This window comes from Pongo abelii, chromosome 10 (assembly GCF_028885655.2).
Source record: "Pongo abelii isolate AG06213 chromosome 10, NHGRI_mPonAbe1-v2.0_pri, whole genome shotgun sequence".
In the NCBI taxonomy this organism is placed as follows: domain Eukaryota; kingdom Metazoa; phylum Chordata; class Mammalia; order Primates; family Hominidae; genus Pongo; species Pongo abelii.
Genome location: NC_071995.2, coordinates 745,709 through 1,730,785, shown reverse-complemented (window position 1 = coordinate 1,730,785; position 985,077 = coordinate 745,709). Strand labels below are relative to the sequence as shown.

Here is a 985,077-nt window from a genome sequence, read left to right as displayed (position 1 = left end):
AAGTTGCAGTGAGCTGAGATCGTGCCACTGCACTCCAGCCTGTGTGACAGAGCAAGACTCTGTCTCAAAAACAAACAAACAAGAAAAGATTCTGGTTTGACAAAACGAAGGGCTTTAAGAAGCTACCTCTGGAACAGTTCACCGTGTGCTGAACCAGGTGAAAGACAGCCTTACCATTTCCCTAAAGTTTCACACCTTGTTCTCGGTCGCCTTGATCCCATTCACATATCACTACTGCCAGTTCCTGATGCTTATATAGTGATGAAACAAACTACATCGTTTCCTCAAAATACCCACACCTCCTTAGCTATTGAGGATGTTGCCATTGTCCCTGACCTGAGCACCTGAGGAACATTCCCCTGATCCCCACATGCATAAGGCTGGCTTCACCCTTAACCCTTATCTAAATGTCACCATTAAATATTCCAAAGCAGAATTTTCAGGCCCTCTCCCTGACCATACTTCAGTTACTAAACTTTATATATTGTCTTCTGATTAGCTTTCCAAAAAACAAGAAAAATTCGTAAAATTCTCTATCCTCCAGCATCAGCTGCGTATCTTGAGAATTTCTGTTTTCTCCATTCTTGGGGTATCACACTACTCCACAGGAGGGTAGAGCCCCTTATCTTCTGCAGCACCAAAAAAAGATTCCCTTCCACCCCTATCCCACATGCCAGTCGCCAGTGACCCAACAGTACCCTGTGGCTCAACTAGTCTGATGTAGTCATCTCTGCAATTATCAGATGTTATTGAAAAGGATGGCGCATCACTAGGTGAGTCACATTCATAATCCAGTTGTGGCTCCAGTGACACTATAGTATATTGCTGACATGATGGACAGAGTTAAACTCCATTGTGATATCCAAGGCAATAGCCAATGAGATTTGAATATGTATCTAAGGCATGGTAGTGCGCACCTGTAGTCTCAGCTACTCCAGAGGCCAAGGCTGGAGGATCACTGGGCCCAGGAGTTCCAGGCTGCAGTGAGCTACGATGGCACCACTGCACTCCAGCCTGGGAAACAGAGTGAGACCCCATCTCTAAAAAAAAAAAAAAGAAGAAGAAGAAGAAGATGTATCTAAAGCTAAAAGCAAATGAACGTTCAGCTTTAAAATTTTTTTTCGTAAAAAGAGAGTCTCACTCTGTTGCCCGGGCTGGTCTCAAACTCCTGGGCTCGAGCAATCCTCCTACCTCCCAAAGTGCTGGGATTATAGGCGTGAGCCACTGTACCTAGCGAACTTTCAAATTCTGAAAGAAAAAATACCCTAGATCCCAGTGTGAATTTAAACTTGAGTTTGAAACTGGTTTGTATTGCTTCTCTTATAGAGAAAAGACAAGCTATCGTTTTTCTTATCAGAATCATATCTATTTTTAAGAAGGAAAAAAGACAAATTACTTCACCAGTGAAAACCAGAATTAGAGTGTTCTTTCAGAGACCTGTGTCTGTGAATTAAAAAAAAAAAATTACAAAGAGAAATTAACAGCTTCATTATTACAAAATACTTAATTCTAGCATAAACTCTTCTTTTCAGCTCCAATATTTATCAACTTTTAAAATATAAACATTAGAACTGAGGGGGAAATCTGGACAACATAGAAGATACACCATAAAAAAGATAAATCAAAAGAAAGGGCAAGGAATGTCGTCACATCAGTCCCTCTGGTTGTCTCATATAGTGTCCATAGAACAGTGAAATCCAGCCAGCTGTTTAGGATTCAGTGGTGTTAGATGCTTTGCAAATAGTCTAGTAATCTATTTGAGAAAATTAGAGGGAAATACATAAATATCTGTATTCCATCTTAATTGCAATTAAACAAATCACTGATATCAAATTGTTATATTGCTTAAAACTACATTAATCAGGGCAGGTCGCCGTGGCTCACACCTGTAATAGCAGCACTTTGGGATGCCAAGGTGGGCGGATCACCAGGTCAGGAGATCGAGACCATCCTGGCTAACACGGTGAAACCCCGTCTCTACTAAAAATACAAAAAAATTAGCCAGGTATGGTGGGGGCGCCTGTAGTCCCAGCTACTCGGGAGGCTGAGGCAGGAGAATGGCATGAACCCGGGAGGCAGAGCTTGCAGTGAGCCAAGATAGCACTCCAGAGGCCAAGGCTGGAGGATCACTGGGCCCAGGAGTTCCAGGCTGCAGTGAGCTATGATGGCACCACTGCACTCCAGCCTGGGCGACAGAGCAAGACTCCGTCTCAAAAAAAAAAAAACACTGAAGAGAAAGACCAGTATAAACACTCCAATAATTACATAAATTACATTAGCAGCTCCTCAAACGCAGGTTAGATAACATAGTCCTGCAGATTAAACTTAAGATAGAACATCATTACTGGCTGTGCTGCTGACAAAGTCATTGTTTATCTATGGCTTATGCATTAGCTCTTGTTAAGCTTTGCTACCTTCATCAATAAAATGAAGATGTCAGTGAATACATGTTTTAGATGGACAGAAAGGATAAATACAACTTTAGGAATCTACTTGCCGGTGGGAAGGGGTGAACAATAGGCCTGGGAGCTATGGAGAGATCTTTATCTGTAATATTTCGTTTCTTCTATGTGAAAAAGATGAAGCAAGTAACAAAACATTTAACATTTATGAATCCTAGGTGGTATGTACATGGATATATATCAGAGGCTTCTCTGAACTTTTTAAGTAGATGACAAAAACAACTTTATTGAAGTATATTTTTATATAAAATGCACCCTCTTTTTAAGTGTGAGTTCAAATGAGGTTTGACAAATGTATACTCCCATGGAAGCATAACCTCAGTCAAAATGTGCAACATTTCCAACACCCCCCACCAGTCCCCCCATGCCTATTTGCAGTCAGTATTTCCTCTCCCAAGCCTGGCTCCAAGCAACCACTGATATTCTTTCTGCCACTATAGAATGCTTTTGCCTCTTCTAGAATTTCCCATTAATGGAATCGTGGGACATGTACTCTTGTTCTGTCAACTTTCTCTCAGCATGGGGTTTTTGAGTTTCATTCATGCTATTGCATTCATCATAGTTCATCACTTTCTGTTGCTAGGTAGTATTCCATTTCTTTATCCATTCACCTATTGATGAATGTTTGGGTAATTTCTTGTTTTTGTTGTTGTTGTTGTTTTGTGAGTCTCACTCTGTCACCCAGGATGGAGTGCAGTGATGCAATTGTAGCTCACTGCAGCCTTGATCTCCTGGGCACAAACAATCCTCCTATATCAGCCTCCCAAGTAGCAGGGACTACAGGCATGTGCCACCATGCATCGCTAATTTTATTATTTTTTGTAAAGACAGGGTCTTGCTAAACTGCCCAGGCTGTCCTCAAACTCTTGGCCTCAAGCGATCCTCCCATGTTGGCCTCCGACATTACTGGGATTACAAATGTGAGCCACTGTGCCCAACGTCTAGTCCCTGATTGTTATAAATAAAGCTATTGTGAACATTTATGTACAAATCTTTAAGAGGACATGTGTTTTCATTTACTTTCGATAAGAGGGGTGAATTAGCAAAATCATATAAATTTATGTTTAATTTTATGAGAAACTGCCAAATTGTTTCCCCATTTTACACCCTCACCAGCAATATATGAGATTTCCAGTTGTTCCATATCCTTGCTAACCCTTAGTATTGTCAAATTTTTTATTTTAGCTATTCTAGTGGGTATGTCAGTGTTATCTCATTGTGGTTTTAATTTGCCTTTTTCTGATTGTTAATGATGTTGAGCCTTTTCATGTGTTTATTGGCCTTTCTTATATTTTCTTTTGTGATGTGTCTGTTCAAACTTTTTGCCCATTTTTTAAAATGAGATTGTTTTCCCTCTTATTATTGAGCTGTAAGTGTTCTTTTTTTTTTTTTTTTTTTGAGACAGAGTCTCACTTTTTCACCCAAACTGGAGTGCAGTGGTGCAATCTCTACTCACTGCAACCTCTGCTTCCTGGGTTCAAGCAATTCTTATACCTCAGCCTCCCAAGTAGCTGGAATCACAGGCGTGTGCCACCGCACCCGGCTAATTTTTGTATTGTTAGTAGAGACAGGGTTTCACCATGTTGACCATGCTGGTCTCGAACTTCTGACCTCAAGTGATCTGCCTGCCTCGGCCTCCCAAAGTGCTTGGATTACAGACGTGAGCCACCATGCCTGGCCATCAGTGTTCTTTATATATCTTTAGATACAAGTATTTTGCCAAAGTAAAAGGCAAGCAAAAAATTCTTTTAAGAATGCCAGGATTACATAATATTTCAAAGTTATAAAGGGTTGTTTCCATTTAATCTCTCCTTTGCTGTGAGAATGAAAATAGAAACACAAAGTTTTCATTATCTTAAAAATAGAGAGTAATAAAGATGTGTGTTAGAAGCTACAACTACAGAAAAACAGGAAATACAGGTGAAATCAATAAAGAAAAATGTCATTTCTTAAGTAATTTAGAAGCACCTAGTAATTAAAAATCTGTCATCTTTTTATTAAGAAAAAATTCAAGACAGCATCTGTTCTACTCAGTGACTGCTTATGCGCTCACCCACACACACAGAACTGTAAGCCGAAAAAAGAGCATTTTATTTGTTGTGCTAAAATTTTAAATCCATAATCTAAAGAGGTTTATTAACCTTGCAATATCTCAATGATGTATAGCTAAACTCAGAACTCAGGACCAGGTTTAGTCAGGATAGTTTGATATAAATAATTTCATCAAGTTATACAGGATGAATCCCTGAGCCCTTGAGGTCACAATCTGGTGAAGTGACAATTTGCAGAAATAAGTTGCAAGGACTGGCAGGCATTTACTGTGGAGGAAGAAGAACTGATCTGGAATTGAATTCCAGTGATTGTGACTAAATAATCACTGAGGTAGGGGTTGAGATTGTTCTCATAATTTTGTTTCTCAAAAAATTTTTTTCCTTTTCTTTTGGTTTAGATTAGAAGCAAAGGCAAAACTGGGTAGGAAAAGCAGGCTATAGCAAAAATAAAATTCTTAATGAAAAATCCAGACTATCGAAAGTCTTACTCCTTCCCCTCAAACTTTCTCTAATAATTTCATATGCCTTGGATGCCGTCAGCCAAGTCTAGCCACACCTGAGGTATTGCGGGCAGGCCCAAGACAAGCATAAAATCATAGGGGAGAAAGAGGAAAACAGAAAAAGAGTGAAAGAGCTCAAAGAAATGCTGCTAGAGATGCAACATAAGTGCTGTCAGTTGCCCATCTAGGAAACCAAGCCGAATACTTTTAAAAGAGAATTGGGGCCAGGCACGGTGGCTCACTTTGAGAGGCAGAGGTGGGCGGACCACTTAAGGTTAGGAGTTTGAGACCAGCCTGGCCAACATGTCGAGACCCTGTCCCTAATAAAAATACAAAAATTAGCCGAGCATGGTGGCGCACACCTATAATCCCAGCTACTCCGTGGCTGAGGCACAAGAATTGCTTGAAACCAGGAGGCGGAGGCTGCAGTGAGTCGAGTTCCCACCACTGTACTCCAGCCTGGGCAACAGAACCAGACTCTGTCTCAGAAAAAAGAAAAGAAAAGAAAAGATAATTGGCCAGGCATGGTGGCTCACACCTGTCATTCCAGCACTTTGGAAGGCCAAGGCAGGAGGATCACTTGAACCCAGGAGTTCAAGACCAGCCTGGCAGCATAGTGAGACTCCATCTCTACAGAAATTAAAATAAAAAGCCAGGTATGGTGGCTGGCACACACCTGTAATCCCAGCTACTAAGGAGGCTGAGGTGGGAGGATCACTTGAGCCCAGAAGATTGATACTGCATTGAGCTATGATCATGCCACTGAACTCCAGCCTGGGTGACAGAGGGTGACTCTGTCTCTTAAAAAAAAAAATGAACCAGGCGCAGTGGCTCATGCATGTAATCCCAGCACTTTGGGAGGCCAAGGCAGACAGATCACAAGATCAGGAGATCAAGACCACCCTGGCCAACATGGTGAAACCTTGTCTCTACTAAACAATACAAAAAATTAGCCGGGCATGGTGGTGCACTTGTAGTCCCAGCTACTCCGGAGGCTGAGGCAGGAGAATCACTTGAACCTGGGAGGCAGAGGTTGCAGTCAGCCGAGATTGCGCCGTTGCTCTCTAGCCTGGGCAACAGAGCGAGACTCCATCTCAAAAACAAACAAACAAACAAACAGACAAAAACCCAACATTGTTCTTTCTTCTTCCCAAGCAAATAAAGAAAATAGGTGTGAGATTCTCAAAAGTCAACATCTAGAGAGCTTATTAAGAATGTTAATTCTGGCTGGGCACGGTGGCTCACACCTGTAATCCCAGCACTTTGGGAGGCTGAGGTGGGAGGATCACTTGAGTCCAGGAGTTCGAGACCAGCCTGAGCAACATAGTGAGATCCTTTTAAAAATAACCAGTGTGAGCATACCTGTAGTCCCAGCTACTTGGAAGGCTGAGGTTGGAGGTTTGCTTGAGCCCAGGAGGTTGAGGCTGCAGTGAGCCATGATCAAGCCACTGCACTCCAGCCTGAGCAACAGAGCAAGACCCTGTATTTAAAAAAAAAAAAAAAAGTCGATTCCCGGATATTATCCCAGAGATTCTGGTAGGCCCCAGAAGTCAGATTTTTTTTTCCAGTCAGATTCCAAAGATTCTGATTCGTGGGCTCCATGCAGGCCTGGCTTCCTAGGTGGATGGCCTATGCAGTTAGTTGCTCAGGGCCCTGTACTTGAAAGTGCCCTATGCTTGGGTTTTGTTTTTTGGGTTTTTTTTTTTGAGACCGCGTTTTGCTCTTCTTGCCCAGGCTGTCATGCGATGGTACGATCTCGCCTCACTGCAACCTCTGCCTCTGAGGTTCAAGTGATTCTCCTGCCTCAGCCTCCCAGGTAGCTGGCATTACAAGTATGCACCACCACACCCAGCTAATTTTGTATTTTTAGTAGACATGGGGTTTCACCATGTTGGCCAGGCTGGTCTCGAACTCCTGACCTCAGGTGATCTGCCCGCCTCCGCCTCTCAAAGTGCTGGGATTACAGGCATGAGCCACCGTTCCTGGCCCCTATTCTTGGTTTGATGCTCTGTTGTTACTGTCTTGAAATTTTTAATAACTTTTGAATAAGAGACCCCTCATTTTCCCTTTGCACTGGGCCCTGCAATTTATGTACTGCAATGGGAGTTAGACCTTAGACTTCAGTCTTTTACTGTGGAAAATATTCAGACAATTACCTACATATCTATTGGATTTTAAGCCTGATACACAGCATCTGAATTAATTCAATTTATACAATTTCTACTTGGCACTTTGGAATCAGGGGATCCTTGAATGAGCTTTTTCCAGAGGGAGAACCCAGACAGAGAAGTACCTGTTGTTACAGGAAGCAAATTCCTGGGGGCAGTGGCTTCAGGAACTGGCAGTTATTTGTGCAAGGAAGGGATAAAGAAAAAAAGTAGAGACCCCAAAAATAATAATGAAAAAACATCATTCTCAGGCATTTGAGGAGAGGCAAAATTGACCCAACAAAGGTGATCAGATAGCCCTGAAACTCAATTATCTAAAAACTTCAGTCATTAAAAGCTAGAAAAAGTTAAAGACCTTTGGAATAAATTCTAAGCTGATTTACTTTGCCTAACCCTCTCAGCTGGGGAGGTCAGTAGGTGGAGATGGAGATAAAGGACATGTCTCTTAGACTGCCAGAGTGTTTTGTGGCAGAACTAGGAGAGATGAGCTTTAGGTCAGCTAATAAAAGTTCCCATTTCCCCACTCGCTCTTTATCATGGTAGAGCATCAACAATACACATTCCATGGGGAAAAAACAAACCGTGGCAAAGAGCCAGTTCCATCCAAGGCTAAAAAATAGAATCAGAATATATTTCAGCTAAATCTAAAAAACAAATTGTTCTTGCCACTGTGCTTCAACTGGAATACATTCCTCTCAGCAGTTGAGTCAGACTATCGAAACTTCAGAGCCTGGCTGGCCATAAACTAGAACAGGAAGGGAAGGGTGGTGTCAGCTTTTCCTAGAATGACCAGCTGGGTAACATTTATTGTGGCCGTCCATTGTCATGCTCTATTTTTTTTTTTTAATCTTTTATTCCTAAGTAACTTTGGCTGTTGTTACTCACTCTTAAGTGGCTTCAGGAAGGTAGAAGTCATCATGGTTTTCACCATCATTACCATCAATGCCATACTCATGTAATTATTATAATAACAATAGCTGATATGTGTACAGAATATTTACTATGTGCTGAGCATTTTGTTAGTTATTTATATACATTAACTCATGTAATCCTCACCACAACGCCACGACATAAATACTATTGTTAGCCTCATTTTACAGCTGAGGAACTGAGGCACAGAGGGGTTAAATGACTTGTTTAAGGTCACACAGCTATTACATAGCAGAGCCAGGATTCAAATACACGGAGTGTGACTCTAATGCCCAAGCACATAGTCACTAGTCTACATAACAAAGGACACTATTCTGGGAGCTGAATGAAGCAAGGCAAACAGTTGCTCTGAACCTTTTTCAGGTTATAGACTCCTTTGAGCATCTATACCCTCAGAAAAATAACTATATACACCAAATATTTACAGATTCACAGAGGACTGCCCCTGCTCCTCCGAGACCATACATTTACATTTATGACTTTATTCCTGGTTAAGAATGCCTACTACAGCCACTAGTTGTTTAAAATTGTAAAACAACTACCAAAGACAAAAAGATTTTTAAGTCTAATGATGAGGCCGGGCAAGGTGGCTCACGCCTGTAATCCCAACACTTTGGGAAGACGAGGTGGGAAGATTGCCTGAACCTAGGAGTTCAGTACCAGCCTGGACAAATGGTAAGGCCCTTGTCTCTACAAAAAAAAAAAAAATTTTTTTAAACTAGCCAGGCATAGTGGTGCATACCTGTAGTCCCAACTACTCAGGAGGCTGAAGTGGGAGGATTGCTTGAGCCCAGGAGTTCCAGGCTTCAGTCAGCTATGATTGCACCACTGCACTCCAGTCTGTGCAACAGAGAAAGACCCTGTCTCTAAAATAAAAGTTGAAAATTTAAATCTAATAACTCTGTGAAGTGTGGACTCAGGGCACTAATAACCCTGTAAGCCTTACATAGCACCATGTCATCAAAATCCAAGAACTGACTTTTTTTTGAGACGGAGTCTTACTCTGTCGCCCAGGCTGGAGTGCAGTGGCACAATTTCAGCTCACTGCAACCTCCGCCTCCCCCGTTCAAGCGATTCTCCTGCCTCAGCCTCCCGAGTAGCTGGGATTACAGGCATGCACCACCATGCCCAGCTAATTTTGCATTTTTAGTAGAGACAGGGTTTCACCATGTTAGCCAGGCTAATCTCGAACTCCTGACCTCAGGTGATCCACCCACCTTGGCCTCCCAAAGTGCTGGGATTACAGGCGTGAGCCACTGCGCCTGGCCAGAACTATTTTAAAAAAAACAAACTTTAAAGATTTTTATCAACTGCCAAATTATTTCAAAATTGAAGAATAAACCACTATAACTTCCAGCATATAACACAGTGCCTGGCCCACAATGAGTGCTCAATAATTGTTAATAGAAGGAAGGAAAGGGGAAAAAGGGAGCCAAGTGTATCTGAATGCTTTTTAGTAGTATGATCAATATAATTTCAAAATATCATTCAAGTTTTAAATATATATGTAATAAATTATATATAACATATATAATAACTCCATTTCTTCACAATCATGTTTTGATTACCCATCCTCAGAATCAAGTAATTCAAGTTCTTCTCCAAATAACTTCTTGGCTTCATAGTCCTATTGCTTTTCATTCAGCAATTAAATGCTAAAAAAAAATTAAATCTCTAGAAAGCCGATGCTCATTTACATTTAGCTAACTGACAAGTTATGATACAATCCACAACAATTTGGGAAAGGGGAATTCACACACAGGATACATATGAAAGCGACCTTAGAACACACTAGAGCAATAGGAAAACAAATGCAAACCAAGTCATTTGGGTTGTCATCATGCTAACTAGATATAAAACCCAGGCTGGGTGCGGTGGCTCATGCCTGTAATCCCAGCACTTTGGGAGGCCGAGGCAGGTGGATCACAAGGTGAGGAGTTTGAGACCAGCCTGGCCAACATGGTGAAACCCGGTCTCTACTAAAAATACAAAAATTAGCTGGGTGTGGTGGCGCATGCCTGTAATTCCAGCTATTCAGGAGGCTGAGGCAAGAGGATTGTTTCAACCTGGGAGGCAGAGGTTGCGGTGAGCCGAGATGGTGCCACTGCACTGCAGCCTGGGCAACAGAGCAAGACTGTCTCAAAAAAAAAAAAAAATATATATATATATATATATGTAACCCAATAGAAATAGGTGATTAAATTGTCCTGCTAAGAAATTTGAAGATTGAAAGTTCAGAGCAATGATTTTAGAAGATCTTATTAACAGTAGAAGCAAATAATGGGAGACCACTTAAAACTCTTTGGGCTGATGCTAAAAACAGTTGTTTATACTCTGTAGAGCTACAGATCTATCTGTTTTACTCTACTTTCTCTATTTTAATACTGTTTTTCAAATTGCACTGACGCATGCTTTTTCAAGTCTTGGTTCAGATCAAAGGAGGGCTCTGGCTGGCTCAATAGGCCAATTAGGCGACATTTTATAAACAGCATGTGACTTCATTAGAGGACACCAGCAAGTCTCTAAGAGTTCATAATGCTGTTCCGCTGGGAAGTGACTTACTCTAGAGAATGCTGTCATATGTCTGTATTGGCATCTCCTCTTGGCCCCAGTTTGGTTAATAACTACAATTATGCTTTGGTCATTTCAACAGCTCTGAGCCTTTGTCAGACCTTATCCCTATTATGTACCTTCATGCCTCCCTGGACTACTGCAATATGTTCCTAATTGGTCTCCCTGTCGTCAATCTCAACACCCTCCAATCCACTCCATCTACTGCTGCCAAGACCAACTTTCAAAATGAGTTAAGTTCAGAAACTTTCAAAAGCTCTCAAAGTCTGAATTCCTTTAAGCTGAAATCCAAGGCTCTCCACAATCTGGCCCTAACTTACTATTTCAGAAATTCACTCACATTATTACATGTACCATGTACCAAGGTCCTGCCAAACCAACTATTTACCATTCCCAGAATATACCCTTCACTTTCTGCCTCTCTATCATTCCTTGGAAATCCTTTGCTTCCTACTAGCCTATTACGAAGTCATTCCTCACACAGCAACTAAAATGGGCTCTTTTTTTTTTTTTTTTTTTGAGAGAGAGTCTCACTCTGTTGCCTAGGCTGGAGTGCAGTGGCACGACTGAAATGGGCTCTCTGTCTGCAACTTTAGCCATCCTATTAAATGTTAATTAATAATTTTTATGGTATGTGTATTTTACCATAATAAAAATGGCTTAATGAAAACATAGAGTTAATTAATAGATTTCAAGTTTAACAAGTTGGCAGACCAGATAACCTGAAAATTGTCCTGCTACAAACACCTACAACTGCTGAGTAAACTCAATAAGCCTACTTTTAAATACAAAGCCAGGGCTGGGCGCGGTGGCTCACACCTGTAATCCTAGCACTTTGGGAGGCCAAGGCTGGCAGATCACGAGGTCAGGAGTTTAAGACTAGCCCGGCCAACATGGTGAAACCCCACCTCTACTAAAAATACAAAAATTAGCTGGGTGTGGTGGCAGGCACCTGTAATCCCAGCTACTTGGGAGGCTGACGCAGGAGAAACGCTTGAACCCGGGAGTGGGAGGTTGCAGTGAGCCGAGATCGCAGCACTGCACTCCAGCCTGGGCGACAGAGTGAGACTCCATCTTGGGGGGGGAAAAAAAAAGCCAGGTTGGGTGCAGTAGCTCCTGCCTGTAATCCCAGCACTTTGGGAGCCCAAGGCAGGAGGATCACTTGAAGCCAGGAGTTCGAGACCAACCTAGACAACATAGCAAGCCCCCCATCTCTACAAAACAAGCATGGTGGCATGTACCTGTAGGCCTAGCTCTTTGGGAGACTGAGGTGGGAGGATCTCTTGAACCCAGTAGTTTGAGGTTGCAGTGAGCTATGGATATGCCACTATACTCCAGCCTGGGTGACAGAATGAGATTCTGTCTCTAAAAACTAAAATAAATACAAAGCTGAACACTCAAGAAAGAAAGTTAAATAACCAGGTGCCTGAAACACAAAGGGAACCAAGACCACTACAGTACCTGTGAATTCAAGCTTCATTTGCTCTAGAAGGTAGAGGACAAGGGGAAAAAAAAAAAAACAACCTTCCCTGAGGAATTAATAACCATGAGCCTGTGCCTTATGTGAGCTTAAGGTTTACTTTTAGAACAATATGATAGAGGATATACGATAAAGTTAGTATTTTTAAATAATAAAATGTGTAAAAGAAGAAATGCAAGAATAAACAAGAGTGAATGAAATAAGAACAGGTAGAAATGCAAAACAATCAAACTTCCAGAAATTACAAATAAAACTTAGTGAATAGGTTAAACGGCAGATTCGACACTTAGCTGAATCTGCTGGATGAATTTACCCAGAAGGCAGCATAAAATGAGAAAGAGAAAATAGAGATTTGGCGGCCGGTCGCCGTGGCTCACGCCTGTAATCCCAGCACTTTGGAAGGCCGAGCCGGGTGGACATTTTAGGTCAGGAGTTTGAGACCAGTCTGGCCAATATGGTGAAACCCCATCTCTACTAAAAATACAAAAATCATCCAGGCGTGGTGGTGCACACCTGTAATCCCAGCTACTCGGGAGGCTGAGGCAGGAACCCGGGAGGCAGAGGTTGCAGTGAGCCAAGATCATGCCACTGCACTCCAGCCTGGGTAACAGAGCAAGACTCTGTCTAGGGAAAAAAAAAAAAAAATAGAGATTTGGAAGCAAGGAGGATAATATGTCTACTGTATCACTCATAGGTGATCCAGAAGGAGAAAAGGGAGAGAACAGAGGATCATAAATATTCAAGAGATCATCACTGATAATTTCCCAGAATTAAAAAAAAATTCCGAGAATTGATGAAAGACATGAATCCTTGGCCGGGCGCGGTGGCTCACGCCTGTAATCCTAGCCCTTTGGGAGGCCGAGGCGGGCAGATCACGAGGTCAGGAGATTGAGAGCATCCCGGCTAACACGGTGAAACCCCGTCTCTACTAAAAATACAAAAAAATTAGCCGGGCTGGTGGTGGGCGCCTGTAGTCCCAGCTACTCGGGAGGCTGAGGCAGGAGAATGGCGTGAACCTGGGAGGCAGAGCCTGCAGTGAGCCGAGATCGCGCCACTGCCCTCCAGCCTGGGCGACAGAGCGAGACTCCATCTCAAAAAAAAAAAAAAAAAAAAAAAAAAAAAGATATGAATCCTCAGACTCAGAAATCATGACAAGTGCCAAACCAATAAACAAGAAGAAATTTACACCTAGACATATCATGGTGAAATTGCAGGCACCACAGACAAAAATCTTAGAAGCTACCAGAGACAGAAGACAAAAGAACTACAATTAAATCCAACAATAAAGGCCCAAAGATAATGGAATAGTATTTTCAAAGTATTGAGAAAAAAACAAAAACATTATCAATCTAGAATTTTATATTTATATAAGTTCTCATTCAAGAATGCAAACAAAATAAAGACTTTTCAATAAAATAAAGACATTTTCAATAAAACAAAGACGAGGAGAGTTTAACATTCAGTTCCTCTCTGAAAAAAAAAAAAAAAACAGCTAAAGTGTGTACTTGCAGAAGAAGAAAACTGAACCCAGAAGGAAAGAACAATGGTAAGAATTCTCACCTACTTTGGGTGGAAATGTAAATTTGTATACCCACTTTGGAGCAAGGTTTGGATTACCAAGTAAAGTTGAATACGTGCATATCCTAAGACCCCAGAATTCCACTGCTAGGTATAGAAACTCCTGTATGAGGGACATAAGGAAATATGTAACAACATCATGATTTATTATAACAAAAGCCCGGAAATAACCCAAATAAATAAATAAGGTGCTACTGATTTATTTATTTTATTTTTATTTTTATTTTTTGAGACGGAGTCTCGCTGTGTCGCCCAGGCTGGTGGAGTGTGGTGGCCCGATGTCGGCTCACTGCAACCTCCACCTTGTGGGTTCAAGTGATTCCCCTGCCTCAGCCTCCCAAGTAGCTGGGACTACAGGCGCCCGCCACCACGTCCAGCTAATTTTTTGTATTTTTAGTAGAGACGGGGTTTCACATGTTAGCCAGGATGTTCTCAATCTCCTGACCTCATGATCCGTCTGCCTCGGCCTCCCAAAGTGCTGGGATTACAGGCCTGAGCCACCGTGCTGGCCTATTTATTTATTTTTTGACACGGAGTCTTGCTTTGTCACTCAGGCTGGAGTGTGGTGATGTGATCTCAGCTCACTGCAGCCTCCGCCCCCCACCCCGGGTTCAAACGATTCTCTCCTGCCTCAGCCTCCTGAGTAGCTGGGATTACAGGCATGTGCCACCACACCTGGCTAATTTTGTATTTTTAGTATAGGCAGGGTTTTAGCATGTTGGTCAGGTTGGTCGCGAACTCCTGACCTCAGGTGATCCACCTGCCTCCGCTTGGCCACAGTTCGTTATTTTTTTAAAAGCAAAGAAATGATGGAGGGATCCAGGCGTGGTGGCTCACGCCTGTAATCCCAGCACTTTGGGAGACCGAGGCAGGTGGATCACCTGAGGTAAGGAGTTCAAGACCAGCCTGGCCAAATGGTGAAACTCCGATTCTACTAAAAATACAAAAATTAGCCGGGTGTGCTGGTGTGAGCCTGTAGTCCCAGATACTCAGTAGGCTGAGGTGGGAGAATTGCTTGAACCTGGGAAGCAGAGGTTGCAGTGAGCCGAGATCACGCCCCTGCACTCCAGCCTGGGTGACAGAGTGAGACTCTGTCTCAAAAAAAAAGAAATGATGGAGGAGTTCATCATGGAGTGGCATGCAGGTGTCTTCTGAGGTGTGGTAATGTTCCACTGGGTACATTTTATTGCTGTTCTCTAAACTGTGCTTTTTTTTCTTGCCATTCATTCATTAAATATTAAGAGCTTACTCTAGGTCAGGCCTGTGCTAGGTGTTGGAGATACAACAATGACCAAGTTAGACAACGTACTAGTTCTCATAGAGGACATTGTAGTGAGGAGTTTGGTGTGAATTAAAGATTCATGAATTCCAACTACTTTTTTTTTTTTGCAGAAATAGACAAAGTGATCCTAAAACTCACATGGAAAAGCAAGGACCCAGAATAACCAAAACAATCTTGAAAAAGAAGATAAAAGTTAGAGGGCTCACACTTCCCAATTTCAAAACTTACTTTAAAGCTACACTAATGAAGACAGTGTGGTACTGACATAAAAATAAACATGTATTTCAATGCAACAGAATGGAAAGTCCAGATGTAAGCTGATACATCCATGGTCAATCTCTGACAAGAGTGGCAAGACCGTTCAGTGGGGAAAGGTCAGTCTTTTCAACAAATGGTGCTTGGATAACAGACATACATATGCAAAATAGTGAATTTAGACCCCCTAAATTCACGCCTTCACACTATATACAAAAATAAACTCAAATGATCAAAGACCTAAATGTAAGAGCAAAAACTATAAAAATTCTCAGAAGAAAATGTAAGGATAAATATTTGTGATATTGGAATAGGCAATCATTTCTTAGGTATAATACATAAAATGCAAGCAACCAAGGACAATTAGATAAATTAGGTTTCACCAAAACTAAAGGCTGTCATGTATCAAGAAAGTGAAAAAACAACCCAAAATTGGAGAAAATATTTATAAATCATATATTTAATAAGGGTTTTATACCTAGAATAGATAAAGAGCTCCTATACCTCAACAATAAAAAGATAAATAACTCGGCTGGGTGTGGTGGCTCATGCCTGTAATCCCATTACTTTGGGAGGCTAAGGAGGGCAGGTCACAAAGTCAGGAGTTCAAGACCAGCCTGGCCAACATGGTGAAACCCCATCTCTATAAAAATATAAAAATTAGCCAGGCATAGTGGCAGGCACCTGTAGTCTCAGCTACTTGGGAGGCTGAGGCAGGAGAATCACTTGAACCCGGGAGGCAGAGGTTGCAGTGAGCTGAGATCGCACCACTACACTCCAGCCTGGACGACAGACTGAGACTCTGTCTCAAAATAAATAAATAAATAAATAAATAAATAAATAACTCAATTTAAAAATGGGCAAAAGATTTGAATAGACTTTTCTTCAAAGAAGATCTATAAGAGGGCATGAAAAATGTCCAATATCATTAGTCATTAGGGAAATGAAAGTCAAAATCACAATAAGATACCACTTCACAGCTGGGCACAGTGGCTCACGCCTGTAATCCCATCACTTTGGGAGGCTGAGGCAGGCAAATCACTTGAGGTCAGGAGTTCAAGACCAGCTTGGCCAACATGGTGAAACCCGGTCTCTACTAAAAATACAAAAATTAGCCAAGCGTTGGGGCAGGCGCCTGTAATCCCAGCTACTCAGGAGGCTGAGGCAGGAGAATCGCTTGAACCTGGGAGGTAGAGGTTGCTGGGAGCTGAGACTGTGCCACTGCACTCCAGCTTGGGTGACAGAGTGAGATTCCATCACCAAAAAAAAAAAAAAAGGCAAATTATATGGGATGTAAATTTTATCTTAGTAAAAAACAAAATAACAGAAACAACACAAAAGATTAATGATATCTCACCTGTCAAAGCAGGAAGGGATCTTAAATGATCGTCTAGTCCAACTGCATTATTTTAGAGAGAAAGAAACCAAGGTGCAGAGGAAGGAAGTGACTTATAAAAAGTGACACAGCTCGGGCCTGGCACGGTGGCTCACACCTGTAATCCCAGCACTTTGGGAGGCCAAGGCGGGAAGATCACTTGAGGTCAAGAGATGGAGACTATCCTGGCCAACAAGGTGAAACTCTCTACTAAAAATACAAAAATCAGCTGGGCGTGGTGGTGCGCACCTGTAGTCCCAGCTACTCCGGAGGCTGGGGCAGGAGAATTGCTTGAACCCAGGAGGCAGAGGTTGCAGTGAGCCAAGATCCCACCACTGCACTCCAGTCTGGTGACAGAGCGAGACTCCATCTCAAAAAAAAAAAGCCACACAACTCGTCAGCTACAGGGTGAACATTGAGTCCCAGGACCTTTTACTTTTTTCTATATCCTTTAACATGTATGAAAAATTTCAAACGCATACAAAAATAGAGCTAGCTCCCTGTATCTATACTCCAGCTTTAATAGTTATTAGTACACAGCTTTAATAATTATTAAATAAGTATCAGTACACAAATTCAATTTTTCTTTTTTTTTTCCTTTTAGACTGGGTCTTGCTCTGTGGCCCAGGCTGGAGTGCAGTGCACAGTCTTGGCCCACTGCAACCTCCGCCCGAGGGCTGAAGCAATCCTCCCACCTCAGCCTCCCGAGTAGCTGGGATTACAGGACCACACCACTACGCTTGGCTAATTTTTGTAGTTTTAGTAGAGACAGAGTTTTGCCATGTTGTCCAGGCTGGTCTCCAACTCCTGGGCTCAAACAGTCCACCTGCCTCAGCCTCCCAGAGTACTGGGATTACAGGTGTGAACCACTGCACCCAGTCACAACTTTAATAATTATTAAATAATTATTAGTACACAACCAATTTTATTTTATCTCCACCCTCACTTACTTTCTCCCCTCCCAGATTATTCTGAAATGTATCTCAGACATCATAGTATTCATCCACCAATACTGCGATATGTGCATATTTTTTCATATATTTTTACATGTATGATCTACTTCTCATACACATACACATGCACACAAAAGAAAAAAAAAGAGTGATCCCTCCAAAAAATGGAAAGCAATGGTGAGCAAAGAAACTAATAAAGCTTTAAATAAATCTAAACATGCATTCGCTGTATAACTGTATATTACATTGATGATGGATCTGTAAAGATATGAAGTATCACTGCAAAATAGCATGTTAGATAGGGTGGTGGCATATAAAGTACTAAGTTCCTTGAGCAAGACTCCATCTCAAAAAAAAAGTCAGGGTGTGGCAACAGTGTAATTGCTGGTGGCCTGACCATTTATGGCAGGATCTCAGCAGGTATGCAGAGCTACTATTCTGTGGGGAGGGAGTTGATGACAGCTAGTCAAGGTATGACAACTATATTCTAGGAGCTTAGAAAAGGTTCCTGCTCTGGTCAAGACTTGTTGATGGCACCTGAGCCACAGCAGTGGGGCTTAGGCTGAAGTTTCTGGTCCCTGTTGTGGACCTGGGCAAGGGCCTGGTGGTGATGAGGAGCTTGCTTGGTATACGTCCAGCCTTAAAAGCTAGAAAAAGCAACGGCGGGAGCAATGATGTCTGCGAAGCTGTATTGATAAAGTTGGGTTTTTTTAAAGGTGTAAAAGTAAACACATCTGAATCTCAGGGAAAAGCTACACTACTTCAACTTCAGGATTCAGTCATTCCTGCTTGTTCAGAACCATAGGGTAAAATGAGCACTGCACTTACAAAGGGCTAATCACAAGCAAGGGCACCGTGGCGACCTTTCACCGAGCGTCAAGGTGCGGCGGCCTCCGTAGACCCATGACTCAGAACACCAGGCCAACCACCACCTGGGAGCACATCTGCGACTTCATATGAAAAAAAGGTGGAATTTAGTTGAAGCAATAAACTTAAAGTTGGAGAGTAAAGCCTTTTCAAATGAGCTGTGAGTGAGTGAGGGGGAGAGGACGCCCGAGGGGCAGCGTGGAGTTGCCCGCAGTGGAAGCGAGGCTGGCGCTCTGCTAATGAGCGCCCAGGGAGGAGGGGAAGACGCAGGCCAAGAACCTTTGGCCCCCAAGCAAGGCCTCCAGGGAAAACCAAAGGGCCGAGCTCAAGCTCCCCTTTCCTCCTGGTTTATTCTCTTTCCCTCAGGAGCCTGCCAGCCTCCACCCTCAAATTCTCAGCCTGAGAAAGTAATACGATATTGGCACTCACCTCTCCAAATTCTTCCAGAAACAGAGTCAGATTAGAGTGTGACAGGAGCACAGTACGCTTCTGGTCTGAGCTTTTGGAGGCCATATGACTCTAGAATGAGTCCGCCTGGTTTTTGTGAATGAGCCCCCCTGGTTTTTGTGAATGAGCCTAACTAAAATGAGTCCTCTTATTTTTTCACCAGAAAAAACAAGATGTGTCAAGGGGCTCTTTGGGCTGTGAAAGAGCTGTATCCCAGCAACAGCTCATGATGTTTCTGACAACTTATTAGCATCTATTTGAGGGTGATTAAAAACATAATGCAGGGCTGATTGTGGTGGCTCATGCCTGTAATCCCAGCACTTTGGGAGGCCGACGCGGGTGGATCATGAGATCAGGAGTTTGAGACCAGCCTGGCCAATATAGTGAAACCCCGTCTCTACTAAAAATACAAAAAAAATTAGCTGGGCATGGTGGCAGGTGCCTGTAGTCCCAGCTCATCAGGAGGCTGAGGCAGGAGAATCGCTTGAGCCCAAGAGGTGGAGGTTGCAGTGAGCCAAGATCACACCATTATACTCCTGCCTGGGTGACAGAGCGAGACTATCTCAAAAAAAACCCAAAAAACCAAAAAAACCATAATGTGTAAAGGATTCAAATTGTACTCAATTATTATAATAGCCTACTTCTCCCCATTCCCATTCCTCCTCCCTAAACCAGAGCTCCTGTTTGCCAGCCAAATAAGCTACAACTAAAATAAAAGGTCTTTTTAGACAAGGATCAAGCCAGATTAGGAATATTATAACTAGGCTTTCCAATCAATATCAGGACTTTCCATTTCTCTATCTGAGTCTGAAACCAATTACACTTCCAGATCGTGGGTCCCCAGGTGCTGATCTCGTGGCACCACTTGTGGGGCTCTAGGTCCAGAGGACAGTCTCTGCTGGCTGAGGCTGGAGGGAGCATCTCATTGGTAGAAGTGGCATAGCATGACTTGGCCACTGGACATCTTGGCTGTCACCCAGACTTGTTTCAAAGGCGAGACTAAAATAAAGAGGGCCGATCAGAGTGGGGGCAAGCAGAGATTGGGCCATCACTACAGAGTTACAAAAGCAGTGCTGGCTGCTGTAGGGCAGCAGCGTCATCTCCTCGAGATAGGACTCCCTCTGCCCTAGTTCTGTTCACCGTCCAAAGACCAGGGCCCTCCCTGAAGCCCAGCACTTGAGAAATGCTCGCTCTCACGTATTATGACTCTGGCTTTGGAAAGAAATTCAGCAAGGGTACTGGTTAAAAGGTCAAAAAGTGGTGAAATGCCATCTGCCCAAACCGAAGCAAGGGGTCGCTTGGATTGGGTAAAGGTTTCCCTTGTGGTTTTAAGTCGTTGGGTTGTTTTTCGTTTGTTTTTGTTTTGTTAGAAAGCACTGCGTCTGTCTGGAGGTTGAAGGGTCGGGCGGGTGTCTGCAGTGCTTTTTCTCCCTTGGCCAGCACGGAAACAGAGTGGGTTTACTGGCCATTTCCGCTTTGTGTGAAGGAAACCTGAGATTCACTGCCTCCAGCAGATAGGAGTTGTCTGTTGTTTTTAGTTTAGTTCTGTTGTTGTTATTAGGTGTTTTTAAAACATATGTAAGTGTGTATCAAAGTCGTATTTCACACTCTTGGCAGAAAATGTACAGGAAAAAGACAGGAGGGCTTAGATCAGGAGGAGGTAGTAAGACTGGTTAAATGTCTAGTGAAAGTTTATTGTTAAAATTGTGGTAAAAAATATATAAAATAACATATACTATTTTAACAATTTTTAAGTAGGCCGGGGCACAGTGGCTGACACCTGTAATCCCAAGCTTTGGGAGGCTGAGATGGGAGGATCGTTTGAGGCCAGGCGTTTGAAACCAGCTTGGTCAACATAGCAACTTCATCTCTAAAAAAAAAAAAAATTTTTTTTTAATTAACTGGGCATGGTGGCATACACCCGTAGTCCCAGCTCCTTGGGAGGCCAAGGCAGGAAGATCACTTGAGCCTAGGAGTTCAAGGCTATAGTGAGCTCTGATCACACCACTGCCCTCCAGCCTGTGTGACAGAGCAAGAACCTGTCTCTAAAATAAATAACAATTTTAAAATGCTCAAGTGAACAGTTCTGTGACATTAAGTGCACTCACATTTTTGTGCCACCATCACCACCGTTCATCTCCAGAAATTTTATTTCTTTCCCAACTGAAACTCTGTCCCCATTAAACACTAACTCCCCATCCTGCCCTGCCAGCCACCGGTGGCCACCGTTCTACTGTCTCTGAATTTGACTATTCGTAGTACCTCATATAAGTGGAATCGTAGAGTAGTCGTCCTTTTGTGACTAGCTCATTTCCCTTAGCACAACGCCTTCAAAGTTTATTCACGTTGGTAGTTAGTTCTTTATGGTTTGTTTTTCATCGTTTGGACCCTCAGTTTTTGTTTCTTGTTGAGGACTTGGTAGTCTCAGACATTGAGGATAGGATTGTCGGCTGAAAGTTTGGCCAGGAGGCTTCCTGATCCTTCTTCTCGCCCTAAAATATCTTGGCCACGCTGGATATATATATTTTTCTTTTTGAGATGGAATCTCCCTCTGTTGCCCAGGCTGGAGTGCAATGGCGCAATCATGGCTCACTGCGGCCTCAACCTCCCAGGCTCAAGGGATCTTCCTGCCTCACCCTCCCAAGCAGCTGGGACTACAGGCATGCACCACCGTAGCTGGCTAAATTTTTTTACTTTTTGGGAGAGATGGGGGTCTCACTATATTGCCCAGCCTGGTCGTGAGCTCGTGGCCTCAAGCGATCCTCCCCCCCTCAACCTCCCAAAGTGCTGGGAGTACAGGCATGAGCCACCACGCCTGGCCTACACTGGACATTTCTTAGTGTTTTTTCCTGCCTGGGCCACTACCTACTTGGTGTGCTAATAGTTCTCAAGACTCAGCTTGGCCCACATTGCTTGCTCCTCTGGGCAAACCATGAGTATTTCCAAAGCAGACCAGCCTCTCAGGGGACTCTCTGTCTCTGTCTGTCTCTCTCTGCCTCTCTCTGTCTCTGTCTGTCTGTCTCTGTCTCTCTGTCTCTCTCTCTCCCTGTTTCCATCTCTGTGTGTCTCTGTCTCTGTGTGTGTGTGTGTGTGTCTCCATCTCTGTCTCTGTCTCTCTCTGTCTCTCTCTCCTCCCCCGTCTCAGCATCAGTATTTACCCACTGGCCTCAGGCAAAGGCTTCAGAGAAGGGAAAGAAGCCTTTTCTTTCCCCTTCCCTTCCTCTCAGGCACAGGAGACATGCCTTTTGTTTGCTTGTTTTATAATCATTCTTTGTAAGTAGTACATTCAAATTGCAAAATATATAAGCAGTAAGAATGTGCAATGAAAAACCAGTCTCCCCACCCACTTCCTTGTTGCCCTTTGCCACACCAGCCACTGTGACCCTGACTGTCTTTCTAGGGACATTTACACATAAACAAGCTCAGGGGGCCTCTTTTTACACAAAAGATATCATCTTATACCCACCCTAAAAATAAGAGTGTAATAAATGAAGTCTCCACCAACCAGAGTTGATAAAAAAACATTTAGTATAGCTGGTTTTTTTTCCTTTCTTTACATAAAAATAAGTAAAATGCTACAGATGAAGTTGAAAATACTCTGTGGCCTTTGTGGCCAGTCCTGCGTCCTTCCTCCCATCCTTAGAGGGGAGCACTATTGGAAATTATTTACAACCTTTCTGTAATTTTTTATATGTCATATACATACATATATACATCTGTGAACAATATATAGCACCATTTTGCACAATAATCATGTTTAATATCCCTTCCCCCTAATGGCAGGCATTCAGGTTCTTTTAGACTTTGCTCCTCAAATAATGCTGCAGGAAAGTTCTTGTGCAGATATCTTTGTGCACATGTGTGAGTGTATCTGTAGGATAATTTTGTAGAGGCGGGCTTACTGGATCAAAAGATATGTGCGTTTGATAGATTGTTTCAAAGAAAGGGCACCAATTTTTACTTCCACCAGTAATGCATGGAACACCTATTTCTCCACATCTTCTTTCACACAGAAATTTATCAAAATGCTTAATTTTTATTCATCTAATCCATAAAAAATACCTCTTATACTTTGAATTTATGTATTGGAAACCATGTATTGGTAATGTATTAGAAATATAATAGAATTATTTCTTTTATTATAAGTGAGGGTGAGCACCTTTTCATGTGTTTGAAAGCCAGGCAGGCCGGGCTTGGTGGCTCATGCCTGTAATCCCAGCACTTTGGGAGGCCGAGGTGGGTGGATCATCTGAGGTCGGGAGTTTGAGACCAGCCTGACCAACATGGAGAAACCCCGTCTCTACTAAAAATACAAGATTAGCCGGGCGTCGTGGCACATGTCTGTAATCCCAGCTACTTGGGAGGCTAAGGCAGGAGAATCACATCATTTGAACCTGGGAGGCGGAGGTTGCGGTGAGTTGAGATCATGCCATTGCACTACAGCCTGGGCAACAAGAGCAAAAACTCTGTCTCGAAGAAAAAAAGAAAAAAAAAAAGCCAGATATATTTCTTCTTCTATGGTTTTTTAAGGTCTTTTGCCTATTTTTCTTTGGGGCTGATTATCTTATTCACTCTTAAGTGTACTTTGCATGTGAAGAAAATTAACTGTCATATGTGTTGCAAATATTTTCCCAGTTAATTGTTTATATTTTGGTTCATCTTAGCTATTTTTGCCACATGGAAATTTTTAATGTTTATGTAGTCAATTTTATCAATACTAATGTTTTTAAGTGGTGATACCTTTATTGTTTTCTTTTAATTTTCTTCATTTCTCCCCTACTTCCCATTTTTGACTCAAATCATACCTGATTCCTGGGTCTAGGGTGAGATCAACAGCTGGAAGCCACCAGAGTTAATCCAGGTGAACCCTGGAGGTTCAACATAACCCCAAAGGCTCCAGGAGTCCTTGACTTAACTTTGCCCTACTGTATATTTATAGGGTATCCTAAATCTGTCCTAACCACTGACACTTCCCAGAGTTCTTTCAATCTGAAGAAACTTCTGGTGCCAAGTTGGTCTCCTTAAAGACCTCTGCCCCAGACGGGTCTGCATCCTTGGAGGCACCATGGCAGGGCTGGCACAGGGAAGCTGGGACCTTAGTGACCTACTGCTGCTTTTTCATTCTTTTCACTCCCTGTGGAGCCGGGTTTCTTACTGGCAGAGAAGGGAAAGGGAGAAAACAAGAATGGACTCATGCTGTCGGCCTGGACTTGGAGATTATCAGTGTGAACTCATGCTTTCCAATACATAAAGATGGAGAGAGAGATACAGGTGTAAAAGTGTGTGTAATATTTTGAATCTACTTTTGTGTGTTCTTAATTTTTATTATTTCATTCATGTATTTTTGAAACAGGGTCTTGCTCCGTTACCCAGACTGGAGTACAGTGGTGAGATCTTAGCTCACTGCAGCCTCGACCTCCCGGGCTCAAGTGATCCTCCCACCTCAGCCTCCTGAGTAGCTGAGACCACAGGTGTGCACCACCATGCCCAGCTAATTTTTCTATGTTTTGTAGAGACACGTTTACACCTTGTTGCCCAGGCTGGTCTCAAATTCCTGGGCTCAAGCAATCCTCCTGCCTCAGCCTCCCAAAGTGCTAGGATTACAGGCATGAGCCACCGCACCCTGCCTTTAAATGTTTTACATGCACATCCTTGTCATCGTTTTCATTTAATTACTCTCCTCTAGTTTGTAAGGGCAGGGCCATAGTGGGCCAGTCCCAAGGCCATGGTGGGCCAGTCCCAAGGCCATGGTGGGCCAGTCCCAGCATTCTTTCCCCTTCTCTCTACCCGAACACAAATGTCTTCACAGAACACCATCATTCAGGCATTGGGGATTAAAAATTAAGATCGAGGAAAAAGCAAAATAAAACAAGCTCATTATTTGTCATTGAGGACTGGGTGGGCATTCCTTCATTCTTCTTGCCTTCCATGGTCCATCTCAGCAGCTTGACATTCTGCACCTTCTATTAGCTCGTGGCCTGGCTGCATCCTCCCTACAGACATTTTACCCCTAAGCAGCCTCCTTCCTTCCTCCCTTCCTTTCCCCCTTCCTTCCCTCCTGTTTTCCTCCTTCCTTCCCTCCTTCCTTTCTTTCCTTCTCTCTCCCTTTCTTCATCCCTTCCCTCCTTTCCTCCTTTCCCTCCTTCCCTCCTTTCCCTCCTTCCCTCCTTTCCCTCCTTCCCTCCATCTTCCTTCCTTCCTTCCCTTCCTCCTTTCTTCCTTTTTTATCTTTCTCCTTTCTTTCCTTTCTTCCTCCTTTAATTCCCTCCTTCCTTCCTTCACCAAATGTTTGCTGCACTAACAGAGTCCATGCTGTGCTTGGTGCGGACAATTCTGTAGTGAACGGTGAGACAGATAGATAACTGGTGCTGCCTTCAGCAAGCGTACAGTCTAGCAGACATCCTGCAGTGAATCGGCCACTACATAACTCAGCACCCATTTCCAGAGGCCAGCTCTCTCTCTCCAGTGGCTCCAACTGTAGCCGCTCTCAAGCCTCCACCATCAAACTGTGTCCTTAAGAAAATCATTGTCTTCTCCCCACCAGAGGAGAGAGCCGCTAAGTGCTCTGACCCCCTTGCTTCCAGCACGTTCATACGAATTGGGATTTGGTGGCCTCACACGCATAGGCTCACGATCCTCACAGGGGAGAGGGAAGACGCCACGATCTGCATTGTACCGATAGGAGGCGCAGGAACTTGCCGGAGATCGCAGAGCAGGTTCGTGCCCAGGTGGTGGGAAGCGACTCTCAGGCTGGGAGAGACACTGAAGGCCGCCCCGTCCAGCCAGTTGTTTTCCCCGGGGCTCCTGCATCCGGACGGCCGTCCTAGACGAGAGAGCAGGCTGGGGCGGCCCTGCCTCCCAAGGGCCGCGCTGAGTGCCCAGTGCACCCCTTCACCCCGCACTCTGCCCCAGCGGACCCCCCGGCTGCCTCATGTTCGCGGGCAGGTGCGCTGGGGGGCGGGGCACGGAAGAGCGGGCAGCTCCTCCCGGTTACAGGCCCTCCTCCCGGCCAGGCCCTGGGCGATGAGCGATGAGAAAGGCAGGGTCCCCATCCTTGCAGCTGGTGGGTGAGGGGCTAACCGAGCTTCAGGAAGCGCTGCTTGTGCCCTGAGGGACTCTCACGGAGGGCGAGCGGAGCACACACCGAGTCCTCTCTCCCGACAGCGGACCTCTCAGGAGGGAGGCGGGAAGTGAGGAGGGGGAGGCGGGAAGTGAGGAGGGGGAGGCGGGAAGTGAGGAGGGGGAGGCGGGAAGTGAGGAGGGGGAGGCGGGAAGTGAGGAGGGGGAGGCGGGAAGTGGGGAGGGGGAGGCGGGAAGTGAGGAGGGGGAGGCGAAGGGGCGGCGGAACCTCCGGAGGCGCAGCTCAGGCAGAGCAGGCCGCGGCCACAGAGGGCTGGGGCTGGGGGCGAGAGGAAACCCGGGAGGGGAGAGGAAGACAGCGGTGGGGCCGCGAGGCCAGGAATCAGGAATCTGGGCAGGGGCAAATTGGCCCAAGTCTGCAGTGTTCTTTAGCCAACTCTGCAGTGGGAGAAAACAGGAAGAGAGGGCTGGACAGCGGGCGGTGCAGCGGGGGAAGGGTGAGAGGATGCACGTGTGACTCGCTCTGCGCCCGCGGAGGTGCCCGTCCGCTGACATGGCCCGCGGGGTGGGGAGTCGCTGCAGACGGCGCCTGAAGGCAGTTCCCGGCGAGGGAGGCGGAGCCATTTCCCGAGGGCGGAGCTGCGGCCCCGCCCCCCGCCTCCCGCCTCCCGCCTCCCGCCTCCCGCCTCCCGCCTCCCGCCTCCCGCCTCCCGCCTCCCCCATGCCCCGAGCCGAGTCCGCCGCGAGGCCTTCGAGGGGAGAGGGAACTCTAGGCCGCTGCTGGGGCGGGGTTGGGGTGACTGGCAGTGGGAGAGCCAGGCAGGGGAGGGGCGAAGATGAAGTCAGGGAGGGCACACAGCTCCGGGAGGGCCGTGCTGAGGCGGAGGGCACAGCAAGGGTGGGGGTCGCAGTGGGTTGCAGGGGGGTCGCTGAGCACGGAGGCTTCAGGTCCCGAAGGAGCGATGGCGCGGTGACAGGGGCCCAGGCGCGGCTCAGCTCGCTGGCGGATGAGGGGCTGGGAGGAAGACGTCCGTGCGCCCCTGACCCTCAGTGCATTGCAGAGGGGCCCCAGGGTGGGCGGAGGACAGGGACCAAAATGCAGAGAGGATGGTCCGGCTGGAGAGACGGCTGAGCGAAGGGCTGCAATGGTGGGGTGTGAAGACCCTGAGAGCAGCACCTCCCGCCCACATGGGGGTGCCAGGAGGCGAAGAGCCTTTACCCAGAGGGTTTTCAACTGAATGACATTGTCAAAGAAAAGCCAGGATCCACTAAGACAAGAAGTATTAAAAGTATTTTAGGGAAAGTCATTTACAGCTCTGTAAGATTGTATTTTCATGGAATCTTCTAGATTCTTCCCCTAGAATCAGAGTTGGATTTTCCATTAAGTGAATGAAGCTCAAGTTTCAGGGCCTCTCCCTCGCCTTCTAAGGCCCTGTTCATAATTTCGTATTTGTAATTATTTAAACTGCCCCACCCTGATTATATAACTTTTAGGTCCCACAAAAGCTTAGCCAGTCTCTGCCTTAGAACTTCACGAGTTGGGAGGATGAACGAACTTCCATGTTTTGATTTCCAAACAATTTCCCTACCCTTGCATTGTTAAAAGATAAGCAGGAATAAGTGTTCTAGCTGTGAGTGCATTTTTTTTCTTAATATGTTTTGGCCTGGATACTATCTGAAGGTGTTACCCAAGCAGCTGGGTGACTTTGGTGAGGACACAGTTACCCAATACTCCCCAGCTCAGGGTGAAGATTAGGTGGCACGTTGGCAGGACATGTGACTCACATGCACAGGTGTGTTCCTTGGGAGGAAGGCTTGGAACAGGCACCTGTGTGTGCCCAAGTGTTTCTAGCAAACACGGGGACCTGAGTGTCTAAGCACAGGCCCACTTTACAGGGGTCTCCTGAGAACTCCTCCCCCTCCTGAGAATTGTGCCTTCCCAGCCAGAAGTCACTCATACAGAATGTTCCCAACTTATGAATGGGCATTGTTCTCAGAAAGAGAATTTGTAAGTCAGTTGTTTAGAACGGGAAGGCATCTCCCCAGATAAACAAGTGTATGTGTGATCTTTGTTATTCAGGAAAGCCTAAAAGAACATCTTGTGTCCCAGAAATCAAGGACTGTACAATGGTAACAGAAAACTCCAGCTGGTGGAATCATGTGGCCCTCAGAAAATGCCTTCCAGCTTCTAGCCTGAGATCCTGGGAATCTTCTCCGCTGTCACAGACCTTTTGTGAGAAGGGGGGATGCTTCCCAGCTCCACGTCCCTGATGTGGCTGTCATGGTCTGGGGCAGAGGCCAGTGAGGAGAAGCAGCTGGGTGTAGGCGGCCAGGCCCTGGGGGCTAGCGGGGGCAGAGTCCATTCCCAGAGCTCCTTTCAGAGTCCACTCCCTGTCCATGTCCTCTGAGGGCCCAGGGGTGGGCCTCCTTGCCTTTGCCTTCTTGAAGTTTCCTTGACCGGGAGCGGTGGCTCACGCCTGTAATCCCAGCACTTTGGGAGGCCGAGGCGGGCAGATCACTTGAGGTCAGGAGATAAGGATCAGCCTGGCCAGCTGGTGAAACCTTGTCTCTACTAAAAAAAATACAAAAATTAGCCGGGCGTGGTGGCACGTGCCTGTAATTCCAGCTATTCAGGAGGCTGAGGCAGGAAAATCGCTTGAGCCTGGGAGGCAGAGGTTGCAGTGAGCTGAGATCATGCCACTGCACTCCAGCCTGGGCGACAGAGTGAGACCCTGTCTCCAGAAAAAAAAAGAAGAAGTTTCCTAAGTCTTTGATTCTTAGGACAAAGTGGTAAACAGACTGGGGATTTAAAAAAAAAAAAAAAAAAAGACTCCCATGTGATGGGAGGTGGAAGGTGGAATGCTCATTTTTCAGGTACTGGCCTTCTCAGGAAAGACCAAGACCAACATAGAGAAGGATGGTGGATTTCTGGGTATACAAAAGACCAAACAAATCTGGATCATCAAGGTTAGACCCCTTGCATTTGTGGTTGGCTTCAGTTGAGATGATTCCCAAGAGCTTACATAATAAACTTTACTCTTTAAAAAAAGCATATTTTCATTGATCTTGCCATGACATAAGCAAGCTATATCTTATACACTTATCTATATCTATATAAGATATACCATTACCCTTTTCTTTTTTAATACAGGGTCTTGCTCTGCCACCCAGTCTGGAGTACAGTGGCTCGATCCTAGCTCACTGTAACCTCAAACTTCTGGGCTCAAGTAATCCTGCTACCTCAGCCTCCCAAAGTGCTGGGATTACGGGCATGAGCCACCATGCCCAGCCTCAATATTTTAAAAGTTTATATTTTACAAAAGGCTTTCACATCCATATGATTTAATTTGAGGTAGAGAGAGTATTATTTCTGTTTTATTGCTGAGGAAACTGCCTGGAATCACTTAACTAGTTGGCTGGGAAGCCAGGTCCTCTGTACTGAATCCTGTGCCCTTGCTGTTTTTAGAGGCTGATTAACTCCTGAAAGGGAGATGGGACACACAGAACCCTCTAGCTGAAATGAATCTCCAGAGAATGTCTGGTTTTCTCCCTGGCTCTAGACTCTACTAAATTCTAAAAACATCTAAATGCTCTTATTTTCTTAAACTTTTCTGGGGAATGAAATCTATCCTCTCAGTTACCTGTCCCAGCAACAAATAGCCACTCTGTTTAGAAATCCATGCTGTAAGGCCGGGCGCGGTGGCTCACACCTGTAGTCCCAGCACTTTGGGAGGTCGAGGCGGGCGGATCACCTGAGGTCAGGAGTTCGAGACCAGCCTGGCCAACATGGCAAAAACCCATCTCTACTGAAAATACAAAAATTAGCCAGGCGTGGTGGCATGTGCCTGTAGTCCCAGCTACTAGGGAGGCCGAGGCAGGAGAATCGCTTGAGCCCGGGAGGTGGAGGTTGCAGTGAGCCGAGATCTCACCATTGCACTCCAGCCTGGGCAATGAGCAAGACTGTGTCTCAAAAAAAAAAAAAAGAAAGAAAGAAAGCTATGCTGTATTTCTACCTTTGGTCTTTTCTGTTACAAAAAAGAAAAAAAGTTTGTTTAGCAGAGAAAGTGTTTTTGACTACTTTGTTGGAAAAAAGCAATAAGGGGCTTAGAAAACAGAGAACTAGCCTGTGGTTACTGGGTCAGTTCACAACACTCCACAGCAGAACTGAAATAATAACGAATGCAAGAATGGGATCATATACATTTTCCAGAGCACTGGAAACTAAACTTTCCAAAGCTTCTATGGCAGCTAAACTTTGCAAAAACCCTGAGCTGGCACGGGGAACTGAGGAGCAAATAAAGCCTGGAAGCCTGACCCTTCTTCCTCAGAGGCTTTTGAACAATTTGACAGCAGAGCCAGCGCTACAATTCTGGTTTCTTGACCCTAGGATTAAAAAAACCACATCTCTGACCTGGCACCTGGCATGGTGGTTTATGCCTGTAATCCCAGGACTTTGGGCTGCCAAGGCAGGAAGATTGCTTGAGCCCAGGAGTTTGAGGCCAGCCTAGGCAACACAGTGAGACCCCAGTCTCTACAAAAAATTAAAAAAAAAAAAAAATAGCTGGTCATGGTAGCGCACACTGGTGGTCTGAGCTACTTGGGAGGCTGAGGCAGGAGGAATACTTGAGTCCAGGAATTCAAGACCAGCCTGGGCAATAGAGTGAGACCCTGTCTCTACAAAAAAATGAACAAAATTATCTGGGCGTGCTGGCGTGCACCTGTAGTCCTAGCTATTGAGGAGGCTGAGATGGGAGGATCTCTTGAGCCCAAGAGGTCAAATCTCCAGTGAACTATGATTGAGCTACTGCACTCCAGCCTGGGTGACAGAGTGAGACTCTGTCTGAAAATAAATAAATAAATAAATAAAGCAAGCCAAATTTCTCTGCCCATCAAAGAGTCAAATTGACTTTACAGATTAACACAGTTTTCACTTGGGTGAGTTCTTAATTCAGCATGCAGCCCAAGTTCCCAAGTTCAGGACTGCTGAAGACAGCCCCTGGGGACTTTCTCAAGAGAGAACGAGAAGCTCCAGCTGGATTCTGGGCCAGTGCTAGGGCAGAGCCAGCAGCATGTGTGCAACTGTGTGGTTGCTGGCTTTTCCCTGCTCGGGCCTGCATGGGGAGCCGGCGACATTCAGAGGCTTCGTTTGAGATATGATCTTTCAGGTCTGTCCAGATTTGTGAGCTGCGTGATCTTGTACGGTCTGATTGCGAGGCTGTTTGGATGCACATAGTCTCTTGTGCACCTCTCCAAAGCTGCAGAACCAGGTCACAGATGCAGACCAAGCTTAGGGCTTGGGTTTGCCTCACAAAATATTCCCTTCCTCATCTGATCACCTAATGCTGGTCCAGCTGACCACACTGGAGGTTAGAAACAGATCCAGGAAATTAAGACCACACATTTTATCATGTGGGAGGATTTAAGGATGGACTCTGATTTTAGTCTTTTGCAAGATGCTAATCCAGGATAGTTTACCATTCCTCCATTCCTTCCTTTTCCCAGGTCCAATCTTTTTTTTTTTTTTTTTTTTTTTTTAAGAAATAGAGTCTCAGGCCAAGTGCGGTGGCTCACGCCTGTAATCCCAGCACTTTGGGAGGCCAAGGTGGGCTGATCACGAGGTCAGGAGTTTGAGACCAGCCTGGCCAATATGGTGAAACCCCATCTCTACTAAAAACACAAAAAAATTAGCTGGGTGTGGTGGCGCGTGTCTGTAATCCCAGATACTCGGGAGGCTGAGGCAGGAGAATTGCTTGAACCCAGAAGGCAGATGTTGCAGTGAGCCAAGATCGCACCACTGCCAATGGAGAGAGACTCTGTCTCAAAAAAAAAAAAAAAAAAAGAAAAAAGAAATGGAGTCTCACTATGTTGTCCAGGCTGGAGTGCAGAATGCAGTAGCTATTCACAGGCATGATCGTTATCACACCACACCCCCAAACTCCTGGGCTCAAGCAATCCTCTCTCTCACCTCAGCCTCCAGAGTAGCTGGGACTACAAGTATGTGCCACCACACTCACTCCAGATCCAATGTTGAGTGGGTAGATACTGATGCTTTACTCTGAATCCCCATCCTTAGACCTCTAACAGCCTGAGGCCCTGGCTACATTTCCTCTAAACCCAGCTCTGTCTGCAAATGGCCATGTCACTGCATGGAAAGCTTGGTGTAGTCAAATGTAATCACATATCAACAATCCCCTATTATAGCTGCTAAGCAGAATCACCCAAGGCATCTTTTTAAAACACAGAGTCAATTCCAGACCCCACCCCAAATTGACTCAATCAGAATCTCAAGGCCTGGGCCCTAGGAATCTGATGTTTTTTCAATAGAGACAAGGTCTTACTATGTCGCCCAGGCTGGCCTCAAACCCCTGAACTCAAGTGATTCTCCTGCCTCAGCCTCCCAAAGTGCTAGAATTCCAGTGTGAGCTAGAATTCCAGGCTGGCAGACTCTGAATTTTTAAATCTCCCCAGATGATTTGAATTTAGCCAGATGAAGGGATGGAACCAGTGCCCAGGATGCATGAGCTTCCTCCTTACCAACACCAGAAAAAGGGGAAAAAACCCACCTCCGTCCCCATTGCCACACATTAGGTAGCACTTGAGACTCCTCAGACTGAGGTAGCCAGGTGCAGCCCAAGCTCTGCTCCACACCCAGTCACCCTCCCTCTCCCATAACATATGAACACCTCCTCCCCTCACCTGGGCTCATTTTTCTCTGAGCAGGTAGAGACTGTGGGGCCATGAGGAGTCCCAAGAGCTGCTCATTCCGCCTCTCTCATCTAAGACCCTCATCTCTCCACTCCCCTGCTCTGAACCCAGAAGCCCCAGGCAGGAGCTGAGTCACATAGAGGCAGGAGCCGCTGTTCCTTCTCTTGCCCCCTCAGTGGGTACACTAGGAAGCGAGCACTGCATTCTCCTATGGACTCCCAATACCTGCTTCTGCTTCCTACCTTCTGTCCCAGCAGAGCCTCTCGTAGAGTCCCCTGCTCCATCCAGCACGACATGCAGTTTCTGTGCTGTGACTGGCGGGACTGCATCGCCAGCATGTCACAGTGCCAGGGCCACACTGAGTTTAGGGATGGAGCCTTTGAGTAGCTGAAAACATATCACTTAATTCAAAAATATTTAAGGTTGTCTCCTTGTGATAGGAATTATGCATTTGTGATGGAGTTGAGTCCTGGCACAGAGATCAAGAGGCTGGAAGAGCAGATTGGAAAAGGGAGTTCAGAAGCTTAGTCCATGGCCCCATCCGCTCAAGATCAGACAGGTTTGGAGTTCTTCTGAATTTTAATCTTCACTCTTATTCAAAACCATTGACTCCTAACGCCTGGGAAAGCCAGTGGAGAGAGGGTTTCCCTTTGAGTAAATTCGAGGGAGGCATGTGGTAGAGAATGCCCATAGCTGTCTTGTAAAATGAAGCCCCCAGGCACCACCTCTAAATTTCCTACCGAATGTGACTTACCCATCTAGTTCCATTGTCCAAGGCACCAGTTTTCTCTTTGCTTCAATATGTACATCAATATACTATCTTCAACTTTTGCAGCATTTTCTGTGCTGTTTAGCCCTGTATGCTTTATCTGTTTCCTTTTTTTTTTTTTTTTTTTTGAGACAGGGTCTCACTGTAACCCAGGCTGGAGTGCAGTGGCACGATGATGTCTCACTGTAGCCTTGAACTCCTGGGCTCAGCAATCCTCCCACCTCACCCTCCCCAGTAGCTGGGACTACAGGTATGTGCCACCATGCCTAGATTTTTTTTTTTTTTTAATACAGGGTCTCACTGTTACCCAGGCTGGAGGAATGCAGTGACATGATCACGGCTCACTGCAGCCTCGACCTCTTGTGCTCAGGTGATCCTCCCACTTTTGCCTCCTGAGTAGCTGGGACTACAGGCAGGCACCACCATGCCCAGATAATTTTTTGTGGTGTTTTTTTTTTATAGAGACAGGGTCTCGCCATGTTGCCCAGTCTGGTCTCGAACTCCTAGACTCATGCAATCCATCTACTTCAGCCTCCCAAAGGGCTGGGATTACAGGCATAAGCCACTGCATTCAGCATTTTTTTTTTTTTTTTTTTTTGCAGAGACAGGGTCTCACTATGTTGCTCAGGCTGGTTCAAACTCCTGGTCTCAAGTGATCCCCCTGCCTCAGGCCCCCCAAAATCTTGGGATTGCAGGCATGAGCCACCACACCTGGCCTGTTTACTTTAGATTTGGGATCCCCAAGTTCCCCTTGCCATATGCCCCTACCAAATGAAATCTCCCTAGTCACTCTTCTCATTCAGAATTCACGGTGGAAAGATGAGGAAGATTGTTGTACACTCCCTGAGACTTAGAAGGAAATGGGCACTTGTTATTTTAGCTGACTAGATTCCTTACCCAGAAATCCACTTAAATTCCTTACCCAGAAATCCACCTGAAAGAGGTCTGGAGTCAGCATGAATTACTAGCTGTGTGAGGTGAAGGATGCCGCTTCACCGCTCTGAGTGTTAGCTTTCCCATCTGAAACACAGGGATAATATTGGCTACACTGCAGAGGTCCTGAGAGGATTACATGTAATATATGTAAAGCAGCTGGTACACAGTAGTACTCCATAAATGGTAGCTATAATTATTACTCACCTCCTTCATCATAACCTTCAAGCACGAAAAGTACTGTGGATGTCTTGAGGGTCCAGCCGAGCAGGACAAGGCATTCCTTTGATGTTTGCTTTCCTAACTGCATTGCCCTCCTCACTCGATGTTTTAAAAATAAGTAAAATAAGACTGACCTAATTCTTCCCACATTTATCCAAATGAAAAATCTAGAACTCAGCTTTGCTGCTGTCCAGATTCTGTTTTCTGCCATCAATCCGCAAGGATTCACCACCCAACTTTTTTTACATTTACAATTTTTTGTTTTTGAGACGGAGCCTTGCTCTGTCGCCCAGGCTGGAGTGCAGTGGCATGGTCTCGACTCACCACAACCTGTGCTTCCCAGTTCAAGCGATTCTCCTGCCTCAGCCTGCTCAGTAGCTGGGATTACGGGGGTGCAGGCTACCACACCCTGCTAATTTTTTTGTATTTTTAGTAGAGAGAGGGGTTCACCTTGTTGGCCAGGCTGGTCTCGAACTCCTGACCTCAAGTGATTCCCCCACCCCCCCACGCCCTGCCTCAGCCTCCCAAAGTGCTGGGATTACAGGTGTGAGCCACCGTGCCCAGCCAAAAAAAAAAAAAAATTTTTTTTTTGAACCAAGGTGCGAGCCGGAGCTATTCGGCTAGAACTGAGAAGATAGCGACACTGTGTGGTCACACGCAGAACTGCAGCCCAGTCTGGAGTGGGTTCCGGGCTGATCATCTGCTCTGACCTTAAGGCTGTGTTCTCTGTCAGATGAGACGTTAGGTCCATTGAAAAGTTTACTTGCATGTGAGAAAATAAAATGAGGAAGGAAACATAGCACCTAAAAAGTGTGAGTGTAATTATTTCCTATTTTACAAATGTGTCCTGCCTGTCATAGCATTCAAGGTCTATATGGCTTTTGCTGTCAAAACAAAAAAGACAAAAGAAGGCCAGCCACAGGGCGTCAGTCAGTTTTCTTTCTTTCTTTCTTTTTTTTTTTGAGACAGAGTTTCGCTCTATTTGCCCAGGCTGCTGGAGGTGCAATGGTGCCATCTCCACTCACTGCTACCTCCGCCTCCCGGGTTCAAGCGATTCTCCTGCCTCAACCTCTCGAGTAGCTGAGATTACAGGCACCCACCACCACGCCCGCCTAATTTTTGTATTTTTAGAAGAGACAGGGTTTCACCATGTTGGCCAGTCTGGTCTCGAACTCCTGACCTCAGGTGATCCACCCGCCTCGGCCTCCCAAAGTGCTGGGGCGTGAGCCACCACACCTGGCTATAACTCAGTTTTCAAATGCCTGCTGGGTGCCCCCAAGAGCTGTGGAAGATTTACAGAAACATCCTGGCAACCCTTATCCCTCTCAGGTCTTCCTTTTTGGCATACTCAGGCCTTGAAGAATGAGGAAAATGTATGAAGGAGGCAATTGATACTGTAGAGTGATCCTGTCAGAGGGAAAATATCTTTAAATCATCCGCAGGAATGACTGGCCTTCAAATACAGCTCAGTATTGAAAAATGAATGCACCTGTAGGGCGGAATGCCAGCCAGGGGCTGTCACTGTCTCTAGTCTATTCTCTGCTTCTTAGCAACTCGGCTCCCTGAACCCTGCAAGGTAGACGAATGGGTGTGTGTCCCATCCTGGGTTAGTCAGAGAACAGAAGCCTTCCTCTTCACACTAGTGGGCTCAGGTTTTTCCTTATTTTAGACAATCCTCAGGACTTGTTCCATAATTATGCATTTTCACAGATAGAAGACTCCTCAGTAAAGATATCATGAGAATTTCCAGAGTAAATACTTAGGGGTCTCATTCACACCAACCAGATTATGTGTTCTCTAGATCTAACCATCCGCCGAGAAATCTATGAGAACGTGAGCAGCTCCTCTCACCTTGATGAGTTCTTCAGCCCCTCCACTCATTGAATTGAACTGCTGCAAAGTCATGCAATGGTGGACAGAGCCCTGACCAGAAGCCCCTCCTGGGAATCTGGGACAAGGACCAGGAGAGATTCAGAGTCCCTTCCTGGGGCTGGAACTGTGAGAGAGAGAGAGAGAGACCTCAGAGGAGAGAAGAGGAAGGGAGAGGGATCCAGAGGTGTCCAGGTCAGCTCCTGAAGACCCTGGCGTCTTTGAGACTCTTGGGACCCTCATGTCATACTCCTTCTTCGTAATCTGACTCAAATTGGTTTCTATTACTTGCAATTTTGATAGAACAAATGATATGATGGACCAGGCAGTTAATCACATTATGCCTCAGTTTCCTCGTCTGTTCATGAAGAAACATCATTCATTCATTCACTCAGCAAATATCTATTGAGTGCTTTCTTTGTGCTAGGCACTGTTGTGGGTGATGGCAGACATAGCAGGGAACAAAAGAGGTATCAAAACTTCCTTTATGAAATGTAACTGCTGCTAAGGTCTCTGGAAATAAATATACAAAAAACATAACTTTCAAATCAGGGACCAGCCGAAGAGCTGGCTGACCCAACAGGCAGAGCACCAATATGGGATGGGGCCAGGGTCACTTAAAACAGTACTCACTCCCTTTGGCTTTACAGTAAGATTGGATCAAAAGGGTTCACCTTTTCTATAGTGTCTGTTCTTTCACGTCTTTCCTTGGGTCCCTGCTGAAGTCCCCTCCTGATATTCTGCTGAAAGCCTCCCCACCACCTTGTTTCCACACCGGCAAACCCTCTCTTGCCCCGAGTGATTTGAGTCTGTTTCTTTCTCTCTCTTTCTTCTCTCTGTCAATACTGCAGTTTCCTTCTGGGTTTGGTTGTGAGCAGCTTTCAGTCTATTTTCAGTTCTCCTGTGGAGCAGCAGATAATACACATACACCTGTAATTCTTAAAATCTCATTTGAACCATCCCTCCTCCCACCCAGTTGTTTATCAAAATGGCTTAGAAGGCCTAAATTAACTGATTCGGCTCTGTCTTCTGCTGCTGCCTCTGGTAGGGCTGCAAATGAGCAGCGTGAAGACGGCCTGCAGCAAAAGCGGGAGGAAGCAAGGACTGGAGAATCTATGTGAGAAATGCCCAAACTCTGCAACAAGCTAGAAAATTAACTGTGGATGGCTTCAGTCTTCCACACTGCCTGACGTCTGATCCTCACTGCTGGGCCCAAATCTTCTTACTTCAGAGAAAAATGGGCAAGCTCCCACACTTCTTATGTAAAACCAAAATTAAAGCACCCACCCTTTACTTACTGTTTTAGTATAAACACAATGCAGAGATTCTTACATAATAAAGAACTAACAGTAACACTTAGCAACCATGGCTCACAGCCCTTCTCAGCTCCCCAACATTCCTTCTAGAGATATGAAGCCTGTCATCACCAGCCAGGCAGAGGACAAACATTTCCAATAAAGATAGACAACCCAGGCTCTGCAACTTCTCAGCCAGAAGTGTTGAGTTGTTTTTGATTTTTTACATACTGTATGCCTCTGGTGCCTCTCCACCTCCACCCCCAAATTAATGAAAAATACTCATTTCCAGACGCACACACACACACACACACACACACACACACACACACACTGAGGTTCTCCCAAAATCCATGTGCCCGGTGTCCGTGGTGTCTGGCAATGGAGCAGAGTGTTTCAGATGGAAACACTATTTTCCACACTCTCAGGGTGGTGTGGCTCTCTGCCAAGGAATAGGCTTGTCCGATAAACTACTGCATCTGTAAGAGCTCTGTCTCATGGAGGACATCTTGCTAGTTCCTAAAACTCCAGGGGATGACGGAGCTTAAATAAGATACTAATGATTAAAGAGAGGAGGCGGGGCAGAATTTCCAAGGCAATAGCCAATCTGAGGTTTCAATACAAAGAGCAAGTTTTGTTTCTCACCTCAAAGGATGGGGAGTGGGAGAGAACAAAATGGGCTCTCCAAGTAAGGACTTTGAATCCAAGTTCTGGAGACTTTGTCCACGATGCTTGGATGAATGCAAGCCTGCCCTAACCTCAACCATACCTGTGACTGCCTTCCTATCCTCCCATCCTCTAGCTGTCCATCTGTCTTTTTATTAAATGGAGGCAGTCAGGCATACCTTTCTCTTAATTTTTGAAGATAAGGCAAAGACATATAGCTAAGAACATATCGCCTTATGACAGACATTCAGGAATTACATCAGTAGGTCTCTACCCATCCTAGGCAGAGGAGGGAGGGGAACATCTCAGGGCAAATCGGTTCTGCTCTGTACCAGAAAGCTCTTTCCAACGCATCAGCAAGGTTCCCTGGGATGGCTGGGACTGCTTGGTCGAGGCATTACACCAATGCAATGATCTGGTGAGACTACATGTTGATTATAACACATTTCAGGTACTAGGGAACCCTGCCAGGGGCTGCAAAGAGCACTGGGCTGGGAATCAGGACCAGGCTTCCTGCCTCCCGGCAGGTCTTAGCTCTCCATATCTGCAAGTCCAGTGTAGTCTTTGAGCTAACAGCATCGGATCCCTTCAGGTCCCAGGCTCTGCCCCAGACCAGCTGAATATGAATTCCTGGTGTTGGGGACCCAGGACTCTGCGTTTTTACAAGCACACTAAGGTGTGGGACCTGCTTAGGATCTGGAGGTTCTTATCTGGAGCCCCAGAAGCTTAAGCTGTGATTGCCATGTTCCCTTCCTGCTCCAACATTCTGTGATTCTGAGCAGAAGCTCACTTGCTTTTCTCAGGTTGGTTTCCACATTCTCCAGCCACATTCCTACAGCGTTACTGGTCACTTCACAGACAGCTGTCAATCCACCAGGATTCAACAAGCAAGTGACAAGTAACTATACCCGTATGCCAACCTACTTAGAAAAATAGGTCAGCGGATGCAACAGCCACACTGGTATTGGAACACAACTTGCTCCCACGTCAGAAAGAAAACTGATTTACTCTACCACTTGCCATGACTCTGCAGGAAAACCTTACTCTGATAAGGATTATCCATCTCCCTCCCTGAATACAGAAGTGACTTCTGGGGATTGTGGACAATCATTCTCAGCTAATTTCTGGGGGCTTCTAAGAACAGGTTAGATTTCAGCTCTTAAACAGTTTGAGCACCTGATACAAAGTAATTCCCCAAACCTCTAGAACTGATGTGGGGATGAACAGTAATGTTAGCCAGTGTTTCAAAACCCTATTACCATGGTTCATCTGTGCATCTGGATAGTTATGGTTAAAGGTGGTTACGATGGTTAAATGTCAATGAATGAAGACAAGGACATGGTTTTCATCTTTTGTAGACAAATTAACTTCAACCATTTTTTTTTTTTCGAGACAGGGTCTCACTCTGTTGCCCAGGCTGGAGTGCAGTGGCATGATCTTGGCTCACTGCAACTTCCGTCTCTCAGGTTCAAACAATTCTCCTGCCTCAGCCCCCGAGTAGCTGGGATTACAAGTATGCACCACCATGCCTAGCTAATTTTTGTATTTTTAGTAGAGATGGGGTTTTGCCATGTAGGCAAAGCTGGCTTGAACTCCTGACCTCCAGCAATCCACCCACCTCAGCCTCCCAAAGTGCTGAGATTACAGGCGTGAGCCACCCTGCCTGGCCATAACTTCAATCATTTTCTTTCATGAAAATGAAATGTCACCTTGAAAGTATCAACCAAAGGAATCTGGGTAACAGTGTGAGTTAGCTACAGGTAAAATAACTCTAGGTCTGAGGTTCTTGGTTGGGTCAGAACATTCTCCTTCAGGTACTAAAGAGACAGGTAGTATGTATGGCATAAATGCCCTCAGGCAGAATCTCTTTTAAGCAGTTTTGCAATATCATTTGCTCATTATAACCCAAATTAACACATTATTTCTCCAGAAATAAAGTTTTCTAGAATAAAACTGATGTCTTTCTGTAGTTATCGGCTCACCGGCATGCTGGTCACTCTACAGCAGCCTGGCTCCGTGTCTCCCTCAATCACTCCTTCCTCCCTTTTTAGGATAATAACATCTCCCTTCCTAGATCCCCAAGCTCAGCCTTACCCTCCTGGCCCCAAATACTGGAGTCCAAAACTGCAGACAGCAACACAGAGGAGATAGCAAAAGGGCATCCCCATTACCCGTGCTTTACCAGGGACCCAGGGAACAAGCCAGGGTTCACTTGGTAGGCTATCAAATGGGGGGAAGGGAAAGTGGGAGGTAAATATGAGGTTTCCACTTAAATTTCTGAATTCCCTTGTTCATAGTAGTAATATTAATGGCTACCACTTCCTGAATGTTTAACTGTGCTAGCTCTTGGGGTGAATGCCTAAATGCATCACCTTATTTAATTCTCAAAACATTCTTCTGTCCCTCTCCCTAATCACCAAACTATATAGTCTAAGGAGTCTCAATTTCCTTACCCTCATCCACACTGCAGAGTTCTAAAGACCAAATAAAAAATAAAAGGAGACTCATGAAAGATCAGCGTGGGTCCAAATAAGGAAAGGGAGCAAAACCTCCATGAAGGGCATTTAATGTCAGAGAGAAACCGTACACCTGGGGCAGAGACGAGGAGCACGCCGGGCCCGCCAGCCTGACCCGTTGCAGCGTCCTGTGGTTTGTGAGGCCTCCCTCGGTGGAGGAGTGACAGCAGCAGCTCAAGCTTCCCCTCCCTGGGGGCGGGGAAGACAGTATAACGTCCACGCAGCCTGGTCATGCACCCTGGCTTCTGCAGCCCAGGTGCAAACATTCAGTTCAGGGCTTTCCTGACAGGTCAGGTCAAACGGCCCCCTTTCCTCTTCAGGTAGGAGCTAGTGAACTGTGGAGGATGAAGAATTCTCGCTGGAAAGGCAGGCCCGAAGTCCGGGAGGTGCAGATCTCCCTGCGGTCACTGGGCCAGAGATGGCCTTGGACTTCTCCTCATTTTAGGGAAGGAGCCGTTCCTGTAAACTGTAGATGCTGCACATATGCACGTGAATGAAAGAGTAGGAGAGCACCAGGCCTCTTAGGGAACCAATCTTCGTTCTGGGCAAGAACCTGAAGACATCGAGGTTGAAGCTGAGTTCCCGCCACCTTCATAGGGCCTCTTGGTCTAGTGGCCAGCGTCACAGCCAGTCATCCAACCAACAAAGACTCCAGACTTCCAGACAAGATCATCTCCTCCATCCAACCACAGCCTCCCTCCTCCAGGCCACGGTGGACAGACAGTAAATATTTCCAAGTCCCTACATCCTGAGAGTCCTCGCCAGAGGGAGAGAAAAAGCCCCGTCTCCCACCCACCAAGAGGAGAGAACCAGCAAAGTCCACTCCTCAAAGATCTCCAGCGTCTCTTAAATAAGCTTTTCCTTTCCATTTTCATCTTTTCATTATTTAGCATCCGTCCATTTATTTATACAAATATAAAATAGATTTATATAGATTTATATAATATAGACCTTTGTGAGGCAGAGTGCAGGAGGGCCGTGAGCAGACCCTCCGGGCTATTTACAGATGTACTGGTCCACGATCTCCGTGCACTTCTTACACTTGACGAAGCAGCACCAGTGGAACTTGCAGTGGCAGCGCTCCACCTGCACGCTCTTGAACTGGTTGTAGCCGCGCCCGCAGCACATGAGCTCACAGCCATCCATGCCCTCCGAGGTCTTGTTGCAGAGGCGGCCCTGCGTGCCCAGGGAGCCCGTGCTCTCGTTGCGCAGGCAGTAGTCGGGGCTGGGGTCCACGTAGACCAGGTCCTCCGGGGTGGGCTGGGTGAAGCGGCTGTTGACCAGCTCCAGCCGGCCCTTGCGGGTGACGCGCATGGCGGCCGCACTGTCGTACTTCTCCTTCAGCCGGTCCCCGACCTTGCGGAACTCGGCCAGCTGCAGCCAGCAGGTCTTGAGGCTGCAGGACCCCGAGACGCCGTGGCATTTGCAGGCTACGTCTGCCATCTTATACACAGCCTAGGGGAAGAGAAAGAAGGGAGTAAGAAGGAGGATCCCGGCGGAAGAGGCCCAGAGGTGGCTGGGGTAGCCGCAGGCCTAGTACACAGGAGGGGCTGGTAGAGTAGGGGATAGATAGCTTTTCAAATGCATGCAAATGCTCGGTTGCTCAGGGGGAAAACATAAAAGGGGCACCACAGAAAAGAACCCTGGGGCGGCAAGGTAACTCGTTCCCATCAGCCGGGAGGATGGGAGGATGGCACCAGGCACTTTCACTTTCTACTCTATTGGTTTCTCATTCCTCGAAACCTGCTACAATCGATGCATCCTTTTCACAGTTGGAAAACAAAGATATCTCCATCTTGATCAAAGCCTTAAACAGATAAATAATAACCAACAAAATACAGCCAGGCACTGTGGCTGGTGCCTGTAGTCCCAGCTACTGGGGAGGTTGAGGAAGGAGGATCACTTGAGCCCAGGAATTTGAGGATGCAGCAAGCTATGCTTGTGCCACTGCATTCCAGCCTGGGCAACAGGGCAAGACTCCATCTCTAGAAACAAAGCAAAACAAAACAAAACAACAAAATGTGTCCAGCTTTTGCGTAATAGGAGCACAAGTCAGAAAAAAGAATCCAATTGTATCACAGGCCTATCACAGAAATCACTGGCATAGCCATGGTTAGCCCAAAACTCTCCCTGATCCTGTCAAATACCCTGAGAATTAAATGGCCCCTTTCCCCATGTTACCATGTAGTCACTAACTCCATAGAGTCATCAGGAGTCTTGCCATACGCCATCCATTTGTAAGCAAGACCACTTTCTTCCTCCCTAGCAGCCCCCAGACACCCCCTTGGGAGAGGCGGAGTAACACAGTGAAGCAACGTGTAAGGGATCTGCAAGCAGCTGGGCCTGCCTGCAGGAGCAGTTCGTCTAAAACAAGTCTACCCCAGAAGTCACAGAACCACCACAACGTGGAGTAGATTTGAACTTGAGTTATCCCAAACCAAAATGTAAAAGCAAGAGCAGACCAGAAAGCTGCTTACAAAGTGCTTTTCAACGGGCAGCCTGCTGACGCACCATGGCAACCAACCTGGCAGCAGGCCCAGACGTGCAGATGGCGGGATGAAAACGCAAGCCGGCTGCAGAGCATTTTCTTATGCACGGCTATTGTCACCAACTGAGTCAGGACTCATTTTTCAAGGGTTTCTCTTAGATTTCTTTTCAAGAGCCCCCAGATTGTGTCTTTATTCAGAGCTAAGCAGAGACCACTGCAGGTGCAAGAGACAGCACAGCCATCATCAGTGCGTGTGACTGTTGGCAAAAGTCTTCCTGAGTTTTTCCTGGTACGGAATTATTCCCGCTATTTTATGGTGGAGAAACTGAAGCTCTAGAGAGGCTCACTAACCTCCAAGGCCACCCAGAAAGGACTCAGAATAACAAGCACTTATCCACTCCAATCTCGGGGCTTAAAGTTGGCTTAGAGCAGAGGAGGAAGGAAGGCTCTTCCCAAGGTTAAAGGCACCAGCACTTAGCCGGGCAGCTCCAGGTCTAAGACATAAAGGAACTGACACCCCATCCTGACAGACACTTCAAAGATGGGACCTGCAATTACCCTTCCGTCCCAAATGCCCTGGGTCTGAGCTGCAGCCTGACATTCCTCTGGAAATGGTCCTTGGTTTAGAGAAGGATGACAGGCGTCTGGCACTGCTGAGAGGAGGAAACATTAAGGGTTGGAAACTGTGCACCTTGCCGCTTAGCAACTCGGAGCACAGATAAGCATCTCCTGCAGGGGCAAACACTCAGACAGAGCTGGGGAAGGAGAGTCGGAGCAAGACTCGGCAGGGCAAGGACCAGAATTTTAGGAAAACAAATCCGAGAGGAAGTGCACCAGCTTAAACACCCCCTCCATCCTTCCCCGAATTCAAAGACATTGTAGAGATAGGAATATCTGCAATATATATATATATTTTTTTGAGACAGAGTTTCGCTCTTGTTGCCCAGGCTGGAGGGCAATGGCGTGATCTCAGCTCACCGCAACCTCCGCCTCCCAGGTTCAAGCGATTCTCCTGCCTCAGCCTCCCTAGTAGCTGGGATTACAGGCATGCACCACCACGCCTGGCTAATTTTGTATTTTTAGTAGAGACAGGGTTTCTCCATGTTGAGGCTGGTCTCGAACTCCTGACCTCAGGTGATCCGCCCGCCTCGGCCTCCCGAAGTGCTGGGATTACAGGCGTGAGCCACTGCGCCTGGCCCAAATATCTGCAATTTTTTTCATGTTTTACTATTGATTATATATATATATAAACTCCTTTTGTAGATTTATATATATATACACATATGTGTATATATCTATGTGTGTATATATACATATATACACACACATATATACACATGTATATATGTGTGTATATACGTGTATATATATATACGTATACATATATATGTGTGTGTATATATATACACATATATATACACACACACATATATATAAGCTCCTTTTGTAGGCGACAGGGGGAAATGCCTATTTTCAGCCCAAACTGCTAATTCAAAAAGAAAAAAAAAGCTTTAAAAAATGTTTTAGTTCTACGATCTGTCCCTGGAAAAGCGCCCTCTCAGCTCCTCTTCCGCGTCTATCTAATGGTGTGCTGAGCCTGGTGACAGACAGGAATGTTACAGGATTAGGCACCAGCCTTTTATCTGGAAAATGCTTAGAAATCCTTGAGTGGCAAAACAACATCAGCCACTGGTGTTGCCGCCACTGTCTAAGAAGGAGCTACTAGGTGCTCTTGCAGGCCAAGAGAAACTTCTGGCAAAGTAGCCTAAGATTTACTCTGTGTCAAGACATCAGATCCTGGATAATCTTTTTTTCTTTTTAATCTGGTTCTAAAATACTTGTCTATTTTCCATCCCAGCCATCACTCAGCCCTTGCTGGAGAACTTTGTGTGCAGGTGTGAGGAGGCAAGCAGTGAATACCTCCGGCCTCAGATGGTAACTGATGGCTGAGGCCTGTTCCTTGGAGAGAGGATAAAAAATAAAGAGGGCCAGGAATTCCCAACCTGAAGCAGGCAGAGGCAAAGGGAGAGATAAGGAGTTAAGGAAGAGGAGAGGTATGGGGCCTGAAGGAAGGGGCTAAGTGGGTAGACAGACAGGGAAGGTGTGCAAGCCAGGAACAAGCCTGATGGGAAGGAAGGCTGCCAGATAAGAGCCCGGACAAGACAACAAACAATTAAGGGCAATAAAGTGAGACAGACTCAGCAGCAGGGGAAAGGGGAAGAGTGGGTGTCACCTGCCTGATCACAGGCACGTGCGGACACCACAGCGCAGCTCAGCAGAGCCACAAGCAGCCTCCGTGAATCTGACCTCTCCCGAGGAGGCAACACGGAACTCCTCTGTGCATATCCATTTGCCCCACCCACATACAGCACACGGAGGGTTGAAGCAAAGGGGCAGAGAGGGCAATCCCTGCCCACAGGAACCTACCACCAACCTACAAGGCCAAGGTAGACAGAGTAAGGAATACCTGAGAAGAGCAAGAATGCCTGACTGAAGATCAGGCAGGAGAAAAACTACTAACAATGGGGACTGGAGAGGGCAGTGTTTCAACTAAGATCTCAAAAACTGGACCGACTTTGGGCAGTCAGGAGATAAAGTGCGGATCTTAACCCCTTCACCGACATCTCTACTCCTCAGGCTCAGACACCCAAAGACGTGGGCAAATGGACTGGGAGACAGCCAGGACGCCTGAGAGACCGGGTGGCTCCACACACGCCCTGAGCAGAAGTCATCTGAGACGGCTCCAGTCTCTCTGCCCTGGGTTAGCCTATCATAATCACAGATCAGCAATTACCAGAACTCCTAACATCACCACAGACTGACACCACCTTACACACACTCTTTTCTGGGAAACAAAAGTAGCCTCTGGATAGGAGAGGTGTAAGGAAGACCCTGGGCATATAACCCACTCTGGTCGCTACGTGATGTCCCATGGCTGATGATGCTATGCACATAGGTGCACCACATTCCATCTGGCCAATACTACAACATCCCCATTCAGACAAAAGACACTTCCTATTCCATTTCTTTGATATGTGCTCCAATATATGAGTTCACATTTTTTTTCTTTTATTTTTTCTTTTTTTTTTTTTGTCTGAGACAGAGTCTCGCTCTGTTGCCCAGGCTGGAGTGCAATGGCAGGATCTTGGCTCACTGCAACCTCCGGCTCAAGCAATTCTCCTGCCTCAGCCTCCCAAGTAGCTGGGATTACAAGCGTGTGCCACCATGTCTGGCTAACTTTTTGTATTTTTACTAGAGATGGGGTTTCACCATGTTGGCCAGCCTGGTCTTGAACTCGTGACCTCAGGTGATCCACCCACCTCAGCCTCCCAAAGTGTTGGGATTACAGGCATGAGCCACCGTGCCCAGCCTCTCATGAGTTCACATTTTAAGATTTTGCTATGTAAAGACATTTTGAGGCTTATATTCATATCCTGTTACTGAATCACCAGGGTGCCACCATTAAACTTCTAAGAAATTGCCATTCTCATTTTTTTTTTTTTGAGACGGAGTCTTGCTCTGTCGCCCAGGCTGGAGTGCAATGGCGTGATCTAGGCTCACTGCAGCCTCCGCCTCCCAGGTTCAAGCTATTCTCTTGCCTCAGCCTCCCAAATAGCTGGGATTATAGGTGCCTGCCACCAAGCCCAGCTAATTTTTTGTATTTTTAGTAGAGACAGGGTTTCACCATGTTGGTCAGGCTGGTCTCGAACTCCTGGCCTCAAGTGATCCACTTGCCTTGGCCTCCCAAAGTGCTGGGATTACAGGCGTGAGCCACTGCTCCCAGCCACGATTCTCATTTTTGAGTGAGTTCATCTTTGTTACAATACCTCACCTGGGAACCAGAGCCAGCTGGCTTGACATTGACCCGAGTGGGGACAACACTCCAAGAAAGAAGTCCGTGCTGTTTCCTGAGAGCTCTTTTTCCAGGAGAAAGAGCCTCTCACCAACCAGTGCTCAGACCTCAGACCTTTCTCAGGGGAAACCCGGGTGGACACCCATGTTGCCCTCGGTCCCTGTCAACACTGGCTATGCAGAAGCAGCAAAAGGCATACCTTCCTGAGGGGCAGGCCCTCCAGTCTCGTGTGGCAGAGGCAGCCATGATGGGGGACAGCAAAGAAAAGAGGAGGCTGGATGTGTGCTCAGAGCGGGGGTTTTCAGGAACAAGGTGCAGGCAGAGGGTTCACGCTTTCCAGCACGCCACCTAGGGGCGTGCTCTGCACGTACAATGAACCCAGCTCCCCTCAAACCTGCATTGTTATTTCTACTGAAACTGAGGCTTAAAAGACAGTCACATCTTACATGAGACTGGGGAGGCTGTTTCCTTGAGCCTTAAACAGATGGCTGTCTTCTCACACTTCCACTTAGGTCTAAAATCTCCTAGCACAGAAGTGTGTTTGTCATTAGTACTTGAATGTGTTTTTGACTGGGTTTCTGGATACGTATGATAACAGTTCTTAAAAGTCGACTCTAGTTTTACCATAGCCTTTAACAGAGCATAAACCCTAGATGAGGTCTAATGGCCTAAACATCCCATCGCATTGTCTATTCAAGTTGCAAAGGAGGGGTGGCCAAGACAAGAGCGCTGCTCTAATCCTTACGTCTGGAATTCTGATCCAAACGTTGCACCTAAGTCCTCTAGGAACTGTGAAATAATAAAGTAAGTAAAAAAAAAAAAAAAAAAAAAAGAAAGAAAGAAAGAAAAAGAAAAAGCACATATGCCCATTGGAAAGTGGGGCATTTTGAAAAGGATTTGTTCAATAATGTGGACATCTAAATTTGCAATTGTAGGGAAGAATCTTCACGGTCAGACTAACCCGTTTCCTCGATGGCCAGGCCACAGCTGGTGGCACAGCCCGGGAACAGCCCCGTAGGTCTGCAGTGCTGGGGAGGCCGGGGGGGCCCAGCTTACCCTGCGACCGGCCTCGTTGTTTTGCAGGTTCATCAGCACCCGGCCCTGTTCCTCCGATCCTTTGGCAAAGTTCTTCTCTCGCTCCCGGGCATCCACGAACTCCTTGGCGAAGCGGTAGCCGTACTCCACATTGTCCCCACAGCCACCCCACAGCCAGTCCCGGGGCAGGTCCTTGGGCCGCGCCGTCCGGCTGCAGCCGCAGGTGGAGAGCTCGCCCTCGCGGCAGGCCCGGCTGATGGCGTTCACCACGCCTGCGGCGCTCACTGCATAGGTGAAGGCGGTCTCTCGGCTACCTGCAAAACGAGGCAGGGGCAGTAAGGGGGGTGCACTCTCCCCTCCCGGAGACCTGTCCTTGCCGCGTCTCCCCCGACTGACCTGCACACCACAGCCTCTGCTGACACTCCTGGGGCAGGGGGCTGACACTCCTGGGGCAGGGGGCTGACACTCCTGGGGCAGGGGGCTCAGGAGGAGCGCTTTTCGCTTCCCCTAGCTCTAATGGTTGAAAACATCTCTTTATAATGGGCTGAAATCCCCTCGGTTTTACTTCCGCCTCTTGGCCCTAGCTCGGCCCTACGAAACCACCCAGAATAAAACAAGTCCAAAGTCCCTGGCCGGGCGCGGTGGCTCACGCCTGTAATCCCAGCCCTTTGGGAGGCCGAAGCAGGTGGATCACGAGGTCAGGACTTCAAGACCCGCCTGGCCAAGATGGTGAAACCCTCGTCTCAGCTAAAAATACAAAAAATTAGCCAGGCGTGGTGGCGGGTGCCTGTAATCCCAGCTACTTGGGAGGCTGAGGCAGAGAATTGCTTGAACCCAGGAGGCGGAGGTTGCAGTGAGCTGAGACCGCGCCACTGCACTCCAGCCTGGGCGACAGAGTGAGACTCCGTCTCAAAAAAAGAAAAAAAAAAAAAACGCAAGTCCCTCCGGTCCTGGCCTGCACTAATATCCACTGCAGAAGAGCCTGTGTGACCTGCAGATTCCTAGGAGGGAGACCTCAGTGGAGGGGAGAATAGGCATTCAGAAACACACAGAACATGGGAGTCGAACAGAATGCGGCTAAGGAAGAAATCATGGGATCAAGAGTAGGACGTTGTATCCTAGCACAAATGTCTCCCTCACAGATGCCATTTCTCACGCTCTACGAGCTGCACATCTGTCTGTCTGTACTGCTGCCATTATCTAGCTAGACAGTGGCACAGGCCAGGAGTCAAAAATGAACTAGAATTACAGTGTCTAGAAAAATCCAAGCTGTCTTCCTCTCTCTTCCACAGGATCCCCACTGCCACCTAACTCAGAAGAACTGGGAACCACATCTACAGCACCTACAATTCCAGACACTCATCACGGTCCCTCTAAATACCCAGATCATTTTCCAGCAGAAAATCCCAACTATGTTCCCCTTTACTGCTGTGGCGAACCACCTAAACATTCATATAATGTATGCTCTATTTCAGTAAAATGTCTGTTTCAGAATACTCAGCTATCAGGGACATGCAAGCCCAAATCACATCCACTACGATGGCTATCATCAAAAAGACAGCCAATAACAAGTTGGTGAGAATATGGAAAAACCGGTAAGTGATGCAGCTGCTTTGGAAAACAGTCAGGCAGTCTAAGGCTAACAGTCACAAGGTTAAACGTAGAGCTCCCATATGACACAGCAATTCCACTCCTAAGAACACAGGCAAAGCTCCTCGTTTTACTGAGCTCAGCTTTCTTGTGCTGTGCAGGTGTTGTGTTTTTTGTTTGTTTGTTTGTTTGTTTTTGAGACAGAGTCTCGCTCTGTCGCCCAGGCTGGAGTGCAGTGGCATAATCTCGGCTCACCGCAAGCTCCGCCTCACGGGTTCACGCCATTCTCCTGTCTCAGCCTCCCGTATCTGGGATTACAAGCGCACGCCACTGCGCCCGGCTAATTTTTTGTATTTTTAGTAGAGACGGGGTTTCCCCGTGTTAGCCAGGATGGTCTCGATCTCCTGACCTCGTGATCCGCCCGCCTGGGCCTCCCAAAGTGCTGGGATTACAGGCGTGAGCCACCGCGCCCGGCCGGTGTTGCGTTTCTTACAAATTGAAGGTTTGTGACAATCCTGCTACAAATCTATCAGTGCTACTTTTCCAATAGCATGTACTTACTGTGTTTCTGTGTCAGCATTTTTTAGCAATAAAATATTTTTAATTAAGGGGTGTACCTTTTTTTAAGATGTAATGTTATTACACACTTAAGACTATAGAATAGTGTAAACATAACTTTTATATGCAATGGAAATCCAAAAAATTCATGCAATTCACTTTATTGCATATTCACTTTATTGCAGTATGGTGGAACCAAATCTGCAAACCCGCAATATCTCGGAAGTATGCCTTTATACCCAAGAGAAATGAAAACACAAAAACTGACATAGGAACGCTTCTTGCAGCATTATTCATAACAGGCAAAAATTGGAAACAACCAAACTATCCATCAGTGGGTAAATGGGTAATCAAAATGTGGTATTATCCATGCAATGGAATATTATTCAGTCATAAAAAGTGACTAGGCGTGGTGTCTCACACCTGTAATCCCAGCAATTTGAGGCTGAGACAGGAGGATCACTTGAAGCCAGGAGTTTCAGAACAGCTTGGCAACATAGCAGTACCCTATCTCTACAAAAATATTAAAAAAGAAAAAATTAAGCTGGGCATGGAGGCTCATGCCTGTAATCCCAGCACTTTGGGAGCCCAAGGAGCATGGATCACCTGAGGTCAGGAGTTCGAGACCAGCCTGGCCAACATGGTGAAACCCTGTCTGTACTAAAAATATAAAAACTAGCCAGGCGGGTACCTGTAATCCCAGCTACTCGGGAGGCTGAGACAGAAGAATCATTTGACCCCAGGAGGCAGAGATTGCAGTGAGCCGAGATCACACCATTGCATTCCAGCCTGAGCAACAAGAGTAAAACTCCATCTCAAAAAAAAAAAAAAAAAAAAAAAAAAAATAGCTGGGCATGGTAGCATGTGCCTGTAGTCCCAGCTACTCAGGAGGCTGAGGTGGAAGAATTGCTTAAGCCCAGGAGTTGGAGGCTGCAGTGAGCTATGATTACACCACTGCACTCCAGCCTGGGCAACAGAATGAGACCCTGTCTCAAAAAAAAAAAAAAAAACAAACAAAAACAAACAAACAAAAAAACACATGAACCTTTAAATCATTGTGCTAAGTAAAAGGAGCCAATCACCAAAGGCCATGTATTATATAATCCCATTTTATAAGAAATGCCCAGGATAGGCAAATCTATGGAGATAGAAAGAATAGTGGTTGCCTAGGGTTGGGGGTTGGGGTATGCAGAGTGACAGTTAGCGGGTATGCAGTTTCTCTATGGAGTGGTGAAAATGTTATGGAATTAGTGGTGATGGTTGCACAAGCTTGTGAATATGCTAAAAGCCACTGAATTTTACACTTTAAAATGGTGAATTTCATGGTATGTGAGTTATATACCTCAATAAAGCTGTTATAAGAAATAACAAATGATACTTATAGGGACTTAGATATGGAGAGAAGGGAGTGATTCTTAGCAGGAAACAGATTCAATCCTGATCTCAGAGATTAAACTAGGCAGAATCCCACAGTCTTGTCTTGGAAGGTAGAAAGGGAAGCAGTCTGAAATCAATCAATAGGTCTAGAGAAATCTCCCCCTTGGCCCTACTTCTTGATTATCTGGGCATGACACAGTGAAGTTTACAAACAGACCATGCTGAGTGAGTCCGTTTTTCTCTATTAAGCAGCGGCTGGCTTCCGGTCAGTTGTGAAATAGGAATAGCCCAAGAAAAACCGAAATGATGGCAGGAAGTTACACTCGTGATTCAGCCGATAGGACCTGGTCTACGGGGCTCAGAATGTGACAAGGAGCACTGGGGATGGTAAGATGGCCAAAGAGCCTCTCAGGGAGGAGGGTCTGGGCCCCACTTTGAGGAATTCATCTCCTTAAAATGCAGCCTGAACCACCTGACATGGCATCCTGGAACAGAGGGAGCCTCCCAAGCTTCAGCCCCGAGCTATCCTCCATATCCACCCGAAGCTTTCCCTCTACAGAGTTCCTCAGACAAGTGGGCTGGGTTTTCAAGGCAATCCATTCCATCTTTTTAAAATGACTCTAATCACCAGAATGCTCCTTGTATTAAGCTGAAATATGCCTCCTTATGATTCCTGCCGGCTGCAGTTGCACTGTGCCATAATCCCTTTCCCATTTGACAGCTCTTCAGTGTTTGAAAACAACTATTAAGCCTTTTACGTTTTCACTTTTCCAAGCTACATATGTCTGATTTATTTCTATCATTCTTTAGCAAACATACTTTTCAGAGTTGAATCAGCCCTCTCAGAATTGCCTTCTAAAATCACGTACCTGCAGCTGAACTAACACACCAGACAATCTGTACTCTGACGGTTCTAACCTATCATGACTGTTTGGGATCCTGATTTGTCCTCCGGTGCGCTGCCTGCCTCTTTCAGTCGGGTCTTCATCAGAAGCTGAGTGTGGGCAGCTCTGTCTTCACGGGGCAGCCTTTGGGCCCTTGGGTAAGCCTGCTAAGTGCCATCTACTGTTGCTGCCTTCAGCAAGAAAGAGATAATTCGGGGCTTCAGAATGGATATGCAACGTGTGGGTTTACCTACATATGCAACAGTTCAGAGTTGAATCTCTAACCATCTCAAGAATAAACGGCTAAAAAAAAGCAGCCATGAGCTACTAGAGGGACATGCCTCTTTTCCCTACAGGAGAGAGCAGAACAATTTCATGTCCTCTCTGTTCCATATCAGCCCAAGGTGCCTCCAGGCTCCCTAGGCAGAAGCCGGGCAACAGGCCGAGGCTCCTCCGAGCTGCTCTGCCGCCCTCTGGTGACCGACTTTTGCAGCGGCTTCAAAGAAGAAAGGAAGCCTTAGACAGTCATTCTCAAGATAGGGAGAGGGAGGACTCACCAGGAGCTACTCTGGGCTCAGGGGGGAGGAAGGGAGGACAGCCTCCTAGGTAGCATGAGCCTTCAGTGATGCTATAAAAAGGAAGGGGGAAAATTAGGCAAACAGAAACGTTCCATTTTGTAACAGAACAGGGCACAGAGAGATGGGCTCTCTTCGACAGGGTTTGCTTTCGCTAGGCACCTAGTGGATATCTGAACCCAGCGAGTGTCTTTTCCTGCCAACCCCTTTCTTTCCTAAAGTACAGCCTCACTTTGGGGCCTTTATGCACATGAAATACACATGAAAAGGATCTAGCCAACATCAGGCCTGTATTAGGTCCCCAATAAACATTAACTCCACTGAAGAGATTAGAGGAGACTCTCTGCACCTGGGCCGTCCTAGTTTCCTTGCTCAAAACACAGGGCAGGGAGTGCTGCCAAGATTTTCGCCAGAAAGAAGAGACAAATGCCAGGTGGGTTTGAGAAGAATCAATAAACTGAGTAAATCCCACTAAACCCCCAAGTCCACTCTTTTGGGAAAGCTGCCCCCAAGACTGTCCCAGGAACACTAGGACCTTCCTTTTATGCACCCTGAGTTGATACTGAAGGAAGCAAGAGAGCAGCAAGTTTCAAAGTGTACTTTCCTCATCTTTAATTCCCTCTCTCTCTTTAAAAAAAATTTTTTTATAGAGACAGAGGTCTCACTATGTTGCCCAGGCAGGTCTTGAACTCCTGGCCTCAGGGAATCCTCCTGACTCAGCCTCCCAAGGTGCTGGGATTACAGGCGTGAACTACTGCGTTGGGCCTTACTTCTCAATATGGGACAGAGAGGGTAGGGAAAGAGGTCTGGAATAAGTGGGAGGGGGAAGGAGCCTTCCAAGTATCCTCCCTAAGAGAGGAGCACAAAGAAATCTCTACCTCCCCAACTCCCCTCCCAGGCTGAAATCCCTCTGTGGGGAAACTCCAGCCTCAGGTAACCTTTTGAAGGGAGATGTTCTGGGAGAATGTCAGGCAGAAGGAACACAGCATCCTAACACTTCCCTTTTATGGCCCTGGGGATAAGACCCGGTAGAATAGGGCCGGATTTCTCAATTTCTTGCCAGAGAGGGGAGGATTGCATTTCAAAAGGACCTAAAACAATTAGACCACAGATCACACCTCCATCTAAGCAATAGGGTGGCCCAAGAATCCTTGGCCAGCAGTGGGAGAGGGGAAGGGACAGGAATCCAGAAGACTTGGCCCTCTCCCTCTCATGTTTTCTTTCGTCTGACCCCTTCCCCCACGTTCACACATCCCTTTCAAATGAAAAAGCTGGGACTGGATGGGGTTGGGTTAGTGACAGCTATCACCACTTTGGCCGACATTTCTATCTCTCTTTCAAAGGTTCAAGTGGAAGAGGCAAAAATCCAACAGACATTCAGGACTGCAATTTCTGGTTCTCCACCCAAGGCTCTTTTTTTGCGCTGAGACACAAAGGCAGTGGCAGTGGGCGGCTCTCCTAATCCACTCTAAGTCAACTCAGATGTCCTGCCCCCTCTCAGTGAGTCCCAAGCAGCCTGCTCCAAGTGAGGCTGGAAGGCAGAGGGCTAGAGGAACATCAAGCGTGTGGTTTCTGCAGCCTCCCAGAGCCTGCTTCCTCGTGTGCCTCTCTGTTGGTGCACACTGCTGCCAAGCCTAGAGAGAGCCCAATTAGGCTGCATTTGGGCTCTCCCAGTGCCAGTCCTGAGAGAGCTTAATTGCTCCCAAACGCGATGAGTGCAGTTCCGTAGCCGAGCCCTCTTGTAATGGCCTCTTACCTATCTGCATAACTCTCCCAAAGACAGACGCGTTGTCCACTGTGCTGCAGTTCCACCGCCGCTGCCGGAACTGGTGCTGGCATTCCTTGATGCCAGTCTTGGCTCCCTCCCCTATGTAGGCCATGTGCTCCTGGTACAATTGGCACAGCTTCCTCTGGCCAGGGGAGAGCCCGGGAAGCTGACTGCACACGGGCTGGGCACCGATGATAAACATCTCGGGTCTCTGCACAGGGTTCAAAGCTAATGACCTATGACAGCAATCCAGAAAGGGGAAAAAAAGGCCCAGGAGTGAGTATACGCCTGTGTGCAGCATTAAGTCATTCATTCAACACATTTATTGAATGCTCTCCTGTGTACAAGGCCCTGGAAAGAAAAATTAGTAAATCAGAGTGCTGGCCTTCAAAGGACAAACTGAAGGAATCTGAGGCATGAACACAAACGACATGTGAGATGCCAAATGCCCCAGATCGAGCTTCTGGATCTGCTGTGATCAGACAGGAAAATAGCTCTTATGGCTGAAGAGAAGCCTTTATAAGGAAATGGCCAGAATTTGAACTGGATCTTAAGAATGGGGGTCAGGCAGATAAGAAGACGAGGGGTGGGGAGCAGCTCTTCATTTTAAGTAGAGGGCAGAAAGAGCCAAACCTCAACAGGAGAGCACAGGCCTCAATCAATGAGTAGGAGTGACTAGTTCAGTGCAGCCCAAGTACATGATAAGCCATGGAAAGCAGTCAATTCCTTTGCGTGGTACTCCTCTTGTGCCTTTAAAATCCAATCAATTTACATACATCACGATCTAGTCTACTTGTTTTCACTGCCATGTCTCACTTTGAGCCTCCCCTCATCCACTCTCCACCAGTTCAGAGGCTCTTCCTTTTGCTCATCATCTACCAGCCATATAGAGTGTTAGATGAGAAGGCTGCAGATTTGCCATCTGAGTAAAAATGCTAGTGGCAGAGACCATGCAAAATAGGTGGTGATCACCTGCCATTTCCATGTCAACTTGGCAATGACAATAGCCTTTAAAACACAAGAAGAAAGCCACCCATGGTGCTGTGAACCCCTCATCTGGCCTTCAGACTTATAAAAGAGGAATTCTATCCCCTACCAGCAAAACACACAAAACAAAGGAACCAAAAACTACCAAGTATTGATATTCTTGTTGACCCAAGAGCAATTTCTAACAATTCATGGGCATGAGGGAAAGTCCAAGGAAAAGGAATGTGGACAGGATTAGAGAAAAAAATCAAATAAACGGATCCTTTATCCTCAGGGAACCCTTACAAAGATAAGGGTTGGGAGAGACACAGAGCGTTCTTAGTTTTCCTGGGATAAAAGAGGCCCTTAGTACTCCCAGGAATCAAGGTACCATCGTGACACACGGTGCCCTTCCTCCTCATCTCAGTCGCTGAAGGAGGCCTTCGGCTGTGCAGGCAGGACTTCAGCCCCTCTCACTCACCACCAGGAGTTGGCATCTGTCAGAAGCTGAGCCCAGCTGGACAGCAGAGCAGCCGTGAACAGCAGCAGCAGGCTAGGCATGGTCGGCCTCAGCCCCCCCCAGTGCCCTGGGACTGACAGCTTCCAGAGTAGGGCTCCCTGGAGAAAACAGAAATGGAAAGTCAGTGTGGAAACTCAGCGGATAAGGGCAGACCAGGAACCGGAGTGAGGTGGAGAAAATTGCACTGATGCTTACATGCTGCGTGCTCCCCACAAAGAAGTTCGGCCTCTTTCCAGCCTTCACCTCCCACTGCTCATCTTCCCACCCTAGCTAGGACTTCTGTCTCTTACCCCAAACTGTGGGAACCCTGCGCAGGCCTAATTTCCAAAGAAATAATGAGCTGAGAAACCACAAAAAGAAATGAAAACAAGTAATTTCAAGAGCGGAGCTTGCTGCTTTCCTCCGTTCCGCATCCGGGAGGCCACTTAGGCTGTTGCAAAGCACACCTGTCCTTGCTGCAGAACATCCAAAGAAATGAGGACCATCCTATCCGTTCCCCCACGTCCCTACCTCTCATTCCAGCCCAGAGACTTATTTCTCTGACCCTCAGGCTCTCCTTTGTGGGATTAAAACATTTTGGTGAATTGGATTTACCTGCACCCAAGGAGGAGTTTCCCCTCTCCATCTGTGTCCTTCTCACCCTCAGCAGGGTTTCTGAGTCCCAACCCTTGTGTACAGATCAAGGACTTTTCACTTTCTCAAGGCACCTTCTCTGAGAAATGTAAAAGCCACACCGCGAACCGCTCGCCCAGAAAGCTTTGGTGGCTGAGGTGGTGCCTCCCTAGGCGGCCCCTGCCCCTCCTGGCGCCGTGGTCCTCGAGGGCGGCACTGAGCACCTTGCCCAGCAGCTGCGCCGGGGACTCTGCCAACGCCAGGCGGCAGCTCTGGCATCAAATGCCTGAGCTGAGGACGCATCTTCCAGATGCCACAGCCCTTCCCTGCTAGCTCCCGAGCCTCCCACCTCTTGGCTTCCTGCCTGCTGTAACTCACGCCTGTTCCTCTATCCATCCCCGAGAACCCCTGTCCCCAGACCCTGAGACCCACAGCAGATCCGTGCTGCTGGACCCTAGAGCGAGCCTGCGCCTAGAGACACACGCCCCCTGCGGCTCCCCCTGCGGCTCCCCCTGCGGCTCCCCCGCGGTCCTCTGGGGCCTCCGTCTGGGCGTGACCCGCGCCTCCAGCGGCCTCCCCGGGGCCCGAGGCCCCGGACCTGACAAGCGCAGCCCCGCGCGCCCCGGCTCACTGCGCCACTCCTGCGCGTCCACGTCCCCAGGCTCTCCGGGAGGGGGCGGCAGGTGCTTCGGGTCATCAGCCCAGGAAGTATTTTTGTCCTGGGGCCGCCAGGAGAGGAAGGTGGCCCGAGCAGGATCCAGGAGAGCTGGGACACAGCCTTTCCCCAAACCCCTTTTGATTTTCCTTCTCCAAGTCTCAGCTGGGGCGCGGGCACCAACAGGCAGGTGTGTGGGGCCGGCAGGGGGCAGATCAAAGAAGAAACTTGCTCCTTCCCCTTTGTCATGCAGAGCCAGCTCGGAAATGAGCCGCCCTCCAGCCCCGGACTAACAGCTTCCACACCCGACTCTCCGCAGACCTCCCCTCCTCTGAGGGATGCCCCTCCCCCTCTCCTCTCCCCCCATAAATCCTCCTCGTCCCCCAGGGCAGAAGGTCTGTGAATGCACCGACTGGAACCACCAGAGATGGAGCAGAGATAGGGCTGGCACCAGGAGCTAATGGTTTTATGGAGGGGAGGGGACCAGGTCCCGAGTAGGGAGGACGAGAGAAAAGCTTCAAAGCCTTTCCTTGTCCAAATATCCTTAACTCCACCTACCAGTCCTTCCCGGGATTGCAGAGCTGGGGCTGCCCATGCCCTCCTGCTTCTCCAGCCTCCTCCCCGCGGCCCCGAATCCTCCTGCCCAGCCCATGCCCGGCCCACCACCCTGCCGCCTGCAACACCTACTCTCCCTGGGGACTTTGATCCTCGCACATTTCCACCACCAGATAGCGGAGTTCTTCCTCCCCTCCTGTGACACTTGTCCCTCACAACAGTGCCTCTCACCTCTGTCACCCTTCCATCAGGCTCCCGTGAAATCTCTCTGGTCCTGCAGTTCCTAGGTTCAAACTAGGCTACATTGGGGGCCACCGTTTCTGAGCCAAAGACAGGCCTGGTGCCCGCTAATGGTCACCGTGGCTTTGACTACCCCCAGGACAGGCTGACATGGAAACTAGGGCCAGACTTCCCAGGAGCTGCTAATCCCGCCCTCAGTGCCTTATAAACATATATGGAGACAAGAATCACTCCCGCAGCTGTTTCTACTCCATCCTCCGCCCCCCCTCCCCCCGGCCCCGGCACCGGGCTTTCCACCAGGCTCTCAGCCCATTAAAAATGTTTTTTTAAAAAATTGCCCCCCAAAATGGCTCTAACATGTGCAGTGGCTTCTTTCTCTGACTTCCAGATGTGTGGTACCTGAAATTGAACTCCCCCATACACACATATGCACGCGCGCGCACACACACACACACACACAACACACACACCAACCCCCTCAGGACGCTCTCTGTCCTGGCAGACAGATGCGAGCCAATTCTTGAGTGGCCATAGTGAGGCCAGGCAGCTGTTTGCCCTCTCTTACATTCTTGTGCTGGGGTGGGCTGGGGTGGGAGTTGAAAGGACCCCTTAGGAAGGTAAATGCTGGCGACAGGTTTCATCAGCAATGGCAGAATGGAAACTTCTTGCCTCAACCCGACTGCGGAGGCAGGAAGCTGTATGGGGACTGATGGTTTTGTGTTAATGAGCGGGTCATATTGGGACCACTGTTTGTGGGTCACTAGTGAGATTTATAGCAGGATTCAACCAGGGGAGGCTCTCCTTGTGTAGGAAGAAAGATCTGGTAAATGCCCAGCAGGCAGGGAAAGACCTTTGCAATAACTACAGATTTCCCCAGAGTCTAAAAAGATTCCCCTTCCTAAGAGGCAAGTGTCAATTCAAACACACCAAACACAGTAGTTAAGAATGTGGGGCTCTTCGGGAAGCTGAGGCGGGCAGACCACCTGAGGTCAGGAGTTCGAGACCAGCCTGGCCAACATGGTGAAAGCTCATCTGTAATTAAAAAGTATAAAAATTAGCCAGATGTGGTGGCACATGCCTGCAGTCCCAGCTACTTGGGAGGCTGAGGCAGGAGAATTGCTTGAACCTGGGAGGTGGAGGTTGCAGTCAGCCAAGATCGCACTACTGCACTCCAGCCTGGGTGACACAGCAAGACTCCATCTCAAAAAAAATAAATAAATAAAAAGTGGGAATCAGGGTCTCTATTCTTTAGTAGTGACTAGGAGGCTGTGGGGAGGGAAAGATGCAAAATTCCCAATCAGGATCCTTCCAGAAGCCAGAATGAGCTGGTCAGACATCTGCTCTATTCCTCTTCTTCATTCATCCATTCAGCCATCCAATACATTCATTAATCAAATAAATTACACACTGGGTGCCTAATATGTGCCAGTTACTGCTCTAAGTGCCAGAGACATGGCAGTGAACAAATACATAATATGTTAGGTCCAGTGAATACTATGAGGAAAATAAAGAGGGGACCAGAACCAAGAATGGGAAGGGGTGGTAGTATACTTGATGTAGGGTTCTTGGGAAGACTACTCTCTGAAATATCTGTGCCCCCAAAACCACTGTGTAGGCAGGACGGTGGGAGGGGATGTAACGATGCTACACCTCCAAGACCCCCTCTAGGGCACATGCAAGGTCCCTGCTGAGATGGCACTGTCCCACTTCACCATCACAACCAAGAGGTGCGTGTTGGAAGACAGGAACTCCAAGATCTCCTCCTTTTTCTGCTGGGACTCAGTCACAGTCACTCATTTTCATTCCCTTAAGGGGCCACGTCCATCCAGCCCAGAGTTAAGAGACCAAAAAGAGAGACCGGGACAGGTAAAGCTGAGACCCCAAGCAGCTCTGTGCTTTCCACCATACTTCAGAGCAGTGCCTGAAACAAAATCTCTGCCCCACAGGACGCGGGGTTGATTTCAGGTCATTAGCCATTCACACAAACCCACTGATGTCTAGAACTGACTTCCCCAGCACCCAGGGACTCAAGCATCTCTCCTGCAGGAAATGGAGCCACCTCCCACATCTGCCCCTCTCCTCAGAAAGGCACCCTCACACCTAGAAACCTATCCAGAAATAGCCACGAGCTTAGGTGGGGGCCTCTTCAAGGTTGCTGAGCAGGCTCCTTTGTCACTGAGGTCACACCTTCCAAGACGCCTTCCCTGACCATCCCTCCCAGAGAAGGCCCCTACCGCCATTATTCTACTTCTAGCTTCTTGCATGTTTTAGCTGCAGCATTTAATGTGACATAGAATAGTGTGGCATGCTCATCTGTTGTGGTTTTGTTTCTTTCCCTCATATGCTCTGGAAATGGTCTTATTTACCATTTTCTCCCCAGTGGATAGGATAGTACACAAGGGTATGTGGGAGGTGCTAGAAAAATATTTGTTGACTGAAAGAAAAGAAAAGCACTCTTACTTGGTCAGCCAGTGGGGAGCTATAGAATGTGTAATTTAAAAATACATTTGGCGGCCGGGCGCGGTGGCTCACGCCTGTAATCCCAGCACTGTGGCAGGCCGAGGCAGGCGGATCACGAGGTCAGGCGATCGAGACCATCCTGGCTAACATGGTGAAACCCTGTCTCTACTGAAAATACAAAAAAATTAGCCCAGTGTGGTGGCGGGCGCCTGTAGTCCCAGCTACTCGGGAGGCTGAGGCAGGAGAATGGCGTGAACCTGGGAGGCGGAGCTTGCAGTGAGCCGAGATCGCACCACTGCAGTCCAGCCTGTGTGACAGAGCGAGACTCCGTCTGAAAAAAAAAAATACACTTGGCCTGGAGTAGTGGCTCACACCTGTAATCCCAGCACTTTGGGAGGCCGAGGCAGGCGGATTACCCGAGGTCAGGAGTTCGAGACCAGCCTGATCAAAATGGAGAAACCCTGTCGCTACTAAAAATACAAAATTAGCCAGGCATGGTGGCACATACCTGTAATCCCAGCTACTTGGGAGGCTGAGGCAGGAGAATTGCTTGAACTCGGGAGGTGGAGGCTGCAGTGAGCTGAGACTGCACCATTGCACTCCAGCCTGGGCAACAAGAGTGAAACTCTGTCTCAAAAATAAAAATAAAAATAAAAATACACTTGTGGCCAGGTGCAGTAGCTCACACCTATAATCCCAGCACTTTGAGAGGCTGAGGTAGCAGGCTTGCTTGAGCCCAGGAGTTGAAGACCAGCCTAGGCAACACAGTGAGACCCTGTCTCCACAAAAAATTTAAAGTTAGCCGAGCTTGGTGGTGCCTGGGAGGCTGAGGCCAGAGGATCGCTTGAGCCCAGGAGTTCAAGGCTGTAGTGATTGTGCTATTGCACTTCAGCGTGGGTGACAGATTGAGACCCTGTCTCAAAAAAAAAAAAAAAGAAAAGAAAAAACAGGCCGGGTGTGGTGGCTCACGCCTGTAATCCCAGCACTTTGGGAGGCCGAGGCAGGTGGATCACTTGAGGTCAGGAGTTTGAGACCAGCCTGGCCAACATGACAACACCTGTCTCTACTAAAAATACAAAAATTAGCTGGGCGTGGTGATGCGTGCCTGTAATCCCAGCTACTTGGGAGGCTGAGGCAGGAGAATCGCTTGAACCTGGGAAGTGGAGCTTGCAGTGAGCCGAGATCGCACCACTGCACTCCAGCCTGTGTGACAAAGTGAAACTCCATCTCAAAAAAAAGAGAAAAAACAAAAGAATAAAAGTACATTTGCAATTTTGTTAACATTCCTGGCATAACAGGGTAAACCATCTTAGCAGTCTTTGGAAAGGAAATGCTTCCCTTTGTGAACTCCTGGCTGCATTGCTGTTGAAGGGGGGGCCTCAGACTGGATGATTTCCATGGGACAGGGGAGGGGCAGGTGGAGGAGCAGCAGGCGTTGCTAGCTGGAGTCCTGCGGCTTCTCTCCCTTTGGCCACTCATTTCTCTTACTGGAGAGAAAGAATGTTTTTGGACCTCAGAACAATAGACAAATGCCTCCTAAAATGTACATCAGGTTCACTCATTTCCTTCCCAATTTCCAGGTGAGTACTCACCCTTCTGGCATCTGAACACCAGAGTAGTTCTTCGCGGTCTCACTCACAAGTGCGGATAGATACAATACCAGGTTTCCCTAAAATACTAATTTTACATCATAATATTCCCCTATTTGAAAACGTATAGTGGTTCCCAGTTCTTTACTTCCAATTTGGCCTCATCTTACCTCTCATTGTTTTCCTGAATTTCCCAACATAAGGTCTCCCTTTTCAATCTCCTTCTACTCCTAGAACCAACCCCACTTTTCCCCCAAGACCTCATTCTGATCCTCTTCCCAAGGAAGCATTCTCCTCTGCTCTGCGGCAATCCAGATCTTAAACTACTTTCACGTCCATGCTCAAGATTCATTCCTTCCATAAAACTGTGCTTGATTAACCCCACCCCATGAGAATCTCATTCCCTGAGACCTCTTCGGCCTTTATGAATCCATGTATCTGGTCTGCACCTCCCTACCCCACTTATGCTGCCTTGGGCTGTTTTTCAGGTGAAGTATATACTTCTTACTTCTCTAGTAGATCAAATGCTTCCTAAAGGTTCAAACTTACCTTTTCTACTTTCTCTGCGAGCCCGTTGGTGCCCAGTATGGTTTTACTCAGCAGTAACAAATGTCTTTTGATTGATAACCAGTGACAATAGCTAGTATGAATCAACGTTTATTGAGCACCTCCTAGTGCACTGAACTAAGTGTTTCACATCTATTTTTCTCATTTAATCTTTACCAAAATTTGTGGCATATGCCATTATTATTCTCACTTTGAAAATAGGGAAACTAAAATTAAGTAATTGTTCACACAGCAATTGAATGGTTGACCCTGGCTTGGAATCCAGATCTTTCTACTCTTCCCCAAATACAGGTCCTCCCTGTCACTAGAGCATAACACCTTCTCTGCTTTCTCTCTTTTTTTTTTTTTTTTGAGACAGAGTCTCACTCTGTTGCCCAGGCAAGTGACATGATCTCAGCTCACTGCAACCTCCGCCTCCCGGGTTCAAGTGATTCTTGTGCCTCAGCCTCCCGAGTAGCTGGGATTACAGGCGCCTGCCACCACGACCAGCTAATTTTTGCAGTTTTAATAGAGATGGGTTTCACCATGTTGGCCAGGCTGGTCTTGAACTCCTGACCTCAGGTGATCCACCTGCCTCGGCCTCCCAAAGTGCTGGGATTACAGGCGTGAGCCACCACACCCGGCCTGCTTTCTTTTCTTCGTTGCACCATTGCTCTGTTACTAAGTCTGCGAATAGTGTGGAAGTCAGAAAACAACATTCTGATATACAGGAGATAACACAAAAAGCAAGGTTTACAAAACATGCAAAGTTACTAGTATTAATACACACACTTAGATACACACACAGCCTTGTGGGCGGAAAGAGCTGGACTTCTCCCCTAGCCAAAATGATATGTGGGTTGAGAACAGGCCAGGCTGCTTAAAACTGAAGGAATTAAAATATAATAGTTTTAAAGAGTTGGTACTTAGTTTTACCTTGGGATGGAAAAGACAAACCAGGTCAAGAGCTAAGGGTCTGGAAGGGTGGATCCTGGTTTGTTGTGAGGGGCTCATGGGAGACACTGGCAGAGGTGAGGTACAGAGTGAATGTAAAGAAACATAAGGTTTGGAGAGAACGTGGAGGGACATTTTAGATTAGCCTTAACAGTGAAACTCACCAAGAAACTATGTCCTCAGCAAGAGAAGACTCTTACTTCGATAGCACAAAATTGTCTTGCCTTTCAGTAGATACAGCGATCAAGGAGCTCTGTTCAAAGCTTAGATTTGACCATGTGACTTCTTTGCTTAAAACCCTTCAAAGGTTTCCTATCTCCTAGATGAATCATAACTCCTCACCCCATTACACGACGCCTTCCAGAATCTGGCCCCACCAACCTTTCTATCCTCTTTAGGATTTCATGTTGTGCTTTAGAACCCCAAACTCCTTATACCTCCTTATCCAAACCCATCGTGTTTCTCCCCGCTGTGCCTTGCTGACTTCTGGGAATGGTTTCTCCTCTCTCTGTGCACAGCAGGCTCCTTTGTCATTGAGGCCACACCTTCCAAGAGGCCTTCTCTGACCATCCCCCCCAAAGAAGGCCCCCAGCAGCATCATTCTATTTCAAGCTTCTCACATGTTTTAGCCGCAGCATTTAATGTGACATGGAATAGTGTGGCATGCTCATCTGTTGTGCTTTTGTTTCTGTCCCTCATATGCTCTGGAAACGGTCTTATTTACCATTTTCTCCCCAGTGGATAGGATAGTACACAAGGGTATGTGGGAGATGCTAGAAAAATATTTGTTGACTGAAAGAAAAGAAAAGCCCTCTTCTGGCTCTCAGGGAAAGAGGAAGCAGGTCACGAAGGCCAGCCTCCCTCATGAAGACAAGGAGAGCCCCTTCGGCTTCCATACAATTTGGTCCACTCACTGTGAGGAACCTGCTTGACTGTGCCTCCCCTTATCTGAGAATCTACTGCTAATTGAAATTTTGGAGATTCCTGGTCCCAGACATAATTCTCTGTCTTTTCCTCAAAGATATAAGTAACATTCAGCTTCTAAGAGTAAAGTCTGGCACTGCTTAATAAGATAATGTAAAAATGTGTAAGACCTTGGGGAGTGCCTCAAGGTGCATTGGTCTAGCTGGGGAAAACAGAAAACCTGCCCAGAAAAGTATACTATAAGAAGTGTCATCTACTAAAAATACAAAAAATTAGCCGGGCGTGGTGGCGGGCGCCTGTGGTCCCAGCTACTCGGGAGGCTGAGGCAGGAGAATGGCGTGAATCCGGGAAGCGGAGCTTGCAGTGAGCCGAGATCGCGCCACTGCACTCCAGCCTGGGCGACAGAGTGAGACTCCGTCTCAAAAAAAAAAAAAGTGTCAGAAGAGCCTAAGGGAGCAGCTGTAGTCAGGATGTGGGATTTGACTAGGGCCTTGAAGAATGTGAGGGCTTTTAACAGGAGGAAAAGAGCAGAAAGGATTTCACATGAAGATGTGGTTTGGTCAAAGAGAAAATTTCAAGGTGCTTTTGGAAGAAGAGGAGAGATAGTGCAGTGAAGGAGGACTTGAACAATTTCCAATGTTTTCGGAATCGCTTGTTTGTGAAATTTATGTAGTCCCTCCAAAATCTAATATGGGGCCAGGCATGGTGGCTCACACCTGTAATCCCAGCATTTTGGGAGGCCGGGGTGGGAGGATCACTTGAGGCCAGGAGTTTGAGACCAGCCTGGCCCACATCATAGTGAGGCCTCATCTCTACCAAAAAAAAAAAGCTGGACATGGTGGCACATGTCTGTAATCCTAGCTACTCAGGAGGCTGAAGTGGGAGGATCACAGGAGGTCAAGGCTGCAGTGAGCTATGATTGTACCACTGCACTCCAGCCTGGATGACAGAGGTCTCTAAAAATAATAAATGTTAAATTAACATTTTTAAAAACCTGATTTGGTATTCCCATTGATAATTCAGTATCAATTACCCAGGAAAACTCCCATCATGACATGCTTCCAGTTTCTGGGGGCAACACTGCAGGAATGGGGTCAAAGACATAGGGGACCAGTCACCCTGGATACTGTCCTTTTGATCATAAAATGTGGGTTGAGTGAATCTTCTTAGAGCCAAATATAGAAGTTAAAATGCTGATTGATTACACACCTTCATTTCAATCATGCATGTTCTCTGTCTTCCAATTCTCTTCCTGGATCCAGGCCTGAAATCTTGGTATCCTTTGTGACTCCTCCCTCTTCTTTGCCTTCCAAGTCAAATCAATTGCCAAGGTCTCTTGATTGTATCTCTATAGTGTTTTTTGAATATATTCCCTACTCAACATTCCTATTGTCATACTATGAGCTACTACAAGAGCCTGCTAATTGACCTCTTTTTCTCTAACAAATTGCAATATCTTATGTCCCATTCTTATCTCTTGAAAGAAATAAATGAATTTCCCCACGGCAGTTCTCTAACTTTCAAAGTAACAGGGCTGGGCAGGGTGGCTCACACCTGTAATCCCAGCACTTTGGGAGGTCAAGGCGGGCGGATCATCTGAGGTCGGGAGTTCGAGACCAGCCTGACCAACATGGAGAAACCCCGTCTCTACTAAAAATACAAAATTAGCCTGGCGTGGTGGTGCATGCCTGTAATCCCAGCTACTCAGGAAGGCTGAGGCAGGAGAATCACTTGAACCTGGGAGGCGGAGGTTGCAGTGAGCTGAGATCACGCCACTGCACTCCAGCCTGGGCAATAAGAGCAAAACTCAATCTCAAAAAAAAAAAAAAAAAAAAAAAAAGTAACAGCCAGCAACCAGTTTTCTCAAAGTGTGGTCCACTGTATCTGCATCATTTGGAAACTTGTTAGAAATACAAAATCTTTTTTTTTTTTTTTTTTAGATGGAGTCTTGCTCTGTCGCCCAGGCTGAAGTGCAGTGGCCCACTGGAGCGCAGTGGCCGGATCTCGGCTCACTGCAACCTCCGCCTCCCGGGTTCAAGTGATTCTCCTGCCTCAGCCTCCCAAGTAGCTGGGACTACAGGTGCAGGCCGCCACACCAGTTAATTTTTTGTATTTTAGTAAAGACAGGGTTTCACCATGTTGCCCAGGCTGGTCTCGAACTCCTGAGCTCAGACAATCCACCCGCTTTGGCCTCCCAAAGTGCTAGGATTACAGGCGTGAGCCATCGCACTCGGCAGAAATACAAATTCTTAAGCCCCAGCAAGACCTACTAAATCTGAAGCTCTGTGGATGGGGCCTAGCAATCTGTCTTAACAAGCTCTGCAAGTGATTCCGATGCCTATGAACATTTGAGAACCACTGTAATTTAAGCCATCCATGGAAATAAGTAATGAATTAATACACTAAGGCCTTCAAGTAACACATATGTATTTTATCTTATTAGTTATGTATTTAAATATTTTTGAGACAGAGTTTCACTCTTGGCCCCCAGGCTGGAGTACAGTGGTGTGATCTTGGCTCACTGAAACCTCCGCCTCCCGGGTTCAAGTGGTTCTCCTGCCTCAGCCTCCCAAATAGCTGGGATTACAGGCACCTGCCACCACACCCGGCTAATTTTGTATTTTTAGTAGAGACAGGGTTTCACCACGTTGGCCAGGCTGGTCTCAAACTCCTGACCTCATGTGATCCACCCACCTCAGCCTCCCAAAGTGCTGGGATTACAGGTGTGAGCACCACCACGCCTGGCCTGAACTGTATACTTTAAATGGGTGAACTGTATGGTATGTAAATTATATCTCAGGAAAGCTGTTACATTTTTAAAAAGTGTTTCTGATGATGCAGTTAATTCCACCCCACTAGAGATGTCTGTACATCAGGAAATTTGTCAAGAATAGCAACACTCTTGACCGGCCAGGCCCGGTGGCTCACACCTGTAATCCCAGCACTTTGGGAGGCTGAGGCAGGCAGATCACGAGGTCAAGAGATCAAGACTATCCTGGCCAACATGGTGAAACCCGTCTCTACTAATAATAGAAAAATTAGCCAGGCGTGGTGGCGCATGCCTGTAGTCCCAGCTACTTGGGAGGCTGAGGCAGGAGAATCGCTTGAACCCGGGAGGTGGAGGTTGCAGTGAGCCAAGGTTGTGCCACTGCACTCCAGCCTGGCGACAGAGCGAGACTCCGTCTAAAAAAAAAAAAATTAGCTGGGTGTGGTGGCATGCGCCTGCAGTCCCAGCTACTTGGGAGCCTGAGGCAGGAGAATACTTGAACCCAGGAGGTGGAGGTTGCAGTAAGCCGAGATCGCGCCACTGCACTCCAGCCTGTGTGACAAACTGAGACTCCATGTCAAAAAAAAGCAACAAGAAAAGAATAGCAGCACTCTTAATAGCCTCAAACCAGAAGCAACAATATCCATCAACAATAGAATGGACAAAACAATTAACTGTGATATACTACAACAAAGAATTATTATGCAGGAAGGAAAACAAACTACAGTTACATGCCATCACGTGCATGGATCTTCTGAACATAATATTGAGAAGAAGCAAGTCACAAGAAAGTATATGAATTATGGTTCCATTCGTAGCAAAACTATCTTGTTTGGGGACCCACACATTGGTGGTTAAGCCATAAAGAAAAGCAAGCAAGGAAATGATGACATCAGGGAGTGGTTTCCAAGGAAGGGGGCTGTGATGAGGAAGGGGCTCAAGGAAGTTCCTGGGATACCAGCAATGTTCTATTTTCCAACCTGGTGATGGATATGCGGCAGTTCACACTACAGCAGTTTATTAAGTTGTGCATATATTATGCTGTATGCAATTTTCTGCATTATATTAGACAACAAAAATATTTAAAAATAAAGAAGTCTTATTAATACCTAATGGCTTGAAGGTCTTTATATATTATATTTTCTCGGCGGAAAGTACTATTATGGTCTCATGGGGCACGTGACCTTTTTTATTTTTATTTTTTGACTTAAAAACAAGATCGTCATACCCAAAAAGAAACATATGTTGGGAAATTTAGGTACAGAGACAACCACGTGGGATCACTATTTGAGGGCAGGTGGGGCTGGTGGGAGGGAGTTCTGTGCAAACCACATAGGTATTGCACATGCAGTGCCAGGCCTGGATCAACTGCACATGAATGGCAGCCACTACGCCAGGAGCCGACTCAGCATTTCGCTTCCTCTCTTGCTCAGTCCAGGAAATGAGGCTATGGCAAAATCACCCTCTGTCTCACTTTTTTTTTTGGTCAGTTATTACTATTTAGTTCTGTAGCTATCTGTTTCTCTTGCATGAATTTTTTTCTAGATACCATTCTTCCCCAAAAAACATTTTTAAAAAGTAGTAACCAAAGATGAATCCAATAATGTACCAATGACTTTATCTGCAAATCCACCACCTCTTACGAGAATCCCCGGATGCTCATCTTTCTTCTCAGCTCAATTAACACAGCCTCTCCCTGCTAGCCTTAATTATTTCTCCCGAGGGTCTCTGTCTCTAGGTCTCTCTCTAGTTCCTCCTTCCAAGCTCTGCTCAATGAATCCTCCTAGCCCTGAGGCATAGTATTCCTTTGTGTGATCTGCTTGTGTGTGTGCATAATCTACAGTTGCTAGAAATGAAAATAAAAAATTGGGTGGGGAGAGGGTTGTACCAGCTCCACCATAATTGCAGCAGTCCTTTAGGGAGCCTCATCTCCCAAATATTGTGTGTCTTTTCTCATTGTTTCTCTGGCTTGCAGGAGAAGAAATGTCTTTGGGGTGGGGAGGGGCTGGGGGCTTGGTAGGAGTGATGAGATTTAAATTCTGGCCCTTAAGAAAAATGCTAAACTACCCTTCCCCAGAAATGTGTGTGCCATTCCCAATGATAATGTACACAATTTGAGAAGTATATAGCAAAACAGACCCAATCACAGTGCAGGGTGGCAGGGGCGCAGAAACAAATCCTGAGGCCTTCACACTAAAATCTAGTGCTTGATGTTCCAGAGAATAGAGCTTCCCAGCTTCCAGCTCCTGGTGCCTAGAGCAGTGTGAAAGTAACCAACTCACGCACTGTGAGAATAAATTCCACAAAGTAGGCAGAGCAGATCCCCAAGACTCTGGGTCCCTGTACAATTCCCAGAAATGGCAGATCTCAGATGACTCATCTTACTTGGAAAAGCACAATTTTCTCCCCAGGTATCAAGCAAAAGTCCACTGGAAGTCTTATTCTGTGCAGATGATAAGAAAGAGGAAGTTCCCTTCTCCTGAATACTAATAAATTAAAATAGTTTTAAAATATGCTCTAGAAAAGAAGGCAGAAGTGTATACGTCACAGGTCAGTGTGGTTTAGGAATTGTTTCAAGAGAACAAGGCTGTGGACTTTCTTTTCAAGGGCTGGAGGATTGAGGGGTGTTTAGATGCTCTTGTCTTGCAAGTAATCTATTTTCACCAGATCTAGAGTTTTAGCGTATTGCACTATAGGGGAAAAACATTTATTTGTGCAATTGCTACTGTTTTCTGCAAATTCCTGTCTACTTAGAGTGAATGAAGTAAATAAATGGACTTCCGGATCACCACCAAGGGCAGGTGGATAACCTCTCTCTATGCCATATGCTAATAAAAATGTGTCTTGTGCTACCAAGTAGATGTACTACTGTGTTTGCGAAATGGAGCATATTTTTAAAGGACCTGGGGAAATCATGCAACTTTTAAAACCAGGGTCACCAATTGGCAGACAGTCAGCTGTCTTTTCTTTTCTTTTTTGGAGACATCGTCTCACTGTCACCCAGGCTGGAGTACAGTGGCATGATCACAGCTCACTGCAGCCTCGAACTCCTGGGCTCAAGTGATCCTCCCACCTCAGCCTCCTGAGTAGCTGGGACTACAGGTGTTAGCCACTGTGTCTGGTTAAGTTTTTAAATTCTTTTGTGGAGATGGGGTCTCCCTATATTGTCCAGGCTAGTCTTGAACTCCTGGCCTCAAGCAATCCTCCCTCCTAGGCTTCCCAAAGTGCTGGGATTACAGGCATGAGCCACTGTGCCCAGCCCAAGTGTCTTTGACTAACACAATGTTTAAAAATCTTTGGAATATGAATGTCTTGGTGGGTGGCACACAGGCTCTCTAACTTTCCCAAATCCCCACTGCTCTCTGTTGTATTTCTCCTGGCTACTTCACTCATTCATTTTGGAATGTTTGGAGCATTCACAAGTCATGTTCCAAAAGACTTTCAAATTTGCCATGCAGTTCTTTTTTCTTTTTCTTTTCTTTTCTTTTCTTTTCTTTTCTTTTTTTTTTTTTTTGAGACAGGGTCTCACTCTGTTGCTCAGGCTGGACTGCAGTGGTGTGATCATGACTCACTGCAGCTCTGACCTCTCTGGGGTCAGGTGATCCTCCTACCTCAGCATCCTGAGTAGCTGAGACTACAGGCACATGCCACAATGCCCAGCTAATTTTTGCATTTTTTTGTAGAGTTTCACCATGTTGCCCAGACTGGTCTTGAACTCCTGGGCTCAAGCAATCCACCTGCCTCAGCCTCCCAAACTGCTAGGATTATAGGCATGAGCCAGCCCATCATGCTGTTCTTTAAAGGGACCTCAATATACATATTATATATATTTTTTATACATTACATATATGATAATCATTGTACCAAATGCATAATCACCATTTATAAATCTGGATTTTCACAGGTGGCATTTTCTGAAAGTAGTTATATTGACTCTTTTTCTAAACAATTCTGTAATTCCACCCCAGAAACTAAGTTTAGATAAGAAGTTATGGCCTCACCTGATTCCAGTCTTCTCGCTCTCTTGAAATCTTACTGAAGCTGTCAACCTTCTGCTTCAAAAATTAGCAATTTCCATTTGGAAGAATAGGATAATTGTTTCATTTTTGTAAACAGGCAGGAGATGAATGTTGCAATGAACGGAACAACGGAAGTACAGCACCCCTGGGTCCACAGCACCTTCAACGACGAGCCCCAGAGCCTGTCTTCATCAGTCAGGTACCCAGGGGCAAGCGGCAACACAGGGGCCGTGGCTAGAGGGACTCTAAAGGCACAGCGTAGCTGAGAGGCTGCAAGCGAATTCTCCTCGTCACTCACTGCTCACGCAGAAATGACACCTGGGTTTTTATCTGGGGGGAAACCAGTAGCTCTAAGTAATGTGGGTCCCTCTAATGCTGTCCCCAGCTGTCACCCCTGTGTCTCAAACTGCTCCTTCGATTGTGCGGGGAAGACCTTCCAAATCCTCTGAGAGAAAAGGAACCAAGCAGCTTTCTAAAGAAAACCACAGGCAAAACAACTTCACGCCCACTCAGGCACAGCACCAGTTCCTTCCTCACGGATGAGAACATTCAAAGCCAAGGTGGTCAGCTCTCCTGTCTCCCCCTCCAATGCTAAGCAGCTCACATTCCCTTTGCCAAAACTAGAGTCCCTGCTAGCAAACCTCAGACCAGGTTTGTGGGTCTCATAGGCCCTGGTTTTGAGAATTAAATAACTTCTGTGGCTGACTCAGGCAAAAGCATGATCACCAAATTCAGGCCTGGGCAGGTTACAGAGGCTTTTGGTTCACCACCAAAATTCTTTAGTTTCTTTTATGGCTCTGCCAGGCTTCTTTTCACAGAACTCCTGACCCTCCTGCTAAATTGCTCCCTCGGCTGCCTGTTTTCTTGGTGAAGGCTGCAATGATGGGGGTCAAGCTTGCTGTCTATGCTGCCCCAAAACGGGGCTCTGCAGAAAATGATGGTAACACAAGGACAGCGTCTGGGAAGCACCTAGCATTCAGCCGGCACTCAATAAATGTTAACTGTTCATCATTTAACAAATGCTTATTGTAGGTTTACTCAATACACAGTACTGTATAGGATATTCTAATAAATTAATAAAATGCTACTCTCCTAGGAACTCAATATCACTGCCCAAGATGGTAGCCACCGGCCACATGTGGCTATTTAAATTAAAAATGAATTTAAATTAAATGTTCAGTTCCTCCATTGCAGAAGCCTCGTTTCAAGGGCTCAGTAGCCACAAGTGGCTAGCGGCTGTTGTTTTGGACAGCACGGATTATAGAACGTTTCCATGATCACAGAGAGTTTATGGATTCTCTCATAGTGCTGGTCTAGAGTGGAAGCCAGGCAAGGAAACAAATCATCACTTGTACAAAACCGAAAGTTCCATTTGAAATCTATTGTTTCAACATGGTGCAGTAGGAGCTTTAACAGAGTTACTTGCAAAGTACCATGGCACTCAACGTAAGGGTAGCAAACTCTAACCTACCGCCCAGGAGCAAGACCCCACCTACCAGCCATGGAGACAACCATTTTCTATTCCAATGACAACCCATACTTCCCATCATTACAGATAATCTTTAGGAAAAGCAGCCATTTTGCAATGACCTTGAGAGCAATTTCCCATGATCAGAACCAAATTGTTTGCTATTTTAAATTTGCTACTCAGAGTAAACGAAAAAGTTCAGACCCAGTGAAAATGCCAAAAAGTAATTTAAATGGAGTTCTTTCTGTGACTCTTAATTCAAATCAACTAATATTATTGAGCATCTATTAGGTCTTACTCAAAGTCGAGTAACAGGAACTCTTAGTTGAATAACAGGAATCTTGTAGAGGTGAGGCAAATGTATGTGATTATAATATTTAGCAGGGCAATACGTTATAATGGAGGTATCAATTACTATCCAAACACCTGAGAAAGACTATGTCGTTCCAACGGTGGGGATGCTTTCTGGGGGTGATGGTATTTGAACCTGTCCCTAAGAGGACAGGCAGGATTCTCACAGCTGGAGATAGGAGAATGAGACCCACCCACGGAGCAAAGGCACAGAGGCCTGAGAAACACATGACACGTAGTTTCAAGTCCAAAATTCAACTTTGGAAAACAGAAAAGGGAAGGGGGAGAGAAAGAGAGACAGAGAGAGAGAGAACCAAAGCCAAAATCTAAAGACAAACAAAAGTCATTAATTCTTCGTGAAGCAGAACCTTCCTATTGGGGCCCCCTTATAAGGAGTGTGGGCATCTCCTGTCATCTGCAGGAGACATCCGAGGCATCTGAACAGGGGAAAGGCATCATCAGATGTGGATTTAGAAAAGCTCTGGTAATCGTTTGCTCCAATAATGATGGATGGAGTGTGGAGGGTAAGCATCTGGAAGGTGGGAGCCCAGCTGGGAGGTCTGATTCAGTAGAAACACTACAAGGGGCAGAAGGAGAGCACTGTCAGCCTGAGTGGAAAAGAGACGAGGAGGTGTGGTCTGTGCCTTATGCAGCCAAGGGATGACAAATGTCAGCAGCTGGAACAAACCACCAGCACAGGCCTCGGGCCACTGGCCTCTGGTCACTGCCGAATGGAGATGAAGAGTCCTGACTATAGTCTATCCGCATGTGGCTTTGGGGAGGGCCCATTGTTTCTGTGGTCACCTCCCAAGCTGCATGAGATGACTGGAGCAGGTGTGATCTCCATGGGATCCGGCTATCTTGTAAGCACAGGCCATGGATCAGAAAGAGTCACCACTCCTGAAAATACAAACAAATTGAGATACATATCCCACCTTATTTTCAGGAATTTAAGAATTCCTAAATATTAGGATAAATTTAGGAATTCCTAAAATTCCTGAAGATTATCTGTAATATGTAAGAGATACATAACCCTCTTATTAAAATTAAGACAAAATGACCGTTAATAGTAGAAATAATTATTAGTTATTTCCACCCTCCTAGGCATGTGTGTATTTGTCCAATAAGTTACTTCACTCTCATATGACGTCCTCCTCCTTTGGGCCCTCAAAGCCCACTGCAGCAGAGATTACTTGATGGTCACTAAAATTGCATGCCGCTGGACTACATTACCCAGCATCCACTGCACCAAGAGGTGGTCATATGACTGGGTGCTATCTAAAAGTATGCTAGAAGAAGTGATGTCTGCAACTCCCAGGCCTGGCCTCTAAAAATCTCCAACCAGGAGACCTCCAAGCTCATTTTTCTTCTTTCAGCTTGATGCAGACAAGCATGGTGGCCTTCAAAACCAGGCCAAAGGTAGAGTGATAAATCAGAAGAAGCCCAAGCCCCAAAATTACCAGAGGGAGACCTGCCTGATAATAATGAACATCTATTTTGGCTTTTACATGGGCTAGAAATAAATTTCTATGATTCCAGAGCCAATTTACATTTGGGAGATTTGTTTGTTACAGGAACTGCAAGACCTTAACTAATACAACCTCTTACAACACTTATTCTGTTTTGTATTAGACTTACCTATGTACTTTTTATCCCTCTTTTAGACTGTACATACCTTATTTTTATTTGTAGTTGCTCAAGGGGTTTTTAAGATTATCAAAGGGACATCAATTGTGCAAGGATTATTATCCCCATTAAACAGATCTAGGCTGGATGTGGTGGCTCACGCCTGCAATCCCAGCAGTTTGGGAGGCTGAGGTGGGAGGATCACTTGAGCCCAGGAGTTCCAGACCAGCCTGGGGAACATAGTGAGACCCCTATCTCTACAAAAATAAAAACATTAGCTAGGCATGGTGGTGCACACTTGCAGTCCCAGCTACTCAGGAGGCTGAGGTGGGAGGATCGCTTGGCCCAGGAGTTGGAGGTTGCAGTGAGCCACGATCATGCAGCTGCACTCCAGCCTGGGTGGCAAAGTAAGACTGTATCTCAAAAAACTTTTTTTCTAAAGATGTAGAGGTATCCAGCCACTCGTTCATTTAAGGACAAAGAATAAATGAGGGAACAGTGCCTGATTTGAGGTCTTGGACATCTTGTCTATCTGGAAAGACAGGGAAGCACAACATCCTTGAGGTATTGAAAACAAAAAGTTTAATCCTATATGAAGCTATTTGCTGAGAGCAAGATCTAAATAAGAACTCATCATGTTTTACTAACGCAATTCCAGCCTCCGTACAACTGTGTGACCCTAGACAAGTCACACAACATTTCTAGGTCCCAGCTTTCTCAGTTAGAAAATGATGAGGCATCCATCCTGGAGAACACGGTGAAACCCCACCTCTACTAAAAATACAAAAAAAGTTAGCCGGGTGTGGTGGTGGGCGCCTGTAGTCCCAGCTACTCGGGAGGCTGAGGCAGGAGAAAGGCGTGAACCCAGGAGGTGGAGCTTGCAGTGAGCTGAGATCGCGCCACTGCACTCCAGCCTGGGAGAAAGAGTGAGACTCTGTCTCAAAAAAAAAAAAAAAGAAAATGACAGGGCAGAGCCACATAAGCCCTAACGTGTTTTCCAGTCCTAACTTCTCTAGCATCTATTGACCAGTCAACCAATAGCTTGAATTGCACCATTAAGTTTGTTGGGCCATTCATTACTCTTTCAAAATAAGTTATTTTTAGAATTCCCAACCTTTCATGAAAGTAAAGTCTAATAAAACACTAAACTGGGTTTTAGTTTTAAATGACAAAAGCTAATTAAGATGTTTGGATATTATCATTTTAAAAAATTCTTTCTCACAATAGGGAAAAAATGCTATCAAATTTTAAACTGCCTTTCTTTGATTATTCGTGAGGGCATACATTTTTTAGGTGTTAACTAATCACTTGTATTTCCTCTTTCATCGTTTTTTTAGTTTTAAAAGCAGAACACTCACAGTAGGATAACAGGAGGAGGTATTACTGCCTGCATGTTTTAGCCAGCGGCCAACTAAAGAGGACTAAAGTATTTTGCCCAGAATTGTCACCAGCTCAACCTACTTGGAATTGCAGGATTCTCAGCATTGGTTCAGCTCTGTGCCTCTCAGAGTATGCCTGCCTTTCATTATGTGTGAAATTCAATGGAATAAAAGTGGCTGCAAGCATAGCATTGTGGGGTTCCATATTTATTATCTTTCGGTGACAGCCGCATCCAATTTTCTCAGTTAAGAAGTCAAAGGGGTTACAAATTCCACGCAGGACCTGGAAATCCAGCTGAGCTGTTTGAGTTTTCTTCTACTTCTCCATGAATAAACATTCTACAGAAGAGCCCTAAACAAACAATGCTGCTAATGATGTGTGAGGCAGATGGGTCCTCAAACTCAACTGGCCAGGGGGACGCTGGCTTTGCCTGGCTAACTCCAGTGCAAAAAATTGTTTTTGCCAAAGAAACCTTGTAACTAGATATGTGCTTAAATCACATAGAACGGAAGTGTTGAATCAGAAGGCATTTTTTTTCCCCTGCTGCTTTTCCGAACCTAACCATGCTTTGTGGCCACAGCACTGTCCTGAAATCACCCTCTGTTTCTAGGTGATATAGTGCTTGTGCAATGATTCAAATGATGGAAGAAAAAAAAAAATAACTCCCTCCTCACATCTGGGTTCTATCAGCAAAATAAAACCACACTGTTGGTTTCAAAAGCATTTAGAAATTTAGCTTAAAAAATAGGCTAAAAAACTGACAGAAAGAGAAATTCTAATGAGTACCCTCTGCAAAAAATGCCCAGTGGCCAGTGTCCTAAAGTTCAAGTCCAGGAAACATGAGTAAGGGTCTCCAGCAGATCTCAACTGCTGGAGCAGGAATAAGAGAGGTGTGTTCTCTGTCTCCTGCAAAAGAGCCTCATCCTTGTGGACGTTACTGTCTGGGAAGGCTGGATCTGAGGCTCTGATATACCACAAATAAATGCATGCTACTGGCACACGGCATCCGCGGTTTCCTTGTCTCCCGGGCTGCATAAGAAAAACCTCGCTTCTTTTACTCATATGTAAGCACATTCACTGTTCCATAGAAAGCCTATGCTCTGGGTGGCACCCACAGATGAAAGCGAGAACAGGAGCCGGGCGCGGTGGCTCACGCCTGTAATCCCAGCACTCTGGGAGGCCGAGGCGGGCGGATCACGAGGTCAGGAGATCGAGACCATCCTGGCTAACACAATGAAACCCCGTCTCTACTAAAAATACAAAAAATTAGCTGGGCGTGGTGGTGGGCGCCTGTAGTCCCAGCTACTCGGGAGGCTGAGGCAGGAGAATGGCGTGAACCCAGGAGGCGGAGCTTGCAGTGAGCCGAGATCGTGCCACTGCACACTCCAGCCTGGGTGACAGAGCGAGACTCTGTCTCAAAAAAAAAAAAAGTGAGAACAGGAATGTAAAAATGCATCCCAGTGACCATCTCCAACTCAAAATGACTGAACCCCTAGGAAAACCTCAGTGGTAGAATGTACTCATGTTTGTGTGAAAAGAAACCACATACCCAACACTAAAAGCCAATATCAATAACCAAAAAGTCAATGGAAAACAGCGCAGTATAACATAGCCAGTATAATATGACCTGATTTGGTTCAGTAGGGAACAGCATGGGAAGGTATGTGGCAAATGATAAAACTATTGCATTTTTCCAACATTAAGAAAACATCATCAAATACAGAGGCAAAACCAGAATGCCTTGTGCTCTTCACCCCAGCTCCTACACAGCCCCAGACTTCTCCCCATCTGTACATTAGAAACAATCTCCCCTTCCCCCTTCTTTCCCACACTCACTGCCCACCCCAACACATATTTATTTTTAATTATTTTCAAAAAAAAGTAAGAGACTAGGTCTCACTGTATTGCCCAAGCTGGTTTTGAACTCCCGGGCTCAAGTGATCCTCTCACCTTGGCCTCCCATAGTTTTGAGATTACAGGCATAAGCCACTGCACCCCGGCCCCCAACACATACTAACCAGAGAAAAATAATCAAAATTAGAGTCAACATTTATGGAGGGCTAACTGCATACTTTGTACTAGGGGCTGAGGGATGGGATGAACAGAGGCCTGGCAAGGTGAAGGGTAATGAAGAGAAACAAAATCCTTGCCCTAGTTCAGCAGTGAGAGCAGCCAGGCCGGAAAACGCCAGGGAAACAGTGGTAATCACAGGCAAGAGAAGATTGGCGGGTTCAGGGGTACGGCCATGCTCCCATCTGTGTAAAACCCTGGGCAGCAGCCACTGTAGAATCTGTCCCTGTTTGGTTACCCTGTTTGAACAAACAGAACTTGAGATAATTTGTGTGCACAGGAGTAAACTTTTCTTGACCCATTAAACCCCTTCTGACTTAAAAAATAAATAAATAAAAGCTTTTAAAAATTGAAACAAAACACACAGAGTAAAACGCACAAGTCTTAAATATACAGCTGATGAGTTTCCACATATGCACAGACCCATGAAACTAAGACCCAGACCAAGAACCACCTAACCATGGGCAAACCAAATTGATATGCTGCAGGTAAATGCAGGAGTAGAATCTAGTTGGATCTCTAATCTACCTTTTAAAAGTTGTTTTAGCTGGGCACTGTGGCCCATGCCGGAAATCCCAGCATTTTGGGAGGATGAGGCAGGAGGATCACTTGAGACCAGGAGTTAGAGACCACCCTGGGCAATATAGGGAGACCCTGTCTCTACAGAAAATTTTAAAATTAGCTGGGTGTGGTGGCACATGCCTGTAGTCCCAGCTGGTTGGTAGGCTGGGGCAGGAGAATTGCTTGAGACCAGGAGTTCAAGCCTGCAGTGAGCCATGATTACACCACTGCACTCCAGCCTGAGCAACAGAGTGAGACCCTGTCAAAAAAAAAAAAAAAAAAAAAAAAAAAAAAAAAAGGCCGGGCGCGGTGGCTCATGCCTGTAATCCCAGCACTTTGGGAGGCTGAGGCGGGCGGATCACAAGGTCAGGAGATCGAGACCATTCTGGCCAACACGGTAAAACCCCGTCTCTACTAAAAAAAAAATACAAAAAATTAGCCTGGCATGGTGGCGGGCGCCTGTAGTCCCAGCTACTCGGGAGGCTGAGGCAGGAGAATGGCGTGAACCCGGGAGGCGGAGCTTGTGGTGAGCCAAGATCGCGCCACTGCACTCCAGCCTGGGCGACAGAGCAAGACTCCTCTCAAAAAAAAAAAAAAAAGAAAAGAAAAAGAAATAAAAATATAAAAGTTGTTTCATTGTTGTTGTTTATTCTGATATTTAGAGACAGTTTACTCCTTCTGGGGGTTTGTGGGTGGAAAGTCAACTAACAAGGATCTAGGAAATACTAGGAAATATTCTCCCAGCAAGCACACACATACTCATTCAGAATAGTATTTTCTACTTGTTGGCCAGGTGCAGTGTCTCACGCCTGTAATCCCAGCACTTTGGGAGGCCAAGGCAGGTGGATCACTTGAGGTCAGGAGTTCGAAACCAGCCTGACCAACATGGAGAAACCCTGTCTCTACTAAAAATACAAAATTAGCCAGGCATGGTGGCTGGCTGTAGCGGAACTACTCGGGAGGCTGAGGTGGGAGGATCACCCAAGGAGCCCAGGAGCCCAGGAGGTTGAGGCTGCAGTGAGCCATGATTATGCCATTGCGCTTCAGCCTAGGCAACAGAGTGAGACCCTGTCTCAAAAAGAAAAAAAAAAAAAAGAATTTTCTACTTGTTTAGGGATCTCTCAGGATCCCTAACATTTAAGAAATATTTAGGAAACCAGACTCTGACTTACTGCCATCACGTATTTTGCATCCCTAATATTTAGGAACAGGGCGTGAAGCAGTTGGCTTTTATATGTGATCTGGGCGCTTCCTCTTATGTAACACCACAAACTTCTCGTTCTCTTCAACTTTTTTTTCCGTTTGTAAGACATTTCTCTCCCACTGTAGGACAGTGACAGTTGACAATGCTTTTTTCCAGATCTTCCATTCTTCTTTTTCTAGCTTTGTCTTAGAATTAAAATGAACAGTTTCAAAAATAAACTTGATTTTCTTTAAAAGAAAAAAACAAAACAAACAAAAATGCTTAGTTTGGAACACAACCCATGGTTGGAAGTGAACCACCTGCTCTCTTCCTAGAGCCGTGGAAAACTCAGGGTTAACGATGGGATTATGCTGGCCAAGGATTTCAAAATGCTCATATTTCAAGCACTTACTATCTTATACTATGTAACACTGAAAAATACTAGTTAGTATATTAATTCATGTAGTAGCCCCAACTTTCTGTCAGTTTGTCACACTTACAGGGTGTTTTTAATAAGCAATAGGTTTACAATGAAAGTTGTGACAGTCAGGATGTTAATATAGCGTTAAGGAAGCAAATGTGTATTAAACTTCATTAGCAGCTCCTGGGCATTTCCTGTAGTGAAGCTTTACAGACTAAGACACGTTTCCGATTAAATCACAAGGCAAGCTGACTCAATTTTAGCTCTGCCAGCGGTGACAATTTCTTAGTATACTATTGCTTAAAGTATGCCCTACTTTTTAAAGTTTATAGATATAAAAGCAGGAAAATGGCTGAAAGGAAGATCCCAGAGATTGTGTTTTCCATTTTTCCATAGCACTTTAGCAGCCATTGACATGCCTGGGGACATCCATAATCACTCCATTTGAAATTTCTCCTTTTCCTCCCTTATTGCAGGAAGATCACTGAGCAGTCTTCATCACATAGCAGTCTAAGTGATCAAACTTTTATGTACTGCAGCGAAACCATTCCAATTGCTCACAAATTTATTGAAATATCAAGTAAAAAGGCAACAATAGGCCAGGTGCAGTGGCTCGTACCTGTAATCCCAGCACTTTGGGAGGCCGAGACGGGTGGATCACCTGAAGTCAAGAGTTCAAGACCAGCCTGGCCAACATGGTGAAACCCCGTCTCTATTAAAAATACAAAAAAAAAAAAAATTAGCTGAGCGTAGTGGTACACGCCTGTAATCCCAGCTATTCGGGAGGCTGAGGCAGGAGAATCCCTTGAACCCGGGAGGCGGAGGTTGCAGTGAGCCGAGATCGCGTCACTGCACTCCAGCCTGGGTGACAAGAGCGAGACTCCATCTCAAAATAAATAAAGGCAACAATAGCGATGACTGCAATCCTGAGTGTGCGCCTGGGTGAGGAGACTCAAAGACGTTCGGCAGGTCGGAGGAGAGATGCGCTCAACCTGAATTGTTCCTGTGACCCTGAGAAAGTGACTTCTCATTCTCTGCCTTATTTTTATTGGTAAACAAACAAACAAAAAGCAAGCAAACAAAAAGCAACCACTGTCATTAAATGTCTACACAGTGCTTTTGTTAAATATCTACACCTGCTTTGAGTGTCATCTGGTTACTAAGATTTGCTATTATGTGACAGCTCTCATTTAGGTTCCCTGAACCAGTTAAATTAAGGAATTCTTTTTTTTTTTCTTTCTTTCTTTTTTTTTTCTGAGACAGAGTCTCGCTCTGTCACCCAGGCTGGAGTGCAGTTGCGTGATCTCAGCTCACTGCAACCTCCACCTCCCCAGTTCAAGCAATTCTGCCTCAGCCTCCTGAGTAGCTAGGATTACAGGTGTGCTCCACCACACCCAGCTAATTTTTGTATTTTTAGTAGAGACAGGGTTTCACCATATTGGCCAGGCTGATCCCGAACTCCTGACCTCGTAATCCACCTGCCTCGGCCTCCCAAAGTGTTGGGATTACAGGCATGAGCCACTGCACCTGGCCCATTAAAGAATTCTTGATGGTTACAACAGTAGCCACTGATTTCTTATGTTAGTTACTTGAACTCTTTGGCCTTCAATAGTAAGTTAGTTAGTTAGTTTATTTATTTTGAGAGGGAGTCTTGCTCTGTCGCCCATGCTGAGTGCAGTTGCTCCATCTCAGCTGACTGCAACCTCCGCCTCCCAGGTTCATGCGATTCACCTGCTTCAGCCTCCTGAGCAGGTGGGATTACAGGCGTACACCATCACACTGGCTAATTTTTGTATTTTTAGTAGAGAAGGGGTTTCACCATGTTGGCTAGGCTGATCTCGAACTCCTGACCTCAGGTGATCTGCCTACCTCGGCCTCCCAAACTGCTGGGATTACAGGCGTGAGCCACCGCACCTGGCCAAATAGTTTAAAAATAAAAAATAAACAACAAAGAATCTCACTGAAGCTTGAGATTGAAGCTCAGTCTGAAGCCCCAGGCGAGCTGTTCCAACTTTAGAGAAAATGTGGACAGGGTTTTCATGCTTCTTCAATTTCCTGCACACAAGGCGGAAGGTCAGTGCTTGGTGTTACTGACCTCTTTAGGAATGGCTGGATTCAGGAAGGCAGTGGCATCATGTGACATAAAGGTGTGGTTTTATCTCAGAACCATCTTTTCTGGGGTGTGAAGAGTTAATGCTGGCAAGGCTGAGCCTTTGCTTTTCTGACCCTTGAGATTCTGGCTGTTTTTTTTAAACCTTTAACCCTATCCTCTTGGCAGAAAAGGGGACCTGGCTGTGAACTCTGTAGCTGGGCTGATCCCTAAAGCTCCTCTGGGTCTGACATTATGTAAGAAATGTAAATGCTCTGGCGCATCCAGATAGGACTTTCCAGCAAAGCCTGGCCTGGCGCCAGCACCTTTTCAAAAAGGGAGTACCCTTCGCATTCTGGCTCAGTCAGGCCTCGGGCGGCAGCGTCCCGCCTAACGCGGAGTTCCAAATCCGCTCTGAGTAAGACTGATCTTGATTCCCCCTTGTCTTTTGAAATATTTATCAACATGCAAAAGCCTACGAGGATCCTGATAAAAATGACCTTTACTGGCAGAGAGAACACAGCCCCAGGCTAGGCAGAAGCAGCCGAGTCAGCAGTCCACTCCACGGTGGTGAACATTTGGAATTAGTCAGCTCTAGGCAGTCTCTAAACCTGTGCCTACTTCCCTTGGAAAACAAAATTGAAACTGCTTTAAAATATTGCTTCTCCACGCCCACTTCGGCCCTCAGTACTGACATTCTGGAAAGAGCTCTAGCTGCGGGAATCATCCCACCCCACAAACATAAAATGGCACTTGACAAAAATTGACATGCAAGAGCCTCCCCTTGAGAGCGTCTTCTCTCCTCTCCAGAAGCTGTGCCTCGCCTGCTCCTGCTTTCCCTTCTGCTCGGCAGGGGTGCACTCATCATTAGTCCTAGTTGTACTTTTCACTCTTCCCAGGCCCTGTCACTCTCTTCAAGCCCGGCCACACCCCGCTTTTCCCAGCACTGTCCCTCCCTGCCAAAATCTCCCTGAAGTTCTGCTCCCGGGCTCTCACTGGGAAGAGAGGTCACCGACACCAGAGTGGGCTTTTCAAGGATAAAGGGCTAGTAGGGAAGTCACCGCTAGAGGGTGACATAATTACACACAAACACATTCCTGGTCATGCAAGGGCACAGCCAGCTGTGGGGCTGAAGGCATGAAACAGATCAGCATATCCACCAGCAGTACACACACTCACACAAGCACAAACACACACACACACACTCTGTCTCTCACACACACACACCCTCCCCCCACACACTCTCTCACACACACACTCTCACACACCCCCCCCACACACACTCTCTCACACACACATACACTCTGTCTCTCACACACACACTCACACACAACCCTCCCCCCACACACTCTCTCTCACACACACACACTCTGACACACACACACACCCTCCCCACACACACTTTCACACACACTCACTCTCTCACACACACACCCATACACACTCTCTCACACACCCCCACACACTCTCTCACACACACACACCCCCCCCACACACTCTCTAACACACACCCTCCCCCCACACACTCTCACACACACTCTGACACACACACACACACACACCCTCCACACACACTCACACACACACTCTCTCACACATCCCCCCCACACACTCTCTCACACACACACTCACACACACACCCACACACTCTCACACACACTCTCACACACCCTCCCCCCCACACTCTCTCACACACACTCTCTGACACACACACACCCATACATACTCTCTCACACACCCCCCCACACACCTCTCACACACACACTCACACTCACTCTCTCTCACACACACTCTCACACACACTCACACACACCCCACACACACTCTCTCACACACCCCACACACACTCTCACACACTCTCTCACACACCCCTCACACACACTCTCACACACTCTCACACACACAACCCCACACACTCTCTCTCACACACCCCCCCACACTCTCTCACACACACTCACTCTCACACACACACCCCCACACACTCTCACACACACACACACCCTCCCCACACACTCTCTCACACACACACTCACACACACCCCCCCACACTCTCTCACACACTCTCACACACACCCCCCACACACTCTGTCTCTCTCTCACACACACACACACTCCCTCCCCCCACACTCACACTCTCACACACACCCCCCACACACACACACCCTCCCCCACACACTCTCACATACCCCCCACACACTCTCTCAGACACACACTCACACCCCCCACACACTCTGTCTCTCACACACACACACCCTCCCCCACACACTCTCTCACACTCACCCCACACACTCTCACACACACACTCACCCCACACACACACACTCTGACCTACTTTGGCTTTCAAACCAACCAGAGCCTTCGAGTGTCTTCCATGACCCCACCATGCCTCATCGTGAGCAGGTCCTGCTCACAGCATGGTCAATATCACACTCACTGTTAACTCTATTTTTTTCCCAAGCCAAAGGTACTTTATGAGGAGTTGTTCAAATACGTAATGGGACAGCCGTACTCCTAACAAGCAAAACATACTACACATTTACATGGCACTTTAAAGATCTCAAAACATATTTGCACATCTTTTTTTCCTTTTATTTTCAGTTGACATGTAAAAATTGTACACATTTATAGAGCACAGAGTGCTATTTCTATCCATGTATGCTATGTGTAATGGATCCAATCAGGGTAATCAGCATATCCAACACCTCGAAAACTATTTCTTTGTGTTGGGAACACTGAAAACCCTCTCTTCTAGCTTTTTGAGCAAATAAAATAAATTGTTAACTATATTCGCCCTACGGTGCTTTAGAACACTAGAACTCATTCCTCCTGTCTAGCTGTAATTTTACATCCATTAACCAACCTATTCCTGTCGTCCCCTCCCTGCTGCCCTTCCCAGCCTCTTTCTTTCAGACAGGGTCTCCGTTACCCAGGCTGGAGTGCAGTGGTGTGATCATACCTCACTGCAGCCTAGACCTCCTGGGCTCAAGCAATCCTCCCATCTTAGCCTCCAGAGTAGCTGGGATCCCTGATGCGCACCACAATGCCAGGCTCATTTTTGTATTTTTGTAGAGATGGGGGTCTCCACATGTTGCCCAGGCTGGTCTCGAATTCCTGACCTCAAGTGAGCCACCCACCTCGGCTTCCCAAAGTGCTGGGATTACAGACGTGAGCCACAGTGCCTCACCCCTACTTCTATTTCTATGAGCTCAGTTGTTTTTAGCTCCCACACATGAGTGAGAACATGTGGCATTTATCTGTCTGTGTCATGGACCTCTCTTTACGTGGCATCATCGAGTAACTGCATCCTAGCAAGGCCGACTGCTAAACTTATATTGTCAACGCAGCAAAGCATGGTGGCTGGGATACCGGCTCTAGATCCAGATCACAGGATTAAAATTCCAGTTCAGCTAGCTGTTTGGTCTTGAGCAAGTCACTTCTCTGGGCCGTACTTCCTCACCTGTAAAATGGAGATAATAATGAACCCTCTTCATAGGTTGTAAAATGAGCTGTTGTGACAATTAGGGAAGTTCATAAATGTAAAGACCTTAAAAGAAGGCCTACTGCTCAATCAATGCTCTGTAAACATTAGGCTATTTACATTACGGTCTGTCACGGTACTAGGAGGTTACACACATTACCCCAGTCAACCCTCACAAAACTCCCAAGATTTGGAAATCACTAGTTCCATTTCATAGATGAGACAATTGAGGCTCTTAGTGGTTAAATCACTTGTCCAAAGTCATAGAGCTAATAAGTGACAGAGTCAAGATTTTATCCTAGAATTCATCTGACTGTAAAACCTAAATTCTTTTCACCATATCACTGGAGAAAATTTCAACCTTTGTATCAGAGGAGCTTATGATCTAAAAGACAGAAGACGGAGGGGGACGGGGGACTATAGTTTTTTCCTGTATTATTTTTATTTTGCCAAAAAAGAGAGAGCTTTTAAGAAGTATAATTTAACAAAAGTTTTAAAGAAGGAAAAAAAAAGATGGGTACTAGGAGGTTCTACCAGTGATTCTCAGTTCTGTGAACCCCAGTTCCCAGGTGATGCTGACAGCAATGTGAGAAATGCAAATTCTCAGGCCTCTCCCCAGATGTCCTGCATCAGGAAGCCCTTGAGTTTATTCTGATGCCTAGTCAAGCTTCAGAACCACCGCTCTAAGCAAAAGAAAGAGTAACAGTTGGGCCAGGCGTAATGACTCACGCCTATAATCCCAGCACTTTGGGAGGCTGAGACGGGTGGGTCACCTGAGGTCAGGAGTTCAAAACCAGCCTGGCCAACATGGTGAAACCCCATCTCTACTAATAATACAAAAGTCAGCCAGGCGTGGTGGCAGGTGCCTGTAATCCTAGCTACTCCGGAGGCTGAGGCAGGAGAATCGCTTGAACCCGGGAGGCGGAGGTTGCCGTGAGCCGAGATCGTGCCACTGCACTCCAGCTTGGTCGACAAAGTGAGACTCTGTCTCAAAAAAAAAGAAAGAGTAAGAGTTGGTAGTGAAACCATAGGTCCAAGGCCACAGGACGGATGGATGTCTGGCAGAAGAGGAGTTATGGACTATTTCTTTGCAGGTGAATGGAACATGCTACCCTTCCTGACTTACAGAGGAGAAGATAAGATGCAAGCAGACGGCTGGCCCTACCTGAAAGATCATTCTCTTATGCGCCTACACTTTTGTTATGTTTCCAGTGCTTGAACCTGTACATTTCTTTTTCTTTTTTTTGAGACGGAGTCTCACTCTGTTGCCCAGGCTGGAGTGCAGTGGAGTGATCTCGCTCACTGCAACCTCCACATCTCAGGTTCAAGCTATTCTCCTGCCTCAGCCTCCCGAGTAGCTGAGATTACAGGCACCCACCAGTACGCCCGGCTAATTTGTAATCTGTAAAATGGAGATAATAATGAACCCTCTTCATAGGCTGTAAAATGAGCTGTTTTAGTAGAGATGGGATTTCACCAAGTTAGCCAGCCTGGTCTCGAATTCCTGACCCTGTGATTCGCCTGCCTCGGCCTGCCAAAGTGCTGGGATTACAGGCGTGAGCCACTGCACCCAGCTTCAAACCTGTACATTTCTTTAAAACAGGAAGTAAAGTTTTAAAAAAGCTTAACTGTCAGCAAATGTACATCTGTATAATTTTGAGGCACATCTGTAAAGGTTTTTTTTTTTTTTCTTTTTCAAAGTGCATCTTTATAAAAGAAAAAAACAAAAACAGCATTTACTAGGTCCCTACTATGTGCCGGGTATGCACTAGGCCTTTCCTTTCTCGTGGATGTTTTCTTAATGCATCTCACCACAGCTCCGTGAACAGCAATCACTTTCGTTTTATAGATGAGGAAATTGAAGCTCAAAGAATTGAGTGACTTTGCCATAGGTCATGCAACAGACTACAGTGGGAGGGCAAGGATTCAAACACACAGCTTCAGACTCCAAGTGTGCTGTGAACACAGCTCACAGGAAATGGGAACAGAAGGTACGGGCACGTAGGGGAGAGTCACACATGGACGCCACAGACAGGACACCCTGAACTTCCCTCTTTTTCCATCCTTGTCTGGTTCTATTGTTAGAAGAAGAATGGGGCAAATGAGGAGAGAGCTGACTAAAACAAATTTTTTTTTGAGGCAATCTCGGTTGTAAAAACAGTTGCAAAGTCCAGCAAAAACAGTTGCAAAGTCCAGACCATGAATTAAAATTTTCTGACTTCAGATACTGAATTCCAATTCCAGATACATAAGAGTTAAAATAAAGGTTTCTCTTTTTTCTCTCTCTCCTCTCTCTCTCTGTTACCCAGGCTGGAGTGCACTGGTGTGATCACGGCTCACTGCAGCCTCGACCTCCTGGGCTCAAACTATCCTCCTACCTCAGCCTCATGAATAGCTGGGATTACAGGTGCGCACCACTGTGTCTGGCGAATTTTTTAAATTTAACTTTGTAGGGACAGGGTCTCCCTGTGTTGCCCAGGCTGATCTTGAACTCTTGGGCTGAAGCGATCCTCCCGCTTCAACCTCCCCAAATGCTGGGATTACGGGAATGATCCACTGTGCCCAGCCAGATCTCTTATTTTTTATTTTTTTGTTTTCCAGATCTCTTATTCTTGGGAAAAATAAAAGCTAAGAATTCTTTGGGAAAGTGATTTTTTAGATTTTTTAGATTAACTGATGCCTCAATATGGAAGATCCATAACAATGTATGACAATACATGGTTGCTATTGTAATGTTCTTATTTTTTTCTAAACAATGTAAAACTTCAGCCTATTCTCTAAAAAAATTTCCACTATAATGTAACGACATTCTTCCCATCAACACCTATTCAAATTCTAGGTTTCACTACGGATCCTCCAAACTGAGAACTTTATTTCTATCACTCTGCTGGCACTTATAACACTAACAAATACTGTCACTGTCACAGGTATTTTCTAGCTCACCTGCTGGATCCCAAGTTCTTAAAGGCAAAAACATAATCTTCTACATCTTTGTTTATATCATAGCACAGAGCAATGTATATAATTTGTATTAATATTTTCCCGAATTTTTTTTCTTGAGAGATGGTCTGGCTCTGTCACCCAAGCTGGAGTGCAGGGGGGCAAGCACAGTTCATTGCAGCCTTGACCTCCTGGCCCAGCGGTCTTCCCGCTTGCCTCAGCCTCCTGACTAGCTGGGACTGCAGGTGCATGCCATCACGCCTGGCTAATTATTTTTATTTTTATTTCTTGTAGAGATGGGACCTTGCTATGTTGCCTAGGCTGGTCTCAAACTCTTGGGATCAAGCAATCCTCCCAGCCTGGCCTCCCAGAGTGCTGAGATTACAGCCACCCTGCCCAGCCTGAATGATTGAATACATTGAAAACCCGTCTTTCTAAGTGTTCAGTGACCTGGAATTGGCTACATTTACAACACACTTTATTTTTCTAGAGTTGTTCTATCTACCTGTTTTGTAACAAGTACCTAAGGTGTTTGTCAACATTGAACAAACAATACCTGATATCTGAGATTATTCTATTACCGTATTTCTAATTCTTTGGTTGGGTGCCTAAAACTACAAAACACCTATTATAGTTAACACTCAAAAGTTGCAAATAACAAATTACAAATGGCAACCCCATTTCAAGAGTAAAAGGGCGTGACCATCCATCGGGGGTGAACAGTAATAGCACAGCATCCCCTTTCACCTCCGCGGGTTTTCCGGTATGGACAATATAGTGCACATTCACCCTCACGGGAAGGCTTTGGCTACCTGGATCACAAGCCCTTATTTTTACGGTAGTGGATAAAGATGATCCTAGCCTACATTTACAAGATACAGTAAGCTAATAATTTGGGGGAACATCTCAAATATCTCAGGGGGTTCCTGGCAATCTGTTGATGTGAGAAGACTTTTCACCTATTTTTCTCTCTTTTTTTTTCTATCTTTATTTCAAAATGTTTGTCCTGCTAAAATCTTTTTTAAATTTTTAATTGTAAAGTACACATAACATAAAATTTGTCATCTTAACCATTTTTTTTGTTTATTTTTGTTTTTTTTAGACGAAGTTTTGCTCTTATTGCCCAGGCTGCAATGCAATGGCACGATCTCGGCTCACCGCAACCTCCACCTCCCGGGTTCAAGCGATTCTCCTGCCTCAGCCTCCTGAGTAGCTGGGATTACAGGCATGTGCCACCACGCCCAGCTAATTTTGTATTTTTAGTAGAGACAAGGTTTCTCCATGTTGGTCAGGCTGGTCTCGAACTCCTGACCTCAGGTAATCTGCCCTCCTCAGCCTCCCAAAGTGCTGGGATTATAGGCATGAGTCACCACGCCCGATCCATTTTTAAGTGCACAGCTCAGTAGTGTTAGGTATATTCACATTATTGTGCAACCAATTTTCAGAACTTTTCCATTTTGTAAAACTGAAACTCTATACCCATTAAACAACTCCCCATTCCACATCAACCCTCTCCCCAGCCCCTAGCAATGATTATTTTTTCTGTTTCTATAATTTTGACTACTCTAGATACCTCATATAAGTGGAATTGTACAGTATTTGTCCTTTTGTGACTGGCTTACTAACTTAGCACAGTGTCCTTAAGGTTCATCCATGTCGTACTATGTGTCAGAATCTCCTTCTTTTTCAAGGCTGAATAATATTCCCTTGTGAGTATATACCACAATTTGTTTATCCATTCATTTGTCAATGGACATTCGGATTGCTTCTAACTTCTGGTATTATGAATAACATTACTATGAACATGAATGTACAAACAGCTCTTCGAGCCCCTGCTTTCAATTCTTTTAGGTACATACCTAGAAACCGAATTGCTGAATCATATGGTAGGTCTATTTTTAATTTTTTGAGAAATGGCCATACCATTTTCCATAGCAGCTGCACAATTTTTTATAATAGAGATGGGGTCTTGCTATGTTGCCCAGGCTGATCTTGAACTCCTGGGCTCAAGCAATCCTCCCACTTCAGCCTCCCAAAGTGCTGGAATTACAGGTGTGAGCCACTGTGCCTGGTCCACAACTTTACATTCTCACCCACAGTGCACCAGGATTCTACTTTCTCCAGATCCTTACCTATACTTGTTATTTTCTGTTTTATTAATAGTAGCCATCCTTATGGATATGAGGTGGTATCTTATTGTAGCTTTCATTTGCATTTCCCTAATGACTAATGATGTTGAGCATCTTTTCATGTGCTGTGGGTCATTTGTGTATCTTCTTTGGAGAAATGTCTATTTAAATCCTTTGCCCATTTTTAAATAGGGCTTTTTTTTGTTGTTGTTTCTGCTTAAATCTTTTATTTGCAATCAGTGAATCAAATCCTCACCCTCTCTTATGTTTAATATTCTGTCACAAAGAAGTGTCGAGAGAGATGCTCTCCTACTCCTACTTAGAAATACTTAGCAACAGAATGAATGTTACTCTCAAGAAACCTTGAAGTTGGAAAGGCAGCATTTTATTATAAACCTCAGATTACTAATGGCTGCCCAGAACTCTCGAAGAAGTTTTGATATGTATGAAGTCTTTCATAAAGAGATTATTATTATATTATCCATCTCATTCACTTCAGTTCAACAACATTGACAAAATGTCTCCTACATAGCAGGCACTGTGCCATAGATACACTAGAGTTCAAGGAAAACAGACACAAAATATTTTAACTTTTTTTTTTTTGACAAGGTCTCTTGCTCTGTCGCCCAGGCTGGAGTGCAGTGGCACAGTACCAGCTCACTGCAACTTCTGTCTCCTGGGTTCATGCGATTCTCATGCCTCAGCCTCCTGAGTAGCTGGGATTACAGGCATGTGCCGCCATGCCCGGCTAATATTTTCATTTTTTTTTTTAGTAGAGACGGGGTTTCCCCACGTTGGCCAGGCTGGTCTCGAACTCCTGGCCTCAAGTGATCACCCCGCATCGGCCTCCCAAAATGCTGGGATTAGAGGCATGAGTCACTTTGCCCGGCCTATTTTAACTCCTTCTACCCAACCCATAAACTAGACTCTGGGCCACTATTTTTGGAGAGATATATGTATATTTGAATGAGGAGTTAAAAGCTACAGAGCTCTTCTGATCTTTCCTGCCAGGTCTTCCCCTTCTGAAGGAGAAAGTATGAATCCTTAGGTAAGCTTGATCTTTGGGTTAGGCTTCTTAATTTTCCCCCCTACCCAGGTGAAAAGCACATTCCATCTGAAAAATCTAGAATTAAAAAAAAAAAAATTCTTGGTAAGGATTTGGAGAGACTCCCTACACAAGGCTATCATTTCTGCTTTTAAACAGGCTATAGTTCATTCAGAAAAAAACTTCTGGTTGCAACTTGTTAAATCATATACAAAAATCTCAACCAGTTTTAAAAATATGAAGAGCAAGCCACGGGATTTTCTACATTGGAATACATCTTTGCCGGACAATCAGAGTCTCCTGTCTATACGTACTCTCCATATATTTTTGTGTCCTAAGTCTGAGCATAAACCAAAACTCCCAAGAAGTTACTGTATTCGAAGTTATTCTTAATATCTGGAGCCTGCATTAGGAACATGTATAATTCCATGGGCTAAGGAGACAGTGTGCTAGGCTCTTGGCCTCACAGACTGTTCCTACTAGAAAGGTCCCTGAAGATTACCTAGTCAGATCACCCTGGTGTTACACAAGGAAACCGAGACCCAGAAAGGAGAGTTTCTTCAGTAGCATAAAGTCACCAGGTGTTCAGATTCTGCATAGGGCTCATTCTATGCCCTAGTTCCTTTTCCCCAGGAATGCTTTTTCTGTGATGCTTCTTGATGCTATATTTCCTATTTATTGAAGGTGAAAACAGTCATATTGGTGAAAATCCTTATAATATATACTTGAGTGCCTTAAATAAAAGGCTCTGTGTTAATAAGATTCTAGAATTCAAGTCAAGAAAAACTGTTGCTAGAACGAGGACCAGACGGCCAACTTCTAGAGAAAGTGCTTCCAGACACCTCTGAATGACTCTTCAGATTTGAGAACAAAGGCCTTTCTAGAGAAGGAAAACCATTAGGCTCCTTCTTAGTCCGAGGCTGGTCAGGTCCCTTGTCTAAAACTCCCCTCAAATGTGTGGGGTACTTTGTTTTGTATTAAGCAGGATTAAGTTACACTAAGGTGCTTTGGATTAAGGCCTTGACATCAACCCAAACGCATCTAGGTGCACAGAACAACCAAAAAGTGACTTTCACGCAGAATTTAAGGTAAAAGTTTAGGCAGAAGTGACTGAGAAGAATAAAAGCCTAGATAACCCCCAGGAGAAGAGTGAAGCCCAGGCATAACCCAGAATCGTGACACTTACTGCCACCGTACATCTGCATGTACTGGATGACTAACAGTACAGTCTATTTTTCCAGTAAGGTTATAAAAATCTATGGGCTTCACACTGCGTGTAATGTGGGTGAGGTAACAAGCTGGCGAGAATTTTTGCTTCTGCATTTCCTGATTTAGGAAAGAGGAGTGGTAGGGGTGTAAAAGGTGTATTATGCCTAGTACTGAATCTCTATGTATTTGGTCTAATACTGGTTGCTTGGGCAAAAGTTAGTCTCCTACGCTGAATATGGAACCCCTTCCAAATCTTGTTCAGGTCCTCAAAGAATCAATGAAACCATGTTCCCTTTCTGATAAATCCGCTTGTCTTGTATCTAGTTGTGTGGATCCATAAATTAAAATACAGAAGATCATTTTCCCTGATCCAAAAATTCTTGGTTTGGGGGTAGCTAAAATGAAACTTCTGAAATTCTATCCTTAGTACGGACATTTAGGACCCAGGGGCTACATCCTTGAATGGAATTGTGCCCTGGTTCCATAAAACAGTTGATAAACCAACAAACACGACTGGATTGCCTTAAACCAAGTTCAACTGTCATTCCATTTTAATCAAAAAGTAAATTGGATTCAGCATATACGAATATATTGACTATCAGTACAACTGAGCCATACAACTGATAGTCTAAGGCCGATGACAAGGAGGAAACTCCTAAAACAAGGCTTAGGGAAGGCTGTTCCCCTCTAAGCAAAGCGGGCTGAGGGCATTGGTGGCGCAGCAGCGTGCAGAAGTAGAGGGAAGTTTTCATGTATCAAGTACCGAGGGAAACACACACAGCGTGTCTGGAAACCATCAGAAGATGCTAGAAGGAAGTAGTCATGGATAATTCTAGAAATTTCTAGAACACCGACTGGAGGGGCTCATTGGTTAAGATGAGTACAGCCGAGTTTCTCTCCAATTTAAGACACAAGACTGGAGAGAAAAGAGTCGCAGTAAACAGCCCCAACCGGGGGAGCAGGGGGTGTGATAATGAGGCGTGTTAAGGGGCATTAGGGACAGTAAGAAAAGGAGAGTTGGGGTGACGATTATTGAGCACTGCTATAGGAGGAGGCTCTCGCAGGGATAATCAAGGGAGAGGGGTGTGAAATAAGGGTAACGAATTGTAGGGGTAAACTGTGGGAAGGGGCTGCGCAGACTTCAACAGCAAAGAAAAAGAAGGAACGGGGCTGGGGCGTGGCCCAGAGAGGGAACGGCTCAATAACGGGCTACCGAGTGAAAAGAAGCCGGGTGGGGAGGCGCTCTGCTGACAGCTGCCGCTCCCCCATGGCGCCCACAGGGTTAAAAATCAGGGGCCACGGGACCAGGCCGAACTCGGTTTCCAGGGCAACGGCTCCACAGTTCCGGCAGCGCGGCCCGTACCATTGCGCGGGCGCGGGGGAGCGGGAGCGGCGGAGGGGACGCGCTGCAGGGCGGCGGAGCCGGGGCCGGCCCGGGCGCTACCAAACGCGAGGCCCGCCTGCTCGCCCGGGGTCTGCGCCGAGCCGCGCTCCGGCCGGACGGCCGCGGCGTCCTTGGTGCGGGGGCCGGCAGCTCCCAAGTGGCCGCGGACGGCGGGGGAGAAGGAACACACGCCGCCGGCCGGGATTGGCCTCCTGGTCCCCCCGTCTGGGCGGCGGAGTGCGGGCGGCCCGGGGCTGGGAGGTTTGAAAAGCGGGCGAGAGACAAAGGCGGCAGGAAGCCTCCTCCGCGCCCGGAGCCCGTGCGCCCGGCCCCCGGGGCCCCCTCGCCGCCAGCCGGCCCGCGGAGCAGCGGCGGCGGCGGCGGCAGGAGGCGGAGGATGCGGCAGGGGGCGTGGGCGCGGCGGCGCGGGCGGAGCGGCGCGGCCCGGGCGCGGCGTGGGTAGAGCCGAGGCGGCGGCGGCGGCCGGCCTCCGGGAGCGAGAGCGAGGCGCCTTCCCCGCCCGGGATGTGAGCGCCGTGAGGAGCCCGGGGCGGGGGAGGGCCGGGCCGGAGGCGCAGCCGGCAGGAAGGAAGGACGGACGGACCAGGAGGAGGAGCGGCGGCGGCGGCCGGAGCCGGAAGGCGGGGAGGGGCCGGCCGTTGGGCCCGAGGCGGCGGCGGCGGCGGCTGGGGAGAAGCGCTCTCGTCGCCTGCCCGAGGCCGGAGCGGCGGAGCCCGCGCCTCCTCCCCCCAGCGCCGCGGAGGGGGGAGGAGGAAGATGGAGACCCACATCTCATGCCTGTTCCCGGAGCTGCTGGCCATGATCTTCGGCTACCTGGACGTCCGGGACAAGGGGCGCGCGGCGCAGGTGTGCACGGCCTGGCGGGACGCCGCCTACCACAAGTCGGTGTGGCGGGGGGTGGAGGCGAAGCTGCACCTGCGCCGGGCCAACCCGTCGCTGTTCCCCAGCCTGCAGGCCCGGGGCATCCGCCGGGTGCAGATCCTGAGCCTCCGCCGCAGCCTCAGCTACGTGATCCAGGGCATGGCCAACATCGAGAGCCTCAACCTCAGCGGCTGCTACAACCTCACCGACAACGGGCTGGGCCACGCGTTTGTGCAGGAGATCGGCTCCCTGCGCGCTCTCAACCTGAGCCTCTGCAAGCAGATCACTGACAGCAGCCTGGGCCGCATAGCCCAGTACCTCAAGGGCCTGGAGGTGCTGGAGCTGGGGGGTTGCAGCAACATCACCAACACTGGCCTTCTGCTCATCGCCTGGGGTCTGCAGCGCCTCAAGAGCCTTAACCTCCGCAGCTGCCGCCACCTTTCGGATGTGGGCATCGGGCACCTGGCCGGCATGACGCGCAGCGCGGCGGAGGGCTGCCTGGGCCTGGAGCAGCTCACGCTACAGGACTGCCAGAAGCTCACAGATCTTTCTCTAAAGCACATCTCCCGAGGGCTGACGGGCCTGAGGCTCCTCAACCTCAGCTTCTGTGGGGGCATCTCGGACGCTGGCCTCCTGCACCTGTCGCACATGGGCAGCCTGCGCAGCCTCAACCTGCGCTCCTGTGACAACATCAGTGACACGGGCATCATGCATCTGGCCATGGGCAGCCTGCGCCTCTCGGGGCTGGATGTGTCGTTCTGTGACAAGGTGGGAGACCAGAGTCTGGCTTACATAGCCCAGGGGCTGGATGGCCTCAAGTCTCTCTCCCTCTGCTCCTGCCACATCAGTGATGATGGTATCAACCGCATGGTGCGGCAGATGCACGGGCTGCGCACGCTCAACATTGGACAGTGTGTGCGCATCACGGACAAGGGCCTGGAGCTGATCGCTGAGCACCTGAGCCAGCTCACCGGCATAGACCTGTACGGCTGCACCCGAATCACCAAACGCGGCCTGGAGCGCATCACGCAGCTGCCCTGCCTCAAGGTACTCAACCTGGGACTCTGGCAGATGACGGACAGTGAGAAGGTCAGGTGAGGGCGGCAGCACCAGCTCCCCTTGTCCCGCCCTGTTCATCCTCCCATTACCGCCGCCCCCACACACTCACACGCACACTTACGCACAGATCATTGCAGCGGATGAGATGGGGCTATGACAGAAGCCTCAGGCTCGTTTCCTCCTCCCTCCTCCAGCCCCCTCCCGGCTTCCAGCCCATTCTCTTTGCAGCTGGGGTTCCTACCCTACCCTACTCCCAGCTCCTTTTCCCCGCGGATGGAGAGATGGACTCTGCTGCTTACCCACCCACTCCCCTGCAGGGGGTGGAGGACTGATTCAGCTACTGTATCCCCACTGCTGTGACTGGAAATGGGGGTGGGGAGTGACTGGTCTTTTCAACCCTGGGGAGTTGAGGAAAATGTCTGCCTTCACTTCAGCTTTGATTTGAATACTGTGATCTGGTTTTTATTTTGAAATGTATAAAAAGGAAACCCAGCTACAAAGGCCTTTTCACCCTTCTTCCACTTTGTAACTAATCCCAGTCTCTTCTCATCACTCCTCCTCTTACAGTACTCTGCTATTCATGCTCATTTCATTTTCTTAATCTTCTTTCCTGTTTAAAAATTTTTTTTTGGAAAAAATTTGAAATCATGGTCCTTTTTTTCTGCTGAATATATTCTATATATTATATATATATAAATTATATATATATATATATATACATATATATGTCTGGCTACCTCGTTTTAGTTTACTTTTTTTCTGAAGCCCTGGAATTCTACAAGAGAGATATTTTGAGACTGAAACATGTTTGTGCCTAGACTGGAAAGATGCCCTTGGGTTTGTCCGTCTTTTTGTGTTGGCTTCTTCCCAGCCTCCATCCGTCCAGTGTGCCCCACTTCCACATTCTGGCTATAATTTCCTTTTTCTCCTTGTTCATTGGGATTTGAGGACCTGTTTCTAAATCTTAATTTATAGCACAAATATGTGGGAGCCATGAGAGTTGAACCGTTGTTTTTGTTTGAGATGCAGATTGTGTCTTGAAAATGATGATTATATATGCAAATTCTGCCCTACCCTCACCCTCTTCCAAGTTTCCCCCCAAAAAGGTCACACAGTGCGGCTTCCTGTGGGAAACAGGAGCAGAGCTGGCCTGCAGAGCCCCTGGGGCTGTGATGAAGCTCATGTCTTATCTCTGTTCTGTTAACAAAATGGGAGTTTGTGGGTTTTAAAAAATTCTGTTTCTAAATGGAGGAATAGATGACTGACTTTATTTTGGTGGGGGTTGGGACTTGTGGCTTTAAAGAAATCACTTTTGAGTAGGATGTATATTTTTGTTGGATTTTTGTTGTTGTTTATTTTTTTAGAATCCTCCACAGCAACATGCGCGAGACCATGGAGTTAAAGAAGCCCAGAGACCTTTATCAATTAATTGTACTGTTTGTGAATTTGTATAAATAATAACAAAGATCCTCTTAAAACGTTTATATTCTTACAGTAAAAGGTTAAACTGATATTTATATAATAAAAGAGGAAATATGAAGTATGTTTTTGAAAAAAAAAAAAAAAACAACAGCCTTGTATCTGCGAATTATTTTTAAGGCATTGTGTGCTTGGGGACATGCCAAGGTAGGAGGTGTTGTTTGTATACTCTAAGAGGACGCAAGGTGGAGTTTGGTGCATCCTATGTGGGGGGAGACAGCTCATGGGAAAATTTTATTCTGTATAAGGTTTCCTACTGACGTGTTTTGTTTCTAGAAATGTGATTAGACTGGAGATTTATATAATTTTTGGCTTTAAACTGTCAACAACGTGGAAATTTAAAGAAATTGAACAAAATGAAACTTTTTAAAAAACCAGATTTGTATGTAAGTCACAGTTTCCCCGAGTGGCCAGTTTTTCTTTGGGTGAAAATGAGATCTAGGGGTGATTTCGAAAAGTGGATCACGACGTGGGCTAGAAAGATGGATTTCTTTACCCTGAGAGTGGGTGTGGGGGAGGATGTGAAGGTGGAAGGACTGAAGCCATTGTTCAGAAAAGTTAAAAGAGCGCTGTCCTTGCGTGCTTGCCGGCTCAGTCATGCATACTGAATCTCCCAGTGGGAGCGAGGGTCCGAGTGGAAAGGAGGAGGGCAGCTCGAGCCCTCTTTTTAACATTCCTCTCCAGGCCCGGCTGTAAGGAAGCACTTTCCTGGGGGATGGGGAGCTTGGCCAGGATTTTGCACATTTGCATTTTAGCACTTCCAACAGCCGAGGCTGGCCGCTGGATCCACTCTGTCAAGGGTTTTTAGACTGAAATCGGGGCAGATTAATGAAATACCAAAATTCCAGCAAAGAGTTCCCTTTGGTAGACAGTAACAAAATAATCTGACACCCTGTGGTTTGGCTGTGGAGACCTATGGGTATGAGTGCTCCAACAGGGGAGTGGTTCATATTCCTGGTTTCACATCGGTCTTGGTTGTTTCTGAGATGGTTAAAAAAATACTGATCTCAGCAAGAGCTGATAAGAGTAGTATAAAACTTTCCTGGATCAACCTCTCTTTCCAGGAAGAGGGCTGGAACCCAGGTTTCTCTTAGGATAAGATTGTTTTGTAAAATGTCCAAGCTTTCTGCCTGAGCATATCACAAAAGCCGCATTGTTCCTTTTTGGAGAGTCATCACAATTGGGTCTAATTGAGCCTGACACTAGATCCATCTTCTGTTTCTTTGGGGAAGGTGTGGATCTCTTTCTTCCCACTTAGGTTACAGTGCTTAATGCCTGGAAAAAAAAAATGTGTGAAGCCTATTAAGAAGTAGGGACTCTGAATTAGGGTCAGCTTTTTAATCCAGCATTTGACACAACTCCTGAAGGTTACACGGCTGTGGGTTCTTAGTCTGTTTTTCTTCCAAGAGACTGCATGGCTGTACAGATTCAATTGATAAAAATTTGAGCACCCATGTCTTAGGCTCTGTATTCACATTCTTCATTTTAATATGCAAAATATTCCTACCGCCTGTAACGTGAAGCACGTTCTTCTGTTTTGTCTCCTTTTTATGTTAAATGTTAAATATACACTTGACTAAAGGTCGGCAAATTAATGTTTGAAAGTTAAGACCATGGGTCTATCTATATCCTTATCCTGAATGAGGCATACTTGTATAGCTGGAGCTTCTCTGGGAAAGAAAGATGATAAACCACCTAGAGTGGTTAGTGAAGGTCAACTGCTAATCTCTCAACCTTTTTGGATGGAAAGCAATTAATGTGTTGAGAACCTACGTGTGTTTTACAAGGTACTTGTTAAGTTTTAACCTTCAAAGCAACCTGCTGAAAAAGGTATTATCCCTGTTTTCCAGATAAGTCATAATTCCTGCCGTAAGTTACCCAACCAGTAAGTGAGGGAGCCAGGATTCAAACCTAGGCTCCATTTCTCCATTTCTCTTCCTCCCTCCCTCCCTCCCTTCCTTCCTGTCTGCCTTTTTTTTTTTTTGAGACAAGGTCTTGATCTGTTGCCCAGGCAGGAGTGCACTGGTACAATCACAACCCACTGCAGCCTTGACCTCCCAGGTTCAAGTGATCCTCCCACCTCAGCCTCCTGAGTAGCTGAGTCTATAGGCACACACCACCATGGCTGGCTATTTTTTTTTTTTTTTTTTGTATTTTTTTGTAGAAACAGGGTTTCACCATGTTGCCCAGGCTGGTCTCAAATTCCTGGGCTCAAGCGATCTGCCCACCTCGGCCTCCCAAAGTCCTGGGATTACAGGCCTCGTGAGCCACTCTGCCTGGCCCAGGCTCCATTTCTAAAGTCCAGCTCCCTTCTGCTTGATGAGAAGATTTAGTTACTCGTCATACCTTGGTTTCCAGTAAGGTGACCCTCATAGAAGTGAACGGTAGCGGTTTGAACACCGTGTGAACAAGCTTATGCCATAGGGCAGTGCTTCAAAGCGAATAAGGGTGATTCTTGGTGGTATGAAAATGGGAGAAATGCATTGAAGAATAGAAGAGCTAAAGGACATGAGTTGATAGTACACTTTGCGTGGTGGTACAAAAGTTAAAAGGCACTCCAAGGCAGTTCTTAGAATAACAGAAAAAAACTTGGTTGAGGTATTTATTTGCTGAAACTTGAGAACTGAAAAAACATAATGTAAACTTCGTGTAAACCTTATCATCTAGAAGTAATAAACCTCAACAGAAACTGGGTAGTAGTCAAGGAACAGCTTCATTTCCCTTCTAAGTGTCATTTTGCGTAGCCCTTCAATGTTCTTACTGAAAAGATTATCTATAAATCACCTGTGGGGCTCGGCCAATTTCTGCAGCTCCCAAGCTAGGCCTCTAACTTGTCCAACTTAACATTTACTAAAACTAAAAGCCAGTACCAGTATATCCTAAAAATAAACTCAAACCGATCATGTTCTTTCATGAGTCAGATGAACAACAAAGCTCTAAAAAAGCAAACGTTCCTTTTTCTTTTGAAAGGTATGAACTTTCTCTTACATAAGGACATATGATATGTAAATTAAAGCATGGCCTAGTTCCCAAATCCTGCTGCTTTCCTGAAGTGGTTACTAGATAGGTGCTGGTCTTAGAATACAAACAAAACCTTTCACTTTTGACTTAGAGAATTTGAATTCAAGTTTTCAAAGGGAAAGGGTAGTGGCCCCCAGGGACCACTGTGTTTCTAAAGAATAAGAACCTCTTGATTAAAAGATCAGATTTGTAAAACAAAACCAAGACCTCATGCAGCTTCTGACAACTGTCTCTTCCCAGTTCTATGAAAGGGAAAGCCCTGGCCTCTGATCTCTGCTGTGTTCTGCAGCAGAAAGGGAGGGACTATAGTAAGTCATCTAGTGGTCCCCTCTCTCTGTTCTCTTTCTCTTCCCTGCATCAAACATCACCTCTTTTAAAAGTTAATTCCATCCCTTTAGTAGAGGGCAAGACCTAAATTTTGTGCCATTATGAACCCCTGAGGAGTCAGAGGGGTGAGGCTTTTTGATGAAATAATGTGGATCATGAGTAAAGCACAGGATTAGAAATTAGAAAGCTGCATTCAAACCTAAGCTCAGACTTGGGCCACATATTTACCTCATTTCTGTCAATGTACTTGGTCAACTATTAGGCAGCAAGTTAAATTTTTTAAAAAGTTGTGAAACAGATGGGATGTGCATATTTAGATCAGTGCCAAATATTAATAATTTACTTAAGTATCAAAGGTAAGTGCACAGTTGGAATAAGAGCATATATTCTCAGCTCTTGTATGAAATTTCTAGACAATTGGTAAATTTAAATGTCCACAAATGATCAGTTTCAGTTTTTTCCTCTTTTCCAGGGATTGCTCTAATTTTGCCTGGTGGAGTTGCCCTTACCAACCCAGAATATTTGGTCGTATTTGCCAAGCCCTCCAGTTGAGGTGCAAAAGAAAGTAAGCTTGAGATCTTAACTGAGCAGCACTAGAGTGGGGTATGTTAAACCCCCACTCCCAATAAAACAATAGAAGTGGAATTCCTCTGCCTGCTATTTGTTAACCCAGAAAAGTGCACATATTTTCTTTAAAAAGAAGACTTAAGTTTCTATTATTTCATTACTCTTCTACTTTAATTTTTTTTTTTTTTTGAGACGGAGACGGAGTTTCACTCTTGTTGCCCAGGCTGCAGTGCAATGGCACGATCTTGGCTCCCTGTAACCTCCGCCTCCCAGGTTCAAGTGATTCTCCTGCCTCAGTCTCCTGAGTAGCTGGGATTACAGGCATGCGCCACCACGCCCGGCTAATTTTGTATTTTTGGTAGAGACGGGGTTTCTCCATGTTGGTCAGGCTGGTCTCAAACTCCCGACCTCAAGTGATCCGCCCGCCTCGGCCTCACGAAGTGCTGGGATTACAGGCAGGAGCCACCGCGCCCGGCCACTTCAGTTGTTTAAGGAACAAATGCTTTATATCCTTAAACTTACAAGGACACTTGCATTTGTGATAGTGGAAACGAATGAATCTCAATTACAAAGAGGAGAATTGGGTCTGCAGCTGCAGTGCAGCAGAGAAACCCAACTGAGACAACAAGGTCAGGAATGTCAGTGTGATCTGCGGAGGAACTCAGTCATAACATAGTGTTCGGTTTCTCTGTCTCAACATTTTTGTTTTCCCAAATCTGGCAGATGTGGTACATTTAATTTTATAAATGGGAAAAGATGCTTAACAAAGTGGAAAAGATTTTGCCTAGGTAATTAGAGGAGAACCTAGTGTCAGAACCTGGGCTGCTCTGGACTTAATGACCAATGCAGAAGGTGACCAGCATGGAGGCGGCTCACAGAGGCACTGCAAAGCACCACCCTGTCTCTCTTCAGAGATGTGCTGCACCAAGCCAGGCATGGCACACATCTGTAGTCCCAGCTACTCACTAGGCTGAGGTGGGAGGATCACTTGAATCACAGGAGTTCAAGACCAGCCTGAGTGACACAGCAAAACCCCATCTCTTAAAAAAATTATTTTTTTGTCTTTTTTTTGAGACAGAGTCTCGCTCTGTTGCCCAGGCTGGAGTGCAGTGGCATGATCAGAGCTCACTACAGTCTCGGACTCCTGGGCTCAAGGGATCTTTCTACCTCAGCCTTAAAAAAAGTTTTTTAAAAGGTGCTACACCAAAGCATATTATTTTCATTAGGAGTAAAAAAAAAAAAACCCAAAATGCTAAAGTCATTACTATTTAATATGCACTACATTATGCAAACTTAGACATGTTTGCAAGCATTATATAGGATTATTCAGGAAACCAAAAAACTAGTACATGTTGTTAAATGGTCTATAAGGTACTGAAGTAGCTAACTGTGTCAAATCTGTTGCCTGTTGCTCTCAGAGGATTTGAGCCAGTTTCCAAAACACTGCTTTGTCGCACATAGTAATGCAGAATACTAATGCTGGGAGTACATGCTTATGAGAGCTTCAAAGCTAGGAACTCACACATATTTCACATGCTATAAATACCTGCCACACAATCCTTTTATAAAGTAGAATCAAGTTGCAAAAACTCTATTTTCTCTTCATTCAAGGGTAAAAAGGCTTGACTTCACAGATGTTTTAGTTACAAATCCCACTTGTCCAGAAAGAGTAAAAGGGTCTAATTTGTTAATACTAGGCACCTTCTTATATTTATTACTCCCCCATTTACGTAATCCACACTCCAGAAGGATCAGACCTACCACACAGTGGTGTGTCAACAATTACTCCTTACATCATGGATCTGAGACACTGGAACTGGACTGTGGGAAAACAGTTCTTTGAGACCAGATTAATTTTTCATAAATATTAATGTGGAATTAATATGGCTTGGAAAACATTGTTTTTCTCATCTAAAAAGGATATGAAGAAATATTTACTACCAAGGCTTATAATATTTCTCCTTAGGAAATCTTGACCTCAAACTAGCATTATTTATGTACACATCTGCTACTTTTTTTTTTTTTCTTTTAGACAGAGTCTTGCTCTGTCGCCCAGGCTGGAGTGCAGTGGCACGATCTTGGCTCACTGCAAGCTCTGCCTCCCGGGTTCACGCCATTCTCCTGCCTCAGCCTCCCGAGTAGCGGGGACCACAGGCACCTGCCACCATGCCCGGCTAATTTTTTGTATTTTTAGTAGAGACGGGGTTTCACCATGTTAGCCAGGATGGTCTCGATCTCCTGACCTTGCGATCCGCCCGCCTCGGCCTCCCAAAGTGCTGGGATTACAGGCGTGAGCCACCGCGCCCGGCCACACATCTGCTACCTTTTTCTAGCCCAAGGCAAGGCTTTTTGAGAAGTAGTCACTAAACAGGGAGGATCCAAAAAAATTAGTCCTGCTATTTCTCAGAATCTCTAGAAAAATCACTGAGGCTAAAATTGGACACACGAGTAAAGTAAGGGAGAAACTGTAATAGTTAAGCCCGCAAATGCCCCTCAAATAAATGCTTAATGTTCTCAGATGGAAGACAACCGTTTCTGCTTTCAATAATTTAAACCTTAACTTCATTGCCCAAAAATCCACTGCTGTGAACAACAACAACAAAAAGACGGCCAGTACGTGTGTCTTAAGCAAACAACATGAAAATGACAAGATGAAAGTGACAATTTCCACCTTTCCTAATTTATTTCAAATGCACACAATTTAGCCAGTTTTCAGGAATCTGTAAAAGCAGGATGGTTAAGTTCTGTGGCCCCCTGAACTTCATCCAGCTGACAGCTGATGGTTGTAGGAAGCAAAAAAGGTCTTCAAATTTCCAGAGCCTGGAGTAGATAGAGGATTGGCTCTTCCAGCCCTAGCTGACGTCTGTGCACTTGAGACAGATGCCCTGCCATTGTGCTCAGGGTCAGATGTCAACAATCAGAACAGCATGACCCACAGGAAGGCAGCTGGCCTCTCTTCCCTACACAGAAGGGTCTAATTTTCAATGGAATCACAAGAGGAACTGCAGAAACTCATTAATGTATGACACAGGATTTAGCAGCAAACAGCTTCATCACTGCTTTATTTATTTTTAGAGTTGGGTCTCGCTCTGTCACCCAGGCTGAAGTGCAGCGGTGTGATCATAGCTCACTGGAGCCTCGACTTCCTGGAATCCTCCCACCTCAGCCTCCTGAGTAGCTGGGACCACAGGCATGTGCCACCATGCCCATTATTACTACTATTATTATTTTTTGTAGAGACACAGTCTTGCTATGCTGCCTAGGCTGGTCTCCAACTCCTGGGCTCAAGTGATCCTCCCATCTCGGCCTCCCGAGTGCTGAGATTACAGGAGCCTATAACTGCTTTCTTTAGAAATAAAAATGCGCATATGTGGGTTAAGAGGTAAAAGTCAAGCACTACACATTATTGAAAGGTAGGGATGGAAAATGTTATTGTCTCCTTCTGGACTGTTCCTTCAGCCTCCCCAGCCCTTTAAAAGACAACAAAAAACCCTCTTACTCACAATTTACCTTCCCCATTGTGAAGCGGCTGTGAATCATATCCAAACCTGTCCTGGAGGTATTAAAGCTAGGAGTCCGACCTTGTGTTTTTCTTTACCCCAAGTTTATGAAAATTATTTTAGGGTCCAATATAAGGCAGTACAATAAAGTATGGTTAATGCAAAACTAAATATTTGTTCACTGTGGAAGATAGAAAGTGGAGAAATCCACAAAGTCTGCAAGTCCCACGCCTTGTCAGTAGGTGGCAGCATTGTCTGTGAGTTGGAAGCTATTTCCCGTGAGGAACCACAACCTCCTCCCATCTAACAAATCCCCTCTGGTCCTTTCCCTTTCACCCGCACCCGCAAAGTATTTCCTCCAGGTGTAAGAGTTGACAAATGAGGAATTTCACTTCCTGGAAAAGATGAAATTGAATTTTAAAATATCAGTGAGGTTAATCCCCAGAGCCAGGTGTTATTTTGCAGCTCTCTGCTTTTGGAGCTAAGAGAATCAAACATCAACTTCTAATGCTTTTTTAAATTTTTTTCTCTTTAAACTTCTAATTCTTCTTAAAGGGCACTTCATACAAATCCTTCTTAGATTGCCATATCTGGGGAGTTTAGAAGGAAAAAAATGGGGAAAATTTTAGTCATACATGGAGGTATCAACTTAAACAGCAAGAAAAAAAGAGCTACTTTTTTTTTATTACAAAAGAAAAATCAAAAGTGTATCATCTGCAATGAAAAATTCTAGAGAGCCTTTGAGGAAAAGCAATTTTAAAATTTTAGGAGTATCTTTATTTTATTTTTTAAATTTTTATTAAAAGGAGTATCTTTATTGCCCAGATGAAGACATCTTCATAAAATGTAAGAGAGTCTAGGAAGATGAAAATAATAAGAGCCCTGATGAAGAAGAAAAGTTGCCTGTGGGACCTAAATTCCTCCTACAGAAAACTGACATTAGGACAAGGTAGCAGAACTTATAATAACTTCTGAGCCAGTGTGGCCAGATTCTGTAGAATGGCACAAGAAGAGAGAGGCTGAGGGCAGAGAGGCCTTTGGGTCTTGCCCTCCTGGTACTCAACAGCCTGGCCTCGGGGAATCAAAGTGTGAGCGGGAAGGGCAGGTGTAGAAGTGGGAAAAAAGGTGGAAGCAGTTATCCCCTGTGGATGCTTCTACCAAGCTGTATTGGCCAGGGGAGCCACAGTTTATAAGCTCTGTAATATAGACGTCATTTTTGGTTAGAGAATGAATAAAAAAGGAAAAGTTTCAGGGACTTGGGGCCTATGCATGAGGCAAATTACATTCCTGGCACCATCCATGAAGGTCTTATGAAAGCAGAACATCTCCCTGGGCAACTTTTGGAAAGTGATGGCTGAAATATGCCATTCTTAGTGACTACGCTGAAAGAATACAGATTCAGGGAAGAAACCCCAAACAGAGAATACAGTTTGTAAAGGAAAGAAAAGCAAACATGTATGACCCTGCACAAAGCCAAGAAGAAGAAAACGGGGCTGGCTGAGGAGCCAGAAGGAGAACTGAGTGAGGGGAATGTGTGAACGCTGAGGACCAGCAGTTCCTAAAGCTGCTCCTCGGAAGAACTGGGAGGGCTGCTCCTTGATTCACAGCCTCCAAGAACAGCTTGCCTGGACTTCGTTTTTTCTTTCTTTCTGTCTTTTTCTTTTCTTTCTTTTTTTTTTTTTTTTTTGAGACAGAGTCACTCTGTTGCTTAGGCTGGAGTGCAGTGGCGCAATATCAACTCACTGCAACTTCTGCTCCCCAGGTTCAAGCAATGCTCCTTCCTCAGCCTCCCAAGTAGCTGGGATTACAGGCACGTGCCACCACGCCCGGCTAATTTTTGTATTTTTAGTAGAGACGGGGTTTCGCCATGTTGGCCAGGCAGGTCTTGAACTCCTGACCTCAGGTGATCTGCCCGCCTCGGCCTCCCAAAGTGCTGGGATTACACACGTGAGCCACCACGCCCGGCCCTGGGCTTCATTTTCAAGAAGGTAGGCCCTCTTTCTGTGGTTGTTTGAATTTGACTCTAGACAAATCTCTTGCGAATGTGGCCACCGGGCTGGCATGAGGATGTGGGTGTGACTGAGACCTCTGAGGTGGCAGCACTGCAAGCCTGAAAATGTCCTACGGGAGGCATGTGGCTGTCACTCTAGTTCTGTGCTCACAGCAGTCAGGACCAGCGTTGTTTTCATCCACACCCCATTTCTGCCGGGAAGCTAGAGCAACAGTGTAGAGAGGACACATAGGAAAAAGCATTTCCGGGGCAGGCCGGCTCCAACATTCTTCACATGGGCCCTTCAGGCAGCAATTACTCTATGGGCTTCAACATTCTCCATCCAACCCACGTGACTCCAGTTTCTGTGCTCCGTTTTGCAGAGGAAGGTATAGCTGAGGGCTCCAGTAATCCCAGACGATGCACGTTTCTGTTGTAGGGGGCCTTCCCCAAACCCTCTCCCGAGGAGGTTCCCGTGGCTCAGTCTGCAAATCCACACAGCCCGGACACTGATTTGCAGGCTGACAGCCACTGCTGCTGCTTTCCTAACCTTCCTCTGTACTCTTTTCGCCCCTACCAGCACACCCACCCCCCACCCTAAAGGTGTCCATTCGCCCGTTAAAGGACTCCAGCATGGCCACTTCCCAGTTTCTGAATTTCCTGTCGCCATCTATGGAGACTGTCGAGAGGGGTCGAGTGTTGCGCGTGGGGGATTCCAGGCGACGTGGCCACACATAACAGCAATGAGGCCGGTCCCACGGCCATCTACACAGGTATCAACAGCACCTTGCACTCCTTCCTGATTTGGGCTGCCTTCCACTGGATGCTTCAGAGATAAAGCCTCCTGTGCCATTTTCAAGCCTTTTAGTTCCCACTCCTGTATTCATTCCTACCTCTGCACCTGCCAGGAACTTGCAGAGAAACTAAGGAACTTGTGTGCAAGTGGCTGCAAACACCTTCCCTCCCCTCCACTGGTACCATCAACAAGCCCGCTAATGCTAATCTACCCCCTCACTTGTAGCTCAACAGCTTTTCTCCTCTAAGCCCCTGATAATGGTTTTACTAAAATCCCCTTTTGATGGGAAAAATTCCCAGCTGGACATTTCAGGCCCCAGCACAATATACAAGTCTGCAGGTCCCTTTCCCCACCTCACAAAGGCCTCTAATCAAGTGGAAAATGTGCTGGAGGCCAGAGGTTTGGGTCCGCAATTATTTTTTAAGGGATTACTAAAGAAGAATAGGGGGCAGCAAGGACCTCCCCCCGCCCACTTTGTTTTCCATTTGGTCCTGTTTTTAGACACACTGAGCCAGGAGTAGCCATCCAGTTCTCCAAGCACAAGAGCTTCATCTCTCTCTTCCCAGGTGGAAGGATGTCATCTGTGAACACTATTGCTTCAAAAAGATGTAAAGAGTTTGGAAGCAAGATGCAGGTCCTTTTCTGACCCCATTTAAGCCCTTATTTATAAAACCGCTATTGAACGGGATCCTGAGTGTGGAGAGAGCACCCATTCATTAACCTCTAACCTCTGGTCTGTATTCAGAGGGGACCTTTCGCTCTGTGTCCATACACTGCAAGATTGGAGGCATTCACTTGGGCATCCCAGGCTTTGGAGGGCAAGAGGTCATGTTCCCAACCCTGCCAGATAGCCTTCTTCCTAGTTATACACACTGACCCTTCCCTCGACACTGAGCAAATGTCCACGTTACTCCTAATGTTTAATCTTGGGGCAAAACATGGATAAAAGTACAAAATGTTAACTATGTGTATCGGTCTATTGGAACCTAAAATGTTAACTATGTGTATCGGTCTATTGGAACCTTCCTTTAAGAATGTACACTATGGAAGCCGGTTTGTCTTCCCTGTACGTTGCAAAGGACCTTCTTTGATGTCATCTATGCATGAGTGTTCATTAAGGATTAATTGATGAGGATGAACATTTCAGGCTGGCCCTGAGTTCTCATCATTCTATTTCAGCATCGAGAGACTGCTCATTCTAATCCCAGCTGGTTAGTGATGTATGCAAATACCCAGTAAAAAGGAAATGACTACAAATTCCTAAACTCACTCTGGAATGATCAAGGATTAGACTGTTCAGCTCTGAGAGTTAAAAGTCAGCAAACTAAATACCAGCCTGAGTAATAATTTTCAGGTCCTTTCTTCAAAGTTCCTGAAATACTTTTGGTCAAAAACAAAAAATTGATAACTACATTTTTTTTTTTTTTTTTTGAAATGGAGTCTCACCCTGTCACCGAGGCTGGAGTGCAATGGTGCGATCTCGGCTCACTGCAACCTCCCCCTCCCCTCAAGCAATTCTCCTGCCTCAGCCTCTTGAGTAGCTGGGATTACAGGTGTGCGCCATCATGCCCGGCTAATTTTTGTGTTTTAGTAGAGACGGGGTTTCACCATGTTGACCATGGCTGGTCTTGAACTCCTGACCTCAGGTGATCCACCCACCTCAGCCTCCCAAAGTGCTGGGATTACAGGTGTAAGCCACCGTGCCCGGCCCAGATTATTTTTTAAAACCTCTGGTTTTGTTTTCATCAGTATGATGCCTTAATGATATATTTTGCTTTAGTGACATTTTTGATTTGCCCTCAGAAGATCCCTAAACAACTGAGAACTGGATAGAGAGAAGCACAAACACTACATTGAAGGTATTATATTTAATACTTAATGCAAATATCATATTCGTATTTTATGTCGGCTTTCATACTTCTTTTGGGGAGTGTTACAGGAGGAGTATTACATGTCGTTTCCCTAAAGAAAGCAAGTAGAAGTGTGTTATCTGGATCCCCCTCTCCAGATAATGACAGGCTCGCTCAGGCACACCTGCTGCTTGTCCCAAAAATGTTGTAACAGCTTTCTCCAGGAGTGAAAAAGCTTCACCCGACTTTAGATGAAGATGAGCACCTCTAGAAAGGTGAAGGGATAGTCATGAGCAACAAAGCACACAGTGGAATATCTCTAAAGCAAAGCCCACAGTGGTCTGACTCCTTAAATGAGGAGGGAACCGTGAGATAAGTCTGCGTTACAGGGAGAGCTGCTCCGAAGCCACCTCTCATGGACACCCCTCCTGGATGCCTGTTTACTTCTTTGCTTATCATCGTTATTTTAGTCTTCGTCATCATTCTTCAGCTTCTCTGCCCTTTTAACATACCATGTTGGACAAACTATCCATTGTTTTATTTTATTTTAGAGACGGCATCTCACTCTGTCATCCAGGCTGGAGTGCAGTGGCGCGATCTCGGCTTACTGCAACCTCTGCCTTCAGGTTCAAGTGATTCTCCTGCCTCAGCCTCCCAAGTAGCTGGAATTACAGGCGCCTGTCATCATGCCTGGCTAGTTTTTGTATTTTTAGTAGATATGGGGTTTCACCATGTTGACCAGACTGATCTCGAACTCCTGACCTCAGGTAATCCACCCACCTCGGCCTCCCGAAGTGCTGGGATTACAGGTGTGAGCCACCATGCCTGGCCAATATCCACTGTTCTAAAAGTCACTCTTCCTACTAGAGGAGTAAAACAGCATTTTAGAAACAATAATTTGATAAAATAGTAGCAGCAATGCATCTCAGGTCTTTCAGGGCCATTGAAAATGTTAGTACTGTGGAATGTAATCATCTTTCAGACTCTCTATTAGAGGTAGCTAAATAATTCAAAAAACAAGATGAACATAATTAGAATTAAGTATAAAATGTGTGCTTTCCCATTAAAGAAAATTTTGTTCAAGGCCTAAAAACAGAAGGAAATTATATCGCAATTATGAAATGTTATCAGTCTAAAGTTCATTGTGTCAAACTGGCATACCTAAAATAGGTGGGAAACGCCCCTGAATCCACGGAGAAAAGAAGTGTCAGCTTCTCCTGGCCACACTAGGTGGGGTAACTACAGGAGGCGATGGAGCCTTCCTTCTCTGCAGTGTTTTCGTTAGCTCCTCTGTTTATGCTCTTGATATCCAAGAGCATATCTACCCTGAACTCCTACTCAAATATGTTTAGCCTTTGTTGTATTGCTTCCGATTTCTAAGTGATCCCGGTTCACTCTTTCCCATCATTTTTGGGGCACATTTAATCTGTTTCACCTGCCATCTCCATGCCTGGTCACCTGAAGTCAGCATCTGCAGGCCCTGCTTGGGATGGTCTCTGCACTCCTACAGTGAGCTAGCTCCCTGCTCACCCTGCCCTGCCCTCAAAGCCCTCTCGGGCGTCTCCCGGCAGCCATGAATGCTCCAGAACCATTCTGACTCTGCACTCTGTTTCCTCCAGGCTGGGGCAGGGGCAGGTGAGTGATAATGACCATCACTGTATTTGACTGGCAGTCTCCACACCGCAGGGTTAAAAAATTATTTTTACAAAATATGCCTGCCTATTTAAGGCTGCTCTTTAAAATAATACATAAGTCCTTTTTTTTTTTTTTTAAATCCTTATTTAAAATTCCCCCAGAATAGGACAACTAGATGACAAGGCAAAGAGGAGCTCTTGAATCTTCACCTAACCCCACTGCCCTCCCCCGAGGAGGGGCTGCATCCTTTGGCCCCAACTCCAGAGTTCCAACAGCAGTGAGGTGGCAAGTGCCCCACACTCAGTGCGGCTAGGAGACTCTTGCTCTTGATTTGTATACGATCATGAAATGAAGCATTTGTCCACACAGGGCAGGCCCCCAGAGGGCCTATGGTAAGCAGGCAGTATCAAGATTCTCTCTTCCCTGGCCTCCTGCTTAAGCATTGCTAGAAGTTTCTTCCCGGGAAGGATGAGGAGTTTATCCAGGCAGTGCTGACAGCCAACGGCAGGACTGATAAAGCCTGTGACTGGCTTTATCAGTGACACAGCTAAGACGACTTTAAGAGCCCATAAAAATGCTAACAAATACTCCTGCTGACCAACGCATTGCAACAGTTTCACAATCACAAAATCCTGCCGGTTTATTGGGATTAATTACTAACTAATAGTTAAAATGCTAAAGTTTATGAATGACTTTAAAAAAATACAAATTAGTGTGGATTCAGGGCTATCTTTCACTTAGTAAATATTTATTTGGCAGCTTTTACAGGCCGAGTCCCCCGCCAAGGGCTGGGGCGACAGAGCACCATCTCCCACTTGCGCGTATGGAGGTCTGCTTTCTTGAGTGGGAGAGAAAGAAGTGGGGTTTTACTGGGAACTGCGCCCAACCCACAGCCTGATTTATCTGTGCCACAGCCTGCAATCTAGATATGCCCCATGGGAGTGCGTCTCGTGTATTTTAGGGGGAAAATGTTGGGAATTGCTGCTTTACAGAGCTGGGCTTCAGATTCTTGGCGCAGAAGGGAGCCAGCCAGTCCAGATAAGGAGCGGGAACTGAGGTTAACATGTATTCAAGACTGAATTCCTTCTCGGTCCCCGAGCAGTAGCTCCAGAGGGTGACAGCCTCTGCATTGCTGCCCTCGTAGTCTCTCTCCACCTTCTTGAAGCTGCCCTCGATGTCAGTTTCAACCTATTTTACTGGTACAGAAATATGGAGGAGTGAGGGGCCAACCCAGCACTCAGTGACTGCCACTGCCCGCCCCCACGCTGTCCACCCCACCACGGGCACTGCCACCCTGCCTTCTGCTCGGTTTAGCCTGTAGAGACGTTATCAGGATAGCACAAGCTAAAAAGTCTCCCAGGGCGGCCAAACCAAATCAGGTCCTTGATTTAAATGACGATTTGAATCACTCCCTGCTTCATCTGCAGTAATTTTGTTTTATTAGATAAAGGGTTTGTGAGAAGAAAAGGAAATATTTAAGGTTTCCTCCCGCTGTCCAAGGCTAGTTAAGTGTAAACAGAAAAAACCTGTTGGGCTGTGCTGAGGCATTGCATACAATTTGTCATGTGCATGTCCATGAGGACAAAAACACACTTGCAGGCAGGCTTCATCAGCAAGAGAAGTGCCTCTGAGCATTTCCTCAGGACAGGACCTTTCTACTGAAGATCCTGCGGAGGGAGAAAGTTCAGAGTTCATGCCAAACCTGACCCCAGGATCCAGGCAAAGACGGTTCCCTGAGGACACTACGACAGAGACAGTGACCCTCTCATGACACTTCCTCAAACACGATCCTCAAACACGATCGCACACACTCCACACTATTTTCCTACCGAGAAACCACCAGGTGCCTTCCTAAGCTCCCACGCCTGTCGGCTGCAGATCCCGACCCACAGCATGGGCAGAAGCCAACAGCAACCTCCTGCGGCAAGGATCCCAGAGTGCTTGGAGCTGGAGAGGGCTGATTCGGAGGATCCCAGAGTCCTACAGGGGCTTCAGACAGGAGATTCCGAGGGGGAGTAGAGCTGTGAGCACAGGATTATCACTGATCAATGAGGAAGAGGGTGTTTTCCCCACGGGATCCTGAGCGGCACAGTGTCAGTGTCTGCTCAAGGAACCATTAACCCCAGGGATGCAAAAGATCTACTACTTATGGCTGGAATACGGAATATTCAAAACCAGATGGACAGATAGGTCGATAGATAAGATTAGAGAAATGAGATAGATTACATTGATAGAGATAGATTTAGACAGACATAAATACTTTCTTTTTGTTCAACTCTTAATCATCCAAACTACTTTTATCTCAAAATGAAATACAGCAAACCCAGTGAGCAAAGGAGGATGGAGCTGTAGGGGATCTTTATTTTTATTTAAATAGAAGTTTTTTCTCCCTTGGGGTTTTGTTTATCTGTCCATACACATCCATAGAAAAATATTATTCTTAGAGTCCTGAGGCTGTTCACATTTGTTTGCACAGACTTTACAGGGCAAATAAAAGACAAGCAGAGATATTTTTCAGACATACTGTTGTATTTAGATGATGTGTTTAGATCCCTCCTTCTAGTTCAGGAGCAATTTGTTCATTCATTACTGTCTAAAAAGTACTTTCAAAATATTCTACTAAATTTATCAAAGATAATTTTTTTTTTTAAAAAAGCTCCTAACTTTTCAAATAAACTCGTACCAAATCCTTTCCAATAGCCACAGTAATACTCACATGACACTGAAATGACCCTCAGGACACCAGCGGCTGTGACGAGAGTAAGTCCCCAGAGTAAGGCGGGATTCTGCTGGCATGGCCCGCTCCCACAGCCTCCTGCCCACATCCAGTTGTTCAAGCAGGCACGAGGCACGAGTGCAAAGCTTCCTGAGGTTTTTGAACACTGATGATCTGGGGCATTTGAGAACTTGAATTTCAGATCCCTCAAAAGAAGGTTCTGCAAACTTTCTGGCTACTTAGCAGGGTGGCCTTTACCAGCACTCAGTTGCTATCCTTGTCCCTGCCTCCCGAGGTGCCTCCACTGCCACCAGCCTCCCCCACCCCAGTCTCCATCCACACCGCTGCCGCCAGCCTCCCTCACCCCAGCCTCCATCCACACCACTGCCACCAGCCTCCCCTCACCCCAGCCTCCATCCACACCACTGCCACCAGCCTCCCTCACCCCAGCCTCCATCCACACCACTGCCACCAGCCTCCCCCACCCCAGCCTCCATCCACACTGCTGCCACCAGCCTCCCCTCACCCCAGCCTCCACCAGCCTTCTCTCACACCAGCCTCCTCTCACCCCAGCCTCCTCTCACCCCAGCCTCCACCCACATCGCTGCCGCCAGCAGCTAATTTTGTATTTGTAGTAAAGACAAGGTTTCTCCATGTTGGTCAGGCTGGTCTCAAACTCTTGACCTCAGGTGATCCGCCGGCCTTGGCCTCTCAAAGTGTTGGGATTACAGGTGTGAGCCTCTGCGTCCACCCTCATTTCACTCTTTTGTGCACTTAGGTATGTTGTATCCGTGGACATAGAATGTTCTTCCCTCCCTGTTTGACTGGAGAACTCTTCCTCACCCTTTAAGTCTCTGACTGTATGTATAAAGTATAAGATACATACAAGATTCTAAAATAGTGGCTGAAGGGCCATACAATCAGGCAGTCATAGCAATGACCGATTATTAGTGACAAACACATGCCACACAGAGAAAGAACTATGGACAATAATGGCCTATTTAACCTACCACTGTCCTGCAGCAACCGCTCACCTGGAGGAGCAGCAGACAAGGGTAGATGGAGCTGCATTATATGGCGACACTGGGCAGCTTGGTCCACACCATCACTGCTCCTCCCATCCCACCAAAGGGAAAAAGATCAAGAGAGACCGAGGAGAATGACTACCGCTTGGTCTCCATGGTCACGTCATCAGAGATTCATTCATTGACTATTCAGTGTATGCTCTGACTAAAATGGGCAAAAGTGATCGAGACACTTGGGTTCTGTTCTGCTTTGCTCACTTAGTCCTTAACTCGACTGCCCTTCCCCTGCCTCACTTTTTTCACCTGCAAAACCAGACAAAATGCTGGACATTCTACACGCCTACAGGGAACCCCACGGCGTGAAATCAGCGTCAGCTCAGCAGGCAGGTATTCCAGGCAGAGACCCAGCCATGCCCACCCACGTTTCCCACCTTCACCCTCAGGCACAAGACCCACCTTCTGACCACCAGCTCCTGCATTTTTTTTGCGGAGCCCTCTTGCCCACCCTGGTAGGAAGGAGATGCCAGGGATGAGTGCTCCCTGTGACAGCCCTCAACCAGGGACAGGCAGGAGCCATTGTATAAGGACACATGTTGTACCCCAGCTGACTTCCCCAGCAGGTTTGGCTCCAATGGCCACAGCCATCACCTGTGTGATAACCCACTCTTGATTGGCTGTCTTCCCTTCCTTGTCTCACTTTCTCACTCTCTGATCAGTAGCTCCTTCATGTCACAAGTAATCTACTGGCCTTTGAGTCACTGTTTCAGGGTGGGCTTCTGGAGGAACACAAACTAGGACAACAGGTCTTCTCTGGACAGGACACCACACTAGACAAAGCTGGGCGCGGTTTAGACCAGAGGGGAAAAAGAATTCAACTTCTTACGTGCAACAACAGCAAAACTGCTTCTCTTAGAAAGAATCTGAACCTCATAAAAGCATCCTTCTTGTCTGAAAAGCTTCCTTGCAGAAGGAGCTCAGTGGGTCTGAGGGCAGGAGTGCAGCTCTTGAGGGGGATGCTGACTCTGCAGTGGGCATGTGGTGTGCTCTGCCCTCCTTTGGCTCTGTGTGAGCCTCCCTTCCTTTGCACAGGGGACTCTGGGTGAGTGGCACAGCCTTCAACAAGAGTGGCTCTGCTCTTTGGCAATAGTCTTTTCTGTGGAACAGCATAAAATGAGCATTAAACAAACTTCGAGGATGAGCTATGCTCAACAGCTATAAAGAACCAAGTGGTGCCGGGCGCGGTGGCTCACGCCTGTAATCCCAGCACTTTGGGAGGCCAAGGCGGGCGGATCACGAGTTCAGGAGATCGAGACCATCCTGACTAACACAGTGAAACCCCATCTCTACTAAAGACACAAAAAAATTAGTCAGGCATGGTGGCAGGCACCTGTAATCCCAGCTACTCAGGAGGCTGAGGCAGGAGAATGGCGTGAACCCGGGAAGCGGAGCTTGCAGTGAGCCGAGATTGCGCCACTGCACTCCAGCTTGGGCGACAGAGCGAGACTCTTGTCTCAGAAAAAAAAAAAACCAAGTGGTTTCTCATTTAGCATATGAGAGCGTGGGGTTGAAGAGGGAAGAAGGAAGAGGAGAAGCCTGGTGAAAAGGAGAGGGAATGGGAGGGAGAGGGAGAGAGAGAGAGTTAGAAAACATCAGAAATTAAGTGGATAAGAGTAAACGACCTTTTCATAAACAACCACTACCTTTCCTCAACCTGGAAAGGAAAATGAAAAGGAGAAAAAAGAGAAGCAAAACAAGGACTGATTATATCAATTCGCATGTACAGAGATAAATGTGCACCAGCTTTTCCTTTTTGTTCTGTGAAAACTTCAATGTATTCTTTATATCTCAATCCTATGAAAATACTTGTGAGATTATAATTATGCTTATATTATTAAAGACAATTTTTCTGGGTTATTCTCCATGTCTCAGGACTGTGCCTTTTGCTGGTCAGCCTAAAATGACCACACAGAAGCACAATTTATATCTGAAGTGGGTTTCTTGTAGACAACGTATAGCTGGGTCTTATTTTTTGACTCACTATGACAATGTCTTTTTTTTTTTTTTTTTTTGAGATGGAGTCTCACTCTGTCGCCCAGGCGGGAGGGCAATGGCGCGATCTCGGCTCACTGCAACCTCCACCTCCCAGGTTCAAGCGATTCTCTTGCCTCAGCCTTGCGAGTAGCTGGGATTACAGGCATGTGCCACCACCCCAAGCTAATTTTTGTATTTTTAGTAGAGAGGGGGTTTCACAGGTAGTATGAGTTTCTTATAATAACAACATAATCCTAATTCCTCCCCCCCATCCCTTGTAATATTGTTGTCACTCATTCCCCTTATATATAAGTATATATGTAAGGGTACATAATTGAATACATTGTTGCTATTACTTTGAACAGTTATCTATTAGATTAAGAATAAGAAAAATAAGTTATTATTTTGCTTTCACTTATTCCTTCTTTGCCCTCTTTCTTTATGTAGATCTACGTTTCTGACCTATAGCATTTTCTTTCTCTCTAAAGAATTTCTTGTAACATTTCTTGCAAGGCAGGTCTACTGGCAACAAATTCTCTGAAGTTTTGTTTGTCTGAAAGAGTCTTTATTCTCCTTTACTTTTAAAGGATAATTGTGCAGGGTTCAGAGTTCTAGGCTGGTGGGTTTTCTCTCTCCACCCTTACATCTCACTCCACTCTCCCCTTGCTCACCTGCTTTCTGTCAGGTGCATTTCTTCTCTTTGCTCCTCTACAGGTAATGTGCTTTTTTCACTCTGGCCCCTTCCAGGATTTTTTCTTTATCTTTGATTTTCTGCAGTTTGAAAATGATATGCCCAGGTGTAGTTTTTCTGGCATTTGTCCCGATTCTCTGAGATTCCTGGATCTGTGGTTTAGTGTCTGACATTAATTTGGAGAAATCTGTCATTACCATTTCAAATATTTCTTCTTTCTTCTCCTCCTGGTATTCCCATTACACATGCTACACCTTTTGTAGATGTCCCACAGTTCTTGGATATTCTGTTCTCTGTGTGTGCGCAAGTGTGTGTGTGCACACGTGTGTGTGTGCGTGTGTGGGTGGGTTTTCTCTTCCCTTTTCAGATGTGGAGGTTTCTATTGAGATAACGTTATGCTCAGAGATCCTCTCCTCAGCTGCGTCCAGTCCACAAATCTATCAAAGCCCATCAGCAGCATTCTTCATTTCCGTCACTGTGCTTTGCTCTCTGCCACTTCATTTGTTTTTTTTCTTAGAATTCCCATTTCCCTGCTTTCATTGCCCACCTGTTTCTGCATGCTGCCTACTTCATCCATTACAGCCCCTCACATTAATCAGAGCTGGTTTCAATTTCCCACCTGATAATTCCAGCATCCCTGCTGTCTCTGAGTCTGGTTGTGAAGCTTGCTCTGTCCCTTCAACATGTGTTATTTGCTTCTTATTTCATTTTATTATTATTATTTTTGAGACGGAGTACCGCTCTGTCGCCCAGGCTGCAGTGCAGTGGCGTGATCTTGGCTCACCGCAACCTCCGCCTCCTAGTTCAAGCGGTTCTCTTGCCTCAGCCTCCTAAGTAGTTGGGATTACAGGCGCTTGCCACCACGCCCAGCTAATTTTTTTTTTTTTTTTTTTTTTGTATTTTTAGTAGAGATGGGGTTTTGCCATATTGGCCAGGCTGGTCTCGAACTCCTGACCTCAGGTGATCCACCCGCTTCAACCTCCCAAAGTGCTGGGATTACAGGCGTGAGCCACCGCGCCAGGCCCTATTTGCCTTTTAGTATGTCTTATATCTTCTTCTTGATAGCGGCTCTGACTGGGTAAAGGCAACTGCTGTAAAGAGGCCGTGAGTGGGAAGGTCTACTCTATAGTCTACAATCAGGCCTCAGAGTTTTGGTGAGCCTGCGCCCCTCAGCTGAACATTCACAAATGTGTCTCCGTTCTCCCTCCCACCTCCACCTTAAGTGAGCTGGGAGATGGCTAGAGTGGGCTGGCGTGGGAGTTTCCCTTCCCTCAGGTCAGTTAGGTGCTGATAAAGCCTCAGTGGGGTTAGGGGAGGCGACCTCGTTAGGAAGAGCAGAGTGCTGCAGCCTCTTTCAAAATGGTCCTTTTTCTTCTTCCCACTGCAGGAGGCACGAGGGGATTTTTCTCCATTATTCACTGTGAGAACTCGGGGAAGCTCCAGAAGGTGAGGGAGAGGGGACAACGACTTGGTTCCTGTGGATCTTTAACTTTCAGACTTGCCCGCTCTGAGCCTCCGGCACTCTGGCGATGACAGCTCAGGTTTCCCTGCCTGTCACTGCTCCAGCAGAGGCTGCTGCCCAGGGCTTCTGCTCCAGTACCTTGTGAAGCTGCATTCTCCTGCCGGTTTCTCCAGTTCTGGGGACAATGGTTTGCTCTGAGACCTCGCTTCCCTTATGGATCCAAGGAGACTTGCTTTTTCAGTCTGTTCAGCTTTTTACTTGCTAGGATGGAATTGCAATTTGCAAGCTTCTTCGACAGGAAACTAGAAGCTCCACACTTTAATTTTATAAATATAAATATACACATGTGTACATATATCTATGTACAGGGCTATTATGTATACACATATAAATATACACATGTGTACATATATCTATGTACAGGGGTATTATATATACACATATAAATATACACATGTGTACATATATCTATGTACAGGGGTATTATATATATACATATAAAATGATGATATACATAATGATGATACGTATTACTGAGAACGTAAAATATCATTACATAGTGATAGCTGGACACACAAGGAATTCACAACTCCCGAAAGAAAATACATCTGGATGAGCTGCCTAGCAGCTTCCCCATGAGATGGAGGAATGTCTCCGTATTTCATTCCCTGTTCCTGCCCTGAAACAATTTCAATCACTTGACAAATCATTATCATTCATTAATAATGTTTACTGAGTGCCCATATGTGAAAGAAATCCACTCTACATTCCACAGATGCATTTCCTCTCCCCACGGGGTTTCCATTTTAATGGGAACAATGTAGAATATATCTGTCTTCCCTTTATATATTCCGTTGGGTTTTTTGTTGTTGTTTCTTGTTCTCTCTCTCTCTCTGGTCCAGAGGAATAATTTCCTGGTTTTGTAAACTAAACTGGATCATTTCACTTCCATGAATCAGTGAATACTTTATGAAGGAATAAGGATTTACAGAGGACTGGGGATAAGAGATGGAGGGAAGCTGAACAGAAGGCAAATGAAACTGGCTGAGCCTCTTCAGAACACAGGACAATTCCTGGTGGTGAGTCAGTCTGGATGGGGGAATGGGACACCTTACATGGGGAGCAACGAAGAATCACTGGGGTCAAAAAGAGCACACGTCAAGAAGATGTCAAACTGATGACAAGCAAATATTGCCCCAGTATTACAATTCCTGTTGCCCCATCTCAAAATTACCCTGTCAGTTTGATGGGATAACATTCTCAGACCCCGTTTCATACCACAGACACTGAATCCCTATTCCACAGCTTAGGAAGTCCGAAGAAGTAGACGGTATGTGTGTCTTCCAAAGCTGTCTACCAGAGATGATCAAGGTGTTGGAGAACTTTGTCTCTCTTAATTGTTCTGGTAACTGCTGTGTACAACGAGGCTAAACACTTACTGATAAGAATTCTCTCCCTGCTGCCCCAATGCAACTTCCAGATTGTACACTGGAACTTGTACATTGCAACTTCCAGATTGTTAGAGTCCTAACGCAGCAACTTGCCTACACGCAGAAACTGGGTGACCTGGGCTTTGGGTGTAGGAACCCTTCCTAAAAACATGAGTATCATCCAGGAGTCTAAACAATTTGGTGGGTAGACCTTATATTGAATCACAAAGGTTTAGGAGTAGGAATTAGCTAGTCCAGTGGTTTTTTTAAAAAAAATGTTTTTAAAGAAGTAGAACTCTATTTTTCCACTAAAATCATATGTTGAAGCAAAACGAATAACATTTATGTAGTTGAAAATTGGGTAGGAAAAGAGATCTCCACTGGCCCCTAAGTAAGAACTGTCTCAAAGTTCTGTCTCAAAAACCACTTATCTAGCCCAATTCCTCAATTTTTATTGTTTTTTTGTTTTGTTTTTATTTGTATTATTTATTTATTTATTTATTGTTGAGACAGAATTTCGCTCTTGTCACCCAGGCTGGAGTGCAGTGGCACGATCCCCGCTCACTGCAACCTCCACCTTCTGGGTTCAAGTGATTCTCGTGCCTCAGCATCCTGAGTAGGTGGGATTATAGGCACACGCCACCCCGTCCGGCTAATTTTTGTATTTTTAGTAGAGACAGGGTTTCGCCCTGTTGGCCAAGCTGGTCTCCAACTCCTGACCTCAGGTGATCCACCCACCTTGGCCTCTCAAAGTGCTGGGATTACAGGCGTGAGCCACTGTGCCGGGCCTATTTTTATGTTTTTAAACAAGGTGTTGCCCTGTCACCCAGGCTGGAGTGCAGGGGCACTATCATAACTCACTGCAGCCTTGAACTTCTGGCCTCAAGCAGTCTTCCCACCTTGGTCTCCCAGTAGTGCTGGGGTTACAGGCACGAGCCACTGCACCCTGCGCAATCCCTCCATTCCTACAGGTGAGGAAATGGGTACACAAAGAAGGCAGGTAAATTACCCAGGGTTACGGGACTAGGGGTAAATCTGGTTCCTGATGCTTAATCCTTTGCTTTTTCTATTATAACACCCTGTCTCTGAGAATCTATTCTGAACCCATGGAACTACACGTGGCGATCTTAAGCCACAAAAATTACTGACACAGTGTTTTCATTAAGGGCTCCCCCTGCCCTGTCCATTTGCTGAGAATGAGAGGTTTCTAGTTATTTGTACCACATTAACTCCAATTGGTAATTTTGAATTCCTTCTTGGCAGAAGTAATATAGATCAGATTCCATTAAACATATTGCTACAGTGAAAATTTATTTTTTAAAAAAATTCAAACCCAGCTTATGGTCTACAGACTTCAGTAAGATTTAATCAGCAACAGTTTAGTATTATACTGCAAAAGAATCTGGATGGTGTTTGGGATTTTACTATAAATAGGTTTTGCCTATATTGCATATATTGGCCTCATGTTGGCACCTTCAGTAATTCCGACAGCAGTTGGCTTCCAAATCCCTCATCATAAAAGTGGTTGCATATTATGAAATCCAACACTGATATCCCAGGATCCCAAGGAGTTTATCCCTGTATCTCATTTAGTTATCTTCCAGGTAATCTGCTGTGATATGCAGTTTGCTAACCCTGGCACAGAAAGGAGGAAAAGAAACATCAGCCACCCTAAGCCTGGAGTCCTGAGGCTCCCCCAAGGCTTCGATGGGCCTTTCTAGGAGGTGGCTCTGTGATTCCAGCCTCATCACCAAGGAATCTTGGGTTATTTATGAGATCAGAGCCCTTATTAATGTAATTCTGTTCAAGGCAATTTAAACGAATGAAATAGGCATGATGGTGCGTGCCTGTAGTCCCAGCTACTTGTGATGCTGAGGAGGGAGGATCGCTTGAGCCCAGGAGTTTAAGGCTGCAGTGAGTCACGATGGTGCCACTGCACTCCAGCCTGGCAACATAGCAAGACCCTGCCTCTAAAAAAGCCTTTTTTTAAATTTAAAAAAAGAAGGGAAGATAAGTGAGAATTTGAAAGAAATGACAGACATATTTGAAAGCTGCAGGGGCAGGGTGGAGGCAGCCACGGAGGACACGGCGGGGCGTCAGCTTGTGGGACTGGAAGTTCCATGTGAGCACCTAGAGCGAGGTCTCTCATACTCGTTCCCACACCACTGAGAATGGCGTTTCAGTAAGGACTGACTGAGGAAGAACAGCAATGAAAACGAGACCATGAGGAACGAGGAAACTGTCTACATGGAGTATAAACTCAAGGCCAGCATCCAAGTAAAACATCAAATTGGAAAGAAAAAAACAAACATTTCAGATGGTGAAGCTGAAACTCAGTCTCTGGGATGTGGCAACTTCGGTCTCCCTCTCATGCCTGACAGTGGAGTCAGAGCTCTGTCATTTTTAGAGGCTGGGTCCCTGGCACGCGATGCCTCTGGTACAAAAGAACCCACTCACTGCGCAAGTGGTGTGGGCAGGGGACTAGGTGTGTGGGGCCAGCTCACATCCCTGACTCCTGTTTCTCAGCCATTAGCTCATATCTGAAACTGGGTACTAGAACAGTTCATGCCAGGACACTCTTTGAACTCTGTTTGCCCTGGTCCTGGCACTGCTGCCCTACAAAGGGAGGAGAATTTTAATTTTAATAGCATTAAAAAAAAAAAAACAAGGGAAAGAGAATGAAATACTTGTAAAGCATTTGATAGTATCAAGTCATACACATATAAGCAAGCAAGTGGTAAAAGTACTGAATGAATGTTCTAGAACATACACAATACAAGTTGCAGTAGAACTACCTTTTATATTACCTCATGGAGTAGCAAGGCTACGTTACAGCTGAGAACAAAACTGAGGCTTCTAAACATTTGGGGCTTTTGAATACCTCTCCCCATGTATTGTTTTGGAGTGACCCCCAGCTTTCTGAAGAGCACAGAGGGTGGAGCATGGACATCCTGCAGCACTGTAGAAAGGGCAATGGGCTTTAGGGCTCAGTTATGCTGATTGTTTTCTGCATGACATAGAGCAGACGACCTAGCCTCTGGTTCTGTTTCCTCATCTTTTTATTTATTTATTTATTTTTATTTTTTTGAGATGGAGTCTCACTCTGTCACCTAGGCTGGAGTGCAGTGGCGTAATCTCGGCTCACTGCAACCTGCACCTACCAGGTTCAAGCAATGCTCCTGCCTCAGCCTCCCGAGTACCTGGAATTACAGGTGCATGCTACTGCGCCTGGCTTATTTTTCTATTTTTAGGAGAGACGGGGTTTCACCATGTTGGCCAGGCTGGTCTCGAACTCCTGACCTCAGGTGATCCACCCGCCTCGGCCTCCCAAAGTGCTGGGATTACAGGTGTGACCGTGCCTGGCCCTGTTTCCTCATCTTTAAAATGAGAATATGAAAGCCTTCTTCACAGGGTTGTAGTTGGAATAAACGAAATGAGATGATGTATGTAAAGCTTCTACTATAGTGCCTGGCATATAGCAGATGCTTCGTTCATTTGATCAATATTAATTAAGCACCTTACTACATGTCAGGCACTGTGTGAGGTGCTGGAAATAAAAGTTAGTATGAACAGACCTGGCATCTGTCTTCTTGGAGCGTGCAGTGTAGCCACCCATTGTGTCGCTAATAGTGGCACTTACTGTGAATGTCCTGTCTTGGCTGAGGTGCACAGGTGGGGCTTACACAGGTCACAAAGATGAGCAAAGTACAGGCACTGCTTCTGAACTGCTTAAATCTGATTAAAAAGCTAGGACAACCATAACCACATAATTGGATGGCTCTGCCACTAATTAAGTGATCTTGGGAAAATTATTTAACAATTTTGGACCTCAGTTTCCCCATAAGTAAAATGAGGAGGTTGGACTGGATTAATGGTTCCCAAACTTGGCTGAGTATCACAATTGCCTGGGGAAGCTTTTAAAAGTACGTATTCCAGGGACCCACCCCAGACTTGCTCATCAGAATCTCTAAGTGTGGGGCTCAGGGATCTGTAGGAATTTTTAAAATGTCCCCAAGTGATCCAACACAGATATTTTGGTCTTAGTCCATATGTCAGATCCCTTTTAACAAAAGAGTTCTGGGATAAATTACTATAATCCAAAGCCGAAGCAAAGAGTGCCACAGAAAAGGCACCAGTACAATGTTATGAGAGTTAGGGAAAGGCAAACATCTCGGGAGGCAGCAGCACTGAAGCGGAACTTGAGCTGGGCCTTGGATGAGGGCTGGAACCTGAACTTGAGGGGAGAGAGAAAGGGAAGAGGATGGAGAACTGAAGCCAAACATTTGGTGGAGGACAGACTGCTTGAATGGGAATGATGGGATCTAAGGTTGGCAAGGTAAATCAAGACAAACTCCCTTAGTTATTCCATCCATCCATCCATCTGTCCGTCCATCCGCCCATCCATTCATTCATTTAAATGACCATCCATCCAGGCATTCAGGAATGCCTGGCAGTGTGAAATATGTACTATTCCAGGCCCTGAGGGTGGAAAGATAAAGACGTAGTCCTGGCTGGCCTAGCATGGCTACAGACACCCAGACAGTGACAGAAGCTAATGGTGCTAAAAGAAGTGCAGGGCAGGCTGGGCATGGTGGCTCATGCCTTTAATCCCAGCACTTTGGGAGGCCAAGGCAGGCAGATCACGAGGTCAGGAGTTCAAGCCCAGCCTGGCCAACATGGTGAAACCCTGTCTCTACTAAAAATACAAAAACCCACTGTGTGTGGTGGTGCCCGCCTGTAATCCCAGCTACTCTGGAGGCTGAGGCAGGAGAATCACTTAAACCCGGGAGGTGGAGGTTGCAGTGAGCCAAGATCACCCCACTGTACTCCAGCCTGGGTGACAAGAGCGAAACTCCGTCTTGGGGGAAAAAAAAAAGGCAGGGCAAAGGCAGCCCAGAGGACTAACTGTGCCCAGAAAAGACAGACATCTGAAAGTAAAGGAGAGATAACTGGGTGTTACAGGTTCAACGGTGTCTCCCCAAAATGATATGTTGATGTCCTAACTTCCAGTTCCTCTGAAAATGACCTTAGGGGATATCTGAACACAGAGACAGACATGCGCTGTCTTTTTGAAGACAGTGCGAAGACAAAGAGAGAAGGCCACATGAAGGCTGGGGACTGAGTGATGTTCTGCAGTCTAGGAATGCCAAAGACGGCCAGCAGATCACCAGATGCGGGGAGAGAGGCCTGGAGCAGCTTCTCCTCACAGCCTCAGAAGGAACCGATCCTGCAACACCTTCATCTTGGACTTTGGGCCTCCAGAACTGTGAGAAAGTAAATTTCTGTTGTTTGAAGCTCCCCAGCTTGGTGGTACTTTGTTCCTGCAGCTCTAGGAAACCATACATATAGCAGACGCAAAAGGGGAGCTGTTAGAGACTGCATATTGTAGGCTTGGCAGCTGATTTTTGAATTGTTGGGTTAGCCAGCTAATTAAGCAGCTAGAGTGGTGCCCAGCACACAGCAAGAGCTCAATAAACACTTGCTGAGTAACGAATGGGAGGCTGGGGAGAAGGAGTAAAAATGGGTTCCCAGGGAGAATGCTGAGATGTGGAGGAAATGCAGTCCCAGTCTCAGGCATGTTGAACCTCTCCAGAGAGAGAGAAATCCAGAGGCAGCTGGAGCATAGCCGTGAAGCTTGGGAGCCAGAGATGAAGTTTCGGGAATCATCCATATAGAGATAATAGATTAGATGCAGTTAAACATTATATAGAAAAAAGAAAAGAGCACTACAGGCAGACATACTGTAATTTAGGGTCTCAGAAAAGGACGGAGAAAAAGTAGAGGAAAGATACAAGTCCGGCATCAGAGAAGACAGGAATGGAGGCTTCAGGGCAGAGGACCCAGCTACAAGAAAACAGAAAAGGAAGACCTATTTCAAGTGATCTGCTTTCCATGTCACAACTGCTGTGTTGTTTTTTGTTTTGTTTTGTTTTGTTTTGTTTTGTTTTTAACCTAAACCCATGACAATTCCTGAATGGTTTCCAATAGAGCAGCTTTTGAATTTCTTAAATTCAAGAAAGATTCGGGTGGAAAAGATGAAGATGTTAGTATTTTAATCCTGAGTGTTTCAATAGCAATCTTAGCCTGCGGAGCTCAAAGACTGCGGGATCAGGCAAACAATCTAGGAGTGAATATTATGTCCCTAATAAAAAGGCTCGGCCGGGTGCGGTGGCTCACGCCTGTAATCCCAGCACTTTGGGAGGCCGAGGCGGGCGGATCACGAGGTCAGGAGATCGAGACCATCCTGGCTAACACGGTGAAACCCCGTCTCTACTAAAAATACAAAAAATTAGCCAGGCGTGGTGGCGGGCGCCTATAGTCCCAGCTACTCGGGAGGCTGAGGCAGGAGAATGGCGTGAACCTGGGAGGCGGAGCTTGCAGTGAGCCAAGTTCGTGCCACTGCACTCCAGCCTGGGCGACAGAGCAAGACTCTGTCTCAAAAAAAAAAAAAAAGAAAAAAAAGAGGGGGGACAGAAAAGTAAAAATTCATGACTTGGTTTTAGGCAGAAGATCAGGTTCCAGTGAAGAGCTGGGTTCTGATTCTGGGGCAAATATTCAAATCAGAGCACCAGCCATTTATTCATTTAACACATTAGTGACCACCTGGCACTGAGCTAGAAGCACAAAGGTGAATAAACTCATCAAGGAGCTTACAGTTTAATGGGGAAGACAGAGACATTATCAGGTACTTAAAAAATATGTTGAAGACCTTAACTAAAGAAACTTTAGAAATCAATAATATGGAGGTTCCCTCAAAACTAAAAATAATCTGCCTCACTGCGTTCACAAGATCAGCATCAAGCAAAGATTAATCTCAAGCCTTGTTGTTTTTCTTGTTGGGTTTTGGACTTACTTGCAACCCCTTTCTTCTTATTTCTCCCTTTTGGAATGGGAACATCTATCCTATACATGTCCCACCATTGTATTTTGGAAGCACATTAACTTGTTTGATTTCATGGGTTCACAGCTGGAGAGCAGTTTGCCTCAGGATGAAACAAACCTTTGAGTCTCATCTGTGTCTGATTTAGATGAGATCCTAGTTTTTGGACTTTTGAGTTGGTGCTGGAAGAAGTTAAGACTTGGCTGGGTGCAGTGGCTCAGGTCAGGCGTGGTGGCTCACGTCTGTAATCCCGACACTTTGGGAGGCTGAGGCGGGCGGATCACCTGAGGTCGGGAGTTCGAAACCAGCCTGACCAACCTGGAGAAATCCCGTCTCTACTAAATATACAAAATTAGCCGGGCATGGTGGCACATGCCTGTAATCCCCACTTGGGAGGCTGAGCCAGGAGAATCGCTTGAACCCAGGAGGCGGAGTTTGCAGTGAGCCGAGATCACACCATTGCACTCCAGCCTGGGCAACAAGAGCAAAACTCCGTCTCAAAAAAAAGAAAAAGGCCGGGCGAGGTGGCTCATGCCTGTAATCCCAGCACTTTGGGAGGCCGAGGTGGGCGGATCACCTGAGGTCGGGAGTTTGAGACCAGCCTGACCAACATGGAGAAACCCCATCTCTACTAAAAATACAAAATTAGCCAGGCATGGTGGCGCACGCCTGTAATCCCAGCTACTCGGGAGGCTGAGGAGGGAGAATTGATTGAACCTGGGAGGTGGAGTTTGAGGTGAGCTCAGATTGCACCATTGCACTCCAGCCTGGGCAACAAGAGCGAAACTTCGTCAAAAAAAAAAAAAAAACTCAAGGCTACTGAGATAGAATGAAGAATGAATGTATTTTGTGTGTAAGAAGGACATGAGTTTAAGGGGGCCAAGGCTGGAACACTAGGGTCTGAATGTGTGTCTATACCCCCCAAATTAATATGTTGGAACTTAACCCCCAAGGTGATAGTACTAAGAGGTAGGGCCTTTTGGGAAGTGATTAAGCCCCTTATAAGAATGGCTGAGAGGAGTGCTCTGGCTCCTTCCCTCTTCCACCCCTTCTGCCATGTGAGGACACAGCAAGAAGGCACTATCTTGGAAGTGGAGAACAAGCCCTCACCAGAGGCCAAACCTGCTGGTGCCTGTCTTTTGAACTTCCCAGCCTCCAGAACTGAGAAATGAATTTCTGTTGTTCATAAATTTTTTAAAGCCTAAAAATGGAATTACCATATGATCTAGCAATCTCACTTATGGATATAGATCCAAAATCATTGGAATCAGTATGTTGAATAAATATCTTCATTCCCATGTTCATTTCAGCATTTTTCATAATAACCAAGATATGGAATCAACCTAAGTGTCCATCAATGGATGAATGGATAAAGAAAATGTGGCATATATACAATGGATTACTAACAGCCTTTAAAAAGGAGGCAATCCTGTCATTTCTGACAACATGAATGAACCTGGAGGATACTATGCTGAGTGAAATAAGCCGGGAAAGAGAGATAAATACCATAAAATATCACTTATGTGTGGAATCTTAAAAAGTCAAACTTATAGAATTAGAGTGTAGAATGGTGGTTACCAGATACTGGGGGTGAGGGGTGGGGAATGCAGAGATGTTGACCAAAGGGTAGAAAGTTCCAGTTAGACAGGAGGAATAATTCTTCAAGATCTATTACCCAGCATGGCAATCACAGTTAATGATAATGTATCATATATCTCAAAATTGCTAAAAGAATAGATTTTAAATGCACTCACTACAAAAAAGGATAAGTATGTGAGGTGATAGATGTGTTAGCTTGATATAATCAATTCCACAAGGTATACATATATCGAAACATCACATTGTACCCTGTAAATTTACAATTGTTATTTGTCAACTACAAATAAAAATTGAAGTTAAAAAATAAAAAAGTAATATTCTGTTGGGGGATAAATAAACAAAATGTTGTATACACATACAATGGACTATTATTCAGCCTTAAAAAAGGAAGGAAATTCTGATGCATGCTACAACATGTATGAAATATTGCTAAGTTTCATCCATGGGCCGGGTGCGGTGGCTCACGCCTCTAATCCCAGCACTTTGGGAGGCCGAGGCGGGCGGATCACGAGGTCAGGAGATCGAGACCATCCTGGCTAACACAGTGAAACCCCGCCTCTACTAAAAATACAAAAAAATTATCCAGGCCTGGTGGCGGGCGCCTGTAGTCCCAGCTACTCGGGAGGCTGAGGCAGGAGAATGGCGTGAACCCGGGAGGCGGAGCTTGCAGTGAGCCAAGATTGCGCCACTGGACTCCAGCCTGGGTGACAGAGCAAGACTCCGTCTCAAAAAAAAAAAAAAAAAAAAGTTTCATCCATGGATGAAACATGGATGCTAAGCAAAATAAGCCAGACACAAAAGGACATATTTTATAATTCCACTTCTAAGAGGTATTTAGAACAGACAAATTCGTAGATAGAAAGTAGGTCCCGATGTGGTGGTTCACGCATGTAATCCAGCACTTCGGGAGGCTGAGGTGGGAGGATCACTTGAGCCCAGGAGTTTGAGACCAGCCTGGTCAACATGGTGAGACCCTGTCTCTACAAAATATAAAAACTAAAAAATTAGCAGAGTGTGGTGGCACACACCTGTAGTCCCAGCTACATAGGAGGCTGAGGTGGGAGGATTGCTTAAGCCCAGAAGTTTGAGCCTGCAGTGAGCTGTGGTTACACCACTGCACTCCAACTTGGGCAACAGAGCAAGACCCTGCCTCAAAAATAAATACATACATACATACACAGGAAAGTAGAAGTACACAGAAGTGGTTGTCAGGGGCTGGAAGGCATGAGGGATGGGAAGTTATTGTTCAATGTTAATTAAACAATAGTGTTAATTCTGAACAGAATTTCAGCTGGGGAAGATGGAAAAGTTTTGTAGATGGATGTGGTGATGATACACAGCAGTGTGAATGTGTCCAGTGTCACAGAACTGTACACTTAAAAATGGTTGAAATGGAAAATTTTTTTAAGTACATTTTACCATAAATTTTTAAAAAACAATAATGTTTGTGAACCTATCTGATAATTGAAAAAACTGGTCTTTTTCCGTGAGTCCCTGTTGGAGCATAAAGCTTCTTCAGCTCAGTGAATGACTGAGCAGATACGAGGCAGCATTGAAAGGAATGCATCCCACATTCGACTGCCCAGTTTGATAGCTAGCAGCACCCTAGGGGTCAAAAGACATATGAGGCCGGGTGCGGTGGCTCACGCCTGTAATCCCAGCACTTTGGGAGGCCAAGGCGGTTGGATCACCTGAGGTCAGAAGTTCAAGACCAGCCTGGCCAGCATGGTGAGACCCCATATCTAGTAAAAATACAAAACTTAGTCAGGCGTGATGGTGGGTGCCTGTAATCCCAGCTACTCAGGAGGCTGAAGCAGGAGAATCGCTCGAATCAGTGAGGCGGAGGTTGCAGTGAGCTGAGATCGAGCCACTGCATTCCAGCCTGGGTGACAAGAGAGAGACTCCATCTCAAAAAAAAAAAAAAAAAAAAGACATGGGTCCTTTTTGGACTGTGACCTGGTGTAACAGGTTTTACCCTGAACCATTAGGGATCAATGAAGCTGATAAATTGTTCCAGTGGGTTAAGAACAAATGCCCATCATCAAGCAGAAATAAGGACCCTCCCAACCGGCCCCTTCCCTCCCACTGCCGCATAAGGGAAACTTCCATCATTGCCCCCTCAGAAAGAGACCGAACTCAGACTGCAACCCCTGCCCCCCTGCCACTCAGGCAGGTGATCTGGAAGGATCGAGGGGCTTTCCCAGCATCTCAGCCTGTCAGAGGCAAGTCAGAATGAGAATCCAACGCCTACTCAGCCACCAGAGCCTCCCTGCCACTCTAGTAGCCAGGACGACTGGAACTATTGCCTACCACAGCCCCTGGCTAAAAATACAACCTCCTCTGAGATGGTTTCAGTTATTTAAATGTTTGAGAGTCAGGCAGCACCTGGCCTGGGTACTATACAAACATCTGGCTGAGGGACTGCCAGAAAACCACTGGGCAGCTGGAGGTCGTATGGGAACTGTACCCCTGCAGCTGCATGGCCCTGTCCACCTCCCGGCACTTCTCCTTCAAGCCCTTCCTTCCACCCTTTCTTCTGCCCGATCGCTGGTCTCCTTTGCTCCTCTGCCCCATCTGGCCTCTCTGCTCTGCTCAGGATGGAATCTCTGTCACCATCTTTGTTCCTTTATTCCCTGCCGCACCTCTATCTACCTTTCCACTCGACCTTCACCTGGAAGGGTTTCTCCCTCTCTCGCTTGCCAGTTCAGGGGTTTCCTCCAAATCCTTCTCAAATGCCATTTGTCTCTGAAAGGCTTCCACAAATCTCCCACACGGGTAGCTCTCCTGCAGCCTCTGCTGGCCAGTCAGCCTCACCAGGGAGGACTCATTCATTGAATAAAATTTGCCCACACCTGCTCCGGGCGGAGCCCTTCATGAGGGCAGGGCCACGGGCACAGTGGTGTATGGAAGGGGGTTTCTGCCCTCAAAGATGGGGGTCCGCTGAGGAAGACAAACTAAAACCAAATAGTTAAAGGAACGCACTAGGTTTTATATCAGAATTTTTGTGTAGAGATGTCTTTGGGAGCTCTGAGGAGAAAGCAGCCTGCTTGGAGAGGTTGGGAGGGGTGAATCTTGAGTAAATGTCGTCGTCCCCCAGGCTTGTAGCTGCAAAAGGGCACTGCCAACAGCAGCAAGGCATCACGAGGACCACAAGTGTGGCTCTTCGGACCATGCTCAGGAAAACAGCAGGCGGCTCTGACCGGCCGTGACGCCAGGCTCATCCAGGAGAGATGTGGGAAACGGAATTGAACTGGCAGGGCTTGGAACTCCGGGCTGAGGAGTGACAGTCCGGCTTCCTCCTGGGGCCACAGTGCACTGCTCAGTGCTCCCTAGTAAAAGGCGTGTCACTGGCTATGGTCTCACCGGATTGCCTGTCTAATTCTTATTTTTCATTTGGGAAAGTTCAGAGCAGTTTTCCCTTGGCACCAATTCACAGCAGAGCCAAAACTTTTGCTAAACGCATGGTTAAAGATTCACAAACATCACAGCAACTGGCACTGTCACAATGGCTCCTGTTGGAGCCACAAAACAGTCCCCAGAGCCTATCTAAGATGAGCAACCTCAGTGACTGACGTCAGACGCTCAGGGTGTACGAGTGTGCTCGTCCACTAAACATGGCAGAGGATAGATCGATGGCGCGCTCTGACGAAGGATTCCACAGTCAAATAAGCATGGGATATACTCCCTCCTGCTCCTGAGGGAGTCACACGGAATATGAACACATTAAAGCTCTGTGGTTTTAAAAAAATGTGTTTAATTTGGTGGAAACCAGCACTTCTCAAACTTACTTGATCACACAGCCTTTTTTTCCTCCAAGTGCCTATTAACCTCTCAGGAAGAACAGATGTTGGGAAGCGCTGGATTAGATGATTTCCAGTTGACCTTTCAGCCATTAAAATCCACTGCTTTATGGCTTGAGTATAAGTCACTGGGCTGGAACGTGAGTAACCAAAACATAATTGAGTTTTAGATATACTAACATTTATTCCGAGAAGTCCTCAAAACTGGAAATGGGCATGACTTTACGAAGGGATGTGATGATGACGAAGGGTCCACAGGGGGCTGGAGGGCCACGAGTGGGAGAAGAACACAGAAAGCAGGAGAAAGAAAAGGCCTGAGAGGAAGGCAGACTGGTTGAAAGATTCTGATTGGAAGAAGAAAAGGTTCTAGTTAAGTTAGGAAAGTTTGGAAAGCATGAGACAGCTTCACAGAAATTCTTTGGGCACCGAGAAAGGCTGAGATAGGGATCAGGAGGCCATAAGGAGAATGGCCTCTACTTCATGGCAGAGGAAACCTGTTCCCTTGGGGGACACTGGAATGGAGAGAAGGAACCATGGCGGAGCATGGTGTGCAAGCCAGGACGGCCTGGCAGGAAAGCACACTCAGATGCAAGGAGAGAGGGACCAGACAACTGGGGGGTGAAAAGGACGGAGAATGGAAGGGCTAATGAGCACCTCAGCCTACATGAAGAGCAAGGGGCTGGCTACCTGTCATCTACCCACATAGCATGAGTAATTTCAGGCTAACTCCGTCACCTCACTCTCAATCCCTTCCCCTCTCGCAGCTGCTGGGATCTTGCCCCATGAATCACCCTCCTCTCTCGCACATCTTAGGCCCTTGCCAACCTGCCTCCATGTTTCCTTTGACACTGCTGCTCCCTCCAATTACTGCCCAATTTCTATTCTTTGTCAAACTTCTTGAAAGAAGTTCCAGTGCCACATTTATAACTGCTTGGATAGACTAGCCACCTCAAAGTCAGCAGGTCCAAAAGTGGCTCCATCCACCCTCCCCTCCATCCAGCCCCTAACTTAGTTATTTACACAACTGCTACAGCTATGTGCTGCCAGTCAGCCAGACTCAAAGCCACAGCCACCTCCCACGTCTAATTCGGTGACAAGTCTGACATCTTCCTCTGCAATAATCTTTTACATCCGTGACACTCTGCCATCTCACTGCACCGCCCTGACCCCAATGACAGTGGCCTTCTGAATGTTCTCTAAGGCTGGGAGGGCAAATCCTCATCCTCACACACATGCCCCACCTCTTCCTCACCTGGAGACCAACTGGAGGACATGAGTGATGGGGCAATGGAGTTCTTTCTTGTGGATGGTCTCACAATCCTCTCGAACGAAGTGTACGGTCCTGGGAGGCCACCACCAGTCAGCTAAAGTGGGCATTCAAGATGACACAAGCACACATCTCATCCCAGCTAATGACTCCAAAATCCAAATAGGAATCTCAATGCTGGCAGCCAAACCATAGTCATGACACAGTTGTTACTGTCTCCAAATGGCAGAACTTGGTCCTAGTTGTCCTGTTCTTGTCACTCCAACTGAGTAATGTGCTTTGGTGGTATATACACGCTGAGTCATTGTCGTGTCACCAAAAAGATGACAGCACGATTCAGCATTGAAACACAGTTTCAACTGTACACAGAAAGGCATGAATCTACGTTTTACATTAGTGAATCAAATGTTTTGATTGAAGAAGCGACCAAAATTTCATTATTTCACTTCAAATCAGCAACAAAAAGCTTCTTGAGACATAAGAAAGGAGGATACCCACAGGTAGAGAAGCCTTGTTACCTCTCATTAAGATCTGCTTATCACAAGCTGTGGCTCATGGTTCTGCGGGCTACCCAGGCTTCTGCTTCTGGGAAGGCCTCAGGAAACCTACAATCATGGGGGAAGGTGAAGAGGAAGAATGCTCGTCTTCACATGGCAAGCAGGAGAGTGGGGGAAGAGGAAGGTGCTACACACTTTCAAATAACCAGATCTCAAGAGAACTCTATCACAAGACAGCACTAAGGGGATGGTGCTAAACCATGAGAAACCACCCTCATTGATCCAATCATCTCACACCAGGAACCACCTCCAACATTGGGAATTACTATTCACTGTGAGATTTTGGTAGGGACATAGAGCCAAACCATATCATTCTGTCCCTGGCCCCTCCCAAATCTCACATCATTTTCACATTCTAAAACACAATCATGCCTTCCTAACAGTCCCCCAAAGTCTTTACTCATTCCAGCATTAATTCAAAAGTCCAAGTCCATAGTCTCAACTAAGACAAGGCAAGTCCCTTTCACCTATGAGCCTGCAAAATCAAAAGCAAGTTAGTTATTTCCAAGATACAATGGGGGCACAGGGATTGGGTAAATGCTTCCATTCCAAAAGGGAGAAATTGGCCAAAACCAAGGGGCTATAGGCCCCACAGAAGTCTGAAACCCAGTAGGTCAGTCATTAAATCTCAAAGCTCCAAAATAATCTCCTTTGACTCCATGTCTCACATCCAGGCCATACTGATGCAAGCAGTGGGCTCCCAAGGCCTTTGGCAGCTCTACCCCGTAACTCTGCAGGGTACAGCCCCCATGGCTGCTTTTATGGGCTGGTGTTGAGTGCCTGCAGCTTTTCCAGGCACACAGTACAAGCTGTCAATGGATCTACCATTCTGGAGTCTGGAGGATGATGGGCCTCTCCTCAGAGCTCTACTAGGCAGTACCCAGTGGGGACTCTGTGTGGGGTCTCCAACCCCACATTTCCCCACCATACTGCCTCAGTAGAGGTTCTCCATGAGGGCACTGCCCCTGCAGCAGACTTCTGCCTGGACATCCAGGTGTTTCCATACATCCTCTGAAATCTAAGCTGAGACTTCCAAGCCTCAACTCTTGCCCTTTCCATACGTGCAGGCTTAACACCACATAGAAGCTGCCAAGGCTTGCAGCTTGCACCCTCTGGAGCAGAAGCCTGAGACACATCTGGGGCCCTCTGAGCCACAGCTGGAGCTGGAGCTGTGGCAGCCACAATGCAGGGTGCCATGTCCTCAGGCTGCACAGAGCAGCAAGGCCCTGGGTCTGGTCCGTGAAGCCATTTTTTTCCTCCTAGGCCTACAGGTCTGTGATGGGAGGCGCTGCCACAAAGGACTCTGAAATGCCCTAGAGCCATTTTCCCCATTGTCTTGACTATTAACATTTGGCTCCTCTTTACTTATGCAAATTTCTGCCACCTTGAATTCTTCCCCAGAAAATCCGTTTTTCTTTTTTACCACATGGTCAGGCTGCAAATTTTCCAAACTTTTATGCTATGCTTTCCTTTTTTTTTTTTTTTTTGAGACAGAGTCTCACTCTGTCACCCAGGCTGGAGTGCAGTGGTGTGATCTTGGCTCACTGGAACCTCTGCCTCCTGGGTTCAAGCAATTATTGTGCCTCAGCCTCCCAAGTAGCTGGAATTATAGTCATGCACCACCAGGCCTGGCTAACTTTTTATATTTTTGGTAGAAACAGGGTTTCACCATATTGGCCAGCTGGTCTCAAACTCCTGACCTCAAGTGATCCACCCACCTCAGCCTACCAAAGTGCTGGGATTACAGGCATGAACCACTGTGCCTGGCCTGCTTCCCTTTTAAATATAAGCTCCAGTTTCAGATAATGTCTTTGCTCATGAATAAGAGCATATGCTGTTAGAAGCCAGGTCACATCTTGAATGCTTCGCTGCTTAGAAATTTCTTCTGCCAGATACCCTAAATCATCTCTCTCAAGTTCAAAGTTCCGCAGATCCCCAGAGAAGGGCCACAATGCTGCCAGTCTCTTTGCTAAAGCATAGCAAGAGTGACCTTTACTCCAGTGCCCAATGAATTCCTAATCTCCATCTGAGACCACCTCAGCCTGGACTTCATTGTCCGTATCACTATCAGCATTTTGGTCACAACCATTCAACAAGTCTCCAGGAAGTTCCAAACCTTCCCTCATCTTCCTATCTTCTTCTGAGCCCTCCAAACTATTCCAGCCTCTACCCATTACCCCGTTACCTAGTTCCAAAGTTGCTTCCACATTTTCAGGTATCTTTATAGCAACACCCCATTCCTGGTACCAATTTTCTGTATTAGTCTGTTCTCACACTGGTATAAAGATATACCTAAGACTGGGTAATTTATTTAATTATTTATTTTTAAATTTTTATTATTATTTTTTGAGATGAAGTCTCACTCTGTCGCCCAAGCTGGAGTGCAGTGGCATGATCTCGGCTCACTGCAAGCTCTGCCTCCCGGGTTCATGCCATTCTCCTGCCTCAGCCTCCCGAGTAGCTGGGACTACAGGCACCCACATCATGCCTGGCTAATTTTTTGTATTTTTAGTAGAGATGGGATTTCACCATGTCAGCCAGGATGGTCTCAATCTCCTGACCTCAGGATCTGCCCACCTCGGTCTCTTAAAGTGCTGAGATTACAGGCGTGAGCCACTGTGCCCGGTGGCTTATAAAGAAAAGAGGTTTAACTGGCTCACAGTTCTGCAGGCTGTACAGGCTTATGCTTCTGGGAAGTCCTCAGGAAACTTACAATCATGGCAGAAGGCAAAGGGGAAGCAAGCACATCTTCACATGGCAAGCAGGAGAGCGGGTGGAGAGGTGCCACGCACTTTCAAACAATCAGATCTTGTGAGAACTCCATCACGAGACCGCACTAGGGGGTTGGTGCTAAACCATTAGAAACCACCCCTATTGATCTAATCACCTCTCACCAGGTCCTACCTCCAACATTGGGAATTACAATTCAGTGTGAGATATGGGTGGGGACGCAGAGCCAAACCATATCACAGGCCAAACAATATGTCTGGAGGCAAGAGAAATGGACAAGTCCCCCAGAACAGAGGAAAGAAAGTGCAGAGCAGCAGAGGCTGGCACGACTAACTCACCTGTTTGAAAGTACTCTCTTAAGGCATTATTTTATACGGAATTGGCACTGTTTTTCTTTCTTTGTGATATAGAAAATAAAAGTAAAGTCCAGACTAAAGGCATCTTAGAGTCAATGAACTCGGTTCATGTTGTCTTTAGCACTGTAGTAACTTTTACACAGTCTCGAGGCCAAAAGAAATACCTAGTAGTCTCATTTATTAAGAGCAGTGAAATACAAACAACCTAATAAGTACTTATGTCCCAATAACATAGTGGCCATCTGAAAAGACGATACACATCAGTTGAAAGAAAAACATTCTTATTCCACTCTTACGCAACTTCATGATAATGCTCTGAGGTGAATTTTCATAGCCCCTTTAAGGATGAGGAAGTTGAAACTCAGAGAAGTTCAGTAACTTTCCCAGGGTCTTGGAGCTCCAAAATTGTTCTGCCTTGTAATATAGCACTGTGTGTAATTTTAAACTTTCCTCTTAGAATATAAACTCCTGAAAGGCAAAGACTGTGCCTCAGTCATGTTTTAGAATCTTGCCACAAAATAAAGAGTAAGAAAATCTTTCTTGGATTAAATCCTCTCTACCAAAAGCACCCTTCTTCTTATGGCACCTTTTGCATTTTTAGTAGCTAACTTTGTGCCTGCCACATTGAAGAGGATAGTGAGAAAAAGGTAAAAGGAAGTGGAAAGAAGAATGATTGTGCTACCCTGGATAGAGGTGGCTAACAGTCACCCAAGTGGTGGCCCCTCATTGCTAGCAGCAACCACACCCAGGAAGCCTTAAACTCATGAGCCACTCCTGGACTGTGCGGCCTCCTCACATCCCCACCCGTGCTGCCCCAGCCAGCTCTGCAGCACCAACATGAACAGAAGGACATGAGTCTTCAGCCCCCCACGCATGAACACCCTCACGGTAAAACCTCATCGGTGTGACTGCCAAGGAGTTAACCACATGGATGCTTAAAGCAACGTGCACCAGAGGACAGAGGGCGGACGGCAGAGGCTCAGATCCAGTGTCGGACACCCGAGTCTCCTCTCCACAGCAGTGTTCAGGGTCTCTGTGAGGGAGACTGGAGAATTTACTGGTTTGTGGAAACAAAAGCTTCCATCACAACTATAATCACGTAAGCACCGTTGCCGCAGGACCCTGACAAGGCGATGCATTGCTGAGTGGCACCAGCTGCATTTCAGGAGACCGATTTGACTTCTGCTGTAACAACCAAACACAATACAAGCTCAATCTTACACACTAAGCTGTGGCATGGGTGTGAGCCACATTGCCCAGTTGTCTGTCCTAAAAAGGGCTTTTATTTCTCCTCTGAAGAAAGATCGCCTCTGAAGAAAGTGCAGAGTACGTTGGAGGGCAAACAGCTCTCCACAGGAATTCGTTTAATTCACTTCACCTCACGTACCCTCCTACATCCTGAACCTGAGGTCTGTATGTATGTTTAATATGGGGTGGCTGACAGAAAGTCTGTCCCCAGGGACACAGCCAAGGAGAAACTCCGTGAGGATTAAATGGATCTACCATGCCGAAACACTGACAAGCCCCTGCAGTTCTGGAATGACAGCAAGTTAAGAACACAGGATTCATAGACCTCCTGAGACCACAGAAGCCATCCAGTGGAAGTTACACGTGAGGCAGAATGCTCAGTAAACAGGACTGGACAGAAACAACCTGGGGGCCACACAGCCCATCAGTTTGGAGACCTTGCGAACGTCCCAAAGTGGGACACTCCCTTGTCCTTCTCTCAGGCCTCCCGCTTCTCCAGCCGCCCGTCCCAGTAGGGGCAGTCAGGGCGGGCGACCCGGTGGAAAAGAAACCTAGCAGCATGTCCATGATGCTTCAGGTTTGTAGGAATGGGTGCAGCGTTCAAGGCACTCTCACGTGTATCCCTTCATTTGATCCTCACAGCACCTCAGTGAGATGGCAGAGCACACATTAGCCCCCAAAGAAACTGCTACTCACAAAAGCCAAGTGTGAGCCTCAGGTCAGACCACTGGATCTCAAATCCACATCTCCTCAAGTCAGGACCTGTCTACCTCATCTTAAATGCAAGCTCAAACCACACCAGCGGGCAAATGGCAGGAGAAAGCGATTTGCTCGAGTCATGCACGCACACAAAGCATTATCATCTTATTACCTGCTCTTGCAAAATTCTTCCCATAGACTCCAAGGTTGCTAGCTGACTGATAGGGCAGCCAGGGCCAAGTGCAGTGGCTCACGCCTATAATCCCAGCACTTTGGGAGGCCGAGTCAGGTGGATCACGAGGTCAGGAGATCGAGACCATCCTGGCTAACAAGATGAAACCCCGTCTCTACTAAAAATACAAAAAATTAGCCGGGGGTGGTGGCGGGCACCTGTAGTCCCAGCTACATGGGAGGCTGAGGCAGGAGAATTCCTTGAACCTGGGAGGCAGAGGTTGCAGTGAGCCAAGACTGCGCCACTGCACTCCAGCCTGGGTGACAGGGCGAGAATCCATCTCAAAAAAAAAAAAAAAAAGGGCAGCCATGCATGGAGACGGAGCCCTCACTCACCACCAACAGGCGTGCCGTTGAAATGTGACTCCTAGAAATGCGTTTCAGGGTGTTTAACAAGATAGTAATGTTCAATTAGAAGTTTATATTATTCCTGATTAGCTCCAATTATTTTATGAGGTATCATGAAATACATAACTAAATTAATTTCCATTCTTCTCTATTTATTTATAAGATGGTCTTGCTCTGTCGCCTAGGCTGGAGTGCAGTGGCACAATCATAGCTCCCTGCAGCCTCGACCTCCTGGCTTCAAGCAATACTCTTGCCTCAGCCTCTGAAAGTGCTGGAATTACATGTGTGAGCCACTGCACCCGGTTAATTTTCTTTTTTAACTTTCTTGTGGAGATGGGGTCTTGCTAATCACATTTCCTTAAAAGACACACACGTAGTATTTTGGGAAAAGATGTCACAACATATAATGATAAATATTTCCCTCCATTCTGAAAAGTTTGCTTTTATTTTTGGAGGACTTTCACTTCCCCCTAAACTTCTAAAATTGTGAAAAGATACTATGGGCATAAACTCAAATTACCATGGAATTTGCATATCCCTAAAATCCCTGAGGTCTAACCAGTAGGTGTCTCACTTAGTCAGTGCTCAGATTCAACAAGCCAGTTGTCAGACGGGGCTTTGATACACAAGTCATCTGTCCCAAAGGAAAGTCCTCAGGTTTGTGAGCTCCTGAAACCCCAGTGATATCAGTTAGTGATGATTTATAGTATTTTCTACCTTTTTTTTTTGAGACGGAGTTTCGCTTTGTCACCCAGGCTGGAGTGCAGTGGTGAAATCTCAGCTCACTGCAAGCTCCACCTCCCGGGTTCACGCCATTCTCCTGCCTCAGCCTCCCAAGTAGCTGGGACTACAGGCGCCCGCCACCGCGCCCGGCTAATTTTTTGTATTTTTAGTAGAGACGGGGTTTCACCATAGCCAGGACGGTCTTGATCTCCTGACCTCGTGATCTGCCCACCTCAGCCTCCCAAAGTGCTGGGATTACAGACATGAGCCACTGTGCCCAGCCTGTATTTTCTACTTATTATATAAGGAAACAATATTAAATATGCCACATATATGAAGATTTACATTTTGTCAATTTATCACGGCTTGACGAGATTGTCTAAAGATATTCAGGTTACTTCCTCCACCAATAACTAATGCAGGCTGCCTCAGAGATCTGTACTAGCTACCTAACATGTTGCAAACTTTCGTCTTCAGTGGAGCAAGCAAGGTACCCAAAAGTAAGTAACCCACAAAATGGGAACAACTATTTGTGAATCGTGTATCTGATAAGCTACAATATACTAAGAACCCTTACGACTCAAGAATAAAACCTAATTTTTTAAGTGGGCAAAGGATCTGAATAGTTATTTCTCCAAAGAAGATATTCAAATGGCCAATAAGCACATGAAAAGATGTTCAACCTTATTAGCCATCAGGGAAATGCAAATGAAGACCCTAATGAAATACATTTCCTATCTGCTTAGGCTGCCATAACAAAATGTTTACCTACAGTTCTAGAGATTGGCCAGATTGACCATTGATCATGGTGCCAGAATGATCAGCTTCTGGTAAGGGCCCTCTTCCTGGCTTCTCATGGTGTCCTCACAGGGCACTAATCCCATCATGGGGGCCCCACCTTCATGACCTCATCTGACCCTAATTACCTCTCAAAGGCTCCATCTCCAGATACTATCACATGAGGGTTAGAGTTTCAGCATATGAATGTAGAGGGAACACAATTCAGTGCACAGCAATACCCTTTAGGGAGGCTACAATAAAACAGATAATAACAAGTGTTGCCAAGGATGTGAAGAAATTGAAACCCTCGTACACTGCTTGTGTGGAATTGTAAAATGGTACAGCCACTTAGAAAAACAGTTGGCTATTTCCTCAAAACATTAAACATAGAGTTAGCATATGACCCAACAATTCCATTCCTATTTGCCGAAAATAAATGAAAACATATTTCCACTTCCACATAAAAACATATACACAAATGTTGATAGCAACATTATTCATGATAGCCAAAAAGTAGAAACAACCTTAATGTCTGTCAACTGATAAAAGGATAAAGGCCGGGCGCGGTGGCTCATGCCTGTAATCCCAGCACTTTGGGAGGCCGAGGCAGGCGGATCACCTGAGGTCAGGAGTTCGAGACCAGCCTGGCCAACATGGTGAAACCCCGTCTCTACTAAAAATACAAGAATTAGCTGGGTGTGGTGATGGGCTCCTGTAGTCCCAGCTACTCAAGAGGCTGAGGCAGGAGAATCCCTTGATCCTGGGAGGCGGAGGTTGCAGTAATTGTACCACTGTACTCCAGCCTGGGCAGCAAAGGGAGACTCCATCTCAAAAAAGATAATAAAAGGTAAAATCTCTATTCAATAAATATTATTTGGCCACAAAAAGAAATGAAGTACTAATACATGCTATGATACGACATGGATGAGCCTTGTAAACATTATATTAAGTGAAAGAAGCAAGTCACAAAGACCACATATTATATGGTTCAACCTTTATGAAATGTCCAGAACAGGCAAATCCATAGAGATGGAAAGTAGATTGCAGTGAGGGAGTTGGAGAGAAATGGGGAGTGACTGTTAATGGGTATGAGTTTCTTTTGGGGAGGATGAAAATGTTCTAAAATTGATTATGTTGATGGCTACACAACTTTGTAATATACTAAAAACCATCCACTTGCACACTTTAAATGGGTAAATTCTATGGTATGTGAAGTATAGCTCAATAAAACTGTTACATATTTTTAAAAGTAAGTAGCAGTTAACACCCCTGGAATCCAGCTGAGACATAGTAAGCATAACAGTAAGGACCATGGCCTAGAGCAAGACGTCATCTAGACCCAATCGAATAAACTCTAAAACCAAGCCCTAACAAGATCTACAGGAAAGGTAGAGTTAGATGTTGAGTCCCATCAAGTTAAAGTTTTTGTTTGGTTTTTTGTTTTTGTTTTTTTTTTTTGAGACGGAGTCTCGCTCTGTCACCCAGGCTGGAGTGCAGTGGCGTGATCTTGGCTCACTGCAAGCTCTGCCTCCCAGGTTCACGCCATTCTCCTGCCTCAGCCTCCCGAATACTGGGACTACAGGCGCCTGCCACCGCGCCCAGCTAATTTTTTTGTATTTTTAGTAGAGACGGGGTTTCACCATGTTAGCCAGGATGGTCTCGATCTCCTGAGCTCATGATCCTCCCGCCTCAGCCTCCCAAAGTGCTGGGATTACAGGCTTGAGCCACCGCGCCCGGCCTAAAATTTGTGCTTTCTACACAGCCACACGAACAAAGTGTCCCACCAAGCCTACACTGGCATGAAGTGATCAGCCCGTAGTTGAACTGTCTGCCAAAACGAGAATCAACACACTTCAAAGAATAATAATAAAACCCAGAGTTTAAAAAATATAACAGATTGTATAATATTTAATCAAAAATCACTAGACCAGCAGGGTGTGGTGGCTCACACCTACAATTCCAGCACTTTGGGAGGCCAAGGTGATAGGATCTCTTGAGCTCAGGGGTTTGAGACAAGCCTGGGCAACCTTGTCTCTATTAAAAAAAAAAAATTAGCCAGGCATGGTGGTGCATGCCTGAAGTCCCAGCTACTTGGGAGGTTGAGGTGGGAGGATCACTTGAGCCTGGGAGTTTGAGGTTGCAGTGAGCTATGATTGCACCAGTGCTCTCTGGCTTGGGTGACAGAGCAAGACCTTGTCCAAAAAAAAAAAAAAAAAAATTCCCTAGATCAATAAATAAATAAACAGGAAAATGTTGAGAAAAAATAGTCAAAAGATACATGACTTGACATGGCCTAGTTGTTGAACTTAGCTGACAAAGACTTAAGGCAGCTATCAGAAATATATTTAAATAGGGAAAGGAAAATATATTCAAAGAATTTTATAAAAATATGGTCTTATTATAGGAATAAACAGGGAATTTCAGCAGAGAAGTGGAAACTATAAAAGAACCAAATGAAAATTCAAGAACTAAAGAGCACGACAACTAAAATGAAAAATTCACTGGATTATCTTAACAGGAAATTGGAGATGATAGAAGAAAGTGTCAGTGAACCTTGAGATACCAACAGAAATTGAAATTGAATCTGAATAACAGAAGGAAAAATGTATTAAAGAAAAATTAACAAAATTTTGGGAACCTGAGTGACAGTCTAATATAAGTAGAATTGAAGCATCAGGATGAGAGAATGGGAATGAGTTAGAAAAAATTTTTGAATAAATAATGGCAAAAATTTTACCAAATTTAATGAAAACCACTAACTTATAGATCTAAGAAGCTCGCCAAACCTCAAGAAGTATACACACACACACACACACACACAAAACCCATGCCACACACATCATAGTCAAACTGCTGAAAAATAAATATAAAATCTTGAGGCCAGGCATGGTGGCTCACGCCTGTAATCCCAGCACTTTGGGAGGCCGAGGCAGGAGGATCACGAGGTCAGAAGATCGAGACCATCCTGGCAAACACGGTGAAACCCCGTCTCTACTAAAAATACAAAAAAATTAGCCAGGCGTGGTGGCGGGTGCCTGTAGTCCCAGCTACTCGGGAGGCTGAGGCAGGAGAATGGCATGAACCTGGCAGGCGGAGCTTGCAGTGAGCCGAGATCGCGCCACTGCACTCCAGCCTGGGCGACAGAGAGAGACTCCATCTCAAAAATAAATAAAATAAAATAAAATAAAATCTTGAAAGCAGAAGTGGAGAGGGACGACACATTGTGAACGGAGAATGATGATTTAAAAGAAGATAGTTGACTTATTAAAAACCAGAGGCTTTGGGGTTTTGTTTTTGTTTTTGAGACAAGGTCTCACTCTGTCATCTGGGCTGGAGTGCAGTGTGCGATCTCGGCTCACTGCAGCCTCGACTTCCCTGGGCTGAAGTGATCCTCCCACCTCAGCTTCCTGAGTAGCTGGGGCCACAGGTGTGCACCACCATGCCTGGCTAATTTTTTTCTTTTTTTTTTTTTGAGATGGAGTCCTGCTCTATCGCCAGGCTGGAGTGCAGTGGCGCAATCTTGGCTCACTGCAACCTCCACCTCCAGGGTTCAAGAGATTCTCCTGCCTCAGCTTCCCGAGTAGCTGAGACTACAGGCGCATGCCACCATACCCGGCTAATTTTTGTATTTTTAGTAGAGACGGGGTTTCACCATGTTGGCCAGGATGGTCTCGATCTCTTGACCTCGTGATCCACCCACCTCGGCCTCCCAAAGTGCTGGGATTACAGGCGTGAGCCACTGTGCCCAGCCTATTTTTTTTTTTTTTTTAAATAGAGATGAGATTTCATGTTACCCAGGCTGATCTCAAACTCCTGGGCTCATGTGAGCCACCCACCTCAGCTTCCCAAAGTGCTGGGATTACAGGCATGAGCCACCATGCCCAGCCCAAAAACTGGAGTTTTGAAATAACACTTTTAAAGTGCTGAAAGAAAAAAAAAGTTTATATCCAGCAAAAATATATTTCAAAAACAAGGATGAAATAAAGATGTTCTCAGATAAATGAAAGTTGAGATAATTTGTTATCAGCAGATCTGCACTATGAGAAATGCTACATATGGAATACCCATCAGGCTGGAAACTTGGATCTACAGAAGAGAACAACAAGCACCTGAAATGGTAAATAAGCAGGTAAATATAAAATACTTTCCAGTCCTTTCATAATTTACTAAGAGACAACAGACTAAAGCAAAAGTAAACATTTAGCAGATTGTCAGACATATCTTTTAAAATATGACAATCAGCTAAGTGGGGGGAGGTAAATGGAATATACTAAGTTTATGACATCAGTGACGTGTGGCCTGGGAAGATGTACAATGCTGATTCTAAATAAACGCTGAAAGTTAAGGATGCATGTAGTTAGCCCTAGAACCACCACCACAAAAAAGGTGTGGTGGGGAGGGGCATGAATGGAAATCAAATAGCAACATGGCAGACAAACAAAACCATATCAAAAATTACATTAAATGATCAAAAGTTAATATCACCAGTAATCTCAACATCACGCACTCTTTGATATGATGCACTGAGGATACAACATCCTCTCATGTGATACTCTTGCCAGAACTGTATAACTACATTCTAATCATGAGAAAACATCAGACAAGCCCAAACTGAGGGAGGAACATCTTATAAATGTATCTTCAAAAATGTTGGCTGGGCACAGGGAAGATCACCTGAGGTCAGGAGTTCAAGGCCAGCCTGGCCAACATGGTGAAACCCTGTCTCTACTAAAAATATAAAAATTAGCTGGGTGTGGTGGCACACATCTGTAGTCCCAGCTATTCGGGAGGCTGAGGCAGGAGAATCGCTTGAATCCGGGAGGCCGAGGTTGCAGTGAGCCAAGATCGCGCCACTGCACTCCAGCCTGGGCGACAGAGGGAGACAGAAACTCTGTCTCGAAAAAAAAAAAAACAAAAAACAGTCAAGGTAATAAAAGACAAAAGTAATACTAAGGCATTGTCACACACTGGAGGAGATTAAGAAGACATGATCACTAAATTTAATGTGAGATACTGGATTGAATTCGGGGCCAGAAAAAGACATTAGGGAAAAACTGATGAAATTGGATGAAGGTCTGTAAATTAATTAACAATACTGTAACAATGTTAATTTCCTGTTGTTGATCATTGTACTACGGTTATGTAAAGTGTTAGCATAAGAAAAAACTAAGTGAAAAGTATTCAATAATTCTCTAGGCTGGGAGTGGTGGCTCACACTTTGGGGGGCCGAGGCAGGAGGATCGCTTGAGGCCAGGAGTTTGAGACCAGCCTGGGCAACATAGTGAGACGCTCTCTCTACAAAATTTTTAAAAATTAGCCAGGAGGCTGGGCACGGTGGCTCACGCCTGTAATCTCAGCACTTTGGGAGGCCAAAGCGGGTGGATCACGAGGTCAGGAGATCGAGACCATCCTGGCTAACATGGTGAAACCCCGTCTCTACTAAAAATACAAAAAATTAGCCGGGCATGGTGGCAGGTGCCTGTAGTCCCAGCTACTCAGGAGGCTGAGGCAGGAGAATGGCGTGAACCCGGGAGGCGGAGCTTGCAGTGAGCCGAGATCGTGCCACAGCACTCCAGCCTGGGCGACACAGCGAGACTCCGTCTCAAAATAATAATAATAATAATAATAATAAATAAATAAAAATTAGCCAGGCATGGTGGCATACACCTATAGTCCCAGCTGCTCAGAAGGCTGAGAGCAGAAGATCGCTTGAGGTCCGGAGTTTTGAGGCTGCAGTGAGCCATGATTGCACCAATGCACTACGACCTGGGTGACAGAGCAAGATCCTGTCTCAAAAAAAAAAAAGAATGAACTACTGATACCTGCAACAACCTAGATAAATCCCACAGATATTATGCTGAGCAAAAGAAGCCAAACACCAAAAAGCTGAAAAAAAAAACCATAATTCTGGTATAAATCTATATGTGTGAAATTCTAGAACAGAGTAAAGTAATCTCGAATGACACAAATCAGGTCAGTGGGTGCCTGAGTTGGGGTAGTGGTGGGGTGTGGCTACAGGGAAGGGAGACAAGGAGACTTCTGCAGAAGCAGAAATATATTGATTGGGGTGGTGTTGCATGGGTGTGTATATTCGTCCAAATTTATTGACCTGTACACGTACAATGTGCGGATTTTATTGTATGTAAGTTACACTTAAAGAAAGTTGATTAAGAAGAAAAAGTCAATAGTACCTCCACCATTCAGCTGTGGCAACACAGGGTGGGGAGTGGAGAAAGAAATACAGAGAGGGCAGAGTGTGTGAAGCTAATGAATTTCACACAGCGCATGGAGCTAATGAATTTCACACTGTAAGACTTTCCCTAGCCTTCAACTGTGAAAGTAGGTTCGTGGTAACTTCTCAGAAGTCTGTATGCCATATGGAACGAGAGAGACAGCAGCACACCATCTCCCCACAGCACATTTTTTGAGGGCAGGTCTCTTAGGCTTTTTTTTTTTTTTTTTTTTGAGACATACTCTTGCTCTGTCGTCCAGGCTGGAGTGCAATGGTGCGATCTCAGCTCACTGCAACTTCCACCTCCTGGGTTCAAATGATTCTCCTGCCTCAGCCTCCCGAGCAGCTGGGATTACAGGCACCCGCCACCATGCCTGGCTAGGATAATTTTTGTATTTTAAGTAGAGACAGGGTTTCACTATGTTGGCCAGGCTGGTCTCGAACTCCTGACCCCAGGTGATCCATCCACCTTGGCCTCTCAAAGTGCTAGGATTGCAAGTGTGAGCCACCATGCCTGGCTATGTCTCCTAAGCTTTTAAGCATAAAAGTAGGATGCTGCTTAAGACTTCAGCACATGGAGTGGGTAACAGTGAACTTCAAGAATCTCATTTGAAAGGAAATATTTTAAAGCTGTTTGATAAGGTTTCGACCAGGATTCTTGATTTGGTTACTGTATAACTTGCTGTATGTGTCGAAAATGCAATATTATTTAGGTCAGACTATTGTTAAATTGACATGTTTGTGTAGCTTATTAATGCCAGCATTAAGTATGAAAATAACACCACTTCATTCCTTCTTCCCAGACACAACCAAGCTTTTGATTCTGTCAGCAGAACCAGTCACTGGCAATTGCACAATAGCGTGTTTTGTGGCTGTTCAGAAGCATAATTAGAGCCAGCATTTTCTGGTGCTTTCTAAGTGCAAGGCTCTGCATGCATTTATAATGTAAGTGCTTTCTATTCATTCATTTCATCCTCACAACAGCTTTTTAAGATTTTAGCAGATGACGAAACTGGGGTTACCTGTGTGTGGTGGTCATACTGCCATGGGGTTTTGGGGCGAGGGTTGAGCCAGCACCTGTTGCACTGCAGAACTTAATCTTTTTTTTTTTTTTTTTTTTTTTTGAGATGGAGTCTCGCTCTGTCACTAGGCCGGAGTGCAGTGGCGTGATCTTGGCTCACTGCAACCTCTGCCTCCCGGGTTTCAGCGATTCTCCTGCCTCAGCCTCCCGAGTAGCTGGGACTACAGACGCACGCTACCATGCCCAGCTAATTTTGTATTTTTAGTAGAGATGGGGTTTCACTGTGTTAGCCAGAATCGTCTCGATCTCTTGACCTCCTGATCCGCCCACCTCGGCCTCCCAAAGTGCTGGGATTACACGCATGAAACACTGCGCCTGGCTAGAACTTGATTTTTTTAAAACACTGTACATAAGAGATTAGACTTACTCTTCATGATAAATATATTTGTGTTAATGTTAACAATATTTTACCCCATATTTTCCAGTGCCAAGGCAGTGAAACACGAAAGTATAAAATAAAAAAAGAAAAAAAAAAAGCTTGCATTCTATTTATAGGATATAACTTCTTTTTGATCCTTTGGGATACTATTTCATCTCACCAGACAAGCTTCTATAATTTCAAAGTCTCTCTCCTAGAAATAGACAAATAAGAAGATAAGTGCCAGGTATGAATCAACACTGAGTCACCTGGGGCTGTGTTTTGTCAGTGAATTTAAACAAGTCTTTGGGTCACAGTTCCCTTCTGCATATCAGGTAGGAACAGCACTTTGTTGTTCTTAACGTTGGTTATAAAGCACTTCCCTACACGCCATGTCGTTTGACCCTAGCAATTCTATGAGATAGGAAGGGGTTACATTGTGACTCCATTTACCAATGAGAAGAGGGAGACCGGCAGTGATAAGCACATTTGCTCAAGATTCTCAGTAATGCAAGGGCAGAAATCCTGGACTGCTGATTCCCAGGTGGCCACAAGCAGCCCAGCAGGCTCAAGCATCAGGGTCCAGGGTCCATGGGAAGTCCAGGTTTTGCCTAGAATTTCCTCTCTCAATTTTAACATGGTTAATAGATGTTCAACTTGAAGGTGACAGGAAACAAATATTCTGTTTGGCAAAATACAAAAGTGCATTTCCAAGTGAACACCAAGGTAGGCACCAGGAAATGACAACGGGTCCCCTTAGTAAACAGTGATCAATTACCTTTTTTCACCAAACCTAAGATGCCACTGATTCTAGAATGCACCATTATTTTGTACCACTAAGAAAGAAAAGGACGTGTCATCAAACTGTCATACAATATTGATTGTGAGATGCATTCTGACCTCAGATATGTTGAAATGCATCTTAATATCGATGAAACGTGGTAATTCAAGGCTGGATTTCTTGAACTGGGGATGATAACCTGTTTAGAAGTCACTAGCTCATTAACTTGTCAATATGGCTGAGCAGCAGCAACACCAAGTGGTGGGATTATCAGTGAAGAGAGAGGAGCCCAGACAAGGAGGACATCACTCCTGCCATCCAGGAACCCACCTCTTGGTTGGGAGGACTGTCCAGGAAAAGTCCAAGAGCCTGGAGCTGCAGACCTCTCAACAGCTCTTCGGTAAAAGCAGCTGTCATGGAAGTGAATTCTCAGGTCTCCTTTGTCTCCTCAATTATCAAAATAAACCAAATTATAAAACACTCAGTTCTTCTGCCCAAATTCTGACGAGGTATTTGAGAATCTAGGGGTCAATTTCTTGACACTTTTACTTTTTTTCAATGAAGTGTTAAAGAGGGAGCTAACATTGACTAAGTACATGATATATGTTAGGCATTGCCCTAATTCACAAAATTAGCACATCTCATTCTCAAAAATGACCTTAGGAGTTGGGCATTATTATCCCTGTTTAAACAGTGAAGAAACTGGAGTTCAGAAAACCTAAATGGGCAAGGCAAGCCAATCAGGCTTGAACAGTTGAGTTAGTTTAAACCGAAGTCCCCCTGAGCCTCAAGGCCATGCACTTTCCACCGGACAGGACGGAAAGCACGGGCTTGCAAAGACTTGTAAAAGCTGGAAAATCATCACCAGGCTAAACCAAGGAAGGCTGATACCCCAACTACACAGTAAATACCAAAACCTCTTCTGCTACAGGACACCTCGTTCAACTTCAGGACCTGTTTAATCAGCAGGGGAGATGGCCTTGCGAGGGTGGGCCCAGGGACAAACAGCTAGTGAGAAAGCTGCTGCCATAATTCACGTCAGCTCCCCAACGGCCTGCCCTCGGCGGTAGCATGGAAATAGGATGTAAAACGGATAATAAATCCACAGGATTTAGGAGAAACAAAAACAAGGGAAGATTGTCAGGAAAAAACCAGAGGCATTTTGGAACAGTGGTTGCCTCCCAGGGTGACTCGGCTCCCTCCCGCCTTCCCCAGGGGACATTTGGCAGTGTCCAGAGGCATTTTTGGTGTCATCCTTCGGAGTGGGGTGCTACTGGCATCGTGTGGGTAGGGGCCAGGTGTGTTCTCAGACATCCTACAATGCACGGAGCAGCCCTCTTCAACAAAGAATTATTGGGTCCAAAATATCCGTAGTGTCGGGGCTGAGAAACCCGACCCTGAAACAACCTTAGGGAAACAAAAAGTGGTGAAGACATTGCCCTTACGCAGCAGCTCATGAACCAAAAAGGCAAAGAAATCACAGGGACTGGCTCTGCATGGACTCCAGGTGCTCATCAGGAAGCAGACCACGCACTTGTCCGGCCATCCCTGTGATGTACCACTGTGTGCACCTGATCCGCACCAGGCTCAAGAGAGGAGCTGGAGAGGAGAAGAACAGGCACGGCGCTGGCCCTCAAGGTGTCACCGCCTGTCTGGAGGAGATGGGCATGTGCAGAAACACACACCTGAGCCTGTAAATACATGTGTGCTTGTACACATAGGCAGAAAAAACTGAAAAGGAATGCACCAAAATCTTACCAATGATAACTCAAAATCATCATTTTCTTCATATTTTCAATAAAAATATGAATGAATTAAAAAATGAAAAAAAAGTCAATGTTTTTCAGTGAACATGTGATACTTTCATCAGTTCTGATAAAACAGGCATATCCCAGGGCCACATGTTCTCGCAGCTGCCCCACCTCTGTGGTATGGCAAAGGAGGCCAAGATGGGGAGGGAGCAACAGAGCAGAGGAAGGACCTATGATTTTGTTTGCTTGTTTTCAGACAAGGTCTCCCTCTGTCACCCAGGCTGCAGTGCAGCAGCACAGTCATAGCTCACTGCAGCCTCAACCTCCCAGGGTTAAGTGATGCTCCCACCTCAGCCTCCCAAGTAGCTGGGACTACAAGCATGCGCCACCACACCCAGATACTTTTTAAAATTTTTTGTTGAGACGGTATCTTGTTACATTGCTCAGGCTGGTCTCGAACTCCTGGCCTCAAGCCATCCCTCCCAAAGCACTGGGATTACAGGAATGAGCCACCACGCTCAGCCTGTTCCCACTGTTAACACTCTTGCCTGCCAACAGGTGAAACCGCTGTCTTTCATCCACTTAAGTCCTTCAGCAAATGTTCACTGAACACCCACTGCATGTCAGGCGCTGTCCCATGTACTTAAGATACAATAGTGGACAAAATAGACAACAACCCCTGCCCTTGTAGTGTTTCTGTTTTAGCAAGGGGAAGCAGACAGAGGACCAATAAGGGAAATATAAAATACCTGTATGTTCCATGGATATAACAGAGAGAAATAACGCAGAGAAGAGGGCTAGAGAATGGTGAAAGGGTTATGATCTATATAGGAAAGTCACAGAAGTCCTCGCTAGGGTGAGGTTGCAGAGGTGGGGGCTGCCCACCAAGGGCTTGCAAGCCAGTGTGAGAACTTGGCTTTCTCCTGCATGAGCTGGAAGGCCACTGGAAGGTTTTGAAGAGACAAGTGACAAGATCTGACATGTCACACAGGATTGCTGCCCTAACTAACTCAGAAAGACCGATTAGGAGGTGCCTCCTAATGAGCTGGGATGAGAGGGGTAGAGGAGGTGAGAAGTCATCAGGGTGCTGAGAATGTTCTGAATTTGGATTTGGCAAGAATCACTGATGGATTCGATGTCAGAAGGGAAAAGTCAAGACTGACTCCAGGGTTTACAGCATGAGCAACGAGGAGGATGAGATGGAGAGGGCTGTGAGAAGGCAGGGACGAGCTCAGAGGCATGTAATTCTGTAGAGGAGGTGCTGCTTCAGCAACATGGGTCTGGAGCTCAAGAGAGAGGAGCAGGCAAGACACAAAAACATGAGGTTCCTAAGTGTAGAGACAATACTTACAACCATCAGAGTGTACAGTCCAGTCACACATCACCTAACAACAGGGATACATCCTGAGAAACATGTCATTAGGCAATGTCATTACTGTGTGAATGTCACAGAGTGAACTTACACAAACCTAGATGGTAGAGCCTACTATTCACCCAAGTGAGATGCTCTAGCTGATTGCTCCTGGGCTGCAAACCTGCACAGCATGTGACTGTACTGAATACTCTAGGCAGCTGGAACACAGTGGTAAGTATTTGTGTATCTAAACAAATCTAAACATAGAAAAGGCACAGTGAAATATCTTATGAGACCACTGTGGTCTATGCAGTCCATCATTAACTGAAACATCTTTATGCAGTGTATAACTGCACATAGAGAAGACAAGAGGTCCAAAGAGATAGAGAAAATCAGGTGAGCTGCTGCCGATGAGCAAGAAGGGAAACTGGAAGAGTGAGATGCTCTGGAAGCCAAGTGAAGGTCGTACAGCAAAGGGGAGGCCATGAGCCAGGAGTGGTGGCTCACACCTGCAATCCCAGAGCTTTGAGAGCCCAAGGTGGGAGGATCACTTGAAGTGGAGTTCAAGACCAGCCTGGACAACATAATGAGACCCTATCTCTACAAAAAATTTAAAAATTAGTCGGACATGGTCGTGTGTGCCTGTAGTCTCAGCTACTCAGGAGGCTGAGGCAGGAGGATCACCCGAGCTTAGGATGAGCTTTGGTCAGGATGGTCTCGAACTCCTGACCTCAAATGATCCTTGGCCTCCCAAAGTGCTGGGATTACAGGCGTGAGCCACCTTGCCCAGCCTAAAGCTGATTTTAGATATGACTTCACAGAGGTTACCTTTTTAAGAATAACAAAATGCAACAAGTTAAGATTTTGGGTGACTTCCAAATCCAGGGAACATATCAGCATTTGCTTAGTTAAAACGACAGATGCCTCTGAGATGGGGGCAGCAGGACCCCTTCCTTTTCAGCCAGGGACTTGCCGAATTCTCAGCTGCGCAGGACCAGGTCAGCACTGAGCTCTCCTCTCCCATTACCTGCCTCCCTCTTCCTTCCCTTCATGACAGCCCACCCTGAGCATCTGTGCTCTCCCAGTCCTTCCACAAACCTCTCTTCCTGTCATGTAACGATCAAAATCACTCCTATGCCTGATGGGACACAGTCAATGTCCGTGAGATGCATTTCCCTGGAGAAGGGCGAGGCATGCTGACATAAGCAGTCGGTGATGCTAGTGTCCCACATAAAGCAGCCTCCATCTTTCAAGGCAGAGCAAGTCCAGGGCAGGTGCCAAGGGGTGCTAGCGGCCCTGCCAGCCAGCCCGCATCAATATCACCATAAAAGCTGTCGCGTCTAGAGCCCCACAAGGCTCCAGGCATGGTCCAGATGCTTATGTACACTAGTCCTAATCACCACATACCACATAGAGATAGGTATAAAGTTACTGTTTCCAGTACACAAGTAAGAAAATTGAGACACAGAGAAGTCAGGTAACCTGCCCTACCTCAGGTGATGCAGCTGTGCTGGGGTTTGCACCCAGAAGTCTGCCTCAAAAGCCCTCCTCATCCCAGCCTATACTCTGTCAGTGCAACTGAGAATGCCCCCTCTTCCCTCACTCACGGCCCCCCGCTCCCAAGGGTCTTACTCTAGTTCTCAATTTATATACACAATCTCTTTAAAAGTTTAATTACTTTGATTGCAGGTCTCATATCCCCAAACAAGATTTCTAAGAAAATTCAGTAATTCTTTACTCAAAATTTCTCAGGAGAAACTGCTCAACAAATACAGGTGAAATCTATAACTGGGGAGGAGTCTATGACAGGCACTCAACTTTGCCCCAACCTCCCAGAGCAAGACAAGCCTCCTGTCATCTGGGGGATATTCACCGGTAAGAGAAATGCGTGTGGGGCCCCTGGCCTCTTGCCCATGTCCATCCACTGGTTAAGTTCAGGAAGTGTCACCAGTGCAGGCACGACGCCAGCAAGAGCCCAGGAGCTCAGGGCTGCTCTGCAGCTGCGCACCTTCGGTTCTGGGCCTGACCTCTCTAAGAGGAGCCAGACTGAGAGTAGCAAACAGGATAGCCAGGAGCTGGCCTCAGAAAAGCTTTGTTACATTTTTCATAACATTTTATTTTTATGTTACAGTTTTTGTTTCCCCAACAGGACTCAGAGCAAATCCAACAATTAATCATTTGCAGATAACTCTAAAGTGACCTTTGGGGGCTAAAGTGTGTAAACCAAGAACTTTTGAGTCCACTGCCTTTTCTAAGCCAAGGCCAGCTATCGTTTCCCAGGCCTCAGTAAATCCACTGTATAAATTAGACAGGAGTAACCTTTTAGGAGTTAGCATTTCTGGGGCTCTAGGAGGCTACAGAGGAGAGGAGATTGTATACACCTTTAAGAAAGGTTAGGGTGCCTCCCCCCAGAACTCAGGCACCAGCCCCAAAGTCACCCAAAGCTGGAGACAGAGGCTTGTCATAATCTCCCAGATGCCGGCGAACCACAGAGGCCCCTGGCAGGCCCAAGCCCAAAGCCAGGAGCACAACCTGAGCCTCCAGCTTGACCACAAGCCCTGCCTCTGAGACCATGACTGGTGAAACAGTAACTCTGTGAAAGCAGCAGGCCCAGAGCACCCCCCAACCCCTTTGGTGGGGACACCCCAGGCCTGTCCACAGCAGAGGGATTCCCAAACCTGAAAGAGCTCGAGCTGCTCAGAGTGACAGGATGTTAGAGCTGGAAGGGGCCTCTGGACCGACGAACCCAATGCTCTCACTTTATAGAAAAGACAAGCAAGGCCGGGCACGGTGGCTCACGTCCATAATCCCAGCACTTTGGGAGGCTGAGGCAGGAGAATCACTTAAGCCCAGGAATTCAAGACCAGCCTGGGCAACATAGCGAAACCCGATTTATACAAAAAATTTTAAATAAAAATTAGCCAGGCATGGTGGTGCATGGCTCCTACAGTCCCAGCCGCTGGGGAGACTGAGGTGAGAGGATCACTTGAGCCCAGGAGGTCGAGGCTGCAGTCAGCCATTATCACACCACTGCACTCTAGCCTGAGCAACAGAGAAAGACGCTGTAAAAAAAAAAAAAAAAGGAAAGAAAAGAAAAGAAAACATTACTGAGACCCAGAGAGAAGCTACCGTGTGCACCCCCACCCACTCAAACACCCTCCCCAGCAGAACCTCAAGAAAAGACAGTGATGCAAAGAACAGGACATCCGGGTGGGTTGGCTTCTTAGGAGAGTTGGAGGTTTGGGGTGCCAAAGACCTTCTTAGAGAATGCCCCTGTCCCTTTAAGGGCTGTACTGCTGCCAGCACCCTACGTGCTTACTCAAAGGGGATCTCTAAAGGGAATCGGAGAGCCTGGCAGCCAGGCTGGGTAATGATTACAGTCAGCACAGCCCCCTGAGGACCTTAAGCGACAGCTTGAGTCTAGGCTTCCTGTGGTCTCCGTCTCCGTGCACAGTATCTGGGAGGGTTAGGGGAGAGCATCTTCCCCCAGTACCGAACCAGGTTCCAAATCACCCAGGAGGAAAGAGTTGGGAAGAAAGCCACATGGGTGGAGAAGCAGCAGGGAGAGAGACCAACTTTAGAAAGTCTAGAAGAGGATTCATGCAGCACAAAAAGACCACACTGCAACCACAGGGGCGAAGAAGTCAGGAAATGCTGCCGCAGCAGCCAGCCCAGTGGCGAGACCGCAAGCCAGTGGGTCAAACTGGGATGGAGGGGGCGGAGGTTTAAATTTAGCCAGGTAAACAGAACCAGGCCAGGGGTGGAGAGGGCCTGGTAGGGGCTGTGCAATCACCTGCTCTCCAGAGTTGGGGCATTTCTCGCTGAAGGGAACAGTCCAGCCAGAACTGTACCAAACAGCAGATCCGTTTTCAGGGTTCCTCCAGCATGCTGTTTGGGGGAGTACGCAGGCTGCACCCCAGAGATGGACAGAAGGTTAGTTTTACTTTAAAGTGTGGCTCAGATTTAAAATGAGCATGTCTTTTCATCTTGATGGCAATATCGATGCACAATCCCTCTGCTGGATGTTTCTGGACTGGTAGATACGATGAAGACACTCAACAGAAACCAGCCAAGGCTGCCTGTAAGTGGAGCTCCCACATGCTCTCATTGCCCAGGGGGCTTTTACATCTACTGCTATTGTGTGTCTTCAGAGACCTGATGGAGTTACCAAACAACCAGTAACTACCACCACGACGAAACACTCTGAGGACTGCATTCAGGAGTGGCACTGGAGCAAAGGTGGGTTCTGAAGACCTGGTTAGAAGATTAAGGAGATAAATGGCAGGCGGTTTGAAAAGGAGCCAGAGAGAAAAAGCTCTCACGGACACGAGAGCTTTTGTGGACTGACTGGTTTCTATTTCAGAGAAGACAAGGACTATCACTTCATGTAAAAACTTTCCTCCATGCTAGAGAAGCCAGGCTGTGGCAATCCAGAAACCAGCAGAACCATCCTAGAATTAAAAATTAGAACAGACCAGCCTAGTCCTCTGCCTTTCTGGATCCTGAAGAAGAGCAAACAAAAAATCTTTCAGCTGCCACTGGAGTCAGAGGGTGAAATACACAAGGGAAGAAGAATCCCAGATTTTTTCTTTTCGCAGCATATGGCTCCCAGCAATTTTGGCAGTATCCCTTTAACTATGCTTTTTGGACAGAAAAAAATTTAGAAAAGGGTAGTTTCAAGTCAATAAGAAACCCCTGGTGATATTACAATCACCAAATGAACTAAAGAAGGGACCAGTTTCAGACACCTTGGAGAAACACACAGACACACACCCTCAACCACCTATTCATATTCAAATACATATGATATCAGAGCCTGGGAAAGTACGAAATCCATGGGTGAAAAAAGACCAGCCAGCTCCTCCGAGCCTGGCTCCTGCTCCCCTGGCAGGCAGATCCCACAGAGCGTCCCACGCCCTTGGCCTGACTGTCTTTAAGAAGAGAAAGAAAGGGAAGGGGAGATGTCTTTCCTGGCTGCCTTTGGGTATTGACCCATCCATTGTCGCTTTAGGTTCCTTTGCTCCCTTCACCTCCTGCCCTGTTGTCCGCGCCACCTGCATCCGTTAGTAAAAAGTCCTGGTTTTAATTGTGACCCTTCCCTTGGACTGCTGGACTTGTCATCACCATGAAGACGCCAGCTCCATCACTCCTCTCACAAGGGTGCCTAAGAGGTCTCTTTCAGCGCTGCCATCCTTCCAAGGAGACACACTTCCTCCTTCTTGCTATTTATAACCACAAATCTTGTGTGTCAAAGCGAGAACAGACACTATTTTGAGATGGAGGAAAACCACCCCTCAGTCTTCCACCTCTAATAGGTCGGTGTGTTTGCCAGGACCTGTGTGTGTGAGCCTAGGCAGGGGTGCGGGTGCAAGCTCCAGGTCTGGCACCCACTCGTCTGTGACTGAGATGGGGAGTCTTGCCTTTGCATAAGTGAATTCTACCGGTTAATCGGATGGCAGGAGAGGCTGGGTGCAGGAAAGGGTCCTTAGGCTTTCTGAGGGCGTGCCCACTGCTGCCTGGACTCTCTGTTGCCTTAGGGGCAAGCCACAGGAGGGGGCTCCCTAGGCTTCCCCGCGTGTGCCTGGATGAGTGCTGGTGGCTGGCTAGCAGCTGACCCTGCCCTGCTGAGCCAGGGTTTTCAGCAGACACTGACGGCATGGGCACAGACGTCCCATCGCAGCTCTGGTGAGTGGGCACATTCCGGGGCCCCTGGAGCAGTTCGGGGGGTTGATTCCATGATCCCTAGCTTTTCTCCTCCAGGTACCAGGCTGAACCCCTGCCCAGGGGAGTAGCAACTGGAAGCTGTTGCCAACGTGGCCAGGTGGCAAAAGCAGCGAAGAAGGGCCCGGGTAAAGTGGAGAGGAACACCCGACACACACCCCCCTTCCGCTGAGTGACCGACCCAGGGCCGGAGCCACCTCAGTGTCCCTCCCTGAAAAACAGCCAGTCAGGCTCCCCGCAAATCGAATTGCCTCTCCCAACGATCTGCAGCACGCAAATATCCAGGAGTTCGGCTCTGACTGGGGCGCCGGCCACATGTCCACCGAGGCTCCAAGAAAGCGAAGGAGGAGGTCCCGTCCCGCCTCTCCCACGGCGGGGACGTGGAGCGCTGGGGCAACCGGAGAAGCACAAAGCTGAGCGGCCCCCGGGCTCTACCCGCCCGGTCCAGGCAGAAACGCAGGCGCCCAGTCGCTTCTGGCGGGTAAAGGGATCCAGATGTGGCCCTGGAGCGGGGCCGCCCGATGCGGGCGCAGACCTCGGCGGAGGGTCCAGGCTGGGCCCGACCAAACCCGGGAGAGTGAGCGCCAAGCTCAGCGGCTCCCCCTCCTCGGACGGCCGCCCCCGGAGCCCACCTGCCCGCGCCGAGGGCCCGGCGGTCCCCAGCTTTGTTCGCTGCCCCGGCCCCGGGGCGACTCCCTTCCCCCGACCTGACCCCGCGGCGGCCCCTCCCCGGCCCTCCCCGGCCCTCCCCGCCCGACGCCCGCGGCGCGCAGACCCACCCGGCGGAGAGAGACCCAGCGCGGCCGGGAAGGCGGAGGGGCCGTCACCGGGGCGAGGGCCGGCGCTTACCTGCATGTCCCGCCGCTCGCCAGGCCCGCGGGCTCCGGCCCTGCCCGGCTCTTCCTGCGCCCGGCTGCGCTGGGTGGGGGCGCGGGGGGCGGCTGGCGGGGCCCGGGGAGACCCTGCCCGCTCCTCTCTCAGCGCGCGGGCCGCTCGGGCCGCCGCGTCCGACTCTTCATCCGCGGCCGGGGCGCGGGGCCGGAGGCGCGGGCGGGCGTGCTCAGCTCCCGGGGTCCCGCCGAGGCGTCTCGGGCCCCCCCGATGCCGGGGCAGCCTCCGAGGTGTCCGCCCGAGCCCGGCCGGGCGGCCCCGGCGCTCGGAGTCTGCGCGCCCCCCTGCCGCCTGGAGGGTTCCCTGCTCCGCGCCGGGGACCCCCGAACTCGGCCGGCGGGGACAGTCGGGGGTGCGGAGCCCGCGGCCGATCCGGAGGGAGGCCCTGGGCCCGGGGCGCGGGCTCGGGCGGCCGCCGTCGGTCTCGCTGGGCTGCGCGCCCTGCTCCGGAGCGCGGGACCCGGGGAAGAGTCGGCCCGAGTCCGCTGCGGGGCGGGTGGCGGCCGCGGCTGGGAGTGCAGGGGCCGGCGCTGGGCGAGTGGATGGATCCCGGGGGCGCCGCCGCCTCCGCCCCGCCTCCCGCGCGTCCTCCCCGCCCCCCGGCAGCCGCGCCGGCCCCGGCTCCCTCCTGCCCACCAGCCGGGCCGCGACACCCTCCCGGGGGCTCCTCCCGGGCGCTGGGACCGTGACCTCCGCACCTGCCTCCCGCCCGGTTCCCTCGGCCCCTAAGCAGAGCGGCCCGGGGGCCTCGCCGCGGGGGTGCGGACAGGGAGTCTCCGCCGCCCGCCCCCTTCCCCCGGCCCCGCACGCCTGCCGCCTCCTTCTCCTGGAACGTGACCCGGTCCTCCGAAGAAACCGCGGGTCTTACCCCGGCCAGGAGCCCCCTCGGGGCGCCCAAGGAGCCGGTACCCGCGCCCCGCGATCCTGGCACGAGCGCCCACCTCGGGGTCTGCGGGGCCAGAGGCTCTGAGACGGGAAGAGAGTTATGTCCTCCGCTTTCTTGCTACGCGTCCTCCTTTGAATCCCCCAGAGAAGTAGAGTGACCCGGGAACTGCTTTGCCGCTTTGCAAACCCAGGTCATCCCCCTCGCAGTCCTGGGCCCTTCCCTACAGAGCCCAGCTCAGAAAGATCCCTGGGTTTGGGAAAAATGAGGCAGAAAGGTTTCAAGGAGCAAATGTGTTCTCTCAATACTTTTGTCATGGATATAGGGCTAAATAATTCTGATGTTTTATGGAGAAACTGAGGCACAGAAAAGTCTGACGACCAACCCATAGTCACTGAAGGGGCTAATAGCTTGAGAAGGTCACTAGAGTCCAGGGCTCGGCCTTAGTTCAGATCCAAGTTTAAATACTTTTCTGGAAGTCCCATGTCCTTTTGTAGGTAACCTCATAGCACCCCTGGGTGAGCTGCCCAAGAGGGTGTCCAAGGAGGTGAAGCGGGTGAGCTAAGGTCCCAGTGGAGGCAGGAGCTGCTGGTCCCTGCTCCAGACCCAGGTAACAGGGACCAACCAAGAGCAGCCAGCAGGATCCCAGGCCTGCCCTCCAGCCCCTTTGATTTTACATTCTGAAAAACCCAGTCTCTTCCCTGAGGAGGAGGTCGCCCTGCTAAAGAAATTGCCTTCCAATGCAGTATAGTGAGGGGAGGGAAAATACAATAGTAATAATCAAAGGCTTTGCCTTTTTACAATTAGTAACCAAACAAGGTGACAGCCTCCCCCTTTCAGTGGGGGAAGGGGCAGCAGGGAGGGTCAGGGAATGGGTGGGACCAGGAACCCACCACATTGGCCAGGCAATAAGGAGCTATTGTCCTCTGGATTTTACAATAGGAGGGTAAGAGCTGTTGCAGCAAATACCCCACTAATTAGAGGGCAAGGCTTCCTTGGAACTGTGCTGGCTTGGGCCGGAGGTGCACTGTGACTTTTCTCACCTCAGGTGCACTGTGACTTTTCTCACCTCGGAGTGAATGAATGGGGTTTATGAGACCAGGTCCAGCAACCATAAATGAATGGCCTATAATTGTTGTGGGGAGCCTGCCTGCTGCTGGAGGGAAGCTAGTTCAAGGCTTTATCTTGGGGACAGATGGTATGAGGAGAGTTGGCCTAAAGCAAGCAAAAACGCTTTTAATCCACTTTGCCAAATTTCAAGCAGGCTCAGTTTCTCTCTTCCTGAGAATAAAACATCAGTTCTAGTGTTAGGGTCTTTTTTTTTTTTTTTTTTTGAGACAGAGTTTTGCTCTTGTTGACCAGGCTGGAATGCGGTGGCACAATCTCGGCTCACTGCAACCTCTTTCTCCCAGGTTCAAGTGATTCTCCTGCCTCAACCTCCCGAGCAGCTGGGATTACAGGTGTGCGCCACCGTACCCAGCTAATTTTGTATTTTTCGTAGAGGTGGAGTTTCACCGTATTGGCCAGGCTGATCTTGAACTCCTGACCTCAAGCGATTCACCTGCCTCGGCCTCCTAAAGTGCTGGGATTAGAGGCGTGAGCCACTGTGCCCGGCCATGGTGTTAGGGTCTTTGCGGGAGGTCACGGGAGAGTCTTGTCCCCAGACCCTGATTACTCCAGAATGCAACATGGAAGAAACTGAAGATTCACTTCATTTGTTGAGCCCTAAACACCCAGAGATGAATGAGACCAGTCCCCACCCTCAGGAAGTTTACAGTCTGAAGAATGAGGTATGGAGAGGCCGACCTTTAATTTGAAGCCTAGAAGAAGCAACAAGGGATGACTGCTTGGCCCCGAGCTGACAGTCTAGGATGAGAGCAAGTGATGGACGACAGCAACCCCAGCTGAATGCTCTGTAAGTCCCCTACCTCCCACCATCTCTGTCCAAGATGAGTCAAAACTTGTGGCACAGGGAGGGAAGCTGCAGTGCCCCCAGGAAAGGAGCTTGTGGCTGAGTAGCTGGGAAAACATTTGAATGAGGAGACAGCAGAGATGTGGGCCAGATTCCCCAAGGGAAGTGGTGAGCACCCCACAGCTTGAGTCACTGGATTGCTGGGGCAGCTACCTCCAGCTCTGAAGGCAGGCACTGATGGGAATGCAGACAAATCTCACCCATGTTTTGTCTGTGACTGTTGGGTGGGGTCTCTTGCCTTCTCTGCCAAATAAGGCATATCCCAATTTGGCATTTGTGATTAAAAAGAAAGGACGCAAGAAAGTAAGGAAGGAAATAGAAGAAAAAAAGAGAAGAGAAAGAAAAGAAAGAATATTTGGCCCTATGCAAATGTGTAATGATCACTGCTCTGTTTATTGAGGACACTGCTCCCCGCTCCTGGTCATGCCCTCGCAGGCCCCCATCTGCACTCAGAGGTCCCTTCCCAGTCTAACGAGAACCCTATCAGAACTAGTCAGAGAGGAGGCTGAGACTCCTGCATGGCTTATATCTCAGTGGCTTTCCTGCCAGGCACATCTAGGGCTGAGTGCTGGTCCTCAGGCATGCTCTTTGGTGGATTGCTCTATTTCACCACCCCCAGTGCCGGGGGAGGAGCTTCAGGAACACTGCTGTCCAGCCGCTTCTGGGAGCAGGAGGAAAGTACCCCTGCTGCAGGGCAACCCTCTACTCCATCCCAGTCTGTTTCTCTGGCACCTTTCAAAGGTGTTCTTTAAGATGCACAGAAGGCCAGGTGCAGTGGCTCACACCTATAATCCCAGCACTTTGGGAGGCCGAGGCGGGTGGATCACGAGGTCAGGAGATCGAGACCATCCTGGCTAACACGGTGAAACCCCGTCTCTACTAAAAAATATAAAAAATTAGCCGGGCGTGGTGGCGGGCGCCTGTAGTCCCAGCTACTCGGGAGGCTGAGGCGGGAAAATGATGTGAACCCGAGAGGCAGAGGTTGCAGTGAGCCAAAATCGGGCCACTGCACTCCAGCCTGGGCGACAGAGCTAGACTCCATCTCAAAAAAAAAAAAAAAAAAAAAGATGCACAGAAAATTTCTTGGGGGAACTGATGAGCCTTCAAAGCCCCAGAACAAGAGCGGAGGCAGAGCTAAAAATAACCTTTTATCCCGACAGCTATTTCACAGGCACTTGACCCCATTGCCTGTGGTACTGTGTTATTCAGTGTTGAGTTTCTGCTCGTTGTCTGGACGTAACATAGAAGTCCTGGTTTTGCTAAGAAAGAGGGCTTTTTAAAAACTGGTAGAATCTGACCCAAATATCCAGACACTATCCATAGATTACCGCCACAGACTCACAATAGCCAAGACAATTTGGGACAGCTGGATCGGGGGAATTCTAAGTGCTGAAGGCAGCAGGATTGGTAAGAAGGAAGCTGCTATCATGAGTTCTAATCTGGCTCTGCAGTGGACCTCTAGAGGAAAAAGTTCCTACCAGGATGTCAGCAGCATAAAGGAATTTTTATAAAAGCAGAAGACAGTTCTTAACACCTCATGTGTGCATAGAGCTTACCAGTTTATAAACTGCTTTTTTTTTTTTTTTTTTTGAGACAGACTCTTACTCTGTTGCCCAGGCTGGAGTGCAGTGGCATGATCATGGCTCACTGCAGCCTCAACCTCCCATGCTCAAGCCATCCTCCCACCTCAGCCTCCTGAGTAGCTGGGACTACAGGCACATGCCACCATACCTGGCTAATGTTCATATTTTTTGTAGAGACAGGGTTTTGCCATGTTTCCCAGGCTGGTCTCAAACCCCTGAGCTCAAGCGATCTCTCACCTCGACCTCCCAAAGTGCTGAGATTACAGGTGTGCACCACTGTGAGTGGCTGATATGGTTTGGCTGTGTCCCAACCAAATCTCATCTTGAATTCCCACGTGTTGTGGGAGGGACCCGGTGGGAGGTAATTAAATCATGGGGGCAGGTCTTCCCTGTGCTGTTCTCCTGATAGTAAGTCCCATGAGATCTGATGGTTATGATAAGGGGAAGTTTTTCTGCACAAGCTCTCTTTTTGCCTGCTGCCAACCACAAAATATGTGACTTTGCTCCTCTGTGCCTTCTGCCATGACGGTGAGGCCTCCCTAGCCATGTGGAAGCGTAAGTCCAGTTAAACCTCTTTCTTTTGTAAATTGCCCAATCTCAGGTATGTCTTTATCAGCAGTGTGAAAACGGACTAATACAGTGGCCCTCTAGTTTTATCTTAATGGAGATTCATCAGAATGATGACAGCCTTACTCATCTCACTTGGAGGGCTCTCCTCTAACCACCTCTCCCCAAAAGAGAAGTTACCTCCCCTCCAGGGAGAAGACAGCATGGTTGCTGAACAGGGTGCCAGATCAGTCCTCACAGGTGAAATTCAGACTCACCACCTGTGTGATCTTGAGCAAGACACTCATCTCTCTAAGCCTCAGTTTTCTCATCTAAAAGGTAGCGGTGGTAAGATCACCCACCTATGGCAATGTGAGAAGTCGAAGAATACACATAAAGAATCCAAGTACTGGCTGGGCATGGTGGTTCACGCCTGTAATCCCAGCACTTTGGGAGGCTGAGAGGGGCAGATCACTTGAACTCAGGAGTTCCAGAACAGCCTGGGCAACATGGCAAAACCCTGACTCTACCAAAAATACAAAAATTAGGTGAGTGTTTTGGTGTGCACCTGTAGTCCCAGCTGCTCAGGAGGCTGAGGCAAATGGATCACTTGAGCTCGGGAGGTTGAGGCTGCAGTGAGCCGTGATTATACACCACTGCACTCCAGCAGCCTGGGCAATAGAGTGAGACCCTGTCTAAAACAAACAGAAAAAAGGAATCCAGTACTATTTCTTACACATAGTATATATTCAATCAGTATTAATGATTGTATTATTATGATTAAATAGACATGACCTCATTTTCTGTTGTCCACTGTAATGGAATGCTCTATCCTTGAACTCCTGGATTTTAATCCCTATTTTTTTCTCCCAAGAGAAGACAGAGTTCTGAATTGTCCCTTTAATGAATTACTGCTTTATTAATACCTAGAATGAAGCAGTTGAAGGTGTCACTAAAAACTGGCAAAATCTGGAGACTCTAGCTAACTGCAATGGGAAGAGTTTCATCATTTCATCAGTACCACTCGTCAAGGTCCCATAAAGAGAAAATGGGGGCCGGGTGTGTGGTGGCTCACGCCTGTAAACCCAGCACTTTGAGAAACTGACGTGAGAGGATTGCTTGAGGCCAGGAGTTCGAGACCAGCCTGGGCAACAAAGTGAGACCCCCCCCATCTCTTAAAAACAAGCAAACAAACAAAAGAATGGTGAGCAAATGGGAAAAACTAATGAATGTGATCCTGTTAATGAACTACTCAAATGCTTGACCAAAAAACAAGGCACTCTTTGGAATTGTGATTGACAAGAAATACCATTTTCCCTTTGGAGACTCTAACATCCCCATATGCCTCCTCTTTTTCCCTCATCTCAACTTTGACTGAAGCCTTTTAATGCTTTCTATACTAAGGGACATTTCAGAGGAAATGGAGACAGGGTGCCTGCCCTCAAGGAGCTTTGTTCTTAGGGTGGGGCCAGGACACTAGCAAATGGAAAGGAAATGAACATCAGATGCCCAGGCCACACGCCTCTGGTGCCAGAGCCCCTGGCGGCTCAAGGCCATCAGGACTAAGGGTGGTGGCCGAGCTTCTCCTTCCCTCTCTCTTACTAAGGAGCTGGTTTCCCCCGGGCAAGGTCACTCCCCTTCTTGGATCCTCACCTGTAAAGAGCATGGGTCTAAATACTCCCCAAGAGTAAACAAATCTATGATGGAGTCAAAGGGGAAATGGAGAAAGATGGAGGTTTGAGAGGAAGACAGTGAATCTGACGCCAAGACACTTACTTTTAAAGTCGAGGGGGCATTCAAGTGTTGACAGCAAGGAACAGGGAATGTAAGGAGCGTTAGAGGTCAGGGTGGCTGGAGGTGCAGTTTCAAAAAGTGAACTGATAAATACGAAGGCCAGAGGGCAAGGCGAGAGAGATGTCAGAGTGAGCATCCTCTGTAGACAGGACCCACAAGTTTAGGAAGAGGAGAGCGCAGACTGGTAGGTGCAGGAGGGGGCCCTCGGGTTGAGTGATGTGTGCTCCACAATAAGACACGCACAAAGGCAGAGAGAGGCAAAGCCAGGAGCACTGGCCGTTCCTGTTGGTAGAGGGGGCTGGGAGCAAGGAAGAGAGGGAGGCAGGAACTCAGCAGGGAGCTGGCATTCCAGAGCGGGAGCGGCCCCTTCTTCCTTCCTCTCCAGAGACTGTTAGGATGACAGAAAACGCAGATACCGAAGGAGCGGCCAGCCAGGAAAGGGAGAAAGGATGGCCACAAGCTCCCACAAGGACACTAAAGTGAACTCTCCAGCTGTCAGGGGAGGCTGACCCCTCCCATGTGGCTGCCCAGGGTGGGAGGCACACCTGTGCCAGGTGACCAGAGGGTGTCTCAAAGTTGTTCACTCACAGACAGCTCCTTGAGGGGCTTCCTAGTGCACTGAGGGTTGAGTCCCCAGTTTATCAGAATCTCCTGGGAAAGAATGTTTAAAGTCCAGTTTCCAAGGCTGTGCCTCTGGTCTGTGACTTCTGAGGCTCCACAGGTCATTCTGATACTGAACTCAGCCAGGGATCCCAAAGGCCCAGCATCCAGTGAGGCTTGCGGGAGGGGAGAGGCTTGCTAACAGGTACAGGGTAGCCCGGAAGAGCCGTGGCACCCCCTGCCCCAGGCCCAGGAAACACATCGCTTAAGTTCCCTGGGGCCCATTGCAGTGGAGAGCGGCAGAGGGGCGGGCGAGAACTGGAGTCTGCAAGGTCTTCCACCATCCCGGCTTCTTCCTACTTGGCCTTGCTAGGGACCAGGTGTGCTCAACCTGAGCTGAGACTGGGTCCTGGGTTCCGCCATCATGTTAGCTTTTGCTAAATGGTGCTAACAAGGATGATAAAGGAAACCCACAGGTAATCCAGACGTCCCAAGGAAGCAATGGTTTGTCTCCTGACCCACGATTATTATCAAAAGCATTTATAGGCCAGGCACTGTGGCTCACACCTGTAATCCCAGCACTTTGGGAGGCTGAGGCGGGCGGATCACCTGAGGTCAGGAGTTCGAGACCAGCCTGACCAACATGGAGAAACCCTTTCTCTACTAAAAATACAAAATTAGCTGGGCGTGGTGGCACATGCCTGTAATTCCAGCTACTCGAGAGGCCGAGGCAGGAGAATCACTTGAACTGGGAGGCAGAGGTTGTGGTGAGCCAAGATCGCACCATTGCCCTCCAGCCTGGGCAACAAGAGTGAAACTCTGTCTTGAAAAAAAAAAGCATTTATAAACGATTGAATTCCACCCTATGAGCTGTGGTCTTTGCTAGAATGTCTTATCTGAAGCACTTGTTTGGCTTCAGAAAAAAATGATTGCATCACCAGAGACAAACAGTAATAAGTGAAAATGCATCATTGTAATGGACAATTGTTTAACAATTGAAGTTTTTTTTTTTTTTTTTTTTGAGATGGAGTCTCTCTCTCTCTGTCGCCCAGGCTGGAGTGCAGTGGCGCAATCTCGGCTCACTGCAAGCTACGCCTCCCAGGTTCACGCCATTCTCCTGTCTCAGCCTCCTGAGTAGCTGGGACTACAGGTGCCCGCCACCACGCCTGGCTAATTTTTTGTATTTTTAGTAGAGGCAGGGTTTCACTGTGTTAGCCAGGATGGTCTTGATCTCCTGACCTCATGATCCGCCCGCCTCTGCCTCCCAAAGTGCTGGGATTACAGGCGTGAGCCACCGTTCCCGGCCTGAAGTTTTTAAATATCCAAATGTTAAGCTTAAAGCATTTAGCCTGGCACTCTTCCTTTCTCTCTGATATTTTTCACTCTATGTATTTAAACAATTGGCCCTCCCTATTCGTGGGTCCTATGTTCACAGAGTCAACCAACCTCAGATTGACAATATTTTTATTTTTTTAATTTATTTTTTTTGAGACAGAGTCTCACTCTGTTGCCCAGGCTGGAGTGCAGTGGCACGATCTTTGCTCACTGCAGCCTCCGCCTCCTGGGTTCAAGTGATTCTCTTGCCTCAGCCTCCTGAGTAGCTAGGAATACAGGTGTGTGCCACCACAACCAGCTAATTTTCGTTGTTTTTTTTTTGTATTTTTTTTGAGACAGAGCCTCACTCTGTCGCACAGGCTGGACTGCAATCTCGGCGCAACCTCCGCCTCCCGGGTTCAAGCAATTCTCCCGCCTCAGCCTCCCAAGTAGCTGGGACTACAAGCACACACCACAACGCCCGACTAATTTTTTGTATTTTTAGCAGAGACAGGGTTTCACTGTGCTGCCCAGGCTGGTCTCTAACTCCTGAGCTGAGGCAATCTGCCTGCCTCAGCCTCCCAAAGTGCTGGGATTACAGGCATTAGCCACCACGCCCAGCCTAATTTTTGTATTTTTTTTAGTAGAGATGGGATTTCACCATGTTGACCAGGCTGGTCACGAACTCCTGAGCTCAAGTGATCCACCTGCCTCGACCTCCCAAAGTGCTGGGATTATAGGCGTGAGCCACTGTACCCAGCCTGAAAATGTTTTTAAAAAATAAAAAATAATGATGCAACAATAAAAAATAATATAAACAAAAAGCAATACAGTATAACAACTACTTATATCACATTTACATTGTATTGGGTATTACAAGTAATCTAGAGATGATTTAAAGTATTTGGGAGGATGTGTGTAGGTTATATGCAAATACTATCCCATTTTATATCAGGGACTTGAGCATTCATAGATTTTGATGGATTTTGATATCATCAGGGTCCTGGAACCTATACCCCAGGGGGTACCCAGAGACAACTGTACAAGCATCTGGGTCCTAATACGTAACTAACATTAGCATCCTTTGTTAATTGTTGAGGTTCCTAAGTATGTTGGTCAATGAAATGGTTCATAGAAAATAGCTGTCACTGCCAGGCTTGGTGGCTCACGCCTGTAATCCCAGCACTTTGGGAGGCCGAGGTGGGTGGATCTTGAGGTCAAGAGATCGAGACCATCCTGACCAACATGGTGAAACCTCATCTCTACTAAAAATACACACACACAAAAAAATTAGCTGGGCTTGGTGATGCACGCCTGTAGTCCCAGCTACTCCGGAGGCTGAGGCAGGAGAATCGCTTGAACCCAGGAGGCAGAGGTTGCAGTGAGCTGAGATCGCGCCACTGCACTCCAGCCTGGTGACAGAGCGAGACTCCATTTAAAAATAAAATAATAATAATAATACAGCAGTCAGCTTTAATGCTAATTAGACCCTAACATTCCTCCATTCCTAAAAGTCCTCTCCGAGACTTCATGCAATGGCCATAATAAAGAAGGTGAGGGCCAGGCATGGTGGCTCACGCTTATAGTCCCAGCTACTTAGGAGGCTGAGGCAGGAGGATCACTTGAGCCCAGGAGATGAAGGCTGCAGTGAGCTATGATCGTGCCACTGCACTGCAGCCAGGTGACAGAGCAAGACCCTATCTCTAAAAAGAATGAATAAATAAATAAAGAGGATGATATAGACAAAGGTGATTCCTGAAGAGATGGAAATTATATCCAGTGATTTTTTCATTTCATGTTTCAAATTATGAGCCTTGAACGCCTTTGTGTTCTGACAGAAGAATGAACAGATAAATACCATAGGTTTGTATAGGCTTAGAAAGGTATTGGAGGTGCTGATTTTTGTGCCCCAAACGTGAGTCGATAGGAGAGAAACAGATAAGGATAAGGAGAGAACAGGGCAAGAAGGAACTAGCCTGGGAGAGAGAAGCACCATCTAGTCACTTTGTCCTCCTGCAAAGTACTGACGATCTCTTGTACACCCATACTCCTATGTTCCCCTCCCTTCAGCTTTTTTTTTTTTTTTTTTTTTTTTTTGAGACAGGGTCTCACTCTGTTGCCCAGGCTGGAGTGCAGTGGCATGATCTCGGCTCACTGCAACCTCTGTCTCCTGGGTTCAAGCGATTCTCGTGCCTCAGCCTCCCAAGCCGCTGGTATTACAAATATGCACCACCACGCCTGGCTAATTTTTTGTGTTTTTAGTAGAGACTGGGTTTCACCATGTTTCACCATGTTGGCTAGGCTGGTCTCGAACTCTTGGCCTCAACTGATCTGCCTGCCCTCAACCTCCCAAAGTGCTGGGATTACAGGTGTGAGCCACTGTGCCCAGGCCCTCTTCCCCCACTGTTAATTTTCCTTTTGCCTTTCTTGTAGCTTGATAACATGACCTGTATCCCCACCTGCCTGTTTTATTCTTGGGCTGACACTTGTGGTGCATTTTAAGCTGGAATTTCTGGAAATAGAAAGCTACAAGATCCACAGCAAAAGCTACAAGATGCAGTCGTGGAATTTCAGCCACCAGGACATCACACGCAGGAGACATTCCAGGGACCCAGAGTGGGCGAGGAAGCTGCTGAGAGCCTTCCCGTACCTTCAGACCCCACCACCCAGGCAGCAGCCTGCCCAGAGTCCACTCCCTTGGGCGACTCTGCTTAGGGCTCCCCCATCATCTAGCCAGTGGCAGGCAGCCAGGAGCTACTCGCCTTCTTTAATTTAAATGTACATCCGGGTTTGCAGTAAGTTACAGGGACAAGGGTCTCCAGGAGTGGACCAGGGAAGGCCCTGCCCAGGTAACCAAGCCCAAGTCAAGCAATCCACAGTCCTCAGGATTCTTCCTCCATGGGTGGGGTTTTTGATTGTGTGTTTTAAAGATGCCTTCATTGTAACAATTAAAGGATCAGAATAAATCTGACCACAAGCAGTACTTTAAAACCTTCTTGCTTTGCACTTAGAGAACCCTTGGCATGGCCCTGCTTGCCACGGTGACTGACAACAGCGACCCAGACAGACAGAGGACACTCACTCGCTGCAAATGCTGAGCACATAAATATTTACTTAGGTACAAGCAATGGCCTGAGTGCCTTTCGTGCGGTGGGGAGAGAGGAATGAATCATGCAGGTTGGCAGCTGGAACAAGACGGGGAGAGGAAGGGGAGTCTCTTCTCTGGGGAGCAGCTGTCTAAGAGCTGCCAGAAATAGGAGAGGGAGGACTGGAGCTGGGGGAACTTGAACATGGAGAGGCCTGAGAGGATGCGAGAGTGGACGACCGGTGGGCAGCCCTGGGAGGACCCCACCTCTGCCTGGGAGGAGCCTCAGGCTGCTGTCTGCCAGCCAGTGCCAAGGGCTGGAGGGGCCCCGGCGGAGTCTCACCACTGTTTGGAACAAAGAGTAGTAGAATCTTAGCCCTGCTCCCAGAGGGCAGAGGACGGGAGGCAGGGAGGAGTACACCTGGTGAGGCAGGGTTCACCAGGGGGCCCCACGGAACTGCCAGGGGCCTACAGTTCCACCCTACCCAGTCCTGGGCTCCAGAAGCCATCTGCCAAGAAGGTGGGCCAGTGCACACTGTGCTGCAGGGGTGTGTCTTCTCCCACGCCAGTAGCACCGTCACCCCTGTTCACACCCACCCCCAGCCTAGACCTGGTTTTTCCCACAAAACCCCACCGAGACTTTATCTTCCATCTCACTGGGGTCAAGGAGTGGCTGACTGCCTAGTAGCAACAAAGGACGTTTTGAGCCTCGGAATCCACTTGGATCCTGGGGCTGGGAACAGAAGTCCCAACACCAGGTAGGGGGCAGCCCCAGAACCAGGGAGGGGGCGGCCCCAGGACAAGGTGGGGGCAGCCCAGTGTGCATCCCTTCCTGTGTAACTCCTCATCACTCGGCTGGTCCACCAACAAGAACTGCTTAACCTGGGGCTGCCTCTGTGACTCTCCATTTGACCACTTCTCTGCCCCAGAGGGCGGCTGAGAGAGAAGGAAGGAAGGAAGTAGATTCTCTTTGGTCCTTGTTCCCGGCTTGGGTAAGAGAAAGGAAGTGTTCGCTCCTCCTGAGCCAGGCCCTGGCCACCCCCTTTCTGCTGTCCCTCAGTAGACACCTGCACTGTGATCCTAGGCATGGTGGCTGTGGTGGAGGTGGAGGTGACGGGGTCATGGGAGGGAGCATCTCCAGCACAATGCAGCTTTAAAACCACTGCCTCTGCAGCACGGACTCTGGAGTCCAGCTCCCAGGAAAAGCTTCAGATTAGGATATTTCTATTGTTACTACATGTAGGCACTTTGTCAGTTGCACTGTAGCTTTTCTATACTGTACTGGCATGGGGTGTGAGGAAGTTACGTTCAGGGACAGCAGCTCCCACCCAGGACTAACTTCTGCAGGAGAATTATGATAGCATCGGGAAAATAACAGTAATAACCCATTCTAATTGAGAGGTTATGGTGTACTAAGGAATTTAATCCTTACAGCAACAGGATGAGGTTGGCTCTGTTATCCCATTTCACAGATGAGAAAACTGAGGCTTAGAGAGGCCAAATTACCTCCCACAATCACACAACTAGCAGGAGTCCAGGTCAGGCTTCACACCCAGTTGTAGAAAAGCCTGTAGGGAGAGAAATCGGGAGACCCTTGCTGCTATTTAGGCCAAATTCTGCCTCCAACTACCACAAACTGGGAATTGGTTCTTTATTCCTACTTTTCAGAGCCTACCTTCCTACAATTACTCAGGACAGGAAATCTACCATGCTGGCCCTAATTCTATAAATAGTGGAAGAGGATGCGTTGGCTGGAAAGCTTGAGAGAAACGTATACGATGAAGTGCTTTTTATATAATCTGTTCAAGTTCACAGTGAGGCAGGAAACCAATTTTCCCCAAACTGAGAACTGAGGAAAGGGCCATCCTTTGATTCTTACCTCCCTTTGTCACCCCTGTGGCCAGAGAGGTGTTGCTTTTAATAAAGCAATTTCCAGGTGGTGCTTGGAACTCCACGGAACAAAAACCCATGAGAAATGGCTTGAGGGGTGGGGGCTGCCATTTCCTTCATTTTTCTCTAACTGTTTTCCTTTACTTCCACCAAGCTAGAGATCACAAAACAAGCCAGAGACCCCACCAAATCCCAGGGTGGGGAGCTCCTCCTAGTGGCCCAGTGGGTCCCCCTGTAGACCCCTCTGGGGTCTTGACGAAAGAAGGGAAAGGAGCAGATGTTTGAACAAATCTAGAGTCTTGTATAAGAGAGAATGGTCCACTCCTGGGCATACACCCAAAGAATAGGGCAGGGACTCAAAGAGATATTTGTACAGCCGTCCATAACAACGTTATTCACAGTGGCCAAACAATCCAAGTGTCCATCAGTGGATGAGTGCATAAACAAAAATGAGGTATAACCACACAATGAAATATTATTCAGTCTTAAAAAGGAATGAAATTCTGCCACAGGCCACAACATGGATGATCCTGAGACATTATGCTAAGTGAAGTAGTGAGACACCAAAGGACAAAAACTGCATAATTCTACTTATATGAGGTACTCAGTGTAGTCAAACTCAGAGATACAGAAAGTAGAATGGTGGTGGCCGAAGACTTGGGGGAGAAGGGAATGGAGAGTTATGGTTTAATAGATACAGAATTCCAGTTGCGGATGATTAAAAATTTGGGAGCTGGTGGTTGCACAGCAATGTGTGTATACTTAATGCCACTGAATTATACACTTAAAAATTGCTAACATGCTAATTTTATGTTATGTACCTTTTATCAAACACAAAAAATAAAAATAAAAAAGAGAGAAAATAGTTCCACCAATTTTTGTGGAAAAAGCACATCTTTTTCCAAGTTTCTAGAAATTTTGCCAAATCACTCACTTTAGGTTGAAATTCTGTGTATTTAGTCTCAGCCTAGAATGAAATCTAGAGTAAATATTGTATTGAAATTTATTTCATTTAGGAGAATAAAATGTGGTCTTAGGCTGGGCGTGGTGGCTCACACCTGTAATTCCAGCAATTTGGGAAATTTGGGAGGCAAAGGTGGGTGGATCACTTGAGAGCAGGAGTTCGAGACCAGCCTGGCCAACATGGTGAAACCGTGTCTCTACTAAAAATACAAAAAAAAAAAAATTAGCCGGGTATGGTGGCATGCACCTGTAGTCCCAGCTACTTGGGAGGGTGAGGCAGGAGAATTGCTTAAAACTGGGAGTCAGAGGCTGCAGTGAGCCAAGGTCACACCACTGCACTCTAGCCTGGGCAATAGAGCAAGACTCTGTCTCAAAAAAAAAAAAAAAAAAAAAAGTCTTAGGGAAGGATAGACAGGTCAATGGAACAGAATAGAAAACCCAGAAACAGGCCTACACAAACAATGCCCAACTGATTTTTGTCAAAGCTGCAAAAGAAAATCAATGGAGGAAAAATTGTCTTTTCAACAAATGATGCTGAAGCAATTATACATCCATAGATTAAAAATATGAATCTCAACCTAAACCTCACATTTTATACAAAAATTAATTTAAAATGCATCATAGATTTAAATGTAAAATATGAAACTATAAACTTTTAGAAAACCAGGGGAAAATCTTTAGGACCCAGGGCTAAATAAAGAGTTCTTAGACTTAATACCAAAAGTATGATCCATAAAAGGAAAAAAAATCAATAAAGAAAAAAGCCCGGTTAAGAGGATGAAAAGACAGGTTACAGACTAGGAGAAAATGTTTTCAAACTATATCTGACAAAAGTTTATATCTAGAAAATAAGAACTCTCAAGACACAGCAGTAAAAAAAAAAAAAAAAAAAAAATCCAATTAGAAAATGGGCAAAAAACATGAACAGGTATTTCACTAAAGAGGATATATGGATTGCAAATAGGCACACAAAAGGACATTCGTTGTTAACCATTGGGGAAATGGAAATTTGAAATCACAGTGAGATATCATTACACATCTATTAGAACAACTGAAATAAAAATAGTGACAACACCAAATGCTGGTGAGATGTGAGGAAACGATATCTTTCATATGTTGCTAGTGGAAATGTAAAATGGTTCAGCCACTGTGGAAAACAATTCGGCAGTTTCTTAAAAAACAGTATCCAAACATAGACTTACTATGTGATCCATTAATTGCACACCTGGGCATTTACCCCAGAGAAATGATAACTTACGCTTACACAGAAATCTATACTTAAAATTTCATCAAAGTTCTATTTGTAATAAGTGAAAACTGGAAAAAGCCCAGATGTCCTTCAGTGGGTGAATGGTTAAACAAACTGTGGTACATCCATATCATGGAATACTACTGAGCACAAGAAAGAAAGAAAGAAAAAAAAAAACTATTGATATACGCAACAATTTGGATGGATCTCAAGAGCATTATGCTGGGAAAAGCCAGTCTCCAAAGGTTACTGGATGAAAGATACTCTGTATGATTTTTGTAACTTCCTGTGAATCTATAAGCATTTCAGAAACAACAAAGACTGGGATAAAACCCACTGCAACTCTGCAAGACAAGGAAGAGAAGGGAAGTAAGCTTATGAAGCATTTGCCCTGTGCCAGGACGTCCAGGATGCGGGCCAGGCGGTCTGCAAGGGTCATCTCATCTGATTCCTTCAGAGCCCTGTGAAGTTACGCAGCATCCCATATTACAGACAAGGAGATCAAGACCTCAAGTGCTATAATTGTGTTTCAAACCAAGTCTGTCTGACCCTAAAGCTTCCTCTCTTTTAGGGAGCCGAAGTGTATATGAACTTTTGAAGCTAAGTAGTCACGTCAAAGAAAAATAAGTTTTGTGTTGTCTGCCAAAGTTACCACCATCTCAGAAGTGAGCCTGTGCACTTTGTTTCGATCAGTCATCATCGATTGAATGGTTCATCTCCAGTTCTGTTGGATATCATCCACATAAGCTCATCACAACAAAGCCCTGCCTTCTGATAGTTTATGTCCTTCCTCAAATGCCACTTTTGTTGTGTCACTCTCTAGCCCAAAAATCTAGGTAACTATTTTTTCTTTTATTGATACATAGTATTTTATATGTTTATGGAGTACATGCGAGTGTTTGTTACATGTACAGAATGTGTAACGATCAAGTCAGGGTGTTTGGGGTATTTATCCCCTTGAGTATTTATCATTTCTATGTGTTGGTGTCATTTCAAGTCCTTTCTTCAACTTCGAAATATATATAATATTGTTGCTAGTCAGCTAGTCACCCTATTCTGCTATCAAACATGAGAACTTATTTCTTCTTCTTTTTTTTTTTTTTTTTTTTAAGACAGAGTCTCGCTCTGTCGCCCAGGCTGGAGTGCAGTGGCGCAATCTTGGCTCACTGCAAGCTCCGCCTCCCGGGTTCACCCCATTCTCCTGCCTCAGCCTCCCGAATAGCTGGGACTACAGGCACCCGCCACCACGCCCGGCTAATTTTTTGTATTTTTTTAGTAGAGATGGGGTTTCACCATGTTAGCCAGGATGCTCTTGATCTCCTGACCTCGTGATCCACCCACCTCCGGCTCTCAAAGTGCTGGGATTACAGGCGTGAGCCACCGCACCCGGACTTATTTCTTCTGTCTAACTATATGTTAGTACCTATTAACCTCTCTTCATCTCCACTTCCACCGACCCACCCTGCCCATTCTCTGGTGCATATCAGTTCTGCTCTCTAGGTCCATGAGATCAAGTTTGTTAGCTCCCGCAAGTGAGTGAAAACATGCGTTATTTATCTTTCTGTACCTGGCTTATTTCACTTAACATAATGACTTCCAGTTCCATCCGTATGGCTGCAAATGACACGATTTCATTCTCTTTTTATGTCCAAATAGTATTCCATTGTGTGTATACATGACATTTTTTAATTCATTCATCTGTTAATGGACATATAGCTTGTTTCCTTACCTTTGCTAGTGTGACTAGTGCTGCAATAAACATATGAGTGAAGGTATCCCTTTGATATACTGATTTCTTTTCCTTTGGATAAATACCCAGTAGTGGCATTGCTGAATCGAATGGTAAATCTGTTTTTAGTTTTTTGAGAAATCTCCATACTACTTTCCATAGTGGTTGTACTAATTTACATTGCCTCCAGCAATGTTTAAGAGTTCCCTTTTTTTCCACATCTTCCTTAGCATCTGCTATTTTTTTACTTTTTGATAGTAGCCATTCTAACTGGGGTGAGATGATACCTCTTTGTAGTTTTGGTTTACATTTCCCTGATGGTTGGTGATATTGAGCATGTTTTCATATACCTGTTGGCCGTTGTATGTCTTTTGAGAAATGTCTATTCATATCCTTTGCCCATTTTTTTAAATTTTATTTTATTATTATTATTTTTTAAGACAGAGTCTTGCTCTTGTTGCCCAGGCTGGAGTGCAGTGGCACGATCTCAGCTCACTGCAACGTCCACCTCCCGGGTTCAAGCGATTTTCCTGCCTCAGCCTCCTAAGTAGCTGGAATTACAGGCCTGGTGTACCATATGGTCTATCCTGGAAAATGTTCCATGTACTGATGAGAAGAAGGTGTATTCTGCAGTTATTGCATAAATGTTCTGTAAATAGCTTTAGGTCTATTTAGCCAAATCTAATGTTTCTTTTTAAATTTTCTCTCTAGATGATCTCTCGAATGCGGGGAGTGGGGTATCAAAGTCCCCTACTATTATTGCATTGGGGTCTATCTCTCTCATTAGATCTAGTAATATTTTCTTTATGACTCTGGGTGCTCTAGAGTTAGATGCATATATATTTAGAATTGTTATATCCTCTTGCTGGATTGATCCCTTTATCATTATATAATGACTTTCTTTGCCTTTTAATTTTTTTTTTTTTACTGTTTTTGACTTAACATCTGTCTTATCTGATATAAGTATAGCTACTTCAGCTTGCTTTTGGTTTCCATTTGCATAGAATATCTTTTTCCATCCCTTTACTTGCAGTCTTTATGTGTCTTTACAGGTAAAGTGTGTTTTTGTAGGCAGCATATAGTTGGATCATTTAAAAAATCCATCAGCCAATCTATACCTTTAAGCAGAGATTTAATGTATTCACCTTCAAGGTTATTATTGATATGTGAGGTTTTGTTCCTGTCATATTGTTAGTTGTTTTCTGGTTGTTTTATATGTTCTTTGCTCCTTTTTCTTTTATTGTTTGTCCTTATGGTTGGTGGTTTTCCATAGTGACACCCACCACTTGAGTCTTTTCTCTTTCTCATTTGTGTGTTTGTTTACCAGTGAGTTTTATGCTTTTATGTGTTTTCACGATGGTAACTGTTGTCCTTTGCTTCCAAGTATAGTGCTCCTTTGAGCATTTCTTGTAAGGTTGACCTGGTGGTGATGAATTCCCTCAGCTATTGTTTGTCTGAAAAAGACTTTATTTATCTTTCATTTATGAAGGGTAATTTTGCTAGATATAGTATCCTCTGGTGGCATTACTTTTCTTTTTTCTTTTTCTTTTTTTTTTTTTTGAGACAGGATCTCACTATGTCGCCCGGGCTGGAGTGCAGTGGTGCGATCTCGGCTCACTGAAACCTTCACCTCCCGGGTTCAAGCCATTCTCCTGCCTCAGCCTCCTGAGCAGCTGGGATTACAGGTGTACACCACCATGCCCTTCTAATTTTTTTATATTTTTAGTAGTGACAGGGTTTCACCATATTGGCCAGGCTGGTTTTGAACTCCTGACCTCAAGTGATCTGCCTGCCTTAGCCTCCCAAAATGCTAGGATTACAGGCATGAGCCACCACGCTTGGACATATTTTTAAATGCTCAACATCTCTAATCATCAGGGAAATGCAAATTGAAAACACGAGACATCACCTCACACCTGTTAGAATGGCTATTATCAAAAAGACAAATGATAATTATTAGTGAGGCTGTGGAGAAAAGGGAACTCTTGTACACTGTCGATGGGAAAGTAGGTTAGTACAGCCATTTTGGAAAACAGTATGAAGGTTCCTTAAAAAAATAAAAATAGAATTACCATATGATCTAGCCATCCCATTTCTGGGTACATATCCAGAGGAACTGATATGTTGCAGAGATATCTGCACTCCTCCATTCATTTCAGCATTATTCACAATTGCCAAAATATGGAAGTAATCTAAGTGTCCATCAGTGGATGACTGGATGAAGAAAATGTGGTATATACACACAATGGAATACTATTCAGCCTTTAAAAAGAAGGAAATTCTGTCATTTGTGACAACATGGATGGAACCAGAGGGCATTATGCTAACTGAAATAAGCCAGGGACAGAAAGACAATACTGTATAATCTCACTTACATATGGAATCTAAAGAATTGATCTCATAGAAACAGAAAGTGGCAGGGCTGGGAATATGAGGGGGAGGGATGGGGAAAGGGAAGAGGTTGATTAAAGGATACGAAGTTTCAGTTAGACTGGAGGAATAAGTATTGGTGACTGTTCTGCACAGTGACCTCAGTTAATAATAATGTATTGTATATTTCAAATTGCTAAAAACAGATATTTAATGTTCTAACCACACAAAAAAATGATGTTAGTGAGGTGAGGGAGTGTTACTCAGATTGATTGAATCTTTCTACAATGTACAGATAGATCAAAATATCTCATTGCACCCCATAAATATGTACAATTATTATTTGTCAATTAAAAATAAGTAAAAACAATTTTAAAAAGGAACTTAAGTCTCTAGCACACAGTAGGCACTCATACAGGCTTGTCAAGTAAGTTCATGTGACATATGGCTAAATAAAAGGCTATCACATATGGCCTTTTATTCGCATTAAATGTGTATTTATGAATTAGTTTTACCTTGCTAACCAGATGCTAAGTTCCTTGGCTCACGCTGTTTTATATTCTCAACAGCCCTTAGCCCAGATTGTTAAATGATTTTAAAACAGCCACTAATAATGAGAGCTCATTCTCACTCTGCAACTGAGTATCCACTCTCACTGCAGCCATCTATGTGGATGGCCTTGCTTCAGACACAGTCACTGCTGGGGTGCTGGTGGCCTTGGGGTCCAGCTGCCACTGACTTTCTCCTTGTTCCTTCTCTGCTTTTGTGGGGAAGTTTGAGTTGCCAAGGTCCCAAGACACACAATCTCTTAGCCATAGCGCATCCATCCACCCCTCTCCTCAGTATTTCCTTCAGCAATCATAACCTTCCTTAGGGGGCTGACTTGGCTCCTTCAGTTTCAAGCCTGCATCTGGAATGAACTCAGACACCAGAGCTCACAGCCCTGGTCATCCATCTCTGGGGATGAGCAAATCAGGAAGGAGCCATGGAAAGCGTGACTGAAGAAGAATGGGTTAGAGGCCGGGGAAGGGGCTGGGGCTGTTGCCATGAGTGGGCCTGACCTCACGGCCTTTCATAAATCACATTCACTGGACTGAGGCTTGAGAGAGACACGCCAGAGGGAGGAAGGTGTTTGGGAAACTCACATGACTGTGGAGAATCAGCTTGTGTCAGAGGCAGTGAGTGGGAAAAGCTGCCTCTCCTTTCTGTTACCCAGGTTCTCTGAGCCAGCATCACGGAGCTCTGGTGACCCTCCTGAGCCGGTTAGACCTTGAGGGCATCTGCTCAAGGGGGCTTTTCAGAGGGGTGTTCTGAGTGTTCTTGAGCCTTGGAGCACAGGAGTCAGGCTGGGTTTCTAGCATCCAACCTCATTCCCTCATTCCCCAGGAAAGCACGATGGGGTCCATGCAAAGAGGCTCTGGTGAAGGACTCGGCCATGTGTGTCTTGCTGCTGAGTCTCTGCTCAGGCAGAGGAGGAGAACCAGGATCCTAACCTTGGAGACCAGAGTGACTCTGGGTAGTGAGAGAGGAATGGGAAGGGGGTAAATGGCTGGACTTCCGTCTCTACTGCGATCACGTGGGTCAGGTCCAGGGTGTCAAAGGAATAGGTGCTGCCGCAGGTACATTTCCCTCCTCTCACAACAGTGTAGACACGCGCAACTCTTGGTTACTGCTAACACCTCATTCCTGTGCCCCAGTGGGGCAGCACGTTAGCATAAACTGTGCAGAGCAGGCTTGGTAGGTCCCCAGGAGTCTGGGCCACCATGCAGAATTGCAACAAGAGGAAAATTATGGTATCCCCAAATGTTTCTTTAAGGCAGGGGTTGGCAAGCTATGCCTCCCCATCCAAATCCAGCTCAGTATCTATTTTTGTACAGGCTGCAAGCTAAAATGACTTATATTTTGAAGTGGTTGGAAAAAATTTTTTTTTAAGAATAATATTTCATAACGTGAAAATTATATGCAATTCAAATTTCAGTGTGCACAGATAGTTTTATTGCAACATGTGCAATCTTTTATACGTTGCTTTAGCTCTCTGATAATGGCATCGGAGACCGTATGGGTTTCATATGCTAAAATCAAGACTGGCCACATAATTTGAGATACAATATGCAAATATAGAGCCCCTTGTTTAAAAAAATATTAAGAATTCCACGATGGCAATAGTTGAGGATTAAACCAAGTGTGGCCCCTAAACCCAGAGTCCTGGGCGACTGCCTATGAATCCAGCCCTGACTAAAATATTTACTCTCTCTCTGGCTAACCTTTGCTGTAGGGGCTAAAATACCAACAAATGTTTTCTCTTTTCTTTTTTTTGCGACGGAGTCTCGCTCTGTCGCCCAGGCTGGAGTGCAGTGGCGCGATCTCCGCTCACTGCAAGCTCCGCCTCCCGGGTTCACGCCATTCTCCTGCCTCAGCCTCCCGAGTAGCTGGGACTACAGGCGCCCGCCACCACCCCCGGCTAATTTTTTTGTATTTTTAGTAAAGATGGGGTTTCACCGTGTTAGCCAGGATGGTCTCGATCTCCTGACCTCGTGATCCGCCCACCTAGGCCTCCCAAAGTGCTGGGATTACAGGCGTGAGCCACCGCGCCTGGCCATGTTTTCTCTTTTCTTTCGTACTATTAATGTTAATCTCCAGCAAAAAATCCAGGGGAAATTATTAAGGTATTTCTAGACACTTTGAAAAGGAGTTATTACATACTAGGGCCCAAAATGGGTTGAGTAAAAATAAATAATTCCGAATTAGAGTCATTTTCTTTTCTGACAAAATGACCTATTGGGATGGGAGGGTGTGTAAGGCTGAGCAGGCGAGTGCCATATACCCGTGTAGCAGCCCTTCCACTCAGGCAGCCATCCACATTGATACCAAAACTATCAGGAAAACTGTGTAGTGACAGTTTCTTCATGTGTGAAGTTAAATTCAACGTGTAAATATTTCTTCTTATTTTTCAGTCACATAATAGCTCATTCAAAAGTACTTCAGGCCAGGTGCGGTGGCTCATGCCTATATTCCCAGCACTCTGGGAGGCTGAGGTGGGCAGATCACTTGAAGTCAGGAGTTTGAGACTAGCCTGGCCAACATGATGTAACCTTGTCTCTACTCTACAAAAATTAGCCGGGCATGGTGGTGCATGCTTGTAATCCCAGCTACTGGGGAGGCTGAGGCAGGAGAATCTCTTGAACCCGGGAGGGGGAGGTTGCAGTGAGCTGAGATCGCACCACTGCACTCCAGCCTGGGCGACAAGAGCTAAACACTGCCTAAAAAAATAAAGAAAAAAAGTATTTCCGATGCATTATAGTTGGATTGATAAGTTACTTTTGAAAGTTATTTCCTTGGGAGGCTGAGGCAGGAGAATTGCTTGAACCTGGGAGGCAGTGAGCGGAGATTGCGCCATTGCACTCCAGCCTGGGCGACAAGAGTGGAACACCACCTCAAAAGAAAAAAAAAGGAAAGTTATTTCCTAGTCTTGGGCTTTTTCTCAAGCCATTTTCAGAGGTTGTGAATGAAGTTGAATGCATATGAGCATTTTTGTTAGATGCATTCATTGGATTTGGTACTTACAAGGCAGCAGACATAGTTTATGGCTCCAAAACGGGGAATGAGTGAATCCTGATCTTTATCCCCAAAGGCTCATGTCTACACTTTGTAGTTGCTGAATTTTAGAATCTGAGTGATGTTATCAGTTGAAGCATCGCACAGTCTTTTGCTGTCTCCACCAGATGACATCAGCTTATTAAACAAAATGTGAGATGCAGTTTCTGTAGGAGGTCACAATGGGGAATTCAGTTCTAGTTGGAGCAAATGGTATTGACCTTTGCTATTATGTCTGATAGAACAGATTCATGCTTGTTGAGGTAGAAATGGGCTGTGGGATGGGATTCAGGCTCCACCTATGACCGGTGTTTAGTTGCCCCGCTCTTGAGTCAATCTTAGGAAGACACGCTCTTCACTTCCTGTGGACAAGGAGTTTCCCAGAGCAGGGGAGTACATTGTCAGGGCTAAGGCAGGAGGAAGAGCTGGCTGTAGGGGGAGCGTGCTAGCGGGTGTCCAGGTCACCCAGGGCCAGGATGCCCCAGCTCCGAGATCTTTTGCGTGCTATTGGCGGGAGCTTGGGGCCGAGGAGCAGGGTCCAGGTGCTGCCACGCATGGCCATGCGACCTTGAACACACGGCTACATATTTTGAGGCCTCCTTGTGTTTGGAATGAAGAGACTGGACAGGATTATTTCTAAGATCCTTTACTGCTCTAATCATCCATGAGTCTCTAAGGAAGACTTTTTTACATAAAAAATCTGTTCAAAAACAGAGCTGGGCTGGGCATGGTGGCTCGTGCCTGTAATCCCAGTACTTTGAGAGGTCAAGGTAGGTGGGTCACTTGAGGCCGGGAGTTTGAGACCAGCCTGGGCAACATGGTGAAACCCCGTCTCTACAAAAAACACGAAACAAATTATCCAAGTGTGGTGGCATGTGCTTGTCATCTCAGCTACTAGGGAGGCTGAGGCAAGATGATTGCTTGAGTCCAGGAGGTCAAAGTAGGATCGCGTCACTGCACTCCAGTCTGGGTGACAGAATAAGACTCTGTCTCAAAACAAAACAAAGCAAAAGACTGGCTGCCTTCATGGGGTAGAGAGGATGTATGCGCGGAGGGGATTTTTTCAATCAGAGGGAAGTTGGGGTGACCCCCACTGCCCTGCTGTGGTGCCCTTAATAGAAAGCAGCCTTTTCTTTATGCGTATATAAAATGAGTTTCTCAGGAGGCTTGTGCTCTAAATCAAACAAATCGAATAAAAAGTCATTTACTCCACCTCCTTGTGCCCTATTCCCCATTCAGAAAACAGAAGACATGTTCGGAGATGCTTGTTGACTAGGCGAGAGGGAGCCAACACTGTGGCTAGACAGCCTGGGTCCGCAGGGCTGGGGAGGTGCTGCCTCCGGACCGAGGGAAGGGCTGGGCCGGGCATGGGGGCCAGGAGCCTCTCAACAGCCCAGGGACACCATCCTCAACCCAGCCCAGGGTGGGTACCACTGCTGGCAGGCCCAGGGGTGCTAGGCCAGAGGTCTATCGGGGGAGAGGCCTTGGTGCCAGGCTAGCAAATTGGCTTTAAAATTCATTAATTTTTTTTTTTTTTGAGATGCTGTAACCCAGGCTGGAGTGCAGTGGTGCAATCTTGGCTCACTGCAACCCCCACCTCCCAGGGTTCATGTGATTCTCCTGCCTCAGTCTCCCACATAGCTGAGATTACAGGTATGCGCCACCACGCCTGGCTGTATTTTTAGTAGAGAGGGGGTTTTGCCATGTTGGCCAGGCTGGTCTTGAACTCCTGACCTCAAGTGATCTGCCTGCCTCAGCCTCCCAAAGTGCTGGGATTACAGGGGTGAGCCACTGTGCCTGGCCAGAATTCATTACTTTTTTATTGTGGTAAAATGTACATAATATTTATCATCTTAGCCATTCATAAGTACACAAGTACACCATGAATACATTTAATGCTGTGGTACTAAATTCATTCACGATGTTGTGGAAACATGACCATAGTCTGTACCCAAAACTTCGCCCGTCATCCCTAACAAAAACTCTACCCATCAACCAATAACTCGCCCTTCCTCCCTTCCCCTCATTTGCTGCCTCTAGCTATCTTTCATTAAGTTTTTATTGTGAAAATTTGCACAACACGGAAGTTATCACTGTAGCCATTTTTAAGTGTACAGGTCAGTGGCATCGAGTACATTTATATCGTTTGTAACCATCACCACCCTTCATCTCAGAACTTTTTCATCTTCCCAGATTGAAACTCTGTACACTTTCAACCCTAACGGCCCGTTCTGGCCTCTCCCAGACCCTGCAAGCGGGGGTTATATGAGGTGAACATGGGCAGAAAGACTCCTTCGTGTCTCTGTGAATTTGCCTGTTCTAGGTAGCTCATCTAAGTGGGATCATGCAATATTTGTCCTTTTGTGTCTGACCTGTTTCACTCAGCATGTCTTCGAGGTTCATTTTTGTGTGGCATGTGTCGGAACTTCAACCGTCTTTGGAGACGGAATGGCATTTGTATGTCTACACCGTAATTCACAAGTCCATTCATCTGTAGCTGGACACTTGGGTTGTTCCACCTTCTGGCTGTTGTGAATGAGGCTGCTATGGACAGGGGTGTAAGTATCTCTCTGAGACCCTGCTTTCAATAATTTTGCATATGTGCCCAGAAGTGGGATTGCTGGACCACAGGGTAATTCTATGTTTGATTTTTTTTTTTTTTTTTTGAGACAGAGTTTCGCTCTTGGTGCCCAGGCTGGAGTGCAATGGTGCAATCTTGGCTCACTGCAACCTTCGCCTCCCGGGTTCAAGCGGTTCTCCTGCCTCAGCCTCCCGTATAGCTGGGACTACAGGCACGCACCACCATGCCCAGCTAATTTTGTAGTTTTAGTACAGATGGGGTTTCTTTATGTTGGTCAAGCTGGTCTCAAACTCCTGACCTCAGGTGATCCGCCCGCCTCGGCCTCCCAAAGTGCTGGGATCACAGGCGTGAGCCACCGTGCCCAGGCTGTTTGATTTTTTTTTTAAGGAACCACCATATCATTTGCGGGTGGTCTTTGAAAGAGCACCACAAGCTACACCCAGAGAAGCTACCACAGATGCACGGAAGGTGGCGAGGAGGAGCTCTGGCTTGGGGGCAGGAGGCCTGGGCTTCGGTCAGCCTGGCCACTGCTGGGCTGCCTGACTCTGTGTAAGTGGGGTTGCTGCTCCGGGCCTCAGCTTCCCTTGTGCTCATTTATGGAAAGCATTTTTATTGAACACCTAGAATGCTCCAGACACTCTCCTAAGCACAGGGATGTACTGATGATAAAGCAGATGTGGGCCATGTTCTCATTCAGCTTTGCATGGAAGGTGGTAACGGATGGAAAGGGCAAGCTCAGCCCTGACCCATCATTAGAACTTCGTGAACTCGGTAGCTGGGAGGGCGTGTTGGTTGATCAAGGATACTGTATGTTCTCATATGAATAATCTCCTGTTGTGGTTTTCATATAAATAACTCCCTTCTAATTCCTATTTTTAAAACTCAGAGAGGGCCACTGTGAAAAAACACAAACAAATCTATGGGGTGCTTGGTGTGGCGCGAGGAGTCGTCTGTGTGAAGGCCCTGGGTGAAGACCGTAGCACCTCAGGCACAGCCTGCTGGAGCTGGCCGCCTACATCCACACGGGTGCGAGTGGCGGGAGGTGGCAAGGTGGGGGCCGGCTGGCCCGGGCTTGTTTGGTCACTAGAGTCCCTGACAGTGCAGTGACTGAGGCAAACCTGGGACAAACACACACCAGCAAACCTCAAAAGGGCATCTCAACAAAAGCTAGTGAGGGACACAGAACGTAAATCACGGGGCTTGGGTCAGGAAACTCCACCACCAACCCAGCCCAGCTGCAGACAGCTGTGATTTTTGTGTCCTGGAGACCCAGGAGAAATTCCTTCCAATCTCGAAACCCGTCCTGATCAGCACCCGAATAAGGAGAACTCTGGGCCACAGGCTCCCACAATTTCCACCCTGCGGTTTCCTGATCCCAGTTGCTACAAGTGGAGGAAGAGAAGAAAACATTTTTGTGGTGAGATCTTTTTAAGCATAGGAAAAAATAGAAGAGAAAGAAAACAAGGGCAGCTCTGGGCAAGGGCCTGACAGGTTTGGGGTTGGACATGCGTCCCCCCCACAGCCCAGTTGGCAGTTGGCGGGCAAGGGTGGGTGCAGGTGAGGCAGGCGCGGCTGAGGTCATGTAGGTGAGGCAGGTGCAGGTGAGGGGGGTGCGGGTGAGGCGGGTGCGGGTGAGGGGGTGCGGGTGAGGGGGGTGCGGGTGAGGGGGTGCGGGTGAGGGGGTGCGGGTGAGGGGGGTGCGGGTGAGGGGGTGCGGGTGAGGGGGTGCGGGTGAGGGGGGTGCGGGTGAGGGGGTGCGGGTGAGGGGGGTGCGGGTGAGGGGGTGCGGGTGAGGGGGGTGCGGGTGACGGGGGTGCGGGTGAGGGGGTGCGGGTGAGGGGGGTGCGGGTGAGGGGGTGCGGGTGAGGGGGGTGCGGGTGAGGAGGGTGCGGGTCAGGCGGGTGCGGGTCAGGCGGGTGCGGGTGAGGGGGTGCGGGTGAGGGGGGTGCGGGTGAGGGGGTGCGGGTGACGGGGGTGCGGGTGAGGGGGTGCGGGTGAGGAGGGTGCGGGTCAGGCGGGTGCGGGTCAGGCGGTGCGGGTGAGGGGGGCCGGGGTGCGGGGGGAGGGCAGGCGGAGCATTTCTTTCCTCGCTGCCGCCTCAGGAAGGGGCGTATTCTCAGGGTCAAATGCAAGTAGGAGCAGCCCCTCCAGCCCGCGTGAACTGTCTCGAGTCTCTTGCTGTTAAGGAAGAGGAATTAAGAGGAACTCAGAAGAGGTAGTTCGCTGAATAGAAGCCCTGTTTTGCAGACGCTGATATCCAGTCAGGAATATTTAATCACTGTCTACAGAGACACCTACATACACACATGGGTGGGGAATGAACCCAGAGTTTTTAGGTGAAGTCTCTCAGGGCCCACCCCGTGCCACAGACCTTCCTCGGTTGCAGAGATTCTGGGCAAAGCATCTGTGCTCTCATGAGATTATCCTGGGGAGATTTAGAAGAATTTTGTGGCCAGTCCCAAGCTGTGCTGATAATTTTTAACAATGGTAATGCTACTGCCAATACTTTTGTTAACACAGGCAAGACTGGCCGGGCGCGGTGGCTCATCCCAGCACTTTGGGAGGCCGAGGCGGGAGATCACCTGAGGTCAGGAGCTCTAGACCAGCCTCAACATGGAGAGACCCCATCTCTACTAAAAAAAAAATACAAAAAATTAGCCGGGCGTGGTGGTGCATGGCTGTAATCTCAGCTACTTGGGAGGCTGAGGCAGGAGAATTGCTTGAATCTGGGAGGCGGAGGTTGTGGTGAGCTGAGATGGCGCCATTGCACTCCAGCCTGGGCACCAACAGCGAAACTCCATCTCAAAAAATAAAAAAATAAATAAAATAAAACAGGAAAGACCAGTGGGTCTCCTGAAGCCATTTGGCCGCTGAAGTCTAGGTGGCCAGGGAAAGACCAGCACAGAGCTGTGCTCACCACCAAGGCACCTCCTTCCTTCCTTCATCTTCACTGCTTCCCTCAGGCCAAGGAAATCAGAGATGCCAGCTCCACGGAGGGACAGCTTTGTCACATGTAGGATGGGGTGGTCCCTGAACCTGGTGCCACAAGGCCCTGTCCTTGGCAAGCTTATGTCAGATCGTGGGGATGAGATGCAAATTCAGTGACGCAGAATCGCAAAAGCCCCTCGTGGTGCAGAAACGTCATCATCCATTCCAAGCCTTCTGGAGTTGAACTGCCGAGGGGGTGATGCTGAGTGGGCGTGGGGGCAGGTGCCTGAGGTGGCAGGGCACTTGTGGGGAGTCGTGGAGCCCAGTCTGGGTGGAGGTGGAGCCGGCTCTTTGCAGTGTGAAAGCTTCTCTGGCTGGTCTGCCACGCTGGGTCCTGTCCCGAGCCCCGTCCTCACTGCGGAGTCGTGTCTTCATTCTGATTCCTGCCCTGGGTGTGTTGCCCTCACAAGCAAGGCTTTCCTGTGTGTGTCTTGTGGGAGGCTGACATGGTCCCTGCCCCTGCTGGAGCAGCATCTGTGTTTGGAGGAGGAAGGGTGCCTCTGGGTGGGGGGTAAGGAACAGGTGTCCTTCGTCGGGGGGACCCACTGGGACTTCATTGTCTTGCTAGTCTAGCAAGTGGGCAGTTCTGGCCAGTTCTCCGTCTTGCAGGGGTTGGCCCTCCCTCCCGCTTTGCTCTGGGCCCTTTAGGCATGAAGGAGGCTCCATTTGCTAAGGAAACAGTATGAGGAGAGCAGAAACAGGAACAGCTTAGAGGTCTTGCCAGCTCCTGCGCCACCCTGCTCTGGCCACGGGGTGGGTGGCTGTGTCGGGGCTGTGCCTCGCTCTGCCTGTCCTGGCTGGACGTGTGGGCTCACCCCCACCCTGCCGTCTTCCTCCACTCAATTCCTTCTGGATTAGCTCCGTGTAGCATTACCCCAAAAACTCCGTCCAAGTTGGCAAGAATCGCACATTGGGCTGTTTGGCTTTTAATAAAGTTTATGATTTAAATCTTGTGCTCTTAACACCTTCTTTGCAAGCCTCAGAGGGAAACAACAATGTTGAAGTTGTTTACTCATTTCCTTCGTCACATGGAGACCCTCACGCTTGGCCAGGGCCCGTGTGTGCGTTAACACAGAGTCAGGTTGTGTGGCTGTACACACACACACACACACACACACGTGCACTCAGAGGAGAGGAGGAATCTTTGGGAAGACTGGCTGTATTTCAGTACCTGGCAAATTTCCAGAACATCAAATGAGCCCTTAAGCAGGAAGACTCCTCTGCAGAACTAACACCTGCAGTAGATTCTGAGCGTTTGCTTCCTCACCAAAGTCAGTACTGTTTCCCTGGAAGCAAAGAAGGAGACTTATCAGGCCTCTTGTGTGCCCCTGGGAGGAAATACAAGTTCGAAGCGCACCAGAGGACCTGTGTGGAGATTTCAGTGTAGGGGAGCAAGGAGGAGAGGAGGCCGTGGTCCTCACACAGCTGCTTCCCTCCCGGCTGCTTGCACTGGAGATGCAGTCAGGCCCGGCACCGAGGCAGCTAAGGCTGCGGCAGACCCTGCTGTCCTGGACCCTGGCCTGGAAACAAGGAATTCCGCAGAGGCAGCAAATGGGATTCCCCTTACATCAGGTAGCCACAGCGCAGGCTTACTCTGGCCTGTCCCGCCCGCAGGGGAAGCTGGGGTCATAACGGATGTCCAGGCTGATATTTCAAAGCCCAACACATCTCCAGTGACGTGGGCTAGAACTGTGCCAGCTGCGGAAAAGAAGGTCCTGGAATACGAAGCCCTGGGAAGCCTGCAAGTCATCAGACCAGTGCTGATCACTTGGGAAGGTCAGTGTATGCACAGGCATGCTCAACTGGGTCTGCAGGGGACCCAAAAGCAAGAACAGACACATGCCCTGCCCTCTGAGGGCTTGCAGTCAGTGAGGGGACAGGAGAAGGAAAGCAGGCTCCTGTTTTGGGTGGGAGGCAATGGAGATCTAAGTGCTCTCTCACCGCGGAGGCTGCCTGGGGACTCTTCAAGGGCCTTTTGTGACGTTTAGTCCGTGTAGGAGAGTTCAGATATACCGGAGCCAGGGATGGCTTGCATGCTGCAGCCTGAACCCCATGACGTGACATCCTGGCAAAGGATCCAATGTTGGGCTCCAGTCTCCCTGGGTTCCCTTTGTCACAGTGACTGACAGGCAGGGCAGACAAAGCTCTCATTCAAGAGAACATCCCAGCTGGGTGCTGTTGCTCACGCCTGTAATCCCAGCACTTTGGGAGGCCGAAACGGATGGATCACCTGAAGTCAGGAGCTCGACATCAGCCTGACCAACACGGTGAAACCCCGTCTCTACTAAAAATACAAAAAATTAGCTGGGCGTGGTGGCAGGCACCTGTAATCCCAGCTACTCGGGAGGCTGGGGCAGGAGAATCGCTTGAACCTGGAAGGTGGAGGTTGCAGTGAGCTGAGATTGTGCCACTGCACTCTAGCCTGGGTGACAGAACGAGACTCCGTCTCAAAAAAAAAAAAAAAAAAAAAAAGATAAAAAATAAATAAAAAATAAAAAAATAAAAATAAAAATAAAAAAGAGACCATCCCGGCAGGAGGACGACGCGGCCCCAGATGATGAGGCTGGTGGATTGGCATCTGGGCTTTTCTTCCCTCCTCAAGCAGAAACAATCTGATTGTTGGTATCTGACTTCTTGGGGGTGGGGTGGGGTGGGCACCACAGCCCTGCCCGGAGTGGCCTCTCAGGAGGGCAGGCCCAGAGGCCTCTGTGAGGGCTGGGGTGGGTCTTGGAGCAGGGGAAGTGTGAAGAGGCTGGCAACGCCCTCACGTCTCCAGGAGAGCTCCCACTGCAGGCCTCAGTGCTCCCGTCTCTAGCTAGTTTCTACACCCATGGAGGATTTTAGACGCAGGAAATGGCCCTTGGAATAGGGTGTGGTCAGAGGGGGATGACCTCTCTAAGGGTGATGGTCCTGTTCTCAAGATTCTAGGCTTTAGGACAAACGATATGCGGGTTTCCTCACAGCCCCTGGGGATGATGCCACCGACTTACCGCAGACACTGCCCAGCAAGTTTCCAAGCAGGAGCCAGCCGGCCAAGGCCGACTGAACGCAACCATGGGTGCCGGGCCCTGCTGTGTGCACGTCGGGCCTCACGCGGTCCCCTAGTCCCTCGCCCACCTGCTTTCATGTTCAAGGCCAAAGTTCCCACAATCCAGGCCCTACTTTGCCCTGAAATGGAGAGCTGGTTCTTTGCCATTCCGCAGGACAAGCATCCGGTCCCCCACTGCCCCGTAGGCCCCACAAAGGCTGTGCTCGGGGAGGAGCAGGGAAGCCGGAGGCAGCCGGGGAGGAGCGGTGAAGCTGGAGGCAGCCTCCCCTGAGACAGGTCCGTCCCCCTGGAGCCAGGCTCCCCCTATCCCCTGCAGCCAGCCCCATGGGAGTGCCCAGGCGTGACAGTGGGATGACGAAGGCCAACTGGCTTCTGCCTAAAGGGCCAGATGGCTCCTCAAAGCCGCTGGGTCATCCTGACATCAGTACTTAGGATAAAAACCAAGAAGAACTTCGGGATGGAGAAACATGGCATGCCTCCCGTCACCTGGACCTGCCCTGCTTGTCTAGGGTTGCTGCCTGTGTCCTGGGGTTTACTGCTGACCTCAAGGCCCAGCCCTGGCTGCTGCGGGAGGCGCGGTGGCGGCCAGGGCGCCGTCGCACAGAAGTCCTCGTTCCTGGCTTGTGTTCCCGGCACGGGAACGCTGCACAAATGCAGAGGGAGGAGTCCAGGCACATCAGCCCATTACATCCTGCACACAGGCCAGGTCCAAGTCAAGATGCAGATTCCCACAACCCTGATGAATAAAATCATAGTAATAAAAAAGTGTAAGCCCAAGACCAACCAAGCAGGAACCATCTTTTGAGTGTGAATTCTTTCAGATGCCAGAGATGGCTTTTTGTTATGGAAGTTTCTCAGACATTCGATGCACTTTTTTTGCCCACATCTGACTCTCCCTCTTCAAAGGAGCGCGGCTCAAGTTCTTCACTCGCACGAGTAAGGCCGAGCCGACCAAGTGCTGTGGAGACTGAGACTGAGGGGCCGGGAAGGTGCCAAGGTGGCCAAGACAGAACTGAGTGTTAACTCGGGAAGGGAAAGATGAATGTCGCATGCTGGAAGCAGCAGGAGGAGTTGGGAGGAAGAGTGCTTCACGGCTGAACCCAGCCGAAGGTTGCGGATGTCCCAGGTCACCCTGTAAGCCATTGCCTATGGCAGGGGATGGCTTCTTCCCCAGACGACACAGCAAAGGAATGGTCCCTGTGGACAGGGAGGGCTGGAGTGGCATTACCAAGCCTGCAAACCTCATTCCTGTCCCATCAAGGGCCTGGAGGAGAGAACATTCATAGGGCTTCGTCGCCTCATTCCCAGGAAATAAACTGCCCAGAGCCAAACGGAGCCTGAAATCCTGACGTGACTCACATCCACCGTTAACGGTGACCAAGCCACGCATGTTATTTTCCTCTTTCCTCTGAAACCCCCAGCCACAGTGTGGCCCTGATGCCTCAACCCCTCCGAGGCTGTCAGGGAGTCTGGGGCCAGAGAAAGGTTTGGAAGCGATGGACCCATTCTGAACCCAGGTCCAGTTAAGTTGCTGTATAACTCAGGGCAACTTAATCTTTCATTTCTAGTTTCTCTGCCAGAAAAGCAGGTGAAGGGAGGCAAAATACACGCCTCGTGTTGAGTAACTGAAGATTGAGTGATGCCCTTTCAAAAGGGCCCACCTGCCTGGATGCAGGAAAAGCAATGTCCCATGTCAGCTGGTGCTTTGGCTAACACCTATATCCAGGCACTTAGGGAGGCTAAGGCAGGAAGATTGCCTCAGCTCAGGATTCAAGATCAGTCTGGGCAACATAGTGAGACCTCGTCTCTACAAGAGTTTAAAAAATTAGCTGGGCGTGGTGGCACACACCTGTTATCCCAGCTCCTCAGGAGGCTGAGGCAGGAGGATCACTTGAGCCCAGGAGGTCGAGGCTGCTGTGAGCTATGATTGCACCACTACACTCCAGCCTGGGTGACAGAGCCAGAGGTGTCTCTCAATGTATCAATAAGAACATCCTCCTTCCCTTAGGGAAGCAGAGTCCCCTCATGTAGCTTCTCTGCACGCGGCCTGGGGAGCCTCCCTCAGGTCACAGGCTGGAAGCTCCAGAATGGATGTGCCCAGGGGTGTTTCCTTTGCTTTTTTATATCAGTCCCTGGGGAGGCTTTTCCTCATCGGTAGCTGGGGAGGGGTCAGGACCACTGGGGCTGTGAGATCGTGTCTCCCAAGCTGGCCTCCTTCCTAGGGCACTGGGGACCCCCTTTCATGCTGCACCTGCGGCCACGGCCGCGCCTCGTCGCTCTGAAGCCAGGCAGTACGCACGTCCTTTGTCCACACTGGCCACTTGCTGTCCCAAGTGCCCTCCTCGTACTTTTCTACCTACCTCCCTGGTCTTGCTCGTCTGTCTTTTTGGGCTCCCTTCACCCCCTTTTCTGGCAAAATCCACCTGTTGAAGTTGTGTGACGAGCACTGCCTGCTCTCATGCCCCACTGCCCTTCACTGCGCTTAGCTGTCCCCAGCAGACCATCCTCCCCGGGAGGTGGCCGCAGCAGTGGGCTGAAGAACACATACTCTGGAGACAGAGTCGGGTGTGAATTCCAGTCTCACCAGTAACATGCTGTGTGACGCTGGGAAGGTCGTGCGTCCACTTTGTGCCTCTCCTGTAAAGTGGGGTAACAGTACCCACCTTGTAGGACTGCTATGAAGGTGAACCGACACCAAACCTGTGCAGTGCTCAGAACTGAAGCTGGCAGGTGGTCCACATGTCACTAGCTTTTATTATTTGTAGCCTGGAGTCTAGAACACAGAGAAGTACAAATTCTGAACGGAGTGCTACGGTGGCCCTTTGTGAATGCAGAGTGCTTGGATCTTCAGAGGAAGAGGCCTGTATGGACAAGTACAATTGAAGGATGTGAATATTTAACTGATTCAGGAAAAATTCAAACACAAGAATAAGGAGAATGGACTTACAAACCCCATGCACCCAGTTCCCCAGCTTCATAATTACCGACCTCTGGCTCATCTTTTTGTCTCCACATCCTGCTCCTCACCCCTGCTCCTCCCCGACAGACCCGCTGGATTATTTTTAAGCAAATCACAGATGTGAAGAAAGCAATTTATGCTCTGTAGTCTTAAAGAAAATTTTAAAAAGGAAAAAGATCATCCTACGGCACCTTCATTATGACCTAGACTGGGGACAGGGATGAAGGAGGCGCTCTTTCAGAGGGGAAGGAGAGGCTGGGAGGTCAAGGGGCAGCCCAGTGCTGCAGTCTGCGAGTCTGGGCCCTTTCCAGGATGCCTGGGAAGGCTCACAGACCTCACACCAGCTTCCCCCGAGCCCCAGACCCTATTTATTTTTTTTGAGACAGGGTTTCTCTCTGCACCTCTAGGCTGGAGTGCAGTGGTGTGATCACTGCAGTTCACTGCAGCCTCAATCTCCCAGGCTCAAGTCATCCTCTTGCCTCCAGAGCAGCTGGGACTATAGGCATATGCCACCATGCCCTACTAAATTTTTAATTTTTTGTAACGAGAGAGGTCTCACTGTTTTCCAGGCTGGTCTCGAACTCCTCGCCTCAAATGATCTTCCCACCTTGGCATCCCAAAGTGTTGGGATTAAAGGTTTCAGCCATAGCACCCAGTCCCTAACTAGTTCCTAATCATTTTTGAGCCAGCCTGAGATATTCTACCTCAAAAATAAAGTACTAGTGATCTTCTCTCAATTCTGAAAAAAAAAAATTAGTGGATGGAATTCTTAAAGTTTTCACATATTTTCCTTAAATCTATGGTCTGTGTCCACTTGCCTGCAACTGGGTGCTGGTAGAAAGCAGTGTGAATAAATAGTAAAAAAGATGAATGGGAAACCTTGGAAACAGCTGACCAGTGTAATCTGACAGCTTTCTGTGGACACATCTGCTTGTGGTTGTGATTTTATATTGTGCAGAATAATACATGCACTGCTAGTAAAATTGTTCCTGCTTCATATGATGAAAGTACAAGCAACCTCAGCCCTGCGGCCGGCCGTGTCCACAGCGCCCTGTCTCCCGGGCACGCCTCCCCTGGCAGAGCTTCCCAACAGCTGCTCTGGCTGCAGAGAGCAAGGCCAGGGTGGGACCTGGGCACTGGGAGGGCTGACCAGGAAGAACGAGTTTGGACTCTCTTGCTACAATTCCCAAGCACCAACACCCAGTGTGTGACAGAATTTACACGGCGGAGGGAAGGAATGCAGCAAGCTGGCTTGATTCCTTTCTCGGGTAGACACAGAAGTGTGGCTAAGCAGAAAAGTAATTCTCATAAAAGAAATCCCCCAGAATAATTTCTTATTGAGCATAAGGCCCAAGACAAATCCCAAAGCTGGAAATGACAGCCGCGACCAAGCACAGGGTTTCTCGGCTCCTTTTACTCTTGGCACGCACACTTTCTGTTGACCCAGCCTGCATGCCCCAGAGTCAGTGCATCAGAACACGCCCTGCTGAAGCTTGAGTCCCAGTCCTGGGCAAAGCCCTCCCTTGATGGCCGGCCTTTACGGCTCTTCTACCTTGGCACAAGAGCAACACCATCCCTCAGCGCTGGGCACCTACTCTAAGCTCTGGAACAGTGAGATGTGACATGGATAACCTGGCCCGGGGCTGAGGGTATAAGAAGGAAAAAGGGAACCAGGAATTGACTTTAAAAGCTGCAAACCCGCAGATCAGGCGGGAAGGGAAAGGAAGCTCACTCCTCTGAGGTCACAGCAGGCTGGGGGATGTGGCACCACGCCCGTCAGGGCTGTGTGGTAACTCCCACACCCACCGTAAATCCTGGGACCCCTGGCCCTCGGGCTGCCTGCCATTGGAGTTGGCCTCTTGGGCACTGCAGACCTTGTCCATCTTTTCCAGCATTTGGGGACACATCTTGCCTGGACGATCAGCTGAGTGAGACTCAAAGACGGACACAGCACAGTTTTTAAATAACTTTATAATTTCCTGGTGGATTTAGTTTGTGAATAAAAAAGAAAAAATGAACAAAGTGTTTACAATAATTATCAAGGCAAAGTTGAATATAACACAATTTCTTTGTAATGTCATTATCCTGTCAGTAACACAACTCCAGCAGGAACACACATGTACAGTTGAAGGCAGCGGGTGCATTTGCATCACAGACACCACCATGGAGGCTGCTACTGTTACCAAAAGGAACTCAAGCTACAAGGGGGCAGGTGCTCCTCAGCTCCTCCATTAAAGTGCAACACTTCTCTTCTGATGCATAAGGGAGCAAGTCACAGACCCCACTGGACATCCTGCAGTGCCCGGCAGGTGCCCAGGCTAGTCCTGCGATGGGCCAGCAGGCCAGAGTGGGTGGTGATGCCCTCAGGACGTGTAGCTGCAGTAGATGGATGCAATACTGGCGTGGTGTGGAATGAGGGGCTGGACCCAGGCCTGCTTTGGCCGGGGTGGGTTCTCTGCCTTCAGTAGGGTTCACTTCCTTCTTGACAGTGCCTTCTCTGGGGTCAAGAGAGAGCCTGGGCCTAGGAGATCTGGGGTCTAAAAAAGCTCCAAGGGAAAGAATTGAGGGCCCGAAGCCAGAAGGAACTGACATGGAGGACAGTCTGTTCCACCCGGATTGCAGGCTCCAGGCTGGCCAGTGCTCACCCGTGCTGGGTGGCCAGTGGATGAGATAGCACCAAGTGGGCAGGAGAGGTCCTGTGGCCTGCCGGGCAGGGGCTTCGGGGTCAAGCCCAGGTTACCATGCAGTATTAGGCACACTGAGCTAGGACCCACGTGGGGTGAGGGTGGTTATGTTATGGGGTCACAAACTGTGAAACCTCTACCCAGAGGTCCTGAGCATGTATAGGAAAATCCTGGCACAACCGTGAGGCTCTGAGCCCCAGATTCTCGTTCCTTTTGCTCAGCAGGTGTCTCTTGCCCAGGCAGGCACTACCGTAAGTGTGCTCCATGCTTCCTAAGCTGCCAGCCCGGGGCCACTTATGCCAGCCTGGGAGGAGGAGGGGAGTGTGGCTGCCCCATAGTTTGAATTCCTTTATTAACAAGATATTGGTTTGCATTTTTAAAACACAGCTCTTTAATTTTTCATTTCTACAACTACGTTTTAATCTTTTAATAATCTCAACAACAGACACAATGTAACTGCCCCAATTCTCTGAATCACACAGACAATATCGACAAGCAGAGAAAGAAGAGAGGAGGTGGGATGGGACAAAAACCCGCTCCCCCAAATCAATCCCTAAAACCACTTCTCCCCCAAGAGTCAGGAGAAGTACCTACAACAGGGTCACAGCACTTGCCAAACACATTGGAAAAAATCAGGAGACAGTTGGTTACAGTTTTGACACTAAAAAGTCTGGAGACAGTTTTTGCTTAACAAGAGTAGGTAAAGACAGCCATTTTGTTCAGAAGCATTTCCCTGTAAGGTATGTCTTTTCTTGCCTAATTCTTCCCTAATTTGCATGGGGGAAACTCCAGATCCTCTTTAAGACATTCCTTTGAGTGGTTCACGTCCCCTCCTGAGCAGCCCAGGGCTGGCAGTGATGGACGGGAGGCCTCGCTCTGCGGAGGGCGCCTGCTGCATTGCAGACTCTTCTCATCCTTCCTCCTCAGTTCCGAACCCAGGCAGGTGAAGAGGCCAGGAGTAGATGTTAAATTACTGGTATTTGCTGACACGGGGTCCGCTGGGCTTGAGAAATGCCATGTGGTGTCACACTCCACGCAGCGAGGTCTTCTTTGCTTGGCTCTTTCCTCAAAGACTCTGAGGGTAGCCACCCGGCCTGCACTCAAGTAACATGGTCAACGGGAGGGTGGGGTGGTTCTGGGAGGAACAGGACTCTGGCAGCAAATCCAAATGCCAGTGGATGGGCAGCTCAGAAACATTTATATTTTGGGGTGACACATGATGTTTCTCTCACAACCCTGACCCTCAGTAGGGGAGGGATTCGTTCAGCAGGTGGCCAAGACCGTGTCTGTGATGACTTCGCCTTCCTCTTCTCTCACTCTGGGGGTGGGTGAGCCCGCAAGTTCCTCATGGAAAACCAGACTTCAATGGACAGAAATCGAGGGGCAAGTCACAATGCCCCTCTCGACACTGAAGGCGGCCTTGGGTCCAGTCTGCTTTACAAGTTATTTCTAAAACCCAAGTGTGAGGAAGTCTGAGAGCCACAGGTAGACCTTTAGATTGTAAAGTGCAAGGACAAAGGTTAAAAGGTTAGAGCTGAGATGAATTTGGTGATTCCCATCCATATATATACATATATTTTAAACGGAGTCTCTGTCACCCAGGCTGGAGTGCAGTGACACGATCTCGGCTCACCGCAGCCTCTGCCTCCCAGGCTCAAGCGATTCTCCTGCCTCCCGAGTAGCTGGGATTACAGGCGTACGCCACCACGCCCGGCTAATTTTGTATTTTTAGTAGAGTCAGGGTTTTTGCCATCTTGGCCAGGCTGGTCTCGAACTCCTGATCTCAGATGATCCGCCTGCCTCAGCCTCCCAAAGTGCTGGGATTACAGGCGTGAGCCACCGTTGCCAGCCCCATCCATATTTCTCAAACATGTTAAAGCCCGTTCAAAATTTTTCCATTTCAAATGGTATCAAAGTCCTTGCAAATCTCAACTGAGATACCTCATCAATGATTCAATGAGTACCGGGGGTTAGAGGTATATGAAAAGATGAGAAGCTCACACTGTACTTCAGTTACAAAACCCCGTTGGGATCACACCCACTCTTCTTTTTGCCCTCTTTATGGTGATATTGATTTGGGGTGCAGATCTTCAGGTGCTAAAGGGCAACTAGACTTGCCGATGGAGGGGTGTGGGGAAAATTAAGGGCAACCTGCATTAAGTTTTCAAGGCTGTATAACTTCAGTGGCAGTTGTATGACCATATGAAACCATGACTACTAGGAGAGAGGCATGGAATGACAAGTCCTAGTGTGATGGGAGTGGGACATTTGGTTAAGTGTTGGTTCAATGATCTAGACTCAATGAGATACTCTGAATGCTACAAACTGCATCCACTCTGCCCTACAGCACAAAGGCAGTTAGTCCATGTTTATTACTGAACTCTTAGCCAGTCTCCACATCATTTGAGATGCCAGACCAGTGCCCAAGAAGGGCCAAGAAGATTCCTTGCTGTTCATAGAGACCAGACAGATGATATCTGTCCCAGAAATTTTTCTTCTCAGAAGCACTCACAGAGGGCTTCCTTCCGTCAGTTTTTCTGGAGGGAAAGTGGTGGAGAATGTTGAGATGAAGAGAGTCACACACCCAGTGGCTGAGAGTGGCAGGTGCTGCACCTGGTGAGAAAGGCCACGTGGGTGGGATCTGGGGCACCTGCTTGGAGAGAGCAGCTGGCCAGCGCCAGACCACTTGTTTAGGCACGGCCTCGCCTGCTTTCTTGGTTTCACTGTGGCCCTGCGAAGGCTGTTATCATACCCCAGTTCTTTACATTATGGTGGATAAAGTGAGATTCTAATACTCATGCCTTTCAGTACTGGGAGCTTTCTACATGGTTTATGGGCACTGCAATGAACAGAATTGAGGTAACTGACCACAAACGACCACCACTTACTATCTAACCCCTGCACCCCTCTCTGGCCAGCCTGGCTATCAGGAAGCATCTCAGTAAGAGGTTTATGAGCAGAGTCCATTTAACCTTCGATAAGAAACGCTCCACAGTTTCCTCTCACAGGGAGAGGGATTGTTTTACAGCAGGGAGTAGGGCAGCTGGAGATCTGACCATGTAAGTTAATGGGACAGTCAAGGGCTGGCGGTGGGAAGTTCCTGGACTGATGGGGCTGTGCTGACTCTACAGACTTTCAATTCTCTGAGTAAGTGGGGAAGGAGAGGAGAAAATGCAAAACAAAAACACTGAGTCCAGCAACTCTTATCAGGAGATGTGAGTGTCTGCTGGGTTCTGGTGGCAGAGGTGGTCAAAGAACTAGATTTGGGTTAAGTGGTTTACTTCTTCACGCCTAATTATTTACGACTGCTGTTGTCTACGCTATGTCCTTAACAATGCCAATACTTTCATTGATCTGCAGTCTTGGGGTCAGCTTTCTGATTTGCAACATGAAGCTGGCTGAATTCCACGAGGTACATGTGGATGTCAGGAAATGGCCACCCACAAGTAGATACTCAGAGCCCCTCTAAGGGCAACAATAAACAGCAAAAATCCAGAATCATCAAATGGAATCTTATAGGCAAGTGGGTGACTGAGCCTCCCCAAACTCATGAATTCCATTAGGGAACTTTTCTAGAAAACACACCTTTTCTTAAGATCGGGGAGGGGAAGGACATGCTATTTACTGCTTCGACTCCAGCAGGTATGTCTCACAGAATCCACTACACCTCTCCCTCACTGAGAAGTGGCCTTTTCAAGGATGGATGACTTGCACACAGTAGGCATTTCATAAATATTCTCTGAATGAAATAATCGAGGAAGGAATGTGTGTAGGACGAAAAACCTTCATTTATGCCAGAAGAAGGTTCCAGGCAATGCACGAGGCTGAGGTTCTGAGAAGACGAGTCAAGGGCAAAGCTAGCAGGGTGAGTGAGGGATCACTGGGCTGCAGGCGCTCGGGACACAGGTGCTGGCAAGGCAGGCAGCCTCTTGGAGGTGTTCAGGGGAAACCAGCCCAAGAGGTACAGGCATCTGCTACTGGGGCAAAGCTGCAGGCGGGGACAACAGGGTCTCATACGTCAACTTTGTGTTCTCTTTTTAATTTTTTGTAGAGACAGGGTCGCGCTATGTTGCTGGCTGGGGCTCTTTCAACCTCATATGTTCTTCAATTACAGATATTTGATCTAACACCTCAACATGATAAGGTCAACAGTCTCAAACAGGAGAGACTGGTGGAGAACACCTCATCATCTTCTTGTTAACTGGCTGAGGAACAGAGTGAGGAAGGCTGGGACAGACAGGCAGGGCTGGGTGAAGACTCAGACCTTGGGGGACGAGTGCTCCCAAGCCATCGTGAGGCCTGCTCACAGCTCCCCGGTACAAAGCATCTCATGTGGAAAGTAAGCAGAAGAGACAGTAAAAAGAAGAGTCGATTTTCTCTTCCCTTCCCCCCTTCTCTTTTTCTAATCTTTTTGAGATTGTTTTTTACCCTTTTAGGAGAAAGCACCTATTGCGATATTAGAACACTCAGCTCTCTGGTCCATTGGAGGCATCCTCTCAGCCTGTTGAACTTCAAGTCCATTCCTGGTTTCATTCTCATGTCGGAGGACAGGAGGTGAGAGGTTCCTCTGCTCCATGGCTCTCTGTCAGGGCAGAGCCACCAGCTCCCACAGTTCTCCACTGCTGATGACCAGGTGGCAGTTCTTCAGAGAGAATCGACCTTTTATCTACCCTGGACATCAAGAAGGTAGTGTAGAGCCCACATCCAAAGCAGAAAGGCAGAGTAAGATAGCAGATGTAGAAATGGTGCTGGAATCACACTTCTTCAAGTGAGCAAGTTGGGATGAAGTTTGTAGTGTTTGGTGCCAAGAAGGTTCTGGGCGCCTGTTCCTCGTAGTTCTCCTTTCTTAGCTCCTGGGGTGACTACCTCAGGCTTCCCCACAAAGCAGGGTCAAGAGGACTCTTCCAGGGCGTTGACCACTTGCTCTAGGATGTCGGGACAATGGTCTGCTATCTGCTGAAGAATGGCGTTGGCAAACTCCTGCAGTTCTGCATTGTCCCGTTCGCCTTTCTCTAACTCATCCTGAAGCTGAAAGGGAAAGGAGAGATGGATTTCAGATACAACAATCCCATCTGCACTGAGCTAAGAATTATTTTTCATCGATAAATGACAAAGGCACTTTCTATGTGAAGTCTCTCTGCATCAACCATAAGAAAAGTGTAAAAGCAAATATCAAATGTGTCTTCATGAAAGGGAGGCCCAAAAACTTAGTCACTGGCTCTAGGCCCAAAGCTGATCATTTTTGCAGAGCTGTGACTTCAGCCCTGGCCTCTCACTCTAAACAGAATGTTCTCTCCGCCAAGTCACAGGCTCACACGTGCATGAGAGCAGGAGAGAGACGGGCATGGTGATCTCAGATAGGATCTTAACCTTGTGGAGTGACCCTCGCCCTAAGGGAACTTATAATTTAAAGGACTTCTCCATTTGCCGTGTATCGCTTTCATTCGGTACATTAGCCTACCCACCTAAGGCCTGCTAATTTAGCTGAAGAGATTACTTTGAGAAACACAAGATAATCCCTTTGCTTAGAAGTAAGTATATTTTTAACTTCCTGTTGTTTTTAACAACCTCTTTCACATTCCTTCAAGCATTTTAACCAACATTTATTGAGGGCTACTCTGTGCTGGGTGCTGAAAGCTGAAGGGATTTGGTCCTTGTCCTGAAGACCCATTTAGGTTAATGGAGACAAGCACGTAAACAGATAAACGACCACCCAGCAGAGTGAGGCCGCAGCTGAGGCTTGAGCATGTGCTGTGGCAGCCCTAAGAGTGTCTGCCTCACCCTGGAGGAATCTGAGGAAATGCTACTAAAGAGGCATGGGGTCTGGATCTTGGGAGCTGACTAGAGCCTGTCTGGGAGATCAAAGACAAAGGAGGCTTAGCGCAGAAGAACAAAGGCTGATGCGTGGATCTAGGACAGGCCTGGCCCAGATCTTGCGAAAAGGGAAGCCTCAGGATGGCAGGAATGTAAGGCACAGGGAGTGGGTGGAGAATGACAGGAAATGGAGCTGAAAACACACGCGAGGGCCAGACTGAGCATGTGAAGTGAGGGCGTTCCAGTGTGATCTGCGTAAAAACCAAAACCAAAACCACAAGAAAGTAAATCCACGCATTTTTAAATGGTACAGTGACATGAGCATCGTCACTTTCTCAGACTGAGCAGAAGGAAGAGTCCACCAAGGGCAGCTCCTGCTCCCAGCCCAGGTGGGGGTTAGGCGGGGCTGACGCAAGGGAGGGTCAGGGACGTGGAAAGGAACACACAGGTCTGAGCCTCTTCAAAAGGCAGGACTAAAAGGAGCAGGCGTTAAGTGAGGGAGAACTGGAGAATCATTTCTGACAATTCTAGCTGGGGATATTGGACAAATAAGACCAAAAATGAAGGAGACAGAGCAGGTTTTAGGAAAGAAAGGAGGAAAATTAAAAATGGAATATAAAGTACAGTTAAGAACATAGGCTCCGGAGTTAGGCTGCCTGGGTTTCAAGGTCAGTTCTGCCAATTAGTTCATCTGACCTTGACTTGTCTGAGTCTCAGTTTTGTCATCTGTAAAATGAGGCAATAATAACCATGTCAGGCCAATGTTTTAAATTTTAATTTTTTTGGAGAGATGGGAGTCTATGTTGCCTACACTTGTCTTGAACACCTGGGCTCAAGTAATCCTCCTGCCTCGGCCTCGGCCTCCCACAGTGCTTACAGTTGTGAGCTCCTGTGCCCTACCTTACAGGGCTGTTTTCAGGATTTAATGAGATAGTCACATAAAGTGCAGTGCAATGCCTAATAGAAAATGCTTGACAAATATTAGGTGTTCTAACTGTTACTAAATGGGTAAGATCACCCAGCAAGAGCATATAGATTAAAAATCAAAAAGGGAGCTGCGTACAGTGGTGCATGCCTGTAATCCCAGCTACTTGGGAGGCTGAGGGTGGGGGGATCTCTTGAGCCCAGGAGTTTGAGTCCAGCCTGGGCAAGATAGTGAGACCCCATCTATCTTTCTTTTCTTTCTCTTTTTTTTTTTTTTTTTTTTTTTTGAGACATGAACCTCGCTCTGTTGCCCAGGCTGGAGTGCAGTGGCGCGATCTCAGCTCACTGCAACATCCGCCTCCCAGGTTCATGCCATTCTCCTGCCTCAGCCTCCCGAGTACCTGGGACTACAGGCGCCTGCTACCATGCCCAGCTAATTTTTTATATTTTTAGTAGAGACGGGGCTTCACCGTGTTAGCCAGGATGGTCTCGATCTCCTGACCTTGTGATCCACCCGCCTCGGCCTCCCAAAGTGTTGGGATTACAGGCGTGAGTCACCGCACCTGGCCTCTTTCTCTCTCTCTCTTTCCTTTCTTTTCTTTCTTTCTCTCTCACTTTCTTGTTTCTTTTCTTTCCTCCCTCCCTCCCTCTCACCCTCCTCCTCTCTCTCTCTATTAATTTGAGACAGGGTCTCCCTCTGTTGTCCGGTGGGGGAGTGCAATGGTTTGATCAGGCTCACTGTGGCCTCGACCTCCTGAGCCCATGTGATCTTCCTGCTGCAGCCTCTTAAGTAGCTGGGATTACAGATGTGTACCACCATGCCTGGCTAATTTTTTTATTTCTCTTTTCTTTTTTTTTAGAGGTGGGGTCTAACTATGTTGCCCAGGCTGGTCTTGAACCCCTGTCCTCAAGTGATCCTCCTGTCTCGGCCTCCTAAAATGTTGAGATTACAGGTGTGAGCCACCACACCCAGCTGAGATTCCATCTTAAAACAAGCAAAAACAAAAAACAAACAAACAAAAAAACTAGATGCTTGGCACCATAAGACAGGGCAAGAAAAAAAAAGAAAAGAAAAAAAAGAATCTAGATGCTCTGAGTCAAGAATTAGCACAGTGCTTCTTAAATATATCAGAGTTAAGAACAGCCCTAGCAATCTTCTTTCTGCTAAATGGTGACTAAAAGACCAGGACACCGAGGGGCCAGATTCAGACCACACTGCCTTGGCGCATCTCAAGCTCTGGCTGTCGCATGAGCAAGAATCTCTTCAACAGGGAAAGCTAGGAGGCTGGGTACCTTGTAAACACAGCTGCAGAGAAAACAACCCAGAAATGCTAAGTGAAAAGGCTACAAACTCTAAAGTCTCAGCAGAACTGACATCAACCAAGCTACAGAAGAGGTTATGGGGTGGTGTTGCTTTAGTAGCTTGATTCCAGCTCGATCCTTCCCAGGAATATTCCAGACAATTCTAGTTTATATTCTGAGCCAGGTAACTCTTCTTCAGTCTCTACAAGTCACTTATTTATTTCCCATGCAATAGTCTTTATTCTAATTGGGCTTCTGTTACGTTAAGTAGATAATCATGAAGTTACCAAAGGATATAACTTAGTTTAAGAACATTTTTTTCAGGAGTTTTCCACAATTTAAAAAGTGCTTCACAGCCGGGCGTGGTTTCACAGCTGGGTGCGGTGGCTCACGCCTGTAAAACCAGCACTTTGGGAGGCCGAGGTGGGCGGATCCCTTGAGGCCAGGAGTTCAAAACCAGCCTGGCCAACACGGCAAAACCCCGTCTCTACTAAAAATACAAAAAATAGCCAGGCGTGCTGGCACGTGCCTGTAGTCCCAGCTACTCGGGAGGCTGAGGCAGGAGAACTGCATGAACCCGGGAGGCGGAGGTTGCAGTGAGCTGAGATTGTGCCACCGTACTCCAGCCTCGGCGACAAAGCAAGACTCTATCTCAAAAATAAAATAAAGTAAAAAGTGCTTCACAAATATTGTAAACACTTTTGAAAATAAAAAAACAAGAAAAAAATCACCTAGAATATTGCCATCATCTAGAGATAACCATGGCTATATATTTCATCATGCATTACTTGAGGCTTTATGTACGTGTGTATTTGTGTGTATAACGCATCTCCAAACAAATCCTAAAGGTTCTTTTTGGAATTTGATAATGGATTCCAACATTTATCCTGAAGTATACATATAGAGAAGAGTCAAAAAAATATTTTAAAGAAAGAAGAGTGATGTTAAGACTTGCTTTACCAAACAAAACATGCCACAGAAGTACAATAATTAGAAGAGTATTGGGTTGATACCATTAAATGACTGGGATTTAGGATATGACCAGGAAGCATATGAAGTCAATGAACTGTACGGGGTCAACTGGGCCCATTTATGGTTGTATTCTTGCTCACACCATCCAGCAACATAAATTCCAAACTGGTTAAAGATGTATATTTAAAACCTATGCTGTGAAAATACTGAAAGTAAATTTAAGAGCATATTTTTTATAATCTTGAGATGGGAGACAGAAAAGTGTTTTTAGCTTTATTTTGGGGAGGAGGGTAAGTGCTTTTAAATTCAGAAATCATAAAGGAATAAAAGGGTAAGTTGGACTATTTAGAAATTTAAAATATCTGTATGGAGACAGAAGAGCTATTAATTTAAAGTACAAATGACGGCTTGAAAAACATAATAAACACAAAACAAAAAGACAAAGGATTGACATCAATGTATTATGAAGTGGTACCATAAGCCTAAAAACCTATAACCTAATAGAAAAACAGGCAGAGAATATGAACAAAAAACTCACAGAAGAAATGCAAACGGCTAACAAGCACAAAAATAATACCCAACTTCATTAATAATTAAATATGGCCAGATGCAGTGGCTCACGCCTGTAATCCCAGCACTTTAGGAGGCCAAGGTGGGCAGATCACAAGGTCAGGAGTTCAAGACCAGCCTGGCCAATATGGTGAAACTCTGTCTCTACTAAAAATACAAAAACTAGCCAGGCGTGGTGGCGGGTGCCTATAATCCCAGCTACTTGGGTGGCTGAGACAGAAGAATTGCTTGAATCCAGGAGGTGGAGGTTGCAGTAGGCCGAGACCACGCCACTGTGTTCCAGCCTGGGTGACAAAGTGAGACTCTGTCTCACAAAAAAAAAAAAAAAAAAAAAAAAAAAAAAAAATATATATATATATATATATATATATATATATAAACTTGACCAGGTGTGGGGACTCACACCTGTAATCCCAGCACTTTGGGAGGCTGAGGCAGGCAGATCACTTGAGCCCAGGAGTTCAAGACCATCCTGGGCAACACAGCGAGACCCCATCTCTACAAAAAATTAAAATAAAAAAATTAGTCAGGTGTGGTTGTGGGTGCCTGTAGTTCTAGCCACTCTGGAGGCTAAGGTGGGAGGGACTCTTGAGCCCAGGAGGTTGAGGCTGCAATGAGCTATATGAATGTATTGCTGCATTCTAGCCTGGGCAACACAGCGAGACCCTGTCTCAAAAAAAGAAAAACAAGACCCAGCATGGTGGCTCACGCCTGTAATCCCAGCACTTTGGGAGGCTGGGGCGGCGGGTGGATCATGAGGTCAGGAGTTCGAGACCAGCCTGACCAGCATGGTGAAACCCCATCTCTACTAAAAAAAATACAAAAAATTAGCCGGGCATGGTGGCACGCACCTGTAATCCCAGCTACTCTGGAGACTGAGGCAGGAGAATTGCTTGAGCCCGGGAGGCGGAGCTTACAGTGAGCCGAGATTGCACCACTGCACTCCAGCCTGGGCAACAGAGCAAGACTCCATCTCAAAAAAAAAAAAAAGGAAAAGAAAAACTCAAAAGAAACAAACAAACAAGAAATATAAACTATACAAGATAGGTTTACGTTTTCCCCGGTCACACTGGCAGACGTTTCGAGGTCACTGACAATCAGAGTTGGCTAGGGCATGGGAAGTGGGAACACCGGAGCAATGACCTGTGGGACAATTGTAGGGAGGTGAGCAATTTGGTCTCATCAGCCAAATTTAATTGTATATGTCCTCTGACCAAATAATTCTACTTTTAGAGTATGTTCAACAGAAACACTAGTAAGAAATTTAAGAATGTATGTACAAGTATGGTTACTAAGGCAATTTGTAGGAACAAATAATTTTTTTTTTTTTGAGATGGAGTCTCACTCTGTTGCCCAGGCTGGAGTGCAGTGGCGCGATCCTGGCTCACTGCAAACTCCGCCTCCCGGGTTCACGCCATTCTCCTGCCTCAGTCTCCCGAGTAGCTGGGACTACAGGTGCCTGCCACCACGCTCAGCTAATTTTTTGTATTTTTAGTAGAGATGGGGTTTCACCATGTTAGCCAGGAAGGTCTTGATCTCCTGACCTTGTGATCTGCCCGCCTCAGCCTCCCAAAGTGCTGAGATTACAGGCATGAGCCACTGCGCCCGGCTGGAACAAAGATTTTTTAAAGACCTCAGTGAGGCTGGGCGTGGTGGCTCACGCCTATAATCCCAGCACTTTGGGAGGCCGAGGCAGGCGGATTTCAGGAGTTCGAGGCCAGCCTGGCCAACATGGTGAAACCCCGTCTCTACTAAAAATACAAAAAAAATCAGTCACACGTGGTGGTGAGCGCCTGTAGTCACAGCTACTCAGGAGGCTAAGGCACAAGAAAAGCTTGAACCCCTGAGGCAGAGGTTGCAGTGAGATGAGATCGCGCCACTGCACTCCAGCCTGGGTGACAGAGCAAGACTCTGTCTCCAAAAAAAAAAAAAAAAGCCCTCAGTGGATGGAAGGAGTTCCAATTTTACTTTTACTTTACATACCTCTGTACTGTTTATAGCACAAGCAACATTAATTTTGCAATAAGAAATATACCAAAATATATAACATAAATACCTTTTAAAACTGTACATACGTTTAAAGGCATAATTCTGATACTCTGCGACCTTAAGGCGGGAAAAAATGAAGTGTATAAAATATCCACTCAAAAAGTATTAACCAACTGGCCAATAAAAAGGAACGAAGTTCTAACACGTGACATTATGTAAAGCTACACTACGTAAAGTATATAAAAACATTGCGCTAAATGAAAGAATCCGGTCTCAACAGACCACATATTGTATGATTCTATTCTTTTTTATTTTTGAGACAGGATCTCATTCTGTTGCTCAGGCTGGAGTGCAGTGTCAGGAGCTTAGCTCACTGCAACCTCCACCTCCCAGACTCAAGTGATCCTCCTGCCTTAGCCTCCCAAGTAGCTGGGACTATATGCACATGCCACTACACCTGGCTAATTTTTGCATTTTTTTGTAGAGATGGGGTTTTGCCATGTTGCTCAGGCTGGTCTCGAACTCCTGGGCTCAAGCGATCTGCCCACCTTGGTCTCCCAAAGTGCTGGGATTACAGGCGTGAGCCACCATGCCCAGCCTGATTCCATTCTTGATGAAATTCCAGAGTAGCCAAATCCAGAGTTGGGAAGTAAGAGTAGCAGCTGCTTGGGGCTGGGGTAGGATGGGGTGATTGGCAGTGACTGCTAATGGGTGGGGGCTTCCTTCTGGGGTGACAAAAATGTTCAAAAATCGAGTATGGTGATGGCTGCACAACTCTGAGAACACACTACATCTACTGAATTACGTACTTGCAATGGGTGAGTTGTATGCATGTAAATTATATCTCAATAAAACTATAAAAAAATTGGCCAGGCATGGTGGCTCACGCCTGTAATCCCAGCACTTTGGGAGGCCGAGGCGCGTGGATCACTTGAGATCAGGAGTTCGAGACCAGCCTGACCAACACGGTGAAACCCCGTCTACCAAAAATACAAAAAAATTAGCTGGGTGTGGTGGCAGGTGCCTGTAATCCCAGCTACTCGGGAGGCTGAGGCAGGAGAATCACTTGGACCCAGGAGGCAGGTGTTGCAGTGAGCCGAGATCGCGCCACTGCACTCCAGCCTGGGAGACAAGAGCGAAACTTCATCTCAAACAAACAAACAAAAAACTCTTTAAAAAATTGACTGAGTGCTCTATGCAAAACACTGTGTAGTAACTGCCACAAACAGGTAGAGATAAAATGCCCTCAGTTTGGACAGAAAGGAAGGCAGGGTTGGGGGGGTGGGTATTTTCTTGACAGCAGGGGACAGAAAAGGGTCATTTCAAATGCAAACACAGTATGAGGTGAGGCACAAAGGAGGAAAGGCACTGGGCTGCTCACTGCAATTCTGGAGCACAGGAATCGCCGGATCTTGACGGAAGCAATTCCAGCTCTTCAAGAGACACAAAAGGCCCCCGGGCTGGCCGGCCCCAGCCTCACTCCTCAGCAGACCCCCATTCCATTACACAGTTTCAGCGAGGCCACACCTAAGGGCACTGTGTTCCGTTTCAGACACCTCATTACCAGAAAAATGGAGACAAACTGGAGTAAGTTCAAAGACAAATGGCAGCATGACTAAGAAGCTGAAAGAATCATTTTATGGGCAGGATTAGAAAAACTAAACATGGAGACCCGAACTAAGTAAAAACAAAGGGGAGGGAAATGTGGTTATCACCTCCACATGCCAGGAGGGTGCAAACAAGAAGGGACAGTGATTTAGCACTGGAGGAGGAAGTGTAACAAGAAATGGTGGAATAAGATTAAGGAGAAAAAATCCAGAGGCAGACTATAAGGCTACGCTTTCTCCAGGGTCTAATGTATGCTACGCCTGGGAAAAGGTGTTTAAAAATAGAGGGAATCACACAATCGAAAAGTTTAGAGAAGTGTTCCTTCACTAGCTGGAGTTGCTTTCCATCTGACAGGCCTTTCTCTGTTCTCCAGGGATTAGGCATGGTTCAGATTTTATCTGAAAGCAGTATTACTTGTGGGCACAGCTGAGCAGGGAGTGATTTCATTGGTGCTTGATCCACTCTATTTTGTCTTGGCTTGAAAGAATCTCAAGGATCAACTTCTCTTGTGTAACTGTGATTACTTTTAAAATGCGATTTTTATTTTGTTGACTTTGATTGTAAAGCTTTAGTCATTCTGAAGTCAAAGGAGTACAGGCATGTGTTGTTAAAGCTTTTAGATCGCTTAGGAAGAAAGAGAGGCAGTGTGAAGAAACCAAACTAAAAACCTAGATGAATGTGTTACACAGCACAGGTGTGAAAACAAAACCTGAAATGGATTAGTACCTCCTTATACTAAAACACGGCGGCGCCCCCTTGTCCGTGGTTTCCCTTTCCACGGTTTCAATTACCCTCAGTCAACTGCGATCTGGAAATATTAAATGGAAAATTCCAGAAATAAACAATTCATAAGTTTTACAGTGCATGCTGTTCCAAGTATTGTTATAACTGTCCTATTTTATTATTAATCTCTGACTGTACCCAATTTATAAACTGAACTTTATCTCAGGTATGTATGTACAGGAGAAAACAGCATCTATAGGCTTCAGTACCATCTACAATTTCAGCATCCACTGGGGAGCTTGCAACAGACCCCCCAGAGTAAGGGGGACGTCTGGAGGCGTCTGCATGTCTTTACCATACGCATCACATGAAAAAAGGCAGTTTTTGCATGCCTTTGGGATGCAATGGATTCTGTGGATAAGTTGGGAAAGATGTATTTTAGTGTCTGAAACTTCCCCTAACAGGTATTACTCGAGATATTCTTGCTCTCTTCGCCCCCCTACCCGCTACCCACACCCCCTCCCATACCTGCTTATCTTCCTCACCTCGTCTTCAAGGCAGGCCCCTTTAGGCTTAAAACCAGAAAAGAATTTCCCAAAGAGTACAAATTAAATTGTGATTTAATGAAAGTGCTCATTACATTCTAGTTACAATGAATTGATTCCTTCTTTCCCCTTCCTTTTACTGCCTTGTTAAGACTACAAATCCAAACGTAGTAATGTAAGAAGGAGTAATCCAATGAGATTTTCCATTTCCCGTTCTCCATTTTCTAATACTGGCAAGTAATCCCACCACTGCAACTATTACAGTGAAAAATACTGGCTTCTTGGTTACTTTCTTAAAAACACCATAATTATGGGCAGCACTTAAGTTTACCCAATCAGTTCCCTAGATGTGCAGATGCCATTTTCTGTGCACGTGCTGAAAAACCTTGTATCTAAAAACAAACAATAACAAAAAACACTCCAGAGTAAACCAATTTTCACTAAACTGCAAAACAAGTTTGTTCCCATGAATTCTGCCAGCCCTTTCTATAACTTAAGCACGAAGTCTCATATCTCAGCACCTTAGTTTCCTCCGTATATAGCATTTCTACTACAAAATATTCCTCAAGCCTCCTGGGCACTGCAAGATTTTATTTAAAAAAAAAAAAAGTATCCTCCAGATACTCTGGAGGAAAGGACTGTTGGAATGACACATGTACAAGTATGCACCTTCGGTAGAGAAAATGGAATATGCTCTGTTAAAATAACATGTGCTGTATTCCAGGGGCTTGGAGGTGTGGATGAGGACAGGTGTGAGGGCAGCAGGGTTTGCTGCTGCTCTCAGTGTAAAGGGCCCGGCTCACGACAGCTCCGTGCTGTTGATTATGTGAGCACCTGGGGGGTCTGAGGTAACGCTGTGCTGGATCCGTCCTGCCTCAAAATGACCCCACCTGGCTTCTCCAGGCGAGCAGGGTTCCACCCTCCTCAGGAGTACCCACACTCCTGAGCTAACTCTCCATGTCTCCGTCCCTTCAGTGAACTCTGTTTCCAACCCCTCCCTTGGTCTTTCACTATGGCTTCTGAGGGCACTGAATCCTGCCCGTCCTGAAAAGACTTTTGGAATCTGCATCTCACAAGCTAGTAGCAACTTTTCTCTTCCTGTAACCAAATTTCTCAAAAGAACAGTCTACATGTGTTACTTGCATTTCTGAGTTCTCTCCTTAATAACTAAGAATATAGTTTCTGCTATTTCACTGAAATTGCCCTCTCGAAAGATTACAAAAGCCTCTATATTGAAACTATAAAATATCTGGAGAAGTTAAAAGCGTCTTAAATGGAGGAATAAACATGATTAAGGATTGGAAGCCTCAATTCTGTAAAGGTGTGAATTCTGCCTCAACCAATGGCAAGGTGTGTATGTGATGTATACGGTTGATGCAAGCCATGTCAAAACTGGCAGGTGTGTATGTGAATAGACGAGCTGATTCCAAAGAGTAAGTGGAAATGCAGAGAGCCCAGAACAGCCAAGACAGCCGCCAAGAACGAAGCTGTACAAATGCTCCTCTCTGGAAGAAGACTGTCACTGCAAGGCGGCAGCGATGCACATACATAACACTGGCACGAGAGCAGACACACAGACCAATGGGACAAAAAGAGAACACAGAAAAACCCTACACATATACGGCCACTTGACTGTGCACTGGGAAAGGAAGGTCTTTCTGATAAATGGTGGGGCTATATGCAAAACAAATTTGGATTTCTACCTCATACCATTATCAAAAATCAATTCATGATGAATACATATATAAATGTGAAGGGTAAAACAATAAAGCATTTACAAGAAAATGTAAGAGACCATCTTTAGGGAATGTAAAGATTTCTTAAACAGAACACAAAAAGCAATAATCACAAAAAGAAAAAATTGATTGATAAACTGGATCTACATTAAAATTAAGGATTTCTGTTTCTCTCTCTCTCTCTCTCTTTTTTTTTTTTTTTAATTGAGACGGAGTCTCACTCTGTCGCCCAGGCTGGAGTGCAGTGGCACGATCTTGGCTCACTGCAAGCTCCACATCCCGGGTTCACACCATCCTCCTGCCTCAGCCTCCTGAGTAGCTGGGACTACAGGTGCCTGCCACCACGCCTGGCTAATTTTTTGTATTTTTAGTAGAGACGGGGTTTCACCGTGTTAGCCAGGATGGTCTTGATCTCCTGACCTTGTGATCCGCCTGCCTTGGTCTCCCAAAGTGCTGGGATTACAGGCGTGAGCCACCGTGCCCGGCTGGATTTCTGTCTCTTAAAAGACACCATTAAGAGAGTGAAAGGGCAGTCCACAGGAGAAGATACATATCTGATTTATGCATACCCATAATATATAAAGAACTCCTATAAAGCAGTAACAACAGTTCTTAATGAAAAACAGGCAAAACACTTGAAGGACCACAAGAGTATACTGAAATGGTTAACAGACATATAAAAAGGTGGATAACTCATTAGTCATCAGGAAAATACAAGTTAAAATCACAAGGAGATACCACTAAATAACCACCAGAATGGCTAAAATTTAAAAAGACAGACAATATCAAGTGCTGACAAGGATGTGGAACCACTTGGCCTCTCCTACACTCCCAGTGGGAGTGTAAATGGGCACGACCACTTTAGAAAAACATCTGGCAGTATCTACCAAAGTTGAATGCCAAGGCTGAACAAGTGGACTTGTAGGTATACGTAAATTCACCTGAAGACACTGGTAAGAGTATTAAAACCTGGGAACAACCCAAATGTCCATATTGAATGATAAATAGATGATAAATAATTTGTGGCACATTCATACAATGGAATATCGTAGAGCAATGAGAATGAATGAACTATACGTATAACAAAACAGATACAATTCATAAACATGATGTTGAATGACAGAATCCAGACATAATAGAGTATGGTATGATTCCAGGCATAGAAAGTTTTAAAACAGGCAGAACTAATCTGTGGTGTTTGAGGTCAGGATCATCCTTGGAGGATGAGGAGTGACTGGAAGCCAAGGGGCTTCTAGGCACTGGTAACATTCTGCTGCTTGTTCCAAGAATTTGCTATATGAGTGTGTAATTCAGCTATATACATAGGATTTGTGTACTTTTCTGTATGCAAGTTATATGTCAAAACTTCAGAAAAAAACCCACCAAGGACCCCCAAGGATTATCTAACTGTACGATCCAATCTGACCCTGAAAACACCTGCTAGGCTGTCTGCCCTCGAGGCCCCCAACACCCACATGTTTCTGGTTCTCCTCTGCCTGCCCCAACATTTCTTCCCTGTCCTGGTGTTGTTCTTCTTTCTGCTCAGTCTCACGTGTGCAGGGGTTTCCTGAGGTCTAAGGAGACTGTCCACTGTTCTCTCTTAGATCCTCTGCTTAGTGAAACGTGTTTACCTTTAGCTTTAAAAGTGGGGGGTGATAATAACAGCAACTAACTTACTGGGCATTTATTATGGGCCAAGTATTATTCTAAGTGCTTTAGTGCATTAACACATTTAATCCACTTTCTTTCAAATTTATTTCTTTTGAGGTAGGTGTTTTTTCTTCAAAAAATTTTTTTTAATCACAGAAAATATCACATGTATAATAAATAGCATAATAACTCTTCTATGTCCGTCATCTAAACGTAAGCACTATGAAGGCGGATCCACACAATTATAACTCTAGCTTCTTTCTCTACTGAGTTTCAGACTCACATCTTTCCAGTGCCTGATAAACATCTCTTGGTGAATGTTCCCTTTACACATCAAATCATACTGTTCACACTATTTAATGAATTGTTCTTTTCACCTAATAATTAAACAGTTTTTCATGTGATAAAATATTCTTCTAAAATAATTCATAATGGGCTGCACTGTAATCCATTTTATTAAATTGTAATTTATTTAACTCCAATAGACAGTTTGTTCTCAAGTTTTCATTCCTATAAATATTAATGTATTATATTTTCCCATACATAAATCTTTGCATGTCTATGATTTTTTACTTAAAATTCCTGAGTCAAAGGGTATAGACCTGTGTAAAGCTTTTGACGAGTAACCAGACCATTCTAGAATAGCTGTACTAATATTCAGCCCATAAGCAAGAAATAAGGGTGCCATTTTCCCACTCTCTGAACATACTGAGGACTCCAACAAACCAACCATTCCCACCTTTCCCAGTATGACAGCACTGTTTTCCCAGTATGACAGCGCTGTTTTCATTCGTAGTTCTTCCCATCTGTAGTGAAGCCAAAAATTGGGGTAAAACATTAAAAAATATATTTATTGGCCACTTCTTCTGTGAGTTTCCAATTAATGCTCTTTCCAGATCATGTTTCTTCTAATTTAGTTTTTTCTTTCTTTTGAAGAGAAAGAGTCTTGCGCTGTTGCCCACGCTGGAGTTCAGTGGAGTGATCATAGCTCACTGTAACCTCTAACTCCTGGCCTCAAGTGATCCTCCTGCATCAGCTTCCCGAGTAGCTAGGACTACAGGAGAGCGCCACCACGCCTGGCTAAGTTTTTTTTTTTTTGAGATGGAGTCTTGCTCTGTCGTCCAGGCTGGAATGCAGTGGTGCGATCTCAGCTCACTGCAATCTCCGCCTCCCACGTTCACGCCATTCTCCTGCCTCAGCCTCCTGAGAAGCTGGGACCACAGGCGCCCGCCACCATGCCAGGCTAATTTTTTTTGTATTTTTAGTAGAGATGGGGTTTCACTGTGTTAGCCAGGATGGTCTCGATCTCCTGACTCTGTGATCCGCCCACCTCGGCCTCCCAAAGTGCTGGGATTACAGGCGTGAGCCACCATGCCCGGCCTTTTTTTTTTTTTTTTTTTTAAAGAGATGAAGGCTCACTATGTTGCCCAGGCTGCTCTTCAACTCCTGGCCTTAAGCAATCCTCCCACTTCAGCCTCCCATAATGTTGAAATTACAGGTGTGAGCCACCACATCTAGCCTAGTTTTTTCATTTCTGATATCCTTGTTAACAATCCTAATTCAAGCTCTCATGTTCTACCATCTTGCAATAGCTTCATAACCACTTCAATCCTGGTGTAAGAGTAATCTTTCTAAAATAGGCTGGAACAGTTCCCTCCTCCTCTTCCAACATCTTAAACGATTTCCTTCCTACAAAATAAAAGACTAAGCTTTTTGGCATGGGAGCTACTGCTCCAATTTCATCTCCTGGTACATACCTACCATTCCCTGTCTTTGCTTTTCCTTTTCTCTCATTCTAGAATGTGGACAATCTTACTTCCTACACACCTTTCTTCTCTTTCTTATCCTTCACGGTTGAGCCCCTTTTCTCTGTAATGCCATCCCTGGTTAGAAGTGTAAACTGCTACAGTATTCATTTTGTCCTCTCTTTCAATAGTTGGTTTTATGTTTAATTCCCCAACTGTTCTTCAAGCTCCTTGGTGAATTCTTTTTTGTATACCAATGTTGCCTCATAACAAAAGGCCTGCACGTAGCAGACAATCTGAAAATGGTGAATGAAATAAAGGAATAGACACTAATTCTGGGGAAAGGCCTCGATAATGTTCTAAAGAGCTATTTAAGTTCAAATTTGAAGCATGTTCAAACCAAAACAATCTGATGGTAGACAGCAGGGCACATAAACTATACAGTGTAGCACCCCACTCTGTTTAAAGTTCTTAAGCGATGGAATACGGGACAAGTATAGGACACAAAGGTGGCCTCTGGCAGAAATTCTCTGGCTTTTGTGTGTTGAATGTTATTAAAATGCATTCTGTTCTTAGTAGCTGTTCCAGCCCTCCCTGAACTCAGAGTAGTAATATGATTTCTAGAGGGACTTGAGCCAAGAATCACAAATGCAATAGCAACTCAATCTGAATGCTCAAAGCAACACAGGCTGGGAGTGTATGCACCAGAGGGAAGGGGAGAAGGCCTCAGCCCCTACGACTGCGCAGGGAAGAAACGGACAGAGGAAGCTCAGAAGAGCGGGAACATTTCAGAGATGAGGCTCTCCAAGCACATGGCAGACAAAAGCATGGTTACGACTGGCTACAGGGAAAACCACTCAGGCCCCCTTCCCTCTTTCTGTGTTAGGGTAACTGCCAGAGAACAAGCTGACAGTCTAAAGAATAAGGAATGCGAGGGGGCTGAATGGAGAAAGAAGCAGAGTTGAGGGGTGGGCTGCTTGATTCAGGGAGACTGCCCCAAACATTTACTGTTCAGCACAAGTCATGATTTTAGAACAGAAACAACATTTTCTCTCTAGTAAAGATGTTAGAGAGAGCTACCAGAACTCCGTGAAATAAATTTGTAAAAGAGAAAAAACAGTTAAAAGTTCTGTGGACTTGGCCTGATTTCAAGGTAAACAACTCTATTCATAGTCACAAAGCATGAGGTGAAAGGGAGGATGTATTGATGGGTATAAAGAAGGGACGGTTACAAGAGGGGTCAGTGAATGAATTCCTCTGTGGTTGGCAGTGACTCAGATTAATTCCTTTCTGCAGATGGTTTGGTGGCGGGCAGGAAATTATTCAGAAATGCCTAGCTTGGTTGAAGCAGACAAGAATCTAAACTTGAGGTTCTAACAGCTAAGTCCCAGGATGCGTCACAGGCCATGAGGTCTGAGCTGTAACCTGGCATGATGTTCGGAGCCTTTTGGAGCTGACAGATGAAGTGGAAACGGTGTTCGTCCTAGCCAGGTCCGGCCCACAAGCCCCTAGCTTGAATCTGCAGGCTTCTTAGGAGATATGAAGACATAATATAACGTCCTAGTTTGGAATTTCAAACAACTGGAGTAAATGGAAATGTATTTTGCCGTAAGAGCATCTATTGAATAAGACATAAAACTTACACAGTCAGAGGGATCTGGAATCCCTCTAACCCTCTGCAATCCCTCTAAACCTCAATCTTTTTTGCCCAGGCATCTATTTTTCTACAGGCATCTGGTCACGTTTTGACTCTACAGAATCCCTTTAGCACTTAGTACCAGGGAAAACTAAAATTGCTCTTGAAGAATTTATCCTATGGTTGTTTCCCACTGATTAAAGTTAACTCCAGCGTCCTCTGTTCCTTTCAAGTCTGCACTTGCAGAGACTCTGTGCAAAGTGGGCTGGAAGTGGTAATGGCTGTGAGGCTGCTGTGGGGCCTTCTCCTTCTCCCTCCCCGTCCTTTTTTTTTTTGAGATAGGGTCTCACTCTGTCCCCCAGGCTGGAGTGCGGTGGCGAGATCACAGCTCACTGCAGCCTGGAACTCCTGGGCTCAAGTGATCTTCCTGCCTTAGACCCCTGAGTAGCCGGGACTATGGGTGCGCACCACCACACCCAGCTCCCCTTCCTACTTTGTGATGAACTCCTTTGCCAGGCAATGTGTGAATATGTTTTTACGGGAAGGAAAGGCTGTTGCTTAGACCAAAAGTAAATAAGATGTTACTGCTCTCCCATAACTAACCTTGAACAAAATGGCATAATAAAAACGAGAGTTTGGGCTGGGCGCAGTGGCTCACACCTGTAATCCCAGCACTTTGGGAGGCCGAGGCGGGTGGATCACGAGGTCAGGAGTTCAAGACCAGCCTGATCAACATGGTGAAACCCCGTCTCTACTAAAAAAAAATACAAAAATTAGCTGGGCATGGTGGTGCGTGCCTGTAATGCTAGCTACTCAGGAAGCTGAGGCAGGAGAACTGCTTGAACCCGGGAGGCGGAGGTTGCAGTGAGCTGAGATCGCACCACTGCACTCCAGCCTGGGCAACAGAGTGAGACTCCTTCTCAGAAAAACAAACAAACAAAAAACAACAAGAGTTTGGCTCCATTCGGGTCTGTCTATCCAAAGTCAAAATTCCACTGCTTAACAATTTGATAGTCTGCAGTCATCTCCTCCAGATTCAAGTGGTGATATAAAGGGACTTCCTCCTTTCTTTCCCTCATGATAGAAGATGAGATTCCCTGGATGGGAGGGAAACTCAAGTATGTAATTACTTTCTCGTATTATCAACAACACTTTATGCCTGGCATGTAATAAGTGTTCATTAAATATTTATTGAGTGAATGCTAGCCATATGCCTTAGGGTAGCTAGATTTATCTTCCTTCCTTCCTCCCTCCTTCCCTTCCTTCCTTTTTTCCTTTCCTTTCTCCCTTCCTTTTCTCTCTTTTTTTTTTTGTGTCTTTTGAGACAGGGTTGCACTCTGTTGCCCAAGCTGGAGTGCAGTGGTGTGATCATGGGTCACTGCAATCTCTACCTCCTGGGCTCAAGCGATTCTCCCACCTCATCTTCCCGAGTGGCTGGGACTACAGGGACATGCCACCACACCCCACTAATTTTAAAATTTTTTTGTAGAGAGGAGGTCTCACTATGTTGCCCAGACTGGTCTTGAACTCCTGGCCTCAAGCAGTCCTCCCGCCTTGGCTTCCCAAAGTGCTGGGATTATCGTGGGGAGCCACTGTGCTTGGCCTAGATTGTTTAATGTTAGGTCATCACATATTTCTACCATTCATTTTCAAAGGTTAAAAACAAAACAAAAACAAATCAAGAGCTTCTCTGCTTCCCAGCTATGGCACTGAAAACTCTGCAACTGACACTGGCAGCCCCCAGCCCTAAAAGAAATAAAACAGTTAAGATTTCTAGTGAATCTATATAAAAACATAAATTATCGTTTAGTTTTCTACCCTGTCCCCTGTCCCCGACCTGCAGCTCAGGCAAATACCCAAAAATGGAACAACGAGATCTACAAATGCTACACCCAAAACAGGCCAATTCTGAAATTTAGACTCATCAGCCCGGAAGGGAGCTACAAGAACTACCAGTCCCATTCTCTAACCTTACAAGTAAGACAGCTGAGGTCTCAAGAGGTACAGGGCCAGGTACACAGGTTAGACTGACAGATCTATCTGTTGTAGGAAAACTTAATATGTATCTATCACGCCTGGCCAGTGGTTAGAGAATCAGGCTCCACCGCATCCAGGTGCATAAGCTCTCCATGGAGAAAAAGAGGAAGTCTCCCCTACCTGAGAGGAAAGTTTTACAAGGAATCCGGTCTTGCTAGCTGTCAGACCTCCTCCAGCTGTCACCACTCACAGTTGCTTATTATTCTTTGCAAGGTTAGAGTCAACCATTATTTTGTGAAAGTCAACAACTGAGATACCAAGTAACCCCAGCAAAGGTGGACAAATGAATTGGGGTCAGTGGCAATCTACAGGACCAAGAAACACGTGTTGCTAACACCTGCCACTCCAAATTAACCTCCTCATGTATAGCAGGAGCTGGAACCACGCAGTACAACAGACACAACAATTCAGTTTTAAACCGTTATCTGGACAAAAACCAGCACAAATGTTCGCTTTCTGATGATTATATTTTGTATTTACAGATGTCACCAACATACTCATATCTTAATTTCTAACTTACTTATGTCTAGACACTTCTAAAATTCTGGCTGTCTTCCTGCCTAAAGCATTCTTCCCTAGCTGAGATAATTTCAGTTTTTTCTACGTGATAGTCTGTGCCTACAGCAACTTTCCAGATTATCCTCTTTCCTGAAAAGTTATACCTAATTTTTTAGAAAAAGGGTCTCGCTGTGCTGCTCAGGCGGGTCTTGAACTCTTGGCCTTAAGTGATCCTCCTGCCTCAGCCTCCTGAGCAGCTGGGACTACAGGTGTGTGCCACCAGGCTCAGCAGGTTTTATCTTGATGTGGGTGTTATACCTTCCCTGAACAATCTGGGAAGGGAGCTGAATAGAATGGGAGTTTGGCAAGAAAACAGAAAACATGACTATAAAAGACAAAAATGGGAATTAAAAAAATAAAACTCAACAGGAGATTTACGTTGGTCTGATGAGCCTCTATACACTAAGAAAACAGGGGACCATCTCTTGTGTAGAAACGTCCCTGGAACACCAAAGGAACTGTGACGTGGTATCCCACTCAAAGAACAAGCCAGCTACCCTTCTGTGTGGAATGCTTGGATGAAGTACAGTCCTGAATCAAGAGATGGACGATGGACTCTAGAAGGCTTTATCAGGCCAAAGATTTGCGGATGCAGGCTTGAGAAAGTGTGGAGTACTCTAAACAAAGAAGCAGATTTCCCAGTGAGGCAGATTTTTAATCCGGCTGTCTAAGCTGATTTGGTAATATCTCACATTATTTCTTACAAGTCTATTAACTGAAGCGAACAGAGACATTCAAATTAAGGACTCGTCATTATAAAAGTGGAGAAAAATTTCCCTCTTTACCAAAGGGACCCATCAGAGCAGCAGCAGGGCTCTGGGAATCGCAGACACAGCCAGGTTAGCTAGTCTGCCTAGCGTATTTGGTTTGGCTCTCAGAAATGAAAAGTGTCAAAAGGGAGAAGATGAAGAAAAAAAAACACAAAAAAACCCCCAAACCCAAACAACTAATAAGAAACCTAATGCTGAAACTGTCAGGGCGGTAAGAACAAGGCTTTGTTGCAGTTGAGATTTAAGTGCTAAACCAGCACAAAGCCTGATCCACGTCCAGGCAATCTCTCAGGCCAGGCAGGAAGAGAGAAGGAAGTTTCCGGAAGTTTCCCCCACAGCCACAGTGGCACGTGCTCAATGCACCCTCTACGTCCAGGGCTGCATTCTGCTACTTCCAGTGCATGGCATCTGATTCTAGGGCCACTGTGACAGGGAGAGACTGCAATGGCTCCCACAGAGAGCTATGGATCTTGCTGGATTTTCTTTTTTTAGTATAAATCTGATATATTCTCTGGGTGGTATCTCCTGACTCCCTGGTGAGATGACGAAATGACCCTTTAATGTGATATAAACTCCTGGCCCAGTAACTCACAAGGGCCATGGAAGGGGTTCCACGGCTGCCAGAGCTCTAGGGTCCCGTGGGCTGCTCTGAGTGACCCCGGGGCATACCTGCCCAGTTCATGGCACACCACAGTGACATGGCAAGTTGTGTCCGATTTAGCTGACACTGAGGAGGATGGGGGTGGGGTGGGGTGGGGTAGGGCCTGGAGTTGCATGTTACTAATTTTTGGATTGCTAAAGGGAAAACAGTATGTCATGTGATTTGAAAGCTCTTGGGGAAGGTTGGGGTTGAAAGAAAAATATTCCCACAGCCCCCTAAAGCTCAGAGAATTTTGCTGTGTGTTTACTTAGGTGAAGAAGGGTGAGAATGAGGGACTCCCGGGACGTTTCCAGTCCAGTTGGACTCAATGAATGCTTAAGGCTCTCCAAACTTGTGAGCGCAGTTCCCCCAGAAAGTGTGGGTGAAGCCACGGTGCTCCAGGCCCCACATGGCTTCACAGTTTATTCCCACACGGAGGGGAGGCAAAGCCCGCACAACAGCAAGCACTCTAGAAGGACCACCAGGTCTTTCTTCTATGCCTCTCTTCCCGAGAAAACAGCTGGAGGGGGCGGTGGGCCCACCCCTCCAAAGGAGCCGAGAGAGACAGCTCCACACAGGCCAAAGGCATGGAATCACCCACTGCACACAGCCTGTGGAGGCTGTTCCCAATCAACAGCTGCCCCAGCTACTCCCGTGTTGCAGCACCTTCTAACGATCCCAGTGCCTGTATGACAGCTGCTGGCAGGCTGCAGGGTGCCACGCCAGAGAGTGCTCAAGAGCTGGGCTCAAGGCTCCCACCAGCAGGACGGGGAGAAGAGAGCTGCATGGAGTCACAGCCCTGCAGGAGACTCTTAATAAGATATTCTTAGTTATCTACTCTTCCTTTTTCTCCCTGCAAGAAATTCATAGTGCTTGGTTAGTGCACAACACCTAGCACAGACATGTATCTATCTGCTGTTATGCATTCCTGAAACACTCTGCTTGAGCTAGAAGGCAAACGTCTCTGCGGCATCCTGCAGAGGAGTTCACATTCGTGAAGGAGAACAGTTACAGCCAGAGATGCCTCTGACGGGCTAAGAGGGCTTTCTTCCCAAGGTTGCACAGGAAAGTAGTGGGAAAAGGTCTGAAATGGAAGAAATGTCTAGTTCTAACTCTGCCACTTAGCTTTACCATCTTGAGCCTCTCTGTCTTCAGCTTCATTTTGTGAATAAAGGGGAGATTAGATGATTTCTAAATTCTTTCCAGATTTAATAATCTATGGCTAAATACAGCTCATCCCTGGTTTGCCTTATAAAATAACAGTAGAACAGTGATCCCTGAGAGCCTGCAGGCTCTTTCTTTCCTTTCCTCTCTTTTCTCCTTTCTTTTCCTCTCTTTTCTCCTTTCTTTCTTCCTCCTTTCTTTTCCTCTCTCTCTCTTTTTCGACGGGGTCTTGCTCTGTTGCCCAGGCTGGAGTGCAGTGGCATGATCTCAGCTCACTGCAACCTCCACCTCCCGGGTTCTAGCGATTCTCCTGCTTCAGCCTTCCGAGTAGCTGGGATTACAGGTGTGCAACACGATGCCCGGCTAATTTTTGTATTTTTAGTAGAGATGGGTTTCACCATGTTGGCCAGGCTGACCTTGAACTCCTGACCTCAAGTGATCCACCCACCTTGGCCTCCCAAAGTGCTGGGATTACAGGCGTGAGTCGTTGCACCTGGCCCCTGCAGGCTATTTCTAGTTGGAGTTTTTTGCTTTCGTGAAGGCTTCCCCCTGCAGCTTTTCTCTGTCGTATCACACAGTGCTAAGAAAACTCATTACTCCATCTTTTCCACGAGTCTTTACCTTCTTGCTAGTTGTATTCTGACATCTATCTGTGGCTTACTTACTTTTAGAAATAAGTATTTTTTGATTCAAATTTAGGCTCAACTCTTGTAAAAGGTTGATGTGATTTCCCATATACTCTAGATTGGGAGTTCCCAACTCCCAGTGCTGGGTCTGTGTACTGGTCCAGGCCCTGTTAGGAACTGGGCCACACAGCAGGAGGTGAAATGCTAGCCAGGAAGCAAAGCTTCACCTGTATTTACAGCCGCTCTCCATTGCGTGCACTACTGCCTGAGTTCTGCCTCTTGTCAGATCAGCTGAGGCATTAGATTCTCATATGAGCGCAAACCCTATTGTGAACCACACATGCGAGGGATCCAGGTTGCGCGCTCCTTATGAGAATCTAGTGCCTGATGATCTCTCACCATCTCCCATCACTCCCAAATGGGACAGTCTAGCTGCAGGAAAACAAGCTCAGGGCTCCCATGGATTCTACATTATGGTGAATTGTACAATTATTTCATTATATATTACAATGGAATAATAACAGATATAAAGTGCACAATAAATGTAATGCGCTTCAGTCATCCTGAAACCATCCCTTCCCTGCCACTCCCCGTCTGTGGAAAAACTGCCTTCCGTGAAACCAGTCCCTGGTGCCGAAAATGTTGGGGACTGCTGCTCTAGATGTATCAGGTAGCCTAAAGTTGGAGAATCCTAAGAATAAAGATGTTTAATCATCAGGCCTGGGATACAATGAAGAGGTTAAGCTGGTTTTTAATCTGGCCATTGGGTCCCTCCCTTTTTTGAACCCTCCTTTTCCCAGTCTCTTCCTGTTTGTATCATCCTAGATACACTGGGCATGCTAAGGAGAAACTGACAACACGCTGCCCTTCCTAGAAAACTTGCACTTACAAAGGCAGTGCCTCAGAGAGATGAAGTCAGGTCGGAGCCTTACCCAATATCCCATCACACTTTTCTGTTAAGTTGGCAGTAAGATGTTACTTTCTGAAGTTTGGTTTAGAATTTACATTAGAAAAGAGTAAGATGTTTCCAGTCTGATAACATTAAAAACTACTATTCATCTTTAACAAGAACACCATGAGAAATCCCATCAATCACAACCTGATCTTTATGGCTATTAAGCATCATTGCACTTTACAGCAAGATCTGTTATCTTTAGTGTTAAAATTAAAGGCTCTCTTTCACTCGTTCAGCCTATGCTAGGTAGGGGCACTTCCTTTTGTGCCTAGGTGGTCTTTTGTATAAAAAGAGGTAAACAAAGCAGTAAGATAGCATTTATACAGTGTAGAAGAATACCATAATCTTATCTCCGGAAAATTCCTGATTCATTCACTTGCTAAACAAGCATCTACTTCATATTTTATGGCTTTATGTCTCTTACACAACTCTTTTAGAAAGGGTCAGAGACTCAGTGCTTTTCTTACAGCATTCTTTATTGAAGTAACCAGCCGACCCTGAATGGCCCCTAAGGGAGTATTCAGTAATTAGTGGACGTAACAGATTCGCCAGGACCCCCTACCTTGTAACAGGCAGAGCCCCACAGTTTATTTGGAATGCAGTTTCCAGAGCTTGTTTGACAGTCAGTTATTTTGAAACCCTTAACAATTACCCAAGCAGTAGTCAGGTTCGGAAGTTGTTGCCATGAGCCTATTTTACCCATAATGTTTGTGATGGGCTGAGCTGTGTCCCCACCGAATTCATAGGTGGAAGCCTAAATCACCAGAACCTCAGAACGATGTGACTGCATTTGGAGACAGGGCCTTTAAAGAGGCAATTAAGTTAAAATGAGGCAGGTAGGGTGGTTCCTAATCCGGTATGACCGGTGTCTTTATAACAGGAGGAAATCTGGACATACAGAAAGACACTGGGGTGCACAGGGAGAGGGGACAGACCATGTGAGGACACAGTGAGAAGGCAGCCATGTGTACACCAAGGAGAGTGGCCTCAGGAGAACCAACCCTGCCAACCCCTTGAGTTCGGACTTCCAGCCTCCAGAACTGTGAGAAAATCAATTTACGTGGCTTAAGCCACGCGGTCTGTGGTATTTTGTTACGGTGACAGTGGCCCGAGCAAGCTAATACAGTGTTGTTGGTGCGCAGTGCCATAGGACCTAACCACCATTTCATAACAGCGTATCCACTGGAAGGCGCCTTCTGAGTTCCAACTCCAGACGTCAGGATATGTCTTCACTTGTCTCAGTGGCAACAGAATTAGCCTGGTCCCATCTTTCCTACTTGGCACCAGAAGGGGGTCTGGGAGAAAACCCACGACCGTGGCAGTGGCCCCAGCATCAGGACATTCTCACAGGGCAGGCAGGAGATTCTCCAGAAGGCTCAGGGAGTAACAGCAACAGCAGCAAGGAGGCCTCACTAGTGCTGCCATGGAGGGCTGGGACTTTTGGGACCAGGTGGTACTGTGGGGAGAGAGGCTGTGGCCGCACTACCCCCAACTCTCTAGGGGAAGCGGGGCTTTCAGGCATGGCCACAGCGGAGTCAACTGGAGAATGGCAGCAATGTCTGTAAACCGGAGACGGTTCATATTTCAGGGTTCCTGCCTGATTTTACACCTGGGCAGTTACGCCCCACTGGAAGAAAGGTGTGGTCTCTACACCTTTTTGTTTAAATTTACGTTGGTTGTCTAGAGATTACTGTTGTACATAGCTACTGTTCCTACGGGAGCTTCACATCCTTCAGGTGTGCTGAGTGCCTCTGGCATGCACATTGTAGACACTGTAAGAAATTTAAGTTACTTGTATTTCTAGGCGGTCCTGATCAGTAAGATTGGTACCACCAAACCTTTTGTAAACAATTTTTTTTTTTTTTTTTTCCACCAGTTGTCAAAAGATCCTTTATTGAAATATTTTCCTTTGTGCTTAACTGGCTGGGCATTCCACAGCACCACTATTGATGTCATCTATGATGTCATGAGGGTGGCGGCCATCAACATTACAGCCCACAGACTGGGCAGTCCCCAGGATCTCTTTAATGGTTCCAGAGAGTTCTCTGGCTAAGGATCGGTGCCGCATCTGTCGAGCAATGTTGACGATCTCATCAAAAGTGATATTCCCACTGTGTTTAATGTTTTTCTGTTTCTTTCTGTCTCTTGGTGGTTCCTTGAGGGCTTTGATGATCAGGGCAGAGGCAGAAGGCACCACCTCAATCTGGGCCTGTCTGTTCTGAATGGTCAGTTTCACTGTAATCCTCAGGCCCTTCCAGTCACCTGTTGCCTTGGCAATGTCATCACCAACCTTTTTTGGAGACAGACCCAGGGGGCCGATCTTGGGGGCCAGGGCAGAAGTGGCACCGACTTCACCTCCGGTGCACCTCAGGTATACGACTTTGATCTCGTTGGGGTCGAACTTCAGCGGCATGGTGGAGGCGGCTGGTGTCGGATGAACCCGGATTCGGGACGACCGAAGAAAGTTGCACCTTGGCCTCCTCCGAGCCGAAAGCCGAGAGCTTGTAAACAATTTAAAAGTTTGGAAGAAAACTGTCGGCAATTTATTTCAGATGCTCTGACCGGACCGGAAGACTGTCATTTCCAAAGTTTCTAGTCCCACTGGCTTTAGGTTTGCAGCATCTGTGCAGGTCACGTCCATGTCTCTTTGGCATTCTCTTCTGAAGGACTCATTTTCTTCTCTGCTTAGCTGGGGGAGCATTATCTCTGGAAGATGACACTGGCGACGACAGACCCGCGTTCAATGTCCTGGATTATAGTAATTGTCAAGACTCACTAAAGTTCCAGGATGGTAAATAATTGTTCCTGCAGGAGCTCAGGGACTCAGGAGGGTGAACTTTCTTCTCCCATGGGAATATGTTCAATACAAAGGAAAAAAGCAATTAGGGTGGCTAAAAAACGCTAAGATCTCCATAAACGCAGGGCTTTGTATTTTATAAAATATTCCATATTCATATTTTAGGACTCTAAAGAGTCCAGTGTGAGGCCAAGCTAATAAAAACTAGATTAAAAAAGGCTTTTGTGGCCATGCACAGTGGCTCATGCCTGTAATCCCAGCACTTTGGGAGGCTGAGGTGGGCAGATCATGAGGTCAAGAGATCGAGACCATCCTGGCTAACACGGTGAAACCCCGTCTCTTACTAAAAATACAAAAATTAGCTGGGTGTGCTGGCAGGCACCTGTAATCCCAGCTACTTGGGAGGCTGAGGCAGGAGAATTGCTTGAACTTGGGAGGTGGAGTTTGCAGTGAGCTGAGATCACTCCACTGAACTCCAGCCTGGGCAACAGAGCGAGACTGTGTCTCAGATAAAAAAAAAAAAAGGCTTTTGCATTCTTTGCTGCAAAGCTGAAGGTACATGAGAACTGAATTCACAATAGGATGTTTTTATGTTCAGTTTTATTTAGACCTGGTGAGTTTGGGGTAGGTACCAGTAATGAGGATCAAGAGCTGCCCTAGTTTAGAGGTGGAGGTGAAGACCTGATAGGCGAGCCACGAACACCAGAACTCCCCTTCTCTGAGATAAGCTATGGAAGGAAATGACTGGAACAATCTTCTGTATCATAATGTTTTGGTCTACAGAGGTCTCCTAATATTTTCTCTTTCTTTCTCTTTCTGCACAAACAAGATTATTCTACATTTAGCACAAGGTCCCACATATACACCAAAACTCCATGAGGAGTTCTCATATCCATCGGGAGTGAATTGCAAATAATACTTAATATCTGTGTAATTTCAACTATGTAAAAGAGTTCCTTATCGCCCTTATACTCACATTCCCGTTTCCTCTTTCTTTTCTCAACTTCATTTGAAGGGATTTTACCAGAAGCAAGGCAGCCATTTTGCATCGTAAGATCCAACTTAGTAGCCTGTCTTCCCCTGGACTTCTGGTATGTCTGCCCAACCTTCCCCATATTCCCCGCCTCCTTTTTTTTTTTTTTTTTAAAGCAAGCTTTTCCTTGCCAGAGATTTCAACATCCAATTGGCAAGATACCCTTGTCTTCGCATTAAAAAGTTAATGGCAGCTGTCACAGGAAGAAGAAAGTGCCAGACTGTGTGAGAGCGGAGAGGAGAAAACTACTCTTTAGTGTTTCTCATCAGTTTGTCAAGACACACACACACACACACACACACACACACACACAGTCTCAGCGCCCCCAGCCCCTCTCTTCCCATTCTCCAGCCCAGTCCTGATATGGACACACATTTATCTTCACAGTTCTGCAATTCTTTTTGCTGGATTGCTGGACTTGCCTCCCAGTCTCTCACACTATGCTGCCCTTAGAGTTCAGCATCTGAGCTGAGGAAACAAGTTCAAACATCACAAAAAGAAGAAAACCAGATCAGAAACATTCAGGCTGGGAACCAGAAGAAAGTTTGCTGCCCCACAAAGAACCATTCTTTTTTCTTTCTTTCTTCTTTTCTCTCCCTGCTGCCCCTCAGGCCCTGCCCCCCAACAGCTACATCCATTTGGCTACTCGAGCGACACACCCATCTGTGCAGGCGCGCTCAGGAGGGAAGAATGAACTGTCATGTCTGCGACTGATGATTGATGCGGTCCCTGAGTGAGGGAGATGACCTCTAGGTTCTGTGCCTAACACCGCCCCAGCATTAACACCTCCTAATCCACCACCTTGGAAAAAGAGGGGGTGCAAGTTAAAGAGTGAGTGAGCAAAACCAAGAAAACAAATGGAGAAAGGAATCCAAGGAGAGGAGAGGTCTGAGCCAAGTTTTGGAACAATACTTCCTGAAAATTAAAAATGGGACTAAGTGCTGGGAAAGGGACCTGGAATCCAAAGCTCAATGACCCACAGAGGGGGCTGGCTGATGAAAGTTCATTCCACTGTGGTTCAGCCTCTGATGGGAGGCTGGCATTTATGGTGGAAAAAAAAAAGAAATTTGTACTCTAGGGAAAAATTCTATTTTTAGCTTTTTAGCAGAATCTGCCTATCAGTTGCACTACTTCAAACAGGAGATTGGAGGTGGAGTATTTTTTTTAAACATTGCCATATAACAAAATGTACAGATCTTTAGGTGTACAATTGAATGAATTTTGATGAATTTATCTACCCACATGGCCATCTCCCCAGTCAAAATATAGGACATTTTCCTTACCCCAGAAGGTTCTGTTTTATCCTCTTTCAGTCAATTCCTGTAAGTAATCACTGTTCTAATTTTTACCACCATAATTTATTCTGTTCCTGAATGTCATATAAATGGAATAATACATTTAGTACATGATTTTTTGTGTGTGTCTGGCTTCTTTTGCTTAACACAGTATTTCTGAAGATTCAGTTGTTTGTATTAGTAGCTCATTCTTTTCTATTGCTGAGTAGTATTCCGTTACATGATATATGATCGTTTAAAAATACCTATTCTCCTGTTAATGGACATTTGGGTTGTTTCCACTTTTGGACTTTTTCTGATAAAGCTGCTATGAACACTCTTGTACAAGTCTTTTTGTGGACATATGCTTTCATTTCTTTTGAGTAAGAATAGGATCCCTGGGTTACAGGATAGATGTACATCTATAAGAAACTGCTTATCAGTTTTCTAAAATATTATGCCATTTTACCCTCTCATCACAATGTATCAGAGTTCCAGTTGCTCCATATCTTCACCAACATTTGGTACTGTCAGTTTTGTTAATTTCAGCTATTTTAGTGATACTGTAGTGCTATCTCTTTGTGGCTTTCATTTGAATCAACATTTATTCATGTGCTTACTTTGTATATCTGGAAAGTCTGTTCAAGTCTTCCGCCCATTTAAAAACTTATGTTGTTTTAAGTATCTAATAGATATTAAATATCTATTAAATATCTTTTGTTACTGACCTTTAAAATATCTTCTCAATACAAGTACTTTGTCATGTGTGTATGTGTTTTTGTATATGTATGTATTTAGTGAATATTTTTTCCCAGTGTTGATGAATAGAAGTTTAAAGTTTGATAAAGTCCAACTTACCATTTTGTTCTCTTAAGTTTAGTGTTTTATGTCTCTATGCCTGCTGAATTGGGGGTAGTTTTAGCAATATATGTTAGGTGCCTTTTGGTTAATATCTGGAATTAAAACACATTTCTTTATTAAGGCTTAAAACAACCACCCATTGCTACAAAGGCTCAGTTTTATTTTATTATTATTATTATTATTTTTTGAGACAGAGTTTTGCTCTTGTCTCCCAGGCTGGAGTGCAATGGTGCAATCTCAGCTCACTGCAACCTCTGCCTCCTGGGTTCAAGCAATTCTCCTGCCTCAGCCTCCCAAGTAGCTGAGAATACAGGTGCCCGCCACCACACCAGGTTAATTTTTGTATTTTTAGTAGAGACAGGATTTTCCCACGTTGGCCAGGCTGGTCTCGAAATCCTGACCTCAGGTGATCTGCCTGCCTCAGCCTCCCAAAGTGCTGGGATTACAGGTGTGAGCCACTGTGCCCGGCTCAAAGGCTCAATTTTAGAACCAAAAACATTGGCTTTATCTAAAATTCCTGGGTGACAAAGGTTTTAAAAACGAAAGCTGCACTTTCAAAAATATTCAATCATTCAACATACAGGTCATACATGTCTCATATTCATATATAATCCATATGGCTAATTGTATGAGATGATCTGTATCAAATGGGTACAATATTGACAAGTATGGTGAGGTTGGGACGGGCACTAAGTGATGGGGAGTCAACCTTAGTTTTTAAAACTCTCCAAAAGGAAATTCTACAACATTCTTTTGAATTTTTTCCATGTTGCTTAGTTTTATAGTCAGACAGCTGTTCCCTATGTTTAACTAAAATATTTCTTTTGCAATTTAATATATTATCTTGGTCTATCCTAAGTGGAACTAGAAAAATGAAAAAAAAAAAAGGGCCTCCTCATCGTTTAGGCAAGTCTTTATCCTATGAAAACTGCCTTTTCAAAACAATTGTTCACTTTTCATTCCTCCTATCTTCCCCTTTTCAAGTATTTTACCTCATTTATTTTTTATGGAGTTTGAGTTAGGATGTCACATTCAAATACTGTCCTAAAATTGCGAGGAGGGGGCTATTATACATCCCTGTTATACTAGATAATAGACAATCAGGGTTAGAAAAACAACAACAACACCTTAGAAACAAGCTGACTCAAATCATCTTGCAATCCTGAATCCTTTTTATAACCCGACTGAGTAGCTTCTCTCCAGTCAAAAGAACTTATTTCAAATATGGCTGCCCATTCTTTTTGTGGAGAGATCTAGGAAGTTTCACTTCCTGTTAAACTAAAACCTGCCTTCACGTAATGTTTACAATTAAACACTGTAATGGTAATGAAATGGATGTCGCGTTCGAACGTATTTACCTCTTGTAACGGTGCAGTGATGGGTGGAGCTTGGTGGAACTGGCAGCACTGGCCATGGGGTAACACTGACTCAGCCCACACAAAGCTCTACCTGTCACAGCACCATTTTGCTGCTGCCTGTGGGTGTTACCTTAGGGTTGGCTATTTAGGCTAATACTTGTATTTTCAATACTCCTGTGCCTCTCAATTTTCACAAGAGGATTAAAATCTTAATCCTAGTTTACTAAGTTTTTAAAAACTTTTTATTTTAAAATCATTTCAAAAGAACTCCTTACACCAGAAAGTAAGGAGGTTTTCCAAGAGTAGTGGGCATATATTAGAAGGACGTGGGAAACATCTTGGAGAATCTGAGCATTGAAATAAATAATTATAACATATTATAACTCACTGAATAAAACAGAAATCTTTAAGTCTATTCTGGCATAGATCTCACCTGGATTCCTTAACTGCTAACATTTTACATTTGTCATATCATTCATTAATTAATTCTCTATCTTGATAAATATACATGTGTATACACGTCTGTCTCTACCTGTATCTTTATCTGTGTCTCTATCTATATCACTCTATGTATGTTTCCTGGTGTTAAATTCAGGTGATGATTGTTTGGCAAGAGTACCACCTGTGTTGTTCTCTGTGCATATGATGAAGAGGCACATACTGATGTGTCCCACTATTGGAGATGCTAACCTTAATCACCTGGTTTAGATGGTACGTGTCAGATTTTTCCAGTGTAAATTAACTATAAATATTTTGTGCTAATTAACTGACATACATTTTTGTGTGTTTGAAGAGATACTTTCAGTCTATGCAAATAGTCTGTTCTTAGTAAACCTTCACCCAGTGTTTTCACATTCATTGATGATACTTGCCCAAATCAGTTACTAATATAATGGTGCCAAATGCAGATTCTCTCATTCCATAATTCCGTCTACATTATGCTGGCATTCAACTACAGGGTGGAGTTTTCCTTTCTCCCCCATTTACTTGTTCATTCATTCATTCATTCATTCATTCATTTATACCATCACAGACTCCTAGATTTCTATTTTATTCAATAGAATATTGATTATTTCTAGTCCAGAGATCTGAAAGAAATTTCTCCCCCTGGGTCCTCATAAAAAATCTAATTGTAAGCAACATCTTCAGCATCCTTTAATATATATAGCCATGAGGTTCAGAGATTTATTTTTTAAAAAAATCTCGGCAATATCATAATGTCAAAGTTCATCTCACAGAAACCATCTTCTAGGAGACCCTAAACTAAATATTGCTGCCCAAGTACTCAGAAATCTAATGTATTATTTAATAAAGGAAATAAATTTTCAAGTCTTTGGGAAGATTTAGGCAATATTCTCTATATATTAGTTGTTATAATCTGTTACTATCATTACTTATTTTGATGCTCGAATTCCTCAAGATTTTCCCCACGTTGTTTTGATATATCCCTATCACTCTTGGAATGCTTCCTTACTTTCTGGTATAAAACTGTTCTGGGATTATCATGTGCTTTCCCACACACATCCCTAGACTCAGTCATTTCCCCAAAGAGCTCTGGTTCCTTCTGGTGGGAAAAGGCATCTAGACCAACATCTGAGTACTAAGTGAGCTCTCTGCTACTGGGTATCACTGCTTCTAGGTCCCTTCAGCAGATAAGGTTAGAAAATACATACAATGCTTTGGGAGGCCAAGGTGGGTGGATCCCCTGAGGTCAGGAGCTCAAGACCAGCCTGACCAACATGAAGGAACCCTGTCTCTACTAAAAATACAAAATAGCTGGGCATGGTGGCACATGCCTGTAATCCGATTCAGTTACTCGGGAGGCTGAGGCAGGAGAATCGCTTGAACCTGGGAGGTGGAGGTTGTGGTGAGCCAAGATCATGCCATTGCACTTCAGCCTGGGCAATAAGAGCGAAACTCCATCTCAAAAAAAAAAAAAAAAAAAAGAAAAAGAAAATACATACATGCATATATATGTATACATACACATATACACATATATAAACACACACATACACACAGAGAAATCTAAATCTATTTATCTGTTAAAAACCATGAATTCATATCAATACCTCTAAAAACAATCCAATACGATAGGGTTTGTCTTTACTCTTTCTATATCTGGTACTCTTATCTCCTATAATGACAAACACACTATCCTCAATATATTAGCCCCAATATATTTACTCATTTGCTTGATCTCCTGGTATGTAACCAGTCTCTCAACCATGTGGGGCACCTTCTTGGCCCTGGCCTGCTATTTCCACTCACGCTGGCTGAATCCTCAGCCCTTGCCTCCCAAAAATGTTGGCCATGTGGGTTGGCTTCTTGGTCTCAGCATGACAAACACATCAGCTATGCTAGCAGAATCCATGGTCCTGCCAAATGCCCAGGGCATGATCCCGAGGACCAGCTCCACTACCAAATATGCCAACCATGCTGGTCAAACCCAGTGCCTTTGTCCTGCCAGTCATTTTGGCTATATCAGTTGAACACTTGGTACCAGCCTCACTGACCATGCCAACTGATTCCTCAGCCACAATTAAGGGGAAGGGGCAGATTGACTAACTTTTTTTTCTTTTTCTTTCTTTTTTTTTTTTTTTTTGAGACAGGGTCTTGCTCTGTGGCTCAGGCTGGAGGGCAGTGGTGCTATCAAGTGATCCTCCCACTTCAGCCACCCAAGTAGCTGGGACCACAGGCATGCACCGCCATACTTGGCTAATTTTTTTTTTTTCCTTTTTCGATTAACTTTTAAAGTGTATGACTCTATACTTGAACACTGAATAGCTACATTCTGGTATCTGTCAAAGACTAGATCCTAAACATATTGCTGCTTAATGTATAAAAAAATGGTTGAGACAACTAATATTTAGAGAGTATTGCCTAAATCTTTCCAAAGACTTGAAAATTTATTCCCAATATTAAATAATATATTAGATATCTGAGTAGCAATATTTACGGTCTCCTAGAAAACGGTTTTTATGAGATAAACTTTGGCCTTATTATATTGCTGAGATGTTTCTTAAAAAAAGAAGTGTTCTGAACCTCATGGCTGTACACATGGAAGGATGCTGAAGATGTTGCTTACGATCAGATTCTTTATGAGGACCCATGAGGGAGAAATTTCTTTTTCTGTTTTTGTTTTAATATTGTGGGGTACTATAAACTGCACACTACAGACACATCACTTAATGGCGGGGATACATTCTGAGAAATGCATCGTCAGGCGATCTTGTTGTGGGAACATCACAGACTGACTTACACATATCTAGGTGGTACAGCTGCTACACGCCGAGGGTGTATGGCACAGCCTATTGCTCCTAGGCTACAAACCTGTACAGCATGTGACTGTACTGCATACTGTAGGCAACTGGAACATGGTGGCATTTCTGGATCCAAACATATCTAAACATAGACAAAGTACAGTAAAAACATGGTCTTATCATCTTATGGGAGCACTACGGAACACGGGGTCCGTCACCGACTGCAATATTGTTATGTAGCACATGACAATAATTGAATCTCTGACAGTGCCTACGAGCTCACTCCTGGCTTCACCTTACTTTTTCTCTCTTCATTTTCTCTAGATTATTAGAATTATGGGGATGGGAATGCAAGAGAACAAAGTTCTTCTGGTGATTCTGATGCCCCACCCTCTCTGAGAGCTGCCACTCTCTTTGAGAAGTACAGCTCCAGAACCGCTCACTGCATCTGGAGTACTGTGAGACTCAGACCCGAGCTTCTGCTTGCTTATTCCAACTTCTGATGTGTGCTCCCCCTTGGCCTTACATTACAATATTATAAATATAACTTCCAATTTTATATAATTCAAAAGAAGTAAAAAACATAACATGAACTAGATAAGGAAATTACCTTGAAGAGATAAAATAATGGCTGTTCTTTCATGTATACAAGATATTTAGAAATAATATCTTCTTGGTCATAAGGTGTCTCAAATCTGACCTGACCCAAGTTTACTTAGCTGCTGGAACTTGACAAGATTGCAGCTAGGGGTAAAGTGGCCCTGAATTCATTATTTCAACAACATATGCTTGGTAGAATCTACAGACAGGAAATCCAAAGAAATAGAAACCAAATACTTAAGCCTTCAAAAAATACCTGCAAACCAAAATATTTAAAGTGTGTAGAATTGACTACACATAGGTAGCCAAAACCAAATCCATTTAATCAGACTATCTGACTTTGGCCAGTTGGTGTAAAATCATGATACGTAAAATTTCTTCAAATTAGGATACTTTGACTGCAGAACAATATTACGCCCCAAATTGGTCACCACGTTCACTTTATAACTACATGGGCCATTGCGCTGGTGACAAATTGAAAAGTTGAAGTTTATTGTTGCGGGAAATTGTTTACACAGTACAGTGGAATGAATAAGAGAGCCACAGGAGGCCCATAAATGTTTCCTCACCTCATTGGAAAGCTGAACACAGTCACTTGCAGCTATGAGAAAGATCACATACGTGAGTGTGGCCTTTCCAATATCTGCACCTGTGGATATCGAACTTTCCCACTCTGTCGCATCTTTCGAAACTAAGGAATTAATGTGTAGCACATGTTCAGTACTGCCTTTTAAAATCATACACAATGTTTATGTAAAACTCATTGTTACCCCTCTCAAAGGAAGCAGCACTCAAATCCTTGAGTTCTATGAAAAAGTTTGAAATTTTGAAAATGAAAAACGGTTCGCATTTATATACAAGGGAAAGGCGATTTGTCAAAAATGTTTTCATTGAAGTGTTCTCACAATTTTCATGGAGTTTCTTAAGAGCCACTAATGCAACTCCCTGAGTAGATGTTAGTTCTATGTTAGCTAATGTCAGTGCTGGATTCACGGAGGCACTAACAAGGCTTCCTGTCCAACAGACGGCAACAGGGCTTGGCGGTGCAACCAGTGCATCTAATACATGAGGAGAAGTTCTAAGCGCAGTGCAGAACCCCTGGACCTGGAATTTCAGTGATCGGTGATTCTGAAAGCTAACTAACAGTGGTCAGATACGGGAGCATCCTAAAGTAAACAGAGAAGATGCTTACATCTAAAACTGAACTTGAGAGGCCAGGAAGGGGGCTGGGGCATGCTGAAGAGAGGCTGATTAGTGGGTAAAAATATAGTTAGATAGAAGTAAGACCTGGTGTTCCACAGATCAATAGGGTGACTACAGTTAATGTTAATCTGTTGTACATTTTATGAAGATTAGAAGAGAATTTCAAGGTTCCTAGCATTAAGAAAGGAAAGTATTTAAGGTGACAGATATCCCAATTATTCTGATTTATCTTTACACAGCATATGAATGTATCAAATTTTCCATATTCCAAAAATATGTATTTCTATTGTGTATCAATTTAAAAAACTCCTGAATTTAATAAAACCTTTTTCTTAGTGCTAGGTCAAGACACTTCGTACCATAATAGTGTTCCACTTTGACATTACCTCAATCTATTTTCTTTAAAGAAGGCTTCTTTAGGGCTTAGACCATTTAAAAATGGTCTAAGAATCACCCTCTCTGAAAAATGTCAAGAATATGTTTTCTTCTATTATCAAATGACTAGAGGGCCTGAGTTCAGTAAGTAATAATGAACTGACAGCCTAAGTAGTATGAGACCATATATTTTAAATTTATATCACACTCAACAATATTGTACATTATTTATGGAAACATATATGTATTAAAAAGCTAAAAATGTGGACTGTAAAAATGCACACCGATTTAGGACAGTGGCTGCCACTGTAGTTGAAAAAAGAAAAATACAGCTGAGAAGAAATACAAAGAAGACTTTAATTATTATCAGAGGCAGGAAAAAACAAAGTGTTTTCCTAATTTCACAGAGTCGGCACAACTCTTCTGACCCAGATTCTCCAGCAGACACCAACTGGGTGTCCTAGAATTTAATTCTGATGCTAGTTACCTGGTGACAGTGTCAGACTCCACAGATTAAGGGCTCAGTCCCACAATATCCACCTCCAGCTTTAGATGCCAATCACAGGCTGTGACCTGTGCTTCTGACTGACCAGCTATAAACCGGAGTTCCCAAGATCCCTTCCTCGGATTAGGTTAATTTGATAGAATGGCTTACGGGACTTGGGGAAACACTTTACTTATGTTTACCCATTTATTACAAAGAATATTTCACAGGATAACACAAATGAACAGGCAGATGAAGAGATGCACAGGGCAAGGCATGTGGAGAGGGGTGTGGAGCTTCCGTGACCTCTCTGGGCACTATCCTCCAGCATCTCTGTGTGTTCGGCTGGCTATCTGGAACCCATCTGGACACTATCCTTTAGAGTGTTATGGAAGATTCATTAAGTAGGCATGATTAATTACATCATCGGCCATGGGCAATCAACTCAACCTGCAGCTCCCCTCCTCTCTCTAGAGGCCGGGGTGTGGGCTGGAGAGTCCCAACCATCTATCACAGAGTTGGTGCCCTTGGCAACCAGTCTCCATCCAGAGCTCCCAGCCTCCAGTCATCTATTAGCATTAAAAAAACAAACACTCATCACTCAGGAGATTCCGAGAGTTTCAGGAGCTGCATATAAGGAACTAGGGGCCGAGACCAAATATGTATTTCTTATTATATCACAATATCATACTACATTTAGCATTAAAAAGGATCTGAGGCAGATAGGACAAAGTAATATTTGTTAATTCTGGGTATAAAGGTAATGTTATATTAATCTCTATACTTTTCCAAATGTTTGAAATATTTCATTAAAATTTATTTGATACAATCACATGCAATAACGAAAAGAGCCTGGGGACAAAAATAGAGAGAATCTCTCTCTCTCTCTCTCTCTCTATATATATATATATATAATGTAAAAAATGGTAAGAGAAGGTTTTCACAGAGGAAACCTTCTTCTGGAATCCTCTGCAAATAATTTTTTTGTGACTCCTAAAATATGCATGTTTAAGATTGCTTTCTTCGATCATAACATGGACGCAGAATGACAGGGAGCTTGACATCAAGGAAGCCCAGAAGTGAGAAGATGTAAGGCCAAATTTTCCATGCTCAACATTCTAGAACAAGGGAAAATTCCAAGGTTGATGTGGGGCTATCAGGCTGCTTCTTGGGAAAATACCAGCTGAAAATGATGATGATGATGATAAGAGCAATAACCGCTACCACCTCTAAGCATTGTAATTCTCACAACAGCATTATGTCCACTGCAAGATGAAGGAACACATACAGAGATGTGAAAAAATTCAGATCAAATAAGAAGTGGAAGGGAAACAAAGCAAATTCAAGTCTGTCTGACTCTAAAATGTGTGCCCTTACCTTCCATCACGCACTGAAGCAGACACCACAGCAAGTGGCACTCGTGTACGTCTGTCTGCCTATCATCCACGTACCTATCTACTAATTCAGTTCAATCCAAATGAATATATCATGCCCAAAGAAAACTCCAAAGAGTAAAAATTTGGGGGCAGACTTATAAAATGCAAAAATGAAAGTTCACCGCTATGAACAGATTCAAGGGAGAACCTAGAAAGAAGTTCATCGTGCTCTGCCAGCTAGCAATCCTGTAACCATTGTTAACTTACCACAGGAAGTCTGATAAAAAACTCAATAGTTCTAAGGGTTAAATAATCTAACTTTCAACAACGGAATGTTTCACTTGGAGTAAATCAATGCCAGTTCAGTCCATTGTATAGCACCAGGAATAAAATGACAGCAATCGTCATATTTCCTAAATAGACCATTATGGAATTCTGACATAATGATATGTCTTTACTTCCTAATTCCTTCTCTATTCATAGCAGTGAGTTTTAATTTGTCAGTTTATAACTCTGACAAAAAAAGTCATATTCTCATCTCTGATTTTAAGAGACAGTGTCTCGCTCTGTTGCCTAGGCGAGAGTGCAGTGATGCAATCATAGCTCACTACAGTCTTGAACTCATGGGCTCAAGTTGATCCTCCCATCTCAGCCTCATGAGTAGCTGGGACTACAGATGTGTGCCACCACGCCTGGCCAATTTATTTTATTTTTATTTTTTGTAGAGACAGGGTCTCACTATGTTCTTGGGCTGGCCTGGAACTCTTGGCCTCAAGCAATCCTCCTGCTTCCCAAAGCACTGGGATTATAGGCGCGAGCCACTGGGGTCGGCCTAGGTTTTTTTTTTTAAAGATAAGATTTATTCATCTTTCCAATCTATCTGAATTATTTTTATTCTTTATGATATAATAATGGGTTGTACAAGAACAAGTGCCAAGTGTACAACTGTCTTAAAAAGCTTAAGGAATTGAGAAAGCTTAACTAGTCTATAGGGAGAACCTTTGATAAAGTGATTCATGATTGAACATATGGCCTGACATTCACTTGCTTTAATACACTACTACAGGGTGTTTCTTTGTAACTATTTAGGTAATAATATCTCATTAAGCCTAAAGCAATCCTGGGGGCCAAGTATTATTCCTATTTTACAGTTGAAAAGACCAGGGCTCAGAAGGATTAAGAGTTGTTCCATGTTCCAAAGCCAGAAAATGACAGAGCTGGACTTTGAACCCAGAGTCATTATTTTTCTACTATGCCACTCTGTGAGCACGTGTGTGTGTGCGTGTGTGCGTGTGAGAGAGAGAGAATGAATATGTGTACGATGTGGGGACCATTCTCTTGAGTATGTTCCTGGGGTTTTATTTTTACTTGGTCATAAAAGGTTTTTCAAACCGTTTGAGCAGAAGGAACCCCTCAACCAGTGTTGGTGGGGCGGGGCGGGGCGGGGGGGGAGCGGAGTATCACTCTTCCCCCCAGGGCTGACTGCAGTGGCGTGATCTCAGCTCACTGCAACCTCTGCCTCCTGAGTTCAAGCGATTCTCCTGCCTCAGCATCCCAAGTAGCTGGGATTACAGGCCTGGCTAATTTTTGTATTTTTGCAAAGAGGGGTTTTGCCATGTTGGCCAGGCTGGTCTCGAACTCCTGGCCTCAAGTGATCCGCCCGCCTTGGCCTCAAAAAGTGCTAGGATTACAGGCGCGAGCCACCAGGCCTGGCCTCACACTATCATTCTTTGAGGACATGAGACGTTAGCATGTTCTCTCTCTGGCTCTTCAAATAGTCCACCTCTCCTATCCAAGTAAGCACAAGTTAAAAGTGTCAGTTATCTATCAGCACTCGAAAAGCTGAAGAATGCATATGCAATGGGCTGTTTTCATCATCTCTCTTTTATATGTGCTCTATACAGAAATGTATTAAAAAATTGGCACATAAACTTAATAGACTACAGCTGTCCAAGTAGGCAGAGCTTGAGGGTGCTGAATAAAGAGAACTTTGTGTAAACATGTGCAAAGGACCAGGAGATGCTGAAAGCCTTAAAATAATGCCCTTTGTGTATTTTCTTCTTTTACCTTGCAAACTGACAATAATCCAAGTTTATGAGGAGTTCCACTTCTGCAGAGAATGTAGAAATCCCTAAAAGAACATTGTTCTCACACTAACAAGAATAGGCTGGACAATCTACAAAATCAAACCAATTGTTTTTAGCTCATCAGAGTGGCAGTCCCAAGGTAACTAGGTGAACTGAATTCACAGGTAACGAGCCCATCTGAGGAGAGATGGGACACACCTCTGGCAGAGCACAGGAGGAAGAGGTGGCAGCCCTGAAGTGGGTAGGAAGAAAACAGCTTGACAGATTCAAATCCCTCAGAGCCCCAGACACAAAGGAGTACACACCCACTATCCACTGGCTCCCACTGGCTTTGTTGGAAAGACTGGGCGCAGAGCAGGAAGCTGAGAGAGCACTCCCTCTGTGGTGCAGAGGTGTGGGCCTGCCAACACTGAGGGCAGAGCAGGAGCGCGAGAGAAATCTAGCCGTGCTCTGGCCTGCATGGGTACAGGCGTGACTGGCTCCAGTGAGGACAGGTCCATGAGTTCCACCTGCACCCTGGGCTTTCCTTTGATATGAAGAAAAAAAAAATTTGCCAGGGAAGAGATTTTCCAGATTGGGTTAGCAGAAAGAACATCTTATTTCCCTTCTGATTCTCAGGCTATCATTCTTTGAGAACACGAGACCCAGAGAAGGACAAGAAAGACTTCAGTGCCTGGAGCCTGGCCCTACTGTGACAGGAAAAGCTGTGTGCTGCTGGGGGTAGGGCAGCAACCTTCATGGCCTCTGTTCCTAGGCTAGAGAAGGGTACAAACTCTACCTCTTGTGCTGACATTAGGCAAAAGCAAACCGTTGCCAGGAAGGAGACACGGAGTCCAGTCAGACCCCAAATTATGAACGGATTCAAACTAGAAGTCTGCTGCTACTGGGGAAGGGATAGGAAATCAGCCGACAGTCTAGACCTGTGCTGAGTAGGGGGAGATGTTGTCTGTCATTGGGGGTGGGACAGAAGTACCAAGACCAAGACTGGAGCAGGAAAATGAAGAAGCCACTCCTGCCTGACCCTGAGTCTTCACTGAGTAACAAGAACAGTCTACTGCTTAGAGAAGGACCAGAGCGTGGAGAGAGAGCCCTCTGTGGTGCAGGCACGAAGGACATGCTGAAAGCTGAGAGAGAAGCATGAAACCGAAACATCGGCACCATAGAGCTCACACTAAGCGTATGGAAGTGGCGATCCACCACTGAAAACCTCAAGGCCTGTGGCACAATGAAGGTAACTAGAGTGGAAAGAAGCCCAAACCCAGCTCAATTAGCGAGTTATTTGATTCAGTCCCCGATGCTAATGGCCTGACAGAAGAAGAGGAAAGTATATTTCCAGACATAAGTTTTATTTACCTTGGTTTCCACTGTTCTTTTTACTTAGACTATTTAACATTTAATAAAAAATTACGACACACACACAAAAAGAAAGTGAACTTAAGTATAGATCGATATAAATTATCCAAACTAATAACAGAAAACTTCAAGTATAATAAGAAAATATAGAAAACAAAACAAAACAGGAATCCAAGAGATACAGGACAATATCAAATGATCTAACAAATACGTAATGGTAGTTACAAAAGGAGAAGAGAGAAGTGGGCAGAAGATATATCTGAAGAGATAATGGCCAAGAATTTTCCAAAATTAATGAAAGACAACAAAACACAGATCCAGAGAAGGGGCTCAGAGAATTCCAAACAAGATAAATATACAGAAAAACACAACTAGGAACATTATCATCAAATGGTTGAAAACTAAAGATAAAGGGAATATTTTGAAAGCCTCCGGAGAAAAAAGAACATGGTATATGAACCAACCAACCAACCAACCCACTCACCCCAAAACAAAGCTACATGAATATAGCAGACCTCAACAGAAACTATACAAGCCAAAAGAAGATGGAACCACATCTTAAAAGTATTAAAGAGGAAAAAAAAATCCCTGTCAACCAAGAAATCTGTGCCCAGAGAACATCTCAGAAACAAGGTGTACAGTTTTCTAGGGCTGCCGTAACAAAATACCAGTCTGGGTGGCTTAAACAACAGAAGTTAATCTTCTCACAGTTCTGGAAGCCAGAAGTCCAACATCAAAGTATTAGCAGGTTTCATTTCTTCTGAGGCCTCCCTCTCCTTGGCTTGCAGATGGCCACCTTCTTGCTTTGCCCTTACGTGGTGTTTTCCTCTGTGTGTGTGCCCTGGTGTGTCTCTTAAAAGGGTATCAGTTACAATGGATTAGGGCTCACCCTAATGGCCTCATTTTAACTTAATTATCTCTTTAAAGGTCTTATCTCTAAATATAGTCACACTTTGAGGTACTGAGGGGTTAAGACTTCAACATAGGAATTTTAGGAGGTGGGACACAATTCCGGCCATAACAGAAGGTGATAAAAATACATTCCTTCAGACAAATAAAACACAGAATTCAATATCAGCAGATGTGTACTACAAGACATTTAAAAGGAAGTTCTTTTTTAAAATTTATTTTTAATTTTCTGAGACAGGGTCTCATTCTGCGGCCCCGGCTGGAGTGCAGTGGCGTGATCATAGCTCACTGCAATCTTGAACTCCTGAGCTAAAGTGATCCTCCCACCTGGGCCTCCCGAGTAGGTGGGACTGCAGGCACACACCACTATATCCAGCTAATTTTTTAAATTTAAATTAAATTTTTGTAGAGATAAGGGTTTCACCATTGTCCAGGCTAGTCTTGAACTCCTGGCCTCAAGCAATCCTCCTGCTTTGGCCTCCCAAAGTGCTGGGATTACAGGCATGAGCCACTGCACTCAGCCTCAGTAAGTTCTTTAGAGAGAAGGAATAGGATGACAGATGGAAACTCAGACATACACAGATAAAAAACAAAGCTTTTTGAAAATGGTAAACATATGAGAAAAATATTATTTTATAATCTTAATCTCTATAAAATATAAATGATTAAAATAGGCAAATGGGACTTCAAGAAAATAAAAAAATTTGTGCATCAAAAGACACTATTAACACAGTAACAGTAAGAAGTAACCATAGAATGGGAGAAAGTATTTGCAAATCATATATCTGATTAGGGATAACTATCTAAATATGTAGAGAACTTCTAAAACTCAGTAACAACAACAACAGAAAACCTGATTTATAAATAGGCTGAGAACTTGAATAGATATTTCTCCGAAGAAAAAATATGAATGGCCAATAAGCACATGAAGAGATGCTCAACATCACGAATCATTAGGGAAATGCAAATCAAAACTATGTGATGCCACCTTATACCCATTAGGGTGGCTACTATTTAAAAAACACACCAAAGACTACAAAATAACATGTGTTGGCCAGGATATGGAGAAACTGGAACCCTTGTGTACCGCTGGTGGGAATGTAAATTGGTACAGCTGCTGTGGAAAACAGTATGGTGGTTCCTCAAAAAATTGAAAATAGGATTAACACATAGTCCAGCAATTTCTCTTCTTTTGATTTTATACCAAAAGAACGGAAAGCGCGGTCTCGAAAAGATATTTATACACCCATGTTCACGGCAGCATTATTCATGATAGCTAAAATGTGGAAGCAACCCGACTGTTCATCAGTGGAGGAATGAATAAGGAAAATGTGGTATATAAAACAGTAGCCTTAAAAAGGAAGGAAACTCTGACACAGAATTTCCTTAAACAAGGTACAACACAGATGAACCTTGCTAAATGAAATCAGTCAGTCACAAATCGACAAACACTGCGTGACTCCATTTCTATGAAATCCTTAGAGTAGTAAAATCAGAAGGCAGATGGAACAGTGAAGCAAGGGAGAGTGGGGAGTTACTGTTTAACAGGTATGGAGTTTCAGTTCTGCCAGATGAAAAGAGCTACAGAGATAGATGGTGGTGATAGTTTACGTTATGAATATAACACTGAACTGTACACGTAAAAATTTTTAAGATGGTAAAATTTATGTTGTGTATGTTTTACCACAATAAAACAATAGAAAAAAGATAACTGATTTAAAGCAAAAACAGTAACAATGTACTGTGGGGTTTATAATATATGGAGGAATAAAATGTATGCCAACGATAGCATAAAGTTTGAGACAAAGGAAATAGAAGTATACTACTGGCAGATTCCGATACTATACCTGAAGTGGTATATTATATTTTCAAAATTTGACAACGATAAGCTAAAACTGTACACTGTAAACCACAGAGTAATCACTTAAAAGGGGTGGGGAGTTGAGCTTTAAGCCACTAGTGGAAATAAAATAAAATAACAAAAAAAAAATTAAAAGAAAACAAAAACAGAGGAAAAAATAGATGAAACAAATAAATATAAAGATGATAGGTTTAACTTGACCATGTCAATAACTGTATCAAGTGCAGATATTCTAAACACTTCAATCAGAAGACAATTACTGATTTGATATATGCTCGCTACAAGAAACCCACCTTAAACAGAAAGACATGGTGTGTCAGCCCGTTCTCATGCTGCTATGAAGAAATACCCGAGACTGGGTAATTACTAAAGAGGTTTAATTGACTCACACTTCTGCATGGCTGGGGAGGCCTCAGGAAACTTGCAATCATAGTGGCAGGAGACAGAAGTGCCAGGCAAAGGTGGCACTTATAAATCCATCAAATCTCATGAGAAGCCACCCACTATCATGAGAACAGCATGGTGGGTAACAACCTCCATGATTCAATTACCTCCCACTGGGTGCCTCCCATGACACCTGGGGATGACGGGAACTACAATTTAAGATGAGATTTGGGTGGGGACACAGCCAAACCATACCATTCTGCCCCTGGCCCCTCCCAAATCTCATGTCCTCACATTTCAAAACACAATCATGCCTTCCCAACAGTCCCCCAGCATTAACCCAAAAGTCCAAGTCCAAAGTCTCATATGAGGCGAGGCAAGTTCCTTCTGCCTATGAGCCTGTAAAATCAAAAGCAAGTTAGTTACTTCCTAGATACAATGAGGGTACAGGCATTGGGTAAATACACCTATTCCAAATGGGAGAAACTGGCCAAAACGAAGAGGCTACAGGCCCCAGGCAAGTCTGAAATCCAATAGGGCAGTCATTAAACCTTAAAGTTCCAAAATGATCTCCTTTAACTCCATGTCTCACATCCAGGTCACGCTGATGCAAGAGGTGGGCTCTCAGGGTTGTGGGCAGCTCTGCCCCTGTGGTTCTGCAGGGCACAGCCCCCTCCCAGCTGCTTTCATGGGCTGACACTGAGTGCCTACGGCTCTTCCCGGTGCACGGTGCAAACCAGCGGTGGATCTACTGTTCTAGGGTCTGGAGGACGGTGGCCTTCTTCTCAGAGCTCCACTAGGCAGTGCCCCAGTGGGGACTGTGTAGGGGCTCTGACCCTACATTTCCCTTCTGCACTGCCCTAGCATTGAAAAAGACAGACAAAGTTCTTGTCCTGTCCTCATGGGGGTGGTGTTGGTGGCAGTGAAATGCATTGGAGATACGAGGTGAAAAATGCAAATGTCAGGAGCAGAAGGCTCTGCATCACAAAAACAAAACTACAAAACTATAAACAAAACACGCACACAAAATAAACCAACATGCATATTTGGCAGTGACTCACATCTTCTGTTTCTTGGCCTTTAAAGCTGAAGTCAAACTCTGATCACAATACTTTCACAGGCAAGTCATTTGGTATTGTTAGACAGCCTACATTACTTCCTTAAATTCTTACTTGGGGTAAGGAAGCAGGAAATGGGTTGGTTTCTCCACCAATCTTTAGAAGCCATGAAGAAGCTTATAGTAGGGGTTGTTAGTTATTGTATTCCTCTGTAGATGACCCAGATCTCTCGTTTCGCGGGGACTATTGGGGAGAATACAATTTCACACACCTCAAACAGTAACTTCAGTAACTGAAGTACATTCTCAATTAAAGGGAAACATGACAATATTAACAGAATTCATGCGTGTGAGCACAATTGTTTTGATGAGTGCGGTAGCTTGACTGTAACACAATCTGCAATGGGAAGTCTATGAATCAGGTTTCATTCACTCAAAACTTGCTGAAAAATCCTTAGTTTGAAATTTTCTATCTTGGTATCTATCACTCTGAAGATTTTTTTTCCCCTTGGTAAGATTAAGTCCATCTAGGCATATTGAAAATACAGGACTGAGCAAAAATATCTTTTCCATTTCAAAGACAAGCTGGGCAGGCATGGTCACTCATTCCTGTAATCCTAGCACTTTGGGAGGCCAAGGCAGGCCGTCTGCCTGAGCTCAGGAGTTCGAGACCAGACTGGGCAACATGGTGAAACCCCATCTCTACTAAAATACAAAAAATCAGCTGGGCACGGTGGCACGTGCCTGTAGTTCCAGCTATTCGGGAGGCTGAGGCACGAGAATTGCTTGAACCTGAGAGGTGGAGGTTGCAGTGAGCTGAGATCGCGCCACTGCACTCCAGCCTGGGTGACAGAGTGAGACTCTGTCTCCAAAACAAAAACACAAACAAAAACAAAACAAAGACAAACTGTTTTACAAAGGAATAATTTAATACCAGTTAAACTTTAATACATTAATAAGCACTGTGGTTTTTGTTGTTGTTTGCTTGTTTTTGAGACGGGGTCTCGCTCTGCCACCCAGGCTGGAGTACAGTGGCACGATCTCAGCTCACTGCAGCCACGACTGCCCGGGCTCAAGCCATCCTCCCACTTTAACTACCTGAGCAGCTGGGACTACAGGCGTGTGACACCACGTCCGGATAATTTTAATTATTTGTAAAGATGAGGTCTCGCTATGTTGCCCAGGCTGGTTTTGAACTCCTGGGCTCAAGGGATTCTCCCACCTCAGCTTCCCAAAATGCCGGGATTACAGGTGTGAGCCACTGTGCCCAGCAGCACTGCTTTTAAGAAGCATCGTTTTTCTGCAAAATTCTGAAGGCAAAAGTCTCTAAAATGAATAGCCATGTGCCTTGTTTCCAATGGGCTTTTGGTTGCACTGTAATTATGTATATATTTATTTATTTCCATTACATTTTTACTATATGGTTATCAATATCAAAAAGAGCTATTAGGAATTGAATTTAATACTGTCCTTTTTTTTTTTCATTTTAGAGACAGGGTCTCACTTTGTCACCACCCAGGCTGGAGTACAGTGGCACAATCATAGCTCACTGGGACCTTGAACTCCTGGGCTCAAGCAATCCTCCCGCCTCAGCCTCCTGAGTAGCTGGGCCTACAGGTGTGAGCCACAGCACCTCGCCGAATTTAATACTGTTCTTCAAATCTTTTTCCTCTTTCAAGAAAGAAATTAAAATTCCTATGGCAACATGCTAAATTTGAGAAGTAGGTCTTATCTTTACACATCAAATAAATGATGGATAACTAGTTAGGCTGTGAAATATGTCTGTGTACTATTAGGCAATATCCACATCATGAGAAAGTAAGTACAGCTCTAAGCCTCACCAGTTTGCATTTCTTGACTTGGGGGTTTTCACTGTCATCTTTAATATCACACCACAGGAAGTTCTGTATTAAATACAATTTACCTTCACACACGAGTAAACAAACAATATTTAAGAAATAGAAAGTATTTAGCTAGAAATAGTGCATAGCTTCAAAGTTCTGATGAAAAGTTTTAGTAAGTTTATAACAACACCTGTGCATTTCTTTAGCCTTCTGTTGGTATAAGTCTATAAGGGGTAAGGAAGACCACTGACTTCTATCAGTAAACTAGGAGCAAAAGGAGCTTTAAGTTAATATTTCAAAAACTGACCTATTTTTCTCTTTTTCTATTTCTATGTCTCAATGTTTATTCACTTTTTCTTTCCTTCACTTTCCATGTCTGTACTCTATCCCTATTCTCATCCTGTCCTCTGTTTCTTTTATTCCTGATTTTTTGTCTCCAGGCTAGCCTTACCCTGTCTTTTACTGCATTAAAAATCACAACATGTAAAAAAGTCACTGGATTTTTACAGGTGACAGTAAACAGAAAATGTCGTATAGGGAGTACTATAGATGGAATGTTTACCCTCCTCCCCTCAATTCTTATGGTGAAATCCCAACCCCCAACGTGATGGTATTAGGAGGTGGGCCTTTCGGAGGTGATTAGGTCATGAGGTCAGCAGTATGCGACAGGACAAAAGGAACCAGAAACCAACCATGCTGGGGCCCTGATCTGGGACTTCCAGCCTCCAGAACTGAGAGTAATAAATGTCTGCTGTTTATGAGCCACCCTGTCTGTGTTACTTTGTTTTAGCAACCTGAATGGTCTAAGACATGGGATTAACCTAAACTACTCAGACTCCTTCAGTGGCTACCACTTCATGGAATAACCTATGGCAATGTTAACAGATCGTCCTTAGCCTTCTCCGTTATAAATCAGCCATTTCGGATACTTGAGTAAGTTACACTGAGGCAAGAATCGTACTTCCTTCAAAAGGTAATTCCAAATATCTGTTCAAGACTATTCATTGCCAAGAAACTTGAATCTAAGAGGAAAATGGTGGTTACCAGGGGCTGGAAAGATGTTGCTGAAAGGTTACAAAATATCAATTAGACAGGAGGATTAAGTTCAAGAGATCTAGTGTACAATTGGCCAGGCGCGGTGAATCACGTCTGTAATCCCAGCACCTTGGGAGGCCAAGGTGGGTGGATCACTTGAGGTCAGGAGTTTGAGACCAGTCTCGCCAGCATGGTGAAACCCCATCTCCACTGAAAATACAAAAAACCAGCCAGGTGTGTTGGCACGCGTCTGTAGTCCCAGCTACCCGGAAGGCTGAGGCAGGAGAATGGCTTGAACCCGGGAGGTGGAAGTTGCAGTGAGCTGAGATCATACCATTGCACTCCAGCCTGGGCAACAGAGCAACACTTCATCTCAAAAAAAAAAAAAAAAAAAAAAAAAGATCTAGTGTACAACATGCTGACTATACTTAATAACAATGTATTGCTGAGAGTAGATTTTAAAGTGTTTTCGCCACACACATACAAAAATGGAAAGTATGTAAGGGAATGTTTATGTTAGTTAGCTCTGTTTAGCCATTCCACGACGTACACACATTTCAAAATTACATGTTGTACATGAGAAACATACATTTTTAATTGGTGAATTTAAAAAATAAAACAGTAAAAAATCAATTAAAAATCAGTTTAAAAATGATATCTGGAAACCCCTCCCCACCCCCAAATCTTGAATCTAAACATGGATTCCCCAAGGTAGCTAGCCCCCACTGCATCAACCTACACAGCAACTGGATTCCCCAAGGTAGCCCCCACTGCAACAACCTACACAGCAACCAGATTCCCCAAGGTAGCCCCCACTGCATCAACCTACACAGCAACCGGATTCCCCAAGGTAGCCCCCACTGCATCAACCTACACAGCAACTGGATTCCCCAAGGTAGCCCCCACTGCATCAACCTACACAGCAACTGGATTCCCCAAGGTAGCCCCCACTGCATCAACCTACACAGCAACTGGATTCCCCAAGGTAGCTCCCACTGCATCAACCTACACAGCAACTGGATTTTCACAGGCTCTTTTCAAAGTGCGAGAGAGAGGCTCACCTGCCCCCGGGTCATCTTCTGCAGCTCATTCTCCCAAGCCGCCTGGTCATCGTCCAAGTTATAGGAAGCTGGTGGAGTGAGTCCACGGAGGATCAGGGGGTCTCGGTCATGGCAGAGGGCTGTCAGGTGTCCAATGTACAACTTTAATTTACTTCTATTTTGGTCAAGTTCTAAGAGGGGCTGGATGATCTAAGGCAAAAAAATAAAATAAAATAAAATAAAATGAGGAGAGTCAAGGTCAGTCTGAAATGAGAGGTTCAAACATTCTTTATGCTTTCCAAGTCAAAGAAAATTGACCAAAGACTAAAACTTTTCTAATCACTACTGAAATCTTCAGGATTACAGAAACATTTTCACATACTGTCACACATTTATGCTGTCACACCCAGCCGCCCTTCTGGGAGACGGGAAGAGAATGCTGGCTTAATATATCCACACCAGACGGATAGCTCTGTATCGAGGCAGGGATTAAGCACGGGACTAACTTGTTTTTACAGAGATGCTATTCCTGATACAGAAAGACTCCAGTTACCTCACGATTTCTCTTTTCACTTGTTTATGAGTAGATTGCGAAAAACTGCTAGTGAAACTGCTCATCTGAAAGCCTGGACTACATATACTTCAAGTGTTCCTCCACCTCCTGGAATGGAAGACAAATTCTGTCTCTGGAGAAGGTGCATGTTTTTCTTGGCCAAGAGATGTGATGAGGGAATTCATTACGAATTCTGCCTCATCCTGGCTTGCGCTCCCCTCATTTATTTCACAGAGGTTACCCGATATTCTTCTGAACCAGTGACTGATAAATCCCTATATAACACCAAACACCCGACTCACAGCCAAGGACTCTGAGATTCTTAGTTGTAACATTGGTTCTGTGTTTTTCTTAAGTAACAGACTTGCTCTACGTTTTTTCTTTTCTCATTCCTTTCCCCTGCTTGAACAGCTACTCCTTTGATTCCTTCTGGAAGCACACTAAATGACTGATGACTCCTGCCCCAGGATTTCATTTGACAGCTCTCGTGACAATAGTCTGGCCAGGTATTTGGTAGCTGGTCAAAGCCTGGAGTGTTGAGGAAGAGAGCGGGGCCAGACCTCACATCACAGAACACTGAAGCATTAGAGCAGCACCTGCTTGACACACAGCAGCTGTGAGCACTGTGAAGCACTGCCAAAACGCTGGCAGTTCTCAGTGTGTTCCCAGGGCTCACACTGCAGAGGTCTGCACCTGTTGCATGTCACCAGCCTGGCAATTTTCATGAACAGGACACCTCTGGCCTAACTAATGAATTGGGAGCTCAGTAATCTTCAAGTCAACAGAAGCAAGGCCTGGTATTACTTTCCACAGTAACACTGATTCCTCCTTGGACCCCCTCAGAGGACTGCTCCTGCCACCTTCCTTTATTTCTTTTTAAACAAGCGTTTTTTAAGAAATAAAGTTTTATGTTTTTATTATGAAAGCAATGTATAGTTTACTCCAAAACATTTGGGGAAAAAAGAAAAATAAAGGAAATAAGACTTTTCATACACTTCCATCAAGAAGTAATCATTTGGCCGGGCGTGGTGGCTCACGCCTGTAATCCCAGCACTTTGGGAGGCCGAGGAGGGCAGATCATGAGATCAGGAGATTGAGACCATCCTGGCTAACATGGTGAAACCCCGTTTCCACTAAAAATACAAAAAATTAACTGGGTGGGTGCCTGTAGTCCCAGCTACTTGGGAGGCAGAGGCAGGAGAATGGTGTGAACCTGGGAGGTGGAGCTTGCAGTGAGCCGAGATCGCGCCACTGCACTCCAGCTTGGGTGACAGAGCGAGACTCTGTCTCAAAAAAAAAAAAAAAAAAAGAAGTAATCATTTGATCATTTGTAACATTTTGGTAATTTTCCTGCCAAATATTTTAATAAATTTATATGAATCAGCTTCTAACAGTATCATACCTCATGTTTTGCTTGATATGTTGTTTATCTATTTAACATTATATTGTGAGTACTGTTCACTACATTATATATGACTGAAACTATGTTTTTAATGGCTGCATAATAAATATAGCACATTTCCTTTGTTTCTAGTACTATTTCCAGGAAATAATTAAAAGAGAATAAAGAGCAAGGGCTTAGTGGCTAAAACAATCTTTAGCTTACTAAAAAGATCAGAGTTCAGTTTAGGCCTATACAGTATATAACACAGAAGCTGGAGCCTGGCTAGACAAACCAGAGAAAATTAATCAATTTAGCATTACTTTTGTTTCTAAAATTCTCTCTCTCTAAGGATAAATGATAAACACCGAAGTCTTGCTGTGGAAGGCTGCTGGGCTCTGTAAGAGACTCCTAATCAGCAGGTTTACGGTACCAGTTCTGGGCTGGAATTTCCTACCTATGACAGTCAACACAGCCAGTCACAGAAGGAAGACAGTGTTTCAATCAAGTAGAGAATTTAGAGTGGGGGAGTTGGATAGTTTTTTGCAAACAATACCAACTTTTCAAAAATATTGTATTTTATTTCTGGGCATACATGTATACTTGTGGTCGGGCATGGTGGATCACGCCTATAAACCCAGCACTTTGGGAGGCCAAGGTGGGCAGATGACTTGGGGTCAGGATTTCGAGAGCAGCCTGGCTAACATGGTGAAACCTTGCCTCTACTAAAAATACAAAAATTAGCCAGGCATGGTGGCGGGCGCCTGTAGTCCCAGCTACTTGGGAGGCTGAGGCCGGAGAATCGCTTGAACCTGGGAAGTGGAGGCGCAGTGAGCAGAGATCGCACCACTGTACTCCAGCCTGGGCGACAGAGTGAGACTCTGTCTCAAAACAACAACAACAAAAAGCATACTCATTGTGGAAAATTTACAAAGGATTCCAAGTGCAGTCTTTAAAGGTAACATTACTTTAAATGCAAGTACACTTTGTGCACCAATGACGAAACTGTCTAATAATGGTTCTATCACTGCACTCCCATGATGCCAAGTAACATATCCCTATTTCATTCCTCATTTTTTAAAAGCTTGGTTTTCTCTATCTTCTTTCACGAATACAACCATTTAAAAAAATCACTTTTGGGCCGGGCGTGGTGGCTCACACCTGTAATCCCAGCACTTTGGGAGGCCGAGGCGGGTGGATCATGAGGTCAGGAGATCAAGACCATCCTGGCCAACACGGTGAAACCCTGTCTCTACTAAAAATACCAAAAATTAGCCGGGCGTGGTGGTGGGCGCCTATAGTCCCAGCTACTTGGGAGGCTGAGGCAGGAGAATGGTGTGAACCCGGGAGGCAGAGCTTGCAGTGAGCCGAGATCGCGCCACTGCACTCCAGCCTGGGCGACAGAGCGAGACTCCGTCTCAAAAAAAAAAAAAAAAAAAAAAAAAAAAAAATCACTTTTGGGATTTTCATTGGGTTTGTGCAATTTATTCCCATTCTCTTAGTGCACACGTGCATGTTTGTGGGTATAGAGCTGCCATCACAAATGCCACATCTGGGCTGCAAAGGCTGAAAGAGCTGATTATCTTAGGTAACCACTTTTGACTGACAAACTGGCAGAAAAAAGTATGACCACGAAGAAAGGGGACAATGTGATAAATGGTCATATTGAGAAGGTCAAATTCCTTATAGTAAAACGGAATTTAAAAAGATATTATTAGCTCACTCCTACAACTACTATGACTCGGATGCTGACTTTTTAGGTCCTTATTCTTAATAAAAAATAAATTTCAGCCGGGCATGGTGGCTCATGCCTGTAATCCCAGCACTTTGGGAGGCTGAGGCGGGTAGATCACTTGAGGTCAGGAGTTTGAGACCAGCCTGGCCAATATGGTGAAATCCCATCTCTATCAAAAAAATACAAAAATCAGCCAGGCACGGTGGTGCATGCCTGTAATCCTAGCTATTTGGGAGGCTGGGGCAGGAGAATTGCTTGAACCTGAAAAGGGGAGGTTGCAGTGAGCCGAGATCGCACCACTGTACTCTAGGCTGGGCACTGCAGCAAGATCTGTCTCAAAAAAAAAAAAAAAAAAAAAATTTCAAACCGATTTAAATGCATTTTATGCTGATGGCTAATTGATTAAATAAACATGATGGCATTTGGTATTCTGAAAAATTTCAGAGTCCAATCGAAAACTTAAAAAATAAGGCTGAGGTCAGGTGTGGTGGCTCATGCCTGTAATTCCAGCACTTTGGGAGGTCAAGGTGGGTGGATCACTTGGGGTCAGGAGTTTGAGAGCAGTCTGGCCAACATGGTGAAACTTGTCTCTACTAAAAATATGAAAAGTAGCTGGGTGTGGCGCGCACCTGTAGTCTCAGCTACTTAGTAGGCTGAGGCATAAGAATTGCTTGAACCTGGGAGGCAGAGGTTTCAGTGAGCTGAGATCACACCACTGCACTCCAGCCTGGGCAATAGAGTGAGACTCCATCACAAAAAAAGAAAAAAAATAAGGCTGAGGCAGGGGGATTGCTTAAGGCCAGGAGTTTGAGACCAGCCTGAGCAACATAGCAAGACTCTGTCTCTATTGAAAAAAAAAAAAAAAAAGGCCCGGCGTGGTGGCTCACACCTGTAATCCCAGCACTTTGGGAGGCCAAGGAGGGCAGATCACAAGGTCAGGAGATCGAGACCATCCTGGCTAACATGGTGAAACCCCGTCTCTACTAAAAATACAAAAAAAATTAGCCGGGCGTGGTGGCAGGCGCCTGTAGTCCCAGCTACTTGGGAGGCTGAGGCAGGAGAGTGGTGTGAACCCGGGAGGCAGAGCTTGCAGTGAGCCGAGATCGCACCACTGCACTCCAGCCTGGGCGACAGAGCAAGACTCTGTCTCAAGAAAAAAAAAAAAAAGACAGAAAGAAAGAAAACTTAAAAAGGAATGAAATTCTAAATTGTTTATCCAGGATAAAAACTCATTTTACAAAGAAAAGATAAATGTTTGAGGTGATGGATTACTCTGATTTGATCATTTACATTGTATAGAGGTATCAAAATACCAGGAATACTCCCAAAATATGTATCATTGTGAAAGCATATGAAACTGCCCAACTAGTATAGTCCCCAAATCTATCCGTAAAAAAACTACTTAAGCCTCTCGGAACACAAGAACCATGTCAATCATGTGGGAAATGCCCTTATCTCTTCCCTTTTCTTCCCATCTAATTTGAGCAGTCCACTTAGAAAAGAAACTGTGTTTCCCACAAGGTAGAACGGCCACTGCCTAATCTCAAGAGGGAAGAGGGACATTTGCTAAGTAGAAAGAGAATGCCTTACAGGACCCGTAAGTTATAACTTTTTTCCATACATGACCTCAATACACTGGCAAGGGGTCCTACTAAAAATCATCAGATATGTGGTCAGGCCAAATTGGTTGTACAGCTATAATGAACTATAGTTAAATATACTTTTCTGCACTAGGAAAAAAGAAGTTAAAAAATGACCTCGTCATGATATTTGCTTCTACCAACTGTGACGCCAAAACATCATTATGGCCCCAATGCTACATTTACAAAATTGTTGAAGAAATTTAAATTTTAAAAAGGGATGAGACATTTTTGCTAAGTACTAAGAGCTTTGTTTCTTCTTATAAGAATTTATTTGTTTATGTATTAGATTCTCAAACAGGTTTCAGAGGCCAGCATTTCATGGCATAGTGACAAGACCAGTAATCTTCCAAAGGTGTTTATTTTAACCTAGTTTCCACTTAAGTGAGATTAGATAACTAATGGTCTTTAGGAAGACAGGTAAGTTGTTCCTGTATCATTCAATACAAATAGTAACAGAAGATTCTACCGCATTCCATTTCTGCAAATCACTCATCTATGAGATTAAACACACTTTCTTGGGCCATGTGACTTGAATACCTGGATGAAATGTGCAGAGTGAAACGTCTGTCCGATAGGCTTTTCTCGTCCCACTCTACTGTTTCTGTACCAGATAGTTACTCTAAGAACCATTTTGAGAGGTATAACACAGCCTCCTCATAAAGACTAGATGAATAGGTACTGAATATTATTTGGGGCTTAAGGTATTTTCTCATGGGGTACTAATATTTTGTCCTTGAAAGATGTCATTTTTTATAATAATTTTTTTTTTTTTAATTGAGACAAGGTCTCGCTTTGTCACCCAGACTGGGGTGCAGTGGTGCAATCACAGCTCACTGAAGCCTCAGTCACCTGGGCTCAGCGATTCTCCTACCTTAGTCCCCAAAGTAGCTGGGACTATAGGCATGCACCACCATACCTGGCTAATTTTTAAAATTTATTGTAGAGAAAGGGTCTCACAATATTGCCTAGGCTGGTCTTTAACTCCTGGGCTCATGTGATCCTCCTGCCTCAGCTTCCCAAAGTGCTAGGATTACAGGCCTGAGCCACTGCACCCAGCCTGAAAGATGCCATTTTTTTAAAGCTAGCATTTATTGATCACTTATTGTCTTCCTGGGAAATTGTTTTATATCTACTATGATTCTTCTGTGGCTGGCTCAGAGCCCTGAAGTGTCTACAAAATCTTTTTGTTCTTTTTACCTGCTGAAGTCTTCAGAGGCAGGTTCAACTGTCCATATGTTAACTGCATAAATGTTAGTGGTAGTTTTGATTTCTTATTGGACTGTCATTGTACTGCTGTCTCTCAGCATAGACTACATTAAGAAAATCCCAGAATAACAGATTAACTTTCCATAAATATTATCATCTTAGAATGGCACTCTTGTCCAGAGGCCCCAGCTGAGAGCTAAACTCTGAAAAGTAAAAGATGCAAGAAAATAAAATTCATTAATTCTGCCTCAAAGTCTTTACCCTCAATAACTAAGATATCTTCTTAGTCAATAATGTACTTCAGGGTCAGGAAAATGAAGGACAGTGTGTCGAGCCTCGTCACAAAGGTTTGGAGCAATGTGTTATGTTCTTATTTAAACACAGCTATTTTGTGAAAGAATAGAGTTCACAAAATCATATAATTCAGTTACCACTAGGAGTTCAGGTCCAGGGACCACTAGGTCACTGAGATGGATAAATGTTAATCAGAAATCTCACTACTAATAGAAATATCTGGTTCTAAAAGTAGAAACTCTCTCCAAAGGTTTCAGATTGAAAGGGTTTTATGGTCTGTCAAAGTGTAAATGTGCCTATGAAAACCACAAAAGACTACAGGTTTTGAAATGCAAAGAAACATGAGAATCATTTTTGAAAATAACAAATGATCATTTCTTCTTAGTTTTACAGCTCACAAATCTGTTGCCAATTTTTCTTTAAGGATGCATTACCACTCTAGCAAACAAAACAAAACAAAACATTCTTTATTTCTGGATTCACGTATGAAGAGAAAACGTTACGTCCTCAAAGCTGTAAGGAGATATGGAACAGCATTCAGAATAAAATAAATCTTGAAATCTCAACTATAGAGCTGCTAACTGCATTCTGCCTATTCAATCTTCATTCAGTTAAAATCTCTTTTACCTTATGCAGCATAACAAATGCTACTCAAGAGAAATCTAAGGGATGTGCATAGGGAACAGACTGTTAGGGGCTTGCCTACTAGTGAGGGAAGGACATCTCTGGCTGAGCATACCTATGTATCTCTTCATGTGCTACAAAGGATGTCAAGACTGTGGGCATCTCTATACTTGCTTTAGTACTTGGAAACTTGTAAGATACATTAAAACCAGGTCATTCACCACCAGGTGGGCGAACATGTATATATAGATGAGGACAGCACACGGAAATTGGGTGAAAAGTGAAGAGAATGCTACTAGGAGGCACAGAAGCTATTATTACAAGCCAACCAATCAAGGGTACATACAGTATGCACCCTGAAAGGACGGCTGCTGAAAGTCGATGAGATAACCAGAATCAAGAAGTCAAGAAAGACACTCAGAAAGCCACTTACTGCTGCACTCAGAAATTCCAGGAGCAGAAATGTGTTCCAAAATTCTTTCTTGCTGTTAAGAGTTAACAAAGATGAGAAAACACTTTCAACTCAGTTCTTGGCTTGAGGCTTGGCTCCCCACACAAATCACTCATTGTGTTTTAGTGAAAAATGGAAGAGTTAAATATAAGTGCATATATATATATATATATATCTGAATGGCTTCCCTACTGTACAGTACAGTTCCAGGGCTATAGATTTATGAATGAGACATTAGGGGCAAAAATCTAGGCATGTGGAAGAAACATGAGGCAAAAGAGGGAGAAGAGAGAGTCATACTTTTTGCACAGGCCAGCCCAACAAGGACTGACGCTGGATTTCAAGGAAAAGCTAGGCAGGCAGTTGGTCACAGGGAAAAATGGTGGCTTTTAACTCCCTGCATGCATGTGTGAACACGTAAACACTGAAATTGATAACTCACACTCTATTCTGACCCTCTGAGGCCTGGGCCTCACGTGCTGTAACTGCTGCAGTCAAGCACAACAGCACCTTTTGGCATTATCACATGTCTGCTGGACAGATGGATCTGAAAAACAATACGCTCGTTGCCTACGGGACAAAACAGTGTAATAACCTCATAATCACATTTTATTTTCCCCTTTCTCTCCTGCGGCGTTGGGAGTGGAGGGGAAAGGCAAGCGGAGTTACCCAGGGTAAACAAAAGGGACCTCCTGACCTTGATAGCATCTCAATAAACAAGGAACAACATAACAAAGATGTGAACTGAAATGATGAGGAACACATTTACTGGCTCCTTCTCAGTCCGTAGGACTACAAAAAAAGAGCCAAGTATGACTGTCTAGTCACTATGAGATTTGATAGCTTATCTGTACAAAGGCTCCCAAAGACAGGCCAGTCTCTGGAGGAGACTCTTCTGTGAGTGGTAGCTATTTCAAGGTCAGGATAAGAGGGCGTGTGTGTGTGTGTGTGTGTGTGTGTGTCCGTCTGTCTGTGCATGGAAGGGTTGGGGGAGTAGGCAGAGGCAGTTTGCAGTTAGTCACCTTATTATTTGAACTCTAGTGTCAAATCAAACATAACAGACTATGCAGATATAAGTCTACTGCTGAGTGCTCACAGATAGGCTATAGCCACTGAGGGTCTCATTACGTGTCTGGAGCCTGTGGTAGACGTGGCTTCTCAGTAGAGTGCTTAATAATAACATGGCCTAAGAGGGCACAGGTGGCAGGAAGAAGAGTTAGCTACCACCGAAATCCAGGAGAAACTATAAATATATCTGTAGCTGTGTGTAAATATCAGAAATGGGCACCTTTCCACTGGAGAAAGGCGTCACATACAGAAATCTGATCTGTTAATGCTAATACCGGAAATAGCCAGAAAACGGTTTCTCACTGTAGCAGGTGAGAAATGGTTGTGATTTGGTGTTTAGGAATGCACGGGGGCACAAAGTCCAGATGCGAGGAGAGATCTGAGCAAAATGGCCCTCAGCCAATATTTTCAGCTTAGTGTAGCTTAGTTTTCTCTGAAAATAGTGGCACAAGAACTTTGTATCACCAAGAGGATGAGGAAATGTTTCTGTATATCATAAAAGAGCACTTCAAGAATGAAAACAGTACCAGGACAGAAGGCACGAAGGCTGTCTCTCTAGCTTCTTCCTCTCAGTACTATAAACCAAAATAAAGCTGGTTTTTCAGGGGGACAGCAGCTAATTCCAGGAAAGCCAGGGGTACATACCTGCCTCCCCCGACGCTAGCAGCTTTGGTTTGTTTCTATGTACTATTATTCTCTTCCTTTCTTCTCCTGCCTCCCCTCTCTCCTTCTGACCTGCCCACGGGAAGAATCTTTATTTCCGCTCCACACACACACTAAAACATCTCATACATCTGAGAAGCTAATAAGGATCTTGGCTGCTCTGACAGAGTTGTACTTCCTGGATTTATGTTTGCTACAGTCAATCAGGAAATCATATTTAAAAGGCAAATTCTTTCTGAAAATTTTATATACCATGAATAGATCCCATGGATTAACAATTTCCAGACATCACCCCTTTCACCTTGGGAATAATCCAGACTTTGGGTGGAAAAAAAGATTTGGGAAAAACAAACATGAGAAAGACGGCTTTCTCTACCAACTTCCTTTATCTGAGAATAAAATCTCCCATGCAGTCATTGAATTATTCTCTCTCTCTCTTAGAACGTTAAACTGTGTAGCACAACACAAACTCTGACGGTCATCACCACTTCAATATTAATAGTTGTGGATGCTTAAGCAAAGCTTTATTATTTGAAGATATACGGTTGACTATGACAAAAGAGGCTCAGCATGGTAAATACCAGAGATACTACAAATGGTGGCTGACGTTTCAAGATTAAACGACCTGGACCATGACTAGCCTAAGGATCTCCAGTCAGACGACCCTCTGGGTGTATGTAACACCCATCTCTGGAAGAAGGACCCACGTGCTCTGTTTCCCTCTGCTCCAAACACAGGATTATTAAGCAGGGACTGGAGATCAATTCTGAAGGGTAGTGGCAAAGTGGGGCAGACCCACTGGGAAGTGGGAAATGGAATGGGCAGAAAGAAGAAACCCCAGCATTTGACAGAACTGACTGATACTCATGGGGGAAGAGCAGAGTGCCAGCAGGCGGCCACAGAAGGGAGTTCCAAAGGCTACATGGTGTACACATCTAGACGGAAGCACAGGTAACTACACGAGTCAATAAAGAGTAAGTAGGCTCCTAGTTTAGCTGTAAAGTGACTTGATAGTAAAAAAGAAAAAGGAAAAAGTTAAGCTTATATAGAATCTTCATATATCTATTTTTTAATCTCCCAGGCTCTCATACCAGTGCCACCTTTTAGTACTCACAAAAAAGCTACTGCACAAAGGAAGCCACGTCCAATTTTAGTGAGGAAATCCAGAGGATGGAGACCACGTTTTTCATATAATCAGAGAATCTAATATATTACGGGTGTTTAGAAAATAGGAAACAGAATAAAGAGTGAAATGATAAAATCTAACTCTAGAAATCAAGCAAAGAAAAGGGACAAGAGGAAGCAGAACATGCCTCTTCTGCACCATGTGAAGCTGCTCTTGTTTGTAGCTGCTTTTCCCGGTTTTTCTACCAGGGAGTACCCCCCCTTTTTTTGAGACAGGGTCTCACTCTGTTGCCTAGGCTGGAGTGCAGTGGTGTGATCACAGCTCACTGCAGGCTCGGCCTCGGGGAGTATACTTTTGATGGCACAGACACATACTTTAACAGTAGCAATAGCTCTCTTCATGCTTTAACCAGTCTGCCCAAATATACACAACATACAATTTTGAGGAATTCTCTATACTCCATTGCCTTGTGGGCTTCAGCAACTGTAACCTTCTTGCATGAGATGCTACTGCTGACAGGAAATAGAAAGCCTTTGTTGGACCATTCAAAGGGAGTAAAGTCTCTGCCATCTTGTTCATTTAAGCAATAAGATCTCATGCCACTGGCCACATACACTTCTAATTAATAAACCATCCTCTAGCTAGCAAACCATCCACACATCATTTCCCAGATGCAGCATTTCAAGGAACACTGCAAAGCCATTCTAAGGCAGGTGTGTGTGCCTCTGACAACCTGTGAGTTCAGTGCTGTACATTCTATGTATGTGAAGATTTTCAGCTCCCCGACTGCATTAACGCATTTTGTCTCAATGATCATATATTTCTGCACGCCAGAATAAAGCTTCAGGTTAACATGCTATTTAAAACATACACGTGCATAGAGCTATGAAATGTCTGATTGGCTGGAGCCAGGCTCCTCTGAACTAGGACTCCTACCTCTGCCATCTCTTGGAGCAATTACAACTTGTACCTTCCAGGAAAGCACACTGTTTGCCTGGATGCTTGCCCTTATCTGCTCTCATGTCAGTTACTTCCATCATGACATTTTTAAATTAGCCTGGAATTAAATTAATTTAGGAGATCCTCTGCATCTTATAATCTTAACTAAGAATTGCATCTACCTAAACATTTCTTTGGCAACAGATGCTGTGGCATCACAGCACCTTACAGTACTACACTGGATGCAGACACAGGAGTCCATCCTTTAGTACCAGGGAAGGCAGTGTGGCTCCTGTGGCTATGGCCGTTCCAACACTGTACAGCCAGGAGGATGCAGGTGGTTGGCTGGTGACATCATGTTAATGACTGGGTATTCAGTTTCAGAGACTGTGGTGAAAAAAGTTTTTTCTGGTTTTTGTTTTTTAATGCAGAGGCTACCCTCACTAGAGACAGATATGTATCACTTACGTGCTATGACATCTTTGCACTGTATTGATAGTTCTGTGCAACAGAGCAGAATTACACACAGAGTGATAAAGTGGTGAAGAGCATGGGCTCTGGAGACACACTGTATGGCTTGATTCCAGGGTCTGTTACATTCTAGGTAGGAGACCTGGAACAAGTTGCTTTGGTAACAGTGTATTAATGGGGTTGTGATAATCTACGTGCCTGCCACAGAGTAAAGTTCTTCAATAATTATTAACTACTATTATTTCCAATAACCTGTTTTGTCATCTGTAAAATAGGAGTAATTATGCCCATCCTTGTGAAGATTACGGTACATGTAAAGACAAGTTATTCTTGGTAACTACCTGACATCCTCACCCTGAGGACATTTTAATGCCACCACATGTGCTTGGCCTCACCAAGGATTGTGGATGGCTAGGGAAGGCATGTAAAATGATAAGAAGCACAACAAGAACTAGATAAGCAACACAACACTACAGTCCATGAACCAAATTCAGCACCACCTTTTTTGTATAGCCCATCAGCTAAGAATGGTTTTTATATGAACATGAGATTTCAGTGTCTAAAGTTTATTAATTCATAGCCACAGTCATTCATTCACATATCGCCTATGGCTGCTTTCACACTACAACAGCAGAGGTGAATTGTTTTGGCAGGAAGTACACAGTTTGCAAAGCATAAGTATACGCTATCCCAGCACTTTGGGAGGTCGAGGTGGGAGGACTGCTTGAGCTCAGGAGTTCGAGACCAGCCTGGGCAAAACACAGAGACTCATCTCTACAAAAAGTTTAAAAAATTAGCAGGGTAAGGTGGTGCATGCCAATAGTCCCAGTTACTCAGGAGGCTGAGGTAAGGGGACTGCTTGAGACTGGGCAGGAGGTTGAGGCTGCAGTGAACTGCGAATGCACCACTGCACTCCCTGTCTCAAAAACAAACAAAAACCAAAAGTGTAACTATATACTATTTACTATCTGGACCATCAAAAAATGTTTGCCAATTTCCGTAACAGACCAATCTCAGATAACAGGGCAAATATAATATTAAAGAGGAAATTCTTATAATTTTCCAACAGATTATTGTAAAAAGGAATAATAATTACTATCTTAAAAAATCCATTCACAATGAAAAGTACTTGTATCAAGAATAATATTAACACAAAATAAAACACTGGCTAAATGGAAAATTGGATTTGGCAATAGGCATAAAATGAAAACTGACAGTTACAGGAAGTCATAATTAGTAAAATCTATGTAAAAACTGATAAATAAAATCATTATGCAATTTAAATATGAAAAAGAACTGATACTAATTAAAATGATTCCATAAGATAAGAAAATTAAAAAATCTGAACATTTTCAACTACACGTATAAATTGATCAAGATACTAAGTTAACTTAGTTTCAGCTCCAGAAAACGCTCAGTTAAAAATTTCTTGATACTGATACAACCTGAATTAAATATCTGTGAATAGGTTAAATGTTTCTATTGGGTCAAATGTTCTCAAGGTTAGACAAGTCTAAAACACTAATTGGATCAAAACAGCATCCTGTACTCATTTTGATGGAAGGAATTTTAGAGATATCTGCCCCCGTCCCTGCCTAACTTTCTAAATGAAAAATTCAAAATCCTGAGGTGACTTGATGTGTAAAGATGACCAGCAGCTATGTTCTCAGTCGGCATCAGTACATCACAGCTCGTGGTTCTCCCCTGAAGCGGTTATAGAACTTTCAGGCTTTCTTTGATTGCTTTTCCCTGAGTAGTTCCTGCGGGCAAGTTAACTTTCTGAATTATAACTGGGCATTCAGATGGTGTTCTCTATTTTCTCAACCAAGAGAGACTGGAAACCATTTGGGACATTTCCTATAAGAACCAGAGCTTCTTGATAATAAACATATTCTCACTTATAAACTCTTCTATCACTGCACCCCTTCAGCCCCTCAGCATCACTTTCCAGGACAAAGTAGCAAGCTCTGAACTGGCTGTCCTGTTTCCAGTACTCTGCCCTGTGTACCTCCCTCTCCACCCGTCCATCCTCTACAGATTGCAATGGCTAAGGTCTTCACGATCCACCTGCTGCTGACTGCAACCATCTAATGGCTTGTTTTTCCCTCTCTGACATCCCATAGTAATTGAAAAAATAAACCTGAGGCTGGGCGCAGTGGCTCACGCCTGTAATCCCAGCACTTTGGGAGGCCAAGGCAGGTGAATCTCTTGAGGTCAGGAGTTTGAGACTAGCCTGGCCAACATGGTGAAACCCTGTCTCTACTAAAAATACAAAAAAATTAGCCGAGTGTGGTGGTGCGTGCCTGTAATCCCAGATACTCGGGAGGCTGAGGCAGGAGAATCGCTTGAACCCGGGAGGCGGAGGTTGCAGAGAGCCAAGATCAAGCCACTGCACTCCAGCCTGGGCAACAGAGTGAAACTGTTGCAAAAAAAAAAAAAAAAAAAAAAAAAAAAAAAAAGCCTGAAAATTATTTAGCATTCCTCTTTTCAAAAAGTGGTGCCTAAGCCCTAATACCCCACTCAGTGTGGGATGGTCTTAGTGACTCACTTCTAAGGAACAGAATGTGGCCGAAGTGATGTTGTGTAACTTATGATTCTAGGTCATAAAAGGCATTGTGGCTTCCTTCTGGCTCTCATCTCTTGGATCACTCATTTTGGGTGAAGCCGGACTCCATGTCACCACATCCAGGAGCCCAGTGGAGAGGTTCCATATGGCAAGGAACGGAAGGTTCCTTCCAACAGGTAGCACAAACTGTGGATGAGCAATCCTGGAATTGGCTGTTCTATCCCCAGGGAAGGTTTTAGATAATTGCGGTCCCATGAGAGACCCCAAGTAAGAACTGCCCAGCTAAGACGCTGCTGAATTCCTGACACATAGAAGCCATTGAGATAAAAATCATTTATTGTAGTTTTATGCTGCCAAACTTTGGGGTAATGTGTAATGTTGCAACAGACAATTGATATGCACCCTAACTACTATGTATAATGAGCTACGAAGAATATACTAAATTTGTTATGCTGCTTATGCTTCTATATCTTTGCAAATGTCTTTATCTAAAATTATATCTGCCTGGCAAATGCCTACTGCTCCTTCAAGTTAGCTCAAGGGTCACCTTTTCTGTGAACTCCTGAATCTCTTTGGAGACCTGGGTTTTTCTATTGCATCTTGTATAATTTTTCTCTGTTGGAGAAAATCCATCATTTAGCATTTGTTTCAAAATGAAACATGTATTTTTTACCATGTACCTAGTGCAGTGTTAGGCACATGGTAGATGTCCCAAAAATATTTTTGAATTAACCTTATTTCTCATTTCAGTTTTAAACCAAAATAATAAAAGTTTCATATCACATGGAATTATTCTACATGAACTTGAGGATTCAGATGTAAATGATAAAGGAGTGTGGAGAATGTACTTTTCAGTTAAAACATGAAATCAGAGATAAACATCCTGGTTCAATTCTTAGAAGACAAAACAATATGAATACCAGATTTTTAAATAGTGACCCAACAACAAAATGATTATGTGACCAAATGTAAGATGTTTTCATTTGATTCTAGAATACCAATAGCAAAATTTTAGTAACTTATTTCATATTCACATGAAAACGCAGACAATCTAATACCTTTCTAGGCTTGCCAAATCCCTCCTTCTGCAAAAAGTTTGTGATCCTAGTCTTGAAATTCAGGAAGAAACAGTGCTATGTGTTCAGTAGTGACTATCTATCAATGAAAAGAAATGAAGTTTTGCTAACAAGTGTTTTGCCTTAAAACCTGAATTTTCACCAAAAAGAAGAAGCCATCTGTTTTGAATATTTTATAGACCAAGCCTCTATTTGTGCTTTGCTTTGATCTCCTAGCATAATAGGAAGCCAGTGATACAGTCCAGCTACCCCTCAATCAAGTGTGCTCATTTAATTTATCCCAGAAATGTCGAGCCAGATCCAGCTGGAAACTTTAGCCTCATCGTCCTAGGATCAGGAAGAAGGAAGACACATCAGGGAGAATAGCTCTGTTATTTTGGTTGATAATGCAGTTCTGTGTCTAAGAAAATATTCCTTTAACCCAAAACAGACAGTAATCCTGAAGACAGAGAGTGTGTATAGAAAATAACAAATTAGCAGGGAGCTGAGGACAAGTTAATGAAAGCAGTACTGTAGGGTCCTATTGTAAAGGGTCTGCTGTTTAATATTTCAGATAAAATGTGAGTTGAATAATATCCTCCACAACGTAACTCTATAAAATTAAAATGTGATAGAATACGCAAGTGTTATTAGGCCTGTCTTCCAAAACTGGTATTAAAAAAAGGTCAAATCATAGGCTAACTGAGGGGGGTGAGTAATAAACTTCATGATATAATATTCTAGAAAGCACACTAGGTATTTACTGGAGCTAAGATCAGCCTGGGACACTAATACACATGAATGGAATCCAATTATAGGATAACCTATTAGGGTGCAGGGAGAAACAGAAAGATTAAAAATAGCTACTACACTGCAGAAAACTGTAAATAACATACATGTAACTTTTCTTTAGGGTAAAACTCATCAATATTTTCTTTTAATAAATATTTGTTGAGCCCTGTCAGATGCCCACATTTTCAGATGACTGTGTGGGAAACAAGTAATACATGAAGAGTTTTATTTTGTACAAAGTACAAAGATACTTTGTTGTCCAGGAAGAATGTCTAAATCACAAATAATACCACAAATAGGGGAGACAGCTCTTCCTCATTAGTAAAATGCCCATAATCATTAAGATATGAACCCACGGATCTGAGTGCATATGTTCCAGAGATGCTTCAAATGCTATATAATTTTCAGTCTAAGAAATAAATCAAGTGAGTCCCAGGACAATGCCACCTTAAATCACTCAACAGAAACCACAGAAAAGCAGGATCTACCTGTGAAACACTATAAATGATGTCTTAAAATACATTAAGTAAAAGGTTCTACCCCAAATTACTTACAATGCACTCATGTAGCCTAAGAGGTCTCTGCCTCAATGTCACCCTCACTGTCATTTATTGAGCACGTCCTATATGTCAGGCAAAGGGCTGAGTGCACTGACTACATTATTACATTTAATTCCCACCATAACCTTTGGCATAGGTTTTATGATTGCCATTTAACAAATGAGGGACCTGATGCTTAGAGAAGTGACATGACTTGTGGGCAGTTACACAACCACCACGCTGGATTCAAATTAGGTCTTAGGGCAAAGATGCTCTTTATCACCAAGTTAAAAGGCCCTCAAAATAATACAACTACCCTGTAGGGGAAGCAAAAGAAAATATATTTTGCCAGTTTTATAGGTGGGATGCAATATATTAAAAAAAAGAAAATAGGAAATTTATAGTTGCACAACTGTCATGTATCACAATTGCGACAGCACCACATAAGAGAAACAGTAATGCTGATCTGTGACAGTCACCGACATTGCATTGGGGTGAGGGGATTAGCGGCGATTCTTTTTCTTTTCTATTTTCCAAGTTAAGTGGTTACTGTTGACTATAAATCTCTCTTCCAATCCAACTTCCTTATGTAAAAGTTCCGATACGCATCGAGGCACCCAGGTTTCACACAAAGGAGGCCCCCAGTAGTGGTTTACACAGTATGTGTAGTGTCTGCCAGGTAGAGAGCACACATTATAAATCTAGGAGATATGGTGAGACCTACTCCTTTCTTGTCTGCTTGAGTACGCTTTTGTCTTGATGGTCATCTAGTTCTGGAAGGGTCTGTCTGGGATTTAAGAACACAAAGAGCAGGTGAAAGCAGGTCTGAGACACTTCTAGGCTGGTGTCCAGTTATCAGAGAAATTCTAGTTAAGAATAAAGTATATAAACCTGCCTGTAGTGTCCCAGGCACTGCAGCTGTCCAGACATGTATGTTCTAGTGGGCCACTAGAAGGAGGGCAGACACAGCTGTTTTGAAGGAATCCCAATGGTTTTGATACTTATATGGAGAAAAAATGGTTTTTACGAAAAAAGTGGAAGATGGAATGTGGCCCAGTCACAAACCACTCTAAATTATGAAGAAAAAAAGAATGACACATTGAATTTAGAGGTACAAAGACAGAACATGGTAAGAAAAACTGCGGTAGAATTAGGAAATAAAAGCCGCATTCCATTGATATGATAATGTTGACAGAGCTTTCAAATCTGAAATAGTATGCATTACTATACCACATTAGATGAACTACTGTAGTCCACAAAACATATAATACAGTTGTAGTCTAAATTTGGCAAAAGCTGTATAGTCTAGAGCAAAGATCCTAGAATTCTGGGAATTTCTGCAAGCTATCCAAAAGTAATTGAGTTCTAGAGAATACTAATGTTTAAGAAAAGAGACTAACCCTAAGAATCCAGAAATCTGGTATCTTCCAATATTAGTAAATGACTACACCCTGCTCCTATTGACATTCCTCTAACTTACTTGTAAAGAATGTTCTAAAGGCCGGGTGAAGTGGCTCACACCTGTAATGCCAGCACTTTGGGAGGTTGAGGCGGGTGGATCACCTGAGGTCAGGAGTTCTAGACCAGCCTGGCCAACATGGTGAAAACCTGTCTCTGCTAAGAATACAAAACTAGACGGGTGTGGTGGTGCACGCGCCTGTAATCCCAGCTACCTGGGAGGCTGAGGCAGGAGAATTGCTTGAACCCGGGAGGCGGAGGTTGCAGTGAGCAGAGATCGCACCATTGCACTCCAGCCTGGGCAACAAGAGCGAAACTCCATCTCAAAAAAAAAAAAAAAAAAAAGGTCTAAAAACTCCCTGTGTTAGACTTCAGATACTATGCAAAAGCTATACAGAAGTACATGTTGGCTACCTGTAGGTAGGTAAACAACAGCTATTAATTGTATGGCAAATTATGGATTTACAAACTACTTTCACATTCATTACATCGGTGCCTCAAGAAAAGTAGGATAGTTATCATCACTCCCATTTCAGAGATGAATAAACTGAGGTACCAAGAGGTTAATGGATTACCTTGAAGTCTCTGACCCTGATTCAATGCTTTTTCTATTACTTTAAGTAGGTGTCTACATTTTTCTTGGATAATTCATGTTACACAGAAAAACAGACATACCTGAACCTTGCGGAATTTAATAGCTCTGTGCATTAGGGCCAGAGAAATGATAGTTGATCCTAATACTAAGTCTGTCAGAAAGAAAGTAAGTTTGGCCATTAAAAGGATGTGCTAAAAGCTCTAAGTCACGTAAACAGATCAACATTGTCTCACAGTCATTCTGTAAAGCGAAAAACACACTGAGGAGAAATGACCACGTGAGACCTTTGTTCACAGGGGAATGATGATTATTGTAACCAGTTCCTTCTCTGTTCCAGTCCTTGCTATGAGGAAAGGCTGCATAGGTACGGATGACTGGCATGTCTCAGTACAGTCAGAGATTCAGGAATTTGGGCTGGTGAGAATGCTGGTACAGAAAGTTTGTTTCTCTGCTCTGTTTGTCAAGAGCTTCTACAAGTCTGTGGGGAAAGGGAAGAAAGCAGAATGCAGAAGAGGTCACCATCCACTGTAACAGGAAAATATTCCTGTCCCCACAAGAGATGTGGCTATGCCATCACACTAAAAAGTGCTCTCACTGCCAACTACCAAGCACAATCCAGCATAAGTGCCTACTAAAATTATGTATGTGCTTTATATTCTAGGAAGTAGATAGTTTTGTTTACACAACAGAAACACAAATTTAAAAGAAATAATACTCCTGGCAGCAAAGAATTCTAACCCTGTTCTACTCTAAGCAGTAGCATGCTATTCCAACCCCTACTCCCCACAAAAAATTAACAGGCAACTGAACAATAAGAAAAGAAAAAAAAAAGGTTCTTAGGTTGTAAGGATTTAAGAAAAAGCTTCTCTATCTATCTATCTATCTATCTAACTATCTATCTATCTATCTATCTATCTATCTATCTATCTCAAGCTCTTCTCAAGACACACTTTCAGCAGAAGGCTGGGTAGAGAGAATCACAGGCGATTACTTCAGTGTTTATTTCTTTTTCAAAGGTCAAAACCAGTTTTAGTTTGTTTACTTCTAGGGATGAAGAAACAAGAGGAAAAAGGGAGGATGATAGTGAGCTTCCTTAAGGTTGCATGGGTCTCTCCTATTTTCCTGGTTAAGACACCACTGCCTTGAGGATCTTTAGAATTAAGAAAAACTACTCTTTTTTGCTTTTTTCCCAATGGTTCTTTTAGAGACATAAGCGACTACTCTTTTTAAATCGTGATATGAAGAAACCACTTTGTTTTAAACAGCTAAAGAACAGAATAGAATTATACTTGTGTTGGTATACAGAGAATGAGCTTTGGTTCAAGCAAATATCAGGAAAGCAGTAAAACTGCAGCCAAAGGTCACAAGGTCATGTATTTATGAAGCTGTCCTTCCCGACCTGCTCTGATCCTTCTATTACCCCTCTATTGAAAACACCTGACATTGTATGTGCACTCATTAGTTTTTTCTCTAAAGATTTAAGCTAGATTGCCTACTCATTCATTATGTCATTATGAGCTGCTTCTTCCTTCAATATTAGGTATTAGAAGGCTAGGACCCACGCTCAGTCAACCTTGGAGGTAAGTAACTTCCTGAAGTGAGTACTATTTTATCCACAGCATCTCATCCACACTGAGACTTAGAAAATAGATTATTAAAAAAGAAACACACACACACACACACACGAAACCATATTATCTGGCAATCTGCCACCCAGAAACTACTAAAATTCAATATTGAACAAGTATTCATTGAATACCTATTACTTGTTAAACAATATTTACATCTACCTTTAGTTACTTGGTAGTGCCCCTTGCTGATTTAAGACAGATAAAGTAGATTTCAAAACAAATGATATTTCTGAAAATCAAAAGGGATGTTTCACAGTGGTAAGAAGGCCAGTTATCAGGGTATATAACAATCATAAATGAGCCTGCAAACACAGCCGGAGCTTCAAAATACAATGTAAAACCTGAAATAATTCAAAGGACAAGCAGAAAAATCTCTGATTTCTGTTGGAGATTTGAATGCTTCTTTCTCTGCAATTAACAGACCTCTCCCTCTACAAAAATTGAGTGAAGACATGGAGGATCTAACAGACTCTATCAACCACCCTGACCTGGTTGATATTTACAGAACACTGCAGGTGACAATTAAAGAATACCATTTCTTCAAGAGCACAAGTTATGTTCAGTAAGATGGATCACGTTTTGGGCCATAAAACAACAGTCTCAAAAATGTAAAATAATTAAGACAATACAATGTATGGTTTGTGATCACAGTGAGATTGAACAGGTGTTAAAAGATAAACAAAGGCACACTAAAATTTTAAAGAGTTTATTTGAGCAGACAACAATTCATTAATCAGGCAGCCTTAGGCCATAAGTGGTGGGGGGTTCTGATGAAGAGATTGGGAGAAGACTTTTGTAAGGTGAAAGCAGAAGCAAGGTAAAGAAAATCTCTTATTGGTTGAAGTGGGGCAGTAATGTTTTTCGAATCATTTCAGTGAAGAGTCCCTGGTTAGAGGTTGGCCAGGCAGTTTCTGATTGGTTAAACTTAAGTATTGGAAAGCCCCTAGGTAGGGAGTTAGTTGGTGGTTTCTGATTGGCCTAGAATATGACTGTTTACAAAGAGTTGGGTTTCAGTTTGTTTATGTAGGAACTCAGGGCATTGGAGCCGCCTTAGCCTAATGGCCTCCCAACCAAAATTACACTGAGTTTGAAATAGGATTATGGAAAAATGCTGAGCATTGCTAATCATCATGCAAATGCAAACCATGATGAGATACCATCACACACCAATCAAAATGGCTATTATTTAAAAACCCCAAAAAACAAAAAATAACAAATGCTGGAGAGGATGTGGAGAAAGGGGAACTCTTACACAGTGTTGGTGGCAATGTAAATTAGAACAGCCATTATAGAAAACAGTATGGAGGGTTTTCAAAAAACTAAAATAGAACTATCATGCAATCCAGCTATTATACCACGGGGTATATATCCAAAGGAAAGGAAATCAGTATATCAAAGAGATCACTGTACTCCCATGTTTCGTGCAGCACTATTTACAACTGCCAAGATACGGAATTAACCTAAGTATCCATCAACAGACGAATGGATAAATGTGGCAAATATATATACAATGGAATGCTATTTAGTGATTAAAAAAAAAAAAGAATGAAATTCTGTCATTTCAGCAACATGGATGAGCTGGGAGGACAATATGTTAAGTGAAAAAGTCAGGCACAGAGAGATAAATACCATACATTCTCATTCATGTATAGAAGCTTGTATGGAAGCTTAAAAAGTTGATCTCATAGAAACAGAGAGTAGAATAGTGATTACAAGAGGCCAGGAAGGGTAGGGGGAAGGGGAAAGCCAGGGGTGGGTTAATGAATATAAAATTGCTTTTGCAAGAATTATAAAAGTGAGAGAAATCTAACCTGACTCCATCTTGCTTCTAACGTCACAAGCTCACTCCCCTTGCTCATTCCTGCGCATAGGCCAAGCTAACTATGGGAGGAATTTAGCTTATAGTTTAACTTTGAAGCAAAAATGATAATAGTCCCTCTGCAAGCTGACCCCCGCTGGGGACTGAAACCATCTTTGTAAAACGAATGAAAGGCCACAAGGTTAGGATTATGGGAAAAGACTGAATTCTGCTAAGATGTAGGTGTAGTTAAATGATAACCAGCCACTGTTCCCTAGCTTACTTTGCCAGGCTGGAGTGCAGTGGCGCGATCTCGGCTCACTATAACCTCTGCCTCCCTGGTTCAAGCAATTCTCCTGCCTCAGCTTCCCAAGTAGCTGGGACTACAGGCACGTGCCACCATACCCAGCTAATTTTGTTTTTGGATTTTTAGTAGAGACGGGGCTTCACCATGTTAGCCAGGATGGTCTCGATCTCCTGACCTCATGATCCACCTGCCTCAGCCTCCCAAAGTGTTGGGATTACAGGCGTGAGCCACTGTGCCCGGCCTGTTTCCTAGCTTACTTTTCTAATATCACTTACTCATCAAGAGTCATGTAGCTGGAGGTTACAAAATTTGTAACTTCCCCAATTACTCCTATAGATAACATCACTGTTGTAAAACCCGAGATTGGTCTTTAAGATATTTTTCAGACTTTTGCATTCTGGCAACCAACTGACTCCACTCGGACCTGTTACTCATATCAAGGAACTGACTCAACCGGTCTTGTGACCCCCATCTAGAAACTGACTATAAAGATAAAAGATAGTACAAAGATACTTTTTTTTTTGTATAAAGATAGTTTTTGACACCTCTATGATCTCAACCCCAGCCAATCAGCAGTACCCATTCCCTAGCCCTCAGCCTGCTAAATTATCCTGGAAAACCCTAGCCTCTGAATTCTTGGGGAGGCAGATTTGAGAAATATCTCTTGTCGTCTGATCAGCTGCCTTGAGATAATTAAACTCTTTCTCTACTGCAATGCTGCTGTCTCAGTGTATTGGCTTTTCTGTGCAGTGGGTGAGAAGAGTCCACCGAGCAAGTAAAAGCACAGGTAGATGGGAGGAACAAGTTCTAATGTTCTAGAGCACTATAAGGTGACTATAATTAACAACAATTTGTTATGTATTTTTCAATAGCTAGAAGAGTGAATTTGAAATGTTCCCAACACAAAGAAATGATGTCTGAGGTGACAGATATGCTAATTACCCTGATTTGAGTATTATACATTATACACATTTATCAAAATATCACTGTACCCCATAAACATGTAAAATTATTAGATGTCAATTTAAAAATAATAATAAAGGAAAAGATTTAAATACAACAATAGAATGTTTTATAATTAAAAAAAAAAAACCCAAAAAACCAAAAACAAACAAAAACACTGGGCTTGGGGAAGTAAACCAATAAATGCATACCCTTGCACTCCACACACTGTTCTTCTCACAAAGAAATACACTCATTTTGTAAAGAGTTCCAGATAACTCTCCTGTAGGGTTTTGCTTAAAAGTTTAACCTCGGCCAGGCGTGGTGGCTCAGGCCTGTAATCCCAGCACTTTGGGGGGCCGAGGTGGGCGGATCACGAGGTCAGGAGATCAAGACCATCCTGGCTAACACGGTGAAGTCCTGTCTCTACTAAAAATACAAAACATTAGCGAGGCATGGTGGCGGGTGCCTGTAGTCCCAGCTACTCGGGAGGCTAAGGCAGGAGAACAGTATGAACGTGGGAGGCGGAGCTTGTAGTGAGCTGAGATTGTGCCACTGCACTACAGCCTGGGTGACAGAGCGAGACTCCATCTCAAAAAAAAAAAAAATAAAATAAAATAAAATAAACAAAATAAAAGTTTAACCTCACAAAGCAAAACAAAAATTTTTTTTTTAAAAAGGAAAAATCTCATTTAATTGATGTTGGGAAATTATTTAAAAGTCAGTCCCTGGTTCAGAGTATTTTTCTGGATGCAGTTTCTAAAAGATGGTCCCCAAATTTGTATCTCTATTGAATGAAAAGTGCTTCAATTCATTAAAAAGTTAAGTTTGTAGCTGTTAAGTTGTCTAAATATTCAGTCCTTGTAAAAGGTATAGGTGTATATCTTTGTTAAAGGAAATGCTGAATGTGAACATATTTAAAAATAATAAATTATGCAAATGATTCTTTTAAAGACTTCTAAGCAGTTCAAATCAAGGAAGAACAGTGTCATGCTTTATTATGCTAATAAAGCAACCAGTTAAATAAACAAACAAATAGCCCAGTTCCCAAGCAGAGAACAAAAGGCTAAATCAAAGCCTCAAGGATAGTTCTTTTCCATTTCAATACCTTGAAATGTTTACCTGGGAAAGAGGAAGGTGCCTCTTTTCACCAGGAAAAATTTTCAAAATAATATTCAGTGCATGTTTTGAACATATCTTTTTTTTTTTTTTGCCAGAAAATCACCATTACTTCTTTTTTAATTAGGAAAGTTTTAAAATTGTAGTAAAATACACATAACATAAAATTCACCATCTTAACCATTTGAAGTGCACAGTTTAGGAGTGCTAAATACATTCACACTGTTGTGCAACCATTCTCCAGAACTTTTTCATCTTGCAAAACTAAAACTCTATATCCACTAAACAACAATTCCTCATTTCCTCCATTACTTTGGTTTTTCACAAGGTTTTATGTCTTGAATGAAATGATGAAAAACATGGCTTCCATTTTGATATGAAACATTAAGGGAAAAATAAATTTAAACGTAGAAATTTATTTTGTCAGCTTCTTTTTTTTCTTCTCAAGAATGAGACCTGAGAGATGGCTTACTAGACAGAATAAAGGATGTGAGTTCCAGCTTCAAAAAGACCACACTCTTGGAGGCTTCTTACACTACATGTTATTGATATTTGAAGCAAGAAAGGTATGTCATATCTACATAAAGAAATGTATCCAGGACTTATAATTTTGGAGAAAAAGTACATTTGTAGTATACTAATCCTAAAATGCATTATCAGAAAGATTAAGGTCAACACTTAGGAGAATAGTTACAAATTAGTCCGATATACATACATTGCTACCATGGGGTCCTTTTCTATTCAGATTTTAAAAGGAGTTTATTGTTAGTCTTCACTATTTATAATTGGATATTCTTATGGGAATATTCTTAGGGGAGAAGAGATTTTCTTTTTTCATCCGCTGCTAGGTTAATGGGGGAGAACCCTATCACAGAGACTAGCAAGATAAAAACATACACATTTATTTACTGTAAGTTTTATGTAACATGGGAGCCTTCAGAAACGAAGACCTCAGCCGGACTCTGTGCTCAGGCCTGTAATCACAGAACTTTGGGAGGCGGAGGTGGGAGGATTGCTTGAACCCAGTAGTTCGAGACCAGCCTGGGCAAAATAGTGAGACCCTGCTTCTACCAAAAAATACAAAATTTAGCAGGGCATGGTGGTACACACCTGTAGTCCCTGCTACTCAGGTGTCTGAGGCAAGAGGATCCCTTGAGCCCATGAGTCCGAAGCTACAGTAAGCTACGATCTTGCCACTACACTCCAGTCTGAGCGACAGAGACAGACCCTGTCTCTAAAAAAAAATAAATAAAGAAAGAAAGAAATGAAGACTTCAAAAAAGAAGGAAATCTGTGTATTTTTATACTAAGATGAAGAGTAGACAGTCATGGAGAAATGGATTTGAGGACAAAAGGGTATAATCTAATAGTAGTAATAAACTGGGGGAATTTAGCAGGGCCTGTTTGTTGTTCTTTGTGTTCCTCTGTCTTCAGAGATAAGGACATTCTTTTCCTTCAGCTATGGGGTGGGAACCTCTGCAATGAAGGTTTTATGACTTACTTTAGAGGCAGGTCAGAAAATTCTTTTATAGCTTGCTTCAGGCAAGAAGGGTGAGGAGAAGGTCAGAGAGACCTTCCTGCTTCTGTTGTTGTATCCAATGCCAAGGTGCCATATTTTGGGGTAGCGTGTCCTGAATTCCATCATTTACTCTCCTCTCTCGTAATCAGTATGAACACAAAAGCATAATAACCTCTTTAAAAAATGCTTCTAGCTATGTATCCTTATCAGAGGTAGGTGAAGTTTTGATATAATTAGACATACCTGGCTTCCAATCCGGCTTCTACTGTGTACTGGGTATGTGAACTTGGATAAGTTGGCTAACTCCTCCATGGTTCAGTTCCCTCAGCAGTAAAATAATGAAAATGGCATCTATCTCTTAGGATTGTTACATTGCTTTCAATGAAAACATGCTTACAATGTGCTTATAAACTTACAACTTAGTGTTTGGCACTTAGCAGGTATTCTTTAAATGGTAACTACTAGCATCACCCACCATTTAGTCTTTATTTCCCAATGCCTTTGTCAAAAATAACTCTTTTCCAAAATCTTTTTTTTTTTTTTTTTTTTTTTTGAGATGGAGTCTTGCTCTGTTGCCCAGGCTGGAGTACAATGGCACAATCTTGGCTCACTGCAACCTCCGTCTCCTGGGTTAAAGTGATTCTCCTGCCTCAGCCTTCCGAGTAGCTGGGATTACAGGCAGGCGCCACCACACCCAGCTAATTTTTATATTTTTAGTAGAGACAGGATTTTGCCATGTTGGCCAGGCTGCTCTCGAACTCCTGACCTTAGGGTGATCTGCCTGCCTGGGCCTCCCAAAGTGCTGGGATTACAGGTATGAGCCACCGTGCCCGGCCTCCAAAATCTTTTTTGATTTGACATAGGTTCAAGCTGCTTGGGAGCAGGAAAAAAAAAAAAGCAGCAGCAGTAGCAAAATGTTTATGTGTTTCAGTATATGCTCATGAGATGAGATGGTGGCTTAGAGAAGATAGAAGCCCACAGAAGGCATCTGCTGACTACGGTATGCAAAAAGGGCTGGCGGAAAGCTTGGCCTTTAATAGCAGAGGGCAGAGTTCTGAGACAGCTAGTGAGAATCCAGGACAGAAGGATGAGGTGTAAAGGGAGTGAACCCTCTGGAAAATAGTGAAAAGCAGAAGCAAGGATTTTAAATTTCTTTGTGGAGAGGAGGGAAGAAGAGAAACCTGAAAAGCAGAAAACAGGTGGTGTGCCGAGGTCAAACAGTAAACTAAAGACATTTCTGAGCACATAGAGGAAACACTATCAAACTGGAGTTCAGGTGGTGCAAGAATAGTTTGAATCCAGAGTTGAAGAGTAAGGGACTCTTATTCAATCCTCCCACTAAATGAGAACCAAGAGGAAACAGAGAAAGTGAAGAAGGAAAGAGAAAAGCGGGAAGGGTATTCATGCTAGAAGTGGTCAGCTTGTGCCTTGAGGTTAAAGCCAGCTAATAGCTAACATTAACTGAGCAACTACTGATATGTAAAAGCATTGTTCTGTTTTAAGGGCTTTATGTTACTTCATTTAACCATCAAACAGCCCTCTGAGGCAGGTATATCATTATCCTGATTTTACAAATGAAGAAAGTGAGGTACACAGAAGTTTGAAACCAAGTATGGTTTCAAACAAGGTGGGTTCCAAAGCCCACCTTCTGACTAGGACCTGAAAGCAACAGAACTAGATAAAGGGACAATCAACTTAGAAGACAGTGATTCAGACAGTGTCCAAAGGAAGCTGATTACTACTTTAATCCTCTGCAAAGCTCAATATGTAACTGTTCTCGTGAACTCCTCACATCTGTAGTTTGTCTCTTTGAATTATGGGTGGCCAATATTAAAACAGAAGTGTGGGTGGGGATAACCATGGAACGAATGAAAGGACAGACACCCTCTGTTTCACTTGGGCTGGTTTCCTCACCAGCCCCTACACATCATATTCTCATTCTTAGGTTGGAACCTCCTTGAAGTTAGTTCCTATCTAAAACTTTTCTTTTCCTGTTTCATTTTCCCAAACTTTACTCAACCTCCAAGACCTATTTTTCTCCCTTCTATGGTTCAAAATTCCTCACTAGATTCCTGGTTAGTCACATTTATCAGTGAACTCAGAAACCACTTAGTTTCCTTTCAGTGAGGGGCTGTCTTGGGTAACCTACAGATATTCCTTTACCAGCAAAGACCATTTTGTTATTTCCCCAGTTAGGAATACAATTCAATTCAACACGCTTCTACAGAGTGTCTACTATGTCCAAGGAACTAGACTGGAAAATGGAAGACTCCTCTTTTGGTATGGTGTAATGGAAACAGCAGGGGGTCTGGAGTCTGTCCTGGGTTTAAATATCTGCCACTTGTTAGCTGTATAATCTTGGAAAATTATTTAACGTCTATGAGCCCTGTATGAGATAAGATATATGAAAGTGCTGGGACTATAGTAAATGCTTAATAAATGTTCATTTTCTCCCTCCTATTTCTCAGCAGCTAGATCCTTGTGCTTCTTGAATTCCACTGGCTTTGTTCTAAGCTTTCCAGGAAAGAAGTTTCTTGCTAAAATCTCTGATACACTTCTGAAAATAGAGGATCAAATTCTTCCTTGTCTGTCATATCAAAAGTCAGTCCTGATATTGGCCCAAACTGGTTTTTGGACCATTTTCTCCATACCAAGAAAACAGTGCAATTCACTGCACCATTTAATTCTGCAAGATAATTTAACACCTCCCTTCTATGGATGTATTCTCTAGAGATTTAAGGCTTCCATTGTTGCATTCTTGCAATGAGAATAATTTTAGGATGTTTCAAACTGATAAGTACACTGACATCTCCACTAAGATGGACAAAAAGGAAGAGCCAAAAGAGAAGGAGATGCTTGTTTTACAACACTTGTCTTAAAAGTTTGTGTTAAGATTTACATCATCTCTAATGAAAAAGAAAAGTCTAGCATACTGGTCCAAATCCTGTTTTGAGATGCTACAGTGCTGATCTAATAGGCAAGCCATTTCCAGATTGTAGTAAGTGGCATGTTCTTATACCAAGACCAACTTCTAAGCCCCTTGGTAGGTACATCCTTTACTGAAGGGACCTAGCACCAGTTCACACAAACTGCTCCATGGGGTGAAGTCCAGAAAGAGCATATGCTGCTCTTCTTGATGGCTAAGAACCATAGGTTACTGGAAGGAAAGTTTCTACCCGAAGGATCTTCAGTTGGTAAATGAAAAAGATTTCAGAATTACATTCAACTCCATTATATTCGGTGTAAAATTTTAGTAGGCAGACTCTAGGACTTCATTATGATTTTCCTTTAAATTCTCAACATTTCTCTAAAATTCTTTTGTTTCTGTTCATCTTTCTTATCTTCCCTTTCTAGTAATAGCAGTGCTGATAATAAAGCTAAGAACCAATTTCTATGCTCCTGGTTTCAATGTAAACTTTACTTTTACTTTTCTGGATTTTTGTGAATTCAGTAGTTAACTAAAATAAATACACACACACACACACAGACACACACACATATATATATTTACTGAGGACCTACTATATCCTGGGCATTTATTCAAATGATGGGAATACGTAAGTAAATATATTAAAGTCCCTGTCCTCATGGGGCCTACATTCTACTGTAAGGAGGGAGGAGGAGGAGGGAGGGTAAAGGGAGGTGGGGAGGAGGGGAAGAAAAAGAGGAAGAAAAAAGAAGAAAACTTACAGTAAATGGATAGAGAGTGGCATGGATAAACTAACTTATACAGGAAATCTTTGCTCTGGAGCTCCCTATTGGGCTGAGACTAAGTCACATTTGCACCACTGAGTTCTTTGAGTCAGCAACATCATTGCTATGAATTGAATGTTTGTGTCCCCTCAAAATTTATATGTTGAAACCCTAATCTCCAACATGATGGTATCTGGACGGCTTTGGGGAGATTATTAGGTCACGAGGGTGGAGCCCTTATGATAGAATTAGTGCCTTTGTAAAAAGAAACACGAGACAGCTTGCTTCTTCTCTCTCTTAGCCCTGTGAAGACACAGTGAGAAGCCAGCCATCTGCAAAATAGGAAGAGGGCCCTCACCAAACATCTGACCACGCTGGGATCCTGACCTCAGACTTTCAGCCTCTAGAATGGTAAAAAATAAATGTTTGTTGTTTAAGCCAGGGGTCTCCAACCCCGGGGCCATGAACCAGCACCTGTCCGTGGCCTGTTGGGAACTGTGCCGCATAGGAGGAGACCAGTGGCAGGCAAGCCAGCATTATGGCCTGAGCTCCGCCTCCTGGATCAGCGGCGGCATTAGATTCTCATAGGAGCGCGAACTCTACTGTGAACTGTGCATGGGAGGGATCTAGGTTGCACGCTCCTGATGATGTGAGGAAGAACAGTTTCATTGTGAAGCCATCTTCCCCAAGCCCCCGTTGTGGAAAAATTGTCTTCCACGAAACCGGTTCCTGGTGCCAAAAAGGTTGGGGACTGCTGTTTTAAGCCATCCAGTCTATGATATTTTCAACAGCAGCCTGAGCCGACTGAGACAGTCATATAAGACTTCATGGCTATTGGACCCAGTGCAATTTAAACACATTACAATATAGACATTTATTCAAGTGATTTACTGAATAGTTATATAACTTATCAAATCATGCTCAAATTCTACTTAGTTATTGAACTTAGAACACCTAGCATGAATGTCTGAGAGAGAGAATCAGTTTCCTTTTCTTTCTTTCTTTTTTTTTTTTTGGGGGGGACTGTCTTGCTCTTTCACCCAGGCTGCAGTGCAGTGGCATGATCTCGGTTCACTGCAACCTCTGCCCCCCAGGTTCAAGTGATTCTTGTGCCTCGGCCTCCTGAGTAGCTGGGACTACAGGTGCCTGCCAAGATACCCAGCTAATTTTTGTATTTTTAGTAGAGATGGGGTTTTGGCATGCTGGCCAGCCTGGTCTCAAACTCCTGGCTTCAAATGATCCGCCTGCCTCGGCCTCCCAAAGTGCTGGGATTACAGGCGTGAGCCACCGAGTCTGGCCCTCACACGGATTTTCTATAGGCCAAGAGGAGAGTGCAGGAACTGTTATTTTTTTTTTTATGAGTGGAGGCAGTCCTTGCTTCAGTCTGTGTGTCTTAGGAGGGCTGCTTGACAGCTAATTCTTTCAAAGATTTCACTGACTAAATGTCATATAATAGGTAATTTCTTTATAAAATTCAAGGTGTTTTCCCAAAGGAAAAAATTCCTCAACATATAGGAGATGAAACTTGTGGTGATGGAAGAGAGCTATCACCATCAATATGTCTTCATTATCTCTTTTACTGTCAGATACTAGTTCTTCCTTCCAGACCACAGAAATGCCTGAGGACCTTAAGTCACAACTTTTAAATCTTTGTTTTGCATCCTGACCTATAAAATGAGGGCACTGGATTAGATGATGATGTTAATAACAACAGCAACTAACATTTATTGAAAGCTTACTATTTCCTGGAGATGGATCTAAGTTAATGATGACAACAGCAACAGCATAACAAAGGCATGTACACTACTGTTCAAAGCATTCTACAGATATCAACTTATTAATCTATCCAATAATCCTAGGAAGTAGGCATTATTAATAAACCATTTTTTTAGATAAAGGAACTGGGGTTCAGGGAGTTTAAGTTACTTTCCCAAGGTCACAGGGCAGGTGGAGAGGTCTAGATTCAAAGCTGTGCAGTCTGGCTCTGGAGTCCACGTGTCTCACAACTTATCTACTCCCCACAACAACCTCCATCCTAAAGATGAAGAAATTGAAGTACAGCGCGATTACATACCTTGTCCAAATCAGAAGCTAGTACATGGTGGTGTTAGAATCTGAACATAGGCATCCTGCTCCAAAGCCTACACTCTTAAGCATTATGCTTTACCACCTCTCCTGAAATGGCCTAACTCCAGAATCCTTTTCAGCTCAGTACATCTATGATTCTCTTCCCATCTATGGATTATATCAAGTAAGGCTCATACTTGATAACTATATATTGGTGTCCTAGAAAATGTTTTAGATGCAAAACATATGTTCTTAAGTTTGATAAGGCAAATCATCAATTTCAAAAGTTTGAATTTTTAAAGAAAATCTATTTTCTGTAAAATTAGTAAGGAAACAGGAGAAGGAAAGTGGATAGCCAGTCAAAACTTCTGCAGTGTTTTAGGGGTCACTCATGCATTTCTTTAGGTAAAATCCTTATGATATAATGAGGTTTACAGCACATTTTATAAAATTGGAAACACCATATCATAGAAACTCCAGTTACGACTGGCTAATTGCAATTGCATGGTGTTAAACCAATGAAAGTTAATATATTAGTGCGATATGCTCAATAGTGCGATAATTGGAAAAAGCTAAGAGTTATCCTATTTTGGTAGAGAAAGGAAAATGAAAATTTCAGGAACAAGATTATGTACTGGTTTGTTTACTTTTTAGTCTCCTGGTGAAGTTACCTATGGGCCTGTTTCCTAGAATACCAACAGGCTTCCTCTGATTGGCCAGAAAAAGGATTTGCAACAAAAATATAATCATGTCCACATACGTGGTGCTTCCAGCTGAGGGAAGCTAAGAAGCTCCTATGTTCTGCCAAAATAGACAAGGTAGGGGCATGCTCATTTCTAAGAGACCAGTAAACTACATCCAGCTACTGCATGGCCTCACATGCTTGATGATAACAAATACCTACCCTTGTCGAGTGCAGATAAATTAGCACATTGATTGCTCTCAGCTTTAGCTTTCTCTGACATGCAGTATCCTAACCCGAAGAGCTTTCTGGTTGATCCAGTGCATTTCAACTTCATTCATGCCCTCAGGATAAAGCCATCTGGACAGCTTCCTACCTCACAGCACGTGGCCCCTTTCCACAACTTACCTCTCCATCCTTCTTGGTTGTGCTCAACAGTTAAGAGATCTACACATGTCCTCATCATTTTAAGCAGTTTAACACCAAGACAAAGACATTTCAGGGAGAACTGACTCCAGGGGAGTGAAATCACTGATAAGCATGGGCAGTGAATCCAGGGAGTGCAAGGCCACCAAATATGTGTGAACTTATTAATCATAATTATTACTTTTTCTAAGAAAAGGATTTCCTTAGTCAAACCTCAAGGGCATCAGATCAAAGGCAGATACTGCCACAGCTGGACTATACTTTCCAGCCAATTGTCCTGAAAAGGAGAATCTAGACAGTGTCCTGGCAACTGTTGAACACAGCAGCAATCCACGAAAAGGGAGGGAAAAGAATATTTAGAATGACTTCTAAAAAAAGTCTTCCTTTACTTTGCTCCTCCCTATTTTTCCCTATTTTTAGGGATAGTTTGAGGGTAATGTCAAAGCTCCAGGGGATGTGTCCGAGGTGCTGACTGTGAGAGCTCATTCTTCTATAGATAGAAACAGAGGTGCTGACTGTGAGAGCTCACTCTTCTACAGATAGAAACAAAAGGAGGTTTTAAATCACAGTACAGCTTTTTTTAAACACCATGTATTTATAATTAATCATCATAAAAAGTATACCTCAAACTTAGGCCAATGAGCAAAGTACTTGATCAATTTTCTATTGTCAATTTCATATAAAGTTATTATAAACCTTGCCAGGACACTGTAAAATCACCCTAGAAAGGGTAATTAATAAAATCACAACTGGAGAAATTTAGTTACATGTCCTAGAAGTTCTCCCAAAAATGTATAAAAAGAAATTATAGAAGTGACTATTAACACACAACAAGAAAAAAAAAAAAAAGCCACAAAATCCAAACCCCACTATGTCAGCAGCACAGCAATACACACAAGAATCACGTGAAAATGAAAAAACAGAAAGCACACCAGGGATTTCATGAATTACAGAGAAATGAGATGTGAGAGTTACTGTGTAAAAAGAAAGATGAAAACGAACAAAAACCATTTCTATAGTTAAGGAAAGCTGTTTCTCACCGTTCTGAACAAAATGGCTGAACTAAGCCTCTGATTGGCTATGCCCATATACCCTCCTCCTCATCCTACAGGGAGAGAGATGACAAGGGGGCAATGCCCCAGGGCAGCATGGAATGAAAAAGAGGTGGTTAGTATTTAAAACAAAGACATAAGCATAATGTAGCCAAAGAGAATTTCTTGACTCTCTCATACAGATTCTAATTCCCTAAACTATCAAAATTAGTAGTTAATGTCGGTCCTCTGTATCTGCAGGTTCCACATCTGTGGATTCAACCAACCGTGGATGAAATATATACATATACATACACATATATATATATATATATCAATAAAAAATAACAATGCATTGATAATAAACAAAATTTTAAAAATACAGTATAACAACTATTTACATAGTATTTACATTGCATTAGGTTACAAGTAATCTAGAGACGATTTAAAGTATATGGGAGGGGCCGGGCGTGGTGGCTCATACCTGTAATCCTAGCACTTCGGGAGGCCAAGGCGGGCAGATCACCTGAGGTCAGGAGTTTGAGACCAGCCTGGCCAACACGGTGAAACCCTGTCTCTAACTAAAATACAAAAATTAGCCAGGCATGGTGGCAGGTGCCTGTAATCCCAGCTACTCAGAAGGGTGAGGCAGGAGAATCACTTGAACCCAGGAGGCGGAGGTTGCAGAGAGCTGAGATCATGCCACTGCACTCCAGCCTGGGCAACGCAGCAAGACTCTGTCTCAAAAACAAAACAAAACAAAACACAGTATATGGGAGGATGTGTGTAGCTTATATGCAAATACTATGCCATTTTATATAAGGGACTTGAGCAACCATGGATTTAGGTATTTGTGGATGGGTTTGTCCTGAAACCAATCCCCTGAGGATACTGAGGAACAACTGTAGTTTGTCATTATACTTCTTTTCTTCCTATTTTCCAAGATGCCATCTCTATCTCAGGGCTGGATCTGGGCAAAATTATCAAGTTGGAGGTTTTTCTTTATGTTTTGCTTTTCCTTCAACTTTTCTCTGTTTGCCTCTTCCTACTCCAGGCATCCAGTTCTATTATCAAAAACCTGTTTTCATGAGGAATCAAACATGCATCTTATATACCCTGGCATAAATTCAGTTCCAGGTATCAGGAAGCAGGCAGAAAAGGTAAAATGATCTCTTGGCAGGGAAAAACCGCTGACACCAGGCAGATAGCTCTCCATTTTGCCCACATTAAATATTTACATTGTTTTCCTTCTAAAATACAAGGCTTGCCTCAACTGGCTTAGTAAATGTCATCATACTAGGACTATACCTTCCGAATCTTAGAAGCAACAGCAATTTGAATACCATTGCTGCTTTCATCTGCACTATTTCTGCTGCTTCTGCTAAGACAATGCCATAGCTGTTATTTAGTGGAGATGTTTAGCAGGAAAGTTTTCCTTGATGCTTTAGTCATATGGATGTAATTACCTGACTGGTTTTTTTTTCCCTTAGCTATGTATTTTAAGACTGGGTGTGATAGAGATGTTAAAATTTGATTTTTGGCAATGGGATATGAGGTAATCTGTTCACCACTCTCTCCCATCCACCATTTTCAAGATTTGGGGAGAGTTCCCTTCTTCCAAGAAGCTAGAATTGAATATGGTTCCCTTCAGAGTCATCAATGTCTCTTTTGTGTTGATGAGAAGTTGAAGGCAACAATTTTCCTTAAGCATGACACGCTGGAGGGATCCTAAGCATGACACGCTGGAGGGATCCTAAGCATGACACGCTGGAGGGATCCTAAGCATGACACGCTGGAGGGATCCACAACGACAGAGAGTGAAGAACTAAGTTTCAATCTGCACTTTTAATAGGTAATGAGCAGAGTTCATAATTTGCCACTAAACAGAAATAATCTCCAAACTGTGCCTCACTAGGCTTGCAAGGAAAGAGTCTTGTTTTTCTAATAAGGCACTATTTCTTTAAAAAGAAAACCAAGATAGTTAAAAATTAGTATAGACAATTAAAAATTACATATTATTAGTATGTATCTCTGAGAAGGTTAATTTTTTTTTCTCAACTCAATTCAAGGATTCTTTATTGTTCAAATCTTTCAAGTATCTGCTCTTAAAATATCCAGAATCACCAACTTCCTATAAAGAAAGTGAATCTGTGATTTTTTTGAAAAGAATAGTTTTCAGAACTGAATTAGCTATTTATTTTTCTTCTTCTAACTTATATCTCAGAATTTGCAACATGCTAGTACAAAACATTTCAAAATTTAAGTGTGTGGGTTTTTTAATAAAACATTCCAGAGCCAACTTACCTGGTCTGGGGAGGGCTTGTGATTTGTTTGATTGGAATGGGAGGATTTGAAGTGGTCATCCTCGTAGTTGTCGGCCATTAGCTTCATTCGATTTTGCGTCTAGGAAGAAATTATTCATAAGGTTAAATTTAAGTAAAGTTTGTATGACACACTGTGAAGTAATGAGTATTTTAAGAGTTTCATAAGAAAGGATAAAACTAATCCTGTCTGCAATAAAATAAACTAAATATGGGATTTCTGAGGATATTGGAAAGAGTTTAGCCAATACTATGGGCTGAATTGTGCCCCCACCCAAATTCATATGTAGAACCCCTAAACCCCAATGTTACCATACCCAGAGACAGGGTCTTCAGGAGGTAATTAAGGTTAAATGAAGTCATAAGGGTGGGGCCTTAATCTGATAGGACTGGGCTTCGTAAGAAGAAGAAGAGAAAAATAGAGGGATTTCTCTTTATTTCTCTGCCGTATGAGGATCCAGTAATGAGGCAGCCTTTACAAGCCAGGAAGAACCTTCACTAGGAACTGAATCAAACACTGCCTTGATCTTGGACTTCCCAGTCTCCAAACTGTGAGAAAATAAATTTGTTTGATTAAGCTACCCAGTTTATGGCATTTTATTATGGCAGCTTGGGCTGAGACTGGCAATTAAATTGATACAGAAATCTTTAGGGAAGAGGCAATATCCCCAAATCAAGCACTTCATGAATTGTCTTTTTTTAAAAAAAAAAAAAAAAAAAAAAGAGACAAGGTCTCACTATGTTGCCCAGGCTTGTCTCAAGCTCCTGGCCTCAAGCCATTCTCTGGCCTCAGCTTCCCGAGAAGCTGGGAACACAGGTACACGCCACCATGCTTAATTTTAAAATTTTCTTTTGCAGAGACAGGGTCTCACTAAAAAAATCAATTGAACAACTATTACAATTTACTACAGAGTTCAGTGAGGTGTTCAGACAGAAGTGCTCTCTCTCTCTCTCTCATATATATATATATATATATATATATATATATATATATATATATATATATATATAGCTTTTCTTTCTTTATACCGTCAATAAACAATTCGGGTCTTAAAAATAAGTAAAAACTTCTGAAATCTTTCTCCTCAACCCTAAGCCAGAAGAGGACTATAATCCCATTGTCTTTTCTCCGTCTTTATCAAAAAGGAAGACTGGATTAGTGATTCTGTGTGGGTGGTTAATTTAGGCCTTGAATAAATGAATAATATATTGAACATTTTAGAAAATTAACTCTGCAGAGTTAGCAGCTTAGAAAATGCCAGGGTACATGATGCATAAAATCAAACAGCAATATGTTACACTAGTAAAATATTGTTAAAACTTGAAGTTTTAAAGCATTAAAAATAAACTTGCTAATACTGTATGATTTAAAAATGCTCACTATAGATAATTTGGGTTTTCTTTGTTATATTTTAGAGAGAGTCTCATTCTGTCACCCAGGCTGTACAGTACAGTGGCATCATCACTGCTCACTATAACCTCAGACTCCTGGGCTCAAGTGATCCTCCCAACTCAGCCTCCTGAGTAGCTGGGACTACAGGTATGCACCACCACACCCAGCTAATTAAAAAATTTTCTTTTGTAGAGACAGGGTCTCACTATGTTGTCTAGGCTGGTCTTGAACTCCTGGCATTATAGATAATTTAAAAAATAAACTACAAACAGAAAAGAGAAAAGAAAGAAAAATAATCTATAATTCCTCTATCAGTGATTATCACTCAATATTTAGGTGTATCCATTTAGTCTCCTCCCTGTGAACATAAAAAGTGGCATGCTCTTCTGATTTATTCTATTTCTTCTCTATTTCAGCTACACTGTGATATTTTAAAAATTACTATATCTTATAGCATATTTTCATACCTGGTAGAATATGTCCATCAATTCTACTTTGTCAAAATTTGACTGGTTATTTTTAACACATTTTTGTTTCTAGATGAATCAAAAATAGTTTGTCTAGTTTCATAAAAAAATTTGCAGAGATATGTAATGATGTCTGAGCAAGGGATTTAAAAGAGCCAAATTGCCGGAGTTTAAATTCTGGCTCTGTCTCTCACCAGCTGACTTTAGGTCAGCTACGTAAATGCTGTGAGCCTCAGTTTCCTCACCTTTAAAATGGGGATAACAATAGTTTCTCCTACATAAGACTGCTGCGAGGATTAACCTGTTGAATTGACACAAGGAGAGCGCTTAAAAAGGTGTCTGGCGTAAAACTGACACCCAATACATTTTAGCTATCATCATTATCATGACCATTTTTCATATCATTAAATAGTATTCCAAAATACTGTTTTAAAAAAATTACATATATATGTATATGTGTATATCGTGTGTGTGTGTATATATATATGTATATATATTTATTTTTTGGTTTTAGAAAGTTTATGTGTTTTTTTTAGAAACTTTAGAAATGGGGTCTCACTATGTTGCCCAGGCTGGTCTTAAACTCCTGGCCTTAAGTGATCCTCCCGTTTTGGCCTCTCAGACAGTCGGGATTACAGGTATGAGCCACTGTGACCAGCCTAAAATCTACTTTTAACTGGCTGCACAGCATTCGGCTGAATGGATATCCATTTATTTAATTTTTCTTTGAGATGGAGTCTTGCTCTGTCACCTAGACTGGAGTGCAATGGCGTGATCTCGGCTCACTGCAACCTCTGCCTCCTGGTCTCCTGCCTCAGCCTCTCGAGTATAGCTGGGATTACAGGCACCTGCCACCACGCCCGGCTAATTTTTGTATTCTTAATAGAGATGGGTTTCACTATGTTGGCCTGGCTGGTCTCAAACTCCTGACCTCATATAATCCGCCTGCTTTGGCCTCCCAAAGTGCTGGGATTACAGGCGTGAGCGACTGCGCCCAGTCCCCTGAATGGATATTTAGTGAGTCCCATATTGTTGAAGATTTAGGTTCTTTACATTTTCACCTAATAATGTAAGCACATTTTAAAGTCAATTCCTCCCTCTAGTATATAACGATAGAAAAAAAACCTATTAATAAATTATCTGTGAATCAAATTTCTCTTTTCTGGGAGGACCCCCAGTGACCTTTGCTATGGTCTGAATGTTTGTGTTCTCCCCAATTTTATTTTATTTTATATTTATTTATTTATTTATTTTTTTGAGCCGGAGTCTCGTTCTCTTGCCCAGGCTGGAATGCAGTGGCGCAATCTCGGCTCACTGCAACTTTTGCCTCCCAGACTCAAGCAATTCTCTTGCCTCAGCCTCCCAAGTGGCTAGGATTAGAGGCACACACCACCACGCTGGCTAATTTTTTTGTATTTTTAGTAGAGACAGGGTTTTGCTATGCTGGCCTGGCTGGTCTCAAACTCCTGACCTCAAGTGATCAGCCCGCCTCAGCCTCCCAAAGTGCTGGGATTACAGGCATGAGCCACTGCGCCCGGCTCCCCCCAGATTTAGATGTTGAAACTTAACCTTTGATTTGGTGGTATTATGAAATGGGGCCTTTTGGAGATGATTAGGTCAGAGGGTGGAACCCTCATGAATGAGATTAGCACCCTTATAAAAAAGGCCTGAGGGTACCATGCCATATACCCAAGTAACAAACCTGTGTATGTATCCCCCGAATCTAAAATAAAAGTTGAAAATAAAAAGAAAATAATGAGGAACAAGGTTCTACGGCCAAAGTTTGTACTTTGATTTAGGAGACGTAAATATCTAGTTGCATCACTGGTAGGAAACTGAACTCCTAAAGAGGATAGTGTCTCACTCAAAAGAGAAAACATGAAAATAATTTTTTTCTTCTGTTTTCGCTCTCCCAGCACACTTTGCTTGTGAGACCAACTATAGATTTTTTCATATAGAACTGTTATCTCCATTATCAAACTGGTGGCAAATAACATACTTTTTTTTTTTTTTTTTTGCAAACAGTAGTTGTTCAAAGGATAATTGCAAATGAATGAATAAATAAATGGATGAGTAAATAAATAAATGTATCCATTATACTTGGAAAAAGGCCTGAGGGAGCCTGTTTGCCCTTCTGCAGTGTGAAGACGCAGCGAAGCAGCACTATCTATGAAGCGGAGAGCAAGCCCTCATCAGACACGAATCTGCTGCTGCCTTGATCTTGCACTTCTGGTCTCCAAAATGGTGAGCAATAAATTTCTATTGTTTATAAATTACTCAGTCGGAGTTATTTTGTTATAGCAGTCTGAATGGACTAAGACAGTCTTGAAAAGATGTAGGCTAATTTTTCTTATGGCATGTGGTATTTCATGACAAAGTCTTCTGCAAAGCAGCTCTCAGAAAAAAGGAAAATAGAAGGAAGGAAAGAGGCATATACAGAAAGTGAGCAAAACATCTGTATCATGTCATTCAATTGGTTAAGAAACCTTTCCATATTGACTTTAACAGGAATGTGGGTGAAAGTAGACTTGGCTAGTTATTTTCTTAGAATATGAGACAATCTTTCATATCTGATATCTAGCATAAGTTTAAAAACTTAAAAAGAAATCCTAATAAAGTACACACAAATCCATTTTCAAGGCAGAATGCATTTAAAGTACTTCTTAGGAATGAGTACATATGCCTGCCTGAAAAAACTGATCCAAGTGGACAGATAAGACCAAAGATTACTTATTTGATCCACGTCAGAGAATGAAAAAAAAAGTTGTAAGAACTTACTTCTCTATTTCCAAAAGACACGAAGATGATCAAAGTTTAGTGTTCCTAGGTCTAGTATGAAGAAACTTGGTGTGAAGTCTATTCCCCGCATAGTTATGATGTCGAGCACTAAATATCTGACAGCTCACAGAGCATTAGATATTACACAGATCATATAAATGACTCTGTGCTCTTAAGGGGCTCTCATAGCATGCGCTTCTCAAGATAAGACCAAAAAGCAAAAGGAGTAATTCCTTCATGTTTTACTGACATGAAAGATATTTTATATCCAAATGTTTTTCCTCTTGAACCATGCCAGGTGCATGTGCAGGGAGATGAAACCCCTGGTCCCAATGACATAAAGAATAAGACTGTCTGAAGGAAGGAAGGAAAAAGAAAAAAAAGGAAGGAGGGAAGAAGGAAGAAACTTGCTGAAACAGACTTCTTTAGCTATCAATGTGTATCTCCAGGTATACATACCCTCCCAGAGGAAAAAGGAGTTAGTTGTCTATTCTGTTAATCTTTTCTTCTAAGACAAAAAATGTTAAAATAACTTGTTACAGAAACTATATTTCATAGAAGAATACATAAGCTAAGAAACAGGATAGGCTATCCAGACCCAGCTATTAAAAGAAAAAGCTCAAATTCTAATTAGATTTATGTTTTAGTATTGATTAAAAAAAAAATCTGAGAGTTCAGTTGCAGGTTCTATTAACCAGAATAAAAGCAGACTAATTCTTTAGTAATAGAAGTCTGAAGGGACATCAGATTAAGTCACTGTTAAAATTATTATAATATCTGGTCTCTTCTTCATGAACAATCTGTCCCACTATATATTTCACATCTAATTAAGTCATTAAATCCTATCTCCAAGAACCAGCTCTTAGTTTCACTGACCTTCTCTTACAGCTTCTTTTCTATTTCATTTAATTTCTGTTTTTATTTTCTTTGTTCTTTTGTGTGTGTGTGTGTGTTGGGGGTTACACAGATATTCTATTTCTTGATTTGGATGCTTAGCTCATTAATTTTCTTTCTGTTTTTCTTTCTCTTTCTTTTTTTTTGAGATAGTCTCTCTCTCTGTCGCCCAGGCTGGAGTGCAGTTGGTGTGATCTCGGCTCACTACAACCTCTAGGTTCAAGCGATTCTCCTGCCTCAGCCTCCTGAGTAGCTGGGATTACAGATGCCCGCCACCATGCCCAGCTAACTTTTGTATTTTTAGTAGAGACGGGGTTTCACCATGTTGGCCAGGCTGGTTTTGAATTCCTGACCTCAAGTGATCCACCTGCCTTGGCCTCCCAAAGTGCTGGGATTATGGCGTGAGCCACCGTGCCCAGCCTTTTCATTTTCAATTTTATATATGTGTTAAGAGTATAAATTTTCCTCCAAGAACTGCTTTAGCAGCATCTCACAAATTTTGATATATAGTGTTTTCCCTGTTCTAAATATTTTGCAATTTCTCTTTTTTACAATATTTGCAATTTCCTTATTTTCTAATTTGCAAAATTTGTAATTTCCAATTTTTTAAATGTATACTTTCCTATTTTGCAATATTGGTCCTTCTGAATTTCCCCTATGGTCTTTCTCAAAACTCCTACCAGAGGCATGTACCTTCTCAGTCTGTTTTCCACGTCTCCTAATCTCTCTTTGATATTTTCAATTTTGTTTTATCCTTCTGCACTGCATTTTGGATAATTTTGGCAGTGTTATCTTCAAGTTCATTAATTCTCCTTTCATATATGTTAACTTACCACTAAGTTTTTAATTGAATAACTAGATTTATTGATTATTTGGTAAATCTACATGTACTTTTAAAAATACTCTTTTTTTTTTTTACCGCCCTCCCTTCAAAAATAGTCACTTTCCAAGCCAACATTTATTGAATACTTACTAAGTGCCAAGAATTATTCTAAGAGCTTTAGGTAATTTAATCCTCATAGCAACAATATGAAGTTGGTACAATTTTCCTGTCAATTTTATAGATGAAAAACTGAGGTACAGAGAGCCTAAATAACTCAGTGACATTCATATGATTAATAAGTCACAGGGTTAGAGCTCTAATACAGTCCAGCTTCAGAGCCTGTTCTCCTTTTAAAACTAAAATAATTATATTTTATATTGAGAATTTCCAAACATACACCAGAGGAAAGAATAGAAAAAAACCCCATATATCCATGTCCTCCTTCAGAAACTATTCTATTGCTCTACGTGTTTCCTTTATCCTCCCTTCCCTTTATTTGCTGCAGCATTTCTTCTTCTACTGCTATGACTACTACTATTAGTGCTACTTCTATTACGCTTCTTCAATTTTTGAGAGAACTGTAAATTCACATGGGGTTGTAAAAAAATACAAAAATGGCCAAAACAATATTGAATGAGAAGAATAAAGTTAGGAAGACTCATACTTCCTGATTTCAGAGCCTACGGTAAATAGTAGGTTTACCTACAGTGGGTTATCAGCATAAAGACGGACAAAGAAATCAATGAAACAAAACTGAGAGTCCAGAAACAAAACATTATTTTTTTATGGTCGACTGATTTCCAGTAAGGGTACCAAGACAATCTAATGGAGAAAGAACACTCTTTTCATCCCATGGTGTGGGAAAAACAGAAATAGACATGCAAAGAAAATGATGTCAAACTCATTAAGTCTCAGTCTCAGAACATATAAAAGAATAAACTCAAAATGGGCCAAAGACCTAAACGTAAGAGCTAAAACTATAAAACTCTTAGGACAAAACATAAGAGTAAATCTTTGAGGCCTGGATTAGGCAGTGATTTCTTACATAATATACCCAAAGAGCAAAAGTGGCAAAAGAAAAAAAGAATAAATTGGAACACATCAAAATTTATAAAATTTTATGCTGTAAACAGTATCAACAAGAAAGTGAAAAGAGAACGACAGGATGGGAGAATATATTTATGCATCATATATATGATAAAGGATTTGTGTCTAGAACTCTTACAACTCAATAATAAAAATACAAATACCCCAATTAAAAATGAGTGAAGGATTTGAATCTTTTCCATCAACAAAGAAGATTCACAAATAGGCAGTAAGCACAAGAAAAGATGTGCAACATCAATAGGGAAATGCGTATCAAAGCCACAGTGATCTACAGGAACAACGGAGAAGCAATACAATATAAAACAAAACAAACAAAACCCCACAATGAGATACCACATCACATCCACCAGGGCGGCTATTAAAAGTCAATAACAAGTGTTGGTGAGAATGTGTAGGGACGGTCATATATTGCTGGTGGGATTGTAGAGTGGTAGGGTCTCTTTGCAAAACATTTTGGTAGTTCCTTAAAACGGCAAACATACAATTACCATATGACTTAGCAATTCCAATCCTAGGTACATGCTCAAGGTAACTGAAAACATGTTTCCATGCAAAAAAGTACCCACAATGTTCACAGCATCATTATTTATTATAGTCAAAAAACAGGAACAACCCAAATATCCAACAACTTATGAATGGACACATAAAGTCTGGTGTATCCATATAATGAGCTATTAGCCATAAAAAGGAATGAAGTACTGATACATGTTACAAATACGAATGAACCTTGAAAACACGATGCCAAGTTAAAGAAGTCCTGCAAAAGGCAACATAGTATATTATTTCACTTATATGAAATCTCCAGAATAGGCAGATCTATAGAGAGAGAAAGTAGATCAGTGGTTGCCAGGCCTGGGGGAAAGGGACAATGGCTACATTGAACAATTTGAGCAGCAAAATCAATAATGCTTTCAATTTGTCAAAATGTATTTAATATATAAAAAGCGATGACACTGAAATAATGCTAGAAAAAGATACTTTAAAAAATAGGGTATTGTAGTGATGGTTACACATTTCTGTAATTTACTAAACAATATGGAATGACATATTTTAAACGGATAAATTGCATGAGATGTGAATCGTATCTCAATAAAGGTATATAAAATAAGACAATGTGCAGCCATGTGAGTAAATAATGCTTTTGCTCTTAAAAAATAGTAAGAGAGGCCCGGCGTGATGGCTCACACCTGTAATCCCAGCACTTTGGAATGCTGAGGTGGGAGGACTGCTTGAGCCTACAAGTTTGAGACCAGCCTGGGCAACATAACCAGACCCTGTCTCTACAAAAAAATAAAAAAAATTGCTGGGCATGATGTCACATGCCTGTGTGTAGTCTCAGCTACTTTGGAGGCTGAGGTGGGAGGACTGCTTGAGCGCAGAAGGTCAAGGCTGCCTTGGGTCATGATCGCACCATCGCTCTCCAGCCTGGTTGACAGAGTGAGACATTGTCTTGAAAAAAAAAAAAAGTAGGAGAAAAGAAAATAAACTGATTTGTCAGCACTGAAGTTTACTAGGGAACTCATTAAATAAACAAATTAGTAAATGAATAGATGTGTGCGAGGACACAAGGTCCCTGCCCTCTGGAGGATACAGCAACAAGGTACCATCTTAAAAGCCAAAAGCAGCCCTTACCAGACAACCAAACCTGCTGGTGCCTTGATCTTAGACTTCCCAGTTCCAGAACTGTGAAAAAATAAATTTCTGTTCTTTATAAATTACCTGCCTACCGATTTTGTTATAGCAGCATACCAAAAACAGTGAGAAGCCACAATCCGGTTGCTGGGGTGTTTATTATTTATCATTTCTTCTAGTCTGGTTCAGTCAGAGATAGGAAGTGATTCCCAGAGACAGGAAATGAATATTTTTTTAAAAGGGAGAAAATTATTGGTTAACAGTAATGTTTTAAATTCAGATTTAAGATTACAGATCTCAGTCTTGAAGACTGGGTTTACTAAACTACTTTGATTTTATACTTTATATTTTTTTCTCTTATGCTGAAAAATTTTGGTTCCTAACAACAACATAATTACTTGTTATTTGTTTTCTCTAACAATATAATGTTTTTAAAATACCAAAACCAATACAATTACTATCAATATGCCTTCAGGAGGAACTCTAAAATCTATTTGGGCTAGGCACGGTGGCTCACGTCTACAATCCCAGCACTTTGGGAGGCTGAGGAGGGAGGATCACTTGAGCCCAAGGGTTTGAGACCAGCCTGGGCAACATGGTGAAACCTCATCTCCACAAAAAATACAAAAACTAGCCAGACACGGTGGCATGTGCCTGCAGTCCCAGCTACTTGGGAGGCTGAGGTGGGAGGATCGATTGAGCCTGGGAGGTTGAGGCTGCAGTGAGTGGTGATTGTGCCACTGCACTCCAGCCTGGGAGACAGAGTGAGACCATTAAAAAAAAAATCTTTGCATTTTTGTTCTTTTACTTGGAGTTTATCCTACTAAGATGTACAGAGAAAAATCTGTATTATAAAGTTAGCTGCAATAATTATTTGCTCAATGTGAATATGTCAACAATTTAATATATAATTGATTCATCTGTTTCTGTTTGTTTTTAAATTTCAAGGACTGCTTTTTTCCTTTTTTCTGATCTGATTTTATTTTTGATTATGTAACACATTCATTTGATTCTAGAGTCAAAACTATATAACTAGGTATAATCACAGAAGGCTTGCTTCCACCCCTGTCTCCTCTATCCTGTTCCCTCCTTTTTATAGGTAACTTTTTTGGGTAAATTTTAGATTTGTCCTTCAATTGTTTCTTCTTGCAATTATTAGCAATCATATACTCACATAATTGCCCATGTTACTCCTTTTCTTACATAAAAAGTAACATGTTAAATACATTATTCTACATCTTGCTTTTTTATTGAACAGTATGTTCTGGGAATCGCTCCATATCAATAGAGATCTTTCTCATCCCTTTCTACATACAGCTGCACAGTATTCCACTCTGTTGGATATATTGTAATTGACAACAAATATCCCACTGTGGCACAACTGGGTTATTTTCAATCTGTTGCTATTACAAATGTTATAGCAATGAATTACCTTGTGTATATGTTATTTTGTATTTTTGAAGATGTGTCTGTGGGACCAATTCCTAGAAGTAAAGCTTCTGGGTCAAAAAGTCAATGCACAGATAAGCAATGTTACTACATACTGCCAAATTGCCTCTATAAGAGGTCTACATTTTGCATTCCCACCAGTAGAGTATCAGAGTTCCCAATCTGCACAGCCTGCTTAATTTAGTGTGTTGTTAAATTCTCGATTTTGGCCACAAAGCACCTCAGTTTGCCATTATCTGATTATGAATGGGTAAGGACCATGTGCATTTCTTTCTTAGTGATTTTCAGGTAGGAACTTCCCAGACAAGTAGTGACATAAATTTTTAGTCTAAACCTGGGGAAGGTACAGGCTTTATAACTTTGGTTTCTTAGAGCCAACTCTGGGCTCCTTCCCAGAGTCAGGGCAGAGAAAAGCTTCTTTGTCATCTATCACTGGTATTAGTTTGACTGAATGAGTCTTGCTTTTCTGCACAGCAAGCCTCTAATGGACCCATCTTCAGCAGAGGTTCGGTTCCAACTCTGCACCTCTTGTGAGCTCAATGCCTCACCTCCATTCTCTGTATAGGCATTTTGTAAACCCAAGTCCTTCTAGTCATAACTAGGTCTGCCAGCCCCTGGGCAGCTGCTGCATAGGCTCACACACCTCATCTTTATCTTTCAGCCCTCTCTTTGATTCTGACACCATTTTCTCACATGAGCTCAACCACACATCACAAATTTTTAGAGGTGGTAAAAGCTTATGCAGCTTCTTGAGGTTTGGAACAAAAGGCTTTCGGCGCTATCTGAAACAGATTCTAATAATCTGTTTACGTATCTTTTCTTCCAATAGATTTGATTTTATGAGGGCTGCGACAGAGTCTCATTCATCTTTCTATCAACTCAGTACCTAGTAAAATTGCCAGCTTAGATAAAATCCTTAATATATATGTTTGTTGAATTCAAGAATCAATTTTCCATGATTGGTGCAAAACAATGATAGGTTTGTAGCTCCCACCTTTCCTACCATTAAGGACTACATATATTTTTTGGCAATGAGTTTAACATTTTGAATGCTTTTTCTATAAAACTTCCTTTATTAAATAATTCATTTTCCTCTTTGTATTAATCAAAAATAGATATATAGTTACCAGTCAGAATTTAAAACCCAGTGTTACCACAATGAGTTATCTCAGTCAAAAGCAAAGAAAATAGACATTTTAACTAGCACAGTTTTTTCTCAGATAAAAAGACAATTTCTGTTCCTTATACTAGTTTCAAAAAAGAACTCTAGAATCCAGGGACTCCAGTTTACACATATTTATAAAGTTTTCTCCTTCATTTCCTTCCACACAAATAGATTTAATATGAAAAGGAAAATTTTTGATTATGGATATTCACTTATTTACTTTAGGACTCAGTGATTTTTTTTTTTAAAGACTCCATGTAGTTTTTCTTCTTATCTCAGGGTATTCTTGGGCACATCACCATTTATGGAATTGAGCTCACAAGACATCTGTTCTTTCAACATACTTCCCATGAAAACGACTTTTTTTTTCCCCTCTCTTGGTATAAAGCAAATAAAAAAACTTTTTTTTTTTTGGTCTATCTGCTCATTCTTAAGAAACTCTTCTCTTCCATCTCATCATAACCATTTTCGTAATCCTCAGAAACGCTTGTATGGGATTCTTGGCTTCTATAACACAGACACATAACCTAGCTGGGCGGACTTATAAACATAGCTCATGGTTTTCCCTGAGCTGAAGATATCCCTTCTTAGCTGCCAGAATGAGTATGTTCATCTTAATGGTTAATTTCAATTACCATGTATATTTAGCACTTTCCCATATGCTGTGCAGACTTTACTTCGAACTCTGGAGAAGAGCAGCCTATATTTTCTCTCTTCAAACATATATTAACACAAGGATAAAAACACATTCAACATTTTAAAACTGAAAAAAAAAATTACAAAATTTCTATTCCACTCCTAATTTTTGAAAGATTTCCTGTTTTCTGGCCATGGCATATAATTACGGTACATTCTGGTGAAAAAGTAACAGTCAGATCTAAAAAGCCATTCCTAAAAGTTGGTCATGAACTTAAGTTCCAGGAGTGAAATATCTTTTGGGCCAATTTGCCTATGATGGCCCAGTGCAGTATCTAAAATCAAACTGTTCAAAAACAAAGAGTGGTTGAGCCTTTGCTCCTGGTCACTGCCACAATTTGGAGTACAGATCTCACATCCCTGCAATAAACCTAATGCAATCCAATTCTAGTTTAATGTCATAGGATCATTTCTCCCAGCTGTATCTGTTCTCAAAGAACAGAATGTGTAAAGGGAATTATTAGCTGGATCCAGTGAGACTCAACACTATATCTAAAGAAAAGAAGAAAATGTAGGCAAGTGTTTTCTGTTATTCTAAAAATCAGTGAACGATGGCCAGGATCCAAGAACATTTACCACAGTTTGTCTGTAATTTAGGTTATGTGAGTGGCTGAGTGGATTAGTCCGCTCTCACACTGCTGCAAAGAACTACCTGAGACTAGGTAATTTATGAAGAAAATAGGTTCAATTGACTCAGTCCCTCAGGCTTCACAGGAAACATGACTGGAGGGCCTCAGGAAACTTACAGTTATCGTGGAAGGTGAAGGGGAAGCAAGCACCTCTTCTACACAGTGGCGGGGGAGAGTGAGAGCACAGGTTGAGGGGGGAAGTGTTGCACACTTTTAAACCATCAGATCTCAAGAGAACTCACTCACTATCATGAGAACAACAGGGGGGAGGAATGCTGCCCCCATCCAATCACCTCTCACCAGGCCCCCTCTTCAACACTGTGAATAACAATCAACATAAGATTTGGTTGGGGACACAAAGCCAAACCATATCACTGAGTATACAGTTGTATTTTACAGATGCAAAGGCCATGAAAACAAGAAGTAATAATAAATTTCTTTTTTTCTTTTTTTTTTAGAGGAGTCTTGCACTGTCGCCCAGGCTAGAGTGCAGTGGCGCAATCTCGGCTCACTGCAAGCTCCACCTCCCGGGTTCACGCCATTCTCCTGCCTCAGCCTCCCAAGTAGCTGGGACTACAGGCACCCGCCACCACACCTGGCTAATTTTTTGTATTTTTAGTAGAGATGGGGTTTCACCGTGTTAGCCAGGATGGTCTCGATCTCCTGACCTCGTGATCCGCCCGCCTTGGCCTCCCAAAGTGCTGGGATTACAGGCGTGAGCCACCGTGCCCGGCCTAAAAAGTTTTTTTAAAGTATGATCATTTCCTTACTAAATATACAGAAATTAAATTGCTTAATGCTTTTTTTTTTTTTTTTGACATGGAGTCTCACTCTGTCACCTAGGCTGGACTGCAGTGGCAAAATCTCAGCTCACTGCAAGCTCCGCCTCCTGGGTTCATGCCATTCTCCTGCCTCAGCCTCTGGAGTAGCTGGGACTACAGGCGCCCACCACCACACTCGGCTAATTTTTTTGTAGTTTTAGTAGAGACGGGGTTTCACCGTGGTCTCGATCTCCTGACCTCATGATCCGCCCGCCTCGGCTTCCCAGAGTGATAGGATTACAGGCATGAGTGACCGTGCCTGGCAATGCTTTTTATAATCACATAAATACAGCCTATTTTCTCCTGCTTGAAGAACAGCTAAGCAAGCAGAGAAAGTGATCTTCAAGAATCCAAGCACTTTACACACACACACACACGTGTGTTCTCTCTAAAGAAAAAAAAAAAGAACTTTAGATCACAAGACTAAAAGTTCTTTTTTATATTTAAATTGAGACAGGGTCTCCTCTGTCGCCCAGGCTGGAGTGCAGTAGCACAATCACAGCTCACTGCAGCCTTGACCTCCTGGGCTCAAGCGATCTTCCCACCTCAGCTTCCTAAGGCCTGGGACTACAGATGTGCATCACCATGTCCAGCTAATTTTTAAAATTTTTGTTGTGTAGAGATGAGGTTTCCCCATGTTGCTCAGGCTCGTCACGAACTCCTGGGCTCAAGTGATCCTCTTGCCTTTCAGTTTCCCAAAGTGTTGGGATTACAGGCGTAAGCCACCACGCCCAGCCAAAGTTCTTAAAGCTAGATGTTCTGAGGGAATTTTATCTTTTCTTTTTACAAAATCATGGTCCATATGTGGTAAGAAAAGAATATAATTGAGTCAAAACATAAGCCAACTATACACCTGTGTGTACATACAGCGAAGTATCTTTAAATAAACCCAGAGGATATAAAAGCATTTTTAGATTCTTACTGAACCATTCAGACTGAAAGCAAATGATATAAGGCCAAACTCTCCAATACCATTTTTTTCTCCTATACTCTGACTATTCATTATAAAAGGATTTTTCTGTATATATGTATTTTACAAACATATGTGGTTACATTGTTAAAATTTTCCCACAGCTACTATTGCACTCTTGATTTTCTCTATTCTCCAAAGTTTCTTTTTTGTACAACTGAGCTAAATGGCTTTCAGTCTTTTGTGTAGAAGAAAAAAAACCAGAAAACCACCATTTATTAAAATCAGGCTTTTCTAAAAAAAGTTGTTAATTATAGGAAAGTATCTTAAATGATCTCTTCTTAGTTGTTGAAATATTTCCACTTATAATTTTATAAATCCATATATTTGAAAAACTTTGATTTCCAGAAATATACAAGTATCAGGTATAGATTGATTCTGATAAGAAATGAATACCCATTAAGGACCACTTAAAATGAACTGGAAGCTGAATAAAGTAACGATACTAGACATCAAAACTCAACTGCTGCCAGAGGTATGGTTTTCCAAAACACATAAATATGTGACTTGGGCTAAGGGATGAGGTTGTAATGAAAATTATAACTTAAAAAAATCAGTTATCTGCATGTAAGCATTAAAATTCAACCTACTGATTACTTAGATATCTAAGCCCAGAACATACATTTTATTTTCCTAAAGAGAAAAGGTAGTTTGCTTAAGTCTTCCTTCAAAAATAAATCCCCACCCTTGACGTCTGATCAAGATCTCATCAAGTTCCTCATCTCCCACTATCAATATGTCATCTCTCTGGCTTGTCTTCAGCAACTCCTGTTGAGTAGGTCTGGCAAGAATCCCCCAGCCATGACGTTTCTTCTTAGTAATTTTCGATCACTGACCCCCACCCCGCTCCTTGGCTACACATCTCTGATTTGTCCTTGTGTATTCTGAGTTGAGCCCGATCTCTGTCCTCTAACACAAATCCTCATCTGAGTGGCCCCCTGAATAGAGTCTGCCTTACTGTCTTTAAGAAGTATCAGGAATATTTTTTTTTCTCCAGCACACTAAGTATAAAAGTACAAGAAAAACTATACACACAGAGAGAAATATTTAAAAGGCAGAGAGAAGGCAGACCAGTCAGGAGCGCTGTGACCTGCAGCTCCCTGGATCTTCTTTTTGCCTCATATATCCAGAGGTGGAGCTGAAGACGCCGACAACCTGGAAATGCCAACAGGTATAGACAAAAAAAGCCTCAACAGAAGCCAACTTTCTAGCCAAAGAAGCCTCTAAAGGAAAGGGACAGCCTAGCAACATAGAAACCTGTGGGACAACAATCACTCTATTCCAAAGACCATGTGGTCCCACTGTCACTCATGTCAGTAAAGACCAAGCGGCGGGCCCCATGCTCACTAGGTTGTGAGGTGGTGCTTCAGCCTCTCCTTGCTCCACTGGAAGGTGTCAGGGAAAGCCGAGGGAGGCAGGGCTATAATCTCCAACCGTCAGCAATGAAGTCTCCCCTCCACAGTGTCACTGGAGACTAGGTGAGGATTCCAGAATTCCACCCCCATGGAGCAGTAACAGCCATGTCTCCTAGTGGAGAGTCAGGACCTTCACTACTGCACAGCAGTAACTAGGCCCCTCTTCCTTCACCCCCACTGTGTTAGTGGAGGCCTTCCTACCCCAACCAGGCAGGGATACATCAGTGAAGCCTAGTGGGGATATGAATACCCATCTCCACCTAGGAGTAACAAGAAGCCTCCACCCCTTGAGTGTGAGCAGGTCCAAGTGGGGAATCTGGACTTCTACCTCCACTGGGCAATACTGAGGCGGCACCCCACTCTTCCCCTGCTGGAGTGGTGTCAAAGAAAACCAGCTAAAACAGAAGTCTAAGTAAGACCCAGAGTCATATAGCATAACATCCAACATGTCCAGGTTTCAACTGAGAACCACTCAACATCCCAAGAACCAGGAAGACCTCAAACTGAATGAATAAAAGACAATTATGATTAAAGGCACAGCAGGGAACTGAAACATTCATCTCGCCAACAGGGTTAGGTAATTGGGCAGCAGCTGATTAGCTACCATAGCTAGACTACTGCTGGGCACCAGAAGTCAGAAACAGCTCTTAGAAGACATGCCAACATAGCTGCTCCCTCCCTCATCAAACTTGTCATTAAGGCTTCATTAATTTCCTCTCCATTCCTGGAGTGGGATGGTTGAATCAGAGTGGGACTGTGTGTGTCTGGAAGTGACCTCAATTTAATCAGACCTCAACTCAATCAACTAGGAAACTTCTAGGGCAGGGCAACCTATTCCAGTCCCAGTTCTTGTAGTAATTTGACCATAGTGAATCCACAACTGGGTTCATTTAATGCTCCAAAACTCATGGTTTGACCACAGTCTTATTTTGGTGGTGACTAAACTACCCCCACCTCCGGGAGATGAACTGACAATACCTCTGGGCATCCTATGCATGTTCTGGTAAGTACTTTTGACTTTCCTTCCAGTTTTGAGGTTCAGAAAAATTCATTCTTTGTCCCATGTTTCACCTTCCCATTTAGATTAATAATAATAAATGTTAATTTTATTAACTCAGTAATATATCAATTTAGTAATTTTTACTCTTATCAATTTGAAAAATTAAACTTTATTATTTTTTAAATGTATTGATTTATTAATCAGTATTAATAGACAGTTGGTATTTACTATATCTTTGATTTTTAAAAAATTTTAATTTATGTCACTGTGGGTTACACTGTCCTAGAAATATATGGAGACATACTGGCTAGTGATCAGTTCTAATTATATCAAGAGACAGGTTTATCACTAAACAGGCTGACTTATCCCTGTTTAGATGTTTGTTATAAGCTAATCACTAATCATAATATACCAGTTTACTACTATAATTAGAAGGAAATAATCTACCAGAGAAAACAAAAATTTTAATAAAATGTCTACTGGTATTTTGAAGTATAATTTACCACTCAAATATACAAAGGTCACTTCCAGACACACACAGCCCTGCTATGATTCAACCATCCCACCCCATGAATGGAGAGGAAATTAATGAAGCCTTAATGACAAGTTTGATTAGTTCATGAAATAAGTGTGTAACTTAAAATGGGAGAGATTACCTACTCAAGAGTTTTTTTGTTGTTGTTTCTTTAAAGGCACTACATATTTTTGCTTAGAGACTGAATGCAAAACAGATTTTTTAATGTAAGGTGCTCTTAAGGAAAATAGACAAAATACCCTGGAATTAATAGGATTTGGACAGAATTCTTTTCTTGAGGGAGTGCTTTTCAAGACTACATTTATGTTAACTCTTTGGAATATTCATGTAGCATTATCCTCATTTCCAGGAACAGAGCTTTATTAATTTATATATCAAAACAGCAAAATGGCTATAGGGTATATAAGATCACAATCACTTGTGATATATTGTGCCATAAATGCTTAAAGCATTTTCAACACATGTAAGACATGAAAAAAAAGGTCTTAAAAACCCTAGAACTGCATAAAAACTTCTAGCAATGCATATCCAGTAGAGCCAATTCTGAAATCCATTACCAACAGGCTTACAGAGGGCATATGCTCATTGAACTATAATCTATAAAGATGAAAAGAATGGCCTGTGTTAATATTTTAGTATATGTCAGAAAACAGTAAAAAGTAAGTATAACTTGCCTATATTCTTTCTTAAGCAAGCTATTCCATTTTCATGGGTTTAAGTAGTATTTCTGTTCTGATGGTTCCAAAATTATCATTTCTAGCTCTCACCTTTACCTGGAGCATCTCTAGCCAATGGCTTTCCTGACATACCTATTTGGGTATAAATCACCTTGAATTCAACTCTACTAAAAATGAGCATGTTATATACTCTTCCATACATGGTCTTTCTTCTTGATTACTCATTTTAATTAGGGAGACCACGTCCACTTACTCGGCCAGACCAGACATCTGACTGGCGAGTGGTCTGTGGGTAGTGACCCTGGGCCCCAGCATAGAAGAAACAGCACGGGAACCACCAATTACTTGTTCCTTTGCCACAGTGACCAAGAAGGCCTCATACTGAAAGAGCTAAACTAGAAAATTTTAAGTAGAATTGGATTACTGAATTGCTGCATGGAGGGCAACTTCCTCATAGAGCCGGCAAGATCTGCAGTGGACTTTGTGTGACCAAGAAATAAGCGTTTACTGTGTTAAGGCACTAAGATTAGGTGGTGTTTGATACACAGAATGGCCTAGTGAATACATTACTCCATCTCAACTACCCTGTATTCTTGTCCTCATCATTTCATATTTGGGAAACTGGAATAGATTCTTAAACAGTCTCCCTGTTTTTAATCTTACCATCTTCTTACTCCAGGCTCCCCGTAACTTCCTCCATTAGCTGCCAGAGTGATTGATTTATCTATAAAAGAAAACTCTGAAAACATCAGTGAGACTAAAAGCCTCTCCATGGCTTGGCGTCACCTACAGGAGCAAGTCCAAGCTACTCTCAGCATTGTCAATCCAGGGCTCTCCATGACCTGTCCCCTCCTGGCTCTGGAGTCTCACGTCACCGCCCAGGAGTAGTGCAGACTTGGTAATAAGAAGCCTTCTATGGCTCCCTGATCTCAGGATGCTTCATGCTTCAGCACCCCTGGCCACTGTGATCCCTCTGCCTAAGAGCTCCTTTTCTGGCTCATTCATGAGGCTAACTCTTTTTTTTGAGACAAAGTCTCTGTTGCCCAGGCTGGAGTGCAGTGGCGTGATCTCGGCTCACTGCAAGCTCTGCCTCCCAGGTTCACGCCATTCTCCTGCCTCAGCCTCTCCGAGTAGCTAGGACTACAGGTGCCCGCCACCACGCCCGGCTAATTCTTTGTATTTTTAGTAGAGACGGGGTTTCACCGTGGTCTCGATCTCCTGACCTTGTGATCCGCCCGCCTCAGCCTCCCAAAGTGCTGGGATTACAAGCGTGAGCCACCACGCCCGGCCGAGGCTAACTCTTATTAGTCTTTTAGTATTCTCCTTTCTCCAAAATTATTATTTGACTTCTTCTGCCCCCAGGCTGTCTTAAGAATGTCTTCTTTGCATATATCAACAAATGCTAGTGATTAAGCAGAGATAATGTATTCACCTTTCTCTTTCAAATAAAGGGGAACCCTAATACATTCAGGGGCAATAAGCTTGTCATACATGAAGGACTCGAGAAGCTGTGTTACCTACTCCATGTGTTAGTTTCCTGGAGCTGCCATAAGAAATGATCACAAACAACACAAACACAACATAAATTTACTCTCTCACAGTTCTAGCGGCCCCAAGTCCAAAAGTACGGCGTTGGCAGGGCCACATTCCCTGTGGAGACGTTAAGGGAGAATCTCTTCCTTGCCTCTTTTGGCTTCGGTGACTATGGACATTTCTTGGTTCATAGCCACCCAGTCTAATCTCTGCCTCTGCCTTTATATCACCTTATCTTCTGTATCTGTCTTCTCTCTGTCTCTCACAAGGACTTGTCATTAGGGTTAGGGCCCCACCTGGATAATCAAGAATGATCTCTTCTTGAAATCCTCAATTTAATCCCATCTGCAAAGACCCTTTATCCAAATACGGTTACATTTACAGGTTATAGGAACTGAATGTAGACATATTTTTGGGGGGCTATATGTTTGGGGAGGGCATATGTTTTGGGGGGCATTCAATCTACCACAGCCTGCCTTCTAGTCCCACCAAATTCTTATCTGTCCCATACACAAAACATGTTCACCCCATTCCAGTATCCCCAAAAATCTTAACCCACTATGGCACAACTCTAAATCCAAAATTCCATCTAAACAGCATCACTCAAAAGTCCCAAATCTCCTCATCTAATTAATCTGAATTGGGTATGAGGGAGACTAAGTATGATCCATCTTCTCCATCTGTCAATATGCGAAACAGAAAACAAGTTATCAGGTTCCAAAATACAATGGTGGGACCAGTATATGATAGACATTCTCATTCCAAAAGGGAAAAACTGGAAGAAAAAAAGGGGTCATCAGCCCCAAGCAAGTCTGAAATCCAGCAGAGAAAATTCCATTAGGTTTCAAGGTCTGAGAACAATCCTCTGGCTCAAGGCTGTGCCCTCTGCCTGTGGTAGCTCTGTTGGCTTCTGCCTCTGGGTCCCTGGTTGCTCTGCTGACATAAAATCTTTAAGTTTTGATTTTTTAAGATACAATTAATCAATACTGTCAGAATTCAGTAGAGCAGTTACTCCTGCAGGAACAGGCAGGGGATGGTACCTGAAAAGGGAGTGTAAGAACTGGTTGCTGGGGTGTTGGCAATCATCTGCTTCCTGGATATAGATGCTGGTTACCTAAGTGTGTAAAATTTCACTGACATGTATACTTAGACATGTGTACTTTTTAATGTATGTATTTTTTTTTTTTGAGACAAAGTTTTGCTCTGTTGCCCAGGCTGGATGGAGTGCAGTGGTGCGATCTCAGCTCACTGCAACCTCTGCCTCCTGGGTCCAAGCGATCCTCCCGCCTCAGCCTCCAGAGTAGCTGGGATTACAGGTGCCTGCCACCACGCCTGGCTAATTTTTGTATTTTTAGTAGAGACGGGGTTTCACCATGTTGGCCAGGCTGGTCTCGAACTCTTGACCTCAAGTGATCCGCCTGTCTTGGCCTCCCAAAGTGCTGGGATTACAGGTATAAGCCACCGTGCCTGGCTGCATGCATTTCAATTAAAATTTTTTTTGTGACCGGGCGCAGTGGTTCACGCCTGTAATCCCAACACTTTGGGAGGCCGAGGTGGGCGGATCACAAGGTCAGGAGTTTGAGACCAGCCTGGCCAATATGGTGAAACCCTGTCTCTACTAAAAATACAAAAATTAGCCGGGCGTGGTGGCGGGCACCTGTAGTCCCAGCTACTCAGGAGGCTGAGGCAGGAGAATCGCTTGAACCCGGGAAGTGGAGGTTGCAGTGAGCTAAGCTCGTGCCACTGCACTTCAGCTTGGGCGAAAGAGCAAGACTCCGTCTCAAAAAAAAAAAAAAAAAAAAAAAAAAAAAAAAAAAAAAAGGCTGCATTGCAAGAAGCTTTAAGCAACAGAGGAAATGATCTCTGACAAGGAGAGTAATTTCTGTCAATCATGGCTCATGTTTTTTCTTTTCCTATAGTTATATCATTATGGTAATAAAAAGAAGGATATTTAAGTTATGGCTCATCTTACTAGACGACATAAAAGTGAGAGACCCACTTAGTCTCTTCTCAGATTGTTAAAATATGTATTAAGAGAAATAGTTATTTCAGTGCACAGCCATTAGAAGAGTTGCAAGTCAGTTGCTGGTAATTTCATCTACCATTCAGGAGGACAATGCGGGCTTAGGGAACATTGCTGTGACTGATGTCTTGATGTCTAAATACAAACAGAGCTCTAGATAGCAATTAGCTGAACTAGAACCAGCCTTAAAAACAGGTTTCCTTCAGTTCTTCCTGGCTATTGTTTCTCAATAATAAGATAGATAGGGGCCGGGCGCGGTGGCTCACGCCTGTAATCCCAGCACTTTGGGAGGCTGAAGCGGGCAGATCACGAGGTCAGGAGATCGAGACCATCCTGGCTAACACGGTGAAACCCCCATCTCTACTAAAAATACAAAAAAATTAGCCGGGCGTGCGTCTGTAGTCCCAGCTACTCGGGAGGCCGAGGCAGGAGAATGGCGTGAACCCGGGAGGTGGAGGTTGCAGTGAGCCAAGATCGCGCCACTGCACTCCAGCCTGGGCAACAGAGTGAGACTCCGTCTCAAAAAAAAAAAAAAAAAAAAAAAGATAGGAAGGTAACTGTGAGGAAACTTGTTAGGAAAAGAAAACTTGATTTATAAGAATCTTCCATTTAGCAGAAATTGAAATTAAGAAATGTTAAACACTGTAGACTAGGGGAATATGATGCACTATGTCCTTTCACTGGCTTCAGGCCAATGACTGAGAACCAACCAGGCTTCTCTAAGTGTGTTTTATAATCTGGCTCTCAGGAGACAGTTTGGTATTTGTTTCAGGTGTGCAATTTGGGTGTGCTCGTAAAGTGCATATGTAGATTTAAACACAGTAATATCCATTCAATCTCTTTGTATATTTCTAATGAATCAGTTTGTTAAAAGTTAGGTAGGCCTGGACTGTACATGTTCCAAATTATTTTCTGAGAACCCATAATTTTAGATGTAAACATTAGTAGGTTGCAATTTTATGCAAGACCAGGAAAAACATCATATCCAATTCCGAATGCTCCATTCAGGAACAAGGCTGGCAACACCATAAACTTTAAGCATCTCTACCCTGAAAACCAACTACCACAAATACTGTTTTAGTATTAAAGCTCAACAATTTCTTTCTTTAAATTCTTATATTTCATAAAACTTTTGAAATATAGGGGGAAAAATATTGAACTTCAGGTATGATAGATGTTCCTTCTTCAACAGTCACTATTTTCTATGAACTTTTCAACAGCTTTCCAATCACTCATCTCCATGAGCTCTTAAGTATGCAAATTAATTGATTCTTAAAATTAAAAAAAAATGCTGGTGGCTAAAAGCTATCTTAATAAATGCTGTGCAATACTTTGGAGCCAGATTTGCATACATCTTGTCTATGTATATATGACAGTAATAGTATTTTAATAACAAAATTATTTCCAATGGTAATTTAGGGTTATTAGCACATGGATTTTCGAACTTAGCTGCTTAAAAATCAGCTTATCATTTTACCCTCTCCTGTGCTGTGTAGCTGTTCATTAATCCAGTCAACTATTTATAAGGTAATTGTTAAAATTAGAAGACATCTTTTAAATAGAAGATTTAGAAAACAGTTTGATCTGTCAGGATTCTGAATTAATTTTTTAAAATTGGCAGCAGTCCTTTATAGTAATGTAAATATTTTCACTGTAATTTATAATAAGGGTAGATTACAGTACTATTTATTACAACAGAGTATAATGGGGTTATTAATAATTTGGCTGGAGGCTATTGAAATCTCTTACCAAAAGCACATACTGTAATGATGGTAACACATTTTGGTATAGTGATTAGGAGTGTCAGCTCTGGAGTGATAATGATCTGCTCTGAATCCTGGCTCAGTCACTTATGAGCTACGTGACTTAGGGAAAGTTACTTAACCTCTTTCCCTCTCTGTAAAATGAGGATAACTCCACTTCTGAGGGCTGTAGTGATGATTAAATGAATTAATTCACATAAAGAACTCAAAATAGGGCTCAGCTGCCTAGACGTTAAATAGTATCTTCTTGAGATGACTAATGGCCTGAATACTGTTTTCCAGAAAGTCATGTGATAGTACATTTGGTCATGTAAATTACAGCTTCTGAAAATGGCACTCAGTGACAGCTAATATTCTAGTTTAACACCACTCCTATTATCCTTGAATGCAAATATCATTTAATTCCACATTCACTTTTTTTTGTGTGTGTGTGACAGAGTCTTGTTTTGTCACCCAGGCTGGAGTGCAGTGGTGTGATCTTGCCTCACTGCAGCCTCTGCCTCCCAGGTTCAAGTGATTCTCCTGCCTCAGCCTCCCGAGTAGCTGAGATTACAGGCGCATGCTACCACACCTGTCTAATTCACATTTGCTTTTAATGAGTATCTACATTAGTTCAAAAGAGACCAAAAGAGGCAGCAGGATCAGATTTTTGGAATATATTGGTCTGACTGGTTCCCACCAAGAGAAGTTTAATGGAGGAGGGAACGACCCTCAAACTAATCTTTCTAGTTTTACATATGCTTAATGAGATCCTCAGACCAAGGTCAATGAGCATAGGAAAGGCAGCTATAAATCACACCACCTGACGGACACAGAAGAAACAGGGAGAGGAGGGCACCAGCATACGGGCAGGAAACCCAGGTTGATTTATCTGCATTGAGACAATTCAAGAGGGATCAGGAAACACAGAAGATTTATAAATTAATTCCCTGTGGCATCATAAAAGGCAGCAGTTTGATGATACGAAAGGCAAGTCAGATTTGATGCTGGAAATGAAGGGAAGAGTCTTATCAAATTGTTGTGAGGGATTTTCCTACATCTGGAATTGATGACAAAAAAACGCAACAGATGGATGAAAGGAGCCTGGATGAATCCAGGTTTCCCTACATTCCCAGCCTCTGGACTTTTTACTTCTTAGTAACTCCAATCAAGCAGAATTCATCAAAATATGATCTATTTCTCTGAAGGATTAAAAAAAACCAGGAGTTTTTCATCTTCAAAATGCAATACTTTTTAATAAAATAACACTTTCATAAAAAAAGCAAATTTCTATAGACAGAGTTAAACAATCTTTACATATGTTTTCTTATGCTTTTTGATTGCTTCTTTTTAAACTCTTAATGTCAGCATTTAGCAGATGATACAGCTACAGGTAAATATGTTGATTTATCAAAATACAGAAAATAATGAATTTTAGACTTTAAAATCATTTGACCTATCCACCCAACATTATAGATGAGGAAGATAAAGCCCAAGATAAAGAGGCAAGTTAGGCAGCTTGTGGCCTTATTTGTGTTAAAACAAATACAATTAAATCATCCTTGCAGCCTGATTTATATAAAAATAAAAAATACATTAGTTGCCAACACTTAGACATAAAGAGATTTGTATAAAAATCTGAATTCTCCAGGGAAAAATGGATGCCTGAATAACACAGGGCTCGCATCTTACACGGTCACAAGAGCTGGAATTAGAAGTGGCTGCCTCTTTAGACAACACCATGTGGGCCCTAGTTTATCACAGTTCTCTTTCTCCACTTCACTCACCCCTTTTATTTATGAGATCTGCCTGGCCCATACAGCCCTAGGGTTAGGCGCTATTAAGTATTTGAATAGTACTTTGTAAAGTGTGAAGTGTTTGATATTTGTTGATGGTGTTATTATGTTCAAGATTATATATACTTATTTATCAACAGAGTTGGATCTAGACCTCAGGTCTCCTGACACTTAGTTACTATTTCTATTGTACCATGCTATACATACAAACAGGAAAACAAGACAGGGATGGTTATAGAATGGGAATTCTTGGATTTGAACAAATAATCACACCAACAAGAATAACCTGGCTTAACATAAAGAATAAATACAATTAACAACTCTAGTCCAAGTGAAAAGTTTCTTTCTCTTTCTCTCTGCTCCCTCCCTTCCTCCTTTCTTCTCATTTGTTCAACTTAAGCCCAAGGGAAAATGAATATATGAATGAAAAAAAGCACAGGATGGCTTTGCTAATGATAAGGAAAAATAGTGACTTCAGGCTAGGAAATTCCAACCTATGATGATGAGTCTTGAAGAGAAGTTTAAAGTGGAGACTGAGCTGAGGAAGCGCAAGGCAATTCCAGAAGTGAGGACAGTGAATGAAAAATGGTTTGCATCTAGTTCTTTCAAAACAATCTGGATACCATCAGTAGGAACAATCTAGTTGATCTTAGTGTTCGTAATGGTTCAGAGGAAGAAGTATATATATTTGAGTACTTAATATATACAAATTTAGGGTTGAAAGGAGGTAAAATAATTTTTAAAAGATTAACATTTTTATCTTGACTAGTCAATAGGGGCCACTGAGGACGGTTGTGCTGGCTCATGTGTGTTATCTCAGCACTTTGGGAGGTGAAGATGGGAGGATGGCTTGAGGCCAGGAGCTATGACTGCACACTGCACTCCAGCCTGGGCAACAGAGTGAGTCTTTACTAAAAATAAATAAGTAAATAAAAAAGTAAGGGCCGTTGAATTATTAAATATAGACTGAACTGTTATCTTCTGTTTTTTTTCGGAATTGTATTCTTCTGTCAAATTCTGAATATTCTAACCAAAGTTTTCATTTTCTAGGATAAAACAAGTCACCGTCAAGGACATAATATCACGCAGGACAGCTGGGAGGTTGATGCTCATGTACACAGCAGATGCAGTATGAAGTAGGCACCATCAAGGGCAAGGTAAAGGGGCCCTGGCAGTGCCTAACACAGATGTGTTTTGAGGAATGTCTTCTTAGTCATAAAACAGACACCTGGTATTATAAATGACAGATTCATATATAAAACAAATGGGTACATAAATGCTCTCAGAGGCTGGCCTCATTATCAAGAATTTAAACTAAGTGAGATGAACAGATGTTTACAACATTTTACTTTCCACAAACAGTTTCTGCAGCACTTAAGCTGCTGTAACACTTGCTATTTAATTTTCCCTTTATTCACTAACAACTCAGGAGCTCTCTGTAGTTTTAGTCTACCATTGTTATCTTTTAGAATGTAAAACAGTTTTAATAGTATGATGAATGGGCTTTTCCAATTGTTATAGAATTGGTGACCAAGGCCCAAAGCAGGTGACAAAAAAGAGCTAAGCAACCAACATGTATAAAGGCAGCTTAGTGGCCAGTGGCTGAAAAGGCACTACTGTCAGCAGTCCATTGCCTCAGCAGGTGCCCCTTCATCCATCTAAGACTGGTGTGAGCGTAGTGCTACTGCTGGAAGAAGGACTTGTCACATGGAGAGTTATGTGTTCATTCACAAGAGAGTCCCCTTTGCCTTAGCTAAGAGAGAGAGGGATCAAAGAGAACCGCTCCTAAAGACTGAGTGTGAGAACAAGTCAAGGAGACTGGCATCTCATATTCCATCAGACTTGTTGATTTGCCTTGTGCTTATCTGAGAAGGAGACAGATGGCAGATGGAAACAAGCATCGAGGCGGCCTATTTCTCACCATTTGGCACGGCAAGGATGCATGAGCTTTCTGTGGGTCAAGTGATGTTACAGAAAGCTGTCAGGTTTGTGTCTTTTGGCTGCTGCTCCGCCCCAAAGGAAACAATGTTGGCCAGAGAAGCAGCATCACAAGATGAAGAAGGCAGAGGAGTGAAAGAGAATGGAACTTGTCCCTTTCCCCATGCAGGCCTCTCAAGTGAGCTGACGAGGGGAAGAAAAGATGAAGTAAGTTCTGCTTTGTTGTCTGATCTGCTTTCTTACACTGTATAGTATGGTGGAATCATACAGTAGGTACTTTTCTGTGTCTCCATTTTTGCTCGGTGTGTCTTTGCGGTTCATCCAACCTGTTGTGTGTATTTGTAGTTCATTTCTATCTACTGCTGAGCAGCATTTCATTGCATGGACAGACCACACTTGTTTATTCATGCACTTGCTGTGGCAGTCAGCCTTCACATGGCCTGCAAGGATCTCTGTCTCCAGGTACTCGCGTCATTGTGCTGTCCCCTCCTATACTACATAAGGGTTGGTCTGTGTGATCAACAGAATAAGGTGGATGTGATGGTATGTCACTTCTGAGGTTAGGTTATGGAAGACACTGCAAATTCCATTTTGGTTGCTCTCTTCCTCTCTCTTGGGTCACTTCTGGATAAGCTGGCTCTCGTGTCCAAAGTAACCCTGCAGAGGACTCCGATTCAGAACCACCTGCTAAGCTGCTTGCAGATTCCTGACCCTCAGTCACTGTGTGAGACAATAATTATTACTTTAAGCCACTAAGTTAAGGGTAATTTTTATGCAGTAATAGATAACTAACAGATTTGGGTATAACTGGGAATGGGGTAACACTGTGACAAAAACTTCAAACACCGGTGTGGCTTTGGAGCTGGGCAGTGGGTGGAAACTGGAAGACCTGGAAAGATTCTGAGGAGAGACGACTGCAAACCTAAAGTGCCCTGAATTGGCTATTGGCTGAAATAGGGGCTTTTAGGAGGCTGCCACTGGATCTCAAAGGGAAGCGAGGAACTTGTTACTGGGATCCTTGATATGCAGTACCTGAACTTTAGCAACGATGTCACCTACGGTTGTGTGGAAAGTGGAGAATGTACTGAATGAACTGAGAGATCTAGCTAAGTAGATTTCCAGTTAAAGTGCTGAAGGTGTGGGCCTAGTTTCTTCTTGCTGCTTATGATAAAATGTGAGAGGAAAATACACTAGTGTGGCCACCCCAAAGACAGCTTAGCATGGTCGTTTTATGTATTTATGGGAATTTACAAACACAGCGTAAATCTAAAATACATATATTTAAAAAATTCCCTATGTGTATTACAGCAACAAACTGAAAGTGAAAAATTAGACCAAAATATCACACAATATATTCCCTAAATTAGTCAATATTTGACCTGCAAGTAGTGTTCTTTGTGATGTACTTCCCTTCCATAGTGTATTTGTCAAAACCATGAAGTCCCTAACGGGAATCATAGGTATAAAATACCCTAACTATGCAATTTATTTCGGGATGTCATCTGAAGGTTCAGATGCAATAATATAACAGTCAACAAGGTACACTCTACCCTCATATTCCTTAAATTTTAAGTCTTAACTTCCTGCCTCTGTAAGAAAATTTAGTCCTCTGTTGGTTCAGAAAATAGGACAGAGAAAAGGAAGGGAGGACTGCTGTAGAAAGTAGTTAATAAAACTGACTAGACACATGTCTCTCTGGCTGACCGTTACAATACAGCATGATGGCAACTTGAAATTCTACATCAGGTATGTGGCTTTAAAGGTTGGTTCTCCATTATCCTTAATGGCAACAAGCTTCCATCATGGATTTCATTTCTAAGCAAAAGGCTTTAAATCACTAAGTAGACTACAGACAGGTCTATTTTCTTGGCTAGTTAGGAGAATTTTTCATATAATTTTTTTTTTATAGAACAGAATAAGTCCCAAAAGGTGATTTTCATCTAACTGGGTTCATATTAGATTACTAGTATGTCTTCACAGGATTTTAGCTTCGTTCAAAAACAATTCACATATACTACAGAGAGCCAACAATCAGTTTGACATGTAAGAATCAATTATTTATTGTCTCCAACTTGGTGGAGTGGTCAGGGCCCTGGGCTAAGAATTTGAAAATCAAATTTGAGCATTTTTTTAAAAAAGTATCTGACCTCTACATTCTTCAGATCAATGTTAAGCCAGTTCTTCCCAAATTTTAGCAAATAAGAACAAACCACATTTTTCATATACAAAACAATATATTTATATTCTTTACTCAAAACTTTGAGATAGGTAAAGAAGACACATTTCAAACCAGTAAAATGATTTGATCATAAAAGCTGTGATCAAAGAACATGTCCACCAAAACTGAAAGCTGAAACAGATAATATTTTATTATTGTCATAACCCACAGTTCCTAACAAAGAGAGTTTACTGAATCTTCAAAAAGGTATTCACCTTTGTACCATAAACAAGCCTGGGAAATTTTAGTCCAAATAATGATTTATTTGGAAAGTTCCAAGTGGCTAGAGTGATGATGATGAAGTGTCTTTTCAACCACAACTTCATAATTAGTACACCAAGCTTCTATAATAGACAGTAGCCTTTAATGCCACGAGGAGGAAAAGATAGATGATATACGGCCATTTAAAGGTGGGCCAGTGGCCAGCCCTACATCATGTGAGAAAAAAGGTTAAAGTCAAAATAAGAAAGGCATTAACCTATATACATTTTCTATTCACTAACAACGAAGGAGTAAAATAACCCTAAATAAATGAATCAAAAGATAGTGAGTCTATATTATAGGAGAAATTGTTTCTGAGTGGGATACGCGGACAGAGCACTGAATCCTGTTATGATGGTAACCAGCATTCTAACAGGGATGGGGAAGTGTGAAAGCATGTACAAATGTGGGTTCACAGATGAGTGAATGTGGGCTAGAACATCTGCTAGATCGCACAAACGGCCAATTCAAAGCATAGGCTGGTTTTCCCGACCTAATCAGTCAATGTCAAAGTACTCAGCTTTACTGATGAGACAACAAGTAAGAGCAAAGGTATCATACAAGGTGTCACATGCAGTGCCACAAGAGAGACTGAAAATTGTTAACTAGAGAGTGGACAGAAGTTAATAAAAGACAGTTACTCAAAATATTATTCACTTGATTCAGGTATTTTTTCATACCATACCTACTGAAAGTACTTGGGGCAATGGTGAAATACTCTTCCCATCAAGAACTTAGTGATTAGGGAAATAAAGCGGTCTTGGGGGGATTAAGCAAGTAAAATACACATAACAGTAGAAAACTACTCTATGAAAATGCTTGACTGAAGAATATGGGATCATTCTTGAGACCAACTGGATCACCTGATGTCATCTCAAGGAAGTAGTGCTGGGAGGACGGGAGAAAGACCGCGTGTACAGAAAGGTGATGCTCAGCCTGGAACAGTGAAAAGGGAAACAAATCGCACCATTTCTTTTTTGTGTCTGGTTCTTTACAGACAGAGAGCGGGAGAGCTGGAGTATAAATAGATCCCCTTTTCTGTCTCTCAGGGAACAAATGAGTATCATAAAAACATAAAATAGCATTGTTTGTATTATTCTAATTCTAATACAATCTGATTACCAACCATCTGGAATCTTCACTTAAGATGGTGACAGTGAGAAAAGAATCAGTTCTAATTCTGGCTCCACCATTTAGTCTTCTTCGTAGAAATTTAGCCACAATTTTAACCTTTTTGGGTCTGAAGCGCTTCCCCAAATAATGAAGACACTCTCCAGAGCTACGGGGAAGACCCGGTGATATAAAGCCCCTGTGCCCCGCGCACTACAGTCAAGTGGTACGTGGTGGCCATTATTGTCACTGCTCTATTTTCACAGAATTCTTAAAAGTGATACTACTCAGGGATATCTAGAAAGGGAGGTAATGTGGAAAATCACAGAACTAGAAGGCGAGTGAGATGGGATGTATGCTTGGGAGTTACCATTTTCCTAATGTTGAGGACTTCAGCCAGATGGGCATTTAAATGTTCTTCAGTGACAAAAATGTAAGATTTAAGAAAGATATATTAGAATTTAGAATTATTTTTTAAAAATTCTACATTAGAGTCATATAATTAAAAAGAACAGGTGGAAAAAAGGAAGGATAAAAAGTACCTCTACCTCTTTTTCCTAACTGCCCTGAGAAATACGTTCTTCCTCAGAGGAGTGGAACACCATGTGCTAGTTGTGTAATTCTGAACACTGTGTGAGTCTGCACATTTAAATAAAGTGGTTAGAGATAACCAAGAAGTAGAGCCAGGCCAGGCGCGGTGGCTCACGCCTGTAATCCCATCACTTTGGGAGGCAAACACAGGTGGATCACGAGGTCAGGAGTTCAAGATCAGCCTGGCCAAGCTGGTGAAACCCCGTCTCTACTAAAAATACAAAAAATTAGCCAGGCGTGATGGCGGGCACCCATAATCCCAGCTACTCGGGAGGCTAAGGCAGAGAACTGCTTCAACCTAGGAGGTGGAGGTTGCAGTGAGCCAAGATCGCACCACTGCACTCCAGCCTGGGCAACAGAGCAAAACTCCATCTCAAAAAAAAAAAAGAATGAGAGCCACGCTTACTGAGACTACCCCTCCCTCAATGTACTGTGTGTCACCTATGGCACGGTTCTGACCATGAGCAGGGCTATCAGTGACAGGGAATGGAAGTGGGGATTCTAAGCACTTTAGGTGTGCTATCTTATTTAATTTCACACCAACTCTGTGAGGTAAATCTGAAGTGAATGGGTACATAAGTTACACAATGTTTGGATGACCTGCTAAAGCTGTCAGCAGAAAAAGTTGGCAAGGCCAGGACTACCTTCTACAGAACGTGATACGATTTGGCTCTGCATTCCCACCCAAATCTCACCTCGAATTGTAATCCCCACGTGTCAGGGGAGGGGCCTGGTGGGAGATGATTGGATCACGGGGGCAGACTTCCCCTTTGCTGTTAAGATAGTGAGTTCTCACGAGATCTGATGGTTTAAAAGTGTGTGGCAGTTCCTCGCTTGATCGCTCTCTCTCTCTCTCCTGCCACCGTGTAAGATGTGCCTTGCTTCCCCTTCACCTTCTGCCATGATTGTAAGTTTCCTGAGGCCTCCCCAGCCATGTGGATCTGTGAGTCAATTAAACCTCTTGTCTTTAAATTACCCAGTCTCAGGTAGTACTTTACAGCAGTGTGGAAGCGGACTAATACAGAATGTCTGCCAGATGTCTAGAACAACCAGGGTTTGATGCATTAGCTTGTGAGTTCCTTTAAGACAAGTACTGTGCTTTTGTATCCCTCATGCCCACAAAACACTGGAATCAAAGAATATATGGTGTGACAATTAATTCTAATGCAGAGGATTACAAAATTGTAGTTGTAAACGAGATTATCTAGATTCAAACCAAATCTGTTTAAGTTTGTAGCCTTTACTTTTATACTGTTATAGTTGACTCTTAAAAACAGAAAAAAAAAAAAAAAAAAATTCCCAGCCTGTCCTGAAAAGCCCAGCCTGCCTATGACACATCTGTGTAGAGCACACAGGGGCAGAGCCAGATTTCACACCAGCAACCAACACAATATGGAGGTTGTAAAATTCTGGAGGTGAAAAGAAGAAAATAATGCTGAGAGAAAGGCCATTTTGTGACAGCTGTTGTGACTAAACAGATTGTATTAATGCTTTCCAGGGTTCTATCTGAGTTTACATTAAATCTTGTGCGGGGGCCTGACAATCACAGCGGGGCTTCTTCATGACTTAAGGTCTGAACACACTGGTTGGCACCCACCACAGAACATCTGGAGTTTGTTAGACAGCCTTAGTTTCTATTTTTTTCATTGGCCCTGGCCCCTTGCTCTGATGCAGCCTCTCCAAGTGCTGCTTTGCCATGAATGACTCAAGGAGACAAGTTACCCTGTGGTGGTGGTGGTGGGGGGGGGTTGGTTAGAGGGGATAAGTAAATTGGAACCATATTAGAAGGTGACCCCCAAATCTATATATCCCCCATTGCTTCACCCTTTCTGACAATAGGAATCACATGTGAACGCCAAGAGCCTATCAGGCAGTGGCAGCTCCATTTGCTGGAAAGCCTGGTCAATGCTGACTGCTTCCCTGTTAGGAAATAGCCTTTAGATTGAGGCACATTCCTGCAATTCATGGACTAGAAGCTTTAAATTAAAACAACATTGATGCCATATCCTCTTTCCAAAAGGCCTCTCCCTTGTCCAAAAGTTAGTACACACTCTTGGAGGAATTAAAGAATCAAATGCCTTTGGCAAGACTCCTTCCTTCTTGCTCACAGCATCCAGATACATTTTGAAAGAGCAGGAATGTAAAAGGGAGGCAGGAGACGACTGTAGGAAGGACTCCTGAGAACTGTTATTATTTTTGTCTTTATACAGGACACATCGCTACAGAAAATTCAAGGCATATGGTTTGATATAAAGAGACTGAGAATTGTTTAGCTACTTCCTTCTAAGGTTATAATCTCAGAGATTAATTAATTTCCTTAATTTTCTTTTTTTTCTTTTCTTCTTTTTTTTTGAGACGGAGTCTCGTTCTGTTGCCAGGCTAGAGTGCTGTGGTGTGATCTTGGCTCACTGCAACCTCCACCTCCTGGACTCAAGTGATTCTCCTGCCTCAGCCTCCCAAGTATCTGGGACTACAGACGTGCACCACCACATCCAGCTAATTTTTGTATTTTTAGTGGAGACGGGGTTTCAACATGTTGGCCAGGATGGTCTCGATTTCCTGACCTCATGATCCACCCGCCTTGGCCTCCCAAAGTGCTGGGATTACAGGCGTGAGCCACCGCGCCTGGCCAATTTCCTTAATTTTCACATAATGAAAACATATGTTCTTCCGAGGCCACTAATCAAAAACCACTGTGAATGAGGTACGGTATTCTGGTCGGCTAGATATTCAATTCTATTTGGTGTCTTAAGTGAAGCAATCATGAACTGCTTAAATCATAGGCCTATGTATTCAAGCCTAACTACTTAAGATAACTGATACTGCTAAATATATAAACTCACACAGCAGTGAAATCCTTTCTCCAATAATATCCTCCAATTTGCTATTATCAGCTTTGATGAGCCAAATTTCAGTTTTCAACTACTGCATGGATGTCTTTAATAATAAGCACATTCTTCCTATTTTACATAACAGGTAGTCAAAATATTAGATGATGTCCTCTTCTTGCTAAAAAGTATTTTAGGACCCTGGAAAAGTTTTATTTCACTTGTGAATAAGCAATGGGTTACTTTTTGCTGGTCAACTATCCATCCTGCAGAAAAAAAGACATCTTTTGGTATTTTCTCAGCAAAGTGTGCAACATAAATACATATAAAGACTATTTCTAAGCAGTTTTAATTTGATCCAGAGAAAATAACTTAGTTGTTTAAATATTGATTCTTGTTAATATAAACATGCCAAAATACCATCAATTGATGACTGACCTCCAAAAATAGAAGAAAAGAAATTTCTTTACTTGAAAAACTCTTTCTCGGTCTCATTACTTGAGGGTGAAGAGCACACCTGGGCAGCCAAAATGTACAGACAACGTGACTGGGAATGCAGGAGACAGCCACGGGGGCTGGGACGCGGATGCTGCGCACAGCTAGGAGCACTCAACGAGGAGCACTGCCGTTCAAGCAGGGCTCCGATGTAAACATCCAGCACTCTCCTTATCTTCCAAGGGAAATGTTTTTCCCCATTTCTTTATTGTGGTAAAATATGTCTAACATAAAACGCTGTCATTTTATGTTGTGCAGGTTCTGTGCGTTAGGCACATTCACGCCGTTGTGCGGGTTCTGTGCGTTAGGCACATTCACGCCGTTGTGCGGGTTCTGTGCGTTAGGCACATTCACGCCGTTGTGCGGGTTCTGTGCGTTAGGCACATTCACGCCGTTGTGCGGGTTCTGTGCGTTAGGCACATTCACGCCGTTGTGCGGGTTCTGTGCGTTAGGCACATTCACGCCGTTGTGCGGGTTCTGTGCGTTAGGCACGTTCACGCCGTTGTGCGGGTTCTGTGCGTTAGGCACGTTCACGCCGTTGTGCGGGTTCTGTGCGTTAGGCACGTTCACGCCGTTGTGCGGGTTCTGTGCGTTAGGCACGTTCACGCCGTTGTGCGGGTTCTGTGCGTTAGGCACGTTCACGCCGTTGTGCGGGTTCTGTGCGTTAGGCACGTTCACGCCGTTGTGCGGGTTCTGTGCGTTAGGCACGTTCACGCCGTTGTGCGGGTTCTGTGCGTTAGGCACGTTCACGCCGTTGTGCGGGTTCTGTGCGTTAGGCACGTTCACGCCGTTGTGCGGGTTCTGTGCGTTAGGCACGTTCACGCCGTTGTGCGGGTTCTGTGCGTTAGGCACGTTCACGCCGTTGTGCGGGTTCTGTGCGTTAGGCACGTTCACGCCGTTGTGCGGGTTCTGTGCGTTAGGCACGTTCACGCCGTTGTGCGGGTTCTGTGCGTTAGGCACGTTCACGCCGTTGTGCGGGTTCTGTGCGTTAGGCACGTTCACGCCGTTGTGCGGGTTCTGTGCGTTAGGCACGTTCACGCCGTTGTGCGGGTTCTGTGCGTTAGGCACGTTCACGCCGTTGTGCGGGTTCTGTGCGTTAGGCACGTTCACGCCGTTGTGCGGGTTCTGTGCGTTAGGCACGTTCACGCCGTTGTGCGGGTTCTGTGCGTTAGGCACGTTCACGCCGTTGTGCGGGTTCTGTGCGTTAGGTACGTTCACGCCGTTGTGCGGGTTCTGTGCGTTAGGCACGTTCACGCCGTTGTGCGGGTTCTGTGCGTTAGGCACGTTCACGCCGTTGTGCGGGTTCTGTGCGTTAGGCACGTTCACGCCGTTGTGCGGGTTCTGTGCGTTAGGCACGTTCACGCCGTTGTGCGGGTTCTGTGCGTTAGGCACGTTCACGCCGTTGTGCGGGTTCTGTGCGTTAGGCACGTTCACGCCGTTGTGCGGGTTCTGTGCGTTAGGCACGTTCACGCCGTTGTGCGGGTTCTGTGCGTTAGGCACGTTCACGCCGTTGTGCGGGTTCTGTGCGTTAGGCACGTTCACGCCGTTGTGCGGGTTCTGTGCGTTAGGCACGTTCACGCCGTTGTGCGGGTTCTGTGCGTTAGGCACGTTCACGCCGTTGTGCGGGTTCTGTGCGTTAGGTACGTTCACGCCGTTGTGCGGGTTCTGTGCGTTAGGTACGTTCACGCCGTTGTGCGGGTTCTGTGCGTTAGGTACGTTCACGCCGTTGTGCGGGTTCTGTGCGTTAGGTACGTTCACGCCGTTGTGCGGGTTCTGTGCGTTAGGTACGTTCACGCCGTTGTGCGGGTTCTGTGCGTTAGGTACGTTCACGCCGTTGTGCGGGTTCTGTGCGTTAGGTACGTTCACGCCGTTGTGCGGGTTCTGTGCGTTAGGTACGTTCACGCCGTTGTGCGGGTTCTGTGCGTTAGGTACGTTCACGCCGTTGTGCGGGTTCTGTGCGTTAGGTACGTTCACGCCGTTGTGCGGGTTCTGTGCGTTAGGTACGTTCACGCCGTTGTGCGGGTTCTGTGCGTTAGGTACGTTCACGCCGTTGTGCGGGTTTTGTGCGTTAGGTACATTCACGCCGTTGTGCGGGTTCTGTGCGTTAGGTACATTCACGCCGTTGTGCGGGTTCTGTGCGTTAGGTACATTCACGCCGTTGTGCGGGTTTTGTGCGTTAGGTACATTCATGCTGTTGTGCGGGTTTTGTGCATTAGGTACATTCATGCCGTTGTGCGGGTTTTGTGCATTAGGTACATTCATGCCGTTGTGCGGGTTTTGTGCATTAGGTACATTCATGCTGTTGTGCGGCCATCATCAACGGGGAAACTTTTAGCTTTTATATTCTCAAACAAAAGGTGTTACATGAATATTAAGCATTAAATTTTGAGAGCATTTAGGCTGGAAAAGAAAAAGGCCAACCTTTGTTCTTATCTTCAGAGCTTACCCAATCCTGAATAACTGAAAATCTTTCCATGAAAATATCCTTAGTGGCTGTTGTCATAGAAATCTTGCTGGATGTTTTAAAAAAAAGTCTTTCCATGTCAAATGGGCTAATTTCACTAATTTCTACAATCCGTTGTACAAAGTTAAAAAACATTCTCATAGAAGACCTGTGACATTGTTCAAAACAGCCCTCTTACCAAGAATGCTCTGCATTTCCTAGACACAGATTTGTGGAGATAAAAAGTCTCTAATGATGGAAACTAACTAGCTCCAATGATCAGATGTCTAATATGAAACATGAGACCTTAAAGTACAAGCTGGCAAGACCTGTGTAGAGAATGGTGTGAAAGCTGGCCCCACTGACCCTCCTCCTGGCATTTGATAATACCTGCTGCTTAAGCTGCTGCACCAGACGATCCTTCTCCCGCTTCAGGGCAGCCACTTCCTCTTGGGTCTTTTTCTTAGAGGATGAAAGCTCCAAGAGAGCTATATTGGCATCTTTTTCACTAATGGCAGCCAGAAGAGCTTCTTGCCTGCAAAAGAAAGAAAATGCCAACAGTGTAATTTACCCCTTCTAACAATTCTTTGAAGTTACTATTATCATTACACCCATTTTAAGGGTAATAAAACCAAGACTTTCAGAGTGTACACAGCTTGCCCAAGTACACAGCTTGCCGAAGTCCACATCTGGAGTAAATGATACAGCCAGGAATCCCATTCAGGTGAATGTGACTCTAAATTGTCTTTATCATGTTGTTACATTGCTATCTTAATAAGTTTCCCTATATTAGGCTAAGTGAAATAAGCCAGTCACAGAAGGACAAATACTGCACGATTCCATTTACATGAGGAATCTACAACAGTCAAACTCACGCAAACAGAGAGTAGAATGGCGGTTGCAAGGGAGAGGAGAGAGGGGGAAATGGGGAGTTCCTACCAGTGGGCATAAAGCCTAAGTCACGTAAGATGAGTAAGTTCTAGAAATCTGCTGTATGACATTTTCTCTATAAATAACAATACTACATTGTACACTTAAGTGATTAAGAGGGTAGGTCCCATGGTAAGTCTTCTTACTACAATAAAATAAAGTTTAAAAATATTTAGGCCAGGTGTGGTGGCTTGCGCCTGTAATCCCAGCATTTTGGGAGGTTGAGGTGGGTGGATCACTTGAGGCCAGGAATTTGAGAACAGCCTGGGCAACATGGCAAAACCCCACAAAAATTAGCTGGGCACGGTGGCACATGCCTCTGGTACCAGCTACTCACTACTCCGGAGGCTAAGGTAGGAGGATCTCTTGAGCCTGGGAGGTGGGGTTGCAGTGAGCTGAGATGGTGCCATTGCACTCCAGCATGGGTGACAAAGTGAGACCCTATCTCAAAAAGAATAAATAAATAAAAATTGTTAAACTTAAAAAAAAAAAACTATATTAGTAAGAACTTAGTATTTCATATTTTAAAAAAGTTCCTATAGTTGTAGTTGAATTTGAAAAGTAAACAAAGTTACTTTCTGTAAGAATAATCCTGTGACTTACATACTTTATCCATTTATTCCTTTGATAATTATTCTGTAGCTTCCAGACCACTTGAGGCATTACTGACACTGAAGACATTTTCATGCATACAGCGTACCACAAACTGCAAACTTTAATAAAGTGGATATAGAAACACAGCCATCTATTCCTGGTGCATTATGAACATCAATCATTCTTTTTATGTCATCAATGCAAATAAGTGTGCAGTTGTGGCTTTATTGGCAATGATCTGCACACTTTGAAACAGTAATTTAAACTTTACAGATTCCTTGTGGTTTAGCTAATAATTACTTTATGGTTTGTGTCCAAAGGAAAAAAAAGGTGGATTTAGTGGGGAGGCTGATGTAAGAAATTTACAAAATAATCACAATGGAGTTGGTGAACAATTAGTTTCATAATCCAAAATGCATTTCTCAGTAGCTCATCTTTTATGAAAGAAGACATATTTGATTTATAGGAACTATGTAAGTGGCCTGAGCTTTTGACCTGAGGAAATGCTGAATCTGAGAATGCATTGCCCAAGTTTAACCTTGCTTCTGTCTTTTGTTAAGATAATTGAGCTTCAACAGCAGTCATATGGAAGAGTTTTAGTTTAGCCACAGACTGGAAGACTATCTGTCTACTGAATATTCTAATGGATATTCTTTATTCTGGATGCGTAGGTCTACTCAACTCTGAAAGCAATACTAACAAATAGAAGATGTATACTCGGTTTACATCACGGAAATAAAGATTTGTTTCACTAGTTTTGCTGCTGGAAGAGGAGAGAAGATTCTCATCACACTGTCCCCACACTACGTAATTCTAAGAAATGGCAGGCAACTTATACCACGAGGATCCAGTCAACACTAAAGGGATAACGACAGTCTAAATATATCCACTGACCACTTGAAAAAAATATGTTAAGTGGTGAAATGAGCTTAAAGGTGAAAGAGTTCAAGAAGGTCTAACTATGCAGTTTCCTGTTGACTGCGGTCATCTGTTCCCTTACGGGAAGCTCAAAGACTGACCAAGCTGGAAGAGGCAGCATGCTTTCCCAATAAGGGTGCTACGTTTCTGTGCACCAATAGTCAGAATCACACATTTAGTAGCAGGCAAGCAGCAGCAGGTGAATGACAGATAAATTACTCTATCTAATTAGATCGAAATAGCAGCAGCAGATGAATGACAGATAAATTACTCTATCTAATTAGATTGAAATACCGGCACCTTTGCTGAATGCAAAATACAAAGGTGATCGGACTTGAGGCCTATTTTATGCTTAAGGAAAATATTGTAATATGACATAGTAAAAATGATTCCATATTGTTGAAGCTTCTTGACTGAATTCCAAACTCTTTCATAAATGGTATGCTTGGACAGCTAGTGTGGTAAAGTTAATCTCTGGGGTAAAATATCAAATTTGCAAATCACAATATGAAATAACAGATGACAATTTAGATTTCTAATTTCAAAATTTTGAGGAATGTGGCAGTGGAGTCTGAGCCATTGGAATAGTGTCTTTTTAATAAGATATATAATTTGAAGTATTTTTTATGCAATTCGAATAGAGATTTTATTTCATTGATGCTATTTTTTTTGCTAAGCAATGATAATATGCTATGGGCTATACAGAATCGAACTTCTCTCCTATGACCGTGGCTGTCACCCTCTAAAAACTCCCTGACAGATTATCATGCCTTTCTCCTTTCCATTTAAAACGTATACTCCTGATATTGATTTCTACAGGTAGAGGTGCCTAAGAAGGGCAATTCATAGTCAAAGAGAATAAAATGCTTTGATTATATATTGTACCTATAATCATATGAATTCTGAGTAATGTCTATCTTTGATAGGTATACTAGCTTTTAGGTTTTTCTTTTATTTTCCAAAAGGGACAAAGATAGTATTGTTCTCTTGGTTACAATTCTGGTAAATTTGAAGTGAATAGTATGAGAGAGAACAACCTCTTGAAAAAAATTTGGAGGATAGCGAAGAATGTGAAAGCTAGTAAACAGTAACAGCAAAGACTTTTAGGGAATACAAAAATTGTTGTTCCTCTAATACATCTCTTAGAAAGGACCATATGGTATAGTTGAACTTACCTGATTAAGTTTTACATGGCACACTTGAGAGTGTCTAAACTCAAAAATGTTGTTAAAAATACTCAGCTTTTCAGAGGGAATGGAATTCACAGTGGAAAAAAAAAAGCAAATTGAAAAAGAATTTTATTTTAATAGCTGTCTACTCAATATAATTGCTTCTTTGAAAAAAGGTATTTTCTGATAAAAGTAGTACACAGTCCTTGAAGAAAAACCGAAAGATACAGAAAAGTATAAAGAAAATAAAAATCACCAGAAATAATTCTTTTTTATAACTTCTTTTAATCTGAGTCAATGGTTTGAGATCACCTATTCTAATACTGATATAAGTATTTTAAAGAAATTGAACCTCAGAGGAATTAATCATGGACTTTAAGAGCTTTACTAACTAAAGACCATCCGCAGAAAGGGGAGACTTGCTAGTGTAGCACGTTCTGACTTCATTCCCACGAGTCCCTAGGGAGTAATACAAGCACATAAAATGTGAACGGTGATATATGTGTGCCACAAGCCCAGGGCAAAATAAGAACTGCAATGCTTTTCCTGTCAAATTACTCTCCTTGTTCTGTTCCCTTCTTTTCCACAGTTAAAAAAAAAAAAAAAAAAAAGGAAAATGTGGACACGAAACCTTTCAAAGTGATTAGTAATCCACCCCCTGCCCGCACGACCAACATGCACATTACTAGCATAATGAGTAGGTAGCAGCAGAAATCCAACTTTCAGTCATTACAGTAGTCTATTCACTCTATCCCTGGTGCTTTAAACTACCAGGCCAGTTGAACCTGCCCTTTGACCTGCAAATTCTAATAGAATCAAGATGTCTCTAAAAGGACTCTGCTGTAGCATCTGGGCTTCAGGAAATAGTAAGACCACCCCCTCTATCCCCTTCCCCCATCTGGGCACATTTCAGAAACTGGAGGCAAACATCAAAGGCAAATGGAGCTCAATATGCTTTTGAATAACATTCCTGAATCCTTGAGAACACCACATTAGCCTTCTATTGCTAGTAAATGAGAGACCATAATTAGCGTTGGAATATGGTGTTAAAAATCTGAATGAGTCCTAAGTATGTGTGTGTGTTTAACAGAAATGCAAGACAAAAAGAGGAGCATGAATGAAGGGATGTTACCAAGGTTTATTATTCGCTCCTCCTCCAACCGAGTATGTCAAATTGAATGATTGCGTAATCATGTTCTATACATTCTATAATACTGAAAACACCTGGAAAAATACCAGATTAAAACTAGAACAAGATAAGTAGCTTTGGACATCTTAATGTCATGGACATGTAGGAATAGTTTAATTTACTCTAATTTTAAGATAAATCTGAAATCTAGATTATCTTACCGATGGATTAAATAAACCTTTGATTCTGCTACCTTCCTTGTTATTTAACCGATTAACTATCCAGAGTGAGTAGTAAACTACCAATACATCTCTTCTACTCTTCTATCTCTTTTCCTGAAGAAATCCTCTAATGACTAGATTCTTCAACTTCCCTTGCAGAGGTTTCAGAGACTATGGTAGATACACTACTTAAATAAACTGTGAAAACCCTAGTCCATGGGACAGCCTCTGTGGGTGGACCTCACTGAAATACCTGCCCTCGCAAACTCTGTTCCCTGTACATCTTATGTCCTCTGTAGGTCATGTTTATTTAGGTACCCAGAAATATCTCTTTAATGTAAAATGTCAACACTAAATTAACTTTTCCTTCCACCATAACAAATTACCCTTTTAATGTTAATAGAGCCATCATATTCCTGGATCCACAGGCTGACATTTAGTTTTTAACGTACCCACTGTTTTGTCTGTGCACGTCACTCCCACCCTTTTATCTTAGGCCTGCACCACTCTTAAAGCCTCCTCTCTGATTTCTCCATCATTCTATACCATCCTACTTTTCCAAGGTCATCGTCATTAGGTCTCTTGCCATAGCAAATATTTTTGCCTAATATTCAGGATCACCTACAATTTTTTAACCCATTTCTTCCTTATTGTCTTCCAAGGACTCTCTGTCATAGAGCTGCTATGTGTTTTCAGTTAGGTTTATGTTATGTCCTCTGCCTGAAATGCCTGTAGCTTTCTCTCCTTCAAAATCCGGCTTTAACTGCTAATTTCTCTCCATTCAGCATCTCCTTTCAGCACTTACACAGTTTGGATGATATTAACAGGCATTTGCTCTGTAAATGTTTTTTGATTCTTCTACATGGGTAGGGTCTGTTTCTCTGATTATAGTGTTTATGATTTACCTCTTCAAAATTGATTAATGTTTCTGGTTTACTGGTCTATTTATTAGCTCATTAATTTTTATCTTTTAGGTTTTTTTTTAGTTGTGGTAAAACACACATAAAATTTACCATAACCATTTATAAATAAACAGTTCAGTAAAGTACATTTAGATCGTTGTGCGACCAACCTCCAGAACTCTTTTCATCTTACAAAGGTGAAACTATACCAATAACAGTAACTCCTCTTTTCCCCTCCCCCAGCCTCTGGCAGTCATCATTTACTTTCTATCTCTATGAATTTGACTTCTGTAGGTACCTCACATAAGTGAAATCGAACAGTATTTGTCTTTTTGTGACTGGCTTATTTCACTTAACATTACGTTTTCAAGGTTCATCTATGTAGCATGTGGCAGAATCTCCTTTTTCAAGGCTGAGTAATATTCCACCACACACACATACCACATTTTGTTTATCCATTTATCCATCATGGACACTTGGGTTGTATCTATCTTTCAGGTATTATGCTGCTATTTTTACATTTTAAAAAATGTCTTCCTTCTAGGGTCTTGGTTCATAAATTTGAAAACTAAAAGCTTTCAAATATTGTTAATGTTCTGCATTGCATTAGCCTAAACTGCTTAAGCTTTCTTGTTTTATTTTATTTAGGGCTGCAGTTAATCTATATACTCTATACTCAATACACTCTGATATTATTTGCTAGTCTTCAATGTTTGCCCAAAGCCTATACCTAGGAATAGCTGGAATACAAACTCCACAAAGACATGGTCTTTGTCTGTTTTATTCTGTAATGTATCCCAAATGCTAAGAATAGTTCTCAGCACAGAGTAGGCTCATAATCAATGTATCTTGAACCAACCGCACCTCCGATTCTGACTTCATTTCTATCTGTTGTGGTGGTTCCCCAGCTGTTCAGTGTTCTCACCTATTCTGAAGCTGTATTTCACTGCACTTTTAAGGCATTTTTTTTTCCAGGCCAGTAGCATCGAGGCAAGTGAGCAGAGCACGTAAGGAAGATAAACATAAACCACAACTAGAAAGAAACCACGAGCTTTGGGCAACTTACGTTTCATTTAAAGAAAGAGTTGTGTTTTTCTCTAACTGAACACCTGACATCTAGTTCACTAGGTTCAATTCTATACGCCATAATTTAAGAGGGGGTACACAAGCAGAAGGTATCAAAGGAAGATGACATAGTGGGATTATATAAGGGTATATTAATCTAAAAAGATTTACTAACATAGCACAATCATTGCTACCAAAATTTTTAAGGTAGGTTTTGCAAAAACAGAACATTGAATCTGTGTTTGTCCAGAGGGCACAATTGTTACCAAAGCAGGGGAAGTCACAAAAGAGAGAGATTTTGGTTTATAAAAGGAACATCTAGTGTATTAATATTTGTTAGTAAGTAGAGTTGGAAAGCTAAAAAATTATAGATCTTCCCATGACTAGGTGTTTAAAGATATTATCAGAGATACTGTGTAAGTAATTTTGTTTTCAGTGGTCAGACTGTCCTTTTCAACTCTAAGATTTTAATATAACTAATGAGATGAAACAATAAATGATAAGTGCCAAATATACTGTATGGGCAGTAAATGCTGACGTAGTACAGCAGAGAGAAATCACCTTAGGCTAAGGATGTGGGAACTGAGATGGGCCCTATTTTGACAGAGAAATAAGAAAGACAGAGTGGCAAGTGTGAAAGCACCAGTCACATGGGAGGACACATCGTAGAACTGGATTAGAGAGTGTCTACAGGGACAGGAAATGGCAGAGAAGCTGAAGAGGCAGCTCTAAATCAAAGTAGAGATCGTCTGGAATGGTGGCCTAAGGAATAAACACAGAATGTGAAATTCTTGAGGGTTCTAACCAGAACCTGGCAGGCAGAGGGTACACAAAAATGCTGAATGAGAAGTGATTTGATTTTGTACGTAATATAGAAATACCAAAAGTTTTAGAGAAGTAAAGCAAGGTCTTAGAAAGACTGAGTTGAAGGTAATGAGGAGAGATTAGAAGATTCTGCAAGGGGAAAGGCCAGGATGCTACTGCTAGAGATGTGTTAGAAGTAAAAATCTGATATTACAAAAACAGTTCCTAAAGAATGAAGAATAAAACACTGCTGTCTGACTCTTGGATTCAAGAATCGCAGGTAGGACTCTAAATGAAAGACTGCTATGCTAGTCAATGAATATGCAACACAAAATAACTATCACATTTATGCTTAAATGCTACAAAGAAACTTTCAAAGGTCACCAAACACAGACTATTTCAGGGCATAGTTCCAACAGTGCACGCTGGGGTCCTGCCTAGCACAGCCTTCCTGCGGCACAATGGCAAGTCCTGTGCAAAGCACAATGTCCAAGATTTCTCATTTGCTGCTCATCTCATGTTTCTCTATCTCCTGAAACAAGGGAAAGGAACTGACCTACAGTGAGAAATACACTCATGGTTGGGCTCAGTGGCTCACACCTGTAATGGCAACAATTTGGGAGGCTGAGGTGGGTGGATCACTTGAGCCCAGGAGTTTGAGCCCAGCCTGCACAACATGGTGGAACCTCATCTCTGCAAAAAATAAAAAAAACTAGCTGGCCCTGGTGGTGCATGCCTATAGTCCTAGCTACCTGGGGGACTGAGGTGGGAGCATCCTTTGAGCCCAAGAGGTCGAGGCTGCAGTGAGCCATGATGGCACCACACTGCATTCCAGTCTAGGTGGCAGAGCAAGACCCTGTCTCTAGAAAAAAAAAAAAAAAAAAAAAAAAAGGAAAGAAATACACTCACAAGGGAATGGGTAGAGAAGTTATCCCAATATGGACTGACTTCCATTTTTCACAAGTTCTTGAAAAAGATCAAAATCAACATTATAAAGGCAGAAACTGCTGGTGATTATAGCTCACTAAATGACACTGATTCAACAAAATTGTGGGTGGAAAACTTGCCTTCAGTTTTTTCCTTCACCTTTTCTGAAAAATGAGCATGTTCGTAAGATTATGGCAAGTTTAGAAGACTTAGTTTTACTGTGCTATTAAGACTTCTGCTATAAAGCCTCTATCTGCTTCTCAGATGGGCAAAAACTCGACATCTGTATCTCTGCTTGTTAAAAAACAAAAGTTTAGACATTCCAAATTTGTTTAAAAAATATAAAAATGAACTGTATTCTAATCCACAAGAATCGGAGGCAGATCAGTTATTGCCAGGGACTGCAGTAGGAAATGGAGAGTGACTAGAAAGGGCAGAGAGAAGCTCCTGGAAATGACTGTAGCTTGATAAACTCACCAAAATGTACGTCTAAAATGTTTGCACTTTATTGTATTTATATTATTCCTCAATCAAGTTACTTTAAAAACCATAAAATCTTCTGAATGAGGAATGTTCTCATATAGCAAACATGATAAGTATAAGCACTTTTTTTTAAACCTATGGTCAAATATAGATAACATAAAATTGACCATTTTAAAGTGTGTATTTCTGTGGCATTAAGTACACTGATATTGTTGTGCAACTGTCACCACCATCCATATCCAAAGATTTTTCATTTTCCCGAAAAGAAACTCTATACCTATGAAAGGCTAACACCCCTCCTCTGCCCCTTCCAGCCCTTGGCAGCCACCATTCTACTTTCTGTGTGTTTGAATCTGACTACTCCAGGTACCTCACATAAGTAGGATCACACAGCATTTGGCCTTTTGTATCTGGCTTATTTCACCTAGCATGATTCGAGCACAATGTATTTTTATGCTTCCAAATTTAAATAATGTGGAAGATACAAATTACCCTATGAAAATTGTTTCCTGGAGTCTTCTTTTCCAACTCTTTGAGAGAGAGAAAGAGACGGAGAGAGAGAGACAGAGAGAGAGAGACACAGACAGAGCTCTGAAGATCAACGGTTCTTATCTAGCCACTGCTGGACTAAGAAGGCAGAGCTGGCAAGTGCCAAGATCAGATGGACAGAGCAGAGGAGAAAAGGTCTAGGGCAGAAGAACTCATAAGACCTGGTGAATGCTAGCAACTTTGCTGGGGTCCTGATGTCCTTTTTCATTAAGTCTAGTTAAAAATACACAACCACAGCTTCAGTGCTGTCAGACTGAATATGATGCAGAATCTCTGTGAATCACTTGTTTTTGGCCACTTAGTGTTAAATATCATTTATGGTGATACTGAAAATTTGTTCAAGAAACGAGATATTTATAGGAATTCTAATATTTGATTAAAATTCACAGGCACACAATAGTGTATCTTACCTTCTAGAGGGATGTAAGATAATGACATCTGAAGAAATACTAGCAACTAAATAAAACAACTTGGAGATAAAAGGTCTAAAAGCAAATAACGAACTGCATGGAAAAACAGAATGACTTTAAGAAGCATTGGAATCCAGGTGCTTTTCCAATGAATATTTTAAATAAAATTCAGCCCCATGGCTCTAAAGAAGGTCCCAGTGAACTCCGGACATTCTTTCCACTCTTTCCCCCACACTTCATACAGAAAGTCAAGCTGCTAGTTTCATCCCATACTGTTGATGAGTTGATAGTAAGTAAAGGCCTTCCAAATATTACATCCTCAGTTTTTTAATGAATAATCACGGTCTTATAAATGTGGTACTCTGTGGCCCAATGTTCCAGAGTTTTGCTCTCCTGGAGGCACTTTCATGAAAACCAACTTCATGAGAGATTTTCATTCCATATTCATGACGGTGGAATGTGAATTTAGGCTAAGTTTTTAGATATAGGTCTCAGTTTTAGTGCTCAAGATTAAGAAGGTAGCAGGGCTCCTGGTATTTAAGCAGTTCTAGCTTCCCTTATGAAGGAGGCACCCAAAACTCATTTAATCAAATCATGCATTTCTACAAATTGTTTACTAGTTTAATAAAAACAGGCAATTTTTTATTTTTATTTTTTGTTTCTTTTTAAAATTATTATTATACTTTAAGTTTTAGGGTACACATGCACAACGTGCATGTTTGTTACATATGTATACATGTGCCATGTTGGTGTGCTGCACCCATTAACTCGTCATTTAGCATTAGGTCTATCTCCTAATGCTATCCCTCCCCCCTCCCCCCACCCCACAACAGTCCCTGGTGTGTGATATTCCCCTTCCTGTGTCCATGAAAACAGGCAATTTTTTTTTAGGCCAGAGACTGAAATAGCATATCCTCAGTTTCGTGGGTCCATCTTTGAGTATCTTCCATTCATCTTCTATGCCCACCTTTGTTTTTTTTTGAGACAGAGTCTCACTCCCATCACCCAGGCTGGAGTGCAGTGGTGACATCACAGCCAGCTGCAGCCTAGATTTCCCAGACTCTGGTGATTCTCCCACATCAGCATCCTAAGTAGCTTGGACTACATACCAAGTAGCTGGCATCCCCATACCCAGCTTATTCTATTCTATTTATTTATTTTTATTAGAGAGGGGGTTTCACCATGTGGCCCAGGCTGCTCTCCTGGGCTCAAGTGATCCTCTCACTTTGGCCTCCCAAAGTGCTGGAATTACAGGTGTAAGCCACTGTACCCAGCCCTGTATTTCCTTAAATGTTACTTTAGCAAAAGTTATCTAGCTGCTTCCTTTATAAAATATACTTGTACTTATATTTGAAATGAAAGATATGTTCTTCAGGGAGTTAATTTTGGGAAGTTACACAAAAATTTATTCTAGTGATGCCGCCAATTTTCTCTTTAAGCTTCACAGTTTTATTGCATTATTTAAATATTGGAATTATGACAAATACCCTTTTTATTAACTGAATTTTAATTTAGACACCAAGTCTTGTGCACAATGAATCAGAGTGATATGTTTTGGATTACAGTGAAGTGTAAGTACATATTTATTTTTAGGGGCATCCTGCAAACTGGCTCTGAAAGCAATTTCCAAGAAAAGGATCACAAATATATTTGAGCCATGACAGCCCCAATGAAGTAAGTGTAAAATCACCTATATGACTAATGTGAGACTCTATTGGATCTTAAGTTCCAACGTTCTTATTTTTTGATAGAAAGATTCTTCTACTTCATAGCTAAGCTTCATTTTCTTCATGACTAGAGAGTCCCTTCTGTTGAATATGACATCCTTGTTTATATTCTAAGCTTCTTTACTTTTGACTTATACTTAATAATGTCTGTCAATAGTAAAATAGACAATATAACTGAAATTAAAAAATCAGAAGAGAAATTAAGAAATTACAATAAGCCTCAGAATGCCTTCTTAAACAGACAAAAAAAGAAGATGCCAGAGGAGAAGGGAGTACCTAGTTACGACAATGCCTGCTCACTTGTTATTTACTGTTTAGAATAAGATCCACTAAAAATTTTTAAGATTTACATTAATTTGCAAAATAATGGCACATAGTATCTTTCTTTAAAAAAAAGCCTAATCTATAGAATTAGTCAACTATCAAATTGTATATAAAATGTATCTATATATTCTCCATGTTAGAAGACTCTAAAGATGATGTAACTCTTTTGTGATACACAAATATATAGAGACCAAAAGTCCTTTCAATATAATACGTAGGGAACTACAATTTATGGTGAAACATTATAATAGGAAGGAAAACAACATCAATTCAGTGACTGGGCCAAGGTTTGACTATTCCCTCCCAAACTCATGTTGAAATTTAACTGCCCTTTGTAACAGTATTAATAGGTAGAACCCTTAGGGTGTGTTACAGGCCACGACCGCTGTGTCTTCATGAATGGATTACAGCCATTATTGTAAGGGTAGGTCTGTTAATGAGGAAGCGGAGTCTCTGTAAAAGGAGGAGTTTTACCTCCTTTTAGCTGCCTTCCGCCTTTCTCTTACCCTCTCTTTGCCCTTCCACCATGGGATGACACAGCAAAAAGACCCTTGCCAGGTGTTGGTTCCTTGCTTTTGGACTTTCCAGCTTCCAGAACCATAAGCCAAAATTTCTGTTCACTATAAATTACTCAGTCTGTGGTACTCTATTATTGCAGAAATAAAATGAACTAAGACCATCTTAGACTGTTGCTTACAGTCATAGTTCTAGTGAGTTGCCTCTATTTCTGTTGAGTGTAGAAGTGATTCCTGGATTCTACCTAATGTCTACCTATTTTGACAGAACTCGTAAAGAAAATATGTTTAATTTGACCTAAAATGATTGATTATTCAACTCCTCACCATGCTACAATTACTGATCCTCAGGGAGAAAGCCTCGACTGAGCCTACTTTTCCCTAAAGCTGTTATGCTTTCTATTTCCCTACCTTGGTCAAAGTTTTGAGGGCTCCAATATAGTACTAATGACAATTATGGATTCCTGACTTCAAGGCAGCAGAGCAAAGACCTATCAGTGACATTTTCCTCCAGAAAATTACTCCCAAACACCAGAACAAGAAAACGAAGCAAACTCTATCTTGAAGCAAACATAATTCTCATGCCAAACTATAATGGTTAAAGTGAAAATGGATATGGAAATTCTAAATGATTTAGCATATGAAAATCAATCCAGAGTGCGAACCTACTACTTAGCTTCATCTCTTGAGGCTCAAGCTCAGCTTCCCCTCCTCCAACTTCATCCCCAGATCTCCAGCACAGATCAGTGGATTCAAGACATAATTCAGTCTATGAGCGGGAAGCAGCTTTCCCCTGCAGAACCCAAGAGCTCACAAATAGGTCAACGGCTGTGGAGAGTTGTATAGCTTATTACACGGTATCAGATTTGCTTTATAATGGTGGTTCTCAAACATGAAAGAAATTATTCAAAATGGAAATCTGTGCTCTACTCTAGACCTACTGAGTTTCCGGAATGGACATCTATACTTGAGATCCACTGTTTTAGACGAAGATGAGCTGATTAAAAAGACCAACATTAAGGTATTACATACCTCTGATTCCCTATATCCTTGCCAAGACTGGATTTTTAGCATTTGTATGTACTTTCCTAATTCAGTAAGTTTATAAAAAGAATCTTTCAATTCCATAGTGAAAATGATCAAAGTAACTTTCGACTCTTAAATTCTGATGATATTGCAGGCACTCATAATGTTGATCATTATTGGACTTAGAAATATTATGCAGCGATGACTTTTATGGGTTGGTTCTATCTAACGTATTATTTGAAAAAAAAAAAAAAAGTTTAGTGTTTTTTTTTTTTTTGAACAGACAAGGCCTTGCTACGTTGTCCGGGTTGGGGTGCAATGTTTTTTCACAGGCATGATCGCAGCTCACTGTAGCCTCAAACTGCTGGGCTCAAGCCATCCTCCCAAGAAGTCGGGACTACAGGCATGTACCACAAGAACATCCTATAACACATTCTTGGGCAAATCTCCTCCTATTTTCCTGGCAGGGGCTATCACAAGACAGATAGGTGAATTTAGGATCTTCTGCTTTCTACATATCTGCCTTTAAAAATAGCTGGCAAGCCAAGGGAGTTTCTGTTAGGGATTTACTCAAATCCTATCAAAATCTCTACTGAATTATGTCTTAAACCCACTGATCTGCGCTGGAGATCTGGGGATGAAGTTGGAGGAGGGGAAGCTGAGCTTGAGCCTCAAGAGATGAAGCTAAGTAGTAGGTTCACAGTAACATCTGGAGATGGTCTGATAAAGAGATTTACTTTGGCCTTTTCTCTCATTTTGTCTTTATTATTTTACAATAGTATGTCCTTTACTCTTCATGTTTGATAGTGTATATAACATGAACAGAAAATTTCAGAATACAATCTTTCCATTATGAAGACGTAGTCCCTTCAAACTAAGGTACACCTGTTGTTATATATGTCTACTTTTGGACTACACCATTTATCTTGTCTTCTTTCCTTAGGAAGTCTCTGTCTCCAAAAGAAAATAAAGCCTTCTTACATTGTCTCTCAGAACTCAAACTCCAGAATGCTTCTCCTTATTTAGATGTCTGTTTTAAGAATTATTGAATGCTTTCAGCAATTAATCTCTGCACTTTGTCACTGTCCCACTGTTTATTTAACCTTTCCCAGTTTTAGATGGATAACATGTCCGTACCAGCTGTCCACACTGTGCTACCGAGGGGGCTGGCTTGCCTTTCTTTAGCCTGTGCTGCATTCCACGTCTGTTTGCCATGACATCTGCTAGAAGAATGCCAGCAGTGTCAGGGCACTCAGGTCTCCACCTCCAGCAAAATCAAGATCCAATTGTGTCTTGATCTCATAAAATGGCCAACATTACACAGAACATCTAATTTTGGGATTTGTGGTACACTTAAATAAAAAGTAGGAACTGCTCCAGTGAGTAAGTATCCGAGATATACTCCTATAGCTGTATAGGAAGCTTATGAAAGCTGTCAGGGATATACATGAGTGCATGCTGGGATGCTGAGAGAGAACCGAAGACATTGGGGCTACTGAGATCTTGGAGGTCACCAAAAACATTTGTTGGCCAAATGGATGAAAACAAACCCGGTAATTTATTACCTTCTTGCATTAATGATTCAACAATTTTATTATTCATCAGCTATCAATTTGTTGGCAAAAACTATAAGAGTCCCTTTTCTCCTACACAGGTTTGGAACGAGACACCTGGTATGTAAATTCTGTGGGAACGGGCAAATGACTATGCATCAGGCAGATAAGTTATCATCAGCTGGAACGGTCCCATCTTTTCTGCATCCTCCTATAGGTTCTAGCTGCTTGCCAAATGCCAGACAAAATTTAAAAACAATGCTTACTACACCAATTTTTCCTTTTAATAAGGGGCATATGGTTAAAGTAGGCATAAAAAGATGGAAAGTGCAGACTTTTAAAATGAAAGTGTTTTTGTTTTTAATTTGAAGGTTCTCTCCTTAGCTATGGCATTATTTTTATTAGGGAAAAATATGCTCAAAATAGTAAAGCAATAACCTTTACTGCCTACTGAGTCACACAACCTACTTCTCAAAGATACAAAAAAAAAACCAGCAACTGAAAATATTATTTCAAAGCAAGTTTTAGAATTCTATTATCTATGAACTCAATTTTTTAAGCTTTAAACTTTTGCATATTTTAAAACAATAGCAGTAAAGATTTCAAAACTATAGAAATGGATACCTATTACTGTGTATATTTTGCATATGACCTCTGGATCTCTTCTTCCTCTCAATGGAATATAAATATATAAATACACACACACACACACACACACACACACACACACACACTCTTTTTTTTTAGACAGAGTCTCACTTTGTCACCCAGGCAGGAGTGCAGTGGTGTGATCTCAGCTCACTGCAGCCTTGACCTCCTGGGCTCAAGCGATCCTCCCACCTCAGCCCTGCAAGTAGCTGGGACCACAGGCATGTGCCACCAGGCCTGGCTAATTTTTTTTGTATATTTTGTAGAGACAGGGTTTCATCATGTTGCCCAGGCTGGTCCTGAATTTCTGAGCTCAAGCAATCCACCCACGTCAGCCTCCCAAAGTGCTAGGATTACAGGCGTAAGCCACCGCACCCAGCCAGGACCAAATATTTTATCTCACTTACAACACTTCTATTTTACCTTACATTAAAGCTATTTTTCCCATTTCTGAAGCTGGTTGATGGAATTAACTTCATCATGTCCACCCTCAATTCAGCCAATCTTTGACTCAGCTTTAGTGGTTCACTGGTGCCCACCTCATAGAGTGAATTCAATTTCCCAAAATACCCTTCTGTCTGTGACCAGTTGGAGCTGATGATCAGAGCAAGAGGAATAAAGACAAGACGCTTTCTCTTGTTATTTACAGTCAGCTCCACAGGCCAAACTTTACCTCTGGCATACATAGCTATTCTCTAGGTCAGTATTTCTCAAAAGCACATTCCACAGAAGTACAGCAAGTTAGAGTAACAAATAAGCATGACAAAAGATTTCCATGGTCAAGGATGTTTGAGGAACACTGGTCATAACAGCACTGCTGCAGAACTTAGAAAAGCTTTTTATGGTGTAGGTTGCATATCTTTAATAGGAGCCTATATTTTAAAGCAGGAACCAGCAAGCTACTGCCACTCATGGTCAGTCAGCCCATGACCCGTGAGCAAAGAATGGCTTTTCCATTTTTAAATGGTTGAAAAAAAGAAAATAATAATATAACACATAACATATAATAATTACATTTTGTGAAAATTATATGAAATTCAAAGTTTAGTGTCCACAAATAAAATTTTAGTGGAACAAAACCTTGCTCATTTGCTTACATATTTTCTATGGCTGCTTTGGTGCTACAAGAGATTTGAGTAGTGTGACAGAGACCAAATGGCCCACAAAACCCAGTAAGTTTACAATCTGGCCCCTGAAAAAGTTCCAACCCTACCTATAAAGTATTTTCCAAACTTAATTGATCATGAACCCCACCTTCTCTTTTTTCTGGGTGAAACATCACTTAACACCTTGAGGGATACTAGTACACGAGAAAACAGTTTGAGAAGTGGTGATTTAAAGATAAATCAGTGGGCGGACTGCTGTAATCCCAGGATTTTGGGAGGCTGAGGTGGGCAGATCATCTGAGGTCAGTAGTTCCAGACCAGCATGGCCAACTTGGTGACACCCCGTCTCTACAAAAACACAAAAACTAGCTGGGTGCACTCCTGTAGTCTCAGTTACTCGGGAGGCTGAGGCAGGAAAATCAACTGAACCTAGAACACGGAGGCTGCAGTGAGCCGATACTGCGCTTCGGCACTCCAGCCTGGATGACAGAGCAAGGCTCCGTTGCGCCCTGACCCAAGAAAAGGATACATAAATGATTCTTCAAGAATATGAATGAACTGGGTAACACTCACTATAATTAGCATTGCCAGCATGATTACTATAGAGCCAGATATTCTACTAGGCATCTTCAACTAAGTTTTTTTTTTTTTTTTTTTTTTTTTAAGATGGAGTTTCACTCGTCGCCCAGACTGGAATGCAATGGCGCAATCTCAGCTCACTGAAACCCCTGCCTCCCAGGTTCAAATGATTCTCCTGCCTTGGCCTCCTGAGTAGCTGGGGTTACAGGTGCCTGCCACCATGCACAGCTAGTTTTTCTAATTTTAGTAGACACGGGTTTCACCATGTCGGCCAGGCTGATCTCGAAGTCCTGACCTCAAGTGATTGGCCCACCTCGGCCTCCCAAAGTGCTGGGATTGCAGGCGTGAGCCACCATACCTGGCCTTAACTAAGTAATTTAATCTTTACATCAACCTTATGAATTTGGGGAGATACCTGGTAGGCAGTTGTACTGACAGTCCTGCATTCAGGACCTGATTAAAGATTACGTGGGAATAATCAGCACTGAAAGTAATTGAAATCACAGGAGTACACAAGACCACCAAGACAAGACACGAGACCACCAAGATAAGAGGCGGGGCACACAGCACTGGTGGAAGAAGTCTATGAAGAACTGAGGGGGAATGGTCTTAGAGGAAAAAGAAAACCAAAAGAAGGTGGTCCCTTGGAAGCCAAAGATAAAGAAAGTTTCCAGAAATAAGAAGAGATTAAACATGTTAAAGATTCACAGGCAGGTCAAGATAAAGAATACAAAATTTCCACTGGATTTAGATTTTCGAAAGTTACTACTTTGGAGAGTAGTTTCAGGGCTGGAGGCAGAAGCTGTATTGCAATGGGCTGAGCAGTAAACAGCAGTGAAGAGGTGGAAAGAGATCATAAATCAGTCTTTCAAGATCACACAAAACAAAACCAGAATCACAAACTCTTCACTTAACAAGAGACCTTACAGATCAGATCCACTCATGAAAATCATGGCTTTTGTTCCACACCGCATGGCTGCCAAGTGGCTCTCCAGCCTATGTTTAAACACATTGAATGAGCTGCTCTCCAGCCTATGTTTAAACACATTGAATGAGCTGCTCTCCAGCCCATGTTTAAACACATTGAATGAGCTGCTCTCCAGCCTATGTTTAAACACACTGAATGAGCTGCTCTCCAGCCCATGTTTAAACACATTGAATGAGCTGGCGCCTATACCAGCTTTGACAACCTCTTAGGAAATTACTTATAGAACTGATCCCAAAAGCTCTTTGTTTTTAAGTTTTATTTATATTTTTTATTATCTTGCATAATTATTAAGACTGAAAGAGCTGTCTCTTTGTGACCTTAGTTCTATTCCTTTAAGCTCCATAAAAGAAATTCAAAAATTCAATCACTCTTTCAAATAACTGTCCTTAAAATATTTGAATAATGTTCTCCTGTCTCTTTAGCGTTAAATAATTATTTGTAGGCCGGGCGCGGCGGCTCACGCCTGTAATCCCAGCACTTTGGGAGGCCGAGGCAGGCGGATCATGAGGTCAGATCGAGACCATCCTGGCTAACACAGTGAAACCCCGTCTCTACTAAAAATACAAAAAATTAGCCGGGTGTGTTGGCAGGTGCCTGTACTCCCAGCTACTTGGGAGGCTGAGGCAGGAGAATGGCGTGAACCCGGGAGGCGGAGCTTGCAGTGAGCCGAGATAGCGCCACCGCACTCCAGCCTGGGTGACAGAGAGAGACTCCATCTCAGAAAAAAAAAAAAAAAAAGAAAAGAAAAGAAAAGAAGACTTGATTGCTTTTCATGCCCAATAATTTTATCAAGGTGAGAGTTAAAAGATCTGACTGAATATACATGCTTAAATCACACTCATCTATATTTTTAAAATAAAAAAGGCATTTAAACTTAAAGTAGTCCTATTCTAGAGTAAATACACATTCCCTTACATAGGATATAATGAATATGTATTTGTATGTACTTTGAAAGAAACAAAAAGAGAAAAAGCAATAGAAAGAATAAAGTAAAAACAAGTGCTACAGTCTCCAATAACAATCTCTCATTAAACAGATTTTCTTTCTCTCAAATGTCTGCGACCACCATGTGCATGGGCAAGTGTACCAGAGAAAACTGCATTAAGAGCTCAGACTGAAGGTCAAGGAGGACAAGAAATTATTTGGCGGGGGGGGGGGGGCGGGGGGGGCGGTTTACTTACAGATCTCAATGTGATGTTTTCTGAATTAAGAAGATAAATTCTAATATCATTCTAGCTATTATAATATAAAAATTCAGCCTTCTATGAGAAAGATAAGTATATATAAATACATAAACTATACATGATGACATTCAAACCATTTGCAGTTTGGCTCCAACCTAAATTTTCCAGCCTGATGGTCCAGTGATTTGGAAATTTCTCATATTCCCCCAATACATGCTGCCTTTCCCAGTGCCTTTTTAATCCTTTTCAATTAAAATGGCAGTCTTTTAAACCCCTTTTGCCCTTGCTGGTTCAGCTCAGTTCGCCACACATTTATTAAATGCCTTCTATGTGACAAAGGTCACCAGGAACACTGAGAAAACTAGGATGGGTATTCAATCTCAAAATGCTATCCTGAGAAAGCTCCTAAGCAACAGGAACAGGGTGACATGATGAAGGCTTGTGGTAGAAGGAGCCTGGTGAGCTCTAAGAGTCCTTGAGGCAATGAGATGGTTAAGGCCTGGGGACTCTTGAAACTCTGGGGAGAACTGGGTATTTCAGAATGCTGTTGCTGGGTTAAAGCTGGAGGCCTAATGGATCCTTGGGCCCTTTGAAGCAGTATACACTCAGTAGTGATTTACTTACCAACCGTTTAACCATTATTATAAATCATGTACCATTAATTTATAAATAATATGTGTTTAAATATTCAAATATTAAGAGAATGAGAAGATAAGCCACAGAATAGGAGAAAATACTTGCAAAAGATACATTTGATAAAGGACTGTTATCCAAAATATACAAAAGACACTTAAAATTCAGCACTAAGAAAATAAATGATCTAATTAAAAAATGGGCCTTATGATACACTGCATGTATTAAAACATCACTATGTATCCCATAAATATGTACAATTATGTTGTATCAATTAAAAATTGAAAATATTATAAAAAACAAAACAAGATAAAAGGAAGAAAGTGCACCAGAGACCTTAACAGACACCTCACCAAAGAATATATACAGATGGCACATAAGCATGCAAAAAGATGCTCCACATCATATGTAATCAGGAAATGCATATGAGAACAATGAGATATCACTACACACTTACTACAAAATCCAGAACACACACACTACCAGATGATGGCAAGAATGCCGAGCAACAGGAGTTCCCATTCACCGCTGGTGGGAATGCAAAACGGTACAGCACTTTGGAAGACAGTTTGGCAGTTCTGTACACAACTAAACATACTCTTAAGATCTGGCCATCGCACGCCTTAGTATTTACTCAAAACATAGAAATTATTTGAAAAACATGGGCAACACTTTATAGAAATAAATCCAAGAGAAAAGTATCAGTGACAACAGGACTAGACTATATTTCAGAGCTATTCTTTAGATTTGTAAGCAGTAAATCAGAGACTGGATAAACACAGCACACAAAAAGTCTAAGGATATTGCTATGGTGTGGATATGGTTTGTCTGTCCCCACCAAAACTCATGTTGAAATTTGATTCCCAGTATGACGGTGTTGGGAGGTGGGGCCTAATGGGAGGTGTTCAGGTCATGGGGGGGCGGTGAATCCTTCAGGAACGGCTTGGTGCTGTTCTTGTGGTAGGGAGTGAGTTCCCCCTCTGACAAGACTGCATTAGGTATTGCAGGGAACAAACAGATTAGTTCCCAGGAGAGTGGGTTGTGATAAAGCCAGGACGGACTCTCAGGTTCTCTTGTTTCCATGTGTCCCCTTCCCCTTTGACCTACTCTGCTATTGCTATTTTGTGACGCAGCATGAAAGCCCTTGCCAGAAGCCAGGGCCATGCCCTTGAACTTCTTAGCCCACAGAACCATGAGCTAAATAAACCTTGTTACATTATAAATTATCCAGGCGCAGGTATTCTTTTATAACAACACACAACAGACTAAGACAGATACACTCTAAGAAGGATGAACTTAATTAGCTCTAGAACTGTAAGTCCCTATAAAACAGGAAGAAATCTTGTACACGACATGAGCTCCTGCTGGCTCTGTCCTATCTGACTTCATGGATTTATGGCAGTTTCCCAGTTAAAGGCCCATCCCATAGACCATGTGTGGCTTACATATTTGCCATTCCTACTGTGGTATGGCATAAATAAATCATGAGGCTTGGGTCAGTACAGCCAGCCTGTAAAGTGATTCATGGAGCCAGAAGTACCATCCCCTAGGACTGTGTACTTTATTACAGTAAACCTCAGAACAAGATACAATTTCCTGACTTAAGAAGCAGCCTTTAAATCAGGACACCTGGACAGCCTTGGAACCACTTAAAAAATACAATAGGTCTCAACCCACCATTGTTTCTCAGTGCTGGCCTACGCCTGCCCCAGGCCTGTTCTTTTAACACTAACTACTAAATTCAGAAAGAGTCCCTTCTGAGTGAATTACTGTGGTGAAAGAATTACAGAATAAATTTAACGCATCCCATCCTCTTATCTCCATTGTTTTCTGTTTTTCCCTGACTTCACTTACCCACTGAGGGAAATAACATTCCCCAAGACGAATTTTTCCCTCATCCTTTAAAACTCATAAACCAGGAGGAGTCCCTTTTGGTGCCAAAAGAAGAAAGCACAACACTGTGAACCTGGTTTCCCTCCTCAATAAGGAGCAGTAGAGTGGACCTGGAGACAAAGTTGTCAGAGCATTCTCTGCTTAGAGACCTATGCTGCAGTCAGTGCTATTTTATGTAAATTACATATACTTTAAACCAACACTGGCAAGAGGGCCATACTCTTGCTTAGGAAAGCTGGAAGTCTAACCAGTTGTAAAGGTTATGTGTTTGATGAACTCCTAAAAGTTTTTTAAGGTCTAAGTATAATCAAGCTATCTTTTATGTTCTCAACTCTGAATAAAATGCTGGAAGCAGCTAAAATGGCCAACACATTCCAAGGTATCAAAAATAACTTTTTTTTTTTTTTTTTTTTTGAGACGGTCTCACTCTGTCGCCCAGGTTGGAGTGCAGTGGCACGATCTCGGCTCACTGCAACCTCTGCCTCCCGGGTTCAAGTGATTCTCCTGTCTCAGCCTCCCGAGTAGCTGGGACTACAGGTGCATGCCACTACGCCCGACTAATTTTTGTATTTTTTAGTAAAGACAGGGTTTCACCATATTGGACCAGGCTGGTCTTGGACTCCTGATCTTGTGATCCGCCCACCTCGGCCTCCCAAAGTGCTGGGATTACAGGCATGAGCCACTGTGCCCGGCCAAAAAGAACTCTTTTTAAGCCAAGATCTCGAACACTTTTTAGCTAGGACAAAAAGCTATTAATCCTAATCAACCTCACTTTACGGATTTACTGAAGCCTAGAAGCCAAAGGTCAGTCACATACTAACACTGTTTTATGCTTCTTCTTGTAGAAACCCTGGAGAAAAAGAAGTATTGGGACTCTGTTATAAACATGGAACTGACTCCAATGTCGTTGTTTTCTTGGGTACAACTTGAGGAAAATTTCCTTTTTTCAATAGACGTCTACTTGTTGAATATGTTTTGAGGACATGCAGCCAACAACAGACACAAAAAAGACACAGGGCATTACTACATTCCTTTACAATAAGAACACAGGACAGGAGAAAATATGAAGTCTAGCTCAGCCTCTTCACACCTCCCCATCAAAATGATTGGACTGTATAAGGGCATGAAGTGTGGAGAAATACGAGCATGGCAATGGGAAGAAAAAGTATATTGCAAAAATGAAATCAGAAATATTTCAAGGCTTGAAGCTTTCCAGTCAATCATAAAATAGAGGAAGGAAATGAATATAGGAATGCCCAGCAGTTACCAAAAAACCTACATTCTGGTGACTCGTGTATTTTAAGAGACACAGGTCTTTGTAAGTCCTGAGTAATCTTGTTGCATTATATTGTGAGACATTATACATTTTTTTTCTTTTTTTTAAGATGGAGTCTTCGCTCTGTTGCCTGGGCTGGAGTGCAGTGGCACAATCTCGGCTCACTGCAACCTCTGCCTCCGAGGTTCGAGCAATTCTCCTGCCTCAGCCTCCCGAGTAACTGGGGCTATGGGCGCCTGCCACCATGCCCAGCTAATTTTTGCATTTTTGTAGAGATGGGGTTTCGCCATGTTGGCCAGGCTGGTCTTGCACTCCTGACCTCAAGTGATCTGCCCGCCTCGGCCTCCCAAAGTGCTGAGATTACAGGGGTGAGCCACTGCGCCTGGCTGGACATTACACATTTTTTCCCCTTAAGCTGATTCTTCATCATTGGCCATACAGGCAGTGTATGGTTCACTAAGTTTCCTAAAAATAATTCAGTAACAAAAGTTCTTTAATGAATAAATAAATATAAACACTTTTGGAAACAAGAGTGGCAGACATACTCCTTCTTAAAGACGTCTGGCTCACTTCTTATATCCGTATTTTGCTAGGAGAGAAATCCAAACCAGGAAGAGGCAGTGGTGGATTATTTACACTGATCACACAGTGGTTCCTTATTAGCAAATGCTACCAACCTTTGTAGCATGCCAGACAATGTAAATAAACACTGCAGACAACACATTGTAAAATGTATCACACTCTAGAGAATCAACTAAGTGGAGAGACATACAAGAAACCTGTGTTCATTTTTAATTTTTTTTTTTTTCTTGAGACTGAGTCTAACTCTGTTGACCAGATTGGAGTGCAGTGGCGCCATCTCTGCTCACTGCAACCTCTGTCTCCCAGGTTCAAGCAATTCTCCTGCCTCAGCCTCCTGAGTAGCTGGGACTACAGGCATGCGCCACCACGCCTGGCTAATTTTTGTATTTTTAGTAGAGACGGGGTTGCACCATGTTGGCCAGGCTGGTCTTGAACTCCTGACCTCAAGTGATCTGCCCACCTCGGCCTCCAAAAGTGCTGGGATTACAGGTGTGAGCCACCATGCCTGGCCCGTCTAGCTCCACTATTAATTTTACTTATATAAAATGATGGCTAACACGGTGAAACCCCATTTCTACTAAAAAATAGAAAAAAAATTAGCCGGGTGTGGTGGCAGGCGCCTGTAGTCCCAGCTACTCAGGAGGCTGAGGCAGGAGAATGGCGTGAACCCAGGAGGCGGAGCTTGCTGTAAGCCCAGATCACGCCACTGCACTCCAGCCTGGGCGACAGAGCAAGACTCCGTCTCAAAAAAAAAAAAAAAAAAATCTACTGAAATTCTCTTTGTTTATTCTGCTAATGTCAAGTAAAATTAAATTCAATTTTTATTTAAAATGGCATGTTATATGTTGATTTTTTTCTATATGTGCATAGGAATATGACAGGAATCCTGCTTACCTACTACAAATAATGATTATTTTCTAGGCAATTGACTTTGGGGCTGTTTTTTTCTCTATTCTTTCTACTTTGTACTACTACTTAAATATATAAAAGAATAAAAAATAAGTAAATCATATAAGTGACTGAAGGAGCACTAAAATACACAAGAAAAAGCATGTGCTTTGGAGCTGGATAGTGCCGCTTACTAGTTGTATGACCCTAGACAAGCAGCTTCCTGAACTTCCTTGATTTTATCTGTCAAATGGAAATATAAATGTGTAAACTTACCAAAGTTGTTATTAAGATTGAGACAGTATAAAATAATAATTATACCTCTCTTACAGATAGGAATCTGGCACATGGCAGGCCCTTAACAAATGTTAGTTTTCCTAGAGAGCTCAGGTTCCAACAACAGAAAGAGAAAGAAAAAGTGGAATTACCACTCTGGGTTTTAGATTTCTTTTTAATTGTATCTTTTAACCTTTAGTCAAGAGTTAAATGAACACTTGTTTTAGTTCCCAAGATTTGTGTGGCTGAGGACCGTCAGCTTTGTTAAAACACAGTGATCAAAATGTACCGTCAGGGTTTCAGGGTTTCACAGCACAAACCATGTGGTTCCAGTCTCTCCTTTCCTCCCTCAGAGATCAACAGCTTCTTCACTCAATGCAAAGAGAATACTGTGTTAAAACCCCTCTTTCCCCCACTGAGATGCTGACCGAATCTACTGCATACGCAAAGTAAAGCTCATGGTTACGAAGAAAAGCCACCACCACAGAGCTAGGCCAGATATCTTTTAAAAAAAGTAAATAAATGACAGACCCCACCCAACCCTGACTCCCCTCTTTGAGTCCCATAAAAGTATTGTTGTATAATCAGATGTTTTATTTATAAACAAAGATGAAAATGTTTTTACAGGCTAGGCGTGGTGGCTCACGCCTGTAATCCCAGCACTTTGGGAGGCCGAGGCAGGGGGATCACGAGGTCAGGAGATTGATATCATCCTGGCTAACACAGTGAAACCCTGTCTCTACTAAAAATACAAAAAATTAGCTGGGCGCGGTGGTGGGCGCCTGTAGTCCCAGCTACTTGGGAGGCTGAGGCAGGAGAATGGTGTGAACCCGAAAGGCAGAGCTTGCAGTGAGCGGAGATCTCGCCACTGCACTCCAGCCTGGGTGACAGAGTGAGACTGTCTTAAAAAAAAAAGAAAAAGAAAATGTTTTTACATATGAAATCTATAATTTAAATGATAAGCTTCAGAATATACCTTATTTCAGCATACTGGCAGGTAGTTTAGAAGCTTTAAAGGAAAGTCCTGCAGTCACTGGCATTATACGATGTGTTTAATCTTTCCTAGTAACATAAAGAATGAAAAAGCATCTAAGACTTGGGTGAGAAGTGAGACAGTGTAAGTGGCACAGATGTTCCGAAAGGGTAGTTAAGTGAATGAGTGATGAAAACACTGAGCCACTAACCTCCACAGAACTCTCTAAAAATAACTCAATATCAATACTAAGATAACTAAACTCTTAAGTTACAAGAGAATCTGCTTCAGGGAAGAACAGACATACAGTTTTTGTACTAGATATGATATTCCTGGTGCAGCTCATAGGAATCCTTTGAATTAAAAGCAGCATGACTGTATGGGATATTTTCATGCCAAAATAATCAGTGGAGCACTGGAACTGAAATATAAAGACTAGCACCAAAGCTGCTAGAATTTGAATGACCCATGAACTAATTGAGCATTAGTGATACAGACAAAAGGGAGAAAATACTAGTTGGGATGAATGGCACTCTCTTTTGAAGGACGAAGTCTATAATGGAAAAGAAATGGTCATTTGCTTATGATGCTTGTTTGCATAGGGCTCTGCTGGCCTCATGTTGCCTACATGAGAGATCCCCAGAAGAGCTGTAAAGCCTGCTTTAAGTCCAGGTGCTCTAACTCCTGTCTGTCAAAACAGGACTGTTTTCTTAATAAACATTTCAAAGCTGTCTAATGCCCGGACTGATTAGTTTAGGGGCTGGAAGGAGTTGTGAGGACCGCATGAGCGACAGGCAAAAAAGGCAGATAACATAGATACTGGTATTTATTTCATTAAGTGTGTTTAATAAATTTTGAGAGTGTTACTGTTTGCATTCATGTAATGGATTATAGGGTCAGCATGATCTTCCTGAAGTATGGATTGGATCACATCACCTCCTTGCTATAGAATAATAATTTAAAATAGTGGCATGGCATACAAAGCCCTTCTAGCCTTTTCCCTCAAAATTTTCCTCATTCTTTGCTCCAGCAATACTAAATTTCTTATAGTTCCTCAAATATACGTTAATATAATATTTCATACCTCTGTGACTTTTCATCTGCTATTTTATCAGCTAAGAATACTCACAATGCTCTCTTCTCTGATTTATCCTTTAAGAGCCAGCTAAAAGGCTAGGAGGGTCTGTAAAATACCAGGTAGACGTGGGATGATGTCCTCTCAGATTTACTTTAGGTTCTACATTTAAATTCAGCACTTACCACCTTTTGCCATGGTTTCTCTATCCCTGCATTTTTGCTTTATCTTTTTTTTTTTTTTTTTTTTTTTGAGACAGAGTTTCGCTCTTTGTCACCCAGGCTGGAGTGCAATGGCGCGATCTCGGCTCACTGCAACCTCTGCCTCCCAGGTTCAAGCGATTCTCCTGCCTCAGCCTCCCAAGTAGCTGGGATTACAGGTGTGTGCTACCATGCCCAGCTAATTTTTGTATTTTTTTAGTAGAGACGGGGTTTCACCATATTGGCCAGGCTGGTCTCAAACTCCTGACCTCAGGTAATCCACCGGCCTCGGCCTCCCAAAGTGCTGGAATTACAGGTGTGAGCCACCGCGCCCCGGCCTGCTTTAACTTTTTGCTCACTGAATTTTATCTTTACTTGACTTTTTCAGGAAAAACTCTCTCTACAAGCTCCCACTGAAACCTGTTCATACTTCCTTTATATTGTTACAGTATATTATTAATATAATTTCCTGTTTCGTGTATTTCTCCATAGATTTGGAAAGGTAAAAACCATGCCCTTTCATCTATGAATTCCCAGAAGAGAGAAGAAACTGTTTACCATTCAGTGAAATATAAAAAGAAATTCTTATTTTTCTTCAGTTCAAACGAAGTTTTGAATATCCATTCAAAGTGATTCAGCAAGAAACTGTCAACAGAATTTATGCAAAGTATTCCAGGCTGATCTCAAAGCTTCAAATTTCTTTTTTTAAAAATTATACTTGAAGTTCTAGGGTACATGTGCACAACGTGCAGGTTTCATACATAGGTATACATGTGCCATGTTGGTTTGTTGCACCCATCAACTCTTCATTTACATTAGTTATTTCTCCTAATGCTATCCCTCCCCCAGCCCCCCACCCCCTGACAGGCCCCAGTGTGTGATGTTCCCCTCCCTGTGTCCATGTGTTCTCATTGTTCAATTCCCACCTATGATGAGAACATGCGGTGTTCGGTTTTCTGTCCTTGTGATAATTTGCTGAGAATGATGGTTCCAGCTTCACCCATGTCCCTGCAAAGGGCATGAACTCATCCTTTTTTATGGCTGCATAGTATTCCATGGTGTATATGTGCCACATTTTCTTAATCCAGTCTATCGTTGATGGACATTTGGGTTGGTTCCAAGTCTTTGCTATTGTGAATAGTGCTGCAATAAACATATGTGTGCATGTGTCTTTATGGTAGCATGATTTATAATCCTCAGGAGATCGAGACCATCTTGGTCAACATGGTGAAACCCCGTCTCTACTGAAAATACAAAACAAATTAGCCGGGCGTGGTGGCGTGCACCTGTAGTCCCAGCTACTCAGGAGGCTGAGGCAGGAGAATTGCTTGAACCCAGGAGTTGGAGGCTGCAGTGAGCCGAGATTGTGCCACTACACTCCAGCCTGGGTGACAGAGTAAGACTCTGTCTCCAAAAAAAAAAAAAAAAAGAATAAATGGACATTCAAGGAAAAATAGAAATGTTAATATTCTGTGTTTTAAACCAATCTGTATTTATTCCTCTGGAAGAAGGCAGAATATACTGGCAATGTACCCCTTAGAATGAAAATAACAAGAACTGGAAAACACATCCTTAAAAGAAAGTACTAGGTTGGACACGGTGGCTCATGCCTGTAATCCCAGCACTTTGGGAGGCCAAGGCAGGAGGACTGCTTGAGCCCAGGAATTGGAGATGAGCCTGGGCAATATGGAGAGACTCTGTCTCTATATCAAAAAAGAGGGGAAGGGCAATAAAGCCGACTAAAAGCAGCCAGGTGGAACAGCTGCCAGCGAGAAACCGAGCTGACTGGCACAACAGACCTTCAGAGGGAAGGCAGTGAGAGTGGATGGAGGGAACACACAGAAGCAGGCTGAAAGGGGAGGATGCTGGGAACGCTGCACCGGGCTACTGAACAGAGGGACTCATTCCTAGCTCCCAGCAACCCCGAGGGAATGACCGAGTTGTACTCACAAAGAGTAATCTGCTCTTGCTATGGGCCTCTGGAATTCCAGCAGAAGAGGACCCCTCAACTACCACAGACACCGATTTGGCAGGGAGAGCTGCTTAGAGAAGTAAGGGCAGCGCGTCAGCTGAGGTGGAACCCAGAGGGTTTGGTGTGATAGAGTCTGTAGTGGGGCATGGCTCGGGAAGCTCATCTCCCTAGGCTTGACTTGTGCCCATAGGAGACATTAGCTCCAGGGGAACAATTGGACCTAACCTCTGCAGGACCTGAACTCTGGAGGTCTTGCCCATCAGATGGGGCTGGTCCAACCTGAGCACCCCCTGGTCTGCTGGACTCTCTAGGGACCACAGCCTAGCTGTGCCTGCTTGCAGGACAGCCTTGGGTACCCTGGAGGCTGTCATTATAGCTCCTGTGCTGGTGAACTATGCCTGACTGGCAGAGAACTCCAGCAGGCTGGCCCCCACGGTCACACACTGGCCACGCACCAGGCCTGCCTGCTTTCTCCACACATTGCAGCTTCCCCCAGGCCGACAGCAAGCCTCCACATCTCTTTGCCAGCACATGTGTACGTGGGCAGATTTTGCTTTCCTTGCCCTGCCAGTGTGCATGTGTGTGTGTACCCTACCCCCTGTTCCCCGTCTGCTGGACCATCACCGCAGCTGGAGCCTTGGTGAGCACAGAGCCAGCCAGCCCTGCCCTTGTGCCAACACTGCCATGGGAGTGAAACTAGGCACAGAGGACAGCAGACCCTCCCCAACCCTGAGCAACCACCCCTGCCTGGGGCACACAGAGACCTGTCCCCACCAGCAATCCACGTCCATGTTAACACAACCACCAGTGATACCACATGCACGGTCACCAGCAAGGGCTCCCTAGCCCCCCAAGCTGAGCTGCCTCTGCCACTGTGGTGAATGCCTGCATGGGGGCAGGCACCCTGGTACCTGTTAGCACCCTGTCACAGTCGTCCAGTGTGCACTCTGCTGCGCTGCTGCTGTTGCTGGCACGTGCAAATGAGGACGGATCCTGCTGCCACCACACTATGAAGCACTTCGGCAGATACCACCCATTAGAGTGTAGTGACCAGTGATCGTGGAGCACCTCGGCCTCACCAGCACAGTGGACTCCTAACCTCAGAGGAGCCAGAGAACAAAGTCATTGCCCAATGTAAGTCCCCCAAAGTTAGAGCACACAGTCTAGAAGATCAGAGCTGAGTGTTGGCCGCCTAAAATCTTCCAGAAACAGTCAGTTGGCTGAATCCACCTTATACCACAAACACTGAAGGTCATCAAATAGTATAAAAGAAGAAGAAGAAAAAAAAACTATCCAAAAGTCAGCAAGTTCAAAGATTGAACAAACATTAGCCCAGAAAGATAAGAAAGAACCAATCCAAGAACTCTTGACAACTCAAAAAGCCAGAGTGCCTTCTTTCCTCAAAATGACTGCACCACCACTCCAGCAGGGGTTCTGAACTGGGTTGAGATGGCAGAAATGACAGAAACAGAAGGCAGAATATGGATAGGAATGCAGATCATTGAGATGCAGGAGTATGCTGAAACAAAATCAAGGAAGCTAAGATCACAATACAACAATATAGGAGCTGACAGACAAAATAGCCAGCAAAGAAAAAAATGTAATCAACCTGACAGAGCTGAAAAACACACTATAAGAATTTCATAATGCAGTCACAAGTATTAACAGCAGAACAGACCAAGGTGAGGATAGAGTCTCAGAGCTTGAAGACTGATGTTTTGAAATAAGGAAGTCAGACAGTAATAGAGAAAAGAGAGTATAAAGAAATAAACAAAACCTCCAAGAAATGTGGTATTATATGAAGAGACCAAATCTATGAATCACTGGTATCCCTGAAAGAGATGGGGAGAGCGTAAGCAACGGAAAACATATTTCAGGATATCATTCATGAGAGCTTCCCAACCCTAGCTAGAGAGACTAATATGCAAATTCAAGAAATGCAGAGAACCCCAATGAGATCCTTCATGAGAAGAACATCCTCAAGACATAATCATAAGGTTCTTGCAGGTTAAGATGAAAGAAAAAAATGTTAAAGGCAGCTAGAGGGTAAGGTAAGGTCACCTACAAAGGCAAGTCCATCAGACTAACAGCAGACCCCTCAGCAAAAACCCTACAAGCCAGAAGAGACTGGGCACCAATAATCAACATTCTTAAAGAAATTCCAAGCCAGAATTTCATATCTGGACAAACTAACCTTCATAAGTGAGGGAAAAATCAGATCCTTTTCACACCAGCAAATGCTGAGGAAATTCATTACTATCAAACCTGCCTTACAAGAGCTCCTTAAGGAAGCACTAAATATGGAAAGGAAAGACCATTACCAGCCACTTCAAAAGCGCATTTAAGTAAACACACCAGTGACACTATTAAGCAACCACACAAACAAGTCTGCATAATGACCAGCTAACATCATGATGACAGGTTCAGATCCACACATATCAGTACAAACCTTGAATGTAAATGGGCTAAATACCCCTATTAAAAGGCACCAAGTAGCAAGCTAGATAAAGAACCAAGACCCACCAGTGTGCTATCTTCAAGAGACCCATTTTGTATGCAATGACACCCACAGACTCAAAATAAATGGAAAAAAATCTACAAAGCAAACAGAAAAAAAGCAGGATTACATCTTAATTTCAGAAAAAAAAGACTTTAAACCAACAAAGATTTAAAAAAAAGAAAAAGAAGAGCATTACTAAATAGTAAGGGGTTCAACGCAACAAGACGACCTAACTATACATGCACCTAACACAGAAGCACCCGGATTCATAAAGCAAGTTCTTAGAGACCTTCAGAGAGACTTAGACTCCCGCACAATAATAGTGGGAGACTTCAATACCCCACTAACAGTATTAGATCAAAGATTAACGCCAGGAGCAGTGGCTCATGCCTGTAATCCCAGCACTTTGGAAGGCTGAGGTGGGCAGATCACTTGAGGTTAGGAGTTTGAGATGAGCCTGGCCAACATGGCAAAATCCTGTCTTTACTAAAAATACAAAAAAAAAAAAAAAAAAAAAAAAAAAAAAATAGCAGGCATGCTCCTGCACGCCTATAGTCCCAGCTACTGAGGAGGCTGAGGCAGGAGAATTCCCTGAACCCAGGAGGCGGAGGTTGCAGTGAGCCGAGATTGTACCACTGCACTCCAGCCTGGGCAATGGAGTGAGATTGTCTCAAAAAAAAAAAAAAAAAAAAAAATTGTTTTTAACAAAGATATTCAGGACCTGAACTCAGAATAGGATCAAAGGGACTTGACAGGAATCTACAGAATTCTCCACCCAAAAGCAACAGAATATACATTCTCACCTTCACAAGGCAATACTCTAAACTTGACCACGTAATTGGACAGAAAATACTCCTCAGTAAATGCAAAAGAACTGAAACCATAAACACTCTCTCAGACCACAGCATGATCAAATTAGAAATCAAGACTAAGAATTTTGCTCGAAACCATACCATTATATGGAAATTGAACAACCTGCTCCTGAATGACTTTTGCATAAATAATGAAATTAAGGCAGAAATCAAGAAGTTCTTTGAAACTAATGAGAACAAAGATACAACATACCAGAATCTCTGGGACACAGCTAACACAATGTTAACGGGGACGTTTATATCATTAAATGTCCACATCAAAGAGTTAGAAAGATCTCAATATAACAACTTTACATCACAACTAAAAGAACTAGAGAACCAAGAGCAAACCAACCTCAAAGCCAGTAGAAGACAAGAAATAACAAAAATTAAGAGCTGAACTGAGGGAGACTGAGACATGAAAACCCATATAAAAGATCAATGAGTCCAGGAGTTTATTTTTTAAAAAAAATTAATAAAATAAACTTCTAAATAGGCTAGTAAGAGAGAAAATCCAAATAAATACGATTAGAAATAACAAAAAGGATATTATTACCGAACCCACAGAAATACAAACAACCACTAGAGAATATATGAACAACTTTATGCATGTAAACTAGGAAATCTAGAAGAAAGGGATAAATTCCTGGACACATACACCCTCCAAAGACTGAACAAGGAAGAAACTGAATCCCTGAACAGACCCATAATGAGCTCTGAAATTGAGAAAGCAACAAATAGCCTACCAACCAAAAAAATAAATACATAAATATATAAATAAATACATAAATATATAAATAAATAAGCCCAGTACCAGATAGAGTCACAGCTAAATTCTACCAGATGTACAAAGAAGAGCTGGTACCATTACCACTGAAACTATTTCAAAAAATTTGAGGAAGAGGGACTCCTCCCCAACTCCCTGGGTCAAGAACCACTACTATACTGGAAATGCTCATGGTACCACTATCTGTAAGAGCCCCAAACTAAATGATCTCTGTCTCCATCAACAATGAATAAATAAGTAGATGGATAACTTCTAGACAAATAAATATTGTATAGTCACCCGATGTAATATCATATGGGATGAGATTGAAAGAACTATTGGCTACATGTAAAAACGTGAATAAAACTCACAATGCAGAGTGAAAGAACCCAGACACAAAAGAGTACTTACTTGATAACTCCATTTATATGTAACACAAAACAGGCAAAATTAAAATATGCATTCAGAAGTCAGAATAGTGATTACTCAAGGGAGGTGTTACTCACTGGAGGGAAGCACAAAGAGGGCTTCTGGAGTATTGGGAATATTCTGTTTCTTGATTTGGGTGTCAGGTTAAATCAGTTTTTCAGATTGTAAAAATATAGTGAACTAAACTGACAGTACACATATTCTTTCAGAGGTATAGTATACACTTCAATAAAAAATTTAACAAACATGTTAGTAAAGTTACAGATAAAAACTAAATAAGCAGGGGACGGTACATTGAATGTAGCTGAAGACAGAATCAGTGAATTGAAAGAGAGTACTAGGAATTTACTCAAAACATGGAACAGAGACATAAAGAGATAAAAAAGAGAGAAGATAAATTAAGAGACATGTAAAAAAGACAAAGAGACTCTAAGTCTACTAGGAGTTGCAGAACAAAACATTACAGAAAACAGTATTTGGGAGAATTGTTCATAATTTTCCAAAATAGAAGGACAAGATGAGTCTTCAACTTTAAGATATGGCTGCATGTCCTGTGTAAATGAATAAAAATAAAAATTCAACTGTCAGAAGTTAGGGAAGGGGAAGAGAGAAGAAGGGAGGGGAAGAAAAGTGGAAGGAAGAGTAGAGGTACTGATAACCTTATTTTACGTGGCCTAGGCAGAGAGCCTGTGGGAAGATGATAAAGAGAAATTAGAGTTTTAAGTGTATGATTTAAAGTTACAAAGGTAACGAACAGGAGTAATAAAATAATAATAATAATAATACAAAAACTGGGAGAAGGAGTGAGGGAAAACAGGCAGCAATTTAAGTAAGCTAAATACTGACTGTAGCAAGCAGTCAATAAAAAATAACATTATGAGTCTAAAGTTTTGAGTGATGATTGCTTCTCAGCCTTATCTAAGAGCAAGTGCAAAGTTTTGAGTGAAGAAAGCTCAAAGGATCATTCACTCGAGGATGTGGAAAGGGGGACAGAAAAGGTAGAGGTGTTGTTGCTTTTCCTTATAGGCCTTTCTGTACTATCTGACTTTTCACCATTATCATGTATTATGTTGTTTATGCATTTCACAGAAGAAAATAAAATGTGGTCCTGTAAAAGGTGAACTTGCTCTTCCTAGTTAAATAACAGATGATACTGGTTCTTAGTCATAAAACAAAGGATACTGCTTGAAACTTCAGGGTTGAATCCACTGCTGCTGGCTCCAGGGTTTAAATATTCCCATCTCAGCTTTTATAATTTACTTCCATTGGGAACTGTTAAACTATTCTCCAGAATCTTTTTAAAGGAGAAACCAAGCACACTAGAAAAGTGGGGTCAAAAGTCCTGGGAGCTTTTAGCTTAAATCATCTTTAACTCCTCCCTTTCCTTCAAATTCCACATATCCCTTTGTCATTAAATCTTCTGTTCATTCTACCTCCTCAATATTTCTTCATCCTCCACCTCTGACATAACCCTAATTCATAATTTCTTGCCTGAATTACTTTAACATCCATTTATTTTGGTATCTTATTCACATTTTCCCCTTCCCCAGCTAGGTAAGATCTAGAGGAGCAACATTAGATAGCAAAAGGAAACCAAAGTTACGGATCTGTTCCTTTCCGTTTATTAGTATAATTGGGAAAATTACTCACTTTGTTACAGTCTCAGTTTCCTCAACTATAAAACGAATATAATGAAGGCAGCTTTCTCACAGGCTGCTTGTGAGGCTTTCAGAATATATACATGGAAAACGTAAAACAGTATATTATTATTGTTCTAGTTATTGCCTCACTTTGCATCCCAAATAGGGATAGAAGGCCATTATTAATATGCGGGTAGTTGATTTTATTTACGCTATTATAAAATTATTTTGAGATTATTAGATGAATCTATATTGAAAAATTAAAAAAAATATATAACCTTTTCTAAGACTTTTCTTTTCTTTTCTTTTTTGAGACAGAGTCTTGCTCTGTTGCCCAAGCTGGAGTGCAGTGGCGCGATCTCAGCTCACTCCAACCTCCGCTTCTGGGGTTCGAGTGATTCTCCTGCCTCAGCCTCCCAAGTAGCTGGGATTATAGGCGTGTGCCACCACACCTGGCTAATTTTGTATTTTTTAGTAGAGATGGGGTTTCGCTATGTTGGCCAGGTTGGTCTCAAAATCCTGACCTCAAGTGATCTGCCTGCCTTGGCCTCCCAAAGTGCTGGGATTACAGGTGTGAGCCACAGTGACTGGCCTCTAAGGCTTTTTTTTTTTTTTTTTTTAGTAACTTTTAAATAGACACTTATTTATATGTCAAATCATCTCTCAAAAGTTCCAAGAATGAAAAAGACAAGGACCCTCCCTCCCCAAGAACAGAGGCTGTCTTATTCCAGGTGATACCGCTAACACATAGAACTGTGTCTAACACTGAATTAGATGCTCCTAATTCAACAGAAAACATGTACACAGATATTTTAATCCATGGTAAGAAAAAAAGACGAAGCAATAGGAGAGGTTCAAAGCAAACTCAGAGAAAGAAATGACTTCCTGCTGTAGCATCATTTGTCATGGAAGAAGCAGCATCTTAATTGAGGGAGAAAAGGGGAGGGGGGAGAAAGGAAAAAGGGCAAGAGGGGGAAAAAGTGAAAGAGAAAGGAGAAAAGTGAGGTAATATGGGCCTAGTGCACAATAGGAGGAGCCAGATTATGGGGAACCTTCAACGCCAGGTTTAGGAGACTGAGTTTTATCCTGAAAGGATAAGAAGCCTTTGGAAAATTTTAAGGGGAAATAACATGACCATATACGTGTTTTCGAAAGTATTAAGGGCAGGTGCAGAGGCTCATGTCTGTAATCCCAGCACTTTGGGAGGCCATGGTAGGAGAACTACTTGAGCTCAGGGGTTTGAGACCAGCCTGGGGAACGAAGTGAGGCTTCATTTCTAACAAAAAAAAATTAAGCTGGGCATCATGGCATGCATCTGTGGATGCATACCTCACCTATTTGGGAGGCTGAGGCAGGAGGATTGCTTGAGCCTGGGAGGTTGAGGTTACAGTGACTGGTGATTATGCCAATGCACTCCAGCCTGGGTGACAGAATGAGACACCATCTCCAAAGGAAAAACAAACAAACAAACAAACAACCAAGTATTAACCTGGAAGAAGCAGAAGAAAAGGACTGGCAAAGGGTAAAATTAGTTAGAAATTAGCTAAGATGCTGTTGCAAAAACAAAGTGATAAAATAGAATAATTCCTGTGAAGAGAGAAACAAAATGATGTGGAGATATGTCTCAAAGGTTGAAAAAGCTATGAGAAGCAAGGGAAAAAAAGTTATTAGGAACAATTTAATTAGTTTCTGGCTTGAACAACTGAGTAAACTGCATTTATTGATGATGAAAATACTGAGGAGCATATTAGTAAAAAAAAATGATGAGATGATTTTAGGTATGTTGAGATTGTTTATGGAATGTTCAAGCTGTCAGGTGCAGTTAACAGTTGATAGGGGCCCAAAGTTGGGAAGAGAGATACGGGCTAGAGTAAACCACTTGTGTATTTATTTGTAGTTGGACGTCATGAGCACGTATCAATAGCAGTTGATGCCACTGAACAGATAGCATTACTTTGGAAAAAATATAGGGGACGAAAGTATAGAAGGAGAAGAGAAGGGAGCTAAAAGTGGACTCAAGGCGACCATCAGTTGTAAGGGAGAGAAAAAGGAGACTTTTAGGGAATGGTTAAAGACACAGGAGGAAAACCAAGGTAAGTATTGAAAGAACCAAAGATCAACTGTCATGTGTAGGCAACGTGAAGAAGTTCCTATAGAAAAATTTATCTGGGGGCTACATATTGCTTAATGTTATATAATCATGGGAATAAAAGACCTCTAAATGCTACTGTAGGTAACTCTAAAATACTTGTGTAAATATATGTATATTTTGCTAAAAGTAGGTTAAAAAAACTTCATTGTTAGAACATAAAGATATAAGACATGACTCTGGGGGATGGATCCACAAGACACATACAAATCATTCATGACTTTAATAGAAATGTCTAGTATTTTTCTTTTCCAGAGTGGGCCTCAAATCATGAAGAGGTTATACATTTGAATTAATATGGTAATTTGTAACTTAGGACACAAGATTTAGAATCAAAACAAGGCCAGCAATGTGGTAGATGAAATAATGTTAAATTGTGTTTTTAATATTAGGTATAAAAAGAGTTAAATTAAAAAACCCCAGCATTTATGAACCAATGACTATTAATGAGGTAACATCTTAAGACATACATTTGTCACAAACTGAAATACCTTAGTTCTAGTAGGATGTACATCAGCTTATTATACATTATCCACAGATTTTTGGCATTATTAAAAAAAAACACACACAAAGTGTCTATAATTGAGCCTGGAGTAATGTGGCTATGTCACACACTATTTCAGAGAAAAACATGCAGAAACAGGGAGTTCTACTTGCTGTTGGCAATCCATAACCTTTCCAAGAGGGAGAAATAATGAGTTTAAAATGACTGACAACATTACCCTGTGAACTATTCATAAACAGGGAAACTAAAAAATATCAACTTTTCAACCTAAAACATTTGCCCTTACAAGCAATTTCTTTCAAAAACTCAAGGGAGACTTTTTGTCTCTACATCTAAAATATCACCTTTCAAACACAAAGAGTTATAGTACCTAGTCTGTTCTAAATCCTTCCTGCATATAGTCTTTCTGGCTCTGATAAAGAATGCTGGACAAGGTACAACGGCAAAATGGTACTATCAGGCAGGATCAAAACTTAGTTTGCATCCTTTTTTGACGCAGATGAATTGCTTTTCTGCTTCAAAGGGTGAGCTTTGTCATGAATGCCTTCGGCACTTCAGTCTGACTAGACGTTATCACTTGATAAGCAAAATAGGAGAAATAATGGGACTTAATGCAGTTCATAATTAAATCTAATTTGAGAGGTCAAGGTCTTGGGCCAGACTCTGACTTACCTTTTTAAATTAGTGGTCTTTGAGTAAAATGTCTTGATTCTAACACCTTGTTCACTTTACCAGTCTGCAAATCAGTAAAACGGTGAAGATTTTTCTACTTTACTTTTGGAAAATAAGGATTCAAAGATAAACTGGTGAAAGTTTCTGGCATTCTTTCATGAAAAGAAATCAAAACTTATTTCCAGGATGACGACTAACTTAGGCTCATTTTCTCCAAAGGAACAAGAAGTTTTTGAATCATGAACGTCAAAGTAGAAGACTGGCAGTTTCATACCACAAGCACCTCCCTGAAACCAGTAAGGTTTATCTGACTTCAGCAAATATCCAACTAAAGAGACTGTATACAATGGTAACAATTAATGATCAAATAAAGAAATGAGTCACAACCAAAGATGCAAACAGGTTTGGAGAAGCAAAAAGGAATGAATAGACAAACTGGTGCATATCTTGTATTATAAAAGAGAAAAGAGAAACTATACTCATGAAAGAAATGAGTCAAAACTATAATCCTTAGATTACTCTTTAGATGTTCACAAATTTTTGTTTATTCTATTTGTTTTTCAAGAAAGAGGAATAAATGGTATGGTCAATTCTAAGAATTACAATCTGAAGTATCTAATTTGAAAAGTGAATGGAATCAAAGAAAGTTAAAATATATATAAAATTTTCTTTATTGAACTGTCTTGTCAAACTTCTGTCCTTCTAATATTAAATTTATAGAGTTTTATGAAACATGCCTCATTCATATGTTTACCAATAAAATTAGTTGTCGTGGCTCTTAAGGATTGTTTTCTTACAGCAGAGAAAATGCCAGTTAAACAGGATAAAGAATAAAGCCAAACTCAATGGATACTTGGCACAATTAACAATGTTATCCAAACCTCTGGACACAAACTCTTAGCATTTTTTCAACCTCGAAACTGGTTAAAAATAGTACACTATGTGTTCCCTGAAATTTATCATCAAGGAAACTAAGCAAGAAAGGCCCTGACAATTCAGCAATACAGACTCCCAGAACATTGATACATTTTATTACAGCTTAAAGACAAAGGGAAACATGGGTGGGAATAATAGAATTTTTAAAACTTCTCAAAGTCCGTGTTCTGCCTAAAACTGAAAAAGGGAAGCTGAAGAGCTTAAGACTACCCAAAAGCCAAGTCTTCACATAAGGAACGCTGAGTCATCGCAACAATAACTCATTTTTTTCTACAAAGAGTTATTTTTAAAGTTTAGAGACTTTAAAAACTCACCAATATTCTATGTTTAACACACTTCCAGTAACTAACTTAAAACATTTTATACATTCACATTAAGTTGCCTCCTGTGTGGGCTACAAAATATATGTGTATGAGGGGCGACTACCAATGTGAAGTGGGGATGAATGGACTTGAAAATACTTCATTCACTTCTATGATACCTGAAGAAAAACAAGCAGTGGAAGCCTAAACTGAATTTGGAAAATGAAAGATTCACCAACATTCATAACTGGAAACAAAACTGGAAGATTTACCTTAGGTACACTCATTATCTCCAATTAAGTTTGAGACTGCTAAGCAACATTCTGGAATCAAATAAACAGGAGTAGCAAATAATTCTGGAGGGTCTAATCTGTCATACCATATGTATTGGATAATAATTTTAATGGAAAGAAGGAAAGAGTTATTTTAAAAAATGAACTTTATATTCAAGCCTTGTTTCGGATGCTCCCTCTCTGACTGGATTACCCCAGTGACCGTCTGAGACTGAGGCCTCTGGCTTGTTATGTTGAGAGAAATAAAATATATATATATTTGTCTTTGGTATCCATGAATGATAAGTTACACTTCTGACATGCATTCAGCAAAGTCTACCTGTTAACCTCCTTGAAATGAATTCTATGAAAAAGCAAAAATCTTGGCAGGCTCCAAAGTGAGACATGCCTTCTCTCTGGGTTCTTTTCCCACCCAGTTGCTCCTAGGGTAGACTTTGGAGTTCACTGTCACCTCATCAGTAGGTCTGTCAGCTGCCAAGACGAGAGAAGACTAAGCCACTCCCTAATTCCTGGCCTTTTTGCCTTCTCCAGAGCAAAAGCAAATCCAGAATAGATGGATACGTTTTAAACCCACTATATTCACTTGCTCATTGTAATTTATCAGATCAATTAACTTAACTCAGAATAGGAAATGACTGATATTAGATATTCCTCTAAAGGGGCACTGTTCAAATACTGTTCAAGAACATCAAGATATGAATTAGCAGGGAGACAAGACCACTGACCAGTCTTTGATGTACTGCTAATAACAGGGAGGTGGGAGGGCAGGGGTGGTTATATTGAATGACAAGGGTTCACAGCTTAGAAGGTAAAACAGCAGAGGTGAAATTCGGGTAAAAGGGGTGAAGATGTTGGGAAGCAGCAAGAATCAGCCATACAGCTTTCTAGGTAAGGAGTAGTTTCATGTTGTACATTTGAAAGAAAAAATTGAAAAGACAAAAACAAAGAACAATCATTCCTTCTAAGCAAAATATTTTCCTAATGCCTTTTCTATTTTGGAATGTGGCTTCAAGTCTTTAATTTTTCCCTGAGTAAAATCTGGTCATAGTTAATTTTCTGCAACAAATTTGCTATACTTTACCTACCCAACTCAGAGAAAAAACCTTAAAAGAACAATGAGAAAATGCACTCTAGGTATAATATGTAAGTGAATGTATTCTAGGTATGATTTGTGATTTCCTTGTACAAATATAGCATTTGAGTCTCAATATTCACAAAAAGCTCATGGAGTAATAAATCTCTGTGGCCTTTTTCAAATGGGGTGGCAGTATAAGAATTATAGACAGTGACCATTTCTTTATTCTGAAATATAATTTATATAGATACCACATGTGTACAAAAGTGCCTTGAAAAACTGCAATATGTAAATGTAAGAAGCTATTTTCCATGTTAACTAATATCTTACATTGGCTGACAGGAAAGCTAATATTCAAAGTGAAGGCACAACAAATTGCATGTAATTTTATATAACACAACACCCTTGGTTGTAGGCTTTTTTTTTTTTCTATTACCAGCAAGCACCATATTTCAACTCATCAAGTGCGCTGACATTAAAGTTAGAAGTATTCGGGTTCTAGACATCGCACACTTACGTCCAAAATTATTTGTCAAATGTTCAATAGTCACATAATTAATTCCCCACAAAATATACAGCCTATACCAATTTCAGCCCTCTTTTATAAGACATAAGATTACAACATAATTTCTCCTATCATATTGAGGAAACAGCTTGGCAATAAGAAGAGAGATGGAACAGAAAGCAGGTTTCCCAATTCCTAGACCAGTTTTCTTTGTATCATCCACTGTTGGGGCATACAAACTCATATTAATCTTTCATCAACAAAACTAAGGAAAATCAGGTGTGAAAAAGGAAGTCAGAGATAATTTCAGATAACTGAATTAATCCAGCAAAATCAAGGATATTTTGGCTGTTCTAAAATGGACAAATTAAGGTCGCCAAGCTGGAGAACCAAGTTAAAAGTTTAGAAAATATATGCTCAAAATGGAAGAATGATGACTGAGACAAGTTACATCAGATTTCAACCAGGATTAAAGAGCTCAGAATTGGAAAATTTTATCAGGCGAGAAAAGGTCAATCTAAAAGAAACAGCTGAGAATTATGGAATTATCATTATTAAAGATGTTTATACTAGAACTCAACATCCACCTCTCTGGCATGGGTTTATGTAATAAATGTTTACTTCTTAGCAATTTATGTAAGTGCTAGATTTTATCAGGACTGAAAAAAGACAAACTGCTAGTTGCTGCTCATTTTTTCTCATAGAAGGCAGGATACCTGCACAGGCGGAAATAATGAGTTAAGCTTTAGTTTAAAATTCCTGTAGGACACTTATCTGAAAATGCCCAATGGCCATATGAAAATGTAAGTCCAGAGAGCTTCAGGATGAAAGGTTTGGAAGTTATAGATAACATACATGGCAGCTGAGGGTGAAGAAGAAAAAAACAAGCACTACTATCTGACATTGATTAAGGGCTTTCTAAATGCCAGGCATGATTCTAAGAACAAATGGGGATCAATGCATTACATCCTCAGACTATAGGAAGGAGTTTTTATTATCTTCATTTTAAAAATAAGGAAATAGAGATGAAAATATTTCTAGTATTATCTTGCCAAGCTTACATGGTTAGAAACTGGTAGAGCTGGTATCTGAACCCAGGCAGTCTAGTTTCAGAGACCCCCTCTCTAACATAACTTCCGAGTAGTTAGTATAAGAGAGAAAAAAATGTCCAAGGTGAACCTGTACATGGGAGATGAGCAACCTCAGGCTGGAAGGGGAACACCAGCATTTAAGGAGTGGCTATAGCTCACTTTCGTAAACATTTACAAAGCATCTACTACATAACAATCGATATGTTCTAGATATTGGGAGGTAAAAAGATAAGAAACAATGGGCCAGGCGCAGTGGCTCAGGCCTGTAATCCCAGCACTTTGGGAGGCCAAGGCGGGTGGATCACCTGAGGTCGGGAGTTTGAGACCAGCCTGACCAACATGGAGAAACCCTGCCTCTACTAAAAATACAAAATTAGCTGGGTGTGGTGGCACATGCCTGTAATCCCAGCTACTCGGGAGGCTGAGGCAGGAGAATTGCTTGAACCCAGGAGGCGGAGGTTGTGGTGAGCCAAGATCGCACCACTGCACTCTAGCCTGGGCAACAAGAGCTAAACTCCATCTCAAAAAAACAAACAAACAAACAAAAAAAACCGCACAGTTATATAGGAGAAACAGACTTTTAAACAATGAACTAAAATATATAATGATGATTCAGTAAAAAAAAAGGGACATTATCAAAGGATTAAAAGGAATAGTTGAAGACAAGTATGAGAGTGAGTAACACAGAATCCAAGGGAGGAAAGTGTCAAGAAAACATTTTAAAAAGAGTATTTAGTAGGGTGGCAAATGCTACCGAGTAGCCACATAGAATGAGAACCAAATAAATGATATTGGGCTGCTTCTTAACTTTTGAAAGGAAACACGTTCTGGAAAAAGCGGCATCTCTGGTTAAGTATTTTCTCTAAGGTATAGATTAGAAATTCCTGGGTGGGCATGGTGGCTCACCCCTGTAATCTCAGCACTTTGGGAGGTGAAGGCGGGCAGATCACGAGGCCAGGAGATCGAGACCATCCTGGCTAACACGGTGAAACCCCGTCTCTATTAAAAATACAAAAAAATTAGCCGGGTGTGGTGGCGGGCACCTGTAGTCCCAGCTACTCAGGAGGCTGTGGCAGGAGAATGGTGTGAACCTGGGAGGAGGAGCTTGCAGTGAGCCGAGATCGTGCCACTGCACTCCAGCCTGGGTGACAGAGCAAGACTCCGTCTCAAAAAAAAAAAAAAAAAAAAAAAAAAAGAAATTCTCATTATTCTAAACCCTACATATAATTAATTCAAGCATCAAAGACTTTCACAGTATGGGATCTAAGTTCTACTGGTTGCCTCACTTGCATCAGTGAGGTATATTATCACTTAAGTATGTAATCCTGCGTGAGCACAAGGACACTTATTCAATCTGCTACCACAAACTTAAAAGCAGATGACTTCTCAAAGCACCAAAACACAGAGGATGCCTTGATTAGTGGGTATAAAACATATTACCACTGCTGAACGTGGTATGGAAAGATGGAAAGCTTTTCATCTCTATTTCCTTATTTTTAAAATGAAGGTAGTAAAAACTCCTTCCTGAATCTAAAGATGTAATGCATTGATCCCCGTTTATTCTTAGAATCATTCCTTTCAAGGAATATGCTATGAACTTGGGAGTAACTTTGTCTTTTGCTTAATTTTATTAGCACAAAAGGAGATAAATGCTTCTCACAGCATAGATGTGTACAGTGAATTCAATAAACTTATAGAAGAGATGTAGGAAATGGTTACGAAAGCCTGACATTCTTTTTATATTGAACACTCAAGTATTATTTATAAAGCCTTCTAAAGCAACTGCATGCTTTCCCAGTATATCACCTAAAGCCATGAGTAAGATACTCTACTTGAAGAGCCCAAAGAGAACATTCATCAGGAAGAGAACAAGCTTTACAGGTCTCAAGTTTCTAGGAGTGAAGCCATTTTGCCTTTAAATTATGCTCAGAAGTAAAACATAATTCAAAACAGAAGCTGCATTTTCCATGCTGACAACTCTATGTATAATTGATTAAATAAAAGCATCATTGACAAGGAGGCTCCACATTGTATGAATACAACACGCAATTGCTACCTTTACAAGAAATATCTGTGCCGCATATGGCACGATATAGAGCAAAATACATATAGAGAAAGAGAAAAAAAAATTAAGCTGGAGAAAATCTGACACTGAGAAAATAAGAATATATCTGGCTTATAGTACCAGAAGTAAGAGGAAATCAAATACCATTGATGCTCCTCATCCACGATAGCTGTGTTATATAAAATAGCCATGACCACTGAATTAGCGAACACTGAACCACTGGTCCTAGTGGAAATACAGGATCAGGTTCCTGGAAGCCACTCGCCACAACTTTTCTGTCATTCAATCAACGCACAACCTTGTTTTATGTGTGTTTCTGTTTAAAAGCATCTTATTTAATATATGTGTGTGTATGTGTATATAAAATATATATATTTGATACATTTGAAATCACAGCCAACAGCACTATAACTCATGCCTGAAAGAAGTGTATTTAATACCAGTGTTTTCCCTGTAAGGCACATAGCCTTCTTGTGCTTAGGAAGAGTAGATTAGCCCTTCAGCACCATGCTTGGGGGCCATTTTTTAAACACGGAAATCACCAATAAAACATGCAAATACGAAGTATCTGAAAATGTGGTGCTAAACAGACCATGAAAAGGACACTGGATTACTGTAGGAGAGCTGAAACAAAAAGGCAGAGCATCACCTTGGGTTGGTTGGTTTGTTTGAGACGAAGTCTTGCTGTGTCGCCCAGGCTGGAGTGCAGTGGTGCGATCTCTGCTCACTGCAACCTCCACCATACGGGTTTAAGCAATTCTCCTGCCTCAGCCTCCTGAGCAGCTGAGACTACAGGCGTGCACCACCATACCCGGCTAATTTTTATATTTTTAGTAGAGACAGAGTTTCACCATGTTGGCCAGTCTGGTCTCGAACTCCTGACCTCAAGTGATCCGCCTGCCTTGGCCTCCCAAAGTGCTGGGATTACAGGCTTGGGCCACCGCTCGCCTGGCCCATCATCTTGTTTGACTGCAGCTGGGAACATGAACGTTGAGGGACTCAAAGTTTTTTGCTGCTCTGCCCGTGTATGTGAATGACTGTGAAAATACCATGAGTATTGATTTGGGCATTACAAATACATTTCAGCAACAAGGTGAATTCACAGATAGAAATCCACAAATAACGAGGATTAACTGTACTTGTCTCTAAAATGTAACCCATAAAAACAAGCTTTAATTGATTTTCCACCCCATTAATCAATACTGCTTCCTATTAGAGTGACTATCATCTGACAGGGGCCACTTCCGCTTTTTGCTTCTAGTTTAGAAAAGAAGCAATGAAGCTGCATATCAAGAAACTTGTCCTAAGTCTAGGACAAAATATCTGAGGGATCTACCAGAACATCACAAAGTCATGAATAAGGACATGTAAAAAAATTGTGGGTAAATAAAGACCAAATTTATAAATGAATCCAAATAAGAAATTAGAATTCACAATTCTTTACTCCCTCAGGTTACACTTCACATGATAAGGATTCTCTTCTGCCAATTCTAAGATAAATTTCACTCCTAGTGGATTCTTGAGATAGAAAGGTTCAGAAAGGTAAAGGTCTGATCACAGCTGTTATCAGTGTTCTTCCAGCAACTGTAAGAGGTTAATTTTATACATGAATACTCTACCACGGATTTCATGTAGCCAACTTCGCTTCTAAGTTAGAAGTAAAAATGTGTTCAATGGTCATAATAAGTAATAGGAGAATTTGGTTACAATATGGAAAAGTTGCTGTTTAAACAAATCCCTAGTTACTAGAGAGTTAACTTTTCCATTACTAAGCCTGTAAGTGAACATAAACTACAGTAAAGATTCTGAGAAACAGTGCAGAATTTTTTAAAAAAATTACCATACTAAGAATGGCAGTGGGTATTGTCTAATTTCTTACAACACTAGAGTAACCTCCCTCCTCTTTCCCTGTATTCTTCCAAAAAACACTCTATGCCATTTAATGCACTAGAAATCAAAGTTACAAAGACAAAAATAACATGCCTTCAATAAGCTCAGAATCTGTTGGAAAATACTATAAGAGGCAAATAAAACATAATGTGGTCTATTTGTATTATGTCCAAACTGCAACAACTCAGATTTCCATTTATGGTTGAATGGATAAAGTGTAGTATAGTCATAGAGTGGAATACTACATACCAATGAGAATAAGCGAACTACTATTACACATAGGGGTAGCAGAAAGCAGGGACGTATCATGAAGAGGTGTATATGCATATCAAGAAAATATATTTATTTATTTATTATTTATTTTTTGGGTGAGAATGATGACGGGGGCGATGGGGATACAGAAAAAGTTCAGGTGGAAGATTCAGCACACCTGAATTTTATGCCGGTAATGTTGGCAGGCAATGTGAAGGATTTATCACAATGGGACAAGGAGACCAATTAGGAGGCTGTGAGATATAAAAGCTAGAATGATCATGAAGACACAAATTCAGTGGCGACAGCAAGGACACGTTTAATACTGGAATCTGTTTTGTAAAGGTGTTTTTGAATGTTATATAAACTGAATAGTTCTATATCACACAGGTAGAATGGGATAGAAATAGGAAAACTGCATACCTGCTCCACAATTGTGTATGTTGTAGTCCACATGCAAAAACTATATTTACAGAAAACCGACCTATATGCAGGCTGACCTTATAGGAAAAATATTTGAAAATCACTGAAGTTACATCTTCAAAGAGTTATTAACAATAGAAACACTGTTCAGCAGAAATTGTGAGAAACAAAGTAAAGAACGTGGTGGTATCCGTTAATTCAGTACAGTTCTAACTATATTAAAACACATGAAACCATACCTGAATGTTCTGCATGGAGACTGGAAAAGTATTTCTTAAAACCTTTTTTCAGAAATATAGAAATGTAGTGTGTGTGTATACATTATGCATTCAGATATTTTACTGAATTTGAATAAAGGTCATCCAAAAATTTATAAGAAAAGTAGATACTATATTAACTTTAGAATAAGTTAGTGTTTGCATGTTTCCGAATATGAATTGTTGTAACATTTCAGAGGAAGGTCTACAGAACAATCAGATTAATGGTTTATCAAGTCAATCTAATTATGGCACCTACAATCACCTTCACTCTGTTCTTTTCAGCAGTAAATATAAAAAGGGGGCTTTCAGATCAGGCGCGGTGGCTCACACCTGTAATACCAGCACTTTGGGAGGCTGAGGCGGGTGGATCACCAGGTCAGGAGATTGAGACCATCCTGGCCAACATGGTGAAACCCCGTCTCTACTAAAAATACAAAAAGATTAGCTGGGCGTGGTGGCATGCACCTGTAACCCCAGCTACTCGGGAGGCTGAGGCAGAAGAACTGCTTGAACCCAGGAGGCAGAGGTTGCAGTGAGCCGTGATCCCGCTACTGCACTCCAGCCTGGTGACAGAGCGAGACTCCGTGTAAAAAAAAAAAAAAAAAAAAGGGCGGGGGGGCTTTCAGAACTACACATATATTTGTGTCAGCAAATAACTCACTGTTACAAATGCTGACTATCTGAAGTGGCAAAAAGTTATCAGGTAAGAGTGGACTGGGTAATCTGAAGCATATCCAAGCAAACTGATACAGAGAAAAAAAGATAAAAATTAGTATAAAATATGCAAAATTTTAGCAAGAGCAAAAAGGAAAAAAGAAAGAAAAGAATTGCACTAGAAAAACACTGCACTCGGTTTCTTCGATTCTTTTGGGTTGGAAACTATGCTCAAGGGCAGCTTGGATGTCAACAGAAATTGCTAGGAATAAACGTTTTAGCAGTCTTTCCTAATTTGACATCTTTAACAAATAAGTTTTATGAAGTCTTTGTGATTCAAATGATTTGGAAGGGAAAGGTGAAGGAGTAAATCTGGAAGGAACACCAGACATTTAAAAACACTGTTAGTGATAACATGTACTTGTTATTTAAGAGAGTTGATATTACTGCACTGTGTGTGTGTGTGTGTGTGTTTGTCTAATTCAAAGTTTATTTCTGTAGGAATTACCCAGAAGCTAAACTGGCTAAACTGCACTGGCTTATAAGCAGATCCAGTTCTCCTACACATACACACAACAATTCAAGAGTATATACACATGCCTGGTAACCTATGAACCTGGCTTAAGGATTGCTTGCAGAAGCCATAGCTTCTGAGTAGGTGTTTTCCTCACTGAAGAACTATATTAGCTCTATTCTATACTCTTTTTTTTTTTTTTTTTTTTGAGATGGAGTCTCACTCTGTCGCCCAGGCTGGAGTGCAGTGGCGCGATCTTGGCTTACTGCAACCTCCACCTCCTGGGTTCACGTGATTCTCTTGCCTCAGCCTCCCAAGTGGCTGGGACTACAGGTGCCTGCCGCCACATCCGGCTAAATTTTTGTATTTTTAGTAGAGACGGGGATTCACCATATTGGCCAGGCTGGTCTCGAACTCCTGACCTTGTGATCCACCCTCCTCAGCCTCCCAAAGTGCTGGGATTATTGGTGTGAGCCACTGTGCCCGGCCTCTATACTCATTTTCAGACATAACAGTTTCCCACTCATGTTCATTTTTCCACTGTGTGGTAACATTTTTATGACTTCTTCTGAAGTCACTGTCTTGCTGCTTTAGTTGTTTTTTTTTTTTTTTTAAAGACACTGTCAAAATCAAGTCAGGGTTAATGGCCTCCTTATCCACATTTAAAAAGAGAAGACTAGATAACAGACATTCCATGACTAAGTTTTCTCTCTCTAAATATAACCTCTCAGGGATTTCATATTACAGAAATAACTTTGGCAAAATGAAAGAAATGTAAAAGAACTTACTATTTACTACACGTATCATATGCTGGCCACGGTGTCACATAATTTCACATACAATTTTGCATTTAATTCTCATAATACTATCAAACAGGCATTTACTAGCTTCATTTACATACATGTGGAAACTGAGGCTCAGAGTAAATTAAATGTTTATGTCCTGTTGTGACCTAAGTCACAGTGTACCCTTAATTTTGGTTCTAACTTGAAAGCTCATTTTCCTCTGCACTCACCATGTTAACATGTATGCCTGCACATGGATATTCTTATACCCTTCCCCTTGTAAACAAATGGTAGCATACTGTTTTCCATCTTCCTTTCTCATTTAACACTATCAACTAGAGGCCGGGCGTGGTGGCTCACGCCTGTAATCCCAGCACTTTGGGAAGCCAAGGCAGGTGGATCACGAGGTCAGGATATCGAGACCATCCTGGTTAACATGGTGAAACCCCGTCTCTACTAAACATACAAAAAATTAACTGGGCGTGGTGGCAGGCACCTGTAGTTCCAGCTACTCGGGAGGCTGAGGCAGGAGAATGACGTGAACCCAGGAGGCAGAGCTTGCAGTGAGCCGAGATTGCACCACTGTACTCCAGCCTGGGCGACAGAGCAAGACTCTTCCAAAAACAAAAAAAAACAACAAAAAACAAAAAAACACTATCAACTAGAATTACAAATACATACTCCCTCTGTTACATTTTGGAATTTATCCTGCAGACATACTTGCATACATGTGAAATGACTTTTGTAATAAGGTTATTCTTATACTTATGAAAATTTTGCATTACAAATTTGTTAAGATTTTGTAGCATCATATGTAATGGCAAACTGTTAGAAGTAACTTAAATGTTCATTAGTGGAGGACTAATTAAATATAATACTATGGAATACTACTCTGCTGGAGAGAAAAGAGTGAGTAATGGTGTAGAAAGATGTCTCAAATATAAAAGTCAGTCAGCAAAAATGGAAAAGATGGATAGTATCTACTACACCTAACAATGTAAGGAAATGCACACTCTCATACACATTTGGGTGAGAGCACACGTGGGGCAGAGCCTTTTATAAGAGTGCTCGAGCAACAGTTTTCAAAATAAAATGTCATTATGTTTTGACTCAGCAATTCCATTATCTATCCTAGAAAAATAGGCTTACATATGTGAAAAGATGCAAGTATAATGATTTTCTTTACAGTATTGTCTGCAATATTACACAACTGGAAATAACTTAAATAACCTTCAACCAAGAAAGGATTAAATAAATAATGCAATATCTATACACTGGAACACAAAGCAGTTGTTAAACAGAATACAGCAGATCTTTATGCTGACATTAAAAAATAACCATGAATATTCTTCCACTGAAATATAAGTTGCAGAACAATATATCTAACATTGTATATATAAAATCAGAAAAACAAAAGGTAAAAATAAGAACCACCCCCACCCCACATACAAACACACACACAAGTATTCTATATGCTATTCCATTTCTATTATAGCTTTAGATACTTTGAAAAGTTATTATAGGTATGGGAAAAAATACAGAATTTAAACATGCCAAGCACATTTTTGTGATGGTCCAAAACAATTACCAAAATTCTGAGGCCTTCATTTTCTAATGAGGAACTCAATTCATGAATTTGTTTCAATAATGATACCAAAATGTAACATATATGAGCCTAAATGGAAAGACAAAATCTGAAATACATCATTACAATAAAGTCTTGCTAATAAAATAATCCAAGTGATATTTTAGTAATAAAATTTATGGGACTGACCAGCTATGCATGGATAATGGTTATTTACTTGAAAGAAAATAATAAATATATCGTACCTAACAGTATCCTGCATATACAGAGAGCTCAGTACATAAATAGGAAAAAGCAATGTAAGAAACAGAAATTGTGTAATATAGAAACTCAAACTGAATCATGTGATAACAGGCACATGCTTTGGGGGTGAGTGAATGAGAATTTTTCTATTTGGTATATGAAGGAAAGCAGAAAGCTAACAAATAGAGGTAAATACTATCCTTAAAGCGAATATAAAAAATACACTCACATATAATAAGGGATGAATTAAAATCAAATTTTATTCTTAAAGTTTCACTCTTAGCAGAACTGGATAGTATCACTGTTGACTTTTAAAGCAATAAAACTGAGACTGACTTGAGATGAAGGGATGAAAAATGAAGAAAATATCACTATAGAACATAAAATAGCAGAAAGAATAAGACAGCTATCATAAAGCAAGCATCAGTTCAGAAGTCAGGAACATGGAATAAATAGGCCAAAGTGCTGGGCTTTGTGAACCTTCCCCCTTTACTGAGGAATGGCGTTTTCTGACACATAATTACTCCCACAGAGGAAATGCTTTTCCATAACCTCTTCTTCAAAATTACAAAGAGCTGAGAATTACACAGTAAATTTTTGGCAGTTAACTTGGAGAGACTGTTGCTTGGAGCTGCTGCACCTAAACACTGAGCTTCTCAGCAAACAGGGCCTGCTGCAGCCCATAAACTAATCTCTGTGGAGGGCCCCACTGAGAGACCCACATGTTCTGCAGCTCAGTGCCAACACCCCTTTCAATACTCCAAAGGTTCACTTGCAACTCTGCATAAATTGCCAGTTTCTCTTGGCTCCAGAGACAGCTTCACCTGCAGGGTTTCACTTTTCTGTTTGACACCTTAATGTTGATTTTCCTATGCACTACAAAAGAGCCCTCTCCAGTGCTTCTCACACAATTACACAATCACTCTATTGTAACTCAGAAGAGGATTAATGATTGAGTTTTATTTGATTATAGTCTTGATTAATCCTGACTTTGTTTAATTTGTGACCTTTGCTGGGATCCCAAGGGCTGGGAATTAGAAAATGCACACTGTACCACTGTACTCTGAACAGTTTGAGCCAATTTATTTCATGCCTCATTAGCCACAAAAGCTATAAAATTTTAGTCCAAAAACAGTTCCACATTTTTTCAGAGTATGGGTACAAAATTTTGTATGAGCTTTTCATTTTGATTTAAATACAGTAAGCCAATAATTAAGTCTACCCTAGTTATACCCATAGGGTTCTAATTCCAACTGGCAGATATCTCAGCAAAATACCAAACCCCAGGCAAGTCATATTATGATGCAGCTGCCCTGACTTCCCAAGGCTCAGATTCAGTTTTTGTGAAGGACAGAAAAAATAAAATCTGCTTTTAAAAAATCCTCCCAAATTACAATATTCCTTGATAAATAAATCTTAAAAAAGATATCACATCATGGAAATTTTAGTTCTAACTTGAAAGCTCATATATACTTATTTACTATTTGAGAATAGCATTTGTAATTTTTTAGTTATTCACTATTTCAGAATTAGATCTTTTAAAACATTTTTATAAGTAATTTACAATATACACATGCTATATAAAATATTTACCTTTTAGAGTTCCCAGAATCAGCAAATTATTTATGAGAAACTACAGAAGAAGCCCTTTTATGTGACACTCAAGTCTGCTGGCTGATTAACTAAAATATTTCTTAAAGAATAAAAAAAGTATATGGAGAAGTGTTTTGCTGCTTTGAAGCTGCTTTGCTGCTTTTTCATGTAGACAAGATCCAAACGATCACCATATAATCTGATGACTTAGGTTCAGTATTGTCTTTTTCACATCCTTTTCAGTTCTGGTTGTGTGAAAGTGGGGCTAGTCAGTATGTAGACATTTGAAATCCAATACCAATTTCAACCTTTAAGGTTTCAAAAAGTCTCCCAATATTCAGTAACCGTTACCTAATTCAACAGCAGCAATTTGTTTTTGGATGTATTTATTTTTTTAAATTATACTTTAAGTTCTGGGATACACGTGCAGAACGTGCAGGTTTGTTACACAGGTATACACATGCCATGGTGGTTTGCTGCACCCATCAACCCATCATCAACATTAGGTATTTCTCCTAATGCTATCCCTCCCTGAGCCCCTGACCCCCCAACAGGCCCGGTGTGTGATGTTCCCCTCCCTGTGTCCATGTGTTCTCACTGTTCAGCTCCCACTTATGAGTGAGAACATGTGGTGTTTGGTTTTCTGTTCCTGTGTTAGTTTGCTGAGAATGATGGTTTCCAGCTTCATCCATGTCCTTGCAAAGGACATGAACTCATCCTTTTTTATGGCTGCATAGTATTCCATGGTGTATATGTTACACATTTTCTTTTTTTTTTCGTTTTTGAGACAGAGTTTCTCTCTTGTTGCCCAGGCTAGAGTGCGATGGCATGACCTCGGCTCACCGCAACCTCTGTCTCCTGGATTCAAGCGATTCTCCTGTCTCAGCCTCCTGAGTAGCTGGGATTACATGTGCCCGCCACTACACCCGGCTAATTTTCGGTATTTTTAGTAGAGATGGGGTTTCACCATGTCGGCCAGGCTGGTCTTGAACTCCTGACCTCAGGTGATCTGCCCGCCTTGGCCTCTCAAAGTGCTGGGATTACAGGCTTGAGCCACCACGCCTGGCCATGTGCCACATTTTCTTTATCCAGTCTATCATTGATGGGCATTTGGTTTGGTTCCAAGTCTTTGCTATTGTGAACAGTGCTGCAATAAACATGCGTGTGCATATGTCTTTATAGTAGAGTGATTTATAATCCTTTGGGCATATACCCAGTAATGGGATGGCTGGGTCAAATGGTATTTCTGGTTTTAGAGCCTTGAGGAATTGCCACACTGTCTTCCACAATGGTTGAACTAGTTTACACTCCCATCAACAGCATAAACGTGTTCCTATTTCTCCAAATCCTCTCCCGCATCAACAACAGCAATTTTTAAATGACTTACCTGCATCCTTTTTCCACAACATTTTGCTTTATTTCACGGAGATATTTTTTCATATGAGTATGTCATTGGTTTCTTATACTAATAAAAATATATAATTAAAATGTCAAGAATAGCTGGAATAAATAACTTTTCAGCAATAATACAACTCAACAGGTTAACAGAGCCATGCCTGGTATATGTGACAGTAATCTAGTAGCTTTTCCAGCATGCTCTGGGCAAAAATTGGCATGAACAGAGAAAAGAAAGTCTCAACCTGGCAAGTAGTTATGAGTTAACTGGAAGGTGGTTTAAAAAGCTTCTCATATATTTAATAGTGTTCACTGCTCAGTTAGCCTAAAAGTGCCCATTAGCTATAAAAAGATGTTTACTGGCCGGGCGCGGTGGCTCAAGCCTGTAATCCCAGCACTTTGGGAGGCTGAGGTGGGCGGATCACGAGGTCAGGAGATCAAGACCATCCTGGCTAACACGGTGAAACCCCGTTTCTATTAAAAATACAAAAAAATTAGCCGGGCTGGTGGCGGGCACCTGTAGTCCCAGCTGCTGGGGAGGCTGAGGCAGGGGAATGGCGTGAACCCAGGAGGCAGAGCTTGCAGTGAGCCGAGGTTGCGCCACTGCACTCCAGCCCGGGCGACAGAGAGACTCTGTCTCAAAAAAAAAAAAAAAGTTTACCATTTCAAACTGTAAATTCACATCATTTCTAGAAATGATATTGCTATCAGTTTCGTAAAGTGATTCACTTCACTGTGTTTCTATGAACTCAATTATCCCATCGGCCCCACTTTGTCTCTTCTTTCCCCTCCCCTCTCTCTTTGGCTTTCTCTCTTTCTAATGTGCCATGCAGAAATAAAACTAGTAAAAAAAAATAAGTCTGAGAATAAATTTGGGAAGAGGCACAATTTCATGTTTTAGAATACTGTAGATCCGCCAACCTCGGCCTCCAAAAGTGTGGATCACCTGAGGTCAGGAGTTTGAGATCAGCCTGGCCAACATGGTGAAAGCCTGTCTCTACTAAAAATACAAAAATTAGCCGGGCGTGGTGGCGGGCGCCTGTAATCCCAGCTACTTAGGAGGCTGAGGCAGGAGAATCGCTTGAACCTGGGAGGTGGAGGTTGCAGTGAGCCAAGATCACACCATTGCACTCCAGCCTGGGTGACAGAACAAGGCTTCATCTCAAAAAAACACAACACAACAAAACAAAACAAAAAAACTGTAGAAAACTTCTGAATATGGGCTGGGTGCAGTGGCTCACTTCTATAACCCCAGCACTTCGGAAGGCTGAGGTGGGTGGATCACCTGAGGTCAGGAGTTCAATGATCAGCCTGGACAACATGGTGAAACCCCACCTGTACTAAAAATACAATTAGCCAAATGTGGTGGTGCACACCTGTAGTCCCAGCTACTTGGCAGGCTGAGGAAGGAGAATCGCCTGAACCCGGGAGGCAGAGGTTGCAGTAAGCAGAGAGAGTGAGACTCTGTCTCAATAAATAAATAAATAAACAAATAAATAAAAAAGAAAGAAAATTTACTGACTAAAATCCAATGAAGACAGAAGCAGAAGTCTTTATGGCATTAGACCATTAGGCAAGTTTCATTTGGAAATACTTCATTGACACAGTTAGAAAACTACTTCTGAAAGTTGGGAGAAGAGTTAGGAAGACTGGTTGTAGTAAAGATAGAGCCCAGAGGTAAAATAGACAAGACCAAAATGGACAGACAGATTGAAACAAAAATAAAGATATGAACAAAGAAATAATTTTTATTTTTAAAAGATTGCCATTATCTTACTAATACAGTGTAAAAGGAAAACATATTAAATGTTCATGGCTTAGATTTTCTAAAAGAAAAAATCTTTGACAGTAAATTACATATTTACTTCTTAGAAAGCTTCACACAAATTACTACAGTAAAGAAAAAAACTGGCTGGAGTTAAAAATACCTTATGTCAATTTACCAGGGTCAATCACTGTGTGCTTGTCAAAAATTTAGGTAGGAAAGTTCCTCAAAGTAGAATTGCAGGGTCAAAAGTTTTTGCACATTTTGTAAAACCTTTGATAAATACACCTAGCTGCCCTGGTTTACTACTTCAGACTATCTTTACACTCAAGTACTTGTTTCTTTATATTCTTATTGCCACTGGGTATTACATCTCTGCTACTATGTTACATTTTTAGAAAGGGACTTTTTATTTAAATTTAATCTTCTTTTGTCATAAGTGAGGCTTGATATTTTCTTATAGTTTTATTGGTCATCTGCGTGTATAGTTTTGTGAATTGCTTGATTATATTCTTTGCCTACTTTTCTATTATGATCAATGTCCTCATTTCACGGATGGACAAACAGAGGCCCAGATAGGGTAAGTATTTTTCTTAAGGCTCTACAGTAAATGAATCACCTCTATGGAGTCAAAATTTAAGGAACCTTCTCATCTTTCTAATACAATAGGAAATACTGATGAAGTAGACAGGATGTGGGTTAGCATGTCAGCAACGAAGACTCACCATACCCTCCAGCCCACTACCACACACAAAAAAGAAAAAACAATTTTACTTTATTTAATTTATTATTATTATGTTTTTAGACAGAGTCTCACTCTGTTGCCCAGGCTGGAGTGTAATGGCGTGATCTGGGCTCACAGCAAACTCCACCTTCCAGGTTCAAGCAATTCTCCTGCCTCAGCCTCCCGAGTAGCTGGGATTATAGGCACCCACCACCATGCCTGGCTGATTTTTGTATTATAGTAGAGACAGGGTTTCACCATGTTGGCCAGGCTGGTCTCGAACTTCTGACCTCAGGGGATCCACCCAGCTTGGCCTCGCAAAGTGTTGGGATTACAGGCATGAGCCACCGTATCAGGGCAAAAAAAAAATTTAGAATATTTAATACTTCCAGAAAAATACTGAAACGTCATGGGATAAATCAAAATGTTTTCGGTCTTCACATGTATTTTTTTCAATTTTTTGTACAATTTGATTTACATATGGGAGGTGATTAGCCTCTTTTCAATGGTTGGTTAGTGCCTCTAAAGGTCTGATTCTAGTCTTGTAAGTCTATCTAGGATAGATAGAATTAAAGCAATATATGGAGTTATAACATATTTCTGAACAGGAAAGTTGAATCTCTGTTTAATATCCATCCACTCCATCATCATCCTTTACTAACGGGATCTGGATTTTGCACTGGATAGTCACTGCCCAACTAAAACGCGATATTCCAGGCTCCTCTGCAGCCTGTTGTGTATAGAGGGTAGGCATGCTACGAAGTTCTGGCCAGTAAGAAGAAGAAATCTAGTGGGTGGGTCTTTGATATGGTGATTGTTGTTTAACCAGTTGGCACGTCCCTGTTCCCCTTGTCTTTCTTCATATTCTGGAATATGTAGGAAAGGCTTCTGTATGCCACCATTTTGCAAGCAGGAGGAAGAAGGTCATATACTAAGGATAGTGGAAAAGAAAGATAGAGCCCAGAACCATTTGGTATCATGGAGCCACTGTAGCAGCCCCAAACTGCCTATTAATAGAATAAACCCTTATTCTATTAATTTTTTTATGGTTTTATTGCAACAGGAGCATCTTTTGGATGTTCATTAAAAATGAACTAAGACAACCCTAAGTGATACTGCTGTAACCTGCCAAAAGTAATGATTGAGAGTTAAGAAGACTGGCTGCCAGGAACAACATGATAAATGTTACAGTGAAAGTGGCTGCAGTAGAAACAGAAGAGGACTTTAAAAGTAGAACTTTTAAAAACAAGCTCAACTCATGAAAGAACTGACCAACTCATAAATATAGTGGATGATTCAAGCCTAAAAATAAATGTAATTTAACAGAAGCAATTATCTTGGAAGTGAGGTAAGAATCAACCAAAGTCAATATATTAAATGCCTATATATAAAAAAAACTGCTTTGGCTGGGTGTGGTGGTTCACGCCTGTAATACCAGCACTTTGGGAGGGCAAAGTGGGCAGATCACTTGAGGTCAGGAGTTTGAGACCAGCCTGACCCACATGGTGAAACCTCGTCTCTACTAAAAATACACAAATTAGCCAGGCATGGCGGCAGGCACCTATAATCCCAACTACTCGGGAGGCTGAGGCATGAGAATCGCTCAAACCCGGGAGGTGGTTGCAGTGAGCCAAGATCCCGCCACTGCATTCCAGCCTGGGTGACAGAGGAAAAAAAAATTGCTTTACCTCTCTGAGAAACAAATAATACAATGTCAAGGAGTCAGAGGTGCCATCAGTGGGTTAGGAGGACACAAGCAAACAGACTGACTCTGGCAACCGATTTTCTTTGAGACCTTTACTGCTTAAAGCTAGAGGTCAAGCTCAAGGTACTGAAGAGACAGTCAGCAGCATTAACTTCAAAACAAAAAGTCAATATGGGGTATGTGATCATACCACTGATTACAGAGATGTCAGGAACTCCACTTCTTCCTGTAGCTGTTGATGAAAAAATAGAAATAGTAGCTACAAGCAGCAGAAAATGTGTTTCTAGGAGAAGAAATTATGCTATTCAACCCCTGCACTGAGATGCAAAAGACAAAATTATGTTCTTGAGGAAAATGGGGATATAGTTTTCAAATAATAAACTATATACTGGGTAGCATAAGAAATAATTAGTTTAATTTTACATAGTGGAAATTCAATCATATAAAGCCAATGGGAAAGTTTTTATATTGCTCAAATTTTATCAAATTTCCTATCATCCAGCTGGTGAAAAGACTTAGTTTTGGCCATGTATCTCCATAGAAAAAAAGACAAAGCATGGCTACTTCAAGTGAAATAGCCAGAAAAATAACTGATAACTCTATGAGTAAAGCAATTGCATCTTTTTGAGGAAACAACAGAATAGCGCTTGCAAAGTTTATGCCAAATGGATCGGTACCATTTCCAAGAATTTCTGGTCTAAAATAAGTTGTTAGTTGCCTGATACACGAGAAAAACTATTACCACTTCACATACATAGAAAAAAAAGACTGTTTCAGATGCTCACAGGAAAAAAGACCCCCATTAATAGGACAACTATGTATTTAGGTTAGAAGTGACAATAAAAATTAGGTTAATAAATTATTTTCCTATAAATAACAAAGATCAAAGGCATATCTCTCTTGCTATCTTAGGCATATAAAATCCTTCTTACTAATCAACTAAGGCTGATCTCATACCTCTAACACTACTGAAGTTTGACAAAAACAAACATTGATTAATTTAATGTTGTATCAACAGAACAGGGGAGAGAAGTCAGTGGTCAATTTTTCTTGCCAAGTAGTTTTGTCTGTTTTACAGCTCTTAGAAATTCTAGGATGCCTAAGCCAGGGCAGAATTCAAACCCTGGTGTATCTGTTTTTAAAGTTCGTGCCAGAAAGGATACCTAACTACTAAAATCATAATCAACACGAACTTGATTATGGACCTCCTGTATCCTTATAAAATGTTCCCTTTGTTAAGGTGATATTCTCATTCTTCACATTTCTGTGCCTATGTTTCCAGTCTCCCTCCCTTGTGAGTTATCATTGGCAGATTTTGAAGAAAGAGGTGAACACACTCAGTTCAGCCCCTTCTGCTCTCTTCTCTTCAGACCTGGCTGCCTACGCAGAAGGTCCATCCTGTTCTACTCTCTGCCATTCAGTAAGAGGCCTGCAGTTATTCAGCTGTGCTGGTGGGCAGATCTGTCTACTTCAGGAGTGATATACTAGTGAAGCTACCTGGGTGCAAATATAAAGTTATGTTCTCTAATCAGCTTTGTCAGTAATGACAACAGGATTTTCATCTCCCTTATTTTGACTCCCTTGTTTACTACTCACCTGGATCCAGATTCAAGAGGATAAATACGGAAAATCTTTGGCAAGGGATACACAACCTATCTGCCCAAGAGCAGAAATTCAGAAAAGCCTTTTGACTGTATGTAGTACCCTTTAGAGCATAGAACTACTGCATCTCTCTAATTTCCCAAATGTTTTAGCCTCTGATTATTCATTGAGATTCTAGTAATAAAGCAGTAATTACTGATCAAGAACTGTTTAAATGGCCAGGCGCGGTGGCTCCTGCCTGTAATACCAGCACTTTGGGAGGCCAAGGCAGGCAGATCACCTGAGGTCAGGAGTTCGAGACTAGCCTGGCCAACACAGTAAAACACCATCTCTACTAAAAATACAAAAAAATTAGCTGGACCTGGTGGCGCGCACCTGTATTCCCAGCTACTTGGGAGGCTGGGGAAGAGGCAGAGGTCGCAGTGAGCCGAGATCGTCCCATTGCACTCCAGCCTGGGAGATTAGAGCAAAACTGTTCCTCAAAAAAAAAAAAAAAAAAAAAAAGAACTGTTTAAAGTGTTTTACATGTATTAACTTCCTTAAAATCCCCTCAACACTAACACGGTGAAACCCCTTCTCTATTAAAAATACAAAAAATTAACCGGGTGTGGTGGTGGGCGCCTGTAGTCCCAGCTACTCAGGAGACTGAGGCAGGAGAATGGCATGAACCCGGGAGGCGGAGCTTGCAGCGAGCCGAGATCGCACCATTGCACTCCAGCCTGGGCGACGGCGCGAGACTCTGTCTCAAAAAAACAAAACAAAACAAAAGAAAACAAATCCCCTCAGCACTAGGTACTATTACAAATTACCATTCTATAGGCGAGGAAACTGAGTAACTGAGAGGTTAAATAACTTGCTTACAGTCACACAGATAGGAAATGGTGAAGGCCATTTTAAAGTCAAGTCAGTCCCTCAGTCTGTGACCTTAACTAGTTTTCGTCAGTTCAGTAGGTCTTAAGGAGACATTAAAAAAAAAAAAAAAAAAGTCAGAGTGCACATAGTGAGAATACTGTTTTGTTAAATACTCATTTCACTATGCGTGTGTCTGTTAGAGCAAGAGTGAGAGATAAAGAAGAGACAAAAAGGGAGAGAGAAGGGGGAAGGTACAGAATACTTTTCTTATCGGGGTCAGAGTAAAAAAATAGGCCATGCTTCTCTCCACAGGTGGGTGAAGAAATTCATAATCATTCTGATAACAACCTAGTATATGATTTACTCACTTCCCCTACAGCCTGACATACTAATAATTATTCCTAAACTAAGATGCCATCAATACTTATTATTAGATAATCTTACTATCTACAATACTACCACAGTTCCCAAATTGTGCACTGCAGCACCCCAGGGAACTCACAGGGGTACTGCAGAGCATCTTAAATTTTGAGAAACACAGTGCTGTCAGACAGTGTGCAAATTACTAGCTTGTGGTATTTCACAGTTCAATACGACATCACGCAAAATTATTGTTCATGATATTCCATCTCTTTGAAATTGAGTTTTTGATGGTTGCTGTGTATCTTAGTCTATTCAAGCCACTGTAACAAAATATCATCAACTAGGTAGCTTATAAACAACAAAAAATTACTTCTCACAGTTCCAGAGGCTGGAAAGTCTAAATCAAAGTGCTGTAAGATTCAGTATCTGGTGACAGTCCACTTTCTGGTTCACAGATGGCATCTACTCACAGCTTTTCTCACATAGTGGAAGGGGCAAATGAGTTCTCTGGGGTCTCTCCTACAAGGACACTAATCCTATTCATAAGAACTCCACCTTCAAGACCTAATCACTCCCCAAGGCTCCACACCTCCTACTATCATCACCTTGGGGGTTAGAATTTCAACATATGAATTCTGGGGGGACATAACCATTCAGACCACAGCACCATGACTAAAAGCACAACACAGTTCTGCACAGAAATTAGTATGGAACAAGAAATGAAGTTGGCAGTGGCCAATCTGATTCCAAGGTTTAAAAAACTGTGCCATGCCCAACAAGCACACATTTGATTAGTAAGTAATAAGGAATTAAAATATTTTCTTTCAATTTATTATTACTAATATGTCTATTATTTTTTGACATGATTACAAACTGTTGGAACATAACAAACTATTAGGAACTGTTAAGTATTTATTTTGGTCTAAAAGTCATGAAAAATTTCGTGATTGTGCTAGAACCAAGTAATGCTGGGAACCTCTGTCCTAACTGCAAAGAAACTGACTTCCTTTAAGAAAGCTGTAAGATAATGTTCACCATCAAGTTTGAAGAATTTTCAAGTATTCTTTCAATTTATGCAGAACAACATAAGCTGCTTTAGTTTTTTATTGAAATGTCCTCATTTTAATATAACTGAATAAAAGCATTTTTTTCTTTATCTCAGGCCTTTATTTGCTGCTAATCTGTTGCAATACTCTGAGATTCAAAGGAAATTTGCCTGTGAAGTAACTGCTACCATTCATGCAAATAATAATAATAACAATAATAACAGCTAAAGAAGAAACAGAACCTCAACTACAAAAACATTACTATTTGGCAGCCACTGATTCTCATCTTACCTCTATCCCTGTCAGAGGTTAGGACACTGCCCTATCTTAAGAGCAACACTGCTATTTTTGAAATAATAAAATAATGTCTTATATGCACAATGACCATTCACACAAATGTGACCTTTGAGGTTTATCTCCTGATGTTTTGAACTATGTTGTCAGTATTCAGATGGGATTTACAATGAATCAAAGCTACTACTGTTCACACTACATTATATCTACAATAGAGTGCAATGAGATACCATAATATTTTCATTTGGTATTTTTTATTAGCCTACAGTTCAGTTCAGTTCAGTTCTAGTCAATGAAATACATAGTACTTTTTAGGTTGAAAGCCTCTATTTATAATACTGCTTTAAGAAGCTTAGATGGAGGAGGAATACCACAGAGGACATTGATCCTCTGACCTAAAAAGCAAGTTAAAAATGCTCAATTTTAAATAAAAAAATCTTGGGTAGCATAAAGGAATCATCAACTTACCTAAACAGTGATTGGTGACTAACTAAAGGGGCGCTCAGGCATTAGTTTAAAGCAAAAACCAAACACAGCTCTGGAACCGTCTTAGGTTTTAAAAGTGAAAACAAGAATATAATTTTTAGCAGGATGCAGAAAGGATGCACCCACAGCTAAAAGTAGTAGGAGGGGAGAAGCAGCGGCAACAAAGAAACTCCTTCAAACCAATGACATCCAAATTAACTGTGCAGAAAAGTCACTTCACTCAAATTCAATATGCAACTTCTATTTAATCCCAACTACTAATAAACAACAAACACCTCACCTAACATGTTTACAGGGCCTGTGGACTCATTATTTATACAATACCACAAAGTGGGCGGCAGGGAGTTGAAAAGAAAGAAAATTCATGCCAACTCCACCCAGGGTCAAATCACCAAGAACTTATTTTACGCAATACTTATTAAACTCAGTTATTCTTCTACTTATTGGTCCAGAATTAAATGACCTGACTAGCTATCTGCAGGAAAAAAACAAAGTTGATTTATCTTTCCCTTTAAGACAATCAATCCAAAGAAACTGACAACAGCTGAGCTTTAGTAAAATAGCTATCTTCTTAGTGATCAAAGAGGTGAGACACAAATGAACACTGGCGTGTCATAAACAGTCTCTAGGGCCTCACTTGCTCCGGAGCCCGTCAGCACTTCCCAGGATGCCAGCTGGGAGGAAGAGGGCATGTGCCCACAGTATCTCCATCTGAAACCTCCCAGCTACAACTATGCCAAAGATCACCTATTGTTTGCCTGTGATGTATCCATAAAAGTTTATATACATAAACTTTGCAATTATTTGGGTACTTTCTAACAGATGAAATTACAATAAAATGAGTAATTAACTCACTGAAACATGTATAGGTGTCTGGTCAAAAAACTTTCTGGGCTGAGTCCTGTCTCAAAAAAAAAACAACAACTTTCTGATTAGGCTTCTTCTACAATTGGAAATTACTGACAGCTTCACACTATATTATTTCATACAATAGGATTTCATCCCTAGCAAGCAGAGCTGCAGCATCTACTTAATAACATAACAATTTCATTCATCTCCGATGTCTTAAATTGAAGCACCAAGGGGTTTAGCTACATGAACTCTGCCAATAAAATAAAACAACAACAAAAAAATCAGACCTAGAAATAAAAAGAAATGTTTTCCAATACAGTTTTACGTAGAGAGATGGAAATACACAAGCACAGTGTGACTGTCTCATCTCCGCAGGAAATTAGCAACGGAACGAGGTTTACTCCTCCAATTTCTACTTCAGTATTAACGGGTTGAGCAATTACCACATGGAACAAGCCCCTTTAATACCACCTAGTCTACTTCCCAGCAGTAAGTTCCACTCCCAGGCCTGTCACGGCTCATTTAAATAGTACAGTATGCTCCCTCTGTAAGTCTCCTCCTAGAGCTTAGAGAATTTCAGATATAATGAGATACGAAGGTGTTTATCATGAGGTAGAATGGAACTCTGATCCAAAGCAACAGGAGCTGGATGTCATGAGCAGGCTGAGAACAGAAGGTTTTTTTTTTCTTTAAAGTATACTGGAAAAATAAACTATTCCAGAAGACACCATAAAGTTTGGGTAAAGGCAGAAGTTTTAAGCAGAAGTAACTCTTACAGAAACTCAGGGAACAAAATAAGATTTCAGAAATAGAGATGAAAAGCAGGAAGTACATCTTTCATCATTCCCTTCTGCTGCCTTTCCACAGAAAACTGTTGTTTAAGAGAGTTGTAATTCATCCCATCCCATAAGCAATGGCAAAAACTTTGCAACAGATATATATCTAAAAAGCAACAATCAAATCCATCTGATGGATTTTGAAGACTTCAGGAAGAAAAAGAATGATTATAAAAATAACAGCTGACAAAAATTAGGAGAGAAGGAGAAAAAAAACCTAACAGACTGAAAATAAATTAGTTTAAATTGGAACTTGTACTTGTGATAAATATTGTGAAGGAACCCAACATGACCCTCCCTTCTTGCTCCAAACTCATAAAAATGGTGCATAAAAAGAAAATAATAATTAGGTATTGAGCTTTAGCCAAACCAGGAGAAGCGCTAATAACAAAGAAAGAATTCAGTTATAGCTGACGAGTTTAAGTGGAAATAACTTATGGGGGTGGGGCGAGGGAGCGGTAGGTGAAAAACTGGGTTATAAGCCTTAGGGAGGAGATCCCAGGATTGGGGCTCAGGAGGAGATGGAACTAACCTTTCTGCATAAAGTTAAAGAAAGTCACAAAGGTTGACTACCCCTGTAAAAATAGAGACCTTTAGAAAAACTTTACTTACTAGCCCAATGAAGCAACAAAGACTCTTAGGCTATGGGTAGGAAAAGAATTACTCATTAGAAATCATTGATGCATGAGAGACACACAGAATCCCAAGCACAGAAATTAACATAAAACCTGGTCCAGAAAAAGTGAGTGTACTAAGTCCCCAGAGAGAGAACCTGGAAGCTGCTCTGAAGGAACAGGACTCCCAAGGAAAGCAGCTCCACAGAAGCACAGCTACCAAAGATTAGAAAACAAGTCCTCGTTTAAGAGTTACAACAAACAGGCCGGGAGTGGTGGCTCACGCCTGTAATCCCAGCACTTTGGGAGGCTGAGGTGGGTGGATCATGAGGTCAGGAGATCAAGACCATCCTGGCCAACACGGTGAAACCCGTCTCTACTAAAAATACAAAACATTAGCCGGGCGTGGTGGCGGGCACCTGTAGTCCCAGCTACTCGGGAGGCTGAGGCAGGAGAATGGCGTGAACCCTGGAAGCGGAGCTTGCAGTGCGCCAAGATCGCACCACTGCACTCCAGCCTGGGCGACACAGCAAGACTCCGTCTCAAAAAAAAAAAAAAAAAGAGTTACAACAAACAGAAGACTTCACATTGTAAAAACTAGAAATAATAGAACTGTGTTAAAGGGCCTTTAAATAAGCATAACAGAGGTTCTCCTAACAGAATGCCAATTATCAGACTCTCCAGATCAACCAATATTCTTTCTCCCTTCCAATAAACTGGCTGATACCCAGGCATATTGAAAGATAGCAACTCAGAGACAACTGAAGACTCTTTTGGCTGCTTAACCAGTTGTGCTAACTGTTTTTCATGTATCTTGCCTTTGCAGAGTGCCTTGAAGACTATCTCTAAACCTCAGAGGTAGGTGCCGATTAGATTAAGCCAAGAACGATAATCACTTTCCCTCCTCACTGACTTGGCACGGGACTCTGTCTAGCCTAACAGATGTTGAGTAAAAGTCTACTGCTGGGGGAGGCTGGATATCAGCACTTCTGAGAAACATTTTCAAATATCTAAGGAAGAGACCTAGGAACACTCAAAAGGATGGCATCACTTGACACCAGCCTGAGGACGAAAATCAACAGATAGTTCAATGCCAGTACATCTGGTCAGTGGATAGTTTTTAAAATCTTGACTGTAGTTGTATTTACACCTCCTGTGCTTTCCTTTTATAGACTATGTTTTTTCACCACAATACAATAATATTGTGAACTCCAGAACAAATACCTCTCTCCCAACTCCCAATTTTATAAAATGAAACCACCACACCCTAAATAGGTTAAAAAGAAACACTCAGAAATCCAGAGACTTCATCATACATGAGAAAAAAAAATCTAGATATATATCAAACCTTGGATATAGCTAATGGAATTATTTATTTATTTATTTATTTATTTATTTATTTATTTATTTATTTAGATGGAGTTTTGCTCTTGTTGCCCAGGCTGGAGTGCAATGGCGCGATCTTGGCTCACCATAACCTCTGCCCCCGGGTTCAAGCGATTCTCCTGCCTCAGCCTCTTGAGTAGCTGGGATTACAGGCATGCGCCATCACACCCAGCTAATTTTGTATTTTTAGTAGAGACAAGGTTTCTCCATGTTGGTCAGGCTGGTCTCGAACTCCTGACCTCAGGTGATCCCCCACCTTGGCCTCCCGAAGTGCTGGGATTACAGACGTGAGCCACCACGCGTGGCCAATAGAATTCTTTTTTTTTTTTTTTTTGAGATGGAGTCTTGCTCTGTCACACAGGCTGGAGTGCAGTGGCGCGATCTCAGCTCACTGCAAGCTCTGCCTCCCGGGTTCATGCCATTCCCGTGCCTCAGCCTCCCCAGCAGCTGGGACTACAGGTGCACGCCACCACGTCCGGCTAATTTTTTTTGTATTTTTAGTAGAGACGGGGTTTCACCGTGTTAGCCAAGATGGTCTCGATCTCCTGACCTCGTGATCCGCCTGCCTCGGCCTCCCAAAGTACTGGGATTACAGGCGTGAGCCACCGCACCCAGCCAGTAAAGCAGCATCAAGATTGAGAGGATTGACTCCAATTTTGAAAGAAGTTCTACTGTGGGTAAAATGCTTATCAAACAGCATCCCATGCTTCAGAAAAATCTTTTGTGAAAGGAAGGGTCGGTCCATTGATGTGGCAACTTTATTACCGTCTTATTTTAAGAAATTGCTACAGCTACCTGAACCTTCAGCAACCACCACTCTGATCAGTCAGCAGCCATCAAGATAGAGGCAGGACCCTCCGCCAGCAAAAAGATCATGACTCCCTGAAGGCTCAAGATGATCATCAGAGTTTTTTTTAAATAAAGCATTTTTTTTTTTTTTTTGTATTTTTAGTAAAGACGGGGTTTCACCATATTGGCCAGGTTAGTCTCGAACTCCTGAACTTGTGATCCACCTGCCTCGGCCTCCCAAAGTGCTGGGATTACAGGCATGAGCCACCGCGCCCAGCCTAAATAAAGCATTTTTAAAGTATGCACATTTTTTAAGACACAATGCTATTGCACACTTAACAGACTATAGCATAGTGTACATATAACTTTTTCTTTTCGAGACAAGATCTCACTTTATCACCCAGGCTGGAGTGCAGTGACGTGATTACAGCTCACTGCAGCCTTGACTTTCTGGGCTCAAGCAATCCTCCCGCCTCAGCCTCCCGAGTGGCTGGGACCATGGTGTGTGCCACCACGCCCCGCTATTTATTTTCTTTTTTTGTAGAGACAGGGTCTCTCTATGTTGCCCAGGCTGGTCCTGAACTCCTGGGCTCAAGCAATCCACCTTCCATGGCCCCAAAGTGCTGGGATTACAGGTGTGACCCATCGCACCCTGCTTACATATAACCTTTCTAAGCACCGGGAAACCAATACATTTGCGTGACTCACCTTATTACAATATGCACTTTATTTCAGTAGTCTGGAACAAAACTTGCGGTATCCCCAAACTATGCCTAAAATGCCCTAAACAACCATGTTTATGAATACACACGTTTTAGAATTCTTTTGAATTTTATTCTTTCTCTCTCCTTCTTTTCTTGCATTACTAGGATCTCCAATATAGTACTGAATAGGGGGATATAGACATCCTTATCTCTTTTGCAATCTCAGGGTTCAGCTTACATCATTAGGTATGATGTCGGCTGTAAATTTTTCATGATGCTCTTTATTGAGCTGAATTACCTTCTATCTCTAGTCAGCTAAGATATTTTATCATAAATGGATGTTGCCTTTTATTAAAAGCCTTTTCTGAAGGTTCTCAGGTGACTAAATGATTTTTTTCTGTATTTTGCTCAGGTAGTGAGTTTAATTAATTCATTTTTGAATACTGAACAAATCTTACATTCTAGAAATAAGGCCAACTGGTTGTGATATATTAGCTTTCTTATTTATCTTGAATTCAAATTGCTAAGGTTTTGTTAGGGACTTTTATGTCAACGTTCATGAGTGACACTGACGTGTAATTTATTCTTTTGTAATGTGTTTGTCAAGTTTAGGCAGGAGGGTCACAATTTTAAGCTGACTTAGTAAGTATTTCTATAATACCTTCTTTATTTTGTGAATGAGTTTCTCTAAGACTGGTATTACATCTTGCTTACACATTTGGTAGAATTCAACAGTAAAGCCATCTGGGCCTGGAGTTTTCCTTGTAGGAATGTTTTTGATTATAAATTCAATTTCTTTTTCTTTTTTTTTTCTTAGTTTTTAAGTTCAGGGGCACATGTGAAGGTTTGTTATAGAGGTAAATTTGTATCACGAAGGCTTGTTGTACAGACTATTTCATCACTCAGGTTTTAGTCACTTTTCGTGATCCTCTCCCTTCTCCCACCCTCCACCCTCCAATAGACCCCAGAGTCTGTTGTTCTATATGTCCATGTGTTGCCATCATTTAGCGCCCCTTGTGAGAACATGTGGTATTTGGTTTTCTGTTTCTGCGTTAGTTTGCTAAGGATAATGACCTCTAGCTCCATCCGTGTTCCTATAAAAGACATGATCTTGTTCGTTTTTATGGCTGCACAATATTCCATGGTGTACAGGAACTACATTTTCTTTATCCAGTCCACCACTGATGAGCACTGAGGTTGATTCCATGTCTTTGTTATTGAGAACAGTGCTGCGATGAACGTATGTGTATATGTGTCTTGTTTTATTTCAAATAGCTTTTGGGGTGTGTTTTCTTGTTACAAGAATGAGTTATATAGTGGTGAACTCTAAGATTTTAGTGCACCCATCAACTGAGTACTATATATACATGGTACCTAATAATTAGTTTTTTATCCGTATCTTCCCTCCCTCACCCCCTCGGAGCCTCTAAAGTCGATTATATCACTCTGTATGCCTTTACATACTCATAGCTTAGCTCCCACTTAAAAGTGAGAATATAAGCCTTTTGGTTTTTAACTCCTGTGTTACTTCACTTAGAATAATGGCCTCCAGCTCCATCCAAGTTGCTGCAAAAAACATCATTTCATTACTTTTAACAGCTGAGTAGTATTTCATGATGTATATATGATAGAACGATTGATATTCCTTTGGGTATATACCTAGTGATGGGATTGCTGGATCAAACTGTATTTGTTTTTAGGTCTTTGAGGAATCACCACATCGTCTTCCACAATGGTTGAACTAATTTATACTCCCACCAATAGTGTTTAAGAGTTCCTTTTTCTCTGCAACCTCACCTGTCGTCTAGTCTGACGTCGTCACTGCAGTCCTGTCGTCTAGTCTGACGTCGTCACTGCAGTCCTGTCGTCTAGTCTGACGTCGTCACTGCAGTCCTGTCGTCTAGTCTGACGTCGTCACTGCAGTCCTGTCTAGTCTGATGTCGTCACTGCAGTCCTGTAGTACGGTCTGACGTCGTCACTGCAGTCCTGTAGTACGGTCTGACGTCGTCACTGCAGTCCTGTAGTACGGTCTGACGTCGTCACTGCAGTCCTGTAGTACGGTCTGATGTTGTCACTGCAGTCCTGTAGTCTAGTCTGACGTTGTCACTGCAGTCCTGTAGTCTAGTCTGAGGTTGTCACTGCAGTCCTGTAGTCTAGTCTGAGGTTGTCACTGTAGTCCTGTAGTATAGTCTGATGTTGTCACTGCAGTCCTGTAGTATAGTCTGACGTTGTCACTGTAGTCCTGTAGTACAGTCTGACGTTGTCACTGCAGTCCTGTAGTATAGTCTGACGTTGTCACTGTAGTCCTGTAGTATAGTCTGACGTTGGGTAGCATAATGCCTCCAGCTTGTTCTTTTTGCTTAGGATTGCCTTGGCTATTCGGGCTCTTTTTTGGTTCCATATGACAAATTCAATTTCTTTAATAGATAAAGGCCTGCTCAATTTTCTATTCCTTCTTGAGCCAGTTTTAATAAATTATATTTTTCAAAGAATGTCTATTTATTACATTTATTGGTATAAGGTCGCTCAAAATATTCCCTTATCTTTTTAAGTGTCTTTAGAAACTGAAGTGATAACCCCTCTCTCATTTCAGGTATTGGCAATTCATGTGCCTTCCTTTTTCCCTTGATCCGTTTGGTAGGGACTTATCAATTTTTTAAATTTTTTAAAGAACCACGGTTATGAATTTTGTGAATTTTCTCTGTTGATTCTCTGTCTTCTATGTGTTTGATTTCTGTTATCTTTACTATTTCCGTTATCCTACTTACTGTGGTTTAATCTGCTTCTTTTTCTGGTACCTTAGTATAGAAACTAAGATCAATGAATTTCAACTTTTCTTCTTTTTTAATATAGGTATATAAGGGTAAAAATTTCATTCTAACCACTTTTTCAACTGTGAAACACAAAATTTCACATTTGAATTTTCATTCAGTTCAAAATGATTCCCTAATATTCCTTCTTCTCTAAGCCACGGTATTTAGAATTATGTTATCTAATTTCCAAACATTTTCTAAGTATCATATTAACTTCTAACTGAATTCTACTATGGTTAGAGAACAACTTCAACATATCTCAGTCTTCTGAAATTTACTGTGACTTACTTTTTAAGGCCCAGCATATGGTCTGTATCTGTGAAACTTCCATATGCACTTAAAAAACATATATTTTCTCCAGTTGTTAGATACAGTATTCTATAAATGTTAAACAAGTCAAGTTAATAGTCTTTAGATCTCCTATATTTCTGATTGCTTTTGTTTGTTTACTAATTGTATCAGTTTCTAAGGAATAGAGGTCAAAATCCCCAGTAATGACTGGTGGCCACAGATTTGTTTTACCTTTAGTTCTGTCAGTCTGTCCTTCATGAATTTTGAAGCTCTATTAGATATATATTTGTTAGGATTATTATGTCATTTGGATGTGTCGTCCCCTTTATCTTTATGATATGCTCTTTTTTATCTCTGGGAATACTCTTTGTGTGGAAGTCTCCTTTGTCTGATATTAATATAGCTATGCCAGGTTTCTTAGGATTACCATTTCCAACAACCACCTTTTTCTGTTAATTCCAGCCAGTGTTTATGATAGTATAGGTCTTATGTACAGCATACAGTTGAGCCTTGCTTTTTTTTTCTAATACATCCATTCTAATATCTCTGTCCTTTACTTAGTGTGTTTATTATATTTCATTTTCCCATAAATATTGATATGGTTGAATTTCTGTCATTCATTTGTTGTTTCTGTTCTTTGTTTATTTGTTGTTCCTTTTCTGCCTTTATTGGTTGGATAAATGAAACAATTTTTAGCATTGCATTTTATTTCCTCTATTAGCTCTTCAGTTGTTTTTTGTTTTTTTTTTTGTTTTTTTTTTGTGAGAGTCTCATTCTGTCGTCCAGGCTGGAGTGCAGTGGCGCCATCTTGGCTCACTGCAACCTCTGCCTCCCAGGTTCAAGCAATTCTCCTGCCTCAGAATCCCGAGTAGCTGGGATAACAGGCACCCGCCACCACACCCGGCTAGTTTTTGTATTTTTAGTAGAGACGGGGGTTTCACCATGTTGGCCAAGCTGGTCTCAAACTCCTGACCTCAAGTGATCCGCATGCCTTGGGCTCCCAAAGTGCTGGGATTACAGGCATGAGCCATGGTGCCTAGCCGCTCTTCAGGGTTTTTAAAATTTTTGTTGTTATTATTTTGGTAGTTGCTCTACAGCTAACAATATGCACCTTATCAAAGTCTATTTAGATTAGAAATTGTACTACTTCACATCTAACACTTCATAATCTTTCTTTCTATTTTTTTTTTTTTTGTTAGAGACAGGGTTTTACTCTGTCAACCATGCTAGTGTCCAGTGGCACAAACAGGACTCAGTGTAAACTCAAAATCCTGGGCTCAAGTGATCCTCCAGTCTCAGCTTCCCAAAGCACTGGGATCACAGGCATGAGTCACCATGCCCAGCCAACAGTTCATATTTTCTACTTTAAGAACGTAACAACCTTACAATTCTATCTCCTAATATTTTGAGATACTGTTGTCCTATCTTTCACTTTTACATGTATTATAAATGCCAGCTCATCATGTTATTTTTGCTTTAAATGGTTAGTTGTCTTTTAAGGGAATTCTGAGAAGAAAAAATACATTTTCTACATGTATCAACTGATTTACCATGTCTGTGTTTTTTTTTTTTTTTTGGCGGGGGGACAGAGTCTCACTCTATCACCCAGGCTGGAGTGCAGTGGCGTGATCTTGGCTCACTACAGCCTCCGTGTCCTGGGCTCAGGAATCCTCAGTCTCAGCCTCCCAAGTAATTGGAACAAGAGGTATGAGCCACCATCCTCAGCTAATTTTTTTTTTTTTGTAGAAACAGGGTTTCGTCATGTTGTCTAGGCTGGTCTCAGACTCCTGGACTTAAGTGATCCTCCCACCTTGGCCTCTCGAAGTGTTGAGATTACAGGCGTGAGCCACAGTGCCCGGCCCATGTCTGGTGTTCTTCATTCCTTCCTGTAGATTCATGCTCCCATCTGGATTCATTTCCCTTCAGCTTGAAGAACACCCATTAGCATTTCTTGTAGAGTGCTTTCTAGAGATGAATTCTTTTCATATTTGTTTATATGAAATTGTCTTTATTTAATCCTAGTTTTTAAAGGGTCTTTTTCTTTGGTTACAGAATTTTAGGCTAATTTTTTTTTTTTTTTAGTACCCTGAAAGAAGTTCCATTGTCTTCAGGTCCTCACTGTTTCTGATTAAGGACTCAGCTATCAATAGTTTCCCTTTATGCGCTGTGCCTTTTTTCTCAGGCTGCTTTTATTTTTCTCTGCATATTTTGTTTCCAGCAACTGGATGATGATATTTCTAGTTGTGATTTTTTATTTTTTGTATTTATCCTGCTTGGTTTCACTTAGTTTCTGGGATTTGTAAATCAAAGATTTATGGTTTCAAATTAAATTAGAGAAATATGTTGGTCATTTTTAGAAACTGTCTTTCATCTGCTTCATGCTCACTTTTATCCTTCTAGTGCTCCACATGTATGTTAACCCATTTGAAATTGTCCTACATGTCACTGAGGCTCTGTTCATTCGGTAAAAATCCTTTCACTCCCTGTTCTATAGATTGAATAATTTCAATTGATCTATTTTGAAGTTCACTGACTCTTTCTTTTGACAGCTCTAATTTGCCATTAAGACTATCCAATAGGCCGGGTGCGGTGGCTCACGCCTGTAATCCCAGCACTTTGGGAGGCCAATCTGAGGTCGGGAGTTTCAGACCAGCCTGACCAACATGGAAAAACCTCGCCTCTACTAAAAATACAAAATTAGCTGGGTGTGGTGGCGCATGCCTGTAATCCCAGCTACTTGGGAGGCTAAGGCAGGAGAATCACTTGAACCCGGGAGGCGGAGGTTGCGGTGAGCCAAGATGGCGCCACTGCACTCCAGCCTGGGCAACAAGAGCGAAAAACTCCATCTCAAAAAAAAAAAAAAAAGACTATCCAATAAATTTTTCATTTCTATTTCAATTATCAAATTTCCATTTTCATTTTATGATTATTACTTTTTTGAGATAGGGTCTCATTTTGTTGCCTAGGCTGGAGTACAGTGGCACAATCAAAGCTCACTGCAGCCTCAATCTCCCAGGCTCAAGCAATCCTCTCACCTCACCCTCCCAAGTAGTTGCACCACCACACCTGGCTGATATTTTAAAAAATTTTTGTAGAGACAAGTTCTCACTATGTCAAATTTCCATTTTAAAATACTTTTCCTTTCTCTGTTGAGATTTCCTATCTATTCCATCATCAACATGACATTTTTCTTTAATTTTTTGATGTATATGTATAGGGGTGAATTTAGTTTTTTGTTTTTTTTTTTTTTCTGTTAAACCAAATAGGACTCCTCAGAGGTGATTTCTACTGCATGCTCCTTTTCTGCTCTATAGATCATATGTTCCTGATTCTTTGCATGTCTGGTAATTTTTAAAAGCTCAACATGGGATATATTGCAAATATGGTTCTGTTAATTTCTTCTGAGGAGCAGTGATTTTTATTTTAGTACATATAAGTCAGTTAATAGTTGACTCCTTGAACTTGTATAGGTTTGGAGTTAACCTTTGATATGCTGATCTGCTGAAAGCTCAGGATATTTCCCAGGCTTCTCTATCTCGGTGAGACTCATCGTCCAAATTTGGTCTACCCTGTAAGACTTAATTGGGGCCTTGTTTTACCAGTCTTAGCCTGGGTCTAGAGTAGGCCTTATATTAAAGCATGGTCCTTGTTCCTAAAGCCTATCTTTTTTGTTATCTCAGCTAGATAACTGAAGTTAACAAGGATTTCTCCATGCTGACTGGGTTGGAACTCCAGATTCCCCACTGCTCTATCTCTAATATTACAATTCCAGTCTCATTCTGTAGCATCTAATCTCTGGTAAGCCTTGGGCAGTCTCATTCAGTGAACACGTAGCCCAGTCCTCAGCCAGGAATCATGATATCTGGCTTCCAGCTTCTCCTCAGTATACTGTTTGTATATGAATTACTTCCCTGATTTACACATGATATTTACAACTACAGAATCAGGGGACCTCAGGAGGTCATCTGGCCAAAGAAGCACACAATTTTTAAATTGATGGGAGACCTTTCGAATCTGAGTGAGAAAACTGCAGACCTGAAAAGCTAAGTGATGTCTCCAGGTACAAACACAAAAGCACAAATTGGATTTTCAGTTGTAAATGTCATGCTTTGCAAGCACCCAGCTTTACCAACTTCAACGTGTTTTTTTAAATCTCATTTGATCCGTATAACAACTTCATGAGGTGGGTCTAAGTATTACTACGCCTGCTTCACGGGTAAGCAAACTGGCTCAAAATGTAAGCAAATCCTTTGCTACACAGAGCATCTTTTAATCCTCTTTCATTCAGTAACTTCTGGAAGAAAAGCTTATGATTAAATGGATAGATTACTGTCTTTGACATCCACAGCTTGAGGGGAGTTTTACCTATTTGGAGAGTGAGTAGCTACCTATAGGGTACACTCTGGAGGACAATAAAACAGATGGTCCTGAAAGGAAAATTAAAAAACAAAAAACATCAAAAATCCAAACAAAACCAAAAAAACCTGCCATACTGGTAAATTATATATCAGATTTTCTTCAAATGGGTATTGCAATTAGGTTAAGGCATCAGGTTACCTACCTACAATAATTAACCTTTTAAATGATTCATTTATATTTAACAAAAGGGATGAGGGTTGATCCTATACCTCCAACAGAGAAAAAAGAAAAGGAAAAAGTAGGACAATAATCTCACTTCCTTCGTCTTGTGAGGAGTAGATGACAGACAGTCTTAATTTCATCCCTACACAGGTAAGCACATTTTTACACGTGAACCATATATTGATAGAGAGAGAGAAAGAATTTTGAAAGTTGAAAACAAGAGGGACTTTCGGGGTCTTTACCTGAAAAGTTTAGTTCTTTATTTGTTACTTAGACCTTATTCCAGCCACTTGAGGCTTTTTACATAAAAAAAGATTAGAAAGCATGGATTTTTTTTTAAACATGGTTTCTTCTATTTGGAAGTTATGTCTGATCTTAAAAAGCTAAAATGTGGAATAAGTTTAAAATTTAAAGAAGGAGAAAGGCAAAGAACACTTAGGGTTATTTGTAATTTATTCCAATTCAGGTCACAAGAAAGTAAAGAAATTTCTATAGGGTGGGCCATATAAAAGCACTGAATATCAGGGCAGAAAAAAGGGGAGCAGAATGAGAGAGTTAAGCAAAACTGAGCAGGAGTCCCAAGGGATAGTTGATTGTAGATATAAACTTTGCTTTATAACTTTAACTAGTCCCAGACCCACCAATGCTATTTGTTTATAGCTATACTGTACAACATATTGTTTTTTTTTCAAGTGTAAAATAATTTTATATTAATTTATGTGGGTTTCCTACATAACATTCAACCTCAGTATTCTAGCCCATTGTGAAAAATGCTTCCAAGTCCACTGAAAGTCCTTTATCATATGTCTACAGACTTTAAAAAAAATGGCTTTTGGTGGAAGTATAAATAAATATGGCTTTGTGAAGAGGAAACATGCTCTTATGTAACTCAGAATGCATTTTCATTTTTATTTTCCCCCCTGAATTGTTACTAGGATATAATTTGGATAACTATTTACAATTTTATAGTTAATTCGGAACACTATGTCATAAATCCCTAAGGAGATTTTTTTTCAATGTGAGCAACTCCACAATTTTTTTTTTTTTTTTTTGAGACAGTTTCACTCTTGTTGGCCAGGCTGGAGTGCAATGGCGTGATCTCGGCTCACTGCAACCTCCGCTTCCTGGGTTCAAGTGATTCTCCTGCCTCAGCCTCTTGAGTAGCTGGGTTTACAGGCACGGGCCACCACGCCTGGCTAATTTTTGTTGTTGTTGTTTTGTTTTTTTTTGAGACGGAGTCTCGCTCTGTCGCCCAGGCTGGAGTGCAGTGGCGTGATCTCGGCTCACTGCAAGCTCCGCCTCCCGAGTTCATGCCATTCTCCTGCCTCAGCCTCCCGAGTAGCTGGGACTACAGGCGCCTGCCACCGCGCCTGGCTAATTTTTTGTATTTTTAGTAGAGACGGGGTTCACCGTGTTAGCCAGGATGGTCTCAATCTTCTGACCTCGTGATCCACCTGCCTTGGCCTCCCAAAGTGCTGGGATTACAGGCATGAGCCACCGTGCCCAGCCACGCCTGGCTAATTTTTTTTTTTTTCTTTTGAGATGGAGTCTCGCTCTGTCACCCAGGCTGGAGTGCAGTGGCGCAATCTCAGCTCACTGCAACCTCTGCCTCCCAGGTTCAAGCGATTCTCCTGCCTCACCCTCCTGAGTAGCTGGGATTACGGTGTGCGCCACCACACCCAGCTAATTTTTGTACTTTTAGTAGAGACGAGGGTTCACCATGTTGGCCAGTCTGGTCTCGAACTCCTGACCTTGTGATCCACCGGCCTCGGCCTCCCAAAGTGCTGGGATTACAGGCGTGAGCCACCGCGTCCAGCCAATTTTTTATATTTTCAGTAGAGACAGGGTTTCGCCATGTTGGCCAGGCTGGTCTAGAACTCCTGACCTCAGGTGATCCACCTGCCTTGGCCTCCCAAAGTGCTGGGATTACAGGTGTGAGCCACCGTGCCCAGCCTGTTAACAGCTCTCTTAATCACAATTGTACTCTACTTTTCTCTCCTAACAGTCAATAATTTTTTAAATGTCAGAATTTAGTACTGGACTCTTCTTAGGTACATATAAAAATTTATTCTCTGTTAGTGGGAGACCTTTTTTTGGCCAGAAAGCATCTCATGAGTATATAACTTAACACAGAGATATTTGGATTACTCTGCCAGCTTTACTTGTTTCCAGAGAAGACCAGTCTTCTAAACATGTCTGTCTAGTCAGTTCAGGAGATTCTAATATTTTTCATTTTTCACCTGTGTTGACATCATCTTTTAAATCATATTTATTTATTTTTTAAGCTCCCAATTAGTATAGTGATTTAACTTCTACTCGTTGGTTTCATTCTTTGAATGACTTACAACTAACTGCCTGCATATAGGAGGCTACCTATTGAATAGCTCTAAACTCTCAATGAAACCAAAGAGCTCTGCCACCTCTTCCCTGAACAAACCAGTTGTCAGGGCAGTCAAATTCACAGCTTAATAAAAATTTTATTAAAAATAAAAAATAGACTTGTAAAATTTATTCTGAATGCTAATGTAGGGTGGGACTGCAGGAGGAGTTTGAATGCAGGGCAGTGTCGAATGAACTAGCTCACCTAGAATTCTTAATAGTGAACCTCATGACCTCAACTGATACTTAAAATTTATTACAGTTATTACAGTTGTTATTTTATTATTTTTCCCCTGCTCCCTTTTATCCTTTCTTTCTTAAGGGAAAAAGGCTAACATAAAAGTGGAATAAAAAAGTAATGGTTAACAAAACCACAGCATAAGGAAGAGAAGAACCATTGTGGGATCTGCCAATAAAAATGTTCCTTCTCTTCAGGGCTGGCTAACCAACGCAAATGTTTCTAATGCACCACTGGCAGGCTACCAAGCGAACTGTTTTACGTCTCCCCAAACTTAGGGTCACCATTTATCTGTAACAGATGCTCAAAAATTACATTAATATACGCTAGGAATGGAAAATAGCTATTAATTCATTTCTCTTGGCTTGATGAGGTCAGGATTATTCCAGAAAACAAAGCTATTCTAGTGCTTTGCTGAAGAATTTTCTATGCAAATGGGCCAACTACCTTTTCCTCAGGGAAGACTCTGTCTTATTCTAGCTCCAGAGTCACACATATTCCTGTTTCAGTCTCCCTGCACATTTCATGCCCCTCATATTTCTGCCTCTCAGGTTCTCTAGGTAGACTAAGTCTTTCTACTTGTTCGATGATCAATAATTGAATAATTTAAACCTTTAAAATATGGTGGGTCATGCAATGACTACAGAGTGAAGAATCTAGTGTCATCACCAGCAGTCACAGGGAGGACTTGCCTTTCTCCACTTAAGTTTGCAAGCTTTTTCCTCATGATGCTACTCGGAACTCTAACCTCTCTTAATTCTCCCCCTACGCCAATCCACTTCTGGCTTCACTTGCGCATTACTTCCAAGACACATCACTTGTAATGCTTTTCTAAAAGGACAGAATCTCGTAGCCTTGCACTATAGCCCAAGAACGTGAAAGCACAGAGGACACCTCAACATTCTTGGGTTGCAGTCACAATATCGCAATTACCATGTCCCATGAGAATTCATGCTAAGGTATCATGGCAAGATTCTGTACAGCTCTATTATTCAGGTATTCAAAGTTTACTGATAGTTCAAAGTAGCAGAAAAGTAAACTGATGTCAGTTTAAAGCACCAGTTGGAGTGAAAAAGTTTTATTTTAGGCCAAAGACAGACTGTGCATTTATGCAGAGAAGAAGTGAGCAATGGCCATGTGAGAGAGAACTGAGAGCGAAAGGCTGCTGAGGCAGGGACTTGAGATCTGTGACAGAAAGAAGAATCTGGCCTTATGAAGGAGAAAGAAACCTATCCTCTGAGACAGAAAAGAAGACAACAAAAATAAAGATAACTGCTGACAGAACGAAGGTAACTGAGGGATCCCGGGATAGACCTGGTTTCAGTAAAATAGCAGTAGGGCCTTTAGGTAAGGGGAAGGGTTAGGAATGGTAAATGAGAGGGTACAACTGGATTTTCAAAAGAGACATGTTTGTTTTAAACAGAAGGTCACTGAGAAGTAAAAGAAACATCTACTATGTATTAGCAGATGCATACATGCTTCACAACAGATTATAGTCTCAGCAACCTACAAAATGTGGGGGAAGCAGGAAAATGTATAACAAAGCTCTGCTAAAAGTGACATTTTTCTAAAAATTGGCTTCCAGTGTGGCAAAATGTTAACTATTGAATCTTGGAGATAGGTATATGGGGGTTCATTCTCTCTACTTGTGTGTACCTTTGGAAATGTTTACAATAAAAAATGTGTTTAAAAATTGCCTAGTCTTCATACAACCTCAGAACCAACAGCCCTCTTCCCCAGTAAGCTCGCCATTTTGCCTGAACTTTCCAGAAGATTTTAGGAATTTCAGAGAGGTAATTACACACAGATATGTATAAGCCAGAGGATTTAAAATTCATTAAAGAGGAACCAAAAATATTTCTATTTGATCAGGATTTGTTCCACCTTTGACCAAATTTATTCTAGAGAGTGAGAAATACAAGTTAGCACTAAAATTAAGTAAGTGTATTGGGGTAATAAACAGAGCCGGAAGATGAATGCAGGGAGAAAAAGTATTTCCACTAAGCATATGCTTGAAGAATAAGACTACAAACACTTACTTCATCTCCAGAACTTCCTCTAAGTGTTTCCTTCTCTCCGCCCGAAGATTAGTCAAGTGAGTTTCCTTTTCTGCCAGAGACTGCTGGGTGGAGGACAGCTTTGCTTTCATGGATTCTAGTTCCTGCTTTACTTTCTCCATGGCCATCAGTAACTCCTCCACCTATCACAAATATGGGAAAGAGAACAACAGAGTATCTTGATCAATTAAAGTCAGAGAACCTGGGTAACACGCAACTCCTGGGTCCAGAAAATTGAAGAGACACAGGAACACATTAAAAATTCTGTACTCTTTCTGGATCAGTTATGTGTATGTATATATCAAGAATCAATACAGCAGATAATAACATCCCTACAGTATAATTCTTTTCAGTTTAGGTCAGAAAGAACTTAATACATGCAAGGGCATACGAGTCATCAGTTTAAGAAGTCGCACGCTGCCACAGACAGTACCTTTTAAGGAAGTTCTTTGGAAATAATACAATACAAATATAAATATAAAAAAAATACAGAACGATTTTAGGAAATAAAAGACATAAACTTGACAAATAACAGATTTCCTGTATACATAGATGAATAATTTTTAGTCCTCTAAACTAAAATTTTCCTATTTACATCATTAAGAAGAATTTCTTTTTAAAGAAACCGCTAGAATTCAATCGGACCATTTCTTGCTCTAAATCCAGGTAGGTAGGGTTTCTTTTTTAAGGAAGGCAGGAAGGAAATATATCCCTATATACCTATATAGTTATGTGTGTGTATATATACATACCAGATAGAAAGGAGACAGAATGCTTTAAAAATGACATGGGGAAAAAAAAAAAAAACAAAAAAACGCTTTGATAACAACAGACCTGAAAAACAACAAACAAAAAGCCACCAGAGAAGACAGACAAAATGCTAAAACATAAGGAAAAGAAACTAAGAGAGCAAGGTAAGTACTTTATCAGTAATTTCCACTTATTCCAGGTGGCTACCAAATCAGAATTATTGAAATAAACATGTTCATTTCAATTCAGAAGCAAATGTAATCAAATAGCCAACTGCATCAATTACAAGAGTTTATGTTAGGTTGTTAATTGCCAAGAAAGGATCTTGGTAATAACTAGTTTTTTCAGAAGTAAAAGATAGGGCAGGTAGAGGTGAGGCATTTGCCATTCATTGATTCCTACATAAACCCCATTTGTGTGATGCTAAAACAGAGAAACCTAGAGTCAAAAATCAGCATGACAAATCAAAGTTGTTTCACTGACCCTTGGAAATTAGTGCTTCCTACCTAAACAAAGTTTCCATGCTGATTGGTAACAGCTGTTAAACAATGATAGTAAGCAGATGCATTTAGTTTTTTGGCACCTGAATTTTTTTATCCTTCCAGAAGTGAGCAAGTTAAATGTCTCCAGCTAACAGCATCCTCACAGTCCCAGTTGCCATAAGAATATATTGTTACAGCCGGGCGCTGTGGCTCATGCCTGTAATCTCAGCACTTTGGGAGGCCGAGGCAGGTGGATCACCTGAGGTCAGGAGTTCGAGACTAGCCTGGCCAACATGGCAAAACCCTGTCTCTACTAAACAAATAAACAAACAAAAAAGAGAATATATTGCTATGTAATACACTGGGATAGGTATTCACACATCTGCAAGCTTTACATGAACATATACCATTGATTCCATTTTATCAGTTTAATTCATGTAAAATTTTATCTAAAATTGGGTACAAATAATACACCAAGCTATGTTTTTATAACATAAAATCAGTAATGGATAAGAACCATTTATAGGAGCTCCAACACATAAAGCATAGGATGTGTCCATCTTTTATAAACTTATCTTAAACAGATCTAAAAAAAATCTGCCTCCTATCCTGTCTTTTGCCACTCCAGGCAACCAACATTGTCACTTTCTTACATAACTTGGACAGATATTTTACATATACACAAGCAAGCATGTGCAAATAACCCATTCCGCCTTTTTCTACACAAATGGAAGCCCATTCTATACATACTCCTATGCATTTAAACATTTTGGGAAAGTTTTTATTAAAATACAAAATAAACATAGAAAAATACACAAATAATAAATGTACAGCTTTAAGAATTTTCTGAGTGAACACACCTACGTAATCAGCACATAAAACAATAAACTAAACGTTACCAGTACCCCAGAAACTGCCCACATATCCCCTTTCCAGATAAAGAGTAACTGGAGTAAAAGGCAGTAAAACTGCCTTTTAACACTCTAGATTAATTTTGACTGCTTATTTTTAATTTATACAAATGAAATTATGTAGTATATAATTTTACAGATTTTTAAACTCAGTGTACTATCTGTGAGATTCATCCAGGTTGCCCGATGCAATTATCGTAACTGTATGGTATGCCACTGTGTGAAAATACCAACATTTATTTGAAGCACTTGTGATAATGAGCAGTTCTTAATTTTAATGGAGTTCAATCAATTTTCTCCTTTATATTTCTTATATGCTCAGAGCTTTTCATATACTGAATAAGATTTTCTCTACTTCAAGGTCATGAGAATATTCTTCTATCCTTTCTTATAAATTCTTTATTGTTTCATGTTTTCATTTACAATATATATGCAACCGATTTTTGCATACATTGTAATGGTTAAAATTCATTTTTATTAGTATGAAGATAGAAGAATTTCAAAAGTCATGGTTAGAAGAAACTTTCTACCTACTTTGCAAAAGATTATAGCTTTAAAGACTACTTATAAATTGTAGGAAAAAATGTAGGGTCCAGCCCTACCGGGCCTGTGGGTTTTCTCTTTGTGTGTGGAGACAAGAGATCGTAGAAATAAAGATACAAGATGAGATAAGAGAAAAACAGCTGGGCCCAGGGGACCACGGACCACTACCACCAAGACGCAGAGACCGGTAGTGGCCCCGAACGCTTGCACTCGCTGCTATTTATTGTATTCTAGGCAAGGGGGTAGGGTAAGAAGTGTGGGTTATCTCAAATGATTGACAGGGTCAAGTGAGTCACGTGTCCACTGGACAGGGGGCCTTTCCCTTTAAAGTAGCCGAGGCGGGGAGGAAGGACAGCATACGTCAGCATTTCTTGTATGCACTTCACAGAAAGATCAAAAGTCTTTAATACTTTGACTAATTCTGCTACTGCTAAGAGGAGGACCCAGGTGCACAGACGGAACATGAAAGTGGACAAGGAGCGTGACCACTGAAGCACAGCACCGCAGAGAAACGTTTAGGCCTCTGGATGACTGCGGGCAGGCCTGGCTAACATCAGGCCTCCCACAAAAGGTGGTGGAGCAGAGTGTTCTCTAACTCCCCCAGGGAAAGGGAGACTCCCTTTCCCGGTCTGCTAAATAACGGGTGCCTTCGCAGGCACTGGCGCTGCCGCTAGACCAAGGAGCCCTCAAGTGGCCCTTATCCAGGGTGACAGAGGGCTCATGCTCTTGTCTTCTGGTCACTGCTCACAGTGTCCTTTCAGCTCTTAATTCTGTATGGCCTGGTATTTTCTTAGGTTATAATTATAGAACTGAGATTATTATAATAATAAAGAGTAACACTACAAGCTAATGATTTATAATATTCATACATAATCATATCTATATCCTATTTCTAGTATAACTTTTATTATTCTAATTATTTTCTTTATTCTACTGGAACAGCTTGTGCCTTCGGTCTCCTGCCTCGGCACCTGGGTGGCTTGCCTCCCACAAAAAAGGATTTAACAATGTCTTATACTGCACATAACTACCTCAAATTTTATGAATAAGCAATGTAAAATACTGCATGCAAAAAACAGGGCCTACCATATGCACGTATTTTAGAATCAAGCGCAAAGCACCCATCTATAGACTTACTACCCAGGAGCTTTGCAAGTGCACTGCAGCTGTATCGCACTGAATCTCCCATGAAAGGTGATCAGCATTCTTAGTGTTACTTATCCCTTACACGTCTTTATTTTTACCTCTAATGTATATATGCCAAAATAAATCACTGATTATTTTTATCAGTTTACGAACTTCATATAAACAGCATTTTCTTTCTTATCTCATCCAACATTATGCTTTTTTGATATGTGTTTTTTTTTTTTGAGACAGAGCACTCACTGCAACCTCCACCTCCCGGGTTCAAGCAATTCTCCTGCCTCAGCCTCCCGAGTAGCTGGGACTACAGTGCACGCCACCACGCTCGGCTGATTTTTTTGTATTTTTAGTAGAGACGGGGTTTCACTGTGTTACTTGGATGGTCTTGATCTCCAGACCTCGTTATCCACCCGCCTTGGCCTCCCAAAGTGCTGGGATGACAGGCGTGAGCCACTGCGCATGGCCAATGCATTTTTTTTTGTAAAGGCTCACCGTATGTGAATATTCCAGAACCAAGAGCAAACACACACCTGTGTATTCACCTCCCAGAAGCCAAAAACAATGACAGCTCAACAGCATTGACCACACTACCACCCAGATTATGGTTTGCCATTAAACTAAACAGGCTCCTTAGAAAAATGACTGAGTCCAGATTTGGAACAGGAAATTTCTAAGATGAACTTTGTACATCTTGTGCTGGAAAGCAAGAGAAATAGGGATCATGGCAAAAGGACACAGAAACGCTGATACCAAAACCAGCCAGGGAAGGAAGGGAGGGACTCAGGGAGGGAACTAACTGACTACAGAGGAATATCTCCTATATAGATGCAAAAATCCTCAACAAAATATTAGAAAACCGAACCCAACAACATGTAAAAATTGAGATTTATCCCAGGAATACAAAGGTGGTTTAACATACAAAAATGAATCAATGTAATTGGCCTGCTTGAACATCCGTCCCCTCCAAACCTCATGTTGAAATTTGATTCCCCGTGTTGGAGGTGGGGTGCCTAGCGGGATTTATGTGGGTCATGGGGTGGATCCCTCACGAATAAATTCATGCCCTTCCTCGGGGATGAGTGAGTTCTCATTCTATTAGTTCACTAAGAAAGAACTGATTGTTAAAAAAGAGCATGGCACCACCCCATCTGTCTTGCCTCCTCTCTCACCGTAAGATCTCTGCAAAAGCTGGCTCCGCTTCACCTTCCACCATGAGTAGAAACACCCTAAGGCCCAAACCAGGTACAGACACCAGTTCTTGAACTTTCAAGCCATCCTGAATCGTGAGCAAAAGAAACCTTTTTCTTTATAAATTACCTAGCCTAAAGTATTCCTTTATAGCAACACTAAATGGACTCAGGGCTACCGGATATATTAATAATACACTGTATTAATAGAATACAGGAAAAAAACTCTATGATCAACTCAATCGATGGAGAAAAAGCATTTGACAAGTTCTAACATCCTTTCATGCTAAAAACACTCAACAAACTAGGAATGGAAGAGGACTTCCTCAACTCATAAAGGGCATCTATGAAAAACCCACAGGTAACATCATCCTTAATGATGAAAGGCTGAATGTTTTTCCTCTTCGACCAGGATCAAGAACAAGACCAGAATGTCTACTATTATCGTTTCAATTTAACATTGTACTAGACATAATAGCCAGGGATATTAGGCCACACAAAAAATTAAAAGGATCCATATTAGAAAGGAAGACATAAACTATGTTTAGTTTACAATGACATGCTCTTGCACACAGAATGATCCTAAGGAATCCACTAAAAATCACTTACAATAAATGAGCATTCAAATGTCGCAGGGCACAATAGCAATATACAAAAATTAACTGTATGTCCATACACAGCAATGAAAATGAAATTAAGAAAACAATTCCATTTAAAATAACATAAAAAATAATGAAATATCTAGGCATAAATTTGACAAATGAAATGTAAGATGTATATACTGAAAATGACAAAACATTGTTGAAAGAAATGAAAGACTTAAATAAATGGAATACTTATGTTTATGGATGAAAGACTTAATGTTGTTAAGATGGCCAATACTCTCCAGGTTCAACACAATCTACACTAATTTACAGGTTCAACATAATCTCTATAAAAATCTGAGCTGTTGTTTTTTTTGCAGAAATTGACAAGCTGATTCTCAAATTCACATGGAAATAAAAAGGAGCCAGAGTAGCCAAAAACATCTTGAAAAAGACAAAGCTGGAGGGCTACTCATACTTCAAAACACACTACAAAGCTTCTGGGTTGGTACTGGTTTAATGATGGACAAAGATATCAGTGGAAAAGAAATGAGAGTCCAGAAATAATCCTAACTTTCTAGGTCATAATTTTGACAGGGGTACCACGCCAATTCAATGGGGAAAGAATATTCATTTGAACAAATGGTGCTTGGACAAATGCCCCAGTACTTCATACTTCTAATTTCTTAATGGCATTAACTTCCTGATGACACTGGGTCACTTGTCCTGTATTATGTACCACATTCTGGATTCCACTGACTATTTCTTTTCTTTTTTTTTTTGAGGCAGAGTCTCACTCTATCGCCCAGGCTGGAGTGCAGTGGTGCAATCTCGGCTCACTGCAACCTTCACCTCCTAGGTTCTAGCGATTCTCGTGACTTAGCCACCCCACCGCCAGCTAATTTTTGTATTTTTAGTAGAGACAGGGTTTTGCCATGTTAGCCAGGCTGGTCTTGAACTCCTGACCTCATGGGATCTGCCTGCCTTGGCCTCCCAAAGTGCTAGGATTACAGGTATGAGCCACCGCACCCAGCCTTTGTTGACTATTTCTTAATGGTGCCATTTAATCTGTTCTTCTTATCCTCATTTTTCTTGTAAACTGAAAGATTTAAAGGCGTTAAGTCTTCGTTAGATTTTGGTTCAGTATTTTTGGTCTTTTTGACAATAATATTTCATAAGTAAGGCTATGTAGTCATAGTATATCACATGAGATATATAACTGGTTGTCTTTCCCATTTTTAACAATAACATTGATTAGTGGGTTCAGGTGACAGCAGTGTGATATAAATATTTTTATTTTAATTAATTAATTAATTTTTTTTTTAGACAGTCTTGCTCTGTTGCCCAGGCTGGAGTGCAGTGGTGCGACCTCGGCTCACTGCGACCTCTGCCTCCTGGGTTCAAGCAATTCTCCTGTCTCAGCCCTCCAAGTAGCTGGGATTACAGGTGCCCACCACCACACCAGGCTAATTTTTGTATTTTTGGTAGAGACAGGGTTTTGCCATGTTGGCCAGGTTGGTCTTGAACTCCTGACCTCAGGTGATCTGCCTGCCTCGGCCTCCCAAAGTGCTGGGATTACTGGCATGAGCCACCACACCCAGCCTGATAGAAATCTTCATTATAAATTAATTAATCTTTTATCAAATTATTTAATCATCTAAATAATAATCAGTGAAGTTACACGTTTTGTTTAGGAACCATTTATACTTCTTCTTCCTTCAAATTCCCAGCCACATCTATCCTCACCTTCCCACACATCACCAACAGCTTGTTTTTCTTAGTCTTGCTGATTTAAAGGAGTTATAAACATATTAATGAACATATATTCTAGATAACAACCGTTTATCAACTACATGTGTAGCAAATTTATTCTTCCAGTTTATGGCTTTTTCTTTCCATTATACTGGTTTTTGATCATCAGAAATACAGTTACATGCCACATAATGCTTTAGTCAACAATGGCCCACATATATGATGGTGGTCTCATCAGAGTATAATGGAGCTGAAAAATTCCTATTGCCTAGTGATGTTGCTGCCATCACAATGTTGTAGCACAATGCATTACTCACGTGTCTGTAGGGACGCTGGTTAAACAAACCTACTGCACTACCAGTTATATAAAAGTATGGCACATACAATTATGTACAACATGCAATGATAATGAACTGTTACTGGTTTATGTATTTATTGTACTATACTTATTACTTCAGAGTGTACTCCTTCTACTTATTTTTTTAAGTTAATTGTAAACTAGCCTCAGGCAGGTCCTTCAGGAAGTATCCAGAAGGCACTGACATCCCAGGAAGATGACAGCTCCGTGTGTTACTGTCCCCGAAGGCATTCCAGTGGGACAAGATCTGGAGGTGGAACATAGTGGTATTGATGATCCTGACCCTGTGCTGGCATAGGCTAATGTGTGTGCTTATGTCTTAGTTTTGGGAAAAAAAGTTTTAAAAGGTCATATAAAAGTAAATTTTTTTTTATAATAGAAAAAAGGTTATATAAAGATATAAAGAAAATTTTTTTATATACTTGTACAGCACGGTACAATATGTTTGTGTTTTAGGCTAAGTTATTAATTTGTGTTTTAGGCTAAGTTATTACTATAATACTATAATAAAAGAGTCAAAAAGCTTTAAAAAGTTTTTAAGTTTATAAAATAAAAAAGTCAGCGGCCGGGCATGGTGGCTCATGCCTGTAATCCCAGCACTTTGGGAGGCCGAGGTGGGTGGATTACGAGATTAGGAGATTGAGACCATCCTGGCTAACACAGTGAAACCCCGTCTCTGCTGAAACATACAAAAAATTAGCCGGGCGTGGTGGCAGGCGCCTGTAGTCCCAGCTACTCAGGAGGCTGAGGCAGGAGAATGGCGTGAACCCGGGAGGCAGAGCTTGCAGTGAGCCGAGATCACGCCACTGCATTCCAGCCTGTGCGACGGAGCCAGACTCCGTCCCAAAAAAAAAAAAAAAAAAAAGTAAGCTTAGTAAGCTAAGGTTAATTTATCATTGAAGGAAGAAAAACATTTAAAAAATAAGCATAGTGTAGCCTAAGTGTTCAGTGTTTATAACGTCTACAATAGATATCCTAACCCTTCACATTCACCCACCACTCACTCACTGACTCACCCAGAGCAACTTCCAGTCCTGCAAGCTCCACTCATGCTAAGTTTCCTTAACAGATTATCTTTTAAAAAATCTTTTATATTGTACTTTTACTGTGCTTTTCTATGTTTACATATGTTTGAATACTAAAACACTTACCTTTGTGCTACTACATTATTCAGTACCGTAACGCTTTCCACAAGTTTGTAGCCCAGAAGCAAAAGGCTAAACCATATAGCCTAGGTGTGTAGTAGACTACACCATCTAGACTTGTGTAAGTTCACTCTATGATGTCTGCACAAGGACGACTGCCTAACAGTGAATTTCTCGGATGTAGTTAAAGTCTTTGTTGTTAAGCAATGCACGACTATACCATATATTAACATGTTCAAATTTATCAGACATTTATTTTAGAATGTGTGACATTTACATTCTGTTTAACAAATCCTTTCTTATACTCAAAGTCGTATTTCCTACTTTTATACTGGTTTCATTGGTGGACTAAATTAGTGGTCTCAATTATTCATTCCTTTATAGTAAAAATGTACATCTATATCCTTGCTAGGGGCTTATGATGGGCAAAGTACCCTGAGTACCTTTGGCTAGGCTACGTGACTTGCTTTAGGTAAAGAGATGTTTGCAGATCTGACAGAAGCTGAGGCTTACAGTCTGAGCGGCTGAGTTGCATTTCTACCATTGCCAGGAGAACAACATTTTGCATAGCTGCTGCCCCTCAGCTGGGCCCTAGAAGGAGCCATGTGGATCAGAGCCACCCCAGTTAAAATCTAACTCAGAGCCAACCATACTCACCCTCCATGTATGTGAACGAGAAATAAATGCTTGGTATTGTCTGTACCTTAGTCAGAATTCTCCAGAGAAACAGAGTGTATATGTGTAAATAAAGACTTATTAGAAGAAACTGGCTCATGAATCACAAGATCTATAGGGTGAGCTGGCAAGCTGGAGACCCAGGAAAGCCAGTGGCATAGTTCCAACCCAAATCCAAAGGCTTGAAAAGCCAGGAGAGCCAATGGTATAGCTCCAGTCTGAAGGCGAGCAGGCTCCAGACCCAGGAAGAGCCAGGGTTTCAGTTTGAGTCTGAATGAATGCAAGGAAAAGCTAATGTCCCAGTTCGAAGGCAGTCAGGCAGAGGGAATTCTCTCTCACTTGGGAAAGATCAGAGTTTTGTTCTACTCAGGCCTTTAACTGATTGGATAAGGCCCACCCACATCAGGGAGGGCAATCCACTCTACTCAATTTTGCTGACTTAAATGTTAGTCTCATCCCCAAATACCCTCACAGAAACACCCAGAATACTGTCTGAGCAAGTATCCAGGCACCCTGTAGCCAGTCAAGTCAACATCTAAAGTTAACCATCACAATATGCTACCGATATTTTGTAGTTGTTTGTTATACAATATCTGATTGATAAACTTTGTAAGAGTTTTAAAGTATTGCTTTTCATGTTTAGTCCTTAATCCATCTGGAATTCATTTTTGTATATGGTATGAGGCAGGGGTCTGATTTCATTTTTCCCCATATGGATAGCCAAGGTGCAGTACCATTTATTTAAAAATCTATTCTATCTTAACCTTTGATACATATCAAGTATACTCAAAAGCATGGATATTTCTGCACTTTCTATTATGATCCACTCTTTTGCCTATTCCTGTACCAATACCACATTCATTATCTTAATTATTATCACTTTATAAGGCTTGATATCTAATAAGTCTCAGCTTGTTCTCTTCAAGAGCATCTTAGCTATTCTTGAACTTCTGCAAAAATATTTAGATTTTATCATATGCCAGGTACTCTTCTAGAACACGTAATGAACTAGATATATTTTTAGAACTTTAATATCTTTCATAAAGGTTAATAATTTTTCTCATTAAAATGTTAAACATCCTAATAATATTTATTCCTAGGTACTTTATATGCTTAATTTTCTAGTAAATAGTATCGTTTTTACAAAAAAATGTAAATTTTCTGTTCAGTGCAGATTACGGAAATTGAATCTGTATCTAGCAGTCTTCTTAAATGCTCTTACTGACAGATTTTGAAGTTTACTATATAGACAAATATGATAGTTTTCTTTCTTTTCTTATTCTTACAATATTCATTTCTTTCACTTGCCGTGCTGCATAATTTAGAATGGCTACTACAACGCTGTACAGACATGGTGATAGCATGCATTCTATTTTATTCCTATCTTTAAAAAGAATCCTTTATAAGTTTTATCTATAAGTAGTGTAATTTTTAATAGATACCCTTTATTAAGTTAAGGAAATTCCCTTGTATTGCTAGTTAAGAACTTTTGAAAATTATAAATGAATGTTAAATTTTCTGCATTTCTTGAGATGGCCACTTAACTTTTCTTCTATCATCTTTTACTGTGATGGATTATAGTAATTAGTTTTCCTTTCTTTTTTTTTTTTGAGATGGAGTCTTGCCCTGTTGCCCAGGCTGGAGTGCAGTGGTGTGATCTCAGCTCACTGCAACCTCCGTCTCCCCAGTTCAAGCAATTCTCCTGCCTCAGCTTCCCAAGTAGCTGAGATTACAGGTATGCACCACCACGTCTGGTTAATTTTTGTGTTTTTAGTAGAGACGGGGTTTTGCCACGTTGGCCAGGCTGGTCTTGAACTCCTGACTTCAAGTGATCCACCTGCCTTGGCCTCCCAAAGTGCTGGGACTCCATCTCTACAAAAAATTAACCACGCCTAGCCAGGATTACAGTAGTTTTCTACTGTTAAGCCAACCTTGAACTCTTGGAATAAAACTTGCTCATGCACATTTTTCTTTTTTGTGTACACTAATTTTGGATTGGTGTGATTATGTTTAGGAATTTTTCTACATGTTCAGGATTGAGACAGGCCTAAGCTTTTCTTTTCCTGTATTAACTTGTAAAGTTTTGATATAAAGTTATGTGAACCTTATTAAATATGTTGTTGAGTGATTGTTCCCTCTCTTTTATATTTCCAAATTGTGTCTGTAAGATTGAAATTATTTGCTCCTTGTATATTTGCCAAAAGTTACCAATATAAATCTCTGGGCTTGAAATTTGTAGGAAAAATTTTTATTACTGCCTCATTTTTCTCAGGTTTTCTTTTTCATATTTAGTTGGCTTTGCTAAGTTCAATTTTTCTTGGCATTTGGTCATTTAGTCTAAATTTTCAAACGTGCTGGCAAAGATATCTTTGTATCTTTCTAGCACCTACAAGACTAGTAGTTGTGAACCCTCTATCATTCTAAAATAAATATTGTTCATTGTGCCATCTTTCTTTTTTTCTTTTAGTCTCACCAAAGACCAGCTGACTTTCTTGGTGTTTTCAAAGAATGAATTTTGGGCTTTGTGGATTTGTTTTATAAAAGAGTGACAGGGATTTGGTTTCCCACTTGACTATCTTGGGCTGCCTTGATCTTTTCTTTTATCCTATGAAGATATAAAATCCAATGTTCAATAGTTATCAAGTACTTATTTTTGAATTCCCTACCTGTTCATCCCCTGACCTGAGAATTTCTTACTTTTTGCCAAGATATAAATGCAATTTTATTGACTATCTTCAATTGTTTCTGTGAAAGTTACTTCCCCAGCATCAACTCTGTCATGTTTAAGGACACATTTTACCCTTCATTCAAAACTCTTACTTCCAAAGCAAACAAAAAAAATTCGATTGAAATATGAGCAAAAGATCTCTATAGACATTTCTCAAAAGAAGACATAAAAATAGCCAAAAGTTATAAGAAAAATGTTTGACATCACTAATCATCAAAGAAACGCAAACCAAAACCACAGTGAAGCTGGGAGTGGTGGCTCACGCCTGTAATTCCAGGAGGCCAAGGCAGGAGGAAGGGGTTTGAGGCCAGTCTAGACCACAGAGTGAGCCTCCATCTCTACAAAAAATTAGCCAGGCATGTAGTGCACACCTGTAGTCTCGGCCATTCTGGAGGGTTGCTTGAGCCCCGGCGTTTGCAGCTGCGGTGAGCTATGATCACGTCACTGCGCTCCAGCCTGGGTAACAGAACAAGACACTGTCTCTCCCTCAAACCACTCCTAAAAAAACCCCACGATGAGGTACTAACTCATCCCAGTTAAAATGGCTATTACCAAGAAAGCAGAAAATAACAAATGCTGGCAAGGATGCAGAGAAGGGAGAGCACTCATACACTGTTAGTGAGAATGTAAATTAGTACAGCAACTATGGAAAATAGTATGGTGTTTCCTTAAATAACTAAAAATAGAACTCTCTCATGATCCAGCAATCCCACTACCGGGTATATATCCAAAAGAAAGGAAATCAGTATATCAAACAGATATTTGCACTCCCATGTTTACTGTGGCACTGTTCACAATAGCCAAAATACGGAATCAACCTAAGTGTCCATCAGTGGATGAATGGATAAAATGTGGGATGTATATACACATACACACAAACACACACACACACGAATACTATTCAGCCATAAAAAGAATGAAATCCTGTCATTTGCAGCAACATGGATGGAACTAGAGAACATTATGTTAAGTGAAATAAGCCAGGCACAGAAAGACAGATGTTGCTTGTTCTCACTCACATGTAGGAGCTAGAAGAAATTTGATTTCATGGAGATAGTGAATAGAATAGTGGTTACCAGAGGCTTGGAAGGGTAGGAGGGAGAGTGGGATGAAGGGAGGTTGGTTAATGGGTACAAAAATACAGTTAGATAGAAGGAGTAAGTTCTAGTGTTCAATAGCACAGTAGGGAGACTATAGTTAACAATCATTTATTGTGAATTTCAAAATAGCTAGAAGAGAAGATTTGGAATGTTGCAACACAAGGAAATAATAGATGTTAGAGGTGATGGATACCCCAGTTACCCAGATTTGATCATTACACATTGTATACATATATCAAAATATCACATGTACCCCATAAATATGCACAACTATTACATATTGTTAAAAAACTTAAAAATCTCCACCTTCCAGATTTTTATGTTAGTAAAATTGTTTTCTTAAAGACTGCTTAATTTTCCCATCCATTTGAGTGTCAGACCCTCAAAGTATTTCTGCCTCAGATTATACATATATCCAAGTAAGTCCTAAAGCATTTTGGTATTCAGTGCAAGAATGGTACCGTAAACCAGGATTTCCAATCAATCATCTGATTTGCTCTCTGGCTCTAAGCCAGGGAAACAGTTCCAAAGTCAGATTTAATTACTTCATTTTCTGTTACGTTTCCACAATCCAGGAGAACACGTCCAGCTAGAATCATGTGGCTCCATTTCGTGCCTACCACTGAGCAGCTGTACAGTATTGGGTACAGCCAGAGAAACGAGGGTAAAGACCGATGAGGAGAAGAAAAGAAGAGATAAATCCTATAGTAAACAATGAAGAATTTATCCACACTTTAAAAATATACTGCAGGTCACAGCACAATTTTCAAAAGCAGACGTTTTAAAACACAGAAAAGCTCAGACCAAAGCTGGGACTCAAATATGTAACTTAACTGCCTCCAGTAACATATTAAGGAGAAAGCACGGGGCTTGACAGTGTGCAGTGCCAGCAGGACCAGATGGTTTGCTTAAATCACAAGCTAATAAACTTTTGCTCAGAATAAGAAGGGAACAAATTATGACTTTACCACAGACCTATTTTCCTTAAGAAAGCAGCACAACAGGGGGCTTCAGAGGCTGGCAAAGCCTGCTTCTTCAAGTTTCCCACCTTCTTCTGTTCCACAACCAGGAGAAAAACACTTTTTGTAGTTTCTAAGACGCATATGGAAAATCTTGTTATGCTCTCTTGGGAGAGTAAAAGGCATAAGTCTCCACAAGAAGAAAACAATTAGAAGAAAAAGGGAGTGGTACAAAAAGATTATCTAGAGGTTCAGCAGTCACCATGCAAGCCAGATTGTCACTTGAGAAGTCCACCGGTTTCCCTGACTAGAACAAAATTCCAGATTAAAACCTACTCTCTGTTTTATAATTACAAAGAAAAAAAGGTAACAAGCTCTTGAGTTGAGGAGCATTTCTGAAGTATTAGTGAAAACATGTATACATATATACCTACATACATAAATTCTATCATCCTTTCCTAGGAAATTCCTTTAGGGGATCTCACAATCATTGCTAAGGAAAATTTGAATTTACATTTACCAAGAGAGCTTTAGGCTATTATTTACACTAGAAATCTTTTTTTTCCAATATGTTCTTTGGCCAACTCATGGTAATTCTTTGACAAGATATATACCGGTAGGACAGTATTTTATAAGCATGGAATAGCTATAGTTATTGCAATAATAATTACTTACATTATTTGACTACTTTGAAGTACACTGTTCTAAGTGCTTTAGATGTATTGTCTCATTAAAGCCTCAAAATTATCCTATATGGTGGGTATAAAGAATTATTATCCTCATGTTTATGGCAAAAGAAACAGGGTTAGTGGGTTTAAGTGCCTTGTCCGAGGTCACACAGTCAGAGAAAGCAAAGCCAGGACTCCAAGCTAAGTAGTCCGACTCCATCTTGCTATACACACTGAGTGCTGCTTTGCTATAATGTATCAGTGTTCACCAAAATCATCCACAATGGTATCTAATGAGTCACTGGGTAGTGTTCCCATTCTCACTCTTTTTACAAGAGAGTGGAAACATATCAGTGTGAAAGAAATGCTTCTTTTCCAAGCCATCTCAATTTTCCTTTTATTTAAAAAAAAATCAACTCAGAAGGCTTAGGAAGATAAATCCTGTAATAAGCACTCATCACTCCTAAGTAGGGCTTGAAAAATAAGACACAATAAAATGTGGATGCACATTTTCAAAGCAAACATCACCCTGCTGCTATGACCCTCAGTATCTTGTGTCACTGATGTTAGAAAGAGGCTAAGACGGGCCAATGTTTCATCACTGCCAATTCTATTTAGGTAACTTTGGCAGCATAGCATCAAAACTAAAAAATAAAAACCTAAATTAATGCACTGAAAACAAACTATTTTTCAGCAGAATATTATTTCACTTTTCCTATTTTTAAGTCAGCCTACATCATGCTTTGACAGCAAAATATTATTTATCTCCCAAGATTTGCTTATTTCAGCAACAGATTGTAACAGAACCAATTAACACAAAAAATTAATGATCTACTGGGTATGGGTACACATAAGCTCCATGGTTCTTCTTTCCTCCTGGAAGAAGGGAGGACAGAAATAATCTAAGTAATAGACTGCATTTTCTTCCTCCAGCAGTAGTAACAAAGAAGATGTGGCAACCACCATTTTATGCTTTCTTCTGCATCTGGGTCTGAGAGCTCTTAATATTTCATTAGGGTTTGTGACAAATGTCTAATTTAGGAAATGAAATATGAATAGAGGTGGAATGACAAAGACCATCCCTAGAACTCTGAGCTCTGAAAAGGCATTTTTTTTTTTCCTGCTTTGCTAGGGAGTTAAGACAATAGAATAAAGCAGGTGTTGAATGGCTGTATAATTTGTCCAGGTTTTGGAAAGAAATTTCCTTCTTAGTTGAAATAATCTGATCATCTCAAATGGAGAAAATATTTATTGCATTTTATTCGGAAAACAGCAAACAAAACAGATCATGTAGGGACTCAGCCCTTCTTCTAAGATCAAATGAAATAATGTGAGTAAAACAGACTCAAACGCTTTCCTTAAGTTTTCAACAAAAATAAATGTTTCACTGCCATTTTAACTGGAAATTTTAATTCTTCTCATTTGCAATGGTGAAAAAAGCCAAACTGCCACCTCAAAATAAATAAAGTTGACATTTCATTAATTAGACACACATTTTGTGGAGAAAATTTATTTCAACATAACCCTGGACAGTTGTTAGAAACACAATGTTGGCAAATAAAATGACACTTATTTGACCTTATCAAAAGTATACTATTAGCTAAGGGAGAAAAGTAAAAGGATGGGATTTTAAGTCTGGTAACCCTAGGACACCAAGAAGGAAACTCATAAACATCACGTAAGTGCGTGTATAGTATGTGTATGTATGTGCATCTATGATACGTGTATGTTTGTGCATGTCTGGTGTGTGTGTGTGATTTTGGCCATAATAAGGATGAACAGTTGTATGCTGCCGTTGTAAGCTACTAAAACCCTTGCAAATACTTATCTCCATGTGAGGTAGTGAGTGGATACTTGTGGGGATAATAATTTCTTCCATCTAGGTGAGGTTGCAGATACTTGGAGAGATTACAAAACTTATGCCAAATCACTGTTAGTACACAGAAGAAGGATTAGAATCCACGTCACTTGACTTCTAATCCAAAGCACTTTACATTGATTTTATTGCATCTTTATTCATTTATTAAAGAGGGTGGAGATAAGAGGAAGGGACAACTGAATGTCAAAATAGGGCTTGGGACATGACACACACAAAAGCTATCTGTTGAATAGGATAAATCCCACCGTGCACATTTCTCCAGAAAAAAATATCTTTCATTGAAACATCCAGGAAGACACAGCCAAGGAGAATATAAACTGCATATAAAAATCAGTGGGAAGCCATCCGGCTCCCAAGGCTTTACTTTCAGCCATATCTCAGATGACTGCTTCTATGATCAGTAACTTGGTTTATCAAACTTCTCAGTAGGAGAAAAGAAATAAGAGCCAAACACTCCAAGAACTCATTACAAGCAAATGACATATCCCTTGTTATAGATCCACCACACAGACTCCAAGAGTGCTTCCTGGTACAGAAGTTGTTCTGCAGTTTAGAGTATAGGGTATAAAAACATGTCTGGTCAGGCGCGGTGGCTCACATCTGTCATCCCAGTACTTTGGGAGGTTGAGGAGGGTGGATCATGAGGTCAGGAGTTCGAGACCAGCCTGGCCAACATGGTGAAACCCCGTCTCTACTAAAAATACAAAAATTAGCTGGGCATGGTGGCGCACGCCTGTAGTCCCAGCTACTTGGGAAGCTGAGGCAGAAGAATTGCTTGAACCCGGGAGGTGGAGGTTGCAGTGAGCCGAGATGGCGCCTCTGCACTCCAGCCTGGGCAACAGAGCAAGATTCCGTCTAAAAAAAAAAGTCTGCTTTGAAAACCAGTATCCATAGACTTCTGGCAGTCATTTCTGGGGTTTAATTTTGGATGTGCCAAAGGTTTGTTTCTACTGTAACTAATTTTTTCACATGGCTGTAACTTTTGAAAACACAGATACAGTCCTTTTGCTGAATAAAATGGAAACTTAAGCCTAAATTTAAAGGCACAGAACTTTAAATTTAAATTTAAATTTAAATTTCCTGAACTTCCAGGACAGTATTATCATGTACTACTTTGTCAAAAAAATTTTCTGGAGGTTTTTCTAGAGGAAGAAACTAAGATAACAACAACAAAAAAAGACAAATCCAAATGCATTACTTGAAGAGCAACTACTCATGTTTCTAGAGAATTTTTTGGTCCTACCATGTCATGGGGTTATTTCCTGGGGGCTTCAGTTCTGTTTCAGAATTTCTTTAGTAGTTATCTACTGACCCCATCTGGCAAAATTATAGAGGAAGTTACAGTTGTTAAAGCTTCCGTCAATGTGATTTCTAAAAATTTTATATAAAGAGAAATTTTAAGAGAAATAAGAAAATAGGAGATCAGGGCAAATGAATCTAAAGATCTTTAGCTTTATCTTCCTATACACATAGCATGAGAGAGAAAACATACAATCAGGAAAAGGTCATGCCATTCACTTAGGAGGATTTTAAATTCCAACTAATTTACACTCCAAGTTCATATCGCATATAAAATCTCCACTTTTTTTTTTACTGTTATATTATTTATAAAGTTTTCTGCTTTCTTTTTCAAGTATACTAAACATTACTCCATCTTTTAGGGCTATCCGTATTCTAAAAGAAAGAGTTCATGTTGCTTCCTTTTCCCTTGTTATTCTTGAAGATGACTGTTAGTACTCTGACCTTTTATTAAGGGTTCTATTAAAACTCTTGAGGCTTTTTTCGTTGTTTAATATAAACACAACGTAATTATTTTAAAATTGTATTCAGCAGAAAGGGATGCATATAACTTTAAATATAGTACAAGGTAGCTTCAAACTTTAAGTACAGTTACTAAAAGTGGAGAAATGTCAGTTTTAACCATGAAAAGTAGCCTTATGATTAAAGATTTGTGTTGTTTTCTAATGTATCAATATTCAGAATCTGATTCTATTAAAAGGGCTAAAAATTACACGAAGAAATGGAAAGTTTTAAAAACACACTGAGTTTCATTTTCTTTACCATACTATTTCCAGATTTTTTAAGGTGGCTACAACAATACTATGAAATTTCAACTCTTTTTTTGGACATTCATTCTCTGAGACATTTGAGTTTTTAAACCTCCTGTAATTAGAACATATTTGGGTAATTTCCATTAATAAATGGATCAAAATGCAGAATGCTGGGTTGCCATTACTAGAGACTTTATCATTCCTCTAACTTAAGTCATTTCATACACCTTTCAAAGATCAAAAGAAGGAGAAGTCTAAACATGGAGATTTCTGGTAAGGCAGGGTACAGCCATTTAACAACTTCTTTCAACAAGCCAGAGATGGCAGAATTCTCTTTGAAGTGGCAGCCCCGTTGGCCTTTGAAGTCCCTTGTCAATTGCAGCATGGCTGTGGTGGGGTTTGTTTTGTAACCAGCTGTCACCATGAACGCAGACATGACGTATTTCCAGCAGTCTCACTTCAGGGTCTGTCAAGTGACTGATTTCATAACCAGTCGCCATAACAAAGGGGATTCAAACTCCTTGACGGTAGAGCAAGAGTCTACAATGAAACCTACTAGGCTCCTCTTGACAGAATTTGATTTAAAGACTGAACTGATTACACAATGGCAAAGAGAAAATGATTGTGAACTGTCATATCTCTTAGGTACCTGAAACATTAAAAATATACTCTCTATATGCTTATCAATATCATGTTTCATAATAACATCTTACATTTTAAAAATGAAGTATCTTTGAACAACAGTATTACAATCTGTGCATTGACCAAACATGATGAACTTCTGCAGAAACCAGTAAACTGCTTTACAAGCACAGTTTATGTTACCAACTTAACACTATATTTTTTTTGTAAGACAGAATGATTCTACATAGTTCTGAATAACGTTTGTACCTGTAACACTTTTGGACTGCTTAGCTACTCATTTCAAGAATCTCTCACAGAAATCAGTTTAAGACTTATAAGAGCAAGCAAAGAAAATGAATTTAGGATATGTTAAGAAGAGATTTCTGCAAACTATTAAATGTAACCCATTACAGCACTATATAAAATGAACCAGTCTTAATAATATTATGAACCTATTTCCAAGTCCGGGAAAGATGAGGCAAATCTTGAAAAACCTAATGTCAAATTTACCAGTGATGATCAGAAGCATCAGTCCCACTAAAAGGAAATAAAGCAGGATCAAAAAGATTTTCAAACAATTCTAATCAGTTTATACCTGCTCTGCAGAATGTTTTGAATTATTGCATGTTTTCATAAATATGGTGGCCTGGTATTTCAGAGTGGAAGGCTCACTGCTACATAAGTCTTTCAGTTAGTTCCCACTAGCTAAGAGGTCAACAACAGTGGGCCTAGAATTTTGCACATTCACTTTTTGAGACATATAAGCTCTGTTTTCCCACTGAAGGACAGGTCAGGGATAACAATGATTTCTAAATTGTATTTTTCCACTCTGGCTACCATTCTTTAAAATCAAGCACAAAAAATGTAAATAACTTCCACATAAATATCTATTCTAATTCTTTAAATCTACAATTCTGACACCTTTAAGTTCTTCTGTTCAGATGAAAAAGTATTTTATCAAATCCAGTGAAAACACAGTTGCAACAAAGAAAACATTTCAAAACACCGTTTAGGTAAGTTTAAAAATACAATAAAATTACCATTAAGTCCTAAATTGTTTAGTAAGTATAGTGATGCTGCAAACGTTAAGTAAGTCAAAACAAAATTTCATTTATTCGCTCATAAGTTAATTACTTAGTAAATAGTCATTGAATGCCACTGTGTACCAGGCACAATGGTAGACATTGAGGATACAACAGTAAATAAGACACAGCTCCTGCCCTCAAGGAGCTTTCACTCTAGGAGACGAAATGGAGACAGTCTCTTAAAGCAATAGGTAGTAAATACATAATAATAATGCAGTGTTATTAAAAAAAAAAAAAACAGGACTAAGTACAAGTGCAGTTGAAAAACATGAGAGGCCAGGCACAGTGGCTCATGCCAGTAATCCCAGCATTTGGGAGGCTGAGGCGGGCAGATCACCTGAGGTCAGGAGTTTGAGACCAGCCTGGTCAACATGGCGAAACCCCGTCTCTACTTTTTAAAAATAACAAAAAATTAGCTGGGCGTGGTGGCGGGCGCCTGTAATCCTAGCTACTTGGGAGGCTGAGGCAGGGATAATTGCTTGAATCCGGGAGGCAGAGGTTGCAGTGAGCCGAGATCATGCCACTGCACTCCAGCCTGGGCAACAGAGCGAGACTCCATCTCAAAACAAACAAAACAAAAACAAAAACAAAAACATGAGAGAGACATGTAACTCAGACTTGGAAGGTCAGAAAAGGTTTTATGGAAGAAGTACGATTTTTCCAGACAAGGGAATAAGGTAAGGTTGAAGAGATTGCTTCACTCAGAAGGAACATGTAGTTTAAGACGTGTAAGCCATTCTTTACTCTTCTGAAAAAGGACCCAACAAGAACTGGCACTTGTTTTCGACCTAGAAAACATTACATATATCTGAGAATCTGTTGTTTAAAAACTGAATAATATTATAAAGAAAGTATGTAACACAGTGACTGGCACACAATAGGTAATCAGTAAGTGTCAGTAAATCCACACGAATTGTAGCTTGTATTAAGAATAAAAGGTACTCTGCCTTCTGACACAAGTGGAAGCCTGAGACCTTCACCAGAAGCAGATGCGGGCATCACGCTCCTTGTACAGTCTCTAGAACCATGGCCAAATAAACCCCTTTTCTTTATAAATTACCCAGCCTCAGGTAATTCCTTTATAGCAACACTAAATGGAATAAGACAACCATCCACTTAAATATCCTCATGACAAAAAGCGTAGAAATCAACCTTGCCACTTCCCTCCCCTCTCCCTCATCATCAACATGCAACCGACTGGCAAATCTTGCTGAGTCTATCTCCAAATAGACCTCTCCATCTCCTTTGCCATCACCCTACATGTCCCTGGATTATATGTTTTCCTAACATGTCCTCAGCCCTTTCTACCCTTACTCTCCTATTTATTCTTCATATAACTGCTGGAATACTCTTTATTTTTGAGATGGCACAATCTCGACTCACTGCAACCTCTGCCTCCTGGGCTCAAGTGATTCTCCTGCCTCAGCCTCCTGAGTAGCTGGGACTATAGGCGTGCGCCACCACGCCCAGCTAATTTTGGTATTTTTAGTAGAGACAAGGTTTCACCATGTTGGCCAGGCTGGTCTCGAACTCCTAACCTCAGGTGATCGACCTGCCTCAGCCTCCCAAAGTGCTGGGATTACAGGCGTGAGCCACTGTGCCCAGCCTGGAATACTCTTTTTAAAACAGGAAATAAGTCTTAACCACTCTTCTGCTTAAAATTACTTAAAAGAGATAACCACTGTGGTTAAGATAAAACCTAAAATCATTAACATGACTATCCTATATATTCTAGTTTCTGCCTACCTCTCCAGTTTCATGCCACACCATCCATTCATTCACTCATTTATTCAATCACTCACCTACTATCCATAGAGCTACCGGCTCACTTTGACTTAGTACACTCCATGAACTCTGGTTTTCTTTTGATTTCCGGACTATGCCAAACTATTTCCATCATTAGGGTCTCCACACATGTGGTTCCTGCTGAAGTAAACTACCTGCCATTCTTAATTTCACTAATTACTACTTACTTTTCATTTTCATTTCTCAATTTAAGTATCAATGTGTTAAGAGATGCCCTCCAGCGAGGCACGGTGGCTCACACCTGTAATCCCAGCACCTTGGGAGGTTGAGGTGGGCGGATCACAAGTTCAGGAGTTCGAGACCAGCCTGAACAACGTGGTGGAATCCCATCTCTACTAAAAATACAAACATTAGCTGGGTGTGGTGGTGCATGCCTGTAATCCCAGCTACTTGGGAGGCTGAGGCAGGAGAATTGCTTGAACCTGGGAGATGGAGGTTGCAGCAAGCTGAGATTGCACCACTGCACTCCAGCCTGGGCAACAGAGCAAGACTCCGTCTCAATAAATAAATAAATAAAAATAAATAAAATAAAATAAAATAGAAGAGATGCTTTCCCTGACCATTCACTCTAAATAAGGTCCCCTGTTACACACTTTTATAAAATACTATACTTTATTTGCATGGATCAAATTTTAAAGTATATGTTTATTTCTGTGATCAATCTCCCCCACTAACATATAAGCTCCATGAGGAAAAGGACCATACTCATTTGGTTCAGTAAAATACTCTGTTTCTAGCACATAGGAGGATCTCGATAAAAAATGAATGAACAGCGAAATGAATGGATGACAGATAAACTTTTAACAATGCTGGGGTGGCATGTTCTCACTATGGACATCTAATGTAGATGACTCTAATTTCTGTAACTATTCCACTCCTTTTTCCTCCACTAATTCCATCACTCATGTCATAACTTTAAGCATCTACATGATGCTACTACATGAATATGGAAGAAAACATATGCAATTATAATATCCCTTGAAAGTGATCTAGTCTTCCACCATTATTTCTTAAAGGAAAAATTACTTTTGACAAACATGGTTTTAGGTCACAAATGTTTTTCCAAAAACAAAAATTTTAAAAATGACCAACTATATCAGAAAATGCTTGTATTTGAATATCCTAGTATCACAACTCTGTCAGGCTTAGGAGGAAAAACTAACTAGTATCTACTAACTATGTGTATGTAGATAGATAGATATCCATGTATCTATCTATCTGTCCATCCATCTGACTGTCTGACCGACCATCCATCCATCCATCCATCAATCCATCCATCCACCCATCTGTCCAACATATTATGGAGTTGAACTGTCCAATATAGTAGCCACTAGCCAGATATGGCCATTAAAATTTACTTAAAATTAAATAAAAGCAAAATATCAGTTTTTCAGGTGCTCTAGCCACATTTTAAGTGTTCAACAGAAACGTGGCTAGAGGCTACCATCTTGGTAGAACAGACGTAAAACATTACCACTGTTTTAGAAAGTTCTATTTGACAGTGCTGCTATAAAGACTACAGAGGTTTCAGAAGTCAATAAGCACTTGTGAAGAAAAATGCATACTTATAATATTCACTTTATGCCAAAAACGTAACTTTTGTTTAGATTTCAAGTCCTTCTAATACTGAATAGTATTTAGAAACCATATCTGACCACTACCAGTGAGCATTGCTACTAAGAAGATGATTTGTTTTCTAGGTATTTTCAGTACATAGGAAATGCATGTGTGATCATGTGTTTAAGAGAAAAAAGTCATAAATTTAAACAAATGTTTCCAATTCCAATTTAAGATTACAAAGACTAAACCCTTAAAACATTTTTACAGTTTTAAAATTTCCGTATCTTCTTGCTTCTAGGAATAAGATCTAAGAATAATGTTCTAAAACCAATACTTTGTTTTAAATAATGCTAAGAAAGTATTTTTTCCCTCCCTCCCTTCCTTCTGGAAACTATAGAACATCTGGCTTAGTAAAACTGAAAGACAGCATTAGAACTGGATTTTATAGCATATACTTAGCAGTTTACTAAAGCTACTCAAGCTATTATTATTATTTTTTTAGACGGAGTCTCACTCTATCACTGAGGCTGGAGTGCAGTGGCATGATCTCAGCTCACTGCAACCTCTGCTGCCCAGGTTCAAGCAATTCTCCTGCCTCAGCCTCCCAAGTAGCTGGGATTATGGGCACCTACCACCACGCCCGGCTAATTTTTGTATTTTTAGTAGAGATGGGGTTTCACCATATTGGCCAGGCTGGTCTTGAACTCCTGACCTCGTCATCCACCTACCTCGGCCTCCCAAAGTGCTGGGATTACAGGTATATGCCACAGCGCACGGCCTACTCAAACTCTTTTTATGAGAAAACCATGGATGTAAAATGGGAAATAATGTACAGATTAAGAACTTGTATTGATCTAAGACAGACTCTCAGAGAATAAATAATCCGGTGATAAGAACAATGTCCATCTGATCAACATATTAGATGACTGTGTTATTCTCAGTTGATGCAAATCTACAACTTCTAGAATATGAGACCAGATTGGGGGGAGAGGACAAGAATTTCCTTGAGTCACAGTATTAAAACTTGACATATGTAAATTAGAATTTAACAGTAAGTTTGTCACTGCTGGTGCTCAATCAACCAGATAGGGTCTATAAATACGACATTTCTCTGGGGCCTTCAACCAACCAGTGAGAGCAGTGCCTCCCCTTGAAACCACAGTGGGCAGTGGTGGTGACAACAGAAGTACCAATAGTGGTAGATGTTTACTATGGGGTTACTATGTGTCAGAATCTGTTAAAGGTGCTTTATACACATATCATCTCTTTAATGTGGCAGATGTAATAACTATTTCTTTTACAGCTCAGGGAACTGACCCACAAGTAACTTGCCCAAGATCATAATTTGTAAGTGGTGGAAGCCTAATTCCAACCAAGGCTTCTAACTCCAGAATCCACTTTCTTCGCCATTATAGAATACAGCTTCCCTAAGGTTCTGGAACGACCTTTTGAACTGGAAAGCCACAGTGTAAACATTTCTGTACCTAACCTATCACTTCTGCCTTTCTCAGACTCGACCTCCCTCACATTCAGTAAGCCCACTTCCAGCTTTGTAAGATTACAAAGAAGTCCAGATGAGATGAGCAAGCCTGGGGAAAAACTGGTTGGAAGGTAAGAATCAAAAGACTGAACTTAGTTTCTGGTTGAGATATCAAGGAAATATTGGTGTACAGATATGAAATGGGCTGTTGTCTATTTCATAAGTTTGGATCTCAGAAGAGAAAACTGGGCTAAAAATATAAATTGTGCACGCACCCAGTCCCAGCTATGTGGAAAGGTAGCCTGAGCGCAGGATTTCGAGGCCATAGTATGTACAATCATGCCTGTAAATAGCTACCACAGTCCAGCCTGGATAACATATCGAGAACTCATCTCTAAATAAATAATAAAAATATCTAATGTGATAACAATTCTAAAACTGACGATAACGTAGCTAACATTTCTTTAATACCATGTCTTGCTTCTTATCCTCAAACAAATTTTTCCCTCAGGCTTTCTCATCTCAAAAAATTATACCACTATTCTCCCAGTTGGCCAACCAGAAATCCAATGGCCATCTTTGTTTTCTCTTCTATCCTTTATCCATACATGTAATTCACCAAATCCTTTTAGCTCTATTTCCAAAAGACGTTTTAAATTTATCTATTTCTCTTTATATCCACTGTCACTGTGGAATCTCTTCAGCTATTGCCTGATCTGCCCAACCTCTTGCGTAGACCAAGAGTCTCTCTACACGTTTTTGCTTGTATACCTCCTAAAAGAGTTTACACAACTATGATTTTTAAAATGTATCTTTTTGTACTTCTTTTTTTCTGCTCACAAACATACTGAGACAGAATGATTTTAACTTGATATACAAATTTTTTACATCAAAAGTTTAAAGAGTCGCAAAGATTTAATTTCTTGGGTATTAAAGACTGTTTTTTAAAAAAGTATCACTTTTTTAAAGAAAAGGAAGTATCCAATAAAATACAAATACCATACTTGATATCCATCATCATCTATTCAAAAACTGTAAGGACAAATTATTATTTACATGTTCCTTTTTCTCTTTGACCTTGTTTCCATTCTACTTCGCCTTAGAATTTTATACTAATGTAATTTACTTTGTGCTAGACAGCTTGCATGGATCTTTTCTCGTACTTTTCTCAATAAAAATATTTATGTAAGTTTAGATATTTTAATATTTTCCTGTGGTCATAACCCTTAAGAATTCTTGTGGACTGAGTTATCATTAGAATCACTAATTATATAGTATCAATCAAAACCAATATATATATTAAATATTATAAGAAAATAATTATTATACATGAATACATTTTAATTAAAATGTATCTTATTAAACATATTTATCTTAATGAGATTAATGGGACTTTTATACTTTTATTAGTTTAGATATCCCTTGTTAATATTACTATTAATAGAAAGATAAAGGTTCAGACCGGGCACAGTGGCTCACACCTGTAATCCCAGCACTTTGGGAGGCAGAGGCGGGCGGGTCACCTGAGGTCAGGAGTTTGAGACCAGCCTGGCCAACATGATGAAATCTCGTCTCTAATAAAAATGCAAAAAAATTAGCCAGGCATGATGGTGGGTACCTTTAGTCCCAGCTACTTGGGAAGCTGAGGCACGAGAATCGCTTGAACCCGGAAGGTGGAGGTTGCAGTGAGCCAAGATCCCACCACTGCACTCCAGTGTGGGTGAAGAAGTGAGACTCCATCTCAAAAAAAAAAAGGAAGATAAGGGTTCAGCATCAATTCTATTGGTATGTTTCACTTTTATAGATGTAAGCACTAAGAAACCTTCATCATATAAATGGATAGGAATGGAAGGAGTTTTGTTGTGGCAATATAACTCAACTCTTTGCATTCCTTCAGAAACACACGCCCCAAACCAGACAGTAATGTGTCATCGAAAATTATTTATAATAATCTACCAACTGGCAACTTAATTAGGTTTTATTTCAATTCTGTTGAAAACAACCTGACGGACTCATCCATTATCTTAACACCAATATGCTGAATTGTCCCTTTGTTAACATTCCAAAATTTTTTCACCTCTGAGAAACAGAAGATAGTAAGAGTCAGGAGAGTTGTAAAGTGAGGGGTGCAGAACCGTGAAGGGGAAAATGAAAAAGGAGAATCTGCACACCTCAGGTGCCTTTTGAGCAGATCAATTTCAGGGATACATATGTTTAGAGGCTGAGAGCCTGTGTCCATGTGCCTTTTGGGAAAGTGTTCATGCACTTTCAGGTGTGTGCATACCTCAGTTAGAAGACATCCAGCCTAGGCTACTTTAATAGCCCATCTGATCCTCCTGCTTCCAATCTTACCCCCTCTAATTCATCCTCCACCCAACACCCAGAATGATCTTTTAAAAACATCAATCAGATGATGTCACGCCCTCTTTAAAACTCTTCAATGGCTTCCATCCCTCTTATGAAGCACAAACTTCTGCCATGGCTTATATAAAAGGCCCTGCATAGCTTGCACTGTTCTTGCCCGCCAGTTATATTAGTCTTCCTTAGACATGTTCAGCTCTTCTCCACCTTATTACCATTATGATTGCTGCTTCTGTCCCACTTGTCACATGGTAAGCTTATTCTTAGCCTTCCAGGCTCAGGACAAAGCTACTTTCACAGAGGACCCTCTCTGAGCACTTAATCTAAAATAGATGCTAACCCTCCGACTTTCAAGAAATTATTGTGTATTTCTGAAAACCTGTTCCTTTGTCATAACTAGTAATTAAATGTTATCTGTTGGGTTAGTGTCTGTGTCCCTATCTGAACTGTAAGGTCTCGGGCATGAAACTACAGCTACTTTGTTTATCAGCATGTATTATCCAGGACTACCACAGCACCCACTGAATAAGTTATAAAGATCTGTTGAATGAATGAATGAGCAAGTAAACTAATAATTATTGTTCTTTGTTCAAAGGTTCTCTACTTCCTTGAACATAAGCTTGAACATGCTTCATTCAGCACGATCTGACTGTGCACACCTGTACAAAGGATCTCTCTTACTCTCTCATCTTCTTCTCTTCTTTACATAGTTCTTGCCATTCCTGTTTACACTCAGCTGTAGCTACTAACCACAACTTGGTTTCCTAGACGCTTCCAGCTTTCACTTCTGTTCCCTCTACATGGAATACGTTGAACATCTTTCACTTCTTTGCCTAATTCTTTCCTTTTTTTATATACAGAGTCTCGCTCTGTCGCCTGGGCTGGAGTGCAGTGGTACAATCTCAGCTCACTGCAAACTCCGCCTCCCAGGTTCACGCCATTCTCCTGCCTCAGCCTCCCGAGTAGCTGTGACTACAGGTACCCGCCACCATGCCCGGCTAATTTTTTAATTCACACACAGACATCTCCTCCAGGAAGCCTTCTGTAGACCTCCCAAATCTGGATTTCAGGCTTGCCTCTCTTCCTCTATTCTTCAAGCTCTGTATTAAGACCTCTACCATGGTAGTTATCAAACAGAACCATAATTATAAGTTCATTCTTCAGTCTTTCCCAATAAACTACAAGCTTCTTGAAGACAGAGGCTGTATCTATTACCTTTTCATTTTCAGTGCTTAATGTGGCATTTGGAAAAGCACAAGATATTTTTTAAATGTTAGCAGGGAAAAAGGTACAAGTGAAAGTATAATTTTATTTTCAGAGCATCACTGCCATTTAATAAACAATGAGGGAAAAATAACTTAATATTCAGACCAGTAAAGAATTATATTTATAAAAGTAAAGAATAAATTGTACACTCTGGAAATTGCTAAAAGTAAAAAAGGCAATAAGAAAGACTAACGAATACAATTATAGTTCTATTAGTGTACGTCATCTTCTACAGACATACCCCTCTACCCGTTTTGCTTCTGTAGTGGCAACTGTTCATTCTGAAAATGAACTTGGGTATTCTGGTGATAACTGCTGCATAAATGACAGAGGAGATTTTCGGCCAATGAAGAACTTTATACATTAACAACGACAAAAAAATATGTAATCCTTAAAAATGCTCATTAATGTATAATTACCTAGCAAACCACAGATATAATCCTATAACCTTAAACATCAAGAATTTATACTTTATAAGCCAAATAATGTCAAAATGTCAATTTGAAAAAATATTACTGTTTATCACTGAATATCACTGTTAAAAATGGGGTTTTAAAAGAAAAATCAAATTCATATGTGCAAATATGTTGTTATTATTATTATTTTTAAAGACAGGGTCTGACTCTGTTGCCCAGACTGGGATGCAGTGGTACAATCATGGCTCACTGCAGCCTCAAACTCCTAGGCTCAGGTGATCCTCTCACCTCAGTCCCTCAAGTAGCTGGGAATATAGGCATACCCCATCATGCCCAGCTAATTAATTTTTATTTTTTTTTGTAGAGACGAGGCCTCGCATTGTCGTACGGGTTGGTCTCCAACTCCTGGCTTCAAGCAATCCTCCAACTTCTGCCTCCCAAAGTGCTGGGATCACAGGCATGAGCCACTGTATCCCAGCCCAGTGAAGATATTTAAATCACTCTTTTAAAATGTTAAAAGAAAATTCAAAAATTTAAAGTTCCTAACATCATAGCTGAACTAAGCATACTGTTCCTTAGCCCCTGGCAATTCTGAGACTTGTTTAGGAGACCTTGTTTAAGAAAAGTGACACTCACATTCAATAAAGCACAAAACCCACCAAAAGTTAAACAGAGAAAGATTCCAGAAATAGAATCCCCACGTGGAAAGGGACAAAGCAAAAGTAATGGAGCTGTTGGGTTCTCCCCTGTGGGGATCATTCACTTCCATCTCTCAATTTGCTCACACAGGTTAGGGAGCACCTTCCTTCATTAGGTTATTACACAACTTCTATAAATTTCTAGCATGGGCTCAGTGTGGGGCAGCATGTATTAGGAATAAATAAACTGTAAGGGGATCCTGTGAGAATAAAGAAAAGGCATCAAGAGATGTTTTCTTATAGGAGTTCTTCCTTGCTGGAACTGTGGAAGGTTGTACATCTTATTTTAATAAGAGCTCTGGCTCCCATACAATTTTACTTTGCTCTTGGAGGAATTAAGAGATGTAGATATCCTACCTTTATCAGAAAGTCATTCTTTCCCAGAAGCTAAATTTAAGTGAGAAACAGGTAACTTTTGAATCTGAGAAAGATAGAATAACGTTCCTAAACAAAAAAGCCTCATTTAAGGCATTTCAAAAGAACATTTGTAGATTATCTCAGTATATACAATTAACGTACATAAGTAAAATTAATAGTAGAGCTAAAAGACAGGAAAAGATGGGCCAGGCGCGGTGGCTTACACCTGTTAATCCCAGCACTTTCAGAGGCCGAGGCGGGCGGATCACTTGAGGTCAGGAGTTCAAGACCAGCCTGGCCAACACGGTGAAACCCCGTCTCTACTAAAAATACAAAAATTAGCTGGGTGTGGTGGCACATGCCTGTAGCCCCAGCTACTTGGGAGGCTGAGGCAGGAGAATGGCTTGAACCCAGGAGGCAGAGGTTGCAGTGAGCTGAGATCACGCCATTGCACTCCAGCCTGGGCGACAGAGCAAGACTCCATTTCAAAAAAAAAAAAAAAGACAGGAAACGATAAAAATAATAATAAAAAATGGGAGAGGAGAGAACAGTAGATGAAGGTTGTAAGGCTTCGAAGTATAAACGGAAAAGCAATTTCTTCATACCTTGAACCACTTCAAGTTCAAATAACTGGCCTCATGCAATATTTCACGCAACAGCTTCAGATAGGCAGTGAGTAGCAGAAAGGCGAAGACAAGAAAACAGAAAAGGAAAAAAGCATACAATTAAAAGCAAAATATATACAGCCACTTTGGGAGACCGTTTGGCAGCTTTTTCCAAAACTCTTACCATATGATCTTACCACAGAATCCAGCAATCACACTCACAGTTATTTATCCAAATGAGCTGAAAACTTATATCCACACCAAAGTCTGCATGTGAATGTTTACAGCAGCTTTGTTCCTAAGTGCCAAAAACTGAATGGCACCAAGATGTCCTTCAACAGCTGAAGGAATGAACAAACTGTGGCACATCCATACAATGGAATAGTATTCAGAGATAAAGAGAAATGAGCTATCAAGCCACAAAAAGAAGAACCTTAAATGCAGATGCTGAGTGAAAGAAGCCAATCTGAACATGCTACATACTATCTGACTCCAACTATCAATAAAGAAAACGGCAAAACTACAGAGGCAGTAAAAAGATCACGGATTGGGGAGATGGGGGAGGAATAAATCGGTGGGGCATGGCACTTTCAGGGCAGTGAAACTACTCTGTATAATACTGTAATGGCAGATACATGTCATTATACATTTGGCAAAACTCATGGGACTGTGCATTATAAAAAGTGAATCCTGAGCTATGGACTACACAGTTAACAACAATGTATTAAAACTGGTTCATTAATTTTAACAAATACTACACTAACGCAACATGTTAACAATAGGGGAAACTGAGGTAGAGAAAGGAGTAAATGGAAGCTCTTTGTACTTTCTGCTCAATTTTTCTGTAAACCTAAAAACTTAGTCTATTAACCATAAATAAAACACACCCCTAAAGCATATTATAATCAGTTCACACAATAGCCTCAAAAAGGAAAATACATAACAGAAGTCTATATCCCGTAATGACATGATCTATTATTAATTGCCAAAATCTCTGCATGATCTCTGATGTTTAATACTTGTCAATAAATAATGACGCCGAAGCAGAAGAAAAATCTTTATTTGAAAAATAAAGGAGAGAATATAAAAAGGGTAAAATCAAGATTAAAGGAAATTCCTCCCCATTCTTGGATGACACAATGGCTGTCACCATCCCTTCTCTGAAGCTCTCCACTACCCAAGCTCTATGTGACTGTGCATTAGGAACGTATTTGAAGAAAGAGCAGACAAGGTATTTATCTAGGAACAGGGCACTGAAAGGCACTCATTCTGCAAAAAGTTCATTCTCTCTCAGCTTTGCCAATGAGGTTGGTCTTTCTATACTTGACACAAAAGAAACCATATCTTTGTATCTCACAGAGCTATTAAGAGGCTCCCTGGGGCACATGCTATGTCTGCCTTGGAAACATACCCTTCTTTACTATAGCTATCTTAACTCAAAATAACACCAGTGGTCTGACCAAGGAGTTCCCAGGAAGATTCCTGCCACCCTCTCATTGAGTACTTTTTTCCTGTTTAACATTTATATTTCTCCCACAAAGAAATGGAAAAGAAACAATTACTGCAAAATTAAGTGTTATGAACCTCTGTGTCAGATAGATTTGAAATCTTTTCTTTTTTTTTGAGACAGAGTCTAGCTCTGTCGCCCAGGCTGGAGTGCAGTGGCGTGATCTCGGCTCACTGCAAGCTCCGCCTCCCAGGTTCACGCCATTCTCCTGCCTCAGCCTCCCGAGTAGCTGGGACAACAGGCACCTGCCACCATGCCTGGCTAATTTTTTGTATTTTTAGTAGAGACGGGGTTTCACCATGTTAGCCAGGATGGTCTTGATCTCCTGACCTCAAGTGATCAGCCTGCCTTGGCCTCCCAAAGTGCTGGGATTATAGGCGTGAGCCACCGCACCTGGCCTACATTTGAAATCTTAAATCACATTCTCATAATGGGAGCTGGGATTATAACCTTCACTTGTTAAAACTATTTCTTCCATTCACATTTCCCATCTGTAGTATGAAAAGTCAAAATCAAGAGTATGGAGATCTTAAAAGATACAGGATATATATAAAACAAGCACCACAAAGTGCCATAGCAGAACTCTTCAGCAAATCCCTCTGAGGCTGAGACATGCTTATCTGGGACTCAAGTGCATGGTTTCTGTGTCCTTCATACTCACTGTTAACCTTAACTTGTTACAACCTTAACTCTTCTCTTCAGTGAGGCAGGGTATGAAATGAATAAACTATTAGCTATTTGAAATTAACATTTTTCAGTCAGAAATGTTTGTGTCTTTTTTTTTTTTTGGCCGGGCACAGTGGCTCACGCCTGTAATCCCAGCACTTTGGGAGGCCGGGGCAGGTGGATCACTTGAGGTCAGGAGTTCAAGACCAGCCTGGCCAACATGGTGAAACCCCAACTTTACTAAAAATACAAAAAATTAGCTGGGCGTGCTGGCAGGCACCTGTAATCCCAGCTACTCAGGAGGCTGAGGTAGGAGAATCACTTGAACCCGGGAAGCAGAGGTTGCAGTGAGCTGAGATCGCACCATCGCACTCCAGCCTGGGGGATAAGAGCAAGACTTCGTCTCAAAAAAAATAATAATAAAATAAAATAAAAAATAAATAAATAAATAAAAAGAGAAATGTTCATGTTTTTTCTTTCCGTTTAAAAGCCAGGGTTGTGCCCAGTCTTGTAGCAGACAGACAAGCTCCATTTCACCTCGTCCAATATATTAGCACATGCTACATAAATACATATGGGATCAGACCCAAGTTATTAATGCAGGGACTTCCGTGTTAACATGAGTCAATTCTCATACAACTTTATTTCAATTCTTATTTAAGAAAGAGCAGACAAAGCATTTATCTAGGAACAGGGCCCTGAAAGGCACTCATTCTGCGAAATGTTCAATTCTCTCTCAGCTTTGCTAATAAAGTTGGTCTTTCTTTCTATACTTGACACAAAAGAAACCACATCCTTGTATCTAATACCGCTATGAAGGAACTCCTTGGGACTTCTCCTCTATGAAGTGTTTCTGAAACCCTATAAACATACAATATGTATAGTTTACCTAAACTATACTGGTTGTGTTTTACCTTTTGGTTAACCAGCAGCATTGCTTAGAACTGTATAAAATAGCAGACCTGTTTTTCAGCATTGGTCCTGGCTGATTCCTCTTGTGCTAGCACCATTTCCCGCTCTGCAGTTATCTGTACACTTTCTCTTAGTGCTTCTTCCAGCTCTTCAATCCTGTCATCCTTCTTACGGAGACTGTCCTAGAAAATGATGGAAGACTAGGTGAAGTAGATTAATTAAATTTAACCCAGGGAGAGCCTATTTATTAAGAAAGGGCTGTTTGCTTATTAAATGTTCTTCCCATCAGAAGCAAATCCAGGTCAACAAGATATCGTCACAGAGGACACAATAAAGAAAGCAAAGAAAGAAAAGAAGTAAAGGAGGCCAAAGAAGTGTATTATTAAGAGCAAAGGGTCAAGTTAGTTAAGCAAGATAAAATGTGAGGAATCTGCTCTCTGTAACAGAGAGAATAAAACTGTGTTAGACAGCAGAGGTGGCAAGGGCTTGATTATTTAAAAGCACCAAGTTGTTTTTGAACTACTCTCTAAGCATAAAGCCAGCTTTGATGAGATAGTAATTAGACTGAATATCAAAACACTCTTTTCCTGCAGTTAAGCCTAGATGAAAAAGTGCAGTGAGCAGCATGATCTTTCAGATTATATTCTTCATAGACAACCGCTGGCAAACAATTTCTTAAAAGACATTAAAAAGCAAGTGATGCATCCCAATATTTCAAGAATGTATGGTTTTCTCATAATCTCATAGGAGAAAACCAAAAATGACAACTGGAAAAAAGTGACCGGTCTGGCTAAGAATGAGCAATTTTATTAGCCAACCAAGCAATTCCCAGCCCTGATGTTCTACACAGGTTTAAAACACAGCTTCTGGAGAGGTGAATGTTGATCTATCAGAAAGTCAAACAAAATCCTACAGAACGTTGAGTTCATATAAGATAGGAGAGATCTTAAGAAGACAACATGAAGAAGAGTTCAAGTGGGATGGAGAACTGGAGTCTTCAGGTTATTATAAGCACTTCCTTCTTTAACTTCTTATGAAACTAGAGGATTAAGAATAAAGTGCTTCCTTTTAAAAATACATAAAACAAAAGAACAAGATTTGCTAAACCATTCTCCAATTTTCAGAATACTCATATCAGGAAAAGATATCCAAGAATTTTTTATTTTATCTAAGAAACTCAATTGTACCACAGCCCACTTTTGTAAGTCCTTTTTGACAACTTTACCTTCAAAAATCTAGAACTTGAAATCTGTCAAAGATAAGTCAGAATTTTCTCCCCACTTTGGAAGGACAGCATCTATTATTTAACATTCTTCTTAATAAACAGTTGATAAATCTTTTGCTCTCTTGTTTTTCTAAATTTTAAAAAATGAGAGTTAGAAAAAAATTCACATTTTGGTGATGTACGTTATATTCGTGTTAAGAGAAAAGTTTTCATTCTTCTCAAAGAACTGTGGTTCTCCACAGTTATAAAATACTGTGATCTAATCCCATAAGTAAGGTTCTGTTTTATGTAGGGCAGTTTAGCTGTATCCAAAAAACAAAACAAAAAAACGCTGTTTGTTGAACTCTTCGTTCCCTCTGTTGACTTGCCATGAACAGCAGAGTACAGTGGAGGTTTTTAAAGGGATGCCACGCAGAGAGACAAGGAGTGATGCCCGTCAAAACAAAGGCCAAGGTGGTTTCTTCAGAATCAAAGAAAACTAAACATAAAAGAAGGATTATGAAGTAAGAGATGGATGCAATGATTACTTCAGTCTTCTCAAACCCTCTAATGAATGAGAATGACTATTTTGGACTAATATGGGATTCTAAAACACAGATTGCTGTAAGTATAAAGAAGCATAAAGAAACATTATTAACACATAAAGTTGATAATGTTTCTCATTAGCAACTTATGGAAAATTCAGTATTATGTCTTTGTGCAGTCTATCCCATCCCACTCTTAAACTGTTCTTTGGAAGTCTCCTGAGAGGCTTCTATTATCTAAATTGAGGCTCAAACAGTTAATTCCAAATAACTTCCCAGGAATCTATTTCAAGCAAACAACTTTACTTGTACATTTGCGTGGGGTAAAAATAGTTTTGTGGCTGTACCAATAAAAAACTTTTAGGGAGAAAATGATTAGTAAGTTGTCATAATGCAGAGAATCAAGTTTTCATAATATTTCATTATGAAACTCATTTCATAACTTCATTTGAAACCAGCAGTGAAACTAGAGTCTACCACATGAGCTCAGTGTTCATGGCCTTATTTAAAAAAAGATTTCTGGAATTAATGGCAAAGCCTGGTTCAAAATCTTTCTCAATAATAAGGATGAAAAACAAAAGCCAAGTGAAACTACAAATAAAAGGAAATGGCTGATAAGTAATATTTATGTGATATTATAAGTCACATAACATTTCGATGTAAAGCTAAGTATGGAATCATTTGCTCTAACGCAACTGTATCAAACTAGGATAATATAATACAACAGAATGAAGATAGCAAATATCTCTCTCACCTTCATTTACAAAGTCCAGAATTACTTAATCTATCAAGTGGGTAAAATCTGGCACCAGTTTGTTTTGGAATTTTGAGAGATCTGCTAAAATCAACCAAGGAAGTTTCTCTTGTGTCGAACCACAGCTTGAATCTCCTATTTAATTTAATAAAATGTTGAGCCAGTGTAAGAAGTAAACAGGAAAGCCTTTGAGTCCTACAAATACCAGAGGACCAACAGCACTGCTAGGTAATATTTATAATCATTCCTTCTTGTCCTCGCTTTTGCAAAAAGATTAAATCCATCATTTAGTGCTTAGATGATAATATGAATACCCTTATTTTTAAAGTTTAGAACACTAGAGGAAAGAAAACATCCTGAAAACTTTTAGAAAGGCCAAAAATGATCACTTGTTGGATCAAAAAATCAGAAGACACTGGAGTTTTTAAAGGCAACACAGGAAACTAGAAGACAATTTGAGTAATGTTTTCAAAACTCTAAGGGAAAAAAGATGATTACCAATCTAGAATTCTGTATCTAAACCACCAATCAAATATGGGAGTTGAATGCAAAATCCCCCCAAAAAAGTATCTCACTCAACGACTCTCTCAGGAAGCTACTATGGTATACTCTCTGAAAATGAAGAGGTAAACCTGGAAAGAAGATGTGGGACCCAGAAAAAAGGAGCTCTACCATAGGTGAGTGGTGAAGGGAACCACAAGCATGACACAACCTAGAGACTAAGCACACATGACAGCAGAGAAAGGAAATGAATGTTTCCAAGAAAAACAGCAGATGTATGGATTACTGAGGGCAATTAGTAAGGGATAATGTATTTTTATAGTAGTAATGATATTGGGAGGAATTTTACGGGTGTAGAAAGGAATCTGGGAATAGATACCCAAGACAGGAAAAGCAAAAAGGAAAACTAAGGTACCCTAGGAAAAACCAAAATGTAAATCATAATATACTACGTGCCTCAGTTTTAATAATGCAGACCTAGATATAATTATATTGGAAGGACAGAAAGAAGGAAGTGTGTGTGTTGGTTTGTGTAAAAACACTAATTCCTCGTCATCTATGATAAGACGTCAACAGACGATGCCCAAATAAGAAAAATAATAGAACAATAATATAAAAATGTCACTTGGAAAGATAAAAATAAACAACAGTAGAAACAACCAAAAGAAATGAAAGTGGTCACCTCAGAGGAAGAGGAATCAGAGTTAGACAAGAATAAGAGAAGTGACTATTATTCTAAGACATGTAAGTATTATTTGTGTAAATAATATAAAATACATATTGTTCTGATATAAAATCAAAAGCAAATTGAAAAATATGTTAAAAGAGTATCTTGCACTGCAAAGAAATCAATAGGGATAAAAAGACCTTCTGGAAATAGTTACAAGTGTCATTGTTTAGATAACTGATATCTAAATATGTAAGTTAACTGTTTACTGTGAAAAGAGAAAAGCAGACCAGGCAAACACATCTTCAGGCAGTGCTCATGATCAAAGGAAAGGTAAAGAGAACAAAACATGTATGGATTATACGTCATTGTGCTCTTCAGCTTTTTATTCAAAAGTCCTATGAATTTCTTCATAGCAATATTTTACAGAAGTGGGTCAGAATTATGATAAGAAATTCCTTTCAAGTCTTTTGATAACCATGGGATATTCTAAATAACAACATTTTTTAAAAGGGACAATATTATCACAGTAAGTTCTTCCATAAATTCTGAAGATTCTGAAGATAAATCTCAAACTTAAAAAGAAAAATCTCTTATCTGTCAATGCCAGACTTTGAGTTGAAGAAGTGACAGTTATCACTAGCTTCCTTGAAAGTGAGTGAGCCAATAAGATGTCATATTAGACTTGAGAATTATGAAATGCAACAGACTTCACATACTTCTGCTCTCAGGACCACACTGATGAAGTAAGGGGATGTGCTAACACCCCTGGAAAGTGCTTCCTGGTGGCTTGAGTGCAAGAGTGATTATACCATGTGCAGCCCGAGGCTTGGAATAGATGCTTTACATGCTAAAGTACATTTTCTCCTTCAAAACATCCATATTCACCAACCTTCATGATAAACTATGAGCCAGTAAGAGCCATTCTGAGTCTGTAATGCTGAAGAAATCTACACATACTATCTACTATCCCTAATTCCTCCTATCCCTATATTCCTTAGGTTTGAAGGATCTGAAGCATCTGGAAATCAGGAAGTTGACTTACTGGAACTAAATGTAGCTAGAGATTAAGGTAGGACATGCCACACTTAATTTGAGAAAATCATATCTGTTGTTTATAGGCATTCTTAAACTGCCGCTAGCTTAGAAGAACGTATTCTTCTTTAGCTAATATACTATTTGTACTGTCCAATGCAGGAGCCACTAGCAACAGGTTGCTACTGAGTGACTAAATGTGGCTAGTCCAAATTGAGATGTGCTATAAACACACACTAAATTTCAAAAACTTAGTCTTAAAAAAAAGGAGGTACAACACTTCTTTAATAATTTTCATATTGATTATATGTTGAAATAATATTTTGGATATATTTGATTAAAGAAAACATTATTAAAATTAATATGTTTCCTTTTAGTTTTTTTAATGAGACTATTAGAAAATTCAAAATTATACATGTGGCTCACATTATATTTCTACTGGAGAATGTGGCACTAGTTACAGCAGTTTTTTACATATGAAATAAATCTGTAAAAGGCTATATGACACATCATGTTTTACACACATTTGTAACTCTTTTCCCAGCTTACAGGCTGTCAGCAGACAAATATGAGTTATATAGGTGATAAACACCAACAAAAGCTCCAACGGTACCCAACCCTGATAATTACTATGGTGATAATATGAATAAAACAATTTAAAATAGCATTTATTACTCTAACAGAGAAAACCAAACTGTGGATTTAGGGGGGAAAAAATCAGACTGTGGTAGATCACCTTAATACTAAAAATATAAAATACCTGTAATCATTGTTTATTGTTGTATTAATGAGTTACTTCAAAACTCAGCAGCTTAAGACAACAGTGAATACTGATTATCTCACACAGTTTGTGTGGGTCAAGAACTCAGAAGCAGCTTAGCTGAACAGTTCTGGTGCCAGGGTCTCTTACGAGGTGGTAGTCAAGATGTCAACCAGGCTTCAGTCCTTTGCTTCCATTTAGATGGCTGGCAAGGTGGTGCAGCTATTGGCAAGAGGCCTCTGTTCCTCTCCACCGGGCTGCTTGAGTGTCGTTACAACACGGAGGCTGTCACCAGGGCAAGTGATTCAGGAGCGCAAGGCAGTTGCATCAACGTCTTTTGTGATCTAGCTTCAGAAGTGGGTGCCATCACTTCTCCCTTCTTGTACAGTTCATACAGACCAATCCTGACAGGGTGTGGGAGAGGACTACACAAGGGCATGAACGCCAGGAGGTAAGGATGATTTGGAGTCAAACTGAAAGATGGGTATTATACAACCTGAGAATGTAGCTCCAGTATAACAAAACTGGATTATCAATGAAGACAAAATTTCTTCTCAAAGAAAAATGCCTGTTAGGCTAACAAGACTTCAATTATAAAAACACAGCTGTTGGTATGAGACTATATTAAAATGGAACCCAAACATACCTAAAATATAAAGGCAGATATTATGGAGACTACAGAATTGAGATATGGCTCAGCATTTCACTGAATGTGAAACCAGCAAGATACGCATCACGTCAGGAATTATTCAGAATAAACTCTGCAAACGATTTGAATTCTAATAAAATATTTTGTGACTATGATTACAAATTAGAGTAATCCAACGTATTCATAAATAGTTCAACATCAAGAATACTCAGTGATAGGCCAATCATCAAAGTTCAGCTGAAAAAAAATTGGACAAATGTTTTAAGAGATATACAATGGAGGTTTATCAATAAGCTTAGTCATCACATTTGAGTGAATCCTCACATTTGACTGTTTGGGGAATCAACTTTTTTTTTTTTTAAGAAATATGAGAACGAAATACTCAGAGTCTATTGGCCCCCAATGAATAAAGACCCTCTTTAAACTCCTGTTGCCTCACGAATTTTCAGTATAACTGCTTCTAGTCTTAAAGTAGACAAGGGAAAAAGTTAAAAAAAAAAAAAGGCAAAAACAGAGTCTAATTTTAAATTACAACTGTGTATTTCAAAATTGTTTTTAAAGAAGTAGATTTCATCAGAGTGAACAGGCAACCTACAGAATGGGAGAAAATTTTTGCAATCTATCCATCTGACAAAGGGCTAATATCCAGAATCTACAAAGAACTTAAACAAATATACAAGAAAAAAGCAAATCCCATCAAAAAATGGGCAAAGGATATGAACAGACACTTCTCAAAAGGAGACATTTATGTAGGCAACAGACATATGAAAAAATGCTCATCATCACTGGTCATTAGAGAAATGCAAATCAAAACCACAATGAGATACCATCTCACACCTGTTAGAATGGCGATCATTAAACTCACGCCTGTAATCCCAGCACTCTGGGAGGTTGAGGTGAGCGGATAACGAGGTCAGGAGATTGAAACCATCCTGGCTAACATGGTGAAACCCCATCTCTACTGAAAAAAAGTACAAAAAAAAATTAGCTGGGAGTGGCGGCGGGCGCCTGTAGTCCCAGCTACTCGGGAGGCTGAGGCAGGAGAATGGCATGAACCCAGGAGGCGGAGCTTGCAGTGAGCCGAGATTGCGCCACTGCACTCTAGCCTGGGTGACAGAATGAGACTCAGTCTCAAAAAAAAAAAAAAAAAAAAAAGTCAGGAAACAACAGATGCTGAAGAGGTTGTGGAAAAACAGGAATGCTTTTACACTGTTGGTGGGAGTGTAAATTAGTTCAACCATTGTGGAAGACAGTGTGGTGATTCCTCAAGGATCTAGAACCAGAAATACCATTTGACCCGGCAATCCCATTACTGGGTATATACCCCAAAGGATTATAAATCATTCTATAATAAAGGCACATGCACATGTATGTTTATTGCAGCACTATTCACAATAGCAACGATTTGGAACCAACCTAAATGTCCATCAATGATAGACTGGATTAAGAAAATGTGGCACATATACACCATGGAATACTATGCAGCCATAAAAAAGGATAAGCTCACGTCCTTTGCAGGGACATAGATGAAGCTGGAAACCCTAATTCTCAGCAAACTAACACAAGAACAGAAAACCAAACACCACATGTTCTCACTCATAAGTGGGAGTTGAACAATCAGAACACATGGACACAGGGAAGAGAATATCACACACTGGGGCCTGTTAGCAGGGTTTGGGGCTGGGGGAGGGATAACATTAGGAGAAAATACCTAACATAGGTGACGGGTTGATTGGTGCAGCAAATCACCATGGCACGTGTATACCTACGTAACAAAACTGCACATTCTGCACATGTAACCCAGAACTTAAAGTATTTAAAAAAAAAAAAAAAAGTGGATTTGAGATGTTCTCACCACAAAGAAATGACAAGTATGTGAGGTGATGGATATGTTAATTACCCTGATTTGATCATTCCACAATGTATACATGTATTCAAACATCACCATACATACATACGATTATTATTTGTCAATTAAAAATTAAGCTTGTAATCCCAGCACTTTGGGAAGCCAAGGTGGGTGGATCACCTGAGGTCAGGAGTTCCAGACCAGCCTGGCCCACATGGTGAAACCCCATCTCTACTAAAAATACAAAAATTATCCTGGGTGGTGGTGCACACCTGTAATCCCAGCCACTCGGGAGGCTGAGGCAGGGAGAACTGCCTGAATTGGGGAGGTGGTGGTTGCAGTGAGCCAAGATTATGCTACCACACTCCAGCCTGGGAGAGGGAGTAAGACCCTGGCTCAAAAAACTATTAAAAAAAAAAAAAAAAAATTTTTTTTTTTAAATTACAAAGGGGAATTATTAGGTTGGTGCCAAAGTAATTGTGGTTTTTGCCATTAACACACGTACTGTTTGGAGATAAGCCATTTTATAGCACCCATTAATTAGAAAAAAGCATTAAATTGGCAGCCTAGGGGAACAAGACTAAGTAGAGAGAGAGTTTTATTTCATGCACCTGCCCTAACTTGGCTATTTTACTCTGCTTAAACAATTCAGGCAACCCAAAATTTAGAAATGTACTGTGTGTCAGATAAATCTCATTTAATAGCTATCTAGAGATAGTAAAGGAACATACTTTATCATTTCAAATAGTTCATATCACCTAAAGTGAAAGCAGTATCTTTAGAGTTTTACTTCAACTGCTATTAACCACATTTGCACTCACCAAAACGAACCCATACCATTTTTCCTACCACTGGATTATGTAACTGAAGCCTACTTTTGCCAGCCTCACATACTTGCTGAAATCAAATAAGAATACTTCACTCACAGAGTATAGGGTTCACGTCAGGAGGTTTGTGTGACTGCTTTGAGGGGTCTGGTAGAGGGAGAAGAAGGAAGACCTTTCAAAGAATTCCTCATCTCCTTAAAGAAGAAGACTCCTATATTCAAAGAGACTAGGGCAGAAGTCGGGATAGCCTAACTATAGCTTCACTCAGGCAGATTAACAGGGAGAGACTGGACTCTACAGCAAATCCCATGATACCACTCCCAATACATCTCTCAGAACTTTACTTCTTGATGTCAGCTCTGTCAACACCAAGCTACACATCACTGCAGCTGTAAGACTCTACCCTCCACTGTCTTTTTTTTTTTTTTTTTTTTTTTGAGATGCAGTTTCCCTCTTGTTCCCCAGGCTGGAGTGCTCACCACAACCTCCGCCTCCCGGGTTCAAGCGATTCTCCTGCCTCGGCCTCCAGAGTAGCTGGGATTACAGGCATGCACCACCGTGCCTGGAGAATTTTGTATTTTTCGTAGAGATAAGGTTTCTCCATGTTGGTCAGGCTGGTCTCGAACTCCTGACCTCAGGTGATCGGCCTGCCTCGGCCTCCCAAAGTGCTGGGATTACAGGTGTGAGCCACCACACCCAGCTAGCTGCCTTTCTTTCCAATCAAACATTCAATCAGAAAAGCAAAGGCAAAGGAGAAACTGCAGTTAAAATTTAATTTGTTGTTCCCTCAACATCTTCCTCAAAAATTGTTAACAAGGCTCTACAGTATAGTAACATAAAAAAGAGCTACTTGATAATGGTAGATCTTCCTATGCGTTTGCCTTTTTCTGCAGCAGAAAGAAGGCCAATTCAAATTTCACAAAGATTATCCGAAGTAACAATCTCCCACATTCTCTCCTCCCTCTCCCAACTCTCATTCTGACATGGTAATGGAAGTCATTTATTTGAATTAATAATAAGAGCTGCTTCCTTGGAAGTAAACACCACTTACCAGATAGACTTTAACCTGTTCTGAAAGATATTAATGTTAACTGTTATCCATTATCCTTAATGTAAAGAGACAGTAATTCTTTATTACCTTCAACCCCACTGCTTATTCTGCCTCCCTCTTCCCCATCCCCTAAGCATATATACACATCCAGAAGATTTCATTAAAATCATTCAACATGTCAGAATTCATTTACCAACTTCTCAGATGCTTTGTGGGGAAAAAAATTGAAGCCAGATGCACTGATGAAGTGAAAGCTAGTATAACACACAGACAGAATCTGGTTACACACCAACTACTTTAAGGCAATACTGTGGGTTAAAATTTAAAAATATTCTCTCCCTCCTTCTTTTTAAAACTCCTCAAATATCTCCCCTCAGTTAAGAGTGGTGCTCTGTTATAACCTCAATGGTTAAAAACCAAAGTCAAAACAAAAGCAGATGTATTTCATTAAATAAACAGAAAAGTACACATATAAAAATGATGCTTTATATCAATAAATTTTACAGAGCATATAGTACAAATATCCCATACAGACTGGGAAGGTTCTCATCTTGAAAATCATGGTAGCTGAGTATGAGAAACTTGGGCAAGGACATGGAGTTTACCTAATCCCCTATAGGACACTATAAATCTTTGATCTGTAATGCTTATAAAAAGAACAAGCATACCTTTTCAAAATCTTTACCAAAAAATCCCAAAAATATCTTTTCCTTAAAATAACAGACAACTGATGTGGTCCATAAGAGGCTGACCTTTGCCTCCGAGGTCTTAGAAAACGGACTGTTTGCATACCTGCTTCTGTTCTCTTAAAAAATAAAAGGATCAGTATTCAGTGGCATAATAAGGCAACTATAATTAACAACACGCTGTTAATTACCTAAAAGAATAGAATTATATTGTTTCTAACACAGAGAAATGATAAATGCTTGAGGGGATGAGTACCCTAATTACCCTGATATGATCATTACACATTACATGCTTGTATCAAAACATCATGTGTACCTTGTAAATATGTATAACTATTATGTATCCATTATAATTAAAAATAAAATTTAAGAAAAAAAGGAATCTCATTGGAGACTTTTCCTTCCAAATGCAAACCAAAAAGAGCTCACACAACACAAAGGAAAGGAGTAAACCATTCATTTCACTAAAGTGAGAACTTAGTAGTCCACTTTTTCATAATTTTAGTGCCTAATGTAATTTTATTCATCATTTTATGGAGAGCACATTAGTCCTATCAATAAAGTCTTTCAATACATTTCACTGCTATTAAATTGAACTGACATGTGGCCGGGGGAAAAGTACTATAGAGTCCATTTCGAACACTGCAGAATTTTAAAAAATAATGTTAAGCCGCGTTTTTGCTTTCTTTCTAAATGGTAAAAAGTGGCCCAGTTTGAGACAGGAGTTTTTAAAAGCTGCACACATAACCAACAATTTGTGTAGGTGCTGAATTCACCTGCAGTAAAAGAGAATTTTCATGCGTAATTTCAGCAACTATCCACAGGGGTGTAAAAACAGATGCTGATTCATATGCATACTTTTCCATTGTGATCCGTTACTCTAATATTCATTAAGAACACCTTAAAAACTCACCTATGACAATATTCTATATAGAAAAAGCCCTGTTTTACTAAGAAAAAATTTTTATTAAAAAGGAAGAAATGATACAGGATTAAACATTTAAACAAGTGAAGGAGAAGTTCTAGAAACAGGAAATCAAAATTTATTTTTGCAAAAACAAGAACATTAATATATTAGATGTATCCAGCATGTGACAAATCACATACTATTTCTAGAAACAGTATTTCTAAAAAGATGTCAGACAATCTTAATTTTTATAAAAGGCTTTCTTAAATAATTATCCCCCTGGCAAATCTAAAAATGAAGGATAAGTAGTGTTCATCTCAGAAAGGAAAAAAATCTCTTACCAAAATGAAGAAACTTTTTGTAGACAGAGTTAAATCAAATTACAGAGAAAAACACAAATGTTTCATTGACTATATATCTAAGAAGAGAATATGCTTAAATACATGTAAAGCTGATTTTCTCCGTCTCTATTTCCATTGTTTTCACTTTCTTTGAACTTTATTCTTAATATTCATTGGTTTCGGGAGAGCTGACTCACAGCACTACAGCATTCTTTCAGCAGTTCCATTAATCTCTCTCACAACAACCTCTTTCAAGGTTAAATTCAGATACTTATCTTTGTTATAAAGAAAAACAAAGCCCCAAACCACTATTGATAGGAGCCTCCTTTCAGTCCACTCTACTTTGCATTATTAGGATGTGACTAAAACTTACAGCCTTGTTGAAAGGTATATCTGAGTGTTACTGCTCAAAGAATATTCCCAACTAAGGGAAGATGGCATTTCCTGTGTCAAAACATACAAGGCTCTTAAAGGATAGCCTATAGAATTTTAGAGAATATTTATTAGGATGCTGAAAGGAATATCATTCACTTCCAAAAAAATTATAACTAAATGAAATTTTATTATTTATAACTCAATAAGTACAGCTATAATTAATGAACCTATGTAAAACAATGTTTAAGAAAAACTAAAAAGAAATTTTAAAGTAATTCTTCACTTATGGCAGATATGAACTAGTTGAGAAGGGAAAATTAAATTGGTTAAATCACACAGGTGCAATTATAAAACAATGTATTGAAAAGTATGTAAACAATAAAGTACGATTAAACATACAGGCTAAGGAACAATGGATAAGACAATAACAACTCCAGGCAGAGTTCATCAACAAAAGTTAATTTTAAGGCAGAATCTTTATGTAGTAAAACTGGAAATCCACAGGAAAAAGATTCTGCATAAGTAGAAGAGCATCCATTAGGAAAACGTGTTCTATTCAGAGAACACCAACAATGTCAGCTTATATCAGAGAAGCCAAGCATTTAACCTCAAGATGAGGTGAAAAACAGAGCTTGCTTTAACAGGAGGCTCCAAATGCCAGGAGCAGTGATCTGAATCAGATCAGATCAGAATCAGAATCTGAATTTTGTGTGCTCCCAAAATTCTAATTCACCAAATTAGATTTGGTGAAATCTAATCACCAAAGTGATGGTATTAGGAGGTGGAGCTTTTGGGAGGCCATTAGGTCATGAGAGCAGAGCCCTCATGAATGGCATTAATGCCCTTATAAAAGAGACTGCAGAGAGCTGCCTTGCCCCTTCCACCATGTGAGGACACAACAAGAAGGTGCTACCTATGAACCAGAAAGTGGGCCTGTACCAGACACCAAATCTGCTGGTTCCTTGATCTTGGACTTCCCAGGCACAGAACTGTGAGGAATAAATTTCTACTGTTTATAAGCTAGCCACTTTACAGTATTTTGCTACAGCAGCCCAAATAGACTAAGAGACCAGGCTAAGATGCATGTGGCTGAGAGTTCTTGACATCTATAGATAAAATTAAAATCAATAAACATTTATGAAGTACCAACTATATGCAAAATACGAAGACATGATCCCCAAGCTCAAGTATGCAGAGGAACCAGCACACAATTAGTATATAATACAAAGTAATATAAAATAATCCCCAAATCAATGAAGAAACAAACTAATGAAATTACAACAGAAGGTATGATTAATTCCAACTGCGAGGATTTAGGCAGCCTCGCAAGAAAAAGCATCTAACCCTTAAAAGATGGGTAGGCTTTCAAGAGAAAGCTTTTTTAAATCCCCAATTCACCAACAGTCAAATCAGCTAAGACTATGCTTCTATATGTTTTATTTGAAAGGTTCTTGCTGTTGCTGGAATTTACCTAATTTCAATTCTGCGTATAGCAATTACTATAATTGAAATTATTGTACTTGTATTATAACACATCTTTTGAGAGCCAGCAGAAATAAAAAGTTATAATAAGTAATGTAAAGTATAATCCATGCATTTTGGAGGCTAAGGCAGAAGGACTGCTTGAGGCCAAGAGTTCAAGTCCAGCCTGGGCAACATAGCAAGACTCGGTCTCTACTTAAAATAAGAGAAAAAAAAAAAAAATTAGCCAGGTGTGGTGACACACCCCTATAGTCCCAGATACTCCAGAGGCTGAGGAAGGAGAATCGCTTAAGTCCAGGAGTTTGAGGCTACAGTGAACTATGATCATGCCACTGCACTCTAGCCTGAGTGACAAAGCGAGTCTGTCTCTAAAAAAATTTTTTTTAATATAAATAAAAACCTCTCTCAATTCTCACAGAGCCCTTACCAGAATGTGAGCTTCTTGAGAATAAGAAGCTTGTTTGTTACTGTTTCTAGCATAGAAAACTGCACAGCACACAAAGGTATGAAACAGTGAGCAAACGCTTTGTATGACTCTTGTCCCACTCCAATCAACCTCCAAATATTGCAAAAAACAGTATCCTGAAAATGCAAATCAGATCCTGTCAACTTTTCACATAGAATGTTCCACTACTTGCAAAATCTAAACTTCTTTTCAAGGCCTATAAGGTCCCTTTTGGCCTGATCCTTACCTATTCTCTACTTTGAAAATGCCAAGCTTTTCATTGCTGTATGGATAACCTCAATTTTTTGTTTTCTCCACTTTTTATATGGCTTTTTCAGATCTCAACGTCATATCCTTTGGGAGGACTCCTCTGATGTCACTACCTAAATTTGTTGCCCAAAATATTTCCCTCCGCCATCATCTATCACAGTGTCCTGTTTATTTCTTTGTAGTACTTACCCTGGTTGATATTTACTTATTTGTTTAGTTTTATTGTTTTTCCATGAGACAATGTTCCAGAAGGGCAGAGAACATGTCTTTTCACTACTGTATAACCAAAGATTAGCAACAGTGCCTGACACTTAGAAAGCATTCGATAAATTTATATCGAAAAAATGAAAGACATCTCAAGTATGTCTAAAAATGAGTATTTTTAGTATTTTTAGTAGAGACGGGGTTTCTCCATGTTGGTCATGCTGGTCTTGAACTCCCGACCTCAGGTGATCCACCCACCTCAGCCTCCCAAAGTTCTGGGATTATAGGCATGAGCCACCGTGCCTGGCCTGATCAGCTACATTCCTAATTAAACTATGGGTTTACGAAGTCAACAATATGACTTCCTAAATTCCTAAATTCCTAAATTCAGGAAAAATGCCTGAGCTAACTATCCTGTTACGTTAATTCTGGTAGTAAGACATTTTTAAATTCAAAAGCATACTTATTTCAAAGGGATGGCAAAGTGAAGTGGGTGATTAAAAGTGCTGAGAAATATAGTGTCAATGCATTTTTTAAATAATTTTATTCTGAATTAATTATGAACATACAGAAAAGCTGCAAAAACAGAACAGTGCCCATCTACTCCTTATTCAGGCTCCTGTAATGTTAACAGCTTACATAACCATAATAAAATGATCAAAACTAGGAAGTTAACATTGGTACAATGCTATTTACCAACTTGAGAACCTTACTTTCATTGTTTTTCCACCAATGTCCTTTCATTGTTTTTCCACCAATGGCCTTTCTTTCTGGAATTTTTTTTTTTTTTTTTTGAGACAGGGTCTCACTCTGTCTTGTAGGCTGAAGTGCAGTGACGCAAACAGGGCTTACTGCAACCTCAAACTCCTGGGCTCAAGTGATCCTCCCTCTTCAGCCTCCCAAGTAGCTGGGACAATAGGTATGCACCACTATACCCAGCTAATTTTCTGTTCCTTTTCCTGAAATCTGCTTTAATCCAAGATCCCACAATTCATTTAGTTGACATTTCCTCTCAAATGTATCTGTAACTGCTCAGTCTTTCCTTGTCTTTCATCATCTTAACATATTTAAAGTGTACTGCTCAGTTATTTTGTAAAATGTCCCAGAATTTGCATTTGTCTGGCATTTTCTCATTACTGGAATGAGGTTACACATTTTTGGAAAGAGTAACACAGAAATGATATTGGGTCCCTCTCAGTGCCTTATATCAAGGGGTTCATGAGGTCAATGTCTCTTTATTACTGGTAATGTTAACTCTAAACACTTTGTTAAGGTGTCCTGGTAGGTTTCTTCACTGAAAAGTTATAGTCTTCTGTTAAAATAAATAAACACCTTAGGGAAAACATTTTGAGACTATGAAAGTCATGTTTAACCTCAAACTTTCACACATTAATTTTCACAACCATCAGTTTGTCTCATGGTAATTTTCTTTTGGTCTATTTCCATCTATACTTATTAACTGAAATTCTTCTATAAGAAAGAGCTGTCTGTCCACATGCCATTTAGTTATGTATTTGATTACTTATTTATATCAGTATAAACTCATGGATATGTATTTCATTCACAATTAAAATACTTTTTTTTTTTTTGCTCACATGTTTCATTTCTTTTTTAAAACTGCCAGTCTCCTCTGTGTAGATTCACCATGGTGAATTTAAGCACTCTCCCACCTATAGACAATTAGGTTTCCAAAATTTTGCAATTACGAATAATGTAATAAGTCACCTTGTACATATGTCTTTTTATATTTTTGGATATGTATATGCATATAAATCTAGACATGGGATAGCTGAGTCTAAAGATCTGCACGTGTATATCATATATAAGCCACATAAAAAAGCTGAGTCTAAAGATCTGCACGTGTATATCATATATAAGCCACATAAATCTAGACATGGGATAGCTGAGTCTAAAGATCTGCACGTGTACATCATATATAAGCCATATAAATCTAGACACGGGATAGCTGAGTCTAAAGATCTGCACGTGTATATCATATATAAGCCATATAAAAAAGCTGAGTCTAAAGATCTGCACGTGTATATCATACATAAGCCATATAAATCTAGACATGGGATAGCTGAGTCTAAAGATCTGCACGTGTATATCATATATAAGCCATATAAATCTAGACATGGGATAGCTGAGTCTAAAGATCTGCACGTGTATATCATATATAAGCCATATAAATCTAGACATGGGATAGCTGAGTCTAAAGATCTGCACGTGTATATCATACATAAGCCATATAAATCTAGACATGGGATAGCTGAGTCTAAAGATCTGCACGTGTAGATCATACATAAGCCATATAAATCTAGACATGGGATAGCTGAGTCTAAAGATCTGCAAGTGTATATCATACATAAGCCATATAAATCTAGACATGGGATAGCTGAGTCTAAAGGTCTGCACGTGTATATCATATATAAGCCACATAAAAAAGCTGAGTCTAAAGATCTGCACGTGTATACATAAGCCATATAAATCTAGACATGGGATAGCTGAGTCTAAAGATCTGCATGTGTATATCATATATAAGCCATATAAATCTAGACATGGGATAGCGGAGTCTAAAGATCTGCACGTGTATATCATACATAAGCCATATAAATCTAGACATGGGATAGCTGAGTCTAAAGATCTGCACGTGTGTATCATACATAAGCCACATAAATCTAGACATGGGATAGCTGAGTCTAAAGATCTGCACGTGTATAACATATATAAGCCACATAAATCTAGACATGGGATAGCTGAGTCTAAAGATCTGCACGTGTATATCATACATAAGCCATATAAATCTAGACATGGGATAGCAGAGTCTAAAGATCTGCACGTGTATAACATATATAAGCCACATAAATCTAGACATGGGATAGCTGAGTCTGAAGATCTGCACGTGTATATCATATATAAGCCACATAAAAAATCACTTTGAGGCCTGGTGCAGTGGCTAATGCCTATAACCCCAGCACCCTGGGAGGCCAAGGTGGGAGGATCACATGAGGCCAGGAGTTCAAGACCAGCCTGGGCAACATAGTAAGACTCAGTCTCTATTTAAAAAAAGAAAAAAAAAATCACCTTGGGAACTTTAATAATATTTAAATGCAAAGAGGCTTCTGAGACTAAAAAGTGTGAGATAAGTTACTATAAATCATAGTAATTAACTGTCCAAAACACAAAGGTAGAAATAGGATACAACTGAGTGGCAACATGACATCATAAGGAAGAGTATTCATATCTACGGCCATGATAAATGACAAAAAAGTGTTTAGAATCTCTGGGATCCTCAGATTCTCTCAGTTTTTCAGGTATCATTTTCATTTCACACGTAAGATAGTATTTAATCTAATGAGAACATTTTTAATGTGTTGAACGAAAAACAGAAAGCAAAGTAACCACTTACTTCCAAACTCACTTTCTGCCAAAAGGAATTACTTTTGGCACTATCTGAAGTATTCAAAGAATGGAAAATTGAAAAGAAATGAAGTTGTCTTTTCAGAACACTTTCAATATAAATGTGGAATTCTGAATTAAATAAAAAACACAGTACAAGGACAATAAAGGAACGGATGCTACATATAACTAATACAAATGAATCTCACAAATAATGATCAACAAAAGAAGTGACAAAAGAATAAATATAATAATTCCATTTATTGAAGTACAAAATATACAAAACTAAATTATAGTTTTTGATATATGTGCAGGGCATAAAGAAAAGCAAAGAAGAAGAAAAGTCAGAATAGTAATCTCTGGAGGAACAGAAGAGAAAAATGATAGCAAAGAAATATACATATGAATTCTGGGATGCCAACAATATTCCAATTTCTTGAGATGATCATTTTATAAGTATTCTTTACATGGTACATCTATATGTGCATGTGTATACTTTTAAAAATGTATTTTATTTTTCAGAGTTAAAAAAGAGAAAAAATAGAAAAGTAGTACTACTGCTCTCTGGCAAACTGTAACTTCTACCTGGAACAGTGAAGCCAATGATGAACTTAACATCACAACTGGCAGTCGCTGAATAACAAAAAGTGAAACTGAACCTTGCAGGTTAAGTGTTAATCTTCACAAATAAAATACATTTACTATGTGCTTATTAACATAACTAGTAAAATTGACCTTTGAATATCAAAATGGCATCTGATAAAGATTAAACATAAACTATTCAAAACATGAAGTATAAGGTCAGGTGTGCTGGTTCACACCTGTAATCCCAGCACTTCTGGAGGCCGAGGCAGGCAGATCACATGACGCTAGGACCAGCCTGGCCAACATGGTGAAACCCCGTCTCTAATAAACACACACACACAAAATTAGCCAGGCATGGTGGCATGTGCCTGGAATCCCAGCTACTTGGGTGGCTGAGGCATGAGAATCACTTGAACCCGGTAGAAGGAGGCTGCAGTGAGCTGAGATCACACCACTGCACTCCTGCCGGGGTCACAGAGCAAGACCCTGTCTTAACAAACAAACAAACAAACCATTAACCCTGTCTTAACAAACAAACAAACAAACCATTAAGTATAAAACACTTAACATTTTAATCCTAGAATTACTATACTTAAGGTAGAAATACTAAAATAATTCCTTCAAAAAACAGAAATAAGGTAGTAATGTTTCCCTTTTCTTCTCCTATTTCATGAAAACATCAACAGATCACCTAAACAGCCAGAAATTTAAAACACAAAACATAGTGATAAAAATGTTTAAAATGAGAAGACATAATTAATTGCTATTCCACTATTCTATGACACACCAAAAATACAACCAAAGTCACTCGATTATGATTGTGTGACAATTACTAAATACTTCTAGAGCACCAAGTCTCCTTCAACAATAATACAGAATACTTCAATCACTGGCATAGTAACTTCAATCTGGAATTATGTGCCTGAGAATGATGGTTAATGTGTATGTTATGTAAATTACTCACTCATCACAACTCTCCTAGCATCATTTCACATCAAATTAGAGTACGGTACCAGAAAACTATGTACCTAGGCGATATTATTTGGTACTGTGGCACTGCCACTAGAGTTTTAACTTAATAGCCTTGATCTTAGCTCTACATAGAAAAAACGTAACTATGGCCATAAGTATTAGGTTTCCAAAGCTAATCATGAAAACTTCATCTACAGTAACACTTTGGATAAAGAACTGGTGTTCAAAGTGTTTCTAAATGTGGTTTCAAACTTCAGCACTATTTGCAGTGTGGGCCGAATAATTCTTTGCTGTGGGGGCTATCCGGTGAACTACAGGATATTTAGCAGCATCCCAGCACTCTACTCACCAGATGCCAGTAGCACCCCTCAAGTTGCAAATGTCACCAGACAGTGCCAAAGATTCCTTAGTGCCAAAATTGAGCCTTAATTGAGAACCACTGCTCTACATGAAATAACATGAGGCAAGTTTCTCACAAAATCCTACTGGAAAAATTAAAAGTTCTCTCCTAATAAAGTGAGTGCCTCCTTTTACAGGAAAATTATAGAATCTCTCACTTTCATTACATCCCTACAGTAGGACCTCAGTATCTTCTGGGGATTGGTTCTAAGACTCCCCTGGAATATGAAAATCCACAGATGCTCAAGTCTCTGATATAAAATGCTGTCATATTTGCAGATAATCTATGCACATCTTCGCATGTATTTTAAATCATCTCTCAATTTATTCTAATACCCAATACAATGTAAACACTATGTAAACAGCTGTTACACTATATTATCTTCTATTTATTTTTTATTGTTGTATTATTCTGTTTTATTGGTTTTTTTTCCATAATATTGTCAATCCACCGTTGGCTGAATCCGAAAATGCAGAAACTATCGATGTGGAGGACCCACTGTACCTGTTATGTTACTACTACCTAGTCCAATCCTGTTAACATTTGCTCTTATAGAAGCTTTTACATGTATCATCTCATTAATGCTCACAACCTTTAGAGACAGGAGCTCTGTAAGGAATTTGTCTGTTTTCATACAGAGAAACTTTATTTTATAGGTGAATACAATAAAGAGCATTTGCTAATACTTTTTTCATCTTTTTATGGCTTGAAGTTTCATTTGCCTTTTTCTTCTCTATGATCTACCACAAATCTTTAATAATTTGGTTGTAATCTGGATATTAGCTTTCTTTAGAAAATATTTTATATTCCTTAAATCTTTCTTAACATGATAAATAATAAACACAGATAGGAATAAAAAGAGGAATGAATTTAGTTCCTGGCTGGAGATGACTGAATAAATTACAAGTGATAATATTCTTTAAGTTATTAGTATACTTTAACAAACTAGAGACTCAAATGATATTTCAAAGGTTGTTGAAAAAACTGATAAATTTACCCAGAAAAAAAGTTTTGAGATAAAGTTAATGACGTTGAAGATGACCTACCGACTTTGTAAACAAAGTGCAAAAGAAATGCAAAAAGGCTGGGCTCACGCCTGTAATCCCAGCACCTTGGAAGGCCGAGGCGGGTGGATCACCTAAGGTCAGGAGTTCGAGACCAGCCTGGCCAACATGGTGAAACCCCATCTCTACTAAAAATTCAAAAAAATTGGCCAGGTGTGTAATCCCAGCTTTTCGGGAGGCTGAGGCAGGAGAATCACTTGAACCCGGGAGGAGAAAGTTGCAGCAAACTGAGATCACACCACTGCACTCCAGCCTTGGGGACAGGGCAAGAGACTCCGTCTCAAAAAAAAATAAAAAAATAAAAAAAAAAAAAGAAGAAGAAATGCAAAAAATTGGATTAAAGACAAAGCAATGAATATAGAATGAAATGGAAACTTGTATGTGATTACGCAGCATATGATTAGGTAGATTTAAAATTTTTTTAAAGAACACCTATTTACTAAGTGCTACCAGGAGAACTGGGTATCAGGGTAAAGAAAGAGTACTTTAAATTTATGTTTTATAAGTTAAGTTACATAAATTCCACATGCATTAAAGCAATGAACATTTACAAGAAACAAACACATACACATAGCTAAAGAACTAAAAGAAACTAACATGCTTGATTTTGTTGCAAATGGGAGATTAAGTGAAAAAATAGCCTTGAAAGGACAAGATAAGCAATTTAAAAGATTTTTTGAAAAGAAGTTTAAACAACAAAATCTAACAAATTTCAAAAGAAAAATGACTGAAAAAGAAAAAATATGTAACCATCATCATTCCTCGATGTAATTCATAACATATCAATTCAAAGTAGGTGATATGCAAAGATCTTCACGATAGGTAGCAAATGTAATTAAAATTTGACACAGAACTTTCACATAATAAATCATTACATGTGAAAAACGGACAGCGTCACTGAAGAAATGAAATATAACAACTTGAAGACGCCATTATATGTAAAATGAGCAAAAAATTAAATAGAACCAAAGTGGCTATGGGGAAAACAGAACGCCTGCAAACTGCTGGGGGTACTATAAATTAGCTCATCTTTGGTAACAAAAATTTAAGAAAAGCTACAACACTTCATATACTTTGAGTAAGTTTGCTCTGAGGAATAGCCAAAGGAAATCACCAAATTGGGTACAATTTATCGGTACAAATTTGCTCTGTGAAAATTGAAAATAAAGAAATGTCCAGAAAAAGGGGAACGTGTATAAAGCTACTGAACTCTGGATTCAACTGAAAATAATAAGTACAAGCATCATTATGAAACATATAACTCACGGAAATGTTTAAATGATATAAAGTTTTTAAAAAGCAAAATACAAAAGAGTATATATGTATTACTATTACAAATAAGTAAAATTAAAGTTTAAAAGAAAATGTAGGGGGATATAAACAAATATATATTATGGATTAATTTTTCTAGTATGTTAATTAAGAGTTATAATTTTTAAACAAAAGCAAAGGTATATGACCAAAGGTATATGCCCTTCAGTTTAAAAACAGAAGAAACCAACTCCATGAAATTCAAGCAAAGATATGAAAAAAGAAGTTACTTGGAAAATACAGAAAATATTTCTCAAGTAAAGGGAAAACACAAATAAGGAGTTTGGCTAAGAAATTAAGCCAGAGACAAAGGCTCCATTCCAGGGCTATGTAAATATGGTTAGAAAGCTAGTTTAGAACTGAAAGACACACTAAAGTCTAAGGAGTGAGGTCTTATCTGTCTCAAGACTCATTTTAGAGATATGAAAGTTTCAAGTGGTTAAGTGACATCTTTCTTTTTCAGCATTTTATTAGGGACAATTTCAAACATGCAAAAGTATAGGAAAGATAGTATCATACACCCCATGTCACCATCACTCAGCTTCAATAAACTATCAAAAAATGGCCAATGTTTCCCCTACTACCATTGGAATTTTATAAAGTAAATCCCAGTGTTAGGGCATTGGTGTCTCAGCAATCTCCAAATTATTTTTATAGTCTCACCATGAAGTTTCCGGATTTAAAAATACTTTATTTGTTTTAAACAACTGTACTCATTAGCCTTTCTTATGCTCAAACTGTCTATCCTAGGCCAGTGATAGCCCCTTCATTCTTGCTCCTCTGTCCATCCTTATATGACCCCAGTAGTCTTTGATGGGTTCTTAATTTTTCATATCACATGATGCTATAGTGCAGTGATTTTTCAAAATGTGGTTCCTGGTCCAGGAATGTTATCATCATCCAGGAACTTATTAGAAATGCAAATTCATGGGGCTTTCCCCAAACTTACTGAATCAAAACCCCTAGGGACAGGAGACAGCAATCTATTTTTCTAATAGTCCTCCATGTAACTCCAACGCACACAAGTTTGAGAACCACCAATTTAGGTTTATCTTGTACATTTCTTGCTCTAATCCTGGAATGAGTAATTTCTCCAAGAATTTCTAACTTCTTTTATTTTTATTTAATTTATTTTAGAGACAGGGTCTTGCCCTGTCACATACGCTGGAGTCTATAGTGGCACAATCATAGCTCACTGCAACCCTGAACTCCTGGGATAAAGCAATTCTCCAGTCTCAGCCTCTAAAGTAGCTGGGACCATACGTGTACACCATCCTCCTAGGCTAATTTCTCAAATTTTTTTAGAGGCAGGGTCTATGTTGCTCAGGTTGGTCTTGAACTCCTGGTGTCAAGTGATGCTTCATCTCACCTCCCGGGTCACTAGGATTAGCATAAGCCACGATGGCCGGGCTCTATTTCTTCACTATGTTGTTATAAATGACAACCCAGTGGTAGGGAGTACCCCTAACACCCAGATTGCGATCTCTAAATATGATCCATAGGGCCAGGCACAGTGGCTCACGCCTATAGTCCTAGCACTTTGGGAGGCTGACACAGGAGGTTCGTGTGGAGCCAGGAGTTCGAGAACAGCCTAAGGCAACATAGTGAGACCTTGTCTCTACAAAAAATTAAAAAATTACAAGCCTGCAGTCCCAGCTACTTGGGAGGCTGAGACAGGAGGATCACACAACTGCACTCTGGCCTAGGTGACAGAGTGAGACTGTCTGTCAAATAAGTAAATAAATAAATAAATAAACAAATATACTTAAGTAACTGAGTAGTTAGTAAAAGAACTGAGATCAGATCCTAAGTACCCTAACTTGTAGTCCAGTGCTCTTTTCACGGTATTTGAATGAATTACATCTCGGTGGAACTTGCACATGGCCATCAGCTATCTTTTTCATAACTTTGATATCTATCATTTACTTAGACACCTTGGGGAAGTCAGTCATACACTCTAAATTAGTTTTCCCTATATGTAAAATATAAATAATATAATCTATCTTATTTATTTTTTAGTTTATATAAAAAGGAAATAAGAGATTACATATGAAAGCACTTTTGGTGTTATAACAACTGACAGAAGATTAGAAGAGTATCTTTGGTTTATAAAGACTGCTAATAGAAAACATTAAATGATGAGCAGGGGAAGAAAGACAAATGAAACAGTTAAAGTGCTAACGTAAAGAGGGGCTGGCCTTATCATAAAATAAATACTTTCTACAATGAAACAACAATGTGGCCACAGTTGAAGAAGGGAGGTTAAACTGAAATCCTAGAAACAGACTCATCATCAATTTCATGAAATATAAAGACATCAATTCAAGTTTGTGAGCAATGAAATAATTCCCTATAAACATTCTTGTGAAGTTGTTAGCAATAAAGAAAAAATATCCTCACCACACAAATACCATAAAATGAATTAATAAGTAAAGGTAAAAAGCACAGAACAACTTAAAAGTATTTATGTGTAAATATATACTCTCAAAATGGGGATAAACTAAGCAAAAAATCCATGGGAGGAAAAGCTAACAATGGAAGAGAGATTTAAATTACATTAACAAACAAAAGAAAATTCAAGACTTGAAAAAACAATGTCACTGGTAATCAGAGAAATATAAATTAACACAGAATGAAATATTTTCCACTCATCAGATTTGTATTTTGTTAAAAAAAAAAAAAAAAGGAGGAAGAACAGAAAGATGAGAAAATTGCCAATATTAACTGTTATTGGCAAGGATAAGGAAAAATTGGCATGCTGCTTTTTTCAAAATTTGGTGTATTTCAGGAAATTTATACTTTTTCTATAAATATAATCAGTAAAAGTTACATAAAAGAGGAATGAGAAAAAGAAGTAAAAAGTAGAGTCTTCTTCACATGTTAAAAGAATTTGTTGTAAAGCCTCATAATGGCTTCTACATAGTAACTCCTCCAAATCTCTCCAGTAAAGACTGTAATTGTGGCATATACACAATATCAGACCCAATTAGAAATTGTTAACTAGAGAATAACAGTCCGGCAGTGGCTTAGTCTTAGCATGAGTTTCAAAGACTCCAGCACGTTTATGGTATTCTTCCCTATAATCTAAACCTTCATTCTGAAGCATTATGATCAAGACAAAGAGGACAGTCTACAGATTCAGGAAGTCCCAGTTAAAATCATGGCTGAGCCATTTAGAAGTTGTGTGCATTTATGTAAGTAACGCAATGTCTCTGAATCTATTTCCCCCGGTGCAAAATGTATACAATACCACCTGCTCCACTTGGATTACTGTGAAGGTTAGAACAAAATGAATGACCACAGCCTAGTTTCAAATACTGAGGACCTAACGGGCACTTATAATATGGTAGCTGCTACTGCTGTTATTGAGCCTGGTTTAATTAATCTGTGAATAATTAGGTTTAGGCATCAATTATACTCCACTGAAGTGAAAAAATACAGTTTATATGTTACATTCTGTATGACTGTAAAATATTCTTGCTAAATTGAATATTTAAAAAGAGGAAAAGAAGGAAAGATAGAGGGAGGTTAGAGAGGTAGAAGGAAAAGAGAAAGGAAGAATGGAAAAAAGGAAGAAAGACACAAACCAAGATTAGCAATCCATTTTAATGAATGGAACTGGCAAAGAGGTATACTGACAACCCTGAAGCCTAATATAACCCACTCATTAAACTGTCATTGAACTTACCAATTAAGTGTGATCAACTTGAAGCAAGATGAACTTTCTCCTATGCTGAGGTGTCCTCATAAAGCTGTGGAATAAAACTTGCATTTTCTATTTAAAGCCATTCCTTCATTGCTAAACAGTTGGTCTGAGAGGAAGGCAGCAAGCAGGGTTAGAAAGAGAAAAAAGAGGAGGATAAAGATGAAGAGAAAAACAACACGCGATTATGGATCAAATGTCTTCACCCGATCTTTTCAGATTCTCCTTGTGTTCTAACCTGTAGCTGCTGAGAGCTGTCGTTGAGATTGTCCTCCCGTCGTCGCGCCTCCTCTAACATTTGTGCACTCTTCTTTTTTTCCACCTGTTCCTTGTGCTTCAGATTTGCTACCTTCTTATTCTGGTCTTTCACTTGCCTAATGACAGAAGGAGAAAAATCAAGCTTTGCATATGTATGCATAGAAACAAATATGTTTATTTTGAGACTTACACCAGTGACAATAAGGAATTGTTGAAAACCAACAAATAAATACATGCTGCAAAATTTTTCAACAATTCCAAATTCGTTCCTGTCAATGGTAGCACATTTGTTTACAAAAATAAGTTTTCCCATAAAGAACATGTATTTCAGCATGTACTCTATGAAGAACAATGAAATAAAACAAAAGAACGGCATGGGATAATCTGAAATGACTAAAAAGAAACCAAGTCAGAGATTCCGGAAATATGGAAGCGGTCTCCTGACACCGATGCGCTGAAATATTAGAATGGCTGACAGAAAAAGAAAGCTTTGTAAAACAACTCTAATTTTACCATTATTAAATATTTCAAACATTCAATACACTGTATATAATGTAGATGTATATGAAAATAATGACATAAAAATCTATAAACCTAGCTTAAGAAATGGAACATCATATTTACTTCTGAAGCTCCCTATTGTGTCTCTCTCTACTATTGGACTATCCTCCATTAATAACAACAACCTATATCTCAAAAATTATGTTTAAAATCCCCTTGCTTTTATTATTGTTTTGCTACATATATATATATATATGAACTGTTCATTTATAGTTTACATGTTTTTGAGCTTTATAAAGATAAATAATTATTCATTTTTCTTTTTAGTACAGAATGATATTCAATATTATTCCCTTTCAACAGGTTTCGAGACTTAGACCATTCAGAGTGTAATGTATCTTTTAATCTTCTCCACTTTCACTGAGGTATGAAATAATATATGGCAATTATTTTAGTCTACTCCCCAGAAGATGACAATTGCGTTGTTTCCATTTTCTTGCTATTTTAAATAATGCTGCTAGGTGCACTCTGATATACCTGGGCAGGAATATCTCTAAGGTGTAGGCCTAGGAACTGAATTGCTAGGAAATACAGTAGGTGCACCTTATTTTATTTTATTTTCCAAGAAGCTACATTGATTTATACTCTTGCTAGCTGTGCATAACAGTGGCCATTATACCTCTCCACATCCATTAACACACGGTACCGACTTTCTAAATGTTTCCAATCAGGTAGAAAGAAAATAGAACCTCATTATGGTTTTAAAATGCGTGTTTCTAACCACCTAGGCTGAATATCTCATCATACAGTATTTGATCATTCCTGTTTCCACTTCTGTGAAATAGCTATTTGTGTCTTTTGTCCATTTTTTAAATTAACATATCTTTTTCTTGATGACTTGTAGGTATTCTTTATACATTATAGATAATAATGCTTTATCCGTTATATGTTATGTAAGTATTTTCTTCTAGGCTATGATTTCTTTACATCTTTTCATTGATAGAATTCAATTTTATTTTTTTTCTGAGATGGGATCTCACTCAGTCGCCAAGGCTAGTGTGCAGTGGCACAATCTCAGCTCACTGCAGCCTTGACCTCCCAGGCTCAGGTGATTTTCCCACCTCAGCCTCCTGAATAGCTGGAATTACAGGCACATGCCACCACACCCAGCTAATTTTTCGTAGAGATGAGGTTTCACTATGTTGCCTACACTGGTCTTGAACTCCTGGACTCAAGCAATCCACTGGCCTCTGCCTCCCAGTGTGGGGATTACAGGCATGAGTCACCATGTCCAGCCTAAAATTTTTAATTGTTTCAAATGTATCAACCTTCTCCTTTATAATATACAATTTTGTGACATTTCCACAAAATCTTGTCCATCCAAGTTCATAAAGATATTTCCCTAAAACGACGTTAACTTTGTCTTTCACGTTGTAGTCATTAATCCATCTGAAACCGATGTTGTATATGTTATGACGTAAAAACATACTTCCATTTTGGAGGGTTTGGTATAAGATAAGAATAAAATTTCATTTTTTAAATGTATTTATAATGAATTTTCCCAGGAATATTTATATGCATTGCCACTTCTGGTGTGTATCATGTTTCTATATGCATGTGTACCTGTTTTGTGGCTATGTTTGTATATTTCTGTGCCAGATCTATACCACCTTAATTACTACATCTTTACAAAAAGTAATTAGTAAGGCAAGGCTCCCTACCTTTTTCTTCTTCAAAACTGTCTTGGCTATTCTTGGTGCTTTACACTTCCCATAGAAATTTCAGAACTAGCCCGTCAAGTTCCACCAAACCAACCAACCAACTACAGCAACAAAAATCCCAAGAGCAGCCTCTGGGATTTTGATCCCAATTACATTGAAGTAATGTCAGTTTGGGAAAAACTTCATGCTTTTGGACCTTTCAATTCATTAACATACTACAGATGCTCCTCAACTTATCATTGGGCTATATCCCAATAAACCCACCGTAAGCTGAAAATATCCTAAGTCCAAAATGCATTTAAAACACCTAATCTGGAAAGTAGCAGTTGTTTACTCTCCTGGTTGTGTGGCTAACTGGGATCTGTGGCTCACTGCCACTGTACAGCATCACAAGAGAGTATCATATTACATACCACTAGTACAGGAAAAGATCAAAATTCAAAGTATGGTTTTACTGAATGTGTATCACTTTTGCACTGTCGTTAAGTTGAAAGCTTGTCAGTGTGTACGTAAAAGAGATGTGTATATATTTTATTCCTATGTACATTATATGTTTTGCCATCATTTAAAATTCCAGACATCATGTCATTACACCCTTATACATGCTTCCTTATGCGCCTCCAAAAAAGAGCACTTTTTAACAATGTAAATTGTGACAAAATTAATAATTCCTCAATATCAATATAATATATAGTCCATATTCAAATTTCCCCATTCGTATCAAAGTTTATTTTTTACAGCTACTTTATTTGAATCAAAATACAAAAAATGCCCATACATTGTGCTTATTTGTTAGATCCTTCAAATCCCTACTAATCTAGAGGAAAGTCTCTTACCTCCTCCAATGTACCCTTTTTGAATGCCAGTGATTTTTTTTAGAAGGAAATCAATTATTCCATACAACGACTCACATTCTGGATTGTACGTTTGCTTCTTCATGATGAAATTCAACTTGTTTCTCTATATCTCTTGCTTTTTGTTTGTTTTGATATTGAATATTAGCTTTAAAGACTTGAATATATTCAATTTTCATTTTTAGGTAAAAATAATAATTAATGGTGTTGTGTAACTGACATTGCCTCACATCTGAGAGCATATAACATAATGTCTGGTTTCTTACTCTTTTTTTTTTTTTTGAGACAGGGTCTCGCTCTGTTGCCCAGGCTGAAGTGCAGTGGTGCAATGTTGGCTCACTGCAACCTCCACCTCTCAGGTTCAAGCCATTCTGGCGCCTTAGCCTCCCAAGTAGCTGGGATTACAGGCATGCAACACCACACCCGGCTAATTTCTGTGTTTTTAGTAGAGAAGGGGTTTCACCATGTGGGCCAAGCTGGTCTCAAACTCCCGGCCTCAAATGACCCACCCGTCTTGGCCTCCCAAAGTGTTGGGATTACAGGCATGAGCCACTGTGCCTGGTCCTTGGTTTTCTCACTCTTAAAGAGGCTAAGATTAACCAGTGCGTTAAGGTAGTGACAGTCTGGTCACTTCTGTGTGTAGAGTTCACCTAATGGCTCCGTGCACTAATGAACTTTTCCTGAATAAACTATTTTAATAACTTTTTAAAATTACATTTTCTAGTGGCTTTTTGCTGGCATATAAACAGGAACATGATTCCCATATATGGGTATTATATCTAGAAAACCTGTTAAATGCTCTTGCTAATTCTAATTATTTTTCTATAGGTTTTTATTTTTCTATGTATTCGGTTTACAGTTATATAATACATCACCGAAGTAAACCAACAAAGCCCTTATGACTGATCACAAAGGAACGGAGATTCATGAAATGACTGATGGAATTAAAGATAATCATCCTAAAGCAGCTCAATGAGATTCAAGAGAACCCAGAAACAAAAATCAGGAAACTCAATAAAAATTAGGAAAACAATACATGATCAAAACAAATAGTTTAATAAAGGAATAGAAACTCTAAAGAACCAAACAGAAATCTTGAAACTGAAGAATACACTGACAACTGAAAAAAAAAATTAATAGCTTCAATAGGAAACTCAGTTATGCAGAAGAAAGCATCAGTGAACTCAAACACACATTGTTTAAAATTATCCAGTTAGAGAAACTAAAGAGAAAAATGAATTTAAAATGACATAAGCATACAGAAACTATGATGCAGCATTAAACGAATGAGTATGCGCATTATCAAGGTCCCAAAAGGAGAACAGAAGAAATATCTAGCTTACTTAAATGTTTGTTGCCTGAGAATTTCTCAAATCTTGAAAGAAATATGGACATCTAGATTCATGAAGCTCAAAAGCTCAAGTCAAAGAAAATTACACTGAAACACATTATAATTGAATTCTGAAAAATCAAAGGCAAAGAGGAAATTCTGAAAGCAGCAGGAGAAAAGCAACCTATAATACAAGAAAACCCCCAGCACATACACACACACCACCATTACCACCACCAATAAAGCAATCAGTGGATTTCTCAGCAGAAACCTTGCAGATCAGGAGGGAATGAGATGATATAGTCAAAGTGCTAACAGACAAAAAATTGCCAGCCAAGAATATTATACATAAGAAAGCTGTTGCTGGGCACGGTGGTTCACGCCTGTAATCCCAGCACTTTAGGAGGCCGAGGTGGGTGGATCACGAGGTCAAGAGATCGAGACTATCCTGGCTAACACGGTGAAACCCCATCTGTACTAAAAATACCAAAATTAGCCGGGCGTGGTGGCATGCACCTGTAGTTCCAGCTACCCGGGAGGCTGAGGCAGGAGAAATGCTAGAACCCAGGAGGCGGAGACTGCAGTGAGCTGAGAACATGCCACTGCACTCCTGCCTGGGTAACAAAGCGAGACTCCGTCTCAAAAAAAAAAATTGCTTTACTTCTCTGAGAAACAAATAATACAATGTCAAGGAGTCAGAGGTGCCATCAGAGTGGGAAAAAAAAAAAAAAGTTGCCCTTCAGAAATAAAGATGAGATAAAGACATTTCCAGACAAACAAAAGCTGAGAGAGTTCATCGCACTAGAACTGCCTTATAAGAAATGCTAAAGGGAGTTGAGTTAAAACTAAAGGACACTAAATAAAAACATGAAAACACATTAAAGTATAAAACTCACTGGTAAAAATAAATATACAGTCAAATTCAGAATACTGTAATGCTGTAATCATGGTACATAAATCGATTTTAACTAGTATAAAAGTTAAAAGACAAAAGTATAAAAATAACTAGCTACAATAATTTGTCAATGGGTACACAAATATAAAAAGATGTAAAGTGTGACATCAACAGCATAAACTGTGAAGGAGGGAGACATAAAATTGTAGAATTTTTGTGGGTAATTAAAGTTTAGTTATTATAACCTTAAAACAGCCTAAGATGTCTTATGTAACCCTCATAGTAACCACAAAGAAAACTAACCTCCAGTAACATATAAAAGATAGAAGGGAATTAAGCATACAATTACAAAAAAAAAAAAATCATCAAACCACAAAGGAAGGCAGCAAGAGAGAAAGGAACAAAGGACCTACAAAACAGAGAACAACAAAATGGCCTTAACTATCAATAATTACTTTAAATGGATTAAATTCTCCAATCAAAAGATATAGAGTGGCTAACAGATTTTTTTAAGTATCCAACAATATGTTGCCTACAAGAGACTCACTTTAGCTGTAAGAACACACACAGGCTGAAAATAAAAGGATAGAAAAAGATATTCTATGGAAATGGTAACCAAAAAAGAACAGAAATGGGCTTACTTATACCAGACACAATAGACTTTCAGTCACAAGAGACAAAGAAGGTTATTATACAACAATAAATGGGTCAATTCATCAAGAGAATATTACAATTGTAAATGTATTAATATATATGCATCCAACCTTAGAGCACCTAAAAATATAAAGCAAATACTAACAGAACTGAAGGGAGAAACAGACAGCAATACAATCACAAGAGAGGACTTTACTACCCCACTTTTAACAACGCATAAGTCAAAGAGTCTATCAATAAGAAAACATTAGACCTGAATAAGAGTATAGAGCAAATAACAGACTATCTGAAACATCCATCCAACAGCAGCAGAAAACATATCCTTCTCAAGTACACACAGAGCATTCCCCAGAATATATCATATGTTGGGACACAAAATTAAGTGTTAAATCCAACTATGTTAAAATCATATCAAGTATGTTTTCCAACTACAATGGTACAAAATTAGAAATCAATAATAGGAGGGAAATTTAAAAATTCACAAATACATGGAAAGTAAACAATATACTCCTGACAAAACCAATGGGTCAAAGAAGAAATCAAAAGCAGAGTCAAAAAGTCAGGCTGGGCGTGGTGGCTCACGCCTTTAATCCCAGCACTTTGGGAGACCAAGGCAGGTGGATCACTTGAGGTCAGGGGTTTGAGACCAGCCTGGCCAACATGGTGAAACCCCATCTATACTAAGAATTAGCCGGGTGTGGTGGCACATGCCTGTAATCCCAGCTACTCAGGAGGCTGAGGCAGGAGAATCGCTTGAACCCGGGAGGCGGAGGTTGCAGTGAGCCAAGATTGTGCCATTGCACTCTAGCCTGGGTGACAGAGCGAGACTCCAACTCAAAAAAAAAAAAAAAAAAAAAAGAGTCAAAAAGTATCTTCAGGCAAATAAAATGAAAACACAGCATTCTAAAACCTATAGAATACAGCAAAGCAGCAGTTCAAAGAGACAAGTTTATGGCAATAAACTTTAAGAAAAAAAAGATCTCAAACAACTTAACCTTACATGTCAAAAAAATAGAAAAAAGAACAAACTAAGCCCAAAGTTAGCTAAGGTAAGGAAATAATAAAGAGAAGAAATAAATGAGAGACCAGAAAGAAAATTGTAAAAAATCAACATAATAGTTGTTTGTCGAAAGATAATCAAAATTGAGAAGCTTTGAGCTGGAATAACTGAGAAAGAGAATTCAAATAAAGAAAATCAGACATGAAAGAGAAGACATTACAACTGATCCACAGGAATACAAGGAGAATATTATGAAAATTAATACACCAACAACTTGGATAACCTAGAAGAAATGAATAAATTTCTAGAAACATATACCCTAACAAGACTGAATCATTAAAACAACAACAAATGAAGACTTTTTTTTTTTTTTTTTTTTTTAAGAGATTCATTCTTGCTTTGTTGTCCAGGCTGGGACACAGTGGCACCATCATAGTTCATCAAAATTCTGGGGTCAAGGGATACTCCTGCCTCAGCCTCTCCAGTTGCTACAACTACAGGCATGCACCGCTGCAACTAGTTAATTTTTTATTTTTTTGTAGAGACCAGTCTTGCTATGTTGCCCAGTCTGGTCTCTAACTCCTGGCCTAAAGTGATCCTCCCACCTTAGCCTCCCAAAGTGCTGGGATTACAGCCACTGCACCCGGACAACTGAAGAAATATTAATAGCTGAACAGACCAATAACAAGTAAGAAGACTAAAGCAGTAGTCAAAAACCTCCCAACAAAGAAAAGCTGAGGACCAGATGGCTTCATAGGTGATTTCCACCAAACACTTAAGCACAAGCTAGTATCAATTCTTCTCAAATTCATCCAAAGAATTAAAGAGGCAGGAACACTTCCAAACTCATTTTAAAAGGCCAGTATTGCCCTTATACCGAGGCCAGATAAGGATACTATAAGAAAAGAAAATTACAGGTCAATATATGCCTGATGAAACTAGATGCAAAAGTTCCAACAAAATACTAGGAAACTGAATTCAACGGCACATTAAAAGGATCATTCACTATAATCAAGTGGTATTTGCAAGGATAGTTCAAAATATACAAATTAATAAATGTCATACACCACACTAACAGAATGAATGATAAAAATCCACACAATCATCTGAAAAAGTATTTGACAAACTTAAATATCCTTTCATCATAAAGACTCTCAATAAATTAGGTAAAGAAGGAATGTACCTCAACACAACAATAAAGGCCATATATGATTAGTCCACAGCTGATATACCTAATGGTGAAAAGTTGAAAGCTTTTCCCCTAACCTCAGGAACAAGAAAAGGGAGTCCACTCTCACCACCCCTTCAACAGAATATTCGAAGTCCTAGTCAATTAGGCAAGAAAAAGAACTAAATGGCACACAAACTGGAAAATAAAAAGAAAAACTGTCTCTATTTGCAGATGACATGACCTCATACATAGAAAACCCTAAAGCCTGCATAAAACAATTGTTAAAAACTATTATAGTAAGTTCAGTAAAGTTGCAGAATATAAAATATACAAAAATTAGTTGTTTCTATACACTAACAATGAACTAAAAAGAAATTTAAAAAAATCTTATTTACAATAGCATCAAGAAGTTCACAGGAATAAACTTAATCTTAAGTGGCTGAAAGATCTGTACACTAAAAACTAGAAGACAAAGGAATTGAAAAAGATACATACAAATGGAAAGATAATCTGTTCATGAATTGAAACAATTAATGTTGTTAAAAGGTCCATACTACTCAAAGCAATCTATGGATTCAATGCAGCCTCTATCAAAATACCAATGGCATTGTTTCACAAAAACAGAACAAATAATCCTAAACTTCGTATGGAACCATAATAGACCGTAAATAGCCAATTGTGAGTAAGAAGAACAAAGCTGGAGTCATCGCACTTACCGATTTCAAACTATGTTACAAATCTAAACACTATGGTACAACCATAAAAACAGACTTCTATACCAATGGAACAGAATAGAAAGCCCAGAAATAAATCCATGCATTTACAGTTAATTGATCTTTGATAAAGATAACAAGAATACACATTGGGGAAAGTATAATCTCTTCAATAAATGGTGTTGGGGAAACTGGATATCTACATGCAGGAGAATGAAACTGGACCCTTATCCCTGACCATATACAGAAATTGACTCAAAATGGATTAGACTTAAACATAAGACCTGAAACTTTAAAACTAGTAGAAGAAAACACTGGGGAAAGAAAGCTTCCTGACGTTGGTCTGCACAATGATTTTTTGGACATGACCCCAAAAGCACAGGCAACAAAAGCAAGAGCAGACAAATGGGACTGCGTCAAACTAAAAGGCTTCTGCACAGCAATGCAAGCAATCAACAGAGTAAAGAGACAACTTACAGAATGGGAAAGAATGCTTGCAAACTTATCTGATAAGGAGTTAATATTCAAAATGTCTAGATAACTCAATAGCAAGAAAACAACCTGATTTTAAAACAGGAGAAGGATCTGAATAGACATTTCTTGAAAGAAGACTTTAAATGGCCAAATGACCACCAGGTACATGGAAAAATGCTTAACAGACCGAAGGATAGCTAAATATGAAAATATGCCCAACATCACAGGAAGATGCAAATCAAAACCACAATGAGATATCACCTCATACCAGTTAGAATGGATACTCTGAAAAAGACAAAAGATAACAAGTATTGGCAAGGATGTGGAGAAAAGAGAATCCTGGTACACTGTTGGTGGGAATGTAAATTGGTACAGCCATTACGGAAAACAGTAAGAAGGTTCCTCTAAACGTTAAAAACAGAACTACCATATGACTCTGCAATGTCACTCTGCTACATATCAAACAACTGAAATCAGGATCTGCACTCCCATCTCACTGCAGTATTAGTCACGATAGCCAAAATGTGAAAACAGTGTAAGTGTGCATCAGATGAATGGATAAAGAAAATGTGGCATATATAATCAAATGGAATATTTATCAGCCATAAAACAAAAAGGAGGCCAGGCACAGTGGCTCAAGCCTGTAATCCCTACACTTTGGGAGGCTGAGGCGGGTGGATCACTTGAGGCCAGAAGTTCGAGGTCAGCCTGGCCAAAATGGCGCAACCCCATCTCTACTAAAAATAGAAAAATTAGCCAGGCCTCGTGGTACACACCTGTAATCCCAGCTACTCAAGAGGCTGAGGCACAAAAATTGCTTGAGCTCAGGAGGTGGAGGCCGCAGCGAGCCGAGACTATGCCACTGCACTCCAGCCTGGGTGACAGAGTGAGACTGTTTTGAAACAACAACAAAAGGGAAATACTGCCACTTGTGATACGAATGAACCTAAAAACATCAAACTCACAGAACTCATAGAGAATAGAATGGTGGTTTCCAGAGGGCTGGAAAAGGGGGGGATCATGGAGGATGTTTGTCAAAGGGCATAAACCTTCAGTTATATAAGATGAGTAAGTTCCGAAGATTCAATGTATAGCATGGTAGATTATAATTAATAATACTGTACGGTACACTTGAAATTTGCTAAGAGCAGAGCTTAAGGGTTCTAACAACACACAAAAAAAGTGGTAACTATGTGAGGTGATGGATGTGTTAATAGTAATCCTTCACAATGTATACATATATCAAATCATGTTGTACACCTTACTTAAATGCACACTATTTTATCAATTTTTATCTCAATAAAGCTGGGAAAAATTATGCAAGATAAAATCATGAATTAATGACACAGATGATAAGATAAAAATTCATTCTCCATTGAAAATGCACACTAAGAAGTTACATTTTGGATCTCCACTTTTGGCCATCTTCAATGTCTACAGAAGAATTCAGCCACAGACATAATAAAATCAGCTATCACTAGAGGAAATAAAAAGAAAAATAGTGTTTATATTTATTCTCCTTACTCTATAATTTTTTATTTCTCATTTTAACAATCTGATATCAATCATATTAACTAATGGAAAAAGCAGACTGGCTCCTGGCATTAGAGAAGACAAACAAATGGAGAAAAATTCTGTTTATATGAATCAAATTGCTTTTTCTCAAAATTAAGTTCCTCGTAACATTCATTTACTAGATGCAAAAATTTTGCTCTGTTTTAAGAGAGAGAAAAAAATTTAAACGGTGCAGAAATTCCTTTCACCTTGCACTTGTGAATTATTCCAGATGGTGCTGGCAACCTTTAATGCCAATAGCAGTAGCCTGGTTATTTGGGGCATTATGACACATGGAATAAATAACTGAATTAAAACTACTAGACTATGTTTTGGTCAGAAGGCAGATATGTAATCCAATCAAAGCCAATTTCATTCCTCAGCACTTTTCATCACAATTATATCGAAGAGTAAGTGATTTTAAAAATCCTACTTTACCTACAAATCATAAAACTAGGTTATGGTGTTTTTAGTCGTGTTTCAGAAAAAACAATTTAAGAAATTCATTACCCTCATCCTATCCAATCAACCACTACGTGTGTGTGTGTGTGTGTGTGTGTGTGTGTGTGTGTGTGTGTGTGTGTGTCTGTTTTTTAAGAGACAGCCTCATTTTGTTGTCCTGGCTGTAGTATAGTGGCATGCTCATACCTCACTACAGCCTTGAACTCCTGGGCTCAAGTGATCCTCCTGCCTCAGCCTCCCAAGTAGCTGGGACTAATAGGCACACACCACCATGCTCAGTTAATTTTTGTAGAGACAGCACCTTGCTATGTTGCCCAGGCTGGTCTTAAACTCCTAGCCCCAAGTGATCCTCTCGTCTCAGACTCCTGAGCTGCTGAGATTACAGGTGTGAGCATTCCACCTGGCTCACAGACATACTAACGACTACCTCCATTAACTCCAAAAAGACATAATAAAATGCTAACTAAAGAATACAGAGCATGACCCCAAATGTATGTATATACACACATATAACGAAGAATATTAAAATGGACAAATTAAGCATTTTTTTTTCTTTTTGGTTTTTGAAAATTCATTTTTTTCTTTTCTTATTTATTTATTTTTTTTTAAGACAAGGTCTCACTTACTAACCTAGGCTAAACTGCAGTGGCACAATCATAGCTCACTTCCCAGGCTCAAGTGATCGTCCCATGTCAGCCTCCCAAGTAGCTGAGACTATAGACATATGCCACCATGCCTGGCTAATTTTGTTATTGTTGTTTATTTTTTGTAGAGATGAGGTCTCACTATGTTGCCCAGGCTGGTCTCAAACTCCTGGGCTCAAGCAATCCTCCAGCCTCGGCCTCCCAAAGTGCTGGGATCACAGGAGTGAGCTACAGCGCCCAGCCTATTTTTTTTTCTTTTTTATCATTTTTTTATAGTTTCTAAATTTTCTACTTTAGACATAAAATATTTTAAAATTTTCTTTAAAAGTTGTTTTTAAAAACAGATATGGTTGTATCTCAAAAAAGGTTCTTTGCCTATATCAGACAAGATATACAAAGTAGTACAGTATGGCACATTTTTTTGGTCTTTGATTCTTTTCTTTTTTTGGTCTTTGATTTTCTTAATCCATTTTCTTTTCATATTTTAAATCTCCTATCTTTAGTTTTACCACTATTATTTCTTTACCTTCACTCTACAGGCTAAAGGATGACTATCAAGATAAAATGGTTTTATCTACGATAGGCAACCAAGGAAAGTATAGAAAATTGTGAGATAATTAAATCAATCTCTCGCCTACCCCCACCTTCTTGTCTTGTGTATGCGTGTCTGTCTGTGCACATATGTGTGTGCATGCACGTTTTTATGAATGTAGGTATAGTTCTGAATTCATGAATTAACTAGAAAAGATGAAAACACACAATGATTTTCTTGCCTCATTATTATCCTTTTCAATATTGTTTCTCTGGGAAGAGGTATAGGAGGGAATATCATCTAAATATACATTAAAAGAGTAAAAGGAGGGTATTTCTGGAATGTATATTTAGGAAAAAACATTCTGAGACATAACAGAACTTGTGAAATGAGGAATTTCCTTCTTTTTCCTTATAAATAGATTAACATCTAGTTTGATTTGAATCTAAATTCTCAAGAAAACCCAGATGTTAGTAAATTCCTATCGTGAGGTGCCATGGATTTAATGGCTTCGTAAATTTATTAAAACTCTCTCAACTGCTGTTTTGCCTGAACTAATCTGAATTTAATTCAAAGTGAACGTAGATGTTTTATCATTCTTCAAGCAGGAAGAGGAGAAATTAGAGCAATTCATAAATAAATTAATGCTTTAAAATTAGATTCACAATTGCTAAGCTCCCAACTATTATAATAAACCGTGAAATGATGAATAAAAGATTTAACTCTCTCCACCATGTAAGCAAACAAAAGCGTAAGAAGACAGAAAAACAAAGATGGGAAAGAAAACAGTAGTTGAATGTTTACTGGTCTCTGCCACCAGAAGTTTTACAAAATGTGGTCCACTATCTTGCTATTTAAAGTGTGATCCATGAACTTATATCATGAGTGTCACCTTAGTGCTTGGTAGAAACACCCAATCTCAGGTTGATGCCAGACCTATTAAATCAGAATCTGCGCTTTAACAAGGTTCCCAGGGGATACGAATACACACTAAATGCACAATGTTAAGAAACAACAGTCAATGCAGACTATGCCAGGCAGGCTTTGGCCATATTTACTTTGTTATTGCCACCCTAAGCCTCTGTCTCTTAAAATCCAAACTCAAATTTAGGTAAATCTATTAGATCACAACTATTATGGATGCTCCTAACTCCAATGCCACTTTAACTGTATCTATCTTATGACATGTTGACTTGTTCTCCATATTAGGGGAGGGAATCTACATACCTGTCTTACTGTACTTTATGAACATGCCTTCCTAGAGGTTAAAGTCCTCCTCTGATATATTTTCAAAATCCACAATTCCTAGCACAGTTCCTTGTGGTACATGGGTGCTCATTAAACATTTGTTGAACAAATGCATAAAAAGGAAACTAATCATACCCTACTGACAATCCACCCAAAACAAAACTCTGAGGGAAAATACAGTTTGTTTGAAGCTCTAAAACAATGGAATTACTAAAAAATAAATATCTTCCTTGTATCTTAAACACCTAGCAAAATTAATTGGTAAAGGAATTTTTATTATCTGTCTTTAACTTACTCCTTCCTATTAAGAAACTAACAACATTTGTCAGAGGCTACACTTCTACTGGCTGTTTTGCTTTACCAAAAAGAAAGTTACATATAGTTAGTGTTATACGTTACTATATCATAAAATCTCCCACACAAATTTAAGAAAAAATAGGATGCTTCTATTGTCAAATTTAAAAAAATATTATCAATCAAATTTCACTCAGGTATTCGTGTTTTCACTCAAGAAGAGAAGCTTAAGCTAGGGCTTAAATATACAATAATTAAAAATAAAATGACATTGCTAAAGCACCACATATATTACATATAAACATCTATAATATTTATGAAATGTTACATGCAGAGAATATGGGCCAGATGTGGTAGCTCATGCCTGTAATCCCAGCACTTTGGGGGGACAAGATGGGTGGATCACTTGAGGTCAAGAGTTTGAGACCAGCCTCAAAACCCCTTATCTACCAAAAATACAAAAATTAGCTGGGCATGGTGGCACCTGTAATCCCAGCTACTCAGGAGTCTAAGGCACAAGAATTGCTTGAATCCCGGAAACGGAGTTTGCAGTGAGCCAAGATCACGCCACTGCTCTCCAGTCTGGGTGACAGAGCCAGATCCTGTCTCCTCAAAAAAGAAAAAAAAAAGAGAATATGTACACTCATAATAGTCATACAGCACATAATGATAATGCTTTGGTCAATAATAGACTGCATCTTATATGCAGATGCATATAAGATTATAATACTGTATTGTTACTGATGTTTACATGTTTAGGTACACAAATGCCACCGTGTTATGCTGCCTACAGTATTCAGTACAGTAACATGCTGTACAGGATTATAGCCTAGGAGCAACAGTCTATACCTTACAGCCTAGCTGTGCAGTAGGCTAGACCATCTATGTTTGTGTTAGTATACACTATGATATTTGTTCAATGATACCACATAGCGATGTGTTTCTCAGAACCTATCATCCCCATTGTTCAATGACTCATGACTATATATATTGCACACATGGACACACATACACATACCCTCTCTCTCATTTTACTTTCCTCCAAAGAGCTCCACTCACAGTTAACATAAAAATTAAGACATAAAATTTTATACTACCTAAATACCTAATTGTAGCTTTAAAAAATACCTGCCCAAAGAGTAACCAAAAAACTAAAAATAAAATGCTAATAGTTTCACTTGTTATCTGTCTAATTAAAATGCTTTTGACTATTTCAAAGCCATTTTAAATGTGGGTTTTATTTTCATGGAACCATATCCCTAATTGTCTAAAGAAAATAAGTCATAATGAAAAGGAGAAAAGATATCAATACAGAACATAAAACTGTTAATTACTTGGAGTTTTACATAAACACTTTTAAATTCTGCAAAAATATTTTAAATGATCAATTCAACATTTTTCTAATCAGCAAGGAAACTGCATGATAATTAGTCTCATTTTACATGTAGTGTCTTTTATTTCTACACTTGTTCTCACTACTACACGGATTTCTTTGAAGACAAGGACCCGATTTTATACAACTCCATAGACCTGAGATGAGGACTGTCTTATGGCAATTAATCAATGTTTACTGAAGTGTTTTGACTTTTTTTAATGCTGGTTCTCAAGATAACTTTAATCTATGACCATTAATTCAACAAACATTTAATAAAAGCTTCTATGGGCCAGGTGCTATCTTTGAAAATATGGCCGTGAACAAAACAGACAAAAATCTCAGCCCTCATTGAGTTTACTGTCCACTGGAAAGAAAGAGAACATAAGAAAAATACACGGTATGTCAGACAGTGATATGTCCAATGGGAAAAATAAAAGAAGAAAGGAGATAAGGTGTGTAGGAATGGGTGGTGGGATTGGAATTTAAATCAAGTGCTCAGGAAAGGCTCCACTGCAAAGGCAACAGCTAAGCAAAGATGTGAAGGAAGTAAGGGAGTGAGCCTCAGTGTTCCTCACGAAGGAAACAGCAAATGCGAACGGGCACGAGGCCCAGGTGAAGCAGACGGGAGCAGCAGGCCGCTAATGAGGAAGGCAGGTAATGAGGGCCACCGCCTCCAGCAAGGGTTAGCAAACTTTCCTTGTAAAGGATCAGAGAGCAAATATTTTACATTTTGTGAATCATGTAAAATCTGTCTTATATATTTTTCTTTTTTTTTTGTTACCCTTGAAAAATGTAAAACCCATTCTTAGCTTGCAGGTTTTACAAAAATAGGTGCCAGATGAGCTGTAGTTTGCCAATCCCTGCTGAAGAGCTTTGCAGGTCACTGGAAAAGTCTTTTTCATTTGGAAGCAATTACTTGTTATCACAAAGTACAAAAGAATTGCTCAAAAACACGAATAAAAATAACAGTAACCTAATAAACATTCAAGTTTCTCTCAACTGATGTAAAGCTGCATATTTGTCCATAATTTAAAACTAGCATGCATTCTCAACCGTCAACTTTTTCAGAAAAGAGCCAGCCCTCGCTCATCTATTCAGCAAATATTTACTGAATGCCTGCCAAGAGTTAAATACAGGAAGAAAAAAATACAATGTCCCCGCCCTCAACAAACATATTGAACTTATTTTTAAAAGGGGGAGGCGGGAACATAAACTAACAAAAAACTATGTCATAGCACAGTGACATGTGCTAGGAAAAAAATTAAAACAGGCAATGTAATGGAGACATTGGATGTGACAAACAGTGTATTTCATCTACAATGGTCAGCGAAGAGACATATAATGATCTAGGAGAAGAGGTACAGAGAATCATAACTACAAAGCCTTTGAGGATAGAAAATGCTTAGCTTGTTTTAACAACAACAAAAAAGCTGATAGGTGGAGTATACGGAAGGGGAGGTTGCGGTGGGGTTCTAGAGGTGGCAAGAAGCCAGAGGATGCAGAGCCTAAGCTGTGGAAGGAGCCTGGGTTTTACTGTGTATGATGGGAGAACACAGGAAGGTTTTAATCAAGGAGTGACAATGTCTAAGAGTTCAGTTCAGGCCAGGTGCGGTGGCTCATGCCTGTACTCCCAGCACTTTAGCAAAACCTTGTCTCTACAAAAAACACAAAAATTAGCCAGGCATGGTGGCGTGCACCTGTAGTCCCAGCTACTTGGGAGGCTGAGGTGGGAGGATGGCTTGAGCCTGGGAGGTAGAGGTTGCAGTGAGCCAAGATTTCACCAGGGTACTCTAGCCTGGGTAACAGTGAGACCCTGTCTCAAAAAAGAAAAAAAAAAAAAAAGAGTTCAGTCTGATTGCCACAGAGATGGGACAAGTACAGAAGTAAGATATAGAAGCAGACAGCCATTGGAAAACGGCTGCAGTAGTTTGAGCAAGAGATAATGGTTCATAGAGAGAACAGAATGGAATCATTGAATTAAAGATACATTTTTGAGGTGTGATCGGGCTTACTAATAGATTTAATGTAGGGAGTAAGAGAAATCAAGGCTGCTTGGTGATTTACTGCCTGCACAATGAGTGAATGGTAGTATCGTTTACTGAGGGTGGGAAACTGGGGAAGAAGAGGTTTTGAAAACGGTGGGCCAGATCAAGAGATCTGTTCTGAGTAAAACTAAATTTGTTATTTAACTAAAGACATTGTGTAGGTAATAAGTAGAGTATTCTAGAGCACCTTGTATATTATTAATTTGGTAGTTATTGCTGTGTTTTTGATAATGAATGCCTTAGACTTGAAGAAGTCTGAGGCCACGCATGGTGGCTCACGCCTGTAATTCCAGCACTTTGGGAGGCCAAGGCGGGTGGATCACCTGAGGTCGGTAGCTCAAGAACAGCCTGGCCAACATGGTGAAATCCTGTCTCCACTAAAAATATAAAAATGAGCCGGGCGTGGTGGTACACGCCTGTAATCCCAGCTACTCAGGAGGCTGAGGCAGGAGAATTGCTTGAACCTGGGAGGCAGAGGTTGCAGTGAACTGAGATGGCACCATTACCCTCTAGCACGGCCGAGAGAGTGAGACTCCATCTCAAAAAAAAAAGAAAAGAAGTCTGAGAATATATATATATAAAAGAGAATAGGACTGAGAGTGGAGCCTTTTAGAGGTCTAGAGGAAAGTAAGTGGCAGAATCAGAAACACCACAAAAGGAATGACAGGTGAAAGAGGGAGAAAATAAGGAGACACTGGTATCAGAGATACCAGAAGAAAACAGTGTTTCAAGGAAGGAAATGCGTAGAATGATGCTGAAAGGTAAAGTTAAGATGGGGCCATGGAAGTGATTTTTGTATTTGGTAACATGGATATTCATGATAACTTGACAAGAGCAGTTTCGTAGGAGTACTAAAAATAGGAGCCTGATTAAACAAACGTAAGGAAAGGCAGAGAGCAATGACAGTGAATTTTTTAAATAAGATTTGCTGAGAAGGGAAGAGAGAAACAGGCTGGCAACTAGAATAAGACATCATGTCAAGAGAACAATTTTTTTTTTAAGACGTTAAGTGAAACTCTAAAGGCAGGTTAGTACACTTGTGAACCAAGAGAAAGCAAAAATTTGAAAGGAGGGAGAAGGATAATGAGGGAGAAGCATCTTTAGGTTGGGCAACTGGGACAGGATTAAGAGAAATGGCAGCAGAGGTGAATTTAGGAATAGTGGCACTATTCAGGCAAAGGATACAGGTATAGATGCAAATAGGCTGGTAGATTTGATGAGGAGACACACTGGGTAGCATCCAATTATTTTAATTTTCTCAAAGTAATATCAAGTGAAGCCAGAAACTTTGAGTGGAGGCGAAGGATTTGCAGATTTGATAAGAGAAGAGAATGATACAGTCACCTCTGAGAATGGGAAATCAAATCTAACAGTCCTCTTAATTAGGACTGCGTGCAGAATTAGGAGCAATTTGACATCTGCGGCCATAAATTCAATGTGAGACCAGTCTGCAAAGCTTTGTGACTCTTCTTGCCCGGTAACATGCAGCTGCTCAGGGCAGAGGCAGTGTAGGAAGACGCTTGTTTTAAGTCAGGATTGAGGTTTTGCAAGCAAGTGTCACGGAAGAGAAAAGCAAGTAAGTCAAGGAGATTTAGAAGGGAGTGATTGTAGTGCTGGACCATGAAATCTGACCCAGGTAAGGAAGGAAGTGTGAGGCCATACGAGGTTCAAAACAAACAAACAAAAGTAGTAGGTTGTTGTTTCAAGGTCCTAATTAGACGGAATAATTGGAGTGGAGACGAGAGTAAGTGAGCTGGGAAGACAGGAGGTGTTGGCCAGAGCTGAACTGTATCTTTCAGCATCACCATTCCAAGGTGGAGAATTCTAACGGGTAACAATCTACTCCACACTTAGAGGCAGGTTTACTCTACCCAGAACAGCTACACAATGCCCTAAATCAGAGAAATGACACTGTCTAGGAATGGCAGCAGACTAGAGGAAAAGGAAAGCAGAGAACTCACTCTCACATACCACAGCACAATTTATAGAGCTGTTTTTCCAAAACAGTCATTGTCCATTTCCCAAACTGTGTAAAGATAAGAATCTAGTACTGCTGGTACAGTCAGAATCAATTTATAAAGTCTGATAAAACAGACCAAGGATATGACACAATGCTATGACTGTACTGTGCCAAGAAATTTGAAGGTGTGGTTGAGAAATAGAAAACCAAAGAAAACCCTGCCTTAAAATGCAGACTTGGCTTTTTGGATCTATGGCAGAATAAATATATTGTCAACTTGTTTCACTGTTTAAAAAAAGGAGGAGAGGGAATACTTTTATGTTGCTCACTTCTGGATTTCTTGCTGATTAATTCATAATGACAGAGGAAAGCACTGAGCACTTTTATGGAGCCAAGCACCCATTTTTGTTAAGCATTATCATAATTTTTATCACTGTATAAAACAAGACATGCAACCTTACACTTCTGAGTAAAATGTTCATAGTAAGAGAAATAAGCGTATATAACCTCTTCCTCTACCTCTATTATTTTCTCCCTTAATTGTATTATTATTCTCCAACACTCCTACTTCATTTAATTTTCCTCTCCCTTTCATGTTTCTTGTTTATATGCCTCAGGGCTCACAGGATCAACCAGGGATTCAACCCTTCTTGGTAGAAGTCAGACATATAGTGGTTGCTAGCCCCATGACTTTGGAAAAGTAACGTACTAGTCTGAATAGACAATATGGCCTTTTATTTCCTGTTATCTTGTTTCACTCTTCCCAGCTGAAAAGTGTTTTTGTAGATATCATTTCATTTACTCCCACCCCCGCCCCACCGTCCCCACCAAGGCTATGTCAGTGATGAAAGCTGTGAATGCTACAGTTGAATTACACTGCAGCAACAGCATACGAAAACGTATACAGCTGAATTACACTGCAGCAACAGCATACGAAAACGTATACAGCTGAATTACACTGCAGCAACAGCATGCGAAGACGTATACAGCTGAATTACACTGTAGCAACAGCATGCGAAGACGTATACAGCTGAATTACACTGCAGCAACAGCATGCGAAGACGTATTACACTGCAGCAACAGCATGCGAAGACGTATACAGCTGAATTACACTGCAGCAACAGCATGCGAAGACGTATACAGCTGAATTACACTGTAGCAACAGCATGCGAAGACGTATACAGCTGAATTACACTGCAGCAACAGCATGCGAAGACGTATACAGCTGAATTACACTGTAGCAACAGCATGCGAAGACGTATACAGCTGAATTACACTGCAGCAACAGCATGCGAAGACGTATTACACTGCAGCAACAGCATGCGAAGACGTATACAGCTGAATTACACTGCAGCAACAGCATACGAAAATGTATACAGCTGAATTACACTGCAGCAACAGCATGCGAAGACGTATACAGTTGAATTACACTGCAGCAACAGCATACGAAAATGTATACAGCTGAATTACACTGCAGCAACAGCATACGAAAACATATACAGTTGAATTACACTGCAGCAACAGCATACGAAAATGTATATGCAGGAATAATATGCCATCCATATTTCTCCACCTGGTGATTTCACAGGGCTCAGCTTAAAAACTAATTTAATTTGGACATTTCACTCTAACGTGCGTAATACAGAAGTAACAGCTGGAGGTTGTGGGAAATCAAGGCATAAAATCATTAATAAAAGCAGATCTATTAAGTAAATAATAGTAACACCTTTTTCTGTGCAAATAAATATTAGTGATCAGAAAATCTCATATGTAGTTTTCTCAATAAATGTTAGTTAAAATAAAATAAAAATCATTAAATCAAATGGGTAGAAGACTATCCCAGTGAGATGGGAGAGAAGAATAAAGTTACGAGTTTCTGATTTCATTATTAAAGGATGCGCCTAGAGGAAAAGAAGGAAAAAAGGGATGAATGGAAAGAAGGAAGGAGAGGGGGAGACCAAAAAAAGGGTAACTTATAAATCTGAAAATTTGGGGACAATTTATTTTCATACAAAAACATTTACATTCCATTTCCAAATAGTCTTTAACCAATAAGATCCTGGTTTTATGTAAAACATGACAATTTACAAAGATTCCATATGCACGCAATTGAATTATAAAAGTTGTTTATATTCCCATACTTTTTGCTTTTTTTGGATTCATACTAACTACATAATAAAATCCATATTCCCTTAATTAGTGCTAAAGGTCTTTAACAATCACCTACATTTTTAATATTCCCTTATGCAGTAAGCATGAGGAAAAAACTCTTTTGTTTTTTTGCCTTTTCAGATGTCTTCATGTCGTGCCCTTTCCCTTACCCTGTCTTTGCCGAGCGTAGGAGCACACACACACTCATTCTGCAAGAAGAAGCTTAAAGGGCAGCATCTTGGCAAAGCTTTCCAGCACTCCCCTAAACAGAACTATTTCCTTCATCTCCATGAGCTAAAGGCTCTGTATCTAGATTATAGTATAATAGAGTATAATTGTAAAAGAAAGTATTTTCTAGATCCACTGATAAACTGTAATACTGTAAAAAATGCAAATATTAGATCTAGAGTTCCCAAATTCAATGCAATTCAAACCAAAAGACATAATGCAAAGTACCAGTATTAATTGAATATGCTGTTAAATTGCTGCTAACAGTGCACTCATGGTACTTATTACCATGGTCCACGTTGTTTTGTTTTGAGCCTTAAGATGATCCAACTGTCTCAGAAATTTTGTCAAATTACTTTTTAAAAAAAGTTTGCTGCTTATAGTACATTATGACATCATTTGAACTCTGCTTGGTTAAAAAGCAACAGTATGGATTAGGCCCACCACTGTTCTTTTCTCATTGGCCCATGACAATTACAATGAGATGATATCCATAAATATAAATGAAACTACATAGGGTATTTCATTGTAAGATATTCACCCAGGTGATCCAGAATATGTATATAAACTTTTTTATTGTCATTGAAATGAAAATACAAAATCATAAAATTTACATGGTAACTTGTAAATCTCAGAATGTGTTCAAGGTCTCCCAAGGGATGTGAGGACCCCTAACAGGAATACAAATGGTAGAGTGGTTAAAAGCAAAAGTTTTAAGGGCTAAAGAGCTCTAGGTTAAATATTGGTTCACTATTCATTATCTATATGATCTTTAGCCTCTCTAAGCTTCAGAGTGTTCTTATCTTTTTTATTTATGACATGGGAATAATGCCCATCTCTTATAGAATTGTGAGAAGTAAATAAAATAATGCATGAAAAATGCTTAGCATAAGATTTGGCACACTGCGAGAGGTTACTAACATATCCTTTCTCTCCTTACCCCAAACATATATGTGTGTGTGTGTGTGTGTATGTGTGTATACATACACACACAGACATATTTATCTGTTTTATATGTTAATATATAAATTTAAATATCTAAATTTGCCCTTACATTAAGATCCAAAGAAACATGGAATATGCTTCTTCTTCACTCTTTGAGGGGAGGCAGGGAGGGGGAGAGTGGAGGGAAGGAGGATACTATTGAAGTTATGTGTTATATGTTTATATCTAACTCTAGCGCTATGTTAAATATAATACTATAATAACCCTTCTAAGTACTTATTATATACCAAGCACCTTAATGTTTATCGCAGCATATTTATCATCTTATTCAAAATGTTTTATAAGGTTTTATTAACTCCACATTAAAAATGAAAAGAGCAAACCTTCCATAAAATTTAATCATTACCCAAAATCAGTTTTAAACTTCCTAGAACTGTACTCAAACTCAGGTCTGTCTGACTGTAACTACGATAATTTTAACCTCTCTACTATAGAAATTATGAGCAAATACTGTTTACCTGGGAGATCTCTGACACCAAATATTAAATGAAGATGGCGTACACAGCGCATAAATCAGAAGGCAGAAACCCACTGCTCTACAGGGTTGTTACCTTACCAGGACTCTATCGCCATGGTTAACAGCATGTATTCCTCTGATCTTAGGAAATTTCATCTTTCAGTGTCTTTTTTCTTTCCAAAAGCGCAGCATACCCAATGATGTAAGTACCCTGGCATTCTCATATGGATTCATTTCCTTTTTTAAAAACTCAACTTTTCCTTTTTCTTTTTTTTTAGAGATGGAGTCTCATTCTGTCATCAAGGCTGAGTGCAGTGGTGTGATCTCGGCTCACTGCAACGTCCACCTTCTGGGTTCAACCGATTCTTGTGCCTCAGCCTCCCAAGCAGCTGGGACTACAGGCATGCACCACCATACCCAGCTTTTTTTTTTTTTGAGACGGAGTCTCACTGTGTCACCTAGGGTGGAGTGCAGTGGCAGCGATCTCGGCTCACAGCAACCTCCGCCTCCTGGGTTCAAGTGACTCTTGTGCCTCTGTCTCCCAAGTAGCTGGGATTACAGAAATGCACCACCATGCCGGGCAATTTTTTTTTTTTTTTTTTTTTTTTTGAGATGGAGTCTTGCTATGTCGCCTAGGGTGGAGTGCAGTGGCAGCGATCTCGGCTCACTGCAACCTCTGCCTCCTGGGTTCATGAGATTCTCCTGCCTCAGCCTCCCAAGTAGCTAGGACCACAGGTGGCCACCAACACAACCAGGCAGTTTCTGTATTTTTAGTAGAGATAGGGTTTCACCATGTTGGCCCTGCTAGTCTCAAACTCCTGAGCTTGAGTGATCTGCTCACCTCGATGTCCCCAAAGTGCTGGCATTACAGGCATGAGCCATCGCACCCAGTCTTAAAACTCAACTCCTCTGAAAGCAAGCTTCGACTCTAAAACAGTATTTCTATGCACTCTTCCTTTTAAAAGCTACCACTTTCTTTCCACTTGAAATGATGAGTATGACCAGATGAGTTTAGTTCTTCCACAGAATTTATCTCTTCACTCACATTAGATGGTGAATGTGAAAGTGCACTTTAAGCTACTAGGTACTAAATAAATGTAAGACACTATGGGTTTTTTTCCGCTCTTTATGTGAATAGTCAAAATGGAAGCCAAAGGATTTAGGCAGAAAGAGTCAGGAAATAATTTTACGTCTAGAAAAAACTACTGGTAAGTCAGAAAACTAGACTAAATGCTAGGTTACAGGTAAAGGTGAAGAAGACTAACCTCACAAAGGGCAGAATCAGGATTACTAGACAACCAAAAAATATGCTTTAGGCACTGCCCAGGAGAAAATAGGCTCTGGGATGTAAGAGGATCACCTTTATCGAAGCTTTGACAGCCTGCTAAGTTTTTTACATATTCACTACTCATTAAATAGACAAATATTTAATTAAATACTACCATTATATATCAAACACTGAGGATATAATTTTGAGAGAGCCAGGTAGGAAGGGGTCCCCACAGAAATCCCAGCCAGTGGTGCCCTGGGAGGAGAGCACACTGGGATGGAGCTACAGAAATCCCAGCCAGTGGTGCACTGGGAGGAGAGCACACTGGGATGGAGCTACAGAAATCCCAGCCAGTGGTGCACTGGGAGGAGAGCACACTGGGATGGAGCCACAGAAATCCCAGCCAGCGGAGCACTGGGAGGAGAGCACACTGGGATGGAGCTACAGAAATCTGCACCTTGTGCAGCAGGGAGGAGCCTGGCCCCTCCTTTTCACGGGTGTAACCTGGGATTCAATCTGCAAGGCGGGTAGCACTCTAGCAAGGAATCTGGCCTGCAGAGAGGCCCTGTTTCCCCCTCTTCCTTTTCACCCCATAAAACCCTGTCCTACTCACCATTCGAATCGTACGCAAGCATAAATTTTCGTGGCCGAGTGACAAGGACCCCGTCTTTAGCTGAACTAAGAAAAATTCCTGCAACAATTTCATGAATAAAAATTGTTCGTGTTCTCAAATACTTCCCAGGCATCTAAGGAAATACAGTATATAATAAGTGCTATTAGAGTGGACAGGAAAGAGACCTAAGCTAGTCTGGAGGTAGAGGTGGTGGTGATGATCAGGAAAGGCTTCCTGGAAAAACAGTATCTGAACTTTCCTAAGGGATTAAGTCCAAGTTACTAGGCAGGTGATCCAGTGCTAGGCAGAGAAGAACTATGAACAAAAACCTGAGGAAAAGGAGAATGTGTTATCTTGGGGAAAACCTCACAGTTCAGAATGTCTATAGCTTAAAGTTGGAGGAGAGAGTAGAGAAAAAGGAAGCTAAAGGTAAGCAAAGCCAAACAATTATACGCTAAGCAAGGAATCTGTAGCTTACCCAAAGTAGATAGGACTTATATAAAGAAGTGATATAATCAGATTTCCCAAAATTTGGAACAAGCTGAAAGGGAAACATAATGAGAGTGGACAGGAGGAACCATTAGATAGCTTTAGCAGTAATGTAGGAAAGAATCAACTTACTCTACTGTTGCATCAATAAACTAATAATGACAATAAGCAAGCTACTATGGTTTATATTTAATTGACCTCCTTTAAATAAGGTAAAGAGCCTGTGGTGAATTTTCCTCTCACAACACATTGTATAAAACTTCTGATTATGGCCGGGCACAGAGGCTCACACCTGTAATCCCAGCACTTTGGGAGGCCAAGGAGGGTGGATCACCTGAGGTCAGGAGTTTGAGACCAGCCTGGCCAACATGATGAAACCATGTCTCTACTAAAAATACAAAAAAAAAAAAAAAAAAAGAAACCTGGGCATGGTGGTAAGTGCCTGTAATCCCAGCTACTAGAGAGGCTGAGGCAAAAGAATTGCTTGAACCCTGGAGGCAGAGGTTGCAGTGAGCTGAGATGGTGCCATTGCACTCCAGCCTGGGTGACAAGAGCGAAACTCCATCTCAGAAAAAAGAAAAAAGTTCTGATTATATCCAAGCTATATCATTATGATCACTTCCCCAAGCCAATTGTTCCTTCTAGTTTTCTTGGAAAGTCATCTGGAAAGTACTTTCCTTTTAACATCTCAACTTAGGTCAGGCGTGGTGGCTCACGCCTGTAATTCCAGCACTTTGGAGAGACCCTGTCTCTCCTAAAAATACAAAATTAGCCAGGCATGGGGGTGCATGCCTGTAATCCTAGCTACTCCAGAGGCTGAGGCAGGAGAATCGCTTGAACCCGGGAGGTGGAGGTTGCGGTGAGCAGAGATTGCACCATTGCACTCCAGCCTGGGCAATAAGAGCGAAACTCTGTCTCAAGAAAAGAAAAATTCTCAATTTAAGAGACTGCATTTGAAGGGGATTATTTTTCCCTAACACTTTGAATATAGTTGTGTAACATACTTAAGTGATTTTTGAATATAGAAACTTACAATAACTAACATTGAAATTTGTAATACCTAGGCCAAACAGCTAGCTACATTTTTTTTTTTTTTTTTTGAGACAGAGTCTCACTCTGTTGCCAGGCATGGCACAATCTCAGCTCACTGCAACCTCCACCTCCCGGGTTCAAGAGATTCTCCTGCCTCAGCCTCCTGAGTAGCTGGGACTACAGGCGTGTGCCACCACACCCAACTAATTTTTGTATTTTTTAGTAGAGACGGGGTTTCACCGTGTTGGCCAGACTGGTCTGGATCTCTTGACCTCGTGATCGGTGTGCCTCGGCCTCCCAAAATGCTGGGATTACAGGCGTGAGCCACCATGCCCAGCCCTAGCTAAAGAATCTTAAAACTGTCTTTTGTAGCCATTGAGAGCAACTATCCCAAACACACCAGAAGATAATAATAATAATAACAATAACAATCCCATATCAATGAAGGAAAACGAAGTAAAGAAAAATTAAACATACATTTCCCTCTTGCCTATGACAGAAGTCAAGTTTCTGAATCCCATTACACTATACCTAAAAGATGAGATCTGCTTGCAAAAAGAACTAGTTTTGCAATCTTTGCTATCATGCTCAAACATCTGACAACCCAGACAAGAGCTGGAAGGTTAAAACTGAAGAATACAACTTCACCAACAAAGAAAATGCCAACAGTGGATAAACACTCTAGCTTAAAAAGACCGTCTTAAAGACAGAGCAATCCCGATGTACACACAATTAAACCAAATCACTTACAGGTCTGCCAGGTGCCAGTGAAGACCACTGATTTCCTCGTCTGTTTCTCCCAAAGCACAGTCTCAAATTCTGAGGCCTCAAAGACACATACATGGACAACAGAATCTGGAGTTTGGAAGGAAGGTTTCTGTGAAAGCATAAGCCACACCCAAGAAGCCAACTCAATAGTTCTGAAGTTTGTGACTCTTTTCTCCAGCTGCCTCACCCTAAATTACTTGTCACTATGTTCCACTGCTCAATATGCTTTTATACATTTAAAGCAACAAGGCAACAGGTGCCAGCGAAAACAGTGCTTTTGCTCTAACATCCTGAAATCTTAACCTGACTCTTGTACCCATGCCAATAGAAAACCTCAGACGTCCTTTAACAAAGGCAAATGGTCACCTTGATATCCTAAACCCAAGGAAAGGTTGATTTTTATAACAAGTTAAAATATGAGCTAGTATAAATAAATCAACAGAGATATTGTTAAATGTTTGTGAATTTTTTAAAAAAGGAGAAAAATCTATTCCAAAAACGTTAACTCACTAAAGTCTTGTGAGTCAAAGCACACTCAACAGACCAACAGTATCAGTACCAACTGGGAGCTTTTGGAAAGGTAGAAAAATTCAACCAAATCCATCAAATAAGAACTGTATTTTAACAAGCTCCCATCCAATTTGCATGACACTTAAGTTTGAGAAGCAGTGTTCTAAAGGATCTCATAAAATAATCAAATTACCCAATATCTGAAATACAAGTTGTGTTACACAGCATTTCTTGAGCAAGGCAGAAAATGTTGATAAATAGGACAACATAAATGAATGAACTAGTCAATACTATAGGAACATCTCATACAACAGGCTATGAATGGTGACAGACTAGCCAGTCTCATCTAAGAATTAGAGCAAAAAAAAAATGCTATGAAGAAATCCCAAACATTGCTACATGAAACCATAAGTTTGTTTAACTGTGTGAATTCCAAATGTATTGATAATCATAGGGAACAATACATACCAATAGCCCCCTTGAAAATAAGCCATCATAAGACTGCTTTAGAAACAGTTTATCACGTCTGTAATCCCAGCACTTTGGGAGGCCGAGGCGGGTGGATCATCTGAGGTCAGGAGTTCAAGACCAGCCTGGCCAACATGGTGAAACCCTGACGGGTGGATCACGAGGTCAGGAGTTCCAGACCAGCCTGAGCAACATGGCGAAACCCTGTCTCTACTAAAAATACAAAAATTGGCCAGGCGTGGTGGCGCACCCCTGTAATCCCAGGTACTCAGGAGGCTGAGAGAGGGGAATAGCTTGAACCTGGGAGGTAGAGGTTGCACTGAGCTGAGATCACGTCACTGCACTCTAGCCTGGGAGATAGGGCAAGACTCCATCTCAAAAAAAAAAAAAAAAAAAAAAAAAAAAATTAGCTGGGCGTGGTGGCAAGTGCCTGTAATCCCAGCTACTCAGGAGGCTAAGGCAGGCAGGAGAATCACTTGAACCCGAGAGGCGGAGGTTGCTTGAAACCAGTGAGCTGAGATTGCGCCACTGCACTCCAGCCTGGGTAACAAGAGAAAGACTGTCTCAAAACAGAACAAAACAAAAAACAGTTTAATTGCTGATTGCAATATCATTATTTTATTCAGAATTAATCAATTTCCCATACAAGATAGGCTTAGTATAATCAAAAGAAGACACAACTGAACACCAGTTGCCAACAGCTGCCAAATAAGAGATAGAGCTGCATGCAGTTTCCATTCCAAGACCACGCATTCTGCTTCTCTGGACACTGTATACCAAATAATACAAGTAATCCAACCCTCCACCCCATGCTCCACGGGTCTAAAAAGCACAAATTTAAAAAGGTGTTACAACCTACATGTCATCTCTAGATGTCACAACGACGTAACAGAACAAGGTACAGAGCAGGGGTGTCTAATCTTTTTGCTTCCCTGCCCACACTGGAAGAGTAAGAATTGTCTTGGCCCACACATAAAATACACTAACAATAGTTGATGAGCTTAAAAAAACGCAAAAAAAGGCTGATAGTGTTTTAAGAAAGTTTACAAATTTGTGTTGGGCCACAGTCAAAGCTGAGCTGAGCTGCATGCAGCCCATGGGCTATGTGCCATGGGTTGGACAAGCTTGATACAGAGGAAAGTAAAGTGTGAAGTAAACTTGAAATTAGACAAACTAGTTTTGTACCCTAGATTCTGCCACTTAGTAGCTATGACCCTAAGTAAATCATCTAATCTCTCTAGACTCAATTTTCTGATCTGTGAAACGGGAAAATGTCATCCAATTCATATAGTTGTTATGAGTTGAAGTGAGATAAAGAATGTGATAGCATTTTTAACAGTGTCAAACTGTAATTAGAAATTAGACGTGTTTCTGTGGTTTTATTGAGATGGCAGGGGGTGGGGGTGAGGGTGCCAGAGTAAGTATGGCCCAATAGTTCTTATAAGACATACTAAAAGATGATTTGTGGTTTACATGAAATTTAACTGGGCATCCATATTTTTATTTGCTAAATCTGGCAACTCTAAAAAAACTCAAATTTTGGCTAATTTTAAAATTATTCTTTCTTCCCTTCTCTGTTGAATTTGCCATCTTCAGCTGATTTACAGAATTTGTGGTGATCTACAACCGTGGTGATCTACAATTGCTATCTAGAAAAACATTTACCATTTATCAATGCATGATAGTATAAAACTATCATTTTCAGTAGAAGAGTTAGGAAGATCAGCACAAGTCTGCATTCACATATTTTTTTTTCCTACCAATGAGTTATTCAAAAGAGTACACTACTACACCAGCAGATGTTATTTAACAGAGAAGATGCTACACTTGCTTGTGCAGACTATTACAAAAACACCAGGCACTATTATTTGAAAGAAAAATAATAATAAGTACACTCTTGAACAATAGAGTTGCTTAAGAAAGCTAAAAGAATGAAAAGTGGAAGCTAAAAATGCAAATAATAACAGATCATTCTCCTGGGTTATAAACTCTTGCCCATAAGTCAAACTCCTTGTAAACAGATTTTATGGGGTCAGAAATTTTCTAGGGCCTACAAAAAAAAAAAGCTTAAGCTAAAAAAATAAGAAACTAACCCTTTCAAAAATACAATTACATCTAGTTTTGTGAGTGATATATCTTATGATGAGGTTTTAGCAACTAGTGCCTTTTCTTAATGAAATCAGACAATAATGTAAAAAATCTTTTTAAAGTGTGTAATCAGAGAAATAACTACTTGAGTTAGATTTTTGAAATTAATGTGAAATGTTTTCATCAAACTACATAAAAGAGACTATAACAATGGGATTTTTTGGGGGGCAAAGTATAAAAGTATTTTAACTTTTAACAACATAGGGACTCTGGTCTTAACCCATTTATGCCTAGTGTTCTATTATTAGAATGCTAAGCTTGTGGGAGTTATTTATATCCTACTGCTCAAGGTCATCACAAAGCTCTGATTTTTCACACGCAGAAAATGTGCAACCTCTGGTATAAATGGGTTAATGAAGTTGGTAGGAACTATCACACATATTCCAAACGCTTGTTTTAAAAACAAGTCTACAATGGTAACTGATAATTAAAACATAGATATTAATAACATTGAGCTCAATTTTAAACCTAAGTGTTAATGAGAATAAAGAGATGACATTTATAGCTCTCACCTCTGAATGACCATTAGCCAAAAGAAGAATTCTGAACCAAATCATATATTTTCATCTACACATAGAATAATTTCTTGGTATTCACTCTCTGGTGCTAATGTCATTGAACACGAAATAAAAAGATGTGTATGTCTGAAGATAGAAAATGTGAGTCTTCAGTCAGTATCACTCTAAATAAGATCTCACTACTCTGTACTGAATGCAAAGGAAGACAGAGGAGAGCAGGGGAAGAAGACAAGGGAGAAGAGAGGAATAAAAACAAACCTCTGCAAAACAGAAATGTTTAGTGGAGACACTAAAATACAAATACTACAGCTAAGCATCACTATTAATACAAAACAAGCGGTTAAAATAAACACTGAAAGGTTAAGTATCTTGCCCAAGGTCATATAATGAAGTCACCCAAACAATCCGGTATCAAAGCAGTAATAAATTACACTCTCTTTATGACCTATTCAACTGGACTTGGCAAAACCATAATTAAAATTGTAAAATGTTTCTATCTAAAAAAAAATACTGCACTAAATCATAATCTGGAATGAAGAGAGACTTTAAACTTCTTTTGCATACTACAGTTAAGATGATCTTTGCCACTGAAAAAACAATGACTTTTATTTTGTATTCCTTGGAAAATAAACTTATTTAGAAATAAGTATGATTAAATGGCATTTGCTGCTGGGTAAAAGTGAACTAAAATAAACCAGCTAACAATATTATAATTAATATAATCTGTAACTCAGTGAATTATGTATATACCAATGGCTTCACGGTCAAATTCTTCTGAAGCTTTTCCCAGGGTTTCATTTAGAGAGACTGAGAGCAAAACCAGTCATGCAAAGGACCAACTATGGGACAAATGATAAAACTTCCCACTAAAATATGAGTCAGCTTGAAGCTTAAGTTAGAGATGAAAGTTCTCTAAACACAAGGCAAAACACTTCATGAAATTTTTATACTAAAACTCAACTGCTTTCAGATTTTGCCACCTAATTGGAATTACTTAAGTGGTATCCATACTGTTCTACTACAATATGTGGAGAAAATGTTTAGAGTAGAAATGGGAAAATCTATTTTTTAAATGCAGTATTTGTGTTTGCTATTTTTATTACAAACACTTTAAGATTCCTTCTGTAATGAATACAGCTGACTCAAAATGGGCAGGGGGCATAAATTTTTTTCAATTTATTTTCTTTTTTGGGGGGCTAACTCTTTAATAACACTTATCCCAGTGTAACCCATATGCTAGCTGTTGAGAGTCAAAGAGGTGCTTTTATAAACAGCAAATATATATCTACACACACACACACCTATATATACACACACATATATAATCGCTATTATTATTAGGTAGTTGCTAGGTAAAACACATATGATATTAACAGGCTCATTTCTGAATCCTATCAGAAACCCTCACACTTTATATTGCCATGGCTCATATGCAAAATAAGTAACTTTTTAAATGCAGATTTATGATTGTTTTGTGCCGCTTCTCTTACTATTTACTTACTAATGAAGATGGGCAAGTTACTTAACGTGCTTTTTCACCTAAAAAATCAAAATAATAAATCTCTCTTCATAGTTGCTAAGATCAACTGAAACAAAATATGTTCTGCTACAGTGCCTCTGGCACATATAAATAGCAGTAATGGTTGCTGTTTTTGTTATCACTAGTTCTACCACCTATCAGATTCACAAAAAGAAACCAAAATTTAAAGGATGTGGGTATGTGTGTGTCTGAAAGTTTGTCTCAGTAAATAATTCAAGGTTTCTTCTATAAAGCTATAGACAGTTGTGACTTTCCCTCCATCATTTTTGCTGCACTTTATCCCATTTAATAGCCAGAATGTCTCTATTGAATGTTCAATTAAATTAACACAATTCTTTTCCCCTCCTCTTTCCTCGTAATCGTCTTTTCATCTCCACTTCTCTCTCAGTCAAAACCTGGCCATCTGGTTCTTGCTCTCTGACTACTCAAACTACCTTTTCAAAGCACAAAAATCTAAACGCACTCTTCTGATAAACCCAATACCCTTGACATTTTATCCTCACAGCTAGATTTCTAGATCCCTCTCTCCTGAAATATGTTCAGTTCCCTGTATGAATTCAAGATAATGTTTGCAAACAATGCTCAATCACATAATCTTTGTTTTAGTGCAAGCATACTGACCTTGAGGTGAGACTGAAGGAAACAGCAAATCCAGGAAGAAAATGTGAAAAAGAAAGTTAGAAAGAATTAATAAGGACAATATTCAGAAATATTATTCATGGACATCATAAAATGCAGGATTAGAGAAGGGAAGGAGTCACAAATTCTTTACAGGCACTAAAGAAGAATTATTTCAGATTTTCAACTCAACAAATTTACTTTCTTATTAGATTACACCATTGTATTTTAATGAAAGTTTCTAAAAAAAAAAATTTGTCCAAAATTTGCCATTTCCTGGGCAGGAAAAAAAACAATTTCTTAAACACCAAGAAAAATAGAGAAGGTTAGCCATCTCATTCTCATTTAAGTAGTCAGAGCTGGCTTTAAGTAACTGCACAATTTTAGTCTGCTTAGTTTTATAGACACCCACCTTATAACTAACTATGCCTTAACCACCCCACTCCATTAAGAGGATCCAAGTTATCTAAAAGCAAAAGCAGAAAAACACAGCTTCTGTAGAATACAGAACTTTAATTTACTTGAAATAATTTTCTCAAATGTTAAAACATAATTTTCTCCTAACAACAACTAGTATTTCTCACTCCAAATCTACCAAAATCCTCAAATGGTGCAATCTAAAAGCAATAATGAACAAGAATACACAGGCTTGTTTACAGTAATTCAGTTCCAATGCTGCTTAGCAGTAGGAGATTTAAAGCAGTCATGCTTAATATTCCCTCATAGCATGTGGCCCTTACAGTTCATTACTGCCTTTTACAACAACAAGCAGTTTTTCTCTTTTTTAAAAAGTAATCAGTTTCACTGAAATTAGTATGATCCTCCAAATAGTTAGGGCTTCTAATGACCAGTATCATCTGGATTATCTTCATGGTCTAAATTTTACCTTCAGAATCTGAAACAAAATATTTATTTCTTGAACGCAAGCACCATTTCCATTTATACTTTAATGTCTTCTAAAACTTAGTGATTTCTTGCAAAAGTATAATTCAGTACTTACAAGTTTTAAAAAGTCATTGTGAGAATAAAAAAAGATAAGAAGGACAAGATTTGTTACCTTGTAACATGAAGAGATGAAAAACAGAAACAAAACGACTTGCTCTCAATCACATGGTGCGTGAGTGGCAGATACAGAATAAGAATGTAGCAGCCGGGCAGGCATGGTGGCTCACGCCTGTAATCCCAGCACTTTGGGAGGCTGAGGCATGCAGATCACCTGAGGTCAGGAGTTCGAGACCAGCCTAGCCAACATGGTGAAACCCCATCTCTATTAAAAATACAAAAATTAGCCAGGCGTGGTGGCACACGTCTGTAGTCCCAGGTACTCAGGAGGCTGAGGCACAAGAATCGGTTGAACCCGGGAGGTGGAGGTTGCAGTGAGCCAAGACTGTGCCACTGCACTCCAGCCTGGACAACAGAGCAAGACTCCGTCTCAAAAAGAGTAAGAATGTAGGTCTGCTGACATCTCACCTGGGCACAATTTATATGTTTTATGATGCTTCCTTAGGAATCTATAAAACTCCATGAACCTTTAGCATCTATAACGCAGTGTAAAATGCAGACAATGTTCAAAGGCAGAAAGAAGCCAATCTCTAAATGATTGTTCCCAACGATCCTTTTATTTCATTGGTCGTGAAACAGGAAGTCAAAATAATTTTAGATGAACAAGGACATTAACTGAATCTTCTTTGTATGCAAGTTTTTATATAACACATGGGTAAATCCATGGGAAAAAATTGAATGTATTCCTGCCAGAGAGCAACTTTAATTATTAATTTAATTTTTACCTACTTTATTATTCATGAATCATATTTCACTTTAGTGTCAAATTACAACTCTTTTTTTTTTTCTTTTTGAGACAGGGTTTCACCTGTCACCTAGGCTAGAGTGCAGTGGCGCAATCTTGGCTCACTGCAAACTCTACTTCCCAGACTCAAGTGATCCTCCCACCTCAGCCTCCCAAATAGCTGGGACTATAGGCATACACCACCACACCTGGCTAATATTTGTATTTTTTGTAGAGATGAGGTTTCGCCATGTGCCTAAGCTGGTCTCGAACTCCTGGGCTCAAGCAATCCACCCACTTTGACCTCCCAAAGTGCTAGGATTAGAGGCATGAGCCACCACGTCCAGCTAAACTGTAACTCTTGGGAAATAACTTTAGGAGAAAAAATCTGTACATCGAATTATATGTAATCCTAATGTTTGTACTTTTAGGTAAAACATTACAGTAGCCATTAAACACAGATTCCTATAAGACCACAGTAACAAATTATAAGGTGCTGTGCCCACAGGAAACTTTGGGAAGATAACCTAACAGGACTGACTACAAAAACCTTTGTAACTTATTCTCCTTTTAAAGGAAATCTACGATATTCATCAAGGAGGAAGAAGAAAGAAACAAGCAGCTTCCCCAGAAAGCAAGCTGAAGCAAGCAGGATCAGATAAAGAACCAGTCATCTTCAGTTGTAATATGCTGGCATCTTTCTTTTCCTTTTTAGTTTTTTCATTTTTTAAACACAGACCATTCTCCCTCAAGCAAGAACACACATTAAATAATTACTCTGAGCCACCATCCGCAGCCCCAGTCATCTCTCTTCCACTCTAACCACATTAACAGCATATTCTCTGACACTATACTTCATGGATTGAAGGTGCATATCCATAAATTTAAAAGTAAGACTATTTTTCTCTAAACAGACACTTTCCTCATGGATTATATAGCAGTTTATGTCAAACTTGCATACGGCTTAATTTCTATATGGTATCTTTGAAGACACAGTAAATGAATATCAATTCAAAATTTAAGGAAAAATATTTACAAGAATAAAGACTAAATACCTAGGTTTACATTTTCAGGTTACACTATGCAATAGATGCCCGAATATAATGTGATACTAACATAAAGTAATATCATAAAGCCCATTTCGCCATTGAGATGGTCCAAAAGAAACCGTTTTGGGTCAACCTAAATAAACAAACTCAGCATATAGGTAAACCCGTCAAATATCTAATTGACAATTTATACTAGTAAATACATTCACTTAGTTACTACACGTACATTTAAAATGAAATATATGACAAAATAATATTAATTTAGAAATACTACTTTCTCCTACTCCCACATTCAACAAAACAATTTTATTCACTCTTTGAATGCATTCTTAACATCAATTCACCAAGGATAGAAGACACATCATAGTAAAAAGTATTTTATATTACTGAGAAAGAAAAAAAGTTATACCAATTAGATTATACCATGCCATTTACTTGTATGTGTATCCAAATTTCAGAGATGTTAAAATACAAAAACAAGGTCAGAAATGGCATTTCATTGCGACAAAAAGGAGAAAGGGAAAGTTATCTACACTTTTGCTTAATCTACAAATCTAAAAGAAATTCAACTGAATTATATTAAATTGTATAAGAATATAGGCATATGAATGTACTTACATTTTTACAGAAGGAAAAACGTGTAAATACATATGCATGCATATATAAACATGTACATGTGTAAACATACTATGTACATATAAAAGAAATATAAAAATATTTTCAATATAATGTCAAGGTATGGGAGACTACTGAATCTCTTTTTAATTTCTAAAGGGTCTGAATATTATGGGCGATGGTAAGAAAAGGAAATGTGGGCCGGGCGCAGTGGCTCACGCCTGAAATCCCAGCACTTTGGGAGGCCAAGGCGGGCGGATCACGAGGTCAGGAGATTGAGACCATTCTGGCTAACATGGTGAAACCCCATCTCTACTAAAAATACAAAAAACTAGCCAGGCATGGTGGCGGGCACCTGTAGTCCCAGCCACTCGGGAGGGTGAGGCAGGAGAATGGTGCGAACCCGGGAGGTGGAGCTTGCAGTCAGCCACGATAGCGCTGGGTGACAGAGAGAGACTCCGTCTCAAAAAAAAAAAAAGAAAGAAAAGAAAAGGAAATGTGAGATGATTAGATAGCAGAATGAGAAAAGAGTGCTACTTCTCTTTTTTAACATATATACATTGGTCTCTCTAATGTACAGTCACAGGACAGAATGTGATAGGTACTACTGGAAAAGCACAAGTAAAGGAAAGAGAGATTACTAGCGAAAGGAGGTCAGTAAAGTTTTCTTTTTCAAAAAAAGTAACAGTTAAAATGGGTCGGATTCCCACAAACAAATAAAGGGAACAAAACTTTTAGTCAAAGAGAAAAGAATAAGAAAAGACAGATAAGAAAAAAAGCATTCTTCTTCAAAATTTGACTTCTATTTTCTAAGAAAACAGCAAATTCTTCTCAGACTATCAAGCCAAAAATTGGTAATATCCTATAAACTAGTTCAAGTTTGCCAACATATTTTAGAAGATTTATGAAAAATAAAAACCTCCATTTTCATTGCATAAAAATTTTAGAAACTACTTGTAAAATCTTTAAAAGAAAATTTAAAATCTCAAAAGGCAATAATCTTTAGGCATTAAGTTGAAGCCTAGCAGCTATTTTCCCAAATGCCATCAGAAAAGTTCTCTTTCTTTTACACATACACACGTGCAAATAACACTCCCAGATTAAAAATCACTACCGGCATGATAGGAAAATGACCTCCTTCATTCTTTGTGTTCCAAAAAAAAGTTATGTAATCTGTTCATAGGATTTGGGCTAATCTTGTTGATTTTTGTTTTTAATCAAGGGTGTTCTTAGTATGCTCAGAATTTAGCCCAAATCCTATGAACAGATTACATAACTTTTTTTTTTTTGAGATGGGAGTTTCATTCTTGTTGCCCAGGCTGGAGTGCAATGGCACGGTCGCAGCTCACTGCAACCCCTGCCTCCCAGGTTCAAGCAATTCTTGTGCCTCAGCCTACCAAGTAGCTGGGATTACAGGTGCCCAGCTAATCTTTTTTTGTATTTTTTAGTAGAGACAGGGGTTCACCATGTTGGTCAGGCTGGTCTCAAACTCCTGACCTCAGGTGATCCACCCTCCTCAGCCTCCCAAAGTGCTGGGATTACAGGCGTGAACCACCGCGCCTGGCCATAACATTTTTTTTAACAAAGTCAGTTGTTTATAAATCAAAATATAGCTCCCTTAAAAACAATACTATAAATACACACTAGGTTGTCTTGGTAGTCCACAAAATTAAAGTTTAATCATGATGTAAAAGCCAAGAGCTAATAGTTCCAGATGAATGACACGGTCTGGCTGTGTCCCCACCCAAATCTCATGTTGAATTGTGATCCCCAGTGTTGGAGGTGGGGCCTGGTGGGAAGTGACTGGATCATGAGGGTGGTTTCTAATGGTTTAGCATCATCCCCCTAGTGCTGTCTTGTGATAGAGTTCTCATGAGATCTGGTTGTTTGAAAGTGTGTAGCACCTCCCCCTTTGCTGGCTCGCTCTCTCCTGCCGGCCATGTAAATGTGCCTGCTTCCCCTTCACCTTCTGCTATGACAGTAAGTTTCCTGAGGCTACTCCAGAAGCAGAAGCCTGTACAGCCCGCAGAAACATGAGCCAACTATTTTCTTTATAAATTACCCAGTCTCAAGTATGTCTTTATAGCAGCATGAGAACGAACTAATACAATGAGGTATGGAAAAGATGGTTAGCAAAGAAGATAAAACTAATCACCACAAAGTAGAAAAACAAAGTTACCTCCATCATAACTACTCACAAGGCTAGCCCTAAGAATTTTATATATATATGAACAACAAAACTGATCTCCAGTTCTCCTATCTTTCTCAGAATAATTGTAGCAGTGCAATATCTTAGCTTTCCCTCTGTATTCTGTATCTCTCTACTAGAGCTGGAGGACCTGAAATTAATATTAATAGTTTAGGATCCAAAATTACTTATTAGCCTTCCAACCAAATAACCTCCCAAGCTACTATCATTTAATATTGGCTTCAAAAATGGAATGACCAAAGACTTAAGAGTCCAAATTTCAGGGCTGGGTGCAGTGTCTCACCTCTGTAATGGGTGCAGTGCCTCACCTCTGTAATGGGTGCAGTGTCTCACCTCTGTAATGGGTGCAGTGTCTCACCTCTGTCATCGTATCACTTTGGGATGCAGAGGCAGATGGATCACTTGAGCCCAGGAGTTCGAGACCAGCCTAGGCTATATGGCAAAAACCCATCTCTACAAAAAAAATACAAAAATTAGTTGGGCGTGGTGGCATGAGCCTCTAGTCTCAGCTACCCAGGAGGCTGAGGTGGGCGGATCACCTGAGCTCAAGAGGTCAAGGCTGTAGTGAGCCGTGATAGTGCCGCTGCACTCCAGCCTGGAAGACAGAGACCCTGTCTCAAAAAAAAAAAAAAAAAAGAGCCCAAAGGTCAACAAGTCCTTTCTTTCTGATACTACTACATTCTGGGCACATGATAACTGGGATGACCAGCCTCTGCAGTATGTTAAGTGATACCTTCCAGTAGAGCTCAACCAGACCTTAAGGAACTAAAATTTCATTACTGGAATTTCTAGCTATTGGACCAGCTATAGACAAATGCCAATGCTAGCATAATCTATAAATGAAATGACAATAGCTTCTGTATTGATGGAGTCTTAGTCTCTTTGAGCCAGACGTATCCCTTTAACTGAGTCCAGACTGAGACAAGCACTAAAAAGTACATGTGTAGAAAAACTGGACCCTAGCAGCAAAACAACCCACGTGCCATTTCCACAGTACCTGTCCTGTAAGTGGGCATTCCAGCATATGGGAAAGACTTTGGCCTCAGTAAGATCCTCAAGTGAACAGACTCTGAATCGTCTAGCTGTCTACAGCCTCCTCTTCTAGGAGGTGAGGTCATTAATGAAAACTGAACACCTGAAAAGGATTTCTTTTCAGGAAGGAGAGACAGACACTGGAATTGTTAGGCATGACTCCGCTACCTACTTAGGTAATATAGGACCAGTCGTTTAACCTCAAACATCTGTGTAACAAAAATCTAGGCCAGGCACAATGGTTCATTCCTGTAACCCCAGCACTTCTGGAGGCCAAGGCGGGTGGATCACTTGAGGCCAGGAGTTCGAGACCACCCTGGTTAACATGGTGAAACCCCATCTCTACTAAAAATACAAAAATTAGCTGGGCCTGGTGGTGTATGCCTGTATTCCCAGCTACTTGGAAAGCTGAGGCACAAGAATCACTTGAGCCCAGGAGGTGGAGGTTGCAGAGAGCTGAGATCATACCACTGCACTCCAGCCTGGGTGACAGAGGGAAAATCCGTCTTAATAAAAAATATATATATATATCTCATATATATTTTTATATATAATATATATTTCATATATATGATATATATTATATATATCATATATTTCATATATATGATATATAATATATATCATATATAATATATATTTCATATATTAATATTAATATATTTCATATATTAATATTATATAATATATTATATAAATATATTATATTATATATATTATTATATATATTATATTAATATTATATATATTATATATATATTATATATATATATAGAGAGAGAGAGAGGGAGACAGACAGACAGAAAGAGAGAGAGCGAGAAATAGCACACGCGCACGCACCCGGTGTGGTGGCTCATGCCTGTAATCCCAGCACTTTGGGAGGTCAAGGGGATCTCTTGAGCCCAGGAGTTCAAGACCGGCCTGGACAGCATAGTGGGCGCCAGCCCTATAAAACAATTAAACAACTAGCTGGGCATGGCGGCGCCTGTGGTCCCACCCACACAGGACACTGAGGTGGGAGGTCTAGGCTACAGTCTGGGAGGTCTAGGCTACAGTCTGTGAGCTGTCATCACGCCACTACACTCCAGCCTGAGCAACAGAGTGAGATTCTGTCAAAAAAAAAAAACCTACATATGAAACCTTTCCAACACATACCCCCACAACCCAAAAAGTCATGACGTAGACAGGGCAGCTAAAATGAACAAATATAACTAAACAAATTGCATTAAAATTCTTGGATATCTTTCTTAGATTCAAAATACATCCTCCTTTAAAGTAGTTGCCTAGTCGGAGGCAACAATCTGCTAAATGTATTCCTCTCAAAAGATGAAAGGGTGAGATCTGTTCCAGGCATTTGGGTGGGGGATGAGGTGGAGGCAGAGACAAAGGAGAATAAAGAGGACTACAACAAAGGAAAAGTAGGACTGACACCACCTGAGTGGGCTGATTTGAAAAGAATGGCATAGAATAATCTATGACTGGTTTAACTATTACCCTCAAATTACCACCTTATTTTAAAAGAACCAAAATCAGCACAGTGAGGAAGTTATTCCTGATCTGGGGGAGTAATTAAAATACTAGGGAAATTATCTTTTGATTTGGAAGGTATTAGGTAGACAAAGAAACCCCAATTTGGTCAGGGCCCCTGTGTTGCCCCGGCTTTCAGCAGCATTGATCCTTATTTGACTTACCAAAAAACTTTAACTCTTTTCAAAATGATTGCTTCCATTAAAAAAAAAAGGGAGGGGGGAATAAGTACGTAATTATATCCATTTGAATGCACTGGATTACAAGTAACGGAGAATCCTGATTCAAACTGGCTTAAACAATCAGAAATTGTCCTATCTCACATAACAAGCAGCACAGAGGCAGTTTCAGGAATAGTCCATTTCAGTTCCAACTCTGCTTTGCTGAGATTTTGTTAACTGTCACTCTCTGGACACTGGCTTCATCTTAGGTTGGCAGAAGTAGCTGCAGCAATTATGGGTATCACATCCCGACAAGATAATGTTCAGGAGAAAGGGGTCATCTTTCTTCTTGCAAGTCTGTCTTATAAGAAAATCATTCCCAGAAGCCTCCCTGTGGTTTTTCCTTCCAATCACTAATGCATATGTGCTCAATTCGTAACTAGCCACTAAGAAAGACAATGCCATTATCCTGATTGGCTTTAAAAGATCAGAATCTACTTCTGGAGCTGAGGAAATAGGGAATTACACATACTTGCGGTTGTGTTAGAATGGGAAAGTAGAAAATTAAATGTTAAGGCAAAAGGGAGAAACTGAAGTTTAATGTATAAAATTAATTTTAAAAGTAGGGCTCAGATCTGCAGAGGCTGGGACTAGGGTTGGGAAGAGATTTGCTGTAAAGGGACAAAAGGGAACTTTTGGGGATGAGGAAATTTCTATATATCTTGATCATGGTGGCAGTCATGTAAGTGTATAGATTTGTCAAACCTCAAACAACCAGCTTAAAATGGGTGCATTTTATTGTATGTAAATTATACCTCAAAGTTGTTGAAGTTTTTTTAGGGGCTTCTGTGGACTTCTTATAGAGCCCCTCCTTCAAATCGCTGCTCATATATCAATAACTTTATCAGACAGGTCTTTCTCGACTATCCCATAAATAATCACTTGGCTGAATTTCAAAACATCCCCCCCCCAAAAAAAATCTATATCCGTTAAAATCCCGGTTCTTATATTCCCTCAAATCAGGAAATATAGTAAATCCACAATTCCTATTAATCTTTAGATCACACAATAATAGACTCTATTATTCTTTGGATCACTGAAAACTTCTAACTTTGAAAAACCAAAGGCAACCTTTGTTATCTAAATTATATGAAAATCAGATGGTTGCCATTCTCTGAATACAAGTTTTGAATGGCATATTGAATCTAACAATCTCATATTAGAGTAAAATTGAGGATTTCTGCTGCAAACACTAAACTCTGTGAATCCATTAGTCATGGTATTAGAAAAAAGGTAACAAAGCACATTAAAAAGCAAAATTATAAGGCACAATACAATATATGGCACAGGGGATAATGTTCCCACAGTGGTGCTATAACATGGGCACATTCACTAAGAGGGACAGCGTGAGTGAAAAAGCAGACAGCAAACAATCCTGTATCAGCCTCCAGTACGCTTCTAAATACTTGATTTAATTTACTTTATTTTATTTTATTTATTTTTTGAGACAGAGTCTTGCTCTGTCACCCAGGCTGGAGTGCAGTGGCACAATCTCGGCTCACTGCAACCTCCGCCTCCTGAGTTCAAGTGATTCTCCTGCCTCAGCCTCCCAAGTAGCTGGGACTACAGGCATGTGCCATCATGCCTGGCTAATTTTTGTGTTTTTAGTAGAGACGGGGTTTCTCCATGTTGGCCAGGCTGGTCTCAAACTCCTGACCTCAGGTGATCCGCCTGCCTCAGGCCTCTCAAAGTGCTGGGATTACAGGCGTGAGCCACTGCGCCCGGCCACTCCAAGTATTTTAAACATTATAGCAAAGAAAAGCCTACTCACTATTAATCTAAATAGAAACTCTGATGTGCTTACTTTAGGAGAGAAATTCTCAGTTACATTCAGGGTTCCTGAGGCTACTCTAAATTTATCTACTTATCTAATGACTTTTCAAGCTCTGGTTTGTTTGTTTTTTGTATACTATCCAGAACCATCAGATGATGACTTTTTTGAAATATTAACTTGTCTATGTTACAGTGCCCAGTTACTCCATCAAATATTAATCTAGATGGTGCTTGTGAAGGTAGTTTGCTGACATAATTAAAGCCTCTAATCAATTTCAGTAAAAAAGACTATCCTAGATAATCCCAATGGGCATAAATGAATCCTTTGGAAAGATTTTAAAACAGGCTGAGGTTTCCCAGGAGAGAAAAGAAATTCTGCCGGTGGACCACAGCTTTGGCTTGTGCCTGCAACAGGTTCCATCCTGCTCATGATCTTCTCTTCCTGATAGCCTGCCACAGGGATTTCAGTCTTGCTTAGCCAGCCCCATGATTTTACAAGACTATCCTCTGTAATAAATCTCTTAATATATGTAGGCATATATTTATATAAATATACGTATAAATCTCATCATATATGTATGCTTCTGTGTGTGTTTATATATGAGTGTGTGTATATATGTATTTATCTCTCTCAATGTGTGTGTGTGTGTGTGTGTGTGTGTATATATGTATTTATCTCTCAATGTGTGTGTGTGTGTGTGTGTGTGTGTATATATGTATTTATCTCTCTCAATGTGTGTGTGTGTCTGTGTGTGTATATACATATATATATATATATATCCTACTAATTCTGCTTCTCACTGAATTCCAACTAATATGCACCACAGTATGGAACGTGAATTTAGAAGCACTACTTCTTAGATTTACTTGGGGAAAATCTTTTATATTTATAGATGTATTAATGGGCTTATCCAATCCTCTTTTTAAAATTGCAGTGGGTCAACAGAGTGGTACACCACTAAATCATCTTCTGACAAGAACCATTATTTTCTGTAACAGACAACATGGGAAGGAACTACTCATTTATTTCTTTAGATCACAAAGAACAGGCCTGGGAATCCTTCATAATACAATCTGAACCATTTAATATTGGAGATCCTTTTATAAGGAGCACTATAAAATGCAAAGAATACTAAGGATTTTCTTGAGTTCAATTATTGTAACAGTCTCCTTCTATTTCTGCACTTAGTGGGTTGCTGAACACCCTTAATAAATTAATTCTACATGCTGAATCTACAGTGTGGCACTACAGTTACATTAGTTGACGAACTATTTAAAGAGTAAAACAAAGACTAAAACAATCACAACTAACAGTATCAGAACTTTACCAGAACGAACACAGACTTTATCAAAAAGCAGGGTACCTAAAGAGGTATAGTTCAACTTGACATATAATCAGCTGTTCTTTAACTCTGATCAAGCAAAATTCCAAACAAGCCCCAGCAGTAGCAAGAGCAGCAGCAGCAATTCACTCTAGTACAAGACTGTAGCCTTATTTAATGCTCACTTTCCCAGGAAGTCCCAAACAAAACCCTGATGGTACAGGGACAGAAACCTGGCATGGAGGGTACAATTTGCACGAGAAACAGCCATGGCCAAGGGGCAGGAGGAGCATACACATATAAACACATAGACACCAAAAACCCCAATGGAACAGGACCATGGTAAGACAAAAAGAAGAATGAAGAAACTCAAATGATAAATTACAGGGAGACAGACAACGCAGAGGAAATAGTGGAATGGCAACATAAGCAGCAAATGATTAGTAAGAAACACAGCAGCCACACACATGCAAATCAGAACTAAATCTGGGAACAAGAGGCATAACATAATCCCAACTGTCTTTGACAAAGAATGCACTGATTATCTCCTAAAATAAGCAGAGCTCAGTTTATAAAAATGGCATTCAAGGGCATAAGTGAAACTAAAATCTACCTTAGTTTGTAAGCAAGCCATACTAAATATAACCACTTCTACTTAAGACATTGGGTCCAGATGGGGTAAAAGAATAAATCACCTAAGGGTAGGCAGCCTTCAAATAACAGTTGCCAGGAAGTCCAAAAAGAACAGAACTAGCCTTGGCAGAACAGAAAGAAAATTGATTTGGAATTTACAAACCCCATTCTATTAGCTCTGGCTCAACCACCGTGTCACTTCAGCAATAACTTCTCCGGGCCTCGGTTTCCTCTTCCATAAAATGCCATGCTAGATCACTTTCACAAATTCCATGATTCTACTGTTTATAAAAATCTTAAACTATGTTACCAAGTAACAAACTACAAAGCTGGTAGCAAAAGCTGAGTTATGAAGGCTGTTCCCTTTTTTTTCCCAGTAGCCAAGAAACTGTGTTAAATCCTAAAACAAAATTATAATGCTATAGGGCCAGAGGACAGAATTGTACAGTGCTTTTTCCAACTTTTATAAGAGTTACATTCTATGGAAAGAGTAGATCATTTACAACTCTTTCTCAAGATGTGAGAAATATAGTGTCTAATAAAAGCTGCTCTTTGGTGTGCTCTGGATATCAAATACAGACTTAGTCTTATTTCTTACTCTCCTTCAGTTCACATCCATCTCCCAAAATCAATATTGGCGCCAAAAATGAATCAAAAACGTTTTCAAGCAACTGCCTGGAATAGCAAGCAATAATTTCAAATGTAGATTTCTAATAAGAAATCAAACCATAAAATAAAACTTATTCAAGGAATTTCTTTTCTGAAATATATTTAGTGGGAAGTCACTAATCAATCAAAAGCACCACATTTTTATATCTATGCAGTACTGTTGCAGATTTCAGGCCTTTCCAAAAGCAAAGAGAGGCATGTATTCATGTAAGGACGTAATGGGTGAGGGGGTATATACACATGTGTGCATGTGTGTGTTGTGGGGAAGGGTACAGTGCAAAAATGAAGACATAAAAAATGTACATAATCTAATCTTGAGGCTATGGTAATTTTAAAATTCTGACTTAAAGAATTTTATCCATATATCCTATCCAGAACTGAAAAAAAGAGTAGAGTTAATACCAAAATAAGAGGAAATAAGTGAGCAGGTAATCAGCCCGTGTTTTTACACTTTCAGTACAGTGAAGGAGAACTGTGAAGGTTAGACTTCATAGTTTTGGTTTCTTGAAAATTAAAATTCTATGACTATAGAATAGGAAAAAATAATACATTCAGAGGACAGTATCAAGTCTACCACTAACCCCAAAACGTTAAAACTTAGTAAAAAATTTATGGAAGTACTCTAACACTTCTCAGCCTTCGAGATCATAAAAAAAAAAAAAATTATTCTTAAGGATCAGTCCCCAAAAGGCCAAGTAGATTAGTGACCCCACTCTGTCACTGTCAGTCTTTCTGGCTGTTCAGAATATAGGTAATTAACAAAGTTCTACTGGCAGAGTTGTTTCTGCACAGTTTTACATTTATGTTAAATATGTGGTGTAAAAGAAGAGGTCAAGAGGCACATGCTTGACCTCTAGCATAAAATAATAAGAAAATACACCAAAAAAATTCTAGGAGACCTGTCTGCCTAGATCTGTTCAAACACAGAATATTTTGAAGAATTCCAAGTCAGAGACAGCTTCATAAAAAACATATCCGTGGCTCCTAAATTGTCCTCAAAGTGTCTCTCCTCCTAATTTTGATCTAATGCACTGAAGTAACAGCTTGTTTTTCAACAATAAAAACTGTGAAAAGTCTAAAAATTTATAGCCCAACAGAGCATTAGCTCAACAACAAAGGTCTAAACCAGTGATAAAAGATTAACTCCTTTGCTTGAGGATCATTTGCTCAGTATATAGAGAAATTAAAAAGTAGACATTTGTCCTCTCTTGATTTGCCAGTAAAAAAACTTTAATTTTAAATTAATGAATACTCTCTTTTTTGCCAATGTTACAGCCCATAGCTTCCCAATTTATTCCCATTCTATGTTGCCTTCGAGATACCGCAACAAAGAACGTACACTGACCTAGAAAAAAGGCAGCTAATACAGTAATAGCAAGAATTTGAGAACCTAAATTCAGAGTCAGATATATTGAAAAAGTGTGTCCCCAAAAGCATACTTTTAAAACCATACTTTAACCTCATGAGCCCCAATCAGCTTCACTTTCTTACCTTTCCAACTCAGCTATCTTCTTATCTTTGTCATTCTTCTCATTTTCCACCTCCTTCAAGATCTCTAAGAGTCGATCAACTTCTGCCTGGGCCTTGCTAGACTCATCTTTGTACCTGGTGATCTCTCTCTCCAAGTGCTGTATTCGGTCACTCATCTCTGGACTGGCTCTGGCTTCCAATGCTGCCTCATGTGCCTACAAAGAAAAGCATTTCAATCCTATCAGATCCACACAGGTGGCAATGGGCAAACCATGTCCCAAACAATGAGTTATATTCCAATTTAAGTACAGAATTATCAAATATCTAACAGTTTGTAATTTATAAGGTTTTTATCTACTTAAGTATTATATAGACAAATATTAGTAATAAATGGAGAATTGTTAGGTTCCAAGTAGATTAGTTGTTTTAAATAATACATCTCTGAATATTATTAAATCAAAAATCATCACAAGCCAAAAGATGCTTCAGAGTTTAGTGAGACAAACTAACAAGTCATTGAACTGTTGTTATTGATCTCTCCAAGGGAATATCAAAAGGCAAACACCAGGGACTCACTGCTGATCGTATAGCCGGACCAGTGCAGAGACCTAATTCCCACTAGACGCTAACTTCCATTTCCATTTCCATTTCCTATATGCTGCTTTACCTAACGTGTGAATCACACAGCCTTGGGCATGTAGAATCATACAGATACTGTGAGTGTGATGCCACAAAAATGTGAGTTAGGTTAAGAAAATAGCTGCTACCATCACACAGGTACCTCCCTCATGCAAGGATTAGAGAATTTACAAAATAATATGGGACAAACAAATGAATTCAGAAATCGATAACCACACTTAAGGATGGGCTCAGTGGCTTGAGCCTGTAATCCCAGCACTACAGGAGGCCCAAGCAGGGGGATTGCTTGCGGCCATAAGTTGAAGACCAGCCTGGGCAACACAGCAAGGCCCCATCTCTATTGGAAAAAAAAATTGTTTAAGAAAAATTTTTTTAAAAGAACCACACTAAGATCTGAGAAAAAAATTTTTATTCAGGATCCTACAAAAGTCAACTAATATTGTTTATGCATTTTGGAATACAAAACAGTTTCCATAATTACAAACTAATTTTCAAGTCCTTAGCTGTCTTCTGGAATCTCTAAAGCCATGTATGTATAATGTGTTTAACGAGAAGACAAAAGCTTAGACGTTTTTTCTTATTCAACAGACAACAGAATATATTTAGTCCCTTAAAATGGTTTGAAAAAATATTAAAGGAGAAAATATATATATTCTTAGGAAATATTTCAGAAAGCTCTGAAGCAAAGTACCTTGAGTAAATGAGAAATGTTTATATAATTGTATTAAACACTTGGTGAAAGTAACAGCTATACTTTTAAGATAAGTCCTTTCCCAAGTTCATTTGTTTAAGGCTTCACACGTGTAGAAAAAAATCTTTTATCTGTCTTAAATATAGGCTTCCCTAACCCTTAACCTTGATACACATATGAAGTATATTTTAAGAAACAAAAATCATGTAAGTTTGGAAGGTAAGAAGAGAGCACTGTTCTGCACTGAATGTTGTCCAATGTCTAAAATCAGTTGTTTCACATGGTTTCCCAGTTTTGGAGTTGTTAATTGTAGGAGGGAAATTCCTGCAGCAGTCAATCCTTCATGGGCAGAAGGCTATAAATGTATCTAATAGAAAAGGAGAGAGGGAAGAAGAGTATAAGGAGTACCAAGACCAGGAGATATTTCAATAGAAAGCTGATCATATTACACATAAAGAGAGGGGACAACAAAGGGGAAGAGATTGAAGATGCAAACAAAAGCACAAGTAACTGAGAAAATTCTTAGTATCCACAAAGAAAGAAGGTAACGAAATAGGCAATAGGAGGCAGCTTGATGTAGGGGCACAAAAGATGACTGTGTAAACAAAAGTGAAGGCCAGCTGCCATTTAATGTCACTGAGATAATTCTAATAATTTATTATAAATTATTTATTATAACTCCACAAATATAAATATAACTACTGCATATCGGCATTCTGGGCCTTCACACATGCTGGTGAGTCCTTACTTTGAGGTCTCAGCTTAGAAAGTGTCACTTTTGTTAGGATCCATGACCCTGACCTAAGTTAGTTCTCCTTGATATAAGCTTCCCTCACACCATGTGATTTACTACAATTACCTTTTTAAGTGTCTACCTTCCTGATAGGGGCTATAAATTATATGAGTCAAGGGACAGGTCTGTCTTGTCCACCACTATATATCCTCAGTGCACAGTGTGGTAACTGACAGTAAAAACTCAATTATTTGTAGAAAAAATGAATATGCAAAAGCAGTGGGCTAGTTTCCATTTGATTTAAAACAGCCCACAGGCCGAAATGGTAGGAAAAGAAAAATGATTGGGAAGAAGAGAAATTAATCAGTAATTAAATATAAGTGAAAGATTAAATGTAGCTGGAAGATTATTGAGAATATCAAATGAGGCCAGGTGCAGTGGTTCACGTCTCTAATCCCAGCACTTTGGGAGACTAAGCTAGGAGAATTCCTTGAGCCCAGGAGTTCAAGACCTGCCAGGGAAACACAATGGGACCTCGCCTCTACAAAAAAAATAATAAAATAATAATGATAAAGATAATTAAAGAATACTAAATGACAATCTTTAAAGACAAAATAAATCAAGCTAGGAAACAAAAAATCAAAGATACTATAAACCTTCCCTTCCCTTATGACAACAAATTCGGTATCAGAGTAGTTTACATCTAAACTCTTGCTGAGTTAATTTGTACTTTAAAATAAAATTCTAAGATTTTTAAACCACCTTAAAGACCTTCACAACTTTATAAATTATAATACAAACTCCAAAAAAGGCATATTTTTCAAATCAGTGTTATAAACATCCCTTTAAAAGGGACTTCTAAGCCAGGTGCAGTGAGTGGCTCACGCCTGTCACCCCATCACTTTGGGAGGCCGAGGTGGGTGGATCACCTGAGGCCAGGAGTTTAAGACTAGCCTGGCCAACATGGCAAAACCCCATCTCCACTAAAAGTACAAAAATTAGCCAGGGGTGGTGGCGCACACCTGTATTCCCAACTACTTGGGAGGCTGTGGCACGAGAATTGCTTGAACCCGGGAGGTAGAGGCTGCATTCAGTCGAGATTGTGCCACTGCACTCCAGCCTGGGCAACAGAGTGAGACTCTGTCACAAAAAAATAAATGAAGATAAAATGGATTTCTAAATTGTGGAATATGACATTTAATTCAAGATGCAAGCATTTCTTCTGTCCATAGAGTCAATTATCATGGTATCAATATGAAAGGTATTTTCTGGATGAAGGTGTTTAATTTCATGCCTTCATTTTCTTCTCCCGTTTCTTACCCATTAAGTTCTAACTATATGTTAACCTATGCTTTAAAAATGCAGATACTCCATACACCTTGCTTTTAGAATGTGAAAAAGTCAAGAACATTCAGAAGCAAAAGCTGCAAACTTTAGTGAAATAACAATATTTGTATAAAATATCACCTTTGGACAAGAGAAGCTGACCTAACAGTGAATAATCTTCCTTAAAATACTGAGTTAAAGGTTAAGCGCTCCATCCACAGGCCTTGTTCTGCTGAAAAACACCTACCTTTAACATTATTAAAACCTCAGTACTCATACACTGGAGGCAAAGATTTTGTTATTTTGTATTTCATACATGTCATAGTAAAACATGTAAGATTACAAAACCATGCAGATAATCATATTCCTATAGAAATCAACATTTTCACCACATAACCTATTTAATGAGAAAGTAAAGACTAAGACAAGTTTTTTTCCTTATTCAATAAGCAACAAAACATATTTAGTCCCTTAAAATGGTTTCAAAAAATATTAAAGGGGCAAACACACATACTTAGGAAAGCTCTGATTCAAAGTACCTTGAGCAAAAGAGAAACGTTTATGTAAATTTTGTTAAATGCTTTGTGGAAGAAACAGAGGTACTTTAGAGATTAAGTCCTCTACCAATTTCTTTTGTTTCAGGTTTCATCAGTTGTCAAAATTCAGTTACTAAGCATGGCCTTTACAAAAGACTCTATTGGCAGATACATATTTTAATGTGTTAGCAAAACTGTACCCTAAACTGGTGCGGCTAAAAGCCACACCATGGTGGAAATAAAAGCAAAGAGAAGAAGTCATGAATGAATTAACTCACTAGGAACAAAACAAGGTAAAAGCAGCAGAAATGCAAACACTTTCCAAAGTCTCAGGAAAAATTTTGGTCTTAAATAAGCCTTTCTGTTTTGTAGTCATCTCAATATACTTTAGAGAGGAATCATTTAAAAAAAAAAAAAAACAACCTAGAGTGCCTATTTCGGGAAGGGAGAGATGAGAAGGTTAAGTATATTCATTTATCTATAGGGTGATAAAAATGTCATTCACACAAAAGCCAGAAAAAAAACTATCAACTGGGACTTTCTGGCAACACTTGGCTAGGTCACTCACTGGCTTGGATGAGTGGCTCCGGACTATTCCAGGATGCTAAAGACAGTAAGAAGCATCAGGGAGAAAAGAAGAAAGAAAAGTACAGAAAATGGTTTTAAGAGTAGGATAATCAAGAGAAAGAGAATTAACGGTTAAAAAAAAAATGGTGAAAAAAACAGCTTCAATAAAAAAATCAGAGTACAGAAATAAATATTTCACTCTACAAGGAAAAAAAAAGAATTACACATTTTTTAAATTCTGATAACTCAAGGCTGAGCATAGTGGCCTTGCTCCCAGCAGTTTGGGAGGCCATTGCAGAAGGATCTCTTGAGGCAGGGGTTTGAGACCAGCCTAGGCAACATGGCAAGACCCCTCTATTTAAAAAAAAACAAAAGGCCAGGTGTGCTGGCTCATGCCTGTAATCCCAGCACTTTGGGAGGCCGAGGCGGGTGGATCATGAAGTCAGGAGTTCGCGACCAGCCTGGTCAAAATAGTGAACTCCATCTCTACTAAAAATACAAAAATTAGCCGGGCGCAGCGGCATGTGCCTGTAAACCCAGCTACTCTGGAGGCTGAGGCAGGAGAATCACCTGAGCCCAGGAGGCAGAGGTTGCAGTGAGCCGAGACTGCGCCACTGCACTCCAACCTGGGCAACAGAGTGAGACTCCACCTCAAAATTAACTTAGCCAGGTGTTGTGGCATGGGTCTGTAGTCCCAGCTCTTCGAGAGGATGAGGCAGGAAGATCACTTAAACCTAGAAGTTTGAAGTCACAGTAAACTACGATTACGCCACTGCACTCCAGCCTGGACGACAGAGCAAGACCCTGTCTCTAAAAAACAAAGAAAAAAAGACAAAAAAATCTGATATCTCAAAAGTTGAGTTTCGATCCTTTCCTTAATAAATTCTGAGGCTATTGTCTCATGCTGAAGACATGGAATGCCAATATTCAGATACAGGATATACATTCTTAAGCTATAAATAGGTCAAAAATGACTCCAATTATCATTACCTCAAGACCAGTCATTTCCTACTCCAAACAAAACAGAGAAGAAATCTACTTTAAAAATTTCAATGATAAGCACAGGCTTTTGAATAAATGTAAATTAGAACACTAATAATATACCAGTAATAGTTTCCAAGAAGAAAATATGCCAAATAATCCTTCATGTAAATCTACACATAAGCTATAAACCAAAAAATAGACCCTAATGTAGAAGGTAAAGATAACAAAATTCTAGGCCCAATAAGTTGCTAAGAAAAATTAAAAATATAACAAATTAAAAAAACTTTCTGACAATATGTGCCCTGTCTTTTCAAAAAATGCTAGGAAATTAACATTCTCCAAAATGAGATAAAATCTGAAACGGGATATTTAACAATTGTTCTGAGTCTCCGATCTTACTACATATGTTAAATTAGAAAATATGCTCCCACTTATTCTTTTTTTTTTTTGTGAGATGGAGTCTTGCTCTGTCGCCCAGGCTGGAGTGCAGTGGCACGATCTTGGCTCAATGCAACCTCCGCCTCCTGGGTTCAAGTGATTCTCCTGCCTCAGCCTCCTGAGTAGCTGGGATTACAGGCCTGCGCCATCAAGCCTGGCTAATTTTTTTGTGCTTTTAGTAGAGATGGGGTTTTGCCATGTTGGTCAAGCTGGTCTCGAACTCCTGACCTCGTGATCTGCCCGCCTCGGCCTCCCAAAGTGCTGGGATTACAGGCGTGAGCCACCGTTTTTTCTTTTTTTAAGAGATGGGGTCTCACTCTGTGGCACAGGCTGATGTCCAACTCCTGATCAAGTAATCCTCCCACCTCAACCTCCCAAGTAGCTGGAATTACAGGCACGAGTTACCGCACCTGGCAGAAGTCTGATTCTAATGGAAGAAAAATATCAGGTAACTGAGATTTTTACACTCTGGTCTCATATTTTACCCACAAGGGAGTTGCATATTTTAATCTTTCTCTGAACTGTCAATTTTCAAAGATTTAGGGATTATCTTGAATAAAATAAAGTAGGATAAGAATGCTAAGATAATTAATTCAGGTATACATGGTATTTTAAAGTTTGGGGGATTATTATTCCATTGGTAAATTATTCCCTATAAACATGCTAAGGTTATCTACTACGCTCTTATTTAAAGCAAAGCAAAAAAATGTGAAAATTTTTCTTTAACCTTTTTCAATTGTGATTCCATTTTCAGACACTCCTCCTTCTTCTGCTCCAAAGCAATCTCTAGTGTCTTAAGCCGTGAGTCCTTTTTCAGTCCTGAGGATGCCAGAGAAGAAGCATGCTCTTTCAGATCCAAAAGTGAAGCCTAAAAGAAGGAACACACATCTAGAATAAATAATTATAAACAAAATAGAGGTTTAAAATTTTAAATTTATCGTGGTAGCTGTAATTTCCTTTCCATTACCAAATGCTGACATATTTTCATTTCAAGGAAATTCATTCATGAAATATAAAACAATATTAGCTCTAGCTTTCAACTCTTAACAAATAAGATGGATTCTCAAGAAATACCCATTCAACAGTGATGTAAAGAGTTCTGTCAATACAAAATAAACCAAAGTAGATCAAGCTTTGTGAATGTAAGTAGTCAAACCTCAGTAGCTACATTAACTTAAACAGAAAACATTTTTCGGCCAGATACCTGTAAACCCAGCATTTTGGGAGGCTGAGACAGGGGGATCACTTGAGGCCAGGAGTTCAAGATCAGCCTGGGCAACATAGCAAGACCCTGTCTTCACAAAAAAAATTTTTTTAACTTAGCTGGGCATGGTAGTGCACACGTATAGTCCTAGCTACGTGGAAGACTGAAATAGGAAGATCCCTTGGGCCCAGGAGTTCAAGACTGCAGTGAGCTATGATAATGCCACTGCACTCCAGCCTGGACAACAGAGTGAGACACAGTCTCTTAAAAGAAAAAAAAAATCACATTTTTCCCTATTAAAAGAAAAATTCTATTAGGAATTTAAACTTCAATAACATTGCCTAAAGATATTAGAAAGAAAATCCAGAGAAAGATGCTAAAGCTCATGCATTATCATCATCTGATTACATAGCATGAGGCATCTTTGCTATTTAGGTCATATTAACAGGACTCTCCAAAAACAAGATCAAAGTATATTAAGTCACCTAATTTAATAGCTGTTGTGTTCTTTGATAGTTGCTATACATAAAATTTCCTCCTTTTGCATATTCCTTTTATCTGTCAACTTTCTTATCTTTAGCACACTATTTCTCCAAATGTAACTGAGCTTCAGTTACTTTAGGTCTATAAAAATATTAGTAAGTAAAAAACCAACATAAAACAAAGTGAGTAATACTTAGAAAATGAATGAACCAATCCGCTATGTCTCTGCAAAGCTTTCTGAAATATTCTTTAAGGTATTCACAAAAGCCTGCTAAAAGAATATTAAGAAAATTTTCCATCGAATACTTTTTTACATGCATTATGTAAACACCAACAACATACAGACACACGCAATGATTAAGCAAACAAACTAATTCCATTTTAGGGAGCTTAACCTCTTTCTCTGAAAGGTCGCCTTGCAACAGGCTGACTTTTTCCTTCAAGTCTTTAAGATCTTTTTTGTAGTTATCAATTTCCTCTTGCTTCTCTCGCTCATCTCTGTCCCTCTGCTCCTTTAAGCGTTCAATTGTCCGCTCCTGATGAGAGAATATATCAACATGTAAAGAAATTCCTTTTTGCACTTATATGACTGTAACTCTGCTTTTAGCAGAATTCCAAACTTCTATATTCAAAAGACAATGGTAAGTTTTTAAAGAATCCACCTTTTTTTTTTTGAGACAGAGTTTCGCTCTTGTTGCCTAGGCTGGAGTGCAATGGCACGATCTTGGCTCACCACAACCTCTGCCTCTCGGGTTCAAGCGTTTCTCCTGCCTCAGCCTCCCAATTAGCTTGGATTACAGGCATGCGCCACCACGCCTGGCTAATTTTGTATTTTTAGTAGAGACAGGGTTTCTCCATGTTGGTCAGGCTGGTCTTGAACTCCCGACCTCAGATGATCCACCCGCCTCGGCCTCCCAAAGTGCTGGGATTACAGGTGTGAGCCATTGTGCCTGGCCAGAATACACTTTTTAAATAATTCATCCTTCTTATTCGTCTTGCCATAACAAGGATGTAGGTTCATTCATTTGAATCCCAAGGTTTCTTTTCTTATAATCTCAACTAGTATTTGATATCACTAAAGTATTCTTTTGGAGTATTTCCGTTTATTCAATTTCCGGGTAACTAAAAGCTTATATATACACCCTAAGGACAATAACTAACAAATATTTCTTCTCTATATATTATTCACATGTTGCCCACAAGGCAATGGAAACAACTCACAACTCACACACCAAAAAAGGGGGGAATGGGAAAGATTTTGATATATTGAGCTTAAAATATAAAGGAAGGTAAAGAAAAGAGAAATCATCAAAACTTTCTGTCAACAGATACTCAAGAAGTTTGAAAATCAGAGCAATTTAGCCAGGTGCAGGGGCTCATGCCTGTAATCCCAACACTCTGGGAGGCCGAGGTGGGTGGATCACTTGAGGTCAGGAGTTCAAAACCAGTCTGGCCAACATGGCAAAACCCCATCTCTACAAAAAATACAAAAAATTAGTTGGGCACGGTGGCTCATGCTTGTAATCCCAGCTACTCGGGAGGCTGAGGCAGGAGAATCGCTTGAACTTGGGAGGTGGAATTTGCAGTGAGACAAGATCACGCCACTGCACTCCAGCCCGGGCACAGAGTGAGACTCCATCTAAAAAAAATGTTTCCCTTCACACTACATATGTCAGCAATAGCACACAGCAGCTCTTTTCCCTTGTGCCCACAGGGATTTCTTTGGTATTCTATATCCAGTCTTAGATTAATGAGAAAGCAGAAAACGTGTGTGGAGAGTCGGGGCCAGCCACTCACTTTCTCTGCAAGGGCCTCCTCCAAAGTTGTCAAGGCAGTGTCAGTGTTGGTGGTGTCAGCCTGCAAGGATTTGACCCGTTCTTTCAAGCTGCTCATCTGCTTTTCCTTGTCTCTAAGCTGCTCTTGAAGATTTTCAATCTAAATGTACATAAATATTTAAGGGAAAAGAGAGGACGTTTATAAAAAAAAAAATAGCACAATCAAAATCATTTCAATTTGAAAACAGATAGCTCAGGGTTGTCTGTGTGTGCATTCTGTAGAAATCATTTAATCCTAAGAGTTTCAGAATTACATGCAAAACCTTAAATTTGTAGGCAAATTAAATTTGTAGGAATTTGTAGGCAAAACAAAAAAAAGGTACACACATGTATGGACACACACACACACACACACACACACACACACACACATACACAAATCCCTAACAAAATAAGAAAAGTAGCTAGCAGAAAAGATCCAGTATAGAGATGGCCATGTAGAGAGGAAAGTCATGAGGACTAGGATTACTTCTAAAATGACATTGTAAATGCCAAGAGGGATTTCTTCACAAAGAATAAAGGGAGGACAGAGGATAGAGCAGCTAAACAGTGAGAAAGACAAATCAACTATATAAAGAAAAGGCTGTTCTTAAAGGCTAGTGTTATGTTAGTTTTACACCATCTTTTATCTACGCAGCAAACATTTTCTTAGCCATTCGTTCATATATACTTACATGCATTCACTTACTTATATCATCTTTTATCTAAGCAGCAAACATTTTTGTGGCCATTCATTCATATACACTTACATGCATTCATTTACTCAAAAAACATTTGTTGAATTCTGTATTACATGCCAGACACTACGGATATAAAGAAAAATGAATAGACTCATTTTTATTCTACTATGAGATGGTAAGAAAATGCATCATTATACAGCTGAAGCCAAGCTATAAAACAGTTTGTGTGCCAACCTAAGGAGCACAGATTTTATTCTAGAGAGATGGAAGCCATTAGAGATTTTTAAGCACAGAAATGGTCTGGCCAGTCCTGTACTTTAAATAAATAACAGTGCCAGCGTTGGCAGTATCAGCGTGCAAGGATTTGACCCATTCTTTCAATGAAAATTTAAGAGGACTCGCATATAGACATGGAAAACCATTAGGGTTTGTATCAGTTCAGGTAAGGTTATGGGGACTCAACATACTATGAGATAACACTGTGGAAATAGCATGTTATCACTCAAGTACAACAAGCAGCATGTTATCACTCAAGTACAAGGAGACTCAAGTACAATAAAAAATTATTATTCAAGTATAATAAAAAAAATCAAGCAAACTATGAGGAAATTCTAAGGAGCTATCCTTAATAAGCTAAAGGAAAATTATAAATAAACCAACTACTCACAAAGTTCATTCATTCACTATATACACACGAGTTCAAATTCCCACCATAGATCAGGCACTTTTCAGTTGCTGAGGAAACCGAGTAATGAAAACAGACCAAATCCCTGCCTTCATGGAGCTTACATTCTAGTAAGGTAGACAAATGAATGATGCAGGGAGGGAATGAGTGATTGAACAAATGAATGAATCAATATAGCATACGGCAGAGATAAGTTCTATGGAGAAAAATGAAGCAAGAGAATATAATCACCATCTCCTCTTGAGCTGATATTAGAACTACCTGATTTTTCTACATGGTTTTCAAAATGCAAGATAAACGTTATCTCCTCTAGGAATAGTTTGTTGCCCTCACCTTCATGAGAAAAACCTGATCATTGTCTGTACTCCATTAATGATACATATACATGTATATATTACATATAAATACACACTCCTCCATTATTCCATTTATCTATATATCGATCACACATCTCCATTCCTCTATCAATCATTATAGCACTGATTAGTGTATGTAACCATATGTAATTCTTTGTTTTATACATGTCTCCACAAGTAGACATGGATCCTGCCCCTCCACCTGTTTTGTACCTTCCTATATGGTACATCTCAGATCATAGTAAACATTAATAAATAAATGAATAAAATATAAGTTTGGGCTTCCATAAACTATATTCAGGGATTCACAAAAACTCCTGCCAATAACGGAATTACAAAACAATCCTGGATCCAATTGTCAGGTAGTTTCTTACATTAATAAACTTAGTACAAGCTCTTTAGGAACCTCTCTAGAGTCGAGAAGAACTCGACAGGCAGAACAAAAGAGCTAAGAAAGAGATTTGGTAAGTTTAGAATAGGGTACGTGAATATGCTGAAGCTTACGTTTTCACTTGTTAACAAAGAAATAATCATATGGGTGAACCACTGAATTGCCCAGTAAGAGACCAAAGCCTATTGTAAGAACCGAGTTCATCCGAGATGGAAAGCATTAGTCTTCCCTTGATTTAATCAGACACTACTATTGAAATCTCATACGGATCAACACTTAGGTAAACTCATAACCATTAAAGAGAATTTTGCCACTCAAAAATTCAGTACTCCATATACAGGTATACCTGGATTTCTTACGCTTTGCTTTATTGCTCTTCACAGATACTGGTTTTTTACTAACTGAAGGTTTGTGGGAACCCTGCGTCGAGCAAGTCTATCAGCACTACTTTTCAAGAGCTTTCTAACTTGGTGTCTCTGTCACATTTTGGTAATTCCTGCAATATTTCTTTTTCATTATTATTTTATCTATTATGGTGATCTGTGATCAGTGATCTTTGATGATATTATTGTAATTTATCTGGGGTGCCATGAACTCTGCCCGTATGAGATGGTGAACTTAAGAAATGTTGCATGTGTTCTGACTGTTCCACTGATCAGTCATTCTCTCTTCTCTCTCCCTCTGTGTCAGCCTTCCTATTCCTTGAAACACAACTACATTGAAATTAGGCCAATTCATAACCCAACAATGGCCTCTAAATAGTCAAGGAGAAGGAAAAGTCGCACGTCTCTCACTTTTGGTCAAAATTTAGAAATGATTAAGTCAAATGCTACATGCAGAGTTTGAAAAGTAAAAAAGATTAAGCTTAGTGAGGAAGGCATGTCAAAAGCCAAGACAGGCTGAAAGCTAGGTCTCTGGAACCAAACAGTTAAGTTACTGAAGGAAATCAAAAGTGCCACTCCAGTGAACACACAAAAAAAGAAATCAACCTTATTGCTGATATGGAAAAAGTTTGCTGGTTTGGATACAGGATCAAACCAGCCACAGCATGACTCAAGCCAAAGCCTAATCCAGAGCAAGGCCCTAACTCTCTTCATTTCAATGAAGATTGGGAGAGGTGAAGAAGCTAAAGGAGAAAAGTTTCAAGCTAGCAGAGGTTGGTTCATGAGGTTTAAGGAAAGAAGCCGTCTCCATAATATTAAAGTATAAAGTAAAGCAGCAAGTGCTGATGGAGAAGCTGCAGCATGTTATCCAGGTCTAGCTAAGACAATCAATGAAGATGGCTACAACAATGAATTTTCAATGTATTTGGTTGGTGCAAAAGTAACGGCAGTTTTGCCATTGAAGTTACTTCTGCACCAACCTAATAGATGAAACAGCCTTTTATTGGCAAAAGATGCCATCTAGAACTTTCATAGCTAGAGAGGATAAGTCAATGTCTGGCTTCAAAGCTTCAAACATTAGCTGGGTGTGGTGGTCCATGCCTGTAATCCCAGCTATTCAGGAGGCTGAGACGGGAGAACTGCTTGAACCTGAAAGGCAGAGGTTGCAGTGAGCCAAGTTCATGCCACTGCACTCCAGCCTGGGCAACGAAGCAAGACTCCGTCTCAAAAACAAAAAAAGAAAAGAAAAGAAAAAAAAAAAAAAACAAAGAAAACAAAGCTTCAAAGAAGAGGATGACTCTCTTGTTAGGGGATAATGCAGCTGGTGACTGAAAGTTGAGGCCAGTGTTCATTTATCATTCTGAAAATCCTAGGGCCCGTAAGAATTATGGTAAATCTACTCTGCCTATGCTTTATAAACGGAACAATGAAGCCTCGATCACAGCCCATCTGTTTACAACATGGTGTACTTGGTGTATTAAACCCACTGTGGAGACCTACTGCTCAGAAAAAAAGATTCCTTTCAAAATATTACTGCTCACTGACAATGCATCTGGTCACCCTAGAGCTCTGATAGAGAGGTACAAGGAGATTCATGTTTTTCTTATGCCTGCTAATACAACATCCATTCTGCACCTCATGGATCAAGGAGTCATTTTGATTTCTAGTCTTACTAGTTAAGAAATACATTTTGTAAGGCCATAGTTGGTGATTCCTCTGATGGATCTGGGCAAAGTAAATTGAAAACTTTTTGGAAAGGATTCACCATTCCTGATGTCATTAAGAACATTTGTGATTCACAAGAGGAGGTCAAAATATCAACATTAACAGGAGATTGGAAGAAGTTGATTCCAATCCTCACGGATAACTTTGACAGACTCAAGACTTCAGTAGAAGTAGTCACTAAAGATGTGGAAATAGCAAGAGAACCAGAATTAGAAGTGGAGCCTGATGCTGTGACTGAACTGCTGCAACTTCATGAAAAAATTTGAACAGATGGGCCAGGAGCAGTGGCTCACACCTGTAATCCCAGCACTTTGGGAGGCCGAGGCAGGCAGATCACTTGAGGTCAGGAGTTCAAGACCAGCCTGGCCAACAAGGAAAAACGCCATCTCTACTGAAAACACAAAAAGTTAGCCAGGCGTGGTGGTGGGCACCTGTAACTCCAGCTACTCGGGAGGCTCAGGCAGAAGAATCACTTGAACCTGGGAGGCAGAGGTTGCAGTGAACCAAGATCACGCCATTGCACTCCAGCCCGGGCAACAATAGCAAAACTCTGTCTCAAAAAAAATAAAAAATAAATAAAAAAAATTTGAACAGATGTGGAGCTGCTTCTTCTGAATGAGTAATAAGAGTGGTTTTGGTTTTTTTTTTTTTTTTTGAGACAGAATCTACTCTTGGTGAAGATGCTGTGAACACTGCTGAAATGACAACAAAATATGTAGAATATTAATAAACTTAGTTGATAAAGCAGTGCCAAGGGTTGAGAGGATTGACTCTAATTTTGAAAGAAATTCTACTGTGGGTAAAATGCTATCAAATAGCACTGCATGATTCAGAGAAATCTTTTTTGAAAGGACAAGTCAACTGATGCAGCAAACTTCATTGATGTCTTACTTTAAGAAACTGCCACAGCCACCCCAACCTTCAGCAACTACCACCCTGATCAGTCAGCAGCCACCAACACAGAGGCAAGATATTCCACTAGCAAGAATATTATGAGTTGCTGAAGGCTCGGAAAATCATTAGCATATTTTGCAATAAAGTATTTTTAAATTAAATTATGTACATTTTCAGATATAATGCTATTGCATACTTAATAAACTACAATATAGTATAAACATAACTTTTTATATGCTCTGGGACGCCAAAAAATTTGTGTGACTCGTTTTATTGTGGTGGTCTGGAACTGAATCTGCAATATCTCCAAGGTATACCTGTATACACAGAACACAATGTCTTGGTGTTTACATGTTTAACCAGCTGTGCAGGTCATTCCAGTTGCTAACATATAGGTCTTATACAAAGAAAAGCTATGGTCATGCTGTTGATTAGACTTTCTTGTCAAGAAAGGGCAATACAAGAAACATTATTTAAAATGAAATTTCACAGAACCAACCAAGTTTTACATACAAGAAGACAGATTTGTTTTATGAGCCTACCTAATACACAAACACCCCTTACATACATAATAAGGATAATACCCTTCTTTCTACTCCATCATCTGCATCTACGGAGAAATTAAGGAATTAAAATGTTAACAACTTCACTTTTATACCTTATATGTAGTTAAACTATTAAAGGAATCCATTATTCTTTGCTAGTAAACACTTCTGCTGATATACTCAGGTGCAGAAGCTGCTGAAACAGGTAAAATCCCGTCAGCAAGTTCTCGGCAAGCTACTTTCTTTTTCAATTACCCACTCTAGACAGACTGACTGTTGAGTCGGAGTGAAAAGGGATGGCTATTCTTAGACTCTTATTTACTTCTAAAAGAGGAGAAACAAACATTCCATAGTGAAAGGATCTCACAAAATAAAAAAAGAATAGTGGACACTAATATTACCTCCTCTGGGCAAGCTGCCATCAGTGAGGAAGACCTGAAATAGACACAGATGGGTGCAAACCAGCTGTGTAAGCACCGAACAAACCCAAAACACGCAGGGGGTGGGAGGTGGGTGTGTCAGGTGAAATGTGTGCCCATAAAAATACTTCTCTTTCCGTTTATCCAGCATCATGATGGGTAACAGCTGAGCCCCACTGAATCCAGCATCATGATGGATAACAGCTGAGCCACATTGAATCCAGCATCATGATGGATAACAGGTGAGCCCCACTGAATCCAGCATCATGATGGATAACAGCTGAGCCCCACTGAAGGCTCCCGTGACATATCCTCACTTTCGTTGTGATCAAGGACCTCGGTTTATATGTGTCACTAACCAGCTGAAGAATGAATGTTACCACATTATTCTTGTCATTATTCTCTTCTTTTTCACCAAGCTAATGTTGAGGTTATAAATGTTGTTTACTATGATAGTCCCATATCATATTATTTCAGTATGTATTATGCCATTTTTATAAAATATTCAGCAGAGATCCTATTCTATACTAAGTTCAAGTACCCATAGGATCTGAAATATAAGATTTATAAGCAGCTTTGAACAGCCAAGAGAAAAACTGGATCCATTATGCACATACTAGAACATAAAGATAAAAATGATTGTTCAGAATCACGTTAGCAGAAAAATACCCTTTTAAATATGCTCGGAATATCCAGTTTTTAAAAACTCTCCATTGTTTAGGACTACAAACCACAGAACACCTAAAATACAGTAACAAGAATAACAATTCTAACAGTGGTGGTGGGGAGGTAGATTACAGGAGCAGCCAACACTTAAAAACTCTCCATTGTTTAGGACTACAAACCACAGAACCCCTAAAATAGAATAACAAGAACAACAATTCTAACAGTGGTGGTGGGGAGGTAGATTACAGGAGCAGCCAACACTTAAAAACATGCCAGATGCTGATGCAAGGACTTTATATGTAACAATGATTTAAGCATCACTACAGGACTATGGGAAAATCACTAGGCAGTCTAGCTCCAGAATCTACTCTAAATTACCACCCTATAAATAATATGTTCTATGGTGAAAAACTGAAAAAGTAATCACATAAAGCATCTTTCCATAAATGATTTCTTATGATTATAGTGTTTATTAATATACTATATCATTACTACGATCATGTACTTAAAATGTACCCCCTACTGAAGCAAAGAATAAAACAAACCCCCAAAGAATGAGGTACCAAACCACTGCAAATGGAAAAGTACATCCTTCATGGATGAAACATGTATCTAATCACCATACACTAAAGCTACTGGGCAGAGCCAAAGATGCTTGACGTTAAGGATTTCAGGACCACGACGTTATTAAAATAATCTGTTTAGCCTAACTTTCAAGGTTAAAGGAAGCTAGTTTATTTACAGACAGATGGACCAAGGAGGACCTGACAATAAAACACTTAAAAGGTTTTTCTTCTGTTACATAAATTAGTTTTAAAATTGAAAATTAATAATTGTTACAGAAAAGGATACATTTTATAATCCCATGGGATTTTTTTTGTATAAACTCTCCCTGACATAGAACGAAATCACTACCTATTAGCACGTATTCAATTTCTGTACAAGCAAAATTTCATAGTGATCAAAGGAACTGGCATTTATTCTACACATCTGTGCCGTCAATGATAATAGAAGGGGGGTGATATCAAACAGGTTTATATATACAGTTTACTATCATAGATAATTATCATTATTGAGTAGTAAACTCAAGAAATACATATTTGTTTGTTCTGTTTTTGAGACAGGGTCTTGCTCTGTCACCAAGGCTGAAGTGTGACAGTGTAATTGCTGCTCACTGCATCCTTGAACTCCTGAGCACGAGTAATCCTCCAGTCTCAGCCTCCGGAGTAGCTGAGACTACACATGCATGCCACCACACCCAGCCAATTTTTAATTTTTGTAGAGATGAAGTATTGCAACATTGCCCAGGCTGGTGTCAAACTCCCGGCCTCAAGTGATGCTCCCACCTTGGCCTCTCAAAGCATTGGGATTACAGATGTGAGTCACTGTACCCAGCCCAAGGAAGAAATATTTTTAAATTAACTGTTTGGAGAAAGACGACATTATTCCTTAAAATGACCTCTGTAATCATGGTACAGTTCTGTTTACTAGGGTGGAAAGAAACAGAAATAAAATAGTTATTTTATATAGAGGCTTTCTTGTCCTCATACAATTTTTATTTTAACAAGAAAGAAAAACTGATAAAATCAGAGGAAGTCTAATGCTGACTGCAATGCTACACAGTGAATTCATCAAATCTGTATACTAATTCCACGTTGGCACAGATTTATTGATATCTTTTATCAGCACTGCCCAGTTGTCGGGAGCTATCATGTTTCGGTCTGGGTGATTTATTTCTAGTCAAGTGGAACTCATTACTGTGCCTTTGAGGCCCAAATCACTGGGCAAACGCAGAAGAGACTTCCTCTAGGACACGGTTCTGAGGACAAGACAGCTCAAAACACTTCTTGCAATCAATCACCTGGCTCACTTTAAATATCATTTAAAGGAAAGGAACATTTTTCAGGGTGCCTCCACCGCTCTTTTAAGTAGCCATCAGCATCAAATTTATTGTATGAAGTCAGTTATTCAAAAAGGCTCTGATCTTTACTTTCTTGGTTAATAATACCTTTCAGTATTGATGGCAGAAACACAGTCTGGATGAACTGGTCATAATCAGTTGGCAAAGAGGGATCTATAGTAATTAATAGTGAATTTTTCCTTTTCAGGTTCTAAGTCCCCTGATTTCTAGTCAACAGTTTGTCCACCATCAGACACTCGGACAAAATGTACAAACAAGGCAAAACTATAATTTACCCCCCCCCCACCCCCCGCCAAAAAAAAGAGTGTTTTGCCCAGACTATTTTGTTGACATCTAAATTTTGCTTCTCCACTTGCTTCCAGTGATGAGAAGCTGCAAGACTGACAAAACTATAAGACACTCTAAGCAATGTTTTAAATTCAGTTTGGGTTTTTAAAAGTTTTCATATCAGTATTCTCAATTACTGCTGGTCCTCAGTAAGCCCAGCAAAGATGTCGGGCAGCAACTAACATTTCCTTGGTTGGGTTTCCCTGTCAGTTGTGCTGTTCTCTCATAGCACAGATTATGGAGTGAATTATTGCAATGGATGACTAGTTACGTGGCATTGAACAAATTGCTTAATCTTTCTCATCACTTTAACTGTGAAACAAAAGACTAGTAATATCTCTTTCAATTATAAAATATAACAATATTCTTCTAAGGAAGATGAGAACATTTAAAAAGTAATAAACTTCACCAGAATACTACTATATTTTATCTATAAAACTGTTCAAATTTAATTATACAGGAATGGTATAGCCCTTAAGAAAATATATTTTCAGAGTCCACTGCTCCAGGTAGATTTTATTAATTGCTGGTAGGAAAGAAAGTTCCTTGACAGATTTGCTGATGGTACAGATCATGGAACTAGGGGCCTCCTGCATTAGAACAACTGGATAAAATGACACAAAAGCTGGTAAGACCAAAGGTCACTGCCAGTCAAGATCTGCCTGGTAGATAATTATGGAAAATAGCTCAAACCCTTCTTTTTATATCTAGTCGGCATATATAAAAAATTGACAGACCTCCCTGTGCTAAAATTGCTCAAAAGACAAAGAGGGCACATAAATCCACAATGGCAATCCTTCTGTGGCAGTAGCAAGGATGAGATTTCACTGAGGCCCTCAATTCACATCATCGATGTGAATGGCTTCCCTCGAAGTTGTTCAGTTGTACAGTGGCTGTCTAGGTAGCCTAGTCTCAGTTCACTACATTTTAGTGATGAGAGATCCAATATTTTTTTAAAAACTAAAGCAGGCACAAGAGGCTTAATTTTTTAAAAAATCCATTGTATTGTAATAATTTAAAAATTGGGAATAATTAAACACATAACAATAAAAGGCTAGCCAAATTAAATATGGTCTATCCACTGGGTGGAAAGAATATTATACCATTACAGCTCATATTCTTGAGAATTAAGGATACAAAAACTTGTTTATTATTATATACTATTACATGAATAAGACAGGTCACCAAAAAGTATGTGTAATATTATACCAATTTCAAGTGAGAAGTTTATTTTTACATAGATTTTTTTCTTTTTATAGCTTTTCCATACTTTTCATATATTTAGAATAGACATCTATAATTTTAATGATAATGACAAAACCAAATATTTTCTAAATACAGTCCAAGAAATCTTAGCAAAAGGAGACTCTCTTATCATATTCACTTGTCAACATAGAAAATCTCTAGGGGTTTCTCTGGGGCATGTAAGCCAACTGTATTATTTAACCCATACCTTTCACAAGTTCATAATGTGTAACCAAACAAATCAAGCTTTCAGAGATTTGGGGAGTTTTCTTCAATGCCAAAGAAAGACTGAGAGACACAAATAAATTCAAAGAAACCAAGACTTTCAAAAACTACTTGAATATAAGGTCTGAAGGAAATATGATGAGATGTTTCACTTATTTTTAATTTAAATTCAAGTTCACCTCATTGAATTTTTATTTTCGCCAGGTCTACTTTTATGGGTTGAAAGATGCTAACATGTACTAATATCCTACCCTATATTCTACCCAAGACTGGGTTTCCCAGAAAGCAGACCCCGAGATAGACATTATTATGCAAGAAGTTTATTAGAGGGTGCTCTTTGGGATCAGTGTCAGTAGAAAGGAAGAGAAAAATCAGGATTGTACAGAGGGAGCAATTCAGCTGCCATGAAGTCCCAAAGGATTCTGACAACCCCATGAGGAGCTCTGAAGCTGTTGTCCCAAGTAGGGGGAAGGAATTCAAACCACGGCACCTCATAAGGATCAATCACTGGATGTCCATGGGAGGGGGCATGCCCTCGGGCAAGGTCATGTCTTTAGCCAAGACAATCTCTAGGGAAAGTTGAGGGCTTTCTGTTGATAACACTTCCAGTGATCTGGGGGAATAAGTCCTTCAACACTCAGGAGAGATCTAGGTTGCATCGATCATCGCAGCATCCACCATACCCAACAGTTATACTCTTTCTAGTTAAATTATAATTAACATGAAATTGTAGTTGCCATGAATTTCTGTTGTATTTGAACCATATACACATTTTATGATTTTGTAAAACCTAGAAAACAGTGTATATCACCAACTTGGTTGTTCCATAGATGGTGAGTGTTTTTATTTATTTTTTTCTTCACCATGTCATGGTGAAAGGTGGGTGTTTTAATCAGAAGTTCATGGATAAACTTTAAGGTGTATATTATATCCCAGTTCATACAAATGAACTATGCACACTTTTACCTGGGGAAAGCCCATAGCTTTCATCAGACTGTCAAAAGCATAAGAGAAGTTACAAATCATTAATTGGTGGCATTCTTTTCAAGAATCCAGAATGTTGTTTAAAATGACCAGTCACAGCCGGTGCGATGGCTCACGCCTGTAATCCCAGCACTTTGGGAGGCCGAGGTGGGCAGATTATCTGAGGTCAGGAGTTTGAGAGCAGCCTGGCCAACATGGCAAAACCCCATCTCTACTAAAAATACAAAAAAATTTGCTAGGTGTGGTGGTGGGCACCTGTAATCCCAGCTACTCGGGAGGCTGAGGCAGGAGAATAGCTTGAACCTGGGAGGCGAAGCCTGCAGTGAGCTAAGATTGTGCCACTGCACTCCAGCCTGGGCGACAAAAGCGAGACTCCTCCTCCAAAAAAAAAAAAAAGACCAGTCACTTCATTTAAAGTTGTTTGCTTAGCTGCTTTATAAAAGTGCCAAATTTGGCCAGTGCAGTGGCTCACACCTGTAATCCCAGCACTTCAGGAGGCTGAGGCGGGTAGATCACTTGATGCCAGGAGTTTGAGACCAGCCTAAGTAATACGGCAAAACCCATCTCTACTACAAAAAGTATTAACAATCAGCCAGGCATGGTGGTGTACAACTGTAGTCTTAGTTCCTTGCAGCACTGAGGTAGGAGGATCACCTGAGCCCAGGAAGTTGAGGCTGCAGTGAGCCATGATCGCACCACTACACGGCAGCCTGGGCAACAGAATGAGACCGTCTCAAAAAAAATAAAAATACCAAATTTGCTGTGTATAAGGCAGAGTGCAGCCTGAATGGGATGCAAGGAAACAAATCCAAATGTCAGTTCCTTACCTATATGCAATGTATATAAGAAGCCCAAAGGCTGACAGGGTGCGGTGACTCACGCCTGCAATCCCAGCACTTGGGGTGGCCAAGGTGGGTGGATCACGAGGTCAGGAGATCAGGAACATCCTGGCCAACATGGTGAAACCCTGTCTGTACTAAAAATACAAAAATTAGCAGGGTGTGGTGGCGTGCGCCTGTAGTCCTGGGTACTAAGGAGGCTGAGGCAGGAGAACTGCTTGAACCCAAGAGGCAGAGGTTGCAGTGAGCTGAGATCACACCACTGCAGTCCATCCTGGGCAACAGAGCGAGATCTCAAAAAAAAAAAAAAAAAAAAAAAAAAGAAAAGAAAAGAAAAAAGAAGCCCAAAGATCTTATAGAATTTTGCAAATTTTTCTCTGTAAAATTACATGATTTTTCTAACCTGAAAAACTCCATTAGGAAAAAAAAATCATTAGGAGAAAAAATTGAGGAAGTCTGACAATTACAGGAAGATAAAACAGATAAAGAACAAAATACATGTCTGATTCTTGAAGCTATTTTCTGGTTAGGATATACATACTGGTGTAGCAGGAAAAAGGAAGAGCACAAAAGGCTGCTTCATCAGAGTCTGATTTAGTAACTTCTTCACGTGGTTAGTTACTTCAATTTCTCAACTAGAGTTGACAGATACCTGGGCATCTAATCAAACAGCCATTCCCACAGATGAGAATGCAATGTAAGAGAATTAATGTCAAGTTATAAGCACTTTTTAAGCAGAAGAAAATATTGACTCTGCTTTAAAACTGTGAGCAGGCACTTTTCCCTAAATCCTTTGTCTTTTTCTAGATATGTGTCTGTATATTTATTACTCTGACAAGTTCCTGCTACAGGATCTCCTGAGAAACAACTAAGAACAATCTTCGTCAGAAGGGGGATCTGACTCTTACTTATTGACTTGTTAATTATCATTTTTCAAGTTTAAAATGTGTGCTCGGTCAAAACACTCAACTAGAACTTGCAAGACTCTGAGAACATTAATGTGGTGTACTACAACAGATGAGAAAGGACACAGATAAGCACAGATCCTCAAATTATTCACTAAGTTACTTAAAAGCCCATATAAATAATATTTAAGCCCAAATAAATAATGTTTAATAAGTCAAAATTATTTCCATGATGTAAAAATATTACAATATAAGCCTTTGCATATGTCCATTTATATTACACCTTAGCACCTGAAAATTAAGCATTTATCCAAAGGCTATATTCTCTCAGGTCCACTTCTATTGTCTCCATAATAATGCTGATAGAACAAGTTTCTACATTCATCCAGCTGAAAAACACAAAGCTATTTAAAAACACATCTATCTTTACCCAGCAATGCAAGGCTAGTTTCAAAATACAAAAATCAATCAATATAATGTACCACATTAACAGAATACAGGAGAAAAACCAAACGATCATCTCAATAGATACAGAAAAAGAATTTTATAAAATCCAACATCTTTTTATGATAAAAACATGCAACAAGCTAGGAATGGGAGGGAATTCTCAACCTGATAACCAGCATCTATGAAAAACCCACAGTCAACATCATACTTCAAGGAGAAGACTGAAAGCCTTCTGCATTTGTCCATTTTCATGCTGCTGATAAAGACATATCTGAGACTGGGAAGAAAAAGAGGTTTAATGGACTTACAGTCGCACATGAAACGGGAGGCCTCACAATCATGGTGGAAGGCAAGCCACCATGTGACTTGCTTGGAAGGCACCAGGCAAAGACAGAGACAGCTGGTGCAGGGGAACTCCTCTTTATAAAACCATCAGATCTCGCGAGACTTATCCACTATTGCAAGAACAGTACGAGAAAGACCCACCCCATGATGCAATTGCCTCCCACTGGGTCCTTCCCACAATACAGGGGAATTGTGGTTATTACAATTCAAGATGAGATATGGGTGGGGACACAGCCAAACCACATCATTCCGACCCAGCCCCTCCCAAATCTCATGTCTTCACATTTCAAAACCAATCATGCCTTCCCAACAGTCCCCCAAAGCCTTAACTCATTTCAGCATTAGCTCAAAAGTTCACAGTCAAAGGTCTCATCCAGTATAGGCAAATCCATAGAGACAAAAAGGAGGTTAGCGGTTGTCAGAGGATGAGGGGTTGTAATTGCCAGCAGGTGTGAGTTTCTTTCTGAAGTGATGAAAATTGGACAGTGATGATGGTTGCACAACATTGTAAATATTCTGAAAACCACTGAATCATATAGTTTAAAATGGTAAATTTTTTTTTTTTTTTACAGAAAATAGGCTTTAATGATTCTAGCAGAATGCAAAAATACAGAAATAAAAGTGAAATCTATGTTTTTTGTTTTTTTAATTTTTCTTTTATTATTATTATTATTATTATTATTATAATACTTTAAGTTTCAGGGTACATGTGCACAACGTGCAGGTTTGTTACATATGTATACATGTGCCATGCTGGTGTGCTGCACCCATTAACTCGTCATTTAGCATTAGGTATATCTCCTAATGCTATCCCACCCCCCTCCCCCTACCCCACAACAGTCCCCAGAGTGTGATGTTCCCCTTCCTGTGTCCATGTGTTCTCATTGTTCAATTCCCATCTATGAGTGAGAACATGCGGTGTTTGGTTTTTCATCCTTGCGTTAGTTTACTGAGAATGATGATTTCCAATTTCATCCATGTCCCTATAAAGGACATGAACTCATCATTTTTTATGGCTGCATAGTATTCCATGGTGTATATGTGCCACATTTTCTTAATCCAGTCTATCACTGTTGGACATTTGGGTTGGTTCCAAGTCTTTGCTATTGTGAATAGTGCCGCAATAAACATACATGTGCATGTGTCTTTATAGCAGCATGATTTATAGTCCTTTGGGTATATATCCAGTAATGGGATGGCTAGGTCAAATGGTATTTCTAGTTCTAGATCCCTGAGGAATCGCCACACTGACTTCCACGATGGTTGAACTAGTTTTTATGATCTGTGAATTCTATCTCGATTGGAAAAAAATTCCATCCAAATTAACCCCTCAGTGCTAGGTCAAAGCAGTATCCATCAACGAAGTGTGAAAACACTCTAAGTTCTGAGATGTATCTTGCTTTATCCCCCTCAAATAACACAAAAGAGTTTAGCCATGTTTATTTCTTCTTAATGTTCTTAAAAATTCTCGCCAGGCACAGTGGCTCACGCCTGTAATCCCAGCACTTTGGAAGGCCGAGACGGGCGGATTACGAGATCAGGAGATCAAGACCATCTTGGCTAACATGGTGAAACCCCGTCTCTACTAAAAATACAAAAAATTAGCCAGGCGTGGTGGCGGGCGCCTGTAGTCCCAGCTACTCGGGAGGCTGAGGCAGGAGAATGGCAGGAACCCGGGAGACGGAGCTTGCAGTGAGCTGAGATGGTGCCACTGCACTCCAGCCTGGGCGACAGAGCAAGACTCCACCTCAGAAATTAACATAACATAACATAACATAACATAACATAACATAACATAACATAACATAACATAACATAACATAACAAGGGCAGGTTCTGTGACTACTATGACCAACAGAATACAACAGAAGCGACCTGCTACTTCCAAGCCACTTTCAAGAATAACCCTTCACTGACCAAGCAGCTTCTGCTTCTAACATCTATAAATCTGGAAGCAGCTTCCATATTAGAAGTGTGACTACTCTCCCCATGCCACAAGGAACCCAAGGCACCTGCAGTAGCTGGGGCAAAAGACACCATGTAGGCCAGACATGGTGGCTCAGGCCCGTAATCCAGCACTTCAGGAGGCCACGACGGGCGGATCACTTGAGGCCAGGAGTTTGAGACTAGCCTGATCAACATGGCAAAACCCCGTCTCTACTAAAAATAAAAAAATTAGCCAGGTGTGGTGGTGCACGCCCGTAATCTCAGCTACTAGGGAGGCTGAGGCATGAGAATTGCTTGAACCCAGGAGGTGGAGATTGCAGTGAGCTGAGATTGTGCCAGTGCACTCCAGCCGGGGTGACAGAGTGAGACTCTATCTCAAAAAATAAAAATAAAGAAAATAAAAATAAAAACCACCATGTAGACAGAGGCTAAGCAGCAAAGATAGAATATATGCAAGTGAATTGGCCATCTTGGTAGGAGATCATCCAATCATAGACACTTCCAGGTGAAAACACACAAATCAAGAACAAACTACCTATGTGAGCCATTCTGGAATTCCTGATTCACAAATAAATAAGCAAAATAAAATGGTTGTTTATGCCACTGCATTTTAGGGCAGTTATTATGCAGCAATAGAGTTTGCTAGATCTATCATAATACATCAATTTTTATTGTTGTTTTAATCACTTATGTCTGAAGTTTATTATTTCTAGATTATCACAATGTAGGGATGAGGGGGTATTTTGTTGTTTTGTAGTATTTTTTGAAGACAGTGTTCTGGAAGTGGAAGGAATACTGCTAAGGAACATATAATTAAAAGATTTACATTATAACAAGGTAAAAAAAACCCCTCCCTTTCTAAGAGAATAATTATTCAATAATTATAAAATATCACTTCTATAGGATCAGCATCATTTATAACCAGAAACCTGTTGACATATAGAAGTTAAATCATACTTTGCAAGTTAAACTCTCCACTTCCTTAAGGTTTACTTTTAAAAAGGGAGGGGAAAAAAGTTGTATGAAGCAAATAAATTTACACAGAGTATATTTCCTTAGCTACCAGTAAAAATATAATCATCAAATCAAACTTCATTTACTGTGCATTTTTGCAATAAAATGACATTTCAAGAGTTTAACTATACATATTCTCCATCAACAAAGAGCTGCAAAGTGAGTTCTATTAGACAATTATAAGTAAAGGAAAGAAAAGGAAAAAATTCTAATATCTAACTAAATTATGTTTCAGACGTAAAGTTCAATTAGGCCTGACACAGTCTTCTCTAAACTTAGCGTGTTTCACAGCTGGGTTAAGATTTAAAATAATAACATTCAGAAAATATAGGAATTGATCCTTATTAAAAATAAAAAGGCACAATTTTAAAAATTAAATATTTTCTCAGAATATATTAGTAAATACTGTCTTTAATTAAAAAAACAACAACCTTACTCTCCTATCCGATTTTATGATATGGAAAAAGTGAAGAAACTAACAACTGTCTTATCCAAGACTTCACAGAAAACAAACAGAACATACAAAGGACGTATTCTTTCTGACCTCCTACCCAAAACAAAATAGAAGAGACTTAAAGAACCAACTAGGACAAAAAAAAAAAAAAAAAAAAAAAAAACACCTATATATCAATTGGCTTTCTGCTCCTGCTAAATCTAAAACTCTAAATATCAAAACCTAGGAAACTGGAGATGCAAGCAAAACGAAATAAACAGAAGTTACAGAAGCATGGAAGGGAATGTTGATAGCATCTGTGTAAGCAAATTAAACTCCAAGCTACATTATCATTTATAATCAATCAAGCAAGAAGCTGTATAATTTTAACACAGATTTTGAATGCAGCTCAGATTCAAATGCTCAATTACATTTTCCAGGTCAATGATTTATTATAAAGATAAGAAATTTACTGTAACACAAAACTACTTTAAACCCTAGGGGAGAACCCTGGGAAGGAGGAGCCCAATACTAATCCCATTGTACAGCACGCTTGGCCATCTGCTATTGTCTCATTTCATTCTCTAAGCACAGGGTTACCCTAATGCATACAAATATGTATACTACCTAGAAAGCAAGGAAGACTATGGGTGGACAGTGGTGGCCCGGACAGAACCACAGACAGTCCACAGTATGTGACTAACTTATAACCCAGCGATTACCATAACTGCCATTGTGCTCAGAAGAAAAAATTTCTTTTAAGTATATCTAGATAAATGCCAAAATAACATAGTTTTTCAGTACTGCTCCCTAAATATTACAATATTTAAATATTACTTAAATATACAATTATAATATTCATGAAAGAAATGATTAGAGAATGCAGACACCAAAGAACAAGAAAAGAATAAATGTAGTGTTACCTTATTCTTCTTCCTTAGGGAACAAGTGTCTGAATCAAGAAGCAAAGTACAGAATTTAAGGCTTTTTTGTACAGAATTAAGGCATCTCTACAGGGATACCTAAAGTTCTACCTTAAAAGTTATACCACAATATCCCACTGAAGATAAATTTCTAAAGTTTTTGATTGAAAATCTTCTGGGACAGAGGAAAGAAAAACTCAACTCAACTGCTTCCTAAATTAACAGGTCAATAAAGATGACTACATTCACTGAAATCTTTCTCATTATGTAAAAATTGGGTATAATTTTCCCATGGAGCAAGTGATTTCAGAGTTCGTAATAAGACAGAAATGGCTTCATATGCAGAGTTCTACCAGAAATTTTTAAGAGCGTATATTACAAATGTTAAAGAGCAGAAGTGAAATGCCAGGGCATGACACAGTGGAAAAGAACACCCCTCCTTGTTTTTATTCACACCGCTCTCTAGGCTTAGACGCCCCCTTCTCCATCTACCTTGCAAACTTTCAAGGCTCAGCTCCTAAGACTTCCTTAGACTCCTTTCATACAGGGCTAAATCTAAAATTCTTGTTTTTTTGCCCCACCATATATCATTCGTATCATAACTTTCTAACCTCCCATAATTCTGGGACTCCTGAGAGCAGAGACCACATCTGTATGTCTTTGCACTTAACACAGTGCCTAGCACATAGTGGAAAATACTATGCGGAATGAGGACAGTTTAGAAAGACTGGGAAGACTGGGAGACCCACAAGAACATAATTTGGACTGTACAACTATAAATGTACTCATTAAGGAAAAAGAAGAAGAAACACCAAAGACTATTCCAGTGCATACATTGCTTAGAATGCTAGGAAAATATGTGTAGGTGGTGGTCCTGAAAAAGCCAAAATGGTTGGGTATGCTGGTGGTTCACTATCAAGGTATCATCATTAGAAGGAATTTCAGGCTGGGCACAGTGACTCATGCCTGTAATCTCAGTACTTTGGGAGGCCAAGGCAGGAGGATTGCTTAAGACCAGGAGTTTGGATACCAGCCTGGGCAACACAGTGAGACCCTGTCTCTACAAAAAGAAAAAGAAAATTTAAAGAAGAAGGAATTTTACAGGCTGATCTTAGATTTGATTTTTTTTTGGCAGAGTCTTGTTCTTTCGCCCAGGCTGGAGTGCAGTGGCGTGATCTCAGCTCACTGCAACCTCTACCTCCTGGGTTCCAGAAATTCTACTGCCTCAGCCTCCCCAGGAGCTGGGATTACAGGTGGGCACCACCATGCCCAGTTAATTTTTTGTATTTTTAGTAGAGACAGGGTCAAGCTCCTGACCTCAGGTGATCCACCCTCCTCAGCCTCCCAAAGCGCTGGGATTACAGGTGTGAGCCACCACGCTCAGCCTGATCTTAGATTTTTAAGGGTCTTATTGACGAACATACATGAAGGACAAATAGGAATATAGATTTATAAAAGTCTGGACCTGCAAACAAAGTGAGCTTACAAAAAAAAATTCTACAAGCAACGAAAAAAGCTTTTAGAATTGTTGTGATGTATATATCAATCTGATCAGCAGTTTCTTACAATGTATAACCTAAATCTTTTGGGGCCTTTTCAACATTTTATTGCCTATATGAAAGTATAAAGAGCACGTTTATAAATGGGTAGAAGGCATGACATTGAAGGACTGACAATCCTTCAATCAAATCAAGACTAAACAATTTGTTAGTCAAATCAAGATTTGATTGTTAGACTAAATAACTGTTAGACTAAACAATCAAATCAAGAGTCAAAAGATTCTCCATGATTCTAAATTCAGAGTAATTGGCTGAATTAAATTTAATGAGAATAAATTATATTGATACCTCATATCCTGAGTATATATCACTTTACAGGTTCCAAGGTACATGATTTCATACACATCACATCGTTCAACAAGAACCTCCTTACGTAGCTATTATATCCACTCTACAGATGAAGAAACTGAACGTTAGTGAGTTTCACTGAGTAGCCCACATTTCAGTTAAGGGCCATGAACGGAACATGAATCCCATTTTAATCATCTCTCTTGCAATTAGATCCAAAATTCTAACTAAACAAGTCAAGATGGAAGAAAAATCAGTTTAGACACATAAAAGTCATCAGAAAAAATAACCAAAGGAAATAAGAACAATGAGAGGAATAAAAATACTTCACGTAGGATATTAAGATTTGGGGGCTGCCAAAGAGTAAGCTCCAAATATCTAAATATCACGCAGAAAAAAGATCTGACTTACTCACTATGGCCCCAAGTTAATCTCAATCAGTAAACACTCTAAGGCAGGGGTCCCCAACCCCCAGGCCATGGACCAGTGCCGGTCTGTGGCCTGTTAGGAACTGGGCCACACAGCAGGAAGTAAGCGGTGAGACAAGTGAGCATGATCGCCTGAGCTCCACCTCCTGTCAGATCAGTGGCAGCATTAGATTCTCACAGGACCATGAATCCTACTGTGAACCGTGCATTTGAGGGATCTAGGTGGCATGTTCCTTATGAGATTCTAATGCCTGATGATCTGACGTGGGACAGTTTCATCCCAAAACTGTCCCCTGCAGCATGGCCTGTGGAAAAATTGTATTCCACAAAACTGGTCCCTGGTGCCAAAGGCTCTAAGGAATCAATTCTGGTTAAACAAAATAGGGTCAAAACTGTCCAAAACTGATACATGCTACCTGAGAGGAAATCAATTCATTCATCGTAGTTAGACATATTTCTCCTATTTATTTGCCATATGTACTTCCTCTTGTTGAACATGTATAAATACTAAAATCAAGTACTAATCTCTGGGATAGAATAAAAAGGAATACTATCAATGAGAGATATACCAATGAACTTCAACAATATTTGAAATGTTTATTTAACTTGAGTGATTATACTCAGTATATTATTCTCTATACATTTTTGTATCTCTGAAATGGTTTTTAAAATATAAAAAGATAACATAAACACATGGTCAACAAACAAGGAACTGGGATAGCACCCATAACCCTTCATACAATACAATTCAGAGAAGTTCCTGGGCAACCAAAAATTAAAGTTTAAAACTTGGGAACAGCCGGGCCCAGGGGCTCACATCTGTAATCCCAGCATTTTGGGAGGCCAAGGCGGGCAAATCACTTGAGGACGGGAGTTCGAGACCAGCCTGACCAACATGCAGAAACTCCATCTCTACTAAAAATACAAAAAAAAAAAAAAAAAAAATTAGCTGGACGTGGTGGTGCATGCCTGTAATCCCAGCTACTTGGGAGGCTGAGGCAGGAGAATCGCTTGAACCCAGGAGGCAGGGCTGCGGTGAGCCGAGATCATGCCACTGCACTCCAGCCTGGGCGACAAGAGCAAAACTCCTTCTCAAAAAAAAAAAATAAATAAAATAAAATAATTGGGAACAGTTAAGCTGTTTTTAACGACTAGTGATGAGCATTAAATATACTGAAATTCAGAAATAAAAGCTAAATATGAATCATAATTACAGTAAGCAATGTTTCTCCTTTACAAAAAACAACACAATATAAAACTGAAAAGTACTATGAACTCAGCAAAATATAACAAAAGTTTACCAACAAAAATCAAGAAGGGGGATTGGTAATATAAATAAACTATTTTTAATAAAAAGTAGTCAATAAACGTGGCTTCATTTTTAAATGTGTTAAATCAAGACACAGAAAGTTTTAAAATATTGTTTAAAGTAATAGATAATCACAGGAGAAACTAGGCACAAACTATCAACTTTGCCCACTCTATTGCACATATAGCAAAATTAGATAAAGTGATGGATTACACTTTAATTTTGCTGTATGTCCACTTATAATGAATGAATTGATTTCCTCCCTGGTAGTGTGTTATCAGTTTCGGACAGTTTGACCCTCTTTAGAATTGACTCCTTAGAGTATCTGCTGATTGAGGTAATGTGGGGCCATATTGAACAAGTCTAATCTTTCTTCTGCATGATGTTTTTTTAGATATTTGGATCTTCACTTTATTAAAATCAATGGTCAATTTTCATTTTTTGTAACTCATCAGCAGTATTTGAAAAAGCTGATCATCCTCTCCTCTTTGAAACCCTTTCTTCACTTGACTTCTGAGATACCACATTCAATAAAAAAAGTAACAAGGTCATTTTTGGAAAGAGGAAAATTTGACAAAATCATAATGAAGTTCATCTGAAAAAGTAAACGAGTGAGAAGAGTGAGAAATTCCTGCAAAAATAAAATTAATATAGCAAAACAATCTACTAATCTGATAATTTACTTGTGGCATTTCAAATCAGAAGAGAAGGGGTGCATTATTTAATAAATACTATAATGACAACTGGCCAGCCACATGTAAAAACATAAAACTGAATCATTACAGCAATATATAAATTTTATAAACCAATTTTTAGGTGTAAAAAAAGAAACTTTAAAAGTACCAGAGAAAAGCATGTATGAATTATATAATAACCTTGGCAAGGGCAGACTGCTTGAGCCCAGCAGTTCAAGGCCAGCCTGGGCAACATGGCAAAACCCTGTCTCTATGGAAAGCTAAAAAATTAGCTGGACATGGTGGTGTGTGCGGCTGTAGCCCAGCTACTCGAGTCTGAGGTGGGAGGTTGGCTTGGAGCCTGGGAGGTAGAGGTTGCAGTGGGCCGAGACTGCGACATTGCACCCCAGCCTGGGTGACAGAGCGAGACCCTTCCTCAAAAAAATATAAAAATAAAAATGACTTTGGTATGTATAAAGACTTTCAAAGTGTGACCTAAAACTGAGAGGACATAAAGAAAAGTACTATTAAACTGGGTGACATAAACCCCAAAATAAATACATAAATGAAGTAAAAAACAAACAAACAAACAAACAAAACAGGAAAATGTATTTGTAAAACATAAAAGGAAACAGACCAATATATTTACTAGAGGAAAAACTTCCTGTAAATCAACAAGAAAAAATACATCATCAAACAGAAAAATATGGAAAAGAAATGAACATATACCTCCCAATTAAAACAAAAACCTATGAAAAAATGCTCAATGAGAACTCAACTTTAAATAAATACTAAGCAAGAAAAGAGATACTTCAGAATTGCCTACCAAGTCAGTGGAAATTTAAAAAGGTTTGATAACAAATGTTTAATGAAACTGTGCAGAAAAACATTCTCAGTGTAAATCAGTGAAAGACTTTTGGTGGATAATTAAACAGCTATCAATATTTTAGATGCATATAATATTAACTCAGGAATAAGATGGTTATGTCATTATGCGTTATAGTACTATAATAAACAAGAGGCCGGGCGTGGTGGCTCACAACTGTAATCCCTGCACTTTGAGAGGCCGAGGTGAGCAGATCATGAGGTCAGGAGTTCGAGACCAGCCTGGCCAACAAGGTGAAATCCCGCCTCTACTAATAAAACAAAAATGAGCCAGGTGTGGTGGCGCGCGCCTGTAATCCCAGCTACTCAGGGGGCTGAGGCAGGAGAGAATTGTTTGAACCCGGGAGGCAGAGGTTGTAGTGAGCTAAGATTGCACCACTGCACTCCAGCCTGGGCGACAGAGTGAGACTCTGTCTCAAAAAAATAAAATAAATAAAATAAAATAAAATAAGAAAAACCCCTATCTTCATCTACCTGTAAAGCTTAGGTTAAATTTAGTTAAATTATGGTAGAAGTATGATTCAGAAAACCATGTAGATACTTTTTAAGATGAGATAAAGCTGCATATAAGATGATATTAAAATGTTTATTTTTAAATTAATAAAAAGTATGATTCCAGTTGTTTTTTAAAAGGTATATAACACATAAATGCTTGAATATGCATAGAAACTTTATGAAACAGCACACAAAGAACTGTTAACAACAGTTAATATCCCTAAAGAACTGCACTGAGAGGAGCAAAGGATGGGAGAAGGAACTTCAATTTCACTCCATATGTTCTGGTAATTCTTTTTTTTTTTTTTTTTTACCTCGAACACATATTACTCTCATAATGTTAATACTAGTCATTTTTAAAATCCTACATTGTCATTTCTCAGGGCTTTTAAAAAAATACTTATCAGCAGGGTGCGGTGGCTCACATATGTAATCCCAGCACTTTGGGAGGCTGAGGTGGGCAGATCACGAGGTCAGGAGATCGAGACCATCTAACACGGTGAAACCCCGTCTCTACTAAAAATACAAAAAATTAGCCAGGCGTGGTGTCATGTGCCTGTAGTCCCAGCTACTCAGGAAGCTGAGGCAGGAGAATGGTGTCAACCCGGGAGGCAGAGCTTGCAGTGAGCCAAGATAGCGCCACTGCACTCCAGCCTGGGCGACAGAGCGAGACTCCATCTCAAAAAAAAAAAGTTTAATTTTCTTTATCCATTCATTGGTTGATGGGCACTTAGGTTGATTCCACATCACGGATGTCTTTTTTTTTTTTCAGAATGACTTCTTTTCCTTTGGGTAGACACCTAGTAGTAGGACTGCTGGATAAAATGTTAAATTTTTTTTTTTTTTTTTTTTGAGATGAAGTCTTGCCCTGTGAGTGCAGTGGCACAATCCAGGCTCACTGCAACCTCCGCCTCCCAGGTTCAAGCAATTCTCGTGCCTCAGCCTCCCAAGTAGCTGAGACTACAGGCACGCACCAATATGCCCATCAAATTTTTTTATTTTTAGTAGATACGGGGTTTCGCCACCTTGGCCATGTTGCCAGGTTTGTCTCGAACTCCTGACCACAGGTGATCCGTCTGCCTCGGCCTCCCAAAGTGCTGGGACTACAGCTGTGAGCCACCACGCCCAGCCTGAAATGATAAATCTACTTTTAGTTATTTGAGAAATATCCATAAGTTTTCCATAAAGGTTGTACTAATTTACATTTGCTCCAACAGTGTGTAAGACTTCCCTTTTCAGCACATCCATGATACCAGCTATTATTTTTTAACTTTTTAATAACAGCCCTTCTGGATGGGGTAGGGTGGTATCTCATTGTGATTTTAATTTGCATTTCCCTGATGATTAGTGATGTTCAGCATTTTTTCATACATTTTTGGGCATTTGTATATCTTCTTTTGAGAAATGTCTATTCATGCTATTTGCCCATTTTTTATGGGATTATTTTTTTTTTTCTTGTTGATTTAAGTTCCTTGTAGACTGTGGATATTAGTATTTTGTTGAATATAATGCAAATATTTTCTCCCATTCGGTAGGTAGTCTATTTACTCTTTTGATTATTTATTTTGCTGTACAGAAGCTTTTCAGTTTAATTAAGTCCATTAAGTCCCATTTATTCATTTTCATTTTGTTGTGCTTTTGAGATCCTTGTCATAAATCCTTCCCCTAAGCCAATGTTCAGAGGAGTTTTCCCTGTGTTATCTTCCAGAATTTTTATGGTTTCGGGTCTTAGATTAAGTCTTTAATCCACCTAGGTTAATTTTTGTATATGGCAAGAGACAGAAAGTGTGTGTGTGTGTGTGTGTGTGTGTGTGTATATAAATACACATGGGTATGTGTATGTGTATACATACATATATACACATATACACATACACGTGTGTATACACACATACGTGTATGTGTGTGTGTACACACGTGTATGTGTGTACACACACACATATACGTATACGTGTGTATACACACACACACACCATGGAATACTACTCGGCCATGAAAAAAAGAATGAAATCATGTCTTTTACAGCAACCTGGATGGAACTGGAGGCCATCATCCTAAGTGAAGTAACTCAGGAATGGAAAACCAAATACTGCATGTTCTCACTCATAAGAGGGAGGCAGTGCTGAGTACCCAAAGGCATACAGAGTGGTATAATGGACACTGGAGACTCAGAGCAGGGGGAGGCAGGCAGGGGAGAAATGAAAAATTACCTATTGGATACAACGTACGTTATTCAGGTACACTTGGGAACTTCCCAAACTACTCCAAACGAATAAAGTTATTAATTAACAAAAAGAGAAATGGAGTATCCCAAAAGTCCAGGAAGGGAAAGGGCCAGGGGAAGGCGCAGGGCTGGGGGCTGTGATCATGTAGGCCAAAATCCGACCATGTGAAGAAAGGAGGGCCCAGGAGGGCAAGCCCAGCATTCCACACGCACTGCCAGAGAAGGGCTTCAAACACCTGCCCCGCTTGGCAAACTCACAGTGATCCGTTTGTTTTACCTTCTCCGAGTTCATGCATTCTTCAAGCTTTGGTAACTGGAATGTTTGTCTTTTCACGCTCAAAAACAGTCAGTAGAAAAGGAACCAAAATTAAGTACCAATCATATGTCAGGATTCACCTAGGAAAACTGTGAGCTGTTGACTGGACTGCTTCTCTGAATAAGCTGGTACTCCCTTTTGTCTCTAATTTTAAAAGCTCCCAGGCAGCAACCTGAAATCCACAATCTCTTTGGAATAGGATGGGAAATATTCTGAAGGCACAGTTAAACACGTATAAGTCTCAAGCCTTAAAAAGAGTCAAAATACCAAAGCCAAGAAATTGTGGAGCTTTGCCCACAGTGGTGTGATAACCTGCAATTGTCTAACATATTCAGCATGTGTCTATCAGAGTTCTAGAACAGAGAGACATCTTGGGATTCATCTGATTTGGGAAAAGCCTTTAACTGTAGCTAGGAGTCACCTCAGTGTTCTTCATGTAATCAAGCCTTGGAGATTTTCTGTTGTGGTTTGCTCTTCTGATGTACAGTTCCCAGAAGTAGGAAATGGAAACATGACCTTTTACAGACAACTGTGAAAGGAGAAGCTATGACTGTGGAAGAGAAAGCTCCCTAGAATGCCCTCACAAAACCATCAATGGAAGACATCCTCCAGGAGGCCTCCAGCGGATCCCTTGATACTACAAAAATACCGGAGGCTTAGGAGTTGGGAACTTCCAGGGGCTAGAGATCTCTTGCTGTGGTCCTTTCCATCATCACACTGACAACAGCTCTCTCCAACACCTTTCTGCTTACCACCATCTTCCTCACCAGGAAGCTACATACACCAGCCAACTATCTCACTGGCTCCTTGTTCATATCCATGAGCATCATATATACCATCACACACACCTGGAAATTTGGCCAACTCCTATGCAACATCTGGCTGTCTTCTAGCATCACGTGCTACATGGCCTCCAACCTATATTTCTGTCTGTTGCTCTGACCAGTTACTGGGCCATCACCAATGCCCTGCAGTATAGTAAATGGGCCATCTCAAACTGTATCTCTATCCCAGTGCTCTTCTCCTAGATCTCTTGCACCACCTACTCCACATGTAAGACCTTCTACATTCTGGCTGTGTTGTTCATCATCTTCACACATTGCCCAACACGAACATCCAGAAGCCATCATCACAGCACCACTGCCCAGGTCATCACAGCTCACTCTGCTCCCTCAACCCCAGCCTCCATGAGAGGCAAAGGCGCTTAACTGGCTTTCCTCTGCTTGTTAACCATGTGAAAATCAAGCATGCTTATAGTGTCCTAGAACAACAGGAAATTCACTTTCAAACAAGGAAAGCCATAGAAACCCTGGGGATCATTTTAGGGGCTTTTATCATCTGCTAGCTGCCTCTCTTTATTCTGTCTCTGCCAGCCAAGATACCCAACCATATTAAACATCTTCATCTTGCTGAGCTTTTTTTTTTTTTTTTTTTTTTTAATACCAAGTCTCACTCTTGTCTCCCAGGCTAGAATGCAATGGTACAATCTTAGCTCACTGCAACCTCCGCCTCCCAGGTTCAAGCGAGTCTCCTGCCTTAGCCTCCCGAGTAGCTGGGATTACAGGCACCTGCCACTACTCCCAGCTAATTTTTGTATTTTCAGTAGAGACAGGGTTTCACCATGTTGGCCAGGCTGGTCTCGAACTCCTGACCTCACGTGATTTGCCCGCCTCAGTCTCCCAAAGTGCTGGATTACAGGCGTGGGCCACTGCGCCCAGCCTTGCTGAGCTATTTTTAAACTCCATCATCAATCCAGTGATGTATATTCTGTCTAATGAACAGTTTCACCAAGTATTTCAGAAAGTTGTCTTTTTTGAGGAAAGCCTCCCAGTCTTATTTGGTGGCTACTTGGTTATCTTTACCTGTTGTCTTCTGAGCCACCAAAAGTTGGGCAGTTGTGTGAAATGAAAGAGGATTGAAACTTGTCAACAGCGTTAGGTAGAAACATGGCTCACAGGGTTACCTGTTGATATAATTCACATAGAAAAGTGCCTGGCACTGAGAAAGAACCCCGGCTCAAAGTTTCCTGGTGTACCTAAGATTTCTATAAACCTCCAAGGAAAGCAGAGGAGAATAATGACCTGAATTGAAACAGAATTTAAGAGTTCAAATGGAGGGGTCCATTCCACATAACACTCTCCACTGGAATATAACAGGGATTTCTTGCATTGAGTCTTTCTTAGATCAAATCTGTCCTGGTTGTTCATGAGATATTCAATATTGGGGTGCACATGGTCTATGGTGACTTGGAGAGAGATCCGGAAGCCAGGGGCAAAGAAGACAAATAGAATTAGGTTGACTACTTTGTAGCCTTCCTTCTTCCCCAATAAATTCATACAACCTTAATGTTCCAAAGGTAAAATCCCTGATCTCCCCCACTGGAGTATTTATAGGTTTTGGGTCCACCAAGCTTTGAAAAGAATGCCATTCCGATTTTTTTAGTTTTGAGCTCTCTCAAAATCACTGTTACTTTATTATTCTTAACTCTAATACACTGCCAAATTTGAATTGATTTTTTAAATGCACTTTTTGTTTAGAATAGTTTTGGATTTGCAGAGAGGTAAGGATGGTACAGAGAAAGTGATACAGAGAGTTCCTGAGAACCCAGAGGCCAGATTCCCATACTGTTAACATCTTACATTAGTATGACACATTTGTCATAATTAATCAACACGGACACATTATTCTTAACAAGAGTCTGTGCTTTATTCACATTTCCTTAGTTTCTGTCTGCTGTCATTTTTCTGTTCCCAGACACTGCCTAGGATATGTCATTATGTTTGGATAGCATGTCTCCTTGGCCTCTTCTTGGCTGTGACAGCTTCTTGGACTTTCCTAGTTTTTGGAGGCTTGGCAGTTTTGAATACTACTAGTCAGGTCTTTGGTGGAATGTTTCTTAACTAGGATTTGTCTACTGTTTTGTTCATAATTGGACTGGGGTTTTGCATTTCGGGGAAGAGAACCACAGAGGTGAAGCATCATTGACCATATCAAGTGCACATACTGTTAAAATGACTTATCATTGTTAACAACGACCCAGTTACTTTTTATATCCCACTCTCATTAGGAATCTTAAGATGTTGACTCATCAAATAAAAAGCCTGAAATATGATCCAAAAATAAGCAATATAAATAATAAATAAAAATGGTAATAACTGCTCAAAACACATTAGACTAGCTATTTTTATTTGATCAATTTATAAGTAATGGTTTGAAGATAAAAGAGTTGTGAATAACTTTGAATTTATCCTTTCCCTATGAATACGTTCTCCTTCTGGAAAATATTTTAGTTCTACTGTTCTATTTTTACTGCCATGGCTATTAGGAGAAGCCTCTGACTGGGGGAGAGAGGATAGTGGGTTGTTGCTACCAGCTAATTCAGGGTTCAGTAGTAAACTATGAGATGGATAGTTTCCACATATAAGTATGCCTAAACTGCATCTGAGTTCCTTCAGTAGGAAAATGTCCTGTGCTGTCTGACGGAACTGCTTCAAAGACTCTGTTTAGAGATAACACACAGAGTTATGAATATTTTATCCCATGCCAAAATGCTTTACAATGTAAGCTGCAGGAGAGTGCACTGTAAATTCCCCTAAGATATTCAAAACAACCTTCCCCTGATGCAAAATCTTGATTCGATTCTTCTCAGTCTTGGTGATGGCCAAGGGACTATGGTCCCAGAGATTAGTTCAAGTAATATTAAGCAGGTGAAATTTTTCTATGTTGTATCCACCACCACCCATGTCATTCCTAATACCTCACAAAGCAGGCAAATGAATGAAAATTAAAGAATAATAATATTCAATCTGAAGTCTTGTTCAAGTAATACACTTTATCTCCATGACTTTTTGCCTGTCAGTATCTATGTATTTGTCTCTATACATCATATTGGCTGAGTTTCAGAAATAAATGACAATACAAAATGAAAAAAAGATGTCTGGCATGGTGTCTCATGCCTGTAATCCTAGCACTTTGGGAGGCCAAGGCGGGCAGATCACTTCAGTCCAAGAGTTCGAGACCCGCCTGGCCAACATGGTGAAACCCCATCTCTACAAAAAATACAAAAAATTAGCTGGGCATGGTGGCATGTGCCTGTAGTCCCAGCTACTTAAGAAGTGAGGTAGGAGGACTGCTTGAGCCCCAGACACAAGGGTTGCAGTGAGCCATAATTGCACCACTGCATTACAGCCTGGGCAACACAGTGAGACCCTGTCTCAAAAACAAACAAATCAACCAATATATATGTATATATGATACTGTATTGAAACTAAGTTTCAGCTGTAAGCACTACTCTTCTCTCCATGGTCCTACACAAAATTTCAAAAGTTTAAACAGTAAAACTATGGCTAGAATAATAAATGCTGTTTTGACCTTTGTTCTCTGGATGGAAGTGTGGAAAAAGTTGTTACTCCTGCCTAAAAATACATAAAAGTGCATGTTTTATCAAGAAAAAAAATTACTTATTTTAAAGTTATTTTTATATAGTTTTTAAAAAATATATAGATCCCTTGAGAACTTTAAACTGTCTCTAAACCTACTGTATTCATTTTATTTTTTATGGATACTAAATTTAAAGCTATCTCTATTTTATCAGCCAACAATAGTGCTGGAAATACATCACAAATGTTGATTCTGACCACATTAATACAGTAACGTCAACAAAAAAAAGTACACAGAATGGGAAGGATCTAAGCACTGAAAATAACAGGCATAAAGGTAATTGTCTACAAAGCAGTACTAGGCCAAACTCGGTGGCTCATGCCTGTAATCCCTGCACTTTGGGAGGCCAAGGCAGGAGGATCATCTGAGGTCAGAAGTTTGAGACCAGCCTGACCAACATGACGAAACCCTGTCTTTACTAAAAATACAAAAATTAGCTGGGTGAGGTGGCAGGCGCCTGTAATCCCAGCTACTCAGGAGGCTGAGGCAGGAGAATCACTTGAACCCAGGAGGCGGAGGTTGCAGGGAGCCAAGATCACGCCACTGCACTCCGGCCTGGGTGACAGAGTGAGACTCAGTCTCAAAAAAATAAATTAATTAATTAAATAAAATAAAAAAGAAGCACTAATAACATAAACCAATTTTGAAAATAGTTGTACTAAATATCTGGTAAGTTTTAAGACACATAAAAGTTTGTAACATGATAAATTATTGGGGCATTGTAGTGTACTAAGAGAGCACAATTACTGGTCCTCTGCTCTGCTGCCTCCTGTGAAGGATGAAGAGGAAGGACAAAGAAAATATATACAAGATTTGCATGGTGTGTGTGTGTGTGTGTGTGTCTGTCTCTCTCCTGTTGCCATGTAAGACGTGCCTTGCTTCCCCCTTCACCTTCTGGCATGATTGTAAGTTTCCCGAAGCTTCCCTAGCGACTCAGATATGGAAATGTGAGTCAATTAAACCTCTTTTCTTCATAAATTACTTAGTCTCAGGTAGTATCTTTATAGCAGTGTGAAAATGGACTAATACAAAAACTTTTCTAAAAATTTTTACCTAGTTAAAAATAAGAAATGCATTACTTCCAAACAACCTTTGAATTCTAACCAGTATATCTTTCCTTCCAGTAACATTAATCATCTAAGGCTTTTTTAGTAGCTTGCTGTCATGTTCTTATGATCTGAAAGGCAAAGTTTAATGACTGAAGACCCACACAATCTTTCAACACTTTGGTTTTAAATGAAGTAATCCTTACAGAACGAGAGCGAAGAAAATAGGAGCTGAAAAATAAATGTTATAAAAGTAAAATATATGCCCCTAACACTTATGACCTAATGAAAGTGATAATCCATCATGTCACCAACATTTTTGGTATAATCAGCCTAGAGCAACAAACACGCTGCTGGCACAGTGGTGAATCAAGTCTTTGTGCATCCAGATGCCTTCAGAAACTTGCACTGAAACCAAATAATTAAATCACTCCCCTCCTCACAAACTCCACAACTGCAATAACCAGTGAAATTTAAAAAATTCATATTTTACTAATAATATCCTACACTTAAAGAAAAGTTTAATAGGAAATGGAACCCAAAAGGCTTACGCATTATTAATCATAGTAAAAATTACAAATAACTTCTAATCCACTAAAAGTTGTCTGGTCATATTTCTTACCAACATGCTATTGTGCCTAGGAAGAAGTAAATGCAAGAGAAGCACAATGGGAGAAAAATATACAATGATCAAGTGCATGAGAAGTGAAAAATGTTTTGAAACTATTAAGTCTATTACTTAAAAATATTACTATTGAAAGATCAAAACTAACACAAACAAAATAAAACAAAAATCAGACGATCTTCTCAATAGACCCCAAAAAAGCAGTTAACAAAATCCAGCATCCTTTATGATTAAAACCCTCAGCAAAATTGGCATACAAGGGACATACCTTAAGCCATCTATGACAAAGCCACAGCCAACATTACGCTGAACGGGGGAAAGTTGAAAGCATTTCCCCTGAGAACTGGAACAAGATAAGGATGCCCACTTTTACCACTTCTATTCAACAGTACTGGAAGTCCTTGTCAGAGCAAACAAGAGAAAGAACTCAAGGACATCCAAATCAGTAAAGAGGAAGTCAAACTATCATTGTTCGCTGATGATAAGGTCATACACCTAGAAAGCCCTAAAGACTCATCCAAAAGCTCCTAGATCTGACAAATGAATTCAGTTAAGTTTCAGGATGCAAAATTAATGTACACAAATCAGCAGCACTACTATAAACCAACAGTTACCAAGCTGAGAATCAAATCAAGAACTCAACCCCTTTTACAATAACTGCAAAAAAACCAATAAAATACCTAAACAAGGAAATGAAAGACCTCTACAAGGAAAACTACAAAACTGCTGTAAGAAATCACAGATGACACAAACAAATGGAAACACATCCCATGCTCATGGATGGGTAGAATCAATATTGTGAAAATGACCACACTGCCAAAAGCAATCTACACACTCAACGAAATTGCCATCAAAATACCATCATCATTCTTCACAGAACTAGAAAAAACAATCCTAAAATTCATATGGAAGCAAAAAAGAACCTGCATGGCCAAGGCAAGACTAAGCAATAAGAACAAATGTGGAGGCATCACATTACCCAACTTCAAACTATACTACAAGGCTATAGTCGCCAAAACCAGTCACGGTATTGGTACAAAAATAGGCACACAGACCAATGGAACAGAATAGAGAACCCAGAAATGAAGCCAGATACTTACAGCCAACTGATCTTCGACAAAGTAAACAAAAACATAAAGCAGGGAAAGGACACCCTATTCAACAAATGGTGCTGGGATAACTGGCAAGCCACATGTGAAAAATGAAACTGGATCTTCATCTCTCACCTTATACAAAAATCAACTCAAGATGGATCAAAGACTTAAATCTAAGACTTGAAACCATAAAAATTCTAGAAGATAACACTGGAAAAACTTCTAGATGTCGGCTTAGGCAAAGACTTCATGAACAAGAACCCCAAAGCAAATGCAACAAAAAGATAAATAGATGGGACTTAATTAAACTAAAAAGTTTCTGCACAGCAAAAGAAATAATCAGAAGAGTAAACAGACAACCTACAGAATTGGAGAAAATATTCACAAACTCTGCATCTGACAAAGGACTAATATCCAGAATCTACAAGGAATTCAAATCATCAAGTAAAAAACAAATAATCCCATCAAAAAGTGGGCTAAGGACATGAATAGACAATTCTCAAAGGAACAGACAGTTCTCAAAAGAAGATATACAAATGGCCAACAAACATATTAAAGCTCAACAAGGGCTGGGTGCAGTGGCTCACGCCTGTAATCCCAGCACTTTGGGAGGCTGAGGCGGGCAGATCGCCTGAGATCAGGAGTTCAAGACCAGCCTGGCCAACATGGTGAAACCCCGTCTTGACTAAAAATGCAAAAATTAGTGGAGCATGGTGGCGAGCACCCGTAATCCCAGCTACTCAGGAGGCTGAGGTAGAAGAATTGCTTGAACCCGGGAGACGGAGGTTGCAGTGAGCCGAGACTGCGCCACTGCACTCCAGCCTGGGTGACAGAACAAGATTCCACCTCAAAAAAAAAAACAGCTCAGCATCACTAATTATCAGGGAAATGCAAATCAAAACCACAATGCGATATAATTTAAAAATAAAAAATAGATATTGGCATGGATGTGGTGAAAAGGGAACATTTTTACATGCTGGTGGGAATGTAAACTAGTAAAACCACATGGAAAACAGTATAGAGATTCCTTAACTAAAAGTGGACCTACCATTTGATCCAACAATCCCACTATTGGTATCTACCCAGAGGAAAAGAAGGCATTATACGAAAAAGACACTTGCACAGGCATGTTTATAATAGCACAATTTGCAATTCCAAAAAATACGGAACCAGCCCAAATGCCCATCAATCAACAAGTGGATAAAGAAAATGTGGTATATATATATACCACAAAATTCTACTCAGCCATAAAAAGGAACAAAATAATGGCATTTGCAACAACCTGGATGGAGTTGAAGACCATTATTCTAAGTGAAGTAACTCAGGAATGGAAAACCAAACACTGCATGTTCTCACTCACAAGTGGGAGCTAAGCTATGAGGATGCAAAGGCATAAAAAAGATACAGTGAACTTTGGGGAGTCAAGGGGAAGTGGGAGTGGGTGAGGGATAAAAGACTACACATTGGGTACAGTGTCCACTGTTCAGGTGATGGGTGCACCAACATCTCAAAAACCACCTCTCAAGAACTTATCCATGTCACCAAACACCACCTGTTCTCCAAAAACTACTGAAACAAAAGATAATAAAAAAAATTTTTACTTTTTAACTCATTTTATTTAGACGGATACTTTCTTAATGTATCTATCAATTCTAACACAAAAGCAAGCATTGTACTTGAGTGGGAGGGAACTAAAAGCGTTCTCATTCAGATCAGGTATAATGTGAAGATGCCCACTGTCATGCAGTGGGGTACACATAAGTAGAAAGGAGAAGGAAATGGGGCACATACATTAAAATTGAACACAGGAAAATCATCATTATTTAGAAAGGATAACACTACATATTTGGAAAAGCCAAAAGAATAAACTAAAAAAAAAAAAAAAAAAAAAAAAAAAAATCCAAACCTTTAAGAGAATTCAGTATGACGACTAAGTACAAAACTGATATAGAGAAATTATAAGCCTTCATGTGTACAAAAAAACAAGCAGTTAGAAGACATAATGAAAAATATAACACTTTATAACAAACAGAAAACCTAGGAATAAGCTTAACAAATGTATAAAATCTATTATGAAGGAAACATTAAAACATTTCCAAGAAACAAAAAATGAATTCATGGAAAGATATACCCCATTCTTGTCAATTCTCTATAAATTACTAACTACAAATTTTATGTAATCCCAATAAAAAACACAATGGAAAGAATTAAAGGCAGGAGATGATAAAAGCTGATTCTAAATTTCAAATGAAAAAATAGCCAAGAAAAAAAAAAGCTAGGGCACTTTTGAAAAAGAGAAGTACCTTAGAAGGAATTAGCTATTAACATATATCACAAAACCACAAAAATTTAAACAATGTTACTGGATACAGACAGATCAATATCACTGGAAAATAAGAAATATTCTAAAATATAACTTTTGTAATATGTCACAAAATCCAGAAGCCTTAAAACATTCACTTTAAGAAGTCTGAACACATACACACACACACACACACACACACACACACGTGAGTCAAAAGCCAAACAGAGCTAGGAGCAGTGGCCTTGGGAGGCTGAGATGGGAAGATGGCTTAGGCCCAGGAGTTTGAGACCAGCCTGGACAACATCTTTTTTATTTTTTATTTTTATTTTTAAAAAAGCGGGGCTGGTGCAGTGGCTCACGCCTGTAATCCCAGTACTTTAGGAGGCCAAGGTGGGTGGCTCACGTGAGGCCATGGGCTTCAAAACCAGCCTGGCCAACATGGTGGTAAAACCCCGTCTCTACTAAAAATACAAAAAATTAACCAGATGTGGTGGTAGGCACCTGTAGTCCCAGCTACTTGGGAGGCTGAGGCAGGGGAATCACTTGAACCCAGGAGGCAGAGGTTGCACTGGGCCGAGATCGTGCCACTGCACTCCAGTCTGGGCGACAAAGTGAGACTCCATCTCAATAAATAAGCCAAACAAGAAGAAATGTTTAGAACTCACATCAGACAAAAGAACTAATTTTTAAATTGGGAAGGGATTTCTACAAATCAACTTTTAAAAAAGCAGGAAAGAACTCAAAATAAAAATGGGTAAAGCATATAAACAAATAACAGAAAATACAAAGGATTTTAAATATAAAAGTATGTTCAACTTTACTTATAATGAAAGAACTACAACTACACTGATATTGTTTGCTCACCTATCAGATTGCCAAAAAGTAAAAAAGTCTTTTAACACACTCTGTAGACAAGTATGTGGGAATATAACACTTTCATCACGGATAGTAGAAATGAAACTTGGTACAGTCTCTTTAAGGCTAATTGGCAAGATCCATCAAAATTATAAATGCACATCCTTTCACTCAGCAGTTCAACTTCAAGGACTTTATCCTAGAAATATACTTGACTTGACATATGTATAAACTAAACATGTACAACATTTTTTACTATTAATCATTTTATGTAAAGGAAGAAATTTTTAGCAAAATAAATGTCCATCAGTAGAAATTTTGCTAAATATAGTATATCCATACAATGCTATTAGTAACAACAATGAAGAAACCCTTGGAAAGAATACCAAAATATATTAACTGAAAAAAGGGGAAAGAACAAGCACTAAGGAACAGTAAGATTTGTATTGAAATACACAAGCACACACTTTTTTTTGCTCATATATGAATTATGTGTTTGTCTGGATGCTACCGGTCTTGGCTTAAAACTGTCATCTTATTAAACACATAAATGAAGTTGTACCTTTCCAAGTCCATGTACTAAACCAATTTAGTACAGTTTCAATAAAAGACAGAAGGGGCAAAAGAATGTCAGTTCAAACACTTTGGCAATTTACAAGGCACTTTTGAGAAACAGCATGAAAAGCACTACTGGAAGATACTAACAGTGTTTAAATTTTTAAAAACTGAATATGTAGAGCAGTCTTAACAATCTACCTACTACAACAACAGTTCCAAATTACTAATCACAAAAATATAAACTGAAGAATGAGCAAGAAACTCTGACAGCATTTAGAAATAACTTAGTGGTAGGAGTGCAGATGTATGAGGAATGGGCCACTGAACTCAAAACACCTGCACCTTACCTTCTTCTGAAGAACATTAACCTTCCGCTCCTTCACATCCAACATGTCCTTGAGGTCATGTATCTCTCCAGCTTGTGTCCCCTTCTCTTCAGCCATATCCTGAATTTGTTTTGTCTTTTTATTCAACATGGTTTCCTTCTCTTCCAAACGCAATCGGAGAGCATCCACCTAAGAATGTAAGAGTTTTACAAGTGATGAATTAAAAAGAAAAGAATGTAATTCCTTTCAAATAGATATGTTATAAAGGTTATAAAGAGGTTGAGTTTTGTTATTCTATAAAAGTAGTATTAGCTACATCTATGTTTCTCTGGATTCAGGGTCCAGTGTGCTCACCGTTACACAATGGAACCTCTACAACTATGTTTCTCAAACTTCACGCGCATCAGAAACATCTGGAGGGCTAAATCAAGCCCCTAGTTTCTGATTCAACAGGGTTAGGGTTCAAAATTAGTATTTCTAACAAGTTTCCAAGTGAAGCTACATTGCTTTAGAAAATCTAAAACTAGGAAAAGGGAAAAAAAGCATCACCAAGCATAACACTGGCTATATCAGATAATACAATCTAGCCATAGGCTATGAGGCTTTTATGAAAAACAACCCCATAATGCACTTAGATATCCATACAAAGCAAAAGCAAAGGTCTACTTTTAGACGGCAAGACTAACCAGCTAAAGTTTGGTAACTAGTTACCTTTATCCCTGAAGTTGAATGCCTTTCATTAGATATAACTTTAAAATAACAAGAAATCTAATGATATTTATTTTAGAATCCATTCACAGAAAATTTTATTAAGCTTTTATCACCCCATACATAGATTCAGTGCTGTTCAACAGGAAAATAATGAGTCATATTTTCAAGCCAGAAATTGTTAATAAGCTGTTTTACATTTTTTCATTATTGTCATTTCAAACATATAACCCATATAAAAAACTATTAATGAGCAATTTTATATTTTTTCATACTAACTCTCTGATATCTAATGTATATTTCACCTTTATATCACATCTCAATTTGGGCTAGCCACATTGCAAGTACTTAATAGCCACAAATGGCTGGTGGCTACCACACTGAACAGTGCAAATCTAAGAAATCAAGTATGGTTCTATGGTCTCTCATCTTTAACTTGTCTTATTTTTCCTATCTGAATGTGGATTAAACCACAAAGAAAATATGAATAATGTTTCATATTTAGAGTACATCAAAGCACTCAGGAAGATCTAATCACAGGTTGGCCATCCCAAAATCTGAAAATCCAAAATGCTCCAAACTCCAGAACTTTTTGAGCACTGACACGACACTTAAAGGAAATGCTCAATGGAACATTTTAGATTTTCGGATTAGGAATGCTCAACCAGTAAGCATAAGTATCATGCAAATATTCCCAAACTCAAACTCTGAAACACTTCTAGTCCTGTGCATTTTAGGTAAGGGATGTCCAACGTGTAGAATATCTAAACTACAAGGTATCTGAGAACCAATACTGTGTGTGTGGTGGTACTTCTTGTTCAGTTAAGTAGTATGGAAAATTTCTTAACAAGACTAGTCTCATTGGAGACTGCTATAATAAGTACTTGCTACTACTGTAAGTACTTACAAATTGTGTTGGACCATACTGGAAAGGAAAAACATGTAGATAAACCATATTTCACTCTGCTAAACTACATTTCTACCAACTACTTCTATGCGACCAGTCTCACCAAGCCAGAAAGTAGGGAACAATCATTTGAGCTCCCATTTGTCATTATTCACCACAAGTTCTACCATGCTCCTTCAAAAGTCTTTCATCTGTAATTTACCTCTATTCTGCTTTAATAAATATACAGTTAACCTAATTATAATCTGGAAAGATCTACCTAAGAACTTTCAAACTCTAAATTTGTTTTTCTGAATCACAAATACTATTTTTTTCCTTCTCCTACACCTACTAAATCTACCCTTTGTCCATAGCATGACCTCTGATCTATCATCCTTCTTTTTTTGTCATTCATCTCTATTCTGTTTTTTGTTTTGTTTTCCTCCCAGCTTAATCAATGATTTCAGTCTCATATCAACTCCTTAAAAAAAAAAAAAATACCTGTTTTACTTTACTACTTTATTTCTGAATTAAACAGTTTTCTGGGCCTTCCTGCATGTGTTCATGTATATTTTTGTCACCATATTCAGTAATCTCCCCTTATCATCAAGGAATATAATCCAAGACCCCCAGTGGATGCCTGAAACCACAGACAGTATCAAACCCTATACACACTATGTTTTTCCTCTATATACATACCTATTACATAATAAAATTTAGTTTACAAATTAGTCACAGTAAGAGATTAACAACAATAATTAGTAACAAAATAGAACAATTATAACAATATGCCAGCATCATTACTCTTATGCTTTGGGGCCATTATTAAATAAAATAAGGGTTATGTGAACACAAGCACTAATACTGCAACAGTCGATCTAATAACCGAGACAGCTACTAAGTGACTAAGGGGCAGGTAGTGTGGATACGTGGATACACTGGACAAAAGGAAGATTCACCTCCAGGGTGGAATACAGCAGAATGGCACAAGATTTCATCACACTACTTAGAAAAAAAGCTTAACTTAAAACCTGGGAGCTGTTCCTTTCTGGAATTTTCCATTTAATATTTTCGGACCACAGGTGACCACAGGTAACAGAAACCAAGGAAAGCAAAAAAGCAGTTAAGGGAGGACTACTGGGTATACATTAAAATCCTCACAGTTCTGTTCTCAGGTATTGTATTTTCTTCCCTTGCATTCTCCCTGTGGAAAACTTCACACTCTCTCACGGAATGTGGGAAACTGGGCCTTAGAGGAGACAGCAGGCGCAAGATCTCACAGCTACAAATGAGCAGTGGAGCAGAGATTTAAGATTACGTGGTCTTGCCCCCAGACCCCACACTCTAAGCCACTAGTTCTCTACCACCACCCTAACCCACAGGATCCCAGCAGGGAATTCAAGGTCCTCCACGGTCAGACGGTCCCAATGTACCAGCACGGCCTAACCTTTGCCATATGCCTCCTTGCCTCATTTCCAGTGGCTCTGCATTGCAGCAGTAACTGCCATTCTCTGAATAAATACTATACTTTCTTTCTTGTCATTGTTCACATTTTGTCCTATGCTTGTAATATCCTTAACCCCTACCACTTAAAAAAAAAAATCTGCCCACTGAACACATTTTTCAAGGCCCTCTTTCTATGCTACCATTTTAATAAATATTTTCCAAACCCCCAACAGACAAGTACTATCTCCCTCATCCATCCTTTCTCAGGGTATTTTGTAATAGAATTTAACACTTTTTTTTCTACTTATAGAACTTAGTAACATTATCATACAGAACTTACATATATATATATATATATATTTTTTTTTTTTTTTTTTTTTTTTTTTTTGAGACAGAGTCTTGCTCTGTCACCCAGGCTGGAGTGCAGTGGCACAATCTTGGCTCACTGCAACCTCTGCCTCCCGGGTTCAAGCGATTCTCCTGCCTCAGCCTCCCTGGTAGCTGGGACTACAGGAATGGGCCACCACGCCCAGCTAATTTTTTTTGTATTTTTAGTAGAGACGGGGTTTCGCCATGTTGGTCAGGCTGGTCTCCAACTCCTGACCTCAGGTGATCTGCCTGTCTTGGCCTCCCAAAGTGCTGGGATTACAGGCATGAGCCACCACGCCTGGCCCATATTTTGCCCACCCTTTTATCCTCAGTAATCCTATCTCACTTAAAACATACAGCACTGTAAAGTAGCTAACATTATCTCCCTGTTTCAAAAGATGATAAAACTGTGACTCAGGGGAGTTAAATAATTTACCTCATATTACACTAAAGAACTGATGAGTAGAAGGGTTATGGCCGGGCGCGGTGGCTCACACCTGTAATCCCAGCACTTTGGGAGGCCAGGATGGGCGGATCACGAGGTCAGGAGATGGAGACCATCCTGGCCAACATGGTGAAACCCCGTCTCTACTAAAAATACAAAAATTAGCTGGGCGTGGTGGCATGCCTGTAATCCCAGCTACTCCGGAGGCTGAGGCAGGAGAATTGCTTGAACCAGGGAGTCGGAGGTTGCGGCAAGCCGAGATTGTGCCACTGTACTCCAGCCTGTCAACAGAGCGAGACTGAGGGACAGCATTGGGAGATATACCTAATGCTAGATGACGAGTTGGTGGGTGCAGTGCACCAGCATGGCACATGTATACATATGTAACTTACCTGCACATTGCGCACATGTACCATAAAACCTAAAGTATAATAATAATAATAATAATAAAAGAAAAAAAAAATCTTCTTAAAGAACCACAAAAAAAAAAAAAAAAAAGAACTGGTGAGTAGAAGGACTGGAACTCAAAGACTAGATATGACATCAAAGATTATAATCTGTTATCACATACCAAAGAATACCAGCATAAAGGAACACAGGTGAACACAGGCAGGCAGGGAAATCTCTCCTACGAACAGTATGTCAAAAGAGTCAGAAAAGTTTTCTAAAAGAATAAATGTCTGAATTGGTTTTTTAATGATGAAGAGAACATCACTAGATACAAAGGGGAAGGCAGAGAGAAATGCATGGATATCTAGGAAGAGGAAATAGAATATTTAAAAATCTAGAAACATGAAACAGCATGACATACTTATAAATTCATTTGGTATTGCTTAGCGTAAAGTAACAGAAGGACAAGAGACAAGCCTGAAAAGACAGCAGATCATAAATCCTTGCCTGACAAAATAAGATACTTAAATTTTATCCTACTTGCAAAATGGAAGTCAGTGAAGATTTTTAAGCAGGAGAAAGTCATGGTATTCATATATCGGAAAAATTATACTGGGCTGGTTACTGGAGACACAAAGATAACTAAGATATTCCCTGTCTTCTGCTGAAGTTACAACCTAATGGAGAAGAATGTTGCCAAAATAGATCACATAAATGTATTATAGAAAGTGCTGCAACAGAAGTGTAGAGAATATTTTCTTAAAGTACAGAAAAGAAGCACTCAGCTTGCTTGGAGATACCTCAAAGCAGGTAAAGATGAACAGATGGCTGGTGAGGAAGATAATGGAAGAACCTTTGAGCAGAGATACCACAAATAATGAAGATTAGAAAGGATGTTAACTTCTCCGAGAGCTATGAATAGAGAATTGCTAAAGCATAGAATAGGTGGTAAGTTATGTGAAGTGCAGCAGTAGACAAGGCCTTAGCCACGGAAAGCATTAGTGTCATGTCTAGGAGCTTGACTTTTATTGGTTGTATATAAGGGATAAAAGAGAGATAAGTCAAACATGGGTTCCCAGGTTTCTGATGAAGAAGACTAAATGGGTTTTAGCTTTGAGAGAGAATAAGAACCTTATTTTTGGTGTGTTATTTCTGACATGACATATATCTTAACAGCCTCCCTGATAACACCTGAAATGCTTTGATAATAACCTGAAAATGTCTGATAATGACCTGAATATGAACTAGAAATCCAGAAAAACCTAACTGTTTTACTTTCTCAGGACTGCCCTAACAAAGGACGACAAACCAGGTGGCTTTAAACAACAGATTTTTTTTTCTCTCTCAAAGTCCTGGAGTTTAGAAGTCTGACATAAAGGTGTCAGCAGGGCCTTGCTCTCTATGAGGGCTCTGAGAAAGAACCTTCCTTGCCTCTTGCTGTCTTGTAGCCAGGTGGCTCCTGGCTGCTTGTCTTGTAGACGATGCATCACTCCAATCTCTGCTTCCACCTTCACTTCACCCTCTTCTTCGTATCTTTATATGTCCTCTCTCTTCCATAAGGACGCCAGTCATTGGATTTAGAGCCCACCCCATCATGATCTTATCTCAAACCTTAACTAATTATAGCTTCAAAGACCCTATTTCCAAATATGGTCACATTCTGAGTACCAGGTAGACACAGATTTATGGAGGATACTATTCAACCCACCACATCTACTACTACAAAACACCCAGAAACGCTAGGTAAAGCACAACAAACTTCTATTCAAATTCATAGATCAGCACGCATATAAGCATATTCAAAAGTGTACACATAGAGAAAGAGACAAAATCACTAAAATGTTGAAAACAGAGACTAGAAGCCCAAAGTGGTAAGCTTACAACAGAAGTGACGCCTGTCCTGCTTTTTCATTTACTTGTTTCTGTGACCTACAGAACTGAGTTTGGAAGATGCCTCCAGTAACAGAAAATAAGATGTCAGGGCAACACAAAGGTTAGGTTGGAACAGGACGCAAAATCCCAAGCCCCCTCTGGGCAAGTGCCCTGCTCTAGAGAAGCCTCAGGCACACAAATGTTCTGAATGTTCCCTTACATTACCATTCTCAGACCCTTTGGTCTCAGGACTCCTCAGCACTCTTAAAAATTACTGAGGACCGGCAGGGCACAGTGGCTTAGACCTGTAATCCCAGCACTTTGGAAGACCAAGGTGGCCAGATCACCAGAGGTTGGGAGTTCAAGACCAGCCTGACCAACAGGGAGAAACCCCGTCTCTACTAAAAATACAAAATTAGTCAGGCATGGTAGTGCATGCCTGTAATCCCAGCTACTCAGGAGGCTGAGGCAGGAGAATCACTTGAACCCGGGAGGCGAGGTTGTAGTGAGCTGAGATCACACCATTGCACTCCAGCCTGGGCAACAAGAGCAAAACTATGTCTCAAAAAAAAAAAAAATTACTGAGGACCCCAATTGAGTTTTTATTTATGTGAGTTATATCTATCAATATTTGCTATACTCAAAATTAGGGCCAGGTGCGGTGGCTCACACCTGTAATCCCAACACTTTGGGAGGCTGAGGCAGAAGGATCACTTAAGGCCAAAAGTTCAAGACCTCCCTGGGCAACATAGCAAGACACTATCTCTACAAAAAAAAATTTTTTTAAATTAGCCAAGCGTGGTGGCACACATCTATAGTTCTAGCTACTCAGGGGGCTGAAGCAGGAAGATCACTTGAGCCCAGGAGTTCAAGGCTGCAGTGAGCTATGATCACACCACTGTACTTCAGCCTTGGTACCAAGCAAGACACTGTATCTTTAAAAAAAAAAAAAAAAAATTAGAACAGCTTTTAAATAACAATAAGCCCATTATGTTAATCAAAGTAACATTTTAATTTCCAAAACCTACATTTTCCCCCTAAAATAGTAAGAAGAATATAATTGTTTTAAATTTTTGCAAATCTCTTCAATATCTGGCTTATAATCAAGGGGGGAGTGCACGAGGAGACTAGCTTTAGAATAAATGCAATTTTGGTACCATCTAACAAAGCTTAAATGAAAGACCCAAAAGAATGAAACTATTTCCAAGTATTTTACCAGCATCACAAAACAAAAGTTCAGTAATATTCACAGGAACACAAAATGCCTAGCATCCAACAAGGTAAACTCACAATGCCTGGCATCCAATCCAAACTCACCAGACAAGCAAAGAAGCAGAAAAACACAATTCATAATACAAGGACAAAAAGCATTCAGTGAAAACTGAGATCAGAAATAACACAGATCACGGTATGATCTCACTTACATATGGAATCTGAAAAAAGATGAACTCAAAGAAACAGAGAAGAGAATGGTGGCTACCAGGGGCTGGGGATAGGAACAGGGAGAGGAATAGGGAGATGCTGATCAAAGGGTACAAACCCTCAGTTATGAAATGAGGAAGTTCTGGGGATCTAATATACAGCAGCGTGCAATTAATAATGCTGTATTACATACCTGAAATTTGCCAAGAGAGTAAAAATCACAACACCCCACCATGCAAACAAAAAAAGTTCCAAAAGGGAAGTGTCAGAACAGACTGAATATTGATTCAGTTAGAAGAAAAGGACTGCAACCACAGAGTAAAGACCTTAGTGGAATAGGAAATTCAACAACCAGGCTGCTCAAGATGCCAAAGAACCCACTGACCCTTATCCACTGGCATTCAGGCGCAGCTCAAGCCAGCCAGTGTCACTACTAACCCTATTTGACAGTATCAGGTTTGGTTCCTATTAGCTGAACCCATTACAGGGCATCAGTCATGGTGAAGGTGCTTACTGAATCTGGGGACCCTTCTACACAGTTAAGGAGGTCAAAGCCTTAGAAAAGTATACATGTCAGAAATTTGAAAAATAAATAAATCACATAATCATTTGCATCTAATTACTACACGCTAATCTGTATTTTGTATACTATATTCTACCAAAAGCAAAAAACAAAGCAACTCATTTAAAAAAAAAAAAAAAAAAAACCGGCCAGGTGTGGTGGCTCACACCTGTAATCCCAGCACTTTGGGAGGCTGAGGCGGGTGGATCACTTGAGGTCAGGAGTTCAAGACCAGCCTGGCCAACAATGTGAAATCCCCTCTCTACTAAAAATACAGAAAAATTAGCCAGGCGTGGTGGTGGGTGCCTGTAATCCCAGCTACTCGGGAGGCTGAAGCAGGAGAATCACTTGAACCCAGGAGGCGGAGGTTGCAGTGAGCCAAGACTGTGCCACTGCACTCCAGCCTGGGCGACAAGAGCGAAACTCTGTCTCAATTTAAAAAAAAAAAAAAACCCACATTATTTTATCCTGTATCTCCTAAATACACAAATTCTTACTATAAAGGCAAAAACCTAAGGCATTCAAACCTAAAGTCTCAACTGCCTAATTTTCTTGTCTCTCAGTTCTTCTAAGCATTAATTTCAGAAAAATAAAAGCCTTTCCATCTGTGGGACATGAATCTGTATGTACGAACACATCCCTCATCACTTCTAAGTGTTTTTCATTCTGATGGCACCACCATCACACAGGACAACATTTGTGAGACCCCGCATTGCTGCCTCTTTATGAAAGGCACCCAGATGCCAAGGCTGCACTTTATATTGGATCCATGATTCAGTTAAGTGACCTGGAAACGTGTCAATGCTGACTGGACATAAATACCCACACGGCACTGAGAGAGTGTCAAGTATGAATTGGTGACTGAAAAAGGTGACTGAAAAGGGAAAGAATAAGAACTCTTGTTATAAACATACAAACTTTAGTATAAGTGTGGCTGGAAACACAGGCTTTGATACAAAAAAATTTCATATTATAAATATTAGGAACAGAAACTGCCCAAGTCCATACCCCTAATTACTAAATCATCTTTTATTTACTAAGTATTCAATTCAAATCACCTGTGTACACTTTGTCTTAGTCTGCTTTTTTGTGCAGTACAGAATTCAAATATGCTAGTCTAGAGATTTGAGATAAAAGCCACCACAAAAACCACTTTGCTACTACTAGATTAATTGCTCTGAATTCTACACTCATCTTTTGGTTTGGAGTGAACTAAATTTATAGTATAATTTTGTATGAGGTCCATATTTTACAAACCACAAAAAACATATTCAGGAAAACCCCTCAAAGACCAGCAGGACACACAGTCATTGCCCTAACACCAATCCTGGCAGGAGGAATAAAACCTTGTTTATTCACATCAGTGGAGCTGCAGGAACAGCATTCACCCAACTTGCCAAGTTTGTCTGTGGCAAACAGGTCATGCCAACTTCAATAAAAACAGAAGGCTTTTGTCTACAAGGTTTTCTCTACCAATGGAAATGAACAGAAAATGGCTACCCTACTGTTTTGGCCTTTCACTTCTGATCAAAAAACAATTCTGGCCGGGCGTGGTGGCTCACATCTGTAATCCCAGCACTTTGGGAGGCCAAGGTGGGCAGATCACAAGGTCAGGAGATCGAGACCATCCTGGCTAACACGGTGAAGCCCCGTCTCTACTAAAAAAATACAAAACAATTAGCTGGGTGTGGTGGCGGGTGCCTGTAATTCCAGCTACTCAGGAGGCTGAGGCAGGAGAATGGTGTGAACCCGGGAGGCGGAGCTTGCAGTGAGCCGAGATCGCGCCACTGCACTCCAGCCTGGGCGACAGAGGGAGACTCCGTCTCAAAAAAGCAAAAAACAAACAAACAAAAAAACAATTAATTCTCTCAACCTACCTCAACTTTCCTGTTTTAAATCAACAAATAGATCTATCTAAAGGCAAATTACTAGTAATAATTAGTGGCACGGATATGTGGCTTGTTCCCTATCATTCCTCTCTTGGCTTTGCCAACATGATGCTTTCCCTTTCGAACTCTGTGATCACACCTTTTCGGTGTTCTCTATCCTCTGTCATTTCCTCCTCCTCACATCTCACTGCATGGAACCTCCTCTGGAGAAACTAATCCAATTCTAAGGCTTTAACCACCACCTCCACAGCTTCCAAATCTTTATTCCTGGCCCCAACTAGTTCTAAAAACCTAAAATTCTAATAACTTTTATTTAAACCACATCTTCCATTGATTAGTTTAGAATGAGACATTTTAAAGAACTTTTTATTTTAATGTATATTAAATCTGACTGGTATCTATTATATTTTCTACAGTTTTCCTGTATTCTGCAGTATTTCATAAATTTAACAGTTAAATAACTGAATTTAAACTCCCAACTTTAAAGCTGAGAAAAATCAAGGCCCAAACTAATTAAGTGACTTGCTCAAGTCCACTCTAAATGATACATCCTATGACCGCATTTCCCATTGTTCCCACCTAGACGGGAGGCTGAATGCTGGGTGAAGGGCACTGAGCCATGGGGCTGTCAGCACTACAGACCACACGGAAGTGAACCTTTTTAGAGTACTGTTTCAACAAACTGCATTGAGCTCTGTTTGATACCCCATACTTCATAGAAAGATGAAAAGCTCAGATATCAAAATAGTCAAGGTAGAAATGAGTCATTCCACAGCACACAGTTTTTCAAAAAAAAAAAAAAAAAAAAAAGACTATATGTTTTGCAAATTTATATTCTGAAAAATTAATGTTGATACCTTCACTCACTTTCCCTTGAAAACTCCTAGCAGACAAAGAAGACACAGTATCGGCTACACAAAGTATACTGCAATAAGTGGTATTCAGGTATGCAGCCCCGAGAAACTCTTGGCCTCTGCAAACCTGATAAAAGCATGGCAGTCAGCCAACTTACTTTGGCCCCTTTAAGCCAACACATAACATAACATTTCCTCATTCTGGTATCAGAACTAAGATCAACAAAGCCTTATAACTCTATGTGAAAACGCTCACAGAAAGGGAGAATTCCTTATAGCTTTCTCCATGTGAAAACCCTCCTGGGCTCAAGTGATCCTCCTGTCTCGGCCTTCCAAAGTGCTGAAATTATAGGCATGAGTCACTCTGCCCGGCCACTGCAGAGGTCTTTATGCTTTCTTACAATTTCTGTCTTCACACACCTTGAGCTTCATTTTGCCACTGTTGAAATATATAATCCATTTATTTTATTCCTATGCTCTTGACAGGGAAGATAGAAACAATCTAGATGCAGAATTCCACCTGCTCTATTATTTAGCAACATTATACCAACAAGGAGAAGCAACAGACAAGCTCTTCCTTTTGTGATCTTTCTCTGAAATTCTTCACCTTTACTGAATAAACCTCAATTGATTTGCGAGTTTTGGCTGTAATGGCACTATTACTGTAAGGTCTATGCCATACTATTATATTGATATTAGATTAGTTTTTCCTGTTACATTAATGCCTTTTTGCCTCCTGTTTTTTTCTTGCATCTCATTCTTTCCTTCTTTCTAACATACATCTTTTAACAGTTCTTTCCATAGGGATCCTGGGTAGTCAACTCTCATTTGTATTAATCTGAAAGAAAAAGTCTTTCTGCTATCTTTACTGAAGAATGAGAGTTCAGCTTGGTACAGAATTCTGAGTTGCCAATGTTTTTCACTAAACTTTGAAGATTTTACGCTACCATATTCTCACTACTGTTGTTGCAACTGAAAAGTCTGATGTTGGCCTAATTGTTAATCCTTTATAGGTAATCTATTTTTTCTCCCCAGCAGGTTGTTTGTTTTCTTTTTTAGAGACAGGGTCTCACTCTGTTGCCCAAGCTGGAGTGCAGTGGCACAATCATAGCTCACTACTGCCCTGAAGCCCTTAGGCTCAAGGGATACTCTCGCCTCAGACTTCTGAGTAGCCAGGACTACATGTACACACCACCATGCCTGGTTAGTTTTTTGTTGTTGTTGTTGTTTGTGGAGACGCGGTCTCACTATGTTGCCCTGGCTGGTCTGAAACTCCTGGTCTCAAGTGATCCGCCTGCCTTGACCTCCTAAAGTACTAGGATTACAGGCGTGAGCCATCATGCCCGGTCTACCTGCCAGTTTTTAAGATTAGTTTATCTATGGTTCCACTAAGCTGTATGGAGGTGTAGATATTTTCCTGCTCAAGAATAATTTGTTCCTGAATTGAAGGATCCATTCCTATCATCAAAATCAGAAAAATTCTCAGCAATTCTCTCTCTCAAGATTGCCTCCCATTCTCTTTATCCGCTCCTGAAACTCCTACATATAAGTTGGGCTCAATTTCCATAGAGTTCTTTTTAATAATTTCTATCTTCCTATTTTTCCTATTGTTTGCTGGGTAATATCTCATCAGATCTATGTTCCAATTCACTAACTGTTCCTGCAACTCTCTATAATCTGCAACTACACTAACACACTGAGTTTTCCATTTTAGTTACTATATATTTCATGTCTAAAATCCTGTTTTGATCTTTTATAACCCGGTTGGTTTTATTTACAGTGCCTCTGTTTTTTTCCTCATGTTTTAAATCGTTCCTTTATGCATTTATTAATTATAATAGCTAATATTTACTGAGTGTTACTATATAGCTAATTAACATTTAATTCTCACAACGTTATGAGGTAAGGCTATTATTCTTCTCACAGATGAGAAAACTGAGGCAAAAAAGTATACACTCATACAGCAAGTGGCAGAGCCAAGATTCAAAGACGCTATACTAAACAGCTAGTGCTAGCTGGGCACAGTGCCTCACGCCTATAATCCTAACACTATGGGAGGCTGAGGTGGGAGGATCACTTGAGTCCAGGAGCTGAAGACCAGCATGGGCAACATAAGGAGGTTCTGTCTCTATAAAAATTAAAAATTAAGAAAATAAAAATTAAATACCTAGTGCTACTTCAGCTTTTGCTCTCAATAGTCATGAAACAACATCCCAACAAGTTATATCTGATCATCTATTCTGGAGAGTGTTCCCATGCCTCCTAGTCCATCCTTTAATCATTTAGTTTATACTCTCGTTCTATTATCCAACATTCCTAAGAGTCTGATCACTCCATTTGTTCTTACTCCCATTATTGGTTCAGGGGAGATTACAATCCACAAGTGATTAACTAATGTGGAATTGTAAATTCATTCTAAGCAATGCTTTTATCTGTGGGAATCTACATGTACTAAGTTGAGAGAATGTCCCTTCAGAGCAGTTATGTCTATTCAAACTCAAACCTGCATGATGAGAGACCTTTCTCCACAAAATCAAAGCCAAGGAGAATACGTCAGTCTCTCATATTGCCACTAATACTGGTAGGAGGCATTTTTTTCTCGTCTGACCTTTCTCAGGAGAGTACTAGATTTATGCAGAGGTCTTGGCTTCAGATCCCTATCTCACTTAGGACCAAGGTCTGTCTGCTGTCCACGTGTTATCGTTGATTCATGTAAAGTTCTACTCTGGTTTTGTTTTACTCTTTTTCCATTTATGTCCAATACCCATCCCTCCTTCAATATGCAGCTATTCTAATACGTTTTAATATGTTCCTGAATATGTATCTTAGAAACACAGAGGGTGATTTTTATATTCATACATGTTTTCAATTTATATTAATGCTATATACCTCAACCTGTTTTTTACTTTTAAAAAACAGCATGGAAGCTGTTTTTTAAATAATACACTACTTGTAACAAGTACTGTAAAGTGAGCCGAGACTGCGCCATCGCACTCAAGCCTGGGCAACAAGAGCAAAACTCCGCTCAAAAAAAAAAAAAAAAAGTAAACATAGATAGTACTTATATCGATCCCTGCTTCTGCATCACTGCTTTTGACTTTGGTACAGTATTCCATGGTACATATCCACAATACTTTATTTATCCAACCCCCTAGTAATAAACACTTACGTTGCTTTTAATTCCTTCTTCCCACAAATAATACTGTGGTGAACATCCTTATGCATGTCCTTTTGTGGACCAGTAGGAAAGTTTTTCTGGGAAATATACCAAGGAATGGGATTACTGAAACCACCTATGTCATCTGTGTTACTGTTTGCCCAAATCCTCACAAGCACTGAATGTTATCTCATATTCTAATTTTTATCAATTTGATGAACAAAATATAGTATTTCATCATCTTTGAAATTTGCATTTCTTTATTTACTAGTGAGATTGATGACATCATGGCATAGTTGTTAACCACTTAGGTTTCTTTATCTGTTAATTGTCTATTCAAATCCTTCACTCTCCCTATAGTCTCTATTTCTTAATGATTTTCAAGCTTTTTTTTTTTTTTTTTGAGACAGAGTCTTGCTCTGTCGCCAGGCTGGAGTGCAGTGGCATGATCTCAGCTCACTGCAACCTCCACCTCCTGGGTTCAAGCAATTCTCCTGCCTCCCTCCTGAGTAGCTGGGACTACAGGCACGTGCCACTACGCCCAGCTAATTTTTTTATTTTTAGTAGAGACGGGGTTTCACGATGTTGGCCAGAATGGTGTCGATCTCTTGACCTCATGATCCGCCCGCTTCAGCCTCCCAAAGTGCTGGGATTACAGGCATGAGCCACCACGCCTGGCCTCACGCATCTCTTTTTTATTCTTTATCTGAATCCTTACTATTTTAAGAGGCTCTAAAAAAAACTCTTCTCCCAATCTCATCTGTTAGCTTTGCCAATGGTTTTCTTTCTTGAACAGAAATGCTTAAATTTGATGGAGTCATTTAAGTTATCTTACCCAATATATTCCTACTAAACATTTTCATTGATTAGCTTTATAGTTTCTCTTTAACACTGAGGTCTTTAATCCATCTAGAGTTCACTGTTTCATCTAGCATGAAGTAGGTGGCCAACTTTATTCTCCATATGGTATGTCAGTTTTCTCATACTTGCTTGATTTTGCACTAGTTTATGACTGACTCTCTCTCCACATAAATGTTTCTGATTTCACATTCCCTGTTCTTTTCACTATCTGCTCCTTCCTGTGCTAGTTACCGCACTGTTCTGAGGCGCACTGTTTGGTTTTGTTTGGTTTACGACTCTGTGTTTTCATGTCTCACAGGGCAGGGTTCTCCCATCTTCTCTTCTCTTTTTGTTTAATGTTAGAATAGCTTTATTCATCCATATACATTTTTAAAAATTTAATAGTGGTAAGATATACAGACATAAAATTTGCTATCTCAATCATTTTAAGTCTACAGTTCAGTAGTGTTGAGTATATTCACACTGTTGTACAACCAATCTCCAGAACTCATTTCATCTTACAAAACTAAAATTCTATACCCATTAAACTCCACATTCTCTCCTTCCCAGCCGCTGGTAACCACCTTTCTACTTTCTGTCTCCGTGAATTTGACTCTAGGTATGACTAGTGGAATCATATATAGCATTTGTCTTTTTGTAACTCCTTACAAAATTTAAAATAAAATGAATTCCTAAAAAATACTGTTTGGTTTTTTTTTGTTTTGTTTTGAGACGGAGTCTCGCTCTTGTCACCCAGGCTGGAGTGCAGTGGCGCGATCTCAGCTCACTGTAACCTCCGCCTCCCGGGTTCAAGTGATTCTCCTGCCTCAGCCTTCTGAGTAGCTGAGATTACAGGCGCGCACCACTGTGCCCGGCTAATTTTGTATTTTTAGTAGAGACGGGTTTTCACTATGTTGGCCAGGCTGGTCTTGAACTCCTGACCTCAGATAATCCACCTGCCTCAGCCTCCCAAAGTGCTGGGATTATAGGTGTGAGCCACCGTGCCCGGCCTACTGCTTGGTGTTTTAATTGGAAATGCAAAAGAATATATACATTAACTTCAGGAAAACTGATATCCCTGCAGGATTAAATTATATCATCTATTGATATGGAGTATCTTTTAATTTATTTATTTTTCCTCATATCTTTGGGTAGAGTATTAGGCTTTCTTGTTTTTTCTTGGGGAGTGGGGAACAACTTGAGGATGAAAATGACTATTTTTAAATATTTGATAGAAAATATCAAATATTGGGCTGGGCGCAGTGGCTCACGCCTGTAATCCCAGCACTTTGGGAGGCCAAGGTGGGCGGATCACAAGGTCAGGAGATTGAGACCAGCCTGGCTAACATGGTAAAACCCCATTTCTACTAAAAATACAAAAAATTAGCTGGGCGTGGTGGCATGCGCCTGTAGTCCCAGCTACTCGGGAGGCTGAGACAGGAGAATCACATGAACTTGAGAGGTGGAGGTTGCAGTGAGCCAAGATCATGCCACTGCACTCCAGCCTAGGCGACACAGCAAGAATCTGTCTCCAAAAAAAAAAAAAAAGAAAGAAAATATCAAGTATTTTCTCCTCGAAAGCCATCTGGGCCTTAGGATTTGGGAGGGAAAAAGGGATGAGGCTGATTACCATTTCAATTTCTATAACGACTGTTGTTCATGTTTTCTCTTACCTCTTGAATTTCTTCTGTCATTTTATATTTTTCCAGAAATTTATTTCTTCTTGTTTTTCAAGCTTATTCGAATATCATTGTTTAGAGTTGTCTTATATTATTTTTAAACTCTGTAGTACTAGTAGTTACTTTTCCTTTATCATCTGTAAGAGCTGTTCCTGTCCTATTAACCTTTTTCAAATAACTACCTCTTGGTGTTGTTTTATTCTCTATTAATTTCTCATCTTATATTTATTACTCTTTATTGTTTTTGGATTAACTCTGTTTTTTCTAAGTTTCCTGATTTGAACACCTAGATTACTTGCTTTTCTTTTTTTCTGATAAATGTCTTAAAAACCAGACATTTCCCTCTAAATACTGCTTTAGTTATACCCCACAGAGTTTTTTCTAATTATGTTCCACAAATTTTTATATAGAGAGCTTTTACTGCCACTCATTTTTAAATGTTTATATTTCTCCTTTAACCCACAGGTCATTTCGGTAGTATGTTTCAATATTGTAGATTTATTTTGGTTTTCTGCTGCTGTTCTTTACTATCTTTATTACTACTTTACTATCTTTACTCCTGATTTCTAATTTTGCTGCATTAGGAGTGCAAAGTCATGGGACTTTGACTCTTGGGAATTTTAAAGTTTCCTTTATGACCCAGTACATGGTTAGTTTTTACGACTGTTCGGTAAGTTCTTGAAAACAATGTTTATTCTCTATGTTAGTACAAAATTCTATATACACATCTATGAACTTGAGCTTGTTAATGTTATTAAAACTTTATGTTGATGCTTCTTTGTTTATTTGATCAAATTCTGACAGGAGCACATCCAAATGACCAACTACAATTGTTGATTTATCTATTTCACCTCATTGCTGCTAGATATACATTTATTTATTTATTTATTTATAGACAGAATCTCTCTCTGTCACCCAGGGGCATGATCTTGGCTCACTGCAACCTCCACCTCCTGGGTTCATGCTATTCTCCTGCCTCAGACTCTCAAGTAGCTGAAACTACAGGTGCGTGCCACCATGCCCAGCTAATTTTTGTATTTTCAGTAGAGACAAGGTTTCACTATGTTGGCCAGGCTGGTCTCAAACTCCTGAACTCAGGTGATCTACCCAACTTGGCCTCCCAAAGTGCTGGGATTACAGGCGTGAGCCACTGTGCCCAGCCTGCTATATATATTTATATATTTATTTATATATATTATATAAATATATATATTATATAATATATAATTTATATAATATATATAAATTTATATAATTTATATAATATATATAAATTTATATAATTTATATATATTATATATTATATATATTATATAAATTTATATATATTTATATATTTTATATATATATAAATGTATATATATTTAAATGCCATGTTGTTAGATGCATCAATTGACACAATTATATTTTCTTGGTCTACTGTTTCTTTTATCAGCATATAACATTGCTCTTAAAAGATAACCAATATTAAAATAAATCATATTTGGGAAGGCCTATTTTCCTGATATAACTTTTATTGTTAAATTTTTTTCTCTCTCTGTATTTTTAACTTTGCTGTTACTTTTTGTCTCTGTTTAACTCTTGTTGACAGTATATTTCTGTATCTTTTTAGCCCAACTGAGATTTATATTTTCATTTTGATCCAAGTACTTATTTGTATTTATTGACTTTCCCATGATTTGTACTTATCTCAGCCTTCTTTTTCATGGTGTCCACATGCTATCACATTTCTTTCTCTCCCCTCCCCATTCTTCTCTATTTTTCACTGGGTAAACTGAGTTTTACTCTGACGGTTTGAAACTTATACATTCCATTTTGATTTTTCTAGTGTATTAAGAGCCATACTTATGCTTGTATTTTCTTAAGCTTATCATTATCTTCTTAAGTAACTTGATGTAACTTCTTAAGCTTATCATTATCTACATCTTCCTGCAAACAAGACAGTACCCCATCACCACCGTAAGCAGTGCCATCTCACCAACTGGAGCTGGGGGAGTGGTTGTGGCAGGAAGCAAGCCTCCCAGATCAGAACGCCTCTGGTATGATCATCTGTACCTCTGCTACAACAAATGCTCTGCCCCAGGTATAGAGAGGATGCTGAAAGGGGAAGGAGCGCTCCAAAGCCAGTCTACCTTCACAAGCAGACATGAATATCATGCCATGTCACCCTGCAGCACCCACCCCAAACCCCTACCCCATAACTCATACAATCCACCTACAACAGTAAGAGAGAAACACATTCATCTGAAAAGGATTCTAAGCCCTATCTCTGTTCATAGTACCCAGTCCTCTTTTATTCTGAGCAGCTATTTCAGAGATATAGATAGATATATACAGATATATTAATAGATACAGATAGAGATATAGATATAGATCATCAGCCTTTCTGTTTTATTTGCCACTGTATCCCCAGTGCTCAGAAGAGTTCGCAGCAGGTACTCCCAAAACCATGTTGAATGAAGAGATCAATCAATACATCTTTCTCTTCTTTCACAATCTCGTCACAAAAGATGCCTATCTCTTTCTGAGGCTGTATGATTCCAACAACCTAAATCCTTTTCTCCTCTCTACCAAGATGAATTGTTTCTTCCTCTCCCCATCTTTCTTTGTGGCTAGTCCTCAACCTACCAATCAAACAAGAGTCATGGTCGTCTATGCACATCATAATTAGCAAAGTCAGAAATGATGAATTCCAGTCCCAAAACTAATACCAAGTAGTTGTATAGGCCTTCAGCATGTCACTATATTCTCTCTGCACAGGGAGGAATTGCAGCATTATGATCAAGAACGTAAGTTTGGGGGTTTGAATCGATCGGGCACCAGGTCATGTAACTTCAGTCTCTCTAAGTTTTAACCCATCTGTAAAATGTTGCAGCAATTCTTATTTCTTAGAAGGTTACTCTAAGAATTAACTGGGAAAATGAAAGTATACAGACCCTCCATGGCACACAGAAAGCACTCAGGTTAGATATTATCATACATATTCTTTAAATTATGGAAAGACTGGATGATCTCTAAAAATGCCCTCTAGTTCTAAGAATGTATTACTAACTCTTAGTGTGCTGAAGAAGTCAGAACTCTAGCTTCAAGTGGCACTGGGCTGGGACTGCAAGCAGAGAGTGCAGGTCAAACAACAGCATCCTAGCTCTAGTGCCTAGTGCCTAAACATCCTAGAGCAAGGGCAGTCCCTCACCTTGTGCTAGATGCTGATCTCCTGAGCACTTCTGAAAAAAAGAACCACTTCCTCTTACTATTACTAAGATATAGATTATATTCCTTACCTATAATAAACAGAATTCCTAAACACAATTTCCTGGAAAAGGGGAAAAAACTGTACTACTTTGAAGCAGTAAGGTCTACATTATTTTGGCTTATTGATAAAACCAGCTCTGCTCTGCACATTGAGAATTCATCCTGAAAATACATTTAATGGTAGGTCCCTAGTATAGCATCACGATTTTGGAACAAGAAAAGAACTTTAATTCTTGAGAATACTGTAACTGATATATCAAAAGTCCCAGGGTTACTAGTGAGAGTAGCCTCAAGTGCCAATCAAAAGTGGTATGCTAATAAGCAGTTCACAAAATTCTCAATTATAAAAGAAAAACAACAATACTTATCTTGTCTAACCCATGCCATTACTATGAAGAGCAAACAAAACAATAAAGATCAAATCAAATCAAAGTGTTATAAACTGTAAGGTGTTTCAAAATTTTTTTAACCCACTGAATTTAAATTTCCCTCATGGCTGGGCACAGTGGCCCTTGCCTATAATTCCTGTGCTTTGGGGGCTGAGGTGGGAGGACCGCTTGAAGCCAGGAGTTCAAGAACATCCTGGGCCACATAGTGAGATCCCGTCTCTACAAAAAATACAAATTAAAAAATTAGCCAGGAGTGGTGGCCTGCATCTGTAGTCCTAGCTACTCAAGATGCTGAGGTGGGAGGATCACCTGAGCCCAGAAGTTCAAGGTTACAGTGAGCTATGATCAAGGCACTGCACTACAGCCTGAATGACAAAGTGAAACCTTGTCGCAAAAAAAAAAATAATTTAATTAATAAATGTCCCTCCATATTCAGATGAGAACAGAATTAAACATCTAGTCATAAAAACCTTAGGAAGTTGTTATTATCATTATCCTCATTTTATAGATGAGGAAATGGAGGCTTAAAGAAGTAAAGTAACTCCTGGATGGACGCGGTGGCTCACGCCTGTAATCCCAGCACTTTGGGTGGCCGAGGAGGGTGGATCACCTGAGATTGGGAGTTCCAGACCAGCCTGACCACCAGGGAGAAACCCCATCTCTACTAAAAATACAAAATTAGCCAGGTGTGGTGGCACATGCCTGTAATCGCAGCTACTCAGGAGGCTGTGGCAGGAGAATCGCTTGAACCCAGGAGGCAGAGGCTGCGGTGAGCCAAGATTGCGCTATTGCACTCCAGCCTGGGCAACAAGAGCAAAACTCCATCTCACACACACACACAAAAAGAAGTCAAGTCACTCCTCTAAGGTCACACAACTAGTAAAGGTAGAGGGCTGGTTTTCAAGCCTATGTCTGACTCCAAAGACCATGCTTTTAACCACTATATTACTAAATCCAGACCACCTCCGTGAAAGTCATCAGATTAAAAGAGATGGTTACAAAACGGGAGCGATTCCATGTATACTGTACCTTGTATAACACCAGAGGGCCTCATTCCATGCACCCTGAATGGGGGGAAAAAAACAGATCTTTTCACATGTAACTGTTTTCCTTAAAGGATTTTTAAGATTTTTTAAACTCCAGGCTAGGCACAGTGGCTCATGCGTGTAATCCCAGCACTTTGGGAGGCAGAGGCAAGAGGATTGCTTGAGCTCAGGAGTCCTAGACCAGCCTAGGCAACATAGTGAGACTCTGTCTCTGCAAAAAGTTTTAAAAATTAGCCAGGTGTGGTGGAACATGCCTATAAGTCCTGACTACTCAGGAGGCTGAGGCAGGAGAAGTGTTTGATCCCAGGAGTTCCAGGCTGCAGTGAACTATTAATATAATCGTGCCACTGCACTCCAGCTTGGGTGACAGAGTAAGATTCTATCTCTAAAAGTAAAAATGAAAGAAGAACTCCATGATCCATGTTCTTTTTTCATATATACTTAATTTAGTAATCTGAGTGTTAGATTGAAGTCTAGGATAGCTGCAGAAAAGAAGATGAAATCGACTAAGAGCAAATTATAGAAACACATGAAAACTTTCAAAGAGCTGGTATAAACTGCCTTTTACTGGGCTCTAACACTGGCAAGTTGCATTGGAAAAGGTGACTCCTGTCAAGTGTCACCAGAGTAATTTTTTAAGTAATGCTAATAAATAGACATATTACATTCTTAAAATCATCCCAAATTCCAAAGAAAGTTAGCTTTCATTCTTTTATCTTTTATGATGAGATGGTTCTATTTGAGCAGTGGCCCTAGTAACTTACAGAAATAATCACTGAGACTCAGCTACTCCTGCAATGGCTAAAAACTAAAAACCATTCATGAATGACAACAAATACAATCTATTCTCTATGGTACAAGAAACCAATCACAAGCCCATCTGGGTGAGACCTGGCTAATAAGAACATTATTTGAGGGGGGTACAAAGAGAAGCATGAATTGCCAAGAGAGAAAAGTCATTTATTAGACTGTGACAAGCTTTTAAATGTTTGCATTATCATTAACCAACTGCTTGGTTCTCTGGTTTGTACACCTGCCACCTCCATCCAAAGCTATTACAGTAGCAAACTTGGAAGTGCGGCTGACCTCTAGAACACTGGCGCCCTCTTCTGACCCTTTTGCTGTATTGCATGCACTCAAGCTACTGAAGTGAAAAACGATTAATAAAGCTATTACATTTTAAAATAACTTAAAGACTGTAATTGGATTGTTTGTGACTCAAAGGATACACGACTGAGGGGATGGATACCGCCATTCTCCATAATTTATTTTCACATTGCATGCCTGTATTAAATATCTCACATACCCCATAAATATATATACCTACTATGTAACCACAGAAAATTTTTAAAATAAAGCTATAAATGAATAACTTTGCAGGTAACATTACCTAGATGATTTCATATTTATAATTCCCTGAATAAACCTAAGTTTAGCTTAATAAAAGTAAGAAAATGCAGATCATCTAAATACTATGTTCTCTTAACATCTCAACAGTATATGCATTAGTTGATTTTATTAGAAGAATTATAAAATGATAACAATGACAAATGTACAAAGACTTTACTATGTGCCAAACACTGGCAGTAAATAAACGAGTTTAATTCTAACAACAAACTTATGAGTTAAGCACTACTATTCTCTGCACCTTACAGACGTGAAAAGTGAAGCGTAAGGAAGTTCAATACGTTCCCAGGATCACGCGACTCATAGTAAGGGGTAAAGATGGAAGTCCAAACTCAGTAAACATGACTCTAGAGCCAAAGCCTTAGCCACTACTGCATCTCATGATTTTATACCCAAAATATCTCTGTGAGGTAGAATGGAGCTGATATCATAACAAAATGAAACATAATTAAAATAGAAAAAGTGTAAGTTATAAGAAAAATGACAAATATGTCAGCTAAAATCTCCCACTTTTAACAAAGCCCCAAATTGTACAGATAAAAATATTACATGATACAGTTTAGGTTCCTTCTTCATTCGTCCTTACTTGAAGATTCTTGTCTTCTAGGACTACGATGTTTTTATTCTTTCTTTTCCTCCTCATTCCTTTTTTCCACCAAATTATGTTCTTATTTTTCTTTAAAGAAAAAAAGCTAATCTACATCATATGCTTTATGTTTCTTCTATAAAGCAAACCTACTTATCTATTCTTAAATTACCTATTTCACTGCAACCTTTAAAAAATATTTATATTAAGACAGTACATCCACATGGCATCATCAACTCTTTCTCTTCGATCATTGAAAATAAGATAGATAAGAATCGATCTGGGATTATTTAGCAATACACTAAATATCTATCTGAAGACACATACCTATCTGAAGATGGTCAATACCTAACTGAAGTCATAGCCAATAGTCTAGATCATCTTCCAAGATTTCTAAAAACACTGCCCAGGCATGGTGGCTCATGCCTGTAATCCCAGCACTTTGGGAGGCCAAGGTGGGCGGATCAAGAGGTCAGGAGTTCAAGACCAGCCTGACCAATATGGTGAAATCCCGTCTCTACTAAAAATACAAAAATTAGCAGGGCCTGGTGGAGTGCGCCTGTAATCCCAGCTACTCAGAAGGCTGAGGCAGGAGAATCACCTGAACCCAGGAGACGGAGGTAGTGGTGAGCCGAGATCATGCCACTGCACTCCAGCCTGGGCGACAGAGCGAGACGCTATCTCAAAAAAAAAAAAAAAAAAAAAATTCTAAAAACACTAACTTTATTTTCAAACAGGATATGTAGACACATTGTCTAATAATCTGTGGTTTAAAATTAAACTATCTAGAACTTTAACAGATTCCAGTTTCCTATATATTCATAATATCACAACTTAAAAACACTTAAATGTACTCCAAACACAGTGTAACCAAGTTCATTGTCATTCATGACTAGAAAATTCACCAGGGGTTGAACTGAAGCTTCTAAATCAATGATTTCTCTTTTAAAATTATCCTTTCATTTTTAATACTGTTAGAGTATACTTTGAAGTACAGACTTGGTGAAAGTTTAAAGAATTAAAAACATAAACTGCACCTGTTTTAACTTGTTAGATCTAAGAACAACTGAAACAAGATGGTTATATTTTAGCACAGTAACTGATCACGCTGCTAAAGAATTAATCATAACATTACTCATATTTCCCAATTCTAAACATAACAAAAACAGCACAGGTAACGCTTATGAAAAGGTGCCAAGAAACCAACTCCCCACAATTCCCAGAATTCTTTCTACCTCAGTCTGCAGGATGGCAGCCCTCTGCTCCTTAGCAGTCAAGGACTCCTTCAACACTTCAATGTGCTGTTTACTATCTGAGAACTGGTTTGTGAGTGTTTCTAGCTTTGTCTGCAGGGCGAGTAGTTCTGTGTCCTTTCTGGACAGCTCCTGTTTCACCTGGCCAATCTAGAAAAGAAGTAAAACACTTTAAGGAAAAAAGAAATAAAACAAACACCTCTTATCTGGATCTTTGACAGATCTGAGTCACAAAATATGAAATTAAATGCAGCACGAATTGTGTGATAGGTCATATTCATCTTTTTGCATCACATAATCTTGGATCTCCCCCAACCCTGAGCCAAAAAAAACACACTAAACTTATTCAACCAATAGGGAAATGTCCAGTTTTCATTTATTGTGTCTTCTAAATAGTCTTTGAAACCTCTTAGAAAGGGAATGGAGGGAAAGGAAATTCCAATTCAATTAGATGACTATGAGATAGCAGTAAGCAACTGAACACCACTGTACTGATGAAATGGCTTTCATTTTTCTAGGTGAGACCTCTTCAGAACACGATGGATCAAATGCAGGATGAGGGCAGATATAACACAAAAGGTTTTAGAAACCTCCTAGTACTATTTAAAATTCAAAATCTGCTGCTGTTGTGCTTATTTTTCATTGTTATCTTTTTCATTCTCAAAAGTCTGCATAAAATTCTTATCTTAAAAAGCCACTTTTAATGTTATACATAACGTGGTTTTGTAAAATCCTATAATTTGATGTTATGTATATTGATTAATTTCTCTCTTAACATTGAAAGTATTTTCTTTCAAACACCTTCTTTACATTCCTGTTTTCTAAGAATTTTAAAAATAGTTTTTTACCCTAAATGTAAGCCATGTAAACAGAAATTACATCTGCTTTTACATTATGTCTACCACCTAACAAGGAACTAAAAAAGATACTAATTATTGGAAGTATACATTGACAACCCAGTAATTTTGGTGTCACTGATGAAACAAAAAGTTATCTTTTCATTTTCAAAAACTTGTATCTAAAGTATTGTAACTGAATGTATCTAAAGTATTGTAATTGTAATAATCTTAGGTATAAGGGATAAAGCTTTTGAGAACAATTTCCAATGAAGAAATAAATTTCACATTAATTAAAATTAGACCTTTGAGGAACACCAAAAATAAATTTCCAATTTAGCCTTCTGTTTCAAAAAAGATTATTTTTCTCATATGCATAAAATCTCTTCTGGTCGGGCGCGGTGGCTCAAGCCTGTAATCCCAGCACTTTGGGAGGCCGAGGCGGGCGGATCACGAGGTCAGGAGATCGAGACCACGGTGAAACTCCGTCTCTACTAAAAATACAAAAAATTAGCCGGGTGCGGTGGCGGGCACCTGTAGTACCAGCTACTCAGGAGGCTGAGGCAGGAGAATGGCGTGAACCCGGGAGGCGGAGCTTGCAGTGAGCCGAGATTGAGCCACTGCACTCCAGCCTGGGCGACAGAGCGAGACTCTGTCTCAAAAAAAAAAAAAAAAAAAAAAAAAAAATCTCTTCTTAGAAATATATTCATTCATTCAACAAATATTTCTGTATGCTTACTGTATACAAAGTACCTGAGGATACTAAAAACATCAGTGGAAGATAATTTTAAACGGTGGCTATATTCATCCTGCAAAATAGTATGTACCCAAGAGTTACCACACACTGTAACAACGTGGAGTCTTTTATGATATCCCTTCACCAATAAAAACAACCCATTAATACTATTCCACTCCCTAACACACTGATTGTAACAAAAACACATTTGTTATATGAATTAATATTTTGGGGATGTTCGAAGTGTTACCATTTTCTCAGCTAAAGAACAATGACTTAAAGATTATTCAAATTTCCAGCTATCTCCAATCATGTGGTCAAAAATAAATATAAAAATCTGTTTCGTCATCATCTGCATTATTAAGTAAGCTTCAAATCACGCTATATTGACCTTAAAGACTAAGAAAGAAAGAAATGAAAAGCAGGGTTTAGGCCGGGGTGCAGTGGCTCATGCCCATAATCATAGCACTTTGGGAGGCCAAGGCAGGTGGATCACAAGGTCAGGAGATCAAGACCAGCCTGGCCAACACGGTGAAACCCATCTCTACTGAAAATACAAAAATCAGCTGGGCATGGTGGGGCATGCGTGTTATTCCAGCTACTCAGGAGGCTGAGGCAGGAGAATCGCTTGAACCAGGGAGTCAGAGGTTGCAGTGAGCCGAGATCTCGCCACTGCACTCCAGCCTGGCAACAGAGCAAGACTCTGTCTCAAAAAAAAAAAAGAAAAGAAAAGCAGAGTTTAGAAGCACAAATTTTCCTTAAAGACTGAGAAGGGAAGAGATTATAAAGGGGAAGCAAATATAATACAAAGCTTAGGAGCACAAGGCTTTGCAGACAATCACACATCAGAACTAAGCTAGCTCTGTGTCCCTGAATAATTACTTTCCTAATCAGTTTCCTAATCAGTAATAAGGAGAAATTATATGAATGCCACTGTACTGTTTATGGATTCAATAAAATAAAGCGTGAAATGTGCTTAGCCTGTTGTCTGATTCAATGCAGAAATTACTAATAGCAGCTATTTTAAAAAGGAAGTTATCGATCAACCTTCCCTCTAGCCAATATATGGTTTCCATAAACCAAATTAGACCCTTTCCACCAAAATATTTCCCTTTTTAATATCTACTATAAAGTGGACCATAAATAGCAAATCTACCAAAGTAGCCCAAGTTTGGTTTTTTAAATGCTATATTTTTTTATTCTAGTCTTAGCCACAATTATTTTCAGAAGCAGTTTTTGCTGACACTTTGACAAATGTGTGCACAGCCTAGTATAGGTCAGTAAAGAACTTGTAAGCAGTATGTGGAAGAAGACTGCTTGTATAAAACCAAATCCTGCCTCTTACTAGCTGTGTTTTCCTAGGCACCATTCTGTTACCTCAGTTTCCTCATCTATAATTTGGAGTTGATAATATGTCTAACTCAGCACGTTATAAAATGTTTATAGTAAGTGTGCAAGTGTTAGCTACTTTATTATTCAGCCATCCCTCGGTAACAATGGGTCCATGGGGGACTGGTTCCAAGACACACCTTGGATACCAAAATTAATGAGTGCTGAAGTCCCTGATACAAAATGATGTAGAATTTGCATATAACCTATGCACATCCTCCAGTATACTTTAAATCATCTCTAGATTACTTGTAATACCTAATACAATGTAAATGCTATGTAAATAGTTGTCATACTGTATTGTTTAGGGAATAATGACATGGGAAAAAAGCCTGTACATGTTCAATACAGACACAACATCCATTTTTTTACCCTGAAAATAAAAAACAGTTGGTTAAACCCACAGATGCAAATCCACAGATATGGAGGGCCAACTGTATTTTATTATGTTCTGAATTGAAATTTTAAGTCCATTAGAATACTGAACTAGATTTAGATACCTGAAATAAGTCTCTTAGTAATTTTAATTTACTAGATAAATACTTTCTATACATCTGTCCTAAAGAAAGTAACATTTGTGGCAAAATCACTCACTGGAGACTTAAAGATAATGTCTACATAAGAAGGTAAAGCACTTTACTCAAGAGTTTCAAATTCAAATAAACTCTAGGTGATGGACCTAGAACAACTGCATATATTCTTGTACCTAGGAAGAAAAGAAGGCCGCCATTCATATAAACCAACAATAAGGGGTTGAGAAAAAAACAGGCTTTGAAATACCATCCATAGAGTGACAAAAGCAACAATAAAGTACCAGGTACAAGGCTTCCAGAACATGTGAAGGCTCACTGCACACAAAGTGACATGTGGGTCAAACTAGTGAACAGGAGTCAGTTAAAGAGCAGAGCAGGCTGGTTAGTGCTAGTAATGGGCAAAGCTGCCAACCACAGAGAATGAAAGGGTAAGCCGCCCAGAAGCCATAGAGCTAGCAGGGTCCCACTGTGGGGTCACTGCACACAAAGAGGTAAATCTTACGGCAAAGACCTCAGCCTGAAGACCAGCCGCTCTCTTTTTCAGCTCCTCCCATTGAGCCTCTTTCGAACTTAGTTCCTCCTTCAGTTGTTCTACCTGTTACGACATTATTATTCTTTTTCACTTATGTGTCAACTTAGGTCTTCTTCTTATCTACTTTTGAGGCAGAATGGTAACTGGAAATAACAATAACTTATATAATACAATCAAATCTGTTCCCCTCATTCCCTCTTCAAAGAGCCATAGGTAGTTTCTCTAAGTTCACAGGTTTTTTTTTACCCCACAGTGGACTGGAATGTGCTAATCAACAAATGAAAAACATAAACACAGATCATACTGCACTATGTCTTGTTCTCAAATTAGGGTGAAAAACCCAAACTAATAGAAAGTTGGTTATGTGAGGCCAGGCGCAGCAGCTCCCACCTATGATTATATCCCAGCACTTTGGGAGGTCGAGGCAGGAGGATCACTTGAGGTCAGGAGTTCGAGACCCGCCTGGCCATCATAGTGAAACCCGTCTCTACTAAAACTACAAAAACTAACTGGGCATGGTGGCGGGCGCCTGTAATCCCAGCTACTCAGCAGGCTGAAGCTTGAACCCTGGAGACGGAGGTTGCAGTGAACCGAGATCACACCACTGCACTCCATTCAGCCTGGTCGACAAAGCATACCTCCGTCTCAAAAAAGAAAAAAAAAAGTTGCGTATGTGAGTTTTTAACTTCTAAAACTGAAATGAAAGTAGTAGAAATAATTCATAATAGAGTCTGAAGGTAGCAGAGGAGTATTCTGTAGACTTATATGCCAGGTATGGGCACCATGGCAAGAAGCCAGAAACTGGAGGGGAAGTGATGTTATCATTCCTTCACACTACTGGGATGTTTCAGTTTTCATTTCTAAGAACTTGGAGAATACAACTGGCAAATAAAGGGGGAAAACACTTATTTTCTGGCTAAAACTTTATAATTACAACCATAATGTTTAATTAAACCACAACAAAACGGGTAAATTGATAATTGTGATAAACTAAATCCTCCAACTTGCCTAAATAGTTTACAGAATCAAACTAAATGACTTTGGATACAAGGAAGGAACACTGTGACTGATTATAAACACAGACTGATAGGTCTTGGTGGTTTCCATCTTTGTCATATTACACCTGAAGTGCACGTGGGAAGCAATAAACCTGACAGCAAGTGGATCTTCCCCACAGGATAGGGCAAAGAAAGGGCTTTCCTTTACAGAACTGTATTTGGAGGGGAAACATAACTTCATTTAACCCATTTCATTAAAAAGCCTCTTAGGGCTGGGCATGGTGGCTCACGCCTGTAATCCCAGCACTTTGGGAGATCGAAGTGGGTGGATCACCTGAGGTCAGGAGTTCAAGACCAGCCAGGCTAACATGGTGAAACCCCATCTCTACAAAAAATACAAAAAATTAGCCAGGCGTGGTGGTACGCACCTGTAATCCCAGCTACTCGGGAGGCTGAGGCAGGAGAATCACTTGAACATGGAGGCAGAGGCTGCAGTGAGCTGAGATCACACCACTGCACTCTAGCCTGGGTGACAAGAGCGAAACTCCATCTCAAGCCTCTTAGGGTTTTGACTTTTTAAATAATTCACAAGAGGTAAAGAACTTGATGTTTCATATAGTGAGAAAAACTCATCTGGAAGTTTTTCGGAAGTACTAATAGATATGAAAAGTTAAACCGTGACAATACGTATGTAGCCTCATACAGAGAACTGTCTTTGTAAGTAAAAACTTGTAATAACTATCTATGTCAGTAATTCTGACTTTAATTCTGGAGAAGTTTCATTTGAAAGAAGTGTACTAAAAGTATTCTTCCCTGAAACCTGATAAAATAGTGTAAAATATGGCTTTATCATCACTAGAGAAGTAAAAAATATGCATCGATTTTTCAAACCCCTTTTAAGAATCAAAAGTCTCACACGCCATTACCTTATTTTTCATAAATTTAGAATGGCTCCGATACACTTCCATCTGCTTCATTTCTTCTTCCCTTTCCTCAGTACTCAAAGCCCCATTCGATTTCAGCATCTGAATTTCCTCTTCCAGGTCTCGGAGCCCACGCTCCATAGAGGAAATTTTTGAATCCTGAAGACAATGGAAGATTTAGTGATTGAAGTATTCACAAAAACCCAGAAAAGCTGAATAACATGATATTTAAAGAAGTTACATTTAATAAAGATAGACAAATATACAGAAAAAATGCTGTCTGGCAATTGGTGCCTTGCTTCCTTTTTTTGAGACAGAGTCTGTCGCCCAGGCTCTAGTGCAGTGACGCAATCTTAGCTCACTGCAACGTCTGCCTCTGGGTTCAAGCAGTTCTCCTGCCTCAGCCTCCCAAGTAGCTGGGATTACAAGTGTGCACCACCACGCCCAGCTAATTTTTGTATTTTTAGTAGAGACAGGGTTTTGCCATGTTGGCCAGGCTGGTCTCAAACTCCTGACCTCACGTGATCCACCTGCCTCGGCCTCCAAAAGTGGTGGGCTAATGGGCGTGAGCCACCATGCCCGGCCAGTGCCTTCCTTCTAAAATACGTCCTTTACCATTTGAGTAGGAGCAGAAGCACTCATATCCACAGTATGATTTTTCCTCTATGACTGCCTCCAGTTCTGCATCCTTTAAATTAAAGTTGAAAATGATTACTAAATTACTGAAGAAGTAAATGCAATGAAAAACTGGTTAAAATTTCTTCACATCAGAAATTACAAATTTCTGGTGAAAAAAATTTCCAATATTAATAGTAAAGCTTTTTCTAGTTCTAATATTTTATCATTTTACTTGGTGACCCCTAAAAAACATATTATGCCCCAAAGGAGGGGAACAAAGTAAGAGGGTTTCAAAGATTTATACAGTAACGTGTATAGCTATATGTGTAATAATAAAAATTACATAACATCCCACTGCAGAAAAATGGGGGAATAATTAAGTTATTTATCATGTTAGAAATCCTTATTGTCTATACTTCATACATTTAAAATAATTCATAATGTTTTAAATCACTGTCCTTATAAATCATCATCTCTACCACAAATATCACCTTCCAATAGAACATTATTTCATATTCGATTTCTTGATTTTGTTTGTCGCAGTACCTAGTTTCTTCCCAGACTACTTTACATGTCATGAATTACAGAAAGACTCCTACATGGAATAAATAGTTTTATGTATCTGTAGCTGCATATGCTTACTCACCAAAGAAATAGAGACCTTAAAGAGCATAAATTAAGTGTAGCTTTATTTCACTTGGAGTTTTAGATAAACCATTCCTTTGGAAGCTATTTTGAAATTAACTCCTTTTCTACTTTACCTCAATAATTTCTTGATTAAGTCTCCTTAATTCTCAGAGCATGAAGATAAGAGAGATTAAGGCTTTATACTGAGAAAACTACACCTAGCTATTTTCAGGTTCAAGGGAGGGGAGAAGAGAGGATGTGTTCCTCTGTCTTTCTCATCACATGACCTTTAAAAATATCCCAACGAAAACTGTCTTTTATAAATTCATTCAAATTAAACTTAAAATGTATCTGTTCAAAAGCCATCGTACTGAATTAACACAATCAGAGTCATTCTATACCTAAACCAGGATTTTTATTTACTCATGTGGAATGACTGACCCATAAAAAGTACTACTTCAATTGCACTACCTGAAAATTCACTTTTAAGATTGCTATAAAATTTCTCTGGAAATATCAGAACACAGCCCCTTAAAAAAGACTAAAATACTAGGCATAAGCATATGACTAGCCTACAAATGAAAGAAAGTGGAAGTTAAATGTAAGTTCTCCTCTGTCATTAGCCTGAGTGGTAATGAAACTGGACCAGCTGAAAGAGGGAAGTGTATCTCCACAGCACTGGGGCTCCACTCAAGACAATTTAGTCCCAGGTAAGAACTCCAACTCTGTACATCACATGGCAGCCTGAACCTGTACAGAGCCTCTAGAAAGTCTCTACAAGGCCCTTAAAAAATATTATCTATCTTCTCTCCTACCCTAAACACAGACAAAGGCAGCTTTTGACAAATTAGCACCCTCACTACCAAATCATGAGCCATAAAACCTTCTTCCCAAAAAGGGATCATGACTCCAGCTCTGAACACCAGGAGGCAGGTACTGACTGACCAGAAAAAGAACCTACCAAGGAAATCGGGCCACAAAATTAAGGCCTGATACTCTCAACTAGTTCTAGCACCAACCCAACAGGTACCAATGCTGGGTTTGAGGAGAGTCATTCCAATCAGGTTTCTTATTCCTAGAATGTGTAATATTTAAATAAATAAATTCCTTTTCACTTTACTACTCTGTACTTCCCCAGCCCTGGCCCTTCCATCATTGACCAACCAGTCCCACTGGACTTACTGAAATCCTCTGCCCTTTGTCAAATTGCCCAAATTCTCAACCTTTTCCCCATGAACTCCCTCCAGTGAAGGCCAATAACACCCCAACACCACAAAGGAGCAGGGGAAAGGGCTGACGTTCTCCCAGTTCCTCAAGGCTGTTTCCCTTTATGGAAAGCCCATGCTCCTTTTCACTCTACCCTCCCCATTGCTGCCATCCAGGGACTTCTCAATCACTCCTGCCCATTTCTGGAAGTCTTTGGCACCTGGCTTACAATATCCCCTTCAATCACCTTCCTACGATAATCTGAGGACTGCAACGTCAGAATTCCTTGACGCCCTTAATTGCAATGATCTCATCCTCCAGTCCATTTCGGTGACCCAGTTTCTAGGACTGTCCTTTGGATCCTATCATCATCCAGAACTCTCTTCCTCTGGCCTGTCACACCCTCACTCTGATGATTTCCTGTTCAACCTCACAGAGAATTCCACTTTCCTAACTTTTACATTTTCTCCCAACCTGTCAGTCCACCTGAATTTTATTCTTTCCATATCCAGGGTACAGTCCAGGACCAACCTCCAAACTCCTCTGTCATCATCACCCTCAATTCATTTGCATCCCAATCACTCACTCTGCTTTATCTATCTCAGCAAAACTCTAACCCTAGAGCAGTACAGTAATTCTTCCCTGTTCCTCCACTGGTCAAGGAAAAACAAACAAACAAACAAACAAATAGTAGAGACAGGGGAGGAAGAGAAAGAGAAAAGGAGGAAAGGCTGGAATGAGGGAAAATGGTGGGAGAAGGGATGAGAAGAGGAAAGAGAGGAAGAAGAGGAGGAGGAAGAAGAGGAGGAGGAAGAAGAGGAGGAGGAAGAAGAGGAGGAGGAAGAAGAGGAGGAGGAAGAAGAGGAGGAGGAAGAAGAGGAGGAGGAAGAAGAGGAGGAGGAAGAAGAGGAGGAGGAAGAAGAGGAGGAGGAAGAAGAGGAGGAGGAAGAAGAGGAGGAGGAAGAAGAGGAGGAGGAAGAAGAGGAGGAGGAAGAAGAGGAGGAGGAAGAAGAGGAGGAGGAAGAAGAGGAGGAGGAAGAAGAGGAGGAGGAAGAAGAGGAGGAGGAAGAAGAGGAGGAGGAAGAAGAGGAGGAGGAAGAAGAGGAGGAGGAAGAAGAGGCGAAAGAGGAGAGGGCAAAGAAAATTGCTTCACCTTCAAGATTACTGGGCTCTTTTACTTCAATCATCTTTCTTCCCTATTTTCCCTAAAGACTACTCTAGATTTTCGTAATTCTCTCAAGCGCATGCCACATTCTCAGCAACACAGCTATTTCTGTTGTGATTTCAGCATCACATCCTCTTGACCCCACTGGGCCACCAGAATCTTTCTCCTTAGCAGAATGGCTGAAGGTTCACACAACTTAAAATGCATCCACTGCCAGCAAGTAATACTATTACTCGTCCTCATTCGGTCAAAAGGTGGTTAAACAAATAATTTTGTGAACATAGGTACATTCATGTGTTTTATTCTTAGGTGTTAACAGGGATCAGGAAATAACACGACAAACTTGTGGTGAATGTGAAAAGGGTAAAACCATGCAACTGAACGATTCTAAAGTCCCTTTACAAGATTATACTCAAGACTACCAATTAACTACAAAGAACCCAGAATCCACTAATCCGGAATTTGTTTGGTAAATCCTTTCCCCACCGAGAATAAAGATGTATACAATATAAAGTTTTAAGAGGAAATCATCCAAATTAAGACAACAGTTTCCATAACTACTTCAGAAGTATCTATTTACATAAAATTATTTATATGCCATTAACTAAATATTCTTGTCATATCAACAAATATTAAATGAAGGCCCACAATGCAAAACACAGTATTGAGCTTTCTAGAGGATATGAAGAAGTAGTTGTGAGGGGAGGTCCCTAACTACAAGAGCTTTTATGAGAAAGAATAGATTGTTAACAAAAATAACAGCAGCAACAGCTAGTATGGATTGAATGTTTACTATGTGCTAGGTCCTGTTCAAAGTGTTTTTACATGTTTTAACTAATTTAAACCTCAAAACGACCCACTGGATGAGTACTATTACTATCACCATTTGTTGATAAAGAAACTGAGGCATAGGCAATTTGCTCCATATCTTACAGTTGGTTAAATGAAGCAAGATTTTGAATCCAGGGAGTTTAACTTAGAAAGCAAGTTCTTAATCACTATACTGAACAGCCTAAAGATTTCTAAATATTCATTAACTTAAGGCAGAGGTTTTCAAAGGATGGTCTATGGAACCCTCAGGGTACCCTCAACCCTTTCACAAAGTATGTATGATCAAAACTATTTTATAATAATACCATGATGTCACCTGACTTTTCCACCGTGTGCACTAAAGATATAAAGCAATGATGGGCAAAACTGCTAGTGCCTTAACATAAATCAAGGCAATGGCATCAAACCATACTTGTAGTCATTATATTAATATTTGTCACGTCAAGTACTTGTAGGAAAAAAATGAAAAATAAGAAATAAAATTTTTAAAAGACTACTTCATTTAAGACTGTCCTTGAAGAAGCAGTAAAAAGCATTACTTTTAATAAATCTCGGCCAGGCGCGGTGGCTCACGCCTGTAATCCCAGCACTTTGGGAGGCCGAGACGGGCGGATAATGAGGTCAGGAGATTGAGACCATCTTGGCTAACATGGTGAAACCCCATCTCTACTAAAAATACAAAAAATTAGCCAGGCGTGGTGGCAGGCGCCTGTAGTCCCAGCTACTTGGGAGGCTGAGGCAGGAGAATGGCGTGAACCCGGGAGACGGAGCTTGCACTGAGCCAAGATTGTGCCCCTGCACTCCAGCCTGGGCGACAGAGCGAGACTCCGTCTCAAAAAATAAACATAAAAAATAAAAAATAATAAAAAATAAAAATAATAAATCTCAACACATACTTTTAATATTGTGTGTGACAAATGGAATGAAGCTGCATACTGAAATACGATGGCTGTCCCTAAGCACAGGACTCGTGTGTTGCTTTGAGATGTAAACTGAATTCAGTTATTTTCTTCACAGAACACTATTTTTACTTGAAAGAACAATTGACAAGCTATGGTTACCCAGATCTGGTATCTGGCAGACATTTTCTTAAAATGAAGGAAGTGAGTCTGTCACTTTAAGAGAATAAAGGGCTCCTGAGACCAAGACATTTGCGAATAGCTGATTTAAAGAAATTCTGTTCAACTCTTTTTGGTCCAATTTGAATTATGGTCTACAAGTGAAAGGAAATAAAATTGAAATTCTTTTAAGATGTCATTTTCATTGATTCTCACTCTTAATCTCCAAATAAGTGAAATATTATTACATGCCATTTCCTAACACTCACACATGGAAGTTTTTGATCACTTAAAAGTATAAGGTGATTCATAAGATTCTTTACTAGATTCTCACTTACCTTCATCTCAATAACAGTTTGCAGAGCTTTTGTTTTGGCAGAATCAGGAGCATTCTCAAACCTTCGATGCATCTCCTGTAGAAAAGAGGCAAAAAGAGATTCAGTGCTCTCCTGTTCACTCTCATTTTTTTCAAAGAGGAGCGAGAGCCGATGTACGCAAAAGATCACTACAGCCTTATGAGACACGGACCCCTTCTGTGTTACCAACCTTTCCCTGTGAATCATGCAATCCACAGACTGCATTCAGGCTCACTCAACCATGCAGGCATAGGAGGATCCCTATCTCTGAACACCTAGTTATTTACAATCAGTCACACAGACGCCAGCTACCATAACAGTTGAAACTATGATTTCACATCCTCAGGTTGTGTGTCAATCTTCCACATAACTCCGAGAAACGTAATCAGAATTCCAAATGATCCAAAAAGGGGATTAGAAATGCTCCCTTTTAAAAGGAGAAATAAACACCATCACAATCAGTCTGCATTGCTGACTGCAGCTATGGAAAGCAATCTGTACTGACAACATCCTTTCCACGGCACCCACCCCCAGAATAACAACCACCTGGTTACCTACGATGAAGCTCTCTCTCTAGTGGTGCTACAGTTAGGAAGAAAAAGATGACACTGTTGAACAAGTTTCCTGAGTAGTTCAGGTTCAGAAAATGTCAGAAAAACATAGCTTTTTTTTTTTTTTTTTTTTACCCAAATTTTACTGAGTTCAGGATAGAAAAGGAAGGAAGGGATATCAGAGCCTTCCGGGTTACTGAACCACCTCAGTGATTTTCTTGTCAGACTCTGTGAATGTCCCTAAATAAATCAGTCAGTACTTCGAAGTACCCTGGGGACAGGCTCTTGGGAATCCAGGGAATACAGAGATGAATGCTTTCTGCTGCCTCTCTCCCTACTTCCAGCTTTAACTATCCACCTAGTCATCCCACTTTCATGTCCAACAAACATTTCAAACTCTACGTGCTCAAAACTCAACTCCTGACCAAGCGTGATGGCTCACACCTGTAATCGCAGCACTTTGGGAGGCCAAGGCAGGAGGGTCACTTTGGCCCAGGGGTTCAAGACCAGCCTGGGCAACATGGCAAGATGTCATCTCTACTCCTGATGGTGCCCCCAAACCTGCTCCATCCTTCCTGTTACTCAGGCCACAAACCTATGAGTCTTCTTAATGCCTTCCTTTTGCTCTCAGGCTGCAGTCAGAAAATCCAGTTAGCTCTAGCTTCAAAACATACCCCAAATCCAAGCACTTCTTGCCATCTCCACGGCCACCACCTGGAATGAACCACTAAACAGAAATATACCTTTTAATCCATAACAACCTTCTAACTGAGCTCTGCTTCATCTTGCTCCACTACCGTGTATTCTTAATGGAACACTTCAAGTGACCCTTTTAAACATAAAGTTGTCCTTGTCAGTCCTCTGCTGAAAACCCTGTCATGGCTCCCCATTCGACTCAAAGTAGAGTCCAAGTCCTCTCGGTAGCCTGCAAAGGCCTCATCTCATCGTCCTTCCCTGGGTCTCCATGCTTTAGCCACTCTGGACTCTTTGCTGCTCCTCAAATATGCTAAGCATGCTCCTGATCCTTAAGCCCTTTGCACAAGCTGCTAGGGGAAGACTTCACTTCCTTTCAGTCTTGGCTCAAATGCCTCTTTTGTATTAGTATTAGGTTTAGTTGTTGTGATAATGCCATTGTCATTATGCAAGAAAAATGTCCATATATTTTAGAGATGCATATTAAAGTCTGCAGAGGAAAATGACGTCATGCCAGGGACTGGCTTTAAAATCTTTGGTAAAGAAAAGAGGAAAAAGAAAAAAGGATACATGGAGGAAGTGTGACAAAATTTTCGAAACTGGTGTATCTGAGTGATTAGTATCTGAGATTCATTATGCAGTTCTTACTGCTTTTGTGTAGGTTTGAAATTTTTCATAACAAAATGAATGTTCCATGTTTTCAGTATAATCTACACCTTATTTTAAAATTTAACACAGCCAAAAAAGAATGCATGTGTCCTTTCCCCTTTACTTCGCTCTCCTTCTTCTTGTATATAGCACTTAACCTCTAACACATTTTATGATTTATTATGTTTACTTATTATTCTCTACGAGAATGTACGCTCCACAAAAGCTAAGATCTTTGTTTCATTCATTCACTGATGGATCCAAAGCACCTACAACAGTAGCTGCCACACTGGTAAGCGCTTAATAGACATTTAAGGAATGAATACTGAATGAATGAAATGGCTACCAAACGTTCAAGAATTAGCTAGAAAGGAAATATTTTAGTCCCTTCCTACTCCTGTGCTGAATTTTGTACACCTCCTATTTCTCATACAGCATGCTACACAGCTTACATAGCTCCATTAGCACTTACCCCACTGTATTAGCAATAATTTTTCTTCTCTAATATACCATACTGTGAACTCTTTAAGGATAGAAACTGTCTTCTGTATTCCTCAGGCACTGTCTGATATGTAAGCAGTCATTAAATATTACTTCTCCTCTCTATCTGTTCCTCTTTTGTTAGATGAAGGAATGAATGATAAATGAATGAATGATCAGCCAGTTTCTATCCTCACCTCTCCACTGAACCACACGATCTAAAATAGCAAATAAAAAACCTCCTTCTTTCTAAACCTAATGGCTATTGTCAGTTCACCTCCTTTGCAAACTCTAGCTGGTACCGGAAAAAAAAAAAATTTAAGTTAAAGAAGGAACATCTTTAAAATTTTCACCTGGCTTCCATTAAAGAATTATCCTAGCTCTAAATTCTTATTCTCCACCCTTTTCCTTTCCTACCTGCAGACATTTTCTAAATTCCTGTCCTCGGAACATCTGGATTCTATAGCCTGAATCCAAAGCCTTCACTAATCCACAGAGTAACTTTATGTGAATTAGAAAAAAAGCAACCCTTCTTGGGTAGATGCAACATCACCATGAAGCACAGGCTGAATTTTAGGGCCTACATGCTCCATCAGCAGGAAGCTCTTGTTTGGTGAACAACCTGTACAAATAACCATGCAAAATAGCCCTTCCCTAATCCTGTGGTTTCAACTATTACCTTTTCACGTATACCCCACAAAATCTATTTATCTTGCACTGTGGCAGGCATCCAGCACTCTTCCTCACCGTGTGATATCTGACCTCCTTAGTATGTGTGGGAACTCCACATTTTAAAGCAGAGTCTACCTCCCACAACAGAAACTGAAAATGCCACATATTTGTTGCCCAGCCTTTCTTGTGATTAAAGCCCAGGTACACGACCTAATCACCTCAGACACATTCGTCACGTACTTTGAAACAGAATCTTGCGACATGAAGAAGCCAGGACATGAATATTTACAGACAATTCCAGCAATGGGTGGCAGAGGCAGCAGCTATCTCAGGCTTCCAGACACACCAACAGCAGAGGCTCCAGTGGTGGTGAGCAGTGTCAGTGATGTCGGCGAAACACACTAACATGCCTGTGCCACGCAGCAGTGTCATCACTAAACCAATATAGGAGTATGATTGATTCGAGGCATTATTCTTGTCTACATAACTTCGGAGCCCAGTTCTCTAGTCCTCCCAGAGGCTCTGGGACCTATGTATTTATCCCATTTATGCACTCCAGGAACTAAGTTTTGGAGATATAATAATGAGAAATAACGTATTTGGTCCCTTTTATCATGGAAGCTTTAATAGGAAAAATAGAGTTTAATCAAATAATCATCTACGCAATTAATCAGGGTCACTGACCACCTCCACATTGCTAGCACCCATGATGCATCCTCAGTCACTGTACTTGATCTATCAGCAGCATTTTACACAACTGCTCAATCCCTCTTCCTTATTCTACTCTCTTCCACTCTAAGCTTTTCCTCCCATCTTACTGGTTCCTTTTCTTCCCAACTCCTCAGGAGTGTCCCAAGCATCAGTCCTTTGTAGTCTTCTCTTCTCCACCTATACTCATTCCCTTGGTATTTACCGTTCAGTATCATGCACATACTGATAACTCTGAAATGTTTACCTCCTACTGAAATCCATACTTGTATGTACCTTTGCTTTCCTGGAGTATCGAATATCTGCCCCACTGTTAACACATCTACAAGTGACCTCCTGGCCCTCCCCTCTAAACTTGCTTCATTCATCCTGCCTTGATTCATGGTATGCATCCAGCCAGTTGTTCAAACCAAAAACATAGGAGTCTCTATTTTCTTACACCCATATCCAACTCATCAGGAAATCCTGCTCTTCCCATTTTCAAAATATATCCTGAAACTTAACCACCTCCACTGTCACACTGCTCTAAGTCACCATTATCTTTTGCCTGGATTACACCAACAGTCTCCCAAATCTATCTCACCATTCACAATAGAGCATCTAGAGTGATCTTTTTAAAACAGAAGTCAAAACATGCTGGCAATTATCAAAAGCTTCTCGTTTTACTCACAGTAAAAGTCACAGTCCTTATGCTGACCTAGAAGGCGCTACATGATCCGGCCCTGTTACCTCTCTGGCCTCATCTCTTATACTCCTCTCTCTCATCCAGTCGGCTCCAGCCAGACTCGCCCCTTTGCTTTTCCTCAACATGTCAGTCACCCTCTTGACTTAAGGCCTTTCACTCACTGCTTCCTTTGACAGGCTCTCTCCTTCCCTTAACTGTTGAAGTCTGTTCAAAAGTCAAAGTCTCAGCCGGGAGCGGTGGTTCATGCCTGTAATCCCAGCACTTTGGGAGGCCAAGGCGGGTGGATCACGAGGTCAGGAGTTCAAGACCAGCCTGGCCAACATGGTAAAATCTTATCTCTACTAAAAATACAAAAAAATTAGCGGGGCCTGGTGGTGCGCACCTGTAATCCCAGCTACTGGGGAGGCTGAGGCAGGAGAATGGCTTGAACCCAGGAGGTGGAGGTTGCAGTGAACCCAGATGGTGCCACTGCAGTCCTGCCTGGGTGACAGAGCAAGCCTCTGTCTAAAAAAAAAAAAATCAAAGTCTCAAGCAGGCTCATCCTTACTACACCATTTTTAATTACGATTTGACTCTAATATACACTCCCAATCTCCCTAACCCAGATCTACTTTTTTCTTAGTATTTATAACTGCTTATTAGCATATTCCTTTTTTATGTTTATTGTTTGTCTCTCCTATCCCAGGGATTTTTCTTTTTTATTATCTGATGTATATCAGCACCCAGAACAATACACAGTACAATGATAGTACTCAAATATTTGTCAAATAAATGAAGAAAATAATTTTTAAGTAACTGTATAATTCATATGTAAAAAGTGTTATAAAGAAAATATCCACAATACTATAAAAGAGTAATGAGGAGATCCTGACGTAGTCTTGGGATCTTGTAAAGTTTCCTAAGCAACACCTGAGAGCTGAAGGGCGACCAGGAGTTAGAGTGGGCAAAGTGCAACCATAAAAAGGGAGGGGAAAGATGATCTCACAGGTATGTTTTCGGCCAACTAAAATCCAGAGAATGACATGTGGGCGTTGAGAATCTGAAACTGCCCTGCGCATTGCCCACACACCACTGCAGAGTCTTTGTGAACTCCAACGCATTCAAATACCTACCCTGAAGACAGCTGGTCCACACCTGCTATCTCTCCTTCTTCCTCTCCCTCTCCCATTCACTTTTTATTTTAATTAATTTTAAAATATTTCAGACATACAAGATCCCTTTACCTCATAAAAGCAGCCTAATCTGGCTTCTTTCTCTACCCCTCCATTGAAACAACTCATCAAGACTACCAACGAATTCTAAGTTACCAACTCTAATGAACACATTTCTGTCCTCATCTCCCTGGAACTCTCCGAAGCATTCAAAGCAACGGTCCAATCCCTCCTAGATACTTGTTTTCTCTTGACTATTATGACATCACACTCTCCTGTTTTTAGTTCTCGCTCTCCAATTGCACCTTCTCTGTTTCCTTCACAGGTTCTTCCTTCTAAATTAGACCTCCGGGTGTAGATTAGACCAGTGACCAGGTGATCAATTCTAACCTTTTTCTCTTTTCCATCTAAACTCTCTAATCTACTACATGGTTTAAAATACAATGGAAATGCTGATGAATTTCTAGGCCTGCCCTCTGCTCTGATTTCAGGACTCATACATCCAACTGCCCATTTGGCATCTCTATTTAGATGTCTAACAGGCAACTCACATTTTATCAAAAAAAATTCTTGATTTCCTCTTCTTCAATCTCACCCCTCATCTGGTGACTCTGATGAGAGATGAGTCTTCTCTGTCTCAGTAAATAGCACTGCCATTCCAGTGGCTCAAGCCAAACACCAGAGCTCTCCTTTTCCTCCTCCTGATCTCCATTTCCCATAACCAAGTCAACAGCAGGTCCTAATTGTTCTTGTGCGAAAGTATTTCTTGAGTCTAACCATTTCACCCCATTTCCAGTCTAGTTTGCAACAGCCTCTAGTTAGCTTTCTTCCACCTCCTTTGTTTATTTTCAAGAGAGCACCAGGGTGATCTTGATAAAATATCCACAAATCATGGCATTAATCTGCTTTAAATCTTTCAATAAATTTACCATTATACTTCTCACTTTGACCATAAGGTGAGACGGGCCCTCCTGTCATAAACTATCATAAAATTAAACAAAATGCATGAAATAACTGTTTTCAGACCCTGGATAACAAGCAGTACAGAACTATGATCCTTGAGAGAAAATAAACAAGGTGATGGCCCAGATATGTCCAGTAGGTGGCGTAGGGAGTGGACGCCCAAACAAAGAACAACAGTCTTGCAAAGCTCCAAAGACAGTTTAATGAGTAAGGTTCCCATTAATGTGTGAAAATTTGCAAAATACCAGAGGTCTGGGCACCATGACTCACGCCTGTAACCCCAGCACTGTGGGAGGACAAGGCGGGCAGATCACTTGAGGCCAGGAGTTCGAGACCAGCCTGGCAAACATGGCAAAACCCTGTCTCTACCAAAAATACAAAAGTTAGCTGAGCACGGTGGCGGGCACCTGCAATCCTGGCTACTCGGGAGGCTGAGGAAGGAGAATCGCTTGAACCTGGTGGGCAGAGGTTGCAGCGAGCCGAGATCGCGACACTGCACTCCAGCCTGGGCAACAGAGTGAGACTGTGTCTCAAAAAAAACAAACAAACAAAAAAAAAAAACACAGAGAAGGAAGCTCACCAGAAAAGCAGCACTGTCTAACCTGACAAGGGTCCCCTTGAGTCTTTGGCCAAATACTAAGTCATGCATGTATAGGGCAAGCCTCCACAAGGTAAGATCAAGAGCTACTGGAGAAAGAGCAACTATCAGCTCTCTAGCCATGAGTTGAGCAACTACCTGAACCCCATAGGGCTGGGAAAAATTCAAGTTCCAAATAGTGGGGAGAACAGCAGAGGCATTTAGTAGAGACACTAAAAGGTCAAGCTTAGGAGTAGAGCTGATGTAGCCTAGAGAAAAGGCTATTCTAAACCAGCCCTAACAGAGTTTAAAAGCAAGTCTTGAAAGGATCAAGTTAATCCCCAAGTAAATTAACTCTTGCCAGACAAAACAACCCTTCATTAAGGAAGATACTGAAATCCAGATACTCAATCACCTTGTGTCCATAATGTCCATCATACAACAAATTCTATACACCCGAAGTAGGAAAATATGACCTATAAGCAGGAGACAAGTCATTCCACTGAAATAAACATGGATATTACAAAGATGATGGAATTGTCATTCCAGCTAATAAACCAAGAAATGCTCAAACTGCATGAGAAAAAAAAAGGAGGAATTAAGGGCAAATCTGTAATTAAGAGATTTAAAGCATATTTTTGAAAAACAGAACAAAGTCATAATTCTTAGGGATGATACCTAGGAATGATATTAACATATAATACAATATAACAATACTGTGACATTAAGGATCAGATGTGATAAGTATAATAAGCAAAGGCATGATAACTACAAAATCCAGAATACTGGTTGCTTTTAGAGGGAAGGGAGAGTTCTGGCTGGGTTGGTTCACGTACAGGACTTCTGGGTGGCTGTGAAAGTTCTATTTCTAGACCTAGGTAGTGTTCATGAGGGTGCTTACTTTGTAACTTACTTAACTATACACCTGTTTTATTCTATTTTTTACACGTGTTCCATATTGTATCAAAAAAGAGTTTTTAAAATCTCTTAAAATTATTTGTTTTCTTCCATCCCAACACCTAACACATTAATTAGTTTAGGCCATAATAATCTCTCGCCTGCCTTAAAACGACAAACTCGTCACAGCCTCCTCCCAGCCTACTTTGTCCACGTTGAATCTGTTCTGCACACTACAAGGTGATCGATGGGGCACACAGTAGATATTTAATAGTATTTGTTCAATAAATGAGTGTCAAACTTTAAATTGTCTGAGTAAAAATAAAATGAACTCTGCTAACTGTAAACAATCTTCATTTATTAACAAAATTTTATAACCTATACTTTACAACATTTTTATTTGGCATTTCTATATCTACTTGAAAATATTAAAACTGCATTTTTTAAAAAATAACACACAATTTAGATTTTCAACTTATTTCATCTGATTTCTCCTCTTGAGCATTACCTAATTCCAAATCGGTAATTCGGTAATTCCAAACTGATTCACTTTAAGGTGAAACTACTGTAATTTCATTTCTACGCCCTAGCAAGCACACAAGCAAAATGTAAAGAAAACAGAAAAATCTATTTGAATAAAAAGTCCTGACTGGGTGCGGTGGCTCATGCCTGTAATCCAAACACTTTGGGAAGCCAAGGCAGGCAGATCACTTGAGCTCAGTAGTTCGAGACCAGCCTGGGCAACACGGTGAAACCCCATCTCTATGAAAAATACATAAAACTAGCTGGGTGTGGTGGTGCTCATGTGTAGTCCCAGCTTCCTGGGGGGGCTGAGGCAGGAGGACTGCTTGAGCCTGGGAGGTGGAGGCCGCAGTGAGCCAAGATCACGCCACTGCACTCTAGGTGACAAAGTCAGACCCTATCTCAAAAAAAAAAAAAAAAATCCTTCCCTGCATACAATAAAGAATTGGGGTGTATTTTAAACCATCCATAGGCATAAAGCTTTTCTACAAAGATGTTTTAAAACCCATTGCTCAAAACAAACTCCCATTCAGAAGCCTGCACCTTACAGTTCACTCTGAACACATCTTCCAGTCAGTGAGCTGATAAGCTCCCCTTTCCCATCAGGCACATCAAGCCTATGCCTCCCGCATTGTCAATAAAGAGAGAAGACTGGAAATAGAAGTACTATTCAAAGAAGTGTAAGAAGTAGAATATGCTATTTGGTCACTTTATTTCACTCCTTTTGGGCTGAAAATTTTCATTTGAAAAAATTAGAGGTACAATTATCTGAATCTTGTTATATCTATTTGTCTTTTTTTGTCTTAGTCCATTTAATGTTGCTATAATATACTTTCAACTGTGGTAGACCATAGGAAATATGTTCATTTTCTCTCATTAAATAACTAAAGAATAATGACTAATTTATAGTTAGAAAATAAACAAGTTAGAAGCAATTTTTTTTTTTTTTTTTTTTTTGGTGCAGTGGCACAATCTCGGCTCACTGCAACCTCCACCTCCCGAGTTCAAGCAATTCTCCTGCCTCAGCCTCCCAAGTAGCTAGGACCGCAGGCATGCACCACCATGCCTGGCTAATATTTGCATTTTTAGTAGAGACGGCGTTTCAGCATGTTGGCCAGGCTGATCTTGAACTCCTGACCTCAAGTGATCTGCCCACCTAAGCCTCCCAAAGTGCTGGGATTACAGGTATGAGCCACCATGCCTGAGAAACAAAATTTAATAATTCTCCTTTTCCCTAGTTGTTTCTTCGTAAGTCAACTTTTACTTGCACACCTGAGAGAAAGTATGTGTGACTAAAAAGTAAAACTTATGTCTGAAAATTTTTTTTCAAGTTTCAAATCTTAGCCCTCAGCACCCTTGGTTCAAGGATAGAAAGCTCCACATTGTTTGGGAAGTCCCTTCACAGATTCAATTTCTGAATTTATCATACTCACAACACAGCAGAGACAGAAATAAAAAAGAAGGGAGGGTAAATGGAAAGAACTGTTACCACTTTTTCGTATCTTAACTTGCCCAGTGTCACACACCATTGTACCTGAACCCATTACCATCTCTGGTAATAGCAGTGTGCTGAGAAAATGTCACCTTGTCAAAATGGAAATGAAGGACAAATGATGTAATTTAAAAAGGAGAGGAAGGGCCAGGCACGGTGGCTCACGTCTGTAATCCTAGCATTTGGGAAGCCAAGACCAGCAGATCACTTGAGGTCAGGAGTGTTCGAGACCAGCCTGACCAATACAGTGAAACCCCATTTCTACTAAAAATACAAAATTAGCCCAGGTGTGGTGGCACACGTCTGTAATCCCAGCTATTTGGGAGGCTGAGGCAGGAGAATCACTTGAACCCAGGTAGCGGAGGTTGCAGTGAGCCGAGATCGCACCACTGCACTCCAGCCTGGGCGATAGAGCAAGACTCCGTTGCAAAAAAAAAAAAAAAAAAAAAAGAGAGGAGGAATAACTTAAATAAGTAAGGTATGTAATTGTTCTCATCTTCCAAAATTGCTACAAAAGACAAACTAAGAATTTCTTTTTCTTTTTTGGCCAGGCGTGGTGGCTTATGCCTGTTGTCCCAGCACTTTGGGAGGCCGAGCCGGGAGGATCACTTGAGGTCAAGAGTTTGAGACCAGCCTGACCAACATGGTGAAACCTCATCTCTATTAAAAATACAAAAATTAGCCGGGCATGGTGGCAGGCACCTGTAGTCCCAGCTACTCAGGAGGCCAAGGCAGAAGAATTGCTTGAACCCAGGAGGCGGAGGTTGCAGTGAGCCGAGATCGCACCACTGCACCCCAGCCTGGGCGAAAGAGCCAGACTCTGTCTCAAAAAAAAAAAAAAAAAAAAATTTAAATTCCTATTCGTTTTCTATGTTTCTCTCTCTCTCTCTCTCTCTCTCTCTCTATATATATATATATATAAATATGTTTTTCTATATATATGGAAAATATATAATATATATGTTTATATATTATATATATAGAAAAACTTATATATTTATTTATATAGAAAAATATACATTTATATATAGAAAAATATATATATTTAGATATACATAAACATATACATACGTTTCTTTTTTTCTCTAATCTCCTCTGCTTATACCTTCTAACTGCCAGTAATACTGACAAACTGACAAGCAGTCCTCAGATATGCTAGTTAGATTCAGAATTCCCTAGCCTAGAACATATTCAAATATTAGCACTTTTAACCTCAAAGATTTCCGCAAACCTAACACGATAGCAGTTGTACTAATACGGTTTGTTGATTAAAATACAGACAAAAAACTAGTAGGCTGCAATAATGTTTTAAAACAAAGTTGTAGTTTATTAATCACAATAGCATCTACCAGCATTTAAATAAGTAGGAGCACATGCTGAAATATATTATTTAGTTGGCCTATAGACAATGTTTGGTATGCATATGGATTGAAGACCCAAAAATTCCACAGCCAACTTAGGTATCCTCTGCTAGCAGACTGAAAACCAAAGTTGGGGCCTCAAATGTTGGTGTATAACAGAATCACCTGTCAAGCCCCCAGCACTAACCAAGTCTTGCCTGTAATTCAGCATTTGTCCAAGAGATGTCCCCACTCTTCTATCAATCAAATGAAGGGAGCTACAGCAAAATAATACAAAATCTAAGAATAAGCAGTCACACAACAAGGTGATTTGAGTACAAACAGAAAATATAATGCTTCATTGAAATCTTACTTTTTACCTTTCGGCTTTTTAGGGGGAGAATTATTTACCTGCTATCTACAAAATCATGTTAATAAAGAAAATGTAAAACTAATGACAAATGTTATTAATAGCTACAAATGCCATTTTAATGCTATCTTATTTCATCAAATCTAAGATGCCACTGATTATAAGACACACCACTGTTGTACATGCTGAAAAGAAATAGTGGAAATGCCTCCAAATAAATCATGACACAAAACTTTATCATAAATTTAGGGTTTTGTTTGTTTGTTTGTTTTTGAGGCAGAGTGTCACTCTGTTGCCCAGGCTGGAGTGCAGTGGTGCAATCCTGGCTCACTGCAACCTCTGCCTCCTGGGTTGAAGCGATTATCATGTGTCAGCCTCACACAAAGAGCTGGGATTACAGGCGTGCATCACCACACCCAGCTAATTTTTGTATTTTTAGTAGAGACAGGGTTTTGCCATATTGCCCAGGCTGGTCTCGAACTCCTCGCCTCAGGTGATCCGCCCGCCTTGGCCTCCCAAAGTGCTGGGATTACAGGCGTGAGCCATTGCACCTGCCCTAGAATTTTTACTTAATACTGATTGCAAGAGTTAGTTTTTTTAAACTTATTTAAACAAAGTTTAATCACATACCATCATAAACTGTTTTCATAACCTTCTCCATACCCAGTAATTTTGTTTCAATGCTGATTCACAGAATATTTATGCAGAAACACTGAACAACAAAGTTAACATGGGAAATGCCAACAATGCTCATACCTCAGCTGAAATGATGATAAAATGAATGGACATGATTATATTTGTGAATACATGGGCAAACAAATATACCTGGACTGCTGCTTTGCTGATAGAGACTGTTAACACGACACCAAGTCTTAACACTTAACTCAATTTCATTGTTAAAACAGGGAAAGTTTTGACTTTTAGAACTGATTAAATGCGGGCCGGGTGCGGTGGCTCACACCTGTAATCCCAGCACTTTAGGAGGCTGAGGCGGGTGGATCACGAGGTCAGGAGTTCAAGACCAGCCTGACCAACATGGTGAACCCTCGTCTCCACTAAAAATACAAAAATTAGCTGGGCCTGGTGATGGGTGCCTGTAATCCCAGCTACTCGGGAGGCTGAAGCAGGAGAATCGCCTGAACCCAAGGGGCAGAGGTTGCAGTGAGCCGAGATCACACCATTGCACTCCAGCCTGGGCAACAGAGGGAGACTCCATCTCAAAAAAAAAAAAAAAAAAAAGAATTGATTAAATGCCAGTTTTTTTAAAAGATGGACAACAATTCAATAACTAATGAAATTTTTGGATACCCTAGCATTGCCAGCCCATAATTCTTTGTGCTTCCTGATATGCTAGTGATATTCTATACATCTCCAGCAATCATTTCAAGTCCCCATTCCCCTAACCTAGATTATAGCAGTTAAATTCCTTACTATATTCCCTTGTTCACTCTTCTCTCCTTCCTCCATTTATTCTCAGCACAACCAAAGTAAATTTTAAAAGCTAAATCAGATTGTGTCACTCCCTTGATTCAACAGTGGAATGGTTTTCTCTCCCATGTTGAATAAAATTGTTGCATTATCTGCAAGGATCATAAAGGCAGGTACTTTTTCTCAAAGACAGCATGGATTTGTTTGCTGCTATATCCTTAGTGCTGTGCACATGGTTGGTGTCCAATAAATATGTGATGGGTGAATCTGACTCTGGCTACCTCTCCAATTTCACATCTTATTAAGTCTTCCCCTTATACAGTATGTTCTTGCCCTCCAGCCTCCCTCCTGTTTCCTCAAAACTCCTTCCTATGAGATCTTTAAAACTGTTAATGCTTCTTCATGAAATTATTTTACTTGGCAAAGCTGGCTTCTTCTCTTCAGATCTCCACTGAAAGGGCACCTCCTAAAGGACACTTACCCTGTTATAAAATCCCCTTCCCAACTTAATTAGCACTCCACCCAGAAAGTCTTACTGAACAGTGCTGATGCACAGTATTCCATCCTTGTAAGATAAAAAAAGAAACAGAAATAATGAAGGAATGTATAAATAATAAAAATGGGGCTGGGTGCAGTAGCTTACGCCTGTAATCCCAGCACTCTGGAAGGCAGAGGCAAGTGGATCACCTGAGGTGAGGAGTTCGAGACCAGCCTGGCCAACATGGCGAAACCCTGTCTCTACCAAAAATACAAAAATTAGCTTGTGCACACCTGTTGTCCCAGCTACTCATGAAGCTGAGGCAGGAGAATAGCTTGAACCCGGGAGGCAGAGGTTACAATGAGCCAAGACCACGCCACTGCACTCCAGCCTGGGACAGAGCAAAACTCTGTCACAAATAATAATAATAATAATAATAATAACAACAATAGTAATAATAATGGGCCAGGCATAGGCATATTGCCTGTAATCTCAGCACTTTCAGAAGCCAAGGAGGGAGGATTGCTTGAGGCCAGGAGTTCAAGACCAGCCTAGGCAACATAGGGAGACTCTGTCTCTACAAAATATTTTAATTTAAAAATTAACAATGGATGGTGGCATGCACCTGTAGACCTACCTATTAGGGAGGCTAAGGCACAAGGCTCACCTAAGCCCAGGATTTCAAGGCTGCAGTGAGCCATGATCATGCCACTGCACTCCAGCCTGAGTGACAGAGTGAGACCCTATCTCTAAAAATAAAAATAATAAAAATTTAAAATTAAAAAAAATGACTGGAAGCATGTACATAAGTTAATAATTATTACTAGGTAACAATACCTTGAGTTATAAGTTTTTGTTAATCTATTTCCTAATTTTACTACAACGGATTTCCAGTGTAATAACATCATGTTTTTTAAAAAACAATGATGTTCTACTTCAAAAATAAAAATGTCCTCACTGTTAATAAAGATTTCAGACTTTTTACAAAAGGAAAAATTACAGAACAACCTACAAATTTAGAAGTATTTTTTAAAATTATTATTTTGCTGCTTTGGGAATATGCCATTTTTTTAACCTCCTTCCTCACATTTCATTTAAAAAGGAATTATTCAGACTCACACTAACACAGGTTGGGGATTTATTTTCCCCTGCCCAAAAGTGAAAACTATCTGAAGTCCAACTATATATAGAAAAGTTATTATGGCTATTAATTTTTTAATTCAATATAAGATGGTTTCTTCCTTTACGCCTTCTTAAAATGATACATTATTTAGAAGAGTAAAAAATTATCAGTAGTCACCTAGGTCAGCTAAAAATAAGTAACACTGTGTCTCTACATCACTCTCTCCAGCTATGCCTCCATGGCAGCCAATGATTTTTATCACGTATCTTTTACAGCAAGGCAACAGTTTCCATGGCAACCACAGGGCAAATATCCATTATTGCTGCCAAGGACTTTTATAAGCACACATAAGCTGAGATAACCGCTTACTCTCTTTTATTAATATTTTTAAATTGAGCAATGGTTAGCTACTCTGATTCTGGTTTTGTTGTGTTTGTTGTCTCTACGAACAGATCTAGAGATGAGTGAAAAATCAAGTAATTTTTTACCCCTTTAACAACAAATGAACTCTCAAAATCAGGGGAGCAGGAGAGAAAAGACCCAGAAAGTCATTGAGCCAGCATACATACCAGACAATGTCATTCCATACAACAGGGCAAATCAGAATAGAAATCAGTGACGCACTTAAATACAAAAGATGAAATTCTCTTTCACTACCACAGCAGAGCACGTAGATTCACTGGGGCCAAGATGCTGATTAATCAGGGAAAAAAAAGATTACCAATAAATCATAAAACTAAAAATGTAGTCACATACCTCTCTCAACATATTGTTCTCTTTTTCCTTCTGCTCCAAAAGGCTTTCTAGGTGATGAACGTGCATCTCTGCCTCTGCCAGTCGTCTTGTTCTCTCATGGTCTTCCTCGGTAGCCTTGGCAGAAAGTCCTTTGCTCTGCAACATTTCCAGAAGCTTCTTAATGGATTCATCCCGAGCATTTAGGGTCTGCTTTTGAGTCTCAATACGCAGCTCCATTTCCTCCAATGTCTTTCGAAGAAGAAACAGCTCTTTGGCCTGCCGCTCATGCTCAGCATGAAGCCTCTGAAAGTTCTCCTCTGTCAGCTCTGCTACACAAGGTTCGCCAGTCCTACTGCTACTATCCTGCTGAAACAGCTGATTCAGGTCCCTCTGGATCCGCAATTCATCCTGGAGAGCCTGGATCGTCATCTGCATGTGCTAGAACCAAGACAAAAAGAAAACCCCCAAATCAGCTTTCCTCCTCAAGTAGCAAATCAGAGCAGCCTGCAGGAATCAAAAATAGCTACAAGAAATCTGCATCTAGCAAATTAGGATTCACCTTATTCTGTTTTACAGGTCCTTAAAAAATGATTTGAGATAATATGCAAAATGTCAGTAATTTAACTTCAGTTTATTCCCAACAGGACGCAAAATAAGTATGGCACTCACTCCACACTTTGCACAAACTATAATAAAGACACTGTTCAAAATTAATAGAAGATATTACACAGAAACTAAAGTTGAGGGAATGTGGGAAATGGGAAATCTATAGGAATATGAATACATTCCTTCAAAAAATTTCATCAAAACGGCTGGGCGTAGTGGCTCACGCCTGTAATTCCAGCACTTTGGGAGGCCGAGGTGGGCGAATCAGCTAAGGTCAGGAGTTCAAGACCAGTCTGACCAATACGATGAAACCCTGTCTCTACTAAAATACAAAAGTTAGCCAGGCATGGTGGCATGCGCCGGTAATCCGAGCTACTCGGGAGGCTGAGAAAGGAGAATCGCTTGAACTTGAGAGGTGGGGATTGCAGTGAGCCAAGATCGTACTCATTGCACTCCAGCCTGGGCAACAAGAGTGAAACTCTGTCTTAAAAAAAAAAAAAAAAAAAAAAATTTCATCAAAAAATACAAAGGATGGCCAGGCGCGGGGGCTCACACCTATAAGCCCAGAACTTTGGGAGGCCGAGGCAGGCGGATCACCAGGAGTTCAAGACCAGCCTGGCCAACATGATAAAACCCCATCTCTACTAAAAATACAAAAATTGGCCAGGCATGGTGGTTCACGCCTGTAATCCTAGCACTTTGGGAGGCCGAGTCGGGCATATCACGAGGTCAGGAGTTCAAGACCAGCCTGGCCAACATGGTAAAACTCCGTCTCTACTAAAAATACAAAAATTAGCCGGCATGGTGGCACGAACCTGTAATCCCAGCTACTCAGGAGGCTGAGGCAGGAGAATTGCTTGAACTGGGAGGTGGAGTTTGCAGTAAGTCAAGATCACACCACTGTACTCCAGCCTGGGTGACAGAGCAAGGCTCCGTGTCAAAACAAACAAACAAACAAAACCAAAGAACAGCGAAATACAAAATGACTTTTAAGTATTATAAACATTAAATAATAAATATTAACATTTAACAAGTAGTTTGTATATGCCAGATTATGCCACACATTTTTTATGTTATTTAATCTTCATTATGACACATGGACTCTTTTTTTATTTTACTGTAGTAAAAACCCTTAACATGACATCTACTTTCCTAACAAATTTTAAGTGTACAATGCATTACTGCTGACTACAGGTACAATGTTATACATCAAATCTGTAGAGCTTATTCATCTCAACCAAAAGTTTATATTCCTGTTGATTAGTAACTCTCCATTTCCCCTCACCCCGGCAACTACCATTACACGCTTTGATTCTCTGAATTTGACTATTTTAGATACCCAACACATGTACTATTATTTAATTTTATAGATGAGGGCACGAGGCTTAGAGGTTTAAGCACTCGTCCAAGATCACAGAGTAAGTGATAGAGCTGGCATTCAAAGCAATCCTTGCAGCCCACTAAAACTAGAACCAAGGAAAAAAGAAAACTCCAAATCAGCTTTCCTCCTCTAGTAGCAAAAACAGAGCAGACTGCAGAAATCAAAACTGGTAATACCCAAAGATAATAATATAGCAAAGTTTTTTAAAATTAGAATATGCAAAGCTTTTTATACAGGGGACGATGACAACATGGGTGACTAATTAAATAAAGGTATTAATGCAGATAAACTACTAAAAATGTTTGAGAGGGCATATCTTTAGCTTGTATCCCTAAAGAAGGTATATGAACCTTTAATCTGAATGGTTACGTAAATTCCAGCACATTATACAATGAATTCCAAAAGGCTGTTACATCAAAAATCTTATTTTTAGGAATGAAGAAGCAACAATAAAAGGTCATTCCTTGTATTCAAGGCCTAGCAGTGTACCATACTGGGAAGAACACTAAATGTGATGAGAAAACATGAGTTTTAGTTCTGACTCTCACACTGACTAGTTATGACATTTAGACATGTCACCATCTTTCTGGGTTTCAGATTCCTCATACTTTAAATGAGGGTATAAATACCTGCATTATCCGTTGAAAAAATCTTTTTTTTTTTTGGAAACAAGGTGCCTGCTCTATTAGTTCGTTTTCACGCTGCTGATAAAGACATACCCAAAACTGGAAATAAAAAGAAGTTTAACTGGACTTACAGTTCCACATGGCTGAGGAAGCCTCAGAATCACGGCGTGAGGCAAAAGGCACTTCTTACATGGCGGCAGCAAGAGAAAATCAGGCAGAAGCAAAAACGGAACCCCCTGATAAACCCATCAGATCTCGTGAGACTTATTCACTATCACGAGAATAGCATGGGAAAGACCGGCCCCCATGATTCAATTACCTCCTCCTATGGCCCTCCCACAATATGTGGGAATTCTGAGAGATACAATTCCAGTCGAGATTTGAATGGAGACACAGCCAAACCATATCACCTGCTATGATTTTCAGCCTTAAAAAGGAAAGAAATTCTTACACATGCTACAACACGGATGAACCTTCAAGACGTTGTGCTAAGTGAAATAAGCCAATCACAAAAAGACAAACACTGTATGTATCCATTGACGTGAGGTATCTAGAGCAGTCGAATTGATAAAAAAGGAACTAGAACAGTGGTTGCCAGGACGTAGGAGTGGGACAGAACGAGGAGTTATTGTTTAATGGGTAGAGTTTCAGTCTGTGAAGATGAAAAGAGTTCTGGAGATAGATGGGATATACTGAATGCCACTAAACTGTACACTTCAAAATGGTTAAGACGGTAAATTTTATGTTATATATATTTTACCATAATAAAAAAATTGGTTGGAGAGAAGATGTTGGTCATAAAATTCCACTTATGGATATTTTAGGTTAGTTCTCATTTTTCACTATTGTAAGAGGCACCTTCACATATGTATCTTTACACATGAATCCACATTTTTCTTGGGAATTCTCAAAGATGGAATTGCTGGATCACAAAGTATGCACAATTATAATTCTGATACATATTACAAATCATTTCTATCTGTATCTTTGTATATCGACTTTTGTCATATTACAAATCATCTCTATGTATCTTTGTATATCGACTTGTCATATTACAAATCATTTCTATATGTATCTTTGTATATCAACTTGTCATATTACAAATCATTTCTATATGTATCTTTGTATATCGACTTATATTACAAATCATTTCTATCTGTATCTTTGTATATCAACTTTTGTCATATTACAAATCATTTCTATATGTATCTTTGTATATCGACTTTTGTCATATTACAAATCATTTCTATACGTATCTTTGATATCCACTTTTGTCATATTACAAATCATTTCTATACGTATCTTTTGCATATCCACTTTTGTCATATTACAAATCATTTCTGTCTGTATCTTTGTATATCGACTTTTGTCATATTACAAATCATTTCTATATGTATCTTTGTATATCGACTTTTGTCATATTACAAATCATTTCTATATGTATCTTTGTATATCGACTTTTGTCATATTAAAATCATTTCTATCTGTATCTTTGTATATCGACTTTTGTCATATTACAAATCATTTCTATATGTATCTTTGTATATCGACTTGTGTCATATTACAAATCATTTCTATATGTATCTTTGCATATCGACTTGTGTCATATTACAAATCCTTTCTATCTGTATCTTTGTAAATCGACTTTTGTGACTCCTCTCTTCTTGTTCTTTGCCCTTTTTGTTATTGAACATTTTTTCCTAATCCATTTTAAGAGCTCTTCATATTAGGAAAATAACCTTTCACCTGCTATGTATGTTACAAATATTTTTCCAAGTCTGCCATTTTTCTTCTAACATTGTTTATGATGACTTTTAATAGATATTTTCTTTTTTAATACAAAGACAATGACATTTTCCTTTATCATTTCTGGTTTGGGTATTATGCTTTTAGCAAGCAGTGAACTTTCAATTCTGGTAGTCTTCAAACACTTGAAAAGCACTGCTATTTCTTTCGAAGAATAAACTCACCAAAAAAAAAAAAATCAGGAATTTAAATTCATGAATATAAATTTAAAAATGCATTTCACTACCAGCATCATCTTTTAAAGATTAACAGTTGCTGGAGTTCAAAAAACCCTCAATAAAAAGACGTATCAAAACGCTAATTCTCTGAAGCCTAGTTTCTTTCCCTTGGAAGTCAAAAAAAATCCTGACACTCCTGAGTGAATATATCCCAAATGGAAATACCAGAAGTGAAATTCAACAGGGAAGCTGATTTCTAGGTATGACTGTTCCTCCTTTTTTGACCATTCATCATCAATTCATTCAAGTCAGGAGAAATATATGTTGGCTACAGTTAATAGTTTCACATACGCTTTGGCACATATGGCTAAATGTAGCATGGCAATTACTATTTTGGTAAAGAAGGAAAACGTTAACTACTAGTGTGTCTGGTTCTTCAGCTCCGCCTGCACCCATTTTACTATAGTATAAAAACAAAACAATGCTCTTACTGGTAGCCTAGAAGTCTATACAGCAGTTTTCTCCACTAAAATATAAACCAACATTTCCTCTTTTGGCTACAATCAGTCTAGCTTTATTTTATAAAAATTCCTGCCAACTCCTTTAGAAGAAGGAAAAAAGCAGACTACAAGCAAGGCTACTCTTTCTCCAGCATATTCATACATAAGATAAAATGGGCATATTCACACATCACAGACATCTATAATGATCAACCAAAAACAGATACATTGAGTTTAAGGAAAGATCTAGTTGTAAGATAATACTAGAATGTCTATTTGGGAAGTCTGTTCCCGACACACTGCAAAATGATCTCACACTCCAAATTTTATAGCAACACCCACTAGTCTACTTCTCACTCTAACACTCAGCTTGATTTTGAAACGCTGGGAAAGTATTTGTCTAAAATTTACTCCAAGGACTGTACTATTATTACACCAAGCTATATCTCAATGAAATGGTAAGATATTGTGAACAACAATAATGAAAATTCTTAACTATCTGACAGGGCCTATGACTTTTATTACAACAATAAGATATCTGCAAAAACAATGACAGATCACAACTACTATTCATATATTTTAGATAAATATCAGAAGCTCTTCTGAGGCAGAACTTCCAACAAATAAACTGTCATTAGTTTCTTAGAACAAGAGTACACTTTGATTCCGTTTATTCTCATTCCTAAAATAACAGAACTATGTAGTCTAGAGATATTTTTAGAGAAAAAAAAATGATGGATACGTGAAATGGTCATGATTACAAACAAAATACATCACAGAGAACTCAGTACACTGTTTATTAAGAAGATCAGAGTCAGAGAAAACACCAGTATTGTACCCTTTTATAAATGTTAAATTAAGAACAATTTTTTCTGAAACATATAAATACATGTATTAAATAAACTTTATTAATGTAACATGCAAAAGAGTTTTAAATAATTCTTAAGTCAACCAACTCAAGCTTCCGGTTTGGTTGGGCTATCTGATGTTCCTGTCTGTGCTGCCCAGGGCGAAATGCTTATCCATAGAATAGCACTTATCAGACTGATCTGCAATTTAATTATTTGTATTTATCATCAATAAACTTCCTAGGACTTAGGACTGTCATCTTTTTACCCTGGGCACAGCACAGTACTTGACTACTATCAGTCCTCAATAAATTTTTGATGAAAAACTGACAAAAATTAAATGTTGAGAAATTATGTTGAAAGTAAATGGCTACTGTATGTTAGCTGCATTTCAAGTATCTGGGAAGTTATACCTCTTCCTTAAAAAAAAATGCAGTGAATTACTCTTATTCCAAAAAAATCACTCATGCCTATAATCCCAGCACTTTGGGAGACCAAGGCAAGCGGATCACAAGGTCAGGAGTTCAAGATCAGCCTGACCACCATGGTGAAACCCCGTTTCTACCAAAAATACAAGAATTAGCCAGGCATGGTGGTGCGCGCCTGTAATCCCAGCTACTCAGGGGGCTGAGGCAGGAGAACTGCTAGAACCCAGGAGGCAGAGGTTGCAGTGAGCTGAGATCCTGCCACTGCACTCCAGCCTGGGCAACAGAGTGAGACTCCATCTCCAAAAAAAATAGAAAAAGAAAAAAAAAATCAGTTCTACACCAACCAATACAAGTAATTCTTAAATCCAAACTGGCGAAAATACAAACCATAGTCCTAATAAAAATGTTAATTATATGTTCTAGGTTTATTCAATATTTGACCTGAAGCAAAAAGAAGCATTTTCAGATAATCAACAGTCAACAAGAATCTTTCATAGTTGTAGTACTATACAAAGCACAGCAAAAGTACAGGATAAAGTTCTTATCCAAAAATAAAGCTCACAAATGGGTAAAACATAAGAGTTATAACCTATTACAAATTTTAAATTAACAACAACATTCAAGAAAGACAAAAGGAACACAGATAAAGCACTTATTTTACATGCAATATATTCAAATGAAGCTTAGAACCGATAAGATCACTATGAGCTAAACTCATAAAACTTTAATATATCTCTATGAAAACAAAGTACAGTTGACCCTTGTACCACACAGGTTTGAACTCTGAGGGTCTGCTAACACATGGATTTTCTTCTGCCTCTGCCATCTCTGAGACAGCAATATCAACCCCTTTTCTTCTTCCCCTTCCTCAGCCTACTCAACACAAAAATGATGAGGATGAATATCTTCGTGATATCAGGTCCACTTCTACTTAATGAATAGTAAGTGTATTTTCTCTTCCTTGTGATTTTCTTTTTCTTTTCCCCCTGAGACAGAGTCTTGCTCTGTTTCTAAGAGCTGGAGTGCAATGGCGTGATCTCAGCTCACTGCAACCTCCGCCTCCCGGGTTCAAGCGATTCTCCTGCCTCTGCCTCCAGAGTAGCTGGGATTACAGGTGAGCGCCACCACGCCTGGCTAATGTTTGTATTTTTAGTAGAGACGGGGTTTCACCATATTGGTCAGGATGGTCTTGATCTCTTGACCGCATGATCCACCCACCTCGGCCTCCCAAAGAGCTGGGATTACAGGCATGAGGCACCACACCCAGACGATTTTCTTAATAACATTTTCTCTAGCTTGCTTTAAAGAATGCAGTATATACATAAAATACATGTTAACATATAACATACAAAATATGTGTTAATCAACAATGTTATCAGGCCCCTGGTCAACAGTAGGCTATTAATAGTTAAATTTGGGGGGAGTCAAAACTTATACACAGATATAACCCCACTTGGTACAAACGTCAACTGAATTCTAATTTCCATCATTTTAAAAAAAGAAACATTTTAAAAGAAGAAACTAATTTAATGAGTCTGAACCGCAGAGAATGAGACAGGGGAAGAGCCTCCAAGGTAATTTACTCCTCCTTATTGTTAGTTTAGTATTCTTTGAGTTAATGACAGAGATTTATTTCCTGTACAGCAAAGCACACTGAAAGCCCTCAAATATTAAACCAAATCAAAGTTTTCAGACTAATCTAAACACAAGCAGGAGACTCACCAAAATGCAAAAAAGACCCGCACTAGAACTTAAATGGATGGATTAAATTGTTTAACATTCTCACCCATTATCTGGAGCTTACTTACTAACCAAAGTTATTTTCCTCTAAAAAAAGATGTCCGAGTCAAGAAAATAACAAGCAATTACACTAGAATTCTAACAACTACTCTCTGCCTCGGAATCCAGGAAAAATAAGATCATCTATCTTTTTGCTCTGCGAATGCTGTACATAAATCTAAGTAACAAGACAATCGCTGGGGAACATCAAAATTTGGACAACAGGTTTATTTCAGCAATAAACATAATCCATCTTTATGCTACCACAACCCAGAATAGAAGTTAAAGAATAAATGAAAATGTGGTCGGGTGCAGTGGCTCATGCCTGTAATCCCAGCACTTTGGGAGGCCGAAGTGGGTAGATCACTTGGGGTGGGGGAGTTTGAGACTAGTTTGACCAACATGGTGAAACCTCATCTCTAAAACTACAGACCTTAGCTGGACATGGTGGCGTCCTATAATCCCAGCTATTTGGGAGGCTGAGGCAGGAAAATCGCTTGCACCCAGGAGTTGGAGGATGCCAAGATCACGCCACTGCACTCCAGCCTGGGTGACAGAGCAAAGCTCTGTCTCGGAAGAAAAAGAAAAAGGAATAAATGAAAACACTATCAAAATGGGGAAGTCCTACTGTCATAAATGCATTCTATATACACCACATAATGACGTTTCAGTCAACAAGAGACTGCATGTATCATGGTGGTCCCATAACATTACAATGGAGCTAAAAAATTCCTATCACAGGCCAGGTACGGTGGCTCACACCTGTAATCCCAGCAGTTTGGAAGGCAGAGGCGGGCAGATCACGAGGTCAAGAGATCAAGACCATCCTGACCATCATGGTGAAAGCCCGTCTCTACTAAAAATGCAAAAATTAGCTGGGTGTAGTGGTGCACGCCTGTAATCCCAGCTACTAAGGAGGCTAAGGCAGGAGAATCGCTTACCCGGGAGGCAGAGGTTGCAGTTAGTGGAGATCACACCACTGCACTCCAGCCTCGCGACACAGCAAGACTCCATCTCGGGTGGGAGGGTGGGGAATTCCTATCACATTGTCATAGCCATCATAATGTTGTAACACATGCCTTACCCATGTGTTTGCAATGATGTTAGTGTAAATAAACCTACTGCGTTGACAGTCATATAAAAGTGTGGTACATACAATTATATATAGTACATAATACTTGATAATGATAATAAATGACTATGTTACGGGTTTTTGTTGTTAGCTGTTTTTACTTCCAAGTCCTTTCTGTTTTGAGACAGAGTCTCGCTCTGTCGCCCAGGCTGGAGTGCAGTGGTGTGATCTCGGCTCACTGCAACCTCCACCTTCAGGGTTCAAGCCATTCTCGTGCCTCAGCCTCCCAAGTAGCTGGGATTACAGGTGTACGCCACCACCCCCTAATTTTTGTATTTTTAGTAGAGATGGAGTTTCACCATACTGGCCAGGCTGGTCTCAAACTCCTGACCTCAGGTTATCCGCCCACCTCGGTGCTGGATTCAGGTATGAGCCACCTCATCTCTTAGACAGTAGCATTTTATTGGTCTTATATCTTATGTATATTTTCCACATATTGCTGAAAAAAAAAATTTTTTTTTTTTTTTTTTTTTTTTGAGAAGGAGTCTTGCTCTGTCGCTAGGCTGGAGTGCAGTGGTGTGATCTTGGCTCACTGCAACCTCCGCCTTCTGGGTTCAAGCGATTCTCCTGCCTCAGCCTCCCAAGTAGCTAGGACTACAAGCGCACAGCCACCATGCGTAGCTAATTTTTGTATTTTTAGTAGAGATGGGGTTTCATCATATTGGCCAGGATGGTCTCGATCTCTTGACCTCATGATCCACCCGCTTCAGCCTCCCAAAGTGCTGGCATTACAGGCATGAGCCACCGTGCCTGGCCTGAAAATTTATTTTTAAAGTATTTATTGGCTGGACACAGTGGCTCACGCCTGTAATCCGAGCACTTTGGGAGGCCGAGGCACACAGATCATGTAAGGTCAGGAGTTAGAGACCAGCATAACCAACATGGTAAAACCCCATCTCTACTAAAAATACAAAAATTAGCCGGGCATGGTGGTGCATGCCTGCAATCCCAGCTACTAGGGAAGCTGAGGCACGAGAACTGCTTGAACCCAGGAAGCAGAGCTTGCAGTGAGCCGAGATTGCACCACTGCACTCCAGCCAGGGTGACAGAGCGAGACTCTGTCTCAAAAATAAAAGTAAAAATAAAAATTAAAGAAAACACAGAAAGGACTTGGAAATAAAAACAACTAACAACAAAAATGATAAAACTTGCATAGAGAAGACCATACATTTTTCTTGGAAGCAAAACACCGCAGTATAAATATAAACATTTGTACACAAACCCTTAATATTTTCCATGACAATCATCAAATAAGATGTGTCTGAGACTCTTTTGCACATGTGTTTGTAAAGACATTAAGTAGATAAAAGAGCTCCTCGAGAAAATTAATGAAGAAAATTTTTGAGAAATTAATGCAGAGAAAGGCAATCAATGTAGGTGGTAAACATCACAAAAGATTACTTCATGTTTTCGTATTTAAAAGGAAAATAAATTTGCTTTTCCTTCATAAATTTTCCTTCATATTTAAAAGGAAAATAAATTTGCTTTCCTGGTTATCTGCCAATTCTATCACACAAACCCCAATAAATACATTTGTTACCATTATTTCCAGACAGACTTTTAATTCCTGCATGCATACTGCAGAGCTTTTACACACCAAGTTATATTTGTAATTCAAATGCTTAGATCTATGATCACAAAAGCTTTCATATCACTTCAGCTGACTTTATTTTTATTTTATTTTATTTTTCTTGAGACAGAGTCTTGCTCTGCTGCCCAGGCTGGAGTGTAGTGGCGCGATCTTGGCTCATTGCAACCTCCGCCTCCTAGGGTCAAGCGATTCTCATACCTCAGCCTCCCAAGTAGCTGAGATTACAGGTGCCCACCACCAAGCCTAGCTAGTTTTTGTATTTTTAGTAGAGACAGGGTTTTGCCATGTTGGCCAGGCTGGTCTCAAACTCCTGACCTCAGGTGATCTGCCAGCCTTGGCCTCCCAAAGTGCTGGGATTACAGGTGTGAGCCACCATGCCCAGCCTCAGACTTTATACTTTTAAGGGAAAGATATTTGGATGGTTATCTTAGGAAGTACTAATGATAAAATTTTAAATTCACAAATTAGACTTCAAAATTTTTAATTTCTGCTTATCAAAAGAGAACATTATATCATATGGAAAGGGTGATGAGAAGAATTTTAAAAAGAAAGAGACCACTATAAAAATAAAATTGGCATGCCACATATAACTGTTAAAGGACTTGTATCCAGAATATATAAACTACTTCTACAACTCAATTAAAAAAAAAAAAACTTTTTAAAAGTGGGTAAAAGACTTAGATACTTCAGAAAGAAAAATACATTCCTGGGGAAGATGAACGTTCTTCTAAGGACAATAAGCAATTGAACTAACTAACCAATAAGCAAAGGAAAAAGTGACTAGTATCTTTAGCAACTGGGGAAATGAAAATCAAAACCACAATAAGATACCACTACATACCCACTAGAATGGCTAAAATTTAGACAACTAACAATACCAAATGCTGGCAAGAATGTGAAGCAGCCAGAACCAACACTGAAAACTGGTCTGGTAGTTTCTCATAAAGTTCAGTATGCACCCACCCTAGGACCCAGGAATTCCACCCTTAGGTATTACTCCAAGAGAAATGAAAACATGTACCAATAAACACAACCATATAAAAATGTTTACAGTGGTTTTATCCATAAGAGCCAAAAACTGGAAACAACACAAATGTCCATCAACAGAAGATTGCATAAACTGATAGTACCACATTCACACAATGAAGTGTTACTCAGTATATAAAAGGATAACTATGGATACATGCAACAACATGGATAAATGTAAAAAACAACATGCTGAGCAAAAAAAGCCAGACACAACAGGGTACAGACTGTATGACTCCATTTAGATGAAGTTCTAGAACACGTAAAATTAAAGTGAAAGGAATCAGAACACTACCTGTACTGGTAGGCAGGGATGACCCTAACTGGGGAGAGACGCAAGGGAACTTTGTGGGATGATGGAAATGTTCTATATCTTGACAGAATTGTGGATTACACGGGTGTTGGCATTTGTCAAAACTCATGGAAACAAGATACTTAAGGTGTGTGCATTTCACTGTATGGAAACTATATCTCAACCAAAATACGTTTTGAAAAGAAGTAAAAGGTCTAAGGTTTAAAAAGGGAAAATAAATAAATATTCAAGAGAACGTCTTAACAAGTAGGAATGACTTGGATTAGAAGAAAGAAGAGTAGACCAGGCACAGTGACTCACACCTATAATCCCAGCACTTTGAGAAGCTGAGGAGGAAGGACTGCTTGAGCTCAGGAGTTCAAGACCAGCCTGGGCAACACAGACACTGTCTCTACAAAAAAAGTAAAAAATTAGCCGGGCACAGTGGCATGCATCTATAGTCCCAGACACTCAGGAGGTTCCCCCAAGCCCAGGAGTCTGAGGCTGCAGTGAACCATGATAATGCCACTATATTCCAGCCTGGGCGGCAGAGTGAGACCCTGTCTCCAAAAAAAAAAAAAAAAAAAAAAAAAGAAAGAAAGAAAGAGATGATAATTTAAATGATTTTAAAGAACTCTTCCAGTTCTGACATGCTTTGTAGCATACTCTTATTGCCTAACTCAATGTAACCTTACATTCTTAAGATAAAACAGAAGGTTTAAAAGCTAAAGTTTGAGGTTATAAAGACACATTCAAACATACAACAAAGTAAGAAAACCACTACCAATAATTTGCCTTATTTGCTTCAGAGCTCTCTCTCTCACTGTTGCTTATTTAACAATTCACATAAATGATGTCATTTGCACAAGGTTATCTCTGCAACTTCCTTTTGTTACTTTACATAATATGCTTCAGATTTATCCACATCGATACATGTAGATCTATTTCATTCATTTTATGAACTGTATAATACGGGTTCACAATTCTTTATCCAAAAATCTAAAATCCAAAAAGCTCTTAAGTTTTCCCATAACTTAATTTAAAAATGTAATTAACCCAAATAGTATGAAGCCATTTAAAATCTATTTATCCCACTTAATATGAATATTCATAAATTTTGCTACAGAAAAATTAGTATGTTTGATTATGAGGTGTTTCCCAAATCCCAATGGGAGTGTTATACAATAAATGGTATACATACTGAATTACCTTTAAAGTTTAAAAATTCCTAAATTCCAAAATACATCTGCCCTAAGTATTCTGGAGAAAAGGATTGTTTATTTGAATTCCACTATAAGAATAATATCAATGTATCCATTCACTTACTGAGGAACAGTTAAGTATTTTTGTACTTATTCACTATTATAATAAATACACCTCCATCTATCTAGATCCTATCTAGATCACTATTATAATAAATTACACCTCCATCTATCTAGATCCTTGAGCACATGGGTAAAAGTTTCTCTCAAGAAGACACAGAAATATAACCTCTGGGTAGCAGAGTGTTCCTCCAACTTTACCAGTCATTTAAACTTTCTACTTTTCCATTTTATATACAGCTAAGTACATCATGCAGATGATAAAAGGAGTCAGATATCCAGCCTGGAATGTTTCTATCTAAGGAACTTTTATATCTAATCATATAGCACTAACTTTTGGTATAAATGATCAAATTGTTATTTCATAAAAACAAAACAAAAAAACCCCACAAATGACTGAGCATTCAAGTCCATCGATAAGGAATAAAGGCACAGCATTTTCAAAGAAAGCTGTGAATTACAAAGCTGTCTTAGCAGAACCCTCACTTCATTCTGAGACAGGAGAAATATTTTTAAAATTACATCTATGGAATATTAAATAAATCTGCCTCTCAATATAAGACCTTATGTTTCTCCATTTAAACAAAGAACCATTCGCCAAAAAAGAAATGACCTTTTATGTCTTAATGTGCTACTTACTGCCATTTTCAAGGCAGTTTAGCTTACTTAAGAAGGTATACACAAAGACGCCATCTTCACGCTCTACATATGCAGAGACTATGCAATGCTCCAATGAGAACACAGTGTAAGAAGGTGAAAGTTCCCTGTTGAAAAAAAATTAGTCTGCTAATTGGATCATTTTTAGACAAAAGAACCAAACTGATAAGCAATCGGGCATAAGAGGAGAAATCAATAAATTTACCTTGCTGGTATATTTTGAGGTTTTGTTCACTTAAAAAACAAAATTATCAATAAAATCAGAGCTTCAAGGGTATGAAATGGAATTAATTTTCATTTTTTTCAAGGGCTTTTAACATCATGTTACTGTTAGAGGGATAAAAATTATTCCACAAAAAAATGCTAAGCATCAGTAAAGAATCAGGTATCACTGTGTGACTACTTTTTTTTTTAATTCCTAAAGGGAAAAGTAATTATTTTTGTATGTAATAAATAAGAAAGAGCCAGAGGAGAAACTTGATTCTTGCATCTTTTAAGCCTTCAGATTCCTTATCTCCAAGATAATTTCATAGGGATCTTTGAGATCAAAATTTTGGCAACTTAGTGTACAAGTACACTATTTGGCATTTTGTAGGGATTCTCAGGGGAAGATGAAAAACTTGAACATCTCTCTCCAAAACTGAGAGTCTTAATTAAGATCTCATCATCGCCAGGCACGGTGGCTCACGCCTATAATCCCAGCACTTTGGGAGGCCGAGGCAGGCAGATCACAAGGTCAGGAGTTTGACACCAGCCTAACCAACATGGTGAAACCCCGTCTCTACTAAAAATACAAAAATTAGCCGGGCGTGGTGGCGGGCGCCTGTAATCCCAGCTACTCAGGAGGCTGAAGCAGGAGAATCGCTTGAACCCGGGAAGCGGAGGCGGCAGTGAGCTGAGATTGTGCCACTGCACTCCAGCCTAGGTGATGGAGTGAGACTCCGTCTCAAAAGAAAAAAAAAAAAAAAAACTCATCTCATCATCATCTCTTCAAAAACTTAAACATCTCTCTCCATCTATGTTCCTTCCCACCTTGCTGCTTCCTCTTTTCAACTATAATCTCTCTCAAAGAAGGAAAGAGAGAGGGAAGAGAAAAGATTGGGAATACTAATTTCTCTCCTCCTTTACCTAACATCATAAAATAACATATTTGCCTGAGAATCCCTACAAAATGCCAAGTACTGTTGTACTTGTATGCCTAAGGTGCCAAAATCTTGATCTCAAAAATCCCTATAAAATTATCTTGGAGATAAGGAACCTAAAGGCTTAAAAGATCCGGTTCTCTTCTGGTCCTTTCTTATTTATTGCATACAAAAACAATTACTTTTCACTTTAGGAATTTAAAAAAAATCAGCACACAGCGATACCCGATTCTTTACTGATGCTTAGCATTTTTTTTAATCCAAATATATGAGCTGGGATAGATGCTTATACATGTCTTTATTCTGACAATTTCCTGTGAGTGTGTGTGTGCGCATGTGTGTTTAATAGAGAGACGGGGGTTTCGCTTTACTACCCAGGTTTGATCTCAAATTCCTGAGCTCAAGCAATCCTCCCACCTCAGCCTCTCCTGAGTAGTTGGGACTGCAGGCATGCACGCCACCATGCACAGCTTTTTCTGACAGTTTTTAACAAAATTTTTGGTCCCCATATTACAGGGGTAATTGACATTTCAAATAAAGCTACTTGTTTAACCTTAAGGTTTCTATACAAAAACAAGAAAACTTAAATGAAATATTCACACAAGAATATTAAATAACTTTAGTGAACCTAAAATTTTCATGCCAGAAAGAAAGGAAGTACTCAAAGAATAACAGGAACATGTCTAACAGACACAGGAGTGAGCTTGAATGGGCTCCTACTGGCCAACTCTTGGACAGATTGAGCATCAAATTCAATAATGGTGGTTACATACAAACTACTGAAAAAAACAGGGATCTATAAATCCATACAGATATGACATAAATAAATTGAACAGTTGATGAAGAATGAGATATTTATATAGTCTCAAGGTATCGCCTCACAAAATAAGTATTAATTACAAAAGGAGAGTAACTGCCCAGTGGAGAAGCTGGAAAGATATTATCACCTTGCTCAAGCAATCAAAGTGATCATCTTCAGTAATAAGACAGCCTGACAATCATGTGCCATCTGCCAGGGAACGATGACAGGAACGCAGCATCCCTTCTGTGATATTCTTTTCAGTGATATACAACCTAAGCATATAATGAAGAAACACAGGACAATCCAAATAGAAGTATATTCTATAAACCTACTAGTCTGTAATCCTTGAAAGTATCCAGGTCATGAAGCCAAAAACAGACAGAAAGTGTCCCAAATTGAAGGAGATGAAAGAGATATGCAACCTGTGGACTGAAGGAGATGAGAGACATGAAACCTGTGATTCTAAACTCAATCTTTTTTATTTACAAAGATTATTTTTGTTTATTAGAACAACAAATGAAACTTGAATTTAAAATTTAAATTTAAATTCCTAAAAAAAATTTAAATTCCTGAATGTGACGGTTATGCCAAAGGTCCCTTTTTGTGGGAAACATACACTGTATGAAGGGGAGAGGTATGATGACATATAGGTTGGCAATTTATCCTCAAATGGTTACAGAGGCAAAAAAGTTATTTTTACCGTATTTGGAAATTTTCTCTAAATTTGAGATTGTTTCAATTTTTAATTACTCAAAAAATATGATAGGGAAAAAATCCATTCAAAGTAGGAAAAAAAATTTTACAAATTACATAGTAGTAACCTTGACAAGAAATGTGCAACACTTAAATGAAGAAAACTACAACACTGCTGGAACAAGTAAATAAACTTTTAATCAATAAAAAAAAAAGCCATACTTTTATTTTTATTCTTTTGACACAGGGTCTCGCTCTCTCACCCAGGCTGAAGTGCAGTGATGCAATCCTGGCTGACTGCAGCCTCAACCTCCTGGGCTCGAGTAATCCACCCACCTCGGCCTCCACAGTAGCTGAGACCACAAGTGTATGCCACAACACTTGGCTAACTTCTTTATTTTTTTTACAGATGAGGTTTCACCATGTTGCCCAGGCAGGTCATGAAGTCCTCGGCTCAAGCAATCTGCCCACCTCAGCCTCCCAAGGTGCCGGGATTAGAGACATGAACCACCATACCTGGCCCAAGCCACCCTTGAAAAATAATTTGTAGGTTTAACACAACCCTGATTGTGGCTGACTGAGAAAAAGAACAGTTCTAAAGTTCATTTTTAATTTATTCAGTGATCCAAAATATATTTATTATTTACTATGTGTCAGGTACAAGGGATACAGCAATAAGCAAGAAAAATAAGATCTTTACCCTCATGGAACTGAAATTCCAATGAAAAAGAGAGTAGACAAACTGTCAAGAATGTTATTTACAGATTGTGATAAATGATATTGAAGAGACAGGCTAATATAGCAGATTGGGTATAGGATTTTCTACTTTAGATAGTGTTGGGTTCAGGAGGGCCCTTTGAAGAAACAGCATCTGAGCTGAGCCCTGAGGCAGCTGGGATATAAAAAGAGTTGGGTAAGAGTATCTGGCAGCACCTAAGAATAAAGAGAATGGCAAAAATACAGACATGGGAGGGAAATTTTTTTAATGCCCAACCGGCCATTAATACAAAATTATAAGCCTGTAATAATTAAATCAATCTAGTACTATCAAGAAGTACTAGAAAAAAGGATAACAAACAGAAAAGTAGATCTTATAATATATAAGCACTTAACAGCAACAACAAAAAATTGCCACAAACCAAAAGGAAAGGGACTGATCATCTACCATACAATGTGTAGAACGTTCTTCAGTTATTAGGAAAACATCAAAATAAGTTTGTCTCCTCACACAAAAATACAAAATAAATTCTTAAGGAAGATTAAAGAACTAAGAGTAAAATGCAAATTAATTAGAAAATAAAAAATATATATACACATTTAATGATATTCATTCAGATAAAGAAGGCCTTTCCAAGCAAAAAAGAAATGTAAGGAATTGCAAAAAAAAAAAAAAAAAAAAAAAGTGTGGTACATTTTACTGCTTGCCAATATAAAATGTGTATACATCAAAAATATAAAGACTAAAGAGCAAATGACAAACACTGAAAATGATTTATAACAAATGTGAGAGGAAAAGCTTTATCCCCACTATATAGAGCCCATATAAATTAAATATTAAGCTCTTCCCTTCCCCAAGAAAAATTAACAAAAAATACACAACTCACAGATAATACCCAAATAGCCAGTAAACACATGAAAAATGTAAACCAAAAAATGCAAATTAAAACAAAATAATACTTTTTAACCTATAAAACAGGCAAGATTTTTTTTCAGGGAAAAGATCTTTAAAGATAACATTAAGATGGGAAGTGAGACAGGCATTATTACACACTGCTAGTGAGATGGTCTAATCTTTATGGAAAACAATTTGTCAATAGGTATATCCAGAACACCCTTTCTAAACCAGTACTGTATTCTGCTAAAGAATTAAGCCCTACATAAAATAATTTCATGACTGTTTTCTCAGTTCTCTCAAGGATAATTCAAGCCAGTAGAGTTCAAGATGCACAGGAAATACGTTAATTTCACTACACATAGTAGATACCTCAGGGCATTGGAGCTTAATGTCCTCAAGGACCGAATTGAGAAGGGCTGATCAAGAGCTACTTTAAAAAGATGTATTCTTTAAGAATATTATAAAACACCTTTCATTTTATAAGCACAATTGTGTCATCATCAAGAAGTAAAGACTGTATTTTAGCAATGTTGCTTTTCTCTCCAAACACAAGGTAGATAATATAATAATCTGTGGACTCATTTTTGTAACATTTTTTTCATTGCAAAGTAATGAATACTATGTTAAACACTTTAAGAATATATAATGTATACAGGAGAAAAAAGGACTCTCCTGTAATTCCTTTGATCATCTTTGACAAATAGGTTCAATTATTTAGCAATCTACCTTAGGAAAATAATCAGAAAATGTGAAAATACATTAACAAAGATAGCCATAACAGTATTATAATAAAAAGAAGGAATATCCTAACTATCCAACAATAAAAGAACCGCTAAAAATGGCATCATTTCATATAGTCATTTAAAATAACCTTCCTGAAGAATATTTAGTAACATAGGGCAGATGCTCTAAAGTTTTTAAATCAGTTCTTTAAAGTCATATAAAGAGTGTGTGGGCCAGGTGTAGTGGCTAACACCTATAATCCCAGCACTTTGGGAGGCTGAGGAGGGAGGATTGCTTAAGGCTAGGAATTCGAGACCAGCCCAGGCAACAGAGCGACACCCTGTCTCTACAAAAAATTTTTTAAAAATTAGCCAGGGCTATTGGTTCACATCTGTCGTCCTAGCTACTCAGGCAGCTGAGGCAGGACTATCACTGGAGCCCAGAAGTTTGAGGCTCAGTTAGCTATGATTGTGCCACTGCACTCCAGCCTGGGCAACACAGTGAGACCCTGTCTCTCTAAAAGAACGAAAGAAATGTGTGTGGTATGTGTACACATGCATGCATAAACCCAACTGGGTATGTCTATGACACATAGGAGTATAGAAGGTTTTTTTCCCCACATACCCTTTAGTATTCTTAAACATTTTTTATCATATGTTAATATTACTTTGTAATGAGGAAAAAATATTAAAGAAATAACTCTACAAAGTACTATGTTATCTACTCTGCGTTTAGAGAGAAGTAACATTGCTAAAAGATAATGAATGCTTCCTGAAGATGGTACAATTGTGCTTATAAAGTAGAGGAGGGTGAATAGAATATTCTTCTTAAAGAATACAGAGATCAGGCCAGACGCAGTAGCTCACGCCTGCAATCTCAGTACTTTGGGAGGCTGAGGAGGATGAACTGCTTGAGCCCAGGAGGTAAAGACCAGCCTAGGCAACATGGCGGGGCCCTGTCTCTACAAAAAAAATTAAAAATCAGCCTGGCATGGTGGCACGCGCTTGTGGTCTCAGCTACTCAGGAGGCTGAGGTTGGGGGATCACTTGAGCTGGGGTGGTCAAGGGTACAATGATCCATGATCACACCACCACACTCCAGCCTGGACTATAGAGTGATACCCTGTCTCAAAAACAAAAAATACATGGATCAAGAATCTTAACAGTGCTACCCTAACAATACACTCTTCCACATACTCCAAAGTCAGTTCCAAAGTTAGTCTCCAGTCAAGAAATAATGAACACTAAAACTAAGAAATTTGCCAGACCTTCAAATGTACACTAATGAGGGACATTTTAAAGCTAGAAAGCAATAGTTGTCCTTGAGACTTTGGCGTGTAAGTAAAATCCGCCTGCTTTTTGAAAATCCCTTACCTACCTAGTATCATCAAGGTTCTAATCAAGTTATAAGTTCACGTAAGTATTAAAGTTAGGCAGCGAATAGCCTGAAATCAATACATAAAAGCTTCATTAGGCAATATAAATATACTCTTTAGAGTCAAGGGAAACTCTCATTTAAGCACTATACACAGAGTTTACAGACAAAAGAAGAAATTATAAGCTGGGCACGGTGCCTCACGTCTGTAATCCCAGCACTTTGGGAGGCCGAGGCAGGCGGATCACAAGGTCAGGAGTTCGAGACCAGCCTGACCAACATGGAGAAACCCCGACTCTACTAAAAATACAAAAATTAGCCGGGCATGGTGGTGCCTGCCTGTAATTCTGGCTACTCAGGAGGTTGAGGAGGGAGAATCGCTTGAATTCAGGAGGCAGAGGTTGCAGTGAGCTGAGACCATGCCACTGCACTCCAACCTGGGTGACAGAGTGAGACTTCATCTCAAAAAAAAAAAAAAAAGAGGCCGGGCACAGGGGCTCACGCCTGTAATCCCAGCACTTTGGGAGGCCAAGGTGGGCGGATCACAAGATCAGGAGATCAAGACCATCCTGGCTATCATGGTGAAACCCTGTCTCTACTAAAAATACAAAAAATTAGCTGGGCTTAGTGGTAGGTGCCTGTAGTCCCAGCTACTGGGGAGGCTGAGGCAGGAGAATGGCAGGAACCTGGGATGCGGAGCTCGCGGTGAGCCGAGATGGCGCCACTGCACTCCACCTGGGGGACAGAGCAAGACTCCATCTCAAAAAAAAAAAAAAAAAAAAATTATAAAATCACCTTATATAATACTCTTAACAAACAAAGCACCAGTGAGTTTATGCCTACCATTCAAGAACCCTGAATTCACTGTTTGACATTTGGCAAATGACTATAACACAATCTTTGAAATCAAAATGTCAAACTGACACAACCAGCTATGGCAATTACTCTAAAAAGCAGTGGCTAGGCCGGCCGCAGTGGCTCATGCCTGTAATCCCAGTACTTTGGGAGGCCGAGGCGGGCAGATCACAAAGCCAGGAGTTCGAGACCAGCCTGGCCAAGATGGTGAAAACCCGCCTCTACTAAAAATACAAAAATCAGCTGGGCTTGGTGGTGGGCACCTATAGTCCCAGCTACTTGGGAGGCTGAGGCAGGAGAATCACTTGAACTCGGGAGGCGGATGCTGCAGTGAGCTGAGATCGCGCTGCTGCACTCCAGCCTGGGCGACAGAGCGAGACTCTGTCTCAAAAAAAAAAAAAAAGAAAAAAGAAAAAGCAGTGGCTAAAATGAAATACAGTAAAATTGCAAACTACACTGGACACACACAGTTTTGCTCTAAATGTATTTTTTACAATATAAATTAGCTCATACATGATCATGGTAAATAGAGAACTATCATTATAACAAAGCTGTGCTGATTCATACGTACCTTTTCCTACGCAAAAGAACTACAAAGAGAGGCAGAATTACAGCCTTCAGCAGGAAAGGAAAATGCCCTCAGCTTGGCTGCTGAATAAATAGTAATCCTTTCAGCTCTATTTTGAGAAAACTAAAAAAGAGCACCTGCATCCAGGGCTCCCTTCCTACAGGGGCACACCCCTGAGCACTCATGGCCCTCTGCTCAAGACAGGCTGCACTTTCTCCTGTGCTCAGAGATCCACTGCCATCAGCATTTTCTCAGCACTGTAAGCAAGCATTTCTACTCAATTACTTCTGTGAGTTTTCAACATATGTTGAAGCATTCTCTGGCTACTATGGCCTGGCATCCTAGGGCTATCCAAGTAATCTCCTGAGGTACCATTTATTAACATTACTTCTGTTTGTGTTATGATTACAAAGTTACATATATTTAGAATAGTCTTCCCCAAACCCTAACTTTCCAATAGTAAAATTTTGTAGAACCTGATGCTCTTCATCGGATAGCAGAAACACGGCATTTTACACTAAAAACTTTTCGACCTGGCTTGTTATAAAATGAGTTGTAAAAACAATTAGTGGTTGCCAATCTTTTTTCATTAAAAGAAAATAAAACTTAAAACATCTAACATCGCCCATAGAGCAAGTGTTATATCATAAAACTTATGTTTTGGCCAGGCACAGAGGCTCACACCTGTAATTCCAGCACTTTGGGAGGTGGAGGCAGGCAGATTGCTTGAGCCCAAGAGTTCGAGACCAGTCCGGGCAACATGGCAAAACCCCGTTATCTACAAAAAATACAAAAACTAGCTGGGTGTGGTGGCACACGCCTATAGTTCCATATTTTCAACTACAAAACTTAAAACTGAAAGATAAAATACAGAACTGAAATAAATATAAGTTCATAATCAGATGCTAAAAATAAAAATAAAAAATAAAAAAAACCTCAAAATAAAACAAGCCTAGGATCCATGGTATTTCTGCCATGTTTGCCATGTTTCCTATGCTAAATTATGAACAGCTTCAAGATAAAATAACATCATCTATGTAGACCATTCAATATCATTCAAATATTTACTAATTTCCTAGCAACAAATTCTAGATTTTGTTGTATCATTGATACAGGAGGTAGAAAGAAATTACTTAGGCAGATAATAAGGGCAATAGAGTCCTCGGCAGAATTTCCCCTTTTAACAAAAAGCAGCCCCAAAAGAATTTCTTTTCTAACGAAGAGCAGCCTGAAAAATCCAACATAAAAAAGCAAGCTGGAAGCTCGCATGGGTGAATGTCAGCAGCTATGCTAACAGAAAACGGCTACCTGGGGGCCGGGTGTGTTCAACATGGAGGCTCCACCTTCCCTTTTCTTTGTCACCACGTGTAAAGAAACAGACACTGTGCCGGGCACACAGAGAACCCATCTGCATAATAAAAGATTAGGGTGGGGGTGGCCAGATTTTTGCACCCTAGGCAAATGGAACACCTAGCGCTAACCAGTTTTCCAGAATGGCACACCTGGTCCAACCGATCTCTCATGTCCTATGTAGATCATGACACCACCTCCTCAAGCTGATCTATAAAACGCCTTGCATTCCCACAGAACCAGCAACCAGCCTCTCCAGGACCCATCTCTGTCGCAGAGAGCGCTTCTCTTTCTTTTGCCTATTAAACTTCCACTCTGAACCTCACTCTTCGTGTGTCCGCGTCCTAGTTTTCCATGGCCGTGAGACAACGAATCCTGGGTATCAACGACCGACAACGACACTTCTTCATAAGGATTCATATAAATATTCAGACTAAATCTTATTCTTCATTATCTTCTACTTTATTACACTAGAAACACGTGTTCGTTACAGGGGGAAAACGGAATTACAGATAAAAAGAAAAATTAATAATCCTATGAATCTGAGAAAAATCACAAAAAATTTTATGGATATCCTTTAAAACAGTTTTTCTCTGCTGACATTCACCTTTTTTTAAAAAAAAGAAAGGCTACAATAAAAGTAATAATTAATGTTTACCACAGGCCAGACCATGTTCTATTTTTATTTTTATTTTCATTTTTTTATTTTATTTTTTAGAGGTGGGGGTCTCATTATGTTGCCCAGGCTGGTCTCAAATTCCTGGGCTCAAGCAATTCTCCCGCCATGGGCCTCCCAAAGTGCTGGGATTACAGCCATGAGCCACCGTGCCCAGCCAGCTCCTTTTCTGAACGCTTTATGCATTCTAACTCATTTAAACTTTACATCTCACGCATGACGTACCATTATTTTCATTTTACAAAAAAGGAACAAATAATAAAATCGACCTGTCCCTAGGTCAGTTGGAGAGTAAGTGGCAGAACCGTCCAGCAATGACTCCATAGCCTGCGCTTTTTACACTGTACTGCTTCCAAAAATTGATCATTGTATATATACTATATACATACACTTCCCCTAAAACACTATGAGCATCTTCCTATTCCACACATTTTTTAAATGCTGAGATTGTGGGAAATTCATTACATATTTTAAGATATACTAATTGTATAAGTCTATATATCAAATACCACATTTAAAGAAATCCTTAACAGGCCAAGTATGGTGGCTCACGCCTGTAATCCCAGCACCTTGGGAGGCTGAGGTGGGCAGATTATTTGAGGTCAGGAGTTCGAGACCAGCCTGGGCAACATGGCAAAACCCCATCTCTACTAAAAATACAAAAATTAGCCGGGCATAGTGGTGCATGCCTGTAGTCCCAGCTACTGGGGAGGCTGAGGCAGGAGAATCACTTGAAGCCAGGAGGCGGAGGTTGCAGTGAACAGAGATCGCGCCACTGCACTCCATCCAGCCTGGGTGATAAAGTGAGACTCTGTCAAAGAAAAGGAAGGAAAGAAGAAAGAAAAAGAAAAGAAAAAAGGAAAGGAAAGGAAATCCTTAACATTAAACATCTCTCTTACATGAATAAGCTGCACCTCAATGAGGAAACAATTCATTCTTTTTCTTTTTTTTTGTTTTGTTTTTGTTTTTGTTTTGTTTTGTTTTAGGTAGGGGTCTCCTGTCACTAAGGCTGGAGTGTAGAGGCACCGCTCACAGCAGCCTGGAACTTCTAGCTTAAGTGATTTTACTCTTCAGAATAATTCCATTCTTGAAGCTAATGTGGGCCAAAATACTCTAGAATTCTGCTCCTCCAGAAATTCATGTTTATAAAACCACACACGGTATACATATTTCATGTTAACATTATTCTAAACTCAAATGCATGTTTCTCTTTCTTTCTACTCTGCCCCCTTTTGAAAAAAATCTCTCAAAGTACACAGCATACTACTGGGCATTCACAGTAGGCACTAATAAATATGTATTGATAGACTGATTAGACAATGCCTTGTTAAAGCAGAAAATGTGTAGAAACAAAGGTCACCTTGTGAGCGTCAATGCAGCCAGACCCCCCCTTCTCTCACTGGGAAACCACAGACACTCACAAAGCATGCCATCCCAGATAACGTACAGTGACATGCCAGGAGAAAAACAGCTAACACGGCCATCCATTTTGCCTAAATGCTGAACTCTGACTGCAGCACTGTCTAAGGTCAGTTAAATCTATCTACTAGCCAAACAGGCAAGGGACAAACTAGGTAAATTTTTTAAAAAGAGCTGGGGGTGCGGTGGGGAAGAATCCTAGTGAAATGTAAGTATGTTAAAACAAAAATCTTAAAGGAATCCTGATACGCAGTTCCTAAACAAGGGCAATTGCTCTGTGATATTCATCGTACTATATAATATACCCAGGCCCTGGGAAAGCACTGGCCTTAGAATGGCCCTCTGCGAAGAAGAAAGTTATTGATTAGGCTTTAGTTTGAATGTCTGGCAAATCCTCATGAATCCAGAATTGTGATAGTACAAACTTTGAATACATGATTTTTACAGCACATAACAGTTAAGATAATTTTCTCTGTTAGTTTTGGAATTCTTACCCATAAATATAGAAAATCCAGTTATAAAAATAATAACCTCTTTTTTTTCTGAATGTAGAAGATCAGGACAATACAAATAACATACGCGGCGTGCTTTTTTTGATATACTGATCCCAATTACTGCAAACACTTGCAAGATAAGCACAGACCACCCAAAAGGTCAAGGCTAGCTTAAAGATCACATTCTCACCTGAAAGACAAAACAGAGGTGGTTTCCAGGGAAAAGAGACCAAGCTCCCAGACTTTTTGAAAACTGAAGCAAACATACCATAATTTGCAAAGTATTTGCTTTCATCTGTCTTCTACTACCTGCATATATTATATGAGCTGTAGAAACAAGCTGGCCTCCCTGTAAAGGAAACATGGGAAGAACTCTTTTCTTAAGTTTAGTTAATGAGTGAAGATAAACAGTTCTAGCAAGAGGGAACAAATAGTCCAAGAAGGAAGCAAATAGAAGAGTCTAGTAAGACTAAATAGAAAATAAACAAGTGTGTCAAGAGAATAATTTCATGAAAAATAAATACATAGGAGGGAGGACAATTGAAGCTATACAAGGATTTTCATGAGACAGTAAGTCCATACTTTCCAAAGCCCTTGCTTCAAAGAATGGTGAGGAGGATTTACAGAAGCTAGAAAGTTGAGGGAATCCTAGCATTAGCTCCACGATGAAAAAATACATACATTCTTCATGAGAATATAAAAACAGCATTATTTCTATCTGACAAAACTAACCTGGCTGGGGTGATCTCTTCCTGAATGAAGTACATATTTAATGCATAATAAAAAGCTAGGCAAGACTGATGAAAACTACTTGAACTGTTCCATAATCAAGTTGACAGTCCTGAATATAAACTCAATGTTTGCTGAATAAATAATACCCATTAATACTTTTTCCCTCTTGAACTATATCAAGCATAGGGGAAACAAGTCATTTTAGAATTGAACAAGTGTTTTAGAATTGAAAATAATATTTTCACAACACTTTTAAATTTTTTATACCATACATAACAGTTTACCCTTCCTCTCCCAAGTTTCTAGATATAGAAATAAATTCAACTTATTAATCCTATGAACTATTCAAATAAACTATTCAAACAGAAAAACAGGATAAAATGATTGCAGCTGACAATTTTTTTTTTTTTTTTTTGAGACATAGTTTCACTCTTGTTGCCCAGACTGGAGTGCAATGGCACCATCTTGGCTCACCGCAACCTCCACCTCCTGGGTTCAAGCAATTCTCCTGCCTCAGCCTCCTGAGTAGCTGGGATTGCAGGCACCTGCCACCATGTCCAGCTAATTTTTGTATTTTTAGTGGAGACGGGGTTTTACCATGTTGGCCAGGCTGATCTTGAACTCCCGACCTCAGGTGATCCGCCCTCCTCTGCCTCCCAAAATGCTGGGATTATAGGCATGAGCCAGCGCGCCTGTCCGACAATTTCATTTTCAGATACATAATACTTTTTAATGTTTTTTCTCAGATGGAGTATACAATCTAGACTGTACTGTTTTTCTTTGCTTATCTCATTTGGTTGCCTAAAAGACTGATGAAACAAGTTAATGGAGCACTATTTTCTCTTCGGTGTTACAGCTTAACCTAAAGAGCACTTATCTCAAGCCCAGAAAAGTCGTATTTTTTAATTCCTTGTACTCAAAAGTGTGAAATAAAATACAGCAGTTTATTATCACCAAAAAGGGAATATTTATTCATAATTAATATTTATCCACACACCCATTAACATTTACTAATTCTAGGTGATGGAAACACAGGTTTGTGTTTACGTAATTATTTTTAAAGTTCACTGGATATATATAAAATACATAGAGACAATAAATGTCAGGCTAATGTTCTAAAGTTTTCAGCTTGGTTAACTAGATGAGTGTTTCAAGTGTGGTTCCCTGACCAGCAGCATAAGCATCACCTGGGAAATTAAATCTTGTGCTCCACCCCAGACCTACTCGATCAGAAATTCTGAGGATGAGTCCCAGCAATCTGTGTTTTAACAAACCCTCCGGTTAATTCTGATGCACACTTAAGTTCGGGGACTAGCTGACAATTTAAAAGATCTTGCTATTCATCAAGAACAGAAAACAAGAGAAGCAGGCAGGAGCAGAGGAGATCAGAAGGACAAGGTGCCTTAGTGCTTTATTAATTCACCTTCTTTTCCCCTCCCCCTGCCCACATCCCCCAGGTGGTCACTGTGGTGTTTTTCATTCTTGTTATAAGAGACAGGGTCTCGCTCTGTCACCCAGGCTGCAGTGCAGTGACAGGATCAGGACTCACTGCAGCCTCAACCTCCTGGGCTCCAGCAATCCTCCCACCTTAGCCTCCTGAGTAGCTGGGATTTACAGGCACGTACCACTGCACCTGGCTAATTCTTCTTCTGCCTTTTTTTTTTTTTTTTTTTTTTTGGTAGAGATGAGGTCTTGCTATGTAGCCCTTGCTGGTCTCAAACTCCTCGCCTCAAGCGATCCTCCTGCCTCAGCCTCCCAAACCACTGGGATTACAGGCATAAGCCACCATGCCCAGCCAGTCTTCTTTATTTCTAATTACACCCAGATAAATTTATTTTGGTATTCATGAATTTATGCTTCTTAGTCTAACTGCATTATACGCTTTTTAACCTCTAAATCCTCAACCCAGAATATACATTACGATTACCTTAGGAGAGTGTTTTAAAAATCCTGATGTCCAGGATGTAGCCCACACCAATTAAATCGGGGGATGGGGGCTGACCAAAAGTATTTTAAAAGTGCCCCAGATTCCAAGTGTGCAACAGTAGCTGAAAATGATGCAATCTAAGTGAAACTTTTTGTCTCTAGTTCAGTATTTCTCCAAGTATGATGACAAAACTATCTGTATCAGAATCGCTAGAAGTATAGTTCCCAAAATGATATTAAAAATAATCTTCAGAGTGGTACATATATGACTTTTTTTGGGGGGGGATGGAGTCTCACTCTGTTGCCAGGCTGGAGTGCAGTGGCACAATCTTGGCTCACTGCAACCTCCGCCTCCCGGGTTCAAGCGATTCTCCTGCCTCACCCTCTCTAGTAGCTGGGATTACAGGAACGCGCCACCACGCTCAGCTAATTTTTGCATTTTTTTGTAGAGATGGGGTTTCACCACGTTGACCAGGATGGTCTCAATCCCTTGACCTCGTGATCAACCCACCTCAGCCTCCCAAAGTGCTTGGCCTGACCTTTTTCTTAATAGTTATGTATTTACACTTTCATTTTTTATTTTTTGGCAAATGTTTTCCACGTGTAGTAGTGACAGTTACATTTTAAAATAAGATTCAGTTTTTTAAAATGAGTTAATTTTTTTAATTACTAAATAAATAGAACAAAGAATAGGGAAAACATTGAATAGATGGTAAGCAAACAAAAAAGGTTCAGTTAACCTTCACAAATATAGATTCCTGAGCCCTCCCCCAGCAGTCCTAAACCAGAAATTTTGGGAGGGGGTCCAGAAATTTTAATTTTTAACAAGTGCTCACAAGTGATTCACATATGTAAAGCTCATAGTGCTGTCATAAAGAAAATGCTCTAATAAAGAAAAATTTGAGCCTTCTGCCACTAAGCAAAGAACAAGTTTGGGTGTAAAAGGGAACCTCTCATTCTATGCTGTTTGCTGCCACCACTTCCCTGTCTCACACCTCCTGGGTCAGGAAGAAGTAGAGTTTTATCCTGAAGTCCTGTTCCATCCTTTCTTTTTTGACCAAGTCCCAAAATCCAGGGCTTATCATTTTGCTCTCTTCTCACCCCTTTCATTCTCCTTAACATCATCACAGAGTGGGTATCCCCACCCCAGGTTGTCAAGGGACAACCTCTTGACCCACATCCATTTGCTTTTCCAGCTACCCTCTGAAGGCAATTCTTTTAAAATGTCATTGGCTGGGTACAGTGGCTCATGTCTGTAATCCCAGCACTTTGGGAGGCCGAGGCGGGCAGATCACCTGAGGTCAGGAGTTTGAGACCAGCCTGGCCAACATGGTAAAACCCTGTCTCTACTAAAAACACAAAATTAGCCAGGCATGGTGGCACGCGCCTGTAAATCAGGAGACTGAGACAGGAGAATCGCTTGAACCCGGGAGGTGGAGGTTGCAGTGAGCTGAGATCGCACCATTGCACTCCAGCCTGGGCAACAACAGTGAGACTCCATCTTAAAAAAAAAAAAAAGGTCACAAAACACTGGTAAATCATCCCATGTTACTTGTCATTTGTCCTCTCAAATTCCAATGATAACCAACCTCTATCCATTCAAATTGCAAATTGTTTATATATTGTGGCATGGTTAGAAAATGCCCTCACCAGACTGAGGATGGCAAATACATTTCAGTTCATACCACCAGCTCTTACCCATCTGCAGTCGCCAGAGGTTCTCAACCAACCTTGATCTCACCTTAGAATCACCTGCGGAGATTTTTAAAATCTCCCAGCAAGACCACCCCCAAGCCCAATCAAATCAAATTAGCTGAGGGTTTGGGTGAGACTCAGGCATCGGGTTTTGGTTTGTTTGCTTTTTAAGTTTCTCGGTGATACCAATACGCAGCCAAGGTTGAGAACCACTGACCTGGGTTCAGCTAGAGATGTTGTCAAGAGAGATTTAGAGATGATCTGCCATGAGCAGGCAACATTTTTGCCAATCCTGCACTATTCACTCAGGCAAGTACAGGAGACGCTGACAGAACAGTGACATCTAAGGACAGAAATGTCAAATTCCAGTATCAATGAGGGTAATGTGCAAATATTTGTTTACATTTATCTTGGGGTATTTCTTGACAAAAACATTAAAAAAATTTGCTTACTCTGGCCTCCCAGGTTTTTTTAAAAACCAAACACCATACCTCCAAATATGCACAGTAGCTTTATGAAATTAAGCTGTCTCAGATACTTATAATTTTCAACAAGGCCTAAGATGGTGAAATTTATAAATTATTTAGCTGAATCTACTCAAGGGGAGATCCAAAGCAAGAGAGTTAAAATAGACAAATACTACTGTCTATAGGTACCACAAAGCATATGCAATCACAAGTTCATACCACACATCACAATTCCAACTGTTTCTGTGATACAGAAGTCTCTGTGATACAGATCCCTTTCATAATTATATTATACTAGTGCAATTAGAGCTACTCATTCAATGTCTTGCACAGACTATAAATCTTTGAGTATGTGAAATTCAGATTTAAAAATCTATTTTGTAATAAATTTGCCACCAAAAAATTTTTATAATACAACATTAAGGGAAAAGCATATTCTAAAAAGTAATAAAATTTAGCTTTGCCCTTGATGTGACAGAGAAATAATGTTTAATTTTAGGAAGCACAATTTTTCTAATAAATGAACACTTGGCACAAAGTATCGCAATTGTATCCACTTCCTGCCATAAATGCCAGCAGCAAGTACATCCTATTTCAAGTTCCTCTGAAGCCAATGAGTGGGCAGAACACAACCAGAGCCAAAATGGGGAACACATGGTATTCATTCTTTGAAAAAAATCAGCAGTGGATTACAACCAGGAGGGGAAGCCATCTGTCACAAGAAAAAGAGGTGGCAGGAGCTGTAACATGCCACCTCAACCTGCACCGTCACATTTTAGATTTTAACCCTTGTAATGAACGATAGGTTTCAAAATTATTAGCGTCAAGGTTATGGATGGAATGGGAAGAGGAAGAAAAACCACTAACACTGTAATTCTACTAATACCATAACCCTATCTCATACTGGGAAGAGCAACAATATAGCAGCAAATAGAAACCAAACAAATGCAAAAAAATCAGAAACAAGTCAACACTTTGAGAAATTCAATGCCCTCTAGTATGGGAAGCGCTGGCCGTTGTAACCTGCATTATCTGCATCTAGCCTAAGAACATTGCCCAAAACTTCAAAATGAACAAAAGAAGGCGACTTCCAAAATTTAAAGACGAAAGCGAACTACAAGTCAAAAATCAACCTTTACCACTGTCTCAATTCCCCCTACCCTTTACCCACCCTAATTCACCCTCCATCACCTTGAATAAGGTAAAATCATAGAACAATTAAATAGATTGAAAAAAGGAATCTTACTAAAGTGTCAGTCCTATCTTCTCTGTGGTCTTAAACCCATTAAAACCCATTTTAGACATATATAACAGGTTTCTAACCTTCAGAGGAGCACAAAACTAACATTAGTTACTGTCATTTTTAAATCCAGAATATAGTGAGGTTTAACTAAGAAAAAGTATAGCCACTAAACTTCTATTTATTTAAATCAGCATTTTATACTGCCATTACAATGTAGGGACACTGTTCATAAACACATTATTCGTGAAATCAGAAGTGGTCACACTAATTCTAGTTTATTCACTTACTTGTCAATATTCTTTCATTCAACCAGTTTTTGAAACCTTACCTCCTCCACCCAAAGCCATCTCTAAAACGAAAATAGTGATTTCCCCTTGAATAGATTCAGCCAAAAATCCAACTACTAGTAATGTAATTCTTCTTTCAGGCTTTGGCATACAATGGCTTTTTTTTTTTTTTTGGGTAGAATATATGTAGACATATATACATATATATAGACATATATATTCTACCCCCCAAAAAAAGCCATTTAACAATTTTTAATTAAAATATTTCTGTATGTGTCAATAAATGTTTTATTTTTAAATTAAATCAATGACGGGGGGGTTATGCCTCATGCTCCTTAAGAACAACACAATAAATATTTATGATAGAGAAACAGTTACCCTCCACCAAGTTAATAGTGTAATTTATTATTCTAATTATACCAAAAATGAACTCAATAGTTCAGAAATAGCAGATTTATTTGTTCAAAAGTTCAATAAGTAGGACATCAATAAGTAGGACATTTCAATCAACAGACCTCTGGGGAAAATCCACTGGGTCACATAAAAATACACCAAATGTTCATGCATCATGAAGTAATTAATGCTGAATTCCTCATTCAACTACTCAGTGATAACACTTGGGGCAACTATAGAATAAGGCTACTTTCCTCTTTTCCTAAAACAACTAAGGCAAATGTGAAGGGTGCGTCACATCCCAGTCTCTGATTCCCTTCTCTGCCAGCCAAGCGCAGTGATAAAGCACGTACCGTGGAGTGGCACCATCTGGGTGGAAGGCTGCCTCTGCCACCTAACAGCCATGTGACCTTGGGCAACTTACTCTCAGCCTCAGTTTCCACTTCAATAAAATTAACAGTACCTACCTCATAAAATTGTTATGATGGTTAATAACATAGAGCACATAAAACAGGGCCTGTTTCTTAGTAAACACTACACAAGTGTTAGCTATTATTATTTACTCTGTTATCTAAACAAACTATTGAAAAACTTTGTAAAAGGCCAGAGAGTAGACACTGTATTTCAGGTCTAGTAAGTCATACAGACTCTATCACAACTACTCTATCTACCACTGGTGTGAAAGCAGCCATACATAATACAAAAATAAACATAGCTGTGTCCCAATAAAACTTTATTTATGCACACTGAATTTTGAATTTCATATAATTTTCACATATCACAATATATTAATTTTTTAATCATTTAAAAACGTAAAAGCCATTCTTTGCTTATAGGATGTACAACTCCTGTAGGAAGGATTTGGATATAATATGGTGATCCCTATTATAAACTAATGCTTCTCAAAGCCAGTCCATGACCAAGTTGCCTTAATAAAACTGTCACTACAAAGTTAAAATCTGTATGTTCTTGAAAGAACTGTCTCTTATTGTGGAATGATGCACAATTCCTTTGGTGTTAGATTGACTTTCCCCTTATAAAACAACAGTAATACTATGTAGTCATTTATCATTTTTTGTTTTTATCTGACAATCCTATGCCAGTCTCCCCCACTTTTTTTTTGTTATTTATTTTTTATTTTGCTAGTGTGTGAAATGCAAGTCTGGGAATCATTACTCCACTGCTTTCTGCCTAATCAAAACAAGAAAAGTACTGACGTATGTCATTTACACCTGCTGATGTTGACTGATTATTTAAAGTAATCAAATTATACGTATCATCTTCTCAACTGATCACCTATTATCTCTTTTCTTTACCCTTCTCTCAATGTTAACCCCTTCTCAGGAGCCTTTGGATCCTATGATACACCTATTCTTGTATTTCCTCCTCCAACAAAAACACACAGGAATTTTAATGCCATCTTTTACGTTTAATAAATGACTGAATATTAATTTTTCAATAAATATTTTAAACAAGTATGTACACTTCATTCATCTGTCCCTAGTCAAAAACACAATGACATTTGGCTTTGTAGCCAGACGGACCAATATCTGTCACTTGCTAGATGTGAAACCTGAACAAATTCCTCTCTTAATTTTCAATTTCCTCACCTATAAATGAGGACAACATTGCTTACTTACAGAACTGTTAGTAAGGATTAGAAGCCATGTATATGAAAGCATCTAGGATGGTATCTATAAATGTTCTATAATAATTATTACTAGCATCTATAATAGTCTAGATATATTAGCATCTATATCTACAATAGATATTAACCCCTTCACTAGTTCTCTATCATAAGTACTCAGAGATGCATTTGATAACAGCATCATTTTCACTGACAAATCTATTCCACTATTTTTTAAAGGATACAACAACAAATGATACATAAAAACCAAAGGGAACCTCAGATGTAATGCTACAATTTTAATGTCAGTGGAGTAAATAATAGGGATATTGTGAGCAAAGTACACCTTTTAGTGACATACACTTATCATGTAAGAATTTAAAAAGCACAGTACAGGACCACAGTACAAAAATTAGTAATTTAAAATAAGCAGAATAAGAAAATATAAGCATTCTATGTTGCCCATTTAAGATAAATCTCCACTGCCTTGTTAAGGTTCAGTCATCTTCATACAAAAGCACGTATTTTAAATTATTTGTGGAGAGTTTTGGGCCCAACTAACCAAGCAGGGACCCCTTACCACAGAAAGAAAACAGAGCAATAAAAAATTTATTTCCAGCAATACTACATTCCTTTTGGGAAAGCACTCCATAATTCATGGACGACTCATTGTGGAAATAAAAATGTTAAATAATGAATATGACTGTAACTGAAAATCCTGAGAGCTAATTACCCTATTCAAAGTTCCTGATAACTCCTACAGGAATATTAAGGCTGGGCGGGTAGTGATTAGTTATCCAAATGAAACTTATTATCCACTGTGACTCACTTTCTAAAAAAGTTTTATAGGTCCCGTGCTACTGTTTGCCTCTGGTAGCAGATCATGTAAGGCATATCTCATACTTCAAAATATATTATAAAATGTTTTTGTATTTAAGAAATGTTTGACTTAATTTTAATTCAACTTTTATTATACTGCATACCTATTACGTCAGGTAGTCTTGTCCATAATTTATAAATATTATCTTCTTCAATCTCACTTAAATATCACAACAAGTATTATTATCCCCATTTGTCAACTGATGAAATTCACATGAAGGCTCTTTGCCCTTTAGATGTAAACACTGATTTTCTGCTACCTATCTTGAAAAGAACTTCATTAGTCACGTATTTCTCCTTCCCAGAAGCACTCAACTTGGTTAAATGAATCAGTTTTGAATTTGGGCATTATGATCAAAGTGAACAGACTCTTAGAGAATTCCACTAGGATAACTGACAAAAACAAAATCAAGTAATTTCAGAAGAAAGACTTGCTAAAGATCACCTAGTCCAACTCTCTGGGTTTTAAAGATGAGGAAACTGGCATCCAAAACGCTTAAATATTGCCATGGCTACACACCTGGCAAAGCCAGGATAGAACTAGAATGCAGATCTCCTGATTCAGTGTTCCATCTATTACACCAGTGAATTTCAGGCTTATCAGACTTAATACTCTCCCATTTTATAACAAACATTTTGTAAATATGCCCTTCACTATCCTGAAATGCACAGATAATAAGCCCACTCCCACATATGGTTTCAAAAAAAAATTATATAATGCTGTGTGAAGGAAAAATGAAAAGAAAGAATTTACAATAAAATAGTTATGTATGTTAGCATGTAAATGCTAGGGCACAACTACACCAAAAGACTATGCAAACAGAGGCTAAAGAGACAGTAGCATTAGCAACAATGCAATGTTGCTGTTGAAGTGGTTTTCCAAAATGGCAAAAGCTCTAGGTAAAGTTACAAACAAAATGAAGTATAATCTTCTATCAACTTCGTCCTCAGTCAAACGATGCTAATGCACTTACACACATTTATTTAGTTACAGGATCTTGGCTCAAATGACTATAAGCCGATTTTTTTTACCTATCAAATTCCTAGCAAGACATATGAAAATCATATGGTATGAGGGAAAGCTTTTCAGTATGCAGACCTGTCCTAAGCAGTGAGGGGAATGTGGTAACTTTAAGCCCTCTCCACCCTAAATCCTAGAAACACCTTCTGCTCCCAGTTATTCTAACAGCCCATGTTTCCACAACTTTCCAACAATTGAGACCCAATACACTGTCCCTTTAAAATAAGTATCTTTCATCAGAAATACCAAGAGAAATCTAAAAATTTATCTGCTACCATTTAAGTAAATAACCTTTTACCTGCTTCATCTCTTGAAAATACTCTGTACAGGCCAGGCGCAGTGGCTCATGCGTGTAATCCCAGCACTTTGGGAGGCCGAGGCAGGCAGATCACAAGGTCAGGAGTTCGAGACCAGCCTGACCAATATGGTGAAACCCCGTCTCTACTAAAAAATACAAAAATTAGCCAGGCGTGGTAGCAGGCGTCTGTAGTCCCAGCTACTCGGGAGGCTGAGGTAGAAGAATCGCTTGAACCCGGGAGGCAGAGGTTGCAATGAGCCAAGATCGTGCCACTGCACTCCAGCCTGGGCGAGAGAGCAAGGCTCTGTCTAAAAAAAAAAAAAAATTAAGAAAAAGAAAATACTCTGTACCATAGATAACATGTTTTCATACAAAAATAAGAAATAGACCCTCGTAAAATTACAAGATAGGAAAGGCTAGAAACACTCACTACAATATGCTTCTCTCCTAAGAATGTAGCACCTACTTTAAGTTCCTATGCCCATGAAGAGGAGTCACGTGAAAAGAAGAAATTACTTATTATGCAGGTTATCAAATCCATGAAAGATAATCAAAAGAATATTTTTTGAATGATTCTCTCAATTTTTCAGATTTTAAGTCCTATAAAACAAACTTAGTTCCCAAAAATGTTCTTTGAAATACAACAAATGCTGTAGGTTTATCACATAAATACAATGCAACTGTGTTTAAAAAAAAAAAAAAATTAAAAGTACTAGGTCAAGCATGGTGGCTCACACCTGTAATCCCAGCACTTTGGGAGGCCAAGGTGGGTGGATCACTTGAGGTCAGGAGTTTGAGACCTGGCATAGTGAAACCCTGTCTCTACTAAAAATTCCAAAATTAGCTGAGCATAGTGGCAGGTGCCTGTAATCCCAGCTACTCTGGAGGCTAAAGCAAGAGAACTGGTTGAACCTGGGAGGTGGAGGTTACAGTGAGCCAAGATCATGTCACTGCACTCCAGCCTGGGCAACACAGCTAGACTCCATCTCAAAAAAAAAAAAAAAAAACAGGCCGGGCGTGGTGGCTCACATCTGTAATCCCAGCACTTTGGGAAGCTGAGGCGGGCAGATCACGAGGTCAGGAGATCAAGACCATCCTGGCTAACACGGTGAAACCCCGTCTCTACTAAAAATACAAAAAAATAGCTGGGCGTGGTGGTGGGCGCCTGTAGTCCTAGCTACTCGGGAGGCTGAGGCAGGAGAATGGCGTGAACCCAGGAGGTGGAGCTTGCAGTGAGCCGAGATCGCGCCACTGCACACTCCAGCCTGGGCGACAGGGCCAGACTCTGTCTCGAAAAAAAAAAGGAGCGTACTGGTAGGCCAGATGCAGTGGCTCACGCCTGTAATGCCAGCACTTTGGGAGGCCGAGGCGGGTGGATCACCTGAGGTCTGGAGATTGAGACCAGCCTGGCCACCATGGCAACACCCCGTCTCTACTAAAAATACAAAAATTAGCTGGGCGTGATGGCGCGGGCCTGTTGGTTAGCCAACTACAATATAAGGGCTTCCTTAAGACAGCCCACCCAAAGAACCTCTCTAAGGGTCAAGAAATACATGCTATCAACAACAAATCAACAAAGTTACCATTCCTCACCGTTACTCAGAGCATTTTCACATTACTCACTGTTCCTAAAGAACAGTGTAACTTCCTAACCCTTGACCAAGAAGCCAGATACTTGTTAATCCATGTTGCTGTCACAAGTCATAATATTTTATTACAATACTGAACAAATAACAGAGATCGTAGCTAAAGAGTGACCTAGTGAGGACTCTAGTGGCAGCCTCTTACCAGAGGCAGAAGACCCACATAAGGCATTTAGATTTGTAGTCCTCCTTTCCTTAAAGAGACATGCAAAACTAGGCCAGGTGCGGTGGCTCACACCTGTAATCCCAGCACTTTGGGAGGCTGACGCAGGTGGATCACCTGAGGTCAGGAGTTTGAGACCAGTCCGGCCAACATGGCAATACCTTGTCTCTACTAAAAATACAAAAAGTAGCCAGGCATGGTGGTGGATGCCTGTAGTCCCACCTACTTGAGAGGCTGAGGCAGGAGAATCACTTGAACCCAGGAGGCGGAGGCTGCAGTGAGCCAAGATCATGCCACTGCACTCCAGCCTAGGAAACAGTGCAAAGGCTCTGTCTCAAAAAAAGAAGAAAAAAAAAAGAAAGAGAGCCTTGCAAATCTGTTTTTCATTTTAAAACGTTACTTATGATAACATTTATTAGGTTTATTGTTTCTAAATGTATTAATTTTTTTTTATTTTAGTATCTAATATGACAAATATTGGTAGATATAACCTACATAAACAAAAGCTGCTTGGGGTCCTTACTAATTTTTACAATACACAGAGGTCCTGTGGCCAACAAGTTTAAGAATTACTGCTACAGAGGACTATTCAAGTATCTGAGGATCATTTAAGATCAGAGCAGTTATCTCAGGTTGACTTCAAAGCTAAACAGATCTTTGCATACCACATTCTCTGAAAGTACATAAGCCACCAGCCACTGGTAAGAGATGGTACACTGTGTACATTAAGGCTGAACTAGCTCACTTTCTCTGCCTATACAGTCACCACATACGAAATTAAGCAAGTGTCACTGCAATTCAGTATTAGGAAGGAAAGCCGATTAGGTAGAAAAGACTGGCAAAATAAAGGGGGAGAGGGTTCAGTAAGTATTGTTAATATATGGAAAAATCAAAGGAAAAGATCTACGTTAAAGACTAACTTTCCAAATCTGGAAAGAAAAATGAGTATTTTTAAGCCGGGCGCGGTGGCTCACGCCTGTAATCCCAGGACTTTGGGAGGCCAAGGTGGGCGGATCACGAGGTCAGGAGATGGAGACCATCCTGGCTAACATGGTGAAACCCCGTCTCCACTAAAAATACAAAAAATTAGCTGGGCATGGTGGTGGGTGCCTGTAGTCCCAGCCACTCGGGAGGCTGAGATAGGAGAATGACATGAACTCGGGAGGCGGAGCATCGCGCCACTGCACTCCAGCCTGGTCAACAGACCGAGACTCCATCTCAAAAAAAAAAAAAAAAAAAGAAAAATGAGTATTTTTAGAAATGTGTATGGCAGCACAAAAACAGTTCATAAAAGCATTCCTAATCTTGTCCATAAGGGAAGAACAGAACATTTTCAAAAACAAAATTTATCATTTCCTCACTGAAAGCACATTTTTTGTAATATTTCTCTTTTTCCCAAAGTCACTCCTAATTTATCAAACAGAGGTAGGTACATGATCTCCAATAAACTTGTTGTTAACTAAAACAAAATAAGGGACATCTAACAGTAGAAGTTTGTGAAAAAATCATAAATCAGTATTAACTTTTTTTAATAAATAATAACTTTCAGGAATTGAGAGAATCACTCGAGATATCTGCCGTCAAACAAAAATACCACAATAAAGACATAGAACCAAAACACAAATCGAGCTGGATGAGAAAATATATATAAAACTGTATCTTCTAATGGCTTCTCCCTCTCCACTTCTTACTCCCATAAGCAAAGGCATGTAGCTGATACTGAATTAACTAGAAAAGTGAGTTCCCCAACATTAACAAGCACACCTTTGTAACATCTATATGCATGTACCTGAGGTCACAGTCACTAGTCTCTTATCTCCAAATTCATATGAAAAACTTTTATTCAAATAATTAAAATGAAATTCATCATTCCTTACTCTAAATTTAGTTCCACTTTCTAATCCATTTCCGTTGTTAATCGTTGGGAAAAGAGTTCCCCAATCTCAATACCATGGTTCGTTGTATTCTTCTCTCTTGCCGTCTATATCCAAATATTTCTTTTCTTTTTTTTTTTTGACAGCCTCTTGCTCTGTCACCCAGGCGGAAGTGTAGTAGTGCACTCACAGCTCATTGCAGCTTCCACCTCCCGCGCTCAAGCCATCCTCCTGCCCTAGCCTCCCAAGTAGCTGGGGCTACAGGCGCATACCACCATGCCAGCTAATTTTTCAAGAGATGTGGTCTCACTATTTTGCCCAGGCTGGTCTTGAACTCCTGGGCTCAAGTAACCTGCCCACCTTGGCCTCCCAAAGTGCTGGGACTACAGGCACGAGCCATCGTTCCCTGCCTATATCCAAATATTTCTTTGAAAATCTCATGGATGTGCACCTTCTTCTCCATTCCTATTACCCTGTTTAATTCAGGCCTTCTACAAGAAACTCATTTCCTTTCCCCACCTTTTTTTCAATCCACTCTGCTGACAGCAGTAAAAGCTGCTCCTAAACAGTATTTTTTATTACATCATTTATACTCTCGTTCAAGAACTCCCTAGGGCAACTTACTATTACTTTCTTCAAAATCTTCATTGAGTAAATCAGATTAAGAAAGAAAAGGCTGGGCACAGTGGCTCTCACCTGTAATCCTAGCACTTTGGGAGGCCGAAGCAGATAGATCACCAGGTCAGGAATTCAAGACCAGTCTGGCCAAGATGGTGAAACCCTGTCTCTACTAAAAATACAAAAATTAGCAGGGCGCGGTGGCGTGTGCCTGTAATCCCAGCTGCTTGGGAGGCTGAGGCAGAGAACTGCTTGAATCCAGGAGGCGGAGGCTGCAGTGAGCCGAGATCCCATCACTGCACTCTAGCCTGGGCAACAGAGCGAGACTCCGTCTCAAAAACAAAAGAAAAAAACTATACTTTAAAGGGTGAATTCAATTATATCTCAACAAAATTGTCATAAAAGAAGGAAAGGAGACAGGGAGGGAGAAAAAGGACAAAAGGACCTGGGAGGATGGGGTAAACTCCCTAAATGTTTCTCCACAAAGTACTACTTTATTCCATACCCCCTTGGGCATTGTGAAAAGTTCAATGACTTAGAGCACCCACGCAGCTGTCAGAAGGCAGTCTGACCTCCCAGTGACCACTTCTAGTGATGATGAAGCATTACTTTGTGAAACTGTTCTTTCATGAAATGGAAATAGCTTTTTTCTTTTTTCTTTCTCTTTTTTTTGAGACGGAGTCTCGCTCTGTCGCCCAGGCTGGAGTGCAGTGGCATGATCTCGGCTCACTGCAAGCGCCGCCTCCCGGGTTCACGCCATTCTCCTGCCTCAGCCTCCCGAGTAGCTGGGACCACAGGCGCCCGCCACCACGCCCAGCTAATTTTTTGTATTTTTAGTAGAGACGGGGTTTCACCACGTTAGCCAGGATGGTCTTGATCTCCTGACCTCGTGATCCACCCACCTCGGCCTCCCAAAGTGCTGGGATGACAGGCGTGAGCCACCGCGCCCGGCCGGATATAGCTTTTTTCAAAAATCCATTCCTCCTTGTAGCCAAAATTTAAAACCTTAATATTTGTGCTCATTTTCCAGTGTTTGTTCTCCAAAAACAATACTCACAAAGAAAGAAAAAAGGAAAAATCTCCTTCAACATGGCTGTCCATCAAATACTTAAGAGTATAATTAAAATGTTGCAAGTCTTCTCTTCTTGAGTTCCTTCAGCCATTTCTTATAAAGTGTGGTTTCTAGGCACCTCCTATACTCTTCTGGACATAACAGAGCACTCATAACAGATGTCAAGTTCCAGACGGTGGTACGATTTTAAATGTTAAAAAATGAAACTATGACCTCCACTGATTAACATTAATGTAACTAAAAACTAAACCCATTTTCTGATTGCTTTTGCACAATAAAAAGGACCCCCAAATTATATTTAAGATGCTATCTGCAAATTTGCTGTAAATTAGCAAATCTCCAAAAACAATTTTATTTCACTGAGATGAGATCACACACTACACTGCAGTGTGAAATCCAAAAAGGCAGAGGAAAATAAAAAGTGAGAGAGAGACTGCAATTATCTGGCAAACTCTGCCCTTATTTCTTCATATAAGCCCTATCTCATATTTGTGCGACATTTTTATTAGCTCTGCTTAATTATTTTTCATACTTCACTACATTCCAGATAAGCAAACTTACCAACTGTAAAAGAAGCAAATTTCCCATACTGATTTAAATACCTTCACATATGATCAAGACCTGATAAATGCATAGTTCAAATGTCTGTAAGCCATACATGTACAAATTTTGCTTCTCAAAATGATTGTAAACTCCCCAAAAGGAACATTATGCATTTTACATTTGATTTCATTTTCTCATGGCACTCTGCATAATGCCTTTAACACATTCCCCTTCTGAAACAACAAAAAAGAGTAAACTTACCTGGGCAATAAACAAGAATACCAATTTATCTACATTTTCTTGTTAAAACAAAATTATCAAAAAGAAAATTAAAACAATAATCTAAGACATAGATCCCAAATTTTAAGATCAGACTTTAAATGACAGTGAAACAACTAGCAACCTCATGAAAAAGTTTATTTAAGGCCAGGAGCAGTGGCTCACACCTGTAATCCCAACACTTTGGGAGGCCGAGGTCAGCAGATCACCTGAGGCCAGGAGTTTGAGACCAGCCTGCCCAACATGGCGAAACACCATCTCTACTAAAAAAACAAAAAATTGGCTGGGTGTGGTGGCGTGCACCTGCAATTCCAGCTACTCAGGAGGCTGAGGCAGGAGAATCGCTTGAACCTGGGAGGTGGAGGCTGCACTGAGCCAAGATCGCACCATTGCACTCCAGGCTGGGCAACAAGAGCAAAACTCTGTCTCAAAAAAAAAAAAAAAAAAAAGTTTATTTAATGGCAAATAATAATAGCTCTCCCTCTCCCTCTCCTCTCCCTCCCCCTCCCCCTCTCCCTCTCCCCTTTCTTCGGTCTCCCTCTCCTTCTTTTTTCGGTCTCCCTCTGTTGCCGAAGCTGGACTGTGCTGCCGTGATCTCGGCTCGCTGCAACCTCCATGCCTCGGGCTCCTGTGACTCTCCTGCCTCGGCCTGCCGAGTGCCTGGGATTGCAGGCGCGCGCCGCCACGCCTGAATGGTTTTTGTATTTTTGGTGGAGACGGGGTTTCGCCGTGTTGACCGGGCTGGTCTCCAGCTCCTGGCCTCGAGTGATCTGCCTGCCTCGGCCTCCCGAGGTGCTGGGATTGCAGACAGAGCCTCGCTCACTCAATGCTCAATGGTGCTCAGGCTGGAGTGCAGTGGCGTGATCTCGGCTCGCTACAACCTCCACCTACCAGCCTCCTGCCTTGGCCTCTTAAAGTGCTAAGATTACAGCCTCTGCCCCGCCGCCACCCCGTCTAGGAGGTGAGGAGCGTCTCTGCCTGGCCGCCCATCGTCTGGGATGTGAGGAGCCCCTCTGCCCGGCTGCCCCATCTGGGAAGTGAGGAGCGCCTCTGCCCGGCCGCCATCCCGTATAGGATGTGAGGAACGTCTCTGCCCAGCTGCCCATCGTCTGGGATGTGAGGAGCGCCTCTGCCCAGCTGACCCGTCTGGGAAGTGAGGAGCGCCTCTGCCCAGTTGCCCAACGTCTGGGAAGTGAGGAGCGCCTCTGCCCGGCCGCCCCGTCTGGGAAGTGAGGAACGCCTCTGCCCGGCCACCCCGTCTGGGAGGTGAGGAGCGCCTCTGCCCGGCTGCCACCCCGTCTGGGAGGAAGTGAGGAGCATCTCTGCCTGACTGCCCCGTCTGGGAGATGAGGAGCGCCTCTGCCCGGCTGCCACCCCGTCTGGGAGGTGAGGAGCGCCTCTGCCTGGCCACCACCCCCCGTCTGGGAGGAAGTGAGGAGCGCCTCTGCCCGGCCGCCACCCCATATGGGAAGTGAGGAGCGCCTCTGCCTGGCCACCCCGTCTGGGAGGTGAGGAGCGCCTCTGCCCGGCCGCCCCGTCTGGGAGGTGAGAAGTGCCTCTGCCCGGCCGCCACCCCGTCTGGGAGGAAGTGAGGAGCACCTCTGCCCAGCTGCCCCATCTGGGAGATGAGGAGCACCTCTGCCCGGCCGCCCCGTCTGGGAGGTGAGGAGCGCCTCTGCCCGGCCGCCACCCCGTCTGGGAGGAAGTGAGGAGCGCCTCTGCCCGGCTGCCCCATCTGGGAAGTGAGGAGCGCCTCTGCCCAGCCGCCACCCCATATGGGAAGTGAGGAGCGCCTCTGCCCGGCTGCCCCGTCTGGGAAGTGAGGAGCGCCTCTGCCCAGCCGCCACCCCATATGGGAAGTGAGGAGCGCCTCTGCCCGGCTGCCCCGTCTGGGAAGTGAGGAGCGCCTCTGCCCGGCCGCCACCCCATCTGGAAGCGAGGAGCGCCTCTGCCCGGCCGCCACCCCATCTGGAAGCGAGGAGCGCCTCTGCCTGGCCGCCACGTCTGGGAAGCGAGGAGCGCCTCTGCCTGGCCGCCACCCCGTCTGGGAGGAAGTGAGGAGCGCCTCTGCCTGGCCACCCCATCTGGGAGGTGAGGAGCGCCTCTGCCCGGCCGCCCTGTCTGGGAGGTGTACCCAACAGCTCCGAAGAGACAGCGACCATCGGGAGCGGGCCATGAGGACGATGGCGGTTTTGTTGAAGAGAAGGGGGGGAAGTGTGGGGAAAGGAAGGAGAGATCAGACTGTTGCTGTGTCTGTGTCGAAAGAGGTGGGCATAGGAGACTCCATTTTGTTCTGACTAGGAGAAATTCTTCTGCCTTGGGATGCTGTTGATCTATGGCCTTTCCCCCAGCCCCTTGCTCTCTGAAACATGTGCTGTGTCAACTCACGGTTAAATGGATTAAGGGCGGTGCAAGATGTGCTTTGTTAAACAGATGCTTGAAGGCAGCATGCTCTTTAAGAGTCATCACCACTCCCTAATCTCAAGTACCCAGGGACACAAACACTGCAGAAGGCCGCAGGGACCTCTGCCTAGGAAAACCAGAGACCTTTGTTCATGTGTTTATCTCCTGACCTTCTCTCTACTATTATCCTATGACCCTGCCATATCCCCCTCTCCGAGAAACACCCAAGAATGATCAATAAATACTTCATAAATTAAAAAAAAAAAAAGAATAAAGAAAAAAATAGCTTTTATCATGCGGCAAATCAAGGTACGACCTAAAATTATATAAATGTTAATAGTCAAAAGTCTCCAAATAATGAGAAAAAAATGACAAAGAATTACACAAGGTTATCTTTTTGCATTTCTGAACTAGAAATTCTCTTGATTCCTAAGTAAATGAGAATCATAAAAATCAGACTCCAAAAAGAAAAGAAACACACAAGGCAAAAAACATTAAATTCACCTGCCATCCTATAATATTAAACAGTATTTTGTTCATGAAATATTTCAATGACAGTGCTTTAAATATTTTTAAAATAAGCTTCCAACTAAATTCAACACACAGAATTATTTCAAGGCATAATCAAAAAAGAAGTATGACGATAATCTGGTTAAATGCTGTTTAGAATAAAAAAAATATAAATCATCCGAAGTCTTTTTTTTTTTTTTTTTTTTTGAGATGGAGTCACGCTCTGTCTCCCAGGCTGGAGTGCAGTGGTGCGATCTCAGCTGACTGCAAGCTCCGCCTCTCGGGTTCATGCCATTCTCCTGCCTCAGCCTCCCAAGTAGCTGGGACTACAGGTGCCCACCACCACACCCAGCTAATTTTTTGTATTTTTAGTAGAGATGGGGTTTCACCTTGTTAGCCAGGATGGTCTCGATCTCCTGACCTCGTGGTCCGCCCGCCTCAGCCTCCCAAAGTGCTGGGATTACAGGCGCGAGCCACTGCGCCCGGCCCCATCCAAAGTCTTAGTAGCTCTGCAGTTCCACCAAGCTCACAGCTAGATTTTCATTCTTCGTCAAATGTACACTAAAAACCTTCCTTACTCCCAATTTTAAAAAAGAAAAAAAGCCTTCCCTGTTACATTACTATTCTAACTCTCCAACCAGCAGTATTTGAAAGTTCAGTAACAAAAGAAGGATGAGACATAAAAATTGCTGAGTATTTATATTAGAAACATCTTCTAAAAGAACTCCATAATAAAGAACCACACATATCAAGCAATTCTAAGCAAATGTGTCTTTACATCTGATAGGATCCTAGAACAAGATCTCTATGGTCCAATCAGATCAAATATTTAGAATGGACCTAAATCCCCAGTCTCAAACCGAAATGGGAAAACTATTTAATTACTGTAAATCCTATTAAACCAATCTTCTTTATCAAGTGGAAGATGCCTGACCTCTGAGGGCTATGGAGGGTATAATGAATGCAGAGTTTAATTAGGCCCCACTGCTGGCTGACTATAATCTATTAATTAGCATTCTGTGTCTCTGTATCTCATTGCAGTGTTTCACTTTACTTTAAAATTGCACCCTTCGTTTTTTGGACCAAAGTTATACAATTTTAGGATTGTGTAGTAATTACAGTGGGTATACGGAGAATATATCCCTGCCAGCACTGGTGTTTAATTAGGGCAAGGGGTGGAATCTAGATAAGGCGGTGTTCACCATTCTTCAGCACATATGGGTTTTTTGGCATGAAAATCCTGTGGACTGTTTCACTGGAACTGAACTGAAGTATTCAGAAGATTCAAATATTTTGTCTTTGAATGTAGACTGATACTTAGAAAGGATATTACGTATTTTCCACACAGCTTCTGAAGTACAAGCATAAACAACTGCTTCAATTATTTCAAAATGAACAAGTACGCCAATAACGTTTTTCATTAAAATTGACATTTCTGAGTCACTTCATAATAAAAACCATCTTAGTGAGGGGCATAGTTTCAGCATCATCAACAAGGTATAATGGTGACTAGCTAATTCCAGGTATAATGGTGATAAATCCAGTAACTTCAAATCTACTCTAAATTTGATACACACACATACACACACGTATAATCTTACACACACATATGCTGTCAATCCATTCTTGAAAAGTAGAGCCTTTAAAAAGAAGTGTTTATTCATAGGCAATTTTTCCACAATATTTCTTAATTCTTTTAAATTTTTATTTTTTATTTCTTTTTAAGAGACAAGGTCTCACTATGTTGCCCAGGCTGGACTCAAACTCCTGGACTCGAGGGATTCTCCTGCCTCAGCCTCCTGAGTAGCTAAGACTACCGGCATACACTACCATACCCAGCTCACAATACTTCTTATAATAAAAAATTATGTCTCAGCCACTTTTCAATTAAATCAAACTGTGATTTTTTTTTATTAACAATACATTTGAAATTGTATAATATTCAAATATGATACACTATGAGAATTATCTAAATACATATAAAGAATCTCATATTTGGGCACTAGTATACACCATTACATACTCCAAATTTACCAATCTCATTTTTACCAAGAAAAAAAAAAAAGAACCCAATACAACCCCTAAGAATACAGTTTCCAAGACCTAGGTTATATTGATACTTAACCACAAAACTAAAGAAAGCAAACTCATTTTTTTCCCCTGATATTTACAATTCAATACCAAACTATAAAAACAGAATTTAAGCCGGGCATGGTGACTCATGCCTGTAATCCCAACACTTTGGGAGGCTGAGGCAGGCAGATCACCTGAGGTCAGGAGTTCGAGACCAGCTTGGCCAACATGGCAAAATCCCGTCTCTACTAAAATACAAAAAATTAGCCAGGCGTGGTGGCACGTGCCTGTAATCCCAGCTACTTGGGAGGCTGAGGCAGGGGAATCGCTCGAACTCAGGAGGCGGAGGTTGCAGTGAGCTGAGATTGTGCCACTGCACTCCAGCCTGGTGACAGAGCAAGACTCCGACTCAAAAAAAAAAAAAAATACAGAAATTAGCCGGGCATGGTGGCACATGCCTGTAATCCTGGCCACTCGGGAGGCTGAGGCAGAAGAATCGCTTAAACCTGGGAGGCAGAGGTTCCAGTAAGCTGAGATTGTGCCATTGCACTCCAGCCTGGGCAACACTGAGACTCCAGCTCAAAAAAAAACGGCCGGGTGCGGTGGCTCATGCCTGTGATCCCAACACTTTGGGAGGCCAAGGCAGATGGATTACCTGAGGTCGAGAGTTCAAGACCAGTCTGGTCAACATGGTGAAAACTGTCTCTACTAAAAATACAAAAAATTGGCCAGGCACGGTGGCTCACACCTATAATCCCAGCACTTTGGGAGGCTGAGGTGGGAGGATCATGAGGTCAGGAGATTGAGACCATCCTGGCTAACACAGTGAAACTCCATCTCTACTGAAAATACAAAAAATTAGCTGGGCGTGGTGGCAGGCACCTGTAGTCCCAGCTACTCAGGAGGCTGAGGCAGGAGAATGGCATTAATCCGGGAGGCAGAGCTTGCAGTGAGCTGAGATCACGCCACCACACTCCAGCCTGAGCAACAGAGCGAGACTCTGTCTCAAAAAAAAAAAAAAAAAAAATACAAAAAATACAAAAAATTAGCCAGGCGTGGTGGCACACACCTGTAATCCCAGCTACTCCAGAGGCTGAGGCAGGAGAGTCACTTGAACCCTGGAGATGGAGGTTGCAGTGAGCCAAGGTTACGCCACTGCACTCCAGCCTGGGTGACACAGTGAGGCTCTGTCTCAAAAACAATTAAAAAAAAAAACTGAGAATGTACTATCATTTTATGTTTAGGAATGATTTTTTTTGGTGTTGTACTTCAACTGACAAATCCAACCAATTTACTTTGTAGTGCAATGCAAATTAAAAACTAAAGTCAGTACTGTACTGACAACTCAAAAATGTCAACTGAAGAAAATGTACTTCACTGTTCTGCCGTCATGTATCATGTGAACATTTATCTGGTGCATCAGTGATTCACAAGGTGAGGAGACATCAACATCACCTGGAGGGCTCTTTTTAACTAAACATATCTAAAATTTTAAACACCCTTTTCCCCTACACACGCCCCATCCACTGAGGGTCCCTGTCACAGTTAATGATCATTATGAACAAGAGTAGGTCACATCCCTGAGATGTAAAGTGGTAGAATAAAGGATGAGACACACTGAGCAAATGGTCCCTTGTTTCTTTTCCTTTCTTTTATGGTTGAGCTCAAAAGTGCCACAATAGAACCATCACAAATTGACAAACAGGCAACAGACAAGTTTAAGACTTAGATTTACATTCGGCGCAGTGGCTCATGCCTATAATCCCAGCACTTTGGGAGGCCAAGGCGGACGGATCACGAGGTCAGGAGTTCAAGACCAGCCTGGCCAACACAGTGAAGCCCCATCTTTACTAAAATACAAAAATTAGCCAGGTGTGGTGGGGGGCACCTGTAATCCCAGCTACTAAGGAGGCTGAGGCAGGAGAACTGCTTGAACCGGGACCCAGGAGGCAGAGGTTGCAGTGAGCCAAGATCGCATCACTGTACTCCAGCCTGGGCTACAGAGCAAGACTCCGTCTCCAAAAAAAAAAAAAAAAGAATTACATTAGATTTACTAAATTCTAAAGATCCCAAGAGTGGTTTCTCATCAGAACCACCAGAGAAGCTTGTTCAAAACATAAGTTCCTGGACCCCATCTCCAGAGATTGTACTTAGCTGGTATGAAGGAAGGCCTGGCAATCTGTTTTAACCAAATATGCCTGTTGATGTTGATGTTTCTGAGCCAGCATTTAAGAACCCTGTCCTTAATTTTAGACTCCATCAGTGGGGTCTATTTTAGCTTTTTTTCTTTCTTTACACATTCTTAAAGTCTTAATGACTCAAACTCAAAGAACTTCCTAAGGAATATTTTTTAAAGGACAATTTCTCTTCTTTAAAGCAGCTAAGTCTCTAAGAAAGAGATTTAAATATATTAAAACACTCAAATTTTGAGTAGTGACAACTTTAATAACTGATGAAAAAGTAAAAGCAAAGTAGTTTGAAGTTATAATGTATCTGAGAAAGAATAAAATTATCATAATTTCTAATTACTTAGAAATCTGATTCAAATGAATTCAAGGTTTTTAATTTGCGTTGTACTACCAAGTAAATTCGAAGAATTTTGGCCCTGTGATATTAACTAGAATAGACACAATAGAATAGTAGGAGGCATTAAAAATAATAATTTAGATATATATTAGAGACCTTTAGTATACAGTAGAAATGTTGTTAGCTAAAAAAAGGTCACAGCATAATACCAACAGTATTCCATTCAGGTAAATCTGTTATGTGTATATGCATAGAGATATTTCAGTAAAGAGAAATGTCAAAATGTTAACAGTGGAATAGCAAAGTTGTCAGTAGATGGGAGGATCTGGAATATATTTTGCTTTCATATCTATGCTTTTCTGTTTTATATTTATGAACAGAAAAATTGAGCTATTTTTATTGCTGAAAATGTGTCTGGAGCTTTAACATACAAAATGTAATGTAACTAGAGATCTTCAAGTAGCCAAAACAGTAGATCTGAATATCTGGAGTGCATATTAGTAAGAATGGTAAGACAATCAACAGAAATCTTAAATTAGATTTACAGTCATATGTTGCTTAATGACAGATATGTTCTGAGAAAGGCGATTTCATCATTGTGCAAAGATCATCAAGTGGACTTATACAAACCCATCTGGTACGGCCTACCACACACCTAGGATATAGGATAGAGCCTACTGCTTCTAGGCTACAAACTGTACAGCATGTTACTGTATTGAATACTGTAGGCAACTGTAACACAATGGTAAATATCTGTGTATCTAAACACATCTAAGCATAGAAAAGATACAGTGAAAACACTGTATTATAATCTTTGTTTTTTGTTTTGTTTTTAGAGACAGGGTCTCACTCTCACACAGGCTGGAGTACAGTGGCCCAATCTCAGCTGACTGGCCTCGACCTCCCAGGTTCAGGTGATCCTCCTGCCTCAGTCTCCCAAGTAGTACAGGCGCCCACCACCAAACCCCGCTAAATTTTTTTCTATTTTTTGCAGAGACAGGGTTTCACCATTTTGCCCAGGCTGGTCTCAAACTCCTGGCCTCAACCAATCCACACCCTCTCAGCCTCACAAAGTGCTGGGAGTACAGGTGCGAGCTACCACACCTGGCTAACACTATATTGTAATCTTATGGGACCATAGTAATACATGAGGTCCATCATTGACCTAAACATCTTTGTGTGGCAGATGACTTCTTCATCAGAGACACAGATCATTTCTGATTGCTTCTTTAGTTCTTAGTATCATTTAAGAACACTGCAGAAATTGATATCAGTTGCTTTCTTTATAATTTTTATTAACCTAATCCAAAAATAAAGTGTAATACCAACAATGAGGTAGCTAATTACATATTCTCCTTTAAGAGTATGAGATAGCTTTTTTAAGGAGGAAAAAAATTCAAGCTTGCAAGTTTAAGAAAACTTCTAAAAGTACAGACAACTTGGGCCATGGGGGAAAAAAATGTGAAAAGAGAAAAATTCTAAAAGTCTTTTAAACAAAAAGTATGGGCTGGGCATGGTGGCTCACGCCTATAATCCCAGCACTTCGGGAGGCCAAGGCAGGTGAACCACCTGAGGTCAGGAGTTTGAGACCAGCCTGGCCAACTCGGTGAAACCCCGTCTCTACTAAAAATACAAATATTAGCCGGGCGTGGTAGCAGGCACCTGTAATTCCAGCTACCCAGGAGGCTGAGACAGGAGAATCACTTGAACCTGGGAGGTGGAGGTTGCAATGAGCTGAGATTGCATCACTGTACTTCAGCCTGGGAGACAGACCAAGACTCCGTCTCGAAAAAAAAAAAAAAAAAAAAAAAAAGTACGTTTAACATTTTAACTAGTAGAGCCTGAATATGATTTGTTCACATCTTTGGAGTCATCAGCTTCCTCACTGAATGTGACATGGCTATCAGCAAACATCAACTATAACCTGGAGGAGCAAAAAAAATAAGTGGATATTTCCTGTAGCTAATGTGACAGCACTTAGCTCTCCAATTGCAAAGCCCCATAATTATAATGCCCAGTCATCTCATTTATTTTCTACAAGTAAACAATCACACCAAGTTGCCTTTCCTCCACCTTAAATGTAAAGAATTACAGAACAAAAAGCTACAAAAGCATCCTGATGTTAAACTTCCATGAATGGCAACAAAAAGAACAGTTACTTATTGTTCGTACTTAATAAATACATCATCAACATTAAACTTTTTTTTCTTTTTTGAGACAGTCTCACTCCGTCACCCCAGACTGGAGTGCAGTGGCGGGATCTCAGCTCACTGCAACCTCCGCCTCCCAGGTTTATGTGATACTCCTGCCTCAGCCTCCTTAGATGCTGGAATTACAGGCACACACCATCACACCTAGCTAATTTTTGTATTTTTAGTAGAGTCAGGGTTTCGCCATGTTGCCAGGCTGGTCTCGAACTCCTGACCTCAATGATCCGCACAACTCGGCCTCCCAAATGCTGGGATTACAAGTGTGAGCCACCGCACCCGGCTAACATTAACTTTTTAAAAGTAATTTCTGTTCTCAGCTGACAACACTGATTTACCTTGTGATAGTCATTTTGTTTTGTTTTTAAGAATGACTTTTTGACATTATGACAAATCTTAATGGTATACTTTAAAGTTACCTTGTCTAAATACATTTGGTAATAGATATTAGAGTGTGTGGCAAAATTATACTCTCAGAAGAATTGAAAAAAAAAAAAGATAACATATGCTGAAAGGAAAGACACGAAGAGAAAGAGAAACCAGAGAAAAGAACCAAGCAAGAATTGGAGCAAGGAGACATGGGCAACTAGAAAAAAACAGGGCACAGGACCAAATTTGGAAAGCGCTGAGAAATGGAGGACACAAAATAGTAAAATCAATAGGAAAAAGGAAGATACATATACTACGAAGGGAAAAATCTAGGAAAGGGGGAAAAAAAAGGCTATTTCATTTATATACATGAATTCAGCCAATAAAGGTAAACACACATGTAGAACTTACCTGGTTTTCCTCCTGTACAACTCTGTACTGTTCCTTCCAAATAGTGATTTTGGAAGCTTCGTCTTTTCTCAGGGCTCGTTCTTTCTTCAGCTCTGGGCTCCAGAAGGTCTTGATGCTATTCATTGAAGAACTCAATTTGCTCTCCTTTACTTCCACATCTTTCCGCAAGAGATCATTTTCCCTTAATACTTCCTTCAGCTGTGTCTGCAGATCCATGATTGTGTTATCTCTCGCCTGACGAAGGGAGTGAGGTACAGTGGATGCCATACTCACAGGAGGGAGGTGATGCTCTCCAAATGCTATGGTGTCACTAGCAACCCCACTGCTAGCTATATTGGGGCTACTACCCATAGCAGTCATCCGAACACCGTAAGGCAGACGTCCCCCAGAACGGCCAAGTGTCATGGTGCTTTTAGGTGTTTCTGAACCCACATTTTCATGGTCACTTAGATACATAGGGCCAGAGGTGGCATAGGCAGCATTTAAAGATTGTATATTTTCCATTGAAAGGGTTTTCCCACTGCCACCTCCAACACTGCTTCCCGAACTCCCTCCTGTACTATTGGTTCGACGATGACCCAAGCGAGGGGAACGTGGAAGCCTGGGTGAACGCCCAGGGCTCTGGCTGCTCGGTTCCACCTTCCCAACAGAGCGAGCACTTCCATACATGGTTGCAAGGTCAGAAAAGGTGTAAAGCAGAAAATCAACAACAACAACAACAACAAAATGGGAACTTTGTGAGGTGTCTCTATGGCTATAAGTTGTTTTAAGGTTAATCAGAAGAAGGTCCCCAGCTGTCCAATCTCGAAGAAGTATCTTACACCATATCTGTAATGAAAAGATCACACATTAAATCCTCCAATAATAAATATTTCCCTTCTCAGAAACTTTCCATTACCCCCACTTAAAGAAGATCTAGCCCTTCTACCATGTATTTACTCATGCATTCAGAATGTGATTACAGCATAATGTACTCATAGTAAGCAATATTTTAGAGATATTTTAGATGTCTCAAAACTGAATGCTGAAAACATACCACGCAACTGGGGAAAAAAAAAAGTGCCAGGTGCAATGGCTCATGTCTATAATCCCAGTGCTTTGGGAGGCCAAGGTAGGGAGATCGCTTGAGGCCAGGAGTTCAAGACCAACCTGGGATACACAGCAAGACCCTGTCTACAAAAAACAAAAAAAAAAAAAACAAGAAGTATAAAGATTGACAAGGAAAAGATTAAACTCAATGTCTGAATGTATGATTTTCTAACTGAAAACCCAAGATAATCAACTGACAAGTTATTAGAATAACAGAACTCAACAAATTGGTCAAACTCAATATCAATATATAAATATCAATGTATACATCAGTAGTAACAACTAGAAAATGTAGTTTTTAATTTAAAAGAAATTTTAAATCCCATTCACAACAGCAACAAAACCATAAAAGTACTTTGATGTAAATCAACAAAAATGTGCAAGCATTTTGGGGGAAAAAAACTATAACATTTTACTGAGAGACATGAAAGAACACCTAAACAAAAGTTATCCGTGTTCATGGATGAGAAGACGAACACTGCTAAGATTCAGTTCTTCCCCAACTACTTAGCACAATCCCAGTGAAAAATCTCTACAGGATTTTGCTAACCAGCTATAGATCACTTCCTTTCACAGGTGTTGAAGGGTTTTTCAAGTAACTCAACAAGCTGACTCTAAAATTCAAATGGAGAGTAAAGATACAAGAGTAACCAAACAATTTAAAATAGATGAACAAAGAAGGAAGACAGCCCTCAACAGCAAGATAAATTACAAATCCATAATTCTTCATTTGTACTGCAAAAATCCAAAAACCTCTGAAAATGTTTTTCCTTTTAACTCATCTAGCAGCAAAACTTGACCTGATCTGAGCTTACTTACTGTTTATATGTATCCCACATAGTGTGACTTCATATATTTCATCAAGAAAACAATGTGTGTGATTACTGGATACTACCTAATGTCCACTAAGTATTACTGGAAAAAATTCCTGACAACAAAACCACATCTGACCTGCGAGGTTTCTCATAAAGTATTGTAGCCTTGTAAAACTATAATAATGAAAACTGTATAGTACTAGCCCAAGAACAGGGTCTAAATTATATACGGGAATTTAATATATGTTAAAAGTAACATTTCAAAACAGTGAGTGACATGGTTTGGCTGTGTCCCCACTCAAATCTCACCTTGAATGGTAATAATCTTCACGTATCAAGGGTGGGGCCAGGTGTACTTAACTGAATCATGGGAGCGGTTTCCCCTCTACTGTTCTTGTGGTAGTGAATAAGTCTCATCAGATGTGATAGTTTTATAAATGGGAGTTCCCTTGCACAAGTTCTCTTGTCTGTCGCCATGTAAGATATAATTTTGCTCCTCATTCACCTTCTGCCATGATTGTGAGGTCTCCCCAGCCATGTGGAACTGAGAGTCCATTAAACCTTTTTCCTGGCAGGGTGCAGTGGCTCACACCTGTAATTTCAGCAATTTGGGAGACCAAGGCGGGCGGATCACCTGACATCAAGAGTTCGAGACCAGCCTGACTAACACGGTGAAACCCAATCTCACTAAAAGTACAAAAATTAACCGAGCATGGTGGCAGGTGTCTGTAATCCCAGCTACTCAGGAGGCTGAGGCATGAGAAGCTTGAACCCAGGCGGCAGACATTGCAGTGAGCCGAGATTGCGCCACTGCACTCTAGCCTGGGTGAGAAGAGTGAGACTCCGTCTCAAAAAAAAAAAAAACTTTCCTTTTTAAATTACCTAGTCTTGGGTATGTCTGTATTAGCAGCATGAGAACAGACTAATACAGTGAGGAAATGAAAAATCACTCAATAAATGAAGTTTAAATACTTGTTGCTCTTTGAGAAACATAAAGTATATTCGTCTTCACATAGTACACCAAAATAAATTCCATATACGTTAAATATATAAATTTTTTAAACCATTAAAAATACTAGAAGAAAATTTTGAAGAATATCCTTGTGAACTTGAGTTAGGAAAAGGCTTAAATAAAAAACCAGAAGCAAAAACCATAAAGAAAAACAACCAACACACTTAATTATGTCAAAATGACAAAGTATTATACCAAAAAATGCTGTAAATAAAATTAGAAGATAAACCAAAAGCTAGGTGAAAAATACAGTCAACATAAGCATAATGATCTGTAAACAGAGTATGTAAAGAATTCCTACATGGGAAATGCCAATTTTGAAACAGCAATAATTAGAGGGAAGGAAACTTGTGTTATAAAGGGGAAAAATGTTTGTGGAGGCTTTAGCTCAACGTATAAAGCTCTACACTCAAACTACCATAAAGCACCTGAATTTTTGTTTCAAAAAAGAAAACATGTTCATACTCTACAAGTATAATTAAAACAAATTTTAAAACCACAGGCAGTTGTCCCCTTGATATCTGCTGGGGACTGGCTCCAGCGGAAAGTATCCAGATATCCAAGACCCCCACAGACAACAAAAATCCCAGGATGCTCAAGTCCCTGATTCAAAATGACATAGTAATCGCATAAAACCTATGGATATTCTCCAGTATACTTTAAATCATCTCTAAATTACTTATAATACTTAATACAATGTAGATGCTATGTAAATCGTTGTTATTGTGTTTTTTATTTGTATTATTTTTCCATGTTGTATTATTTTTTCCCAAGTATTTTCTTTTTTTTTTTTTTTCCACTTTTTATTTCAAGGTGACTTTAAGATTCCTTCCCAAATATTTTTGGTCCACAGTTGGTTTGATCTGTGGATGCAGAACCCACTATACTATAGCTATCAACTTTATACACTTCCTTCAAAGACAATACAGATCTAAACTAGATCTCTCTGATTTCCTAGCATCATTTCAAAGAATTGGCTTAGGTCAAGTAACAACAGGCTTCAGCATATTAAACAATATTTTCCCAAAATCCATTATTATGTAAATTGATTCTTGTAAGTGTTTCTTCATTGAAAATAGTACCCAAGTAAATCATATTGTCAAAAATAAGATTCTAAAGACAGTATCTATTCTGGTCAAACTCAAACAGGTTAAAAATCCTCAAAAATGTGAACACACAGGTGGTCTCATCTCTACATTAGTGAACCAGTAAAGAAATCTCAACAAACAAGACAGGAAATACACAGAACCTGACCCTTTAAGGAAAGACTCCAATCTCCCTCCATCTCAGAAACTGCTATGGCACACCAAGTTCAGAAATTGCAATATTTTGCTAGTAATGTTAGGAAATTCCTTTCCAGGACTAACCTAGCTCATGAAGTAAAAATTCCTTTTCATGAGTAATCTGGACTGTAAAGTGGGTGACAGGTAGTAATCTACAAATCACTACTTAAGATGAATTCTATTTCAAGATCGAAGAGGGATACAAAGTTTTTTCTTTTTTTAAGTAATTTGAATATTGCTTAAAATAAGAGAGCCATTAATTATCTGGAATCCTTTGAATAACAAAAGCCAACATTTAGTGAGTGAGTGTTTCATATGCCAGGCACTGTACTATGAGTTTTATAAGATTTAATATTTATATTAAATATATTCAATATTCATTTATAATTTAATATTTCGTATGAATAAGTAAGATGGGTCCTGTCATTATTTCCATTTTACAGATAAAGAAAGTTGAGGCTTAGAGGGCTTAAGTGACTTATCTAAAGACACACAGCTATTCAATGGTAGGGTCACAGCCTAATTCCAGATCCCTGGAGGCTGTTAACTATCATCTGCTGATGTAACATCTCAAGTGTCCATAGGATAGTAAAGGTTCTCACAAGTTTAAGGTAGTGTATCCTACTAATTTACCACTCTAAACTTTATGTTACATCTTAGATTTTCCCAGGTGCAAAACTTCAACAATCACTTATATCTTTCTATTAAGTAGGAGAAAGTCTTTTTTAAAAGATGGTAGGCAGAATAAAATAAGTAAAACAATAAAATAATACAGAAATTCAAGAGTTTCAAGAATCACACCATGAGAACTATAAACTGCCACATTCACACACACACACAAATATCCCAACTGTGCTGCTGTGCGGAACTCTATTTTCACGTAGTGGAGTAACTAAATCACACTAAATAGGCTAAGATCCAGTAACAAAAATTCACATTGTTTTCAACATTAGCAGGTGCGCACTCTAATATTCAAGTCACTTTCAAATCCAAAATCGTATTTCCAAGTGGAGTCTGTTATTTTCAGAACTATATTCATTTATATGACGAGGGAAGGAATTCACCAGCTCTATCTGAAGGAAGCCCTCATATCAGCTTTTTAATCTCATGAGCTTCAGGGAAGACAGTGTTTTTAAAAAATTCTTACTAAACTATGGAAGAAAGCCACAAAATAATAATTCTTGCACTTTAAACAATTTGACCAAAAATATGACCAAATAAGTCACACAGTATGACTCAATTTATGTAAAATTCTAGATTTATTATGACAGAAAGCTACTAAGTACATGACTAGGGGCTGGGTAGAGGGAGGCATGGTTCATAAAGGAGCAGGGGGAAACTTTTGGGGGTGATTAAAATGTTCTCCATTGTGTTTGGGATGATGGTTCCACAGGCATATATGTATGTCAAAACTGATCAAACTGTATAAATATGTGCAATTACTGTATATAAATTATACCACAAGAGTTTGGGGAAAATTGCATGTATTTTAAACTCTTTCTCTAAATTAAGCCAAAAGAAACACCTTTAGTGATTTATATACCTAGAGTCCCGATTGCTGCTAGAGAAAATCATGCAGCTGTTCAGTTTGATTTCCTACCTCAGCTGTACCCATGTTTCTCCCCCAGAGCCCCACAAGTCCCTTAATTAGCTTCCTATGCAATATTTGTTGTGGTGGGTTATTTCAAATCTTGGCCTTCTGCCTCTCACTTTCAGCAAATGACTTCATATTACGGGATGAATTGTGTCCCCTAATCCAAAATTCCTAAATTGAAGTCTTAACCCCTATACCTCAGAATGTGACTATATTTTAGATAGGGTCCTTAAAGAAGTAATTAAGGTTCAAGGAGGGTACTGAGGTGGGCCCTAATCCAATATAACTAGTATCCTTATAAAAACAGATTAGGACACAGGCAAGCACAGAGGAAAGACCATGTAAAGACACCAGAAAATGGCCATGTACAACCCAAAGAGATAGGCCTCCAGAAGAAACCAACCATGCCAACACCTTCGTCTCAGAATTCCAGCTTCCAGAATTATGAGAAAATACATTCTTGTGCCGGACACGATGGCTCACGCCCATAATCCCAGCACTTTGGGAGGCCATAGTGGGCGGATCACCTGAGGTCAGAAGTTCAAGACCAGTCTGGCCAACATGGTGAAACCCTGTCTCTACTAAAAATACAAAAATTAACTGGGCATGGTGGCGAGTGCCTGTAGTCCTAGCTACTCTGGAGGCTGAGGCAGGAGAATCGCTTGAACCCGGGAGGCGGAGGTTGCAGTGAACAGAGATGGCGCCACTGCACTCCAACCTAGGCGACAGAGCAAGACTCTGTCTCGGAACAGAAAAAGAAGAAAAGAAACTGTTGTTAAGCCACATCGTCAGTGGTCTTGTGGGGGCGCGGGGTGGAGGTGCGGGAGATGTTTTGTGTTTTTGTTTGTTGAGACAGGATCTCCTCTGTCACCCAGGCTGGAGTGCAGTGGTACAATCACAGCTCACCGTGGCCTCAACCTCCGAGGCTCAAGCACTTCTCCCACCTCAGCCACCCGAGTAGCTGAGACTACAGGCAAGCATCAGCACACCCAGCTAATTTTTGTATTTTTGGTAGAGGTGGGGTTTCACCATGTTGCCCAGGCTGGTCTCGAACTCTTGGGCCCAACGGATTCGCCTGCCTCAGCCTCCCAAAGTACTGGGATTACAGGCGTGAGCCACCGCGCCCAGCTGATGGTACTTTCTTACAGCAGCCCTACCAAATGTATGTATCTCACCTCCTACATTAGAGAGAAACAGAGAAATCAAACAGGAACTATCTCAACTTCCTCTCACCACATGTTCATTGACAGCAACAACCATCCTTAACTTCCTCTATTCTGATGGAAGTGGGCTTCAGCTAATCCTTCCACTGGGTACTTTAGTCTCCATTCCCTCTGGCTTCTCCAGACCTTAGTTAATGATCACTTTTCCTCTCTAATGCCTTTTTAACTTCTGTCTATAATACATCTTGTTTTTTAAGCACTCCCAATTTTTTGACACTCTCCTCTCTTGGTTTCTCTATATCATATGCTCTTTTCTTCTAACCCTCCTCCTTCTTTGTTCGTTCCTCCCTTAAATGTTTCTGATCTTCATCCCTGTGTTATTCTCACACTACAATATCATCCTTAAGAAATCCTTTCTCCCTGCCTCTACCAGCTTAAAATAACATATGTACAACAAAGACTCCAAATTTACTACTTCTCCAGTACTTTTTTACTTCTCCTTTGAGAATCAGAACTATGTATCCCACCTCTGGACATCTTCACTTATACTCCTCACATGCACCTCAAATACACCATGCCCCCAAACTGAACTCCACATCAAGGTCTCCCCATTCCAAAACCAAATCTGCTGCTGCAGGGAAAAAAAAAAAAAAAAAAAATCAAAAAAAGAACATGGCAGTGGACAACGTCTATTCAAATGAATAACATCAGCTGCTCAAGCCAGAGCCTGAGAGTCCTCCCAAAATCTTCATACTCCATATATACACATATTATCAAAACAATAAAATTCCTGTTGCTTTGATTTCTAGGAAATCTTCATACTCCATATCTATACATATTATCAAAACAATACAACTCCTGTTTCTTTGATTTCTAGGAAATCTTCATACTCCATATCTATACATATTATAAAAACAATACAATTCCTGTTGCATTGATTTCTAGGTACCTCTTAAATTGATCCTCTTCCTCCATTCCCACAATTATTACCTCGGTTTATGCCATCCTATCCTACCTGAATTAAAACAACTTTCTAACCTGACTGCCTGCCTCTAGCCTCAGAGTCCTGTATTAGTCCATTCTCAAGCTCTATGTAGAACTACCCACAAGACTGGGTAATTTATAAAAGAGAGAGGTTTAATTGACTCAGTTCTGCACGGCTGGGGAGAGTCCTGTATTAGTCCATTCTCAAGCTCTATGTAGAACTACCCACAAGACTGGGTAATTTATAAAAGAAAGAGGTTTAATTGACTCAGTTCTGCACGGCTGGGGAGAGTCCTGTATTAGTCCATTCTCAAGCTCTATGTAGAACTACCCACAAGACTGGGTAATTTATAAAAGAAAGAGGTTTAATTGACTCAGTTCTGCACGGCTGGGGAGAGTCCTGTATTAGTCCATTCTCAAGCTCTATGTAGAACTACCCACAAGACTGGGTAATTTATAAAAGAAAGAGGTTTAATTGACTCAGTTCTGCACGGCTGGGGAGGCCTCAAGAAGCTTACAATCATGGCAGAAGGGGAAGCAAACACATCCTTCTTCATATGGCAGCAGGAAGAAGTCCCAAGCAAAGGGGGACGAGCCCCTTACAAAACCATCAGATCTAGGCTGGGCGTGGTGGCTCATGCCTGTAATCCCAACAATTTGGGAGGCCAAGGTCGGTGGATCACTTGAGGTCAGGAGTTCAAGACCAGCCTGGCCAACATGGTGAAACCCTGTCTCTACTAAAAATACAAATATTACCCAGACGTGCTCACTCGAACCCAGGAGGCAAAGGTTTCAGTGAGCCAAGATTATGCCACTGCACTCAAGCCTGGGTGACAGAGCAAGACTCTGTCTCAAAAAAGAAAAAAAAAATCGATCTCGTGGGCACTCACTATCAGAACAGTATGGGGTAACCGACCCCACGATTCAGCTACCACCAGGTCCCTCCACAACATGTAGGGATTATGGGAACTACAATTCAAGGTGAGATTGCTGGGGACACAGCCAAACCGAATCAGTCCCCAATCAGTGTTTTTCAAACTTAGAATTATGACCCAATAGTAGGTTGTGAAATCATCTTGATAAGCTGCAACCAAGCTTGTTTTCTTGTTTGTTTTAAATGAAATAAAATCACTAGATGCCCTGAGCCAGAATCACTCAACACACTCTTCATGAAATTTGAGATGTTTGTTTTTCAAATCCAGTAAGTTCTGAAGTAATTGTAATGCAACAAGAGATAACAGTGTTGTTTTCTGCAATGTTTCAGGTGTGCATATGTGTGCACACGTGCATGCTGGATCACAATATAAAATGTACTTCTTGGCCAGGCACAGCAGCCCGTGCCTGTAATACCAGCACTTTGGGAGACCAAGGAGGTAGGATTGCTTGAGTCCAGGAATTCAAGACCAGCCTGGACAACATAGCAAGATCCTATCTATAGGAGAATAGAGATAAGATCTCTAAAATAAACAGATAAATAGAACAGAAAATAAAATGTATAGCTTATTTTCACAGCGTATCACACCAAAGTAAACATAAGCATTGTTGAGAACTGAGAAGGAACTAGGATTTTATTTAACCCTACTTACAGGTTAATACATTAGCCTATGACCATTTCATGGATACTGACAGAATACATGAGTCTCCTGGGTCAAACACAAAGAACTTTATTACTCACAGCACAGCAAGCATGAACATGTTTGCAGTGTCTCCCTGTTACCCCCAAGTCCCATAAGGTGACATGGAGGGGCTCAGATGGATGCTACACAGGCAGTGGGTTTGCATCACAGCTAAGGAACATTGGGCTTAGGGAATCCACCACTTTTTTTTTTTTTTTTTGAGACGGAGTCTTGTTCTGTCGCCCAGGCTGGAGTGCAACGGCGCTATCTCGGCTCACTGCAAGCTCCGCCTCCCGGGTTCACGCCATTCTCCTGCCTCAGCCTCCCGAGTAGCTGGAACTACTGGCGCCTGCTGCCACGCCCGGCTAATTTTTTGTATTTTTTAGTAGAGACGGGGTTTCACCGTGTTAGCCAGGATGGTCCCGATCTCCTGACCTCGTGATCCGCCCGCCTCAGCCTCTCAAAGTGCTGCGATTACAGGCATGAGCCACCGCGCCCGGCCGGAATCCACCACTTTTATAGTAAGTAATAAGTAGGCCTGCTCTTTGTCCCAATGGAAGACATTACCTCCTCCCGCAAAGTGGCCCGCTGCAAACACAGTCCTGAAGAATGGCCTGGGTTAGGAACAGTCAAGGCCTTGCTTGCATTCCTGGCATACTCAACAGGGTGTATATGAAATAAGAGTCTCGGCTGGGCACGGTGGCCCATGCCTGTAACCCCAGCACTTTGGGAGGCTGAGACAGGCGGATCACTTGAGGTCAGGAGTTTGAGACCAGTCTGGCCAACATGGTGAAACCCCGTCTCTACTAAAAATACAAAATTAGCCGGGCATGGTGGCACGTGCCTATAATCCCAGCTATTCAGGAGGCTGAGGCAGAAGAATCGCTTGAAACCGGGAGGTGGAGGTTACAGTGAGCCCAGACTGCGCCACTGCACTCCTGCCTGGGTGAAAGAGCGGGACTCCGTCTCAAAAAAAAGAAATAAGAAGCTCATGGAAGATTCATCCTCCTGACAATTATTTGTGGTAGTTTTAAAGTATGTTCATAAATTATTTAATGCTCCTCCCTTCAAGAGGGAGAGTAAATTTCCTCTCCTTGAGTGTGGACTGGACTTAATGACTTGCTTCCAATGAGGTACTTTCATGACTAACTCTTAAAAGACACTGGAGCTTCTGTCTTCGTCACTCTCTCAAATCACTCTCTCTCTCAGGAATCCAGCTGCCATGTCGTGAGGATACTCAAACTTCAAACTACCCTGTGAAGAGAGTCACATATTCAGGAACTGAAGTGTCCTGCCAACAGCCACGTGAGATGGCTTCAAAGATCCTCCAATCCCAGTCAAGAATTGAAATGAGTGTAAACTCAGCAGTCAACATCTTGACTGCAACCTCACTAGATACCCTGAGTCAGAATCACCCAATACATACTCTTCATAAAATCTGAGATGTTTGTTTCTTTTTGTTTTGTTGAGAAGGAGTCTCACCCGGTTGCCCAAGCTGGAGTGCAGTAGCACAATCTTGGCTCATTGCAACCTCCGTCTCTCAGGTTCAAGCGATTCTCCTGCCTCAGCCTCCCAAGTAGCTGGGATTACAGGCATGTGCCACCAGGCCCTGCTAACTTCTGTATTTTTAGTAGAGATGGGGTTTTGCCATATTGGCCAGGCTCGTCTCAAACTCCTGATATCAGGTGATCCATCTGCCTTGGTCTCTCAAAGTGCTGGGGTTACAAGCATGAGCCACTGTGCCCAGCCGGATGTTCGTTCTTTAAATCCAGTAAGTTTTGAAGTAATTTGTAAAGCAGCAAGAGATAATACAGTCTTGTTTTCTGCAATGCTTAAGGTGTGCATATTGGATCACAATATGAAATGTCCTTCTAGGCCTGACACAGTGGCCCATGCCTGTAATCCTAGCACTTTGGGAGACCAAGGCAGGAGAATTGCTTGAGTCTAGGAGTTCAAGACCAGCCTGGACAACACAGCAAAATCCTATCTCTGCAAAAAAATTAAAAAAAAAAAAAAAAAAATAGCCCAGCATAGTGGTTCATGTCTGTAGTCTCAGCTACTCAGGAAGCTGAGGCAGGAAGATTGCTTGAACCCAAGAGTTCATGGCTACAGTGAGCCATGATAGTGCCACTGCACTGCAGCGTGGATGACATGGCAAGACCCTGTCTCAAAAAAGCAAAAATAAATGTGATTCTTTTTATAGGTTCTAAACAATTCTCAACACCAGTGCCATAATGATCTTCTAATATGATTCTCCAAATGGGTAAGGGATTCCAGGGGTGCTCAAGACCTTTGCAGGAGGTCCATGAGGGCAAAACTATTTTCATAACAGGATGATGTTATTGGCCTTTTTCACTGGGATTCTCTCACAAGTGCATAATAGTGTTTTCCAGAGCTACATGACATGTGATAATATCCCACTGACAGCTAATGGAAAGTGTGCTTGTGTATTCTCACATTTTAAAAATGTCTTGGCTGGGCACGGTGGCTCATACCTATAACCCCAGCACTTTGGGAACCCGAGGCAGGACGATCACTTGAGCTCAGGAGTTCAAGACTGGCCTGGGCAACATGGCGAAATCCCGTTTCTACTAAAAATACAAAAAATTAGCTGGGCCAGGTGGCATACACCTGTAATCCCAACTGAGGTGGGAGGATAACTTCAGCCCAAGAGGCGGAGGTTGCAGTGAGCAGAGATCACGCCACTGCACTCCAGCTTGGGAGACAGAGCCAGACCTTGTCTCAAAAAATACTTTTTTAAAATCTGAATTCCTTGGTAGTGCATATGAGGTTTTTCATCATTTGGCCCTGCCTATCTCTGTGAAGCTACTTCTTATCCACTGTCCCTCTCCACGTGACAACCATAATCAGGTCTATGCAATTCCCTGAAATACCAAGCTGTCTCTGTTTTCCATGACCTTCTTCTGCGCCATCAACTGGCTAACTACTGCTCATTTTTCCAAACTAAGTTCAACAGTCACAATCCTACACAAACCTTCATGCCCCTCAGGCTAATTTAGGTGCTCCTCTGAGGTAACCAGGGGCTTTTAAAATAATGTAATTATTGTTTTAGTTAATCACTTCCTTAAAAGTGAAGGAATGTCTTACTCCATCTCCAAAACCTAGCACAGTGTCTAATACAAATCAAGCAGGCAATAAGTGTTTGCCAATGCCACATTTAACCTAAATCCACGTAAAAACCATTAGACAGTTCATATACATATAAAAGTAGTACTAATCTTGAATGTAGTTTATGGAACCTGCAACTAAATGTAATCTAAAACAAATATCACGAAAGCAATTTTTAACATCTTCCTCAAGTTAAGAAAGTTTTGTCTATCTTTAAACGGTATCCAAATTTTATTAGGCTGGGTGTGGTGGCTCACGCCTGTAACCCCAACACTTTGGGAGGCTGAGGCGGGCAGATCACTTGAGGTCAGGAGTTCGAGACCAGCCTGGCCAACATGGCGAAACCCCATCTCTACTAAAAATACAAAAATTAGCCAGGCGTGGTGGCGCACACCTGTACTCCCAGCAACTCCACAGGCTAAGGGAGGAGAATCGCTTGAACCCGGGAGGTGGAAGTTGCAGTGAGCTGAGACCATGCCACTGCATTCCAGCCTGGGCAACAGAGTGAGACTCTGAATAAAAATAAATAAATAAAACAAATTCCATGAACTGACAACCTCCTTCTGTACATGTCTTGCTATTTATTTTTGTCATCTATCCCCTGAAAATAATAAACTAAATTGGCAAGATTTCAATTTTTTAAAAAACTGTTCTTCCTGCATTAATAAAAATACAAACTTCTGTAGCTAAATCTTAATTCCAAGAAGATGGCATAAGCTCAAAAACAGACTAATGCCTCTCATCTAAGAAAGAAATTAAAAATTCACGTACACACAGAGCAATCACATGCAGAAAATATCATGTCTGTGGGGACAAATGGGTTCTCAGTACTAAAAAAATCTCTATTAAACTCTATGTCAGAGACCTACCAAGCTAAAGATGTACCAAGCACTTAAGATGAATTTTGTACCCTATATTTTGAGTTTTTTAAAAATACCAGATGGGCTGGGCGTGGTGGCTCACGCCTGTAATCCTAGCACTTTGGGAGGCTGAGGCGGGCAGATCACCTGAGACCGAGAGTTCGAGGCCAGCCTGGCCAATATGGTGAAACTCCATCTCTACGAAAAATACAAAAATTAGCAGGGTGTGATAGCACACGCCTCTAGTTCCAGCTACTTGGGAGGCTGAGGCATGAGAATCGCTTGAATCTGGGAGGCGGAGCTTGCAGTGAGCAGATACTGTGCCACTGTGCTCCAGCCTGGGTGACAGGGCAAGACACCGTCTCCAAAAAAAAAAAAAAAAAAAAAAATACCAGAACAGCATTTAAATCTCTGCAAGCCTTCCAGGATTTACATTTACAGAAATTTTCTAAAATCTAATTCTGAGAAGAATATTACCAGAAATCTGGCTTATCTTAAATTATGTGTTTATTAACAACACAGTTTCACTATCAATTCACTACTATTCACATCACAAAGCCCGTCAGAAAAAAACACAAAGAATATTCAGGACGAGCATGGTGGCTCACGCTTGTAATCCCAGCACTTTGGGAGGCCGAGGCGGGTGGATCACCTGAGGTCAGGAGTTTGAGATCAGCCTGACCAACAGGGTGAAACCCTGTCTCTACTAAAAATACAAAAATTAGCTGGGCGTGGTGGCGCATGCCTGTAGTCCCACCTACTCAGGAGGCTGAGGCAGGAGAATCGCTTGAACCCAGGATGTGGAGGTTGCAGTGAGCCGAGATCATGCCACTGCACTCCAGCCTGGGTGACAGAGCGAGACTCCATCTCAAAAAATAATAAATAAAAATATTCAAAAATTCCAGAATCATTTTTCCCTAAGAAAAGCATGGAAGCCGGGCACGGTGGCTCACGCCTATAATCCCAACAATTTGGGAGGCCAAGGCAGGCAGATCACTTGAGGTCAGGAGTTTGAGACCAGCCTGGCTAACATGGTGAAACCCCATCTCTACTAATAATACAAAACTTAGCCAGGCATGGTGGTACATGCCTGTAAACCCAGCCACTTGGGAGGCTGAGGCAGGAGAATTGCCTGAACCCAGGAGGCGGAGGTTGCAGTGAGCCGAGATCGACATCGCACCACTGCACTCCAGCCTGGGTGACAGAGTGAAACAGTGTATCGAAAAAAATAAAAATAAAAAAAAAAAGAAAAAGAAAAGCATTGATCCCAATGGTTATATACATACTGTGAGAGAAAAACAGCCCCAGTCTCGCCTCACCCCACAGAAATCCATTATACTCAGAAGTCTAAAAATAAAAATACTTCTACCCACAATGATTGTATGTTAGCCTTTAATTCTCACTCTTCCCACAAATAGCTACAAGCATAACATGCAACTGCAGACAGTAATCTCTCACTCTCCTCATAGATTAGAAAAATAATAATAGCTCTTTATGAACTGAGTCTCCAAAGGAACACCAAATATTCTTAAGACAAATGAAAGCAAAAAAATTATTTAATAGCAACACAGTAGCTTACTTCAAATTAACTACAATTGACTAGGCTGACATAGATGTGCTATGATATTTGTAAGTTGAACCAGAAAATTTAATATACCACCCATTAGCTATTTAAATAATTATATGTGAAATTCTGACATAAATCTCAAAATTACTAGTCCAACCTGATGTAATGGGGTTATGCTCATCGAGTCAAATATTTTTAATACTGTATTTCAACATGTTTAAAGATCCTGTTCATTTTCTTAAAGGGTTATAAACATGACTAGGGACGAGAAATATGCTGCTATCCTAGGCTCCCTGTGAAAAGATGAACAATAGACCAAAATTTTAAAATCCCACTGAAGTACAATTTGGCATAATCTATCAAAATTTAAAATGTGCACATTGTTGAACTAGAAGTTTCACTTTAAAAAATATTCTCCATAAAATATATTTTCACAGGTTCAAGGACATAATGTGCAATGATATTCAATTACTGCATTGTTTGTACCAGCAAGGAGACAGCTTAAATTTCCAACGAGATTAGCTGAATAAGTTTATGTATCTCTCAACCATAAAAGACAATGCTGCTGTTTAAAAAAAATTGCTTTCAGACAATCCTAATTTAAAAAAAAAAAAAAAGAAAAACAATGGCCAGGCATGGTGGCTCATACCTGTAATCCCAGCACTTTAAAAGGCTGAGGCGGGCAGATCACTTGAGGTCAGGAGTTCAAGACCAGCCTGGCCAACATGGTGAAGTCCTGTCTCTACCAAAATACAAAACTTACCTGGGCAAGGTGGTGTGTGCCTGTACTACCAGTTACTCAGGTGAGAGGATTGGTTGAACTCCGGAGGCAGAGGTTGCAGTGAGCCAAGATCATGCCACTGCACTCCAGCCTGGGCAACAGAGCAAGACTGTCTCAAAAAAAAAAAAAAAAAGAAAAGAAAGAAAGAAAGAAAGAAAAAGAGGCCGGGCACAGTAGGTCATGCCTGTAATCCCAACACTATGGGAGGCCAACGAGGGCAGATCACTTGTGGTCAGGAGTTAGGGACCAGCCTAGCCAACATGGTGAAACCCCATCTCTACTAAAAATACAAAAATTAGCCAGGCATGGTGGCACACACCTGTGATCCCAGCTACTTGGGAGGCTGAGGCAGGAGAATTGCTTCAACCTGGGAGACGGAGGTTGCAGTGAGCTGAGATTGCACCACTGCACTCCAGCCTGGGTGACAGAGCGAGATTTCATTTCAAAAAAAGGAAAAAGAAACAAAAACAAAAAAAAATTAAGTAAATATCTATATCTGACATGCAAAAACATATTGTGAAGTGGGAAAAAAACCAGGTTACAGAAGAATGCTTACAAGGCAATCTCATTTGTGTACAAAGGATATATACACGTATGTTTGTATATACACAGAAATGATTTGTATGGTAACAGCCTATTTATGAAAGACCAGATGGAATCACCTTTTTCCTTACTTACATACTTTTCTTCTCTGTTCCATTTTCTTTTTATAGTGAGTGTGTATTTTTTACTTTTTTTTTTGGCCTGGTACAGTGGCTCAGGCCTGTAATCCCAACATTTTGAGAGGTCAAGATGGGTGGATCTCCTGAGCTCAGGAGTTCGAGACCAGCCTGGGCAACATGGTGAAACCCCGTCTCTACCAAAAATACCAAAATTAGCCAGGCATGATGGCACACGCCTATGATCTCAGCTACTCAGGAGGCTGAGTCATAAGAATTGCTTGAACTCCAGAGGCAGAGGCTACAGTGAGCCAAGAACACACCACTGCATCCCAGCATGGGCAACAGAGTGAAGCCCTGTCTCAAAAACAAACAAAAAAAAACTTGTATTTTTTTAAGTCTCATTATAAACTACAGGTTTAAATAAAGACCTCCACAACCATTCAGCACTAATTTACACAGTAATTAATGGGCCAGGCACAAACAGATTGCTAATATCTCTGTAAGTAGCAGGAAGTTAAAAAAAAAAAAAAAATCACCAGGCACATGGCTTATGCCTATAATCCCAAAACTTCGGGAAGCCAAGGCGAAAGGATCACTTCAGATCAGCCTGGGCAACACAGCAAGACCTCGTCTCTACAAAAAAATTTTTTTTAATTAGCCAGGTGTGGTGGCGCACATCTTTAGCCCTAGCTACTTGGGAGGCTGTAGCAGTAAGACAGCTTGAGCCCAGGAGTTCAAGGCTGCAGCGACCTATGATCACATCACTATACTCCAGCCTGGGTGACAAAGGCAGACAGACAGACCCAAAGACCCAAAGACAGACAGACAGATAGATAGACGGACACAGACAGACAGACAGACAGACAGAAAGAAAATAAATCTACAAGTTAATGAAGGCACAGATTTCTCTGCTTCTACACTCAGCATGTAACTAAAATTTTAAGTTTGCTAACACTATGCATCTAGTTGTATAACTTTAATCTGATTCTCCAATACTGACTAGAGACTAAAACTATACAACAGTGTGGCTACAGCAGCACTGTGTCAGGGCATACCTATCTGAAAGGCCACCTCTGCTTGGAGCAGCAATGACACATCAATTGTAAAGGAGCAATCTTAACACTTATCAGTTACTATTTCGCCTTTTTTTAATGGAAGGGTAACTCAGTTTACAATCAAGTTAACTGCAGTTTTTAATAATTTTTATCAGTTAATCAAGTTAATTATAAGTTCTCTCAAAGTTCTCATCATGACAAGTATTTTGTCAAGCTAGATACCTAGAAATAAACATAAGGTTGTTAATCATAGTTGTTCTCTAGTTATAACAGCAATCTGCTCCACTTAGTTGAAACAAGTCAAGTTCTAGGTTGTGTAGCCTTCCCCAATGACTCTAGTGCTCACTGATAACCTGATTTCATAAAATCCTAAAATATTAAATTGTTTGGACATAAAATTATGTCATCTTGCATTTTATACATCTCATACTACATCGTGACCAGCTCAACACAAAGTTCAACAAATTCTACCAGTGATTAAGCTGAACAAAGTAAAACAGATGTACCTGTTCACAAACCTCTATTCACAAGTCTGAATAACAAAAATGTCTAAAAATCCAAAAATGTGTAACTAATATGGTAGTAAAACCAGACCTGGACTGGGTTAGTAATCCCAAAGTGTTTGATGAAGAAATTAGGGACCATTCCCAAAACATGCTTGAAAAGTTAGATTATATATAATATATGCACATCACCTGTCTAAAAATCTGAAAAAAATTCTGAATTCTGGTCCAAAAGATCTTGGATGCAGACCTGAATTAATGGTTAAGATTAAATATCAGCCGGGAGCAGTGGCTCACGCCTGTAATCCCAACACTTTGGGAGGCCAAGGCAGGCAGACCACGAGGTCAAGAGATCAAGACCATCCTGGCCAACATGGTGAAACCCCGTCTCTACTAAAAATACAATTAGCTAGGCCTGTAGTCCCAGCTACGCGGGAGGCTGAGGCAGGAGAATAGCTTGAACCTAGGAGGTGGAGGTTGCAGTGAGCCAAGATCAGGCCATTGCACTTCAGCCTGGTGACAGAGCAAGATTCTGTCTCCCAAAAAAAAAAAAAAAGATTAAATATCCACATCACTGTTGGTAAATACAGACATTTATAATCAGGAAGAGCTGCACAGGAATTTTAACTCTGTAACTGTTTATTTCTTAAGCTAGGTGGTAGGTACACAGATATTAATTACATAATTCTCTATATCTTTTTGCATGTCTGAAACATATCATAAGTTTAAAAGGGTTTCAGTGAAAAATTATAGGTACCCAGTAAGTATTTGTTTCTTCCCAAAAATAATAAAAGTATCTGAGAAGCAGCAAGTTTGAAAATGGTTACGGTAAGGGTCTTAAAAACATATCTTTTGATCCAGTAATTCTATGAACAGGAAAAACCAATCTACTCCAATGATCCAAAATGTAGACAAAAGTTTATAAAGATATACCAGCTTTATTAGTACTCATTTCATTGAAAAATGTTTAAGTGAAATCTTTATGACTTAACATGAAGCCTACAGAAACCATTTACAAACCAATGTCTGCCATTTAAAAAATGTTTATAATACAATAATGAAAAAGGATATGCTTTTTTTTTTTTTTTTCAGAGTCTCACTCTGTCACCCATGCTGGAGTGCAGTGGCGTGATCTCCGCTCATTGCAACCTCCGCTCCTGGGTTCAAGCAATTCTCGTGCCTCAGCCTCCCAAGTAACTGGAACTACAGGCATTCGCAACCACACCCAGTTAATTTTTGCATTTTTAGGGGAGACAGGATTTCACCATGTTAGCCAGGCTAACCAGCCAGGCTGGTCTCGAACTACTGATCTCAGGTGATCCGCCCAACTTGGCCTCCCAAACTGCTAGGATTACAGGCATGAGCCACTGTGCCCAGCCTTCGAGAATATATTTTAATCTACAGTATACTCTCAATTTTGCAAATATAAGCACAGCCAAAAGATGAGATGAAACCTAGTTTTTTCTTAATAGTTGTCAAAATTTTCCAAACAGGTAAACACTACTTATTTAAAAAGGAAAATGTTGGCCAAACAAGGTGGCTCACACCTGTAATCCCGGCAGTTTGGGAGGCCAAGGCAGACAGATCGCTTGAGCCTAGGAGTTTGAGACCAACCTGGGCAATATGGAGAGACCCTGTCTCTACAAAAAAACTTTTTTAATTAGCCGGGCGTGGTGGTGCATGCCTGTAGTCCCAGCTACTTGGGAGCTGAGGTAGGAGGATAGCTTGAGCCCAAAAGGTCAAGGCTGCTGTGAGAGTGAGCGGTGATGACACCACCGCACTCCAGCCTGGGTGACGGAGTGAGACCCTGTCTCAAAAAACAAAAAAAAGGAAAAATGTTAAGAAGACTTAAACAGAAACAAAAGGAAAGCCACTGTAATTCCAGGGTGAACATTTCGTCCTTTTGTACCTAGTCTCAAAGTCATTTTCAACACAGCACTTGCAGTTGCTGTCACCAAACGTAGTTGGCACATATAAAATTTTTCATTATTTCCAATAATACAGATGTAAAATGCCTAATACTATTTCAGACCTGAGTGGGTATACTGAAACTACCACAAATAAGGCAGTAAGGTTTCCTAGTACACACTGTGTATATAATGCATGGGTACGCATTATAAACATGTTTCTTGTCTTCTCCAAGAAACTGGTGGAATGGCACACTGCCAGAAGATGAGACTTAAGAAAAAAACCTCAGAAAAGAATTTGCAGAGCATTAAAAATCATATAGCCGGCCAGGCTCAGTAATCCCAGCACTTTCGGAGGCCAAGGTGGATGGATCACCTGAGGTCAGGAGTTCAAGACCAGCCTGGCCAACATGGTGAAAACCTGTCTCTACTAATAATAAAAAAAAATTAGCCAGGTGTGCTGGTACACACCTGTAATCCCAGCTACTCAGGAGGCTGAGGCAGGAGAATCACTTGAACCTGGGAGGCAGAGGTTGCAGTGACATGAGATGGTGCCATTGCACTACAGCCTGGGCGACAAGAATGAAACTCTGTCTCAAAAAAAAAAAAAATCATATTTTCTTTCTCTTTTTTTTTTTTTTTTTGAGACAGAGTCTTCCTCTGTCACCCAGGCTGGAATGCAGTGGCATGATCTTGGCTCACTGCAACCACTCCACCCACGTTCAAGCGATTCTCCTGCCTCGGCTTCCCAAATAGCTGGGATTACAGGCACCCGCCACCACACCCAGCTAATTTTTGTATTTTTAGTAGAGATGAGTTTTTACCATGTTTGCCAGGCTGGTCTCGAACTCCTGACCTCAAGTGATCTGCCCACCTCGGCCTCCCAAAGTGCTGGGATTACAGGCATGAGCCACGGCACCCAGCCAATATTTCCTTTCTCTTCGACCTGGAAAAGTCCATTTTCCTCCCCTCGGTTACCATGCTTCTCTGAATAAACTCTACCAAGGCAGTTTTTTAAATAGTAATTCTTTATATGTGTACTCACTAAGGTAGAATTACAGACTCAAATTCTGCAGATTTAGCCTGGAGAAATCATAAATTTAAAAGTATCCAAAGAGATTCAAGCAGAATTCAGTGGTTCCTGAAATAACTAAAAAAAGGAGTTATACCATCATGCATTTTAAAGTTTCCAGAAGTATAAGAGATTTATATTGCAGAATCTACTTAAATGAAACTTTATAACAGAAATATCATATTACATTGCATATTTATAAAAATCAAACCTTTTACATCACCATATAAAGCATTTAACACAGTATCTAGTTTATAATGAACACTCATCAATATTAATATTTTAAGATAAACAGTTTTTCATATTTTAAAGTTTCTGAATTGGAATGCAGCTTATAATTAACATGTATAACTAAATTATGTTTCTTTTTTCCTAAAAAGAATGAATGATTAAGTTGATGGTACACCTCACCAAAAAGAAATGGCAACTTTAAAGTAAAGAAATATGCTATTATATGCAGTAAACACTTGTCACAACATTTCATGTAATCCCAACAGCAAACCCCTTTCAAGGAGAAAGATTTTATTAGGCCCAGTAAGTTGCTCAAGATCACACAGCTCCATCAAACTCTAAAGTCAAAATCTTTACCACCACAAGATACTACATATTCATCTACTATTATTATTATACTCTCACCAAGATGCTTTTATCGATTTTGTTTTAAATGGAGCACCAAGGTTAAAATTAGTTTGCTCAAAGTCACAAATTTTTTTTTTTAAATCCCCATGTTCCTCACAGCTCCTCCCTTCTAACTTCTGTCTTGCTACCTCTTTCCTAAACTCCAGACCTGAATTTCCAACCATCCAGTGAGCGGTTATTCCAAAGCTGTGTTGTCCAATATGGTAGCCACTAGCCATACGCAGCTGCTGAGTGCTGAGCACTTGAAAGGTGGCTAGTGAGACCGAGGAACTGAATTTTTATTCCTATTTCATAGGAATTGAAACTTTAAAAACCGATACTTAATTCCATTACTGGAAAAGTTTTAAGCATGTTTGGAATAATCTGGGCATATAAATCTACTTTTTCAACTGTAAATTTTATGATTTACAGATATAAATACAGATGAAATATTTCTGATAAAACTTAGCATTTGAAAATAATGACAGAACAAAAAAATTAGCATTTCAATTAAGATATACTATGAAAGTATACAATTGATTTCAAAGATCTAGTATTAAAAAATAATGTGGCCGGGCGCGGTGGCTCACACCTGTAATCCCAGCACTTTGGGAGGCTGAAGCGGGCAGATCACTTGAGCCCAGGAGTTCAAGACCAGCCTGGGCAACATAGCAAGACCCTGTCTCAAAAAAATAAAAAAAATTTATGTAAATAGATCAATAATTTTTAAATGTTTTAATGTATTGTAAATCATATTTTGGACATACTGTGTTAAATAAGTTATAAAATCCAATTGTTTCTTTTTACTCTTTAATGTGGCTACTAAAAATTTTTTAATTACATATGTGGCTCATATTTCTAATAAACAGTGCTTTCTAGCGGCTACTGTTGTCCCCCACCACAACCATTAATAGCTCAATGAATGACATCACCATCTCTCTAGCTCAGTGCCGTCCAAAAGAACCTTCTCTGATTACAGAAACGTCCTATATCTGATGACTGGGTGATGGTGGTTGACATTAGTAAGACGGTATCTAGCAGAATCCCTGGGTAACAATATCACACAACAGAATACTGTGGAACCAAAGTTCTTAGGAGACGAGAGAAAACCACCTGTTATTCTGACTCTCCTCTGGGGGGGAAAAGAAAGTAGAAACCAAAAACTGCAGACCATTGCTGTCCTACTGAACTTTCTGTAACAGGAATGTTCTATATCTGCACTGTCCAATACAGAGGCCATCAGTCCCATACTGCTGTTAAACACATGTAGCCAGATATTATTTTCTGTTGAATCTCTGTGGATACTCTTGAATTTATAACTTCATAGTACTCCGGACTAAATCTACAGAATTTAAGAGTCTGTAATTCTATATTTGTGTGGCTAATGCAACTGAATAACTGAATTTTAAATCTTATTTTATTTAAATTAGTTTAGACATACTTTAATGGCCATACGTGGCTAGTGGCTACTGTACCCAACAGCACTGTTCCTAGCCTAGGGGTTCCATCTGAAAATCTGGGAGTCACCTTAGTCTTCTTCCTCCCCATCAACTGTCCTTTCCCCACAAAGTGTGTACACACACACACACACACACAGAGAGAGAAAGAGAATTACCCAGTGAGAGAGAGAGAAAGAGAGAATGAATTACCCAGTCCTGTTAAAGCTTTCAACTCTGTATGCATCTCTATCCCCACTGTCACTACTTTAGTTTTTAGGTTTTAGTGGGAACAGGTCCACAGCCTCCTAGTTGGCTTCCTCACTTAGCCTCCTCTTATCCATTTGTTGTAAAATACAAATATACACCTGTTATTTCCTTTACTCGAAAGTCTCCAAAGTCTTGCCACTGCTCCAAGGTAAAAGTCAGATTTTAACAGGGTTTACAAAGCCCTTCATGATCCAAACCCAATCTCCAGCCTCTTTGGCCACCTCTTAAACCTTCCAGTTCTTGCCCGTATCATTAACACTTATCACACTCTACTGTAATTGCCTGTTTACTGTCTCCCTCCCTGGTCACCAGCATCCTGAGGGCGGAGACTGTGCCTCAAACACTGTACTGCCAAGATGGAACACAATACAGAGTCACATATACACATTATACTATATATACACTACACATATACTATATACCATATATATTATATATACTCTATATACACACATATATAGTATATTAGATTTTCCATAAATATTTTTTGAATGAGGAACGAGAAAAAGAAAAAAGGAAATACATGTGTACTCTTGAACAACTATAAAAATAAAAAATTTGTAAAGCAGACATTTTTGCTATACTATTTACAAGTACAGTATCCTAGGGCTTTCGGAGGCCAAGGCAGAAGATCACCTGAGGCCAAAGAGTTCAAGACCAGCCTGGACTGCAAGACCCTGTCTCTAATAAAAAAAGAAAAGGCCAGATACACTGATACATGCCTGCAATACCAACACTTTGGGAGGCCGAGGTGAGGGGATCACTTGAGCCCAGGGTTTTGAGACCAACCTGAGCAACATGCAAAACCCCATCTCTTAAAAACAAAACAAAAAAATTACATAAATGAGCTGGGCATGGTGGCACGCCCCCACAGTCCCAGCTATGCAGGAGGCAAGGTGGGTAGATCACTTAAGAGTGGAAGGTCAAGACTACAGTAAGCTGAAATTGCGCCTAGGTGACAGAGTAACACTCTGTCTCAAAAAAAAAAAAAATTTGCCAGGCATGCTGGTGCGTGCCTACAGTCCCGGCTACTTGGAAGGTTGAGGCAGAAGGACTGCTTAAGCCTAAGAATCCGAGGCTGCAATGAGCTCCAGCCTGAGCGAGAAAAATCTGTCTCAAAAAATAGTAATAATACTGGCCAGGTGCAGTGGTTCATGCCTGTAATCCCAGCACTTTGGGAGGCCAAGGTGGGTGAATCATGAGGTCAGGAGTTCAAGACCAGCCTGGCCAAGATGCTGAAACCCCGTCTCTACTAAAAATACAAAAATAAGCTGGGTGTGGTGGCAGGCGCCTGTAATCCCAGCTACTCGGGAGGCTGAGGCAGAGAACTGCTTGAACCCAGGAGGCAGAGGTTGCAGTGAGCCAAGATCGCACCACTGCACTCCAGCCTGGGCAACAGAGCAAGACTCTGTCTCAAAAAAAAAAAAAAAAAGGTAGTAAGAATTTTAATATAAACTGTTAAGAATCTCAAAAAAAAGTATTAATAATAAGAATTTTAATATAAACTGTTAAGAATCAAAACCTAATTCTGAACTTTGGAAGGAAATCCTGATTGATGATTTAAAATACATATGTATATACTTGCTGTAAGAAGAAATATAATATCATTATACTTTACCTGCATTTGTCAAGTTCAAACTTAACAAATAATTTATGCCCATTTTCAATTAATTTATTTTAAAAATAACAGGAAACCAGATAAGAACTGCTGCTCTACAAAAATTATCAGGCCCAAAGCATAAGAATAAACAAGAACATTATTCAGAATGGATTCAGAAACTTGGCAATACTATAAAATTGACTACAGTAACCACCAGAAAAATCACATGAAATAGCCAATAATTACCTACCTTCAGTAACTTTTTCTGTTTAATAACTTTATATCTAAATGCAAGGGAGAACAACGTCAAGCAAAAGTTCAGCCTAAATTTCATATAAAAGTTTAGAAAAGAGGCCAGGTATGGTGGCTCATGCCTGTAATCCCAACACTGGGAGGCCAAGGTGGGTAGATCACTTAAGCTCAGGAATTTGAGACCAGCCTGGGCAACATGGCAAAACCCCATCTCTACAAAAAATACAAAAAATTAGCTGGGTGTGGTGGTGCACTCCTGCAGTCCCAGCTACTCGAAGGCTGATGCAAGAGGATCGCTTGAGCCTGGGAGGTCGAGGCTGTAGTAAGCCACGACAGCACAGCCGCACTCCAGCCTGGGTGACAGAGTGAGACCCCGGGTGAAAATAAAGAAAGAAAGATTTCTTTAAAAATGTTTTAAGTTTAGAAAAGGGATGGGAACTAATTTGAAGTACTCAAAATTACTTGCCTTTAATGAAAGTAAAGCAAATACTACCATGAAGGCAGAAAAGTCACCTACGTGGCATCTGAAGATGTAAAACATGGCTTCTTCTTACTTCAGAAGAAACCCCTATGAGTCTCTCGGACCATTAATAATAACTTCTTAATGATGAATCAGAAGTTAAATATCGTCTTTCTTTCCTTGAAAAGTTCAGCAACCTGAATTCTATATGAACAATGAGAAAAAATAAAACTTTATACACACACACACACAGAAAAAGGCAGGCAGCCAGAGAGAAGAAAGTCATCAACAGTAATTTTTTTTCAAGTAAGTAAAATCTTTCAAAGGAAAAAAATGCTTAGAAATGTGTTAACCAGCTGAGTGTGGTGGCTCACACCTGTAATCCAAGCACTTTGGGGGGCCAAGGCAGGGGGATCACAAGGTCAGGAGTTCGAGACCATCCTGGCCAACATGGTGAAACCCCGTCTCTACCAAAAATACAAAAATCAGCTGGGCGTGGTGGTGGGCACCTGTAATCCCAGCTACTCGGGAGGCTGAGGCAGGAGAATCGTCTGAACCCAGGAGGCGGAGGTTGCAGTGAGCCGAGATCACGTCATTGCATTCCAGCCTGGGCGAGGGTGCAAGACTCGGTCTCCAAAAAAAAAGAAAGAAAGAAATTTGTTAACCAGCAGAAATGAATGTATGTTTAAATCCATGAAATTGGCCATAATAATGGGTTGAAAGGGGTGGGGGGGAAGCATCCAACAGATATGAAACACACTGGACGGATTTTAACATTTACTAATGAATAAAAATGTAGGTATAGGAGGAAACTTTCTTAATCTAATAAAGGACATGTGCAAAAGCAACTATAACAAACATCTGTAGGGAAACAGTTCCACCATGGTGTTCTGGTGACCTGCAGCTTATCTGAGTCTTGGAGGAATGCCCTGTGATCCTCCTAGAACAGGAGATGGTGGAAAGCCTATATGGAGCTCTCCCAGGTCACCTCTTCCCTATCTTCTTAGAAGCTGTCATGAGACAGTTTCTCATGGCATCCTGGGTCCTGACAAGGCATAGAACCTTCAGCCCTGCCTAACTTAGAACAGTGCTGTAGAATACAAAACCACTTAGCAGCAGCCTAGAATAGGCTCCTCATTAATAGAGTATCCCCCAGCTCACACTGTAGGCATCAGCCCCTTTTGTTGTGGTGTTATCCTTTTTGGTATGTGGGACAAAGATCACAGGGAGCAGGCACCTTTGGCTTATTCTTCTTTCTGCTGACTATGTAACAGATAAACTGTCTGAGTCTAAAGAGGCTCGCTGTGTCTTTCCCAGTCAAATCAGACAGACAAGGTCTTAGCCTTGCCTTGTCTTGTGTAAGTGTGCTTGACAACATCATGCCTAACAATGAAAAGTTGAACGATTTCCCTTTGAGATGGGAAAAGACAATGACGTCTCCTATCTCTATTCAACAACATGCCAGAAATCCTAGCCAGTGAAGAAAAGAAAAAGGTGTAAGAATTGCGAAGAAAAACAGAAAACAGTAATTATTCACAAATGATATGGTTATATAAGTTGGAAAGCCAAAAGGATCTACAGATAAAATTATTATAAGGCTTGATTAGCAAAATACAGAGTCAGTACTCAAAATTCAGTTTTATTTCAATATACCAACAAGAAACGGAAAATAACATTGATCTTAGAATTCTATTTATAATACCATCAGATACCTAGGACTAAATTTAACAAAAGATGTGTAATACTGCACAGAAAACTATAAAACATTACTGAGAGATATGAAATACAACATAAATAACAGGGATATCATATTCAATTAGTCAAAGATTCCTCATTACAAAAAAGTAATTCTACCCAAATTAATCTACAAATCCAATTAAACTCCAATCAGGGTCCTAACATATTTCTTTTCTCCTTTTTTTTTTCGAGTCTCTTTTTTTTTTTTTTTTTGTATTTTTCATAGAGATAGGGTTTCACTATGTTGCCCAGGCTGGTCTCGAACTCCTGGACTCAAGCAATCCACTCTCTTCAGCATCCCAAAGTGCTGGGATTACAGGCATGAGCCACGGTGCCTGGCCTCCTTAAGAAGTCTTAAATGGCAAGCCACAGAGTAAGGTGGAAATATTTGCAACACAAATAACCAAAGAAGGGGTCATATTCAAAATATATAAGGATATAGTAAGAAAAAAAGATAAACAAAATTGGGCAAAACATTTGAATAAGCATTTCACAAAAGGTTTCCTAAGTAACCAATATAAAATTATTCAACCTCATTAGTAATAAGTGAAATGCAGATTAAAACCAAGAGATACTACTATAAATCCACCAGAACGGCTGAAGTTAATAATATTGACAATACTAAGTACTGGCAAAGACGTGGAACAAAATGAACTCTCAGACACGCTTTGGGGCGTGTAATCTGTACAACCACAGGGGAGGGATACTGTTTGGCAGATATCTAAAAGTGTACATATGCATATCCTACGACCCAGGACTTTCACTCCTGGCTAAATCCACAAAAGAATTACATACACATATGCACTAAAAGACTTGCACAAGGCAAGGTGCAGTGGCTCACACCTGTAGTCCCAGCACTTTGGGAGGCCAAGGTGGGCAGATCACTTGAGCTCAGGAGTTCAAGACCAGCCTGAGCAACATGGTAAAACTCCATCTCTACAAAAAAGTATCAAAAAAAAAAAAAAAATTAGCCAAGCATGGTGGTATGCACCTGTAGTCCCAGTTACTTGGGAGGCCGAGGTGGGAGGATCACTTGAGCCCAGAAGGTCAAGGTTGCAGTGAGCCATGATCACAACACTGCACTCCAGTCTGGGTGACAAGAGCGAAACTGTCTCAAAAAAAAAAAAAAAAACAAAAAACGCCAGGCACAGTGGCTCACACCTGTAACCCCAGCACTTTGAGAGGCTGAGGCAGGTGGATCATTTGAAGCCAGGAGTTCAAGACCAGCCTGGTCAACATGACAAAACCCCGTCTCTACTTAAAATACAAAAAAACAGCTGGGTGTGATGGTGGGCACCTGTAATCCCAGCTACTCGGGAGGCTGGGGCAGGAGAATCACTTGAACCCAGTAGACAGCGGTTGCAGTAAGCAGAGATCACGCCACTGCACTCCAGCCTGGGCAACACAGCGAGACTCCGTCTCAGGAAAAAAAAAAAAAACTTTACAAGAATAGTCATAGTGGCATAATCCATAATAGCCCAAAACTAGAAACAACCTAAATATCCATCAATAATACAATAAACTGTAGTATATTTATACAATGGAATACTATTCAGCAATGAAAATGAACAAACAGCTACATACAAATCTAAATCTTACAAACAAAATGTTGAGTCAAAGCCAGACATGAATACATACAATATGATTCCATGCATATAAAGATGCAAAACAATCAAAACTAAGCCAAAACTAAAAAGGTCTACACATACAAAAAAAGCAAGAAGGTGATTCCCCTACAATCTGGACAGAAATTACCTTTATGAGAGAAGGACTGGGTTGTGATTGGGAAGCTTCAAGGGAAGCTTGTGGAATGCCAGTAAGGTCCTAGTGCTTGACCTACATCATAGTTATACAAGTATCTGATTCATAAATTGTAAAGCTTTACTTTTGTTTTACATACTTTTCTACATATGTGTTACATTCAAGAAGGGCTTCAAGGCTGGGCGCAGTGGCTCATGCCTGTAATCCCAGCATTTTGGGAGGCCAAGAAAGGAGGATCATTTGAAGCTATGAATTCGATACCAGCCCGGGCAAAAAACCAAAACTCAATATCTACAAAAATAAGTTTTAAAATTAGCCAGGCAAGGTGGCAATCACCAGCAGTGTGGCTCACGCCTATAATCCCAGCACTTTGGGAGGCCGAGGTGAGCAGATCACCTGAGGTCAGGAGTTTGAGACCAGTTTAGCCAACATGGTGAAACTCCATCTCTACTAAAAACAAAAACTAGCCGGGCATAGTTGCCCATGCCTGTAATCCCAGCTACTTGGGAGGCTGGGGTGGGCAGAATTGCTTGAACCTGGGAGGTGCCGTGAGACGAGATCACGTCATTGCACTCCAGTCTGGGCAAAACTCCATCTCAAAAAAAAAAAAAAAGTTAATTAATTAAAAACAAATAAATACATAAATAATGGCTTCAAGAAAGAATTCCTTCAAAAGGGAAGTTATATTCCTACAGTAAAATTATGTTTAGGGTCTGAACGTTTATTTCTTGAGAAGTTTTTACAATTTCGGACACTTTTTTTTGTTTGTTTAGAGACAGAATCTCGCCCTGTCACCAGGCTGGGTGCAATGGCGTGATCTCGGCTCACTGCAACCTCTGTGTCCCAGGTTCAAACAATTCTCTCGCCTCAGCTTCCCAAATAGCTGGGACTACAGGCACACAGCACCACACCCAGCTAATTTTTGTATTTTTAGTAGAGACGGGGTTTCACCACGTTGGCCAGGATGGCAGAGACACTTAATTTAACTTCACACAAATTTTCATCCCATTGGGTTATCTTTTTTTTTTTTTTTTTCTGAGACAGGGTCTCGCTCTGTCACCCAGACTGCAGTGCAGTGGTGCAATCCCGCTTCACTGCAACCTCCGCCTCCAGGGTTCAAGCAATTCTCGTGCCTCAGCCTCCAGAGTAGCTGGGATTACAGGCGTGCACCACCACACCCAGCTAATTTTTTTATTTTTTAGTAGAGATGGGGTTTCGCCATGTTGCTCAGGCTGGTCTTGAACTCCTGGTCTCAAGTGATCCACCCACCTCAGTCTGCCAAAGTTCTGGGATTACAGGCGTGAGCCACTGCACCTGGCCTGATTATCTTATTTCCATGCAAAAGGGCTTCCAAACATAAATGCATAAAAATGAGGAAAAAATGAAAATAATATATACAAAAGGGCTGTCACATAAAAATTATCTATTCATCACCTAGCACACCATAATAAAAAAAGTTAAAAAGAATACAGGTGTTTAGTTTCATTCTTCGGTGGACAACTAAAAATGACTGTTCAAGAGTTGCCACCTTTCTGAAGCACAGCCCTGATCATGCGTCTCCTACTCAAAAATCTTCAATAGCTACACACGCAGTATCTCAAGTTGGAAGGAACCTTAAAAATCACCTAGCAGGCCAGGCACAGCAGCTCACGCCTGTAATCCTAGAACTCTGGGAGGCCAAGACAAGCGGATCACCTGAGGTCAGAAGTTCGAGACCAGCTTGACCAACATGGAGAAATCCCGTCTCTACTGAAAATATAAAATTAGCTGGGCGTGGTGGCACATGCCTGTAATCCCATCTACTCAGGAGGCTGAGGCAGGAGAATCGCTTGAACCCAGGAGATGGAGGTTGCAGTGAGCTGAAAGCGCACCATTGCACTCCAGCTGGGCGACAGAGAGAAACTCCATCTCGAAAAAACAAAAAAAAAAAATCACCTAGCACCAGGTTCAATGCTTGCAACCTGGCAGAGGATGCACTACCTCATAAAAACATTCACACCATCACTAAACAGCCATGGCTTTAAAAAAATAAAAAGGAATAGTAAAATGGAAGGTGGAGGGGAGGGAGAAATCAAGAACACCACACACATTTCCAGCTTAGGCACCCAGTGGTGTCATTTAACAAATTAAGAAACACCAGAGGAAGTGCAGGAATCATACATTCCGTTCTGGATGTGTTCAGTTTAAGGAGCATCCAAATGGAAACATTCAGTAGCAATTAGATATAGTGGTCCTCAGACTCAGGAGAGAGGTAAAAACTTAAGACATAAAAATGAATACTCAGCACACAGATGAAAAATGAAATAGAAAATGATGAGAAAGCCCAAAGAAATTCAAACATTTAATAAATAAGCATAGAAAGACTCAAAAGGTGACTGAGAGGCCAGGCACGGTGGCTCACGCCTGTAATCCCAACACTTTGGGAGGCCGAGGCGGACAGATCACCTGAGGCCAGGAGTTCAAGACCAGCCTGGCCAACACGGTGAAACCCCATCTCTACTAAAAATACAAAAATTAGCTGGGTGTGGTGGTGCACACCTGTAATCCCAGCTACTCAAGAGGCTAAGGCAGGAGAATCACTTGAACCCAGGAGGTGGAGGTTGCAGTGAGCCAAGATTGTGCCACTGCACCCCAGCCTGGGCGAAAGAGCAAGACTCTGCCTCAAAAAAAAAAAAAAAAAAAAGTGACAGAAAAAGAGCCCAGAGAACCAGCAAGAAAAACAGAAAAGTGCTCTGAAGACCTCAAGAGAAGAGAGAGCTTTACAAAGGAAGGAGAGGTGTCCACTCTGTCAAATGCTGCTGTGGTATACAGTCCTGAAATGACTATGAATGATCCCTGCCTCTCAGTATTCATGCCATTGTGAAATCCCGCCTTGAGTGCACTGGACCTAGTGACTGGCTGATAACAGGATACAACAAAAGTGATAGCACATCACTTCCAAGATAAGGTCACAAAAAGATTCTGGCTAATAGCTGTCCTCTTTTGAGGACAGAAGCAGTGAGATATCATATTTTAAGTAATCGTACGCAGAAACCCAAATGGCAAGGGACTCATTTCTCCAGCAAGCAGCCAACAAGGACCCAAGGCCTGCCCATTGCTGCACGAGTGAGCCTGGAAACAGCCTCCCCAGGTAGCGCTCTGAGATGACTGCAGCCTTGTAAGAGACCCTGAATCATAGGTGCCAACTGCACCGACATTCCTGATCTACAAAATCTGTGAAACAATAAATGTTTCTTAAGTTAGGGGGTAATTTGTTATACAGCCAACAGAAACTAGCACAGCTGCTAAGAGGTTAAATAAGAAGATAGTAAAATAGACATTGGCTATTTTCATACATATTTTCACTAGCTATTTTCAGTTTCACTGAAATGATGGTGATAGAAACAAGACAGAAATAGGTTGAGAAGTCACAGGTGAAGAAATGGAGATACATAGCAAATGCAGACAACTCTAAGTCTGTAAAGCAGAGAGCAACTTAAAGCAATAAAGTATGAATCTGGAGTTTTTTATTAAGATGAAGAGACATAATTTTAAAGTTTAAATGATGATAACATGAAGCCAATAGGGTGGAAAAATACACTCTCATGGAACTTCATTCTTTTATCAAGAAACTCCTCTAAAAGTCCTCAGCTTCCTTGGGAAATGTTCTTGCTAGCTCTCTGCCTTAACTGAAACCTGACTTTCCAATCAGGACACCTCTTCTCATATAGTCCTTTTAAGTGAAAGCTACTCAGTCTCTTACACTCCACACCCAATACTGGGAAATGAGGCTGGTACCTTCCCTTCTGCCAGTGCCAGTTCCAGACCACTACTCCCAAACCCTTACGTAAAATCTTCGTCTAGTTCTCATGCTATTCAGCAGCATAGTCTTCAACCTCGACCTCTTCACTATCAGCTAATGACCACCTGGACATCCCCCATACTCAGTGAGGACATGCTGGCAACTAGTTCACAGCTGCCATTATCCTCTATGCCACCAGTCTTGCTACCATCCTGTGTCATTTCAATAAATGTATGGATGAGTTGTCTAACACCAAGTTCCTCAAACCCAAGATCCTCAATAAGCACCTCTTTATTTCCTGGGGATAGCCATTCAACAGGTTGTGAATTCACATTATTATGCTAGCATCCATTCATTCATCAAGTATTTAATAAGTATCTAATAGATAGTTCCTGTCCTCAAGAAATCTAGGACACATATGTTCATACTTTCCACAAAGATGGCATGAAAAAACCTAGCTGACGTATACATAAATTCCAACTACTGCATTTCCTTTATTTATCAGTCAAGTAACCAAGTCAATTCTAGGCAACGACTGTCTGATGTGACTTAGTGAATCCATGTTTGATCCTAGCAGTCACTATTTCCCTTGACAAGCTTCTAAAACTATCTTTTAAATAATCTATTCTAAAATAGTGCCTGGGCAACATAATGACACCTTGTCTCGCCACAAATTTTTTTTAATTAGCCAGGCATGGTGGCACACGGCTACAGTCCCAACTACTCTGGAGGCTGAGGTGGGAAGATCGCTTGAGCCCAGGAATTCAAGGCTGCAGTAAGCTATAACCACACCATTGCATTCCAGACTGAATAACAGACCAAGACCCTTCTCGAGAAGTATAAAATATTGCCAGTGTTCAATATCAAAGTGGAAGATAAAATGTTTCTTATATTTATGCAATTTTAGAATAGGTAATGTCGTATTACACAAAATTTCACTGGTTAAAAAGAAAAAACAAGAAACTGCAAACAGTGCCTTCAGAAAGAATTAGATGGGATAGGAGAGACTTTTAACTGTGTATTCTCCTATACCTTCTAATTTAGTACATATATTACCTATTTCTTAAAATAAGTGTACATAAAATTAACAACAACAATAAAAAGTCATGTACCTTTCCTTAGCACTCCCCTGGTTGCCTATTTTGTTCTGAAAAGAATGAATTTTTTTTACTTTAGAGATGGGGTCTCACTATGTTGCCCTGGCTGGAGTGCAGTGGCTACACACATCTGCATTATAGCACACTACAGCTTTGATCTCCTGGACTCAAGCAATCCTCCTGCCTCAGCCTCCAGAGCAGCTGGAACTACAGGCATGTGACACTGTGCCTGGCTGAAATATTTCTTAAAAATCAACCCGGAGAATGAGGCCGGGTGCGGTGGCTCACGCCTGTAATCCCAGCAGTTTGAGAGCTGAGGCGGGTGGATGACGAGGTCAGGAGATTGAGACCATCCTGGCTAACACGGTGAAACCCCGTCTCTACTAAAAATACAAAAAAAAAAAAAAAAAAAGCCAGGCGTGGTGGCGGGCACCTGTAGTCCCAGCTACTCCGGAGGCTGAGGCAGGAGAATGGCGTGGACCCAGGAGGCGGAGCTTGCAGTGAGCAGAGATCGCGCCACTGCATTCCAGCCTGGGCAACAGAGCAAGACTCCGTCTCAAAAAAAAAAAAAAAAAACCCCCAGAGAAGTAAAAAACCAAAGGACTCTTATATTTGTCTCATCTATCTCACACTAAAACGTATTTAGTCATTTCCCTGTTATTAGACATTATAATCAAGCAGAATTCTCTCTTACTCAACATTCTGACACAACTTTAAACAATGACACAGTTGACCATTCCCTCCTTCTTGAAAGCTTCCTCTCCTTCATTTCTGGAATATCATACCCGCCTGGTCTTCCCCTAACTCAATGATTTCTTATCTCTCTCCTTTACTGGTTCCTCTTGATTCCCCTCACCTATCTAGAAGGCCAGTTCCATGAAGGTGAAAACTTTTGTCAGGTTTATATCCCCAGTGCCTAAAAAGGTACCTAGAAGAACCATACTCACTAAGTAACTTATGAATGAATAAGTGAATGAATCAGTCCCCAAGGCTCAGATGTTCGGATCTCTTCTCTACCAAAATTCACCCCCCTGATGATCTCGCCTATCTCATAATCATAAATACTACAAAGAAGCTGAAAACAGCCACATTGCTCACTCTTCCTGGACATCACCCTGAACTTCTGGTTTCTCCACAAACATGCTCCATGAATTACCATCTCCAATTCAGTTACTGGCAACTTTATTCTTCTAGTTATTCAGGCCAAAAACCTTATTGTTTATTCTTCTATTTGGCCCACATCCCACAAACAATCACCAACAAATTCTATAGGTCTACCCTCAAAATATATACAAAATCCAACCCCTTCTCACCATTTCCCCTTGTTCAGAGATACCCTCACCTGGAACAATACAACATAAGCTCCTGACTACTGCCCTTACTTTTATTTATTTATTATGTATTTGAGATAGCCTCCCTCACTGTTGCCCAGGCTGGAGTGCAACGACGGAATGACAGCTCACTGCAACCTTGAACCCCTAGGTTCAAGTGATCCTCCTGCTTCAGTCTCCTGAGTAGCTGAGACTATAGGCACATACTGCCACGCTAATTTTTTTTTTTTTTTGAGACACAGTCTTGCTCTGTCACCCAGGCTGGAGTGCAATAGCATGATCTCCACTCACTGCAACCTCCACCTCCTGGGTTCAAGAGATTTTCCCGCCTTAGCCCCGCGAGTAGCCAGGATTCCAAGCATGCGCCACCACCCCCAGCTAATTTTTTGTATTTTCAGTAGAGACGGGGTTTCACCATGCTGGCCAGGCTGGTCTCGATCTCCTGACCTCACGATCTGAGCCTTGGCCTCCCAAAGTGCTGGGAGACGTGTTCACTACTATGGTACCAGCATCTAGAATATGTGGTACATAATACGTATTTAATATATACTTATTAAGTAAAAACAGTATTCACAGTAAAACTTCCAATGATGTTAGTGAACCAGCTAATTACGTGCCCAAACTGTTCTAAATACATGAATTAATTCATCTGACCAGCTTAAGAGGTTAGGTACTACTGTTATTATTTCTATTTTGCAGATGAAGAAATTAAGGCACAGGTTAAGGTTAGGAAATAACATTAAGCAGTTTGCCCTACATCATACCATGGCAAAGCCAGGATTTGAACTCAGGCACTCTGACCCCAGAACCCACACTCTTAATACACTGAAAGACTTCATGAGCAACAGATTTCAATTATATTCCACACACAAAAAATAAGAAAAAAAAATTATATTCCACATAATCTGTATGCTAAGTTTATTTTACTATATATCTCTGAAAATTGATAATCAATGTACTGATTCTTAAACCAAGATACTTCATTTCTTGATCTTTCTCCATTAATGTTTCTAATGAAATATGTGTAAAACACACATTTAACAACTCTCATACTTCTAAATGTAAACATAGTGTAAAACCGAGCAGCTGTTGCTATGAAAACCTTCTTTTTTTTTTTGAGACGAAGTCTCGCTCTGTGACTCAGGCTGGAGTGCAGTAGCGCAATCTCGGCTCACTGCAAGCTCCACCTCCCAGGTTCAAGCGATTCTCCTGCCTCAGCCTCCTGAGTAGCTGGGGTTACAGGTGTGCACCAGCACACCCAGCTAATTTTTATTTTTATTTTATTTTATTTTTTTGAGATGGAATCTCGCTCTGTAGCCCAGACTGGAGTGCAGTGGCATGATCTCGGCTCACTGCAGCCTCTGCCTCCCAGGCTCAAGGAATTCTTCTGCCTCAGCCTCCTGAGTAGCTGGGATTACAGGCGTGCGCCACCACACCCGGCTAATTTTTATATTTTTAGTAGAGACAGGGTTTCGCCATGTTGGTCAGGCTGGTCTCGAACTCCTGACCTCGTGATCCACCCACCTCAGCCTCCCAAAGTGCTCGGACTACAGGCGTGAGCCACCGTGCCCGGACTAATTTTTGTATTTTTAGTAGAGATGGAGTTTCACCATGTTGGCCAGGCTAGTCTCGAACTTCTGATCTTGTGATCTGCCTGCCTCGGCCTCCCAAAGTGCTGGGATTACAGGCATGAGCCACCGCGCGCAGCCGAGAACCTTCACTTTTTTTTTTTTTTTTTTGAGACGAAGTCTTGCTCTGTCGCCCAGGCTGGAGGGCAGTGGCATGATCTCGGCTCACTGCAATCTCCGCCTCCCGGGTTCACGCCATTCTCCTGCCTCAGCCTCCGGAGTAGATGGGACTACAGGCACCCGCCACCAAGCCCGGCTAATTTTTTGTATTTTTAGTAGAGACGGGGTTTCACCGTGTTAGCCAGGATGGTCTCGATCTCCTGACCTCGTGATCCGCCCGCCTCGGCCTCCCAAAATGCTGGGATTGCAGGCGTGAGCCACGACGCCCGGCCAAGAACCTTCACTTTTAAGTTTGCAGTATTAATGCTGAATTAACAGACTGGCATACTTATCTATGACACAGGTAATGAAGGAAAAAAAAAAAGAACACCTCAGTAGACTCAACAAGGATATCACAAGTAATGACTAGCAAGCAACATTTTTTGAAAAATAAAATGTAGGCATAGTTTCAGGCACAAGAAATGCTAAACGAAATAGCTTACTTTTACCTTAGACTTTCCCCAAATTATGTGATGTCATTCCTACAAGGACAAGAATCACAGCTTACTACCAGCCATGCAAATGTCATTTTAGGAGTACACACACGTTTTACCCAGTATCTTAGTTCACATTTGTCCCAATTAATTAAGTCTATGTATAATTTAAAAGCGAAAACTAGATATGTCAATTTTGTTTTCCTTCTAAGTAATCCAAAGTCAAAACTATTCACTTTACCAAATGAATTAACTGAATACTGTTAATTAAATCTTTTATTTATAATTATAAATTGGAACACACACTTTCTCACTTAATACCTATTATGTCCTGTTTCCCATACCTCTCTACAAAGTAGAAGTATTTGCTGGAAGACAGTAATCTGCTCATTAAGTAGGCACTTAGAAAAAGCAACGATCTGCAACTACTGAAATTCTTATCTGTATATTTCTCTTCTGGGTTACAAGAAAGCACTTCTCTGGCTATTTTCCCAAATAAACTGGGTAAGCCTTGGGAAGTCACTGCTTAAATCCCACTTTCTGACAGCTTCTCTTCCTCCATAAATGAATTATTGTGAGTCTACTTCCATCCATTACATAATACACGTCCATCATGGGACCTGTTTTCTGAACAAGAAATAGCTTAAAGGACAGGAACTGATAAGTAGGGCCAGTGAATACCGTAATCTAATAGGGAGCAGGAATCCAGAAAAGAAGATTCTGATTTACAGTGCTAAGTTGTGAAAGAGTGATGTGAAGAACACTGAACACTGCTTACTCTTAGTAATATTTCCATACAAAGTGAGACGCCTGCCCCCAAAATGTTTTTAAAGCACTTGACTCCAAGAACATTTCTCAGAAATTGAGGAGCCTACCAAAAAAAAAAAAGAGTTCCATTTCATTTTAAAGTGTTTTAATAAAGACCGCAAGAAATATAACTGCAAATGAGAAATAAAATTTCAACAATTTAGCATTGAACACAAAACGTCTAAAAGTCAAGGTGTACTGAGCAAGCAACACGCTGTAAAAGACGGTTGTACTTTAAAACATTTAAGCATTTTTCATATAATTAGCTCCAACAGAACTATTCCAATTGTTCACTTTATCCACCCAAAGCAGTCAACCACAACTACCTGCAACTATTATTCGGCAATGTGCCTTCCAAAGCAACCACCTGAGTCTAGGGCCTTCTCTCAAGGGGCCAGGATAAAGCCTGTAAAAGGGTGGTATGAGATCTTTTAGGCATAGAGGGCAAAAAAAACTGGAAGACACCACCTTGAAGGAGCTAAGTGTAATGCGACCCAAATGGTGGCTGCCAGAACGAAGTTGTCTAAGCCGAAGATCTCCCTCTTCTTGGGTGTAAAACTTTCAGATACATCCACGCTCACAATTTACCTGAGCCAAAGTAAGGGGATTCTCTTCCCTCTCCGACCCCCCCACCCACCCCGCCAGAAGAAGAAGAATCGAACCCTAAAGTAGAAACGTGAGATCTAGTGCAATAAAATAGGTTCTCCAACTGCCTCAAAGGCAACACGCACAGCTCATCGTCCTTTTGAAATACAACGCTTCATCTTTTATCTCACCATTTCATCAAAAAGAAAAGAATCATCTTCAGCATTTTACATCACTCACCTAACCCAAAGATCCACCCTGACCGCACCCCAACCTCATGGCTCCCCAATTTCTCCGTCTCCCCACTACCTCGTCCGCAGCTTCACTAGTCCTAAGCCTCCCACCCTCCGTTCCCCCAAGTGCCCAGAGCCCCAGTCCCCAGTACCCCACCTCCCGCCCCAGGATCCCCACATCGACCGCCTCGGCTCCCGCCCAATCCCGGAGCCCGGCTGGGTGGAGCCCGCGGGTGGGCGCCGGTGGTCTGGGTGGGGCCCGCCCCTCCCCACCCCCCGGGCTGGCGAGGAGGGGGAGGGGGTCGCGAAGCCTCACCTACAGCTCCGCCCCTCCCCGGGGGCGCGTTGCCCTGCCCAGCCCAGCCCGGGCCGTGAGCAAGAAGCTGGGTAGGAAAGGCGAAAGCCTCAGCACTAGCGACAGGGGGGAAGCTCTGGGTCCCGCGCGACTTCCGCGCTGCCGCCGCCGCCGCCGCCGCCGTCTCACCGTCCTCAGGGCTGCCGCTACTGCTGCCGCTGCCGCCCGGGCGCCGCCGCCGCCGCCGCCGCCACTACCACCGCCGCCGCCACTACCACCGCCGCCGCCACTACCACCGCCGCCGCCACAGCACGGCCCAGGCGCCCGCGACGTCACCACGCCCCGCCCCCTGCGCGAGACACCTAGCCCCGCCCCCAGCCCCGCCGCGGGGCGCAGCGCGCCTCTCTGGGCTCCCGGCTCGGCTGCCTCCCTTTCCCTCAGCCTCCCGGGAGCGTGACGCGGCGGCCCGGGGGCCTCCGGGCGCCTTCCGGGGCACGCCGGTGAGGAACTGGGAAGCGGAGGAAATTCGGCGCCACGGCGGTCGATTAGCACCGAAACAGAGTGATGGGCGCGGAGCGTCCCTGCATACACACACACACACACACACTCTCTCACAGACGCACACACGACCCCTGCGGCCACGGGAGGGGAGAGCCGGGGTCGGCTCCGCGAGCGCAGGGTGGCGCTTGTCTCTTCCTGCTTGCCGTAGGAAGTGGACGCTGGAAGCCCGAGGAGCCGCTTCGTGTCTTCCCAAACCTAAGCGGCGCCCCACCCCCTTCTTCTCGTGGCCCGTTACGCCCGGGGCAGCCAAGCGCCGCGGGAGCAGCGCCGGGATCGACCCTGGCTGCTGGGGGGACGCTTTGTCCCTAGAAAGCTGGTTTTTTGCCCCTTAGCTTCGCGGAACGTGGCCGCGAAATTAGTGGTCATCTGACCTGAGACTCGCGGGGCTGCGCACACGGGCATCGCCGAGGACCCCAGCAATGGACGTCGTGTTCTGTGGTGATCCCGCCAGGACGCGGGGAGCGTGGGCGGAAATTAGTGTCCACGTTCCGACCCTGCGCTGTGCCAAACACTGCTTCGGGAGCTGTTTATTTAGCCTCCGACAGCTAAGCGAGTCGGCGGGCGGCTAGGGCCTGGTGCAACCCGATTTTCTCGTGCAGACTCGCAGCCGATTTTGGTTTTGTTTTTTTTTTGGAGCCATGCAGAGGGTAGCTACAGCCATTAATTTAAGGATGTAGATAAGCTATCTCTAAACCAACAAAGTAAGAATGGTGTGAATTATATTTATTCCCAGCCTTCCAGTGTTTATTAAAATAATTTTCGGTGTCCTTGAGAGGAGTTAAAAGCCATCATTTTACTCCTGCTTGCCTCCGCCACCGTAATTAACCACTTTATACTGCCTCATAATCCCATTAACAAATTCCAGTCGCTCCTCAGCGTTCACATTCATTCACTTACCAGTTTCTACTGTTTCATCCTGCCCAGACTCTCTAATTGTTCCCTCCCAGGATCGACATGCACTTGGATCATTGCAGTTCCTGGGCCTGCTGTCATCTCCCACTTCAGTACTTCCCACATATGACTACCAACTGTTAGACGATGTGCTGCCAGACCAGCATTTCATTTCTTGGACATCCGGCTATTTACCCAGGAAAAGTCATCCTTTGACTATTGTCCATGACCTTTCTCATCTGACTCGTGATCTGCCCGTCTTGTTACTCCCTAGCAGTGTGGTAAGGTAAGAGAAAATTCAACTAGGAGTCAATAGATCTTTCTGTTCTCATTCTTCCACTGTTTACTTGTATGGCCTCGGGCAAATCATTCTACTTGTGGTCTTAACTATAAAGTGAGGTTTGAAGTAGGTGTCTGAGATGCCTCATGTCCTTGAAATATGTGGATCTGGAGAATTAAGTTGCTAAGCGCTATGTTATACACGGAAATACTGTCCTAACACAGATTCAGATTTTTAGTTTTTATTTCTTGCCACCACACAGGCAAAAAATATTAGTTCCTGCCCTGCTCCAGATATCTTTTTTAAAACTTACATTTAGGATTTTTGATTAAACCTAGCTAACCGAGCACATGTATTTACTGCCTCTTCTTCTTGAGACCCCATAAAATGATGATAAATAAAAGTGACACAAAATAGAAAATGAGAAGGGGGACATCGGAAGATAATTTTTTTTTTATTTGACATGCAAAAAGTAAGTGTGGTCTGACAAAATAAAATGGAGAAAAGCATAATGTAGAATGGGTGTAGAGGGTGCTGCAGAAAGGAAGGGGGCCTGTCAGCCCAGAAGTGCTTTAGGGAGACCGAGATTTGGAGATAACTACCAGACAGAGCAAGAGTGAGAAGCAAGGCTGAGAACAGGGAGACTAAATGAAGGTCTACATAAGGAAGAGCAGAACCCTCCCTATATCTCAGATACAATATCTAGGCATTTATCCAGGCTAAAATTAAGCATTCTGATAATCTGGGGAGATTTGGGCTAACTGAGTATTGAATGGCCTAAGAGTAAAGTATTCTTTATTCTAGCACAATAGCTGGTTTCCTACCCACCCACTTTAAAGTGTAGTTGGGCAAGTTGGCAGGAACTTCCTGCTATGGTTTGGATGTGGTTTTTTTTGTCTCTACCAAATCTCATGTTGAAATTTGATTCCCAGTGTGATAGTATTGGGAGGTGGGTCCTGATGGGAGGTGTTTGGCTCATGGGGGCAGATTCTTCATGAAGGACTTGGTGTCATTCTTACTGTAGTGAGTTCTCACACTTGCGAAACTACATTGGTTATCAGGAGAATGGATTTGTTCCTTCGAGAAGTGGTTTGTTGTAAAGCCAGGACTCACCTCGGGTTTGATTTCTCTTTGCATCTGCACAGACACTTTTCCTTGACCTTCTCCGCCATGTTTTGATGCAGCACAAAAACCCTCACCAGAACTGAGCAGATGCTAGTGCCTTGCTTCTTGTACAGCCTGCAGAACTGCGAGCTAAATAAACCCGTTTTCTTTATAAATTACCCAGCCGCAGGCATGCCTTTATAGCAACATAAGATAGACTAAGACACCTCCCAAGTTCACAAGACTACCCATCAGCATTCCAACTGCCTCATCTTATGTATGAACAGACAACTAAGCGTTATTAGAGATTTAAGAAAAGTCTCCAACATGAAGTGTGGGGGCAGATAAACAGAAACTTAAGAGAATTTAGAAAGGAAAACCTAATTAGTATACTAGGATACTCAGATGAAGTAACAATCCAAGGTTTAAAAGTAGATCTTGAAATTTAAAATAAATTGCCAAATTATAAATTTAATTAAAATATCGAAAGATAAAGTCACTGAACTTTTAAAGAAAATAGAAGAAGCCTGGGCAACATAGTGAGACCCCATCTCTTTAAAAATGTTTTAAAACTTAGCCGGGTATGGTGATGCGCACCTGTGGTCCTAGCTACTCAGGAGGCTGAGGTGTAAGTATTGCCTGATCCTGGGAGGTCAAGGGAGCAGCGAGCCAGGATGGTGGTGCTGCACCCCGGCCTGGGTGGCAGAGCAAGATACCTTACTTCAAAAAAGAAGAGAAAAAGAAAATAGGGCTGGGTGTGGTGGCTCATGCCTGTAATCCCAACACTTTAGGAAGCTGCACCCCAGTCTGGGTGACACAGCAAGAGACCTTATTTCAAAAAAGAAAAAAGAAAATAGGGCCGGGTGCGTTGGCTTGCGCTTATAATCCCAACACTTTAGGAGGCCAAGGTAGGCAGATCGTTTGAGCCCAGGAGTTCAAGACCAGCCTGGGCAACATGGCAAAACCCTTTCTCTACAAAAAAAATACAAAAATAAGCCAAGTATGGTGGCATATGCCTGTAATCCCAGCTACTCAGGTGGCTGAGGTGGGAGGATGGCTTAAGCCCAGGAGGCAGAGGTTGCAGTGAGCTGAAATAACACCACTGCACTCTAGCCTGGGCAACAGAGCCAGACCCTGTCTCAGGGGAAAAAAAAAAAAAAGAAAGAAAACAGAATAAATATACAAAGAGGTGGAAATTGTGAGAGAATTTATTGTGAGAGAAATTTATTGTGAGAGAATTTATTGTGAGAGAAAATAAGATAAAGAATTAGTTCAACAGGACTAATATTATGTGAGAGAGAAAACAAAGTAAATGAAGGACAGAAAATTATTGAAAAAATAATGCAAGAAAATTTCCTAGAACTGAAAGAATCCACTAGTACAGAACTAAAAGAAAAAAAAAATTCAACCATGTGAAATGTTTGAACTCTAAATATAAAGAAGATTCTAAGTTTCCAAAGAGGAAAAAAAGGAGCCCATAAAAGGACAAAAATCAAACTGGCGGGCCGGGCATGGTGGCTCACACCTGTAATCCCAGCACTTTGGGAGGCTGAGGCAGGTGGATCACGACGTCAGGAGTTTGAGACCAGCCTGGCCAACATGGTGAAACCTCATCTCTACTAAAAATACAAAAGAATTAGCCAGGCATGATGGTGGGCACCTGTAATCCCAGCTACTCAGGAGGCCGAGGCAGGAGAATCGCTTGAATCTGGGAGGTGGAGGTTGCAGTCATACGAGATTGTGCTATTGCGCTCCAGCCTGGGCAATGAGCAAAACTCCATCTCAAAAAATAAAAATAAATTTAAAAAAAGAGTTACTTAAACGTGTGCTCAAGCAAAATGAGGGAGAAATCAGGGTATCTGACAACATCCAGTAATCACTAGATCCAATTCAGGAAAACAGTAAAGGGAAGTCCCAGGAACTTAGTTAGATTGGAACAGAAGGGTAGGAGTTCTGGGAGAGAAAACTCCTGGAAAAGAGAAAATTAAACAGAATAATTAGTTACTATGATAAAAAAAAAAAAAAGCTTAGAAGATGCTGCTTTTAGGGGTTTCAACTTTTACACCCAACCTATTAATGAAGCATAGTCTTGCTATCGTTAAAATAGCTTAGGCCAGGCACAGTAGCTCACATCTGTAATCCCAGCACTTTTGGAGGCTGTGACAAGAAGACACTTGAGGACAGGAGTCAGAGACCACCCCAGGCAACACAGCAAGACCCTGTCTCTACAAAGAAATTTTAAAAATTAGCTGGGAATGGTGGCACACACCTGCAGTCCTTAGCTACTTGGGAGGCTAAGGCAAGAGGATCCCTTGAGCCCAGGAGTTCAAGGCTGCAGTGCACTATAATGGTACCACTCTCCAGCCTGGGCAACAGGATGAGACCCTGTCTCAGAAATAAAAACAAAAGCAGGCTGGTTGTGGTGGTTCACTCCTGTAATCCCAGCACTTTGGGAAGCTGAGGCAGGAGGATTGCTTCAGCCCAGGAGTTCGAAGCCAACCTGGGCAACATAATGAGACCCTTTCTCTATTTTAAAAACAAGGCCAGGTGCGGTGGCTCACACCTGTAATCCCAGCACTTTGGGAGGCCGAGGCAGGTGGATCACCTGAGGTCGGGAGTTCAAGACCAGCCTGACCAACATGGAGAAACCCCATCTCTACTAAAAATACAAAATTAGCCAGACATGGTAGCACGTGCCTGTAATCCCAGCTACTCGGGAGGCTGAGGCAGGAGAATCACTTGAACCTGGGAGGCAGAGGTTGCAGTGAGCCGAGATTGTGCCATTGCACTCCATCCTGGGCAACAAGAGTGAAACTCTGTCTCAAAAAAAAAAAAAAAAAAAAGGCCGGGTGCGTTAGCTCACGCCTATAATCCAGCACTTTGGGAGGCCAAGGCGGGTGGATCACCAGGTTAGGAGTTCGAAACCAGCCTGCCCAAGATGGTGAAATACTAAAATACAAAAATTAGTTGGGCGTGGTGGTGGACGCCTGTAATCCCAACTACTCGGGAGGCTGAGGCAGGAGAATCGCTTGGACCTGGGAGCTGGAGGTTGCAATGAGCCAAAATTGTGCCATTGCACTCTAGCCTGGGCAACAGAGCAAGACTCCATCTCAAAATAAATAAATTAATTAATTAAAAAAAAATGGTGCTTGAACAATTGAATATCACATGCAAAAGAATGAAGTTGAACCTATACCTCACATATATGAAAATTAGTTCAAAATGAATCAAAGACCTAAAGGTAAAGCTAAAGCTAAAATACTCATAGAAGAAAATGTAGGTATAAATCTTCGTGACTTTGGATTAGGCAATAGTTTCTTAGCTGTGAGACCAAAGGACAAGTAACAAAAGAAAAAAATTGAGACCAGGTGCGGTGGCTTCAAGCCTGTAATCTCAGCACTTTGGTGGGGCCAAGGCAGGAGGCTCACTTGAGCCCAGGAGTTCACGACCAGCCTGGGCAACATAAAGAGACACCCCCCCACCATGTCTGTAAAAAGTTTGAAAGATTAGCTGGGTTTGTTGGCATGCACCCATAGTCCCAGCTACTTGTGAGGCTGAGACAGAAGGATTCCTCGAGCCCAGGAGATCAAGGCTGTGGTGAACCATGATTGTGCCACTGTACTTTAGCCTGGGTGACAGACCAAGATCCTGTCTCCAAAAAAATAAAATTAATTGGACTTCATCAAAATATGAAACTTCTGTATTGGCCAGGCACGGTGGCTCATGCTTGTAATCCCAGCACTTTGGGAGGCCAAGGCAGGCGGATCACGAGGTCAGGAGATCGAGACCATCCCGGCTAACACGGTGAAACCCCGTCTCTACTGAAAAATACAAAAAATTAGCCGGGCATGGCGGCAGGCGCCTGGAGTCCCAGCTACTCCGGAGGCTGAGGCAGGAGAATGGTGTGAACCTGGGAGGCGGAGCTTGCAGTGAGCCGAGACCGTGCCAGTGCACTCCAGCCTGGGTGACAGAGCGAGACTCCGTCTCAAAAAAAAAAAAAAAATTAGCCAGGCATGGTGGTGGGCGCCTGTAGTCCCAGCTACTTGGGAGGCTGAGGCAGGAGAATGGCGTGAAGCCGGGAGGCGGAGCTTGCAGTGAGCCGAGATCGCACCACGCACTCCAGCCTGGGCGACAGAGCAAGACTCCATCTCAAAAAAAAAAAAAAAAAAAAAAACTTTTGTATTATTCAGCCTTAAAAAGGAAGGAAATTCTGACATATGCTACCCTGTGGATGAACCTTAAAGACCTTCTAAGTAAAATAAGCCAATCATAAAAGTATAGATCTTATATGATTACATTCATATGAGGTACCTAAAGTAGTCAAATTTATAGAGACAGGGCCAGGCACAGTGGCTCACACGTGTAATCCCAGCACTTTGGGAGCCTGAGTCGGGTGGATCACCTGAGGTCAGGAGTTCGAGACCAACCTGGCCAATATGGCGAAACCCCATCTCTACTAACAATACAAAAAAATTAGCTGGGCGTGGTGTCAGGCACCTATAATCCCAGCTACTTGGGAGGCTGAGGCAGGAAAATCGCTTGAACCCGGGAGGCGGAGATTGCAGTGGGCCGAGATTGTGCAACTTCATACCAGCCTGGGCAAAAGGGCAAAACTCTGTCTCAAAAAAATTCATAGAGACAGAAAGCGTAATGGTGACTGCCAGAGGATAGGGGGAGGGGGAAGAGGGAGTGTTTAATGGGTATAGAGTTTCAGTTTGGGAAGAAGAAACATTTCTGGAGAAGATAAGGGTGATGGCCGCAGATCATTGTGAATGTACTTAATGCCACAGAACTATATACTGAAAAATAGTTAAAATAGTAAGTGTTATGTTACTTACATTTTACCACAATAAATAAATATTTTAAAACTTGTGTGCATCCATTACACTGTTAAGGACTGAATTATATTCCTCCAAAATTCATATGTTGAAGCGCTAACTCCCAGTGTGACTGTATTTGGAGATGAGGCCCTGAAAAGATAATGAAGGTTAAATAAGTCATAAGAATGGTATCTAATCCAGTAGGACGGGTGTCCTTATAAGAAGAGGAAGAGATACCAGGGACACACATCAGAGAAAAGGTCATGTGCAGATCCAAGAAATGTGGCCGGCCAGGTGCGACGGCTCATGCCTGTAATCCTAGCACTTTGGGAGGCCAAGGCAGGTGGATCACCTGAGGTCAGGAGTTCAAGACCAGCCTGGCCAACATGGAGAAACCCTGTCTCTACTAAAAATACAAAAATTAGCTGGGCATGATGGCAGGCACCTGTAATCCTAGCTACTCGAGAGGCTGGGGCAGGAGAATCATCACTTGAATCTGAGAGGTAGAGGTTGCAGTGAGCTGAGATCACACCATTGCTCTCCAGCCTGGGCAACAAGGGAAGCTCCGTCTCAAAAAAAAAAAAAAAGACTTCAGGAAAAAACAACCTGCTGACACCTTGATCTTGGACTTCCAGGTTCCAAAATTATAGCAAAGAAATTTCTGTTATTTAAACCACCTAAACTGTATTATTTTATTATGGTATCCCTAGCAGAATAATGTAGATTTTTATGCCAAGAAGTGGAGTGCTGCTGTAATACATACTTTATAAATGTGGAAGTAACTCAGGAACTGGATAATGGGTAGAGAGTGAAAGAGTTTTGAGGTACATGCTGGAAAAAGCCTAGATTGCTCACACCTGTAATCTCAGCACTTTGGGAGGCTGAGGTGGGTGGATCACTTGAGATCAAGAGTTCGAGACCAGCCTGGCCAACATGGCGAAACCTTGTCTCCACTAAAAATACAAAAATTACCCAGGCCTGGTGGCACACGCCTGTAACCCCAACTACTGGGGAGGCTGAGGCAAGAGAATCGCTTGAACCCAGGAGGTGGAGGTTGCAGTGAGCCAAGATCACGCCACTGCACTCCAGCTTGCATGATGGAGTAAGACTCTGTCTCAAAATAGAACAAAAATTAGCAGGCATGGTGGTGCGCACCTGTAGTCCTAGCTACTCAGGGCAGGGGCGGGCAGGGTGTGGGGCTGAGGTGGGAGGATCACTTGAGACTGGGAGGTCGAGGCTGCAATGAGCCATGATCCCACCACTGCACTCCAGCCTATGTGACAGAACAAGACCCTGTCCCCCCCCACCCCCCAAAGAAAAAAAGAAAAAGTCTAGATTGTCTTGAAGAGATTGTTGGTAGGAGTAAGGAATAAAGGTGATTCTGGTGAGGTCTCAGATGGAAATTAGGAACACATTATTGGAAAGTGCGGGAAAGGCCATCCTTTCTTCCACAAAGAATTTGGCCAAATGGTGTTCTAGAGTTCTGTGGAAAGTGCAGGTTCAAAGTGATAAATTTGGTTATTTAGCTGAGGAGATTTCTAACCAAACTGTTGAAGGTATGGCCTAGCTTCTTTTGGTTGCTTTAGTAAAATGTGGGAAGAAAGATAAACTGAGGGAATTATTAAGCAAAAACAGAACTTGAAGATTTGAAAAATTCTCATCATTTCATAGAGATTATAGGTACAACTTACAAATTTATTCAGCTTTCTCAGCGCAAGCCAGGAAGGAGAGATGAGATTATACCAGCATAAACACTGTCATCTTGGACTAAAGGGGACACAGATAGGACAGAAGGAAAGAAGGCTGTCGTACTTCTGGGATCCTAAAGGATGAGGCAACAGAGTTATCTGGCTGTGAACACGTTACCCTTTAAGAAAAGGGAAGACTGATCCCAAAGGAGATTCAGTTAGCAACAAGGCTGCTATTCAAACTGCAGGCCCAGAAGATACAGGTCTGGGGAGCTAAGATGTCTCCCCAGTTCCAGAGAGTCAAGCTGTTGCCATCCAGTGCCTCAGAGGCATGGCTGCTACCCAGGACCAATAGGGCCAACGTGGTGATGCTGCCTCCCCAATGGCCCTAGAAGGCAAGCTGCTAATCCACTGGGCCAGGAGGGCAGAGCGTCAAGTCAAAGACAATTATTCTTGAGCCTTAAAGTTCAACAGAATTTGCCTTGCTAGGTTTTATTTTATTTTATTTTATTCTATTTTTATTTTATTTTATTTTATTATTTTATTATTTTATTTTATTTTATTTTTTATTTACTGAGACAGAGTCTCACTCACTCTGTCGCCCAGGCTAGAGTGCAGTGGCTCAGTTTCAGTTCACTGCAACCTCCGCCTCCCGGGTTCAAGCGATTATCCTGCCTCAGCCTCCTGAGTAGCTGGGATTACAGGCACACACCACCATGCCCGGCTAAAGTCTTACTAGGTTTTGAACTTGCTTGGGACCTATGTCCACATGTCCCTGTCTTCTTTCCATTTTTTGCCTTTGGAATGGGAATGTCTGTTCTATGCTTGTCCCACTATTATACTCAGGAAGTACATAACTGGCCTGGTTTCATACATTCACAGTCAGAAAGGAACTTTGCCGCAGAATGACTCATATCTCAAGTCTCACCCACACCTGATTTAGATAATATTTATTTTAGGGTTTTATTATTGTTGTGGTGGTGGTTGTGGTTGTTGTCGTTTTGAGACGGGTTGCACTCTGTCGCCCAGGCTGGAGTGCAGTGGCACAATCTTGGCTCACTGGAACCTCCGCCTCCCTAGCTCGAGTGATCCTCCCACCTCAGCTTTCCAAGTAGCTGGGACTACAGCCACTTGCCCCGACACCTGGCTAATTTTTTTTTTTTTTGGTGGAGACAGGGTTTCACCATGTTGCCCAGGCTGGTCTTGAACTGATGACCTCAGGCTATCTGCCCACCTCAGCCTCCCAAAATACTGAGATTACAGCTGTGAGCTACCAGCTACCACACCTGGCTATGATTTAGATGATATTTAAATGAGCCTCTGGACTTGGAGTTGATGCTGAAATGAGTTAAGACTTTTGCGGCTCTTGGGATCAGGATAAATGCATTTTATATGTGAGAAGGACATGAATTTTGGGGGTCCAGAGGACAGAATATTATGGATTGAACTGTATTCCCCCAAAACTCATGTTGAAGTCCTAATCCCCAGTGAGGTCATACCCAGTCTGTGGTATTTTGGTATGGCAGCCCTAGCCAACTAATATAGACACTGTCAAGAAAGTGAAAAGGCACCCAGGTGCGGTCACATGGTGGTGCATGCCTGTAATCCTAGCTACTCAAGAGGCTGAGGCAGGAGGCCTGAACCCAGGAGGTGGAGGTTGCAGTGAGCTGAGATCACGGCACTGCACTCCAGCCTGGGCAACAGAGCAAGACTCCGTCTCAGGAAAAAAAAAAAAAAAAGAAAGAGGCTGGGTATGGTGGCTCATGCCTGTAATCCTAGCACTTTGGGAGGCCGAGACAGGTGGATCACTTGAGGTCAGGAGTTCGAGACCAGCCTGGCCCACATGGTGAAACCCCGTCTCTACTAAAAATAAAAAAATTAGCCAGGCATGGTGGCAGGCACCTGTAATCCCAGCTATTTGGGAGGCTGAGGCAGGAGAACAGCTTGAACCCGGGAGGCAGAGGTTGCAGTGAGCTGAGATCACACCATTGCACTCCAGCCTGGGGGACAAGAGCGAGACTTCGTCTCAAAAAAAAAAAAAAAAAAAAGGAAAGACAACGCAGAATAGGAGACATTTTGCAAACCACATATCCGATATATTTTTTTCTAGCCTATGTAAATAACTCTTTCCCCTCCCCTTCCACCCCCTGCTGGCCAAGATGGAGTCTTACTCTGTCGCCCAGGCTGGAGTGCAGTGGTACAATCTCGGCTCACTGCAACCTCCACCTCTCGGGTTCAAGCAATTTTCCTTGCCTTAGCCTCCCGAGTAGATGGGATTACAGGTACCGCCACCACGCCCAGCAAATTTTCATATTTTTAATAGAGATGGGGTTTCATCACGTTGGCCAGGCTGGTCTCGAACTCCTGACCTCATGATCCGCCCGCCTCAGCTGCCCAAAGTGCTGGGATTACAGGCGTGAGCCACCATGCCCAGAAGTAGACTATATAAATATCTCTTAAAACTCAGCAATAAAAAGGCAGCCCCATTTAAAAGTGGGTAAAGGATCTGAAGAGATATTTTTCCAAAGATATACAAATAGCCAATAAGCACATTGAAAAGATGCTCAACATCATAACTCATTAAGGAAATGCAAATCAAAATCACAATGACTAGCCTGGGCATTGTAGCAAAGCTCCATCTCTATAAGAAAATACAAAAATTAGGTGTGGTAGCACATGCCTGTAGTCCCAGCTATTTGGGAGGCTGAGGTGGAAGGATTCCTTGAGCCAGGGACGTCGAGGCTGCAGCGTGCTGAAATTGTGCCACTGCACTCCAGCCTGGGTGGCAGATTGAGATCTTGTCTCAAAAAAAAAAAAAAAAAAGGAGATATCACACCCACTATGATGACTAAAATCAAAAACACTGATAATAACAAGTATTGGTGAGAGTGTGAAGAATTGGAACTTGGCTGAGTGTGATGGCTTACCACTGTAATCCCAGTGTAATCCCAGCACTTTGGGAGGCCGAGGCGGGTGGGTCACTTCAGGTCAGGAGTTCAAGACCAGCCTGGCCAACGTGGTGAAACCCCATCTCTACTAGAAATACAAAAAACTAGCCGAGCGTGGTGGTGCATGCCTGTAGTCCCAGCTACTTGGTAGGCTGAGATAGGAGAATCACTTGAACCCGGGAGGCAGAGGTTGCAGTGAGCTGAGATCGTGCCATTGCACTCCAGCCTGGGTCGCAGAGCGAGACTCCATCTCAAAAACAAAGAATTGGAACTCATACATTGATTGCTGAGGAGAATGTAAAATTATGTAGCCACTTTGTAAAACATCTGCTAGTCCCTTGAGGAGTTAAATGTAGAGTTACCATATGATCCAGTAATTCCATGCCTAGGTGTATAGCCAAGAAAATGGAAAACACATGTCCACACACAAACTTGTACATGAATGTTATAGCAGCATTATTCATAATAGCTAGACAATTAAAAAATTAAATCATGAATAAATTACAAAAAAGACTATTTTTTTTTTTTTTTTGAGATGGAGTCTTGCTCTGTCGCCCAGGCTGGAGTGCAGTGGCATGATCTCGGCTCACTGCAAGCTCTGCCTCCCAGGTTCATGCCATTCTCCTGCCTCGGCCTCCCGAGTAGCTGGGACTACAGGCGCCTGCCACCACGCCCGGCTAATTTTTTGTATTTTTAGTAGAGACGAGGTTTCACCGTGTTAGCCAGGATGGTCTCGATCTCCTAACCTCGTGATCCGCCTGCCTCGGCCTCCCAAAGTGCTGGGATTACAGGCAGGAGCCACCGCGCCCGGCCAAGAGCTGCCATAATAAAATACTGCAGAGTGGGTGGCTTACATAACAGAAATTTATTTTCTCACAGCTTTAGAGGCTAGAAGTCCAAGATCAAGGTGCTGGAAATTTGGTTTATTGTGAGGCCTCTCTTCCTGATTGCAGACAGCCACCTTCTCACTGTGTCCTGACATGGCATATTCTCTGTGTATACACACATGCTCAGAGAGAGAGAGAGAGACAGCACATGTGCTCTGGTGTCTCTTCTTCTGACAAGGACACTAGTCCTATCTGTTAAGAGCCCCATTCTTACCATCTCAATTAACCTTTCTTTTTTCTTTTCGTGAGACAGAGTCTCACTCTGTTGCCCAGGCTGGAGTGCAGTGGCATGATCTTGGCTCACTGCAACCTCTACCTCCCAGGTTCAAGCGATTCTTATGCCTCAGCCTCCCAAGTAGCTGGTATTACAGGCGTGTATCACCACGCCATGCTAATTCTTTGTATTTTTAGTAGAGATGGGGTTTCGCCATGTTGCCCTGGTTGTTCTTGAACTCCTAAGCTCAGACAGTCCACCCACCTCAGCCTCCCAAAGTGCTAGGATTAGCCACCGTGCCTGGCCGCATCATTTAACCTTACTTACCTCTTTAAAGGCCCTTCTCCAAATACAGGTACATTGGAGGTTAGGGCTAAAATCTATAAATTTGGGGTGAGCACAATTTCAGTTCATAACAATTACCTGTGGGGGTGGGTGGAATGGATGGGAATGGGAATGAGATTTCCCTGAGCACACCTGTTTTTTTAAAGTTTTACATTTTGAATCATATACATGGCTTATATCTATATCTATCTGTCCATCCATCTATCTATCTGTCTATCTATCTATCTATCTGTCTGTCTATTTTTTTTTTAAGAGACAGGGTCTCTGTCACCCAGGCTGGAGTGCAGTAGTGCAATCTCAGCTCACTGCAACCTCTGCCTCCTGGGTTCAAGCAATTCTCCTGCCTCAGCCTCCTGAGTAGTTTGGATTACAGGTATGCACCACCGCCTCCTGGGTTCCAGTAATTCTCCTGCCTCAGCCTTCTGAGTATCTGGGACTACAGGTGCACGCCACCATGCCTGGCTAACTTCTTTTGTATTTTAGTGGAGATGGGGTTTCACTGTGTTGCCCAGACTGGTCTCGAACTCCTGAGCTCAGGCAATCCGTCTGCCTTGGACTCCCAAAGTGCTAGGATTACGGGCCTGAGCCACCTCACCCAGCCAGTTTATATATTTTTAAGAACTTAATTCAAAAATGATGAAGCAAATGAACCTAGTTATATAAAATTGATACTATAGCCACACTGAAAAAATTTTTATTCAAGTTACATTTGAACATAGTATTCTGACTGCACATCCTTAATTTTATGTAGTTTAAGAACTACAAACCGCCAGGCATGGTGGCTCACACCTGATCCCTGCACTTTGGGAGGCCAAGGCGGGCAGATCACGAGGTCAGGAGTTCGAGACCAGCCTGACCAACATGGTGAAACCCTGTGTCTACTAAAAATACAAAAAAAAAGAAAAATTAGCCGGGCATGGTGGCATTATCTGAATGTCTTTGGAAAGATAGTCCAGAACAAAAGGACAGTTGGTGCCTCTACTCACAGGGATTGAAGAAACATGAGACCATGGAGAACTGTATTTCAGTAGCCAGTCTGTGGGACATTCTATAAGACAACTGGCCTGGAATCATTAAAAATATCAATCAGTGTCAATGTCACTGTCATTGTAGGAAACGTTGTCAGTGTTCTGCCCATATTCACTCAACTTGATCATTTCAATGTCCCATTCACAGCTGATGTCCCACTCATAGGCTTTGCATTTCTTTGCTCAAGGACTTTTTCCCTAAACCCATGTCTAAAGCAGAGAATTAATACCCTCCCAGGGGCAACCCTCAATTAGTGACTGATGAAAGTCAGTGTATAAATATTCCAGCTCCCTCACCCTCTGAGTGAGATAACTCTGAAATATATGGTTACACTAGTTCCCTGAGCTCCCCAACATTCCCAAAGCAGTGTTCAGTGGTGACTGGCTTGATAACACATGCTATTGTCTGCTTTCTTTCCCTGTCTCACTTCCCCATTACCTACTGGTGTTGTTAGAGTGGGTAGATAGGCAGATATGAGCAGGGCAGGTTAGGGTCCCAAAGAATGTCAGACAACTATCAGGTGACTGCCAGGCAAATGTCAGGCAGCTGGTCAAAGGGAAGGGGAAATTTTCCTTATAAACAGGAGACATCTTGAGCTTGTGGGCAGCAGCTTCTTGGTAAGAACTTAAAATGGTGGAGTTTGACCTTCCTCAGGGGACATGGCCAGGCAAGTACAGTAAGGTGCAAAATGGCAGCGTTTGACCCATATGTGACCTTCCTCTGGGGGCACTAGACCAATAAGGGAAAATTGCCCTAAAAGAGCATGCACATAACTTCAGTATGGCACATGTGCCCCTCTCAGATACTAGCAAGACATTGCACATGCAGCAATTAGCCAACAGCCTGCCGAGGGGGAGGGACAAGAGGAAGAGACGGGGAAAAAATCAGAAAATAGCAAATCTGTGAGTCCTGAGCCAGCAATCAGGCAGAGTACTGAATCTTTGAGTTGCCTGCTTGGTTCCTTGCATGTGTGCTTTTCTTTGCTTCAATGAATTCTTGTTTCTGCCTTAAATCTACTTCTGTCTCAGCCAAATTCATTCTCCCAAGAAGACAAGGATCGAGGACTGTGGAGCCAACCCAGACTTGCCACGGCTAACAATGTTTCCTGGGATCGCCTCCCAAATAAACTGCTTGTACTTGAACCCTTATCTCAGAGTTGACTGCTGGAAGAACCCCAGATAAGACAATCTGCGAGTAGAAATGTCAGATAATGCAGTTAGATATGAATCTGGAATTCAGAGAAAAGGTTCATGCAATTTGTGAGTCATCATCAAAAAGATGTCATTTGTTCTGGTTATCTACTGCAGGAAGACAGATTACCCTAAAATTTAGTGGCTGAAAACAACTATATTTTATTGTAGCTTACAATTTTGTGAATTGGGAATTAGAGCCTGTCTCATCTGGGCAACTCTTCTGTTCCCCATGGCATCACCATGAGGTCACTCCATGATATTCAGCTACCAGACGAACTCATCTGGAGTATCCAAGTATTCATTCACGCTCATATCTGGCACCTTGGCAGGGATGACTGGAAGCCTGGGCTCAGCTGGGACTGCTGACCATAGTACCTACAAATGGCCTCTTCAGCATGGCTTCTTAAATGGCTGCTCGGAGCTACCAAGAGACAGGAAGTAGAAGCTGCTGGTTTCTTAAGACCCGGAAATGGTACAATTTCATTCCTGCCATTGGTCAAAGCAGTCACAGAGCCTTCCAAGAGGAAACACAGACCCTCACTTCTCACTGGGAAGTATGTCAAAGAGTTTGGGGCATTTTTTTTTTTTTTTTTGAGACGGAGTCTTGCTCTGTCTCCCAGGCTGGAGTGCAGTGGCAAGATCTCGGCTCACTGCAACCTCCGCATCCCAGATTCAAGCAATTCTCCTGCCTTGGCCTCCCAAGTAGCTGGGATTACAGGCGTGCATCACCACACTCGGCTAATTTTTTGGTATTTTTAGTAGAGACAGGGTTTCACCATATTGGCCAGGCTGGTCTCGAACTCCTGACCTTGTGATTCACCCGCCTCGGCCTCCCAAAGTGCTGGGATTACAGACATGAGCCACTGCGCCCAGCCCTGAGGCTGTCTTTAATCCACTACAACATTGCAAAGCTGTGAGCCAGGATGAGAATGCCAGAGGTATGAATGTGGAAGTCCAAGCACTGAAACTTTCAATGTTTAGAGACCAGTGAGATAAAGAACCAGCAACAGAGACTCAGAACTATATCATATTCTGCTGATAAGCCAATAAGATGATAATGATAACTAAGAATTGACATTGGCTTCAGTGATGTAGACATAATTGGGGACCTTGACAAGAGCAGTTTACTGGGGGTAGTTGAGTTGAAAGTTTGATTGGTTCAAGAGAGAATGGAATGAGTGGAAAGATAGTTCGTGAGTGCTAGCAATTATTTAGAGAATTTCTGCTATAAATGGGAACAGGAGGATGTATCAGGAGCTAATGGGAGAAATGAGGTCAACATTATTTCCTGTGTAGCTTTTTCTTATGCCCAAATTCCACTGGATATCATCCACTTCTGGTTACTTCTGGTTTGAGATGTATAGGTGAAGGAATAGTTTTGGATCCTCCTTTATTACCTGTTTTATTTGCATAACCGGACAATAACTAAACTTGCTTTAAATATCTCTTAAAGCGTTTTAAATTCAAAATTGGAGAGAGGAATATGAGAGTGGTTTTTGGTCATCGTTTAGCCATATACAATATTGTCTTACCTTCTGCATTTGAAGTTTTTGATATCTGATAAATGTTTGTATTGTGTAGTTGAACAAGAATTTGCCACATGAAGGTTTACAGTTGTAGTTTTATGTCAAGTTCTTTATAGTAGTCCCCTCTCATCTTTATCCTCCACTTGGAACTATCTACAGTAGTTCCAGGACCCCCCCTCCCAGTGGGTGATTGAAACCATGGATAGTACCAAACCCTATATATTTATATTATGTTTTTCCTATACATACATACCTATGATGTTTAATTTCTAAATTAGGCAGAGTAAGAGATTAACAACAACTAATAATGAAATAGAACAGTTATAACAATATACTATAATAAAAGCTACATGAATGTGGTTTCTCCCTCTCAAAATATCTTACTGTACTCTCCTATCTTTGGTCCATGGTTGTCTGTGGGTGACTGAAACTGCACATAAGGCAGGGGACTACTGTAACCACAGGTATTGGAAGGCAGCATAGCAGAGTAGTTAGGGTCAGGACTGTGGAGGAAGACTGCCTAGGTTCATATTATGACATAAACTCTCCATGCCTCAATTTTCTTATCTAATGTGGAGATAATAGTAGTAACTCATTTGTAAAGTTATTATAAGGATTAAATGAGAAAATACATGTAAAACGCTTAGAGTAGCACAGGTCATCACTTACTTAGTATGTAGTAAGTATTTGATGAGGTTAGTTACTATTGTTATTGGGCAGTGAATCAGTTGGGAATGCTTTCGGCTACAAGGAGGAGATTAGTGATTGACAGTGGCTTCAATAAGAAGCCTTTATTTCTCTCACAGAGCAGGCACTGCAGAGGTAGGCAGCTGCTGAAACTGGTTCCTTTCTACAGCTCCAGGGCTCTGAGCTGGCCACTCTTCAGCTCCCTTGGACTCCCCCTGTTGTTTGCCACACCACCAATCATCACATTCTCAAAGGCATTCAAGGCAGACAGCTGGGAACAAGGAAGGGCAGAGAGTTTCTCTTCATGAGCCTCCGTCTTATTAGAGAAGAAAAAAGCCTGCCTTTTATGTGTTCTTTTGTCTTGTTTTCTCCTGACTGTCTTCGTTTGAGAAAGTCCTCAGGCCAAGAAATGGAGGTGCTGGCAGCTGGAGATCAGGCTGTCTGTCCATGGTGCACTGATGTGGCACAGGCAAGGAATATGGCCGAGGCACCAATTTGCTGCTACTGCTGTCTAACAGGCATTGGAAGTCTTATGCGTTCAAAAATAAACTTCTGATTTCTACTCCCAAACCTGCTCTTCCCACATCTTCCCCATCTCAGTAGATGGCAACTCTATTTGTCCAGTTACTCAGACCAAATATTAGAGTCCTCCTTCATTTCCTCTCTCTCATGCTTCACATTCAGTTTATTAATAAATCCTGTTGACAGCCTGGGCAATATGGCAAGAATCCATCTCACAAAATAAATAAATAAGCCAGGTGTGGTGGTGCGTGCCTGTGGTCCCCAGTTACTCAAGAAGCTGAGGGTGGGGATCAGTTGAGCCCAGGAGTTGAGGCTACAGAGAGCTATGATCACACCACTGCACTCCAGCCTGGGTGACAGCGAGAGCACATTTCTTAAAAAAAAAAAAAAAAAAAAAAGGAGGACTGGGCATGGTGGCTCTGCCTGTAATCCGAACATTTTGGGAGGCCGAGACGGGCAGATCACTTGAGCCCAGGAGTTTGAGACCGGTCTGCGCAATATGGTGAGACCCCTGTCTCTACAAAAAATTACAAAATTTAGCTGGGCATGGTGGTGCATGCCTGTAGTCCCAGCTACTCGGGAGGCTGGGGCAGCAGGATCTCTTGAGCCAGGGAGTTGGAGACTGCAGTGAGCCGAGATCACACCACTGCACTCCAGCCTGCACAACAGAGCCAGACTTTTTTGAAAAAAAAAAAAAATCCTGTCAGATCTACCTTCAGATTATGTCCAGAATTCAACCACTTTCATCATCTGTATCATTACTGCACTGACCCAATCCACCAACATTTCTTGCCTGTATTATTTAAAATTTCTGGCCAGGTGTGGTGGCTCACACCTGTAATCCCAGCACTTTGGGAGGCCAACGAGGGCGGATCACGAGGTCAGGAGATCGAGACCATCCTGGCTAACATAGTGAAACCCTGTTTCTACTAAAAATACAAAAAATTAGCCGGGTGCGGTGGCGGGCACCTGTAGTCCCAGCTACTTGGGAGGCTGAGGCAGGAGAATGGCGTGAACCCGGGATGGGGAGCTTACAGTGAGCCGAGATTGCGCCACTGCACTCCAGCCTGGGCAACAGAGCGAGACTCCGTCTCAAAAAAAAAAGAAAAGTTTCCTAACTGGTTTTGTGTTTTCTTCCCCTTTCCCCCCATTGATTTAAAAGCTGGGTTATATTCTGTCACTTTCTTGCGCAAAATTCTCCAGTGGCTTCCAATCTCACTCAGAGTAAAATCCAAATTCCTAGGATGGCCTATAACGTCCTACAAAATTTGCCCCTCGTTGACTCTTTGACCTCATCTGCTAGTCTCCTAGCTCATTCTGCTGCAGTTGCCCCAACTTCCCTACTGTTCCCCCAACCATGCCAGGTGTGCCCCCACCCCAAGAGTGGCCCTTATTTTTATTTTTTCTTGAGATGGAGTCTCGCTCTTTCACCCAGGCCGGACTGCAGTGGTGCGATCTCGGCTCACTGCAGGCTCCGCCTCCCGGGTTCACGCCATTCTCCTGCCTCGGCCTCCTGAGTAGCTGGGACTACAGGTGCCCGCCACCGCGCCCGGCTAATTTTTTGTGTTTTTAGTAGAGACGGGGTTTCACCGTGTTAGCCAAGATGGTCTCGATCTCCTGACCTCGTGATCTGCCCGCCTCGGCCTCCCAAAGTGTTGGGATTACAGGCGTGAGCCACCGCGCCAGGCCTAAGAGCGGCCCTTCTAATGGGCACAGTTTTCTGCCAGGTTGCCTCAAGGCTTGCTTCCTTACTTCCTTCAGGTCTCAGATGTCACCATCCCTGAGCCTTTCCTGGTGCCCCTATGTGAAACAGCCATTTCCTCATGTACTTTCTGTCCCCATATCCTGTTTTATTTTTCTCCACCTGATATACTGTATGTGTATTTATATATGTATATGTGTGTGTACTATGCTTGCTTATCTTCAGTCTTCCCCACTGAAATGTAAGTTCCAATGAGAGAAGACTTTCTTGTATTACCTGTTTCACGCCTAGTGCTTGGAACGTAATAGGCACTTGAAAAGCGTTTCCTGAATGAATACATAAACAAACAATATTGAGTATTAGGGTTGCCTCGAGATTTGTGCTTATTCCTTCCATATTTTGTGATTAATTCCCCTCTACCTACTCCCAAAATGAGATTATTAAATCAAAAGGTAAAGGTACTTTGGGAGGCTGAGACGGGCGGATCACGAGGTCAGGAGATCGAGACCATCTTGGCTAACATGGTGAAACCCCGTCTCTACTAAAAATACAAAAAATTAGCCAGGCATGATGGCGGGCGCCTGTGGTCCCAGCTACTCGGGAGGCTGAGGCAGGAGAATGGCGTGAACCCCGGGGGACGGAGCCTGCAGTGGGCTGAGATCGCGCCACTGCACTCCAGCCTCGGTGACAGCAAGACTCCGTCTCAAAAATTTAAAAAAATTACCAAATAGCTTTCAAAAACAAAGCAATTATGTAGAGAGTATCATATGAGTTATATGATGTTCTTGTTAAGCATTGTACTTTTAAACTTTTTCACAAATTTTATAGAAAAGACTAGCAAAATTTATTATCTTTCCATATTTATTTACAACCAATAATAGTACTTTTGAATAAATAATGTAATTTTTTAAAAAGTATTTAAAAAACTGAAATCTTGACCAAAGGCTTTCTCAGGTTTATTCACCTTTTTGGCTGTGATCTGACCATGGCTGCCTGCAACCAAAGGTGAACTTACTAACCCTGCTCTGCACACTGCTGCTTCTTTTCCTCCGTTAAGTGCAATACCTGCCTCCCCAGTTCACGACTCTAAGTCCTATATATTAGCTTATCTTTATATCTTAGTTATATAATTCTCACACTAGAGGAAAAGGCAGTCTTTTCTGGCTCAATGACTATGTCTTTTAAAAAAAAAAAAAAATACCATGCCCTTCCCCACAATGTTTTCTGTGTCCTCTAATAATATGAAACAAAAGGTTGATTAAATGAACATATATATTGGTTGCATCATAGTCACCGCAAGGGAATATTAGGCCCCAATGAAAGTAAAGACATAGGTTCCTTTTCTTCTCCAACCAAAGGAGCTTGCTGCTCAGATTTCAAAATCTATATTTTGCATATGGATTTTCTATATTTTATCTTTGCATATGCAATGATAAAATTCCATGGAAAAAATGGTGACATATGCACGTAAATCCACTTCTATATACATACACTTTGACTCTTAGAAACAGCTACTATATAACACAATCAAGTATCGATTTATTGCCTGTCTCTCTCTCTCTACGTATATATTTGGTTCAAAATATATATATTTGGTTCAAAGTCTCAGCAAGGGACGTACCTGGCTTTGGTTATTGATGAGAAAAGTACTTAATAGAACATTCAGTTTGCATGATACCCTACCTAAAATAGCTCAGTTGTTAGTTCACTTTCTTCAGATACCTCCTTGTCTCATGAACCGCCTACTTACTCCCAAATGCCATTCTGAACAACCATTTGTAACCACCTTCTCCCAAATGCCCTCTCCCAACTGCCTTTCTAAATCAATGTTTCACTGTCCTAATTTCTTACTGTTATTTGCAGTTGTCATTTTAACCTAAGAGCTAATTATCTTTGCCAAACACCTTTCCGAATAGGCCAAACTTTCAAACTGAAAAAAGAATCTTAGGAAGTCTTTTGGTAAAAAGAAACGTTCCCTTATTTTTGGTTATTAGTATTTTGTTTTTTATTTTAAACTATGGATAGCTTCTTGACTGCCTAAGATTGTGCTACATAAAAATCCAGTAACCACCCTAATCAGCAAAATGAGATAATAAAACAATCCCAAAAGGAATGTGAGTAGGACTAAATTATGACTTTTTTTTTTTTTTTTTTTTTGAGACGATGTCTTGTTCTGTTGCCCAGGCTGGAGTGCAGTGGTGCCATCTCGACTTACTGCAACCTCCACCTCCTGGGTTCAAGTGATTGATTCTCCTGCCTCAGCACCCCCCTGCCCCACCCAGGTAGCTGGGATTACAGGCACCTGCCACCACACCCGGCTAATTTTTGTGTTTTTAGTAGAGACCGGGTTTTGCATGTTGGACAGGCTGGTCTCGAACTCCTGACCTCAGATGATCCGCCCACCTCCGCCTCCCAAAGTGCTGGGATTACAGGCGTGAGTCACCGCGCCCGGCCCTAAATTATGATTATATCACCAGAAATGGAGTGGGATATATGAAGACAATGTGTCTCACTTCACACTGACGCAGTCTGTCAACAGAACAGAAGCAAGAATTCCTGAATTAAGTTATCACCAGTATATATGGAATGCTGTCTGATAAACCTCTTTACATAGTTTCTTCATTTTACTTTTCCCAGATTTTGTACTTCACTCTTAATATCGTATACACATACTAAAATCTTTTTTTTTTTTTAAGAGTCAGGGTCTTGCTCTGTTGCCCAGGCTGGAGTGCAGTGGTGTGATCATAGCTCACTGTAGCCTCAACTCCTGGGCTCAAGATATCCTCCCACCTCAGCCTCCCAAGTAGCTGGGACTACAGGAGCATGACAGCATGCCTGGCTAATTTTTAAATTTTATTTTTGTAGAGACAGGGGCTCCCTATGTTGCCCAGGCTGGTCTCAAACTTTTGGGCTCAAGTGATCCTCCTGCCTCAGCCTCCCAAGGTGTTGGAATTACAGGCTTGAGCCACCATGCCCAGCTTAAAATTCTTGTAATGAGAACAACTATGGTCAAATGTAATAAATTGTGATTATATATATAATAAAATAAGTAAAATGTATATTTCATATAATTTATATGACAAATATAATACAATTAGTGCAGCCTCACCAAAGTCTCATTTAAATAAAATTATTGACTATTATACTTTTGGTATGAATCAGTTCTTATTGTGAGAATGTTAAAGAATTCTTTGACTGGTGTTCCTGGGATGCAAATATATGTAGTTATTCCTCAGTATCTGTGGTGGATTGGTTCCAGCACCCCCTTTCAAAACCAAAATCTGCAGATACAGTTGCTGATATGAAATGTCATAGTATTTGCATATAAACTACGTACATCCTCCTATATACTTTAAATCACCTCTAGATTATTGTAATATCTAATACAAAGTAAATGCTACATATATTGTTATACTGTATTGTTTAGGGAATAATGCCAAGAAAAAAAAAGTCTATACATGTTCAGTACAGATGCAGCCATCCATTTTCTTGTCCAAATATTTTTTATCTCCAGTTGGTTGAATCCATTGATGCAGAAACCACGGATACGGAGAGCTGACTCTGTGTGTGTGTGTGTGTGTGTGTGTGTGTGTGTATACTCACCAATTCTTTATTCAACAAATATTTATTGAATTTCTACTATGTGTGAAGCATAGTTCACGATCCTGGGAATATAGTAGACAAGTTCCTTGCCTTATTGAGCTCACATTCCTATGGGGAAGGGCAGGTTCAGGGCCTCCTCAGATCTTTGCTGGGCCTGCACACGGCCCTATGCATATGCTGCTTTGTAGATTCCCAGAATGAGTTGAAGCTTTTCAAAGCTCCTAGGGATATACCATCCTCTGGCTTTTCCTTTTGAGCTTTAGGTTAGCCTCTTGTTTCCCCTAATATCACCCACTACTCAGGCAGGAATGAAGTCAAACAATTGTCTTGAAATATTTTCAGTAAACGCCTCTGGAGAAAAGGGTTTTTATTTTTTTAGCCCTGGATAAGATCCTAGTTAGGTTAAATAAAGGCAGCCTTGCAAGTGGGGTCTTCCCGGGAAGCACCAGACAGACAAATAACTACAGTACCATGAGAATGAAGCTTTGAAGGTGCTCTAACCCCATTCTGCCTTATCCAGTGGCTGCCAGGTTCCTGGGGTCACCAGGATCGTGGACTGTTGGTTTCCAAGGCTGCCAGGGAGCTGGAGAAAAGGGGATGGAAATAGGATAGTTAAAATGCCACAAACCTTTGTTTTTACTAAGATTCAACCATTTGTCTTGATAAACGCTTCCCAGATTGCTGCAAGCAAGCCTTTTGTTAATTTCCAGAGTTCTGATAAACTTAATACTATCAATTTTTGTCAGTTTTCTACTTGCTTTTATGGAGGAAAGAATTGTGGGGGTTTCTTTGTCATTTTCACTGCTAACACTCATAGGGATGAATCTTACAAACTTAATGCCATGCAGTGAAATGGGAAAGGCATAAAATAGTACATAGGGCATAATTCCATGAATATAAAGCTCAAAAATAGGCCAGACACAGTGGCTCACACCAGTAATCCCAGCACTTTGGGAGGCCGAGGTGGGAGGACAGCTTGAGCCCAGGCTGAAGAGCAGAGGTGCGATCTCGGCTCACTGCAACCTCCCCCTCCTGGGCTCAGGTGATCCTCCCACCCCAGCCTCTCAAATAGCTGGGACTACGGACGTGTACCACCACACCCAGCCTCAAAAAGTTTTTTTAATTAGCTGAGCATGGTGGCCTGCATCTGTAGTCACAGCTACTCAGGAGGTTGAGGAGGGAGGATCGTTGGAGCCAGGGAAGTCGAGGCTTCGGTGAACTTTGGTTGCGCCACTGAACTTCGGCCTGTGTCACACAGGCTCTCACACACACACACACACACAAGTTCAAAAATAGGTAAAACTAAACGACATAGGCAGGGATGTGCATATAGGTGATAAAATGCTAAAGAAAATGAAGAAGACGATAACCGTAAAATCCAGGATGGTGCTTCTTGAGGATTGGGAAGGGGTACCCACTAGCCCTCTAGGGCTGCAGAGGAGGATTGGGAAGGGGTACCTAATAGCCACCTAGTGAGCTAGGTGATGGTTACATAGGCAGTAATTTCACACCTATTTGTTAAATTGTACTTATATGTTTTGTGAACTTTTTTTTTTTTTTTGAGACAAGGTCTTGCTCTGTCACCCAGGCTGGATGACTGCAGTGGTACAATCTCAGCTCACTACAACCTCCGCCTCCTGGGCTCAAGGGATCCTCCCACCTCAGCCTCCCAAGTAGCTGTGACTACAGGCAGGCGCCACCATGCCCAGCTAATTTTTATATTTTCAGTAGAAACAGGGTTTCACCATGTTGGCCAGGCTGATCTGGAACTCCCTACCTTAAATGATCTGCCCACCTCGGCCTTCCCAAGTGCTGGGATTATAGGCATGAGCCACTGTGCCCAGACCACATTTCTTTATGTGTATTATATTTCACAATAAAACATTTTAAAATTAAATAGGTACTTCATTTATAATTTGCACCAAGCAGGAAGTGAACACATTCCACCCACACAGAACTCAGTTGTATGCCATCATATTTAACTACAGCACAGGGAAAAATAAGGAAGTGTAGCCAAAATATATATATTTTTTTACCTTGTGATGCAACAGTAAAATAGATGTTATAATATCTACACGTTCAAAGGAGAGCCTCGCCGGCCTTATTTAAAGGCTATTTATTTTTATTAATGTCCAACATACTTGGTCTTCTGTTTCCTCAGTAGACAGTAAACTCCTCAATATTATTTGAGCTCCTAGGACAGATCCATGTCTGTTTTGCTTACAATAGCATCCCTAGCACCTAGCCGATTGTAAGTGCTCCATAATCATTAAATCAAGAATGACTGACAGCAAATTAGGAAAAAAGGGGAAAAGTTGATGTAAGCAAGTGCACTGACTGTAAGTCAGGAATGGAAAAAAAAAAAGCCAATAAAAGGCAAAAACAAATAGAAAACCATGAGCATTAGAATGGAGTAATGGCTTAAACAAGTTATCTTTTGTCGTATAAAAAAATGGAGGTGGCATGGCAGACTTTTGTATTATCAGGAGCCCAGGCTCCCATCTTTCTGCTTGACCATCCTCAGTTCATGGTTTCTAGTCTCGAGGTCACCTCAGGGTCCAAGATGGCCATGAATATTCCATTATTATATCCAGGAATGAGGAAGTCAAAGTAAAGGGGAGCACAACATATTAAGGTGATTTCCAGACGTTCCATACAACACCCCTATTTACATCGCGGTGGCTCACACATGTAATCCCAGCACTTAGGGAGGCTGGAGTGGGAGGATCTCTTGAGGCCAGGAGTTCAAGACCAGTCTGGACAACACAACAAGACCTCGACTATACTAAAAAATTTTTAAAAATTAACCAGTTGTGGTGGCACATGCCCGTCCAGAGGCTGAGTTGGGAGGATGGCTTGAGCCCAGGAGGTCGAGGCTGCAGTGAGCTATGATCGTGCCACTGCACTCCAGCCTGGGTGACAGAGGGAGATCCTGACTCAAAAAACAAACAGCCAGGCACAGTGGCTCACTCCTGTAATCCCAGCACTTTGGGAGGCCAAGGCAGGCAGATCATGAGGTCAGCCGTTCGAAATCAGCCTGGCCAACAGGTGGAACCCCATCTCTACTAAAAATACAAAAATTAGCCAGGTGTGGTGGCGCGTATGTGTAATCCCAGCTACTCAGGAGGCTGAGGCATGAGAATCCCTTGAACCTGGAAGGCGGAGATTGCAGTGATCCGAGATGGAGACACTGCACTCCAGCCTAGGCAATAGAGTGAGACTCTGTCTCGAAAAAAAAAAAAAAACAACAACTACAGAAATAAAAAAACCCCAAATACATCTTATTGGCCAGAACGTAGTCACCTGTTCAAATGTAGATATGAGGAGAGTAGGGAAATACAGTCTCTTATCAGGGCAGCCAATACTTGGGATTCTGTTCACTAGGGAGGAGGACAGATTAGATTTGGTAGGCAGTATTAGTCTCTGCCACAGGGAGAATTTAATCAGAAAGCAAATAGATGAACCTGTATGCATCAAGAGATTCTGAGTACAGCATAACTCTAATACATAACAATACAAAGCAATCATACATGTTAATAATGCAGATTGAGACATCAAGAAAAATATTAAATTACGTGTACCAGTCTTCTGTAAAGAAAGCAAAGATGTGGCCGGGCGCGGTGGCTCATGCCTGTAATCCCAGCACTTTGGGAGTCGAGGTGGGTGGATCAGGAAGTCAGGAGATCGAGACCAACCTGGCCAACATGGAGAAACCCCATCTCTACTAAAAATACAAAAATTAGCCGGGCATGGTGGCGTGCACCTGTACTCTCAGCTACTTGGGAGGCTAAGGCAGGAGAATCATTTGAACCCAGGAGGCGGAGATTGCAGTGAGCCGAGATGGTGCCATTGCACTCCACCCTGAGCAAGAGAGCGAGACTTCGTCTAAAAACAAAACAAAACAACAAAAAAGAAGGAAGGAGGGAGGGAGGGGGGGAAGGAAGGAAGGAAAGGAAGGAAGGGATGAGTATAATACATTTTCTGAGGAAGTATATCCAAAATATTGAAAAATATTGAATATTTGAAACTTAGAGCAAATAGAGGCTGGGGAGGTAGGTCACATCTGTAGCCTCAGCACTTTGGGAGTTCCAGGCAGGAGGAACACTTGAGCCCAGGAATTTGAGACCAGCCTGGGCAACATAAGGAGACATCATTTCTATAAAAATAAAAAAATTAGCTGGGCATAGTGGATGCGCCTGTCGTTCCAGCTTTTTGGGAAGCTGAGGTGAGAGGATCTCTTGGGTTCAGAAGGTTGAAGCTGCAGTGAGCTGTGACTGTGCCACTGCACTCCAGCCTGGGCAACAGAGCCACTACTGTCTCACTCAGATTATTGCAGTAGGAATCTAGTTGGTTTTTTTGTGTTGTTGTTTTCAGACAGAGCGCAGTGGTGCGATCTCAGATCACCGCAACCTCCATTTCCTGGGTTCAAGTGATTCTCCTACCTCAGCCTCCTGAGTAGCTAGGATTACAGGCACACACCACCACACCTGGCTAATTTTTGTATTTTTAGTAGGGACAGGGTTTCGCCACGTTGGCCAGGCTGGTCTCGAACTCCTGACCTCAGGTGATCTGCCTGACTCGGCTTCCCAAAATGCTGAGATTACAGGCATGAGCCACCACCCCCACATAATTAGTCTTCTTGTTTAACATCTTTCCCCCCACCTTTCTTTTCAACATAGCAGCCAGCAAAATCCTCTTAAAACTTACATAGATAAACATCCCTCTTCTGCTCAAAACCCCTCAGTGGCCTTCCTTCTCAGAGTAAAACCAAAGTCGCATAGCCTAAATGCTTTGTCTGAACCCCAAAACTTCCTGATCTCACCTGTGCTTGCCTCCTGGTGCCCTTGTCTCAAGCCATTTCCTACTCATGTTGCACCTCCAACACTCCAGACGCGCTCCATGCTGTTCCCTCTGTCTGGAACACTCTTCCCCCACTGCACTATGTCCTTCCCACTCATTTCATTCAGTTCTTTGCAGATGTCACCCGATCAGAGAGGCCTTCCCTAAGCAATCGCTTCATCTGAAATAGTACCGCTGCCCTCATCACTCTGTAGTTCTGCTGCATTTTTCTTTTCTTTCTTTTTTTTTTTTTACTTCCAGATAATTTTATTGCTTACATAGAACATCCAAGAGTATTTAATGATAAATAGAACCCCCAAAGTTTCAGAAAATTATTTGGTACATAATCCATACATAAAAATGAGTTGCCTTCTTCTATGCCAGAAGCCAATGGTTAGAATATATAATTTTATAAAAATTCTATTTACAGTATCAACAAAAACTTTTAAATTCCTGATAGAAAATATAATTAAAAACATGTAAAGTATTCATAAAGAAAATTATAAATCCTTATTGAAAGGAATCAGTGGAAAGCTATACCATGTTTATGGATGGGATAATTAAAAATCATTAATTTGATATCCTCCATTTTTCTTTATAGCATTTACTTCTACCAGCCACACTCTAAATTTGTTTACTTGCTTCTCATGTCTATCATGCCTCTGTCTCCTAGAATACGAGCCCCAAGCCTGGAATTTGTTTTGTTTCTTGCTCTATTCTCAGTTCCTAGATCAGTACCTTTCACATGGGAGTGGATTAATAAATATTTATTTAATGAAGGATGAATAAACGAATGAATGAGAGATATTAACACTGTTTACTCTGCTACAAGAGTCCTTGGCTAAAAAGATTGAGAACCAGTAAGCTATAGAACACTCCATGCAAAACGAAAACCACCCGTACTTTTTACATGGAAGCATAAGACAGTTTTAACTAAATAAATGAAAACTTTTTTCAAAAAAAAAAAATTACTCTTCTACTTTTGTTTCAGTATTTCATTTACACTCCTTAAATCTAGTAAGAATTAGGCAGCCAGGCACAGTGGCTCATACTTATAATCCCACCACTCTGGGAGGCCAAGGCAGAAGGATTGTTTGAAGCCAAGAGTTCAAGACCATCCTGTGCAACATGGCAAAACCTCATCTCTATAAAAAGTTTAAAAAATTCCGACAGAGTTAAAATGTAAAAAGTGAAAAGTACAAAAAAATGAGCCAGGCGTGGTGGCACATGCCTGTGATCCCAGCTACTCAGGAGGCTGAGGTGGGAGGATGGCTAGAGCCAGGGAGGCAGAGGTTGCAGGAAACTGAGTCACGCCACTGCACTCCAGCCTGGGTGACAGAGCCAGACCCTGTCTCAGGAAAATAAATAAATAGATAGATAAATAAATAAATAAATAAGGCATGCAAACATACTCAAATATCTGTCTTAAAAAATGTCTTCCTTGGGCCAGGTGCGGTGGCTCACGCCTGTAATTCCAGCACTTTGGGAGGCCGAGGCGGGTGGATCACAAGGTCAGGAGATCGAGACCATCCTGGCTAACAAGATGAAACTCTGTCTCTACTAAAAATACAAAAAAAAAAAAAAAATTAGCCAGGCGTGGTGGTGGGCACCTGTAGTCCCAGCTACTCGGGAGGCTGAGGCAGGAGAATGGCGTGAACCCAGGAGATGGAGCTTGCAGTGAGCTGAGATCAGGCCACTGCACTCCAGCCTGGGCGACAGAGCAAGACTCCGTCTCAAAAAAAAAAAAAGAAAGAAAGCGTGGCATATAGGGGCCACCTGTAACTCCTCATTGCGCATTCTCTCGATTCTACTCATGCTTCCAGGAAACTGCTCTTACTAGAGTTGGTAAGATAATCTTGTGTCCTTACTGGTGGTCACTTCTCCATCTTTATTTGCCCTGCCTCTTGTCAATGTCCTACACAGTAGACCATTTATCTTACTTGAAACATTTTCTTCTCTCTGCTTCTGGAGTAAAATACTGTAGTAGTTTGCTAGGGCTGCCATAACTAAATACTATAGACTGGGTGGCTTTAAGAACAGAAATTTGTTCTAGAGGCTAGAGTCTAAGATCAAGGTGTCAGCAGGTTTGGTTTCTCCTGAGGCATCTCTCCTTGGCTTACAGATAGCCACCTTCTCACTGGGTTCTCACGTAGCTTTTCCACTGTGTGGGCACATCCCTCTAGTGTCTCTCTCTCTCTCTCTCTCTCTTTTTCTTTCTTTTTTAGATACAGGGTCTCACTCTGTCACCCAGGCTGCAGTGCAGTGGCTCGATCTTGGCTCACTGCAACCTCTGCGTCCTGGGCTCAACCGAGTCTACTGCTCCAACCTCCCGAGTAGCTGGGATTACAGGTGCATGCCACCAAACCCTGCTAATTTTTTTTGTATTTTTAGTAAAGACAGAGTTTCGCTATGTGGGCCACGCTGGTCTCGAACTCCTGGCAACAAGTAATCTACCCACCTCAGCCTCCCAAAGTGCTGGGAATACAGGCATGAGCCACCACCGTGCCCAGCCATCGGGTCTCTCTTTGTGACAAAATTTCCTCCTCCTTTAAGGACACCAGTCAGGTTAGATTAGGGCCCACCCTAATGCTTCATTTCAACATTTCAACTTAATTATGGCTTCAAATGCTCTATTTCCAAATATGGTCACATTCTGAGGTATTGGACATTAGGGGTTCAGCACATGAATTTGGGAGGAACATAATTCAGCCCATAACAAGTAACTTCCTGGCTTTCTTCTTTACCTCACTGGCCCCCTTTTTTTTTTTTTTTTTTGAGATGGAGTCTCACTCTGTCGCCCAGGCTGGAGTGCAGTGGCACTATCTCGTCTCACTGCAACCTGTGCCTCCCAGGTTCAAGCGATTCTCCTGCCTCAGCCTCCCAAGTAGCTGGGATTACAGGCGCCTGCCACCATGCCCAGCTAATTTTTGTACTTTTAGTACAGGGTTTCGCCATGTTGGCCAGGCTGGTCTTGAACTCCTGACCTCAGGTGATCTGCCCACCTCTGCCTCCCAAAGTGCTGAGATTTTAGGCGTGAGCCATCATGCCCAGAGTTTTTGTTTTTGTTTTTTTTTAGAGGCAGGATCTAACTCTGTCACCTAGGCTGGAGTGCAGTGATGCAATCATAGCTCACTGCACCCTCAAATTCCTGGGCTCAAGTGATCCTCCTGCCTGCTGAGTAGCTGGGACTATAAGTGTGCGCCACTGTGCCTGGCTAATTTTTAAAATTTTTTGTAGAGATGAGTTCTCACTGTTGCCCAGGCTGGTCTTGAACTTCTGGGTTCAAGCAGTTCTTCTGCCTCAGCCTCCCAAAGTGCTAGGATTACAGGTGTGAGCCACTGCACCTGGCCTGGCCGTTCTTTTTCAATTTTCTTTTTGTTTGTTTGTTTTTTTTTTTTTGGAGACGGAGTCTTGCTCTGTCGCCCAGGCTGGAGTGCAGTGGTGCGATCTCGGCTCACTGCAAACTCCGCCTCCCGGGTTCACGCCATTCTCCTGCCTCAGCCTCCTGAGTAGCTGGGACTACAGACGCCCGCCACCACGCCCGGCTAATTTTTGTATTTTTAGTAGAGACAAGGTTTCACCGTGTTAGCCAGGCTGGTCTTGATCTCCTGCCTTGTGATCTGCCCGCCTTGGCCTCCCAAAGTGCTGGGATTATAGGCATGAGCCACCGCGCCCGGTCATTTTTTTTTTTTTTTTTTTTTTTTTTTTGAGACGAAGTCTTGCTCTGTCGCCCAGGCTGGAGTGCAGTGCTGCAATCTCGGTTCACTGCAAGCTCCGCCTTGCGGGTTCACGCCATTCTCCTGCCTCAGCCTCCCGAGTAGCTGGGATTACAGGCACGTGCCACCACGCCCAGCTAATTTTTTATATTTTTTAGTAGAGATGGGGTGTCACCGTGTTACCCAGTATGGTCTCGATCTGACCTAATGATCGGCCCGCCTCTGCCTCCCAAAGTGCTGGGATTACAGGTGTGAGCTACCGCGCCCGGCCCCTCTTTTTCACTTTTCTTTGCTTATTTCTTCTCTGTCTTGCCTCTATGTGTTGGAGTGCTCAGGACTCTGTTGGGGCTCCTTCTCTTTATACTTTACTCTTATCTCCTCCCATGGCTTCAAATAGTATCTATGTGCCAATGACTCTTTATGTGTATTTCTAGCTCTGCTCTGCTCTTTGTCCTGACTTCTGATTCACATATTAAGTTGACATTTTCATCTGGATGCCTAACAGGTAACATATTAACATATTTGAAACAGAACTTTGGTTGGGTGAGGTGGCTCACATTTATAATCCCAACACTTTGGGAGGCTAAGAAGGGGGGATCGCTTGAGGTCAAGAGTTCAAGACCAGCCTGGGCAACATAGCAAGACCCTGTCTTTACAAACAACAACAACAACAACAAAAATAGGGTGTGGTGGCATGTGCCTATAGTCCTAGCTACTCAGAAGGCTGAGGTAAGAGGACTGCTTGAGCCCAGGAGTTCGAGGCTGCAGTTTGCTATGATGGAGTGCAGCTCCAGCCTGGGCGTCAGAGCAAGCAAACAAATCCAAGAAAATCAGACCTCTCCATTTCCTCTAAACCTGCTCCTGCCTCTGTCTTTCCTACTTCAGTAAATAACACCAACATTTACTCGGTTACTCAAGTGAAAAACCCAGGTATTATCCTTGATTCCTTTCTTTACCACCATTATCCAAACTATGGTCAAGTCCAACAGTTTGGATCCTCTATAGATTGTCTATGAACACATTTTCCATATCTGTTATTTTCTCTCCAACTTCACTAAGCTACCATCTCTCAGCTCCTAGCTGGTGCCCCTGCATCCACACATTTCCCTACAATCCATTCTCTGTACAACAACCAGAGTGATGTTTCTATTCAGATCAGGGCATTTCCCTGCTTGAAATCTCGAAAGTGCCCTTGGTCCTTTATGGATGGTCCACCTTATAGGGGTCCCATAAACTTAAACCCCCAAATCTTCACCCTGGCTTATAAGGCCTGTCCCCTCCCTCCCTACATCTTGTACAAATCTCCCTTTGACCCATTACCCAAACTCCTTCCCACCTCTGGACCTTTGTATCTGCTGTGCCTAGTGTTAAAAGAATTGAATTTGGAGAACATCAGACTGAAGCAGCTTCAGGGCCACGGGTTTCTCAGCAAGCAAACTAAAGCCCGTGTAAGGGGTCACACTTCAGCTGAACCACCCAGAAGCCAGCAACCAACCCTAACTAGGGACTTGACTGATCAGAAACTTCCAACTCACCTTTAACTAGAGACTTTCCAATGCAACCATTCAGATATATTGTCTTTGTCTTGCTTCTGAGAACACCTTATGAAGGTTTTGCTCTTGCCCATTACCCTAGTGGAGCACTGGACTTCTTGGACTCTGGTGCCCCCTGATTCATGAACCACTGTCTGCTGAAATACACTTTTGAAAATTTAAATGTACGTAAGTTTATCTGAACACCAGCCAGAACTGCTCTTCCCCCAGCCTTAGCCATGATTGGCTTTTTCTTGTCACTCAGTTATCGAAATAAAGTCATTGTCAAACATCACTCTCATTTAATGTCATCATAACATGTGACCTGCTATTTTATTGTAAGCTTTGTGACAGTATAGACTTTATCTCCTTCATTCACAAATGTATTCTTAGTGCTTAGAACAATGCTCACTCCTGATAGGGGCTAATAAATGTGCATTAAGTGAATAAAATTATAGATTTTACCATATAGCTAAGAGGCACTGCAATCAGCCTTAGATTTGAGACTCCCTAACCTTGCCAATTACTTCACATCTCTAAAATGCAGTTTTCTAACTGTGAAATAGAGATGCTACTAGTGCCGGTTCTTAGAATCCTTTTGAGAACTAAATGAGATAATGCATAGGAAGCCCTCAGCACTTGGTTGAGTAAACAGTTAATGTTAGCATTATTCTTATTTTTTTAGAATTCTCCTGTGAAAGTATTAAGTCATATGCCTAAATGCACCTTTCTCTGGTGGGCGGAGTGACAGCGCCTGGATCAGCAGTACAGCTGCTATCACACAATAGCCAAGGACAGGAAACAGAAAGAATACTTTATCCCCTGAGGATCGCAGGGGAATTCAAAGACACACAATGTTATGACTAGAATTGGAAGCTGGCCGAGTTACTAATACCACCATAGGGTGCTTGAGGAAAATGCCCCCAACCTCCTCAAGTCAGCCTCCATCCTAGCTGAGTGCCCCACCCACCGCCACTTGTAGAAGGGCCTCTGAATCACCACATCCACCCTGCAGGACCCAGATCCTTCCCATTTCAGCCTGTGTTCCACGTGAAGCACACCATAGGCTGCCAGACACTTCATTTCCTGGCCCAGACCGTCAGGATTCTGTGGCCAGCAGCATTTTCCAAAAACGGCTGTAACAACAGCACCCGTTCCGCATGTTCTTCTTCAATGGTCTCCCAGTGAGAGGTGAGGCTGTGTCTTCTTCTCAGGCTAGGTCATAAAAGGCAATACGGGCCGGGCGCAGTGGCTCATGCCTGTAATCCCAGCACATTGGAAGGCCGAGGCAGGCGGATCACTTGAGGTCAGGAGTTCAAGACCAGCCTGGCCAACATGGTGAAACCCCGTCTCTACTAAAAATACAAAAATTAGCCGGGCATGGTGGCAGGCACCTGTAATCCCAGCTACTTGGGAGGCTGAGGCGGGAGAATGGCTTGAACCCAGGAGGCCGAGTTTGCAGTGAGCCAAGATCTGGCCATTGCACTCCAGCCTGGGCAACAAAAGCGAAACCCTGTCTCAAAAAATAAAATAAAATAGAAGGCAATACAGCTTTCTGACATTCTCCTGGAATGCTCACTCTTAAAACCCAGTCATGCACCCTGAGAAATCCCGTCTGTGGAGAGGCCCACATGGAGAGGAACCCCATGTTCCTCCCAGCCCCTGAGCCCCCTGAACTCTGGGCTGGGAGCCAGCACCTCCTTGCTGGCCATGGGAGTGAGCCATCCTGAAGGGCAGATCCTGCAGCCCCCAGTCAAGACACCAGCTCTTGCCACAGGTACAGGGACGACACTGCCCTGGTGAGCACTGCCCAAAACGAGATTCAGCAAAACAAATGATGATTCCGTCTCCAGAAAAATATTCCTGGTAACAAAGTATACAATTAATATGCATAAAGCCCATTTTGGCTAATGCCTAAGCCAAATGGCAATTCTTTTATTGTTTTTTATTATTTATTTATTTTTGAGATAGGGCCTCACTCTATTGCCCAGGCTGGAGTGCAGTGGCGCGATCTCCACTCACTGCAACCTCCGCCTCCTGGGCTCAAGTGATTCTTGTGCCTCAGCCTCCGAAGTAGCTGGGATCACACATGTGTGCCACCACACCCAGCTAAAATTTTTTTGTATTTTTAGCAGAGATGGGTTCTCACTATGTTGCCCAGGATGATCTCGAACTCCTGGACTCAAGTGATTCACCCGCCTTGGCCTCCCAAACTGCTGAGATTACAGGCATGAGCCACCATGCCCATCCAAAACGACAATTCTTTTTTTTTTTTTTTTTTTTTGAGACGAAGTTTTACTCTTGTTGCCTAGGCTGGAGCGCAATGGCACGATCTTGGCTCACTGCAACCTCCTCCGCCTCCCAGATTCAAGCGATTCTCCTGCCTCAGCCTCCTGAGTAGTTGGGATTACAGGCGCCCACCACCATGCCCAGCTAATTGGTTTTTTGTATTTTTAGTAGAGACGGGGTTTCACCATGTTGGCCAGGCTAGTCTCAAACTCCTGACCTCAGGTGATCCACCCACCTCGGCCTCCCAAAGTGCTGGGACTATAGGCATGAGCCACTGCGCCCAGCCTCAAAATGGTAATTCTTAATAAGTGAAAATTTTATTTCCTTCTTTTCTTTTAATTATTCAATTTATCCACTCCTTAAAGATTTGGCTTTTTTAAACAACTGAGATCTGAAGGTAGTTGGCCCAGATAAGGACTTTCGTCTGCATGGAATTTTTATGCTTCTCTCCTTTCATCAGGTGGGTTCATTGTAAGGTGTGGAAATGAAAAAGAATGCAATTAACATTACAGAAACATCTGTTAAATGTCAGATATTAAGTGTGTGCTTTATATCTCATCTAATCTTATAACTATAATCTTATAACTCATCTAATCTTCCCACAACTCTAACTAGTAGATGTTATTTATTCTCACTTTAAGAATAAGGAAATGGGGCCGGGCGCGGTGGCTCACACCTGTAATCCCAGCACTTTGGGAGGCCGAGGTAGGCAGATCACCTGAGGTCAGGAGTTCAAGACCAGCCTGGCCAACATGGTGAAACCCTGTCGCTACTAAAAATACAAAAATTAGCCAGGTGTGGTGGCGGGTGCCTGTAATCCCAGCTACCTGGGAGGCTGAGGCAGGAGAATCACTTGAACCCAGGAGGTGGAGGTTAGAGTGAGCCAAGATCACGCCACTGTACTCCAGCCTGGGCGACAGAGCGAGACTGTCTCAAAAAAAAAAAAAAAAAAGAGAAGAAGGAAATGGTTTCAGAGGTTTAGAGCTTCTGAAATCCAAAATTCATGCTCTTTACACAATTTCAGGCTTTTTCCCCCTGGAGACTCCAGGAAATATTACTATAGGTGAGTCTTGCCTCAAGTTTAAATACCATATCAGAATGTGTTTGGGCCTGGTGCAGTGGCTCATGCCTGTAATCCCAGCATTTTGGGAGGCCAAGGTGGGCAGATCACTTGAGCTCAGGAGTTCAATACCAGCCTGGGCAACATGGTCAAACCCCATCTCTATCAAGAATATAAAAAAATTAGCCGGGTGTGGTGGCACACCTCTGTAGTCCCAGCTACTTGGGAGGCTGAGGCAGGAGGATTGCTTGAGCCCGGGAGACGGAGGTTGCAGTGAGCCAATATCGCACCACTGCACTCCAGCCTGAGTCAAGGAGCAAGATTCTGTCTCAAAACAAAACAAAACAGAATGTGTTTAGCTATAAGTAACAGAAAACCCAATCAACAGTGTTTTCATCCATAAGGATATTTACTGTTAACAAAAGGATTAGAAATAAGAGATTCCAGAATTTGCACTGTGGTTCCTATCAGGAGTAGCTATACAATTTGTGGGGCCCAATGCAAAATAATAAAACAGGGCCCCTTGTTAAAAATGATTAATAACTTACAGCAGCATAGAACATTAAACCAAGCACAGAGTTGTTCTAAGTGCTGAGGCCTATACGACAGGTTCAGAGGCTGAACCTGGTTCTAATGACGCCAGAATTATGGGTTGGCTTCTGAAATTTTCTTGTCCCTGCTTATTGCATTGGAAGATGGCTGTTGTAGTGCTAAACAGAAGAGGATGAACGGAAAAGTTCCCAGAAGATTTCCACTTGCCTTCTGTTGGCCAGAGCTGAGTCACGTGGCTGCCCCCTGTTCAAGGGAGTATAGGAAGGGGAGTAGCAGGCAAAGGGAAGTAAACTGCCGCAGTGAACTTAGATCAATCCAGATTTAGGCTCTACAGAAGAGTACATTGGGCTGGGCAGCCAACATGGTGAAACCCTCTCTCTACTAAAAATACAAAAATTAGCTGGGCATGGTGGCGCATGCCTGTAATCCCAGCTACTAGGGAGGCTAAGACAGGAGAATTGCTTGAACCTGGGAGGTGGTTGTTGCGGTGAGCTGAGATGGCGCCTCTGGACTCCAGCCTGGGCGCAACAGAGCAAGACTCCATCTCAAAAAAAAAAAAAATGCCCAGGCGCAGTGGCTCACACCTGTAACCCCAGCATTTTGGGAGGCCGAGGCGGGCGGATCACAAGGTCAGGAGCTGGAGACCAGCCTGGCCAATATGGTGAACCCCGTCTCTAATAAAAATACAAAAAATTAGATGGGCGTGGTGGCGTGTGCCTGTAGTCCCAGTTACTCGGGAGGCTGAGGCTGGAGAATTGCTTGAACCTGGGAGGCAGAGGTTGCAGTGAGCTGAGATTGCGCCACTGCACTATGGCCTGAGCGACAGAGTGAGACTCCGTCTCAAAAAAAAAAAGAAGAACAGTACATTGCTGTCCCAAATCAGGGTTCTATTAGCAAGATAATGGGTTAGGGCCATGGTCATTGACTAAGCAATCACTGTGTCTTCTACAAATATCTTTACACAGTCAGCACACACTAAACCTTCCTATATCCTGTGGTTCAGCCACATTGGGTTATACTGTAAACATACTCTTAATTTCTTGCCCTTGCCTTCTTACTTATGCTTTATCCTCTATTTAGAAGTCATCATACATAGGATTTTGTATGCATATAAATCTTACCCATACTTGGCAGTCTATTGAAAATGTCATTTCTGTCATGAAGAATTATCTGGTTCCCCCAATAGGGTGCAATTGTCCCACCTCATAAATCCTTAAGAATATTTACCTTTAAATTCTAATTAATGTGTTTATTGACCTTATCACCCCTGTAGTGAATACTGTTTTGTCTGCCTAGCACTTAGTAAGGCATCTTGCTAATTGGGCCATAATAATGGGCATGCACCCCAATCCAGTGAGTCAGAGTCTTTCCCTGTAATTTTTCAAATTGGATCTAGGGAAAAGAATCCCCTTTCCTCACTGGTCACAGAATTAAAAAGTTGCATAACTGGAATGCTTTAGATATGTCCCTAATGTATCCCTAACCAATGCCATGTATCAAGGAAAATTCTAAATGAAAGATCTAATTAAAAAGAGCAGTCTATCAAGGTTTAATTTAGAATTTTAATAGAAAAATGTAAGTCAGTATTTTTGCAACCTACAACCAGAAAGAGATTTTAAATACAATTTTAAAAGGATTAATCAATAAGGAAAAATATCTATGACTGTTATTACTTTTTTTGGCGGCGGGGGGTGAAGTCTTGCTCTGTCGCCCAAGCTGTAGTGCAGTAGCACGATCTCAGCTCAATGCAACCTCCACCACCCGGGTTCAAGGGATTGTCATGCCTCTCAGCCTCCCGAGTAGCTGGGATTACAGGCGTGTGTCACCACACCTGGCTAATTTTTGTATTTTTTGTAGAGACAGGGTTTTGTCATGTTGGCCAGGCTGGTCTCAAACTCCTGACCTCAAGTGATCCACCCGCCTCGGCCTCCCAAAGTGCTGGGATTACAGGCATGAGCCACCGTGCCCAGCCTGTTATTATATAAAATTTAAGGATTTCTGTTCAGGAAATGACACTATGGACAAAGTTAATAAGCAGCTAACGGAGTAAGAGAAGATATTTACAAAGGCAAAATCTGACAAGAGATTAATATCTAGAATTTCAAAGAATACCTTCAAATCAACAAGAAAAAGGTAATGACCACATACAGAAATGAGTGAATATGAACAGCCAATTAAAAAACAGAGCATGCACAGGAAGTGCTTAAAATCATTAGTAATCAGAAATATAATTTTTTAAAAAAGATAACGTTTTACACTCATTACACTGCCAAAGGTTATATATATAAATCAGCATGATGTCAAGAATTGGCAGGGATGTGGAGATACAGGAAGCCTCATGCAAGGGCTGTGGAGAGCAAGCTGTCATTACTTAGGCAAATAAAACAGACGTCTGTCACCCAACGGTTCCACTGCTGTGTGTACGGAAAGTTCTCACAGTTTATAAAGGAACATGGAGGAATATGTTCACTGTAGTATTATTTATGATGTTCACAGTGGGGAAGGTAGATGGGGGAAATATGGTGGATGTACACCGTGGGAAATTGTGTGACAGGCAAGCACAATGGATTAGAAATAACATTGTGTTAGTTTCCTAAAGCCGTCATAACAAATTACCACCAATGGGTGGCTTAAAACATCAGAAATTTAGTTTCTCTCAGTTCTTGAGGCTCTAAGTCCAAGATTAAAGAACTGGCATGGCCATGTTATGAAGTTAATACTACAGTGAATATGTTCATATATGTCCCTTCGTGAATTGTATGAGGCCTTTTTGTACACAGGAGGGGAATCACTGGGTCATAGACATACACCTTATTTGATTAAGTAATGACGGCTTGCTCTCCCAGCAGGGGAGGATACTTCCTTGCCTCTTCCAGTTTCCGGTGGCCTCATGTTCTTTGGCTTCTGGCATAATGACTGCAATCTCTGCCTCCATCTTCAGAGGGCTGCCTTCCTTCTGTCTTTGTCTCTCTTTTCTTATTTGTATTTTTATTTTTTTTGAGACTGAGTCTCACTCTGTCGCCCAGGCTGGAGTGCAATGGCACAATCTTGGCTCACTGCAACCTCCACTTCCAGGTTCAAGCAATTCTCTTGCCTCAGCCTCCCGAGTAGCTGAGATTAAAGGTGTGTGCCACCATGCCCAGCTAATGTTGGTATTTTTAGTAAAGACGGGTTTCAACATGCTGGCCAGGGTGGTCTCAAACTCCTGACCTCAAGTGATCCGCACCCCTCCCAAAGTGCTGGGATTACAGGTGTGAGCCACCTGGCCTGGGCGTCTCCCTTCCCTCCCCACCCCTCACCTCCCCCCTCCCCCCACCCCCTCCCTTTCCCCTCTCCCCCCACCCCCTCCGTTTCCCCTCTCCCCCCACCCCCTCCCTTCCCCCTCTCCCCCTCCTCCTCCCCTTCACCTCCTCTCCCCTCCCTTCCCCCTCTCCCCACTCCCCTCCCTTCCCCCTCTCCCCACTCCCCTCCCTTCCCCTTCCCCTCTTCCCTTCCCCCTTCCCCCTTCCCCTCCCCTCCCCTCCCCTTCCCTTCCCTTCCCTTCTCTTCCGTTCCCTTTCTTTTGAGACAGTTTTGTTCTTGTCACCCAGGCTCAAGTGCAATGACTTGATCTCGGCTCACTGCAAACTCCACCTCCCAGGTTCAAGCAGTTCTCCTGCCTCAGCCTCCCAGGTAGCTGGGATTACAGGCACCCACCACCATGCCCAGCTAATTTTTGTATTTTTAGTAGAGATGGCGTTTTACCATGTTGGCCAGGCTGGTCTCGAACTCCTGACCTCTGGCGATCTGCCCGCCTTGACCTCCCAAAGTGTTGGCATTACAGGTGTGAGCCACCGAACCCAGCCTGTTTTCTTATAACAGCAATTATATTGAAGAGGGTCTATCCTGAATTGAGTATGACCTCATCCTACTTGATTACATCTACAAAGACCCCACTCTAATTAAAGTCACATTCACAAGTACTGGAGGTTATAATTTCTACCTGTCTTTTTGAGGAACACAATTCAACCCACAACAAAGAATAGCAGGAACTATTTTTAAAATGTAGTTTTTAGAGCTGAGCATGGTGGTGAGCACCTGTAGTCCCAGCTACTCAGGAGGCTGAGGCAGGAGGATTGCTTGAGCCCTGGAGTTTAAGACAAGCCTGAGAAACATAGTAAGAACCCCTCTCTAAAAAAAATTTTTTTAATTAGCCAGGCATAGTGTCATGCACCTGCAGTCCCAGCACTTTGGGAGGCCAAGGTGGGAGAACTGCTTGAGGCTAGGAGTTCAAGACCATCCTGGGCAACATAGCAAGACCCTGCCTCTACCAAAAAAATGTTTTTTTACTTAGCTGGGCATGTAGCCCCTGTAATCCTAGCTACTTAGGAAACTGAAGCAGGAGGATCACTTGAGCCCAGGCATTTGAGGTTATAGTGAGCTATGATCGTGCCACTGCACTATAGCCTGGGCAACAGAGTGAGGTGCTGTCTCTTAGAAAAAATGTTTTTCATAAAAAAAAAAAAGAAAACAATATATTATATTCAATAACATGCAGGTAGGTAACTTTAAAATACATTTACCCCAAAAATTATGTTTCAGAATTTATAAAATTCAGCTAAAGGAGTTCTTAGAGGAAAATTTATAGTTTAATAGTTTGAATGCCTTTACTTAAAACAAAAAAGGTTAAAATCATAGGTTTAGCTTCCACCATAAGAAACAAAAAGAAAGAAAAGTAAATTAAACCTAAAGTGAGCAGAAGAAAGGAAGTGATGAAGATAATGATGAAAATCAGTGAAACAAACAAATGGAAAAACAATTGTAGTAATTAATAAAACCATGAGCTGGTTCTTTGAAAAGATAGGTAAAATTAATAAACATCTAGCTGGACTAGTGAAAAAAGGAGAGGACACAAATTACCAAAATCAGAAACGAAAGGACACAATGAAGAAAACAATTAACAGAGTGAGAGAAAATATTTGCAAACCATATATCCAATAAGGGGTTACTATCCTATTCTAAATATGTAAAGAAAACAAACAACTCATAGGAAAATCAGATCACACGACTAAAAAGGGGGCAAAGGGCACCAGGTGCACTGGTTTACACCTGTAATCCCAGTGCTTTGGAAGGCTGAGACAGGAGAATTGCTTGAGGCCAGGAGTTGTGAAAAGCCTGGACAACATAGAAAGACCTTGTCTCTACAAAAAAATTTTAAATTAGCCAGGTGTGGTGGCATATGCTTGTAGTCCCAGCTGCCTGGGAAGCTGAGGTGGGAGGATCACTTGAGCCCAGGAGTTAGCGGTTGCAGTGAGCCATGACTGCAGCACTGCAGTACAGTCTGGGCAACAGCTTGATAGCTTGAGACCCTGACTCTTAAAAAAAAAAAATCATTTATCAAAAGATGACATACAAATGATCAACAGGTTCATAAAAATGCTCAATATTGGCCGGGTACAGTGGCTCACGCCTGTAATCCCAGCACTTTGGGAGGCTGAGGTGGGCAGATCACCTGAGGTTGGGAGTTCGAGACGTGCCTGACCAACCTGGAGAAACCCTGTCTCTACTAAAAATTCCCCAGAGGCTGGGGAATAAGGGGGTGGGGGAGAGAATGGGGAGATGAAGATGTTGGTCTCAGGGTACAAAGTTACAGTTAAACAGGAGGAATACAATTTTGAGATTTATTGCACAGCATAGTGACTACAGTTAATAATAATTTATTGTATATTTCAAAATTTCTAAGAGAGTAAGTTGAAAATATCTCGCCACAAAAACAATGATAAGTGGGCTAGGTGCAGTGGCTCATACCTGTAATCCTAGCACTTTGGGAGGCTGAGGCAAGAGGATCACTTGAGGCGAGGAGTTCAAGACCAGCCTGGGTAACATAGCAAGACCCTGTCGCTACAAAAATTTTTTTTTTTTTTTTTTGAGACGGAGTCTCGCTCTGTCGCCCAGGCTGGAGTGCAGTGGCGCGATCTCGGCTCACTGCAGGCTCCGCCCCCCGGGTTCCCGCCATTTTCCTGCCTCAGCCTCCCGAGTAGCTGGGACTGCAGGCGCCCACCACCAGCCCGGCTAATTTTTTGTATTTTTAGTAGAGACGGGTTTCCCCATATTAGCCAGACTGGTCTCGAACTCTTGACCTCGTGATCAGCCCGCCTCGGCCTCCCAAAGTGGTGGGATTACAGGCCTGAGCCACCACGCCCGGCCCCAGGGGACATTCTAGAGGGGACTTCGCCCCCCAAGCCGCACTTCTCCATTTCCCTGCGGTCGTCGCTAACCGAAGGCGCCATCCGGTGACGACTGGATGTGCGCGGCGGTGGTGAGGGGCCTCGAGAACCACCAGGTCCACCGCTGCCTCGGCCCGGGCGGAATCTGGGAAGGTCTCTGACAACCATTCTTCCTAAGATTTTCCCAATTGTGCCTGGGTGGGCGGGCCCCGCATCCTAATGAGCGCTGGGCATGTGAAGTGTGAACCACCCGGGCCTAACTAGCCCCTGAAGGCCTGACGAAACCGCCAGGCCCACCAGGGGGCAGCAGAGATCCGACGGCCGCGGACCGAGAGAAGCCGGAGGGAAGTAGGAGGCAAAGGGCGCGCAGAGAAGCGGCAGGGCGAGCGGCTCAGAACGTAAACGCCAGCACCGCGCCTCCAGGTTGCTTTACGGCTGCCGCAGAAGGCTTTGCGGCTCTTTTCCCTTCCGACTTGATTTACGGTTCCTTCTCTGGTCTGTTTTTTTTTCCCCTCCGGCGCTGGGCGTGGGTTCGGACCTTCTTCCCAGAGACGCTCGCACACTCTTCCCATTCTCCTCTGCGCGGCCTCCATCTAAGCTCTCTTCCCCTTGTCCATAGCCTAGATCGAGCTCCCTGTGTGCACCGCGCGCTGCCCGAGGCGCGTAAGTGGGGGAGGAGAGCGGCTTCCCCCGGCGTGCTTCTAGCCGTGGGTGTGGAGCGTGGGAAGGCTCAGCTTCCGGGTCGAGAACCTGGGGCTGCGGTGGACCTGATCCTGAGGTCTCACTCAGCGTCCTGAGGTCTCACTCAGCGTAGAGATGCTGAGTCCAGAGGCCTGTTGTAGTTCACCAGTGCAGTGAGGGTCTCAGTATCGGGGCTTCCCGAGAGGTGGGTAGGAAGGCGGGGTACAGGAAACTTGGCACCAGCGCGCCGGGACCCCACCGCGGTGCGGACAGCCAGGTGTCCATGGTGGCGCTTCCTTGGAGATGCTGCCTGTAGACAGGCGTGGGGAATCTGAAGTTTGTGTTAATAGCTAAACGAAGTTGAGTTGCAGGGAGCGGGGGACGCTGGGAAGAAATGATTGATTTAAAAGGAATTTGACGCCGGGCACGGTGGCGGCATGCCCCCATGTTCCCGGGAGGTCAAGCCTACAGTGAGCCGAGATCGCACCCGTACCACGACACTGCGTCCCAGGCGACAGAGCGAGACCCTGTCACGGGGGAAAAAAATAAAAATAAAAATTTGACGCTCAGTTTAGGTGAGTATTGAGCCTTGTTATAAAATTGAGATAGAGGTCTGGCGCGGTGTCTCACACCTGTAATCCTGGAACTTTGGAAGGCTGACGCGGGAGGATCGCTTGAGGCCAGGAGTTCTACGCCAGCTTGGCTAACATAGTGAAACCCCGTCTCTACTAAAAATACAAAACTAGGCAGGCCTGGTGGCGGGCGCCTGTAATCCCAGCTACGCGGGAGGCGGAGGCATGAGAATCGCTTGAACCCAGGAGGGAGGTGTGCCGATGAGCCGACATCGCACCACTGCACTCCAGCCTGGGGGACAGAGCGAGACTCCATCTCAAAAAAAAAAAAGTTATAATTCACATACAATTAAATTAACTCCCTTTTTTAAAAAAAAGTGGAGACGTAGTCTCGCTCTGTTGCCCAGGCTGGAGTACAGTGGCGCCGTCTCGGCTCACTGCAACCTCCGCCTCCTGGGTTCAAGCGATTCTTTGCTTTAGCCTCCCAAGTAGCTGGAATTACAGGCGCATGCCACCACACCCAGCTACTTTGTATTTTTCACCATGTTGGTTAGGCTGGTCTCGAACTCTTCGGCCTTCCAAAGTTCAGGGATTACAGGTGTGAGCCACCACACCCAGTCTAAATTCACCCTTTTAAAGTGTGCAATTCAGTGGTTTTAGTATATTCACAAGGTTGTGCAATCACCACCATTACCTAATTCCAGAACATTTTTATCATCCCTAAAGGAAACCTTAACACCATTAGCAGACACCCATTATTTCCTCCTACTCCCAGCAGCACTAGTCTATGAATTTACCCATTCTCAGTAATGTATTATACAGTATTTGTTCTTTTGTGTTTGGTTTATTTCACTTAATGATTCAAAGTCCATCTATGTTGTATGTAGCATGTATCAACTTCATTTTTTAAATAACTGAATTATTTATTGTGTGGATATACCACATTTTGTTTCTCCATTTTTGATGGATATTGGTGGTTTTCTAGGCTTTCTAGGTCTAGTCCTCCACAGAACTCGCAGTCTGAGGCACAGACATTTAAAACTTAAGTTTTTGGAAACTAGCATTTAACTCTTGGGTTGGGTCAAGTAATTCAGAGGCCTCAGGTCTGGTATCGTTTAGGGGAGTTTGTTTTTTTTTTTTTTTTTTTTTGAGATGGAGTTTCACTCTTGTTGCCCAGGGTGGAGTGCAATGGTGTATCTGGGCTCACTGCAACCTCACCTCCTGGGTTCAAGCGATTCTCCTGTCTCAGCCTCCTCAGTAACTGGGCTTACAGGCGCATGCCACTATGCCTGGCTAATTTTTGGTATTTTTAATAGAGACTGGGTTTCACCATGTTGGCCATGCTGGTCTCGAACTCCTGACCTTAGGTGATCCACCCGCCTCGGCCCCCCAAAGTGCTGGGATTACAGGTGTGAGCCACCGCGCCTGGGCGGGAGTTTTGTTTTTTTGTTTGTCTGTTGTTTTTTGGGGGACAGAGTTTCATTCTTGCTGCCCAGGCTGGAGTGCAGTGGCGAGATCTTGACTCACTGCAACCTTCGTCTCCCAGGTTCAAGCGATTCTCCTGCCTCAGCCTCCTGAGTAGCTGGGATTACAGGCGCCCGCCACCACACCCGGCTAATTTTGTATTTTTAGTAGAGAAGGGGTTTCTCTCCATGTTTGTCACGCTGGTCTCGAACTCCCTACCTCAGGTGATCATCTTCCCGCCTTGGCCTCCCAAAGTGTTGGGATTACAGGCGTGAGCCACTGCGCCCCTCTGGGAGTGTTTTTTAGAGTGTTCTATTCTCTGTTCAACACTTAGCAGGCCGTTAATTATAGTGGTATCAAGCAGAGAAATGTTTGTGTGCTGGTCTTCTCAGGGAGGCAGAAACCGTCAGAGATTGCTGTTGTGTAATGTACACCAAAACGTGTTATCTTGTTGTATAAACGGTGTAGTTGGAGATGAGTGTATGAAAAATGTAACTGAGCTAGCTGTGGGAGAGAGTAGTTGTGAAAAATTTTGAGTCATCCACTGTACGCTTTCCCAGCTGTGTTCAAATAAGGTGACACTCTGCCTTCCTGTTTCAGCTCTAAAACTGTTCATAAGTGTTCTTTTGGCTGTATACGTAGTGCCATTTTTTTTTGTATTTTTGTGCTTTTGGTGATTTTGCTGTTTACAGCGGCCTCCAAGAGTAGAAGTGCTGTCTAGCATTTCCAAGTTGAAGGCTGTGATATATCTTATAGAGAAAAGATAAGCTTTTAGATTAGCTTTGTTCAGGCATCACTTTTGTTGTTGGCTGTGAGTTCATGTTAATGCATCAACAATATGTATTAAATAAGATATCTTTAAACAGAAGCACACATAAAACAAGGTTATGTATTGGCCTGTTGAGTAACTGTCTTTCCCCTCGGAGCAGTGGCTCAGTATTTGCTAGTTCAGTGTTCGTGACGGCTTTACATGGCATAACTGCCCTGAGTAATGAGAACTGACTGTCTCAGCAATGGTTCAAGGGCAGAAAGCCTAGTGGATATTTTTCCATCTCTGCAGCTTTTAACATTTCTTCACTCAAGGCACTCATTTTTAATACTGAACTGGCAGTTTTGATGTGGAGAGGAGCTAAAATAAGGCCAAAATGCTCTTCATACTATGTGCTGGGTGGGGACTGTGGTGAGTGTTGGGGATTCAGTGATTAGCGTATGGCCCCGCAGTTCTCTAATGGCTGAGTGTGGGAGTGCAGAGAAATGATCAGTGTGAGGGAGTTAATCCTATGTTCCCACATTTTTTGTTTGTTTGTTTGCTTTTTGACACGGAGTTTCACTCTTGTCGCCCAGGCTGAAGTGCAGTGGCGTGATCTCTACTCACTGCAACCTCCGTCTCCCAGGTTCAAGCGATTCTCCTGCCTCAGCCTCCCGAGTAGCTGGGATTACAGGCGCCCGCCACCACGCCCGGCGAATTTTTGTATTTTTAGTAGAGACGGAGTTTCACCATGTTGGCCAGGCTGGTCTCGAACTCCTGACCTCATGATCTGGTGCCTCGGCCTCCCAAAGTGCTGGGATTTCTGGGTTCCCACAGATTTTAAGACTGGATGTGGTGGCTTATACCTGTAATCCCAGGATTTTGGGAGGCCGAGGTGGGCAGAACACCTGAACACCTGAGGTCAGGAGTTCGAGACCAGCCTGGCCAACATGGTGAAACCCCGCCTCTACTAAAAATACAGAAAATTAGCTGGGTGTGGTGGCGCATGCCTGTAGTTCCAGCTACTCGGGAGGCTGAGGCACCAGAATCACTTGAACCTGGGAGGTGGAGGTTGTAGTGAGCTGAGATTGCGCCACTGTACTCCAGCCTGGGCTACAGAGCATCTCCCCCTAAAAAAAAAAGACATGCTTCAGAGTATGGTGAGCTGCATAAGGCTTTAGAGGTAATGACATTTTGAGATTTCAATTAAAAATTTTTTGTCTACTTTTTTTTTTTTTTTTTTTGAGACAGTCTCACTCTTGCTCAGGCTAGAGTGCAGTGGTGCGATCTTGGCTCACTGCAACCTTCGCCTCCTGGATTCAAGCGATTCTTGTGCCTCAGCCTCCTGAGGAGCTGAGATTACAGGCACCTGCCACCACGCCTGGCTAATTTTGTATTTTTAGTAGAGATGGGGTTTCTCCATGTTGGTCAGGCTGGTCTCGAACTCCCTACCTCAGGTGATCTGCTTGCCTCGGCCTCCCAAAGTGTTGCGATTATGGGCTTGAGCCACCGCACCGGGCCTAATTTCTTTCTACCGCACCCGGCCTAATTTCTTTCTTTTTTTTGAGACAGAGTCTCATTCTGTCACCCAGGCTGGAGTGCAGTGGGGTGATCTCGTCTCACTGCAGTCTCTACCTTCCAGGCTGAAGCAAGCCTTCCACCTCAGCCCCCTGAGTAGCTAGGACTACAGGAACATGCCACCAGGCCCAGCTAATTTTTGTATTTTTTGTAGAGATGGAGTTTCACGATGTTGGCCAGGCTGGTCTTGAACTCTTCACCTCATGCAATCCGCCTGCCTCAGCCTCCCAAAGTGCTGGGATTACAGGTGTGAGCAACTGCACCCGGCGCGCCCAGCCCAGACCTATTTTCAAAATTAGAAAACTGTGAGGCTTCTGGAAGAAGATGAGAAGAATATCTTCATGACCTGAGTGTGTGCAAAGGTTTCTTAGGGCTCAGGATGCCATAGAGTCACTTAAAAAAGCAAAAAACAAAAAACAAAAAAAACCACACACACAAAGATAAATATGATTGATTACATCAAAATGTAATCACAGACTACTCTAAGAAAATGAATGGGGAAACACAGGGACCTGTTTGACAAAAGACTGATATTCAAGATACATAAAGAACCAATAGGCCAGGCGCGGTGGCTCACATCCTGGCACTTTGGGAGGCCGAGGCGGGGGGATCACTTGAGCTCAGGAGTTCGAGACCAGCCTGAGCAACATAGTGAAACCCCATCTCTGTTAAAAATACAAGAATTAGAATTAGCTGGGCGTGATGGCACGTGCCTGTAGTCCCAGTTACTCGGGAGGCTGAGGCTGGAGAATTGCTTGAATCTGGGAGACGGAGGTTGCAGTGAGCCGAGATTGTGCCACTGCACTCCAGCCTGCGCAACTGAACAAGACTTCATTTCAAAAAACCAGTAGGGCTCCAGGCCTGGGATTGGGCCTCTGCGTCTCTACTCCCTGGGCCTGTGGCTCAGTCCTTGGAGTTGGCCTTTGTTTTTCATGAAGAGTAGTGTGCATTAACAGCTGAGTGGTTTTATCAGCCTGTGTCCTGCCAGCAGTGTATGAGAGTTCCAGTTGCTTTACATCCTTGCCAACGTTTGGTGTTGTCAGTCTTTTGAGTTATTCTGATGGGTGTGGTGTGTCATGGTCTTAATTTTAGTCCTCGGTCACTAATGGTGTTGAGCACTTTTTCCTGTGCTCATGACAATGTATGTCTTCCTTTGTGGAGTGCCTGCTCAAATCTTTTGCCCATTTTACATTGGGTTGTGTGTCTTTTTATTATTGAGTTGTAGCAGTTATTTATATAACCTTTATATCCTGGTTACCTGTCCTCTGTCTGGTTGCCTATTCATTTTCTTAGAGTTGTCTGATGAACAGAAGTTTTACATTTTGATATAATCAGTTTTCTCTTATATTTTCTTTTGTAGTTATTGCTTTCTGAGTCCTAGGAAATCTTGGCTGCCTTCAGGCTGTGAAGATAATCTTTCATGTTTTCTTCTGTAAATTTTTTTTTTTTTTTTTGAGATGGAGTTTTGCTCTGTCGTCCAGGCTGGAGTGTGGTGATGCCATCTCCGCCCACTGCAACCTCTGCCTCCCAGGTTCAAGCGATTCTCCTGCCCCAGCCTCCCGAGTAGCTGGGATTATAGACATGCGCCACCATGCCCAACTAATTTTTGTATTTTTAGTAGAGACAGGGTTTCACCATGTTGGCCAGGATGGTCTTGAACTCTTGACCTTGTGATCCACCCATCTCGGCCTCCCAACATGCTGGGATTACAGGCGTGAGCCACTGTGCCTGGCCTATAAATTTTATAGTTTTAGTTTTATGTTTAGGCCTATCATCCATCTCTAGTTTATGTGAATGATGTGAGATATAATTAAATATTAATTTTTTTCATATAGATATCCAGTCATTCCAGCACCATTTGTTGAAAATGCTGTTGTATTGCATATTGTAAGATGACTGTACAAATGGTAATTGATTTCTGCACTCTCTTTTCTGTTCCATTGTTCAATCCTTGTGTTAGTACCACACTTTTAATTACTGTAGCTTTTTAGTAAGTCTTGGTCATGTAGTTGTAGGTCTTCCAATTTTGTTGTTTTCAAGCTTGATGTGAATATTCTAAATCCTCTCCCTTTCCATATAAATATTAGAATTATCTTTACCAGTTTTACAGAAAAGTCTGGTAAAATTGTGATTGGGATTGCATTGAATCCATGGATCAATTTGGAAAGAAATGACACCTAAACAGTATTAAGTCTTCAAATATATAACTTGGTGCATTTTCCTTCTTATTTAAGCCTTTTAAAATTTCTTTTTAGGCCGGGCGCGGTGCTTATGCCTGTAATCCCAGCACTTTGGGAGTCTGCAGTGGGCGGATCACCTGAGGTCAGGAGTTCGAGACCAGCCTGGCCAACATGGTGAAACCCTGTCTCTACTAAAAATACAAAAATTAGCCAGGTGTGGTGGCAGGTGCCTGTAGTCTCAGCTACTTGGGAGGGTGAGGCAGGAGAACTGTTTGAACTTGCTCAGGAGGTGGAGGTTGCAGTGAGCCGAGATAGTGCCATTGCACTCCAGCCTGGGCAACAAGAGCAAAACTCTGTCTCAAAAAATAATAATAATAAAAATAAAAATTTTGGGCCAGGTGTGGTGGCTCACACCTGTAATCCCAGCAATTTGGGAGGCTGAGGTGGGTGGATCACCTGAGGTAGGGAGTTTGAGACCAGCCTGACCAACATGGAGAAACCCTGTCTCTACGAAAAATACAAAATTTGCCGGGCGTGGTGGCACATGCCTGTAATCCCAGCTACTCTGGAGGCTGAGGCAGGAGAATCACTTGAACCTGGGAGGCAGAGGTTGCAGTGAGCCGAGATGGTGCCATTGCACTCCAGCCTGGGCAAGAAGAGCGAAACTCTGTCTCAAAAAAAAAAAAAAAAAAAATTCTTTTTAGTTCTGTTTTATAGTTTTCAGTTCAGAAGTCTTATACATATTTTGTTAAATTTATTTCTAGATGTTTCTTACCTTTATTTTAAAATGGAGCCATCATTTGCATCATTCATTACTCCATATGTAATGTGTTATCATTCTCTGCCTGCTTTCAAGATTTTCTCTTTATTTTTGTTTTTTAGCAGTTTGCCTGTGGTGTATCTAGGTGTCATTTTATTTGTATTTATCCGGAGATTTATTCTTGAGATTTGCAGAGCTTCTTAAATCTGTAAATTCATGTCTGTCGGCCAATTTGGGAAATTTGGAGCTATTAGTTTTAAAAATATTTCTTCTGTTCCATTCTCTTTCACTTCTTCTGGGACTTCAATTATATGTGAGTTAGACATTTTGATATTAGCCCATGGGATCCTGAGGTTCTTTCATTCTTTTCAATCTTTTTTTTTTTCTCGAAGTTTGCATTTTGTGAGCAGGAGTGACAATCATTCAGGATGATTTTTGAGATTCCTAGTTCAAGAGTAGTTCCTATTCTTTTGTAGGTGTAGTCAAGTATGGCTTCTAATTCTGCTAGAAGGCTTTTTTGTCGGGGAGGTGGTTGTATGTCCTTTGGCTTTTAAATTTTCTTTTGTGTCTTTCACAGCACAGTTTTCAGAGGGTACCCTTTCTCTTTGGTTTTTTTTTTTTTTAGATGGAGTCTTGCTCTGTCGCCAGGCTGGAGTGCAGTGGCGCAATCTCGGCTCACTGCAACCTCTGCTCACTGCTACCTCTGCCTCCCGGGTTGAAGCGATTCTCCTGCCTCAGCTTCCTGAGTAGCTGGGACTACAGGCACGCGCCACCATGCCCAGCTGATTTTTGTATTTTTAGTAGAGACTGGGTTTCATCATGTTGGCCAGGCTGTTCTCCATCTCTTGACCTCATGATCCGCCCGCCTTGGCCTCCCAAAGTGCTGGGATAACAGGCGTGAGCCACCGCGCCCGGCCAACAGAGGGTACCCTTTCATTCTTTTTCTCCTCCTCCCCAGAAGGCTTGCCTTTTCAAGACTACCTCATCAAGTTCTGCATGTGTTTAGAAGTGTCTCTCCCTGGCCCTCCCTTCCTCCCTCCTGATTTAACACAATTCTTTGTCGGTGTTTTCCCAATTTAACGCAATTCTTGGTCGGTGTTTTCCCAATTTAACGCAATTCTTGGTCGGTGTTTTCCCAATTTAACGCAATTCTTGGTCGGTGTTTTCCCAATTTAACGCAATTCTTGGTCGGTGTTTTCCCAATTTAACGCAATTCTTGGTCGGTGTTTTCCCAATTTAACGCAATTCTTGGTCGGTGTTTTCCCAATTTAACGCAATTCTTGGTCGGTGTTTTCCCAATTTAACGCAATTCTTGGTCGGTGTTTTCCCAATTTAACGCAATTCTTTGTCGGTGTTTTCCCAATTTAATGCAATTCTTTGTTGGTGTTTTCATACTTACCGTGAGTTTTCTTTTTCAGGGAGATATTTTAGTTCCATCTCAGGCTCTCCATTCTCCTCTTCTCTCTTCTTTTTTTTTTGAGACAGAGTCTCATTCTGTCGCCCAGGCTGGAGGGCAGTGGTGTGATCTCTGCTCACTGCAACCTCTGCCCCCCAGGTTCAAACGATTCTCTTGCCTCAGCCTCCTGAGTAGTTGGGATTACAGGCACACGCCACCACGCCCAGCTAATTTTTGTATTTTCAGTAGAGACAGGGTTTCACCATCTTGGCCAGGCTGGTCTCGAACTCCTGACCTCGTGATCCGCCTGCCTCGGCCTCCCAAAGTGTTGGGATTACAGGCATGAGCCACCGCGCCCAGTGTGCCCAGCGCTGTTCTCTCTTCTTTGCATCTCTCCTCCTATCTGGATCCCTCTTTGCTGTCCTTAAAGAGCTGGGACGAGAGGTTGAGAAACATCTCTACAAGAAATTGATGTTTTTCTACTTACGGGTAATTAGAAGCTTGTAGTATTTTCAGTCTTCTAAGTATGTTGAAGATATGAGATGTTGGTGATTTTCTTTGTTTCTGCGGTTGGTTGGTCTGTGTAGTTTTTGGAGTATGTGTTTGGATATTTGGATTTATATAGCTGCCATAATCTTGGCTATGCAGGTAGTCTTTCTTGACACTTCATTCTGAAGGATTTGAAGTCTTTGGACAAATTTTACAATGGGCTGGGTGCAGTGGCTCACGTCTGTAATCCCAGTGTTCTGGGAGGCTGCGCAGGAATATTGCTTGAGCCCAGGAGTTCGAGGCCAGCCTGGGCAACATAGTGAGACCCCTTTCTCTACAAAAAATAAAAAATATGCCATGTGTGGTGTTATATAACTGTAGTCCCAGCTACTCAGGAAGCTGAGTTGGGACGATCACTTGAGCCCAGGAGTTTGAGGGTACAGTGAGCCGTCTCACTGCACTGGGTGGCACAGTGAGACTGTCTCAAAAAAAAAAAAAGAAAATTTACTATTAATGTCTGCATATCCTTCACCTAGGTTCATACATTTGTTACTTTTGCTTTATCTACTTGCCTTTTTCTCACTCTACACACACACACACACACACACAATTAGTTGAATGAATTGAGAGTACGTTGCAGAAAACATGACACTTTACTCCAATACTGCATCATACATCTAGTGATAGGCCATTGTCCTACAGAATCATGATATAATTATCACACTAACCAGCTGTGGTGGTGCACACCTGTAGTCTAAGCTACTCGGGAGGTTGTGGCTGCAGTCTCATATTCAGTCCATCATCAGATTTCTCCCATTGTCCTAATAATATTCTTTATAGCTTTTCTTTATCCCTGATCCAAAATTTCACTGAAGATCACACAGTGCATTTAGTTGTCATGTCTCTTAAGTCTTTATTTATTTATTTATTTATTTATTTATTTTTCGAGATAGAGTCTTGCTCTGTTACCCAGACTGGAGTGCAGTGGCATGATCTTGGCTCACTGCAACCTCCATCTGCTGGGTTCAAGTGATTATCCTGCCTCAGCCTCCCGAGTTGCTGGGACTACAAGTGTGCGCCACCATGCCCGGCTACTTTTTATATTTTTACTAGAGATGGGATTTTTACCATGTTGACCAGGCTGGTCTTGAACTCCTGAGCTCAGGTGATCCACCCGCCTTGGCCTCCCAAAGTGCTGGGATTACAGGCGTGGGCCACTGCATCCGGCCTTAAGCCTCTTTTAATATAGAAGAGTTCACCAGCCCTTCTATTTTGTTTTGTTTTTTAAGACACTGAGGCTTTGGAGAGTCCAGGCCAATTGCTTTGTAGGTTTCAACTTGTTTGATTATTTCCTAATACTACCTAAGTGATGTGACCTTCTTAGTGCATCATCAGGAAGCACATGATGTGACTGTAATTGGTGACATTAAGTTTGATTACTTAATAATTAAGGTGGTAACTCCCAGGTTTCTACATTGTAAAGGTATCTTTTGCCGCCCTCCTTTTTATTCCTAAGTAGTTTATTTGGAGATTAGTCCTTTACACAGTAGAGGAGAGGGGAGGGGAGACAGGAAAGGAAAGTTTGACAACAAAGGGCGAGTTATCAAGCCTGTTGCCACTGGGGAACCTAATTCCACTGGGGAAGCTCATGGCTTGGTGATGTCCCACAGAGGGGTAAGAAATTTAGGGTATTTCAACAGCAGCTCCTGTCAGGCACCATTTGAGGGCTGCTGCCAGGGTGGTTCAATTTTCTGGTGCTTACAGCTTGCCATAAACAGGTGCAAAGTAGTCTGGATACCAAAGAAAGCTCTCAGGTAACAAGATGCAGATGTTGGCATTTGGAAGTCAGAATAGGGTGCACTATTGTGGTAAGAGCTTAAGGGATGGCTGGGCGCAGTGGCTCACACCTGTAATCCCAGCACTTTGGGAGGCCGAGGCAGGTGGATCACCTGAGATCAGAAGTTCGAGAGCAGCCTGGCCAACATGACAAAACCCTGTCTCTACTAAAAATACAAAAATTAGCCAGGTGTGGTGGTGGACACCTATAATCCCAGCTATTCGGTAGGCTGAGGCAGGAGAATTGCTTGAATCTGGGAGGTGTAGGTTGCAGTGAGCCGAGATCACGCCAGTCTGCACTCCAGCCTGGGTGACAGAGCGAGACTCCGTCTCAGAAAAAAAAAAAAAAAAAAAAGCTGAAGGGATGATTAGTAGAGCATCCATAGTGTCTCCTATACCTGGGTACCCTAGAACCTAGAGAACCTACAGCTTGAGGCAGGAGCGTATGTGCTATTTTTTTTTCAAGAAGTGTACTTTCAGGAAGCAGAGGTAGGGGAAAGGTGAGTGAAGGGAGAAGGAAGATTAAAGTCAGTTCAAGGGTGCATTTTGAAGTTGGCCTTCCTTGGTGCAAGTACAGTTGGTTGCTTATTCTCCTAAAGCTGTCTCCCAGGAGGATGTATACATAACTGCATTCCAGGGCAATCCATCTAAAGGAAGGGTGGATGGACCCCTCAGCTTCTGTAACTCATTGGAAAAAGGTTTGCTTCATGGCACATTAATTCCCATAGACTTCTAGGTTGTGCATGTGTGGGCACCAGGTGGGCCCACAGGCCCTCACACCTCCAAGGCAAACGGCAAGCCACGGGTGGGAAGTGATAGGTACCCAGTATGAGCAGGAGGTAAGGGACCGTGGGGTTGTGCCTGTGGGCAGGTGGTTATAACCCAGACGTGTTTGATCAGCCCCGTGACAGCTGGAGTGGACAAAGTGACCAAGGGCCTCAAGGACACACAAGGCCAAGAAGATTTGAAGTGCTGCGTAAGATTTGCCTAATGCATTTGGATTCTACCTTTGTTTAATGAGTATGCACACATAAAAAACACTTGAACTTGAGCCCAGGAGTTCAAGACCAACCTGGGCAACACAGTGAGACACTCATCTCTAAAAAAATGAAAAAAAAAATAGCCTGGCATGATAGCACTCACCTGTAGTCCTATCTACTCTGGAGGCTGCAGTGGGAGGATCACCTGAGCCCTGGAGGTCAAGGTTACAGTAAGCTATGATTACACCACTGCATTCCAGCCTGGGTAACAGAGCAAGACCCTGTCTCTTAAATTTTTTTTTTTTTTTACTTTTATAATGGAAAAACCATTGTAGACAGTTTTTAGGAAGGAAAGCAGAATAGTAAGACATCTTTTTCAAAGTAAAAGCAAAAAAGGCAAAAAATATTTCATGTTTACTTTATGGACAAAGACAAGATTGTCCTTCAATAAAAGACTGAATTTTTTTTTTTTTTTTTTTTTGAGAAAGAGTCTTGCTCCATCGCCCAGGCTGGAGTGCAGTGGTATGGTCTCGGCTCACTGCAACCTCCGCCTCCTGGGTTCAAGCAATTCTCCAGCCTCAGCCCCCTGAGTAGCTGGGACTACAGGCACGCGCCACCGCATCTGGCTGATTTTTGTATTTTTAGTGCAGATGGGGTTTCATCATGTTGACCAGGCTGGTCTTGAACTCCTGACCTCAGGTGATCCGCCTGCCTTGGCCTCCCAAAGTGTTGGGGTTACAGGCGTGAGCCACCGCACCTGGCCGGTTTTTTTAAACTTTAAAACAGATTCACTTGATTTTTCTTCCCTACCCCCCAGCTTTTTTGAGGTATGACTGACAAATAAAAATTGTATATATTTAGGGTGTACAGTGTGATGATTTGATCTGTGAAATGATTACCACAGACAAGGTAATTCACAAATCCACCACCTCCCAGAGTTACCCTCTTAGCTAGGACAGGTTGGGTATTGCTTCTCTGAAATGCTTTGGGACCAGAAGTGTTTTGGACTTCAGATTTTGGAATATTTGCATATATATAATCAGATATCTTGGGAAGGGGACCCAAGTCTAAACATGAAATTCATTTGTTTTCAGAACCTAAAGATTTTTTTTTTTTTCTTTTTTTTTGAGATGGAGTCTCGCCTGTTGCCCAGGCTGGAGTGCTGTGGCGCAATCTCGGCTCACTGCAACCTCTGCCTCCCGGGTTCAAGTGATTCTCCCACCTCAGCCTCCCGAGTAGCTGGAATTACAGGCTCGCACCACCACGCCCAGCTAATTTTTGTATTTTTATAAAGATGTTTCACCATGTTGGCCAGGCCGGTCTGGAACTCCTGACCTCAGGTGATCCACCCGCCTCAGCCTCCCAAAGTGCTGGGATTATAGGTGTCAGCGACTGCATCTGGCTGATAGTTGCATTTTTCTGTTGGAGAAGCTGAATAAACTGTGTGTTGTGTGCCTGCCCTTTTTTTTTTTTCTGTTGAGACAGAGTCAGACACTCTGTCACCCAGGCTGGAGTGCAATGGGGTGGTCATAGCTCACTGCAGCCTCAAACTCCTGAGCTCAAGCGATCCTCCCACATCAGCCTCCTAAGTAGCATAGCACCACGCCTGGCTAATTTTTAAATTTTTTGTATTGATGGGGTTTTGCTGGTTAGGCTAGTCTCAAACTCCTGGGCTCAAGCAGTCCTTCTGCCTTGGCCTCCGAAGGTGCTGGGATTATAGGTTTGAGCCACCATGCCTGGCCATAACCTGTGTTTTGACTATAACACATCATGTTGGCACTCAAAACGTTTTGGATTTTGGAGCATTTTGAATTTTGGATTTTTGGATTAGCGATGTTCCACCTATAAGTACATTTTTTGTTTGCCTTCCCATAAAGAATTTTTTGTAATTTTGATTTTATAGTTATAAATGTAATACATTCTTATTGTAAAAATCACCTTTAATAGCACCACCACAATAGCAAACATGTTAAGAGAAAGGTAGAAGTAGAAGCAGACCTTAAAGAATCTTCAGCAGCTTGAGAGACCACAGCTAACCACTGAGGAACTCTGTTTTGGATTGGAGCAGTGCTTAGAAGTTTATAAATAACTCCTAGGATATTGCATATGGATTCTTTTTTTTTTTTTTTTTTTTTCTGAAATGGAGTCTCGCTCTGTCGCCCAGGCTGGAGTGCAGTGGTGTAATCTCAGCTCACTGCAACCTCTGCCTCCCGGGTTCAAGCAATTCTTTGCCTCGGCCTCCTGAGTAGCTGGGATTACAGGCGCCCACCACCACGCCTGGCTAATTTTTTTGTATTTTTGGTAGAGAGGGGGTTTCACCGTGTTAGCCAGGATGGTCTCCATCTCCTGACCTTGTGATCCACCCACCTCAGCCTCCCAAAGTGCTGGGATTACAGGCATGAGCCACTGTGCCCGGCCGCATAAGGATTCTTTATGTGATTTTTCAGTAGAGGTTAAACATTCTTTGAGGGTTGTTTTTTTTTCCCCCTTTTATTTATATAGAGGTCAACCAGAATCAAGATGTCTGGGACTGAGGAAGCAATTCTTGGAGGACGTGACAGCCATCCTGCTGCTGGCGGCGGCTCGGTGTTATGCTTTGGACAGGTAACTGGTTCCTTCGTGCCGGGAAAGAAAGAGTAAAGTTAGGGCAAGGCAGTTTGTAGAGCATCGTAGTACATGTGTGAGCAGTACCTAGTACATTTACACAGTACATGTGTGAGCAGCACCTAGTACATTTACACAGTACATGTGTGAGCAGCACCTAGTACATTTACACAGTACATGTGTGAGCAGTACCTAGTACATTTACACAGTACATGTGTGAGCAGTACCTAGTACATTTACACAGTACATGTGTGAGCTATTTGTTATTATTGGTTTTTCCTTTAGATGCATTTTTTGGGGGTCTTTTGTGAACTCTGGAGGGCATTTTGGAATGTTAGCTATCAAAAGACTGATAGTACTGGGGATTAGATCTAGATTTTAAATTTTTTGGGGGGGATAGATAACATAATTGTATGACATCAAATTCAAAATGAAACTATGTGAAAATCTCCCTATTTCCTATTGCCCCTGTGTGCATGCCACCCAGTTCTATTTCTTTTTTTTCGAGACTGAATCTTGCTTTGTCACCCAGGCTGCAGTGCAGTGGTGCGATCTCAGCTCACCGCAACCTCCACCCCCTGGATTCAAGCAATTCTCCTGCCTCAGCCTCCCAAGTCGCTGGGATAACAGGCATGCACCACCATGGCGAGCTAATTTTTATATTTTTAGTAGAGATGGGGTTTAACCATGTTGGCCAGGCTGGTCTCGAACTCCTGACCGCAGGTGATCCGCCTGCCTCGGCCTCCCAAAGTGTTTGGATTACAGGCGTGAGCCACCGCACCTGGGCTTTTTTTTTTTGTATTTTTAATAGAGATGTGGTTTCACCATGTTGGCCGGGGTGGTCTTGAACTCCTGACCTCGTGATCCGCCCGCCTCGGCCTCCTAAATGCTGGGATTACAGGCGTGAGCCACCGCGCCTGGCTTCAGTTGTCTTTCTTGGAGGCATGGGAAGTTACTGGGGTCATATTCCTTGTAGGGACATTGTGTGTATAGAAAAGAGTTTCTTGCTTTGTCCACCCAAACTCCATCTTTGTCTTTAGCAGAGAGTTATGAGTATTCCTCTCATCCGAATAGGACAAGGGGGACAAAACCCAAATCAGCAAGCAGTAGTGTGTTTCTGTTTGTGCAGGATGGGAAATTGTTGCATTGGAGAAGGCGTCAATCTCTGGAAAGGACAAATAGAAGCAAGGCATCCTACCCCTGTGCTCTTTCCATCCTCGCTTCCTGTGCTGACGTCATTTACAGATCTGGAGGCAGGACATTTTAGCTTCCTAAGCTTCAGAAACATTTATAAGGATGGTAGCAGCAGCTAAGGCAGCAGTTCTCAAAATGCAGTTCTCAAAAACCCTGGGGTTTCCGAAGATCTTTCAGAGTCCAGAAGGTCAAAATTATCTTCATAATAATACTATTTGCCTCTTTCACACTCATTCTCTCATGAGTGAACGGTAGAGTTTTCAGAGACTGCATGATATGTGGTGATGTCACTGCTATGATGCCTAACGGCATGCATGCCTTAAAAGTTTCTGAGTTCTAATTCCTAATAGGATAAATATAACCCACATAAACAAAGGTTCTGGGGGGTCTTTTTAAGAGTATAAAGTCTCCATAAAAGATGGAGACTCAGTGATGTGAGGAGTGGTGGAAGTGTGAATTTAATTTTCTTTTTTGGGGTTGCAGTGCCAGTACACAGCAGAAGAGTACCAGGCCATCCAGAAGGCCCTGAGGCAGAGGCTGGGCCCAGAATACATAAGTAGCCGCATGGCTGGAGGAGGCCAGAAGGTAGGAGAACTCATGTGCCTGGAAAGCAGGCATCCATACGACAGACTCCGACGGTCTTGCCAGTTCCCTCTCTGGGTCCTCAGGGATTCGGAAGTCTCCTGTTACCTGTTCCTGGAGGTCTCCCAGTGCCCCTGGGAGGGGATGGGTTCCAGACTTCATTCTCATCTAAAGGGGCCCGGGCATGGTCTTGACACTTGCGTAACCGCCATCTTAGGATTTTTACATCATCTGTTTTTTGTTTTTTTTTTTTTTTAAAGACAGGGTCTTGCTCTGTCACCTAGGCTGGAGTCCGACCAGTGGTGTCATCTCGGCTCACTGCAGCCTCCACCTCCCAGGCTCAAGCGATCCTCCTGCCTCAGCTTCCTGACTAGCTGGGACTACAGGCACCCGCTACCATGCCTGGTTAATTTTTAAATTTTCTGTAGAGACGACATCTCACCATGTTGCCCAGGCTGGTCTCAAACTGCTGGGCTCAGGTGATCCTCCCACCTCGGCCTCCCAAAGTGTTGGGATTACAGGCGTGGGCCACCATGCCCAGCCTTTAACATCATTTAAAAAAATGTTCCTTTTGCCATTTGCTTCTTTTTTTTTTTGAATTAAACACTTTTGAAAGAACTTATGATTGACACATACTAATTGCATATCATTTGCTTCTAATTTCAACTTCTGTGTGTATTTTTGGTCTTCCATAAAATATGTCAAACTGAGATTTGTACTTTTTGCAAACTGAATTTTAGCAACTGCTGGGTGAGTTCCTCCGCGCAACAGACCATTAGTTCTCGCAGGCTCCATCCAGAAGATTTTTGAAATAAACTCATTGAGAATTTTCTTGAAAAAAAAAATTTTTTTTTTTAAGACTGGGTCTCACTCTGTTGCTTAGGCTGGAGTGCAGCGGCATGATCCTAGCTTACTGCAGCCTTGAGCTCCTGGGCTCAAGTGATCCTCCCACCTCAGCCTCCCGAATAGAATGTTTAAGGGCAGTTTATCCAAAAAAGTAGATGAGGAATAAATTATGTCAATTTTGATTCACATTTAAGTGTGGTAAGGAATTAACACAGCTTTTCCTTAAAAACATTTGTTTTTCTAGGTGTGCTACATTGAGGGTCATCGGGTAATTAATCTGGCCAATGAGATGTTTGGTTACAATGGCTGGGCACACTCCATCACGCAGCAGAATGTGGGTGAGTATGCTCTCCGGCAGTGGGGACTTTTGCACTGTCCAGCTCCTGGTGAAAGTATGCTGGGTGAGGAGGTGAGGTAGGTGGACTCAGTTCCCAGCCGGAGGAATGGTTGTGGCCCAGCGGTCAGTGTCCTCTTCAACTTGCTCTCTTTCCCACTCCTAGATTTTGTTGACCTCAACAATGGCAAGTTCTACGTGGGAGTCTGTGCATTTGTGAGGGTCCAGCTGAAGGTGAGGGGGATGGAGTAGACCTGCTGCCTGGAAGGATCAGTGGGTGGTAGGAGAAGGTGAGCAGGTAGGGGAGTAGGTAGCTGGACAAGGACCCAGGCTCCAGAGTTGTGCCTCAGCCAGCGTTCCCTAGAATGGTGGAATTCAAATACTCTTGCTCATGTGCTCCCTAAAAGAATGGAAAAACTGTTCTTTTGCACATTTTCAAGTTGACACCTACAAGTTTTCACCATACATAAAAATTGTTGCAAAGGGTGTATTTTTTGGCATATGGTAAAATCTGACATTCTAAAATACAATAATTTTACCATCACTGATAAGTTTTTGGAAACTCAACTTTAGGCAAAGCAGGTCCTTTTGTTATAACATTGATAAAAACAAAAATTGGTTTTGTTAATAAGTTGTTTCGCTTAAAGTCACAGTTATTTAAGATGTTAAGTGAGGACTTACCGTAAATCTGTTAGATCTTTGTTAAATATTCCAGTGGACTCTAAATACTATAGAGGATAAGATCTATCATTTATTTGAAGAAATACGATGAACAAGCTTTTTTTTAATCATTAGAAATTTTACATTGTTCTTTCTTTATCTGAACTCATATTTCTATTCTATTTCCCCACTGGTTTTAATCCTAATACATATTTATGGTTGAAAGTTTGGCTAGGCGGGGTGGCTCATTCCTGTAATCCCAGCACTTTGGGAGGCCCAGGTGGAAGGATTGCTTGAGCCCAGGGATTTGAGACCAGCCTGGGCAACATAGCGAAAGCCCGTCTCTACTAAAAATACAAAAAATTAGTCGGGCATGGTGGCGTATGCTTGTAGTCCTAGCTACTCAGGAAGCTGAGGTGGGAGGATCACCTGAGCCCAGGAAGTCGAGGCTGTGGTGAGCTGTGATTGTGCCACTGAACTCCTGGGTGAAAAAAAAGAAGTTTTATTGATAGCCTTACTGTGCTTCTCTGCCTTTGCATGTGTATAAAAATAAAAAGTTTTGGTAAATTTTCAGTGCACTTAAGGCTCTAAATATTAAAATACTTCTTTTGGATTTAGTTATATTATAGCTACTGTTAACACACAATTGACCAGACAATTGTGTTTATGGTGAAGAGAAAATATAAATATAGCAAAATTTCGATACTTAGAAAAATTAAAGAGATGAAATCTTGCCACAAAAATAAAAAATTTAAAATATAAAATTTATGGAAAATGTATCTTAATGAGATGGATGGTGCTGTTTTTTCTTTTCAGTTAGTTTATATATCCATATATCCATAATTGAATATTACTTCTTTTTTTTTGGGTGGGGATGGAGTTTTGCTCTTGTTGCCCAGGCTGGGGTGCAATGGTTCAATCTCAGCTCACCGCAACCTCCACCTCCTGGGTTCAAGCGATTATCCTGCCTCAGCCTCCCGAGTAGCTGGGATTACAGGCATGCGCCACCATGCCTGCCTAATTTTTTGTGTGTGTTTTTAGTAGAGATGGGGTTTCTCCATGTTGGTCAGGCTGGTCTGGAACTCACAACCTCAGGTGATCCACCTGCCTCGGCCTCCCAAAGTGCTGGGATTACAGGCGTGAGCCACCACACCCAGCCTACTTATTTCTTGAATGAACAATTCAGCATTAATTCTATTCTTAGTTTTCTAAATAGTACTAAAAAACCTTGTATCTATGAGTGAGTAGCTGAGAATGGAAAGAATTTTTTTATAGTGTCACTCATTTATTTGAGTGCTTTCTGAGTTATTTTTTAAAAATCACAGAGTGCTATCATCAAACATTGTATTTAATTCTCAATCAGCGAATGATGTGCTCAGGTCCACCTTCTCTTTTGGTGAGAGGCAGGGACTGGATGCCAGCTGACTTACAAAAGGATTTGTTCTCCAATCCTTAGAGAACATTAGATCCAATATTCAAATTATCCCTTTGTTTGATATCCCAGAGGTTTTTTTTCCAAGACGTAGTCTCACTCTGTTACCCAGGCTGGAGTGCAATGGCACCATCTCGTCTCACTGCAACCTCTGCCTCCCAGGTTCAAGTGATTCTCCTGCCTCAGTCTCCTGAGTAGCTGGGATTACAGGCGCCTGCCACCACACCTGTCTAATTTTTGTATTTTTAGTAGAGGTGGGGTTTCACCACGTTGACCAGGCTGGTCTTGAACTCCTGACCTCAAGTGATCCACCTCCCTCGACCTCCCAAAGGGCTGGGATTACAGCGTGAGCCACCACGCCCTGCCTGGCCATCTCAGAGGTTTTTTACCTTAGGGTAATGCACACTGATAGGATTTGGGGTGGGTTTCTAATGTGCCCTTTGTGTGTTGGGAAGTTGGGAAGGTAGGATCGTCTTGACACCGTGACCACAGGCACACGTCCAGGCAGCCCAGGTCTAGGAAGCAGCACTGGCGATGGATTCTCACCCAGGCTTCTGCCCGTGCCCCTGTAGCAAGGCCACCCGGTGGGAGATTCCGGCTTTGAACCTGCTGCTTGAGGAACGGGGGAGTTGTGGCGCGCCTGCTGCTCTGGTGTTTGAGTTTGAACTCCTTTTCTGCCCCAGGACGGTTCATATCATGAAGATGTTGGTTATGGTGTCAGTGAGGGCCTCAAGTCTAAGGCTTTGTCTCTGGAGAAGGCGAGGAAGGAGGCGGTGACCGACGGGCTGAAGCGAGCCCTCAGGTGAGCACGAGGCTGGGAGTCTAACCTGCGTCATTTCAGCTCCTGCTTCAGAGCAGGTTTCGATTTTTTTTGGAAGAGTTAATACATCCACATGGTTCAAAAATCTAAGCAGCATGGAAGATAAGTCTCACCCCTGCCCTGGTTCCTGTCTGCCCTGTTTTCCCACTTTTGTTAGTATGTTTTCAATGTTTCTGTTTCAGGCTTCCCTTGCTGGGAATAAGTGGTAGAATCCTGTATTCTCTCTTCTCCGCGCACTCAGTAGCGTGTGCCGGAGGCCTTCCCACTCCTACTGCGAGTGCACAGACCACACCCTCATCCTCTCCGTGCTCCTCAGCAGTCCTCCGCTACGCACAGGTTAGCTTAGTTAACTTGGTTACACAGTCACGCGGATGTCCGTGATAGTCCATTTATGTTGCTATACAGGAATACCGGAGGCTGAGTAATTTATAAATAAAGGAGGTTTGATTGGCTTATGATTCTGTGGATTGTACTGGAAGCCTGGTGCCAGCATCCACTTCTGGTGAGGCCTCAGGAAGCTTCTTCTAATCATGGCAGAGGGCGAAGAGGGAACGTGGAGAGAGAGGGAGCAAGAGAGAGAGGGAAGAGGTCCCAGGCCTATTTATTTATTTTATTGTTGTTTTTCATTTTTTGAGACAGGATCTTGCTCTGTTGCACAGGCTGGGGTGCAGTGGTGCCGTCATTGCTCAATGCAGCCTTGAACTCCTGGGCTTAAGTGATCTTCCCGCCTCAGCCTCCCGAGTAGCTGGGATCACAGACACATGACACCACCCCCAGTTAATTAAAAAAAAATTTTTTTTTTGGAGAGACAGGGTCTCCCTTTGTTGCCTAGGCTGGTCTCAAACTCCTGGGCTCAAGTCATCCTCCTGCCTTGTGCCTCCCAAAGTGCCGGGATCACAGGCATGAGCCATCATGCCCAACCCCCACATTCAAAACCACCAGATCTCTCATGAGCTGAGTGAGAACTCACTCAACACCAAGGGGATGGCACTAAGCTGTTCATGAGGAATCCAGCCCCAGGATCCAGTACCTCCCACCAGGCCACACCCCCGGCATTGGAGGTCATGTTTCAACATGAAATTTGGAGGGGATAAACATCCAAACCATATCCGTGTCTTGAGAATTGAAGTGAATTGAACCAGAAAAACCTATGAGTTCTGTGGGGGAGTCCATAGATCCCAAGTTAAGAACTTTGGTCATGGGAGGTTGTGCTCTTGAGCCCCCGTTCCCCAAGTGTGTGTTACCTACTCCTGTTGGGAAATTGGAGCAGCCTTTGGGGAAAAAAAAAAGAAAAACTCTCTGCAGTTTGTTCTCCATGTCAGGAGGTGGCTGGTGGGTTTTGTGAATGGCGGCTTAATCTTTTCATACTCATCACCTCCGTAAGGGCAGGGATTTGTGTCTTGTTCTCACTGCAGTATTCTCAGAAACTAACACAGTGCAGGAACATGCTAGATGCTTACCAGACATCAATGGGGAATGAATGTTAGGGTCCATTTCCTCTGCTGCACCTGAGAGGCAACCTGTACAAAAGTTGTAACTCTATTCTCTGATATTCATGTGTAACAATTCTTAACCCTGTTTCACTTTTTTTTCTCTTGCCCTTAGGAGTTTTGGGAACGCACTTGGAAACTGTATTCTGGACAAAGACTACCTGAGGTCACTAAATAAGCTTCCACGCCAGGTATATTAGACATGGATGAGCGGAGTGAAGATAATGCGGGAAACTCTTCTGTGTCATGGGTTGAGTATTTGGAGGATGCAAGGAGCAAAAGTGAGGACTTAGCTATTTAGAGGGTCGGGAATGTTTATTTCAGATTTCGAATGTTAGAGATAGCAGGAACTAATCACAAGATTTTACTTTTTTTTAAAGTCACATCATTTGGGCCGGGGGCGGTGGCTCACGCCTGTAATCCCAGCACTTTGGGAGGCCGAGGCGGGCGGATCACGAGGTCAGGAGATCGAGACCATCCTGGCTAACACGGTGAAACCCCGTCTCTACTAAAAATACAAAAAATTAGCTGGGTGTGTGGCGGGCGCCTGTAGTCCCAGCTACTCGGGAGGCTGAGGCAGGAGAATGGCGTGAATCCAGGAGGCGGAGGTTGCAGTGAGCCAAGTTCGCGCCACCACACTCCAGCCTGGGCGACAGAGGGAGACTCTGTCTCAAAAAAAAAAAAAAAAAAAAAATCACATCATTTGACAGTAATGTGAGGTCTAGAGAATTTGTGTTATGTGTAGGTAGAGAACTGTGGTTGGGGGTAGTCTGTGAAGCCTCAAAGCGAGCACACAGCCCTCTGCAGCACCACTGTCCTTCCCAGACACTCCCAGCCTCACTGTTGAGCCTTCTTTCTTTTCCTTAGTTCTGGTGTCATTAAGATTTACATGTCCATTATTTCTGTCAATACCTACAACGTGATCTGAGCATTTGCCTTTGCAGAATGGGGTCTGTGGCTGGGCAGTCCTGGAGTCACACTGACCTGCCATGAGTGGCTTCTGGAGTGTTCTTCCTGCCTCATCTGCTCTCCGAGGTCCCTGCCATGTCGCTCCCCAGGGCAGCATTCCCATCCTGTGCCTCAGGGATTCTTGTCCTCATGGAGCCCCACAAGGTGTGTGTCACTGGGCATCTGTAAAAACTCCTTTAAAAACATCATTTTTAAACATTATTGGATTCAGTTTGCTAATATTTTGTTAGACATTTTTTTTTTTTTTTGAGACGGCGTCTCGCTCTGTCGCCCAGGCTGGAGTGCAGTGGTGTGATCTTGGCTCACTGCAACCTCCGCCTCCCGGGTTCCAGCAATTCTCCTGCCTCAGCCTCCCGAGTAGCTGGGATTACAGGTGTGTACCACCACGCCTGGCTAATTTTTGTATTTTTTTAGTAGAGACGGGGTTTCACCATCTTGGTCAGGCTGGTCTTGATCTCCTGACCTCGTGATTCGCCTGCCTCGGCCTCCCAAAGTGCTGGGATTACAGGCGTGAGCCCCTGCGCCCGGCCTTTGTTAGGCATTTTTGCATCTATGTTTATGAGAGATATTAGTCAAGTTTTCTTTTTCTTTTTTTTTTTTTTTTTTGAGATAGTCTCACTCTGTCGCCCAGGCTGGAGTGCAGTGGCACGATCTCGGCTCACTGCAAGCTCCGCTTCCCGGGTTCACGCCATTCTCCTGCCTCAGCCTCCCAAGTCGCTGGGACTACAGGTGCCAGCCACCACGCCCGGCTTATTTTTTTATTTTTAGTAGATGGGGTTTCGCCCTGTTGGCCAGGCTGCTCTTGAACTCCTGACCTCAAGTGATCCGCCTGCCTCAGCCTCCCAAAGTTCTGGGATGACAGGCGTGAGCCACTGCACCGGGCGTTTTCTTTTTTTAAATTGTAGCAAATAAAGCACATCACATTTTAACTATTTTTAGTGTGTGGTTGAGTAGTGTTAAGTGTATTCACATTGTTGTGAAATTGATCTGCAGAACTAAGACCCTGTACCCATGAAACAAGAACTCCGCATTTCCCCCTTTCCCAGACCCTTGTAACTACTTCCACTTTCTTTCTTTTTCTTTCCTTTTTTTTTTTTTTTAATTTATTTCATGAAAGATGAGGTCTTGCTCTGTCAGCCAGGCTGGAATGCAGGAGTGCGATCATAATTCACTGCATCCTTGAACTCCTGGGCCCAAGGGATCCTCCTGGATCCCCCTGCCTCAGCCTCTCAAGTGGCTAGGACTGCAGGTATGTGCCAGCACACCTAGCTGATTTATTTTTTAAACAATTATTACTTTTTTTTTGTAGAGACAGAATTTCTCAGGGCTGGTCATGAACTGCTGGGCTCATGTGATCCTCCTGCCTCAGCCTTCCAAAGCGCTGGGATTACAGCATGGGCCACTGCACCTGGACCCAGCTAATTAACTTTTTTTTTTTTTTTTTTTTTAGAGTTCTTGCTGTGTTGCCGAGGCCGGTCTTGATTTTTTTTTCTTTTTTAAAAAATCACGTTGGGCGCTATGGCTCCTGCCTGTAATCCTAGCACTTTGGGAGGCCGAGGTGGTTAGATCACTCGAGCCTAGGAGTTTGAGACCACCCTGGCCAACATGGTGAAACCCTGTCTCTACTAAAAAATACAAAAATTAGCTGGGCATGGTGGTCAGCCTGTCTGTAATCCCAGCTCTTCTGGAGGCTGAGGCATGAGAATCGCTTGAACCTGGGAGGTGGAGGCTGCAGTGAACCAAGATCGCACTACTGCACTCCAGCCTGGGAGACAGAGTGAGATTCTGTCTCAATAATAATAAAATAAAAATAAAATACTTTTTTGTGTGTGGACATGCAGTTTTTGCTGTTGCCCAGGCTAGTCTCAAACTCTTGGCTGCAAGCAATCCTCCCACTCAGCCTCCTTAAATGCTGAGATTATAGGTGTATGTGTCTACTTTCTGTTTCTATGAATTTGTCTACTCTGGATACCTCATGTAAATGGCATCACATAATTTTTGCTTTTTGTGACTGGCTTATTTCACTTAGCATTAATGCCCTTAAGATTCATCCATGTAGTAGTGTGTATCAGAATTCCCTTCTTTTTATGGCTGAATATGAATATTCCATTGTATATATAGACCACATTTTGTTTATGCATTCATTTGTTGATGGGCATTTGGGTTGCTTTCAACCTCTTGGCTATTGTGAATAATGCTGTGAACGAGGGTGTGTAACTCTCTTTGAGATCTTGTTTTCAATTCTTTTGGACATATTCTGAAGGGGATTGCTGGGTCATATGGTAATCCTATTTTTAATTTTTTGAGGAGCTGCCATACTGATTTTCATAGCAGTTGCCCCATTTTACAGTTCCACCAACAGTGCACATGAGTTCAGATTTTTCTAAATCCTAACCAGCACTTGTTATTTTCTGAGTTGTTTTTTTTTTGCTAACCTAATGGGCGTGATATTTTATTGTGGTTATGATTTGCATACCCCCTGATGATTAATGATGTTGACCATATTTTCTTTTTTGAGACAGAATCTCACTCTGTTACCCAGGCTGGAGTGCAGTGGCACAATCTTGGTTCACTGCAACCTCCGCCTCTGGGTTCAGACAATTCTGTCTCAGCCTCCCAAGTAGCTGGGACTATAGGCGCCTGCCACCATGCCGGGCTAATTTTTGTATTTTTAGTAGAGACGGGGTTTCACCATGTTGGTCAGGCTGGTCTCAAACTCCTGACCTCAGGTGATCCGCCCGCCTTGGCCTCCCAAAGTAATGGGATTACAGGTGTGAGCCCCCGCACCCAGCCAACCATATTTTCATATGCTTGTTGGTCATCTGTTTATCGTCTTTGGAGAAATGTCTATTCAAGTCTTTTGTCATTTTATTTTGTTTTATTATTTTAATTTAATTTCTTTTATTCATCCCATCTCATCTCATCTCATGACAAGATCTCACTCTGTCACCCAGGCTGGAATGCAGTGATCTGATCATGGCTTGGCTCACTGGAGCCTCGACATCCTGGGCTTGAGTGATCCTCCCACACAGGCTGGAGGGCAGTCGTGTGATCTTGGCTCACTGCAGCCTCTATATCCCGGACTCAAATGATCCTCCTGCCTTAGCCTCCCAAGTAGCTGGGACTATAGGCATTTGCCACCATGCCAGGCTAATTTTTTTATTTTTTGTACAGAATACAAAAAATTTTACCATGTTGCCCAGGCTGGTCTCAAACTCCTGGCCTCAAGTGATCCACCTGCCTTGGCCTCCCAAAATGCTGGGATAACAGGTGTGACCAACCACATGTGGCCCAACTGCTATTTTTATTGAGCTTTTTCGTATTGTTTTTGTATTCTCTCTTTCACTTATGTTTGCTCTCATCTTTTTAGAATTTCCTTTCTTCTAGCTTTGGGTGTAACTTTTTTTTCTAGTTCTTTGAGGTATAACGTAGATTTGAGATCTTTTTTTTTTAATGTGTGTGTAACTTCCCTCTTAAGACTTCTTTCACTGCACCCCAGGGGTTTGGTAGGTTGTGTTGTAGTATTCATTTGTCTCAGGGAATTCTTTTAAGTTGCCTTGTTACATTTCCTTTGACTTTAAGAGTGTGGTGTTTAATTTCTACTGATTTGTGGATTTTCCAGTTTTCTTTCTGCTGTTGATTTCTAGTTTTCTTCCATTGTGATTGAAAAGATGCTTTATATGATTCCAATCTTGAGTTTGTTAGGACTTGTTTTGTGGCCTAACATGTGATCTGTGTTGGAGAATGTTCCACATGTACTTGAGAAGAATGTATTTTCTGCTGTTGGTGGGTGGAATGTTATGTATATGACTGTCAGGTCCAGTTGGCCTATAGTATCGTTCAAATACTCTATCGCCTTATTCATCTTTTGTTTGGTTGTTTTATCTATTATTGAAAGTTGAGTAGTGAAGTCTCCTACTATTATTGTATTGCTTTTATTTCACCTTACAATCCTCTCAAAGTTTGCTTCATATATTTAGGACCTCTGGTGTTTCGTGCATAAATATTTATAATTGTTATATCTTCTTGGTGAATTGACATTCTTTTTTTTTTTTGAGACGGAGTCTCGCTTTGTCGCCTGGGCTGGAGTGCAGTGGCCCGATCTCAGCTCACTGCAGGCTCTGCCTCCTCGGTTCACACCATTCTCCTGCCTCTGCCTCCTGAGTAGCTGGGACTACAGGCGCCCACCACCACGCCTGGCTAATTTTTTGTATTTTTAGTAGAGACGGGGTTTCACCGTGTTAGCCAGGATGGTCTCGATCTCCTGACCTCGTGATCTGCCCACCTCGGCCTCCCAAAGTGCTGGGATTATAGGCGTGAGCCACTGCACCTGGCTGACATTCTTATCATTATATAATACCCTCGTCTCCTATAACAGTTTTTTTTTTTTTTTGAGACGGAGTCTTGCTCTGTCACCCAGGCTAGAGTGCAGTGGTGCGATCTTGGCTCACTGCATCCTTCGCCTCCCGGGTTCAAGCAATTCTGCCTCAGCCTCCTGAGTAGCTGGAACTACAGGCGTGTGCTACCATGCCCGGCTAATTTTTTTTTTTTTTTTTTGAGACAGACTTTTTGCTCTTGTTGCCCAGGCTGGGGTGCAATTGTGTGATCTCGGCTCACTGCCATCTCTGCCTCCCAGGTTCAGGCGATTCTTCTACCTCAGCCTCCCAACTAGCTAGGACTACAGGTGTGCATCACCATGCCCAGCTAATTTTTTTTATTTTGTAGAGAGGGGGTTTTACCATGTTGGTCAGGCTGATCTCGAACTCCTAACCTCAGGTGATCCGCCCACCTCGGCCTCTCAAGGTGTTGGGATTACAGGCGTGAGCCACCACGCCCAGCCCAAATTTTTTTTTTTTTTTTTTTTTTTTTTTTTAAACAGAGTCTTGCTGTGTCACCCAGGCTGGAGTGCAGTGGCGCTATCTTGGCTCACTGCAACCTCTGCCTCCCGGGATCAAGCGATTCTCGTGCCTCAGCCTCCTGAATAGCTGGGACTACAGGCGCATACCACCACACCCAACTGATGTTTTGTATTTTTAGTAGAGCGGGGTTTTGCTGTGTTGGCCAGGCTGGTCTCAAACTCCTGGGCTCAAGTGATCAATCCACCTGCCTTGCCTCCCAAAGTGCTGGGATTACAGGTGTGAGCCACTGAGCCTGGCCCCAAATTTCTCCTTTTTTTTTTGTTGAGACGGAGTTTCGCTCTTGTCACCAAGGCTGGAGTGCAATGTTGTGAACACTGCAACCTCTGCCTCGTGGGTTCAAGTGATTCTCCAGCCTCAGCCTCCCAAGTAACTGGGATTACAGGCACCCGCCACTATGCCTGGCTAATTTTTGTACTTTTAGTAGAAACAGGGTTTCGCCATGTTGGCCAGGGTGATCTCGAACTTCTGACCTCAAGTGATCCACCTGCCTCAGCCTCCCAAAGTGTTGGGATTACAGGCATGAACCACCATTTCATAAGTGAGCACAGCTGTTCACCTCCCAGATAGGGAATCAGAGCTTTACCAGCAGCCCAGAAGCCCCATTTTGCCCTCTTCCAGTCACTGCCTTGCTTTCCTTTTTTCAAAAGTAACTACTGTCCTGTCTTCTATTCTGACTTCCATGGATTATTTTTTCCTGGTTTTGAACTTTATATATGTAAAGTTCACAAATGGAATTGTACTGTAAGTGGAATTGTACAGTTCATATTTTAAGAAAATTGACCGAAGTATGAAAAAGAACATAAAGACATGTAGACAAGTGCACGTATCATCCACGCTCAGCTTGATGAATTTTCCAACCAAACGCATCCACATAGCCAACATCTGAATCAAGACACTACCAGTACCGAGGAGGCCCCGCTGTGTTCCTTGCAGTCACTGCCATCCCCTGCTCTCCTTCACTCTGAGCAAACCACCTTTAACAACACAGATTGGCCGGGTGTGGTGGCCCACACCTGCTTCAGGAGGCCAAGGAAGAAGGACTGCCTGAGCCCAGGAGTTGGAGACCAGCCAGGACAACATAGTGGGACGAAATAAAAATATCTCTACGAAATAAAAATAAAAATCAAAATTAGCTGGGCCTGGTGGTGCGCGCCTGTAGTCCCAGCTGCTTGGGAGGCTGAGCTGGGAGAATCATTTGAGCCTCGGGGACCCAGGCTGCAGTGAGCTGTGATTACGCCACTGCACTCCAGCCTGGCCCACAGAGCGAGACCCTCTCTCAAAAAACAAAACAAAAAACAAAGAAAGCCACCAATTTGTTTTTATTGTTATGTACTTTTTTGGAATCCTACAGTTTGAACTCTTTGTATCTTACTTGAATTCAGCATGGTTGTGAGATTCATTCATGGTGCGAGCAGCAGTTTCATTGCTGTATAATTTTCTTTTGCATGAGTATGTGGCAATTTATTTTTCTAGTCTTTTCCTAGTAGACATTTTGGTTTTTGTAGCTTGTGGCTGTTTTGATTAGAGCTGCTGTTAGCATTCTTTTGCTGTACACTTGCACTCATTTTTGTTGGGAATTATTGGGTGAGAAGATAGGTACATGTTTCGTTTTAGTAGGTTCTTCCTGTTTTCCTGTATGGTTGTATTAATTCACACCCCACGTGGCATTGTGTAAGTTCCAATTGTTCATATCTTTGACAGCACTTGGTATTGCCAGTCTTTCATATTTTTCAAAGCTCGTTTCTTTTTTTTGAGACACAGTCTTGCTCTGTCGCCCAGACTGGAGTGCGGTGGTGCGATCTCCGCCCACTGCAACCTCTGCCTCCCTGGTTTAAGTGATTCTCCTGCCTCAGCCTCCCGAGTAGCTGGGATTATTGGTGTGTGCCACCATGCCCAGCTAATTTTTTTTTTTTTTTTTGTATTTTTAGTAGAGACAGGCTGTTACTCAGGAGTTCCTTCGATTTTTTTTTTTTTTTTTTGTATTTTTGTATTTTTGCCATGTTGGCCAGGCTGGTCTTGAACTCCTGGACTCAAGTGATCTGCCTCGGCTTGCCAAAGTGCTGGGATTACAGGCATGAGCCAACGTGCCTGGCCAAAGCTCATTTCTTTTTAAACTACTCATTTATCTTTCAATGTAGATATGAAATCTGCACTATAATTTTCATTTTCAGGTCAAAATGTAATCATCTTAATCCCTCATATTCAAACAATTATTTCATCAGCATCAGTTTTATGAATTGAGAGATGTTTTCCCAAGTAAGAACGTTCTGGATTTCTGTAGGAATCCATGTGGAAATGAAACCATTTGCCCTGTGCCACGCAGCACAGGACTGTCCCTTCTCATGTTGATGAGATACAGAACAGCCCTGTACTGGAAGATCCCTTGCAGCCTTGGCTGGCAGCCGGCGTCCGTGCCTCCCAAGTGTTCTTCCCTCTGTCGTTTGAAGGGTTCTTCGTGATGCCACAGCGTGCCCGAGGCTCCCTCAGTGACGAGTGCGATTTGCAGGGGTGGCCCTGGCAGAAAGGGTTGAGAAGGTGCAGACCTCCACAGAGGCTGTGTGTGCTCATTTCCATGGAAAAAGGACAAGGAGGCAGCAAAGACAGACCCAGCTGCCCAGGAAAGATTCACATTCGATTTTACAGAACATCTGCCCTAAGTCAAAACCAAAGAAGGCTTCCTTTTTATCAAAACTTCACTAACACAGAACATGAAATTGTTTGGCTCCTCCTTCTCATAGAGTTACAGGACCTAGAAGGCGTGATGGATGGAGGATGTCAAATGCGATTTTCCAGGAATCTCAGTCTGTGAGTCAGCAAGAAGCGCGGAGGGCAAGAGCCAGTTGAAGGAATTTGTTTTTCTTCTTTCTTTCTAGTTGCCTCTTGAAGTGGATTTAACTAAAGCGAAGAGACAAGATTTTGAACCGTCTGTGGAAGAGGCAAGATATAACAGCTGCCGACCGAACATGGCCCTGGGACACCCACAACGACAGGAGGTGACCTCCCCTTCCAGACCAAGCCATGTTGTGATACAGGCGGACAAGGACTGCAGCTCCCGGTATGCGGCCTAAGTCCCCTTCCTTTCCTGTGCGGCCCCTTCCTATGTCACCGGGGCTGCCTCCACTCACTCCTTCAGAGCCGGCCAGCCGTGCGTGTGCTCCCAGCAGCCGTGGCTGTTGCTCAGGAGCCCGTCCTCCCCGTTGTCCTCATGCAGAAGCCTCCCCTCATCCGCCGTGGAGAGCGAGGCCACGTACCAGCGGAAGCTCCGGCAGAAGCAGCTGCAGCAGCAGTTCCGGGAGCGGATGGAGAAGCAGCACGTTCACGTGTCCGCGCCGTCAGCTGAGAAGAGTGAGGGTGTGCGAGGGGTGGGAGCAGAGCCCTGGGAGGTGTCTGCAGGAGGAAGTCTAGCCGCAGGGTCTCCTGATTCTCTGCGGTAACCCTGGGCTCCAAACCAGGCCTCGCTGGGACTTCTCTCAAGCTACACGCAGGAGAGATGAGCCCAGGAAATTCAGATACTTAAATCTGCTGTACATTTTCCCGTTTCTAAAGACAATGATTTTTTTTTTCCCCATGGAACTAAGTGGGCCTTGATAAAATCTTCTAGAAATTTAGGGTAATTTCAGGGTAAAGAACTTTTTTTTGCTTCAAATACTTTGGCCATCTCTACATTCGAAAGCCTTGGCCGGGCGCGGTGGCTCACGTCCGTAATCCCAGCACTTTGGGAGGCCGAGGTGGGCGGATCACTTGAGGTCAGGAGTTTGAGACCAGCCTGGCCATCACGGCGAAACCCCGTCTCTACTAAAAATACATAAAAATTAGCCAGGTGTGGTGGCGCATGCCTATGGTCCCCCCTACTCAGGAGGCTGAGGCAGAATTGCTTGAATCCAGAAGGCAGAGGTTGCAGTGAGCCAAGACCGCACCACTGCCCTCCAGCCTGGGCAACAGAGTGAGACCCTGTCTCAAAAAACAAAACAAAACAAAACAAAACAAGCCTTGCGTTTCTGAGATATCTTCGAATACAAGGCAAAATTGGGATTGAGAATAACGGGAACTTTTGGCAGATTATTTATCAACTTTACTTTATTTCAGAGTCCAGATTCAGTGGGAATAGTGATACAGATGCCTTCTCTTTCTCTGTCTCCCCACCTGTTCTCTCCTGCCCATCCAGGGGTAGGTAGTCCTTACTCAGAGGGGAAACAGAGAAAGGGCTTGTCTCAGAGCCATTGAGCTTTTGCCCAGTTTTTCTCTACAAATTGTGAAGAAGATTCACAGAGGACTTACTTCATGGTTGGTTCATTCATATGCCCCTCAGCACTGACAGGCTGAAATTAACATAAAAACCAAAACAGAACCACTGCCTGTCCCGTGGATATCCTTACTGTTGAGTTATTGTAGGTGTTTAGCTTCTCAACCATTGCAGAAGCTCCCGGGTAGATTGTGGAGGAAGCTGCCCTCCAGGCCTTTCCTGCCCCTTGGCAGACAACCTGAGCCATTGTTATTTTAATCCATTTCACACATCAGATTTTGGCTGAAAATTTTGTTTGTTGGTTTGTTTTCAGACAGGGTCTTGCTCTGTCACCCAGCCTGGAGTGCAGTGGTGGGATCAGGGTTCACTGCAGCTTTGACCTTCCTGAGCTCAAGTGATCCTCCTTCCTCAGCCTCCTGAGTAGCTGGGACTACACGTGCATGCTACCACACCCGCTAATATTTTATTTTTTGTAGAGGTGGCGTCTCAAATTCTGGTTTCAAGCGATCCTCCCCCCTTGGCCTCCCGAAGTGCTGGGGTTACAGGTGTGAGCCACTGTGCCTGGTCAGATTTTAGTTTAAGATTTTGTTTGAGCAGGGGTTATGGCTGTAACAAGCAAGCCAGACACTGGATTAGATGGCCTGTGAGAACCCTTTTACTTTTGCTGTGAAAGGAGAAAGAAACTTGTTTTTCCCACTGGTGAGAAGAATTCAAACCACAGACAGATCTGTAGGTAGGACTGGGACTCGGGAATGTGAAGTTCTTTTTACTGGGTGAAGCAGCGTAGCCCTAAGCGGTGTTGTGCTTCTGAGAGTGTTCCCTCTAACAAGAGGGGAGTGGACTCACGCTCTGAAATCCCGTGCAGTGATGTGATTGTGACTTGTCCTTTCTCTCCTCTGTGAACTGTAGCAGCGCCTCCAGCCCCTCCTCTGACGCATAGCACGCCTGTAACTGTCTCAGAACCACTCCCGGAGAAAGACTTCCTTGCAGGAATGACTCAAGAACTAATCAGTAAATACCTTGAAATGCTTGTAAGCTGCTGTGCTGTATGTTTCTAGTAGCCACAGAATACCTTTTAGGCAACATAAAAATCCTCATTTCGTGTGTTTTTGTTGAGGGGGTTCTGGCTGATAGCATATGTCCAGTTCCTCTTTGGTCCTAACCAAAGGGAAGTGTACTTTTAGGGGGAGGGGAGAGAAATTCCAGAAACTTTCAGAAGGTACTCAAGACATGGACTTTCTGACGGCCAGTTTTTCCAGTGCTTTCTGTGAGAATACTTCATTATTTGCTGATGATGCACTTTTCCTTGACCTCTGTAGAGACTCTTGAAGACAACTCTGAAAAGTGGGCTGTGACTCCAGATGCAGGGGATGGTGTGGTCAAGCCCTCGTCTAGAGCAGACCCAGCCCAGACCTCTGACACGCTAGCCTCGAACAACCAGATGGTGACCCAGAACAGGACTCCACACAGCCTCTGCCACCAGAAACCACAAGCAAAATCTGGATCTTGGGACCTCCAAACTTATAGCACTGATGAGCGCATAACAGGTAGCAGAGAGGTGTTTAGGCACAAAAACTAAAGGGAGATCCTAGCTTTAATTCTGGGAATTTTTGAGAAAGGATGACATTTCATTTCAAGTTTGATAGAATAGGGAACTTCTATTAGGGAATGGCACTGCAAGTAGAAGATAATTGGTTTAAGAGCCAGAACTTTTCCTTTGGGCTCCTGACTTCAGGTGCAGCCCTTTTCAGCTCCTGATAATAGCAGGAAGCAGAAACTTGACTGCATGGAGAGCTGTCCCTCCTAGCAGCAGGTCTGTGATGAGCACGATGCCACTTGGTCTGGGAGAATGATCTGCCTTCCTCCTAACAGTAATTCTCATTCTTGGGCTTAGTCTAAATTAGGATCATTAATATAATCCAGAAATCATTAGCTGTCAGTTTATTTTAAAATTATGGCAGCTACATTTAAGCCATTTTGTCTTCCATAGGAAACTGGGAATCTCATAGGAAGAGCCAGGACATGAAGAAAAGGAAATATGATCCATCTTAACTGAGGCTGAGGCCACATGATAGGACTCTGTCACAAAGGGACTTTGGAAAACTACTTTTTGGTCATGAAATTGTTCATCACTCCTGGAGAATGAACTTCATTGCAATTTATCTTGCTTCATTCTGAACCTTATCAAGAGGATCTGACTGAGAGCCCACTGCAGTTAGAGCTGAGCACTTGTGAAAAGCTTGTCTGCCACTCTAGTAGGGAGAGGCTCTGGACAGATGAATACCTTTTCTTCGGCTTGTGAGGCTTCCCACTATTTATTACTAAAGTATTATGTTAATAAAGATGGACATTCTAGGAATCACCAGTGGCTCTTTGCCCTCAAGCAATATAGGCCGGACTTGGTCCTAAGCACCTGCCTCAGCAATTGCCTACATTCAGTTGTTTTGCATAACGTCTGCCTTCTTTCCTTTAGGGTCCATGCCTTTAATGCTGTCCACATTAAGCACTGTGGATCACGACAGGAAAAAGGTTGGAACAGTGCTTTTCACTACTTTGTATCACTCCAGGCTACGATCTTCACTTAATATAAATAAACTCTAATTTATGGGTTTATGACATTACAATCCTGCATTCTTTCAAGACTTCAAGACTGACATTTTTTCCTAAGGAAGGAAATAATCAATCATCTAAGACCACGAAAAAAGGCTGTTTTTTTTTTTTGAGACAGGGTCTTGCTGCGTTGCCTGGATTGGAGTTCAGTGGTGCAAACACAGCTCAACCTCCTGGGCTCAAGTGATCCTCCCATCTGCCTTACAAAATACAGGGATTACTGACTGGTGTGAGCCACCGTGTCTGGCCAGAAAAGGCATTTTTGAGAAAGCAAATCATATACCTTATAACAAAATAGAATAGATATTGCTTATCCCCTTAGCATCTGAAATGCTTGAAACCAGAATTGTTTTGCATTTTTTGAATATTTGTATACACATAATGAGACCTTGGGGATGGGACTCAAATCTGAACGTGGAATTCACCTGTGTTTCATATATATACCTCATACACATAATTTTGTGCATGAAAAAAAGTTTTTGTATAAGATACACTGCAGCTGAAGGGGGCTGGGTCTTTTTTTCTCTTAGGGTCACTGAATAAACTGTTGTATGCCTGGTGCTTTGCGACTTGTCACACGAAGTCATGTGTGGAATTTTCCACTTCTGGCATCATGTCAGTGCTCAGAAATTTTCTGATCTCGGAGCATTTCAATTAGGGATGCTCAAATGCAACTGTTTCTACTTCCCCATTTCAGATGTGAGATATAAGCCACCTTGACCATAAATTGGCTTTTCATAGTGTTCAGATGTTTCATAATTCTTTCCCCCAAATAATGAAGTTTGCAGTTTAATAATTTTTTTTTTTTGAGAGGGTGTCTGGCTCTGTAGCCCAGGCTGGAGTGCAGTGGTGCCATCTTGACTCATTGCAACCTCCACCTGCCGGGATTCAAGCGATTCTCCTGCCTCAGGCTCCCGAGTAGCTGGGATTACAGGCACCCACCACGACGCCCGGCTAATTTTTGTATTTTTAGTAGAGGAGACGGGGTTTCTCCATGTTGGCCAGGCTGGTCTCAAACTCCTGACCTCAAGTGATCTGCCCGCCTCGGCCTCCCAAAGTGCTAGAATTACAGGCATGAGCCACCGCGCCCAGCCAATTTAATTTTTTTAGACATATTATTTTGGGCTGGGCTGTGCCTAATCTTGAAGCAGTGACTTATTTTTTGGCTCACAGACCCATTTGGGAAGCTGTGAACCTACGATAAGGAAGTCTGAAAGTACTAGCCGGCAGCCGACCGTTTCTATTCCTTTGGAAGTTGAAGAGGCAGGAATTAGGAATCCAGTTATAAATTGCACTTAACTCAAAATAGTGCCAATGAGAATGTGAAGGAATTTTCTGGAAATGAAACCCCACAGCTCAACAAAAGCAAGTTTGGTTTATTTGAATGGTTTCATTAAATAAGTCTACAAAGGTAACAAACTGAAGCACAAAGCGCAATCTTACAAGAAGCGCAACACCCAGAGTTAGTGCAAAATGTACAATTAACGGCTGCTGAGAAACCCCCAAAGTTTGAATTTTTATTTTTATTTTTAAACAGTGTACATTGTTAAATAATGTAAGGAAAACATTTATAATTCAGAAAGTTTTTAATGTGGAAAAAGATACTCAAAGTGTACTATTAACACAAAAATAATTTAAACAAACAGTTCAGTAGCACTAGTTCATTCCTCTAGGCTTCAGTTATTTCATCCACAGGAGGATGAAATCAACAGTAAATAAAACCAGTTCTTTTTGTGTATGAGTGAAAAGATGTCAAAATTATTAAACCCAAATAACAAATGATAATGTGCTGCATGAGGCTCCACTGCTCCTCTGGTATAAAGTATGTTTCACTCTTGGGTGGCCCCTTTCTCAGCTACTCGGCCCCTTGTTAGTTCTATCCTTACTCTCTCCACAAGAAATACAAGCAGAGAATAAATAAATCATTTTAAAGCAGGGGTTGAAGCCCTTGCCCTTTTCCTTTCTACCTTTTAAAAACCTTCAGCTCTCATTTGCATATTTAGGGCCGTAGACCAACTTATTAAGGGAAGCAGGGCCCTTAAGGAATGAACAGGGTACGGGAGCCTCCAGCCTCTTTCTGTGGCGGCGGTGTTGGTGGTGGTGATTCCCGGAATACGCCATTGACGTGGGTAAAAGGTTGGAAATATTTTCAGTTTCCCAACTAAGAGTCAAGAAGCACCCCAGAATGAAGAGTCCTAGCTTCTTTGTCTTCAGAGATAACAAAGATCCTAAACATAGCCAGTTAGGACAGTATTTCCGGAAAGCTCTGAAAATAATAACTACCCATTACAAGTAGGCATAGCACTAAATAACACTGATTGGTTGCAGTTATTACTTACGGGGAGTATTTATTTGAAAATGTGAACATATTAGTTGTACTTCTAGAAATAACGGTGGCACAACAGATTATGATCCTGCAACCATTGGACATCATAAAGGAAATGAGTAGGAATAAGTATTCTTTCCTATAATGATTAATTCAGATGTGGAAAGATTCACTTTCCACAAAATACAGTACCCCGAGCTGAGAAATGCACGGTACATGTGCAACAAGAGGAAAGCAATCCAAACAGTTTTTCTGAGAGCAACTTTCTCCATCTGTGACTTTTCACTATCAGGTTCCCCAACTTGAAAACTAGCCCCCACCCCCTTCTCTTTATGTTCAATTTCTTCTAGGTCACGTCTGTTCAAGCCTAGCTCAAATAAGAAAGGTTTCTATGACAGTCACTGGCCAGGCATCACGTTTGTTTCCTCATTCTTTAGTCTTTGTCTTTCACCCAGCATGAACCATTCTTTCAAGTTGCCCAATTTTGTTACAACACCCCCTCCTCACTATTCCTGAAACAGAACTTTCTGTTTTTAACCACTGATGCCAACTTAACTTCCCACCCTACTCATCTTACACCTGCTCTAGACAAAGTTGTTGAATGACTTAAAAAAATACTTTTTCAATTTCCCTTTGGCATAACCACTGCTGGACTGCTGGGGTCACACGGACCTAAGATTCCCTTCCGCATGCCCTTTATTGATCTGGGGTCTGATAAGTCGATGCTAATGGCAGAAGCAATAGAAGTCCAAGGCACTAAAATGTCCAGCAAGCAACACTGGGAAACAGAAGTATTCAAGTACAGTAATTTATACAATTTTACATTCACATTTATTTATCTAATACAATGGAAATACAAAGGAAAAAGTTAAAGTGTCTCAATAAGTAAAGGACAGAGCTAGCTTTTTTTTGGAACTTTTTAAACGTTTCATATTTTACTCTTAAAACTACTGTTGTCCAACAACATTTTATATATCACAGTGTTTCCACATCAAAACTGATGGCAAAGTTACATGTCCGCAGGGAACTTATTTTTTTTTCCTAATTGCTAATGCTGCAGTCAAAGCTGCTAATATCTTTTGCTTAAAGCACTAATGACCTATCATAAGAAAGAGTTGCACCCCAGTCCCCTGGCATTTTTCACTGGGTTCTAAAGAGCAAAGAAAAACAAAATAAAAAAGAGAGGGGTAAAAAAAGGGTTAGGGCAGGGTAGGAGAGAGCCCAACAGGTTGTTTTGTCTTGTGGTTCAGATTCTTGAGGGAGTAAGGGATTTGGGGCATGTACCAAAATCAAGAGCTCCACCCACTCGAAATTACAGATGGGTTTGATTTTACATTGAGTTCTCTAGCTTCCTTGTGAAAAAGACTTTCCTAGCCCTCATCCTCATTACTGAGCATAGATAAACGGGAAAGCATGGTCTGAAGCTGCCCCTTTACAAAAAAGCTGTTCTTTCCTTCCTCTCCCACTCCAATAACTGGAGTGGGGGAGACTCTCCATTCTGAGGGCTCAATGCAGTATTAAAAACATTCCCCTCTGGCAAGAAATAACCAGTTAAATGCAGCACTAGTAGTTAGTATATAGGCTACTTCCCACCCCCCACCCACCCCCTCAGCATTCCATCTCCTGCCCCCAGATCTATTCAGTTAATGTCTCTAGGTCTAAGTGGTCCGCAGGTTGGAGCCTGGGGGGTTGCTGATGGATTTCTGCAAATTGCTGATGTTGAAATTCTGCAAGGAGGCAGTTCCCACAGGTTGGAACTGGCCAAGTGGCTGTGGTGCTGGGCCACCCGTCCCACTCCACTGAGCGCCAAATGGGGTAGCTGGAAAGCCATACTGCTGTGGGGGGCACATAGACTTGGTGAAGTGACCTAGAGAGGTAGCTGATGCTGCAGAGATGGGGGCAGAGCCACCCAGGTTTGAGGTCATGGAGATGCACAGTTGCCCAGGTGCAGAGAACTTCCTTGCCATTCCAGGGCCCTGAAAACAAAACCACCACGTGTCAAGTCTGGTGTGGGCCATGGGTATAAAATGTGAGGTGCTAACATATACTTCTAGCATAATCCTGTAAGATACAGCAAAACAGTCTTCTGTAGTATTTATTGGCTCTTTATATTTACCAAGTAAGGGTGAAAATAATCCCGATGAGAGGGGAGGGATGTCATGTGCACGTGTGTGTCTGTGTGTGTAGTTCAGGATGACAAAGGAAAAACGAAGAAGAAAAAGTTGAGCTGACCAATAAGAGGTTAGGAATTCGGGGAAGGAAAAATAAAAGGGTACCTGGGGGATTTTTGCCTTGTTTTTCTGAAGTGTTAAAATTGAAGAAGGTCGTGGTGTAAAACGTTAAGCAGCAGCTTAGTTGTTTCCATCACCTTGATTCAGATGTGTGTTACGGATTCTCTGTGGCAAAAGAGAGACTTACCTCATAATTTGTGTGCCCTCTGCTTCCTCTCCTGCCTGAGAGATTCATGGCATCTCGGGCCCAATTGTCTACCAACTTGTGCAAGTCATCTGTGAATGTACCCTTCCTGCTGGACGTCATGGCAGGAGGCTGAGACTGGGCGGCTTGGCTGTTCACTGTTGCCCCAACAGTGTTTGTGCTGCTGGTCCCTATTATAAGCAACGGAATACAAGCATTAAAAGAAGCCTAGGTTACAATTTCAGGAAGAGGGAAAACTTCACGGGATGATGAATGGCAAGCCACAGGATGGGGAGGGGATGAACTGGGAAGCCATGCAAGAAGCGAAGATCCCAAGGTTTTGTTTAGCCATTTGTTTTGGTATAACAGGGTGATGAAAACAGTTTCTCTTCGGTAGCTGCTGCTAAGGCTGAACAACTCAGGATGACGGTAGGTACACAGGCAGGGGCCTCTTTCAGTCCATTCACAAAGCACCTAAGAGTATTGGAACTGCTCGCCAGTACGCTATTCCCAACATCACGTTGCTGATGGAGGTGTGATACAATCAGCAAGGCTAGTTGCTCTGGAATTTTGCAGAGTGCAGGGCAAAAGAGATTTTCTTGTGCATTGGGCAGGGTTAAAGTAGGAGTAGGAAAAGATGCTTGGCTAAGGAGAAGGTGGGTTTCCAAACCATGTGGACACTGCCACATTCTTTAGCCATTTTTTTTTTTTTTTTGAGATGGAGTCTCACTCTATTGCAATGGTACGATCTCACCTAACTGCAACCCCCGCCTCCTGGGTTCAAGCGATTCTCCTGTCTCAGCCTCCAGAATAGCTGGGATTGCAGGTGTGCACCACCATGCCCAGTTAATTTTTGTATTTTAGTAGAGACAGGGTTTTGCCATGTTGGCCAGGCTGGTCTCAGGAACTCCTGACCTCAGGTGATCCACCCGCCTCGGCCTCCCAAAGTGCTGGGATTACAGACGTGAGCCACCATGCCCGGCTTTTTTTTTTTTTTTAAAGGAAGGGTCTCTTCTTTTTCTGTCACCCAGGCTGGATACAGCGGCACAATCACGTCTCACTGCAGCCTCAAACTCCTCCTGCCTCAGCCTCCCAAGTAGCTTGGGACTAGACGTATGCACTACCACACCCAGTTAATTTTTTAATTTTTTATATAGACAGAATCTCCATATGTTGCTTAGTCATGAACTACTGGGCTCAGGCAATCCTGCCATGTCAGCCTCCCAAAGTGCTGGGGTTACAGGTGTGAGCCACCATGCTCAGCCTAGCCATTCTTTAAATAGAGAGAGGTAATAAGAGAAGTAGCATGCTGTGTTCAGAAAAGTTTTTCACCTGGACCCATAAACCTGAATTTGCAAACATAAACTTGGGAGGGGTTAACCTCTCCCAATTTCCCATGAGTAAAGAACAAGATTATTCATGAGGAAAGGACTATATGCTGTGCCTGAATCTTTCAACTTCAGGAAGACATGGTTTTCCTGAAGATGACCTCAGTTTCAATTGGCTCAAGGATTCCCACCGCTTCTCCCCACTCTTCCCAGAACAGCAAGCACTCCCATGTAGAAGCGACAAGAAAATGCAGCTGAGGCAAGGTGCAAAGGGGAGGAGGAGGAAGCTTTGCAGTTATGATGAAGGAACTCTATTTCTGCGGTTTGATGAGAGAGGAGGAAGAAGTCTATGCCTGCCTGATTTCGGCTCTGCTGGAGGGCACACTGAAGATTATTCCAAGAGGCACGTTTTGGGGAAGAGGGAAAGAAGAGTCATGGTCTTGTCTGTTTTCCTTACCCTCCCACTGTCTTACCAGATCTCACATGTTACAGAATAAATAAAAGCTCCTAAAGTAAGTTGTGAACCACTAGTCCTTAAGGTACCCAAGTAATGCTGCGGGTAAGTAAGTGCATGCGTTTCCCGCTTTCAAGGTCAAAGCAGCACCAGATCACAGCAGCACACCTAACACAACCCTGCCACTTAAAAGCCTGTTACTGACCATCGCTGGTCTCAAGTCAAGCTTATATCCTACCACCTGGGGAATGGCACACACAAGCATGTCTGTGCTGCAGTAACAGCTATTCTGGGGTGAAGCTGCAGTGAGGAAGGTCACATGCTTCTTACTGCTGTGGCAAGACATGGAACTAGGGCAGTGTGAGTGTCAGCTCACTTCCTGGTGCCTGCTGGAGCCACAAGGGGACTGCTATTGCACATACAGTGTGAAGGGAAGAGTAAGTTCCCCTACAGTACAGGAAACCCAAGGGGAGAAGTATGAAAGCACAGAAAACAGCCTTCCATGAACAGCTAATGTGAGAGAGTGGTGAAGTGGGAAGCACAGGCAATGAGGATGGGCAGTCATGACAGTGAGTGACTCAATCTAGAAAGCAAGCATATCACATGCATGGGGATTGTCATCCTGTTTGAACAATTATTGCTTGGTGAGCTTGATGTGAGAGACAATCAAAACAAAAAACAGAAATAATCACAGGGGAGCAGAGCTGTCAAAAGCTAAATACAAGAAGCTCAGGAGACACGACCATTGCTTATCCACACGGAGCTCATGCTGGGAGACACACCTCTCTAGTCTGATGCTAGTCTGTCGCCCCTGATGCTGCGAGGCCCCTTTAGAACCAAATTTCACTTTTCATTTTAACCTACATTACCTAATACAGGATTCTCTATGAGGAAAGAGAAACCATACAGCTAAACCTTCACATTCTGGCTTCTGTATACAGGCCTCCCGTTAAAGAATGAAACAAACCTATCCTTTTCTGACCAGAAATTAACTCCGAAGAAAAGGAGACTTGACTATAAAAGATGTAGAAAGGCCTTGGAGAGAATATGCTAACTTCTTAACCTTTTCTAGTTCTTCTGAAAAGCCCTAATAAGTAGTATAGACTTACCCCCAAGATTCATTTTTAAATTTCCTCCTGCCATTATAATACATTTCCCCTACTCCCACATTACCAGACCCTACTAACAATAACCTATTATGAACCATAACTGACAGCCCAGCATCCCAAGTACAGAATTTCCCTGTTGACCCTACCTACAACACTGTAAGTGGCCTTCTCATTAAAGTATAAGCCACAGTCTAAGAAGACAAACTCTAGAAAGTGGTGTTTTTCTCCTCCTCAATCTAGCACACATCTCCCACTTCAGTGTGAACATGGGAGGGCATGGACTTTTGTATGCTTTCATCACTGCTGAGTTTCCAGTTGGGGTGATAACACTGCCCAGCACACATTTGCTGACTAAAGGATCGCTCCCCGTAGGAACTAGGCATCCCTGGTCTCCCTGTGTGCACCCATGGCCATTACCAATCCACGCCTGTCACAAGCTAGGCCCACATGGGGTTATCACTGAGGGCATCGACTAGGAGATGATTTCTCAATTAAGCATGTTAAATATTTATTAGAATAGGATACAGAGATAGATGGAAGTTAGGAATCAGGGAGCTATGAGACTGCAGAGTTGAAAGAACTCATGGTTAACAGGCTTTGCAATCAAGGACCAAAAATAACAGAAAAGATAATTACTACAGAGCTGGTTGCAAGGACAGACTTTTTTCACCATCTTCCCTGAAGCACAAAGAGAGAAGCAATGTGTTAAAGATAAAGAAACATCAGTGTAAAATATTTAGAATCTCCAAACAGCACACAAACGCCCAGCAAGAGAAAGCAGGAGGGGAGACAGATAGGTAGGACCTGGTAGCCCTTGAACAGATACAGTTCTACAGAATGTTTCGAACTGGCTGTTAGCCTTAACATGATTATCTGATGGGCTGTGTGACCTGGCTGACAGATGCGGAGTTTCTACACCCAATCTTTGTATCTAAGAGAGTAATGCCCTGCACTGAGGTCCTGGAATCGGCGAGGAACTCCAGTCTCTCAGGTTTCACTGCTTGAATTTCAAATACCCAAGCAGCGTTTCCACTGATCCTGTCCCACTTCCTGTTTCTCCAGCTGGGCTGTTAAAAAAGCACTCAATTAAATGCATCAGCAACCCCACCACAGTAGACTGATAGTATCACTGTTACAGTTTTAAGTTCATTTAAATTGGCTATTATATTTCCACATCCTAGATATATATACTAACCCCTTCCCTTCCAGAATAATTTTTAAAAGTACGTGGAAAACAAGCAACCTCTGAACATAAATATAGCAGTAAGCCAAGCCGTGCTTCCAAACCATTATCTATTTTGAGAGCATAGAATAATACATCTCAAGCTAGTAAGGTGCCCTACTCTTTCCAGTACCTGTTTCCTTTCCATGTTTCCAGTCTGTCTCCTGGGATTTGTTCACCAGGCTTACATGATGTATCCTGATGTGACTTCAAAAGATGTAGGGCCTTTCATTTTGCACCCAAGGGGAAGTGACAAGATTCAGTATTTCTGACCACTTTCATTTGAACAACAGGGGTAATACCACCTACCTTTAAAAGTGGGATGAGAATTTATGGAATTTAATTAACGTGGTATTTGTCACATTATATTTCAGAAACAGAAGCTTTGGTTCTCTTTCTTCCCTCTCAGACACTTCAGGCTGTAGACCATAGGCCTGACATGTCACATTCTACTTCAAAAACACCCCCTTTGCAACTTTCTAGGTGGACATGCAAATTAAATGCTTATTCAATTGTCAAACTGCTAATATGCACAGTCCAGGAAAGTCTGACCAGAAAAATTATTGATCTGAGTCCTCAAAAAAAAAAAAAACCACACAAGCCTGGAAAACGATCGAATTGGGTAATGCCTTCCACCCGCTTCTTTGTTAAATAGCCTGGGACTAGTGCATGTGGGGAAAGTCAGTAAAGACTGCCTCTGAAGTACAGCTGATCCATTACTAATACAGGTAAAAATAATAGGGGTGCTGGAAGGAGCCAATCCATTTCTAATGCAGGTAAAAATAACAGGGGTATGTGTGAGGGAAATGGCAGTTAAATGTGTTATATGCTTCACTTTAAATCTGCTCACTACAGAGAACAAAGGGAGGTGTAAATTCTTCCCACCATGAAGAGGCCCAAAGGCCTCTGACCCATACTCAGAAACAGTGATGGCCTGAGCACATGCATTTAAAAAGCACTTCAATAATCACATCAGAAGTTTGAGGCCTTAACAGAGATCTTTATTCAAATTATAACAAAGGTTTTTCTACTTGAACTATGTTTTTGTTTGTTTTAAACTGTTCTTCCACGAACAGTTATTGACTACCTAGTCTGTGCCAGGTAGGCACTGACTCATCAGAGAGAAATCATGAGTGCTTTTCAAGTGCTACCTGTTTCTCTGTACATGATCTTAACTTGATTTGTATGATGGCCCTAGGACACTGGCATCATCTTCATTTCACATATGCGGAAGATGGGGTGACTTGCTATCGTGCCTTGTTTTTAAGTAGAAAGCTGGGAAATCCCAGAAATCATGTTAGAAGGAGAATTTTCACTTGCAGATGCTGCGCTTTGATCTTTATTAGACTAAGTGCTTTATCAGAATAACCAAACTAAAAACCGCTTTTGATTTTATGGGGTTAGAGGACAGTAGTGGTGGAATGAGCCAATGAAGAGATTCTAGCATCTTTTCAACTGGTAGATGCTTAGGCTTAATAGAGAAGAAAAATAAGATTTCAATCTACTCTGACAAAGAATGGAAAAAAATGGTACATAATTTTTGCCTGCTGCCAGGATCTAAGAGCATCATTGGTCAAAATGCTTTCTGTCATTTCGTTTCTTTTTTTTGAGATAGAGTCTCACTCTGTCGCTCAGGCTGGGGTGCAGTGGTGCAATCATGGCTCACTGCAGTCTCAACCTCCTGGTCTTAAGGTGGTAATCCTCCTGCCTCAGCCTCCTGGGTAGCTGGGACTATAGGTGCACACCACCAGGCCAGGCTAAATTTTTTTTTTTTTTTTTTTTTTTTTTAGAGATAGGGTATCACCATGTTGCCCAGGGTTGGTCTTGAGCTCCTGGCCTCAAGCAATCTTCCCGCTTCGACCTCCCAAAGTGCTGGGATTACAGGTGTAAGCCACCGTGTCTGGCTGATTTCTCTCATTTCTAATGCTAGGGCGGACAGACAGCACTGACTATGACTGTGGAGTTCAGTCTTCATTATTCTAAATGACCCAGCAATCTATTGCCTAGATACCATATCTACTCTCTGTCACAGATCTATGAAGAAGCACTTCTACCAGAAAGTTACATTGAAATTTGTAGAAACTTGTTATTTTGACATTTCTTATCATAATTAATGTGGGGGCCCAAACTTCTGAGGGTTAACAGTAATTCAGCCAAGCCACTGAGTAGATGATATACAAAAAGAGACAAATGAAAATGGACTGTGTGAAACATCAGATTCAAGCAGCAGAAAAACAAGGACAAGGAAGGAGTAAAGGTGTTACACACAAAGAGCCAAGCAGGGCGTACTCAGAAATCGGGTCCTCCTGCCACCAGGTTTGAATGTCACCTGTTCAGATGCACAGTTAAACTTCGCACAGCCTGTGAGAGGGGAAAAACAGGGAAGAACAGAGAGAGGAGAAGAGACAGAACACAACTACAAGATGTTAGAAACTTGAGGCTGGAGTGGTGAAATGCACTAAGATGGCACACAGAAGAACAAGCTTCTGGGGGAAGGTCAGATATGTAAGAGATGAAATTAAATTAGGTCTTAATTCTACCATCTGCAAAATGCGGAAGCTTTTCTTAGTTGGAATAATGCTAGCTAGTTTGCCCTCCTTACCAATCAAGTGCATTCTTCCTGTGAAGAGACTAATCTCTAATTTCTGTGAAACTGTGGCAAAGGCACATAAGCCAGTACCTATATTTTTTTCATTCTTCTCACCCAGATGCCCAAGTCTTTTCAATTCTTGTTCTAATATGACTAAAAGCTCTTTCCTCTGCAGGAATTTTTTCAGCAATCATTAATAAACAGAGCTATATTTGGAAAGTAGATTATGGATAAAAAACTGAATTGTAAGGTTATTCATTTTAGTATGCCACTCCCATACTTAAAAGTAATAAAATTCTACAATGGCTAAGAAAATGTATTAGCTTTCAGAAACTGCTAAAACACCTTAGAATTTCATCCAGGAAATCTCAGCCTAATATTAAAGCGTAAGTTCCAAATCCCAAATGAGCGAGTCATATAGGCCACACAGATGTAACTTTTCACCATAATTCCTTGAAAAAAAGTAATTTCACCTAATGGGAGCAATGAGCCCACCGATTCTCATTATCACTCCACTTCCCTTTTCACCCAGATTCTTCAGTGTACAACACGCAGGCTGTGTTCTGGTCAGCTAGTCTCCCAACCCGCCTTAACAGGCTTTTGTCCCAGGTATGGCACCATCTCCATTTTATTGTTTTTGGACGATGATAGTTGCTTTATTACCTTGGCCTGGAGCAGAAAGGCTTGGTACTGAAATGGCACCATCACTGGTGAAGGCTGAATAGAGGTTGTCACTGGAGGGAGATGGCTTAAGGGGCTGTAACAGCTGATTCTGCCCGGACTCTGGGATGTTGCCAGGAGGGTGGAGGGTCTGCTGGGGGTGCAAGACTGAAGCTGCACTCTGACCAGACAGGTTACCTGCCAAAAGATAAAGTGGCATGAGGAAACATGTCCAGCTTTCCCCATGCACTCATCAGGCCCTGTTCTTATACATTTGGTTTGTTCCACTGAGTGATGAATGATGGGTCAAACTGATGAGAAGAACAAAGTCCTCACTAACGGGAGAAGTGAGGAATGCCACTAAGAATCAACAGATAGGCTGGGTGTTGTGGCTCACGCCCATAATCCCAGCACTTTGGGAGGCCAAGGTGGGCAGATCACCTGAGGTCAGGAGTTCGAGACCAGCCTGGCCAACATGGTAAAACCCTGTCTCTACTAAAAATACAAAAATTAGCCAGGCGTGGTGGAGGGTGCCTGTAATCCCAGCTACTCAGGAGGCTGAGGAAGGAGAATTGCTTGAACCCAGAGGCAGAGGCTTCAGTGAGCTGACATCATGCCATTGCACTCAAAAAAAAAAAAAAAAAAAAAAAAAGAATCCATAGGTAATAGGGCCATATGTACTATTCCAGAAGCTTTTTAGCTTTAGAAAACCTAGATGGGCCACATGTCTGAGCAGAGTAAGAAGACCAGAGTACGTAGTGGATACCCAGATTCCATTCTACAATTCCACGCTTGCTTTTTTTTTTTAACCCTATTAGAAAATGTGTTGAATCATTATACAAAAAGGTTTGCTAGGCAGTCTCTGCTTAGACTTTCCTATAAACATGCATCAGAGCAAATAAAAAAGAGGTGCCAAAAAATGACGGAGGTCACTACAGAGCAATGGATGTTTAAAATTATTTTTGGTAGGTTGCTTTCAATAGGTCAGTTGTCCTAAAATTGACTCTCTGTTCCCCGGTTCCCAGTTGAATTCAAGTCCACTCAAAAAGTATGTCAAAATTGGGATTAGAATTTGATTAGGATTATAGCTGGGCATAATGGCTCATGCCTGTAATCCGAACTTTGGGAGGCTGAGGCAGGCGGATCACCTGAGGCCAGAAGTTTGAGACCAGCCTGGCCAACATACTGCAACTAAAAATACAAAAATACAAAAATTAGCCAGGTGTTCTTATACATTTGGTTTGGGATTACACGCCTATAATCCCAGCTGCTTGGGAGGCTGAGGCATGAGAATTGCTTGAACGTGGGAGTTGGAGGTTGCGCCACTGCCGACTCTCTCAAAAAAAAAAAAAAAAAAAAAAAAGATCTGATTGGGATCAGATCAGAAATTAGCTGATTTCTCTTACAGTCACATCTCTACTAATGGGCTGCATGAATTGGTCCTAATGTGCTAGATTTGGATATCTGTGAACCCTTCCAGAGAATGGAACTGCTAAGAAGTTTGCAACTGCTTTTTAACATATTTTAACCTTCTTTTACTTTTCAACTAATTGTGTTAACACTACCATAATTTCACCAAAGGATTAGAAACTCTCTATCTATCCCAATTAAAATATAGTCCAGGGCCGGGCACGGTGGCTCACCTGAGCCAGGAGTTCGAGACCAGCCTGGCCAACATGGTGAAACCCCATCTCTACTAAAAATACAAAAATTAGCCAGGCATGGTGACATGTGCCTGTAATCCCAGCTACTGGGGGGCTGAGGCAGGAGGATCACTTGAAACTGGGAGGCAGAGAATGCAGTGAGCCGAGATCATGCCACTGCACTCCAGCCTGGGCAACAGAGCAGGATTCCATCTCAAAAAAAAAATTCAAAGTTAGCAGGGCATGGTAGTGTGTGCCTGTAATCCCAGCTACCCAGGAAGCTAAGGTAGGAGGACCACCTGAGCCTAGAAGTTTGAGGCTGTTGTGTTGTGTGCTGTGATCACACCACTGCACTCCAGTCTGGGCAACAGAGTGAGGCCCTGTCTCTTAAAATAAATATATATGTATATATATATATATATATATATATATATATATATATATATATATATCATTACAAAAGAGTATCACTTAACTATTTCTTTGATTTCAATGACTAGCAAGTTTTTTTTTTTTTTTTTTTTGAGACAGAGTCTCGCTCTGCCGCCCAGGCTGGAGTGCAGTGGTGCAATCTTGGCTCACTGCAAGCTCCGCCTCCCGGGTTCATGCCATTCTCCTGCCTCAGCCTCCCCAGTAGCTGGGACTATAGGCACCCGCCATCACGCCAGGCTAATTTTTTGTATTTTTAGTAAAGACAGGGTTTCACTGTGTTAGCCAGGATGGTCTCGATCTCCTGACCTCGTGGTCTGCCTGCCTCAGCCTCCCAAAGTTCTGGGATTACAGGCGTGAGCCACCGTGCCTGACCAACGACTAGCAAGTTCTTTAACCCAATATAAATGAAATAAAAACCTTAATCAAGAAGTTACCACTTAGACATACACACAAATATGTATATGACGATTACATTCATCTAAGTTGCAATTATGACTAAGTCATCCATTAAAACAAAGAATCTACTAAACAGAGAATAATGTATTTTCTTTCAACTGCCCAAGAGTTTGGTTAAATGTGAGTTATATGAGTTAACAGGCAAAGCTGAATGTCTATCCTTAAGAATAACTATAAATAAAGATTACCAGTAGATAGTAATATGGATTACTATGGAATAAGCCATTGTATTCACTAAGTCTACCTCTATAGACTCAAAAAGAGGTACAATAAATGTAAGTACAGCAGTCAAGGAAGCAAAAATATCAGGAGAGCCAAATTCCTTTGAAATTTAACAAAAACAACAAATGTTCAGCAGGTCACATACAGTTGGAGACAGAAAGAAAAGACAGGACAGCTGTGGCTGACCTAGTTCAGGGCTTTTTACCTGAAAGCTGGGGGCTTTTATTCCCCAAGGAACTGCTTCGACTAGATTTGCTTCCTTTGCTTTTAGTGGGTCGTCGTCTTCTCCCTGAAAGGGGAGCAGCTGGGGGAATAATAACAGCAGGGGGCACCTTGCCCAGTTTGGTATATAAAGATTCAATTTCATGCTTCTGGCGACTCTGCAGGTCCTGAATCTCTTTGAGATGTCTATGAAAGATAACCAAACATAATTCAAAATACCATAATCCTCTTCATTCAAACAAGAATTAACAGCATATTCCTAAACCTGCTTTCAAGTATGTAGTAGTTACTAATGAACCTTTTCCCCAAATGTACTACCATGAGATTCTAGTTTGTCAACTCACCTTGCTGGCCTGCGTTACCCAAGCCATGTTCCAACAAGCTCCTAGCCAACAACAAATGGTTGATAATGTTTTAGGAGAAAAACATTTCCTGACTTTTGAGGCCACGCGCACAATAGCTGAATTTGCTACTCTGACCCAACTTGCCAAATAAAACCTGCCAACATAATCATACATCCCAGTGCCAGATTCATTTAGTGGACTAATAAATAAAGAGCAGTTAATAGTGATAAAATATGCTATTAATAAAAAAAATAATACAATACAGTAACAATAATACAGTAATAATATAGTAACAACGAAGAAGTTCTAGAACTAGAAATGCTATGGGTCTGTATGAGTGCAAGAGAAGCTGCCTGCGCCTGTGAGTCAGTGGTTGGGAATCGTGTGTGTGTGTGTGTGTGTGTGTGTGTGGTTGGGAATCGTGTGTGTGTGTGTGTGTGTGTGTGGTGGGGTGGGGAGATATGGGGTGGGGCTTCTGTGGCACTGTCTCTTTAAAAGAAATGAGACATTAGCATATTGTGGTGAAAAATATTATTAACCTTGGCCCTAGGATCTAGGTCTTAAAACCTTATCTGACATTCTTTCACAAGAGAAAATATACTTACTTATCTCGTAGTCGTCGCAGCTCTAACTTTAAGTCTTCATCTTCGATATCTGACTCATTGTCACTACTCATGTAAGAGGAGTTAAATGAATTACTAAGGCTTTGACTTAGATTCTGGATAGGAAGGCTCTTTGAGCTCAGTTGATGAGGGGAGTGTGGACTACCTGAACCATCATCCACATCCCTACTTAAAAAAGCGGCCTCCAGGTCAGAAGATGGCCCATTTAGATGTGAAGGCTCTGACAGTTCAGGCTTTTCTTTCTTTGGTATCACAGCAGGAAGAACAGCTTGTTCCAAATCCATAAAAGGAGGAGATGCCACTGGTCCTTCTTTCTTTGTGTCAGTGATCTTGTCCTCAGTTTTTGATACAGAGAAACGACCCACTTTCTTTGCTGTAGTTGTCACCTGAAAACGTCCAACCTTGGTAGGCTGCCCAGTGTCTGACTTTGCCTCTGAGGCAGTAGTTTTGTGGGCACTCTCTGGCACATCTGAAGAGATACCAGGGATGGTTATCCCATTCGGCTCTGGTTTCACCAAGGTACTCTCTGGACTACTACTTGATAGCACCGAGGACTCTGAAGTGCTGGATTCAAAATGAACAGACTTTGCATCTTCTGACTTATTTTTACCCTCTTTCTGGGCATCGTCTGCTGCAACTGAAACCTGATAAAAAAAGGACAAAGGTTAAAAACTTAAGTTCTCAATATCCAATTTCTATCACAGACAATTTAAAAAAGGAAAAAAAGAATCACTTTATTTCCCTGTCAAAGAGTAGGCTGATCATCTCTTTACACAGTGCCTCCATCTTTGACTATGAAGAAAAATTGAATACCATCATAGAGAACACATAGGGTGCTGAGAGGCAGATTCCGTGTGGCTGGCTATGCTTACGAAGTAAATAATTTACTTTCGTATTTGATGTCATACACAGAATTCAGATTTATGTCTTAGTCAACATATAAGTAACAAAAGGTCAGGGCCAGGCATAGTGGCTCACGCCTGTAATCCCAGTATTTTGGGAGGCTGAAGCAGGCGGATCACTTGAGGTCAGGAGTTTCAGATCAACCTGGCCAACGTGGTGAAACGCTGTCTCTACTAAAAATACAAAAATTAGCCAGGCATGGTAGCGTGTGCCTGTAATCCCAGCTACTTGGGAGGCTGAGGCAGGAGAATCACTTAAACCCGGGAGGCAGAGGCTGCAGTGGGCTGAGATCATGCCACTGCATTCCAGCCTGGGTGACACAGTGAGACTCTGTCTCAAAAAAAATAAAATAAAATAAAATAAAAGTAAATAAATAAATAAAATGAATTAGCAAGACATTGTAGAATTTTTAGGGTTGCCTGTGAATAAGAAAAACTACAAGGTAAATGTTAAATGCCTGCTATGCCTCAAGAATCAACAGAACTAGCTGGTAACTAAAAAAGAGGATCCAGATCCTTGTTCTGGTTTGTCCATGTATTTACAAATTCAAACTCAGCCCACCTATAAACGCTCAGGACCTGTTTACAAATGAGAAAAATATCACCTACTATCCCCAGCCAGAAAATGCTCACATGTTGGACAGCCAGAAAATGCTCACATGCTGGTAAAATAAAGTGATATGGTATCATGTGTTTTAATTTAAAGAATTAATCTTAGGACAATTATTTTAAATGTGGAAAACATTTTTATACACAAAGATGTTTGCTGTTACTTAACTTATTATGTTGGAAAAATTAGAAATGACAATAGAGACTGGTTAGGTAAACCAATTACTGGATGGGAAAAAAAGCTGTAACATTTGGAACAGGAGAAATGGTAGTCAATTTTAGATAAACACTTGTACAGAAAATAAGGAGTGGAAGGAAATACACCCCAAAAAGTAATCTTGGGAGGTGGGCGGATAGATAGTACGACTATCTATCTCTACTGTTCTAAGTATTTCTATATTTTATTTAGTATATATTACTTTTATTAGGAAAATGCTAAAAAGAGCTATAAAGTACTACATGACAGAAATCACTAGACTGGCAATTGTGTCCCAAATAGGTAGGCAGTAATTTTATTATATAGACAACTCCTCCAAAGGAAGGAATCAAGGCAATGCAAAGTGACTGTCTTACCTGAAATCGTCCCATCTTAAAAACACCAGCTCCTGAACTAGTTGCTAGGACAGGGCCTTCTTTGACTTGAGAAACTGAAACAAATACATGGATGAGGAAAACATAAGTGTCTCTTTCCAGTTAACTTCTTTTCCCTTTGGCTAGAAATACAGCAAAATCAAACTACACATGAGGAAAGCTCTTAGAGGCAAAGAGAACTTTCTTATCTCCTCCCTCCATGAGGCTTTGTCCAACAGCGGAAAAGAGTTATTGTTTGCTCCACTACTAGATACCAACTACAACATTAATATATACTATAAAAACAAAGGTTAACAGGCATTAAAAACTCAATTACTCATTCTTTAATTCAGATATATAAGTAAGTGAAATGAAGGATGAGATTTTACTGAGGACGTTAAGGACCCATCTTTATTTTATTTTATTGAGATGGAGTTTCGCTCTGTTGGCCAGGCTGGAGTGCAGTGGTGCGATCTCAGCTCACTGCAACCTCCACCTACTGGGTTCAGGTGATCCTCCTGCCTCAGCCTCCTGAGTAGCTGGGATTACAGGCGTGTGCCACCACACCCGGCTAGTTTTTGTATTTTTAGTAGAGACGGAGTTTCACCATGTTGTCCAGGCTGGTCTTGAACTCCTGACCTCAGGTAATATGCCTGCCTCCCAAAGTGCTGGGATTACAGGTGTGAATCACCATGTCCATCCAGCCAAGACCCATTGTTAAATGAAAACCAGCTAATTTTATTTTCTCAATGTAACACAGGCAAATTCTAGAATAGCATAGTACAGTTCTCAGAATTATTATTATTATTATTTGAGACGGAGTCTCGCTCTGTTGCCCAGGTTGCAGTGCAGTGGTGCGATCTTGGCTCACTGCAAGCTACACCTCCCGGGTTCGCGCCATTCTCCTGCCTCAGCCCCTCGAGTAGCTGGGACCACAGGCGCCCGCCACCACACCTGACTAATTTTTTGTATTTTTAGTAGAGACGGGGTTTCACCGTGTTAGTCAGGATGGTCTCGATCTCCTGACCTCGTGATCTGCCCACCTCGGCCTCCCAAAGTGCTGGGATTACAGGTGTGAGCCACTGCACCCGGCCCTCAGAATTATTTAGTTTTGGGCAATTTAAAAACCTTTCCGGGGAACAAAGCTTTGAGTTTCTTTCTAGAGATATGTTTATTTTATACAGCTAGTAGAACATTGAGCAATTTTTATGTTTTCATGTAATTCTATATCTTTGAGATCATTCCATATCAATGCCTCATTCTTTTTAATGATTGCATAGTGTCATACCCTATGTATATACCATATATATATTTCATATTTAATCAGGCTTCTACTGATGGGCATTTAAATTATTCAGAATTTCTTTTCTTTTTTCCCTGAGACAGGGTCTCACTCTGTCACCCAGGCTAGAGTACAGTGATGCCATCACAGCTCACCACAGTCTCGACCTCCCAGGCTCAGGTGATCCTTCCTCCTCAGCCTCCTGGGAAGCTAGAACAACAGGTGCATACCACCACATCCGGCTAATTTTTAAAATTTCTTGCAGAGATGGTGGTCTCACTATGTTGCCCAGGCTGGTCTCGAAATCCTGGGTTCAAGCAATCCGCCTGCTTTGGCCTCCCAAAGTGCTGGGATTAGAGGCGTGAGCCACCATGCCCAGCCCAGAATTTCTTGCTATTTTAAAAATAAATATTCTCTTATAGATCTGTACAATAAATATACCACAATGAAAGTGCTGAATTATTTCCATTTAAGACTGTAGTAGATATCACTATTATAAATTCATCCCCCAGAGGCTGTACCAAGTCACTGGTGGCTATTAGACCCCTGAATTTACCAATGAGAGGTGGGAATTGCTATCACTTGTAGCGTTACTTTGTATTTCTATCCTTATGGATGTTAAATATTTTCATGTCTAAGTTTCCTTTTCTGTTATCTTTTGATTGTTTTTTGGTTCACGTTGAATTTTAGGAACTATTTGTATTAGCAAAACGAGTTCTTTTTGTGATATGACTACACATACCCCTTCCCCTCCCACAAATATACATATTTCTCCAGTTTTTCATTTATATTTGCAATCAATGGCACTTTTCTTCCATGAAGAAAATTTTATATCTATTACTACTTGCTTCTGGACTAGACATTGAACTTAACACCTCTATTAAACTTATCTGAGAACTCCAAACTGATCCATGGACCAAATTCAGCCTACTGCCTGCTTTTGTAAATAAATTCTATTGAAACACAAACTCATTTATTTATGTATTGTCCATTGCTACTTGTGAGATCTGAGTAAGTTGCAAGAGACTATATGGTCTAGCAAGCCTAAAATTTGTACTATCTCGCCCTTTACAGAAAAAGTTTGTCAACCCTGCTCTAGACAGTTGAAAAAAATCCCCTTGGGAGGGGGGAGGAATAGCATTAGGAGATATACCTAATGCTAAATGACGAGTTAATGGGTGCAGCACACCAACATGGCACATGTATACATATGTAACAAACCTGCACGTTGTGCACCTGTACCCTAAAACTTAAAGTATAATAATAATAAAATTTAAAAAAAAAAAAGATTTCCAAGCTACACACACAAAAAAAAGCTAGTTATAATGTGGGATCTGAAATAATTGTAATGAGATATTCATAATTGTGGCCCTTAAAATCCATTGACCTATAGATTTTTTTGTTCATGCATGATGTTTTTTTTGAGACAGGGTCTCACTCTGCCACCCAGTCTGGAGTGCAGTGGCAAAATCATAGCTCACTGTAGCCTGGAACTCCTGGGCTCAGGCAATCCTCTCGTCTCAGCCTCCCAATTAGCTAGGACTACAGGCATACACCACCACAACTGGCTAAATTTTTGTCTATAGTGAAAAAGGAAAATAATGTCTTAGTTTTACTGTAAAATAGTGTTGCCCTCATAGGTACCCCAAAAGGGTCCTCAGCCCACACTCCAAGAACTGATGCTTTAATACTATGCAATTCTGAAGTTGTTATTACTAATAAATTAAAAAACTAAAAAAAAGAAAAAAATCCCCTTATGATTTCATATAGTACTATCTTATGATATAGTATTTCATCTTTGGTCCACTTTGACTTTACTTATGTCTAGGCTAGTGATCCTCCTTTGCTTTTTTCCAGATGGCTTTCGAGTTGTTCTAAACCACTTATAAAAATATTCCATCTTTCAGGCAGGTGCAGTGGCTCACACCTGTAATCCCAGCATTTTGGGAGGCTGAGGCGGGCAGATCACCTGAGGTCAGGAGTTCGCAAGCAGCCTGACCAACATGGAGAAACCCTGTCTCTACTAAAAATACAAAATTAGCCAGGTGTGGTGGTGCATGCCTGTAATCCCAGATACTTGGGAGGCTGAGGCAGGAAAATCACTTGAACCTGGGAGGTGGAGGTTGCAGTGAGTCGAGATGATGCCACTGTACTCCAGCCTGGGCAACAAGAGCAAACTCCATCTCAAAAAAAAAGAAATATTCCATCTTCCAATGATTTGAAAAGCTACCTTTTTCATATTCTACATTCTCTTTTTATTGGTAGTAAACTTTTATTATTTTCATTGTACATATTTGATACTCTACATATTTTGATAATCTACATTCCCCTTTCATTTTTCCATTTCTAGACTGTTCTAATGATTTGCAAATCACTTTTAAAATGAGAGCCAACTGAGAATATAATTGCCTTGAAAATAAAAATGTTTAAATTGATTAACTGAAATCTTACATTTGTATTTCCATACAAATATATGTCCAGACTATTCAAGCTTCTATCCCTATATATTCAGTGTCACAAAAGCTAAGAGGTTATCAGTAAATTTACTTTTCTAAACACAGTATGCTTTAATTTCCAAATCTCTAATAGCAAGGATCTGGCATAGCTAATAATGAAGGGTCTTATCATCACCTCCTGTATACCCTTTCCTCTGCCAAAATAATAACAGAACAGATTTATTAAGTTGCTAATCTTTCAAGCTTTAGATATTACCACCAATGCTCCTCAGTTATCAAATACATGGAAATGTGTCTGTGAAGCAGTAAACCTCCTGAATCAACTACAGGTAGGACTGGAATTAGGAATATAAAAGGAAGAAGGATGTTTCTCACCATCCTTCTGAGGCTGTGCTCCTGCTTCTGTAATTGCTGTTGGAACCACCACGGGTACAGGCTGTAAAACATACACAGACAGACACCACAGATCTTTAGCTTCAGTCACTCAAACTTTTGCCTCGTTGCCTTTCCTATGGTCTTTGTAAAAGGGCAGAAAGACAGCATAGTGATGAAACACTTATGTCTGAGAAAATTTTATCTTCTTTCCTTTTTCTTTTAAAGTCTAAAAGTCTGATGTAAAGAAAGGCACCTTTTAGGGCCGGGCATGGTGGCTCACACCTGTAATCCCAGCATTTTGGGAGGTCAAGGTGGGCAGATCATTTGAGGTCAGGAGTTCAAGACCAGCCTGGCCAACATGGCGAAACCCCGTCTCTAATAAAAATACAAAAATTAGCTGGGTGTGGTGGTGGGCACCTGTAATCCCAGCTACTCGGGAGGCTGAGGTAGAAGAATCACTTGAACCTGGGAGGCAGTGGTTGCAGTGAGCCAAGATCATGCCACTGCACTACAGCCTGGGTAACAGCACAAGACTCTGTCTCAAAAAAAAAAAAGAGGTATGTTTTAAAAGAATGAACTTCTACTCTTAATTCTTGATTGCTTTCTTAATTTTTCTCATAGGATGTTTAAGGGTATAACTTGGATATTCACAGAAAAACAGTTTCAATCAAAACATTGTCATTATTATTATTATTTTTGAGATGGAGTCTTGCTCTGTCGCACAGGCTGGACTGCAGTGGTGCAATCTCAGCTCACTGCAAGCTCTGCCTCCTGGGTTTTACGCCATTCTCCTGCCTCAGCCTCCGGAGTAGCTGGGACTACAGGCGTGCACCACCACACCTGGATAATTTTTTGTATTTTTAGTAGAGATGGGGTTTCACCGTGTTAGCCAGGATGGTCTCGATCTCCTGACCTTGTGATCCGCCCGCCTTGGCCTCCCAAAGTGCTGGGATTACAGGCGTGAGCCACTGCACCTGGCCCAAAACATTATTTTATCGGACAAAATTTAGCCTCCTCTAAAACAAAAATACGAAATCCACAGAATTGATCTGTGGCACAATCTAATCAGACGTACAACTAGAAAAGCACCTTTCAAATAAAATCTTTTTCATAGTGATACTCCTGAGTCAGCATTAATCTTTCATTAATCAGTCTCATTTCTTTTGGCTAGAATAAGCAGGAACTTTGAATACATGTTAAAGGTATTAATAATGGTTTAGGTTACAGTTTGTGTCCCAGGCATATAATATATTAGGGTTATGAGGAGATTTTATCAAGATTTTCAAAACTTACACCAACCGCAGAAGTCACTGTGATAATCTCTGGACTAAGTGTTCTTCTCAATTGAGCATCAAGATCCTCTAGAGGTTGCTGGGACTGAATGAAAACAATCACAGTAAAAACAGTTCCTTAGCACCTTCAGAGTCACGATATATAGCCAATTTAGATAGGACACACTGTTTTATGCTTTATATTGGCACAACATAACATTTGTCTTTACAGAACACATAAAACTATACTCAAATTTAGTATACTGCTTTGATTATTTTGCCAGTTTCTCAAGATTGTATGTCAGACTCTCAAGGCTTAGAGTAGTTCATGTTTTTGCAGTTTAAGAGAAGTCTTATTACATTCTATGTTTGCCGTTACTCAAAACGGTAGAAAGAGTTATTTGTGCGATCTTTAAAATATATTGTGAAAAATGTACAAAGATCTACTGGTAGATTCACTGTATCTCATGTTCCCTCTTTTGTTTCTCAGTTTTATACATCTTTCTGGGAAGGTGCCCCTATGAATAAAAGATGGCATTAACATATTCTGTCACTATCACAGGGTATTATTTTCTTCTTCTTTCTTACACGTATACTTCTTGTCTGGGTATTCCATCCTGTTAACCATTCCATCCACCCCAAGCACACAGCTTCCTTCTACCCTTCCACAGTCTAATCCTACATCTGTCTTGGCTTCTATCAATCTATTCTTGCACAGTCTTCGCTTATGCCTTTCCCTCTATCTAGGCACTAGCTATTTACCCTTACCCCTCCACATGTCTCACTTGCTATTTTTCATCACACTTTATACTCCCTTAGAAATCTGAATCCATGTTTTTAAATGAGAAAATAAGTTTAAAACTAATTTTCTAACTCCTGATTTACGGACTTTCACAATGCACTTTCCCCCAAATGTGGTGGCTGATGGAATGCTTTCTCTGTTGGGGTTTTTACTTCATTGTGGCAAGTTCCTTAAATAGTGTTCCCCTGTACATTGGGACCAAAGAAATAGGGATAAATTCCAACTCAGCTTCTCAAGTAAGCAATTTACCATGTTTTTCTTATTTCTTATATATGATTCAAAAATAAATTCCTAATTTAGTTTAAAAGTTTACTGGCTTGTCTCATGTCAGAAGCTTTTTCCTGGTCACAACAGATTCACAATTAGTACTTTTCTTACGGAAACTCAACTAAATGTGTTGGTGGTGGGCTGGGGTGGGAAAGAGAAATAATAAATATTACAAGTAATTCTGTCCACCACTGCACTCAAGTAAGCAGAACTGACTGTGAGATGGGAATCTCAAGTTCATGAGGCTGGTCTCAGTTCCTCCAGGAGTAATCTCATAATGTTACCATCTCACTGGGCTCGGTGGCTTTTATTTTAAAAGATACAGCACACATAGTTTTCATGAAACATCACCCCATACCTACCTCTATAAGCAAGCTAATTACTTCATTAGGTGGCTAGTGAAAGAAATGATAAACATTCAAGAAAAAACTGGTTTCTCTGGACTCACAGAAAAAGTTTATCAGTTGCCATTGTGCTTCTCCTTTCTAAGGCACTCTCAAAGTTAATTTTGATTATATATGCAATTTCGCTATTCTACAGAAGTGTGAATGATAAAAGGAGCTATATGGGTCTGGCAAAATGTTTGCTTTGCTGTTTTCTTCCTTCATAAGATATAAAAAAAATTAGTATTGAGTGTTTTCGGATAACCGGAAGCAACATTACAAACAAAAGAGCTACGAAGCTTCTTACTTAAGTAGGACCTGGGTCATTGGTTATAACGTTTTAAAAGAAAAGTGTTACTAAGTCAAAGCCAAATAGGCAAAAGCCAAGACCATGCAGTGGAGAACTTCAGCAAGCTTTGTCAGAGAAAGTAGGGCACAGGAAGAAATTTGTCAAGTCTTGAGGCACCTGGGTTAGAGAAGGTCCTGGAAAAGGTGGCAGCTGCTCGCTGGGTAGAGTACCTGCTGGAAGTTCAGTACCCACTGGCAGCACCTACAGACAACAAAGGGAAATTCAAGTCCGTGAGACGCTAAATATAAAGACTGCATACTGAAGAGCAAATCAACTAATTTGAATGCACAAACATAAGAATAAAATATATACAGTTAAGACATGTTTATCACTGAGGTTACTCTCTGGTATCTGTCTTAAAAAAAGGGTGTGACAACCAATGATGTTATTATAGGGGTTACTACAATATACCTATAAAATGAATAGTAAAATACAGTAAAAAGTTGTCCCCTAGGGAGAACAGAACAAAGGCTATATGTACATAAGTGGCAGTGTCCAGATATTCTCGAGCTACTTATTTGGTACAGTATGTATCAGACTTTCGCCATGTAAAACAAGATTTTCTGAGAAAAGAAAACAGGAGCTGGTTAAGAAATAACCAATGGACAGGTCTGATTACAAAAGGCATCAGAAATCTAATACTATTATCAAGAATTTCTATTTTATCTGAGTGAAGATTCTGTATTATCCTATTGTAAAAAGAACCTCACATCAATGGCAATGCAGAAAGAGGCTGAAGCATACAATACATTAGACATAACACAGCCTTGTTATTTGGAGAAGGTGGCAGAACAAGAGGAAATCCACCACAGCATAATTAGATAATAAATTCTAGTTACTTCAGTCCTAGGATTAGATTATTTCTTCCTCCTCTGTATCAATTTCCTTACTAACTTCCAATTTTTTATAACCCCCAAACTGTACAACTGTAGAATCTACAACAAAGCCAAAAATTTGCTTTATTCTCACTGAAACAAAGATTATGAACTGCTGTTGTTTACGTACATTTTGCTGACAGATGCATTTAGCTCCCTTTTGGGATACAGACTTCTTCAGTTTGTACTAATTCAGAAGAAATACCCGTATTTTACCTGATAATTATACAATCTTAGAAAACTGTGCAGCATAATTAACCTCAAAATCCTGCCACACTTGAAAAAAAAAATCTCATATTCATTGTAGATATACCCTCAAACTGCTGTCAATTTAATAAATACTATAAGCCAGGTACCTTTATAACTATGTTTCTAACTTGCAAGGCTGAATTGAAAAATGTACTTATTAGGGAGGAAAAAAACTGATCATATTTATCTAATTATTTTCTAACAATAATTTTACCGGAGCCTTGGTTAGAGGTGGCTTTGAGGGAGCAGTTCCAGGTTTCAGTCCTGATGTAGTAGTGCTGACTGGGGTAGAAACTTGCCCAGGTGTAACCACTGGTGTAACTGGCAAAGCAACTGTTCCTAGTGGTAAATTGGTTGGTGGTAAGCAAGTACTTGTGGCAGAAGTCAGGAGTTTGCTTGGTGCAACAGCAGTAGTTGGGATGCCTGGTGTGACAGTGCTCTCTATGACTAGTGAGGTCTCCAGTGAGACAGAGGCATGCTGAGCTCCAGATGAGCTGTGTTCACTGAAGAGAGACCGCAGCTTTTCTTCTAGAGTCTTTATGTCATCAATTCCAGGAGCTTTGGGTTGTGTATCAGAATCTATTTCAGGACAATGAGTATGGGGCTGGTTGGGAAGCAAAGCTGGTTGAGGCTGACTATGAATTAGTGTCTGCTGTACAGCAGGCACACTGGCAACAGGTTGTACCAAGGGTGGGATACTAGGTACTTGGGGTAATAAAGGTGTAGAAGTAGGTCCTGCTGCTTGGGGAAGAATAGGAGTAGAAGCTATCACTGATGGAATGACCAAAGGATGCAGCCCACCAGGCTGAGAAACAGAACTAGACACTCCTGCTCCAGGAGAGGAAGAGGAAGATGGTGCAGAGAGGGAGAAAGCCAATCCAGTTGTACTGCTATGAGATGTCTTATCTAGTGAGTGTGCGCTAACTACCACGGTTTCAGCTAAAGTAGGAGTAGAAGTACTGCTGCTAAGCTGAATGGACAGCTGTGAAGCTGTGCTTGGGAATGAAGTGGTGGTAGAAACTGATGTTAATGTGGCTCCCACAGTAGTGCTGCCTGCTGCCTGCTGAGATACTACAGCTGGAGGCTTAGGACCTGGGGTAGCAGTACTGCCCCCTGCAGAGGCTGAAGTTGCTGAAACTGTTACTGAAGGATACAGTGCTGTACTAGAAACAATGTTCTCAGATGTGGATGTGGGGACTTGAAGTGACGGGGATGTAGTAGATATTGAGACAACTGCAGGTATTGTGATACTTGAAACTACACTGGAAAGTACTGGTGATTCAGACACAGGTGGTATGGGGAGACCACCTGAAGTTGCCACACCCGTGCTGGTGGCAACTCCAGCAATCCCCTCTTCAGTGGGCACTGTAACCTCAGACTGAATTACTGATGTGGAAATGTCATTAGGAGGGCTGCTTGTTGCAGTGACTGGTACTGTGGCTGCTGCTGTGGTTGGGACTCCAGCAATGCTACTTAAGAAAGGAGGTACTACTGGAAATGTTGGTCCTGTATGACTAAAGTTTGGAGGTGCTGTATTGGGTCCTTCTGTCATTTGGGTACGTCTAAGTTCAGAAAAGGCCTGTTGTAGACTAAGGGATGATGCAGAGTGAGACAAGTTCATTCCAGGGCTCTGAGATGTAGAGGCAGCAACTGCAAAGGAATACAAAAAAATTAGAATCAGCCCACTTTAAAAGGATGGATTCAAAAGATTGTCCGCTAGCCTAAGTCAGCTCCTATAAATATCTGTTTTTGATAAAAAATATGGAGTAATCTTAAAACATAGACAACAGTACTAAGTGCAGAAATAAACACATACTACAATATCTATTATACAGGCTATATCTTGGTATGGCCGTGCTTCTTGGCTTTTTCTGTAATTCTCTGTATTCTTCATCTATTTTCCTCTCCCATACGTTTATCTGTTGGTTATAACTCCAGTTTTCTATTCTTTTTTATTATCTGTGTCATCATAAATTACTGCTTTATGATTAAGCTTTCAACATAGCAGAGGCACTGTAGAATTTACATAACAATGTGGCAGAATCAAGCCCTTACCTGTATCTGTTATTTCACTGGGGAAAACTTTTGATTCTCGTAATCGGCTTTCTGGCACAGGACTCACTATGAACCGTCTTCCAGCAGAATGAACGACTTGAGTTAAAGAACTGGTAGGAATGCCTGGTCAAAAACAAACAAACAAACAAACGCAACTTAATAGCATTATTATTATAAATATTGTTAGACTTCATTATTAGCACACACAACTGCTTTTTTTGAGGCACAGTCTCACTCTGTCACCCAGGCTGGAGTGCAGTGGCGCAATCTCAGCTCACTGCAACCTCCGCCTCCTGGGTTCAAGCGATTCTCATGCCTCAGCCTCCTGAGTAGCTGGGACTACAGAAGCCTGCCACCATGCTCAGCTAATGGCTTCTTAAGTCAAAGGTAAAAACAAGGAAATAAAATAAATTCACCTATTTGCTGTGGCATGGAAGACGCAGGAATTGGTTGTTTGAACTCTCCTTCCAATTTCTACAACAAACAAAAGTGATTAAATACATTCTCAAATGCAATCTCAATGACTAGGCAAAGCAAACTGCCACATGCGAAGAGAACATAAAAGTTTGTTGTCGGTCATGGGTGTCAGGTGATATCACTGGACATTTTGCATAGCAAATTTAGAACTATGAAAATATTTCAAATCAACAAAGTTTCACTATGGGAGTGGTGAACCTACCTGAGAACCTGAAAAGCCATAGTCATCCTTTCCTTGTAGACTCTCCAATCCCTGGTCACCCTCTGGTTCCACACTGACATCCTCACTGAGCATTTCATCAGCTTTTTCAATAATTTCTCGCACTTGATCCACAAATGACTCTCTCTCTATTGCTAGAATAAAGTCATTGTTCACCTGTAAAAGAAATGTGATGTCAGTCTAATTAGTGTCATTTCTCAAACTTTATGTCACTTTTATGACTTCTGTCCTATCTGCATACTTACCTATATTTTTATTTATTTTGTACTCAAGTTAGCTCTTCTCTTTTTAAGAACTTCAATATCTAGTTAGACATAGCCTAGACAAAAACATCACTAAATCACAGGTTGGGTGTGCTAGTTTTATTCACATTGAAGTAAATGCATAACTTTAAAAAAACATGGGTTACAAAATATGGCATATTTGCCTAGAGCAATGGCTATTAAAATCAAGTACTAAGGAAAAACCTAGAACTCCAAATGCAGACGTACCATAATTGTTGCTATCTCCTCGGGGTTGTCACCATCTAGGTCAAATTTGAATGTAACCATTTTCCTATTATGAGTCTCTAATTGACATTCTACTACTCGGTCTCCTTTATTTGAAACCTAAAAAGAAAAAAGGTACATCATCTCCAAAGACCACATTCAGCTTTATTACTGAATTTCAGAAAAGCAATGCAGATTAGCACTTGACTTTATGTCTAAGGAAGCATAGTGTTATCACTGTTCCTTGGAGCACTAGTACTTTGTCTCTTAAACTGGTAGCAAGAAAAATCTTTGAGAAGACGTTAGCCTTTGAGCTACTTACTAAAACTATTCTTTTTCTAAAAGGTAAGTAGTGCTTTATCATAGAAATATGGAATGTAAGAATATCATTTGGCTAATTATAAGATCCTATACATTCATCAATTCATCTAAGCCTTAAGAAATATTTAAATGACATTAACTGCTGGCCCTATCATAGCTTTATGAACTACCTTTTCATTTTTTTAAAAATGTGATATTTAAGTCAAAGAGACTGTGGGCATTAAACGAGAAGAGTATTATATAAATTATCTGGCTGGGTGCCTGTAATCCCAGTGCTTTGGGAGGCCGAGGCAGGTGAGTCACTTGAGGTCAGGAGTTTGAAACCAGCCTGACCAATATGGTGAAACCTTATCTCTACTAAAAATACAAAAACTAGCCGTGCGTGGTGGCGTGTGTCTGTAGTCCCAGCTACTTGGGAGGCTGAGGCAGGAGAACTGCTTGAACCCAGGAGGCACTGCAATCACAGTGAGCCAAGATCATGCCACTGCACTCCAGCCTGGGCGACAGAGCAAGACTCCATCTAAAAAAAAAAGAAATTGTCTATCACACACAGATAGTTATCTTTATTTTATGAAGTGAGTGGTTTGGATTTGATGACCTCTAAAATATTTTTCAGTGTCAAATTCCTTTAACAACATGAAACTCACAAATCAGGAATACTTACATTCAAAATTCTTAATTTTGGGCGTGAAGTTTTTTCATGTCGAGAGCGACTCCTTACAGATTTTCGGTAATGCCGTTTTGTAGTTCTTCCTTCATGCCTTCCACTGGAAGATGGGACATTCTCATTGCCATCACTCATACCTGAAGCAACATCTGAATGTGCACTTTGAAATTTAAAAAGAAAAAAAAAGTGCAGTTGATAATATGAGATTTAAAGGTCTGATAGTTTGGCGTTTCCTACCATCTTATTTACCAGTCAAGGAAGGAGAATTCTAGTTTTACGTACCTGTCTATAGAGGAAGCCAAAGTGGTCGGCTGGGTAGGTTGTGGCTGTGCTACTGGAACTGGCTCTGTAGGAGCAACCTGAGAGACTCCCTGAGTACTCTGCGAATCGAAAAGATAATTCAAATCTCGGTAGTAATATATTTATCATTCACTATCCCCAATAATCTACTTATTTTTTTCCTTATCCCTCCCCACTAAGTCCTAGAAGCATTAAATTTACTAGTAAATTCTCAATATTCAGCATCTAGAGATAATGGTTTTAAAATTCCAAAGGAAGTTTCTAAAGCTAGTCTCTGGTATAGACTGCATGGTATGAGGTCAGCCAACATATCTGCTACGCAGTGTGAACCTACAACTTGCCATGCAGCCAGCATCTTACCAAGAGTGTGCAATAGCGCAGACAGAGCATAGTACAAAGATGAATTCAGATCTTCTCCTAGCAGGGCAAAAATGATTGCTGAGAGCACAGGAGGGTAAGATACTCTTATGACTGCCAATGGAAAAAGTTTGTGAAAGGACAAGAATAATGGCTAAAGTACTAGCTAGAGAAGTGAAGTGCTAATAGGGTTAATCTTCTCCAAGGCACACTCACTTCCCAACAGAACAGCCAGTGGAAACAAGGACCCCACATTGGCATTTCATTCTGCTGTAAGAAAAAGTCATGCAGAAGTTAGTTTGACATGGTCTCCAAATAAGTTCTAAACCAGGGGAGCCTATGTTTCTTTCTCCTTTACCATTTTTGTCCAATTATATATATATATGTTTTATATATAAACATGCAGTAATTCTATTTACCTCCAAAACTGCTTGCTGGGAGGATGTAGTGGGGGCTTGTGCTAAACTCACTCCTGGCTGGGACACTTGAACCTGTCCTCCTACAGCACCCACAGGAACTAAAAGATTTGATTCCACATAAGGCTGCGCCACCGTGGGAAAGTGCCCAGGTGCAGCCAGTGCTTCTGTCGGCATGGGAGGGGACAGGACTGTAGGGTGGGTGCAAACAGAAGCCACGTGGGAAGAGGGAGCAATATTTGAATCTCCTGGGTACTGTGGTGGCAGTCGAGGTGGGAAGCCCTGTGACAGAAATGAGGAAGGTGAGTTAGAGCAGGTTGGGGGTCATTAAATTAGCAAAACAGCAAGACATGCAAAAAAAAAAAAAAGCACACAGCAAAGAAGAACAGTAGCCAATCTCTTTCTAATAATCTAAAGGGCATATAAAGACCACATCATTGAAGTAGTAGACTGGTTCCAACAGAAGAGACAGAACTCTACAATAATACTTTATTGTTAGTTATCTTCACCTAGAGATGATTTAAATAGGAGGAACACAATTTCTTCCCAGCCAATCTTAAATGGAAAAATGCAAAAATTCTTCCACATAACAGTCATATCATGAAATGCTAATTTTCCTAATCTAAACCATGAAGCTTTTTGTTGATACCATGTTGGCTATTCTGTTTATTCTACCCATATATGTAAAAGTTGCCAGGTGTACTATTAACCACATCTAGCGTTCAATCAGCTTACACTGAATACTGAGAACCATTTTTCTCTGAAGAAGTGTCTTGAGAAAAATGGATCAGGAATCACTGAACATCATTACCCAATCCTTTCTCAGAATTTTACTATTTTGCTTCTCTAGTTGACATGTTATTGCTAGTTATTCTGACACTCGACTATAAGATTTCCATGTTCTTGATGATCTACTAGTATCAAACTCTGTGGTGCCCTCTTCTGCTAGCTAACACAATACCTGGTACAGAACATCTCCAGAGGAAAGTGGAACCTCAGCAGCTTGTCCAAGGTTAGCTGGTATTCCCATGGACTGAACTGCTGGTTGTAGGAGCTGTGGGTGAACCTGACTTGGCAGCTGAGTCACAGGCTGCAGAAGGGTTGGAAGCTGACTAGGAACCACAGTTGATACCCCCGGGATCGCAGCTGTTGTAGCAGATGAAGCCAACGTGAGCAGAGGCTGAGTAATGCCAGCTGCCATTGTGATGGGAAGGGATGAGAAACCTGTCTGAGCCGTAGACACATGAGGAGTTGATATGGGAATTTGAGAGACAGGGTACTGAGGGAGCAAGGAAGTAGGGAGCGGCTGTCCCACTGGAAGGAAATGAGCACCAGAGTGGACTGGAACAACCGAGGGTTGTGTCGCAACTGGGATCTGAGGTTCGCCTTGGATAGTTGGTACTGGCTGGGAAACTGGAAGCTGGGAAGGTAAAGAAAAACAAAACAGACAGGCTTTATAAAAAAAAAAAAAAACAAACAAACAAACAAAAAAAAGCAAGGCTGCCAAAAGCAAGATTTATGTATTAGCCAAAAAGAAGGAAAAAACAAAACAAAAAAAACACCAAACCAACAAAACCCTGCATACATTAGTGTTAAGTTAATATGCCACATAAGAATATGGAAAGGAGAGCAGGAGAGAAAGAGGCTAAATAGACTATTACTGTTCTACACCTTTTGTCATAGAAATATTTGCTAATGCTTCAGCATTTGGCAATAGAAGAGGACCCTTCCATAGACAAGAGGTTGGCTTTTTTTTTTTAACAGCTTTATTGCAATATATTTTATATACCATAATGCTATCACTAAAGTTATGACTGCTATTACAGTAGTTACTGAAATTCAAATGAATTCCTTCCCAGTGGAATTAAGATTTCATTCATATTATTTCTAAAATTCTTAAGTCTAACATGGCTCAATAAAAATTGGTATAATTCACATATTTCACTCATTCTAGGATGCAATCATCCCTCTCCACTACCTGATCATTTTAACATGTGAGAAATTGGGATCTACCTTATAACTGATAATGTGGTACATAAAGTATGGTACATTTTAAAGTTGATAGCATCTCAGATGTGATGAAATATTAGGGTAACAATACACTGTGCACATACATGAACAACAGTACTCAAAAATAAAGTTGAAAAAAGGTCATTCAGAAAAGCATACCTTCTACAGGGTACTTTTCAAGTGATTAGGAGGACTACTTAAGAAAAAAAAACATTCCACATAGTAAACAGTGCAGAAATCTACATGAAAATAAAGCATAGTTTCAAACCTAGAATATCAGACATAGCTGACACAATTCTAGGGAATGTCATAGGTTCAGTTACCAGAGCACCTTTACTTAACCTGTTATTTCTAATACCTGTTAAATCAATTTTTGACTGGTAAGACTAAAAGTGAAACTTTGGATTGTCACTGCTGTCAGTAACGTACCCATTTACATTAAATAACGCATATGCACCAATGAGGTGATCTTCACTTCATTTCTGCAATGAGATTAACCTACTTCAAGGGTTGGTTACCCTTAGAAGAAAGGGTAGAAGTCTATCCACATGAAAGGACAAGTTACATGGAAATCTCTTTTAGCACCCTTTCAGAAATTAAGAGTTTACCTGTTTAAAAAAAAAAAAAAAAAGTTTACCTGTTTTCCAGCTGATACTTGAGGCAAGACTTGTGGAGCTTGAGGTTGACTCACTGGCTGTGCAGTAGTGGCCTCACTGGAGGTTGATGTCTGTGAAAGTGAATACTGCACTGTCTGTTGAGGAGGGGCTGTCTGCTGTATTCCCTGCTGCTAAGAATAAAATACAATGATTCAGTTTTATTTCAAATCAATAACAGCATGTTTCTAAGGAAGCATGTTTACCTAAAGCCTTCGGTGTCTGTAAATAATGATGATTTTAGTAATCAAGACATGCACAAACCCAAATTCATCAATTTCCATTATATATTTGTTTTCCCTCTGATGTTCTTTGTGATGGTGCCACCAGGAACAATTAACCACTCTTTTAATACTAGAGTTACCATTGGCTCTTCACCCAATTATCTCCCTCACCCCAACAACAGGTCTTTACAAATACTTTATCAACTGTATAGTTAATATGCTTGAAGAATAGCTTTGATTATAGCTCCAAAATAGTGAGGAAAGCACTGGATTTAGAATAACAGACATTTTCAAATTTTAGCTTTAATATTTACTAGCTGTTAATGCCTTAGATTGCTTATTTTATTGCAAAAATGGAAGTTTCTCTTTTCGAAACAAGGACATTATTTTTTAACTCAAAGTGGGGCAAAGGGAATGACATCTGGGAATCTACTATGTACTAGGCACTCAAGTATAATTTAATGCATGGCACGTAATTATACACCTAATTTAATGCATGGAACATAACTGTACTCGAATACTAAATTCTGTAATAAATCAAGCAAACAAAACAGGACTATGACCCCTAGAGTACTGCCCCTTCTGCCTAACAAATAAAAACTTGAGGCTGGGCGCGGTGGCTCACGCCTGTAATCCCAGCACTTTGGGAGGCTGAGGTGGGCAGATCACCTGAGGTCCGGAGTTCAAGACCAGCCTGACCAACATGGAGAAACCCCATCTCTACTAAAATTGCACAAAATTAGCCGGGCATGGTGGCGCGTGTCTATAATCCCAGCTACTCAGGAGGCTGAGGCAGGAGAATTGCTTGAACCTGGGAGGCGGAGGTTGCAGTGAGCCGAGATTGCACCATTGCACTCCAGCCTGGGCAACAAGATGGAAACTCTGTCTCCAAAAAAAAAAAAAAAAAAAAAAATTGAAGTTTATGGCTGACTTTCAGGATCCTCTAATACCTAATTTATATTTTTCTTTAATACAACATCTGCTTGTAATAAAAATTTTAACTAGTATATCATATTATAAAGTTAATGAAAATACCCCTAATCCTATTCTCCAGAGGTAACCACTATTAGTTGTTTGGTGCATAATCCTCATGGATTTGTTTCTATGCGTAAGTGGCCATTTTCACATAGTTTTCTTTTTTTTGTTAAAATAAAACAAAACAAAAACATGCCTTTCCTATACATAGTGTTCTATAGCATACTACTTTAATTTCTAAATGGCATCAGTCTCCTAATGATAAACACTTTGGTTGTTTCATTTTTGCTACTTAAAATAATGCTGCAACCAACAGCCTTTTACGTATGTGCTGGTATATCCATACAACTAATAGGTTACTGCTGGTATAAAGATAAGCTATTTATTTGTACATTTATTATGTATCTTGCCACCTTGGTAAGTGTCTTAGATTTTGTTAGGTGATAATCTACAAATAGTATTTTTGCTCTTCTTATATTTATATCAATTAAAATCACCAAAAGAATGCTAAAATATAATGGCAACAGCAGTCATGTTTGGTTTATTCCTATTTAATTATTTCTGATAATGTATTCTTTTTTTTTTGACACAGAGTCTCGGTCCGTTGCCCAGGCTGGAGTGCAGTGGCGCAATCTTGGCTCACTGCAAGCTCTGCCTCCCAGGTTCACACCATTCTCCTGCCTCAGCCTCCTGAGTAGCTGGGACTACAGGCACCTGCCACCACGCCCGGCTACTTTTTTGTGTTTTTAGTAGAGACGGGGTTTCACCATGTTAGCCAGGATGGTTTTGATCTCCTGACCTCGTGATCTGCATGCCTTGGCCTCCCAAAGTGCTGGGATTACAGGCGTGAGCCACCGCACCCAGCCTCTGATGATGTATTCTTATTTTAACTTTTAAAAAAGCAGAAATGGCTGCTGAATTACATGAAATTTATTTTCCGCAAACTAAGATATATCACATGTAGCCAATTCTAAAGGTGCTCTGAATATAAGACAAATTTGTTAATTTCCCACCTGAGAAAAAGGAACTAAAGAACCAGAAAACCTTTTTTATTTGCCAACTTGAACATATTTAAACTTTAAGGAATGTGAATATCTATAATTATCTAACTCATTAATTTACACACCTAAATAAGATTGCATATTAAATATATTAATTCAGAAATACTGCTCCCTCTCCCCCAAACTCTTCATAGGTAAAGACACCAGCATCTTTACCTTCACTGAAGCTAAATTATGAACGCTCCTGCAGTTTTCTGGCATAACATAACACATTCCCTCTCAGTTGTGTCTTCAGGTAAAATGTGCAGCGAAACGCACCTATTTACTTAACATTAAAATAACTAGAATTTTTTTTTTTTTGCATTTCTCTTATAGGTTTTTATTCATGTAACCCTTATATTGACATCTTAAAGAGATCTTTAAACCAGTTGTTTAAAATCACATACAGTCCTCAGAATAGCGAAGTCATATTGCTGAGAATAAGGACTAAATTTATGTTTATTGCTTAAAAAAAGTTCTGTCTGATGTTCTCAATAAACATTTCTAACTACATGAGCTAAAGTCTTTGCAGGCACATTTGTTCTCACCTGTTTCATTTTATTTCATTAACCTTTTTTGGTTTGTTGTTGTTCAAAGTAAAGGACAGTGAAAACCCTGTAATATGAGAGTACGTTAAAGGTCTGAATACATGGTGATTCCCCTCTTTTCTGAAGGATAAATTTGAGGAAGAATTCCCGTGTTATCTTTGGGCATATGGCAATCATATGCTCCCAGCCCCCAATACATCCTCCTTAATTCAAAATTATGCTCATATCAAAATTTAGACTCTATCAACTCTTTCCTGAATTTATACCTTCACATATCTATGCTCTAGTTAAATCAAACTAAAGGCACATTTGTTTTTGTCCCCTATTTTTCTATCTTAGGGCCTTTCACCTTGCTCAGAGTATAATTTTTTTATCTTCTGGCCTGGAATATTCTTTATTTCTATATCTGAATCTAACTTATAATCAAAGTCCATTTCAAATGCCTCCTTTTTCCTAAAGTCTTCCTGATATTCCCTTTCCTGCTTGGGAGAGATGTTAATTTCTTCCCTGTTTTTGGACATAATTGGGTAGTAGTCAAATGGTGAGCTGTGGAACTAGATTATGTGGATTTAAATTCTGTTTTTACCTCTTAGAAGCTGTAAGTTTGGGTAAACTACTCACCTTCTCCAGATCTCAGCTTTCCCATCAGTAAAATGGAAATAATTATAGCATCTATACTTATAGGGTTCTTAAAAAGATTAAATGAGAATGTAGGTACAATGTACAAAGCACTTTAATATTAGCTATTATCCTCATTTGTTTTTTAGAAATTTACATATATATTTACTATATTATTTAGACTCTTTCAAAGTAGTCATACCTGGTCCATCTCGGTAAACCTTCAGTATCTGAACTCAATTAGGAAAAAAAGCTGAAAGGACTGTCAAAAATGAGCAGTTTTATGGACAAGTTATTTCTTTGCTTAAGATAACTGAGAGGCATCTGACAGTAACCCTTGTATTAACATCTTAAAGAGATCTCTAAACCAATTGTTTACAATGGCTAATGGTTAATGTTATATCTTAGAGCATCTGGGGAGAAGTGTCACCTCTGGATATGCCAGAAGTACATGATGATCTGCTGTGCACAGTTCCACTGACTAATAATCAGCACTTCAGCCAGGCAGGGGAGGTCTAGCTTAACAGTTTAGCATCATGCTTTGCCCAAGCTTGCCTCATGAAACCAGTTCAAACAGACTTTATGGATAGCAGGGTAGGTAGTTCACAACTTCGGTGCTTTTTTTTTTTTTTTGAGATGGGTCATGCTCTGTTGCCCAGGCTGGAGTGCAGTGGCACTATCATAGCTCACTGTAGCCTTGAACTCCTGGGCTCAAGTGATCCTCCTGCCTCAGCCTTCCAAGTAGCTGGCACTGTGTCTGACAAAGTTCACAACTTTGTTTGTGGTCATAAAGCTTTTCAGCAGGAGGCAGCTTTTTGGTACCTTGCTAAGATCTAGCATATCACTATACGAGACCCTATAAAAACACACAAAAAAGCAATTCCTCATTTACTATGTTCAAGAAATGCATGAAATAAAGTAAATTTTAGCAAAAGCGTATTTCTTTCCTCACTAAAATAAAACAAGAGATATGGTTCTCTAAGGTGGGATTGGGACCTGAAAGTATGTAAAACAAAAATCATGTCTAAAAATAGACTATCCATATAGTACAAAAAGTTTTCAACCTTTCTTTTTTCAAATGTGGAACTCCAATAATTAAAACAAATAAAGACAGCTTCTGAGGTACATTTGCAGAATCATTAAGTCCCTGTAGAACTTTATTTAAAATGGAAGAAACAATACTATTCTAGGAATCTTGAATTCTGGGTTATAATTTGTAGCTCCCTTATTATCTAAGTGACTTTGGAGAAGTTAATTATTCTAGACTGAATACACTTCCTATATATATCAAGGGCTCAATTTTATGATTCTACAACACATGCTATAAAAGTATCTAAAACAAAAACATCACTGAAACAAAAATTAATTTTTGTTTCTGCTGTAGAGATAGCATTTAGCCATATTTTTTCTCCTGGAGAGGTAGCTACCTAATTCTTTTAATCTGACATTTATGGTACTGCTCTCTTCTATTCTCACACTCTTTCTTAACATGAAACTCAATGAATTATTTTATTATCTTCTTCATTTGGTAGTAAGTATACATATATATCCCCAAATACAAGACAGATAACCAATTCCTTTGGAAAAGAAAATACAGAGCACAATTTGCTCAGTTCATTGGTGTTCATCTACATCCAAAGATAAGCAAGTTAGGAGATTAGTACTCAGTACCTGCGTTCTCAACCAGCTTTATGTGACTTATAATTTGCATTCTAATTAGGAACTGTTAATAGAATAAAACAGATTTTGTTAAGGTTGGAAAAAATATGTTTACTTGAATTTAACCAGTCTTGTTTGGAAGAAAAGACAGGTGCAAAAACAAAGCATATAAGTCCCAGCCCTTCAGTTCTACAGAGGTATTGTTCACAGAGTGAATGCATGTATAACCAAACTAATCAACTGTTTCTGTAGAAAGTGCCTTTAAGTGATTTTCATCTTGTACAAGCAACTCCTGATCTTAAACCAGTATCGAATGACTACATGACCATATGTTGGACTGAAAAAGGGCCATTTGTAATTAAGAATTGAAAACTTTGTTTCAAAACTAAAAACTAATAGAAACAGAAGCCAGTTTAGAGTTTGGTGATTAAAAAACCCACATGGGGAACTAACATTAGGAAGTTTGCATTACACACATAGTGGCTACAAATTTTATGTAGAATAGCTAATAAGTATTCAATTATGCCAAAAATGCATTATTCCCTTGCAAATAGTTACTATTAACTAATATCAGTGATGCACTATAAATATTTAATTTTAGAATTACCAGTTTTACTGTTGCATGTATCAGGATTACACTAATCTCTTGAATTCCTTGAACTTTCTGGAACAATCCCCCCAAAACAAAAGTTAAAAATATTTTGGCTGGGCACAGTGGCTCCCAGCACTTTGGGAGGCCAAAGCGGGTGGATCACTTGAGGTCAGGAGTTCAAGACCAGCCTGGCCAACATGGTGAAACCCCATCTCTACTAAATTAGCCAGGCATAAGTAGAATGTAATACAAAAATTAGCTGGGCATAGTGGCACGCGCCTGTAGTCCCAGCTGCTCGGGTGGCTGAGGCATGAGAATAGCTTGAACCTGGGAGATGGAAGCTGCAGTGAGCCAAGATTGCACCACTGCACTGCAGCCTGGGCAACAGAGCAAGGCTGTCTCAAAATAAATAAATAAATAAAAATTAAAAAAAATAAATGTTCTTGAAGTAATTGTTCTTAGGCTTTCATTAGATGCTTCTTAGCGTAAAATCTGACACATCATTCTACAGATTAGAAATAATTAAAAAGAAGTGCAGGATTAGTAGAGGCAAGCACAGTGAAGGTAATGACAAATCACTGCTGCAAGCAGTGGAAAAAAAAAGAAAAGGAATGACATATTCTTTGTACTGTAAATTATGTGTAGAATCCAGGCTGGGTGAGGTGGCGCATGCCTGTAATCCCAGCACTTTCGGAAGTGGAGGAGGGTGGATTACCTGAGGTCAGGAGTTTGAGACCAGCCTGGCCAGCATGGTGAAACCCCGTCTCTACTAAAAATACAAAAATTAGCTGAGCCTGGTGGCATGCACCTGTAGTCCCAGCTACGTGGGAAGCTGAGGCAGGAGGATTGCTTGAACCTGGGAGGCGGTGGTTGCAGTGAGCCAAGATTGCACCATTGCACTCCAGCCTGGGTGACAGAGTGAGACTCTGTCTCAAAAAAAAAAAGGGGGTAGAATCCTCTTTTAAAAAGATAATTATATCAGTGATAATGTATGTCTACTAAATTGTTCAAAAGTATATTAAACAAAAGAGATTTTTCTGAAACACAGAAAAATCTCTTTTTTTTCTTTGTTACTGAACACAAGACATGGTATGCCTCTTAATTTTCCTTTCAAAAACTTAGCAGGCCATTTATATAACGAATCACAAAAGTTAAAAGTGTTCTGGCCACTGCTAATTCATAAAATGTTGCAATGCATTGTTCTCACCTGCTGAGGATGTTGTATGGATTGGGAAGATGAAACCCCTGTTAAGCTACTTGAGGATGGCTGACCCTGGCTCTGCCCCTGTGCCTGAAGGAAAGAAGTGAACACAACAAATTAGAGAAGGCCTAAAGTAAGTGTATAGAGGTCAGGCTTTTGCAATGAATATTTAATCTCCTCAGAGTTTGCTTGATCAAAATGAAACATTAACCTGATTATGTATGGGAGAGGCCTTTGGGTCATCTTTTGTAAGAAAAATTTAGAGAAGGATCATACCACACAACATGTTCTGATCCCAACCCATGCAAAACCTACTGATAGTAAAAACCTAAGCTGTCAGTGCTGCTCAGGCTATATATCAACTGCTGCTCAGGCTGTAATTTTAGCTGGCTAGAATAGTCAGAATCATAATAAAATTTGTTATTAGAAATACAATAATCAGGAACAAAGTGTTAATACTATCAATCTGAAATTTACCCAAAAAATTAAAGAAAGGTATTTGGTAATGCTAATTTGGTAATACTTCTTGTAGTGCCACAATGACTTTTATCAAAAGTATCAAAAAACCTGTTATCTTCAACTGCTAAGTACCTAGGGTGATCATTGCTATCCAGGAGCAATCCTGCCACCCCCAGGGGAGCACTTGGCAATATGTGCAGACATTTCTGGTTGTCACAACTGAGGGAGATGGCTGCTACTAGTATTTAGGAGGTATAAACCAAGGATGTTCTAAATAGCCTACAATACATAGAACAGCCCACCACAACAAAGAATTATCCAACCTCAGATGTCAACAGTGTTGAGTCTGAGAAACCCCAACTAGAGTGTTTCTCACTAGAAAGTGAGAAATGATGCAGGACTATATATAGGTACATTAACAAAATGAAAAGGCTACCACTTTTGTCATTCCATTTCAGTTTACAAGGGGTTCCTTAAAGCTTACATGGATATAATATCACATTCCACTGCAGCTTAACTATTATAAGTATTGATTCCTTCTGTAGTATGTCTATAAATTAACTACCTGGTATTTTTTACTTTGGAAAGTCTAAAGGATAATTACTGGCAATACATTAATATTTATAATAGGGGCTGCAACTTCAATACTGATGTGAATATACTGCATGCCCATGTATAGTTGTCAAGCTTCTGGATCTTTTTGTGTCTTAGTACAACTCTAAATAATTGATAATTTGTGCACATTTTGGGAGTTGTTTATGCTCCTGATGAGGGAAGAACATAGGAAGAAAGTAGGAAGAACAACACATAGTACTTTATGTAGGATATCCAAATGTCTTCAATATATAACTGCATAGTCTTCTATGTAGATTTTACAAGATGTACACATTTGATAAAATATACCAAATGAATATATGAAACAGTAAACACTGACTGTACTTTTGAATTCTATTACATTCATTACATTGTCTTTATTTGCTAAGTGTGTATATGCTCATACACATAAATAACTAAAATTAAATTTGTTGAGGAAAATACAAGGCCTGAGATGTCTACTGTTCCTTAGCTTGCAACATATCACAAATTCCTATAACAAAAAAAAAAAGCCCACCACCCACTAGATCGTTAGTTGCTAGAAATTAGAATCAGTCCTTAATTTTATGAATTAGCATTTTATTTGGACATATAATAATACACAGCAACTTGCTTGACTGATGCCATTTTAAAAAGGCATTTTCATTTAAGGCAAATTCCTAAACTGTTTCCTTTTCTATCTTTTTTTTATTCCCATGATATATTTTGTCTTTTTAGATCCTTCTACACTAATGAAAATTCTGTGTATTATTAATATTACTCCAAAAACAGCATTCCCTATTTTCCATTTTTTATATTTTATAGAAAAAACTTTTATCCTATTTTTTAAAAACTTGTTTGGAGGAAGAAAGTAATACTTAAGATTTGTATTCCTAAATAATGCTGGGTCAACCATACATTACATACACTTGCATTTTCACTACTGGCTGAAAATAACGTGCATAGGATAGAAGTCGTTGATTTTGATGAATGACTAAAATTCTAGTTTTTGTGTTTTTTCCACTGGTTTTCACATATAATAGGTAAATCAGGTAGCTTCTCTCATATTTTGTTTTTAAATACATATATGTAGTTCACAACCCCCCAAAGATGGGGAAACTCTGATAAAATTAAACAATATTTCTCCAAAATTCATGATTCAGGGAAATGAGGAATAGAAAATTTAAATGTTATGGTGCAAAGCAGGGTAGTTTAAAATAATTGTGGAAGTTTTCCTATAACCTGTGGATGAAGTGCAGATCCTCCTGAAGAAAATGAGGCAGTTAAGACCTGCTGAGATGTGGTTCCTTGGGGGAAACAGAAGAAAAGTGGGGATTCTTGTAACACTGTCTGAGGCAGATGGATAAAGGGCAATGAGACGTCAGAGCCAAAAGATGCAGCTGCTCCCCCTGTAGGGGGAGGTGACTGAAAATCACTGGGGTCTGAAGAAGTGATTTGTGAGGAATCACTGGAATATTCTGGGCTTCCTATTGGCCAGTTCTGTCCGATAGGCTCTACCACAGAAACGGTCAATTCTGGGGCATGGTAATTATGCTTTTCTTCAGTCACAGGCTGCAAGTAGCCATATAATCCAACTGATTGAGGAGGCAGTTCTTCTTGATTCAAGTCCACTGCAACCTGCCGATTTCGGTAAACACGCTGAGGTAAAATTCCACCTCCTTCTCCTGAAGAGGAGCTTGGTGTGTGAACATGAAATTCAAATACACAGTTGCTTCTGCTCTCATTGTTATGAGTTAACACAGCAGGCGCAGAATGAGGAACAAAGACAGGGTGAAATTTCAAACGTGTAGCATCTGTACTGATAGGTGCAGAAATACTAGAGAGGGGAGATCCTGGACTCAATCCAGAATCTAATCTTAGATTCTGAAGATGTCCTACCAGGAAAGCCTGTCCAGATGGAAATTCAAAGACAGAACTTGAAGTAGGGCCCCCTTGTACTGGCTTCTGTTCAGGTATCTGTTTCATAGGACTTGACAGTACTGATGAGTTGTATGGAATGCCCTCATACTGTTCTGCCACCCGGGCCTGGTAATGTACCCCAGCTACATACACTGCTTCCTGAGGAATAAAATAGTGAGCTTCTTCTGGAAGTACTAGTCCAGGTCTATAGTCACTGTAAACTTGAGATGGTTCAAACATAGGATGGACCTGTATCTCACATGACTCTCCAGTTACTCTACTGGCTGTAGTACCCAACATAACTACGGCCTCTGGTGTCCAGTTAGTTGGGCTGCCACCAGGTGGAAGAAGACTTTGGCCAACAGTCCTCAGCAGGGGTTGGAGGTGGTGAGTTTGGGCTTCCAGGAAGGAGGTGCTCTTACGCCGCTGGGAAATGGCTACTTTCGGTGGGCAGGTGGGAGGTGGTGAAAAAGAAACTGGACGTTCATGAATAGTTGGGAAAAATATCTGTGATTCTGGGTATGTTGGGGTCCCCCCACACGGATGCGCCATGGACTGAGGCTGTATCAACATGAATAAGACAAGTAATTCATACATTCATATGTGAAATTACATCAGACATGCACAACTGGGTAGTTCTGTGTAACCCTATGAAATGGTTACACTAAATTTATAATTAATAAATAACAATGCTTCTGGAAATTATGTGCATAGTAAAAACCCATTAAATACATCCAGGGCCAATGAAATCAATCTGTGGGCTCTTTGCTTTAGATAAGAGCTGCTTTTCCATAACTTTCCTCTCTCAAAGGAAATGGAAGAATTAAACTTTGTAAGTAATTATTTTGTTTTTACCCACACTTAAAAAGTTCACTCTTAAGCATTAATGTAAATTACATCAATAGAAAAAGAGTTAAAGGAAGAGTAAGAACTAAAACAAGGCATAAAAGCCCGACTAGTTCTATACTGTAAGAAGTGTGCTTTAATTTAAACTACTGAACTAACTTTCCCTATATTCTTATTACCCTGTGATATGTTAGAGGCCTTCAGTTTTATTTTCTTATCAATTAATAGTATGCCTTCTAACCAGAAATCAGAAGAGATTTTTGGTGGATAGTAAAAGATACATAATTTGACTAGTGACAGTAATGTCTTTCTCCTACCTCTCCCAAACTAGATGATTAATAGTTTTACTATATTTTTACTACATGAAACATGTTACAGAGTTAAATCACAAAATGTCCACTTTTCTGATCCTAAATAAGAGTTGCATAACCATGAAATTTCTTTTTTCTTTTTTTTTGAGATGGAGTCTTCCTCTGTCACCCAGGCTGGAGTGCAGTGACACAATCTTGGCTCACTGCAACCTCCGCCTCCTGGGTTCAAGGGATTCTCCTGCCTCAGCCTCCCAAGTAGCTGGGACTACACACATGCGCCACCACGCCCAGCTAATTTTTGTATTTTTAGTAGAGACACATTTTGCCATGTTGGCCAGGCTGGTCTCGAACTCCTGACCTCAGGTGATCTGCTCACTTCGGCCTCCCAAAGTGCTGGGATTACAGGCGTGAGCCACTGAGCCCAGCCGTAACCATGAATTTTCTGATTCTGACATCCTGGTGTTCTAATCAACTCAAAAGGGTAATATAAATGACAGCCAATTTTATTTGATAGCACTTTTTATTCAAGAAGCAGTTCTAGATTTAAGACTAAATTTAGAAACACAGCTTGCCAAATGCAAACAATATACACTATAATAATTCACTATCCGCTGGGCACAGTGGCTCACGCCTGTAATCCCAGCACTGTGGGAGGCTGAAAGGGGTGGATCACAAGGTCAGGAGATTGAGACCATCCTGGCCAAACATGGTGAAACCCATCTCTACTAAAATACAAAAATTAGCTGGGTGTGGTGGCATGCGCCTGTAGTCCTAGCTACTCGGGAGGCTGAGGCAAGAGAATCACTTGAACCCAGGAGGCGGAGGTTGCAGTGAGTCGAGATCGTGCCACTGCACTCCAGCCTGGCAACAGAGCGAGATTCCATCTCCAAAAAATAAATAAGTAAGTAAATAATAGTAAGAATTCACTATCACAGACTCCCCTTTTTAAAAGAATTCAGTTTCATTCTTCCATAGGGAAGATCCTTATCGAGCTGGCAAAGTAGATCAACCGTTCACAATAGCTAAAAGAAGATTTCTATTTTCAATCAGAATGCTCATTTTATTGTTATTTACTCATGGTATGTCTCAAAGCCATAACACTGTACAGTTCTTCATTCTCCTAAGTAAAAATCTGAAAATTCTGGGGTTGCTAGTTCAGAAAGTTAACTATATTCTTTATTTGGAAAAGCAGCAGCAAGGACCCACATGCTTAAAATAATTTTAAAAGATAGATCTTTTATAAATATTAATGGAGCCAAAGAAAGTCATACATACTATATATGTATCTAATGTATTCATTAGAGCTACAGTCCCACCTTAGGTTGAAACCTAAGGAAAAAATACTTCCATGGGGGAACATTATGTAGCTCTTTGGTTTGCTGATACATCATCTTACATAAATGATTAAATTAAAATAAATGTTCACTCCAAGGTTATTCTTTGCTGACTAAGGTTATTTGAAAAAAAAAGGACTCATCCAGTTTTATTAGTGTCTCCTTAGAATAAAGTGAGGAGAAAAAATGTTTGGGTAATGTTTGATAAAATTTGCTTTTGATTAAGGCAATAACTTTAAAATTAATGCTTTTAAAACTAGAATATGAAAATGAAAGAATTTTATGTCGATAGGAAATAGGAAGATACAATAAAAGGTAAATTTTATTGGACACATGCTGGTCTGTGCCAAGGACATTATAGGTATCCTCTCTCATTACCTCCTTGCTTTTTATTCCCCCTTAAAGCTTTATTACGAAAAAGTTTCCTATAGGAATAACTGGTATCCTAGAAGCACAATAAAACCAAGTTTAGTCCTGTTCTTTATTAAATTTTAATTAAAATTCTTGTTGCCTGGATGTATTCATTGGTAATAACTGTTCATTTGTCAGAAGTTTACAGTTACATACAGTACTGACAAAGAGGGAAGGCAGGCTGGAGCGTCGGTGCTTGCACTGAGAGGCAGAGTGCATAGGCAGGACACTCTCCAATGCTTTAGAAAGCTTTTTGGCAAAAGTTTCCTCAGGGGCAGTCCGAAGGAGGGAAGGAGAAAGAGGTGCAGACAGCACTGGTGGTGGGGTGGAAGGAGCACTGGGAGAGATGCGGGACAGAGAGGGAACAGCAGAAAGATGGGGAACACAAACCGACATGCTACGGCCACGACGAGGCTAAACAGAAAACACACACATGAAAAACACAGTACTTTGAAAACAAAATAAACAAAAGTACAATGATAACAGGGCATAGCTGCATGAAGAAATGTTCCATCCTCTCCCAATTCCACAAAGTCAGTTTTTTTTTTGAGGAGAGCTATAACTCAACATAGCACATCTGACAGATCACAACTATTCACAACTGTTCTATGTTGTCAGTCAAGTACAGGTTTTTTTAATGAATGATCATGATAATGATCAATTATCATGCTAAATATTCTGAAATAACACCAAGTGTTACGAGTGTATGAATGTAAGAATGACCAACTGACTGAAGGGTGCAGACAGGGAAAACAATGAATAATTAGCTTGCAACTTTGGCAAACTTAAGATTCAACAAGAATGAATTCTATTAGTTTAAAGTACATTAAAAGATACAGAGAATTTTAAGATTGGATTATTTTGCAAGAGCTCTGGAAACCTCAGAAAGAGAGTCTCATTTCTGTTTTAGAAGACAAGAGATGGAAAGTTGTTGGCTCACAGTATTTCTTATACTTGCCACTATTTGTAAAGGTAAAAAAGTCACGATCTACTAGGAAAAAGTTTAGCTTTCTAGAAGAAATTCACAACTGGATATAGGAAATATTTTGTACTTTTACAAAGTAATCAATGGGAGAATATCTTTAATCTGAATCTCTAAATAATAATTTAGGCCGGGCGTGGTGGCTCACACCTGTAATCCCAGCACTTTGGGAGGCCGAGGCAGGTGGATCACTTGAGGTCAGGAGTTCAAGACCAGCCTAGCCAACAAGGTGAAACTGTGTCTCCACTAAAAAAAATACAAAAATTAGCTGGGCGTGGTGATGGGTGCCTGTAATCTTAGCTATTGAGGATGCTAAGGCAGGAGAATCACTTGAACCCAGGAGGTGGAAGTTGCAGTGAGCCAAGATCACGCCACTGTATTCCCACCTGGGTGACAGAGTGAGACGCTGTCAAAAAAAAAAAAAAGAATAACTTAAAAAAATGTTCAGGCACAGGGTTTAATATAGCTATAAGGCAGTATGATCAATACTATAAAGGTTGTCTTGAATAAGACTGTTATTTTCCTTTTAGATGTTGTAAACTATGAAACTATGTTTTCATTTCCAAAACTTGGCTGTGTAGAATGCTTTGGGCCAAATCTGTGGCCCACCAATAGAGCAAGTATCTTTTAGAGCATCAATAAATATAGTTAGATTAGTGGCTCAAATACTTAATATCTTCATGTCATTCTACTTGCTTTCTAAAATGGAGACCTAATGCTCCCCCATGATGAATATAGACAAGAGAAAATTTAAAAAAATTTTAGCAAAATCTAGTTATAATGATCCACAAAAATATCAGTTCAAGGTAGAAACTGACAAGAAATGCTGACAAGTAATATTTGTCAGAACACAGAAATATATTTTCTGTGCAGTCTTTATAAAGTTCTTCTATCCTACCCTCACTTAATTATTTTAAAGATAGAAAGTAGATTGTTTTAAAAAAAGTTAGTATATTAGTTGTTTTTTATTTGTGTTAACTGTGGCCATTCATTTTGAGACCTAGCCAAAGCAGGATTAAATGGACTCTGAAACAAATAAACATCTTTTATTCCAAGCTGTAGGATAAAAAATCAGAACAAGCAGAAGTATTTTCTTAACAGAGAAAGATTTTCATTTAAAGAAGAGCAAGAATTCCACAAAGTTTAGATTAAAAGCTTTCTGAGAAGGAGGGGAAAATCTGTCTGCTTAAAGATCTCATTAAACAAGTGCTATAAGGTGACAAGGTACTTATTTTCTAATACCTTTCAGAGGCAAATGACATATTTTATTTTCCTCTGAGGTCAACAAAAGAAATGGGGTATTAACTGATGATCTACTTTAACATTCTCTATATGAGAAGCAAGAGTGTCTAATGTAAAACATAGGATAATTGTGTGTGTGTGTGTGTGTATACAAGCATAAAATGTTTCAGGAAACAATTTCTGTAAGTTGATTCTGAAAATAAATCAGTAATAAAACAGTTACCAACTAAAGGGAAAAAGCAAAAGAACATATACTGGGGAAGGAACTTGTGTCCAACACAGACTTTAAAAGGCAGGAACACACACAGCAACTGATGATTAACTCAACACAAGCGCTAAATTAAACAGTCATTCAAATAAAGGATTCCCTCAATCTAGAGTACTCACATGCAGCATTCTATAATGGTTTGAAGGTCTTACCTGTGTTTTGTACAATAGGGAATCTTACAGGAAATACTTAGTAATCATTTTAATAAGCTTTTGAAAAACTCTCCTTGCCCCGCCCACAAAACATTTGTATGTCCAGCTTTTGTTGCTGTGAATAGTTTCAACATCTGAAGTGCTAAAGAGAGCATTACCTTTAGTAAAAATGCAGACTAATCTAAATCTTGCACATAGTTGCTTCATGTAGGCAGTTCAGCTAATGCCCACACATTAATGTCTATATCCTACTCTACCAGGACTACTCTAACTCTATAATAAGGCTTTAGAGATACAGCATTTTATATTTTCTACTTCAGACTCATACTGCTACTTGGTTTGTACAAAGAATTTTAATTTAGCAGACTATCCATTAGCTCTCATTGTAGTATTACATGCTCTTAAGCATTTACTTACCACACTTGAGGGTGGATATACCCCATGGGGCTGAGACTGTGCTTGGACAGTAGAAGGTATATGCCCTGGGACTGTGCCTGTAGAATGTGCCTGTTCATGCTGGGAACCATATGAAACTGTCTGTTGGCTGCTCACTCGAGATTCTGTGAAGACAGAGGATCCCTGACCACTGTCAACTGTCCCATCAGCTGAAGGAAAAATGAATCACCAAAAAAAAAAAAGAGAGAGAGAGAGAAAGACAAATCACAAAATGGAGGTTCACATTTTCTCATATTTTAGACCCATTATATTAGTGGTAACTAGTTATTCCTTGCACAGATTTGAACTAAATAAAAAATGAATTGTAGCCACATTCAGTAGATTTCTATATTTAAATGAGGAATCCATATGGCTATCACAGAATCTTATCATCTGAGGAGTAAGGGAAACAACATGGAACACTATAAGCCTTAAATTTGACAGAGCTTTCAGTCTTAACTATGGAGGCCAGGAGGTTCTCAGTATTAAACAAGTAATTAAATTAATAACCAGTGTTCTCATTAGTTTGTAGTCTATATACCATTCAGCTTTGCTAAAAGAGCTCAACCAGACTGATGGGTTCAATTTTAGTAGCCAAGCTTGTTCATCCTTCATTACTAATTCTATTTTACTTAAATAAACTGTGAAAAGTAGAAATCTACAAATTGAAACCTCCAAGATGTTGAAGCTTATAAAATTATTTTGTATCCTAATCACATTTCCTTACCACCCCATCCTTCTATTCTCCTAGTCACAGATATAAGAATAAAGAGAAGCTAGACGACAACCATTTCAAATTTTGTATAATAGTAGGATTCATAATTCAAAACCAAAAAGCCAGTGCAAAATAACAAGAAGCTAAAAAAACCAATTAGGAGAATCATTAGTCTATCTGTCCACTTCCCAAGATACGTACATAACACAGATACACTGGGTTGCTGGTACTGTAGTTGTTGATGTTGATCTGCCTCAGGTTCTTCAGGTTCTACTTGTGTAGAAACTGAAGCTGAAGTGGTAGAAGCTGTAGGTATGCCGGTGCTAGCAGAAGGGAGCTGCTTGATTCCTGTCTGGGAAGCACTGGATTGTTCTACCTGCTGTTTGAGACTGCTCTCTTCCTGCTTTTTTTTTTCTTGCTCCTCCCGTACCAACTGCCGCTGCTCTCGTTTCCTCTTAATTAATGATACTCTGTCTTTGATAGCTTTAGCCATGGTCTTGTGATCACCTTCACAGACATACCCAGACTCTACCTACAGAATAAAAGGGTAAATTAAGCAGTAATATATTGAAAGAAAACAACATCCCCCACCACCACCCCCGCCAAAAAAAAAAGGCATTGTGAAAAAAAGTAGAGAAGAGGAGGAAGAAAGAATTCTCTCAGGACTGGCCTTAACCGAACTGTAGAATCTGCATCATGCATTTCCCTACCATCTTTGTAGATACTTGAGGGGTGGGTACCACCATTTTTGCAGAAACTCGAAGGGTAGGTATACCTTCACTCCTTATGACAAACAATAAAACAATGGGGCAACTAAAACCTCAGTTCCTAAACCAAGTAAGGTACTCTGTTCTATTCACTGTATTTCCCCCTCACATGTAACCATTAACATTAACCTGTGCTGATTTTACTTTCTTTTACAAGGCAACTACTTAATCTGGTAAAACAACTGTGGTACGAATATGAAGATTTAACACTGCTCCTCCCCTCCAAAAAAGCAAAAAAACTCAGACAATACAAACAGCTAACAATTAAACATAAGTAACTCATACCTGATCTCTTCTCAGAGGCAAATACCACTTTTGAATGGTTCTTATAAATCCGAGTAGAGATGTTCTGAGTTATCTTTCCATAATAATTAGCTATTTTGGGCACTATGGCAAGCATAAATTTGGGGAAGGGTTTCCTTATGGAAGAGTGATCTTTTAGACATACTTCAAATAATAATACATCAAAGGCTTCCTACTAATATTTGATCAGGAAAACTCTCTTCAAAGTAAAAACAATTCATGGTCCTATGTCTGTTTATAGAGTTCATCCAGATAACTGATCAAAGGCTAATGTACCAATATGTAGAAACATAACTTGCATTCTTAATGAATGATGCTTATACAAACTGGGAGTCACTCAATCTTACAGACTTTTCAAAACGACTTCGGAATGCATTCTACTAGTTCTACCTATCTATCTCATCTATCTATCCCTATGTATATATATATATATCTACATATTTTCTCAAAAATAACTTTTGGCCAGGCGAAGTGGCTCACACGTGTACTCCCAGCACTTTGGGAGGCTGAGGTGGGAGGATCACTTGAAATCAGGAGTTTGAGACAAGCCTGGCCAACATGGTGAAACCCTGTCTATACTAAAAATACAAAAATTAGTCAGGTGTGGTGGCATGTCCCTATGGTCCCAGCTTCCCGGCAGGCTAAGGCAGAAGGATTGCTTGAGTTCAGGAGTTTAAGGCTGCAGTAAGCTATGATTATCAGGCCACTGCACTCCAGCCTGGTGACAGAGCAAGACCCTGTCTCTCTCTCCCTCAAAAAAAAAAAAAAAAAAATTTTTACTTTTAAAAAGGACTATAAAATCTAACACCCATTAGAAAAGCAATACAAAGAAGGGAGTTAAAAAAAAAATAAATAAACACACACACACACACACACACACACACACACACACACACACACACTGGAAAATCCCACTAATCAAAGATAACTTTTAGGGCCATCACAATTTTATGTCAATGGGATATGCCACACATGGCACTTCATCAACTGCTTTTTTGCTTAATGATAGTATTGATGTATATAAGTCTAAATCAATTTTAAAATGGCTAGTTAATGTCAATTTACCATTTCTTGAGCAACATCTTCTGGGACATCTCTCTCTAAATCAAAAGAAAACTCAATAGCTTCATTATCTTTGTATTTTCCCTTTAATTTCTTAATATCTTCAATACGTAGCCATAATTTTATGGCTATTTTTTCTCCATCGTCTTCTTCTGCTAATTCTACCCGTACTCCTGTTTCCTCTTGGAAGAAGGCATGGTTCAAAAGGTCTTTGATGGAATATCTTCCAAACAGAGGGAAAAGAAAAGGAACAAAAATAAAACACCATTAGTCTGAAAAAATAATTTTCAAATGTGGCCAATTATTGTTATTATTCACAGAAGAAAAAAATGGGAAAAAATACAGGGGAAAGTTTATAACTCATTTTTACATTGCTGCATTTGAAGGGTGACTACAGAGGTTTACTCTGAAGTATAGAACATCATAACAATCTCATTCATGAATAAGAGCTGATAGTGATAATTTTTAAATCCAATCATCTCATTAGTAATAATATACTAGTAATGGCGAGCTAACACAATTGTAACATAATTTTTAAATCCAATGATCTCATTAGTAATAATATACTAGTAATGGCGAGCTAACACAATTGTAACAATTTTTAAATCCAATGATCTCATTAGTAATAGTATACTAGTAATGGTGAGCTAACACAATTGGCTCTATTAAAACTTCAAAATACCACATGATAATTTACATAGCATTTTATAAGTAACACAAATCTTCATATTTATAATCTTGTCTGACCAACACCCAATTCGATATCATCTCCTGATTATTAGGAAATGTAGGCCCAGAAAGGCTGAGAATCTTGCTCACAGTTATAAAAGCTGTAAATGCTGAAATAGAAACTAGAAAATAAGTATTTTTGTTTCTAGTTTGGTACCTTCTACCACAGCAAGCTTTATTTACACCAATAAGTTCTCTTAATTCCTTGTTCAATAATTTGTGTACTGGGCAAGCAGAAGTCTGATTGTGAAACAATCTTAAGATAAAATGGTTTCAATATGCCAATCATCTAATAAACTGCTCCATCAAGAATTGAAACAGGCTGGGCGCAGTGGCTCACCCCTGTAATCCCAGTACTTTGGGAGGCCAAGGTGGGTGTTCACCTCAGGTCAGGAGTCCGCAACCCGCCTGACCAATATGGTGAAACCCCGTCTCTACTAAAAATACAAAAATTAGCCAGGCATGGTGATGTGCATCTGTAGTCCTAGCTACTCAGGAGGCTGAGACAGGAGAATTGTTTGAACCTGGAAGGCAGAGATTGCAGTAAGCTGAGACTATGCCACTGTACTCCAGCCTAGGCAACAGAACAAGACTGTGTCAAAAAAAAAAAAAAGAGTTGAAACAAACATTCCTTTGTTTATAGTAAAAAGTCCTTAAAGAGATTTAACTACCCAGCATATATAAAAATGAAAACTCAAACTAAATTTTTACTTAATAAAGGCTTAAAAACCATGAAGTTAAGCTCTTCTAAATAACGATGTTATAAAAAGAACGAGACTGGAGAGGTGAAAAGATGGAATTCTTTAATTTGGTTGATATATCTAATAGCTCTCATTCTTCAAGTGGTAGATTATGCTCAATTTGCAATTTATATTTGTACTAGCTAGTCTCCTTTTTCTTTTTTGGAGGATGGAAGGGGGTGGCAAAGATAGACTGTTTTTCAAAAACAGACACTGGACCTTCGCCACGCCTAACGGGTGATGAATCAGCTATATGGCAGATCAGATACTTGCCACTCCTCTAAGAAAAGTCCTCTGTTAGTACAAATGACTAAGCCACATCTCTTTCTAACCCCTGGGCGAAGTCTTCTCTTTTTACTCAAGGAATTTTGATGTTTTGCTCTTCTTCAATTCTGGCGTAAGGACAGCAAATCAGACCTGTAATAGCTGAGCTGACTTTAAAGAGCCAAAGTTTTATTTCACCATTTAGAATCCAATGGTAAAGGACCAAGAAAAGATTTCCTGTGTCAGATATTAAACTCTTTTTTGAGTTTTATAAATCATGCTGATGTTTTAAGTAAGCAGTTCTCATGGAATGTAGCTATGTTTACGGTGGTTCTGGTTTACTGAAACTCTACCAAACCATATTTTTACAGTGTTCCAGTACATCAAATCTGAATAACCACAATGAACAAAACCCTACCTTTAAAAATGTTACAGGCACAAACAGAGAAACCAATCACAAATATTAAATACACCGTAGAATGAGTGTTGTACTCAAAGCACATTAGTTTTTAGGTTTTGTTCAAGTATCACCCAGATCAAAAGAGGCAACTTACCTTTCATCTTTGTTTTGTCGTATGCATCCTTCAATGATTTCCTTCACTTCAGGAATTGCTACTTTGTCAAAACTGGCTGGCTTCACCCCCTGAAAACCATAAGCAGAAATGCATTAATAAAAGCAGGGCCTTTGAACTTTGTTTTTTAAATTTCTTTTAGGTTCCTTTCTTACTATCCTGGCTTTTTTTCTGACTCGCCTGCAGGAGTTGGTCCATGCAGTGTCACAGTTGGGTAGTGGCAACTTAGCTCTTCACAAGAAAACATGGAACAGTGACAGTGGGGTCACTTACTTCCATATGTGACAACGAAAAAATTTAGGCAGATGTTAATATCTTCTGCTGTGTTTCAAGTAAAGGAATTTATTGCCTAAAAAAGAAAGCTAAATGTTCTAATTGGTTAGAAGATCTTTTGTTCAACCTTGTTCCCTAAACACATCAATCAATACAGCATTTAACTATTTTGAACACTGAACCCATGTGTGGGCATGAATTCACATGCTTAGTTTGGCAGGCATTATATTATTATAGTAATCTTTAACAAACTCAAAGGAGTTGAGGATTTATATTGTTTTGGTATGATAACTGAAGAGCAAATTGTCCTGCACAAATAAAACACAATGAAAAGTAATATATTGGACCCATAAGAAAGACATGCTCTGCAATTAATCTCAGAAGAAAACTCATTACCACTATTACATGTGATAATACATAGTAGTCATCACAGTAATAGTTTAGAATCTTTATAAAGTATAAATAAATTATTTCTTTCTTTTTTTTTTTTTTCCTCGAGATGGAGTCTTGCTCTGTTGCCCAGTATGGAGTGCAGTGGTGTGACTTTGGCTCACTACAACCTCCGCCTCCTAGGTTCACGCAATTCTCCTGCCTCAGCCTCCTGAGTAGCCGGGAGTACAGGTATACGCCACCATGCTCAGCTAATTTTCGTATTTTTAGTACAGATGGGATGGGGGTTTCTCCATGTTGGCCAGACTGGTCTTGAACACCTGACCTCAGGTGATCCGCCCTCCTCGGCCTCCCAAAGTGCCGGGATTACAGGTGTGAGCCACCATACCCAGCCAATAAATTCTTTAAAAGTAAATTTTCAGGTTGGGTGCCGTGGCTCAACCTGTAATCCCAGCACTTTGGGGAGGCTGAGGTGGGCAGATCACGAGGTCAAGAGATCGAGACCATCCTGGCCAACATGGTGAAACCCCATCTCTACTAAAAATACAAAAATTAGATGGGCGTGGTGGCGCATGCCTGTAGTCCCAGCTACTCGGGAGGCTGAGGCAGGAGAATCTCTTGAACCCGGGAGGCAGAGGTTGCAGTGAGCTGAGATCGAGCCACTGCACTCCAGCCTGGTGACAGAGCAAGACTCTATCTTTAAAAAAACAAAAACAAAAACAAAAAAAACCAGCAATGTGTGGAAAATATACATAAGATGTAAGAACAAAATGCTTCTGTCTAAGAGGTGGGGTGAAAGAGAAAAAGATCTCATCTATTCTGACCTCATCTAAGTCACCACACGGATCAAGAGTTGAAGCACTGATATGCTGTTCAAGTGGCACTGTAAGTCAACAGACACATAAAACAAAGGGAATGGAGTTGGGGTGGGGTGGTCAGAAAAGTTAAGTTATTAAATATACATACATTCTGATTATCTATAGTCTCAATGACAGATATGGTAAAACAAAATTAGTGACCGATAAATCACAGAAATGCATATAATCTCTCATAGATCTAAATGAAATAAATGAAATACATAAAATGATTAGCTCTAAAGTCTTTTAAGTACCAGAGTTATATCCAAAGCTGGATAATACTCAATTACTCATTGTATTATTCCGAAGACCCAATTTGGAGAATTCTACTCCCAGGGCTAACTTTTCACAGCAAGGAACTGTGTAGTAGGGCTGACCCTAAAGTTAAATTCATGTATTTAAAAGCTTCATTTATGAGAATGACTACAAAGATCACTATCTGTATTATCCTCAATCTTATTTTTCCAACTCCATCTAAGTTTTTCCCAGCTTGTTTTTATCTTCATATAATTCTAGTGAAAACAAAATAACGCTGCTGAAGCAAAAGGCTGCTTTAATTGAGCAAGCTGGTATTTCAAACTTAAGACTTATGAAAACAGGAAATGCAAGAAAAAAATGAATGCCACATACTAAAAATTCTCTGATAGTAGAAAAACTGAGTACAGTTGGCCCTCCTTATTCATGGTTTCCACGTCTGTGGATTCAACGAACTGTATATTAAAAATTCAAAAGAGAAAACTGTATCTGTACTGAACACATACAGGCTTTTCCCTGTCATTATTATCTAAACAATACAGTATAACAACTGCTTACATAGCACTCACAGTGTATTAGCTATTGTAAATAATTTTTACATGTAAATACTATGGGTCATTTTATATTTCTGGAAATTGAGCATCTTCAAATTTTGGTATCCACAGGAGTGTGGGGTCCTGGAACCAATTCCCCAGACAGGGAGGAACAACTGTATTTTGGTTTACATTTGGTTTTAGTTTTCTACAATAAACACATAAAAACTGCATAAACTTTCTTTTTGTAAAGATAAGTTCTTGACCAGGCATGGCGGCTCACACCTATAATCCCAGCACTTTGGGAAGCCGAGGCAGGTGGATCACCTGAGGTCAGGAGTTCAAGACAGCCTGGCCAACATGGTGAAACCCCGTCTCTACAAAAATTAGCTGGGCATGATGGCGGGTGCCTGTAATCCCAGCTACTTGGGAGTCTGAGGCAGGAGAATCGCTTGAACCTAGGAGGTAGAGGTTGCAGTGAGCCCAGATAGTGCCACTGCACTCCAGCCTGGGTGACTGAGCAAACCTCTGTCTCAAAAAAAAAAAAAAAGAAAAAGAAAAAGAAAATGATAAGTTCTTGCTCTGCTGCCCAGGCTGGAGTACAGTGGTGGGATTGTGGCTTACTGTAGCCTCAAACTCCTCCTGCCTCAGCCTCCCAAGTAGCTGGGACTACAGGTGTGTGCCACCATGCCCAGCTAATTTTTTGTCTTTTTGGAGAAACAAAGTCTTGCTATGTTGCCCAGGCTAATCTTGAACTGCTGGCTTAAACAATCCTCCCACCTTGGCCTCCCAAAGTGCTGGGATTACTGGCGTGAGCTAACACAATTAGCTCTTCTGATTATTTTGATAGCATTTTAAAAGTCTAGGGCCAGGTGTGGTGGCTCAAACCTGTAGTCCCAACACTTTGGGAGGCCGAGGCAGGAGGATCGTTTGAGCCCAGCTGTTTGTTTGAGACCAGCATGGGCACAAAGCAAGACCCTGTCTCTCCAAAGAGACAAAAAACTAGTGGGGTGTGGCGGCACATATGCCTGTAGTCCACCTACTCAGGAGGCTGGTCCAGAGGATCGTTTGAGCCCAGGAGGTAAAGGCTGCAGTGAGCCATGATCGTGCCACTGCACTCTAGCCTGGGTGACACACCGAGACCCTGTCTCAGAAAAAAAAGTTCCTTCTTCCGTAAGCACATACATTTCAGGGGAATGTACGTAGCCTACTGGCAATAAAACTATGTATTAATTTAACAAAGCAAATGTATACTGATTCTTCTGTTTTAATCTAGCATAGGCACACTGAAAGGACAAAAACATTTAACAATAAAAGACATTCAGTGTGAACTGGACAAGCAGAAGTAGTTCTGAGCTTCAGGTTTCCTGTCTAGCCAATAATGATAACACCTGTCCAACCTGTCTATCTAAATTTACAACAACTGAATTCAAATGTCTATCTGGGTTCAAAGCTCTTTGAAGTATTAAGTTTGCTGACCCAAGGCTACCTCTGAGTATAAAGGCAATCACCAAAGATAATAAAGGAAGGAAAATCTTTTCTTGAACCTGCTTTCATCCTTGATTATCCTTAATAATAATCCTCTTGTTAATCCTATCCCTGCAAACATATATGAATTCATGACTTTACAAATAGGAATACTTATTGAGCAAAACAGATATTAAGATACAGCAAAATCAATAACTGTGCATAATACAACCTTAAATTTAGTAGGTTATGCTGCTTTTTCAACCTATAGCCAAGAATTTTGTATAGAAAATTCCATACCAATGCTATACCACATATTTAGATACTACTACTGCCTTAAAAAATGTACCATAGGTGCCAAGTTAGCCAATAAAACTGAGACACACCTTACCAGTCCAGTAGCTGGTATTAAAAGATTAAGACTGCTTAATGCTACCCACTTAAATACTGAAAAATATAACAAGGAATCTTACCAGTCAGCAACCATCAATAAGCCAGGATGATTAAAATACCTAGCAGAGGTATTCTGAATCATTTAAGAAGCAAGCATATACAGGTATTGTATATTAAAAGTAAATGTGTACATGGAATGATTATGAAACCTCGCTGATCCTAAAAGTGACCCACAGAAAAGTCATCTGGGACATGTAATAGCTGTTTAAAATAAATACAAAATTACAGTTTTTAAAATATACTCATAGGTTTCTTGTTCTTAAGACATGAGAACTCAATGTAATTTTTATAACTGATAATTTTTGAAAGGTGAACTAGATTATTCTTAAACACGATTTTAAGCACCAGACAGAACAAAGTAATGATAACAAGATGTTTTCATGATAAAAGAAGAAAAAAGAACTAAGCTAGATAAATTGGGTTACTGTCTTACACAGAACAAAACTAGAGTTTGTTAAGGACATACAGCCCTCTCATTCCACTCCTCCAGAGCCAACAACTCACTGGCTCTACAGATATTTTTCTCTTACTTTTCTAATTCGCAAGAGTTACCTTTAGGCAGTAGTGGCATATGTTTTTTGACATGGGACAGTAGCTTATTTTTCTTCATAAAATGTAAGTATTTCTTGAATATCTACTGTACACTCATTACAAAACACAAAGGCCACTTCTGCACAATTTTAAATGGGGTACAAAAAAATGAACAACTGTAACTCTATAATAGCACATTGAGAGTCCGATATAAGACAAATGTTTATCAAATTTTATGTTGCGCTATTTGAACTAAAAAAAACCCCACAAAAACATATGCACATTTTATAGGCTGACTTCTCATTTGAATTCTATATACTATGTTTTGCCAACTAACCTGCTAGAAAAATAAAAGTGAGTCATAATACAGAATTCTCTGACTCAATCTTTCAGATCCTAAAAATTGCCAGCACTTGCTTCTTAAAAGCTTATGCTTCAAATGTGGTAGGGTAACATTAACATTAACTCTTAATAAAGGTAAAACTTTTCCCTAACCATTCAGAATTAACAAAAGCCTACCCCCTCCTCACACAGAATACACTATAAATTCACTAAATTATAGAACTCTAAATATTTTTAAAGCATTCTCAAGTTAACAATTGCAATACTTTAACTGAAAGTTAACAATTTCAATATTTTAACGGAAACTTTCTACCAATATCACCAAAAAGGCTACAATATAAACTGTTATATATACTGGAAATTCTTACCTACCTCATTTATACAATCCTTCTGAGGGCAGCAGCAGCAATGAGAATTTATGATGACAAATACTGAGCAAAAATCTTTCTTTGTAATATCCATCAGAAAAGGCAAAACAGATTTCTTATTGGAGGAAAATGAAGGAAAAAATGTCTCTGATGTACATTAGCCCACAGCATAAGGAAGGCAGACATCAAAGTCAGACTGAAACACAGTTTCTTGTTTAACACTAGCCATGCTCCCCCAACTCTCAGACATGAATTTGCCCTACTCAGCCAACAACAGATTTATTCTAGATGGACAAACCTGCATGCCCAACAGCAGGAAAACTATTCTGTTAATATTCCTTCTGCTTCTCTGCCAACAGTAATAGATCCCTGGACAAGCAAAATGAGATTTTTACTTGCTCAATGCTCCACCTACTTTGTGCACAGGTTCTATCTCCTTGACCTATCAAAACCTTTCTTGGATGCTTAACTCTATGTACACTAGAAACCCATTTACCAAAAACACTCCCTTCCTCCGATCATTTTGAAAGTGTACTTTAAAAGAAAAAGGGGATTGAGTTCAATGGACAAAGTGTAAACTCAGAATATGTAGACAAACGAACACTGAACAGGGAATCACAATACTGGGGCTGGGTTCTCAGTTCAATCCATTACATACTATGTTTGCATGACCTGGACCATATCCCTTAAATTCGTTTTTAAAGTTGAGATAATAGTTCCTCTGTTCACCTAATTTAAAAGGCAGTGATATTAAGGTAGACTGCTTTACTACTCTTTCACAGTACATTTGTAAAAAATCAACAGTATTACTACAAGCCTACAGTAACCAAAACAGCATGGTACTGGTACCAAAACAGAGATATAGACCAATGGAACAGAACAGAGCCCTCAGAAATAATGCCACATATCTACAACTATCTGATCTTTGACAAACCTGACAAAAACAAGAAATGGGGAAAGGATTCCCTATTTAATAAATGGTGCTGGGAAAACTGGCTAGCCATATGTAGAAAGCTGAAACTGGATCCCTTCCTTACACCTTATACAAAAATTAATGCAAGATGGATTAAAGACTTAAATGTTAGACCTAAAACCATAAAAATCCTAGAAGAAAACCTAGGTAATACCATTCAGGACATAGGCATGGGCAAGGACTTCATGTCTAAAACACCAAAAGCAATGGCAACAAAAGCCAAAATTGACAAATGGGATCTAATTAAACTAAAGAGCTTCTGCACAGCAAAGGAAACTACCATCAGAGTGAACAGGCAATCTACAGAATGGGAGAAAATTTTTGCAATCTACTCATCTGACAAAGGGCTAATATCCAGAATCTACAATGAACTCAAACAAATTTACAAAAAAAAATCAAACAACCCCATCAAAAAGTGGGCAAAGGTTATGAACAGACACTTCTCAAAAGAAGACATTTATGCAGCCAAAAGACACATGAAAAAATGCTCATCATCACTGGCCATCAGAGAAATGCAAATCAAAACCACAGTGAGATACCATCTCACACCAGTTAGAATGGCGATCATTAAAAAGTCAGGAAACAACAGGTGCTGGACAGGATGTGGAGAAATAGGAACACTTTTACACTGTTGGAGGGACTGTAAACTAGTTCAACCATTGCGGAAGTCAGTGTGGCGATTCCTCAGGGATCTAGATCTAGAAATACCATTTGACCCAGCAATCCCATTACTGGGTATATACCCAAAGGATTATAAATCATGCTGCTATAAAGACACATGCACATGTATGTTTATTGTGGCACTATTCACAATAGCGAAGACTTGGAACCAATCCAAATGTCCAACAATGATAGACTGGATTAAGAAAATGTGGCACATATACACCATGGAATACTATGCAGCTATAAAAAAGGATGAGTTCATGTCCTTTGTAGGGACATGGATGAAGCTGGAAACCATCATTCTCAGCAAACTATCGCAAGGACAAAAAACCAAACACCACATGTTCTCATTCATAGGTGGGAATTGAACAATGAGAACACATGGACACAGGAAGGGGAACATCACACACTGGGGCCTGGGCCTGTTGTGGGGTGGGGGGAGTGGGGAGGGATAGCATTAGGAGATATACCTAATGTTAAATGATGAGTTAATGGGTGCAGCACACCAACATGGCACATGTATACATATGTAACTAACCTGCATGTTGTGCACATGTACCCTAAAACTTAAAGTATAATAATAAAAAAAAAATCAACAGTATTTATGTACACAAGTGGTACAAATTTTTTGCCTCTTCTTCTCCCTCCTATAAAAGTCTCAAAATTAAGACATTCCATTTGCCAGGAAGATCTCATAGATCCAAATAAAAACTACTTTAATTTTAGTGATTAAGGGAAAGTTTTTCTTCAGGGCATTAACAAAGATTGTAGAAACAGCATTGCTCATTGCTTTGTTGTAATGGGTAACAGATTAAAGTCCTCTCTCCCTTGTAATTTTGTAAGCTTGAATCCTGATCAAGACAGTGAATGCTAAGGCTTCAATTACCAACAGTAGCATAAGAGAATGGCTTGGAAGCTGTTTGGAAGTAATATATTTAAAGGTTAGAAATGCTGCTAATTCTAACAAGCTATCTCAAAGCAACTGCCACTAATCTCTGGCTCAACACAATTTGTTATTACTAAGTAGTCCAGGATGTCAGGTATTGCTCAGAAACGCAGCAATGTGTGCTGCAAAAGTGCAGCCTACCTCTAACTTAACTGTATAAGCAAGCCTGTGTAGGACCATGCTTGGCTAAATGAAAGAGCTAGAAAACAAGTGCCATGTGTCCTGCTTCAAAGGTCCATCAGATATAAAGATGTGGGTAGTTTTAAAACTCTATGAGGCAACAAATAAACCAAACTGAGGGGGCTTTTGGGGGCTTGAGGAGACAAAGGTATGATGTAGGCACAAACATCTAGATTCTATAAAGAGCAACCTTTTCTATAAATCAAAATAAGAGTTTTCAATATATACAACAAAAATACCATTCACAAATAGATAACAGTTTACATATCTAAACTAATTCTTCTTTCTCTCAAAGTCAGTGCCTTTCTCTGGATTTCCCCTATTTCTTTCAATCGTGTCATTATTTCCATAGCCGAGAAGAAACCTTAGTCATCATTGGATGCTTCTTCCCCCACAATATTTAAGTACTACTATTATTCTCTATGGGCTCTTAACACAAAGATAAAGTTAAAAACAACTGGGAAATGGTTTTGTGACTAGTATTCTTACTCTTCTCCAACAGCCAAAGATCTCTGACAAAGCAAAAAAAAAAAAAAAAAAAAAAAGTTTTTACTGGCTTCTTTGCCGCCTCTCAAGTCATTGTTTTTGTATTACAAAAGTAACCATCAAAGTTCTGACTTCTAATACCTCATCTCTTTAAGCCTAGACCAATTTAAGATGGGCCTCATATTTCCGTTCTCTTCATCTCCAATTTGTGTTTTACACTGTGGCTAGCTCCAACCATCTGACTCCATTTAAGCATCTGACATTTAACCATTTCTAATCATCTGGTATCATATAACTCATAATCACACTGCTCAAAAATGGTTAATAGTTCTCCACACCTACTCAATGATCACAGGATCACAGATCTAGAATGAACCAGATTAAGAGTCCTTCCTTGTTCAAATGACAGAAATGTTAACTCTATGTCAAAGTCAGAATTAATTCATTAGCCAGCCAGGCGCGGTGGCTCACGCCTGGGACCCCAACACTCTGGGGGGCCGAAGCGGGCAGATCACGAGGAGGTCAAGAAAGACCATCCTGGCCAATATGGTGAAACCCCGTCTCTACTGAAAACAGAAAAATTAGCTGATGTTAGCACATGCCTGTAGTCCCAGCTACTTGGGAGGCTGAGTCAGGAGTATCACTTGAACCTGGGAGGTGGAGGTTGCAGTGAGCCAAGATCATGCCACTGCACTCCAGCCTGACGACAGAGTGAGACTATACCTCAAAAAAAAAAAAAGAGAATTAATCCATTAATTCAACTAGTTGACTATGGAGTGTCTCATCTAGTCTAACAGCTATCAGGCAATCTGCTAGATACACTGCACCACCTTCACCACCTAGAAGATAAATATAATCTATACTCCAGTTAAGTACGGGCTGAATCAATGGTAAAACAAAAACTAGAATCCAGATTTTCCAGCGTCTAGTTTGATGTTATTTCTAGTCCATGTTATTGTGCTTTTAAAGCTGGTGTGAAAATCATAATCTAACTTCCACCCACATCTTTACCCAATCTCCCCAAAGTAAGTTCAGTCAAACTGGTTACTTGTTCACTGAATACTTTAGTGAACACTTCTACCAACAAGAATACTTTTCCTATTCTGCCCCCTTTTTTCAGTCAACTGAGTCTTATGCTTCTTTCAAGGTATACCTCAAATCATATATACATATACATACAATCCATTAGAGAAAGTAGCAATTACAAAGTATCTATATGAATCCTTTAGCATTTAGGTTATTTACAGTATATCAGAAAACTCAGTACTGCTGTATTTAAATATGGAAAACAATCTTTCTATATCCTTTGTTTTTATTCTGTAGTATACTGCCTTGTGAATTACAGATCAATATTCAGGGTAGGTAAGTAAGGTCAGCTTTTTCGAGGAATTCTGAAATAATGATTTAATAATTATTATTTAGTACCTAAAACACTGGGGATGCTACCACCTTTAATCTTAATCAAATCACAGTAGAATAATGAAATGCTTCTGAAAATCATGCAAAATGTTCCTAAGATATAGCCCCTCAATACTGGAACTTTTCTTTTACATTTATAACCTAAATTTGCTGGATGGACATAGAAACAAAATTTATTAAGGAACCAGTTCAGCGAATTCCAATAGATTTTCACTGATAGCACAACAAATTCTAGCTGCTAAAGAAATAAATACAAAGTTTCCTTCAACTTTTCAAACACCACCTAATTAGGAATCAGTCTCACTTGTTTCAGTAAAAAAGTAGGGTGAATTGCAATCTGTTATATAAAAACTAAAAGGAATTTTACCCTAATGGCTTTAGTTCTGTTTTTTTCCCAGACAAAATGTTCAAACCTTGCAATCCAAAAGCTAATGGAATCAGTGACAAAGTCAAATTACACAAACAAAGTAATTAAAAATCCCCATTATTTCTAACTTGGTTGTTATAGGGCTGGATTCAGCCAGATTCTTACAGTTATGAACCATTAGTTTACAGGAATTTGAACATACCTTATGATCCCATTGGAAAACAAGCCTCTTCAAACTCCCCACCAAATCAAGCTAGCTCTATCAAAGAAATTAACTTACTCATGATTCCCCAAGGCTCGTTACTCTCTGAATACATGAAAGCTTGTGTACTGCTCCAGTTCAAATGCACTATCCTTCATATAAAAAGTTGATGTCATTGCTTGCTACAGTTTTTATTATTTTAAAAGCACGCCAAAGTTGCGCTAAATATATCCTACTTTTACTTGGATCTTCTCATTATCAGTGGCATAGATTTTCATGATAACTGGGTCAAGACTACAAGTATAGCATACAATTAAGAAGTTTTTCTCTGTTAAACAGGGGGAATGAACCTTTACTCAGAGCTCAGAACTGCAGTACCAGACTTTTGCTACTCACATCTCCTAAACTTTTTACCCTCAGTTTTCCTTGCGGTCTAGAAAACAGGTTAAAAACAAAACAAAAAAAGAGGTAAAGGAAAATAATGTTAATGTTTGTATTAGTATCATGTTAACAGAACCTTGATTTCTGACTACTATTATTTCTCCTGCATGTCCTTAGGCAAAATGCTTAAATTCTGAGTCTATTTTCTTACCTGTGAAATGAAGACATTATCTACTTATCATTATATAAAAGATTAAAACAGTATATGTAAAGCACTTTGCAAGGTGATCGACAAGATTACAAATAAATGTTAGCTCGTTCTCCCGTTTAAAGCTTGATTTTATGTGACACTTACGAAGCACATTTAAATTAATGCAATTTGCTGAATGTCACTGGTTAAAATAACATAAAAAGAGACACCTTATTTCACTACTAAATATGTATTAATAATAATGATGTTGATGATAATGGTGATATCTATTAGGTACTGACTGATAACTGTATGCCAGGTACTTTGCCTTTCTCATTTAATCTTCACAAATACTTTAGGCTCAGAGAAGTAAATAATTTGCTCAAGGTCTCACAGCTAGGCAATGACATTACCGGAATTTGAAAGGAAGCAGATCCAACTCCAGAGCCTATTTCTTCCACCTAAAAAGGCAATGCTGAGCTGTTAAATACAAACTCTTCTTTGTAACCTTTTTCTAAGTTAGTACTAAATCTACAGAAGGGGGAGAGTGGTTTACTGGTTACTAATAGCCAGGGTATACACAACAGACCTGGGATGAAAACCAGAAATCTAGAGTAGCCGGGGTCTGTGGGTGTGTTTGTATCAGGAAGCCCTAGGATCTCTTCCAATGGATAACCACACGTTTCTTTAATAAGCATGCAACAGTTAAGCAGACAGACACTAACATATTTTAAAATTAGTTAAATTTACTAACTAAAAATTTAAATCGCAAGCTGACTTAAGAGAAGGTACAATATTTCAAGGCCTATTTCAACACAGAATCATCATGATTGCTTATATAATTATATAAATTATATTATCTAAGAACTTATTTAAACCCTCCACATTTATCTCAGCATCCAAAACATAAGAAAACTTTTAGAAAAGTAACAAAGACCACAGCCCTTTTTATTCTTTACTAGAAGCCACGAGATGGGAATGGAGATTGGTAAAATCTAGACAGTATTTCCTAGGCAAGAAGTATGGTAATGGACAGTGCAGAATTAAGGACTGTAGAGCATACACAACTAAATTTTCATAGCTTAGAGGAAAAATAAAGCACAAATGTATGCCACCTGCGGCATCCTTAGAAACTAAGGATTCTAGCACAGTTCCAATGGACTTAACTCTTCAAGTTTTTTATTCCACATTTTCTACAGCTTGATTTACTGGTTTTCCTTTTTAAAAAGCAACAACCAGGCCTGGTGTGGTCGTTCACGCCTGTAATCCCAGAACTTTGGGAGGCCGGGGCTGGTGGATTGCTAGAGGTCAGGAGTTCGAGACCAGCCTGGCCAACATGGTGAAACCCCCATCTCTACCAGAAAATACATGTTAGCCAGCTGTGGTGGCACATGCCTGTTGTCCCTCCCAGTTACTTGGGAGGCTGAAGCAGGAGAAACACTTGAACCCAGGAGGCGTAGGTTGCAGGGAGCCAAGATCGCACCACTGCACTCCAGCCTGGGTGACAGAGCAAGACCCTGTCTCAAAAAAAAAAAAATAAAGAAAAATTTTAAAAAGCAACAACCAAAAAGGCAGAAAAAATGCAAAATTGCATATAAATGCTATAATAATGTAACTTTTAAGTCAAATTGGTTACTTATAATGCTACTTAAAAGTTTACATGAATGACTGAACAATAGTTTATTTAAATAACATTTTGATATTATACTATATAGCCTGCTTTTTATTTAATTAACCAAATAAAAGTACATGGAACTGAAAGACCTTAAGGGATTACTGACCCAGCTCATACTTCTCAAACTTTAATGTACATATGAATCACCCTTGGACTATGTAAAATGCAGATTTTAATTTAACAGGCCTGGAATGGGGCCAAAATTTTACATTAAATACAAGCACCCTGAGATGCTGATTCTGTTGGTCTGAGGACTGCACTTTGCATGGTTTGCTAAAACTGTGGTTCTCAAAGGTGTGGTATATAAAGACCCTTCGGGTCCTCAATATCCTTTCTTGTGGCCTATAAAGTATTTCCTTTTGCAACTACATATCTGCATGAAGCCAGATTTTCTTCATATACTTCAACCCAAACAACATATTGTAACAGACTGAATAGAAAAGCAGATATAAGAATTCAGCAATCTTCTTTTAGACTAGACATCAGATTTGCAAAAATGTGGAAACGCCCCTCTTCTCAATAAGTTTTTAAAATTTGTTTTGGAAAATAGTTATTTGTCATAAAAATGTTATTGATGCCAACATATACAGGGCTTATGTTATTTATCATTTTTAAATGCTTTTGAAAATTCTATTTTAATTTATAATACGGTAAAGTAGATAGAACACAAATAAATAAAAGCTCTTTGGGGTCCTCAATAACTTTTAAGAGTGTAAAGGATTACTGATACCATGCTGAACTAATCACTCAAGCCTGGGCCGGGCGTGGTCGCTCACACCTGTAATCCCAGCACTTTGGGAGGCTGAGGTGGGTGGATCACTTGACCTCAGGAGTTCCAGAACAGCCTGGCTAACATGGTAAAACCCCCGTTTTAACTAAAAATACAAAAATTAGTCGGGCATGGTGGCGGGTGCCTGTAATCCCAGCTACTTGGGAGGCTGAGGCAGGAGAATTGCTTGAATCCAGGAGGCAGAGGTTGCAGTGAGCTGGGATCATGCCACTACATTCCAACCTGGGCTACAGAGAGAGACTCCGTCTCCAAAAATAAATAAACAAATAAATAAATAAATAAATAAATAAATAAAATCACTTGAGTCTGTTAGCTGTCTTGATCCCTTCTCAAAAATTCTCAGATGACAGACTCTCAAATCTTTATCACCAAGGCCTCTTGCAATGTTGCCAAGTTCATTATGTTCAATTACAGTTTCTCTTCCTTCTTATGTAACCTCCTGAAGACCAAGAAAACAGTTGCTGAGCATCTCCCTCTTCCAATAACGCATATAAGCCCCTTCCCTCAAGAAATTCAAAGGAACAAGTTTTACAAATTGACAATGATGGGTCTTGACAAAAAAGGACTCTTAACATTAGAAAAACTGTCTTGAAACATTTTAGGGACTACGAAGTGAAATTACAATTTGGTCTGCCCTATGAAGTCTCAGGGAAGAAAGAACAAAGTGAGAGTAATTATAGGGTAAAAATTATGGGGAAATACCAAAAAAAATAAATAAATAAAATAAAATAAAATACAGACCTAGCCCTATAATGGAAAGAGTTAAACTAGTTGTTCAGAAATTACAACTGAGATTTGAGAACCTACAGAAGAGCCTTTCTAGTCCTGGGATAGCCTTTCTACCTATTATTGTTTTCTGCTTTATTTGCACAAAATAGTTTTTCCTATTCTATTAGGTTCGTGCAAAAGTAATTGTGTTTTTTGCCATTAATATAAAATATATTGCTTTTATAGGTACATCAGTTTCTACTTGCTGCTATTCAACTTCATTTTAGTAGGATAATTCTGAAGGTCACCTCAAATTTCACTTCTCTTTCATAGAGTAAATACAACTCTCCCAAATATACATAATGTCTGATTTTGACTATATTTGACATTCCTTTGAATCATTTATTCTTCAAAATATTAATGAGTGCCTACGGTGTGCTGTGCACAATGAATACAAACAACGATATAATAAACCTAGCTCTAGGACAATACCTTTTAAGACACTACATATTTCCTCCTTCATGTATGCTATAGTCTGAATGTTTGCGTCCCTCTAAAATTTTTATGTTGAAATATAATGTCCAATGAGATAGTATTAAGAGGTGAAGGTCTTTGGGAGGTGATCATGTCATGAGAGCAGATCAGGTCATGAGGGCAGAACCGTGAAATGGATTACTGCCCTTATAATATGAGTCCTGAGGGAGCTTTTTGACTGTTTCACCATGTGAAAATGACACAAGAAAGTCCGGTCTATGAGGAACAGAACCTCACTAGATACCAAATCTGATGGCACCTGATCTTGGGCTTTCCAGCCTTCAGAACTGTGAGGAATAAATGGTTGTTGTTTCTATGCCACCTAGTTTATGGCATTTTTGATATAGCAGCCCAAATGGACTAAAACATTGTTCTCAATCTCTCTCCAGATTAAGAGGCAGCTATAGAGTCAAGCAGTTTAACATTGAGAAAAAGAGGAAGAAACTAAAGAACTAAAGGGAAATAAAACCTGCTGAATAGAACAAAATGTAGTATATATATGCAATGGAATATTATTGAACTATTAAAAAGTACTGATACATGCTACCACATGAATGTACCTTGCAAACATTTTGCTAAGTGAAAGAAGCCAGACACAAAATGCCACTTATTGTATAATTCCATTTACATGAAATACCTAGAATAGGAAAATCAAATCCAGAGACAGAAAGCAGATTAGTGGTTGCTAGGGGATGGGATGGAGAGGAGAATGAGAAATGACTGCTACTGTTATGGGGCTTCATTTTGGGGATGATGGGAAGGTTCTGGAATTAGTAGTGATAACTGCATTAACATTGTGGATATACTAAAAACCAGTGAACAGTATACTTAAAAATGGTTAAAATGGTTAATTTTATGATATATGAATTTTGTCTCAGTTTAATAAAAAACAAAAGCTGCTGAACAACTGAAAACAGGTTAAACACTATATTGAGAATACAGAAACAGTGACACCAGTCTTTTCAGGTTCTGTTAAACTTACTATCAAAGACATTTTTCATTTAAGATTTTCTTCTCAATTGAGCTTTTGAGTTTGCATTTGACAAATAAAAATGTTAAAGTTTTAGTTCTACTCTTAACAGAGAGAAAAGACTGCCTATACATTTTCTGACCTGTGAAGTAGCTACTTGTTTGCACCAAGATTCTCATGTCTATTACAAGTACAGAGGCTAACGCATTCTTATAGAAGAACATCACCACTACTTTCATAGATCAGTAATTTCTTACAGAACTCTACAGGGGAACATGTTTTACAAAGTTCTGGTGACATATGTTTAGCACAGGAGTAAGTAACTTTTCCTGTTAAGGGCCTAATAGTCAATACTGTAGGCTTTATGTATCACACAGTCTGTTGCAATTAATCAACTCTGCCATTATAGTGTGAAAACAGCCATAAATAATAATGGAAGCAAATGAGTGTGGTTGTATGCCAGAAAAACTTATTTATGGACACTGAAATCTGAATTTCATGTAGTTTTCGTATCATACAAAATAGTCTTCTTTTGACATTTTCCCCAAACATTAAAAAATATAAAAACCAGCCAGTCATGGTACTCATAACTGTAATCCCAGCATTTGGGGAGGCTAAAGTAGGAGGATCACTTGAGGCCAGGAGTTTGAGACCAGCATGGGCAACACAGTGAGACCCCACCTCTACAAAAAAAAAAAAAAAAAAATAGCTGGACATGGTGGCACATGTCTGTAGTCCTAGCGATTCAGAAGGCTGAGGCAAGAGGATCACTTGAGCCCAGAAGTTCAAGGCTACAGAGAGCTATGATTGTACCACTGCACTCAAGCCTCGGTGACAGAGCGAGACTTTCTCTCAAAAAATTAAAAACAAAACCAAAAACCATACTTACGTCATGGGCTGTACAAAAATGGGCACCAGGCTGAATTTGGCCAAGAAGCATAGTTTGCTACTCCATTTAGAATATGACAGAATGGGCCAGGCGTGGTGGCTCACGCCTGTAATCCCAGCACTTTGGGGGCCGAGGCAGGCGGATCAGTTGAGGTCAGGAGTTCGAGACCAGCATGGCCAACATGGTGAAACTCCATCTCTACTTAAAAAATATATATATATATATTAGCCAGGCATGGTGGCGGGCGCCTGTAATCCCAGCTACTCAGGAAGCTTGAGGCAGGAAAATCACTTGAACCTGGGAGGCGGAGGTTGCAGTGAGACAAGATTGAGCCATGCACTCCTGCCTGAAAGACAGAGTAAGACTCTGTCTCAAAAAAAAGTAATGATTGGTAAGTTAGTAAATAAAATATATAAAACATTTCATATACAAATTATAAATTTTATAGTCCCCAAATCTAAAGTTATATATTTAACCTCACAATCAGGTTTGATATTCTGTTTGATCTTAAGTATATATACGTACATGAGCATTTATTTTCATAAATGTTAAGTGGAAAAAAACAAATGAGGTTAGCTCAAATCTAATTCACAAACAAAATCTCTCTAATTCATCCACTTTGGCCTTCTCTCTTACAACTCCTTATTTCAGACTATTAGTCATTTCCCTTAGATTACTTCAATACCCTTTTAACTGGGTTTTCAACATTTAGCCTTTCCTCAGAAATCCATTCTCCATTCTGCAGTCAGAAATAATCTTTCTAAAATTTAAGTCTGTATGTGTTGACATACATGATAGCTACCCACTTTTAAAACAGTCCCCTCAGTGCTCTACATTAAAGTCTAAGCTTTCCTTTTGTCCCTTATCCCTTGCCTCTTCCTTTTCCTACTTCCAAACTTGACAGATACTCAAAATTATGCATCTTCATATATAACACTATCTTAGTCTTTCCCTAATTCTTTAACACCATATCCCTAACCTGTCCAAACTTGATTACTTGATTAGGTACCACTCTTACATGCTTTCATTAAGTACCTATCCCTAAAATAAGTGTTTTCTATTGTATTGTAACTGTTTGCTCTATTTGTTTGTTCCCCTCCCATTGGTAAGTTCTTTAGAGACAGGGACTGTGTTTGACATAACAATAATATTCAATATCTAGGATCTAGAAAACAGTCTGGAACAGTCTGGAACAGTCTGGAACAGTCAAGAGACTTGAATATTTGTTGAATGAACCCATAAATTGTTATGGGGTTGAACTGTGTCCCTCAAAAAGATACGCTGTGGTTCTAATCTCTAGTACCTTACAATATGAATTTTTTTGGAAAAAAAATTAGTTAAGTAATGAGTTAAGATGAAGTCATCCAGGAGCAGTGCGGGTCCTTAATCCAATGACTGCTGTCCTTTTAAGAATAGAAGACACAGGCTGGCACAGTGGCTCACACCTGTAATCCCAGCACTTTGGGAGGCCAAAGCAGGCAGAATGCTTGATCTGAGGAGTTCCAGACCAGCCTGGGCAACATGGCAAAACCTCGTCTCTACAAAAAATACAAAAAAAATTAGCCAGCGTGGTGGTGTGTGTCCATGGTCCCAGATACTCAGGAGGCTGAGGCGGGAGAATCACTTGAGCCCAGGAGATGGAAACTGCAGTGAGCCGAGATTGTGCCACTGCACTCCAGCCTGGGTGACAGAATGAGATTCTGTCTCAAAATAATAATAATAATAATGATAATAATAATAATAATAATAATAATAATGATAACAACAAGGATTGGCAAGAATATGAAGAGATCAGAATTCTCTTACACTGATGGTGGGAATGTAATATGGTACAGCTATTGGAAAATAGGCTGGCAGTTCCTCAAATGGTTAAACATAGGATTAGCAATTTCACTTCCAGGTATATACCTAAAGGAAGTAAAAACAGATATTTAAACAAAAACTCGTACATGAATATTCTTCGTAGCAGCTCTATTCACAACAGCCAATGGTAGGAACAGTCCAAATGTCTACCAATGGATAAATGGCTAAACAACTGTGTTTACACACACACACACATACACACACACACAGGAATATTACTACTCAGACTTAAAAAGGAATGAAGCATGAACATTTGCTACAACATGGACAACCCTTGGGAACACCATACTAAGCGAAAGAAGCTAGTCACAAAAGACCACATATTAAATGACTCTATTTAGACGAAATGTCCAGAATAGAAAAACCTATAGTGACAGAAACAGATTAGGAGTTGCACAGGAGTGGGGGGAATGTTTGTATAGAAAAGTGATTGCTACAGGGTGCAGAATTTCTTTATCATGTGATAAAATTATTCTAAAGTTGACTGTGGTGACGGCTGCACACACCTGTTGTTAAAGCAAACTAAATATGGCCCGAGAAGGACTTTGTACTTCCAATTTGAGTCTGTGTGGACTAACTGCAACCTAACTTAATACGTAGACAAGACTGAAAACCTAACTTAGGAGTATGCCTGTAACAACTGCTGAGTCTTGGCCAATCCCAACAGCCAAATTTCTGCCTTTTTTCTATTTTTTTTCTTTTTTTTTTCAGACAGGGTCTCACTCTGTCACCCAGGCAGGAGTGCAATGGTGTGATCTTGGCTCACTGCAACCTCTGCCTCCCGGGTTCAAGCAATTCTCCTGCCTCAGCCTCCTGAGTAGCTGGGATTACAGGTGCCCGCCACCACGCACGGCTAATTTTTGTATTTTTAGTAGAGACGGGGTTTCACCGTGTTGGCCAGGCTGGTCTCAAACTCCTGGCCTCAGGTGATCTGCCTGCCTCAGCCTCCCAAAGTGCTGGGATTACAGGCATGAGCCACCGCGCCCAGCCCTCACGGCCGTATTTCAACCACTCATACATTGCTGAGTGTTCAAACTGTGTTCAAATAAGGCAAACAGCAAGCTGTAACCAATCCAGTTGTTTCTGTACCTCACTTCTGATTTCCATATGTCACATCCCTTTTTCTTGTCTATAAATCTGTTCTGACCATGAGGCATCCCTGGAGTCTCTCTGAATCTGCTGTGATTCTGGGGGCTGCTCAATTCACGAATCGTTCATTGCTCAATTAAACGCCTTTAAATTTAATTTGGCTGAAGTTTTTCTTTTAACACTGTGAAGATGCTAAAACCAGTGAATTATACACTTTAAATGGGTTAATTATATAATATATTCAGTAACGCTGATAGAAAAAAACCTAAATGTACATTTTTAGTATGCACATACAAAAAAAAATTATTCCTGATTAATACTCTGACTTGGCACATTATGCCATGCAGAGAACCAATCAAGCCCCCAAAGGTCTTCTAATATTTAATATGGTAAGCACAAAATACTCTATAAACAAACTTCAAAAATTCACTGAAGGATAGAAAGCAGACGTTAAGGACTACTGAAAGCCTATGACTTGATTATGTAATCAGAATCATACTTTTAAGTTTTAATATCTAGATATTCATCTCTACACAGAATAATCTGTCATCTATTTACTTTTTTATTGAAAAGTTGGAGGCATTTTTAAAAATAAAATTCCTTGAATATATCACAATCACAGATTTTGTAACTTCTGTGCAAATATGAGCCTCATTACACTTAAAAAAGCCAGTTACTGCTACTATCCTCCCAATCTTTTGTGGCAGAAACCCTAAGTCAAACCCTTCTGAAACATCAAGAATCTACTGAGATAGAAGACATTTCAGAGTCAATCTAGTTATATGTCAAATAGAACAAATATATTTCTCAACTTTTTCAAATGTCTTATATAATTTCAACAGATTTGTTTTTCACAACCTTAGTAGGCCTGGCAGTTATGACTACCATAATCATATGAGGAAATTAAGGCTCAGGAATCACATAACAGAAACACCTGTTACTGTTTAGCAATATCACTCATATAGCATGTTGATCTACAAATCTCCTTTGATCCACTACAACTTTTGTTATTTTTCCCCTCAGTTTTGAATCTACTGGCTTATATTTCCTCCCTAATTACTTCATTACATGTTTTAATAAAAAAATCAGATTGTATTAGTACCTAGTCATACATTTTGGGCAAAAAGAAATGATTGAATTTGCTGTGCTGTAACAATAAACCTAGTTCAGCTTCTCACACTCTATCTCCCATCTATTCTAGACACAAACCTTATCACTCTAATAGAGTTATCAATTTTTTTTTTTTTTTTTTTTAGACCAAGTCTTGCTGTCACCCAGGCTGGAGTGAATGGCGCCATCTCAGCTCACTGCAATTTCTGTCTCCTGGGTTCAAGCGATTCTCCTGCCTCAGCCTCCCAAGTAGCTGCAACTACAGGCACATGCCATCATGCCCAGCTAATTTTTGTATTTTTAGTAGACACTGGGGTTTCACCATGTTGGCCAGGCTGGTCTCAAACTCCTGACCTCAAGTGATCCCCCAGTCTTGGCCTCCCAAAGTGCTGGGATTACAGGCGTGAACTATCACGCCCAGCCAACTTACCGACTTCTATCAACATTTTTTTTTTTTTTTTTTTAACAAAACTGAATGTAAACTCCAGGTGAGGCACCACTTTTTGACTTAGTATATCCCCAATACCTAGTATAGTGCTTGGTCACAGTTTATAATTAATAAATATTCACAAATACACAGATGAAACTTATTAAGTAGAAAATACACCAAGTAAAATTAACTTTTCTCCTATGAAACCGAACTCATTTATGTCAATAACTTCTATTCTATTCTTCAAACCCTGATACACAGAATTCAGAATATAGAAAACTGAGGACTACTTTAGCAATCTAAGCTATTGTGGGTTTTTTGGTTGTTTTTTTAAGACAGGCTTTCACTCTATTGTCCAGGCTCGAGTGCAATGGCACAATCTAGGCTCACTGCAACCTCCACCTCCCCGGCTCAGGCGATCCTTCCACCTCAGCCTCCCAGTGGCTAGGACTACAGGCATGCACCACCAAGGCCAACTATGCACCACCATGACCAACTAATTTTTGTATTTTTTGTAGAGATAATGTTTCATCATGTTGCCCAGGCTAGTCTTGAACTCCTGAGCTCAAGCAATCTGCCTACCTCAGCTTCCCAAAGTGCTGGGATTATAGGCGTGAGCCTACAGGCCCAGCCTATTATTGGTTATTCACAAGAAAGAAGTATGTAATAGGTAAAAATTTGCTCTTTTCCACTTGCATACACATAGACACGCGTAAAAACGATATATTCATTGTTTACATAATAGTGTTTATCAATTCTAAGAAGGAAGATTCTGGATGCCTGGTGCTGCTTCGCAATTATTATTTCCTAATCAGTTCAAAGTTTCATAGATGTTATTTTAAGCCTTTATGATCCTTAAAGGCCATCTTTCATTCTACACACACCCCCAAGAAGATGACAATTCATATTTCATAGAAAATAACCAGAGCCTACTGTCAGTACCGGTATCAGCCACTGTGCTAAGCAATCTGTAAGAGGGTAATGGTATCTCTTTTACAGAGAACAAAATAATTGAAGTATAGAGAAATTAAGTGAATTGCTCAAGATAGTATGGCAATAACTAGGGCAAGGATGTGAACCCAAGACTTTGCTTCCAAAACCCATCTTGCTTCCCTTATCTCAGGAGAAAACCTTCCCTATCAAGACTTACCATTATACCATGTCACAAGCCCACTGAATCCTGGATATTACTCTACCCTATCCACCACCACCCACCATGATTTCTACTTCTCTCTCTCTTCCTCTTGCTCCTTCCAAAAGCCTATAAAAAGATAAGGTCTCTTTCACCATTAAAATACAACAATATAATAGCAGCAAAAATACACATATCAGGAGTCAGAAGTTTGCCTCTTAATTACCAACCCCAAACTCTCTGCTCTGAGATGAGACTGGATTTGGGAGCAGGAGAAACTAAGTAGCAATTGATTTGTCCTTAGATCAAAAATTGATTTGTCCAAGACAACAGCTTCACTCTATTTGATCAATATGCCTTTCCTTCCATTGTACTACGGTGTTTGGCATCTCAGCATTCATGCAAATCCTATTCCTGCTTCTCAGAATGGCCTCTCACCATTCTTCTACCTTCTCTTTTTTTTTTTTTTTTTTTTTTTTTTTTCATTGGTGGAATCTACCAAACATTTATTTATTTATTTATTTATTTATTTATTTATTTTTTTCTTTTATTATTATTATGATTATTATCATTATTATACTTTAGGTTTTATGGTACATGTGCGCAATGTGCAGGTAAGTTACATATGTATACATGTGCCATGCTGGTGCGCTGCACCCACCAAGTTGTCATCTAGCATTAGGTATATCTCCCAATGCTATCCCTCCCCCCTCCCCCCACCCCACAACAGTCCTCAAAGTGTGATGTTCCCCTTCCTGTGTCCATGTGTTCTCATTGTTCAATTCCCACCTATGAGTGAGAATATGCGGTGTTTGGTTTTTTGTTCTTGCGATAGTTTACTAAGAATGATGATTTCCAGTTTCATCCATGTCCCTACAAAGGACGTGAACTCATCATTTTTTATGGCTGCATAGTATTCCATGGTGTATATGTGCCACATTTTCTTAATCCAGTCTATCATTGTTGGACATTTGGGTTGGTTCCAAGTCTTTGCTATTGTGAATAATGCCGCAATAAACATACGTGTGCATGTGTCTTTATAGCAGCATGATTTATAGTCCTTTGGGTATATACCCAGTAATGGGATGGCTGGGTCGAATGGAATTTCTAGTTCTAGATCCCTGAGGAATCGCCACACTGACTTCCACAAGGGTTGAACTAGTTTACAGTCCCACCAACAGTGTAAAAGTTCCTTCTGAAACTATTCCAATCAATAGAAAAAGAGGGAATCCTCCCTAACTCATTTTATGAGGCCAGCATCATCCTGATACCAAAGCCTGGCAGAGACACAACAAAAAAAGAGAATTTTAGACCAATATCCTTGATGAACATTGACGCAAAAATCCTCAATAAGATACTGGCAAACAGAATCCAGCAGCACATCAAAAAGCTTATCCACCATGATCAAGTGGGCTTCATCCCTGGGATGCAAGGCTGGTTCAATATACGCAAATCAATAAATGTAATCCAGCATATAAACAGAACCAAAGACAAAAACCACATGATTATCTCAATAGATGCAGAAAAGGCCTTTGACAAAATTCAACAACCCTTCATGCTAAAAACTCTCAATAAATTAGGAATTGATGGGACGTATCTCAAAATAATAAGAGCTATTTATGACAAACCCACAGCCAATATCGTACTGAATGGGCAAAAACTGGAAGCATTCCCTTTGAAAACTGGCACAAGACAGGGATGCCCTCTCTCGCCACTTCTATTCAACATAGTGTTGGAAGTTCTGGCCAGGGCAATTAGGCAGGAGAAGGAAATCAAGGGTATTCAATTAGGAAAAGAGGAAGTCAAATTGTCCTTGTTTGCAGATGACATGATTGTATATCTAGAAAACCCCATTGTCTCAGCCCAAAATCTCCTTAAGCTGATAAGCAACTTCAGCAAAGTCTCAGGATACAAAATCAATGTGCAAAAATCACAAGCGTTCTTATACATCAATAACAGACAAACAGAGAGCCAAATCATGAGTGAACTCCCATTCACAATTGCTTCAAAGAGAATAAAATACCTAGGAATCCAACCTACCTTCTCTTTTTGACAGTTCATACAACAGCTCTTTTTGTGAAATCTCCCCTAATCCATAGCAGGGTTATCCATTGTTCCTCCACTCTCCTTAGTGCTTATCTCCATTACAATACTCACCATAATGTAATTATAATTCTTTGTTTACATATTAATCTTCTATATTAGAGGTAGTTTTCTGAAGACAGGGAATATGATTATTCACCTTTACTTAGTATCAAGCTCTGGGCATGGGACATAGCAGGGATTCAGAAAATGTTGCATTTATTGGCACTGAGATTTATTTTGTATTTAGGATAGTGCTACAGATAAGGATGAAATTATACAGATGTACTAGATTAAAATATTTTAAGGAATATAAAGCAATAAAAATAATAAGCAGTAAGTACATTAATTGAATTTATGAATTTATAAGTAGAATAACCACTAATAAACAAAATTTTATAATTCATATCATTTGAGAAGAATCAGCTCAGAAAAGGCAAAGATCATTACACAGTGAAACCAATCAGATAAAATGTCATGGAGGAAGACTGTTAAGTATATGGATTGACTGGATAGCAGAAAAGCTTATAGTGGAGGTACAGTATTATATAACATTTACAAATGGATAGGAATACAGGAAAGGATGTGGCATATGTGTAAGATAATGAAGAGAACTGATTTAACTAAAATAAAGTGCTTGGATGAAGATGAAGAATAGCAAAGATTAAGAATTTGTACTTGCTCTGATATAAGCAAACTGGTATCGTAAGTTCCTTATACCAAGAAAGGAGAGCAAGAAAGCTCAACAAGTTTAAGTGAAATAAAAAAATAAATTCACAATGTAAACTACTTCTGGAATATAATGCAAGGTGTGCAGTAAGGAAGATGTGAAATCAGAGTTGTGGCAATGGGAATGAAGAAGCCTTGCATCTAAGAGGTATTCTGAAGCAAGAACCTTATAAACTGGAAGTAGTGGAAGCAGTGAGTGAAAAACAAGAAATCAAATATACCTCTTAAGTTTTCTACAATTTTAAACAAAATAAAGGAGGAAATTACCCAATAAACAGTCGATCCTATGCTCAAAGGAAAAAAAAAAAGAGAGAATGTAAATTACTATGCATCAGAGGAAGAAAGGGGAATAATAAGAGACATGAACTGGGAATGATGATACAGAACTCTGAGAGGCAAAGCAGATGAACTTTCTAAGGGCATAAATGTAGAATAATGATCAGGGTACTTATCAGAATCATCTGAAGGCATAAAAAGATTTCTCCTGCCCCCATTCAGCCCAAATTGAGAGTCAGTGCTTCAGGGATTACAATTATATTGTGTATTAGAATCTGGGTGAGTATTAAGAAGAGGTTAATAAATTTAACAGTAAGGCCTCAGGCCAGAGACTTGTAGACATACACCTAATAATAATAACTGACAAAATACCATCCCAATTACAAAGCTGGAAGTAACTTCAGAGTTATGCGCTTTCTCTGTAAACAATAGCTGTCATTTTTACTGGGTATGAAACCTCCACCAGTTCTTACACTTCATATGAAATTAAACTAATTGTACAAAGTAGCTCCATATCCATCAACAACAGAATCACATACAAATATACAACAAGGATATTGAACGAATATTCACAGCAATAAATAATTATAATTAATCTTTGACTCCCAAGATTTCTTCCAAGCCTTTATGAAGAGGTAAAATTTGGTCTACCTAAAGCAAAATGTTTCCTATCAGTTTTTAATAATAAACATTTCTGGCTCATGCCTGTAATCCCAGCACTTTGGGAGGCAGAGGTGGGCGGATCACGAGGTCAGGAGATCGAGAACATCCTGGCTAACACGGTGAAACCCCGTCTCTACTAAAAATACAAAAAATTAGCCAGGCGTGGTGGCGGGCACCTGTAGTCCCAGCTACAGGAGGCTGAGGCAGGAGAATAGCGTGAACCTGGGAGGCGGAGCTTGCAGTGAGCCAAGATGGCGCCACTGCACTCCTGCCTGGGCGACAGAGCAAGACTCCGTCTCAAAAAATAAATAAATAAATAAATAATAAAAAATAAACATTTCCATTCTGTTCAGCTATCAAAATCTAAATAAGCAATTTATAATTACATCTTCTATATCAAAATTCAATTAAATTACATTACTAAAAATGAAATAATGAGATACTATGAGCCTCTTGGTGCAATATAACATACACAGCACCACATATTAAGTATCCTTGCAAAAAATGTTTAGCCTAAATTTTATCAAGACTTTTGAACAGTGGTTCTCAAACTTTTGTCTCAGGACCCCTTTATACTCTTAAAATTAACGTTATTGGGGACCCCAGAGGGATTTTGTCTATGTGTGTTACATCTATTAATATTTACTGTGGCAGATGGTAAACCTGAGAAAGTTTTAAAATATTTATTAATTCATTAAAAATTATAACTCATTATGTTACAAATATATAATATTTAAAATTAAAAATTCAGTATTTTCCAAAACAAGAAAAATTTAGTGATAAGACTGGTATCATTTTACATTTTTGTAATCTTTTTAAATATACAGTTTAATGGAAGACAAATGAATTTTTTTTTTTTTTTTTGAGACAGAGTCTTACTCTGTCACCCAGGCTGGAGTGCAGTGGCACAGTCTTGGCTTACTGCAACCTCCACCTCCCGGGTTCCAGAGATTCTCAGACCTCAGCCTCCAGAGTAGCTAGGATTACAGGGGCGCACCAGCACGCCTGGCTAATTTTTGTTTTTTTAGTAGAGATGGGGTTTCACCATGTTGGCCAGTCTAGTCTCATACTCCTGACCTTAAGGGATCCACCTGCCTCGGCCTCCCAAAGTGCTGAGATTATAGGCATGAGCCACCGTGCCCGGCCCTACAAATGAATTCCTTTATCTGCTTCTGTATGTACTCTGCTGCAATATCGTATGTGCAGTATCATATAGCCTCTGGAAAACGACAACGTACACTCCGAATGCGAGTAAAAAAAGACAAAATTATTTTTACATTGTTAACCTACCCCAACCATTTTAAGGTAAACTTCTCTTTACAGAAATATAGAAGAATAAACCAGTTAAATGACACCACAAGGAAAATTCAGAATGTGGAACATTCCTCAAAATAATCTAATTTTTTCAATAAATCTCTGACATGCAGAAAAAGAAAGTAAAAGCAATAGTTCTAGATTAAGAACTACAACAATAAAATACATTTCATGGACCTTGATGGAGCCTATTTTGAACACTGTCAACGGACATTTTTGAAACAATGGAGAGAATATCTGAACAGGTTCAGGGTGTTGGATGATGCAGAAATGATTGTTAATTTTTTCAGGCATAATATGGTTATGTAAGAAAATGTATGTTAGAGCAGCATAATGAAGTATGTAGTGATAAACTAAAATGAATCATAACAACTACCTTTCAGGTTTCAATTAGACAGCTGTAGAAAATATCTCTGTCAGCAGACATGAACTACCATGGGTAATTTAAACTACAATAAGGTATTTATTTATGCCTTAAATATTGTAGGTACTAATATATAAGATTTAATAAATCAACTCAAGTCATTCAGAGAAAAGTCAGTGAACAAATTAATTTGACAAAGCATCTTGAATTGAAAACATTACTTTTAACTCTGACTTACGTGGTGGGAGACAATGGGAGTTTAGCTGAATTAACAGGGGGTTAAAAAGTAGGTAGTGAGGGTGGGTTTTTAAACATAATAAAAATTTAAATGAATGCAAGGTGGGTACAGGATAAACTAGTGGTTCTTTGATCTTTATCTTTCACTGTATCAGAGCAATAGCCTTACACATACCTCAACACCACCCCCGCCAACCCCAACAGTTCACTCAGTATGCCTTCCACTATTGTCCTCTTTTACATGGTTTGATGTCATCCACCTTGGGATTCTTTGTTAGATATGACCCAAGTTCAACAATCAGTTAGGGGAAGACTTACACTGGTCACGCGACGGTAGATCTGCGCAGCATTTTGGCACTCCGAGTAAGGATATTCAGATGTAGCCATCTCAAGCATGCACATCCCAAAAGCATAAACGTCAACGGATTCATCATATTTCTCCTCATACATCTCAGGGGCCATGAACTCTGGGGTACCTTAAATTAAAAGAACGATTCAGACTCAATGCGAGCAGAAGCTTCAGACGTTACTCACCGGGGTGAGAAGCAGAGGGGTTGACCTGTGAGAGAGAAGAAATTGGAATGGGGAGAAAAAAGGAAAGGGGGAGAAAAGAGGAAGGAAATCTTCTCAGTCAGTCTGTTCCATCAAATATCTCATAAAAGATCTTCCACTGCAAGGCCTTTATATGAAACTGGAATAAGGTCAAGGATCTATTTATTGATTTACTGTGTAAAATGAATTTCTTTATACAATATGTCAAAATAAAGCCTTGGCTAAGATATAAACTAATCTAATTCATATTGAAAACAAATAGAAGGAAAAGGAAAGACACTATGCAAGGAACAAGGCAGATATAATGGTACATCTGTAAGATAAGATGATGGGTTTAAAAAGATCAAAATACTTGTGTGCCCACTAATGTATGGTAACTGTAGGGTTAATATTTACAGCTACACTCTTGGCATTAACACTCAATCTGATTAGTTTCACTTTTTAAGAAGGCCTTGCAGTGAAAAACCCAATATTCAATACATTTTTTAAAAAATGAAATAAAACGTAATTGTCTCCAAAGGCCACTCACCAGAGCCCTTTTCTTCACATACTTACCATCCCACCTGCAGTACACAAATAAGCCTACTACAGACACAAGAAATATAGTGAGGGACATCCTACAAGCAAAAAGACAAACACACACACAAATATAGAACCCAAATACAGACTGATTTATGAGCACAGTGTGTGATCCCACAAGACTAGGTTTTGTAATGCTTCCAGAAAATTAGGTCTGCATACCTCAAATTATAAGGCATTTCCAAGAAACAGGCATGCACACTATGATTTAATCAACAAAGAAAAATAAAAACTCTATTGGGCCAGAGATTTCAGGATGCCAAAGACAATCAAAGAAATGTTTCCTGTGAAGAAGGCAAAAAAAGAAATTCAGCTTTAAATGACACTTTTCCCATTCTTCTTGTGAATGTATTATAAGAAAATGTGAAAGCATTCCTAACCCTAGTTGCATAATATTCCAAGGAGAACACTGTTTTTCAAAGATGTAGAAATAACTGGTGTTCTGTGCTTTTCCTAGTAATACTTAGTATCCAAGTTCACTTAAAAATTAATGGGTTTCTTTTGTTATTGTCACCTTTTCGAGGGAGTAAATAGAGTGTTTATGAAGACCTCAAGTTTTTAAATTGTGATACCCTCTTCATAGAGTGAAAGCTTATCAAAATAGGCATTAAATTATTTTTCCAGCTTTGAGTTTCTAACATATAAAGTCTGAAAGGGACACCCTTGTTCTTTAGATAAGTGATTCTCAACAGGGGGCAATTTTGTCTTCTAGGGGCCGTATATAGCAATGTCTGGACACACTTTTGGTTATAACAACTAGAAGGCAGGTACACAGGGAGCGTGCTACTGGTATCTAGTGGTAGAGGCTGGGAATGCTGCTCAAGAGTCTTACAATGTACAAGACAGCCCCTTGCAACAAAGAATTGTCCAACCCCAAATCTCAGTAGTATTGAGGTTGAGAAACACTCTTTTAGATAGATCATAACTTCTGAAGAGTGAGACTGAGAAAAAAGTTGATAAAATCAACTTTTCAGAATGAATTGTCATATTTATTTTCACAAAATGTTAGGAGGCTATTCTTTTTTTTTTTTTTTATTTTGGAGACAGAGTCTTGCTCTGTTGTCCAGGCTAGAGTGCAGTGGCGCAATCTTAGCTCACTGCAACCTCCACCTCCCAGGTTCAAGTGATTCTCCTGCCTCAGCCTCCCGAGTAGCTGGGACTACAACACCCGCCACCACACCCAGCTAATTTTTTTTATTTTTTTATTTTTAGTAGAGACAGGGTTTCTCCATGTTGGCCAGACTGGTCTCAAACTCCTGACCTCAAGTGACCCTCCCACCTCAGCCTCCCAAAGTGCTGGGATTACAGGCATGAGCCATTGCTCTTGGCCAATATTCTTGAATACACACATATATATCCAACAGACATTTTATATGTTTAAAAATTTAATTTTTATCTTTTAATTTTAGAAAGTAAAACTAAATATAAAGTCCATTTCTTTCATGAAGTGACATACTATATGTATTACATAAATAGTGCATAATGTTAAGTATCAACAGTGTGTAATGAAAAGATGGCTGGCTGGGCGGGGTGGCTCACGCCTGTAATCCCAACACTTTAGGAGGCCAAGGCAGGTGGATCACTTGAGGCCAGGAGTTCAAGACCAGCCTGGCCAGCACGGTGAAACCCCATTTCTACTAAAAATACAAAAATTAGCCAGGCGTGGTGATGCATGCCTAGTAATCCCAGCTACTCAGGAGGCTGAGGCATAAGAATCGCTTGAACCCGGTGAGTGGAGGGTTGCAGTGAGCTGAGATCGTGCCACTGCACTCTAGCCTGGGTGACAGAGAGAGACTCCGTCTCAACAACAAAAACAAAAAAGCCTGTTACATTAGGTGTTATCAACAAAGTTCACTTTATTTCTTGTAATGTTATCAATAGTCTCTAAGATGATTCCAAGAAGCACAAATATAGAGAATCCTACATCTCATAAGTAGAACGGATCACCTCCTGAGTTCAAGCTATGAATTTCTTAAGGTTTATATCACTTAAAACTCTGACAGGGCCAGGATTTTAAATAAAAGGAATGTCAGAAAGCCAGTCAGGCTCCAAGGTACACCTGAAACATACCTATCACACTCTTGGCAAAAGAAGCCCGCTTCAGGGTTGCCAGACCAAGGTCTCCAATCTTGACTGAGCCAGTAGGGCCGGTGATAAAGATGTTGTCACATTTAAGATCACGGTGAATGATAGGTGGAGTTCGAGTATGAAGAAACTGAAGTCCTTTAAGGATCTGACGGCACCAGCTTCTTAGGACTTTGATCTTCATCACTTTAAACCTTTTCAGATACCTAGAAAAAGCAAAGTATACCAAACAAGTTATCAATGATAGGAGTTTGTTGCTTTGAAGAATTCCATTAAATTCTAACATGACTGGAGATGGGAATATCAAATTTAGCATACTAAGATTCAGTAACATTAAAGGTTAGTAATACTTTTAGTAAGCAGGGCTACAATAGTTTAAAATAAAAATTCTATTAAGAGACACAGAAAAATAAGTCTTCCAAATGCTTTTTCATCTAAACAATGATAGTATTAGGTAACTAGTTTTTTCTTAAAGAAATGGGAGATCAAGTTGGCTATATCAGCTAAATATTTCAGAGCCAAAAATATTTAATTAGTGATTGGTAAGAGAATTATGGTAACAAAGCACCAAATATGAATTCCTTAAAATTAGGTCACCATTTAAATGATTAAGAGGTAGAGTTCTGCTTCTGTTAAATAGTGGAGTAGTTCTATCAGACACAGATGTATTTATAAACTCCAGTCAAAAATATACCAAACAACTATTACTTGAAGGCTCTGGAGAGCAATCAAAATCAGTCATAGTTGGAAGGGACAAAGGGAAAGCACTGCTTGAGTTTCCTTCTTTATAATACATTTTTACCTAAGAAAAGGCCCTGTTCTGATTCTGCAGGTCTGCTAAACCCCAGACAGAAATGGCGACTGAGTTTGGAATGACCACAGCATCAAGAACAGTGCTGTCTAACAGACCTTTCTGCAAGGATGGTCTGTCCAATAAAGCTGCCACTAGCCAAATGTGACTACTCAAATGTAGATTAACTAAAATAAAAAATTTCATTTCTCAGTTGCACTAGCCACATTTCATGTGCTCAACAGCCACATAAGGCAAATGGCTACCATTCTGGATGGTGTACGTTATACAACATTTCCATAATGGCAGAAAGTTCTACTGGACAGCACAGATCTAGAAAGGAAAGGAGGAAATCTCAGAAAGCAGGCACCAAAGGAGAGCCCTAAGGAGAGCCCTAAATTCTGTGTATTCACTCTGCCCAAATCTCTAGTTGACCTCTGAAATACATGTATGTAGGAAAGATTCCAAGCAGCCCAGGTATGCTAAAAGAACTGAACAGAGACCTCTGGTGCTGCCCACTGTAGAAAAGATACATCTGGGGATTGAGTTCCAATGCCTATTTTATCTGGAAATATTCAGGAAAAAAAGAGCACTAAAAATGTTAAATAGAGAAGACTACATTTTCCTTTCAGTATCTTTAAAATACACACACGATTAGTTAAAGGAAAATCTATAATACTGTGATATATATGATATGCTTACATATTCTACTATATAGTTATTGTTTTTCAGTTCCTGAATTTGTTTAATTTTGTAATTTCTATGTCTTTACTGATACTCTCTATTTGTTGAGCTAAAATTTTCTATACCTTAACATCTGGCTGTCACTGTTTCCTGCATTTAGTATTCTAATTTTGTTGAATAGGTACTATAATTACTCCCATTTACTAATGACTTATCCATGTACTTGTATAAGATATGAAATTACTTATGTCACCTTGCACTTGTATAAGATATGAAATTACTTATGTCACCTTGCACTTGTATAAGATATGAAATTACTTATGTCACCTTGTACTTATATAAGATATGAAATTACTTATGTCACCTTGCACTTGTATAAGATATGAAAATTACAGCATACAGAACACGTGGTAGAGGGGTTATATGAAAACTTTATTTGTGCAAAGGTCTTGTATTTTACATGAAATTGTACCGTATTAGTCCTAAATAAATTGTGAAAAGTAACAATGTAAATGTAATCTTCAGGGCAACTACTTAAAATGAAAAACATGCAGAGATCCAGATCTAACTAAAAATCAAATAGTAGAACCAAAATAAAATTTTACTTCATTTGGGCGGGCTAATTGAAGAAAACTAATAGCAAAAGTGGGTTTTATGGTTTAAAAAATAGATCAAAACAGTCATGCTGGATGTAGGGTAAGGAAAAGGCTGCCTGGAAAGTGGCATAAGGGCATTTTCTGATATGATGGAAATGTTCTCTATCTTAAGAGTTTTGGTTACACAAATGAATGCCTTGTCAAAACTCATTCAATCGTACAATAATAATTTATTCTATCCCGATGCTGTTTGGAGGCAAAAGAAAAATAAAGTACACAAATATTGGCACTCTAATGAAATGCATACTGAAGGGTTTACGGGTGAAGCATATTGAATTATTTTATTTTACAATTTATTTTATTATGGAATGAATAAGATAGATGATGGAGGATGAATAAATGGACGTATTAATAATATGGTAAGGCAAGTGATACAAAAAGTTAGTAACAATAGAATCTTGGTGCTGAGTGTGTGCTCACTGTATGCTTCTTTTGCCTTTTCTATATAATTTTTAGAATTTTATAATGAAATATTGGAAACTTTATTTGTCGTTAGTCCTCCTTATAAACATCCTATTTTTAAACAAAAGGGTATCCTACTATGAACTTTATATTACTTCTCTCTCTCTTTTTTTTAACTATTCCCATAGCACCTCCTTAATTACAGAAAACCTGCCTATCCTTTAAGATCTACTTAAATTATATCTATCATTTTAGTAAAGACCTTCAAGGTTATCCCAGCTAGCAGGAAGGAATAATATCTTTGTCTCAATTGCTATTCAAGTGAAAATTACACATATATTATGATTCACATTTCACTTTAAGAACCTATTCTACGAGAATTGCATACAAACATGATTATTATAGCAATGTTTATAAGGAAAGTACAAGGACAAGAAGGAATCCAATCTGCTCCATATTACAAATGGAACATTTCTAAACTCAGAGAAGCTAAGTTTGATGAGAATGAAAAGTGGTTATAAAAATATGAATATTAATTAAAATCACCATAACCAACCACATCTTGAGAAAGAAAAGTGACAATTAGGCACCATCGGTGCAGACAGGACAAAAAAAAAAAAAAAGATGTCTCCGCCGGGTGCAGTGGCTGACGCTGGCTCACTCCCAGCACTTTTGGGAGGCTGAGGTGGATGGATCACCTAAGGTCAGGCGTTCAAGACCAGCCTGACCAATATGGCGAAACATGGTGTCTACTAAAAATATAAAAATTAGCTGGGCATGGTGGCATGTGCCTGTAGCCCCCAGCTACTCGGGAGGCTGAGGTTGGAGAATCGCTTGAACCCAGGAGGTGGAGGCTGCAGTGAGCCGAGATCATGCCACTGCACTCCACCCTGGGCAACAGAGCGAGACTGCATCTCAAAAAAAAAGACGTCTCTGATGTATCAAGCACTTCAGGGTCTTCCATTATGACTGATTTTTGCCCTACCACATTGAAGACAAAGCCCAGTTGCTGAAAAGCTCCACTCTCATAAGCAGAACTCTTAATCAGTTCTTCAGTACTAAGATATTTACTAAAAACAATCAACTCATGGTTAAATGGGGATAATTATAGTACCTATGCCAAAACTTGGCAGACTAAATGCTGAGAACAATGGCTGCTAAATGTTAAGAGTACAAAGAATATTCCATTGAAGTAGAGAATATCAACAGAGACAGAAACTTTAAAAAGGAACCAAGTAGAAATTTAGGTGCTGAAAAATACTGTGAAGATTCACTAACAGATTTCAACAGCATATGTGAACACACAGAAGAAAAAGGCAATAAACTTGAAAATAGGAAGTGAAACTGTACAGTCTGAGGAGCAGAAATGAGCAGAGTCTAAGAGATCTGTGGGACACCATCAAGTTGACCAAAATATACACAATGGGAGTCCTAGATAAATAAGACAGAAAAGAGCAGAAAGAATATTTAAGAAAATAATGGCCACAAATTTCCCAAACTTAGTAAAAGACATGAATCTACACATCCAAAAAGTTCAACAAACTCTAAGGATAAATGCAAATAGATCCACAATGAGAAACACTATATTCAAACTGTTAAAAGGCAAAGACAAAGAGAGAATCTTGAAAGCAGCAAGGGAGAAGTGACTTATGACCATGGGATCCTCAATAAGATTATGAGCTGATTTTTCAGCAAAAACCATAGAGGGCAGAAAGCAGTGGGATGGCATATTTAAAGTGCTAAAAGAAACAAAAGCAAAACCCAAAAAAAAACCTTAAGACTGCCAACCAAGAATTATATATCAGCAAAATTATACTACAGAAATGAAGAAATTAAGACATTCCCAGGTAAATAAAAGCTGGAGGAGTTTGACAGTAGTACACCTTTCCTATAAGAAATGCTAAAGAGAATCCTTAGAGGAAATAAAAGAACACTAGACAATAACTTGAAGCCATAAAACCAAATCAAATCTCTGGTAAAGTCCATCACACATCTAAATATTAAAACCAATATTAATGTATTTTTGGTTTATAATTCCTTTTATTTCCTACATGATTTAAAAGACAAACGCATGTAAAATAATGTTTATAAAACTATGCTAATGGGTACACAATGTATAAAGATAAAATTTGAGACAACGAAAACATAAAATGGGAAGGAGGAGTGAGGCTGTATAGGATCAGAGATTTGTATGCTATATTAAAGCAAAGTTGGTGTCAATTCAGGGTAGACTGTTGGAGGTTTATGATGTTAATTGTAATCCTCAAGGTAACCACTGAAAAAATATCTAAATATATACACAAAAGGAAATGAGAAAGGAATCAAAATGGTATACTACAAAAGAAAAATAAATACATTTAAAAAGGTAGTAATGAAGGAGATAAGGAGCAAAAAACAGCACAAGACTGTCTCTAGGAATGTAATATATTACGGCTGGGTGCGGTGGCTCACGCCTGTAATCCTAGCACTTTGGGAGGCTGAGGCGGGCGGACCATAAGGTCAGCAGTTTGAGACCAGCCTGACCAACATGGTGAAACCCCGTCTCTACTAAAAATACAGAAATTAGCCGGGCATGGTGGTGGGTACCTATAATCCCAGCTACTCAGGAGGCTGAGGCAGGAGAATCGCTTGAACCCGGGAGGCGGAGGTTGCAGTGAGCTGAGACTGTGCCACTGCACTCCAGCCTGGGCAACAGAGCAAGGCTCCGTCTCAAAAAATAAATAAATAAATAAAAAATAAGATACAAGACATACAGAAAACAAACAGCAAAATGGCAAATCATTCATTTTGACTAATTAAATGTAAATAAACTCTCTACCAAAAACAGAGATGGGCAGAATGGATTTTTAAAAAAGAAAGAAAAAAAGCCAACTATATACTGTCTACAAGAGACTCATTATAGATCCAAGGACAGAAATAGGTTGAAATTCAAAGGATGAAAGAAAAATGATATTCTATGCTAATAGTAAATAAAAGAGGGTGAGGTAGCAAAACTAGTATCAGGCAAAATAAGTAAAAATACTGATGCAAGAGATAAAAAAGAGCATGATGTATTGATAAAAGGGCCAATCCATAAAAAATAACAATCATATACATCAAACAATAAAGCCACCAAAAAACGAGGCAAACATTCACAGAATTAAAGGGAGGAAATTAGTAGACACTACAGTAATAATTGAAGACTTCAGTATTCCACTTTCAATAACAGATAAAACATCTAGACAAAAGATGAATAAGAAAACAGAAGACTTGAACAATATTATAAACCACCAAAAGGTAACAGACATATATAGAACACACTGCCCAACAACAAGTGGATATATATTCTCAACTGTACATGGAACATTCCTTCAAGAAATCTCCAAAGAAAAGTCTAGGACTGGATGGCTTCACTGATGAGTTCTACCAAACATTTAAAGGAGAATTAACACAAATCCTACTCTTCCAAAAAGCAGAAGTGGAGGAAACACTTTCTAAATCATTCTGTGAGGCCAGTATTGCCCTGATACTGAAGATACCACAAGGAAACTATAGACTAACACCGTTATTAATGTAGATGTAAAAACTCTCAACAAAATATTGGCAAGCCAAACCCAACTGCATAGTAAAAGGATTATACACCATTTATCTATGAAATGCAAGGGTGATTCAACATAAGAAAATTAATCAGTATAATATATCACACTAATGGAATGAAGTGGTTTTATGATTATCTAACTTGATGCAGAAGAGCATTTGACAAAATCTAACATCTTTCCAAAAAAAAAAAAAAAATACTCAAGAAACTAGGATAGGAATAGCAGAGAACTTCCTCAACATGATAAAGAACATTTATGAAAAACTCACAGCTAACATATACTTAATGGTGAAAGACCAAAAGCTTTCTCCTTAAAATCAGTAATATGACAAGGATAATCAATGCTAATCATAATTCAAGTTCTAGCCAAAACAGACAAGAAAAAGAAATAAAGGCATTTGAAAGAACTATCTATCCACATATGACTTGATCCAATATATAAAAATCCCAAAGAATGGCTAAGTGTGGTGGCACACACCTGTAATCTCAGCACTTTGGGAGCCAGAGGCAAGGGAGATCACTTGAGGCCAGGAATTTGTGACCAGCATAAGCAATATATTGAGACCCTATCTTCATGAAAAATTTAAAAATTAGCCAGGCATGGTGGTACACACCTGGAGTCCCAGCTACTCAGGAGGCTGAGGTGGGAGGATCCTTTAAGCCTAGAGTTCAAGTCTGTAAGTCTGTAGTGAGCTACGACTGCACCACTGCACTCCAGCCTCAGTGACAGAGTGAAACCCCAACTGTTTAAAAAAAAAAAAAAAAAAAAAACCCAAAGAATGAACACACACACAGACGAGCTGATACAAGAATTCAGCAAAGTTGCAAAAGTACAAGACTGACACACAAAAATCAGTTGTATTTATATATACCAGCAATTAACAATCTGAAAAGGAAATTAAGAAAACAATTTCATTTGCAATAGCATATAAAGGATCTAGGAATAAATTTAACCAAGGATGTGAAAGACTTGTATAATGGAATTACAAAACATTGCTGAAAGAAATTAAAAAAGACATAAATAAATGGACAGACATCCTGTGTTCATGGATTAGAAGACAATATAGTTAAAGATGGTGATACTATACAAAGTGATCTACAGATTCAACACAATCTCTGTCAAAATTCCAACAGCCTTTTCTTGTAGAAATGGAAATCTAATTCTCAAATTCACATGGAATTTCAAGAAGACCCCAAATGTCAAAAACAGTAGTGAAAAAGAAGAACAAAATTGGAGAAGTCACTTCTAATTTTCAAAATTTACAAAAATTACTAGAGTAATCAGAGCAGTGTGGTACCGGCATAAGAACAGACATGCAGGCCAATGAAATAGAATTGAGAGTCCAGAAATAAACCTATACATATGATTAAATAATTTTTGAGAAGGGTACCACGACCATTCAATGGGTAAAAGTCTCTTCAACAAATGATGCTGGGATAACTGGACATCAACATGCAAAAGAATGAAATCAGACCCTACCTCATAGCATATACAAAAGTTAACTTAAAAATGGAACAATAACCTAAATAGAAAAGTTAAATTGATAGAACTCTTAGAAGAAAACTTAGGGATACATCTGTACGCCCTTGGTTATTTATGACAATGGACTCTTACATGATACCAAAAGCCCAGCCATCAAAAGACAAACCGGATACATTGGATTTTATCAAAATTTAAAACTTGGCACAGGCTTGAGAATCCCAATCAGAAAATCCAAGATCCAAAATGCTCCAGTCGAAAATCTGAACTTGAGCACCAACATGACACACAACAAAAATGCTCATTTGAACATTTTGGAGTTCAGATTTAGGAGGCTTAACTGGTAAGTATAATTCAAAGTTCCAATATCTGAAAAAATTCAAAGCCCAAAACACTTCTGGTCCCAAGCATTTCGGATAAGAGATACTATACTCAATCTGTACATCACAGAACATTATCAAGGAGCAAAAAAGGCAACCTATAGGAGAAAATATCTGCATATCATGGATCTGGACAAGGGCCTAATTTCTAAAATATATAAAGAACTCTTATAAATCAACAAAAAAACAAGCAATCCAATAAAAAATGAGCAAAGAACTTGAATAAACATTTCTCCAAAGATACACAAATAGCCAATAAGCATATGAAAAGATGTTCCACATTATTAATCATTAGGGAAATGCAAATCTAATCCATAATGAGGTATCATGTCACTCCCAGTAGGATGCCTCCTCAAAAAGTTAAACAAAGATTTCCACATGACTCAGCAATTCCATTGCTAGTATACAGCGAAAAGAAATGAAAACAGGTACTCAAAAAAATACTTGTGCACAAATATTTATAGCAGCAGTACTCTTAATAGCCAAAAGGTGGATACAGCCCAAATGTTCATCAATGGATGAATAAACAAACTGTGATATTTCCATGCAACGGAATGTTATTCAGTCATAAAAGGGGATGAAGTACTGATGCGTGCAATCACAATGATCCTCGAAAACACTATGCTAAGTGAAAGACGCCAAACACAAGGATCCATAACGTACTTTGAGTCTATTTATAGGACATATCCTGATTAGATAAATCCATAGAGATGGTAAAAAGTTGGTAGTTGTCAGGAGCCGAGGGTTGGGAGAAATGGGAAATTGTTCCATGGGTATAGAGTTTGTGAGATGAAAAGCATTCTAGAAATTGCACAGAAATGTGTATGTATTAACACTACTGAACTGTACACCTAAAATTGGTTAGGATGGTAAATTTTGTTATGTTTTTTACAATAAAAAAATCCCATCCACGAATGGCTGGTCCCAGAGATCAGGTAGTCCAACCACTTGTTTTACATACACATGGGGAACTGAGGCCCAAATGAGGTTAGCTATTTGCCCAAAATCACAGTTGGTCAGAGGCAGCGCTGGGAGCAGTCACAACTTCTACTCCAACTCTAGCGCTCTTTCTACTTAATAAACCCTCCTGTTGGCATAAGCCTCTGAAGCTCAGAAACTGAAAATTTCTTTCTAAATGTAAAAAGAAAAAGAACTTAGATAATGTGCAATTAAAGAAAAAATACGCTGCCTGGCTGGAGGAAGGGAAATGCAGAGTAACTGCTTAATAGGCACTGAGTGTTCTTTTGAGGTGATGAAAATGTTTAGTAACTTGATAGATGTGGTACTTACAAAACATTGTGAATGTACTAAGTGCCACTGAATTGTACTTTCTAAAATGGTTAATTGTATGATATTTGAATTTCATGTCTATTTAAAAAAATAAGTCTAAATTTATTTCAACTTTTAATCCAAATTTTTTTTCTTTTTCTTTTTTTGAGACGGAGTCTCACTCTCTCACCCAGGCTAGAGTGCAGTGGCACAATCTCGGCTCACTGCAACCTCCACTTCCCGGGTCAAGTGATTCTCCTGCCTCAGCCTCCTGGGTAGCTGGGATTACAGGTGCCCACCACCATGCCCAGCTAATTTTTTGTATTTTTAGTAGAGATGGGGTTTCACCATGTTGGACAGGCCGGTTTCGAACTGACCTCAGGTGATCCTGACCTCAGGTGATCCACCCGCCTTGGCCTCTCAAAGTGCTGGGATTACAGGTGTGAACTACCACGCCCAGCCTTAATCCAAATTTTCTAACTCATACATTCCCATCTTATTTTTCAGCTATGGGTGTTTTATCTGTTTCAACGTAAATATACATAAAGAACAAAGGTAGAAACTCAAAAGGTCCAAAAAGCATGCATTTTGGAATTAATTCCCATTCCTTCCCAATTTGCCTCTCCAAATGCTGCCAATGGTCCTAGTTATCCATTCTTCCAGAAATGAATATGAATGTTTTCAATCTACTTGCTTAGGAATCTGTATACATTCTCAATCAGAATTCTTAAATTCTGAAATTTTTCTTTTTCTCATTCTCTCTACTTTTTCATTTTTATTTTTGAGATGGAGTCTCACTCTGTCACCCAGGCTGGAGTGCAGAGGCACGATCTCGGCTCATTGCAACCTCCACCTCCTGGGCTCAAGTGATTCTCTGCCTCAGCCTCCAGAGCAGCTAGGACTACAGGGAAACCCCTTTTAGATAATTAAATCTAACTGGGTCTTCTCATTACTATGTCATCCTCTTTAAATATTTTCTGTCTTTTTTGTGCGTTCTGTTGCTCATTTCTTCATAGTTAATATTCCTGTCAATTCAATTTAGTCTGTTGTTTAACCGTTAGACCATTTATGTTTGAATTTTAATGTTCTTATTTCTAAAAGTTCTTCAGAAGCTTTTAAATTATGCCTGTCTTTTTTTTCTTTGGTGTCTTATTCCTTCAATTCCTTCTTTTCTCTTTAAACACTTCATATACACTTACATATATCTTTACTGACATCATTATGTAAATAATTGTTTGTAATCACTTTCAGACTTGCCCATATCTTTAATTGTTGCAGTGCTATTTTCCAGTTGTGTCTATTCACCTTCATTGGTGTGATTTGTAATTTAATTGTGAGGTCATCTTCTTTGGAAAGTGTTTTGCCTCTGGACACTGTGACCAAGGAACTGTGAAAATGTGCCCGGGAGTTTTCTTTCCGTTCCTGATCAATTATGATGTATGTTCTTTGGTTTGGGATTCCTGTACCAAGTAGATGGTATAAATTTATGTTATAGCGCCATCTACACATGAGATGGAAGAATACCAAACAGGCTGGGCACCGTGGCTCATGCTTGTAATCCCAGCAGTTTGGGAGGTCAAGTCGGGATGAGGCCAAATCGGGATGAGCTCAGGAGTTTGAGAGCAGCCTGGGCAACAAAATAGACACTGTCTCTACTAAAAAAAAAAAAATTGTTTTTTAATTAGACAGGTATGGTGGTGAGCAACTATAGTCCCAGGTAGTGGGGAGGCTGAGGTGGAAGGATTCCCTGAGCCCAGGAGTTTGAGGCTGCAGTGAGCTATGATTGTGCCGCTGCACCCTGTCCTGGGCAACAGAGTGAGACCCTGTCTCTAAAAAAAGAAAAAGAAAAGATTAGCTTACAGAATAATTAAGAACACTGGTAGCATTTGATGGGAATTTCTATTTTTCATGGGTCTCCCCTCTTATCCACAGTCTTCTGCACACAGGTAAAATTCCTTGCAGCTTTCACTGGCTAGGGCACTGAGGTCTCTCTTTTCATGGATAGTTCAGTTTTTTGACATAGGCTAAGTTCTAGCTCCCCTCTCTACCTAGTTCTAAGGCTTTCTGTCCTTGCATGGACATTAAAACTAGCATCAACTCCTCAACCAATATGTGGTCTAAAATCCCAGAGTATAAGTTCCTGTTTTGGCTTTGAGTTATCTCTGCTTATTATCTGGAGGTTAACCTTTCTTTCTTTAAAGCTTAGATATGTATTGGAAAAAACTTTTATTATATTCCACATTTCAGTTTGTTGGTGTGGGACAGCCATTCCACAGGGGCTTACCCCACTATGTTACCCAAAGCTTCTAAATATAGTTTTTAAAACAAGTAAACCATTGTATTTTAGAGTAATCTTAGGCATGCCAGACAAACTATTGACAACCAAGTAAGTATCCAAACCAGTGGAAAGAATCTCAAGATGTACACATAATTATTACCACATAATTCTCCTTAATTCATTCAAACACTTATCATTCAGTATCAGATACTTCCACTAGAATGTGATATTCTTGTTCATAGTGCTAGGTATATAGCGCTAGTTAGCACATTCTAGTGGAAGAAAAGAGAGTATCAAGAAGCCTGTCTAACTAGGATAAAGGTATTGCCATAAACAAGAGTGGAAGCTGGATAAAGAAATTAGAATTTGCAGGACAGAAATGATCCGTTGATGTTTCAATATGTTAACCGTAAGCATTTCAGAACATATGCAAGTGACTATATCCAGGTGCTGTAACACTGTATTCCAATGATCTAGAATTAATCAGCTCAGCAGTATTAACTTTAACAATGAATAAAGAATATATGCCACATGACAATTTTAAAATATCCAATTTCACCAAATAAAAAATTTATACAAGGTAACTTACAACAGGTTCTTCTCTGAGTAAAAACAGATCCTCTAAGACACCAGGGGTCCCCAACCACTGGGCCACAAATTGATACCAGTCCATGGCCTTTTAGGAACCTGGCCACACAGCAGGAGGTGAGTGGCAGGCGAGCAAGCAAAGCTTCATCTGTATTTACAGCCACTCCCTCATTGCTCGAATTACCACCTGAGCTCTGGCTCCTGTCGGCAGCATTAGATTCTCATGGGACCATGAACCCTCCCGTGAACTGTGCACGTGAGGGAGCTAGGTTGAGTGTTCTTTATGAGAATCTAATGCCTGATGATCTGCCCTGTCTCCCATCACCCCCAGATGGGACAGCTTAGTTGCAGGAAAACAAGCTCAGGGCTCCCACTGATTCTACATTATGGTGAGTTGTATAACTATTTCATTATATATTTTAATGTAATAATAATAGAAATAAAGTGCACAATAAATGTAATGTGCTTGAATCATTCCAAACTTCCCCAGCCCCAACCCCTGCACCAGTTCATGGAAAAACTGTCTTCCACGAAACCGATCCCTGATGCCAAAAAGGTTGGGGACTGCTGCTCTAAGAAACCTGGGATTACAAAGGCATACTCCAACTCTTACCAAAAGCACTTTACAATAAGTAACAGGAAATTTCTGCATTAAACCTATTTCCGTGAAAGGAATGAAAGAACTAGCTATTTGGGGATTAATTTCTGATGTTATGGGAAATGGAACTAAAAGTATTTTTTAAGTGATAACTGTCACAATATAATCTGCATCTGATATAAAAGTTGCAGGGATATAGCAAAGCACAATACAAATGAAAAAAATAGGTAGTTTCTCAATAAACCTTAATCTCATTTTAACCACTAGGGGGCTACCTTGACATTTGATTTCTGATTCCTTAGCCACTCAATTTTTTTTTTTCTTTTTTCTTTTTTTTTTTTTTTTTTTTGAGACAGAGTCTCACTCTGTCACCTAGGCTGGAATGCAGTGGGGTGATCTCGGCTTACTGCAACCTCTGCCTCCTGAGTTCAAGCGATTCTCCTGCCTCAGCCTCCCGAGTAGCTGGGATTACAGGTGCACACCACCACGCCCGGCTAATTTTAGTAGAGACGCGGTTTCACCATGTTGGCCAGGCTGGTCTCGAACTCCTGGCCTCAGGTGATCCACCTGCCCCGGCCTCCCAAAGTGCTGGGATTACAGGTGTGAGCCACCACGCTAGGCCATAACTTCTCATTTCAATACTTACCAAGAAATAATTATCAAATCACTTTATATACCAGAGGACTTTGTGGGCAAGGAAATATGCTAATACAGTAACAGTTGGAAGGATTGTTCCCTTATTAGTAGGCTGGACAACAAAAGTAAAACTGGTAGACCTGAAATTTAAAAAATCAAATTCTCTCATACTTCTTGGTCAGCTTTTGTAATATTGATGAACTTACGTTTTAAGTGTTCCAGATGTCATAAGTTCAGTCACCAAAACAATGCACTTCTTTCCTTTTACTGTGGATTCCCAGGAATCATAAAATCTAACAATATTGGGATGCTGAAGACCTTTTAACATTTCAGCTTCTTCTTTAAATCTCTGCCTCTCAGACTTTGTTAATTTTCGATCCTAAAATCAAAAACCAAAACAGAATGTGGTTTAAAATGATAAAACACCAAATCAGACAGTTAATCTTAGATACTTAAACATTACTAAATCATGATCGATGGTGTTTAAAAAATGCAAATGCTTAAGTTATAAATGATAGATTTGGATTATATAAATTCATGCTTGAGATCATTTTAGTATTTTTACTGTTAATGTGTAACTCAGATATAGTCTCATTTTTGTAAGGCGCAGTTAACTTTCCATATCCAACATAAGTCATCAATTGCTAGACATGCAATTTAATGTCAGGAAATGAACATAGGCTTTGGAGGCAGAAAGACCTAAATATAAATTCCAGTTCTATCTTTGCCTTGATTAAAATCAATCTATCTTTAACCAAAACATTGTTTTTATTTTTGTTTGTTTAAAACACAGAAACTCACTCTGTGACCAAGGCTGGAATGCAGCGGTGCTATCATAGCCCACTGCAGCCTCAAATCCTGGGCTCAAGGGATCCTCCCACCTCAGCCTCCAGCGTAGCTAGGACTACAGGCATGTGCCACCTTGCCCGGCTAATTTTTTAATTTTTTGTAGAGATGAGGTCTTGCTATGATGCACTGGCTGGTCTTGAACTTCTGGTGATCCTCCTACTTTGGCACCCAAAGCCTGGGATTACAGGTGTGAGCCACTGCATGAAGCCTATTTTTTTTTTTCTTTTAAGCAATAACTTAAACACTCAAGTATTTGTCTTCAAGTCAGGAAAATTCTCAGTTATTATCTCTCTAAACACTGTCTCCTCTCATTCTCTTTTTCTCCCCTTTCAACTCTTCTTTCCTTTTTAAACAATTTTTAAATGTGTGTGAGTATGTGTATAACTTTATTTTATCCTTAATATCCTTTAATTTCTCTCTCATTTTCCATTTCTTTCTGTATGCTACTTTCTGGGCGATGTTTTCTGATCTACCTTCTTGTTCATTAATTTTTCTCTTCAGTTATTACATCAAGTATTAATTGAACCTTAAGGTTCTCACTTTGTCACCAAAAGTACCCAATGAGGAATGTAATAAAAGGAAACCAAGTTACTACTCCTGTTTCTACTCTGCCCAATAGCATCAAAACCAATGGATACTATGTACATGCCTCTTACATAACACTTAATCACAGGCAACATTATATTGACTCTTATCCCCCATCAAATAAGCCCTCAGAGGCTTTATTTTGTCATGAAAAGGCAGTGACAAAATACCTTTTTGTGTTCTATCTTTAGCACCTGACAACCTAGCATAGTGACTTGTTCAACAGCCATTTGTTGAATGAATTCCATAAATGTCTTTTCCCCTCAATACCCCTTTAAAAGTGTGTGTGTGTCCTTAATAAGCAGTTAGCATTTCCCCAAGGATAAAAAATTCCTGTGACTTAAAAGAAAAATGAGAATTGAAATTGGGCCTCTGAGTCTCAGTTAAGTCCAATACAACCCATACAGAATGATCAACTTGCAAAGGTCACAGCTTTTGATTTTTAAAAATGGTTTGTAAAAGCTTATTGTAAAAAAGCTGCCAACTACTTATTTATAGCAAAGCATAGAGGGAAAAAAACAGGGGGGACTTCCTTGCCATCAAAAATCCATATTTAATTTTCCTTGAGAATACACTGAATGGCAATCTAAAAATTCCATAGAAATATTTAGATTATTTTATCTCTAATTTGCCCAGAAGACATCTATACTATAAATACAGGCTACTTTATATATCTAAGTGTTTTTATCCTTTCTGAAAAGTATTATTTATTTTAAGGGATCTGAGAACCCCTGCTTAATGTTTGAAGTTAGAAATACAGTTGCATGACAACAGATTATCATCAACAAAGCAGGAAATGGGGGAAACCTAAACAAATAATTTGGGGCTTCTTTCAATAATTTGTCTACTTGTTCCATCTATAACTAAATCTTGTTTTTTTTTTAATCTAGGAACATTTCATAAAATATCTTAGAGAAGTACATTATTTTAGCACTCAAAAGACTTTAAGACAATAATAAAGTAGATCAAAACTAACGTAAGACACAGATCAGAAGGAACACCTGGGGTTTTAAAAATAATTTTTGCCAAGTATTTGCTATTTACTAGTTGGCTGCTTTACTTCATTTAATTCTCAGAAAAATGTTGTGAGATGAACTGACTCACAAAATTTTATTATCTCCCTCAAATTCACATGAAAAACAGAACTAAGAGACAAATGAAGATTTGGTTCAAAGCTCATGTTTCATTGACAACAAACAAACCCTAAATATTTTGCAAAACTTCTAAAATAATTTTCTTCTCAGAAGATCCATGTTTGTTATTATATAATAATTATTGAAAAGAAATAGGAACTTTATACTAAATTACAGCTGAAGGTAAAATAAGAGGAACCATATATTGTTTAAATATTACCAACTGTCAATCAAATTATCATGAATACAATGATAAAATTTTAAAAGACCGTATCAAAAAGTAGCATTAAAACGTCAAGTGAGACTTAGAATGGATTAGCCACTGTTGCTTTTTAGAACCTTCTCTTCACCATTATGGAGCTAGATATTCCTGGGGCCTTAATATATTATACTATCCCAATTGCAGCATTCATTACCTTCAATATAAACTAAAGCTGATACAGCTAACCCATTCTATTCATTTCGTTCATTTCTTTCCATCTACATTAAGTTGTTCTGACAGGATAAGTGAGCAAAACCAAGGATCAGTGTCACATGACCTCTTCATAACATGCACAGTTCCAGGCTACTGGGGGTGGGGTGTGGGTCAGGCAACAACTAAAACAATTGTTCATCTCAGTACTACCCAAATTACAGTGCTCAGTAGATTATCCACTGATGTAATTTCTTCTGGAGTGAGAAGCAAAATGCTAATGTTTAGTACAATGACCTCATAACCATTTGCACATCTTCCGTCCCTTGCTTTTAAGAAGCTATTTCATTTTAAACATCCTCTGACAGACATCTCTCTTTACCCTCATATTTTAGTATTTTTAAAGTAGCAATCCCATCCTTTGCTACTGTTCACTTTATTCGCCCAGAAGCAAACCTTCCAAACCAATTGTGCTAATGAAGCAGTGAGACTGGTTTTCATTCATTAAACTTGAAATTTTTACTTCACAGCTAATAACTGTATCCCCAAAATTATCTGGTCCTCAAGTCTTATTAACATTTAAATTTCTCTAGTATTATATATGTGCAATATTCAAAATTTTACTGCTAAATTAAGACCACATATGATAAGTCTACATATCAAAATATGGGTGGAGAAAAGTGTCTGGAATTCTTGATTAAAATATTTTAGGTCAATATTGGAATACTCCCTCCTTATCATTTTCTGCACCACACTGACTTAGCAGACATGGGCATCTATTTCATCTTTTTTTTTGAGACGGAGTCTTGCTCTGTCACACAGGCTGGAGTGCAGTGACGCAATCTCGGCTCACTGCAACCTCCGCCTCCCGGGTTCAGGCAATTCTGCCTCAGCCTCCTGAATAGCTGGGATTACAGGCGTGTGCCACCACACCTGGTTAATTTTTGTATTTTTAGTAGAGACGGGGTTTCACCATGTTGGTCAGGCTGGTCTGGGACTCCTGACTTTGTGATCTGCCCACCTCAGCCACCCAAAGTGCTGGGATTACAGATGTGAGCCACCGTGCCCGGCCTCTATTTCATCTTTTAAAGTGATAATTGTTGTTGGGTATTAGGATAAAGAAATAAAAACTTGTCTTCAGGCAGAGGGTACAGCAGTTTGTAACACTGCTTTCCAGGGCAGCATGGGTTTCAGTTACAGTTTACAGAGAAAAAAATTTTTTAAAGAATTATTCTGTATGTTAAAAGAAATTAAGCATATAAATAATTATTTAAGTCTGGCAACTCTCATAGGCCTATATGGTATAACAGCAATTCAAAGATGACAGAAGTATTAACTGTAGGTAACTAACTCTTCTTAAAAACTTCAGAATTAGAGATTGAAGGCCTGGGAAAGGTTGGAAAAACTACTACTAGAAACAAAATAATAATTCTCATGCAAAAATTCTTAACTGTTAAAGATAGCAAAAAGACTAACATGGCTTTCAAGGTGTTTTGAAGTATAATATAAAAATTACACCTGCATTTTATGTGGCCAAATCTACAGATTAAATTCCTGCTGCAGATTTCTTTATGACCTTCCAGTCTGGTACTCTTAGAGATGAAACTTGGGGTCTATCCCATAAAGAAGAGAGTCTATGTGAGCCCAACTTTCCTCAATAGGTGAAAAGATATGATAATTATGGGGGGGGAGGGGCAGGTAAACATGGCATCACATCCCCTGCTTCTCCATGGAGACTTTTACCTATCATTCCGAAATAGTACCAGTTTCAGAAAGACCAAAAAAAAAAAAAAAATTTTTTTTTTTTTTTCAAAAGAACAGGAAAAAAAAATCTGGTTACCTGGTTGTTCTAACTCCTCTATCAGTCCCTTCTTCCCAATATGGCTCACCTTTATACACTTTACTTATTTACAAAAAGTTTCTGTTTCAAAGAAGCAAGAAGAAAAGTCTACTTATAAGAGAGATAGGAGGCCAGGTGCAGTGGCTCATGCCTGTAATCCCAGCACTTTGGGAGGCCAAGGTGGGCAGATCACCTGAGGTCAGGAGTTCAAGACCAGACTGGCCAAGATGGTGAAACCCCATTTCTACTAAAAATACAAAAATTAGCTGGGTGTGGTGGCAGGCGCCTGTAATCCGAGGTACTCGGGAGGCTGAGGCCAGAGAATCGCTTGAACCTGGGAAGCAGAGATTGCAGTGAGTCAATATCTCGCCATTGCACTCCAGCCTAGGCAACAAGAGCGGAATTCCTTCTCAAAAAAAAAAAAAAAAAAAAGAGAGATACAGTTTTCTCAAGCCAGATGTATACGAATGCATAGGTTCTGTTCATTAGGTACCCTTCACTTAATCCCCAAATGTGGGCCAAGAGTATGTAAAAGTTAGGGTCTAAGAGGTTCTCTCTGCCCCTCTTTGGAGGGCACAAAAGCCACATGGGATTCCAAAATACCTGGGACTTGGCATATACAGGAAGCTTTATGTTAATGCTAAAAGTAGCAGATACATATAATAGCTGAACCACAAAAAGAAAAAAAACACATTTAGTTCTATTAGAAAATGGCTTAGAACATGTGGAAAAAGGCAATAAATAAAAATACATTAATAAATAAAACAGAAAATGGCAAACTAGGGCTGGGCATGGCGGCTCACACCTATAATCACACCTATAATCCTATAATGGCGGCTCACACCTATAATACTTTGGGAGGCTGGGGCAGAAGAACTGCTTGAGGCCAGGAGCTTGAGACCAGCCTACAACATAGCAAAACCCCGTCTCCAAAAGAAAAATGGAAAAAAAAGGCAAACTACTTTCACTAAGTGACTTACAGTATCTATTGCATAGCAAAACTTAGAACAATACCTCGTCATTCACATGAATTTTTAAAGTTTTTTTATTAAAGTAGATTAAATTGATTTGAATGTGAAAGCAGCTAACAGGGTTAAACTCAAACTACTTGAGGTGAGGTCTTGCAGGAGATCTTCCTGAAGAAAGCAAGAAGGCTGAGAAGGGGAGAAAAAGGAAAGATAAATGTGAATGAGAATAAAAATAGAAAAATTATTGCTCCCTACTGGAAGGAAATCTTACACTTCAGAGACAAATGTTACTCTGCAGCAAATGAGGAAGAAACAGTTCCCAAAGTTTTTTGAATAGGGTAATGAGGGTTTGCCAAAGGGGAAACCAACAAAACAGAACTGAAAAGCTCAAATGGAGTTATTAGCACTGAAACTGAGTGGGTCATCCTGTAAGAATCTGCCACCACAGGAAAGCAAAAGTGGTTGTGCACATCACAAAGACAAGCATCTCAAAGAATTGTTTCATTTTGTTCAGGAAAGAAATCAAGAAAAAAAATAAGCCCAGTACATAAAAACAAAGAGTTAGGTTTTCAGTGTGCCTGATGTGGCTTTCACTTAAAGAAATAAAAGCAAAAGAGGGAGGACTCATTAATTTCAGGAAAAAAAAAAAAAAATAAGAGACAGGGTCTCACTCTGTTGCCCAGGCTGGTCTAGAATTCCTGGCCTCAAGTGATTCTCTGCCTTGGCCTCCCAAAGTGCTGGGATTACAGGCGTTAACCACCACACCCAGCTCTTGTTAACTTTAAATACCGTGTACTACCTTCCCCCCGCCTCCCCCACCCCCCTGCCACAAGGGTCTTCTCCTTATCAACTCAACCTTAACCTTTCTGCCCCTCTTTTCCATACTTACTTGGGGAATAAGGAATAACTATTTCAAATTTACAGGGAGATCTAGCCCAGAAGCCCAGCGAGAAGATTTGAAGAGTCAGGAAAAACAAAACCTGAAAGCAGAATTTCTACAACAAATGCAACCTGCAACTGAGTTTTATATTGAGAATATACGATATTGAGAATGTACATAAGAATATACAATATCTTCATGCCTGGCAAGGTCTGACTTAAGTGTAATGTTTTACTAATTCTGGAATTCAAATTAGATTTCCAAATATCTACGGGACATTTTATGAGCAAAGACTCAATATATGTCCAAGCCTATAAAGTCTCTCCACAAATCACTCATTCCCTATTTCCCTTTGTCTTCCCAGGCAATCTCTATAATTCCATGATTCCTCATATCTCATTTCCATGGTCGCAAACTAATAAAAGCCACAACTACGTCATATCAAAATAAACATTGCCTGATGACTCTCTTTATTTTTCAACCTACTCTTTAGATAAAGATATTCCCCCAGACACTATTTTTATGACACCAAGCTCCTTGCTCAAAAATAGTAAATGCATAATTAACCAATTTTGCTTAAGTATAAGAATCTTCAGCAGGGGCACTTGTTAAGAAAGGATTCTAGGACCCTGGCCCCCAGTCTCCAAGGAAGGGATTTCTTATGACCAGCAAGTTTGGAAAATACTCCATTACATCAAATCCAAATTCCAAAGTCACTTGGATTCAGCTTATTTCTCAATACTTTCCAAAAACAACCCACTACAGATAAGGACTCTTGTTATTCTCACATGCCACGCTTATTTCTTCTTTTGCACTCCTATTTCTAAAGTAACTGCCATGAGTTTTAGTTTCCTTGCTTGTAAAATGAAAACACCATCTTTCCTGAATAGCTAAGAATTATTTTGAGGATTCAACATATTGTAAGTGTGCTTTGAAAACTGAAAATAATTACACAAATTAAGAACATTATTTTTATGGCAGCTACCCCATTCACATTGATTTATTCTCCCATATGTATTCCTGAATATGTTTCACAGACTGAAATAGGCTGTTGAAGAAGTCATCAGGAGAAGTTCGCATTTTCTTAATTTTGGACTATCGATATTATCAGAGGTGGCAAAAAGAATTTTTTTTTCCTTCTTTAAATTTCAGAAAAAAGAATTTTGGGTTCTAACTTAAGACAATTAATTAAAAATAAATATATGTATATTGTGGCTCATGTAGGTGACCACAAGACTTCATTACGCAGTTTGCTTTTCAAATAATATTAGCAACCAAATGATAACCTAAATGACAGTTTATAAGTTTGATACATTAATCATTAATTTTGTTAATTAATTTTGACTATAGGTAGTTTGGCACGTCCTAATGTCAGCAAACCTCTGTAACTATATACTCTGAATTCTTTTACCAGTTGAAGTTTCTGCAGTTATAATTTGTAACTGAAATAGATACTCTCACATAAAAGTAAGTTATTTATAAAGGAAGACAGCCACAATTTGGTTTACACTGTCAAAAACATTAATTTTAGTAGGTTTTAATTAGCACTTAAATTAAAAATTGGTTTTGCTGTTATAGCTGTGTAAGATCGTAAGTCACAAGGAGCGTATATGTATTTTTTCCATTTACACATACAATGTTTTAACAATTTAAGTCACATTAAAGAACTGTCCTTTTTTCCTTTAAAACATGTCTAGCAGTAAGACACCACTTCACACCAATCAGGATGGCTATTACCCGCCCCCCCCCAAAAAATAGGGCCGGTGGGGAAGCAAAAAAGTGTTGGCAAGGATGTGGACAAAGTGAAATCCTCATGCACTGCTGTGATTGCAAATTGGTATAGACAGTGTGGAAAAGAGCATGATAGTTCCTCAAAAAGTTGAACACAGAATTACCATACAATTCAGCAACTTCTCTTCTAAGTATACGCCCCGAGAAACTGAAAGCAGGCACTCCAACAGATACATGAACACCAATGTTAACAGCAGCATTTTTTACAATAGTCAAAGGGTACAATGACCCAAGTGTCCATCAACAAATGAACAGAAAACAAAATATATACATATAAAGGAATATTATTTAACATTAAAAAGGAATGAAATTTTGACACGTGGTACAACTCAAATGAACCTTGAGAACATTATGCTAGGTAAAATAAGCCAGACACAAAAGGATAAATAATGTCTGAGTCTACTTATATGAGGTACATCTAGAATATGCAAATTCATAGAGACAGAAAGTAGAAAAAAGGTTACCAGGGACCAGGGAAAGGGGACAATGGGGACTCAGTTTTTAAGAGCTAAGAGTTTCGGTTTGGGGCCGGGCACGGTGGCTCACACCTGTAATCCCAACACTTTGGGAGGCCAAGGCAGGTGGATCACCTGAGGTAAGGAGTTTGAGACCAGCATGGTCAACATGGTGAAACCCCGCCTCTACTAAAAATACAAAAATTAGCTGGGCATGGCAGCGGGAGCCTGTAATCCCAGCTACTCGGGAGGGTGAGGCAGGAGAATCGCTTGAACCTGGGACGCACAGGTTGCAGTGAGCCGAGATCGCGCCATTGCACTCCAGCTGGGGCAACAGAGCAAGACTCTGTCTCCAAAAAAAAAAAAAAAAAAAAAAAAAAATTCGGTTTGGGATGCTGAAAAGGTTCTAGATATGGATGACAGTAATTGCACAACATTTTGAATTTGAATGTGCCTAATGCCACAAAATTGTATACTTCTAAGTTACTTGTAAATGGTTACAATGGTAAATTTATGTTATGTATATTTCACTACCAAAAAGGCTGAACATTACTTGATTTTGACAAACCTTGCCCTTGGCACTTAAGACAATAAAATGAAATGTAAAATTCAGGACAGGGGAGGCAGGGAGATGTTACTAGGGAGAAGTACACGGAGAGCTTCGGAGATACAGATACTGTTCTGCTTCTTATACTTGGTAAGGACTTGATGTACATGAGAAAAAGTGTCTATTGGTCATCTTAGGTCTTTAAATAAGAGAAAAGATTAAAATTTTACATTTTCTCATTTGCAAAGCAAGTAAATAATTCAATACTAACCTCTTGATAAGTGTAACTAGAAAATAGAGTTGTCTGCATTAATATTGTTGTTATAATTTAATCCAATTGTCATTCCACTCAATGGATTGGTTTTAGCACATTACTTTTAAAAAGTCACTGTACACATTAGAAAAATTTACATAAATGTTTTCAAGCATACAGAAATGTGGAATATATATATGTCCCTCTGATATTTGTCACTTCTTAATGTTTTGCCATTTTTTTTATTATTTTTATTTTTTGAGATGGAGTCTCACTCTGTCACGCAGGCTGGAGTGCAGTGGCACAATCTTGGCTCACTGCAACATCTGCTTCCTGGGTTCAAGTGATTCTCCTGCCTCAGTCTTCTGAGTAGCTGGGAGTAGACAGGGTTTCACTATGTTGGCCAGGCTGGTCTCGAACTCCTGACCTCAGGTGATCCACCCGCCTCGGCCTCCCAAAGCGCTGGGATTACAGGCGTGAGCCACGCGCCCAGCCTTAGATTATTTTCTATGAAATAATACCACTATTCTTCTCTCCACATCCCCAGAGCCACTATCTGGAATATGGTATTTATCACACTATTGTATATTTTTATAGTTTTACAACATATTACTTATTCATGAATGGTATACTATACTGTTTTGCACTTTGATTTTTATATAAATGTTATTTCTGTACTTATATTGCTCAATCCTGCTATTTTGTTTCTGATCTTTAAAAATGAACTAATTTTGTACCCCAACAGAGAAGGCCATCCTTAGAGTATAACTAAATAAACACATATCCTTGTCAAATCAGCAGCATTTACTGTGGATTTTCAAAGTAACCATTATTTATCTAACTACGGTTTACAATACATAAAACTAACCTTTGAATTAGAATACTTTTAGAAGCTGCTTATCAATCCAGGGAAAAAAGAATACACACATTAATTTTTTCAATTTTATTCTTTTTCTTTTTTTGTGTGATGTCCCTGAGTCATAAGAATATGCACATATTTTTTGGCTAAATCTTGTTCATCATGTTCAAAATATGAATACTATGGAAAATGGTTCTTATTTATTGAACATATCCATCTAACTTTATGAAACTAGTTCTGACTACATTTATTTGTGGCCTCAGGCTGGCTGCAGAGTCTGACAAAAAGAAAATCAGTTGCTGCTTCAAAAATATCTATCTCATTTACTGCCCATCTTCACACTGTAGTTTCAGTTTACGTATAATCATAACATTTTCATTTAGAAACAAATATAATTCCCCAGTCTTAACCTTTAAACTCTGTGACAAGAGATCAGTTCCAACCCCCTACACTTCCAAACTTTGTTATTCAAAGAAGAAACTGAAAATTAAGTAAAGGGTGTTTTTTTTTAATTGCCCTTTTTTACTTCTAGAGGGAAAAAAAGATTCAAACGAAATCAGATTTGTTTAGTATCAAGGCTTCAACAATAAGTCAAAGTCATTTCCATATCAATCATAATAGAACTTCTATATTGAACAAGGATAGATCCTCCAAACCTACTGTTTACGACCCCACTGTCTGACACACAAGTGGAAGTCAAACTCCCTTCTCATATTTACAACTGTGATATGTGTAAAAAGCAGTACTATTGCCAGTTTCTAGCAAGCTTTTATCTAGAGGAAATGTTTCTCAAGTTTCTGCCATTTGTCTACTACTTTCACAATGTTTTGCCAAAACTAATAACCAGCTATAATATTTACTTGATATTTTTAACATCATAAAACAGGTACTTACTACCTATTTTAGCATCCTCGTAACTAATTAGTATTGCTGTTAGTTATTAAGAGAAATTTGGGGGCTTTAAAACGTTCATTCACGTACAACCTAAAATATCTACTATTTCTAGAAGTATATGTACCATATTTTGGATAATAATGCCCAATTATACCACATGTACATTATCAGTTTCCCATTTCCACAGCCCTCTTCCCCATCACCCTAATTTTACTAATATGCTTATATGTAGAAAAACTGTGAGGGGAAGTTGATGACTGCTCAATCTTCTGGTTAGCAGGGGCTCCAGGTCTGACTTCTGAACAAACAATGGGGACAGACAAAGATTTTTCCTCCTGGTGGTCATCATTTCAAAAAACAAAGTAAATACACATTGTACAAATTGAAATTTACATAGTATTTCTCTGATTCAATCTGCCTCATCATTAGTACCACTTACTCCCAGAGTTCTGTCTTTATATCTGTCAATTTTCATTTGTAGTAATGATTGGAGCTTTCATTCATTCCTGATTTTATGATTATTTTAGTGGGAAAATAGGAATGGTTTGCTGGGCACAATGGCTGACGCCTATAATCCCAGCACTTTGGGAGGCCAAGGCAGGAGGATCACTTGAGGCCAGGAGTTCGAGACCAGCCTGGGCAACAGAGCAAGACCTTGTCTCTTAAAAAAAAAAAAAAAAAAAGGTCAGGCATGGTGGCACATGGCTGTAGCCCAGCTACTGGGTAGGCTGAGGTGGGAGGACCCCTTAAGCCCAGGAGGTTGAGGCTGCAATGAGTGTGATCATGCCACTGCACACACACACACACAAATAAAAAAAGGTTATATTGGGAGTTGCTAGTGAGATACTATCCTGAACCAAATATATACATACACCTCTGCCTCCTCAGTTTTCAACGCTGCTAAGCAAACAACCAAAGAATGATACACGTGACACCAAAGAACAGCTTGTCCCTCCATATTGAAAGGTGATTCAGCATCCATTAATATCGTTCAAGAAGTCTGCAGGGGCTTACAATTCAGAATGACAGTATAAACAGCTTACTTTACTGTTACCTACTTTCCCTCCAGATTCCATTAACATAACTCAAGAAAGTTACAGAAATAAAATATTAAATGCAAACAATAAAGAGGATGAGAGAGGAGGAGCCATCAGCCGATACAAATGACAAAATTCTGGCCCAAGAAGTAACAGCCTAAAATATAGTTGGAGGGTACCTGAGAAAGGAACCAATACCTTTCCTCCAAAAAACAATGAGAGATCCAGTAAAGCAGAAATGAGACATGAGATTTTTAAAAACGAAGAATCTGTAGGACAGACTAATCAATGCCTCTTACCTTCTGTGCGCACAGCAAAATGATCACCCAATGCTTACCCTTGGGTAGGCAGGAAATTAAGGTTCTACTCTAAAGATATCAAAACAACTGGTAGGGCCATTAGAGTGCAAATTAACATCCCAGAACAAAACCAGTTACCATCTGTTATTTTGGGGGTTCCCTGACCATTCACCTGAAAATGAAGTCTGACCATTAACAAGTAATGAGGCTTACTATGAGCTCTAAATACAAACTCTAGATACAGAGTTTGCCTCATGGTAAGCCTCATTCTTAAATAACAGCAGGCCCACAGATCATCACACTTGAGAACTCACAAAGATAGAACACTCTTCCCATCAAAAAGGGGAAATTGCCTCAGAGAAACAAAAAATTCAGGAAATAGAATATACTTTTTAAAATGGTAAATTTTAAGTTATATATTTTACCAAAATAAAAAATAATTATAGCAGGCAATTAAAATAAAAATTATTGACACCCATACAGCAAAAAAACCTGAATGCTAGAGGAAAGCTATATGATCTTTTTATTTTCTATATATAATGTATTACAAACTCACTGCTAAATAAAAAGGTGATCAAAGAAGATGAAGCCAAAAAATGAAGGAAAAGCAAAAGTAGGATGTGTCTGGTACTTAATAAATGTTTTTTCTGGATTTTGTGATTTTTTGATATGACTTCTTTTAACTTTATAATTTTTTGTCATTTCCTCTCTGAGTCCAAATAAATATTCAGTTTAAAAATTTTTTTTTTTTTGACACAGGGTCTTACTCTGTTGCCCAGACTGGAGTGCAGTAGTCCAGTCCTAGACCATTGCAGCCTTAACCTCCCAGGCTCAAGCAATCCTACCATCTCAGCCTCCCAAGTAGCTGGGACTATGGGTGCGCACCACTATGCCTAATTAATTTTCTTTAAAAATTTTTGTAGGACAAGCATGGTGTAATCCCAGCACTTTGGGAGGCCGAGGCAGGTGGATCACTTGAGGTCAGGAGTTTGAGAACAGCCTGGCCAACATGGTGAAACCCCGTCTCTACTAAAAATACAAAAATTAGCCAGGTGTGGTGGCATGCACCTGTAATCCCAGCTACTTGGGAGGCTAAGGCAGGAGAATAATTTGAACCCGGGAGGCAGAGGTTGCAACAAGCCAAGATTGTGCCACTGCACTCCACCCTGGGCAACAGCGAGATTCCGTCTCAAAAAATAAATAAATAAAAACTTTTTGTAACGGCAAGGTCTCACTATGTTGCCCAGGTTGGCCCTGAATTCTTGGTCTCAAGCGATCCTCCTGTTTCAGCCTCCTAAAATGCTGAGATTACAAGGTGTAAGCCACCCTGCCCAATCTACTTTTATAATTTTAAAAGAAATCTTTTACTTTAGAGAAGGCATAAAAATACTGTAATATAAAGCAAGAAGAGAAAATGATTAGAGGTGAGAAAATCAAAAGAAACTCTTAGAATGAAAGACATGCAGGCCAGGTGCGGTGGCTCATGCGTGTAATCCCAGCACTTTGGGAGGCCAAGGCGGCCAGACTGCTTGAGCTCAGGAGTTCATGGCCAGCCTGGGAAACAGGGTAAAACCCCATCTCTACAAAAAAAAAAAAATATACAAAAATTAGACGGACATGGTGGTGCATGCCTGAGGTCTCAGCTACTCAGGAGGTGAGGTGGGAGGATTGCTTGAGCCCAGGAGGTTGAAGCTCCAGTAAGCTGAAATTGCGCCACTGCACTCCAGCCTGGGCAACAGAGCAAGACTCTGTCTCAAAAAAGACATGCTCACCAAAACAAAAATTCAATGAAAGCTTGCAAAAATAATGTCAACCTAAAATGTCAGGCAAGTAGTTGGGGACAGGGGGGAAGGTTGTTACAAGAATTCCAACATACAAATATATGCCCCCCCAAAAAAGAGAATAGAGAAAAATGAACGAGTGAAAATTATCCAAGAATTAGAACACTTCCCAAAATAGAAAAACATATTTACAGGGGTCTATTTAACAACCCGGTACAACAGATGGCAGAGAAAAAGTAAAAATTAAGAGAAGTTTCCAAAACCAAAAAATATCTAGGAGATGGGGAGAAATACCACGAGTGTCAAGGAGGAAAATCAAATAAACAGAATCCTAAACAAAACCAGATTTTTTTAAAAAGGAAAAGTATTTTCATATGTGGAGGCAAAGTTTATTATACATGCATATTTTCTTACTAGCAAGACACTTAAATATGTATTCATAGATTTTTAAATAATTTATTAAAAAGAGGAACACAAAGGAAAAAAAAGACAGTTATGCAGCATACTCAGAAAGCAGTAAGTTCAGATTAGCAGGATAGAAAAGTCTGAAGAATTCCCTAGGAAGGCAGAAGACTCGATATACTGGATGGGAAAATGAAAACTTTGAAAATGCAATAAGGCCAGGCACGGTGGCTCACGCCTGTAATCCCAGCACTTTGGGAGGCCAAGGTGGGCAGATCATGAGGTCAGGAGATTGAGACCATCCTGGCTAACACAGTGAAACCCCGTCTCTACTAAAAAATATAAAAAATTAGCCAGGCGTGGTGGTGGGTGCCTGTAGTCCCAGCTACTCAGGAGGCTGAGGCAGGAGAATGGTGTGAACCTGGGAGGCAGAGCTTGCAGTGAGCCGAGATCGGGCCACTGTACTCCAGCCTGGGTGACAGAGCCAGAGTCCGTCTCAAAAAAAAAGAAAATGCAATAAGAAAAAACCAAGGCAATTTGAAATGACAGGAAAAACAGTAAGCAGAACAAGGAAGTACAAAAAGGAGCTCTATCCATAACTAGTTACCTTAGAGAAATGTCAGCCAGACACACTTGATTGTAACTTTTAGACATTTTAAAAACACAGAAGGCAGATATTAATATTACTCGTCTTCACAATGTAAAATACATAGAATAGAGGTTAGACAGCGATTTTTTTTTTTTTTTTTTTGAGACAGAGTCTCACTCTGTCGCCCAGGCTGGAGTGCAGTGGTGCCATCTCGGCTCACTGCAACCTGCAACCTCCACCTCCCGGGTTCAAGCGATTCTCCTGTCTCAGCCTCCTGAGTAGCTGAGATTACAGGCGCCCGCCACCATGCCCAGCTAATTTTTTTGTATTTTTAGTAGAGATGGGGTTTCACGGTGTTGGCCAGGCTCGTCTCGAACTCTTGACCTCAAGTGATCCACCTGCCTCGGCCTCCCAAAGTGCTGGGATTACAGGTGTGAGCCATCACCGCCTGGCCAGATAGTGATTTTAGGAGAGTGAGAGTATTATGGTCATCTTACAAAGTAGAGAGTAGAACCTGTCTGCATTTGATGCAATAATAAATAAAAGGATGGCATAGGTAGAATACCTAAAGTTGAAATTGACACCAACTGAACGCCGATAATTTCCATACTATCATTAGGATTGCTGCTTTATTATTATGATCATTTAAAAATCTAACATTCCCCCAAAATCTACCTTTTCATAAAACTTAAATTTATTGGTATAAAGAAATTTTACATTACAATACTGATTCAAAACCACAATCTGATGTTTTTCTTATATAGAAGGTAATCATAAAAATGTTACTGAGCTCTAGTTAAATTCTGCCAATCTTTATTGCACACAATATCCATCCAACAATAATAGCTACAGCCTTAAAGAACACAGTAATCACAGTAAGAACGACACAATCATTATGAGAAGAACGTATAAGTACAACAAGGAGACAAAAAAGAGATTAATTTCTGAGAGGATTCTTTAAAGAAACATTTATATATTTTCATGAATATGAATTTAATAGGAATGCAAAAAGAAGAACGTCGGTGTGGAAATGAAAATCAGCATGTGTATAGAAACTTAAAGTCTGGGAATTGTTTATATAATTTTAGAAGAGATGGTAGGAGAGAAGATTGGATAAACACTAAAATCTTGAGAACTTCACATAACAATAAGGAGATTAAAATTTATACTGTGGAGAATAGGGCACCACTGAAAATTTTAAAAGATGTGATCAGATTTGCATCTTCATAAGATTGATCATGCTTGCATTGGTGTGGAACAGAGAGAAGGGTAATTAGACTTAGGAAGATCATTTTTGGTTGATATATTGGTACAGATGAGGGAGAATCAAGATGACAAGGTGGCTGATTAGAAATGGAAAATGAAGATATAAAGGAGGAAGAGAAGTCTAGGATGATTCTCAGAACTTTCTGGTTTTGTTTTTTAGGGGCAGGAAAAATGGTTAGGTAGGGAGACTTCTTGAAATAGATCTGTCTATAGCCACAAAGAAATTTAAGTTACCCCAAATTGATCATTCAACTTCAATTTGAGATTTCAGCTGGGTGCAGTGGCTCATGCCTGTAATCCCAGCACTTTGGGAGGCCACGGCAGGTGGATCACCTGAGGTTTCAAATTTCATTAAGAATTCTGATTATATTCTTTCTGAATTTCTCATATATTCATTTCCCTTTCCCTTTCCAATTATCAAGCTCCTTATTGCATAATACAGGAAAGTATGTGTTTCCTACTCCTCTGCCTTATAATTTCTCTGGTTCCTATACTTCAGAAAAATACATGACAAGTAGCACAACGGATGGAATAAAGGAATTAAGAATATACTGTTACAAGGTCCTTATACTAATCTTGAAGGGTAGAATATTATTTGAAGGTAGATTAATTTAAAATGTATATTATAAGCACAAGAGCAACCATTAAAAAATTTAAAATAAGATACATGGTCAGGAGTGGTGGCTCATGTCTGTAATAACAACACTTTGGGAGGCCAGGAAGGGCAGATCACTTGAGCTCAGGAATTTAAGACCAGCCTGGACAACATGGTGAAACCCTGTCTCTACAAACGCATACAAAAATTAGCTGCGCATGGTGGAGGGCTACTCGAGAGGCTGCGGTGGGAAGGTCACTTGAACCCGGGAGGCAGAGGTTGCAGTCAGCTGAGATTTGCACCAGTGCACTCTGGCCTGGGTGACAGAGTGTGACTCTGTCTCAAAAAGAAGAAGGAGAAAAGAAGATACTTGTTAAGCCAATGGATAAAAAGAGAAATGTTAAATGACCCCTAACGCATAAAAATTTTTTTCTTTAAAGGAACAAAGAGAAAACAGTAAGCAACAGTATCAGTAAAGCTACTACATTTACATGGCCTATTATAACGGGCAAACTTCAAGAAACTGTATAGCAAGAGAGTAGATGATCTAAATAAAATGGAAAGAAATTCCTAAGACACCAACTATAGAAACTGTATTAGTCGGTTTCCATGCTGCTGATAAAGACATGTCCAAGACTGGGTTTAACTCACGGTTCTGCGTGGCTGGGGAGGCCTCAGAATTGTGGCAGAAGGCAAGGAGGAGCAAGTCATGTCTTACATCAATGGTGGCAGACAGAGAATGAGAACCAACCAAGCAAAACAGTTTCCCCTTATCAAACCATCAGATCTCTGAGACTTATTCACTATCATGAGAACAGTATAGAGGAAACGGCCCCCATGATTCAATTATCTCCAGCTGGCCCTGCCATTGACACATGGAGATTATTACAATTCAAAGTGAGACTTGGGTGGGGGGATACAGAGCCAAACCATATCAGAAACTGAATCAAGAAAAAAAAAAACAAACAAACAAAACAGAAAATCTGAATAGACCTATAACAAGAAAGGAGACTGAATTAGTAATTCAACAAACTTTCCACAATGAAAAGCCCAAGCCCAGATCACTTCACTGATGAGTTCTGTAAAACACTTAAATAATTGACATCAATTCTTCACAAATTCTTCCAAAAAATATAAGAGGAATTCTATGAGGCCAGTATTAACCTAACACCAACACCAGACAGAGACATCACAAGGAAACTAAAGAACAGTATCTTGGCCAGGCATGGTAGCTCATGACCGTAATCCTAGCTCTTCAGGAGGCCAAGACAGGAGGATCACTTGAGGTTAGAACAAGACCAGCTTGGGCAACACAGCAAGACCATATCTCTACACAATTTAAAAAAAAAAAATTAGCCAGGCACGATGATACGCACCCATAGTCTTAGCTACTTGGGAGACAGAGGTGGGAGAACTGCTTGAGCTCAGGAGTTTGATGTTACAGTCAGCCATGATTGCGCCTCTACACACCAGCCAAGATGCCAGAGCAAGACTGTCTCTAATAAATGAATACATATTTTAAAAGAACAATATTCCTTATTAATACAAACACAAAAATCCTCACCAAAATACAAGCAAACCAAATCCAGCAACTAAAAAGGTTTATTTCCCATGGCCACATGGGATTTATCCCAGGAATGCAGGGTTTAGCATCCAAAAATTAGTGTAGTACACCCCATAGAGTACAAAGCCCATACAATTATCTCCACAGACACAGAAAAAGCACCAAAGTCCAACACACTTTCATTTAAAAAAAAAAAAATTCAACCAACTAGGAAAAAGGAACATCTTCAGTTGGATAAAGGGCATCTAGGAAAACCCCACAGCTAACATTATGCTTAACCTTATTAGTGCAGATGAGGATGTAGAGAAATTGGAACCCTCATTCGCTGCTGGAGAGAATGTAAAATGGTACAGTCACCTTGAAAAAACAGGTTGGCAGTTCCTTAAAAGGTTCAACAGGATTACCATATGACTCAGCAATTTCACTCTTCAGTATATGCTCAAGAGAAATTCAAGTATATGTTAATATAAAACCTTATAAATGAACATTTATAGCAGCATTATTCATAATAACCCAAAACAGGAAACACCACAAATGTCAATCAACTGATGAATAAACACAATGGTTATCTCCATACAATCAAATATTACTCAACCATAAAAATGAAGTGCTGATCCATGCTATAACATGGATGAACATTAAAAACATTACACTAAGTGAAAAAAGCCAGTCACAAGAGATCACATATTATATGGTTCCACTTATATAAAATGTCCAGAATAGGCAAATCTAGAGACAAAGTAGGTTAGTGGTTATCCACACAACCGGAAGAGTTGAGGGGAAACGGGGTTTTCTTTTTTTTTGAAGGAGATGATTAAAATGTTCTAAAATTTAGTACTGTGATGGTTGCACAATTCTGAATATACTTTAAAAACCACTGAATTGTATATTTTAACCAAGTGAATTGTATAGTATGTGAATTATCTCAATAAAGCTGTTTATAAAAATGCAAATGGCAAGTTAACAATAAAATAATGCAAACCATCATCATATAGATTTGAGAACTGCCATATTTAGTCAAACCTATAGTGCTTCTAATGCAGTGTTCTGTCTCAGGGCCAGACAAGAATATACATATAGTGAGAAGAAACGGCTCACTTCATTTAAGAAGAACAGGGAAGATAGTTCTAAAACCATACTGTCACCCAATATGAATCTCCATTATCCTGATCCTTTTGAAAACTGTTATCAACCTCTCTTTTCATTTGGAACAATTATTTCCAATGTTTTACTACCAATTGAAAAAAGAAATACTATCATTAGTTTTGACCTAAATTTACTATTTAGCTCTTGTAGGCAGTCTCCTTGTTTTAATTTACATTAATTAGGAGAACCAACACGTTTTCTCCTTTTTAACTTTATAGGCTTTTCTAGTCACCCAACTTCAGTAAACTCTATTTTATAAAGTTCTTCCATAAAACAGCTAAGAATCTGGTATCTCAATGATTCTAAAAACTACAGAGAAAACGTCTGACTCATTCATTCATCATAAAAAGCCCACTATTTGGTAACAGTCATTTTTACTAGGCCACATGAAGATGTTATTCTCTAAAATTAAATGGCTGGCTGATTGTGCTCTATTGCTATAAGTTTATTTCTTAGGTACAGGAGGATCATATAGAAGTATGTTAGCCTTGCTTATTAATAATAGCAGCTACTGTGACTTAGTTACCAGGCTAAGGTATCCATATGTAGTCTCATTTAAACCTTGTAATAACACTAAAAGATAGATGTCATTACCCTCATTTTACACATGAAGAAAACAGAGGCTTAAAGGTATTTATATCCAAGTTGTGTCTCTTGTCCTGAGTTCACTAGACCTGATAAGAACTCTATGAATTAGAGTTAAAGAAAAAAAAAGTCATAGAATAATATGTTTACATATATATATTTTTTAATGTGAGTACATATTTGTGTAAAAGCATGAAGAATTGGAAATACATACAAATATATGGTTGCCTCTGGGCAAAGGAATAAAGGAGGTTAGGGTCAAGAAGGAACTTTCAAGTTCTGCTGTAAATTTTTTATATGGCTTTAATCTTAAACAAAACAATGTAAATGTATTCCTCATTGTAAGCTTTTTCATTACAAGAATAACAGTATCCGCTGGGTATGGTTACTCACACCTGTAATCCCAGCACTTTGGGAGGCTGAGGTGGGCGGATCACGAGGTCAGGAGTTCTAGACCAGGCTGGCCAACATGGTGAAACCCCATATCTACTAAAAGTACAAAAAAATTAGCCGGGCATGGTGGCGGGTGCCTGTAGTCCCAGCTACTCAGGAGGCTGAGGCAGGGAGAATCACTTGAAGCCGGGATGCGGAGGCTGCAATGAGCCGAGACTGCGCCACTGCGCTCCAGCCTGGGCGACACAGTGAGACTCTGCCTCAAAAAAAAAAAAAAGAATAACAGTATCATAAAAATTGAAACATTTATTAATCAGAAATAATACATATACTACTGTAGTTCTGTGCCAAGCTCTCTCTCACCTTTAGACCTTTGCTCTTCCTAAGCTCACAGTATACATTATTTCCCTCTCCCATTTCATGTGGCTTCTTCCTTCAAAAAACTTTGCCTTGACAAGCTCTCTCACTTTTGCGGGGCTAGCTTAGGGGAGTAGCAATGTTTAGGTATAACCAAGATAATTAAGAAGTTCCTGTATTTAGGTCTACATGGGGAATAAAGGCAGGAAGGCCGACCAACAGTTTGGTGTACTGGGAAATCCTGCAATTCCCCTCATCTGTTGTGTGCCCTGTGATAGGACCTGGGTAGAATAAAACTGCTATTCCCTATTGGAGCCTGGGAAGTAGAGGCAGTGACATTATGATGTGTTCTAAACCTGGGTTAATACATGACTCTTGGACAACCATATGTATAAAAATAAAAAGGCTAAAAAGAAACATCATCCCCCAATTTAAGATTAGAGATAAAAAAAATTATCAAGAAAGGGCATCATTTATATTAATGTCATATATTTTAAGCACAATGTACTGTGCTCAGTAAGCTGTAAATGACAATTTTATCCGCCCTCTTCAATATCTTTCACAGAGTGAAACCATTAATAAATACCTGATGAACTAAAACGGATTTCCACCTTAGGGTGGCAGGCTAGATATAAAATGTAATAGGAAATGTAGTTTTTTTTTTTTAAAAAGAAGCTCTCTCAAAGAACCTCTTGCATCAAGTATAAGCTGAAACCTAGAAGCGAATGTTATTATAGAAAAGCAAAGATCTACGTTTTAGATAAAGAACCATACTGTACAAAAAAATAATTTTCACATACATGATATAATTTATAACAGCACTTTATGATCATTATTTATAACAGCCACTCTGTTATCACTGAAATGTTGTGCATATACATGAAAATTTCCAGATAGGCCTCTCTATTCATGTAGTAATTATCTTTTTCTTAGTTACAAGAAAGTCCTTTATTATGTGTTCATAATTTTGTGTGTGTGTGTGTGTGTGTGGTGAGAGAGAGAGAAACAGTAAAATTCTGTTACTGACATTTCTAGATTTCTATTCTAAGTATGTTACTTAATCATTATATATTGTGGAACTATGACATCCACAATATTTACTATGATCTGCCAATCCTTAAAAAAAGGTTTTATACCCCCTTTCTCAAATATCAAGCTGTCTTGGGTTTAGAAGATTTTCTATTCTAGAGAATTGTCTCTAGAATCCAAACATAGCACATTTCCCTTATTTTTTCACTACAGCTATAATTCATTTCCATAGAAGACCTGGTTAAACCTAGCTTTTCTAGTCAAATGATCAAGTAAATCTTCTTTGGACTTCTACATCTTCATTTCTAAAATTAAGAGGAAGAGATCAGGCAGAAAGAACCAGAAGATGTACTTAAGTTCCCTTCCAAAAGAAAACAAAGAAAAGGAAAGGAAGGAAGGAAAAAAGAAAGGCAAGACAGAGTAAACACTAAACAAAATAACAGGCTATAAACTCATAGTAACACTAAGATATGAGACATCAAAAGATTGTCTTTTTAAAACTGTGATTAGCAGTTTCTTGTAAGCCCTTAATCTCACAGAGCATGTTGCATTCAACTGAACTGGTTATTATATCTTCTTTTACAAAAAGTCCACAATGCAGCTTTTACACACACATACACAGGTCAAGACAGATTCCTTGGGAAATGTTAAGTATGTTTACTATCCTTAAAAATGAAAACAAGCAACAGCACCCATAGACAACCAAGGGCTCAGAAGGATAAGGACAAGTCTTTCTCCCTAATAATCTCCATTTGTCCACAAAACTTAGTTTACAGACCACTTTCTCCAGATGGGGCATGGTGACTCATGCCTGTAATCCCACCATTTTGGGAGGCCGAGATGACAGGATGGCTTGAGGCCAGGAGTTTGAGATCAGCTTGGTCAACATAGCAAGACCCCATCCCTAAGTAAAAAACAAAATTTAATAAAAAATAAAAATATGAAAAGATAAAAAAAATCACTTTCTCCAAAAAGTCGTTTCCTTCTATTCTACTATAGCCCCAACCCTCAAGACTGTGTTAAGTATCTTACTTCCCCATCTCGCAAGAGTGAGTTAAGTAGCAGGCACTGTTGGCAGTCTACTACTGGGTCATTCCCAACCCCCACCCCCCACCCTTGCTAACCATAATCCTTTATTTGGTTTAAGTACCTATCTTGTACTAGAGGAAAAGCAAGCCCCATCTCCTGTCAAGACAGTCATAACTGACCTAACCCAATCATGAAGTTCCATTTTCAGTATTTGATCTAGACAAAGCCATGTGACCCACAACTCTGACCAGTAAGATATGAAGCATTGTAAAAGAAATTGCTGCTTCTGTTGCTGAATGCTGTCCAGGATGCATGTGATGGCTGAAAATAGGGCCATAAGGGGTATTAGCCCGAAATACATGCTGAGAATGGCAGAGAGACATTTGATGACATAACTGAATCAATCTGACACTGCCTTACCATCTATGAAAAATTATAAAAACATCCTGAAACCTCTGTGCTTTCGGAAGATGCTTTATCAAGGCAGAAATATCACAGAAAATATTTCTATTACAGGATTTTTCTCACTCCATTTTAACAAAGATTATTTGCAACTCAAAGGCAGAGAATAGCCTTTGGATCCCTGCAGCATCTAAAATCAGAGTATACACCCTCAATACATGTTCCTTGAATAACTGTGCTAGTGTATGTGTGTATGGTGGGAAGAGGAGTTGAGGCTAAAAAATGCTGGCTGACTGAAAAAGACTTAACTAAGTTAAGCCAGGAGTTCAAGACCAGCCTGGGCAACACACAGTGAGACCCTATCTCTAGAAACGTTATTTTTGTTTTTTTGTGTTTTTGATTTTTGAGATGTCAAGTCTTGCTCTGTCACCCAGGCTGGAGTGCAACGGCACGATCTTGATTCACCACAACCTCTGCCTCCCAGGTTAAAGCGGTTCTCCTGCCTCAGTCTCCTGAGCAGCTGGGATGACAGGCACACACCACCACGCCCAGCTAATTTTTGTACTTTTAGTAAAGATGGGGTTTCACCATGTTGGCCAGGCTGGTCTCGAACTGCTGACCTCGTTGATCTGCCCACCTCGGCCTCCCAAAGTGCTGGGATTACAGGTGTGAGCCACCACACCCAGCCTAGAAGTTTTTTTAAAAAACTTAGCCTGGCGTTTGGTGGCATACACCTGTAGTCCCAGCTACTCAGTGGGAGGACTGCTTGAGCCCAGGAGTTCGAGGCTGCAGTGAATATTGAATCACTGCATTCCAGTCTGAGTGACAGACTGAGACTCTTGTCTCAAAAAAAAAAAAAAAAAAAAGAAGTATAACCACACAGTTTTTACTAGGACACTGAACAGAGAACAAAGGACTAATAGTACAGGTATACAGGTAGAACTGGGGACAAAAGCTAAATTTTATGACCAGCAGGGTGTACCATTTATTAGTATAGTACCATACTATGCTAAGTAAAAGTTATTCTTTCATTTTAACAGCAAAGAATTCTGTCTTTTACTTTATTCTTATCTACCTATACATAGTACACTGTTAAGCTTCTCACTGAAGAACTAGAATGGAAAATCATTGGGGTTTTGTACTTCAGACTGTAACTTTTACCAAATTTATGATTCTTTATCATAAATCAGGAGCCCTGTTTAGTGCCATCAACAAAAAACTACTTTCTCTCAAAATTATGGGCTAAGAATCTTACCTCTCCACTTCCCAGTCTGTATCTGTTCTAGTTTCTACCCTTTCCTCTACTCCTGATTTCACCAACAAAGATGTAATGTAGCCTCAGTATGTTCTTTCATTATTATGCCTTAATTGAAGGAAGCATGTGGCCTTCACATTTGAGAACCAACTAACAAACTTTCCCACAAGAACTGTTATAAGCAAAGGTTAAAGTCTAAACTATTAATATTACTGGCACCAAACAGATGTTTGCTCACTTTCTTTTTTTCTTCCCCACCCCGAGACAGTCTTGCTCTGTCACCCAGACTAGAGTGCAGTGGCACGATCTCGGCTCACTGCAACCTCCGCCTCCTGGGTTCAAGCAATTCTCCTCCCTCAGCCTCCTGCGTAGCTGGGATTACAGGCACCTGCCACCACGCCCGGCTAATTTTTATATTCTTAGTAGAGATGGAGTTTCACCATTTTGGCCAGGCTGGTCTCAAACACCTGACTTTGTGATCCACCTGCCTCGGCCTCCCAAAGTGCTAGGATTACAGGCGTGAGCCACCTCACCTGGTCCTCTCACTTTCATTTTTAAATATATTTTTCATATGTAACATATTTCAGATATACTGTCTGGGTATCAGCTTTTGCTAGTTATTCTGGGAACAATCATTTCCGGTACTGGCATTATAGGCCTTTTTCACTTAAGTCAACAAACAACTCACAAACTTTTAGAAATATGGTCCATTAGTGCATAAGTTGATCTCAGGTTAGCAGAGTATAACTATGAATTATTATTTTACTAAAAATATGGACAATGTTTAATTTCCATATAGTATTACACACAGTAGCTTTTTTTTAATTTCAAGAAGCTGATGTGAAGGACAATCTATCATGAAACAATATACCCATCTGTGATGGTTAGTTTTATGTTACAATTTTGCTACAGTATTTAATTATTCTATCAAATACTAACTAGGTGTTGCTATAAAGGTATTTTTGTAGATGTGGTTAAACCTACCATCAGCTGACTTTGTGTAAAGGAGACTCCCTCAATTATGTGGGTGGGTCTCATCTAATCACTTACAAGGCAGTAAACTGGGATTTCCTGAAAAATCCTGGCTAAAGATCGCAGCATCAGCTCCTGTCCTAGAGTTCCCAACCCAATGGCCAGCTCAACCAGAAGACAGATTTCAGACTTGCCAGCCCCAACAACCAAGTAAGCTAATTCCTTGAAATTACATATAATACCTATCTGTTACATACAAAATCTCCTAATGGTTTTGTTGCCTTGGAGAAAGCTGATACCATTTTTCACACTAAAATTATACACACACACACACACACACACAATGTAAAGCATACACATATCCATGACAACATCCAAGTTTTTAACTTTTTTTTGTTGTGCCTGTCCTGAGATGGACAAAGAGTGGAAATGCACAGAGGTCCTCAGCCCAGCAGAAGACAGATGGTCTTTTCAATAGAGCAGCCTACTTACATTAAAGTGTGTAAGAATAATGAAAACCGACTTACACAAAAGATAAAGATTTTTTTTAAACACACAGAAAGCTAATATAGGTTAAGAATCAGGCAAGCATTAAACACAGGAACCCACAAAAACTACACTAATAATGTAGTTTCAAGCTTTTGTTAATAACTGACACCTAATAATAGCTAACATTTATTGACTTCCAGACCCTGTTCTGGTGCTTTACATATATTAACATATTGAAACTCAACAACACCTCTGTGAAGTAGGTACCTATGTGGGCTTGGTGGCTCACGCCTGAAATCCTAGCACTTTGGGAGGCTGAGGCAGGAGGATCACTTGAGCCCAGAGTTTCAGATCAGCAACAGTGAGACCCCATCTCTACTTCCATCTCTACTTTAACCAAAAAAGAAATGGATGCACAAGAGGATTACAATAAAAAAGTGGCAAAGCCAATCCAAGGTGTAAACACCAGCTGCCTTGTTCTAGAGTCTGTGCTTTGCCATTCTACCATATCACCTACGAAAGTAGAGAAAAAATTTTATTTTTATAAAGTAGATTTATAGTCTAATATGTAGGTGTTTTAAAAATTAACAATGAAAATTACATAATTTCATTTCAGTCACTTAAATAATGAAAATTACATAAAAGATAGACTACTAGGTGTAAAATGCAAAGAAAATAAATCTATCTAAGAAAGGCAAGGCAGAAATAAAACACATAGAAGGCAGGAAGAAGACCAACTCCAAACATACCAATTAAAACACATAGAAGGCAGGAAGAAGACCAACTCCAAACATACCAATTATTACTGTAAATGTACGTTAAAGTTCTCTATTACAAAAAACCTGTGGAACAGGCTTTAAAAAAAAGTCTAGCTAAACACTGTGTATTTATAAGAAACACATCAAAATTAAAATGACATAAAAAAGAAGATAAAGGGCCGGGCACAGTGGCTCACACTGGTAATCCCAGCACTTTGGGAGGCCAAGGTGGGTGGATCACCTGAGGTAAGGAGTTCGACACCAGCCTGACCAACATGATGAAACCCCGTTGCTACTAAAATGCAAAAATTAGTCAGGCCTGGTGGCGGGAGCCTATAATCTCAGCTACTCAGGAGACCGAGGCAGGAGAATCGCTTAAACCCAGGAGGCAGAAGTTGCAGTGAGCCAAGATTGTGCCATTGCACTCCAGGCTGGGCAACAAGAGTGAAATTCTGTCTCAAAAAAAAAAAAAAAAGGAAGATATAGGAACAAGTAAAACAAATGCGAAAAAAGAATGACAATATAAAAAGGGAATATGTTAAGCAAAGAGAATTATTTGAGAAAATGCTGCATATTTTATACTGATAAAAAGTACAATTATTTAAGTATATAACATTCATGCTTAACCCAGCCTAAATATAAAGCTATGAATATATAACATAAAAACTGTCAGAAATACAAACAGAAATTGACAAATCCACAATTATTTTGTAGGGCTGACACGTTTATCAAATATCAGCTAATCAAGTAGTCTAAGGCAACAAAAATACATGGAATTTAAGCAATACAATTAACAAATACAGAATTTTTTCCTTTAATAAATACTATTTTCAAACAAACACAGAACTTTAATTTTTAAAACAGCATACATTAGACTATAAATAAAAAGTTTTAATAAAATCCCTAAAGTAGAAATCACATAAAGCATAAGTTATACTTTGGCATATAAAACTAGGGATCTGAGTAGCATAAATGAACAGCTCTAAAGATCCCAACATCTGCATTTCTTAAGATGCCAGAACAGTACAGTCAGATTATACTGAGGCCCACAATCAGCAAACCCCATTTATTTATCAGTTTTCAGTGCCCAACTCAAATGTGACAACCAAGGCTCATGGGATTACTTGAATAAAGCGTTTCAAGAGCATCCAATCTACACGGGAAGCAAAAAAATAAATAAAATTAAAGAGCAACTAAAATCAGTAACAACAACAACCAAAAAAAGGAACCTGGAAAAGGCAGGGTCATGTGGTGGCTCACGCCTGTAATCCCAGCACTTTGGGAGGCTGAGGCGGGCAGATCACGAGGTCAGGAGATCCAGACCACCCTGGTGAACAGGGTGAAACCCCATCTCTACTAAAAATACAAAAAATTAGCTGGGCGTGGTGGCGGGCGCCTGTAGTCTCAGCTATTCCGGAGGCTGAGGCAGGAGAATGGCGTGAACCTGGGAGGCAGAGCTTGCAGTGAGCCGAGATCAGCCCACTGCACTCCAGCCTGGGCAACAGAGCGAGACTCCATCTCAAAAAAAAAAAAAAAAAAAAAAGAAAGATAAAAAAGAAAAGGAAAAGCAGAAGCTACGAAAGGAAGTGAAAACTTCGAGAAGGGAAAAAACCCTCTAAAAAAAGAAAATATTGTATACATTAACAAGAAGCTATTAAAAATGAAAAAAAAGCCGGGCGTGGTGGCTCACACCTATAATCCCAGCACTTTGGGAGGCCAAAGTGGGTGGATCACGAGGTCAGGAGATCGAGATCATCCTGGAGAACACGGTAAAACCCCGTGTCTACTAAAAATACAAAAAATTAGCTGGGCGTGGTGGTGGGCGCCCGTAGTCCCAGCTACTCGGGAGGCTGAGGCAGGAGAATGGCGTGAACCTGGGAGGCGGAGCTTGCAGTGAGCCGAGATCAGGCCACTGCACTCCAACCTGGGCAACAGGGCGAGACTCCATCTCAAAAAAAAAAAAAAAAGGAAAAAAAAAGAAAAAAACATCTCTTGGAAGTTAAAAATATATAATGGCAAAAATGAAACTCAATAGGTTGATCAAGCAATGATTTTCCATCAGGAAATCTCATCGAAAACAAAACCAAAAAATAATGTGAGAAAAAGATATGGACAGGCTGTGCGCGGTGACTCACGCCTGTAAACCCAGTACTTTGGGAGGCCAAGGTGGGTGGACCATGAGGTCAGGAGTTCGAGACCAGCCTGGTCAACATGGTGAAACCCCCATCTCTACTAAAAATACAAAAATTAGCTGGGTGTGGTGGTGGGCGCCTGTAATCCCAGCTACTCGGGAGGCTGAGGCAGAACTGCTTGAACCTGGGAGGCGGAGGTTGCAGTGAGCCAAGATCACAGCATTGCACTCCAGCTCTGGGTAACAGAGCAAGACTCCATTTCGAGAGGGTTGGGAAGGGGGGGGAGAAAATGATACGGACATTAGACCATTGGTCTGGGAGAACCAACATATATGTCATATATGTAACAGGAGTTCTAGAAGGGGCAACATAAAAAACAGAGGGCAAGAAATGAAATGAGTAGAAGGTAAATTTTCAGAATTGATGGCCAGTGAGTTTCCAGACAAAAAGCCACAATGGAAAAAAGAGACCCATACCAAGGCACATTGCTGAAATTTCAAAACGCTGAGGACAAGACAAAAAACCTGAAAACTTCCAGAGGAAAAAAAAATAGGTTACAAGGAACAGAGAATCCTACTAGCCTCAGACTTTAACAGCAATACTGGAAGCTAGAAGAAAACAGAATAAATGTCTTTAAAATTCTGAAATAAATTATTTCCAATCTAGAATTTGTTATCCAAACTACCTATTAAAGAGGAAAGGGAAAGGAAGATGAAGGAAAATATTTTCAGACATGTAAGTTCTCAAAAATACAGTTATCTCCCAAATGACCTTCTCAAAGAGTTATGAAGTTATTCTTTCACAAATGAGGAGCTCAAGAAAGAGAAAGAAACAGGATTCTGGAAGCAGGATCAAAAACCAGCTAGATATAAGAATCTCCAAAATGAGAACGAATGAAGATCCCCAACCTAAGCATCAACCTAGAATGCAACCAGTACAAATGGTGAAGTTTAGAAGTTTAAGAGAGGTTATCTCCAAAAAAGAAGAATATCTAAAAATTTTAATGTAGTGACAGGAGATTTACACAACTAGGAGGCAAGACTTCAGGAAAACAGTAATAAATATCTTGACTGTGGTGATGGTTTCATGGATGTGGACAACTTATTACATTTGTACCTTTTAAATATGTACATTTTATTATGTCAACTATACTTCAATAATGCTATTTTAAAAAATAAAAAATGTTAACAAAAATATTCATATTAAATGCTAACATATTATAAAATAAGACAATCACATCAAAGGCAAAAATTCAAAAACTGTAATTCATTATTGATAATTTTTATCACCAACTTCTTGAGATGGTAAGGAAAGGCTGTTGAACAGTTTAACAAGAGGTACTTGGCATTCAGAAATTGAGCTGTCCAGTAATAGTAGCCATTAGCCAATTAAAAAAAAATTCCTTCAAGATTCACACATCTGGGCTGTAAAAATAAAATAAATAAAATACAATTTCTTTAGAGATGGGAGTCTTGCTCTGACACCCAGTTTGGAGCACAGGGGCACGATCATGGCTCACTGTGGTCTCAAACTCCTTGGCTCAAGCAATCCTCCCACCTCAGCCTCCCAAGTAGCTGGGACTACAGGCACATGCCACTGTGCCTGGATAATTTTTTTTTTTTTGGTGGAGACAGCATCTTGGTTTGTTGCCTAGCCTGGTCTCAAACTCCTGGGCTCAAGCAATCCTCCCACCTCAGCTTCCCAAAGTGCTGGGATTCAGGCATGCATGTGTCACCATGCCCAGCCCCAAGTATGGTTATTGAGTACTTCACTGAAATGTTGCTGGTGTGAACTGAGATATGTTAAGTGTAAAACACACAGCAGATTTTGAAGATGTAATAGAAAAGAATATATACTATCTTTATAATTTTTATGCTGATTATATGCTGAAAGATGTTTAGGCCAGGATGGTGGCTCACACTTATAATCCCAGCACTTTGGGAGGCTGAGGCGGGAGGATCACTTGAGGCCAAGAGTTCGAGACCAGTGTGGGTAACACAGTGAGACCACCCACCCCCCCCGTCTCTACAAAAAATTTAAACATTAGCAGGGTGTGGTGGCACGTGCTTGTAGTCCCAGCTACTTGGAAAGCTAAGGCCGAAGGATCGCTTAAGCCCAGGAGTTCGAAGCTGCAGTGAGCCATGATCGTGCACCACTCACTGCACCCCAGCCTGGGTGACAGGGCAAGACCCTGTCTCAGAAAAAAAAAAAGAAACAATGTTTGGATATACTGGGTTATATGAAACATATTATGAAATTAATTCCACCTGTTTTTTTTAAATGTGGCTACTAGAAAATTTAAACTAGGTTGGGCACGGTGGCTCATGTCTGTAATCCCAGCACTTTGGAAGGCTGAAGCAGGTGGATCACTTCAGGTCAGGAGTTCAAGATCAGCCTGGCCAACATGGTAAAACCCCGTCTCTATAAAAATACAAAAATTAGCCGGGCGTGGTGGTGCATGCCTGTAATCCTAGCTGCTCAGAAGGCCAAGGCAGGAGAATCGCTTAAACCTGGGAGGTGGAGGTTGCAGTGAGCCGACATCGCTCACTACAATTTTATTTCTATCACTTTCTCCTTGGATTTCAATTAGATTTCAAAATTCCCATTAATTCATAGACTTAGGAACTGCAGAGTAATATATCCAATGTTATTCAACTAAGCCTTCTTAGATCTCTGATTTTGGAAACATTATTCTATCAAATAGTTCCCTTGGTTTTCTCATCTATAAAATAGGAATGACAACATACTATGTAGTTATTGAGAGAACTAAAGATGTACTACAGGACAGCTTAGTGGCACTGTTAGGGACTTGCTAGATCAGTCACCCAGCAATGTAACTACTTTTATACTATTTTCTCTCAAAATGCAACATTCACATTCAGGCCTAATAAAATGATAATTAGGTCATAAACTTTCAGGGTCGCTTCAGACCAAAAATCTCAGAAGTTACTTTCCAAAGTCAGTCGATGACAATGATTTAAAATTATATGAAACTTCAAACTCAAATGTTAGTCTACCACAGTTTTTGTTACTTGTTACTTAAAATAATCCAGCCAAGTATACAAAATTGTCATTTTCAGATGAAGAAAAAGGCTTAGAAGTTAAGTGAGGAGGATATCCAGATTCACACCAATATTAATATTGCCAGAAAACTTCATTTTAATCACTGGATTTTAAAAATAAGCCAGACATCCCATAAGAACTCAACCACTGGGAGGGGGAACAAAGAAAACTGACAGAACTAGAGAAGACTGGGAATTTTAATTTAAGTTCTCAAAAAAAAAAGTTATCTCAATCGTTAGAACACAAAGTATAAACCCCATTTGTTTAAAATAAGAACACATTTATACTTTAAAATTAAATCTGTAGTCTCCACAAAATATCTTACAAAAACTCAAATCCAAAAAGGTTCTGAAGATTTTTAGTGCCATTGGTTTGTTATAGCTAATGCCAGTATTTGCCTATTAATATGTGACTAAATAAAAAGCAAAAATAAAACAGATCATTTAATTAACAGATCATTTAATTATAATTTATCTAATGAAGACCAGCAATTATAAAACTTCACACGCACCTAACTTCAGTTGTTATACAAAATCATAATCATTTGTACCTTTCTAAGAAGGAACACTGTGTTCAGAGCTTATGTTACGATTAATGAACAATGACAGCAGCTAAAATTCATATAGCCACTATATTTTCATTTTGTGGCAAATAGCTATCAACAACATACCGTATGATTTAATTAAGTGGTTAAAAGGATCTAGCTTCAAGTTTATGTTCTAAGTAAAATGTTTTTCAAAGAGTGGGCAGTAAACAGTATTTTCCCCCTGTGGAAAAGCAGTTTTTCATTCTTCCAAAAATTGTACCAAGGTAAAGCAAAGCTCTAGATGATGCAGGCATGTTATGTAGGCGTTAGCAGTACTGCCCTCACTATGTGCTCATTGGACAGTAGTGCAACCCCAAGAAAAAGATGGTTAGCAGTTTTTTTTGTTGTTGTTAATGAAATAAAATAAAAAACAGCTCATTGTGCTAGTAAGGAAACTATTTTGTGAAACTTTCTTCTTTTTATGTGTGCATATACTAAGTCATAATGTAAATGTATTTCTTAGAATGAGTCTCAGAAAGGTTTGATAGCCACTGCAAAGTAGTCTGTCTATAGCAAACTACTATACATTCAGTAACTGGAGAGGTGTTGCAGGAATCAGACTGTACCAAGGTAAAAATCCTTTTTGACTGTGAGAGGATAAGAAGCATATTTAAGGCATGGGCCTAAAGCTGGCAGGATTATCCAACTCTACCACTCAGTTTACTAATTAGACAACAAACTTACTCAAGGTCATTCTTCTATAGTTTGCATTAGAACTAAGTCTCCCACTCTAATGCTCAAAATAAGCTCCACAAAGACACTTTAGCATGTAAGTATTAATTCAGAATTTCCTATTTGGTTTTCAATAACCAAAAGAAACGGCAGCTTAACACAGGCAACTGTTTCCTCAAATACTATTCTACCAGATTAATGACCATGCCAGCTCTCCCATTAAAAGCTTTTTCTAGCTAGTTACTTGGTACTTAGGTTTTTATAGCACTTTTCTTTTCCCATTATGCTCAGTAGTGCATGCAACACACTACACTTAGGAATGCAACACACTTCCTTTGGGAATGCCTAACTGTGGCCATAACCATGACTGAAATTTTTGTGAATTTCTATCATCTGTCTAAACTTAGAAGCAAAGTACCACAAAATCAAGTTAAATCAGACCATATTTTTGTGATCAGTGTACCTCACTATTAAAACATTATATGTATTTTAACAGTTATCATTCAAAACTTGAAGTATATCCAAAATACTCCATTCCAATCTCCTGACAAATAAATCTTCACTGACAACTGATTAAGAAGAGAAACATGTTAAGGACAGAAGTTAAAATGGAATTAGACAAAGACGGGGCAGATTATCACAGCTTCATACCAGAAGCAAAGGTTTATTTCTACATCCTCTTTCCTAAATATCCATAATAAACTCATATTTCTTGCCAAGAACCCCAGAAAAGGTGCCTCAAATTATTTCCATAAAGAAAACAACATTACCCATTAAGCAACTCTGTTAATGATTGATTATCCACAAATTCCAAATTTTAAAAAATTGCTTAACATTGGGAATGGCAGAGGTACTGAGCCTTATTATGACTAATCAAGCCAGTGAAGTACACAAAAAATGCAGGCAAGAGAAAAAGGAAGCTGAGTCAAGTACAGAGTTCTTCGCATCCACAGACAAAATGCTTTATTCTTTATTTCTCAAACTTGCAGTATAAAGAGCAAAAAAATCCACTATTTTAATTTCAGTCCAGTCAATTCACATGGCTGTATGTGAATTTTTCTTTCAGAAAATTAAGGGAAAGGAGCCAGGCGCAGTGGCTCATGCCTGTAATCCCAGCACTTTGGGAGGCTGAGGCACGTGGATCACTTGAGGTCAAGAATTCGAGACCAGCCTGGCCAACATGACGAAACCCTGTCTCTACTAAAAATACAAAGATTAGCCACGTGTGGTGCACACCTGTAATTCCAGCTACTCAGGAGGCTGAGACAGGAGAATCACTTGAACTCAGGAGGCGGAGGTTGCAGTGAGCCCAGATCGTGCCACTGCACTTCAGCCTGGGCTACAAAGTGAAATTATGTCTCAAAAAAAAAAAAAAGAAAAAAGAAAAGAAAAGAAAGGCAAAGAAAATTAAGGGAAAGGGAATTTATAGTATGTCTGTGCATTTTAATATTATAGTCACAGCAGCATAACCTAAATTACTTTCCCAACAGGGAATTCGAAATCTGAAAGCAAATACCACTCACATGTCAAATAAAATAACTGCCGAAAATTTACTCACTCGTTTTTCTAAAATATTATGAAAATGAGTACATTATTCAACTCTTTTGGAGAAAAGTAGACAATATGATTTAGAAAAAACACATAATTAGTGGCAATTTTAACAGAAGAGAATGCTCTCCCACTGAACTTCATAAAAACAAAAGAAAATCCAGACTTCATCTGTTTTACTTTCACATTTTAGAGCAGTAAAATTCTTAATTTCTTATTTCTCAAACAATACTCCCCATTATTGGTTGCTCCCCCTGTAATGTTTACTCCTCCCTGAGTTCCGAGATTCCCAGGTATGGAATTTGAATTTCCTGGTAGCACCAGCTTTTGCTCATATTTTTAGAACCTTACTGTGACCCTGTGGTAGTATTCACCAGAAAGAGCATGAGAGAGAAGTCATACTTGTATTAATAACTATTACCAGTATTACTAAGAATTTAAAATTTGTTCTAGAGTTTACATGTCCTGTCCTTATAATTTTATATTTTAATAAGTCATTCATAATCTTAAACTCTAATAACAATGAGTGCTAGCATGATAGATATTTCCTTCCAATTTCTACGAATCACTTTAAAAAAAAAAAAAAAGACCATTGGCCAGGCACGGTGGCTCACACCTGTAATCCCAGCACTTTGGGAAGCTGAGGCAGGTGGATCAGTTGAGGTCAGGAGTTTTGAGGCCAGCCTGGCCAACATGGTGAAACCCTGTCTCTACTGAAAATATAAAAATTAGCCAGGCGTGGTGGCAGGCCTGTAATCCCAGCTACTCGGGAGGCTGAGGCAGGAGAACTGCTTGAAGCCAGGAGGTGGAGGTTGCAGTGAGCCAAGATCGCGCCAATGCACTGTAGCCTGGGTGACAGGGTGAGACTCCGTCTCAGAAAAAAAAGAAAGAGAAAGGAAAAGAAGACGAAAAAAAATTAATAATAAAAAATTTAAAAAGAGAATTTTACATAAATTTCAAGATTTTCAATGCCTTTTAAAACTAAAACATCAAACCACAATCACAGGTATTAAAATCCTAAACATTCAGTAGTACAAGCGAGTAGCCTTCTTCTGGTTTCCCACAGGTCAAGTAAACAGTTTAAGCAAAATTTAACCCTAATTATAAGCAAAGAGGTGAAATTGCTTAGGTTGGTAAATGAGTCCTTTTAGGTGAGAATATCATTTAAATCATTTAAGTAACCAGGACTCAGCTACTACTTATAGATTTGATAGCTAGAGCACTAAATACAAAGTGAGGTTTAGTCTTTCTAAAGTAAGTAACAAGGCATCCATTGCCAAAGTTTTGGATTATGTTTTAGAGTCACATTTACCACATGAAGCTTGTGTTTAATACGACAAATCTACCATATCTGAACAGCAACCAAAGACAGATGATAAATACTATAAATTGTTGGAAGTCAAACACCGTAAAGTTTCCTGAGTCTGTGGTAAGTTATTTTTCTTAAATAGCTACCATGGCTATTGATGTGTTTCACTGAGCAACTACAGTGAACTTTAATAGATACTATTTACCACTTGTCATTTCATGAAAAATACCAGGAGCTTTGCTTTCACTGTTTCTCTTCAAATGCTTCCCAGTTCATAATATACTAATACTGAAGAAATTACATAGCTGAATTATGTTCCATGGTAGATCATATCTAGCTCTATCTCAAAATTCTAGCAGACTACGTTTGGTCCAAAGTAACACAAGTGCCTAACTCTATGACAAAATCATATCTTTCACATAAAAACAAATCTAATTCTTTAGCTACTTAAAAACTCCAGGCTGGGCGCGGTGGCTCATGCCTGTAATCCCAGCACTTTTGGGAGGCCAAGGCAGGCAGATCATGACCTCAGGAGAACGAGACCATCCTGGCCAACATGGTGAAACCCCATCTCTACTAAAAATACAAAAATTAGCTGGGCGTGGTGGCGTGCACCTGTAGTCCCAGCTACTCGGGAGGCTGAGGCAGAATTCCTTGAACCCAGGAGGCAGAGATTGCAGTGAGCCAAGATCGCACCACTGCACTCCAGCCTGGTGACAGAGCAAGACTCCGTCTCAAAAAAAAAAAACAAAAAACAACAAAAAAAATCCCTCCAAATGAAAAAAAGCACAGATGCTGACTAATTTTATCCAATAAGAAAAGTAACTAAAAAGTTAACACTGCACATCATGGAATGAGTTTAAATATACACATAATTCTCAATAAATCACAGAATAGTAACAATAAAGGGACCAAGAGGTCATTTAGTACAGTCTTTTTATCTTCAACACTTCTGAGTGAATAGCTACTCTGTGTGAATAGGTCTTTGTAAACACTAGTCGGTTATTATGACTCAAACATAGCATTATGGGTCAATTCTCTATAGTTCACATTCTAATTTATAATAAATCCTAATTTTCTTTTACTGTCTCTTGGAAGTCCTTGGACAACCATACAATGCAACTTCTCTCCCAAAGCACCAGCCCAGGTACAAACACCATATAGAGCAAGAACACATTGAGATCTGGGCCAGGCGTGGTGGCTCACACCTGTAATCTCAGCACTTTGGGAGGCCAAGGCGGGCAGATCACGAGGTCAAAACAGCAAGACCATCCTGGCCAACATGGTGAAACCCTGTCTCTCCTAAAAATACAAAAAATTAGCCGGGCATGGTGGCACGCACCTGTAGTCCCAGCTACTCGGGAGGCTGAGGCAGAAGAATCACTTGAACCCGGGAGGTGGAGGTTGCAGTGAGCCAAGATAGCGCCACTGCACTCAGCCTGGCGATAAAGCGAGACTCCATCTCAAGAAACACACACACACACACACACACACACACAAACACATACACACTGAGATCTAACTTTAACTTCACATTTGTAAAATGTAACAACAAACAGCAGCTTGAAAACTGAAAAAGGCCACAGTGTCTCACACCTGTAATCCCAGCACGTTGGGAGGCTGAAGCAAAGGATCACTTGTGGCCAAGAGTTCAAGACCAGCCTGAGCAACATAGCTTGACCCCATCTCTACAAAAAATTTTAAAAATTAGCCAGGCATGGTGGTACATGCCTGTAGTCCCAGCTACTCGGGAGGCTAAAGGGGAAGGACTGCTTGAGCCCAGGAGTTCAAAGCTGCAGTAAGCCATGATCCTGCCACTTCACTCCAGTCTGGGCCACAGAATGAGATACTGTCTTTACTGTCTTTGGGGTCACAGACAACCTGAGCTATTAGTTTTAACGTGCACTACAAGGTAATCAAAAAGTTTGAAGAGAAGCATGCTCGGCTTTTAAAACAAAAATGAAAAACAAACAAGAATGATCTAGGCTCCACTCCCACTTCTACGTTTCTTGAACGCAAGCTTGGCAAATTACTTCATTTCAGTCTCTTCACCCTGTAAAATGGGACTGATACCTCATTCAGGTGACATAAGAATATATGACATAAGAATAAATGAGAATATATATAAAACACAGTGTCTGGTTCATAAATACTATCAAATCGCCACCCTTTTCTCACCATTTTGAGAACACAAGTCCTTCAAACATACACAGTTCAAACTTTTTTTTGAGACAAGGTGTTGCTCTATTGCCCAGGCTAGAGTAGAGTGGCACGACCATAGCTCACTGCAGCCTTGAACTATAGCTAGGACTCCAGGCATGTACCACCTCACTCAGCTAATATGTTAATTTTTTTGCAGAGATGAGGTCTTGCTATGTTGCTCAGGCTGGTCTCAAATTCTTGGCCTTAAGTGATCCTCTGGCCTTGGCCTCCCAAAGTGCTGGGATTACACGTCAAACTTCTGATCAAACTTTACATTAGGCCCTAAAAAAAGTTGCCACTGAAAACACAACTTGCCATAACAAGACAAATTTAAAGACAACTGATCTAAGAACTCATTTGTATTACAAGAAAGACTATTACTTGATAAGCCATTTATCTCATTGTATTCAGTAATGTCTTAATTTACTCTCTACTAGTAAATACAGAAATAATGGAATAACCATTTTTCTAACTGCAAAAGTAAAATTTTAAACATTGATAAGGAGCTAGTATAAACATTTTAAAAATCTATTTTTTGTATACTAAGTTCAATTTTAGATTTTAATACTATAACATAAATATATCCATGAAGATAAATCCATTTTAAACACCAATATCAAGACGATAAAAAATCAGAAATTCACCTATCAAGTTCAAAGATTTACTATACTTAAATGAAAAAAAGAAAAACAGAATTAAGATGACTAACCAATTTGATGGTACAAACAGTGCTATACTATTGATATTAAATTCTCGGCATTGAAAAATATTTGCAGAAAATATAAAAGGATTCATTCTGATATAAGGAACTTATGAAAACTGGTTGGGGGAGAAAAGCACCTGAAGGCAAAAATATAACAAAAGACAAAAGAGGAGATACAATTAGTTATTACTATCAAAACATATGGGGGAAAGTTCTGCAGACATAAACTATAGTTTATGAAATATTTAATAGTATTGATAAATGGGGTTAGTAAAATAAGAACTCTCACTTGGGTCACTGAAAATCTATATAACTCTTCTGGAAAACAATCTTACAATGAATAGAAAGTATTTAAATGTTCCTGCCCTTAGAACCAGTAATTCCATTTCTGAAATTTAATCCTAAGAAAATAGTTCTAAACTGTGAAATCTGAGGTATTGATCAGTGTTTTGTTCACAAGGCTAAGTAGGTAAATTCACTTCTCCTACTCCAAGCCCTTGTGGGCCTCTAGCCTCAAGACTGTTATTTTAGAACCAGCAATTAGAAGACAGTCTCCTCAGCTGGCTTCTGTCTGAGAAAGTCCAGGCCCAAAGGAAGGAGTTTGGTTGGATTATACTCAAGAGGGAAGGGATGAGAATGGAGTTTGAGAGGTAGATGCTAGAGGAAAGGAAGGGATTAGAGGATTCATCCAGACAAGATCAATACACTCACCCTCCTTGTGAGCTGCAGGGAGAAGAGAGAGACAATAATGGTAAAAACTTTCCTTTGGAAAATTATGCAAAGATCCTATTACCCAATATTCTCTGTAACAAGGCCTTAAAGAAACCTTCCAGACTTACATAAATGGGCATGTCAATGACAAGCAGTGTAGGTGAAAGACTGGAGGAAAGCCCTTTCCTGATAAAGTTCTGGAATGTACGAAGCTCACCAAGGATTAGAGGGAGGGGGATTTGTGCAGGGAAATAATGGCCAACTCAATTAGGTAAGGATACAACACAGATTAAATTTGGTTTTCATAAAACAGAAATATTATTTCATGGTTACAACCTTGTGCAGTAAGACCCTCGCCCACTATATTTACAACAGCAAAAATAACATACTTAACACTGCACGGAAATGAAGGAAATTATGGTATATGCACATAAGGAACTGTCAAGCAGCTATTAAAAATATTTATACTAATTTTTATGTTACACTGAATTATAAAATTTTCAGGATATAAAATTGCAAACATACATCTATGATCCCACTAAAACATAAGTTTCACGAGGGCAGAATTTTTTTCTCTATTTGCTACCTGAGACAGCCTCAAGCACATAGGAGTACAATAAACATTTGGTGAATAAATATTAAAATCCATCATGAGAGGGAGGAACAGGCAAACATTCTAAATGATATATCGACATTGTCTTTTAGTGATGACACTTCAGTGGGGTTATTTTGGTTTTTATTTTTCCTTGTTTTTTAAGATATCTCTGAGTATACATTACTTCTATGATGGGAAAAAAACTGATTGGGAAGTAGTTCCTTTTAAATGCATTAAGAATTTCCTATATTTTCAAAATATCTTTGGTATGCTCTAGAGTAGATTTAACAGTTTAAATAAAGGAAGCCAACTTAGGTTATCTTGAGTGGGTAGGAAGTGGAAAAGGCACACTAAGGCTTTTCCCCCTATAGCTTAGTCAATATACAAAACTAAACTTCTTTAAAGAACTTTTTTTTTTTTTTTTTTGAGATGGAGTTTTGCTCTTATTGCCCAGGCTGGAATGCAATGGCGCGATCTCGGCTCAACACAACCTCCGCCTCCCAGGTTCAAGCGATTCTCCTGCCTCAGCCTCCCAAGTAGCTGGGATAACAGGCATGCGCCACCACACCCGGCTAATTTTGTATTTTTAGTAGAGATGGGGTTTCTCCATGTTGGTCAGGCTGGTCTCGAACTCCTGACCTCAGGTGATCTGCCCGCCTTGGCCTCCCAAAGTGCTGGATTACAAGTGTGAGCCACCATGCCCAGCTCCTCAAAGAACTTTCAATGTACTGTTATTAAAGCCCCTAACACTTGGCTTTTACAAATTTCTGAACCACACAGTACCACTGTTCTAAAAACAAACTACTGATAATACCCCAAATTATATGCGAAGCAGTGAATGGACTTTCTTGCAAATCTCTGAACAAAGACTGAAAGTGAAAAAAATAATTTAGCTTTGTAATATATCAACCATGACTTCTAAACTTCTGTTCAGAGTGATCAAATGTATTAATGATCAATTTACTAGATTTAGTTCTAACTAAATGTTTGCACCTGTGGGACAAACATTCTAATTTTCTCTGAGAATTAAAAAAATAATATATACTTAAGAATTCAAGTGTTTTTTACATATAACTTCAAAATTTTAATGTAGGAAATGGTTTTTCTATAAGGTAAATCAGGCAAATTATGCCACCATACAGCAACATAACCACGTTGTGTGCATACGTATGTATACACATAATTACGTTGCTGTATGGTGGCATACATACATACATACACACACCCCATACATACACACACACACACACACACACACCCCAATTATGATTACTGCGTACAAATATTTTGCTGCTTTTTAATCTAAAAACCTCAAATTCTTAAATGGGAAAATGCTTTTGCTATGTGGTAAAACAGGCAAACTGTACAACCACACAATATAATGATAACTATAAAAACAGAGTTCAAACACACAGAAACCAGTGTGTCATACACAGTAACAATGCTTATATCTGGATAAAGATACTGACTGCAGGTGATTTTTTATTTCCTTTTTCTTCCTCTAATTTCCTAATTTTTATAATGAGTGTTTTACTAATTTTTTAAAGCATCTTTTTTGTGTATGATTTAAGGATGGTTACAATAACTAAGGTGGAAATAAATGAAGTTTATAACTCAGATAATTTAGTCAAAATCAAATTAGTTTGTAGCCATAAACAACGACTATCAAAGGCCTTTATGCAAAAAGAAAGTAAGCTTCTGTAGTCATTAAATTAAGAGGGTTTCTCAAGCCTGTAATCCCAATACTTTGGGAGGCTGAAACAGGAGGATTGCTTGAAGCTAGGAGTTCAAGACCAGACTAGGTGACAGTGTGTAACCAGTCTAAAAATAAAAAATAATTTTAAAAAATTACCATTAACAGTCTGAAGAGAATGGTCTTGCCATCTCAAATATATTACAACTTTATTAAAATAAAGCAGTTAAGGCTGGGTGCAGTGGCTCACGCCTGTAATCCCAACACTTCGGGAGGCCGAGGCAGGCAGATCACCTGAGCTCAGGAGTTAGAGATCAACTGGGCCAATATGGTGAAACCCCATCTCTACTAAAAATACAAAAATTAGCTGGACGTGGTGGCATACCCCTGTAATCCCAGCTACTCAGGAGGCTGAGTCAGGAGAATCACTTGAACCCAGGGGACAGAATAAGACCCTGTCTCAAAAACAAACAAAAAAATTAAACTATTCTAGAAAAACTCAATGCTAATAGCTGAACTACAGTTTATCTTTCATAAGCAAGAGACAGACACCAAAAACCAATTTAACCCATTTCTCAGTATCATTAAGATATGAATATGGACACTAAATTAATTAACAAGCTTAAGGAGCTACAATGGCCAGAAATTACTAAAGAATATAAAGCGCCGGGCATAGTGGCTCATACCTGTCATCCCAGCACTTTGGGAGGCAGAGGTGGGCGGATCATGAGGTCAGGAGATGGAGACCATCCTGGCTAACACGGTGAAACCCCATCTCTACTAAAAATACAAAAAATTAGCCGGGCGTGGTGGCATGCGCCTGTAGTCCCAGCTACTCAGGAGGCAGAGGCAGGAGAGTCACCTGAACCCACGAGGCGGAGGTTGCAGTGAGCTGAGATCACGCCACTGTGAGCGAGACTCCGTCTCCAAAAAAAAAGAAAATATAAAGCAGTAAGTTTATGCATTTAATGTATTCCAAACATACACTAGCAGTTTATCTAAAATAAACCAAAATATTTCCCAAATATTTCAAGATATTTACAGTAAACACTTCTAATATTCTCTTAACAACAACTAAAGTACTCAAAGAACAAAGCCATAAAGAAATGCCATTTCTGATTACTGGACATGCTGGCAAATAACAAAAGATAATATTTTAAAGGATGAGGATTCCAATTTTCTTAACAATCTGGTATTAAAAGCATCACAAACCACTAAGAGTTTAAAACCCCAAATTTCTGTGTTCAGCAACAGCAAAGAATTATGGCCTGTAAAGGATGCTAATGCAAGAAACCACAAAAAGGAAGGTGTTAAGACATTTTTTAAAAGGAAGTAGTAAACTTGCTGTAGCGTCGACTTTCACAGTATTTTAATAGAATAGTCTAAATTAGCGAGGGTCAACAGAAACATAATATGAGCTAAATGCAATTTAATTTTCTAGTAGTCACATTAAAAATGTAAAAAGAAACAGATTAATATATTTAACAAATATATCTAAACATCATCATTTCAATATGTAATCCAATTTTTTGAAAACAAAATGTTTTTCTTTTTCATACTAAATTTCCAAAATCCAAAACACACATGCTTACTTATAAATATTTCCTAACTGCTATGGTCTAAATGCTTTCTCCCCACCAAATTCACGTATCAGAAACTTAATTCCTGGCCGGGCACAGTGGCTCACGCCTATAATCCCAGCACTTTGGGAGGCTGAGGCAGGTGGATCACCTGAGGTCAGGAGTTTGAGACCAGCCTGACCAACATGGAGAAAGCCTGTCTCTACTAAAAATAAAAAATTAGCCAGGCGTGGTGGCGCATGCCTGTAATCTCAGCTACTTGGGGAGGCTGAGGCAGGAGAATCGCTTGAACCTGGGAGGCGGAGGTTGTGGTGGGCTGAGATCACACCATTGCACTCCAACCTGGGCAACAAGAGGGAAACTCCATCTCAAAAAAAAAAAAAGAAACTTACGCAATGTAACAGTGTTTTGGGAAGTGGGGCTCTGCCTCCATGAATGAATTAATGCAGCTATAAAAAGGGCTTTTGAGAGTGGGTTCACACTCTCTTGCCCTCAGGCCCTCTGCCATGTGAGCATGTGGCAAGAAAGACCTCAACAGATGCCTCTGTCTTGCTTGGACTTCTAGGCCTACAGAACTGCGAGGAAATAAACTTCTGTTCTTTATATATTATGTTATAGTAGCGCAAATGAACTAAGACACTAATTCTTCACCGAAAACAGGCCCAGTAGCCGAGCACACCTGGCACCCAGATTTTTCTGAATACCTTTCTACAACAAAAAGAACCAGGGATCTAGGAGAAATCGCTGCTGCAGGACTGGGGTGGGGAAATAATAAAATGAACTGAGAACATCTTGTACAGAAAGTAAGGATGTCATCAAAAAATGATAGGGACATGTTAATAACAATGACGCAGAAGGGCCCAGGCATGGTGGCTCACACCTGTAATCTCAGCACTTTGGGAGGCTGAGACGGGAAGATCACTTGAGGTCAGTCAGGAGTTTAAGACCAGCCTGGCCAACATGGCGAAACCTGTCTCTACTAAAAATACAAAAACTAGCCGGTCGTGGTGGCATGCGCCTGTAATCCCAGCAATTGGGAGGCTGAGGCATGAGAATCACTTGAACCCAGGAGGCGGAGGTTGCAGTGAGCAGAGATGGTGCCACTGCACTCCAGCCTGGGTAACAGAGTAAGAATCTGTCTCCAAAAAAAAAAAAAAGGAAACGGAAGGTAGCTTCTAGCCAAATCTGGGACAACTGTTATGTTTGAAAGTATTTCACAGTAAAGAGTTTTTAGTTTTTTCTTTAAATATTACTACATCCAGGCTGGGCACGGTGGCTCACGCCTATAATCCCAGCACTTTGGGAGGCTGAGGCAGGTGGATCACAAGGTCAGGAATTTGAGACTAGCCTGGCCAACATGGTGAAACCCCATCTCTACTAAAATACAAAAAATTAGCCAGGTGTGGTGGTGCATGCCTGTAATCCCAGCTACTCGGGAGGCTGAGGCAAGAGAATCGCTTGAACCTGGGAAGCGGAGGTTGCAGTGAGCGAAGATTGCACCACTGCACTCCAGCCTGGTGACAGAGTAAGACTCCGTCTCAAAAAAAAAAAAAAAAAAAAAAAAACCAAAACCCCCCCTGCCAAAAAAAAAAAAAAACTACATCCATTACATGAAGAAAGGGAAAAATTATATTGTGTAATATTTAGCTAAGTACTGGTTGTTGAAGAAGTTAACTTTACTCATTAAGAGAATAAGAATGGCAGATGTTTAAAACATTAATGAGGTATTCACATCAAGTACACACTCAGTAAATACAGATTTGTGAAAGCCTATAATAGTGATATTTATGGGTAATATGGCAGTTTCACTTCTGCCCTTCTAAGAGGGATAGAATATGGTCAAGATTCTCATCACAGAAATCAAACTATGCTTTAGCCAGAGGATGATCACTAGCAAAATATCTCTATGCTCCCCACTTATGTCCATGAAAACAAAAAAATCTGTGGAGACATAAAGAAACTGATACAAGCAGGCTGGACATGGTAGCTCACGCCTGTAATCCCAGCACTTTGGGAGGCCAAGGCGGGCAGATCACTTGAGATCAGGAGTTCTAGGCCAGCCTGGCCAACATGGTGAAATCCCATCTCTACTAAAAATATAAAAATTAGCTGGTCGTGGTTGCAGGCGCCTGTAACCCCAGCTACTTGGGAGGTTGAGGAACGATAATTGCCTGAACCCGGGAGATGGAGGTTGCAGTGATCCAATATATCTCTCTACTGCACTACAGCCTGGGCCTGGACAGAGAGAGACTCTGCCTTAAAAACAAACAAACAAAAAAAACCTGATACAATGCAACACAAACGATTTGTCACCAAACTAAAACCTAAACTAGCCCCCCTATGTAGTAGGGTGCCTGGGTAGGCAGAACAAATATTTAAGTTGATAGTTTACCATTTATTAATGGCTGGTGGCTTTTTTTGTCTAGGTAGAAAAGAGCATGTCTAGGTAGAAAGGAGCCATCTAGAGCGGTCCTTCTTAGTTACGTCATTGAAGCAAACAGACCTGAATTCAAAGGGAGTAGCAGATTCCATGTGTGACTTGATAAAAATCTGTCTCTATCAATTAGGAAGGGAGGTAAGAGGTGTGTAGAAGTATGCAGAAAAAGCCAAAAACTCTTCCGGTAAACAACTGCAACTCCAAGGCCTTCCATTTTAAGTTTACTATTGTTAGAAATTCCCTGATAAACTTCAATGTACTTCAATGACATAAACTGGCAAAAAAGTTTCCCTCACCCTGAACCCACACAGAGTAAGGCAACTCCCCCTTGAAAGACAGGAGAATCAGTCTAAATTTGGGGATTACAGAGGGAAAGGAGATTTGCATGTGTACGTAAGGCTGAAAACCCCTATCAACCCGGCCAGGCGTGGTGGGTCACGCCTGTTATCCCAGCACTTTGGGAGGCCAAGGTGGGTAGATCACGGGGTCAGGAGTTTGAGACCAGCCCGACCAACATGGTGAAACCCCGTCTCTACTAAAAATATAAAAATTAGCCAGGCATGGTGGCGCGCACCTGTAATCCCAGCTACTCAGCAGGCTGAGGCAGGAGAATTGCTTGAATCTGGGAGGCGGAGGTTGCAGTGAGCCGAGATTGCGCCACTGCACTCCAGCGTGAGCGACAGAGCAAGACTGTCTCCAAAAAAAAAAAAAAAAAAAAAAAACCTATCAACCCAGATAGTCTGCCACAACAGGAATATTTTAAGAAATCTGCCATATTTTGACATAAGCTCTTGTGTGTCCAAGTATGGATTACCCCTGGTGTAAGAGAGCATGAACCTGTCTGACCACAATGAACTATTTTAATCTAAAGAACATCTAGGGCCCGGCACGGTGGCTCATGCCTGTAATCCCAACACTTTGGGAGGCCCAGGTAGGCAGATCGCTTGAGGTCAGGAGTTCAAGATCACCCTGGTCAACATGGTGAAACCCTGTCTCTACTAAAAACACAAAAATTAGCCGGGTGGGGTGGCAGACACCTGTAATCCCAGCTGCTTGGGAGGCTGAGGCAGGAGAATCACTTGAACCTGGGAGGCGGAGGCTGCAGTGAACTGAGATCATGCCACTGCACTCCAGCCTGGGCAACAGAGCGAGACTCCATCTCAAAAATAATAATAAAATAAGCCGGGAGCGGTGGCTCACACCTCTCATCCCAGCACTTTAGGAGGCCAAGGCAGGCGGATCACGAGGTCAGGAGTTCAATACCAGCCCGACCAACACGGTGAAACCCCGTCTCTACTAAAAATACAAAAAATTAGCTGGGCATTGTGGCGGGCGCCTGTAGTCCCAGCTACTACTCGGGAGGCTGAGGCAGAAGAATCACTTGAACCCAGGAGGCGGAGGTTGCAGAGAGCCGAGATCATGCCACTGCACTCCAGCCTGGGTGACAGAGCGAGACTGTCTCAAAAACAAAAAAGAATAATCAAAGCTAAAGCAGTAATTAGCTTGGAACAGACTTAAGATAGATACCAAACCAGACAAAACATGACAGTTCAATGTTTCAACTTTTAAAGACCTTTTCCAGCTCATCTATCCATCTCATCCTTGATCATGCTTTCTACTTACCCAACCTTCCCTGAACTTATTCATTTAAAATTACCAGAAGAAATAGCCTACACTTATTTTGTTCATGGTTTTATTTTTTAATTTTTATTTACATACATTTATTATGGATTCAGATGGTACATGTGCAAGTTTGTTACATGGATATACTGCATAATGGTGAGATTAGGGTTTCTAGTTACCTAACCTTATCACCTTATCACCCAAATAGTGAACACTGTACCCAATATGTAATTTTTCAAACCTCACCCCAGCCTACACTTATTGTTTCTACTTTCTAAACTTCCTCTCATCCACTCATTAAACCCACTGCAAATTTTCCTTTCTTCTGAAACTGTAAGGTCACCAAATATTTCGAGTAACTATGACATATTGTTAACCTTTATTAATTCTGCATGTATGTGATAACATCCTTTGTAGTTTCCCAAAAAATAACTTTTTTCTTTATTAATAGAGTATACATATTTAAATGTGTAACTTCAGTTCTAAAAACAACACTCCATATACTTTAAAAGGATGAACTTTATGGTTAAAGTTGAACTTTTTGGATAAAGTTATTATTTTTATTTTTTAAATTTTTTGGAGACCCAGATCTTGCTACATTGCCCAGGCTGGTCTTAAACTCCTGGCCTCAAGCAATGCTCTCACCTCGGCCTCCCAAAAGTGCTGAGATTAGAAGTATGAGCCACCATGCACAGTCCTGATATCGTTATATTTTTAAAAAGCACAACTTGACCCAAGATCTAGATACAGCACATTCCAAAAGAATTTTCTGCAACGATTAAAAAAAAAATTTTTTGAGACAGGGTCATAGCTCTGTCACCCAGGCTGAAGTGCAAGTGGCACGATCAAGCCTCACTGCAGCCCTGACCGCCCCAGCTCAAGCAATCCACCCAGTTCAGTCTCTTAAAGCAGCTGGGGCTACAGACGCACACCACCAGGCCCAGCTAATTTTTTAAATTTTTGTAGACAGGGTCTTGCTATGTTGCCCAGGCTGATCTTGAATTCCTGGGCTCAAGCAATCCTCCTGCCTCAGCCTTCCAAACTGTTGAGATTACAGGTATAAGCCACCATGCCCAGCCTGAAAATGTTCTTTATCTGTGCAATCCAATATCGTAGCCACACGTTGTCACTGAGCACTTGAAATGTGGCTAGTACAAGAAAATGAAGTTTTAAAAATTTCATTTTAATTCATTTAAATTTAAATAGCCACATAAAGGCTGGATGCAGTGGCTCACACCTGTACTCCCAGCACTTTAGAAGACTGAGATGGGTGGATCACCTGAGGAGTTCCAGACCAGCCTGGCCAACATGGCAAAACCCCGTCTCTACTAAAACTACAAAATTAGCTGCGCATGGTGGCACATGCCTGTAATCCCAGCTACTCAGGAGGCTGAGGCAGAATTGCTTGAACCTGGGAGGCAGAGGTTACAGTGAGCCAAGATCATGCCACTGCACTCCAGCCTGGGTGGCAAGAGCAAAATAGCCACGTGAGGCTGGTGGATACTGTATTAGATAGTGAACAGTGCAGAAAGCTAGGGCATTACCAGTGACCTACATGTATTTATGTGCTTCTCTCTTATTCAACCTCCCCCTTACTGAGGCAACCTTAAATTTAATTGTTAATGACTTTTTTTTTATTTCTTTTTGTCAGGGCTGTTTCTCAGTGTGAATGTTAATGATTTTTTTTTTTTTTTGAGACGGAGTTTCGCTCGTTGCCCAGGCTGGAGTGCAATGCCGCGATCTCGGCTCACCACAACCTCCACCTCCTGGGTTCAAGCGATTCTTCTGCCTCAGCCTGCTGAGTAGTTGGGAATATAGGCATGCACCACCAGGCCCAGCTAATTTTTGTATTTTTAGTAGAGACGGGGTTTTTCCATGTTGGTCAGGCTGGTCTCCAACTCCTGACCTCAGGTGATCCGCCCACTTCAGCCTCCCAAAGTGCTGGGATTACAGGCGTGAGCCACTGTGCTGTTAATGATTTCTTAATAGCCAAGTGCAACAATTTCAACAGCCTAACTACTACATTTCTTTACTACTACTTGTTAAATTCATACTCCACAATTACTACTATGAAAATAGAACTTCTCTGATGTATCATTTTCTTGAAATTTTATTCCCTTGGTAATTGTTACTATTTTGCCTAAGGACCATTATTCTTCCCTCTCCCCCTCTCTAATTTTTCTATCTCTTCATGTCCTCTCCCTAGCTTATCTCATTTACTTCCATTATTTCAGCTACAACTAATACAGACATTTTTGGGAATCATCAGCTTTTATCTGCATCTCAGACCTAGTCTTCAAGTTTCAGTAATATATCCAACTGCCTATTGAACTTCTTACTGGAGATTACACAAGAATCTCAAACTCAACATGTCAGATTGAATACATCTCCACACCTCCTCCCATCTAAAAAACAAAAAACCTTAAAACTTAAAAAAAAAACCTTTGATTTTTCTCTCTCAGTTGACAGCACTATCATCCCCTAACCTCTTATCCATGCTTCATTTTTCCTTCAAACACCAATTAATCACTAAATTATCCACTAAACCCTAAATATTTTATCTCCTAAATATTTAAATGTTCTATTCCTTCTATTATCTCCCTAGTTTAGGTCCTAAAAAATCTCACACTCATATCCTAACTAGAGTAGCCTTCCCTTACTTGAGGCTTCACTTCCCACCGTCCAAAAATATTAAATGGAAAATTCCAGAAATAAACAATTCATAACTTTTTTTTTTTTTTGAGACGGAGTTTCCCTCTTGTCGCCCAGGCTGGAGTGCAATGGCGCAATCTTGGCTCACTGCAACCTCCACCTCCTGGGTTCAAGTGATTCTCCTGCTTCAACCTCCCAAGTAGCTGGGATTACAGGCATGCACCACCACGCCTGGCTAGTTTTTTTTTGTATTTTTAGTAGAGACAGGGTTTCACCATGTTGACTAGGCTGGTCTCCAACTTCTGACCTCAGGTTATCCACTAACCTCGGCCTCCCAAAGTGATGGGATTACAAGCATGAGCCACCACACCTAGCCAACAATTCATGACTTTTAAATCGTGTGCCATTCTGACTAGTGTGATGAAATCTCGAATGGGACATGTCATCCCTTTGTTCAGCATATTCACACTGTTAATGCCACCCACCCATCTGGTCCTTTAGTCACTTAGTCTAATGGGTTATGGGATGGAAAAAGCAAAGTATGCATAGGGTTCAGTAGTGTCTGTAGCTTCAGGTATCCACAGGAGGTCTTGCAAACCTCAAAGTAAACAGAACCAAAAGATAAAAATACGGACCAGGAATGGTGGCTCACGCCTGTAATTCCAGCAGTTTGGGAGGCCGAGGCGGGCGGATCGCCTGAGGTCCGGAGTTGGAGACCAGCCTGACCAACATGGAGAAACCCCACCTCTACTAAAAATACAAAATTAGCCGGGCATGGTGGCACCTTCCTGTAATCCCAGCTACTCGGGAGGCTGAGGCAGGAGAATCCCTTGAACTCGGGAGGCAAAGGTTGTGGTGAGCCGAGATCGCATCACTGCACTCCAGCTGGGCAACAAGAGCGAAACTCTGTCTCAAAAAAAAAAAAAGAAAAGCAGGAGAAAAAAATAACCATTATTCCCTAAGAAGAAGAGCAGGGACTACTGGAATCTGTACACTTCCCCCTGTATGCCTTTAATCTATTCTTGGGCAATTACTGCTATGCAAATCTAACCAATTAACTTCTCTGTTTAAAACTCAACTCTTCAGTTACTCTCTACTTTCTATACATAAGAACAGTCCACCCTCCACATCCTCAGGTTCCATATCCACAAGTTCTGCATCCATGGATTCAACTAACTGTAGATGAAAATACTGGGGGAAAAAACAATAACAAAACACAATAATAAAAAACAACATGAATTTTAAAACACTATAGTATAAAAACTATTTACATAGCACTTACATTGTATTAGGTATTATAAGTAATTTAGTGATGACTTAAACTATACGTGAGGAGCCACACCTGTAATCCCAGCGTTTTGGGAGGCAAAGGCAGACGGATCACTTGAGGTCAGGAGTTCGAGACCAGCCTGGCCAACGTGATGAAACCCCATCTCTACTAAAAATACAAAAATTAGCTGGGCATGGTAGCATGTGCCTGTAATCCCAGCTACTCGGGAGGCTGAGGCATGACAATCACTTGAACCCAGGAGGCAGAGGTAGCAGTGAGCTGAGACTGCGCCACTGCACTCCAGCCTGGGCAACAGAGCAAGACTCAGCCTCAAAAAAAAAAAAAAAATTAAATTAAAAAAATAAACTATACAGGAGGATGTACTACTGTAGGTTATATGAAAATACACCATTTTATTTAAGAGACTTGTGCATTTGTGAATTTTGGTACCGTGGGGTGGGGGCTGTCTGGAACCAATCTCCTATGTATACTGACAGATGACTGTGTGTGAGAGGGGCAATATGGAGAGTTCAAAGAACATTTTAATATGACAATGATATCTAGTAACTCTTTAGCATGTTAAAGGATGAATCTGTTGCATTTCCCAGTTTACCTTAATCCACAATAATCTACCAGTCCATGAAAGGAGATGATCCACATAAAGATAGATATATCAGGTTATGTAGCTCAAAACTCTTAGCCATGAAAATGATCTTATCCCAAGAAATCTGTTAATCTCTATCTAGTAATAGAGAATGTGCACATTAATAATTTGATTCACTAATTAATTTCATCTTTCACTGTTTGGTTTATACATTACTGTGTGTTTGATTAACTAGACCATCTACCACGTATATACTGACAAAAATATTGTCTCTGAGAAGCTGAACCTCAGTTGCACAAAAGGTATCTACAGGAATGACAGTATGGTTTTTCTTAACTAACCTGAGTATGATGATTATAACAAGCAAATTTCCAAACACTCTTAAATTCAAACTGTTAAAATTCTTAAGAATTCTTACATTCCTGAGAAAATTATTTGCTTGTTATGACTAACAGCTTATCTGAGGACTCTTCTGAAAAATCATTCCAACACATTCATTTAGCATAATGTATTTAATATGGTAATTTGGCAAGGCCAAGATTCAAGTCACAACACTAAAAAGTAAATTGTTTATGAAACCCCACCTGAAAAATCTAAATTAATATAAATGAAGGTGGAGATATTATATGATCAATTAAGCTGGCCACAAAACCACAGCTTACTGATGCTTTTCCTCTTATGTAAAAATCACAAATAACCAATCTTTTAAAAACTACATATAGACCAGGAACGGCGGCTCATGCCTGTAATCCCAGCACTTTGAGAGGCCAAGGCAGGTGGATCACCTAAGGTCGGGAGTTTGAGACCAGCCTGTCCAACACGGTGAAACTCTGTCTCTATTAAAAATACAAAAAAAAAAAAAAAAAAAAAAAAAATTAGCCGGGTGTGGTTGTGGGTGCCTGTAATCCCAGCTACTCTGGAGGCTGAGGCAGGAGAATCACTTTAACACAGGAGGTGGAGGTTACAGTGAGCCAAGATCCCAAGATCACGCCACTGCACTCCAGCCTGGGCGACACAGCGAGACCCCATCAAAAACAACAACAACAAAAAAAACCTACATATGAAATTAAGTCTGCTACCTGTCAAAGGCATAATCCTCTTCCAAACAAAATATTAAGAGCTTCTGACAATATTTCTTCAAACTGAAAAGCTCCCCTTTTAAGATGTGAGAAATTAAGTTGACAAAGCAAAAAGCTCCTAAAATCCAACTAAGTTTAATATTCCATTTGTAACAGGTGACAATCTACAGCCTTCTAAATGAATATTTAAGTATCCTTTGTTATATTTTATATAACACTTAACATTTTTCAAAGTACATTCACATAGTATTTCAGTGGATCTTCAACAATCCTAAATCAGTAAGACATATTGCTAATAAATGAGCATTATAGATTAAGTTCCTTACTCAAAGGTCAGAAAATTGGGTAATCTAGAACTCAAGGGTTCTGCCTTGGTGCTCCTTTTCATTGTATAGTATTCTATTACACCATAGTGAACTTTCCAAAGACTAATGGATTAGACAAAGTATATAAACCATTTCAATGTGATAAATAAATACTGTAAGAATTATATATGAGATCCACCAAAAGAAAATACGCTTTCCAGATACATGCAAAGAAGATGAGACAAGGATCTTAGCAGATTCTGAAAATAAGCAGTTCAGAAAGACTGGCATTTGGGTGATGGGTCACAAAATTAGAATGTTAGGCAAAGGCCAGGTAGAGCTAAAGAATTTAAAAGCACCAGTAACATAAAGATCAATACCTGCTTTCCTCCTCCTCCAAGAATAGTAGTTAAGTTTTGCTATATGATTTTTCAAGCATAAATATAAACAAACAAAATCTTCACAGATTCCCTCAAAAGGACAACCTAAAAAAGATGCTGCATCATCACAGTTAATATTTATGTGGCAGGCCCTATCCTACATGTTTTATATATGTTCATTCATTTAATCAGCACAACTCTATAAAATGGGTACTCTTTTTTACACCCATTTTACAGACAGGAAACTGTAGCACAAAACTTGCTCAAGGTGACACAATTATGTAGCTGAGCCTTGATTTGAGCCCAGGCAATCTAGTTAACTACTATGTTACAAGGCAGAAAAATGGGCTCTTCAAACATAAACTGAGGTCATGCTAAGTCTCACCTATTCCTGCAGACCAGGTTTTAAAACAAAACAAAACAGCTGAGCATGGTGGCTCAAGCTTGTAATCCCAGCACTTTGGGAGGCCGAGGCAGGCAGATCACGAGGTCAGGTGTTCAAGACCAGCCTGGCCAACATGGTGAAACCCCATCTCTACTAAAAATACAAAAATTAGCCGGGCGTGGTGGCGCTCGCCTGTAATCCCAGCTACTCAGGGGGCTGAGGCAGAAGAATTGCTGGAACCCGGGAGGTGGAGGTTGCAGTGAGCCAAGATCGTGCCACTGTACTCCAGCCTGGGCGACAGAGTGAAACTGTCTCAAAAACAAAAAGACAAACAAAAAACTCAAATAAAATGCAAGTTACTAAATATATAATTTAAATTATCAATATAATTTAAAGACCTGGTATAGCAAAGGTGTACTAATTATAATTATGAATTATTTCATATAGTATGCTAAATATTTTCAGAATTGATAATTGAGTATAGCTACTCTTGCTGCTTTTACAGCTTTATCTAAAAAAATGTAAAAACTACCAGAAAACCCAAATAACAAGTTTAGGATGATTTCTGAAAATGAGAGCCCAGTTTTAGTTGAATGTTTCCATAGGGATGAACTAAGATGAATTTTATTTATATTTATATACATACATACATATTTTTTTGAAATTCTTTGATAAGCTGCTGGTGGAATAAGATGAATTTTAAATGACTAGGATCTTGCATCAGAATTTGAATGTCAAGAAATGAGTTGTCACCAAGCAACAATAGATTCCTAGTTTGTTTTACACAAAAACAACCTCTTTCCAGGTTTTTAGATTATTTCTCAGACTGTGTTACTATGGGTCAGAAAAAAGGTAAGAGAAAAAATTTTGCCAATACTCCTAATCGGTGACTTTGAGGATTTAAGAACAAACTCCAAAAACTATTCCCTGAGACGGAAAGTTACGCTGATTCTCATCCTAAAAAATAAGGAATGTGGCACAAATTTAAAAGATAAGAGGGAAAAAAATCACCAACATTCAAATAGATTCCGTTCAATTAGATATTTTAAGAACTATAGCAAAGAAATAAATGATGGTTTCTTAATCACAGAACCACATCCCATTTCTGTAACACTGCTACACTATTCACAAAATATTAATGTCATATACTCATGACACATAGTCTTAATAAAAGACAGAGAAAAATAAGCAGTTAAGTATATTGGAGCTTCAACAAAAATATGATTTGACCTCTTTTTTCAGGTAGATGTGGAAACAATCTCATCAATATATAATGCATCATGTGAACTCTTCAGAGGCAACTTGGGAAGGTGCTTAAAATAAATCATTCTTAAATCTGTGAATCAATGTTTTCTTTTTTTTTTTTTTGGAGACAGAGTCTCACCCTGTCGCCCAGGCTGGAGTGCATTGGCGCTATCTCAACTCACTGCAACCTCCACCTCCCGGGTTCAAACGATTCTCCTGCCTCAGCCTCTCGAGTAGCTGGGATTACAGGCGTGCGGATCATGCCCAGCTAATTTTTGTATTTTTAGTAGAGATGGGGTTTCGCCATGTTGGCCAGGCTGTTCTCGAACTCCTGACTGCGTGATCCACCCGCCTTGGCCTCCCAAAGTGCTGGGATTACAGGCGTGAGCCACTGCACCCAGCTGCATCAATGTTTTCTTAAAGGAAATTATGCTATCTTTTTTGAAAAACAAGATCCCTTTCTAGAAAAGCAATGTAAACTCTGCTGACAGAACCCAACAGTAATATTTTCTGACCGAGACAACCAAATATTAAAATTAAGGTGCACTACTTGTCTAATAAAACCAGTTAAAGAAATCTGCATCTTAAACATCTCAGTAATTACTGAAGATCCTGCGGTATCAAAATATTACCTAGGTATTATTTACTAAGAATTGATGCTTGTAATTAGCTGGGTGTGGTGGGGCGCGCCTGTACTCCCAGCTACTTGGGAGGCTGAGGCAGGAGAATTGCTTGAACCCAGGAGGCGGAGGTCGCAGTGAGCTGAGATCGCGCCACTGCACCACTGCACTCTAGCCTGGAGACAGAGCAAGACTCCGTCTCTTTTTAAAAAAAACAAAAACAAAAACAAAACAAAGAATTGATGCTTGTTTTACTAAAGAGCAATGCATAGCATAACATGACTCTAAAAAATTAGCTTGACAGAAAATAGCTTGATTTGTATACCATATTCACCCATCCACAAAAGCCTATTTATATCTCAATTTGAAGTGATAAAAATCAACACCCAAAACAGAAGCCTGAAATTTGCCATGGGTATAGGACCGGGTTTCTCCAGAAATCCAACAGCCACTTCCACACCAAAACAATATTGCTTCATCTGAAATTACTTATTAGCTGTCTACTGGACTACAAATGCTTTATCATCTCCCAAATTATTAGATCCTAACTAGCTTTTGTTCTTCAACTACCTAATCAAGTTATTTACCTGCTCTATGATTTCAGGTTCCTTATTTGTCAAATAAATAGCTGGGCAGGATAACCCAAGATTTCTCCCAGTTTCAATACACTAAGATTTTTAACTCAACAACTTAACTCAATATTCTCCCGTCTTGCTTCAGAAATATATGTATATTAAAAGGATACATTTAGTGAAAAAGTTTCTATCTTCCCAGTGCTTTAGTAATCCCTTGGCTTGTCCTTTAATTTGGCTCCAAAGATAAAAGTTCAAACACTGACCCACTGAATACTTTATTAGGCATGTAGTGCAAGCATCCTGGTCAAAAAACCAAAAATACTGCCTAATTACTGCTATAAAGGATTTTTCAGATAGGATAATCTTCAAAATCAAAACAAAAAATTATAGAAGCACAGACAAATGACATGGAAGTTTCTAAACCAGGTACCACTTAATAAGCTAGGATTCATCTAGTTCTGCAGCCAAATCCTGAAATGACTCAAAAATAATATGCGATATAAGATTTTCTTTAGTTTGGTAATGCCCATGCCTAGATAGAGAATTAAAAATCCAAAAAGTTACGAGTTCTAAGAAAACCTGAGAAGCTTAGACAAAGTTTTTATCGTGACATTAGACAAATTAAGTTTTTTTCACTGTATTATCAGTTCCAAGATAATAAAGTATCAGAAAATTCCAGGTGATAAAGGGAAAACACACATCACATTTTGAGAAGTCTCAGAAGTGAAATAATTAAAATTAATAAAATTAATTCATAAAGTGCTCAACAAGTAATTGGATCCAGTCTTAAAAAAGTAAGGTAACCGGTTAAGGAAAAAAAAAAAATTGTTAAAAAGCACCTATTCAAATATAAAACTATAATGGAAGAATAAAATTCCAGCATCAGTATCAATAGGCATCGATAGTACAAGAAAGAAATGTGTCTACCTGTAAATTTCTGCCTGTAAACCAAAAGGAATCGGACATAAGGTTTTTTGTTGTTGTTGTGTTTTTGTTTTTTTTGAGACAGAGTCTCGCTCTGTCACCACGCTGCAGTGCGATGGTCCAATCTCCGCTCACTGCAACCTCCACCTCCCGGGTTCAAGCTATTCTGCCTCAGCCTTCCGAGTAGTTGGAACTACAGGCGCGTGCCACCATACCCGGCTAATTTTTGTATTTTTAGTAGAGTCGGGGTTTCGCCATGTTGGTCAGGCTGGTCTCGAACTCCTAACCTCGTGATCCACCTGCCTTGGCCTCCCAAAGTGCTGGGATTACAGGCGTGAGCCACCGCGCCTGGCCCAGACTAAGTTTTTTGAATATGACTGACCAAAATGAATAGTTTTCGTTTGACGAGGTTTTCTTTTTTAAAGATCTGTCACCTTTTCAATTCTAAAATACTATAAAATTAATGAGTAGTTTTAATTTCACACTACCTTAGAAGTTCTACATCATTAACTGTAAAAGTTAAGAAATGATTATGTTTGTAAAGAACTTCTTAGTTTTTAAGTTTACTTCCACATGCTGTGTTAATTTCACATTTGAGATGGCCTTAGTTATTTGGAACCTGACATTCAAAGGGTTACGTGTTAACCTATTAGTTCATGGATAAAATAAGTTCCAAGATCATTCAGTTATTTTCATATCCTGTATGAGGCTGGTCTATATTCTTGGCAAGATTACTATCAATAATGGCATTTTTTATGTATGCATAATGTGGCTGACTTTTTTCCTTCAGCATAAACCTGCTCCTACTAATAACCTATGTTCACCTATGCCCAGTCAGGGCAATATTTAAGCAAGCTGCTTCAGTAAGTCAAGCAACAAGTAGCCCAAACTCAGCTGTTTAAACCTAGAATGTACTAGTCAACCAGAATGACACACCATTATTTATACCACTAGAGGTTAAAAAAGGAAGTATTGCGACTCCTTCGGACTCTTGGGAAAGTTTAGCTTAAAGATATTTTATACGATTAAAACAATGATGATGACATTACAACTCTCAAAGCACTTACACAATTTTGCATTGGGCTCCTGTACTATTCGCTGTATAGTGAATGGGCTGAAAGACATTAGTTTAATAACAACGTCAGGGCAATGCTGCTACTGTAAGGCTTAAGCATCATTAGGTAGAACAACATCAAACATCCAAAAGAGGCAGAGAAGAGTCTTTTTTTAATAATTATTTTATACTAAATGCCTGTGCAACCATCAAGCAAAATACATCCAAAGGTACAAGGTCGTTCTCATTTAAAAAGAACAGCCTGATCTCAGGAATGGAAACACACTTCTACACCCAGACGCAGCTCATCACTGCAGAGCCTTTGATGAGATTGAAATGCACAGAGGAAGAAGCATCTGTACTTTCAACTTCCCCACTCATTCCAAGTTTCTTGCCAGACACTAAACCAGGAGACAATTCGTTTGTACTAAGATGACCTTCACCACCGCTGCCCAGTAGCAAATCCCTCTGGCTACCAATAATTCTTATCCTATTCCAACACCTAGGCACATGCTACACATTCTCCTAATTTCAGCCCCTTTCAAAAGTTGGCCTCCCCCTCCCACTCGGAGTCCAACAGAGAATGCCAAGTGAAGGGTGAACTTGATCAACTGGCTTCGCCAAGCCAAGTTTGGGATCCAAAGGACCTTCAAATAAAGAAGTAGGTGGGGCTTTACCTGCAGTTCACACCAGGCGACTTCCACGGTGGTTTCAGTGTCTAGACCTTTGTAGACCGTCTTAAAGGAGCCTCTGCCGATTTCGATGTCAAACTTGAGAAAGCGGCCATCGTTAGACATTCCCACGGCCTTGGTCTCCAGCTCTTCGATATCATCCTGCTGCTGGCTCCGTTCCTCCTGCGGCTCCTTGGCGCTGCCGCCGCCGCTGCCACTTCTCGCCGGCGGCGGCTCCTCTTTGCTCCCCACAAGGCTAGGCTGGGACACTGGGCGGTCTTTGCTGGTACTGCTGGGGACAGTCGAGGGGGCAGGGCCCGCGACGGCCTGTTCCCCAGGGGCGGCAGCGGCTGGAGGCTGCTGGGCTACCTGGGAAGTGGCGGTGGCGGTCACGGTCTCTTCCCGGTGGGGCTCCGGTGGAGCACTCTGCGGGACAGCCGCGGGGATGCTGGGCTGGGGGAGGGAAAGAGGAAGGCCGGGAAGCTCCAGTGCAGTGGCATTGGAGTCGCAGATGACACTCCGGCGGAAGAAGCGGTGCTCAGTGGTGGTAGTGGTCGCGGCCGCCCCACGGCTGTCCTTGTCCATAGTGTGGCGGCGGCGCCTGTACTCCTCGGTCCTGCCGGCCACAGCGTCGGCGGCCGCGGCTCCCAGCTTCTCCCCCACGGAGGAATCGGAGCTGGAGCCATTCTTGGGGGCAGGAGCCGGCGGCGAGAGGAACAGGGAACCGGGAGTGCCGCTCTGCTTCTCTGCGGCGCCGCCAGACATGGTCGGTTCGCTGGAGAGGGGCGAGCGGGCTCGGATTTGTCAATGAAAAGGGCGTGAAGGGCCGAGCCTCCCGCGCAGAGGGCTGCAGGGCACCGCGGCCGGGCGGGTTCGCGCCGACCCGGACGACGCCTCACTCAGCACTGACAAGCCGCAACGAGGGGCAGGCGGACCGCTGGGCCCAGCTGCGGCGGCTGCTGGCACCGAGGCTGCTGCGGCTCACGAGGAGGGCTCGAAGGCGGACGATTCGGGAGCGCAGCCACGGGGGTTAGCGCCGCACGGTCCGCATCCATCCTGCGGCGAGCGGCGGCCGGGCGGGCGGTGGCAGCAGAGGCGCCGCAGTCATGAGGGGAGGGCCAGGGGCCGGCACCGAGTCGGGGCGGATGCGGCTCCCACTGCCGCCGCTCGCCGAGCTGGGCGGGCTAGGCCCAGAGGGCGGCGGCACCGCGAGCACGGGACCAGGTCCGATGCCCGGGCGGTGGCAGCCCCGGGGCAGAGGAGTGGGAGGGGCCGAGGCGGGCGAGGGAAGGCCGCGGCCCGGCTCCCGGTCACTCGGGCGGCCGCCTCCTCCCACACGCGCCCCCAGCGATGGGGACCGGCCTCACAGGTCGCCCATCGCCCAGAGGCGAAGGGCCGGAGCCTCGGAGCCTCGGCGCCTGAGGAGCGGGCCCCCCCTTCCCCGAGGCCTCCCCGCCCGCCCCAGGCCTGGCAAACCCGTCTCCTCCCGGGCCGGTGCCGGGGGCTGACGGAGGAGGGAACGGCGGGGAGGGGAGGGCCGCTCACCGCGGGGCCCGAGCTCCGCTGCTTCTCTGAGGCAAGAGGAGAGGAGACCTAGAGGACTGGGTGAGGGGGAATAGGGAGAGAAAAGAGCAGTCACCCCCACCAGGCGCCTTCTGTCACCGAATGGGGGTGCGGAGTGGCCGAGACAGGAGCCGCGTCCACCCGGGAAACTCTCCGCGCTAAATGGCGCCGGGAGTCTGAAGCCTCCACACAGCCCGCTCGGATCCCGCCCCCCGCCGCCCGGGGCAGCCCCACCCCCCACCTCGCTCCGGGGCTTTTGCGCAGGCGTGCTAGCCCCGAGGCACCCTGGGACTTATAGTTTACGGGTTAGCCGGGATGAACGGGACCTAGAAGAAAAGTGCCTACGACTTCCGTGATGCCTTGCGGTTGCTGTAGCCTGATGCCTCGTGGGAGTTGTAGTTTTCTTTGGAAACCGTCCCTTCTAAAGGCTGATGGGAGCGTCATCACGGGTCGCTCAACCCCATCCCGAAGTCCGCGCGAGCTTAGGAAAATCATTATTTAGGGATTAATTGTGGAAGAAGGAAGGGAAGGAAAAAAAAAAAAAAGAAGAGGAACGAGCGGGGGTGGGGGGGGATGGAAAGACTCCCATCATGCTCTGCTAAGGTAGAGAGCTCTTAGGGTTGCCATGCAATGAAAAATGATCTGTTGTTCGTCTTTAATGGAGAGAGCCGCAGTAGTGTTAAGTGACTGCAGGGCTGTGAGGGTGGAAGGGAAGGGCAAAGCAGGATAACCGGAGCCTGAGCTCTGAGTCGGAGAAGGGGAAAACAAACTTTGTGAAGATTTTGCATGAAATTAATATTGATTAAATGGATTGGAGGAGGAGACAGGGAGGATTATCTTCCATCCTCCTCCCCTCAACAATTGAGGCCACATTCTCAGCTCCTGGCCGAGACGGATATTCTGGCTCTCAAAAAAGGGCTGCCTTACTGAAATCGGGGATCCTAGTGAACTCTATCTTTGCTTTGTCTGAAAAATAATAAAAGGGGAGTTAGGGGAGCGGTGGATTTAAGAAAAGATAAGGTCTACGGATCTATGGGTCTTTGACCACACTCGGGGGGCTGGGCTGACTTCTGCCTTTGTAGTTGGTTGAAACTTATTTTCCACCTTTCTTCTGCTTGGTAGCTTCGTGAAACAACACCCCCTCTTTCTCTAGAGCTCCTGAATGTCCACATGCAATGTCTACCAAGGCTCTGGGCCCGGGAAATGTGGATCCATGCGGCTTGCCGCCATGGAATGTTTTTCTTGAAAGCATCCTTGTCGGCCTGGACCCCTGTGCTCCTCGCAACTACTCAAGATGTGGAGGGGATGAGCACCAGGGGGCACCAGACGGAGGAGGAAGCCGGACTCGGGAGCAGACGGCAGTTTAAAAGCCTCAGTCCAACCGGTGGAGAGCGGGAAGCGCTGAAAACGTACGCAACCGCATCAGAGCGTCCGGACGCGGCCGCCTGTCTTCAGCGCCCGCTGCGGAACCAGCTCGGAAGCGCGCGTCGGGGCCGAGGACCACGCTGCGAGCGAGCAACTAGCAAGGAACTTGGCGGGAGGTTCCTTAGCACAGTTATCGGATGAGCTCCACCTACAGAAGTCTTGCCCTACAGTTCATGTTAATTCATTTGATACATAAAATAGTTAACGCTATTTTTCTTTTCTTTCTTTTTTTGTTTATCACAAGCTACACTTTCAAGTTTACAAAAATGTTTTAAACCAATGATTGTTAGGTTTCATGAAGCTGACAGGTTATGAACATTTTAAAATGCCAATTCACTAGGGACAACTAGACCACTAAAATATTAGTGTTCCATTGCTTTAGAAAATGTATCTTTCATTCGTTTGCTATTGGTAATGGTAAATAATCTCATTGTGGTAAATGGAATTAAGAGTGTTTTTCTAACCGTAAACCTAATGTAAGCAAGGGAAGAAATGGCTGTAAAATACATTTTTATTGTACTTTTGAGTAAAATGAAACTTGATCCATTGTTGCTTCACTAGGAAAAATAGTCTGATTTTAAACATAAGGCAGCTAATTACAAATTGGCAAGTTAAAAGAAGATCCGTAAATCACAATGTTCCCTTTTGGCACCATGAAAAAATTAGGATATTTTTGTGTGAGTGGTTGTTAAAGGATTTTATTATTGCCTGTTCCTGTTTACTGAGCCCTGAAACTTTGGCCCCACTGCATTGGACACAAGTCCCTTGATAATCACCATGCCCTATCAACATGTCTTTTCAACCAGGAACAACTAAATTCATTGTAAGTAATTTAATTAACCGTTGACTTAAAACCACACTTGCCTAGGAGACAGCTTTTCCCACTTGTGTAATATTAGCTTTACAATGAAAACAGATACAATTTTAAGTTGAATATAATCTTATTATGTACAATGATTAGATTTAAAGGTTATGTTATTTAGTGTGCGTATCTTACTAACAAACACTTTTTTGCTCAGTTGTGGGTTTTTTTGTTTTTTTTTTTGAGAGAGAGTCTCACTCTGTCGCCCAGGCTGGAGTACAGTGGCTTGATCCCAGCTCACTCAGTTCTTTTTAATGCTTACCAACCTACCTCCAAGTAAATGATATTTTCTGTTACTCATTACTATAATTCCTAATAGTACTTTTCCTTTCTCTGTCACTTCAATTATCGAGTAAAAATCAACCTCTCTATGTTCCATATAAAACATCAAGTGACTGTAAACAGAGATAACAAAGAACCCAGGATACAATGAATGCACTAAGCTCAGAGGTTTGACTTCCTGACATTTGGTTCCACAAGAAGAATACAAGTATGTTATTCTGTCTCACCATGTCTCTATTCTCTCTAGTTCTTGTTCATGTTCTCACACTGATTGATTCATGTTTCTTTCTATTCCCATCCATTCACATTTTTTTGTTTACATGGTTTCTGCCATTGGTAACTAGCTAGCAATGAAAGTCAGAGACACCTTTGATTTAGACAGTGGCTGAAATATCCTGAACACACAAAATCTACCTTACTTTGAATGTGGCAAAATATTGATACATAAAGTTGCTTCTTGAAGTGTAGGGGAAAAATTGTCCCATCCTAAGAGCATTTCTCCTTTTTTTTTTTTGTCTCCTTTCCCTCATTTTCCCATGCTCCTTTGTCTTGCCTATGGGTAATTTTTATTTTACCTCTTTGTCATCTGGAACCCTGTCATCTGGAAGTGGGAAGTGAGAATCAGGCAGCTAAACAATGAAAAATAGTTTTTTAAGAACTTTATATTATAAATGAAATAAAGGGGGTGGGATTTTCCCTATATCAAAGTATATTATAAAACCATAAAATTAAATCTGTATGATATTGAGATAAGCATAGGCAATGTAACAGAAGAGAGAGTACAGAAACAATCTCATGTATGTATGGGAATTTCATATAGAAAATGGCATTTGAAGTCAGTAGGGCAAAATAATAAACAGTGCTTGGACAATTAGTTATTCATTTGAAAAATAAATGAGGTCAGTGTTTACTTCAGACTGTTCACAAAATTAATTTCCACATAGATTGAAGAACTAAACTTTTAAAAAATATCTCTAAAGAATTTTTTAAATATAGGAGAACATAGGGTACTAAAGGGCTTCAAAGAGCAATCCAAGAGCCACAAAGAAAAATATTTGACAATATCAAAATTGATAATCTATTCAACAAAACACAAGTGACAAACTGCCAGAAAAACTCTGGAGGCTGTATAACAAAAGATTAATATCCAAAAGATATGGGGGGAAAAAAACCTCTTAAATCACTGAGAAAAAGACAAACCACTGTATAGAAAAGGAGGATATGAAAAGAATTTACAAAGCAGTAAATGCCACCGTGGCTCACATCTGTAATCCCAGCACTTTGGGAGGCCTAAGTGGGAGGATCACTTGAGGTCAGGAGCTCGAGACCAGCCTGGCCAACATGGTGAAACCCCGTCTTTACTAAAAATACAAAAATTAGCTGGGCATGGTGGTGCGCGCCTATAGTCCCAGCTACCCGGGAGGCTGAGGCATGAGAATCGCTTGAACTCAGGAGGCGGAAGTTGCAGTGAGCCGAGATTGCACCACTGCACTGCTGCCTGGGCAACAAAGCGAGACTGTGTCTCAAAAATAAAATAAAATAAAATAAAATAAAGCAGTAAATGCAAATAACCCAAATAAACATGAAAAATGCTGAAACTCAGTAACTAGCAAAATGCAGATTAAAATATAATATTTTCTCTCATAAAATTGAAAGATTATCTTTTTTTGAGACAGAGTCTCACTCTGTTGTCCAGGCTGGAGTGCAGTGGTGCAATCACAGCTCACTGTAGCCTCATACTTCTGGGCTCAAGCCTGCCAAGTAGCTGGGACCACAGGTGTGCACCACCATGTCCAGCTAATTTTTAAATTTTTTGTAGAGATGAAGTCTCACTATGTTACCTTGGCTGGTCTGAGCTCCCTGGACTTAAGCAGTTCTCCTATTTTAGCCTCTCAACATGCTAGGATTGCAGGTGTGAACCACCACGCCTGGTCTAAATTGAGCAAAAAAAAAAAAAAATTTTTTTTTTTAGTGTCCCCATCATGGCAATTTGCAAAATTTTTAGGGATTCATAATATCAAGTGTTGGCAAGGATGTGGGGAAACGTGCTGTTTAATGATACAGTAAATTAGTACAACCTTTTTTGAGGGCAATTTGTTAGCAATTATTAAAATGTACAATGTGCATCGTCTTTTTCTTTCTTTTTGGTACCTACCTTAGAAAAATACTTGCACATGTTTCCTAAGAAATATCTATAAGAGGCTGGGTGCAGTGGCTCACGCCTGTAATCCCAACACTTTGGGAGGCCGAGGCGGGTGGATCACAAGGTCAGGAGTTCGAGACCAGTCTGGCCAACATGGTGAAACCCCGTCTCTACTAAAAATACAAAAAATTAGCCGAGCGTGGTGGTGTGTGCCTGTAACCTCAGCTACTCGGGAGGTTAAGGCAGGAGGATCACGTGAACCGGGAGGTGAAGGTTGCAATGACCCAAGATCGCGCCACTGCACGCCAGCCCAGGCAACAGTGCAAGACTCCGTCTCAAAAAAGAAAAGAAATATCTATAAGAATATTCACTATAGCCAGGTGCAGTGGTGTGTGCTTGTAGTCCTAGCTACTTGGGAGGTTGAGGTGGGAGGATTACTTGAGCCCAGGAGGTCAAGGCTGCAGTGAGCTATGATCACACCACTGCACTCCAATCTGAGTGACAGAACAAGACCCTGTCTCTAAAAAACAAAAACAAAACATACATAAAAACTTTCACCTTTCACTATGGCTTTATCTGTAACAAAAAATCCAAATGATCTGCATGTTCATCAATAAGAAAATAGTTAAACTATGGTATTTCCAGTTTGGGGTACACCATGCAACAGTAGGAAAAAAGGAGGTAAATATGTATGTGGTGCCATAACTATTAAGTGAAAGACTCAAGTTTCAGAATAAAATGCACTAGATCACATCTTGCATTTTTTTTAAAAAGTTATGTTTCTATGTGTATTTAAAGGCATGCAGAAAAAGTCTAGGTAGTACACACCAAATTGAAAGGGGGATTACTTCTGGGGAATACTCAGATCTTTTTTGTTGTTTCTTTTTTAAGATGGAGTCTCGCTCTGTCGCTCAGGCTGGAGTGCAGTGGTGCAATCTTGGCTCACTGCAACCTCTGCCTCCAGGGTTCAAGTGATTCTCCTGCCTCAACCTCCCAAGAAGCTAGGACTACAGGCACACACCACCATGCCCGGCTTATTTTTTTTTAGTAGTGATAGGGTTTCACCATGTTGGCCAGGCGTGAGCCACTGTGCCCAGCTGAATACTCATATCTTTATTTTGTGAATTTCTTAATACATTCTCACTCATTGCGGATAATTTGAACGTTACAGAATAAAGTATGGAAGAAAGTGAAAATTACCAGAAAATCTACCCAGTCATAGATAGCAACCTTTAATATGTAGGCGTATTTCTTTCCAGACAGATAAAAATTTTATAATTACATCGTAAGCTTTTCCAGTGTATTACATACTCTCTGGAAACATCTGTCTTTAATAGCTGCATAGTATTTCACCATATGACATTACCAAGTATAAGTTTTTCACATTATCTGGAAAGAACACAGGAGAAAATATTTTAAAATGTCCCAGGCTTTAACATGCTCTCACAGGAAAAGATTTATCAGAATCACCTAGGAAGCTTTTACAAAATACACCTGTTGGACTGTTTCACCACTACTCCTCATCCAACCTAGATATATTTGTTGGTGAGAGAATTCATTGCAAGCAGACCTGCATTGCAATAATTTTTTTAAAAGAAACTATTAGTATATTAGTAAAAGAATTAGTAAATTAGGATTTAAACAAGGAATGAAAATACCAGAAAAAAAAATATTTTGGAAAATATAAAAGGCCAGAAAATAAAAAAGAAAATAAATAAAAGAAAACATCAAAGGCACTTTATTAGTCATGTTAAAAGGTAAATGATGGTTTCAAGCAAACGTAATAACAAGGTATAATATGCATTATAATATATGAATAAGTAAGCGGGACATGGTGGCTCATGCCTATAATCCTAACACTTTGGGAGGCCGAGGTGTGAGGATCACTTGAGGCCAGGAGTTTAAGACCAGCCTGGGCAACATAGTGAGACCCTGTCTCTAAAAACCAAAAAATATTTTTAAAGTAAATAAAATTTAAAAAAATAATATATATAGAAGTAAATGTATAATGGTTATAGCATAAGGGACAGGAGGAGGAAATGGAAGAATAATGTTATTAGGGTCTTATACTATATATGAAATGGCATAATATTATTTGAAGGTAAACTATAATAAGTTCAAGTTGCATATTGGAAAGACTGAAGCAATCACTAAAATTATCAAATACAGAGGTATAGGTAATAAACCAGTAGTAGGGGTAAAATTGAATAATTAAAAAATACTTAAATAAGGGGCCAGGCGTGGTGGTTCACGCCTGTAATCCCAGCACTTTGGGCAGCCGAGGTGGGCGGATCACAAAGTCAGGAGACTGAGACCATCCTGCCGAACATGGTGAAACCCCGTCTCTACTAAAAATACAAAAAAATTAGCCGGGCGTGGTGGCGGGCACCTGTAGTCCCAGCTACTTGGGAGTCTGAGGCAGGAGAATGGCGCGAACCCGGGCCGGGAGGCGGAGCTTGCAGTGGGCGGAGATCGCGCCACTGCACTCCAGCCAGGGCGACAGAGCGAGACTCTGTCTCAAAAAACAAAAAACAAAAAAAATACTTAAATAATTCAGAAGAAGGCAGAAAAAGAACAAAAAGAGAGCGAATGAAATGACTAGGAAACAGACCAAGAGGATTTTAGTTCAACCACACTGACAATTATGTTAAAATTAAATGGTTTAAACTCTTTTACACTCTCCAACTCAAAGGAAGACATTAAGAGATTGGATAAAAAACAACACCATACTACATGCTGCCTATAAAAAAAAACTTTAAAGATTAAGACACAGATTAAAAGGATGAAAAAATATATACCAAAGAAACACCAATCAAAATAAAACAAGAGTGGCTATATTAATACAAAACAAGGACTATTAACAGGGATAGAAAGGGATCTCTCATAATTACAAAGAGGTCAATTCCTCAAGAAGACATTTCAATTCTAAATAAGGGTTAAAACTGTAACACTTCTAGAAGAAAACAGGTGAAAATCTTTGTGACTCTGGGTTAAGCAAAGAATTTTTTTTTCTTTTTTTTGAGACAGAGTCTCACTCTGTCACCAGGCTGGAGTGCAGTGGCACGATCTTGGCTCATTGCAACCTGCACCTCCCAGGTTCAAGTGATTCTCCTGCCTCAGCCTCCCAAGTAGCTGGGATTACAGGCATGCGCCACCACACGCAGCTAATTTTTGTATTTTTAGTAGAGACAGGGTTTCACCCTGTTGGCCAGGATGGTCTTGATCTGTTGACCTTGTGATCTGCCTGCCTCCACCTCCCAAAGTGTTGGGATTACAGGTGTGAGCCACCACACCTGGCCTAAGCAAAGAATTTTTAGGTCTGGCTGCAGTGGCTCACATCTGTGATCCCAACACTTTAGGAGCCTAGGAAGATTACTTGAGACCAGGAGTTCAAGACCAGCTTGGGCAAAATAGCAAAACCCTGTCTCTACAGAAAATAAAAATAAGAGACTTTTTAGGACACAAAAAGCACAAACCATAAAAGAAAAAATTGTTAAACTAGACTTCATCAAAATTGGAAGTTCGTGTTCTTTTTTGTTTGGTTTGTTTTTTATAGAGTAGAGACAAGGTCTTCCTGTGTTACCTAGGTTGGTCTCAAACTCCTGGGCTCAAGGAATCTTCCTGCCTCAGCCTCCCAAAGTGCTGGGATTACAGGTGTGAACCACCATGCCCAGCCAGAAATTTTTGTTCTTTAAAGGTGATATTACAAAAATGAAAGGACCACAGACTGGGAGTCAATATTGCAAAACAAATATCTGAAAAAATATTTGTAAACAGAATGTATAGGAAACTCTTACAATTCAACCTTAAGATAATAGTCCAGTAAAAATGTGTGCAAAAGATTTGAACAGATACTTCACCAAACAATATAAATGAAAGGATAAATAGGCACATGAAAAGATGTACCTCATTAGTCATTAAGGAAGTGAAAATTAAAATTACCATGAAATATCACCAAATACCCACTAAAATGACTAAAATTAAAAATGGTTGATGAGGATGTAGAACAACTAGTTTCTCATACGTTGCTACTGGGAGTACAGTGGTTCAGCCAGTTTGGGAAATAGCTTGACTCTGTAATAATTAAAGTTGAACATATACTTACCATCTGATCTAGCAATTCCACTGCTAGATATTTACTCAAGAGAAATGGAAACATATGTCCACACAAAGACTTGCATGGAAAATTTCATAACAATTTTACTCATGATAGCCAAAAACTAGAAACAAACCGAATATCTATCAACTGGTGAACAGGCAAGTAAATTGTGATGTGCCCTTATGATGGAATGCTACTCAGCAATAAAAATAAACAAAGTGGTATGTACAATAATATGGATAACGCTCGAAAGCATGATGCTAAATGAAAGAAGCCAGACACAGAAGTCTACGATTTCATTTACATGGCCATCTAGAAAACCCAAAACTCGTGGCAGAACGATCAGTTCTGGGGTTAGAGGGGGAGGAAATGAACTGCAAAGGAGCGCAGAGAACTTTTTGAGTCACGAGAATGTTTTCTGTCTTAATTTTGGTGATGGTTACATGACTGTATTCATTCAAAACTCATTAAGTGGGTGATTATACTTTTTTTTAAAAGACAGGGTCTTGCTCTGTTGCCCAGGCTAGAGTGCTGTGGTGCAATCATAGCTCATCACAGCCTCAAACTCCTAGGCTCAAGGGATCCTCAGGCCTCAGCCTCCTGAGTAGCTGGGACTACAGATGCACACCACTATGCCAAGCTAATTTTTTTTTTTCGTAGAGACAGGGATCTTGCTATGTTAATGATTATCCCAACTTGGTCTCCCAAAGTGCTGGGATTACAGGCGTGAGCCACCGCACCTGGCCCTGACTATACTTTAAATGGGCAATTTTTTATTGTATATAAGTTATTCTTCAAGAAATCAGATTTTTTTAATGATATTTAGTTCTGCCAAAATTATTGATACATAATATACTCTATAAAGCATCCTATTCTGCTATTTGTCTCAATACTCAAGAGATATGAAACCTACCTGAAAAGTCTACATAAATTTTATGGTAAAAATGAAAAAATGATATTACTAATTCAGTTTGAAAAACCTTTAAGCAATGGTCATTTTCATCCATTTCGATGGTTTGGAGGGATAGGGATAGCTATCAAAACAGATATTGAAAAGATTCTGAACATAATGTTCATCTGAGTACCTCCTTACCAGTAAATTGAAAGACAAGCTTCCCAACTCCTTATGATCTCTGAGAGTTTGCTTACATTATTTAGTCATTTATGATCAAGGCACATTCTGTATGCTACTTATATATTCACATTCAGTGATAATTTTTTGAATCTTTTTTTTTTTTTTTTTGAGATGGAGTCTTGCCCTGTTGCCCAAGCCTAGAGTGCAATGGCGCAATCTCAGCTCACTGCAACCTCCGCCGCCCAGGTTCAAGCAATTCTCCTGCCTCAGCTTCCCAAGTAGCTGGGATTACAGGCACCTGCCACCACGCCTGGCTAATTTTTGTATTTTTAGTAGAAATGGGGGTTTCACCATGCTGGCCAGTCTGGTCTTGAACTCCCGACCTCAGGTGATCCGCCCACTTCAGCTTTCCAAAGTGCTGGGATTACAGGCGTTAGCCACCATGCCCAGCCAATTTTCTGAATCTTAAGATAATTTTACTGAACATACTTTGCTTAATTAACCTCTACAGTCAGGTTAATTCTGTAACTAAAAAGAGTATTTAGCAAATTCAACAACAGCAATAATATTATCAACTTCCAACGTCTGCCTGTGTTTGGACCAATTGAAGATATGGTAAATTGACTCCCTTAGAATAGCTGGGAATTAGGAAAAGAGTGTCAACCTCTATAGTGGGTAATACTCCTCAGTAGATAGAAGTATATATTCTCTTAAGACAGTAATAATACTCTTTAAATAGTAGTCTCGGCCAGGTGCAGTGGCTCACACCTCTAATCCCAGCACTGTGGGAGGCCAAGGTGAGTGAATCACCTGAGCTGAGGAGTTTGAGACCAGCCTGGCCAACACAGCAAAACCCTGTCTCTACTAAAAATACAAAAATTAGCTGGGTGTGGTGGCATGCACCTGTAATCCCAGCTACTTGGGAGGCTGAGGCGGGAGAAGTGCTTGAACCCGGGAGGCGGAGTTTGCAGTGAGCTGAGATTGCGACACTGCACTCCAGTCTGGGCGACAGAGCAAGACTCCTTCTAAAAAAAAATAATAATAATCACAAGGATCATGAAATTATACCAGGAAACAATAGGGGAAGAAGATGAAGAAAAGGAACCTGGGCCACTGGGGTCCGTAGTGAATGAGATCTTAGCAAGCTGACCTTCCCAGAACTGAGCCCTTCATTGAACTGAATTAATAAGTTGGCATTCTATTTCAGAGTGATAAGTTACCTTAACCTACTCCCTTTGGAACCCACTTCCTGTGAAGTTTCTTACTTGAAAAATCCTGAAATGATTATTTATTTCACCCACCTGTGTTTTCCCTCGCCCGCCTTTCCTAACATACTTTGAAATGTCTTTTGCATGCGTATCTAGATGAGGTTCCCACTGGAGAAGAAGCATGTTGAATTTCACATCTTGTATGCTATGCAATTTTCACTCTTCAATAAGGGTGCTAAGCAATAATTTAAGTCATGATGATAAAGGGGCGAGGCTATGGATATGCATGTGTACAAGGAAACTAGATATGAATGTGGGGGTTCCTAGAGAAAAACAAGGTAGTGTGGCCTCATAGCTTAGTACACGTAGGGAGTAGCTTCTCAAATTAGACCCTGTCAGCTGCCAGGCTGATTTCAGCTCTCTATCTATGCATCTCTACAGCTCTCACCACAGAGCTTTGACAAAGGTATTACCTTATGACAGGATAGGAGTAGGGGATCTTATCACTTGTCTCTGCCTGTAACAAGCCAAGACAGGTTGAAGTGTTGGATTGGCTTCCAAAAAGAATCAGGACACCAGGGCTAGGTCTTGATTAGAAAAATAAAGTTTGTCAGGCTGTCTTTGCCCACAGGTAGTCATTAGAAGGAAGCCTCGAGGGCTGAACACCAGCTGGAAGAGCAATGTGAAGCCCGGTAAAGACTTAGCCCTTATTGCCAAATCTATCCTGATTCAATTTTTGAAATGGAAAAAAGAGTGTTACCTCCGTAGACACCTGTGATACATGGCCACCACCTAAAGATAGATGACATTCCAAAATAGATTTCCTAAGAGGTTTTCAAGCGCACAGATCCTCTCAAGAAGCATCTTCTGATCATCCAGTTACATGAATGAAAATCTGTGTAGCAGCTTGTTGAAAAACTTGTCAGCTAACCGGGAGGATCATTGTTGACATTCCTACATATTTCCACAATCAGATGTAAGCCAGCTGAGAATAAGGTCTATGCCTCACACTTACTTTTGTCCTCTCTAAGAAGGCCTTGGGCACAGCAGATGTTGATTAACTACGTGATTGACTTAAAATGTTTAATTTTGTGCGGCCGGGCGCGGTGGCTCACGCCTGTAATCCCAGCACTTGGGGAGGCCGAGGTGGGTGGATCACAAGGTCAGGAGATCGAGACCATCCTGGCTAACATGGTGAAACCCCGTCTCTACTAAAAAAAAATACAAAAAATTAGCCAGGCCTGGTGGCGGGCGCCTGTAGTCCCAGCTACTCGGGAGGCTGAGGAAGGAGAATGGCGTGAACCCAGGAGGCGGAGCTTGCAGTGAGCCAAGATCGTGCCACGGCACTCCAGCCTGGTGACAGAGCGAGACTCCGTCTCAAAAAATAAAATTTAATTTTTTATATCCAAGCCCACCCTCACACACATTCATGCACACTTACACACACACACACAGAACAAACTAGGTTTTTTAATGAAATGTGTTCATCATAACAGTAAAAGACATACTTTTATTTATTTTTTATTTTATTTATTTGTTTTTATTGAGATGGAGTTTCGCTCTTGTTGCCCAGGCTGGAGTGCAATGGCCTGATCTCGGCTCACCACAACCTCCGCTTCCCGGGTTCAATCGATTCTCCTGCTTCAGACTCCCGAGTAGCTGGGATTACAGGCATGTGCCACCACACCTGGCTAATTTTTGTATTTTTAGTAGAGACGAGGTTTCTCCGTGTTGGTCAGGCTGGTCTCGAACTCCTGACTTCAGGTGATCTGCCCTCCTCGGCCTCCCAAAGTGCTGGGATTACAGGTGTGAGCTACCGTGCCTGGCCAAAGACATACATTTAAAAATTACATTATCTCTTCAAAGGCCAGAAAATCATGATGTTTCACTTGTTATTTATTGTACTCTTTTAAAAAGTAACTTTCATTATTTTTTCATTCCAGCAGTAATACATGTCCTTTTTAGAAAACTTAAAAAATAAGAATAAGGCGGGGCACAGTGGTTGATGCCTGTAATCCCAGCACTTTGGGAGGCAGAGGTGCGCAGATCACGAGATCAAGAGATCGAGACCATCCTGGCCAACATGGTGAAACCCCATCTCTACTAAAAATGCAAAAATTAGCCGGGCATGGTGGCATGTGCCTGTAGTCCCAGCTACTCAGGAGGCTGAGGCAGGAGAATCGATTGAACCCGGGAGGTGGAGGTTGCAGTGAGCCGAGATCGTACCACTGCATTCCAGCCTGGCAACAGAGTGAGACTCCATCTCAAGAAAAAAAAAAAAAAGAAGCCAAAAAAAGTAAAAGCTACTCATAGTTCCTACCACAGAGAGATAACCTCATTAACATTTAATATATTTCTTTGCAATATTTTTCTATGCTTTTATGTATGGGTGTATGTTTCTTCTTTTTTTACTGTATATTATTGTCTTATAATTTTTATCTAACAATATACTTTCATTTCACTGTTTTTAATTATAATATTTTAAGTTGCAGCATAGTCTTCCATCATATGGCTGAACCAAAGCATATTTTATTTTTGTTTTTTTCTGAGACAGAGTCTCGCTCTATCACCCAGGCTGGAGTGCAGTGGTGCAATCATGGTTCACTGCAGCTTTGACCTCCCAGGCTCACGGGGTCCTCCCACCTTAGCCTCCCGAGTAGCTGGGGCTATAGGCATGCACCAGCACACCTGACTAATTTTTTTTTTTTTTTTTCCATAGACACAGGGTCTCACATATTGCCCGGGCTGGTCTTGAACTCCTGGACTCAAGTGACCCTCCTGCCTTGGCCTCCCAAAGTGTTGGGATTACAGGCATGAGCCACTGTGCCCAGCCTCAAAACTTACTTAAACACTACCCCACTTGGGGACTTTTAAGTTGTTACTCATATTTCACTCTTATAAATATGATGCATTTTGAAGATCTGTCTTTATCCCCAGGTGGGTAAGTGGAAGTTATATGCAGTATGGATGGAGATAGTGCAGAAATACGAACTGATCCACTATCACAGAGACCTCCTTCCCCTGTCCTCAGACCTCCTGAGGACACAGGAGTTTCCCCTGGCACAGCAACAGACCTCCTTTAAGAAAAGTTTTTTAAAATTATGGCCAGGTGTGGTGCCTCATGTCTGTCATCCCAGAACTTTGGGAGGCTGAGGTGGGTGGATCATTTGAGGCCAGGAGTTTGAGACCAGCCTGGCCAACACAGTGACACCACTTCTCTACTGAAAATACAAAAATCAGCCGATGTGGTTGCGCAACTGTAGTCACAGTTACTCAGTAACAGAGGGAGGAGAGTCGCTTGAACCCTGAACCCGGGAGGCAGAGGTAGCAGTGAGACGAGATTGTGCCACTGTGGTCCAGCCTGGGCAACAGAGCTAGACTCCATCTCAAAACAAAAAAAGAAAAAAGAAAGGTTTTTAAAAATTATTACTATTATTATTTAAATACTAAATATAAGATATAGAGCTTCACATTCATTACTTCTCCATCCCAGCTTGAATAACCCATTCATCCAGTCTCCTCTAACTCAATCTCACATTCATTCCTCCTTTGCAAAATCTGGTTTCTCTCTTCACTCTAATATTAATGACACTCTGTTTTATAATAAGACCATTTCAAAGCTTATGCAATCTGATCATCTTGGTACATTTTAATTACATGTAGAACATACATAATTGGACTGAATATAATCACTAGAGCATTGTGGTGAGAGGAGTGTGGGGAAGACCAAAATGAATTCCTTAACGAACTTTGTGTTAGAGGCTTTTCATTCTTACTGTTTAGAGGCTATGTAATGAACCCAGTTAGAAATAGTCCAGTAAGGAGGAAAGATGACCTGCCAGTCTGTGTTGTTTTTGATCACATTAAGGCCATCAAAGTAATTTTTTTTTCCATGACCACTGAGAATAACAAGAGTTGACAATGGGGAAAAGGTGGGGAAGGAAATAAGTAGGAAATTGTGACAAATGGACATGAGAGCCAAGCTCCATTTTAAAGGTCAACAGATCCATTTAGATATTATGATAGCTTGTCAGCTTCTAACACAATATAAGCATTTAGTATTTATATGATGTTAACTGGGGTTTTAAAGGGCCTTCCCAGTCAGTTTTTATATTGTTTTAGGTAAAAATAAAGGCACAAGGGACACTCAACGTTGTGTTAAATAAAGTCTGACCTGCTTCCTGATCCTGACAACAGTCCACTTCACAGTTAAAATCCCTCATTGACAATAGTCCCTGAAGTTATAGCCGGCAATTTATATGACTCTTACTTTAAATGAGGATGGCAGGCCTAATCCTCCTGTTAAATTTAGGATTAGTTTTCTAGCTGGGCTTGCATATCTGTATTTTTAAAAGATGATGCAATGGCCCACTCAAGTTTGTTATTTTACTGTAGTTTTAATTCCAAAATGGTGTTTATTGGTCTTTTAAAATTTTTTTCTTTTCTTTTCCTTTCTTTTTGGCAGAGTCGGGCAGGGTCTCACCGTGTCGCCCAGGCTAGAGTGCAGTGGCATGATCTCGGCTCACTGCAGCCTTTAACTCCTGGGCTCAAATGATCCTCCCACCTCAGCCTTCCCAGTAGCTAGGACTACAGGTGCATGACACCGTGCCTGGCCTGTTTATTGTCTGTAATGGCTTATTGTTCAGGACAGATAACTTCTAATGGCACCTTGTATTTTTCTAGTATCTTTTTCTCAAACTCATACACTTATCCTCCTTCTCCCACAGTCCCTTTGAGGATGGGTGCAAACTGGCATAAAATAGATGAGGAAACTGAGACACAGAAAGGGGATGAGTTTGGCCGTAGAGTCACCTACACAGTGACTAACTTTACTAGTAGGTTATTGTATGTCCAAATATAACCTCCATCTAAACCCAAGACATTGAATCTTAGTGAATCTTAGGATTTTCCCCCTCTCATATTTACTGGTTAGAAAGAAACTTGCCTACCTTAAAATATATTTTTCTGGGCAAATAGCAAGCGCTAAGGATGCTCTATTCATTCTCTTTGACAGGTAAACAGCGTGGAACCAGGATAGACATCCTGAGAGAGGAAACCAAATTTGCAGATAATTATTAAAAGTTCAGTGTTCCTCTAAGTCTGAGATTTTAAAATTACCAGGCTGTATATGCACATGAATTCTCTAGACAAACCCTGGGTTCAAACCCTGGCTCTGTCACTTAGTAGCTACTTAACTTGTCCAAGCTCCTTAATCTCCCTCTGCCTTTTCCCTTATCTATAAATGTGGATAATAGTAGCACCCACTGCATCAGTTGTTAGATTAAATTAGCAAGTGGGTGTAAATCCTTTAGAACAGCCGCTATTAGTAAGTTCTATATATGTTGGTTATTATTAATATATTATTTGCACAAATCTCAGAAGAACAACTGTTGCATAAAATGATAAATATGGTATCAACTCTAAAACTAACTCCTTGTTATAATGCCCATTTCCTTTTCTGATAAGAACACTAACCTGCTGAATCAAGGAAATGCTATAAGACATGGTGTCCTTTTATTTTTATCAAGGCTTATTACGAAGTCTATTAGGATATTTTCATGGGCACAATGGAGAAATGTGAACTGGAAGGTATCAAGAGCACAGCTGTACGGAGGGAGGACTTCAGGCACATGCCAAATTTTGTCCTTGATCTGTACTATTCAACATCTTAATGACTCAGTAAACACTAAAAGAAACAACAACTAAATTTTCAGAGACACAGGCTTGGTTGGTTTGTTGATTAATATTAACACCATGCCTCAGCAAATAAAGAATTTTGTGTCTATATTGTTTTATAGGAAGGGTACATAGTTTTCACTGGACTCCCAAAGGTGTGTTTGACCCCCACCTCCTCAAAAAAAAAAAAGCATAAGAACCATTAATAGTATGATGCTCAGTTCTGGCCACTATATATTTTTTTAATTTTAGAGATGGGATCTCACTATGTTGTCCAGACTGGTCTTGAACTCCTGGGGTCAAGTGATCCTTCTGCCTCAGCCTCCCAAAGTACTGGAATTACAGGTGTGAACCACTGTGCCCAGCCCTGACCACTATTTAAAATTTTTTTTTTTTTGGAAACAGGGTCTCACTCTGTCACAGTGGTGTGATCACGGCTCACTGCAGCCTCAAACTCCCTGGCTGAAGTGATCCTCCCACTTCAGCCTCCCAAGTAGCTGAGACTACAGGCACACACCACCACACCCAGATAATTTTTTAATTTTTTGTAGAGACAGAGTCTCGCTATGTTGTTCAGGCCAGAATTCCTGGGCTCAAGAAATCCTCCCAGCTTGGTTTCCGAAAATGCTGGGATTGTAGGTATGAGCCACAGCACTCAGCCTGACCACTATTTTTAAAGAAGAAATTGACAAAACAAGTGCCAGATATTGGAGCCTGGGATGGCAAAAGGTTTGGAAATCACGTCCTATGAAAGTTGTTGAAGAAACCTGGGAAACAGCGTGGATAAGATAATTTGCGTTGGGGACAAGATGACACTCTTCAAATATCCGAAGGACTTGTGTGTGTAAAATAGATGAGATTTATTCTGTATGCTTCCAACAGGCAGAAGGGTGGAAGTTACAAGGAGGCAGATTTCAGCTTTAATATAAGCAACAATTTGCTAATGATTAAAGCTTCCTTAAATTGCAATCGACTGTTGTGTGAGCCAGTGAACTCCTTGCTATAGAAAATGTTCAAGCAGGAGCTAGATCATCAGTCAGCGATACCAAGGGCAATTTCCACATTGGACCTTAGGCCGGAATGAATGGCCTCTAAGGACCCTTTCAACTCCAGGAGTCTGTCATTTCCTAATCCTCGTCTTTGTTAGACAGATTCCTTAGCACCCCTTCCCATCATCCCAAAATAAGAACAAAAAGTGGTTTTTATCTACCTTGTATTTTTTCAGTTACATTTAATGGAGTGTATAAAATAGTACCTTCCTGGAGAAAAAAAGTGACTTAAACAGAATCATAAAACAGAGTCTTAGAAGAAGCTTGGAAAGCACTTAGAGTTAAATCTAGTCCTATTTGGGATCCCAGCCACTTTTCAAAGATAGATAAGGAAACTGTGGCTTAAGGAAACAAAGTTATTTGCTCAAGATCCTGACATTTATTGTATTGTAATTCTATTTATTTGTTTATTTATTTACTTATTTATTTGAGACAGAGTCTCTCTCTCTGGAGTGCAGTGGCATGATCTTGGCTCACTGCAACCCCCGCCTCCCAGGTTCCGGTAATTCTCAAGCCTCAACCTCCCTAGTAGCTGGGACTCAGGAATGTGTCACACATCCAGCTAATTTTTGTATTTTTGGTAGAGACAGGGTTTCACCATATTGGCCAGGCTGGTCTCAAACTCCTGGCCTCAAGTGATCCACTTGCCTCGGCCGCCCAAAGTGCTGGGGTTGCAGGTGTGAGCCACCATGCCTGGCCCCTGTAATTCCATTTACAATCGCATAAAAAAGAATAAAACACTTATAAATAAGTTTAACTAAAGAAGTACAAAACTTATACTCTAAACTTATTCTCGAAACTTATACTCTAAAAATTACAAAACTTGACAGATCTTGTAAACTCCCTAGTCTATTCTTTCCCCTTGTCACTACTGGACTCAACTAGTCTTAAAAAAAATTACAAAACGTTGTGAAAAGAAGTTAAATGCCTAAATAAATATAAATAAAAAGACATCTCATGTTCTGTTTAGAAGACTTAATATTGTTAAGATGGAAATACTTCCGAATTAAACTACAGATTCAGTGTTGATCCCTATTAAAATTCCACTTGGCTTCTTTGCAAAAATTGACAAGCTAATACTAAAATTTGTGTAAAATTTCAAGAGAATCATCAACACAATTGTGAAAAAGAACACAGTTAAAGCACATGATTTCAAAACATTCTACAAAACTATAGTAATCAAGACAGTGTGGCATTAGGATAGAATAACGGTAGAGATCAATGAAATAGAATTGAGCATTCAGAAATAATTCCTCACATTTACGACAAATTAATTTACAAGAAGGGTGACAAGAAAGAATCCAGTTAAATGGGAGAAAGAACAGTCTTTTCAACAAATGGTGCTGAGACAATTAGATAGCCATAGGCAAAAGAATGAAACTGAACACCTACCTCACACCATACACAAAAGTTAACTTGGAATGCATTATAGACCTAATTGTAAGAGGTACAACTGTAAAATACTTAGAAGAAAACAGGAGTAAATCTTTGTGACCATTAGGCTGCTACTTGAGAGGCTGAGGTGGGAGGATTGCTTGAGCCCAGGAGTTCGAGGATGATTGTGCCACTGCACTTCAACCTGGGTGACAGAGTGAGACTCTGCCTCTAAAAAAAAACCTATACACACACACACACAGGCACACACACAAACTATATATATATATATATATATACATATATACACACAAATGTTCAATTAACACATGAAAAGTTGCTACTGGATTGATGATAGTCAAAACCATAATGATGTACTGATCACATCCACTAGGATGACTATAATCAAACAGAAAGATAGGCTGGGCACAGTGGCTCATGCCTGTAATCCCAGCACTTTGGGAGGCTGAGGTGGGTGGATCACCTGAGGTCAGGAGTTTGAGACCAGCCTGGTCAACATGTGAAACCCTGTCTCTACTAAAAATACAAAAATTAGCCAAGCGTGGTGGGAGCTACTCGGGAGGCTGAGGCAGGAGAATCGCTTGAACTGGTAGGAGGAGGTTGCAGTGAGCCAAGATTGTGCCATTGCACTCCAGCCTGGGCAACAGAGTGAGACTTCATCTCAAAAAAAAAAAAAAGATAATAAGAAGTATTGGTGAGGATATGGAGAAATTGGAACCCTTATTTACTATTGATGGGAATATAAGGTGATATACATTCCACTGACTTGGAAAACAGCCTGGCACTTCCTCAAAAGGTTCAACACAAGTTGGGGGCAGTTACTTATGCCTGTAATCTCAGCACTTTGGGAGGCTGTGGCAGGAAGATCCCTTGAGCCCAGAAGTTCAAGACCATCCTAGTGAGACCCCATATCTAAAAAACAAAAATTAAAAATTAGCCAGTTGTGGTGCGGCACACCTGTAGTTCCAGCTACTTGGAGGCTGGGGTGGGAAGATGGCTTGAGTCCAGGAGGTCAAAGCTTCAGTGAGCCATCATTGCCCCACTGCGCTCCAGCCTGCACGACAGAACAAGACCCTGTCTCAAACAACAAAAAGGTTCAACACAAAGTTGCCATACAATTTGACAATTCTAGCTTGTTCCAGTAATTCCACTCCAAGGTACATACTCACAAAAAATTAAAACATATATCCACACAATAACTTGTACATGAATGTTCATAGCAGTATTAGTCATAACAGCCAACCCAAATGTCCATCAATTATAGATAAACAAAATGTGGCATATCCGTACAATTGAATATTATTCAGGCATAAAAAGGAATGAAGCACTGATACATACTAAAACATGGATAAATTTTAAAACATTATGGATAATCTGTCATTTATCCCATCCAGTATAGTTGTCATCTCAGACATTGTAGTTCTCATTTCTTTTTTTTATTTTTTTAAATGTTTATATATATATTTTCATTATACTTTAAGTTCTAGGGTACATGTGCACAACGTGCAGGTTTGTTGCATATGTATACATGTGCCATGTTGGTGTGCTGCACCCATTAACTCGTCATTTACATTAGGTATATCTCCTAATGCTATCCCTCCCCCCTCCCCCCTGTAGTTTTCATTTCTAGAAGTTAAATTTGGGTCTTTTAATGTCTTCCATGTCTCTACTTAATATATTTAATCTTTCCTCTAGCTTTATTTATTTTTTTTTTTTGAGACGGAGTTTCGCTCTTGTTGCCCAGGCTGGAGTGCAACGGCGCGATCTCAGCTCACTGCAACCTCTGCCTCCCGGGTTCAAGCGATTCTCCTGCTTCAGCCTCCCAAGTAGCTGGGATTACAGGCATGCCCCACCATGCCGGGCTAATTTTGTATTTTTAGTAGAGACACGGTTTCTCCATGTTGGTCAGGCTGGTCTCAAACTCCCGACCTCAGGTGAGCCACCCACCTCAACCTCCCATAGTGCTGGGATTACAGGCGTGAGCCACTGCGCCCGACCTAGCTTTTTGAACATATAGAATAAAGTTATAATAACTATCTTAATGTTCTTGACTGCTAATTCTAATATCTGCATAGGTTCCAGGTCAGTTTGATTGATTAATTACATCCCTCATTATGGGTACACTCAGTAATTTTTATTTAATATTATTCATAGTGAATGTACCTTGTTAAGGGCTGGATATTTTTATAGTCCCACAAATATTCTTGAGCTAATTCTGGGACACAGTTATTTGGAAACAGTTTAATCCTTTAAGGTCTTACTTTTAAGATTTGTTAGGCAGAACCAGAGCAGCCTTTGGGCTAGGGACAATTTTGGTCCAGAACTGAGGCAAGACCTCCTGAATACTTTAACCCATGCCCTGTGGGAACAGGCACTACTTCTGGCCCCATGTGAGTTCTATCTACTGGGGCCTCAATACTTTCAGGTGGTTCTGTCCCCAGCCTGGGGCAGTATCCTCACATTCATGTCCTGTTGAGTACTGTGCTGTATACTCAAGGGGTATACAGTGCTGTGCTGTATACTCTGAAGACCTGTGGATTTGTTGTTGCTGAGTCTTTTTTCTCTCTGTGTGCAGTTCTCTCCTATCTGGTATTCTGCCCTGTCCACTCTAGCTGTCTTGGTCTCCCTGAACTCTCAGCTCCATCTCCTCAACTCAGGCTCTCCCAGGCTCTACTGAGGTTCCACCTTTCTGTGCCACCACCTGGAAACTCTCTCCAGGCAGTAAGCTGGGCAATCAGAGGGCTTACCTCCTTTGTTTCCCATCTCTCATAAATTATTGTTCCTCGTGGCCCGATGTCCCACTTGTTGAAAACACTTATTTTTTAAAAAATATTTTGTCCATCCTGGCTAACACGGTGAAACATCATCTCTACTAAAAAAAAATACAAAAAAATTAGCTGGGCGTGGTGGCAGGTGCCTGTAGTCCCATCTAGTTGGGAGGCTGAGGCAGGAGAATGCCATGAACCCAGAAGGCAGAGGTTGCAGTGAACCGAGATCGCGCCACTGCACTCCAGCCTGGGCGACAGAGCGAAACTCCATCTCAAAAAAAAAAAAAAAAAAAAAAAAAAATTTGTCCAAGTGTTTAGTAATTTCTGAAGGGAAGGTAAATTGGATCACTGTTATTCCATCTTAATAAGAAGTAGACATCTACACTCATGCTATGTTTAGCAAAAAAAGTAGAATTAATTGGCTCACGTAATCCAACCATAGCAAAGAAGAAAATACACTGGCCTTAAGGTTAACAGGATAGATCATTGCAAATTACACCAGTATGCTTTCTCTTTCTCCATTCTAGTGAAGACATGGCTACTGATAGTTCTAGAATCCCAACAACATAGCCAGAATGCCAGAGGCCAACGACAGAACTCCTTCTGTATCTCCAGCTTGGATAATTCTATAGGAGTGGCATCTCATGTCTGTGTCTTATAGCAAACACTAAGGTCAAGAGGCTATTACAAGGATTGACCCAACAAACACACAAAACGTACCTGTTGATATGGTTTGGATTTGTGTCCCCACCCAAATCTCTATCGAATTGTAACCCCCAGTGTTGGAGGCGGGGCCTGGTGAGAGGTGACTGGATCATGGGAGACGGATTTCCCCCTTTGGTGCTGTTCTGGTGATTGAGTTCTCACGAGGTCTGGCTGTTTAAAGGCGTGTGGCCTCTCCCCGCAACTCTCTCTCTTCCTTCTGCTCTGGCCATGTAAGACAGGCCTGCTTTGAATTCGCCTTCCACCATGATTATAAGTTTTCTGAGGCCTCCCTGGAAGCAGATGCCACTCTACTTCCTGTACAGACTGCAGAACCATGATCCAATTAAACCTCTTTTCTTTACAAATTATTCCAACCTCAAATATTTATTTATAGCAACGTGAGAATAGACTAATACCTATATCATCTACTTTGCCATTGTACACGAAGCTTTGGGCATTTGTAAGTACTCTCTTGGAATAACTACCTCAAAATAAAATTGCTGTGTCAAAGGTTTTGGACAAACATTTTTCACATGTTGTCAACTTGCCCATCAAAAAGTTTATACCGGCCGGGCGCGGTGGCTCACGCTTGTAGTCCCAGCACTTTGGGAGGCCGAGGCGGGCGGATCACGAGGTCAGGAGATCGAGACCATCCTGGCTAACACGGTGAAACCCCGTCTCTACCAAAAATACAAAATATTAGCCAGGCGTGGTGGCGGACGCCTGTAGCCCCAGCTGCTCGGGAGGCTGAGGCAGGAGAATGGCGTGAACCCGGCAGGCGGAGCTTGCAGTGAGCCGAGATTGCGCCACTGCACACCAGCCTGGGCAACAGAGCGAGACTCCGTCTCAATTAAAAAAAAAAAAAGTTTATACCTTTACATTCCCATCAACAATGTGTATATGGCACATTTCTCCTCACCATTACCAACACTGGCTATTAATTTTTTTCATTATTGCCAAGCTGACAGGTGAAAATGATATAGCACTGTTACATTTTAATTTGTAGTTCTTAGATTAGTCCTGAAGTCAAACATTCTTTCATAGACGTTTATTCATATGGTGGCTATTTACCGTATGTGTACTATGTCACATACATAACAATATTTTCAAATTTAAGTTATCTGCCTTTATTTTGCTTTTAATATCTTATTTTTTTCTTTTTAGGGGTGGAGTCTGGCTATGTTGCCCAGGCTGGACTTGAACTCCTAGTTGGCCTACTTTTTATAACTTTGATGTACAACTTTTTACTATCTTGGGTCAAGCCTATCAATTGTTTTCTTTATGATTTCTGCCTTTCATGTTGATGTAGGTTTCATTCACTCTTAGCTTGTCCCATTTGGTATGACAACCAGATTCTGTTAAGACTTGCCAAGTCATATGTAAAAATCAGCTTTTGGCACATATCTCTTCTAGATCTTAATCGGCTCCTGCTCTTTAAAGATTCCCAGGGCTATAGGCAGCAATTCAAAACATGGTTTCTCCCAAAAGGCCAATTAAGAGAGGCAGTAGTTCTGCTGTGTTTACCAAGTTAATCAATGACTTGGGCTTTAAGCAGATATTCTAGTTGATGATGCTCTCTGATTATTAATTTAAGAAAATCTATGAATAATAATACTAGTAAGTGATATACACTCATTTTTCATTTAGTAGCTTTTACAATTTTGCTTGCTTTGGACGGATAGCTAGCTTATTTTCTGGTAGTCCAGAAGGAAAGTAGAACAATTTTCTCCACAAACATAGATCCACAAAAGCTGCTTCTTTCATATCAACCTGTTTTTCTGGAACAAAGATGCCTTCTACCTTTTCATCAAACACCTTGCATATTCAGTAAGAGTAGCAGATGAACAGGAAGACTGTGGCTTGGCTATGTCAGAAGGGGCCTTCTAGGGTTTCCTGGCAGTTTCCCAGCCTCAAACATAGTTTTTTTTTAAAGCTGTAAAATAGTTTTTTACAAGCTATCTTTTGCTTGGCAAAAGTGATGTCCAACGGAACATTCTGTGTTGATGGAAATGTTCTATATTTGTACTGTTCAAGATGGTAACTATTAGCCACATGTGGTTATTGAGCACTTAAAATGTGGCTAGTAGACTGAGGAACTAAATTTTAAATTAAATTTTAATTAAGTTAAATTCAGATACTCATGAGTAGGGTTATTAGATTTAACAAATAAAGTACAGGATGCTCAGTTAATTATCAGTTACAAATAAGCAACACATAATTCTGTAGCTGAAGTACACTCCAAATATTGCATGGAACACACTTATACTATAAAATTATCCTTTTTTATCTGAAATTCAAATTTAACTGAGCATGCCATATTTTACCTAACAACCTTATACTTGTGGCTAGAGGCTATATATTGCGCGTTGCAGGTACAGAGTGTCCTGTTTTTTGCAAAGTTCTTCGAAATTACTCACAGACTCCTGTAGAATCTAAATCAAGGAGGAAAAAAATCATTATGATCATATTTGGACAAAAAAATTAAAAGCTGCCTGACTTCTGAAAGAAGGCCATTGGATACCACAGCCAGGACTACTAAACCAATAAAATTCAATTCAAAATTGTTCATTGGATGCCTTCTATGTGTAGAACAAATATTCAGCTCTATATACCAATATTGCCATGCAAATTGCTTAAGACCTCTGTCAGTTTGAATTGGTCGGTGTCTGTGCTGTACTGAGTGTCAACTATTATGAATATCATCCTTCACTAGGAGGAAAATGGGATAGGTCTTGAGCTCTTTCCAGGAACTCACAACAGGTAGAGAAGTCAGACACCAGCTCCAAAAACAAACAAACAAACATTAGCAAGCAATGAATTTCTGAAAAACAAACAAAAATAAAACAAAAAGTTATTTAATGTAAGACAGATTCTAAGTGATATACACAAGAAAAATGCTTTGAGAATATAAGGGGTCAGCCATAGAGGGGAACCACTGGGTGGGTGATATTGCTTGTCTATTTCTTTTTTTTCTTTTTTTCCTCAAGACCTAATAAGCTCTCATCTTTTCTTCCAAGGGCTTCCAAGGGCTGGACAAATAAGGGTATTTTGTTGTTGTTGTCACCCAGGCTAGAGTGCAGTGGCATGATCATAGCTCACTGTAGCCTTGACCTCCCAGGCTCCAGCAATCCTTATTTGTGAGGCTGAGGTGGTAGGCTTGTTTGAGCCTAGGAATTAAAGGTTAAAGTGCCACTGCACCCCAGCCTGTGTGACAGAGAGAGACCTTGTCTCTAAAAATAAAAAATAAACCAACAAACCAACATTTCTCATAGATTTTGAGTTTTAAATATGACTCAGAGTCGCACAGCAGGCTATGGTGGATACTCGGATCCTCGCAGCTACACTGGTTGCTGTTGGCGTCTCATAGTTGAGTCCATCTCCTGAAATGGCTCTCAGCAAGGGCCTTGCACGAGGCTACACCCCTTCCCTGGGGTCAGGCAGCATCAAATGAATGGTCACTAATGGATACAAAGGCCCACACCTTGCCTCATTGGAGGTAACTTAGCACTTTTGTCACTCCGTGCCCCATAAGCCCAGGTGAAGCCTCTATAGCAATGATACTATAGTTCATCTTCTCCCTCTTCCCAGTTCTGCTTCCCTGACTCCCAGGAGTTGTCACTCTGTACTCCCCATGAACAACAAACCAGTGAGCCCTGCATGCACATCTCTGTCTAGGAGTCTGTTTCTGGGGAGCTTTACCTAAGACATAGGTTATTGAAATATCTTTTAAGCAACCTTCCAGATTCTTAGGACAAACTTCTAGCTTTACTGAGATTGGCTTTTTCTACTGCTTGGGAAAAATGAGACCTGAACGGCCTTTTTCCAGACAGATGTGCAAACTTCACAGAGTCAGGAGACTTAGTGGTTTCTGGAATGAGGGAGGAATTTTCTGGGGCTGGTTACATTAAGTGGGATGACTAGACTGGCAGGTGCCCACAATTAATCTTCACACTCCTCAGTAAAAGGCAGACAACTCAGTGAGATCTGTAGATCTTTGAATGCCCTTAAACCAATCCAATTCTGGCCAACAAAACAGTCACTCATCACAGTAAAAGAATCCCAAGGATGAATTTCACCCTCTGCTAGGAATAAATACTTCCTTTTTCTTCCATTAGGCCTCTCACTGATCCGTCTCCTGCTTATAACTTTTCCTGCAAGACTAGAAGCTGCTTTTTGGAACCTTGGGAGTGGACCTTGACACCTCTGATTCACAATCACGTAACCCTGTGGAATCTGACTAACATCTCTCGTGTTGCCAGCTGTCATCTTTCATCTCCCTTCTTGGCTTTGTGCCTTCTTTCAGTTTAGCTGCAAAGCAGGGATGAGGCTAGAGGGGAGGGTAGTGTTAACGTGTGAAGTTCTTTCTATGTGCCAAGCACTGTTCTGGGCACTTCACATTATCTCATTAAACCTCACAATAACCCTATAAGGTAGATATGGCTGCCCTCTCCCTCTGACACACACAACAAACACCACAGTTCAAAGAGTTACGTAATTCAGTTCTTTGAGATGTGTAACGTCTCCTTTTTAGGAAGTTATCAGACTCGGCTAGGTCTGCACGGCACTGTGAAGCAGTGTCTTGGGTTAACTCTAACGTTCCTAATGTTAGTCTTGGAAGAACTCAGTTTGATAGTGGTTTGGATATGAAAGGATCTAACCCTGATTTTATTCCTAAGTCCTTTACAGTCTTAGCCGTCTTAAGGTGTAGGTCAGAAGAGGTATCTGAAACTGGGATGGTCTCCTAACAGCTGCCCAACATCCTTGGATCATGAATGAACTGATTAATGAATTCATGTAACGGGCGTCCACTGCATCTTTACCTCTGACAAAGTGCAGAAAGTGTTATTCAGGGGTGCTATGGCCCAGTGGTTAAGAGCAGAGACTCTCAAGTCAGGCTACTTGAATTCAAATCCAGGCTGTACCACTCAGTAGATGTGTCACATTGTACCAGATATTATATTAATCTTTTGGGACTTCAGGTTTATCACTTGTAAAATGAAGATGAAAATACTTCATGGGAAGTAGTCATGAGGCCTAAGCAGGATTGTCCGTGTAAAGGGCTTGGAACACAAGTAACTGCTTGAACCATGGTAGCTGTTATCTTATTACAAGACAAAGCAAGTCACGGAAGAATGGATCCAAATCTTAGGAAACACAGAGTTTAGGAGGGGAGATGAGATGTGTGCATAAATAACTATAACACAAATTTAGAAAGTGATGGATGATGTGGAGGTAAAAAGCATATAATAAAACTTAGAGGAAGAAAAGATTACTTCTAGGTAAGGAGATTGGGGGAGGTTTCTTGCTTGAAATAATATTCAAGCTGATAGATGATAAACACAATGAGTTTTAAATCTGTGAGTGGAAACCCTGTTGTAAACCAGCAAACACTAACTGAAGTCGAAAATAATACCAAATGACAGGCTGCTGGTGCAGAGTCCTGGAATACAACATTGCACATCTGGGTGCCTGTGGGGCAAGATCAATACAGGGCAAAACCTGTCCAACCCACAGATCTGCTTTCCAGTCAGTTCCACAAGGGTCATTCTGACCCAGGCAAGACTTCTGTCTGGTGACCTCCATCAGGACTAGCTCTGGAGAAGACTCCAAATCAATGACTGTCAGCAAGGGTTCATTAAGTGGATGCCATGAGCTCAACACTGCAGGTATGGGAAAGGATACCACATACACACCCAAGTGACTCCCTCTCTCAGGGAACTTATACAGTCTTGTTAGGAAGATAAGATTAATATACTACATGATTTTTATGGCATTTATTGTTCTTTTTCCTGTTCATAAAAGCAATACGAGTTCACTGTAAAAAATTCAGAAAATACAATTACTATAATAAAAGCAAATTTATCCCAAATCCCACTATCCAAGATTAACCATAGTTAAAAATTCAAATTATGAATTTGTACAGCCCTGTCCCCCGAGACAGGCATCTTATCCCCACCCTCGCCTAACACTTGCTCATAGGAGATTCTTGTACAAGTGGATCATTCATTTTCTTGTTTCTTCTTTCCCCTCTGGATATGTCTGCCTGGGAATGCGATTTGGCTTCAAGTACAGAGAAGAGAGTTATCTGAACGCTATTTCAGGTTCTCAGTGTAGCCATCCATCAACAGGCAGCTCTGGGAAGGCTCCTGGTTCGGCAGGTAGGCCTCTGGCCTGGTGCTACCATATAAGGCAAGGAGCAAGGAAGCGACTCACACAACTCTGCACAAAAAAACCTAAAGCATTGTTCCCGTTTGGGCAGGGGAAGGGTCAACACATATTATGTTGCATATAGGGAAATGGTTTCCTTCCATAATACAGCTCCAAATTATACTGTATGTGAGAAAGAATAATTGGGCATGCCTCTGTGTGTGTGTGTGTGTGTGTGTGTGTGTGTGTGTGTGTAATTCTGGATGACTAAAATGAAATCCTCATTCTGCATTGCTCAGTGGCAGTGAGATCTTAAAAAGGACTCATAGGCCATTTTGGACTGATCTGCTGAAGGGAAGGCCCCCTGTGGTGGTGGTCTAGACCAGAGATCCCAAACCAGGAGCCCCATACTGTGTTGGCTTGTACAGTGTGTTTAAACATCAAATTAGTTTTCAACATGAAACCTTCAGGAGATATCGTATAAAAATTTGGAATTCCAGCTTTGAAAGGAAGAAAGAGAGAGAGAGAGAGGATGAATGAATCTGGCAGTCTAAGGAAATTAGCTCTTTGAGGGTCATTATGTTTTCCCAATTTATTATTATTTTTTAATTGATGGGGGGAGCTTTTTATTGTTGTTGCAGTTTGTTTTTGTTTTTATGCAGAAATTTTCCATTTTTATGCAGTTAAATTTATCAATCATTTCTTTCACTGCTTCTGAACCTTGTCTCTTGCTTAGAAAGATTTAATCCCCATATTGGTTTGCTAGGGCTTCCATAATAAAGTACCCCAGGCTGAGTGGCTTAAACAACACAGAGATTTATTTCCTCACAGTTCTGGAGGCTAAAATCCAAGATCAAGGTGTAGGCAGGGTTGGTTTCTTCTGAGACCTCTGCCCGAGGCTTGTCAGGTACCTTCTGCACGTGTCCTCACACGGTCTTGTCCCTCTGCTTGCCTGGGTCCTGTTCTCGTCTTATAAGGACACCAGTCATACTGGATTAGGGCCCACCCTAACAACTTCATTTTAACTTAATTACCTTTTTGAAGACGCTATCTCTAAATACAGTCACATTCTGAGATACTGGGGGTTAGAGCTTCAAACATGAATTTTGGGGAAACCAATTCAGTTTATAACATCACCCAGAATTATTTTTTTTAATTCTCCCATGTTTTATTTCAGTACTTTTATGGTTTTATTTTTAAATGTTAAATATGTGATTCATCTGAACTTTGTTTGGTATAAGAAATGAGATAGGGATCCAATTTTATTTTTTTCTAGTTACTAAGGTAAATGATTCAACTCCATTTATTAGTAATCTTTTCCCTCAAATCTTAAAATTCTACCTTTGTCTTATACTCCAATTCCAGGTATATTTGGCCTATTTCTACATACTGCTTTGTACCATTAATCTGTCTATGCCTGTGCCACTACCAAGCTTTTAATTATATACTTTTATATTTTCACCTTCTAGGGTAAATCTTCCTCTGTTATTTTCTATTTCAGAATTTTCATCATGTTTTTGCACATTTACTTTTCCCAATTTACTTTAGCGTTGCCTTGTGTAATCCTAAAATATTCTGGTAGCATTTTTACTGGGATAGGGTTAAAGATATAGATGAATTTAGGAAGACTTTACATGTTTATGTTGTTGAAAGACTTAATGAGCATTGTATATCCTTTGTACTGCTGGAATTTTTAACCATGTACATGTACTATTTTTATGAAAAGGAAAAATTTAATTTCATTCTTAAAAAAATAAAAAATAAAAGAACACAGCAGAGGTAAACAATGATTAGCAGAGATAAATTTATCTAGAGGAGCCATTTTGGAGCTCCTTAAATTCTAAACCCCACAATTATAACTTCTCCTCTGTTTATGGATGCCTTACTTTCTCACGGTTAGAATAAAATAGATTCGGCAACTCATTTTGACAGTCTGCATGGTGTACTAAGGAGAAATGTCAGTTCTCCCCTCTGCTCTGTCTCATTTCTGCCAATTCAAGAGATACGCTCCTCTTTCAGAGGTTGTCTAGGCTGAGAGGCAGACTGTAAACTTGGCAGGTTTCCCTAACATTCCCCAGCCAAGGCAGTCATTGTCTGGCTAAACCAAAAAGGGTCAGGTTTCTAGTGACAATGAAGCTGCCTCAGGTCTTCCTCCCATCTCACCAGCAGCCAGCTGCTGCTTTTCTCTCATAAGCTCAAGGGTCTTCCCTGTCCCTCCTGCAGAGCTGCAAGCCTGAGGAGAGAGCTGCAGCAAGCAACGCTGGCACCTTAAATGGTCTTTATGTCTGTAATGCAGTGAGGAAGCGACCCTGGAGTTACTTCTCTATGAGTCTTCCTATTTTCTTTCTTTCTTTCCTTCCTTCCTTTTTTTTTTTTTTTAGAAGGAGTCTCGTTCTGCCGCAGGCTGGAGTTCAGTGGGGCAATCTCAGCTCACTGCAACTTCCACCTCCCGGGTTCAAGCAATTCTCCTGCCTCAGCCTCCCCAGTAGCTGGGATTACAGGCACGTGCCGCCATGCCCGGATAATTTTTGTTTTTGTTTTTGTTTTGAGACAGAATTTCGCTCTTGTTGCCCGGGCAGGAGTGCAATGGCACAATCTGGGTTCACTGCAACCTCTGCCTCCCGGGTTCAAGCAATTCTCCTGCCTCAGCCTCCCGAGTAGCTGGGATTACAGGCATGCGCCACCACGCCTGGCTGATTTTGTACTTTTAGTAGAGATGGGGTTTCTCCGTGTTGGTAAGGCTGGGCTCGAACTCCCAACCTCAGGTGATCCACCCACCTTGGCCTCCCAAAGTGCTGGGATTACAGGCATGAGCCACTGCGCATGGCCCTCTATTTTCTTTCTTGTTTTCATTTTCTTCCATTCACTCCTCTGTTCGTTCACACGTTCGTTCACATGTAGCACATGAGAGTGATCCTACTACGACGTAAGCCAGAACCATGGCATCCTCTACTCATAACCCAGCACTGGCGTCTCACCTCGCTCAGAGGAAAAACCAAAGGCAAAGGCATTACAATGGCCGACTTAGGCTTCACGTGATCTGTCCACCATCCTCGCTACCTGTGACCTCATCTCCAGCTTCTTTCCCTGTCATTGACTCACTCCACCACACTGGCCTCCTTGCTGTCTCCTTCATGCGTGGAATGCTCTTACCTCAGATGGCCATATAGTCTCACCTCCTTAAGTTCTTGATGCAAATATCACCATCTCAGTGGTTAGGAAGAGTGTATAAATAGAGAAGAGATAGGGGCTGTGGCCCAGCCTAGTGGCTCACATCTGTAATCTCAGCACTTTGGGAGGCCGAGGCAGGTGGACCACCTGAGGTCAGGAGATCGAGACCAGCCTGACCAACATGGTGAAACCCCATTTCTACTAAAAATACAAAAATTAGCTGGGCATGGTAGCATGTGCCTGTAATCCCAGCTACTCGGGAGGCTGAGGCTGGAAAATTGCTTCAACCTGGGAGGTGGAGGTTGCAGTGAGCAGAGATCGCCCCACTGCACTCCAGCCTGGGTGACAGAGCTGGACTCCATCTCAAAAAAAAAAGGGATCAGGGCTCTAGGTGATATGGTTTGGCTCTGTGTCCCCACCCAAATTTAATCTCAGATTGTAATCCCCACGTGTGGAGGAAGGGACCTGGTGGGAGGTGATTGGATCATGGGGACCGTTCCCCCAAGCTGTTTTGTGATAGTGTGTGAGTTCTCAGGAGATCTGATGGGTTTAGAAGTGGCAGTTTTCCCTGTGCGCTCTCTCTCTTTCCCGCCACTATGTGAAGAGGTCTCTCCTTCCCCTTTGCCTTCCACCATGATTGTAAGTTTCCTGAGGCCTCCCCAGCCGTGCAGAAGTGTGAGTCAATTAAACCTCTTTTGTTTATAGATTACCCAGTCTCAGGCTGAAAACGGACTAATACACTAGGACTGAGCCCTGTATGGTTAGTTACTTCATCTATCACACTATTAGAGTTTGGGTAGAACACAAGGGTCCTGCAAAAGAGAACAAAAGGAACAGTCAGAGACCTAAAGAGTAAAACAAGGAGGTTGTGGGGTCATTGAAGCTGAGAAAGGAGCTTGAAGAAAAAGACAGTTCCCAGCTATGGCGAATGTTGCTGAGAGGTCCAGTAGTAGAAATGAGTGCAGATTCATAGGTTCAAGCAACAAGCAAGCTATATATTGTTGAGAAACCTGACAGAATCCATTTTTCAGTGAAGGGATGGGAACAGAAGCAAGGTAGCATAACCGAGTATTCACAGTTTTTTCTAAGAGATATTTTAATTATTTTTCTCTCTCTCTCTTCTTTTCTCACTCCCTTGGTTCCTCATTTCCTACTTAGCCTTTTAGAAATGCAAATATATGGCTCATGCCTGTAATCCCAGCACTTTGGGAGGCCTAGGCGGGCGGATCACGAGGTCAGGAGATCCAGACCACGGTGAAACCCCGTCTCTACTAAAAATACAAAAAAAATTAGCCGGGCGTGGTGGCAGATGCCTGTAGTTCCAGCTACTCAGGAGGCTGAGGCAGGAGAATGGCGTGAACCCGGGAGGCGCAGCTTGCAGTGAGCTGAGATCGCGCCACTGCACTCCAGCCTGGGCTACAGAGCAAGACTCCGTCTCAAAAAAAAAAAAAAAAAAATGCAAATATAGCCTTTTACTTCCCCTTCACCATACACTCCCTACAGGGCAATTTCTTCTAACTGTGCTTCCAGACCGAACTCTCCCAGAGAGTTAACAGTCCATTTGCCGACCAAAGTGTGCCCACAATGGAACGCTCACCCTCCAGGAGGTTGCCTAGAGAGATAGCAGTCAGAAAGCATGCTCACTACTCTCTCCCATTTGGAGAGTTTTCAGCCTAGTAAGATGCCAGCAGTCACCAGCTCGGCTGCCCAGTAGATAAGGCCCTGCCTTGCTTGCTTCCTCCCCTGCCTTTTAAAAGTGCCTGCTTTCTGCTCCAAAAGAGAAGTGCACGTTTAAAGGCAGGATACCTGTGCCTCTTCCCCTAAGCTAGCTTTGGAAATAAATCACTTTCTTTCCACCAGACCTCACTCTCGTTAATTCAAGTCTGCGAGCAGAGTGACTGACTCGCGCTTCAGTCACAGCAGGAACAGGAGGAAGGGGAATGGAAGGCGAAGGAGTAGTGTGTGAAGACTTGACTCTCCCAAGAAGGTGGCCTCTGAAGAGATCAGAGACAAGGAAGGCTCCTGGAGAGAGATGAGAAGTCGAAGAGGACAGAAGCATGTAAATAGTGGTAAATGGAGTGAAGTTAAAGACACAGGAAAGGGAAGGGACAATCAAAGAAGCCAAGTCCTTGAGAGGTGAGAGGAGATGACATCAGGCACATGGGTGCAGGAAGAGAAAGATTTATCACAAAGTCAATGAAGCCAAAGACTTAGGGCTCCTCACTTGCATGGGCCTAACTGTCAACACTTACATTTTATTTATAATTTTATATTCTTTTTCTTTTTTTTTTTTTTTTTTTTTTTGAGATGGAGTCTCGCTGTGTCGCTCAGGCTAGAGTGCAGTGGCGCAATCTCGGCTCACTCACTGCAAGCTCCGCCACCCGGGTTCACGCCATTCTCCTGCCTCAGCCTCCCGAGTAGCTGGGACTACAGGGGCCCGCCACCACGTCCGGCTAATTTTTTGTATTTTTAGTAGAGACGGGGTTTCACCGTGTTACCCAGGACAGTCTCGATCTCCTGACCTCGTGATCCGCCCGCCTCGGCCTCCCAAAGGGTTGGGATTACAGGCGTGAGCCACTATGCCCAGCCATAATTTTATATTCTTTTTCTTAAAGAGGCCCCTCGAGTTATGTAGGTTTCAGGCCCCCACAAAACATGGTTCTGTCTCTGTGTGGAGGGACTGACCTTTGATAGGAAGAGAGATGCCCCAGTGTTTCTTAAACTTGAGTGATGACAGTAAAGTAAAGCAACCCTAAAAAGTCTAACCAATAGAGAAATATAACAGAGGAACCCCGGGCATTGGTGTCCCTGTGTTTGAGAACCACTGGTCTGCTTGAGACAGTCACACACCTGATTGGGAACCACGAGACCTGAGGTCTATGCCTGGCTTTACCTGTACCATGTAAAGGGCTGGCTTCCTGGGCAAGCGACATATACAGGGCAAGAGTTCCCATCTCCGCTGTCACCATCTTCAAATTCCTCACGGTAATTGAACAAGGGGTCCCACATTTTCCTTTTGTGAATGGAAATTCTGTAAATGGGCCTTGTTAATTCTGTAACTGGTCCTGGTCAAACATTATGATTTAGTCGTCTTATTTTGTGACCTTGGGCAAGATACTTGACTTAAAAAAAAAAATTGAGCTGGCCGGGTGCAGTGGCTCATGCCTGTAATCCCACCACTTTGGGAAGCCAGGGCGGGTGGATCTTCCGAGGTCAGGAATTCGAGACCAGCCTGGCCAACATGGTGAAACCCCGTCTCTACTAAAGATACAGAAACTTAGCCGGGCGTGGTGGCACGCTCCTGTAATCCCAGCTACTCGGGAGGCTGAGGCAGGAGAATCGCTTGAACCCAGGAGGCGGAGGTTGCAGTGAGCCGAGATCACACCATTGCACTGCAGTCTGGGCAACAGGGTGAGACTCCATCTCAAAAAAAAAAAAAAAAAAAAAATTAGCCAGGCGTGGTAGTACACACCTGTAATCCCAGCTACTCAGGAGGCTGAGGCAGGAGAATCGCTTGAACCTGGGAGGCGGAGGTTGCAGTGAGCCACTGCATTCCAGCCTGGGCAAAAGAGTGAGACTCCGTCTCAAAAAAAAAAAAAAAAATTGCTCTATGTCTGGGTGTGGTGGCTCACCCCTCTAATCCCAGCAGTTTGGGGGGCCAGGTCAGGAGGATCACTTGAGCCCAGGAGTTTGAGACCAGTCTGAGCAACAC

At 41.3% G+C, this 985,077-nt stretch overlaps 7 protein-coding genes, 3 long non-coding RNA genes and 1 other non-coding gene across 109 annotated transcripts; 4 read left to right on the top strand and 7 right to left on the bottom strand.

The window, feature by feature from the left end:
• Positions 1 to 41,008: 41,008 nt before the first annotated feature.
• Positions 41,009 to 162,084, bottom strand: WNT5B (Wnt family member 5B). Of its 9 annotated transcripts, none has more exons than XM_054526526.2 (5): positions 162,033 to 162,084; positions 56,550 to 56,686; positions 55,091 to 55,338; positions 48,372 to 48,664; positions 41,009 to 42,429 (listed from the first exon to the last, which is right to left on the bottom strand). In XM_054526526.2, exons 2-5 carry the CDS (start codon positions 56,627 to 56,629, stop codon positions 41,971 to 41,973), a joined length of 1,080 nt encoding a protein of 359 aa, XP_054382501.1. In that variant the 5' UTR covers positions 56,630 to 56,686; positions 162,033 to 162,084; the 3' UTR covers positions 41,009 to 41,970.
• Positions 88,678 to 128,169, top strand: FBXL14 (F-box and leucine rich repeat protein 14). Of its 8 annotated transcripts, none has more exons than XM_054527855.2 (2): positions 88,678 to 97,172; positions 102,484 to 110,901. In XM_054527855.2, exons 1-2 carry the CDS (start codon positions 96,021 to 96,023, stop codon positions 102,493 to 102,495), a joined length of 1,164 nt encoding a protein of 387 aa, XP_054383830.1. In that variant the 5' UTR covers positions 88,678 to 96,020; the 3' UTR covers positions 102,496 to 110,901. The 8 variants fall into 8 exon arrangements, with proteins under 8 accessions (XP_054383830.1, XP_054383828.1, XP_054383824.1 ...); XM_054527853.2 differs by lacking the exon at positions 102,484 to 110,901 and adding an exon at positions 120,200 to 128,169 and having other exon boundaries at positions 95,661 to 97,172; XM_054527849.2 differs by having other exon boundaries at positions 95,661 to 97,219.
• Positions 162,085 to 198,193: 36,109 nt separating the features above from the next.
• ERC1 (ELKS/RAB6-interacting/CAST family member 1) lies at positions 198,194 to 709,694 on the bottom strand. Of its 28 annotated transcripts, none has more exons than XM_054527822.2 (20): positions 709,616 to 709,694; positions 668,582 to 669,409; positions 615,481 to 615,897; positions 599,929 to 600,003; positions 594,089 to 594,244; positions 592,135 to 592,227; positions 588,121 to 588,288; positions 563,708 to 563,875; positions 525,923 to 526,060; positions 524,521 to 524,661; positions 523,166 to 523,306; positions 516,546 to 516,739; positions 468,957 to 469,092; positions 442,783 to 442,914; positions 439,648 to 439,701; positions 408,457 to 408,617; positions 327,596 to 327,740; positions 289,760 to 289,858; positions 253,104 to 253,292; positions 198,194 to 203,952 (listed from the first exon to the last, which is right to left on the bottom strand). In XM_054527822.2, the coding sequence occupies exons 2-20, from the start codon at positions 669,248 to 669,250 to the stop codon at positions 203,815 to 203,817; spliced, it is 3,414 nt and encodes a 1,137-aa protein (XP_054383797.1). In that variant the 5' UTR covers positions 669,251 to 669,409; positions 709,616 to 709,694; the 3' UTR covers positions 198,194 to 203,814. The 28 variants fall into 28 exon arrangements, with proteins under 28 accessions (XP_054383797.1, XP_063567758.1, XP_054383803.1 ...); XM_063711688.1 differs by lacking the exon at positions 709,616 to 709,694 and adding an exon at positions 709,090 to 709,196 and having other exon boundaries at positions 592,144 to 592,227; XM_054527828.2 differs by lacking the exon at positions 709,616 to 709,694 and adding an exon at positions 709,090 to 709,164.
• LOC129049300 (large ribosomal subunit protein uL11-like) lies at positions 228,765 to 229,676 on the bottom strand. The gene has a single exon (XM_054527848.2). It carries the CDS (start codon positions 229,299 to 229,301, stop codon positions 228,804 to 228,806), a length of 498 nt encoding a protein of 165 aa, XP_054383823.1. The 5' UTR covers positions 229,302 to 229,676; the 3' UTR covers positions 228,765 to 228,803.
• LOC129049301 (uncharacterized) lies at positions 316,137 to 434,076 on the top strand. 14 transcript variants are annotated; one of them, XR_010135629.1, is made up of 9 exons: positions 316,137 to 316,221; positions 316,372 to 316,478; positions 338,900 to 338,980; positions 340,808 to 340,893; positions 385,650 to 385,934; positions 394,063 to 394,094; positions 414,455 to 414,578; positions 419,618 to 419,739; positions 433,976 to 434,075. It is a non-coding gene; the product is annotated as an uncharacterized LOC129049301 (long non-coding RNA). The 14 variants fall into 14 exon arrangements; XR_010135630.1 differs by lacking the exon at positions 316,137 to 316,221 and adding an exon at positions 316,227 to 316,258; XR_008512269.1 differs by lacking the exons at positions 316,137 to 316,221; positions 316,372 to 316,478 and adding exons at positions 337,305 to 337,443; positions 390,271 to 390,462.
• RAD52 (RAD52 homolog, DNA repair protein) lies at positions 708,550 to 796,000 on the top strand. Of its 21 annotated transcripts, XM_054527839.2 has the most exons (13): positions 708,550 to 708,657; positions 709,666 to 709,890; positions 767,538 to 767,639; positions 769,317 to 769,418; positions 770,506 to 770,599; positions 770,762 to 770,829; positions 773,371 to 773,489; positions 775,113 to 775,188; positions 783,759 to 783,940; positions 784,097 to 784,236; positions 786,038 to 786,139; positions 786,448 to 786,675; positions 787,119 to 788,314. In XM_054527839.2, exons 3-13 carry the CDS (start codon positions 767,556 to 767,558, stop codon positions 787,178 to 787,180), a joined length of 1,257 nt encoding a protein of 418 aa, XP_054383814.1. In that variant the 5' UTR covers positions 708,550 to 708,657; positions 709,666 to 709,890; positions 767,538 to 767,555; the 3' UTR covers positions 787,181 to 788,314. The 21 variants fall into 21 exon arrangements, 19 of the variants coding, with proteins under 19 accessions (XP_054383814.1, XP_054383810.1, XP_024112640.1 ...); XM_054527835.2 differs by lacking the exon at positions 708,550 to 708,657 and having other exon boundaries at positions 709,804 to 709,895; XM_024256872.3 differs by lacking the exons at positions 708,550 to 708,657; positions 709,666 to 709,890 and adding an exon at positions 752,755 to 752,774.
• On the bottom strand, positions 789,095 to 949,539 carry WNK1 (WNK lysine deficient protein kinase 1). Of its 24 annotated transcripts, none has more exons than XM_054527806.2 (29): positions 947,804 to 949,533; positions 887,972 to 888,144; positions 874,413 to 874,633; positions 871,530 to 871,687; positions 843,063 to 843,151; positions 840,779 to 840,998; positions 838,845 to 839,175; positions 837,911 to 838,098; positions 831,270 to 832,508; positions 829,002 to 829,085; positions 822,123 to 822,272; positions 820,437 to 820,895; positions 819,479 to 819,757; positions 818,685 to 818,782; positions 818,400 to 818,562; positions 817,418 to 817,534; positions 816,909 to 817,082; positions 816,646 to 816,703; positions 816,230 to 816,352; positions 814,389 to 815,824; positions 813,168 to 813,251; positions 811,272 to 811,355; positions 809,979 to 810,039; positions 805,869 to 805,942; positions 803,767 to 804,428; positions 802,801 to 803,003; positions 799,846 to 800,040; positions 792,483 to 792,670; positions 789,095 to 792,040 (listed from the first exon to the last, which is right to left on the bottom strand). In XM_054527806.2, exons 1-29 carry the CDS (start codon positions 948,560 to 948,562, stop codon positions 791,723 to 791,725), a joined length of 8,388 nt encoding a protein of 2,795 aa, XP_054383781.1. In that variant the 5' UTR covers positions 948,563 to 949,533; the 3' UTR covers positions 789,095 to 791,722. The 24 variants fall into 24 exon arrangements, with proteins under 24 accessions (XP_054383781.1, XP_063567743.1, XP_009245570.2 ...); XM_063711673.1 differs by having other exon boundaries at positions 822,123 to 822,269; XM_009247295.2 differs by lacking the exon at positions 820,437 to 820,895 and having other exon boundaries at positions 947,804 to 949,539.
• Positions 864,084 to 871,523, bottom strand: LOC129049302 (uncharacterized). The gene is made up of 2 exons (XR_008512289.1): positions 867,587 to 871,523; positions 864,084 to 865,995 (listed from the first exon to the last, which is right to left on the bottom strand). It is a non-coding gene; the product is annotated as an uncharacterized LOC129049302 (long non-coding RNA).
• On the bottom strand, positions 921,164 to 921,289 carry LOC112135990 (U4atac minor spliceosomal RNA). Its single transcript, XR_002917205.1, has one exon. It is a non-coding gene; the product is annotated as a U4atac minor spliceosomal RNA (small nuclear RNA).
• On the top strand, positions 948,561 to 950,995 carry LOC129049292 (CLK4-associating serine/arginine rich protein-like). Its single transcript, XM_054527788.1, has 3 exons — positions 948,561 to 948,567; positions 948,613 to 949,963; positions 950,483 to 950,995. Exons 1-2 carry the CDS (start codon positions 948,561 to 948,563, stop codon positions 949,392 to 949,394), a joined length of 789 nt encoding a protein of 262 aa, XP_054383763.1. The 3' UTR covers positions 949,395 to 949,963; positions 950,483 to 950,995.
• A 10,950-nt stretch (positions 950,996 to 961,945) lies between these two features.
• Positions 961,946 to 971,868, bottom strand: LOC129049392 (uncharacterized). Its single transcript, XR_008512441.1, has 3 exons — positions 971,322 to 971,868; positions 965,404 to 965,497; positions 961,946 to 962,276 (listed from the first exon to the last, which is right to left on the bottom strand). It is a non-coding gene; the product is annotated as an uncharacterized LOC129049392 (long non-coding RNA).
• Between the last annotated feature and the right edge of the window lie 13,209 nt (positions 971,869 to 985,077).

Coding starts and splice junctions, on each gene's coding strand:
- WNT5B (XM_024256299.3), bottom strand. CDS start 58,104: ATGACAAAGGGGAAGGAGCAAGTTTCTTCTTTGATCTGCCCCCTGCCG. Junction 56,687..57,831: donor GGACGCGCAGGAGTGGCGCA/GTGAGCCGGGGC, acceptor TGTTTTCTCCAG/GGAGCCCTACTCTGGAAGCT. Junction 42,430..48,371: donor ACAACGAGGCCGGTCGCAGG/GTAAGCTGGGCC, acceptor CTCTTCCCCTAG/GCTGTGTATAAGATGGCAGA.
- FBXL14 (XM_054527849.2), top strand. CDS start 96,021: ATGGAGACCCACATCTCATGCCTGTTCCCGGAGCTGCTGGCCATGATC. Junction 97,220..102,483: donor ACGGACAGTGAGAAGGTCAG/GTGAGGGCGGCA, acceptor CCTCTTTTCCAG/GGATTGCTCTAATTTTGCCT.
- LOC129049300 (XM_054527848.2), bottom strand. CDS start 229,301: ATGCCGCTGAAGTTCGACCCCAACGAGATCAAAGTCGTATACCTGAGG.
- ERC1 (XM_054527822.2), bottom strand. CDS start 669,250: ATGTATGGAAGTGCTCGCTCTGTTGGGAAGGTGGAACCGAGCAGCCAG. Junction 526,061..563,707: donor TTAATGTTCTTCAGAAGAAG/GTAAGGTGCAGG, acceptor ATGTACATTTAG/ATTGAAAATCTTCAAGAGCA. Junction 327,741..408,456: donor GAGGAAGTTCTGGAGATGAA/GTAAGTGTTTGT, acceptor TTTCTTTTGCAG/GCAAGAAGCTCTTCTGGCTG.
- RAD52 (XM_054527839.2), top strand. CDS start 767,556: ATGTCTGGGACTGAGGAAGCAATTCTTGGAGGACGTGACAGCCATCCT. Junction 770,600..770,761: donor CATCACGCAGCAGAATGTGG/GTGAGTATGCTC, acceptor TCCCACTCCTAG/ATTTTGTTGACCTCAACAAT. Junction 786,676..787,118: donor CACTGATGAGCGCATAACAG/GTAGCAGAGAGG, acceptor TGTCTTCCATAG/GAAACTGGGAATCTCATAGG.
- WNK1 (XM_054527806.2), bottom strand. CDS start 948,562: ATGTCTGGCGGCGCCGCAGAGAAGCAGAGCGGCACTCCCGGTTCCCTG. Junction 832,509..837,910: donor TATATCCACCCTCAAGTGTG/GTAAGTAAATGC, acceptor ATGTTGATACAG/CCTCAGTCCATGGCGCATCC. Junction 815,825..816,229: donor CAGTGAAATAACAGATACAG/GTAAGGGCTTGA, acceptor ATTCCTTTGCAG/TTGCTGCCTCTACATCTCAG.